At 46.7% G+C, this 1,153,433-nt stretch overlaps 4 protein-coding genes, 1 non-coding gene and 2 pseudogenes across 21 annotated transcripts; 4 read left to right on the top strand and 3 right to left on the bottom strand.

Annotated features, from left to right (window-relative positions):
- Positions 1-103,699: 103,699 nt before the first annotated feature.
- On the bottom strand, positions 103,700-116,280 carry LOC121461396 (annotated as a pseudogene).
- Positions 116,281-128,203: 11,923 nt separating this feature from the next.
- LOC121461487 lies at positions 128,204-128,796 on the bottom strand (annotated as a pseudogene).
- Positions 128,797-252,604: 123,808 nt separating this feature from the next.
- On the top strand, positions 252,605-874,322 carry Nav2 (neuron navigator 2). 15 transcript variants are annotated; one of them, XM_041656326.1, is made up of 41 exons: positions 529,215-530,224; positions 639,222-639,339; positions 650,115-650,167; positions 673,428-673,500; positions 681,644-681,911; positions 686,071-686,139; positions 692,988-693,148; positions 725,455-726,550; positions 730,761-730,873; positions 735,474-735,582; positions 737,189-737,578; positions 759,889-760,011; positions 803,284-803,422; positions 811,759-812,050; positions 813,228-813,930; positions 816,703-816,806; positions 816,903-817,161; positions 817,975-818,040; positions 819,323-819,367; positions 822,203-822,363; positions 824,050-824,238; positions 829,389-829,441; positions 830,214-830,237; positions 830,333-830,407; positions 835,527-835,610; positions 835,905-836,016; positions 837,274-837,419; positions 840,021-840,029; positions 840,419-840,591; positions 846,326-846,479; positions 847,488-847,650; positions 848,543-848,643; positions 851,749-851,844; positions 853,414-853,582; positions 858,351-858,586; positions 861,435-861,589; positions 861,766-861,837; positions 862,723-862,919; positions 864,231-864,349; positions 869,317-869,520; positions 871,063-874,322. In XM_041656326.1, exons 1-41 carry the CDS (start codon positions 529,967-529,969, stop codon positions 871,186-871,188), a joined length of 7,257 nt encoding a protein of 2,418 aa, XP_041512260.1. In that variant the 5' UTR covers positions 529,215-529,966; the 3' UTR covers positions 871,189-874,322. The 15 variants fall into 15 exon arrangements, 14 of the variants coding, with proteins under 14 accessions (XP_041512304.1, XP_041512260.1, XP_041512289.1 ...); XM_041656346.1 differs by having other exon boundaries at positions 529,217-530,224; positions 813,228-813,462; positions 813,577-813,930; positions 816,703-817,161; XM_041656370.1 differs by lacking the exon at positions 529,215-530,224 and adding an exon at positions 252,605-252,681 and having other exon boundaries at positions 816,703-817,161.
- On the top strand, positions 588,945-589,051 carry LOC121454831. Its single transcript, XR_005975352.1, has one exon. It is a non-coding gene; the product is annotated as a U6 spliceosomal RNA (small nuclear RNA).
- A 20,048-nt stretch (positions 874,323-894,370) lies between the features above and the next one.
- Dbx1 (developing brain homeobox 1) lies at positions 894,371-898,530 on the bottom strand. The gene is made up of 4 exons (XM_041652150.1): positions 898,164-898,530; positions 897,452-897,553; positions 895,344-895,546; positions 894,371-894,706 (listed from the first exon to the last, which is right to left on the bottom strand). The coding sequence occupies exons 1-4, from the start codon at positions 898,528-898,530 to the stop codon at positions 894,371-894,373; spliced, it is 1,008 nt and encodes a 335-aa protein (XP_041508084.1).
- A 137,215-nt stretch (positions 898,531-1,035,745) lies between these two features.
- Htatip2 (HIV-1 Tat interactive protein 2) lies at positions 1,035,746-1,051,144 on the top strand. 2 transcript variants are annotated; one of them, XM_041650785.1, is made up of 6 exons: positions 1,035,746-1,035,896; positions 1,036,350-1,036,545; positions 1,038,912-1,039,019; positions 1,048,017-1,048,154; positions 1,049,763-1,049,824; positions 1,050,411-1,051,144. In XM_041650785.1, the coding sequence occupies exons 2-6, from the start codon at positions 1,036,351-1,036,353 to the stop codon at positions 1,050,634-1,050,636; spliced, it is 729 nt and encodes a 242-aa protein (XP_041506719.1). In that variant the 5' UTR covers positions 1,035,746-1,035,896; position 1,036,350; the 3' UTR covers positions 1,050,637-1,051,144. The 2 variants fall into 2 exon arrangements, with proteins under 2 accessions (XP_041506719.1, XP_041506712.1); XM_041650778.1 differs by lacking the exon at positions 1,035,746-1,035,896 and adding an exon at positions 1,035,903-1,036,066.
- Positions 1,051,145-1,053,433: 2,289 nt separating this feature from the next.
- On the top strand, positions 1,053,434-1,126,611 carry Prmt3 (protein arginine methyltransferase 3). 2 transcript variants are annotated; one of them, XM_041649881.1, is made up of 16 exons: positions 1,053,434-1,053,573; positions 1,053,653-1,053,779; positions 1,055,188-1,055,270; positions 1,055,932-1,055,981; positions 1,056,918-1,057,020; positions 1,060,437-1,060,596; positions 1,061,645-1,061,786; positions 1,065,138-1,065,203; positions 1,072,402-1,072,523; positions 1,080,354-1,080,453; positions 1,091,951-1,092,029; positions 1,099,815-1,100,002; positions 1,101,733-1,101,819; positions 1,118,531-1,118,581; positions 1,118,773-1,118,860; positions 1,125,755-1,126,611. In XM_041649881.1, the coding sequence occupies exons 1-16, from the start codon at positions 1,053,549-1,053,551 to the stop codon at positions 1,125,862-1,125,864; spliced, it is 1,581 nt and encodes a 526-aa protein (XP_041505815.1). In that variant the 5' UTR covers positions 1,053,434-1,053,548; the 3' UTR covers positions 1,125,865-1,126,611. The 2 variants fall into 2 exon arrangements, with proteins under 2 accessions (XP_041505815.1, XP_041505825.1); XM_041649891.1 differs by lacking the exon at positions 1,053,434-1,053,573 and having other exon boundaries at positions 1,053,713-1,053,779; positions 1,055,188-1,055,222.
- The last annotated feature ends 26,822 nt before the right edge of the window (positions 1,126,612-1,153,433 follow it).

The raw sequence follows: 1,153,433 nt of genomic DNA on the forward strand, positions 1-1,153,433 counted from the left end.
AACTCAGGCTGCCCATTGGAAAGAAATAAAGTTTACTCACCCCTGGTGACTCTAAGGCAGCTGTTAGAACCTTTGGACACCACCTCCACTTGCATGGGGACTCTCTTGCAGTCCATTTTCACAATTCATTCCTTGTTCCCAGCCCCAAAGGAGAGATGAGTGCTCTCTAGGATGAGTCCTCAGCTAGGACTTGATGTGGTAAGCAGAAGATGTCTACCCTAATTCAAATGCCACCAGGCCTTTCATGTTTCCTTCCAACCATTGTGATAACCTGACAGCTTGGACTAGGGCTGGTGGTAATGTCTCCTGAGCAGGACATACAGGTAAACATTAGGGTCTATATTCCAGGGAGTGAAGAAGCATCTCATGTCTACAGAGTCTGGAGCTCTCATTTGATGTGAGTCCAGGGAGACTGCCTGGCTCAGCCTCTGCGGAGGGCCTGCTGGGTGCATTATCCCAGGAAACTGGGCCGTGGTGTCATTTCCAGCAGGTCTGGCTTCTCTGTGTGCTCTGGGCCTCAACTAAGTTTACTTGTTCCCAGTTTCTGAATGAGGAATACAGAATTAGAGTAAGTGAATATCTGGAACACATAACCCTTTGGTCATTGCCTTCTGTGTCTTTCTGCACCCGACTGGAGCCTAATGTCTATGATCTTCTATAGACAAAACCTTTCTTACATGTCTGGATTGAAAATGATGCTTAGAACCCTTTTAGCTTGAGGTTATTCTCTGGGGCCTCTGGTAGGGAGGGGAAGTGTGTGGTAATCGAACTGGCTTATTTTAGGCTAACCATGAGTACTTTGTTCTCTCTAGGAAATTCACAGCCTTCATGTCACCAAAGGGCTCTATGAGCCTTGGAAGGATAAAGATATTGGTGTTCTCTACACCCTTTCTTCTACAGGGGATAAAACTGAACAGCACAGAACCAGTGACTTAAATCTGTCTAAGATCCCACTGAGGTACAGCTGAGGCCTCTGGCCACCCATCTGGTCTCTCATGGCCCTGCTTGGTCAATCTCATTTCTCCAGTTCTGAGCTCTGTGTTTTCCGGTTGGATGATGCTGGGGCTGGGACAGCTCTGCAACCTTTGCAGGCCTCTAGCTGCTGGCTTCAGAAGCCAAAATTTGGAGGCACACGTTCTTCTGGTGTATGCTCTTCCCTGGGGCTCTTGTTAGCCTCTGTGTTTGTGTTTATGCCCTGGTTTATTAAGACTGGAAGTTTCTCCCCCACTTTTGGTGCATTCTGGCCCTCCTTGGACATGGCTGTCACAGGCACATTCTCGTCAGACTCTGTGAGCTATTTATTCCTTGGTATGTGATTCACATTAATTTGACATAAGGCTCACCATCCCGTGATCATCTGGGTACTTGACAACACCAGGCTTTCTTCTGTTCAAAACTCTAGTGACAGGTGGGCTACTTAGCATTGTGGCAATAACATTTTAAGACCCAATCATGAGACATCACTTCCCATTGTCTGTCTCTGCTGTCTTATTTTAAAGTCAGATGATACAATGTGGACTCTTGGTGACAGATGGGCACTCGTAGAAGTGACATTTTGTGTGTATGCATGTTTGTTCATGAGCACACAAGTGCTAGGGTATATGTATGTGTATGCATGTGGAGTCGAAAGAGCAACATGAGGCATTGTTCCTCAGGACCTGCCTGCTCTGCTTGTTGAAATATGGTGTCTCACACATGAGGTTGTCTGACCAGTGAGCCCTGGAGAGCCACCACTGTCTGTCCTTGGTGTTGGACTTAAAGGCCTGTGCCACCATGCCTTTCCTTTCCATAGGTCTGGGGATTAAAGTGGGTTTCCCAACCTCATCTAGAGGTTCTGAATTCTAGATTCTTTGGCTCCAGACTGCAGGAGGCAAGAATGAGAGACTCACCTGTTTGGATATTTGTTGATGGCCATGCATAGGCCTGAAGGGGACCTTGTGTTCCCTGTCCTGATGAGGCATGTATTTCCAAAGAGAGGGCCGCTCTAGCCCACCCCTTTTAGTCATACAACCAGCTTTGTAGGGGAGTGCAGAGTGATCTCTGGAAGCCTCTGGTATGAGAATCACATCAGCACAAGCCTGAGGGGAGCCATCAGCTCACAGCAGGGCCAGCGAGAGCATCCAACTGCAGTAGGACTAGCACAGTAGGGCTGGTAGGAACAGAAAAAGAGGATTGAATGCCTAAGGAATAGTCTGAGCTTCTCTAAAGATTCCAAACCAAGTATAAGACAAGAGAAATTGGGACAACCAGGCAACCGGAAGCAGTTTGAGGAAGAAAATCAAACAAGACAAAAAAAAAATCAAGATAAAATCAAGATAAAAATCGAAAGGCACCTATGAATTAGAAAAATTCATCAGAATATAGAACTAATCCCACAAAACAAAGCAAAAAAGTAGAAATCATGAAGATGATGATGATGATGATGATGATGATCATGATCATGATCATGATGTTGATAATAATAATAATCCTATAAAACAGCACTATCCTGGCCAAGATAATTGGAGGGAAGACAAGCAAAAAAAATGAATCAAGAAAGTGTAATTAAGAAGCCAAACTGTTTTCAATTAATTAATTAAAATAAAGAAAACAATCTTTTTTTCATTTTGCATTGCAATCTTAGTTCACTCTCCCTCTTTTCCTCCTCTTCTTCTTAACTAACCACCATACCAGTGCCCCATCTAATCTTCAGAGATCGTAAGACACATTGCTTTGGGAAAGGTCTAAGGTCCTTCCTTCTATATATAGGCTGAGCAAGGTATCCATCCAAAGAGAATAGGTTCCAAAAGATCCAGTACAAGCAGTAGGGATAGATCCTGGTGTCATTGCCAGTTGCCCTGCAGTGTGACCCAGCAATACAAACTGTCACATTCAGAGGGACTAGTTTGGACCTATGCTGGTTGCTTCCCTGTCTGGCTGGAATTGGTGAGCTCCCATTAGCTCAGGTAGACTGTTTTAGTGGGTGTCCCAATTATGGTTTGACCTCTTGCACATATTCTCACTCCTCCCACTCTTCAGTTGGACTTTGCAAGCTCAATCCATTGCTCCGGTGCAGGTCTCTTCCTCTGTTTCCATCAGCTGCTTGATGAGGATTCTATGGTGATATTTAAGATATTCATCAGTCTGACTACAGGGCAAGGCAAGTTTGGGCACCTCTCCTCTCTTGCTTATGGTCTTACCTGGGGTCATTCGTGAGGATTTTTTGGAATTTCTCTAGTGCCAGGTTTCTTGCTAGCCCCATAATGGCTCCCTCAACCAAAATATCTCCTTCCTTGCTCTCCATCTCTGTCCTTCCTCCATCTCAACTATCTTGTTCAGTCAAGTTCTCCTTCAACTCCCTTTGTCCTCATCTCCCCCTTCTGTTCTCCCTACACTTCCTACCTCCATGCTCACAATTTTGTAAGGTGACCTTGTCTGTTTAATAAGGTGAAAATCTTAAACAGACTTTAACAAAAGAGTTATGTGACTGTGAATGTGAAAGTCTCAATTTTATAGCTGTTAATATATATTTTACATGAATATTTACATAAATTTTATCAAGCAACATATACATATGTTTATATTATAATAGTGTAAATACAAAATGAGACTTTCACATTCACATATTTTTTATTAAAGGCTGTTTACTACTTCCCCTATATATATTATATATATATTTATACACACACATTCACATATTCTACATATATATTATATATGAGTATACATGTGAATATATGTATATATATAGTCTTAGACGTTAAACCAGTAGAAAAACCAGCAGCATCTTTAGCAGGAAAAATGAACCAGTCCCAAAGAAAGAGAAGATTTCCTTAGCATTAAATTCACCTGCAATCCCAACCCTAGAATGTGACAAAGGAAGACTTGTACACTTAGCGGAGCAAATTAAAGGACTACCATTAAATAATAATAATACCATAAGGAACATCTTCAACCAGCTAAGAAGAAATTAGAGCAAGACGTCCCACCAAGAGGAAGCTAAACACCCTGAAGCAGGCAAAGGACAAATTAAGAAGCTCACACTGAATTTACAACAAGAATTAATGTCATGCAAGACAGGTTCTTGGACATTAGCTCATGACCAGTGAGTGCCTTAGTCTGTACAGACCATGCCTAGTATGCACGACGTTCTGGGTTTGATCCCCAGCACCATGTAAGTTGGGTGTGATAGTACACACTGGAAATGCCAGCACTAAGGAGGTGGAAGCAGGAAGAGCAATAGCTCAAGATTATCCTTAGCTGCAAATTGGAGGTCAGCCTGGGCTACCCGAGGACTTGTCCTTAATCACCAAAAATTTCCAGGTGACAAATCACAAACACAGTTAAGGAGAAGGCCCTAGGGGAAGGCATAACAAACTCGGATGGGGAAAATGAGCCATGGAAGGAAGAAAGGAGGACGAATGTGTCTCTCCTTTAGACTTTAGTGTACTTTTCCAACATCATTGTCCCGTTCCTGGTGTGACCTTACACAGTGACAACTCCCTCCTAGCGTGAGCAGTTGCACCATGGATATCCATGAGCCCTGGGACATTGACATCTGTTTCTTTTTAGAATTTTGTGGGCTGTCCTTTGCCACAAACTTGTTCTTCAATAATAGATGGACAGCTTAAAAAATTCTCAATAGAAGAAAGAGATGTGTGGTGGACAAGGGTATAAAAGATAATAAGAGCCTCATGGGGCACAGAAAGAAATGGGGTGTGCCTGAGCTGCCACACAGGAACAGCTCTGAGCTATACCATGTGGCAGGTGGGGCAGGACTCAACCAGGAACCACCCAGGGACTCTAGCTCCAGGCCAGAATTGCAACTGCTCTGCACCATGTCATGTGCTGAACCATCCAGAAGGCGTGGTTCTATTGAGGCCTCAATCAATTTTCTATCTGGGTAGATTGAGAAGCCTGCTCTTACTTCTTTGACTTAAACTGCATTAAAGGAAGCAGCAAAGCTACAAGGAGCCAAAGCAATGGGAACTCGGCAGCCTGGGCTTGAGTTTCAGTTTTCACTACATCACCACTGTGCTTTCCTGACTATTTTATACTCCAATGGTCTGACCTCCTGTAGGCTGTACAATAGGGTCTCTTATGCACAGATTCCCAGTCGGTTTTATCTTGTAAGGATTGCAGGCTGCTTGTTTGTCCCAAATGCTGGGCTATCTTAGCCATGAAATAACCACACAGAAATTGTATTAATTAAAACACTGCTTGGCCATTAGCTCTAACTTCTTATTGGCTAACTCTTACATATTCGTTTAAACCATCTCCATTAATCTCTGTATTGCCACGTGACAGTGGCTTACCAGAGATTCAAACCAGCATCTGTCTCAGACGGAGGATCCATGGCTTCTCTTTGACTTTGCTTTCTTACTCCCAGCATGGAGTTCTGTCTACTTTGACTACCTAAGTTCTGCCCTTTCAGAAGGTTAAGGAAGTTTCTTTATTCCTTAACCAATGAAAGCAACACACAAAGAGAAGGAACTCCTACACCAGGTTAAGCCAATGGAAATGGTGGTGAGTTTGAGGGAGGACACAGATCAGCATTCTTAACCTCTTCAACTACCTCCTATGTTGTTCCAGGTGGGTGGTAGCTCCCAAAAGGCTGCAGCTTCTTTCTGGAAGTTTCTTCCACAGTCATGACCACAGCTCCAGCTCTACTCTTGAAATTTCTGCCAACCACAAGGGCCTTGTTCAGCATCCAGATCAGTCTTGGTAGTGCCTGAGCACTGCAGTGTTTCTGTTGTTTTCATTAGCTGGGGAAGTCTGGGCTCCCAAGGTTACAAAGGTGTGCCTCCTAGACTATCCCCCTGCCTGAAGACACTGGCCTGCCTCCAGAAATGGCTGTGAAGTGGTGAGGGCCATTGCTCAAGTGTTAGGGCACTTTTCTCTTATACACAAAATGCTGGGTTAGATCCCCCACACTGCATGGACCAGGTAACGTCCCAGCACTCAGGAGGTAGAGGCAGGAGCCTCCACCATGCAGTTCAGTAGTTTTCAGCCTTCCCAGTGATGTGACCTATGATATACTCCCTCACACTGTGCCATCCCGGTCCTGAAAAAATTTCCTTGTTACTTCACAAATGAAAATTTACTACTGAAATGAATTATAGTATAAATATCTGTGTTTTTAATCAGCTTGGGTATGAACCTAGTTAGAAAATCCCTGAAATAGTAAATTCAAGGACAATGTGAAATAACATGAGAACCTGTGTGAAACCCAAAACCAAACCAAACATGTTCCCTCCTCTACCCAAAGACAGAGACATCCCCGTCAGGTAACCTCAGGCCCTCTGACACAGGATAAATGGGGTGATTTTCTCTAGTGCCCTTAGGCTTCACTGCTCTGAGACTCAGACACCTCCCACACCATTGGTTGTGTCCAAGACCCAGATTCTTCTGCTCCTCAGTGACCACAGAATGGCAGGAAAGTTGTAATCTGTATGGTTGCCTTAAGAGAATGACATGGGGGAAAGATTGGTCAATGTTTTCCAAAAGGCCTAAATGTTGTTTCTGTCACTGATACCCTGAAGTGAACTCAAGGTTGCATCACTCCTGACCTCTGCTTGGTGTCCCCAGGGAGTCACTGGGGAACCATGGGGACATATTCCAGCCTGCCATTTTCCACTGCATGGTGAACATTACCAACGATCTAGAGGGAAGAGAGCAGAGATGCCCAAACATTAAGCTCTCCAGGAATTTGGGGGGCAGATGCCAGACAAGTCTCCATTTGGGATCTTATTATCTGTTACTGTTTCCTTTGCCTTTCCCTGCATACAACACTAAAGGGTGAAGCTACCTGTGGCCTCCAGCAGAACAGGCACCATGCCTACAGGATGCCACCTGATCTCCTTCACCATCAGTACTGCCATCAGGAGCTGTACTAAGGCAGCTGTTGCCCAACTGCCAATGGGCAAGTGGTTGACATCCACTGGGCATTGACCCATGGTTTCCACTTGTACCTGGAAATTTGGGGCTTAAAGGAGTGTGACACCACACTAGATTAAAGAAGCTGGGATTAAGTGTGAAAAGTTGGAAATTGCTTTTTTATTAATAAACAATATATTTTAAACAATAGTGAACATAAACAATGGATAAACGTGGAAAATTATGGTACTAATAACAAAAATAAAAAACATCAAGATAGCAAAACCAAAACCAAATGAACCATAAACAAAAATCTAAAACAAAAATCAAACAAAAATAAAGCTATTTAACATTTATCACTGCATATTGATAGTACCTACTACACAATAGTGAACATAAACAATGGATAAACTTGGAAAATTATGGTACTAATAACAAGAATAAATAACATCAAAATAGCAAAACCAAAACCAAATGAACCGTAAACAAAAATCTAAAACAAAAATAAAGCCAATTAGCATTTATCACTGCATATTGATAGCACCTACTACACCTACTACAGGCAAGTGCTTGCCTTGTGAAATGCTAGTGAGGTAGTCACAATTTTAGTGGCCTTTTCAAGATTCCTGGGTCCGTTCCACCTAGGAGCTTCTATGTCATGCTACCCCAAGGCAGAGTCCACTTGCTGGTAAATATAGGGTTCTCAATAATTTTTGTCTCAGGATTTCTGTATCTCAAGTATATTTTTGATGCGTTCTTCTCTTCTTGAGAACGGAGTCAGCAGACACATGGATCATATTAGGTGTGATCTCCTGGAGGTCAGCTGGAATTTCCCTCACTGGTGAGATCCCAGCTACAAGGTGTGACTTTTAGTCTGTAGGCCTTGATCCTAATGTGAAGAACATGTGTAGAAGGCGTTTGTTGCTTACTTTGTTTTCCTCAGGTCTCTCAAGTGGTATGATCAAAAAAAGAAAAAAGTAATAATCTAGGCCCAGATCAGCCATGCTGGGTCACTGACAAAATCAGAGCCTATTCTACAAGGGTAACCAAAATTGAAGAAAAATATGCATCGTTAGAATTCAGTATTGCTGGGGATAGGGCTCAGCACATGGTTCTTGCTGGAGTTCCTTCTGCAGGTGGCTCTCGTCCTGGAGAGCCTGTTCCAGATGAGTCTGCAGAGTTTCGGACCTGGAAGGGGAAATTAGTTAAAACACAGGCTGATGGGGACCTGCCACGTTAGCTGTGAAGATGCTCGCTCAATCCACCTCAGCTCTGCTGGACAGTGAATTTAATCTTTTGACTGATGTCATTGTTGATACTCACGAGAAATAAGATCCCAGAGTAGATGGGCCTAAAACTTTGCTCAATCTTAAACACAAATCATAGTTTCAAATACACACTGTTAGTTTCCATTCTACTAGAAAAAAATAGGGTGTTCTCCTATAATTCAGGGATATCATTTTGTAAGCAGCAGCATCATATTGACACTATAGTCAACAGCATATGAGAAATGCATGAGTTGTACATGAGTTATTCATCATTTTATAGATAGCCTTATATTGTCTGCAGCTTAGATCCCTGCACAAGGGCGTGTGGCTAGCTCAGTCCTCATGCAGAGAAGAAACCTTAAACATGAACAACATGCAGATAGAGCCTGTCGTGCTAGAGCAGCATTTCCTGAGATGTGTGCCTGAGAACATTGTCCCTGTCAGGGCTCTGGGACGAAATAGAAACTGGTGCTTTCCTTGGGACTAGAGCTGGGAATCTGCATCCTGGCTTTGGGAGTCGGTTACAGAACACACAAGAGAAAGTTCTGATCTTCCCTACAGCCAAGTCACCGGCCTGGGTTCATCTTGGGAAGGACTTAACCAATTCTATCCAGAGAGCACATTTCACAGGTAGTTGGCAAATATTACACAGAGTAGTGTTAAAGATGGAAATCTCTGATCTACATTGGATTTTTCTAAATAAAAAACGCGAATTTTACCACACCCCTTGATGCACACCTATAAACCCAATATCTTGGAATGCCATAAGAGGCATCTCTCTGTGAGATCACGGAAAGCCTTGGGAGAACTCAGTTTTCAGAAGGGAGGTATAGAGACTATATTCTACAGACACACTGAGTATCAAACACAATATATACTGGCCAGAATTTCTTGTTGACTGAACCAGCTCATTTCTCTGAGGTCTTCTTTTCCTTGCTCTAACTTGTAGCCTCAGAGATGGACAGAATTGATATTGTCCCCAAGTCCATGGGCCCCCCTTGGCTCTACCTCCTCTCCCCAGTCTGGGCTCCTACCTCATCTGAGAGACTTAAAAGTGATGCTGCAGCTTTTGGACCAAGTGCTTTTCCTGCATGACCATATCCCTCTGCTTCTGCAGGAACTGAAAGCTTTCTTCCAATCTCTTGAGCTCCTGTTTAAGAGAAAATTGTGTTCTTTGTTGAGGGTTATAGACAGTCATACATATCTAAGCACAGAGAGAGGATCCCAATAACTTGCTGGTCAGCTAGACAGGTTAACAAAAGCATCTAGAGAAGTAAAAAACCCCAGTTTGTGTTTCAGACTGACTGAAACACAGTGGTCTGCGCTAGAAAATGCACGTTTAATGCACCCTAACACCCATATCCTATACTACACATACACATACACACACACACACACACACACACACACACACACATGCAAACACACTTTTGTGCAATCACACTCAAAAACCACAAGGAGTGGATGTTAAAGAAAGAGAAATACGGTGAAAGAGACGTCACAGAAAGAAACGTCATGGTCAATGAACAGTTGAGTTTAAAATAACCACACCAGTTCTTTCAGAAAAGTCTCACAACTCAGGCATAATTCCTCACAGACTAAAATTATTGTGGGAAAAGTGATTTGCTTAAACAGACTACATTGAGCTGCTTAGTGAAATTCTTTCGCTATAGGACCAAATCTCCCACCTTCCACCACCAGCTTGTCAAAAGCCCTGAAACAGTCATCCAGTCATCCATACATTAGATCTGCTGGATGGGAGAAATGTCAAGCACCATGACTAGAAATCAGGGCTGACAAGATGCTACTCAGGATTCTATCACTGTGAACCAAGAATTCAGAGAAAGCAAAGAGAACATTGGGATGCAGGCAGAAAAGAGAAGCCCACAGGCCACACAAACCCATGAGTATGAGAAACACTCTTTTGGCAATGGCACAGGGATCTCCACCTTGTAAACTGCTTCCCACCTGTGACCTAGCATGAACCCTGCCAATCAAAGAGCCTTAGGACCCAGAACCCACTTACACTAAACTCTGTTTCTAGAAAGCTACCGATCATAAATACATGTACGTGTGTGATATATTATTGAACCATCTTCTTTTCTAAATTGCAACTTCAAGGAGAGCAGAAAGGAAGGCTGGCCCATTTTTCAATTCTCCATAAGACAAACACTTCCCAGAAGTCCTTGTGCATGGACTCTGAAGGGAATGCCTGGATAATATGAGGTCCGTGGCAGGAAGGGAGGATGGGTGAGTAAGCTGATGGGTTAAAACCTGGTGGTTGGATGGGTAGAGAGGTAGTCAAATGGGCAAATGGTGCCAGAGCTTAGCCTGACTTGTTGCCGGCCCCTACCTGTTGTTGCTGGATTTTGAGGTAACTGATCCCTTCGTCTTGGTCATTATTGATCTGTTTCAAATCCTCCAGGTGGTACTTCAGCACGGTCCAATCATTCTGCAGTTTCCTTTCCTCCTTCCTCAGCTCGTCAAACTTCTTCTTTAGCTGAGTCCTTTCAATCAGTAGTCTGCTGTGCAGATCCCTGCAGACAAACTCTGCATAGTAAGGCCCTGCAGGCCTCCTCCTTCTACCCCTGATTTCCTGGAACCGGCACCCCAAAAGAACTCATGTTTCCTGAAATACATAGCTAAGAGTCTGATAGATTCTTGACACCTACACTCCGGAACCCAAATGAGAGAACACATAATGCTAGAAATTATCAAACTGTAATGAAAACCGCTACACCTAAAAGGATCGATGTCCCTTCAGTAGAAGGAGTAGTTCCCCAGCTGGCCTAACTGTCTATGGTAATGGGGAAACATCAGCATGTAGTGGGCAAACACCCTCAAAGGGAAGACAAGTTACCCAAGATGAGCATATTCTATCTATACTTCCTCAACCCCCAGACCTGTAAAGAATGGGCCTGAGCTCCAGAAGTTCAAGGCTGCCTGACAATCCCCTGAGACTGTAAATACCTTTTCTATCTACAGGCTCCTGAGGCCTTAGGACAATGGTGGCAGGGGCTAACAGTCTCTTTCACACTTAGCAAAACTGAGTCGAAAAGACACAAGTTCAAGAGCTGTTTGCTAAGAAGCAAAAAGTCTAGAACCAGAGATGTGGACACTCATTCCACAGAAAAAGTAAATCAGAGATGGCCATTTTAACAGTTTTGTGAAACATATCGAGAAGGATACTTACCGATAGAAGACTGTTTCCTTCCTCAGCTCCTTGAAATTCTCTAAGATCTCAGTGTTCTCTTTCTCGAAATTGTTTAGCTCCATCATAATCTGTTTGTGATCCAACTTTACCTTCTCATACAAAGCATTTGAATTTTGGTTCTTGTAGGGACTAGAAAACGGAAGAAAAGAACCCAAGAACATGGGTTCAATGATCACAGGAACTCAAGTCATATCCTGATCTACCCTATGCCAGTGGATGCAAGATTTTCTTTCCTATGTACTGGGACATCCTGGTAGTTTTATACTTGTTATTCTGTGCCCCAGGAAAGCAGAAGTTCCATGTGAGATGGGGAGTGCCCTGACTGCATGACCTCACTGAATAGGACTAGAAAGTCAGTCTAGTTCTCTATGCTACCAGGAGTCTCGGTCACATGTCTCAATATACCAGACATTGCAGTGACATCTCTCCTGTTTCAGAACACTGATTCTGGGTCCTGGTTAACAATCACTGAATAGTTAGAGCACATCATTCTGGTTTGGAGTCTTAGGAGAAGGGGATGATATAAACAAGCAGTCTTGCTTTAAGTGGGGCCCCCAGGGCTCAGCAATGGCATCTTCTGGACAGTGGGAGAAGGACATCATGAGTAACCACCACAGATCACTGACTCCCAGAGTTTAGGAACTCACAAACCTCCAAATGTGTGTGTGCACACATGTTTACATGAGAGAGTGAGAGAGAGAGAGAAATGGAGAGCTATAGAAATGCATAGAGTGAGAGCATCACCCATTGAATGCTAAAGATATGCACAGAGCTCTATTGTCTAAGAGTACAATAGACAAAACTAGAGAGAAGCTGTGATGAGCCCCAGCACTTCCAGTTAGACACTGAGATGTCCCAAGTCAAACCAGGCCCCTCCAGCTGCTACCAGAGGCTTTCAGCACACAGCCACATGCCGGGAATGTAGAGACTCACCACAAACTAAGAGAAGGAGGTAGTATCTCATGCGAGAAACCTTTGCAAGTCATCTCATATCCAAATACATGCCAGGAACTACACAGTACTGGCCTAAATCCCTGAAATGTGTGACTAGGACCACAAGCACAGCTTTTCATTTGGAGAGAGCAGAAAAGGGAGGCCACATTTCATTCCCCCTCACATTTCATGTCTGTCTCTCCCCTGAAAAGAATTTAGGAATGAGGTTTGGAAAAGCCTCCTAGAAACTAAGACCTTCAAAGACAGAAGGTGAGGTTGACATTGCCTACAGCCACATGAAGCCTGAAACAATGGATACCTATTGTCCTTGGTGCCTTCAGTGAGGATCATCAGCTGGTCTTTCAGGTCATTTCTTTCCCAGGTCATCAGTTGCAGCTCTGTGGTCAGCCTCTCCTCTTCATTCTTTATCTGCTTATTGTTTAGGAGCACTGGGTGGGGTGCTGGCTCTTTAGAGGATTCTGTGAGTAGGTAGAAAACAGGTAAAATTGCATAGCAAAAAGGCACAGGAGATTGACAGAATCCCAAACAGAAAATTATATCTGGAAGCCAGTAACAACCAAAATATATTAGGCCAGGTTGACAGGCCCCCTTTGTGCATCTGAAATCTCCCATCACTCTAGAGATGTGGCTATGTAAGCAGCCAGGGTTTTCCTCTGCCTCCCTATAATTCTTCAGGAAACTACAGAGACCAACCCTTTAGGAATATTCACAGAAGAATAGAATGCAGCATGGTCCAGAGCACTGAAGCCTGCTGTGATTTAGAATCAGGACAAAAATGGCAGAGGGCACAGGTATTCAGGTGTTAGGAAGAGGTGAGGTCTCATTGCTGGTTACTCATGGCCCATGACTGTGGATTGGAAAGTCAGGCATGGCTCCATCATGGTCAAGAGACTCACCCAGTCACCCATTGACAGCCCAGATCATTGAAGCTGACACTCAGTACCCATTCTCTGCCCTGGTCTCATAACTCTGACAGAAGTTTGGTCACCCTGTGATCTAACTGCCATCCTCAACTGCTGATTCAGAAACCTAAGGGGGTCACTGTCAGGGAAAGGAGATCTGAGGAATTCTCCTGAGTGACTACTGAACACTCTGAGGTTTAAAGGTCTTGGCCTGGAGCATATTTGTCTCCATGGGAACAGTGTTAGAGAGCCAGTGAACCTAAAGGCAACTACTACAGGTGTAGTGTAGTGATGTCTGACCAAAGATGGGGGCACATTAGTCCCTCCCTGCCTCCTGCGGTTCTCTTTCTGTCCCAACATTACACCCCAAACCACAGTAAAGGTAAGAACTAAGTGGTGGTGCCAGGACAACAGCCTTGGCCTTCTCAGTCTCTGGCCTAGGAGATGGACGAATAAATATCTGGGAATCCTTGACTTTCAGGAAGTATGATAATATAGGATGTCCATTTTCTCCTCTGAAGCTCCAGCTACTCCTCCCCAGTACTGGAAATTCCACCTCAAGTGCACCTCCTTCGGCAATCTGACCTTCTCCTGCCAATGACTCACTTGGCCTTTTCCAGAAGTGAATGGCAGCTTCCTTCTGCCTCTCTCTGGTCTCTGGACCTTCTCCATTCTGTCTACCAAATACGTGACGCCTCAGTCTTGAGAACATGACTGGTGCTCTACCCTCTAGGGTTGAGGAATGTCCTAATGGCAGTTGGTGTTGCTACAACAAGGTGACATCACGGGATTCCAAGAGATCTCCAGGATACAATGGAATGTCCAGAGATGGGACCGCTGATGTCATGGCTAACAGCCTTTGCCACCCCGCTAACTAGCTTTCCTGAACTGACACGAAGCTTAGCTTACCTTTCCAGGAACCTTTCTGGGAACACAGAGGAAGCCATTCAGCTCCTCCCCTTCCAAACCCGGTGTTCCCTTCACTTGGCTGGGAGACCCATAACCTTTCCCGTGTTGAGAACTAAGCTAATATTTCAAAAGTTTACTGAGGTATGTCTCATTCCTCCTTAAAACATTCTTTTCATCAATATGAGGAATTAAATAATCCCAAGAAATAACTTTAAGATGAACATAAATGATGAAAGGTCACCTTCTTCAATTCAGAGTTAGAAAGCACTTTAAGGAAGGATCTAGGTTTTTTGTTTTTCCATATAAAGTTGATTATTGTCCTCTCCAGATCTGTGAAGAATTTTGATGGGACCCTGATGGGGATTGCATTGAATCTATAAATTGCCTTTGGTTGAATTGCCATTTTTACTATGTTGATCCTCCCAATCCAAGAGCAAGGAAGGTCCTTCCATTTTCTGGTATACTCCTCAATTAAACCCAGGATAGACAAAACAATCCTATACAATAAAGGATTGTCTGGAGGCATTACCATCCCTGACTTCAAACTCTATTACAGAGCTACAGTGATGAAAACAGTGTGGTACTGGCATAAAAACAGAGAAGTTGACCAATGGAATCGTATAGAAGACCCGGATTTTAACCCACAAACCTATGAACATCTCATTTTTGATAAAGGAGCCAAAAGTATACAATGGAAGAAAGAAAGCATTTTTAACAAATGGTGCTGGCATAACTGGATGTCAACCTGTAGAAGAATGAAAATAGACCCATATCTATCACCATGCACAAAACTCAAGTCCAAATGGATTAAAGACCTCACTATCAGTCAGAACACAGTGAACCTGATAGAAGAGAAAGTGGGAAGTACCCTACAGGAGATGGGCACAGGAGATCGCTTCCTATGTGTAACCCCAACAGCACAGACTTTAAGGGCAACATTGAATAAATGGGACCTACTAAAACTGAGAAGCTTCTGTAAAGCAAAGGACACTGTCACCAAGACAAATAGGCAACCTACTGACTGGTAGAAGATCTTCACCAACCCCGCAACAGACAAAGGTCTGATCTCCAAAATATATAGAGAACTCAGGAAACTAGACTTTAAAATGCTAATTAACCCAATTAAAAAATGGGGCACTGAACTGAACAGAGAATTCTCAGCAGAGGAAGTTCAAATGGCCAAAAGACACTTAAGGTCATGCTCACCCTCCTTAGCAATCAGGGAAATGCAAATCAAAACAACTTTGAGATATCATCTTACACCTGTCAGAATGGCTAAAATAAAAAACTCCAATGATAGCCTTTGCTGGAGAGGCTGTGGAGGAAGGGGTACCCTCATCCATTGCTGGTGGGAATGCGATCTTGTGCAACCACTTTGGAAATCGGTGTTTCGGTTTCTCAGGAAATTCGGGATCAACTTACCCCTGGACCCAGCAATACCACTCTTGGGAATATACCCAAGAGATGCCCTATCACATGACAAGAGCATTTGTTCAACTATGTTCATAGCAGTATTATTTGTAATAGCCAGAACCTGGAAACAACCTAGATGCCCTTCAATGGAAGAATGGATGAAGAAAGTGTGGAATATCTACACATTAGAGTACTATGCTGCGTTAAAAAACAATGACTTCTCAAATTTTGCATGCAAATGGATGGAAATAGAAAACACTATCCTGAGTGAGGTATCCCAGACCCCAAAAGATGAACATGGGATGTACTCACTCATAATTGGTTTCTAGCCATAAACAAGGGTCACGGAGTCTACACTTGGTGATCCCAAAGAAGCTAAGTAAGAAGGTGAACCAAAGGAAAAGCATATAGTTGTCCTCTTGGCTATGGGAAGTAGACAAAATTGCCCGGGAGAAAATTGAGATCTTGGGGGTGGGGTGGCATGGGGGTACGGGGAGATGGGCAGAGAGGGGGGAGAGGGGGAGAATGGGGGAGCTTGGGGAAGGGGGAGGATTGGGATGAAGGAAGGTTGGATGGGGGAGCACGGAAGCACGGTTCTTAGTTAAGGTAGCCACTTTAGGGTGGACAAGAGACTTGACCCTAGAGGGGCTCCCTAGTGCCCAAGATGAGGTTCCCAGTTAGTTCCTTGGGCAGCTGAGGATTGGGAACCTGAAATGACCCTATCCTAGAGCAATACTGACGAATATCTTGCATATCATCATAGAATCTTCATCTGGTGATGGATGGAGATAGAGACAGAGACCCACACAGGAGCACTGGACTGAGCTCCCAAGGTCCCAAGGAGGAGCAGAAGGAGGGAGAACATGAGCAAAGAATTCAGGACCACGAGGCGTGCATCCACCCACTGAGACAGTGGAGCTGATCTACGGGGAGCTCACCAAGGCCAGCTGGACTGTGACCGAAAAACATGGGATAAAACCGGACTCTCTGAACATGGCGAACAATGAGGGCTAATGAGACACCAAGGACAATGGCAGGGGGTTTTGATCCTACTTAATGTGCTGGCTTTGTGGGAGCCTAGCCAGTTTGAATGTTCACCTTCCTAGATATGGACGGAGCGGGGAGGACCTAGGACTTAACACAGGGCAGGGAACCCAGACTGCTCTGTGGACTGGAGAGGGAGGGGGAGTGGAGTGGGGGGAGGGGGAGAAGGGTGGGAGGAGGGGGAGAAGGGTGGGAGGAGGGGGAGAAGGGTGGGAGGAGGGGAAGGGAAATGGGAGGCTGGGAGGAGGTGGAAACTTGTTTTTTGTTTATGTTTTTTTTCTTCTTTTCGCAATAAAAAAAATTTAAAAAAAAAAAGGTAGGATCTACGCTGGTTACAGTGTGAGCCTTGAGAGAAGGGTGCAGTCATGGAAGCCACATGCTTAACTTTAGGAAATTGCCCTGGATTACTAAGGACATAGAGAAAGAACCCACCAGGGTGTTGGCAACAGTGTGATGATCAATTGGCAGAAGAAACTAACATAGTGGGTCCAGTAGGAGAAAAAGCCCACAGGCTGAGTGTTGTGCTCTCCACTCTGCTCCAAACAGAAAAATGCAGGACAGTTGCAGGCCTTGGTGAGTTACAGAGAATTCTGGATAGCAGGAAAATACACTCAACAGATCTAGACATACCTCAGTTGGCAGAGTGGCTGACTAGCATGTAGCAAGTCCTGGGTTCAATGACCGCTGCTGTCCTCACTGGCCTCGGTGGCCTCACTTGTAAATTTAGTACCTGTGAAGTAGAAGCAAGATGACCTAAGCTCAAGTTGAACCTGCAAAGTCAGTGTGAGGACAGCATGGGAGACATGAGACCCTGTCTCAACAAATAAAACACTAATCTACCCTACCTCCAAGGCCTCACCTAACAATCCTTTTTTTCTGTAATGGTATTTCAGATGGACTTTATGTAAACCATAGTCTCTATTTCACCATCCAACCATAGCATCCTGAGTGATGGACTCGCAGGAGAGTACTGATCCCATGGAAGTCAGCTCCTTTGCAGTCTTCCTGAGTTTTAGTCAGAGAGGTAAGACCAAGCTTCTCACTGTACCCAGATAGAAAATTGAGACCTCAATAGATTCATGCTTTCTAAAGTGTTAAACACATGTCATGGCCCGGAGATGTTATTATATCCTGGCATGTGCTGGAGTCCCCCGGGTGGTTCCTCGTTGAGTCTTGCCCTACCTGCCCCATGGTAGAGCTCATAGCTGTGGCTGTGTGGTGGCACAGGTACACCCCAAGTCTTCCTGTGTCCCATAATGTACTTATTACCTCTCATACCCTTCCCACAACACATTCATTTTTTCTATTGTGAATTTTCTAAGCTGTCCATCTATTATTGAAGAACAATTTTGTGGAAAAAAGGACAGCCCAAAAATTCAATAAAGAAACACATATGAATGTCCCAGGGCTCATGGACATCACTGATGCATCTGCTCAACTTAGGCAGGCGTTGTCATTGAGGAATACACACAAGGAGCAGGCCAATGATGTTGGAAAAATACACTAAAGTCTAAAGGAGAGGCACATTCATCTTCCCATCTTTCTCCCTTGATTCATTTTCCCCATCTCCTTGTTATACTCCTTCTCCTTAATTGTTTTTGTGATTTGTCCCCTGGCTATTTTTGTTTTTGAAAGACAGGTTATCAGGTAGTCCAGGCTGACTTCCAATTTGCAACTAAGGATAACCTTGAGCTACTGTTCCTCCTGCCTCCACATCCTTAGTGCTGGCATTCTGGATGTGTACCACTATACCCAACTTACATGGTGCTGGGAACCAAACCCAGAACCTCATCACACTGGGCAAGGACTGTACCAACTAAGGCACATCTTTAGACACTCACTGGTCATGCACTAGTGTCCAGGAACACGTCTTCCATGACATTCATTTCTGTTGTGATTTCAGAGTGAACTTGTTGATTTGCAATATTGCAAATGCATGTAAAATACTATATATCATTTTAGAACGAGCCATTATGGTTTTTATCTGTTAAGTGACTATGAGCTAAAGGCTTTGTCTGCTGGAGGTCCCTCTGTGTGCTGTGATTACCATTAACGAATAGAGAAATTGACTTGGCAGAAGGATAGGGCAGAACTTGGGTAGGCAGGGAGGACAGAACTGAATGCTGGGAGGAAGAAGGCAGAGTCAGCGAGACACCAAGGAGTTGTCAGAGTGAGACTTGCAAATATTTGCCAGTAAGCCACTGCCGTGTGGTGATATACATATTAACAGAAATGGGTTAAATTAAGATGTACGAGTTTGCCAATAAGAAGCTAGAGCTAATGGGCCAAGCAGTCTTTTAATTAATAGAGTTTCTTGTGGTTATTTTTGTGCTAAGATAGCCAGGTGGCCAACATGAACAAGTAGGCACTTCTCCTACAGAGAAGTTCTGGAAACTTCAGAAGGTGTGGCCTAACTAGAGGCAGTATATATTTGAGGGAATGTGTTTGGTGGCTGGGTCCAACTTCTTCTTCTTCTTCTTCTTCTTCTTCTTCTTCTTCTTCTTCTTCTTCTTCTTCTTCTTCTTCTCCTTCCTCTTCCTCTTCCTCTTCCTCTTCTTCTTCCTCTTCTTCTTCTTCCTCTTCTTCTTCTACTTTTTCTTCTTCTTCTTCTTCTTCTTCTTCTTCATCTTCTTCTTCTTCTTCCTTCTTCTTCTTCTTCTTCTTCTTCTTCTTCCTCTTCCTCTTCTTCTTCTTCTTCTTCTTCTTCTACTTTTTCTTCGTCTTCTTCTTCTTCATCTTCTTCTTCTTCCTTCTTCTTCTTCTTCTTCTTCTTCTTCTTCTTCTTCTTCTTCCTCTCTCTCTCTCTCTCTCTCTCTCTCCCTCCTCCCTCCCCTCATTTGCTTCCTGTCTTTGGTGAGCAGATCACTTCTATTTCACTGTGATAAAATTCCTTCTTACAAGATGAGGGACATGGGCCCATCTTGTCAAGGACAGCAATCCCCAGAGCTATAAGTTGAAATTAATCCTGCCTCTTTAAGTGGTTTTCTCGGGGAAACCTGCCACAGTAATAAGATGTCAAACCAACTAACATGACTGTAGTGAAAATTCATCAAAGGCTTCATTTTGAATGCCCAATAATAAACTCCATAGGACAAGAAAGTATGTGGGGATGCTCCTGCAGTTCAGGACACTGGAGGATTATAGAGACTAAACTGATTTTCCATTTATCAAGCTATGACAGGGCACAGGTCTGCTTTGTTTTGTTTCTTAGATTTTTGCTCCTAGTCAAATGAATACATTTGAAAGCCTAGTGACACATAGAGAGTATATCATTGTTCTCTTTAGTCTGTACAGAGTGCTGCGATTCCTCAATCCACAATGCTGAGTGAACCATCTGACCAGCTCTGTCTCCAAAGGAATATACCTATATATGATAAAGGAAATATACAGCAAGCCTATTGCCAACATCAAAGTAAATGGAGAGAAAATCCCAGCGATCCCACTAAAATCAGAAATAAGACAAAGTTGTCCACTTCCTCCATATCTATTCAGTATAGTTATTGAGATCTAGCTACAGCAATAAGACACCAAAAGGAGATAAAGGGAAAACAATTCAGAAAAGAAAAGTAAAGCTCTCACTGTCTGCTGATAATATAATAGTTTACATAAGCTACCCCAAAAATTCTACAAAGAAACTTCTCCAACTCACAAACATTTTCAGTAATGTATCAGAATACAAGATTAACTGAAATCAGTAGCCCTCCTGTACACAGATGATAAATGGGCTGAGAAAGAGATCAGAGAAACATCACTCTTTACAATAGCTACAAATAGCATAAAATATCTTGGAGTAACTCTAACCAAACAAGTGGAAGACTTGTATGACAAGAACTTTAAAGCTTTGAAGAAAGAAATTGAGGAAGATACCAGAAAGCGGAAAGATCTCCCATGATCTTGGGTAGCTAGAATTAACATAGTAAAATGACAATCTTACCCAAAGCAATCTACAGATTCCATGCATTGCCCATCAAAATCCCACCAAAATGCTTCACAGACCTTGAATAATGGTATACAACTTCATAAGGAAAGGCAAAAAACTCAGGATAATCAAAACAATTCAGTACATTAAAAAAACTTCTGGAGGCATCACAATCCCATATAGTAGAGACTTAAAACTCTACTATTGAGCTTCAGTATTGAAAACAGCCTGGTATTCACATAAAAACAGACAGGAGGTACAATGAAACTGAATCAAAGCCCTGGATGTTAAACCATTCACCTTCAAAAACCTGATTTTTTTTTACAAAGAAGCATAAAAATAATCAAATGGAATAAAGAAAGTATATTTAAGAAATGATGCTGACATAACTGGATATCAACATGTAGAAGAATAAAATTGATCCATATCTACCACTATGGACAAAACCCAAATAATTGGATCAAATACCTCAATTTAAAACCAGTCACTAAGGCCAACTGGCCTAGGTCTGAAAAAGCATGGGATAAATCCGGACTAGCTGAACATAGCGGACAATGAGGAATACTGAGAATTCAAGAACAATTGCAGTGGGTTTTTGATCCTACTGCACGTACTGGCTTTGTGGGAGCCTAGGCAGTTTGAATGCTCACCTTACGAGACCTGGATAGAGGTGGGCAGTCCTTGGGCTTCCCACAGGTCAGGGAACCCTGATTGCTCTTCGAGCAGATGAGGGGGGAGGGACTTAATCGGGGGAGGGGGAGGGAAATGGGAGGCGGTTGTGGGGACGAGGCAGAAATCCTTAATAAATAAATAAATTTAAAAAAAAAATAAAAATAAAACCAGTCACTAAAGCCGGGCGGTGGTGTCGCACGCCTTTAATCCCAGCACTCGGGAGGCAGAGGCAGGCGGATCTCTGTGAGTTCGAGACCAGCCTGGTCTACAAGAGCTAGTTCCAGGACAGGCTCCAAAACCACAGAGAAACCCTGTCTCGAAAAACTAAAAATAAATAAATAAATAAATAAATAAATAAATAAATAAATAAATAAAACCAGTCACACTGAACATCATAGAAGAGAAATTGGGAAGTATACTTGAACGCCTGCCACAGAAGACCACTTCCTATAAATGACATTACTAGCATAGACATTGAGAGAAACAATTAATAAATGAGAACTCCTGAAAATAAAAAGTTTAGTAAAGCAAAGGACACATTCAACAAGACAAAAGGACAGCCTACAGACTGGGAAAAGATCTTCACCAACTCCACATCAGACAGAGGTCTGATCTCCAAAATATACAAAGAATTCAAGAATTTGGTCATCAAAAGAACGAATAATCCAATTTAAAAAATGGGGTACAGACCTAAACAGAGAACTCTCATCAGAGGAATCTAAAATGTTGAAAGACAGGAAATATTCAACATCCTTAGTCATCAGATAAATGCAAATCAAAACAACTCTGAAATTCTATCTAAAACCTGTGAGAATGGCCAAGATCAAAAATACTGATGACAGCTTATGCTGGAGAGATTGTGGGGTAAAGGGAACACTCCTTAATTGCTGGTGGGAGTGCAAGCTAGTACAGCTCCTTTGGATGTCGGTGTGTGTTTTCTTAGAAAATTAGAAAAGAACGTTCTTGAAGATGCAGTAATACCACTTTTGGGTATATATCCAGAGGATGCTCAATCGCACCCAAAGGACATGTGCTTATGTATGTTCATAGCAGCATTGTTTGTCATAGCCAGAACCTGGAAACAACTTAAATGCCCCTTGACCGAGGAATGGATAAGGAAAATGTAATACATTTACAAAATGGAGTACTGCATAGCAGAGAAAAGTAACAACATCTTGAAATTTGGAGGCTAATGGATTGATCAGAAAACATCATTTTTAATGAGGTAACCCAGACCCAGCAACACAAACATAATATGTACTCACTCATAAATCATTTTTAAACAAAGCAAAGAAAACCAGCCTAAGAATCATAATCCCAGATAATCTAGACCCTAAGAGAGACTGAGGTAGGAAGAGCATAGGCACCTTGTTCCATTCTACTGCCCGGCTAGCTTATAGCCGAAATAACCACACTGAAATTAATTAAATTGAGGCTGGAGAGGTGGCTCAGTGGTTAAGGGCATTGCCTCCTCTTCCAAAGGTCCTGAGCTCAACTCTCAGCAACCACATGGTGGCTCACAAACATCCCGAATGAGGTCTGGTGCCCTCTTCTGGCCTGCAGGCATGCACACAGACAGAATACTGTATACTAAATAAATAAATATTAAAAAAGGAAATTAATTAAATTACTGTCAGGCCCATTATATCTAGCCTCTTTTTGGCCTACTCTCACATCTTGATCTAACCCATTTCATTTAATGTCTGTTTACCATGAGGTTGTGCCTTATTAGGAAAGATTTAGCATGTCTGACTCTGGTGACACCGTGAAGGCTACAGAGCTAGCAGAAATAGTACGTCCACCATTTGGAAATTGGAGAGAGGTGGAGCCAGAATCTAGAGCAGCTGCAACCAAGCTGCTTAACATTTTAAATGTTCTTCAAGACGGTAGAGCATCTTCAATTACTCCCAGTGGTATACTCAAAAAAGAGGTATGGATCTGAACAGAGAATTTTTGAGAAAGAAACAACTAAAAATATATCTCAAAAAGTGTTATATATCACTTATACTCATGAAATTTCAATTTAAAACTGCTTGAGAATTCTTTTCCCACCAGCCAGTATGATAAAGAGCAAAAGAAAAAATTGACAACACATGCTGATAAGGATGGGGAAATTTCATTCACTGTCAGTGGGATAGTAAGTGATGAAACCACTAAAGAAATCATGTGAAAATATTCAAACATAGAGAAATATATATACCATAAGACACAGCAAATGTCATTTACAAAATAGTCATCACAGCAGGGTATGGTGGCACGTGCCTTTAATAAAACATATAGGAGGCATAGGAAGATAAATCTCTGAATTTGAGGCCAGTCTGGTCTACACAGATAGTAGAGTTAGTTCCAGGAACGGCCAGATCTTACCAAGGAAAGGTTGTCTCATATATATACCAAATACCTATTTTTCTAATGGAAAATATCAGTAACCTTTGCAAGACGATCTTTGAAATCCATATGCATACTTCCTTCCACATGGTAAAAAGGACTGAAATTAGTAGTTAAAGAATGTTCTTTATTTCACTTTTTTAAATTTCATTTTATATTCCAACCAATCCTCTGCCCCCTTGTTGCCTTCCCTCAGCCCACTCCCTGGCTCCTCCCAAAGTATAAGGTTTCCCATGGGGAATCAATACAACCTGGCATATTAAGTTGAAGCAGGGCCAAGCCCATTCCTCCTCCCATCTTAAGGCTGAGCATGGCATTCCCCCATAGGAAATGGACTCCAATAAGCTAGTTCATGCATCAGGGATAGATTCTGGTCCCTCTGCCAAGAGCTCCTGAGATAGGCCAAGCAACACAACTTTCTCCCACACGCAGAAGGCCTAGTTCAGTTACATGGAGACTCCACAGCTGCAGGTCTAGAGTTCACAAGCTCTCACAACCTTGGTTAAGCTCTCTGTAGACTTCCTTCTCCTCTCTCTTGCTTATACTAAAAACCCTTCTGTCTCTCTTTGACTGGATTCCCGGAGCTCGGTCTGGTGCTTGGTTGTGGATCTCTGCATCTGGTTCTATCAATTACTGTATGCAGGCTCTATGATGGTAGTTAGGATAGTCACCAATCTGACTACAGTGGAATCTACTTCACTCACCCTCTCCACTATTGCTAGGAGTCTTAACTTTGGTCATCCTTGTGGATTCCTGGGAATTTCCCTAGGACAAGTTTTCTCTCTTCAATTCAAAGAAAAATGGGCTATTTATTTCTTCCTCTAAAAAGAAATTTTAATTTGGGCAGAGAAGAAAAGGATAAGTCTCTTCTGGGGGATCAAGTTCAATTAGAAAACTGTCAGTTTTGAAGTGTTGGATTTTATTTTCCTGTTTTTATGCATGTAATATATATTGGAGGATAATGTGTGTGTATGCGCCTGTATTTTTGTGTATGCACAGAGTGTATGCTCATGCACATACTATGTACCAATATTTATTTGGATATGTTTGATGGCAAAATATTGATAAATCAGATTAACTATAAAAATTTAACCAACAGAGATAACTTCATTAAAAACCTGTTTTATAGGACAACACAATCATATTTAGAGTGGATTAAATGTAACATAAATTTCTGTCTTCTCAATAGTTGGAAGGTTAGAAATGAAGAACATGTTCAGTTTGAGATATAAAGATAATAACAGAAATTATCAAGAGTAAGTAAAAACAATGTCCACAAATGAAGGAAATTTAACTTTTGTAAACAAGCTTGTGATATTTTTATTCTATATTATGATGATGATTAACTTTAGTAAATTATGAAAAGTTATATTTACACCCAGTAAGAATTATGGGGTTACTCAGTTCAGCTTCCAAATTTATTACTGTAAGCAGATAATAATTGAATAGTTACATCATACTTATGTAATAAAAATGTTATATCTATAAAAAAAACAGGAGAAAAATAAAGACAAGGCAAATGGAGAGATTCAGACATAAAAGACCTCTAAATTGGTCATAGTGTTAGATAAAGTCATAGGCTTGGGAGAGAGAAGAAAAAGACTATAGAAAGTCATAAAGTTAATGCTTTAATAAAAGGGTAAAGTCTTTAAAGAGACAGAGTACAGATAGTCAAAGATTAAAAAAATAAGCCACATAAAATGGAAAATTCACAGAGAGTCTGGATTCTATATATTATTGTGTTTTCTTGGAATTTTTTTACTGTAAAGGTGCTAAGGACTGATGACATCTCATTGTGTGGGCTTCTAAGATGGACCAGGATGTATATTATAAAGGCATCTTAACTTCAGAATTTGGGACAAAGGATATGATGCTTTGGAAAAGATGTTCTTCTTTTATTTTCACAGAAGAAATGATCCGTGATTGCTTCTAGACCAATACAGTATGATAGACCACGACCTTTTGAAAGCTTGCTATGAACATCCTCAAAAACTTACTTTGCTCAACTGCCTACTGAGATAAACCTAGCATACAGGATATACTATTAAAAACTTGATTAACAGCACCCCCATACAGCACAAAGCAGTTTGGAGAAAAAAACTATGCGCATATTCCCAAATATTGTTTATAAATGTTCTTTTACATTTAAAGGGGGATATTATATAGATATGAATAATCTGCTTTGGTGTAAATCTTGATTTATTGATACAAGTCTGAGGTCAATTTTATCAAATGTATATGTATATTTCTGCTCTTGATTAAGGTATTGTGATTATGTAGTTCATTTAAAAATATGTATAATTAGGAAATATAGCTTGTTAATGGATAATCATCAATAATAATCAAGCTTACAGATCTGTTCATTAGATTTTCTAGATATATAGAGATATTTCAGATAGATAGGCATTCTTCATATCTTTCAATAATTACAAAATATGGCATTTAATATGTTTTAGTAGCTTAGGGCTTTTCATGACAAAATGAGACACGTCTACTACTCCTGGCAGCACCAATCTAATTCAAGAGGAAGATGGGCAGTGAAGAGGCTCCTTATGGAGTTGGTTAGCCATTTGGGTAAGAAACTGCTCTTGCCTGGACTGGTGCATAAACTGGATACAAAGAACCCACATAGAGAGGACTGCTGAAATTGCCTAAAGGTGAGATGATCCTTCAGCGTTCCTGATTCATGAAAGAGTCTGAGAGACATTCTGCAGAACATGGAAGAAAGTGAATGAACTGTCTTTGAAATTTCCTGCTTCATGGAAATCTCTGCTGGATACTATGGGCCTGAAGGCCAAAGGTGGGTGCTCCAACAGTACAGAAAAACTTTGGGTGACTGTCCAGGCAGCGAATTGTCTCTGTCATTTCTAGAGTTTTGGAAGTTGCTTATTTCTCGTTTACTTAGGCAATATTATATCCTTCTGGAGTCTTTGATGGAGTGGAAGAATAGATATAGTTATCATTTTCCTTTGTTATGGTAAAAGATAAAATAGATATAAATATTGTAACTGTAATTCTTGCTTGATAACTGTTTTGTTATATGTAATTTTAATATGTTAAGGTGAAAGCCTTGCATTTTTGTTTAAACAGAAAGGGGAAATGGTGTAGGACATCCTACTATATTTGTGTTGCTTACATAGGTTGAATAAAGAAACTGCCTTTGTCTTTTGATAGGGCAGCATTTTAGTAAGAGGGAAGACAGAACTGAATGATGGGAAGAAGAGCAGAGTCAGGCAGACGCTGTTGTTCTCCTTCCCAATATGGACGCTGGGTAGACTCATGCTGGTAAGTCACAGTAAATTGGCAATACACAATAATGGAGATGGGTTAAACTAATATGTGAGAGTTATCCAGTAACAGGCTAGAAAATGGTCATGCAGTAATTAAATTAATACAATTTCTTCATGGTTATTTTGGGGTTTAAGCTAGCCAGGTGGCTGGACACAGCCCAATCCTTCATACTACACACAAACAGTAGAAAAAGACAAGATCTCCTGAGTATATTGAGAACATAAGGACCTGGGGAGAGGGATGAATGGGAGGGGAGAGGCAGGGACAGGAGAAGCAAAAAATGTAGAGGTCAATAAAAATCAATAAAATTTTTAAAAAGGTCTGTACTCAAAGTGTGGTACCTAGAGGGTGGTTCTCTGCTTATCAGGGCCACCTGGGAAACTCAGGATGCCCAGGAGAAAAAAATATAGTTTAATCATCCCTGGTGACTCTAAGACAGCTGTTAGAACCATGGGACACCACGTCCACTTGCATGGGGACTCTCTTGCAGTCCATTTTCACAATTCATTCCTTGTCCCCAGCCCAAAAGGAGAGATGAGTGCTCTCTAGGATGAGTTCTTACTCAGCCTTGAAGTGATAAGCAGAAGATGGCCACTCTAATCCAAATATCAATAGGACTTCCATGTTCCTTTCAACCCTTGTGATCACCGGACAGCTTGGACTGGAGCTGCTGGCAGATGTCTCCTGGGAGGGACACACATGAAAGCATTTGGGTCTATATTCAAGGGAGTGAAGAATCATCTCGTGTCTAAAGAGAGTGGAGATCTCATTTGCTGTGAGTCCAGGGAGATTGCCTGGCTCAGCCTCTGTTGAGAGCCTGCTGGGGTTATTATCCCCGGAAACTGGGTCATTGTGTCATTTCCAGCAGGTCTGGCTTCTCTGTGTGCTCTGGGCCTCAACTAGGTTTATTTGTTCCCAGGTTCTGAATGAGGAAGACAGAATTGGAGTCAGTGAGTATCTAGAATACATAAGCCTCTGATCATTTCTTTCTGTGGCTTTCTTTCCTGACTGGAGCCTAATGTCTATGATCTTCTATAGACAGAGCCTCTCCTACCTGACTCGATTGAAAATGATGCTTAGAAATCTCTTGGTCTGAGGCTGTTCTCTGGTGCCTCTGGTAGGGAGGGGAAGTGGGTGGTAATGGAAATGGCTTATTTTAGGCTAAACATGGGTACTTTTTCCTCTCAAGGAAATTCACAGCCTTCATGTCACCAAAGGTCTCTATGACCCTTGAAAGGGTAAAGACATTGGTGTTCTCTACACCGTTTCTTCTACAGGGGATAAAACTGAACAGCACAGAACCAGTGACTTAAATCTGTCTAAGATCCCACTGAGGTAGAGCTGAGGCCTCTGGCCAACCATCTGGTCTCTCATTGCCTTGCTGGGTCATTTTCATTTCTCCACTCCTCTGAGCTCTGTAAGTGCCAGTTAGATGATGCTGAGGCTGGGAGAGTTCTGCAACCTTTGCAGGCCTTCAGCTTCTGTCTTCAGTAGCCAAAGCTTCCAGACAGACATTCTTCTAGTGTTTGCTCTTACCTGGGGCTCTTGGGAGCCTCTGTGTTTGTGTTTATGCTCTGGTTTATTCATACTGCGAGTTTCTCCCCCTGGACATGGCTGTCACAGTCACATACTCTTCAGACTCTGTGAGCTATTTATTCCTTGGTATGATATTCACTTTAATTTGGGATATGGCTTGCCATCTAGTGATCATTAGGTTACTTAACATCATGAGGCTTTGATCTGATTGAAGCTCTAATGACAGGTTTCCTACTTAGCATTATAGCAGTGACATTTCAGGACAAAATCCTGAGCCATCACTTCCCACTGCATGTCTCTGCTGTCTTCGTTTAAAGACAGATGATTCACTGTGTAATCTTGGTGGCAGATGGGCACTAATAGAAGTGACATTTTGTGTGTATGCATGTTTGTTCATGAGCATCCAGGTGCTAGGGTATATGTATGTGTATGCATTCAAGACCAGAGGGAAACATACCGTGCTGTTCCTTAGGACCTGTCTGCTCTCCCTTTTGAAATATGGTGTCCCACTCATCAGGCTGATTGGCCCAGTGAGCCCTGGAGTGCCACCCCTCTCTGTCTCTGTGGTGTTGTGCTTATAGCCATGTGCCCCCGAGACTGTCCTTTCCATGGGTCTGGCCATTAATCTTGGGTCCCATTGGATCAGGTAGACTGTTTCAGTGGGTGTCCCCATTATGGCTTGACCTCTTTGCTCATATTCTCACTCCTTCCACCCTTCAGTTGGACTTTGGAAGCTCAGTTCATTGCTGTCTCTGCTTCCATCAGTTTCTGGATGAAGTTACTATGGTGATATTTAAGGTAATCATCAGTCTGACTACAGGACAAGCCAGTTCAGTCACCCTCTCCTCTATTGCTTAGGGTCTTATCTGGGGTCATTCTTGTGCTGTCCTGGGAAGTTCTCTAGTTCCAGGTTTATTGCTAGCCCCATAATTGCTCCCTAAACCAAAATATCTCCTTCCTTGCTGTCCATCTCTGTCCTTTTTTCATCTCAACTGTCCTGTTCCCTCAAGTTCTCCTCCCCTTTATCTTTTCCCTCATCTTCCCATTCCCGCCACACCCATGTTCCCAATTTTGTCAGTTGATCTTGTCTGTTTCCGAAGTTGAAAATCTTAAACAGCCTTTAACAAAAGACTACTGAATGTAAAAGTCTTGACTTTTATAGTTATTAATATATAAATTGTATCAATTTTACATAAATTTTATCAAGCAACATATACATATGTACATTATAATTCTATGGGTAAAAAATGAGACTTTCACATTTACATATTTCTTTTATTAAAGGTTGTTTAACATTTCTATTGGAAGCAAGGCTTTTTCTCATGAAAGTAAGTGTGGTTTACTATCTGGAAATCTGTTAATAATTCCACTCTGTTAATAGGTAAGGGTGGAAAACGGCATGACCATCTCTGTGGAAGTTGAATACACACTTTTACAGAACTACACATCATTTCCTAGTAAAAAACTGACATGGAATTATGAAAGCTGTCCAACGCAAGGAACACACACAAAAAAAAAAAAACAAAAAAAAAAAAACACCGAAGGTAAGCACTGAATTTAATGGCAGAATTAAAGAGGCCTCTCCAGCAACGACAACTCAAAGTGGCCTCTGAACCTGATATTGGCCAGGAAGAGACTGCATTCCTAGCCTAAGCAATAAGATAAGGCAAAGAAACACAAGATTCAAATATTTGAGGGAGAGAAACAAACATTATGGTTATTTGAGGAGGACAAAATTGTTTGGATGAACTACATAGCAAGATAAGCTATTAATAGGTTTCTGCCTTTTTTGGTTTTTTCTTTTTAACTATTTTTATTATGAAGTTCTGGGCACAAGGAAATATGCAGACCCCTCTGATATGTTAATCACCACTGCTTGGGTAAGGGTGTAAGTGTTTGTTACTCTAACAAGTTCCAGAGATAGTCAAGGATATGGAGAAGGGATTTACTTTAGTTTCCATTTTAAAGGCTTTAGTTCTGATTGATTGTGTTCTTTGTTTTGGGCCTGTGGTGAGGTATCCCCTTGTGGTGGTAGCACATGACAAGCCCTTCACCTCACAGTCCAGATATGAAAGAAAAGAGGACAGATTGGGCTCTCAGTGTCTCACTCCAGGGCAGCATGCCTATGGAAATCTTCCCTCCAGTCTCCATTTCTTATAGGTCCTCCCTACTACCCAAAGCACCATGGGCTGGAGACCCACCCTTTAACACAGGGGCCTTCTGAGGATATTCTAGATGCACACTACCATAGCAGCCAATAAGGTCAATTCAGTCTAAAGCAAGCTCTTTAACACACCTGGAAATAATGACAGCTGGGAGATGTCAAGGCCAGTGCTGTGGTTTCACCCAACCAAAACTCAGCATGGTGGTGTTGTCAACAGTGCCTTAGGGAAGAATACAGGGACTACACTGCTCATCTGGAGAGCAGGTTGATATAAAGGTAGTCCAGTCTCTCAACTGACTCTACTGCTTCCTCATCGCCATGTGATCTCCCTCCCAAGAACTCCTGCTACTGATGGGGCTGCTGCTTTATTGGAGCCAGAGGGTTATCCGTCATAGGCTTTGACCCTCCAAAACCTGCAACTGAACCAAATTTCTTCTTATAAATTATTCAACCTTGGGTATTTTATCCAACAACATGAAGAAAACTAAGATAGCAAATGTAAATAAAATTCATGACTTTAGTATGTAAGCAAAAGAAGAGCAAGTGAGATAAATACACTATGTTTCTCTAAGGAAGACTCAGTGTTGTAATGCAATATTTCACATATTAGTTCATAAGTAATTTAGTAAGCAAAACTCTGAGATATGTTTGGTGAAAACATAATTTGTTCTAGAATTAATCTGAAAGAAAAAATAGAAAGAAGCATTAAAAATCTGAGGAATAAAGCCATAATGTAAGGACAGTTATATTATTAGCACAAACTACAGGACTCCAGAGACAGCCCCCAAATGTGACCCTGGGTAAAGTAAGGCTATCTCAAAGAACAGAATAGAGAGTGCATAGTAAACAAAACAGAAAGAAACCTTTTACATCACCAGCAACAACAGGCAGTTGAAATATTGTGACAATTAATTATCCACTTAGAAGAAAAAGGGAAGAATGAGAGAGAAATATTAGAGTATGTTGTTTTGTAATCTTGGAATGAAGAGTTCTTTCTTAGTGTATAACAAAGCCTCAGACTGACAGATTTGACTAGGTACAAATTCTGAATGTCTGTGGAACAAAAGACAGCTGTGAAGAGTTAAAAGATGAGTGGCAGATGCAGAGGAAGTATCACTGTTGTCTGTAGCAGACAGTGATTCCTATCCAGTCTGTAAGGGCTTGGTAGAAACTGGAACACAGGTATTGGGTTTGTTAGGGAGATGCTTGCTGACATCACAAGAAGACCTCCATCCTCACTGGGAATCTCAGCTGGATGATCACCCACCTGCTCTTCAGCAGTGATCCAGGAACCTGGATGGATTTTGTGTCATCTATGAGGTTCCCAAGACAGAAGTAGGATACACATCAGCACCATAGTGCCATGACAAGAGTCTTCATTCTTGACCCAGCTGGAAGGGCTCTCATTTCTTAATAAATGTCAAGCCAAGGACCCCACAATGCTCAACAGTCAGTGTGTGTATAAGGTGGTCACAACAGAAAGACTCTCACCCTTTGGCTTTTCAGTTATTGGAAGATATTGACTGAGTGCGTGTCGAGGGTGTCAGAGACAGGGTCTGCACCCTCATGGAGTGTGTCCAGAACATGCTGGGTCAAACCCTAGATAACCCATACCTGTATCATTCATTCTGCTCTATGATGGACTATAGGTTGGGGGCAGGGGATATATGAACCTCTTGCTAGGTGAAGCATATGGAAGATGAGATTTTTCTACATTCTGACCACACTTTACGCCTCTGTGGCTCTTCATCATTGAGACATTTCTTTGGGGAATGGAGGCCTTCCCTCAGGCCCAGAATAAAGCCTATCACCAAGGAAATCCTACTGTGGACTCACTGCCTCCCCACCTATCTCTCACCACACTATCCCCTAACCCTAGACCCACACCCCAGTGTCAGAACCACTGATAACTTTGCCTAGATATCTTTTCCATGCTTATGAAAACATGGTTTTTTGTTGGTTTTTTTATGTTCCATGAGGGCCAGTCTGCCTGGCTCTACTTACACACAAGCCATGTCCAAGGTCAAATGTCTTTGAAGAACATTGCCTGACTTTTCCTCCTCTCTCACTGACCACATTAGAATTCCCTGCCTTCCAGTCTTGCTGCCTATTTCAAGGTTTCATAAATTCACAGTTAATTCTGTAATGGTTGTCACACAGTGTTTTGTTGTGAGTACAGAGGAAAGCATTGCTGAAAGAAGGAAGACATCAAACTTGTTAATTGCAGGTGACATGATAGTGTACATAAGTGACCCAAAAACACTACCAGAGAAATCCTACAGCTGATAAATACCTTCAGTGATGCGGCAGGACACAAGATCAACTCAAAAAAAATCATCTCCTTCCTATACACAAAGGATAAAGAAGCTGAGAGGAAAATCAGAGAAACATCACATTTCACGATAGCCACAAATGGCATAAAGGTAGTAAAAGATCTATTTGGCAAGAACTTTAAGACATTGAACAAATAAATTGAAAAGGGTACCAGAAAATGGAAGGATATTCCATGCTCTTGGATTGGTAGGGTCAACATAGTAAAAATGGCAGTTTTACCAAAGGCAATCTATAGATTCATTGCAATCCCAATCTAAATCCCAACAAAATTCTTGAGAAAACAATAATCAACTTTATATGGAAAAACAAAAAACCCAGGATAGTCAAAACAATCCTATACAATAAAGGAACTTCTGGAGGCATTACAATTCCTGACATCAAACTTTATTACAGAGCTACAGTAATATAAACAGCTTGGTATTGTCATAAAAACAGGGACATTGACCAAAAAAATCAAATCGGAGTCCTGGGTGTTAATAAACAAACCTATGAACACCTGATTTTTGACAAAGAAGCTAAAATTATACAATGGAAGAAAGAAAGCACCTTCAACAAATGGTGCTGGTATAACTTGTTGTCAACCTGTAGAAGAATGAAAATAGATCCATATCTATCACCATGCACAATAATCAAGTTCAAATGGATTAAAGAACTCAATATAAACCTGACAGTACTGAACCTGATATAAGAAAAAGTTGGAAGTAGCCTGTAACACAAACTGTATTCATATAAACACTGCTCGGCCCATTTCTATTAATGTGTGTAGCACCACGTGCGCTTACCAGGAAGATTCTAGCCTATGTCCATCTTGGTTCGGAGCTTCATTGCATCTGCCCTGGAGAGCAGTGGCATGGCATCTGAGATCACTTCCTCTTCCTCTCAGCAGTCTGTTCTGTTTACTCCACCCACCTATGTTCTAATGTATCAGACCAAGCAGATTCTTTATTAATTAACCAATGAAAGCAATGGATATATGACACTCCCACATTAATCCTCGTGGAAATTGGAAGCAGTCAAGATCACCAGGAAAAAGATTGGAGCATAGGGGTGCATTTGAGGTCAAGGAAAGAGGAGAAGAGGAAAGAGAAGGGAGAAGTGGAGAGATTGGAGAGAGCTGGGTCGAGTGGGATGGTTGAGATGAAGGATGTATATGGGTGCAAGGAAGAAGATACTTTAATTAAGGGAGCCTTTTGGGGGTTGGCAAGAGGCTTGGCTCTAGAGGGGTTCCCAGGTGTCCATGGGGATGTCCCCAGCTAGGACTCTAAGCCGTGAAGGAGAGGTTTCCTGGACTGGCCTTGTCCCGGAGACAGACTGATGACTATCTTGAATATCACCATAGAACCTTCGTCTGGCAACAGATGGAGATAGAGACAGAGACCCACATGGGAGCACTGGACTGAGCTTCCAAGGTACAGCTCAAGAGCAGGAGGGAGAATATGAGCAAGGAAGTCAGGACCACGAGGGTTTCATCCACCCACTGAGACAGTGTGACTGATCTAATGGGAGCTCACTAAAGATAACTGGACTGGGACTGAATGAGCACGAGATAAATCTGGACCCTCTGAATGTGGCTGATAATTGGGGCAGACTGAGAAGCCAATGATAATGGCATTGGGATTTGTCTCTACTGCAAGTATTGGCTTTTTGGGATCATAGTCTATTTGGATGCATACCTTCCTAAGCCTTGGACTTCCCGCAGGTCACTGAACCCTGCCATCTCTTAGGACTGGAGGTGGAGGATGAGTGGGTGCATGAGAGGGAAATGGGAGGAGGGAAGAAAGTGGAAATTTTGAATGATATTACTTATAAAGCAATAAAAAGTAGATAAAAAATTAAAAAGTCATGTTCTGTGGTGCACACATTAAAGATTAAGGCAAAGCTGTGGGACCTGTTGGCTACCAAGTTTGGTCAATTTGGTGAGATTCAAATTAGTAACAGATGGGGTGTGTGTGTGTGTGTGTGTGTGTGTGTGTGTGTGTGTGTGTATTTGTATGGTATCAGGGTAGACCAGTTGAGACCCTGCATCCATGTGTATGTGAACATATACACAAACATTTACACTGCACTAAAGGAAGCAGAAAGGTTGCAAGGAGCCATGCAGTAAGAACTAGGCAGTTTGGGATAAAGTTTCAGTTTTCCCTACACCACCTCTGTGCTTAACTGCCTGTCCTATACTCCCATGGGCTGACCTCCTGTAGGCTGTACAATAGGTTCTCTTATGCACAGATTCACAGTTGGTTTATGTTGTAAGGAGTGTAGTCTGTTTGTTTGTCCCGGCTGCAGGGCTAGCTTAGAACTGAAATAAACACACAGAAATTGTATTAATTAAAACATTGCTTGGCCATTTGCTCTAACTTCTCATTGGCCATTTTACACTGCATGGTGAATATTCCCCACGATCTAGAGGGAAGAGAGCAGAGATGCCCAAACCCTATGCTCTCCAGGGACACATGGCCCAGTATTTGGAGGGCAGATGCCAGACATGTCTCCATTTGGGATCTTATTATCTGTTACTCTCTCCTTTGCTTTTCTCTGCATACAACACTGAAGGGTGAAGCTACTGGTGCCTCCAGGAGAACAGGCACCAAGCCAACAGGATGCCACCTGATCTCCTTCACCATCAGTACTGCTATCAGGAGCTTCATTAAGGCAGCTGTGGCCCAACTGCCAATGGGGAAGGAGTTGACATCCGCTGGGCATTGACCCATGGCTTCCACCTGTACCTGGAAATTTGGGGCTTAAAGCAGTGTGACACCACACTTGATTAAAGAATATGAAATTAACTGTGAAAAGTTGGAAATTGCTTTTTTATTAATAAACAATATATTTTAAACAATAGTGAATATAAACAATGGATAAACTTTGAAAATTTGGTACTAATAACAAGAATAAATAACATCAAGATAGCAAAACCAAAACCAAATGAACCATAAACAAAAACCTAAAACAAAAATCAAACAAAAATAAAGCTATTTAACATTTATCACTGCATATTGATAGTACCTACTACACAATAGTGAACATAAACAGTGGATAAACTTTGATAATTATGGTACTAATAACAAGAATAAATACCATCAAAATAGCAAAACCAAAACCAAATGAACCATAAACAAAATTCTAAAACAAAAAACAAACAAAAATAAAGCCAATTAGCATTTATCACTGCATATTGATAGCACCTACTACACCCACTACAGGCAAGTGCTTGCCTAAGAGACATGCTAGTGAGGTAGTCACAATTTTAATGGGCTCTTCAAGATTCCTGGGTCCGTTCCACAGAGGAGTTTCTATGTCATGTTACCCCAAGGCAGAGTCCACTTGCTGGTAAATGTAGTCTTCTGAGAAATTTTTGTCTCAGGATTTCTGTATCTCAAGTATATTTTTGATGCGTTCTTCTCTTTTCGAAAACTGAGTCACAGTCACATGAATCACATTAGGTGTGATCAGCTGGAGGTGAGCTGGAATTTCCCTCACTGGTGTGTTCTCACCTAAAGGCGGTGTCTTTTTATCATGATCCCAATGTGAGGAACATGTGTAGAAGGTGTTTGTGGCTTACGTTGGCTTCCTCAGGTCTCTCAAGTGGTATGATCAAAATAATAATAATAATAATCTAGGCCCAGAAGCAACCATGCTAGGTCACTTGCTATGACACAAGGGTAACTAAAATTGAAGAAGAATATGTGTCCTTAGAATTCAGTATTGCTGGGGATGGGACTCAGCACCTAGTACTTCCTGGAGATCCTTCTGCTGGTGGCTCTCGTCCTGGGCAGTGGCCTGTTCCAGATGAGTCTGCGGAGATTTAGACCTGGAAGAGAAAAGCAGTTAAGAAAAACAGGCCAGTGGGGACCTGCCACGTTAGCTGAAGATGCTTCCTCAATCCACCTCAGCTCTGCTGGATAGTGAATTTAATCTTGTGACTTATGTCATTGTTGATACTCACACGGAATAAGATCCCAGAGTGATGGGCCTAAAACTTATCTCACTCTTAAACACAAATTATAATTTCAAATAAACACTGTTGGTGTCCATTCTACTAGAAAGAATAGGGTATTCTTCTATAGTTCAGGGATATCATTTTGTAAACAGCAACAGCACATTGACACTATAGTCAACAGCACATGAGAAATGCATGAGTTGTACATGAGCTATTCATAATTTTATAGATAGCCTTAAACTTCCTACATCTTAGGTCCCTGTAAAGGGCATGAGGCTAGCTCAGTCCTCATGCCCAGAAGGAGCCTTGAAAATGAACAACATGCAGATAGAGCCTGTCGTGCTAGAGCAGCGTTTCCTGTGATGTGTGCCTGAGAATGTTGTCCCTGTCGGGGCTCTGGGACCAAATAGAAACTAGTCCTTTCCTAGGGACTAGAGCTGGAAATCTGCATCCTGGCTTTGGGAGTCGGATACAGAACACACCCGAGAAGGTTCTGATCTTCCCTACAGCTGAGTATCTGTCTGGGTTCATCCTGGGAAGTCCTTAATCAATTCTATCCAGAGAGCACTTTTCACAGCAAATGGGAAAATGTTATAGAGAGCAGTGTCAAAGGTGGTAATCTCTTATACACATGGGACTTTTCTAAATAAAATCGAGAATTCTACCATGACCTGTGGTGTACAACTTTAAACCCAATATCTTGGAAGCCTGAAACAGGCAGCTCTCTGTGAGTTCAAGGAAAGCCTTGGGAGAACTAAGTGTTCAGAAGGGAGGTATAGAGACTAAATTCTAAAGACCCACTGAGTATCAAATATAATATATACTGGAGAGAATTTCTTGTTGACTGGACAAGCTCAAATCTCTGAGGTCTTCTGTTTCCTGCTCTAGCTTGTAGCCTAAAGATGTACATAATTGATATTAATCCCAAATCCATGGGCCCCACTTGGCTCTACCTCCTCTCCCCAGTCTAGCTCCTACCTCATCTGAGAGACCTGAAAGTGATGCTGCAGCTTTTGGACCAAGTGCTTTTCCTGTATGACCATTTCCCTCTGCTTCTGCAGGAACTGAAGGCTTTCTTCCAATCTCTTAAGCTCCTGTTGATGAGAAAATTGTGTTCTTTCATGGGGGTTATAGACAGTCATACATATCTAAGCACAAGGAAAGGATCCCAATAACTTGTTGGTCATCTAGGCTTGCTAAACAAAAGCATCTGGGGAAGCAAGAACCCCAGGTTTCTGGTACAGACTGATAGAAACACAGTGGTCTCCACGTGAAAATTCACATGTTTGATGCACCCCAACACCTATATCCTTACACTACTACACACACATGCGCGCGCACATACACACACATGAAAAAACACATGTGTGCACTCACACTCAAACCCACAAAGAGCAAGTGTTAAAGAGAAATATGAAAAAAGGGAGGTAGCAGAAAAAAACATCATGGTCAATGAACAGTTGAGTTTAGAATAACTATACCAGTTCTTTCAGAAAAGTCTCACAACTCAGCCATAATTCCTTGGGGACTAAAATTATTGTGAGAAAAGTGAATTTCTTAGACTATATTGATGTGATTACAGAAATTCTTCTGCTATAGGACCAAATCTCCCACCTTCCACCACCAGCTTGTCCAAAGCCCCGAGATGATCATCCACTCAACCACACATTTTAGTCTGGAAGGGAGAACAGTCCAGCACAACTCTCAGAAAACAGAGCTGACAAGCTGCTATTCAGGCTTCTGTCACTGTGAACCAAGAATTCAGGGAAGCAAAGAGAACACATTGGGATGCAGGCAGAAAAGAGAAGCCAACAGGCCACGCAAATCCATGAGTATGAGAAGCCCTCTGTTGGCCCTGGCGCAGGGATCTCCACCTTGTTAACTGCTTCCCACCTGCGATGGGACATGATCCCTGCCAAACAAAAAAGCTGCAGGACCAAGAACTCACTCACTCTAAGCTCTGTGCCTAGAAGGTTACCCAACATAAATACAAATACGTGTGTGATATGTTATTGACCCATCTCCTTCACTAAATCACAGCTTCGAGCAGAGCAGAAAGGAAGGCTTGTCTGTATTTCAGATCTCCATAAGACAAAAGCTTCCCAGAAGTCCTTGTGCATGGACACTGAAGGGAATGTTTGGAATATATGAGGTCCGTGGCTGGAAGGGAGGATGGGTGAGTAAGCTGATGTGTTAAACCCTGGTGGTTGGATGGGTAGAGAGGCAGTCAAATGGGCAAATAGTACCGGAGCTTAGCCTGACTTGTTGCTGGCCCCTACCTGTTGTTGCTGGATTTTGAGGTAACTGATCTCTTCATCTTGGTCATTAAGGATCAATTTCAAATCCTCCACATGGTACTTCAGAACGGTCCAATCATTCTGCACTTTCCTTTCCTCCTGCCTCAGCTCTTCCAACTTCTTCTTTAGCTGAGTCCTTTCCATCAGTAGTCGGCTGTGCAGATCCCTGCAGACAAACTCTGCATAGTAAGGCCCTGCAGGCCTCCTCCTGCTACCCCTGATTTCTGGGAAATGGCACCCCAAAAGACCTCATGATTCCTCGAATAGGTAGCTCAGAGTTTGATATAGTCATGACACCTACACTCCGGAACCCAAATGGGAGAACAGGTAATGCCAGAAATTATCAAACTACTATTGAAAACTCCAACACCTAAAAGGATCGATGTCCCTTCAGTAGAAGGAGTAGTTCCCCAGCTGGCCTAACAGTCTATGGTAATGGGGAAACATCAGCATGTAGTGGACAAACACAATCAAAGGGAGGACAAGTTACCCAAGGTGAGTATAATCTATCTACAGATTCAACAGCCCCAGACCTGTAAAGAATGGGTATGAGCTCCAGAAGTTCAAGGCTGCCTGACATTCCCCTGAGATTGTAAATACCTTTGCTATCTACAGGCTCTTGAGGCCCTAGGACAAGGTGGCAGGGGCTAACAGTCTCTTTCACACTTAGCAAAACTGAGTCCAAGAGATACAAGTTTAAGAGTTGCTTACAAAGAAGCAAAAAGGCTCAAACCAGAGTTGAAGTCACTCCATCCAGAGAAAAAGGAAGTCAGAGATGGCCATTCCACAAGTTTTGTTATCCATGTCCAGATGGACACTTACCGATAGAAGACTGTCTCCTTGCTCAGCAACTTGAAATTATCTATGGTCTCGGTGTTTTCATTCTCAAAATTGTTTAGCTCCATCATGATCTGTTTGGGATCCATCTTTACCTTCTCATACAAAGCATTTGGCTTCTGGTTCTTGTAGGGACTAGAAAATGGGAGAAAAGACCCCATGAACATAGGCTTCAATGATCAAGGGAACTGAAGTTGTATCCTGATCTACCATAGCACAGCAGATGCAAGATTCTGGTGCCTATGTAGTGGGACCTCCTGGTGCTTTTAAACTTGTTGTTCTGTTCCCAGCACAGCTGAGGCTAAACTTGAGAAGGAAGCTGCACTGATTGCATGAGCTCACTCAGTACGACTAGATGGTAAGTCTAGTTCTCTATGCTACCAGGAGTCTCTGTCACATGTCTCCGTTCACCAGACATTGCAATGAAATCTCTCCTGTTTCAGAACACTGATTCTGGGTCCTGGTTGACAATCACTGAACAGTTAGAGCACATCATTATAGTTTGGAATCTTAAGAGAAGGAAGTGATATAAACTCCCCTTGAGATTCCTAGGTGCCACCAAGGTGAGCATGTAGGACACAAGCAGTCCTGCTTTAAGTGGGGCTTCCAGAGCTCAGCACTGGAAACTTCTGCAAAGAGCGACAAGTATATCATGAGAAACCACCGCAGATCCCTGGCTACCAGAGGTCAAAAACACACAAATCTCCAAATGTGTGTGTTCACACATATCCATATGAGAGAGTAAGAGAAAGAGAGAATAAAGAGAGATAGAGAGAGAGAGAGAAAGCATCATATATATCCATACATATATACATATATATATGTGTGTATATATATTATATTATATTATATTATATTATATTATATTATATACATAGCTCTACGGTCTAATGGAGGTCTGCACAAAACTAGAGAGTACCTGTGATGAGACCCAGCTCTTCCAGGTATACACTGAGATGTCCCAAGTCAAACCAGGCCCCTCCAGCTGCTACCATGGGCGTCTAGCACACAATCACATGCTAGGAAAATAGAAATTCCCCACACAATAACAGCAGGTAGTAGTAGCTCATGCAAGCCACCGCCTGTCAGGTCCTTTCCAGATGCATCCTAGGAACTACACATTACCTGCCTCAATCCCTGATTTTTTGGCTGAGACCAGAAGCCCTGGTTTTCATTAGGAGAGAACAGAAAAGGTAGAGGCCACACCTCATGGCCACTGTAATTCAAAGTCTGCCTGTCCCCTGAGAAGAATTTAGGACATGAAGTTTGGCCCAGTCGACTACAATCCAAGAGTTCAAAGGCAGAAGGTGAGGTTGACATTGCCTACAACTCCACGAAGTTTGAAACAATGCATACCTATTGTCCACAGCTCCTTCAGTGAGGATCATCAGCCGGTCTTTCAGGTCATTTCTTTCCCAGGTCATCAGTTGCAGCTCTGTGGTCAGCCTCTCCTCTTCCTTCTTTATCTGCTTCTTACTCAGGAGCATTGGATGGGATGCTGGCTCTGTAGAGGTTTCTGTGTATAGGTATAACAAGTGAAACTGCGTAGTCAAAAGGCATAGGAGATTGACAGACCATCCTGAATCCCAAACAGATTTGTGTCTGGAACCCAATGACAAATTATACTAGGCCAGGTTGAAAGGCCCATGTGTGGTTCTCAAATCTCCCATCACTCTAGAGATGTGGCTCTGTAAGCATCTACAGTTTTTCTCGACCTTCCTATAATTCTTCAAGTGACTACAGAGACCACCTCTTCAGGAATATTCACAGAAGAACAGGATGCAGCATGGTCCAGAGCCATGCTGTGATTTAGAAGCCATGAGAAAAATGGGAGAGTGGACAAGCAGTCAGGTGTTATGAGGAGGCTAGGTCTCATTGCTGGTTACTCATGGCCCATGCTGTGGATTGGAAAGTCAGGCAGGGCTCCATTATGGTCAAGAGACTCACCCAGTCACCCATTGACAGCCCAGATCATTGAAGCTGACACTCAGTAGCCATTCTCTGCCCTGGTCCCATAACTCTGACAGAAGTTTGGTCACCCTGTGATCTAACTGCCATCCTCAACTTCTGAATCAGAACCCTAAGGGGGTCACTGTCAGGGAAAGGAGGTCAGAGGAATTCTGCAAAGCAGACTGCTGAACACTCTGAGGATGAAAGGTCTTGGCCAGGAGCACATTTGTCTCCAAGGGAACAGTGTTAGACAGACAGTGAACCTAAAGGCAACTACTACAGGTGTAGTGTAGTGATGTCTGACCAAAGATGGGGACACATTAGTCCCTCCCTGCCCCTTGCTGGTCTCTCTTTGTCCCAACATTACACCCCAAACCACAGTAAAGGTAAGAGCTAAGTGGTGGTTCCAGCACAACAGCCTTTGCTTTCTCAGTATCTGGTTCACAAAATGGACAAGCTAATATTCTGGAATCTTTGACTTTTGGGAAGTATGATAATCAGGGATGTCCATTTTATTTTCCGAGGCTCCAGTTTTTCCGCTCCATTACTGGGGAGCCCACCTCACATGCACCTGCTTTGGCAATCTCCCCATTTCCTGCCCATGACTCACTGGGTCTTTGCCAGAAGTGAATGGCAGCTTTCTTCTGCCTCTCTCTGGTCTCTGGACCTTCTCCATTCTGTCTCCCAAATACGCGACGCCTCAGTCTTGAGAACATGACTGGTGCTCTTCCTCTAGGGTTGAGGAATGTCCTAATGGCAGTTGGTGTTGCTACAACAAGGTGACATCACGGGATTCCTAGAGATCTCCAGGATACAATGGAATGTCCAGAGATGAGACCGCTGATGTCATGGCTAACTGCTTTTGCCAACCTGCTAAGTAGCTTTCCAGTACTGACCAGAAGACCAGCTTACCTTTCTAGGAGCCTCTCTGGGAACACAGAGGAAACCAATCAGCACCTCCCCTTCTAAACCTGGTGTTTCCTTGGCTTGACTGAAAGACTCATAACCTTTCCCATGTTGAGAACTAACCTAATATTTCAAAAGTTTGCTGAGGTATGACTCATTCCTTCTCAAAGTCCATCAATATGAGGAATTAAATATTCATGAGAAACGACTTTAAGATGAACATAAATGAGGAAAGGTCACCTTCCTCAAGACAGTGTTAGAAAGCACATTAAGGAAGAACCTACAGGCTGGTTAAAGTTTGAGCCTTGAGAGAAGGGTACAGTCATGGAAGCCACATGCTTAACTTTAGGAAATTGCCCCTGGATTACTAAGCACATAAAGAAAGAACCCATCAGGGTGTTGGCAAAAGTGTGATGATCGATTGGCACATGAATCTAACATAGTGGGTCCACCAGGAGAAAAAGCCCACAGGCTGAGTGTTGTGCTCTCCACTCTTCTCCAAAGAGAAAAAGGCAGGATAGTTGTAGGCCTTGGTGAGTGACAGTGAAATTCTGGATAGCAGGAAAATGAAGTCAACAGATGTAGATATACCTCAGCTGCAGAGTGGCTGAATAGCATGTAGCAAGTCCTGTTCAATGACCACTGCTGTCCTCACCGGCCTTGGTGGCCTCAGATGTAATTTTAGCACCTGTGAAGTAGAAGCAGGATGACGTAAGCTCAAGGTGAACCTGCAAAGCCAGTGTGAGGACAGCTTGGGCGATATGAAACCCTGTCTCAACAAATAAAATACTAATCTACCCTACCTCCAAGGCCTCACCTAACAATCCTTTCTTTCTGTATTGGTATTTCAGATGGACTTTATGTAACCCATAGTCTCTATTTTACCACCCAACCATAGCATCCTGAGTGTTGGATACGCAGGAGAATACTGATCCTCTGGAACTCAGCTCCTTTGCAGTCTTCCTGAGTTTTAGTCAGAGAGATAAGAGCAAGCTTCTTACTGTACCCAGATAGGAAATTGAGGCCTCAATAGATTCATGCTTTCTAAAGTGTAACACATGCCTTCTAACACATGGATGGCCCAGAGATGTTGTTATATCCTGGCCTGGGGCTAAGTCCCGGGTGGTTCCTGGTTGAGTCCAGCCCTACCTGCCCCATGGTATAGCTGATAGCTGTGGCTGTGTGGTGGCCCAGGTACACCCCAAGTCTTCCTGTGTCCATGATGCACTTATTACCTCTCATACAATTCCCCAAAACACATCCATTTCTTCTATTGTGAATTTTCTAAGCCATCCATCTATTATTGAAGAACAAGTTTGTGGGAAAAGGACAGCCCAGAAAATTCAATAAAGAAACAGAAATGAATGTTTCAGGGCTCGTTTACATCACTGATGCATCTGCTCACCTTAGACAGGCAATGTCATTGAGGAAGTGCACACCAGGAGCATGCCAATGATATTGGAAAAATACACTGAAGTCTAATGGTGAGGCACATTCATCTTCCCATCTTTCTCCCTTGACTCATTTTCCCCATCTGCACTTGTTATACTCCTTCTCCTTAATTGTGTTTGTGATTTATCACCTGGCTATTTTTTTTTTGTTTTAAAGACAGGTTATCAGGTAGTCCAGGCTGACTTCCAATTTGCAACTAAGGACAACCTTGAGCTACTGTTCCTCCTGCCTCCACCTCCTTAGTGCTGGCATTGTGGGTGTGTACCATCACACCCAACTTACATGGTGCTGGGATTCAAAACAAAAACCTTATCACACTTGGCAAGGACTGTACCACCTAAGGCTCATCTGTAGATACTCACTGGTCACGCACTAGTGTCCAGAATCGTGTCTTGCATGACATTCATTTATGTAGTGATTTCAGAGTGAACTTGTTGATTTGCAATATTGTAAATGCATATACAATACTATGTAATATTTTAGAACAAGCTATTATGGTTTATATTTGTTAAGCCACTTATGAGCTAAAGGCTTTATCTGCTGGCGGTTCCTCTGTGTGCTGTGATTACCATTAACGAACAGAGAAATTGCCTGGCAGAGTGTAGGGCAGAACTTGGGTAGGCTGGGAAGACAGAACTGAATGCTGGGAAGACGAAGGCAGAGTCACCGAGACGCCATGAAATTGTCAGAGTCAGCCATGCCAAATATTTGCTGGTAGCCACTGGCAGGTGGTGATATACAGATTAATAGAAATGGGTTAAATTAAGATGTACAAGTTTGCCAATAAGAAACTAGAGCTAATGGACCAAGCAGTCTTTTAATCAATAGATTTTCTTGTAGTTATTTTTGTGCTAAGCAACGCAGGCGGCCAACATGAACAATCAGGCACTTCTCCTACAAAGCGATTCTGGCAACATCAGAAGGTGTGGCCTAACTAGGGGAAGTGTATCTTTGAGGGAATATGTTTGGTGCCTGGGTCTTGTCCTTGGCAACTTCTCTCTCTCTTTCTCTCTCTTTCCCTCACTCCTTCCCTCCCTCCCTTCTTTTGCTTCCTGTCTTTGGTGAGCAGATCACTTCTATTTCACTGTGATAAAATTCCTTCTTACAAGATGAGGGACATGGGCCCATCTTGTCAAGGCCAGCAATCTCCAAAGCTATAAGTTGAAATTATTCCTGCTTCTTTAAGTGGTTTTCTTGGGGAATCCTACTACAGTAATAAAATGTCAAACCAACTAACATAACTGTAGTGAAGATTCATCAAAATCTTCATTTTGAATGCCCAATAATAAACTCCATAGGACAAGAAAGTATGTGGGGAGTCCTCCTGCAGTTCAGGACACTTGAGGGTTATAGAGACTAAATTGATTTTCCATTTATGAAGCCATGACAGGGTCTACTTTGTTTTGTTTCTTAGTTTCCTGTTTCTGGTCAAATGAATATATTTGAATGCCTAGTGACCCATGGAGAATATGTCATTGTCCTTTTTAGTCTGGGCAGAGTGCTAGGATTCCTCAATCCACAATGCTGAGTGAACCATCTGGCCAACTCTGTCTCCAAAGGAATATACCTATATATGATAAAGAAAATATACAGCAAGCCAATCCATAACATCCAAGTAAATGGAGAGAAAATCCCAGTGATCACAATGAAGTCAGAAGTAAGACAAAGTTGTCCACTCCCTCCATATCTATTCAATATAGTTATTGAGGTCCTACCTACAGCAATAAGACACCAAAAGGAGATAAAGGGAAAACAATTCAGAAAAGAAAAGTTAAAATCTCACTGTGTGCTGATGATATAATCGTTTACATAAGTGACCCCAAAAATTCTAACAAAGAACTTCTCCAACTCACAAACATTTTCAGTAACATAAAAGAAAAGAAAATTAACATAAATCAGTAGCCGTTCTGTACACAGATGTTAAATGGGCTAAGAAAGATATCAGAGAAACATCACCCTTTATAATAGCTACAAATAGCATAAAATATCTTGGAGTAACTCTACCCAAACAAGAGGAAGGTTATTATGACGAGGACTTTAAATCGTTGAAAAAAGAAATTGAGGAAGATACCAGAAAGTGGAAAGATCTCCCATGGTAGTGGTAGCTAAAATTAACAGAGTAAAATGGCAGTCTTACCCAATGCAATATTCAATGCAATGCCCATCAAAATCCCACCAAAATTCTTCACAGACCTTGAATAATGGTACTGAACATCATAAAGAAAAGCAAAAAAAAAAATTCAGGATAGCCAAAAGAATTCTGTACAATAGAAAAAACTTCCAGAGGCATCAAATCCCATATAGTAGAGACTTGAAACTCTACTGTAGAGCATCAGTATTGAAAACAGCCTGGTATGGGGTTAAAAACAGACAGGAGGTACAATGGAACCAAATCAAAGCCCTGATATTAAACCTTCGAAAACTTGATTTTTGACAAGGAAATAAAAAAAATCAAATGGAATAAAGAAAGAATATTTAAGAAATGATGCTCACATAACTGAATATCAACATATAGAAGAATAAAGATTGATCCATATCTACCACCATGCAAAAAACTCAAGTCAAATTAAATCAAATACCTCAGCATAAAGCCAGTCACACAGAACGTCATAGAAGAGAAATTGAGAAGTATACTTGAATGCACTAGCACAGAAGACCACTTCCTATTAATGAACTTACTAGCACAGACATTGAGAGAAACAATTATTAATTGGGAACTCCTGAAAATAAAAAGTTTATGTAAAGCAAAGGACACATTCAACAAGACAAAATGACAGCCTACAGTCTGGGAAAAGATCTTCACCAACCCCACATCAGACAGAGGTCTGATCTCCAAAATATACAAAGAACTCAAGAAATTGGTCATCAAAAGAACAAATAATCCAATAAAAAACGGGGTACAGACCTAAACAGTGAACTCTCATCAGAGGAATTTAAAATGATGAAAGACAACGAAATGTTCCACATCTTTATTCATCAGATAAATGAAAATCAAAACAACACTGAAATTCTATCTGACTCCGTGAGAATGGCCATCAAAAATATTGATGACAACCTACGCTGGAGATATTGTGGGGGTAAAGAGAGCACTCCTGCATTGCTGGTGGAAGTGCAAGCTAGTACAGCCTCTTTGGATGTCAGAATGTTGTTTTCTTAGAAAATTAGAAAAGAACATTCTTGAAGACACAGTAATACCACTTCGGGGTATAAAAGGATGCTCAATTGCACCAAAAGGATATATATTTAAGAATGTTCATAGCAGAATTGTTTGTCATAGCCAGAACCTGGAAACTGATATAGGTGGGTCTTCTATCTATCTGTTGCTTTTATTGGTTAATTGATAAAGAAACTGCTTGGCTTGATAGGTCAGAACATAGGTGGGTGGAGTAGACAGAAGAGAATGCTGGGAAGAAGGGAAGTGAGGCAGACGCTATAGCCCTCCTCTCCAAGATGGACACAGGTTAAGATTCTTCCTGCTAAGCCACCACCTCGTGGTGCTACATAGATTATTAGAAATGGGTTCATCAAGATGTGAGAATTAGCCAGTAAGTGGCTAGAGCTAATGGGCCAAGCAGTGTTTAAAAGAATCTAGTTTCTGTGTAATTATTTTGGGTAAAGGTAGTCATGTGGGAGCTGGGTGGTGGGAAATGGTCAGAAGCTCCTTCTACAGGAAACAACCTCAATGTCCCTCGACCGAAGAATGGATAAGGAAAATGTGATTCATTTATAAAATGGAGGAAAGCATAGCACAAAAAAAGTAACAACAACTTGAAATTTGTAGGCTAATGGATTGATCAGGAAACATTATTTTTAGTTAGGTAACCCAGACCTAGAAAGACAAACATAATTATAAATACTCACTCATAAGTAATTTTAAAACATAAAGCAAAAAAACCAGCCTAAAAATCACAATCCCAGGGAACCTAGACAATAATGAGGAACCTAAAAGAGACATACATATAGATCTAATCTATATGACTGGAGGAGGAGGAGCGCAGGACCCTTGTTCCATTCTACCACCTGGCTAGCTTACACCCGAAATGACAAGACAGAAATTACATTAATTTAATTACTGCCTGGCCCATTATATCAAGCCTCTTCTTGGCCAACTCTCACATCTTGATCCAACCCATTTCTTTTACCATGAGGTCATGGCTTACCAGGAAAGATTCTGCATGTCTGACTCTAGCAACTTTGTGGCTGCTTCAAAGCTAGTAGAAATGGTATGTCCAACATTTTGATATTGGAGAATGTGGAGCCAACATCCAGAGCAGCTGCAACCAAGTTGCTTAATATTTTAAATGCTGTTCAAGACAGCAAAGCATTAAAGACAAGGCAATAGGACAGATTCAGACATAAAAGACTTCTAAAATGGGTCATAGTGTTAGATAAAGTCGTAGGCTTGTGAGAGAGAAGAAAAAGACTATAGAAAGTCATAAAGTTAATGCTTTAATAAAAGGGTAAAGTCTTTAAAGAGACAGAGTACAGATAGTCATAGATAACAAAAAGAAAAATAAGCCTGGTAAAAATGGAAAAGTCACATAGTCTGGTTTTTATATATTATTCTGTTTCCTTTAATTTTTTTTAACTGTAAAGGAGCTAAGTAGAGAGGCAGATCTCATTGTGTGAGCTGCGAAGGTAAACCAGGATGTATATTATAAAGGCATCTTGACTTCAGAAATTGGGTCTAAGGATATGATGATTTGGAAAAGAGGTTCTTCTTTTGTTTTCACAGAAGATGCGACCTTGTGGATTGCTTCTAGACCAATATGATATGAAAGACCACGCCCTCCTGAAATCTTGCTATGAACATCCTCAAAAACTTACTTTGCTCAACTGCCGACTGATTAAACCTAGCATACAGGATATACTTTGAAAGACTTGATTAACAGCACCCCCTATCCACAAATCAGTTTGGAGGAAAAAAATTACAGCCGTATTCCCAAATAATGTTTAAAAATGTTCTTTTACATTTAATGGGGGATATGATATAGATATGAATAATTTGTATTGGTGTAAATCTTGATTTATTGATACAAGTTTAAGGTCAATTTTATTATATGTATTTCTGCTCTTGATTAAGTTATTGTGATTATGTAGTTCATTTAAAAATATGTGTAATTAGGAAATACAGTTTGTTAATGGATAATCATCAATAATAGTCAAGCTTATAGTCATGTTAGTTAGATTTTCTGGATATAGAGAGATATTTCAGGTAGATAGGCATTCTTCATATCTTTCAAAGACTACAGAATATGCCATTTAAAATGTTTTAATAACTTAGGGCTTTTCATGACAATGAGACACGTCTGCTCCTGGCAGCACCAATCTACTTCAAGAGGAAGATAGGCATTGAAGAGGTTCCTTATAGAGTTGGTTATCCATTTGGGCAATAAACTGCTCTTGCCTGGACTGGTACATAAACTGGACACAAAGAACCCACAGAGAGAGGACTGCTGAACTATCCTAAAGGTAAGTTGATCCTTCAGAGTTCCTGCTAAATCAGAGTCTGCAAGACATTCTGTAGGACACAGAAGAAAGTGAAGGAACTGTCTTTGAAATTTCCTGCTTAATAGAAAAGTCTGCTGGATACTATGTGCCTGAACGCCGAAGATGGATGCCCCAACAGTACGGAAAAACTTTGGGTGACTGTCCAGGCAGCGAGATGTCTCTGTTATTTCTAGAGTTTTCGAAGTTGCTTATTTCTCATTTACTTAGGCAATATTATATCCTTCTGGAGTCTTTGATGGAGTTGAAGACTCAATAGCTATAGTTATCATTTTCCTTTGTTATGATAAAAGACAAAATAGATATAAATATTGTAACTGTAATTCTTGCTTGATAACTGTTTTGTTATATGTAACTTTACTATGTTAAAGTGAAGGCCTTTCACTTTGTTTAAACAGAAAAAAGGAAATGGTGTAGGTGGTCCTTCTATATTTGTGTTGCTTTCATTGGGTGAATGATAAATTGCCGTGGCCTTTTGATAGGGCAGCATTTTAGGTAAGAGGGGAGACAGAACTGAATGATGGGAAGAAGAGCAGAGTAAGGCAGACGTCATGGTTCTCCTTCCCAAGACGAATGCTGGTTAGACTCACGCTGGTAATCCACAGTAAAGTGGCAATGCACAATAATGGAGATGGGTTAAACTAATATGAGAGAGTCGGCCAATAACATTCTAGATAATGGGTCAGTCAGTAATTAAATTAATACAATTTCTTCGAGGTTATTTCTGGGGTTAGGCTAGCCGAGTGGCTGGACACAGCCTGATCCTTCATACTACACATGAAAAGTAGAAAAAGACAAGATCTCCTGAGTAAATTCGGAACGTGGGGAACTTGGGAGAAGGGAAAATTAGAGGGGAGAAGCAGGGGCAGGAGAAGAAAAATATGTAGAGGTCAATAAAGATCAAAAAAATTTAAAAAGAGGCTTGTACTCAGGGTGTGGTACCTGGAAGGTGGTCTCTGCTTATCAGGAGCACCTGGGGAACTCAGGCTGCCCAGTGGAAAGAAATACAGTTTACTCACCCCTGGTGACTCTAAGGCAGCTGTTAGAACCATTGGACACCAAGTCCACTTGCATGGGGACTGTCTTGCAGTCCATTTTCACAATTCATTCCTTGTCCCCAGCCCCAAAGGAGAGATGAGTGCTCTCTAGGATGAGTCCTCAGCTAGGACTTGATGTGGCAAGGAGAAGATGGCTACCCTAATTCAAATGCCACCAGGCCTTTCATGTTTCCTTCCAACCATTGTGATAACCTGACAGCTTGGACTAGGGCTGGTGGTAATGTCTCCTGAGCAGGACATACAGGTAAACATTAGGGTCTATATTCCAGGAAGTGAAGAAGCATCTCATGGCTACAGAGTCTGGAGCTCTCATTTGCTGTGAGTCCAGGGAGATTGCCTGGCTCAGCCTCTGCGGAGGGCCTGCTGGGTGCATTATCCCAGGAAACTGGGCCATGGTGTCATTTCCAGCAGGTCTGGCTTCTCTGTGTGCTCTCGGCCTCAACTAAGTTTATTTGTTCCCTGGTTCTGAATGAGGAATACAGAATTAGAGTAAATGAGTATCTGGAACACATAACCCTTTGGTCATTGCCTTCTGTGTCTTTCTGCACCCGACTGGAGCCTAATGTCTATGATCTTCTATAGACAAAACCTTTCTTACATGTCTGGATTGAAAATGATGCTTAGAACCCTTTTAGCTTGAGGTTATTCTCTGGGGCCTCTGGTAGGGAGGGGAAGTGTGTGGTAATCGAACTGGCTTATTTTAGGCTAACCATGTGTACTTTTTTCTCTCAAGGAAATTCACAGCCTTCATGTGACCAAAGGGCTCTATGAGCTTTGGAAGGATAAAGATATTGGTTTTCTCTACACCCTTTCTTCTACAGGGGATAAAACTGAACAGCACAGAACCAATGACTTAAATATGTCTAAGATCCCACTGAGGTACAGCTGAGGCCTCTGGCCACCCATCTGGTCTCTCATGGCCCTGCTGGGTCTATCTCATTTCTCCAGTTCTGAGCTCTGTGTTTTCCGGTTGGATGATGCTGGGGCTGGGACAGCTCTGCAACCTTTGCAGGCCTCTAGCTGCTGGCTTCAGAAGCCAAAATTTGGAGGCACACGTTCTTCTGGTGTATGCTCTTCCCTGGGGCTCTTGTTAGCCTCTGTGTTTGTGTTTATGCCCTGGTTTATTAAGACTGGAAGTTTCTCCCCCACTTTTGGTGCATACTGGCCCTCCTTGGACATGGCTGTCACAGGCACATTCTCGTCAGACTCTGTGAGCTATTTATTCCTTGGTATGTGATTCACATTAATTTGACATAAGGCTCACCATCCCGTGATCATCTGGGTACTTGACAACACCAGGCTTTCTTCTGTTCAAAACTCTAGTGACAGGTGGGCTACTTAGCATTGTGGCAATAACATTTCAAGACACAATCATGAGACATCACTTCCCATTGTCTGTCTCTGCTGTCTTATTTTAAAGTCAGATGAAACAATGTGGACTCTTGGTGACAGATGGGCACTAGTAGTAGTGACATTTTGTGTGTATGCATGTTTGTTCATGAGCACACAAGTGCTAGGGTATATGTATGTGTATGCATGTGGAGTCCAAAGAGCAACATGGGGCATTGTTCCTCAGGACCTGCCTGCTCTGCTTGTTGAAATATGGTGTCTCACACATGAGGTTGTCTGACCAGTGAGCCCTGGAGAGCCACCACTGTCTGTCCTTGGTGTTGGACTTAAAGGCCTGTGCCACCATGCCTTTCCTTTCCATAGGTCTGGGGATTAAAGTGGGTTTCCCAACCTCATCTAGAGGTTCTGAATTCTAGATTCTTTGGCTCCAGACTGCAGGAGGCAAGAATGAGAGACTCGCCTGTTTGGATATTTGTTGATGGCCATGCATAGGCCTGAAGGGGACCTTGTGTTCCCTGTCCTGATGAGGCATGTATTTCCAAAGATAGGGCCCCTCTAACCCACCCCTTTTAGTCATACAACCAGCTTTGTAGGGGAGTGCAGAGTGATCTCTGGAAGCCTCTGGTATGAGAATCACATCAGCACAAGCCTGAGGGGAGCCATCAGCTCACAGCAGGGCCAGGGAGAGCATCCAACTGCAGTAGGACTAGCACAGTAGGGATGGTAGGAACAGAAAAAGAGGACGAAATGCCTAAGGAATAGTCTGAGCTTCTCTAAAGATTCCAAACCAAGTATAAGTCAAGAGAAATTGGGACAACCAGGCAACCAGAAGCAGTGTGAGGAAGAAAATCAAACAAGACAAAAAAAATCAACATAAAATAACTGATCGAAAGGCATCTATGAATTAGAAAAATTCCTCAGAATATAGAACCAATCACACAAAACAAAGCAAAAAAGTAGAAATCATGAAGATGATGATGATGATGATGATGATGATGTTGATAATAATAATAATCCTATAAAACAGCACTATCCTGGCCAAGATCATTGGAGGGAAGACAAGCAAAAAAAATGAATCAAGAAAGTGTAATTAAGAAGCCAAACTGTTTTCAATTAATTAATTAATATAAAGAAAACAATCTTTTTTTCATTTTGCATTGCAATCCTAGTTCACTCTCCCTCTTTTCCTCCTCTTCTTTTTAACTAACCACCACACCTGTGCCCCATCTAATCTTCAGAGATCGTAAGACACGTTGCTTTGGGAAAGGTCTAAGGTCCTTCCTTCTATATATAGACTGAGCAAGGTATCCATCCAAAGAGAATAGGTTCCAAAAGAGCCAGTACAAGCAGTAGGGATAGATCCTGGTGTCATTGCCAGTTGCCCTGCAGTGTGACCCAGCCATACAACTGTCACATTCAGAGGGACTAGTTTGGACCTATGCTAGTTGTGTCCCTGTATGGCTGGAGTTGGTGAGCTCCCATTAGCTCAGGTAGACTGTTTTAGTGGGTGTCCCAATTATGGTTTGACCTTTTCCACATATTCTCACTCCTCCCCCTCTTCAGTTGGACTTTGGAAGCTCAATCCAGTGCTCCGGTGCAGGTCTCTTCCTCTGTTTCCATCAGCTGCTTGATGAGGATTCTATGGTGATATTTAAGATATTCATCAGTATGACTACAGGGCAAGGCAAGTTTGAGCACCCTCTCCTCTCTTGCTTATGGTCTTACCTGGGGTCATTCTTGAGGATTTTTTGGAATTTCTCTAGTGCCACGTTTCTTGCTAGCCCCATAATGGCTCCCTCAACCAAAATATCTCCTTCCTTGCTCTCCATCTCTGTCCCTCCTCCATCTCAACTATCTCGTTCAGTCAAGTCCTCCTTGCCCTTCACTTGTCCTCATCTTCCCCTTCTGTTCTCCCTACACTTCCTAACCCCATGCTCCCAATTTTGTAAGGTGACCTTGTCTGTTAAATAAGGTGAAAATCTTAAACAGACTTTAACAAAAGTGTTATGTGACTGTGAATGTGAAAGTCTCAATTTTATAGCTGTTAATATATATTTTACATGAATATTTACATAAATTTTATCAAGCAACATATACATATGTTTATATTATAATAGTGTAAATATAAAATGAGACTTTCACATTCACATATTTTTTTATTAAAGGCTGTTTACTATTTCCCCTATATATTATATATATACACATATACACATATTCTACATATATACTATATATAAGAGTATACATGAGATTATATGTATATATATATAGTCTTAGACTTTAAACAAGTAGAAAAATCCAGCAGCATCTTTAGCAGGTAAAATGAACCAGTCACAAAGAAAGAGAGGATTTCCTTCGCATTAAATTCACCTGCAATCCCAACCCTAGAATGTGACAAAGGAAGACTTGTACACTTAGCGGAGCAAATTAAAGGACTACCATTAAATAATAATAACACCATAAGGAACATCTTCAACCAGCTAAGAAGAAATTAGAGCAAGACATCCCACCAAGAGGAAGCTAAACACCCTGAAATAGGCAGAGGACAAATTAACAAGCTCACACTGAATTTACAACAAGAATTAATGTCATGCAAGACATGTTCTTAGACATTAGCTTGATGTGGGAGTGATTTCTTATTAATAAAGAAACTGCCTAGACCCATTTGATAGGCCAACCCTTAGGTAGGCGGAGTAAGCAGAAAGGAATGCTGGGAGAAAGAAGCTGAGTCAGGGAGTCGCCATGATTCTCCCACTCCAGACAGATGCAGGTTAAGATCATTCCTGGTAAGCCAGCTCTTGGGCTACACAGATTAATAGAAATGGGTTAGATCAATATGTAAAAGCTAGCCAATAAGAAACTGAAACTAATGGGTCAGGCAGTATTTAAAAGAATACAGTTTCCGTGTAATTATTTCAGGTAAAGCTAGCTGGGTGGCTGGACACAGGGACACAGCCCGCTGCTCCGTATTACAACAGAGTGGTACCCAACGTGCTAATGAACTCCACGTAAAACCTGAGAGGGCTTAAAAAGGAGAGAGAGAGAATTTAAGACAGCTTTTTGCTGTTTGTGGGTTGCGTGCCGCAAAGAAATTGTCCTGACTCAACAGCAGGAAAAAACTGGCTGTTTTAAAATGCCAGCTTTCTGGGCTGTGCCGCCATTGCGATCTCTGTCTGGCTCCTGTGGGAGACAGAGCTTTTGAATGGAGCATTTGGAGTAAAGCTCTATGGCTTGCTTGATGGCAATGTGGACTGCTGTGTGCCTGGAACTGTGTGTGGCTCAGGGGCACCAAATGGCTCTGAGGCAGGAGCAGCTTGGCTCAGCTCTGCCCTGCTGAACTGTGCTGGTCTCAGGCAGGAACTACCGTAATTACCATAAAAACAGCGCAGTTAATGTTTCAACTGGGCAGGACACAGGCGGTACCATATTACCTGTATATGGCGCAACTTAAGTTTTTAAGAACTGCTTAACATTTTTAGAAATGTTCCTGGATAGTAAAAAAAATGTTACAGATTCACAATAAAACAGATTCAGACATAAAAGACCACACTGTTGGATGAATGCACATAGACTTGAGAGAGAGAAGAAAAAGAATATAGAGATAAAGTTAATGGTTTAAAAAAAAGGTAAAGTCTTTAAAGAGACAGAGTACAGATAGTTAAGAGATTAAAAGAAATAAAGAAAAATAAGCCACATAAAAATGGAAAATTCACAGAGAGTCTGGATTATGTACATTGTGTTTTCTTTAAAATTTTTGACTGTGAAGGAGCTAAGTACAGAGAGACATTTCATTCTATGGGCTGCCAAGTGGAACCAAAACAGATATCATGAGGGTATGACTTCAGAATTTGGGTCTAAGGATATGATGCTTTGGAAAGGGTCTTCTTTTGTTTTCACAGAAGACCAGACCCTGTGGATTACATCTATCCCGATATGGTATGATAGACCACGACCTCCGGAAAAGTTCCTGTGAACACCCTCAAAAAATTACTTCACTCAACTGGCAACTGAGATAAACCTGGCACACAGGTTACACCCTAAATGATCTGATTAACAGTGCCCCCATTCAGCAGGAAGCAGTTTGGAGAGAAAAAACTGCGCCCATGTTCCCAAAATATTGTTTGTAAATGTTCTTTTACATTTAAAGGGGGAAATGATATAGGTATGAGTAATTTGCATTGGTGTGGATTTTACAGTCAATTTTGTTATATGTATATGTATTTCTGATCTTGATTAAGGTATTGTGATTGTGTAGTTCGTTTAAAAATGTAATGTATAATTAAGAAATATAGGTTAATGGTTAATCATCAATAATAGTCAAGCTTGTAGTCATGTTAGTTAGATTTTCTAGATATATAGAGATACATTTCAGTTAGATAGACATTCTTCATATCTTTCAAAGACTGCAGAATATGGCATTTAATGTTTTAATAACTTAGGACTTTTCATGACAATGAGACATATCTGCTCCTGGTGGCACCAATCTACTTCGAGAGGAAGATGGGCATCAAAGAGGATCCTTATGGAGTTTGATAGCCATTTGGGCAAGAAACTGCTCTTGCCTGGACTGTTGCATAAAATGGACACAGAGAACCCACAGAGAGAGGACTGCTGAACTTGCCTAAGGTCTTTTGGGGTTCATGACTCATGAAAGAGTCTGCGAGATATTCTGCAGGACACAGCAGATAGTGACTGAACTGTCTTTGAAATTTCCTGCTTCATGGAAATGTCTGCTGGATACTATGGGCCTGAAGGCTGAAGATGGATGCCCCAACCATACAAAAGAACTTTGGGTGACTGTCCAGGCAGCAAGATGTCTCTGTCATTTCTAGAGTTTTCTTATTTCTTGTTTACTTAGGTAGTATTATATCCTTCTGGAGTCTTTGATGGAGTTGAAGAATGAATAGATAGTTATAGTTTTCCTTAGTTATGATAAAAGATAAAATAGATATAAATATTGTAACTGTAATTCTTGCTTGATAACTGTTTTGCTATATGTAATTTTACTATGTTAAAGTTAAAGCCTTTCTTTTTTGTTTAAACAGAAAAAGGGGAAATGATGGGGGAGTGATTTCTTATTAATAAAGAAACTGCCTAGACCCATTTGATAGGCCAACCCTTAGGTAGGCGGAGTAAACAGAACGGAATGCTGGGAGAGAGAAGCTGAGTCAGGGAGTCGCCATGATTCTCCCACTCCAGACAGACGCAGGTTAAGATTATTCCTGGTAAGCCAGCTCTTGGGCTACACAGATTAATAGAAATGGGTTAGATCAATATGTAAAAGCTAGCCAATAAGAAACTGAAACTAATGGGTCAGGCAGTATTTAAAAGAATACAGTTTCCATGTAATTATTTCGGGTAAAGCTAGCTGGGTGTTGGGACACAGGGACACAGCCCGCCGCTCCATATTTCAATATTAGCTCATGACCAGTGAGTGCCTTAGTCTGTACAGTCCTTGCCTAGTATTCAGGACGTTCTGGGTTTGATCCCCAGCACCATGTAAGTTGGGTGTGATAGTAAAACTGGGAATGCCAGCACTAAGGAGGTTGAAGCAGGAAGAGCAATAGCTCAAGATTATCCTTAGCTGCAAATTGGAGGTCAGCCTGGGCTACCCGAGGACCTGTCTTTAAAAACCAAAAATTTCCAGGTGACAAATCACAAACACAGTTAAGGAGAACGCCCTAGGGGAAGGCATAGCAAGCACAGATGGGGAAAATGAGCCAAGGAACGAAGAAGGGAGGATGAATGTGTCTCTCCTTTAGACTTTAGTGTACTTTTCCAACATCATTGTCCTGTTCCTGGTGTGACTTTACACAGTGACAACTCCCTCCTAGCGTGAGCAGTTGCACCATGGATATCCATGAGCCCTGGGACATTGACATCTGTTTCTTTTTAGAATTTTGTGGGCTGTCCTTTGCCACAAACTTGTTCTTCAATAATAGATGGACAGCTTAAAAAATTCTCAATAGAAGAAAGAGATGTGTGGTGGACAAGGGTATAAAAGATAATAAGAACCTCATGGGGCACAGGAAGAAATGGGGTGTGCCTGAGCTGCCACACAGGAACAGCTCTGAGCTATACCATGTGGCAGGTGGGGCAGGACTCAACCAGGAACCACCCAGGGACTCTAGCTCCAGGCCAGAATTGCAACTGCTCTGCACCATGTCATGTGCTGAACCCTCCAGAAGGTTGGTTCTATTGAGGCCTCAATCAATTTTCTATCTGGGTAGATTGAGAAGCCTGCTCTTACTTCTTTGACTTAAACTGCATTAAAGGAAGCAGCAAAGCTACAAGGAGCCAATGCAGCCTGGGCTTGAGTTTCAATTTTCACTACATCACCTCTGTGCTTTTCTGCCTATTCTATACTCCCATGGGCTGACCTCCTGTAGGCTGTACAATAGGTTCTCTTATGCACAGATTCCCAGTCGGTTTTATCTTGTAAGGATTGCAGGCTGCTTGTTTGTCCCAACTGCTGGGCTATCTTAGCCATGAAATAACCACACAGAAATTGTATTAATTAAAACACTGCTTGGCCATTAGCTCTAACTTCTTATTGGCTAACTCTTACATATTCGTTTAAACCATCTCCATTAATCTCTGTATTGCCACGTGACAGTGGCTTACCAGAGATTCTAACCAGCATCTGTCTCAGACGGAGGATCCATGGCTTCTCTTTGACTTTGCTTTCTTACTTCCAGCATTCAGTTCTGTCTACTTTGCCTACCTAAGTTCTGCCCTTTCAAAAGGTTAAGGAAGGTTCTTTATTCCTTAACCAATGAAAGCAACACACAAACTCCTACACCAGGTCTTAGGCCAATGGAAATGGTAATGAGTTTGGGGAAGGACACAGATCAGCAATCTTAACCTCTTCAACTACCTCCTATGTGGCTCCAGGTGGGTGGTGGATTCCAAAAGGCTGCAGCTTCTTTCTGGAAGTTTCTTCCACAGTCATGACCACAGCTCCAGGTCTACTCTTTGAAATTTCCGCCAACCACAAGGGCCTTCTTCAGCATCCAGATCAGTCTTGGTAGTGCCTGAGCACTACAGTGTTTCTGTTGTTTTCCTTAGCTGTGGAAGTCTGGGCTCCCAAGGTTTCAAAGGTATGCCTCCTAGATTATCCCCCCGCCTGAAGACACTGGCCTGCCTCCAGAAATGGCTCTGAAGTGGTGAGGACCATTGCTCAGGTGTTAGGGCACTTTTCTCTTATACACAAAGGCTGGGTTAGATCCCCCACACTGCATGTACCAGGTAATGTCCCAGCACTCAGGAGGTAGAGGCAGGAACCTCCACCACAAAGTTCAGTTGTTTTGAGCCTTTCCTGTGATGTGACCTTTGTTATAATTACTCAAGCTGTGCTGCCCCAGTCTAAATTATTCCATTGCTCCTTTATAACTGAAATTTCACTAATATAATGAATTATAGTATAAATACCTGTGTTTTTAATCATCTTGGGTATGAACCTAGTTAGAGAATCCCAGAAATAGTAAATTCAAGGACAATGTGAAATAACATGAGAACCTGTCTGAAACCAAAAACCAAACCAAAGATGTTCCCTCCTCTACCCAAAGACAGAGACATCCCCGTCAGGTAACCTCAGGCCCTCTGACACAAGATAAATGGGGTGATTTTCTCTAGTGCCCTTAGGCATCACTGCTCTGAGACTCAGACACCTCCTACACCATTGGTTGTGTCCAAGATCCAGATTCTTCTGCTCCTCAGTGACCACAGAATGACAGAACAGTTGAACTCTGTAGGGTTGCCGTAAGAGAATGACATGTGGGAAAGACTGGTCAAGGTTTTCCATAAGGCCTAAATGTTCTTTCTGTCACTGGTTGCATCACTCCTGACCTCTGCTTGGTGTCCCCAGGGAGTCACTGGGGAACCATGGGGACATAATCCAGCCTGCCATATTCCACTGCATGTTGAATGTTCCTGACGATCTAGAGGTAAGAGAGCAGAGATGCCCAACCCTATGTTCTCCAGGGACACCTGGCCCAGGATTAGGGGGGCAGATGCCAGACAAGTCTCCATTCGGGATCTTATTATCTGTTACTGTTTCCTTTGCCTTTCCCTGCATACAACACTGAAGGGTGAAGCTACCAGTGGCCTCCAGGAGAACAGGCACCATGCCCACAGGATGCCACCTGATCTCCTTCACCATCAGTGCTGCCATCAGGAGCTGTACTAAGGCAGCTGTTGCCCAACTGCCAATGGGCAAGTGGTTGACATCCACTGGGCATTGACCCATGGCTTCCACTTGTACCTGGAAATTTGGGGCTTAAAGCAGTGTGACACCACACTTGATTAAAGAAGCTGGGATTAAGTGTGAAAAGTTGGAAATTGCTTTTTTATTAATAAACAATATATTTTAAACAATAGTGAACATAAACAATGGATAAACTTGGAAAATTATGGTACTAATAACAAGAATAAATAACATCAAGATAGCAAAACCAAAACCAAATGAACCATAAACAAAAATCTAAAACAAAAATCAAACAAAAATAAAGCTATTTAACACTTATCACTGCATATTGATAGTACCTACTACACAATAGTGAACATAAACAATGGATAAACTTGAAAAATTATGGTACTAATAACAAGAATAAATAACATCAAAATACCAAAACCAAAATCAAATGAACCATAAACAAAATTCTAAAACAAAAAACAAACAAAAATAAAGCCAATTAGCATTTATCACTGCATATTGATAGCACCTACTACACCTACTACAGGCAAGTGCTTGCCTTGTGAAATGCTAGTGAGGTAGTCACAATTTTAATGGCCTTTTCAAGATTCCTGGGTCCGTTCCACCTAGGAGCTTCTAAGTCATGTTACCCCAAGGCAGAGTCCACTTGCTGGTAAATGTAGTCTTCTGAGTAATTTTTGTCTCAGGATTTCTGTATCTCAAGTATATTTTTGATGCGTTCTTCTCTTCTCGAGAACGGAGTCAGCAGACACATGGATCATATTAAGTGTGATCACCTGGAGGTCAGCTGGAATTTCCCTCACTGGTGAGTTCCCAGCTACAGGGGGTGTCTTTTAGTCTGTAGGCCTTGATCCTAATGTGAAGAACATGTGTAGAAGGTGTTTGTTGCTTACTTTGTTTTCCTCAGGTCTCTCAAGTGGTATGATCAAAAAAAGATAAAAACAATAATCTAGGCCCAGAAGCAGCCATGCTGGGTCACTGACAAAATCAGAGCCTATTCCACAAGGGTAACCAAAATTGAGGAAGAATATGCATCCTTAGAATTCAGTATTGCTGGGGATAGGGCTCAGCACATGGTTCTTGCTGGAGTTCCTTCTGCAGGTGGCTCTCGTCCTGGAGAGCCTGTTCCAGATGAGTCTGCAGAGTTTCGGACCTGGAAGGGGAAATCAGTTAAAACACAGGCTGATGGGGACCTGCCTCGTTACCTGTGAAGATGCTCCCTCAATCCACCTCAGCTCTGCTGGACAGTGAATTTAATTTTTTGACTGATGTCAATGTTGGTACTCACAAGAAATAAGATCCCAGAGTAGATGGGCCTAAAACTTTGCCCAATCTTAAACACAAATCATTGTTTCAAATAAACACTATTGGTTTCCATTCTACTAGAAAAAAATAGGGTGTTCTCCTATAATTCAGAGATAACATTTTGTAAGCAGCAGCATCATATTGACACTATAGTCAACAGCATATGAGAAATGCGTGAGTTGTACATGAGTTATTCATCATTTTATAGATAGCCTTATATTGTCTGCAGCTTAGATCCCTGCACAAGGGCATGTGGCTAGCTCAGTCCTCATGCAGAGAAGGATTCTGGAATATGAACAACATGCAGATAGAGCCTGTCGTGCTAGAGCAGCATTTCCTGAGAGGTGTGCCTGAGAACGTTGTCCCTGTCAGGGCTCTGGGACGAAATAGAAACTGGTGCTTTCCTTGGGACTAGAGCTGGGAATCTGCATCCTGGCTTTGGGATTCAGTTACAGAACACACAAGAGAATGTTCTGATCTTCCCTACAGCCAAGTCATCTGCCTGGGTTCATCTTGGGAAGTACTTAACCAATTCTATCCAGAGAGCACATTTCACAGGAAGTTGGCAAATGTTACACAGAGCAGTGTTAAAGATGGAAATCTCTGATCTACATTGGATTTTTCTAAATAAAAAACGCGAATTTTACCACACCCATTGATGCACACCTATAAACCCAATATCTTGGAACGCCATAAGAGGCATCTCTCTGTGAGTTCAGGGAAAGCCTTGGGAGAACTCAGTTTTCAAAAGGGAGGTATAGAGACTATATTCTACAGACACACTGAGTATCAAACACAATATATACTGGCCAGAATTTCTTGTTGACTGGACCAGCTCATTTCTCTGAGGTCTTCTTTTCCCTGCTCTAACTTGTAGCCTCAGAGATGGACAGAATTGATATTGTCCACAAGTCCATGGGCCCCCCTTGGCTCTACCTCCTCTCCCCAGTCTGGGCTCCTACCTCATCTGAGATACTTAAAAGTGATGCTGCAGCTTTTGGACCAAGTGCTTTTCCTGCATGACCATTTCCCTCTGCTTCTGCAGGAACTGAAAGCTTTCTTCCAATCTCTTGAGCTCCTGTTTAAGAGAAAATTGTGTTCTTTGTTGAAGGTTATAGACAGACATACATATCGAAGCACAGAGAGAGGATCCCAATAACTTGCCTGTCAGATAGACAGGTTAACAAAACCATCTAGGGAAGTAAGAAACCCCAGTTTGTGGTACAGACTGACTGGAATACAGTGGCCTGCGCTAGAAATTGCACATGTTTAATGCACCCCAACACCCATATCCTTATACTACACACACACACACAAACACACACACACACATACACACACACACACACGCAAACACACTTGTGTGCATTCACACTCAAAACCCACAAGGAGTGCATGTTAAAGAAAGAGAAATATGGCAAAAGAGACGTCACAGAAAGAAACATCATGGTCAATGGACAGTTGAGTTTAAAATAACCACACCAGTTTTTTTCAGAAAAGACTCACAACTAAGGCATAATTCCTCAGAGATTAAATTATTGTGGGAAATGTGATTTGCTTAGACAGACTACATTGAGCTGCTTGGAGAAATTCTTCTGCTATAGGACCAAATCTCCCACCTTCCACCACCAGCTTGTCAAAAGCCCCAAGACAGGCATCCAGTCATCCATACTTTATAACTGCTGGATGGGAGAACTGTCCAACACCACGACTAGAAATCAGGGCTGACAAGATGCTACTCAGGATTCTGTCACTGTGAACCAAGAATTCAGAGAAAGCAAAGAGAACATTGGGATGCAGGCAAAAGAGAAGCCCACAGGCCACACAAATCCATGATTATGAGAAGCACTCTTTTGGCACTGGCACAGGGACCTCCACTTTGTAAACTGCTTCCCACCTGTGACCTAGCATGAACCCTGCCAATCACAAAGCCTTAGGACCCAGAACCCACTTACACTAAACTCTGTTTCAAGAAAGCTACCTATCATAAAAACATGTACGTGTGTGATATATTATTGAACCATCTTCTTTACTAAATTGCAGCTTCAAGGAGAGCAGAAAGGAAGGCTTGCCCATATTTCAATCCTCCATAAGCAAAAGCTTCCCAGAAGTCCTTGTGCATAGACACTGAAGGGAATGCCTGGATAATATGAGGTTGGTGGCTGGAAGGGAGGATGGATAAGTAAGCTGATGGGTTAAACCCTGGTGGTTGGATGGGTAGAGAGGTAGTCAAATGGGCAAATGGTGCCAGAACTTAGCCTGACTTGTTGCCGGCCCCTACCTGTTGTTGCTGGATTTTGAGGTAACTGATCTCTTCGTCTTGGTCATTAAGGATCAATTTCAAATCCTCCAGGTGGTACTTCAGCACGGTCCAATCATTCTGCAGTTTTCTTTCCTCCTGCCTCAGCTCGTCCACCTTCTTCTTTAGCTGAGTCCTTTCCATCAGTAGTCGGCTGTGCAGATCCCTGTAGACAAACTCTGCATAGTAAGGCCCTGCAGGCCTCCTCTGCTACCCCTAATTTCCTGGAACCAGCACCCCTAAAGAACTCATGTTTCCTGAAATACATAGCTAAGAGTCTGATAGATTCATGACACCTACATTTTGGAACCCAAATGAGAGAACATGTAATGCTCGAAATTATCAAACTGTAATGAAAACCCCAACACCTAAAAGGATCCATGACCCTTCAGTAGAAGGAGTAGTTCCCCAGCTGGCCTAACTGTCTATGGCAATGGGGAAACATCAGCATGTAGTGGGCAAATACCCTCAAAGGGAAGACAAGTTACCCAAGTTGTGCATATTCTATCTACATTTCCCCAACCCCCAGACGTGTAAGGAATGGGCCTGAGCTCCAGAAGTTCAAGGCTGCCTGACAATCCCCTGAGACTGTAAAGACCTTTTCTAACTACTGGCTCCTGAGGCTTTAGGACAATAGTGGCAGGGGCTAACAGTCTCTTTCACACTTAGCAAAACTGAGTACAAAAGACACAAGTTCAAGAGCTGTTTGCTAAGAAGCAAAATGTCTAGAACCAGAGTTGTGGACACTCCTTCCACAGAAAAAGGAAATCAGAGATGGCCATTTTAACAGTTTTGTGAACCATGTCGAGAAGGATACTTACCGATAGAAGACTGTTTCCTTCCTCAACTCCTTGAAATTCTCTAAGGTCTCGGTGTGTTCTTTCTCGAAATTGTTTAGCTTCATCATAAACTGTTTGTGATCCAACTTGACCTTCTCATACAAAGCATTTGAATTTTGGTTCTTGTAGAGACTAGAAAATGGGAGAAAAGAACCCATGAACATAGCCTTCAAGGATCACAGGAACTCAAGTCATATCCTGATCAACACTATGCCAGTGGATGCAAGATTTTCTTTCCTATGTACTGGGAAATCCTGGTAGTTTTATACTTGCTATTCTGTGCCCGAGGAAAGCAGAAGTTCCATGTGAGATGGGGAGTGCCCTGACTGCATGATCTCACTGAATAGGACTAGAAAGTCAGTCTAGTTCTCTATGCTACCAGGAGTCTTGGTCACATGTCTCCGTATACCAGACATTGCAATGACATCTCTCCTGTTTCAGAACACTGATTCTGGGTCCTGGTTGACAATCACTGAATAGTTAGAGCACATCATTCTGGTTTGGAGTCTTAAGAGAAGGGGAGTGATATAAACTCCCATAGGGATTTCTAGGTGTCACCAAGGTGAGCATGTAGGACACAAGCAGTCTTGCTTTAAGTGGGGCTCCCAGGGGTCAGCACTGGCATCTTCTGGACAGTGGGAGAAGGACATCATGAGTAACCACCACAGATCACTGACTCCCAGAGTTTAGGAACTCACAAACCTCCAAATGTGTGTGTGCACACATGTTTAGATGAGAGAGTGAGAGAGAGAGAGAAAAGGAGAGCTATAGAAATGCATAGAGTGAGAGCATCACCCATTGGATGCTAAAGATATGCACAGAGCTCTATTGTCTTAGAGTACAATAGACAAAACTAGAGCGAAGCTGTGATGAGCCCCAGCACTTCCACTTAGACACTGTGAAGTCCCAAGTGAAAACAGGCCCCTCCAGCTGCTACCAGAAGCTTTCGGCACACAACCACATGCTGGGAAAGTAGAGACTCACCACAAACTAAGAGAAAGTAGTAGTATCTCTTGCAAGCCCCTTTGCAAGTCATCCCATATCCAAATACATGCTAGGAACTACACAGTACTGGCCTAAATCCCTGAGTTGTGTGACTAGGACCAGAAGTCCTGCTTTTCATTTGGAGAGAGCAGAAAAGTTAGAGGCCACATATCATTCCGCCTCACATTTCATGTCTGTCTCTCCCCTGAGAAGAATTTAGGAATGAGGTGGAAAAGCCTCCTGGAAACCAAGCCCTTCAAAGACAGAAGGTGAGGTTGACATTGCCTACAGCCCCATGAAGTCTGAAACAATGGATACCTATTGTCCTTGGTGCCTTCAGTGAGGATCATCAGCTGGTCTTTCAGGTCATTTCTTTCCTTGGTCATCAGTTGCAGCTCTGTGGTCAGCCTCTCCTCTTCCTTCTTTATCTGCTTCTTGTTTAGGAGCACTGGGTGGGGTGCTGGCTATTTAGAGGATTCTGTGTGTAGGTAGAAAACAGGTAAAATTGCATAGCAAAAAGGCACAGGAGATTGACAGAATCCCAAACAGAATATTATATCTGGAAGCCAGTAACAACCAAAATATATTAGGCCAGGTTGACAGGCCCCCTTTGTGCATCTGAAATCTCCCATCACTCTAGAGATGTGGCTATGTAAGCAGCCAGGGTTTTCCTCTGCCTCCCTATAATTCTTCAGGAAACTACAGAGACCAACCCTTTAGGAATATTCACAGAAGAATAGAATGCAGCATGGTCCAGAGCACTGAAGCCTGCTGTGATTTAGAATCAGGACAAAAATGGCAGAGGGCACAGGTACTCAGGTGTTAGAAAGAGGTGAGGTCTCATTGCTGGTTACTCATGGCCCATGACTGTGTCTTGGAAAATCAGGCAGGGCTCCATCATGGTCAAGAGACTCACCCAGTCACCCATTGACAGCCCAGATCATTGAAGCTGACACTCAGTACCCATTCTCTGCTCTGGTCAATAACTCTGACAGAAGTTTAGGTACCCTGTGATCTAACTGCCATCCTCAACTGCTGATTCAGAACCCTAAGGGGGTCACTGTCAGGGAAAGGAGATCAGAGGAATTCTGCTGAGCAGACTGCTGAACACTCTGAGGATGAAAGGTCTTGGCCAGGAGCACATTTGTCTCCGTGGAAACAGTGTTAGACAGCAACTGAACCTAAAGGCAACTTCTACAAGTGTAGTGTAGTGATGTCTGACCAAAGATGGGGAAACTTTAGTCCCTCCCTGCCTCCTGCTGGTCTCATTCTGTTCCAACATTACACCCCAAACCACAGTAAAGGTAAGAACTAAGTGGTGGTCCCAGGACAACAGCCTTGGCCTTCTCAGTCTCTGGCTTAGGATATGGACCATCTAATATCTGGGAATGCTTGACTTTCAGGAAGTATGATAATCAGGGATGTCCATTTTCTCCTCTGAAGCTCTAGCTACTCCTCCCCATTACTGGAAATTACACCTCAAGTGCACCTCCTTCTGCAATCTGACTTTCTCCTGCCCATGACTCACTTGGCCTTTTCCAGAAGTGAACGACAGCTTCCTTCTGCCTCTCTCTGGTCTCTGGACCTTCTCCATTCTGTCTCCTAAATACGCGACGACTCAGTCTTGAGAACATGACTGGTTCTCTACCCTCTAGGGACTGAGGAATGTCCAAATGGCAGTTGGTGTTGCTACAACAAGGTGACATCACGGGATTCCTAGATATCTCCAGGATACAATGGAATGTCCAGAGATGGGACCGCTGATGTCATGGCTAACAGCCTTTGCCACTCTGCTACCTAGCTTTCCTGAACTGACAAGAAGGTTTGCTTACCTTTCCTGGAACCTTTCTGGGAAGACAGAGGAAGACATTCAGCTCCTCCCCTTCTAAACCCAGTGTCCCATTCACTTGGCTGGAAGACACGTAACTTTTCCCATATTGAGAACTAAGCTAATATTTCAAAAGATTGCTGAGGTATGTCTCATTCCTCCTTAAAACCCTCTTTTCATCAATTTAAGGAATTAAATATTCCCAAAAAACTACTTTAAGATGAACATAAATGATGAAAGGTCACCTTCCTCAATTCAGTGTTAGAAAGCACAGTAAGGAAGAATCTGTAGGCTGGTTACAGTTTGAGCATTGAGAGAAGGGTGCAGTCATGGAAGCCACATGCTGAACTTTAGGAAATTGCCCCTGGCTTACTAAGGACATAGAGAAAGAACCCACCAGGGTGTTGGCAACAGTGTGATGATCAATTGGCAGAAGAATCTAACATAGTGGGTCCAGTAGGAGAAAAAGCCCACAGGCTGAGTGTTGTGCTCTCCACTCTGCTCCAAAGAGAAAAATGCAGGACAGTTGCAGGCCTTTGTGAGTTACAGAGAATTCTGGATAGCAGGAAAATACACTCAACAGATCTAGACATACCTCAGTTGACAGTGTGGCTGACTAGCATGTGGCAAGTCCTGGGTTCAATGACCGCTGCTGTCCTCACTGGCCTCGGTGGCCTCACTTGTAAATTTAGTACCTGTGAAGTAGAAGCAAGGTGACCTAAGCTCAAGTTGAACCTGTAAAGCCATAGTGAGGACAGCATGGGAGACATGAGACCCTGTCTCAACAAATAAAACACTAATTTACCCTACCTCCAAGGCCATACCTAACAATCCTTTCTTTCTATAATGATATTTCAGATGGACTTTAGGTAACCCAAAGTCTCTATTTTACCACCCAACCATAGATAGCATCCTGAGTGATGGACTCGCAGAAGAGTACTGATGCCCTGGAAGTCAGCTCCTTTGCAGTCTTCCTGAGTTTTAATCAGAGAGGTAAGAGCAAGCGTCTCACTGTACCCAGATATGAAAATTGAGGCCTCAATAGATTCATGTCTTCTAAATGTGTTAAACATATGGCATAGCCCAGAGATGTTGTTATATCCTGTCCTCGGGCTAAGTCCCGGGTGGTTCCTGGTTGAGTCCAGCCCTACCTGCCCCATGGTATCGCTCATAGCTGTGGCTGTGTGGTGGCGCAGGTACACCCCAAGTCTTCCTGTGTCCATGATGCAGTTATTACCTCTCATACCCTTCCCCACAACACATCCATTTCTTCTATTGTGAATTTTCTAAGCCATCCATCTATTATTGAAGAACAAGTTTGTGGGAAAAGGACAGCCCAGAAAATTCATTAAAGAAACAAATATGAATGTTTCAGGGCTCGTTTACATCACTGATGCATCTGCTCACCTTAGACAGGCGTTGTCATTGAGGAAGAGCACACCAGGAGCAGGACAATGATGTTGGAAAAATACACTAAAGTCTAAAGGTGAGGCACATTCATCTTCCCATCTTTCTCCCTTGACTCATTTCCCCATCTGCACTTGTTATACTCCTTCTCCTTAATTGTGTTTGTGATTTATCTCCTGGCTATTTTTTTTTATTTTAAAGACAGGTTATCAGGTAGTCCAGGCTGACTTCCAATTTGCAACTAAGGATAACCTTGAGCTACTGTTCCTCCTGCCTCCACCTCCTTAGTGCTGGCATTGTGGGTGTGTACCATCACACCCAACTTACATGGTGCTGGGAACCAAAACAAAAACCTTATCACACTTGGCAAGGACTGTACCACCTAAGGCTCATCTGTAGATACTCACTGGTCACGCACTAGTGTCCAGAATCGTGTCTTGCATGACATTCATTAATGTAGTGATTTAAGAGTGAACTTGTTGATTTGCAATATTGTAAATGATTGTAAAATACTATGTAAAATTTTAGAACGAGCTATTATGGTTCATATCTGTTAGTCCACTTATGAGCTAAAGGCTTTGTCTGCTGGCGGTTCCTCTGTGTGCTGTGATTACCATTAACGAACAGAGAAATTGCCTTGGCAGAGTGTAGGGCAGAACTTCGGTAGGCTGGGAAGACAGAAGTAAATGCTGGGAAGAAGAAGGCAGAGTCAGCGAGACACCATGGAATTGTCAGAGTCAGACATGCCAAATATTTGCTGGTAAGCCACTGGCATGTGGTGATATACAGATTAATAGAAATGGGTTAAATTAAGATGTACAAGTTTGCCAATAAGAAACTAGAGATAATGTGCCAAGAAGTCTCTTAATCAATAGAGTTTCTTGTGGTTATTTTTGTGCTAAGCAAGGCATGTGGCCAACATGAACAAGCAGGCAATTCTCCTACAAAGAGATTCTGGCAACTTCAGAAGGTGTGGCCTAACTAGGGGAAGTGTATCTTTGAGGCAATGTGTTTGGTGCCTGGGTCTTGTCCTTGGCAACTTCTCTCTCTCTTTCTCTCTCTCTTTCCCTCACTCCTTCACTCCCTCCCTTCTTTTGCTTCCTGTCTTTGGTGAGCAGATCACTTCTATTTCACTGTGATAAAATTCCTTCTTACAAGATGAGGGACATGGGCCCATCTTGTCAAGGACAGCAATCTCCAAAGCTATAAGTTGAAATTATTCCTGCTTCTTTAAGTGGTTTTCTTGGGGAATCCTACTACAGTAATAAAATGTCAACCCAACTAACATGACTGTAGCGAAAATTCATCAAAGGCTTCATTTTGAATGCCAGATAATAAACTCCATAGGACAAGAAAGTATGTGGGGAATCCTCCTGCAGTTCAGGACACTGGAGGGTTATAGAGACTAAATTGATTTTCCATTTATGAAGCCATGACAGGGTCTGCTTTGTTTTGTTTCTTAGTTTCTTGTTTCTGGTCAAATGAATATATTTGAAAGCCTAGTGAACCATGGAGAATATGTCATTGTCCTTTTTAAAAGTCTGGGCAGAGTGCTGGGATTCTTCAATCCACAATGCTGAGTGAACCATCTGGCCAGCTTTGTCTCCAAAGGAATATAACTGTATATGATAAAGGAAATATACAACAAGCCAATCGCCAACATCTAAGGAAATGGAGAGAAAAATCACAGCGATCACAATGAAGTCAGAAATAAGACAAAGTTGTCCACTCCCTCCATATCTATTCAATATAGTATTGAGGTCCTACCTACAGCAATAAGACACCAAAAGGAGATAAAGGGAAAACAATTCAGAAAAGAAAAGTTAAACTCTCACTGTGTGCTGATGATATAATAGTTTACATAAGCGACCCCAAAAATAGTACCAAGTAACTTCTCCAACTCACAAACATTTTCAGTAACATAAAAGAAAACAAAATTAACTTAAATCAGTAGCCCTTCTGTACACAGATGATAAATGGGCTAAGAAAGATATCAGAGAAACATCACCCTTTATAATAGCTACAAATAGCATAAAATATCTTGGAGTAACTCTACCCAAACAAGAGTAAGGTTTGTATGACTAGGACTTTAAATCTTTGAAGAAAGAAATTGAGGAAGATACCAGAAAGTGGAAAGATCTCCCATGCTCATGGTAGCTAAAATAAACATAGGAAAAATGGCAGTCTTATCCAATGCAAGATTCAATGCAATGCCCACCAAAATCCCACCAAAATTCTTCACAGACCTTGAATAATGGTACTGAATATCATAAAGAAAAGCAAAAAAAAAAAACACTCAGGATAGCCAAAGCGTTCTGTACAATAGAAAAAAACTTCCATAGGCATCACAAACCCATATAATAGAGACTTAAAACTCTACTATAGAGCTTCAGTATTGGAAACAGCCTGGTATTGGGATAAAACCAGACAAGAGGTACAATGGTACTGAATCAATGCCCTGATATTAAACCTTCGAAAACTTGATTTTTGACAAAGAAACAAAAAAAATATCAAATGGAATAAAGAAAGAATATTTAAGAAATGATGCTCATATAACTGAATATCAACATGTAGAAAAATAAAGATTGATCCATATCTACCACCATGCACAAAACTCAAGTCAAATTAAGTCAAATACCTCAGCATAAAGCCAGTCACACTGAACGTCATAGAAGAGAAATTGAGAAGTATACTTGAATGCACTAGCACAAAAGACCACTTCCTATTAATGAACTTACTAGCACAGACATTGAGAGAAACAATTATTAATAGGGAACTCCTGAAAATAAAAAGTTTATGTAAAGCAAAGGACACATTCAACAAGACAAAATGACAGCCTACAGTCTGGGAAAAGATCTTCAAAAACCCCACATCAGAAGAGGTCTGATCTCTAAAATACACAAAGAACTCAAGAAACTGGTCATCAAAAGAACAAATAATCCAATAAAAATGGGGTACAGACCTATACAGAGAACTCTCATCAGAGGAATCTAAAATGATGAAAGACAAGGAAATGTTCCAAATCTTTATTCATCAGATAAATGAAAATCAAAACAACACTGAAATTCTATCTGACTCCATGAGAATGGCCATCAAAAATATTGATGACAACCTATGCTGGAGATATTGTGGGGGTAAAGAGAGCACTCCTGCATTGCTGGTGGGAGTGCAAGCTAGTACAGCCTCTTTAGATGTCAGTATGCCATTTTCTTAGAAAATTAGAAAAGAACATTCTTGGAGACACAGTAATACCACTTTGGGGTATAAAAGGATGCTCAATTGCACCAAAAGGACATATTTTCAAGAATGTTCATAGCAGAATTGTTTGTCATAGCCAGAACCTGGAAACTGATGTAGGTGGTCTTCTATCTATCTGTTGCTTTAATTGGTTAATTGATAAAGAAACTGCTTGGCTTGATAGGTCAGAACAGAGGTGGGTGGAGTAGACAGAAGAGAATGCTGGGAAGAAGGGAAGTGAGGCAGACTCTATAGCTATTTTTTCCAAGATGGACGCAGGTTAAGATCCTTCCTGGTAAGCCACCACCTCGTGTTGCTACACAGATTATTAGAAATGGGTTCATCAAGATGTGAGAATTAGCCAGTTAGTGGCTAGAGCTAATGGCCCAAGCAGTGTTTAAAAGAATCTAGTTTCTGTGTAATTATTTTGGGTAAAGGTAGCCGTGTGGGAGCTGGGTGGTGGGAAATGGTCAGAAGCTCCTTCTACAGGAAACAACCTCAATGTCCCTCGACCTAAGAATGGATAAGGAAAATGTGATTCATTTATAAAATGGAGGACTGCATAGCACAAAAAAAGTAACAACAACTTGAAATTTGCAGGCTAATGGATTGATCAGGAAACATTATTTTTAGTGAGGTAACCCAGACCTAGAAAGACAAAAATAATTATAAATACTCACTCATAATTCATTTTTAAACATAAAGCAAAGAAAACCAGCCTAAAAATCACAATCCCAGGGAACCTAGACAATAATGTGGACCCTAAGAGAGACATACATATAGATCTAATCTATATGACTGGAGGAGGAGGAGCGCAGGACCCTTGTTCCATTCTACCACCTGGCTAGCTTACACCCGAAATAACAAGACAGAAATTACATTAATTTAATTACTGCCTGGCCCATTATATCAAGCCTCTTCTTGGCCAACGCTTACATCTTGATCCAACCCATTTCTTTTACCATGAGGTCATGGCTTACCAGGAAAGATTCAGCATGTCTGACTCTAGCAACTTTGTGGCTGCTCCAAAGCTAGGAGAAATGGTATGTCCAAAATTTGATATTGGAGAAGGTGGAGCCAACATCCAGAGCAGCTGCAACCAAGTTGCTTAACATTTTAAATGCTGTTCAAGACAGCAAAGCATTAAAGACAGACAATAGGACAGATTCAGACATAAAAGACTTCTAAAATGGGTCATAGTGTTAGATAAAGTCGTAGGCTTGGGAGAGAGAAGAAAAAGACTATAGAAAGTCATAAAGTTAATGCTTTAATAATAGGGTAAAGTCTTTAAAGAGACAGAGTACAGATAGTCATAGATAAAAAAAAGAAAAATAAGCCTGGTAAAAATGGAAAATTCACAGAGTCTGGTTTTTATATATTATAGTGTTTTCTTTAATGTTTTTAACTGTAAAGGAGCTAAGTACAGAGGCACATCTCATTGTGTGGGCTGCTAAGGTAAACCAGGATGTATATTATAAAGGCATCTTGACTTCAGAATTTGGGTCTAAGGATATGATGATTTGGAAAAGAGGTTCTTCTTTTGCTTTCACAGAAGATGCGACTTGTGGATTGCTTCTAGACCAATATGATATGAAAGACCACGCCCTCCTGAAATGCTATAAACATCCTCAAAAACTTACTTTGCTCAACTGCCGACTGATTAAACCTAGCATACAGGATATACTTTGAAAGACTTGATTAACAGCACCCCCTATCCACAAAGCAGTTTGGAGGAAAAAAATTACAGCCGTATTCCCAAATAATGTTTAAAAATGTTCTTTTACATTTAATGGGGGATATGATATAGATATGAATAATTTGTATTGGTGTAAATCTTGATTTATTGATACAAGTCTAAGGTCAATTTTATTATATGTATTTCTGCTCTTGATTTAGGTATTGTGATTATGTAGTTCATTTAAAAATATGTGTAATTAGGAAATACAGTTTGTTAATGGATAATCATCAATAATAGTCAAGCTTATAGTCATGTTAGTTAGATTTTCTAGATATAGAGAGATATTTCAGGTAGATAGGCATTCTTCATACCTTTCAAAGACTACAGAATATGCCATTTAAAATGTTTTAATAACTTAGGGCTTTTCATGACAATGAGACATGTCTGCTCCTGGCAGCACCAATCTACTTCAAGAGGAAGATAGGCATTGAAGAGGTTCCTTATAGAGTTGGTTATCCATTTGGGCAATAAACTGCTCTTGCCTGGACTGGTACATAAACTGGACACAAAGAACCCACAGAGAGAGGACTGCTGAACTTTCCTAAGTTAAGATGATCCTTCAGAGTTCCTGCTAAATCAGAGTCTGCAAGACATTCTGTAGGACACAGAAGAAAGTGAAGGAACTGTCTTTGAAATTTCCTGCTTAATAGAAAAGTCTGCTGGATACTATGTGCCTGAACGCCGAAGATGGATGCCCCAACAGTACAGAAAAACTTTGGGTGACTGTCCAGGCAGCGAGATGTCTCTGTTATTCCTAGAGTTTTCGAAGTTGCTTATTTCTCATTTACTTAGGCAATATTATATCCTTCTGCTGTCTTTGATGGAGTTGAAGACTCAATAGCTATAGTTATCATTTTCCTTTGTTATGATAAAAGACAAAATAGATATAAATATTGTAACTGTAATTCTTGCTTGATAATTGTTTTGTTATATGTAATTTTACTATGTTAAAGTGAAGGCCTTTCACTTTGTTTAAACAGAAAAAGGGAAATGGTGTAGGTGGTCCTTCTATATTTGTGTTGCTTTCATTGGTTGAATGATAAATTGCCGTGGCCTTTTGATAGGGCAGCATTTTAGGTAAGAGGGGAGACAGAACTGAATGATGGGAAGAAGAGCAGAGTAAGGCAGACGCCATGGTTCTCCTTCCCAAGACGAATGCTGGTTAGACTCATGCTGGTAATCCACAGTAAAGTGGGAATGCACAATAATGGAGATGGGTTGAACTAATATGAGAGAGTCAGCCAATAACATTCTAGATAATGGGTCAGTCAGTAATTAAATTAATACAATTTATTCGTTGTTATTTCTGGGGTTAGGCTAGCCGAGTGGCTGGACACAGCCTGATCCTTCATACTACACATGAAAAGTAGAAAAAGACAAGATCTCCTGAGTAAATTGAGAACGTAGGGAACTGGGGAGAGGGGAAAATTAGAGGGGAGAAAGAGGGGCAGGAGAAGAAAAATATGTAGAGGTCAATAAAGATCAAAAAAATTTAAAAAGAGGCTAGTACTCAGGGTGTGGTACCTGGAAGGTGGTCTCTGCTTATCAGGAGCACCTGGGGAACTCAGGCTGCCCAGTGGAAAGAAATACAGTTTACTCACCCCTGGTGACTCTAAGGCAGCTGTTAGAATCATTGGAAACCACCTCCACTTGCATGGGGACTGTCTTGCAGTCCATTTTCACAATTCATTCAGTGTCCCCAGCCCCAAAGGAGAGATGAGTGCTCTCTAGGATGAGTTCTTATCTCAGACTTGATGTGGTAAGCAGAAGATGGCCACCCTAATTCAAATGGCATCAGGCCTTCCATGTTTCCTTCCAACCATTGTGATAACCTGACAGCTTGGATTAGAGCTGGTGGTAATGTCTCCTGAGCAGGACATACAGGTAAGCATTAGGGTCTATACTCCAGGGAGTGAAGAAGAATCTCGTGTCTACAGAGTCTGGAGCACTCATTTGCTTTGAGTCCAGGGAGATTTCCTGGCTCAGCCTCTGCGGAGGGCCTGCTGGGTGCATTATCCCAGGAAACTGGGCCATGGTGTCATTTCCAGCAGGTCTGGCTTCTCTGTGTGCTCTGAGCCTCAACTAAGCTTATTTGTTCCCAGGTTCTGAATGAGGAATACAGAATTGGAGTAAGTGAGTATCTAGAACACATAACCCTTTGGTCATTGCCTTCTGTGTCTTTCTGCACCCGACTGGAGCCTAATGTCTATGATCTTCTATAGACAAAACATTTCTTACATGTCTGGATTGAAAATGATTCTTCGAACACTTTTAGCTTGAGGTTATTCTCTGGGGCCTCTGGTGGGGAGCGGAAGTGTGTGGTAATCGAACTGGCTTATTTTAGGCTAACCATGAGTACTTTTTTCTCTCAAGGAAATTCACAGCCTTCATGTCACCAAAGGACTCTATGAGCCTTGGAAGGATAAAGATATTGGTGTTCTCTACACCCTTTCTTCTACAGGGGATAAAACTGAACAGCACAGAACCAGTGACTTAAATCTGTCTAAGATCACACTGAGGTATAGCTGAGGCCTCTGGCCACCCATCTGGTCTCTCATGGCCCTGCTGGGTCAATCTCATTCTCCAGTTCTGAGCTCTGTGTTTTCCGGTTGGATGATGCTGGGGCTGGGACAGCTCTGCAACCTTTGCAGGCCTCTAGCTGCTGGCTTCAGAAGCCTAAGTTTGGAGGCATACGTTCTTCTGGTGTATGCTCTTCCCTGGGGCTCTTGTTAGCCTCTGTGTTTGTGTTTATGCCCTGGTTTATTAAGACTGGAAGTTTCTCCCCCACTTTTGGTGCATTCTGGCCCTCCTTGGACATGGCTGTCACAGGCACATTCTCGTCAGACTCTGTGAGCTATTTATTCCTTGGTATGTGATTCACATTAATTTGACATAAGGCTCACCATCCCGTGATCATCTGGGTACTTGACAACACCAGGCTTTCTTCTGTTCAAAACTCTAGTGACAGGTGGGCTACTTAGCATTGTGGCAATAACATTTCAAGACACAATCATGAGACATCACTTCCCATTGTCTGTCTCTGCTGTCTTATTTTAAAGTCAGATGAAACAATGTGGACTCTTGGTGACAGATGGGCACTAGTAGTAGTGACATTTTGTGTGTATGCATGTTTGTTCATGAGCACACAAGTGCTAGGGTATATGTGTGTTTATGCATGTGGAGTCCAAAGAGCAACATGGGGCATTGTTCCTCAGGACCTGCCTGCTCTGCTTGTTGAAATATGGTGTCTCACTCATGAGGTTGTCTGACCAGTGAGCCCTGGAGAGCCACCACTGTCTGTCCGTGGTGTTGGACTTAAAGGCCTGTGCCACCATGCCTTTCCTTTCCATAGGTCTGGGGATTAAAGTGGGTTTCCCAACCTCATCTAGGGGTCTGAATTCTAGATTCTTTGGCACCAGACTGCAGGAGGGAAGAATGGGAGACTCGCCTGTTTGGATATTTGTTAATGACCATGCATAGGCCAGAAGGGGACCTTGTGTTCCGTGTCCTGATAAGGCATGTATATCCAAAGATAGGGCCCCTCTAACCCACCCCTTTTAGCACTACAACCAGCTTTGTAGGGGAGTGCAGAGTGATCTCTGGAAGCCTCTGGTATGAGAATCACATCAGCACAAGCCTGAGAGGAGCCATCAGCTCACAGCAGGGCCAGCGAGAGCATCCAACTGCAGTAGGACTAGCACCGTAGGGATGGTAGGAACAGAAAAAGAGGATGAAATGCCTAAGGAATACTCTGAGCTTCTCTAAAGATTCCAAACCAAGTATAAGTCAAGAGAAATTGGGACAACCAGGCAACCGGAAGCAGTTTGAGGAAGAAAATCAAACAAGACAAAAAAAATCAAGATAAAATAACTGATCGAAAGGCATCTATGAATTAGAAAAATTCCTCAGAATATAGAACTAATCCCACAAAACAAAGCAAAAAAGTAGAAATCATGAAGATGATGATGATGATGATGATGATTATAATGATGATAATCCTATAAAACAGCACTATCCTGGCCAAGATCATTGGAGGGAAGACAAGCAAAAAAAATGAATCAAGAAAGTGTAATTAAGAAGCCAAACTGTTTTCAATTAATTAATTAAAATAAAGAAAACAACCTTTTTTTCATTTTACATTCCAATCCTAGTTCACTCTCCCTCTTCTCCTCCTCTTCTTTTTACCTAACCACCACACCTGCCCCCCATCTAATCTTCAGAGATCTTAAAACACGTTGCTTTGGGAAAGGTCTAAGGTCCTTCCTTCTATATATAGGCTGAGCAAGGTATCCATCCAAAGAGAATAGGTTCCAAAAGAGCCAGTACAAGCAGTAGGGATAAATCCTGGTGTCATTGCCAGTTGCCCTGCAGTGTGACCCAGCCATACAACTGTCACATTCAGAGGGACTAGTTTGGACCTATGCTGGTTGCTTCCCTGTCTGGCTGGAGTTGGTGAGCTCCCATTAGCTCAGGTAGACTGTTTTAGTGGGTGTCCCAATTATGGTTTGACCTCTTGCACATATTCTCACTCCTCCCACTCTTCAGTTGGACTTTGGAAGCTCAATCCAGTGCTGCGGTGCAGGTCTCTTCCTCTGTTTCCATCAGCTGCTTAATGAGGATTCTATGGTGATATTTAAGATATTCATCAGTCTGACTACAGGGCTAGGCAAGTTTGGACACTCGCTTGCTTATGGTCTTACCTGGGGTCATTCTTGAGGATTTTTTGGAATTTCTCTAGTGCCAGGTTTCTTGCTAGCCCCATAATGGCTCCCTCAACCAAAATATCTCCTTCCTTGCTCTCCATCTCTGTCCTTCCTCCATCTCAACTATCTCATTCAGTCAAGTTCTCCTTCCCCACCCTTTGTCCTCATCTCCCCCTTCTGTTCTCCCTACACTTACTACATCCATGCTCCCCATTTTGTAAGGTGACCTTGTCTGTTTAATAAGGTGAAAATCTTAAACAGACTTTAACAAAAGAGTTATGTGACTGTGAATGTCTCAATTTTATAGCTGTTAATATATATTTTACATGAATATTTACATAAATTTTATCAAGCAACATATACATATGTTTATATTATAATAGTGTAAATACAAAATGAGACTTTCACATTCACATATTTTTTTATTAAAGGCTGTTTACTACTTCCCCTATATATATATTATATTTATTTATACACACACATTCACATATTCTACATATATACTATATATGAGTATACATGTGAATATATGTATATATATATATATATATATATATATATATATATATATATAGTTTTAGACTTTAAACCAGTAGAAAAACCCAGCTGCATCGTTAGCAGGAAAAATGAACCAGTCACAAAGAAAGAGAAGATTTCCTTAGCATTAAATTCACCTGCAATCCCAACCCTAGAATGTGACAAAGGAAGACTTGTACACTTAGCGGAGCAAATTAAAGGACTACCATTAAATAATAATAACACCATAAGGAACATCTTCAACCAGCTAAGAAGAAATTAGAGCAAGACATCCCACCAAGAGGAAGCTAAACACCCTGAAGCAGGCAGAGGACAAATTAAGAAGCTCACACTGAATTTACAACAAGAATTAATGTCATGCAAGACAGGTTCTTGGACATAAGCTCATGACCAGTGAGTGCCTTAGTCTGTACAGACCTTGCCTAGTATGCACGACGTTCTGGGTTTGATCCCCAACACCATGTAAGTTGGGTGTGATAGTACACACTGGAAATGCCAGCACTAAGGAGGTGGAAGCAGGATGAGCAATAGCTCAAGATTATCCTTAGCTGCAAATTGGAGGTCAGCCTGGGCTACCCGAGGACCTGTCTTTAAAAACCAAAAATTTCCAGGTGACAAATCACAAACACAGTTAAGGAGAAGGCCCTAGGGGAAGGCATAACAAACTCGGATGGGGAAAATGAGCAAGGAAGGAAGAAAGGAGGACGAATGTGTCTCTCCTTTAGACTTTAGTGTACTTTTCCAACATCATTGTCCTGTTCCTGGTGTGACTTTACACAGTGACAACTCCCTCCTAGCGTGAGCAGTTGCACCATGGATATCCATGAGCCCTGGGACATTGACATCTGTTTCTTTTTAGAATTTTGTGGGCTGTCCTTTGCCACAAACTTGTTCTTCAATAATAGATGGACAGCTTAAAAATTTCTCAATAGAAGAAAGAGATGTGTGGTGGACAAGGGTATAAAAGATAATAAGAACCTCATGGGGCACAGGAAGAAATGGGGTGTGCCTGAGCTGCCACAAGGAACAGCTCTGAGCTATACCATGTGGCAGGTGGGGCAGGACTCAACCAGGAACCACCCAGGGACTCTAGCTCCAGGCCAGAATTGCAACTGCTCTGCACCATGAAATGTGCTGAACCATCCAGAAGGCGTGGTTCTATTGAGGCCTCAATCAATTTTCTATCTGGGTAGATTGAGAAGCCTGCTCTTTCTTCTTTGACTAAAACTGCATTAAAGGAAGCAGCAAAGCTACAAGGAGCCAAAGCAATGGGAACTCTGCAGCCTGGGCTTGAGTTTCAGTTTTCACTACATCACCTCTGTGCTTTCCTGCCTATTTTATACTCCAATGGTCTGACCTCCTGTAGGCTGTACAATAGGGTCTCTTATGCACAGATTCCCAGTCGGTTTTATCTTGTAAGGATTGCAGGCTGCTTGTTTGTCCCAACTGCTGGGCTATCTTAGCCATGAAATAACCACACAGAAATTGTATTAATTAAAACACTGCTTGGCCATTAGCTCTAACTTCTTATTGGCTAACTCTTACATATTCGTTTAAACCATCTCCATTAATCTCTGTATTGCCACGTGACAGTGGCTTACCAGAGATTCTAACCAGCATCTGTCTCAGACGGAGGATCCATGGCTTCTCTTTGACTTTGCTTTCTTACTTCCAGCATTCAGTTCTGTCTACTTTGCCTACCTAAGTTCTGCCCTTTCAAAAGGTTAAGGAAGTTTCTTTATTCCTTAACCAATGAAAGCAACACACAAACTCCTACACCAGGTTTAGGCCAATGGAAATGGTGGTGAGTTTGAGGAAGGACACAGATCAGCAATCTTAACCTCTTCAACTACCTCCTATGTGGCTCCAGGTGGGTGGTGGATCCCAAAAGGCTGCAGCTTCTTTCTGGAAGTTTCTTCCACAGTCATGACCACACCATCATTACTGCCATCAGGAGCTGTACTAAGGCAGCTGTTGCCCAACTGCCAATGGGCAAGTGGTTGACATCCACGGGGCATTGACCCATGGTTTCCACTTGTACCTGGAAATTTGGGGCTAAAGCAGTGTGACACCACACTTGATTAAAGAAGCTTGGATTAAGTGTGAAAAGTTGGAAATTGCTTTTTTATTAATAAACAATATATTTTAAACAATAGTGAACATAAACAATGGATAAATGTGGAAAATTATGGTACTAATAACAAGAATAAATAACATCAAGATAGCAAAACCAAAACCAAATGAACCATAAACAAAAATCTAAAACAAAAATCAAACAAAAATAAAGCTATTTAACATTTATCACTGCATATTGATAGTACCTACTACACAATAGTGAACATAAACAATGGCTAAACTTGGCAAATTATGGTACTAATAACAAGAATACATAACATCAAAATAGCAAAACCAAAACCAAATGAACTGTAAACAAAAATCTAAAACAAAAATAAAGCCAATTAGCATTTATCACTGCATATTGATAGCACCTACTACACCTACTACAGGCAAGTGCTTGCCTTGTGAAATGCTAGTGAGGTAGTCACAATTTTAATGGCCTTTTCAAGATTCCTGGGTCCGTTCCACCTAGGAGCTTCTAAGTCATGTTACCCCAAGGCAGAGTCCACTTGCTGGTAAATGTAGTCTTCTGAGTAATTTTTGTCTCAGGATTTCTGTATCTCAAGTATATTTTTGATGCGTTCTTCTCTTCTCGAGAACGGAGTCAGCAGACACATGGATCACATTACGTGTGATCATCTGGAGGTCAGCTGGAATTTCCCTCACTGGTGAGATCCCAGCTACAAGGTGTGACTTTTAGTCTGTAGGCCTTGATCCTAATGTGAAGAACATGTGTAGAAGGTTTTGTTGCTTACTTTGTTTTCCTCAGGTCTCACAAGTGGTATGATCAAAAAAAGAAAAAATAATAATCTAGGCCCAGATCAGCCATGCTGGGTCACTGACAAAATCAGAGCCTATTCTACAAGGGTAACCAAAATTGAAGAAAAATATGCATCCTTAGAATTCAGTATTGCTGGGGATAGGGCTCAGCACATGGTTCTTGCTGGAGTTCCTTCTGCAGGTGGCTCTCGTCCTGGAGAGCCTGTTCCAGATGAGTCTGGAGAGTTTCGGACCTGGAAGGGGAAATTAGTTAAAACACAGGCTGATGGGGACCTGCCACGTTAGCTGTGAAGATGCTCCCTCAATCCACCTCAGCTCTGCTGGACAGTGAATTTAATCTTTTGACTGATGTCATTGTTGGTACTCACGAGAAATAAGATCCCAGAGTAGATGGGCCTAAAACTTTGCTCAGTCTTAAACACAAATCATAGTTTCAAATAAACACTGTTGCTTTCCATTCTACTAGAAAAAAATAGGGTGTTCTCCTATAATTCAGGGATATTATTTTGTAAGCAGCAGCATCATATTGATACTATAGTCAACAGCACATGAGAAATTCATGAGTTGTACATGAGTTTTTCATCATTTTATAGATAGCCTTATACTGTCTGCAGTTTAGATCCCTGCACAAGGGCGTGTGGCTAGCTCAGTCCTCATGCCCAGAAGGAACCTTGAACATGAACAACATGCAGATAGAGCCTGTCGTGCAAGAGCAGCATTTCCTGAGATGTGTGCCTGAGAACATTAACGTTGTCCCTGTCAGGGCTCTGGGACGAAATAGAAACTGGTGCTTTCCTTGGGACTAGAGCTGGGAATCTGCATCCTTGCTTTGGGAGTCGGTTACAGAACACACCAGAGAAAGTTCTGATTTTCCCTACAGCCAAGTCACCTGCCTGGGTTCATCTTGGGAAGGACTTAACCAATTCTATCCAGAGAGCACATTTCACAGGTAGTTGGCAAATGTTACACAGAGCAGTGTTAAAGATGGAAATCTCTGATCTACATTGGATTTTTCTAAATAAAAAACGCGAATTTTACCACACCCCTTGATGCACACCTATAAACCCAATATCTTGGAATGCCATAAGAGGCATCTCTCTGTGAGTTCATGGAAAGCCTTGGGAGAACTCAGTTTTCAGAAGGGAGGTATAGAGACTATATTCTACAGACACACTGAGTATCAAACACAATATATACTGGCCAGAATTTCTTGTTGACTGGACCAGCTCATTTCTCTGAGGTCTTCTTTACCCTGCTCTAACTGGTAGCCTCAGAGATGGACAGAATTGATATTGTCCCCAAGTCCATGGGCCCCCCTTGGCTCTACCTCCTCTCCCCAGTCTGGGCTCCTACCTCATCTGAGAGACTTGAAAGTGATGCTGCAGCTTTTGGACCAAGTGCTTTTCCTGCATGACCATTTCCCTCTGCTTCTGCAGGAACTGTAAGCTTTCTTCCAATCTCTTGAGCTCCTGTTTAAGAGAAAATTGTGTTCTTTGTTGAGGGTTATAGACAGTCATACATATCTAAGCACAGAGAGAGGATCCCAATAACTTGCTGGTCAGCTAGACAGGTTAACAAAAGCATCTAGAGAAGTAAAAAATCCCAGTTTTTGTTACAGACTGACTGAAACACAGTGGTCTGCGCTAGAAAATGCACGTTTAATGCACCCTAACACCCATATCCTTATACTACACATACACAAACACACACACACACACATACATGCAAACACCCTTTTGTGCAATCATACTCAAAACCCACAAGGACTGCATGTTAAAGAAAGAGAAATACGGTGAAAGAGACGTCACAGAAAGAAACGTCATGGTCAATGAACAGTTGAGTTTAAAATAACCACACCAGTTCTTTCAGAAAAGTCTCACAACTCAGGCATAATTCCTCAGAGACTAGAATTATTGTGGGAAAAGTGATTTGCTTAAACAGACTACATTGAGCTGCTTAGTGAAATTCTTCCGCTATAGGACCAAATCTCCCACCTTCCACCACCAGCTTGTCAAAAGCCCCAAGATGGGCATCCAGTCATCCATACTTTATAAATGCTGGATGGGAGAAATGTCCAGCACCACGACTAGAAATCAGGGCTGACAAGATGCTACTCAGGATTCTATCACTGTGAGCCAAGAATTCAGAGAAAGCAAAGAGAACATTGGGATGCAGGCAGAAAAGAGAAGCCCACAGGCCACACAAATCCATGAGTATGAGAAACACTCTTTTAGCAATGGCACAGGGATCTCCACATTGTAAACTGCTTCCCACCTGTGACCTAGCATGAACCCTGCCAATCAAAGAGCCTTAGGACCCAGAACCCACTTACACTAAACTCTGTTTCTAGAAAGCTACCGATAATAAATACATGTAAGTGTGTGATATATTATTGAACCATCTTCTTTTCTAAATTGCAACTTCAAGGAGAGCAGAAAGGAAGGTTGGCCCATTTTTCAATTCTCCATAAGACAAACACTTCCCAGAAGTCCTTGTGCATGGACACTGAAGGGAATGCCTGGATAATATGAGGTTGGTGGCTGGAAGAAAGGATGGATGAGTAAGCTGATGGGTTAAAACCTGGTGGTTGGATGGGTAGAGAGGTAGTCAAATGGGCAAATCGTGCCAGGGCTTAGCCTGACTTGTTGCCGGCCCCTACCTGTGGTTGCTGGATGTTGAGGTAACTGATCTCTTCATCTTGGTCATTATTGATCTGTTTCAAATCCTCCAGGTGGTACTTCAGCACGGTCCAATCATTCTGCAGTTTCCTTTCCTCCTGCCTCAGCTCGTCCACCTTCTTCTTTAGCTGAGTCCTTTCCATCAGTAGTCTGCTGTGCAGATCCCTGCAGAAAAACTCTGCATAGTAAGGCCCTGCAGGCCTCCTCCTGCTACCCCTGACTTCCTGGAACCGGCAACCCAAAAGAACTCATGTTTCCTGAAATACATAGCTAAGAGTCTGATAGATTCTTGACACCTACACTCCGGAACCCAAATGAGAGAACACATAATGCTAGAAATTATCAAACTGTAATGAAAACCGCTACACCTAAAAGGATCGATGTCCCTTCAGTAGAAGGAGTAGCTCCCCAGCTGGCCTAACTGTCTATGGTAATGGTGAAACATCAGCATGTAGTGGGCAAACACCCTCAAAGGGAAGACAAGTTTCCCAAGTTGAGCATTTTTATCTATACTTCCTCAACCCCCAGACCTGTTAAGAATGGGCCTGAGCTCCAGAAGTTCAAGGCTGCCTGACAATCCCCTGAGACTGTAAATACCTTTTCTATCTAAAGGCTCCTGAGGCCTTAGGACAATGGTGGCAGGGGCTAACAGTCTCTTTCACACTTAGCAAAACTGAGTCCAAAAGACAAAAGTTCAAGAGCTGTTTGCTAAGAAGCAAAAAGTCTAGAACCAGAGATGTGGACACTCATTCCACAGAAAAAGGAAATCAGAGATGGCCATTTTAACAGCTTTGTGAAACATATCGAGAAGGATACTTACCGATAGAAGACTGTTTCCTTCCTCAGCTCCTTGAAATTCTCTAAGATCACGGTGTTCTCTTTCTCGAAATTGTTTAGCTCCATCATAATCTGTTTGTGATCCAACTTTACCTTCTCATACAAAGCATTTGAATTTTGGTTCTTGTAGGGACTAGAAAACAGAAGAAAAGAACCCAAGAACATAGGCTTCAATGATCACAGGAACTCAAGTCATATCCTGATCTACCCTATGCCAGTGGATGCAAGATTTTCTTTCCTATGTACTGGGACATCCTGGTAGTTTTATACTTGTTATTCTGTGCCCCAGGAAAGCAGAAGTTCCATGTGAGATGGGGAGGGCCCTGACTGCATGACCTCACTGAATAGGACTAGAAAGTCAGTATAGTTCTCTATGCTACCAGGAGTCTCGGTCACATGTCTCAATATACCAGACATTGCAATGACATCTCTCCTGTTTCAGAACAATGATTCTGGGTCCTGGTTGACAATCACTGAATAGTTAGAGCACATCATTCTGGTTTGGAGTCTTAGGAGAAGGGGATGATATAAACTCCCATAGGGATTCCTAGGTGTCACCAAGGTGAGCATGTAGGACACAAGCAGTCTTGCTTTAAGTGGAGCTCCCAGGGCTCAGCACTGGCATCTTCTGGACAGTGGGAGAAGGACAACATGAGTAACCACCACAGATCACTGACTCCCAGAGTTTAGGAACTCAAAAACCTCCAAATGTGTGTGTGTGCACATGTTTACATGAGAGAGTGAGAGAGAGAGAGAAATGGATAGCAATAGAAATGCATAGAGTGAGAGCATCACCCATTGAATGCTAAAGATATGCACAGAGCTCTATTGTCTAAGAGTACAATAGACAAAACTAGAGAGAAGCTGTGATGAGCCCCAGCACTTCCAGTTAGACACTGAGATGTCCCAAGTCAAACCAGGCCCCTCCAGCTGCTACCAGAGGCTTTCAGCACACTGCCACATGCCGGGAAAGTAGAGACTCACCACAAACTAAGAGAAGGAGGTAGTATCTCATGCGAGCAACCTTTGCAAGTCATCTCATATCCAAATTCATGCTAGGAACTACACAGTACTGGCCTAAATCCCTGACTTGTGAGACTAGGACCACAAGCCCAGCTTTTCATTTGGAGAGAGCAGAAAAGAGAGGCCACATCTCATTCCCCCTCACATTTCATGTCTGTCTTTCCCCTGAAAAGAATTTAGGAATGAGGTTTGGAAAAGCCTCCTAGAAACCAAGACCTTCAAAGACAGAAGGTGAGGTTGACATTGCCTGCAGCCCCATGAAGTCTGAAACAATGGATACCTGTTGTCCTTGGTGCCTTCAGTGAGGATCATCAGCTGGTCTTTCAGGTCATTTCTTTCCCTGGTCATCAGTTGCAGCTGTGTGGTCAGCCTCTTCTCTTCCTTCTTTATCTGCTTCTTGTTTAGGAGCTCTGGGTGGGGTGCTGGCTCTTTAGAGGATTCTGTGAGTAGGTAGAAAACAGGTAAAATTGCATAGCAAAAAGGCACAGGACATTGACAGAATCCCAAACAGAAAATTATATCTGGAACCCAGGGACAACCAGAATATATTAGGCCAGGTTGACAGGCCCCCTTTGTGCATCTGAAATCTCCCATCACTCTAGAGATGTGGCTATGTAAGCAGCCAGGGTTTTCCTCTGCCTCCCTAGAATTCTTCAGGAAACTACAGAGACCAACCCTTTAGGAATATTCACAGAAGAATAGAATGCAGCATGGTACAGAGCACTGAGGCCTGCTTTGATTTAGAATCAGGACAAAAATGGCAGAGGGCACAGGTATTCAGGTGTTAGGAAGAGGTCAGGTCCCATTGCTGGTTACTAATGGCCCATGACTGTGGATTGGAAAGTCAGGCATGGCTCCATCATGGTCAAGAGACTCACCCAGTCACCCATTGACAGCCCAGATCATTGAAGCTGACAGTCAGTATCCATTCTCTGCCCTGGTCTCATTACTCTGACAGAAGTTTAGTCACCCTGTGATCTAACTGCCATCCTCAACTGTTGATTCAGAAACCTAAGGGGGTCACTGTCAGGGAAAGGAGGTCAGAGGAATTCTCCTGAGCGACTACTGAACACTCTGAGGTTTAAAGGTCTTGGCCTGGAGCATATTTGTCTCCATGGGAACAGTGTTAGACAGCCAGTGAACCTAAAGGAAAATACTACAGGTGTAGTGTAGTGATGTCTGACCAAAGATGGGGGCACATTAGTCCCTCCCAGCCTCCTGCGGTTCTCTTTCTGTCCCAACATTACACCCCAAACCACAGTAAAGGTAAGAACTAAGTGGTGGTGCCAGGACAACAGCCTTGGTTTCTCAGTCTCTGGCCTAGGAGATGGATGAATAAATATCTGTGTATCCTTGACTTTCAGGAAGTATGATAATATAGGATGTCCATTTTCTCCTCTGAAGCTCCAGCTACTCCTCCCCAGTACTGGAAATTCCACCTCAAGTGCACCTCCTTCGGCAATCTGACCTTCTCCTGCCAATGACTCACTTGGCCTTTTCCAGAAGTGAATGGCAGCTTCCTTCTGCCTCTCTCTGGTCTCTGGACCTTCTCCATTCTGTCTCCCAAATACGTGACGCCTCAGTCTTGAGAACATGACTGGTGCTCTACGCTCTATGGTTGAGGAATGTCCTAATGGCAGTTGGGGTTGCTACAACAAGGTGACATCATGGGATTCCAAGAGATCTCCAGGATACAATGGAATGTCCAGAAATGGGACCGCTGATGTCATGGCTAACAGCCTTTGCCACCCCGCTAACTAGCTTTCCTGAACTGACCTTCAGCTTAGCTTACCTTTCCAGGAACCTTTCTGGGAACACAGAGGAAGCCATTCAGCTCCTCCCCCTCCAAACCCGGTGTTCCCTTCACTTGGCTGGGAGACCCATAACCTTTCCCATATTGAGAACTAAGCTAATATTTGAAAAGTTTACTAAGGTATGTCTCATTCCTCCTTAAAACACTCTTTTCATCAATATGAGGAATTAAATAATCCCAAGAAACAACTTTAAGATGAACATAAATGATGAAAGGTCACCTTCTTCAATTCAGGGTTAGAAAGCACTTTAAGGAAGAATCTACGCTGGTTACAGTGTGAGCCTTGAGAGAAGGGTGCAGTCATGGAAGCCACAAGCTTAACTTTAGGAAATTGCCCTGGATTACTAAGGACATAGAGAATGAACCCACCAGGGTGTTGGCAACAGTGTGATGATCAATTGGCAGAAGAATCTAACATAGTGGGTCCAGTAGGAGAAAAAGCCCACAGGCTGAGTGTTGTGCTCTCCACTCTGCTCCAAACAGAAAAATGCAGGATAGTTGCAGGCCTTGGTGAGTTACAGAGAATTCTGGAGAGCAGGAAAATACACTCAACAGATCTAGACATACCTCAGTTGGCAGAGTGGCTGACTAGCATGTAGCAAGTCCTGGGTTCAATGACCGCTGCTGTCCTCACTGGCCTCGGTGGCCTCACTTGTAAATTCAGTACCTGTGAAGTAGAAGCAAGATGACCTAAGCTCAAGTTGAACCTGCAAAGCCAGTGTGAGGACAGCATGGGAGACATGAGACCCTGTCTCAACAAATAAAACACTAATTTACCCTACCTCCAAGGCCTCACCTAACAATCCTTTCTTTCTGTAATGATATTTCAGATGGACTTTAGGTAACCCAAAGTCTCTATTTCACCACCCAACCATAGCAGCCTGAGTGATGGACTTGCAGGAGAGTACTGATCCCATGGAAGTCAGCTCCTTTGCAGTCTTCCTGAGTTTTAGTCAGAGAGGTAAGATCAAGCTTCTCACTATACCCAGATAGAAAATTGAGACCTCCATAGATTCATGCTTTCTAAAGTGTTAAACACATGTCATGGCCCGGAGATGTTATTATATCCTGGCATGTGCTGGAGTCCCCCGGGTGGTTCCTCGTTGAGTCTTGCCCTACCTGCCCCATGGTAGAGCTCATAGCTGTGGCTGTGTGGTGGCACAGGTACACCCCAAGTGTTCCTGTGTCCCATAATGTACTTATTACCTCTCATACCCTTCCCACAACACATTCATTTTTTCTATTGTGAATTTTCTAAGCTGTCCATCTATTATTGAAGAACAAGTTTGTGGAAAAAAGGACAGCCCAAAAATTCAATAAAGAAACAGATATGAATGTCCCAGGGCTCATGGATATTACTGATGGATGTGCTCACCTTAGGCAAGTGTTGTCATTGAGGAAGACACACAAGGAGCAGGCCAATGATGTTGGAAAAATACACTAAAGTCTAAAGGTGAGGCACATTCATCTTCCCATCTTTCTCCCTTGATTCATTTTCCCCATCTCCTTGTTATACTCCTTCTCCTTAATTGTGTTTGTGATTTGTCCCCTGGCTATTTTTGTTTTTGAAAGACAGGTTATCAGGTAGTCCAGGCTGACTTCCAATTTGCAACTAAGGATAACCTTGAGCTACTGTTCCTCCTGCCTCCACATCCTTACTGCTCGCATTCTGGGTGTGTACCACTATACCCAACTTACATGGTGCTCTGAACCAAACCCAGAACCTCATCACACAAGGCAAGGACTGTACCAACTAAGGCACATCTTTAGACACTCACTGGTCATGCACTAGTGTCCAGGAACACGTCTTCCATGACATTAGTTTCTGTTGTGATTTCAGAGTGAACTTGTTGATTTGCAATATTGCAAATGCATGTAAAATACTATATAACATTTTAGAACGAGCTATTATGGTTTTTATCTGTTAAGTCACTATGAGCTAAAGGCTTTGTCTGCTGGAGGTCCCTCTGTGTGCTGTGATTACCATTAACGAATAGAGAAATTGACTTGGCAGAGGGATAGGGCAGAACTTGGGTAGGCAAGAAGGACAGAACTGAATGCTGGGAGGAAGAAGGCAGAGTCAGCGAGACACCAAGGATTTGTCAGAGTGAGACTTGCAAATATTTGCCAGTAAGCCACTGCCGTGTGGTGATATACAGATTAACAGAAATGGGTTAAATTAAGATGTACGAGTTTGCCAATAAGAAGCTAGAGCTAATGGGCCAAGCAGTCTTTTAATTAATAGAGTTTCTTGTGGTTATTTTTGTGCTAAGCTAGCCGGGTGGCCAACATGAACAAGTAGGCACTTCTCCTACAGAGAAGTTCTGGAAACTTCAGAAGGTGTGGCCTACCTAGAGGCAGGATATATTTGAGGGAATGTGTTTGGTGGCTGGGTCCAACTTCTTCTTCTTCTTCTTCTTCTTCTTCTTCTTCTTCTTCTTCTTCTTCTTCTTCTTCCTCTTCCTCTTCTTCTTCTTCTTCTTCTTCTTCTACTTTTTCTTCTTCTTCTTCTTCTTCTTCTTCTTCTTCTTCTTCTCTCTCTCTCTCTCTCTCTCTCTCTCTCTCTCTCTCTCCCTCCTCCCTCCCCTCATTTGCTCCCTGTCTTTGGTGAGCAGATCACTTCTATTTCACTGTGATAAAATTCCTTCTTACAAGATGAGGGACATGGGCCCATCTTGTCAAGGACAGCAATCCCCAGAGCTATAAGTTGAAATTAATCCTGCCTCTTTAAGTGGTTTTCTCGGGGAAACCTGCCACAGTAATAAGATGTCAAACCAACTAACATGACTGTAGTGAAAATTCATCAAAGGCTTCATTTTGAATGCCCAATAATAAACTCCATAGGACAAGAAAGTATGTGGGGATGCTCCTGCAGTTCAGGACACTGGAGGATTATAGAGACTAAACTGATTTTCCATTTATCAAGCTATGACAGGGCACAGGTCTGCTTTGTTTTGTTTCTTAGATTTTTGCTCCTATTCAAATGAATACATTTGAAAGCCTAGTGACCCATGGAGAGTATGTCATTGTTCTCTTTAGTCTGGACAGAGTGCTGCGATTCCTCAATCCATAATGATGAGTGAACCATCTGACCAGCTCTGTCTCCAAAGGAATATACCTATATATGATAAAGGAAATATACAGAAAGCCAATTGCCAAAATCAAAGTAAATGGAGAGAAAATCCCAGCGATCCCACTGAAATCAGAAATAAGACAAAGTTGTCCACTTCCTCCATATCTATTCAGTATAGTTATTGAGATCTAGCTACAGCAATAAGACCCCATAAGGAGTTAAAGGGAAAACAATTCAGAAAAGAAAAGTAAAGCTCTCACTGTCTGCTGATAATATAATAGTTTACATAAGCTACCCCAAAAATTCTACAAAGGAACTTCTCCAACTTACAAACATTTTCAGTAATGTATCAGAATACAAGATTAACTGAAATCAGTAGCCCTCCTGTACACAGATGATAAATGGGCTGAGAAAGAGATCAGAGAAACATCACTCTTTACAATAGCTACAAATAGCATAAAATATCTTGAAGTAACTCTAACCAAACAAGTGGAAGACTTGTATGACAAGAACTTTAAAGCTTTGAAGAAAGAAATTGAGGAAGATACCAGAAAGTGGAAAGATCTCCCAAGATCTTGGGTAGCTAGAATTAACATAGTAAAATGACAATCTTACCCAAAGCAATCTACAGATTCCATGCATTGCCCATCAAAATCCCACCAAAATGCTTCACAGACCTTGAATAATGGTATACAAATTCATAAGGAAAGGCAAAAAACTCAGGATAACCAAAACAATTCAGTACAATAAAAAACTTCTGGAGGCATCACAATCCCATATAGTAGAGACTTAAAACTCTACTATTGAGCTTCAGTATTGAAAACAGTCTTGTATTCACAGAAAAACAGACAGGAGGTACAATGAAACTGAATCAAAGCCCTGGATGTTAAACCATTCACCTTCAAAAACCTGAATTTTTTTTTAAAAAGAAGCATAAAAATAATCAAATGGAATAAAGAAAGTATATTTAAGAAATGATGCTGACATAACTGGATATCAACATGTAGAAGAATAAAATTGATCCATATCTACCACTATGGACAAAACCCAAATAATTGGATCAAATACCTCAATTTAAAACCAGTCACACTGAACATCATAGAAGAGAAATTTGGAAGTATACTTGAACGCCTGCCACAGGAGACCACTTCCTATAAATGACCTTCCTAGCATAGACATTGAGAGAAACAATTAATAAATGAGAACTCCTGAAAATAAAAAGTTTAGTAAAGCAAAGGACACATTCAACAAGACAAAAGGACAGCCTACAGACTGGGAAAAGATCTTCACCAACTCCACATCAGACAGAGGTCTGATCTCCAAAATATACAAAGAATTCAAGAATTTGGTCATCAAAAGAACGAATAATCCAATTTAAAAAATGGGGTACAGACCTAAACAGAGAACTCTCATCAGAGGAATCTAAAATGTTGAAAGACAGGAAATGCTCAACATCCTTACTCATCAGATAAATGCAAATCAAAACAACTCTGAAATTCTATCTAAAACCTGTTAGAATGGCCAAGATCAAAAATACTGATGACAGCTTATGCTGGAGAGATTGTCGGGTAAAGGGAACACTCCTTAATTGCTGGTGGGAGTGCAAGCTAGTACAGCTCCTTTGGATGTCGGTGTGTTTTTTCTTAGAAAATTAGAAAAGAATGTTCTTGAAGATGCAGTAATACCACTTTTGGGTATATATCCAGAGGATGCTCAATCGCACCCAAAGGACATGTGCTTATGTATGTTCATAGCAGCATTGTTTGTCATAGCCAGAACCTGGAAACAATTTAAATGCCCCTTGTCCGAGGAATGGATGAGGAAAATGTGATACATTTACAAAATGGAATACTGCATAGCAGAGAAAAGTAACAACATCTTGAAATTTGGAGGCTAATGGATTGATCAGGAAACATCATTTTTAATGAGGTAACCCAGACCCAGCAACACAAACATAATATGTACTCACTCATAAATCATTTTTAAACAAAGCAAAGAAAACCACCCAAAGAATCATAATCCCAGATAATCTAGACCCTAAGAGAGACTGAGGTAGGGAGAGCATAGGCACCTTGTTCCATTCTACTGCCCGGCTAGCTTATAGCCGAAATAACCACACTGAAATTAATTAAATTGAGGCTGGAGAGGTGGCTCAGTTTTTTAAGGGCATTGCCTACTCTTCCAAAGTTCCTGAGCTCAACTCCCAGCAACCACATGGTGGCTCACAAACATCCCTAATGAGGTCTGATGCCCTCTTCTGGCCTGCAGGCATGCACACAGACAGAATACTGTATACTAAATAAATAAATATTAAAAAAAGAAATTAATTAAATTACTGTCAGGCCCATTATATCTAGAATCTTTTTGGCCTACTCTCACATCTTGATCTAACCCATTTCTTTTAATGTGTGTTTACCATGAGGTTGTGCCTTATTAGGAAAGATTCAGCATGTCTGACTCTGGTGACTCCGTGGCGGCTACAGAGCTAGCAGAAATAGTACGTCCACCATTTTGAAATTGGAGAGAGGTGGAGCCAGAATCAAGAGCAGCTGCAACCAAGCTGCTTAACATTTTAAATGCTCTTCAAGACGGTAGAGCATCTTCAATTACTCCCAGTGGTATACTCAAAAATGAGGTATGGATCTGAACAGAGAATTTTTGAGAAGGAAACAACTAAAAGTATATCTCAAAAAAGTGTTATATATCACTTATACTCATGAAATTTCAATTTAAAACTGCTTGAGAATTCTTTTCCCACCAGCCAGTATGATAAAGAGCAAAAGAAACATTTGACAACACATGCTGATAAGGATGGGGAACTTTCATTCACTGTCAGAGGGATAGTAAGTGATGAAGCCACTATAGAAATCATGTGAAAATATTCAAACATAGAGAAATATATTTACCATGTGACACAGCAAATGTCATTTACAAAATATTCATCACAGCAGGGTATGGTGGCACGTGCCTTTAATAAAACTTATAGGAGGCATAAGAAGATAAATCTCTGAATTTGAGGCCAGTCTGGTCTACACAGATAGTAGAGTTAGTTCCAGGAATGGCCAGATCTTACCAAGGAAAGGTTGTCTCATATATATATATATATATATATATATATATATATATATATATATATATCAAATACCTATTTTTCTAATGGAAAATATCAGTAACCTTTGCAAGACGATCTTTCAAATACATATGCAAACTTCCTTCCACATGGTAAAAAGTACTGAAATTAGTAGTTAAAGAATGTTCTTTATTTCACTTTTTTAAATTTCATTTTATATTCCAACCAATCCTCTGCCCCCTTGTTGCCTTCCCTCAGCCCACTCCCTGGCTCCTCCCAAAGTATAAGGTTTCCCATGGGGAATCAATAAAACCTGGCATATTAAGTTGAAGCAGGGCCAAGCTCATTCCTCCTCCCATCTTACGGCTGAGCACGGCATTCCACCATAGGGAATGGACTCCAATAAGCTAGTTCATGCATCAGGAAGAGATTCTGGTCCCTCAGCCAAGAGCTCCTGAGATAGGCCAAGCGACACAACTTTCTCCCACATGCAGAAGGCCTAGTTCATTTAAATGGAGACTCCACAGCTGCAGGTCTAGAGTTCACAAGCTCTCACAACCTTGGTTCAACTCTCTCTGTAGACTTCCTTCTCACCCCTCTTGCTTATACTATAAACCCTTCTGTCTCTCTTTGACTGGATTCCCGGAGCTCGGCCTGGTGCTTGGTTGTGGATCTCTGCATCTGGTTCTATCAATTACTGTATGAAGGCTCTATGATGTTAGTTAGGATAGTCACCAATCTGACTACAGTGGAATCTACTTCACTCACCCTCTCCACTATTGCTAGGAGTCTTAACTTTGGTCATCCTTGTGGATTCCTGGGAATTTCCCTAGGACAAATTTTCTCTCTTCAATTCAAAGAAAAATGGGCTATTTATTTCTTCCTCTAAGAAGAAATTTTATTTTGGGCAGAGAAGAAAAGGATAAGTCTCTTCTAGGGGATCAAGTTCAATTAGAAAACTGTCAGTTTTGAAGTGTTGGATTTTATTTTCCTGTTTTTATGCAAGTAATATATATTGGAGGATAATGTGTGTATGTGCCTGTATTTTTGTGTATGCACAGAGTGTATGCTCATGCACATACTATGTACCAATATTTATTTGGATATGTTTGATGGCAAAAATTGATAAATCAGATTAACTATAAAAATTTAACCAACAGATTACTTCATCAAAAAAACTGTTTTGTAGGCCCACACAATCATATTTACAGTGGATTAAACATAACATAAATTGCTTTCTTCTGAATAGCTGGAAGAAGGTTTCTCTTGAAAAATCAAAAGGAGGAACATGTTCAGTTTGAGATATAACGATAAAAACAGAAACAATCAAGAGTAAGTAAAAACAATGTCCACAAATGAAGGAAATTTAACTTTTGTAATCAAGCTTACGATATTTTTAATTCTATATTATGATGATGATTAACTTGGAAAATTATTCAAAGTTATATTTACACCTACTAAGAACTATGGGGTTACTCAGTTCAGCTTCCAAATTTATTACTGTAAGCAGATTATAATTGAATAGTTACATCATACTTATGTAATAAAAATGTTATATCTAAAATAAAGGCAGGAGAAAATTAAAGACAAGGCAATAGGACAGATTCAGACATAAAAGACCTCTAAATTGGTCATTGTGTTAGATAAAGTTGTAGGCTTGGGAGAGAGAAGAAAAAGACTATAGAAAGTCATAAAGTTAATGCTTTAATAAAAGGGTAAATTCTTTAAAGAGATAGAGTACAGATAGTCATAGATTAAAAAAATAAGCCACATAAAAATGGAAAATTCACAGAGAGTCTGGATTCTATATATTATTGTGTTTTCTTTGAAATTTTTTTTACTGTAAAGGTGATAAGTACTGATGCACATCTCATTGTGTGGGCTTCTAAGATAGACCAGGATGTATATTATAAAGGCATCTTGACTTCAGAATTTGGGACTAAGGATATGATGCTTTGAAAAAGAGGTTCTTCTTTTGTTTTCACAGAAGATGTGATCCTGTGGATTGCTTCTAGACCAATACAGTATGATAGACCATGTCCTTTTGAAAGCTTGCTATGAACACCCTCAAAAACTGACTTTGCTCAACTGCCTACTGAGATAAACCTAGCATACAGGATATACTATGAAAGACTTGATTAACAGCACTCCCATACAGCACAAAGCAGTTTGGAGAGAAAAAACAATGCCCATATTCACAAATATTGTTTATAAATGTTCTTTTACATTTAAATGGGATATGATATAGATATGAATAATCTGCATTGGTGTAAATCTTGATTTATTGATACAAGTCTAAGGTCAATTTTATCAAATGTGTATGTATATTTCTGCTCTTGATTAAGGTACTGTGATTATGTAGTTCATTTAAATAAATGTATAATTAGTAAATATATGTTGTTAATGGATAATCATCAATAATAATCAAGCTTATAGATCTGTTCATTAGATTTTCTAGATATAGAGAGATATATCAGATAGATAGGCATTCTTCATTTCTTTCAAAAACTACAGAATATGGCATTTAATATGTTTTAATAGCTTAGGGCTTCTCATGACTAAATGAGACACGTCTACTCCTGACAGCACCAATCTACTTCAAGAGGAAGATGGGCATTGAAGAGGCTCCTTATAGAGTTGGTTAGACATTTGGACAAGAAACTGCTCTTGCCTGGACAGGTACATAAACTGGATACAAAGAACCCACATAGAGAGGACTGCTGAACATGCCTAAAGGTGAGATAATCCTTCAGCGTTCCTGATTCATGAAAGAGTCTGGGAGACATTCTGCAGAACACAGAAGAAAGTGAATGAACTGTCTTTGAAATTTCCTGCTTCATGGAAAACTCTGCTGGATACTATGGAAATGAAGGCCAAAGGTGGATGCTCCAACAGTACAGAAAAACTTTGGGTGACTGTCCAGGCAGCAAGATGTCTCTGTCATTTCTTGAGTTTTGGAGGTTGCTTATATCTCGTTTACTTAGGCAATATTATATCCTTCTGGAGTCTTTGATGGACTTGAAGAATGGATATAGTTATAATTTTCCTTTGTTATGATAAAAGACAAAATAGATATAAATATTGTAACTGTAATTCTTGCTTGATAACTGTTTTGTTATATGTAATTTTAATATGTTAAAGTGAAAGCCTTTTTTTTTGTTTAAACAGAAAAGGGGAAATGGTGTAGGACGTCCTACTATATTTGTGTTGCTTTCATTGGGTGAATAAAGAAACTGCCTTGGCCTTTTGATAGGGCAGCATTTTAGGTAAGAAGGAAGACAGAGCTGAATGATGGGAAGAAGAGCAGAGTCAGGCAGACGCCATGGTTCTCCTTCCCAATATGGATAGTGGTTAGACTAATGCTGGTAAGTCACAGTCAAGTGGCGATGCACAATAATGGAGATGGGTTAAACTAATATGTGAGAGTTATCCAATAACAGGCTAGATAGTGGTCATGCAGTAATTAAATGAATACAATTTCTTCATGGTTATTTTGGGGTTTAAGCTAGCCGGGTGGCTGGACAGAGCCCGATCCTTCAAACTACACACAAAAAATAGAAAAAGACAAGATCTTCTGAGTAAATTGAGAACCTGAGGACCTTGGGAGAGGGATGAATGAGAGGGGAGAGGCAGGGACAGGAGAAGAGAAATATGTAGAGGTCAATAAAAATCAATAAAAATTTTAAAATGGTCTGTTCTCAAGGTGTGGTACCGAGAAGGTAGTTCTCTGCTTATCAGGACCACCTGGGAAACTCAGGATGCCCAGTAGAAAGAAATATAGTTTAATCATCCCTGGTGACTCTAAGACAGTTGTTAGAACCATGGGACACCGCGTCCACTTGCATGGGGACTCTCTTGCAGTTTATTTTCACAATTCATTCCTTGTCCCCAGCCCAAAAAAAGAGATGAGTGCTCTCTAGGATGAGTTCTTATCTAAGACTTGAAGTGATAAGCAGAAGATGGCATCCCTAATTCAAATATCAATAGGATTTCCATGTTCCTTTCAACCTTTGTGATCACCTGACAGCTTGGACTGGAGCTGCTGGCAGATGTCTCCTGGGCGGGACACACATGTAAGCATTTGGGTCTATATTCAAGGGTGTGAAGAATCATCTCATGTCTAAAATGAGAGTGGAGCTCTCATTTGCTGTGAGTTCAGTGAGATTGCCTGGCTCAGCCTCTGCTGAGGGCCTGCTGGGGTTATTATCCCAGGAAACTGGGCCATGGTGTCATTTCCAGCAGGTGTGGCTTCTCTGTGTGCTCTGGGCCTCAACTAGGTTTATTTGTTCCCAGCTTCTGAATGTGGAAGGCAGAATTGGAGTCAGGGAGTTTCTAGAATACATAAGCCTTTGATCATTTCTTTCTGTGGCTTTCTTTCCTGACTGGAGCCTAATGTCTATGATCTTCTATAGACAGAACCTCTCCTACCTGACTCGATTGAAAATGATGCTTAGAAATCTTTTGGCCTGAGGCTGTTCTCTGGTGCCTCTGGTAGGGAGGGGAAGTGGGTGGTAATGGAAATATTTGGCTTATTTTAGGCTAAATATGGGTACATTTTTCTCTCAAGGCAATTCACAGACTTCATGTCAGCAAAGGTCTCTATGACCCTTGAGAGGGTAAAGACACTGGTGTTCTCTACACCCTTTCTTCTACAGGGGATAAAACTGAACAGCACAGAACCAGTGACTTAAATCTGTCATAGATCCCACTGAGGTAAAGCTGAGGCCTCTGGCCACCCATCTGGTCTCTCATGGCCCTGCTGGGTCAATCTCATTTCTCCACTCCTCTGAGCTCTCTGTGTGCCAGTTAGATTATGCTGGGGCTGGGACAGCTCTGCTAACTTTGCAGGCCTCCAGCTTCTGGCTTCAGTCGCCAAAGCTTCAAGACAGACATTCTTCTGGTGTGTGCTCTTCCCTGGGGCTCTTGGGAGCCTCTGTGTTTGTGTTTATGCCCTGGTTTATTCAGACTGGAAGTTTCTCCCCCACTTTTGGTGCATTCTGACCCTCCCTGGACATGGCTGTCACAGGCACATTCTCTTCAGACTCTGTGAGGTATTTATTTTTTGGTATGAGATTCACTCTAATTTGGGACATGGCTTGCCATCTAGTGATCATCAGTGTACTTGACATCATGAGGCTTTGTTTTGTTCAAAGCTCTAGTGACAGGTGGGCTACTTAGCATTATAACAGTGACATTTCAGGACAAAATCCTGAGACATCACTTCCCACTGCATGTCTCTGCTGTTTTAGTATAAAGACAGATGATTCACTATGTACACTTGGTGGCAGATGGACACTAATAGAAGTGACATTTTGTGTGTATGCATGTTTGTTCATGAGCATACAGGTGCTACGGTATATGTATGTGTATGCATATCAAGGCCTGAGGGAAATATACCGTGCTGTTTCTTCTGACCTGTCTGCTCTCCCTTTTGAAATATGGTGTCTCACTCATCAGGCTGATTGTCCCAGTCAGTCCTGGAGTGCCACCCCTCTCTGTCTCTGTGGTGTTGTGCTTACAGCCATGTGCCCCCGTGACTGTCCTTTCCATGGGTCTGGCCATTAAACTTGGGTCCCATTGGCACAAGTAGACTGTTTCAGTGGGTGTCCCCATTATGGCTTGACCTCTTTGCTCATATTCTCACTCCTTCCACTCTTCAGTTGGACTTTGGAAGCTCAGTTCATTGCTGCCTCTGCTTCCATCAGTTTCTGGATGAAGTTACTATGGTGATATTTAAGGTAATCATCAGTCTGACTACAGGCCAGTTCAGTCACCCTCTCCTCTATTGCTTAGGGTCTTAGCTGGGGTCATTCTTGTGCTGTCCTGGGAATTTTTCAAGTTCCAGGTTTCTTGCTAGCCCCATAATAGCTCCCTAAACCAAAATATCTCCTTCCTTGCTCTCCATCTCTGTCCTTTTTCCATCTCAACTGTCCTGTTCCCTCAAGTTCTCCTCCCCTTTATCTTTTCCCTCATCCTTTCTTTCCCGCCACCCCCATGCTCCCAATTTTGTCAGTTGATCTTCTCTGTTTCCTAAGTTGAAAATCTTAAACAGCCTTTAACAAAAGAGTACTGAATGTAAAAGTCTCGATTATTATTGTTATTAATATATAAATTGAATCAATTTCACGTAAATTTTATCAAAAAACATATACATTTGTATATTATAATTCTATAGGAAAAAATGATACTTTCACATTTACATATTTCTATTATTAAAGGTTGTTTAATATTTCTATTGCTTATATATTTATATACACATACATATATATTTTACATATATACTGCATATAAGACTATACCTGAGATTATATATATATACATATATATATACATACATATGTAGGAATAGACTTTAAACCAGTAGATAAATCCAGCACCATCTTCAGAAGGAAAACTAAACCAGTCACAAAGATAGAGAGGATTTCTCTGGCATTAAATTTCCGTGCAATTCCAACCTTAGAATGAGACAAAGCAAGACTTGTGCACTTAGAGGAGAAAAATTAAAGAATGCAAGTGAGACATTAATAACTCCATAAGGAATTTCTTCAGCCAGCTAAGAGGAAATTAGAGCAAGACGTCCCACCAAGAGGAAGCTAAACACCCTGAAGCAGGCAGAGGACAAACCCACAGGAGATTCCCGGGGTCTGATGTGGGCTGTGTGTAGGTCCGCCTGTGCACCAGGCTTGTTCTGTTCTGTTGTGCTTAGAGATGTCGGGTTCCTTAGCTAGAGCGAGAACAATTCTCATGCTATTGGGGACACATGTGCCGTGCAGGAGCAGAAGCATGAGAGTCGCACACACCCTTATTAACACTTGTGCAAGGGCTCTGGGTGAGAGGAGGCCTCTCAGCAGCTGCAGATAACATCTGGCTTGGGTACTGAAGTGGGCCTTGTCTACTTCTTCAAAAGATGTAACCGACCAGAGATTGAGGTGTAAACTCTCTCAAGGTCTCTCAGTATTAGCGCTGCAGACTAGATCATGAAATCATGTCCTGCCCGCTTCCCTCCTGCCCCTTGTAAAGAACAGAGTTGGTGGATCAAAAGTAAGTCAGGGAGTTTTGGTGAAGGAGTTTGCAGTTGGACATATGGAGCTGAGAAGCCACCAGGCAGCATTGTGGAAATGGCGACTGACCTTTGAAGACAGCATTAGGGAGAAGCCAGGCTAGTGAGTACAAGGGTTAAGTGTTCCCTGGCTCTGCATTGCCTTCCCATGGTCTGTGCTGTCTACCTTCTCTGGATTCAGCAGCAGGCCCAGGCCATCAGAAAGACTCTGCCCACACTGTTGTGGGGTTACTCATCTGAAACTCCCTGCTGTCCTGTGGAACTGGTGCCTGTCTGAGGCAGCTCTCAGCTAGAGGTCACTCTATCCCAGTGGATCTCAACCTTCCTAATGGAGCAACCCTTAATACAGTTCCTTATGCTGTTGTCACCCCAACCATAACATTATATTCTTTTCTACTTCATATCTGTAATTTTGCTAATGCTATGAATCTTAATGTAAATATCTATGTATTTACGGCCTGAGGTGACCCCTGTGAAAAGGTCGTTTTAACCCAGGTTCTGAAGCACTGCTCTATCCTAATAACAAGCTGAGAAATCGCATAGCTTTCAACCTTGTCTTTTACATTTTCCATCTCGGGTGATGCTCTGCAAAATGCAAAACACACAAAGAGCTTATATTCACTACTTTTCATGAAGAGCCGCTTAAGAAAGGGAGACTTAACTGTGGCTGAGGGTTCCTGGGGGAGGCATGATGGTGGACATACAGTCATCTGGTCACAGGGCAGCTGCACTCCCAAGTAGAGCACACACTGGAAGTGGAGCAGGGCTGGCCCAGTGATCCACTTCTTTCAATAAGTCCCCAGAGGTTCTGCAGCCTTTCCAAACAGCAACCCCTGCTGGGGAGTAGTTGTTCAAACATGTGACCAGACACTTAAATCACAGCAGGCCCGGAATGAACCAGAAGCATTCCTAAATACAATATAAACTCCTTTCCTTTGGGAAGATATTGCTGAGAATTCAAACATTCGGATTTTCTGCTGGAAAAACCCCTAGTAAAAATACCCATAATATCTTCCTTTTTGATTTACTTTTTTTTTTTTTTATTTTTTAATTTATTTATTTATTAAGGATTTCTGCCTCGTCCCCACAACCGCTTCCCATTTCCCTCCCCCTCCCCCGATCAATTCCCCCTCCCTCATCTGCTCGAAGAGCAATCAGGGTTCCCTGACCTGTGGGAAGCCCAAGGACTGCCCACCTCTATCCAGGTCTCGTAAGGTGAGCATCCAAACTGCCTAGGCTCCCACAAAGCCAGTACGTGCAGTAGGATCAAAAACCCACTGCAATTGTTCTTGAATTCTCAGTATTCCTCATTGTCCGCTATGTTTCTGCCTATTTGGAGACGGAAAGTCTCACCAATACTTAGGCAGTCTGAATTTCTGCCTCTGTGACTTCAGCTTATTACCTTTAATTAAAATGATTGAAACCGCTTTAGCTTTAACACCTTCAAATTTCAATTCAACAAAGCTCAAACCGTTCCTATATAACAGTTAACTTTTCTCCAGTTTATTTAATATTAAGGGACAGGCTTTCAGCATTTGCTCTGACTGTTCTGGAACTCACTATGTAGAGCATGCTGGCCTCAAACTCACAGACATCCACCCCTGTTTGCCTTCTTAGTACTGGGATTAAAGGCATATTCCATCTCAACAGGCCCTATTTTTAATTTCTTGGATTATTTTCAACACAACTTTGTTATGTTTCTAAAAAACATAAATTGGGACGAGAGTAACAAACAAGATCTCTCCAGTGACTATTTCGTTGTGATGGCATCAGCCCTATCTTTGATATTCAACTGTTCTCCAAACAGTTAAATTCAATCTAAACAAAGATAAGGTTTGTTCTAACTTCCACATTCACTCAGGAGCCCATTCATCTCCTTCAGCATCGAAGAAAAGCATACATTCTGTGTAGCTAGATGAGGAGGCACACAGGGACATCACAGGACAGTTGGCTGCAAAGCTGGACTTCTGAGGATGCAGGCGACCATCCCCACTTTCTCACAGGTCATCATCCTCATCCAGGAGGGCAGACATTTGAGCAACCTCTAAATCATAGATGCACTGTGCTGCCAAAGCTGGTCCATAACCAGCTCACATGGGGTGGGGCAAGAGCAGGCATGGCAACAAACTCCAAGTTAGGATCTCCAGTGAGCTTTCTGGCATACCTTAAGAATGACTTTTCAAAGTTGTCCTTACTTTTGGCAGAAATTTCTCAGTGATGAAGGTTCTTCTTTAAGTGGAATATGAATAATTTTGCATTCATTTTCCTCTCTAATAGATACATTGTTGCCACACAACACAATGGGGATGTTTTCACACACACATACCCAATAACTATGCCAATTAGATTTGTTCTCATAAGTAACTCTTGTTACCACAACAAACATTATAATAGAAATCTAAGCTTGAAAACAGTGGCCATCATGCAGGCCTCAAACTTCTCCTGGCCAGCTGTGTCTCACACATCAAACTTGATAGCTCCTCTGTTGATATGGAACACAAGGGTGAACCTCCACACCCAGGGTGACTACATACTTCTTCTCAAAGTTGCCCGTCAAGTGGCAATTATGAATGTTGTCGTTCTGATGCAGCCATCATCCACCAAGATGAGTGAATGGGACCTGTGGTTCTCCCTCTGCCCTGGACTTAGTTTTGACTCCTGGAGATTGAAAGGAAGAAGTGAGGCCTATAAAGGCATCAAGCAGATTGGTTCCAGAGAGCTCATCCACTAGCTTCAGATCTACCTCACAATTCTGCTTTTTTATTTTATTACTTTTCAATTAGCAAATTCATTCATGAAGATCTAGAACATTCCACATCACGTATCCAGGGTGTTCCAAGGGTTTTCAGAATATTCCTGGCTTCAAACATCAACCATATGGTTATGAATGTTTTTAAGAAGAGATCTATAAAAAACAGCAAAAATGATTCAGAAAAGAACTGAAAGTCCAACATACCCTGAGGAAGAAATGCTTTTTCTCAGGAAAGTAAATGTGATTTAATATTTGGAAATCTGTTAATAATTCCATTCTGCTAATAGGTTAAAGGAGGAAAACCACATGACCGTCTCCGTGGATGTTAAATACACATTTTTATAGAACTACACATCATTTCCTAGTTAAAACTGACATGGAATTATGCAAGCTGTACAATGCAACGACACACACACAAAAAAAAAAAAACCAAAAAACTAAGGGTAACACTGAGTTTCATGGCAGAATTACAGAGGCCTAGCCAGCAACAACAACTCAAGGTGGCCTCTGAACCTGAGGCTGGCCAGGATGAGACTGCATTCCTAGCCTAAGCAATAAGATAAGACAAAGAAACACAAGATTCAAATATTTGAGGGAGGGAGATGAACATCATGGTTCTTAGAGGAGGACAAAATTGTTTGGATAAACTATATAGCAAGATTAGATATTAAGAGGTTTCTGCCTTTATGATTTTTTTCTTTTTAACTATTTTATTATGAATCTCTGGGCACAAGGAAATATGCAGACTCCTCGGATATGTTAATCACCACTGCTTGGGTAAGGGTGTAAGTGTTTTTTATTCTAACAAGTTCCAGGGAGAGTCAAGGACAAAGAGAATGGATTTACTTTAGTTTCCATTTTAAAGGCTTTAGTTCTGATTGGTTGTAGTCACTGTTTTGGGCCTGTGGTGAGGTAGCCCCTTGTGGTGGCAGCACATGACAAGCCTTTCACCTGTCCAGATATGAGAGAGGACAGACTGGGCTCTCAGTGTCTCACTCAAAGGTGGCAAGCCTATGAGAAGTCCTCCCTCCAGTCTCCATTTCTTATAGGTCCCCTCTGTTCCCCAAAGCACCATGGGCTGGAGTCCAACCCTTTACCACAGGGGCCTTCTGAGTATATTCTAGATGCACACTACCATAGCAGCCAAGAGGGGGAATTCAGACAAAAGCAAGATCTTTAACACACCTGGAAATAATAACTGATGGGAGATGTCAAGGCCAGTACTGTTGTTCCTCCCAACCAAAACTCAGCATAATGGTGTTCTAAGTGATGCCTCAGGGAAAGTTACAGGGACTGCATTGCTCAACTGGAGAGCAGGCTGATCTAACGTTGGTCCATCTCTCCACTGACTCTCCTGCTTCCTCATCATCATGTGATCTCCATCCCAAGGACTCCTGCTACTGATGGGGCTGATTCTTAAGGGAGCCAAGCAGATGGAGGTCACCCAGTCTTAGGCTTTTACCCTCCAAAACCTGCTGCCAAACCAAACCGCTTCTTATAAATTATTCAGCCTTGGGTATTTTATTCAACAACCTGAAGCAAACTAAGATAGCAAATGTAAGGAAAAGTCATGTCTTTATTATGTAAGCAAAAGAAGAATAAATGAGAGAAATACACTATGTTTCTCTAAGGAAGGCTCAGTGTTGTAAAGGCAATATTTCTCAAATTAGCTCATAAGTGTAAGTTAGTAAACAAAACTTCTATTTTTGGTGAAAACAGTTTATTCTATAACTAATATGAAAAAATAAATAGAAAAAAACTGTCAAAATCTCAGGATTAAAAACATAATATAAGGATAGTTATATTATTAGCACAAACTACAAAACTCTAGAGACAGCCCCCTAAATGTGACCCAGAGGAAAGTAATGCTGTCTCAGAAAACAGAGTAGAGAATGCATAGTAAACACAACAGAAACGAGCCTTTTACACCACCAGCAAGAATAGGAAGTTGACAATTAATGATCTACTTAGAAACAAAAGGGAAGAATGAGAGAGAAATATTAGAGTATTGGGTTGGAGGAGTTCTTTCTTATTGTATAACAAAGCCTCAGACTGACAGACTTGACTAGGTACAAATTCTGAATGTCTGTGGAACAAAAGACAGCTGTGGAGAGTTAGAAGATGAGTGACAGACCCAGAGAAAGTATCACTGACGCCTGTAGCAGACAGTGATTCCTATCTACACAGTAAGGGCTGGGTAGAAACTGAACCAAAGGTACTGGGTTTGTTAAGGAGATGCTTGCTGACATCACAGGAAGACCTCCAACCTCACTGGGAATCTCAGCTGGATGATCACCCAGCAGCTCTTCTCCAGTGATCCAGGAACCTGGATGGATTTTGTGTCATCGTACGTGGTTCCCAAGACTGACATGGGATGCGCAGCAGCCCCATATTGCCATGACAACAGTCTTCATCCTTGACCCAGCTGGAAGGGCTCTCATTTCCAAATATTTGTCAAGCCAAGGGCCCCACAATGATGCATAAAATGTGGTCAAAACAGAAACTCTCACCCTTTGGCCTTTCAGTTATTGCAAAATATTGACCGAGTGTGTGTTGAGGGTGTCAGATACAGGGTCTCCCCTGACATGGAGTGTGTCCAGAGCATGCTGGAAACAAACCCTAAATAATCCATACCTGTATCATTCAATCTGCTCTATGATGGAATATAGGTTGGTGGGCAGGGGATATAGGAAACTTTTTCTAGGTTAAGCATGTGGAAGATGAGATTTTTCTGCATTTTGACCACATTTTATACCTTCTGTGGCTCTTCATCATTCACAAATTTCTTTGGGGATTGGATGCCTTCTCTCTGGCCCAAGAATAAAGCCTATCTCCATGGAAATCGACTTGCTATTGCTTTTCTGCGTCCCCACCTACTGTCCCCTGGCCCTACAGCCCCACTGTGGGAACCACTGGTGACTCCATCAGGACATCTTCTCCAGGCTTTTGAAACCATGGTGTTTTTATTTTGTTGTATTCATTTTTTATGCGCAAAAAGGGCTTCTGTGCCCAGCTCAACTTACATACTAGTCAAGTTTATTGCTTCTCCAGAAAGTTCGAGGTCAAATGTCATTGAAGAGCATTGCCTGACTATCCCTCCTTCTCTCCCTGACCACATTAAATTTCCCTGCCATCCAGTCTTCCTTTCTCTTTCAGGTTGTTTCGTAAGTTCACAGTTTTATTCTCAAAAAAAAAGTAAGAGAGAGAGAGAGAGAGAGAGAGAAAGGAAAGAAGGGAGAGAGAGGGGGGAGGGAGAGGGAGAGAGAGGGGGAGAGAGAGAGGGAGAGGGAGGAAGAGAGAGAGAGAGAGAGAGAGAGAGAGAGAGAGAGAGAGAGAGAAGAGCTAGCAGAGGAGGGTGCTAGGACTGGCTTCAAGAAGTGTAATGAAAATGAAGACAATCAATGCCAAGTCATAGCCTCAGCTCATCCTGTCTAATGAGCCTGTGTCCTCCATCACATGGTTCCCTTCATGAGACTCTTTCTTTCTGCCCCCTTATTTGATGGTCCCTGTTCTCTGGCTGATTCTTAGTGTGTGTGTGTGTGTGTGTGTGTGTGTGTGTGTGTGTGTGTGCGCGCGCTCACGCGCGTGTGTGCATGTGTCCACACGAATCCTAGAAATGGAGCATTGGTTGTTAAAGGTAGATATACAGGCCGTTCAAAGTCATCACACTTGGGTGCTGGGAATTGAACTCATATCTTCTGCAAAAGGAGTCCATGCTCTTAACTGCTGAGGCAGTCCTGGCCATGGCCTTCCATTTCATGGGTTCTGCAGATCAAACTCAGGTCTTCATGCTTGCACAGCAAACGCACTGCAGACTGAGCTGTCTCTCTCAGTCCTTGTGCCCTCGCCCTGGCTTCTTATTCTGCTATTGGATCAGATCCAGAGGGGATGGTTGCTGGAATTTTCTTTGGGCTGACAAGCAGCTCCCAAATAAAGACATAGAGATTTGTTATTTATTTTGAAATCTCAGCCTCCTGTGCTCTCCCATCAACCTCTCTTCCCCTCCAGTGCTCTCCCACCAACCTCCTCTTCCCCAGCTGCTCTCCCAACATTGCCATTTATTTTAGTACTCCTAACTGCCTAATCACCATCACCTCCTCTTCCTCAGACTTGGACTCATGCTTACTACTACCAGGTCTGACCTTGAGTGACTCTTAACTCCATCAGTGTCAAGACTAAATCCGTGATAGCTAAGCAAGCTCCAGCTTAAGCCCTGAAACTTGTAATACCACTGACTCAAAAGTCATAGCCTAAGAGATAGCTCAGTCAGGAAAGTACGAGGGTGAGGTTGATCATCCAAATCCATGTTTAAAAAGTCATGTGTGGTGGTACACATGTTAAAGAAAAAGGCAGACATGTGGTACCTGTAGGCTACCAAGCCAGCCTATTTGGTGAGATTCAAACCAGTAACCTATGGTGTGTGTGTGTGTGTGTGTGTGTGTGTGTGTGTGTGTGTGTGTGTATGAGTGTATTTGTGTGGTATTAGGGGAAGACCAGTTGACCCCAACATCCATGTGTATATGAAAATGTACACATTTACACTGCACTAAAGGGAGCAGAAAGGCTGATGGAGCCACGAGAGTGGGAATTAGGCAGCTTGGGCTAGAGATTCAGTTTTCCCTACATCACCTCTGCACTTTTCTGCCTCTCCTATACTCCCATGGGCTGACCTCCTGTAGGCTACAAAATAGGTTCTCTAATGCAGATTCCCAGTTGGTTTAGGCCAGTGGAAATGGTGGTGAGTTTGAGGGAGGACACAGATCAGGATTCTTAACGTCTTTCAACTACCTCCTATGTTGCACCAGGTAAATGGTGGCTCCCAAAAACATACAGCTTCTTCCTGTAAGTTTCTTCCACAGCCATGACCACAGCTCCAGCTCTACTCTTGAAATTTCTGCCACCAACAAGGGCCTTCTTCAGCATCCAGATCAGTCTTGGTAGTGCCTGAGCGCTGCAGTATTTCTGTTGTTGTAATTAGCTGTGAAAGTCTGGGGCCCCAGATGTCAAAGGGTGCCTCCTAGACTATCCCCCTGCCTGAAGACACTGGCCTGCCTCCAGAAATGGCTATGAAGTGGCGAGGATCATTGCTCAGGTGGTAGGACACTTTTCTATTATACACAAACGCTGGGTTAGATCCCCCCATTGCATGTACCAGGTAATGTCCCAGCACTCAGGAGGTAGAGGTGGGAGCCTTAACCATGCAGTTCAGTGGTTTTCAGACTTCCCAGTGATGTGACAATTGATTTACTTCCTCAGCTGTGCTGCCCCATCCTGAAATATTTTATTGTTACATCATAACTGAAATTTTGCTACTGTAATAAATTGTAGTGTAAATAGATGTAATTTTAAGGGGCTTATGTGTGAACCCAGGTAGAGAACCCCAGAAATAGTAACTTCAAGGTCAATGTGGAATAACATGAGAACCTGTCTGAAACCCAAACCAAATGAAAGATGTTCCCTCCTCTACCCAAAGACAAAGGCATCCCCCTCAGGTACCCTCAGGCCTCTAACACATGATAAATGGGGTGATTTTCTCTAGTGATTTCAGGCTTCATTGCTCTGAGACACAGACACCTCCCGCGCCAGAGGGTGTGTTTAAGACACAGACGCTTCTGCTCCACATAGAACACAGAATACTAGGACAAGTGTCCTCTGTAGGGCTGGCTTAAGAGCATGAAATGGAGGCCAGACTGGTCAAGGCTTTCCATAGGACCTCAATGTTGTTTCTTTCACAGAAACCCTGAAGTGAGCTCAGAGGTTTCATCACATCTAACCTCTGCTTGGGGTCACCAGGGAGTCACTGGGGAACCAGGGGGACATATTCCAGCCTGCCATTTTCCACTGCATGGTGAATGTTCCCCAAGCAATCTAAAGGGAAGAGAACAAAGAACCACAAACCTTAGCTCTCCAGGGACACCAGTCCCAAGACATGGGGGGGGGGCAGATGCCAGACAAGTCTCCATTCAGAATCTTATTATCTGTTACTGTTTCCTTTGCTTTTCCCTGCATACAACACTGAAGGATGAAGCAACTGGGGGTCTCCAAAAGAACAGGTACCATGCCCACAGGATGCCACCTGATCTCTGTCACCATCATTCCTGCCATCAGGAGCTTCACTAAGGCAGCTGTGGCCCAACTGCCAATGGGGAAGGAGTTGACATCCACTGGGCATTGACCCAAGGCTTCCACCTGTACCCGGAAATTTGGGGCTTAAAGCAGTGTGACACCACACTTGATTAAAGAAGCTGGGATTAAGTGTGAAAAGTTAGAAATTGCTTTTTTATTAATAAACAATATATTTTAAACAATAGTGAACATAAACAATGGATAAACTTGGAAAATTATGGTACTAATAACAAGAATAAATAACAACAAAATAGCAAAACCAAAACCAAATGAAACATAAACAAAAACCTAAAACGAAACTCAAACAAAATAAAGGTAATAATATTAGCATTTATCACTAAATATTGATAGAACCTACTACACCTACTACAGGCAAGTCTTGCCTTGGAGTAACGCTAGGAAGATAGTCACAATTTTAATGGCTTTTTCAAGATTCCTGGATCCATTCCACATAGGAGCTTATATATCATGTTATCCCAAGGCGGAGTCCACTTGCTGGTAAATGTAGGCTTCTGAGTAATCTTTGTCTCAGGATTTCTGTATCTCAAGTATATTTTTGATGCATTCTTCTCTTCTCGAGAACTGAGTCAGAAGACACATGGATCAGAATAGGTGTGATCACCTGGAGGTCAGCTGGAAATTCCCTCACCGGTGAGTTCCCAGATACTGGGGGTGTCTTTTGTCTGTATGCCTTGATCCTAATGTGAAGAAGGTGTTTATGGCTTATTTTGGTTTCCTCAGGTCTCTCAAGTGGTATGATCAAAAAAAGAAAAAAAAATAATAATCTAGGCCCAGAAGCAGCCATGCTGGGTCACTGGCTAGGCAAAATCAGAACCAATGACACAAGGGTCACCAAAATTGAAGAAGAATATGTGTCCTTAGAATTTAGAATTCAGTATTGCTGGGGATGGGAGTCAGCACCTAGTTCTTCCTGGAGATCCTTCTGCTGGTGGCTCTCGTCCTGGGCCGTGGCCTGTTCCAGATGAGTCTGCGGAGTTTTAGACCTGGAAAAGAGAAGCAGTTTAAAAAAACAGACCTGCCACGTTAGCTGAAGATGCTTCCTCTATTCACCTCAGCTCTGCTGGACAGTGAATTTAATCTTGTGACTGATGTCATTATTGATACTCACAAGGAATAAGATCCCAGAGTAGATGGGACTAAAACTTTGCTCGGTATTAAACACAAGTCATAATTTCATATAAACACTGTTAGTGTCCATTCTACTAGACAGAAAAGGGTATTCTCCTATAATTCAGGGATATCATTTTGTAAGCAGCAACAGCACATTGATATGATAGTCCAACAGCACGTGAGAAATGCATGAGTTGTACATGAGCTATTCATAATTTTATAGATAGCCTTAAACTGCCTGCAGCGTAGGTCCGTGCACAAGGGCATGAGGCTAGCTCAGTCCTCATGCCCAGAAGGAACCTTGAACATGAACAACATGCAGACAGCATGTCGTGCTAGAGCAGCATTTCCTGAGATGTGTGCTTGAGAACATTGTCCCTGTCAGGCTCTGGGACCAAAAAGGAACGGGTGCTTTCCTTGGGTTAGACCTGGGAATCTGCATCCTGGCTCTGGGAGTAGGTAACAGAACACACCAGAGAAAGTTTTGATCTTCCCTACAGCTGAGTATCTGCCTGGGTTCATCCTGGGAAGTCCTTAACCAATTCTATCCAGAGAGTACTTTACACAGGAAATTGGCAAATGTTACACAGAGCAGTGTTAAAGATGGAAATCTCTGATCTACCTTGTATTTTTTAATAAAAACGCGAATTTTACCATACCCATTGATGCACACCTATAAACCTATTATCTTGGAAGTCTGAGACAGGCATCTCTCTGTGAGTTCAGAGAAAGCCTTGGGAGAACTCAGTTTTCAGAAGGGAGGTATAGAGACTATATTCTACAGACACACTGAGTATCAAACACAATATATACTGGTCAGAATTTCTTGTTGACTGGACCAGCTCAATTCTCTTAGGTCTTATTTTCCCTGCTCTAGCTTGTAGCCTCAGAGATGGAAAGAATTGATATTAATCCCAAGTCCATGGGCCCCACTTGGATCTACCTACTATCCCAGTCTGGGCTCCTACCTCAACTGAGAGACCTGAAAGTGATGCTGTAGCTTTTTGACCAAGTGCTTTTCCTGCATGACCATTTCCCTCTGCTTCTACAGGAACTGAAAGCTTTCTTCCAATCTCTTGAGCTCCTGTTGATGAGAAATTGTGTTCTTTGCTGAGGGTTATAGACAGTCATACATATCTAAGCACAGAGAAAGGATCCCAATAACTTGCTGGTCAGCTAGACAGGTTAACAAAAAAGCATCTGGAGAAGTAAGAAACCCCAGTTTGTGGTACAGAGTGACTGGAACACAATGGTCTGCGCTAGAAAATGAACATGTTTAATGCACCCCAACACCCATATCCTTATACTACACATACACAAACACACACACACACACACACACACACATGCAAACACACTTGTGTGCACTCACACTCATAACCCACAAGGAGTGCATGTTAAAGAAAGAGAAATATAGCGAAAGAGACGTCACAGAAAGACACATCATGGTCAAAGAACAGTTCAGTTTAAAATAACCACACCAGTTCTTTCAGAAAAGTCTCACACTCAGCCATAATTCCTCGGAGACTAAAATTATTGTGGGAAAAATGATTTGCTTAGACAGACTACATTTAGCTGCTTAGTGAAATTCCCCTGGTATAGGCCCAAATCTCCCACCATCCACCACCAGCTTGTCAAAAGCCCCAAGAAGGTCATCCAGTCATCCATACGTTATATCTGCTGGATGGGAGAACTGTCCAGCACCACGCCTAGAAATCAGGGCTGACAAGATGCTACTCAGGATTCTGTCACTGTGAACCAAGAATTCAGAGGAAGCAAAGAGAACATTGGGATGCAGGCAGAAAAGAGAAGCCCACAGGCCACACAAATCCATGAGTATGAGAAGCACCCTTTTGGCACTGGCACAGGGATCTCCACCTTGTAAACTGCTTCCCACCTGTGACATAGCATGAACCCTGCCAATCAAAGAGCCTTAGGACCCAGAACCCACTTACACTAAATTCTGTTTCTAGAAAGCTACAGATCATAAATACATGTACGTGTGTGATATATTATTGAACCATCTTCTTTACTAAATTACAGCTTCAAGGACAGCAGAAAAGAAGACTTGCCCATATTTCAATCCTCCATGAGACAAAAGCTTCCCAGAAGTCCTTGTGCATGGACACTGAAGGGAATGCCTGGATAATATGAGGTTGGTGGCTGGAAGGGAGGATGGATGAGTAAGCTGATGGGTTAAAACCTGGTGGTTGGATGGGTAGAGAGGTAGTCAAAGGGGCAAATGGTGCCAGAGCTTAGCCTGACTTGTTGCCTTCCCTCTACCTGTTTTTGCTGGATTTTGAGGTAACTGATCTCTTCGTCTTGGTCATTATGGATCAATTTCAAATCCTCCAGGTGGGACTTCAGCACGGTCCAATCATTCTGCAGTTTCCTTTCCTCCTGCCTCAGCTCGTCCACCTTCTTCTTTAGCTGAGTCCTTTCCATCAGTAGTCGGCTGTGCAGATCCCTGCAGACAAACTCTGCATAGTAAGGCCATACAGGCCTCCTCCTGCTACCCCTAATTTCCTGGAGCCGGCACCCCAAAAGAACTCATGTTTCCTGAAATACATAGCTAAGAGTCTGATAGATTCATTTCACCTACACTCCGGAACTCAAATGAGAGAACACGTAATGCTAGAAATTATCAAACTCTAATGAAAACCCCAACACCTAAAAGGATCGATGTCCCTTCAGAAGAAGGAGTAGTTCCCCAGCTTGCCTAATTGTCTGTTGTAATGGGGAAACATCAGCATGTAGCAGGCAAATATCCTCAAAGGTAAGACAAGTTACCCAAGGTGAGCATATTCTATCTAAATATTCAACAGCCCCAGACCTGTAAAGAATGGGCCTGAGCTCCAGAAGTTAAAGGCTGCCTGACATTCACCTGAGACTGTAAATACCTCTTCTATCTACAGGCTCCTGAGGCCCTAGGACAATGGTGGCAGGGGACAACAGTATCTTTCACACTTAGCAAAACTGAGTCCAAAAGACAAAAGTTCAAGAGCTGTTTGCTAAGAAGCAAAAAGTCTAGAACCAGAGTTGTGGACACTCCTTCAACAGAAAAAGGAATTCAGAGATGGACATTTTAACAGTTTTGTGAACCATGTCGAGAAGGACACTTACCGATAGAAGCCTGTTTCCTTCCTCAGCTCCTTGAAACTATCGTAGATCTCAGTGTTCTCTTTCTTAAAATTGTTTAGCTCCATCATAATCTGTTTGTGATCCAACATGACCTTCTCATACAAAGCATTTGACTGTTGGTTCTTGTAGGGACTAGAAAACGGGAGAAAAGTACCCATGAACATAGGCTTCAATGATCTTAGGACCTCAAGTCATATCCTGATCTACCCTATGCCAGTGGATGCAAGATTTTCTTTCCTATGTACTGGGAAATCCTGGTAGTTTTATACTTGTTATTCGGTCCCCCAGGAAAGCAGAAGTTCCATGTGAGATGAGGAGTGCCCTGTCTGCATGACCTCACTGAATAGGACTAGAAAGTCAGTCTAGTTCTCTATGCAGCCAGGAGTCTCAGTCACATGTCTCCGTATACCAGACATTGCAATGACATCTTTCCTGTTTCAGAACACTGATTCTGGGTTCTGGTTGACAATCACTGAATAGTTAGAGCACATCATTCTGGTTTGAAGTCTTAAGAGAAGGGGAGTGATATAAACTCCCATAGGGATCCCTAGGTGCCACGAAGGTGAGCATGTAGGACACAAGCAGTCTTGCTTTAAGTGGGGCTCCCAGGGCTCAGCACTGGCTTCTTCTGGACAGTGGGAGAAGGACATCATGAGTAACCACCACAGATCACTGGCTCCCAGAGTTTACGAACTCACAAATGTGTGTGTGAACACATGTTTAATGAGAGAGTGAGAGAGAGAGAAAGAAATGGAGAGCTATAGAAATGCATAGAGTAAGAGCACACACCCATTTGATGCTAAAGATATGCACAGAGCTCTATTGTCTAAGAGTACATTAGACAAAACTAGAGAGAAGCTGTGATGAGCCCCAGCACTTCCATTTAGACTCTGAGATGTCCCAAGTCAAACCAGGCCCCTCCAGCTGCTACCAGAGGCTTTCAGCACACAACCACATGCCGGGAATGTAGAGATGCACCACAAACTAAGAGAAGGTAGTAGTATCTCATGCAAGCGACCTTTGAAAGTGATCACATATATAAATACATGCTAGGAACTACACAGTACTGGCCTAAATCCCTGAGTTGTGTGACTAGGACCACACGCCCTGCTTTTTACTCGGAGAGAGCAGAAAAGAGAGGCCACATATCATTCCCCCTCACATTTCATGTCTGTCTCTCCCCTGAGAAGAATTTAGGAATGAGTTTTGAAAAAGCCTCCTAGAATCCAAGACCGTCAAAGACAGAAGGTGAGGTTGACATTGCCTGCAGCCCCATGAAGTCTGAAACAGTGGATACCTATTGTCCTTGGTGCCTTCAGTGAGGATCATCAGCTGGTCTTTCCGGTCATTTCTTTCCCTGGTCATCAGTTGCAGCTGTGTGGTCAGCCTCTCCTCTTCCTTCTTTATCTGCTTCTTGTTTAGGAGCATTGGATGGGATGCTGGCTCCTTAAGTGATTCTGTGTGTAGGTAGAAAACAGGTAAAATTGCATAGCAAAAAGGCACAGGAGATTGACAGAATCCCAAACAGAAAATTATATCTGGAACCCAGGGACAACCAAAATATATTAGGCCAGGTTGACAGGCCCCCTTTGTGCATTTGAAATCTCCCATCACTCTAGAGATGTGGCTATGTAAGCATCCAGGGTTTTCCTCTGCCCCCTATAATTCTTCAGGAGAGTACAGAGATCACCTCTTCAGGAATATTCACAGAAGAATAGAATGCAGCATGGTCCAGAGCCCTGAAGCCTGCTTTGATTTAGAAGCCAGGAGAAAAATGGCAGAGGGCACAGGTACTCAGGTGTTAGGAAGAGGTCAGGTCCCATTGCTGGTTACTAATGGCCCATGACTGTGGATTGGAAAGTCAAGCAGGGCTCCATCATGGTAAAGAGACTCACCCAGTCACCCATTGACAACCCAGATCATTGAAGCTGACACTCAGTAGACATTCTCTGCCCTGGTCCCATAACTCTGACAGAAGTTTGGTCACCCTGTGATCTAACTGCCATCCTCAACTGCTGATTCAGAAACCTAAGGGGGTCACTGTCAGGGAAAGGAGGTCAGAGGAATTCTGCTGAGCAGACTGCTGAACACTCTGAGGATGAAATGTCTTGGCCAGGAGCACATTTGTCTCCATGGGAACAGTGTTAGACAGCAACTGAACCTAAAGCCAACTACTACGAGTGTAGTGTAGTGATGTCTGACCAAAGAGGGGAAAACATTAGTCCATCACTGCCTCCTGCTGGTCTCTTTCTGTCCCAACATTACACCTCAAACCACAGTAAAGATAAGAACTAAGTGGTGGTTCCAGGACAACAGCCTTTCCCTTCTCAGTTTCTGGCTTAGGAGATGGACAAACTAATATCTGGGAATCCTTGACTTTCAGGATATATGATATTCGGGAATGTCCATTTTCTCCTCTGAAGCTCAGCTACACCTCCCCATTACTGGAAATTACACCTCAAGTGCACCTCCTTAGGTAATCTGACCTTCTTCTGTCCATGACTCACTTGGCCTTTTCCAGAAGTGAATGGCAGCTTCCTTCTGCCTCTCTCTGGTCTCTGGACCTTCTCCATTCTGTCTCCCAAATATGCGATGCCTCAGTCTTGAGAACATGGCTAGTGCTCTACCCTATAGGGACTGAGGAATGTCCTAATGGCAGTTGGTGTTGCTACAACAAGGTGACATCACGGGATTCCTAGAGATCTCCAGGATACAATGGAATGTCCAGAGATGGGACCACTGATGTGATGGCTAACAGTCTTTGACACCCTGCTAACTAGCTTTCCTGAACTGACAAGAAGCTTAGCTTACCTGTCCAGGAACCTTTCTGGGAACACAGAGGAAGCCATTCAGCTCCTCCCTTTCTAAACCCGGTGTCCCCTTCACTTGGCTGGAAGACCCATAACCTTTCCCATGTTGAGAATTAAGCTAATATTTCAAATGATTGCTGAGGGATGTCTCATTTCTCCTTAAAACCCTCTTTTCATCAATATTAGGAATTATATATTACCAAAAAACTACTTTAAGATGAACATAAATGATGAAAGGTCACCATCCTCAATTCAGTGTTAGAAAACACATTAAGGAAGAATCTGTATGCTGATTACAGTGTGAGCCTTGAGAGAAGGGTGCAGTCATGGAAGCCACATGCTTAACTTTAGGAAATTGCCCCTGGATTACTAAGGACATAGAGAAAGAACCCACCAGGGTATTGGCAACGGTGTGATGATCAATTGGCAGAAGAATCTAACATAGTGTTTCCAGTAGGAGAAAAAGGCCACAGGCTGAGTGTTGTGCTCTCCACTCTGCTCCAAAGAGAAAAATTCTGGATAGCAGGAAAATACACTCAAAGTATCTAGACATACCTCAGTTGACAGAGTGTCTGACTAGCATGTAGCAAGTCCTGGGTTCAATGACCGCTGCTGTCCTCACTGGCTTCGGTGGCCTCACTTGTAAATTTAGTACCTGTGAAGTAGAAGCAAGATGACCTAAGCTCAAGTTGAACCTGCAAAGTCAGTGTGAGGACAGCATGGGAGACATGAGACCCTGTCTCAACAAATAAAACACTAATCTACCCTACCTCCAAGGCCTCACCTAACAATCCGTTCTTTCTGTAATGATATTTCAGATGGACTTTAAGTAACCCAAAGTCTCTATTTCACCACCCAACCATAGCATCCTGAGTGATGGACTCGCAGGAGAGTACTGATGCCCTGGAAGTCAGCTCCTTTGCAGTCTTCCTGAGTTTTAGTCAGAGAGGTAAGAGCAAGCTTCTCACTGTACCCAGATAGGAAATTGAGGCCTCAATAGATTCATGCCTTCTAAAGTATTAAACACATGGCATGGCGCAGAGATGTTGTTATATCCTGGCCTTGGGCTGGAGTCCCCCGGGTGGTTCCTGGTTGAGTCCTGCCCTACCTGCCCCATGGTATAGCTCATAGCTGTGGCTGTGTGGTAACGCAGGTACACCCCAAGTCTTCCTGTGTCCATGATGCACTTATTACCTCTCATACCATTCCCCGCAACACATCCATTGCTTCTATTGTCTATTTTCTAAGCTGTCCATCTATTATTGAAGAACAAGTTTGTGGCAAAAAAGGACAGCCCAAAAATTCAATAAAGAAACAGATATGAATGTCCCAGGTCTCATGGACATCACTGATGCATCTGCTCACCTTAGACAGGCATTGTCATTGAGGAAGAGCACACCAGGATCAGGCTAATGATGTTGGAAAAATACACTAAAGTCTAAAGGTGAGGCACATTCATCTTCCCATCTTTCTCCCTTGACTCATTTTCCCAACTCCTTGTTATACTCCTTCTCCATAAATGTGTTTGTGATCTTTAACCTTGCTATTTTTTGTTTTTTAAAGACAGGTTATCAGGTAGTCCATGCTGACTTCCAATTTGCAACTAAGGATATCCTTGAGCTACTGTTCCTCCTGCCTCCACATCCTTAGTGCTGGCATTCTGGGTGTGTACCACTATACGCAACTTACATGGTGTTGGGAACCAAACCCAGAACCTCATCTCACCAGGTAAGGACTGTACCAACTAAGGCACATCTTTAGACACTCACTGGTCATGCACTAGTGTCCAGGAACATGTCTTCCATGACTTTCGTTTCTGTTGTGATTTCGGAGTGAACCTTTTGATTTGCAATATTGTAAATGCATGTAAAATACTATGTAACATTTTAGAATGATCTATTATGGTTTATATATGTTAAGCCACTTATGAGCTAAAGGCTTTGCCTGCTGCAGGTCCCTCTGTGTGCTGTGATTACCATTATTGAATAGAGAAATTTCCTTGGCAGAGTGATAGGGCAGAACTTGAGTAGGCAGGGAAGACAGAACTGAATGCTGGGAGGAAGAAGGCAGAGTCAGCTAGACACCATGGAGTCGTCAGAGTCAGACATGCCAAACATTTGCCAGTAAGCCACTGCTGTGTGGTTATATACAGATTAACAGAAATGGGTTAAATTAAGATGTACGAGTTTGCCAAAAATAAGCTAGAGCTAAAGGGCCAATCAGTTTTTTAATTAATAGAGTATCTTGTGGTTATTTTTGTGCAAAGCTAGCCAGGTGGCCAACATGAACAAGTAGGCACTTCTCCTACAGAGAAGTTCTGGAAACTTCCGAAGGTGTGGCCTAACTAAAGGAAGTATATCTTTGAGGGAATGTGTTTGGTGGATGGTTCTTGGATCCTTGGAAAATTCTTCTTCTTCTTCTTCTTTTTCTTCTTTTTCTTCTTCTTCTTCTTCTTCTTCTTCTTCTTCTCTCTCTCTCTCTCTCTCTCTCTCTCTCCCTCTCTCTCTCTTTCCCTCCCTCCCTCCCTTCTTTTGTTTCCTGTCGTTTGTGAGCAGGTCACTTCTATTTCACTTTGATAAACTTCAATCTTACAAGATGAGGGACATGGGCCCATCTTGTCAAGGACAGCAATCCCCAAAGTTATAAGTTGAAATTAATCCTGTCTCTTTAAGTGGTTTTCTTGGGGAATCCTGCCACAGTAATAAGATGTCAAACCAACTAACATGACTGTAGTGAAAATTCATCAAAGGCTTCATTTTGAGTGCCCAATAATAAACTCCAGAAGACAAGAAAGTATGTAGGGAGTCCTCCTGCAGTTCAGGACACTGGAAGATTATAAAGACTAAACTGATTTTCCATGTATCAAGCTGTGACAGGGCACTGGTCTGCTTTGTTTTGTTCTTAGTTTCTTGCTCCTAGTCAAATGAATACATTTGAGAGCCTAGTGACCAATGAAGAATATGTCATTGTTCTCTTTAGTCATGGCAGAGAGCTGGGGTTCCTCAATCAACAATGCTGAGTGAACCATCTGACCAGCTGTGTCTCCAAAGGAACATACCTTTATATGATAAAGGAAATATACAGCAAGCCAATTGCCAACATCAAAGTAAATGGAGAGAAAATCCCAGCGATCCCACTAAAATCAGAAATAAGACAAAGTTGTCCACTTCCTCCATATCTATTTAGTATAGTTATTGAGATCTAGCTACAGCAATAAGACACCAAGAGGAGATAAAGGGAAAACAAATCACAAAAGAAAAGCAAAGCTCTCACTGTCTGCTGATGATATAATAGTTTACATAAGCGACCCCAAAAATTCTACCAAGGAACTTCTCCAACTCACAAACCTTTTCAGTAATGTGTCAGAATACAAGATTAACTGAAATCAGTAGCCCTCCTGTACACAGATGATAAATGGGCTGAGAAAGAGAACAGAGAAACATCACTCTTTACAATAGTTTCAAATAGCATAAAATATCTTGGATTAACTCTAACCAAACAAGTGGAAGACTTGTATGACAAGAACTTTAAATCTTTGAAGAAAGAAATTGAAGGAGATACCAGAAAGTGGAAAGACCTCCCATGATCTTGGGTAGCTAGAATTAACATAGTAAAATGACAATCTTACCCAAAGCTATCTACCGATTCCATGCATTGCCCATCAAAATCACACCAAAATACTTCACACACCTTGAATAATGCTACTCAACTTCATAAGGAAAAGCAAAAAACTCAGGATAGCCAAAACAATTCATTACAATAAAAAACTTCTAGAGGCTTAACAATCCCATATAGTAGAGACTTAAAACTCTACTATTGAGCTTCAGTATTGAAAACAGCCTGGTATTAGCCTAAAAACAGACTGGAGGTACAATGAAACTGAATCAAAGCCCTGGATGTTAAACCATCCACTTTCAAAAACGTGATTTTTTACAAAGAATCAAAAAATTAATCAAATGGAATAAAGAAAGTATATTTAAGAAATGATACTGTCATAACTGAATATCAACATGTAGAAGAATAAAATTGATCCATATCTAGAACAATGCACAAAACTCAAATCAAATTGGATCAAATACCTCAATATAAAATCGGTCACACTGAACATCATAGAAGAGAAATTGGGAAGTATCCTTGAATGCCTGGCACAGGAGACCACTTCCTATAAATGACCTTACTAGCATAGACATTGAGAGTAACAATTAATAAATGAGAACTCCTGAAAATAAAAAGTTTAGTAAAGCAAAGGACACATTCAACAAGACAAAAGGACATCCTACAGACTGGGAAAAGATCTTCACCAACTCCACATCAAACAGAGGTCTGATCTCCAAAATATACAAAGAACTCAAGAAATTGGTCATCAAAAGAACAAATAATCCAATTTAAAAAATGGGGTACAGACCTAAACAGAGAACTCTCATCAGAGGAATCTAAAATGTTGAAAGACAAGGAAATGCTCAACATCCTTAGTCATCAGATAAATTCAAATCAAAACAGCTCTGAAATTCTATCTAAAACCTGTGAGAATGGCCAAGATCAAAAATACTGATGACAACTTATGCTGGAGAGATTGTGGGGTAAAGGGAACACTCCTTAATTGCTGGTGGGAGTGCAAGCTAGGACAGTCCCTTTGGATGTCGGTGTGTGTTTTCTTAGAAAATTAGAAAAGAACGTTCTTGAAGATGCAGTAATACCACTTTTGGGTATATATCCAGAGGATGCTCAATCGCACCCAAAGGACATGTGCTTATGTATGTTCATAGCAGCATTGTTTGTCATAGCCAGAACCTGGAAACAACTTAAATGCCCCTTGACCGAAGAATGGATAAGGAAAATGTGATACATTTACAAAATGGAGTACTGCATAGCAGAGAAAAGTAACAACATCTTGAAATTTGCAGGCTAATGGATTGATCAGGAAACATCATTTTTAATGAGGTAACCCAGACCCAGCAACACAAACATAATATGTACTCACTCATAAATCATTTTTAAACATAAAGCAAAGAAAACCAGCCTAAGAATCACAATCCCACATAATCTAGACCTTAAGAGAGAAACATATAGATCTAATCTACATGACTGAGGTAGGAGGAGCACGGGCCTCTTGTTCCATTCTACTGCCCGGCTAGATTATAGCTGAAATAACCACACAGAAATTAATTAAATTACTACCTGGCACATTATATCTAGCCTCATTTTGGCCTACTCACACATCTTGATTTAATCCATTTCTTTTAATGTGTGTTTACCACGAAGTCGTGGCTTATTAGGAAAGATTTAGCATGTCTGACTTTGGTGACTCCGTGAAGACTCCAAAGCTAGCAGAAATAGTACGTCCACCATTTTGAAATTGGAGAGAGGTGGAGCCAGAATCTAGAGCAGCTGCAACCAACCTGCTTAACATTTTAAATGCTCTTCATGATCGTAGAGAATCTTCAATTACTCCCAGTGGTATATTCAAAAAAGAGGTATGGATCTGAACAGAGAATTTTTGAGAAAGAAACAACTAGAAATATATCTCAAAAAAGTGTTATATATCACTTATACTCATGAAATTTCAATTTAAAACTGCTTGAGAATTCTTTTCCCACCAGCCGGTATGATAAAGAGCAAAGGAAACAATTGACAACACATGCTGATAAGGATGGGGAAATTTCATTCACTGTCAGTGGGCTAGTAAGTGATGAAGCGACTATAGAAATCATGTGAAAATATTCAAACATAGAGAAATAGATTTACCATATGACACAGCAAATGTCATTTACAAAATAGTCATCACAGCAGAGTATGGTGCCATGTGCCTTTAATAAAACATATAGGAGGCATAGGAAGGTAAATCTCTGAATTTGAGGCCAGTCTGGTCTACACAGATAGTAGAGTTAGTTCCAGAAATGGCCAGATCTTACCAAGGAAAGGTTTTCTCATATATATACCAAATACCTATTTTTCTAATGGTAAATATCAGTAACTTTGCAAGACGATCTTTGAAATCCATATGCATATTTCCTTCCACATGGTAAAAAGGACTGAAATTGGTAGTTAAAGGATGTTCTTTATTACACTTTTTTATATTTCATTTTATATTCCAACCAATCCTCTGCCCCCTTGTTGCCTCCCCTCAGCCCACTCACTGGCTCCTCCCAAAGTATAAGGTTTCCCATGGGGAATCAATAAAACTTGGCATATTCAGTTGAAGCAGGGCCAAGCCCATTCCTCCTCCCATCTTAAGGCTGAGCAAGGCATTCCACCATAGGGAATGGGCTCCAATAAGCTAGTTCATGCATCAGGGACAGATTCTGGTCCCTCTGCCAAGAGCTCCTGAGATAGGCCAAGCAACACAACTTTCTCCCGCATGCAGAAGGCCTAGTTCAGTTACATGGAGACTCCACAGCTGCAGGTCTAGAGTTCACAATTCTCACAACCTTGGTTCAGCTCTCTCTGTAGACTTCCTTCTCCCCTCTCTTGCTTATACTATAAACCCTTCTGTCTCTCTTTGACTGGATTCCCGGAGCTTGGTCTGGTGCTTGGCTGTGGATCTCTGCATCTGGTTCTATCAATTACTCTATGAAGGCTCTATGATGGTAGTTAGGAAAGTCACCAATCTGACTACAGTGGAATCTACTTCACTCACCCTCTCCACTATTGCTAGGAGTCTTAACTTTGGTCATCCTTGTGGATTCCTGGGAATTTCCCTAGGACAAATTTTCTCTCTTCAATTCAAAGAAAAATGGGCTATTTATTTCTTCCTCTAAGAAGAAATTTTATTTTGGGCAGAGAAGAAAAGGATAAGTCTCTTCTGGGGCATCAAGTTCAATTAGAAAACTGTCAGTTTTGAAGTGTTGGATTTTATTTTCCTGTTTTTATGCATGTAATATATATTGAAGGATAATGTGTGTATGCGCCTATATTTTTGTGTATGCGCAGAGTGTATGCTCATGCACATACTATGTACCAATATTTATTTGGATAGTTACTTCATACTTATGTAATAAAAATGTTATATCTAAAAAAAAGACAGGAGAAAATTAAAGACAAGGCAATAGAAGAGATTCAGACATAAAAGACCTCTAAATTGGTCATAGTGTTAGATAAAGTCGTAGGCTTGGGAGAGAGAAGTAAAAGAATATAGAAAGTCATAAAGTTAATGCTTTAATAAAAGGGTAAAGTCTTTTTTTGTGGGGGATTATCAGACCTTTAATTTCTTTTTAAAGAGAATTCACTACATGGCATTGTAAGGAAAAAGGACAAAATTGGGGGTGGAGATACAGTTGTGTTTATTTCCATCTCATTTTAAAACACCTTCACAAGGAAGCAGAGAAGAAAACTTACCGAGAAAACATTCTATTTCTTTGGACTTGAGGATTCTAGTTGATACTTTCATCTTATTTTCACTATTTTTTCCCTCCTTTTCTCAATAAAAAAAAATCATTCTTAAAAAAAATCAAATTGAAGATTTGGAGGGAACATTTGTTAAGAAAAATGAGTTAGGGTGAAATGATAAGAAGTGGCCCATTGATCATTTTGGTTAGTGACTTAAAAAAAAAGGGTAAGGTCTTTAAAGAGATAGAGTACAAATAGTCATAGATTAAAAAAATAAGCCACATAAAAATGGAAAATTCACAAAGAGTCGGTATTCTATATATTATTGGGTTTTCCTTGAATTTTTTTTTAATGTAAAGGTGATAATTACTGATGCACATCTCATTGTGTGGGCATCTAAGATGAATCATAATGTATATTATAAAGACATCTTGACTTCAGAATTTGGGACTAAGGATATGATGCTTTGAAAAAGAGGTCCTCCTTTTGTTTTCACAGAATATGTGATCCTGTGGATTGCTTCTAGACCAATACAGTATGATAGACCACGTCCTTTTGAAAGCTTGCTATGAACACCCTCAAAAACTTACTTTGCTCATCTGCCTACTGAGATAAACTTAGCATACAGGATATACAATGAAAGACTTGATTAAGAGCACCCTATACAGCACAAAGCAGTTTGGAGGAAAAAAAAACTATGCCCATATTCCCAAATATTGTTTATAAATGTTCTTTTACATTTAAAGGGGAATATGATATAGATATGAATAATCTGCATTGGTGTAAATCTTGATTTATTGATACAAGTCTAAGGTCAATTTTATCAAATGTATATGCATATTTCTGCTCTTGATTAAGTTCATTTAAAAATATGTATAATTAGGAAATATAGCTTGTTAATGGATAATCATCAATAATAATTAAGCTTATAGATCTGTTCATTAGATTTTCTAGATATATAGCACTATTACAGGTAGATAGGCATTCTTCATATCTTTCAAAGACTACAAAATATGGCATTTAATATGTGTTAATAGCTTAGGGCTTTTCATGAAAAAATGAAACACGTCTACTCCTGGCAGCACCAATCTACTTCAAGAGGAAGATGGGCATTGAAGGGGCTCCTTATAGAGTTGGTTATCCATTTGGGCAAGAAACTGCTCTTGCCTGAACTGGTGCATAAACTGGATACAAAGAACCCACAGAGAGAGGACTGGTGAACTTGCCTAAAGGTGAGATGATCCTTCAGCGTTCCTGATTCATGAAAGAGTCTGCGAGACATTCTGCAGAACACAGAAAAAAGTGAATGAACTGTCTTTGAAATTTCCTGCTTCATGGAAAACTCTGCTGGATACTATGGGCCTGAAGGCCAAAGGTGGATGCTCCAACAGTACAGAAAAACTTTGCGTGACTGTCCAGGCAGCGAGTTGTCTCTGTCATTTCTAGTGTTTTGGAAGGTGCTTATTTCTCGTTTACTTAGGCAATACTATATCCTTCTGGAGTCTTTGATGGACTTGAAGAATAGATATAGTTATCATTTTCCTTTGTTATAATAAAAGATAAAATAGATATAAATATTGTAACTGTAATTCTTGCTTGATAACTATTTTGTTATATGTAATTTTAATATGTTAAAGTGAAAGCCTTTCATTTTTGTTTAAACAGAAAAGGGAAAATGGTGTAGGAGGTCCTACTATATTTGTGTTGCTTACATAGGTTGAATAAAGAAACTGCCTTGGAATTTTGATAGGGCTGCATTTTAGGAAAGAGGTAAAACAGAACTGAATGATGGGAAGAAGAGCAGAGTCAGGCAGACACTGTGGTTCTCCTTCCCAATATGGACGCTGGTTAGACTCATGCTGGTAAGTCACAGTAAAGTGGCATAACACAATAATCGAGATGGGTTAAACTAATATGTGAGAGTTATCCAATAACAGGCTAGATAATGGTCATGCAGTAATTAAATTAATAAAATTTCTTCATGGTTATTTTGAGGTTTAAGCTAGCCGGGTGGCTGTACACAGCCCGATCCTTCATAGTACACATGAAAAGTAGAAAAAGACAAGATCTTCTGAGTAAATTGAGAACATGAGGACCTTGAGAGAGGGATGAATGAGAGGGGAGAGGCCGCGAAAGGAGAAGAGAAAAATGTAGAGGTCAATAAAAATCAATAAAATTTTTAAAAAGTTCTGTACTCAAGGGAAGGTACCTGGAAGGTGGTTCTCTGCTTATCAGGGCCACCTGGGAAACTGAGGCTGCCCAGTAGAAAGAAATATAGTTTAATCATCCCTGGTGACTCTAAGACAGCTGTTAGAACCATGGGAAACCACATCCACTTGCATGGGGAACAAACATATGACCAGACACTTAAAACACAACAGGCCTGGAACGAACCAGAAGCATTCTAAACACATTTTGAACTCCTTTCCTTTAGGAAGATGTTGCTGAGAAATCAAATGTTGGGGTTCTCTTCTGGTAAAATTCTGAGTAAAAATACCCACAGTATCTTCTTTTTTGATTTCCTTTCATCCTATTTGGAGACAGAAAGTATCACCCAGAAACTTAGGTATTGTGATTTCTGCTTCTGAGATTTGAGTTCCTATAACCTTTTATCAAAATGATAGAAACCGTTTTAGCATTAACACCTTCAAATTTCGATTCAACACAGCTCAAACCGCCCCTATATCGTAGCTTATTTTCTCCTATTTCTTTCTTTATTTATTTAGGGGACAGGCTCTCACCATTTACCTTGGCTGACCTGGCACTCACACTGTAGACCAGACTAGCCTCGACCTCACAGAGATCTACCCCCTTTTTTTTTTGAGTACTGGGATTAAAGACATATTTCACCAATAGAGACCTGACTTTTTCAATTTTTTTAGGATTATTTTAGACATTTTTATGTTTCTGAAAAAATGGGAATAGGGATGAGAATAACAAACAAGATCTCACCGCTGAATATTTCATTGTGACCACACAGCCTTATCATTGAAGTTCAGGAAGTAAACATCTGTATTCCACATAGTTTAATTCAATCTAAACAAAGATAAGGTTTGTTCTAACTTCCAAATTTACTCTGGAGCCCATTCATCTCCTTCAGCATCCAAAAAAATCGCGCATTCTGCATAGCTATGTGAGCTGGCACACAGGGACATCACAGGACAGTTGGCTGCAAAGCTGGACCTCTGAGGATGCAGGCGTCCATCCCCACTTTCTCACAGGTCATCATCCTCATGCTGGAGGGAAAACATTTGAGCAACCTCTAAATCATAGGTGCACTGTGCTGCCAAAGCCGATCCATAACCAGCTCACATGGGGTGGGGCAAGAGCAGGCATGGCAACAAACTCCAAGTTAGGATCTCCAGTGAGCTTTTTGGCTTGCCAGAAAAAAGGGCTTTTCAAAGTTGTCCTTACTTAAGCAGAAATATCTCTGAACTTAAGATTTTTCTTTAAATGGAAGACAAGAAATTATGCGTTCATTTTCCTCTTGAATAGACATATTGTAGGCACACAACACAATGGGGATATTTTCACTCACATATACCCATTATCTATGCCAATTAGGTTTGTTTTCACAAGTAAATCTTGTTCTCACAGCAAACATTATAATGGAATACTAGGCTTGGTGGCAGTGGCCATCATGCAGGCCCCAAACTTCTCCTGACCAGCTGTGTCTCACACATCTAACTTGATAGCTCCTCTGTTGATATGGAACACAAGGGTGAACCTCCACACCCAGGGTTACTACATACTTCTTCTCAAAGTTGCCCATCAAGTGACAATAATGAATGTTATCTTTCTGATGCATCTGTCATCCACCAGGATGAGTGAATGGGACCTGCAGTTCTCCCTGTCCGTGAACTTTGTTTAGACTCCTGGAGATTGAAAGAAAGAAGTAATGCCTATAAAGGCAGCAAGCAGATTAATTCCGGAGAGATCATCCACTAGCTTCAGATCTATGTCACAATTCTGCTTTTTCATTTTATTACTTTTCTTTTTCTTCTTTTGTTTAATTTTTTATTGAGAAAAAGAAGAAAAAAAACAAGTTTCCACCTCCTCCAAGCCTCCCATTTCCTTCCCCCTCCTCCCACCCTTCTCGCCCTCCTCCCATTCTTCTCCCCCTCCTCCCACTCCTCTCCCCCTCCCTCTCAAGTCCAAAGAGCAGTCACGGTTCCCTGCCCTGTGGTAAGTCCTAGGTCCTCCCCGCTCTGTCCATATCTAGGAAGGTGAACATCCAAACTGACTAGGCTCCCACAAAGCCAACACATTGCATAGGATCAAAACCGCGTGCCAAAGTCCTTGGCGTCTCATCAGCCCTCATTTTTCGCCATGTTCAGAGAGTACAGTTTTAACCCATGCTTTTTCAGTCACAGTCCAGCTGGCCTTGGTGAGCTCCCAGTAGATCAGCTCCACTGTCTCAATGGGTGGGTGCACCCCTCGTGGTCCCGACTTCTTTGCTCATGTCCTCCCTCCTTCGGCTCCTCCCTGGGACCTTGGGAGCTCAGTCCAGTGCTCCAGTGTGGGTCTCTGCCTCTATCTCCATCCATCACAAGATGAAGGTTCTATGATGATATGCAAGATATTCGTCAGTATTTCCATAGGCTAGGGTCATTTCTGGTTTCCTATCCTAGGCTGCCCAAGGAACTAACTGGGGACATCGCCTTGGGCTCCTGGGAGCCACTCTAGTTTCAAGTCTCTTGCCAACCCTAAGGTGGCTCCCTTAACTAAGAATTGTTCTTCCGTGCTCCCCTATCCTACCTTCCTTTATCCCAATGTTCCTTTTTCCCCAAGTTTCCCCCCATTCTCCCCTTCTCCCTTTTCTCTCCCCATCTCCCCTTACCCCCTTCCCACCCCACCCCCAAGATCCCAATTTTCTCCCCGGCAATTTTGTCTACTTCCCATAGCCAAGAGGATAACTATATGTTTTTCCTTTGGTTCAACTTCTTACTTAGCTTCTTTAGGATCACCAATTGTAGACTCCGTGACCCTTATTTATGGCTAGAAACCAATTATGAGTGAGTACATCCCATATTCATCTATTTGGGTCTGGGTTACCTCACTCAGAATAGTGTTTTCTATTTCCATCCATTTGCATGCAAAATTCGAGAAGTCATTGTTTTTCACCGCAGCGTAGTACTCTAATGTGTAGATATTCCACACTTTCTTCATCCATTTTCCATTGAGGGTCATCTAGGTTGTTTCCAGGTTCTGGCTATTACAAATAATACTGCTATGAACATGGTTGAACAAATGCTCTTGTCATATGATAGGGCATCTCTTGGGTATATTCCCAGGAGTGGTATTGCTGGGTCCAGGGGTAGGTTGATCCAGAATTTCCTGAGAAACCAGCAAACTGATTTCCACAGTGGTTGCACAAGATTGCATTCCCACCAGCAATGGATGAGGGAACCCCTTCCTCCACAGCCTCTCCAGCAAAGGCTATCATTGGAGTTTTTTGTTTTAGCCATTCTGACAGGTGTAAGATGATATCTCAAAGAAGTTTTGATTTGCATTTCCCTGATTGCTAAGGAGGTTGAGCATGACCTTAAGTGTCTTTTGGCCATTTGAACTTCCTCTGCTGAGAATTCTCTGTTCAGTTCAGTGCCCCATTTTTTAATTCGGTTAATTAGCATTTTAAAGTCTAGTTTCCTGAGTGCTCTATATATTTTGGAGATCAGACCTTTTTCTGTTGCGGGGTTTGTGAAGATCTTCTCCCAGTCAGTAGGTTGCCTTTTTGTCTTGGTGTTTTATTACTTTTCAATAAGCCATTTCATTTATGAAGATCTGGAACTTTCCACATCATGTAACCAGGATGTTCCAAGAGTTTTCAGAATATTCCTGACTTCATACATCAACCATATGATTAGGAATGTGGTTGAGAAGAGATTCTGTACAAAACAGCAAAAATGATTCAGAAAAGAACTGAAAGTCCAACATACCGTGAGGAACTAAGGCTTTTTCTCATGAAAGAAAGTGTGGTTTACTATCTGGAAATCTGTTAATAATTCCACTCTGTTAATAGGTTAGGGAGGAAAACTGCATGACTGTCTCTGTGAATGTTGAATACACACTTTTACAGAACTATACATCATTTCCTAGTAAAAACTAACATAGAATTATGAAAGCTGTCCAACGCAAGGAACACAAAGAAACATCGAAGGGAAGCACTGAATTTAATGGCAGAATTAAAGAGGCGTCCCCAGCGATGACAACTCAAAGTGGCCTCTGAACCTAAGATTGGCCAGGATGAGACTGCATTCCTAGCCTAAGCAATAAGATAAGACAAAGAAACACAAGATTCAAATATTTGAGGTAGAGAAACAAACATTATGGTTATTTGAGGAGGACAAAACTGATTGGATGAACTACATAGCAAGATAACCTATTAATAGGTTTCTGCCTTTTTGGTTTTTTCTTTTTAAATATTTTTATTATGAAGCTCTGGGCACAAGGAAATATGCAGACGTAAGGGTGTAAGTGTTTGTTACTCTAACAATTTCCAGGGATAGTCAAGGGTAAAGAGAAGGGATATACTTTAGTTTCCATTTTAAAGGCTTTTAGTTCTGATTGATTGTGTTCACTGTTTTGGGCCTGTGGTGAGGTAGCCCCTTGTGGTGACAACACATGACAAGCCCTTCACCTCACAGTCCAGATATGAGAGAGAAGAGGACAGATTGGGCTCTCAGTTTCTCACTCCAGGGCAGCATGCCTATGGAAATCTTCCCTCCAGTCTCCATTTCTTATAGGTCCCCCCTACTACCCAAAGCACCATGGGCTGGAGACCCACCCTTTTAACACAGGGGCCTGCTGAGGATATTACAGATGCACATTACCATAGCAGCCAATAAGGTCAATTCAGTCTACAGCAAGCTTTTTAACAAACCTGGAAGTAATGACAGATGGGAGATGTCAAGGCCAGTGCTGTGGTTTCACCCACCCAAAACTCAGCATGGTAGTGTTGTCAGCCGTGCCTTAGGGAAGGATACAAGGACTACACTGCTCATCTGGAGAGCAGGTTGATATAAAGGTAGTCCAGTCTCTCAACTGACTCTACTGCTTCCTCATCGCCATGTGATCTCCCTCCCAAGAACTCCTGCTACTGATGGGGCTGCTGCTGTAGTGGAGCCAGAAGATTACGGGACAGTCCACGCATATTGGGGTCACCTGTCATAGGCTTTGACCCTCCAAAAACTGCAACTGAACAAAATTTATTCTTATAAATTATTCCGCCTTGGGTATTTTATCCAACAACGTGAAGAAAACTAAGATGGCAAATGTAAAGAAAAGTCATGTCTTTAGTATGTAAGCCAAAGAAGAATAAGTGAGATAAATACACTATGTTTCTCTAAGGAAGGCTCAGTGTTGTAAAGGCAATATTTCTCAAATTAGTTCATAAGTGTAACTTAGTAAACAGGGCATATAAACAGGGACATTGACCAATAAAATCGAATCGAATTCAGGGATGTTAATCCACCAACCTATGAACACCTGATTTTTGACGAAGAAGCTAAAGTTATACAATGGAAGAAAGAAAGCATCTTCAACAAATGGTGCTGTTATAACCTGTTGTCAACCTGTAGAAGAATGAAAATAGATCCATATCTATCACCAAGCACAAAAATCAAGTCCAAATGGATTAAAGAACTCAATATAAACCTGACAATACTGAACCTGATAGAAGAGAAAGTTGGAAGTAGCCTGCAATACATGGGCACAGGATACTACTTCCTATGTATAACCTCAGTAGCAAGACAATAAGAGCAACAATGAAAACCTGACCTACTGAAATTGCGAAGCTTCTGTAAAGCAAAGGACACAGTCATTAAGACAAAAAAAGGCAACCTACTGAATGGGAGAAGATCTTCATCAACCCCACAGCAGACAAAGGTCTGATCTCCAAAATATATAAAGAACTTAAGAAACTAGACATTGAAATTTTAAATACCCCAATTAAAAATGGGGTACTGAACTGAACAGAGAATCCTCAACAGAAGAAATTCAAAAGGCCAAAAGATACTTAAGGTCATGTTCAACTTCCTTAGCTATCAGGGAAATGCAAATCAAAACAACTTTGAAATGCCATCTCATACCTGTCAGAATGACTAACATCAAAAACACCAATGATAACCTAGGCTGGAGAGGATTTGAGTAAGGGGAACACGCATCCATTGCTGGTGGGAATGCAAACTTGTGCAACCACTTTGAAAATCAATGTGGTGGTTTTTCAGAAAACGGGGAGTCAACCTACCACAGGATCCAGCAATTCCACTCTTGGAAATATACCCAAGAGATACCCAATCAATGGAAGAATGGATAAAGAAAGTATGGCGCGCGCATGCGCGCGCACACACACACACAAACACACACACAGAGTATTACTCGGTGGTACAAGAAAATGACATCTTGAATTTTGCATGCAAATGGATAGAAATAGAAAACACTATCCTGAGTGAGATAATCCAGACCCAAAAAGATGAATATGGTTTGTACTCACTCATTAGTGGATTCTAGCCAATATCAAAGGACATTGAGCATATAGTTTGCGAGCCTATAAAAGCTAAGTAATAAGGTGAACCCAAAGAAAAACATGTATAGATCCTCTGTTGTAAGGAGCTGAGGGGCTGCATTCCTGCCACCCAGCTCTGGACCGCCTGGCTAGCTTATGATCCAAAATAATGATACACAAACTGTATTCATATAACACTGCTTGGCCTATTTCTACTAATGTGTGTAGAACCACGTGTGCTTACCAGGAAGATTCTAGCCTACGTCCATCTTGGGTTGGAGCTTCATTGCATCTGCCCTGAAGAGCAGTGGCATGGCATCTGTGCTCACTTCCTCTTCCTCTCAGCATTCTGTTCTGTTTACTCCACCCACCTATGTTCTAATGTATCAGACCAAGCAGATTCTTTATTAATTAACCAATGAAAGCAATGGATATATGACACTCCCACATTAATCCTCGTGGAAATTGGAAGCAGTCAAGATCACCAGGAAAAAGATTGGAGCATAGGGGTGCATTTGAGGTCAAGGAAAGAGGAGAAGAGGAAAGAGAAGGGAGAAGTGGAGAGATTGGAGAGAGATGGGTCGAGTGGGATGGTTGAGATGAAGGATGTATATGGGTGCAAGGAAGAAGATACTTTAATTAAGGGAGCCTTTTGGGGGTTGGCAAGAGGCTTGGCTCTAGAGGGGTTCCCAGGTGTCCATGGGGATGTCCCCAGCTAGGACTCTAAGCCGTGAAGGAGAGGTTTCCTGGACTGGCCTTGTCCCGGAGACAGACTGATGACTATCTTGAATATCACCATAGAACCTTCGTCTGGCAACAGATGGAGATAGAGACAGAGACCCACATGGGAGCACTGGACTGACCTTCCAAGGTACAGCTCAAGAGCAGGAGGGAGAATATGAGCAAGGAAGTCAGGACCACGAGGGTTTCATCCACCCACTGAGACAGTGTGACTGATCTAATGGGAGCTCACCAAAGTTAACTGGACTGGGACTGAATGAGCATGAGATCAACCTAGACCCTCTGAATGTGGCTGATAATTGGGGCAAACTAAGAAGCCAATGATTATGGCACTGGGATTTGTCTCTACTGCATGTACTGGCTTTTTGGGATCATAGTCTATTTGGATGCATACCTTCCTAAGCCTTGTACATCCCACACGTCACTGAAACCTGCCATCTCTTAGGACTGGAGGTGGAGGGTGAATGGGGGCATGAGAGGAAAATGGGAGGAGGGAAGAAAGTGGGAATTTTGAATGGTATTATTTATAAAGCAATAAAAACTAGATAAAAAATTAAAAGTCATGTTCTGTGGTGCAAACATTAAAGATAAAGGCAGAGCTGTGGGACCTGTTGGCTACCAAGCGTGGCCTATTTGGTGAGATTCAAATTAGTAACAGATGGTGTGTGTGTGTGTGTGTGTGTGTGTGTGTGTGTGTGTGTGTATTTGTATGGTTTCAGGGTAGACCAGTTGATACCCAGCATCCTTGTGTATATGAACACGTACACAATATTTACACTGCACTAAAGGAAGCAGAAAGGCTGCAAGGAGCCATCGCAGTGGGAACTAAGGAGCTTAGAATAAATTTTCTGTTTTCCCAACATCATGTCTGTGCTTTTCTGCCTATCCTATACTCCCATGGACTGACTTCCTGTGGCTGTACAAATGGGTCTCTTATGCACAGATTCACAGTGGGTTTATGTTGTAAGGAGAGAAGTCTGCTTGTTTGTCCCGGCTGCAGGGCTAGCTTAGAACTGAAATAAACACACAGAAATTGTATTAATTAAAACACTGCTTGGCCATTTGCTCTAACTTCTCATTGGCTAACTCTTACATATTATTTTAACCCATCTTCATTAATCTGTGTATCGCAGGTGGAAGTGTCTTACCAGAGATTCTACCTGGTGTCTTTCTCAGGAGGAGGATCCATGGCTTTTCTGACTCTGCTTTCTTCCTCAACAGGATTTAGTTCTGTTTTCCCTGCCGACCTAAGTTCTGCCCTTTCAAAAGGCCAAGGCAATTTCTTTATTCATTAACCAATGAAAGCAACACTAAAACAGAAGGAACTTCCACACCACGTTGAGGCCACTGGATATGATGTTGAATTTGAGGAAGGACACAGATCAGCATTCTTCAAGTACCTCCCATGTGGCTCCAGGTTGGTGGTGGCTCTCAAATGCTGCAGGTTCTTTCTGGAAGTTTCTTCCACATCCATGACCACAGCTCCAGGTCTACTCTTGAAATTTCCGCCAACCACAAGGGCCTTCTTCAGCATCCAGATCAGTCTTGGTAGTGCCTGAGCGCTGCAGTGTTTCTGTTGTTTTCATTAGCTGGGGAAGTCTGGGGACCCCAGGTTTCAAAGGGGTGCCTCCTAGACTATCCCCCTGCCTGAAGACACTGGCCTGCCTCCAGAAATGGCTCTGAAGTGGTGAGGACCATTGCTCAGGTGTTTGGGCACTTGTCTCTTATACACAAAATGCTGGGTTAGATCCCCCACACTGCATGTACCAGGTAACGCCCCAGCACTCAGGAGGTAGAGGCAGGAGCCTCCACCATACAGTTCAGTTGTTATCAGCCTTTCCTGTGATGTGATCTTTGTTATACTTCCTCAAGCTGTGCTGCCCTGGTCTGAAATTATGCCATTGCTACTTTATAACTGAAATTTCACTAATATAACGAATGATAGTATAAATATCTGTGTTCTTAATCAGCTTGGGTATGAATCTAGGTAGAGAATCCCAGAAATAGTAAATTCAAGGACAATGTGAAATAACATGAGAACCTGTCTGAAACCCAAAACCAAACCAAAGATGTTCCCTCCTCTTCCCAAAGACAAAGACCTCCCTGTCAGGTAACCTCAGGCCCTCTGACACAGGATAAATGGGGTGATTTTCTCTAGTGCCCTTAGGCTTCACTGCTCTGTGACTCAGACACCTCCCACACCATTGGTTGTGTCAAAGACCCAGATTCTTCTGATCCTCAATGACCACAGAATGGCAGGACAGTTGGCCTCTGTTGGGTTGCTTAAGAGAATGACATGGGGGAAAGATTGGTCAAGGTTTTCCATAAGGCCTAAATGTTGTTTCTGTCACTGGTTGCATCACTCCTGACCTCTGCTTGGTGTTCCAGGAGTCACTGGGTAAACATGGGGACATATTCCAGTCTGCCATTTTCCACTGCATGGTGAACATTCCCGACGATCTAGAGGGAAGAGAGCAGAGTTGCCCAACCCTAAGTTCTCCAGGGACACCTGCCCCAGGATTTGGGGGGCAGATGCCAGACAAGTCTCCATTCGGGATCTTATTATCTGTTACTGTTTCCTTTGCCTTACCCTGCATACAACACTGAAGGGTGAAGCTACCTGTGGCCTCCAGGAGAACAAGCATCATGCCCACAGGATGCCACCTGATCTCCTTCACCATCAGTACTGCCATCAGGAGCTGCACTAATGCAGCTGTAGCCCAACTGCCAATGGGCAACTGGTTGACATCCACTGGGCATTGACCCATGGCTTCCACCTGTACCTGGAAATTTGGGGCTTAAAGCAATGTGACACCACACTTGATTAAAGAAGCTGGGATTAAGTGTGAAAAGTTGGAAATTGCTTTTTTATTAATAAACAATATATTTTAAACAATAGTGAACATAAACAATGGATAAACTTGGAAAATTATGGTACTAATAACAAGAATAAATAACATCAAGATAGCAAAACCAAAACCAAATGAACCATAAACAAAAATCTAAAACAAAAATCAAACAAAAATAAAGCTATTTAACATTTATCACTGCATATTGATAGTACCTACTACACAATAGTGAACATAAACAAAGGATAAACTTGGAAAATTATGGTACTAATAACAAGAATAAATAACGTCAAAATAGCAAAATCAAATGAACCATAAACAAAATTCTAAAACAAAAAACAAACAAAAATAAAGCCAATTAGCATTTATCACTGCATATTGATAGCACCTACTACACCCGCTACAGGCAAGTGCTTGCCTTGTGAAATGCTAGTGAGGTAGTCACAATTTTAATGGCCTATTCAAGATTCCTGGGTCCATGCCAAATAGGAGCTTCTATGTCATGTTACCCCAAGGCAGAGTCCACTTGCTGGTAAATGTAGTCTTCTGAGTAATTTTGTCTCAGGATTTTTGTATCTCAAGTATATTTTTGATGCGTTCTTCTCTTCTCAAGAACTGAGTCACAGTCACGTGAATCACTTTAGATGTGATCACCTGGAGTTGAGCTAGAATTTCCCTCACTGGTGTGTTCACACCTGAAGGTGGTGTCTTTTTATCTTGATACTAATGTGAAGAACATGTGTAGAAGGTGTTTGTGGATTACTTTGGCTTCCTCAGGTCTCTCAAGGAATATGATCAAAAATAATAATAATAATAATCTAGGCCCAGAAGCAACCATACTAGGTCACTGGCTAGGCAAAATCAGAACCTATGACACAAGGGTAACCAAAATTGAAGAAGAATATGTGTCCTTAGTATTCAATAATGCTGTGGATGGGACTCAGCACCTAGTTCTTCCTGGAGATCCTTCTGCTGGTGGCTCTCGTCCTGCGTAGTGGCCTGTTCCAGATGAGTCTGCGGAGATTTAGACCTGGAAGAGAAAAGCAGTTAAGAAAAACAGGCCAGTGGGGACCTGCCACGTTAGCTGAAGATGCTTCCTCAATCCACCTCAGCTCTGCTGGAGAGTGAATTTAATCTTGTGACTAATGTCATTGTTGGTACTCACACGGATTAAGATCCCAGAGTGATAAGCCTAAAACTTATCTCAGTCTTAAACACAAATTATAATTTCAAATAAACACTGTTGGTGTCCATTCTACTAGAAAGAATAGGGTATTCTTCTATAATTCAGGGATATCATTTTGTAAACAGCAACAGCATATTGACACTATAGTCAACAGCACATGAGAAATGCATGAGTTGTACATGAGCTATTCATAATTTTATAGATAGCCTTAAACTGCCTTCATCTTAGGTCCCTGCAAAGGAAGTGTGGCTAGCTCAGTCCTCATGCCCAGAAGGAACCTTGAACATGAACAACATGCAGATAGAGCCTGTTGTGCTAGAGCAGCGTTTCCGGTGATGTGTGCCTCAGAACGTTGTCCCTGTCGGGGTGTGGGACCAAATAGAAACTGGTGCTTTCCTAGGGACTAGAGCTGGGAATCTGCATCCTGGATTTGGGAGTCGGTTACAGAACACACCAGAGAAGGTTCTTATCTTCCCTACAGCCGAGTCATCTGCCTAGGTTCATCCTGGGAAGTACTTAACCAATTCTATCCAGAGAGCACATTTCACAGGAAGTTGGCAAATGTTACACAGAGCAGTGTTAAAGATGGAAATCTCTGATCTACATTGGATTTTTCTAAATAAAAAACGGGAATTTTACCACAGCCCTTGATGCACACCAATAAACCCAATATCTTGGAAGGCCATAAGAGGCATCTCTCTGTGAGTTCAGGGAAAGCCTTGGGAGAACTCAGTTTTCAAAAGGGAGGTATAGAGACTATATTCTACAGACACACTGAGTATCAAACACAATATATACTGGCCAGAATTTCTTGTTGACTGGACCAGCTCAGTTCTCTGAGGTCTTCTTTTCCCTGCTCTAGTTTGTAGCCTCAGAGATGGACAGAATTGATATTGTCCCCATGTACATGAGCCCCCCATTGACTCTACCTCCTCTCCCCAGTCTGGGCTCCTACCTCATCTGAGAGACCTGAAAGTGATGCTGCAGCTTTTGGACCAAGTGCTTTTCCTGCATGACCATATCCCTCTGCTTCTGCAGGAACTGAAAGCTTTCTTCCAATCTCTTGAGCTCCTGTTTAAGAGAAAATTGTGTTCTTTGTTGAGGGTTATAGACAGTAATACATATCTAAGCACAGAGTGAGGATACCAATAACTTGCTGGTCAGCTAGACAGGTTAACAAAAGCATCTGGAGAAGTAAGAAACCCCAGTTTGCGGTACAGACTGACTGGAACACAGTGGTCTGCGATAGAAAATGCACATGTTTAATGCACCCCAACACCCATATCCTTATACTACACATACACACACACACACACACACACATGCAACCACACTTGTGTGCAATCACACTCAAAACCCACAAGGAGTGCATGTTAAAGAAAGAGAAATATGGCAAAAGAGACATCACTGAAGGAAACATCATGGTCAATGAACAGATGAGTTTAAAATAACTACACCAGTTTTTTCAGAAAAGTCTCACAACTCAGGCATATTTCCTCGGAGACTAAAATTATTGTGGGAAAAGTGATTTGCTTAGACAGACTACATTGAGCTGCTTGGAGAAATTCTTCTGCTATAGGACCAAATCTCCCATCTTCCACCACCAACTTGTCAAAAGCCCCGAGATGGTCATTCAGTCATCCATACATTATATATGCTGGATGGGAGAACTGCCCAGCACCACGCCTAGAATTCAGGGCTGACAAGATGCTACTCAGGATTCTGTCTCTGTGAACTAAGAATTCAGAGAAAGCAAAGAGAACATTGGGATGCAGGCAGAAAAGAGAAGCCCACAGGCCACACAAATCCATGAGTATGAGAAGCACTCTTTTGGCAATGGCACAAGGATCTCCACCTAGTAAACTGCTTCCCACCTGTGACCAAGCATTAACCCTGCCAATCAAAGAGCCTTAGGACACAGAACCCATTTACACTAAACTCGGTTTCTAGAAAGCTACCAATCATAAATACATGTACGTATGTGATATATTATTGAACCATCTTCTTTACTAAATTGCAGCTTCAAGGAGAGCAGAAAGAAAGACTTGCCCATATTTCAATCCTCCATGAGACAAAAGCTTCACAGGAGTCCTTGTGCATGGACACTGAAGGGAATTCCTGGATAATATGAGGTTGGTGGCTGGATGGGAGGATGGATAAGTAAGCAGATGGGTTAAACCCTGGTGGTTGGATGGGTAGAGAGGTAGTCAAATGGGAAAATGGTGCCAGAGCTTAGCCTGACGTGTTGCTGGCCCCTACCTGTTGTTGCTGGATTTTGAGGTAACTGATCTCTTCGTCTTGGTCATTAAGGATCAATTTCAAATCCTCCAGGTGGTACTTCAGCACGGTCCAATCATTCTGCAGTTTCCTTTCCTCCTGCCTCAGCTCGTCCACCTTCTTCTTTAGCTGAGTCCTTTCCATCAGTAGTCGGCTGTGCAGATCCCTGCAGACAAACTCTGCATAGTAAGGCCCTGCAGGCCTCCTCTGCTACCCCTAATTTCCTGGAATCGGCACCCCAAAAGAACTCATGTTTCCTGAAATACATAGCTAAGAGTCTGAGAGATTCATGACACCTACACTCCGGAACTCAAATGAGAGAACACGTAATGCTCGAAATTATCAAACTGTAATGAAAACCACAATACCTAAAAGGATCCATGACCCTTCAGTAGAAGGAGTAGTTCCCCAGCTTGCCTAATTGTCTGTTGTAATGGGGAAACATCAGCATGTAGTGGGCAAACACCCTCAAAGGGAAGACAAGTTACCCAAGGTGAGCATATTCTATCTAAATATTCAACAGCCCCAGACCTGTAAAGAATGGGCCTGAGCTCCAGAAGTTCAAGGCTGCCTAACAATCCCCTGAGACTGTAAATACCTATTCTATCTACAGGCAACTGAGGCCTTAGGACACTGGTGGCAGGGGCTAACAGGCTCTTTCACACTTAGCAAAACTGAGTACAAAAGACACAAGTACAAGAGCTGTTTGCTAAGAAGCAAAAAGTCTAGAACCAGAGTTGTGGACACTCCTTCCACAGAAAAAGGAATTCAGAGATGGCCATTTTAACAGTTTTGTGAACCATGTCGAGAAGGATACTTACCCATAGAAGACTGTTTCCTTCCTCAGCTCTTTGAAATTCTCTAAGATCTCGGTGTTCTCTTTCGCGAAATTGTTTAGCTCCATCATAATCTGTTTGTGATCCAACTTTACCTTCTCATACAAAGCATTTGAATTTTGGTTCTTGTAGGGACTAGAAAACGGGAGAAAGGAACCCAAGAACATAGACTTCAATGATTACAGCAACTCAAGTCATATCCTGATCTACCCTATGCCAGTGGATGCAAGATTTTCTTTCCTATGTACTGGGACATCCTGGTAGTTTGATACTTGTTATTCTGTGCCCCAGGAAAGCAGAAGTTCCATGTGAGATGGGGAGTGCCCTGACTGCATGACCTCACTGAATAGGACTAGAAAGTCAGTTTAGTTCTCTATGCGACCAGGAGTCTCGGTCACATGTCTCCGTATACCAGACATTGCAATGACATCTCTCCTGTTTCAGAACACTGATTCTGGGTCCTGGTTGACAATCACTGAATAGTTAGAGCACATCATTCTGGTTTGGAGTCTTAAGAGAAGGGGAGTAATATAAACTCCCATAGGGATTCCTAGGTGCCACCAAGGTGAGCATGTAGGACACAAGCAGTCTTGCTTTAAGTGGGGCTCTCAGGGCTCAGAACCGGCATCTTCTGGACAGTGGGAGAAGGACATCATGAGTAACCATCACAGATCACTGGCTCCCAGAGTTTAGGAACACACAATCCTCCAAATGTGTATGTGCACACATGTTTACATGAGAGAGTGAGAGAAAGAGAGAAATGGAGAGGTATAGAAATGCATAGAGTGACAGTGTCACCCATTGGATGCTAAAGATATGCACAGAGCTCTAAGGTCCAAGAGTACAATAGACAAAACTAGAGAGAAGCTGTGATGAGCCCCAGCACTTCCAGTTAGACACTGAGATGTCCCAAGTCAAACCAGGCCCCTCCAGCTGCTACCGGAGGCTTTCGGAACACAACGACATGACGGGAATGTAGAGACTCACCACAAACTAAGAGAAGGTAGTTGTATCTCATGCAAGCCACCTTTGCAAGTCATCCCATATGCAAATACATGCTAGGAACTACACAGTACTGGCTTAAATCCCTGAGTTGTGTGACTAGGACCCCAAGCCCTGCTTTTCATTTGGAGAGAACAGAAAAGTTAGAGGCCACATCTCATTCCCCCTCACATTTCATGTCTGTCTCTCCCCTAGAAGAATTTAGGAATGAGTTTTGAAACAGCCTCCTAGAAATCAAGACCTTCAAAGACAGAAGGTGAGGTTGACATTGCCTACAGCCCCATGAAGTCTGAAACAATGGATACCTATTGTCCTTGGTGCCTTCAGTGAGGATCATCAGCTGGTCTTTCAGGTCATTTCTTTCCCTGGTCATCAGTTGCAGCTCTGTGGTCAGCCTCTCCTCTTCCTTCTTTATCTGCTTCTTGTTTAGGAGCACTGGGTGTGATGCTGGCTCCTTAGAGGATTCTGTGTGTAGGTAGAAAACAGGTAAAATTGCATAGCAAAAAGCACAGGTGATTGACAGAATCCCAAACAGAAAATTATATCTGGAACCCAGTAACAACCAAAATATTTTAGGCCAGGTTGACAGGCCCCCTTTGTGCATCTGAATTCTCCCATCACTCTAGAGATGTGGCTATGTAAGCAGCCAGGGTTTTCCTCTGACTCCCTATAATACTTCAGGAGACTACAGAGACCACATCTACAGGAATATTCACAGAAGAATAGAATGCAGCATGGTCCAGAGTCCTGAAGCCCGCTTAGATTTAGAAGCAAGGACAAAAATGGCAGAGGGCACAAGTACTCAGGTGTTAGGAAGAGGTGAGGTCTCATTGCTGGTTACTAATGGCCCATGACTGTGTCTTGGAAAGTCAGGCAGGGCTCCATCATGGTAAAGAGACTCACCCAGTTTCCCATTGACAGCCCAGATCATTGAAGCTGACACTCAGTAGCCATTCTCTGCCCTGGTCCCATAATCCTGACAGAAGTTTAGTCACCCTGTGATCTAACAGCCATCCTCAACTGCTGATTTAGATCCCTAAGTGATGCAGGAAGGTCATTGGCTAATAAAGGAACTGCCTTGGCCCATTGTTTGTTAGAGGAAAGATGGGAGGCGTAAACAGAACAAAATGCTGGGAGGAAAAGGAAGTGAACTCAGAGTCTCCACAGCTCTCCTCTCGGGAGCAGACAGCTGAGAGAGATGCCATGCCCCGCTCCCGGGATGAAGCTCCGACCCAGGATGGACATAGGCTAGAATCTTCCTGGTAAGCGTACCTTGGGGTGCCATACACAGATGATTAGAAATGGGCTAAATTAATATGTGAGAATTAGCCTAGAAGAGAATGGGCCAAGCAGTGTTTAAATTAATACAGTTTGTATGTTGTTATTTCGGGCATCAGCTACCCGAGCAGGGGGCTGGGGTGTTGGGGACGCAGCCCCGCCGCCCTTATTACTACACCTAAGGGGGTCACTGTCAGAGAAAGGAGGTCAGAGGAATTCTCCTGAGCGACTGCTGAACACTCTGAGGATGAAAGGTCTTGGCCAGGAGCACATTTGTCTCCATGGGAACAGTGTTAGACAGCAACTGAACCTAAAGTCATCTACTACAAGTGTAGTGTAGTGATGTCTGACCAAAGATGGGGAAACTTTAGTCCCTCACTGCCTCCTGCTGGTCTCTTTTTGTCCCAACATTACACCCCAAACCACAGTAAAGGTAAGAACTCAGTGGTGGGCCCAGCACAACAGCCTTGGCCTTCTCAGTCTCTGGCTTAGGAGATGGACCATCTAATATCTGGGAATCCTTGACTTTCAGGAAGTATGATAATCAGGGTTGTACATTTTCTCCTCTGAAGCTCCAGCTACTCCTCCCCATAACTAGAAATTACACCTCAAGTGCACCTCCTTCCGCAATCTGACTTTCTCCTGCCCATGACTCACTTGGCCTTTTCCAGAAGTGAATGGCAGTTTCCTTCTGCCTCTCTCTGTTCTCTGGACCTTCTCCATTCTGTCTCCCAAATACACAACGCCTCAGTCTTGAGAACATGACTGGTTCTCTACCCTCTAGGGACTGAGGAATGTCCTAATGGCAGTTGGTGTTGCTACAACAAGGTGACATCACGGGATTCCTAGAGATCTCCAGGATACAATGGAATGTCCAGAGATGGGACCTCTGATGTCATGGCTAACAGCCTTTGCCACTCTTCTACCTAGCTTTCCAGAACTGACAGGAAGCTTACCTTTCCAGGAACCTTTCTGGGAACACAGAGGAAGCCATGCAGCTCCTCCCCTTCTAAACCCGGTGTCCCCTTCTCTTGGCTGGAAGACCCATAACTTTTCCCATGTAGAGAACTAAGCTAATATTTCAAAAGATTGCTGAGGTATGTCTCATTCCTCCTTAAAACCCACTTTTCATCAATATGAGGAATTAAATATTCCCAAAAAACTACTTTAAGATGAACATAAATGACGAAAGGTCACCTTCCTCAATTAAGTGTTAGAAAGCATATTAAGGAAAAAATCTGTAGGCTTTTTACAGTTTGAGCCTTGAGAGAAGGGTGCAGTCATGGAAGCCACATGCTTAACTTTAGGAAATTGCCCCTGGATTACTGAGCACATAGAGAAAGAACCCACCAGGGTGTTGGCAACAGTGTGATGATCAATTGGCTGAAGAATCTAACATAGTGTGTCCAGTAGGAGAAAAAGGCCACAAGCTGAGTGTTGTGCTCTCCACTCTGCTCCAAAGAGAAAAATCCAGGACAGTTGCAGGCCTTGGTGAGTTACAGAGAATTCTGGATAGCAGGAAAATACACTCAACAGATCTAGACATACCTCAGTTGACAGAGTGGCTGACTAGCATGTAGTTCAATGACCGCTGGGTTCAATGACCGCTGCTGTCCTCACTGGCTTCGGTGGCCTCACTTGTAAATTTAGCACCTGTGAAGTAGAAGCAAGATGACCTAAGCTCAAGTTGAACCTGCAAAGCCAGTGTGAGGACAGCATGGGAGACATGAGACCCTGTCTCAACAAATAAAACACTAATCTACCCTACCTCCAAGGCCTCACCTAACAATCCTTTCTTTCTGTAATGATATTTCAGATGGACTTTAGGTAACCCAAAGTCTCTATTTCACCACCCAACCATAGCATCCTGAGTGATGGACTCGCAGGAGAGTACTGATCCCATGGAAGTCAGCTCCATTGCAGTCTTCCTGAGTTTTAATCAGAGAGGTAAGAGCAAGCGTCTCACTGTACCCAGATAGGAAATTGAGGCCTCAATAGATTCATGCCTTCTAAAGTGTTAAACACATGGCATGGCCCAGAGAGGTTGTTATACCCTGGCCTGGGGCTGGAGTCCCCTGGGTGGTTCCTGGTTGAGTCCTGCCCTACCTGCCCCATGGTATAGCTCATAGCTGTGGCTGTGTAGTGGCTCAGGTACACCCCAAGTCTTCCTGTGTCCATGATGCACTCATTATCTCTCATACCCTTCCCCACAATACATCCATTTCTTCTACTGTGAATTTTCTAAGCTGTCCATCTATTATTGAAGAACAAGTTTGTGGCAAAAAGGACAGCCCAAAAATTCAATAAAGAAACAAATATGAATGTCCCAGGGCTCATGGACATCACTGATGCATCTGCTCACCTTAGACAGGCGTTGTCATTGAGGAAGAGCACACCAGGAACAGGCCAATGATGTTGGAAAAATACACTAAAGACTAAAGGAGAGGCACATTCATCTCCCCATCTTTCTCCCTTGACTCATTTTTCCCATCTCCTTGTTATACTCCTTCTCCTTAATTGTGTTTGTGATTTGTCCCGTGGCTATTTTTGTTTTTGAAAGACAGGTTATCAGGTAGTCCAGGCTGACTTCCAATTTGCAACTAAGGATAAACTTGAGCTACTGTTCCTCCTGCCTCCACATCCTTAGTGCTAGCATTCTGGGTGTGTACAACTATACCCAACTTACATGGTGCTGGGAACCAAACCCGGAACCTCATCTCACTAGGCAAGGACTGTACCAACTAAGGCATATCTTTAGACACTCACTGGTCATACACTAGTGTCCAGGAACATGTCTTCTATGACATTCGTTTCTGTTGTGATTTCAGAGTGAACTTATTGATTTGCAATATTGTAAATGCATGTAAAATACTATGTAACATTTTAGAACTAGCTATTATGGTTTATATCTGTTAATCCACTTATGAGCTAAAGGCTTTGCTGGAGGTCCCTCTGTGTGCTCTGATTACCATTAACGAATAGAGAAATTGGCTTGGCAGAGTGATAGGGCAGAACTTGAGTAGGCAGGGAAGACAGAACTGAATGCTGGGAGGAAGAAGGCGGAGTCAGCGAGACGCCATGGAGTCATCAGAGTCAGACTTGCCAAACATTTGCCAGTAAGCCACTGCCATGTGGTGATATACACATTAACAGAAATGGTTAAATTAAGATGTACGAGTTTGACAATAAGAAGATAGAGCTAATGGGCCAAGCAGTCTTTTAATTAATAGAGTTTCTTGTGGTTATTTTTGTGCTAAGCTAGCCGGGAGGCCAACATAAAAAAGTAGGCATTTCTCCTACAAAAAGTTCTGGAAACTTCAGAAGGTGTGGCCAAACTAGAGGAAGTATATCTTTGAGGGAATGTGTTTGGTGGCAGAGTCTTGGACCCTTGGAAACTTCATCTTCTTCTTCTTTTTCTTCTCCTACTCCTCCTTCTCCTTCCTCTCTCTCTCTCTCTCTCTCTCTCTCTCTCTCTCTCTCTCTCTCACTCTCTGTCTCCCTCCCTACCTCCCCTCTTTTGCTTCCTGTCTTTGGTGAGCAGATCACTTCTATTTCACTGTGATAAAATTCCTTCTTACAAGATGAGGGACATGGGCCCATCTTGTCAAGGACAGCAATCCCCAAAGCAATAAGTTGAAATTAATCCTGTCACTTTAAGTGGTATTCTTGGGGGAAATTGCCACAATAATAAGATGTCAAACCAACTAACGTGACTGTAGTGAAAATTCATCAAAGGCTTCATTTTGAATGCCCAATAATAAACTCCATAGGACAAGAAAGTATTGGGGAGTCCTCCTGCATTTCAGGATACTGGAGCGTTATAGAGACTAAACTGATTTTCCATTTATCAAGCAATGACAGAGCACAGGTCTGCATTGTTTTGTCTCTTAGTTTTTTGCTCCTAGTCAAATGAATACATTTGAAAGCCTAGTGACCCACGGAGAATATGTCATTGTTCTCTTTAGTCTGGGCAGAGTGCTGGGATTCCTCAACCCACAATGCTGAGTGAATCATCTGACCAGCTCTGTCTCCAAAGGAACATAACTATATATGATCAAGGAAATATACAGCAAGCCAATTGCCAACATCAAAGTAAATGGAGAGAAAATTCCAACTATCCCACGGAAATCAGAAATAAGACAAAGTTGTCCACTTCCTCCAATCTATTTAGTATAGTTATTGAGATCTAGCTACAGCAATAAGACACCAACAGGAGATAAAGGGTAAACAAATCAGAAAAGAAAAGTAAAGCTCTCACTGTCTGCTGATGATATAATAGTTTACATAAGCGACCCCAAAAATTCTACAAAGGAACTTCTCCAACTCACAAACATTTTCAGTAATGTATCAGAATACAAGATTAACTGAAATCAGTAGCCAGCCTGTACACAGATGATAAATGGGCTGAGAAAGAGATCAGAGAAACATCACTCTTTACAATAGCTACAAATAGCATAAAATATCTTGGAGTAACTCTAACCAAACAAGTGGAAGACTTATAAGACAAGAATTAAATCTTTGAAGAAAGAAATTGAGGAAGATACCAGAAAGTGGAAAGACCTCCCATGATCTTGGGTAGCTAGAATTAACATAGTAAAATGGCAATCTTACCCAAAGCAATCTACAGATTCCATGGATTGCCCATCAAAATCTCACCAAAATTCTTCACAGACCTTGAATACTGGTATACAACTTCATAAGGAAAGGCAAAAAACTCAGGATTTCCAAAACAATTCAGTACAATAAAAAACTTCTGGAGGCATCACAATCCCATATAGGAGAGACTTAAAAAACTGTACTATTGAGCTTCAGTATTGAAAACAGGCCGGTATTGGCATAAAAACAGACAGGAGGTACAATGAAACTGAATCAGAGCCCTGGATGTTAAACCATTCACCTTCAAAAATCTGATTTTTTTTACAAAGAAGCAAAAAAATAATCAAATGGAATAAAGAAGGTATATTTAAGAAATGATGCTGATAACTGGATATCAACATGGAGAAAAATAAATTTGATCCATATCTACCACTATGCACAAAACTCAAATCAAATTGGATCAAATATCTCAATATAAAACCAGTCACACTGAACATCATAGAAGAGAAATTGGGAAGTATACGTGAACGCCTGGCACAGGAGACCACTTCCTATAAATGACCTTCCTAGCATAGACATTGAGAGTAACAATTAATAAATGAGAACTCCTGAAAATAAAAAGTTTAGTAAAGCAAAGGACACATTCAACAAGACAAAAGGACAGCCTACAGACTGGGAAAAGATCTTCACCATCTCCACATCAAACAGAGGTCTGATCTCCAAAATATACAAAGAACTCAAGAAATTGGTCATCAAAAGAACAAATAATCCAATTTAAAAAATGGGGTACAGACCTAAACAGAGAACTCTCATCAGAGGAATCTAAAATGTTGAAAGACAAGGAAATGCTCAACATCCTTAGTCATCAGATAAATTCAAATCAAAACAACTCTGAAATTCTATCTAAAACCTGTGAGAATGGCAAGATCAAAAATATTGATGACAGCTTATGCTGGAGAGATTGTGGGGTAAAGGGAACACTCCTTAATTGCTGGTGGGAGTGCAAGCTAGTACAGCCCCTTTGGATGTCGGTGTGTGTTTTCTTAGAAAATTAGAAAAGAACGTTCTTGAAGATGCAGTAATACCACTTTTGGGTATATATCCAGAGGATGCTCAATCGCACCCAAAGGACATGTGCTTACGTATGTTCATAGCAGCATTGTTTGTCATAGCCAGAAACTGGAAACAACTTAAATGCCCCTCGACCGAGGAATGGATAAGGAAAATGTGATACATTTACAAAATGGAATACTGCATAGCAGAGAAAAGTAACAACTTCTTGAAATTTGCAGGCTAATGGATTGATCAGGAAACATCATTTTTAATGAGGTAACCCAGACTCAGCAACACAAACATAATATGTACTCACTCATAAACCATTTTTAAACATAAAGCAAAGAAAACCAGCCTAAGAATCACAATCCCAGATAATCTAGACCCTAAGAGAGACACATATAGATCTAATCTACATGACTGAGGTAGGAGGAGCGCAGGCCCCTTGTTCCATTCTACTGCCCGGCTAGCTTATAGCCGAAATAACCACACAGAAATTAATTATATTACTGTCTGGCCCATTATATCTAGCCTCTTTTTGGCCTACTCTCACATCTGATCTAACCCATTTCTTTTAATATGTGTTTACCATGAGGTCGTGCCTTATTAGGAAAGATTCAGCGTGTCTGACTCTGGTGACTCCTTGGCAGCTCCAGAGCGAGCAGAAATAGTATGTCCACCATTTGGAAATTGGAGCGAGGTGGAGCCAGAATCTAGAGCAGCTGCAACCAAGCTGCTTAACATTTTAAATGCTCTTCAAGACGGTAGAGAATCTTCAATTACTCCCAGTGGTATACTCAAAAAAGAGGTATGGATCTGAACAGAGAATTTTTGAGAAAGAAACAACTAAAAATATATCTCAAAAAGTGTTATATATCACTTATACGCATGAAATTTCAATTTAAAACTGCTTGAGAATTCTTTTCCCACCAGCCAGTATGATAAAGAGCAAAAGAAACAATTGACAACACATGCTGATAAGGATGGGGAACTTTCATTCACTGTCAGTGGGATAGTAAGTGATGAAGCCAAAATAGAAATCATGTGAAAATATTCAAACACAGAGAGATATATTTACCATGTGACACAGTAAATATCATTTGCAAAATATTCATCACAGCAGGGTATGGTGGCACGTGCCTTTAATAAAACATATAGGAGGCATAGGAAGGTAAATCTCTGAATTTAAGGCCAGTCGGGTCTACACAGATAGTAGAGTTAGTTCCAGAAATGGCCAGATCTTACCAAGGAAAGGTTGTCTCATATATTATATACCAAATACCTATTTATCTAATGGTAAATATCAGTAACCTTTGCAAGACGATCTTTCAAATCCATATGCATATTTCCTTCCACATGGTAAAAAGGACTAAAATTAGTAGTTAAAGAATGTTCTTTATTTCAAAGAACCCACATAGAGAGTACTGCTGAACATGCCTAAAGGTGAGATGATCCTTCAGCGTTCCTGATTCATGAAAGAGTCTGGGAGACATTCTGCAGAACATGGAAGAAAGTGAATGAACTGTCTTTGAAATTTCCTGCTTCATGGAAATCTCTGCTGGATACTATGGGCCTGAAGGCCAAAGGTGGGTGCTCCAACAGTACAGAAAAACATTGGGTGACTGTCCAGGCAGCGAGTTGTCTCTGTCATTTCTAGAGTTTTGGAAGTTGCTTATTTCTCGTTTACTTAGGCAATATTATATCCTTCTGGAGTCTTTGATGGAGTTGAAGAATAGATATAGTTATCATTTTCCTTTGTTATGATAAAAGACAAAATAGATATAAATATTGTAACTGTAATTCTTGCTTGATAACTGTTTTGTTATATGTAATTTTAATATGTTAAAGTGAAAGCCTTTCTTTTTTGTTTAAACAGAAAAGGGGAAATGGTGTAGGAGGTCCTACTATATTTGTGTTGCTTTCATCGGTTGAATAAAGAAACTGCCTTGTCCTTTTGATAGGGCAGCATTTTAGGTAAGAGCGAAGACAGAACTGAATGATGGGAAGAAGAGCAGAGTCAGGCAGATGCCATGGTTCTCCTTCCCAATATGGATGCTGGTTAGACTAAAGCTGGTAAGTCACAGTAAAGTGGTGATGCACAATAATGGAGATGGGTTAAACTAATATGTGAGAGTTATCCAATAACAGGCTAGATAATGGTCATGCAGTAATTAAATTAATACAATTACTTCATGGTTATTTTGGGGTTTAAGCTAGCCGGGTGGCTGGACACAGCCCGATCCTTCATACTACACACAAAAAGTAGAAAAGGACAAGATCTTCTGAGTAAATTGAGAACATGAGGACCTTGGGAGAGGGATGAATGAGAGGGGAGAGGCAGGGATAGAAGAAGAGAAAAATGTAGAGGTCAATAATAAACAATATAATTTTTAAAAAGGACTGTAATCAAGGTGTGGTACCTGGAAGGTGGTTCTCTGCTTATCAGGGCCACCTGGAAAACTCAGGCTGCCCAGTAGAAAGAAATATAGTTTAATCATCCCTGGTGACTCTAAGACAGCTGTTAGAACCATGGGACACCACATCCACTTGCATGGGGACTCTCTTGCAGTCCATTTTCACAATTCATTCCATGTGCCCAGCCGCAAAGGAGAGATGAGTGCTCTCTAGGATGAATTCTTATCTCAGACTTGAAGTAATAAGCAGAAGACGGCCACCCTAATTCAAATATCAATAGGACTTCCATGTTCCTTTCAACCCTTGTGATCACCTGACAGCTTGGACTGGAGCTGCTGGCAGATGTCTCCTGCCCGGGATACACATGTAAGCATTTAGGTCTATATTCAAGGGAGTGAAGAATCATCTCGTGTCTAAAGAGAGTGGAGCTCTCATTTGCTGTGAGTCCAAGGAGATTGCCTGGCTCAGCCTCTGCTTAGGGCCTGCTGTGGTCATTATCCCAGGAAACTGGGCCATGGTGTCATTTCCAGCAGGTCTGGCTTCTCTGTGTGCTCTGGGCCTCAACTAGGTTTATTTGTTCCCAGGTTCTGAATGAGGAAGACAGATTTGGAGTCAGTGAGTATCTAGAATAAAAAGCCTTTGATCATTTCTTTCTTTGGCTTTCTTTCCTGACTGGAGCCTAATGTCTATGATCTTCTATAGACAGAACCTCTCCTACCTGACTCGATTGAAAATGATGCTTAGAAATCTTTTGGCCTGAGGCTGTTCTCTGGTGCCTCTGGTAGAGAGGGGAAGTGGGTGGTAATGGAAATGGCTTATTTTAGGCTAAACATGGGTACTTTTTCTCCCAACGAAATCCACAGCCTTCATGTCACCAAAGGTCTCTATGACCCATGAAAGGGTAAAGACATTGGTGTTCTCTACACCCTTTCTTCTACAGGGACAAAAACTGAACAGCACAGAACCAGTGACTTAAATCTGTCTAAGATCCCACTGAGGTACAGCTGAGGCCTCTGGCCACCCATCTGGTCTCTCATGGCCCTGCTGGGTCTTTCTCATTTCTCCACTCCTCTGATCTCTGTGTGTGCCTGTAGGATGATGCTGGGGCAGGAACAGCTCTGCAACCTTTACAAGGCCTCCAGCTTCTGGCTTCAGTAGCCAAAGCTTCCAGACAGACATTCTTCTGGTGTGTAATCTTCCCTGGGGATCTTGGGAGCCTCTGTGTTTGTGTTTATGCCTTGGTTTATTCAGACTGGAAGTTTCTCCCCCACTTTTGGTGCATTCTGGCCCTCCTTGGACATGGCTGTCACAGGCACATTCTCGTCAGACTCTGTGAGCTATTTATTCCTTTATATGAGATTCACTTTAATTTATCATTGGCTTGCCATCTAGTGATCATCAGGGTACTTGACAACATGAGGCTTTGTTCTGTTTGAAGCTCTAATGACAGGTGGGCTACTTAGCATTATAGCAGTGACATTTCAGGACAAAATCCTGAGCCATCACTTCCCACATCCTGTCACTGCTGTCTTAGTTTAAAGACAGATGATTCACTGTGGACTCTTGGTGGCAGATGGACACTAATAGAAGTGACATTTTGTGTGTATGCATGTTTGTTCATGAGCATACAGGTGCTAGGATATATGTATGTGTATGCATATCAAGGCCAGAGGGAAACATACCGTGCTGTTCCTTAGGACCTGTCTGCTCTCCCTTTTGAAATATGGTGTCTCACTCTTCAGGCTGATTGGCCCAGTGAGCCCTGGAGCGCCACCCCTCTCTGTCTCTGTGGTGTTGTGCTTACAGCCATGTGCCCCCGTGACTGTCCTTTCCATGGGTCTGGCCATTAAACTTGGGTCCCATTGGCACAAGTAGACTGTTTCAGTGGGTGTCCCCATTATGGCTTGACCTCTTTGCTCATATTCTCACTCCTTCCACTCTTCATTTGGACTTTGGAAGCTCAGTTCATTGCTGCCTCTGCTTCCATCATTTTCTGGATGAAGTTACTATGGTGATAATTAAGGTAATCATCAGTCTGACTACAGGACATGGCCAGTTCAGTCACCCTCTCCTCTATTGCTTAGGGTCTTAGCTGGGGTCATTCTTGAGCTGTCCTGGGAACTTCTCTAGATCCAGGTTTCTTGCTAGCCCCATAATTTCTCCCTAAACCAAAATATCTCCTTCCTTGCTCTCCATCTCTGTCCTTTTTCCATCTCAACTGTCCTGTTCCCTCAAGTTCTCCTCCCAATTACCTTTTCACTCATCTTCCCTCTCCCGCCACCCCCATGCTCCCAATTTTGTCAGTTGATCTTGTCTGTTTCCTAAGTTGAAAATCTTAAACAGCTTTTAACAAAAGAGTACTGAATGTAAAAGTCTCGACTTTTATAGTTATTAATATATAAATTGTATCAATTTTACATAAATTTTATCAAGCAACATATGCATATGTACATTATAATTCTATGGGTAAAAATGAGAATTTCACATTTACATATTTCTTTTATTAAAGATTGTTTAATATTTCTATTGTTTATATATTTATATACACAAACATATATAGTTCACATATATACTGCATATAAGACTATACCTGAGATTGTATATATACATATATATGCATACATATGTAGGTTTAGACTTTAAACCAGTAGATAAATCCAGCACCATCTTCAAAAGGAAAACTAAACCAGTCGCAAAGATAGAGAGGATTTCTCTGGCATTAAATTTCCGTGCAATTCCAACCTTAGAATGAGACAAAGCATGACTTGTGCACTTAGAGAAGAAAAATTGAAGAATACAAGTGAGACATTAATAACTCCATAAGGAATTTCTTCAGCCAGCTAAGAAGAAATTAGAGTAAGACGTCCCACCAAGAGGAAGCTAAACATCCTGAAGCAGGCAGAGGACAAACCCACAGGAGATTCCCGGGGTCTAATGTGGTCTGTGGGTCAGGCCCGCCTGTGCAACAGGCTTGTTCTGTTCTGTTTGTTCAAAGATATTGGGTTCCTTAGCTAGAGCGAGAACAATTCTTAAGCAATTAGGGACACATGTGCCATGCAGGAGCAGAAGCAAGGGAGTCGCACACACCCTTATAACACTTGTGCAAGGGCTCTGGATGAGAGGAGGCCTCTCAGCAGCTGCAGATAACATCTGGCTTGGGTCCTGAAGTGGGCCTTGTCTACTTCCTTTCCTTGTAAACCTATATCTTCCAAAGATGAGACCGACCAGAGATTGAGGTGTAAACTCTCTCAAGGTCTCTCAGTATTAGCGCTGCAGACTAGATCATGAAATCATGTCCTGCCCGCTTCCCTCCGGCCCCTTGTAAAGGCCAGAGTTGGTGGATCAAAAGTGAGTCAGGGAGTTTTGGTGAAGGAATTTGCAGTTGGACATATGGAGCTGAGAAGCCACCAGGCAGCATTGTGGAAATGGCGACTGACCTTTGAAGACAGCATTAGGGAGAAGCCAGGCTAGTGAGTACAAGGGTTAAGTGTTCCATGGCTCTGCATTGCCTTCCCGTGGTCTGTGCTGTCTACCTTCCCTGGGTTCAGCAGCAGGCCCAGGCCATCAGAAAGACTCTGTCCACACTCATGTGGGACTGCTCAACTGAAACTCCCTGCTGTCCCCTGGAACTGGTGCCTGTCTGAGGCAGCTCTCAGTTAGAGGTCACTCTGTCCCAGTGGTCCTCAACCTTCCTAATGCAGTAACCCTTAATACAGTTGCTAATGCTATGGTCACTGCCCAACCATAACATTATATTCTTTGCTTCTTCATACCTGTAATTTTGCTAATGCTATGAATCTTAATGTAAATATCTATGTTTTTATGGCCTTAGGTGACCCATGTGAAAAGTTCATTTGAACCCCAGGTTCTGAAGCACTGCTCTATCCTAATAAGATGCTGAGAAATCGCATAGCTTTCAACCTTGTCTTTTACATTTTCCATCTCAGGTGATGCTCTGCAAACATGCAAAACACACAAAGAGCTTATATTCGCTACTTTTCATGAAGAGCAGCTTACGAAAGGGACACTTAACTGTGGCTGAGGGTTCCTGGGGGAGGCATGATGGTGGACATACAGTCATCTGGTCACAGGGCAGCCGCACTCCAAACAACACAGACAGGAAGTGGAGCAGGGCTATAAAGCCTTAAGGCTGGCCCAGTGACCCACTTCCTTTAGTATGTCCCCAGAGGTTCTGCAGGCTTTCCAAACAGTACCCCCACCTGGGGACTATGTGTTCAAACATGTGACCTGACACTTAAATCACAACAGGCCTGGAACGAACCAGAAGCATTCTAAATACATTATGAACTCCTTTCCTTTAGGAAGATGTTGCTGAGAAATTAAATGTTGGCGTTCTCTTCTGGTAATATTCTGAGTAAAAATATCCACAGTATCTTCCTTTTTGATTTACTTTTCAGCCTATTTGAAGACAGAAAGTATCACCCAGAAACTTAGGTATTCTGATTTCTGCTTCTGAGATTTGAGTTCCTATAAACTTTTACCAAAATGATAGAAACCGTTTTAGCATTAACATCTTCAAATTTCAATTCAACACAGCTCAAACCGCCCCTATATCATAGCTTACTTTTCTCCTATTTCTTTCTTTATTTATTTAAGGGACAGGCTCTCACCATTTACCTTGGCATTATTGGCACTCACACTGTAGACCAGACTGGCCTCGACCTCACAGAGATCTACCCCCTTTTTTTTCTGAGTACTGGGATTAAAGACGTATTTCACCATTAGAGACCCAACTTTTTCAATTATTTTAGAATTATTTTAAACATTTTTATGTTTCTAAAAAACGGGAATAGGGATGAGAGTAACAAACAAGATCTCACCACTGAATATTTCATTGTGACCACACAGCCTTATTATTGAAGATTGAAGTTCAGGAAGTAAACATCTGTATTCCACATAGTTTAATTCAATCGAAACAAAGCTAAAATTTGTTCTAACTTCCAAATTTACTCTGGAGCCCATTCATCTCCTTCAGCATCCAAGAAAATTACTCATTCCGCATAGCTATGTAAACTGGCACACAGGGACATCACAGGACAGTTGGCTGCAAAGCTGGACCTCTGAGGATGCAGGCGTCCATCCCCACTTTCTCACAGGTCATCATCCTCATCCTGGAGAGCAGACATTTGAGCAACCTCTAAATCATAGGTGCACTGTGCTGCCAATGCTGGTCCATACCCAGCTCACATGGGGTTTGACAAGAGCAGGCATGGCAACAAACTCCAAGTTAGGATCTCCAGTGAGCTTTTTGGCTTGCCAGAAAAAGGGCTTTTCAAAGTTGTCCTTACTTAAGCAGAAATGTCTCTGAACTTAAGATTTTTCTTTAAGTGGAAGACAAGAAATTATGTGTTCATTTTCCTCTTGAATAGACATATTGTAGCCACACAACACAATGGGGATATTTTCACTCACATGTACCCATTATCTATGCCAATTAGGTTTGTTTTCACAAGTAAATCTTGTTCTCACAGCAAACATTGTAATGGAATACCAGGCTTGGAGGCCGTGGCCATCATGCAGGCCCCAAACTTCTCCTGGCCAGCTGTGTCTCACACATCTAACTTGATAGCTCCTCTGTTGATATGGAGCACAAGGGTGAACCTCCACACCCAGGGTGACTACATACTTCTTCTCAAAGTTGCCCATCAAGTGACAGTTATGAATGTTGTCTTTCTGATGCAGCCATCACCCACCAGGATGAGTGAATGGGACCTGCTGTTCTCCCTGTCCCTGGACTTAGTTTTGACTCCTGGGGATTGAAAGGAAGAAGTAATGCCTATAAAGGCAGCAAGCAGATTAATTCCGGAGAGATCATCCACTAGCTTCAGATTTACCTCACAATTTTGGTTTTTTATTTTATTACTTTTCAATTAGCAAATTCATTCATGAAGATCTAGAACATTCCACATCATGTATCCAGGATGTTCCAAGAGTTTTCAGAATATTCCTGGCTTCAAACATCAGCCATATGATTAGTAATGTGGTTGAGAAGAGATTCTGTACAAAACAGCAAAAATGATTCAGAAAAGAACTGAAAGTCCAACATACCCTGAGGAAGCAAGGCTTTTTCTCATGAAAGAAAGTGTGGTTTACTATCTGGAAATCTGTTAATAATTCCACTCTGTTAATAGTTTGGGGAGGAAAACTGCATGACTGTCTCTGTGAATGTTGAATACACACTTTTACAGAACTACACATCATTTACTAGTAAAAACTGACATGGAATTATGAAAGCTGTCCAACGCAAGGAACACAAAAAAACACCAAAGGGAAGCACTGAATTTAATGGCAGAATTAAAGAGGCCTCCCCAGCTACGACAACTCAAAGTGGCCTCTGAACCTGAGATTGGCCAGGATGAGACTGCATTCCTAGCCTAAGCAAAAAGAAAAGACAAAGAAACACAAGATTCAAATATTTGAGGTAGAGAAACAAACATTATGGTTATTTAAGGAGGACAAAATTGATTGAATGAACGACATAGCAAGATAACCTATTAACAGGTTTCTGCCTTTTGGTTTTTTCTTTTTAACTATTTGTATTATGAAGCTCTGGGCACAAGGAAATATGCAGACCCCTCTGATATGTTAATCACCACTGCTTGGGTAAGGGTGTAAATGTTTGTTACTCTAACAAGTTCCAGAGATAGTCAAGGGTAAAGAGAAGGGTTTTACTTTAGTTTCCATTTTGTAGGCTTTTGTTCTGATTGATTGTGTTCACTGTTTTGGGCCTGTGGTGAGGTATCCTCTTGTGGTGGCAGCACATGACAAGCCCTTCACCTCACAGTCCAGATATGAGAGAGAAGAGGACAGATTGGGCTCTCAGTGTCTCACTCCAGGGCAGCATGCCTATGGAAATCTTCCCTCCAGTCTCCATTTCTTATAGGTCCCCCCTACTACCCAAAGCACCATGGGCTGGAGACCCACCCTTTAACACAGGGGCCTGCTGAGGATATTCTAGATGCACATTACCATAGCAGCCAATAAGGTCTATTCAGTCTACAGCAAGCTTTTTAACACACCTGGAAATAATGACAGATGGGAGATGTCAAGGCCAGTGCTGTGGTTTCACCCAACCAAAACTCAGCATGGTGGTGTTGTCAACAGTGCCTTAGGGAAGGATACAGGGACTACACTGCTCATCTGGAGAGCAGGTTGATATAAAGGTAGTCCAGGCTCTCAACTGACTCTACTGCTTCCTCATCACCATGTGATCTCCCGCCCAAGAACTCCTGCTACTGATGGGGCTGCTGCTATAGTGGAGCCAAAAGATCACTTGACAGGCCAAGCAGATGTGGGTCACCCGTCATAGGCTTTGACCCTGCAAAACCTGCAACTGAACCAAATTAATGCTTATATATTATTCAGCCTTGGGTATTTTATTCAACAACCTGAAGCAAACGTAAAGAAAAGTCATATCTTTGGTATGTAAGCCAAAGAAGAAAAAGTGAGATAAATACACTATGTTTCTCTAAGGAAGGTCAGTGTTGAAAAGGCAATATTTCTCAAATTAGTTCATAAGTGTAACTTTGTAAACAAAACTCTGAGATATGTTTGGTGAAAACATAATTTGTTCTAGAATTAATCTGAAAGAGAAAATAGAATCACTAAAATCTGAGGAATAAAGCCATAATGTAAGGACAGTTATATTATTAGCACAAACTACAGAACTCTAGAGACAGCCCCCAAATGTGACCCTGGGTAAGGTAAGGCTATCTCAGAGAACAGAGTAGAGAGTGCATAGTAAACAGAACAGAAAAGAACCTTTTACATCACCAGCAACAATAGGCAGTTGAAATATTGTGACAATTAATAATCCACTTAGAAGAAAAGGGAAGAATGAGAGAGAAATATTAGAGCATGTTGTTTGTAATCTTGGGATAAAGAATTCTTTCTTAGTGTATAACAAAGCCTCAGACTGACAGATTTGACTACGTACAAATACTGAATGTCTGTGGAAAAAAAGACAGCTATGGAAGGTTAAAAGATGAGTGACAGATGCAGAGGAAGTATCACCGACACCTGTAGCAGACAGTGATTCCTATCTAGACTGTAAAGGCTTGGTAGACACTGGACCACAGCTATTGGGTTTGTTAAGGAGATGCTTGCTGACATCACAGGCAGACCTCCAACCTCACTGGGAATCTCAGCTGGATGATCACCCAGAAGCTCTTCTCCAGTGATCCAGGCACCTGGATGGATTTTGTGTCATCTATGAGATTCCCAAGACTGAAGTAGGATACACAGCAGCACCATATTGCCATGACAACAGTCTTCATCCTTGACACAGCTGGAAGGGCTCTCATTTCTTAATAAATATCAAGCCAAGGACCCCACAATGCTCGACAGTCAGTGCGTGTATAATGTGGTCACAACAGAAAAACTCTCACCCTTTGACCTTTCAGTTTTTGCAAGATATTGACTGAGGGGGTGTTGAGGGTGTCAGAGACAGGGTCTGCACCCTCATGGAGTGTGTCCAGAACATGCTGGGTCAAACCCTAGATAACCCATACCTGTATCATACATTCTGCTCTATGATGGACTATAGGCTGGGGACAGGGGATATATGAACCTGTTGCTAGGTGAAGCATATGGAAGATGAGATTTTTCTGCATGCTGACCACACTTTACACCTCTGTGGCTCTTCATCATTGAGACATTTCTTTGGGGACTGGAGGCCTTCCCTCAGGCCCAAGAATAAAGCCTATCACCATGGCAAACCTACTGTGGCCTCACTGCCTCCCCACCAATCGCTCAACACACTGTCCCCCAAGCCCTAGACCCACACCCAAATGTCAGAACCACTGGTAACTTTGCCTAGATATCTATTCCATGCTTATGAAAACATGGCTTTTTTTGTTGGTTCTTTTATGTTCCGAAAGGGCCAGTGTGCCTGGCTCTACTTACATACTAGTCAAGTCCAAGGTCAAATGTCCTTGAAGAACATTGCCTGACTGTTCCTCCTCTCTCACTGACCACATTAAAATTCCCTGCCTCCCAGTCTTGCTGCCTATTTCATGGTTTCAGAAATTCACAGTTTATTCTGTAATGTTAGTTTCACAGTGTTTTGTTGTGAGTACAGAGAAAAGCATTGCTGAAAGAAGGAAGACGTCAAACTTGTTATTTGCAGGTGACATGATAATGTACATAAGTGACCCAAAAACTCTACCAGAGAAATCCTACAGCTAATAAATACCTTCAGTGATGTGGCAGGACAAAAGATCAACTCAAAAAAAAATCATCTCCCTCCTATACACAAAGGATAAAGAAGCTGAGAGGAAAATCAGAGAAGCATCATATTTCACGATAGCCACAAATAGCATAAAGGTAGTAAAAGATCTATTTGGCAAGAACTTTAAGACTTTGAAGAAAGAAATTGAAAAGGGTACCAGAAAATGGAAGGATATCCCACGCTCTTGGATTGGTAGGATCAACATACTAAAAATGGCAGTTCTACCAAAGGCAATCTATAGATTCATTGCAATCCCCATCAAAATCCCAACAAAATTCTTGAGAAAACAATAATCAACTTTATGTGGAAAAACAAAAAACCCAGTATAGACCAAACAATCCTATACAAGAAAGGAACTTCCGAAGGCATTATCATCCCTGACATGAAACTCTATTACAGAGCTACAGTAATATAAACAGCTTGATATTGGCATAAAAACAGGGACATTGACCAATAAAATCAAATCGAAGTCTTGGGTGTTAATAAACAAACCTATGAACACCTGATTTTTGACAAAGAGGCTAAAATTATACAATGGAAGAAAGAAAGCATCTTCAACAAATGGTGCTGGTATAACTTGTTGTCAACCTGTAGAAGAATGAAAATAGATCCATATCTATCAACATGCACAAAAATCAAGTCCAAATGTATTGAAGAACTCAATATAAACCTGACAATTCTGAACCTGATAGAAGAGAAAGTTGGAAGTAGCCTGCAACACAAACTGTATTCCTATAAACACAGCTCGGCCCATTTCTATTAATGTGTGCAGCACCACGTGCACTTACCAGGAAGATTCTAGCCTATGTCCATCTTGGTTCGGAGCTTCATTGCATCTGCCCTGGAGAGCAGTGGCATGGCATCTGAGCTCACTTCCTCTTCCTCTCAGGAGTCTGTTCTGTTTACTCCACCCACCTATGTTCTAATGTATCAGACCAAGCAGTTTCTTTATTAATTAACCAATGAAAGCAAGAGATATATGACACTCCCACATTAATTCTCCTAGGAATTGGAAGCAGACAAGATCACCAGGCAAAAGTTTGGAGCATAGGGGTGCATTTGGGGTCGGGGTCAAAGGAGAAGAGGAAAGAGAAAGGAGAGGGGGAGGATTGGAGAGAGCTGGGTCGAGTGGGATGGTTGAGATGAAGGATGTATATGGGAGCAGGGAAGAAGATACTTTAATTAAGGGAGCCTTTTGGGGTTGGCAAGAGGCTTGGCTCTAGAGGGGTTTCCCAGGTGTCCATGGGGATGTCCCCAACTAGGACTCTAAGCAGTGGAGGAGAGGGTTCCTGAGCTGGCCTTGTCCCGGAGACAGACTGATAACTATCTTGAATATCACCATAGAACCTTCGTCTGGCAACAGATGGAGATAGAGACAGAGACCCACATGGGAGCACTGGACTGACCTTCCAAGGTCCAGCTCAAGAGCAGGAGGGAGAATATGAGCAAGGAAGTCAGGACCACGAGGGTTTCATCCACCCTCTGAGACAGTGTGACTGATATAATGGGAGCTCACTAAAGTTAACAGGACTGGGACAGAATGAGCACGAGATAAACCTGGACCCTCTGAATGTGGCTGATAATTGGGGCAGACTGAGAAGCCAATGATAATGACACTGGGATTTGTCTCTACTGCATGTATTGGCATTTTGGGATCATAGTCTATTTGGATGCATACCTTCCTAAGCCTTGGACTTCCCACAGGTCACTGAACCCTGCTATCTCTGAGTACTGGAGGTGGAGGGTGAGTGGGTGCATGAGAGGGAAATGGGAGAAGGGAAGGAAGTGGAAACTTTGAATGATATTATTTATAAAGCAATAAAAAGTAGATAAAAATTAAAAAAGTCATGTTCTGTGGTGCACACATTAAAAAGAATGGCAGAGCTGTGGGACCTGTTGGCTACCGAGCTTGGTCTATTTGTTGAGATTCAAATTAGTAACAGATGGGGTGTGTGTGAGTGTGTGTGTGTGTGTGTGTGTGTGTGTGTGTGTATTTGTATGGTGTCAGGGTAGACCAGTTGACACCCAGCATCTATGTGTATGTGAACATATACACAAACATTTACACTGCACTAAAGGAAGCAGAAAGGTTGCAAGGATCCATGCAGTAAGAACTAGGCAGCTTGGGATAAAGTTTCAGTTTTCCCTACACCACCTATGTGCTTTTCTGCCTGTCCTATACTCCCATGGGCTGACCTCCTGTAGGCTGCACAATAGGTTCTCTTATGCACAGATTCACAGTGGGTTTATGTTGTAAGGAGTGTAGTCTGCTTGTTTGTCCCGGCTGCAGGGCTAGCTTAGAACTGAAATAAACACACAGAAATTGTATTAATTAAAACATTGCTTGGCCATTTGCTCTAACTTCTCATTGGCTAACTCTTACATATTATTTTAACCCATCTCCATTAATCTGTGTATCACAGGTGGAAGTGGCTTACCAGAGATTCTACCTGGTGTCTTTCTCAGGAGGAGGATCCATGGCTTTTCTGACTCTGCTTTCTTCCTCCCAGCATTCAGTTCTGTTTTCCCTGCCGACCTAAGTTCTGCCCTTTCAAAAGGCCAAGGCAATTTCTTTATTCATTAAGCAATGAAACCAACACACAAACAGAAGGAACTCCCACACCATCTTGGGCCACTGGAAATGGTGGTGAATTTGAGGTAGGACACAGATCAGGATTCTTAACTTCTTCAACTCTTTCCTATGTGGCTCCAGGCGGGTGTTGGCTCCCAAAATGATGCAGCTTCCTTCTGGAAGTTTCATCACAGTCATGACAACAGCTCCAGCTCTACTTTCGATATTTCCACCAACCACAGGGGCTTCTTCAGCATCCAGTACAATCTTGGTACTGCCTGAGCACTGCAGTGTTTCTGTTGTTGTCATTAGCTGGGAATGTGTGGATGCCCAAGTGTCAAAGGGGTGCCTCCTAGACTATCCCCCACCTGAAGACACAGGCCTGCCTCCAGAAATGGCTCTGAAGTGGTGAGGACCATTGCTCAGGTGATAGGGCACTTTTCTCTTATACACAAAAGGCTGGGTGAGATCCCCCACACTGCATGGACCAGGTAAAGTCCCAGCAGTTAGGAGGTAGAGGCAGGAGCCTCCACCATACAGTTCAGTTGTTTTCAGCCTTCCCAGGGATTTGACCTATGATATACTTCCTCAAGCTGTGCCGTATCGGTCCAGAAAAAATTTCCGTGTTACTTCACAAATGAAAATTTACTACTGAAATGAATTATAGTATAAATATCTGTGATTTTAATGGGCTTAGGTATGAACCCAGGTAGAGAAACCCAGAAATAGTAAATTCAAGGCCAATGTGGAATAACATGAGAATCTGTCTAAAACCCAAAACCAAACCAAAGATGTTCCCTCCTCTACCCAAAGACAGAGACCTCCCCGTCAGGTAACCTCAGGCCCTCTGACACAAGATAAATGGGGTGATTTTCTCTAGTGCCCTCAGGCTTCAATGCTCTGAGATTCAGACTCCTCCCACACCATTGGTTGTGTCCAAGACCCAGATTCTTCTGCTCCTCAGTGTCCACAGAATGTCAAGACGGTTATCCTCTGTAGGGTTGCCTTACGAGAATGACATGGGGGAAAGATTGGTCAAGGTTTTCCATAAGGCCTAAATGTTGTTTCTGTCACTGATACCCTGAAGTGAACTCAGAGGTTGCATCACTGCTGACCTCTACTTGGTGTCCCCAGGGATTCACTGGGGAACCATGGGGACATATTCCAGCCTGCCATTTTACACTGCATGGTGAATGTTCCCCACGATCTAGAGGGAAGAGTGCAGAGATGCCCAAACCCTACACTCTCCAGGGACACCTGGCCCAGAATTTGGAGGGCAGATGCCAGACATGTCTCCATTCGGGATCTTATGATCTGTTACTGTTTCCTTTGCTTTTGCCTGCATACAACACTGAAGGGTGAAGCTACCTGTGTCCTCCAGGAGAACAGGCACCATGCCCACAGGATGCCACCAGATCTCCTTCACCATCAGTGCTGCCATGAGGAGCATCACTAAGACAGCTGTAACCCAATTGCCAATGGGGAAGGAGTTGACATGCCCTGGGCATTGACCCATGGCTTCCACCTGTACCTGGAAATTTGGGGCTTAAAGCAGTGTGACACCACACTTGATTAAAGAAGCTGGGATTAAGTGTGAAAAGTTGGAAATTGCTTTTTTATTAATAAACAATATATTTTAAACAATAGTGAACATAAACAATGGATAATTTTGGAAAATTATGGTACTAATAACAAGAATAAATAACATCAAGATAGCAAAACCAAAACCAAATGAACCATAAACTAAAATCTAAAACAAAAATCAAACAAAAATAAAGCTATTTAACATTTATCACTGCATATTGATAGTACCTACTACACAATAGTGAACAAAAACAATGGATAAACTTGGAAAAATTATGGTACTAATAACAAGAATAAATACCATCAAAATAGCAAAACCAAAACCAAATGAAACATAAACAAAATTCTAAAACAAAAACAAACAAAAATAAAGCCAATTAGCATTTATCACTGCATATTGGAAGCACCTACTACACCCACTACAGGCATGTGCTTGCCTAAGAGACATGCTAGTGAGGTAGTCACAATTTTAATGGTCTCTTCAAGATTCCTGGGTCCGTTCCACATAGGAGCTTCTATGTCATGTTACCCCAAGGCAGAGTCCACTTGCTGGTAAATATAGGGTTCTGAGTAATTTTTGTCTCAGGATTTCTGTATCTCAAGTATATTTTTGATGTGTTCTTCTCTTCTCGAGAAGTGAGTCGCAGTCACATGAATCACATTAGGTGTGATCACCGAGAGGTCAGCTGGAATTTCCCTCACTGGTGTGTTCACACCTAAAGGTGGTGTCTTTTTATCTTGATCCTAATGTGAAGAACATGTGTAGAAGGTGTTTGTGGATTACTTAGGCTTCCTAAGGTCTCTCAAGTGGTATGATCAAATAATAATAATAATAATAATAATAATAATAATAATAATAATAATCTAGGCCCAGAAGCAACCATACTAGGTCACTGGCTAGACAAAATCAGAACCTATGACACAAGGGTAACCAAAATTGAAGAAGAATATGTGTCCTTAGAATTCAGTATTGCTGTGGATGGGACTCAGCACCTAGTTCTTCCTGGAGATCCTTCTGCTGGTGGCTCCCATCCTGGGCAGTGGCCTGATCCAGATGAATTTGCGGAGTTTTAGACCTGGAAGAGAAAAGCAGTTAAGAAAAACAGGCCAGTGGGGACCTGCCACGTTAGCTGAAGATGCTTCCTCAATCCACCTCAGCTCTGCTGGACAGTGAATTTAATCTTGTGACTAATGTCATTGTTGGAACTCACACGGAATAAGATCCCAGAGTGATAAGCCTAAAACTTATCTCAGTCTTAAACACAAATTATAATTTCAAATAAACACTGTTGGTGTCCATTCTACTAGAAAGAATAGGGTATTCTTCTATAATTCAGGGATATCATTTTGTAAACAGCAACAGCATATTGACACTATAGTCAACAGCACATGAGAAATGCATGAGTTGTACATGAGCTATTCATAATTTTATAGATAGCCTTAAACTGCCTGCATCTTAGGTCCCTGCAAAGGGCGTGAGGCTAGCTCAGTCCTCATGCCCAGAAGGAACCTTGAACATGAACAACGTGCAGATAGAGTCTGTGTGTGCCTGAGAACATTGTCCCTGTCAGGGCTCTGGGACCAAATAGAAACTGGTCCTTTCCTAGGGACTAGAGGTGGGAATCTGCATCCTGGCTTTGGGAGTCAGTTACAGAACACACCCGAGAAGGTTCTGTTCTTCCCTACAGCTGAGTATCTGCATGGGTTCATCCTGGGAAGTCCTTAACCAATTCTATCCAGAGAGCACTTTTCACAGGAAATGGGCAAATGTTATAGAGAGCAATGTCAAAGGTGGAAATCTCTTATACACATGGGACATTTCTAAATAAAAAGGAGAATTCTACCATGCCCTGTGGTGTACAACTATAAACCCAATATCTTGGAAGCCTGAGACAGGCAGCTCTCTGTGAGTTCAGGGAAAGCCTTGGAAGAATTCAGTGTTCAGAAAGGAGTAATAGTGACTAAATTCTCTAGACACACTGAGTATCAAATATAATATATACTGGACAGAATTTCTTGTTGACTGGACAAGCTCAATTCTCTGAGGTCTTCTTTTCCCTGCTCTAGCTTGTAGCCTAAAGATGGACAGAATTGATATTAATCCCAAGTCCATGGGCCCCTGTTGGCTCTACCTCCTCTCCCCAGTCTGGCTCCTACCTCATCTGAAAGACGTGAAAGTGATGCTGCAGCTTTTGGACCAAGAGCTTTTCCTGCATGACCATTTCCCTCTGCTTCTGCAGGAACTGAAAGCCTTCTTCCAATCTCTTAAGCTCCTGTTGATGAGAAAATTGTGTTCTTTGATTGGGGTTATAGACAGTCATACATATCTAAGCACAAGGAAAGGATCCCAATAACTTGTTGGTCAGCTAGGCTTGCTAAACAAAAGCATCTGGGGAAGCAAGAACCCCAGGTTTCTGGTACAGACTGATAGAAACACAGTGGTCTCCACTTGAAAATTCACATGTTTGATGCACCCCAACACCCATATACTTATACTACTACACAAACATGTGTGCACACAAATACACACATGAAAAAACACATGCGTGCACTCACACTCAAACCCACAGGGAGCGAGTGTTAAAGAGAAAAATGAAAAAATGGAGGTCGCAGAAAAAACATCATGGTCAATGAACAGTTGAGGTTAGAATAACCATACCAGTTCTTTCAGAAAAGTCTCACAACTCAGCCATAATTCCTTGGCGACTAAAATTATTGTGAGAAAAGTAAATTTCTTAGACTATATTGATGTGATTACAGAAATTCTTCTGCTATAGGAACAAATCTCCCACCTTCCACCACCAGCTTGTCCAAAGCCCCGAGATGATCATCCACTCAACCACACATTTTAGTGTGGAAGGGAAAACAGTCCAGCACAACTCTCAGAAAACAGGGCTGACAAGCTGCTATTCTGGCTTCTGTCACTGTGAACCAAGAATTCAGGGAAGCAAAGAGAACACATTGGGATGCTGGCAGAAAAGAGAAGCCAACAGGACACGCAAATCCATGAGTATGAGAAGCACTTTGTTGGCCCTGGCACAGGGATCTCCACCTTGATAACTGCTTCCCACCTGCGATGGGACATGATCCCTGCCAAACAAAAAAGCTGCAGGACCAAGAACTCACACACTCTAAGCTCTGTGCCTAGAAGGTTATCCATCATAAATACAAGTACGTGTGTGATATGTTATTGACCCATCTGCTTTATTGAATTGCAGCTTCGAGCAGAGCAGAAAGGAAGGCTTGCCCGTATTTCAGATCTCCATAAGACAAAAGCTTCCCAGAAGTCCTTGTGCATGGACACTGAAGGGAATGCCTGGATAATATGAGGTCCGTGGCTGGAAGGGAGGATGGGTGAGTAAGCTGATGTGTTAAACACTGGTAATTGGATGGGTAGAGAGGCAGTCAAATGGGCAGATAGTACCAGAGCTTAGCCTGACTTGTTGCTGGCCCGTACCTGTTGTTGCTGGATTTTGAGGTAACTGATCTCTTCATCTTGGTCATTAAGGATCAATTTCAAATCCTCCAGGTGGTACTTCAGCACGGACCAATCATTCTGCAGTTTCCTTTCCTCCTGCCTCAGCTCATCCACCTTCTTCATTAGCTGAGTCCTTTCCATCAGTAGTCTGCTGTGCAGATCCCTGCAGACAAACTCTGCATAGTAAGGCCCTGCAGGCCTCCTCTGCTACCTCTAATTTCCTGGATCCGGCACCCCAAAAGAACTCATGTTTCCTGAAATACATAGCTAAGAGTCTGATAGATTCTTGACACCTACACTCTGGAACCCAAATGAGAGTACACGTAATGCTAGAAATTACCAAACTTTAATGAAAACCCCAACACCTAAAAGGATCCATGTCCCTTCAGTAGAAGGAGTAGTTCCCCAGCTGGCCTAACTGTCTATGGCAATGGGGAAATATCAGCATGTAGTGGGCAAACACACTCAAAGGGAGGACAAGTTACCCAAGGTGAGTATAATCTATCTACAGATTCAACAGCCCCAGACCTGTAAAGAATGGGAATGAGCCCCAGAAGTTCAAGGCTGCCTGACATTCCCCTGAGATTGTAAATACGTTTGCTATCTACAGGCTCTTGCGACCCTAGGACAAGGTGGCAGGGGCTAACAGTCTCTTTCACACTTAGCAAAACTGAGTCCAAGAGATACAAGTTTAAGAGTTGCTTACATAGAAGCAAAAAGTTTCAAACCAGAGTTGAAGTCACTCCATCCAGAGAAAAAGAAAGTCAGAGATGTCCATTCCACAAGTTTTGTTATCCATGTCCAGATGGACACTTACCGATAGAAGACTGTCTCCTTGCTCAGCAACTTGAAATTATCTATGGTCTCGGTGTTTTCACTCTCAAAATTGTTTAGCTCCATCATAATCTGTTTGTGATCCATCTTTACCTTCTCATACAAAGCATTTGGCTTGTGGTTCTTGTAGGGACTAGAAAATGGGAGAAAAGACCCCATGAACATAGGCTTCAATGATCACGGGAACTGAAGTGGTATCCTGATCTACCATAGCACAGCAGATGCAAGATTCTGGTGTCTATGTAGTGGGAGCTCCTGGTGCTTTTAAAATTGTTATTCTGTTCCCAGCACAGCTGAGGCTAAACTTGAGATGGAATCTGCACTCAATGCATGAGCTCACTCAGTACGACTAGATGGTAAGTCTAGTTCTCTATGGTACCAGGAGTCTCTGTCACATGTCTCCGTTCAACAGACATTGCAATGACATCTCTCCTGTTTCAGAACACTGATCTGGGTCCTGGTTGACAATCACTGAACAGTTAGAGCACATCATAATGGTTTGGAGTCTTAAGAGAAGGAAGTGATATAAACGCCCATAGGGATTCCTAGGTGCCACCAAGGTGAGCATGTAGGACACAAGCAGTCCTGCTTTAAGTGGGGCTTCCAGAGCTCATCACTGGAAACTTCTGGAAAGTGGGAGAAGGATATCATGAGAAACCACCGCAGATCACTGGCTCCCAGAGGTCAGGAACACACGAATCTCCAAATGTGTGTGTTCACACATATCCACATGAGAGAGTAAGAGATAGAGAGAATAAAGGGAGCTAGAGGGGGGCGGGAAGCATCATATATATATATATATATATATATATATATATATATATATATATTATACAGAGCTCTACGGTCTAATGGAAGTCTGCACAAAACTAGAGAGTACCTGTGATGAGACCCAGCTCTTCCAGGTATACACTGAGATGTCCCAAGTCAAACCAGGACCCTCCAGCTGCTACCATGGGCTTCTAGCACACAATCACATGCTAGGAAAGTAGTACCACCCCACATAATAACAGCAGGTAGTAGTACCTCATGCAAGCCACTGCCTATCAGGTCCTTTCCAAATGCATACTAGGAACTACACATTACATGCCTCAATCCCTGATTTTTGTTGCTGAGACCAGAAGCCCTGGTTTTCATTAGGAAGGAACAGAAAAGGTAGAGGCCACACCTCATGGCCACTGTAATTCAAAGTCTGCCTGTCCCCTGAGAAAAATTTAGGACATGAAGTTTGGCCCAGTCTCCTACAAACCGAGAGTTCAAAGGCAGAAGTTGAGGTTGACATTGCCTACAGCCCCACGAAGTTTGAAACAATGGATACCTATATCCACGGCTCCTACAGTGAGGATCATCAGCCAGTCTTTCAGGTCATTTCTTTCCCTGGTCATCAGTTGCAGCTCTGTGGTCAGCCTCTCCTCTTCCTTCTTTATCTGCTTCTTACTCAGGAGCATTGGATGAGATGCTGGCTCTGTAGAGGTTTCTGTGTATAGGTATAAAACAGGTGAAACTGCATAGTCAAAAGGCATAGGAGATTGACAGACCATCCTGAGTCCCAAACAGAAAATTGTGTCTCGAACCCAGTGACAAACAAAATACACTAGGCCAAGTTGACAGGCCCATGTGTGGTTTTCAAATCTCCCATCACTCTAGAGATGTGTCTCTGTAAGCATCCACAGCATTTCTCGGCTTCCCTATAATTCTTCAGGTGACTACAGAGACCACCTCTTCAGGAATATTCACAGAAGAACAGGAGGCAGCATGTACCTGAGCCCTGAAGCCTGCTGTGATTTAGAAGCCATGAGAAAAATGGCAGAGTGGACAAGCAGTCAGGTGTTATGAGGAGGCCAGGTCTCATTGCTGGTTACTCATGGCCCATGCTGTGGATTGGAAAGTCAGGCAGGGCTCCATCATGGTCAAGAGACTCATGCAGTCACCCATTGACAGCCCAGATCATTGAAGCTGACAGTCAGTAGCCATTCTCTGCCCTGGTCCCATAACTCTGATAGAAGTTTGGTCACCCTGTGATCTAACTGCCATCCTCAATTGCTGATTCAGAACCCTAAGGGGGTCACTCTCAGGGAAAGGAGGTCAGAGGAATTCTGCAGAGCAGACTGCTGAACACTCTGAGGTTTAAAGATCTTGAGCAGGAGCACATTTGTCTCCGTGGGAACAGTGTTAGACAGACAGTGATCCTAAAGGCAACTACTACATGTGTATTGTAGTGATGTCTGACCAAAGACGGGGAAACATTAGTCCCTCCCTGCCTCCTGCTGGTCTCTCTTTGTCCCAACATTACACCCCAAACCACAGTAAAGGTAAGAGCTAAGTGGTGGTCCCAGCACAACAGCCTTTACTTTCTCAGTCTCTGGTTCACAAGATGGACAAGCTAATATTCTGGAATCTTTGACTTTTGGGAAGTATGATAATCAGGGATGTCCATTTTATTTTCTGAGGCTCCAGTTCCTCAGCCCCATTACTGAGTAGCCCACCTCCAGTGCACCTTCTTTTACAATCTCCCCATTTCCTGCCCATGACTCACTGGGTCTTTGCCAGAAGTGAATGGCAGCTTTCTTCTGCCTCTCTCTGGTCTTTAGACCCTCTCCATTCTGTCTCCCAAATACGTGATGCCTCAGTCTTGAGAACATGACTAGTTCTCTCCCTCTAGGGTTGAGGAATGTCCTAATGGCAGTTGGTGATGCTACAACAAGGTGACATCACGGGATTCCTAGAGATCTCCAGGATACAATGGAATGTCCAGAGATGGGACCGCTGATGTCATGGCTAACTGCTTTTGCCAACCTGCTAAGTAGCTTTCCAGTACTGACCAGAAGACAAGCTTACCTTTCTAGGAGCCTCTCTGGGAACACAGAGGGAACCAATCAGCACCTCCCATTCTAAACCTGGTATTTCCTTGGCTTGACTGAAAGACTCATAACCTTTCCCATGTTGAGAACTAACCAAATATTTCAAAAGTTTGCTGAGGTATGACTCATTCCTTCTCAAAGTCCATCAATATGAGGAATTAAATATTCATGAGAAACGACTTTAAGATGAACATAAATGAGGAAAGGTCACCTTCCTCAAGACAGTGTAAGAAAGCACATTAAGGAAGAACCTACAGACTGGTTACAGTGTAACCGTGAGAGAAGGGTCCAGTCATGGAAGCCACATGCTTAACTTTAGGAAATTGCGCCTGGATTACTAAGCACATAAAGAAAGAGCCCATCAGGGTGTTGGCAAAAGTGTGATGATCGATTGGCACAGGAACCTAACATAGTGGGTCCCTCAGGAGAAAAAGCCCACAGGCTGAGTGTTGTGCTCTCTACTCTTCTCCAAAGAGAAAAATGCAGGATAGTTGCAGGCCTTGGTGAGTTAAAGTGAAATTCTGGATAGCGGGAAAATAAAGTCAACAAATGTAGACATACCTCAGTTGGCAGAGTGGCTGAATAGCATGTAGCAAGTTCTGGGTTCAATGACCACTGCTGTCCTCACCGGCCTTGGTGGCCTCAGATGTAATTTTAGCACCTGTGAAGTAGAAGCAGGATGACGTAAGCTCAAGGTGAACATGCAAAGCCAGTGTGAGGACAGCTTGGGCGGTATAAAACCCTGTCTCAACAAATAAAACACTAATTTACCCTACCTACAAGGCCTCACCTAACAATCCTTTCTTTCTGTATTGGTATTTCAGATGGACTTTATGTGACCCATAGTCTCTATTTTACCACCCAACCGTAGCAGCCTGAGTGTTGGATTTGCAGGGGAGTACTGATCCCCTGGAAGTCAGCTCCTTTGCAGTCTTCCTGAGTTTTAGTCAGAGAGGTAAGAGCAAGCTTCTCACTGTACCCAGATAGGAAATTGAGGCCTCAATAGATTCATGCTTTCTAAAGTGTAACACTTGCCTTCTAACACATGGATGGCCCAGAGATGTTGTTATATCCTGGCCTGGGGCTAAGTCCCTGGTTGTTCCTGGTTGAGTCCAGCCCTACCTGCCCCATGGTATACCTGATAGCTGTGGCTGTGTGGTGGCCCAGGTACACCCCAAGTCTTCCTGTGTCCATGATGCACTTATTACCTCTCATATCCTTTCCCACAACACATCCATTTCTTCTATTGTGAATTTTCTAAGCCATCCGTCGATTATTGAAGAACAAGTTTGTGGCAAAAGGACAGCCCAGAAAATTCAATAAAGAAACAAATATGAATGTCTCAGGGCTCATTTACATCACTGATGCATCTGCTCACCTTAGACAGGCGTTGTCATTGAGGAAGAGCACACCAGGAACAGGCCAATGATGTTGGAAAAATACACTAAAGTCTAAAGGAGAGGCACATTCATCTTCCCATCTTTCTCCCTTGACTCAATTTCCCCATCTGCACTTGTTATACTCCTTCTCCTTAATTGTGTTTGTGATTTATCACCTGGCTATTTTTTTTTGTTGTTGTTTTAAAGACAGGTTATCAGGTAGTCCAGGCTGACTTCCAATTTGCAACTAAGGATAACCTTGAGCTACTGTTCCTCCTACATCCACCTCCTTAGTGCTGGCATTCTGGGTGTGTACCATCACACCCAACTTACATGGTGCTGGGAACCAAAACCAGAACCGTATCACACTTGGCAAGGACTGTACCACCTAAGGCTCATCTGTAGACACTCACTGGTCACTCACTAGTGTCCAGAATCATGTCTTGCATGACATTCATTTATGTAGTGATTTCAGAGTGAACTTGTAGATTTGCAGTATTGTAAATGCATGTACAATACTATGTAATATTTTAGAACGAGCTATTATGGTTTATATCTGTTAAGCCACTTTTGAGCTAAAGGCTTTGTCTGCTGGCAGTTCCTCTGTGTGCTGTGATTACCATTAACGAACAGAGAAATTGCCTTGGCAGAGTGTAGGGCAGAACTTGGGTAGGCTGGGAAGACAGAAGTAGAGGCTGGGAAGAAGAAGGCAGTGTCAGCAAGACGCCATGGAATTGTCAGAGTCAGACATGCCAAATATTTGCTGGTAAGCCACTGGCATGTGGTGATATACAGATTAATAGAAATGGATTAAATTAAGGTGTACAAGTTTGCCAATAAGAAACTAGAGCTAATGGGCCAAGCAGTCTTTTAATCAATAGATTTTCTTGTAGTTATTTTTGTGTTAAGCTAGCGAGGCGGCCAACATGAACAAGCAGGCATTTCTCCTACAGAGAGATTCTGGCAACTTCAGAAGGTGTGGCCGACCTAGGGGAAGTGTAACTTTGAGGGAATATGTTTGGTGCCTGGGTCTTGTCCTTGGCAACTTCTCTCTCTCTTTCTTTTTCTCTCTCCCTCCCTCCTTCCCTCCCTTCCTTCTTTTCCTTCCTGTCTTTGGTGAGCAGATCACTTCTATTTCACTGTGATAAAATTCCTTCTTACAAGATGAGGGACATGGGCCCATCTTTTCAAGGACAGCAATCTCCAAAGCTAAAAGTTGAAATTATTCAAGCTTCTTTAAGTGGTTTTCTTGGGGAATCCTACCACAGTAATAAGATGTCAAACCAACTAACATGACTGTAGTGAAAATTCATCAAAGGCTTCATTTTGAATGCCCAATAATAAACTCCATAGGACAAGAAAGTATGTGGGGAGTCCTCCTGCAGTTCAGGATACTGGAGGGTTATAGAGACTAAATTGATTTTCCATTTATGAATCCATGACAGGGTGTGCTTTGTTTTGTTCCTTAGTTTCTTGGTTCTGGTCAAATGAATATATTTGAATGCCTACTGACCCATGGAGAATATGTCATTGCCCTTTTTAGTCTGGGCAGAGTGCTAGGATTCCTCAATCCACAATGCTGAGTGAACCATCTGGCCAGCTCTGTCTCCAAAGGAATATACCTATATATGATAAAGGAAATACACAGCAAGCAATCGCCAACATCAAAGGAAATGGAGATAAAAATCCCAGCGATCCCACTGAAATCAGAAATAAGACAAAGTTGTCCACTCCCTCCATATCTATTCAATATAGATATTGAGGTCCTAGCTAAAGCAATAAGACACCAAAAGGAGATAAAGGGAAAACAATTCAGAAAAGAAAACTTAAACTCTCACTGTGTGCTGATGATATAATAGTTTACGTAAGTGACCCCAAAAATTCTACCAAGGAAATTCTCCAACTCACAAACATTTTCAGTAACATAAAAGAAAACAAAATTAACTTAAATCAGTAACCCTTCCACACACAGATGATAAATGGGCTAAAAAGATATCAGAGAAACATCACCCTTTATAATAGCTACAAATAGCATAAAATATCTTGGAGTAACTCTACCCAAATAAGAGGAAGGTTTGTATGACAAGGACTTTAAATCTTTGAAGAAAGAAATTGAGGAAGATACCAGAAAGTGGAAAGATCTCCCATGTTCTTGGGTAGCTAGAATTAACATAGTAAAAATGGCAGTCTTACCCAATGCAAGATTCAATGCAATGCCCATCAAAATCCCACCAAACTTCTTCACAGACCTTGAATAATGGTACTCAACTTCATAAAGAAAAGCAAAAAAAAAAAAAAAAAAAAAAAAAAAAAAAAAAAAAAAAAAACCTCACGATAGCCAAAAGAATTCTGTACAATAGAAAAAACTTCCAGAGGCATCAAATCCCATATAGTAAAACTTAAAACTCTACTATAGAGCGTCAGTATTGAAAACAGCCTGGTATGGGGATAAAAACAGACAGGAGGTACAATGGAATCAAATAAAACCCCATATTAAACCTTCGAAAACTTGATTTTTGACAAAGAAACAAAAAAAATCAAATAGAATAAAGAAAGAATATTTAAGAAATGATGCTCACATAACTGAATATCAACATGTACAAGAATAAAGATTGATCCATATCTACCACCATGCACAAAAGTCAAGTCAAATTAAATCAAATACCTCAGCATAAAGCCAGTCACACTGAACATCATAGAAGAGAAATTGAGAAGTATACTTGAATGCACTAGCACAGAAGACCACTTCCTATTAATGAACTTACTAGCACAGACATTGAGAGAAACAATTATTAATTGGGAACTCCTGAAAATAAAAAGTTTATGTAAAGCAAAGAACACATTCAACAAGACAAAAGGACAGCCTACAGTCTGAGAAAAGATCTTCACCAACCCCACATTAGACAGAGGTCTGATCTCCAATATATACAGAGAACTCAAGAAATTGGTCATCAAAAGAACAAATAATCCAATAAAAAATGGGGTACAGACCTAAACAGAGAACTCTCATCAGAGGAATCTAAAATGATGAAAGACAAGGAAATGTTCCACATCTTTATTCATCAGATAAATGAAAAACAAAACAACACAGAAATTCTATCTGACTGTGAGAATGACCATCAAAAATACTGATGACAACTTATGCTGGAGATATTGTGCAGGTAAAGGGAGCACTCCTGCATTGCTGCTGAGAGTGCAAGCTGGTACAGCCTCTTTGGATGTCAGTATGGCGTTTTCTTAGAAAATTAGAAAAGAACATTCTTGAAGACACAGTAATACCACTTTGTGGTATAAAAGGATGCTCAATTGCACCAAAAGGACATATGTTCAAGAATGTTCATAGCAGCATTGTTTGTCATAGCCAGAACCTGGAAACTGATGTAGGTGGTCGTCTATCGATCAGTTGCTTTTACTGGTTAATTGATAAAGAAACTGCTTGGCTTGATAGGTCATAACATAGGTGGGTGGAGTATACAGAAGAAAATGCTGGGAAGAAGGGAAGTGAGGCAGAAGCTATAGCTCTCCTCTCCAAGATGGACACAGGTTAAGATCCTTCCTGGTAAGCCACCACCTCGTGGTGCTACACAGATTATTAGAAATGGGTTCATCAAGATGTGAGAATTAGACAGTAAGTGGCTAGAGCTAATGTGCCAAGCAGTGTTTAAAGGAGTACAGTTTCTGTGTAATTATTTTGGGTAAAGGTAGCCATGTGGGAGCTGGGTGGTGGGAAATGGCCAGAAGCTCCTTCTAGAGGAAACAACCTAAATGCCCCTCGACCGAAAAATGGATACGGAAAATGTGATTCATTTATAAAATGGAGGACTGCATAGCAGAAAAAAAGTAACAACAACTTGAAATTTGCAGGCTAATGGATTGATCAGGAAACATTATTTTTAGTGAGGTAACCACTAGAAACCTAGAAAGTCAAACATAATATGTACTCACTCATACATAACTTTTAAACATAAAGCAAAGAAAACCAGCCTAAAAATCACAATCCCAGTGAACCTAGACAATAATGAGGACCCTAAGAGAGACATACATATAGATCTAATCTATATGACTGGAGGAGGAGGAGCACAGGACCCTTGTTCCATTCTACCACCTGGCTAGCTTACACCCAAAATAACAAGACAGAAATTATATTAATTTAATTACTGCCTGGGCCCATTATATCAAGCCTCTTCTTGGCCAACTCTCATATCTTGATCCAACCCATTTCTTTTACCATGAGGTCATGGCTTACCAGGAAAGATTCAGCATGTCTGACTCTACCAACTCCGTGGCAGCTCCAAAGCTAGCAGAAATGGTATGTCCAATATTTTGATATTGGAGAAGGTGGAGCCAACATCCAGAGGAGCTGCAACCAAGTTGCTTAACATTTTAAATGCTGTTCAAGACAGCAAAGCATTAAAGACAAGGCAATAGGACAGATTCAGACATAAAAAACTTCTAAAATGGGTCACAGTGTTAGATATAGTAGTAGGCTTGGGAGAGAGAAGAAAAAGACTATAGAAAGTCATAAAGATAATGCTTTAATAAATGGGTAAAGTCTTTAAATAGACAGAGTACAGATAGTCATAGATAACAAAAAGAAAAATAAGCCTCGTAAAAATGGAAAATTCACAGAGTCTAGTTTTTATATATTATAGTGTTTTCTTTAATTTTTTTTTTATCTGTAAAGGAGCTAAGTACAGAGGCACATCTCATTGTGTGAGCTGCTAAGGTAAACCAGGATGTATATTATAAAGGCATCTTGACTTCAGAATTTGGGTCTAAGGATATGATGATTTGGAAAAGAGGTTCTTCTTTTGTTTTCACAGAAGATGTGACCTTGTGGATTGCTTCTAGACCAATATGGTATGAAAGACCACACCCTCCTGAAAGCTTGCTATGAACATCCTCAAAAACTTACTTTGCTCAACTGCCTACTGATTAAACCTGGCATACAGGATATAATTTGAAAGACTTGATTAACAGCACCACCTATCCATAAATCAGTTTGGAGGAAAAAAACTACCGCCGTATTCGCAAATATTGTTTATAAATGTTCTTTTACATTTAATGGGGGATATGATATAGATATGAATAATTTGCATTGGTGTAAATCTTGATTTATTGATACAAGTCTAAGGTCAATTTTATTATGTGTATTTCTGCTCTTGATTAAGGTATTGTGATTATGTAGTTCATTTAAAAATATGTATAATTAGGAAATACAGTTTGTTAATGGATAATCATCAATAATAGTCAAGCTTATAGTCATGTTAGTTAGATTTTCTAGATATAGAGAGATGTTTCAGGTAGGCATTCATCATATCTTTCAAAGACTACAGAATATGGCATTTAAAATGTTTTAATAACTTAGGGCTTTTCATGACAATGAGACACATCTGCTCCTGGCTGCACCAATCTACTTCAAGAGGAAGATAGGCATTGAAGAGGTTCCTTATAGAGTTGGTTATCCATTTGGGCAAGAAACTGCTCTTGCCTGGACTGGTAAATAAACTGGATACAAATAACCCACAGGGAGAGGACTGGTGAACTTTCCTAAAGGTAAGATGATCCTTCAGAGTTCCTGATAAATCAAAGAGTCTGCAAGACATTCTGCAGGACACAGAAGAAAGTAAATGAACTGTCTTTGAAATTTCCTGCTTAATAGAAAAGTCTGCTGGATACTATGGGCCTGAACGCCGAAGATGGATGCCCCAACAGTACAGAAAAACTTTGGGAGACTGTCCAGGCAGCGAGATGTCTCTGTCATTTCTAGAGTTTTGGAAGTTGCTTATTTTTCATTTACTTAGGCAATATTATATCCTTCTGGAGTCTTTGATGGAGTTGAAGAATCAATAGCTATAGTTATAATTTTCCTTTGTTATGATAAAAGACAAAATAGATATAAATATTGGAACTGTAATTCTAGCTTGATAACTGTTTTGTTATATGTAATTTTACTATGTTAAAGTGAAGGCCTTTCACTTTGTTTAAACAGAAAAAGGGAAATGGTGTAGGTGGTCCTTCTATATTTGTGTTGCTTTCATTGGTTGAATGAAGAAATTGCCTTGGCCTTTTGATAGGGCAGCATTTTAGGTAGGAGGGGAGACAGAACTGAATGATTGGAAGAAGAGCAGAGTAAGGCAGACGCCATAGTTCTCCTTCCCAAGACGAACGCTGGTTAGTCTCATGCTGGAAAGACACAGTCAAGTGGCGATGCACAATAATGGATATGGGATAAACTAATATATGAGAGTCGGCCAATAACATTCTAGATAATGGGTCAGTCAGTAATTAAATTAATACAATTTCTTCGTGGTTATTTCGGGGGTTAAGCTATCCGGGTGGCTGTACACATGCTGATCCTTCATACTACACATGAAAAGTAGAAAAAGACAAGACCTCCTGAGTAAATTGGGAACATGGGGAATTTGGGAGAGGGGAAAATGAGAGGGGAGAAGCAGGGGCAGGAGAAGGAAAAAAATGTACAGGTCAATAAAGATCAAAAAAATTTAAAAAGAGGCTTGTACTCAGGGTGTGGTACCTGGAAGGTGGTTCTCTGCTTATCAGGAGCAACTGGGGAACTCAGGCTGTCCAGTGGAAAGACATACAGTTTACTCACCCCTGGTGACTCTAAGGCAGCTGTTAGAACCATTGGACACCACCTCCACTTGCAAGAGGACTCTCTTGCAGTCCATTTTCAAAATTCATTCCTTGTCCCCAGCCCCAAAGGAGAGATGAGTGCTCTCTAGGATGAGTCCTTAGCTAGGACTTGATGTGGTAAGCAGAAGATGGCTACCCTAATTCAAATGGCACCAGGCCTTCCATGGTTCCTTCCAACCATTGTGATAACCTGACAGCTTGGACTAGAGCTGGTGGTAGATGTCTCCTGGGCAGGACATACAGGTAAGCATTAGGGTCTATATTCCAGGGAGTGAAGAAGCATCTCATGTCTACAGAGTCTGGAGCTCTCATTCGCTGTGAGTCCAGTGAGATTTCCTGGCTTAGCCTCTGCTGAGGGACTGCTCGGGTCATTATCCCAGGAAACTGGGCCATGATATCATTTCCAGCAGGTCTGGCTTCTCTGTGTGCTCTGGGCCTCAACTAAGTTTATTTGTTCCCAGGTTCTGAATGAGGAAGACAGAATTGGTGTAAGGGAGTATCTAGAACACATAACCCTTTGGTCATTGCCTTCTGTGTCTTTCTGCACCCGACTGGAGCCTAATGTCTATGATCTTCTATAGACAAAACCTTTCTTACATGTCTGGATTGAAAATGACCCTTTTAGCTTGAGGTTGTTCTCTGGGGCCTCTGGTAGGGAGGGAAAGTGTAGTAATCGAACTGGCTTATTTTAGGCTAACCATGAGTACTTTTTTCTCTCAAGGAAATTCACAGCATTCATGTCACCAAAGAGCTCTATGACCCTTGCAAGGATAAAGGTATTCGTGTTCTCTACACCCTTTCTTCTACAGGGGATAAAGCTGAACAGCACAGAACCAGTGACTTACATCTGTCTTAGATCCCCACTGAGGTACAGCTGAGGCCTCTGGCCACCCATCTGGTCTCTCATGGCCCCGCTGGGTCATTCACATTTCTCCACTCCTCTGAGCACTGTGTGTTCCGGTTGGATGATGCTGGGGCTGGGACAGCTCTGCAAACTTTGCAGGCCTCAAGCTGCTGGCTTCAGAAACCAAAGCTTGCAGGCACACGTTCTTCTGGTGTATGCTCTTCCCTGGGGCTCTTGTTAGGCTCTGTGTTTGTGTTTATGCCCTGGTTTATTCAGACTGGAAGTTTCTCCCCACTTTTGGTGCATTCTGGCCCTCCTTGGACATGGCCGTCACAGCCACATTCCCCTCAGACTCTGTGAGCTATTTCTTCCTTTGTATGTGATTCACCTTAATTTGACATAAGGCTCACCATCCCGTGATCATCTGGGTACTTGACAACACCAGGCTTTGATCTGTTCAAGCTCTAGTGACAGGTGAGCTACTTAGCATTGTGGCAATAACATTTCAAGACCCAATCATGAGACATCACTTCCCATTGTCTGTCTCTGCTGTCTTATTTTAAAGTCAGATGAAACAATGTGGACTCTTGGTGACAGATGGGCACTAGTAGAAGTGACATTTTGTGTGTATGCATGTTTGTTCATGAGCATACAAGTGCTAGGGTATATGTATGTGTATGCATGTCGAGTCCAAAGAGCAACATGGGGCATTGTTCCTCAGGACCTGCCTGCTCTGCTTGTTGAAATATGGTGTCTCACTCATGAGGTTGTCTGCCCAGTGAGCCCTGGAGAGCCACCACTGTCTGTCCGTGGCGTTGGACTTAAAGGACTGTGCCACCATGCCTTTCCTTTCCATAGGTCTGGGGATTAAAGTGGGTTTCCCAACCTCATCTAGAGGTTCTGAATTGTAGATTCTTTGGCTCCAGACTGCAGGAGGCAACAATGAGAGACTCGCCTGTTTGGATATTTGTTGATGGCCATGCATAGGCCAGAAGGGGACCTTGTGTTCCGTGTCCTGATGAGGCATGTATATCCAAACATAGGGCCCCTCTAACCCACCCCTTTTAGTAATACAACCAGCTTTGTAGGGGAGTGCAGCATGATCTCTGGAAGCCTCTGGTATGAGAATCACATCAGCACAAGCCTGAGGGGAGCCATCAGCTCACAGCAGGGCCAGCGAGAGCATCCAACTGCAGTAGGACTAGCACAGTAGGGCTGGTAGGAACAGAAAAAGAGGATGAAATGCCTAAGGAATAGTCTGAGCTTCTCTAAAGATTCCAAACCAAGTATAAGTCAAGAGAAATTGGGACAACCAGGCAACCGGAAGCAGTTTGAGGAAGAAAATAAAACAAGACAAAAAAAAAAATCAATATAAAATAACTGATCGAAAGGCATCTATGAATTAGAAAAATTCCTCAGAATATAGAACTAATCCACAAAACAAAGCAAAAAAGTAGAAATCATGAAGATGATGATGATGATGATGATGATGATGATGATAATCCTATAAAACAGCACTATCCTGGCCAAGATCATTGGAGGGAAGACAAGCAAAAAAAAACTGAATCAAGAAAATGTAATTAAGAAGCCAAACTGTTTTCAATTAATTAATTAAAATAAAGAAAACAATCATTTTTTCATTTTACATTCCAATCCTAGTTCACTCTCCCTCTTCTCCTCCTCTTCTTTTTACCTAACCACCACACCTGCCCTCCATCTAATCTTCAGAGATCGTAAGACACGTTGATTTGGGAAAGGTCTAAGGTCCTTCCTTCTATATATAGGCTGAGCAAGGTATCCATCCAAAGAGAATAGGTTCCAAAAGAGCCAGTACAAGCAGTAGGGATAAATCCTGGTGTCATTGCCAGTTGCCCTGCAGTGTGACCCAGCCATACAACTGTCACATTCAGAGGGACTAGTTTGGACCTATGCTGGTTGTGTCCCTGTCTGGCTGGAGTTGGTGAGCTCCCATTAGCTCAGGTAGACTGTTTTAGTGGGTGTCCCCGTTATGGTTTGACCTCTTGCACATATTCTCACTCCTCGCACTCTTCAGTTGGACTTTGGAAGCTCAATCCAGTGCTCCGGTGCAGGTCTCTTCCTCTGTTTCCATCAGCTGCTTGATGAGGATTCTATGGTGATATTTAAGATATTCATCAGTCTGACTACAGGGCAAGGCAAGTTTGAGCACCCTCTCCTCTCTTGCTTATGGTCTTACCTGGGGTCATTCTTGAGGATTTTTTGGAATTTCTCTAGTGCCAGGTTTCTTGCTAGCCCCATAATGGCTCCCTCAACCAAAATATCTCCTTCCTTGCTCTCCATCTCTGTCCCTGCTCCATCTCAACTATCTCATTCAGTCAAGTTCTCCTTCCCCTCCCCTTGTCCTCATCTTTCCCTTCTGTTCTCCCTACACTTCCTAACCCCATGCTCCCAATTTTGTAAGGTGACCTTGTCTGTTAAATAAGGTGAAAATCTTAAACAGACTTTAACAAAAGAGTTATGTGACTGTGAATGTGAAAGTCTCAATTTTATAGCTGTTAATATATATTTTACATGAATATTTACATAAATTTTATCAAGCAACATATACATATGTTTATATTATAATAGGATAAATATAAAATGAGACTTTCACATTCACATATTTTTTATTAAAGGCTGTTTACTACTTCCCCTATATATTATATATATATATATATATACACACACATACACATATTCTACATATATACAATATATAAGAGTATACATGAGATTATATGTATATATATATAGTCTTAGACTTTAAACCAGTAGAAAAACCCAGCTGCATCTTTAGCAGGAAAAATGAACCAGTCTCAAAGAAAGAGAGGATTTCCTTAGCATTAAATTCACCTGCAATCCCAACCCTAGAATGTGACAAAGGAAGACTTGTACACTTAGCGGAGCAAATTAAGGGACTACCATTAAATAATAATAACACCATAAGGAACATCTTCAGCCAGCTAAGAAGAAATTAGAGCAAGACGTCCCACCAAGAGGAAGCTAAACACCCTGAAGCAGGCAGAGGACAAATTAACAAGCTCACACTGAATTTACAACAAAAATTAAAGTCGTGCAAGACATGTTCTTGGACATTAGCTCATGACCAGTGAGTGCCTTAGTCTGTACAGTCCTTGCCTAGTATTCACGATGTTCTGGGTTTGATCCCCAGCACCATGTAAGTTGGGTGTGATAGTACACACTGGGAATGCCAGCACTAAGGAGGAGGAATCAGGAAGAGCAATAGCTCAAGATTATCCTTAGCTGCAATTTGGAGGTCATCCTGGGCTACCCGAGGAGCTGTCCTTAAAAAGCAAAAATTTCCAGGTGACAAATCACAAACACAGTTAAGGAGAAGGCCCTATGGGAAGGCATAACAAGCGCAGATGGGGAAAATGAGCCAAGGAACGAAGAAAGGAGGATGAATGTGTCTCTCCTTTAGACTTTAGTGTACTTTTCCAACATCATTGTCCTGTTCCTGGTGTGACCTTACACAGTGACAACTCTCTCTTAGGGTGAGCAGTTGCACCAGTGATATCCATGAGCTATAAGACATTCACATGTGTTTTGTTTTAGAATTTTGTGGGCTGTTCTTTGCCACAAACTTGTTCTTCAATAATAGATGGACGGCTTAGAAAATAGACAATAGAAGAAATAGATGTGTTTTGGGGAATGGTAAAAAAGATAATAAGAGCCTCATGGGGCACAGGAAGAAATGGGGTGTGCCTGAGCTGCCACACAGGAACAGCTCTGAGCTATACCATGTGGCAGGTGGGGCAGGACTCAACCAGGAACCACCCAGGGACTCTAGCTCCAGGCCAGAATTGCAACTGCTCTGCACCATGTCATGTGCTGAACCCTCCAGAAGGCATGGTTCTATTGAGGCCTCAGTCAATTTTCTATCTGGGTAGATTGAGAAGCCTGCTCTTACTTCTTTGACTTAAACTGCATTAAAGGAAGCAGCAAAGCTACAAGGAGCCAATGCAGCCTGGGCTTGAGTTTCAATTTTCACTACATCACCTCTGTGCTTTTCTGCCTATTCTATACTCCCATGGGCTGACCTCCTGTAGGCTGTACAATAGGTTCTCTTATGCACAGATTCCCAGTCGGTTTTATCTTGTAAGGATTGCAGGCTGCTTGTTTGTCCCAACTGCTGGGCTATCTTAGCCATGAAATAACCACACAGAAATTGTATTAATTAACACTGCTTGGCCATTAGCTCTAACTTCTTATTGGCTAACTCTTACATGTTAGTTTAAACCATCTCCATTAATCTCTGTATTGCCACGTGACAGTGGCTTACCAGAGATTCTAATCAGCATCCGTCTCAGACGGAGGATCCATGGCTTCTCTTTGACTTTGCTTTCTTACTCCCAGCATTCAGTTCTGTCTACTTTGCCTACCTAAGTTCTGCCCTTTCAAAAGGTTAAGGAAGTTTCTTTATTCCTTAACCAATGAAAGCAACACACAAACTCCTACACCAGGTTTAGGCCAATGGAAATGGTGATGAGTTTGGGGAAGGACACAGATCAGCAATCTTAACCTCTTCAACTACCTCCTATGTGGCTCCAGGTGGGTGGTGGATCCCAAAAGGCTGCAGCTTCTTTCTGGAAGTCTCTTCCACAGTCATGACCACAGCTCCAGTTCTACTCTTTGAAATTTCTGCCAACCACAAGGCCCTTCTTCAGCATCCAGATCAGCCTTGGTAGTGCCTGAGCGCTAGAGTGTTTCTGTTGTTTTCATTAGCTGGGGAAGTCTGGGCTCCCAAGGTTTCAAAGGTGCGCCTCCTAGACTATCCCCCTGCCTGAAGACACTGGCCTGCCTCCAGAAATGGCTCTGAAGTGGTGAGGACCATTGCTCAGGTGTTGGGGCACTTGTCTCTTACACACAAAAGGCTGGGTTAGATCCCCCACACTGCATGTACCAGGTAATGTCCCAGCAGTCAGGAGGTAGAGGCAGGAGCCTCCACCACACAGTTCAGTTGTTTTCAGCCTTTTCTGTGATGTGACCTTTGTTATAATTACTCAAGCTGTGCTGCCCCAGTCTAAATTTTTCCATTGCTCCTTTATAACTGAAATTCCACTAATATAATGAATTATAGTATAAATATCTGTGTTTTTAATCAGCTTGGGTATGAACCTAGTTAGAGAATCCCAGAAATAGTAAATTCAAGGACAATGTGAAATAACATGAGAACCTGTCTGAAATCAAAAACCAAACCAAAGATGTTCCCTCCTCTACCCAAAGACAGAGACCTCCCTGTCAGGTAACCTCAGGCCCTCTGACACAAGATAAATGGGGTGATTTTCTCTAGTGCCCTTAGGCTTCACTGCTCTGAGACTCAGACACCTCCCACACCATTGGTTGTGTCCAAGACCCAGATTCTTCTGATCCTCAGTGACCACAGAATGACAGAACAGTTGTCCTCTGTAGGGTTGCCTTAAGAGAATGACATGTGGGAAAGATTGGACAAGGTTTTCCATAAGGCCTAAATGTTGTTTCTGTCACTGGTTGCATCACTCCTGACCTCTGCTTGGTGTCCCCAGGGAGTCACTGGGGAACCATGGGGACATATTCCAGCCTGCCATTTTCCACTGCATGGTGAATGTTCCCGACGATCTAGAGGTAAGAGAGCAGAGATGCCCAACCCTAAGTTCTCCAGGGACACCTGGCCCAGGATTTGGGGGGCAGATGCCAGACAAGTCTCCATTCGGGATCTTGTTATCTGTTACTGTTTCCTTTGCCTTTCCCTGCATACAACACTGAAGGGTGAAGCTACCTGTGGCCTCCAGGAGAACAGGCACCATGCCCACAGGATGCCACCTGATCTCCTTCACCATCAGTGCTGCCATCAGGAGCTGCACAAATGCAGCTGTGGCCCAACTGCCAATGAGCAAGTGGTTGACATCCACTGGGCATTGACCCATGGCTTCCACTTGTACCTGGAAATTTGGGGCTTAAAGCAGTGTGACACCACACTTGATTAAAGAAGCTGGGATTAACTGTGAAAAGTTGGAAATTGCTTTTTTATTAATAAACAATATATTTTAAACAATAGTGAACATAAACAATGGATAAACTTGGAAAATTATTGTACTAATAACAAGAATAAATAACATCAAGATAGCAAAACCAAAAGCGAATGAACCATAAACTAAAATCTAAAAAAAAAATCAAACAAAAATAAAGCTATTTAACATTTCTCACTGCATATTGATAGTACCTACTACACAATAGTGAACATAAACAATAGATAAACTTGGAAAATTATGGCACTAATAACAAGAATAACATCAAAATATCAAAACCAAAACCAAATGAACCATAAACAAAAATCTAAAACAAAAATAAAGCCAATTAGCATTTCTCACTGCATATTGATAGCACCTACTACACCTACTACAGGCAAGTGCTTGCCTTGTGAAATGCTAGTGAGGTAGTCACAATTTTAATGGCCTTTTCAAGATTCCTGGGTCCGTTCCACCTAGGAGCTTCTATGTCATGTTACCCCAAGGCAGAGTCCACTTCCTGGTAAATATAGGGTTCTGAGTAATTTTTGTCTCAGGATTTGTGTATCTCAAGTATATTCTTGATGCGTTCTTCTCTTCTCGAGAACGGAGTCAGCAGACACATGGATCATATTAGGTGTGATCACCTGGAGGTCAGCTGGAATTTCCCTCACTGGTGAGTTCCCAGCTACAGGGTGTGACTTTTAGTCTGTAGGCCTTGATCCTAATGTGAAGAACATGTGTAGAAGGTGTTTGTTGCTTACTTTGTTTTCCTCAGGTCTCTCAAGTGGTATGATCAAAAAAAGAAAAAAGTAATAATCTAGGCCCAGAAGCAGCCATGCTGGGTCACTGACAAAATCAGAGCCTATTCTACAAGGGTAACCAAAATTGAAGAAGAATATGCATCCTTAGAATTCAGTATTGCTGGGGATAGGGCTCAGCACATGGTTCTTGCTGGAGTTCCTTCTGCAGGTGGCTCTCGTCCTGGAGAGCCTGTTCCAGATGAGTCTGCAGAGTTTCGGACCTGGAAGGGGAAATCAGTTAAAACACAGGCTGATGGGGACCTGCCACGTTAGCTGTGAAGATGCTCCCTCAATCTACCTCAGCTCTGCTGGACAGTGAATTTAATTTTTTGACTGATATCATTGTTGGTACTCACAAGAAATAAGATCCCAGAGTAGATGGGCCTAAAACTTTGCTCAGTCTTAAACACAAATCATAGTTTCAAATATATACTGTTGGTTTCCATTCTACTAGAAAAAAATAGGGTGTTCTCCTATAATTCAGAGCTATTATTTTGTAAGCAGCAGCATCATATTGACACTATAGTCAACAGCACATGAGAAATGCATGAGTTGTACATGAGTTTTTCATCATTTTATAGATAGCCTTATATTGTCTGAAGCTTAGATCCCTGCACAAGGGCGTGTGGCTAGCTCAGTCCTCATGCAGAGAAGGATTCTGGAACATGAACAACATGCAGATAGAGCCTGTCGTGCTAGAGCAGCATTTCCTGAGATGTGTGCCTGAGAACTTTGTCCCTGTCAGGGCTCTGGGAACAAATAGAAACTGGTACTTTCCTTGGGACTAGAGCTGGGAATCTGCATCCTGGATTTGGGATTCAGTTACAGAACACACCAGAGAAAGTTCTGATCTTCCCTACAGCCAAGTCATCTGCCTGGGTTCATCTTGGGAAGTACTTAACCAATTCTATCCAGAGAGCACATTTCACAGGTAGTTGGCAAATGTTACACAGAGCAGTGTTAAAGATGGAAATCTCTGATCTACATTGGATTTTTCTAAATAAAAAACGCGAATTTTACCACACCCCTTGATGCACACCTATAAACCCAATATCTTGGAAGGCCATAAGAGGCATCTCTCTGTGAGTTCAGGGAAAGCCTTGGGAGAACTCAGTTTTCAGAAGGGAGGTATAGAGACTATATTCTACAGACACACTGAGTATCAAACACAATATATACTGGCCAGAATTTCTTGTTGACTGGACCAGCTCATTTCTCTGAGGTCTTCTTTTCCCTGCTCTAGTTTGTAGCCTCAGAGATGGACAGAATTGATATTGTCCCCAAGTCCATGGGCCCCCCTTGGCTCTACCTCCTCTCCCCAGTCTGGGCTCCTACCTCATCTGAGAGACTTGAAAGTGATGCTGCAGCTTTTGGACCAAGTGCTTTTCCTGCATGACCATTTCCCTCTGCTTCTGCAGGAACTGAAAGCTTTCTTCCAATCTCTTGAGCACCTGTTTAAGAGAAAATTGTGTTCTTTGTTGAGGGTTATAGACAGTCATACATATCTAAGAACAGAGAGAGGATCCCAATAACTTGCTGGTCAGCTAGACAGGTTAACAAAAGCATCTAGAGAAGTAAGAAACCCCAGTTTGTGGTACAGACTGACTGGAACACAGTGGTCTGCGATAGAAAATGCACGTTTAATGCACCCCAACAAGCATATCCTTATACTACACATACACACACACACACACACACACACACACATGCAAACACACTTTTGTGCAATCACACTCAAATCCCACAAGGAGTGCATGTTAAAGAAAGAGAAATATGGTGAAAGAGACGTCACAGAAAGAAACGTCATGGTCAATGAACAGTTGAGTTTAAAATAACAACACCAGTTCTTTCAGAAAAGTCTCACAACTCAGGCATAATTCCCCAGAGACTAGAATTATTGTTTGAAAAGTGATTTGCTTATACAGACTACATTGAGCTGCTTAGTGAAATTCTTGCGCTATAGGACCAAATCTCCCACCTTCCACCACCAGCTTGTCAAAAGCCCCGAAACAGTCATCTAGTCATCCATACATTATATCTGCTGGATGAGAGAACTGTCCAGCACCACGACTAGAAATCAGGGCTGACAAGGTGCTACTCAGGATTCTGTCACTGTGAACCAAGAATTCAGAGAAAGCAAAGAGAACATTGGGATGCAGGCAGAAAAGAGAAGCCCACAGGCCACACAAATCCATGAGTGTGAGAAGCACACTTTTGGCACTGGCACAGGGATCTCCACCTTGTAAACTGCTTCCCACCTGTGACCTAGCATGAACCCTGCCAATCAAAGAGCCTTAGGACCCAGAACCCACTTACACTAAACTCTGTTTCTAGAAAGCTACCAATCATAAATACATGTACGTGTGTGATATATTATTGAACCATCTTCTTTACTAAATTGCAGATTCAAGGAGAGCAGAAAGGAAGACTTGCCCATTTTTCAATTCTCCATAAGACAAACGTGTCCAAGAAGTCCTTGTGCATGGACACTGAAGGGAATGCCTGGATAATATGAGGTTGGTGGCTGGAAGGGAGGATGGATGAGTAAGCTGATGAGTAAAACCCTGGTGGTTGGATGGGTAGGGAGCCAGTCAAATGGGCAAATGGTGCAAGAACTTAGCCTTACTTGTTGCCGGGCCCTACCTGTTGTTGCTGGATTTTGAGGTAACTGATCTCTTCGTCTTGGTCATTATGGATCAGTTTCAAATCCTCCAGGTGGTACTTCAGCACGGTCCAATCATTCTGCAGTTTCCTTTCCTCCTGCCTCAGCTCGTCCACCTTCTTCTTTAGCTGAGTCCTTTCCATCAGTAGTCTGCTGTGCAGATCCCTGCAGACAAACTCTGCATAGTAAGGCCCTGCGGGCCTCCTCCTGCTACCCCTAATTTCCTGGAGCCGGCACCCCAAAAGAACTCATGTTTCCTGAAATACATAGCTAAGAGTCTGATAGATTCTTGACACCTAAACTCTGGAACCCAAATGAGAGAACACATAATGCTAGAAATTATCAAACTGTAATGAAAACCCCAACACCTAAAAGGATCCATGTCCCTTCAGTAGAAGGAGTAGTTACCCAGCTGGCCTAACTGTCTATGGTAATGGGGAAACATCAGCATGTAGTGGGCAAACACCCTCAAAGGGAAGACAAGTTACCCAAAGTGAGCATATTCTATCTACACTTCCTCAACCCCCAGACCTGTAAGGAATGGGCCTGAGCTCCAGAAGATCAAGGCTGCCTAACAATGCCCTGAGCCTGTAAAGACCTTTTCTAACTACAGGCTCCTGAGGCTTTAGGACAATAGTGGCAGGGGCTAACAGTCTCTTTCACACTTAGCAAAACTGAGTACAAAAGACACAAGTTCAAGAGCTGTTTGCTAAGAAGCAAAATGTCTAGAACCAGAGTTGTGGACACTCCTTCCACAGAAAAAAGAAATCAGAGATGGCCATTTTAACAGTTTTGTGAACCATGTCGTGAAGGATACTTACCTATAGAAGACTGTTTCCTTCCTCAGCTCCTTGAAATTCTCTAAGGTCTCGGTGTGTTCTTTCTCGAAATTGTTTAGCTCCATCATAAACTGTTTGTGATCCAACATGACCTTCTCATACAAAGCATTTGAATTTTGGTTCTTGTAGAGACTAGAAATTGGGAGAAAAGAACCCATGAACATAGGCTTCAATGATCACACGAACTCAAGTCATATCCTGATCTACACTAAGCCAGTGGATGTAAGATTTTCTTTCCTATGTACTGGGACATCCTGGTAGTTTTATACTTGTTATTCTGTGCCCCAGGAAAGCAGAAGTTCCATGTGAGATGGGGAGCGCCCTGACTGCATGACCTCACTGAATAGGACTAGAAAGTCAGTTTAGTTCTCTATGCGACCAGGAGTCTCGGTCACATGTCTCCGTATACCAGACATTGCAATGACATCTCTCCTGTTTCAGAACACTGATTCTGGGTCCTGGTTGGCAATCACTGAATAGTTAGAGCATATCATTCTGGTTTGGAGTCTTAAGAGAAGGGGAGTGATATAAACTCCCATAGGGATTCCTAGGTGCCACCATGGTGACCATGTAGGACACAAGCAGTCTTGCTTTAAGTGGGGCTCCCAGGCCTCAGCACTGGCATCTTCTGGACAGTTGGAGGACATCATGAGTAACCACCACAGATCACTGACTCCCAGAGTTTAGGAACTCACAAAACTCCAAATGTGTGTGTGCACACATGTTTAGATGAGAGAGTGAGAGAGAGAGAGAAATGGAGAGCTATAGAAATGCATAGAGTGAGAGTATCACCCATTGGATGCTAAAGATATGCACAGAGCTCTATTGTCTTAGAGTACAATAGACAAAACTAGAGGGAAGCTGTGATGAGCCCCAGCACTTCCACTTAGACACTGTGAAGTCCCAAGTGAAACCAGGCCCCTCCAGCTGCTACCAGAAGCTTCGGCACACAACCACATGCTGGGAAAGTAAAGAATCACCACAAACTAAGAGAAGGTAGTAGTATCTCATGCAAGTCACCTTTGCACGTCATCCCATATCCAAATACATGCTAGGAACTACACAGTACTGGCCTAAATCCCTGAGTTGTGTGACTAGGACCACAAGCCCTGCTTTTCATTTGGAGAGAGCAGAAAAGTTAGAGGCCACATCTCATTCCCCCTCACATTTCATGTCTGTCTCTCCCCTAGAAGAATTTAGGAATGAGGTTTGGAAAAGCCTCCTGGAAACCAAGACCTTCAAAGACAGAAGGTGAGGTTGACATTGCCTACAGCCCCATGAAGTCTGAAACAATGGATACCTATTGTCCTTGGTGCCTTCAGTGAGAATCATCAGCTGGTCTTTCAGGTCATTTCTTTCCCTGGTCATCAGTTGCAGCTCTGTGGTCAGCCTCTCCTCTTCCTTCTTTATCCGCTTCTTGTTTAGGAGCACTGGGTGGGATGCTGGCTCCTTAGAGGATTCTGTGTGTAGGTAGAAAACAGGTAAAATTGCATAGCAAAAAGGCACAGGAGATTGACAGAATCCAAAACAGAAAATTACATCTGGAAGCCAGTAACAACCAAAATATATTAGGCCAGGTTGATAGGCCCCCTTTGTGCATCTGAAATCTCCCATCACTCTAGAGATGTGGCTATGTAAGCAGCCAGGGTTTTCCTCTGCCTCCCTATAATTCTTCAGGAAACTACAGAGACCAACCCTTTAGGAATATTCACAGAAGAATAGAATGCAGCATGGTCCAGAGCACTGAAGCCTGCTGTGATTTAGAATCAGGACAAAAACGGCAGAGGGCACAGGTACTCAGGTGTTAGGAAGAGGTGAGGTCTCATTGCTGGTTACTAATGGCCCATGACTGTGTCTTGGAAAGTCAGGCAGGGCTCCATCATGGTCAAGAGACTCACCGAACCCAACTGACAGCCCAGATCATTGAAGCTGACACTCAGTACCCATTCTCTGCCCTGGTCGATAACTCTGAGAGAAGTTTAGGTACACTGTGATCTAACTGCCATCCTCAACTGCTGATTCAGAACCCTAAGGGCGTCACTGTCAGGGAAAGGAGGTCAGAGTAATTCTGCTGAGCAGACTGCTGAACACTCTGAGGATGAAAGGTCTTGGCCAGAAGCACATTTGTCTCCATGGGAACAGTGTTAGACAGCAACTGAACCTAAAGTCATCTACTACAAGTGTAGTGTAGTGATGTCTGACCAAAGATGGGGAAACTTTGGTCCCTCCCTGCCTCCTGCTTGTCTCATTCTGTCCCAACATTACACCCCAAACCACAGTAAAGGTAAGAACTAAGTGGTGGTCCCAGGACAACAGCCTTGGCCTTCTCAGTGTCTGGCTTAGGAGATGGACCAACTAATATCTGGGAATCCTTGACTTTCAGGAAGTATGATAATCAGGGATGTACATTTTCTCCTCTGAAGCTCTAGCTACTCCTCCCCATTACTGGAAATTACACCTCAAGTGCACCTCCTTTGGCAATCTGACCTTCTCCTGCCCATGACTCACTTGGCCTTTTCCAGAAGTGAACGGCAGCTTCCTTCTGCCTCTCTCTGGTCTCTGGACCTTCTCCATTCTGTCTCCCAAATACAGAACGCCTCAGTCTTGAGAACATGACTGGTTCTCTACCCTCTAGGGACTGAGGAATGTCCTAATGGCTGTTGGTGTTGCTACAACAAGGTGACATCACGGGATTCCTAGAGATCTCCAGGATACAATGGAATGTCCAGAGATGGGACCGCTGATGTCATGGCTAACAGCCTTTGCCACTCTGCTAACTAGCTTTCCAGAACGGACAGGAAGCTTAGCTTACCTTTCCAAGAACCTTTCTGGGAACACAGAGGAAGTCATTCAGCTCCTCCCCTTCTAAACCCGGTGTCCCCTTCACTTGGCTGGAAGACCCATAACTTTTCCCATGTTGAGAACTAAGCTAATATTTCAAAAGATTGCTGAGGTATGTCTCATTCCTCCTTAAAACCCACTTTTCATCAATATGAGGAATTAAATATTCCCAAAAAACTACTTTAAGATGAACATAAATGACGAAAGGTCACCTTCCTCCATTAAGTGTTAGAAAGCATATTAAGGAAAAATCTGTAGGCTTTTTACAGTTTGAGCCTTGAGAGAAGGGTGCAGTCAGGGAAGCCACATGCTTAACTTTAGGAAATTGCCCCTGGATTACTGAGCACATAGAGAAAGAACCCACCAGGGTGTTGGCAACAGTGTGATGATCAATTGGCAGAAGAATCAAACATAGAGTGTCCAGTAGGAGAAAAAGGCCACAGGCTGAGAGTTGTGCTCTCGACTCTGCTCCAAAGAGAAAAATGCAGGACAGTTGCAGGCCTTGGTGAGTTACAGAGAATTCTGGATAGCAGGAAAATACACTCAACAGATCTAGACATACCTCAGTTGACAGAGTGGCTGACTAGCATGTAGCAAGTCCTGGGTTCAATGACCTCTGCTATCCTCACTGGACTCGGTGGCCTCACTTGTAAATTTAGTACCTGTGAAGTAGAAGCAAGGTGACCTAAGCTCAAGTTGAACCTGTAAAGCCAATGTGAGGACAGCATGGGAGACATGAGACCCTGTCTCAACAAATAAAACACTAATTTACCCTACCTCCAAGGCCATACCTAACGATCCTTTCTTTCTGTAATGATATTTCAGATGGACTTTAGGTAACCCAAAGTCTCTATTTTACCACCCAACCATAGCATCCTGAGTGATGGACTCGCAGAAGAGTACTGATCCCCTGGAAGTCAGCTCCTTTGCAGTCTTCCTGAGTTTTAGTCAGAGAGGTAAGAGCAAGCTTCTCACTGTACCCAGATAGAAAATTGAGGCCTCAATAGATTTGTGCCTTCTAAATGTGTTAAACATATGGCATAGCCCAGAGATGTTGTTATATCCTGTCCTGGGGCTAAGTCCCGGGTGGTTCCTGGTTGAGTCCTGCCCTACCTGCCCCATGGTATAGCTCATAGCTGTGGCTGTGTGGTGGCCCAGGTACACCCCAAGTCTTCCTGTGTCCGTGATGCACTTATTACCTCTCATACCCTTCCCCACAACACATCCATTTCTTCCATTGTGAATTTTCTAAGCCATCCATCTGCTATTGAAGAACAAGTTTGTGGCAAAAGGACAGCCCAGAAAATTCAATAAAGAAACAGATATGAATGTTTCAGGGCTCGTTTACATCACTGATGCATCTGCTCACCTTAGACAGGTGTTGTCATTGAGGAAGAGCACACCAGGAGCAGGACAATGATGTTGGAAAAATACACTAAAGTCTAAAGGTGAGGCACATTCATCTTCCCATCTTTCTCCCTTTACTCATTTCCACATCTGCACTTGTTATACTCCTTCTCCTTAATTGTGTTTGTGATTTATCACCTGGCTATTTTTTTTGTTTTAAAGACAGGTTATCAGGTAGTCCATGCTGACTTTCAATTTGCCAATAAGGATAACCTTGAGCTACTGTTCCTCCTGCCTCCACTTCCTTATTGCTGGCATTCTGGGTATGTACCATCACACCCAACTTACATGGTGCTGGGAACCAAAACCAGAACCTCATCACACTTGGCAAGGACTCTACCACCTAAAGCTCATCTGTAGACACTCACTGGTCATGCACTAGTGTCCAGGAACATGTCTTCCATGACATTCATTTATGTAGTGATTTAAGAGTGAACTTGCTAATTTGCAATATTGTAAATGCATGTACAATACTATGTAATATTTTAGAACGAGCTATTATGGTTCATATCTGTTAAGCAACTTATGAGCTAAAGGCTTTGTCTGCTGGTGGTTCCTCTGTGTGCTGTGATTACCATTAACGAACAGAGAAATTGCCTTGGCAGAGTGTAGGGCAGAACTTGCGTAGGCTGGGAAGACAGAAGTAAATGCTGGGAAAAAGAAGGCAGAGTCAGCGAGACGCCATGGAATTGTCAGAGTCAGCCATGCCAAAAATTTGCTGGTAAGCCACTGGCATGTGGTGATATACAGATTAATAGAAATGGGTTAAATTAAGATGTACAAGTTTGCCAATAAGAAACTAGAGCTAATGTGCCAAGAAGTCTCTTAATCAATAGAGTTTCTTGTGGTTATTTTTGTGCTAAGCTAGCCAGGCAGCCAACATGAACAAGCAGGCACTTCTCCTACAGAGAGATTCTGGCAACATCAGAAGGTGTGGCCTAACTAGGGGAAATGTATCTTTGAGGGAATGTGTTTGGTGCCTGGGTCTTGTCCTTGGCAACTTCTCTCTCTCTTTTTCTCTCTCTCTCTCCCTCCCTCCTTCCCTCCCTCCCTTCTTTTGCTTCCTGTCTTTGGTGAGCAGATCACTTCTATTTCACTGTGATAAAATTCCTTCTTACAAGATGAGGGACATGGGCCCATCTTTTCAAGGACAGCAATCCCCAGAGCTATAAGTTGAAATTAATCCTGTCTCTTTAAGTGGTTTTCTTGGGGAATCCTGCCACAATAATAAGCTGTCAAACCAACTAACATGACTGTAGTGAAAATTCATCAAAGGCTTCATTTTGAATGCCCAATAATAAACTCCATAGGACAAGAAAGTATGTGGGGAGTCCTCCTGTAGTTCAGGACACTGGAGGATTATAGAGACTAAACTGATTTTCCATTTATCAAGCTATGACAGGGCACAGGTCTGCTTTGTTTTGTTTCTTAGATTTTTGCTCCTAGTCAAATGGATACATTTGAAAGCCTAGTGACCCTTGGAGAATATAACATTGTTCTCTTTAGTCTGGGCAGAGATCTGGGATTCCTAAATCCACAATGCTGAGTGAACGATCGACCAGCTCTGTCTCCAAAGGAACATACCTATATATGATAAAGGAAATATACAGCAAGCCAATTGCCAACATCAAAGTAAATGGAGAGAAAATCCCAGCAATCCCACTGAAATTAGAAATAAGACAAAGTTGTCCACTTCCTCCATATCTATTTAGTATAGTTTTTGAGATCTAGCTACAGCAATAAGACACCAAAAGGAGATAAAGGGAAAACAAATCAGAAAAAAAAGTAAAGCTCTCACTGTCTGCTGATGATATAATAGTTTACATAAGCGACCCCAAAAATTCTGCCAAGGAACTTCTCCAACTCACAAACATTTTCAGTAATGTATCAGAATACAAGATTAACTGAAATCAGTAGCCCTCCGGTACACAGATGATAAATGGGCTGAGAAAGAGATCAGAGAAACATCACTCTTTACAATAGCTACAAATAGCATAAAATATCTTGGCATAACTCTAACCAAACAAGTGGAAGACTTGTATGACAAGCTTTAAATCTTTGAAGAAAGAAATTGAGGAAGATACCAGAAAGTGGAAAGACCTCCCATTATCTTGGGTAGCTAGAATTAACATAGTAAAATGGCAATCTTACCCAAAGCAATCTACAGATTCCATGCATTGCCCATCAAAATCCCACCAAAATTCTTCACAGACCTTGAATAATGGTATACAACTTCACAAGGACAGGCAAAAAACTCAGGATAGCCAAAACAATTCTGTACAATAAAAAACTTCTGGAGACATGACAATCCCTTATAGTAGAGACTTAAAACTCTACTATTGAGCTTCAGTATTGAAAACAGCCTGGTATTGGCATAAAAACAGACAGGAGGAACAATGAAACTGAATCAAAGCCCTGGATATTAAACCAATTACCTTCAAAAACCTGATTTTTTTTACAAAGAAGCAAAAAAGTAATCAAATGGAATAAAGAATGTATATTTAAGAAATTATGCTCAAATAACTGGATTCTCAACATGTAGAAGAATAAAATTGATCCATATCTACCACTATGCACAAAACTCAAATCAAATTGGATCAAATAACTCAATATAAAACCAGTCACACTGAACATCATAGAGGAGAAATTGAGAAGTATACTTGAACGCCTGGCACAGGAGACCACTTCCTATAAATGACCTTACTAGCATAGACATTGAGAGAAACAATTAATAAATGAGAACTCCTGAAAATAAAAAGTTTAGTAAAGCAAAGGACACATTCAACAAGACAAAAGGACAGCCTACAGACTGGGAAAAGATCTTCACCAACTCCACATCAAACAGAAGTCTGATCTCCAAAATATACAAAGAACTCAAGAAATTGGTCATCAAAAGAACAAATAATCCAATTAAAAAAATGGGATACAGACCTAAACGGAGAACTCTCATCAGAGTAATCTAAAATGTTGAAAGACAACGAAATGCTCAACATCCTTAGTCATCAGATAAATGCAAATCAAAACAACTCTGAAATTCTATCTAAAACCTGTGAGAATGGCCAAGATCAAAAATACTGATGACAGCTTATGCTGGAGAGAATGTGGGGTAAAGGGAACACTCCTTAATTGCTGGTGGGAGTGCAAGCTAGTACAGCCCCTTTGGATGTCGGTGTGTGTTTTCTTAGAAAATTAGAAAAGAACGTTCTTGAAGATGCAGTAATACCACTTTTGGGTATATATCTAGAGGATGCTCAATCGCACCCAAAGGACATGTGCTTATGTATGTTCATAGCAGCATTGTTTGTCATAGCCAGAACCTGGAAACAACTTAAATGCCCCTCGACAGAAGAATGGATAACGAAAATGTGATACATTTACAAAATGGAATACTGCATAGCAGAGAAAAGTAACAACTTCTTGAAATTTGCAGGCTAATGGATTGATCAGGAAACATCATTTTTAATGAGGTAACCCAGACTCAGCAACATAAATCATTTTTAAATGTAAAGCAAAGAAAACCAGCCTAAGAATCACAATCCCAGATAATCTAGACCCTAAGAGAGACACATATAGATCTAATCTACATGACTGAGGTAGGAGGAGCGCGGGCCCCTTGTTCCTTTCTACTGCGCGGCTAGCTTATAGCCAAAATAACCACACAGAAATTAATTAAATTACTGTCTGGCCCATTATATCTAGCCTCTTTTTGGCCTACTCTCACATCTGACTTAACCCATTTCTTTTAATGTGTGTTTACCACGAGGTTGTGCCTTATTAGGAAAGATTCAGCATGTCTGACTCTGGTGACACCGTGAAGGCTACAGAGCTAGCAGAAATAGTACGTCCACCATTTGGAAATTGGAGAGAGGTGGAGCCAGAATCTAGAGCAGCTGCAACCAAGCTGCTTAACATTTTAAATGTTCTTCAAGACGGTAGAGCATCTTCAATTACTCCCAGTGGTATACTCAAAAAAGAGGTATGGATCTGAACAGAGAATTTTTGAGAAAGAAACAACTAAAAATATATCTCAAAAAGTGTTATATATCACTTATACTCATGAAATTTCAATTTAAAACTGCTTGAGAATTCTTTTCCCACCAGCCAGTATGATAAAGAGCAAAAGAAAAAATTGACAACACATGCTGATAAGGATGGGGAAATTTCATTCACTGTCAGTGGGATAGTAAGTGATGAAACCACTAAAGAAATCATGTGAAAATATTCAAACATAGAGAAATATATATACCATAAGACACAGCAAATGTCATTTACAAAATAGTCATCACAGCAGGGTATGGTGGCACGTGCCTTTAATAAAACATATAGGAGGCATAGGAAGATAAATCTCTGAATTTGAGGCCAGTCTGGTCTACACAGATAGTAGAGTTAGTTCCAGGAACGGCCAGATCTTACCAAGGAAAGGTTGTCTCATATATATACCAAATACCTATTTTTCTAATGGAAAATATCAGTAACCTTTGCAAGACGATCTTTGAAATCCATATGCATACTTCCTTCCACATGGTAAAAAGGACTGAAATTAGTAGTTAAAGAATGTTCTTTATTTCACTTTTTTAAATTTCATTTTATATTCCAACCAATCCTCTGCCCCCTTGTTGCCTTCCCTCAGCCCACTCCCTGGCTCCTCCCAAAGTATAAGGTTTCCCATGGGGAATCAATACAACCTGGAATATTAAGTTGAAGCAGGGCCAAGCCCATTCCTCCTCCCATCTTAAGGCTGAGCATGGCATTCCCCCATAGGAAATGGACTCCAATAAGCTAGTTCATGCATCAGGGATAGATTCTGGTCCCTCTGCCAAGAGCTCCTGAGATAGGCCAAGCAACACAACTTTCTCCCACACGCAGAAGGCCTAGTTCAGTTACATGGAGACTCCACAGCTGCAGGTCTAGAGTTCACAAGCTCTCACAACCTTGGTTAAGCTCTCTGTAGACTTCCTTCTCCTCTCTCTTGCTTATACTAAAAACCCTTCTGTCTCTCTTTGACTGGATTCCCGGAGCTCGGTCTGGTGCTTGGTTGTGGATCTCTGCATCTGGTTCTATCAATTACTGTATGAAGGCTCTATGATGGTAGTTAGGATAGTCACCAATCTGACTACAGTGGAATCTACTTCACTCACCCTCTCCACTATTGCTAGGAGTCTTAACTTTGGTCATCCTTGTGGATTCCTGGGAATTTCCCTAGGACAAATTTTCTTTCTTCAATTCAAAGAAAAATGGGCTATTTATTTCTTCCTCTAAAAAGAAATTTTATTTTGGGCACAGAAGAAAAGGACAAGTCTCTTCTGGGGGATCAAGTTCAATTAGAAAACTGTCAGTTTTGAAGTGTTGGATTTTATTTTCCTGTTTTTATGCATGTAATATATATTGGAGGATAATGTGTGTGTATGCGCCTGTATTTTTGTGTATGCACAGAGTGTATGCTCATGCACATACTATGTACCAATATTTATTTGGATATGTTTGATGGCAAAATATTGATAAATCAGATTAACTATAAAAATTTAACCAACAGAGATAACTTCATTAAAAACCTGTTTTATAGGACAACACAATCATATTTAGAGTGGATTAAATGTAACATAAATTTCTGTCTTCTCAATAGTTGGAAGGTTAGAAATGAAGAACATGTTCAGTTTGAGATATAAAGATAATAACAGAAATTATCAAGAGTAAGTAAAAACAATGTCCACAAATGAAGGAAATTTAACTTTTGTAAACAAGCTTGTGATATTTTTATTCTATATTATGATGATGATTAACTTTAGAAAATTATGAAAAGTTATATTTACACCCAGTAAGAATTATGGGGTTACTCAGTTCAGCTTCCAAATTTATTACTGTAAGCAGATAATAATTGAATAGTTACATCATACTTATGTAATAAAAATGTTATATCTATAAAAAAAACAGGAGAAAAATAAAGACAAGGCAAATGGAGAGATTCAGACATAAAAGACCTCTAAATTGGTCATAGTGTTAGATAAAGTCATAGGCTTGGGAGAGAGAAGAAAAAGACTATAGAAAGTCATAAAGTTAATGCTTTAATAAAAGGGTAAAGTCTTTAAAGAGACAGAGTACAGATAGTCAAAGATTAAAAAAATAAGCCACATAAAATGGAAAATTCACAGAGAGTCTGGATTCTATATATTATTGTGTTTTCTTGGAATTTTTTTACTGTAAAGGTGCTAAGGACTGATGCACATCTCATTGTGTGGGCTTCTAAGATGGACCAGGATGTATATTATAAAGGCATCTTAACTTCAGAATTTGGGACAAAGGATATGATGCTTTGGAAAAGATGTTCTTCTTTTATTTTCACAGAAGAAATGATCCGTGATTGCTTCTAGACCAATACAGTATGATAGACCACGACCTTTTGAAAGCTTGCTATGAACATCCTCAAAAACTTACTTTGCTCAACTGCCTACTGAGATAAACCTAGCATACAGGATATACTATTAAAAACTTGATTAACAGCACCCCCATACAGCACAAAGCAGTTTGGAGAAAAAAACTATGCGCATATTCCCAAATATTGTTTATAAATGTTCTTTTACATTTAAAGGGGGATATTATATAGATATGAATAATCTGCTTTGGTGTAAATCTTGATTTATTGATACAAGTCTGAGGTCAATTTTATCAAATGTATATGTATATTTCTGCTCTTGATTAAGGTATTGTGATTATGTAGTTCATTTAAAAATATGTATAATTAGGAAATATAGCTTGTTAATGGATAATCATCAATAATAATCAAGCTTACAGATCTGTTCATTAGATTTTCTAGATATATAGAGATATTTCAGATAGATAGGCATTCTTCATATCTTTCAATAATTACAAAATATGGCATTTAATATGTTTTAGTAGCTTAGGGCTTTTCATGACAAAATGAGACACGTCTACTACTCCTGGCAGCACCAATCTAATTCAAGAGGAAGATGGGCAGTGAAGAGGCTCCTTATGGAGTTGGTTAGCCATTTGGGCAAGAAACTGCTCTTGCCTGGACTGGTGCATAAACTGGATACAAAGAACCCACATAGAGAGGACTGCTGAAATTGCCTAAAGGTGAGATGATCCTTCAGCGTTCCTGATTCATGAAAGAGTCTGAGAGACATTCTGCAGAACATGGAAGAAAGTGAATGAACTGTCTTTGAAATTTCCTGCTTCATGGAAATCTCTGCTGGATACTATGGGCCTGAAGGCCAAAGGTGGGTGCTCCAACAGTACAGAAAAACTTTGGGTGACTGTCCAGGCAGCGAATTGTCTCTGTCATTTCTAGAGTTTTGGAAGTTGCTTATTTCTCGTTTACTTAGGCAATATTATATCCTTCTGGAGTCTTTGATGGAGTGGAAGAATAGATATAGTTATCATTTTCCTTTGTTATGGTAAAAGATAAAATAGATATAAATATTGTAACTGTAATTCTTGCTTGATAACTGTTTTGTTATATGTAATTTTAATATGTTAAGGTGAAAGCCTTGCATTTTTGTTTAAACAGAAAGGGGAAATGGTGTAGGACATCCTACTATATTTGTGTTGCTTACATAGGTTGAATAAAGAAACTGCCTTTGTCTTTTGATAGGGCAGCATTTTAGTAAGAGGGAAGACAGAACTGAATGATGGGAAGAAGAGCAGAGTCAGGCAGATGCTGTTGTTCTCCTTCCCAATATGGACGCTGGGTAGACTCATGCTGGTAAGTCACAGTAAATTGGCAATACACAATAATGGAGATGGGTTAAACTAATATGTGAGAGTTATCCAGTAACAGGCTAGAAAATGGTCATGCAGTAATTAAATTAATACAATTTCTTCATGGTTATTTTGGGGTTTAAGCTAGCCAGGTGGCTGGACACAGCCCAATCCTTCATACTACACACAAACAGTAGAAAAAGACAAGATCTCCTGAGTATATTGAGAACATAAGGACCTTGGGAGAGGGTTGAATGGGAGGGGAGAGGCAGGGACAGGAGAAGCAAAAAATGTAGAGGTCAATAAAAATCAATAAAATTTTTAAAAAGGTCTGTACTCAAAGTGTGGTACCTAGAGGGTGGTTCTCTGCTTATCAGGGCCACCTGGGAAACTCAGGATGCCCAGGAGAAAAAAATATAGTTTAATCATCCCTGGTGACTCTAAGACAGCTGTTAGAACCATGGGACACCACATCCACTTGCATGGGGACTCTCTTGCAGTCCATTTTCACAATTCATTCCTTGTCCCCAGCCCCAAAGGAGAGATGAGTGCTCTCTAGGATGAGTTCTTATCTCAGCCTTGAAGTGATAAGCAGAAGATGGCCACTCTAATCCAAATATCAATAGGACTTCCATGTTCCTTTCAACCCTTGTGATCACCTGACAGCTTGGACTGGAGCTGCTGGCAGATGTCTCCTGGGAGGGACACACGTGAAAGCATTTGGGTCTATATTCAAGGGAGTGAAGAATCATCTCGCGTCTAAAGAGAGTGGAGATCTCATTTGCTGTGAGTCCAGGGAGATTGCCTGGCTCAGCCTCTGCTGAGAGCCTGCTGGGGTTATTATCCCGGGAAACTGGGTCATTGTGTCATTTCCAGCAGGTCTGGCTTCTCTGTGTGCTCTGGGCCTCAACTAGGTTTATTTGTTCCCAGGTTCTGAATGAGGAAGACAGAATTGGAGTCAGTGAGTATCTAGAATACATAAGCCTCTGATCATTTCTTTCTGTGGCTTTCTTTCCTGACTGGAGCCTAATGTCTATGATCTTCTATAGACAGAGCCTCTCCTACCTGACTCGATTGAAAATGATGCTTAGAAATCTCTTGGTCTGAGGCTGTTCTCTGGTGCCTCTGGTAGGGAGGGGAAGTGGGTGGTAATGGAAATGGCTTATTTTAGGCTAAACATGGGTACTTTTTCCTCTCAAGGAAATTCACAGCCTTCATGTCACCAAAGGTCTCTATGACCCTTGAAAGGGTAAAGACATTGGTGTTCTCTACACCGTTTCTTCTACAGGGGATAAAACTGAACAGCACAGAACCAGTGACTTAAATCTGTCTAAGATCCCACTGAGGTAGAGCTGAGGCCTCTGGCCAACCATCTGGTCTCTCATTGCTTTGCTGGGTCATTTTCATTTCTCCACTCCTCTGAGCTCTGTAAGTGCCAGTTAGATGATGCTGAGGCTGGGAGAGTTCTGCAACCTTTGCAGGCCTTCAGCTTCTGTCTTCAGTAGCCAAAGCTTCCAGACAGACATTCTTCTAGTGTTTGCTCTTACCTGGGGCTCTTGGGAGCCTCTGTGTTTGTGTTTATGCTCTGGTTTATTCATACTGCGAGTTTCTCCCCCTGGACATGGCTGTCACAGTCACATACTCTTCAGACTCTGTGAGCTATTTATTCCTTGGTATGAGATTCACTTTAATTTGGGATATGGCTTGCCATCTAGTGATCATTAGGTTACTTAACATCATGAGGCTTTGATCTGATTGAAGCTCTAATGACAGGTTTGCTACTTAGCATTATAGCAGTGACATTTCAGGACAAAATCCTGAGCCATCACTTCCCACTGCATGTCTCTGCTGTCTTATTTTAAAGACAGATGATTCACTGTGTAATCTTGGTGGCAGATGGGCACTAATAGAAGTGACATTTTGTGTGTATGCATGTTTGTTCATGAGCATACAGGTGCTAGGGTATATATATGTGTATGCATTCAAGACCAGAGGGAAACATACTGTGCTGTTCCTTAGGACCTGTCTGCTCTCCCTTTTGAAATATGGTGTCTCACTCATCAGGCTGACTGGCCCAGTGAGCCCTGGAGTGCCACCCCTCTCTGTCTCTGTGGTGTTGTGCTTACAGCCATGTGCCCCCGAGACTGTCCTTTCCATGGGTCTGGCCATTAATCTTGGGTCCCATTGGATCAGGTAGACTGTTTCAGTGGGTGTCCCCATTATGGCTTGACCTCTTTGCTCATATTCTCACTCCTTCCACTCTTCAGTTGGACTTTGGAAGCTCAGTTCATTGCTGCCTCTGCTTCCATCAGTTTCTGGATGAAGTTACTATGGTGATATTTAAGGTAATCATCAGTCTGACTACAGGACAAGGCCAGTTCAGTCACCCTCTCCTCTATTGCTTAGGGTCTTAGCTGGGGTCATTCTTGTGCTGTCCTGGGAACTTCTCTAGATCCAGGTTTCTTGCTAGCCCCATAATTGCTCCCTAAACCAAAATATCTCCTTCCTTGCTCTCCATCTCTGTCCTTTTTTCATCTCAACTGTCCTGTTCCCTCAAGTTCTCCTCCCCTTTATCTTTTCCCTCATCTTCCCATTCCCGCCACACCCATGCTCCCAATTTTGTCAGTTGATCTTGTCTGTTTCCGAAGTTGAAAATCTTAAACAGCCTTTAACAAAAGACTACTGAATGTAAAAGTCTTGACTTTTATAGTTATTAATATATAAATTGTATCAATTTTACATAAATTTTATCAAGCAACATATACATATGTACATTATAATTCTATGGGTAAAAAATGAGACTTTCACATTTACATATTTCTTTTATTAAAGGTTGTTTAACATTTCTATTGGAAGCAAGGCTTTTTCTCATGAAAGTAAGTGTGGTTTACTATCTGGAAATCTGTTAATAATTCCACTCTGTTAATAGGTAAGGGTGGAAAATGGCATGACCATCTCTGTGGAAGTTGAATACACACTTTTACAGAACTACACATCATTTCCTAGTAAAAAAACTGACATGGAATTATGAAAGCTGTCCAACGCAAGGAACACACACACAAAAAAAAAAAAAAAAAAACACCGAAGGTAAGCACTGAATTTAATGGCAGAATTAAAGAGGCCTCTCTAGCAACGACAACTCAAAGTGGCCTCTGAACCTGATATTGGCCAGGAAGAGACTGCATTCCTAGCCTAAGCAATAAGATAAGGCAAAGAAACACAAGATTCAAATAGTTGAGGGAGAGAAACAAACATTATAGTTATTTGAGGAGGACAAAATTGTTTGGATGAACTACATATCAAGATAAGCTATTAATAGGTTTCTGCCTTTTTTGGTTTTTTCTTTTTAACTATTTTTATAATGAAGCTCTGGGCACAAGGCAATAAACAGACCCCTCTGATATGTTAATCACCACTGCTTGGGTAAGGGTGTAAGTGTTTGTTACTTTAACAAGTTCCAGAGATAGTCAAGGATAAAGAGAAGGAATTTACTTTAGTTTCCATTTTAAAGGCTTTAGTTCTGATTGATTGTGTTCACTGTTTTGGGCCTGTGGTGAGGTATCCTCTTGTGGTGGCAGCACATGACAAGCCCTTCACCTCACAGTCCAGATATGAGAGAGAAGAGGACATATTGGGCTCTCAGTGTCTCACTCCAGGGCAGCATGCCTATGGAATCTTCCCTCCAGTCTCTATTTCTTATAGGTCCCCCCTACTACCCAAAGCACCATGGGCTGGAGACCCACCCTTTAACACAGGGGCCTTCTGAGGATATTCTAGATGCACATTACCATAGCAGCCAATAAGGTCAATAGTCTACAGCAAGCTCTTTAACACACCTGGAAATAATGACAGCTGGGAGATGTCAAGGCCAGTGTAGTAATGAGAGCGGTGGGGCTGCGTCCCCGGCACCCGGCCGCCCCCACGGCTAGCTTTACCCAGAATAATTACACGGACACTGTATTCTTTTAAACATTGTTTGGCCCTTTAGCTCTAGCACTTACAGGATAATTCTCACATCCTGATCAACCCATCTCTAATAATCTGTGAGAACCAGTCTTACCGGGAAGATTCTAGCCTAGTCCATCCTGGGTCGGGGCTTCATGGCATGTGTCTGTCCAGGAGCGAGGCATGGTGTGTCTCTCAGGCGTCTGCTCCCGAGAGAAGAGCTGTGGAGTCTGACCTCACTTCTTCTTCCTCCCAGCATTTTGTTCTGTTTACTCCACCCACAGGGCCAAGCAGTTTCTTTATTGGTTAACCATTGAAATCAACAGATTGATATATGACACTCCCACATCAGGCCAGTGCTGTGGTTTCAACCAAACAAAACTCAGCATGGTGGTGTTGTCAACAGTGTCTTAGGGAAGTATATAGGGGCTACACTGCTCATCTGGAGAGCTGGTTGATATAAAGGTAGTCCAGACTCTCAACTGACTCTACTGCTTCCTGATCGCCATGTGATCTCCCGCCCAAGAACTCCTGCTACTGATAGGGCCAGAGGATCACGTGATAGGCCAAGCAGATGGGGTTCACCCGTCATAGGCTTTGACCCTCCAAAACCTGCAACTGAACCAAATTTCTTCTTATAAATTATTAAACCTTGGGTATTTTATTCAACAACATGAAGCAAACTAAGATAGCAAATGTAAAGAAAAGTCATGTCTTTAGTATGTAAGCAAAAGAAGAATAAGTGAGATAAATACACTATGTTTCTCTAAGGAAGGCTCAGTGTTGTAAAGACAATATTTCTCAAATTAGTTCATAAGTGTAACTTAGTATACAAAACTCTGAGATATGTTTGGTGAAAACATAATTTGTTCTAGAATTAATCTGAAAGAAAAAATAGAAAGAATCACTAAAATCTGAGGAATAAAGCCATAATGTAAGGACAGTTATATTATTAGCACAAACTACAGGACTCCAGAGACAGCCCCCAAATGTGTCCCTGGGTAAAGTAAGGCTATCTCAGAGAACAGACTAGAGAGTGCATAGTAAACAGAACAGAAAGAAACCTTTTACATCACCAGCAACAATAGGCAGTTGAAATATTGTGACAATTAATAATCCACTTAGAAGAAAAGGGAAGAATGAGAGAGAAATATTAGAGCATGTTGTTTTGTAATCTTGGGATAAAGAGTTCTTTCTTAGTGTATAACAAAGCCTCAGACTGACAGATTTGACTAGGTACAAATTCTGAATGTCTGTGGAACAAAAGACAGCTATGGAGAGTTAAAAGATGAGTGACAGATGCAGAGGAAGTATCACTGATGCCTGTAGCAGACAGTGATTCCTATCTAGACTGTAAAGGCTTGGTAGAAACTGGACCACAGTTACTGGGATTGTTAAGGAGATGCTTGCTGACATCACAGGCAGACCTCCAACCTCACTGGGAATCTCAGCTGGATGATCACCCAGAAGCTCTTCTCCAGCGATCCAGGAACCTGGATGGACTTTGTGTCATCTATGAGATTCCCAAGACTGAAGTAGGATACACAGCAGCACCATATTGCCACGACAACAGTCTTCATCCTTGATCCCGCTGGAAGGGCTCTCATTTCTTAATAAATATCAAGCCAAGGACCCCACAATGCTCGACAGTCAGTGCGTGTATAATGTGGTCACAACAGAAAAACTCTCACCCTTTGGCCTTTCAGTTATTGCAAGATATTGACTGAGTGGATGTCGAGGGTGTCAGAGACAGGGTCTGCACCCTCATGGAGTGTGTCCAGAACATGCTGGGTCAAACCCTAGATAACCCATACCTGTATCATTCATTCTGCTCTATGATGGACTATAGGCTGGGGGGCAGGGCATATATGAATATGTTGCTAGGTGAAGCATATGGAAGATGAGATTTTTCTGCATTCTGACCACACTTTAACCTCTGTGGCTCTTCATCATTGAGACATTTCTTTGGGGAGTGGAGGCCTTCCCTCAGGCCCAAGAATAAAGCCTATCACCATGGAAATCCTACTGTGGCCTCACTGCCTCCCCACCTATCTCATACCACACTATCCCCTAACCCTAGACCCACAAGCCAGTGTCAGAACCGCTGGTACCTTTGCCTAGATATCTTTTCCATGCTTATGAAAACATGGCTGTTTTGTTGGTTCTTTTATGTACCGAAAGGGCCAGTGTGCGTGGCTCTACTTACATACAAGCCAATTCCAAGGTCAAATGTCCTTGAAGAACATTGCCTGACTGTTCCTCCTCTCTCACTGACCACATTAAAATTCCCTGCCTTCCAGTCTTGCTGCCTATTTCATGGTTTCAGAAATTCACAGTTTATTCTGTAATGTTTGTTTCACAGTGTTTTGTTGTGAGTACAGAGAAAAGCATTGCTGAAAGAAGGAAGACGTCAAACTTGTTATTTGCAGGTGACATGATAGTGTACATAAGTGACCCAAAAACTCTACCAGAGAAATCCTACAGCTGATAAATACCTTCAGTGATGTGGCAGGACAAAAGATCAACTCAAAAAAAAAATCATCTCCCTCCTATACACAAAGGATAAAGAAGCTGAGAGGAAAATCAGAGAAACATCACATTTCACGATAGCCACAAATAGCATAAAGGTAGTAAAAGATCTATTTGGCAAGAACTTTAAGACTTTGAAGAAAGAAATTGAAAAGGGTACCAGAAAATGGAAGGATCTATCACGCTCTTGGATTGGTAGGATCAACATACTAAAAATGGCAGTTCTACCAAAGGCAATCTATAGATTCATTGCAATCCCCATCTAAATCCCAACAAAATTCTTGAGAAAACAATAATCAACTTTATATGGAAAAACAAAAAACCCAGGATAGTCAAAACAATCCTATACAATAAAGGAACTTCTGAAGGCATTACCATTCCTGACATCAAACACAATTACAGAGCTACAGTAATATAAACAGCTTGGTATTGGCATAAAAACAGGGACATTGACCAATAAAATCAAATCGAAGTCTTGGGTGTTAATTCACAAACCTACAAACACCTGATTTTTGACAAAGAAGCTAAAATTATACAATGGAAGAAAGAAAGCATCTTCAACAAATGGTGCTGGTATAACTTGTTGTCAACCTGTAGAAGAATGAAAATAGATCCATATCTATCAACATGCACAAAAATCAAGTCCAAATGGATTAAAGAACTCAATATAAACCTGACAATACTGAACCTGATAGAAGAGAAAGTTGGAAGTAGCCTGCAACACAAACTGTATTCATATAAACACTGTTCGGCCCATTTCTATTAAAGTGTGTAGCACCACGTGCGCTTACCAGGAAGATTCTAGCCTATGTCCATCTTGGTTCGGAGCTTCATTGCATCTGCCCTGGAGAGCAGTGGCATGGCATCTGAGCTCACTTCCTCTTCCTCTCAGCAGTCTGTTCTGTTTACTCCACCCACCTATGTTCTAACCTATCAGACCAAGCAGTTTCTTAATTAATTAACCAATGAAAGCAAGAGATATATGACACTCCCACATTAATTCTCCTGGGAATTGGAAGCAGACAAGATCACCAGGCAAAAGTTTGGAGCATAGGGGTGCATTTGGGGTCGGGGTCAAAGGAGAAGAGGAAAGAGAAGGGAGAGGGGGAGGATTGGAGAGAGCTGGGTCGAGTGGGATGGTTGAGATGAAGGATGTATATGGGAGCAGGGAAGAAGATACTTTAATTAAGGGAGCCTTTTTGTGGTTGGCAAGAGGCTTGGCTCTAGAGGGGTATCCCAGGTGTCCATGGGGATGTCCCCAGCTAGGACTCTAAACAGTGGAGGAGAGGGTTCCTGAACTGGCCTTGTCCCGGAGACAACTGATGACTATCTTGAATATCACCATAGAACCTTCATCTGGCAACAGATGGAGATAGAGATAGAGACCCACATGGGAGTACTGGACTGACCTTGCAAGGTCCAGCTCAAGAGCAGGAGGGAGAATATGAGCAAGGAAGTCAGGACCACGAGGGTTTCATCCACCCACTGAGACAGTGTGACTGATATAATGGGAGCTCACCAAAGTTAACTGGACTGGGACAGAATGAGCACGAGATAAACCTGGACCCTCTGAATGTGGCTGATAATTGGGGCAGACTGAGAAGCCAATGATAATGGCACTGGGATTTGTCTCTACTGCAAGTATTGGCTTTTTGGGATCATAGTCTATTTGGATGCATACCTTCCTCAGCCATGGACTTCCCACAGGTCACTGAATCCTGCCATCTCTTAGGACTGAAGGTGGAGGGTGAGTGGGTGCATGAGAGGGAAATGGGAGGAGGGAAGAAAGTGGAAATTTTGAATGATATTATTTATAAAGCAATAAAAATTAGATAAAAAAATTAAAAAGTCATGTTCTGTGGTGCACACATTAAAGATTAAGGCAAAGCTGTGGGACCTGTTGGCTACCAAGCTTGGTCTACTTGGTGAGATTCAAATTAGTAACAGATGGTGTGTGTGTGTGTGTGTGTGTGTGTGTGTGTGTGTGTTTGTGTGTGTGTATGTGTGGGTGTGTATTTGTATGGTGTCAGGGTAGACCAGTTGACACCCAGCATCCATGTGTATGTGAACAAATACACAAACATTTACACTGCACTAAAGGAAGCAGAAAGGTTGCAGGGAGCCATGCAGTAAGAACTAGGCAACTTGGGATAAAGTTTCAGTTTTCCCTACACCACCTCTGTGCTTCTCTGCCTGTCCTATACTCCCATGGGCTGACCTCCTGTAGGCTGTACAATAGGTTCTCTTATGCACAGATTCACAGTGGGTTTATGTTGTAAGGAGTGTAGTCTGCTTGTTTGTCCCGGCTGCAGGGCTAGCTCAGAACTGAAATAAACACACAGAAATTGTATTAATTGAAACATTGCTTGGCCATTTGCTCTAACTTCTCATTGGCCATTTTACACTGCATGGTGAATGTTCCCCACGATCTAGAGGGAAGAGAGCAGAGATGCCCAAACCCTACGCTCTCCAGGGACACCTGGCCCAGGATTTGGAGGGCAGATGCCAGACATGTCTTCATTTGGGATCGTATTATCTGTTACTCTCTCCTTTGCTTTTCCCTGCATACAACACTGAAGGGTGAAGCTACTGGTGTCCTCCAGGAGAACAGGCACCATGCCCACAGGATGCCACCTGATCTCCTTCACCATCAGTACTGCCATCAGGAGCTTCATTAAGGCAGCTGTGGCCCAACTGCCACTGGGGAAGGAGTTGACATCCTCTGGGCATTGACCCATGGCTTCCACCTGTACCTGGAAATTTGGGGCTTAAAGCAGTGTGACACCACACTTGATTAAAGAATATGAGATTAACTGTGAAAAGTTGGAAATTGCTTTTTTATTAATAAACAATATATTTTAAACAATAGTGAACATAAACAATGGATAAACTTGGAAAATTATGGTACTAATAACAAGAATAAATAACATCAAGATAGCAAAACGAAAACCAAATGAACCATAAACTAAAATCTAAAACAAAATCAAACAAAAATAAAGCTATTTAACATTTATCACTGTATATTGATAGTACCTACTACACAATAGTGAACATAAATAGTGGATAAACTTGGAAAATTATGATACTAATAATAAGAATAAATAACATCAAAATAGCAAAACCAAAACTAAATGAACCATAAACAAAATTCTAAAACAAAAATAAAGCCAATTAGCATTTATCACTGCATATTGATAGCACCTACTCCACCCACTACAGGCAAGTGCTTGCCTAAGAGACATGCTAGTGAGGTAGTCACAATTTTAATGGTCTCTTCATGATTCCTGGGTCCGTTCCACCTAGGAGCTTCTATGTCATGTTACCCCAAGGCGGAGTCCACTTGCTGGTAAATGTAGTCTTCTGAGTAATTTTTGTCTCAGGATTTCTGTATCTCAAGTATATTTTTGATTTGTTCTTCTCTTCTCAAGAACTGAGTCACAGTCACATGAATCACATTAGGTGTGATCAGCTGGAGGTGAGCTGGAATTTCCCTCACTGGTGTGTTCACACCTAAAGGCGGTGTCTTTTTATCTTGATCCTATGTGAAGAACATGTTTAGAAGATGTTTGTGGCTTACTTTGGCTTCCTCAGGTCTCTCAAGTGGTATGATCAAAAAAAGAAAAAAAATAATAATCTAGGCCCAGAATCAGCCATGCTAGGTCACTGGCTAGGCAAAATCAGAACCTATGACACAAGGGTAACTAAAATTGAAGAAGAATATGTGTCCTTAGAATTCAGTATTGCTGTGGATGGGACTCAGCACTTAGTTCTTCCTGAAGATCCTTCTGCTGGTGGCTCTCGTCCTGGGCAGTGGCCTGTTCCAGATGAATTTGCTGAGTTTTAGACCTGGAAGAGAAAAGAAATTAAGAAAAACAGGCCAGTGGGGACCTGCCACGTTAGCTGAAGATGCTTCCTCAATCCACCTCAGCTTTGCTGGATAGTGAATTTAATCTTGTGACTAATGTCATTGTTGGTACTCACACGGAATAAGATCCCAGAGTGATGGGCCTAAAACTTATCTCAGTCTTAAACACAAATTATAATTTCAAATAAACACTGTTGGTGTCCATTCTACTAGAAAGAATAGGGTATTCTTCTATAATTCAGGGATATCATTTTGTAAACAGCAACAGCATATTGACACTATAGTCAACAGCACATGAGAAATGCATGAGTTGTACATGAGCTATTCATAATTTTGTAGATAGCCTTAAACTGCCTGCATCTTAGGTCCCTGCAAAGGGCGTGAGGCTAGCTCAGTCCTCATGCCCAGAAGGAACCTTGAACAACATGCAGATAGAGCCTGTCGTGCTAGAGCAGCGTTTCTTGTGATGTGTGCCTGAGAACATTGTCCCTGTCAGGGCTCTGGGACCAAATAGAAACTGGTCCTTTCCTAGGGACTAGAGCTGGGAATCTGCATCCTGGATTTGGGATTCGGTTACAGAACACACCCGAGAAGGTTCTGACCTTCCCTACAGCTGAGTATCTGCCTGGGTTCATCCTGGGAAATCCTTAACCAATTCTATCCAGAGAGCACTTTTCACAGGAAATGGGCAAATGTTATAGAGAGCAGTGTCAAAGGTGGAAATCTCTTATACACATGGGACTTTTCTAAATAAAAACGCGAATTGTACCATGACCTGTGGTGTACACCTTTAAACCCAATATCTTGGAAGCTAGAAACAGGCAGCTCTCTGTGAGTTCAAGGAAAGCCTTGGGAGAACTCAGTGTTCAGAAGGGAGAAATAGAGACTAAATTCTATAGACACACTGAGTATCAAATATAATATATACTGGAGAGAATTTCTTGTTGACTGGACAAGCTCAATTCTCTAAGGTCTTCTGTTCCCTGCTCTAGCTTGTAGCCTAGAGATGGACAGAATTGATATTAACCCCAAGCCCATGGGCCCCACTTGGCTCTACCTCCTCTCCCCAGTCTGGCTCCTACCTCATCTGAGAGACCTGAAAGTGATGCTGCAGCTTTTGGACCAAGAGCTTTTCCTGCATGACCATTTCCCTCTGCTTCTGCAGGAACTGAAAGCCTTCTTCCAATCTCTTAAGCTCCTGTTGATGAGAAAATGGTGTTCTTTGTTGAGGGTTATAGACAGTCATACATATCTAAGCACAAGGAAAGGATCCCAATAACTTGTTGGTCAGCTAGGCTTGCTAAACAAAAGCATCCGGGGAAGCAAGAACCCCAGGTTTCTGGTACAGACTGATAGAAACACAGTGGTCTCCACTTGAAAATTCACATGTCTGATGCACCCCAACACCCATATCCTTACACTACTACACACACATGCGCGCGCACATACACACACATGAAAAAACACATGCGTGCACTCACACTCAAACCCACAAAGAGCAAGTGTTAAAGAGAAATATGAAAAAAGGGAGGTAGCAGAAAAAAACATCATGGTCAATGAACAGTTGAGTTTAGAATAACTATAGCAGTTCTTTCAGAAAAGTCTCACAACTCAGCCATAATTCCTTGGGGACTAAAATTATTGTGAGAAAAGTGAATTTCTTAGACTATATTGATGTGATTACAGAAATTCTTCTGCTATAGGACCAAATCTCCCACCTTCCACCACCAGCTTGTCCAAAGCCCCGAGATGATCATCCACTCAACCACACATTTTAGTCTGGAAGGGAGAACAGTCCAGCACAACTCTCAGAAAACAGAGCTGACAAGCTGCTATTCAGGCTTCTGTCACTGTGAACCAAGAATTCAGGGAAGCAAAGAGAACACATTGGGATGCAGGCAGAAAAGAGAAGCCAACAGGACACGCAAATCCATGAGTATGAGAAGCACTCTCTTGGCCCTGGCACAGGGATCTCCACCTTGTTAACTGCTTCCCACCTGCAATGGGACATGATCCCTGCCAAACAAAAAAGCTGCAGGACCAAGAACTCACTCACTCTAAGCTCTGTGCCTAGAAGGTTACCCATCATAAATACAAGTACGTGTGTGATATGTTATTGACACATCTCCTTCACTGAATTGCAGCTTCGAGGAGAGCAGAAAGGAAGGCTTGCCCGTATTTCAGATCTCCATAAGACAAAAGCTTCCCAGAAGTCTTTGTGCATAGACACTGAAGGGAATGTTTGGAATATATGAGGTCTGTGGCTGGAAGGGAGTATGGGTGAGTAAGATAATGTGTTAAACACTGGTAATTGGATGGGTAGAGAGGCAGTCAAATGGGCAGATAGTACCAGAGCTTAGCCTGACTTGTTGCTGGCCCCTACCTGTTGTTGCTGGATTTTGAGGTAACTGATCTCCTCATCTTGGTCATTAAGGATCAATTTCAAATCCTCCAGGTGGTACTTCAGCACGGTCCAATCATTCTGCAGTTTCCTTTCCTCCTGCCTCAGCTCGTCCACCTTCTTCTTTAGCTGAGTCCTTTCCATCACTAGTCTGCTGTGCAGATCCCTGCAGACAAACTCTGCATAGTAAGGCCCTGCAGGTCTCCTCCTGCTACCCCTGATTTCCCGGAACCAGCACCCCAAAAGGCCTCATGTTTCCTGGAATAGGTAGCTAAGCGTCTGATATAGTCACGACACCTAAACTCCGGAACCCAAATGAGAGAACAGGTAATGCCAGAAATTATCAAACTACTATTGAAAACTCCAACACCTAAAAGGATCCATGTCCCTTCAATAGAAGGAATAGTTCCCCAGCTGGCCTAACTGTCTATGGTAATGGGGAAACATTAGCATGTAGTGGGCAAACACAATCAAAGGGAGGACAAGTTACCCAAGGTGAGTATAATCTATCTACAGATTCAACAGCCCCAGACCTGTAAAGAATGGGCCTGAGCTCCAGAAGTTCAAGGCTGCCTGACATTCCCCTGAGAGTGTAAATACCTTTGCTATCTACAGGCTCTTGAAGCCCTAGGACAAGGTGGCAGGGGCTAACAGTCTCTTTCACACTTACCAAAACTGAGTCCAAGAGATACAGGTTTAAGAGTTGCTTACATAGAAGCAAAAAGGCTCAAACCAGAGTTGAAGTCACTCCATCCAGAGAAAAAGGAAGTCAGAGATGTCCATTCCACAAGTTTTGTTATCCATGTCCAGATGGACACTTACCGATAGAAGACTGCCTCCTTGCTCAGCAACTTGAAATGATCTATGGTCTCGGTGTTTTCACTCTCAAAATTGTTTAGCTCCATCATGATCTGTTTGTGATCCATCTTTACCTTCTCATACAAAGCATTTGGCTTGTGGTTCTTGTAGGGACTAGAAAATGGGAGAAAAGACCCCATGAACATAGGCTTCAATGATCACGGGAACTGAAGTTGTATCCCGATCTACCATAGCACAGCAGACGCAAGATTCTGGTGCCTATGTAGTGGGACCTCCTGGTGCTTTGAAACTTGTTATTCTGTTCCCAGCACAGTTGAGGCTAAACTTGAGTTGGAATCTGCACTGATTGCATGAGCTCACTCAGTACGACTAGATGGTAAGTCTAGTTCTCTATGCTACCAGGAGTCTCTGTCACATGTCTCCGTTCACCAGACATTGCAATGACATCTCTCCTGTGTCAGAACACTGATTCTGGGTCCTGGTTGACAATCACTGAACAGTTAGAGCACATCATTATGGTGTGGTGTCTTAAGAGAAGGAAGTGATATAAACTCCCCTAGGGATTCCTAGGTGCCACCAAGGTGAGCATGTAGGACACAAGCAGTCCTGCTTTAAGTGGGGCTTCCAGAGCTCAACACTGGAAACTTCTGGAAAGTGGGAGAAGGATATCATGAGAAACCACCGCATATCACTGGCTCCCAGAGGTCAGGAACACACGAATCTCCAAATGTGTGTGTTCACACATATCCATATGAGAGAGTAAGAGATAGAGAGAATAAAGAGAGAGAGAGAGAGAGACAGAGAGAGAGACAGAGAGAGAGAGAAGTCATCACCTATTGGATGATTATATATATACACACAGAGCTCTGTGGTCTAAGGGAAGACTGCACAAAACTAGAGAGTACCTGTGATGAGACCCAGCTCTTCCATGTATACACTGAGATGTCCCAAGTCAAACCAGGCCCCTCCAGCTGCTACCATGGGCTTCTGGCACACAATCACATGCTAGGAAAGTAGAGCCTTCCCACACACTAACAGCAGGTAGTAGTAGCTCATTCAAGCCACCGCCTGTCAGGTCCTTTCCAAATTCATGCTAGGAACTACACATTACTTGTCTCAATCCCTGATTTTTGTGACTGAGATCAGAGGCCCTGGTTTTCATTAGGAGAGAACAGAAAAGGTGGAGGCCACATCTCACGGCCACTGTCATTCAAGTTCTGCCTGTCCCCTGAGAAGAATTTAGGACATGAAGTTTGGCCCAGCCTCCTACAAACCGAGAGTTCAAAGGCAGAAGGTGAGGTTGACATTGCCTACAGCCCCACAAAGTTTGAAACAATGGATACCTATTGTCCACGGCTCCTTCAGTGAGGATCATCAGCCGGTCTTTCAGGTCATTTCTTTCCCTGGTCATCAGTTGCAGCTCTGTGGTCAGCCTCTCCTCCTCCTTCTTTATCTGCTTCTTGTTCAGGAGCATTGAATGGGATGCTGGCTCTGTAGAGGATTCTGTGTGTGTGTATAAAACAGATGAAATTCCATAGCCAAAAGGCATAGGAGATTGACAGACCATCCTGAGTCCCAAACAGATTTGTGTCTGGAACCCAGTTACAAACAAAATATACTAGGCCAGGTTGACAGGCCCATTTGTGGTTCTCAAATCTCCCATCACTCTAGAGATGTGGCTCTGTAAGCATCTACAGTTTTTCTCGACCTTCCTATAATTCTTCAAGTGACTACAGAGACCACCTCTTCAGGAATATTCACAGAAGAACAGGATGCAGCATGGTCCAGAGCCAGGCTGTGATTTAGAAGCCATGAGAAAAATGGCAGAGTGGACAAGCAGTCAGGTGTTATGAGGAGGCTAGGTCTCATTGCTGGTTACTCATGGCCCATGCTGTGGATTGGAAAGTCAGGCAGGGCTCCATCATGGTCAAGAGACTCACCCAGTCACCCACTGACAGCGCAGATCATAGAAGCTGACACTTTCATTGTTTCACCAAAACAATGAAACCCCAAAGGTTGGAAAATGGTTGAACTCACAACACCAACTAAGAATACAGATAAGTAACAGAATCTTCAATATAAAGGAAGAATTCATAAATGCGGTGAATTGAAAATGTAAACCCAAACCTAAGAATTGGATCACAATTGACCATGTTTAAAAGAAGCAAATGCCCTGACAAACATTCTGCATTTTCTGACCCCATAAAAAACATGAGTTAAAGCAAACAAAAAACCAATGAAATCTAGGCTTTGTGGCACATACTGGTAGTACCAGTACTTAAGAGATAAAGGCAGAAGTTCAAGGCTACCCTGTTTTATATAGTGAGTTCCAGGCCAGAATGAGATCCTGCCTCAAGGAAATGGACCAAGACCATATGAAAAGGAAAGAAAGAAAGAGGGGAGAGGGCGGGATACGGAGAGAAGATAGGAGGGAGAAAGGAAGGAAAGAAAGAAAGAAGGAAAGAAAGGATCAGAAAGAAGAAAGAAAGAAAGAAAGAAAGGGAAAAAAGAAAAAGAAATTACCTGTAGTCATACTAGAATTACATAATTTTGTCAGAAAATGAATGAATCAATGTATGAAAATTAGTAAATCAATTAATAAAAGTTGAATCATGTTAGGCTCTAAGAAATTTCAACAGATTTTGTTCAACTCCATGAGTTGTGTGAAGGCAGACCACATAATTGGGTGGGTGGAGGACCTGGCGGAGGATCTGTAAGGCGTTGAAAAGAAAGATAATATGATCCCTATATGAAATTCTCAAAAAAATTTATCAAGATATTACTTTCAAAAAAGTCCTTCTATACTGAAATACAGCCTCAAAACTGTAAGAGTTTTTACCTGACTTAGTTTTAATTTTCCTGATTAATTTGATTTATAATTAATCAATTTGTCAACACCACTAGCATGTGTCCTTCCACTGGTGATTTCTGCACACACCTCTGGACCATGGGGTCCACACAGACAGCTATACAAAGCAAATGCTCTTAAAGTAAGGGGGCACTATCATCAGACTCTCCTTCTGGTGTCAACAACCACCAAACGAGGTCTTGCTGGAGGCTGAAACAGGAAGTGGAGCTGTGTGGTTTGACATTAAATTTGGCACATGGAAGTTGAAAGCCTGCAATCCAGTCTTACGTTAAACAAAGGGGACATTTAATTGTATCTTTTAGGTACAGCGTCAACAATATACTTTTATCTCCTATGCTGGATACTCAAAAGAAACATGTCAGTGAATTTGCTAAGTTCGCATGTTACATTTCTTTTTGGATTTTGGACAAATCTAGTAAAAATTTAAAAAAAAAATCTTGTTTGTTTGTTGTTGTTAGAAAAACCCAGACAATAAAATGTGCTAGTGTGTGTGTGTGTGTGTGTGTGTGTGTGTGTGTGTGTGTGTTTAAATCACACAGGTAAAATTAGTGTGGGATTCTAATGTGTAAAAACTGGCTCTTACATTTTTTTTATTTTTCTAGACAGGGTTTCTCCGTAGCTTTTTGTTCCTGTCCTGGAACTAGCTCTTGTAGACCAGGCTGGCCTCGAACTCACAGAGATCGCCTGCCTCTGCCTCCCGAGTCCTGGGATTAAAGGCGTGCGCCACCACCACCAGGCATGGCTCTTACTTTTTGAAGGGAAGACTCAATATCTAGCTGGGAAGCATAGCTTCAGAGGATCCAATTTCACCAGAAACAATTTTATGTAGAAATTAACAGATTAGGTAATGGATAAATGTTCAGTAAAGTTCAGATTAACTTGGTCTTTATGAATACCACCTACAAACTCCCTGTGATCATATGTTCTTTCTCTCCATCCTAGAATAATTATTAGAACTGAGCTCCTGGTCAGGATGTTCATACATGGTCTCAGTCTTAACCACAAGTAAGAAATGGAAACGGATCGAGTAACCAAGACAGACTTATTCCCCTGAAAGTGAGGCCCTTCTCTGCCCTGGTCCCATAACTCTGACAGAAGTTTGGTCACCCTGTGATCTAACTGCCATCCTCAACTGCTGATTCAGAACCCTAAGGGGGTCACTGTCCGGGAAAGGAGGTCATAGGAATTCTCCTGAGCAGACTGCTGAACACTCTGAGGATGAAAGGTCTTGGCCAGGAGGACATTTGTCTCCATGGGAACAGTGTTAGACAACAACTGAACCTAAAGGCAACTACTACAGGTGTAGTAGAGTGATGTCTGACCAAAGATGGGGACAGATTTGTCCCTCCCTGCCTCCTGCTGGTCTCTCTCTGTCCCAACATTACACCCCAAACCACAGCAAAGGTAAGAGCTAAGTGGTGGTCCCAGCACAATAGCCTTGGCCTTCTCAGTCTCGGGCTCACAAGATGGACAAGCTAATATTCTGGAATCCTTAACTTTCAGTAAGTATGATAAGCAGGGATGTCCATTTTATTCTCTGAGGCTCCAGTTCCTCAGCCCCGTTACTGGATAGCCCAGCTCAAGTGCACCTCCTTTGGCCTTTCCCCATTTCCTGCCCATGACTCACTGGGTCTTTGCCAGAAGTGAATGGCAGCTTTCTTCTGCCTCTCTCTGGTCTCTGGACCTTCTCCATTCTGTCTCCCAAATACGCGACGCCTCAGTCTTGAGAACATGACTAGTGCTCTACCTCTAGGGTTGAGGAATGTCCTAAAGGCAGTTGGTGTTGCTACAACAAGGTGACATCACGGGATTCCAAGAGATCTCCAGGATACAATGGAATGTCCAGAGATGGGACCGCTGATGTCATGGCTAACAGCATTTGCCACCCTGCTAACTAGCTTTCCTGAACTGATCAGAAGCCCAGCTTACCTTTCTGGAAGCTTCTTTGAGGAAGCCAATCAGTTCCCCCTCTCCAAACCAAGTGTCCCCCTTTGCTTGATTTGAACACCCATGCCATTTCTCATGTTGAGAACTGAGATAATCTTTCAAGAGATTGCTGAGTAAAGTCTCATTCCTTCTTCAAAACCCTCACCTCATCAATATGAGGAATTAAATATTCTTTAGAAACTACTTTAAGATGAACATAAATGAGGAAAGGTCACCTTCCTCAAGTCAGTGTTAGAAAGGACATTAAGAAAGAACCAGCAGGCTGGTGACAGTGTAAACCGTGGGATAAGTGTGCAGTCATGGAAGCCACATGCTTAAAGAAAATTGCCCGTGGATTACTAAGCACATAGAGAACGCAACCATCAGGGTGTGATGGAGTAAGGTCATTGGTTAATTATAATAAAGAAACTGCTTGGCTCTCATAGGTTAAAACATAGGTGGGAGGAGTAAACAGAACAGAATGCTGGGAGGAAGAGGAAGTGAGCTCAGACTTGACAGCTCTACTCTCTGGAGGAGACACCATGCTCTTCTCTCTCGGGCAGACACACGCGATGAAGCAAGCCGCCAGGTCAGACATGCTGAATCTTTCCCGGTAAGATCGGGGCTACACAGATGATTAGAAATGGGCTAAATATGCGACTCAGTTCTTGTCAAGAGAAGAACGCATCAAAATATACTTGAAGTACACAAATCCTGAGGCAAAAATTACTCAGAACCCTTCATTTACCACAAGTGGACTCAGCCTTGGGGAGTACATGACATATAAATCCCTAGGTGGAATGGACCCAGGTGTCGTGAAAAACTACTCCTAATCATGACCACCTGACTCAAATGTCTCCAAGGCTACCCACTGTCTGTAATAGGTGTCATAGGTGCTATAAATATGCAGTGGTAAATGCTGACTAGCTCTATTTTTGTTTTAGAATTTTGTTTCTGGTTCGTTTGGTTTTGGTTTTCCTAATTTGATGTTATTTATACTTGTTATTAGTTCCATAATTTTCAAAGTATATTCAGTGTTTTTTTTACCTTTGTTTAAAGCTTCTTTTGAAAAAAATGTATTCTTTTTTAACAAAAAGCAATTTCCAGCTTTTCACCCTTAATCCCAGCTTTAATCAAGTGTGGTGTCACACTGCTATAAGCCCCAAATTTCCAGGTACAGGTGGAAGCCTTGGCTCAATGCCCCGTAGATGTCAACCCCTTGCCCATTTGCATTTGGACCACAGCTGCCTTAGTGCAGCTCCTGATGGCAGCACTGATGGTGACAGAGATCGGGTGGCATCCTGTGAGCATGGTGCCTGTTCTCCTGGAGACCCCCAGTAGCTTCACCCTTCAGTACTGTATACCAGGAAAAATAAAGGAAACAGTAACAAGTAATAAGATCCTGAATGGAGACTTGTCTGGCATCTGCCCCCCAAGTCCTGGGGCAAGTGTCCCTGGAGAGCTGAGGGTTTTGGCATCTCTGTTCTCTTCCCTCTAGATCAGTTGAACAACATTCACAATGAAGTGGAAAATGGTAGGCTGGAATATGTCCCCATTGTTCCCCAGTGATTCCCTGGGGACACCAAGCAGAGGTCAGGAGTGATACAACCTCTGAGTTCACTTCAGGGTATCAGTGACAGAAACAACATTGAATCCCTATTGAAAGCCTTGACCAGTCTGGTCCCCATGTCATGCTCTTAAGCCAACCCTACAGAGGACACCTCTCCTGCTATTCTGTGGTAACTGAGGAGCAGAAGAATCTGTGTCTTGGACACACCCATTGTTGCTGCAGGTGTCTTGAGTCTCAGAGCACTGAAGCCTGAAATCACTGGAAGAAAGAACCCCATTTATCTTGTGTCAGAGGGCCTGAGGTTACCTGGTGGAAAGATCTCTGTCTTTGGGTAGAGGAGGAAACATCTTTGGTTTGGTTTTGGGTTTCAGACAGGTTCTCATGTTATTCCACATTGGCCTTGAATTTACTATTTCTGGGGTTCTCTACCTGGGTTCATGCCTAAGCTGATTAAAAACACAGATATTTACACTATAATTCATTATATTAGTGAAATTTCAGCTATAAAGTAGCAATAGAATAATATCAGGACCAGGGAAGCACAGCTTAAGGAAGTATATCAAAGATCACATCACTGGGAAGGCTGAAAACCACTGAACTGCATGGTGGAGGTTGCTGCCTCTACCTCATGACTGCTGGGACTTTACCTGGTCCATGCAGTGTGGGGGGATCTAACCCAGCGTTTGTGTATAAGAGAAAAGTGCCCTAACACCTGAACAATGGTCCTTACCACTTCACAGCCATTTCTGGAGGCAGGCCAGTGTCTTCAGGCAGCGGGATAGTCTAGGAGGCACCCCTTTGACACCTGGGCCTCCAGACTTCCCCAGCTAATGAAAACAACAGAAACACTGCAGCACTCTGGCAGTAACAAGACTGATCTGGATGCTGAAGAAGCCCCCTATGGTTGGTGGAAATTTCAAGAATAGAGCTGGAGCTGTGGTCATGACTGTGGAAAAATCTTCCAGAAAGAAGCTGCAGCCTTTTAGGAGCCACCACCCACCTGGAGGCACATAGGAGGGAGTTGAAGATGTTAAGAATCCTAATCTGTGTCCTACCTCAAACTCTCCACAATTTCAATTGGCCTAAACTGGTGTAGGAGTTCCTTCTATTTGTGTGTTGCTTTCATTGGTTAATGAATAAAGAAACTGCTTTGGATATTTGATAGGGCATCAGAGTAGACAGAACTGAATGCTGGGAGTAAGAAAGCAGAGTCAGAGAGAAGCCATGGATCCTACGCCTGAGACGGACGCTGATTAGAATCTCTGGTAAGCCACTGCCACGTGGCAATACACAGATTAATGGAGATGGGTTAAACTAATATGTAAGAATTAGCCAATGAGAAGTTAGAGTTAATGGCCAAGCAGTGTTTTAATTAATACAATTTCTGTGTGGTTATTTTGTGGCTAAGCTAGCCCAGCAGCTGGGACAAATTAGCAGCCTGCAATCCTTACAAGATAAAACCAACTGTGAACCTGTGCATAAGAGAACCTATTGTACAGCCTACAGGAGGTCATCCTATGGGAGTACAGGATAGGCAGAGAAGCACAGAGGTGGTGTAAGGAAAACTGAAACTCAAGCCCAGGCTGCAGAGTTCCCATTGCCTTGGCTCCTTGTAGCTTTGCTGCTTCCTTTAATGCAGTTTTAGTCAGAGAAGAAAGAGCAGGCTTCTCAATCTACCCAGATAGAAAATTGATTGAGTCCTCAATAGAACCACGCCTTCTGGATGGTTCAGCACATGACATGGTGCAGAGCAGTTGCAATCCTGGCCTGGAGCTAGAGTCCCTGGGTGGTTCTTGGTTGAGTCCTGCCCCACCTGCCACATGGTATAGCTCAGAGCTGTTCCTGTGTGGCAGCTCAGGCACACCCCATTTCTTCCTGTGCCCCATGAGGCTCTTATTATCTTTTTTTACCATTCCCCAAAACACATCTATTTCTTCTATTGTCTATTTTCTAAGCCGTCCATCTATTATTGAAGAACAAGTTTGTGGCAAAGAACAGCCCACAAAATTCTAAAACAAAACACATGTGAATGTCTTATAGCTCATGGATATCAATGGTGCAACTGCTCACCCTAAGAGGGAGTTGTCACTGTGTAAGGTCACACCAGGAACAGGACAATGATGTTGGAAAAGTACACTAAAGTCTAAAGGAGAGACACATTCATCCTCCCTTTTTCCTTCCTTGGCTCATTTTCCCCTTCTGTGCTTGTTATGCCTTCCCATAGGGCCTTCTCCTTAACTGTGTTTGTGATTTGTCACCTGGAAATTTTTATTTTTTAAATATAGGTCCTCAGATAGCCCAGGCTGACCTCCAATTTGTAGCTAAGGATAATCTTGAGCTACTTCTCCTCCTGCTTCCAGCTCCTTAGTGCTAGCATTTCCAGTGTGTACCATCACACCCAACTTACATAGTGCTGGGAATCAAACCCAGAACATCGTGCATACTACGCAAGGACTGTATAAACTAAGGCATGTCCGTAGACACTCACTGGTTATGTGCTCATGTCCAGGAACATGTCTTGCATGACCTTAATTCTTGTTGTAAATTCCGTGTGAGCTTGTTAATTTTCAATATTGCAAATGCATGTACAATGTTTTGTAACATTTTAGAAGGAGCTGTTATGGTTTATATCTGTTAAGAAGCTTATGAGCTAAAGGCTTTGTCTCTGCAGTGATTACCATTAATGAATAAAGGTGCTTCCTTGGACCGTTCATAGGGCAGAACTTAGGTAGGTTGGGAAGATGGAACTGAATGCTGAGAGGAAGAAGGCAGAGTCAGAATGATGCCATTGAGCCGCCAGAGTCAGACATGCCGAATATTTGCCGGTAAGCCACGCCATGTGGCGATATACAGATTTATAGAAATGGGTTCAATTAAGATGTAAGAGTTAGCCAATAATAAGTTAGAGCTAATGGGTCAAGCAGTGTTTTGATTAATATAGTTTCTGTGTGGTTATTTTGGTGCTAAGATAGCTGGGTGGCCGGGATGATCAAGCGAGCACTCCTACTCTTAAAACTTCATAAGGTGTGGCCTACCTAGAGGAAGTATATCTTTGAGGGAAAATTGACAATAGAAGTAATAGAGTGCATAATAGCACAACAGAAAAGAGCCTTTTACACCACCAGCAACAATAGGCAGTTGAAATATTGTGACAATTAATAATCCACTTAGAAGCAAAAGGGAAGAATGAGAGAGAAATATTAGAGCATGTTATTTTGTAATCTTGGGATAAAGAGTTCTTTCTTAGTGTATAACAAAGCCTCAGACTGACAGATTTGACTAGGTACAAATTTGAATGTCTGTGGAACAAAAGACAGCTATGGAGAGTTAAAAGATGAGTGACAGATGCAGAGGAAGTATCACTGTTGCCTGTAGCAGACAGTGATTCCTATCCAGACTGTAAGGGCTTGGTAGGAACTGGACCAAAGGTATTGGGTTTGTTAAGGAAATGCTTGCTGACATCACAAGCAGACCTCCATCCTCACTGGAAATCTCAGCTGGATGATCACCCACCTGCTCTTCAGCAGTGATCCAGGAACCTGGATGGATTTTGTGTCATCTTATGTGGTTCCCAAGACTGAAGTAGGATGCGCAGCGGCACCATATTGCCATGACAACAGTCTTCATCCTTGATCCAGCTGGAAGGGCTTTCATTTCCAAATAAATGTCAAGCCAAGGGCCCCACAATGATGAACAGTCAGTGTGTGTAATATGTGGTCACAACAGAGAAACTCTCACCCTTCAATCTTTCTTTCAGTTATTGCAAGATATTGACTGAGTGGATGTTGAGGGTGTCAGGGACAGGGTCTCCACCCTCATGGAGTGAGTCCAGAGCATGCTGGGAACAAACCCGAGATTACCCATACCTGTATCATTCAGTTTGATGGCCTATAGGCTGGGGGAGGAATATGAACTTTTGCTAGGTGACGCTTCTATTATAGTAAGGGAAGACAGAAGAGTAGACCAAGCAGATCTCAGAGCAATATTGTCCTACAGTGGCAAGAGCTACAGGTTGAGAACCTTAAGCAACCAGCCCAAACCCCCTGTCCTGGGAGGTGACATCTGAGTTGTGGCATTAGTGGGGAGTCCCAGCCAGTCACATCAGAAGGAACAGCACGGGGTACAGAGGAGCAGTAGAACAGCCTCTCAGGTGGGAGTGAGCTTGGCATGATGGAGTTGCCCGAAGAAGGTAGGCTTGGCGAAGTGTGTCACAGGAAGTTTGGATAGTATCTACAAGTGTTCTACATAACAGGAGGCAAAGGAGACTCTTTTGAAAATGCTTCTGACGTCTGTTTGGAAGCAATCTGTCTTCCGGTTTTCCTTTACGCCACATTTTGCTGACTGTAGTCATTTGGCCAGTTTCAGTGGAGGAGACCATGTCAATATGCAGACGGAATCACAGGTCTGTAGACATTCATTTCCTCACCCCTGATTCAATTAGCAGAGTTCACGCTATAGAGCTGCCCCCAGGATTTATCCTGGCTTCATGAGAAATGTTTCAGATCCAATAAAGTCTGAAGTGGCTGTTGATTATGTTTAGTGCTGTCGGCTTGGGTCATTGGGTCTCGTCTCCATGTGGGGATGTGTCTTCAGTTCCTCATTAAAACACAAAGAGACCATTCAACACAGCACCTGACACAGGGTCTGGCTGACCTCAAGCCCCGTGCAGTGTAGACCAAAATATGCACAGGCGGACTGGCTGAGGCTTCTCCCCAGCAGGCTCTGAATGCAGCTTGCAAGGATGGTGACTATGTCCTTGACACCCATGACACCCATCAGGCAATATCGTGCACTAATTGAAGGAAGACAGCACATGGAAGCTGATATTATTCTGCATTTTGACCACATTTTACACCTTCTGTGGTTCTTCATCACTGAGACATTTCTTTGGGGACTGGAGGCCTTCCCTCTGGCCCAACAATAAAAGCTATCTCCATGGAAATCCAACTCTTGCTTTCCTGCCTCCCCACCTACCTCTCACTGTCCCCTAGCCCTAGACTCATTCCAGTGTGAGAACCATTGGTGACTCCACCAGGACATCTCCTCCAGGCTTTTGAAAATGTGGTGTGTGTGTGTGTGTGTGTGTGTGTGTGTGTGTGTGTGTGTGTGCCTGGCTCAACATACATACTAGCCAAGTAAACTGCTTCTCTAGAAAGTCTGAGGTCAAATGTCATTGAAGGGCATTGCCTGACTATCGCTCTTTCTCTCCCTGACCACATTAAAATTCCCTGCCACCCAGTCTTGCTGCCTTTTTCATGGTTTCAGAAATTCACAGTCTATTCTGTAATGGTTGTTACACAGTGTTTTGTTGTGAGTTCAGAGACAAGGCCTCACTGAGTTTTAATTTCAGCTCGGCCACTCACAAAATTGGGTGAATGAAATGTTTCTTCTTTCTGTGTCTACTTTTTCACTGTGAAAAGTTCGGGGGGGGGGGGGTGAGCCAGGAGGTTGTGGTGCATGCCTTTAATCCCAACACTCAGGTGGTAGAGGCAGGCAGATCTCTGTGAGTTCAAGGCCAACCTGGTCTACAAAAGCTAGTTCCAGAACAGGCTCTAAAGCTACAGAGAAACCCTTTCTTGAAAAACAAACAAAAAAAGCAAGAAAACAAGCAAGGAAGGAAGGGAGGGAGGGAGGGAGGAAGGAAGGAAGGAAGGAAGGAATAAAAAAACCAGGGGGTGGGTGCTAGAACTTGCTTCAAGCAGAGTTATGAAGATTAAGACAATCGATGCCGAGTCATAGTGTCAGCTCATCCTGTCTGATGAGCCTGTGTCCTCCATCACATGGTTCTCTTCATGAGACTCATTTTTCTACCCCCTTATTTGTTGATCCCTGTTCTCTGGCAGATTCTTAGTGTGTGTGTGTGTGTGTGTGTGTGTGTGTGTGTGTGTGTGTGTGTGTGTAGAGGCCAGAGATCCACATTGGATATTTCTCTCAGTGACTCAGGATGTTTCAATGAATCTAGACCACACCAGTTTTGCTAGATTGCCTGCCAAGAACCCCAGAGATTCTCCTGTCTCTATTAACAGGAGTAGGGATTATAGGCATGCACCACTGGTCTGGAGTTAAAATATGCATTTATTAATGTTTTTTTAACAATGTGTTTCTCTCTCTCTCTCTCTCTCTCTCTCTCTCTCTCTCTCTCTCTCTCTGTGTGTGTGTGTGTGTGTGTGTGTGTGTGTGTGTACACATGAGTCCTGGAAACAGAGCATTGTGTGGTAGAGGTAGACTTACAGGTGGTTCAAAGTCACCAAACCAGTGTGCAAATCAAGTCCATGCTCTTAACTGCTGAGGCAGTCCTGACCCTGGACTTCCATTTCATGGGTGCTGCAGATCAAACTCAGGTCTTCATGCTTGTACAACAAGCACACTGCAGACTAAACCATCTCTCTCAGCCCTTATGGCTCCCTGCCCCCGCTTCTTTTTTTTCTTCTTTTTGGTGTATTATTTCTCCTTTTGTTTCTTTTTTTCTCCCCCCCCCCTTATTTTTATTGATTTTTTTATTGAGCTCTACATTTTTCTCTGCTCCCCTCCCTGACCCTCCCCTCTCCCCTTCAACCCTCACCAAGGTCCCCATGCTCCCAATTTACTCGGGAGATCTTGTCTTTTTCTACTTTATTCTTACCATGTCGATGAGATCTATATAAGTCTCTCTTAGTGTCCCCATTATTGTCTAAATTCTCTGGGATTGTGGTTTGTAGGCTGGTTTTCTTTGCTTTATATTTAAAAACTGCCATGTATGAGTGAGTTCATGTGATAATTGTCTTTCTGTGTCTGGGTTACCTCACTCAAAATAATGTTTTCTAGCTCTATCCATTTTCCTGCAAATTTCAAAGATGTCATTTTTTTCTGCTGTGTAGTACTCCATTGTGTATATGTACAACATTTTTATATTATACATTCTTTGGTCAAGGAACATTTAGGTTGTTTCCAGGTTCTGACTATGACAAACAAAGCTGCTATGAACATAGTTGAGCACATGTCCTTGTGGCACGATTGAGCATCTTTTGGATATATACCCAAAAGTGATATTTCTGGGCCTTGAGGAAGGTTGTTTCCTAATTTTCTGAGAAATCACCACACTGACATCCAAAGGGGTTGTGCCCGCTTGCATTCACACTGGCAATGCAGATGTGTTCCCTTTTCCCCACAACCTCTCCATCAGAAGTTGTCATCAGTATTTTTTGATCTTGGCCTTTCTTACAGGTGTAAGATGGAATCTCAGAGTTGTTTTGATTTGCATTTCTATGATGACTAAGGATGTTGAACATTTCTTTAAGTATCTTTCAGTCATTTTAGATTTCTTTGTTGAGAGTTCTCTCTTTAGGTATGTATTCCATTTTTTTATGGAATATGTGTTCTTTTCACCAATTTCTTGAGTTCTTTGTATATTTTGAATCAGACCTCTGTCTGATGTGGGGTTAGTGAAGATCTTTTCCCATTCTGTAGGCTATTGTTTTGTCTTATTGACCATGTCCTTTGCTTTATAGAAGCTTTTCAGTTTCAGGAGGTCCCATTTATTGATTGTTTCTCTCAGTGTCTATGCTGCTGGGGTTATATTTAGGAAGTGGTCTCCAGTGCCAATGCATTCAAGTGTACTTCCCACTTTCTCTTCTATGAGGTTCAGTGTGGCTGGCTTTATGTTGAGGTCTTTGATCCATTTGGACTTCAATTTTGTGCATGGTGATAGATATGGGTCTATTTTCATTCTTCTACATGTTGATATCCACTTACGCCAGCACCACTTGTAAAATATGCTTTCTTTTTTCCATTTGATATTTTTTGCTTCTTTGTCAAAAATCAGGTGTTTGAAGATGTGTGGATTGATATCAGGGTCTTCTACTCTGTTCCATTGTTTCTCCTGTCTGTTTTTAATGCCAAAACCAGGCTGTTTTCAGTACTGTAGCTCTGTAGTAGAGTTTGAAGTCAGAGATTGTGATGCCTCCAGAAGTTCTTTTATTGAACAGGATTGTTTTATATCCTGTTTTTTTTTTTGTTTTTTGTTTGTTTGTTTTTGCTTTTCCATATAAAGTTGAGTGTCATTTTTTTCAAGGTCTTTGAAAAATTTCACTGTGATTTTCTTTTTCTTGTTTTCTTTTTTATTACTTAATTTATTTATTAAAGATTTCTGCCTCCTCCCCGCCACAGCCTCCCATTTCCCTTCCCCTCCCCCAATCAACTCCCCCTCCCACATCAGCCCAAAGAGCAGTGAGGGTTCCCTGCCCTGTGGGAAGTCCAAGGACCTCCCACCTCCTTCCAGGTCTAGGAAGGTGAGCATCCAAACTGCCTAGGCTCCCACAAAGCCAGTACGTGCAGTAGGATCAAAACTCAGTGCCATTGTTCTTAACTTCTCATCAGTCTTCATTGTCCGCTATGTTCAGCAAGTCCGGTTTTATCCCATGCTTATTCAGACCCAGTCCATCTGTCCTTGGTGAGTTCCTGATTGATCATCCCCATTGTCTCAGTATGTGGGTACACCCCTCGTGGTCCTGAGTTCCTTGCTCGTGCTCTCTCTCCTTCTGCTCCTGATGTAAGGGGTACACTCATCCATTGCTGGTGGGAATGCAAACTTGTGCAACCACTTTGGAAATCAGTGTGGTGGTTTCTCAGGAAATCCGGGATCAACCTACTCCTGGACCCAGCAATACCACTCTTGGGAATATACCCAAGAGGTGCCCTATCATACAACAAAAGTATATGCTCAACCATGTTCATAACAGCATTGTTTGTAATAGCCAGAACCTGGAAACAACCTAGATGCCCTTCAATGGAAGAATGGAAGAAGAAAGTATGGAATATATACATATTAGAGTACTACTCAGCAGTAAAAAACAGTGACATCTTGAATTTTGCATGCAAATGGATGGAAATAGAAAACACTATCCTGAGTAAGGTAAGCCAGACCCAAAAAGAGGAACATGGGATGTACTCACTCATAATTGGCTTCTAGCCATTAATAAAGGACATTGAGCCTATAATTCGTGATCCTAGAGAAGCTAAAAAAGAGGGTGAACCGAAAGAAAAACATATCATCATCCTCCTGGATATTAACCTTCATCAGGCAATGAAAGGAGACAGAGACAGAGACCCGCATTGGAGCACCGGACCGAAATTCCAAGTTCCAATTCACTGGGATTTTGATAAGCATTGTGTTAAATCTGTAGATTGCCTTTGGTAAGATTGCCGTTTTTATTATGTTAATTCTGACTATTCAAGATCATGGAAGATCTTTCCACTTTCTGGTGTCTTCTTCAATTTCTTCCTTCAAAGATTTAAAGTTCTTGTCATATAAGTCTTCCACTTGTTTGGTTAGAGTTACTCCAAGATATTTTATGCTGTTTGTGGCTATTGTGAAGGGTGTTGATTCTCTGATTTCTTCCCCAGCCCTTTTATCATCTGTGTACAGGAGGGCTACTGATTGTTTTGAGTTAATCTTGTATCCTGCTACATTAATGAAAGTGTTTATGAGTTGTAGAAGTTCCTTGGTAGAATTTTGGGGATCGCTTATATAAACTATCATATCATTAGAAGACAGTGAGAGTTTGACTTCTTCTTTTCCAGTTTGTAGCCCCTTGGTCTCCTTTTGGTGTTTTATTGCTCTAGATAGAACCTCAAAAACTATATTGAATAGATATGGAGAAAGTGGACAACCTTGTTTTGTTCCTAATTTCCGTAGAATTGCTGGGAGTTTCTCTCTATTTAGTTTCATGTTGGCTGTTGGCTTGCTGTATATTGCCTTGATTATGTTTAGGTATGTTCCTTTTTTCCCTGCTCTCTCCAAGACCTTTATCATGAAGGGATGTTGTATTTTGTCAAAAGCGTTTTTGACATCTAATGAGAAACGATCATGTGGTTTTCATTTTTCAGTTTGTTTATATGGTGGATTATGTTGACAGATTTTCCTATATTGAACCATTCCTGCATCTCTGGGATGAAGCCAACTAGATCATGGTGGATGATGGTTTTGATTTGTTCTTGGATTCAATTTGCCAGTATTTTATTTAGTATTTTTGCATCAATGTTCATAAGTGAGATTGGTCTGTTATTCTCTTTCTTAGTAATGTATTTCTGTGGTTTGGGTATCAGGGTAATTGTAGCCTCATAGAAATAGTTTGGCAATGTTCCTTCTGTTTCTATTGTGTGAAATAATTTTAGGAGTATTGGTATTCGTTCTTCTTTGAAAGTCTTGTAGAATTCTGAGCTGAAACCATCCTGTCCTGAACTCTTTTTTTTTTTTTTTTTTTTTTTTTTTTTGGTTGGGAGACTTTTGATGACTGCTTCTTTTTTTTTTAACTATAAACTGATTGGCCTGTTATCTCAGGCTTCTTATTTACTCTTATAGCTTATATTAGCTCATTATTCTAGTATATGTTAGCCACATGGCTGAGTACCTTTTTTGAAGAGGCGGTCCCATCTTGCTTCTTTTGTGGTAGGATCACAACTGCAAAAAGAGCTTCCTTCTTCCCAGAATGCTCCTGTTCTCACTGATCTGCCTCTATTTCCTGTCTGATTGTCCTGCCTATACTTCCTGTTTGGCTACTGGCCAATCAGTGTTTTTTAAAAATATAATTGACAGAATACAAACCATCCTTTCACATTACTTCCCCCTCTTCTTTTTAAACAAATGAAAATTTCCATAGTCCACTTTTAGAATGTGGGCATAGTTTTCCAGGTGACTTTCCACTGGTTGGGGGTGCTGATAATTTTAAGGGGACCTAAAGAAAATTTAGAATTATGATCATGTCTTGACTGGAGTATCTTGTGAGGCTTGATCATCAAAGGCAACATCTTGAATCTGTTCTTGATGGAGAACTCTGACATCTGGACCATCTGTTCCTACCAGAGATTTCTCAGGTGGTCTTCCTTGATCAAACCTTATTTTTCTTAACTCAGAATGAATCCACAGTCTCTCATTTTCTGTGGAAATAAAAGAAAATTCTCTCCTCCAAAGTAACATATCCTTTGACTTCTATTTTGAAGTCAAGGTATTTTCAAAATACCTATATTGTATTAATTCAGCAGCATTTAAAAGCAAATATCTTTTTAGCAGCTGTTGCTCCTTCCTCAGCATTCAAACAATTCAAAGAGAACATAATAACATAAAGTATCCAGGCTCTCTGTGTATTTTTCATCTTTACATGGCTTTATTTTAACCTCTATTTCTTTTATTTTTTACTTTTAATTTTTTGCTTTTTGAGACAGGTTCTCTGTGTATTTTTGGCTGTTCTAGAACTTCCTCTGTAGACCAGGCTGTCCTTGAACTCACAGAGATCTGCCTCTCCCTGCCTCCCAAGTGCTGGGATTAGAGGTGTGTGCCACTACACCTTGAACTCACAGAGGTCTGCCTGCCTCTGTCTCCCAAGTGTTATTATTAAAGGTGTGTACAACCATACCCAAATACTCTCTTTTTTATTTTAAGGACTTTAACCTTTTTGTTTACTCTCCCAAGCTTGCATATATTTTTAACACACTTTAAAACATTTGAAGTTTTCTTTGTCTTTGAATCTCTCTTTGCTTTATATCTCTCTCTTTTTATGACCACATTAGTCTTTAATTTGCTAAACAATATGGGTAGGATTAAAGCCATGGCTTTAATGGCTGGATCCAGCACATTCTTTAGCTTTGTAAGATTCCAGCCTCATGGCAGAGGTACCAGCCAGAGCATGTTTATTGCCACAACTCTATGGTGTTTCAAGGTCCCTGCCAGCAAGCAAGCTGCACCAGTCTGCTCACAAATCACACTCAAATGCTCTGTAGCAGGACCTCCTACCTGAAAGTGTGAGATTTTGCATTGGCAGAATGGCCCAGAAAAATGGTGCTGCTTTTTTCCTGCTATGGCTGAAAACCAAAAGCATGTGGTCAGCCTTTCATCAACACCATTTAAATGTTTCTTGGCAAGACCTCTTAAAAGAGCTGCAAAGTTTTGCAGCTAAAGCTAAGTCAAGAAGTCTCTCTTAAATGAGAGCGACTAGCAAGCAGAGCCCACCTGAGGAAATGCTGGTATCAATAAGCTGTGCTTAAGTCTATTCTTTTTTGGCTAGAATTACTTCCCAAGATCTAGAAGGCTTTATGTGGATGCAGTCGTCGCCATGTTGGGCACCATTTGTTGACTGAGTTTTCTGTCCTGCCTGGTTCCCACAATCATTAAGTCCCGAAGAAATCACACAGACATATACATTAACTATAAACTGATTGGCCCATTAGCTCAGGCTTCTTATTAACTCTTATAACTTATATTTGCCCTTTATTCTAGTATATGCTAGCCACATGGTTTGGTACCTTTTTCGTTGGGGCAGTCACATCTTGCTTCTTCTGTGTCAGGGTCACAACTGACTGTTTCTATTTCTTTAGCAGTCATATCTGTTTAATTTTGCTTGTCTGGTCTTGATTTAATTTTTGTAAGTGATATTTATCCAGAAAGTTGTCCATTTCCTTTAAGTTTTCCAGTTTTGTGAAGTACAGGTTTTTGAAATATGACCTGATGATTCTCTGTGTTTCCTCTGTGTCTGTTGTTATGTCCCACTTTTCATTTCTGATTTGTTAATTAGAATATTATCTCTCTGCCTTTTGGCTAGTTTGGATAAAGCTGTGTCTATTTTGTTGATTTTTCTCAAAGAACCAGCTCTTTGTCTCATTGATTCTTGATATTGTTTTCTTTGTTTCTATTTTGCTGGTTTCAGCTCTCACTTTGAATATTTCCTACCATCTAGTTCTCTTATGTGAGTTTGCTTCTTTTTGTTCTAAAGTTTTCAAGTGTTCTGTTAATTCACTAGTGTGAGATTTTTCTAGCTTCTTTATGTAGGTGTTTAGTGCTATGAACTTTCCTCTTAACACTGCTTTCATTGTGTCCCATAAATTTGGGTATGTTGTGTGGTCATATTCATTGAATTTTAGGAAGTCTTTAATTTCTCCCTTTAGTTCTTCCTTGACCTATTGATGATTCAGGTGAGCATTATTTAATTCCCATGTGTTTGTGGGCTTTCTGGAATTAGTATTGCTGTTGACTTCTAGTTTTATACCATGGTGATCTGATAAGGTACATTGGGTTATTCCAATTTTTTTTATATTTGTTGAGGTTTGTTTTGTTACTGAATATGTGGTCAATTTTTTTTAAAGATTTATTTATTTATTATGCATACAGCATTCTGCCTCGATGTATGCCCGCAAGCCAGAGGCGGGCGCCAGATCTCAGTTCAGATGATTGTGAGCCACCATGTGGTTGCTGGGAATTGAACTCAGGACCTCTGGAAGAGCAGCCAGCGCTCTTAACCTCTGAGCCATCTCTCCAGCCCATATGTGGTCAATTTTTGAGAAGGTTCCATTAGGTGCTGAGAAGAAGGTATATTCTTTTATGTTTGGATGAAATATTTTATAGATGTCTGTTAAGTCCATTTGAGTCATAACAACAAGTTCTCTTATTTCTCTGTTCATTTTTTGTCTGATTGACCTGTCCAGTGGTGAGAGGGGGTGTTAAAGTCTCCCACTATTAATGTGTGGGGTTTAATGTATGATTTAGAAGTGTTACTTTCACATATGAGGGTGTCCTCATATTTGGGGCATAGATGTTCAGTACTGAAATTTCCTCTTGATGGATTTTTCCTGTGACTAATATGAAATGACATTCTTTGTCTCTTTTGACTGATTTTAGCTTGAAGTCTATTTTGTTAGATATTAGGATAGCTACACCCACTTGTTTCTTAAGTCCATTTGATTGGTATATTTTTTCTCAACCCTTTATTCTGAGACAATGTCTGTCTTTGAGGTTGAGATGTATTTCTTGTATGAAGAAGAAGGATGGATTCTGTTTTTGTATCCAATCTGTTAGCCTGTGCCTTTTTATAGGTGAGTTGAGTCCATTTACATTAAGGGATATTAATGACCAGTGATTGCTATCTCCTGTTAATGTAGTTTTCATTGTTGGTGATGTTAATTTGTGTGTTTTCCCCTCTCTTTGGGATTTGCTGCTATGAGACCATCATTTATCTGTGTTTTTGTTGGTGTAGCGAACTTCCCTGCCACCCCCACTTCTTATTCTGCTATTGGATGAGATCTGGAGGGGTTTGTAGTTGAAAATTTCTTTGGGCTGACAACCAGCTCCCAAATAAAGACACAGAGATTTATTATTAATTATGAATGTTCAGCCTTAGCTTAGGTTTGTCCCACTAGCTCTCTTTTTTAACTTAATATTATGTTTCTAATCATCTATGTCTTGCATTGGTTTTTTTGTTGTTGGTTTTTTTTTTTTTTTACTTTTCTTTCATTATGTATATCCTACTTTCCTGCTTTCTCCTCACCTGGCTGCCCCCTAGTGTCTCTCTGGTTTCCTTTTTCTTTCTTTCTTTCCCCTAAGCCTAAATTCCTTCTTGTACTTATTCACCCTGCCTGGAGGTTCTGCCTCTACCTCCTCCCTCATTATTGACCATTCAGCTTTTTATTAGACCAATCAGATGCCTTAGGCAGGCAAGGTAAAACAGCAACACATCTTTACATAACTAAACAAATGCAGCACATCTTTGCATAGTTAATATTCTGAAACAGGGATAGGACGGTACAATTTCATGGCTGTGACGCCTCAAGCTTCCCAGCAGAGGAATCAACATTATGAGAGTTGTTATTTAAAACTCTAGAATTGAGGATGACCACTCAGCTGAACTGATATTTGTGCAGAGAAAGGAGAAAGCCATGCAAGGAAAATAAAACAAACTCATAGAAACAAAAACACATAGCTAGGAAAGGGGATGGCATATGTGAAGATCTTAAATGAAATTGTGTGTATGTGAGAGAGAGAGGGGGGAGAGAGAGGGAGAGAAAGATAGGGAGGAAGAGAGAGAGGGAGGAGAGAGCGAGAGAAGCCACATGATCACAAATAGTGAAATGAGAGGAAACCCTTCTTCAGGAGTGCCAGGCAGGGATTTTTCTGGATTAGGTAGAACCAGCCATTGTTGCTCCTAGTCCAGCTAGAATAGGAATTAACTGCTTCTGTTAGAAGCCCTCAGGCTGTTGTTCTGAGTTACTTGAAAATTTCCCCAACCTTTGCTGAGTGCCAGGATTCCCCATGAGTGCTGGGACCCAGAAACATGTGCCACCGCCACAGCTGGAGGATGTGTGACGTCTCAAGAGAGATTGGCTGGGAGGCAAGATGTACAAGGCAGCAAACAGAGGTGACCCTCAGTCGAGAGACCCCAGCCTGGTTGGGTGATTGATTGCCAAGAGACCACCTTGATTTTGTTCTCTAATTATGGTGTTTATTTGGTGTATTATAGAGAGCCTGAAACCCCTCATAGCAGCTGGTACTGATTCTTGTTACAATGTCCTAATTAAGCTTTGATTTATATGCTAATTTTATTCCAAGTATGTTCAAAAGGGGGAAAGTTATTAGACTTTATTTTGAGATTACATTCTAATCCCGAGGTCTGCCTGAAAGCCGCGTGTTGGCTCTGTCACCTTTTGTGTCTAGGATGTTGGTGGCAATTGTGATGATTTCCTCTGAGGGGAGAGGTGATGAAGCAGCGAGGGGCTGTTTGGAGTCGGTGGGGCTTCTGCTAATTGGAATTATGTAACCTCTCGCCTTTGTCTTGACAGCTTTGCAATGAGGCTTGCGCTGACTGCCCAGCTGGTTATGAGGGACTGCTGGGGTATGCCTTAGGGATGTCACAGACTGGTCAATGCTTGGTAGGAAGGCCGTTCCCTGAGGGAGGGACTGGATTTGGGATAGTGCATGGAAGTGGGGCTTTAGCACAGGAGCCCCTGGAATTTGGGAGAGTCACATCATAGCAGCAAGGGAGGCGGCAGCTGCCGAAAGTAAGTGGTTCTTCTTTGTTTGTTGTTCTAACCATCATTGATCCTATGTGGGCTAACGTGAACTTTTCTATCCAAGGGCTCAGACATCTTGACATGAAACAGTTTACCTCTAGCCCTTAGATTAGATGATTCGTGCAGGCTCACAAAAGCCCTGCAAACTGGAAGGTGTATCTACGTGGGGACATTTTATTCCCCTGGGGGAAACACTCATGTTTACCACAGCTTTTCACTGCTGGCCTTTGGCAGCATTTAAAAAAAAATCATAGAATGAAGCCTGAGGTGGAGGCATCAGGTTTGAGTCTGTCCTTCCATTTGCTGCTTCTGGCTGCTGTGTACTCCCTTTCTTTCTGCCGATTCAAATCTCTGGGCGGAGTCTGAAGGCAGAGGGCCTGGTGAGCAAGTGGAATCAGGTAGCACACTTCCGTGAGCTGGTCCTCCTGAGCTAGCATGGGCAAGAGCACAGGCTCGCTGCTCTAAGCTGGCCGAGAGCCCATAAAGGAAAGTGGCTTCTAACCTATGTCAAGCTCAACCAGGAAATCCTGGAGACCAGTGACTTCCCAAATCCTCTCGCACACAGCACAGCTGTACCCCTGCTACCATCCTGGGCCCTGCTGTGCCCCAGCTCTACAGTTCCCCGTCTAAACAACAGAGAGAATGGATATAGGTGGCTTCACAAGGGCATATTCGTTTCCCACTCTCCTTTTGTGATTAGCATAGGCTCTGCAGCCCAGTGTGTTACCTAGATGTCTTTAGTTTATTCTGAGAAAAAAAAAAATTAGGGATTGAATTCTGTCAAACAGCAGCAAACAATACTGATAGGCTACCAGCACCATCTTGTCCACTGTCCTCACTGATTCACTAGGGAACCTTGTACCCACCTTATATATATCTGGGGACCCACACCGTCGAGGTCTCAGAGTGTCTGTCTGATTTGTGGTGATAAAACCCATTTGGCTCCAGGTCTGGGCTAGGCACTGTGCCGAGCTATCTCCCGTTGATTCCTCTCCTTGCTCTTGTTCTTTCTGTGTATGTATAAGAGGGTCCCCTATGTATCCCAAGCTAGCCTCAAACTGGTGGTTCTCCCACCTCAGCTGTCTAAAACATCAGATTACAGATATAAACCCTGCTCAATGCCATCGTTTCCTAAATGTCTCTTCACAACCTTCCCTGTAAAAGCCATGCACCTCTACCCTGGGTATGAAGACATGAGGTATATGCTGGTCCTTCCAGTCCAAGATTATATCGCTCAGGAGGATCCTAAGAACTGTTCCCTGAGAAATCAGGGCCATGCCAGTTAACCCCAGCAGGCGACCCCCAGTCAAACAAGCCCCACTCGTTTCTCGTTGCGCCTTGGGTCTGCACTGCTGCAGACTCCCGTGCAGTCAGAGTTTGGCATCCGACCTAGTTGGGCTGTGCTGTGACTTCAGGAAAGTTCAGCACTTGCTTCAGATGCAGTGTGTTAACACCTCTGCTAGTCTTTCCTGCTTCCCTGTATTTTTAGCTTTACACCTTGGGTTCTGTGACCTCTTCCGGATTGTTAAAACGTTAGGTGGTGGCTGCACAGAAAAGGGGTGTTTCGTCTTTCCTTCATCTTCTGACACTGAAGCAGAGCAGGCGGCTGCTCCACTAAGACCCGGATGACCCACATTGATTAGTCTATCATGAAAATGTATTTTTAAAGGGGATTGGGTAGGTACAGGTTTATCTGTGGGTAGAGTGGCTGCCTAGCATCCTCAAAGCTCTGGGTTTGATCCCTAGCACCACATAATCCGGACATGAAGGTAGACATATGTAATCTCAGCACTCACTCTGAGAGTTTGAGGCCAGCCTGGACTACAAGAGCTAGCTCCAGGACAGGCTCCAAAGCTACAGAGAAACCCTGTCTCAAAACACACACACACACACACACACACACACACACAAAAGTTGTTTTTCAAGTCTTCTCTTCATCCATATTCAGACTGCTTAATCAAGAAGATGGCATCCCAGCACTTACTGCTTAGACTCAGTGTCGTGGGTAGGAACTGCACGACAGTGTATCCGAGCACAGAGTAGCGGTCTTAGCTTATTTTAATGCTGACTCTAGTTTGAATGTCCTTTGTTCAGTCCCTGAGGCTGGCTGTCTTAGCAGGTCGTCAGTATCTGCAGAACAGTTTCCAGTTTTCCAGCATCCACAGTCAAGGTCCCTTTGCAGAGACATCTGAGCTGATGTTCAAAAGGGCACCCAGCTGCCAAAAGCGCTACTGCTGAGCTACGTCCCCATGCTACTTGAATCTGAAGCGCAACTTGGTGTCTAACTCTCTGATGTTTTAAAAAAAATCCTTTAACCTTTTGATGCCTGATTCTTTTGCTGTGAAACAGGGATAATATCTGTGTCGTGGGATAATTGTGAGGACTGAGCTCGTTATTATACATAATGTGTATTGAAAAGCATTGATGGAGAGGTGTGAGCTAGGGTTGCCTGTGGGCCTACCCACTAGTGTTTTCAGTGACACCCCTCCTGAGAAATGCTGGCCTGCTGCAATACCCACTACCTCAGCTGTCCTTCCTCTAAAAATGTACCCGACTCTCCTAGAGGTGAGCAAAGGCGAGAGATAAGATGGTCCCTTTCAGTGCCCGGATGAGGTGGACCCAGATAACCGTGTGTCCTGTGGCCAAAGGTGCCGTGGATGGGAGACAAGCCCTGTGGCAGCCCAGTGTGTGAATTCAGGAGCCCATATGGGGGAGGACAGGGTGCTAGGTGGTTAGGCAAAGGCCAAGGTTCAGACGGGGCGGACAGCTCCTGCTACCCCAGGTCCCTCTAGCATTCCCTCCCACCGTTGCTCATGCCTCTTTATAAACGGACTGAATTTGCCTTCCCATCTTCATCTTCTCTCCAAGTCTGTTCATGTCCATGACTCTCTAACTGGTGTCCCTGCTTCCTTTCAACAGTGGAGCCAAGGGAACCTTCTAGAAACCTCCTTTCAGAGCAAACCTCTCTGGCTGACATCCTCAGGCTCCTGCATTTCACCACACTCTGGCTTGACTTGTTTCCTGACTACTTCTAACTCACCGTGGCCCCAGGGGCTTTGCACATGCGATTTACACCCTTGTCTTCTCCCCCCAAAGATTTTGCACATAGTCAGTTCCTTCAGATCTAACTGGATTGTTAGCAGACTCTCCTTGTCATCCTATCGGGTGTCACTCTCTCCACCTACAGTCCCTGATTCTCACATCACCGTACTTCACAGCCTTCTGCCACCATACTGGATGATCTGGAGTGTGCATGTGTCACTCTGTCCTGATTGGCTCTGCTGCTGGGGTACGGAGCACCCCACCACAGTCACAGTAGCGTTTCCAGAAGCAGAGACAGCCCTTGTACCCATCCAAGCTGCTGGCAATTTGTCCCCCACTTCCATTACTTTTACACCCACCCTTTCTTAAGATATCCTGAAAACCACAGCACCGCCTCCAATGCGTGTAGAGATGATGTAGGTACCCACCCCAGCCTCCACAGAATGCTCCCCTTGGAGGAGCATCTTCCCTGTGATTTGCCTCTTCTGTAGCCAGTGGGATGTGGGTGTTTCTCAGCAGGCTGTGTTTACAGCGTCCTCCCCTGCTTGTAGAGTTGCAGAGTTAAGGCCATGTAGCTGTCCACCCTCTGCTCCCACCCTTAGCAGCTGACAGAAAACTCCCACCGCACTGTCTGTTTCAAACAGTGCCATGTTATCTCAGCCCAGTGTGAGCTGGGTAAATGACTCCTCTTGCCTGCCTTAGCTACTCAGGTCAGTGGTACAGAGTGAAAACCATGAGATGTGTGTTTGAGCAGAGCCCATCTGGAGGAGAGCAGGAAGACCCAGAGTGACACAGCCACTTCCCCTCCCGTCACTGCCTGTGCACTCTGCTGATGAAGGTGCTGGAACCCAGAGAGAAACTCCAGGTGACAGCCACGTAGTCACCCTCAGCAAAGCTGTAGAAAAGTGGCATCTAAACACAGGTACTGTCGGCTTCCTGGTGGCAACAGAGGTAGGGTATTGACTTCCCCTCACACCCAGTCTCTGACTTCACTGTCATCCAGCAATTATTCTTTCAAGAGCGAAGCTCCAGCTGGTTCCAAAAGATCCATAATTGCAATCTCCGTCATCACAGTGATGTTTTTTGAAAGCTTGGAGCAGATCCACCAGTGTTGCTCCCGGGAGGACAGGTTCATCTGAAACCCTCTCAGATGCATCTCCGGTGCCTGCGGAGTAGCCCTGAGCCCTCCTTTAAAACCATCCCTGATACCCAGATCTCTGCTCTACACCCTGAGGAATAAAGCATAGGCAGATAGCCTATGCCTCATTCCGTGTTCAGCTGGGTGGCAAATGATCTGCCATCAACTAGTGTTGTGACCAAAGACAGGTGAGTCAACCCTTCTGAGCCTCCTCTTTGCTCCTTTCAAGCACGATGATAAACAGAGCCTACTTATAGTTATTGAGAGTTAGGCAGGGTCAAGGATTTAGATTGACTGGCATGCCTTAGAGTTGTCTGCTGAATTCAGACAAGGCATTCTGTTAGCATAAAATTATTACTGTCTAGAATTTTAGACATTTTAGGCAATGGAACTTCTTGGTATCCTTAGCCTGTCCATTCAAATCCATTTAGCTAATTCACAGGACAGGCTAGCATACGAAACTCTCCCCTGTTCTGTAAGAGTTCCGAGTCAGCACTCTGACGAGCAGCAGCGGTGTATTTAATGAGTGGATTAGCTGTGCAAAATGGATTGGCAGCTCATTAAGGAGCTCTTCCTCCACTCACGCACCGCCCTCTTTCCTGTGGTTATTTCCCAGTAAGCCAGCGAGAAACACCACACACTGTTCTGCCTGAGCTCAGACCCTCCGTGCTGCTTCTCATGGGTTTGCTGTCTCTAATGCGGGTGCCAGACCGTGCTCTCTCGCAGTGATGGCTGTCAGTTTAAATAGGTCATGGTAAGCGTGCTCGTTGATTTGTTATGGGTTTGCAAGCCCAAGAACCAGCTCCACAAAATGTGTGCAGGGTGGGCATGCAGCCGAGAATGAAGACCAGAGAGAGTCAATCTCTCGGCTATCTCTTGACTTCTCGGGACTCCTAATTCTTCTGAAATTCCTATCCTTGAAATCATTGTGAACAGACCTCCACACATGAAGTCATTCCTAAAATGAATCAGAAAAAATGGCTGATGAAAACACACAGGAAAGCAAAATCAGATGGGTCTAAAATCTCGAAGAGGGATGGGCAAGGAAGGAGTAGCAAATGGGGCTACACTGGCAACTGGAGGGTAAAAGGGGAGCAAGGAAGAAGAGGGGAGGTGAAGAGAGAGGAAAGTAAAGTGGCCTGGGATGGTAAAGCTGGTGTCCTGTAGGAGTGTGAAAAGAGGAGTCTTGTAATCACATAGATTTGTTCCCTGGGTTTTCCCCAGGCTGATGTGAACAAGGTGGTTCTATTGTTGCGTGTCATTTAAAAAAAAAAAGATGTATTTTATTTTTAAGTGTGTGTGTGTGTGTGTGTGTGTGTGTGCGCGCGCGCGCATGTGAGCACTGGTACCCAGGAAGGCAGAGGTGTGGGACCCTCTGGAGCTGGAATTTCAGGCAGTTGTCATCCACCTAATGTGGTTGCTCAGAACAGAACTCTGGTCTTTACAAAAGCAGTATATTCTCTTAATGACTGAGCAAGGGATTTCTAAAAGACCCATCCATACACCCACACTCCTCACCCACCTGCCCACCCATCCATCCATCAACTCACCCACCCACTACCCACCAATCCCATCAATCCACCCACCCACCTACCCATCCACCTATTCAAACGCCCACCGACCATTCGTGTACTCCATTCATTTCTAAGTATGGAACCTAGGAAAGAAGAATATAAGAAACTTCTTGGACTGCCCCTGGAACTCAAGTAAAACAATTTGGACAAACATTTTTTTTTTTTGGCTGCACAAACTTTCAGAAAGTCTTGTTGATTCCAACTCCAAAGTCTTCCCTAAATCCACTCATTTATCTTGATCACAGTTGGCCCTGGTTGCAAGGTTGTTACCCACTTCCTTTCCTGTCAGTTCCCAAGCATTTCAAGTGCTCCATGGATCCCAGCTGAGCTTGCAGTAAATCCTGGTCTGCCTCTGTGGACCCCAAAACCCCACATGGTGGGGTTCTTCCAATCCACCCAGTGCCACTCTCAGGGTCTGTCCTATGCAGTGGTTGTGTCTTGCTGATGAGCACATGATCCTGTTCCACTCCCTACCTCATGGACTTCACACTCCCAGTTGCCTCTGCCTGAGTGTTTCCCTTTGACCCTAGCGCACCCTGCTTTGAGCTTGGTCTTAAATAAAGCTCCTCTTCATTCACCATCCTATCTGTAATTTTCACACAGCTTTTGTTTCCCTCCCAGATTATCTTCCAGGAGATATTAGTCTGCTTTCCATTGGTTTAGTTTCTCCCCCACCCCCATGAGAGCAGGGACTTCCCTGCTCTGTTGCCCAATGTTTGCTGAGCCACAACGTTTTTAGCTAAATTGAGTGAGAATCAGTAAACATATGAGCTGAAGACACAAGCAGAAAGAGAGATGGTTATGACATGATGGAAGATGCTAGAAAAAAAAAGATGATGCTATGTGATGGCTATCCTTAGTTGTCAACTTGACTGCACCTGGAATTCATTACAATGCAATAGCCGGACTAACCTGTAAAGGATTTGTCCTTAATCAAGTCATTAGAAGTAGGGAGATCCACTTCTAATCTTGATCTTTAAGGGGAGGGGAAGTGATACACCTGTAATCCAGGTGTTTTGAAGCTGGCAGATTCACCTTTAATCTGGCCTACACCTTCTGCTGGCTGCCTATGTAAATGACACGGAGGAAGGAAGCTTGCTCTCTTTGCCTGCTCTTGCCCCCACTGGCAAGTCCATTCTTTTTCTGGCCTTACAGCCCACTTCTTTAGTATTTCTGCATTTACTGATGACCATCTGAGAAAGGCAGCCTCGTGGACTGAACAACTACTAGGTTCTTGGGATCTGAAGATTGGGTCCCCAGCGGTAATACAAGGCTCCCCATCTTACTTCTGCCTTGGGTTATTTATGCAGAATGCTGGGCTCCACTGGTATTTCCGTGTATGCATAAAATGTACTCTGGTCCATTATACCCATCCCTCTACTGGTTTTAAAGACAACACGGAGGGGTGAGAGCCTTGGTGTTAACTTGGTATTAACTGAACCAGGTGACTCTGCTTGTCCTCTTTCCACTGCCCCTGCAAAGGTCCCTCTCTTAATTATTACCCCTGATTGGCCCCTGACGGGACTCCAACATCAATAACCAATTGTATCCTTTCTTAAGAAATTGAGCCACTCCAGAGGCCCCTGGCAGTCTGTATGGGACATTTGTTCTGAGACCAGTGTGGACAAACTGGTGGTGAAGGCGCATTTGGGGGGGGGGGGGCTGCCACAGTATTTCTGCCGACAATCTTAGAACCTGGGAGACCTAGCCATGCCCTGGTCCAGATTGTCCATGTCTGGGAAATTTCAGCATTCCATCTAGGCTGACATGGGCAAACTGAGGGTTGGGATTCAAATAGATAGTTGGGTGTAAATTTTTAGCAAATAATAGGGAATTTTTGCTGATAGAAACCAATGGTTTTTTTGAGAGACATCTTCAGCTCTCACTTGAGATCAAGTGTGTGCTTGAGTGGGGGATGTGAAGAGGGAGGAGAGAGGGAGAGAGAGATGAGGAAAAAGAGATGAATGAATGAATGAATGAATGAGCATTCTCACTTCAATCCTGTATCTGGACACATCTGGTCTCCCTTAACTCCACATCTTGGGATCTGACTTAGGTAAGGAGATGAGAAAATTTTTGCTCTGGTCAGTTTGAGTTTCATCCTCCCTTGGGCAGTAAGGTACCACACCACTCTGTGAAAGGGAGACAGCTGGGTAAAGCCACTCCAGTTTCCAGATGATACTGGAGAAAACACCACAATAGAATCATTCCTATATGGGTGACCCGGGAAGGACATGTTCTCTTTTAGCTTCCGAAGACACGGCTGTTAAATGGCCCGTGCACCCCTTTTCTGCGGGTCCAAGAAAGCAGACGCCGCCGGTCTTGGAGTGGATATTTGAGTTTGATGTCGGGAAGCACTCTCCAGACCTCAGATTTGCTAGGGAAGGTGCTAAACATTCTCTTGTGGCGACTGGGGAGCTCCGCCTTGGGGCGACCTCACACAGTCTGGACAGCTCAGTGGCAGCGGGATCCTGTCGGGGGAATTTTCGAATTTGGAGGGAGCTGACTAGGTGCTCTGAGAAATCGTTCCCGCCTCCTGTTCTCCAGTTGCTCTCTCTAGAATTGTCAAGTGCTTCTGCCTACATACAGGTGCCAGCTAAAGACCCCACCCAACCCCCGGAGGAAGAGCCCCTCCGGAGGGGCCTTGTCTATCTTTCCAGTCCCGGGGCGGGGTAGAGACTCCGGACCCTGAAAGGGAGGGGTGGGGGGGAGTAACTAGAATGGCGAGGCTGCCCATTGGTTGGGAGGCACCATGTGAACTGCACTGGTTGGCTAGGGTAAGGGAGGAGGCGGTTTCCTGGGCAACGGGAGGGCAAGGAGAGGCTGTAGTGGCAGAGCCCGGGCTGAGAAGCGCCGCCGGTCAGAGTACAGAGCAAGACTGGCTGGAGGCTGTGGCTCCAGAAGCCGGCGTGGGCGCAGGTAGGACCCTGCGCTGCCTTCTTGGGGTCAAGCCTGGCCGGGTTGTCCACTAGGACCAGCCTGGGGAAAGTTTGCGACCCAATTGGATTGACAAAATAAGAGGACTTAAAGATGCTCTGGGTGGGCTTGGAGGTCCAGGCAGGGTGGGGTTGCAGAGGGGACAGGGCTAGGCTGGAAGACCGCACCCTTACTCCAGGACCTTTAAGTAGGGCGAGGAGCCTGTGAAGCCACCAGGTTGCATCACAGAAACCTCACAGGCGAACGCTCAGCCGCACGCATAAGCAGGCCGGCCAGTCCACCCACCCTTGTTCAGAGATGATTTGAGAAACTTCCCCAGCAGACGCTGGGCTAGCTGCACTGCGTCCTGAGACCCGTGGCTGTGAGCCCTCGCTGTGCACTTTCTCAGGCCTCAGCACGAAATTGCAATTGCGCACGCCCCCATTCGGAGTGGGCGTGTGCCCCGCTCAGTGTGCGCGACCCAGGCGGCCCATCTCCTTGTGCGTGTTCTTCTGTTTTTGAGCGCTCTGTTTTGCGTTTCTCTGGCCCCACTCTGTGATTGTGCCTCTGGGTTGTTCAGGCATCTGGGTCCCTGTTAATCTGTTGTTGTGGGCGTCTGCAAACACTCTCTGGGATGCTGGGGGCTGAGTACCACTGTTCCTAGCTTTTTCTGTCTGGGTCTGTGCTCTCTCTCTCTCTCTCTCTCTCTCTCTCTCTCTCTCTCTCTCTCTCTCTCTCCTTTCTGTGCTGGTTTCTCGGTATGTTTATGTGTGGTTTTATATTGGTGCCTCTGTTTCTGGCCACGTTTGTCTCCAAATATAGGTCTGGTACTCATCTGCGTGTGTCGGTCTATGTGTGTGTGTGTGTGTGTGTGTCCCCGTGTGTGATCGGAGCAGCTGTAGGTGTGCGTGTGCGTGTGTGTACGCGTGCTATGCCTGTATATGTCTTGTCTCTCTAGTCTGCCTTCTCAGTGGGTCTTCCCATGTCAGCAAGAGGATGGGGGTAGGTTGATCAGAGCCTGAGCTGGGGGACCAGGCCAAGCCCGGTTCCCGTTCCGTGGCTGTCTCTCTCTCACACACACACACACTCCACTCCCAGCAGCTGCAGGACCCCAGGCGGAGCTTGAGATGAGGCACCCGAGCACTGGAGCCCAGGCTCTCCCTGGTGAGGGGTGCGCTTGGCCAGTCAGCTCTTTTCTTTCCTGCAAAGGGACTTCGGTGGTGGCAGCTTGCACCACCCAGCTGGGGCCCTAGTGACTTATTTTTGTGTGTGAGCCTTTCTTTTCTTGAGGAAGAGGCGGGAGCATGCTCTGCTCGCTGGTGTGCTCAGATAAAGGCGCTGGGATTGTGGGCTGTGTCAATCCTCCTGGCAGAAGTGTCTGGTTCACAGACTCCTTTGGGAGCACCCCACCTAAGTCCTAAGCCCACTATTCCTCCTTGCCGCTCTTCCATACATTTTGTGTGACTTGCCTATCCTCTGTTGATAAAAGGTTAGGTCTGCAAGACGCCCTCTGGCTCTCCCATTGGCACAAGAAAGCAAATGCTGAATTAGGGATGCACTCCTCTTACAAAATAACACCGACCAGGCTTCCCTTTCACAACCCTCCATCTTCAATCTGGGCTGGAAACCAGAAATGAGAGCTGCTGCGGAGAGGAGGGAGAAGATCAAACAGACAGCGACCAATTTTGCAAACTTAGGAGAAATCAGCAAAAGGTGGAAAGTAGGCTCAGGCTCCCAACATCTCAGCAGGAATGGGTCCAGCTTGTGAGCCCTAGCCTGCCGCTAGCACTGGCATTGGAATCTCACTGGCAATTCAGGGACACTGGGTCTTCCTACAGTAAAGGACCTCAGTAGCACTCTGAGGGAATCTCTGACTTGAAGACTAGACTCTGTCCTGGTACCCTGTGGATTGAATCTGCAGACTGATCCCCTGTACCCCTGTTGTGATTGTCCAGAGGAAGGAGTAGGATTAGGTGTGGAATGGGAAGTTGAAGCCCTGTAGAATCTGTGTTTGGTCCAAGACCCCTGGCAGTGTGTTTAAATATCTGTACCATGGCCAGGCTTGTCTTCGGAATATCTAGATCATGGAGCTTGCCCATAAGGCAAGCTCACCTGATGGTACCACCTGCTCTATCCCGCTCCACCCCTGTCCCAGGCTGATTGACTGACATCTGGGTAACACAGAGGACAAGCTGGTGCCAAACAGCTGCATTTGGGGATCCCTCCAACATGTTCACTTTCTAATGAACTAATTAATGTTCTTTTAGTCTTGCCTCCTCCCCATCTCTACCTCCAAGCATGCTTAAACTTCTGGAGACTTCTCTGGCAGTAAGGAAGCGGGGCGTTTGCTCTGACAAAGTTTCCTCCCCTTTTACCAGTCAGAACGCACATCAGAGATGGCGCTGACAGCAACGTCCTTGCTTCCTGGTGACTCCTGCCACAGGGCCCAGGGCAACAGGGGCCCCAGAGCTGGGGCAGACTGCCTTCTAGAGAAAACAAAAGGCTTGCAGGAGGTGTGGCACATCTTCTCGCTCCCTGCTGCCGGGGAAGACACTGCTGTGGCGGCAGCGTCTGTCCTTGTGTGCTTTCAGGGTGTGTGCGCCTGTTGGTGTGATAGGATGTGACAGGGTCACACCGGGAGAGGGGGCTGGTTCAAGCCTGATGCAGGGGCCAGAACTGTCCTGGCAGACAGACGCAGGCGGAGTCCAGAACTGGAGAAGTCCTCCCGGGAGGAGACCCTTCTGAGCACTGGGGTTTTTTTTCTTTCATTATTATTTGTGAGCCTAGGCAAGAACTATAGGAAGTATAGTCTCTGAACTAGACAAATGGCAGTGATCTTCCCAGAGAAGTGTGGACATAGGTGAGAATTTTGAAGCCAGACCTGGCTTCCAGTTCTAGACACATGGCATCTTAACTATCTTTTGTTTTAGGGGAGTTGTTTGACTGCTCTCGTTAAGTGTCCAACGAAAAGCAAGGTGACTGGCACATGACTAAGGGATTTATTGAATAAATGCATATGTGTATCAGTAGCACCAGAGAGACACAGCAAGCATTCAGTGGCCTTAGCAGGTCACATGTTAAACAAATGCCATCCTTTCGTTATTAGTGTTACCTGCACTTTCTAGATGAGAGAAGTTAAGATACTCCACCAAGGTCACACCATGAGGCAGTTGCAGAGTTGAGGCTCAACCCCAGTTACATTGATCTGAATCTTCCACTAGGTCGGAGACCACATCTAGAAAGGGCTCTTCTTGAAGGAGTTTTGCTAGTTTTCTTGCATCGTTCTCTGGAACTGTCTTTCCTAGAGATCTCTCGGAGGGGTGATGTCTAGGGTACTTGTGGGCAGCCCAAGCGTGCTTAACTATTTCCTGGGCCCTTAGAAAACTTCTGAAATCTTGCCCTCGAGTATCCCTTTTCTAGACTTTCAGGTCCTCATTGATTCTTAATCCAAATCAGAAGGTGCCACCCCCTCAGCCTTTGTTTTCCAAGGTGCTAGTGTTGAGAGGAGAGACATTTGGTGTTGCTAACCGATGTATTATCCTGATGGCATCCTCAGGCCTGTCCCCACCTCTCAAACCACCCAGGGAAGTGGCGCTCAGTGATCATGTTACTCTGGGGTGCTCTCTTCTCTCCCCTCCTCCCTGGCTTCCAGAGCTTCTGTGACGACGTCAGGTGGGAGGTGACCAGTGTCTGCTTTGCCTGCAGATTCCAGCAGGGAATGCAGCTCCGTGCCATAGCTGCTTTCCATCTCTGTCCCATCCATGCTGCTCTTTCCCCTCCCTGTGGCCAGGCTGTGTCACCTGCCACACACCACACCCTCCAGCTGGAACTGGGGGAGGGGGGGTGCTGGTGTTTCCGCTTCCCTGAGCATCTCCCCCTTTCTCATCATCCCATGGTGCCTTATTGCTGCCCTGACAGCAAGCCCCCATGTGGGCTTTTCCAGCACCACCCTGCTATTTCAAGAGAAGGCGACATGGGGAGTCCATGAGTCACCCCCCAGGTTGCTTGCCCATGGATGTGATCCACGGTGGGTTCAGAAAGAGACTGCTGGCTGCTGCTGGGCCCAGGCTTTGCTGTTTGACTCCAGATGGCAGGCAAGACAGCTCGAGCACCACACTCCACCAAAGACAAATCTGACTGTTGAACATTTTCTCTTCAGGTCTGGGTCTCTCTGCAGGAAGGAAGATGACAGCCGGGAGGGGAGCCACTGTGGAGACAAGCACTCACAGGAGCTCCGAGGAGCGGCTGGCAGAGAGGTGTTTGTGCTGATTTATAGGAGCCAAGGGCTGTGAGAGGGATGTGGATGCTAGCAGCTTGGTGGATTAAATGCCCATTTACATTGTTATTGACATATAAATTATCTGTGCCAAGCAGACAGTGAGGCAGAGAATTCCTGGGGCAGGGATGTGGCACACGCCCCAGGACATGTACTCTTCTTTGCCCAGATCTGTCCTTTGGGCTCTTGTAAAGTGAATTGCAGACCCGAAGTGAAACTCTGCTCCTCACCCTCGAGATGTCAGTGGCAGCCTCCTTCAGCCCCAAGGCATCGCTGGCCAGCCAGGTTCCCAAGTGGCTTTCAAGAAGATGGCAAGAGCTTTGAAGAGATAGCACAATCTCCCTTCTGGTGGGACCTGGTCTGGTGTGCACAGGTCGCTGTTGTGCGGGTCACTTGGATCTACTGTGGATTTAGAATACCGTTGAAGGAGCTTTTATGCCCAGGAAATGGAATTGATTTCGGAGTCAAGCCAACAGCAGAAGAGAAAGCCTGTCACTCACGGACTGGAAGACCAAAAGAGGGTAAGTGGTAGAACTTTGCTTACTGTTGGCTGCTTGGAGGTGGAGTTGCTAGGTGTGGCTTAGAGGTGATCAGTTAGTAGAACTGTGTTCATTGATCAGACCTGTGTATCTCTTTCTGCTTAGGAGGTGATGCGGTTGCTCCCGACCTTGGTGTCCTAGTGCTGTTTTTTGCTTTGGGTCATTGGTGGTTAATGCGTGAGAGGAATGAAAAGAAGGAATATTTTAATGCCCGGAACTAAGGAAAGCAAAGACTTTACAAACTTTACAGAAGTTAGCAAAAAGTCCTGGTGTTCTCAAAGTCAGTCTGGGTTCCTTTGTGCTGCAGTTGTTCTGGGTGTGTGAGCACACTTCGCCTTTCTGGTCATGGTGCTCCTTCCTGAGATGGTTTTGTTTAAGGAATTTTTTTGTGTTTTCTACCTGCTCTTGCATATAAGGATCAAAAATGCACCTTGTGAACTCTCTGGTCCCATTTGTGAGAATGTCACAGTCATTTAAAGTGGCCCATTGAGTGCAGGTCACTGGCTATGATTGGTCTGAAAGCCACAGTCACCCAGGATTTGTGTCTGCTGGTTAACTTTCAACTCTTTTTCAGAAGCCAGGCACACTAGGGAGGCTCACTGGCATGCTGTAGCTGACAGTTTAGAAGCGAACCTGTGGCTGGGTATGGCCAGGGGCTAACAAGGGTTAAACTTGTTGATGTAGAACCAGAGACTGTATTTGTCTGCAAATGGATCCAGTGTTTTCATTGAAGTGTGGGGATGTTACCCAAGCTTGTAGCATTCTATCCAGGTGATGAGGTACCGTGTTCTCTCCCCTTGTGAGTTTCAAAGATCAACTCTCCCCGTGTGTAATACCAATGGCTTTTTAACCCTTCCTATTAGATTTCAGCTGTGGTGTGTGCGCGGTGCACATGTGCCTGCGTATGCACAGCTTTCGTATTGGGACTTACACTGTCTTTAAAGGATACAAATAAATTGAAATACATCCTAAAAACACAAACGCCGACTCCATTCCTTAAAGAAAGAATCGCTCCAAAGCCTGGGCCCCCTTGATTCAGGAAGAATGCCTCCATCTCAGGCACCTAGATAAGTGAGATTTGTTTTGTGGAGTTTGATTGCCAAGTATAGAGCCTGTTAGACCTTCTGCTCCAGTTTCAGTGGGCGCGTTCCCAGAGCTAGAAGGAACATTGATTGCAGTGAGCGGCCTGAGGAATGCCTGCATTTGACAGAGTGTCAGCCAAGTTTGGGATCCAGACACTTAGCCGAGGAACATTTGAGACCTCTGATACCATAGAAAGTTTTAATTGGGCTGGTACACTAAGATAATATGCAATTACGATGGCTCCTCCTTGGCTAGGTGTAGCTGCTTGCATTTCCCATCTGTTCTTGGCTTGGGCTTGGGCTGGGCCCACATGTACCACCGAGCCTCTGGAAGGAGAATACAACCCCAAGTGAGGCTCGGCGGCAGCTGGGGTAACATCAATTGGTCATGCTCAGCTGACATTCATTTTAACTTGAACTCTAGCCGTCATGGTGATTATTAAATTTATAATGATATATGTAAGATCCATTTTAATGGCTCTCCATGCTCGGGTGAGCCCTTGCTTGTGCTGGGAAAATAAAGCTTAATAGAGTATTACATTTCATTTTCTACTGAATTTTCTGGGCAGAGGTTGAAACTTGGCTTAGGAGGAATTAGATTGTTTTCTCTGATAGTCGATGTGATCGAGTTCAACATTGCTGAACAATAAGTCTGGGCTTCCAGAACCCTGCCACTGCAGCCGCTTCTGTTGGCAGTGGCAGCTTCTGTTGTGTGCCTGTGTGTGTTTGTGGGTAAACACACATCCCATTTGCGTCAAGTGTGAAGCTAAACAAGCCTCACAGCATGCAACCTGGAATGTCCTGTCCACAGGGCTGACAGGCGGCTCTGCAGTGTTTGGCTCCTGCCTCAAAGGAGCAAAGAGCTCCTCTTTTGGGGGGGACTGGCTGAAAAATCCCACAAAGACAAGGAATCTGCAGGGGGGATGCTGGGAAGCTGGGGAGCTGGAGAGCTTCCACCAGCATGAGTTACCCCTGGGTCTTTGTGGGATCAATGACACACAGACACAGCAGAGGGCTAACAAGTTGAACTTTTGCTGTATTTCCTACTATCATGAGCAGCAGGAGATGCTTCCTTGTGTTTGGTGGTAGCTTCATTTTGCTTGCCCTGTGGATGGAGTGACTGGTTCAGGGCCCACCTGGTATGTGGTCTTTGGAGACCCTCATTGTGTTGGTGAAGGATGCCTTGGTCCGCAGGAGGAGAAAGCTGAGCTCACATCCTAATGCTGGCTGTAGGTATGATAGAGCCAGTATCCAGTAAAGTAAAAGCTTCTAAGGTTTCAGATTGGTGGATTTTTTATGCATTTTATATATTTATGTAGATACCCCACAAATCAAGATATGTAATATCTCTTTCTAAAAAAAATCAATGATTTTTTAAATGTGTATGTTGCCTGCATGTATTTATGTACCATGTGCATGCCTGGTACCCATGGAGTTCAGAAGAGGATGTTAGATCTCTTGGAACTGGGGTAGGTGATGCCTGTGAGCTACTATGTGGGGCTGTAACTGAACCCAGGTACTCTGTAATAGCAACAAGTGCTCTTAACCACGGAGCCATCTCTTCAATCCAAGATATATAACATCCCTTGCTCTGAGCATGGTGAACCGAGTTGAGATTAAGGGGCTTCCACCCCAAGGCAGGTTCTCTGGGGTGGAGACCTAATGGTAAGCAGCTGCCCTAAGAAGATCTGGAAGTAGCTCTGTAGTAACCAGGTTTCAGGTCTGGACCCTGTAATGGGGGTAGGTGTCTTTCAGAACTCACAAAGCTCCTCCCTCCAGCATTGGTGACGTTTCTGGGTGCCACCTATGAATAGCGGATTCCTCTGCCTCTCTGTCAATTTCAAATCTTGTGCTGAGTCAGGAATCAGGCAAAGAGGCCCTGGGGCTACAAATCAGCATGGACAGAAATCCAGTTGCTTGAGTGTGGCTGTGTGCTGAGAGCATTTACCCAGCACGAAGGGGAGAAGCCAGGCTTCCTGACAGACAGCTATTGATCTGTCATGGGAAGGACTTTTGAATTGATCCCCCCACTTCTCCTTCTGCACAGGACTGTGTGTGTCCTCCGCTGCAAGCTCTCCCAAGGAAGGCAAGTACTGGAAAAATAAGCCTCGTCTCGGGCCCTTCAAAGAGGCTTGGTGACTGAGAGGTGACAAGGGTAGCTTAGTTTGAATATTCTTCAGGATGTCACCTACTCCGCAGGAAAGCTTCCTAGAGCCAGTTTTTAAAATGGCTTTGGAGAGGGTAGACTCGGGCTTCATGTAATTAAAATTTATAGCATTGGCTGAGCTGCTCCGGATGGTAACCAGCAGCATCCTACTAAGAGGCACACATCACTCTGCTCGCAGTACCAGCCATTCCTTGTCCTTTGTGTATATCCCTGACTGCCCTGTATCCATGGCCTTGGCTTACAACCGTTTGCCCCAACCAGGACACCCCACTTAATTTAATCACCCCTTCTGAGTTGGCCTGGCATCTGTCTCCTCTAACCTCTGGCCCTCTCCATTTCTAATTTCATATCAAAGACAGCTGGTATGGAGGGTGCCAAAACGTTCTGGCCAGTTCTCCACTGCACCGTCCACTCCTGGCCAGGTGACTCTACACAGCCTAGCTGCTGCCATCCTGATCAGTGATTTCCCGCTCATTCCTCCACAGAAGCCACCCTCCTCAGCCCCAGCTCTCCCATTCCCTGTACCCCACATCTCTCCTGGCTAAACTCTGATGACTTTCCTCGACAGTTGACCCCATGTCTGAGGCTTTACTTAAATGTTTTCGTCCCCCTCAAAGGACTTCACTCCTGGGCCACTCCCCCACACCTCACAAAAAAATGGATCGTCCATGTCATTCTACACCTCATTCAGGAGCAGCGAAGTAGCTGCTCACTGCACCTCCTCACGTCCTGGATGCTTCATCATGTCATAACCTCTGAACCAGACAGCTGACTCTTTTTTTTTTTGCAACTTCATTTGCATTTATTCCAGAAAATACACTTCAGTTGTATGGAAATAACAAGAAATGAGGAAAGATAGATTGATGTATTCAATACAGAAAGCATTGTATCTTCTGAAGGCTGAACAGTTTTGAGGCTAGTAAAGCTGAAAGAGCAAACATGAACAGGTAGACTTAAAAAAAAAACACAAAAATCCAGTTTTCTAATTTGATTAACACAAAACTAAAATAAAGATTGACAATAATTAGTGTAATCAGATTTCTTATACTTCTTGAAAGTGAAGGTAAATGATAGCACACATTCTTATTTCTTGTATAGGAACTAATTATTAGAACAACCAGTAACCCCATTTATATGACGAAGTGCTCTCTAGTTACTCCTCTATAGGTTTCCTTGCTGCGGGAAAATGGTTTTATCCTGTAAAGATTTGTTTCTTGTATTGTTTAATAAATTGCTGGTTGGCCAATAGTCAGTCTGGAAGTATTGGTGGGGTGACCAGGCAGGAAGTAGAGGTGGGGAGACCAGAACAAGAAAATTCTAGGAAGAGGAAAGTCTCAGTCTGTAGTCATCACTCAGACACAGAGGAAGCAAGATGAGAATGCCTCCCTGATGTGAGGTACCAAACCACAGGGATAACACAGACAATAATTATGAGCTAGTATAAGTTATAAGACAGCTGACTCTTTAACAGAGGAATCTGATCTTGTCCATCACTTCACCTTCTGGAACACAGGAGGCTCCTAAGGCAACTTACTTAAAATGGAAGGGTATATGGTGTTGTGGGTCCTCTTTCTCTTTGATGATGAAGTTGAGTTTGGTCCTTTTAGGTTTAATATGTTTCCACTAACAGACAGAGGAGGGGAAAATATGACTCAAGCATTCAAGAGTTCTGTGAAGGACTTGAGACATTTGATATAGAAGGACCAGAGACTAGAGAGAGAGTGGCCTCCAAGCAGGTATACTGAAGTGACAATTGGAGTTAGTGTGGACCTGGTGACAAGGTGGGTAGGTGAATCTTAGGCACTGACCAGCATCATTGCTTCTAGGGCTGGAGGGAGCAGTGGCATAGGATGGAGCAGCTGAGCTGTCGATGGGGCAACTGGAAACAGTGGTGCCTTCTCGCACTTCTCATGGTGCAAGTGCCCTTATGTTTGTTTTGATCCATGAAAGCAGGGTAGTGTTTACTTGTTCCAGTCACAGGGAAAACAAGACCCACAAATGTTCTGATCTTCCTGAGAATAGATGGCCACTTTATTGGACTTCATTGAAAGTATTAAAAAATTATCTCAATGGGGGCTGGAGAGATGGCTCAGTGGTTAAGAGCATTGCCTGCTCTTCCAAAGGTCCTGAGTTCAATTCCCAGCAACCACATGGTGGCTCACAACCATCTGTAAAGAGGTCTGGCGCCCTCTCTGGCCTTCAGGCATACAGACAGAATATTGTATACATAATAAATAAATAAATATTTAAAAAAATTATCTCAATGGACTAAGAACAAGGAAAGTAACTAACGTGTGTTAGATGCCTGCATCTCTTACTTTAGTTCTTCCTCAGATCATTGTGGCGTTCTTTTTAAATCTGTTTGTTCATTTCATTGTTTTCCCAGTGTTAGGGATCAAATACCAAGCCTGGGAATGATAGCCACCCTAGCACTGAGCTGTTTGCTCAGTCTCTTTCATACAAGTTTTCATAAGCCTTTTCACAGAGGCAAAAACTAGGTTAAGGGTTAAACAGCTTGCCATGTCTCTGAGCTCCAGAACTTCACCGAAATCTTTACCTCTCTGTTAAGTTTCTAGGTCTAAATTTTTAAAATGATCTTTTCAACTTTTTTGCTGTTGTGTATAAATGCACACACATATGAGTGGGAGGGGACTCGCATGTATAAATGCACACACACACACACACACACACACACACACACACTATAGTGGAACTGGTCCACATGACATCACACGGATATCCCTCACCCAGGACCATGACCATGGTAGTCTATATATCGCTTGACACAGCCTTCCAAAGGTGAGTTGCAGGGTGGGGGTAACACAGATCTTCTGTAGAGGAATCTTCCTGCATTCAGTGGACTGAGTTCTGAGGTGCTACTGGTAAAACTTGGGTCTGGGGAGATAGATCCTAATGCAACTGGAGGGGATGAGGCCAGAGCCCACCTTCCAGCTGTCTGCACTAACTTTTCTAGATTCTTGGTGCAGCCGCTGTGCTCATGCCTCCTGGAGCTGGGGATGTCGCTGTTGCAGCTTGATCTGCCTTCTGGCTGGCCCACCTGTCTTGCTGGTATGAATGGAAGCTGTCTCAACCAGGTGATCAGAATTGGATGCTGAGGCTGTACAACAGAGCATCTCGCACATCAATAAAGAGAGAGATGGAAAGAGTTCAGAGCAGTATGTGATTCAATCAGTGGACTGTGAGCTATCATTCAGGTGCAGGGTAGGGGGAGAGGACTGAAGAGGGGCAGGCTTGGTACCTGTCCTCATCCCTAGTAATCACAATCCATCCATTCAACACTTGTTTATGAGAGGATGCTGGGTTTAGGTTCTCATGTCATGGAAGTAATGTCAGTTCAAGCAGATAGTAGGTGTTCTTTTCATTTGGAGAAGTCAAGGAAGTCTCCTTGGAGGATAAGTAACCCAAAGTCTATTTGGAAAAGACTAAGTGAAAAGCATGAGGAACGGGAGAGGGAGGAAGACTGAGCAAACAGATCCTCGAAAGTGGTTGCTCTCTGGTGGGGCTGCAGCTGGGTTTACCCCCATTAAAGATTGAATCTGTCCTTCCAGAATTCATGTTTTAAAACTCTAACCACCACCCCCAAGCCCCACCCAAAAAGACAGTAATTGGAGAAAAGACCTTTAAGAAGGCAATTAAGGTTCAACAAAGTCCTAAGGCTGTAGACCTACTCCAATAGGATCTGAGTCTTATAAGGAGGAAGACTTCTTAGGGATGAAGCACAGAGCAAGGCCATGTGAGGGCAGACGAGAAGGATACTGTCTGCATACCAAGGAGGGATGCTGGAGGTTGTGAGCTCTTTGCTATCCAGCCTGTAGACACTTTAGGCAGCGCTCCCTGAAACGTGTCCTAGGGGGTAGAGCATTGCCGTGGTAGCTAATGCAAGCTAAAGAGAAAGAGGACACATTAGAGGCCATATGCCCACAGCTGCCTCTTCTGGAAGTACCCTGAGGACACTCACCAGCTCTGATGTCCCCTCAACAACATAGAATCCCAGAGATGAGGGGGTGGTTTTGTGTGTGTGTGTGTGTGTGTGTGTGTGTGTGTGTGTGTGTGTATACCGTAGGATATAATCTCCAAAACAGCTCCCACTGTCTTTAAGACAGGATCTCTCATTGGCCTAGAACTCACCTATTAGGCCAGTGAACTCCAAAGAACCTCCTTTGTCTGCCTCCCCAGGGCTAAGATTGCAAGTGTGTGCTGACTATGTCTAGTTTGTGTGTGTGTGTGTGTGTGTGTGTGATGGGGGACATTCTGGGGGGTCAAACCCAAGTCCTTGAGTTTGCAAAGCAAGCACTTTACTGCTTATTTCTCCAGGCCCTGGTTGTGACTCTCTAAGACCTTTGGGTACACCCTCCCACCACCCCCTACCCCCGTGACCTGCACCTGTCGCAGGAAAGCAACTGATGCTATCTCCATTTGGTGTGAGGCACAAGAGCTACAGAAAGACACAGGGCTGGTTAAAGAGCACATGGCCCATTAACAATCAAAAGTAGGTGGCGCTACCCCTGCCTTCCCTTTCCCACGGACAGTTACTTTCCAGGGAGTGAAACAGCCTTCCTCAGTCAGTAGAAATGAGTTTCTATTTTACCACCTCAGCTAGCTCTCCACTGGGGAAGAAGACTTGGTAGATTTCTGGAGATCTCATCTGGACACCAGAAAATGTGGATAACATTTGCAGGCCCTTCATACATGGCCACACCTCCTTTCTTTACAACCCCCAAAAGTTCCATAAGGACCCCTCGGCATACCAGCGTTGGGTTCCCTCTTGCCTTCCTGATCTGCCCACATGGGCTTCCAGAAACCAAGCGGAAGAGCACTCAGACTGAAAGAGGGCAGGGGACCAGTGGTAAGCAGTGAGCAGGGCTGCATCGCCTGCATCTTCAGCTGGCATTTGGGGCAGGCATGTTTGTCAAAGTCTTCCATCAGGCACTGACGTCCGAGACCTTGTTTCCCCCCTTGGTCAGTGCTGGTTCCTTTTGTTCCTGCTTTAAACTAGCCTTGGCGGAGCTTTAAATGAGAAGGGGACATGTGGCAAAGCCACCTCAGTTGTCCAGTATTGTTACCCACGTAGCTATGGGACTTTTTAATGTTAGAGAATTTATCTAACCTTTCTAACATTCGTCTTCGAGGTGAGATTTAGGAAGCTACGAATGGTACCTGGAGAGAACCCCGAGACACGTCACTGGTCATACTTAGCACAGCACTAAGCTGTTGAGTGAAAGCTGCCAGAATTCTCCACCTTGAACTTCCCTGAACCTGGCAGAAACCCTCTCAGTGTTGTGGTTGGGGAGTAGCTGGGTGACGTCTGGCACTGGGGTTAATTCCTTCTGGCTTAAACCTCTGCTGCTGTGCACTCTTCTGGAGGCAAGTTCATGGCCAAACCCTCTTCGTGTGACACTCTTGTTGGGACACCATTGACCCCATCATTCCGCATGCCTCTCGCATGGGGGGTTGAGGCTTCTATGTGGGTCTGAGACGCCCATTGCAGTTTGAGTTTTTGCTGCAGGATGACTTTGTGAGGATCATCTGCTGTGCTTTGTGGCACCCCGTAAAAGTCAAGCACCAGAGGGAGAGTCTGCTTACCCGCAGGTGCATTTCAATTCTTCAAGGTTCTCCAGAGCCACCCAGGTTCCGTTCTCCCGCAGCTTAGATCAGATTCCTGCACGCCCGGGGTTTGAATCAAAATAATGACATCTCCGACTCCCATCTTCAGGGCATTACATCTTAATCTTCCTTCTCTTTGGGATAATTAGAAAGAGAGAGCTAGTCGTGGGGGCTGGGAAGCAAACTGGGAATAGGCGTGGGGGCAGGAGCCAAGCAGGGGGTTTTGTAAGGCAGCTTCTTCTGAAGCTAGGCAACAACTCTGGGGACTTGTGGCTGCATGCTGAATCCATTTGCAGGGACGAAGGACTGGGCCTGAGGCGGGTGGCAAGGAGGTCAGGCCAGGGTGGTTCCGGACAGGGACCTGGGGCCAGGGCTGTGCATTTTGCACTAGGAGGGAGATTGAGAAGTCCCCTAGGGTGATCATGGGGCTGTTGCTTTTGCTAAGCTGAGTGGGCAAAGATTAGGATCCTCAAAGCCATGCTTGGTGCCAACACCCATACTCCTGGGAGGGCTGGGTGTAGGGCCTTGTGAGTTAATAGTCTGCATCTTGGTCATAGCTAGTTCAGTCCTCTGACCCCCATCTCTTGTAATGCCATCACAGAGACAACAACCAGGCTATTCGGGAACACCAGAGTCCAGGTTCCTGTTGACATCAGAGGTGGGGGTGGAAGACTCCTTCTAAGTTCCTCAAAGGGTAGGTTAGGATGAGATGAGAAACTTCTTGGGAGAGTCTAGGTGCACATCAAAATATTTCTTTTTTTCCATCTGTGGTTATAATTTAAAATTTCAATAAGCCAAAGTCCTCAATGACATACACCATCCTCATGGGAAGCTACAAAATAGAACAAAGCATCGTAGCTTCCAGACCCCATGCAACTTAACATGTGTATCCTGCCTGCTGTGGATTGCTTAGGCTGGCTCTTGCAGGGGTCATTCAGTTTCATCAGGACGTGCAGTGCAGTGTTGTCTAATAGCAGAGGACCTGTAAATGCTCCTTGAATGAATGGGAGACAGTAGGCACTCTGAATGAGAGTGGGCACAAGAGGAGTTAGGACTCCACTTGGGTTATGATCTAGAGTCGGTGACAAAACAATAGCAGGCGAGAATGGAATAGATCTTAGCTGTCTGAGTGTCCAAATGGAGGGAGGCGTCTGGCCTGGGGGCACTGCTTAGGTGTAGCTGAATCACACTCGTGAGTCTCTGAACATGGGAGATTCTGAACTGTCTCGTGATTATGAACCTGCCATTCCTCTGCTTCTGTCACAGATGTCCCTCTCTTTCAGAGCTTCCGTGTGGCTATGGTGATGGTGACCTAGGAGGTCCTTCTACAGATGTCAGCATGGGCTGACTATTTAGAAGTTCAATAAGAACGTGATTCATACACATCTCAAAGGGGAAGCACTGAGGAATAGGTCTAGAATATCTCCTTCCATGTTCTAGCACAGAGGAGCAAACTGAGAGACTTGGCAGGGGGGAATCTCTGTTTCTTTAGGGAGTGGCATCCCACCAAAGTCCACAGAATGCAAGCAATGCACACAGATGACATAGTCGTTGGGAGAGAAATGCCTAGGCTCTCCTAGAAGGAAAAGTCTGTGGAGCTGGGCTTGTGGTGCCCTTCATCCCAGAAATTCCGAGAAAATGAAAATGGTGACTAAGAGAAACATTCTTTTTTTGTATTTTTTTAAAAATACCAATCCAAATTCCCAGTCCCTCCCCTCCTCCCATTCCCTCAACACACCCTCTCACCCCACCCCCCTCTAATACTAAGAGAGGGTAAGGCATTTTGCTTTGTGGAAAATCCAAGGCCCTCCCTACTACATCTAGGCTGATCAAGGTATACATCCAAAGAGAATAGGATCCCAAAAAGACGAGTACCTTCAACAGAGATAAATCCCAGTGCCATTGCCACTGGCCCTTCAGTCTTCCCCAGCCATGCAACTGTCAACCACATTCAGAGGGACTAGTTTGGTCCTATGCCTGTTTCTTCCCAGTCCAGCTGGAGTTGGTGAGCTCCCATTAGCTCAGGTAAACTGTTTCAGTGGATGAACCCTTCATGGTCTTGACCCAAGAGAAACATTCTGAGCCTACAGACCCATTCAGGTGGGCACTGAGTCAGACATGCCCCACAAAGAGCCCACTATCAAGTAGCTTTAGGTGTTGACTGCTCACGCCTCTGTGGTGTGGGGTCCACTTCTCTGCATTTCCCACTGCTCCAGCCACCATCCCTCCCTGTCCCTTTTCCCCAGCCCCCTTCCTCTGCCGATCTTCAGGGCTAACTCTCAGCAGCCCACTAGCCCTCATCAGCTCCACCCTCACTGTCTGCTCCTTGGCAAAGTCCATAGACCATCTCATCAACCCTTCCCTCTGAGTAGGTTTGGTGGCTGACTTCCTCCTTTACCCTAGTCAGGCTCCGTCTGTTGGTTCAGTCTTGACAGCTATCCTGACTGAAGCCTGCCCAAACCAGCCTTAGCAAGAACACCACTTTCAAAGTCAGGCATGGTAGTGCACACCTGTAATCCTAGCTCTTGAAAGGCTGAAGAAGAAGAATTGAGGCTAGCCTCGGCTATCTAGTGAGACCTTGTCTCAGAAAACAAGGCAATGAGAAATAGCAAAGTGAAAGGCTGTTGTCAATTTAGTAAGATGTTCCCCTCCCCCAATATCTGATCAAGTTTTTTGCCATTCCTTGATGAAGAAATTGTGGACCTGCCTTAAACAAGAGTCCTGTTAGGTCAGTTTAGCAAGAAGACCCCCTCTGATTTTTACCTAACTTTCCTCAGGCCCCTCACTCTGCTCTGGCCACACAGGGCCCGAGCTATATTTAATGTCTTTAGAATTGAACCCTGCCTCTGTTTCTCTTTCGATTTCTCTCTTGTTATGGTCTTGAATAAACTCTTCTTTTGTTTGTTTTGTTTTGTTTTAACAAGCACCAGAACGTTTACACTTTAAAACAAGATTTATTTATATTTGAGTGTTTGTCTGTGTGTATGTCTGTGTGCCACATACACATGCCTGGTATCCTTGGAGGCCGGAAGAAGGTGTTGAATGTCCTGCAATTGGAGTTGCAGATAGTTATCAGTTGTCGGGTAGCTGGGAACTGAACCCTTTGCAAGAGCAGCCAGTGAGCTGTTGAGCCATCTTGCTAGCTCAGAATATTTCCGTTTGTAAACAAAGCTGAGCTGGAGAGATGTTGGCCTTTGGATGTGCTACTTAATGAGTTCTGTGTCTGTGCCCTGGCTAGTCAGTTATGGCTAATGTCAGGCAGACACATGGTATAGAACCTCACCTTTGAAAGTGAATCCCTCCCAGGAGGCATGGCTGGATGGGCAGTGATGGGCATCTCTATTTAATTGGGTAAGATTTGACATAAGAGGGGCAGAAGATGGTGAGGAGCAGGAGGCATACTCAGTAGTAAGTGGTCCAGAAATTGTCTTGTGAAATCTTCCTCTCTGGACCATCTCACAGTGTGACATCACATGAATGAATGCCATCGCGTGAATTACCATCAACCCCATATCTCCTTAGGTTTCATAAGCTGACAAGAGGAACATAGCAGACAGGGCAAAGCTTTCCATGGCAGAGAACAGGAAGCTGGACAGAGTGGGATGAACTTCGGCAGTCAGGAGTCTGGGTTTGGATCTTGTCTTAGCTGTTGTCTTTATTTTAAGGAAGCCTCAGGACCTCTCTGCCTCACCTACCAAATGGAAATCCTGACAGTTTCATTTATGAAGCACTTGATATATGTAAAGTACTTGATGCAGCAGCGCCAGTGAGCTTGCGCCTATGTGCGTCTCAGCTCACACGGAGGTCCAACACTGCGCTATGCTATTGAGGGTCTTGTGGGTTCCTTGTCTTCAGAAGTCTGAAAGAGCACCCTTGGTTCTGCTCTCAGCTTGTGAGCTCCCAGAGATACAGCTCTGAATTAGCAGTCACTTCTTGCCCTTGTTCCTTCTTATTCTGCTCTCACATTACTATAACTTTTTTTCTGGAATTTGGGATATAGGTCACTTTTAAGGGGAACCTTATGCTTGGAAGACAGGGTTGGTTACAGCCTCAATGTCTTTTGTCCTGGACACCGTCCATGATATTGAGTTATTGTAGCAAGCTGAGGGAGCCAACTCACTCTGTAGATAGATATCGAGGGGGCTTGACAAGGTGAGTGTCGGATGCGTGCTTTCTCCCCTCCAGTGGCCATCAATCATTGGCAGGAACCAGATAGGGCTGCGAGAAGGAAACAGCAAATAAGCGGTTTGCATTACTCAAGCCACATGAAGCCCATTGCCTGTGGTAATTGAAAAATATCTAATTTCTGCTACATCCCTGGAGCATCTTCCCCATCGGATTCCTGTGGTGCCTCCAAATCTTATCAACACATCTGAGGAGGTGGCAGGAGGTGCCTGCTGGAGCTGCTCTATGAGGAAAATGGGCTGCTTCAAGATTGATGCTCAGGAGCCCAGTTGCCATGGTTCGGGGGAGGAGGCAGCAACAGTGTGGACAGGGGTAGAGACAGGCTGGGGGTGGATGGACCAGTGCTGAGGGGAGCCATTGTGCCCACTTTAGAGGTAGGGGATCAAGCTGAGGACTGCAATTCCTGAATCCCCTTTCCGTACATCCTATCCCTAGCCGTCAGTCCACCAGTGGCCTCACTCCTGGTCCATCTTTACTCTTTGTCTTTAAATTGATTCACTTTTCAGAAAATTGGGCTTGTCACAAGGGTTATCAAATGTCACAAGTGGCATTGTGGGTTTGATGTGCAACTTTCCTTTCTAAATACATATTTAAATAAAATTATGATCATAAACATTTTAAAAGGTCTCCAATGTACCTCTTAAAATGATGCTGAATATCACGAGGTATACACGGATTCCAGTGTGGGAAACAGTGCCTCATTTTATGAAGACTAAGCTTGCAGACAGCATCTACAGTAGCTTCTATTATTGAGCCCTACTATATGTTATGCCACATACTACAGAAACCTCAGAGGGCATAGACCATCGGCTCCCAAGCCTGGGATTCAAATCTGCTGCTTTTCTGGTGTGTGATCTCTTGGCTAGCCCTCTGTGCCTCAGTTTCCTCACTGGTAAAATGGAGAAATAGTGGTATCTCCCTCTGGACTTGTTTTGAGCCTGAAGTAAGCCAACAACACTTGGGACCATGTCTGATACGTATAAGCATAACGTGGGTATAAGAACACAGAGCCTATGGTTGTTACACTTTCCCAGATGTCACTAGCCACCAGCCCACAGCTCTCTGCGGGACAGACTACCTTGGGCTCTCTCCATCCCTTTCAGAACTGCAGCTCCGATCCCCTCCCTACTCCCCAGATCCCAAACAACTTTAATATAGCTCATCTTTGTCAGTGTTCTTCTGACTTTCAGCTCATAGGCTGTGCTAGGGAGCTTGCCCTCCCCCACCCCTGCCCCAAGAAAACCTAAAGAGTCTGACATTCCCTTTATTCTTAGGATCTGAAGGAAATGGCTAAACTGCAGGGTTTGTGACTGTTTAGGGCCCTGTCATGGCTACCTGTGGCCATGATGCTGTCTCTCCCGATGCTCTCCTCCCTCCAGGCTCCATCACAGATACGGCCATGAGCTTATAACGCTCTCAATAAAGTCATTCTGGAGGTAAATGTCATCTCATTTTCTATAGACCTACCTACCTTTGCCTTCTACCCAATAGTCAGCATTGTCATTTGTTCACCTGTCCATCCATCTGTCCACTTAGCCATCCGGTTCTCCTACCATCTGGCAGCTAATCAACAATGAACACATGGCGTAACAGCCCCCATTTTATCTTTACAGAGTTTGTGTGATACGGTCATCTTCATTTAGAGTCACTGGATAGAGTTTCCCTTGGAGCTGGCAAGAGGATGCAGACCCAACTGATATTTAAACCCGGGGCTCTGCAGCCAGTCACCTCGATATTTCCTACCTACAGAGCCCGTTGGACCATCCTGTCCAGACTGCCTCCCCTCCCCATCCTGGCCAATCCCCTAGAGGCAACTGTCTTGAGAATCATTTAATTCTTGCGTTTTCTACAAGGAACTTTCATTAGATCCCACACAATGACTGATAAATGCCACGGATAATGACTCAGTTCTTCAAGACTGCCTGTACTTTAGGTGTCGAACCCAGGTGCTGGCTACCCCATCTTTCTAACTAGCTGGCTTTCCATCAGGGGCTTCCATGACCACCAATTCTTTGGGCTTTATCACATCCTAGACCAGCTTACAGAACTCTGGAAGAAGTACAGAGAGTGAGGGAGACAGGAGGGCCCTCAGCCCTCTGCAGGCGCATAACCCCCTCAGTACCTCCCCTTCAAATGGTCACCACGCTGGGCTCTCCTCCCAGCTGTTTGTGGTTTTGTTGGGAGCCACGTGGCAGAAACCTGGCTGATTAAATCCTGAACCATTTGTCAGTCACTCTATCTCTAGCCCCTTCCCTTCTTAGAAGTTAGGAAGTGATCACATGATTGGTATCTCTGGCAGCTGGCCTCTGTTCCAGAGACAACTAGGGCCTCACTGACAGTGGTCTTCTTATTAAATAACAAAAAATGTAAATAAATAGCAAAAAAGTACAAACAACAGTTACCAAAAAATAATAAATGCCAGTCGATGCTCTCTTTACCCCATCACCTAGGAAGTTGTTAGCAATTTGGATTATCTGTGCTAGGTACCAGAAACAGGGCATACCACAGAAGCCATAGCTGGTGCCCTTACTGCCTTCTCATGGAAGTAAGGCTACGTCATGACAGACACACACTGCCATTTATCCCTCAGGCATGTGGCTTAATCATCTTCTGGGGCCAACTGAGCCCGGATGACAGAGAGCAGCTGGTGTCACTCGACCTGTCCCCCTCATCCCAATTTGATTCTAGTTCTGTGTGAGCAGATGTTCAACTCTTACACTTTGTCATAATATTTGTGTCCCCCACACTGTCTTCCCAAAGCCCTGGAGCTCCTGCATGCAGAGGAAGGTCAATATTTACTGGAGCAGAGAGCCACAAGGAGTCCATGGTGACCTCAAGGAGACAGACGTCACTGTGACAAAATCAGATCCAGGTTCATTCATGGATCAGTTCGAGTCTAAGGAGCTGAAGACTTGTCTTCGATCATATAAAATAGTGGTCTACATTATAGGTGATAACACTGTGGAATTCTTGCAAATAACTTCACAAACTACTGTCATTACTTGGTTACTTTTCACGAAGTCGTTCTCTGTGGGAAGCTAGGTTTCCCGACATAACATTGTGGGTTTTGTTTGCCATCCTTCTAGGATGGTATTTGAGTAGCATGTGACCCTGGAGCTTTTTTCTTAGGGCAAGAAACACATCTATTTCTCTGTGGGGGAGAACTCAGGACCAAAGAACCCAACTGGGCTGGTGTTCCAGGTGTGTTCAGGGCATCAAGGGCATGGCCATAGCTGTGCTTGGGTATCAACGAAGCAAGCAGTCACAGCTCATCCTTTATCCAGCCCCCACTCCTCCAGCCAGCTCCCCCTGGCCACTCTTTAAGATGCAGCTCACACTTTTGCTTGAAGCCCCTCTGTCTTCTCTCGTCCTTTCTTCTCTGATTCTCTCCAGTCCCTCCTTTGTACCGCAATTTTTTTTTTTTTTTTTTTTTTTTTTTTGCTACCTGCAGCAGCGTTTTACTGAATCCCTTTCAGGCTAAGCATGTCAACTCCGGGTGCAAACGACAGAAATCCCAGCTCGGCGATCCGGCTCAGCAATCTGCAGAAGGTCACCCTTCCTCTGCGTGACTCGGCTTCTCTCTTTGTTAAGTGGCAATAACTGTACCTGTTCTGTTCAGGGCTTAATTGGAGGGTCAAGGTGAACACTGAGTGAGAGCTGGAAGATGGTAACCGTGTAGTGAGGAGGATGGCCAGGAATGGTGGCAATGGCAGCCAGAGTCGGTGCGCCTGCAAAGTTTATAAGGTGCTGTCAGGAAGAAACCTGCTCAGGGCTAGTTTCTTCCCCCAGAGCTGAGCTTATGCTGAAGGACAGCAATGCCCGTAGTTATTCCATGGGGTTAAGCGGGATTCAGAAGTAGGCTTCCGTCCCCTGTTGGCTCTATCCAAATGACATTCAAATGCACTTAGCTTTTGACTGCTACTTCATCCCATTCTGTAGAGAAATGGCTCAGTGACTGAGGAAGGGTTGATCATGCTTGTTTTCCTGGAGAGCTCAGCTTCTTTCCAAGGCCGTGTGTACTTCCTGCCTCTACACTTGTTCAACTAATAACCTCCCGGAATGAACTTAAGCCTAAAAGGGGTGTCGTCATCACTGATCAGAAGGAAGCAAGATTGACCTGCGTCTAGCAGCAGCCAGGAAAGGAGAACTAGGGGCAGCGGAGGCTGGGAGATGTCAGCCGTGGAAATTATCTCTCCTTTCAGAGCCACTCCAAAGAGTTCCAGCTGCCCAGTCCCCTGGGGGTGACCTTTGCCCTGAGCCAGCATGATGGGCCCAGCTGGGGGAAGGGGGAGCTGTCATCAAGGGTCAGGTTACCAGTCTGGTCAGCATGACGTCAGTGCATCAGCTTGGCTCACAAGAGCCCCTTGCTGCTGAAGGAGGCAGAGAAGCACAGCTGTGTCCTCCTGCAGAGCCCTCCTGGTCCTGAATCCAGGTAGATAGATGAGAGATGGCGTCCCTGACTGCCTCTTTTCTGCCCAGCTTTGCAGCTTGCCGGGGAGATCAATTTGTAGTTCAGGTGTGTCAGAAGCCCCTGGCAGGAGGAAAACATGGACGAGGAGGCTAACAGACTTTAAGTATTTCAGAGAAAGACAGAGGGATGTCCTGCAAAAGCTAATGGAATCAAACCCCAGTGAAAACCCAGACATCTTAGAGTGCAACCAGGCCCACGTGCTTCCAGGCTTGTCTGAAAAACAAGGGACAATCACACTTCCCGAGGACTTTGGCAGTCTTTCTCTAGGAGAAAGTCCAGGGTCCATTTGAGAGCCACCGAGAGAGCTGGATGGCAGAGGGGAGAGCTGGGAGTAAGAGAAACCCTCTTCCTTTTCTCCTCAGTGTATCTAGACAAGTAGCTGAGGTTGCTAGCTGCCGTCCAGTGTCAGCTACTGTGTTGCTCCTGTGTTCTTCCCTTTGCCTGGGGACTGTCTGGTGCGTCTTCCCTTTGATCCCGAGAACTTTAAATCCACGGCCATCACCCTACAGACAAAGCACCGTTGTTTCTGGAGGCATTGAACGAGGACTTCGCCCTCCATTCAAGGACACAGGACCTTTGTCATTCTCTTGGCCCCTCTGGCTCTCGTCTGAACTTCTGTTTCTTCTGCCAGGAATCCCATCTGCCATCCTGACCTATTCACCTGCCCGAGTTGACTTCTGTGGTGGCACTTGTCACATGGGAGTGTGACAATGGACGTGTCAAGATTTCAGGCTAAGTCTTAATCATTTTTGTGTTTCTATGGTCACATCTGACACATTGTGAGTTCTCCAAGAAGTATTCGCCAGAGAATAAAAGAATGCCCAGGCAGACATAAAGGGCATATGTTTATGGTGGTGGCCTTTCCAGAGAGGCTGCCACTAGCTTGGCTTGCAGGACAGCAGAGCCCAGCCATGGCTCTCAGAAACGTTTGCCTTCCATTGCTATGGTCTTACTTTCTGGGGAGTCTACACAGAACCAGCAGCATCCCAGCTATGCGCCCATCCTTGAAAATATAAAGACTAGGAAGTCTTCTTCAGTGACACCATGGCCTAAGGTTGGGGGGGTCTGTATGAAGACAACTTTGGTAGTTTTCTTGACTCACGTCCTTACAGTCTACGTCCTCAGAGTTGCTTCAATGAAGACATCACTGTGTCGCCCCCAGAGCCCTGAATAAATAACCCCTCTGTGCGTTCATTCCTTCTCTCACGCATTCATTCAGCAGTCTCCCTTCCATTAGGACCCCTAATCACCAAGTGACTGTCTACAACTTTATCACTCTCTCGACTCCAGTGTCACTCAGAGCAGGCAATTAGATTTTCCCAAAGGCCATATTCGGGGGTCAGGAGGGCAGTCGGATGGAGCATTGACAAGTACTCTGGTGCTGACTTTAAAACAGGCAGCAGAGTCCTAAAGTAATAGACCACCACGACATCCACACATGGGTCCTCAATATTGGGTGGCAAGCTTAGCAGTATGGCTGCTCTCTTTTTCCCCCTCAGGCAGAGAACAGCTGGCTGGACCAAAAGGCTCTGCAAGAGTCACAGCCCTAAGCATGGCAGTGATACTAATTTGATTCTGTGTAGAGAAAAATCAAGCTTTCTCCAGTCTCCTTGTTCAGTGCTGGATAAAATAAATCAAGATGGTTGGACGGCGAGGGGATCCAAGCTCCTTATACCCTAGCAGGACTGTGAGGATCTGGGGCTACAAGTCCCAAGGAGTCCCTTGACATGGAGAGCCTGTTTTTTCACCTACTTGATAAGGCTGTGATCTTTTACCCCCTGGTAAGAAAACGGGATAAGGTCATGTCTGTAAAGATGATGGGAGCTTCATCAGGACCCATTGCCCCTCGCTTCCTCCAGCCTGGATGTTCTCGAGAATGGAAGGGTAGGACCATTTGCAGACTGACGCTTGGAAGGTGTATGGGAGAGGCCAACAGATTGAGACACAAACATCAACAACAGAGCTTCACCTCCTGGGTGGGAAAGGGATGCTGCAGCCAAAGGCAGCTAGCAGGCTCCTGGGTGGGTTCAGCGGGGTGAAATTAGTGTTCTTCAAAGAAAAAAAGGCTCACATATGTTTTTGAGTAAACCTAACAGATTCCCGGATGTCGTGTCTGTATTCTTCAGGAGGTGTGGGGTAACTGACTTGTCTGCAGCCACTTTGTACAACACATTACAGCGACTCATTGCAAACCAATTCCTAGGGTGCGGCTTAGTGAAAATTTCATCGATGATTCAGCTTAATAATCAAAAAATCGCTATAAAATGATTACAACTTCATCTCTGCCTAATCTATACTGTTGGATAAACAAGATGGATAATTGTCTCTGTAGTTAGGGCTTAAGACAATTCTCTTTAAAAAGAAACTCTTGGCCAGGCCCCATCCCAGGAATTGAGGGTTTGGTGCCGTGTGGCACAGTATTCTTTGCAGACTTCTTGGAGATTTTCTTTGATCTTGTGATGTAGAGATGGTCCTGGAAGGTTCGCTGCCATCCAGTACACATTGATCTAGAGACTCAGTGACCCATTAAGGCAGTTTGGGGCTTTTGTCTTACTCAGCTCCCTTGGTTCCGGAACAGCATCTGGGAACGCAGGACCTCTTCAGACCTTTAAGCTGACTGAGTAGCTATGCCTGGAAGTCAAAAGATCACAAGTCTAATCTTCTTTGGTGCACACCTGGACATCTCTCCTCGTCGGAGCCTCAACCGGTCTGGAAAAATCCAATTGAATCTATAGGCTCGAGGACTCTAGTTCCTAAGACCATTATCAGGCTTCTGGGTTTGTCTCCACACTGAGTGCCTCAGAGCCAAGAAGTTTCCCTCATAGTAGGAACCATTGAGGAGAGCTAAAGATAGAAGCCTTGAACATGCTGGATTTGGGAGGATCAGCCTCCCGGTTCCCTCCAGTGGTTCACAACCCTCCATGATTTCATAGCCATCTCCCTAGCTCGCTGTCTGATTGGCCTGCTTCCCACAACCCATAATTGCGCCAGTCACCCTTGACCTTCCCCTTGCTGAGCCTGATTAATAGCACAGTAGATACATTTTCTTGTTGCATCAAAAACCAATTTGGCCCGAATGGGTGAAAGACCAGCTAATGAGGACATGGTACAATCTCCATGTTGGATAAGCCCTTTCACTTGGCTGGCCTTGGGAGATGGAGGTGGGAGAAAGGGGATGATACAACCTTTGTTCAGCAAGTTTTCTCCAACTAACTCCACAACAGAATCTGGTTCTAAAGACCTCTATTCAGTTACTGTGCAGGGGAGAACATTCCCTGATGCCTCGAGAGGTAGCAGTAAGGATCCCATTGTGGCAGGTGTTTACCCACACGAAGGCCTAGGCTAAATATTCTGGATCATAACTGTGGTGTTAAGGTGGAATATTTAGGAAGGAATGGGGGAAGGAAAAATGGAAGGAAGAGAAAGAGGGAAAGGATTAGTTGTCTGTCTTCTCTTTATGTCTTAAAAGGCTGTGGGCATATGCAAAATCAGAAGTCTGCAGGTGAGTCCGGGGCTGCCCAGCCACAGAAAGCATGGCACCCATGCTTGCTGCCTCCTGGCGATGCATAGGTCCATTATTAACAGCTGTCCTGAAGGCCAGCATTGGTGATAGTCCCTGTGAAAGACACTCACACCAGGAGATAGAGCTTCCAAGCTTGCGTAACAGTCACCAGCCAGGCTTCCTTGGCATCCTGGGGAGGTTTCACGATGCTCCTGGAAGGGGGTGTTTCCTTGCCTGACTTCTTTGAGCTTCCCTTCACCTCATACTTACCTCACAAGGGACTGAGGATCCTTTAAGACCTTCTAGTCCAGGCTCCCAGTTTACAGACAGGGAAAGTAGGGGTTGCAGATAGCAAGGGGGCTTGTCCCATGTCACAGAGTGAGTTGGCTTCTGTCATCTTTACCATTGTCAGAAAATAATTTCGGGGAAGGAGAATTACAGTGACAAACTTCATCAGGTCTTCACCATGTACCAGGACCCATGTGACGTACGTTATTCAGTGTAATCTCCTGAAGAACCCAACAGCACTGGTTTTTAATCCTCATCACTTCCACAGAAACAGACCTCTCAGCTGGGTGGTGGTGGTGCATGCCTTTAATCCCAGCACTTGGAAGGCAGAGGCAGGAGGACCTCTGTGAATTAGAGGCCAGCCTGGTCTACAAGAGCTAGTTCCTGGACAGGCTCAATAGCTACAGCAAAACCCTGTCTAGAAAAAAAAAAGGAAAGAAAAAAGAGAAAGAGAGAGAAAGAAATGAAGGAAGGAAGGAGGGAAGGAAGGAAGGAAGGAAGGAAGGAAGGAAGGAAGGAAGGAAGGGGAAGAGAGAGAGAGATCTCCACATGCTCACACGTGCTTGCTCTCCCTGTACCAATGATTCTGCTCCCCTATGGCACAGACTGAGAAATGGGCAAATCATAGCAAGAGAACTGGTAACATGTTGGTGCAATATGATGCCTGCGTCCTTAGCTCCTCTGTTCCCCCAACAGCCTTCCTTCCAGAAATGTCCATTTGTCTTGAGTTTAAAATCTGTCTTGTCAAGGAGCATAGCTCGTGTCTTTATCAACCTGGATTGCCGCTCTCCTTCCTAGCCATCGGCTGGCATGGTTCAGGGCTTGAGATCTTTGCATCAACTCCTGGATGTTGTGTCTTTAGATGGACCTGACTTCATAATAGAAGTATGTGAGAGCCTCTGGCCTTCACCCACAAAGGTGTCCCGGTCTTGTAACATTGCCAGTCAGACACTAACCCACCTCAGAAGGTCTGAGCCTGAGAGGCCCACACTGTTATCAGTTGGTGCTCTGATAGCTCTTTTCATTTCGTATTTTCTAGTGCAGATGGTGTGTGTGTGTGTGTGTGTGTGTGTGTGTGTGTGATCATTTTACTAGCTCCCCTCACAGGATCCTCTTTTATTAAAAACACAAATATCACTATAAATATCTTGGTAGGGAAATCGAAGAGGGTTTTGAAAGCAACTCAGCAAAATGATGGAATATCTATAGATATAGGCTGCTGCTCAGACAAATGGCTACAATATCAGAGGAGCCTTTTTTCTCCAAGGAAGACTTCATCTATTCGCTTTCAGATGGGAGGCAGAAGTCCAGCACATGCTGGTTTAAACTAAGACATGCCACAGGGGGAAAGGCAAGTGTGTGGAGACTATTAACAGGGTGCCGTGGACCCCGAGCTACCCTTAAATTTGTGATTCTCCTGCCTCAGCTTCCTGAGTGCTGGGGTTATAGGCTCTTGCCATTACTCCTGATTAATAAGAAAATTTTAAGAAAAACGTTATATTTAGTACAAATTTGATTTCTATTTAACTGTTTCCTGCTCAGAAATTTTCTTTTATGCCACTCTTTGAGACTGTGAAGGCCTTTTTGTTTGAGAATATGCATGTCTACACAGCACGTTCTGTTCAAATCTCCCCCATCCCTTCCCTTACTGTCCCTCCTTATTGGCCCACCACTTTTCCCTCCCAACTTCTCTGCGTCCACTGAGTGCCGCCTGTGTGCCTGAGTGTTAGACTGTCCACTGACTCTCAGGGGCCTCTCAGGCCTCCCAGGGGCCACATCCCTCAGGTGATTACTTTTTTTTTTTTTATTGTTGTGTTTCTGACCCAGGCCCCTCCCTTGCTGCTGCAGTGGTTTTGTCATGGGGTTTTTGTACCTATGAAGTACCCTGATTGGTGAATACAAATGGTCTCTTCATCATTGTCAATGTCCAAAACATGGCCACGTTGACCGTCACGGGCAACCTCATGAGAACTCCGAGAGAGGTACAGCTGGATGCCTCTGCAGCAGACAACAGACAAGAACAGAACTCAGAGGGAGCATGCAACCCGGCTCTCCCACCCAAGCTCTTCCGTAACAAATTATCCCTACAATACTGTGCTGTGTCTTAAGGAAACGGGTCTGTTTGTTCATCTTACTATACACATTTATCCACCCAGATGCCCAGCCACCAGCTACCCACCCACGCATCCATACAGTTCAACTCTTTATTGAGAACATGCCATGTACCAAACACTGCCTAGAGTTTCTAGTTTGGCAGGGAAAACAGAAGTAAATGGATACTTAGAATGACTTGTGACTCGTGTTGACACATCGGCACCCAGGCTTGGGACACTGGCCAGGGAAAGCTTCCTGGAGGAAGTGACGCTGGAGCCAGATCTTCACATATGTGTGTGTGCAGCAAGCATTTATTCTTCTAAGTTTTATCAGTCTTTTTTTTTAATGCATCTCTTTCTGAATGTCCCCTTCTGCCATCGTCAGCTGTGCTCCATTGTGAAGAGAGCTTGCTGATGGGGCTTGCTGGAAGAGGAAGCGCACTTCCAGGAATGGTGGCTGGAATAGTCAGGGGCCCTGAGAAACCTGGAAACACCTAACATGTAGACTGTGCCCTGCTTTCTTATTGGCCACTGCCCATAGGAGAGGCAATAGTCTTTACAGTGTGCATGGCCCTGCATTTGGTACTGTTCTGTTGCTGCTACAAAACCCCATGACCAAGGCAAGCCTATAGAAAGGATTGATTTGGGCTTATGGTTCCAGGGTTCCAGAGGGTAAGCCTCTATGCTGGCAGCAAGTGCCAGGCATGGTGGGCAGGAACAGCAGCGGAGAGTTCACATCTAAGCAGAGGAAACAGATTAGAAAATGGTACGTGTCTTTAAACTCTCAAAGCTCAATTCCAGTGACACACTTCCTCCAGCAAAGCCACACCTCCCAAACTGTGCCAACAACTGGGGACCAAGTATTCAGACGTCTGAGACTATGGGGAGGGGGGTGATCTCATTCAAACCACCACGTGCACATACCCTGTCCTAAGGGAACAGGCAGCCAGACAACAGGACTGTCACCAACACCCAGCTTGTGCACCAGAGTCTCTTCCTCTCGGCGTTGGTTTATGGTACCCACCGCTCACCTCCAGCCGGCTTTTCTGTTCTTTGTGTCTCAAGCTGACCCAGAGCCCTGATCAGCTCCCACAGATATTAACACGCTGCCCCTACTACCGGGCTGGGGTATTTGCAGACCTGATTCATCTCTGAGCCACGGGCTCAGTGGGAGAAGCATTTGGAGCACATGTCACCATACCTGGAATAATGCAGGTGAATGGATGAAGGGTTCTGGACTTGACTTGATATAGAATATGCAGGACCAATGGTTTTCTTGCCTGTTAAACAGATTTCAAAGCCCTGAAAGGTAAGCATACTAAGAGGCCAGGCCCCATGTTTCCCAGGACAGCAGTTCTGCCATCCCGCCAACAGTTTTTATACCGCTCTCTTTCCGTCTCTTTGTTGACAAGCAGAAGGGGGCCTACGTGCTGATGGCAGGTAGAGAAATGGGAGCTGCGGTGCCCTGGTCCCTCTCCACTTGGGAGTGATGCGGAGTGTGTGATGGTTCATTTGGGCCTCGGCCTTTTGAATGGATTAAGGGGGCCAGGCCAGGAGGTCCTGGCAGGTGGAAGATCAGAGCAGGCAGCATTTGACAAGCTGGAGCTGTCTGGGCCTGAGCAAACAGTTCCTCTCTGGAGAGAGGATCCAGGCTTCACTGAGCTTGTATGAGACAAGCTCCATGTGCAGGGAAGTGATGCGGACCACAAACACATTTCTCCCCATTGGCTCAGCAACGGAGCCCCTCCTCCACGGGCCATTTGTCTTTCGATTTCCAAGTTGCAGCCAACTCCTTCTGGCCAGCAGGAAACAGAGGCTGGGTTTGGAGAGTGGGGTGTCTACCTCGTTCTCATTTGTCGTCTTCACTGGTGCCCCCAAAACCGTGTGGAGCTCTTTGTTTCCTCCCCTATGAGTATCTTCCCTGGCACTGTGCCCCAGGCTTAGCAGAACCGCCAATGCATTCTCCTATGCTGCTGCTTGTCAAAGCCCCCTATGAGGCCCCTTATCAGTTCCCTAGCAGACGCAAGGTGGCTACGCCCTGTACACACCCTGAATTCCTGATAGGAGCGCTGGTGAAACCACAGCACTTTAATAAAGCCCAGAGCCTGCACCGTTCACGCTCATAGGACTGGCAATCAAGTTCTTATTAGGAGAGCTGAGCTCGGGGGTGGGATATCGCTCAGCAGATATGTCACCTTCTAGAGAAGCCATACCCTCTCAATAAGTGCCTGTGTCCAGCGTAGGACAGGTATAAGCTTTTCTTAAGGTGATGAATGTATCCCTCTAAGTGCTGCCGAAGGAGTCTGCTTCTCCAGATACCCACATCCAGAAGGCAGGTCACCTGTCCCAGACCCTGACCTATAAGGCAGAGACTCGGTTGTGTTCATTCCATTTTCCCAACCCCAAGCTCAGTGCTAGGGCTATGGAGAGAGCCAAGCTGTGTATTGTTTCCACAGCCCTGACTTCTAGTTGGCTTGTGTGGTCTTGCCCAGCCTTTCCTTGTTCCTTCCCCAGTGGCAACAGTAGGACAGGGTAGAGGACCTAAAGAAGGCCCTGTGCAGGTAGCAGCCAGAAGGAACGGGAGAATTAGGAGAGGCTGAGTCCGGTCGGCGCTGTAGATTCGCAGCTGCAGTGAGAGGGCCATGGCTTCCAGAGAGCTCCGGTGGCCGGGAAGCAAGGACACAGACCCTGGCAGTCAGGTATGGAGCCACCCAGGAAAAGACACTACGGGAAAGTCAAGGACACCAGGAGAGATTATTTTTGTTTGTTTGGTTGTTGAGTTTTGGTCTTGTACAGTCCGGGCTAACCTTGAATTTGCTAGTTGAGATTTATCATGAATTTATGATCCTCCGGCCTCCGGAGTGTGCCACCACACCTGGCTGGGATCTTTAGAGAATAAGCATGGGGAAGATTCTGGGGAGTGTGCTATGGGATAATGTCAACGGTGCTAAGAAAAACTCTCAAGTGAAATTTAGAAATACGTCAGGCCAGCGTTCATGCTCCCCTACTGGAAGGGTCCGTCTTCTGCATCCTGTTCTCCACTTCCTGGCTGGGTCTGAAGCAGTTTCCTGAATGACCACTTTGGAGGCAGGGGCAGACAAGGGAGGGTAAGAGATGCCATCCCAGGTCCCTGGTATTATCTTGGCTGATCACTTCAGTTACCCTCTTTCCTCCAAGGTACCACCTCGATCTGATGAATTTCTAGGGAGCTGGAGAATCCTCTGAAAACTTCTTAAAAGGTTTGTTCCAGGCTTCCTGCCTTTCTCAATGCTCCTCCCAAAACCCACTGGTAACTTAGACTACATCCTGCCGGCTGCATGCAGATGCCAGCCACGACACACCCGCACACCTGCTGACCACACTTCCGCACCGTTTCCTTGTCCACCAGCACTGAGCAGATAATAACCCCTCCTCCTACCCACTGCCAAGTCAACTAACAAGCCACCCCCAAGGCAGGCTGAGCAAGGGTTATGGGTAGCTTCCATGTCTATATTTATGGACACACATAATGAAGTTATATAATTAGCATCATGTATTACTTTCCAGGATTCTTAAAAAACATATTCATTCATCTCAACTCCCCCAGTCCCTACTGTTGCTATGCTGCTTGCAGTTAACCATGTGAGTGGAGTCTTTTATGTAAACAAATAAAACCAATAAATAATAGCATGCATCTTTACTTGATTCTGGCAACAGATGCGATCTGAACGCAGCATGGCAAGGTTGGTCTCCGTCAAGCTCCTGCCGCAAGTTTCTCTCTGTATTGGATTTCCATCGGCTGCAGCTCTTCCTTGTGAATGTGTCATCTTTGGGGTCCTGAAAATCTGGAAGACACTGGCTAGGGATTATGCTGATCTTGGAAAGTCATGGCATGCCAGAGCTGGCTCTGGAATCTCATGACTGCCGTGGACTGGGGTACTCTTGAGTAGCTTACCACGAGGAGGGGTGTGCAGGAAGAAAGAGCTCCCACTTCTGGGGAGCCTTTAGCAGGATAGCAAAATGCAACAAGACATCCATTGTCTGGCAGGGCATTGGTACCCAGGACATTCTGAGGCATTATAAGCCCTTTTGCAGTGTGCTTGTGGAAGAACGTGTACCCAGGGTTTTGGAAGCAGCGACTGGGCATTGTGCATACATTGTACATGCAAACTCAGTCATCACTGACTCTCGTTGCCTTTGTGCGATGTCAGGGTCCCTTAGCACAATGAAGACTAGTTACTATAGGGTGCTCTTCACCCCACCTTACCCAGGACCAGGAGGGTTCCTGGGACATGGGGCTCTCAATGCTGTGATTGGGAAGGTCTGGATATACTGGTCTCAACTCTCCAGCCCAGCTCCCATGACACACCCCAGCCCTCTGTAGCTCACCTCCTGTTCCCCACATTGAACAATGGCTCCAGTGGCCCATGGTGGTAGCAGAAGGTCCCTGCTATCACTGGCCCCTGTGCTCTCTGTGGTCTAGAAGCCCACCCTGACACCTGTATGTCACAACCGAGTCCCTGCATTCCTTAAGGCCCAGCCAGGCATCACCCCTCTGGCAAGCCTTTTCTCACTCCCTAGATAGGGTAGCATCTCTCCTCTGTGCTTACCCCTTATGGGTCAGCGATTACTGTACCCTCTGTTCCTGTTTCTGGCTCTGTCTTATTTCTCTCTCCCACTGCCCTGGGAGCTTTGTGAAGACAGGGATGTGTTTTATGACACTTTGCTTTCCTGGCACAGTGTATCTCCAACATATATAATCCAGATAGAAGCATGGAGTAAACCTTTAAAGAGTCAATCACATAAATATTTCAGTTAATGAGCAGATGGAAGTGTAAATAGCAAACTCCAGGATAGGTGCTGAGGACTCTAAAACTTCTGTGTGTGCCTGTGGTTGAAAGGAAAGAATGGAGTGTAGTTCTTGAGAGATTGCGAGGCCACAGGATTTCATGAAACAAGGCAGAAAGTGTCACATCTTGATGCTTTGAAATGTCCTGTCCAGGGAAAGGGCACCAGAAGTAAAAAGGAAACAAAGAGAGCGGCATTGGCAGGTCAAGGCTTGGTAGACACTGGAGTCTGGGGATGTGGAATCGGGAGAGGAATGGACCCCACAAACCACACTGAAAGTGAGCAATTCAAATACAATAGGAAGCTAATGTAGCCTCTTGGCTTGGGTGCCAGGAGACACTTGGAATGACAGGCCCTCAAGTGGACCTGGGCCTGGGAAATAAAGGCAGGGAATAGAATGTGACCAGGACCCAGAGCATGGGGCACCTTTCAGAAAGGCCATTCCTGGGCTGCTCAGAGGGGCTAGGATGGGACAGCAGTAAGTACGACCTAGAGATGTAAGGCTGCCGTGGGCAATGCATGTGATGCCAGCCTGACTGGGGTAGCCAGAACTGCCTGGGCCCTAGGTGGGCCGCAGCTGGAAAAAGAAATACCCAGGCCATCTACCCAGGGCCCACCTTCTGTCTGTCCTGGGCGCTCTATGGATGGACTCTCCAGAAGGCAGCTGGGGAAGCCAGTGCCTTTTTAATCGGCTCTGAATGGAGTCTGGGGGCGGGGAGGGCACGGTGACCTCAGAGTGAGCAATGTGCATGCGGCTCCATGTCCTGCGCACAATGGGTGGGGGTGGGTGAGCATGGGGGACCACGCTGCCCATAGAATTCCTTCTCTCTTGGTCCACACCACATGAGAGGCTGGGATTGTCACAGTGACCTTCGGTGCGGGGAGCCCAGGGTGAGGCCGACCTTGATGAATTGAACACTGGGGAAAGCCAGCGGCTCAGCTGCTCCAAGCAGCCCCCCTCCAGCCAGATGCTTGGCTTTCTTTAACAACAGCCCTTTGGCTAGAATGATCTCCCCCTTTTCATGAGGGCAGAAAACTGGCCTCAGGGAGCCAAATGACTTCAAAGCAGTTAGCACAATGCCTGGCCCAGGATCCCAAGCACAGCTGAAGCAGACCAGGTAGAAGGCCATCTGTAATATGGCTTCCACGCTCAGCTTCACTTTCGGAAGAAGACATGGGAAGCAGAGATGTTAAATCGCTTGCTCAAAGTCGCATCGCAGGCAAATGGCACCGCCAGCATCGCCTTTAGGAAGTTTGATACTCACATTTGAGTGCTCCACTGTTCACCATAGCTCCTCGTGAACGGTGAAAACAGCAGCTGTTAGTGACTTTTGCTCTTCCCGTTGCCGAAGACACATAGCTTGTGACACAAATCCTGTCACTAAGTGTAAGATGCTGGCCCTCAGGTATCTGTGTCAAGCCTTTACATTAAACTCAGAGATGTTTTGTGGATTTTTCCAGTTATCCAGCAGATAGAGAGTCCATTTCTCTCCCCCCTCCTATAGACACTGCTAACTGACTGCCTGTGCTGACTCTCGGGTCCCAGCATCTTTTGTACCTGTCTCCCCGTGCATCAGGCTCCGTGGCAGCAACATATTCCAGCAGGTGGACTTGGAGCTGAAGGAATACCTGGCTTTCCCTACCACTCCCAAAATAGACCTCCCATCCTTGATCCTACGGACTTCAAGGAGAGCCACAAAATGGAGAGCCTGGGTCCTTGGGTGACTTCATGGAAATAAGCCTCCTGTTCCACTCCAGCATGGGACCATGATGTGAGCAAAAGATGTCACAGCAGCCAGCACCCCACACTGCTCCCAGGAACATCACAGCAGCCAGCCCCACACCACTCCCAGGAACATCACAGCAGCTAGCACCCCACACTGCTCCCAGGAATGCAGTCTCTTATTTGCCTGGACCTTGCTGAACCCAGAGCCTCGTCTATGAGATCCATGTCGCACCAACAAGGCTGGGTTGTTGGGGAGTAAGCCTGTGCAGTTGGCATCCCTCATACAGCACCAGGGATGACTGATACTGATCATCAACTTGACAGAACCTAGAATCACCTAGAAAACAGATCTCTAGGCATGTCCAGGGGAGTTCCTCTACTAGGTTAACTGAGACGGCAGGACCACCCTAAAAGTGGGTAGTGCCATCTCCTAGTTCCCAAACCAAGTGAAAAGGAGAAGGTGAGCTGAACTCCAGCGTCAATGTCTCCTCTGCCCCCGACTGTGGATGATTCCTGACCAGCGGCCTCAAGCTCCTGCTGGTGCTTCGCAGCCACGATGGACTGTGTGCTGCAAATGGACTTCACACTGCAAAGCCAACTAAACCCTTACGTTGCTTTTGTTAACTGAAAAGTAATAACGCGGCGCCACCGAGTGCTTGCTCTAAAAGGGGAGAGATTTCTGACTGGTTTTTAATTCAGTGTTGCTGAGAGTGGAACCCTGGCCCACCTTCCCGCCGGCATGGGAGGCATGGGCTCCGCCATGGAGCCACACCCCAGGTCGGAGTTAGCTTTAATGAACACAGCCCTAAGGAGTGTGTTCCTTGTGACACAGCAAATCTACTTCCAGTCTATTGGAAGAACTTTTTCCTGGATACTCAGAGGCCCAGATGTTGGTATGTTTACCCTAGGGATACATTTCAGGGGAAAATGGGAAACAAGCTAAATGTTCGGCATCGGCAAATTGGTTAAATAAACCTTGGTGCAGCTATCTGATTGAGAAGCAGCCAGCCGTCTAGCGTTAGATAACAGGGCTCTGCGCAATGGTATAAAAAAGTCTGTCACAGCAAAAGGTGAGAGGGGACAGAGTTACAAAAGTATGGATGTCTGTGAATCCATTTTTCAAATAAAAACACAGTACTAAAGTGTTTATTTCTAAGAAGTGGGCTTTATGTATTTTTTCTCTTTCTCCCATGTCTTTATTTCTCAGACTTGCAGTATGCAAGCATTACTTTAGAAAAAGAGAATAACCCAGGTCATAGAAATTTGTGTTTTGACCTTGCCTGCCTCAGTTAGGTGTGGCACTGAACGCTGTTCCGTCACCTTTGCTGTGTGGCTGTTGACTCTGGCAGCATGAGCCACAGAGACAAATATGCACCAGCACATGGCATCTGTGGAGCTCCCTAGCTGTGGTCACCTGTGCTTCCACAGAGTGCTGCTGCTTGCTGGGGGTTTAGGGTGCTTGCGTTAGCCTGGTGCTTGTACAGTTCTGTGGGCGTAACTTGCATGGACTTGTGTGCAGGGACCATTCCTCTCCTCCCCATCAGCTTCCACTTCTAATGCATACTCCTTAATGGGGCCATGTGTACCGGGTCACTGTCCCGATGCCTGGTGAATGTGGTCCTCTCCAGACAGGATGGGGGCCACGAGAAGAAAACTGCAAACTCTCAGCCTTGATCTAAAGAAGCATCGCAGGCTGAAGTATTGGGTGGAGCCATCCTCTCTGACTCATGGACCATGGGCTCTCCTACCCTGGGTTGGGGTTTTTGGTGGGTGTGCCTGAGTTTGTCTTCAAGCTTGCCAAAAGCATACTTTGGCAAGAATCAGTGAGGCACAGTCTAGGAGAGAATATTTACAGGGCACGCATATGACAAAGCGCTCAAATCCAGATGGTGTCAAGACTTCCTACAAAGTCACCTAAAAAGACAAGTCATAAAAAAGGTGAACAGTGGGCCTGAGCAAGCGCTTCCCAGAGGAGGGTGGAAAGTGACTGCTAAGTACACGAAGAACACTTTCAAATCACAGTGGCCAGGAAAACGCAGCTCTCAGCCACAGGGGAAATCTATTTTTCCCAACATGAGCCAACGATTCCCAACGTCGGGCAAGGGCTTGAGGTCAGGGCTGTTTTGAAATCTGGTTGGGTTTCTGCTCACGAGAACATTCCTTAATGATTTGACTGGTATGAGAAACGGTTTCTGTGTTGTTATGTATTTACCCGACAATTCTGTACTTAGAGTTCATGCTGCCCAAAGCTGTTTATGCCTCCAAGGGGCCAGTAGACAGCTTGTGAAGGCCACTGTAAGCACTTACAGTGTTCTCTTAAATATGAGCTACATGTGGGCTTGCGATCCTTCTCAGAACAAATCTGAAAAGTGGAAAAAAATATATGTGTGGCCAAAATAGAGGTGCCTGTAACTGGTGTGTGTGTGTGTGTGTGTGTGTGTGTGTGTGTGTGTGTGTGTACTCCGTGTTTTATGCTAGGCTTGGCTTCCCAGGAAAGATAATTTAAACCAGTGCTTTTGTTTCTACATTTAGGTATTAGAAAAGATACTCATACAAGTGTGAATATATTAATAATGATCTTGATCTGTATGTTGAAACCCTTTTTCTCAGTATTCCTTAACTATACATATACTTTGACCCCTCAATTAAAAAATATATTTAGGTATTATAGTGTTTAAGCTGTAGGTTGGTTTGATTTTGATCACAAGATAATGATAAATCCATATATCAAATATTCATGTGCCCAGCCTTGAGCTGGCAGTCCTAGCTTGGACTCTGACAGAGAAGAATGGAATCATTTTAGACGTGCATGGGGTTTGAAGCTGGCCAGATTGGTTCAACTGTGACCCTGCAATGCTAGGTGTGATCTTGGGCAAGACTCTTTAGTTTCCCCAGCACCTGTCTTCCCCTGCACAGAAGGGAAACAATGGCGTACCCGCTTAACTAGACGATAAAGGCAGACTATGCTGGTACACACCCATAATCCCAGCACTTGTAAAATAGAAGCAGGGTGATAAAGAGTTCAAAGCCAGCCTGGATGACATAGAGGGTTGGGGTCAGTCCAGGCTACATGAGACCGGCTACATGTCTCAAAAACAAACATACAACCTTAAACCAACCCAACCGAGTCAACAAATAGGGTGTGACCATGGTTCAGTTGGAAAAGAGACAACTGTGCAAGTGTGAGGACCTGAGCTTGGTCCCCTAGAACCAAAGGAAAAATGGGGGGTGGTGCCGTGAGCTTGTTATCCCAGCATTGGGAAGGTGCACCCTGAGGCTCTCTGTCTGGCTACTCACTTAGGTGGATCACAGGCCAGGGAGAGGACCTGTTTCAGACAAAACAAGATGGAGCACAGCTATGGGATGATGCCCACGGTTGTCTTCCGGCCTCCACGTGTACCCGTGTGCACACATCACCATGTGCACCTGCACACACAATGCATACACATGTACATACACACAAAACAAACCATCAAATACATTAGTGAGTAGTAAAACGAAGTTCCAAATGCTCAGGATCTAGGTGCTCAGAAGTGGAACCTGAGCCTGAGTGGAGACAAAGATTTGACACACCGCTTAAGAAGATTTTCAGAGACAGACAGTGGGGCCACCATCATCAGGCACAAATATGAGCTGACACAGTATTTTGAGTTTCTACTAGTCTATGGTTTCCAACAGTCTTCACTGAGCCACAGTACACCAGGAAGTGCATTGATAACTTGACGTTGGTTTGATAGACAGAAACTGTGACTTAGTACAACCACAGTGAGCTTTGGAAACAAGTCTGATGCTATTATTTCCACAACAGTAGGCACAGAGTTTAGAAAAAAAAAAAAAACAAGGGCAGACACATGTTTCTCAGAAATCCCTTCTAAAGAAACGATCAGAGAGAGGCTGGGGCAAACCTAGAGAGAAGGTAAGCGGGACCCATGGCCTGAGGATGGACAGAGGGTGGGGCTTTCTTTGGGGTGGGATGTAGGCAAAGGCTTACTGGTGTGGTGAGAGAGCCCACCCAGGACACTGCAGATAAACCCTGCTCAGTCCATGACTTCTCAGAGTCCCCCCACAAATCCATTCAGGTTCCATGTCAAGATGGGCTTGTGAGAGCAGCATGCTGCAGAGAGGTGGCCAGGGCAGAGGGGCAGCAGCTGGGAACTGGCAGGGCATGGAGTCCCAAGACCTGTGATGGGAGAGAAACAGACCGTGGCTTGGGCTGCAGGAGACTGAGCTGGAGGTAAATCGCGGAGAAGCTCTGGTGCCAGTGGGTCTTTTCCTCCATGAAATGTTGTCTTCCCCTCCTCGGCTTTCCTTTCCCTCCTCCAAGTTGCTCAGCAGAGCTTGGGTGAGGACATTGCGTGAGCTCTGAGGGAGGGAGCTGTCTAGGCTCAGAAGCTGTCTGGCCAGCCTGGAAGGAGTGGCAGGGTCAGGCCTTGGGCATATCAGCCACAGCACCCCTGAGACTATAAGAAGGCAGAGACCCTTATCATGTCAGCACGCCCAGCTCAGTACAATAACTGCAAGGTGATGGATTTTTCTCTAAATCTTCCTCTTTGCTGTAATTTGATTTAAATGGCATTCCTTAATTTTCGAGACTAATTTAAGAGTTCTATTTATAGAAAAATAGCTCAGTGGAGAGGAAATCTTTGCACTCGGTTCCTTTCCATGAACTCTGGGTGTCTGGGTTTCTAGCTGCTGACTTCCTCACGCTTCTCCAGCTCGGGTGTGCATGGCCCTGGAGCTTTGTAGCAATGCAGAGGCCCAGGCCCTTGGCCCCGCCCTCCCGAGTCAGCCCCATCTGCCTGCAAGGCTCCTGGGGAGGTGGCTACATGTGCTCTGATAACCACAGAACAGAAAACCACTGTGGAGGAAGGAAAGCCCTGTCCCAAGGCTTTGGGGTGAGAAGGAAAGGTTCGGGATTTTGAAACAGTGTGGGAATCCCCCAGGGTTTAGGATATAATACAGTACGTTTTAAGTAATTTGAAGATTCTCAGGGTGGTGGGCATCTGCAGCTCTCTTTGAAAACCTGTCACTCAATTCAGAAAGTCAGAAGGAGCTGTCTCTGCCCAGCTGTTCCCAAGCCAGAGAAGCCAGCCTTCTGTGTGTGTTTTGAATATGGCTTCCTCATAGGCAAAGCTTCTCTGGGACGCTGCTATTCCGTCTCCTTTGAGGGATTGGATTGCTAGGTCTCACAAACATGGAAACAATGCCTACCCATCCGAGAAACCATTTTTTCTAAACTACAGTACGATAATGTGACAGAAAGACTATACTAGAAGATGAGTGATGATTGGGGGCTGAGCAGAAGTCCAGGAGGGCAGAGGATGTTGCTGATGGAGCTGAGGGAGGCGACTTGGACAATATGTTCACTACAGAATGGAGCTTAACTGCTGCTTATGAGGGAACAACTAGTGGGAAAAATATGAAATTGTGTTCCGTCCTAGATATCATTCTGAAAATTCACAATAGGCACTGTTTATGAAATGCCTACTGTGTACCACAGACACTCCATACATCTTTTACAGTTCCTACAAGAACCCGATAAGGTTGGCAGTGCCATTCGCATTTGAGGACACTGAGGCTCTCCAACCCAAGCCCAAGGCCACAAAGTTGTCATTGGAATCCAGGCTGTTTACTCCAGGAGCTTGTGTGAGCAAACAGAGGATGAGCAGAGACCTGGCCTGCTCTCCATCCAGTCAGGAAGCAGTCCGTCTGCCAGATAGCCAATTAGAGAGACATCTGATAAAGGGCTGCCCAAGGCAGGGCTCTGAGCCCCAGGAGGAGTGGTCATGGAAAGACCCTGCAGATCCAGGGCAGCAAGCACAGTGCACTCTGCAGATGTGCAAGACTGAGCACATCCTATGAGTCTCAGCATCATCTGGATCTGGAATGTCCAGAGTGTGTCTCAGAGTGGGCATATGAAATGCACACCTTGGGATGTGATACACAGTTACCGTTTCAACACTTTTCGGGCTATCCTGTGTCATTTGTTTCCATATGAAATTTATGATTGTTTTTCCAATTTCAATGATGAATTGTGTTGGATTGATGAGGATTGCAATCAACCTGTAGATGGCTTTTGGTAGGTTGGCCATTTTCACAATATCATTCCTAACTCATGAACATAAAAGATTGTCTCCATCTTCTAGTGTCTTCAGTTTTCTTTGTAAAGAGCTTAAAGTTTTCATTGTTTAAGTCTTTCATTTCCTTTATTAGATTTGTCCTAAGATATTGAAATGTTTTTTGAGGCCATTGTCATAGTCCCTACATTTCACAGAATTTGCTGTGACCAAGGCCTTTGTTCTTCAGACCTCGTTTGGGTTCGGCAGCTTTCAGGCCCTTCCGCCATTCAGAACAAATTTTGCCCCATCTCTGGTCGACTGACTGCCCTCTCAGAAGACACATATCTTCTGTCTCACCTACCAGAGCTCCCACAGGCTGCCTCTAGCTAGTCCTGCAGCTCTGCTCAGTCTTCTTTATAGAAGCCCTCATCCCCAACCTTGAAGGTATCCTTCTTTCTATGAATTCTGATACTCTTGTGTCTCAAAAGGGTCAGCTATTAGGAACCTTATTTAGGACTAGTGAGATGTCTCAGTGGATAATGATGCTTGCTTGCCTCCAACCCAGATAACTGGAATTCCGTCCCAGAATTCAGTTCCCAATGGTGTAAGAAGAAAACTTGACTCCCCCTGCCCAAGTTGTCCTTTGACTTCTACACCTGTATGCCTACACATATAATACAATAAATGACTTTTTAAAAAGAATTAATTCTTCAATGCTTTTCTGGCTGAGGCAGGAGGATCATGAGTTAGAGGTCAGTCTGAACTACGTAGATCCTGTTTCAAGAAGTCAAAGGGAAGATTTTTGTGGTTCCCTTTATATCCCAAACATGAACCTCATGTCTCAAGTGTAGTTAGCAAAGATTTTTCTCCCATTCATTCTGTAGGCTTTGTAAAAAGAATGAACCTTGCATCTGACCCCTGGGGACAGGCTAGATGTTCACTCTTGATGTAAACTCACAGAAGCAGAAAGAGTAAGGTGTGATTAGGATTTGGGTGTTGTAAGAGGCATCTTAGTAAGAAAGTAATGGGCATTTTAACACCTATCTGTGGGTGGTGGGGAGAGGAAGGGGCAGGAGCAGGAGGGTATTCTAGTTTGTGTTTTTCAGCAAACTTTAGAGTAAAATTGCAACTGGCAACTAATTCAACTAATCAAGTTTTCTTTTTCAATTTTTTTCCCTCAAAACTCCTAGAATAACAAATGACAAACCCAGAGCCCAGGACTATGTAGGTAGATGATGCTATCTGTTCCTTCTGGTGTTCCCACCTTCATCCTCAGAAGTTCTCCTTCTAAGAGTTTATGTTAATGTTGTTCTCCTTGAGCAACTGATATCTAAATGAAACTCAGAATAAGTAATGAGCACAAACTATCGCAAAGTCGGGAATGTATTAAACTCCTGCACGGAATGCCAGGGGAGGGAGTTTGCTTTAGTGTTTTGGAACAGAGAGGTGACCAGTTGGTCTGTGCTATCTGCTTCTGGGGTGTGGAGTGAGACTGGGAAGGTCATATGGAGCAGTGGTCATGGACGTATGCTGTGCCTTCCGGGTTTCAGGGTTGGTGGTGCCTCCTGCAAGCCCTGCAAGCCGTGGAAAGTGGCTTGCTCTTTCTCAGGTTGATGTTTTCAGATGACATCTGGCAAGCCGTAGACTATACAAGGAACGAACACAGAGACTTGTAGCAGTGACACTGTCTTGCTTGTGGCCCGTGCTCTGGGTAGTGCAGCAGGTGTTTCTTTGTCTATCTCGTACTAACCAGATAATCGAAGCCTGGCTCTTCTCAACACTCACTCTCACTCAATCCCAGTCCAGGAATTGATGCTCTTAAAACATCCACAACCTTCCTACCACCATGTCGATGGCAGCATCCCAGCTCAGACTTGGGTTCCCCAGTCTTGCTACTCACAGGTGCACATTGTAAATACTCTGTCCTCCCTCTTGTCCCCCACAAGTGCCAGGGTTCATTTTTCATGTCAGTCTCCTTGAGATGCAGAATATCCTAGCTCACAGGGTTGGGTAGGGGTTCAGTTCAGCCTGGGTGATGTCACCAGTGATTGGATCCAGGGCCTTGCACATGCAGGACAAGTGCTATCCTGAGATCCACCCAAGCCTAGCTTCTACCTTCACAGAGGAGAGGCGATACATGAACTGCCGCCATGATTAAGTCAGCCCGCAGTCCAGTGTGATCTCGTGATTAAAGCCAGGATGTAAAGCAGCAGCCTTTCACGGTATTTCAAGTCAGATTCCTGTTCTGCAGTTGAGGAGACGGAAGCCCTGGGAGGTCACTTGGCCTGCACAGACCCCTGTGTGCTGCACGGATTTGAACTGTTGCTTAGGGGCCTCTCCACGAGGCTCCCAGACCCCAGCAAGTGACACAGCCTGCATCCCCTGCACACTGCTGCGTGTGAGATGCACCAGACACTGTAACAAGAAGTGAGGTGGAGGATGAACGATGTTTGTGCAGCCCAGAGGTCCCTCTTTCCCTTGGAAAGTTGGCTCCAGGCTCTCTGATGCGGTCTGGGATAGTTTACTTACGTCTCATTTAAATTAAACTCACTTTGAACTGATACTGGATAGCATGCAGGGCTCTTTTGATACATGTATATGCTGTGTAATATTTAAGAAAGGTTAAAGGTATCTATGCCCTCCATGGCTTCTCATTCTCCATGGCAAAAGCTTCCTAAACCCTTCTTTCTGGCTTTTGGAGTGCTCAGGCCACACATCAGCCGCACACCCTGCTGTGCTGGAGCGCACCTGACCTTCTGACTGTATCAAGTTCTAACTTGGTGCCCAGTGATTGCCCTCTGCCCATTCTTCTCACAGAATATGCCCTTTGGGCTGTGTCAGGGACCACACAGTAGAAATAGGAGTTCATTCTTCTCAGGTCCTTGTCCAGAGGTGTTGAATAAAGGTGCATTCCAGCCTGAGGGTTGCAGCCTGCTGTGTCCTGCCCTGCTTGCTCCCCGGGAGGCCTCTCTACAGTCCCTGGCTCACTCTGGACCCTTCTGTCCTGTGCTTTAGCCAGTGTCTACATTGGGTTTATCTGTAGCTTGAAAACCCTCCCCACTCCCCCATTGATTTAGAGGGAAAGTGTGGATCTCTTTGTTTACAGGGCTTGTAAAATGTGAGCAGTGTCTGCGGTATGAAATTATATATGTGTCAATAAAGTATAAAAAATCTGACAAAACGTGTTTTAATTCTGCAGTGGAGATCATAGCAGCTGCCACATTAAAATTTATTCCTCCTCCTCGAAGGGAAGAAAGCACCTTCTGCAGACAAAACGCTGGGGAAGAAGACAGGGTAATTGGGCCGCACCCTCAGGCTGTTTAATCTGGATTCTCCTTCTCTCTTGCTGCCTTCTCTGCCTGGTTATTTCTTTTCCCAGTAGCAATTTACTTGTTTTAAATATGAGACATACTGGATGCCAGGCCCTTTGACTCCAATTTACTACCTGTTTTTAAAAGAGAATTTATAATTAAAACTCACTTTTTTTTTTTGAGTTGGAATAAGTTGGAATGTGAACCTGGAACACTTTCTGGCAGAATATGTCCCGAGTCCCTTCTGGATGCTGAACTCCAAATGGGTCCTCACCCCACAGACCACACGGCTGCTAGGAAAAGGGGTCAGGCCCCTTCACACTGCAGATGTTCTGTGCTGTGGGGCCTTATGATCTGAATGTTGAGGAGAACTTTAGGTGTTGAGAAAGAAAATGTTCTTCACCTCTATTTTGCTATAAGGCTTTTGTGTCACTTTTATAATGGTAAAGAAGTTCTTTGATTTAAAAGGAAAGTCGTGTCTCTCAAATTACTGTCTGGAATGACTGTTCTTTCCCAGGATTTGTGGGTGTTCATTAATTCCTTAAATTAGTTTCCTCTAGGGCACCCCCTTTGTCCCAGGTATTGTGATAAACTCTGGACACACACAGCAACCCCATGGATCCCATCATCTCAGAGCTTACAGTGTGTGGTACCAGCTACTACAGTACTCATGGAGGCTCACAGACATGACAAATCAAACAGGGACAGAGAGACATTGGAGAGGAAATGGATGACCCAAGAGGGAGTCCAGAGATAGGACCACTGTGTTCCTTTGTCCCTCGTGGGAAGGGAAGGGAGGATATCCCAAGAGGAGGGAACAGAACTGAAGAAAGCCTGGCCCTGGAACACCAAGGTGCAGAAGGAGGGGAGGGGTGCTCGTCCCCTGCTGTACTGGGAAGGAGCTCCTCGCTCAGAGATGGGGCAGGCAGGGGGACCATGGAGAAGAGGACTTCAATGGCTGCAGAAAAGCCATCTAAACAAACTGAAGCCAGGCTGGGTGCATGCAGCAGCGATGTGGGCTGAGCAGTCCTTAGCCCCTTAAAGACCCAAACAGGAAGCACCCATCTGCCAAGGCCCCTCCGCCAGGGGCGGGCTTTCTCAGTCTGAGAAATGGGGCACCGAGGGAATGCCAATGAGGTCCTGGGGGTGAACACTTGTGTTCGGGGTTACACAGTGACTTCAGATTGGGCCCTGAGCTTTGAATCGCTGAGGAAGAGGGAAGCTGTGTTTCCAGGGCATGACCTTGTGCTCATGTGAGAGTCCATGTCTGTCCTTGATCCACCACATGCATGTGGCTGCATGCCTACCCTTGCTCATGAGAATTTTGAGGGAAGGGAGGCATGCCACGGGTCCATATTTCTGCCCCTCCATCGGCCCCGTGAGAAGGGGAAGGATACCCCACCCCGCAGCAAAAGTGCTGTGTCTCCGAGGACAGCTGAGGAAACTGTTTACGATATTGGTTCCTACGGTTCACTCCACAACATCAAAGTGTTCGCTGCGGAGAGAAAAGCAACGAGTTCAGCCGTGGAAAGAGAACCACAGCCCACCGCCTCAACGTCACCCGCTGATTTCTGCGGACAGTCGTGAACAGCTGCTCGGATGGTGTTTGCCTGTCTGCCTAGTGCTTGCTATGTATTCTGTAAGGTTAGCTTGCTTATATCCTTAACAACCGCAAATATTCACAGTTGAAAGGATGACTATCGCCATCATTCTCCAGACCATACGGAACAGAGAACTGGGTTCATGTGAGGCCGGGCGCGTTGTGAGAGCACATTGTGCAACAAAATGATGTTTTATACTCCAGGCCCTCCGTTACAGCAGAGCCGACACTCTGTAAAGGAATTCAAAACACGCAGCAGGCCATCCTTCACCAAGTTGGATGGTTCTAGGTGAACTCGGAGGTTTAGGGTTTTCTTAAAGTGGGGTTTACATGCAATCACTGTGAATGGTTTCTGAATCTTCTTACAGAAGGAATTGAGGGGTGTGGGGTAAAAGTTGTTTCTCCCCTGAGGTTCTCTGTGACTTAGTACCCTAGACTGTGGCCTCTGAGTACTAGGAGAACCCAACAGCATTCTTCATGACAGGCCTGGTGGTCTCATGAGGAGAAGATTCAGTGTGTGTCTATGTGTGTGTGTGTGTGTGTGTGCACAATTGTTGTATGTTTGTAGGTATGTGTATGTTTGTGCTTGTGTGTGTGTGTGTTTGCATGCATGTAGTGTGTGTGTGTATGTGTGTGTGTGTGCACATTTGTTGTATTATGTAGGTATGTGTATGTTTGTGCTTGTGTGTGTGTTTGCATGCATGTAGGGTGTGTGTGTATGTGTGTAAGGTGTGTGTATGTCTAGCTACTATGCATAGATACTCAAAGGTCGCTATAAACAAGAGGAGACAGATGAGCTTGGCTAACAAAATGGTTAAACTTGGGTTATGAATAGACAAGTGTCACTCAAGTAAGTGAAGGACTCTGACATTCTGGCCACGGTAGAATTCTGAATGTGGGCAACAGACTCCAGGGTAAGAGGCTTACTCGACCCTGTGGGAGCACTGTGTAGTGTCTGTGTGTGTGTGTGTCTGTGTGTGTATGTCTGTGTGTGTATATGCATGTATGTGTATGTGTGCGTGCATGTGTATTATGAATACTGTTTTCTTTGATGCTTTTTGAGACAGGGTCTCATAGCCCAGGCTAGCCTCAAACTCATGATAATCTTCCTGCCTCAGCCTCTCCAATGCAGGGACTAAAGGCCATGAGCCACAGTGTTTGGTATGGGAGTCCTCCAAATTGGTCTCCTGAAGTGGGTCTGTAAAACACCTTAACCCTACAAAAATGTTACAGTGGCCATTTCTGCTGTATATGTCAGTGGGAATATGGGGGATGTTATCTCAACATTTTTGTTTTGGCTTTGTACATGTACTTAGTTTGTATTTTTATAACAAGCAAATATTGATTGTACAATTAAAAAAAACAGCTTAACATTGTATCTTGAACTAACTTGGCCTCTGAACTGTGTGTGACAGAAGGGAGATCAAGTCAAGAAATCGGGAGTCTTGCCTCACATAGCTGCTCTTCTTGTGTGATACAGTTCCATTCTGGGTCTTGGGATTCCCCGTGTAAAATGGGCAGTCTAGACGGCACATGCTAAGCATGGTTGCAGGCAGCTCTGGTTCTGTCTGGGATGCAAGGGTCTTGCAGAGGGAGACAGGGAGAAAAGGCAGCATCCATGCCTGTGTGCTGGGGAAGGAGTTGAGAACAGCCAAAGGAGGGGTGTCAAGCCTCACTCGGCCTGACTTCTGAAGTTGAGTGAGGTGTGCTCCGGGAACTGCATGATGGTGGAGGGTTGCCTCTGAGGAAACCAGCCTGGGAGATGGCATGGACGACCTCCCCTACGAGTATCTAGCTCTATTCCTTTAATTATAACTGGCTTTCACAGCACCGAGCTCTCCCACCAGGACCTGGTGGAGCTTGTCAGTGGTGCCTACAGTGTCTTGGCATTGCCTATGGTCACTCTGGGCTTCACCCGTCCATTCTCGCTTCTGATCATCTGATCCCCATGACCGTTTTCCACCCCACTGCCCCTCCTAGCTTACCTACACTCACTTTTCCTGTTACTCTTGGCTCTGGAGAGATACACGAGATTAACATGGCCTCTGCCTGACTCTTGAGAGGCAGCCACTCCTCCCAAGGATCCCAGCTGTCTGTCCCTCCATGACAGGCTCTTAGTGGGTGGGTGCCTTTGCATGCAACCAAAGTCCCTGGCAAACACCCATTCTGAACTCCAGGTCACCACAGCTGCGTGTCAGCTTCGGAGCACACTAATTTCTCCCAGGGCTTTAATAACCCCGAGTTTCATCTTGCCTATTGGTTTTCTGTCCTATATCAGCCTCATAAAATGGCCACTTTGGGTTAAAAGATCTTATTACTGCAAAAAGAGATGTTGAATCACACTTTCAAGGTTGCTGGTGAAATGTGACCTCTGAAACTCAATGACTCTGTTCCAGGGCACGGGGACGTGGATATTAGAAAGATAAATTAGAAGTCAAAACACAGCCCTGTTTTCCCTGTGTCTTAGGCTGAGCATCTGTGATGAATGTTGTAAAGAAAAAAAAACATCAGAAGTCCCTCCTCCCCTGTGATATATCGCTGCCACCTTCAAGAAGCGAGGTTCTGATCGCCAACTCTGACGCCCCCAGAATTCCAATCTCTCTGGCAGCAACAGGGGTGCCTTCCCTCTCAATAGGAGGTTTGCAGTCAGGGTTGACCCCTTTCATAACCCTATGTGATTACACAGGGCTCAGAAGATCCTCCAGCATAGGCTCTTTCTATGCAGGTCAAGTGGAAATGGCCAAGGAACAAAGAGGAACAAAACGAGGCTCTCCTCCCTCAGAGCATTTTGATTAAGGTATTGTGATTGTGTAGTTCATTTAAATATGTACTGTATAATTAAGAAATATAGGTTGTTAATGGATAATCATCGATAATAGTAAAGCTTGTAGTCATGTTAGTTAGATTTTCTAGATATATAGAGATATATTTTAGATAGACAATCTTCATGTCTTTCAAAGATTACAGAATAGGGCATTTAATGTTTTAATAACTGAGGACTTTTCATGACAATGAGACACTCTGCTCCTGGCAGCACCAATCTACTTCAAGAGGAAGATGGGCATCGAAGAGGATCCTTATGGAGTTTGATAGCCATTTGGGCAAGAAACTGCTCTTGCCTGGACTATTGCATAAACTGGACACAGAGAACCCACAGAGAGAGGACTACTGAACTTGCCTAAGGTGAGATGATCTTTCGGGGTTCCTGATTCATGAAAGAGTCTGCGAGACATTCTGCAGGACACAACAGATAGTGACTGAACTGACTTTGAATTTTCCTGCTTTATGGAAATGTCTGCTGGATACCATGGGCCTGAAGGCTGAAGATGGATGCCCCAACGGTACAAAAGAACTTTGGGTGACTGTCCAGGCAGCGAGATGTCTTTGTCAATGTCTTTGTCATTTCTAGAGTTTGAAGTTTCTTAGTTCTTGTTTACTTAGGTAATATTATATCTTTCTGGAGTCTTTGATGGAGTTAAGAATAGTTAGTTATAGTTATAGTTTTCCTTAGTTATGATAAAGATTATTGTAACTTTTACTTGATAACTGTTTTGTTATATGTAATTTTGCTATGTTAAAGTTAAAGCCTTTTTTTTGTTTAAACCGAAAAAGGGGAAATGATGGAGGAAGGTCATTGGCTAATAAAGGAACTGCCTTGGCCCATTTTATTGGTTAGAAGATAGGTGGGAGGTGGAAACAGAACAGAACGCTGGGAGGAAGAGGAAGTGAGGTTAGAGAGGAGAGGGAAGTGGCCGCTTTTTTAAAGGGAGAGAAACCACGCCCCAGTGGGCTGGTACCTCAGCGATGATAGGCTGGAGGAGTGGGAGGACCTCCCGCAACACCCAGGCTCCTGTGTGAAGGAAGCAGGCACGTGGAGCTCACTTGTTCTCATGCTGGTGAGATGGCAGGACCTACACAAGCACTCAAGCATTCTAGGTTGATATTTCACTGATTCTAAGCATCAGGCTTTATGATCAGTTCCATGTATGATGAGGAAATTGAGGCTCAAATCCCAGAGCCTGTGTGTGTGTGTGTGTGTGTGTGTGTGTGTGTGTGTTGCCAATGAGCCTAGAAATGGTCTGCCTGACCCCACAGCTAGCTAGCACATTGCTGTGCACCCAGAGAATGTTGAGGCCTTGGAGTCAGGAGATGATCCCGTGAATGATTCTTCATAAACTGGCAGATCTAAATCGATAATAAAACTGGCTATACCTCGGGAACATACCATGCCCATGGACCAGCTCCAGGGATGGTGTCCAGCCCTTCCCACTCGTCACTGGCAGAAGGCACAGCCAGTAGGGTATCTCCTAAGCACTTGCATCTAGATTCGAGAGCCCTATTTGCATGAACACAGCATGCTGAAGCTGCGGCAAGCTGGTTGCATGCCTGGTTCTTCACAGCTTTATTTGAAGAAAGGCGTTTGGAGCTGTATGGGTGAGTCCAATAGCAGCAACGAATGCAGCCAATGTCAGAACTCTGGAAACTGCTGTGTCCCTGTCTCTCCACAGAAACCTCCCCCCCTTCTCTGCATTTCTCCCCACTCACTTCTCCATTAAACACGGAGCCCACTGCCCACCTGAAGAGGGGCTACAGGCTCCTGATCCTTTAGTGTAGTTGGGCTTCCTTGGAGAGAAATGGCAGAACCCTGTGAAAAAGGGTTCTAAGGTTCTCCCTCAGGACTGTGAGTGTCCCAGTGGTGACACCCCCCCCCCCCCCCGCACTGCAGCTTTCATTGTTTCACAGACAGAACCCCTCAGCTAGAGAGAACTACCTCAGGGCACATACTCTATATATCTACAGATCACCTCCAGGAAAGGTATGAGGCCCCAGGTCCCTCTCACCATCTCTGATAGGCAGACTAGGATCGATGGTGTGTGTGTGGCCTGTGGAGCATTTTTAAGGCTGGCAGGCATCCTTGAGTCTGGGAGGTGTGGTTGGTGGCCCGGGTCTCTCAGTATTTCCCCGGTTGTCACCTAGTCACGTATTGACCCCCTCCGTGGAAAACAAGCTTCCCTTTGTCTCTTGTGCACGGGACACTGTTCTGGGTGCTGGAGATGCACTCTACACAAAACAGAAAGCCAGCCCTGTCTTGGTGGAGCCAGGGCTCGAGGATTTAAAAAAGGCAGTCATCAAGGATCAGACGAGAATAAGAAAAACATAGCATGACAGATGGTTACCATCACTGGGGATACAAATAAAATCTGACGCAGAGAACAGACATGGCAGTGGGTTGGCGATGGCACATTCCACAGGCCAGATGGGAAGGGACTGTCCCACAGGTCGGGTCAGATCTCACTAGAGTCCTGGTGTAGGAGAAAGACATGAGGTTCTGGGGCAAAGGGAACAGCAAACGCAATGGCTGTGTAGGGAGAATGTGTTCAGTGTACTTTAACAATAACCAGAAGCCCGTGTATCTGGAGCAGAGCTGAGACAAGAGAGAGGACAATTGCAAGGGACATGAGGACAGCCTCAGCAGACAACCCAGATGACAAGAGGTGTTCGTAGAGGAAAACAGAGCCTGGCATGCGCTGTGAAGGATGCCCTTGGGGGCTATGGTGCCGGGAGGAGGAGGCAGAAGTAGGAAGAAGAACAGGTCCCTGCCGTGGATGAGGGTGACTGGAATTGATGGTGCAGAGAGAGGGTTCCACTCCGGAACTGTATTGAGCACACACAATAACATATGTAGGATTTGCTGATGCACTGGTCCTGGGTTATGTGAGCGTACACATTCTGAGGAGTCCTGAGGTTCCGACCTGAGCAAGCTTGAAGAGTGGGGCTGGCTACATCTTGGCAGTGAAATGGCAACTGCGGGGACAACATGTGGAAGTGAGGTCGGGATGCTGATGGGGAGAGAGAAAGACACACCCTCCACGTGGAGACAATAGCAGGTCCGAGGCTGAGGGTCAAGATGGCAGGAGGATGTAGGACACCAGTGAAGAATACAGATGGAGTGGACAGGAAGGCAAGCAGAGAGGCAAGGCAGTAGGCACACTCGACCTGCTTGCTCCCTCTGTGCCCTCCATCCATTTCGGGCCTCCCACCTCAGACACCCCTTACAGAAATGAGGCTAACCTAAGAGCACATCCTAGCACATTCAGAGATGCCGAATGCTGGCCCCAGGCAAAGTCCTGAGTGAGTCTCATGGGGACCTCCAGAAGGCTAGGGGAGTCAGGACGCAAGTGGCCCCCTTATGCAGTCTTAATAGTTAAGATAACAGAGTTTACTCATGAATGGGAGGCAAGGCTGAGTGTGTCTACATCTGAACAGGAAAGCAAGAACATATGGGCATCTTTCAGCTCTGAGTCTGAGCTAAGATCTGCTCTCCACAGAACATATGTGAAGTCTGCCAATGTTTGGGGAGCAGTTAAGGAAGCAGTTCCTTGGTGCCTGGTGGCTGCTGGTATCAGAACTGCCTTGGCTTCAATAGAAAATACTCGCATAAAGTAAGGAGTCCTCGCTTGATGTTAGCCTAGGATGCAACCTGGGGTCCAGGAAAGAGTAAGAGACTCGGTTTGGGTTTGGAACATAGCTATTTGACCATATTCTAGTCACTCAATAGCCCTGTCCTCAGTTACTCATCCCTCAGATGGGTCCAGGTTCCCTGTGTTTGTAGAGATGGAGTCAGGATTTCAAATGCACCCTTATTCTTAGTGAGGCTTGTCTGATGTCCTAGGCTCTTCTCTGTGAGGTAAAACAGAAACTCTCCAAAAGCACAACAGAGACCAAGACTGGGAGAGTATTCTTCTCCCACAAGGAGATCCAGGCTGCACACAGAAGAGGAACAGGGAGACACTATGTTTTTGGCAAGCCAAGAATGTGATGCTATTCTTGGTTTCAAATTTACTACATCTGGAATTAAAACCCAAGCAACTGGGTACAGGTGGGAGGGATTTTCCTTAATTAAATCATTTGAAGCAGGAAGAACTACCTTTAATCCAGATCCACCTTTAATTTGGGTCACACCTTCTGCTGTGTGCAGCCAGGGTAAGGACGTGGAAAAAGAAAACTCTCTGCTCTTTGCCTGCTTGCTCTCACTCCTGTTGGCACATCCATCCCTTTGCTGGCGCTAGAGCTTCCTTTTCCAGGATTTCAGAGCATACTGACGGCCAGTGAGACACCCAGTCTCTGGACTGAGCAACTACTGGATTCTCGGACTTTCCATTGGTAGACAGCCATTGTTGGACTTGCAGGACCACGGCCTGTAAGCCATGCTAATAAATCTCATCTACATATTAGGTATTTTCATTTTATCAGTGCTGTTCCTTGAGAGAACCCTGACTGATACAGGCAGCATGTGAGAAGGTCTTGCCCACAGGATGAGAGAGATGAATGGAAGGCCAGCTAACCTAGAGCTTCATCATTCAAGAGGCACTCCTTGAGAGTTCTGCTGGAGAATGCAGCCTAGGTGGTCTTCACAAACACCCTATCTGCCATTCCAATATCGGCTTCTATGAATCTGGTTTAAATGCCTCATGGAGTGGAGCCAGGCAACAATGTGACCAGTTTAATGTGTGCACTCAATGTCCACGGCTCACCCATGCCATCCCCCATTGCAGCATTGTCCTTCTCTTGTGGAGATCTGATGAGCACTGTGTTTACAGGTTAATGCCGTATTGTGCATCTGAATGTTTGCTAAAAGACTAATTTAGAGCCAATTTTCTGTTATGTGTTCTTACCACTACTAGATAAACCTAAAGAAAAGAAAGTTAAAGGCTTCCAGCAGGTTCACCCTCAGTGGAAAACAGCTCGTACATGTGATGATTTGATTCAGTAAGAGGTTTGGAGAACGTGGCACCCATGACGCAGAGGGAGTTACGAGGAAGAGGTGGTCAGTTGTCATCATCCATGGAATGCATGCCCGCTTCTCTGTCCTGTTCCAGATGGAGCCTTGGAGGTGGGATTTGCTAACAAGCAAGGTTTTGTCTGTCTGGAGAGTAAACATTGGTCTCCTGGAGTCCTGGCAGTCCCCCTGACTGGCCAGTTGGGTGCTATCAGCCTAGATCAGGGGATACCATGGATCTGAAGCCATGGTGAGTCTCACCATCACCCTGACTTTTACAGTGTGGCTGTAGATCAGTCACTCCTGCATGCATGCATTTCTTCAAACACAGAGAGGAGATTCTAATTCCTACCCAACCTTACCAGGGAGGATGAGGCAGTCACCAAATCCCATAGCGCCTCTCTGGGCATTGGGGCCAGGAAAAGATGCCCCTCCATCAGGATGCTTTACAGCCATCTTCCAGCCTGTGATGTGAGTAGGCCCTCCGGGATGATGTAGGATGCACATTCTCCATTTTGCAGATGAGAGCAGCTGCTAATGTAATCATGATGATCACCTGGATGATGCAAATGGCTCTGTCCTGACCCTTAGGTGGGCTAGTTGGACCAGTGTGAGCCTGATTAACTCAGTTCATCACAGAAGGGTGGTCCCACCAGCCAGCAGGTAATGACGATGACAGGCAGGTCTGATTCAAAGTCAGGTCTCCTTATTAGAGCCTCTTTAGCCCTTCACGTCAGAAGGTGAAGGTCATGGAAGGTTGGCCCTGAATTATTCTTCTGTCAAAATATCTCCTACCATAGTGCAGCCCGCCTGCAGCCACTAGAGATCAAAATAGAACCTAATGGGTCAGGGAAATAATCAATGTTATCAGTACTGCTGATGGCATTTGTGAGCTGCAGCCCATGAAATATTAATTCTTCCTGTTTGTCTTTAGGGATACACTTTATATGTTAATGTACCATTGAAAGATACTTATAATGTTAAGTGGCTTAAGACTCGTGCCTTGAGCAGGCAGATCTACTTTTCCTTGGAATAGCAATGTAAAACGTAAAGACAAAACCCCAATCCCACCGACCACAAGTCAACAGCCACAGAATCCTACTATCTGCTTGTAAAAGGAAGTTTCCCATTCATGTTTCACTGAGCAAATAAATAACTTATGTATGGCATTCCCCGCCTAATAAAATGTTTTACTGCCAGGTTTACTGAGCACGTTTATGAAATCACACTGTGAGGCTCAGCTTTATTTGGCCTTAATGACTCAGGGGCCAGGGAGAGCTGCCTGAATCGTCGATGTTCTGAAGGAAGCAGTGGAGGGAGGAGAGCTCACAAATCAAAAAGCAAATCCGCAAGATGCAGGGGAAAGCCATTTAAGATCAACTCAGAACATGGCCTCTATTCAGGGAGCACCGTGCATGCATTTGTATTCTGAGGGCAAGCACGGTGTGCCCCACAGAAAAGCACACACAATTTGTTTCTTGGTGTCTTTCATGGAACACTAACTTCTAGAAGGAATAATTTACTGCACTTTTGGTGAGGCCACAGGCCTCTTGGAAAAATGTAATTTAAACTGTGGTGTCATACTGAGAAAATGTGAGCAGAGTCATTCACGGACAGAATTCTTCCTGGGACGTCAGAGGAACCTCTGTTCCCAGTGTCAGACTTTTGGGCTCCGGTCTGTCCAGTCATCTTGCCAAGATTTAGAAATCCAAAGGAGCATTGGTCCTCTCGGGGTCACTGAGCTACTGAGACATCATCCCGAGGCCTCCTCTCTAGATGGAAGAAAGATGTTGCCAGACGACATAGCAATGCGTTGTGAAGGTGTTCAGCACTGTGTCTTTAGGGCAGGGTCTCAGATCTACATTCGCTGTGCACTGTGGTCAGCCTTGACTCATCTACCATTCTGGGCTGAAGCTTCCTCATCTGTAAAATGAGGGTGACGGTAGCCCCTCCTGCATAGGGCTGGCCCGTGTGCTGATGAGTGGGCTGACCTAAGAAGAGCTGGGTGCTTTGAAACATTTGTGAGCCCCTCCCTTGGATGTGGAGATCAAGACCTCTGCTATGCCTGTATATTTCACCCACTGCCTCCACCTTTCCCTCATTACTTTTACAATGTGATTTATAGTACTTGGAACCATCTTGACTGTTTACTGTCTTATTTTTGGTCCATTTAAGAATAGACAGTATCTGTAGCTGCCTTATCCCCTCCACCCGGGGTGGATCCAGCACACACAGGCACTTGCTACATTGCCATTGCGGTTAGATAAACGAGCGAGCAGCCTGTGTTGTGGTTTACCTGTGTGTACCCGGGAGCTGGGGTAACGACGCCCTGCCTCTGACGTCAGCACTTGTTGCCAGCTCCATCCCTGACACAGCGCCCAGCACAGCAGAGGTCCTCAAGTCCTTATTCAACGAATATATGAAAGTTTATATGAAACACGTATGAGGGAGAGCAATAAAGAGGACACATTGGAAGAAGAGGGAGACCAAGGAAGTAGACTATTAAGGTCCAGCACAAATCCTCCATTCATTCCTTACTAAGGTGACGGGGTGGCAGGCCCCACTCAGCCGCGCACCTTGTGTAGACTCGTGACAGCTTCTCTCACTTCTCTCTGCATAGCTCACATCTGCACTATGGGGTCATCGCACCTTCTAGGGCAATAAAATGATGGCAGGTTGTCTCTGCAGTAGTGGGAGGCAGATACGGAGCGGAGGTTCAGGTGGGAAGGGCTTGCTACATATACTCAGTTCAATCCCTAACAGTAGCCAGCAGGCCAGGCATGGCCGTTCACCTGTAATCCCACCCCTGGGATGGTGGAGACAGGAAAGTCCCTGGGGCCCCACAGTCGGCCAGTCTAGCCAAATCAGTGAATCCCAGGTTTCGTAAGAGACCTTGTCTCAAAAGAATAAGATAGAAATACCTTAGGGGATACACTAAATCAACCTCTGGCCTCCACATGAGCACACACACGTGTGTACATGCACATAACACAGTTACAGTAGCCATTTATTTACCATTCAACAAACACTTACTATACATCCCCTGAGCCAGGCCTCTACAAGCTGCTTACAATCTATAGGAAAGTCAGTCTCCCACCGGCCCTGGTGGAGAACGTCGGTACCTTGAGAGGGGGAAGCTGCGGCTCCTGACTTGTGGGCTGTCTAAACCCAGGAGAACACAAACTGGAAGACAGCCTCCACAGAACACACCTGCCACAGCCCAAGCCCAGGTTCAGGCGGAGACATTTCCCTAGTGCCGACTGCATTGCCAGTCAGATTATTTTTAAAAAATTGAATGGCATCTGTCACTTGGGCAAATTATAAAGGTGTCTGTCTCTGAGAAAACACGAACTCTTAATTTTTATGCTAAATCAAGTGATCATAACCCAAGAACGTAGCAGCTTTGCACTTCAAACATTACTCCGTGATTTATTTCCCTCTGGTGGATTTGTGATTAAGCTTTAAATGCACCACTCCTAGTCAGCAGGCAATCACAGAATGGAGGGTAAAATGCTCTTTTTCTTCCCTTTCTTTAAGTTGAGTTTGGCTGTCTTCTGATTCTCAGAACTCTAGTCATGGTATCTGGGCTGTCACTCCTCGCCCTGCTCCCCACTCATTGCAGGGAGCATTAGCAGGCTCATGAAGCAGGGAGTGCGTAGTATACACCCGGACAGAGGTGATACTGGGTCACTGTCCGTCATAAATAAGTCACCCTTTGTTCCCAGCATGTAAGTGTGGTGTTCATTGTCCTGACAATCCAGCATCCTGCAGCCTCTGAACACTTAACGAGCAAGCAGATGTCTTCTCTGAAAGCTGCTTGTTTTGACAACCAGCACCCCTCCCACCAGGCACCCCACTCCATTCCACCACCACCACCCCTGCCACCCCAGAAACAGATGCATGGGAGGAGCCTGCCGGCATATTGATGGCTTTCCCCACAAATCCTGACATTGGACTGGCTCGCTCCCCTGCTCCATTCCCACCCGATTCTCCTGCTGCCCCCTCCCTTCTAATGCTGCTCTCTTCTACCGAGTTCATTCTGTCATGGCACGAAGGGTGAGACGGAGGCCGTCATAAAGTCCATCCGCCCCGGAAATCCCTTGCTCTGCATGCCACCAGAGGCCCTGACTCCTGGCTCCTGCACCTCACCGCGTGGAAAGATCCCAAAGCCCTAGTATCTGTGGGGCAGATAGCTCCGGTTGAGAGTTTCGTCTTGCCACTTTCTGACAGTGGCCCTGGAGGAGTTATAGACACTTTCCGGGCCTCAGTTCCATTTGCCTCTGACTATAGGATTCTATTTTTATATATTACAGTCTGTGCAAACGCCTACTACAGACTAGGGGTCTGGAAACCAGTGCTTGTTCTCATGCCCCTGATTTTATTAGGCATCAAAGGGAGGTATTGGGCTGCTAAGGAGAACCCCTAAATGTTCCAATGTCACGTGGCTGTTATCACAGCACCAGCAATCCAGAGATGGGCTGATGGGCTCAGTCAAGGACATGGGGTCAGAGAGGGAGGAGCCTGACCTGAGGGGAAGGCCTGCAGCTGGATGTCGGGTACAGAGAAGCAGATTCAAGGGAAGAGCTACTAGATACCTGCTATGACAGAAGTGGAGATGACTTCACTAACTTCTGAGGTCAGCTCAGCTGGTCCAACTAATGTCCAGGCCCTGCCTGATGTTTGGGGCTGGAAGGAGCAGTACAAACTTTCTCTTGTCATGGGTTTGAAGGGGCATGGTCACCATGAGTTAAGATGGCTTAGATTAGACCCTCTCGCTGCTCGTCCACAGTCTGTGAAATGCGCCTCCTCTCTAAAAGAATGTGGAAAGGCTAGGGGATATGAACAGGGAAGCCCCTGACGTATAGCAAGATGGTACAGGGAGGGAGAATGAGAAGACAATGGGAACCACCCTGTGGTCCACGCTGGCCTGCCCACAAGCTTCCTGAGACTTCGGAGGGTTCCAACTTCCTTGAGGTGGGCTCATGTTACCTCATGAGATCTCCTTCTTCCTCCACCTATTGGTCCTTTTCCCCCATTAACCCAGCTTTCATTCTCATTCATACTCATATTCATACTGTTCCGTGAAGGAGCAGCCTCTGCCCTCCCGAGTTCCCTCTAACCAGGCAGGCCTCCCTTGGGAAGTGTCAGCACACATCCCTGACGGACAAGGACATTCCTTGGAATCGCTTTCTCCAATCACCCCCCTCTATTCATTCTCTCTCCCATGCTTTTCCTGCCCCCAATTTCTTTTTTTTTTTTTTTTTTTTTGGTTTTTCGAGACAGGGTTTCTCTGTGGCTTTGGAGCCTGTCCTGGAACTAGCTCTTGTAGACCAGGCTGGTCTCGAACTCACAGAGATCCGCCTGCCTCTGCCTCCCGAGTGCTGGGATTAAAGGCGTGCGCCACCATCGCCCGGCCCCTGCCCGCAATTTCTAAAGCACACAACAAACTCCCACCTGCATCTTCTCCCCTATTAGGGATTCACGCACAAACTCCCTTGCAGGGATTTTTGTTTTTGAAGTTGTATGTTTTAACGTCACTAACTCAGTCTCTGTTTCCTGCCTGCCAGATGGAGGCTCATTTGGATGAAGGCAGGGGAGGAGACGAAGACCCTGACCCTGCTTGGCAGGGTGTTTGCATGTGCACACAGGATGCACACACATGTGTGTGTTTCCTGTTAGGACCGCTGTTCCCTATGGATGGAAAATAGTCCGCATATTTATCAGGTCATTTCATGAGCAGCTTCGCGCTTCCACTCTGTGCCGGGCACAATGTGAGATGCTGGAAGTACCACCGGGTGTTCCCTGCCTCTGTGTATTGCTGAAGGAAAGGAGAGTCTGGACAGGAAACAAAGCATTGACGATCTAGACAAACAGGGATGCCCCAGGAAAAACTGGGAGGGATACCAGAAACCCACTGGATGGCGGTTCAGGAAGACTTCCTGGAGAAAGCCCATCTCATCTGGGCTGTCTGGGGTTTAGATGGAGGCTGGAGAAAAGTGGGGAGGGTGGCAGGGCTGTTGTCCCTTAGAGACTGCTGGGAGGGGGGGAGCCAGTGGTGTCAGATGGTTCCCAAACACAAAAGCATGGTGGGAGTTTGACTTTCTCCTAGGGATACACTGCTGTGTGGTTGCAGAGCCAGCTGCATGGGTGTTGCAACTCACGGGCCGCTGTCCCATCCACCTGCAGCCCCCATTGCATCTTCCGACTCACAACTTGAGCTTGCTGTCTCTCCTCCTTCCGCTCCTGCGCTTGGCATTTTTGTATGCCCCAGCTTTATCCAATCAGGAGAGTCTGTCTCAGTGAAGCTCCTGGTCTCCGGCTGGAGCATGATAATGCATGCCGCTCTTTGTTTCATTGTTCAAATATGTGTCTGTGATGTGGTGGGGACTGATAAGTAAAGAAAATTGTGTAGGCTCATAGCAGACATCTCATGACCTCAGGAGTCCCCCAAGATATGCTCTCCCAGCAAATTGTCGGCAAGCCCATTTATCACTGCACTGACCTGGGACTCTGCACATTTCCCTATGAAAACAGCCTGGTGCCGTCAGCTCCCATCTGCCCCAGTGCCACCATAATGAAGCAAGCTTTAACTAACCCTGGTACCCACTGAGCAGCCCCATACAAATGGCTTTCGAGAGCCAGACATCTGCACCAGGGACATGGTCTCTTCCTGATGGTGAATTCAGGGAAAGCCAACACACCCTTGAAGCTTTGTTTATTTTTGGCTTGGGTAATTGGGTGGTATTAATTATTAATGTTTCATGTTGCAAGCAGGCAGAAAAAGGGCAGGAGGAAGGGAGGCGGGAAGGGCTAGTAGACCAATCCAGACTGTGGCAAGCAACTAAAATATTCTCAGCCTTGATTAGGTATGGAAAAGTGGGTGTCCTTCTCTAAGACAATTTGATAGAATGTTTTATGTGGTTTCCATAAACCATTCTGTGTTCCCACAAGGTAAAAATAACTCTGCCCTGCTTGGGAATCCTTTTGCATACTTCAATTCCTACCCCTTAAAACTCATTGGCTCTCCATCCTTTAAACTTTGGCAGATTGTATACCTTTCTTGGGTACCTAAGAGCAAATGGTACCTGTATGTGGATTCCAGAACCCTGGGAAATACCCTCTTATCCCCCTTTCACAGGAGGAGAAACTGAGACTCAAAGACATTGAGGCTCATTTCAAAGGAAAGGGAAGAGCAGAGATGGGATCTGAGGCCAAGCCTTGTTGATGCTGACCCCACAGCTTCTTCTCTGAGAATGTTAGTGCCCCAAACTGAGGATGAGCATCGGCAAACCTCTAGTGCCCCTGGGGCTTTCTGCTGTCTGGTGGGATCTGGTCAGGGATGCATCTGGGACAGCAGTTTCCTGATTGTCTCTATTTATGCGTTGCGAAGCTAAAGGTTCCTTCGTTAATTACAAGGAGAAAATAAGGGGTTCTTGGAGGATCAGTGGCAAAGTGACTCCAATTAAACCCTTAATGAGTATATTAAGCCATGTAAATCACATGTCTTCCTTTTCCCCTCTGGGACGTGGCTTCCCTTGGTGAGCAAATCCTTGGCCCAGCCTGCATCAGCTGGGCCTCTGGGAAGCCTAGAAGATAGGTTTATTCTGCAAACACGCCAGGCACAATGGGGCTTGAGAGGTTAAAGAAAAGGAAAGCAAGGAAACCTGCTGGCAATCGCTGGTGCTTTCCTACACAAAGCTTCCAAATTTAGCAAAGCAGGGAGGCCCATGCAGGCCTGGTCCCTCTGGTGGCTCATGAACGGGAATGGGCTTTTCCGTGGCCCCCTCGTCCACAGGCAGCTTTCAGCCCGGCTCTCTGTGGTGGCTGAAGTCTGGAAGCCTCCATTTGTGTTGCTTGGGTTGGAATGGCCCTCGCTGGCCTGGAGGACCTGGGAAGGGTTCAGTGGAGAAGAGGCGAAATGTTGATCTCCCCTGTGTCTAAGTGGAATAGTGGGAGCTGTGGACAGCACAGCCCAGAGATCATCTCATTCCCCTTGGGTCCAGGCCCTCCCCCTCACCCTATGCATATATCCAGAGTCCCTATGGTACCCTGCGCTCCTGTCCCAGCTTGACCTTTACCACTGAGTCTACTCCAAATCCTGGGAGGAGGAAGAAGGCAAGAGGGGACACTCACTAAAGAGCACATACACCAGCTGCCACAAGGTCAGATTGGTATTTTTACTGGACTGGAGAGGAGGGAGTCATGGAGTGTTCTGGACAGGAGCTCAGAACCCAACTGGGAGTGACGAGAGCCCCAGGGAGATGGGAGGAGGCACTCACCTCCTCCAGGAAGCTCTCCTATATGGCTGCACAGAAGACAAAACCCTTTAGAGAAAGGACCCAGGATACCTATGGGATTCCCTGGCCCTGAACCCTCTGCAGAGGGCTTCCTCCCCATCACTATCTTGCTTTGGTTCAGGAGTTAACCCAAGGGGACTCTTCCTTGGTCTTAGGGAACTTTCCAGAGCCACAATACAGGTATGTCTGCCTATAAAAGTGGCCATTCCTGCACCCCTCATTTGGGCCCCTTTCCCCTTTCATTTTTATTGAGGACCTCAGAACCTGATCCATGAATGATTCCCATTTCAGCCCTCCTTGTACATGTGACACTTTTAACCAGTGTCCAATGTGCTGGGCACCCCGTCAAGCACTTGGAGTGCACATTTTCCTTATACGAATTCTTCAGGGGGATACTGTTATTCTTTTCTTAGCAGTAAGAAAACAGAGTCCCAGAGAGGTTGAGCAACCTACCCAAGGTCACACAGCTCAACCATAGCTAAGCTAGGATGTAAATCCAAGGATCAAGATCTAGAATCTTTCACCCTGCCCACAGCCCCATGCCAATGCTTGCAGTCACCTCAAGGTGGGTGAGTTTTCAGTGTTTGTTTTTGTTAGAAGGAGGAAGAGGAGGAAGAGGAAGAGGAAGAGGAGGAGGAGGAGGAGGAGGAGGAGGAGGAGGAAGAGGAAGAGGAAGAGGAAGAAGAAGAAGAAGAAGAAGAAGAAGAAGAAGAAGAAGAAGAAGAAGAAGAAGAAGAAGAAGGGCACATTAAGAGATGCATATAAAGAAGGCAGCAGGTATAGCAATAGGGAATGTGGCTGCTGATGAGAGGAGAGGACCATTCTTCCCTTCATCTGCAGACTGCAGGATGGGACCTGCCTCAGAGATTTCCTGTAGTCAGTGTTTTATTGTCTGGAAGCCTACCACCCAGTTCCCAAATAAAGACACAAAGACTTATTTTTATTTGTGAATGCTCAGCCTTAGCTTGGCTTATTTATAAAACAACTTTTCTAACTTGAGCTATCCCATTTCTCTTCTGTGTTTTGCCTCTGGGCTTCTTGACTTTCTTTACCCTGTATCTCTTTCTTTCCTTCTTACTCTGTGGTTGGCTGTGTGTCTGGGTGACTGGCCCTGGCATTCTCCTCTCCTCCTCCTCCTTTTCTTGCTCCTTGCTCTCCCTAGATTTTTTCTGTTTATTCTCTCTATCCACTAGGCCTGCCTATTTCTCTCTCCTGCCTAGCTATTGGCCATTCAACTCTTTATTAGACCAATCAGGTGTTTTAGACAGGCAAAGTAACACAGCTTTACAGAGTTAAACAAATGCAATATACCTTTGCATCATTAAACAAATATTCTACAGCATAAACAAGTGTAACCCATCTTAAACTAATAAATATTCCACAACAATTCCCAACACAAGAGGGGCCCCGCCCGTCAGTCAATTATTGGCCATCTTGTCCTGGGCACTCCGTAAAACCGCACACTTCTCCTGGACTGGGCACTTCAGTGGAGACGCCTCTGAGGAATGTCAGTAGAGAGCAGAGTAGCAGTAGAACCTAGTGAGTAAGAGAGCAGGCTTCCCTCCCCACTTTCCTGGCCTCCATGGCAGCCTCAGATTCCTCATCTGTAAACTGGGGTCGTCTCATATCAAGACTGAGTTCTCCGTCCCCTTTAACCCGGTCCAGCACTAAAACACTGTTGCTGCCTCCATTAGACAGGGTCAGGCATTGAATCATTCTGATTTGCCAAAGATACTGATGGGTGGGCCAGTTCCTAAAGCTGGTGTGAAAGAATGAGAGTGGGGGGGAGGGGCTCACTCTGGCAACCTCCATTCCCATTCAGCTGATCAGGAACTCTGTCCACTAATGCCCTCTGTCTAAAGAGGACCTGGTTGGGCTCCTTGTGGCCCACAACGTTCTGATCCACTCGTATTCATGTCCTCTTGGACTAGGTTACAGTTTGTCAACTAAGACCATTTGTCATTGGCCTCGCCACCGCACCGTAGTCCTCATCTCCGCGTTTAGTTCCACACAGAGTCTTTCGTCGGAGAAGCCTTCCCTGCTTGCCTTGAGCAGTGTGCCCAGCACATTGTCCCCACAGCCCTGTGCAAACACTGGTTAATCAGACTATATTCCTGATTCTAATAAGGTTGGCAAAAGCACCCGGGCAACATTTCACCCAAGTAGCATCACCATTAAAACCCAAAAGCAGTCAGCTTAAATTAAGAAGCAACCGTATTCCCCTCATGTCTACTTCCTGGAGACAGTCAAGAAGCTGGTGCCCCCACCATCCTTGGAGAAAGACTCTGTCTTAGTTTCTCTTCCCATCACTGCAAAAATACGCCGAGAACGGGAGCTTGTATGGGGAAAGGGTGTATTTGGTTTACAATTCCAGGTTACAGTCTTTTGCTGCATGACATCAAGGCAGAAGGGAATTAAGTAGCTCATCGCGTGAATCCAGAGTCAAGAATAAAGAGCGATGAATTAATGCATACCTGCTAGTGCCCAGCTCAGTCTCTCCACTCTTAGACAGTCAAGGATCTCAAGCCTAGGGAATGGTACTGCCTGTGGTGGATGGATTCACATCTATTAGCATAATTAGGACAATCTGTCATAGTCATCTCAAAGGCTTAAATACGAATGAAATATCACTACATCTGTGAGTATATCCTGTGAGCCTCTTACTAGCAGGAACTGAAGATGAGCAGCAGAAGAGGCGTTTTCGTGGAGTTTACAGTCCAGGAAGAGGACTTGCCACCCACAGGTGTCATCGATGGGGTGGGCATGCCACATGCAGGTGCTGAGAGGCTTATGCTACATGAACTGCATCTTGCTCCCAGCTCTCAGGAAGCTTTGCCGAAAACGTGATGGCTGGCATGAAAAGCCATGGGGAAAATGACCAGAGGTGAGGCAGGAAAGAGAGGCAGCAGCTGATTCCCCGCTGGCCTGGCAGACCTTTGAGAGTTGCTGGGCATTTCTGAAGGGTCACTTAAACCATCAGAGGATTTGTGTCTACTGGGCTGGAGAGTGGCCAGTGTGGGAGCTGGAAGACGTGAGGAAGATGGGGACCTGGCTTCCGGCAGTGGCAATAAGTAGTGACAGCTGTGTGTAGATGCTTTGAAGACGTGGTGAAATGACCTTTGAGCAGAAATGGAGATGACCCAACCACTGGGGTATACTCGTAGCAGAAATGCAGAAAGGGTTCATGTGTTGGAGCTGTGCCCTGATGGTTTGGGGTCAGTGGTTCTTGGTGACCCTGTGCTGGCATTTGGGTACCTTCCTCTTCTTTATGGCCCTGTATGTAAGCTGCCCTGCCTCCTCTGAAATATTTTGCCATTTCCTTGATCTCTTATGTTTGGCCATCATTTGCAACTTTATGGTCTGTGGAAGCCAGGCACAACAGGCAAGCCTCGTGAATAGCTCTCCACAGAGAACCACTGTGTACAATTAGTATACGGAGCAGTGTGACAGATGCAGAGGAGACTGCAATATGGCTCTCCTTGGAGTGCGGGCAGGGCTTATTTCCCAGCTGGCAGCATACACATCAGGACCCCTGAGTAGGGAGGTCAGCCCAGCAATTGCCCGCTCTACCCTGTGCACTCTAGTTGGCAGGAGGAAGAGACCACAGCAGGTGAAACTCAATCCAGTGGGAGAGGAAAAACACAAAACAGAAAAAAGCTAGAAAGACAGAGTGTGACTCCTTTGGAGTTTTAGAGATTTAGAGTCTGAATGGGCACCAAATAAAGCTGAACAATACTTTACATTTATGCCTGTGTATGTATAGATGCATGGGTATGTGTTCATGTGGGTGTGCGTGTGTGATGGGTACACATACGTGTGTGTGTGTGTGTGTGTGTGTGTGTGTGTGTGTGTACCCAAGGTCAACCTCTGTTGTCATCTCTCAGGGGCCACCCACCTTGATTTGTCTCTCACTGATGAGTAGACTAGGCTGTCTAGCCAGGGACCCTCTTGTTTGTACCTCTGAGCACTAGGATTCCCAGCACCAATGATGTCTCATGTTCGATGAGGCTTCTAGGAGCTGATTTCAAGCCCTCATGCTTCCATGGAAAGCACTTTTCTAACTGAGCCGCCTCTCCAGCTCCTCTCAGTAATGTTCTGTAGCAAACTTAGAGCGAACGTGCACATGAGATACAGTTGTCTGCTAACTGACAATACGACGTGGTGTATAATAGCGATACTTGCATTGGTTGAGATCTTCTTGGGTGTAGGGATTGATTCTGATTAACTTCTGTGTTCTCCAAAGCGCGTACAGGACTTGCGGAGAAGGGGCTCAATAAACACTTGCCAAACAAACAGACAGATCAATGACTCACGAGCTTCATGTGCGGACAAGTGAATGACTGGTGTGCCTTAGGTTCAGGAGATCCTGAAGAGTAAACCACGTCTCTAAGACACATTTGTCACACTCAACCAGATGTCCTCAGTTTACCCCGAGTCCCACAGAGACTACGACTTGCAACAGTGGAGTCTTCACAAAGATCCTGCCTCACTTTGGCTTTGAGATATGAGTGGTCTTGGCTCCGTTCCCTCTTGGATCAGATTGAGCAAGACTTTCCATTTGTTGACAGACTTAGTTTTGAAGTTTGTTAGTCCAGTGCACTGAAAATGGAAGGGACACCAGAGTTCACGTACTCCAACAGTTTGTGCTCAGAAATGAGTGCATCCCTCAGTCAGCTGGACAGTCAGATGGATGAGCAAGACCGGGGGAAGGGCTTTGCAGAGGGTGGAAGACAAAAATAACCTTCTAATGCACATCAGAATGACTGAAAGTTAAAAAAAAAAAAAGCCAAGTGCCGGCAGGAGATGGAAACGTTTCCTTGAGATTACTTTCGCTGTATAACTCAGGCTTGCCTGGAATTCTCTCTGTAGCCCGTGGTGGCCTCAAACCTGTGATGCACCTGTCTCAGCATCCCAATACTTTCCAAACATTTCCATTCATTTGTTCTGCAGACATTCATGGCCTGTGTTTAGCCAGCAGGCCAAGGAAATCCAGAAATAGACGAAGCACAGCCCTTACTTTGAGGAATTTACCCCCCAGCAGACTGTTGGGCAAGAGTCTTGTGTTGTAAAGGGAAATGAGCTGAGCGGCTACAGTTTTGTTCTGGAACTTTTGACTCTGTTCCAGAGGAAAAAAAAAGACTTATCTAGAGTCTGCTCTGTGCCCGGCACAATCTGTGCTGTCTCACTTAGCTCTTAGACACATCCCTGGAAACCAAGGCACGGGTGAGGAGCCCAAAGGTGGAGAGTTGCCGGCAGCATCTGCTTAGCTCCAGACTTTATCTTCCTGCTGTCTCCAGCTGCTCTGGGGAGCAGAAGTGACCAAGAACAGACAGTTCAAAGAGGTAAGCCTAGATGCCTGGACAAGCGCCACACCCCTCTGTCATCCCCGAGTCTGCAGAGACATTTAGGGCCAGAACAGACTTTTGACACTGTTAGCCTGTGATGGACCATTTGTGGTTTGTAAACAGCTGGATGTTTCTCTTGGGACTGAAGTCTGAGAGGACAATGACTGGACAGCACTGTTCCTCCTGTGACCTGCTGCTCCCTCCCAGGATGTGTTGATGGGGAGGCTTCTGAAGTCTATTTGTTTGAAGAGGGGTGACCTGAAATGGCTTGCATCCTGCAATATGATAGACCAATGCCCTTCAGATCTCAGCTATTCATTATGAGAGATGCTTTGGTGGGAAATTAGACATGCAGAATCTTAAGCTCTGTTCTTATTCAATTTTTAATTAATTTTTGTGTAATAAGCTATAAGCACATTAATATCAATGAGATACTTCCTGCAGCGTGGCTAGCATATGGCCTTCAGGAACCAGGGGTATTGTTTCCCCTTTATTTGTGTCAAATAAAGATTACTGGCTTCTAAGTATTATTTTCTGGTTTCTTTGGCGATGGGACTAGAAGAGAGGAATTACATTTCCTTAGCAGGCTGGAGTTGAAATGTCACAGGCACACATTCGGGCACTGAGAAGACTCATCTTTGCATTCAGGACTCACCCAGGATTAACCTGCCAGGAAGTCACATTTTCTTCCTGTTCTACGCGGACAAACGTGGAATCTGTTACCAAATGATCAACCGAATCTGCTGAAGGAGAATTCCCAAACTGAAGGTGTTTAAAGTGTTTATACGGCGTAAGTTTGCTCTGCCTGACACCGTCCTTTCTTCAGTCAGGTGCGCTTCCACCGTCGGGGCACCTCTGATGCACAGATACGGTGGAACCCTCGTGTCTGGGAGGCTGCACACAAGCACACTGGCAAGTCTCACATCGAGCCACAAATCCTCACGAGACTCATCAGTGAGGGCACCATTCCCAGCAGAGTTACAAAGGGGACACTATTGAATCAGATGCCTGTGGGTGAATGGAATATAGATATAAAAGAAATGGCAGTCATTCCTGGAGACAGGCAAAACCAAACTATACTCCAGAAGAGTACTGACAGAGTTTCCAAGTCCAAGGAAAGTCACCAGTATGCTTTGGTTTCTTCCAATCAGATGGCTGTCTTGTTGCCTGTCACCTCCCTGCCTCCCAACCACAGGTGTCCTGCGCCGCCTCAGTCAGTTTGCCTGGCAGGAACAAGACTGGGACCCAGAAAGGTCTTCACTGTAGCCAGGCCTCCTTGGGCCTTGTCTTGTGTGTCCTATGTATCATGGCCCCCTTTTGTCTGGGGTCACTGCTAAGAATCATAGGACAGTAATGGAGAGGTGAGGTGCGGCTGGCATGAGGTGCTGAAATTGGCTAACAGAAGTTTATCCAGGAAGTCTCTTTGATTGGACCTTTCTCGAGTCTACATTATTCTGGATGCTATGGGTGCTGACATCTCTCAAATCCCTTGTGATGACTGAGGATATTCAGGGGCCCCGGGCCTGTACACCAAACCTCAGTCCCCATGGCATTGTAGTTGATATCAAGCTCAGAAAGTCCTGGGTGAGACTGCTCTCTTGTCTGAAGCACGATTAATAAAAATGCAGAGATAGATACTGGGATTCAACCCGAGGGTCAGAAAATCAAAACAACCAGCCACTGGCTCTTACCTCTACCTCAGTTCGAAATGGTGGTCCTACCTTCAGGAATCTCAGAATGAGACAGAATGAGAGTTGTCTCCTCCCATTTTATAATCCTCTCTAGGTTGCACCACTGCTGCCTGGTTTCTATGGCAAGCTACTGTGGCTATTGGTATTAAAGGTGTGTGTCATTGCTGATGTGGGAGTGATTTCTTATTAATAAAGAAACTGCCTAGACCCATTTGATAGGCCAACCCTTAGGTAGGAGGAGTAAACAGAACAGAATGCTGGGAGAAAGAAGCTGAGTCAGGGAGTCGCCATGGTTCTCCCACTCCAGACAGACGCAGGTTAAGATCGTTCCTGGTAAGCCAGCTCGTGGGCTACACAGATTAATAAAAATGGGTTAGATCAATATGTAAAAGCTAGCCAATAAGAAACTGAAACTAATGGGTCAGGCAGTGTTTAAAAGAATACAGTTTCCATGTAATTATTTCGGGTAAAGCTAGCCGGGTGGCGGGACACAGCCCGCTGCTCCGTATTTCAACACATTGCTGCCTGGTCTCTAAGGCTGGCAGGTGGGTCTGTTTTACTCTATGATCCTCAGGCAAGCTTTATTTATTACAATACAACTGGAATAGCACTACACTTGTCTCTGGCCTTTTTACTTCTGGAAAAGAGAGAACAAGGACCCAGATAGCTTCTCTGTGAAGCCCCTGAGGCCTTGGACTGAGCTCGGTCTGATGAGTTCAAGTGACTTTAGAGGAGCAAGCTCTGTCTAGCTCAGGGATTCTGAGCAAACTGAGAGGAAGCGCAAGCTTGGGTTTGCATCGCCCCAGCGACTTGGTTTTCAGCAGAGTCCGTGGCTTCCTGTTTGACATCTCCCTCCCTCATTGCATCCACCCCATGAGAGCAGGCTGACTATACCCTGACCTAGATGTAAAGGTTGTTCTTCCCCCAAAGAGTGCAGGATTCTCAAAGGAGGAGCTGGGATGCTGAGCCCTGGCTTGCTGTGTCTGAAGGACTCTGAAGAAATCAATCAGGATGTACCTTGAGTTAAAAAAAAAAAATGGAAATTGACCTCTTTGCTCTAATCCCTGCCTTTCAACAGCACTCTTTGCCAAGGACAACAGAATCTATCCACAAGTGGTTCTACTGACAAGTGGGGACTAGTCAGCAGGCTGTAGCTTTTCTCCCAGTAAACTGGCCAGGAAAGGATCGTGATTCAGGGAGGAGAGAGGGGAGGCAGAGACAGGGAGCAGCCAGAAGCTCCTTCAGCCTCAGCATGGAGAGTCTAACTACGTTTTGTTTTCTCATTAATTTGTTCATTCTTCCTGCACCTTGTCTATCAGCAGGACATTTGTGTCCCTCCTGAGGGCCATGTCCCTCCCCGCCTACTCGGAAGTCTGGTGAGTGGCTCAGGGCAGAGTCAGGCACACTCTGTCCTCTAATCAGAGGCAGCGGTGACACTTGGTGAGCTCATTGCTCCTCCACACAGAGCAGCTGGTAAGACTGGTTTCCAGCCCAGCATGGAAGCTCATGCCTGTAACTCACCATTTGGGAGGTGGAGGCAAGAGGAACTGGGCTACATGAAATTCTGTCTAAAATCGACTAAAAATCAAAATGAGGCAAGGCTGACTTGAGTATCAATCTCACAAGATCTGAGGATTAGAGGAAAATGCAAATTAAATCCCTGGCAAAAGCCTGCTACACTGTTACTGAGACAGCCGGGATGCCTATCAGAACACCCCAGACTCTAGGCTTCCTTTGATACATTCAGCACACATGATCTGAACCAGAACAGTCTAAGGGGACCCAAGCTGGGAGCCTCCGTTCAGGTCTTCCCTTCCAGTCTGTGGAAGAAGTCTTGTTAGGTGGCCACTCTGATTCCTCACTCACAGAAAGGGGGTGTCAGCCAGTCATGATGGGGCAAGCCTATATTCTCAGTGCTGAGATGGAAGCCGTGAGTTCCCTACTCCAAGACTAGCCTGGGCCTTATATCTAGAGCCTGGTAAAGAAAAGGGGAAGAGAATGTTATAAAAACTGGGCGGTGGTGTTTAGCCTTACTGTTGGGCTCCAGTAGGATCCCAGCACAGCACCGAAAGCATTATGCAGCCCCTGGCGTAAAATGGCCCACAATGGAGCCAGGTTTCTCCCTCTCTCCTGCAGCTTCTCCAATCCCCTTTCTCCTTTAGTTAAAAAAAAGAGGGGGGGGGCATATGCAGCTAGGATCACTGAGGACGCTGCTAACTCGACCTTTCTTTTAACTACAGAAGAACAATTTGTTCAGGTTGGATACCAACTTAGATCTTGACAAAACCTCTGATTCTTCTGTAGAATCCAGGTGTGGCTGCAGAGATGGCTCAGTGGTTAAGAGCTCTAGCAGCTCTTGCAAAGGACCTGGGTTCAGTTCCCTGCATCCACATAGTAGCTACAACCATCCGTAACTCCGGTTACAGGGGATCCAGCGCCCTTTTCTGGCTTCTGTAAGCAACAGACACACATATGGTCCATGAGTATACATATAGGTAGAGCAAATACATCTTCAAAGAAAAACTTAGGTGTTCACCTCAGAGGAATCCTATCTTTGGGACACATGATTAAAAGTCAGAAGGTTTCTGGTCTATGGCATGGGGAACTATGTAGTGATGAGGTGAGAAGGCCTGCTTTTTGTCCTGCCCGGCTCCCGCATGGTTAGCTTTACACCTGAAATAAGAACACACAAATTGGATTCTTTTAAACACTGCCTGGCCCATTAGTTCTAGCCTCTTACTGGCTAACTCTTACATCTTGATTAACCCATTTATAATAATCTGTGTAGCACCACGAGGTGGTGGCTTACTGGGAAAGATTCAGCATGTCTGACTTGGTGGCTGGCTCCATGGTGGCTGACCAACTATGCTTTCTTTTTCCCAGCATTCTGTTCTGTCTACTCCACCCACCTATGTTCTGACCTATCAGGCTAAGCAGTTTCTTTATTAATTAACCAATGAAAACAACAGATAGACAGATGACCCTCCTCCATCATCTTAATCCTGCATTTTAATTTCCAGGGGAAGGGATCAGATTCCCCACAAACTTGCCGGCAGTGCTGGTCCAGGCTTGGGACACTTACCATGTCCATGCATGATGAATGGCACCTTAGTGCAGAGCTATTTTTAGACTGTGAGTGAAGCTGAGCATTGCTCCGTTCTTACAGCTCCCCCCACCCCATCCCACTTCACTCTCTGGGACCCAGCGGCTCTCGTCAGTTGCTGTTTTCTCATTGGCTTCTTAACCATCTTCTTACTGACTCTCTGAACTCGTTATATATTAAGGGGATTATCCCTTCCTAGCGCAGGTTGTGGAGTTCCCCAGAGTCATCCCTAGCCTTTTCGTACTACATCTGGGGTGATTTTGGTTCTTTTTGTATATTCAAATTTATTAATCATTTCCTTTAGATCCTGAGCCTATAGTAAATGGCCTTCTTTGGGCATATAAGTTGTTCTTTCATGATTTTTCTTTTAGTATAGCTTTTCTTCTTTAATGCACACTTGTGCTTTTCAGGTTTAAAAGAAAACCCACAAGTTTGCTTCTTGTTTCTTTTGAGACAGAGTCTCGTGCAGTCTAGGCTGCCCTCAAAGTCTCTATGTAGCTGAGGATAACCCTGGGATTCTGACCTAGCTGCTTCTGCCTCCGATGCAGTAGAAATACAGGCTTGTGCTGCCTCTCCTGCCTTATGTGATACCTGAGGATGAAAGCCAGGGCTTCATGCATGAGGCAAGCACTCTGCCAACTGAGCTACATCCCTGGCCCTGGAAGTTAGCTTTGTGTAGTTAAAATGTTTATATCAAGAACTAATTCAAATAACACATAAAACACACAGAGAGACACACACTAGATACACACATGAGAGACATTTGCACATGCATGCATAGACACACACTCAGACACATACACATAGACATAGACACACACTCTCAGAAACACACACACTCTCAGAAACACACACAGATGAGAGACATTTGCACACACAGATGCATCCTCAGACACACGGAGACATACACACACACACACACACACACACACACACACACACACACGCTTTTCCCACCTTGTTCCAGGTGCTCCATATCCTTGTCTCTCGGTGGCTTTGCCTTGGAAGGGGCAGCCTGGCTACCAGCCTCAGAGCTGAGTCTTGAGATTTTTGAGACCTGGTCCTGAGAGTTTTGCCAGCTTGTAAGGTGGAGCTGGTCTAACCACCAGGATTGCCTGTCAGACTCATTCTTGGTTGCATTTATTTGGCAAGTGCTTCTCGCAGGGTGTCCTTCCAGAGACACTTCATGAAGATTTCAATGACCTAAGTTAAGTAACACAGTTTGCTGGCTGGAGAGGTGGCTCAGTGGTTATCGGCATTGCCACTCCTACAGAGGTCCTGGGTTTGGTTCTTAGAACCCAGGTGCCAGCTCACAACTCCCCTGTAACTCTGGGGGAACTGCACATCTGCTGAGAAGATGGCTCAGTGGTTGAGAGCACATCCAGCTGTGGCAGAGGACTCGCGTTTAATTCTCAGCATCTGGAACTGCTGGTAACTCCAGCTGCCGGCGATCTGACGCCCTCTTCTGGCCCCCACAGGCACTTGCATTAACATTCACATACCCAGTGCACATAATTTAAAACAAAGTAAATTAAAAAATAATCTAAGCAGAATGAGAGGGGAAGGGCTAACAGGCAGGATTAGGAAAGGGCACAAAGATCAAAGAAGTGCAAACTAACCATGGAAGACCCCTGCCCCTTGAGATCCTATCCTCATCTCATCTCACCTTGGATCCCTGACTGGAACAGAGAGCTGGAAGGCACAAGGAGGCAGCAGCCAGATACAAATGCTTCTTGCTATTGAACTGTGGAGCTCAGATTCAAAGCTGGTGTTCTTACAGGGGAGAAGACACCTTGGATGAGAGCAGAAGGAGGAAGATGTTTCTGTAAAGCCTCCATTCTTGTCTGTCTCTTGCCAGCCATCTGTGAGGTCTTTCTAGGCTCTTCCAGGGCCAGGGCTACCCATTGTTTTGACTCCCACACTATTAGCAGTGGGATGAGGACAGAGGAGGGGCTCTAGGTCAGATTCTGGCTCTATTCTGAGGTCCTGGCACAAGGCTTTTACTGGGTGGGTGAAAATGGGTAAGGCACTAATGCATTTTTTGTCTGGCAGCTCTTGGCACCACCATGGGTGCCTGGTCCTTGTGTAACAGCCCCGGTCACTCTTTAGTCAACCTCTCAACAATGACAGTCGTTCCTACAGGGTGGAGGCCAGAAGATTTGAGTTGTGAACCTGTTGTTTGTTTAAGCAATTGGACTCCAGTCTTTCTGAACCTTGGTTCTGGTTTCAGAGTATCTCATGAGGATGCTGTGTCAGGACCCTCCAATCTCTTCATCTCTGCTGTTGTAGAAGTCTCTTAACTCAAAGGTTAAAAGCCAGCCTTGCACAGCAATGGCTCATGGAGGAAGAAGGAATGCAATTGGCTGAACAGGGTCACATGCCAGACACTTTACACACTGATGTCTTGTCTTCCAAAACTCCTCCAGGAGGTGGGAGCGACACTATCCAATTAACACAAAAGACATCTAAGGTTTCTAAGCTGGTGTGACCAGGCTATCAAGTAGCCTGCAGTCAGCAGAGTCTGTCAGGAAGACACACATTGCTTTGTTCAACTCTCTTGCTTATCATGGGTACCATTCCCAGGCCCTTCAGGAGAAGCAGCAACAGCAACAGCCTCATCCTGAGTCGTTGGAAGGACCAGCCCAACCAAATTAAAATTTGAGTCACACTTTCACCTCACAGGTTCATCTCTCCAAGCATAACACACTCAGTGAGGGCTCAGGCTAGGCCACCTATCCTTTCACCCCTCCCTTCCTTCCTACCCACCTGTTCCCTGGGTCCCCAAGTTCTGGCTCATGAGTACTAATCAGGAGTAAGGGAAGGGGGAATCCTCTGCACATGGCTCATTCTGTTGTGGAATATTTAACTATGTAAAGAAGTGATACATTTGTTTATCCTGTGGAATGTTATAATTTTAACTATGTGAGGGTGTGTTATATTTGTTTATCCTGTGGAATATTATTATTTTAGCTCTTTAAAGACGTGTTACATTTGTTTATCTTGTGAACTATTTTAACTATGTAAAGGCGTGTTACATTTGTTTGTATTGCATTTGTTTCATTATGTAAGCATGTATTGCATTTGTTTCACCTTGCCTGCCCAATGCACTTGATTGGTTTAATAAAAAGTTAAACGGCCAATAGGTAGGCAGGAAAGGGATAGGTGGGGCTAGCAGGCAGAGAGAATAAGTAGGAGGAGAAATATAAGCTGGATAGAGAAAAATGAGAAGAGAGAACCAGGGAGAATGAGAGGGAGATATCTGGAAGCCAGCCAGTCAGGCAGCCACCAATCAGCTAAATGGAGTAGGACATACAGAAGGAAAGAAAGGTAGAAAACCCCCAGGCAAAACATAGATGAAGGGAAACAGATTAAGTTATAAGAGCTATCAAGAAGCAAGCATAAGATAAAATTGAGCATTCATAACTAATATTAAGTCTTCGTGTCATGATTTGGGAGCTGGTTGGTGGTACAAAAGGAAGTCTGTTACATCATTCTTTTGGATTATGTATTGTATATGCAGTGTCCCAAGGTCATCCCATCAAATGATATATCTGAGACAATCTTTGAGGTCTTCTACTCTGCTTCTTCTCTAGTCTGGGTTCCCACCGCTCCCTATCGGCTGTTCCCTCTCTCACAGTCTCCAAAGGCTGAGTTCTTTGACAGTAACTCAAGCCCAGTAATCTTGCCTGAATTCCTGGTCAAGAATATAGCTGTTACTTGCCCTGCAGCTAGCCCAGCCCTGGAGGTACCACATGTTCTCATGCTTCTTGCTTGGTCTGCTCCAGCGACAGCAGTGATTGCTTCTATAAATCTGGAACTCACGGCATGTCCTTGCACACCGTCATATGTCTTTACATAACTCTCCTCTCCTGGCTCTCCACCTTCTGTGACTCCCAGCGTGACCTAAGACTGGTAAGGGATGGGGTATGACATTGCCTGCTTCTCTTCCTCTCATCTCTCTACCGATGGCCTCAGAAGGTACTACTCCTCTCTGAGGATGAGCTTGGCTATCCTCCAGAATGTGCTGTTGGGCTTGCAGAGCTACATAAAGCTTCTCTCTAGGACTTGGGACCCCTGTTACCCATTATCTTTATCTTGAGGCTCTAGTCAGTATTCAGATAGAAAGGAAAACCCTCTTCATAGCCTGTTAAAGTTTTATGAGGTGTTTCTGCTTGGTTGAGTTTTATTAAAATCTGCATGAATGAATCTGGGCATCTCACCTTCTGCCTGGAAGCTGCCGGCAGTCAGTGTCCCCTCCCATCTCTCAGCCAGGTCTGATTGCGTGGGAGATGACTGCTTCCACCCTGGAACATCACTGGATGTGGCTAGCTGAAGCCTGGGGTAGGAATCAGTGAGGCCAGCTGTTGCTCCCTGGAGCAGGCAGGTCAGTAACCAGTTTCTCCAGCTCCATGCCACATGGCCTGCCTGTGGAGCTGTGATAGGAGATGGGAGAGGGATCACCTCAGCCTGCCTGGGAGGAAGCCCAAGGAACTGTGCGAGATGAGAAACGAGACACCTGCTGAGCACAGGGGTGGGAAAGAGGCCAGGCTGTCTCCTCGGTTTCCTAATTTTATTTTTGTTTTAGGAGCTCTTGCCTGGAATTACATTGCATTATTCCTAGCAAGTCTAGGGCTAGATGCGGACTTCAGATTTCTTGTTTGGTTTCCTGTCTTCCTCGTTCCGACAGAGCTGCAAAACCTTTGAGATTTATAAAACAGAACTGGAGGAAGCACACACTAGAGCTGTGAGTAAGGACAGACCTGAAGGATCTTCCACGGCCCTCCAGGAGGAGTTGCAGCAGGCAAAGGATTGCACAGTTGCAGTGTGGAAGCAGGTTGCCAGTAGTGAGGAGAAGCACAACTTGGGGATATCTCCATAACTAGGGGCTTACAGTAGGATGTGGGGATATCTCCATAACTAGGGGCTTACAGTATGATGTGGGATATCTCCATAACTAGGGGCTTACAGTAGGATGTGGGGATATCTCCATAACTAGGGGCTTACAGTAGGATGTGGGATATCTCCATAACTAGGGGCTTACAGTAGGATGTGGGGATATCTCCATAACTAGGGGCTTACAGTAGGATGTGGGATATCTCCATAACTAGGGGCTTACAGTAGGATGTGGGGATATCTCCATAACTAGGGGCTTACAGTAGGATGTGGGATATCTCCATAACTAGGGGCTTACAGTAGGATGTGGGATATCTCCATAACTAGGGACTTACAGTATGATGTGGGATATCTCCATAACTAAGGACTTACAGTATGATGTGGGATATCTCCATAACTAGGGACTTACAGTATGATGTGGGATATCTCCATAACTAGGGACTTACAGTATGATGTGGGATATCTCCATAACTAGGGACTTACAGTATGATGTGGGATATCTCCATAACTAGGGACTTACAGTATGATGTGCCTGTCACAGCATGGAAAGCCTGGATCTGTGAATGACTATAGTCAGGCCTCTCTGACAGGCAAGATGAGATCTCCCTTGCTAAAACTCAGATTGATCCTGTAGGATCTGCCAGTGCGCTGTCCCCTCACCATTGTGGACTAGGCGAGGGAGGAGCTGAGACTGAATCTGTCCACTAGCCAGCATCAGCTAGGGCAAACTGTTGTCAAGCGTTGCTTGACTGGGTTGATGAGGATTAACTGAAGATAGCAGGTTCTTTCCTGTAGACATTTTCATTCAAATAATGAAGAACAGTTTGTAAAAGTGAGGCCTCACAAATAGGCAGGAATGTCGAGAGGCATCTGGGTGAGTGGGGAGGGTAAGCCTGGAAGAAACTGCTTCTAAGAGGAGAAGGGTGGCGAATGGGGCGGTGGCATCAGAAGCAGAAATGGGATGGGTCCGGGGTTCCTGAGGGATAGTTAAAGATCTCCTTAGACATTCTTGGGTCCTGCACCATCCTGCGATTCTCCAGGCACATGGTCATTCTAGTCTGTTACAGAGCTCTGGGGAGACCCACGTTTCTCCTCAAACCTTGCTGGAGCTGAGGAAAGCCATTGCTGTCCTCTGAGGGCATTATTTGTTCAAGTGCCCACAGTGCCCTGAAGATAGTGGGTATTGGCCTTTCCTCTCCATATTGTCCCTGTGTGGCTGGTCTCTGCCTCTTCAGCTTCTACGAGGCAGTGACAGGCTGGAGGATGTCTAAGAACGGGACTATATATGGTGAAAAAGAGAGGACTTTGGGCAGAGATATGAAAAGAAAAACTTGGGGTCCACTTTGCCTTTGCCTTCTTCATGCTGGGAGGCTCTGTGTGCTGGCCTCTGCCTCTACAGACAGATATGAGACTGAAGAACAGCTGAGACAGTCTGAGCTTGCTTCCTTCCTTCCCTTTCTTTCAAACGTTTTACTGTTTTAAAATGCCTTTCTTGACCTTTTTATATACTTTATTCTATGTGCATTGACGTGGAGATGTCAAATCCCCTGGAACTAGAGTTATAGTCAGTTGTGAGCCACCATGCAGATGTTGGGAATTGAACCCAGGTCCTCTGGAGGAGCAGCCAGTGCTTTCAACCGCTGAGCCATCTCTCCAGCCCTCCCATCTGAGCTCTCTAATTGGTGGTACTCCGAACTAGAAAGTGTCTCTTCGCAAAGCTCCAAGCCCCTCCTCAACAGAAAAAGCGAGCGCAAGCCAGATGCCCCACATGAAGTGCCACAGGAGAGGTCTCTGCCGTTGCGGGGGCTCTGAGCTTCTTCCATACCCTGGCCCAGTGCTCTGTTCCCTTGCTTTCTAATAGGAAATGGAGGTCTTGTCCCGGTGGCTGACCTACCTTAAGGGGGAAATGGAGTTTGTTGACTGCTGCTTCTTAAAACTGAATTTAGAAGCAGGCAAGAAACAAATCTATTTTCAGAGCAGCACATGCCAGCACAATTTATATCAAAACTCCCATCTGCTCATCTGAAAGGCAATGGACCAAGCATTCGGTGAGGCAGCGACAGGCTTACCTGTGGGAGAACATGTACTCCAGATGGATGCTCAATTAGAGCCCTCAATCTTATCACAGTCTTCAGATAAAGTCCTAGCCATTGTGGTCACTATGACCAAATCACAGCGGCCCTCCAAAACCCCAACTTACGGGCAGAGTGCCACACTTTAAGACGTCTCTGCACAACTGAGATGTGTAAAACATCACAGGTAGAAATAGAGCAAAAAAATATCAAAAGACATATTCATTATAGTCAGGAATCCTGAGGTAATCTGCAGTGAGAGATGAATCTTCAAACTTACGCGGGTTGATACAATAAACAGAGAGGCCCTGCTCTGTCTGAATATTCAGGGACCCAGGCTTCTTCCTCCCTACAACTGTCCTGCCAAATGTATCTCACTAAGCCTCAGTCCTTTCTCTGGGTCTTTAGCACAGCAAAGGGAGAGAGGGGGCCCAAATTATGATGCAGGAGTCAGGTGCCAGGCTTGGAGGCAATACTGGTCATGTTGCCCACACTCCATCACTGCAAAGTATTCTGAAGGCTTCCTTGATACGACAGAGACCTGGAGGATGAGCTACCTGTGAAAGGAGACCTCAGATACTGGCCAATACAGAGAACCTCTGTCTCAGGATACAATTTTGCACGTGTCTCAAGAGACTATTCTACAAGTCTCTTGTGACCTTTGTGTCAGATGTCAGGCTGGCACCTGGTCCTTGTTCAGAGGCTGTGGGTAATGTGGGCTTTGAAGATGTTGCGGCACCCTGGTCTCTGAGGGGAGAGTGCAGCTTTGGGGTGCCACTTTTGGGATATTTGGTAATGGGTGAGCGAAGTGGTTCTCAGGGAAATGTTCATGTCAGGATAGTTAACAGTGCATTATTTATAGTTAGGGAAAGAGCAACTAAAGACTTGGAAAGAAGAAAAGCTGGGAGCTTCCTGACAACCTTGGGAAGGAGGAAGTTTCTGGGCTCCCACTGGAAGCATAGGGCTATGAACCAAGTAAGCAGTTGCCTTCCTGTGTTCCCAGTCAAGTCACCAAGAATGGGTACATCTGGTGGCTTAACCCTGGACGTGGGCCCATTTTTGTTACTGTGATAAGACAGCAAGAGCCAAGGCAGTTTATATAAGAAAGGGTTTATTTGGGCTTATTGCTCCAGAAGGATAAGAGTCCACCATGACTGGGAGGCGTAGCACCAGGTGGTAGCTCACATCTTCAAAGGCAAGCAGGAAACAGAATGAACTGGAAGTCGGCAAGCCTTTTCAGCCCGGGAGCCCATGCCTACTGGAGTGCTTCCTCCAGCAAGGCTGTGTTACCTAACCCTCCCAGACAGTGCTACCACAGGAGACCATGTGATGGAAAACCTGACACTATAGAGGACATTTTTCTTTCAAACCCCCATCAGGTCCATGTCTTTACCTCCTTTAGGAGATAAGAACTGTTTTATTAGGTCCCAAAGCATTTGGCAGCCAAATCAAATTAGATTGTGAGGCAGGATCCGAAACTTTGTCTTGCCTGTTATTGAGCCTTCAATAGCAGACAAATGTCCAGTAACCTTCTCCATGGAAATATTGGTTGGCGTTTGTATCTTTCCTACTTGCAGCATCAAGCAGCATAGGAAACAAGCTGGAAGACGTGGGGCATTTGGGTCATGGTCTTTCCGCAAAGTTGCAAAGAGTCTTCACGCTCCTAAACTCTGCTCAATTTCTCATGTGGGTCCCCAGTTCTGTGTCTTGATGGTATCACTATGTGGGTGGTGGAAAGAAGCAGGAGACTGTGGTTCGTGTGAGGTGAACTGCCACACAGACGTGACAACCGCTGAGTTTCCTCCATCCTCGTTACATTCTTAGACAATCAAGCATCCAGGTGTTTCTGGGTCTCTGGGCTCCAAACAAATCTTCTGTTTCTGTCCTTGAAACATTGCCAGTAAAACTCAAGAGTCCACATGTGTAATCTGTGTTCCCAGGTGTGCAGAGTGAACACAGTAGAATCTTGGCTGGGGGCTGAAGGCTTTGCGGTGTCTTTAACTACCCGCTCCCATCAGGTTCACTGCATGATTTGTTTCTTGTCACACACACACACACACACACACACACACACCCCACCCCCTACCCCCCCACCCCCCACCCCTACCCCACCCCTAGGCCTCTGTTGTTTTGTTTTTCTTTTCCTCTCACTTCCTTCTCCCCTCTTGGGGAATGTTGTGGGGAACTGTGGTCTAAACCTCAGTGACTCCCTCTTATAGGCTTAACAAATGGCCATTCACGAAAGCATGTTTATGAGAAAATTGCTGCTCTTCAGCCAATCTCAAATGCCGTGTGGCCTCGGAATCACTGCGAACTTTAAAAAAAAAAATCTAGAATACAGTAAGTATTTTAGGAAATATCGTGTGTATCAGATGTGTATTATGATAAAACATTGGCACTTAGCAGCAACCAAAGAAAATTACTGAATACATGTACAGTAAGCGAGAAGAGCATAAAACTGACAATTAAAACAACAGGCTAAAACAACGTGTTTACAAGGAATGAAAAATGTAATACTCTCCTGCGTTAGCACCAAAGCAAACAATAACATTCCTCTCCTATGGGGAAGAAAAGAGACATACGGTCCAGAATGGCTTTATATCCTACTATGTGTCATAAGGGGACAAATGGCCGGGAGGGGAATCAGAATGACAGAATACGCACACACACACACACACACACACACACGCACACGCACACGCACACGCACACACACACAGATATATCCTGAGAAAAGTTTTGATGAAGTGATTGGCTACTTTTCTAAAACTTACTGTTATTAGCAGACAATAGGACTCATAATGAATATGTTCCTCACCAGTTTATATTTAAATATAGAATGGGAACATTCATGGAGTCATGAACTTCTAGGGAAATTGCTCATGGTCTTGAATGTCCGTACACTGGCAACATAGCTCGTCTGTGCAGGGGAAGTGTTGATGCTTCTGTGTCTGCAAGCTTTCCTGAGGGTCCCGATGCACGGCTCTGGAAGATGCTGGATGGAAACGGTTAACTGCGCTGTTGCATCTTAGGATCGCCTAACGTTAAAATATTTATACGTCCCATTTAGAGTGTTACGTTTTCTGATTGTGCTCTGATTATTTTTACTATAGGTAATAACGCGTAGGATCCCTGACGTAGACAAATGCACACAGCAAAGAATCGCTGTGATCTTATGCACCACTCAGGGGAAAGATGCTGGCGATTAAGCTATGACATAATGCCTGGTCACTCCTTGGTATTTGGGCTTATTCCTCTTACATTAAATTAGGTATGCCTTTCTATGATGCAGATAGAGGGCACAGGCCCCGTGAATAGCACAAGGATTGTGAAATGCCCACTTAGAGGCTGGCACCCTAGAGTCTGTCTCTGAGCCATCGATACATGTGTTTCCCCACATGATATCATAGCATCCTCAGTGCCGAGACAACCATTGGTCATCTAGTATTTCTAAACGGGGGCCATAAAAAACAAAGAAACCCAACAAGAAGTTCTCAGCAGTGCTCAGCTCCAAGGGGCCTCCTCTGCAACAGATTAAGGAAAGAAAGCTTTTTATTATTGTTGTTGCTTGTTTCCCCGAGTACTGGGGATGGAGGAGCCCAGAGGGATCCCAGGAAGGCTAGGCGCTTTGTGGAGTGGCATCACCAGCCTCGGGACTTGTTTTCATTCCTGGGCCACTTGCTTTGTATCATTTGTGTTCTCTTCCTTTTTAATTTAACTTGATTTCTCTCTCTCTCTCTCTCTCTCTCTCTCTCTCTCTCTCTCTCTCTCTTTGTGTGTGTGTGTGTGTGTGCGCGCGCGCGTGCGTGCACGCATCTCTGTGTGTTTGCCAATCTGAGTGTATTCACATATGTGTGTACGGATGCCTACAGAAGCCAGGAGAGGGTGTCCAAACCCTTGCAACCAGAGTTGCAGGTGCTTGTGAGCCACCTGACATAGGTTCTAGGACCTGACTCTGGTCCTGGTGATTGAGCCGCAGAGGCTCTTCACCGCCGTGTCATCTCTCCAGCCCAGCATTTGGCTTCTGACTCGCCATCCTCCGTTCCTTCACCACTACACAGACGTCATCTGTTCTCAGGCCTAAGTGACACATCACTTCGGTCTCATTAGATGCCCAAATGGATTACCTCAGACGCTGACAACAACCCCATGAGATAAGCACCATTGTTGCCCCAGTTTACAAAGGAGGAAAATGGGCTTTCGGCGTGAAGTAGAGTCTAAGACACAGTGTTGAGCTCAGGGTCTGAACTCGGCTTCTTGTCTGCTCCGGCCTTTGATGTGTTTCAACATGGACATCGCTGAACACTCTTCCCAGAAAACCCAGCCACCCTGTGGAGGAAGCATAGGTTCCTATTTATGCAGGCCTGAACTCAAACCTGCCTTCTGCTCCCATCAGCAGTAGCAGCCTGCAGAAATCAGCCTGTGTCTGTTTTCCCAGCCACTGCGATTCGATTTTACCGAAACCCTTCCGACACCAAATGTGTGGGGTTTTTCCACACCAAAAGTCAATCCTCCAGCTCTCCAGATACCAACTAGGTGTCCAGTGATTCAATTGGATTCTGACACTAACTGCCTGGAGTTAGTGCCACTGATCGACTGCCTATAAATTAGTGACTCCCACAACCACTTCCCCAGGTTCAATAATCTGCCATGGTAATGGCTCTAAGACTGGGGAAGACATTTTCCTTGCATTTAGTGGCTTACAGCTAAGAATTTGATGACTAGCTAGGTACAGTGATACCCAGGGCAAGGTCTGGAAAGACCCTTGGTGCATGTGCTTCTGCTCCAGAATTAGAAAGTGCCACTCTCCTGTCACCAACCTGTAGCCTCCTCGAACCCCATAGTTTAGGGTGTCTTGTATGGGCTTCATTAAGCAGGCATGACTGATTAAATAATTATCCATTAGCCCATTGACTCACTCTCCAAGCTGTCTTCCCTCCCTGGAGGTCACAAGGTCAGGATATAAGTGTCAACCCTGTAATCATGTGACTGGATCCTCTGTCAAATAGTCCCTGTGTAGGGGCCCTCAGATGTGCCCCCCAGGGTGGAAGTTTGGGTACAGATAAACTGGCTTGTTATGAACCCCTTATTATTCAGAAAACCCAAGGGTTCCTGGAGTCGTATGCCAGGGCCCAGGACAAAGAGAGCTGTAAGATTGTAGTGATGCTGTTGAGCTCACAAATGGGCTGTGAGCTTCGGGCACCATGACCTGTATAATGGGAATAGCCTGGTACACACCCCACATATTTATCCCTCATTCCCCAGAGTGGCCATTCACAAACTTCATGATCAAGGCATATCTTTGTGTGAATGGATGCTGTGGTAGATGCAATTTCCTAGGTAACTGGGGGTTAATTACAAATCCTCTTTTGTTCCAACCCTTGTTTAAAATATCCTTAGGAAACGTCAGAATTCATTTTCCTTGCATGCCCTGAGCATGATTTAATCTTCTGCTTGTTCTGAATACCATTTCTCATAACCCGGGGCTGCAAGAAGAATCAGGAAGGGTGTGGAGCATTTAGGATAGCATGCAAATCCATTTCAAAAATGAATTTAAAATACAAAATTTCTTAAAGCAGTATACCTTTCTGCTTGTTTTTCCTGCAAGATGCCCATGTGTTTGAAGGTACAAAATTGAAATATAAGTAAAGGCATTCTTTATTTATCTGCAATTGCCGCTCTGATATCTAGTCGATCATTTACTTTAAAAAAAAATATTCATTTGAAACCTGCTACATGCCAGGCAAGAACCTGTCATGCAGAATAAGCATGATTGCTTTCCACATGAAGCTACTGTCTAGGGAAGAAAGAACTGCCAGGAATTCTTGGAATTGTGGGAAGCCATGGCAGAAATCTAGGCCTGGCCTGAGTCTCGGAACTTGGGGCAATGACATCCAAGTAGGGAAGTCATTTTAGAAAAAAGGACACAAAACATGATTTCAGGATAGGTCAGAATCAGATAAAGAAGAAAGACTTGTGTAAGGATGGTTCTAGCAAACATACCCGGTGTCCTGCAAGGTGCCTAGATCAGTGAGGTTGGGTGGGACAGAGGGGAGAGGAGGAGACTGTATAGCTCCAGCCATTCATTCTTTCAATGGTCATTTATTTGGCACCAGGAATGCTGGAAGCACCAACTGCTAGGCACCTCGTATGTACAATAAGCCGGTCATGGCCCTAGGCCTTGAGGGCCACACAGTCGGGTGAGCTGACAGTCCTCGAAGCATAGCAGGTGAGAGGGGAGGAGAACACAAGCCTGTCTTGTTAACGGCTTCAGCCTGCGTGCCCATTTCTCATGCTCCTGGCAGGAAGCAGATAGCCTAAGATTACCTGGCTACTGATGGAATTGAGGGAAGAGAATGTGCCTGCCTCGCTTTCCCCTTTCCCCATCTCTTTAAGCCCTTTTCCTTAGTCTGTATGAGGAGTCAATTTCAAAACATCCCCGTCTCATCACAAAGCAAGTGAACCTTCTGACAGCGGGTTCTAGAAACCAGAATGGGACAGATGGGATTTGACCTTGCTGTCACGGAGCTCGCAGCATAATGTGGACGACAGGCATTAAATAACTAGCCACACAAATAATTATGTGTTGTAATTTAAGATGATGGCATGGAATACAAGATGTGTGAGGTGATGTCAGGGAACAGGAGGGGACCCAAGAAGAAAGACTTTCTTGAGAAACTGGCGTTTGAATGAGGTGCCGAGGGGCCAAGCTGGGGGTGGGGCAGAGAAGAATGTCTCTGGCATTCAGAAGGAAAGGTAGCTACATGGGCTACACAGGCTCTGGGGTTGGCAGAGTATGTTCAAGAGAAAGACAGCATGGCTGGGCCACAGACATTAGCTAAGAAGGCTGGAGGGAGCTCGGACTCCTGAGAGATGGCTCTGCCCCTTTAGAGATGTTTGTCTCGACAAAGAGAAATTGGGAGTCATCAAAGGTTTTGAGATGGGGGAGAAATGTAATCAGATTACACTGGCTTCTGTGAGGAGAATCTTGGGAAAAAAACAAGACAACAGGAAGAGACACAGATGTGCATACACACACATACACAGATACATGCACACACATATGTACGTACATATGCACACATCCATATTCAAGTACCTACATGCATATGTATGTACATGCACACACATACACACACTTACACACACTTATATACACTAACATGCATTGTGTACATACAAGGCACACATATTATATATATATGCCACACGTTTACACATGCATAATATATGTACACATATGTACACACACGTGCATACACACTCAAGTGGCTGTGAATGCCCTGTGCATAAGCAGCCACGTCAACAGTAAACAGACATAGTTACAAAATGACAGATGCCTACCATGTTATTTCTTCCAGTCTGTCTAAAATGATTGCTCCTTCCTCCCCCGTTAAGATGGGAACTAGAAACGTGCCCTGTGATTTGTTTAACCAATTCTGCGAAATAACAGGCACAGTCTTTCTCTTGAGGCTGCTCAGAAAGGAGGTGGGTCGGCAGATAATTTAGTAGTGCCTATTCCTTAAGAGGGTTGAGGGGCGCTGGGGTGCACAGTGGGGCAAGAATGGAATCCACCCTCTGTCAGCTTTTGGCTTGAAAGCAAGCATTACCACATACTCAGTCCAGCCGGGGAGCTCTCCTTTGGACAGCCAAACCCAGTTCTTATCTCATTTTCCCCATTAATGATGAGCTGTTAAATTACATTGTTCATGCTATCTGCAGAGAAAGTGGCGTGCCCGTCCAAGGCCTCATTGTGGCTTCCCCGATGTCTGCCATCTCACCCTCTCCTAATGGCTTAGAGAGGAAGCCGTACCACTTGGGAAAATAGCCACACAGCTGCCACTTCCTCTTCTCAGGGGGTCTCCAATTTCAGAAACAGAGCTGCCATAGCTGGAACAGTGGCCTTTGAGGGTTAGAGAACACCTAGATGGGGAACTGCAGCCCTGGCATCTGTGCTTTTCCCCTCCTCTTCTCCCAAGAGGCCCCTCAGGAATGCTAATGGGTTGAAGAGAGGCTGCCTGTTGGGGAGGCCCGGCTCCATTCCTCTTTTTGCTCATGTACATTGTTTGAGCTTTTCAAGCTGGCCCATAGCTCTGATCTGGTTTCTGTGGGCAGTCTGGACAAGCTGCTGCTTCCTGGGGGTGAGGCCTGCAGAAAAGAAGAATAATTACATCTGTGGGTTAGTAGTCACTCCAAACCAAAGGTGAACTAGTACACGGTAGGGAGGCTTTCCTCTAAGAAAGTGAACAGGATAGTTGGAAAGGATGTGTGATTCTCAGGTATCTCAAGGTCATTTAAAGCTGCTGCTGTCCAGCAAACATAAGCATTGGAGCACTGGCCAGAATGAAGGGTCAAGGGAGGAGTCCTCTGCAGAAGCCTAGAGGGATATAGGATAATGGCCCGATAGAAAGGACCAAGGACTCTGGGGCCACCCTTCCACCAAGTGGCTGTAGGGTCTCCGATAAGTGTCCCTTTCACAGTTAGACATGAGAGTCCTATCTCTCCGATGGTTGTGACAGCGATATGGAACATGTCATCTTTCCTCTTGGTGGCCAGCTTCATTTGGGTAGCACCGTTCTCCAGGCTAAATATGCAGCAGAAACGGAGAGTCTGGGGAGCAAGGCATGAAGCACAGACATTGTATTACACATGCCACCTTCTACCTTCTGCTCTGTGTGTCCCAGCATGCTTCTCCCTACAGCACAGCCCTTGCTAGATGTTCTGTTGTAGAACTGGGCCATGTTGGCCTTCTTGTCCCAGAAGCTGGGTCTTACCCTGTTAACTTGACTCTTTCCTGTGAAGCGTGACTGAAAAGCCACACTGAGACGTGAATGCCAGCCTCCTCAGTTGGAGCGGGGGGGGGGGGGGAGGGACAGATAGCACTAACTTACAGAATAATGGTACAGCTGGACCAGAGGAGGACAGGGACGGGCAAGTCCATCCTCACTCTTTTCCTACTGTGGACAGCTCTGAGATGAAAGTTGGCTTTTCTGAGACAAAAGTTTTTCCGGAAGAGCCCTACATGCTGGGCGAACACATCTGCCCAAGAGCCAGCTGCAGACCCCAGCACGTGCTCAGCGGTAGCCAGCACAGCCAAGCACCCTGTGGTGACTCCTCGTGCCTTCCCTCGCCTCGATGTCCTTCACTCTTCATGTGCACTCCTCACACTGTCTGGAAGGAGAATGCAAATTCCACACATCCCCTCTAAAGAAGTCAATTTTCTTCTCTGTAATATAGGCACGGCATTCTCTTTTAGACGTGGAAAACTGAGAAATAATTTGTGAAAATCCTTAGTGCTGCACTGATGGATTGCATCACAGCTGCTGGGCAGCAGAGCTTCTCCATCATGGCCTTCCTCGTGCAGCTAGCATCCACGAGTGCTGTCTGGAACAGCAGAGGTCGTCTGCCCCTTCAAAGTCTGTGCTTCCACAGTGAAGGCACTGCTCAGAAGACCTGTCCAGTCAGACACTTCAGTCTTCAACCTTCCTTACAGCTAAGGAAAGCCATGTTCTGGCCAATGGGAGAAGGAATAGAAGTAAGGTAATTCCCCTCACCCAGGCTGGTTATAAAGTGTCCCACTCTTCTCTCATGGATGTGAATGAATGTGTGAGATGCGAGCTCTGAGTCTAAGCTTAGTCTAAGCTTTGTAGTCTAATAGATGCAAGAGTGGGCTTCCATCTCAGCTCCGCGACTTCCTGAGACACACCACAACAAAGCACTTAACCTCAGCTGCCCAATCTGTCAGGTGGGGATAGCCATTCTAGTTACCCAGGGGTGTGGAGGAAGCGAGGGCAAACACTGAAATCCCATTCTTAGGCATGCGTGTTTCTCCTGGGAAATAGCAAGGGTAGATATTAGACAGCCCCGACTTAGGATGGGAGCTTGCCTGTTGGATAGACATCCAATCATCTCTCTCTCCCTTACTGTCAGAGGAAGGCAGGAAGCGCTCTTTCTGGACCAAGTAGGAATAGGGCTGACTGTAAAAGTGTCTTCTGCCTTCGTTGTCCTTGATGTACCATGGGCTTTTGTCGGGTTCTTGCAGTGTGACGTGAGAGATGAGGCTCAGGGTCACCACCCTAGCTCAGATGTGTCATTCAGAAGAGATATCCAGGCTACCCTACCTCCTCTCTTTAAGCAGGTCAAACACCCTGGCACCCAGATGCACCAATGGGTGAGTGGTTTAAGGCACTTAGTATAACGGGGTGTGACTCAAGCACCCCATGGCATGCGTCAGAACTTAGCAACGTTTTCAGAGGTCACCCCCATGGCGTGCGTCAGAACATAGTAGCATCCTCAGAGGTCTCTCCCATGGCGTGCGTCAGAACATAGCAGCATTTTCAGAGGTCACCCCATGGCATGCGTCAGAACACATGCAGCATCCTCAGAGGTCACCCCCATGGCGTGCGTCAGAACACATACAGCATCCTCAGAGGTGGTACACAAAGACAAAAGGTTACCATAGGAGTCTCGGCACCAGGATACATTTCAGCCTCTATCCTCCAGCCCAGATTCACTTTGTGCATCTCTTTGTGGAGGGTGCTTTTTATTTAACTGGCATTTTGTTTTATGGAGTCTGAGATACGGGTATCAGCTCCCTGACCTTGACTAAGCCCAGAGTCCCGCGGATTCTCAGAGTCTCCATCTGTAAAACGGTGTAATGCCCTTCACCTCATGCTTTCAGTGCCAGATGCATAATCTCTATAGAACATGTTGCCCGTGGCCTGCAGTATAACCGGTACTCAATAAATGACATCACTTTTCCTTTGTTCACATAAAAATTAGTTTTATAAGTCAAGCCTCATTGGCAGTAAACTCATGGTATGAAAAGGAGGGCGAGGGGGGCAGCCAGAGTCACGCTGCTCTCCGGAAGTGAGCGCTGAGGAAACAGGGCTGTTTAGACTCTGCCTGTTTATTTGTAAAATAAGCCCCCCAGCACTGTGCACAGTGTGGGGTGAGTTTGTAAAACTGTGAAATGCGATTTGTATAACATGATCTATGGATTATTAAATTCACTTAGCCCGGAACAGGCCTGAAATTGAGTGATTACTTTTGGTTTTCCAGCCTCTGTCCTCCAGCCCTAGACCTAATAAATCACTGGAGAGTTTGTCCCCAGTTTGGGGAGCTGGTCCCAGCTGGGCTCTGGGTTGAGGAAAGACATACGGCCTTGTCCAGGGGTGGAATTAGAGTGGAAGGCTCTAGAGACATCTCCGGAGGGACGTTTGTGGGGTCTATGAAGAACTGGTTTGAAGGGTGGAAACCAGGAAATAACAGTTATCTGCAGGATGCCTCTCAGGGACGGCTGGTGAGCTCAGGAAGCATCTTACGCTGAGCTGCCTCCCATCCCCAGCACGGATAGCCGCTTCCCAGTGCTGACTGACAGATAAGGAAGGACCAGAAAAGGAAGGTATGTGTGTAAGAGAAGACATACAATATGGTGAATCTCTACTATCACAGTGTCTTTCCACGGATGCCTGCTGGGGGGAATCTGCACACTTCTGAAGCAAGGTCTGGACGTGTGCCTTCTGTGTCCCCAGTGCCTGACCCAGTGCAAGACTATGGCTGAGATAGGACTGAAGACTGAAAATCATCCCCTCCTTCCTTGTACAGACCTCTGGCCTGCAGCTTGAAGAGCTGTGTCTCTCGCGGTGATGGTGAGAAGTACCCAGACAGCATAGCAAAGGACATCAGAGAGCCTCTATTCACGTCTCCAGGGAAAGGCATGGAAGGAGGAGATGTGGAAAATGGTATCATTTCCAGCTACCCACTAGGGCCTCATGAAAACAAACACAGCTGCCAATCTGTTAGAAAGAAAAGAGGCATGTCAGGACAACAGAAGTGGTTGGGACAGGGAGTCGGGAAGACTGCAGGACATGAGATTTTGTTCAAGCTTTGGGGCCAGCAGTCATGAGACATGAGGTTTTTGTGAGGTCTCTTCTGAGTTCTTACAACATCACCCAGGACCTGGTTTTCCATGCAGAAGGTCAGCTGGAGTCCTCCGTGACACAGTGATGTGCAGTCAGCAGCACCCCACACAGCTGGCAACCACCCCCCTCCCACTGCCTTGTCTCAGCCTCTAAGACCATATCTCTAAAATCGTGGGCTGAAGGAAACCATTTAGTAGCAAGAAACTGGCTCAATCCATCCTTCTCCAGCCAGAGTGGCTCAGGCAAATCATGGGTGTCAAGCCTGAGAAGTCATTCGTTATGTCCTGTAGCATAAATGAGGGGTGGGGAAGTCTCCTAATCCATTCATGGCTTCCTCAAACAGTGCATAATTCAGAACCTTTACTGTTTCCCAGCTGACAAACCCCCTGTTAATAAAAACATCTGAAAGGAGCCCATTCCTGGTCTTGTTTTGACTTTGGAATTAATGTCTCGTCTCCTGAGTTTTGAGTTAACAAGGTTTGCCCCGCATGCGTTGTGCAGCTCCATCCCTCACAACTAAAGCAAGCGCTGGTTTGGCTTCATCAGTGTAGTTGCAGGCAGGGGTGTGGCCATAGGCCGTTCCCCTTCTATTCTGTGTGACAGGCGGCCACGCCTCATCCCAGGCAGTGGCGGATTTAATGGGCATGTTCAGTGGGGTGGAGGTTTAGAGTCCACGTCAAATAACTTATAAGATTCTGATGCAAGCAGTTGCTGTCACTTAGAGAAGTCTTCTCTAGTCGCCATCCTGGGAACAGAGAGCTTCAGCTTGCCCCAGGTTAGCTCAGTCCTACAGCACAAAGCGTGGAAGAAGCTCACAGGACAGAGACCCAGCTCCATCTGCCCTTTACTCCTGCCTGATCCTTCTCTTTCTCTCTGTTCTGGAAGTAACAAGAACCTACTCTGTAGTCCAGGTTGGCCTCAACCTCCCAAGGACTAAGGTAACTAGGGAGCATGCCTGCTCATAGCCAGGTTTTGAACCCTAAGTTTAGAGACACATTGTAACCGCTGCACTGTGTTGTCCAGGCTCAACTGCTTATTGGATTAATGCCAGTCTGAATTAGGAGAGCAGCCACGAGGTGCATCCCCACCCTCCCCGATCCCTCATGCTTCTGTGAGTGGCAATCACGGGTATTCAAAATAGAAATATGGAGGCTGCCTGGTGATAAAGAAAGGCAAAGTGAGATGTTGTGCAACAGATACTGGGCTCGGGCAGAAGGAGAAAGCTGGGAAAACTCAGAGGGCTATGGGTGGGTCCCTAGCATAGTTCTGGTACGCACTATGATTTTAAATGAACTCAAGGAAACTGATCTTTCAATTGAATGCTGTACAAATATTGCCAGGACCCCCATCCATGCTAATGCTTTTTGGGATGTGGAAGTCAAACCTGAGATCTTGGATACCCCCCAGGAACAGCCTACATCAGCCTGAAGTGAGTGTTATCTATGGAAAACATTACGCCTTGTCTGAACTAAAAATCAGCCATGCTGACCCCACCAAAGCTTGCTAGGACCTGTCACTCAATCCAGAAAGCCCTCCACTCCAGCTGAGCCCAGGCAGGAGTCCTGCCCTCCTCCCATAGTGCTTCCGTGGATACTTCCTCCCAGTCCCTCCAGGAGAAGCCAGCCTGAATACCTGCCTTTAATTCCCTGTCTGCAGTGGTCAAATCGCTCCCTCATTGGTGTGGGACACTTGCAAAGTGACATGAGACCCCACTGGGTGTCTTATGAGCCACCAGGGACTCAAGATGCCATCTGACTAGCCTTAAGTAGAAGCTGGGGCTTTGTACATCCTCAGATCTCTGCAGATCTCTCTCTTCCAGCAATCTTCTGAGCCACTAATCCGAACTTTTCATTTAGAAATACTTGACCCTTTTAAACAACTACCTTACATTGTGTTCCCTGCTCAAGACCAGGCCCAGCCATTCAAAAGACAAGAGAGAACCCATCTGCAGCCATTGGTTGTCTTCCTATCACCATTGTGCCTTAATTGAGCCCCTTTAGGTGGGGTGATGCCACTGCCATTGGTTTTTGTTATTAATTGCTCATCCACTTAGGTCTCTGAACAGTCTTCTTGGGCAATTTTTGGGTGTGATTATCTGCTACTACGTGGGACACAGAGACTTTTCATGGAATATGTAGAGCAAAAAAAAAAATAGGGGTGCTGGACTCTGGTTGAGCATCTGGAAATGAATCTTGCTTGCTCCCTAAGCATTGCTGTTCGGAGCACAAAGAGACGAAGCGCTGGATCACACGGCTGCAGGACCCAAAATGAGGCCAGACAAAGGGTTTTCCCTTCCAGTCATGCTTCAGCAGCTTGGGGTGGTGCAATGACCTAGAGAAGCAGGTATCTGCAGAGGGAAAGCAATCATCTGTCCTCAAAGGATGAGATGAAAAGCCAGCTGCAAACAGCTGCTGGAATGTTGGCTGAGGAAGCAGGTCCTAGGTGAGCCCTGAGCTCATAAGCTGGTAGCCGCTGTTGAAGGAGGCTGACTGTGTGCAGCCTGTCGCCTAAGGAGTGGATGACAGCAAGTTGTCTTGTTCCGGGTCCTGAGATTGGCATCCTGGATTGGGGGGCCCTTATGTCAGGTACCCCGCTCCTTTGTAGCTCTCCCCACTCTGAGCCTGCTCCTTGCTCACCACGTAGCAGTACCATGTGGGGTTGGTGTCAAAGGCAGACTTACGCGTTCAATCACAAGCCAGGCCGGTGATGGGCACTGACCACAGACAGTGATCCTGAATTCATGGGCCACATAATCAACAGCAAGAGAAACAGATGGCTGAGAGTAGCAACAAAAGGAAACTAATTTCCAGAGAAGCCATGCAGAGGAGAGATAGAAGGCAGGAGGATATCCCAACAGAAAGGAGCCTGTGCAAGGGTCCTGAGGTAGGACAAAACTTAGCACCTTCAAAGAACTAAAAGAAAGACCTTGACTAAACAGTGTTCTCCAAAGTGAGGCCAGAAGCTCCACTGGAACCATGGTTAGGTCCACCCTCAGCTTGCTGAGTCAGACTATCTGTGTGGGATCAGGTCCTAAGGACCACTGCACTTCCTCTGCTTTGTCTGAGAGGCATAACTAGTTTGTATTGGTGTGTGTGTGTGTGCAAGGTGCATGCATGCGTGCATGCATTGAATGTGTGTGTGTGCATGTGTGTGTCGGGTGCCTGCCTCAGTACCTTTCCCCCTGATTTTTTTGAGACTGTATATCTCACTGAAGCTGCACCACACCACTCAGTCTGGACTGGCTGATCAGAAAGCCCCAGGGATACTCCTGTCTCTGTATTCCTAGTGCTGAGAGTACAGTTGTGTGCAACCACGTCAAGCTTTTTACATACTTGCTGGAACCCAAGCTCAGGTCCCCAGGCTTGTATGTCAGCCCTCTATGGACTACATGACCTCCTTAGACCTGCCCACTTGGCATTTCAGTGCAATAGGAAAGCACTTATAAAGTATGATGTAGTTTCTACCTTAAAAATACTTATTTCTGCTACCTGAAGTGAAGATAGAGTGGACCACAGAAGGGAAAAGGCCAGTCGGAACTGTATTGGCCACCTCCCTAGCTCCCTTGATCCTCAGTGGTATACGTAGGTGTGCAGTAAATTTAAAATATTTTTCAATGGGTGTATCTTGTATTATGAACATGCCCCCACTGCTCTATACTGTTCCTTTTCTCCTTTCTGTCTCATTCATTCCCCTAAACACTTTCATTTTATATACACATAAATGGCTTTTTGTAACTATATAAAATAGAAGCACAAACAAGAGAAAACGTAGTATCTGTCTTCCCAAGACTGACTTAATTTGCTTAATAAAATTATCTTCTATTGTTTCCATTTTCCTACAAAAGGTGTAACTTCTTTTTTCTTTAGAGATGAATATATTCCATTGGACTATGTACCCCTTTGTATATATGTACCCCCACTTTCCTTATCCAGTCCCCTGTTGGTGGCCATCTAGGTTTGTTCCATAAAGTGAGCATTGTGCACAGTGCTGCAGGAAATTGATGGGCAGGGGACTCCGTGACTCTCTGGCCTGGATCCTTTGGGTAAATACCCAGGCGTGGTATTACTGGGTCTTACGGTAGGTCCATGAGGGTTTAGAACCCCCATACTGGTTTCCACAGTAGCTGGAATAGTTTACATTTCTGCCAGTGATATGTAAGGCTTTTTTAATACACACAGCCGGGGCTTGTTCTTTATGACTGCCATTCTGACTGGGCTGAGATGGGATCCACCAGTCTCTGTGGTTTGAAGTGAGGTGGAACATCTTTTCTCGTTTGTTTATTGACTGTTTGTATTTCATCTTTAGCAACGATTTACTTTGGTTTCAGCTTTTTCCCTGCAATGCTTGGAATCCAGCTAAGACTCATGCACATGTGAGGCGAGCATGTGGCCACTGAAGAGCATCTCCAGCCAGGGTCAGCACTGCTAGGCAGAAGGACCACATTTCAGTGCATTGCGGCTCTCCCAGCACCCCGTGGATTGCATTCATAGCGGCGTCAGAATTCTCTACTCTCCCAGGAACTATCTGTGATCTCATCTACACTTTCAGTGGGCAAATTCATTAAATATAAAGCAAGCACTAGTAAAACCATGAACAGTGAGTAACCCATAGAGAGAGTCGGTAGATAGATGCTGAGATGACCAATCTTGGTCTTCGACTTTGACACACCTAGGAGGAGGGAACTTTAATTGAGGGAACCTCCATCACATTGGCCTATGGTCATGTCTGTGGGGTGTTTTCTTGGGTGACATTTGACATAGGCGGTTCCAGCCCACTGTGGAAGGTAATCATCCCTGCAGGAGGGTCAGCTATGTTTGTAGTGGTCTCTATCTACCCCAAGTTTGAGTTTCTATCTTGGTGTCCTTTGATGATGGACTGTAACCTGTTAGAACAGTGGTTCTCAACCTGTGTGTCTCAACCCCTTTGGGGGGGTTCTGTCAAATGACCCTTTCACAGGGTTCACCTAAGACCATTAGAAACACAGATATTTACATTATGATTCATAACAGTAGAAAAATTACGGTTATGAATTATCAACAAAATAATTGTATGGTTGAGGTCACCACAACAAGAGGAACTGCATTAAAGGGTCGCAGCATCAGGAAGGTTGAGGACCACTGTGTTAGACGAAATGAACCTTTTCCTCCCCAAGCTGCTTTTGGTCTTGGTGTTTATCACAGCCACAGAAAGCAAACCAGGACAGAAAACAAAACATTATCAAATCAGGGACCCAAATCATCCTAAAGAGGTGATGGGGTAGCTCAGTTGAGAGAGCCAGCTAAGGCAAAACTTGACTAGGGAAGCCCATTTGGGGGCAGCCAGCTGGAGCTGTTGCTCGCGAGTCCTGGACAGAGCAGAGTGTTGCACTGGGTGAGGCTTTCAAGTGTAAGATCAGAAAACAGCAAAGAGAGCTATCATCTACCTCATGCTTACAGCATCCAGCAGAACCTCAGGGGGCTGAGGCATCCGCTGGAGTCCCTGATTGACAGAGTTCCAGGCAGAGGCACCCTCCGCGGATGACCTTCTGGCTTCCTGTCCCCACTAGAGGCGTTTTTTGTGTTATAGAATAAACAGTAGTAACCCCAGTCAGAAATCATTTCCCTTCTTGCTGTTCTGGAAAAGCACTGAAACCATGATGTTTCAATACTCTGAGCTCTCTCTGTGTGTGTGTGTGTGTGTGTGTGTGTGTGTATGGGGGGGGGGTGTTTTATTTTTCCTTTTTAGTGAGGGAACCAGCTTGTCCCAGGAGGCAAGGGAAGCTTTCTTCACTCCCAGAATCTACTTTATCAAATGTAAATAGCACGTGATCATTTAGCAAAATGGCATACACTGCACTCAAATATTAAATGAATTGTGCGTAATGATTGGCACTTGCCTTTTCGGACTTCTCCCGAGCAAGAACAGACACCAGGTGCAATGCCCAGCACATGGGCCTCAGTGAACGCGCTGAGTTAATGGACACTGGTATTCAGCCAGAATGTCTGTGTGAGCAGCCACTGTTTCCACTGCATCTTACAGAAGATGGACCAGTACAATAGTAAGAAAGTTGTCTTGGGGCGCTGAAGCTGGAGTCCTATCCGATTCTCTCCAAGACTCAGACTGCTCCTTTTTCTGTGTGCCGTTGTCTTTGTGCTTTTTAAGTCAGTAGGACTGCAGGGTGATGTCTGCATTGGGAGACGGACCCTTTGTGTGTCACACCAGAGCCCATTATATCAGAAGGCCAGGGGAGTCTAGCCAGCATAGTTGCCATGGCATTTGACCTACAGAAGGCAGAGCCATCCTTCCAGTCTGGCTGAAGCCTGAGTGTGCATATTCATGGTGGGCCCAGCCCTGCGGAGGGGGAGAGAAGGATACTGGCTGTGTCTGCTCATCGCACCCTGGAGTCTGTGACCCACACAGCATGGTACCCTGTGTGCAGACACATTGCTTTCATCTCCTCCTCCCAATCAGGTGAGAATCCAGCTCTGAGAAAAACCATCACAGGGCTTGGATGTTGCAGCTGCCAAGAGAAAAGTTAAAGATCACGCACTGAAGGGTTCCTAAGCTGTACCGGATACTCCTTCGTGCCATCTGAAGGTGTGGCAGGCATCCAGGGCACTACTGTGAGCCAGGCCACATGCTATATCTGCACACCATTTTCTTACTCCCTGAGCACTCTGCGAGACCAGGATAATGTCTGTTTGTCCAGAATAGCCGCTGTATGGGACAGCGGCAAAGCAGACCTGACTGACGGAATCACCAAAGCTTGGGAGAAAACAAATACCACGCCCCACTTCCCAGGTGGAAGCATCATGGACCAGACTGGAGCTTGGGTCTCTGCCCCATTCCCAGCTCTTCCCCTGGCTCCATCTCCTAGACTGGCTTAGCTGTCTCTTCTCAGGCTATACTCTACCTTAGCCAGGATCAGGGAGACAGAAAAAAAGTCCTAGAGCCCCTTAGTCAAGCCATCCCGTAGACCCAACAAGTAGTGGCCCTTTCCCTTCCCCTCCCCTAAAGGACCCTTTTCCAGTGTGTCCGTAAAGCAGGGGAGATGTCAGCTAACTTATTAGCACCATTCATTTACCTAAAAATATCCGTTTATTGGGTTTCCAATATGTACCACACCTTGTCCAAGGCTCTGGGGTTAGACAGGAAATGAGATATACAGTTTCCTACCTCAGCACCAAGGGCAGCAAATTTCATGAGCAAAGCTGAGGTAAGAAGAGAAGGAAGAGAATGGCGATGCTGTGTGCGGTGGTGGTAACCGCTGCTAAGAGACACACAGAACATACAAGTGTGGCAGGCAGCTTCCAGCGAAGCACTCAGAAGACTCACCCTAAGGGCAGGGAGACTTGGAGGCCAGAAGAAACCCTCTATGATGGCCCGGGGACTGTGTGTCAAGCAGAGGGAACAGCAAGTACGGATGCTGGGAAGCAGAAACCGACCTGGGGAGGGTAAAAGGAGACCAGAACGGTGGGCCAAAGTAGCCAAGGAGAGGCCACACAGCATCCTGCTTTGGCCCTGGCTGGCTGTGGTGAGGGGGGTCCCAGCTTAACGCTGATTCAGGTACAAAATTGCGAACACCTTTTAAGCTGGAGGCAGCACCAATGGCTTTGTATTTTTTTAAAGGTCACCTGAAGGATGAACTGCGGGGCTGGGGATGGTGGACAGGAAATCTACCCCTCTTCACTCTTGTTCTTCCAGCTCCCAGCCCTGCTGCAGGAGATGCTGGCCTGGGCACAACAGGTCCATGAAGAGAAGCAGAGTCTGTCACCAGCCCTGAGACAGGCCTGTCCTGGCTAGGGAAGGTCAGAGGGAACTTCACTGATTAGCTGTAGTCTGACATTTACCTTGGATGATTCAGTTTCATGATCTGTGGCCAAATGTTTTTGCAGAAACAGCTTCAAGGGGGATTTATTTGGGCTCATGGTGTCAGATGTCTCGTGGTATCCAGAGGTCTCAGTCCTTGGTGGCAGGAAAGTGTTGTGGAAGGGGGAACTTCACACCTTGGTGGCCAGGAAGCAGAGAGAAAGCAACAAAAACGGGCCAAGGGTACCGTGTCCCTAAGAGCCTGCCTCCGGGAACCTGCCTTCCATGAGATCCCACCCCTAAAGTTTCTTAGACCTCTCAGATTGGGCCACCATCTAAGGAACAAACTTTTAATACCACAGTCTCTGAGGGATACTTCCTATCTAAACTATAACAATCCCTAGAAAGAACCACAAAGGCTTGAAGAGAGTGAGACTCCAGGGAAGGCTGTGGACATGATTTACAGATGGGCTTGTAGTTCCGGGAGATAAGGCATCCTCCCTTCCAGGCTCGCAGTCACTGCCTACCTCTTCTCTGGCCTCTCAGCCCCCACCGGACTCTCTTCCCTCTGCCAGACCAGCAGCAGGCTGTTGTGTGCCGGCACCTGTGTGCTAGGCATTCTGCTCACACGGGTCCCCAGGCCCAGCCAGACAAGAGCATCTGGGAGGCGGCAGCTCCCTTGGCAGAGGGACCTGCAGTGGCCTTTTGGACAAGTGCCCAGCGCTGAAAACCAGAGTGGCCCATGGCCTGTTTTGAAGGGAGATTGCCACCCACTGACACACTGTAGGCAGCACACGAGCTGGGGACCAGCCAGCTGACACTGTCCCCAGGACCCATGCCCCTCATGTCTGAAAGCATTAGATGGGGATCATCAAAAGCCTTGGCGCTCACTCAGGCACGTGCATGGCTCCCTGGTTCCTTTGGAAAACAATTTTAAAGAGGGTAGATTCAGATCGCACTGACTGCCACGAGGACCCGAGTCTTATCTTTAAATTACTTAATAAAACCTTCTGAGGACTTTACGATGACTCCCATTATATAGGTCAGGAGACTGAGGCACTGGGAGGCCTGTCCAGCCCCACAGCAGTGGAAGGTGGGGTCAGAATTTGAGCCTAGAGTCCCTAGGCTCAAGACAACCATCTCTGCACCCAGGCACTAGTATGAAGCCTGTCTGCTCTCTGGCCAGAGGTGTCCCTGTGCTTTCTAGACCAGCCTCTTCCTATAAGAGGCTGTTGTGGGGGTCGGGGAGCAGCAGTGAGCTCAGCTCTAATCCTGAGGTGGGCATGGCAGGAGGACCACATTTGATCTACTGACCACCAGCTGTGTGACTTTGTAATATCAGTGGGGAAAGAAAGGAGAGTCCTTATTGCTCAGACCTTCAGGAACCTTCAAGAGACCCGATTTCATGTTGAAGGCAAATAAAAGCGACCTCGACTCTAGCTTCCAGTGCTAAAGAGACTTCTAGTTGAAGCCTTGGGAAGCCCAAATAAACCGACTGAAGCATCAAGTATTGGCTTTTGACATGTAAAGTTTAGGGATACATCTGCCTTCCTCTCAACTGTGCTGGCCTAGGATGCTGGGCCAAGTCCTTAAGAACTTGCCTGTGGTATAATACTCAGACGCCATCCACCCCATGATGATGCCACAGTAGCTGCCAACAGCCCAACATGCATGTTACCCATTCCCATGGAGCAGAGAACTCTCTTACCTGAGCCAGAGCCCCAGGATTGGCTTGGTGCAGTTCACTCGCTCATTCCTGAGCCAGTTGCCACAGTCAGAGCTGTGATGGTCTACTTAGCAAACTTGAAGTAGTCTTCCCCCAACATTGATTAACTGGAGACAGGCAACTCTGTTATCAGAAGGCAGGACTATGGGTGCAGCTGGTATGATGCACTGCCTTATCTTCACAGAGCTGTCTAGAATGTTCAAGGCCAGAGGTGACTTAATAGACCACTGTCTTGTAAAGGATGCTCTGGTGGGATGTGGAAGTTGAGCCAGGGCTGTGTGAGGGACCACACTGGGCATCATGTGTGATCACTGGAAAGGCTGCTTAGAAGTCAGGCCAAGAGTTTACTCTTCAGTCTCTCAAGGTCTCTCGATATTACTTTTGGATGTTTTTTGAGCATGGGAGTGCCATAGACTGAATTTGATTAGGAAAATTAATAATGCATTAACAATATGGTGAGATTGGAAATGGAGAACATGGAAAATCCATTCCAAGGTTTCAGTTGGCCTGGTGTAGGCAAGATACCAAGGCAGCTGTGGCTGGAAACAGGCAGCACTCGAGTTCAGAAAGATCTTGGCTAAAAGCCTAGCTTTAAAATTGTATGACTCTGGGCAAAATGATGCTTTAGATGGGGTCTCATGTAGCCTAGGGCACTCCGGAACTGTATAACTAAGGATGACCTTGAACTTCTGATGGTCCTGTCCCTGCTTCCCAAGTGCTGGCGTTACAGGAGTGTGCTGTTTTGAGACCAAAGATTTAATTAAGCCTTAAATTTACAGGGATTCTGTTTTACCTAAAGGCCACCTGTTAAATAACTGAGCCTTGAGACTTTGGGGACCAGAAACTTGGGCATAACACCTTCACACCAGGTTTGGTGTGGTGCTGTGGAATCAACCTGGGGCTCTGTACTTGCTGGGCAAACGCTCTACTAACTTAGATACAACTCCAGAGCCAAACTTTCTTGTCCTGAGGTTCTTATCACCTGGAAAATAGGATGAAAATCTGAATCTGCATGCGGGTATGGATAGGAGCCCTGCTACAAGGCATTTTGCATAGCTGATACTTAAGTCATGCTAGACTCTCTCCTCTTTCCTTCCTCTTCCTGGAACCAGGGTCCGAGGGAGCACATGCTGACTTTGCTAGATATGGGGCCAACTTTTAATCAGCTCTGTGACTTAGGGCAAGTCAGTCAAACTCTCTGAGTCGCTTTTCTCGTCTGAAGAATTTCATTGACAATTCCACTTTACCTACTCAGCATGTGGCCTAGAGTTCAGTCCCTGCCCTGAAAAGTAGTCACTAGAAATCACCAGCTAAAAATGCTCTTGGGGCGGGGGGGGGGGGGGGGGGGCAGGAAGATAGCTCATCAGGTACACTCAACTTGCTGCAAGCCCGCAGACCCGAGTTTGATTCCTGGGACCCACACAGAGTAATAATGAGAGGGCATACTCCTGCAGGCTGTCCTCCTGCTTCCATGTGCACAGAGTGGCATGTGCATAGCCCTCTCACACACAGTTTTTTCAAAGGGTGACTTTGGAAAATGCCCTTGATGTGGAAAGAATCCAACAGAACTTACCACATAAATGACTACCTTGTCTGGCCCTCAGAGAGGCTCCCCTTGCTTGGCAAGTGAGCTCCTGACTTCTTATTCTCTCCCTAAGGGGCAGAGAGTGTGGATAATTACAGCACACCTATGACAGGATCCAGAATCCGGGGTCCTCCTTAGCATTCCATTCAGGTCTGACTTCTCAGGAGGGGATGATCAGCCCAGTAGCCGAGTTCAGGTGCTAAGGCTTCAATCTGTAACCAGCACCTTCCCATGTGTGTCCTTGGTGGCCATCTGGTCCCCTCAGTGAAAAGCTGTGTGTGGGTAACTGATGCTGAGTAAATTCCATGGGAACCTTGAAATTTACCCACCAGAGCTCTCCATTCCTCCTCAGCCCCTCCTCAGCACCCCCAAACAGCCCTGACAGGCTCTCCCCCTCAGCAGCTGTTGTTAGCACACCTCCAGAAGGGCTTTCTAGTGTCCTGGCTGTTTCGTTGCGTTAGTTAACTAACTTTCCCCAAGTCATAAAAGTAACAAATAGTGAAGCTGGAAAACAAAGTCATAGGCTTTCTTGGATTCATGAGTTTTCACATCAATGATGATGACAGTTGAATGGGTCGTTAAGTCATCTGGATGGTGTATTGGCTATTTTTTGTTGCTGTGAGAAAATACTATGGCCAAGGTGGCCATGTAGCCAAGGTAGCCCAGTGGCCCAGGTGACCCTATGGCCAAGGGAGCCCTATGGCCAAGGTGGCCCTATAGCCAAAGTAGCCCAATGGCCAAAGTAGTCCTATGGCCAAGGGAGCCCTATGAACCAAGGTAACTTATAGAAGAGTTTATTTGGGCTTATGGTTCTAGAGGGCTAGAATCCATGTTGTCGAAGCAGAGGCAGCAGACAGCAGGCGTGGTGCCCAGAGCAGTACCTGGGGGCTCTCATCTTTAAGGCAGAGAGAGATGTGCAGAGAGTGAGCTAGAAATGACATGAGTCTTTAAGCTCTCACAGCCCACACTCAGTGACGTACTTCCTTCAGCAAGGCCACACCCCTAAACCTATGAAAATAACAGCAACATCTGGGAGCAGGACGGGGACACACTTAATTCAAACCACCACAGATAGATTGAATCCAACATCTAAAAAACACAAGACAAAGTGGTGTGGGATGCAATCCAAGGTAAATATCAGAAGCACTCCAAGAAGCAAGAGGAAGCGATGGGTCTGACTTGTTGGAGTATGAGTCTGAAAAAAAAAAAACAATTTCAAAAATTATGTGTGGGTGGGAGGAGAATGCGTGCACATGATCCCTATGTAGGCCAGAGGAGGGTGTTGGATCCTCTGGAGCTGGAGATGGCTGTGAGCCACCCACTGTGGGTGCCGGGACCCAAGTTCAGCCCTCTCTAAGAGCCGTGAGCTCTATTAACTGCTGAGCTTTTAATTTTTCTTTTGTAAAACTCTTCCTCTGGGAGGTATTGACAATGGTTTAAAAGCCACTGTGCTAATTCATGGTTCTCAGATTTGAGTGCACATCAGAAATACCCACAAAGCCTGTAGGAGCACAGGGACTGACTCTCCCCAGAGCTCCTGTAGGCTGTTAGTTACTTCCTCGTTGTGGTGGACAAAACCCTGCCGGAAACACAGAAGGGAGGGTAGTTTGTCTTTCCTCGTGGCTTCGGGAAGATCATCCCGCTCCCTCAGCCTCACTTGCTCCGGCATCATTGTGGTAGGGAAAGGGTTGTAAGGGGCGACAGAGTCTCCATCCTGGCAGATGGGAAGTGGGGAGAGGGAAGAATTTGGAGAGGGAGAGGGAGAAATAGGAAAGGGGGAGAGAGATGGAGGAAAGAAGGGGAGGAGAAGGAAGAAGAAGGATGAAGATGGAGGAGGAAAAGAAGGAAGGAGTAGGAAATGAAGGAGAGATACAGAGTCAGAGGCAGCAAGCATAACCCAGGGACCTACTTCTCCCAGGCAAACCCCATCTCGTGAGGTTTTCACAGCCTCCCAATACAGTGCTCCAGCTAGAGACTAAGCATGCCACTCATGAGCATGTAGGGGACACTTTGTACTCAAACCATAACAATCAGTCTACATAGAGCTCATAAGCATGTAGGTGACGCTAATGCTGCCAGTCCCAGATCACATGGCAAACCTCCCCGCTGGGTCCCATGCCCCATAGCAGACAAGCCTGAGGTTCACACTGGAACCACAGCTGCTATGGCTGAGAGCTGGGAGGCAGGCACAGTCTGTCTGACTCCCGCACTCCAAACCTCGCTGCGCTTTCTTTGGTGTCTGGGATAATCTGTCTCTAATGAGTGCATCTGGCAACCATTCCTCGATGTGTCGTTTGTGGGTTCTTTTTTTTTTTCTTTTTGTCTTAAATTCACATACAGGCTGAGATAAGAAAAATTGCTACTTACAAGCCAAAGCCCCTTATTTTGATAATACACTAACACTCAGGATGCTGAGTGGGGTAAAGATCAGACCACATCTGAGCGGCACAGGCTAGAGGCAAGACTAGGCAGAGACCTCCTCCATCCCACTGCTTCTTCATCCTCCTCCCTGAAGACACCTCCGAGCTTGGATCTCAGCTGTGTTCTTGTTGCAGCACATGTGACTTAGTTTCTAGAGGACACTGGAACTGCAAGAGAGACCAGTATCCAGGAATGCATTTGTTCTGGCTTCCTAAGCTGGGACAGTGGGCACAGCAAGGCAGTGCTTCAGGACACACAGACCAGAACCACATCCTGAGTCCCAATCCACTGTTCTGTGATCTAAAAACCATGTCCAACTTCTCAGGTCATGTATGTTGCCTCTGGGGATTTTTTTATATCTATCTGTCTGTCTTTTTCTATCTATCTACCTTCTGTCTTACCTAACCTATCTAAATCTATCTATGTACCTAGCTGTCTGTCTCTCTGTCTATGTGTGATACACACATCTGCTATAGATATGTGTGGAGGTCAAATGACAACTTGGCAAGACCTAGTTTTCTCCTCCTTTTACCTTATGATTTCCAGGTATTGAACTCGGGTCTTTAGGCTTGGCACCAAGTGCCCTTATTCACTGAGCCATCTCACTGGCCAGAATGCTTGTTGTAGAGAACTCAAAATACCTGGAATCTTACAATTTTCTGGGGATGGATAATACATGGTACTTGGTACTCAGTGAACCCTCAACAGTCATAGCATTGTACTGTGTGTCCATTCGCTCCCAGTCTTTCCTAGGTACCGCCGTGTTTCGGTTACCACGCCGTGTGCACCAGCTTGTGGCTGACTGCTCTGCTGGCTACCTCTCGCAGCTCCAATCCTATGCCTATGACAGACGTGAAAGTTGATCCTTGTGTCATTTTGGCACCAAGCTCATTGCCCTGGGTTAGCATTCTTCCCCGTACAGCAGTTCAGGCAGCACTGCCCTGCAGGAGGAGAAAGCTTAGTCCACTTCTATCCCTTGTGCTCAGGGACCGAGGCCCAGAAATGGGCAAGTTTTTCAGTGTGTGGTAAATGCCACAACAGGGAACAACAGAGGCTCCCGGGAGCCAGAGGATAGTTGCTGGATTCCCAGCAGAGACCCCAATAAAGAAAGCTTCCAGAAAGAGCTGAACAAATGGGAGTTCACACGGTTTAAAGGAGTGGGGACCAGGTGAAAATAGCCTATGGTAAGAAACAGCACACATGTAGAAGATTCCAGAGGCAGGAGGGGGAGGGAACTCCCGAGGACTGTAAGGAAGACTGTGGGGGGAAAGGATACTGCAAGAGCTGAGGCTGCAGGAGGAAGGGGAAACCAAACTGGTTTGTCCTCCCATGGATGGGTCCCTGAGCACACAGGGCTATCCAGCTACACAGCCCCACAGAGAAGCTCCACAGATGAGGATTAGCCTGGAGAAAAGAGGTCAACAGGCAAGCAGGGTTCCTCCTCTGTGTGAAAAGCCTGAATTGGGAGAAAGATTTGCAGGTTAATATAAGCCTTTCTCCATTTCAGGTGTACTGTCTGAGTCCCCCAGGACCAAGGCCAGAATATGATTGATGCTGAGCCAAAGCAGCCCATTTCCATCACAGGCTGGCTGCAGGCTGTGGCGGGGGCAAGGAGGGGAGAGTGGTGGGGGACGGATATTATCCCTGCTTTCAAAGAGCATCCCTTTCTCTGAGCTTGGGCTCTGACGCTACCATGAAAGGTTGGGGCCTCAGACAATATTTAAGCCTATGCTCTTGGGAGCGATTGGCCTTGATTTTCTGTTGTGGGAAATAAACTTCAGAGTGAAGGGCAGTTGATGGCAGAGAATGCAACACACAGGCTAAACCTTCAGAGAGCTGGCCAGAGTGAGTAGCAGCACACCCCGGAATGTGGGAAAGGCCTTTCCACTCCTGGGGCATTGGCTTTCTCATCTATGGATGGGAGGTAGAAGCTGTCTGTAATAGTCCTTGTTCTGGAATAGTCCTGACCCACTGAGCTGGTCTAGAGATTCCTGCTTTGGGAGGGGCTAATCCATAGTGACCATAGTGCAAAGGAACCATCTGTGCGTTTTCTCCTCCTTGAGTCTACTTGGGTGGTGAGGTTAATGTGCTTCTGATTGCCCAAAGAAAAGGGAGTCTCCTGATGGGAAGGCCTGCTGTGAGTGTATCAATGTTTCTATTTTAAGATATACCCAAGTACGGGGAATCAAAGATTTAAAAATTTTTTTTATAGGAGACTATCTTTGGATTAAGTAATCATTATCTCCCCACCAGGTTTTAATCATCCCAATCATTATTAAATAAATCTATTTTAATTAACCAGCTCAAAAAAACCCTCTCTGTACTCTCAGAATTATTATAAAGTTTAAAAAATGAAATTGGACTTCTGTGTTCTGGAAAGCACGAGGGAGCAGGGACTTGAATGATAGGTTTTGATTAAAAGACAAGGTGACCAAACCAGACTTCTAGTTGGAGCCCAAGAACTGATATTGACTTTGCATAGGTCATATTCACCAGAGGGGTTGCTCTGGGCCAATGGTTGAAACCTAGTGTTCCCAATTGTCGTCAAAGCCACCTTGCAGTGTAGGTCCTTTTCATCTCCATCATACAGCAAGAGACACTGAGGCCTAACTAATCAGTGGTAGAGCCTGAATTCATTTAATCTTTCTGATACCTTCAAATTAGAAATGATCTTTTTTGAACAGATGGACTCAGAGGGCAAGAGTCGAGAGGAGGGGAACAGGGTCTGGGGACGGGGGTGGTGTCTTGCTGGTCCCTGCAGCATGTGCCATGTTGTGAAGAGAAACCTGCAAACACACGTGGACGTGTTTCACGACAGCTATTGACTTGATTTTCTTCTTCCGTGAGAGGGGGAGAATGATGACCATGTTGGCTGTGTCTTTGGGGCAACGTTGGTATTGTCCTTGGTATTTTATACATCTTGTAGCCACACACCAGCTGGCAAGGCAGACATCACTGGATGATGGGACAACATGCCAGGTTCAGATATTTCATTTGGTCTGCCCTTGTGAGGCTTCCTCTCCTGGAACCCCACTGCGGAAATGTCATGCATCTGTCCACAGTCCCCTACTTTTACCAAAACTGCAGTTGTGCTCGCCTCTGAGCTGTGACTGGAAGGGTCACCTCCAGCATAGGCTCAAGAGTGGACCGTGGTCTTCCCTGGTTCTTCTCTCTGAAAGGTTGGGCATGGTTACAAGGCTTGTAGGTACTGGTGCCAGCGGCTGCCCTGAGCAGACGGGCCTCCCTTGGAACTAGTCCCAGACTATGAACTGCTTACGGAGTGCAGAGATGTTCCAGAAAACTGTCTGCTCCCCCTGACCACCATTCGACTTCTGAATGCAGCACACTGACGCTTGCTTAGCCTACAGCTACACAGTGCACTGGAGGGACCCCTGCAAGAGGTTCAAAATGAGCCAGGGATGGAGACCAGGAAAGTCTGAGGACAAGTGTTGGTGACAGACATGGGTCAGGAGGGGCGGGGTGTCTGCGGATGTCTGACAGGGCAGAGATGCCTCCTCAGCCATGCTTTGGTCCAGTTATGAACGTGTTCCTTTAAGGTAACTTTAAAGAGAACCTTAGTGGCTGCGGCCAGCATGACTCAGGGTACTTACCTGTGTTTCCATGGCATTTGGGAGCTGAGCGCAAGCTGAGGCACCAGCTGCTTATTTGAGAGCTAGAGTGTCTGGTGGGTTATTCAGGAACAGGATGCTAGGTATGGATGGCACTACTTGGACATGGTTATTTGCTCTCATGCAGTGGGATTTTGTAGCTCTATTTTGCCCTTAATATAGTTAACATTTACATTCCCCCATTGCATTTGCTTCCTTTTTTATATTTACTCATATATAAAACACAATAATAACTTTTAAAAAGGAAACCATGTATTTGAGAAGGAGAAGGGGATGATGATACCAAAGGGGTTAGAGAGCGGAGGGGAGGACTGAGGCAAATACAGCATACATTTGTGATATGGATTTAAATAATCAGTTGTTAAATAGCTTGCTTGATTGCTGTTGGAGCATATTCCTTTGAATGAACACTTTTACTATGCCAAGTATCATATTAAAATCAATAAAACCACTATGTATCCAGTCAGTAAGGCATGTTTCGTCTTTGGGAGTACTGCAACTTAATTGATAAGCCAGGCTGTTTTCATTTTTTTTCATAATAATATTTTAATGGGTTTATATGAATATCTCAGATGAAATTTCTGGTTTCCTTAGGGAAGACTTCTAGAAGTGGGTTAAAATCCATGAACTCAAAAAAAAAAAAATGCCACTTGTGGTGTTTGTGACTGGCTTGCTTTCCAGCAATTTCTACTGGTGTACCTTTCCCTGGACTGGGAAAGAGCTTGTCTTCTGGTCAGATACAGATTTTCCACAAGCACAGAACATAGACTAAGTGAAGGTAACTGCTGTGCAGTGTGTTCAGAAACATCCCAGAGGAACCATGTTTGCCTGTCCACTGCCCAATGTATTCAGAGACATGCCAGAGGAACCATGTTCCCCTGTCCACTGCCCAGTGTGTTCAGAGATGTCCCGGAAGCACTATGCTCCCCTGTCCACTGCCCAATGTGGTCAGAGATGTCCCAGAAGCACGATGCTCCCCTGTCCACTGCCCAGTGTGTTCAGAGACATCCCGGAAGCACCATGCTCCCCTGTCCACTGCCCAGTGTGTTCAGAGAAATCCCAGAAGCATCATGCTCCCCTGTCCACTGCCCAATGTGGTCAGAGATGTCCCAGAAGCACCATGCTCCCTTATCTATTGCCCAGTGTGTTCAGAGACATCCCAGGTGCACCATGCTCCCCTGTCCACTGCCCAGTGTGTTCAGAGACGTTGTGGGTGCACCATGCTCCCCTGTCCGCTGCCCAGTGTGTTCAGAGACATCCAGGAATCTCCATGCTCCCCTATCCTCTCTGCCCAGTGTGTTCAGAGACATCCTGGAAGCACCATGCTCCCCTAAAGCACCCTGTAGCACATCTACAGGAACAGAAAAGGCTCTGGCTGCCTTGCTGGGATCAGCATCTTATGTTGATAAAGCTATCTAGAACATATGGACAAGTCTTGAGAGAACCCTAAGCACCCTCAGATTTTCAAAGCTGTGGCTGTTGGTACTGCATGGCCCAGCTTTTGCTGATCTTATTTTATTTTAGGGCTATGTTTTGTCTTCTGCATTTTAGAAGGGGAAATTGCAGTACAAATGGGGCTGCATAAAAGACAGATCACACATGATATAAATTTTGGAGATAAAGAGCTGAGGTTTGAGTTCCCACATGTTAGGCATTAAACCTGTTATACAATGGGACTGTCAAAGCTGAGGGTATGGACAGTCTCATGCTTAGAATTGTCATAAGTCCCTATGAGAATTAGATAAATCAGATGTGTAATTTCTCTGCTGTGTGACATGGCAGGCGAAGCCTACTTATAAACTCGGAGTAGTCTTCCCCAAGTGTCTAGGAGCAATCTTCAGGAAACTGCCATCCCAAGTCCTTTCCAAAATCCCACTGCCTCCCTCTGAATTGGTGGCTGGTTTCTTAGTTCCAATTTTGGCCTCAAGGATGTCCATGTGGAGATGTGAGACAAAAGGCAGCCCAGGAAAGGCTCAGGGTGACAAGGAGTGATGGAGCAGCCATCTCTTTGAATGTAGTTTCAATTCTCCCATCCATCCTGAAGGTGGACAGGGTGGGGTGAAGGATATGGACAGCGCGGGTTTTAGAAGCTCAGCCTTTAGCCTCCAGAGACCCATGCTTTCTCTTTTTCTCCCCAGTGGATTGGAAAACTCTCCTTTCCTGGTCACATATACCTGTCTGCGCCTAGGGTAGGCTTGTTCTCTCTACCCCAGTGTTTACACACCCATCCCTACAGCACACTCCAGTGAGATGCCCGTAGTCTGTGTCAGCGCATTGCAGGGAGCCCTCGCCAAGAAAGGGAGGCTGTAGGGATATCAGAGGTAAAGGACACTCGCAGTCCCGCTCACTTGCCTGCTTCTCAGATCTGCTCTGAGGAAAGGGCTTGCTGATGTGCTGAGCAAGAGCTCCATCCCGCACTGACGCCTGGCTGGGCTCACGTGTGGCGTGAAAAACTGAACTCCAGCTGAGCTAAGGCGACACCAGCCTAGACTGGATAAGTTCTGTGTCCCACCAGAGGTTATCAAGGGTAAAAATGTGAATTGTGACAGACTGTAGTAGACATTTTACAAAAACAAAAAAACAAAACAAAATAGACCGTGTGTGTGTGTGTGTGTGTGTGTGTGTGTGTGTGTGTGTAGCCATGCGAAATGCACAGCTGGTAAACACTTAAACACTTGGCAAAATGATGGGAGCTGGGATGTGAGCCAGGGCATCTCAGCCTTATTGTGTTGAGTTGTTGTGCTGGGTATGGAACCAAGGCATGGTGCTAGGCGCGCATTCCACTGCTGAGCTATATCCCTATTCTAGTCTTTTCAAAACAATATATTCCTAGACAATTTACACAGTACAGCTAGAAATCCGTTGTCACTCTTGAGACTGAACATCGAAGTCATCTCCTAAGCTTCGATCTCCAGAGAGAACCTTCATTGCCATTTCCAGAGAGCTTGAGGCCTCAGGTAAATCCTCTACCTCTGAGCTCCAGTTTCTCCATCACTGAAAAAAACAGATGCAAATCCCATCCCACATGTCACAAGGGAGGCAGGAGGTGAAGCCAACAAAGTTGCTAGCCCAGCGCTGCTCTTGAACTGGGGAAGGTGGTGTCATAGAGTCCCTGCTTCCAGAAGACACAGCCGTCTAGTCTTCTCAGACACTTGCCAGCAAATGAGCACCTGCCTCTGCAGGCCAGGCCAGGAGCTCTGGGAGCAGTGCACTGAGCCCAGGGTTAACACAGAGAAGAGAGGTCTGGGTTTTCTGGTTTACACTCACATCTCCCAGGATGAGGGAGGGGTCTGTCCTGGACCACTCTGGGTGTTCTGGGATTAGGTTTGTGCTTCTGGGACGTGAGCAGTGAGCTTGTGAAGCTGCTGGGGAGGTTTTGTGACAAGTCAAAGGGTCTGGGGTGGTTTTCTCTGCTCTCCTTTCTTAGGACTGAGAGGACAAAGCTTCCCTTCTCAGTGAAAAGCAGCAGACCAGCAAGGCGGAGGGGATCATGCAATGCAAATAAAGGCAGCTTTTGAGGCAGCGAAGGCGGGTCTGCTGAATTAAATTAACATGGCCCATAAATACAGAGGTTAAGAAAATGGAAAGCCAAGTCTTCACAGGCTTTTGTCCAGAGCAGAAATAATCACAGGACAATGGTCTATTTTGTTTGGATTACTGGCCCATGATATCACATTAGCCTGAGCCAGGCAATATTTATGTCAAGAACTGTTGTTTGTGAAGCCCTGTTGTCCCAATTTATCCCTGTGGGGAATCCCTCAAAGCAGAGCAGGCTGCCCTGGGCAAACCTCTGCCCCCTGCCGACCTGCCACGGAGAGGAAAGGCCCAAAGGATTGGGAGGAGAGAAAGTTGTTGTATCCAGAGATGGTAGGAGGCACACATGGGTAAAATCCAGTCCTAAAACAGAATGGCTCTCCTAGAGGCTGGCAGTCACATCTGCGTGGTCTGCTTCTCTTGAGAAATAAACACGCTAGCCGCATTCAATGAGTGCGCTCACACAGAGTGAGCCAAGAGGAGGCTGCCCCTTCCAAAGGCACGCCTGTTAGCCCGGGTCTGGTCTGGATACTCCAGATTGCTGCCTGAAGCTGAGTGCCAGTTGCTCTCTCCGTTAAGAGTATAACACTCTTATGTTGTTGTTTACTTTATGGCCAAAAAGTACCACTGCACACACACAGCACTTGTAATGGAAGATGTAAGCCCTGCCCTTCCCTCTAACTTCCTTCCCCTTTTCCTGTTTTTCCTTCCCTTCTTTCCTTTCTCTCCTCTCCTTAGCCCTCCATTCTCATCTCTTCTTCCCTCCCCTCCACTTCCCTTCCCTCTCTCCCCTATTCCCCTTCCCTTCACCTTTCCCTTTGCCCCTCCTTTCCCTTTCTGTCAGTCTCTAGGTTCCCATGGGTATTTATTCCTATAGGTATCCATGTTCCCAGGGACCAGGCTTCTGCGGGTCTCACCGCTTCATCTGCCAATCTCAGTTAACACGCCTCCCAGCTTTGGGCCCAGAGTCCTTATTTGCGAACAGGAAACACAGCTAGGATCTCAAGTGATTCTATTTCTACAGGGCATGTTAGCTACCGTGAACTTAATAAGAAAGCCTCTTTTCTGGGGCACGAACGTTTTACAACTGAGATATAAGGAATCTGGGGTCACAGTCATGTTCCTGTCGAGCATGAAGCACCGGTGCCCAGGGTGACTCTTCCAGTCCTTACCCCTGGGTCAGGACATCTTGTCAGACCCAGCAATGCCAGTGGCGGCTACCTTTCCATCTCATTTCTTTCTTCCATCCCCCTTTTGGCTTTACCACTTCGAACCCCTCTGTGAAATCAGGGGATGCTTGAAGGAGAAAGACTACCCCCCCACACCCATCACGTTGCATTTTTGGTCATCTTTTGGCTTCGAATTAGGTCATAAGGATCAATATAGCCAGTCTTGGGTTACAGTGAAATGGTCACCTTGGGGAAAAAGATCAAAGGACATTCTAAGGCGAGCCAGGTGCTCAGACAGAGCCCATCCCTACTGGCCAGGGAACAGCAATGAGGGCGTTACTATGAGGTCTCTCTTGTTTGTGGTCCTTTTGTGTCTGTCTCCTCCAGTGCTGCTTGCTTGCATTGCACCACAGCCTTCTAGAGGGCCTGGGGCTGCATCCATTCCCCTTATATTATTTATTATATCTTGCACATTCAAACAGCTGATCAAAAAGAAATTGTTGGGTGGGGATGGTGCCTTCCTACCAGTCCTATAAATAATAAAATGCCCATCTCATGGCAGAACAGAAGATTGAACTTCACGGTCAGGACAGAAAACTGGGTTTATGTGGTGTTGGCCACATCAATTCACTCCAAGTCTGTTTTCTCATCTTTAACGCCAACCATGTACTTTGAAATTCCCTTCCTTTGGAATCACCCTATAGGTTCTGACACCCGGTGGCTCTAAGACGTCATTTTTCATGTGGTGCCTGAGGGTCAGTCTGGGCTTCTCTTTTGGCCTGGCACCTCAGGACACTCTCATGGCCAATTCCCAGGCAAGGTAAAGCCAGGATAATACACCTGCATCTCCCTTATGGGAACTCAGAGGCTCAGAGAGCCCGAGAGTCTTGTCTGACATTATCTAACAAGAAGAGAACTAAGACTGAGCTTTTGATGCTGAGCTTTTATGCCATGTGCAGCCTTCAGCACATCGGTGCCTTTCCTGTTCCAGGGTTTTGCTAAGCTTCCGCCACAAATCAGTACAAACACCAGGCAGCACAGGAATAAGTCAGCACTGATCTCTCTAAGCAAGGAGAAGGTGTCCTAGACCATGCCCAGACCTTAGAGAACCCTGAAGGGCAATCTTCTATGTGTCATAAAGAAAAGGCAGAATCAGGCAGAAGATGTCTTGGGTCAATCAAGATGAGTAGAAAGGGGTAGAGGAAACTTAGCAAGCATCCTCCATGTCAACAGGGCCAAGGGGAGTCTGGATTCTCAGGGTAAGGAGGCAGGCAGACCCATGGCTGATGGAGTATGTGCATTTGTCTGTATATCTGTGTGTCAGTATGCATGTGTGCCTATATGCCTGTATCTGTGTGCCTCTGTGTGTGTGTGTCTATGTGTGTGTTTGTGTCTCTGTGTGTGTCTGTGTCTCTTCGTGTGTATCTGTATGTGTCTGTCTGTGACTGTGACTGTCTGTGTGTCTGTGTGTGTGTGCTGGTGTGCATTTATAAGTGTGAGGAAACCCTCCTGTGTCCTCACCTTCTACCTTGTTTGAGGTAGGGTGTGTTTTATTTGCTGCTGTGTGAGATGCATGTGGTTAGTTGGCCCTTGAACTCCTGAGGTCTCTCCTGCCCCTGCCTTCTGTAGGAGTACTGAGATTGCAATGCTTGCTACCATCCCTAGCTTTACCTGGCTCTGAGAACCCTAACTCCGTTCTTACACTTGTGCAGGGAGTGCTTCATCCATGGAGCCATCTCCTCAGCCCCAGTGGAGAGTTTTTAGTGTGAAGGACAGTAAGGGGAAGGGCCAGTTGGAGATAGTGTCAAAGCAATGTACAGAGAATCCCAGCCCAGAGTCTGAACAGGAAAACAATGAGAGATTAGCAAAACAAAGCAGAGACAGAGGAAGAGAAGGTACGTAATCTCATTTATCAGTTTATCAAAGGTTACAGTCAGTCTATGGACACTCACTGAGCGACTGCACTTTAAGTGGCCTAGAAAAATAAGTACACGGGAGCACTGCCCAGTCAAGCCTTTGGCCAGTCAAGATGAAAGGCCTTGATGTTGCCCTTGACCCTGACTCCTATGGTTGAGTCTGTGTGTGCATGAACATGTCTGTGTGTACATGTTTCTCCCATGCTCTTAACTCCTGCAGCCTCTGGAGATGTTACCAACTCTGTTCCCCTGTCTCAACACTAGCCCTCTTTTCCTGTCAGGTCATAAATTCCAAGACAAATACAATGTCTACCTTAGAAACAAGGCTCTCCTGTATGAGGTAACTAGAAGGGAGGCTTGCCAGGCATCAGAGACAGTTTTTATTCACAGAGCAGGTGCACAGTCTCGGCACACTTCTAGGTGCCAAGATCTCAGCTCTTCTAGCCCCGTGGATGTTTACACCAGGTCCCTCTGGCTGGCTGGCTGGGGTTGAGTCGGCGGGGGGGGGGGGGGGGGTGACTGAGAGTTGGGCGGCCCAATCAATGTGTTGGGCATCATTATCCACACTGAAGGAAGGTTAAACAAACTTCGGTGACAGAGAGGTTAGGAGAATAAACTCTGACGGGAACTTAATGATGAGTGTCTAGAAACACCGAGAGAGGCTCTGCCAAAGAGCTCTCCTGTCATATCAGTAGCTAGGCCTTCCCACTCTTCAGACTCAAGCCATGACCGACCTTTGGGAGATTTTGCTCTGCTGATTAGCCTGTGTGCTGGGCCCCCATAAAGCGAAGACCGTGGCCAGGGTGGGTGTGGTCTAGGGCAAAGACTGGCAAACTGTGGTTGACTCACTGATCCTTTAAATAAAGCTTTATTGGAAGGTGGGCAATGAACATAACATGTGTACTGCAACAATAGAGTATGCAAAAGACAGCCCACCAAGTTGAAGTTTTTCCTATCTGGCCCTAGACAGGACGAGGTGGCCTGTCCCATGTGGAGGTGCATGCCTACAATCTCAGCCTTTGGGAGGCTGAGACAGGGGAATTAAGAGTTTGGGTCCAGCCTGAGCAAGACGGTGTATCAAAAAGAACAAGGAAAGGTTGCTGATTCTGACCTAAGGAAACCCCAGGTTAAGCTAGTCAACTGTTTTCTTCCTGTGTGACTTCTCAGAGGCTTTAAGTCACCAAAATGGACTGTCAAGCTCTAGAGAAGGAGACACGATGTCGGTCACCTACTAAACAAGGGCTTCCCTTTCTCTTGAGGCATCTTCAAGACAAGCAGGACATTCCTCAAGGAGACAAATTTAGAGAGGAAAGTTGACCGGTCAAAGGATGTAAAGCTTTGGTGTGGCTGACAAGGACCAGATAGGGATTCCCTAGAGCTTTACGAGGTAGTACTGAGCAGTGTGCCTCTGCTATCTCCAGCCAGAGTGGCTGGCAGGTGCATCCTGGGCAGCTCCCACAGCCCCGGCTTTATTGAGCTGCCTGTTTACAGTGGTGTTCAACAACCCTGTCCTTATGGGCTGTGTGTTTCTCAGGTCCAAGAAGGGAAGGGAAAACCATGATACTAATAACGAACGTCAGTCTTCATCAGCGTCAACCGACATTACAAGAATTGAATTTCCACCTTTCATGGCATGCATTAAACAAGGGGCTTTATCTCTTCCCACAGAACTGATTCGCCATAATTCCTTCCTTTTGGCCCTTGTCATGTAAATCATGGCATTTCTCCCCTACTGGCTGCAGGAGCTCAGATTAGAGGAGGGAATCCAGACGCCTGGACCTGCAGCTGCTCGGTGCTTTGTCTGTCTGTCTTTCCTGTCTGGATCTCCTCCTTCTGCTGCCCACTATGCGATTGTGCCTTCTGCAGGTGGATTAGGGATGAGCGAGGGCAGAGCAGATGGCCTTCGTGGGACCTCGGCCATGGGACCTGCAGCAGCTGCAGCATGCACAGCTGACTATTGAGAGACTTGCAGGGGACAAATCAGATCACCACTGCCCTGGTACACCCCCACAGTACCCTGGTAATTTCTAGCTCCTGGCATCTGTACTAGACGACAGGAACAGAGGTGGCCACAGGCTGTTACAAGAGCCAAGGACCAGGGAACTACCTGGGCCTGTGGAGGAGAGGGCTTCTGAACTGTGGGCTGAGGACGGGCCCAAAGGCTCTGCAGGAAGGAGCAAATTCTTGGGAGAGCCATCCCTGACACATAACTATTGCTCAGTGAGCCCAGGAATGGCCATGATATCACTGCTCTGTAACAGACCTCAAGTGGCATGGTCTCCTATCAACTACGTAAGCAGGGCTAAGACATTCCGGAAACAGAAAGTGAGGATTTGGCCCCATCCAGAACTGAGTAGATTATCTCATCTATCAGAAACTCTTTCTTCCCACCTGTGAGACGGGGTTAGAGCCTCATGCAGGAGGGAGGTTAACATGAAGTCTGAATGCTGTAATCCAGGTGAGAGCGCTCGAGCAGACGCAGAACGTGGTAAATCGTCAGGTACATGCAGCCTTTACTCATCACCCTTAGCATGGCCTCTGGTGGTACTATCACAAGGCACCTGGAAAATGCACAGGAGGCCTGGCTTGAGTGGGAATCCTTGGTTTCCCTGGGACTGGATACAACTGTGTATATTTGTGATTTTAAATGTATTATCCATCTATGGAAGTCTGCTCCATATAAGTACTAAGCCCAGAATGATACCTTTGTTATAATCAAATTACATGTTTCCAATAATCCGGGAAGACAAGTTTCACTGTTCTTCCCATTTCGCGGAGAGAAAACTGAGGCCCAACTCCATGGAGCTTGTGAAGCAGAGATCTCGGCTCCCGGGTCAACTCCAAGATCAAGAACCTCCAAAGCCCAAGGCCCCACCTGTGTTCAGCTGCCAGTCCTGTTCTAAACTGAGAACACCTGCTGAATCACCCCCCAGGGCTGAGGCCGCCCCAGACAGCTCAACCCTCCTAAACCATAATATGCATCTTTTCTGCAGAGGAGTCAGGGCCAAGTCAATACTGGGAGCACATGGAAGTGGAGGCAGCATGTTTGATGGTGACAGATGGGAAAGCTGAGCCTCTGGGAAGTTAGTGTGAGCCACACTGTGCAAACACAGCCTTGCCGTCCCCTGAAGCCTTTGCAAGTTAGGGATGAACGGACTGAGCAAGGGCTTCAGAGAGCAAGAGGTTAGCCTGATTTGGCAAAGTGTGCAGTGCTGGGGAGGTCCACCAGAATAATGCTGGCACGCTTTGGTACTGTCACGGGGGTGAGCAGGTAGTCTCTCTTCCAGGCAGGTACGCTCATTACAGTACGCTGGGAGGTCAGGGTTGGCAGGCAAATGTGCATTGTCCATGTGCGTGGGAGTGGATGCTGGGCCACCGAGGAGGAAGGCTAAGGAAGCCAGCATCTCTTTGCTCGCTGCCTGGCCTCCCACTCTGTCCCTAAATCAAGCAACAGCTATTGCTTTTGTGCCAAGCTTGCCAGACATTATGCAAAGTCCATAAGTCAGTTCTTGATCACTGGGGGAGTCTCAATGCCAGGGCACAGGGAAGAAGCTGCCAAGAGTGAGCTTGGTCACTAGAAGCAAAGGCAAGGCACATGAAGGTGTGGTTCAGCCAGAGAACACGCCAAGGCCTCTCAACCTCAAAGGCTCAGTCTTCATTTGATGGACCCTGTCTGAGTCAGCCCCTCTGGAATGTCGCAGGCCTTTGTGGGCTGAGCATCACACCCCTTCCTGCAGTTCAACCGTCTCTCCTGGATCCCTGTCTATGGCGGTCTCTGTCGACTTAACCAGGAGCCCCTCCACCAGGGAAAGCTGCTTTCCTCTGTGTTTGTGCTTTCCTTGTCTCATTGAGATGATTAATCTAAATTGGGGTTCACTCAAGACTTCCCCACATGTGCTGTAGTATACCACTTCATCTTTCTATGTCTCAGATCACCCACCTGTACAGCAGAAAGAGATAACAACCACCTTGCCAGCTGCTGGGAATTACATTTTTGGCTCATTCTAGTGAGTATCCAGCGTGTAGTGTAGACAGGAGCCCGAGCTTACTGCATGCTGGCTGTTGGTCATTGAGCAAGTTTCTGCACCTCTCTGTGCTCCCTCCCGCCTCTGTACAAGGACAGCACTATGAGGACTAAGAGAATTGACTTCTATGAGATACGAAGTAGCCCGGGTCTGCATCCAGTGAGTGCTACATAAATACTACATGTGGTATCAGTATACAGAAGGCATTCAGTATGGTAACTCTCTCTCCCTACATCAAAGCCTCTGTCTCCACACAGAGACTGAAGGCATCAAAATGTGATGGAGAAAGTGGCCTCCTCCCATGGTGCATGGAAACCTCCCTGGCATGTTCTGATGAGTTTCTTTTTCTCCTTTGTTTTTCTTTCAGTTTTTTTGGTTTTGGTTTTTTTGGTTTTTTTTTTTTTTTGTATGTGTGTGTGGTATTTTTTGTTGTTATTGTTTATTTTGTCAAGACAGAGTTTCTCTGTATAGTAACATCTCTGGCTGTCCTGTAACTCCCTCTGTAGACCAGGCTGGCCTTGAACTCACAGAGATCTGCCTGTCTCTGCCTCTCAAGTGCTGGGATTAAAGGCGTGTGCCACCACTGCGTGGCTCCCATGGCTTTTCACAAGCCTCTGACTCCCCAAGGAAGTTTCCTGCTTTGATAGTTTGTCTTTCCTTTTCCGTGGTTAGAAAAGCTGCCTTGGCTCAAGGTTCACACAGACCTGAGCTTTCAGTCATCACTAATTGGGGGAGGGGGATTACAGGGGGAGGGGGGAGAGAGATGCACACATTTTTCAAACCAAAAAGTGAGCCTGTCACCTGAACTTGTGACCTGGTTCCCTTTCGGAATGTCTCGGCTCGCCCCACCATATTCTAGCACGACAAGTATCATTAGGGGAAAATCCTCAAGGGTACCTTCTAGAAGACTCAGTGAGAATACTGAGCCTGGAGGTCTGCGAGTCTGAAGCTCTGAGCTGCACCCAGGCAGGAGTCAGCAGACCCTGCCAGGAAAGGAGACCAGAGTTGCATGTTCTGAGCTAGATGTGATCAGCTCCCGCCAGAGGCCATGGAATCCCCAGGTCGTACTTCAGAGCTGAGCTTAGACACTACCTGGTGGCTCCAGGATCCCTGGGCCACTCACGCCCCCATTCACCTGGTGGCTCCCTCAGAGAACAGACAGCTGTACCCAGCTCACTGTCCTGTTCACACACAGTCCCAGTCAGATGGTTAAATCACCCATCTCCCCACCGCCGTGTCTGCACTGTCAGACATGGGCATTTTTTTTCCCAAAAGCAGGAGCTCACTGGTCTTAGGGAATTGGAAGCCTTTGGTTTGAACCCTGCCTTTTGACTTGATGCCCTAAACAATTTCTCCATGTTGTAGTGTCGTTTTCTATAAAGAGAGGATGATCAGGGCCAAGTCAAGAAGAGTGCAATTAGATCCAAATTAGAAAACACAGGCATGGCCAACGAACTTGATAACCACGTCCTTCATGTCCCCACCTGGTAAACAAACAAAGCAGCCGAGATTCCTTCATTTATTCAACTAGTTCATCCCCTTGTTTATGCCACTAATTTCCTCATCTCTCCATCTTGCTACCTGTACACTGCCTCACGCGAAGGCTGCTGGAGCGAGCCAGGGGTCTTTGCTCCCCGGCAGCTCAGAATCTGGGCCCGGCAAATGCACCAAGTTGCTGGGGGTTTCGTGCCTTAGGTGACAACCTTGTTATTAAAGCAGCTTCTCTAAGGTTTGCCCTCCCTCACAGCGAGGTGCCACCGTTAAACCTTTAGTTTAACCTCTCGCCATGTTCGAGTATGATCTGTTGAAATAAATCCACAGTCAACATCTGTCTGGGGTTCATTCCTTTCACGTGAGGCACACAGCCAGCCGCCCGGCTCGCGTCTCCTCTGGCCTCTCTTCGCTTCTTAGGGGGCAGAGCCAGCACCTTTGGCAGCCTCAGCTGTCTCAGCATCTGGGGAGGGTGCGGCATGCAGGAGTCCTAACCTCAAGTAATTGGCCAGAAGAGTGAGCAACTAATGGCATGGAACCTCTGGGAAGGTAAGTAAAAGGCCGGGGACCCAAGGCTGAAGTGAAACAGAGGCTGCGGTAATGAAGATGAAGAGGCCCAGGAGGTGGGAGGCTATTGTTGCCTGCATTGTTTAAAGGAGCTCGTTAGTGTCATCAGCCGTAATGACCTTATGCCAGGGCAAAGGTCAGAGAGCATGAGGAACTGGTGAGCATGATGGATGCTGACACAAGAGGTTTCATGAATCATTCCTAAGAGGTGAGCCCGGCCTGGAACATAGGAGACCTGGAAACACCAGATGAATCAGAGAATCAATGCGATCTGGTGCTGTGGAATGCACGAGTTCTGGTGGGAGATAGATGGCCCTGGACCAGACACGCACACAGCTGAGTCCTGCTGGGACATAGCTTCGCTGTGCATTAGAAGGGGCTGTGCATTATGCTCGCTCTGGGGCAGAGTTTCTGTGTGCAGGGGATGTCTCGTGTGACTTGCTGGTGTCTCCTTAAGCCACCAAAATCTGGCCCATTGGAGGAGAATAGCCCCGAAGCACTCACTGCAGACATCCTGTTAGAGGCAGTTCCTGTGCAGGATGGGGAATGGTTGACTCCATGAAACCTGGATGGAATCCAGGCATTCAGTAGGTGCTTAACCAAATGTCCAGATGAGATGCTCTGGTTTCTTATGCTTTACTTTTCTGTACTAGATTGGCTGTCGTGATAACCCTCTTCTACACACACACACACACGCAGCACCTATATTCACAAATACACTCTCACGCAATTTGTGTGCACACTCACATGCTCCCACGTTCTCACACATTCATTCTCACTATCCTCCCCTGTAGCCACTGCTTCACATTTACTTCCACCAAAGATTCGCTTGGTCCTGAGTCTGGCCGAGTGCCGTGTTTTAGCCAGTGGTGTTTTAAGGTGACTTGATTTGCACTAGAGGCTTCAAAAGGTCTCACACACTCCTACCTGTCTCGCTGCCGCTGCCCACCGCCACAGGAGAATGCTGAGCTGGTGTTGTGGACAGAGGTCAGGCACCTGTCTGTCATCTTCAAACTGGTCATGCATGATCAGAGCCCTGCAAGCTCCACCCAGCCAAACCTATCCCAGTTGCATACTTACAGGTGCATGAGCAAAAGAAATGCGTGTTGCTTTCAGCTGCGGGCTTCAGGACAGTTTGTCCCTGGAATTATTATGACAAGGAACTGCTGATATCATCAGCTGCAATTACTGTCTGGGAGGAAGCTTGAAACGAAGCCCGAAAAGTTACGAGGCACTTTCCATCATTTCCTCTTTCCTTCTTCCGTTGGACCACAGAAAGTGTGTGTGCAAAGTGTGTATGTGTGTGTTGAGATCAAACAGGCATTAATTGCTTAAATGATAATTAGGAATCGTGACCCGGGACTGGAAAGAGAGCTCCGTCAATAAAGTGGTGGCTACCTAGGCACGATTCCCAGCACCCATGGCAAAAGGGAGGAGCGAGTGCCATGCTCTTAATGTCTTCCTAATGCTGAGGATGCAGACAGGCAGCATTCCGGGGCTCTCTGACAAGCTAGTTTTACTGAATCAGTGATCTCTATGTTCAGTAAGAAACTATCTCAGAAAATGAGATGGAGTGGGATAGAGCATACTTACTGTCAATCTCTGGCCGCCACCTGCACACACGTGCACCCCCACCCACCGTCACACACACAGAATTGTGATTGTGACCTTAAGAGTCCAGTTGCCCCTGCTGGGCTGTGTCTCTTGTGCAGAGTTTGGTGGCTGTGACAGTTCTACCCATGCTGCGTGTTAGGATTTGCTGAAAGCCACTGACAGTTTGTCTGGCCCTACCCTGGTCCTCCCAGTGAGGTGGTGCACAGGAAGGGCAGACGAGACACGCTCATTTCCTTCCTGCTGCAAAAAAAAAAAATTGCCACAGACTTGGAACTTAAAATGACATAGGGATCACCGTGGGGATATGTAGGTCAGAGGTCTGAAGGGCGTCTTGGGCTGAAATCGGGGTGTAAGGAGAGAGGGTCCTTTCTGGAGGCTATGGGACCAATTTATTTCTTGGACATTTTCAGCTTCCGAGGGCTGCCCATCTGCCTCAAGTCATGACCCTGCCATGGTCTTCATATTTGTGTTCCCCTCCCCAGTTCATATATGGAAACCTTGTGCCCAAAGTGATGGAATTAACAAGCTCTGATTGTGCCATGGATACTGCCAATCATGAACAAGATCAGCGACCTTATAAAGAGCTTCCAGAGAACTCCTCTGTCCCTTGCAGATAAATGTGACATGAAAGCACCATCTCTCAAGGGGCTACAAGTCCTTTGGACTCCCCAGACTCCAGAATAGTAAGCAATGGATTTCTGCTGTCTACCAATTCCCCATCTAAAGTAGCTTGTTACACAGATGAAAAGCATTCTTCTTTCGTCTTCAAAGCCAGCAAAGTGGCATCTCGCTGGTCACAGCGTTCTGCCACCTGCAGTCTGGAAGCTTTGTGTATGTGTGTGTGCATGTGTGTTAATACATATATGTATGCATGTGTATTGTATATATGTGTGTATGTGTATGTAGATATGTATGTGTGTGAGTGTGTGGTATATATGTGGAGGGCACATAGATGTGTGTGTGCTTGTGTGTTGCACATGTATATGTTTCATCCTGTGCTGGAGGTCAGGGTTCAACCTTGTATGTGGTTCCTCGCAAGCCATCATTTTGTTCTTTTGGGGAATGGCCCGGAACTTACCAAGTAGGCTAGACTGGCTAGTCAGCGAGCCCCAGAGATCTGCTTCTGTTGCTCTCCCCACTGCGAGGATTCAAGTGCACATCAAGTGCACATCAAGTGCCCAGCATGTTTACATATGGGTGCTAGGGATCATATTCAGGTCCTCAGACTTACATGACAAAGCACTTATTGACCGAGTCTTCTCCCTAGCTCTGGAATCAGCAAGGTTTCTTTATTTCCAAGGCATCAAACAATCAGATTTGACTCACAGGGATAACCCAGTATCGCAAGGTCGTTAATCTTAATTACATTTGGAAAGTCTCTTCTACATGTTCAAATACTGTTGAGTGGGGTGGGACATCTTCATGAGAACATGATTTTGCCCCAAAGGGTCATGTGCATTTCCAATAACCCCTCCAGTGGAATACAGGAGACTACTCCTTCTCTTCTTAGAATATCCCCCGCCTCCACCCACCCCGGGGAAGTGCACTTGACTGTGTATAAAATCTTAGCGTTCGGTTCAGCAGAAAAGAGTTCTCACACTCCCCAAATGGATCTTGTAGCAGAGCTGCATTTGAATACGCTGAAACGGAGATGTTTTAGACTCCCATGAAATCAAGTTCTTGTTAGCTGAAGACAAGTTCCTGATTAAAATGGTCCAGAGGGCGTGTCCCCCAGCGCACACTGCTTACTCATCTCTCCGGATGGAGAGCGCAGATCCTGGCGGAGAAATGCATTTATTTTATGGTGGGTTCGCAGCCACAGAAATTGCTTCATGCAAATGAAGCTAGGCAGTGTGACTTCATGAATAAGAAATGAACCGACGCCTCTTCTCCCCACAGGCAAGGTTGTACACTGGGAAATTAATCGTGGCATGCTTTGGGTGGCCCTGGCTGCTCTGTGTAGGGATTCAGCAGACAAAAAAAAAAAATGATGCTTCCCTTCCCCAAATTGGATAGGAGGCATCTATGTCTTTTTAAGCTTTATTGTGTGTTGTAAGCAACCCATGGGTGACTCTCCATCCTCCCGGGAGCTTCTGGGACCTTTCAGATTTAAGAGTTCACAGCAGAAGCCACAAACTGAGCCTCACATTGAAGCCATGGCCTCAGGATCCAAAGTGCCTAGGTTCAAATCCCAGTGGTTCTGGTCTCTAGCTGTATGGCTTGGGAATATTCTTACTCACTTTCCCTACTTATAAATTAGATACCATTACAGCACCTACTTCGTCAGGTTATTATGAGGATTGATTATAGCCGTGAAACACTTAGAATAGAGCTCTCCTGACCCCAGGCTACTACTGGAAGGGCCAGATCATGTCACTGGAGCTAAAATTAAAAGTAATAGGGCTGGAAAGCTAGCTCAGCTGATAGAGTATTTGTCTAGCATGTGTAAAGACCTGGGTTCCACCCTCAACACTGTTTCATCTTAGTTTAGTGGTATGTATCTATAATCCCAGTGCTCCTGAGACAGAGGAAGGGGGATCAAGAATTTAAGATCCTCCCCAGCTACATAGTGAATTCAAGGCAGCGTGGGCTGCATGAAACTCCACCCCACTCTGTGAAAATAATTAAAGACGAATATCTCTCTTTGCTGATGGTTCCAAGGTTTCATAGTGTTGAAAAAAGCAAAAGAGCCTAAAAACTAAGTCTTGGGTCCCAGACACACTGCTCAGATGTCTGGACAAGTTACTTCCCTTGTTTTAGTGATTTCCTTGTCCAATGCAAATTTTGACAATTGCCAAATAGCAATTTTATTATGTAAAAAGGTTGTGCTCCCCCCCAAGATATTATAGCTTAAAATAACCATCATTTGAGACTAGAGAGATGGCTGAGCAATGTCTACTGCTCTTGCAGGGGACCTGGGTTCCATTCTTAGTACCCACACTGAACAGTTTGCAACCAAAACACCAGCTCTAGGGGACCTGACGCCTTCTTCAGGCTTTCGTGGGCATCGGCATTCCCGCGCACACACCCATACCCATACACATGATTGAAAATATATGTGTCCACCATTTATTACATTTTATTATAACTCTCGGCCTTGCGTGTCAGGATCTCAAGCTCAGCAGGTCTCAGCAGAATGAATCGTGGGTATTGCCCGGCATTCAATTCATATTCACATGTGAGTTTCCTCAGCTCCTGTTGGTGACTTGTAAGGCCCGGCAAGGGTTAAATTCTGTTACATGATAGAAACATGGAACCTACCTGCCAAGGGTTCCAAGCTGCAGCAATAAACCAAATGCTCCTTCAAAATAACTACAGAAAGACGGAGTCCCTGCCCTGGCGGAGAAGCTAGCTTGCCGCGGCCACCCTCATCCCGCAAGGATGACGCGACCAGCGGAGCTCTTCTCACTGCAGTTTATTCCAGGACTTTATTCACTTTCTCTCTCTCCTCTCTCTCTCTCTCTCTCAGCCCTTAAGTAGGCATGGGCAACCAATCCCAAACTGCCAGGTGGGCACTGCCCATAGGTTCACGCATATGCAGGCAGTTGATAATCATTGCGTGATCATAGCATAGGTCAGACCTTAGCCATCTCAGGAGTTGATTATACATCTCCATCAGGTGTGACACCACGCAGCTCGCTACACTAGCTTCCTGTCTAAGCATATTCACTTCCCAGAGGATTCACCCGTCTCTGGAAGGGTCCAAAGAGAAGGCTGATCTATGCCATCTGTGGGTCACCCTTGAGGGACAAGAGTCCTTGAAGTTATGATTTCGAGGGCAGACATTTTAGGTTTTCTTTTCTTCACCCTAGGGCTGGGAAGGAAGCGTGAGTAAAGGGGTGTTGTGCCCTACCATGCAAGGGGTGGCACTGAGGGCAAGCCTGTCTTTACAGCAGTGCCCCCCTCTAAATGAAAGAAGGGGAAGCAAACCAACCTTTCAGGGACTACCCAGTGTGCGCGGGAGAAGCCTCGTGAGCACGTGCGCTCATCAGACTCCCGCCCCTCCCCCCCCCCCCCCCCCCCCCCGCTCCTGCCCGAGAGAAGCAACACTTCTCCAGTCTCTGAAACAGGAACCTGAGCTTTGAAAGGGTTAAGCTGCTTGCCCTGGTCTGTAGATCAAACATGGCAAAGTTCATGATTCACATCCCAGTCTGTCTAGTCTCAAAGCTCAGCCTCTGGCTGGTCCCCATTCTATCCCCCCTGATGGGCATACACTAGTCTAGCTGGGCCTCCTTTGGTTGTTGTTGATGAAAGCATGTTAGATCAGGCTAGACAACCAGCAACATTCTGTGGAGGGATCCTGGGTTGGCACAGAGAAACTAAACCTCAGCTGGGCAGACCAGTCCCTGAGCTTGAGGACAGAAAGCAGACATCACATTGCCGTCACAGTGTGAAAGTTCTTCAGTCTTGAGTGTGCAGGCTCTTCCTATCTACTCCTCTGTGCGGTGATGTATCTTTTCCATGCTGAAGATAGTTTTATCCACTCAACAGAATCACGGCATTGCCTACTCCCAGGATTTCTTACTTAGCCACACATAGACTGGAGCAAGAGGCAGAGAAGCTGGATGTCATAGAGTGTGTTGGGTGTGAGCCAAGCGCTGCAACAGCCTGGGCTGATGAGCAGGGGGATGGGAGTCAGTCCAGATCCTTTGAAGAGGTTCTTCAGATTTGAATCTGATGTGCTGTGTGACCTTAGACAAGTTACTGGATCTCTCTGAGCCTCACTGTGTCCAGGTGTGAAACGAGGCTGACTGTACTTACCACATCATCTCCCGTATTTGATACAACATCAGCTCCTAGCAGCCATTTAATACAGAGCAGCCACTACAGTCTACAGGGAGAGTCACATCCTACAGAGAGAGCCACTGCCTACAGGGGGAGCCACTCTCTACAGGGGGAGCCACTGTCTACAGGGGGAGCCACTGCCTATAGGGGGAGCCACTGTCTACAGGGAGAGCCCACACTTGATTCTGGTGACATTGGCATAACCACATTCCTTAGGAGATATCTTAGCAACTTTTCTCTTGGTCTGACCAAAAAAATTAAAGGCAGAAATAGTTTACTTTGGCTCAGGGTGTAAGAAGAGATACAGTCCGCCATGGCAGGGGAGGCACAGTGTAAGACACAAGATGGCTGATGAGTCTCATCACTAATCAGCAGGTAGGAAGTTGGGTTGAGCTGTATATCCTCAGTCCCTTCCCCAGTGACACACTTCTTCCAGCAAGGCTCCACTTCCCAGAGGTTCCACAATCCTCCAAATCAGTGCCACCAACTGGGAACCAAGTATTGAAACATGTGAGCCTGTGGGAGACCATAACCAGAAAAGAGCCTTGAATTTGGACGATGTGGAAATGAAATAGCGGGGGACTCAGCAGAGCTCAAAGGGAGAGGAAAGTAATGGGGAGGTGGCCTAGGAAGCAGAGACACACCAATCCCTCCACTACCCTCTTCTCACCCAGGACTGGCCGTGATTTATGGAGCTCAATTCAAGGGGGACATGCAAAGCCCCTGCCTTGTTCAAACATCAGTAACGATTTCAAGATGGCACCAGGGAGAACTAAACCCAGCCTTCTGTAGCACGAGGCCTAGGTGGTCATTGGCACAGGTCATGTGACAGCAAGGCCTGCCTGGCTCCTCACTGGCAGAGAGAAGCAAACGGGGCCAGTGTGGGCCAGCATGTCCTCTCCCTCCCGGGACCCAGCTTACTGAGGTCTTTGACAGGTCCAACAAGGAACAGGGAGTTTTGACGCAGCACCTCATCATCAGGAAGTCTACGGGTGGATAATATGGCAGTTAAGTGTACCTATCGAGCTTGTGGGTATATATAAATGTTTCCTGTTGACTGGAGTCTGTAGTTACTGGAGTGTTGCCATGGAGATTGGCAGGGCCAGCTGTTGTCTCATTTTCCCCCAAAGAATTGTATGCTAATGAAGGTCCCTGGAGAGTTCTCCAGGGGCAAGATGAGCTACTGAAAAATCTGCAAACCAACCACAGGTAGTGGATGCCAAGCTCATGTGTGTTGTTAATAACATGGTTTTAGGGGGTTTTGCTGAGACGTGGCTAATTGGGGAGAGGAATCTGGAGGTAGGCTGCTCAGAAAGAGGAAGAAGAAATCCTCCCTCAGACACCGAATAGCTGTGTTATTAAATTCCTCAAAGCCTGTTTCCTCATTTAGAAAATGGGGATCGGTACGTCAGATTCCTGGGAGCTTAGGCATGGAGTAGGTGGAATGGTTGGCTCGGTTTCTGGACAGGCATGTGGGCATGATAAGGTCATGATATACTGCTGATATTAAAGAGATGAGTGCTATTAAACTCCTAGGATTCACCCAGAGCACTTGTGTTTTGACTCACCTAGACCTTAGACCAACCCACCAGTGAGGAAACCGTTGTCCTCGTTTTATAAACAGGACGCAGAGAGCTCAAGAGAGTTGTCTGAGATCACCCAACTAAGAGAAGACAATGTCTGGATTCCAAATCAGGCAATCTGACATAGAGCCCAAGAGACACAGTCTACTGAGCTCTGGAAGTCCACAATGAAATGACTAAAAGATTCCCCCCTGACAGAGCCCTGAGGGCAAGCTGGAGGAGCAGGTGTTTATTTAATGGGCAGTATTGGTGATGCTGTTCAAGGACCAGAGGTCTCATTAAAGCCATCCCATTGACTCCTCTGGAGTTGCCTTCATCTGATCTGTAGACCGGAATCAGGATCTGTATACAGAGCTTGGGATCAAGGTCTGTATGTGTAGCCTGACTCATTTGCTACCCACTCCAGTGATCCTTTCTTCCGCGGCAGGCCCTGGGTCCGCTTACCTTGTCTTCTCATGAACTGAACAATAACAGGACGTAAGTGCAAAAGCACAAAACCAGACCCTTGAACTTCTCGTTAATCCTATCGAGTTCCTCAAATATGGCAAGCAGCTTCTCCTCAGGGCCTTTGCAAATGGCACCCCTCTTCCTGGGTTGCACTTCCCATTCCTCACTCTGAGCATTGGTCCAGGCATCCCTGGACAAATTTTCCAGCCTCTGTCTGAGTGTAAATGATCCTAATTCAAGGAAGTCATCCTGACCACCCCATCCTGGGGCTTACGTCTGCCTCCTATCAAGTCCTGCAGACACCTGTCTGCTGGCCTTCACATGAACCAGTCGGTCTCTTTTCATGGCTGTTTTTGTTCACTCCCGAGTCACCAAATGACTCAATGGCTGGCTGAATTTGGTGAATAAATGATTTAGTGGGTCCGGACCTACACAGCCCCAGCCTGTGCCCTGGGGAATCCAGGTTCTCTGCGGCCATTCCAGCTTCTTGGACATTTGGTAGGGGACTGTGGTCCCACTAAGTGTTCAGGAGCACATCAACAAAAGGATTGCCTATTGTGGGAAGGAAGCAGGGAAAGAATAACTAAACAGCTGCTATGTTTCAGGCCCAGGATCTCCCATGAAATTCTCAAAAAAAAAAAAAAATGGCCACTGTGTGCATTTGGCGATGGAGAAAAACAAGAGTCAGGTGGGATACAGGGGCATGCCTGTCCCTCCCCTTGGGTGTCCATGCCTCTTCTGCCACATGGGAGTGGGGCAAGTCTTCCCAACTCTTCCAACTCGGTCCTCCTCTTCCTGAGGTTTGGACTCCTCCTGTTCAAGTGTGCATGTGCTCGCCTGCCTGCAAGTGCTCGGAGTCCCCTCAGACGGGGGCTGTGTCATCAGCTGAGGCTGCGGTGCCAAGCCCTTAGATGACGTACCTGTCTTTGGGGGCTGTAAATGTCGAGTTCGGGCTCAAACGTCCGGCTCTATGCACCTGGGGGAGGCTGCCCTGTCTTGTTCAGCCATTCCACCAAAAAGTTAGGAAGGGACTGGATGCAAATGCTCCTTCCTTCGTGGTGGCTGAGCCAGGCTGCCTTCCCAGGACTGCTCAGGGATATTTATTCAACTCCCTAACACCGGATGCTTTTCCAGGGCAGAGGCAGGGCCGTGACAAATGATAACAGTCAGCAGCCATGGAAGAGATGGGAGATAATGGGCAGCCCCACCTCCCTTTGCTGGCTCTTTGTATTTCATCTGTGATTCCCCCTGAAGCCTCGGAATCACTGCTCCTAAAACTCAAAGGCAGAAGTGGAATTTCATTCCAGGCACCAGGCAATGGGGTCGCCGACATTCGCTGGGATTGCTTTCATCTTGCCTGAAACATCCAACAAGAAAGAAATGTGGTAAGCTAGGTCTTGCAGGCAGAGTCACCCAGGGAACGGGTCCTTGGTCTTTCCTCAGGCTGGACTCACCTTCCTCCGAGCATTTGCATTCTACAGGAGGAGCTACAGAATGAGTTCACTTTTTCAAAAAAACTTCATTTTTTTGGTGGGTATGCTGTTCTGGGAATGGAGCCCAGGGCTTTGTGTGCATTAGGCAAGCGTCCTACCTCTGAGTTGTGCCCAGCTCTCAAGTTTTTAGCTTCTGCAGTTGCAATCTGTTGAGGGTGGGGGAGTGGAAAGCAGGACTAGTTTGTAAGTCAGAGAAATAACAGAATGGGAAACAGGCAAGGGAGAGGGAGTGAAAGGAAGATAGCCAGCAGTAGTTGGTGATTGGGAAGGTTCCTGGAAAGCTGCTCAGGGTTGGCAGGGGTGGCGCTATGGTTCTGTTTCCCTCATTGCTCAGGGATGGCAGGGGTGGCGCTATGGTTCTGTTTCCCTCATTGCTCAGGGATGGCAGGGGTAGCACTATGGTTCTGTTTCCCCCACTGCTCAGAACAGGAACTCGTTACTCGTCGGCTGCACCCTGAACATGACATTGTTTTGTCTGTTTTAAACATGAGGAAACTGAGGCACAGAGAGGCGATGGTGCCTGGCAGACACCAGTGCTCACCACAGAGGTTTTGCACCCCTCTCTGACAGTAGCTAATAGCCTTCTTAAGGGCCCAGCAGCACACACTGCCATAATTCTTACATTTGGGAGATGGTAGCCGAAGAATCAGAAGTTCAAGGTCATAATCACACAGTGAATTTGAAGCCAGCCTAGAATCCATGTGACCCTGTCTTGAAGTAATAATAATGATTTCACTACGATCACTCACGCTAGCTGAAGCATTGCTGGTCACCCCAGGTCTTGTCTCGGGTAAATTCCAGTGTGACTCCCAGTGCCGTCACCATTTCCATTAGAAATTGTTCAGGGGAAGGAGCTGGTGAAGGGGAGGGCTGACTAGAGCCGTACAGGAGGCATAGCAGAGACGGCCTTCCCCGAGGACCAGCTCCACCTGTTAGTTATCACCCAAGATTCCATCACATAGCTGCGCCTCACAATGGAGGACTTCGGGCCCAGCCCAGGGTCAATTGGTTTGCCTTTTTTATAAGGAATTGTGGGGAGGGACAACTCACCTCTGGAGATTTGTGGTGGTGTCCCTTCAGCTCTTGAGCAGACACCCACAATGAATGTTGAGGCTAGAGCTGAGCAGGGGGGAGCTTGTTTGATACGCTCAAAAGAGCTGGGTTCCAAGGAGCTGGCTGCACACCCCTGTCTGTTGGCAGTGGGGTCACACACCTATCTCAACTGAACCCCATGCAAGGCAAGGAGGGGGACTTCCTGGTGGGATCTGAGTTTATGCCTGAGGAACAGGCCCACAAGGCTTTAGAGACTTTGGGCGCTCCCACAGCAAGGAATTGGCAAAGCCTCCCTGGCCTCCATGGCTGTGGGTTCTATTGGTTTAGGGTTTTCATCAGTGGGTAACCAGGAGACTTCGGGGAGAAAAGAGATGGGTGCAGATGAGTCAATGCTGTGGACCTGTGTCCCCATCCCACTGCCCAACCATCCCAGCCTCACTATGGCCCCCATGGACAGGTGTTTGGACGCAGAAACCAGACCCCAGGAGTGCTGTGGAGGTCAAGCAGGCCAGTCTGTTAAAACAGAAAGGAGATAAGCCAGGGCGCCTAGAGTTGGGGAGCAGAGAGGAGAAAAGGTCTGAGAGCGCCCGGGTTTAGGTTTGGGGAAGACAGGGTAATAAATACATTCTATAATTGATCATGACCTCTGAAAGTAAAAATAACATTGAATCACATACTTACATAGAATTGCCTGAAAATTATGCAACCAAAAGCTGATAATATTGTTTTTAAAGAAAAGTTGTCCTGGGACCGCTGGCTGAGGCGCGAGAGCCTGGCATGGGACACTGGCGGGAAACTCTGTCACTAGGGAAACACTGCCTTCTGTCACTGAGCTCTGGGCTTCTTGATGGTGATGCCACTGGTCCTCTCCACCTCTGTGGCTCCTCGAGAGCTGCCCGCTTCCTTCCTAACCGTGAGCCCTGCCATCTGGCCAGACACCAGCCTTTTGATTCTGACCCAGGGTGCTTTGCACATTAAGCCCAGACTGAAAAACAAAATCTGGTCCAAAGACCCCTTGCCAAGTAGGAGTGGACGTAGCCAGTAACAACATATTCTGGAGTCTATGGCCAGAACTGTGCACATTGCCCTCTGGAGTCTCTGCCTAATGCCTTTTGTACCCCAGCCCAGCCAATGACATTGTATCACCTGGGCAGATTCCAAAGGAAATAGACCAACCGTCTCTCCATCAGCAAACCACTCTGTTCCCTGGAGAGCGCTGTCCCCACAAGGTTCTGTTGGGAGCCTGGGGTGCCCTCCCCTAGGGATGGGTTGGTTAGAGTGTCTGGTTTGCCAAGATGGGGCTGCGGGCTCCAGGGGAAATAGCCTATTCTAATGTTCAGTGTTAGTGGAACCATGGCTGGCGGCTTCCTCCCGAAGCTGGGAGACAACACGAGTCTGAGGCTGGAATGTGCTGTCTGGTGGAAGGCACTGGGCAAGAGGTGCCTCCCGGGAGTGCCCAGTGCCTGGATATAGAGAGCAGAGAGGGGAGAAAACGGAGACTTGGTTCTGGGGTGCCAAGGGGAAGGAAGGCAGCCAGGCCTGCAGGAGGTGGAAATCACTGCCTATACTCAAATGGGAAACGCAGCTCATCCGAACTGATAGACCGTTCCAGGATAGGTGGAAGCCATGCCTCTGTTTCGCCCTTGCCAGGAAATGGAACACAAAGCCTGCTAGACATGCTGGGTTTCCTGTTTGTCCATGCTGAAGACAATCACCCTGTTGTGTGCCTTGGGACCAGTGTCCCGCACAGTCCTTCATTAGCTGTCTCCTAGCGTCGGTCACACTGAGACGCTCAGTAACTAGATACGGGTGCCAGGACCGCAGAAAAGTGCCACCGACAGTAAGTGGGGACAGCCTAGGGTCCATGAGAAGTGAAAGAGTGCCTTCATCTGCCTTGTAGCACATGACAGATTCGCTTAGAAAGGACCGTAAACAGCTCCACTCACACCGCCACCAGGGTGCAGGCCTGGAGGACCAGGCCGTGTGATTTCTGAGGGTGCTTTTATAGACAGTGAGCCACAAGTGTGGGAACCACGTGCTTTTACAGGAAAGGGGGGAGACTGGGCTCTGCCGCAGCAACAACACGGCTGTCATTATCGCTGACTCTTCTGTGACTTTCACACCTTCCCGTTCTGTCATGTCATCTGCGGTGCCGTATCAGCAGTGTTATTCTCACAGAAGAGGCTGAGACCAGAGAGGGTCTTAGAGCCAGGAAAGTGACTGGCAGCTGGAGGCACCATGGCAGGGTGGCTATTTATGTAGAGAGCTCGTGCCCCTAGGGAAGGTCTGCTGGTTGCAGTCAAATCCCAGGGTGGTGGCACCCTGGGTGGTAGTCACACTGCTATCACTGTCTCCTCCACCACTGAACCTCCACAGACAAGACGAGCTGGTATTCTAGCTCTGGGGAGCAGCATGGGAGCCCTATGAATAAAAGCAGTCACCCAAGGGCCAGTACACAGTGACACTGGATACAACCGGATACATCGCTTAGATTCCCCCTTATCTGATTTGCAGATGATTTGGGAAGTCTGGGGTTATTTTTGCTTAGCAGTTAATGTGGATTAATTGTGTATCCCAAGAGATAAATTGAGGTCCTAATTCCTATTGCTTCAGACCAGACCTCACGTGGAAGCAGGGGAATAGCAACTGTACTTACGTAAAAGCCATCCACACTGCAGTTAAGCCAGCCCCTACCAACCATGAGAGGTGCCCTAGTGACAAGGAGATGGAGACTGCCGTGATGCTACTGTAAGCCTCAGCAAGGACAGCTGAAGTTAGGACATGGATCAGCTGCCATCCCAGATGGACCACGTGCATCTGCAAGAAGCCGTAAGCTGTGTCGTTCTACCAAGAAGCTGGCAGTTTGGCCAGCATGTCCCTCCCCTGTGGCTGAGGAACACCACTTACTCCCTTTGGTCTTTGTGAGCTTGTATTTCCCACATTGCCCCAGGACATGCTCAGTTCTGCATGTACCAGTTGACAAGGAGTCAAAGAGCGAAAAGGGTACACTACCAGGCAGAATCCCATCTCCCAGACTGGTCCTCTGCATAAACCCGATCCTGCCATCCCTCCTGTGAGGGAGCAGCTTTGCCAACAGAGGATGAGGGCCTCTAGCAAGCGCTTCATTCATTCCGCCACTCCAGCTCCATTCCTTTCGTGCACAGTTAGTGTTCTGTGACGTCGCAACCCGTGCTGGGTGTTGAGGATACACAGGGAATGAAAAGCAAACACTCGGGTGCTCCCAGAGCCTAGAGAACTCACTCGGGCTGCCAGGGAAGCCAGGCAAAAGAGGAACACAGAGGGCAGTAAGTGATGTGAGAGGGGACAGGCAGTTGCTAGGGGCCCTGGGCAAGCTTGCAAACCACAAGCTCACGCAGATGCCAGGAGGCTCTGTGCATAGCCTCATCCTAAACCTTGGGAGGGAGACTTGCTCTTACCCCCACATGGCAGAGCCCAGGAGGAAGAACAGACTCTTCCAAGGCCTGCAAGGCTCACCGGGAGCTGCTGTGGGGCTCTGCCCAGATCCTCTATACCACTGCTGCCCCTTCTGGCTGCTCCTGCCGCTCAGCTGCTAGGGGCACACAGTAGCCAATGACCTATCTCAGCTCTAGCGCCTAACAGGCCCTACCCAGCTGCCCTACATACTCACACTGCTCTCCAGCCTGTCACCCCAGCCTGTCCCTTCTGTGGTTCAGGGCTAATCTTGAGATGCTCCCCTGACCAATCCCTTTCTGACTAAACCCTGTGGCTCTGGTCTGTATTGGAGCACACCAGTATGCCCCTCAACACCTGGTCCATCTCCCAGTGGTGTGTGTCTGTCAATGTGGTTGTGACAGAGCCCTCTCTACTTTGTTGGGCATTTCCTCTGAAGCTGTAACTAATCTTGTAAGTCACTCATTTGTTCGTTCTTTCAACAAACATTTAGTGAACATTTAGCATCTCTGTCCTGATCAATGGTGCATCTAAGTGCTTCTCGTGGAGGACGCTTCTCAGTACCTGTTCCTAAGGGCTCCCTTACCTGTCTTGCTCTTGTCCATCCTTGTCTTTTATGTGCTGGTGGGCACAGCTCTGCGGTAATGATAATGAGCGGTGTTTAGAGCACTGAGTGCTTGATGGCTGGGCTCCATAGTCTCTCTCTCTCTCTCTCTCTCTCTCTCTCTCTCTCTCTCTCTCTCCCTGCATGAAGGCCCTAAAGAGTGAGAAAATGAGCAGGGGCAGGGACCGGGGATGGGATCCTATCTCACGGTGCTCTAGCAAAGATACAAACCTGAAGCTGTTCTGCTCAGCTTTGTGCCTCGGGGGTCATCTCGAGCCTTCCTTTCTCTTCCTCCACCACCATCTGGCCACTTTTGCAAAGAGCCCTGGCCAGTTGTCACCTCTCTCACCCCTGCTATGTGAGGCAGACTGGGGCAAGGACAAATCTAGGAATCCAGGTTCATGCAGTAGCCTCCTCCCTGAGTTACTTGGATATCCATGGGCCCTCTCGGGCCCCCAGTTCCCTGGTCTGGTGAGTGAGGTCTCCTTCACAGAGAAGTTATGAGAGAAGGGAGGAGCTTGAGAGTGTGCTGGGACTTGGGAACACGCAGGAGGACAGTGCGGTTCAGGCACAGCTACACAGCAGCCTGCAGAGGCCAAGAAGGTACTGAGGCTACTGATAAAGCCCTAGCAGATCCTCAAAAAGGCTCGTCCTCCCCCCGCAGTCTCCACACCCACACCTCATCCTGGCAATAAAGAGAGGACTGGCTCAGAGTGCTCCTGTTTCTATGGTTAAAGAAGCATAGCTTCCAGAGGGTTCTAATTGAATGATGGAGCGGATGCAGCTTCCACTCTCACGCAGTTGACAGGGATCATCAGGAAGGGGCCAACCACAGTGGCGGCTCCAGTATCCTGCCTTCCTCACAGCTGGCGCATCCCTAGCTTCCCTGGCCCTGGCAGGAGCCCTTGAGGCCCTCAGCTTCCTGTGGTGTATACCGAGCCTCTGATAGCCACTGTCACCCCACTAGCATCTGTGGCCATCATCTGCAGGCACTGAAAAATATCTTCAAGGTAATGTCCCTGAATAGGAGAAAAATCATAAAACATCTGAAGGAGTTGTTTGTTTGTTTGTTTTTGAAGAAGCGAGAATGTTTATCTCAGTGTTACTTCAGGACGCTGCAGAAAAACGTCCACAGTGATTCTCTGGTAACAAGATCAGTGTCATAGCTGACCATGACCGTGCATGCTTCTAATGCCAGCACCCGGGAGGCTGAGGCAAGAGGACTTCTGTGAGTATAAGGCTAGTCTGGGACACATGAGGACCAGGCCAGCCAAAGCAAAAGTAAAGATCGCATCTTAAGTAGATTCCAGCTACTTAGCCATCTCCATGTAAGTCAGTTCAACCCACCTACCTGTGGAATCTCACTGTTTACCCTCTGGGTGTGAGGACCACAAAGGTACAGCCACGCCCCCAAGCATTGACTCATATTATCTTTATGAATGTAACACCATTTACAGAAAGACGATAGGATGCGGTCTTCATGAAAAACTAAAGCCTGAGAGGGTCAGCCACTTGTCCACAGGCTGCTGTTGTCACCTTGTACCTGAGGTTTCAGTCCTCTGGGAGTTCACACATACTCCTGTCCAGTGGGAACCACCCCACACCTGCCCTCCCATTCTTTCCGACATCTCCTTCCTCATCCATGCTCAGTCTGTTCCCTCTACCGGAGAGGCTGTGGGAGGCAGCCTCCTGTGACCACTGCGCCACAGGCTGAGTCAGGGAGCTGCAGCTGAGCTCTGCCTGTCTCATCTCTTCCCCAGAAAATGGAGAGATGCCAGGGCCCTGCTGCTAGATGATTCCGAGCTCTAGCCGTGCTCTGCCTGGAGTTGGAGGCCCTGCTCTGGCTCCATCCGAGGAAAGTCTTCTCTAACCTAGTGGTCAACACTTCGGTCACTCTCTGAGCCTATGTCTCTTAAGGGCAAGGGCCCTGCACTGACCTAATGCTATAGCTTACGCTTAGCAAGGATTTAGCCCCAATTTATGGAGTGGTTTCTGTCCAGGGCACCCAGCCTCGCCTGCCTCCTGTGGCTTCTCTACTCTCCGCGCTGTGTCTCCCCACTTCCTTCTCAGCCTACCACCCTCGCCCCTCTGGGCCTCCCAGCAGTCAGTGTTCTCTCTCTTTGGATCCCTGTGCCCACACCACCCTGTTCTGCCCTTCCTATACCATTTACCATTTAACTCAAGCCTCTGTGTTACCCGGGGAAGGTGTTTAGGTGCCCCAGACTGACCAGATCCCCACCTCCATGTCTTCGCAGGCTCAGGATTGCCTTCTTACCCAGAGCCCATTTCACTGCCCATGCCCACCCATCTACCCCTCCCCTCCCCCCGTTCGGCTGTGCCTCCAAGGACTGGGCCACCTCTGGATGGAGACCTCCTTGGCATTGGCTCTTTGGGGCATCTGCCCACTGGGGCGAGCACCTTCTGTGGTCTGGGGGTGACTTGGCCACTGTTACCTTTGTCTCCTAGATGCTGTGCTGGCTGTAAGGGGATGGGACACAGTGGTGCAGGGCTGTGTCTATGTTTGTATGTGCATTTTCTGCTTCAAGCTCAAACCTTGCTCATCAGCACAGCAATTAACAGCAGCACCAGATGACAGATGGCCCGGCACTGAGCCTGAACCCTGGCTCCGCAGCAGGCTCGGAGTAGGGCAGACATGTCTGGCATGGTGGTTGCTTCCCTTGGTGTAGGGTCCAGCTTTAAGGCTGCTGCTGTGGAGCCAGGCAGATGACATCAGTGCCAACGGTGGGGGCTGGGCCTAAAAGGGCCAGGCCATATCACAGTCTCCTGGGGGTGATTGGGCAAAGTAGCCCATCTCTGTTCTAATATGGGGACTTTTGAATTATGTTGTGCTTTATAGTTTAATTTTATTTTGACCTGAAATTTAGGGTAGGAGGTTCCAGAATCCTACCTTCAAAGTTTTTTCAACATTAAGGATGTCCTCCAATGGAGTCCCGACAGTTCCACAAACGTTTCTGGGTTTTTCAGTTATTACACTTAGGGTTTCCTGTCTTGGAGTTATGTAAGATCAGTGTTGCTTGACAAGATTCTATGAGAGAGACTATAGTGCTCCCTTCCCCCACTTCCTGATAGCCTTTGGTGTGAGCTGGCTGGCTGGTTATCACTCTGTGGATGACAGTGGCTTCTCTAATAAAAAGAAATACCAAATTAGTATCCACTGTGCTGCCTGGGCCATAAATTTAAGGCAAAGTACAGTGCCCAGAACCAGCAAGGATGCCACAGCATTGAGCCCATCAGTGCTAGATCCTACCCTGGCCATACAGGGAAGCTCCAGAGGGCCGTTGGCATGCCCCGGGACATACAGCAGGCAAGCAGCCAGGCGAAAGCCACATGCTGGTCTCTAGTGGCCTCTTTTCCCTCTAAATGTTTCAGACCATTGGAAATGTGTAGGCTCTGCCCTGTTCCCACCCCAGCCACTCCGGCACACGTTTTCTGAGCAGTGTTGGGCTGGTTCCTTCTCAGCTATAGGCCTTCTCCTTCCTAGTGAAGAGAAGAGAGAGGGGCAGACCCACAGGTGAATCCTGCTGTCTGATGCTAGTGATGTGGAAGCCATACATCTTGTTTAAGGAGGTGCTGGCAAGTCTGTGTACACAGAGAACCACGCTGAAGCCAAGGCTGGGAAGTCTCTCAGGCGGACAAGACAAGCTCAGCGCAGACCACATCAGTGGTACTCCTGCAGGCAGACAGACTAGGAAAAGGGTCTTGCTCCATTGGAATTAATGGCTTTGGAGATTCCCATACCATCAGGGAACAGCCTATTCTCACCTGCTCTTCTCATCCAGCAGTGGGTGGGGAGGCTTCCTTGGGAGCATCCTTGCCCTGCCCTGTACTTGCTGGAGATGCCCTTTCTTCTTCTCTCTCACTGACACATAGCCCTAGCCTGCATCCAATGACTTTCTGAGGCTGCTGCCGGGACACTAGAGGTTATAAGGACAGCCAGGTGAGCATTTGAGAGCTAAGTCAGGTTATCTGATGTTGACATCTCCTCCTGCCATCAGGTATGTAGAAAGAATAGTTGGCATCACAAAACATTATTCTCTCTCAGCATCCTGATGACAGTGTCCACGTATGACCCTATTCCCACACAAATGGACCCCATGGAATGTCTGTCCTTTCTGTGTTTAGTTACCGCATGGCCGTGATAACTGAAGGAGAGTTCAGGCATCCACTCTCCTCTTGGGAGACAATAACATGATCAGATTTCATGAAGAAAGGCATGCCTGCCCATTTCCTCTTTCAAGACAGCTATCACTGAGACACACGCATGGCCGGGACTTCAGGGGCGCTGTCCCCCCGGGAGCCCATCTCCTGACTGTGACTCACCTCTGAGCACGTGCAAGCACACATCTCTTACCCCTGCTGTAAATATAATGTCCTGGTTTCTATTTGTAAAACTTAAGAATGTTCTACGAATACGGTCTGTTTAGGCCTAGAGTAATTTTTTTTTTTAAAGAAGAAAGCGTGTTTTCTCTCCAACAGTTCAGAGATGTTTCCATTTCTAGAACTCGGTGGCCTCATCAAGATGGTTGAGCAGGGTTAGATTTTTTTCACATATTTTTTTTACAAAATTTTGGAATATTGACATGTGCACAGTGAAATAGCTGATGAATAGGCCCTGAGATTAGTTTGTATTTTCAAAAGACCGAGGGCATCCCCAGTTCACAATGAGGCAACCTGGGCCAGACAAGGGCAGGCTACTCACACTGGACCGCAAACTCGGATGTTTACGGACATAGGCTCTGGACGCTGGCAGCCCAGAACTCCCTACAAGGATACATGAAGTACATTTAGTAACATTGTGGCCAGGGCCCAAGGACATCTTGTGACACAAGGTAGCTAACTGCTAACTTTGAGGGTCAGCCCACATAGGCAAGCAGGGGAGTTTTCCTTGAGGGATGACATACTTTTATAGGAATGGGTGCCCCCTAGAAAGATCATGAGAAAGGAAAACAATGCCATCGGGGTGTCAGAGAGCTCACACCCAATCTGAGGGATCATTGGTTAGTGCAGCTGTGTTCAGTGCTACCCTCAGCACCAGTGGAATGCTGCGATTGACCAGAACATCAGGAGATGCTGCGAAGCCTCCCCAGCACCCATCCACAGAGTGTCCGTCACACCTGTGCCTCAAGGCAACCTAAAATGCCTTCGCCCCTCTCCCCATGCTCCAGGCCCAGGGTGGGCACTCATTGTGTAAACAGTTCTTCCGGCTGTCCTGTGCGTCAGGCCGGGTGTTCCTGAGAATTCTCCTCTGGGCAGCAGCTGCTCTGGGTGCTAGGGGAGAGCTGGGACCCTCTGAAGACAGGACCTTCCTATAACCGCCTCTTGCTAAACTTTCTGAGAGACACACGTTTACTCTGCCACCACTCTGCCCCCTCTGGGCAGCTACTTTTTCTCCTTAAACATTTATGTCCCCATCTCAGTACTTTTTACCTGCCAGGCTCTCATCTATTTAGCTGTTCTCATTCCATCTGGGGCTCTTATTCACATGATGCCAGTTAAGGGTTCCTTGGCTTGCATGTCCTGCAACTTCACATTGTCCTCCGGTTTGGGGTCCAGAAGACCTGGCCACCTTCTGGCATCATCTTCATTTATTTGCCTGTTTGAGTCCAATTGACTCCCCCAGTCAAATGCACATTCCCTTAGAGCAGGAACTCAGTCCAGCCCTGCCTCGCTGTGCCCAAGAGTGCACGGTCAGGTGATTTGGGTGAACATGTTTTAAGCTCCTGCTTCAGGTCAGTGGCTAAATGAGGGACATCAGTGTCAAGGTTTGAAGGCACAGTCCGTGCACCCTGGGGGCCTCATGTCTCAGGGGTGGAGGCAGAGAAGGAAAGGAGTTCAGAGATGGGAGCCAAGAAGGAAGGCTGTGGAGAAAGCTCGGATGGAGTGGGAGGTGAAGGGCAGATGTGCAGCAGAGAAGGGAAGCATGGAAACTATGGGGTGATGGGCCGCATGGAAGGCAAGGATACAAAGCTCAGAGCTGCACAGGCTCTGGAACAATGTCTAGAGCCTGGGACATGAGGGGCAAGTAGAAGAGGCCATCTCTGAGAACACTGCCCCACAGCAAGAACCTAGACACGCTCCTCCCTATAAAGAAGAAGCCATGGAGACAGTCCAGGTAGTGGTCGAGGAAGTAGGCTCCAAAGTGACCCTCAGGCCTGCATCAGATGCTCACTCTGCTGCTTGTTTAAAATAATTTTTATTCATTTGTTTATTATATGTGGATGAGTGTTTGCCCACATGTATGATTATGCACCATGTGCTTTATTTGTTTGTTTATTATATGTGGATGAGTGTTTGCCTACATGTATTATTGTGCCTCATGTGCTTGGAGGGCTTAGATCCCCTGGAACTGGAGTTAAAGATGGCTATGAGCTGTGATATGGATCCTGGGAGCTGAGCCCGGGTCCTCTGGAAGAGTAGCCAGTGATCTTCACCACTGAGCCATCTTCCCAGCCCCCTCATTCTGCTTGCTTATGCATCACACAACTGGCCCAGGAATTCTGTGTCCCTGAGCCTTAGTTTCCTCATTGTGGAAACAGTTCAACATTTGCTAATGAACGCTGAATAATTGAGACTTCTGTTGTTAGTGTGGTTTATAAGGGGGCTGCAGAGGACACGGGGGAAGAGATAGGGTTGACTTAAAGTAGGTCCCTCAGTCAAGCTGTGGACCATGGGGGAAGCAGGTGAGACAAGGACAATGGGAACAGTTAGGAAACTGCTGGAATAGCCAGGAAAGCTCAGACTCAGAGAAACTCGATCAGGAGAGGCACAGTCATACTTTACCCTAAAGAGCAAGGGGACAGAGGTCAGTGGAGTCTCAAGACTATCAGACAAGAGCAGCCAGAGCGAGGACTAGGGGGAGACACAGTCCACCTTAGCATGGGGTCCTTTGCCAGCTCATTGCCTCTTGCACACTTGGAAGATGGAGCCTGCTCTGCATCTCAGACAGCTCTCACGCTGGGAAGGAGTGTCCCATCATTTGTACTGAGTGATGCATTTTTAATTAAAACCGTAATCATTGGAGCATTCCCTAAAGTTTTACTTGGGGAATTTGCCTTCTTGCAGGCTCTGCCTCAATTAGCATTCTATTTATCCCTTATTAATAAATGATATCCAGGCAGTTCCTTCTGCCTCCTTTGATCTCAGGGTCTCATCATTCACCAGCCAAACTCTGTTCCTCATTGACAGTCAGGGATCAGTGGGCCCAAGCAGATCTGATTTGGGGTCTGAGAATTAGGATTTTTAGTAAACTCCCAGCAACATGGACACAGTTTTCTTGCCATCCAGGTCCAGCAACCATCATGTGTACCTCCTAGATTGAGGATGGCACCTTTATAAAAACATCTTTTTCATGAAACTGCTAAACTGACAGACCCAAAACAGTGATCACAGATCGATCCATCAGGACCTGGCCTCAGAAGCTGGATGCCAAGGAGCCTGAGTGCCAGCTGGTGGTGGGCTTTTACCCACAGTCAAGGAAGCTCCGCTACTCCTTCAGGGTCCCAGAACTAACCAGTGAGAGCCAGAGAACCACAGAAGACTGGCATCTGTCATGTACCTTTCCCTGGGGGCTTACATGCCAGGTCCCCATCAACGTTCTAGGCCAGCTAATAAAGTAGAGATGGTTTTCCTTCTGCCCACAGAAGAGAAAACCAGCCTAAGTGAGATCTGTCAGCCTTCTTACTGCTCCCCAGCTGTTAGAAAACCCAGCTGGCATTTAGGTCACGGGCTGTGGACTTCAAAGCCCTCCGTTCCATTTGTTGATTGTATTTGAACTGCTCTCTCCCTACTAAAACACATTTGGAGGGAACATTAGATCCGTTCTGCTCAGAGAGTGCGCACCAAGGACCAGTAGCACCCGCCCATGAGTCCGTGCTAAAATGCAGAACCTAGACCCCACTACAGACTCACAAATCAGACCCTACACTTGAACAAGATCCCAGGATGTGCCAACACCTACTAAAGCTTGCAAAGCAAACTGGAGATCTGACTTTGGTCCACAACTGCTGGCATATGTCTTAGTGGAGGGCAGGATGCAGACGTGATCTGAATCCTTGGCCATGAACCAGATTCCAAAAGCTGAAGCCTAAGAGTCTCCTTTATTCTCCATGTTGATGTTCTTTGGACTTTGGGAAGATGATAAGGGAGCCAACAACTATTCTTAGAATCCCTTAATGTCGGGTCTGGAGAGATGGCTCAGTGATTAAGAGGATTGGCTGCTCTTCCAGAGGTCCTGAGTTCAATCCCCAGTAACCACAAGGTGGCTCACAACCACCTATAGTGAGATCTGATGCCCTCTTCTGGAATAAAGTCGATAGAACATACATATACATAAGGGCACACATATACATAAAATAGATAAATCATTAGCACACAGTAGGACATGGCCTTGGGCACACAGATCTTGCCTTTATCAAGACTTATAACAGGCCCAGAGTGTAGCTGGTTTTTTAGGACGGTGGAGGGTTGGATTAGCAATCACATGAGCCTTTGATGAACTAAAACAAAGGACAGCAACAGAAACAGAGCTATGCAACAAGTCCCCTTCAGATATTGAACTTGTTTACGACAATGACTTTCAAATGATGAGGTCCATAGGACGAAGGGGATTGTAAAACAGGCCTCTGGGGCTAAGAGATCTCAGTAGTTCAGAGTGTTGAGTTCCTAGCACCCATGTCAGGCGGTGCACAAATGCCCCAGGATTCTGAGACCGTCTACAGTGTGCCTGAATGCACATATGTACACACACGGGCACATAAATAAAAACAAAATGAAACTGAACATTTTTAAAGGGTCCCCCGTCTGGAATGGCTCCTTATCTCTGTTAGAGAGAGAGTCCAGAAACCATGAGAGGCGGTTGAAGCCCTATGTGGTGCTTCCTGCCGTCCTCGGCAGCCCTGTGGTTCCAACAGCATCAGCTGACAAGGATGTGATGCTGGTGACAGTAGCCAGCAGGATAAACTGCCCACTCTGTGTGGTCTAAGCTGACCTCATGCCACCTCCGGAGGGAGGGTGGCCTGTTGCTGTCACCCCCTCTTGACACTGAGGAGAAGTGAAAAGCTTTGCCCTAATCTTTCTGCTTAAAGAACGGCAGGGGCTGGGTTCCCAGCCAAGCCTCCGTAGCCCCTTCCTTTCCACAGCCCCATCCCTCTTGCTACCCAGATCCTGTCTGTTGTCTGTTGTCCATTTGGCTGAGCCATCTCAGTGACAGGTTTTGGAACTGGCTAAGTCTCAGCAGCTGCCAAGTGGACTTTGTCTCGTCTTTCTGTTTGGTGAGTTTGAGACAGAGCTGTCTTTATTGTTTGTCTCCAGGCTGGCCCTCCTTAGTGCTGAGTGCAGATCACAGGTACAGCCTGTCTAGCCAAAGTGTGTGTGTGTGTGTGTGTCTGCTGTGCATGCTATTTGTGCGCACGCTATATGGCCAGAAGTTAGCTTCATTCCTTTGGTGATATACATTTGTTTTATTTGTATGTATGTATGTATGGTTTTTGGAACTCATTCTTTAGACCAAGCTGGCCTTGAACTCACAAAGATCTGCCTGCCTCTGCCACCCAAGAACTGAGATTAAATGTGTGTGCCACCACTTCCCGGCTTGCATTTTGTTTTTGGAGAAAGGGTCTCTCACTGGCCTGGGCTCATTTGGTTAGAATAGACTGGCAGGGCATAGGACTGTCCAATAAGCCCTGGATATACTGATCTCTGGCCCCTCCCACTCTGGAATACATGTGTGTGCCCCCACACCAGTTTTAGACATATGGGCAGAGCATCATGCATTTTTAAAAATTTTTTAATTAAATTCTATTAGCATTTAAAGACTCTAGAATCAATGCCTTTATCTTGCTTAATATAATATTCCAAAAATTTAGAATTAAGCTTGACATACTGTGGGTGTTTAATAATAAATGCTTGGTGGATATATAGTGAGGCCGTGCCTGGAAAAAAAAATGATAAAAATTAATAAATAAGCTAACAGATGAATATATAAATATGAATTAAAACAAATCAGGAGTCCTGATATTTTCATCGTCTCCCCTATGTCTTGTGTCTGTGGTGTCCAGTAGCCTGATACTCTACAAAGACACAGTGCTAGTCTTGTGAGCCCAGTCTCCCTAAGGTCAGGCAGAGCAGTGCTCCACAGTCTCGGGATGCACAGCTATGTGCAGGAGATGTGTGTATATAAAAAGAAGCTTCATTTTATATTCTTTTCCAAAATTATCTGACCCAAAATGGGCTTCCAGGGGACCTTCTGCAGGAAAGAGAGCAGACCCTCCTCCATCCTGAATCTTGCTGGACTATTTGCTCAGGAGTTCCAGACTGCCACAGTGCCAAAGGGTCTGAAGGAAACACTGGTTCCGAGGGAGTGTTCTCCCTAAGCTGGGAAACTTCAGACACAGGGCGCTTTGGGGTTTTACCTCGTGTCAGTTCCAGTCACAGGCAAAACGTTCAAGTCCACAGGCTTGTGTTGTAAGGGGTGTCAGAATATGGTCCAGAGGAAACAGTACATGGGAGGGGGGGCGGGAACCTGATTCCCCTCAAGGCTTTTGAAACATTTTTCAGTATTTTTTTCAAGCCACACTGAACAAAATTTATGGATCAATTTTTCTTTTGTTCTTTTTCCAGTTTGATATACTTTAGTCAATTCAGCTCAAACATTCTTCTCCCCTGTCCCACAAAACCTTTATTCTAATTATATTTAATCTTAATTTTATTTCATTTTATAAACTGTGTATTCTTTTCTACATCCATTGGCATAACTTCTGCACCCATCTGGTGACAACCTTTAGCTACCGAGTTCAAAAGACGCTTAGAGTTCAAACCGTTTCCTCCATTCTTCTCTGGGGAAAGGCAGCAAAGGGATTGAAGCCCACAGAGGCATGCAGCCATGTGGAAAGCCATTATCTGCTGCCATTTTGATTCAAGATCAAATGTCATGGACATTTGAAGCCTTTTCACTACATCTGAACGTGATGCAATCAGTGTCTCCCCTGAAAAGTTATCAAGAAGCAGACAGGCTACAAACGCTCAGGCCTGAATGGATCTCTTGAAAGAGGTCTCCCTGTGTTCAGCTGATAATCAACCCACTGGCCACAGTGAGGCAGCCACCACCACCGTGGGGAACCCAGTGTTGCCCTTCTGATAGGAGCGCATAATCCCATCAGCGCCAATGGGAGGTATGTGCCTGCTTCACTAGAGACAATAGGCCCACAGAAAGGGACACTGTTCCCAGCAACTGAGGGAGTAAACACGATTGGCTATTCCCAGCCACCATCCATGAAGGCCTTGCTGAACCCTCAGCCCTTTCTTTGTCAGCTTGCAGCATGGGGGACTCAGCCTGCCTTGCCTTACTGCATGGCTGCCACCCACCTTCCCTGAGCACAATTCTCCCAAAGTCCTACCAAGACTGGCCTCTCACCCCTTGCTTCTTCTAGAGATAAGGCAGGGTCCTGTGTGCCGAAACTGACCTGCGTTTCCATGGCAGGGGAGAAGCCAGGTTGTTCAATCTTCACAAAGAACTCCCAGCAGTCCCAGCAATACGAATTACAACCACCTACTGGGCACTCGTTGCTTCTGGGCAGTGAGCATCTTTGAATATATTTGCGCATTCTGCCACAAAGTCTGCAAGCAGTTCTGCAAGGCCACTGCCCACCCCCATGAGATAAGGCAAAACTGGTCAAGCGGCGGGTGATAAATACATCTGGTGAGCTACAACATCTGGACACAGGGACTGTGTCCCAGGAGGCAGACACATGGACTGTGGCTTTGGGCTCAGGATGACTGATAGGGTATCAGAGCTAAGTCGCCTTCAGGGCCTGATAGATGCCACCTTCTGTCATCTACTATATCACATTCTGTACCCCAAAAAATGTGACTTGAGTTTCCATAGCATGGCCAGAGTCGAACTCTTCCAGAAGATGGGGAAAGGGAGATGGAATGGCGGTGGGGCTGAGATGCAGGGACGGGGGTATGAACATAGATTTGGGTGCCAGTCATGTGGTCCAGCTTTGGGGAACATGGGGAGCTGATATCAGGTTCTTCTTGGCAAGCTAGATGTCCTTGGGGCTATCGATAGCAGCAGGCTGAGGCCAGGACTCCTCAGCTGTGCCCTTGGGCTCCTCCCCGGCTGAGTGATGGTCTCACAGCTGAGGCCCCAGATCTCCTTGTCCCATTGGAGAAAGGACTGAGGCATCAGGCTGACTGCAAGGTCCAGACTAACATGGGACATGCTAAAATGACATGTCATAGGGATTTGTGGGCCTCGCTGGAGCTATTTCCCCCAGGGGGTCTTTTTATTTAGTTCCAATTGGACCCTGTGATTGGTCTCATCCCTGGGCCAGCTGGTGTCCAGGCTCCATATGGCAATGGCTAGGAAAATGCCATGTTCCAATTGAAATATACTCTGCGGTCCTAAGGGTCGGTCTGTAATTGCCTCTGGCTGGAAAAGGGCTTTGATTTTTAAAATGAAGCTAGGAAGTCATTTCTCCACTCAGGACTTGCTATAGGATGGGTCCCCATTAATTTAGAGAGACACGGCATGGAAAAGACAGGCAGGGACTCAGAAGCCAGGAAGGAAATCCTTACAACCTAGCCTTGATGTGTGGTCTCAGCGTCTGTCACACTGTAGCTAATGTCCAGCTCTTAGCAAGTCCATTCCCACACAGAAGTACTAATAGCTGCACTTTAAGGGGCACGGTCCATCTGCCACATACTGTTCTTAGCATTTTACCACATGGGTGCCCTCCAAGGGAGGAACTGTGATTGTACCCATTTTATAGATTGGTGTGGGAGTGTCATATATCAATCTGTTGATTTCATTGGTTAAGTAATAAACAAACTGCTTGGGCTCATAGCTTAGAACATAGGTGGGTGGAGTAAACAGAACAGAATGCTGGGAGGAAGAGGAAGTGAGGTAAGATGCCTCAGACAGAGACACCATGCTCCCCTCTCCCTGGCAGATGTGAGAACTCTGCTCTCTAAGGCACACGCGATGAAGCTCCGACCCAGGATGGATGTAGGCTAGAATCTTCCTGGTAAGACCGATGCTCACTAAGACCAGTGCTCACAGATTATTAGAGATGGGTTGATCGGGATGTGAGAATTAGCCTGTAAGGGCTAGAGCTAAAGGGCCAAGCAGTGTTTAAAAGAATACAGTGTCCATGTAATTATTTCGGGGTATAAGCTAGCCAGGCAGCCGGGGTGCTGGGGACGCAGCCCCACCGCTCCTATTACTACAATAGATGGAGCAAAACAAGCCACAGAGAATAAAAGAATACATCCACAGCCCCATAGGCAATACGCTATTGCAACAAAGATTACTCTGGGGCCCAGGCTCTTATGCACTTTTCCCTGGGCCTTGTTTAAGAGGGGCAATCACCTCTGGGCCATGACCTGGAAGGCAAACTTTGCTTAGTGTTCTACAGATTCTGTCTGCTTTCTGAAATACTCATTAGAGCCACTTTAGAGGTAAGGACCAGACAACAGGAATTCAGGTCATGGTCCTCTATGCACTGGAAGTGATTCTGCCAGGAAGTGCCCAGCTCAGACCCTGAGCTCCTCTTTGCTCCTCTGGTCCCTCTGTGCTTCCCCAACACCTGCAACGGCCTCTCTGACATGGCAAGAAGTCATCCCTCTTTAGTAAGTGCTCCCTTTCATTGACCAAGATTGTTCAAAGATGGTCCCCTCCCAGAAGTTTGTGTTACCTTCTAGATCAGTGATCCTCAGTTCGTGGGTTGTCACCTCTTTGGGGGTGACATATCAGACATCCTGCATAGCAGATATTTACATTATGATTCATAATGGTAGTCAAATTACTGTTACGAAGTAGCAATGAAATAATTTTATGGTAGAGGGTAACCACAACATGAGGACTGTATTAAAAAGTATTAGAAAGATTGAGAACCACATGTTCCCACCCTTAGTCCCTGGACCTCAGGAACAAGGAACCATGTCTGGAGCTGCTAGTGCAAACTACCATTAAATGGTTACTACTGTCTATGATAACACACTGTGCTGTTGCGGATGGTTGTGTGTGTACATGTGGCTATGAACGTGTGTGCAGAGGCCAAAGGCAGACATCTGGTGTCTTCCTTAAATACCCTTCACCTTTAGAAATGTCATTACAATTTTATTCATTATTCACCATGTATGTGTGTATGTGTATGTGCATGTATGTGTGCATGTGTGTATGTGTGTGCATGTATGTGTGCATGCGTGTATGTGTGTGCATGTGTGTATGCATGCATGCATGTGTGTGCATGTGTGTATGTGTGCATGCATGCATGTGTGTGCATGTGTGTATGTGTGCATGCATGTGTGTATGTGTGCATGCATGTGTGTGTGCATGTGTATATGTGTGCATGCATGTATGTGTGTGTGCGTGTGTGTATGTGTGTATGTGCATGTGCATGTGTGTGCATGTGTGTATATGTGCATGCATGTATGTATGTGCATGTGTGTATATGTGTGTGCGTATGTGGTGTATGTGTGTATGTGTATGTGCATGTGTATGTGTGTGCAGCACGCACGCCTCTGCACAGGGCATAAGACAGGGTTCAGGGCTAGCAGTGTAGAAAGCGATGCCCATACAGGTCACGTTCAAATCTCAAGTATCAGATATTGACAATTCCTGCTCTAGTGTTGCAAGCAGGCACCGAGACCTGAGCCGCGTTCTGTCTCCCTAGACAGAGAAAATCAAGGCCAGACCAGGCTTGGTCAGGCGCTATTGAACTCTGGTGCACTTGGGGAACCTGCTCCCTGGAAGACCTGGATCTCCTGTGAATCCTCATCCCATTCCTCACCCCTGACTGCTCTCTGCCACCTGGCCCACCTGGAGATGTTGACAGAAAAGCAGAGGCAGTTAGATGAGGGAACCCCCGCTTTGGAGGTGGGCAGAACTGGAAGAAAGCTGCCATAAAGACTTCTGTGGGGGTCCTCCCAACTCAGTCAGATTCAGGGTCACTGAGACCCTACAGAGGGTAAAGCTCGCTGCTGGGGTCCAGCTCCTTCCGTAGTGGGGTCCCCAGAAATGCAATCCTGGCACCCTCAGTGGGGAGCACAGTGGTAGGGGTAGAGCCGCAAGACAGGAGCAGTGCTGGCTTCTGGGCAACACAGCAACTCTGCAGTAGCCCACCCCCCCACCCCCCAGCCACCTGGAGGGTAGTAACTTTGTGGAATCGGAGGGAGGGGTTGGTTGCCCTGGAAACCAACTCTGGTGTCTAAACTCCAGCGCTAATCACCCCAAGCCTTTGGAAGGGGACTCTATTGTTGAAGTTGCCTTGAGAAGGTGAATGCTCTCTTTCTGTCTCTCTCTTCTCCCTTTCCTTCTCTGCTGAGAGTTACTTTAACCATCTCCACTGTTTTGCTCTCTCCTTTCTCTTGTCCTCCCTCTCTCTCTGTCTAGCATAAGAAGCTACAACTTAAATACAGTTTACTTTCTGAAATTCCAGGCACAATCCTTTACTCACATATAAATGAAGACTCTCTAGATGTTTCTATCAGGAGAACTTCTTTCTCACCCTTAGCTCAGGATCTGGGGGACTAACTGAGACAGGCCATAACTGACACTTAGATTCTAAAAGCTGGGTGTTTGGAGTGGGAGGTGTAGAGTCAGAGGCAAGTACATGTGGAAGACATCCTATTGCCTTTCAGTTAACATTAGCCTTAGCGTAGCTGATTCCTACAGCAGCTTCTCCTGCCCTGCATGCAGCGAGGACAGTTTAGGATTCCACCCGTCACTCTGGTCACCTCTCCAGGTTATCTGAGACCCATGGCCACCCAGGATGACAAGGGTACAAAGCAATTGCAGAAACCCATGGAAGCCAGAAGCAGATCCATGGAAACAGAACCTGGAAGATGCTGGGATGCTTGCCATCCTCATGTGTCCACCCCCAAATGGATGTTAGTGTCCGTCACACCAAAGCCAGGCCTGACCACGACATGCAGAACTGCTGACAGGAGACGGCTTCTTCCTGGGTTGTCTAGGTGCAGACTCTAGATTCATCCTTTGAAGCCAGCCTCTCTTTTTCCCGCCCTCATGCTGTTATTCTAGGCCTTTCCTTGGTTGCAGGTTCTAAAACAGTTCTCACATTGCACACTGGGCACTCAGGTGCAGGGGTGGGGGGCATGGGGTTTCCAGCTGCTTTCTGTCTTTGCTACTTCCTGGCTTCCCAAGCTTCCATTCATGTTGCCTGTCCCTGGCATCCTTTATTAAGGAAGCAATGGGGAAGATGGAGAGCCAGGGAAGAAGTAAGATTCCATCCATTCTTTTTTATCTGCATTCGATTTGTTCATTTCAAACTCGGGGCCTTGTGGATATCAGGCAAGTGTTCTACCACTGAGCCACACCCCCTAGATCCTGTACATTTTTATTAGCTCCAAAATTTTCACTTTTGGAGAAAAATAAAATATCCTTAAATGATCATGGTGGTGGTTGCGGTGGTGGTGGTGGTGGTGGTGGTGGTGGGTTTGGTAAAGCACGGCTAGCTTTACCCGAAATAACTACACAGAAACTGTATTCTTTTGAACACTGCCTGGCCTATTAGTTCCAGCCTCTTATTGGCTAATTCTCACATCTTGCCTTAACCCATATTTAATAATCTGTGTAGCACCACGAGGTATGGCTTACCAGAAAAGATCTTAACCCACGTCTTTGTCGGGTGGGAGAATCATGGCAACTGCCTGACTCGGCTTTCTTTCTCCCGGCATTCTGTCCTATCTACTCTGCCTACCTAATTTTCTGTCCTATCAGGGCCAAGGCAGTTTCTTTATTAACAATTGAAAGTAACACATAGACATCATTTCCCTCCTCCATCAGTGGTGGTGATGGTGGGTTTGGTGGTGGTGTTAGGCTGCAAATGGACTTTTATACAAGGAAGGAACTGGCTTTTGAGGTATTTCTGAGCACCAGGTCCATGCACTTTAAGCAAAGCAATGGTGTTCTGAATGATACAAGCAGCAGTGCCTGGAGCTTGGTAGGTGTACAAGGAAATTGTGGGGATGGGGAAGGGTAGTCAGCATGGCTGTCAGTCATCTCTGATTGAGTAAGAGAAGGAAACATTCAGCCTTCAAGTGCCTGCCACCTGCTGCAAGTGGCCCATTTGTGGTAGCAGAGTCAACGGGACCTTGGCTTTGGACTCAGTCTCAGGACCTGGATCTCCAACACCTGTTTGTCCTCTAGGTATCTTAGTTCACAGAGCGCACTTAGCAACAATGTATGCTGCCTGACAGGTTCATCCCTTATCCAAGGGAAAGGAGACAGCTGGAGGACGTGGTCGCTGCCCTTCGTCTCCAACAGCAAGCACCCCGTGAACCCTGTTCTGTGCCCAGCCTCATTCCAAGAGGCCAAACTAGATGCTGGGAGAGAGAAAAGTCCATTTCCATCCTACAGGTACCATCTCTATTGCCAAGAGACTATCACTTGCTCTGGTCTAGGCCACCAAAGCAGCAATGGGGCTTTATGAACCATGTGAGGCCACGCAGAGTTGCTCATGCCTGTAATATTAGTGCTTAAGTGGCAAAGGCAGGAGAATCAGTGCAAGTTCAAGGCCAGCCTAAGTTACAAAGCAAGTTTGAGGCCAGTCAGGGCTGTATGTCAAGATCCCTTTGCAAACAAACAAAACCAGTGAATCCCATCATTCCGAGCCCCCGTTTCTCTTCATGGCCAGAGCGTGTATGCCCTTACTTATCCCACGATAATATATATCACAGGTAATAAAGTCAAAACCATTCCAGACAATCTCCTTTTCACTTGCGGGTTTGTTGTTGCTGGCTTGTGCCGTGCAGTTGGTTGTTTTAAGATAGGTTCCAGAATTTTGCATTTTTAGCCCAAGGTGACCTCAAATTTATGACCTCAGTCTCTTGAGTGCTGGATCATGAGCATGTGTGTGACTACTCCAAGCTAAACATTCCAGTTTGCCTACACTCCTCCAAGATACTGTTTTGGATTAAGGTAGCTTTCTCCTCCTTTCCTGTATCTGAGCTGGGGCCACAGATAAGAAAGATAGTCTACCTCTCTTTAAATCGTTGCTTCCCCCGAGCAAGAAAGGTCTCGCCCTTCACCACTAAGAGTCACCGTCTTGTTTCTAAATGGCACCAGGAGGGGCATTTCTTATCTTCTGAAAAAATGTGGGCTGAGTTCCCAAAGCTGAGGATGAATATTTACTTTCTAGAGACATGGGCTGGGCTAACCCTCATCAGACTGGCTGAGAGGTGGCCAAAGCCAGCCAGGCTCCTGCCTGCAGGGGTGGCTTGTGAGAAGGGAGGTATGCAGATGTTCTTGAACAGCCGAAGGGAGGTACGCAGATGTTCTTGAACAGCCGAGAGAGATGGGTGTGATGTGTTAGAGAAGTACACTTGGTTAAACTAGGTGTCTAACCAAGAGCGGTGCGGTGCATCTGAAATCCCAGCTGTTGAGAGACTTCCGCAGGAGGATCTTGGGCTTGAGGCCATAGGGGTTACAGAGTAAGACTCTGGGCACTGTCCCCTCTTACTCCTGGTTCGGTATGTGCTGAACCCTTGGAAATATTTAACATTCCTCCCTCAGCTTGAACTGCCTCTTGGCATTGATAGAGTTTGGGGGTCACCTAATGAAGATCCCTGACAGATGTGTCTACTTCTAACTGTAGAGCAAAGTAAGCAGGCACCGTGGGAGTGATCTGCCAGAGTGTGGACTGGTGACCAAGCTGAGCCAACGGGGGGGGGTGACTCACCTTGGAGGCTCCCAGACGTGCCAAGGGCTCTCTAGACACAGAAATGCATGCAAGCCATTCAGGCAGCTACCCAGCCGAGCGACAGGCTATGCTGCAAACCTTCCTGTGCCCCGAAAAATACACGGTATGTACACAAGCACCCAACCTGCTCCCCAAGCTACCTCACAGGGGGCACCAGAAACGCAGCCAGTAACAATACTGTGATGCCTGTGAAATCTACCCTTCTCTGTACCCACTGCCTGTGTTCCCCTCCCCCTTCTGCTCGGGACAACAAAAGGAGGCACACAGCAAGACATCAGGCCAGCCTTCTGGTTCTCCGCAGATGGCAGCTTGCAGGGTCCTGATGATGGGCAGGAGCTCTGAGTTTAAGGGTAGACTGAACTGGACTTTTATCCCATCCCCAAATCCGATCGTTCTCAGACCTGAATCCAACCAAGAAAACCCAGGCCCTACAAGAGATCCTTTCTAGAAACAAGTAAGGAGAATTTACACAATGGTGCCTTTAGAACGCTGCTGTTTCCAGTATGAGTTTCATAAAACTGGCCTTGGGAAGGAAACCAGTGGCTGAGAAATCCTCCGTTCTCCCCGGGTTCTCTGTTGTCTAAGTGGAATGGACAGGGAAAGGGGTACACACCTAACTGTGTGCAGGCTGCGCTAGAGCCTAGTATTCAAGCCTCACTCGTTCCTCCTCGTAATCTCATGCAGTCCTAGCCACTTCCTCCCTGATGATGGAGCAGAAAGACCCCTGGAGATCAATGGGCTGGGCCAAGGTAGTGGGTGCATAGTAAGTTCTAGGACAGAGACTTTGGTACGCAGCCCCGACCACTCGGGGACTGAGACCTCATATCCATTCACCGTCGTCAGCAGCCACCCCATCTTCAAGCACCTCCAAAGAAAGCTCCTTTCTTCCCACATGGCCCATGGCTTCTCAGGGATTAGCATCGCCCACTCCTGCTGCTCTTCTTAACAGGAGTCCCTTCAGAACACGACACGGGGAGGGGCTAGCAGGCTTATTTGGAATCGCAGTCTTGTTCTCTACCCATGTAAACCAGACTGTAAGTGCCATAGGGGAGGAAACAGGCTCTAGAGTGCAGTGTCTGAAGGCCAAGCTAGCCCTACTATAAAGGGACATGCCTGAGTCACGCAAGTCCCCTTTTCTGTGTTGCGGCCCCAGGTGGCTGTCCCTGGCCAGCCAAGGACATCCACACTCCCCCATCTCTTCATCCACTCCCCTCCTGGTCTCAGTATCCATCAAGTTCACAGACCCCTATCTCCTCATCCACCCCACTTCACCGCACCCTGCCTCCAGCACCTCAGCACCCACCAGGTGTGCACTTTCGCAGCTTCCCGAGGTGTCTGCTACTGGAGCTCAAGAGGTTGCACACAGGGTTTAAGAATAGCAGCTTTAGCAGATGTCTTGTCAAAACAGAATGAGAAGCTGTGAAGTAGTCTGTGAAGCCAGCCAGGTCCTGCTTCCTGTTTCTGCAGGAAGGCAGCGGGTGGGAAAACACCCAGCCTTCCTCCCTTGAAGCACGCTGAGCTTCCAGAACTATTCTGGGTTCGAGTTATTGTCCTCCTTACCCTGTCCCTCTCCTTTCTGATTTCTCCTCTCCCATTTCCTCTCCTCTCCCCTAATTTCCTCCCCTCACCACCCCTCTCCTTTTCCCTCCTCTCCTCTCCTCTTCTCCCCTCTCCACTTCTCCCCTCTCCCCTCTTCTCCCCTCATTTCCTCCCCTCCCCCCTCTCCTTCCTGCTCCTCTCCTCTCCTCCCCTTCCCTCTTTTCTTTTCTCCTCCACTGAGGATGGTGATCCAGGATTCTACTGCCCCACATTCTGGGAGCTCCTTAATCCCTCAGGTCCTTTACCCTATGTCTGTGGACTAAGAAAAGTGAATTACTGATGAGGGGCCACGCTCCTGTGGCTGAGCTAGAGCAGCCCAGAGCAGAACCCTGAGGAGAACAGGTGGTAAGAAAGGGATGGAGAAAGGCTGGGTGGCCATTTGCCACTCCCTGGGGCTGGGAAGGGCAAGAGCCAGAGTGACAGAAATCCCGGAGCAGATGGAGCCACCGGAGGGTGCAACATGTCCCCTGGGAGTTCACAGTTCATAGTCACTGAGGGCTCAGGCCCTCTCTTGGCCTCTCTTTGACCCAACCTTTAGAAAATTGGAGCAGTGCCAACCTGCCTGGGGGCGCTAAGGACCCAGCACCTGCCTCGGTGGGCCTGGGGCTGAGACTTTCATCCAGTCTCCCTTCTCTGCCTAGGCTTGCCTCTTCCCTCTCAGCCTCCCTCCTCACCTCAACTTTCCTCCTCCTCCTCTTTCTCAGCTTCCCTCCTCCTCAGCCTCCCTCCTCCTCAGCCTTCCTCCTTTTCTTCAGCCTCCCTCCTCCCCCTCAGCCTGCTTCCTCCTCAGCTTCCCTCCTCCCTCTTCAGCCTCTCTCCTCCTCATCATCCTCTTCTAGGGCAACCCTGGCATAGCAGAGCCTGAATCCCATTTGGACCAGAAATCTGTTCATCACAAGGCTAAGAAGGAACCGCTTCATGCCATAAAGGATAAGCAGAACACAGTGTTTTTCAGGCTCAGATGGATAGATAGATAGATAGATAGATAGATAGATAGATAGATAGATAGATAGATGTGTGTGCATATATATGTGTATATATACATATATATTATTGGTGTTTGAAAGAGAAAATGGGAAGATAAAAAATAGCCGATTTCAGCACTGTTTGAAAAAGCTGGAGTGCATTCATTGGTTAGTAGCGTACCGCGAGGCACTTCCCCTGAAAAGGACTGTCTCTGAAGGGCTGTTTCCTGGGCCACAGCTCTGCCCACAGAGGAATTTCCCAGCTCTGTGGTGTGAACGCTGCAGAGTGGGGGGGGGGGGGGGCAGGGAAGGGGTATCGGTGTTGAGACAACATGCCTATGGCAGTGAAATGAACGTGGAGGGAGAACTCTCTTCTATTGTTTATCATGTCCAAGGCAAGAACAGAAGGGAGGAGAGAGGATAAGAAAGGGAGGGGAGAGAAAAGATAGAAGGGGGAGAGAAAAGATAGAAGGGGGAGAAAAAAGGATGGGAGGGGGAGAAAAAAGATAGGAGGGAGAGAAAAGATAAGAGGGGGAGAAAAAGATAGGGGGAGAGAAAGGGATGGGAGGGGAGAGAAAAGGATGGGAGGGGGAAGAGAAAAGGATGGGAGGGGAGAGAAAGGGATGGGAGGAGGAGAGAAAAGGATGGGAGGGGGAGAGAAAAGGATGTGAGGGGGAAGAGAAAAGGATGGGAGGAGAGAAAAGGATGGGAGGGGAGAAAAGGATGGGAGGGGGAGAGAAAAGGATGGGAGGGGGAGAGAAAAGGATGGGAGGGGAGAGAAAAGGACGGGAGGGGAAGAGAAAAAGATGGGAGGGGGGAGAGAAAAGGATGGGAGGGGGGAGAAAGGGATGGGAGGGGAAGAGAAAAGGATGGGAGGGGAGAAAAGGATGGGAGGGGGAGAGAAAAAGAAGCAAGGAGCCCTAGGTTTTGAGGTCCGTGTATTCATTGTGACTGTCATATGCTCTTCATGGACACATTTATGCAAGGACATGTCCCTTGGTAAAAAAGGCTGTCCGTGCCCATTGAATAAATGACTGGAAGGGACCCAGGAGAGCCACCTGTCTCGTGCATGGCCAGCTCCTGTTCAGTACATGGTTCTCCTCTTAGAGTCTCCCCCAGAAAGCTCAACCCAGGCACCAACAACCCTTTCCCACACATGCCCCCGAACTTGTGGATTTCACTGCTTAGGAAGAACTTAGTTGTCAGGGGAGACATGAGCAGTAAGCTCCTGGAATTTGGACCAATCCTTGCGCAAGGGAAAATGGTGGACAGTGCACCCTGATCCACCGAATCCCCCCTTCCCAGGCGTGGACAGTCAGACTGATGGCCTACATCAGACATACACTGGCTCCCCACAGCGCTGTGAAAGAGGAAGGATGATGTCTTCTAGCACACCACAGTGTCCAGCAAACGCTGAAGTGGAGATGCAGTGGCTTCAGTCTCCAGCCTGAGAGCATTTCCGGTGAGCTTGGGCACTGCAAATTGAGTCTAGCCTGCTGGTCAGCCATGCCCCTTCTGAGGGCAAACACAACTCCAGTGCTCCCAGGCGGGAGCTTGAAAGCAGTGCCAGCCTGACTGTGGTGCCAGCCAGTGGGAAATTATCCCATGCCCCCAGAACAGCAAAGCCCTGAGGGGATTCCGCAGAGTAGTGCTGCCCCCTGCTGGCAGGTGCAGGCTGAGCCAGTGGGAGTGCTGGGCTATCTCCAAAGCCCAGCTGAATAAAAAACGAGAGGCCTATTAAGGTGAGCATCCAAACTGCCTAGGCTCCCACAAAGCCAGTGCATGCAGTAGGATCAAAAACCCAATGCCATTGATCTTGAGTTCTCAGTAGTCCTCATTGTCCGATATGTTCAGCGAGTCCGGTTTTATCCCAGGCTTTTTCAGACCCAGGCCTTTTCAGACCCAGGCCAGCTGGCCTTGGTGAGTTCCCGATAGAACATCCCCATTGTCTCAGTGTGTGGGTGCACCCCTCGCGGTCCTGAGTTCCTTGCTCGTGCTCTCTCTCCTTCTGCTCCTGATTTGGACCTGGAGATTTCTGTCCGGTGCTCCAATGTGGGTCTCTGTCTCTGTCTCCAGAGTTTCATCGCCTAGACCTGGATGGAGGTGGGTGGTCCTTGGACTTCCCACAGGGCAGGGAACCCTGATTGCTCTTAGGGCTGATGAGGGAGGGGGACTTGATTGGGGGAGGAGGAGGGAAATGGGAGGCAGTGGCGGGGAAGAGACAGAAATCTTTAATAAATAAATAAATTAAAAAAAAACACTTAACCAATGTTGGGAATGTAGCTAGTTGATGGAATGCTCCTAGCAACCTTGGTTCTATCCTCAGAGAAGCAAAATACTAAAATTAAAGCAATAACTGAGCTTTAAAAAAAAACAGGAAATAGAGGAAAAAAAACAAACAAAAAAACACAAGAGGCCTGAGTCCAAAGGTTTCTGATTTTTGGCAATGAGGAAAGAGGGTGGAGAGTTTCATACTGAAAACCTCCGAGAGTTCCTTCTCATTTTAAAATCTGTCCTTCGCTACAGAGAAACCCTGTCTCGAAAATATAAATAAATAAATAAATAAATAAACAAACAAACAAACAAACTTGTCCTTCAAGGTCAGGAGATAACTGTTGGGACACCAGAGAGAGACTGGAGGCTGCTGTAAAGCCCACTTGTAGCGGAATTACTATGCCTGTAATAAACAAAGCCCACTTGTAGCGGACTTACTATGCCTGTAATAAACATGAACTGGTTTGTCTTAAATTCTAATTTGACTAGTTGGTGTTTTTTTTTATACAGAGAATTGCTAAATTTTGTTTTCATGCTGAGCTGATTTTATTGTTACTTAAATGTTTTCGTTATGTCTATTCCTCGCACCCTGGGCTTGTCCCATAGGGACATTTTTCATACACAAATATAATACGCATAGAGCATATTCATCCCACACCCCGCCCTCACCCTTTCGCTCCCCTCGTTCCCTATACAGTCGCACTTTTTCTTTGTTTATCTACATGCATGACTTTACTTATCTATATTAAATCTCGGAATCTTGTAAGAAAGAAAACACTGTCTTCCTGAGACCGGCTCAATTCATCTATTACAATAACTCCAGTTGTATACAGCTGTCCTGTAAAGGACAAGACTGTTCTTCTCTATGGCTGGAATAACTTCCTCTGTGTATACAAACCACACTTCCTTAGCCATCCCCTTGCTGCTGGACACCTAAGCTGGCTGCATAGTTTCATGCCTGTGCTTGGGGTGACAGGAAGCATTGCTGTGGGACGAGTCAGATAAATACCCAGGAGTTCTGTGGCTGCGTCACGTGGCAGATCTACTTTTAGTTTCCTTAAAGATGTTTACTTACGAAAGTGTTGTATCTATGTGGAGTGTGTGTGCATGGATGCAGGCCCCTGCAGAGTCCTGAAGGAGGCATCAGGTCCCTGGAACTGGAGCTGCAGGCAGCTGTGAGCGGCCCAATGTGGATGCCTGGGACAGAACTTAGGTCCTATACACAACAACTACTCACCTTTAATCATGGAGCCATCTCCCTAGCCCCTAGTTTTGGTTTTAAAGGAATTTCCACACCGATTACTGTAGAAGATGGCCTGGTTTACACTCCCACCGGCAGTGTCTACGGGTCCCCTTATTCCACATCCTTGTCAGCGTTTGTTGTCGCTAGCATTTGCTTTCTCGGCATCTGCCACCTGATGGGGTCTCCATGTCGTTTTCATCTGTGTTTCTCTGGTGGCGAGTGAGGCTGAGCACTCTTCCAAATGTCTAGTGCAAATGTGTGCTTCATCTTTGGAGAGCTCTGGTCTCTCCCCTAGCCCCTCCGCTGTTGGCTTATCTGATTCTTGTTTAGCTTCTGGAGGATTTTGCGTATTCTAGCTAATTCTCCTCTGTCGGATGTGCAACTTGCAAAGGTATTCTGAAAGCTGTCTCTTTAGCCCCTTATGCTGTATGGAAGTCCTCTCACTTCGGGAGGTCCGTTTGTCAATTGTTGGCATTATGTCCCAAGCAACTGGAGTCCTGTCGGAAAGCTCCAGCCCGTGTATGTCTTAAGGTATTTCCCTATTATGTCCTTTCCAACGATACAAGGTTGTTTGGAACCGAATTTCCCAAGAAATAGTTTCTGTGATAGAGATTTGCACACAGGACACTGGCACCACCTATGAAGGGATAGGCAGGGACACAGAGAAGCGGGAGAGGGTGGGCTGTGGTTCATTTGTAACTGGTCCCTGGCAGTGTAGAACATGATGGAGATGCCTGATGTCCTCGGCTTAACAGAGGGACTGCATTGGCATATTCCACATCGCCCGAGGTGAGAAGGCCCCTTCAGTCAGGCCAACTGTGTGTGAGGAGAGACTAGAACACCAGAGAGTGGGGAGGAGGCTTGGGTCTTTCGGGGGTCTGGGTGGCACACCACAGCACGCACTCCGGTGACTTTGTGTGCTTAGGAAGGGACACATAACCATGCTCTCCAACCTGTGAGTATTACACCTAAGTCCTCTTGAAGGCAAATGGGAATCCTGCAGCCCAGATGAGCCAATTCGAGAGAGTGGGGACACTCACTGTCCATGTGGGGGCAGCACTGGGTCAGTGTGACTGAGGAGCTGTGGTCTGCCTGACACTGAGGGGTTGGTCCTAAGGGACATTGTGGGGGACACTAAGGGTGGCTGATCCTTGACAAAGGGCCTTATAACAAGTTTGTGAGTATGCACCCCGGGGTTAGCCTACTATTTAAAACCCACGCGACATTCGTTGGGTAAATCAAACTTTCTGGGCCTCAGTTTCCCCCTAGTAATGATACAAAGAGCGGTTTAATTAACATGTCATTTTCTGCTGTACAAGCACCCTCAAAAGATGTCCTTTCAGCTCGTGATTCTGCCATTTGGACAGGGACCGGGGTGTGCCAACTTAGTCTTTAGTGGAGCCTAGCTGGGAGGTCAGATGGGGTGGGTGACCAGGAGGTCAACCTCAGATTCAAGTTCTCAGCTGGGGGCCCTGGTGGTTGTCTCCCTCGCAGGGCAGCGGGATGCCTTGCCTGTGGTTTGAGCTCCGAGAAAGCAGAAGGACGATCCGGCCTTTAGCCCCTGTGTTGGGAGTGGGTACAGCTTTCACCATTCTCCAAGTCAGAGCGATCACCACAGTCAGACCAAGCTCGAGGCCGAGAGAGATGGGACCCACTTTACCAGCAATAGCAGGCATTGCAGGGAGCGGTGCTGCAACCAGGCTCCTGCAGCGGATCAGAGCTGAGCCTGGCACCCAGGGGCCCATCGTGTACCCAGCACCATAGCTGAAGAGACCAAGAGACCTCTGACACAGGATCACATGACTAGAAAGGGATGGGGCTGTTATCTAAGTCCAAAATCTCAAAAGTCAAAAGCCATTCACTTATCACACCGTATCACCAGCCATGAGCTCTTGGCCAAGGCACTGAACCCTTCTGAGCCCCCCATTACTCCTGTGATAGCAGCAGGTGTCGTGGAGACGATATGGGAATACTACAGTTGCCAGTGGGGAAGCACCATGGTGGACATGAGGGAGAGCTGTCTGCACAGTCTTCCCGTGACCACCAGGACTGAGCCAGCTGATCTGGCTAGGCGGGGGTCCCCTTCCGCCCTTGTTGTTGCGTGTGCGTGTACCCTGAAGCTATGACCTCGAAGAAGACAGCTTTTCTGTCTAGGACAGGATGACTCTTCACTTAATGCTATAGAAGTAGCTGCACTCTCTGCTAGAGCCTCCGAACAGCCCCGGAGGAGTCCAAGAAGGGCATCTTGACCCGCGTGCCTTGGAGAAGTACAGGTTAGTTGGAGGCTATCAGTTGAGCCTCGTTCATTATGGAACTAGCTCTTACTGCAAGGATGTGCATTTGTGGTTTACCTCTCTTGGCTCCAGCCAGTCAGCGAGGGTAACTGAGAGAGCAGCAGGAGGGACCGTGGGGCCCCACCCACCAGCAAGCTTTCCAGTAGCAGTCATCAATAGATGTGCACAAGAGGCCATTAGCTCCCAGGGGCCTGGTTACACAGAGGAGACTCCAGCCCTCCCTTTCCCTTTCCCAGACTATCTCCCTGGTGAGTCCCCAGGGCTTCTTCCCACTAATCCAGATGATGCCAAAATCCTGTCCCTGGAGGGCAGGAGGCCAGGCCACTGGAGGCTGCCAGCCACCCCTGGAATCTCTATTCCCCAACTGGCTCTTCCTCAGCAATCCGCACTCTTGTTCTGTCCTGGTACTAACAGAATCTGTGTCTTTATTGAATTTGTTCCTCATCAGAATCACATTTGATGACTTCCTGATTAGCTCTCTGTTGAAGCTGGCTTTGTGGCTTTGCTCACATTTGGCGGTGGTAAAGAATATCCTATAGTAAAATCACCTTTGTGTTCTTGCTGTGTTGACTTCCTTTGCTCCCAAATCCTCAAGTCAGGTGGAGAAAAAAAAAGGCCTGGATGTGTTTCTGAAAAGTCCGAGAACTGCACAGGCTTTGGAAGGTCCCACGGTACCAGTTCTATAGCCACGGACACCTGTTCCCAGCTTCAGGAAAATGTGACTTTTGGGCTAGAGAGGCTGAGACTGGGCTCTGAGGGCATGCCTGGGTTCAAATCAAAGATTTTCTGAGCCTCAATGTCTTCATCTCTGTGACGAGCAAGCCAAGTGTATACCTGAAAGGTGACCTGCATAGCTCGGCTGGGAAAAAATACCTGTGGACACCCAGGCACAAACACCTTCCATGGTGCCTCCTCCACAGTGTAATGGCTGTGCCAGGCAAATGACGCTCTGGGAAAGCAAATGTGTGCAGAGCGAGCCTGCTACCACATAAATGCCAGTTTCGTTCTGCTAAGAATAGCTGGCACATGACCATGGGCCAGTCACCCTGTCTGGGCTTGCACATTCAGGTACCACCAGGAAGCAGGAGCAGGCTGGAAATGAGAGAAGTGGGCCTGACGGAAGGTGTGTCACACTGATCCTTATGATGGATGGACCTCCCCTAGGAAAGGGGTTCCCACGGTAAATGAGTTTAGGATACTTTGGGTGCCACAGTCTGAATCTGTGATGTAGAAATGTCCTATTGGACTGATGTTTTAGGAAATTGCTTGTGGTACTACTCTGCATTGTTATTTGCATGTGCGTATGTGTTTGCATGTGTGTACATGTGTGTGTACGTGTGTGCGTGTGTGTGCATGTGTGTGCATGTGTTTGCATGTGTGTACATGTGTGTACGTGTGTGCGTGTGTGTGCGTGTGTGTGCATGTGTGTGCATGTGTTTGCATGTGTGCATGCACCACAGGTATTCCTGTGCTACCAGAAGCCAGAAAAGGGCACCAGATACCCTGGAGTAAGAGTTGCAGTTGTGAACCATCAATATGGGTGCCAGGAACTGACCTTGGGTCCTTCGTCTTCTTTTGTTGGTTTCGTTGTTGAGACAGGGTTTCTCTGTGTAGCCTTGCTGTCCTGGAACTTGCTTTGTAGACCAGGTTGGCCCAGAACTCAGAGATCTACCTGCCTCTGCCTACCCAGTGCTGGGATTAAAGGTGTGCACCACCACCATCCGGCTGACCTTGGGTCCTCTGGAAGAGCATCGAGTGCTCTTAACTGCTGAGCCATTGCCAGCCCAGAGGCTGTGGAACCATCACAGGGGACCTGTAAAGGTTATACTAGGGCCAAACTGCCTGTCATACTCTGCTTCCCTTTCCACTCTGATGTGAGCAGCCTCTGCCTTGGGTGGCTGCTGCTACTGCAGGGACTGAATTGCCCTCCTGGACCGAAACCCTGACTCGGAATAGCTTCTTCCTCCATCAGGGTGATTTTGTTGGGTATTTTGGTCACAGGAATGAGAAAGTAACTGGAACAATAGGTTAAACAGAATAGAAGCCTTCAGTACAGATTTCTTAAGGCCTTTAAAAGGTGCTGCTGCAGAGATATATCAGCAGGCAGGAGAGGCTGTCTGCGTGGGCTTCTGCAAACGTCCCAGACCACCGACTCTTTCCACTGGATGTAACTGGCTGATTCTGGGGCAGCATCTCACCAACCTACCCGGCCTGACCTTCAGTCTTTGAGGTCAGTCAGGGGTGTGTGTCGGATAGATGACACAGGACATGGAGTTCTGTTCCTTCATTGTTGATTTTCACAATTATACCTGATTCTATATGATTCGTGGCATGGCCTAGTCTGGATGTGGATATCCCTGCGTCGCCGGAGTGTCCCTAGGTAGGATATCAGGGAAAGGAGACAATGACTGGCCTCTCAGTTATTTAGGGAAGACCAGGAAACTGCCCTGCCTCCTGTTCACTGAACCCAGCCTTGGTGTAACACATGAGGTCCAGCAAAAGCCAGTTCTTTCATTTGCTCTTCCAACCCTTTCCTTGACAGCAGCAACTTTGTACCCATTTTGCAGATTTCTGTGTGGAAGTTAGCTAGTAAAAAGTAGCAAACCCTCTCTCAAGTGATGGGTAGGAGCCTGTGCCAAGACCATCTCTACTGACTATCTGTCCTCACGGCATCCGTCCATAGGAAACCCCACAGCACCCTCTTATGGGGCAAATCATAACAACCCTCCCCCCTCCCCAGAATGGTGGGAAATCTCGCTGGCAATCAGAGTCACTCCTGAGGACTTCCTACAAGCTTTAGGACATCACTAGGGGCCCCTGTCTTTAGGACAGAGCAGTCTTAGCACAGTCTCTGATTCTGAGAGGGCTTCTGGACTTCGTTTGACCTCTGCCATCGTCAATTAATACTTTTCTTCTTTATCAGCCTCAAGCTTCTGTGGCCATAGAGCTTGGCTAACAAACCAGCAACAGGATAGTATGCTAACCCGTGACAAAAGGAGGGGCCAACCAGAGCAGGCTGACCTGAGGAGGCTCGGGATTCAGGAACATCGGGGCCATGCAAAGGTCAGCCCCGTATCACATCTGTAAGGAGAGCAGCAAGGGGCCCAAGCTGGCAAGGATTCATCAGCCTGAGTCCCCGGTTGCTGTCCTGTTGAAGACTAGGGGGAAGTGCTGCTAAGGTGCTTTACATACACAGAGGTGAAACTCACCTGGCATCCGGGCACAGCAGGAAGACAGCTGGGATGCTGGAAGAGCTCTAAGGCAGGGGAGGAGAGGAGAGGAGAGGGGAGGGGAGGGGAGGAGAGGAGAGGAGAGGAGAGGAGAGGAGAGGAGAGGAGAGGAGAGGGGTGACAGAGGCAGGGTAGGGAGAGGAAAAGAAAGTGGGGAAAGAGTACACAGATCACAGTGCGGGCACAAAGTAGGATCCGAGAAAGCTGACCAGTCCCATCCCGTGGTCTGCTCAAGGCCCCTCTTGCTTGCTATCACTTCCGCAGTGCCCTCCTCCCACCTGATAAATCTCTGAGCTACTTCCAGAGGGCCATTGCAGTCCAGCAGAATTTAGACACAGATCCTTATGTCCCTCTGTGCACACCTCATCCCAGGAGATCTCCTAGGCCTGAGTCGATTACAGCCTGCCTGTCCCTCTGTGCATACCTCATCCCAGGGGGGCCTCCTAAACCATAGACAATTACTGCCTGTCTCTCTGTGCACACCTCATCCCAGGGGGACCCTTGTAGGCCAGCATACCTCATCCCAGGGGACCCTCCTAGGCCAGAGTCAATTACACAGCCTGTCTGTCTCTCTGTGCACACTTCCTCCCAGGGGACCCTTATAGGCCAGAGTTGATTACCGCCTGTCCCTCTGTGCACACCACATCCTTCGGTGGATCCAGTCAGATGCTCCGTGAAGCACCATCTATGGTCTGAACCGCTACTCCCAGGGTGACGTCACCTCTGTGCATGTTATAACGCAGATTCCCAGGCTCACTGAGGACCCAGACCATCTAGACCCTGGACCCTACATTTTAACAAGTATCATAAGCCCTCTGAAGTCACAGAGCACCCAGTGAAGTGGCAAAGAGGCCCTAGAGTCTGGCTCGCCTGGTCCCACACCCCAGCCCTGGCCATTGTCAGGCTTCAGCGCTATGTTCCACACTGCTGCGGGGAAAGTAAAACCAGCTCGCAGACTTACGAGAGAGTTGAGGAAGACAAGTCAAGAAAACTCTTTGGCATGGGAAAAATAAACTTTGCCCATGAATATTCAGTAAATAAAGAGACACAGATAAACAAATAAATTAAGCATATATGGTTGCCAATCCTGAAATACTAAGCAAATAAATACTAAGCTGGTACTATGTTATTATTTGAAGGAATTCTCAGTTCTTAACTGTCTGCATGGAGGCCAACAAGTCACTGCAATGCAGAGCCCAGGAGTCAACCTTCCACCCCAACATCCACCCCTGCCAGGGAGTTGAGCAAGCGTTGGGTACAAGTCTGGCATTGGGTAGGTGCAGTAACAATTGTCACCAGCAGAGGGCAGCATAAACATAAGTTTCAGAGCAGAATTCCTTGGGAACCCTGAAGGTGAGAGGCTCTGTGGGGTAGGTAGTATTAGGCTGGGATCAGCATTTGTTCTAGAAAAACCCCCTCCACACATCTATACACGCACAAGCACGCACGCGTGCGCACACACACACACACACACACACACACACACACACCTTGTAGAAAGTAAGATCCGGGGAGGTTCACCAGGCTGAAAGTGTTTTCCTCAGGTTGCCCAGAAGCCGCCCTGAGCCGGCTGCACGGCCGCCCGTGTCTTCCCTGAGGGCTCAGAAAGCACCTCGTTAGCTGTTGATTTTATTTTCGCCACCCAGTCTGGCCCTGGCAGGCCGTGGGCAGAGCGCTGGCTACATCGCCTTTCTAGGGAGGCTCTTGGCAGAGCTCCAGACTGGGGCCGCCTGTTCTGTTTGAGGGAGAGCTGGAGTAGGCGCGTCACCCAACGCTCAGCAAACTTTCTTCCCTGAAGAGCTGGGAGGGTGAGAATGGGTGGGGTGTTAGGGTGGACTCACCAGATGCTGTTCTGAATGGGGGATAAGGGAGTATGTGCTGTGTGCCACTCACCCCCACACCCACACTTCTTTAACCTTCCACAGAGGTAAACCCTGAAGGCTCAGGGAGGTCAGGTGACTCACCCAGAGCCACACAGCTAGTGACCAATCAAGATGATGATGGTGGCATTTACCACCCACTGGGAACCTAGCATGTTTGTGGGCTCAAAGGTGATCAATCCTTGTTTAATTCAAAGTCTTCTCCTTCTTCACCCAGTTGTACCCTGGGGAGAGCCGCTGCCAAGGCTTGCGCACTGATAATTGCCAGTCCTGAAGATCTGGACGCCTTGCTAGGCTCTGCCCCGAGCGGTCCAGCAGAGGGACAGTGAGAAGGAGACACACCACTCAGCCCCCTCACCTGGTTATCTGGGACTCCCAAAAGTGTAGTGTTCAAAAGGGATGAGGTGATGTCTTTCTCTTTTTCTCCCACAGAAAGCGGGGCCAGCACAGCGATTGGGTTCACCCACCGCTTGCCCCAGATGCCACTGTAAGAACCCTTGGCTGTGCATGCAAATGCTTGCCCTGCCCTGTTATGCAATACACACGGCACCATGCAGACATGACACTTGTTTTGGATGGGAAAGGGAACTCCGGCCCAAAAAGATAAAATCTAGCTGGTACTGGATTCCATCTTCACCTTTGGGTCTGTCCACAAGCTGCGAGTTCTGCGAGGACTCCATTGCTGAGATTCTTTCGGTCGCCTTGGCAACCCCCGCCTGGGTGTGGTAGACAGAGTGAAATGGTTGGGAACTCCCAGCCCTGCGGGAGTTCAGCTGGTAGAAGGGAGTAATGGCAAAGGAAAAAAAAATCCACTCCGATGAACCAAAAAGACATTATCCTGGGCGTGTCTAGGGTCCCTCATGGAGCCACGGAAAGGCCTAAAAAAAGGAAGCTGGCCGTCGTCACCTCGGGGATAATCCTGGCTGCCCCGTTGTGTGACCAAACACATGACAGAAGCAGCTGGAGGGAGGAGGCTTTACTGTGGCTCCCAGTATCAGGGGACACAGTCTGTCACAGCATGGTGTCCATGCCTGGCCACAGCCATGCCTGGCCACAGAAGCCTAAAGTAGCTGGTCACATTGCATCCACAGTCAGGAAACAGAGTGGACAGGAAGTGAGGCCAGGCTCCAAAACCTTTAGTCCCGCCCCCTAGTGTCTCACTTCCTCCAGCAAAGGCTCCACCCCCTAGAGGTTCCACAACCTTCCAAAAGAGGTCCAGAGCTGGGGGACTAAGTGTTCAAACACACTGTGAGGGACCTTTCACCTTCAGGCTCTAGCAGGTTATGCTGATTATTTAGTTCGTGAGAAGACAGCTACAAGCTCTCCTGCTGCCCTTTCTTCAGCACCAGGGATGACTTCCTGGTAAGGAAAATCTACCTCAGACCAGAGCCTGGAGAACGGAAAGTTTTTTTTCTGTAATATTTATCCCTGAAAAATAAATATTTCCACCTCCGTCCGGACCCAGACTGTCCCCACTGACAGCTTCCCGGGCCCTTCTGAATATCCAGTCACTCCAGGGGCAGGGAACAGGGTGACAGGGCAACCGGTTCTTTTTCATTTTCACTGGGTTCCTGGCAGCTGGAGAAGAGGCTGCCAAATGGCCTGCCTAGGAGGATGGAGCCAGGGCTGGGAAGGGACAGGAAGCTCTGAGTGTGTCCCATGTTTTTCTTACGGTTCCTTTCTCCCCATCAGCAGCTGCTCAGAGGGGCAAATAACCTGCCTGGGTTGAACTAGTAAGCACTGAGAGGGGCGTGGGTTCCACACTCTCTGCATCCTGGTCCATGGGATGCGCTACTGCTCTGTGGCTGGACCGCCCTCTAGGAACCAGACCAGACTTTGTCCTTAGCTGCAGCCCTAAGGCGTCTTTCTATGGCCTGTCACTCATTACCCATGGCGTTTATTTTAGGCCTTTCAATGTAGAGGCTCTTCCTCATCTTTAGACTTTGCACGGGCTGTTTCTACCATCTGTGGTCTCCCCCTGTCCCCCTCCCTTCCTTCCTCCCTCTCTCCCTTCTTCCCTCCTTTCCTTCCTCCCTCTCTACCTTCTTCCTTCCCTCCCTGCTCGCAGAGGATCCCCTCTGCTGTAGGCTGCCCCATCACTGACCTCACCACCCATCCCAGCACACACTCTGCCTCGTCATCCCAGACACCTCCTACTCCCACTGAGCACACTGGCCTACATCTTGGTGTTCGTTTTCCGTGCCCACCCCTCAGCTGCATCTTTTGAGAGCAGGTGCTTCAGAGCAGCGTCTTGGTCAGGGCCTGGTCGTATGGTGTGCTCACTGAATGGTTAGTACTTGACATTAGGACTGGGCAGGATGAATCCTCCCCCCCCCCCACCCCGTGTGTCACTTGGTCTATCACACACTCCGCCAAACCTCGGCACAGATCACAGCCATGAAAATTCTTTGACCAACCCCTCTCTGAAAGCCAGGAGGCCAAGGGACTTGAGGGGCTTTAAGTTTACACCATGGAGTGTTAGTATAAGCCGCAGTTCGAGGTCCCAGGAGAACAGCTGTGAGCCTGAGTCGGACTGGGGAGGCCCCGAGGGAAGGGTCTAGAGTGGAGCTGGGTAGGGATCAGGAAGGTCGTGTTGAGACATGTTTGGGTCCTGGCTGCCAGATCACAGGCAAGGGCCAGACAGTGGTGAGCTTAGGCAGAGGTGCAGCACACAGTAGGACCTACCATCAAATGCTGCCTGTGTGTCCGTGAGCTGAGCCAGCCACAGGCTTGGCCGCACTGACTTCTCACGGGATCACCTCTTAGTAGAGCCCAGTCACTGCTCCTAAGTCACCCAGTGACGGTACAAGAGGTCAAGCAGGGAGGGCCGTTTCCCCAAAGTCCCAAAGTCCCAGATTTTGTCAAGCCAGCCTAGGGCTCGGAACCCAAATCTATGGGGAGACATGGTTTCCCTGACCCCAATCATGCTCAAAGTGAAGTCCTTCTGTTGCTGTCTACACGGTTCTGACTGGGAGCGGGGAGCTGAGCCAGAGTCATTGATTTTCACTTTGGACAGCCGAGGATCCTCTGAGCACCCTCTCAGGGGCCTTGGTGGAGGAGAACGAACCTCTGCCATCTCTGCTGAGTGAGGCTTGGTGGAGCCGCGGCTCAGGAAAGTCAAATGACTCAGCTTCCACCTACTTGTGAAATTAGGGGTGATTTCTCTTGTTTTTGCACCTTAAAAATCTTCAAGAATGAAGAATATGTTTGTTTTGTTTGTTTTAATGGGAGTAAGTAAGGAAGTAGGCTGTAAGGCACTTAGAGATTATTGGTCCCTTTCCTGGCTCTTGTTCTGGAATGTTCTTCTCTTTCTTCTCTGCGCACAGACATCTTTCCTACTTTGCAGTCCTAGCTCTGGTGCCAACTCTGATTCTAAGCACATTCCTGGTCCATCGTGTCCCTGAATGAGAACCCAAGGAGGGCTAGGGGCTTGCTACCTGCTCACTACCTTCACTTTAAGACCCGCGGAAGTGGCGCTCTCGACTGGGGATGGGAACTGTGGCTTGGGGTGGGGCGTGCCTGGGAGTGGGGGCTGTGACTTGCATAGGGATCGTGGCTGGGGGTGGGGGCGTGGTTGGGGTAGGAGGGTCCTGTCTGGGGGTGGAGGAAGCGCCTAGGGGTGGGGGGCACGACTTGGAGTGGGGACCAGAGATATCTTCCTCCGCTACTCTCTACCTGATTTTCTTTTAAAGATTTATTTATTTATTATGTATACAACGTTCTGCCTCGATGTATGCACATCACCAGAGGAGGGCGCCAGATCTCATTACAGATGGTTGTGAGCCACCATGGTGGTTGCCGGGAATTGAACTCAGGACCTCTGGAAGAGCAGCCAGTGCTCTTAACCTCTGAGCCTCTGAGCCATCTCTCCAGCCCCGCTCTACCTGATTTTTTGAGCTAGGGTTTCTTGAGGAACCCGGAGCTGCTGTACAGCTGAACTGGCTCCTGAGCCCCATGAATCCTCCTGTCTCCATTTACTGAGCCCTGGATTACAGGTACATGGGCCAAACCTGGCTTTTTGACATGGGTTCTAGGGACTAGAAAGAGTCTCAGACTTGCAAGGCAAGTACTGTTCTGATTGAGTGCATTGGCCACTTGTCCTCTTGCTGTGACAAAATGTCATGACCAAAAGGCAACTTAATGAAGGAGTTTTTGGCTGTGGTTCCAGAGGGATAGAGTCTTCCTGCTGGGAAAGGTATGACACCCTCTCAGGAGCAACAAGCAAGCTTATCACATTTCCATCTATGTGCAGGAAGCAGAGAGCGAGAAGAGGAAGTAGGAAGAGGCTGTAAAGCCCACCTCTAGTGATGTACTTCCTCTGGAAGACTCCAAGTCCTAAAGGTTTATAATCTCCCCACAGGGCACCACCAACTAGGGACCAAGTAGTCAAATACATAAGCATACAGGGGACATGTTCTCTCCAAATCACCGTCCGGGCCGTACAGCCAGCTACTCTAGATACTTTGTTAGTGATTCCATGTGCATTCCTCTTTGGCATCTTCGTGTCCCTTTTGGTCCCTTTCTGCAGCTCTCTCTCCCTTTGGTCTCTAATGGCTTGGGAGCCGTTCACAAAGCTTATTTCTACAGCCCACAGTCCACAGCAGGCTTCAGGCTGTGAGCATCTGTTTACAAGCCTGAGGGCAAAGGCTCAGATTTCCTTTAGCTCAGAGTGCAGCTCACTGCTTCTCTGAGGTGAGAGCTGGGAGGACAGGGACTGCTGATTTTAAAGCCAGGCCTCCTGGGGGCGGGGGCGGGGACGGGGGTGGGGGCGGGGGCGGGGGCGGGGACGTCTCCCAAGTTCCATTGGATGGAAAGCTGGGAAATAATGAAGAGGCTTCCAGAGCTTGTCACGATGCCGGTGCTTTTCTATGGTAGAAAGTTGCAAGAACGCAAGTTGACTGCAGGTTGAGCAGAAGGCAAAGGCAGCTTTCCCTTAGGATGAGCCTGCAGGCTAGGCTAGCCATTGTCACCTAACAGTCTGCCCCCCCCCCCCCGCCCCACTCCACCCTCACACACCAGGATTACCCTTGCAAATGTCACCTGGAATCTATGTGTTGCAATAGGCTGGCCCTTCGAGAAATAGCCATACTGTGGACAATGAGGAAACTGGGGAAGGAGACCGGGCCTTGGCAGTAAAAGGACAAACATCTCTGGCCCCAAGGTTAGAGGCCTAGGAGCAAGCCCTGCCGGTGTTTGACACTAACTGTGTTCTCTTCAAGTCCGGACCTCAATAGAGATAGCAAGGAGGCCTGCTTCTGAAGGGAAGCTGTCTTAGGGTTTCTGTTGCTATGAGGAGACACCATGGCTATGGCAACTCTGATAAAGGAAGACATTTAGTTGGGGTGGCTTGTTTACAGTTCATAGGTTCAGGCCATTATCATCATGGTGGGGAGCGTGGCCATGTGCAGGCAGACATGGTGCTGGAGAAGTAGCTGAGAGTCCTGCATCTTGCAGGCAACAGGAAATGCTCTGAAAATCACACTGAGGGAAGCTTGAGCAAAAAGAGACTTCAAAACCTGCCCCCAACAGCAACACAGTTCCTCCAACAAAGGCTGCACCTCCTGATAGTGCCTTTTTTATGAGCTTATGGGGACCAATTATCTTCAGACTATCAAAGAAGCCATCTCAATAAGTAGTTCCAGGAAAATGGATATAACCCATGTGCAGAAAAGGAATCAGATCCCAGTCTCTAGCCATATGCAAATCAACTCAAAAGGTTTAAATATGAGATCCCAAGCTCTTAACTACCGGGCAGAGACAGAGGAAAGATGCTTCAGGGCACTGGTCTAGGCAGTAATTTGGGAATAGGATGCCCTTAGTGCTGGTAACAAAAGCCAAAGCAGATGGATGGATTCTGTCAAATCAGAAGGCTTCTTCATAACAAAAGAACCAATCATCAGGCCAGAGAGGAAATAGGAGGAGGCACTTGTGAACTATGTGTCTGGTAAGGGGTTAATACCCAGGGTTTATGAGGCTCTTAAAGAACTCAACAGCCTAAAATTAATCTGATTAAAAATGAGAGAATGACCTAAATAGATATTTCTCAAAAGAGGATATACAGCAGAAACAAAAAAATTATGCTCAAAATCACTCATCAAATTCAAATGAAAACCAGAGGAGAAATGGTCTAGCCCCAGCAAAGATGGGTATTGTCAAAAAGGAAGAAAACAGCAATGCCGGCATGGTGGCACAGGTCCAGAAAGAGTGGGAGACATGTATGCCCAAGCCATCCTGCCGCTGGGTGTAGCCAAGAAATGGAATTTGTGTTAAGGAGACATTTAGACTTGAGAGCTGACTATGGCATGTCCTACTTAGCCTCGTGTAGACGCAACCTCAGTTTTTATTGGATAGATAAGGAAAGTGGTTTCTATAAACATGAAATAGCATTCAGGCATAAAGTGAATTACTACCTGAAATGCTATCATTTCCAGTAACACAGATGAATCTGGAGGACGATGTATAAAGTAAAATAAGACAGGTCCAGGAAGCCAAATCATGGACCTCAGAGAAGCGGAGGATGGGATAGTGAGTTACTGGGTCCTAGAAAGACTACTGGGGTGGGATAGGGAAAAGATTGGGTGTACAGGGTACAAGGACTAGGAGGTGAGTTTTAATATTCCATTGCAGAGAAATAACATATATCTGAAGTGGCAGGCTCCCTTCAGGATCACTGCACACTGTGTGTGTGCGTATGTGTGCGCGTGCATGTGTGTGTGTGTGTGTGTGCATGCATGTGCATGCGTGTGTGTGTGTTGTGTAGTACACTGCATCTCATCGCACGCAAATCACCATGTGCTGGCTTTATTTATTTATTTATTTTGTTAGTGCTGGGGATGGAACCCAGGCCTCTATGGATGCCAGGCAAGCGGTCTGCCACCATGCTACTTCTCAGTCCTTTGCCTTTTTGAAAACTATTTGTTGGAGTCAGAGAGATGGCTTTGGAGGTAAAGAGGCTGTTGCCAAGCCTGATGACCTGGGTTCAATATCCGGATCCCAGGTGGTGGGAGGACAAAGCTCTATAAGCCGTCCTCTGACCTCCACAGGCATGCTGTAGCGTGCACACACTTACAAACACTCAAACAATAAAAATATAATTGTTTTAAAGATTAATCAAAAATATGTTAATTAAAAATCAAAATGAATGTTTCAGAAGTTCTGACCCTCAGTTTCCAGCTGGAGAGGGTGATCATGTGATCCCTTCTTCGGAAGGCCTCTGACAGATTCAGTGTAAAATATAGCGCACAAACCTCTTAGGATCAAACATGGAGGCAAACATTCATGACCCAGAATTCAGTAGGGGATTATGAAATGTGACATCAAAAGCAAGAGCGGCAAAATTTACAGAAAGAATACACACATTGGATTTCATCAGCAATGAGAACTTTCATGGGGAAAGAATTTATTTCACCCTGCAACTTCTGAGTGACAATTCATCGTTGAGGGGACTCGGGGCAGGAGCCAGAAGCAGGAACCTGAAGGCAGGAACCGAAGTAAGAGTCCACGGAGAAAGCTTCACATTATTTACTTCCCATGGTTGGCTCTGTGCGTTTTCTGTACCTCAGGCCCACCTTGCCCAGACGTAGTACCACCCACAGTGGGCTGGGCCCTCCCACATCAATCATTAATCACAAAAATGCCTTCCTGATAGCTCCATGGCCCAGCTGGCAGATTCCTTCTCAAGTGTCTCCAGTTCATGTCACATACATAATAAGAAAAATGAGACATTTCCTACTGTTTGAAATATTTGACAGAACGTACTATGATAAACAAAGCTTGCCCAATGTGGAAAAAAGGCAAAGGAAGTTAAAAAAATCTTAGGTTATGAAATTGAGAGTTGGCGGACAGGGTTCTGCAGCTTGCACTTTTCCGGCTGATGGTAACGCCTTGGTTTTTGTTGTTGTCGTTGTTGTTTTTATAAAATAAATTTATTTATTCATTTATTTTACATCCTGGCTGCAGTTTCCCCTCCCTCGTCTCCTCCCAGTCCCTCCCTCTCAGCTCTCCCCTCCTTTCCCACCCCCCAAGTCCAGTCCCCCTCCATCTCTGTTCAGGAAAAGGCAGGGCTCCCATGAGTATCAACAAACATGGCATATCAAGTTGCAGCAAGATTATGAAAAATTAACACTTTTGAATCCCAAAAGGCTACTCACCAAACAAAGAAGGTATTTGAAAATCATATATGTGGTAAGGGTCTAGTATCTACAATATAAAAAGAGCTTCAGTACGTGAAAATCTCAATGACAAAAAGGCCAAACTAAAATAATAAATAACCAATCCGAAAGCGAGCAAAGAATTTGTACTAGACACCTTTCTAATGTTCAAAATCACTCATCAAATGCAAATCAGAACCACAGGAGAAATGGTCTAGACCCAGTGAGGATGGGCATCATCAAGAAGGAAGAGGGCAGCAATGCCAGCATGCTGGCACAAGTACAGAGAGAGTGGGAAGCCTGCTCACAGAAGAAATTGTATTTCTGAAGGAGAAACGCCAATCGCCAAGGAGTCTGTACAATGTTGGATGATGCCATCAGTCAGTTGAGAAAAGCAAACCCGACCATAAAGAGAAGCCACTGTACATGCAATGGGATGGTTGTGGCTTCTAAACTGAAAATTACAAATGTTGGTGAACATTTGGAGAAACACGAGCCTTTATACAGTGCTGGTGGTGGGAATTTACAGGGGTTCAGCTGCTGTGGAAGAGCTGAGGGTACCTCAGAAACTTTGACTTATACATACAATATTGTCCAGCAACTTAATCTTAACAATGCACCAAAAATATCTGAATATTTTAAAAATTGAACGTGAATGTTGATGGAAGTACTACTCATAGGAATTAAGAGCAGGAGACTACCCCAATGCCCCTCAATAAATGGGGGGATAGGCAAAATGTGGTATATCTATTCAATGCAATGGTATCCCGGCATACCAGAAACAAAGCGCTGATAAATGCTGCAACATGCATGAATCTCAGAAACATTGTACTGGGCGCGAGGAGAGAAGCCAGACACGGGGGATAGCATACCATGTGCGCTGTTTCCATGAAATGTCCAGGATGGGCAAATAAGTTAAGATGCTAGGATGGGAACTGATTCCTAAATAGGTAGCCAGGTTCCTTTGGGGATGTAAAAAATGTTTAAGAGACTGGCAATACGGCTCTGCAGAGCACTTCCCTAACATGTGCAAGTCCCTGAACTGGATAAAGTGGTTCGTGGACAACACTGTGGATGTTCTCAACATCCTACCATGGCTAGTTTTATGCAGCATGATCATTATCTCAATGTATAAAAGTAGCATAATACAGAGGTGATAGCTGGGAAGGTGTATTCCTTAGGTTTTTGGTTTTTTTTTTTTTTCTATAGCCAAAGACCCTGACAGATGCTACTTAAGATAAAGGAGTTTGGGGGCGGGGACTTACAGACACAGAGAGATAGTCTATCCTGGCAAGGAAGATGTGGTGGCTGGTGCAAGAGGCTGGCTTGGTCACATTGCACCCATTCTCAGGGGGCAGAGAATGGACGTGAAGTGGGGCCTAGTTACAGAACCTTCAGGGTCTCTCCTTCAAGCCCCCTTCCTCCACTGGGGTTCTCCCAAGCCCTCCCCCCCCAAACAGCTTCACAAACAGCTGCAAACCAAGTGCTCAAACACAGGCGTCATTTCACCTCCAAACCACAACAGTGTGGCTTTCCCATCATCCGTTCTGCTGCGTAACCTCCCTGCTGGAAATGGGCCTTCTGTAAAAGTTGTGGGGAGAGGGGACACAGCTTTAGTTTGGTCTCCCTGACTGCATCAGGAGCAGCCTGTGAGTGAGTAGCCACACAGGTGCAAGGGTTTTCCTTGCATGCTCCAGAGTGCGAGTGATGACAGACACTAGGGTATGGAGATGGGAGAGAGGCTATGTTGAGCCATCCTCTGGTACCAAGGCTTGCTCCTCTCATGGTGTGAGAGGCTCCCAGTATGACTTAGAAACCTTAGAAGGCGGGGCCTAGCTGAAGGATCCCGGGGCCACCTCCTGATGAGAAAAGCAGCTTCTACCGTACTCTTGTGTTACCCAAACGAGGCCAAGTGAGCATGGGCTGAGACCTCTGAGACTGTGAGCCCAAAGGAGTCTTCCTGCTTTAAGTTGTTTCCATGGGAAACCTGGCCCCAATAATGCCACAACAACTAATGTGGGTACATAGGGATGGGCGCACAGAGGTGATGCCCGAGAGAGAAGTGAGGGAGGCTGCCACCCAGATGCCAGCGAATGGTGAGGGCTACCTCCCAGGCAAAGGAAAGAACAGTTCATACATAGAACCCTAGAGCAGGACAGCATCCTCAAGAAAGCTCAGAGACAAGGCATATACAGACAAGGCCACAAGGATACGACGCCCTGGCCCGATGCATCTGTGGGCAGTTGCTGCCTGTCGGCTCCATGGTTTGCTGGTTCTGGGAGCTAACCTCGATGAGGGTCAGTCCTGTGAGTAGGCTGCCTTTGGCCATCTGTGCTACCCCACTGTGCTTCAGGAGCAATGGTGTCTTCTCAGAATGTATATCTCAGAGGCACCTTTTGAGGAAGTCCCAACATCCACTGAAGGGAGGCCAAGCATTTAGAAATCTAGCTTGCAGGGGCCGTTTTGGATTCAGGGCATAGCAGCACTCCTTGAAGACCCCAGTCTCCCCCCCCCCCCAATTTGGATCTTCTTAGCTCCTCAGGGGACACTCGTATTTTCATTTATTTATTTGGTTGCCTACCCCTCCCTTTCTAGAAGGTTTCTCGGGGATTGTGGACACTTCTGTCCTCTTCCCCAGGCACAGAACACCCCCAGGCACACAGCAGGTCTCAATTATTGTATAGCATATGAGAGAGAGGATTCGCTGATGGCCCTGCATTTTAGAAGTTACCTGCTGCCGGTGACCTCAGTAGGCACACTGATCTATACAAAGCTGTCCCTCCAGACCGCGCTGGTTGGTGCTTGCTGTTTCATTTCTATCCTCCTGTGCTTTAGCTCAAAGAGGTGAGGAGGCTCACTGTCGCCAGCCTACAGGTGACAGAGCCTAAGGACAGAAAGCGACTCCTTTGTCCTCCCCTCCCCCAGCCTGTCAAGGAGCCTCCCTGGGTGGTTTCTGAGCTGGTCTCACACGGGGCTGGAAGGCCCATCGCTCTTCACTTGCCCTCGTGTGGGGGTGGTTCTTGGCAAGGGCCCAAGTCAGGCGCTTGCCCCGCTTTCAGCACCCGGGGGTGGCAGGCTAATTAACGGCCAAGCAGCTGGTGGATGTGCTCAGACCGTCTGAACAATTTGGACAGGCAGCAGGGCTCAGTCCACGAACTCCCTTGGGCGGGGTGGGAGGCGAGACCAGGTTATCCTTGGGACAGCCTGAGAGGTGGCTTCCATCAGAGGGGAATGCTTGCGGGACAGGATTGGAAGGGCTTTCATCCTAGTCTGGGCCTGGCCACTGAGTGAGACCGAGAATGTTCCTGAACCCTGGGATGTCAGCAGTAACCACTTACCTCCCGCAGAGAAGTAGGAGAATCAAGCAAACCACTTAGCCTGGGTACAAAATCAACACCGGTGTGTGCTGAAACTGTTCACTGTTCTCTGCTTGAAGAGGCTCTACTCAGAGGCGACAGGCCAAGTGCCCAGTAAAGGCTGCACCCCTGCCCCTCCCCCCTCTCCATCCTGCATTGGTTGCAAATCCATGTTCACCTTGGGGTGGAGGGGTCTAACAGCTCTGGTCCAGCCTTGGAGGTTTTCTGTGGATTCCATAACGAGACCTCGTCCCAAGCAGCAAGGCTGGGACTGGAGTGTGGTGCTGCTTACACAGTTAAGCATGTGCCTCCCTTCTCCGTTTCTCCCTAAGAAGTGGCAGTATCTTGGAACAGACTATGTTCTTCATCCCAGAGGGGCCCCGCACCCAGGAAGTCCCCTTCAGATTTGTAAGAGACCAGATGACTTGGCTGACATCGTGCTGGCAAACAGCGCAGCACGTATTATTATCTCCACAGCCCCATGATGCCGCTGTGATGCTGCCGTTATATTGCCTGCAAGAGCAGAGACTCAGAGAAGCCCTAGCAGCTAGTCCAAGGTCATGAGGTTAGGTACACTGGCAGCCTTGAATTCCCGAAACCCAGCTTCTACCTGGTGTCCTCCGACATGCCGCGTGCTGCCTTCCGCAGCCGTGGATCCGAGGGGAAAGGGGCCCGCAGGTGCCCTCCTTCGCATTTCTAAGGCCAGAGAGAAAGCAGAAGCTGGAGGCAGCCGAGGTTAGGGCTCAGCATCCGCGAGAGCCATTCTTGCTACCTGCCTGTCCCAGCTACTCCTGCACTGCCCTGCAGTGGCCTGGCTACTTCTCTCTGTGTGTCTGTCACCCCCTATCTTGTTCACAGCTCCATTTCCCCTCGTGTCAACGGATCGCTCAACAAAATGTTTTCCATCCTTGCCAGCTATTTTTATCCCTTTTATCAGAGTTATTTCCTTTGTAAATAGCTTCCTGGCACAGAGTAGGCAGCTTTACTCAGTCCTACCAAGTACCACGGGGACAGGGAGGGTGCGGGCACCTAGGAAGGGAGGGAAGAGCAAAGCAGTCTTGGACCTCACTGGCCTTGGGGACTCTGATGATGGCAGCAGGGGATGTTCCTTCGTTCCACTTCCATTGTTGGCACCATTCTTTGAGCAGGCGGCGTGTGCACAGGCCTCGGAAACACACAATTAGCGACAGGCGCCCAAAATAGACTCGAAATCAGCAGCATTTTGTTTAGCTCAAGGCTTTTCATGCCCGCAGGGGAGGGCATTTCTGCTCCCAAATACACATCTATTTTACAATGCTTCATCCCCCTGCTGTTTAATCCAGCCGCACGCCCTTCCCTGCCAGCCAGCCCTGCTCTGGAGTCCTCGCCAGCATTTCCTTTTGTGGCTGCGAGAGCTGCTAGCAGCAGCGGTCTCATCTCGGCGCGGTGTAGGCTCCCAATCTGCAGTGCAATTAGCGCTCACGAGCTGGGTTTTCGTCAGCGAACGCTGCGAGCGAGGGCTGCTGCAGCTGTCCTAACGCCCGACGCTACTGATGCAAACCTTACTGGAGAGAAGGACCCAGCACCGTACTGCTGGAGGTTTCCCAGCTCTGGAGGTTGCCCCAGGCCACTGCAGAGAGCCAGGGCTGCTCTCAGAGTGTGGCCCGTCGTCGCTGAGCTTCCAGGAAGCTCATGAACTTCCCAAGGAGTGGAGCTGGGGACTGAGTCCAGACAGATCGGGAAGCCTGAACTTAGAATCCCACCCCTGGGTTTACAGCCTCAGTCCCATGACCCTGCCTGCTCTCTTTGCAACGTTTTCACATGGAGTGTAGTATTTTGGTCCCTGTAGATCTGGAGCCAGGGCCCTGAGACTATAGGGTCACATCTGGCCCAATGGGTTGCTTTTCATACTGTCTGTGGCTGCTTTGGTTCCTTGGCAGGTGCAGTTACCAAGCAGAGTCTACATGGCTGCCAAATCTGAAATCTCTACTGACTGGCCCGCTATGGAACAAGACTGCTAACCCCATCCTGGCTAGCAAGTCCTGCGAGAACAAAAACCAAGTCCCCTCCGCGAGACTCAGGGGCATGCGCAAGATCACTCAGCCAGTGGCTTAAACCTCGGAAACAATAAGATGTGTACCCAGAAAGTAAGATTTTGGCAAATTAGAAATTTATCCTGAGAAGCAAAGCAGATGTTCGTGTAGATGTGCAAGCTGTCCAGTGAGTTTCTGTCCAAGGACTACGGAGGCAGAGTCACCACCTCCTACCTGTGAGCCATAGTCATCTCATCTGTCCAATGGGTATAGTAGCTTAGTGTGGCAGGTTTTCCCTGCCCTTACTCCTCCCCATCTCCCCTCCCATCCAGATCCACACCCTTTCTGTCTCTCCTTAGAAAATGGCAGGCATGTAAGGAAAAATAATAATAAAATATGATAAAATTAAACCAAGCAATTCAGAGCAAGACATATACAATCAAATGAAAAAAAAGAGCCAGAGGAAAAAGTACAACAAACAATAACAACAACAAAAGACAGAGACACAAGGACACACACAGGAATCCCATAAAAACACGAAACTGGAAGTCATAATATGTACACAAAAAGCCTGTGTAAAAAAATGCCCTGACTAACATCATGAGGCAAAGAATCTCCCAAAGAAGCCTTTGAATTCATTTTGTGTTGTCCGGCTACTGCTGGTGTGTTTCCCCAGTGAGATTCCCTTGGAGAAAACGAAATTTTTATTTGCAAGCGACAATCAGTTGGAGACAGCTTCAAGTTCGAGATGAGGCCTGTGTCCACTTCCCCTTCCAGCTCCAGGACCCCATCTGGTGCAGACCTGTGCCGAGTCTGCACCCGCTGCCTCAGTCTCCCCGAGTTCCTATGTACACCAGCCCGGTTGTGTATAACAGGCCTTGGTTCCTTAAAAACACCTGGTTCTTTCCCAGACCTGGCTCCCCTCTTTAGTCCCTATGACAGTGACCCATCCTGTGGGACCACTAGCTCATTGTCCTTCCCAGAACAGCTCGCATGGCTGCAGAGTGAGGATGAGCATCCTTGAACTCATTGCACACAGGTTGGGGTGTTAGAATAGCAGACTTGAGTTTAATTGACCCTTGACCTTGCTATTCATGGAACCATGTACCCTTGAGCATATGGGTTCCCCTCTCCCCACCTCACTTCCGTCTCTGGAAGATGGGAGGGAGACAGAGCTTCCTTGTAGGTAGCAACAAAGATTAAATGCAGCAGTGTATATACAGTGTATTTAGGACCAGATCTTGGTGAGCACCTACGGCAGCCAGTGTAAACTGTTCTCTCCACCTGGCCTCTCTTGGGTACAGTTTCCTGAGTTTGTATGTATGGGAATAGTCCATTTTGGCTGACTGCAGGCTGGCAGTGGACTCTGCCTTGAGATCAGGAAGCCCTGCCTGAACGGCCTCTGTTCTGCTGCACTAAGAAAGCCCAGAAAGCCCTGGCTTGAGGAGGTGCCCGTGTCTTTGGACACCTGTGCTTTCCTGGCTCTGGCTCTAACTGGGTAACTGTGGTCTACTGTTCTCACGCTGATGGTCTGACTTTGGAAGCTCCTGAGTTGGAGAATTTATGACCGGATCTTGTTCATTTTTTTGTCACACTGACGTGTGCTGTCGGCCCAACGGGGAGCTGGGTTTCTGCTACTTGCTAACTTCTCCTTGTTTAAGTGGATGTTACTCCACCTGTGCGCAAACATCTATGGCTGCTCCATACCGACCCCTCGGTGAAGGGCTTCTGGCCGCTTAGAGGATTGTCCTGTGCCTAGACTGTTCTGGGAAGGAGACAACGCTTGGGGTTATCTGGAAGATGTATTGGCTTTCTATCAGACTTGGAAAATTGATTTTATTGCATCACTTTGGTTCTTCTTAGCAAAGCCTTCCATGAAGCTGGGCACAGTGGTACACCCCTGTGAGCCCATGCATGTGGGAAGTAGGAGCAGAAGGGGCAGGGTTCAAGGCCATTCTTAGTTATACAGTGAGTACAAGATGAGCCGGAGGCATGCGAGATCCTATCTCAAAAATTGAGAAAGGAAATTGGAAACATCTAACTTAGAGGTTGGACTGACCCCAGCTGGTGAAGGGTTCCTTTGGGGACTCAAGTTCCAGAACAGAGAGCGGGAATGCGAGTACGTGGGTGCGTGGGTGCAAGGACACACGAGCATGCATGCATACAGTCCAGAGCAGATGACAAGGTTCTTGCTCAATTGCCCTCACTCTCTACCTATATTTTTGAGACAGTCTCACTGACCGTGAACCTCATCGGTTTGGTGAGACCATCCAGCCAGTGAGCTCCACGAATCCCCCTGTCTCTGTCTCCCCAGCACTGGGACTCCAGGAGCACGCCTGCACACCCAGCTTTCTACATGAATGCGGGCAGAGGGGGCAGAACACACAGCAAGTATTTCACTCACAGAGCCACGCCCCTGGCTGCAGGAGCTCTCTCTAAAGGCAGGCGATGGAGCCACGGAGATGTGCTAGACAGGTGGGCCAAGAAGCCTGGTGTCACATAGCATGTGCTAGTTAGGTTATTGGCCAGTTCTGTAGCCCAGAAAGCCCAGAATCCATCCAGATTCTAGTGCAAAGGAACGTAGTTCTCATGCCCACCGCAGTCCAAGGCTGACTTTTCTTGGTGGATTGTCTCCTCCATCCACTGATACAGAAATCCAGGCTACTTTGGTCCCGAACTCCAATACAGTAAGAAAAGAGAACGTGGGTCTTGGACTGTCATCTGTGGGACAACAGATGGACCCAAACTGATGCCATAGAGGTTAAACAGAGTGACAGACAGACAATGGGGGTAGCACCTGCTTGTCTATAAAGGCTGTCAATACCTCTGTCTGTGCCCCTCCAGCCTTTAGTGTTAAGCACACAGTAGGCGCTCAGTAGATATGTGTATGAAGACTGAGTGGCTGGCTCTCGAGCATCTCAGTTCTATTCCCTTGCCTCAGATTCCAGGCCAGTTCTAAGGCGTGTCTGTTGAGCTGAGTCCAAGTCTCCTCACTCTGCCTAAGCCCTTTTAGTTACATGTCCATCGAATAAGTTGCTTTTACTGAAGAACCGTTTAAATGTTCTAAGTGGGATATGGTGGCACTTGGGAGGTAGAAGCAGAAAGCTGAGGAGTTGAAGAGCAGAGTCAGCTACTTGGCAAGTCTGAGGACAGCCTAAGGCTACTGAGATCCTAAAACACTGAATGGATGGATGAATGAGTGAATGAATGAAACGTGAGACTCTAAGTCATTCTGACATAGGGGTTTGGGATCCAAGCCTCCATACGATTCCTTATGAGAAGCTCTTCAGAGAACATCTAGATCTACAGTAGCAAAAATCAACCAAAACAAAAAAAACTAGTTCATGAGCCAAGATACCTGATCATGGCAGCCCAGAGCTGGCTTCCAAAGGGAAGCAGGCTGTGCTTGGTTAGTAGTGTTTGCATGGACGAGACAGGAAATGCTGAGTAAAGTCACACAGAACATGCTAGATCATCTTGTGTCTTCATAGACCACAGGTGTGGATGAGGCCCAAGGAAGGAGCCTAGCAAGTGACAGCCAGTGTAGACAGAGGGTCCTTGGCACTGACCAGAGCCAGAATAGGAAAGGCCAAGGGAAGGCAAACTCTGTTGGAAAAAGGGTTAAAGGATTTCTGAGAATAAAGACCTAGCTAGACTGTGGCAGCAGTGGGAACTTCTGAGAGGAAAATCCAGCAGTGGGGGCAGAGCACAGGGAGATGTGAGCTGGAATCCCCCCAGGGTGGTCTTCTTTCTGTTCAGCTGTGCCAGATAAGACAGGCTGAGAGGCCTGCAGTCGTGAGGATAGGCAGGAACTCAGCAAATGGCAGGTGGTGGTAGTTGTTCTCCTTCCCTTTACGGTGCCTCCTATGGAGTCCTGGACACAAAGAGTAGCACCTCCAGGTACCAGGCCTCTCTCACCTCTCAACAGGTCCACCTCTGGGCCTCCTCTGTGCTGCTTGCTTGGGATCATGGCTTCCAATCCACACAGACTCACAGTTGCGAGGGACAGAAAGGGCATGAGAGGAAACGGACTTAAAACACCCAATGAGTTCAACAGCAGCATTTTCAGAAATGAGAAATGCTTACAAACTCGTCAGAAGCCTGACTTAGGGAGTGTACATGATTTTTGTAAAGTAAAAGTGATTGGCACCTGAATGCCAATCAGAGAAGCGGAGTCAGTCTGTAGTTAGCTATCTGTGCTGTGCTGTGCTGTGCTGTGGCTGGAGGGTGGCACTGATTCTGCCTTAGAAGGGATGCTAGGGATGTTGGGGCCCTGAGGAGTGTGCCAGGCCCATAAAGCAGGAATTCCCGGTCCAGGGAACAGCACAAACAAAGGCGCATGGTCTTCCTCATCTGTTTCAGCAAGTGTACATTCAGGTGGGGCTGGATAGACAGGAGGGACAGACTGAAGGGCCTCAGCTTCCATAGCTGGGACTTGGAAATGCGGCTCCAGGCCAAGAGTGTCCCCGCTCCATAGAGATCAAGAGTCCTGAGCAGGGCAGCCATTACAGCAGTCTCCTGCCGCGCTCAGTGTGGGAGCACAGATGCTGGGTACCACGGATTGTCTATTTAAAGACACTGTGACTAGGTTCCAGAAGGCACGTTGAAGGATGGAGGAGTGAGGGGAGGGGTAGATCATGAGGAAGAGGCAGCTGGGGGTAGGAGAATAGGGAGGCTGGGTGCCAGCCTGAACCCTGCTCAGACCCCACTGTGGGAGCTGGGCAAGTATGTGTTTCTCTAAGTTTCCTTATACTGTATAGGAAATCCCACAGGCTAGGGGCTGGCTGGGTTCAAGGCTGGGATCTGTCCCTACCCATCCAATTGTGTATAGGATCTTCTCCCTTCACTTCTGTCCCGCTTCCTCCTCTGTAGAATGGAGATGATCGAAGTGCCTCCCTTTCGGAGCTGCTCGAGGATTAGACAAGATAAACTGTGGGAAACACTTTTAACCCACCTGACCCATAACAAAGGCTCAAAGCTTCTGGTGAAATGTGTTCTGTTGTTGTAAGTAGCGCTGGATGAGGTACCAGTTGCTTTTCTTCTTTCTGGCAACGCTGAGGAAGGATGGGTTTATCTTGGCCCACCCTGTGAAGGCATACAGCCTGTCACAGGACTCTCTGACAGTGGGAACTTCTGGCTAGAACCCCCCTCCCTGCTTCTCACATCTCAGCAGAACAGAGAAAGGATCCCAAGTCAGCTATACACCTCAAGGCTTCTCCCCAGCCAGCTTCTTCCTCCAGCTGGGCTCTGCCACACAAAGCCTCTACAGTCTCCCTAAACTGTGCCGCCAGCTCTGTGAACCAAGTGTTCACACACGTGACCTGTGAGGGACATTTCACACCCAAACAGGAGTAGTGCTGAAGAAGCTGAGGGGGCCATTCCTTCTTCGGGGGCATGCGGGAACCTTCAGAGTCCATTCAGAAAGCTCGGCTTTCAAGCAGTTATCTCCGAGTGTCTTCAATATCCCTGACAGTTGCTCTTTCTAATCCGATTCTTCCTCTCTAAAGCTTGAGTGTATATCTGGAAAAGCTCCTTTTCAAGGCAAAAATCCATTTTCCTAGCATCAGCTGAGCCAGGCCCGAGGGGACAGTCAGACAGAAGCAATCCACAGTGGCTGCAGTCCGAGGGGTTAGACAGAAGCAATCCACAGTGGCTGCAGTGAGGGACTGCCCAAGGAGCAGTCCAGACAGAAGAGCCAGGACCCATCAGGTGCTACCTCTGCCTTCTTTCGGGTCCATCAGTCTTGACGGAGTTTTCTGAGGTGTGATTCACTCCACTGTTAATTGGAATTACATGTTTTCTCCAAAGTCTGAACCGAGATGGGCCTGAGTAGCTGCCCTTCCCCAACGAAGCCATTCCGTGTCCATAGCCACCTGCAGGATTTCCCCTCTGGCTTAGCTGTCCACCTCTGCCTGGAGACACTGGTGCTGCACTCCAGAAGTACACACCCAGTAATTCACTTTAAGACCCTAGAAGTTGAACCATAGAAAAATTTTGTTGACGTATTCCAAGACATGAAGTTGTACCATTGTTGAATTTTCACTCATAGACCAGACAGACCTATGAGGGGTCTCAAAGTCACCACTGTAATGCATTGGCTATGGCGAAGCATTCCCTGGGTTCCCATGGACATGGCCACTGGAGACTAGTCTCCTGCAGAATGAGGCTTCACTTCTGTTTTCAAGAGAGGCCATGCAGATGTATCGACTGTCTACAGCCCAGGCTGGTTTCTTCTTCCCTTGTCTCTAGATGGGCAGGCTCTGCCATTGTGCTGTGTGCTGTCCACCAAGCTCGCCTCTTCCCCTGCGGGAAGGGCCGTACTTATTGTTTTGCCCCCAGCTTCTGGGACAGAGTTGAATCTGGCCCCTCTATGTAGCCAACTTCAAGTTATATTCAACAGTGACCCAGACAGATCCTTGACCTGACCACACAATCAATGAATAAGGTCTGACAGATTGGGACCTAGGGTTGGAAGATGGATGTTCAATGTTCTCAGACCCACACAACTCTGTGTTCGCCTTCACAATCTGCTGGGGGAACCTTAGATAGCTTAAAGGTTCTTAACGGTCCTGGGAGGGGAGATCTTCTTGCTTCTGGGACCCAGGACCCACTACAGAGCTCTGCTTAGCTCTTCAACCCCAACAGGCATCTAGCCTCTTGCTGTATCCCAGCAACGTCACTGCATCTACATTTCAGATACTAGCCGTTCAGCTCCCGAGGCAGGCACCGGAGAATACAGTGGGCAAGCCTGTTCTTGCCTGTGTTCCACTACTTTAACACAGTGCCGGAGGCTGAGTGATTTATTTTTAAAAAACACAGACAGATTTATCTAGCTCATTATCCTGGAGCCTGGGGAGTCCAAGAGCCTGGCTGTGAGAGCTAGTCGGGCCCAGCTGTGTGTGGCAGGAGGTTGAAGGCCAAGGGAAGACAAGAGTGGGGAGGTAAACAGGCTGACTTCTCACAGTAGCTAACCCACTCCTGAGACACTCTCAGTCCAGGCTCCGTCCTCCTGACCTAGTCACCTCCCACGCCACCTCCCAACACTGTCACACGAAGGCTAAGTTTCTAGAACATGAACTTTGGAGACACATTAAAGCATTTGCTTAGCCAACCCCCCCATCACCAACCACCTCTGCCTTTCTTCCTCTCGTCACACACTGATGCCTACCCAGACACCTTGACCTTGGCACTGTCTCCATCTCACTCCTTCCTGGTCATGGTCCTGGTGCCTGCAGCAATGCCACCGTCCAGGGCTGCCAAACTTCAACAAGGACTCCTGATCAGTTCCTAACACCGTCTCTCTTCTGGGAAGTTTCCTGATCTCTTGGGTTAGAAGTTTTGACCTGTCTTCTCTTGGAACTCACACAGAACAAGTGAGTCTCCTTGAATCTGAGCTGGATCTCATATTATCCCAAAGCTCAGAAAGCTATGTCAGAAAGCTTTCGTGTCAGGAAGCTCGGGGAGGGCAAAGGTTTTCAGGTTTCTTGTCTCTGCAGGACAGTGCATGGTGTTTTGACTCCTAAGCCTTCTTGGGTATGTGAACCTTGGTAGTTTGTCTAATAGGACTGTGTCCCACCCCAGAAAGGAAAATCAAGCCCCCTTTCTTATAGCCATATTGTGACCCTGTATGACGTAGCAATGGAACTGAAATAGGAACGAGCGAGGATATTGACTCAGGGCTCACAGGAGCGCTGCTCTGAGCTCTTTCCAGGCAGTTCATTCAGAACGCTTTTGAAAGTGCTGGGATTAATTGTGCAAGAGGCTGAAAAAAAAATAGTTCAGAGAAATCTCATGTGCCTTTCTCCCAGCGTTCTCCATTGGTTACAGTTCACAGAAGTAGAGTCCATAGTAAGACCAGGACACTGATGGTGGTCTAGCATGTGGGTATACGTCTCTGTCATATTGTCATCTACTAGAACTGTGCCAACAGCAACATGACAAAACACCTCCATCCCCACAGGGCTGCCCTGTGCCGTCCGTCTAGTACCACACCCCACTTCCCTTCCTCTCTTCCGCTGCTGGCAACCACTAGTATACCTTCCATCTGAAAACCCTGGTCTTTTCCACATGACTAAGTAGAATGTCAATGTGTGACCTTTCAATACTGACCTTTTCCACTCAACAGAATGCCCAAGATTCATTCAAGTTGAAGATCAATAATCCGTTCTCCTTCTGTTACTGCTCAATACTGGTCCATAGGCAGACTATCATCCCCCGATATCAAAGCCCAAGGGATTGGTGCAGGATCACTCTCAGACATCAATCTCTGCAGAAGTTCAAACTCTGTGCTGATCAGTGTTTACTGTCAGCTTAACACAATTTAGAATCACAAGAAAGAGTCTTAATAAGGATTGTGTGGATCCGACTGGCCTGTGGGCATGTGTGTGTGAGAGAGAATGTCTTGTGTGTGACACCATTCCCTAAGCACAGGAGTCCTGGATTGTGCCATCAAGCAATGCAGTAGGCCCACATGCATTTATTTCTCTTTGCTTTTGACCAAGGGTGTGTAACAGTTTGAGCCCCTCCCTTCACACCCATACACGGGGGTCCGCAACTTGAGATCATAAAAGGAATAAACACTTTCCCCCTTAAGGTGCTTTCTGTCAGAATATCATATCACAGCAACCGAAATGAGATTAGAACAAATCCCTTATAGAAAATGGTATAGTAACTGCCTCTAGCCTGATGCCGTTTCCTTTATCCTTCAAATAATCCCTGCGTGATTTATGATGCCTTATTAATATAACATGATTGCTAAGCAAGGACGTGTTATACTGTACTATTTAAGGCATAACGACAAGGAAAAACTCATACAATATAAACATCTCCCCCCCACCCTTGAACATTTCCAGCATACAGTTGGCTGAACCTGGGGGTGGGGACCTTCAGACATGGAAGGACTCTAGACCACCCACACGCTTTCGCCGCTGGTCATCTGGCCTGTCTCTGCATTTAGCTATAATATGTAAAGCTTCTATCAACGTTTGTACATATTCTTTATGCGAATATAAGCCTTGGTTCCACGAGGAGGAATGCCGGGGCAGGGGAGCATTGTTGGGTTACACGCTGGCTGTGGGTTTAGGTTAACCTGTCTCCCAGCGGGAGGGTCGTGCTTCTTGTCAGGCGTGTGGGAACATTCAGCTAATCTTTGCCTGCACGGGGTGTGGTCACTAGCTACGGTGAAAACCTTAGCTGTTCTGACAGGTGTGTAGTGCCACCACACTGTGCTCTTATTCCCCTAGTAGCTGTGCTTCTGAACCAATATTTCTGCTTACTGGACATCTACGTATCGTCTGTGGGGAAATATCTCTGTGTCTCTGCCTAACCTCTAAGTGGATTGCCTGTCATACTTTGTATGTGCTGTTTGGAAGTCCTCTATGTGTGCCAAACAGGAGTCCTTTCCCAGTCCGAGCATTTATGCATATACTTTTTTTAACCGTCATGTAACCCACACAGAGGATTTGAATTAGGATCACCTCAGTCTGGCAGATGAGGAAGTTGAGGAAGGAAGTGCGACATGGCATTTGACTGTCCCCTGGACCTCACCCTGTACATAAACTGAGGGTGTTTGCATACTTAGGAAAGATGGTACAGAAAACCTGAGCTGGCCACAGGGCTTAACTGGCTCAGGAGACATCGGTGCCAGCAACTCCATGTCACAATGTTGTTTACTCTACACACAAACAGGTACAATCATTATCCCCAACGTACAGACGAGTAAACTGAGGCTCAGAGAACCTGACCACTGGTAAAGGTTCCACAGTCAGTCTCATTTGAGTCTAGGCTTCTTCTTCAGGGCTTTCCAGAGTTTTTTTTTTTTTTTTTTTTTTTTTAAACCATAATCCTCCGTAAAAATACTTTGGTTACTGAAATCCATCTCCTAAACACGGTTGCACACACATTAAGGGATTAACACTTCCACAAAACAATACTCACACCCTCCCCACGCGCCATGCCCTCTGACATTTCCTCATTTTGAAGTCATGCTATTTTTAAAGTGGCATTAGTTACCCCCCTCAGCTCTTTCCCTGATCCAATCATGGACGCAGGCCATGGTGAGGGCAGAGACAAAGCTCTTGCACTTGAAGGACAATGTTGGTGGTGGGGATGCTGTCCTGGGCTGGCATTGGGACCGGGACCTGGCAGGAGCCCAGAGAAACCGATCTCCTTTACTTGGACTTCTTGGCAAACTGGCCGTCCCAGGCACTGCCTCCTAGGCTCCCACAGAGCCCTGGGCTGGCTCTTATGTCTCCCATTATGACCCAGATTTGCCCCAGTGAGATCTACTCTGCCTCCTCCCTGGGGACAAGCACCATCTTGAACCATGTCTTTCACGTCAGAAGCCAGTGTCTCTCTGGAAGGTTATGCCCTGTCCCCACGATGCTGTCACTTCCTTCCCCAGAGTCTTTCTGTGTGGGGATTGTTCCCCTAATCAGGATGGAGACTTGGCTCATGACAAGCTGGTGAGGCAATGGCTCTGTGCTCCAAGCCGAGACAGGCTGTCTGGGAGCTTGGCCAGCCTCCCACTGCCCCGGACACCAGGGCAGCGGCCTCTGCATGGAGCCAGCCTGCTGGGTTTGTCTGCCCCTTCCCCGGGGACACAAGCTGACAGACACTGTTTGCTTAGACCTCTGCAGTGTTTACTATTGTAAAATCTCGGCCATGATCATACAGCGAAGTCCAAGCCTCAGCTACCTCTGAGCTGAACTGAATGGCACCTAGAACCAGAAGTGACCTTTAGGAAAAACTTACTGCGTACCACACGTCATGAGGAGAGCTGCCTGGGGATGGAGTCTTTGACAGCACCCTCACTAGGTGCTGCTGGCCACTCCATTCCAGGATACAGACATGGGGGCATGGAATGTTTCTGGAACTTGACAAGATCTCCAGGCAGCTAGGAAATGCCACCCCAGTGTGACCCCTGGATCCAATGCTCACCTCACATGCAAGCCGTTACTGCTTGCAGGAACACGACCCCAAGCCTTCCTCGGCTAGGTTCAGCAGTCAGGTGAGTCTCCATGGGTGATGTCACACCCTTCTCATCTGGGCAGCTAGGAAGAGAAGATTAAATGCGTATGCAGTGAAGCCATTCCTAAGAGTCAGCTGGGCTCTTAGTCCTGACGGTGTCCCTCAGGTGTCATATAGGGATCCTGAGAGGAATGGCCACCAGTTCAGAGGCTGGTGTACCCCTGGGGTTCTCATCCAGAGGCACCATGTAATCTGGGATTCTCATCCAAAGGCCCCATGTACCCCTGGGGTTCTCATCCAGAGGCACCGTTTACCCTGGGATTCTCATGCAGAGACCCCCATGTAACCTGGGATTCTCATGCAGAAGCCCATGTACCTTGGGATTCTCATGCAGAGACCCCGTGTATCCTGAGAGAGACCCCGTATGCCCTGGGATTCTCATCCAGGGGCCCCGTGTATCCTGGGATTCCCATGCAGAGGCCCTGTGTGCCCTGGGATTCCCATGCAGAGACCCTGTGTACCCTGGGATTCTCATGCAGAGACCCTGTGTGCCCTGGGATTCCCATGCAGAGACCCTGTGTGCCCTGGGATTCCCATGCAGAGACCCTGTGTACCCTGGGAGAGACCCTGTGTACCCTGGGATTCTCATGCAGAGGCTCCGTGTACCCTGGGATTCCCATGCAGAGACCCCGTGTACCCTGGGATTCCCATGCAGAGACCCTGTGTACCCTGGGATTCTCATGCAGAGACCCCGTGTACCCTGGGATTCTCATGCAGAGACCCCGTGTACCCTGGGATTCCCATGCAGAGACCCTGTGTACCCTGGGAGAGACCCTGTGTACCCTGGGATTCTCATGCAGAGGCCCTGTGTACCCTGGGATTCCCATGCAGAGGCTCCCCACTAGCACTAGTCACACTGACTTCCACATGGAAATCTCCAACATGACAGATACCTTTTGAGGCCACAAAGATGCCTTCTGCCTCCTTCCTCCAGCCTCAGATCCCCCTGAAGGAGATGAGGGGACCGTCCTGTGTCGACTGCGGAGCCCGTGTGGAACTTCTCATTAACTGCGGTTTAATTACTGCCTGCAGTAGAGGTTTTTAATAACAGTAATCCCAATTAGTCGCTTGTTACTTCAGAAATAATTACTGATAGTGGCCCTTTGTCTTTGTGTGTGTTATTTCCGGTTTTATTCCCAAGCCCCAGAAGTCTACCCAAGCAGGCATCTTTAATGGAAAGAACTGGAGTTGCAGGGCACAGGAGGAATGTTTGCAGGGACTGTGGGTTCAGCAGGGGTATGTGTGTCAGCCTGAGATGAGAGGGGCTTGACAATGGCCATTCTCATGCATGAAGACATTTCTGCAGGGAAGAGCCCTGGTCTCTGTCTGATCTGGGGAAGTGGGGGGGGGGGGGCATGCTACTGACCAGCAGGTCACAGGGATGCCAGCCTCTAGCTACAAACTGGGCCAGGCCCCAGCCACTGACCCATGAAAAGGCAGAGTCACCACCCACTGACAATGCCAGGCACAGCCGGATGCAAAGACCACTTTTGAGGGAAGGAAGAGCTTGTGTAGTCTCCCTTCCAGGGCAGAGTCCCCGCCTCAGCTGCACTTCTGACTAAAAGTTCCATGAGGACTTTCTCTAAGGAAAAGGTAGCTTTGGAATTCCACTCGGGCCTTGGAGTTCACGCTGAGCCTGTAGACCATCCATGTTACTCAGAGGCTACCCACAGGTAAGCCGGATGCCTGCTTTTGTTGGAAGTAGCAATGACGTCCTAGCTCCAGGGAGTACCTCTTTAGCTTGACCCACTTTCGTGAAACTTTGCTTGGTTTTTTTGATCTCTGTTCTATTCTTGGTGGGGACTGCTGTGGGTTTGACCAGTTGTACACTGACTTGGTTAGCCATTAGAGCTGACAAGTGTTGGTTATCAACTATAGGTGAGGTTCCCTTTAGGGTAGTTTATACTTATTGTTACTACTGCTGCTGCTGCTGCTGTTGTTGCTGCTGCTGCTGCTGTTGCTGCTGCTGCTGCTGCTGCTGCTGCTGCTGCTGCTGCTGCTGCTGCTGTTTTGAGACAGGTTTCTCCAGGGCTAGTCCTAGCTGCCCTGGAACTCGCTTTGTAAACCAGGTTGGCCTCGAACTCACAGAGATCCACCTACCTCTTCCTCTCAAGTTCTGGGATTAAAGGTGTGTGCCACCACCACTGAGCTTATTTATTACTCTTTTTTTCTTATTTATTACAACTATTTAAATGCTTATTTGCGTATACGCAAATTCAAATATGCAAAAGAGCCAAGTAATTTACCAAGGCCAATTAGCCTGTGGGTGTCAAGAGCTCAACACGTCCCTCCCAGCATCCCTCCACAGTCAGGCATGTCCTCTGTGAGGTACCCTGTCACTCATGGAAAGTACCTGACCACAGCCTCCTCACTTCATCTGTGGATCTGTGGTTCTGAATGTCTGAATGACATTTTTTCGGTCAGTTTTATTTTGCTCAACTGTCTTCTTGGAAAGTTTCTCTTGTTTGGACCAGCTGGTTGGCGCTAGCTGGCGGCTTCTGTGATTAGCCATTCTGCATTGAATGTTGTGGCAGGAAAACACTTGAGTCTAGTTCAGAGGTTCTAATTCTGGGTATCCTAATTTGGAGGGGACAAAGTCCTCTTTGCCATCATCCCAGCCAGCTCCTGGTCCTCCCACAGTTCCCTGTTCCTCTCCATCATCCCAGCCAGCTCTTGTTCCTTCCACAGTGTCCTCTTCCCCTCCATCATCCCAGCCAGCTCCTAGTCCTCCACAGTGCCCTGTTCCTCTTCATCATCCCAGCCAGCTCCTGGTCCTCCACAGTGTCCTCTTCCCCTCCATCATCCCAGCCATCTCCTAGTCCTCCACAGTGCCCTGTTCCTCTCCATCATCCCAGCCAGTTCCTAGTCCTCCACAGTGTCCTGTTCCCCTCCATAATCCTAGCCAGCTGCTAGTCCTCCACAGTGCCCTGTTCCTCTCCATCATCCCAGCCAGCTCCTGATCCTCCACAGTATCCTGTTCCCCTTCCCTCATGACAGCTTGTTAAAGGAAGAACTGCTTACTGCTAAGACAGGACTTTTATTTTTCCCTCACTATAGTCTTTGGTCTCTTTCCCCTGAGAATCCTTTCCAGTGACATACAAGCCATTTGGCTGGAGGAGCCTTCTGACAAAAATCCACCCTTTCTCATGTTTCCCTTTTTACCTCCTGTTCATTTCCCCCAATGGGCCAAACCACAGTGTCATCTTCTTACTGTTGTTCTGAAGCCGAGTTCCTCTGTGTTTGGAAGTTCATTTGGAAAATCACATCCACAATGCAAAAACGCCCAACTTCATCCCCCGCGCAAAGGGTCCTTTGAAGGAGCAAAGGGCTTGAGATTAAACAAACAAACAAACAAACTAGCAAATGAGTGTGGTTTTGTGGAGAGGAGCTAACATGGCAGAAACAGAAACCTGTCTGGTAGAACTGTCCCTGAGTTACTTTAGACAGGGGATCGTCTTTGTGTTTTTTCTGCGCTCCTGGCCAGAGTTACAGGCACTTGTGTGATGCGCTGCAGAGGGCGGGCACTGGCCAGCCTTCCTTGCTGACCAGTCTTTTTGAAGTGTCAGGTGAAATGTGGGCTGTCTGAGAGCAGTGTGTGGAGATCTGACCTGACCCTCCAGTTGCTCAGACTGAGGACAGTGCACTCAGCCCCCCCCCCCCCCCCCCCCCCCGCTTCAGATCCTCGCTGGCAATCTATCCAGCATCACCTCAAGCCCCTAGGCTCTGTCCTACCTTCCACATTCTCCAGAATGACTGTCTTTTACCTCTGTTTTGAGCTCTCCCACTCGGACCCTGAGTGGAATTACCTTCCCTATTGCTGTAATAAAACGTCCCCGACAAAAACCAGTTGAGGAAGGTTTATCTTGACTCAAGGCTTAAGGAGTCACTCTTGGTGGGAAGACATACCGATGGCCTGTTTACATTGTGTCTGCAGTCATGAAGCAGAGAAGTTAATACTGGGGCTCTGCTGACCCCCCTTTTCCTCCAGTCTAGATGTAGGTTTCCTAGGTGATCCTAAATTGCCAGATCCACAATGAAAATTAATGATGATTAATTAATACTGTAGCATAGGGATGTGGGTGTGCATGGCTTGTTGGGAAACACTGAGAAGGAATGGAGAGTGAAGTTGGGCAGGAGAAGGCCCAGTTGTAGTGTGCCTTGTTTGTACGAGCATCCCCTCTCTAAGAGGATGTTGGTGACTACATCCCTAGGCAAAAGGACACTGTCATTGCTAGTGTGTCATCTCTGGGTAAGGCCAGTAGGAGACATCAGATGTCACATCATCTGTTAAGGCAACCAACTTCTCTAACAATGTCAGAGAAGGACCAAATAATCATCAGCAGTATTAACTCAGCCCTCTCCCCAGCTCCATGGAGACCAACCTCCTTGTCCTCCAAAGTCTTCAAGGGTGGTTGCAGGCATCATCTACCCTGTAGCTGTGTGTGACCTCTGTAGCCAGAAGCACTGGACTCCCAGGTAACTTTGTGACCTGGCCACACTCCATAGCCTCCTGTCTTCAGCTTGCATTCCTGCTAAGTGGTGCACAATATTATGGAGGTGGTTTCTGACGTTCAACAGGTCAGCACCTGGCAGTAGCTGGCACCTGCTGGGAGTTCAGCAAGCACCATGCTGTTACCTTGCACTAATGGAGAAGCATTAGCACAGGACAGATGTTACCCCAGCATATAGCTGCAGGAGGTGAGGGTCAGAGAACACACACTGAGGAACAGAAGCCCTGAATAGGCAGTGTCAAAAGGGAAGTAGGGCAGATCACATCAAGCAGGGCTCTTGAAAGCCTGAGCAAGACCTTGGTTTCACTCTGAGAGCGATGGAGGTTGAGGGGAGAGTGTCTGGATTTTAAGGAGAGAGGACACGTAACCTGACAGACCTTGACTGTCTTCATCTGACTCCACTTGCCTGTGCACTGAAGATATGTGGGTCCCCAAGGGGAGAGCAGCAGGGGCCCACTGTCATGGTCAGGACAAAGGATGGCAGTGACTTTGGCTGGGGTAGGGTTGGGGTTAGACGTGGCTGGATTCAGATTGTGTTGTATGTCGAGTTGAGATGATTTGCGAATGGCTTGCGTGTTGACTATGAGACTATCAGAAGGGACTCCTAGAGAAGACAGTGTGGGTTGTGATTTCCAGGGACGAGCTGTGGATCTGGGGTGGGAGTGAGGGCCTAAGAGCTTTGAGGGGAAACTACTTTGCAATTCCTATAAGCCCTTTGAGGCAGGCACCTGTAGCCCCCGTTTTACAGGCTAAGAAATCAAGGCTAGCAAAGGAAGCCTCTCTCTTGAGGCCAGGCAAGGACGATTCCTGCAGCGAGCCTGAGATTCAGTCATTACTTCTAACTCCTTTGAGCATGTATATGACAAGAAAAGAAATTTGTATTTCTGGACCCCAAATCTGTTCAAAATATTATCTTAGAAAAAAGAACAATTTGCTGAATGCAGCAGCTCATGCCTATAATCCCAGTGCTTGGGAGGCTAAGGCAGGAGGATTGCTACAAGTTCAAAACTAGCCTGGGTTATAGAGTGTGATCCTGTCTCAACCACATGGAGGGGGTGTGTTAGCATTCAGGCATTATGCTGGCCCACTCCCTGTCACCTGGCAAGATGCACTTGTTTGTGATCCAGGCAAAATCTTAGCCCAGGGCCCTACGGCCCTGTGTAACTCCGTCATGCTCTGCGTAGCTGCATAAGACTCCGAGCAGTTAGCTGAGGCTCTGCTTAGCTGAGGGAGGGAGAATGTGAGGGCAGAAAGGGGGGAAGGAAGGTGTGCTGGTGTTAACCCAGACATCCTGCTTCTGCCGCTGCTTCTAAAGACGAGCTGCCTTTTCTAAGGCTTCTGTGAAGGCTCCCTCAGACAGGTGTCTTTCTTGGTGTCATCAGATTTGGGGTATTAGAGGCACGGGCAAGACTTACGTGTGGTCCTGTTGACTCAGGGGGGATCCTGAATGCTATCTGACTGTGCAGTCCAGGGCAGCCCTCTTGGGGTCCAACAGTAGACAGAGCGGGCCAAGTGTTCCGGAAGTGCAGAGGCCTGTGGCGGCAGACCAGTGTGGATGGAGGGAAAAGATTCATGTGAACTAGCAAGAGGTCCGTATCCGGAACTGATTTTGAACACTATAATTTCATCTGAGTTCCATTGAGGAGCTCAGAGTTGCCTGGAGGCAGTAAAGCCGAGATCCCTGGGAGGGGCTTGCTTGATTGCAGACTTAGAAACAATCTGTGCCTGGGCTTCCTGGCAGCCCAAGCCAGACTCCTTTGTTTGGCTGTCAAGCCCCTGTGTAGAGGGAGCTTATTTGTTATTTTTTTCTCCATTTGAAAACATATTGGATAGTACATATCACTGTGTGCCAGGAGCTTGTCACAATATCACTTGTGCTGCTGCCTTTAACCCTCCCCTGACCCCCGAGGCCTGGGAGTCAGGCAAGTTGAGTAGCCATTATCATAAAACACTGGAATCCCAAAGTGTTTTCAGTTCCAAAGTCTGGAACCTGAGCATGGCTGCAACACCAAGGCCTGACTTCCCAGACTCTTTCTTTGCCTAACTCAGGAGCCCTCCGGGATCAGAAGAAACACAGCAGGGCCGGCCCTAGCCTCCCTAAGCCCACTCAACCCGGCCTAGGGACAATTCTGCTCTCCCACCATCCAGAGCTCTGGGAAGGCAGTACCACACTGAGCTCCTGGTAGGGAGATGCCCTGGTTCCCAGTGTCATCTGAGGCAGCAGTGGGAAGATGAGCAGGGCATCGGGGCTCGCTGCCCATCTGCTGGCTGTGTTCTTGCCCCAGAAGGAGCATGCCACAGGTGCCTCTTGATGGCTGCCTAAGCTCTACTTAGCTCGTCCTTGTCAGCCTCAGGGGCTGTGAAATGGCTAGAGCTGGGCTCACAGCTGCTGTTGTGCGGAGAAGAAAAACAGCACCATGGAGCAGGATTTGAGAAGCAAACTCTATTCCAGGTGTCTAATCAGTGCTTGGAGAAGATTCAGTGACAGCCACGGAGATGTTCCACGCCTTTGGAAACCCTTCAGGAGACTCTAACAAGACGACTGACCAAGCACACTAGTCCAGCTCTGTTAGTATCATTTTCCCCCAACTCAGAAGCCAGAACATGATACTGGCTTCCTTTGATTCCAGAAGCACACGCGCGCGCGCACACACACACACACACACACACACCTCCTACAGCCAGACTTGTGCATTCTCCCATTGGACAGATGGAGAGGAAAGCAGTCCCAAGTACAGTTGCTCAGTCAATAGGAGTCAGAGTTCAAGCTAAGCCTAAGTCCATAGACACTGCCTTCCTTCATCTTCCTTCCACTTGGACACCAGCCCATTTGCTGAATGTTGTCATCCCATTCAGGGTAGGTCTTTCTTCTCTGACATGCAAGTTCCATCCTGTACGTCCACCCTGGACATGCATTCCCAGTCCCATGCCCAAACAGCCTGTTTGGGGATACTTCAGAGCTCTCTGTTTCATCAAAACGTGGGTCCTTTGAACAGAATTCATGCTTGAACTGTTCCCCGTATGAGGATGCCTTGGGACCACTGCTTCTGCCTCTCCTTTCCCCAGCATGCCCTCTCCCGCACAGGGTGCCAGATGCCCGACCAAGTACAGTAGCTGGCACTTTGATAAGCAGAGCCCACGGCAGTGCAGTGCTCAGAAGCACATGGCCACCGTGCTGCCCCAATGCTCCAAAAGGAGGGCCTTGCAGACCAAGCCCACCCTGCAGGAGGTCAAGAGAAATGCAAGTGTCCACATGCCTTGAGCAAATGTATCCCAAGTTAGCGTTACTCTGGAGGACAAAAGATGTATGTTGATTCTGGCGAGGTGACTTGGCAGTTAAGAAAGAGTGCTTGTTGCTCTTGCAGAGGACCCAGGTTCAGTTCCCAGCAGATATCTGTGTAGTGCCTCACAACCATCTTTAACTCCAGTTCCAGGGATCCAATGGCCTCCTCTGACCTTCACTGGCAGCAGGCATGCACGTGATACACAGACATACATGCAGGTCAAACAGTCACACACATAAAATAACATAAATCTTTAAAAATGCTTAAGATGTCGTATATAAGCGAGTCTTCCCCCCACATACACACACACACACACACACACACACATTTATAAACACACAAGCACTCACATGCATATCCACTCCCAGGCAGCCCAGACTTATTCACATTAGAAAAATGTCTCCTGTAAGAAACAAAGTTTTCTCCTTGTTTCCCCCGCCCCCACCAAAGCCGGCTGTATCCATTTTCCTATTGCTATGGTAACAGATTGCCACCAACTCTGGCTGAAAACCATGCAAATGTATTATGTTTTGGAGGTCAGAGTCCAAAATCAAGGTGCTACCAGGGCTATGTTCCTCCTAAAGGCTTGAGTTGGGTAGAGGGACAGAACCAAAAGAAAACTGTGTATCTCAGTCTCTGTCTCTGTCTCTCTCTCTCTGTCTCTCTCTCTCTGTCTGTCTCTCTCTCTCTCTCTCTCTCTCTCTCTCTCTCTCTCTCTCTCTCTCGCAGAAGGACGTTTTCTAGCCTGCCTTACACAACACTGGCCATCTGTACTCTAGAAAAGCTGAGCAATGCTGGAGAATAGTTTTCCTGGAGACTCAGTGGTATTGGGTTCACGTTGAAAGGTGGAAGGAGCTGGAGTCTAATGTCAGGGGACAATAATGGCTGTAATGCCACAACCACTAGGGAAGAACACCCACCGCGAATGAGGATGTTCTGCCCTCCTACGCCTTCCTCCATCTTCCATCCTTCCTTCAGGCCAGCAGTCTATTTTCTGGATGTTGCCTCCGGGCATATAGAGGGTAGATCATTCCTCCCTGGTGACTGTCCCATATTTCAGTCCTGCCTGGACAAATGTCCCCTAGACACACAAGTGCAGTTCCCCAGCTCTGGGCATCTAACATTTAGTTGAAAGCTTAGCAGTCAGCCAAGCTCTGGGAGGATCTTTTTCCTCATCTCTCACTACATGTCAGGCCTCTACCATTCCTTGGCTCACGGACCTTCCTGCCACCCCTGGGATCTGATCTCAACCCCATCACAGAGACTTCAGCCCCTCTTTTTCTCTTACTCTTGTGCCCCCCTTTTCCATCTTTAAGGCTATTGTGATGACATCAGGCCCACCAGTTGATTCAGAACCTGTCCTCCTCTGAAGGTTCTTAATTTTATTGGTAAGATTCCCTTTGTCATGCAAATTGGCCTATTCGATGGGGTTAGGCCATTAGGTCACATACACTTTTAGGGATGGCATTATTTTTCCTACCCACATCATCCCAAGCCCTTTATAAAGTAGAGGACACCATGGCACATTGAGTGAAGGTAGACACAGGCATATTTTAGCTTAATTTGCCTTAATTCTAAAAGGTAACCAAAAATTAAATGAAAAAACTCAAACAAGGTTGAAGCTGAGACTTGAGAGTGAATTCAGAAAGGATCAAAAGAGGAAGGCATCTGTAGAAACACAGATTAGGGAGAAAGATGGACAACAAATGAAAGGAGAGAGAGAAGAAAGAGCAGTGTCAGATAAACCTGCAACATGGGTGAGGTGATACCCAACGGTCATCATAAGCCCACAACATGAATAAGGTGATACCCTACAGTCATCATAAGCCCACAAAAAGAATGAGATGGTACCCTACGGTCATCATAAGCCCACAACATGGATGAGGTGGTACTTTACACTCATCATAAGCCCACAACATAAATGAGGTGGTACCCTACGGTCATCATAAGCCCATAACATGAATGAGATGGTACCCTACAGTCATCTGTCTGGTGCCCTCAGTAGGTGGTTGCTGGTGGCATCCTTCTTGACATCCTTGGTTTGTGAGGGCAGAGGCATGTCTTGATATCATGCACTCCAGCGCTTTCCAGAATCTAAGCACTGTCCTCAGCATGATGGCATTGGCTTTCATTGTCTAGAGCCAGTTGGATAATCAACTTTTTAGAAAACCAATTCTTCACTGCCACGTGAACCTCTGCTCTCAAAGTATCTGCTGGTACTTGCCCTCCATGATCCAAGGGAAGGGAGTCTGTCTACAAAACACTAGCACTGAGATGTAAACATTGAGCCAGGACTGCATGAAGTCAACAGAGGTACCAGCTTGCCCCTAGTGAGCTCTTACTGCAGTCAGAAGTCCCACCACTTTCCCCACAGTGCTGCAAGTCAGGGATAAATCAAGTCTGTTTCACAGTGAGAGAGAGAGAGAGTGGGGAGGGTACCAAGACTAAGGTGGGTCCACGTCAGCGCAGCCAACCTGAACCCTAGAGCTGCTGCTTGAAGTTTTGTCACCTGGAGAGCAGAGGAATGGCAGACCATGGTGGCCCTTCATCTGATAGCTGTCCTGCCCAGAGGGATGTGGGTGGGAACTCCAGGGTGAGTTAGATTTGAGTTTGGAGGCTAGTCTGGGTTCCTGAAATAAATCTTAATTTATATACATTAGATCAACTCACATCTTCTCTTTTATTCTCTGTAATATGATTCTATTCCAAAAACAATTTAAGGAAGTGTACAATGTTGAAATTACTATGAGATGCTGATGAGTATTGAGAAGAAAGTCGAATGAGGAAGGATCGAAATGAGGGTGAGGCAACTTGAAGGGATTTAGAGTCATCTAGGAGACACACCTCTGGGCTTGGCTATGAATTTTCAAAGAGGTTTAATTGTATGCGGAAGACACACCCGAATCTGGGCACCACTGTCCCACAGACCAAGGTCATGGACTGAGCTAAAAAGTAGAAAATAAGCTTCACACCAACACTGCCTGCTTCCTGACAACAGATGCAACACGACCAGCCACCCACGCCCTGCTGCCATGCCCTCTGGCTGGGATGGACCACACCACACCATCAGACCTTGTGCTAAAATCAGCCCTTCCTCCCCTGGCTCGCTTTTTGTCGGAGCAATGAGAAAACACTATCTAACACAGAAGCCTTCTACACACTCCCAGGGAGCAGCCTCATTCAAGCCCATCCGACTTCACTCAACAGCAAGCATATGATAGTTGTAAACATGTCAGCTGGGGTGGTGGCTCAGCGGGTGGGAGCTTTCTGTGCAAACATGAGGATCTGAGTTAGACCCAGCACCCACAGAATGGGTCAGGCACGGCTGTAGTGCCTGGAGTGTAGGGACAGAGACAGGAGGATCCCTGGGGCTTGCTGGCTACCAGCCTTTTCTAGGTTTGGTGAGAGACCCTGTCTCAAAAGAATAAATGGGAGAATATCTAGGCAGGACATATCCTCTTCTAGTGTCTGCATGTGAACATGGATGCATGCAATCACACACAAACACACACACACACCACACAAACACATGCAAAAGGAAAAGTGATAAATATGTTATATGTTGGTTGCATTTGCTATAACTTATTTAATAATTATATAATTATTTTATAATAAGTGGCTTTGCATTCATATTCAAACTCCAACACTGACTAATTAAGTACTAACTGATTCAGGGAAACTTAGCTCCACTGGGCTTCTGTGTCCTCACCTGTATGATGGGTATGCTCTCCCTGGACACGTGATTATTTTGGAAATCAGATGCGTCAGAGCCTCACGCTGCGTAGCAGGCTGTGCTGGTGAGCACTGGCTCGTGGCTGCTATTGTTATCCTCATTTCACGTGACTGTACTTGGCAAACCACTTCTGAGCTCTAGGGAATCAGCCTCAAAGGGGGCAGCTAGGGTTGCAGGACAATGGTGCGAGCCCTCTTGGTAAGAGTGGAGGTAGAAGCTTGATTTTTGCCCTGGCTTATGGAGGAGGGCCTGTGGTGTGCTGGCCAGGCCCTGCACTTAGTTCAGAGGCAGCCAGTTGGATGGGCTCTTTAGGTGTTCAGCACAAGAAAGCTATACCGTCCTCAGACACGCAAGCCAGCTACCTGTCTCTGCTCTCTGCTGTTGAGGACCTCGTCCTCTGCCCCAGTCCTCACCCTGGAAACCAGGTGCTGTTTCTCTCATTGCTTCAGCCTGAAGCACTTTTACAAGCAGCCCAGCGTGGGGGAAATTGGCAGATTGACTCTGTTCTTTTTACATTTTTTTCCCCCCACAAAAGACAGCCCTGTGGATTGAATATCCACACTTAGGCAAATGTCCCAGCAGAGTCCAGAAGCCCGGGGTACCTAGTGTCGAATTCATGTTTTCATTTGAATGTGGGCCCGCCTCTTATCACTGTTCAAAGATAACCACTTTATCGCTGTGTGAGCGTGTGTATGTGCATATGAGGTGGTGTGTGTGTCTGTGTGAGTGTGCATGTGTCTGTGAGTATGTGAGAGTATGTATGTGCATGTCTGTGTAAGTATATGTGTGTATGTGTATAAGTGTATTGTGAGAGAGAGAGAATGTGTGTATGTATGGGTGTCTGTGAGCATACGTGTGTATATCTGTAAGTATATATGTGTGAGAGAGAAAGTGTGTGTGTGTGTGTGTTTGTGAGTATGTGTATAAGTGTATGTGTGAGAGAGTATATATTGTGTATGTATGTGTGTCTGTGAGTATTCGTGCGTGTATCTGTAAGTGTATATGTGTGTGTGTGAAAGAGAGTGCGTGTGTGTGAGTGTTTATATGTCTATGAGCTACTTGCCTACTAGTAGCCAGGGGCTCGCTCTTTCCTGTGGACGCTGAATATGTTTGCATGCCTGGACACCAGCATACCCCTCTCCCAAGGTTGCAGAGATACCTGTAAACTCTTCCTTGCTCTGTCTGGAGGACATTTGGTCCTGGGAGAAGAATGTGAGCTGGGCAGGGGATATCTGGGAGGCAAACAGATGGAGGCTCCCTGGGGAGCACCCAGAGAGCTGGACCCAGGCTGACCTCAAGTGTCCTCCGTGGTAGGAAGGACAGACCTGTCCTCACATGGCCCTATGTGCGGACTGCTCGTGCTTGAGCGGTGCTGGCCCTGGACAGCTCCTCTGGCCTAAGTACGGCAAGGTCTCTAGGCCAATACCACCCTGTGGGGACTGGCTCCTGATCGTCCTTGTTTTCTGTTCTTGGTTCCTCTCAGCCCTTGGAACAGGTTTCTATGCTGAGTTAAGGACCAAGGGTTAGAGCAGAAATGGAAAAAGAGCGTGGGTCTCTGCGCCAGGCCTATCTGAGGCTGAGCTCTGGTTTGCCACATGCTAATCATGAAATCCTGAGCCAGGGTCGCAAGCTGGGCCCTCACCTGTAAGTCAGGTCCAGCAGTCTTCCGCAGACGTCTCCTGGGAGGCACAGTGCTGACACTGTGTGAGCATCCACAGATCCCGTGTCATTCTCCCTCCTGTCTCCCTGCGGCCTGAGTAGTGGGGCTTTCTGCAGTGACCATAGTGCACTGCAACACACTTCTAGGGACTAGCAGCTGTGTTTATGGCCTGCCTGGAAGATGGGGGTGGGGAGAGGGGGGGACTCAACTTTCCACACGTTCTCCTGCTTACTGTGACTTGAGTTTATGTTCAGATTCCATTTTCCTGAGTGCTGGGCGGGAAGGGGGCACTGCAGGATGGTGGAGATGGCTGCCGTGGGGGAACCCGAGAGAGAATCCATCCATCTGCCTCCCTGAGAGGCCCCAGGCTCCCTGGAGTTCAACACAGTGGGGTGTGCTGGCAATCAAGGGACTGGCTGGGAGTGTGGGGGTGCTGCTTCAGAACTGGGAGTGGGGTGCTGCTCGAAGCTCTGCCTCACGGTGCTCTGCCTCACACCAAACACTGCTCTGGGCTGTGCAGTTTCCATCCTAAACAAGGTAGACATGGGCTGCTGTCCGGGAACTTCTGCCCAGTGCTTGAGACAGGGGAGTCACCGGAACCCAGAAGCCCCTCTCTATCTGGCTTCCAGACAGTGGGTGGGGTGCAGAAGAGAAGACATGGCTGCTACTACTCGAAGCCCATGCAGAGCAGCTAGGGTGCCACCTAGGAGAAGAGCCCCTTTCAGAGCCAGCTGTGGTGGAGACCTGAACTCAAGGCTGCAGAACAATAATCGTCTGGGAGGGAGACCATGTTAAATCCCTTCCCAGTTGTTCTGATAAAAATACCCTGATGAGACACCTTAAGGAAGAAGAGTTCCTTTTGGCTGGTAGTGAGGGTACGGTCCATGGTGGTGGGGAGGCCAGCGGCAGCTGTAGCAGGATGTAGAGATCCACAAACTCTAGTGCTCAGTGTGCTTTCTTCTTTTTGTTCCGCGCAGCTCTTCCCACCCCAACCTAATCTAGATAATTCCTCATAAGCATGCCCAGAGGCTTGTCTCTTCGGGAGTCTAACTCCTTTCAAGTTGACAGAACAGGACCTTCCACCCCCACCCTGCACCTAAGTCCACAGGCAGGCTTTGGACTCCTGTAGGACCTGACTTCTTCCCCGTTGTCAATGCCCCAACCCAGCCAGGCCCAGCCCACCACACTCTCACTGACTTGCCTCAGGGCTTTTGCACCTGCTGTTCTCAGGACACTTCCATTCCTCTGGCTAATTCAATAGTCACCTATGTGATGGCCTGAGGGCTCTCTCTCTCTCTCTCTCTGCCTCTCTCTGTCTCTCTCTCTCTGTCTCTCTCTCTCTCTCTCTCATCATCATCATCATCATCATCATCATCATTCCACTCACCTTGCTATTTAATTATATTTACTGTTATCATTTTCTCCTATAAAGGCAGGTATTTTTGTATGCAAACAAGCACCTGGAATGGCAATTCGAACACAGTGCATGCATGATAAATACGCACGTGCTTGCTGGCTGCATGGATGATCTCTTCTTTGTCTCCAAGAGCAGCAGTGGGTAGAGCCTCTGTCTGGCCATGTGCTGGGCTAGAGTGGGGAAGCCCGCGACTGGCATAGACATGGGACCAGGGTTAGGTTGGGACATCAGCTCTCTTAAAGGAAGCATTAAGTGGCCTCTGGAGACTGTAGGATACTGAGACGGGGACATCTCTTTGTGGAAGGGAGCAATGAGGAGGATGATCCTCTGGGCCAGGAGAGATGGCTGCTTTATCTAGAGATGAGGGGTCAGCGTAGCAGGAAAGGAAGAAGAAAGAACAGCACGCGCGCGCACACACACACACACACACACACACACACACACACACACATACAGCTCCACCATACAGTCTTGGGTGTCCACACACATACCCACAGTGACACTCCTGTGCAGCTGACTCCTTCCTATCTGCCCTTCAGTATCTGTTCTCAAATGCTCGTCCTCTGTGCCCTGTCTTCTCCCAGGAAGATTACAGAGGCTCAGATGGGATCCTGTAATGATTAAGAACCTAGCCCCAACGCCAAGTATGGTCTCTGTGTCCCTGGGAAAGTAACTTAAGCCATTTGGCTCTGCTCCCCGGATTGTAAAATGGGAACAATGCCAAGCTCATAAATGGTTATGGGGGTTAAATAAAGTGATAGGCAGGGAGTGTAACATACACCACACACGGTGTCAAGTGACTTCATGGCCAGACGTGTAGCAGGCTCTGGGTGCTAATGGAACATTTAAAGAACATGTGACTAGTCAGGCATGTAGCAGTCACTGGCTGTCAAGAATTCTCTCTGGGGCTGGAGAGACAGCTCAGTGATTCAGAGCACTGGCTGCTCTTCCAGAGGACCCGGTTTCAATTCTCAGCACCCACCTGGTGACTCACAAGTGTCTGTACTGCTGGTTTCAGAGAATCTAACACCCTCTGCTGGCCTCCGCTGGCACCTACTTGGAGCCCAAACATACATGCAGTTAAAACATCTATATAAACAAAGTAATAATAATAATAATAGTAATAAAATAAAGAACTGAGTGTCTATTGGCTTTGGAACTGTGTAAACTGTGAAGGAGGAGGGGTTTTCCTCTGAAGGTCACTCACCAGCCACTGGTCACAGAAGCTGCAGTTCTGTGCAGAGGGAAACAATTTCCACAAAGGCCACCAATGCCCCGGCCATTTAAGTGGGTCCATTCCCCAAGTAGGAAGAGGAGTTGCAGGTATCTCCTGGCCCCTCCCCACTCTTGTTGTCTGTTTGCTAAAATTAATGTATGGATGCACAATCTAGACTATCGCCCTACTGCTGAATTGCATCCCCAACCCCGCTGGCTTCTCCAGCCCCCTTGCCGCAGCCTCGTACACCCAGCTTCATGACTTCCTAACGGACAACCCAAGTGGGCTAGAAAGCGTAGGCCATCCTGAGCCTTGGTCTGTGCCGACTGAGAGTGATGGAGAGAGTAGGAAGTGCCCTCAGATGCAGCTCACCCCTAAACCACTGGGGCGGGACCAGTTCTTAGCCTGAGCTTCCATCCCCTTGTTTGCCAAGGAGAGTTGATGGTGTCTCCTACAGGGAGGGTCATGAGAAGTCTAAATAGAAGGTGTGCATGTGAGATCAGAGCAGGTCCATGGCATGAAGTAACAGTACTTGCCCCAGGTCCAGGGAGATCCTCTTGGGATGCCCCCACCCCCCTTCCTGCCTTGTCCCAGCTCCAGGTCTTTGGTACTCCCTGTCACAGTCAGGAAGGACTTCACAGCTACTCAGCAGGAAAGCTGGCCTCCCAAGGCAGGGGCAGAGTCAGTGGGCATTATGATCTTCCCCATGAATGGGAAATGGGGAGGCTGCATCCATCTTTGCTCCAGAGTAGGCCCTAACACAAAGATCTTGAAGCTACCAACCTTTGCTGAAATATAAGATGGTAGGACAACCATGTGCTCCTAATCTGTAGGGGCCATCTTGGCCTGGGTGCTCCCTGCTCTACCTCAGAACTTCCACCCTCAACCCTCATCAAACCCCCTTGTTCTGTCACCCACCCCCAGCCATCGCTCAGCAAGCCTCAGGGAGCTGCCAGGGAATCAAGCCCAAGTCTCCTTTGAGGCAAAGCAACTGAGCTGTCTTATTTTCCCTCTGCTTCCAGACCAGCACCCCAGGAGGCGCTTGGAGCCCTTTTCCTAGACAAAGAATAACAATTATCAAGAAACTGTGTAAGAAATACTCCTTGGAACTGAGCTGCGTCTCCCAGAAGGCAGAAGTGGCTTCAAGACCGTGTTTGATGCCAGTAATTGTTCTGACATGCTTACACTTAAACATACATGCATAAACACACAAGCACACTCAGCCTCAGAGGATTCATTCCGTGCCCTCTCTTCCTCCCATTCCCGTCTTCAGAACCATTCTAGAGAGTGGGGGTCTGAGCTTTCAACTGGGGCAGGGACAGAGTCGCTAGACAGGCCTGCTAGGAAGAGGCAGAGAAGGGCCTGGGTGAGTTCCTGTTTAGAAGGCACCTGTGCGACCTGAAACCTGTACCTGCTGTTCCATGGTTCAGCCTGCCCCTCAGCACCTCCCCTGGTATGGCCCCATAGCCTTCTTCTTTCCCTCCTCTTCAGTCACGCTTGCCACCCCTCCTACAGCCGTAGATCCTGTTGTCCCTGGCAAGTTTCTCCCTTTCTTAGTCTTTGTAGACTGTCAGGGGCATCTCCACTAAACTCCTCGCCTTCTTGCAGGGCAGCCTTGGGGAGAGTCCATCTCCCGACTCTCTCAGGGCATTTGGTGTTGTTAAAGCAAGGTTTTACTATGTAGCCTTGGCTGAACTGGAACTCACTGTGTTCCATGGTTGGCATACCAACTGAGGGGTACAAATGTGGTCCCTGGGAGGTGCCCTATGAGCAGCGACCTGGTGCCCACCAGTGTTCTTAGAGATGGCTGTGCTGCTGGACATCAAGCCTGGTATGTGGCTGCGGTTCAAAATACAAGGGGGAAGCCGGGCGGTGGTGGCACACGCCTTTAATCCCAGCACTCTGGAGGCAGAGGCAGGCGGATCTCTGTGAGTTCGAGACCAGCCTGGTCTACAAGAGCTAGTTCCAGGACAGGCTCCAAAACCACAGAGAAACCCTGTCTCGAAAAACCAAAATAAATAAATAATTAATTAATTAAAAAAAATACAAGGGGGAAGACGACTGCTTACGATTAGAAGGCTGTCTTGCCTGCTGACTGCCTACGGTTAGAAGACCATCTTGCCTACTGACTTTCTACGGTTAGAAGACCGTCTTGCCTACTGACTGCCTACGGTTAGAAGACCATCTTGCCTGCCGTGAGGTCTCTAATTAACCATCATCTTCCCAGGAGACAGCTCAGTTGTGTAATCTTACTTCCATACTTTCCACCCCCTCCATCAGCACGCCGATCTGAGCCCATCTTCTGCCAGGCTCATTGCTGGTTCACATTCCAGCCATGCCAGGTGCCCCCTTCTCATCTTTCCTCAGCTCCCACCCACCAGGTAACGTGCCTGCTGGCAGGTGGGGGAGGGTACAGGGAAAAGCTTCCATACTGCCTTAGACCTAGCTCCAAGGCCAGCGCACTGTGAACACGTGGTTGCATTTCCAGGGTGGCACTGGGCTCAGCCGTGACTCCCCTCCCCCACACTCCCATCATCATCTGTTTACAGGGAAGGTGATGGGAAGGAAAGGACAGTAGAGTTGGAGACAGGGTCTCTCTAGGTAGACCAGGCTAGCCTGGAACTTATAGAGATTCACCTGCTTCTGCCTCCGGAGTGCTGGGATTAAAGGCGCATGCCATAGCAATTTCATTTGCCTCTAAGCCCCGCCCTCGCTAACAGTGGGGTTGGGATCCTTCACAAGGCATATTCTTCAATTTCTTTAACTGGCATCCCCCAGATGAGAGGGCAGCTCCCGCAGAGAGTGTTGACTCAAAGTGCCATCTAAATAGGCTTTATCCTCACAAATGCAACTGCCCTTCCCCCTCCAAGGGGCTTTTATGAAGCCTGGATTATCCTGCTTCGTCACTGGGAATTACTAGACAAACTCTTTCCCTCTGTTACACGACTTGACTTCTGTCAGTTCAAAGAAGTCGGCCTGGAGAGATGTTTAGCCTGGAGCCCCTGTGATGGGCCCCGTTCTTTCTCCTCTAGGTCCATGCTATGTTTGTCTCTTTAGAAAAGAGCCAAGTCCTGGGCTCTAGGTAAGACACCATTCACGTTCTCCAGAAGCCAATGTCCCTGACTTCTACCTGCTCCATTGAATGGAGGCCAGACTGTTAGCTCCATGGGGAATTTGACATCAGCTTTTATGAGCAAGGCGATGTCATTCATATGACAGACGAGGAAACTGAGGTTTGAAAAGGTACCACTTGATTAAGATCACACAGGCAGTAACAGTGGAACTGAAGGAAGCTGGGAACCTCAGGGCCGCTGACATTGTCCTAAGCATGTGTCCCCTGCCTTGTTTCCCCTGTTCCAGCTGTGAACTCCTAGTGTGTGTGTGGCAGTGGTGGTGGGCAGGAGAGGAGGCACACAGAAGTCATGTCCATCCATTCCTGGCAGGGCCCCATTAAGGCTCTTGTGATAAAGAACATGGTTCACTGTAGGGTCTGGCCTCCTCCCATCTCTCCCCTTTGGCCTCTCTTTCCACATCTTCTTGCCAGGAGCACATCAGGGGCCTCTGCTTAGATGCCAGACTGCTGAAGCAAGCAAAGGCTTGACCTGGGCCTGGGGCTACTGGCCCAGCTCCTTGCCCTGCCTTGCAGACAGAGTGGGGCCTGGCACCCAAGACCCCCAGCCTTTAACTGCCAGCAGGGGCAGGCAGCTGCTAAGCCAGCCAAGAGGCTGCCCTGTTCATAGCCTCTCGTGGAATGAGCCCAGGAGGCCTGATCAGCAGTTGCCTACAGACTGGGAAATGTTCTGCCCCAGACTGGCTGCACCTCGGGAATCAGGAGAACCTGCTGAACAGTCTAGGCTTTGTCTGCAAAGTGTCTGGGCTTCACAAACCAGGCCTGCCTGTCTGAGCTCAGGCTGCTCGGTACAGCTGCTTCTCCATGCCCCACCATCCACAGCACTGACCACTGCTGGGTAAGGCACCCATGGGTGGGCCGCTGGGGTCTGCTGGGTCTCTCTACCAGATGTCCCAACCAGATGTCCCAAAGAAAAAAAATCCTTTGTCTATGGAAGTGTACTTGGAAGAGCTATCCCATCCCCCCCCCCCCCCCCCCCCGCCTGCACCCAAGGGACAGATGGATCTGGATTCCAAAGCCTGCTGCTTTCCAGCTGTGTGGTTTTTAGATTGTCACTTGACGTCTCTGAGCCACATCTTTAACTGCCAGAAGGAGATATTCACAGAAAACTCAACACGGCTGTTGTAAAAATAGAGTTCTTTTTTAGCGGTTTGTATCATTTTTCATTAACATGTATTAATTATACATACTAATGAGGTTCAGTGTGGTATCTGAACACATGCATTCATTATGTGCCGATCAAATCCAGCCTTCCTTTTACCCTCTTCCCCCAGGACTCACGATGCCAGATTCAGGTATTACCTTCTACTACCCACGTAAGAAACGATGCACATGCAGTCCGTGTCTCATTCTGCATCTGGCTCATTCTGTTCAGTTCACTCTCCTCTGGTCCCATCCATTGTGTTGCATAAGAGCTGACTAGTGCCTACCACGTGTATGTGCCCTGTTCTTGCTGGCCACCCATCTGCTGACTCCGCACCTCAGTGGCCGATAATCATCCCACAGTAAACACAGGCATGCAGGTGTCGTTTGTGCTGATTGCATTTCCTCCAGGTGCCTGTGCAGGAGGCCAAGTCACGCGGAAGTTCTATTTTAGTTCTGAGAGGAACCTTCTCGCTGATTTCCACAGAGGCAGAACTGTTTTACATTCCTGCCACAGTAATGAAAACTTGTTTTTTCTCGACTCTTTACCAAGATTTACTTGTTCAGTTTGGCTTTGGTGACTTTTAAATCATGGCCTTTGCACCCAGAATCAGATGGTATTGCAATTTTGATTTGCGTTTCTCTGATCGCTAATGATGATGGACATTTTCTTGTATATTTGCTGTTTATGTGTTTTTGAGAAATATAGTCAATCATGTGCCCATTTTTAGTCACAAGACCTGGTTGTGCATCCAGACGTTAAACCCTCATCACACACAACAGTGGTAGATGTTGCCACCATTCTGTGGGAGTTTCCAGCTCCTGCACTAAGGCTGTGGTTGTTTGAAGGAAAGATGTCCTTCACAGGATCATGCATTTAAACACTTGGTTCCATTTGGTGGTGCTGTTTAAGGAGGCTTTGAAACCCTCAGGAAGTGCCGTCTTTCTGGAGGAGATGTGTGTCTCTGAGGGTAGGCTTCGAGAGTTCATAGGCTCAGCCTGTAGACAGAAGTTTCTGTCCTGTCAGATCCCACTGCCATTCAGTCCCAAAGAAACACACAGAAGCTTATATTAATTATAAACTGTTTTGCCCAGTTCAGGGTTTTTGCTAACTAGCACTTACCACTTAAATTAACTCATAATGCTTGTTTATGTTTAACCACATGGCTTGGTACCTTTTCTCAGTAAGGCATTCCCATCTTACTCCCTCTATGTCTGGCTTGTGGCAGCAGCGTTGTCTTTCCTCTTTCCAGAATTCTCCTAGTCTGATCAACCCTGGCTGGCTACTGACCAATCAGCATTTTATTAAACTAATATGAGTGACAAATCTTTCCAAGACCTTTATCCCACAGCAGTTCCCTTTCTTTTCTTTTCAAAACAAGAACCCTGAATTTCATCTCCTTTGTTAACCTTTTTCCTGACCATTATCTATAACAACTTGTAACCAACACTCTAAACAAAGACAAACATTCGTTATCCATTTTTTGGGAATGGGGGTATAATTTTCTAGGCTACTTCCTGCTGTTTGTGGGGTGCTAATAATCTTATGGGAACCCAAAGTATGGTCAGTCCTGACTAGAGTATTCTGTGAGGCTAGGTCATCTCAGCCAGCACCCTTGAAGCTGTTCTGGCTGAAGAACTCAGAAGAAACTACAACAGAGATGCTCTGAAACATTGTATCATCTGGGCTGTCCTTTCCCACTGGAGATTTCTTAGGGGGTCATCCTTGATCAGCCTTATCTTTCTTAACCCAGAATGAATCCACAGTCTCTCATTTCCTATGGAAACAAAAGCAAAGTCTCTTCTCCAAAGTAACATATCTTTTGACTTCAATTTTGAAGTCAAGGTATTTTCAAAATGTATAAATTGGATTAATCCAGCAGCATTTATAATCAAATGTCTTTTAGCAACTGTTTGTTGTTCCTTCCTCAGCAGTCAAACAATTCAAAGACAACACAATATCATACAGTATCCAGATCCTCTGTGCATTTTCCATCTTTACATGGCTTTTTTCTTACTCTATTTCTTTTATATTTATTTTTTGATTTTTTTTTGAGACAGGGTTTCTCTGTGTATAGGCTGTCCTATAATTCACTCTGTAGACCAGGTTAGCCTTGAACTTACAGAGATCCACCTGCCTCTGCCTTCAAAGTGCTAGGGTTAAAGGTGTGTGCCACCACACCTGACTACTCTATTTCTTTGTTTTAAGGACTTTCTTTATCCTTTTTCTTTTCTCTCCCAAGTCTATATATATTTTTAAACACACTGTAACCATTTAGAGTTCTTTTTCTGTCTGAATCTGTCTTTACTGTATAACTCTATCTTTTTCTGACCACATGAGTCTTTAATCTGCTAAGCAGCATGACTAAGATTAAGGCTGCGGCTTTGACTGTTGGCTTCACCCCATTCCTTAGCTTTCTGAGAGTCTGGCTTCATGATGGTGGTATTTTTATTGCCACAACTCTGTGGAGTTTCAAGGTTCATGCCACCACCAAGAAGCCTGTCTCTGGATGCTCATAAACACCATTTAAGTGTTTGATGACATAGCCTCTTAAAAGAACTGTGAGGTTTTGCCACTAACGCTGAGTCAGGAAGCCTCTCTTAAAGGAGCCACACCTCTGCCTGCCTCTAGTAAACAGGGCCTAGTGGAGTAAAGATGGTTACCAAGAAGTTGCACTTGACTCTTGTCTGTCTAGAATCCTTTATTTAAAAAAATAAATAAAAAAGTTTTCTCAGGCTTTATATGAAAATTCTTGGCCCAGATTGGGTGCCATTTGTAGACAGAAATTTCTGTCCCACCCAATCCTACAGCTATTCAGTCCCAAAGAAACATACAGAGGCTCTCTTCTTTCTGTGATTGAGAGGTGACTTTTCTGCTTCCTATTCCTGTAACCATGCCTGTTTGCCCTGTTGAGTTTTTAGTCCTCTGGAAGTATAAGCCAAGACAAACTCTTTATTCCAGAAGTCACTCCTGGCCATGAGAACTCGTTCATTCATTTGTTAGAACCAACTAAGGTTTAAACAAACACTCACTATCTTTTAGTTATTTTATACTATAAAAGTTGTTTCTTAGTTAGGCTTTGTGGGGCTCATTTGTAACTCAAGCACTTAGGAGGCCAAGACAGGAAGACATACCCTTCAACCCCACCCTCTCAAGAGCTACAAAGTGAAATCTGATCTCAAAACAACAGCAACAAAAATGCATAAGGGAAGGTTCCTGCTCCTTTGTGGTCCAGTACTGGCAGTCTGGGTGGTTCTTTTCCTGACAATGATTTAGCCAAGCAGGTGCTGTAGAGCCTCAGAATCCATCACTCACAGCCATATCCCCAGTAGGAAAAGTAAATGGCTTTGGATGTGTGCAGGGCAGTCTCTCTGTTATCTATGAGATAATTTTCTAGGAATTGGGGAAGTTGAACCAAGAGTTATGTGATAGGAAGTGACAAGAGATAAGATTGTGCCTGAAGGCAGAGCAGAGCACTGGCCGCGTGAACCAGGCTAGGCAGTTCCTGTCTCACCCTAAAAATAGTGTGAAATCATCAGATGTGCTTAGACAGTGTAGGGATATGAACAGATTTTCCTTAGAGTCTGATTGTTCCTCCAGTGTAGAGAGAGAGGGGCTGGAGGCCATAGAACAAGACAGAAAAGCATCCTAGTACTCAAAGATAGCTTGCTTTCGGACAATGGCTCTTAACCTGTGGTTCTCAACCCCTTTGGGGGTCAAACAACCCCTTCTTTTCACGGGGGTTGCATATCAAATATCCCGCATATCAGATATTTATATTTTGCTTCCTAACAGTCACAAAATTGCAGTTATGAAGTAGCAATGAGATTAATTTTATGGTTGGGGGGTCACTGCAACATGAGGAACTGTATTAACAGGTTGTAGCATTAGGACAGTTGAGAACAAGTGAGGAAGGAGTACTAGGAAGGAGAAGAGAGGTTGACAACTGTCCTCACAGGCACCGAGGGTCATGGATGGGGTCCACAGTCCAGTGAAGCCTCAGACAGGACTTGATCCAGGCCCATTCACTCTCTAATTAAAATTCATGCTTGTGAAAGTGCAAGAGGCACGTGACTTGGGAGCTCTGTACAAGTTTGAGTCTCAGTAGTTAGGGTCCACAGGAATCAAATTACAAGCTTTGTACTTGGGAAACAGAGCTTTCTGGAAGCAGGTTGGAATCTTATCTGTTATGGGCCTGGCTGACACACCTAGTTGTTTTGGGGACATTTTGGGTGAAATCACGAACATTTTTATTGTTCTGTGTACTTTGCTGTTCTCTGTCCCCATATCTCATACCCCTACTGCTTCCTAGACGCGCAAAGGTTTGCCCCTGGCCACTAGAGGAAGCTTACCTTATCCTTACAAGGGACTTGGGGAAGGAGGGGGCTGTGCACAAGATGGCTCAGCAGATAAATATGCTCAAAAGCCCAACAGTCCTGAGTTCCATCCCTGAATTCCTTTAAAAGTGGTAAGAGAGAATCAACTCTGCACATTGTCCTCTGACTGCTGCACATGTTCTGTGGCATGCACACAAACATACACACACTAATAATAAACACATTGTCTTAGTCAGGATTTCTGTTGCTGTGAAGAGACACCATGACCACAGCAACTCTTATAAAAGAAAACATTTAATTGGGACTGGCTTAAAGTTTCTGCAGTTTAGTCCATTATCATCATGGTGGAACGCATGGAGCACGCAGGCAGACATGGTGCTAGAGAAGGAGCTGAGAATTCTACATCTGGATCCATGGGCAGGAGGAAGAGAATGCCACACTGGTTGTGGCTTGAGTATCTGCGACCTCAAAGCCTACTTCCAGTGACACACCTCCTCCAATAAGACCATACCTCCTAAAAGTGCCACTCTCTATGGGCCTATAGGGGCCATTTTTATTCAAACCACCACATCAATAAGTTTAAAAGAAATCTAAATGTTTTTAAAAGGGGTCTGTGTCTGTGAATCACTTTGTTCAAGATATTCCCACTTGTAGTTCATCTGACAGGGGGTATGCTAATCAGGAACAACTGGACTCAGTCTGAAGGCTCACCTCATCCTGAAAGAGATGGTTCAGTTCCCATTGGTTTGAGTAAGGAGTTATGCAAGCATTGTTTCCTTCCATGTCTCTGAAGGGTGCTGGGATCAGGGCTGCCTCCCAATGTCTCTGAAGGGTGCTGGGATCAAGGCTGCCTCCCAACGTCTCTGAAGGGTGCTGGGATCAAGGCTGCCTCCCAATGTCTCTGAAGGGTGCTGGGATCGGGGCTGCCTCCCAGATTTCAGGTCAATGCATAAGTAGACTTGGAACCCACCTGAGGTAGACCTATGCCCTGCAAAATGTGATGATATATGTCCTCTAAAAAGTGGGAGCTTCTGTATTAGGAGCTAAAAATATTCTTATGGGCCAAATGAGGTGTTTGGTGGTTAATTTCAACTGCCATCTTGATGATATTTGGAATCACCTAGGATGCACATCTCTGGATTCGTCTGTGAAGGGGTTTCCAAAGAGAAGGTTAACTGAGATGGGAAAACCCATCCTGAACACAGGCATCCTATTCCACAGATTAAGTACTCACACAGCATATAAAGCAGAAGGTAAGCACAGATTGCTTACAGAATACAATTCAGTTATTACACACCCTTTCAGTTATTACACACCTACTATGTGCTAAACACTCTCTGTGTGTTATCCTATTACACACTCAGTTAACTCTGGGAGATGTGTGCCATTGCCCCACTTGTGATCAACACTTCACAGGGTTGTCTGCCTTGAACCCTCTTTTCTTAGAGTCCCCTCACAAGCCTATCTCAACAATGCCGACTAGATTCCTGTGCAGTCCCACTCTGAGACCGCACGACCAATCTGCGGGTGAGCACACTGATAAGGAGTACGCCTGTCTTTCCCTTCATTAGAAGCGCATCCCTGAGTCTGAAAGCAGAGCAGCTTCATGCAGTGTCACAAAAGGAGTGAGGGAAACCCAAGGGCCTACATAACCATGCTTTCTGCCACGCAGAATGCAAGCTTTGAACTTGAGAGAGCAGAACTCTCTGGAAGCCATAATGCAGTGAAGTAAAGCAGACCTATAACTAGCAATATGATTTGGACGGACAATACTAACTAATAGTAGTATTTATCCAAGTCCGTACAATGTTGTAGATACTCTTCCAAATGATTCAAACACGGGAGATTATATGTGCTGACTCATTCTCTCATCACAATGATAGTAGAAGGTGATTTCTATTCTGGAGCCTAAAGAAAACCAAGGCCCCTGTGAGGTAAGCATGCTCCCACATGTATGCCGTTGCTTGGGCACATCTGTTGAGGTCAACTTACCGATCTGGTCATGAAGGGAATACTCACTCTTTAATAGAAAAACAAACAAACAAACATGGCAGGCTTAAGACTGTTATCCTTGGGCAGTCTTACTCTCAGGGATGGCTCTCAGCCTGCCTCTAATGACAGGGACTTCTGGAAAGTTCTGCCGTTCCATGATAGGGATGGCCTCATGATGGTAAAATCTGTGCTCAAACAGTATGAGTTGTCCCTGAAGACCCCGGTGCAACTGCTCTCAGCTTTATTGCTTGACTTTGTGAGGTTCACTCATAACTTGGGAGAAGCGTGTTGGCCACAGCATGCCTGTAAAGTAGTAAGACCCTATCCTTGGAGAGTGTAACCTGAATGTCCATTTCAAACTTCTCTAAAGTCCTATCTTCCAATACCATCGCTCTTTTTAGCCTTCTAACCATTGAGCTACAGGACTGACACCCCATGGAAGGCAGTGCAACACTCCTAGGTATTTTAGCAACAAAGGGCATATTTATTCCTAGAAGTTTTCTCTCTTCTGAATAAGAGGTTGCGTGGGAGAGATGCTTTCTGCTGATGTATTTTTAGGTGGATTCTCTGGGGAGCCAAATGTACTAACCCGCTGATCAACAGGAGCAAAAATAAACCTTTGCCAATAGGGTCTCCCAGGGTTATCTGCTTCTATGCTGGGTACCAGGCAGGGGGAGAGACTCAGCAGCATGCTTTCTGGATGTCTTGGCAGCATCATACTTAGTGATGGCCAGCGCTAGGGTTGGCCTGAGGTGTCCTCCCATACCTGCCCGGTGAAGCTGTGTGTGGCAAGGAAGTGAGAGGAGGTGCAGGAAACACGGATGAAGATCCTAGAGGCTGGGACCCATCAAGGAGTTTCCCATGCAGTGTCCTGTGGACCCACCACTTCAGGACCTGCACTGGGACATAGCTCTGCATTTGTTTGCCCGCCTCCAACACTAACAGGGACATTTAGAATGCAAAGGTGGTTCTGGGGGAAGAAAAGTGAGCCTCCAGGGACAGAATCTAGCAGCCTGCTTTCTGGGTTGCCTTGCTTGACTGAGAGCTAAGGGATTTAAACGCTAACCTCAGGAGAGGTGACATCTCCCTTCTGACTCTCCAGGGACCCTCTGAACCTGGATGTGTGCACATCCAAGACTCACAACAGACACCACACTGTGCAGGGATATCACAATGCTGGTGTCAAGCACATGCTGGCCCCCAGCCACTGTAGATGCTGGGGATGTTTAGCCCAGAGAGCTGATGGCCTGGGTGACATAGATACTGTCTGCCCTTCTCTAAGTCTTCAACTAGGGAAGGGATTGCCTTTGCCTCTTAGACTCTGGGAAGGAGCATCCTGGTACCATGGGCGAGCATTTTGAAGAAGCAGAGACCTGTCCACCAGAGGAAGTCCCGCAGGGACTGTTGTAGTACACGCAGCAGGCAGGCCCTGGTGCTGACTACTGGAAGCAAGGCCTGAAGCCCAACCGAAGAGAGAGGGATCACAAGAGCCTTCTCAGCCCTGGAACTTTCGATTTTAGGTACCCTGATGTTGTAAGGATGCAGACACCATTCTCTAGTCCCCTCACCTTCTAAATCAATAGAGTTATCACTTTCCCTTACAGAGTGAGACTTCTTCCATCCCTACCCTCTTCCAGCACCTGATTCATGGGCCCATGATCTTCAGAATGAAGAGCCAGGAGACTTCGCTGCTCTCTTTCCTCCTGCCCTCCTGTAACAGAGTTGACCATAGCCTGTGGAATAAGAGCAGGCACAGGAATCAGCCAGAGCCTTCATGGCCAGTGTTGGCTCCTCCCACCCTCACATGGCCAACACGTGCGTCCTCTTTGATACCCACACCCTGGTTCCTGTTACCTTCAGACCTTCCTGGGGCTCAAATCATCCCCTGAAGGGCACAGTACCTGTGCCCACAGCCTCCACTCACTCTGCCTTCATTTTTCTAGGACTCTATTTCTTCCTAGAACTTCCAGCAATCAGAATATTCATTTAGAGTGTAACCTGTCTTCTCCCATCACTGCTACCCGGAAGCATGTTCCATTTTGTCACGACTTAGAACAGCATATAGTAACTCCTTAATAAAGACGGGTGAGTGAGTGCACTGCTTACTGCTCTGTGTTGGTTGAGGGACAGAAGGACCCCCTCGCTTACAAACTTTAGCTGAAAAACGTGTGTGCAGACTCTCCCGCGGGAGAGGCTTGCGATGTAGCTCAGGGTGTAACGTACTTGAATCCCTGGATTCAACATGGAGCATCACATAAAACAAGGTGTGGTGGCGCACACCTGCCTTCCCAGCCCTCAGAAGGTGGTAGCATATCGGAGCCCAACCCAGGCATCATGGGACCCAGCTTCTAAAACAAACAAACGCACAGAAAGTCTACAGTTTTCCACATCTTCTCCTGGGTGGTCCTTATACCCTGTCTCCACTTTCCGTAGTAGGCAGGCCCCACAACTTCTCCACCACCTACAGCTGCAAGTCCCTACCAGCCCCAGCCAGTCTCTCTCCAAGATCGTTCTAGAGTTTAGACTTCTACCTGAAGGAAAAGCCATTTCCGAAGTGTAAGAATTGTTCCATTAAATATGAGGAAATTTTCCTCCCTGGAGGGCATTTTAGCAGAGACTCTCTTTCTGAGGCTTTCCAAGTTGACTTGGGTCTGGGGATCTAGAATGAGAAGAGCCAAGGATGGCCTCCTTTTAGCTCGTCTGATCCTGGCCGCTGGTTGCTACAAGACCTCGGACGCAAAGCCTGGATCCCCATCTATGGAATTAATTCTGGACTCTTTCCCCCACCTGGATAAGCTAAGGTGCTGTGTCCCCAGTCGGCGGCTTTGATTGGGCAGCTTTGATCTCTGTTGAGCATCTAGGAATAACATCTTTGCTCACAGCATCCTTGCCAGTTCCCGAAATAGCTGAATCAGAGGGGGGCCTGGATTGTGAGCATGTTCTATGAGAGGTTTAAAAGAAAAGGCAGCTGCAAACGGTCAGGGGTGTGCGTGATGGAGTATGCGCATGCGTGTGTGTACGTATCAAGGAGGCAACCATGACCCCTGGGAAATGATCGCTGTGCTATCAGTGTGTGGCAACCCCATATTCACCATGGCTGCCTGCTGTGGAGAGTGGGCAGCTCCTGGCAGTCAAGTCCCTGAGTCATGTGGCAGAGCTGCTGGAGCCATAAAAACTTAGAAGGCCTTGGCTTCTGTCTGAGACTTCTGCCTGTTTTCCGTGAGCTGCCTAAAGATCGTGCATCCGCATACCTTCTGCATAGCTCTCTTTGTGCCGTGTGGAGGGGACTCCCCGTGCTTTTGAGATGCTGATTTTCCACACAATTCTATATGTTCCGCAGATGGAAGTTTCTAATTCTAAGTAACTGTTGGATCTGGGCACATGCATCCTATGACACTGGTGTTTAATGGTCTCTATGGAGGCAGGTGTGCTACACCCCGGGGGAAGAATCAGAAAGTTCTGTGGGTACGTGTGGTACCTTCCTCTCTGAGCACTGTCTCCTTGAAACTGTGTTTGCAAGTATCTCGCGATGCTTTGGCTTGCTAAGATGCCCCATACATATGCACACTGCACATGCACACCCTTGGCAGCCTTTCTGCGGCTGGAGGAAGGGTCTATATGCACACAGCAGGAAAATGCATGTGTTTACATTTGCATGGGGTGAACTCAAAAGCAGATGCTGGAGGTAAGGTGTTTGATGTTAGAACATTCTGAACTGGAAGTCATTATTTGCTCCTCTTTGGTGTACACCCCGGGAGCCCTGTCCTCGATGGGGCGTCTCTGTGTGCAAAAGAAGAAGAAAAATGTCTCTCTGAGACCCTTTGTTCCTCGTTGCCGAAGTTGCCTTTGTTCCTACCAGTGGCCCCAAACTGGTGGTTATAAATTCATGCTTCTATTCTTACCCCCTGTGGGGATGGCCTTTTTACAGAAGCCCAAGGAGTGGGAGATGGGAAGATTTTTTTTTGGTCCAGGGCAGCATCTGATCCAGCCATTAATGTGGGTTCCTTTGCTCAGAACACACCTCAGCTTGGGGTCACAGAGTCTCTGCCAAAGCCAGGTCCTTGTTGAGATGGGGAAGGGGAAGCTCTGGGAAGGAGCCACTGTGAATTGGGCCAGGGAAGGATCTGGGTCTGTCGGAGGCAGCGCAGAGGCTTCAGTCCGGACATCATCTTGTTAGGCAGGTAGCAGAGATAGGACCCGACTAGGTCCTGGTCCAGAACAGGCAGCCTGCCTCCAGAGCGCTATGCTCTAAACAGGCAGCTGAGCCATCCCTGACCATGGTGAGGCTCTGGCTGAGTGGGCTTGGCTGCCTGCAGCGCCATATTGGCAAGAATCTCAGGCCCACTTCATTCTCAAGGCAAAGGGGGTAGATGGGCTGTTTTCTGTCACTGTATTGGTTTAAGATGACAGAAATCTACCTTCTTAAATTCTAAAAGCAGAAGTCAGTACAGGTCTCCTAGGCTAAAACCCAACCCATCCCTTGCTTACTATAGAGTCTAAAGGCTGCTGCTTAGCGACCATAAGAAAAGTACAAGAAAAGCCCCTCTCTCAAGTTCTAAACCAATCATGTCCACAAAGTCCCCTTCACCATACCAGGCCACACTGCCATAGGCTTCAGAGGTTAAAATGTGGCTATCTTTGGGGTCCATAATTCTGCCTGCCACAGAAGGGATGGATGGCTTAGTGATATCTGCCACAGTGCCCCGTGTTAGACTAGCCATCACAGAGACATGACAGAAACAACTTAAGAGAGGATGGATATATTTGGTCAACTGTTGGGGGCGTTCTGTGTACAATTGCTGGAGAGCTGTTTCCGGGCACGTTAAGGCATAATGTCCTGCTGGAAAGATGTGGACTGCTCACCTATTGGTGGCCAAGAAACAGAGTCAGGGGTGGAGGGGGAGTGCCTGCACCCATGGACTTCTGCCTTCCTCCCTTTCAGTTCCATCCAGGCCCCCAGTCCATTGGGCAGTGCTTCCCACACTTGGGGCAGGTCCTTTCCCCTCAGTTGCTATCCCACAGGTCAGTCTTCCCTGAAAACGCCCTCACAGACATACCCAGAGGTTGCGTTGGTAATCTCCTAGGTGTCTCTCAATCCAGTCAAGTTGACAGTAACCATCAGATCCTGGTAGGGGTAAGCAGTGACAAGAACAGGATGTGCTTACAGTCTCTCAGTCTGGGAACTAATCACCAATATAGTCTGCAAAAGAATACCAATGGCTGCAGGTGTAAAAAGAGGAACTAGCATTTACTGAGCCTTTGCCATATGTCAGACACTCGCTCCTGGACTCAAAGGCATGTCTAATGTGACCCTGACCACAACTCCTATTAGGTGAGGAGTGAGCTGGTATTTTACAGTCAAGGACATGGAAACACAGGGAGGATGCGTGGTCCATTGGGCCACACAGCTTATGAACAGCAGAACAGAGATATAAAGCCAAATCTGACTACAGAGAACCACTGTGGCTGAGGCAAAGAGCATGGGAACCTTCTTATATGTCCTGTGATGAGACTGATGCTCTTTCTGGCTGCCGGGACAGTGATTCAGCATTATACTGAGGACAGCGCCTGACCCCACGCTTGTCTTTGGGCCTGAACCCACCCAGATGATTATCCCATGGGTTTGTAAACTGGGCTGAGCGAGAGGCCCAGGCTGGGGACTTCAGCCCTGTCAGCAGAAATAAATGCTAATAACCTACCTAGCAGAGGCCAGAAAATGCACACCCAGCGTCTGAGGGTCACTAGAATCGGACGTGACTTGCATTCCAATGGTCTATGACTGACCTTGAGGGGCTATGAGAACACCTGGAGGTGTAAGGTGGGAAATCTGTTGTAAATACAAATATTCTCATCATTATAATAGGCCCTTTAGCCTGGGCTGGGGAGATCTGCCTGCCTGGCTCCTCTGCTTTGGGAAGTTTGTGCCGATGTGCATGGGACAACCTCACATGGCAAATAATGAAGGGAAGGGACAACTCTGTCTGAGCCTGGTCTCCACAGTGCTCGGTGCCATATCCTCCAAACTGCGAGAGGTCAGAAGGCAAGAGGAACCTAAGTGTCCACAGAGTTAGAGTCCAGGGCCTGGGGTGGGTGGGGCTTCCCAGGACGGGTTATGCCTGAGAATGTTTTTAAGGTGAGGACAGTAGCTAAATAAAAGGCCTGAGAGAGAATCAGCACAATTCCCGAATAGCGACTGTCCTGCAAGCACAGACCTCTCATTAAACCCAGTGATGCAGAACAACTCAAAATCACACAGCTTCAGTGTGGTAGAAACCAGGCTTGAACTCAGTGCTGTGTCTCTGTGTCTGTCCTCAAATACCACCGACCGCCTGAATGCATGATCTGCTATAGACAGGTGGCAGGGATCCCCAGACATGCCAGCCCCTTCTTTGCCAAGTCGAGGTTTGTGGAAGGGCTTTGGGGCTCTGTCTTTAGCTGTAGTGACTGCTGTGGTCAGGGATAGTCCCCTTGTCCTGCTGCTAGGAGCACACAGAAGACACAGTCCTGCTGGGGGCAGGGCTGAGCACACACAAGACAGGCTCCCAGTGGACATGGAGAAGATGACCATAAACCCCACTGTTGTCACCATGGCAGGCTGTGGAGCGGCAGTCAGATCACACACCTACCGGTAAATCTCCCCTTTGCTTCCTTGTGGTTCCACCTCCTCCATCCTCCCAGGCCTGCAAATCTAAAACCCTAATTGCAGTACAAAGTGAACCCTGCTGGACAGCTGGCATCTGGGCCCCTCTCTTCCAGCATCATCAGTTCTCATCCTTATAACTCTGAGACAGTGCGAGTCTCATCTGTCTGTGGGAGGCTCAGTGGCTTAGACAGTTGCTACAGGAAGGGATGGGAGCAAGGAACAGGCTTGTACCTGGAACTTTCAACCTGGACTTGGCTCCCACCTCTTACTGTCTGCAGTCAGTCATTATTGGTGGGGAGCCTGGCCATTGATTCAGCCCAGCCTCCAATCCATCCTTTTCTACTATTGAAAGGGAGAGAGGACAAGGGACGTCTCTCATGGGACTTGCATCTAGATCTTTCTATGCCTGCTCCAGAAGTTCAGAAATGCTCACTGAGCAATAGATAAAGGCCAGATTTGGTGCTTTGACTTTGACTGGCTGCCCCTGAGTGGGTTAGTAGTTGTTTCTTCTTACATAGAACGACAGCCCTGAGGCTCAGGTGGTTTGTTAGCTTCTCTGAGTGTGCATGGGGTGACCTCTCTGTGAGGCACTGTGACTGACGTGGAGTGGAGTGTAGAGACCAAGGCTTGTACTCTGATGTGTTCGCTTCCCGAGAATTCTGTGGGCTACTTTTTAAAGACAGTCATTATTAAAAAATTACATTTTATTGCCTGACGATTAAATGCTTTTTCATCAGAAAATGAAGGCAGTAAATCCCCCAGACATCCCTTTTGGTGGTTTTGCTATCTGTGTCACTGGAGTCTTCAGCTCTGCTGCAGCCCATGCTAGGCATGCAGATGAAATAGTCCGTATTGGTTTGCTGTGTGCATCTGTGCAGCCCATGCTAGGCATGCAGATGAAATCGTATTGGTTCGCTATGTGCATGTCTTTCCAATGTTCTCCTCCTCGCGGTCATACAGAAGCATGAAATCATTCACAGCGGGAGGATTTTTCACAGCAGAAGCTACAGATCACAGCTGTTCTGTGTGTCCTGGGGAGCATACAGGCTGTGTACTTTGCAGACTGCCCTGCAAGGGAGGCCCCAGGCCTGTCTCAGATCAGCACTGGGCCCAGGATCGTGTGACTGGGTAGTTCACTAAGTCCTCCAGGAATGGGAGGGACGGGGATCTCCCAGGGCCTCTTTCCTACAACAGATGAAGTTATGCTGCCCAGGACTGAGACGGGGCTGTGAGAAGCTGGAGCAAGACAGGAGAATCCCCCCATAGGGCTCTGGAAGGAGCTTGGTGCTGCAGACTCCTCGACTCTAGACTCCTAGGCTCCAAAGCTGTTAGACAGCAGGTTTCTGTTACCTTACGCTGTGGCGCTTTATCATGGCTGCCTTTAGCCAGGGGACAGACTCCAGAGGACTGAACCCTTACAAAAAGAATAGAGGTAAACAAAAAGAATACAGGCAGTTACACAAAGACTTGTACATATGATTATGGCAAGTTCAGTTGCCGTAAGTCCAGACTGGATATAGGCCAAGTACCCAACAATTAATAAGTGGGTATACTAGCTGTGTATTCTTCTATGGAATACTAGCCAGCAATGAAGAGGACCAACCTTCAGGCACATGAGTAACACAAACGGGTCTCAAAGACATTATACGGGAGATAAGAGCCAAGGAGAAAATCTGCATGTAGAATAGTTCCATCTGTGCGAAATTCTATAAAAGGGAAGTGAAAGCTCCAGGAATGAAAGCTCAGGGAGCTTTTGGGGTAACGGGAACACCTATATCCGGATTGCGACAGCGACAGCAGCAGAAGCCGCACATTTATAGAAACCCTTCCAACGGCTGCATCTCATTCCATGTAAATCAGTGCTCGGCATGGCTGTCCTAAAGAGGAAGAGCTGCCTGCTCAGGTGACAAGGGGCTGAAGCATCATCTTCCAAGTCTGAGTCATGGGCTCTTGGGAGAAATACCTATGCCATTCCAATCTGCTGAAGGGGCACCCTGTGTGGGCCCACTGGATACCTCGAAGAACTTTTTCAGGAAGGAGTTCTTCATGGCTGGTCTCCAGGGAGGATGGGTTTTCTCAGGGGGTTCTGGGGAGAGGGAGACTAAGTGAGATCTAAACTCAGGCATCTTTAGTTTACCAGGCCTCTGGGAAAAGGCCTGCGAGCACACCCTGGGGGACAGGTGGAGAGGATGCCGGCACAACTAGCAGGGCTTACCGTGTGCCGTGTCAACAGTGAGCATCTTCTGGAGGGAGTGATCTCGGAACATTGGGGGTGGGGCATCTTGCCTAGAATTTAAGAGCCCCATTTACTATATGCTTGTCAGGCCTCAGTTTCCACACCTATCAAGGAAGTGCCTGGCATTGATTTTCAACTGCCATTGTAAAGAATTAGTTGGCTAAAGTGGGTCAAACACTTAGTGCCTGTGGTAGAGATGAAAACCTGGTACCAGGAGCTTGTTGGTAACTTGAGTGATTGAAAAGCCCACGGAAGGTCCTTTTGGAAGCAGAACCTGGGAAGATGAACCTGTCATCCATCTCATCCTTCCAGGAAAGGCGGGACAGATGGGCATTCTGGCAGATACCATCTGTTTCTAAACGCCATTTCTGGCAGGGTGTGCCACAGAACAGAACCGCACATGCTTTTTCTCCTAACCTTAGAAGGATGGCGTTCTAACTGGGTGGGTCTTGGGGGTCCTAGGTGCCGGAGGGAAGAGGCTGAACTGCATTCTGAACGGCGAATCACCAAGCTTCCTGTGGCAGGGCAAGATCTTACCTCATCCTAACTCTGTGCGTGAGCTGAATCTGACATGTCAATCTATTCAGAGAAGCCAATTGTAAGATATACTGCCTGTGTGCCCTTCTGCCCCCAGCTAATGGAAGCCTTCCTCCAGCATCCTCAACAGGCTCTGGCACTTTGCCAGAGTGCTGGGAGGGGTCTTGGCAAGGCCAAGGCTGTGAAGTCCGTACGTGCAGAGAGGAAGTGGGGTTTCCACAGACACCAATATCCTTGCCTACGTGGGCATACGTGCATGGACAGAAAACTATTCATTCTCCCTTCCTCATTTTTGTTTCTTTTCTCTCAAATCCCAAAGTAATGCATGTGAAAAACAATCACTAGCAGAGACCTGTGTGTAGCAAGAAAGGGAAAGTGGTATTTCAACCCCTACTCCCACCACGTGACAGCTCTGAGTCTGCTCCCCCTGTTCCCTGGGTGCCCGTCGCTGTTTGTGATACTGCATGTGTGTGTTTGTGTGTGTGTGTGTGTGTGTGTGTGTGTCCATGTAAAACCACAGAACTTTCCAACACAAAGAGAACCAGACTGTACCCAGCATCCTCCGTCCCCTTTCACCAGGTGGCTTCTATGGCAGCTCATGTAGATTTTCTCCTTCCTCCCTCATGGATGCGACATGCTGGGTAATCTACACAGACTGCAATTTGCTCAGCCCAGTGAGTGTTTGGGGTGTTGCTGTTTCTCTTCGGTCTACAAAGCATTGTTTTTCACTTGTGAAAGCTCCAGGGAAGGCTGAGGGCTATCCAGCAGCAAGCCCCAGCCCTTCACCACCTCTCAGTCACCATCCTCCCTCTACCCCACCCGGCCCCTTGTGGCTCTTCCCTCAGCTCAGCCTCTCCTGCCCTCGTCCTTAATAGCATGTGACACTTGGCACAAGAGCCACCAAGCTGCAGAGGAGCTTAGTCCTACCCTTGATTCGTTTCTGTACGTGCTCTTGTTAATGTTTCATGATGGATGGCGGCGAAACCTGGGAAACGCACCAGCCTGGATTCTGAAAGTGTCTGCTCGGGCTAACTTAGCGTATTCATTTATTCAGTGTGACAGCAGAGAAGAGCTGTGAGTGCAGAGACGAGCTTCAGAGGGGAGCGGGGGAGAGGAGAGACAGGACTAGCATCTATGAAGCCTCTCCCAAGGGCCAAGGATCTCACCGTGCTCCCAGCACCCACCTGCCAGGCTGCTGTGAACAACCCATCTTGAGTATGAGAAAAGAGGTGGGAAACTACGTACCTAAAAATACACAGACAGGGCTGGAGAGATGGCTCAGCATTTAAGAGCATTGCCTGCTCTTCCAAAAGTCCTGAGTTCAATTCCCAGCAACCACATGGTGGCTCACAAACCATCTCTAATGAGTGCCCTCTTCTGGCCTGCAGACGTACACACAGACAGAATATTGTATACATAATAAATAAATATTTTTTTAAAAAAAAGAAACACAGACAGACAGACAGAGCTGAGATTTGTACCTGGCAGCAAAACCTCACAATATTTCCATCGGACTATACTACTCCCATGACTGTGCACTTGGATGACCTCGATACCTAATGGTTATGACTGTTTCCTGTGTGCCGGGCACCGTACTGAGCATCTTGTGTGTGTGAATATACTTGTACTTGTTTGAGGGAGATGACCACACCTCTACCCATTTTACAGGCCAGGAGCAGAGGATCAGCGCTTAAGTCACCCCTATGGTGAAGCAACCCTCACGGCAGAGCTGGGAGCTGAGCCAGGACTCTCCTGAGCAGAGCCACTCCACCACTCCACCTAGGGACAACTCAAGGGTTACTAAGACATGGGTCGGCACTCTTGAGCTTCTTTAGGCCCCTGGTGGAGAAGGTAGAGAGCAACTGCTCCTTGATGCAACCAATGGAACTAATATTTTGAGAGCCTTAGCTCAGGGTGGTTTTTCCTGCAGAGCCGGGGCAGTGTTGGTTAGACTTTCCACAGTGAGCTTTATCTCACTCCATGGCTCCAGGTCAGGTGTTGCTCTAAATAGCAAACAGAAATGACAAAAGGCAGAGCCCTGACAGGGGTTGTAGGGACATCCCAGCTGGGGAAGAAGGAGATTGCAGGAGGTTTGGGGCCAAAGCCGGCAATGGAGATGAGCTCCCCAGAGGCTGGCGGCTGGAGTGGCTGGGTCTGCTGCAGGAGCAAAAAGGGGGTCACTGTGGCAGTGTGCAGAGGGGAAGAGAAACCACAGCCATGGTCGTAGGGGAGCCTGGCAAGGACAAATCAGGACTGCAAGTGCAGAGCCTCTGTGTGTGTGAGCTCGTGTTCTAGTGTGATCTCTCTGCTGCACAGAGCTTCTGTGAGTGTGAGCTCCTGTTCTAGTGTGATCTCTCTGCTGCTCAGAGCTTCTGTGAGTGTGAGCTCATGTTCTAGTGTGATCTCTCAGCTGCACAGAGCTTCTGTGAGGGTGAGCTCCTGTTCTAGTGTGATCTCTCAGCTGCGCAGAGCTTCTGTGAGTGTGAGCTCCTGTTCTAGTGTGATCTCTCTGCTGCTGGTGGGCGACTAAATGGTGAGGGTGGAGAAGGGGAGCTTAGGGACAGGTCAGCCTGGCGTTCCAGCCCAACCTATGACCTCAAGTCTGTCTCTTCTGTAGGACTGCCCAAAGGGAGAGATGTCCTCTGGACATAGGTGATTGTCCATGTGACAGCCGTGGAAGGACTGAGACACCAGCAGGGTGTACTATCAGGCAGGTGAACAGCGTTGTGATTTGAATATGAGGCCCAAAAGAAGGAAGATGCGGGTGTATTGTCCAGTTCCACACAAGCTCCTTGGGTGGATGGCAACTGGCAGAGGTGAAGGTCGTGGGGAAGAAAGGGGAGCTGAGCATTCTCTTGGCTGTGCCGCAGCTGCCAAAACTTCTACAAGTGCCGTGGCACAATGGAAGGGGAAGTTGGCTTCCCAGTTCCAGTGCGGTTCAGGCTGAGGTCCAAGATGAAGGAGAATCCATGGGAGCGGTTGGAGCAGAGCAGAACCAGGGCTTGCTCTGACCTCCTGATAAAACTGAAAAGGCAGGTGAGCAGAATTAGGCCGTCAGGCTTGCTTCTCTGCGTGTGTGCTCCTTGTGGTGGGTGTGTGCTCTGCTTCTGTGTATACACAGCCGAGCAACTAGAAGTCATTTCCTGCATCTAATTCACAAAAATAAAACAAAAAACAACCAACCATCACCAGTGCTCCAGAGAGGGTGTATGGATGCGTGTTACAGATCTGAGCTCAACTCAGTTATCAACGCGCGCGCGCGCGCGCGCGCGCGCGCGCGTGTGTGTGTGTGTGTGTGTGTGTATTCCTCTGACTATGCCACACTGACTGGTCGTCACTAAGGTTGCGTGTAGCTGGAAATAATGCCTGTGCATTGTGTCTCATAGCTAGTGTGTGTGTGTGTGTGTGTGTGTGTGTGTGTTCCTCTGACTAAGCCACACTGACTGGTCGTCACTAAGGTTGCATGTAGCTGGAAATAATGCCTATGCATTGTGTCTCATAGCTACTGTCCTTCAACTGCCACCCCCTACATCCTAATAGAGCTAGGACCATGTCCATCAAGGAGGTAAGTGACATCAGCCAGTGCAGGCCAGATGAGCAGGGCCTCAAGAAGGACCCTAGTAACATCCTCGCTCCCCCCCCACAAGGAAATACCTACATTTAAGTACATTCAGTCACTCAAAAAAAAAAACAATAAAATGAGCATTATTTTCTCAATTAGGAAAAAAAAATTAGTTTTCAGAGAGTTACTTGTTCAAGAGCACAGAGCTGGGAAACAGAAGAGCCAGGATGTTGAAGGGTCTCTCCTGGAAACAAATGTCCAAACTTCTAACCATTGGCCATATACCCATACCATGCAAACCCATACCACGTGTCCCAAGCTAGTGAGACCTCTGACCACAGGAGCCGAACTCCTGAAACCTCACACACCTATCCCCACCCTACAGATAAGGTTGCTTTGTATTGAGACAGTGGCTGCCGTGTGCTGGAACAGCTCTGAAGAGCTGAGAGCAGCCATGTGTGTGTTTCCCAGTTCTGCAGTCAGGATCTTCCCTGGGCTCACTACATCATGGAAGTCTATAGAGTGACAACGATCACCAAGATCAGACTTGAACTGACATTAGACTCAGGGGTGTCCATTGGAATGGAAGGAAGGTGGTAGATCTGGGAACAAGGAATGCTCTTGTGCCGAGGGGACTGGAAGCTCTCAAGCTGTGTTTCCAGCTCACCTATACACTGCCCTCATAACTTTAGACTTGAGTGAATTAAATGGACACACCTAGTCCAGTGGGAGAAGATGGATAATGAGGACTGAAACTAAAGAAATATGTGCCAGCCATGGTGGCACACGCCTTTAATCCTACACTTGGGAGGCAGAGACGGGCAGGTCTCCCTGAGTTTGAGGCAAGGCCAACCTAGTCTACATAGTGAGTTTCAAGCCACCCATGACTACATAGTGAGATTTTGACTCTGTGTGTGTGTGTGTATGAGTTTGTGTGTGTACGAGTGTGTATATGTGTGAGTGTGTATATGTGTGTGAGTGTGTGTATGAGTGTGTTTGTATGTGTGTATGAGTTTTGTGTGAGTGTGTATATGTGTGTATGAGTGTGTGTATTGTGTGAGTGAGTGTGTATATGTGAATGTGTGTGTGAGTGTGTGTGTGTATGTGAATGTGTGTGTGTGTGTGTGTGTGTGTGTGTGTGTGTGTGTGATATGCAATGGAAGACACAGGAGTATCACAGGAGTATCAGATGACATGATGGGTCCGCAAAGGAGCCTGTGAAGAGTAGGCTTACATGCTTTTGCTTTTGAGACAGGGTCATATTGTGTAGCCTAAAATAATGTACAACCTAGGCCGGCCTCAAACTCCAGATCCCCCTGCCTCGGTCTCCTGAGTGCTGGGATTTCAGATACACGCCACTACACCCCGCTTCAGAGTTGCAGTTGCAAACCAAGAGCTCCCAAGGAGTGAGGAGTTCCTCCATGATGGGATAATGTGTGCAAAGATGAAGTGCTGGCAAGAAAGTGAGCCGCTGCTAGAGGCCAGAGCAGGCGAAGTGCGCAGCAGTCAAGGCTGAGAGCGAGACGGGGCTGTGGTGGATGATGTGGCACCTTGCTGGCCATAGATGGGAACGGCTGCTCTGGGGAAGCCCTGGGAGCTCAAAGGATGGGGGGGGGGGGCGGGCATGTGCTGTGTGGAGGGAAAGTAGTAGGCTGGGAGGAAAGGAAAGCGATCAGGGGAAACCATAGGTGTGTCAGGAGCTCCCAGAAGAGTGAGAGATGGCAGTATCCTGGGCTGCGACGTAGGAAGTACAAATGCCAGAGGGAGCTGATGAGTCAATGGGGACTTCAAGCAAGAGGGGGTGGTGGCACCGAGGATGCGCCAGCTGTTAGCCGGGATCTGAGATGTTGAGAATGAGAGAGAGGCCCAAACTGTGTTTCCTTAGTTCAAACCATGACCCTCTACTTCCATTTTAGCCCTAGGCAAATGGCTCAGCCCTTGAGGGCCTCAGTTTCCCCTTCAGTAAAATGGAGATGACAACACATTCATCGCGTTGTCTGTAGGCTTTACAAGGGACTCCGTGTAAAGTGTTTAGACTCACGCCCGAGCAGAGCGGATGCCACACAGAAGGTGTGCTCTTAATAGGAGTCTATTGGTAGGTTTCTGCCCCGCCATTAAGAACTAGACTTTCCAGGCCAATGGCCCTTGTTTGGAAAGCTGCAGAGCAGGACCCTGGGGAGGATCCTTCTTTCCAAGTGTTTGCATTCCCTTCCCCCAGCATGAACTTGGCAGGCAAAGCTGTTCAAAGTAAACACAGGTTCCGAGCTACAGCAAATACCAGGTTAGGCAACATGGTGGCGTCCACACAAGCTTCCAGGGCCAGCAGGGGTAATAGGCTGGCTTTGTGCTGACCTCATCATCCCAGGGCTACCTGGTAGAGCTGGCCTTCCCGGGAGGCAGGGCCTGGACACCTGGGCCGTCCAGTCCTTTTACTGGACCGGCTAGGGATGAGTCACCCCTGTCGCTCACAACATCCTAGCCTGGGCTTTGTGGATCACAGACTCCCAAACTTAACACCAGGTGGCAACAAGAGGTGGCATCCAGGAAGCAGCAAGCTGGCATGGAGGGACAGTAGTACTCAGTGTCATAATGTCATGGGAGAATAGAGGTCTGTGGGGCCCTAGGAGTGCGGAGGGAAGGAGGAAGGGCTGCAAATCTTAACAGAAGTCAACTCGAACTCCATGTTTCTTGTCCCCTGACTCCATGACCCACTAACCTAGAAACTGACACAATGAATTACAAAGGAAACAGGCTAGCCCAATTTCTACTATAAACATAAATGTTTGTTTTTGTTATTTTTCTCATGCCTATCACAAAACTCCCAACAAGAACCAATTTAAAGAAGGCCTGGTTTGTCCCAGTTTATGGTTCAACCTTCCACCACAGTGGGGAAGGCATGGAGGCAGGAGGGGGATGCTGCCTGGTCACATGACGGAGGGCTCCCCTAGTGTTCAGTCCTGGACCACCCCAGCCCATGGAATAGCCCCACCCATATTTAGCATGGATCTTCCCATCTCTCCAACCTTAGATAATTACTCATAGACATGCCCAGAAACTTGTCTCCTAGGTGACTCTAGACCCCGTCAGGTTGACAGTCACGGTTAAATATCACAATCTTGAATACAATTGCTGAGCCACACACATATGCTACTTTGTAAGAGTCTCCTGTGAGCACGAGCAGCCAATAGCACATGGGGAGTTGTCCTTGTACCTAGAGAGGTAATGGGAGGCGGGGCTGTCTGTGGTGCCATGGTGCACATGTGGAGGTCAGAGAGCAACCCCAGGAGCAGATTCTCTCCTTCCACCATGTGGGTTTCAGACACTGAGCTCAGCTCCCAGGACTGGGGGCAAGCCCCTTTGCCCTTTGAGCCAGCTTGCTGGCTCATACACATGCCCTTAACATTGGAGAAAGATGTGGCTTTTGTACAGTGCCAACCTCTTAATTGTAAAATATATACAACATGACGATTATCATCTTGCCACTTGGGCCTTACTCTTCAGTGGTGCTAGTTACATTCACTTTGTTGAGTATTTTCACCAACTGCCCGTCTCCAGAAGGCCGTCAGAACTGAAGCTAGGTGACCACTAAACCCCAGCTTCTGACAATGCTCTCCTATGCTGTATCTGTACAACTTGGACTTCCTTCCAATGTCCATGGGGAATCACGCACGCATGGTTTCTCCCTTCATGTCTGGCTTATTCTTTTTTGCATGTTGTTTGAGGTCCATCCATATTGTGGCATAAGTCCGATGTCCTTCTTTGTTAAGACTAAAAGCATCCCTTCTGAGGGCACACAATGTTTTACTCATTACTCAGTCAGCAATGGGCTGACAGAAGGTTTGCCTCTGTTTGTATTATTATCATCATCATCATCATTGTCATCATCATCATCGTCATCATCATCATTATTGTGATCCCTCTTTTAGACTAGGTAAAATGGTTTGATAAAATAATTCAAAGTAAGAACATTTCATAACAATAAAGACAGGGCTGTCTTCCCTTCACCCTGTGTTTTCACATGTCATGGGCTTTTGCAAACAAGATTCAAAAGTAAAATAGAAGTTGGAAGACCAAGAAGACCCAGACTGCAGTCCTAGCCCTACCTTCCAGCTAACTGCTTCTTTGGGAGAAGATCCTCAAGCGTTCCATGTCTCGGAGTCCTTAACATGTTAAGAAGCGAGAGTCAAGTGTGGACAAGGGTTTGTAAGAGAACGTCACAGAGGAAATGTCTATGGAATGCTCACGACCCCTTCCCCGCTTCTTTGGCTGTCCTGGAATTCACTAGGAGGCCTAGGTTGGCCCCGCTGTGAACCGTCTGTCTCAGCTTCCCAGCTGCTGGCATCACGGTGTAGACCACTATAATCCACTTCTGCGTGTACTCCCTATCCTTCTTCATCACGCAAGCATGGAAGCTCCTATTTTCTCCCTTCCTTTGTCAATACAATTCAAGTTTTCCAGCCCTTTGCGCTCTACTTCCTCTTTTGTCTTGGGTACCATCAAACTGCTCGGCAAAACAGAAAGTCTGCCATGCAGGAACTTGGGTGTATTTACACATACTTTTGGTGTAAGGTCTGCAGACTCATCTCCCAATGCACATTCTCTGACATAGGGCGGGGATGACAGCTGTGTGGCATGTGGCTGCCACTTCCCACTCCCAAGCCCCAAGGCAGACATCCCTAATTAATGGCCACACTTCTTCCTCTTGAAGCAAACTGGCCCAGAGTCACAGTGCAGAGCACCAGGAAGCCATTCCCTATCCACCCAGTCTCTTGTAGGAAATGCCATCTCCACTCTTCCTTTCCAGAGGGTTCTCTTGACTTTAGACTTTAGGATTTTCTTGACACATAGGAGGCCCACCAGCCACTGAAGGTAGGAGGTAAAACCCAATCTCAATCACTGGAGGAAACCAGAACTTGGTAAGGAACCTGAGACTAGAATCTATCCCTTTCTTTGGCCCTTTACTGGTTTTAGACTGGTCTTTTGGGGCAGGGCGTTCTTTCTTCTGTGTGAGAAGAAAGTGAGCCTCATGACATGGATACAGTTTCATAGGTGGACATGGAGAAACTGTCAGGGACCCCAAACTGAAAACCCACCGGTTTCATGGGCCTACCTGTCCGCTGTGCTGTCTGTGAGCTGTCAATCATCATGCTTCCTATCTTGACTTGGTTATGACTGGCCCATTGCACATTCATGGAGAGGTCATAGCTTAACTCAGAGCCATTTATGGAAAGGCATTCTCCAAGCCAAAATGATGACAACAGGCTTGGCCAGAGGAGTGTATCTCCCAGAACAACAGGTCTTCCTAGCTCTTTGCTGAGTCGTCCTGCCATTCTTAAAGCCTCCTCCAGCAAGACTCAGAGGGAGCAGGTGACAGGGTTCCAAATTGCCGCAGAAAACGGACATCAGGTGCCTCCCATTTCTTGGGCTTTATCCGACCTGAGTCTGGACCATTTGCCACATCCTAAGGGCTTGAGGTTTTCAGGTGGCCTACTGTGGAGCATCATGTCTGTTTTCCGACAGGAAAGGGGCATGTGAATAAGCCCATATTATGTGCTTAATATGTGCCCGTAATTTGCGGTCACGCTCGCATTCCTTCTTGAGAACAGCTGTCTTAGAGAACCACCCCACCTAGGAAAAAACCTAGAACTCAGAGACATCAAGGAGCTTACTTAAATCACCCAGCTGGTACATTAGTGTCAGCACTAGGCTTCAGACCTAGGAACTGTGGTACTAAGGATTCCAGGAGCCCATCACTTGGCTGCATTTCCTGTGGGAGTTGCTCCGGGATGGTTAGCCCTGGGCCTGCAAGACTGAGCAAAATGTCTGCGGAGAGCAGGCCAGGTTAAAAGAGCAAGCCCAGCCAGTTCACCCCGAGCCCACGGTGGCAGGTCACATCCATTCAGGGGACGAAAGCTCTGGTCCTATTCCTCTCTGGGACCACCCTCCTTCCCCAGCCCCCTGTTCCCAGCATTCCTCCTGGGTCTCAGAGCTGATGCTGTTTCCCAGGCAGCCATGCTGAGAAGCAGATGGCACTGAGGGGGTGGGCGCCTGACAGCCCTATTCAAGCTTCCCTACAGCTCTGCTGCTCTTCCCCCTCCTACCCTTTAAGAAGCTCAACCCAGGAAAAACTCATGGCTTTCCTGCAAAGCACGGGTTTTGAGTCTTCAGCTAAAGGGGTGCAGCTGGCATTCAGTAGCATGCTTGGGAAAGCCCTAAGAGGTTTGAGCTGCTCATCACTGTAATTGCCCCCCTTGATTTCTGATTCATAACGTGAAGATTCAAGGACCAACCACCTGAACGTCCCCCATCCTTAAAGAGATTTGTCATCATCTCTTTGAAGAGCAGAAATGTCTGATTGGATCAGTTTAATAAGGAAATATTTGACTAAGTGTTCTTATCCTCTTTTTTTTTTTTAACAAGTAACTCTTTAAATCAAACCCTCGAAATGAGTAAGGCGCTTACGATCTGTTACAAGCATAATTGAAGACAATCTTGATCTCATCCCATGGTTAGGAATCAAAGAGTGAAGGATATCTGGTATCCTCCTCACCCCCACTCCCATCCTCAGCTTGAGAACCTTCATCCCAGGCCATGGCCTCGCCACACTGTAAGGCTCAAGTCCCCTGCATATTTGAATGATGCGTGATACCCCCTGCTCCTGCAAAGAAGTCAAACTGAGTTTCCAGGGGCTTAAATAGCTGTGCAGGTTCAGCTGGCACAGCAGCAATTCCCTCTGGCCTTAAAATCACTCCATGCCCAAGTTCCGATGCTTCACACAGCACACCGCACAGAGGACCAACACACATTCATCAATACCGAGCACAGTGGAACCAGGTCGCATTAAGCATTTGCTAAAGACAGCTATGTTTTCTGGGGCCATCATGGTTTCTTGCCTGCCCCAGCAACCCGTGTGTGTAGTGGGGATCAGCCGTTGCTTTCCTGCCATCATCCAGGGAGACCGGAGGTGATGGCCTCCAGCCTAGGTGGAGTTGAGTAGGCTCCTCTCAGATTATACAGTACAAGGTATCATAACAGACTCCATGGGTGTTGCCGTCTGAGGTTGAGATAATGCATTTCCTCCCTGCCTGCTTGTGTTTGTTTTTTAATCTAGATGATACTGAGAAACCTTACACATGCTGGTTAGGCTATTCTTGCTCACCTATCTCCCTTACCTCCCCCCCATCTATACCTTCATCTAGCTCATTGAACCCCACCTGACCTTTCATGGTGGCCAGCAGAACAGCTTTTAAGATGCTGGTACTCAGGCTTCACTCTGGCACAATCAGAATTGGGGGGCGAGGCCAACATTGATATTTTTATAACATGCTCCAGGTTATTTTTACATATAACCACTGGGAAAAGCTGCTGATGCTAGTGAATTCAGAAGCCATTCCCAGCCTCCCTTCCTCCCACCGCAGTTCCCCACCCCCATATGAAGACACCTAGCCCCTCTCAGCTTAGACATTGTCACTAATTCTCAGGAAGATGCCATGGGCAGAGGGGCAAGGACCATCTTGCCAGAGCCAGGTACTCAGCTATAGTCCTTTCCAGAGATGCCCTGTCCTTGCCCACTAACCAACATGGCAAGACCAAGCTGGTGGGAAAGACAGAAGCTATTCACTGCCACCAGCTCTGGGGCCAGAGCTCAAGCTGGCTCTCTGCACTTCCCATGGAAAGCTAAGCAGATGTGCTCCTTGGTGTTAAGATACTTAAGTCAGGCTGGAAAGACAGTGAGCAGAGTTGCATTATAACATCCAACTGTACTCACTTGTGGCAGGTGGCACACTCTCTTCAGGCCTGAGGATACTAGCAAGAATGGTCTCCTGTGGGTACCGGGAAGTAGAGAACAAACAGATAAGGAGGATTACAAAACTCAGGGACCCAAAGGGCTAGCTAGCATCCTGGATCCCCTCTGCCCCGCACAGGTGCTTATTGGGGACTTGTTAGGAAATGGATGGATGATAAACTAGCAAGTCAATGTTTAACTTCTGGGGAACAGGAGAGCCAACGAGGCAAGCATCCATGTATGTACGTCTTTGCAATTTCTTTGCCATGCTATTACTTCAAAGCCCGAACTGGTGAAGCACTGGTCCATAATTAGAATCAGCTCAGAAGCCAACAGAAATTTCAGTGTAACTTAATCCCTTTATTTGAATTTTCTGTCACCAAGAAGAGGACTCATATCTTCCACCTCCTACCCTAGTAGCTTTTCGACTTCCCTGAAGTGAGGATTAGCCTGCTCAGGAGCTCCCAAACTCCCCCTCTTCTTGATCTCTACCAGGTCAAGGGGACAGAAACTCCTCCTGGGAGGGGAAAGACAAACACAGAGGGGTGGCAGCAAAATCAAAGTTTTTAGGATATAAAGAGGAGTATTTTTTGTATTGTAGCATATAATCAGTGGGTTTTGTTGGTGGTGTTTTTGTTTTTGTTGGTTTTGGGGGAGCAGAGTTGGGGCAGGGTTTCTCTGTGTGACAGTCCTGGCTGTCCTGCAACTCACTTTGGAGACCAAGCTGGCCTCAAACTCACTGAGATCCACCTGCTTCTACCTCCCAAATGCTTGGGTTAAAGGTGTATGCCACCACTGCCCTGCAAGTGTATTTCTTATGAAACATTTTCATCAGTGGCCTTGGAAAGCAACCTTGGGATCTCCAGGAGGTGACTTGTGCTGTGTTTATAGCTCTGTTGTTATCTTGCATTGTCTCCATCCAGGGCGGGGTCCCCTCTGTCTATCCATCCTCAATCAGGCCCTTGACTCATCCCTGTTTTGAAGCTGAAGAGGGACATGGAACCGCTTTGTCCCAGTGACCAAGCTTGACTACTGGGCGGCGTCTTGGCTCTTTCTCATCAGCTCACGAAGCCAAGGGTGAGTTTGTTAGGTCCCCACTCTCTCTTGCGGTCTTAAAGGCCTCTGTGGTGGCAGAGAGCACACCACTGAGAGCTCTTCCTTCTTTAATCCTGCTGGAGTCGTTCCCTCTCTGTGACATGCTTGCAGGGGACAGCTGTTCCTAGTGAGGGAGTCATCCTGGACTTCAGTTTTTGGTCCATCCTCTCGGGATGCAAGGAAAGTGAGGGACTACTGGACAGAAGATGGACAGGTGGGTAGATGGACCTGTGACTGCCACATCTGTCGATCAAAGATGTGGTAAACCCTAGTGGTACATCAGCTACAAAAAGAAAAGGTGCTGCCAGCTCCCTAAGATATCCTGAGCTTTTCCTTCTTAGCAAAGACCATTTCAGTGTGCAGGATGGCCTCGGCTGCCCACCTCCACAGCTGTAGGCGGCTGCATATCTGCACTTATGACCCTCAGTCTCCACTCCATTTCATTAATTCTTCCCTATATCTGAGGCCACTGATTCCTTGCTCTTTCTACCTTTCACTCATTCATTCCTATAAGCCAGCTCTGCAGCTCTGCAGCCTCAGGCAAGTCACCGCTCCAGGCCTCAGTCCTAATGTCATCAGTGTGCAGGGGACAATAACTGCTTCTCACAGAGTCGGGGTTGAATCTGTGAGCTGACATACGCGGCAGACAACAGACTCTCTGTAGTAACGACTCCATATCACCTGAGTCCAGGCGTGGCTGTCTGTACCTTCCTTTGATATACCTGCGCAAGAAGCAGCACAGAGGGGACAGTGCCCACTCTCCTGTCACATGGCAGGAGGAAATGGCAGCAGCGCTACAGCTCCCGGCCTGTGGCAGCCCACATCCTGTCCCCAAGAATGTCGGAAGCTCCTTGGAGGCCAGGCCAGAAGACACTGCTGAGCCAGCATCTCTGACTCACTGGGCAGGTGAGGGACGGATGGGGCGGGTGCTAATTACCTGATTCTCAGCAACCACGGGAAGGCTCAACCTTTGAAGCTGTAGCTCAGCCACAGGGGAAGCAGGAGTGGCCAACGAGGTGAGGCCATGGCTGTGGGCACCACTGAGCCCACAGGAAGCTATTAATAAAGATATAACCAGAGCGCACTTTGTGTGGATAAATAATGACACCCTGCCTCCCAGCACCCTAAGCATTTTCCAGACATGCTGTGGTTCCACGGCCTCTTTGGAATGCAGCGTAGCTCACGGGGAAGTCTCGGGATGCTCTCCAGCCCCTTTCTCCCAGAACAGTGCGCCCTGAGAGACAAGATCCTCTCAGGACCCCCTCTCCTGACAGTCTGTCGTCTGTCAAGATGCTGGGGCCTCTGGGCACTCTAAGGATGGTCATTTAGATACTTCTCCTGCTATGTGGGTGCTACAAAAGCATGGGATGGGATTTGGGCTGAGATTCTTTTAAAGCCTTGTTGGAGCCGGTCCTTCAAGAAGGTGCTGGTCATTTGTGCTGTTGACTGGGTCTCTCTGATCTGTGTCCTGGACCTTTTCTTCTGCTGTGTCACACCAGTAATCAGTAGATGCTTTCCTAATCCTCACATCTGGTGGTCCTGGCATGTGCATCCTTCCATCTTAGAGGGTGTGACTTCTCAGATAGTGGCATCTTCTTACAATGCCCCCCCATCTCCTTCAGCCTTCAGGTCATGCCCTCTGCTGGGGTCACCTCTCCGTAGGATGACTTGGGAAATGTTGCTTGCCCTTGGGACAGTCTCCAATCACAGACTCCCTAAATCCTCTGTTTGCTAGCAGGTTGTTGTGACCTTTTCCCTTCTCCCTATTTCTCAGCTGTCTGCTGAACCAGTTAGCCTTACCCTGCATCAGTCTGAGGCCCTGAACCACATGTTTCCCTTGGTCTCCCCGCAAAGGGTCAAGTTGTACACATTCCAGGCTCCACGAGGCCGTGGACTACCTTCTTTGTGTATTCACAGGCCTGCAGTGTTTGTTTACAATCCTTTCACAAGGTCAATTTTTTTAGCTCAGGAGCCATGAAAATGCAGACTGGACCTGACCAGGGAGCACAACCAAACTCATTACTAGCTCAGGAACACTTGCTCTCTGCTTAACTCTGTCTATGCGTGGGAAACCGAGGCTGAGGAAGGCTCCACGTCTGTAAAGAATGCCCCATCAGCAAAAGGCACTTCCCGTCAGGTCCCTGGGACTTGGGTGGCGAGTTCAGAGGGAGAGTAGGCTTGCTGGGACTGATCTTTGAGCTGCATCTAAGCAGTTAGGACATAAAGCACAGAAGAGAAACTGGAGCCAGTGGTGGAGACAGCAAGTGAGATCCTGGAGGGATCTCTGGGTGGAGGATGCTGGGCGTGGGACCAGGCACATAGTGCTTAATAAACTACAATACATAGAATAGCCACACTTCCTGGCCCAGCCTAGTGTCACCTCTCAAGTCAGTGCTTAGGAAATATTTGGAATTTGTGCCATTTCATCTCCATGTTTTTATTCTCATAAAGCCACAGGGGGAGGCCTCCATCTGTGCACAGTCCTGCAGTAGTCTGGGCCTCCAAAGGCCGGAGTGTTAGAGGATGGGGCTGTTGGGAGGTGGAGATGCCTTAAAGAGCTGAGGCCGCAGAGAGGTCCCTGGGCCACAGGAGCACATGCCCTTGAAGGAAGCTCTGGGACCCCAGCCCTCTCTGCAGGGTCCAGCTGGCCATGAGCTGAGACTCTGAGACTCTGGGCCCACATCAGGGTTTCCTCTTGCTGGTTAGGTACCTTGGCAGCCTGTTTGGATGGAAACCAGGCCAGCACAGCCTCCGGCAGCCAGCCAGGTCTACGTGGGGATCTGTGATTGTCCAAGTGCTGTTGGCACATTTGTCTTAACTTTTGTTTTAATTGTTGTTCTACCGTCTCCTGTGCTTGGTGGGGCTTATTATTCTACTTCTCCATGTGCTAATTAACCTCCCAAAGAAGCTGTAATGATAGGACCTGCCTCGCTGGGGTGTTTTCAGGAGTCCATGGACACTTGGCAAGTGACCCCCAAGTGGTGATCAGTGAGTTCTTGTCCATCTGCTTGGGGCAGAGCATGGAGAGCTGTGCTGAGGGAGTGGGCATACACTCATGGGCAGAGGAGATTGTAGGGAGGGACCTAGGGAGAAGCTAAGAGCTATTTCCCATGTCAGCTAGGACTCAGAAGGGACTGGGGACACATAGTGCCCAATGTCCAGGAACAGTGGGAGACTAGGACCAGGGGACCATGACACTCCTAGCTGGAAGGACGTGGTACCTCTAAACCCAAAGAATGCAAATCTCAGGCAGAGGAACAGATGGCTTCCCATGGTGCAGAACACTGGTTTGGGTTTCTGTATTTGCTCCTGGACTTTCTTCAAAAAGAATATGACATGGGTTACAATGAATTTTATGCATACAACATGCTTAATACATGGGAAAGAAAGGCAGAATTGTAACCAAGAGCTCGATGAAACATTGAGTGTGGTCAGGTGCTGTGGTCAGGTGCTGGTGACACACCTTTAATCCCAGCACTTGGGTGTCAGAGCCAGGCGGATCTGAGTTCAAGGCCAGCCTGATCTAGAATGCAGAGAGACACCAAGTCTCAAAAAACAAAAAATGGAAGAAAGAAAGAGAGAGGAGAGGGGGGGAGGAAGAAAGGGTGAGTATGGCTCTGCTCTCTTGAGTAGCAGAGGCTATGTTGGGGGAGACCATCACCACCACAGAAAGAGTTTCCCAGCAGGCACTCTGTGGTACTGGCATCAGAGTCTCCATTCCACACTGTGTGTTATAGCTAGAGCTGCACATGCCTGCTTACTGAGCACCTACTCCCGGCAGGCACGGTGCTGGGTGCCTTACACACACAGAGTTCAAATGTTCCTGTCCATTCTGGGAAGTGGGCCTCATCATTATACTCACGTGACAGAGATAGAAGCCACAAAGAGCAGGGAGAGCTGACTTTCTTGGTGGCACCAGGTAGTAAGTGATTCAGTCAAACTAGCAGCCCAGAGGAGCTCGTTTATAGCGTTGCCCTTTCACTGCCCAGGGTCTCTGGGAACAAACTTTCTTTGCACCACCTTTTAGAGTCGTTTTCTCACACTGGGTGGGAAGGCGGGCTGCTGATCAACGGCGTGCTAGCTGCACTGAAATCAGATTCAGAGGGTGAATGTTGTGTACTGTTTTCTGTTTGGTTTTGATTTTATGTGTGCACTATATGTCTGTGTTTGTGTGTGTGGTATATGTGCATATTTGTGTGTGGGGTGTATGTATATGTTTGTGTGTGTATGTGGGTGTGTGCATGTGCATCTATGGGGTGGTCAGAGCTTGGCATTATGTATCTTCCTTTATCTCAACTCCCAAAACACCCCTTTGTTTTTTTGAGACAGGGTTTCCTTATATAGTCTTGGCTGTTCTGAAACTCCCTCTGTAGATGAGACTGACCTCAAACTCACATAGATCCACCTGCCTCGGCCTCCAGAGTGCTGAGATTAAAGGCGTGTGCCACCATCTCCCAGCCACTCCTTATTTTTTTGAGGCAGGCTTGCCTCAGTCAACGTGGAGCTTATTGACTCAGCGAGGGTGGTTGGCCGATGAGCTCCGGGAATTCTTCTGTCTCCACTACTCCCTCACACACCAAGAACTGGGGTGACAGATGCATGCCACTGGGCCTGGCTTCTAGGTAGGTGCTGGGGCTCTGAATTTAGGTCCTCATGTTTCCACGGCAGGCACTTCACTGGCTAAAGCTATCTCCCATCAAACAACAATGTACTCCAACGTCTTCACTGACTGAAGTCTTCTCCCCGTCAAACAGCGTGTGCTCCAAAGTCCTTGGCTTACCTACACCTTTCTCCTCCTGGGGCTAAAATCTTCTCTTTCTGAGGAATTAAAGCTAAGCATGGCAGTGGTTGTGAGCCACCAGGACTGAAGGGCAGGGTCCCAAGATCCTAGAAGATTGGGGTGACCAAAAGCTGTTAGGAACAGCACTCCCAGGGTATCTCAGGATATGAATTTACCCTCCCACCCTGTCCCTTCTCCCTGGGCTGATTTTTTTTTTTGACACTTTCGTTTGCTGCTTTTGGTTCCAGGCACCTCCTCCAAGCTGAGCCAGCCTTTTATGGTGCCGCTCTAGTAAAGCAACAGCAAGGCAGGCGTGCTTAGAAGGCAGTTCTGGGCGGCAAGCCTGGTGGTGCTGCTGGCCGCCTTCCCCAGGATGGGGAAGGATCATGGAGCCCAGCATCAGCCTCTTCCTCTACATCTGTCCTGCTAGCTCCACACACCCCCGAAAGCTCTGCATCAGCCACTCGAAGTCCCTTTCCCTTGAGCTACCTTAAGAACGACCAGAACCAGCCTGAGGATGGTTGTGCCCAAATGCTGGGTTCCTTTTTTACTCTGGGTGCTTTCTGCCTGAGAGCAATGTGGAAGGTTGCAGCCTCAGGGTCAAGGCTACCTCAGCAGCCAGGAATGGCAACAATTTTTGTCAGTGGAAGGTTACAATCCCCTGGAGTAGAGAAAGTGAATTCTTCAGGCTCTCTCCCTCAACCTTGCATGGGTCAGGCTTACCTCCTCCAAACAAGGTAGAGACCTGGAAAGATCTCTCTGTAGACTTGCAGAGCCAGATGGAGGTTTTAGTGAGTGGCGTTATCCAGAGAGCAGGTTTCCCTAAGCCCTGGGCTGCTTTCCTGAGTTCCCCTGTCCCAACTCTTTTGCCCACACGGGAAAGAGCCAGCTGCCCGGATGAGAGCTGGCTTTGCGAGCTTCAGTTTCCACATCTGCAGAGCAGGGAACAGTGGGACCACCTTGTGGAGTTCTCACGGGGGTTAAAGTAGAGATGCAGCCAGAGCTGGGCTAGTGCTGCAAGAACAGGGAGAGCCTAGGGAGGCCAGCCGCTCTTCCATAAACCTGCAGAACCTCTGCGAGCCTTCATGTCAAACCTGCGTTCATCCATCTCGGAACCCTAGCATAGTGCAACAGGAACCAGCTCTCCCTCCCACCTCATCTCCCATCTTCCTCTGCCATTCAGCTTTCCCTGATGCCATGCCCTGGATATGCAGTACCAATTACAGTTGTCAGAAGTGGTGTCTTTGTAGGTATTTTTACCCCCCTGGTCCCACTCCCCCCTACTTCTCACTTGGTAAAGTCCTAGCTGTCTGTTGGGCCTTGTTGTAGGTACCCCCTCAAAGACTCTTCTCGGATGCACACTGCACACTCGTACGTGCATGTGTGCACACACTCCAAGCAGAGTGTCACTTGACATCTACCGTACACACTTGTGGTGTGAGCATGTGAATTATCACCCTGTGAGGGAACAGTGCGTGCGAACGATTTTTCTCAGTCTAGTCTCTAAAGCCCAGGGAAACAGGGAGCCTCCAACCTGCCTCGTTAGGGATTCGGTAAACTCCTGTGGGGTAGAGGAGTGCACCACTGATCCAACTGAGCAATGCGTGGCAGGAATAAGTCAGGACCACCATGCACAATGAGGGAACTGGACGGTGTGCCGTCTATATGGCCTTTCCCAGAGCCCCGAGTGTCCATTCAGCCTCCATACACTGGATTAGGCTACCGGTGTCCAAGGCTTCCTTCGTGTGGTTGATATTTGCACAATTCATAATATGCAAGTCAATTTTCACAATAGCATAATGAGATTGCTCCTATTTGGGGGTCTTTCTCTAGGCCCACCTTATCTCTTCCAAGAAAGGTGGAGGCAGGTTCAGAAGGAACCTTGGGGGGGGGGCATCAGGTGGAAGCTGTAAACCTCCATGAGTGAGGTGTGCAGGGTGTCCCAGAGTTTCCTGGGTGTTGTGTCATGTTGTTGACCTGGTTACTTCAATGTCTTTGTCACAAGCTTACCAGGCAGCCATTGCTTGCGGCCCCCTCTTCAACTGTGTGGAAACAGATTTTTCACTGGATGTGGGCCCTGATGTTTAGGGCCTCTTGCTCCAGCACCCCTCTTCCAGAAGTTACCAGAAGCCTCACTCATTGGTGGTCTGAGTGCTCCCCCACCCTTGTTCTCCAGCCCAGCCCCTGAAGCTCCGTAACAGTAACACTGTGACAGAGGGATTCCTAGCTGGGAAAGAGAAAAGGCAGGGCATTCGAACGATGGTGGATCAACCCTGGTTCTTCTGCCTTAGCTGCATTTTTACGAGCAGCTATCTTGGACCTTCTGTGCTTCCATACTCTCCTTTACAAATGGGAGAGAGTACTACCAAAGCCTGCAGGTTTGCTGTGAGGATTGAAGTTTAGCTGGGTGCCCAGTTTATAGAACACATTAAAATAAAGTGTGTGTGTGTGTCTCTCCCTTCCTCTTCTGGCAGGGTAGGGGAAACAAAACAGAATCATTTTTCTTTTACAAAAATTTAGAAAGCAACTTCTATGGCACTACACTGAAGGAAACCATAGCAACCAGCTTCCTGTAGTCCAATTTCCGCCCTTCCCCTGTTGTACAATGGCCCTAGGACACAGCCTTTGTTGTCCCAATACCCCAGGGAACACAGGGACGTCACAAACTCCATGGGGTGGAAGCATTGCAGGGCAGATTTGCCTGGGTTGTCCAGGCATGTCCTTCTGTGGTCAGGCCACAGAGTTGCTGTGGCCTCCCACTGGCGACCCAACTCATCTTCTAAGGAAGTCTCATTGTGGTCAAGCCCAAGAAGCTGGCCTCTCTTTTTATGGGGATAAAAGCAAGCAGCGTTCGGTTGGGTCCAAAGAGCTTCCTGACTCTCTTTAGATCTCGAAGATGGTTTCTAGGAGGCAAAGGCCACAGCGTGTCCTGTGATTATGCATTCTTAAACATGTGTGTGCATGTCAGCAACATCGAAGCAGGGCAATGCCTCTGGCTGAAAGATGGCAGCCACAAAGGATGACCAGCTGGCCCTGAAGAGTGACAGCTTCCCCATCCTCAATGGCCTAAGAAGCATGCTGTGCTCTGATCCAGACCAGGACCTGGCCTAAGCCAAGCTGGGTTTTGTGATCTGGCTGTGTGTGATTTCCAAGGACATCCAAAGGTATGGCCAAATAGTAGCCCAGCCCAGATTCACTGCTTATAAAGATCTGAGGCTACCGGAAGCAGGGCCATGGTTTGGGAAGGCCAAGATGTACCTAGGATTGTTATACCTGAGCTCCTGAAATGATCCGTACTGCAAACGGAGGAGCCTTCCCACCCAGTGCATGACCAGTGGCTGGTAGTGATGCAGTGCTTTATTTTACAAAGAAGGAAGATGAGGCCCAGAGAGGCACTGGCCTTCCGTCACACAGTTTGCCAGGTACACAATGCATTTAGAGAAAGAATTGCTCTTGAAAAATATTATCCCATCTCCTCCATTCAGAGACAGCGAAACTGGTGTGCAGGGAGGAAAAGAGGTCATGGCATGGGGAAGGAGGAAGCATGCTAGGCTCTGACCATATGAGTTGGAGACTATCCTCCCCATGGGACAGCAGTCTACTGAGGCACATGGGCCAAACCTGGCTGGCTATGCTCTGTAAAAGCCATGGCCACTCATTTGCATTTTATCTATGGCTGCCTCCATGCTGGGACAGCAGAGCTGAGTGGCTACATCTAAGAGCATGTGGCCTACAGAGCTTAAAATACTCACTATGGGGCTCTTTATAGAAAAGGTTTCTGACCCCGGGTCTAGCCCTCTGAAGTTTTTCCAAAGGCCTGAAAACGCTGGCCATACTCCCAGCATCCTTCCTCTCTGAGGAGGCGCTCGGTCTGCGCAGTCAGGCTGGGGCCTGGCCAGAGAGCCCTTCCACAGGGAGAGGCTGCATCAGTAAAAGGAAGGAAGCAAGAGGGCAAAGGATGCCTTCTTCTGAGGAGAGTCAGGAGCCCCCAGCTTATATCAGGAGAAAGCACACAACAAGAAGATGCCTGGAAGAGAAACAATGGCTTGGATGTGTGACTATGCACTTGTTCTGTTACAAAGTCATTGGATGCAGGGTTGAGACTTTGTGGTAACCTGCGTAGCTGGATGTAGGAGGAGATTGCTTTTTCGTTTCCTGGCTGCTCAGACCCAAATAATCACACAAAAACTAAATTAATTACAACTGTTCGCCCAATGATTCAGGCATATTTCTAGCTTGCTCTTCCATCTTGAATTAACCCATTTTTATTAATCTGTGTATCACCACGAGGCCATGGCTTACTGGGTAAGGTTCTACCTGGTATCTTTCTCCTTCTGCAGCTACATGGCGTCTCCCTGACTCTACCTATTCTCTCTGTGTAGCTCTTCCAGCCTGCCTATATTCTGCCCTGCCATAGGCCAAAGCAGCTTTTTTATTAACCAATGGCAATAAAACATGTTCACAGCATACAGAGGGGAATCCCACATCAGCTTGACACTGTGATCCCATTTAAGGTGTAAGAAGTTGAGGCTTAAAAAGACGAAGTTCCTGCCCGAGCCTACTGTGTTCACCAACCTTTCATTGCAAACACCCAAGACAACTGATAAAAAGAAACTACTTGACTCTGGGTTGTTCAGGTGTTATAGCTGATTGGTCCTTTGCTTTGGAGCCTGGGAAGAGGCCTTCCTCTTCCCTAGGACACAGCCTTTGTCTGGGAAGAGGCATGTAATAGAGCAGTTTGCTTCCCTGGCAGCCTGTGTGTGCTTTAAATGTGAAAAGTCCCCTTCGGCTTTTGTGTTTGGCACTTGTTCCTCAGCTTGTGGCACTATATTGGAAGGTTGTAGAATATTTAGGAGGTGGACACTTGGTGAAGGTAACGGGTCCCTCGGCATGGGACTTGTAGCTTTGTTTGCTCAACTAAGATTTTTCCTAAGCTCAGGTTTTTCCTGAGTACTTGTCTGGCCACGGTGTCTTCCCCACCATGGTTAATTGTGTCCCTTTGAATTGTAAACCACAAAAAATAAAGGCTTCCTTCCTTAAGTTGCTTCTTGTCCAGTGTTTGATCACAGTCATGAAAAAAGCCACTTACAAGGCTGAGAAGCAAAAGAAGAGAAGGAGTGATGAAAATCCCACAAAATCATCAGGGGCAGGACTCCAGCTGGGCTTGGCTCCACTGACCAAAGCCTGGCCCAGACCTCACCTCTTCGGGTTAAGATCCAAACTACAGCATCTAGAATGTGTTGAAAGTGGGTCTGACCTTAGGCATAGAACCTGGAAGAAGGAAGGCAAACTGTGAGTCCCCGGCTTTCCTTTGTCCTCCATCAGTGTGTACTGAATTGGCTTGTACCCCAGTTGCCATGGAGCTCGCTGTGTTGGGCTGGGAATTTTAAAAATCTGTGTGTGTGTCTGTCTGTCTGTAAGTATGTGTATGTATGTATATATGTGTATGATGTATGTGTGTGAGAACAGGTACCCATGAAGTCTAGAAGAAGGCATTGGATCCAAGGGTTACCGATGGTTGTAAACCACCTGATGTAGGTGCTGGGAACTGAACTCAGGTTCTCTGCAAGAGTAGTACATGCCTTTAACCACTGAGTTATCTCCCCAGCCCTCTCAAAAGCAAATTTTAAATTTTTTTAAAGTTCAACTCAAACATCACGAGCCCCAGAGCATCCTTCTGGTTACCTCAGTGCCTTGTGCTACCGGCGGTAACACCCTCCTTTTGTAACTGTTCTCTACATCTGTGACTTCCCCGATGACACAGACCCACCCTTGCTGTGAGCTTCCTGAGGACAAGAGCCTTCTCACGTGGAGCTATACACACACTTAGAAAATGGGACAGAGGGTGAAAGGACAGCGAGCCTTCCCCACCAGGGGCCTAAGGCAAATGCCAAGCTGAAAGTGTCACCTGGAATGAGGCATTGGTGGCAGGAAGGGGCAGGGCGGTCTTCCCACTTGGCCGGGTCTGAATGCAGAGAGGTCAGGCTGGAATGCAGGAGTAAAGTGAAGAGGGTCTGGGGTCAGACTAGAGAGCTTAGAAGTCACGCAGGCCTGAACCTCCTCCAGAATGGCTCCTGCTCAGCTTGCCTTCCATCCCCCTTCCCTCTCCCCCTCCCCGTCAAGTGCCCCAGGCTGGAGCCTCTTCCTGCCTTCTTGGCACCAAAATCCCTGCTGGCTTCTGTCCCGAGCAGTGTGACCTGCTGCCCATGAGTAACAACTGGGCCATTCCAAAGTGACTAAGCTGTCACTTCCCCCTGTTTCCCGTAACCGTCAAGGGAGGACTCACTCTGAATCACTGTTTATTGTTTTGATTTTTTTTTTTTGTTCTTGGCTTCCAGTCTTTTGAATTTTTGAATATCAACTACCCTAAGTGGGCTAACAGAGCTGAATAAATGCTAGGAAGCTGCCAGACACCCTCCCTACAACCTATACCCAGAAGAGAGCCACAGAGCCCCTTGCCCTTTCAGGGACAAGGCTGGCCTGAGTTAGAATCCTGCATGTTTTCCTAGCTGCTCTGTTCCCTTGGGCTGCTCACTTCACCTCTCTAAATTCAACTTTCCTTCTATAAAATGGGGATAATAACATTTATTTCAAGTAATTGTATCTATAAAGCAACTGGCTAGGGCAGGCTTTCCAGTTATAGGGAATTAATAAAAATAAAGTGTGCTTCCTTAGATCCAAAATGAGCACACCTGCCAGAAAGGTGTGTGCCCCAGACCCCGTCCCCCTGTCACCTCACAAAGACAATGGTAGCCTTCTCAAAGCCAGATGTTGGGAATGCTGTTAAATACTTAGTCCTGTCAGCAGCAGCCACCCCTGATGGAGCACTTGCTATGCACCAGGTGCCATGCAAAGCACATTACATTAAATTATTAAATGGATTAAAGTTAGTGGTGACTGGTGTTGGTTAGCTAACTTTCTAATGAGAGATAGAAACAGGACTTGAACACAAATGTGCTTATGTCACACATGGAGTCTGTGTTCTCTTGAGATGGCTCATGGCGAGGGACCACTGTCGAGTGTCGATACCACACTAGGAACTCAAGTGTCACGTTGGTTCCACTGTGCCATGGAGAGAAGCTGGGGTTTTGCACCGTGAGGAGACACCCAATCTGAGTGGTGGGGCTGACACGTGAACCCGAGGATCTTCGAATGGAACACGGTGCCAGCACCATGTGAACAGTGTGGGAATTGGGATGGACTGGCTTGGTCTTCTGCTCTGTATGCAATGCTTCAATCTCTGACTACAGCTAGCAATGGGATCCCATTTGATGAGCCCCTGGTCCTTCATATCAGTGGTCTCTGCTCTCAAGCCCTGGCCAATCTCCAAAACGGGGTCCAGGGTTTGGGGTCCAGGAAGTGGCTCTGCAAAGATCAGCAGGTTCACCAAGTGGGGTTTCCTGTGAGGACAGACCGTTTCAGGAGTCTGACAGATACTTCCACATAAAGGAATGTCCCTGTAAGGAAACAGCTGCAGGTCTGGACTGTTGGGGTAGCTTATGTGTATGAGAGAGACCCTGGTAGCTCATCTCACAGGTGGTAAGCTGGGAAGCAGACCTGGCCTCATGGGCCACTGTGAGAATGTCAGGCAGAATAATGTCATACCCCATCATGTGGCATCACCACACACACACACACACACACACACACACACACACACAAACACACAGGGCTCAGGACAGGCCTACTGATCTAAACTGAGCGTTGGGAATCCTGGGAGGGAGATAGGGTACTAGGAGGTGGTGATAAAATGCTAACAACAGTTCCTTCCCTGCATTTCCCATGGCTGAGGACTCAGTTAAACTGCTTCTACGCACGCACTGCACTGTCTTGTATAATCTGTTTTTTATCCCTACTCAGAAGATGGGAGCCCGGCTCTGGAGGGTGAGCACACGGCCGAACAGGAAAACCAGAGCTCTGACAAGTGTCGTGCACCCTACGGCTTATAAACATGGTCTGATTAGTCCCCTGAGAACCTAGGAGCTTGTATTAGAGCCATCTTTCAGAGAGCTGCAGGTTTTCCCATAGTCACCCAATGGGGTGAAGAAGTTGGGCAATCTGCGAATGTGGATTTCCTTTCCATTCCAGCTGCCATGGCCCAGGTCTCCTGGACATCACCTTTATTATAATATCCTCCATCATCTCTGGGGATTCCCAGGGTCTTGACTCACACTCTGGGCAAAAGTATCCCAGCTGCTGAATGTCTCTCACCAGTGAGGGAGGAAGTGAAAGTTCTTTCCTGAAGCCCAAGATCCTCCTGGTAGCAGACTCCTCTCAGAAGTGGGGCAGCTTTCCAGACACAGGCCCTGTATCTGGGGTACCCCTGGGCACTGTCTAAATCTCGATTATCATTGTCTCTGCTGCCTTGTAGCGACTACTCTAGCCACTAAGAACAGTGGAGCTGAGGGTCCCGGGTGACTTCCACCAGTCTTAGGGTAGCTCAGCACCCCAGGCCCACTGAAGGTTCAGGACAACTCCTCACATCATATGATGAGGGGGACATTTCTCTCCCACCCCATCCTGATGGTTGTCACATTTCAGACCCTTCCCAAGATGGTCAGCAATGGAGACATCTGTTCCCATCAAGGGAACAGGCCTATCTCATGCTCCAAACTGGATGACTTTACAGCCCAAGGACCCCAGCTGATACAGCATCAAAAGCTGTACCACTGCAGCCTAGGATCACCCTGCATGGCATCTGTCCACTCCCATCCTGAGATGTCACTCCCTCAGAGCACAGGCTTAGACCAGGCTCTGGGACTCTGAAATGCTGACCCTGCTCAGAACCCTCACTGAAGGTCTAGGGCCAAATAACCACCTTGGGTCCGTCCCCAGAACTTCTTACAGCATCCTCATCCTAGAGGCAGGGAGATTTACTCATCCTTGGCAGGGGCTCTTCCTTGCCTTAAAGTCACCTTCACTGGTCCGTCTGTCATTTGGGACCAGTTGAGCAAGCCTGGCCAACTCCACACCCCAGAAGGAGAGTGGGGATAGAGTTCAGGCAGCCCCCGCTAGAATCAGAGTTTGCGGACACAGCCTTCCTTGATCTTCTTGAGCAGGGCTTCAGGGTTGTCCAGGAGGGGAGGCAAGCTCAGCATGGCCCAGGTTAATGCCAAGAAAGAGATGGAAGAACAAGCAGATGGGAGGACAAGCATCCCCCACGAGGTGCCTGAGTCCTTAAATCTTACAAGGACATACAGAGAGCCTGGCTTTCAACCAGAGCTGAAAAGCTCTTGCACAAACTTGTGAGACAGTGATGAAGGACAGGGTGCAAGGACATGTGGCCTGGAGACTTGGAAAGCAGACCTAATTCTGCCTCTGGTTTGTTGAGTGACATTGGCTAAGCCACTCTTGCTCTTACATCCCCAGTGTCCCCATCTGTAAAATGAAGATGCCTCTGTCTGCACTGGTCCTGCTGCTCCAGCCCAGAAAATGTGCAAGGCTTAAGAACCTTCTGCTCTGCACTAAGCACCTTTGTGGGGTGGGGTGGGGGTGGGGGGGCCTCAGGGCCAAGACTTTATAGAAGGAACTTTTGCAGAAGTCCAACCTTCGACTCTCTGCAGGCTCCTCGTCCCTGCAGAAGGGCATGCGTTTTCCCAGCCTGGCTCCACTATCTTGTTGGCTTCCTTTGTTGGGGGCAGTAAAGGCTGGAGAGGGCTCAGGAACAGAGACACCAGACTGAGACCTCTACTTAGTGTTTCTAGGTTCTTCTTAGCGTCATCAGAAGGACTCGGTTCTCAGCGAGGAACTGGGATGCAGTGTGGTTACAGAGCAGGGATACACACTCAAGGGCTACCCTTTCAGCAGGTCTGGGGTTGCCTGATGGGTCAGCTCTAAAGGAAGGAAATTTTATTCACAAGTTAAGGCCTGAAAACCCTGGGGAGACGAGGAATGGCTTGAGATTTTCTTGGAACAGGGTTTGCTCCTCATCTGTGTCTCGTGATGCTTGGGGGATTCATGGAGTCAGATGTGTTAGGAAAGTGTCAGTCAGTTCTGAAGACCAATGCCATGGAAACAGCATTCTCATGAAAGAAATGACAGCCAGTGAGTTGGCTCAGAGGCTTGAAGTGGTCCAAGTGGGTCTGTCTTATTTCTGTTTGAGTGGTCACAGGATGACGTCCAGCTCTGTGGTGGCATCGGCCTCCAGTTGTCAGGCAATCTCTTTTCTCCCATGCCCATCTAACCCACATCACCTGACTTCCTAAACACCAGAAATGTTGCCTCTTCCTGTTTCCTGGTCCCTTGAACTGTCTCCAGTATCTTTTCAGAAGACCTTTCTGGCTCTTCCTTTCACTAAAGTGCCTCTTGTTCCGTTCCTCGCTGCCTTGACCTCCCAGGTTCTTCTGTGAGATGCAATCTTCGTTTCACCTTTGTCTAGCCTATCTCTCATAGTCGTCCTTCAACATGTCCCCTCTGACCCCATTCAGGTTGTGAGCTCCAGGGGCGGGGGGATCCCTGTTCCCATGTCACCCAGCCTCCACACACAATGGAGGCAGTCTGCCTTGGTTGTATGTGTCTCTGCCTCCTTGGTGCACTAGTGGGGAGCATCCTGGGGCCTGGTGGCCACCCCTCCAGCTGCTTCCAGCTTGTGCACAAGGCTCATCAGCAACACTGCATTCAGTTTCTGCTGGACAATAGAAACCACTCTTCCTGGATGATGAAAGCCTATGGTACCCAGTGAGGGGGGAAAGCAAGCTCTATGGAAGGGCTATAATTCTAAGATGCCGAGTGACCTAGATGCCGGCTCCATAACTTCCACAAGATGCTCCCTTCTCTGGTCTAAGTTAACTCACATAAAGTGAGGGGGTGGTACTCGATTATAACATTCCATTCTAATGGGTACTTGTAATTTTTCGGCAGGCCCTGGGCCAAGACCTGTATATTCACCACAGGTAATTCCCACAGCATTCATACGAAATAGGCACTGTTATTAGCTCCCTTTTGCAGATGGGGAAAGTGAATATTAGAAAGTTTATGTAACTTTCCCAAGGTCACAGGGCTAGACAGAGCCCGGATCTGAAGACAGGTTTGTCGTCTGCCTCCAGCTGCAGAGATCTCCACCTTGCCTCCTCTCACAGGATGTCCTGACTCTGTTACCCAGGAATACACTCCTGTCCAGAGCCTGAGAAGAGCTCGCGATGCGTCCAACCTGTTCCAGGGAAGCAAGGAGCCTGTGGGACTTTCACTCCAGTTCTCTGCCACAGTGGGAGCCCCGGCAGGCAGCTATACAGCAGCTCTGAGTGGCATTAACCCTTAGAAGGCGGAAGAGCTGGAGAAGCTGTTGTTAGGGTTCGAGCTTGCTTATAAAGTTCAATTCTCACTGCTGCATTATAGTCAGAAAAGGGTACATGCATGATTCAGGAACCATCTAAAGAGAGCAGGCCCGTGTGGCCACCACCCTGATCCAAACATGAGGAGTACTACCAGAACCCAGAGTACCCATACTGCCTCCCTTTCATTACCTCCCAAGGAACTGTGTGGTTTCAGCTGAGAAGAGTCCCTGGGGATGTGGAGAAAGGTTGAAAGAAATTAATTTTCAAATTATCTTTTTATCTCCAGGGAAATTGGAAGTCTGAAGGACTGTGGGGGGTGGGGCGGTGAGGGGATAGATTCGGCACAAGATGAGCTAAGCCCTCAGACACAGCAAATTAGTGCAGGTGCAGAATGCAGAGAAAGGAGAGAGCAGATTGGTGTTCTTGGGGCAGACTGTCATTGTGTGTGCATGTGTACAAGTGTGTGTGTGTGTGTGTGTGTGTGTGTGTGAGAGAGAGAGAGAGAGAGAGAGAGAGAGAGAGAGAGAGAGAGAATGAATATCTGTGTGTCATGACAGGCAGACCTTGCCATACAAGCCCAAGGTCACCACAGGAACACAGGGAATGAGTGCTTTCACTACCTCTGGCTCAGTCAGGTCTTATTGAGAAAACAAGCCTTCACCCCAGGTCTGCCCCTACATCCCAGGTCTGCCCCCTACATCCCAGGTCTGCCCCCTACATCCCAGATCTGCCCCCTACATCCCAGGTCTGCCCTCTACACCCCAGGTCTGCCCCTTACATCCCAGGTCTTCCCCTACATCCCAGGTCTGCCCCTACATCCCAGGTCTGACCCTGCATCCCAGGTCTGCCCCCTACATCTTAGGTCTGCCTCCAATACCCCAGGTCTGCCCCCCTATACTCCAGGTCTCCCCTCTACACTCCAAATCTTCCCCCTAAACCCCAGGTCTACTCCCTAAACCCCCGATCTACCCACTACACTCCAGATCTCCCTACTACATCCTAGGTCTACCTCCTACACCCCAGTTTTGCCCCCAAACCCCAGGTCTTGCTTTCTGGTTTCTACAGAGGTCACTGAGTGGGCTTCAAAGGGGCATAACAACTGTACAAATGCTTCCCATTGTACCCCAGTTAAGTTTCCTAAGAGTCAAGGTAAAACAGAAAGAAGGAAAACTCAAGAGCAGCTCCAGACCCAGAGCCGGGCTGTGAGTATTGTAGCGAGCACCTTGGACATGTTGAGTGTCTACTCTCCATCCCCACTGGTTGTTGTCATACCCTACCCCCCCAGATGTGATGATCATGAGGACAAACATATGACAAGCATTTTCCTGGGCACCAGTTTCAGATTAAAAATTGAGAAAAAGATGTATTAATTATAGAAGCAAACTTTTATAATTGATGGCAAAATTGATACACCCTTTCACATTTCAAAGCCAAATCTGCTCTGGGAAATGTGTGCACCATTCACTAAGGGGTCCCCCAGCTCTCCTCTGCTCTTTTGAGCCTCTGGGGACACATAGGAGTGACTCAGAAGGAATGGGGTCATCTGCCACATAGTAGAATATAGCTGTGGCCAAGGCTACTGCAAAGTTAGCCTGTGTGCCCCCCCCCATCCAGTCATAATCATTAATCTCACCACTGTCCAAAGAGTTCAGTTTGGATGAAAAGCTATGCATACCACGTGGCTCTCGAGGGTAAGAGGAGGCAGCCTCTAGGCTCACTCCCTAGCAGGAAAATCTCAAGGCTCTGGACCTTAGAGGAGGAGGGTTTAGTGAGGCCCTTCTCAGTGTTCCATACTAGGTCCTGCTCAAGGCAAACTTGCTGTGGATAAAGGCTATGTGTCGAGTCCAGGACAGAGACATAGAAATCAAGCTAAGCCAGCCCCTGACAGAGTGCACAGTCCGTGGGGAAAATGCAGATTATAGACAGGGGAGTTGGCACCCCAGAGTCGGCTCTAGGGGCGAAGTGCAAGGACATCATTTGAGGCACAGACTAGGAATAAGGCAAGTTTAGGAAGAGGAAGTAGGGGTGCAGGATGAGCCCAGTGGATCAGTGGAGTGGGGGGGGGGGGGGGCCACAGGGCTGATGTCACTGTAGCATACAGACACGCAGAAAGGTGTCTCTCTTCCAGACTTTTATTTTGAGGATACTGAATTAGAATGGTTTGGTTGCCTGGCAGCCAGATACATGCTAGTGATTGTCATGGCAGAGTAAAACAAATAACCTTGTATGTTGACTTGATTTGTGTGTGTGTGTGTGTGTGTGTGTGTGTGTGTGTGTGTGTCTTGTTTAAGACTACGTATTTGCTATCTTATTCTTGGGCTGTCCTTCGTCCAGTTATGCCCGACTACATGATTGAAGTCCAAGGGCCCTGGGCACGGACCACTTACTAGCAATGTGATCTTGGGAGACTTTACAAAATCTCTCTGGGTTTTAATTTATTCATATATAAAAACAGTTATTGTGGAGCTGGAGAGGGTGCAGGAGTTAAAAACATCTGCTGTTCTTCCAGATGGCCTGAGTTCCATTCCCAGCACTTATACCAGGTAGTCCATAACTCCAGCTTCAGGGGACCTGTCACCTCTGGCCTTTGAAGGTACACACACACATAACCACATTTGTCACGTGCATCACTTCTCAGAGTCGTGCAAGCATTAACATGAGATTACATGTGTAAAACACTCAGAAGTCTTTCTAAGACATACTTCTCAGTGTGTTCAAGTGAAGTTCACAGGTCTCAGAGGAGGCAGTGATACTGGGGAGAGAGACACTAGTTCCCTGCTGTGGGTAGCAACTCTGAATTGGAACAAAGCAAAAATCAAGCTGGAAGCAAGATAACACTCTCCCTAGGATCTTGGATCTCTTTGTATACCTTGATAAAGATGCTAGTTCAATTGTACCAGTTGATACAAGAAGTTCTTTTGGGAACTTTGGAGGCCTGCTGGTCCAGTTTTTCACTTGCAGGGAGGAGAGAAATGACCCCAATGACTTAACCACAGCAATTACAAAATGTAGTTACTCAGAACCAAATTCCTACTTTTAGATACAGTAGTCTGCTGCTGCCGTAGCGTGGTTCAGATCAGCTTTTGCTCTGGGGCCTGAGAACTGTGACACCATGCAAGCCAGGGAATTCGCTGACTAGGCAATGTCAAGCATTCTTTTTCTTCTTTATGTAAGTTTGGTATCTAACTGTATTAACACATATTAAATGTACAGATGAATGGTTTCACTAGCTATCTCCAAACATGTCTATAGTGTGTATTGGTCACATATCTACAGCCAAAGGAAATGAAGTCAGCATGAAAGGGATGCCTTCATACCCACGCTCATGTGACATCTTTCACAATAGTTAAAATCCAAATCAGCCTAGAATCAGTATTTAACTTGTGAAAAATGCAGACGCTGGTTGGCATTAGGACAGGTCTGGGTGGGGCCTGGGGCTCTGCGTGTCTGGAGGGGGCATCTTCCTGTGTTGCTGCTGCTGCTGTTGCTGCTGCTGTTGCTGCTGCTGTCTCAGAGGACAGCAAAGCTAAAGGTCAGAGCCATCACAGGCTGAAAAAATATGTGTGTAATTTAAAATTTTTTTCTCTTTAAGAAGCAGATGGTCCAACAGTGGCACAACTGTTACGGGAATAACCAGCCATCTTTAATCGAATTTAAGGCCCACTCCATGAGCTGGAACCAATACCTGACACTGCCAATGCGGTTGGGAACCTGAGACTAGATAGGTCATGAGCCAGGGGGGAAATTAGTATTAATGAAATGAAGAAGAAGAAAAGAAGAAGAAGGAGAAGGAGAAGGAGAAGGAGGAGGAGAAGAAGAAGAAGAAGAAGAAGAAGAAGAAGAAGAAGAAGAAGAAGAAGAAGAAGAAAGCACAGATGGACTTCATGTCAATAATGCATTCCATTTAACCCAAACTATCAAAATCACGCCCATTCCAATACATAGTCAGCATAAAAATTATCAATGCAACTGATGTTTCCCCCCACTGAGATCTTTGGAGTTTGGTGTCTTTTACACTCAGAGCGAGTCTCTGCCCAGAATGTCAGATCTCTCATCTGCAGCCCCTATGTACGGCCAGTGCCTGTAGTCAAGTTCTAGATCATCTCAGAGTAGCTTTGTTGCCCTCTATACAAGTCAAATATGACCTTCTATCTTCTTGTGACTTTCCTCAGGGTATCCCCAAATAGCCTACCCCAATGTCCTTGCAATGCGTGGTCAGGCTGATATAGCCACAGATCAGGAGTAGCACAGCCCTATGCCCACCAAAAGGCCTGCTTACCCATACTCAGTGTCTGAGGGTATACCTGCCCCACATTCAACACAAGGACAGGGCTGAAAATGCCTTCCACATGGCTTGTGCCCTGCCTTGTTTGGTCACATGTTTGGAGGGGTTTTGTGGATAACCAGTCATGACCATGAAACATACAGGCTGTGATTCCATGGCCAGGTGCCAGTATGACATGTGCAGGCCCTCTGTGACTTTGGGGATGGCTCTTCTGTTGGAGAGACATCAATAGAATCTACCCCGCAACTCTGGCAACACAGGCAGACTCACAGCAGCCAGGATCCCGGGAACAGAGCCCACATTCATCTTCCCTGACCTGTGAATTGTGTGTGACTTAGCAGGCTCTTCTGTTTGCAGGAATCTCCTGAAAGTCTGTCCAGAAAGCCAGGGTCACGTGACGTTTCAGAGCCGTCTTTGGTATTGCAAGCTCATTGAGTGTTACCGCTTTATGCCAAATACACAAAGATCTGGGAAATTCAAATGTGCCGTGCCCTGTAGAAAAAGCAGCCACATGCGTGGGGATACTCCATGAATGGTATTTGCTGGTCAGGGGAAAACTGTTCCTTTCTTGAACTTGGGTCACACTTTTCCATTCCAGAAAGTTCTTTGTGATGCACTGATCTCTGCCAGTGCTCCGGGGGCACCAGTTGCCTCCAGAGCGTTTCTGTTTATTGACTGAGAACACATCTTCCATTCAATCGACAAGTGGGCATGGAGCGCCTGAGCCTGAGACGGAAGCAGAGGGAAGTCCTTGTTTATGTGGAGGCTTTGAATGTGTGCACGTGTATTAGGGTCAGAGGGAGGGGGGCAGGGATGAATGACAAAGAGCAGCACATACATGGCTCCAGGTGGCCGGTGTTGTAAGGTCTGGACTGCTGTGTACCTGCCGGCTGTAAGCTGACACCACATAGCAGCCAGGCTCCAGGTGCAGTAGTTCCCAGCCTCCCACGTTTTTAACCACATACCTCCATATTTTCCAATTCTTTTTTTTTTCTTTTGCTTATCCGCTACCAGCCTGCCTCTGCTTGGGTCCTAGGCTTCCTCAGACCTCTGTGCGTGGCTCTCCCCCACTACGGGATCCCCTCGTGATGGGAAAGGGATGGATGGTGTGTTCGGGAGATACGGGGATGGATCGCCATGTCATCGGAGCAGCGATACGCAGAGGAAATATAAACAACAAAGTTCCAGGCCCCTTTTATGCCACTGGACACACCAACACACACGTTTCATCTGCCCGGTGATTATAACTCAAATGAGCCATAAATACACCACAGCCATCAAAGGGAAGGTTCCCAGCAGCTGGCATCAAGAGGCCGCAGAATCATCTCTGGAGGAAAGGGAAACACAAATATATTTACAAAATATTAGCCCCCAGGGGCACGTGGGGCAGCTGACAGTGTGTTTTTCCGATTTCTGATCTGACCTTTTCCACTCGACAAACACGGATTGCTCTTCCCACCCTCACCTCTGCCCTCTCTCCTGTTTTAGGTGGGGCCCAAATTTGCACAGTTTTCTGCTTAAATAACAAATGCTACTGTCCCACCCAGGGCCAGGCAGTAAAACACCAGCTACTAGGACATTAGAGGCCCAAGAGAGCAGGGTAGAAGAATTCTCGGTTGGGAGCCTGCCACAGCAAGCCAAGCTCTTCCCTAGTGCTTTTGTCTTCCCCACAGTAGCTGGTGATGTTAAGAGAACATCCCATCCCATAACATTGCAGGAAGTGTGTCCCTTTACCTTCACTACACAGTAGCATCTGAGGTGGACTTCTCAGCTGTAGAGGCCAAGAGAAGGACTGTGGTTTGGTAAAGATATTAGGAGAAACAAACAAGGGAGGATGGAGCAGGACGGGGCAAGATGGGGCAGGATGGGGCAGGACGGGGCAGGACGAGGCAGGATGGGGCAGGAAGGGGCAGGACGGGGCAGGACGGGGCAGGACAAGGCAGGAAGGGTCAGGACAAGGCAGGACAGGTAAAAACAGGACAGGAATTAAGCCAAGAAAGCATGTGGTTTTTTGGTCCCTAACCTCTCTGTGGAGAGTTCCAGAGTTTAAGTTACTCCTCCGAGTTTGTCCCAGATCAAGGCAAGGGCACTGGGCTTTCATTTACTGATATTCCATCGTGGGCCTCAGGCTGCCCCAGTCCAGAACTAAAACTGGGTCATAGAACAGGTTAGCATGGGGTGTGCTGGGAGGCAGGGAATCACTTGAAGATGGTTCCATGGGTCTCTGGGCAGAGCATCTTCAAGGCTCACTGGGGTGTCCTTTTAATCACCATCTTATATATCAAATGATCCAGAGCCACGGGGCCACTTTTAGTCTTCAATAAAAACAGAATAAAATTAACTGAGCTTTGATTGCAAAGAGGTTAGTACAATAGCCCTGTTCTGCATGTGGGTCTCCCAAGGTCCTTTCCAGTGTCCTTAGTCAAGCTGGTGATGCCAGGATCTTCCTTTCCTTAGCGTCTCCTTGACTCATGAAGTCGACAGGGCTAATGCTGCCCTTGTGACTGACAGCCATAGGCTGTTGAGGTCTGTTCAGTGAGCTGAGACTCTTGCTCCTCTCTGGGTCAGGAAGGGGACTTTTTCATGGGATCAACTCCTGTGTTCCCATATCGTCCCTGAAGCCTCTCCTCTGACTCCAGGCTCCCAGCCTCAAGGCACGATACAGTTCTGCAACCTAAAAGAAATGTCCAGCTACTGCTCACCTTACCTGCTCTTACTTGGCACCCAGAAATGGGCTTCCCTGAGGGTGTGAATCAGAGCTCTCTGTCCCAGGAAAAGACAAAGCAAGAAGGCTGGTCTTGAAGTCCGCCGTCAGAATTTACGGCTGAGTTCAGCCACTTCCTAATGAAAGTGCCTGCTTCTTGTTCTCTCAGTCTTCCCATCTGTAAACAGGGATAGTGACCCTCTAACTGCAAAAACTAAAATCCAGGTAGGGGTGCCTTATGCAGGGGGCATTTGAGAAGTGCCTCTTCTGGCCCTTTCCCCACCTATTGGCCTTCCTGGCATTTCTTCCTGTCATACCAACTCCCTGACACCTGGCCAGCTTGGGCATTTTGATACATTTCATTGTGCTAGTCTTGACTGGGTGCAGAGAATAAGCTGGAGAAATTTACCCTTTGATAGTATGAGTATTGTCCTTTATGGGTTACCAACTTGAGTTATTTTGGAGAACACTGGATGCCCTACTTTAGTTCCCATTGATCTTAACGAATGCAAAGCAAGCACTCAGCCCTCTCCACTGAACCCCTTATGACCTTTATGGAAACGACTCCTTCTGTGGGGCCTTCTAGAAAGCCCAGCTGAGAGAAAAGGAAAAACGCTGTGGAGTCTGAGAGGCCAGGGCATGGCCTGCTCCACCTTTGCCCCCCACATATACACACAGTGTCCTAGTTTTCTGCAGCCTGATTGAACATCAGTCACAGACGAAGAGGAGGAGGAAGAAGAAGAAGAAGAACAAGAAGAAATGAGAATCCCTTCTTCCACCATGCCCTTGTGCTCTGAGCCATATCTGTCCCGGCAGTATGAGTAGATGCAGTGACAGGCTTCAGGAAGTGCCCACCAGCTGAACTTGGCATGGTCTCTGTACTTGGGCAGACTCAAAACCGAGAAACCCAGACATCCAAACGCTGAATTAACCCCCGATTCTATCCCTGGATGGAGCCTGCTTCTCTTTGGGCGTGACGTGTCTCATGCAGTTTGTTCAGGAGTCACTATAGGGTGTCTGCTATTAGAAGGATCTTGTGGGACAGTCATCGCCAGTATGGCTTGTGGATTTCAGAAGAATTTGGCTCTTGACAGTAACTGGTGACTGGCTTTGGGGAAGGAAATTTGTTCCAGGTATTGCGCTACCTAAGCACTAAGAACCCAAAGCACAAGTCACGTTCGCATGCATCTCTTAGAGGTTCTGTGTTGACTCTGTGGCTCCCAATCCTAGCTTCACTGCAGGCCAGCCTGGAAGGTTTTAGAAAAGTACTCCGGTTGGGATCCAACACTTCTGGCATTGTGACATGGTGCTGTGACCTACAGTGTGTTGAGCTGCATTTGTTATCTATCCTGTGACCCACGGACCCACAGGCCACAGAGCAGATAGATCTTTGCCCTCATACTACATTTTCTTCTGTAAAACTCGGACTAATCCTATAAGCAGCCGCTATACAGGTATCTATAGGTGTCCATGAAGAGCTGTACTGTAGCTGTTTCAGTGGTGATGAAACTGGGGCATGGATTGGTTGCATCATTTGCCCAAGATTATACTACGTTGCAGAAATAGAGGAGGACCAAGGGAACTTCTGGCCTCTTCTCCGTCTGCAAGAAAAAGGGGTGATGCAGAGAGAGATGGCTGGAGGAGGCAGCAAATGAAAGACCTGGGAGAGGAAGCTGAAGAGGGGCAAGGCAGGGAAGAAGCGCCTTGGAGTCCCAGAAGTGAAGAATATCCAACGGCTAGGTGGGGGCTATATCCTGTGACAATCAGAGGGAGAAACGTTACTTAGGGATACATTTCTACACAGCAAAAAGCAGGTCAGCATCTTCAGGAGACCGAAGGCACAGACACTAAGTGATGACAATGTTCTTTGACAGCAGCTCCTCCTTGCCTTGCAGGGAGGAATGTGAAGGTCGCCTGCTCCTTGTCATATAAACTCAACGTGTTTGGGGCAACTTCAGGGTCAGTCATGAGCAGCTGGCTCTATGCTGCCTTGTCCCCTGTTCACCTGTACCCATTCTTGCTTATCAGACCAACAAAATCTTTGACAGCTCAGCACAGCCCATGGTGAGCCTCAGCAAGGTGGTCATAGAAAAGCTGCCAACTGTCTAAGAGGCCGTTGGCATGTATAATAGTCGCCCTCGTGAGCCAGAGTTCAAATCTCGGCTCTTTTCTGTGTGATTATGGGGAGCTCCCTGGCCTCCAGTGAGTTGTCTCCTCACCTAAAACATGAGCAAGTCTTTCCTACCTTGCAGGCTTGTTCTAAGAGGGAATGGGGCTAACTAGATGCCTCAGTGACTAAAGGTACCTGCCATCAAACTTCATGACCTGAGTTTGATGCCTGGAACCCAGGTGATAAAAAGAGAGATTCAACTGCCATTGTCTTTCGACCTCCATACTTGCACTGTGGCATGTGTACACACACACACACACTCACACACACACACACACACACACACACTCACAAATGTAAAAAATGTAAAAAGATTAGCAGGCATAGTGAAGGCCTTTAATCCTAGTACTCAGAAGGCAGAGGCAGGTAAATCTCTCTGCATTTGGGGACAGCCTGGTCTACACAGTGAGTTCCAGGAGAGTCAAGGCTAGATAGTGAAATGCTGTCTCAGATTCTGGGGGCAGAAAAATGTACTCACACGCGTCTAAAAATGTATTTAAAGCCCTTAGTACCAACAGCTGCTACTATTCCTGATTCCTGCCATTAGAACATTGGGTGACAGCTCAGACTGAGAGCCATTGACTGCCTTATGTGTGTGCAGGGGTGGGGGAGGTCATAGAAACGCCCCTATGCTTCTCAGGTTCCTGCCATATTTTTTTTTAAATTTATTTGAGACTGGGTCTTTCACTGGCCTGGCTAGACTGGCTAGCTCGTGAGCCCCAAGAATCAAGCAGTTCTACATTCCCACTCCTGGGATTACAGAGCAAACACCACCAAGCTTAGGTGGGTTCTGGGAATCCAGTTTATGTCGCCATGATTGCATGGTAAGCACTTTATCAGCAGAACTCTCCTCAGCCCAACCCTGCCCCTTTACTTTTGCTTTTTGTTTTTTGAGACAGGGTCTCTCTACATAGCCACGGATGCCCTGGAACTCGCTATGTAGACCAGTCTAGCTTCAAACTCACATGCCCGACTCAATCAAACCCCCACCCCTTTTTTAACAGGTGGGCAAACTGAGGCCTGTAAAGGGTTAGTCATTGGCTTTGCCAGGGTTACCTGAAATTTGAATAGTGGCATCAAACAGGAGCTACCATTGCCAGGTCTTGGGGTTCCTGACACCTACAAGGGTGACAGTTCAGCTCTAGACCAGCCTTATCACCCTTGTCCTCTGCCCTAATTTCCTCTCCTGGCAAGCAGTGGCCCAGGCGTGACCTTTCTGGGAAGGTTGTGTGCATGAGTAAGCTGTCATTCCCAAAGTGCTGAAAAGCGCTCCCCAGGTGCCAAGCTCTGGCTCTCTGCGGATTTCAACACCTCAGTTGGCATGCTTTCCCAACAGCTGCAAGCTGCATGAGGGCAGTGTGCATGCGCATGCATGCATGGGGGAAGGAAGGGAACAAAGAGCAGAAGAACACAGGTTTCAGGCGTCCTATAGAGTCTCTGTCCACAAGGCAGCCTGCGCCTTACCCCCAGGTCATATGGGCCCTTCTTGCCATTGGCTACAGGACAGCCTGAACAAGGGTAGCTGGCCAGGCCCTGCTCTGAGGCCCCCTTGTGAGCATCAGCGCCCCTGTGGACAAGGGCAGAGATTTGCTCAGTCTGCAGCAAACAGGCAGCAGCAGCTTCATGTTGTGGATGTCCTAGTGCAGCCTCAGGACGAAACATAGACTTGGGACTCAGACGACCGAGGCTTTGAACCCCAGGCCTTCTGTTCCCTAACTGTGTGGCTGTCAGTTAAGGGACCTCTTTAACCAGAGTGCTTCTGTTTCTTCATTGTAAAAAAAAAAGGGTGTGGAGAGGTTACTATTTCCAAGCATTGCTTGAAGAAATCAATGAGGTGGAGATCTTGCCATATAACTATTTCACTCTCTCCCAAACCCTACCGCTTCCAGTGGTTTGCAGTGTGTGGGTCCTGGCGATTTGGTTTTCACTGTTGGAAGCATCAGAAAAACAGATAAAGAGACAATGCTGGAAACAATTCCTGTTTTCCAAAAAAAAAAAAAAAAAACGGCAGCTGCTCTGCCTCCCCAAAGTGAGTCTCGGTCACCCCAGGCATTAGGGCCTAAGGCAGCAGTTGGTGGAGGGTGGGAATATTAGCATTTGACACTCTGGTGTAAGGATAGTGGCAGCACCTTGAACTGATTCCCTGGATAAAACAGCCCCTAGCCTGACCGCACACCCTTTTTATGAATGGAGGCAGGCAAGAGGCCAGGAAGGAGTGGGCAGATGCATCTGGGGCTCCAAGGGGGGAGGTGGAATGTTTTCAGTGCTCTGTCTGACCTGTGGGTGAATCCACCAGCAGAATGTTTATAAAGAGGGTCCTTCATATATACGCAGACACACGCACGTGCACATACACACACATGCATGACGCACGCACTCATGCACACACACAGAGCCTCTTTTCTCTGTCTGGATATATCCCAAGTCTGAGGATACAGATGGCTTCCCCAGAATGTTAAATGATGCCCCCAGCCCCTCTCAGAAAGCCAGGGATCTCCAGGTCCAGGGCCTAAAGCCCAGTGTAGTAGCTTATACTTGTAATCTCAGCACTTGAGAAGCTGAGGCAAGGGGATCACCACAAGGTTAAGTCCAGCCTGGGCTACCAAAGTGAGTTCCAGCTTGTCTCAAAAAAATGTTAATTGGTATTCAACTTGTGGTCTCCACAGGGAAATTTCCACGCACTCAGAACACACTCTGGTTGATTAAGGCAAGAGAACAGCTGGGCTTGAAGGTGATGTGCTCGGGAATGTGTTGGCTGTGGTGGTAACAGGGCTGAAAACACAGCGCATTTAATCCTTCTAGAGACTCCAAGAGGGAGGTGCTGTTATCAACCTCACTCACAGACAGAGAAACCTCAGGCACAGAGGAATTTAGTAACTTGTCCAAGGTCAAGCTGTGACTTAGAGGCAGGGCCCAACCCTGTCTAACAAAACTCACGGTGTAAAACCCTCCTCTGTGGATGGTCCTTGTTGAATCTCCCCTCCACACCCTAGGGAGTACACCTCACGGATGGTATAGTGAGAACCAAGGCTCAGAGTCAGCACATCCAAACCTAGAGTTATTCTTTCTGGTGCTGTGATAAAACACTCTAACCAAAAGCCACTAAGGGAGGAAAAGGCCTATTTCCTCTTACACTTCAAGGTTAATAGTCCGGTACTCAGAGAAATTGGGGCAGTCCCTCAAAGCAGGCACCTGAAGCAAAAACCACGGAGGAAAACCACTTTCCTGCTTTGCTTCCTGGCTCCTTCTGCTTGCTTTTGTATTCTAGGACCACATGCATATATACTGCCTGTAGAGGCCTGGCCTTCTTATAGCAAGAGCTAATGTTGTGCCCAAGTTGAGAGCCCCAGAGAGACACAAACGAAATCCAATCAAGTCCTATCAATACAATGCCCCACAGGCTATTCGGAGCTGGGGAACCCTTCAGTCGCTTCTTCTCAGGTGACTGTAAGTTGGGTCAAGTTGACAACAAGAACTAACTGTTCATAGGCCGAGATCACTCCACCGGCTGAACGCCTATGCGCACTTGTGTGACTTTCACGCCCCTATATGACTTCCAGAGAGGTACTCCAGACTCTGACATAGCCCTTAACCCCATAGGTAAGGGGCTAGGTTCCAAGCTGTCTTCCCTTTCCTGTGCAAATCTCCACCCAGTCCCATCATACTGCCTTCCTGTCTCTGCCTTTCACATCTTACCCTGTTTGTCATTTCTATAGGGAGGTCTCAGCTGCTTCCATGGTCAGAGGGGTCTGGGACCTTTATCTACCGAAAAATATTTCCCTTACTTAGCGATTACACAGTCACTAATATGTTCATGCAATTTCTGTCTCATTTCCCTGCGTGTAAACTCCTGTGGAAAGAGCTTTGTGGGACTGGAAAAGAAGGCTTACTTGCTATTCTTGTAGAGGACATGGGTTCCGTTCCCAATACCCACAAAGCAGCTCATAACCATCCACAAATCCAGTTCCAGGGCATCTGATGCCCCCTTCTGACTTCCCCGGGCACAAGGGTTGCACATGGCACACTTAGACACAAGCAAAACATATACACACATAAAATAAATAAAAGAACTTTTGTTTTGCTGCATTATTATGTGAACTAGCAAGGTGCCTAGATTTGCTAGCACTAAACTGTCATTTGAACTAATGGATCTGTAAGTTTCTAGATTCATTCCTGGCTGTCATTCTCGTCATCCCAAACTCTTGTGAAAACTTCACTAAACAATGGCATTTGTCCCCATTTTATTGATGAAGAAACTGAGGACCACAGAAGTGAGGTGACCTCAATCAAGCAGTGAGAGGTGAAGTCAGGGTTCCCCCGAAGCCCTGCCTGACACCAACATTTTGTGTTTCCTTTCTTCACTCAGAAGGTAGGAGAGGTTGTAAGGGGCTCTGCTAGGTCTCTGCAGGAGGAGCCCAGACAAGACCAAAAGTCAGGGCAAAGGATCCCAGTAAGGCGGATGCAGAAAGGGCTATGGAAAGCTTCTCTGACCTCTTCAGTAACTCCTCAGAAGTGCCTCACTAGTCGGACGTGCCTCTCCACTCCCTTCTTTCCTCAGTACTTGAGGATGGAACCTGGCAGGCAGGAGACTGTGGGAAGTCGTTTCCCATTCCTGGTTTGCAAAGAAGGTCTTTGGAGGCCGGCTGGTGGTGCTTGCTAGTCTGCGGCACAGCCTCAGGGAAGCCAACTGCCAGACTGCCTTGGGGGAGAAAACTCGGACCAACTCGTCTGTGAACGTCTAACATTCTTGTGCCACGTGGAGCTGTAAGAACACTGCCAGACAAGTATTTTGGAAAATAATGTAACAGTATCTCGCCCACCCTGGTTTGGGAAACAATGTTTTTCTTAGCCAAAATATAAAAGGCAATCCTTGTATGTTTGTCCTTTCTCACCATCAAGCTCCAGGGTTTTATTTGCCTTGCATTTGGGAAGGGAGCGGAAATCAACGCAGCTGGTTGTGATCTTGCCTCTTCACACAGCTTGAGATGATCTCGGAGCGCAAAGATCCTCATGGGTGTCTCTGTTTTGTTGACAACTGTTAGCCCAGCCTGGAGCTTGGCCAAGGGCGATGGTAATGGATTTCTTTCCACACATGCCCTGGTTATCTTTGGCATTCTGGGCTCACCATCCTTGCTGTCTCTCTCTTTCTTCTGTGGCCAGCATCCTTGATGTCACAGACGATTATTTCTAGAGTGACTAGAATTATTTCTAGTTCCTCTCTGTTCGAGGGTAACCCTGGAACTTCTGAAGTGAACGAGGCCGTTGGGGCCCAGGCTTGATGGTGCGTATATGTACCAGCACTGGGGATGGCTGGGTGAGGAAGGAGCTGGCTGGGAGTCAGCTTGGACTTCATTGTGAGACTTTGTTTCAAGAATAAAGATTAGGAGGAAGAAGAGGAAGAGGATAAAGGGAAGAGGGGAGAAAGAAAAGGAAAAATGGTTCCGAGAACCACCTTCAGGCAAGGCTTCCAGAATAAGTCTTTCTGTGTCTTACAGAGAGAGACCTTATCAGTGACCTTGGTACATGGACAACTGCCACAGTGCTTTTGTTGGTTTGGCAAGTTTGAGTTGGGAAAGCAGCTCCCTGAAAAGGCAGAAGGCAGACACAAAGCGAGCTGTGTACTCACCACCAAGGCCAACACTGGCACAGCAGCTGGTTTAGATAGGGCTTACTGAGAGTTCCTTAGATAAATGAAAGTTTCAAACAAACGCATTTGAAAAACACAGACAATCCCTCTGAAGAGTGCTTGAAAGTCACCCCATAATTCAGACTTTGGAAGAACGATATGGATAATAAATACATACGCTAACTCACATCGCAGAAGTAAGCTCTTTACAGAGGATGGGTGTAAGCGCCCCCTTCTCTCCCCTCTCTTTATACAATCATGTCCACATGTACAATCAGACAGTTTAGGCAAATCTGAACACTTTAGGAAACTATTTGGCGCATTAAGTAAGCTAATAGAATATAAATAACAAAAGGAGAACCAGGATTTCCAATAAAGGAGGGAATCAAAAGGTGCTCTGAGTTTTTATCAGTTACATCCAGCAGGGACCTTTTCGCACCAGCAGACCCTTCTATCAGTGTGGACCCCCCAGAGTTAACTTACTGAGTTGTCTTTGAGTCCTGTTACCTCAGCTCCCTCCCCTCCCTGGAGATCACACACTGGCTATCAGAGGGTAGGCACACAGGCTTCGAGGAGGGCAGCAGTAACCAGAAAGGAAGTGTTGTCAAGGGGGTGGAGGAGGAGTGAAGCCTGGGGGCCTCCCGAGCTTTGAGCACTCAGCCACTGCAGGCTGTGGGGTGCCCCCGCCGCTGCTGTCCTTACATGGGCTACTTGTGGCTGAGTATCTTCTCTCCAGTAGCAAATCTAATCAGGAAGTAACAGAAACCCTGGAGTTTTTCAGATTGGCTTTTAACACTAATTAAAATTATCTTGCTTCAGTACCCCCCCCATCGCAAATGTCACGAGAATAAAGCCTTTGCAGCGTCTTCCTCTCTTTTAATAGCTTATATTAATTGCATGAAATGATGGATTTCACGGTGACATTTTCATTCATGTGTAGCACTAGTGGCTGTCCTCATTGCTGTGGCCTGCAGAAAACCAACTTAAAGGGGAAGAGTTTACGTAGACCCACAGTTGAAGGGCATAGTCCATCGTGGCAGCAAAGGCACGGGAGCCAAAGAGCGGGCAGCTGGGCACATTGTGTGTGAGGTCGGGCAGTTGAGAGAGCGATGGATGCTGGTACTCAGCTCACTTTCTCCTTCTTACATAGTCCAGGGCTCCAGCTCACACAATGGTTTAGCCCACATTTAGGATGGGTCATTCCACTTCAACTAATTTAGTCTGGAAAACCCTTCACAGACATGCCAAGACATTCATCTCCAAGATTAACTCTTGGAGATAATTATATAAATAAAAATTCTCAGTTACATCAAGTTGGCGATCTACATAAACCTCCACAAGAATACAATGTGCTTTGCTCACACACATGCCCCACCCCCATTTCCAACTCCATTTTGCTCTTTTGCCTTTGGTGGGACTGGAAACTGAACCCAGGACCTTGTGCATGCTAGCAAGGACTCAACCCTTGAGCTACATGTATGCCTGGTTCATCAGCCACCTTTACAGCAGCACTTCCCAGTGTGTCTCACATCATGCCACCGCCTGGGCCACACTACCGAGTGGCTGCCTTCCTTGGTGCACAGTTCTATCCGGCAGCTTTGGTTTTTCTTAACTCTCCGGAGAATGATAATGTTTGAGCAAGGCTTCATATTGAGAGTAAGGACCAGTTTGTTCCAAGCCACTTGAGGGCTTGTTTCAAATGTAGATGCCCAGAGTCCGAATTCTAGGCATGCTTGAAGGACATAAGGTCTTTAACACTCTCCCAATAACTGTCAAGCTTCATGGTTAAAGAGTCTGGGTCCATTGAATAGCCGCAAGAAGCTCTGTCTCAGAGACTGAGCAACTCTCAAATGCCCCCTTGATTGCTGTTAACTTTAGACCTCTGCCCTTGGGCTGGAGAGGCAGCTTAACAGTTAAGAGCACTATCCACTCTTCTAGAGGAGTCCAGTTCAATTCACAACATCCACATAGTGGCAGATTCCTTAAGTTCATGGGATCTGACAACCTCTTCTGACTCCCATGAGCATCGGGCACACCTGCAAGCAAATCACCCAGATACAAAAAATAAAATTATGGTGTAGGAGGTCCTTCTGTATTTGCGTTGCTTTCATTGGTTGAATAAAGAAACTGCCTTGACCTTTTGATAGGGCAGCCCTTAGGTGGGCGGAGTAGATGGAACAGAATTCTGGGAAGAAGGAAAGTGTGGCAGACGCCATGAAACTCCAGTCTGAGATGGACGTAGGTTAGAATCTTGCCAGTAAGCCACAGTCACGTGGTGATACACAGATTTAATAGAAATGGGTTAATCAAGATGTGAGAGTTAGCCAATAAGAGGCTAGAACTAAATGGCCAGGCAGTGTTTAAATGAATACAATTTCTGTGTGGTTTATTTGGGGGTTAAGCTAGTGGGTGGCGGGATGCTGCCTGCTCTTCATACTACAAAATTAAGGAAAATTAAAAATAATAAGGCCTGTACAACCTGTGTGGTTCCTTGGCCTCCTAGTCTGCTGTCTCAACTGCAGGGTGCTATGGGAATTGTTCACTGTAAGAGAGTGTCATGGGGACTCACTAGAAGCAGGGAGCTGTGGCATGACTTTACTGTCATTATCCCATGGTTGTCCCTCCTTGGATAGTATTCAGGGGCCAAGCATTTGGGCTGATTTCAGTCCACTTAGCTATCTATGGTATCTTAGGGGAGATGCTAGATGCTCTCTGGGCCCTTTTCTGCTTCATCCAATGAGGATATTGGGAAAAATCAGAGGTAATGTGTGTATGGTGCTGACCTTGGGTCCCCTGCGTAGAGTAAGAAAGGTTCACAGATGGTACTTCGTATCAATGTCGGCATCGCTGAGTAAGCCACACAGATTGTACTTCTTACCAGTGTCGGCATCCCTGACTGGGCCTCTCTGGTAGTAGAGACTGATGTGTGGGAAGAATGGGTACTATCGAAGGGACAATTTGTTAGAAGACCAGTTTGAAGGTCAGCAGTGTGACTCAATTGGTTGAGTGCTTACCTAGGATTCATGAAGCCCTGGATTTGATTCCCAGTGTTCCATGAAAATTGGTCGTGATGGCACACCCCTGTTTTCTAATACTTTGGAGGTGGAGGCAGGAAGATCAGAAGTTCAAGGTCACTCTCAGCTGTGTGGGGAGTTCAAAGCCAATCTGGGCTGCGTGAGACCCTATCTCAACAAAAATAACAACAGCAGACAAAAGCAAACAAACAAAAACCAAATAAATAAACAACAAAAAAGAAGTTTGAAACTGAATGAAATAGGCTCTCCTTTGATGATGATATATATATATATATACACACACACACACACACATATATTTTTCCCCCTTATCTCTAAGAGGGATTGTGAAAAAACAGTTGGAGAATTAAAACTTAAAAAGCAACAAAAACGCTTGCATGTGGGATCAGCCTAGGTCTGGACAAATTAGACGATTTGTTTTCCACCTTTGCTTCCTGAGGGTAGAGACCCTGGATGTGCGGCCTTGAGTGCAGCCTCAGCAGCAGCCTGCCGCGTGGGTAGTCTCTTCTTTACCTCCTTGTCCTTTCACACAGTTACTGCTCACCCCTCATCCCAGCCCCTGTCAAAAGGCAGATCCCCATGATAATCCTGCCCTAAGCCCAACAGGAAACTTGACCCCAGGATTCTGCAGCTCAGGAATGAGGAGCAAGTGGGTGGGGAGCAAGCCCAGGTTCTTATCCGCGGCTTATCCCTGATTCTGAATTCCTGTCCCCATTAGAACCAGGCTGTTCTTGGGTCTGTTTCTTTTTTTCATTCTCATCCTTCTGCTGCTAAACAAACCCAGACTCAACATATGGATCTTTGTTTATAGTTCTCTTTAATTCCCTTTAAACTAACTTACAAAATAATAGCTTTACTGATGGCATTCACATATACATGGGGTATAGTTCCCCTCGACTGAAGGAAAGATGTGGTCACTCAGAGTCACAGCTCTGTACAAAGCTTCACTTTGTGGTGTGGTGCGGACAAGTGTCCCCCAAAGGATGTGAGTCGTAGGCTTCATCCCCAGCCTGTGTCACCACTGAGAGGGCACAGACTTTCAGAGGTGCGGCCTGTTGGAAGGGAGTCAGATCACTGAGAAGGCTGGGACCTTATCCTCTTTTCTGTCATTGCTTCCTGGCCACTCTGACCAACCTTGGCCCTCAACACTCTGTGTGATGATGTTCTGTGCTACCTGGAACACAAATTAACAGGACCAAAACACCACTGATGGAATCATTCAAAACCATGAGCTTGAACAAACCTTCCTTTCAAGTTGCCCTTTCTCAGCTCACAAAGAGTCTGCACTTGGCTCTGACTTACAGGGTCCCTTCATGTCAAGGAACAGAATAGTTCTTACTCGGGAGTCACAAGACAATGGCTTGACCCCTGCATTTGGGGCCCGCTCTTCAGATGACAAGACACTCAAAAGTCACTGAGGCCATGCATCCAGAGGCTCACTCTTGGGCAGCCTGGATCCAGCAAGTGTGAGCTCTCAGACTCTTGTGGTTTACCAGTGCCATTGTCAGGGAGGAAGTGATATGTGGCTCATGTTCCCATAGATGGCACTTCTCCACTTACAGGGGCAACATAGCCAGTCTAAGTTCTGAGTAAGACATGTTTTCCATGGCGATTACACTACTTCTTATTTATTTTTAGCCACTGTTTCATTGCATGTGAACTTTGTTGCACCAAAGTTCAACCTGGGGAACCAGTGATTTTATTTGATTTACTGAGGGATCATGTGTATGGTTATGGGTGGGAGCATCAAGACCTTCGAGCAGTGGAGCTGGAGAGATGGCACAGAGGTTAAGAGCACTGGGTATCTTCCAAAGGACCCAGGTTCAATTCCCAGCCCACATGGCAGCACACAACTGTCTATAGTTCCAGTTCCTGGGAATCTGACATCCTCACACAGACATAGATGCAGGCAGAACACTAATGTACATATAATAAAATTAAATCATTTTTTTTTAAAGACCTTCAAGCAGCTGCCACTGGACCCAGTGCATGGTTGTGCAGATGGAGCCTCTTTCCTTTCCCAGCTCGTATTCTCTACCTCCCTCTCCAAGATCCCTGAGACCATGTGCAAAACTGCAAAACTGCAGATGACAGGCTGGGAGGCGTGGCTGAATACTCAGGAAGGTCCAGTGACTCTCCCTACCCCAGCCCCTTCCGTGCGGGAATGTCAACAGTTAACAAGCCCAGCTGTGATGATCTAGAGCAAACAGATACAGCTGGTCTTACAAAGCCAGCCACAGTACTAGGGCAGCACTGTCTACCTGTAGATAGGCAGGGTTCTGAAGGTCTGAGTCTCCATGATCTAGGATGGGTGAGGTCTTCACTCAGTTACTACTGAGAGTGAGCATTTGTGCCATCCCTGGGATATGTGTCCTGAACTGACAATTTATGCCTTAGGAAAGTAGGGACAAATATGTTGTTGTTGTTGTTTTAAAGTCCCAAATAGACTTACAAATGTTTTGCTTTTTGTATTTCTTTAGAGCATTGCAATTGTCTTTCTCCTTTACAGCCGAGAGTCTGCAGGGGACAGCTGACTCTCTTTGCATCCCCTCCCCGCCATAGGCTGAAGTTTAAGATGTTTTTGGCTCCTTACAGTGCAGTCTTCTTGGGAGGTCAGACAGATGGGGTCTGTAACTATATGAATGATGGGTTGATGGGGCTGGTCACTTATAGGTCAGCACTGTAGCCCTGTACCCACTTAGCTAACCACCAGTGACTGATGTTGAGGATCAAGAGGGAGGGGTAAGTTGGTGGCTTCCTGATTGGAGGACAGCTCTTGCCCCTAGAGGACATCCAGTGGTCCTGAATGCTTTGGTGGTAGGTTTCAAACTGGCCTATGGCTGACATTTGGGCAATTTTGAAAGTTTATAGTAGGAGAACAAAAAGAAAGTGTTGTCAATGTTGGGATTAAAACAGGGCCTGTTTCAGTTTTGCATCTTTGTCTATACTGCGTGTCAAGTGGACAAATGTTCTTTAAAATTATGGGATGTTCTTTCCAGAACAGCTTGCTGTTCTCTGAACTACCGACGCTTCAGGCTACCAGTGCTTGCTAACTGCATTGATTTAAAGTTACTTTTTTTTTTTTTTTTTTTAGTTTTTCGAGACAGGGTTTCTCTGTGGCTTTGGAGCCTGTCCTGGAACTAGCTCTGTAGACCACAGAGATCCGCCTGCCTCTGCCTTCCGAGTGCTGGGATTAAAGGCGGCGCCATGCTAACATAAGTGTGCCGCGTAGAAGCAGAATACTTACAGAGTAATCTGGTTTCAATAGGAAAGATGTGTTGTAATTTCCTCATTTGGGCCTCCCATTCACAATTTTTCTCCCTTCCCTAATTGGTAAGATATTTTACTTTAGGTAGGAAAAATAAAAGAGAGGGAAAAAACGGGGAAGAAACTGCAAGAAAAAACAACTGAAATTATTAAAGGGGTGAGGAAGCCCAGGAAGACATTGGGAAGCTTACAGGAAGACGTGTGTGGCTTCAGTTATCTGAGACCTCATCAGACTTCAGTCTTAGAGATTACATGCAGGTAAGGCGAATAGGGAGCCTCTGCTTACCGAACAATAACATTATGGGTGGTTTGGAGTGTGGAAGTGCACAAGTGTGTGCAGAAGTGTGTGTCTGCATGTGTGTATGTGCAGAGGTTAAAACACACACACACACACACACACACTTTTTTTTTTTAAACACAAGCAGGAACTTAGGTCTTGTGCTTGCAGAGCATTTTGCCTATTGAGTGAACCCCTTAGTCTGCAAGTGCTTTTAATTCAAAGCAAAGAATGTACTGGGTTTTATATTGTACATATTTGACTGTCTCTGAGCCGCCCCCCCCCCCCCCCCCATGGCTTTGGTGGCAATTTTGATTTAACTGGGAATTCACTTTTTGCTTTATTGGCAAATACACATTGTAGACGTCACTACTTTCATTTCCGTGTCCTTGGCACACTTTGCCAATGGACCGGGCTGCTGTCTCCTGCTAGAGGATGCACCCTGAGGCTTTTCAGAGCACTGTTACAAAAACCACTTAACTTTAGCTGGGTCTTGAGCTGCTACACCCCTGTTGACAGTGGCCTAACCTTACAGCCTGCAGTGTGGATCTCCAGACTCTTAGCAGGGATAGCCATCACCTGGGAATCATTTGGAAGCCAGACTCCCAGCCTCTTGGAAACCTGTTGAATTGGAATCTGTGATTCTTATGTATATGAAGGCTTGGGGTGGAGGGTGGGGGGCAGAAGTGCACTGAATGCACACTTCCTTTGCCTAGGATTCTCAGCTTTAGTGCACATCAAAACCCCCTTGTTAAGAATGTGTTAAAACACAGATTGCCGGTCCCCCATTCCCTACTCTGGGAGTGTTCACTCTGTAGGATGGGGTGGGGTGGAGTATTTCAGAGTTAGAGGATTTTTTCTGCCGTTGCTCTGGAAACTTTGGACACTCACTGCATTTGAGCTCTGGGGATTTTTTTTCGGGGGGGGGGGGGGTAGTCCCACAATCCTTAACAGCTGATAATGGCAATGTCTTTCTACAACTCTTCATACATCTGTGAGAACTGGAGTTCAAGGCGGAATGTAGCATAAGCCCTTTTCCTTTTGGTATATTCGTGCTAAAAGGCAATCTCACCATGCACTCATTCAGTAACAATTTGGGTAGGCATTCTGTTCAGTTCTGACAGAATCTCATCAAAGTCAAAAATATGCTTCTTCAAAACATTTATTCCTGAAACAATACATAAGTTGAATAAAGCAAGACACGAGCATAGGAGGTCATTCAGATGGGCCAGGTCAGAGTGCACCATGCCAGGGACCACTTGTGATTTAATTTCAGAGAGCAGGACTAAGCGCTAAAACAGGTCATGTGCATCTCTCTCCAGCGAGGGTAAAAAGTCCCAGCAAACAGAACGGATGGGGGTGGACAATACCATCTCACCTCTCTTTGAGGCTGTTTTGATACTGAACTTTGACTTTGGTCTGGGGTCTTGGTTTAAGCTACTATAGCAAAAATGCTGTAGACAGGACAGCTTAAACGACAAACATCTATTTCTCCTAGGCCTAGAGGCTGGTGGTCTAAGGCCAGGCTGTAGCCATGGTCAAATTCCTGTCAAGGGCTGCCATCTCACTATCAGAAGCTATCATCTATCTTCATCCCATCTCCTAGAGCCTGGGCATTGATCCCTTTGTGAGGATTCCTTGGTCAAGTACTCACTACCTCCCAAAGGCTCCACTACTTGATACAAATCCAGAACTAGGGTGCTTATTTACAGTGTCACTGAAATCAGATTCTTGCAGATGATAAACAAGCAAGCTGTCTACCACTGAGTGACATCTCCAACCCTTTCTTACTTTTATTTGGACACAAGAGTCTCATAAAATTGCCCTGAACTTGGGATCCTCCTGCCTCAGTAGTAGCAGAAATTGTAGGCTTGCACCACCATTCCTGGTCACGTTAGAATTTTGCCAGGGATAGATGTAGTCAATAGCATCAGAATAATTGAAAATTAACTCTGTGGATGTTGTAGATCAAGCTATAGGGTAGGAACAAAGTGACAACTTGTATCCTAGACTCAGAAAAAAAGTGGCTTATAGAGATGATGGTGGGGCATGCTGGCAGGCACAGAAATAACAGCGACAGTCTTTTCTGGTCCACTATACTAGCAGGCACTATCTCATTTAGCCGGGACAGAGTTTTTTGAGAAATGTACTCAAACCTCCACCTGATTGCATGAGACACCGGCAGTTTTAGAGGGTCTGTAAAGGTGGAGAAACTTCCCAATTCAAATCCAAACCAGTCTCCAGATGGGCCTCGCCCGCAATCAGCCCCAAAGCAGCCTGCCTGGACCATCTATCTATTTTCCCTTCAGCTCTCACACTCTGTCGGATGGGAAGGAATCCTCCAGCGATTCCAAGTGGAGGAATCTGTGATCTTGGCAAGTCCCAGGAGCAACCAGGCAGGCAGGCCTGCATGAAACCACGAAACCGGGGCAGGATTGGCCTCAGCCTGCCAGGGTCACCAAGCCACTCTAATTACAGTCTGTGGTAGGTGGCGGGAGGAGCTGTCTTGGGGCGCGAAGCTTCCCCGGCCATTGTATCAGCCTATAAATACTTCAAATACTTAAGTGCAATGTGCAACCTTTGAATATCCCAGAGGAAGCTGTTGGGAGGCCCCTGAGCCTGCCCGGAAAGGAGAAATGACTGGAGTGTCCTTCAGGCAGGGGACAAGACGACCTGCCCTGTCAATCCCGCTGAAGGTGCAGGGAGGCTGGGGCGTGCCTCCGGAACCCGCGAACCGTTGAGATGACCCAAGCCATTTTGAAAAAGAAAAACCGATTTCTCCTACACACGTCGGGGCGGAGGGGGGCGGGGAAAGGCGGGAATCTGTGTTCCAACGGCGTTTTCGGGCGGCTCCGGGGACGCGGGGGTGGCGGCCCGCAGGGAGGCGCGCGCCGGGGCCGTGCCGCAGAGCGGCCACCAGCTCGCTTTGTACTTATGGCCAAGCGCGGCCCCAGAGTTTCGGTGGCGGCCTCGGGAGTTGAAGCCACGCCCCCTTGCAGTGCGAGTCGCGACCGCAGATTGGTCCGCCACGAACCAATGGGCGCACGGGAACGGCCCGGGCTGTCAGCGCGCGCCGCAGCCGATCCTCCCCTGCGTCCAGCCCTGCAGCCCGCGCTGCCTTCCCGGGAGCTCAGCGCCTCACAGCGCGGTGCAAACAGCCGGGCCAACTGCGCGTCCCGGTGCCCGCGCCCCGCCGCCACAGCCACCGCCACCGCCGTGCTGCTCTCGAGCGCACGGAGCATGGGCAGATCCGCAGGCGCTCAGGTGCCGCATGTTCCAGGGGCTTGTGAACAGCGGTGATCTGCTGTCACGCCCAGACAAGACCTTTCCGTGGAGACCGCAGAGGGACAGCTTCGGCGCGGGTGACAGACACTGCGGCGTGCTTGCAGGGTGACAGCCGCCTCGCGGTTGAGACCTCCTGCGCTCCGTGCGCCCTCAGTCTCTCCATCCTCCGCTCATTTGCTCCGCAGTTCACACCCGCAGCCTCCGGAGCGCTACGTGTGCGTCCCTAGTCTGTGTCTTTTCCTAAGGAGCCTCCTCACTTCGGAGATGCAATGACAAGTTAATATGGGCGTCCACGCTTCGGTTTCCCAGGAAAAGAATTGCCAGAGGCGGCCGTCCCTGAGCTTCTGAGCAGGCCGCCCGCTGCGACATCCGCGCAGGTGGGACCCGCTGAGGGCAGTGACCAATCCGCCACCCCGCCAGCGCGCTCGCAGGATTTCACCAGCTCCCCAACCTGGGGATTTTGTTCTTATTTTTTTCCCTCTACTGTTGGTGGGCGCCTCGTGGGCCGAGGCCCGGCGCCTACTCGGCTGCCCGCGCTGCCTTTAGCGGTCGCCTCCGCAGCCGCTGCCAGGGACGTGCTGGGAAAGCCTAAGCCCCGGGAGAAGATGCCGGCCATCCTGGTAGCCTCCAAAATGAAGTCGGGACTGCCCAAACCCGTGCACAGCGCCGCGCCCATCCTGCACGTGCCCCCGGCCCGGACTGGTCCTCAGCCCTGCTACCTTAAGTTGGGAAGCAAGGTGGAGGTGAGCAAGACAGCCTACACCAGCCAGATCCCCCTGAAATCACAGGGACTGCAGGAGCCGACAGGGGAGGGGCTCCCATTGCGGAAAAGCAGCTCTTTGGAGAACGGGTTCGATACCCAGGTGAGAGGTGCTGTGTATTCCTGGGCACTGTTGGGGGTGGTGGTGATGATGGGTGATCTTTCACCGGGGAGGGCCACGGCTGCTTGGAGGAGAGGCTACCATAACGTAGTCGGAAAGAAAAAACATCCCCCTTTAGCTGGCAGATTGGAAGGATACACACTGGTCAGTGGGTGTGGCCAGGGTGCCAGAGGTTCGCCCAAGGAGCTCTGCAAAGCTAAGGGGTGCTGGTAGCCTGCGGCTTCTTTGGGCTTGGAGCAGGTGTAGAGGTGGTCTCAAAAAGCACATGCTGACATTGGAAATGTTAGGGCCTGAATGCTGAGTGCTTGACTCCAATGAGAGGGTATCTGCTGCTGTGATGTGTGTCCGTGTCAGTTCCTGGTGTTGTAACCCAGAAAGGGGTGGTCTCGTGTCCCTTTAGGCTGGATACCACCTGGCCCAGCTATGAGATCCAGGATAAGGGTGGTTGCTCAGAACCTGCCCACCTCCTGGCTTGAAGAAGGCTTGTTCCCGTCCATCTGTAGGGAGAAAGGAGCTGGCCAGGTGCTACTGACTGCTAGCTTGCTGGAGCAGCCAGGGAGTGGGCTTGCCTTTGCCATAGGGGTGGCTTGGCTGTCTCAGAATGGCTGCCGAAGCTAAGCCCCTCCTTCCTGGGTAATCTATGCTGCCAGTATTGGTGGCTCTGGTGATTAGGGAGACGTTGGTGAGGGTGAGAGAATGCCTGGAAGAGGACCGGCCACTTCTACCTTTCCGGGCAGGGGAGGCATCCCCCTACTGGGCTGGGTGACAGGCCCTGGCCAGGCAATCTCTTTTAAGGAAATCCTTAAGGGCCAATCAGTTTCTCTTGGCCTTGTGCCTTCCTCCTCTTCTGGCAAGAGGGAGCAGGGGCATGCTGTATTTTCTTGGCTGCCAGTCAGCAGGGACTTTTAGGGACAGGCCGACCTGACGGATATGACTGTCCCCATGAGGGGAGGAGAGGCCTCGGGAAGCCAGAGAGGGAGGCAGTTTGGGGTTGGTCAGCCAACCAGCTGACCTTTTGGGCACCTACTTCTCTGCTCACCGTCTCTTCCTTCTGTAGCTTTCTCTGATCGCACTTAACGCTCGACACATTCCGAGCTTTCTGCTGGAGGATCTGGAGCTAGGAGCTGGTTGGAGACAGACTGTTGGAACGCAGAGTCAGAGAAAGCCCTCCCCACACAGACTCCCACACCAGGCCCATCAGCATGTCCCTCTTGATGCCGCACTTGCTAAACATTTTTGGGAGCTGTCAGCTCTGACTGATGGTGTGTGGGAGGAAGGCAAGATCTCCTCCAGTGCTCCTGGGCCCTGGCTCTGCTAGGCTGTGTGCTCTGCTCTTTCTTAGAGCTTCAGAACCTAGACAGAAGGCTGTGAAGTGAGGGTGAGTCCCGGGTGCCTCCTTCATCAGTGGGGGTGGAGTGAGTGGACAGTGACTGAGAAGGTGACCCATGCCCTCGAGCCTGATGATGAGGACCCTAGGAATGAGTGGGAAGGCAGATGCTGGGCTCATTCATAGCCAGACTGCTGCCTGTTATTGCCTATTTGACAAACATTGTCAGTGGATTGCAGTGGGCAGGCTCTGGGAAGGCAATTCACCATTTAAAAAAATTACTCCTGGACTTCTCCGTGAAGGGCTAACTTGGCTCTGTTCCCCAGAGGTGCTGCTTCCCTTCTGTCCCCACTGTCCCCACCACCCCACATTCCACCTCTCTTGCTCTCCATGAGTCCTCTGCATCACGAGGGTGATCTGGATAGATGGCTCAGGAGCTGGCCACCTTCCAAAGGACAGTTCTGGTTTCCCAGACGGCCCCTCCTTGGCAGCCCCTGGGTCTCTTAGGGGCTCTTCTAGGTAACAGGCACTCATGGCCCCACCCTGACATCAAAGAAGCTTTGGTAAAAGGATTTCACCGTCTTTGAACTGCGTATCCCCATGGTGACAGACAGTGCACATTCACCTTCTAGAAAAGTCCCTCGATTATGGCTTGAGGACCTTGGCTGACTTGGCACCTGGTAATTTCCTGGTCCCAAACTTAATGTTTATCATTAGAAGAGACTCAGGAAATGATGAACTCAGTGGCAAATGATATCTTGGAGCCCTCGGTTGGGGATTTTTGGCAGGAGGCTGGCTGGGTTGTGTATGACTACCAGCATAGGTTTCAAAGCATCGGCTGTGAGCAGTGCCCTGTGTCTGACGCATGCTAGCTGAGTGGCCTAGTCCATTAGCTACTCCTCTGGGCCTCAGTGCTTCTGTCTGTAAAAATGGGCACAAGCAACCACAGGAATTGTATTAAGAAAAGCTTTGTATCCTTTAAGTGAAAAAAGACAGGGCTCTGGGAAGGTGTCAAACTGTTCACAAGTGTTTACAAACCTCTGGCTCTGCCTGGCACAGGTCCAAGCTGTAGAGGATGGGGGGCAGGGTGGCCTGTGGAATGCCTGATGTGCCGGGCTCTTTCCACGGGATCTCATTGGTCTTCACAGGAACACTAAGAGTGGGTGTGGTGCATTGGGCCATGTCCTAAGATAACAAGAAAGTAAAGATGGCACCCTTGCTTGCACTTCCTAGGTGCCAGGGATTGTTCTGGGTGTTTTGCATAAAAACAAACTCTTTTTATTCTCTTAACAATCTGGTGCAATATTAATAGTTATCCCCATTTTACACACGAGGAAGTCAAGATTAAATGGCCTTGGGAGCAGCAGAGATAGCAGCATTAGAATTCAAACCCCTTAACTCTGATGATGGTCATGGAAAGCCATGGCAGCTGCTGGTCAATTATAGACCTTGCATTATCTGACCATAGATGTCACTATCTATGACTAACTGATCCACGTTGTCCAGTGTGGCAGAAAGGAAATCCCAGCTCAGGTGCTGGGCCAGTGACACGCCCACTCTCCATCACCCCCTTTTATGCTGTGGCAGAGCGGAGGACAAATAAGACCTGGTGGTCTGGGTCTTGGGGATGAGACATTCCAGTTAAGAGACATGACTTCTGTATCCAGGAGAGGGCGACACTGGGACAGCTAAGGATGAGTCAAGATGCTGGAAGTAAGGCTAGTGTCTCAAGGGCTGGAGAAGACCAGGGTGGCTCACAGGGGAGGCAGGAGATGGGCTGCGCCCCAGGAGTGGACAAGAGTGGCTAGTGAGGAGGATGGAGGCGAATAAGAACAAAGAAGCAGAGGTTAAGCTGCCCTGCAGGGGTGCAGAGCCCAAGTGCATGCTGTAGATGGGGTGTTTTCCATTTCATCAGGGTGTGAGGAAGAGCAGAGGCTCAGCGGTTGAAGTACTGGATGCTCAGTGCTGGCCTCTATTGGACAGTGGCTGCATACAGGCCAGTGGCGAGAAACTGGGGAGAGGGTGTCTCCTCCAGAACTTGGCTCATAACCGACTCTTGGGAAGCAACAACAATAACTGTTGTTAGCTTGTGTTTTAGAGTGTTTGATGTGGTAGTTAGAGGGCAAAACGTTCCTGCTTTCCTTTTCCATTATGGGGTCTCTCACTCACTGTGTAGCCCAGGCTGGCCTTGAACTTGTAGAGATTCACCTGCCTCTGCCTCCCAAGTGCTGGGATTCAAGGACACCACACTCCATTCCTATTTTCTCACACAGTAATTCCATTTACTCAGTGAGTCTTCCCTGGTCTTCCCGACCCCATGCCTGGTCTCCCTCACCATGGAAGACTTGCAAGCCAATAGCTGTTAGAGGAAGCCCCACTGTCAATCTCCAGCTCCTTTCCTGGACCGCCCTACAGGCCCGCAGTTCCATCCCAAGCTCCAGCCGTACCTTCTGACCCCCTTTCTGCTGCTGTGCTACCTGGGCCTCCCTGAGAGGGACCATTTATAATATCTGTTCTGATCTCTCGTGTGTTGTGAACTGTGGCCATGTGTAAGTCATCATTTTAGACACATGCTCTGTGTTATTGTGCAAGCCTGCGGCCAACCAACCGTCAGATAAAGGAGCACTCTTGGGCTATCTGAGGATGAGGTTAGCCTCTTTCTTAAGATGCAGTAGTTGCAGGAGGAAGAGGTGATTCACATAATACTCTGATATTTCCTGTTTTTAGAAGCTAGCGTTCAGCCTGCGACTTATTTCTTTAGAAAAATAATTAGAAGTGATTGAAATCCTGTGCGAGCGTTTCAGATGTTTAAAAAGAAAGCGTGGGCGAGGCCCCTGGGAAGAGCACAGCTCCAAGCCTGCAACCTGTTGCTGCTTTGCTCCACTGTGTTTTGATTAGAATCTCTTCTCCGTCATCAGAGTTGATTATGGATTTGATTAGTGTGTTCTTTTTTTTTTCCTGCTGTTGTGTTATTCCCTTTCTTCTCTTTCTCAGTTCTTGGAGGGGAACTCATATTGTGGTTATCTGCCAACATGCAAGAATGTTTACAGTTCGCATATTACTGCCTACCCCCTGGGTTAATTCTCTAGAGACTCTTGAAAGGTAGACTCGGAGGCTTATTTGGGCCATCATTCAGTGTGTATACGTCTTAGTATAAATACGCCTACATCTCTCCACACATACAGCGCTCTGTACACATGGAAAAGCTTCAAGTGCCGAGCACATGAAATCACACACATACATCAAAGAGGAAGCTAGGGGAGTTGGAGCCCAAATTTCAGCTTTGATAGTGGCTTGGTTTACGTTTCGCTTTTCACACATTCTCCCTGACCAAGATTTGAAGCACCGGCTCCCCTGCTCATTTTTATTTACCTTCACGACATGAGGGCTGCAGCCTCATGAGGGCCGTCTTGCTCAGACCTTTGTGAATCTCCTGAAGCCGGTCTGCACAGCCAAACCACCCAGCAAGATTTTTTGGCTGAAGGTCAGAAGCTCTCATTTCTTAATTCAGCCTTGCCTCTGGGAAAGGGTCATTTACAGAGCGTTCGCTAGCTGTCAAGTCATCTGGGCCATTCCTTATACCTTTATCGCTTAATTTGAGACACAAGAAACTGGGAAAATGTGAAATGGTTGGCTTGTTTTATGTGAGGAAGCGAAGGTCAAGACAGAAGACTGTCAGTTGGAAGCAGTTCTGTGCAGTAACTCGGGCTTCACTGGCGGGCGGATCTGGATTCAAATCCAGACTTTGGGCAAATTACTTGGTATTGATAAACCACATGGTTTTCTTTTTTTAACCTGTGAGACAGAAATGGTCATGCTTATAGTAGTAATCTGTGAGGTCTCAATGAGATATCACAGGTAGGATGCAGAGGACTGGACTGGACTGGACAAGGAAATTGTGGTACTGCCTATTTTGACAACCCAACACCAAAGCCTGACTTGTGCCTGCCTCACCCTAAGCTCATCTACCTGCTTCCCAAGGGCATAGCTGACTGCGGGGACGGGCAGGTGGCTTGCCCCACCAAGGACCAGTGCACGGCAGTGCCTTGGTTCACTGACTAAGAAATACGAGCAAACTCAGAACAATGCCATCTGAAAAAGTGGCTTCCAAAGCTGTTCACGGAAACGTCTACATTTTAGTCACAGGCACACCGTCCCTAAAATGCTAACCCGAATGAGGGCTCTGCTCCAAACTACACCGGCGGAAGGCCTCCTCCGTGTGCCCCTTTTAGCTGCCACTGTTGAGGTGGTGGGATGCACTGCCCAGCCTGATGGCCTAGCTCAGATCAGAACTCAGCAGGTCGAGGCCCATTCATTACCTAGGCTTCCTGATGGCTACTTACGGTTCTGGGGGGCAGAAGGGAGGCCCCTTCCCCTCATAACTGCCACAAATGTAGTGGGAATTGAGCCTCGTGACCAGTTTGGTCAGTAAGGTGCCCCAAGGCCTAATGGCCAGCTGCCCAGTGGTGTTTTACCAACAGCCACAGGACTGATTTTCAATGGCTACTCTGTCTTGTGGTCACGTTATTCGAGGGGATGGACAGTGTATTCATAGAACATTTGGGCATAATGGGCCATGTGATTTAGAAAAAAAAAAACTTGGTCAGGCTTTTGTGCTTCCATCTTTGCTTAGACAATAGCAAGGGACTCGCAGTTTTCACAGGAGCCCTGAGTCACCCCTATGAAACCTTACAGTGACTCATGACTTCGTGCCCCTTTCCCAAGGCAAACAAACCTTCTCTTGTGTTTGCAGACAAAGCCCCCACAGCTTCAGAATTGTTTGTCCCTCCTTCCACGGGAGCTCTCAATACTCTCAGGCATACACCATATACAGTATTGACAAATTCGGGGTTATTTTACCCCTTTCGGTTCCTATATTACTGTAGGAAGAGAAGGTGAGAAATGATTCCATATGGGCTTGTGAAGTCAGCTCCTCACGACGGCGTCACACTATGGATAATTATAATAGGGCCAAGGAGATGGCTCAGTGGGCAGAATGTTGGCTGTGGGATCCTGAGGACAGAGTTTAATTCCCAGAACCATGTTAGAAAGAAAAGAAAAGAAAAGAAAAGAAAAGAAAAGAAAAGGAAAAAGAAAGCCAGGCACAGGGCCTCCTGGAGGAGGGGCTAGGGGCTGGGAGCAGGCACAGGAAGAGGCATAGAGCCTCCTGGAGTAGGGGCTAGGGGCTGGGAGCGGGCACAGGAAGAGGCATAGAGCCTCCTGGAGTAGGGGTTAGGGGCTGGGAATGGGCACAGGAAGAACCATAGAGCTTGCTGGTCAATCAGTTTTAGGCCAATTAGCAAGATCAAGAGACCCTATCTCCGAAAGATGGGGAGCAATTGGGGACTACAGTACTTCACACCGGTGTTCACACATACACACGTATGCATGAGCATATACCCCCAGATACCACCCACCCCGTAAATAAGACAGTTACAGAAATCATTGACCCTGGTGAGCACAGTCTAGACTCCCATGAACGTATTTAACCCCACAGCATCCCATGAGGGAGGGGCCGAGTCCACAAGCCATCCAGATGTAGAACTCTCAGCTACATTATAGCACCGTGTCTGCCAGTCTGGCGCCATGCTTCCCACCCTGACGGGAGTGGACCAAACTTCTGAAGCTACGGGCCAGTTTTCCTTTTAAGAGTTGTCATGGTGGCGTTTCTTCACAGTGATAAAATGCTTGCCAAGAAAGTGCATAATTTTACTCCTCCCTCCTTAACCCAGAACCTGAAAATATTCCTTCAATGTTAGACACATGCTAGTTGATTAACAATATCAGTTCAGTTTTTCGGGATGTATTAGAGTCCCATGTCCTCTGAGGCCACGGGACCCTTCAGGTTGGCCGGTGGTAAGAACTGTCAAGGCAGGTGTAAGACAGAAAGGAAGATGGATTTGATGGGAACTGTTTGCCTGTGTGAGGAAACAATCAAGTAAGTCCTCACTGAGGAGTGGTTTTGGTTGTTTGTTTGTTTTGAGACAGAGTCTTATTAAATAACTTGGACCTCAAACCCAAGATCCTCCTGCCTCTGCTTTCTGGGTACTGAGCCTGAAAGTATGTGCCATCATATCCTGTGCAGATCAGTCCTTAATCATAATCACAGTCATAATGATAAATAGTGATTTATTCATTTTTATTTTATGTGTATGGGTGTTTGGCTTCCATGTAAGTCTGTGTACCATGTGCATGCAGTATCTGCATATGCCAGAAGAGGGCGCCAGATCCCCTGGAACTGGAGCTATGGATGGTTATATGCTATCAGTGGATGCTGGGAACCAAACCTGAGTCCTCCTCAAGATCAGCCAGCTCTCTTAACCACTGAGCCATCTCGCCAGCCTAGCCCTGGCATCTCTGGAATAGTCAATGTCATAAAAGACCCCCCAAAAAAATAAATATGGTAGATACATAAGACTAAAAGGAGAAAGTTGACCAAGGAACCATGACAAACAAGTCTACTGATAGCTCCTTGATTGGTCTCTGGGTGGGCAGAAGTCACACAGGACATTCTGGAGGCATCAGGGATACTTGAATGTGGCATGTATGGTGTATCATGACATCCCATCAGTGTCATGGTTGTGGAGTTATAGAAAAACATGTCCTTTTCCCTGGGAGATACGAGTTAAATACTTAGAAGCAAAGTATCTCGATGTCAGCAACATTCTCAGACAGTTTGGGATGTGTGAGAGAGAGACGAGAGAGAGAGAGAGAGAGAGAGAGAGAGAGAGAGAGACTGCCTCCTAAGAGGAAAAGACTAAAGTGGATGTATAATTCTTTAGATTTTCCTGTAGGTCTAATAATTTTCTAAGTAAGACAAGCAAAACAAAGCAGAACCCTGGCTGAACGCTTCTTATCGTCAGTGCTCTGTGGGGCGGTCTTCAGGTCACCAAAGGTGTGCCCTCAAAAGAGACAGTGAGGAGTGAGGCCCCAACCCCTTCTTATTCTCTTTTGCTCTCTGATTGTGAAGTGGGCAGTTCTACCCCACTCCATGTTGTCACCATGATGAATTGCCACAGGCCAAAAAGCACCGGGGCCATTGGGTCACGGAACCACACTGTGACCCAAAATAAACCTTCCTTGTGATAAGACGTTGTGGGTGTTTGTTACAGTACCAGGATGACTAACACCAGCTGTGTTCACAGAGCTGTGGCAAAAGCACTTGGATCTTGCAGTGAGCTGAGGTCACATGATGGGGGTGACCAAGTCTAGGGTACACAGAGTTGATAACCTGCATTCTGGCGAGGCCACGGCTCGATGCCTGTCTGTGTGGAGGTGGAGGCCTGTCCCTCACACAGGCTACTCATTGACACACAACCATTCGACCTTTCTAGTGGATAAGCTTGCAGAAATGATGGTGTGGGCGACTTCCTCTGCCCCATCTAGGAAGAGAGACCTGAGAAGGGTTTGGATGTGTATTGGCCATTCAGGAAAAGGAGAAGGTGGAGTAAAATCCATGGATAGAAAGGACGAAACTTCCAGAAATGAGAGTCACACCAATGATTCATGGGCTGTTTCCAGACTGTGTTTGAAGCAGCCTGCCTGTGGAGAAAGGAGATTTATGTAGTCTATGACTTTGGAAGTTAAAAATCCAGACATCAAGTTGCAGGCTCTTTCAAGTCCCCCCTCCACACACACACACACACACTGGCTGTGTCATAGAACAACGGCTGAGTGTTTGAGAAGCAAATACTGGATGGCATCTCCAAACAGGAAGCCAGAGAGGGGCCAAGGGTCTGGCGCGGTCTTTCATATCATCTCTCTCCCACAAGACCTGACTCCAAGAGATCAGTGTTCCCTTCTGAAGATACACCCTAAGGGCCCTACCCCTTAGAAGTTCCACCACCCTTCGGTGCTACCTCCTGGAGACCCAGGGTTTGACCCATGAGCCTCAGACGGGTACACCCAGCATGGAAGCCTTGGCATGTAAGAATCCTCTAATCCTCACACTGTCAGAGGCCATGATCCTGATCCTAACTTACCAAAAAGGAGCAACCGGTCAGGAACGATGGTCGCCTTAAAGGGTTTGGGGACCTTCACAGGTCTCTCAGGTGGAACATACAGGGATAGATTACAACCCAACTTCTAGATCTGTGCTGCTGACTGTAGAATTACTTTGTTGGTAACTAGAGGAGGCCTGGGGTTGGCTCACCCTGAGGTGCCCTCTCCTCAGAGCCCATTCCCTAGTCTTGGCCATCCTCCATGGTCCGTCTTATCTCTCTTATGGGGCTTCTCGGCTGCTGCCAGGTCCAGCCTGTCTCCAGAAAGAGCTTACGTGGTCCTGCCCACCTCTCCTCCCATCTGGGCACCATCTCCTTTCCCCGATGCCGTGGTTGTTGCTCAATGGGTCAGCCCTGCCTGTGCTTCGGGCCAGTGAGGTCCATGTGCCTCCCAGCTGGCAGGTCCCCCTTCCTGTCCTCCCTCCTGTGCTGCTGGCTGCTGCTCGGGGCACAGTCCTCATTTTATGCAGATTTGCCCTGATTCTTTTCAGACCAGGAAGTCTGCTTTGTTTGCGTCAAAACACATAGGCTGCCAAAGTCCCAGAGTACTCAGGCCTTCCGGCATGTGGACTTCAGTGGCTAGCTAACCAGAGACCTAGGAAGGCAAACCCCAGAGGCAAAGACAGCATTTAGGTAACAAATTAGACTGGAAAGAAGCAGGCTATCTTTGGATGGCTACATTGTTCATGGTCTGTGGCTCTAAAACCTAGGAACTTGGGATGCCTGAACCAGGGGAGATCTTAGAGGCCGTGTGTTCCCAGTTTCATGGTATAGATGGAGAAGGCATGTGTCTGAGGAGGCATGTGACTGGCTTGCCTTGAGCTCCAGGCTCCAAGGACCTGAGTGCAAACTGGTGCCCAGGCCTCCCTCCTCCAGGCCCGGATTCGCAGATGCGCATATGCGATGCGAAGCTTGGAAGAGCCTGACGGTGTGCCGCACCAGAACCAGCCTGGGCTGCAACAGCTCCCCTCCGGCCAAGGTCTTCACAGCAATAATCGTTTCTTATTACTAGGAAGCCTTTGCATTTGGCTCACAGAATCAGAGAAGCAGCATGGCACTTGGCCGACACCACCGCGATCCCTGGACCAGCCCCACAGGTGGATAAGACCCTCCCGGAGTGCCTTTCTGTTAATGTTAACGTAGTTCACGTTAACGATCAGGCAGCAATCTGGCCAAGCCCATGTAGAGCTAGTACTAGAATACTCTGACCCCATTCCATGGTCTTTATTACCAACCTCTTAGATTGCCCCCATCCCCAAGCTACACACACATCTGAGAGAGCTGGGGACCCTCCTGCGTCTCCTACTATTTACCATGCGTCTAATGGGTCTTGTGCTGATGGAACCTGGGGCGTCTGGACATTGAATAAGTAGTCAGCTGCAGATCATTCCCCCCCAGGAAAACCTGGAACTGCAGTGGGACGTGTGAGGTGGGCAAGCTGTTCATGTCTGTAATAGTGCCTAGCAGGGCCTGGCAGGACCTGGCAGGACCTGGCAGGGGGTAGATAAAAACCACTGCTCTTTCCAGCATGGTCCCTTGGTGTGGCATGCTCTTCCAGGCCCTTGCTGCAGCTTTTTCTCGTTTCCCTACACGAGAGTAGTGTTTCTGAGCTGGGTGCTTCCAGAGCGGTCTCCTGCTGACAGTAGAAAATGCTGCAAGCTGAGCCCGGTTACAAGCAATGCAGTGAGCAACTGAAGAGCCTGCTCCCCCCACTCCCCCCCAACTCCCATTCCCCCCCACATCCTTTGCAAGGACTGAGCCTGAGACTGGTTGAGGGTGGGAAGAAAGATACGACAGAAAGAGAGAGAGACAGAGAGAGACAGAGAGACAAAGACAGAGAGAGACAGAGAGACAGAGAGAGAGAGACAGAGCTTGTTTAAGGCCCTCCAGGAAGCCACAACTAAGACCTGACTTCTAAGGTAACACAGGGCCTCTCCAAGGTACCTAGCTCTAGCAAGAACTCACCTAGAGATGTCCTGGCAACCTCACAGGCTTGGTGGATGGACTCAATGGTTGTCCCCTTTCAAGCCTTTTAATGCTGTTTTGAACTCCTTTTTCCTTCTAGCTAGCAGAACATAAGTCAATATAAATTTGCCCTAGTCCCTAAAAGTATTTACCTGCCTAAAAACATGTCTGCTTCTTTGTGTGTTTACACAGAAGCAGATGAAAAATCTATGATTCTCCCACACCCATGCACCAGGCATGAACCGTGGGTACACTCTGTAACAGGAAGCTGCTGGTTTTCCATTCCAGAGACCTGGAACTCACTCAGCAATGTGTCGTTGGCTAGCTCCAGCCCTCGCCACATTCCACTGCTGAGCTCCCAGTCACCTGGGCTGTGAGGAAGCAGCCATGGGTGAGGCCGGGCTGGCAGGACTACAGGGGTCCCTTCCCCAGGTCTAATGGCTTCTAAGTGACCCCAGGCTACCTCTGCCGGCCCGGTCTACTCTGCAGCGTGTTGCCTTTGGATCCACACAGTGCAGACGAGTGCTTATTTTAGAACTGGAAGGAGAGCAGACGTATCAATAAAAGGCCAGGGAAGGAACAATCCATTCAGTGGTTTTAAAATATCTCTCCCTTAACAGAAAAAAAAAAAGATTATTTTTATTTCTTAAAAACAACTGGTGAATTTCTCCTCCAAACAGTCGGAAAGGGAAGCATAAGAGACTTAAAAATTAAGATTAAAAAAAGGAGGGGGCTGGAGAGATGGCTCAGTGGTTAAAAGCATTGCCTGCTCTTCCAAAGGTCCTGAGTTCAATTCCGGGCAACCACATGGTGGCTCACAACCATCTCTAAAAGAGGCCTGGTGCCCTCTTCTGGCCTGCAGACATGCACACAGACAGAATAGTGTATACACAATAAATAAATAAATATTTTTAAAAAAGATTTTAAAAAGGAGGCTGGAGAGATGGCTCAGTGGTTAAGAGCACTAACTGCTCTTCCAGGCCCCAGAGTCTGATTCCCAGCACCCACTTTGGAGAGCTCCTGACCTCCTGTAACTCAAGCTGCAGGGGCTCTGACTCCCTCTTCTGGACTTCTTGGGCATAACACTCACACATTTATTTGCATAACTAAAGCTTTAAACTCTTTAAAACCAGGCTGGAGTTGTGATGATGAGCTGAAGGGTTGTCTCCTCTTCTCTCCCTTGTCCCTGCCTGTCAGACTCTGAAAGCGATGAGCTGGATCCTGTTACCGTGCTTTCTTGCCCCTCTTTTAAGGGGTCTCCACACTGGTTCCTTTCCTTAGAACCTCAGTCCATATCAAGCACTCATTCCTTCCTCTCCACTATCTGCTCAGAAGTCACCTGGTCAGAGGACTCTTTTCGACCCACACCGTCTAAAACAGTGGCTTCCATCCATCACCCTTCCTGAGCCCTCCCCTTGCCTTGCTTTGTGTTTCTCAAGAGCTAAAAGAGGTTCCCTATGTTAAACATTTACTCGGTGTGTGTCTTTCTCTGTAATGCAGTCAGCCCACTGGAAACACTGCCTGTCACGGTCATATTAGTGTCTCCTGTACCTCAGACAAAGACTGGCATACAGTGTTTCTAATGTCTCCTGAAGGAGGAACGGGGTTGGTGCAAGGTCCAGCTTCAGCCAGCGTACCACTCTGACTCCCAGTTAGGCTGGTCCTGTACACTTCCTCCAGACACTTCCCTGAGGATGCTGGGAGGTGGACACGCTGTCCCTTAGAGGGTCATCAGGAGCAGATGAGGCCAGGCACATGAAGGTCCTAGCCACCCAGTTCATGGGCTTTTACCTGTGGTTCAGGCTGGCCTAGAATGCAATGTGCAGGACGGCAGCCCTTTGCCTACAGACACTTTGACTTCCGGTTGCCTCTCTTGTGCTCGCTTCTTTGGGCTTTGAATACTTCCCACTGAAAGTGTGGTCTTGGATCGGCAGCAATGACTTCACCTGGGAAACTTCTGGAAATGAAGACACTTAGGTCTCACCCCAGCTCCTGTGCCCTGAATTTGCAATGTGATACCATCTCAGAGGACACAGGCCCGACTGTGGTTTACTGTGCAGAGCAGCTCTTGTGTCTCCACTCTGAGGAAGGTCTCTAAACACCGCCTTCTGGAGTCTAACTGTCACGCTCTCTGGACGTGCAGACGCACCTGCCCTAAATCCCTTGCCTTTGTGATGGGGTCGGAGATGGGAGGAAAGAACAGGGCAATGCCAGGAGGAAATTTCAGGAGGGATTTCCAGAATCAGAGCTTCTCTGCCTCGTGTACACCTCTGATGCTGCTTATTCCTGTGCATTGATAGGCAGCTAATGTTTACCTGCCCTGCCATGACCAGAGGAGCTGGGAATCACACCATGACTGCAGAGGGAACCATCATAGAGGACCTCTCTCTTTCTCTCTGTTTCTCTGTCTCTCTCTCTCTCCCATGTGAACCTGGATCAGTACAGGCAGCACCTTCTCGGATTGGGATGGAGGTAAGATGTATCTCTGTCCTTAGCTCTGATGGTTGTGACTTCTCTCAGCTTTCACCAAAGGTGGAGCAGTCAGGTTTCCCAGTATGTCCCCCAACTTCTGCAGTGGGTGTCTGTGAAGAAGGCAGAAAAGAGCATAAGGAGGAGACCTCTGACTCCAGTGCCTACAGAGGCCTTCCCACAGGCAAGTGTTGTATGAATGGCAATATACCCTGATTTCTTTCAGCTAGGCTGAGATTGTGTATTGATTTGAACAAAGTTTGTTGATAAGACACAGAGCATATTAGCCAAATTCCAGAATCAGGCTGTTTGGCGAATGTGTGTGTTTGTGTGTGTGTGTGTGTGTGTGTGTGTATGTGTGTTTGTGTGTATGTGTGTGTGTGTGTGTGTGTGTGTGTGTGTATGTGTGTTTAGCATGTGTGAGTGTCCAGATGGTCCTTGAAAGCAAAGGTTAAAAAAAAAATCCATCTGCCCTCAGACAGCTCCACAGTGTGAGAGGTTGAAAATTTTGTTCTTTGAATTAAGAGTCTCACATTCTCTTTCTAAACCCCATGTTCATAGCTTTATGGCCTGGGCACAAGCCCAGTGCCCTTCCTTCACTAGCAGCTTGTGGGGTTGTTCAGACATCTCCTTGCCAGAGAAAATCGATCCTCTGCCTCTGTGCTTCTTAGGGCTTTGCAGGGGATTCTGGAGCTCTTGGGGGTGTGTAATTGAATTTGAGACGGGCTCTAAAGAGGAGCAGGGCAAGAGCAAGTATTTGCAATCATCAGATTTGCCTGCTTGCAGTCAGGCGGCTCGAGGTGAGGTCTGACCCTGCCCCTGTCTTCAGGGTAGACAGGCTAACAGTGAACCATAGCTACCGAACTGCTACCACATCTTCCTGGCTCTGTAGACAGATAGCAGTGACCACTCTCGTGTCTGCTGGACTCATGGAGGGTGTCTGGTGATGAGCTAGACCTGGAAATATGGATATAATTGGTGCGAGAGGTCCGTGACAGATGCAATCAAGAAATGCAATGTCAGGGCTAATTGCATTAGTGTGATTTAGCAATAAGTAAACCAATTAATTAGTTCTCAGATAGTTATTAACAGGAAATGAAGAGTGAGCATGAAGAAAGGTCCTGTGGGGGCAAGAGCGACCTGGGAAGGATGCGTCTTCTCCTTCAAATCAGTGATCTTCGAAATTACTTGGGAAGCTGCTAAGTTTGCAGAGGTCTTGGCCCCAGCCCCGGAGACTGCATTTTCAAATCTAGGATGAGGTCACAAAATTTGTGGAGTTCCTCTTGTGGAATTAAAAATGAGCCCAGGTCCTCATACCAACTAGTTATGCTATGTCCCCAGCCCCCAAGTTTGAGGTTTGAACAACTATAACCTGAGGCCCTTATGCTGACAGTGGAAGGCTGCATCCAAAGACCGAGGGAAGGAGGGGCTGTGAGGCTCAGGGTGCAGAGTGAGGGTATGGGGGTGGGGACTCTGACATTGGGTGCCCAGAAGAACCTGAGCAGACAGTGCTGTAGACTTTGAGATGATGCAGGGCTCTAGTGAGCAGGAAGCCCAACTCCTCTTCCTGCATCCAGGGTTTCCAGGCAGGGTGATGTCTCACCGTGGTGTCATCCACTGGACCCGATCCCCTTGGGATGAGTCATCTAGGAGAAAGCAAGCTTTGGATGAGACATGAGATTCTGTGTGAGTGCCCATGGTCCTTACTGGGGGTCTCCAGTGATGTCTCAGGTCTGCTGAACTCCCTGTGTCTCCCTATTAAAGCCAAATCAAGATCTGCTGCCTACTTGGGAGTGGATTTTCTGGTGTCTTCTGTAGGTCAGTAAGAGTTAGAGGAAGGGTGGTTATGAAGGGAGGAAAGAGTTAGACCTACTGTGTGCTGGGTTCTAGACTCCACACTCTTTTTGTTTTTTTAAGACAGGGTTTCTCTGTGTAGCTTTGGGGCTGTCCTGGAACTCTCTCTCTCTGTAGACCAGGTTGGCCTTGAACTCACAGAGATTCGCCTGCCTCTGCCTCCTTCCCGAGAGAGAGCTCAGGTTAAAGGCGTGTGCCACCACTGCCCGGCTTAGATTCCACACTCTAACTTGACAGGCGGGTACCATCTGTCTGCACTACGACTGAAGGAGAAGCCCAGAGAGGTGAGGTGACCTGCTTACCCTACACAGCCAAGATCTGGCAAAGGCTGACCTCACACTTTTCTCTACCCAGCTCCCGCAACTCACAGTCCACTTGGTGACTGTAACAGGAACCTTGTGTCCCATGCACAGCTGCCCTGAGTGGGGTGGGGGACATGGTATTGGCAGAGTGCCTGGAATCCCAGAACTCATGGGTATATCTGTGCCCTCTGTCAACAATCCACCCTTCAGTAATGTGTGCACTGGCTGCCAGCTGCTGTCGCCACAGCCAGACCCCACACCCACACAGGAGAGCGCTTTGGCCGAGGGCATGGTGGAGCAGGAGGAGGAAGTGCCCTCCAGAGGGGCTTGTTGTAAGGCCTCTGAATGGCTCTATTGAGGTGCCCAGGCAGGACGACAATGGGTCTGTTGGGGGCCCTGGCCCACAGAGGTGAGAGAGGGCCTGGGCTGGGCAAGCAGTGCTGGCTCAGAGGCCAGACGCTGACTTCCAGGGCCGCAAGCCAGCACCTCTGACGTGTTCCAAAATGCCAGCTCTGCTTAATGGAGAGCAGCTGGGGCAGTCTGAGTTGTTCCCTGTGCCAGGAAGGCATTGTGAACCCAGTACACCGGCTGTGGTGCCGCCGCTCCTCCCTGCTGCACTCTGAGCCCCTTCCTGGGCTGTGTCCTGCACCATAGCCACCAGGGACTGTAGATAGCCCTTTCCTGTGTCTCTTTGGTCCCCGGGGGCAAACTTTCCAGCCCCATGGAGAATATAGCATCCACTCTTCCCCCGCAAAAAAAAAAAAAAAACTTGAAACACATGGGTGGAGTGGTCAGGTGAAGTACAAGGCACATCGGTAAATTTAAATTGAAATAAAATAATTTAAAATTATGTTTACATAGGTTGGCTTCTCAGGAGTCCTTGAGGCACCTAGCTTGTAGGAAAGATTGCTTCTGTCTTTTACCTGGAAACCTCCCTAAGGGCTGCCTGGACTCAGTTGTGTTTGGGGACAGAGTCTTGAGCATGATAGATGTCCTGGTATGTCTGCCTATTGCCAGGCCCATCCCCAGGGTCAGAGAAAAGGGAATCCGTCCATTGCTAGTCTGATATCCCCCACACCAGCCATCCCGCCATTGTTGGTTGGAAATCTGAGGGTTTTATGACCCTTTTATACCTTTTGTTTACTGAGGTCTGCACAATTATGCCGGCTTTATTGTCCTGAACATAAAAGCCGCTTTGAAACAATCAAGGACTTTTGGGGAGAGACTGGGGTGTGCCTCGCTCTAAAGAAGACCAGCTTCAGCCACCTGCAGTCCCTCTAAAGGAGGTGGATGCTTGCCCTACATCAGGGTCAATTCTGGTTTCCAACAGTGACCTTATCTTGCCCCTGCCCAAGGGATTACTTTGTGGTGCCATGTTTCAGAGGAGTGGAGAGAGGCAGAGACCGGTGGCTTGAGCTGGGTCTTGGGGCCTGAAACTGTAGCACCAGTTTGGAGTCTAAGTTTGTTGGTCCAGAACCCCTGCCACCCTGCCACTCATCTGCCAAAGGCTGCATGCTTTAGAAGGGACAACAACCAGAAACAGGCATGGGCCTGTCTTTGGGGTTGCAACTAGGGACACGAAGTGTTCCAACTTCTGCATGGGTGGATAGGGCAAGATCTGCCCCGTCTCACTTCTTTTCTTAAAGAACACAAGAAAGAAAGAAAGAAAGAAAGAAAGAAAGAAAGAAAGAAAGAGAGAAAGAAGGAAAGAAGGGAGGGAGGGAGGGAGGGAGGGGTACTGTTCCTAGGTATGGCGGAGAAGAAGGTTTATCGTAAATAAGAGGGAGAGCTCAGTCAGGGTTATTTGGAAGGGTCCAGAGTGAACATGACCCTCAGCAGGGCCTTGTAAGGAGGGATAGGGAGATCAAAAGAGGAGCCGCTGACCAAGAAGGGTGGCCTGGGCCAAGAGATTGGCTATAAAACTGGCATAGCCAAAATGGTTGAGTAATATATAGGAGCCAGAGAAACTGGGGGAAGGAGCAGCCCAGCCCATAGGCTAGAGAGTTAAGGGTAGGGGCTGGGGTACGGCAGCCAGGAGGAGCCTGTAACAGGTAGGAGCTGAAGGATGCTGGGAGAACATGACTCCAGAGTCCACTTTGATATGTTAGTAGGCATCTCAGCCATTTGTCCCCGATTTGAGACCTAACCTACAGCAAAAAGAAAGAAGAGCTCTAGAGACAAGAAGAGCCTGTCCAGGCCCGGAGTGGCCCTGGTCATCACGCAGTGAGGATGTGAGGCTGGATAGAGAGTGAGGACCTTGCAAGCCAGGCAGGGATGCTTAGTCTCAGACCCACAGAGGAGACCTGTGCTGGGCTTCTGAGCAGAGGACGGGCAGCCCAGTTTGGAAGGGTGGAGACTAAAGCCTGGCCAGGATGCTGTTGGTGTCTGGAGATGCTGGTGATTCGGGAGACTGGAGCATGGTATGGAGCCATGGAGACAGGAGGGTGACCCTGGAGATGGGGTAAGAAGGCTCTAGGGTGGTACAGGGGCAGTGAAGATGGGATGGCACCTGCCCCTTACTCAGGTGTAAATCCAAAGATCTTCCCCATTTAATGATCGCACCAATCTTACAGCAAGAGTGCTTATATAAGCTCCATTTCATGATAGGAAACCAGAAGCATGTGGGGGTGAAAACGGCCTGAAATAGGGATGGGCCCTGAAGCAAGTGGACTGGATGGGGCTGGAATGCTTGAGAAGGACCCTTGGTGGGCGGTGGCAGCTGTGAGCGTTGTCCCCAGGGCCTCACTGAAGAGTTCTCAGAGCATGAGGGTGGGTGGGGACTGGGCTTGGCAGCTGAAGCGAGAAGGGAGTGGAGGAACGGGAGAAGCTGCGCTGACTCTGGATGGGTGAGCTCCTTGCTCACTGATGGGAGCAACGTCCTGCAGTGGCTGTGGGAAGCCAGCAAAGGCCAGCTAGGGATTTCCTACATCCTCTGGTAAGGTAGAAGTGTGCTGCTGAGCTGAATAGAGAACAACCTAACCTCAGGCACATGAACGGGGTCATTGGCTTCAGTCTAGGGATATGGCTGAGATACAGGGGACATTGAATGGACTGGCTTTTTAAAAAGGCCCTTACTTGTCATCCCTTTACATTAGGGTCTCCTGCACCCAAACACTCCTGGTTCCCACTCCGCAACCCTCTTCCCTCTCATACTCACGCTCAGTCTGATGTGCAACTGCCTGGCATCTATGCCAGCCATGGATAAGATTCCCTTCCTTAGCCGGGCGGTGGTGGCGCACACCTTTAATCCCAGCACTTGGGAGGCAGAGGCAGGTGGATCTCTGTGAGTTCGAGGCCAGCCTGGTCTACAAGAGCTAGTTACAGGACAGGAACCAAAAGCTATGGAGAAACCCTGTCTCGAAAAATCAAAAAAAAAAGATTCCCTTCCTTTGAGGATTCTTATGGCTTTTTAGAAGCTTGGCTAGTGAAGGGGCAGTGTGCACAACCCATGGGGCAGAGGCAGGGGCAGGAGAGACTCAGTCCCCTTGTACTGGTCATGCCCAGAATCCACTCTTCTCCCAGACGTCCCACAGAAGGCTATGCTAGGTGGAGGGAGAGCAAGCCTCAGCCCTGGTGACCTGCCTCAGGAGTCTTTTGTCACTTAGCTCATCACGCCAGAGTTGGGTCCTGGCCTCAGGTTCACGTGACCTCAGACAAGTCCTTTTACTTCCTCATCTGTAGCCTTCTTACTTGTGAAGTGGGACCACAGCAGCACCTCCCCTGTGGTGTTGGGAGGGAGAAATCTGAGACCAGGCACATAGTAGGTGCTCACGAAGTGTCCCCTGCATTTGTCCGCTCTGATCTACTCCTAGACACAAAGGCTTCGCTGTGGGTTTGGTGCTGCTCTTGGGGGCTGGGAGCACAGCATTGCAGGTTGTCCGTGAGCTTCGCCTGGGCTCCTGCTCAAGTTTCTTAGCTCTCCTGGGGAGGGACTTGGGTGGCAGTGGGGTTAGCTGGGTTATAAGAACAGCCACTCTTCCTTCATGTTCCAATGCACTGCACAGAACCCCGCCCCCACCCCAGCCCCAGACATCTGCATCAGGCCGTATAGACAATCTTCACCATGCCAGGCCTTAGAGTACCTAGTCTAATCCTTGCAGCCGTCCCACAGAATGTACCTATCCTTGGTTGCATCTTCCATGGGAGGAAATGGAACACAGTGAACATGGGTCATCTTCCTAGAGTCACATAGGTCAACAGGAGTCAGGACTTGAACTCCTAACCTCCACACCATTCTGAAGAACGGGGTTTAAGCCATTCCTCCTGCTTACATTTGAAAACCTTGCTGGCAGCTTGTGAGTATTACTGCTTCTCTGAGCATCAAGGACCAGAGCCATCTGTCAAGAGGTTTTACACGGGAGCTGGTGTGGTGGTTTCAAGAGGGAAACGTGAAGAAACAGCATCACTTCTTTCTCACCCCGTGGTAAAAATAACCTGCAGGGATGGAGGAACAAATGGTGGTTGGAGGCTGACATCGTAGGGAGGAAGGAAATGGAGTGCCCACCTGGGTGCCACATGCTGCCATCTGCTCAGGGAACAGCAGTGCCAGCCTGACCCTTGGCACCCGTGAGGCTACCAGCTCCTACCTTCTGAAATAGGGGTGCTTCCTTGTAAAGCTGAAGGTCCGTAGAAGGACAGGGAGCAGAGAGGGCCACAGAGAGTAGTGCCGGTCCCAAGCCTGTTGTCCACAGATAGGAGCATCCCCGACCGGGTCTGTCATCCTTTGTACCCACCAGCCCTGGACACGCACTGGGCATGGCTTCTTGTCATGAAACACAGTGTTAAAAATAAAAACGATTTCCAGTAATCAGAGAAACTGTGATCATGTTAATGCATGCCGCATCCTCTGGTGCCAGGACTAAAATAGCTTCCTGTCAAGCAAACCAGAGTTTCTTAGTGTTGGGCTGCTCCTAGTCCACCTCCTATTAGGTTTTGTTACTCATCTGAGCACAGGATAGGGCTCGGGAAACATCTGTGGCAGCGCCAGGGCCTTGGCTCTGCTTTTGTGTAAGCACTCTCCTCCTTAGCATGTGCCGTGGCGTGCAGCCTGCTGACCTGGTGACCCCAGAGGTGCAGTCTGGCTGTCCTCAGGCCTGGGACTCCAGAGGCACCGGTACCTGTGACATATGAGAAGCACATACATTAACTGTCTTGGAAGTAAATCTCAAGCTTAGTACTCTGTGGAGTGCCTAGTGTAGACTATGACTTTGGCATTCTGTAATAAGCCGACGGAGGAATGATAGCCATGATTGGATTCACTTTGTGGAAGGAATAACTGAGACTCTGAGACTTCCTGGGTGTGATGGACATGAGGCACCCAGAACTAATTTGTGCAAAGCTGGAATTCGGGCCAGGAGTCTATACTCCCAATCATTTTGTCAGCCCGACTTTCCCAGCCAACTGGGGTTGAAATACAAGTAATTAGGGAAAACTTTTAGGTCTTTAAAATTGTCCCAAGCTCCTAGGCAGAAGTACTGGGTCTGCACTACAGGGGGGCTGGGCTGGTCCAGTGTCCTCCACCTCAGAAAAGGCAGAACTGAATTCGGACTCAGGTCTAAGGCCTGACATAGCTTAGCCTGTAGGGATGCTGACGACCACAACCTCGGGTGTCCATGTGGAGCAGATTTATTTGTATAGAGTCTTCTTTAGGGAGCATCCCCCCCCCCCAGGACATGGAGGACACCTGGTAAATGCTTTTGAAGGGGTTCCTGGCTATATAAAAATTCTTGCCAAACATCAGTATGCTTAAACCATTTTGGCGGCTGAGTTCACCGTCCCATCCCGTGAAGGAACTCCGGTACCAGCCAGGCGGGGTCATCCTCTTGGGCTTTTGGGATTGACTTGGCCAGAGAGTCAGAACCATAGCACTGAGATATGTCCTGGAGCTTCCTGGGTGTTGGCTGTCACCCGGAGTGAGCGGACTTCCAGAGAGTGTCCAGAAAGAAAAGGTTGCAACTCTGGGTCAGAGGACAGGCTCCCGGAGAATTTCAGACTCAGGAAAGAGAATTTCAGACTCAGGAAAGAGACAGACAGCTCTAAGGGATGTACAAGGGAGAGAGCAAGAAGGGAGAAAAGGAGGGAGGGAGAGGAGAGGAGAGGAGAGGAGAGGAGAGAAAGGAGAGAGAGAGAGAGAGAGAGAGAGAGAGAGAGAGAGAGAGAGAGAAGGAATGTGTATTAAATATAAACTCTGGGCACCAGATCCAATGCAGAGTGGGTAACACAGGAAGGAGAAGCCCACACTGTTATAGGTGCAGAGGTGAGTCTTCGGTCACTGACGGAGTCTCCTGGCTCTTGTGTCCTACGGCAGGGAATAGAACCAAGGACACATGACTAGCACATGAAGATGGTTTATTCTTGGGTGAATAAACCTCCTGAGCCGAGGGGAAAACATGTGTTTAAAGTGCTGGACCACATGCCTCAGGACAGGTCATTTGGACAGCACCCTCACCTTTGTCGATGCTGCCTCTTCTTGAGAGTGAGAAGTTGTTGTACGAAGTGGAGGTGGAAAAGGGCTTGTTTCTGGTGTTTCTCTGTCAACTGACCCCGTTCAAATGTTGGTCTTGATGCTGCTTGTCCCCAACCTGTACTTTACCATTATAGTATAGTCGTGACTTTTCTGATGCGGTGTTAGCTTCCTCCTTACAAGGACGAGGGTGGGGCAAGAAGAGAGAGCGAAGACCTTACAGAAAACTCCCAAGTCGTGAGCCATGGTTAAAAAGTGGTAAGACCTGCTGATGGGAGCTCTAGGCTTTGGGCGAGAAGAACTGGGTTCCAAAGCCATCTTGCTCCTTAGATGTCCACTTCTCTGTGCAAGACCCTAGCACAGCAAGTCCTTCCCTTGTCTAAAGACTGATCCAACACACACTGCAGTGGGTTCGTAAAACCGTGCACGGGAAGCGCTTCGCAAAAAGCCTGTCATATCGGCACTATGAATGAGGCCTATTAGCTAATTCTCGTCTGATTTCTGAAACCAAAACAGGTCCAAAACTAGCTGATCAGAAGGACTGAGATAAGTCGGCACTCTGACAGCTCAAACCATGGCTGATGGTGGAGCCAGCAGCAATCTGACATCCAAGGAAGGGATGTTTATGGCATGCACTGCCCCGGCAGCCACGGAGCATTTTAGATGATTGCACGGGCATTCATGTTTGATGAACTCATGGTTTTGGGTGGGTATGAATATATCACATAGAACTGCATAGGTCAGAAGGCTATAAAGGCTTCAAGCACAAAACTTTGTGTATCTAGAGACTTCTCTAGAGGAGATCTCTTCCTGCAGGCCTGAGAGGAACCACTGCCACAGGCGCTTAGATCAGTTCATCTGAGCCCTTCAGCTGCTCTGGGGAGATGGCCCTAGCCTGGGTCTCTCTCCGCTCTCTGTGTGTGGTAGTCTTCTGCACTGTGTGGCACGGCCTGGCCCAGGCAGAGGCCCCAGTCTGAGGATCTACCCAGAGCACATCAGCCTTGTCTGGGCTGGATTTTCAGTCTTTTTAGATGTGGATCTTAAATGTGGGCAGCAGATGTGGGAGATGAAAGATAGCCCCATCTGCTCCGTTTCCCAGGAAATATGGAGACCAGAAGTGGATGACAGCCTTGCCTAACTGGGAACTTGGAGAACTTCGAAGGGAGGAAGTGGCAGCCACAGCTTACATAGTCTCCCCAAACCTGGGTCCTAACCCCAGGCTCTGAAGGTGAAGTTAGCAGAGACACTGGCTTGTTAGGGCAGCCTCAAGGGAGAGGAGAGCACCCGGTCCCACAGACACCCCAGCCTGTGGCCACTCTCTGAGGGACTTTTAGTGGCAGTAGGGACGACGGGACAGCTCTTCTGCTGCTTGGGGGACTAACAACTCTGCTAGGCGTTCCTCAGTCATGTTGGCTGTCTGCCGAAGCCCGGGACCACCCTGGGAGCTCGCTAGCTTAGGTTTTGTCCTCTGGGTCCCCTCCTAGGAGGTTGCTGGAGGAAGGGTGGTCGCTTGCTTAGAGCCCTAACTATTCACACCTCAGTGATGTGAGAGGCAGAAAGAGAGCCGGGTGATCAAGGTCACGTTGCTAGGAAACAACTTTGGGGGAACTCGTGCACAACCCCCATTGCTGCTTTAGAAGCCACGATGAGGCCCCTGCACCCCTCTGTTTTGGGAACCAATGACAGGCTTTAAGGTACAGATTGAGAGCTGGGGCTTCCATGCTAGTTCATTCCGCTCACAGTCTCGCCTCCCCATATGCCCTTTGCCTTTGGTCACTCTCCCAACTGAAAGCTTTCTGAAAACTGGAGTTTGGAAGTCAAATACAGGCTCTTATCCACTTTCAACACTCTGTAAGATAGGATGTTGATAGCATAGTCGCTTATTGCCATAATTAAAGGAGTTGAAAGCGGGCACCTCGCTTGGGGATGACCAGGGTGTGGCTATGGCTGTCCACAACGGCTTCAAGGAGACCCGTTGTCCCTTGTGACATGGCAGCTCAAAGCTCACAGCTCCTCACTTTGCCTGGTGCATCCCAGGGACGTTACTGATGCCATGGTCCCCTCCTCGACAGCCTGCCCTGCCATCAGCCCTGCCTGTCTCTAGGTAACAGAAATAGTTATTTCTGGTATTGCTGCCCCAGGTAGGTAAGCAGTCCAGGATCTAGCTGATCCTGACTGTGCCCTGAGCAGTCCACACCTGGGCTAGAAGCTGCAGTTCTGGAGCTGGCTGGGGGTAATACATCTGCAATGCTAGCACTCAGGAAGCTGAGATGGGACAATTGGGCACTGGGGGTTATCCTGGGTTACACAACAAGTTCCAGGACAGCCTGGCCTATAATGAGACCCTGTCTCTTAAAGAGAGAAGAGCTACAGCACAGGAGCAAGCATCTCTGAAATGCAGAACCAGCAATAGAAGGCAGACAGGCAGAGAGGTTCATCCTCCAGTTTTCCTTTGGCAGCTGTGCTACAATGCTGTGGCTGCTATCGCCACCTGGTGGGCGTTTCCAGAAACACATGCATGGAGCCTTCTGGCATCTTAAACACAGAGCTTGGATTTCAGAATGTAGGGAATTGAAAAGCCTCTAAGACCACCTCACAATGAAAGGACAAAAGTAAGATAAGAAGTCTGGGGGTGTAGCTCAGAGGTAGGGCGCTTTCATAGCATGTGTGAGGCCATCGGGTCCATCTTCAGTACTGGGTTGGGGAATGAGGGAATGGGGGACAGGAACAGAGGGGAAAACAAGGTTCAGCGGGAAACGTGCCTTGATCAGAGTCATGTGATCTTGCTTCAACACCCCCACCCAATTTCCAATACTAGACAAGTAACTGGCCCTCTCTGTGAGCCAGCTGCGAAGGGCTTTGCCAGCTGCAGAGGACTCCGTGGTACGGCAGACAATGCCCATCATGGCTGCTGGGATGAAGTGGGCTAATGCTTTTAAGATTGAAAGTTGGGGGTCTAGTCTGGAGGTGTCCCCAAGACCAGCATGGGGCAAGTGCAGGCATGGGAATGGCTCCCCCTTCTGCTGCAGGAAGGCCAGGCACAAGGGGCTTCCCTCTGACTCTGCCCTCAATCCCTGCTCACTAATCACCACTGTAGGTAGAGACTGTGTTGTGCCTACAAATACCATCTCTGGACACTGTGTCACAGTTTCTTTGAAGGACCAAATTCTGCATCTGAACAAGAGATGAGACATGTCCCCATCACCGCTGACACCGCTAGCCACCTCTGCAGGCCCAGTAATGCCATGGTACTGGGACCTGAACTCACACTGTCAGCTTTGCTGGTAGACCAAGGGCCAGCCTGTGGCAGTACACACTTATCTCAGCGGCTTCCTTTTTTGCTCATTTGTTTTTACTTTTTGTTTTTCAAGACAGAGTTTCTCTGTGTAATAGCCCTAGCTATCCTGGAACTCACTTTGTAGACCAGGCTGGCCTCGAACTCACTGAGATCCGCTTGCCTCTGCCTCCCATTTGTTGGCATTAAAGGCACCACCACTGCCCAGCTCTCAGTGGCTTCTTGATACTCTGCTGCAGCAACTGTTCGGATTGGTCTAACTCTCTAGATAGAGAGTCAGCCTGCCCCACCAACCCCAGCAGGCTTCAAACAAGCCAGGTCACCTCATCCTCAGGGCCTGATGCTGAGCTCAGGTGCTGGGAGGCCTTGCAAGGAATGTCCTCTGCCCAGCCACTGCTGGTGATGTTGGCTTTGCCGTGACTCTACTGGACTGCTTGTTGGAAGTTGTGATGGAGGTATTCATAGAGATTGGCTCAACGCTTCATAGAGCAGCCCTGGAAGGGTAGCCCGGGCAATCACACCACGCACAGAGTAAGTAAATCAGAGAGGGTCAGACACTCAGTGTGTGGATTTGGTTTTAACCCAAAGTTCTGCCTCCAGGGCCTGTCTTTGAGCTGCCTTAATGGCAAAAGAGTTTGCAGTAAGAGACATGGAAGGAAGACCCAACGGTGGTGAATCCCAGGCCTTCACTGAGTGGAGGAGGTGAAAGAAAGGCTGTCATCTGGAGCTGGCTGTTAGCTCTCACTCCTTCCAGCTCCAGAGCTCAGATCTCCCAGGAAAGCCACAACTTAGTTTTCTGATAGTATCTGTAGTTTTCAATTCAAAAGCTAACAGTTTCAAATGGTTTGTTTTGTTTTTATTCATCACTCAAACTGTATTTGTGTGTGAGTGTGTGCGGTCCCCGCTGACATCAATATAGGCCATGAGATCCTCCGGAACTGGAATTACAGGCAGTCGCGTGCTGCCTGATGTGGGTGCTGGGAACCAAGTCCAGGCCCACTGTAGGAGAACAAGGCTTTTCTTAACCACTGAGTCATCTCTCCAGCCCTCAGACAGTTTAACAGATTTATAACACGGGCATAAAACCAACAGAAAACATAAACATTTCCCCTTTCTCTCTGTCCCAACAATTGCGTCTCTCAACAGGCAATTTATTCCAGAAATGAATGTAACACAAGTATTGTCAATGCCCCAGCTAGAATAGAGGGATTCCCATTCCACCTGTGAGATGAGGGGTGTCTTAGCACCCTCTCCTTCCTTCCCTCCTTTCCCCTTCCCTGGCTCCCCTCCATCTCTGAAGTCTCATATATCCCAACTGACACTCACACACATACATACACACTCACACACAAACACGCACATACACACATACACACACTCATATGCACATATACACACTCACACACATACACACACACACTCACACCTACATACACACTCACACATACATACACACACATGCACACACTCACATGCACATGCACATACATACATACACACACACACACCATTGGCTTACAAAGATAATCCAGACTTGGTCTGGGAGAAGGATTTGCCATGCAGGCTGAGGACTTGTTTGGAGAGGGCAGCAGCTCAAGCCTGCACCCCAGCACTGCGGAGGGAGCAGTGAGAGCTGAGACAGGCAGATCCCAGAAGCTCCAAGGTTCAGTGGGAGACCACAGTGGAGGAGTGCAACTCCACACACACAGCCAGTCAGATGCACACAGCGTGGGATGGAGGGTGAGAGAAGAAGGGAGGGAGAGAGACTATGAATTCCCAGGGTCGATTGCATTCACCTTTTCTTCTGATTTCAAAAGTGAAATTATAGTGTTTTCTCAGGCCTTCTGTGGGCTCTAAGATCATGTCTACTGTGCTTCATGGGGAGGCTGACCCCTCAGGCCCAGGGTAGTCTGCCCGCCTCCTCCCTCCACTTCTCTACCTGTTGAACTGTGCCCTCTTCCTGGCTTTTACACTGGGAACACAGGGAACTTAGGCAAAAGTGGGGGCAGCCCTTATTACAGGCCCTGAGCTCACAATCATCCTCATAGGTGCCGTACCCCTCAGTCTAAACAAACATGACTTTCTTACAGTATTGCGCCCACTTTAGGTTAGGAAACAAGACACGGACTGGGGAAATACAGTAGGTAGATACAGTGTCAAACAGGCCAGAGCCCTTTCCTGGCTTTCAGTGTGGTTCTCACTGCCGACCAAACTCAACAAGATATGATAATACATCTTTGCTCCTGCTCATCCAGTCCGGTGAGTGACTTCTTAGAAGACAGTGCACACACACAGTGCCTGTTGTCAACAGATCTGACAGGGCACAGTTGTCAGCAGATTTGGGTGACATATGGAAGCCAGTAGCAGCCATGGCTGCTGCATCTCTCCCCAAGTAATTGACTTCAATTGGTATTTTTTTTATTAATTAGAGTAAAATTGATGGCCACATAACGCTTGGGACCTTATTTTGATGGAAGTGGTACATGATTAAAAATTCAGAGAATTCTGTAGTGGGGCATTAATTACTTCTTCACTACACTTTTTATTTATGGAGCTGGTTCACTGGCGTTAACCTCTCGGGTGCTGGGAGGTGAGGCAAGGAGGTGTGTCTAGCTGAATTTATTTCTGGCTTATGTTTTCTCTCTGAGTTCTGCCTTTTGGTTCTCAAAACTCCGCTGCTTCCTTTGTAGGAATGTGGCCCCTTTTTACATCTTGTTGCCTGATCCCCATGTTCAGCCATGCCCACTTTTGAGGATGCTTCCAAAACTGTGTCCTGGTTCCTGGGGCCACAGGGTTAAGCTTTCCTGCTGTCCCTTCTGTTTTGTGCGCTGCTTGGTTGTCTTGGAGGGCAAGTGTGCAGACATGTGCTAGGTCACACTTGTGGAGGCCAGAGGTTAGTGTTGGACGGCCTCCTCTAACATGTTTGATTATTCTCTGATAAAATCCTCAGGATTCCTTTCACAGTCCCCACCCTAGGGCTGGGGTTACAGATGCGGAAGCTGCCACCACTCCTGGCTGGGATCCAAACTCACATCCTCATACTTACACACCCAGGACTGTGGACCGTGTCATCTTAGAAAACAAATCTGATGACTATGCTCGCCCTGTTTTATTGAATGCTTAATGCATCCCCAGTGCCTTTCATCTCTTGTTATCCTCCCTCCCAGTAGTCATTTGGGGCATGGGGCATAATTATACCTCACAGACAGATGAGAAGCCCAAGGCTCAGTGAGGCTGGGTCAGCTAAGTGAGGTCACCTTTGAGGACCAGTGATGGCCCTCACACGGAAGGAAAGAGGAGAGGCAGAGAGGGCTGCCTGAGGCCTATGCACCAGACAGCAGGAGTGGAGGGACCCAGTACAAGAGCTAAGCCTGGCTGCTTAGCAGCTGATGTCCCCACAGCCCTGTGGAGGCAGGTGGACTTTGCCTGACCCTCAGCCTCATCTCTTCTCCCTGGGTATCTCCAGGCAGTGACACGAATTGGGTTTTTAAAACTGCAAATCTGGTGGAGTTGGGCTAGATGGCTCGCTTAGGCCACCCCAACAGTTAGTTCTCCAGGAAAGCCAGGGTCTCCCCCCTTTCCTGTCCTGGCCCACCTGGAGTCGAAGCCGCCAGGTGAAGACCTGCTAAGGCCTGGTGGAAGACTTGTCTGGACTGTCAGGGTCTCCAGTCAGGGTCTGCTCACAGGGTGGCAGGAAGGTGGTGGGCAGCCCAGGACACCTGAGCATGAGGGCATTGAGTGCAGCCCTTGCAGGCTGTGCTGGCATGTGGCTTCCCCTCCCCCAGGTTCCGTGCACAGGCTTTATGATGGGCAGCAACTCTGTTCTGCAGGCAGGACTGACCAGCACCACAGCAAAGCTTAGGATGGCATTCCCTTCCCAGAAGATTGGCCAGAGTCCTGTTTGCTTCCTCCAACTTGTATAGACTCTGGATGTCCTCAGGCCCTGGGGTCTTCATGTCCAGGAGACAGTGGGGTGCACCAACTTACCTGAACTTCACAGGGAAGTGATCGACACACATATACACTACCACCATCCCACACCCCACACACACAACTTACACACACCACACCATGCACACATACGCACAGCACACATACCACACACACACTACACTCCCCATACCACACCATGCACACGCATATACACCACACACCATACACACCACACAATGCACACATACATTACACACACCATACCACACACACATACACACCACATACACACCACACTCCCCCACACCACACCATGCACACATGCACATCACACTCACACACACCACGGCAACACACACACACACACACACAGCCTCTAATTCTTGCAATCTAAAGAGGAGGAAGAAAACAAGCAAACAGGTTGGGGCTGGGACACTGGATTGTCATAGCCTGGGCTAGAGTTGTATCCTCCTGTGACTTATACTTTGTAACTTTTCGAGATATCCTTACTTGTGGGTCCAATGATAGGTATTGTGACTTCTTCAGGGGAATGTAGGGCCATGCTGTTCTCTACCTCACCGGTGTCTACCTGAGGTGGTGTAGAATATAGCCTTATAGCAGTTGATACATACCTGGGCATTCAAGTAGATACAATGTTTAGCTGGCGGTATGTGGGACACACCCTGTGAACTGGAGCATTCAAATTCACCATTTTGAATTTGAATGGCTGAGCACCATTTTCAAGAGAAGTGTTCTGGGCCTTAACACACCATCAAGGAGATGTAGTCTATGGTAAAGGGTGAGAATAGCTCGTCATGGTGAGACAACAGTGAGGCCATCACGGAAGTGACCTTGATGAAGGACAGGGATAGGTGGAGACGGTCAAGAGCTGGACCCATCTACATGTGTGAAATTCAAGTGCAAACCTGAGTGTCTCAGTGAGTGAGCATCCTTTTGGCCAGGCAGAAGGCTCCTCACAAGATGAAGCTTCCACCCACAGATTATTTAAGCAGTGCAGTGAGATGCTCTTGAATTTCAAACAGGCTCCTTTTTTTAGAAGCAGCATCACACTGTGCATTTGGCAGGCATGGATTCATTTCTCGGGTTTGTTTTTAATATGCTCAGAGGCTATTGTTGGTATTCTTTTAGACACACAGTTAACATAGCCTTGACAATCCTTGACTTCCCAAGCCTGGAACATACAAGGCATGGAGTTGGGAAGGACCAGGGTGTGAGAAGCAGGAGGGGGTGTCCCCTTCTGTTCTGTCCTCACTGCTCGAAGGCACCAGGTCAGCTCCAAGAGCTGGCTGCCCATGACTTGGCTTCCAGTTTGAACCAAAAGCTATGATTCCACACAGAGGCTCGAACTTGATTCTTTCCATCCTAAGATGGATGACTGGGAGTTTGGAGGCGGGGTTAATTACACAGCCCACTTGTCAGTCAGCACTGCTCCAAGTGTAATGCAATCCGCTCATTCACTCCCCCTCTCCCAGCACAGCAAGGCGTGAGAATTAAGCTCCTTATGAGGACAATAACTGATCTAAAAATGTTAGAGCAAAGATTACCTCGGTGGGAATTAGGCTAAGTTACATGCCTGCTGGGATTTAGCAGATCTGTGAGCTCTCGGGCTGCCTGGAAAAGCCACTCCTTGGAAAGGAACCCCCAGTTCTAACCCGTGAAGGCTGCTAGGAATAATTTCTAGGCTTACACAGACTCTGTTCCCCAGAGAACTTGAGGCCAATGCAAAGTCCATCTAATCTTCCGGCCTCATTTGTCATATGGGGCTGGCCTCCCTCCGTCTGAGTGAGACTTGAGGGAGCTGGGTCCATAGGCTTGGCTTCTGCTGAAGGCCTCATGACCCCAAGGCTAGGTGATGACTTGGTCTTGACTCTTAAAAATGAGAATCTCAGCTGGTGGTGCACGCCTTTAATCCCAGCAGTCACAAGGCAGAGAGATAGGTGAATCTCTGTGAATTCGAGACTAGCCTGGTCTACAGAGTGAGTTCTATAGAGAATAGCCAGGGCTACACATAGAAACCTTTTCTTGAAAAAACAAAATAGAGAGAGTCTCCCATGCCTCAGGGTGGGGTGGGGGAGTGGGAGGGTTGTTGGAGTGGAAGAGTGGAGGGTTGGGGGAGGTGGAGAACGACATGTCTAATAGGTGGGAAGCACAGAGATTTTCAGCTTTGTTAAGTCACTTTTCAATCCCATTGAGTCAGGCCTGACTTGATTTCTCCTTTGTCCTTTCCTAAATTAGATGACCATTGTCCTAGACCTAAAGGATCTTTGTAAAAACGTACTTTATTTGGGGTGGGGGTGGGGCTTAGTCTTTTATTATTCTGATCCACCCGCCTCATGGAAGGCTTAGGTAGTGACTCCTTTGGTTATCCTTGCTCCCCCCTTTTTTCTCTCTCAGGAGTTCCTGGTTCCCCTTATCCTTTAAAATAAGAAAGATTTTTTAAATGTGTGTGTGTGTGTGTGCATGTGTGTGTGTGTGTGTGTGTGTGTGTGTGTGCACGCATGCACATGTGTGCTGGTACCTGCTTAGTTAAGAGCATGTTGGATCTGCTGAAGTTATAGGTTGTGAGCAACTCGGCTGGCAGGGGTGCTGGAAACAGCAGCGCCATCTCTCCAGCCCCCTTGCTCCCCTCTTGATCCTTCTTCCCTCTGCCCCCCTTCCCTTGCTTATGGAATGTTCGTCTCGTCCAAGGTTTCATCAGTATCTCATTTCTCAGGTCTGTTCTCTCTTCCTGTGCAAGGCTTAGCAGGGTGGCCTTCCTTTCTAAAAGCGTTTTAAAGCATTCTCTGAGAAATTTAACCCCGAGCCTCTGAGTCCCTCCCCTCCCCAGGTGGGGGTCCTACAGGCCTCCGCCAGGAAAATTGCTGTCTCATACACTCACACTCACACACTGGCCACCTCTGTCTGCTTGACTTTTAATATAGGTGATTTCTAGAAAACTCTACCATTTGCATACTGCCTTGGCAACCTCAACCACGCTTGATGCTGCTTCTAGAACATTCCCCATAGTAGGAAGTTGCAGGATGTCTCATCAAGGACCATAGAAAAAGGAGGATCCTTCTCTTCAAATAAAGTAGCTGAGGCCCAGAGAAGGAAAGCAACTTGCCTGAAGTCACACAGGGAGGCAGAGATGTCAGGATGGGGCTCTAGCCTCCTCCTAGACACTTTGTTTCCTCTTACTGGAGAATGAGTCTACATAGAAGAACCAACCAGATACACCCCATGCCCTCTCAAGAGAGATCTGTAGCTTTCGATTCCGGAACACTAACTTAGCACACGTGCTAAGCACTTGCGTGTATAACTCAAGCCTCACCAAGAGCCCTGGGAGTTAACATTCAACTTGCAGATGAAGAAATTGAGGTGACAGTGTGCTGGTGCTGGCTAGTACCAGCTCCCGAGAATCCCTTGTGGCATGCGCCAATCATGTCCTGGGATGTCATGTTGCTGGCCAGAATCAGATCCAGTGCCAGGATTTACAACTTGGAAACCGGCAGGTGTTACCATGCAGGGCTTTTCTCCATCCCTCTTCTGCAGAAGAATCTGGTGTGCAAGCATGCCGCTGGACTTTTGTGCAAGCTAGCTAGCTGACCCGCTATCAGAGACTCACAAGGGGTCTGGCTTCAAAGACTGAGTTCTTAACCTATTGGACTATGCTGGTCAGCAGGCCAAGGTTTCAGTGGCTCGGCCCTCCTGGGCTGGAGAGGGTGACAGGAACCAGGCAGGGTACAGGTACCATACCTGATATGGAAGAGGAATGAATGTCCCTAGTGGTTTCCAGATCTCATCTCCCCCCACCCTTCTTGGTGGCTACAACGCCTGCTGTTCCAAGTTTTCTAAGCACATTCCTAACTCAAGGTCAGTGTTGTTTCTGGCTTATACGTGCATCTCACAGACAGAGCAGAGTTCACCTGCTTACCACCTGGTGCCTCTCTTCTTCCTTGTTTAGTCCATCAAATATTAGTAGCCAGTAGTCTCTGTTCGTGTCCTCTAGTTTACTGTCATAACCTTATCCCCGCCTGGCTTCGTAACATGTGCACATCTTCCCTTTATCCTTTTCTGTCGTGCAATGAAGCCGTGTGAGGTCTGGACCTGTGTGCAGCATTCAGAAGAGGCAGGACTTAAACAGGGACCAAATGGCAAGCTCCTCCCTGCACTCTCTTTAGCTCTGACTTAGGAACAGACTGCTGGCTCAGACATTCACCTGGGGAGCAAAGGGTGCTTCTGACCCCTCGGACTCCCTCAAGTCCAAAACCATGGATCTAGTGGCCACAGCCACATCTGCCAATCACAAATAATTGATCAAACGTTTTAAGAAGAAACCTCTGACCCCAAGAACTAAGGACACCGCCCATCTTGGAAGGAAAATGTGTCGGTGTTGTTTAAGCTGATTATTAAGAGGGTGACTGGTACTGATTAATGTGACTTGGAGAAATAACTATGGGAATACCCAAGTCTCAGCAAGCAATGGGAATGGCCGCATGAGCACTGCTGGGAATCTTTTCTAGGTCATGCCTGCCAATAAATACGTATCCTATAACCCCATAGTCCCCCGACCCTCTTCTTTTATTGCAAAAATCTGACATATTTGTCTCAGAAAAGCTCAGTTGTATAGAGAAGGGGGAAGGATAATCACATTCCCCACCATCCTATCTGTGAGGTAACAATTGTGAAGAATTTGGTCACTTTCCCTCCACTCTGTGTGTATGTGTGTGTGTTTCCCTTCCTAATTGACAGCTATGCATTTTGTGAGCCATATTTCAGAAGCCCTCACCTCTCAAGGACATCATTCCCTGCTATGAAATACTTTTTAGTACAGTTGCTGCGAGGAGCGGGAGCGATTTAAGTGCTGGGCCGGGCTGTCCTTTACTGAGCTCACCCCTGACAGCAGGAGAGAAATGACGTTTCCAGCCGGGGTTGCCCAGACCCACCGTGACTGGCGCTGCTCTCGCTGAGTGGCACACTGCTGCCCTTGCTCTCTTGCTCATTAGTTCAGTGCAGCCTCACTGCTGTGGGGTCAGTGCCTGCGTCCTCCTCACTGCGTCCTCATTGCGCATGCACGCTGAAGCCCAGGCAGGCTCAGGGGAAGCTTCGAGGTGCTTACCCCATGAGAGCGGTACTGCCGCTCTGGGGAGATGAAGGGACCAGAGCGCCACCTGCCTAGCGGTGCAAAGACACAAGGAGAGAATGGCTGGCTGTATCCAGGAGGAGGTCTCTCACCAAAACTCATGGGTGATCTCTGCCCTTCTCGCTGCAAGGCTTCCTCGTGCCGGCCTCCGCAGCCCTCTTTCTTGGAGCGCCCTGATGGGTTAGTACATCTCACCTGCGCCAGCCCTGAGTGTTGGGTGAAAGGGCAGAAAGAAACTTGGTATGGAAGGTGTTAGTTAGTCCCTCCTGCCCGACTATGGAGAGCTTGTGTACCGTGCTTCAAGGCCCTCATGCGTAAGACCTACACAGGGACCTGCATCCTTCTTGATTTACCATCTACCCAAATCCAGGAAGAATTTGTCTTAACGAGTTACATCTACAAAGGCCTTATTTTCAATCAGTTCATATCTGAGGTCCAGGAGGATATGGGTGAGGGAAAAACATTAACCCCCACATAGGATCAGTGTGTGAAGCGTGTAGAAGGGTCATGCTAAGAATCTATTTGGGCCGGGTAGTGCTGGCACACGCCCTTAATCCTCGGGAGGCAGAGGCAGGTGGATCTCTGTGCGTTTGAGGCCAGTCTGGTCAAAAGCTATCATGAGGGTTGAAAGGAAGGGACAAGTGGGTCAAACCCAAGTCCTCTGTGGGGCTGTTTCCATGTTTTCTCTTTCCTGACAAGCTCTCCTGGCCTTGTCACTTTCCTGCATAAGGAGCCTGGCAGGTATCCTGGCAGAGTGTTTCCTGAGACTGGCAGCTTCTCCCCTCTGCCTGCCCTGGGCTGATAAGAATGCAGTGTGAAACTGTTCAGGGTGGATGCGCTAGTCACAATAAAGCTGCTGAGGGAGAGAGCTAAAAACACCAGCAGGCTGGGACCGGAGCACCCCGTCTCTGGGGTGAGAGCACAGGCCGATTCAGTTTCCCGGTGTCATATGCACCTGCTTTTGTCTCATTCTGGGTCCCTTTGCTGAGTTGGCCTGTACAGGTCTAGCTGGTTCACCTATGCAAAGCTTTCTGTGCAGCTGAGGGACAGGACCCTGTCTTCAGGAGGTGCGGGCGCCAGCTGTTCTTCAGGGGAAAGAGCCAGATACAACAGCCCAGTGCGGGTACAAAAGTCTTTGATGATCTTCAGTGCCCATTACCCCCACTTCCAGCCACGGACCCACTGCTGGGCCACTTAGGCACTTTCTGAGGCTGAGAGTTCACAGGAGCCTTAGGTTGCTCTAAGTGGTGGAGGCCCAGGCTCCACCTGCCAGTGTGACTTGCCAAGGGCACTGCAGGCCTGTAAGAGAACAGGTTTAGTTGAGGCACTGTGGGTCTCAGTGGGTGTGAAGAGGACCAGGGACTTCTGTCAATTTTTAGAAGGAGATCTCAAGCAGCGTGGAAGTTCTCCTCATCGGCCCTGACAGGGCTGATGCATTCGGACTTGGGCTAGAGGGAGCAGGAGACAAACCGTGGGGATGAGGAGGGAGTTTGGACCCTGGAATTAAAGATGTCGGCTCTGCTGCTTCCCACTAGCTGTGTGATGTAGAGTAACTCCTGTCCCCCCATAGGTTTAAAAAACACAAACCAAAGGGATTTACATAAAAATAAGCAAGATAAAGTCTCTAGGAGGTATGGTGCTCTATGGCAGCAGGAGTATTGATCTGAATACCGTTCATGGATGGTCCTATAGGCACCATAGCAATTAATACTGCAAGGGTCTGGAGAGAGGGTTCAGTGGTTAAGAGCAAGTACTGCTCTTGCAGGGGGACAGAGTTTGGTTTCTATCACCTACAAAGGGCAACTCACAATCTCCTAGGCCTCTAGCTGCAGGGGATCTCATGCCCTCTTCTGGCCTCTGTGGGCACTGCATTCATGTGCACCTCTCTCTCTCTCTCTCTCTCTCTCTCTCACACACACACACACACACACACACACACAACTCTGTCTATCACAAACATACATACACTCTCACACAAACCCTCTCTTTTACACACATACACACACTCTCTCTCTCTCACACACACACACACAGAGAGAGAGAGAGAGAGAGAGAGAGAGAGAGAGAGAGAGAGAGAATTTAAAAGAGAAACGAGTTATATAATTATCTCTGTCCTGCAGGCAGGGAAGTCAGATGTTTGCTGAAGCCCAGATGACGGCATAAATGCAAAGGTCAGATTCAGACTTGAGGTCCATGAGCTCAGCCCATCCACCCCGCCCCTCTCAGTGTATGCTGGAGTGATTCAGTGCCAGAGAAACCTGATGGGGCTCACAGACAAAATGACTTCTAGTAATGGTACAGAAAACTCCCCAAGTGCTGAGAGGGAGGGATGCCTCTGAGAAGAGACTCCATGTTTGGCAGAGAGGAAACATTAGAGTATAGTAAGAGATGTTTACTCAAGGAGTGGACAGGCTATGGTTTTGAGGGGCAGAATGGGGATGGGCACAGGAGCTGGGCAGGTTGCGTCACAGGGGAAGGAGGCAACAGCTGTGCTGAATCTATCCTAAGAGGCCACGGGGACTTGAACTCAAGCCCACTCACTGTTTGCCATCCTGTGGGATGAGAAAGGCTGACTGAGGAGAGGTTGACGCCTGTGCACAGAATGGTGGCTGGGCAGTGGGAACACAGCATGCTGTGGATATGACATGTATGTGCAGGGATACCTGCTGATGCCACAGGAAGGTGGCAGATTCCCTGGAGCTGAAGTTACAGGAGGTTGTGAGCCACTTGACCTGAATGCTGACAACTGCATTCATGTCTTCTGCCCGAGCACCCCACGTACAGAACCATCTCTCCAGCACCCAGACAAATCTTTCTTGACATAGGAAAACGGACTTTGTTTCGAAGAGGGGCTTGTGTTATAGGATGTGACCTGCTCCATGCCAGGGGCTACTTACTCTGCCCCTTGGACAAGCCCCTGGGGATTTCTGGATCTCCAGTGTCCTGGCTTTAAAACAGACAAGAATGACATCCTCGTGGTGAACTGCATACAATAGCAAGCGTAGAAAGTGCTCACCACACCGTGGATGATGCTATTACTCTTGGGTCCAACTGCAGAAGGGACAGGTGAGCGGTGATGTGGGAATGCCGGGGCAGGGAACACGGCCTCCCTAGCACCTCTCCAAGCTGATCTTGTTTAATTCTCAAGCATTTGTTATCATTTGCCTCTCTCCTATTTCCTTGTTTCTCTTGGTTCCTGGGAGAAACTCAGGCCTGTGGAGTGTGAATTCCCACAGAGTTTTGTCTTCCCTTTCCTCATGTCAGGAGCCCCGGCTCTGCCAGCACATGGGTCTGCCAACATGTGGCCTTTCCAGAGTGTGGCTTGGCTCTACCATTGTTCCTCCAGGAGCAGCTGGAGAAAGGTGTTCTGTGCAAGTCAGTGGGTTCCTAGGATTGTCTTTTGTCCCTGGCCCGTCTCCACTTCCAGTGGAGCTCTGAGCTCTGGGGTGCGATGCTGTGTTATGTGTCCAGTCAGCGAGCTGCAGGTGATAAAGTAGAATGATGGTGAATCACTTTCGCTTTGGGGGAGACCACAGGCATAGCAAGGAAAAGGACAGGCTATACACAGCAGCGAGTGCTTGCGCTGTGGAAACTGACCATCCACAGGGGACGTGTGTCCCTTTGGTGGGCTCTTTCAGGCCTGGCTGGTGCTCTCTGCTCGTTTATTTCCTCTCAAGAATGCAACCCCTAACAGTGTGTTTTGAAAGCCACGCCGTTTTGAAGTAAAGCCAGAGTAAGGGGAGAACCTGGTGAATTTTCCAAAAAGGAACTGAGCCGGGAGGACCCAACCCCATCTTATAGCCCAGGTTAAAAAGAACCAGCAGTGAACCACAAGCGCCGTTGACTTTGGCTCTGAGTTCTGTAGGGGAAACCAGGGAGCAAAAATAACAAGGAATCTGCGGGGCAAGCAGTATTTGCTTGAGAGCGCTCCGCATCATGGGCGTGGGTGCACACTACCGTAGGGGTCCTGTCCCGTTTGCTCTGCATGCCAAGGCGTGTAGTTGGAAATACGCTCTGAAGCTGGCTCTGTTTGGCGAGGGGGGCATGGAAATACTGTTCCTTGGAACCCATCACTCACCTGAGCTGGGGGCAGAAGGTGACTGCTTGAAACCCAACCAAGCAGCCCACTCAATTCCTAGGTCCAGGGACCAGGCTGGTGGGTACTGGCATAGCCCTAGGAGGGGTTGGCAGGAGGCCTTTGGTCTTTAGGGGTTTTTATTTACTGAGTACCTACTGTGTGTCTTGCAGAAGACCTGGGTTGTTCCTAGTACCCACATGGTGATTCACAACCATCTATAGCTCTAGTTCCAGGGGATCTGACACCCTCTTCTGACCCGAGGGCACTAGGCACACATGTGGTACACATACATACACAAGGGCAAACACACATATACATAAAAATAGAAAAAAATCTTAAAATATATAAAATTTGGACATATACACACGTAAAAGTAAATAAGTACTCTCTGATCTATCATCTCATACAGACACCCACACACATCCCTCACACTCCTCCATGATTCCCCAGTACTCTTAGGATAAGACTCAGATCTATGTGATGACGTGGACAGCCTTCCCCAAGCAGGTCCTAGCTTCCTGCCTGCTTTCTGAGATCTTTAGCATTGCTTCTTATACTCTCAGACTTTCTTGCATCCCTCTGATGTGCTTTACTGACTTAGGGCCTTTGCACAGCCTTAATGGCGCTTCTTCATACTCCCTGCTCTCACTAATAAAACTGTCATCTCCCTCTTCACTGAGATAACTGTGGTGACATGTTCCCATTAGCATGACACACTTGTGTGCTTGGGATGATTCCTTCCTGCAGTATCCATAAGCTGCAGGTGGCAGGAACCTGTCATGTCCCCATTTTGTCCTCGGTGCAGGTGCATAGAAAGTATATGCAGGTTAATGGCCTCTTGATGTCTATGTTGTAGCAAGGAAGGAAGGAAGGAAGGAAGGAAGGAAGGAAGGAAGGAAGGAAGGAAGGAAGGCTCACAAAGACCTTGGTTCCTAAATGTCTCACTTGAACACAACACAGTAATAGGAGACCATCTGTATTTTCTCTTCCAATCTCCACCTATCAAGATGGTGATTGCTATCAGAACTCAGGAACATGCATAGCAAGCAGGAATCCTGGCAGATGAACATTGCCAAGAAAGCATGTACTGCCTCCCACTATCAGAACACTGCTGTTTATTTTGGCTGGGAGGATTTGAAGACCTTATGCACACACACACAGGGAGATAGGATAGACCCATGACGTGGAGGCAGGGCCAGGGGTGAGGCTCATATAAAAGTCGAATGAAGGGGTGTGGTACAAAGCCTGGGGAGGGACCCCCGCCTTTCTCAGCAGCTGAGGACCTGGACCATTCCCCCTGTGTCAAAGTGGCAGGGAATAAATAAAGGTCTGTCTCGTGATGTGCCTGGAAAAACCCCAGCGCTGTCCTTCCTAGTTTCTGAAGACAAGGCTTGGATTTACTGAGCTCTGTGACAGCTGCTGAGGGAAAAGGGCACCCGGTCTAGCCAAATGTCACAGAGGTGGCCTGGGTGGCTATGGATGGGGCGGAGTGCATGCATGGCATGGCACGCTTGTAGAGGTCAGAGGACAGCTTGAGAAAGCTGATGGTCTCTGCCATGTGGGTCCTGGGGATGAATCTCATGCTGTTGGTCTAAGTGGCATGTGTCTTTACCTCCTGAGCCAACCTGGCAATGTAACTTTTCCTTCCTTAAGATAACATATTCATTTGGAGATCCAACAAAACAAACAGATCCTTCTTCCCCTCTCTCTTCCTTCTCATTGTGTGTATAGCATTTTCATCACCAACATGGCTGGAGGCCAGATCCTCCAGGTAAGAATCTACTCAGTGCCGGGCAGTGGTTGTAGCGGCGAGGCAGAGGCAGAGGCAAAAGGATCTCTGTGAGTTCTAGGCCAGCCTGGTCTACAGAGCGAGTTCCAGGACTGCCAGGTTTACACAGAGAAACCCTGTCTTGGAAAAGAAAGAAGGAAGGAAGGAAGGAAGGAAGGAAGGAAGGAAGGAAGGAAATCTACCAGTGGGTGTAATAAGAATTTGAGCTGAAAGAGGCTGGTAAAAGACAAGGATGGCAGGATGGCAGGATGACAGCTTGCTGGGATCAGATACCGTACAATTTCTCCACCTTCAGAGCAAGAGTGTTGGTGCAGGATGAACAAACAGGTCAAGTGAAATGAGGCGGTCTACAGGATGGAATCAGGGCACTCTGAGCATCTCTCACGCTCAGTATCCACTCCAGGGCCCTCAGCCCAGGCTCTGTCTCTCAGCCTCCAAGCTTACTTACAGTCCTGTGAGGGTCTACTCATGAATATTCACCATCTACAGGAACAGATGATTGCTCCTGGCTGGTTTGCTTTAGTCTGCCTTTTTCTCCTTAGCTCATCTCAGTTTATCTGGTCCGTTAGTTTTGTTTCATTTTTATCTATTACCTATTTATCTACCTGCCATCTAGCTAGCTAGCTAGCTTGCGTGTGTGTGTGTGTGTGTGATGTATCCATATATATGTGAGCATAAACAGGGTCATTCACTGAATCTGGAACTGGGTTGGTGGCAGCAAACCCCAGAGATCCTCCTATCTCTGCTCCCCACAGCACTGGAATTCAAGTTCTGTGCCCAGCTTTTTAGGTGGGTTCTAGGGACTCAAACTCAGGTCCTCAAGCTTCTGAGTAAGCACTCCTAACCACTGAACCATCTCCCTAGCCATATATTTGATTAATTAAAGGAATGTTGGTCTAGAGGTAGCTCAGTGGGTAAAGATGCTTGCTGTGCAAACCTGATAACCTGAGTCCAGCTCTGGAACCCATGTGTCTTCGTCACTTTTCTGTTGCTAGAATAAAGCATGTGACCAAAGGCAGCTCAAGAAGAGAGAGTTGATTTGGGCTTTTGGCACTAGAAGGAAAAGAAGACATCACGGTGGGGTGAGGTCATGGCGGGGTGGCAACTTGTGGCAGGTGCAGGAAGCTGAGTGCTCTCATCTTTAATGGCAAGCGCAAACTAGAAGGGGTGAGCTGGAAGTAGAGCAAGGGTATATACAAACACACACAGACACATACACAGGCACATACATACACACACAAACACATACACAGGCACATACATACACACACAGACACATACACAGACACATACATACACACACAGACACATACACAGGCACATACATACACACACAAACACATACACAGACACAAAAACAGACACAGACACACACACAGGCACATAAACACACAGACACAGACATACACATACACACAGGAACATATACACATACACACACAAACACAGACCAGACATACACACAGGCACAGACACACACAAGCATATACACACACAAACAACACAGACACAGACATACACGTACACACACAGACCCACACAAAGGCACATACATACACACACAGAGGCACATACACACACACACACACAAACACAGACACAGACATACACGTACACACAGAGACACACACTCACAGGAACATACATACATACACACACACAAACACAAACATAGACATACACACACATACACACACAGACACATACACAGGCACATACACACACAAAAAACACAGACACAGACATACACGTACACAGAGAGACACGCACTCACAGGCACATACACACACACAAAAACACAGACACAGACATACACACACAGATACACACACACACACACACACTTTACTGAGCATTCTTTTCACCTTCTGGTGGGCTTTAATTATCCTCTAAGCATAAAATACACTAAGCTGGAGATCTCTTCTGGAGTTTACCTCGCCTGGGTTACAGTCTCAGTTCCGTGACTCTGGAGTGAGTCAGCTCAGCTTGCTCAGCATAGAAAGCGTGAAAGAGTCAGACATGGTCATGTGTTTAAGAGGTGGATTACGGGCCTAAGCACATGTTTCTTGTGTGCTGGTATAACAAATGCCACCTCTTTCATTTTTTTTTATTTATTTATTATGTATACAATATTCTGTCAGTGTGTATGCCTGCAGGCCAGGAGACCTCATTACAGATGGTTGTGAACCACCATGTGGTTGCTGGGAATTGAACTCAGGACCTTTGGAAGAGCAGGCAATGCTCTTAACCTCTGAGCCATCTCTCCAGCCCCTACCTCTTTCATTATTAACTCATCCCCTGCCACAGAGACCATTGGATTGGTGGTGTATCTTCAGTTCCTAACCAATCACTGCTGTCTGTACAGCAGGTAAGCGTCCATTATATCAGTATTTAAGGTCAGGGAACAGTCTCTTTCTCTTCCTTCCTACTTGTCATTTGAATGAGTTTATTCTTGCATTTATTTTGTGGTAGGGAAAATTATTGTAATAGAAACTTGTTTACTTGACTTTATTAAATTCAGAGGTAAGAAACAAGTCCCTTTTACTGCCTATGAGCGTAGAAATTCTTCCGGGTATTTGGGAGAACCCAGTTTGGCCAGAGGGCACATTTTAAGTAGACTGACTCCTACAATGCAGGTCAGATGTGGAGTAGAGAAACTTGAACACCTGGTTTGCCTCCAAGATCCAGCATTATCCAACTTGGAGAAAACTGCTCAACATTTAAGGTCCGTTTTCTTTATCAGCGAAATGGGAGAAACAAGTGGAAAGCTTTGTCCTCCAGGCTCGTTAGAGAATAGAGACTAAATGCTTCCCATGTAAGCGTCTTCAACACATCCTCTGCCTCTTTTCTCAGGGATTGTTGGAGATGTCTTTGTTCCATATGTTTTGTGTGCTGTGTGCACATTGTGTGTGTCTGTGTCCCTGCTTTGATGTATAATCCTTGTCTCAAACTGACTAACTCCCACCAAAGCAGATCTCCCAATCCCCTAGACTGGATCACAGACTGCTTCTGTCTGGGCCGACAGCACCAATGTGCACCTGGTGTGTGCTGGACCCTCCGGGTCAAAGTGCCCCACTCCCCTCCTCAATGCTGTTCAACTGCTAATGTCTGAACATCAGCTCTGCCCCCCACCCCTTGCCATCCTCCAGCCTGCACTAGCTGCCCCTACTCCCCTCAGGGGTGGCCCTCACTGCTGTCACACCTACTCAAGACCCTCACAGCACTTCCTCCAGGGAGGACCCAGAGTATTGACGGGGGCATGTTGGGAACCCTCCAGTAACTTCCTATAGGCACTATACTGCCCTCTAGATGTCTGTCTTAGATTGATAAGCATGCTTTCTTAGTCAAAGGCCAGATAGTAAACATGCTAGGTTCTGTAGGCTCAGCCGGAGTCTGGCATATGGTGGCCTCCATTTCTCCACCTCCACCTCTTCCTGCTCCCAAGCTTTCAAAACTGTGAAGATGATTCTTAATTGATGGATTAATAAAACCACATTTTGAGGACTAGATCTTACCCAGGCCACTTGACTGAACCTTGTTCCTAAAAGATAGCTCCCTCCTCTCTGCTTAGCCCTCTTCCTGGCTCACCCTGCCTTCTGTCATTGGGCACCTTGACCCCTTCTTTTTAGAGCTCATGAACAATGGTGTTCCCTGCCCAGAACCCCTGGTCCCCCAGGTCTCCTTGTGGCTTTCTTTCTTTCTTTTTTTTAAATATTTTTATTGTTTATTTACTTTATGTGCACTGGTGTGAAGGTGTCAGATCTTCTGGAACTGAATCTTCAGACAGTTGTGAGCTGCCATGTGGGTATTGGGAACTGAACCCGGGTCCTCTGGAAGAGCAGTCAGTGCTCTTAACTGCTGAACCATCTCTCCAGCCCCTCCTTGTGGCTTTCTTGCTGCTGCATTTAAGTCTCTACTTGCAGGTCCCCTCCTCAAACAGCCCCCCTCCCGCTTGAACAAGCTCCCCCCCCACACTCTGGCATGCTAGCCCTAGCTGGCTAGCTTGTCCTCTTCGGACAAGCTTGTCCCTCCTGTTGCTCACCATTAGCAGTGCTGGCACTTCAGCTTATATAGGATGCATGCCTCTTTTGCCTCTGTTGTCACTGTCCCCCCCCCCCAGCATTCAGAACAGTTCCTCACACTCAGTGGACATTGAAGAGATGCCTATTGCCTACGCCAATCCAGTTAGCAGGATCCTGCCAGGCAACAGGTTGATTTCAGCCCCCACGGTGCCTCTTTACTAAAGGTCCTCCCTGGGCACCTTCAGCACTGTGGGCTCTGCCTAAGTGGGGAAGACTCTGCATAGGCAGTGCCTGCAGGTGGTAAGCGCTCTGCTTGTTTGCTGTCCAGCCTAAAAATTTGTCCATGTGTGCACAGAGCACCGGAGGAGAGGGCCCCAGGGAACAAGTCAGGCTTTGAAGTGGGATGATCTGTCCAGCTCTGAGAAAGCTGATGTCATTGGAACATCTTAGCTGATAAGAGCTTCAGGGAGCCAGTTCCAGTGTCTCTGGAAGAGGTGGGTGTGTGGTTTCTGGAGCCGGAGGAGTGTTGAGATAAATAGCAGTGTTTCCTGGATTGCATAGCCAGCCGGCTGCAAAGCTGAGCTGAAAGACTGGAAGGCTGATGCTTCTCAGGCCTAGGTGGGTCACGGTGGAAAAAGCTGATCATGCTAGGAGCTGCTTCAGGAAGTATGGTGCCTCCTAACGCCAGGCATGAATTCCGGGGAGTCTTCTTTTAGGGGCCTCTCGGGGGATGTGCCTAGAGCTGGCAGGTACATCCTCTTCCCACGGTTCAGAAGCCCTGGGAGGAATGGGCTTAGTTCAGGCCCTCCTACAGAAATCGCAAGGGTGCCTGCAGAAGATGGTTGTATACTCTGGGGATACTTGGTACCCCACTTGCTGCAGTTCCAGCACTAGGTCAGAGGTCAGAACAGGAACCTCGACTGAACCATCAGCACACAGAGGATCAGACTGTCAGCCAGAGGCTACACTGGCTCATTCCCCAGGCAGGGACTAGAACAACCTTGGCACCGGAACTAGGTCAGGCCATGCAAAGGTGAAGACGTCCCTTCCTTGGCAGATACTTGGACTAAGAGCATGTCTGACTCTGGGTTCGGGAAAGCTTTCTGCTGTGTAGTTTTAGGGTCTGAGAGCACGCATCTAGATCTGCTAATGATTTGAGAGGAAGGAGGACAAGGGCCCGAGAGCTCACGACAGGGAGTTCATGGGCGTGCATCTAACCTCAGCTCTTCCCTGCGGCCTGGAGCCAGTTAGTTGGTCTTCCTGGGCTTTGAAACTCTCACTTTCACAGTTTCCTGGGAAATCTTGACACCCTCATCTTCCGGACTTACTACAATCAAATGAGAGGCTAATGTCCTCACAAGGACCGAAACTCTTCAGCCACATGTGACTCCATCCCTCATCCTGTTGTATAGAGCAGAGCTGCCAATAGCAAGAACAGACACCCGCACACGTGCTGGACCCTGCCTCCCTTTTCACGTGTGTGTGCTTGTGCGTTCCTCTGCAGCCTCAAGAGAGAAACTGTAGAATCCTCATGTGCAACGGAAGCTGCAGGCCACACAGCCTTGCTGAAGAACTTCCCCATGCCCCACAACACTTGAGGGCCTCCGTCCCAGATCTGCAGGCTCCCAGCCCAGCCCCAGGGCTTCCTCTAGAAGATAATAGCCCATCTGTCTAGGGAAAACAGACTGATTTCTATCCTTCCCTGCAGATAGACTCAGTCCCAGACAACTGCAGCGGTTCTGACCCAGGTTTATAAACTCTAAGGGATCCAGCTGGGACAGTGAGTGACACTTGACCCCCCCCCCCCCAAATTCTGGAACCGAGAAGATGCTAGGAAATAGGTCCCCCCCCCCCACATTGCAGCAGGCACGCATGTGTGGCTTAAGTTTCCCCCATCTATCTCAGGCCTCTCCCGAGAGAGTCTTCAGGGCCCTGTAGCCAGATGCAGTAGGACACCAAGGTGCTCTCTTTGCAGCCGTGTGACTCAGAGAAAGCTACTCAACTTATTGTATTAAAGATTTATTTATTTTTATTTTACGGGTGTGATTGTTGGCCTGCATGTGTCTATGATGCCTACACAGGACAGAAGACAGCATTGTATCCTCCGAAACTAGAGTTACAGATGGCTGTGAGCCTCAGTGGAGGTGCCTGGTTCTGAACTCGGATCCTCTAGAAGAGCAGCTCTGAACTACTGGGCCATCTCTCCAGCCTTCAACTTATTTTTTCAAAATTAATAAATGTATTTATTTACTCGGTAGCATGGCAGCAAAGTATATTTGCCCCCTGAGCCATCTTATTGGCCTTTGTTGAACTTTTGGTAACTCTTTTCCATCCCTGTAAATTTTTTTGCCTTGAGATGGGGTCTGACTGTGTAGCCCTAGCTAGCATGGAATTTGCTATGTAGACAAGGCTGGCCTCTGCTTCCTTAGTGCTAGGATTCAAGGCATGCACCACCACACTCGCCCCGTAAAATGTAATTTTTGATTCTCAGTATTGTGTGTCTGTACTCAGCATCCCTGTGGCAAGATGGCAGGTGGGGACAGGAGAATTTCCAGAGGCTCGTAGGCCAGCTAGCCTGGCAAACCCAGCAACAAGCAAGAGACCCTATCTACAACAAGGCTAAAGACCTCTAACCAACATCCAAGGTCACCCTCTGACATTTATATGCTGCTGTGGCCCATGCATCCATGCCTGCACATACACACACATACACATCATGCACACACAGAAATGTCAGGAGGAGGAGAAAGCATGGTTGCCTGGGTAACTGACCTGACAGGGCTTTGGCAAATAAAACTGAGTTGTGGTGAGTTCTTGGTGGTCATGACCAGGAGGAAGCTGCGGGGGGCCTGATCAGCAGAGCAGGCTGGGTTCACTCTCAGGGAGTCTTCTCTTGCTCTGATGTGGGAACTGAGGACTGCCCAGAAAGGCCCAGGCCAGCCCAGTGGTGGTGACAATGGCCAGCCCCTGTTTCACAGGCCGATGTGGTAGTCAAAGGCAGACAGCAGCTGCACCAAGAGGGCTCCTTTGCTAAACAATAGCCTCTGTTCTGGGATTTTCAAGGTGGTCATTTGCGGACTTTCAAATAGAAAGTGATTTTGCACACACACTGTCTGGGACTGTGTCCCTTTCTTCCTGTTTACATCGGCTTGCATCCTGAGGCTCAGACACAAGTGCCCGCTCCACCTGTCCCCCTGTGGAAGTGTCCCGCTCCTGGCCAGAGGGAGGAAGAAACCCAGAGAGCAGGTTAACCGTGTGTGCGCTCGCATGTGTACCTATGCACACATGTATGTGTGCATGTGTGTATGTCTACATGCATTATATGCATGTAGAGAACCTGGAAGGAAAGGGTGCTGGAAACAAGTGTAATTGGTTTATCTGAGGGGAGGTCTCTCACACCTCCACCAGGTATCAGTTTCTAATTCCTTTCCATTGTGTTCACTTAGTTGGTCAGTCCCAAACCTTTTGGGTGAGAACTCATTGCATTACCTACAGCCAAGGCTTGTAGGACTGGGCTTATCTCCTAACAGTTCCCAGGAAGTGTTGACCACAAACATCCCTCTCGGAGACATGCTGCTTCTTAAACTTCCATCCCTAAATCCTTAGGGACCAGAACTGGCCAAGAATAAAAGGACAGATCCTGCAGCAAGTACCAAATCAACAATCACTCCTGCACCTTGTCCTCTCCTCCATTAAACCCACAGCCACAGACAACAGAGCCCAGCAACCCAACAGACCCCAGGGGACTCCTGGTTGACAACTGCCTTCCAAGCTGCTCTTCGGAATCTTTCAATACAAACCAAGCTTGGACTAATGACAGTTGTAAACTGGCAAGCTGGGATGTTCCAGCGAGAGCGGCCCCCCTTCTGAGCCCACTGCCATGTCAGGGCTCTGTGCTTTCTTTTAAGCAGTTCCCTCTGACCTTGCATGAACCTCTGGCCCACTAAAGAGGACAGAGAAAGATAAACGGAGTCCTTGAGCCACTTCCCAGAGGTCCTCTCCTGACACTATGCTAGGTCAGAAGTAGGAGATTCACTCCTGGCCAGTAGGGGATGGAGGCCTGGCTACACAGAGGCCCTTCAAAGGGGTGTCAGAGGTCACCCAGAGACTGCACAAATTCAAGCCTTATCTGCCTCCTTGAGGTAATTGGGGAGGAGGATAGTGGAGAAGCCTTGAGGCCTGCGGTGTTGAATTGAGCAAATAAATACCAGGGGTACCTGGCAACTCTCTCAGATTGGCTGGGACGTATGCTGTCTACTCTGGGAAAATTAGTTGGCCCCAAATAAACCAAAACAAACCACCTAAAAGAGCTTTTGAGTGTGTCTTCGGTCACTTGATACTCCATCCCCAGATTCTCCTGTGAGCAGCACTGTTTGAGATCTATAGAGACGTAAGACACAGCGCTTATTCTCCAGCCTTGCCTTCTAGCCACAGTGAAAGGAGATAAATGCCTGTGTTCTGGGTGCCCAGCACACGGTGAGGCTGCAGACCTCGTGAGGATGTGGAGGATTTGAAGGATCCTCCTGGACCACCCTGGATACCATCTGGTCCAGCTCTTGCAGCCTCCTGGTTCACTTGAGTTTATTTTCAGTACCTTTCTTATAATACCATAGAAGATTTCTGGTACAGGGGTCCAGGTTCCTCCAGAGTAACAGGAAACGAAATGGCGTGATCTTTAACCTTCCTTCAGGCTCACCATTCTGGACTCATTAGTTCTGTTTAACCATGCCAAGAGCAAGCCAGATACTTGAGGGTGCACTTGGATAAGATAGAGAACTTGTTCCTAGGCAACATATCACCTGGAAGTGATGGTGTCAGCATTGCTGTTCATCCCAACAATGAAGGGTACCTGCCCTGGCCATAAGAGGTCTACTGCACAGAACATGGAAGGACAGAAAATGTATTGAGGATGACTGGGGAACGATGGATAATTCTGATGGGGGAAGGACCTGAGAGAATTTCACCAACGAAGTTAACTTTGCTCTGGGTCTGAAAGGTCCCCATAGTACCATCTGGCAGGACAATGCCTGACAGGAACAGCCATGCCCAGGCTGAGGGAAAACCCTAACAGTTACACGGATATATAAGAAAACTCAGCCTGGTTCAGAAGAGAAAGCCGTCCAGGGACATCGAGAGAGGGTGGGAAACACTGTCCACTTAGAATTGCTCTGTCACTGCCTAAACCTTCCTCTGCTGGCAGGAAAAGAGGGGTCTGGATTGTATGGTGAGCAGGAAATGACACTATCAGCTCTGCTGAGGAGTATGCTAGGTGGTGGCATTTAACATGTGTGCTAAAGAGAAGGCTTTACATTAACTTCATCTCAAGAAACAGGCAGAGAGCTGAGGCAGGGGAGTTCCTTGCTGGCACAGTTTATTTATAGGGAGGTCTCATTTGTTTGTGGGCCCTCAGTGTGACATTCTGTCTGCCCTCCTGAAAGCCTTAAAATTTGCTCTCCAACCCTCCCTGTCCTACAGCCTCAGAGGTCCCCATGCCCTCAGGCTGACCTTTTGAAATGAGACTGATACCCCTCCAAGGCTGGTGGAGGGAGAGAAAGCAACTCCTGTGCTCTTGGCCCTCCTTGTCCTCAGGCTGCAGATAAGAGTCCTCCTTCAGGGAGAATTAGCGCCCGCTTCTTCAGTGCGACTCCAGTTCTGAAGTGACCTGGCAGGCTGCATACATCCATCAGACTTTTACTTTCCTTCTTAGCTACTTTCTTCCTTGGATTCTCTCTCCTCACCCAGTTTAAAAAACAAAATTTCTTTAGATACAGTATCACTCTGTAGCTTAGGCTGGGGCAGAAGTTACGGTGTAGCCCACGCTAGTTTCTAGCTCTTCAGCAATTGTCCTACATTTCAAGGGTTGGGTTTACACGTGTGAGCCACCACACTCAGCCCCATCTCTTGCATTCTAAGATTTTGACCCTTCTCCATGTGGGAAGGCTGGGGTGAATCTTTAATCCACGTGTGGATTAAAATGCCTGCATGCAAGTTACCTTCGTTATCTCTGGGAAGTCATATTCCTTCCTGACAGTAACATGGTAGTCACACAGAGGCAGGATGCTGGACGGGCAGGCCTGCCCGCGTTACACTTTTTGTTTTGTTCTAATGTTTTTTTGAGACAGGGTTTCTCTGCCTAGCACTAGCTGTCCTGGTACTTGCTCTGTAGACCAGGCTGGCCTCAAACTCACAGAGATCCACCTGCCTTTAACTCCTGAAAGCTGGGATTAAAGGCATTGAGCCACCACAGCCCGGTTTATACTCAGTTTTAAGGAGTTTACAAACGGGGAGAAGAAAGTCAGTGACTCCCTCTCTGAACCTCAATCTACAAAATCCTTCTTAGCATTGCTGTGTTGAGTCTCCCAAGGTGCCCTGTGTCCCACTCAGCACTAAAGATGTCCAGATGTCCACTGGCAGAGGACACATAGCATTTCTGGGACTTTCCTGTTCAAGTCAGCCCCCTGGGCTGGGAGCCAATCTCCTCATGTCGTGCCACCAAGCTGATTTCCTCCTCCTTCTTGGATGAGCACACCGATCCTCCTTCTTCTGTGGTTATTCTCGATCATTTAGGAGATGGCATCCCCCCAGCCGTCTTCAGGGGGCCTTCACATGCATTTGTAACAGTCTGAAGAGGCTCCCCAAATCACCCCCACCCTGTCTGCACTTTTCCCCATCAGTCACTGGTCTGGCTGAAGTAGTGAAAGACCCCCTGTTAAACTGAAGCATCACCTCTGGGAAACACATTACACTTTTAACAGCTGGACACAGATTAGTTTATCAGGCACAGAGTTTAGGCACTTAGAATGAAGGCGTATCACTTTAGGGTGGGAGAGAGGCTAGCAACTCCATGGATGGGCCTCTCTCTCCTAAGGACCGAGCAGTGGTATCTTTTGGGGTGCCAGGCCACTAACTGTTTTACCCCTGGCCTTCCTTGTCCCTTTTCTCCTTGCCTTGAGAAAGAAGAGCTCCAATCCCTGACTCAGTTCAGAGTTAGTCATTAGAAGAGCTGGGCAGATGGGCAAATTCAGAGTGAATGGGAAGGAATCCATGAGCATTGGATGCTATCGGGATGGAGAGGTCTAGAACACAGCATAGGAAAAGCAGGCCCAGGCTTTGAGTCTGCAGGAGTGCACAGTATCAAGACCGTCATTGTCATCGTGAGAGTTCAGGAGAGGCCCAACCTGAGGTAGGCCAAGCTGTGGGTGGGTGGAGGGTGTCACAGCCTGTGAGAGTCAGCGCTGAGTTGACAGCCCCAGGGGATGGGTCTGAAGACCAGGACTGGGAGAGACCACCAGCTGGGAGGAAGGAGAGCCCTGTCCCAAGTCATCTAATCTCCTCTAGTTGATGTCAAAGGCCAGGGCTGGAGACTACAGAAAGGAGAGGAAGGAGCAGGCGCTGTGGAGGCAGCTTGGTGGGTGCTGAGTCTCTCCCCAAGGCAAGGTGTGTCTCTGCAGGGACGTGACCCCTGCCGGGGTAAACCCCACAGCTGTCACCAAACAGCTGGTCTTGGCTGCACATGTCTTCTCTTTAGGTACTCGTGCCTTGTCCCCTCATTCCTACTGTCTTCTCCCTGCTGCAGCCACTATCATTCTAAACAAGTCCCGCTATTAACAGAGGTTGTCCCCAAACAGGAATGTGGACACATACCGCTCCTTAGTTTATAAAGGTGATACCCCTCTTTTGCAGGGACCTCGTAGGCCTCAGCCAAGTGATAAACCCAACTTCTGCCATTCAGTGGTCTTCATTCTGACCACTCCACCCCTGCCATGGCACTTCATCCCTACACCCCCTGGTACGGGTGCCCCCAGGTGCTTCCCATTTTTCTAGGTAAAGTCTGTCACCTTCGAGCGCTTCTCAGGCTTTGCATACCTTTCTTCCTTGTGGCCCAGCTATGCAGTGTGTCTGCTTGCTTCCCTGCCAGTCACACACCGGAAAGGGAAATCTTCCTACTTCTTAGCACCCCACAAAGCTGGAGTAGGACTGCGCCCTAGAGGCTCAAGGCCGAAAGCACCAGCATATCTGTCTACTGCACAGGGGCATGAAAGGGCAAGTGGCCACCTCAGTCCCTGCATGGAAATCAGGCAGGTGCATTAGTGTCTCCGCTGTTCCTCTCCTTCCTCCTTGCACCATGGCAAAGACTGAGACTGGGACTCTGCAGTGACTTCCGGGGGGAGTGTCACTGTGAGTGTTGCAGCTCTCCCAGGAAGTACCAGGAGCCCATAGCAGCTTCCTTGATGTGAGCCCCTGGGCTGATGGCGTCTACACAGAGGCTCTCACTTCCTCTCTTCCTCCCCAGCACCGTGGACCCCTAGATTAAAATATAAAACAACAGTAGACAGCTGCTGCTTTGCTGTCTTGCCCAATAAGATTTTTGTCAAGGTTTAGTTCTAGAAAATGAAGATATTTTAAGATTTGGCTTCTGACTATATGTCTATTCTAATACAAAGCACACATTTTCAAATGTGTGTGTGGTATGCCATCCCCTCTAGGGTGTACCCCTACCCTTGAGCTGCAGAGACCTGGTAACTTCCACTCTAGAGCACATATACCGTGGCAACTGCTAGGGTTAGGGCAGACACTAGAGGGGGACATAATAGTTATGGTTGGAACCTGCCAAGTGGGAAAAGGTAGAAAAAGACAAGTTAGCAGAGTTAGCAGTGAGCGGAACAAATGTAGCAACGACATTGGCAGAATAGACGAGAGTTACGGGGTGGGGTGTGTGTGTGATTGCTGCATTTGCAGAGTCAGAAGTCCTTCAGAGCAGGTGACCTTAGAGACGAGACCACAGGTGAATTTAGGGGAACAGTGCTGCAAAAAAAAAAAAAAGAACTGTCAGATGCAAGGCTGCAAGGCGGGAAGGACCTTGATATGTTGACACCAGAACAAAGGGGACTGTTGCTGGAGCATGGAATTCACAGATGGAGGGCAGGTAGATTAGCCAAATAAATTAAAATTAAATTAATTAATTGACTAAATTAATTTAATTAAGTTTAATTTAAATTTTAATTATTTATTTCTAGCAACGAGAAAAATCAAATCCTGAAGGATAGAGGTTATAGGGAAACATTTTCATCTACTTGGTCTGTTTTAAAAATCATTCTTCAAAAGATTGGGACCCGTCTTCTCACTTCCTCTCATTTTGACATTTTGGCTGCTGAAAAGAACATATAATAACATGAAATAACATATAATAGGTTAGTTCCAAGAATCTTAGCCCAGCTCTGTCAGTTCTGGGGAGGCAGTATTACTTTCCTCCACTAATACTGCTGCCCGAGCCAGATACTACTAGGCTTGCGGTCCGGATGCCCAGGGTCACCTGGGAGGAGGGGTACCAATCCCCAAAATTTCAGAGAAAGAAAAGCACAACCCAGCCTGCAGGTAGAGGACACTGAGGAGGAAAATAAACATCAAAAGCTGTGTCCTCGCCTGTCCCCTACTCCCCTGGCAGGCTACGAATGTCCTTTCTCCTGCGGCTGCCCGGTGTATTTGAAAACACCCAAGCTCCATCCTTCACATAGTAGGAAATAAATATCTCCAGAGGTGTGGGCTGGTGTGTGTGTGTGTGTGTGTGTGTGTGTATGTGTGTGTGTGTCTGTGTGTGTGTGTGTGTGTGTGTGTGTGTGTGTGTGTGTACACGCGCCCGCGCGCGCTCCCTGAGTGCCTGCATCTATCATACAACCACAATCCAGATTCCAGCTGTCTCGGGGTGCCAGTGGTTACCATGGACAATTTAGGTGAGTTTGATGCAGAAAGTGAGATGGAACTGAGCACGTGTTGGGGGAGATTCACGCTGGTGTCCTGGCTCAGAACCAGAATGGTCCTGGAAGCCACAGCCCCTTCTCGGGATCGCAGCCCGCCCTCCTGCCCAAGGCTGTCCCGCCTACCCTCGCCCTCTCCGCAGGAGTTAAGGACCTCCCCGCTAGGCTGGCTGCTCTACGGTTTTCCCTGCACCTTCCCCCTGCACCGGGCCCTGCAACAGTGGCCGGTGCCCCCACCACCATCACCACGCGCGGGGCCCCAACCTCCGGCGGGCGTCTGTTCGCTGGTGCACAGGGGAATTACTGGATCGCGCTGAGGGAGCACGGCACTCAAGAAGTGTTGGCTCGGGGCTTCTGTTCCCGCCTTGGGTTCCCCCAGGGCTGAGGGAAGTGACCTCCGTGGCCTGCCAGGGATGCCCCAAGGGGCTGCAGAAGCGTGGACGACCTGGCGCCGGGGCCAGACCAGGGATTTTGCCGGCAGGTGCTTCGGCTCCCTTTTTCGTCTTCCCTTCCTCTTTCCCCTCCCTCCTCACCCTGAAGTAAGATGAGCATGATGCTGTGGCGCTGGGAACAGAATAATTCCACCATGAAGCTGGTAAGGGCACACCGCAGACTCTCAAGCTCCACTCTGGACTCTTCCCTGACAGCCTGAATTGTTACTGAAGTGGAAAATCCCCCAATCCTCAATTGGTGTTTCTCTGTTTTGAAGGTGCGCGCGCGGGTGTGTGTGTGTTGTGCATGTGTGTTTTTGAAGGGAGCACAGTTGAGATAATTAACTCCCCATCCCTTCCACTTACGAATTCCTGAGGTACTGTGCGGTTGCACCTCGAGGTCATCTCCTTGGTGCAGAGCTGGATTCCCTGGGCCAGCATGGTCTGCCTCCTGGACCCCTGCCCAGCATTGTGTTGTAGTCTAAAGAATGCACGTGGGTACTGCTCGCTTGTGGACTGGCTCGTTTGGGGTTGGGGGTGAGAATATGTGGCCCCTCTTCTTATTCCCCCTCACAGTGTTGTGGTAGTTGCCTTTAAAGCTTGCAAGAAGCCTCCCGGGTACTTTTGCACTTTTCAAATTTAACCGCTGCTCGCTCCTGGGAGAAGAGAGGCCAGCAGTGCTCTCCTTGCTACTCAGGGAAGGTTGAATTGTTTTCCCATCCCAAGCAGGAAACGTGATCCAAAGGCTCTTCTCCTGGCTTTGGCTTTGTGAGTTTTTTTTTTTTTTTCTGGTTTTCTTTTTTTTTTTTTTTTCTCTCTCTCTCAGATGGTTTCAGCTGGCAGGGATAGAGATTCCCCCATTAAAGTCAGAGCACTATGATCTGGTCAGTGTCCTCAGCGTGCATTGGACCAAGGTTCCCACTTTGCAGATCTAGGGCTGAGCTTGATATATAATAAGAGCCCAATGAAGAATAGGGTGGATAAGCTGGAATTCATACTTATTGCGGTGATATCGTTAAAGATGTCATTTAAAAACAACACCAGCAAAAGAACGGACATCGAGCCTGAGTCTTCACGTAATGAAGTATTTGTTGGAAAAGTGCACCTTAGTGTTCACACTGCGTGTGTTATGATTGGCCTGTGTAACCTTAAGCTACTATTTAACAGCTTGGTTTAAGGCGCTGTAACGTTAGCAGACATTACGTGCCTTTGCTGCTCCCAGGTTATGATTACAGCTCCTTAATCCTTTCCTGGAACCTTCTCCCAGCTTGCTGTGGGAGAGCCAGCATTCCCCTTGCTTCCTCCCGAAGCCATGCCTGAGATGCCACTCTGTTATGCCGCATAGGAGAGTCAGGGCCCAGTCTGAATTGCAAAGATTGCTAGTCTTAAGGCTTTTATGGGAAAAAAAATGGATTCTGTGCCATGCAGAGAAACCATAAAACACCCCAGTAGATGGCATCTGGGGCCTGGTGACAGGTGCCTGAGGTTAGAACTGTGACATCTTCGCTGTCTCTTTAGCCTATAGAGAATGCTTTCTTTCACATGGGTCAGGGGTCAGTCTTTATTGGGTCTGTCTGGGTCTTTAGACTTGTCTCATTTTCAAATAAACTGCGAGGACCACCTAAGATGACTGTACCCCTTTTCCCAATCAGGCAGAGCAGGGGTGGAGAAGCTCAGACAACCTGCTAGCGTGTACAAGGCAACAGTTACTATCCTGGGTACCCCACAATCCAGAGCCCAGTCAGGAAAATGCTTGGTGGGGCCTTGACATTCAGAGAGCCTCATGTGTCCCCCCCAAGTGGGCCTCAGCTCCTCTTCAGAGTCTGAGGAACAGCACATACATTACAAATCAAGGTTCTGCTGTGCACTTGCCCTACAAGGGACATGACCTTAGTGGACACACCGGCTGCATCACTGAGAGCTTTTGCTCACAGTCGACTCCTGGTTTTAATCCTAACTTTGCCATTTATTAAATCTGAACCCATTTCCTTTTCTGTAAAACAGGACTTTGCAGTTCTCCGTCTTCGTATAAAGACGCTACAGGGTAGTCTAAGAGCAGGTGCCGGACTAGAGTCTGGAGCACTGGTGTAGATGAAATGGGAACAGCCCATCTTCTTGTCCACGTCATTTTCTTTAACAATCTGTGTCCCACTTTGCCTATGCTGCTGGGCCACTGGCTTGGAGAAAACAAACCTTTCTTATCTTTGAATCATTACCGGCCCTCAGCAGGAGGGAGTTCCCTGAGAACATCTTAGAAGTCAATTGTGTGTGAATAACCACCCACAATGGGGACTGGGGCCAGAGGTGGGCGCCTGAACTTTTATCATTGATGCAGTTCAATAAACACCAAGTCGGTTAACCCACAGCTTGAGAATTCACTGTTCTGGTTGAATAGTGGAGCAGAAAGTTTTACTTTATGTTTTATTTTAAAGCTAATTGGATAAAAAAAAAATGGGGGGCCAAGAATCATTAGAGGCAAAGTTTGAACCTCTCTGTGTTATCTCTGCAAGGGAATGTCAGAAACGCAGCTGCCCACCTTGGAGAGAAGGCAGTGGCTGATAGATCTTCAATGAAAGAAAGTGAGAGGAGGTAACCACTCAGGCCTGACGCTCTTGCTAGGAGTGGAAAAGCTGAGACACAGCCAGGAACATGATGTGGGCGGCTGCGACATCCTTGTCACCCCTTAGCTCCCTTCCTTTAGATTCTTTGGTGTTAGGCAGGCCTTGGAGAGACGAGGAGGTAATGCTGGAGCAGCTGGTATCACAGGAGAAGCGGCAGCATCCAACCAACAGAGTGGTGGCAGACAAGATACCCAGAAAAGCACTGATCTCTCACTTGGAGTCTGTTCTAGCGCAGAGCCCAGGCTCTGGTTGTGTGACTTCTAGACTTCGACCTCCTGATTTGTAACTGGGGACCAGAGCATCTCCTGGGACTGCTGTGAAAATTAGGGAGAAGATGCAGCAGGTTTTAAGATCTGGGCCCAGTTACTAGTTGATGAAGGGCTATCTTCTGACTAAGAAGTGGTCCAGAAATGTGTGTGCATGACTCTACACACAGAGGAGGGAGCAGTGCCCCTCAGGGCCAGCAGGGCCAAACGTGGGGAGCTATCACTCAAGACTCTTTCTGTCCAACTTTTCCCTGTATCTCAAATCTTAGACAGTGACCATACATTTGTGGTCAAGAAGAGATAAAAAAAAAAAAGAGTTTCTAAAACAATCTTAGTAGCCTGTGGGTAGGGAGACTTCAGTTTGCAGATTACATGGATTCTGTTTCATCTTCCCACAACTCTGCCAACCAGAAACTATTTGATAACAGCCCTACTTGTCCAGGTGAGGAAAAGGAGGCTCCGAGCTCAATGACTCGCCTCTGGTTTTCTGGTGACAATGACCAGGCATCACTCTGCTAACTTCAGTGACTTGTGTGCCTCCTAGAGACCAGCAGGGTTGAGGCACAGATAGGGTTGCAAGAGTGTATGACCTGACTGTGCCCTCTGCAGTGTTTCTCTTTGTGAGCTACTCCGCCCCATTGTCCTCCTTTACACTGGGGGATGTGGGAACAAGATGCAGAAGAAAGTCAGGGTGAGCGAGTAATCCGGAAAAAAGAAAACACTTATAGGGCCCTTTCTCAAAAATGATGGAAAAGTAGCTCTGAATGGGGAATAATGAAAAATAATGATGTTGAATATGCCACTAACCTTTGACCTTTCCCCAGAGGCACTGGTCAGTGAGGCTAATAGAGACATTAGAAGGGGTCAGGGGCTGTGGGACCCTGTTTGCCCTCCTATATTTGTTCTGCTCAGATTCAAAGGCCAGGAAGCAGCAGTATTGCAGAGCCTGCTCTGGTCCTCCGGGTGCTATCTCCACAACACTTCTGTGTGTGCTCACTTCCGCAGCACACAGACTAAAGTTGGAATGATACAGAGAAGATTAGCATGGCCCCTACGCAAGAAGGACCCTCAAACCTGTGGAGCGTTACATATTTTTAATATCAACCCCCAAAGATGAGGGTGCGTCTTGGGGGTGGCGGGGTCAATGGATAAGGTGATGCTGAGCAAGGATGAAGACCTGAGATCACAACCCCAGCATTCACGAAAACCCTAAGGGTGGTGGCCTGTGCCTGTAACCATACCACTGGGCAGGTGGAAATAGGCCAATTCCAGAGGCTTGCTGAGCAGCTAGCTAGTTGTCTTGCTGGAATCGTAAACTACAGGCTCCGTGAGAGACTGTATCTAAAGAAAGAAGGTGGAGACTGGTAGAGGAAAGCCTTCACTTTGACCTCTGGCCTCCACACACTCAAGTACGGGCAGGCACATCTACCCCCACACATTCAGCATGCGCTAGCAACACGAGTGCCTCTTTGGTGTTTTCCTTTTCCAGCTTGAAATATAATTTGCAGATAAGGAAAGAAAGGAATATTGAAGGTGTTTGATGTTATGGTTTTGACACAGCAACATGATTACTACCGCGACATGAACACACACACACACACACATCCCTGCTACAGTGAGCTCGTCCCCACTGCTACCTGAGTAGGCTGTTTCTCATCCCATCAGCCATGTCTTTCACAGGAAAGCTCACTGGCTCTCATTTGAAGTTGAGCGCCCTTCTTTCGCCGGGAACTATCAGTTACTTCTGCTCTTGGGCAGTGTCAGGTTTTTCTCTGCTTTCCACTCATTGTAACCGGCGTAGACTTTTCCATCTGCTGGCTACTGAACTCTCTCTGTTTTCTGTTAGTCCTTTAATGCTTACGGGCAAGACATTCCACCCTTTCTTCAAGAAGCCGGGTTGGAGTAGACAGGGATGCTTCCATAGGAATCTCTTGCTGTGCGTAATAAGCCTTGGTATTTAGTTCAGCCTAGAAACTGACGCAGAAGGTTTAGCTTTGGTTAATTACTGGGGTGGTAAGGACTGGAATATAGAAGAAGAAAACAAAATCCCTGAAATCAGCAAGTAGCTTCTTTGGATGGCGTTTGGGGTGGTTACACATTTCCCTTCATTTTTGTGGAAATAGAGGCATAGAGATTTATAATTAGTCCCTCTGGTGACCCAGCTGTGCCTGCATTATTGACATAATTGTTTTGGTATGGAGTTAGTGCAAAACATTTTTTTTTTGGTTTCTATTTCTGACCTCTACTATATAATGCCACCTACCCAGAAGACATGTGGCTAACTAAGCTTCTCTTTAGGGTCTCTAATCTATCTAGGACATGTAGGCTGCTGTCATCCCAGCTGGTTACCAGCCCAGGGCTCTTCCCAAAGGTTGCTCTTGGGATTTACCTGTCATTGCAGATGAGCTGGCTGTGATGTGAAAAGGATTACAGGCTGAGAAGCGGTGAGACAGTCAGAGCGCCCAACCAGCTTACCCAATATGCTGTGGGGTGATATGGGTCTGCTACCCAGGATGCTGTAGGGTGGGGGTCAGGATGAGGTGATGTGGATCTGCTACCCAGGATGCTGTGGAGTGATATGGGTCTGCTACCCAGAATGCTGTGGGATGGAGGTAAGGATGGGATGATATGGGTCTGCTACCCAGGATGCTGTGGGATGGGAGTAAGGATGGGTGATATGGATCTGCTACCCAGAATGATGTGGGATGGGGGTAAGGATGGGGTGATATGGATCTGCTACCCAGGATGCTGTGGAGTGATATGGGTCTGCTACCCAGAATGCTGTGGGATGGAGGTAAGGATGGGATGATATGGGTCTGCTACCCAGAATGCTGTGGGATGGAGGTAAGGATGGGATGATATGGATCAGCTACCCAGGATGCTGTGGGATGGGGGTAAGGATGGGGTGATATGGATCTGCTACCCAGAATGCTGTGGGATGGAGGTAAGGATGGGATGATATGGGTCTGCTACCCAGAATGCTGTGGGATGGAGGTAAGGATGGGATGATATGGGTCTGCTACCCAGGATGCTGTGGGATGGGGGTAAGGATGGGTGATATGGATCTGCTACCCAGGATGATGTGGGATGGGGGTAAGGATGGGGTGATATGGATCTGCTACCCAGGATGCTGTGGAGTGATATGGGTCTGCTACCCAGAATGCTGTGGGATGGAGGTAAGGATGGGATGATATGGGTCTGCTACCCAGAATGCTGTGGGATGGAGGTAAGGATGGGATGATATGGATCAGCTACCCAGGATGCTGTGGGATGGGGGTAAGGATGGGGTGATATGGATCTGCTACCCAGGATGATGTGGGATGGGGGTAAGGATGGGGTGATATGGATCTGCTACCCAGGATGCTGTGGAGTGATATGGGTCTGCTACCCCAAAATGCTGTGGGATGGGGGTAAGGATGGGGTGATATGGGTCTGCTACCCAGGATGCTGTGGGATGGGGGTAAGGCTGGGGTGATATGGATCAGCTACCCAGGATGCTGTGGGATGGGGGTAAGGCTGGGGTGATATGGATCAGCTACCCAGGATGCTGTGGGATGGGGGTAAGGATGGGGTGATATGGGTCTGCTACCCAGGATGCTGTGGGATGGGGGTAAGGATGGAGTGATATGGATCAGCTACCCAGGATGATGTGGGATAGGGGCAAGGATGAGGTGATATGGATCAGCTACCCAGGATGCTGTGGAGCGGGGGTCATGATGAGGTGATACTGGTCTGCTTAAGCAGGGTAACTAGACAGGTGTACTGGAGATACTTGGAAAGCCTGGGAGGTAGGAGAGACTTGTCCTTGCTCATGAAACTGCTAACTCCATCCTGTCCTAACACTGGGGGGTGAGACACAGATGGTGTGTTACCTAGGTGAAGTTTCAGGGTTCTGAACTTAACAGACAACAGTGCTATCCCCAGGCAAAAATCGTCAGTGCAGCTGAGCTTGTTGGGGATGACGCCTTGCTTGTCTGTGGCATTCAAGGCCTTTGTTTTAACTGTCTCTATTCGTCTGCGCTGCTTCCAGACTGGAGCTATTCATTCCAGCTGGCATAGCCAGCAGAGGTCCTTCTGTACTCGTGCTATTCTTTAAGACCTGTCTGTATACTTGTCTGTTTTCTCTTTCAACAGATTCATTGGTGTTGTGTATAAATGATGTGTGTGTGTGTGTGTGTGTGTGTGTGTGTGTGTGTGTGTGTATGATATGTATGCAAGTGTGTGCAGATCAGAGGACAACTTTGGGGTGTTATTTCTCTCCTACCTATTGAGGCAGGGGCTGTCTTGTTTCTGCTGATCACCCTAGACCAGGCAATTCTTCTGTTTCCACAGCCAGAATGGAGAGTAGAGTCCAGGACTGAGAATCCTGGAATGTCATTACTGTCAGGAAGAGGCTCTGCAACAAGGAGCCCCAGCCATGCACTTCAGAGAGGGGCCAGCCCAGGGCCTCTTGTTTATGACCACCCTCCACGCACCTGCCATTACTCACCCTCCGAGAGGTGCAAAAAGAAGAGCCAGTGCTTAGAATCGCGCCTGGAAAAGCCATGCTTCTTTGGAAATGGGCCGCAGATGACGTAACCCTGTGGTATCCATTACCTGGTTCTTGGCTAATCTTTGTATAAAACTTGTTTAGGTGAAATTTGAGTCTGGAGAAGCCAGTTAAAGTACATTACTTTCTTGCTGTTGAATGCCTCCTGGACTTGGGCTAACATTTAATCTAAAGAGTAAAGTGATATTTCCTGAGATAGCAATGAGTTCATGTTTGGAAATTAAACCAACTGAGTTTATTGCATCATTTTTTTTTAAAGTACAAACTGTGGTAGTAGATGCGTTCTCTCTACCAAGTAGTGCCTAACCTGGCTGCTGCACTGGGAGAGTGGGGAGCTATAGACAAGGCAGTTTTCAAGTCTTAGAAGCTGACTATTGAGTATAATTCCAGCTTGAGCCATATTTTGGTCTAAGGGGGCTATCATTTGAATGCATAGTTTTCAGGCTCAGGGAAACTCGACAGACAGGCCTGTTTTAGATCATGCTTCCTGAGTTTGTGCTACTTGCCCCTTGCCCTTTTATCCTTTTATGCAAGATGCTCCCTTCTTTGTAATGGATGGATGAGCAGCCACCCTATGCGTGGGAAGGAGAGCGCTGCTTGTGGGCCTGTGTGGACGGCAAACTGGCCAAAGAGGGGGAAAGAATGAAGGTGAGAAATTAGAGTATGAAACCTTACACTGTCCCCTATTTCCAGAAGTTGTATATATAACAGCCATGTGAGAATCTGTATCTGATTTACTTAAATTCCTAAAAGGCACTTGACAAAGACTGTCTGTGGTTCCATTCCATGACATTTCAACTGCAAAGTCCTGGGACTAGAGAGATAGCTCAGTGGTTAAGAGCACTGGCTACTCTTCCACATGGCACAGGCTTGAGTCCCAGCACCCACAGGGTGGCACACAACCACTTGTAACTTCAGTCCCAAGGGATCTGACACACCAGGCATGCATATAGCACAGCCACACATATAAGCGAAACACCTAAACATGTGAAATAAAAATTAAACTGCCGCCGGGCGGTGGTGGCGCACGCCTTTAATCCCAGCACTCAGGAGGCAGAGGCAGGCGGATCTCTGTGAGTTCGAGACCAGCCTGGTCTACAAGAGCTAGTTCCAGGACAGGCTCCAAAACCACAGAGAAACCCTGTCTCGAAAAACCAAAAAAATAAAAAAATAAATAAAAAAAAAATTAAACTGCCAAGTCCTGCTGACTGGATCTACACGGGAATGGTTGTGGATAAAGAATGTCATCTCACATGCCCTGCTTTTGACTGTGTCGTCTGCACCTTAAGCACATGCATAGACATAGATGAGCTAATACTTACCTTCCTTGGAGAGTATGCTCATGGGCTGAGATCCAGAGCCAATCACCAAGCCGGTTTCATCAGAATCAATGGCAGCCACAGAGATGCCATCCTTTCCCTCCCTAGAAGCCACCCAGCACCTGCTACATGCCCAAAACTTAGTCGTCATTTGTGTTTTTCAGCAGTGTACAGAGTGATCGCATGCAATCCAGGGTTTCTTATTGTAAGCATAATAAAAAGAATAACTCCATGGGGTAGCTAGTGGAGTCTCTTGTGACTCTGAACTTACTCTTGGTCCTGGCTGCAGCTGGCTCCCAGCCCAGCAGAGGTTCACTCCACAATCAACACTGATTAAGTGTCTCCAGGGTTCTGCAATGACATGGTATGTCCTAGATGTTTGGGGGCAGCCCCAGGAATCTTCTGGCATGGTGAACCTCGGCACACTGGGTCTGGGGAAAATGGAGAATGTAGACATTCTACCTGGCACCTGCCATTATTTGGCTGCCACCTCGTATGTCCCCTGCATGCTTCTTACCACACCTACCCTCCTTGGAGAATGTGGTCCTGGACTGAGACGGGGGCAAGTCATCATCAGATGCTTTATATCAGAATCAAGTTATCACAAGGCCCTATTACTTCTAGGCTTTACTGTGTGTTCCCAGGAGGGAGCCAGTGGGTTCTGGGTCTCAACTTAATGGACATGGAGTTAATTCACCTATTGTATGGGATGGCAGGATGGGTCTGATGAAGACTTTTAATTCTGATACTTGGGGTCACATTTAGAAGATGGGTTGAGCCTCCTTAAATTTCTGTGGCATCATACTGTCCATTGGAGTGGTGGATTTCTAGTTGTCCTGGATCTTAACATGATTTGCACGCACCAGATTCTGTGTCCGGTCCAAGAAATAGGAAGTTGATGAAGATGCCTGCTGCATTTGTGCTGTGAAGGGCTTCTCTAGTAAGTGTGAGCAGGATGCTAGTGTTGAAGGAGAGGTATCCTCTGATGAGTGTGACTCTCTGTAGACACCCAGGCAGGGTTGCCAGCTGGTTGTCAGCGGTAAGCAGAGACAAGGAAAGTTTGAAGAGTCCTGAGGCTTTTAGCCTGGGAAATGTGTCCTGCAGTCCTAGGAGATCCGTAAGCCAAGAGGGAGTTGCGCAGAGAGTAGCCAGCTAGACATGATGGATTGGTTTTGGCAGTACCACGTTGGAAGTTATTCATAGCATTTTTCAAGTTCTGTTGAATATTTATCTACACTGTGGTTCAAATGGTACAAGGGGAATGCGAATCAACGTAAGCAATGCCTGTGCCTTCATCCCTCCTCTTGTCCTGGAGACAAAAACCCATGGCCTTCACTAAGCTGCCCTTTTAGCTCCCCAGCCCCGGGAAGTTTGATAAATTGCAAAGAATCTGACTGACTCCAAAAGCAAGCTGCCTTCTTATCGACCCTGCTTGAGTCCACAGGGTCAGCCTAACTTGTCTCTCTCACCCCAGGCTCTGAGGTAGAGACTTAGAATGAGGAGGAAGAGGGTCAGAGAGTGAAAGGAGCTTCATAGAGCCTCATGCTTGGCTTTAAACACAGCAAAACTACCTACTGGTGACCTGGGGTCCCAAGGTACCCTTTGGTATCCAGGTAGAACTGGTACCCAGACTCCTGACAGTAACACAATCTGTGATGCTCAGGCACCTATGTCAAATGGTGTGTGTTCATATGACCTACACACACCTTCCTGTGTTCTCTAATTCATCTCTACTGCATCGTTTACAGAACTTAATACAATGGAAATTGCATGTAATTAGTTATTACACACATTGTTTAGGACCGGACACATTCAGCAGACGTGCAGTTTTTAAAAAAGATTCTTGATCTGTTGTTGGTTGAATTGCAGATTAGGAACCTGTGGACACTCAGAGGGTGTGCTACACTGACCTCTGCCAAGCCAGATTAGTGACAACTCTGCTTGTGGGAAGAGGGACCTGGTGATGGAAAAAAAAAGTCAGATAAATGAGTAGAGAGTGATTTTCGTGGGAACCTAAGTGGGAACTTGGGACAGAGGGCAAAGGGGGAAAGTTCCATTTCTTTCCAACATGGTTCCTCACCGCCAAGCTTTCTGCAGAGAAACTGGGGCATGCAGACTCAAGGGTAGAGAACGTTCTTCGACAAACTACCCAGCACGAACTGGGAGCTGCCGTGTGTGTGTGTGTGTGTGTGTGTGTGTGTGTGTGTGTCTGTGTGTGTGTCTGTGTGTGCAAACAGCATGCCGGATGGATGACTGGCTTCTTAGCCGAATGCAGAACCCCCCTGAGGCTGCCCATGAAACTGAGGCTGGAGAAGTGGGGGAGTCCCCTCTGTGATGCGCTGACATCAGCAGCAGAGTAACTTGGTCCAGATCATCACGATCTTGGACAAATGACAATTTGTCTGGACTTCAGAGTCTCTGGTGGGAACACTGGAAGATTAGCTGAGTCCTTTCTCACGGGGAGTCAGCAGTGGGTACTCAGTAGATGGTATAGCTAAGAGGGCCCTGGGAATGGACTCAGGCTCAGTTCTTAGCACCCAAGTCAGGTGGCCCACAAGCACCTGTAATTTCAGGTCAGTGGAGGCTCAGTGTCAACCTCTGACCTCTGTGAGGTCTGTGTGCCTGTGCACGCACATACCCACACACCTATAATTAAAGACAGTATTTTTTTTATTATTTATAAAAAGTTCTATGAAATCCAGCTTGTCTGCAGGCTAAGGGACCTTTAGGAAAACTTCCCAAAACTAGGACTTGAAGGCGGGCTGGAGGCAGGTGGACTTTAGAGAGGGAAGACACGGGTGGGGTGAATGGCCAGCGTAAAGGCACGAATTTTCATAATTTTATGAAATCTTGTAGAGCGAGCAGGAGAGCAACCCATGTGCCCCAGGTATTCCTGGCTCTGAGAAAAAGGGCCGACTCTCTCCTGAGAGAGCCTACATGCCAGCCAGCCCTGACATTTACTTGCTCCATTCCAATGTGGTGCCAAGGACTATTTCAAGGGTAATGTGCTCCAGATGGAGTGAGTGCTAAATGATGCCGCCACGAGTCCCCCACCTCTGCTCTTTCTACTCCTGCAAGCCAGGGTTTCTCAGCCCCTGCCCTGGTTGACATCTGTTTGACAGACAAGCCATGGATGTCCAGTGGTGCCCCTCGCATCTGCCTTTTGTGATGTATTTGGTGGCAATTCTGTCATCTCAGCTTTTGGGAGGTGAAGGCATAAAGATCAGGAGTTCGAGGGTAACCTGGGCTACATGAGATACTGTCTCAAAAAAAAAAAGAAAAAAGATTTTCAGTCCTTGAAATCCCAAGGTCAGCTGGATGTCGCGGTGCACACCTTCAGTCCCAGCACTCAGAAGATAGAGGCAGTTTGATCTCTGAGTTTGAGGCCAGCCTGGTCTACAGAGTGAGTTCCAAGACAGCCAAGGCTACACAGAGAATCCCTGTCTCAGAAAACAAAAAGACAAAAAGCAAGCAAGCAAGGAAGGGAAATCCCAAGATCCATTCCTTGACCTTCTCAAACCTTTGGTATAGGGAGGTTTTGACCTGCCCTTCCCCAGCCCCAAGTGGAAGACATGGATGTGTTTGCCGGCTTCACCGTCACTGGATCTGGTATGAGGTTGTTAGCTTAGCAATGCACAAAGCCCTGGGTTCCACGCCCAGCATGCATAAAACTGAGTGCGATAGTGCATGCCTGTAATCCTGCACCAAAAAGGGGAGGCAGGAGAATCTGAAGTTCATCACATAGTGAGTTTGAGGCCAGCTTGGGATACACAAGACTCTCTCAAAAACAAGCCAACATCAGCAATAATGGGGAAGTAGCTGGATGGCCTAAGATGGCTTCCTGTCTGGTCCTTTGTGAATATCAGATAAGCATGGACTAGAATCCAATCAAAGAGAATCATGCAAATTGGTATAAGAGAAGTGAACCCGGGTTTCATCTTAGCAACGAATCCGTCAGGTCTTGATTCAAGACAGAATAATTTCATGCTGAGTGTGGACTGTCCAATGGTGAGATGAGGAATTGGTTGGACAGGACAGCCTGTAACTGGGCTGAGCACCATGGCACTGTTCTGAACATTGCAGTAGCTCCCGGGCCTCCCCGCCCCTCCCTGGAGCAGAGCCTCGGCTGTATGAAGCATGGAGAAGTCATGAAGATTCTTTACATTCTCAGACTACTTTCTGGGAATCTCGCAAAGCCCCGACTTCTTCTCTGATTACTCTTCTCATGGCTGAGTTCAACAGCATTTTGCAAACCTGGACTTTGAATCTGGGAAAATGCTTTATGACCATTTTTATGACCTCAAAGCAACCCACAGAGGCAACTAACTTCCTTCTCTCTGCCAAAGGGGAAAAACCAAGGGCCTGGTACACTGCCCAGGATCTCCCCGGCTGCTCCTCTTGTGCCCAGCCACAGAAGGGCCAGGGCTGGCTAAGAAGAGGCTGTCAGCAGCCTTGGCCCACATTCTTCGGACCTCCGTGGTCTTCCCCAGGAAGGAGGATGGCCTAGTTAAGAGAACCATATATGGTCAGGGTTGTATGTTTCAATGCAGAGTTCCAGTCCAAACTGATTCTTCTATACTTGAGCCAGCTGACATCCAAAGAGAGAAAGGGATCCACTTAAGGTCGCAGACCAACATCCCTGACTTTAGGCCAGTGCAGATTTTGCTCCTACATGATTGTCTCAGGTGCCTCAGGAGCCAGTTTTCCTTCAGAGAAGCAGAATAGTCTGGTGAGCAAGCGCATCCAGGGCTTTCCAAGGTCCAAGTAGTGTAAGAAACAGAACAAGGCTGCCAGAGCCTACTTCCCTCAGTCCCTGAGCAGCGTAGCTACTCACCTGTGTGGCCATCCAGACCTTAAATTTTCTCATCTCTGTGGGAAATAATCACGGTCCCTCTTCTCCTGGGATATGTGGAAGATTGTGGAGGGCTCATGGTGGTACCTGTGACAACATAATTTACTGTTGCTCTAGCTATTGTATGAGCACCAGCAGCTGCTCACTGGCTCTGTGACCCTGAGAAAGTGATCTGATGCCTCTGAGCCTTGGGTGTTTACTATGGTAGCTGATCTTGAATACAGAACATGTCTATTTAAAAGATCCAGGCATACTCCTATGTTTCACCCCAACACACGAGGATGCTGTGGAGGAGTCAGTTACACAGCTTTGACCTGGCCCAGTACCACAAGGTTGCTTGAGTCTCTCCTTTTCCAAAAGTAGGACTCAGGGCATCATCTGCTGACTCCCGCTTCAGCGACTTGTTCACTTATAAAGAATTATGGCTGTGTTTTAAGGCAGTGGGGAAATGACTCGATCGGTAAAATGTTTGCTGTGCAAGTGTGGGGACCAGAGCTGAGTCCTGGCATCCATGAAAAGCCAGGCACTGGGGCTGGAGAGATGGCTCAGCTGTTAAGAGCATTGCCTGCTCTTCCAAAGGTCCTGAGTTCAATTCCCAGCAACCACATGGTGGCTCACAACCATTCTGTAATGAGGTCTGGTGCCCTCTTCTGGCCTGCAGGCATACACACAGACAGAACATTGTATACGAAAGAAAGAAAGAAAAGAAAGAAAGAAAGAAAGAAAGGAAGGAAGGAAGGAAGAAAGAAAGAAAAGCCAGGCACTAAGGCCTATGTGTGTAATCTCAGCACAGGCGGTTCCTCCTGGCTCATGGGCCAGTCTTGCTGAAACAGTGAACTCCAGGTTAAATAGAAGACTCTATCGAACAATAAGGTGGAGAGTGACAGAGGAAGACACAAGCTATCAACCACACACAGAGAGAGACAGAGAAAGAGAGAACGAATATTACCTGCATTTTCAAATTCTTGTCACAATAAGGCACTTGCTACATAGTCAGAGCTATTCTATCCCCTTTACACAATTATCTCATTATCTGCACAACAGCCCTGTGTCTTAAGTATTATTAGTGTCCCCCTTTGGGTAGGGAACCCAAATCTCAAAAGAAAGCTTACCCAAAGTTACATACTTAGTGAGAAGGAGAACCATAATTCTGAGCTCAGATCACTCCAGCTTAAAAAAATCTCTACCCAAAAGCCCTTGTTAGAAAATATGCCTAGCCCCAAATGCAGTCAAGTTTCATATAGCGTGGACATCGTTCACATCAAGAATGCCAAGATACCGTGGCACTTGGTCCCAGATTAACCATTATCCCTCACCAGCTGCTAGATGACAGGAGGATGAACCCTTTCCCTGCCCCACCCACCCTGCACATCCCATCCGCTAGGGCCTGTGAGCAGCCAATCTGCAGAGCCCCCTTTTTTGAGGGGTGCATATGCTAACAGGGCTGTAGGAAGTGGTGCCTCCTGTTCAGAGGAGCTCCTGGTTCCCTAGGGAAGCTCCAGCCCATTGCTATTGGTGAATTCATATGGCAAAAGAGTTGGGGTGCTGTAGATTCTCTCTCCCTCATGAAACAGCTCCCAAGTGAGGACATCAACAGCTGTCACTTTTCTTAAGAGCTTGGGGTGGGCAAGTTGTTAGCTAGCGGGGGGCATTGTGATCATCCAGACGGCAGGCACCGAGTCTTTCCGGAGAGAGCCTGGCAAGCAGAGAGGGTAGAAGCAGGTGGAGGTATGGGGAAAGTGTAGTGCTTGGGACTGACTCCTCCAAACCTCAGCATTGTCGTCCCTGGCTCCATGTCCTGGGCTTCCCTTGTGCCTCCTCTATATGGAGATGGTCACCTGTCCACATCCAATAAGACAGTAGCAAGGAGGGATGGCAAATATTGAACAGAAGTGCTAATGGGCCGCCCAGCCCTGGGATGCTTCTCCTGCCATCTCTGCTCAGCACAGCACTGGACCTCTAGACGGAAGGACCAGAGGTGCTTGCTCAGCATGCGTGGCAAGGGGGAAGAACATTCAGACACTTAATGGGGACCGCTGTCCCTGCCTGTTTTTCCAAATGCACATGCCTAGGCCAGGTCACAGGCTTCAAAAGTGTCTGTGCCAGGGGCACTTTCTAAAGTTTCTTGGCCGTTTCCCATCCCCACAAAACCCCAGAAGTCAGAACTCTTGCTGTCAGAATGCGTGAGTCTCAGCAGTTGGTACATGGCCCCTACTGCTATCCACAACAGGGCTTGCCTAGTGTCTTGGCTCCTCAGGCCTGGCTGCCCCCTAGGTTGCAGCAAAGGAGACTTTCAAACTCACTGTAGAACTGTGTTCTAGCTGTCTGGATGTCGTTGGCACATCAGACTTGTGGGGGAGCAGAGCTATGGGCCTATGGGCCTTTGCTGTTCTTTGAGGCAGCTGGAGGCAAAGGCATTCTCTGGAAGTTTCCCAACAGTTAGGGAGCCCACTAGGCAGGCTTCGCTGCATCTCTGGTTTGTGTCTCCCTTCGGAACAGCCCTTCTGCCTTATTTGAGACTTCCGGCTGCATTGATTGACAGGTACTCTTGATACTCCCTATCTGGACACGCCTTCTGGCCTCACTGGAGCGTTATGCCTTACCACATTCTTCCTTGGAAGTTACATTTGGTTTGTTCTGAGGAGGTTTTGGATGCTTAACTTTGAAACTGCCGAGTAAGAATTTTGAGAATCGAGGTTGTGAGGCATGGAGGAAGCCGGTGGAAGCCGGGGAGCTCCCCACGACTCCGTCTGAGTGAGTCTTTTTCTGGAGTACCGCTGGAGTGGGGTCCCTGCATTTTCCTGGGTGCAAGCATTAAATCTGAAGATGTGTGTTGTTGACCATTTTAGGATTAGGGCTTTTGGGAGTGTATGTAATCTGTTCCTCCTTTTACGGTGATTAAATTTAGAAAAGCCAATCAGATCGGCTGAAATTCCGGCAAAGTTGCACTGTGATGTACTCGCTCAGGAAGCTTTGCTTCAGATCGCCCCCAGAGCATTTGCTCCCCTCCAAAGGCTCCTTTCTCTTCCTTCCCTCACTGTCAACATCTCCAGCCTCTCGGACCTGCACCGCTCCTGCTCCTGTGGCCTGGACTCCCGCTTCTTCTCTTGACCTGATCACCTCTCAGGCTGACTTACTGAGAACAGAAATCACATCGTTGTGTGGCTCACTATTTAAGCCTCTCTGTGGCTGCCCACTGCCTGTAGAAGGAAACCCATCCGATCCCACTCTCGGCTTGTCTCCTGTTCTCTTGGCACAACCACTTGGGACTACTTTTCTCTTTGTGTGTGATCTTGGTTCCTTCCCCTCCCACCAGTGGGCCTGATGGGCCTGTTCCCTTTTCTAGAACACTCAGTGCAGGGAACAAGTAAATCCTGAGTGAATGTTCATTGTCTGACATGGGCCCAGCCTTGACTGAAGGACCGATGGGAGTGTCAAAACTTTCCTGTCTTCTGAGTGTGAATGTTGACAGTGTTTGTGGAAAATGGCCACCGTATCTTCCCCCTACTCCAGGGTGTTTGTCACCTGAAGATTGCTCCCCTGCAGAACCTGCCTCCTTGGTCAGCTGTATGTAGTAACCCCACCTCCTTGTTGATCTGTATCTAATAACCTGCCTCTCGGTGCACCCATAACTACAATATCTCCACCTCTCTGTTCAACTGTATGTAATAAACACGCTGAGCTTCCGGAGTGCTGCGACTTCTCCATCGGAGAACCCAGCCGACCTTTTCTGTGTCCCTATGTTTGCAAGTCTTTATTCCCTTGGGACCCCAGTTAGGTTAATCCCTGCAGCCATGCATGGATTCAGCACCTGCCACACTGTCTTTTCCTGCAGTGCTTCCCCCTCATGGTATCCTGAGAAGTCTCACTGCCATCACAGCGCCCTCTTCAGGTGTGGTCTCCTCACAGCACACCACACACTGGAGTGGCTTCCCGTGCAAGTGTGTTTGCTTAGTTGCCGTTGAGCCCATCCCGTTTTGGGGACGTGCCTATTGGATTCTTTCAAGAATCTGTAGTACCCAGAACAACATCTGGTCAAAGGATGGGTTCAATAAACATCTATCTACCAAATGAATGAATGAATAGCCCCGGGAAGGGTCCTGTGCTTAGAGTCGTCAGGAGCCTTCCTTCCCACCTGGCATGCTGGGGAAAATGTTATTGCCATAGTGGTGCCTTTTAAACATTTGTGTGATCTAGTTTGTGGCTACCGTGCTGATTTTTTTTTAACCTTCTGAGAATTGCTGGAGAAGAACTCAGCTCATTCGCCTGACGAAACAGGCAGGACCCCACCCTGCAGAAATCTGTGGCCTTCTATGCCACTGTTACTGGCAATGGATATAGCAACCATTTCCCCAGAAGATGGTTTCTTTATCAAGTATGTTCTAGAATATCCTTTGTAATCGCTTGCTAAAGCTGACGGTGGCACGTCTACCAGGGATTTGGCCAAATTGTGCCCCATGGGCAGAGAATTGCTTTCTTGCCATTGCTGCTGACCTTTGCTTGCTTTAGGACGAGTGTGCACACTCATGGGATGGCTGGAGAGAGAATGCCAGCTACCTTTTCCCCCTGTAGGTGTTAATCTGTACCCCGTGAGTTCTTGATTCTTCAGCTTTAACTCTGTGTGTCCTTTCCCACGTAACACTCGCTTAAAGAAGTAATTGCAACTCTTCCCCTCCTGTAATTCCATCCTAATTTCCTTCTGTTGCTGTCATAGCAACAGCTTACGGGAGGAAAGGGTTTGCTTGCTTACACTTCCAGGCCGCCATCGGGAGGGACGTCAAGGCAGCATGCCGAAGCAGAAACCACAAAGGGATGCTGCTTGCAAGTTTGCACTCTCCCTCCCTCACAAGAGCACGGGTTGCCGACTTTCTCTAGAGCCCAGGACCAGCCCCCTTGGGATGGTGCCACTGCACAGTTGTCTGGGTCTTCCCGAGTCAGTAATCCTGACAATTCCCCAAAGACAGACGAACCTGATAAAAATTACCCAACTGAGATCCTTTCAGGTACTTTGAGGCCGTGTCAAGTTGGCAGTTGATGGAGATTAGGGCACACTCTGAGATTCTGTACATTGTAAACTGAATTCAGAGAAGATTTTAAATGGGGCGATCGTTAAAGTCAGTGACTTAAACTAAAAGCCATGAGTGTCCTACTTAGTGTCCTGTGAAGTGGGCACCAGGCTAGCTTTGTCCTCAGCTCCGGACAGAGACCAAACATCTTGCCGTGCCCGGGCTTCTGGCATGTCTGACTCTGACTGGCCATTTCCCTGTAACCAAATTATTCCCAAGAGGTCACCAAGTGGGACAGTAAATTATTTCAAACGAATTGTGAACATTCTCAGAGATATCTCATGCTCTTTTGATAAGTTGAATAGATTAGATATTTTAAATTCCCCCAGTAAATCTGTTTGTAATGTTTGAATTAGCGCCTTGTCACCAAGTATAGTCATTCTTACCTGAGACTGGCCATTTTTTGCCTGACCTGTCTACCACGTGTATCACTTATTTATTTCTTGGTTTCCTTCACATTGACTATTTAATCTGAATAACTTTATGTAAAGAGGAAACTATCTAACTCATACAAAAGGAGCCTCTGTGGGCATAGTAGCAAATAATCATAAAAATAATTATATAGCTATTAAAATATGATGCGTGGTTGCAGAAGAGATGACCCATACCGTTCTTAAATAGGACTCAAGTTCAAATCCCAGTACCCCTGTCAGGCAGTTTATCCCTGCCTTAACGAGCGCCAGGAGAATCTGGTGCCCCCTTTTGGCCATCTACGGCACTGCATTCATGTGCACATAATCACACACAAACTTGCCCCCACATATTTAAAATAAAAAATAATGAAATAAATCTTTAGATGCCCACTTGCATATACTCCTATTTAAAGCCCAGTCTCTGGTGGCAAAGCTAATCTAATGTTTTATACTGCTGGGGAACAAACTCATGGCCTTCCGAATGCCCAGCGCACACTGTACTGACAGCTATATACCCTGCCCACTTCCCGAGCTATCTGTGACTAGGGAGAAAGAAAGAAAGCTAAGGGGAGGCTCCCATAATGCTCAGGATGTTTTAGTAGGGGATCTTAGATGTCAGTAAAAAGGCTAATTTATAGACGGTGACAGTCACCTCCGTGACAGGATTGCTTTGTTCTTTGCCATAGGACAGATGCGTACAGTGACTTCTTTTTCTAGCATAAGACTCTGGAGGTGCTGCAACCCTCCTTGGCTCCTGGCAGAGCTGGGTAATTCTTTCCTCTCTCTGTTCCTTAGACCACAGTGCTGGAGAAAGGCCCCATGAGAAGGTGCCCACTCCCCAATGTCCTCATGTAGTGAGGAGCTCCTAGGAGCAGGGCTGGGCACTGAACTGGAGTGCAACTGGAGAATTCATCAGTTGTGGTTAGTCTGGAAACCAGAAAGGCGGTAACTCCGGCAGAAAGGGACATGATATGGAGAACTGGGCAATCACAAAATCCCTGTGTGAACAGAATTCAGGCCTTCCTACCATTACACTTTCCCTTTCAGCACCTCTTGTGTTTTAACCTTGAGACCCAGAATCCAAGCACACCCTGCCTAACTTCTGTTTTTCCCACAAGAAATCTCAATTGGGCACTGGTGGTGCACGCCTTTAATCCCAACACTCGGGAGGCAGAGGCAGGTGGATCTCTGTGAGTTTGAGGTCATCCTGGTTTACAAGAGCTAGTTCCAGGACAGGCTCCAAAGGAAAAAAGGAAGAGAGAGAGAGAGAGAGAGAGAGAGAGAGAGAGAGAGAGAGAGAGAAATGGTCTGTCTCCATCTCATTCCTGCCTTCCAAAATGCAAGGTGATCTGGGACTTGGTTTTCTGGTTTCTACATAGATAGGAGGGATTGAAAGAAAGCCTGGAGGAGGCCAAAGTGGAGGAGTGTCAACAGACAATAAAACTACTAGGAGATGAGGCGGAGTAGCAGGGTGAGTGCAGATCCTATGTGTATGGTATTAGCCAAGTCAAGGAAGGAGAGGGAGGATGGGCTTCACCTGGGCCTGAAAGGGTTTGGTAGGGAAGTTCACGGTGGGGGAAGTCAGAGATGAACTTGCAGTGCTGGCCTGGCTGGCCCGAGGGCTGGAAAAGCCCTAGCTTCCTTAGCTCTCGGCCCCTTTCTAGGCATCATGGCTGCTCTCTTGCTTTATATGCAATTGTGTAGCCTCAGAAAACCTGAGCAGCACATGTAAGGTCACCCTAGTATTAGGCATCTGAACCATGATGCTAAACACCAGAAGGGCTGAGCCTGCAGCCTGCATGCCCACCCCCAAAGCAACGCTGCCACTGCATGGGTGGAAGGGAGGTGGGAGGTAAACTGAAGTTACATAGCAGTGACGTCTGCATGCACGGCTAAGAAGTCTGGACTCTGCCTTCCATGATAGAAAGGGTCCCCCGAGGCTGGCGAGCAGGAGAGCATATGAAGAAATCCTGCAGGCGAGTGTAGCCAGAGGATGTGGGCTTGGGTATCACATGGAGGAGGCCAGAGGCAGAGAGCAAGAGGGGGCAAGACCAGTGGGCCCTTGTGCATCCAGTTTCTGCCCTCCCCTTTCCTCAGTGGCTTTTCACAGAGCACACACTCCTTCCTAACAAAGCCTGAATCTTCGAGAGAGTCAGGTTTTCAGTTTGGCCGGTGACGCAGCATCTTCTGAAAAGTGTGTTTCCTTCCCTGCGCAGTTGTTTGAGTCTTTATGATGGTCAAGGGTCAGCTTTCACACCCCACTCATTCTCCCTTCTTCTTTTCTATAGGGCTTTATAATGCCTTGATAGTGACATAAGCAATCTGATCTCCACTTCCTCCTTCCCTCCCTTTTACCTGAGTTCCTCCTCCCCCTTCCTTACCTTCTGTCCTCCTAAACCTCCTCCTCTGCCACCCTCCTGCTCCCTTCCCCTCCCCCTCCTTCATGTGCCCCTCTTTCCCAAAGCTGATTGCAAGCTCACTGTGTACCTCGAGGCTGGCCTTGAACTTCCTGCCTCAGCCTCAGAGTGCAGAGGTTTACCATTCTAGCTCTGGTCATGGTGGTGAGTGGGAACAGGTCAGACAGGGTGTAAACAGACACTGGGAACTCATGCGTCTGGGGGAAGAGAGCCAGTGCTTAGCCACAGTCTTTGACTTCAGAAATACCTGTTTCAGAACTCTAACCTGCCACTTTGGGGGCAGGGTCCTGTAGAACTTGGGAGCTTAGTGTCTGAGCACCTGTGATCCTTATCAGTGTTTCATAAGCTCGTGAAGTCAGCAGAGCAAAACATCGTGGTGCATATGCATGTTCCAGAAGTTCTAGAGCTATCTGTCACCTCTTTCAGCTGGGGACGGACGCAGCTAAAATCAGCTAGCGTAACCTTCCTCCTACTGAGTTAGCCTCCAGGACCTGCATGTCCTGATGCTCTTGGTCCCGTCCTCTTCTTGGCATTGGCAACCTTGACAAGTGCATTTCTTCCCACACTTGGGATGAGCAAAGCAGGGTCAGCGGTTCCCTGAAGTGAACATAACTCTACAGCGTCACCAGCTGGTGGCTCTTTTAGCAGATACCCTGAACCTGCTAGCTTGGCTTTGCTAAAGCCAAAGCATCTCCTCTGTAATAGAGAGCTCCCAGCACGCAGGGGGCTTGCCTCGAGCCCCTTTGGCCACCCTGATGCCACCTCCTGTGCAGGGCCAGAGGCTTTTGCGAGACTACAGGCATCTGGCTCATCTGATCCAGATAGCTCTTGGAATTTTTATCTTCCCACTGTGGCTTTCCATAAATCTGGGTGGAAACTGTCACCCCCAATCTCCTCTGCTGTGGGAAAATGGCTTTGAAAAGATGTGCAGAGGCAATGGGGCAGGCCTCGGAGTGGCCAACCGGGAAGGACACTCTTCTTGGAAAGGAGCCACCAGCAGGGAGTCCCAAGGCTTTTCACTGGCCAACAGACTCTTTGATTTCACTACAATGGGAGCCCAAGTTGGGACTTGGGGGTTCAGAGGTAACATTTGTCAAACACTGTGCTTGGTTTAGTTATCTCTTACCTCCCCTGACATACCCATTTTACAGACCCCCCCCCCTCCCAAAAAGCCCTGAGGTTCCCAGAGAGGAACTCGCCTAAAGCTGCAAGGCAGATGATGGAGGAGCCTTATAAATCTGTTTAACTGACATCAAAGCCTGTGGATTTCCGGGCATGTCTGACTCTGTGTTGTTTAATCTATGGCTTCTTGAAGGCAAAAGTCCTCAAAACCCTAGCTCTGAGTTGCTGGGACTCCCCTAACCGTGCTGTTTTAACCCCTCTAGCACCGTTCCGTCCACTGCACTTGGCAGGGAATGAAAGGATGCTGTGGTCTGCAGGACCTCACTGTGAGGGTTTAAGGAGGGTTGCCATGAAACCACATTAGCAATTCCTGGAGCCTGGCGCTGCGACAGGTGTGCGCCCATCATCCTCCTTCTCTGGTTGGTTATCAGCATTCTTATGTCAGTGAGAATTCCCAGAAACCCTGTTGGTTTACCTTAGTGACCCCAGGGGACTCCAGGTCACAGGCAGAAGACCGGCAGCAAAGGTCATTTGCAAGATTTGGGAAAGTCTTGGAGAGTGTCCATCAGAGGGTATAGGCCTTTGCTGAGTTAGTTCTACAAACACTCTATGTCCCCACTGCCCACACTGGTAAGAAGCCACCTTTCCAGTGAGCAGACAGAAACACCCAGTGACTCTTTCTGTGGCCTTTGACTTGCCAGTAGTTGCTTTGTGTGATGAATCTGGCCTGCCCCTGTCCAGGACACCTACCTGGCCAACTGAGGAGAGAGTGCTACCTCAGAGAGATGCTTTTGGAACTCAGAAAGCCTGTCACCTGCCTCTGACAGCTTTTCCACAGAGCATCTGCAAACTTAACACAGTAAGAGGGCACTGAGTCTTGGGTGAAGTGACCATGGCTGGAACAACTGGCTTCCTGAAGGCCTTGCCTTTCTTCCCTGGCCTCCTACCAGATTGTATTTGAGTGGACTCTAGTGGCTTTCAGTGGCAGGAAACTTCTACAAGACTGACTTGGTGGAGACAGTGGTTTCAGCCTTCCTGGTTTCAGCCCAGGGCATCAAAGTCAGATAGGGTGGCCTATTGCACAGCTTCTTGGAGCAGGGGGAAACCCCTGACATCCTCCAAGGGTGACATCCTCCACTTTGACGGAGGCAGCTTCAGCGTTTCTCCAAACCACCCCATGTACCCTCCTCACCAAGCTTCCATTCTTGCTCCAACTAGATGGCAGACAGTTCTGTCAGGGTGCAGCCTCTCCTCACTGGCAGTTCCGTGTAGGGAATCTGACCGGGTGTGGGCCTGTCCTGTGGATATTTCACCACTGGGGAGTGAGCCACAATCTCACTGAAGAAGAGGAAGGACCCCTAGCTGGCCTCCGGGAGCTCAGGCAAGGTTGCCCCCTTCAGTGCACATCTACAGGCTCCATTGAGTTCTCAGGTGTCCAGGGGTTGAGAGGCAGGAATGACTCCCATTGTCTCTGACACACCATGTGAATCAATTCTTCCCATTGCTAGGTAGCTGCCCAGAGACCTGCCCCGAAAGTCTGCTCTCAACCAAATTGTTTCACTCTGAGAATGCAGATCTGAAAGCAACTTGTCCTGAAATGTGAGCTTAGTGAAACTGGCTGATAGCTTCACCATGCTGTATCTTTGAAAGAAAGAGGGGAGAGAGAGGGAATGTGTGTGTGTGTGTGTGTGTGTGTGTGTGCTTTTGTTTCTATGTGATGCATTTGTCTCTGTGTGTATGCATTTGTCTCTGTGTGTGTGCATTTGTCTGTGTGTGTATGTATGTGTCTGTGCATGTGAATGTGCATCTGTGTCATAATGTGTGTATACGTCTGCATTATAATGTGTGTGTGTATGTATCTGTCTGTTTCTGTGTCTATATGTATGTTTTTCTCTGTGTGGGTCTGTATATATGTGTGCATGTGTATGTCTGTCTCCTGGAACCTCTTTGTAATCTCCTTGTGCCATGATTACATCACGGGCAAGTATAAAACAAAGTGGAACTCTCTGAACACCTGGGACCCCAGTCAGTTCTTAAGCTCCCAGCTTCAGAAAATTTCCCCATAGGACACAACATGAGCCAAATGAGCATTAGGGCCTAACCCCAGGACCCAAGCGTGTACTTTAATTAATGTCTGATAATTTTCTTCATGGCTTAATAGGATGGAACATTTCAGAGCACAAAAGAAGACTTTGTTTATAGGGAGGTTTTGTTTTGAACCCCTGAAGTAACCCGATAGTTTATTTTCTGTCTGATCACAATCTCCCCAACTGCTGACAGTTTGCCTTTGAAATCAGTCGGCTTTGATCAGGAATATGGCAGCCAGACAGGTCCATTTTACTGTCTGTGACTTAGCCCAACCAGTTTGGCAACAGTGAGCTGTGTCTCAGGGTAGGGAATGGAGTATGATGGGCGCTGAGGCAGCCTGTGACAATGTAGCCTCTCTTGGCTGAAGCCAAAAGGCTGGCGCTTCTCCCCTCTGCTCGGTGGCTCAGCCACGAAGCACCTTTCTTTGCTATGTGGCGATGAGAGCATGGTGCTGTCTCACTTGGCCCCTCCTCTTTGGCTGGACACACACACACACACACACACACACACACACACTGCTATGCATCAAAAACTTCGTCTTAATGGTCTCCCTCCCTCTTAACTTTTCTCAGGTCCCTCTCCTCCATGGAGACAGGCCATTGCTCCCACCATGCTCCCATGCGCTGGGCTCTTTTTCCTCCAGCAATGCAGATACTTCTCTTTGCTCACCAGATTTCATTAAAGCTCCTCTGGGAGGTTACTGCGGCAGGCAGGAGATTGCCAAGGTCAATACTTCCACCATGCTTTCCCTTCTGCTCATTCTTGGCACAGAAGCATTCCCAGGTGGGCATATTCCGCTGGTGTCATACATCAAAACTATACAGCAGGTTCACCAGGCATCTGCTGGGCTCAGGCACAGTCTCTGAATGCGGTATGTGTAGTACTGACCTTGGGAGTGTGGCCAGGGACTGAGTCCGCTGGTGAGTGCCAGCGCCCTGTTAGCCGAGAACACCCATCACATAGCAGAGGCTGCTGTGACCCCTGTCTAGGACCAGGGTAGAGGCCAAGAGGAAATTGAGCCATGTGAAGCTCTTCATCCTTCCAGGCTCCCATGCTAGTGGGAGCAAAGCTTCCTGATGACTTCATGTCTGCAAGGGTTTGGGTCCTCCTGTGTGTTTTAGAAGTCAGTTGTGTATCCCGAGTACCAGTGTCCTCACTGTGAAATGGGACAGTGGTCCTTTCCTCACGGGATATCATGACGTTTCCCCGAGGTGGCGCATGTGGTAAACCTAAATCCATCAGAGTTCCAGTGCGTGCTGGGAGTTGCCAGACACATAAGAGGCCACTCCCCCACGAGTGGAGGATAACACGTGGGCGAAGAAGGCTCCCAGTCTCCTGCTCAGCAGTGGAAAAACTCTCAGTCCAAAAGAGCCAGTTTTACCTGCAGAGCATGAAGGAGCCAAGTGAAAGATAACAGCAGCCTGACTGGGTTGGCATGCGTTTCCTCTGCCTCACCCAATCCGTGGCTTAAAGGATTGGGAAATGGCCAAACCAACGTCGGCCTTGTCTAGAAATGTCTGGCCAGGGTAAAGGGAAGCATGGGGGTGCACTAGGATTAAGACGGAGGTGGCGGATGTGATGTGGTCCAGTTGGCTTAGTCACTTTTACTAGTCACATCCTAAGTTCAAGTGTGCTTATTGGGTCAGTGTGGAAGGAGCCAGGCTTCTTGCGATTGGGGGATGGTGTGCTCCTTCTATGTCTCTACTGATCTGTAGCCTAATCCGGCTGAAAGTTTATGATATGTATTCACCTAGTTTTACACAACTTCACCCAGGTAGACACTACGGAAACTGTACTCATTTTCATTTGTGGTCTCCCAAACATCTGTCTCTTAGACTCTTGGAGTCTTTCACGGGTGCTCAGGAAGCCATCCCTCCTGCCCACTGTGGTGCAATGGTAACCATGGTTTCCGTGCCTCTCTTACAAGACCACATAAAGCTTGGTGAACCGTCAACAGAAGATGGATGGTCTTGTTTCATCCTCTTGCAGTGCAAGGTTGATTTGACCCTGAGAAGGTCAGTTATCGGGGATCAGATCTGCAGGTGGTGTTCAGGAGGGTACTATATAAATCAGAGTGCTATGGTGACCAGGGCAGTCACTTATCAGCTGTACTGAATGACAGATGGCAGAGTGGATAATTATGCCCCTGACTGGTTTCTTTTTGAGTCATCAAACCCACCCATTCTTCCTTTTGTCCTTCAGTCTGCCCATCCATCCACCCATCCATACATCTATCCGTCTATTCATACATCCAATACTTACTGTTACTTGAGTAGACGTTTCCACGAAACTAACAGCAACAGTGACTGTGGTTCTTGCCCTCAGAAACTTTATCAGGTACAATAAAAGTCGAGAAATATAAATGAGTTAATGAAAAGTACAAGATTTTTTTTTGATGGGGGAAGGGAGTAGTGTTTGAATCCAGGACTCTTTGGGAAATCCAGATGACCCCCAATTTATGAGACCTGAGCATTCCAGCAATAGACATTACTGCCAAGGGGCTGGAAGAGGCCATTCTCTCTGAGGAATTGCAGACACCGCTGAGCTAATGAGGAAGGAAGGAGCAGGAGGAGGTCGGGGTGCCTGCTAATAGTGCAGGTCTTGAGCAAGTTAAGGGTTGGGACTCGCTTGTGCAGGGGCTCGGAAATGCTTCCATGGCAGATGTGGTCCCCAGGAATCTTTCTGGGCTTCACTGGAATCCAGATACATATTCAACTGGGTCTTCCAATTTTTGAGGTTCCATTTCAGCCCAGAGTTGGGGAAGCCTTGGTGACGGCCAGCAGCTGACTTCAGGAAGTCAGGCATATGTAGCTCTTCCCACATCACCTCAGTTTATGGTGCTTTTCACGACCCCCCCCCCACCCCACTTTCCAGTATTCCCTATTTTCATGCTCCATGCCTCCACGGTCTCAGTCATTCCCTTAAGGCTGACTTTCCAGCCTCACTCTGCATGTGCTAGGAATCTGGGAGTTTGGAGATGGGGGTTCAGCCTCCATGGCCTCTTCTATCTTTGGAATCTGTCCCTTGGCTATAAATAAGGCTGTTGCCTAGTGCCAGTATTGATGGTATTTGCAGCTGTCCTGTGGGAGACAGACTCAGACGAATAACCCATTTTCAAGAGGACATGGCTATTAGGCAACAGCTATTTATGGTCCCTATTGACCAGAGCCAAACCTGAATTGTCACTGTCATTAAAGTTTCATGTGCTGGGAGCCACCTCGTCTTATCTGGCTGTCTCTTTCCATTTATTTGAATTATCTGCCATGCTTATCTCAGTTCCTCCCTAGGTCTTGGGTAGCTGTGTAGTCCAGTGGCTTGAATTTCACTTAAGGTACCTCCAGTCCTCCTACCGCTCTCTGAACTAGGGTGTGCATAGCTCCACCCACACAGGGAAACACTGAGGGTCAAAAGGTTAAACCCTTTGCCCAGAGTCACCCAGTTAAGTGACAGAGGCAGGAGACAGCCTGAGTTCTGCCGGGAATCAAAGCCTGGGTAATTTCCGTGAAACCGTGCATGTCTGATGTCTGGCCCTGGAATGCCACCTTAGAGGCTTTTATTTTTATTTTATTTTGTCTGATGACAGTTTAGTCACTTGGCATTAATTCATTGATGGAACATGCAATTTTTAACAGTTTGTCCATGCCAAACCCATGTTAGGAGCCACATTGTTCCTTCAGAATTTCTTTTCCATATCCATCTATGACAATAAATAAAATGCTCGGCCACATTCTTTGTGGCCCTATAGCCCAGCGCATTTTATAGATGACTCTGGGGAACTTTTCAACTACAAAATATTCTTCTTTTGTAAGATGCATTACATCATAAGTGATAATGGTTTTTAGTGGCCTTGACATTGGCAGTCTAAGCAGGAAATAGTCCGGTACCAGTCCCCTCTGTCAACACATCCCTTTCATCTCTGGTACCTGTACTTCCTCAACCTAAAGTGTGCAACATGATTGGCAGTGGGGCCAAAGAGAGAGAACCCCTTCATCCCTCCCTTCATTTTGCCTCTAAGAAGGAAGAAGGTGTGTGGTTGAGAACCCAGTGTAAGACCTTCCTTGCTTCTTCTTTTCTCTTGGTCCCATCTCTGAATTTCAGTTCTCTTATTTTAAAAGGGAAGTTTCTTTCTGGGGAGGGAGTAGAGATGTTAGTTCAGTATTCTTAGGTGGATTCTGTGTGCTGATGCTTCACAAGTTAAGAAAAACAATACTTAAACCATATGTGGTAGCAAATCTCAGCTCTTGGGAGGTTAAGGCTAGAAAATGGAGGGATGGAGGTTAGCCTGGGCTACATGGCACATGCATCTTAGACAACATAATCAGACCTTGTCTAAAAGATAGAAAGAGAAGGTAAAGAGGGTAGGAGAGGGGAAGGAGGGGGAGTGGAAGGGAGCTTAGATCCACTTTGGTGGGGCACTCTTGAACCAGACTGATTCATTCACCCTGTAACAATGTTTTTGTTTGTTTGTTTAATATTAAGAAATACCAGTGGGGTTGGGACTATAGTTTAGTTAGTAGAGTGCTTACCTAGCATTTGTGAAGACCCGAGTTGGATTCCCAGTACCACCTAACCATCTGTCCTGGTGCACATCTTTAATCCCAGCACTCTGGAAATAAAAACAGGAGAAGCAGTGTCATCCTTGGCTATATAGTGAATTTGAGACCATCCAGGGTTACATGAGATCCTGTCTGGAAATAAGAATAAGAAAATAGAAAGAAATAAAACACCAGGGCTGGGCAATAGCTCAGCTGGTAACAGCACCCACATAAAAAGTTGGGTCAGCAGTGACATGTTCAGTTCTAATTCTAGGTCTGGGGAGATGGATATAGTAGGATCCCCGGAGCAAGTGACTTGGGTGCCACTGAAATGAGCCTCTTTTCTTCTTTCAGAGATAATTAGCCAATATCTACATGCAGAAGGGGGTTGGTAACTAACACCACCTCCCACCCACATCCTCTAGGGAACAGTTGGGTCATCTAAACCTTACCCATTATGCCACTCTTCCACTTGGGCCAAGGCATCTGATGCACAAGGAGAAGGAGAATGAAGACCAGGAAGTCCCATGGGTAGTGTGGGGATGGCACACAAGTCCACAGGCTGTGCCTGCTGTAGGATGAAGGCTCCATCAGCAACCTGATGACTCTTCATTCCTGGATTTGTGGTCAGAACCTACAGAGGGAAGGTGGGACCACTAAACTCTCTCCCTTTGTCTCCATGGGGACCACAGAGAGGGAAAGGTGTGTCCTTGGATTATGCTCACTAGAGCTGCTCTCTCAGAAGCCAGCTCTTTCTCCTGATGTATCCCAGTTCACACTCTCTCTCCAAGGAGATACTTTCCTCCTGTCCCACTCTGAGAGCATTGGCCAATTACATCCTGTCAGAGTATCCTGGCCGTATCCCTGAAGCCATCAGCCATGCTACTCTCTCTCCTTCCAGATGTTCGCCACAGGAATCAACCCCTAGACATGGCATCTCTGAGTACAGGGACATTCCTCTCAGCTCAGTGAGCCCCTAGTTTGAGTGTGTGGGTAGAGGGTATGAGAGCAACCCAGTATTCTGCTGTGATAAGGGCCCTCTCCACACTCGTACTTCCTTCTATGCCTGTCTTCCACTTGTGGGGACAGGAGAAAGCTGTGGAATTCTCCTTCCTGTGTTTCTGGAATGCTGAAGTCTGCCCCTTTGTCCCACACTTCGATCAGTTGTCTAGGTGCTTCAAGTTTAAGCCAACACTTAGACATACCCACTCTGGGACGCTGAGCTTTTTTCATAATGGCTGATGGTTGCCAAGCTAGCCAGTATGGTGCTGGCATAGAATAGAGACCTTTGACTTTGACCTCAGAGTCCCTGTGAGCCAGACAAGACCAGTCACAGAAACCAACTCTAAGATCAGGAGGGCTAAACATGGCAAATGCATACACCTGGCCTAGTGGGTGGCATCTAGGAAGTGCTCCACAGTTCCCGTCATGCAGTTTAGTTCTGCTAAAAGTCTAGCAGTCTTAGCTACCCTCCTGAAGACTCCATTCACCGGTGAAGGGCCAGCTGGAGAGGGGTGGCACCACCATCCCCTGTGTCTCCCTCCCCTGGCTGAGTAGCTCCCGTGTCTGGAAGTCGCCAGGGAGATGGTCCCATTGAGAACTAGAACAAAAGCAGAGTAGTAATGACTAACTGAATTAAGCAAGTTACCAGGCAGTGGAAAATGCCATTCAGTTTGCATCCATGAAGCAGATGGCCCACACAGGGTGATTTCATTAGTTTTATCACGTCGGAGGAAATTAATTTGTCACTTTATTATCTTTTCTTTTGTTTATAGAAAAGAAAAGAGATGTGATTTTTGTTATCTTTGGCAAAAGCAATTTGTAGAAAGAGCCGCCACCTTAATGGGAAACAAAGCTACGGCAGGAATTTAAAAAATAATTGTCTTCTAATTGCCTGTTAAGAATCAGCAGAGCCCAGAGAATGAAGTGTTGCCTCCTATTGCTGGCAAAATTTGCTTCTGTTTCCTCCTTCCATATAAAAGATGTGTGTATGTATCCTTTATCTATATGTGTATGTCGATATAGCCTTTATATGGCTTGAGAAGGGGACCTTTGTATGGGGGAGTCTTTTAAGTCTTTAGATAACGGGCTGTTGGAACGTTCACTCATTTCTGTGACTGCAGCCCAGGCGTCCTTAGGTCCTAATGTCTGGCAGTACGCATTTTTCATTGCGATGTTTTACCCTGAGTTTTGGCCTGGTCAGTGTGAGGGAATTCCGGGCATCTTGATTTCTGTCTTTTAAAGGTGAGAAAGAACTGAATGTGGATTCTTGCCTTAAGAACAAATGAGATCTTGAGATCTTTTGAATCTCAGGTTCGGGGTTGTTAACTGGGGAGATTCTCCATACTTATTCTCTGGGCACAAATAGTTCTTTCATGGCCCCTTTGAATGGATCAAAGTAAAACCTGCAGTTCTGAATGGCTTGTGTGTGTGTGTGTGTGTGTGTGTGTGTGTGTGTGTGTGTGTGTGAGTTCCTTTTATCTTACTGAACAAGTACTAATGAGCATTCTGGGAAATTCACCCCCCTGTGGGCGGGGTCTCTAGTACATAATGACCAGGGTGTGTAAACCTATATACATAGACTCACGCACATTGTGTGTTCGTGTGTTTACTAACGTGACGATTTTCTGAAACCCTGTGATCTCAAATCAAACACCCAGCCAGCACTGTGCCTTGAAATACCTAAAGCCCTTTGCTGATCTTGCTAGAGAAGAACTGGATTTCAAACCTGACTGTACATTATAGCCAATATGGAACTTTGAAGTTTTTTTTTTTTTTAAAATAACCTTTTTGTTGTTGGTTTGCTTTGCTTGTTTGTTTGCAACAGAGGGAGTCTTGCTGTGTAGCTCAGATCTCAACGTTTAGTAGTAGCCCTGCAGAGTTCTGGGAACACAGGCGTGCACCACTGCAGCTGGCTACGCTTCAGCTTAGAATAGATTTAGCCTCTTCGTTGCTATTCTACTGTTGTTGTCGTTGTTACGATTTTGAGATGTAGGATCACTGTGCAGCCCCGACTACCTTGAACGTTGCAAGCCAGACTGGACTTCCAATTTGTGTCAACCCTCTTCCTTCAGCTGCCCTTGAGTGCTGAAATGTAAGGCCTGGATCACCAGGTAGAGCTACGTTAACTTTAAATTTACGATTAGATTTTGAGAGCTGTTACGAATGTATACAGCTCTTACAGAGGACGCGCATTTGGCTCCCAGTATTCTTACCAGGTAGCCCACAGTTACCACTAACTCCAGCTTCACAGGGTCTGACGCCTCTTCTGGCCTCCACAGGCAATGTACACCCCCCCCACCCGCACCCCCATAGTTAAAAATTATTTAAAAATAATAGATTCAGCTTTATAGAAAGGTTGTGAATATGGAACAGAAAACAACATGTTGTAGACCTTACAAGTTAATAGCATATATATATTTTTAAAAGATTTATTTATTTATTTGTTTAATGTATGTAAGTGATCTATCTGCATGTATAACTTTATGCCAGAAGCAGGCATTGGATCCCACTACAGATGGTCACCAGCCACCATGTGGTTGATGGAAATTGAACTCAGGACCTCTGGAAGAACAGTCAGTGCTCTTAACCTCTGAGCCATTTCTCCAGACCAAGTTAATAGTATATAACACTTTTCTTTTTCTTTCAGATTTTCTTGTTTCTAATCCATTACCCTTTGTCTACTCAGGGCTCTTTCCTGGGATACCATGTTAAATTTAATTTAATAGCTAGGCGTTCTTAGACACTTTTGGGCCTTGACAGTTTCTTAGACTTGTTTTTTTTTTCTTTTTCTTTTTTTCTTTTTGGATAACCTCGATAGTTTCCAAGAATATTATGGTATCTCTTTTTTAGCTTAATTTGTTTGAGTTTTAGATAGGGTCTCATAGCCCAGACTGGCTTTGACTCCTGATTCTCTTGCTTTCACCTCTGGATGACTGCTGGAACTGGAGGGCTTCGCCACCTCACCTCACCTCACCGCACCACATCACACCACACCGCATCGCACTGAACCACGCTATACTACACTGCACCATACCAGATATTCTGTAGAGCAGTGGCTCCCAATCTCCCTAATGCTGCAACCTTTTAATACAGTTCCTCATGTTGTGGTGACCCCAACCAGAAAACTATTTTTGTTGCTACTTAATGTAAATATCTGTGTTTTCCGATGATCTCAGGTGACCCCTGTGACCTGGTCATTCAGCCTCCAAAGAGGTCAGCCCCACATATTGAGAACCACTGCTGTAGCGAGTCTTCAGTTAGATGAGGGTCATGGGTTTGGGAAAGGAAAACCTCAATTAACAGTGAGGGACGTTCTGTCATCTTGACTTGATGCCTGTGGTTAGATAGTATCTTGATACTTCTTTTTTTTTAAAAAAAAAAAAAAAGAATTATTTATTTATTAAGTACACAGTGATCAGCCTCCGTGTATGCCTGCAGACCAGAAGAGGACACCAGATCTCATTACAAATGGTTGTGAGCCACCATGTGGTTGCTGAGAATTGAACTCAGGACCTCCGAAAGAACAGTCAGTGCTCTTAACCTCTGAGCCATCTCTCCAGCCCTTGATACTTCTCAGAGAAGGTTCTCTTTGTCTTTTCTCCCATGGCATCCTCTGTGTGGCCCACATTCATCCTTGACAAAGAATGCTGATTTCCACGAATTTGGAAGTCTTCTTACATGAGGTGTTTTCGTGTTCCCATTTGTTATCAGTCTGAACCCTTGCCTCTTCATTTCTCACTGCCCTTTATAAGCAAATGCTACTTTCTTCTTCTAGAAGGTGTGCTGATCCGGGCTGAGTCTAACCATTAGGAACTTGTTCATCTGGCTTCTGACCCTTTTGGCATGACATGACCCTTTGCTGTGTTTTGGGGTGGAGATACAGTGTTACCTTTGGGGTTAGAACAAAGCCCAGCCTTTTATGGAAACACCTTGTCCCAGTGCATGAAATCACCCATCTGCTACTGGATGGCATTGTGCTTAGATCCCTTGAAGTGACAGACAAGGATATTTGGGTGTATTTGTGTGTGTGTGTGTGTGTGTGTGTGTATGTGTGTCTACTTCCCTGTGTAAAGACACATCTATAAATATCTGTATTAAATAAACATTACTTAGAGTTGTATACTATGCAGCCCTTACTAGCGAACTCTACTAGGGTTTAGTTTAGAAATTTTTACAGTCTCCAGCTCTAACCCACTGCCTCACAGGCTCTCCCAGCTTCTATCGCTGTGTGTGGGTAGCTTTCCACTCTGTGATGCTAACATCCTGTTAGGATTATCAGTACCTCTGAATTTAATGGAAACAACCCCCCTGGGGCCTGGGAGTCTGAATTTTAGAAAGTTCTAGTCAGGCCCACATCTCCCAACACAGGCTCTGGTGGCTCTAAATACTTCACATTTATCATCTTCACAATTGCCCTTGAACATCTTCCATGTTTGACCTCTTTGTTTAATATCTGTCACTCCCTCAAAACAACAAGTCGCACGTCCCTTTTGTATATCTTTCTGTCCCCAGTGAAGGTGCAAAGTAAGCATCTAATAAATAAATAAGTATTTGTTGAATGAGTAGGTAGACACACGGCAATAAGGAGGAAGAACAGAAGAAAATACATGATATTTCTAATTCTTCCTACACACCATTTTTTTTTTAATTGCTTGCAAAATGTCATTCATCCTGACACTTTGTGTCTTAGGGGTTCCTCTCTTGCTGTTCTTTACCATGGGGTGGAGCCATGCCAGTGACTGTGGTGGAGGCCAGGGGCCAGAGGTGGCAACACCCATTTAAAGTGTCACTCAGGTCCCATTAGGAAATGGACTCCAATTTGGTCTGCTGAGGGCCAGTGTTTGCTCTGTCTTTCTGATCACAATGAAGGCGATGCTGATTTACAAGTCACTGGGTTGCGGGCAGGGAAGATTGCTTCCTGAGTGGGAAAGATTAATTAAATGATTATCCCAGCTGCCACACACTAATGCCCGTCTCATTGGGTTTCAGAACTAGGAAGCAGAAGGCCAGCACATTTAGCCTTTTACAGGGAATCTAATTGACAACTTTGAGATGCCAAGTTTTATTAGATTGGGAATAGTCAGTGTTAGCGGCTGGCAGCTTCTGATACTAAAGAGAGCTTTTCTCCAGCCACCTGGAATTCTAAATGATGTCATTCTCTGCCTTTTTGGGTGTGTGTGCTTATGCTGACGTTTTAAGGATACTTAAATCATTTTCATGATTATTATCATTTGGTGATTTTTATCTGGGCTCTTGAGGACTGGGGCTCCCAGCCCGGCAGACAGGCAAGAAAATGCATTGAATTCCCAGTATGTGCTAGGTCCTGGGCTAATGGCCAGGGATTGCAGAGTTGTGTTGTCTGTGGAATTCTCCATCTAGAATGCTCTTCTCCCAGCTTAGCTCTTCCCATACACGAGTGCATAAGAACCACCTGTCTGTACCCAGGCCCCCTCCTCCAACACTGCTGGAGAGTTCTTGATTCAGCAGGCTGCCATGGCACACTGCTCTACTGGCTCCAGAAAACCACTGCCCAGTCTTGGCATGGTTGTCCCCTTCCTGTTAATCAAATGTCATCTCCATAGAAATGTCACCTACATGGAGAGGCTATCCTCCCTACTCCCCTGTTTTCAAATTTTAATTTTTTTAAAGATTTTTATTTATTTATTATGTATAGAAAGTCTGCCTCCATGTATGCCTGCAGGCCAGAGGGTGCCAGATCTCATTACAGATGGTTGTGAGCCACCATGTGGTTGCTGGGAATTGAACTCAGGTCCTCTGGAAGAACAGTCAGTGCTCTTAACCGCTGAGCCATCTCTCCAGCCCCTCAAATTTTAATTTTATATGTATGGATATTTTACCTGCATGTATGTCTGTCTACCACTTGTTTGTCTGGTACCTAGAAAAGAACATCAGGTCCCCTAGGATCAAAGTCACAAGTGGTTGTGAGCTGCAGTGTGGTTCTGGGAATCAAGTCTGGAGCCACTGGAAGAGAAGCAAGTGCTCTTAACCACTGAGCCATCTCTCAGCCTTCTGTTTCTCTGTTGTTGTTGTTGGTGGTGGTTTTTTTTTTTACATTTATTTATTTTGTTTTGTGTGTATGTGTTTGTAAACCTCCATGGGTTTACATGTACCATATTCATGAAGTTATCTGCAGAGGCCAGAAGGCAGTTGGGAGTCACCTGGTGTAGGTGCTAAGACGCAAACCCAGGTCTTCCACAAGAGCAATATTTGTTCTTAACCTCTGAGCTGTCTCTTCGGCCCCTGGATGTGTCCTAACACATCAGCCCACCTCTCTCTATTGAATTTCCTTCACAGCACAGATTCTCCGATCCCAGTTTGAGTATTTATTCATTACCATTTCATTACTCTTGGACCAATAACACCTCGGGAAAGTGCTTTTTTCTTCTCCATCCTCTAATAGAAGAGTACCTGAGTCCATGTAGGAGGGGCCTAAAGATGCCCTGGAGCGTATGGGTCACGGGGAGGTACCCTACTTAGTATAGGTTCTGGACATGGCCTTCATGCCCGTCTTAAACATCACAAGTTAGAGGTTTTGTCTCCAAGATACTTGTTTGTAGGTCGCAAGAGGCCACTCTAGATTGGTGTGATTTTTCCACGTTCTCGCTTACTTTGAGACAAGGCCGTTTCAAGGAGACCAGCATCCTATCAGCACAGACTAGGTTGGTACACTGCCATGCCCCTGTCTCAGAGTTTGACAGGTTGTGAGAGCTGAGAATACATGCTTCTGTTGACTCCCCTCCTGGAGTCTGCTTTTGTCCATTGCTTAGACCCGTGGGCTAGCAACCACGCTAAGACGCCCATAGCTTTGTCAAAATCTCTGCAAAAGTTGAACCAGTTCTTTGCAGGATTGAAGTGTGCAGCTGCTTCTCCCTGAGGGCAGTGGAAAACAAGGAAATGAAGGGCAAGAAACAGGGTGTTAGGCAAAAGACGAGAGACGTGGGTGTACCCTGTGATCTGGGAGAGCTTGGAAACCTCCAATGCAGAAGCTGGAAGTCTGTAGACTTTGGTGAAGTTTGCTCGGCCTGAGCTTCCACGGTCATCTTTGCCAAGGACGACCCAAGGGGGTGGGACTCCTCAGGTTTGTTTGCTTGGTGCAGCCAAAGAAACTGTGATGTATTTCCCTTGAATGTGTCAAGAAAATGTAAGCACAGAGCGCTGGATTATTTTAAAGGGTGAAGAGAATCTGGTGGGGGTGATGGAGGTGCAGGAATCTCTGCAGCAAGGAGCCAGGGCAAGGGGCCAGGAGGCCACCCCATGGGTTGGGGTAACATAAGCTGCGGCTGTTCAGGAGGTGGCCCGTGTAAGGAAATCTGACCACAGCTAAAATTAACCTCTGAGGCTTCACACGCCTCCACACTGCTTTGAACTGAACTCCCCTAGAGAGGGCACCGACTGCTGACTACTGAGGATCCTACTACTGCCTGCCATAGGGGGCCAGTTATGCCTATAAGCATCAACGTTTGGGTCCCTGCCCGGGACCAAAGTCGGGACTCCTGTGACCATTATAAAGTGGTGAGCAAGGGAGGGACGCTGGCAGAGTCCCTGGGGAAAGCTGGTAAAGCTTGTTTGAGTTGGGCTTTTCTTTAGAGATGGTTCCTATTTATCGTCCCTCCTGTGTGAGGCTGTGAGTTCTCTGAGGTCTCTCTCTTCTACCCTCTCCCTGTTACTTTCCATACCATGTGTCCTGGTGGCAGGAAGGCTAGGTGTGTATTTTTAGAGCAGATGGAGAAGGGTCTGTCTGAAAATTATTGGTGGTCAGGGGCCACCGGAGACCAGATGAACAGGGTCACCATGGCAGCAGGAGTGGCCATTTCCATCTGGCTTCTTAATGGGACCTCGGCAGGTGCGAAGGGGAGAAAGATGGGCTTTGTGTCAAGGTTTGGAAGTGTCATGGGGTAGTCCAGAGGGCTTCCGTTGTGGGTTTGAAGGGGAGCTGGAAGGAGTTCTTACATCTTCAGACACTGGCATTCTCCACTCCCTCTCCCCGACCCCCCGTTTCTCTGTGTAACCCTGGCTGTCCTGGACCTCACTCTGTAGACCAGGCTGGCCTTGAACTCATATCCTCCTGGCTCTGTCTCTTGAGTGCTGGGATTGAAGGCCTGCACCACACCTGCTCAGCTGTGACCCTGGCATATTTCATATTTCACAGCCTCTTCTGCCCCTGGTCAGGACAACCTAGCTTTCCACTTGTCTCTGTGTATTCACAGAGCAAAGAGGCAAGATGCACTTCTCCAGTATCTCCTTAGCATTTAGATGACTTGTGCCACTCAGGGCTGACAGCAGTCTTGGACGTGGGCAGCATGGCAGTATGATCTAGCAACCAGAGGGGTCACTTTGATAGGGTCTGAGAGAGTGGTCAGAGGCTGTCGCCTCATGTCTGGGAGCTCCTCCTTAGCTTATTCTTTAGAAATGACGTAGTGTGCCCTTCCCCAAGCTTCCCTACCCTCTCTGCAGCAAGCCTCAAGCCCAACTTCTTAGAACAGCATTAGCATCTGAAGGTGGCAAGCCTTGTTTGGGGGAGGAGTGGCGTTCCAGTGTGCTCAGTGATTGCTGTGTATAACTGGCCTTACCACGGCACGCTGTCAAATGTTTAACCCCTACAGCATCTGCCTAGTGAGCAGACACTGTGTTGCAGGAATATGAGTGATGTAAGGGAAGATCCCTGTGTAAACATACCTCTGACACAGGTTTGGGACCACCCTGCTGTGCTGAGGCCCTGACTCTGCTCAATGAAAATCTCCACGGAGTCAGCATCTCCTGCTTTTGTGTGTTCCAGGGACTGAACTCCTGCCACCAGACAAGCACAGCAAGTGCCTTTACTGATTAAGGCATCTTGCCAACCTTTTCCATCTTCTTGTTCCATCCTCCTGATGTGCTGACCCATCAAAGCAACAAGGTTGCCAGGGAGCTGGGACCGCGTTCCCTTGACTTTAGGTATCTAACACTATGTAGGCACAGCAGTCAACGTTGTCTTGGAGTTATATTACTTAACTCCTGAGCTCCAGACTCATGCCCTGTGGAATGAATTTCTTTTGAGGTAGGGTGATAAAAATAGACTTCACAAAGAGGAGGCTATTAATGTGTTTTGAGCCTTGACAAACACAACCAGGGTGCATGGGTGGGGATTTCCATCCCCTGCTGAGCCTGGATAGGCAGGGGAGTCAGTTTCCCCATTTCCTAGATACCGCATGCTTCCAGAAATTTCCTCTAGAAAGTTCTCTCCATCTTGGCTGTCAGGATGAGCCAAGCTGACTCCTGTTAATTCCCTTGTGACGTGATGGTATATGGACCAATCTGGAAGACTTGGCCTGTGGTGCTGATGCTGATTGTGCTGACTCCAGTGGCCTTATCTATTCCATGGGACACACACAGACTCCCTCTCTGTCTTCCAACATGGCTAGGGGTAGACTGTGTGAGTCCTGTAGATGGGAGGTAGACACAGCTCTGTTGCGAGGACTCTATTATTCCTGAGATGACGCCATCGGGGCTGCCTTCCAGGACTCTAGAATAAATAGTAAGCTGTGTAAACCTCCCTTTTGTATCCAGGGCCGCACTGTCCACTGGGTAGGGGACAGCTCTTCTTCCTGGTAAAAGCCCATTGTGAAAATACAAAACATAGCAACCTGGTGTCCCCTCCCCCCCCCCCAGACCTAGGAGCTCTGACATCCAGACTGGAGAATGGCCCAGGGCACAAGTCTCTTAGCTGTGGGGTTGCTGGGAAAGGAATGAGGCTCCCATGTGGAAAAGGAGAGTGGGATGTGTTCCTAGGGTAGTGCACTGCCAGCCACTGCTGGGAACTGTCTGCAGTCCAAAGGTTTTTGCTTGTTTCCTTGTTTTAATTTATATAGTTTCACTTTATGAACATTGGTGTTTTGCCATGTTTGTTGAATGCCCTGGAACTGGAATTCCAGTCAGTTGTGAGCTGCCATGTGGATGCTGGGAATTGAACCCAGGTCCTCTGGAAGAGCAGTCAGTGCTCTTAACCACCAAGCCCAGAGTTTTTAAAATTACTTCCACACAACTTTCCCACCCACAACATGGAAGTGTGACTCTCAGGTGGTTCTCTCATGGAAGTGGTTCTCTCTGACGAGCAACATGTGGTACTCAGACCCCTTAGGACAGCGTCAGACCTTTTGGAGTCTGGGAGTACCTTCCTGAGAGGTGTCCTGGTCCTTTACCACCCTTCTGCCAGCGGCCATGCTTGGCTGTTGACTTCAGTGCTGTTGGCCTGAGCCCCAGAGGAGGAGGAGTTGGAAGGATGTGTGTGTGACTGGCCTGCCCTGGGTGTATGAAGAATCTGAAGCCAGGACTTGACTCTGGGTTTCAGGTCACACTCCACATGTAGAGTTCCCTGCATGTCACTCACACATGCTTGAGAGTTCGTGAATTTCAGAATAACTTCATCATGCCACGCCGGCTCTCCTAACCAAGTGCTTTGGGCTTGAAACATCTGTACCTGAGCATCTCAAAGTCAATGGTTCATGAATTGCTGTTAACGGGCGATACAGCCCTCGGGTAAAATGATCTGAATTTGTGTGAGTATGCACATATATAAATACAATGCACATGCACGCATATCGTATTTCTGGGCTATAAGCAATCTAGCTTCCACTTTTTTTCTGGGTGAAACCTGTGCCCCAGCGCCTCTCTGGACTTGCTTTACCTGCAGCAGTCTGGGTGCATCAATCCTTCCTTAAGCCACCAACCGCCACTCAGGATTTTTGGGTGGAAACATGCTTTAGGCTGGCTGTCGGAAATCTTAATCAGCCCTATACACCTGCCTGGTGTCTGTGTGGCCCTTAAAAAACGTTATGGGTTTGGAGAAATGGCTGCTCTTCCGGAGGACCTGGGTTTGATTCCCTAGGACCCACATGGCGGCTCACAACCCCCTGTAACTCCAGTTCTAGGGGATCCGACTCACTTTCCTGGCTTCCACACCAAGCACATATGTAGTCATGGACACACATTCAAACAGAACACCCCTACACATGAGATACTAAAAAAAAAATCAGCTTAAGAAAATTGAACAACAACAACAAAACTCCGTTTACAAAACAAAAACCACTCCAAGCAGGCTCTCCAGATGCATCCTGCCTCACACCCACCCTCCGAATACTAAATTCCAGGTGGAGCTGGAAATGCAAATGCTAGCTGGGGAGAGAACTCCCGTGCCTCTTCAGACTTCTCAGCCCTTATGGGAAGGAACAAGGGTTAAGTGAGGTTTGGTTACCGAAGGCAGGAAGGGACAGAGCAAAGGCCAATGGAGGGGATAAGGTGCACCTGAGCAGGCCCCTTGGCGTGCCTCAGGGGCGGTAGTCAGTGCAGGAGTCGGGGAGAGCAAAGGAGGCCAGTGCCGAGGCTGAGACTTGAGAAGCATCGGCCAGAAGGGATTTCTCCCTTCTCCAGGCACAGTGGAGCTACAGAGGGCAGTTACAACCTCACGGTGCACCCAGTGGATCCCAGGACCGGAACCAGGAATAACCTGACCACGGCTTTGACTTGTTCTTTCTGTGCTTTATGCACTGAGAAACAGAACTTGGCATCTCTCTTGTTATTCCTGAATCCTCTGCTTGCCCTAGAAAACCAGGGAAGATAAACAGGTTCTATGAAAGACTGTCCAGGAAAGAGTAGGTTGGGAAGAACCTGACTGGTGGGGTACCCTCCATTTTGCCCCAATTACACAGCATCCCCTTTCGGCTAGCAGTCCCAAGCCCCGCCTCCCTCCCAGAATTCTCATGCGAAGCCTTTCCTTGTAGTTTCCTCTCCCTTGTATTTGCATATTCATACTCTTCATCTACAAAACAAATCTCCCTCTTGGGGTGGGAGGAGGGAAAACAATAACTCACCCCTTTTCCGCCCCTCCTGTGTTCGGTCACTCCACCGCCGCCCAGACTTGGCTTTCAAGGAAGATGCCTTGTGGGCAGCCCTTGCCGGGCCCCCTCAGGGTGAACCTTCCCACTCAGCCAGGAGAGCAGCACCTGCTGCTGACCCCAGGAGCTTCCAAAACAGTAAGTCTTGCGAAATACTGGGCTCTGAGTTTTCATTACCACCTTAAAATGTAATTTAATTGTAAACGTTCATGATTTTAGCATAATGTCTAAGTGAGCCGGTTTCCGAAGGTCTCAGAAAAATTTTACCTTCCTCCGTCACTGCTCTTTTTTTTTTTTTAACTGTGCTCTTGACATGCGTGATCAGGTGGGTCCTGCAAGCATGGAAAGTGCCTCTCAGCAAAGTGCCTTCCGGGCATCTCTTCCGTGACTGCCTGGCTTAACGCGCATGAAATAACTTGTTTTGAGGGACTTTGAGATTTAGCAAGTGAGGGGCAACAAAGTCTTCTACCTCACCCGTGCATCCCAACCCCCCCTCCACCGAAGTCTTTTCCCACACTCTGATAGAGATGAACATTCCCCAGTCTTCCTCCCCCACCGTCTCTGCACGTCTATCTCTAGCTCATGGCCCCCTCCCCAGTAAGTCACTCTGGGGCTAGTGTTGCCTGTGGAGTCTGTGGTGCCCTGATATTTGAGATGCAGATTTGCTTTTTACTCTGGCTAGACTCCTAACTGCTGGCCACGTGGATGAAGTAAAACGTTCTGTCAGGTGTTAAGAGGGCTGCTGCTGGCTTTCCAGCCAGGATGTGAGCAGGATTAGAGTATGCATTTGCAGGAATGGGGGCTAGAGAAGGCTCCCCCAGTAGAAGAACACCCCTACCCCCTCCCCTGCAGGCCTTTGTCCACCGGGAACACCTGCTGAGGGACACGCATAAGGGAACCCTCGACATTTATGGGCTGGAGGATGGCAACCAAGAAGAGGAACTAGAAGTTAAAGGTCCAAGTTCTGTGTTAGGCACCTTACACATGTTGAAGCATCCCTTGCCATGTGTAATTTAAGACTATTATCCCACTATACAGATGGGGAAACTGAGATTCATGGAGTCGTGATTCACCTAAGGTCACAAAGCATCAGTATCAAGCGTTTCAGTTTAAAAAGTATGTTACAACTTAAACTGAAGGGATAGAGGGATGGCTCAGCGGTTAAGAGTGCTTGCAAGGGACCCAGGTTTAGTGTCCAGAATCCACATGGTGGCTCATAACCATGTTCCAGGCATCTAATGCATTTTTCTGGTGTGCATACAGATGTGCAGATAAAACGTTTTTGCACATAAAATAAATTGATCTGGGGGCTGGAGAGATGGCTCAGTGGTTAAGAGCATTGCCTGCTCTTCCAAAGGTCCTGAGTTCAATTCCCGGCAACCACATGGTGGCTCACAACCATCTGGAATGAGGTCTGGTGCCCTCTTCTGGCCTGCAGACATACACACAGACAGAATATTGTATACATAATAAATAAATAAATATTTAAAAAATAAATAAATTGATCTAATTTTTTTTTCAAAATAAATAAAATGCTGCTTCCTGGGAAGGAGCTGACCTGAGATAACCCTTCAGAATTACTTCAAAATGGGGCCCTAAAACAGGATAGCAGGCCTTTAGATCCAAGGAGCAACTTCACTGGGAAAGATGTATAACATGACAGGGGGCCCTGAAGGAAGGAATTAACTAACTCTTCAGTCCTTGGGGTATCAGGAGAGACAACAGCATCATGACCATAGGCAGCCGTAATGTGACCTTATAGGGGCAAGAGAGCCTCTCCTTCAAATTCATAGAGCAAAGGGGGAGTCTGCTGTTAACAGATTGGGGGGGGAAGGGCTTTATACCACGTGATCTACCTTGGCCTGGGCTAGGTGCCAATGAGGCAGACATTAGGTAGAACCGTAAATTACTTTGCAACTAAAAGGAGGAGGGCCTGCAAGGCCATGATATAGCAGGCATGCTTTCTTTTTAAAATTTTTCAAAAACTTTATGTGTATAGATGTTTTATCTGCATGCATGTATGTGCACTGAGAGCCCACGCAGTCCGGAAGAAGGTGCTGGGTCCCCTGGAACTGGAGTTAAGGGTGGTTGTGAGCTGACATGTGGGTGCTGGGAACCAAACCTGGGTCCTCTGCAAGAACAACAAACGGTCTTAACCAATGAGTCTCTTTAGAAAAATGGGTTGAGCCTAGCAGTGGTGGCCTGGTGGGCTTGGGGTTTATATCTCCTGTCCCTGTTGGCCTCTCTTCCAGGTACTTTCAAGGAAAGGGGCATATTCTTCTAGGAAGACCATGGTACCTAGAATTCAGTCCAAGTTGGTGCATAAGGATTAAGGCCATATGTAGGAATTTAAGTATGCCTGTGGCTGAAAAGTTCTCTGGGGGAAAGCACTCTGCGCCTGCTCTCTTGATAAGGAATTCCCTGAAGCCAGTTTGAACTGACCCAACTGGAGTGCACCAATGTCTCCTATTGTTCTTTATCTCTCCTTTTTTGGGGGGGGGTCTCATTTGTCAGCTCCTCCCAGAGCTAAACCTCCTGCCTGACAGTCTGGTAGCATACAGAAAGGTTTGCACTGTGTCTGGGTTCTCACCACCCCTAGGTGTGGCAGCCCTGCCAGAATGGTCCGTTGGTGTTTGTTCAAGGGAGGAGTCTGCTGCTCCTCGGCAGCTGCCCTAGCCACCTGCTGGGAGGGCTTGATCCCAACCTTTACATCACAATGGCTGGTGAGGAAGAATCACCCAAATAACTTGGCACCCTGTGGATGGAGGAAGAGGGAGCTGTTACTTGGAAAGCTCTGTTTGGTGACACTGGCTCTCTGAGCCACTGGACTTGATTGTTCTTATCTGCAGCCTAAGGTCGGTGAGGGACCTGATTTTATTCAGAAGTATCCACTAAGAATTCCAGCATCCATCCTTATGTAGCCTTCTTTGCCCGTCCCAGGAGGTCCTGGGAGATGTGGAGACTCAGTTTACCTTTGAACTTCCTGCGTCAACCAGAGTTTTACTTGCTATTTGCTGCCTGAGCCCGGAGTGAGCATGACTTTCAGAGCCTGTTTTTGATTGTTTTTTTTTTTCTTTCTGTTTTATATTGGTTACTTTTCTCATGGCTGTGACTAAGTAGCTGACAGCTTCAGAGAGAAAGCATGTATTTGGGCTCACAATGGAGGGTTCAGCTCTCTAGGGCAGGGGCAGGAGGCAGTTGGACACATTGTATCCAGATAAGGAAGCAGAGAGTAATTGACCCGGTTCAGCTCACAGTCTCGGTATTATTCAGTCCAGGACCCCAGCTCATGGAATAATGCTGTCCATATTCAAGAGTCTCTTCGTCTAAGCCATTCTGAAAACTCCTTCATAGACACACACAAGGCGTGTTCTCCTGGTGATCGCAACCCCAGTCAAGCTGCTGGAGACACAGGGCAGTTACTTATTCAACATCAGTTTAACGATCTCCTGCTGTGTGCCAGGAAGTGTTTCAGGTGTTCAGAAAGTTCAGGCTAGCCAATGAGACTTCCTGCCCACCGCTCCTCCTGCAGTGGGGAGTGTTGCAGATGAGACGACAATCACGGCTGGCACACAGCAGGCCTGGGTAGAGGCATGTGCCCCTGATACCTCGGTGGCTGTGCTCGGGTGAGTGAGTGGGCCAGCGCTTTGAATCCTGGGGAGTGTGGTGCCAAGCAGCAGGTGCTGTGGGAGAGCAGAGTGTAGGGAGGATGATCCTGGGCATTGTGTGTGGATTAACTGGGGCATGGAGGAAGCAGACACCCACCTGTTCATCCTTGAGATGTGGCCAGTCCCTCCCACATCCCTCCCTTCAGCAGCCTGGCTTTGTTTGTTTATTTATTTTCTTATTTATTTCCAAAGGCAGGGTTTCCAAACTTGTGGAGTCGCTGTGTACACTCACCTGTAGCTTGTTCATGTTCCCAGCATACAATGCTGCCATTGTGTGACTCTGGGGCTTTCCCAGGCCCAACCTCAGCAGTCTCTGTACAGTGTCCCAAGTCAGCCTGGCCCCACAGACGGGAAGAACAAGGGGGACTTCACCCCTGAGCACAGCTCTGCCAAGGTGCCGTGTGTTATAGTGGCCTTTTATTCTTGTTCTCCTGATGCCGTTGTGAAATTATGTTTGCTTGATTCCTTGCTGACATGGGAAGTGTCAGCATCCCTGTGCAGATAGGTCTGTCAGTATGCAGTGGCAAGTGTCCAGCCCTGTTCCCAGGGACGGGCGGCGCTGTGATGACTATTATGCCACCATCCCCTCTCACAGCTTTTCCCACACTGCCATGACACGTGACCCCCCCCCCCCCCCCGTGGCCTGTGGCTTCAATGTGAGCCCCTCACAAATGGTGCCCGGCCCTTAGGCACCCCAGCCACCCCTGCCCACTCTCTTCTGCACTGGGGAAATCCTTGGCTTTTATACTAGTAGTTTTTCTCAGAGTGCAACCAAATACCCACCAAAAAGCAACTTGAAAGAAGGGTCTTTGACTATGAGAATGGTGATGGTGGAAGTCCGAGCGGCTGATCACCTGGGGTCCACAGCCAGGAAGCAGAGGGATGCTATGGGAACTCCTTCAGCTAATGGCCTTTGGGATGCTGGCCCACTTTGGGTGTGGCCTCCAATACTAGATATGGGCTATTGTGGGACTATTTTATTATAAATTCCAACAGAGGGAGACAGAGGCAGGCATTCTGTTTGCTTTCCCCTTTTGCCCTTCTCATTCAACCTGAAACGCCAGGCCATAGGATGGTATTGTCCACGTTCAGGGTGAATCTTTCTTCCTTAGCTAATTCCCTGTGGGAAGATCTTTACAGGTGTCTTCTAGGTGATTCTAGATCAGTTGACAGTAAAAGTTCACTGTCACAAGGTCTTAGTATCTTAGTTTGGGAGAAATGATACCTTCCTCAAAGGCAAGATGAGAACAAAGGAATCCCTCGCTTGCCAAGTGTCCATATGGTGTGTTTGCTCAGTGCACCAAGGCACACATGCCGCCCTCAGGTAAAGCCCAGCTCTTGGTGACAGACTAAAGTCAACATTAACACAGAGCCATGCCACTCCAGTGCCTTGCTCTGTGCTGGCATGCACGGTGGTGGGTGGTGGGAGGAAATGTATTTGGTGGTGATGTAGGCAAGATTGCTGCAGGTAAGAGGGGGGAACACAGAGGGTGCCACCCTATACCTGCTGCCTTTTTCTGAGTCCAGACAGGGATGCATGCCTGTGCTACTTGCTGGCTCTATTCCCCAGGAGCAGAGGCTGGCAGTAGGGTGCACCTGTGCTCAAGTCAGGGGGTACAGAGAACCCAAAGTCACATCTCAGTGCTTCTCCAGTCCAGCTTTATGGTGGGGTCCCCACACTAGAGGAGTCAAGCCTTTAAATCAGCCCTAAGGCCCATAGGGTCTCCCCACCTGTGTGTTTTCCTTGAGGCTAAGTCATGTCAAGACACCGAGCAACTCCTGCTCTGTTTTTTCTGAGATAGGCCACTATATAGCTCAGGCTAGCCTCAAATTTTCTTCCTGTTTCTGCCTCCCCACTGCTGGGGTGGTAGGCCTCTACCTACCAGGCTGCTCGCAATACATGATGTTCAAAGACTGCCAGTCTTTAAAGGAGAGTCTGTCCAACTTAAAGGGCCCTAAGGGCATCCCAGGGTACATCACAACAACCTTGTGTTCGGAGTGATGCCCCTGGGTGTGTTGTGGCAATTAAAAGCAGGCTCTGTTATAGTTCTCAATGTAATCTCTTTGGAAAGATTGCCAACTGAATAGCTAAAAAAAACATGAGGTTCTGGAAGAGGAGCCTCTTGCTGCCACCAGAAATGGCATTTCCTCTAAAGCCCAGCGTCTGACTTGTGTATTAACAACAGCTTTGTGTTTAGTACAGGGTGCCAGACACTGGCACTGTGTTAGCTGGTTACATATGCGATTTCATCAAGTGTCTGAGACACCTGTGTGGCAGCTGCATCATTAGGGACACTGAGGCCCACAGGATACAAGATCCACCGAAGGACCCACAACTGGGAAGGTTAAATGTAGCTGGACCTGGTCCACATGTCCATCTGAGGCTGCAGATATTCTCTTTGAGAGAATAGAGTGATGTATCACATGTCCAGGATGGGAGTGGAGCTTGGGCATCAGGCTGCTCTAAAAACAATGGGCAGAAGAGAACTCTAATGAGCAACCGGGGAGCAGAGCTGGTGTTCTGGCCCAGCTCCACTGTGCTGCACAGCCCCAAACAGAAGATTATGCTTCTCTGTTCTCAGCCCCTTTCTCTCTGTTCAGCTGGCAGTGCAGAAATGCGTGTGTCACCCTTACCCTGGGTAAGAAATTCGCATTTTTATTCCCTTTAAGCATTGGCCTTGCTATAGCCAAAACCTGTGAGAACATGCCATCAACTGGTACACGATCATTTTCATCGTGCAGAGTAATCAGAGCCAAGACGTTTGACTGCACAGCACTAAGGCAAGGGAAGCATGTATTCTTGATAGTGTGACCAAAGTCTTGACCCAAAGCCAGACAGCAGCGTCTCCTTCACAGTGAACGCGCAGGAAGCAGCTGCAAATGTCAGATGACTGCTCTATCCGATCACCAGGCTCAGTGTTGGTATTTCCTTCCAAGACACCTCTTACCCCAGTTCCCAGGAATAGCTCTCTTGGTACCCTGCCTTCTGTTGGAAGCCCCAGCTTGTATTTCCAGCCCGCTCCCTGTGCCTCCATTCTAGCTCTACTGGTTCAGTTTTTTTTTAAATTTTTTTATTTTTCGAGACAGAGTTTCTCCGTAGCTTTTTGGTTCCTGTCCTGGAACTAGCTCTTGTAGACCAGGCTGGCCTCGAACTCACAGAGATCCGCCTGTCTCTGCCTCCCGAGTGCTGGGATTAAAGGCGTGCGCCACCACCACCCGGCTGGTTCAGTTTTTTTTTTCTTTTTGTTTTGTTTTGTATGTTTGTTTGTTTTGTGGGATTCCTCATTACAGAACAGCCTCCCCTCACTTGAGAGCTAATTGCAGTTCAAACTTAGAGACACAGTGCCAGTGTCCTCTGGTAATCAGATCCTTGACTTCACTGATTGTCAAAAGCCTCCCCTTTGGGTTTCAACTCCAATGACGGAGACTGATACGGTGCGAGGGGCAAATGAACTTGACCCTGGAATCCTGCCAGGGTCTGTAGAAAGCCCCCTTTTGCTGCCTAGGCCTTTCTCCTCCCCTTCCCTCTCCTGTTTACTTTGACAGAGACTTCTCTAGGAACATGACCTGTGCATGCAGAAGCTTTGGATAGAGGGTTGGGACATGGAGGTCAGTGACCTGGAGGAGTGATGTCTGCTCGGGCACCAGTTGAGACTGTCCTGGGGCCATTTTACCTTGGACTAATTTGGTGATTTGAAACCCAACTGGGGATGATGGTTTTGTTCTTTCTTTCCCACTAAAACTTTGCTGTGTTGAAAACTCAAAGGTCCCCTCTTGGGGCCAAGCAAGGATTATTGAACGTCTGCAAAAAGCAGCGGTCGCTTCCAAGACCGATAGTTTGGGAGAAGGAGAACCTTGGAGACACGGTTTTGGCTACCCAAGCCTCAGGTTCTCTACCCGGCTTGAAAACTTCCAAACACACTTTAAGCCAGTGTTGCAGAATTGCTGAAACTAAGGAGTGGGTCCGGGATGGATAGTTAGGGGCTCTGTTGCTGTGATGAAATGCCATGACCAAAGGCAAGGTGGGGAGGAAAGGGTTTATTTGGCTTACACCTTCACATCATAGTCCAGCAAGGAAGAAAGTCAGGGCGGGAACTCAAACAAAGGCGGGAACCTGGAGGCAGGAGCTGATGCAGCAGCCATGGAGGGGTGCTGCTTACTGGCTTGCTCCCCATGACTTGCTCAGCCTGAGACCAACAGCCTGGGTATCCCCCATCCACAATAGTGGTCCTCCCAATCATTAATTAAGAAAATGCTTTACAAGCTTGCCTGCCTACAGCCAGATTCTCCTCCCCATCCCTGCCACGAGACAGAATTTCTCTGTATAACAGCTCTGGGTGTCCTGGAACTCACTCTTTAGACTAGACTGGCCTCGAACTCACAGAGATCCACCTGCCTCTGCCTCCTTGAGTGCTAGAATCAAAGGCATGTGCCACTACCACCTGGCTACAAGGGAGAAGGGCAAGGCCTGCCAGAGTCACATGCTCAGTGGGCTAGTTTCCCTTTAATATATTTATCCTATCTATCTATCTATCTATCTATCTATCTATCTATCATGTATCATCTATCTATATACATGCATACATACATACATACGTGGGATTTATTAGAGTGTCTTACAGGCTCAACAATGGCTATCTCCTGATAGAAAGTCCAGGATCCCAGTAGTTGTTCAGTCCAGGAGGAAGGATGTCTCAGCTGTTCTTCAGTAGATGCTGGGATCTCGAAGAATGAGAAATAGGCCCTAATGCCAGAGAAGGGATGAATTTGCCAGTAGGAGTAAGGGCAAGCAGGCATCGGCTTTCTTCTTCCATGTCCTTATATAGGCTGATAGCAGGAGGTGTGGCCCAGATCAAAGGTGGACCTCACAAGATTCAGATTTGGGGTGGGACTTCCCACTTCAAGGAAAATCCCTCTCAGGTGTACCCGGCTACTTGGGTTTTAGCTAATTCCAGATATAGTAAAGTTGACAACCAAGAATAACCATTATACCTGTTCTCTCCTCTTTACAAAACATTTCTAATGTACCTGTGTGCTTTGCCTACCTGTATATATGTGCAGTATTTGCATGCAGTGCCTGCCGAGGCCAGAGGAGGGGCTTGGACTCCCTGGAGCTGAGGTTGTATAGCAGATGGTTGTTAAGTCACTATATGGGGTAATCTAACGCCGCCGGCCCTGCCCCCCAGCCTCTGGAAGAGCAGCCAGTGCCCTTAATCTGAGCCATCTTTCCAGCTTCCTTACCTCTTTTTAACTTATAAAGAAATTCTGGCTTGAAGACTCACCAAGAGCCCATATCCTCAGTTAGCGTGGGTAATCACCTTCCCAAGACCTGCTCTTTTTCATTCCATTCAGGTTGAGCCAGCAGGCACAGAATGGCCTCCTGCCATGTGCCAACTTCTCTGAGAGGCTCTGCCAGACATGCGAAGATGGGCCAGATGTGATGGTTGCCCACGTCTGGTGCTGGGGACTTGGCGGTTGGATCAGGAAGCTGAGAGTGATTTCATGGAAGGGCAGGCCCTGGACTGGAGCCAGGGAAGCCCCGAGTGGGTCAGGCAGCAGCAGTGTGGAGACAGGAGAGCTGATGAGTTTTCCTGGGCCGGATTGTAGTGATTGCTGCTGAGTGTTCTGCTCCGTGCAGGCATGTCAGCTCACTTGCTCTTGGGAGCACAGACTGGCACGCTCTATTAGGAGGAGCGAGTTGAACATATTTGAGGTTTTGTGGGCCGAAGATCTCTGTCACAACTGCTCAGCATTGCTTTAGTGGCACGAAAGCAGCCGGAGACCACAAAAGGATGTGGCTGTGTCCCGTGAACTTTACTAACAGAAACAGGTGCCCCGCTGGCATTAGTCTGGGCCACGACTTATATTTGGTGTAGTCTCCATTTTATGAGTGATGAAGCTAAGTGTGTTGGTTTGAATGAGAATGGTCCTCACAGGCTCATATATTTGAATGCTTGCCCCCTAGTTGATGAAACTGTAAGGGAGATGTAGCCTTGTTAGAGGAGGTATGTCGCTGGGGGTGGGCTTTGAGTTTTCAGAAGTTCGCAGCAACTCTAATCTCTCTGCCGCTTACCTGTGGGCCAGATGTAAGCCTTCAGCTACTGCTCCTGTACCGTACCTGTCTGACTGCTGCCCCGCCCCTCATCCCTTAGCTTTCTCTGAATTGAGTGAATTAAATTATATGGATTACATGCATTGAAGATGAGCCTGGGAATGTATGTAGCTCAATTGGTAGAGTGGTTTCTATCATGTATGAAACTGTGGGTTTGCTTCCCAGAACTGTGTAGCAGCATGTATGGCCATGCTCACTTGCCTTCTCACCACTGAGCAGGATGATCCGAAGTTCATAGTGTTAGTCCAGTCTTAACTACATGAGACCTAACCCAAAACAAAGTGAAACCATGAAAATGCAAGTGTAAGGTCTCTTTCTTTACCAGCTCTCTCTCTCTGGTCTTAGGTAACTGGCAGTCTGGGGAGGAGTCAAATGTGGCTGTAAAAGCTGGTCCCCAAGCTGTTCAGTAACAGATTCCTGTGAGCCTCCAGTCCGCATGTGGGGCTCCGTAATGAAAGCTGCAGTGTCTAGTGAGTGGTAGAGGAAAAGTGGCTTCCTTCGCTTCTGAACCAGAATGTACAGTCTTGTTGCTTCTCGGGGTGTCCCAGGGTTGAGCAGTTAGGGGTGCTGCCTATCCACAAAGGCTGTACCCCAGTTTTCCCCAGAAGCCTTAGAAGCAGCACTCCGAACAAAGTGAGGCTTCCTCCATTCAAGGGTGGAGAGCAGAGGCCAGGGTCAGTTGACGTTCTACTCTGTAAACTTTTTGAATTCTTAGTCAGGCCCATTGGTGGAGGGCGTAGGCATGAGAAGGTTTGGATGTGAGCCTCTTGCTTCTGACCAGTTGGGAGGGTGGTGTTCTTTTGTTTGAGCTGTCATTCATGTCACTGAGAAAGGTGGGGGGAGCTGCAAGAACCTACGTGTCCATCCCCACCCCACATTCCCTTACAAGCTCAGAAATAAACAGAGCTCTCTAAATCATTAGGGAAATATCTGGAAGTCTTTTCTGGCGTTGGATGAGTTTTCTTTGCTTCCCTTCTTAGAAGAAAATACCCTTTTGCTCGGAGGAGTCTGTGACGTAGAAGAGCAGGTGTTCTGAACCCCACCCCGCCAAGGGATCTGCTCTCCCATGGGTCACCCTGCTTCTGCCTTCTGGGCCACTCTGCACATTAATGTATTTAGGGACGTGGTAGCGTGCCCTCCTGAGCATACCAGCCATCGTCCTCTTGAGAGCACTCTGTGACTTCTCACAGGAGCCCCACAAGATCGGCTCTCTGCTTGCTGATGTAGGAGTGGGGAGAGAGGATCTCTGGACCCTCCGCTGAGATTCCAGCTGCTCCCTATCTACCTCCTGGTCAGTTGCATATAATTCTTCCGCGATTGCCTGTATCTCTGTGGCCAAGGGAGGTGCTAAAGTGTATACTCTGCAGAAAGATAACATCTTTGCAGGCATGGGGAAGTGGTCATCATGCAGAGACGAGCCTTATCAGAGTCATGGCTGCTTTGAGATCACCAGTGTTCTGTAAGCAAGCCCAGCAAATCCGCTGGTTCTCCAAGTTAGACACTGGTACACTCATACTTTTGTAGCTGGTTCTTTATAAGGTTTGACATCTATCTCTCCAGGGAAAGAAGGTCCCACAGCAGGCATTGGAATTGTCCGGGTCTTATCTGTAGAATCACGACAGTAAAGAATGGTTGCTGGCTTTGAATTAGCCTGGTTAAATCTTCAGTGATAGCGAGGCCACGGATAGCTCTGCTTACACGTGTGTGATGGCAGTACTCTGTCTTTCCTTCTCGGCTGCTTCACAAGGGAGCCAGGCTCCTGAGAACTCTGCTCGCTCAATAGCCCTCCTTGCCCTGAAATGGCCTGTTCAAAGAGGCCCATTGGGTGGTAACCTCCCCATACGTTTTCTCCATAAAGTGTAAAAGATGAGAAGGGGTGAGAGAGGCCCCACTTGTGTTCAGAGCTGCAGTGTCTCAAAGCTGTCTGGGACAAACCGTTAGTTCCTTGTCCCCTGGCCTATTCAGGTCTCTGCATGTTTTGATGCTCTCTTTAGCTTTTCCCTAGGCCCTGACACAGCCTTCTCAATAGACCAGGACTGTTGCAGCTAGCTGAATGCCTAGCCAGCACAATGCCCTGAATGTTAATGGCTCTGGCGGCTCCAGAGTTCGCCAGCTGCCAGTATCAGCAGGGCAGTGACTGTGGCACCCAGGCATGGGTCCCAGCAGTTGCCTCTGACTCTGTCGTGGGCTCTCCCCAGATTCCTGAAGTTGCCTGTGTGCTTTTTTTTGTAGATCTACACCGATTGGGCCAATCATTACCTCGCCAAATCTGGCCACAAACGCCTCATCAAGGACCTCCAGCAAGATGTGACTGATGGCGTGCTCCTGGCCCAGATCATCCAGGTTGTAGGTAAGTTCATATTTCCCTTTGACATCTAGCCAAGACAGTCCAGAGCGGTACAGTGGGCTGAGGAAATGGGAACCCCCGACGTCTCTGCCCTCACATGCTGACCATTCTCTCTGTTTTCTTTCAATTCTGATTGTGTGGAGCCCAGCTTGTTCTTTCTGATAAAATTCAGCAGGGCGAGAGGTATGGCTTGCTTGGTAGAATGCTCAACTAGCATGCACACCCCTGGTTCCATCCCTAGCACTGCATCAGCCCAGTACGGTGGTGCATGTCAGTATACCATTTTGACGAACTAGCACATAGAGGCAGGATCAGACTTTTAAGGCCATTCTTGGCTACATAGTAAATTTGAGGCCAGCCTATGCTCCCCAAAGAAGAACAGTCACACAGAATCACCTTAATTATCTCAGAGCCAAGAATGCCCAGGGTCGGAGGGGGAAAGCTGGGGCTTTGAAAGGGACACTGTACTTGGTGTTTGCCTCCTGTCTGACTCTCTTTCCTTAGCTCACACATTCCTTTTTGAAAAACTTTGGGCATACTTCAAAAAGGAAAAGAAAATACAGGACTGTTTAATCCTGTCAATCCTAATTGGGGCTGAGAAATCAAAAACTAAAGCTCAAGACATGGCTAGTGGTCTCTGATTTTAATACCAGGGCAAAAGAGCTTGAAGAATGGAATGTTCGCGCCTAGGACCGGAGCCAGGAGGGGCAGGCGTATCAGTGGGTAGATGCCAGTCACGGCACTGCCTTGAGTCTGCAGTCCTGCCTGAGAGTCGTAGCCTTGGCGGTCTATTAGTGAGCATTATCGGTTGATGTCACCATCAGTTGTGGCAGCCCACTCGTGCCAGGGAAGAAGGTACAGGGAACGTACGGAGCCCCAGCTCCTCTGGCTATTGTGAAAAAGCTGCTTTTCCTTCAGCCATGAGAAGTAAGTGGGTTTCAGGGTTGAAGCTGTGCTAATGTTTTGCAGGGAGATCCGTAGTACCACAGGCAGTGGGCCTAGGCTAAAAGTGGGTACTGCCACTGGCAGAAAGAGAGAGAGGATCCCCTCTACCTTAGCCTTCATTTCTGAGATTGGAGCTCCCACCACCACCACCGCCGCCGCCAGATCCCTGGACTGTAGGACTGTAGTGGCGTTTCTTTCGTATTTTAATAAATAAAGCTTGCCTGAAGATCAGAGGAGTAAAAGAGCCAGCCTTACAAACCAGGCAAGGATGGTGACACACACCTTTAATCCCAGTAACCATACTAGTTTGCCACAGAAACCAGGTGGTAGTGGTGCACGCCCTTAATCCCAGAACTAGAGAGGATTATAAAATGGGAGGAGACAGCTCTAAGTCTCAGTCTCCTTCTGAGATTCCTGGAGGTGGGACTGCCATTTTCAGACTGAGGTCGAGGTAAGAGCCAGTGGGTGGCTGTTTTGCTTTTCTGACCTTCAGGCAAGTTTTATTTATTAAAATACCAATGAAATGCCACTGCACTGGACCAATTGTCACAGAGGTAGCCATTTCAAACAACTTGCCTTAGGTGGTGGTGGTGGTACATGCCTTTAATCCCAGTGCTCTGGAGGCAGAGGCAGGTGGATCTCTGAGTTTGAGGCCAGCTTGGTCTACAGAATGAGTTCCAGGACAACCAGAACTACACAGAGAAAGCCTGTCTTGAAAAATCAAACAGATAACTGCCCCCCCACACACACACAACACACATACACATAAAAACCCTTTTATCTTTATTGCCTCACGGCTTCCATGCACCACCTAGGTCAGGCTATGGTCACAGCATGTTCAGGGCCACATCCTCATGTAGGAACTCGCTGGAAAAGGGTCTGCTTTCATGCTTACTTGAATTACTGATAGAACTCATTTCCTTGCGACTGTGGGATTCTGGGTCCTGGCTTCTTGCTGACTTGAAGCGGGAGAGCACCCTAACCTCCCAGCATCTGCTCTTCCAGCTTCTAGCCACACAGGAGTCTCAGTCCTTCCGTGGCAAGCAAGGGAAGCCGGTCTCTGGAGCAGTTGTCCCAGTGGGATGGACTCTTCCGTAAGGTTGAGTTACAGGTCCTGCCCACACTCAGGGAGAGGATGGTATGGGCATGAATCCCCTGCACACATGGTGGGAGGACACCTACACTGTTGCATTGCTCTTGGTTACTGCACACTTCACATTCTTTAAGACTCCTTTCTTGTGTAGATTCCTCTGCTCCTGGAAAGTAGGTAGTAGATTTCCCACTTTACTGACGGGGAGGTGGAGGCTCGGTGAGGCTGAGGAGCTTGTGTGAGACTTCTTATCTGGTGCAGACACAGCTTTCACTTCCATTCCATGACCATTTATTGATCACCTCAGTACACCGCATGCCATCCTCGGGGATGGAGATGGGTCTTCAGGGCTCACATCACTGGAGGCTTCTGCACCACCCGTCTGCATCCTTGTTGAAACTTGGACCTGTATCTGATCTGGGGTTCGAGGTCAGCAGGCTTGTGGCTGGCACCTGGCCTCCTTTAGCTATATCTCGGGGTGGTGCCATGTGATCCTGTTGGGAGCCCTCCCAGGTTTCAGCCAGCAGCAAGGGAGAAAATGAAGAAAGGATACTATGGGGGGGGGGTGTTCTTTCTCTTAGTCGATGCCTCACAGTTGCAGGACCTCACTCTGCTTCTGGTGCCTCTGTTTCTCTCTCTCTCTCTCTCTCTCTCTCTCTCTTTGTTGTTTTGGTGTATATATTAGTTAACACTGGGTGTGTAAGTATGTGCATAGGGTGAGCGTACATGTATACGCACATGCGCGTGGATCGAGGCCAAAGGTCGATGTAGGGTACCTTACCTAATCACACTCCACCTTTATTTACTCTCCTTGAGGATTCATGTTTTGCTTCTGTATGTGTGTGTACATGCATTTGCATATTAACATAAGCACGTGCATTCTCACTGAGGCCAGAAGAGGGCACTGCAGTTAAAAGCCGTTGTAAGCCAGCTAGATGATGCTGGGAACCAAACTCTGGTCTTCTATTCCTCTATATTCATAACTACAGAGACTTTTGTCCTGCCCCCTCACTTATTAATTCAGCTAGACTGACTGGCCAATGAGCGTTGGGGGACCCACCTGTCTCTGCTTCTCCAGTGCTGGGGTTATAGACACGCACCACTATGTCTGGCTTTTTAACGTTGCTTCCGGGGATCTGAACTCAGGGTTTCATGTTTGCACGTCCGGTACTTACTGACTGAGCCATCTCCCCAGCTGATTCTCTGGCTTGAAAGTGGGTCAGCCACACTTATTTTCTGTTCTCCGTGGACGTTTCATGAAATGCAACTTACAGATCAAATAAGAAACATGTGAAATGGATGTGCTCCAGGATAGCAATCCGTAGCGGCTGTCGAGAACAGTAGGCAAGGGAAAGATGATGTCGGGTGTCAGAGGTGATTAGTCATGCTTACCACCACCTCAAAAGAGACTCATGGTAAGATGTGTACTGTCAGTTTCCCAAGCACTGCGATGGGTTTGATCAGTGCCCAGGAGCACCGGATGCTTTCCTGAGTCTGTTCAAATGAATGGCTCATTTGTAACTAGACTGCTGATCTGTGGTTCCAGAGGCTCAGGTTAGTACTGACAGAGTTTTCTCCTATCCCAAGGCTTGGGTTTACATGTGTTTGGATTTCAGATTTTTGGACTTCGATACATTTCCATGTACATGTGATATGTTGGGAATATTTTAAGTCTAAGCAAGACATCTTATGTTTCATAGGTGCTTTGTATACATACTTTGAAGATAGCTTTGTTTAGTGTTATAGATAATTTTGTGTGTGCAACAAAAGGTTAATGGTGTGGAGCTTTCTCTGTGCTGCATCAGCTTGATGCTCCAAAAGTTCTGGATTTTGGTGCGCAGTTTGGATTTCAGAGTCTCAGGTGAAGGATCCTCACCATGTAGCAGCAGTCCTTGGGGCTCCTCAGGCTCCAGAAGAGGGCAGTTCTGGCTGGGGGGCTTCCCCAGAAAGGCCGTGTACTTTCTCACTGCGGCTTTCCAGACTGCGCATGCCTGGGTTCGTGGCCGCGCTTTGCGCATGCCCAGAGGTCTACAAGGTGGGAAGTGGGAAGGCAGCGCATCTCCCGCAGTGTCAGCAACTCTAGGAACGCGTGTGATCTTTGTGGCTTTCTTGTTGCTGTGATGGAACACTGGGCAGAGGCTACCGGAAGGCGAAGCAAGTGGTTGTGGCTTACCGTTACCAAAGGATACAGTCCACCATGTCAAGATGTGGTGGCAGCAAAAGGAGGATGGAAGCTCACACTGCATCCATACTTGGGAAGGAAAGGAGAATGGAAAGCAGTCTTGGACTACAAAGTTCAAGTCTCTCCCCCAGTGGCTCACTTTCTCACAGAAGGCTCCACCTCCTAAGAGTTCTACAGCCTTCCCCAACAGTGTACCAACTGGGGCCAAGTATTCAAACACAGGAGCCTGTGGAGGAAATTTTTTGTTTCGTTTTGTTTTGTTTGTTGAGACAGGGTCTTACAATGCAGCACTGGCTGTCCTGGAACTCAACTATGTAGACCAGGCTGGCCTGAAACTCACGGAGATCCCCCTGCCTATGCCTCCACAGTGCTGGGATTAAAAGTGTGCTATCACAGGCTAGCAAATTTCATATGTAAGCCACACCACTATCCAATGGATCTCCTGATAGGGGAGGAACACCACTTTCTAATCTTGGTGTGTACTATATCCAGCATTCCTCCTCTTGAATGCTGAAGTCAGTGTTCCCCACTTTATATGCTCATTATGACAAAATATAGAGGTATTTGCATGGGACACTCATGTGTGCAAGTGTATATCCACACAGCAATTTTCCACAATTAGAGTCCTTCCGGCCACACTTGTGCTGGACTTCAGCGGCTACCCTTGAGCTGCTGTGTTCCTATTCATGTTCCAGAGTCGTTTTTGTTTTGTTTGTCGAGACAGGGTGTCTCTTTGTAATAGTCCTGGCTGTCCTGGAACTCACTCTTTAGATCAGGCTGGCCTCAGATTCACTGAGATCCCCCTGCCTTTCTGCCTCCTGAGTGGTGGGATTAAAGGCGGGTGCCTCACTGCCTGGCAGAGTAGTTTTTTCTGATACTTCTTCCCCTGGCTGCCCAGCCACAACTAGAAGGACCGCCATCATTCCACCTACTATGGTCTTGGGTTTTGTCTGCTCTGGATCTGGGGCCAGCATCTAGTGAGGTTCAGGAAAAACTGAGAGGACTTAGGACTGGCATGGCAGAGGGGGTGGTGGTGGTAAGGCTCTTCAGAGCCTGTCTTGTAAGGGTCTCTCTCATCCCATTCCTGAAGAGTTTGTTCTCACAACTAAATCACCCCACATCAGCCCCACTTCCGCATGCAATCACACTGGTAATGAAATTTTTGCCTCTGGACTTGGTGATGGCAGTGATGCCTGCATTCACAAAGTGGTCTTTTCACTGAGCAGAATCTCTCCTTAGTGTTTCTTAAGGACCACGTCTAGACTCCAGGACTGCAGAGAACAGTCAGATCTGGGTGCTGGAATGAATTGGTGATACTAGTGGATTATAACAATGGAGTGAAATATGGACTGTGTGCTGATAATAAGTAGGAAACTTAATATAAACCCAGCAGTGGAGAAGAGAGATCTGGACTATACAGGAGAAGGCTGCCACTGATAGACCGCCCTTCCTCCCATGAAGCCCTCAGTGTGGACTGAAACTGGAGAAGGCTTGGTGAGGGCAGGACTAGCCTCTCTCTCTTCCACAGCACCTAGGTTTTATCTTATATGCTGCATGCAAAGAAAGGATGCATGCAAGATGAACCCTAGCTGCTATGGAGGGGGTTGTCATCCCATATCACGGCCACATGATCAGAATCGCAGCCCCGGTGAGAGGGCGATGGAGGTTATTGGCTGCTGATATGTTACCCTGGGAAGAACAGGGTAGACCTTACTTCAGTTATGTTCCGGTTTGGGATAGATAGAGCACGTGAAACTAATCACAAGAAGTCACGGACAAACCCAAGCTGTGGAACATTCTGTTAAAAAAAAATAAATATTAAAGCAAAACTGGCCTGTGTTTCCCAAAAGCATCAAGGCCTTGCAAGACAAAGTGAGAAAACGATGCCAGGATGGAGGAGACTAAGGAGGTGCAGCCTTGGAGGGGGCTAAAATGCCTTCTCGGGCAGTCTTTATTCAGTTGACAAAATTGGAGTCCTGGCGTTCTATAAATGCTAAACTTTCTGAGTTTTGTGATTATACCATGGAAGATGATATCAATGTTCTTCGGAAATCCACACCGAAGTACAAGGGGCTCCAGATATGATCTGTGTTGCTTACTCTAAAATGATTCAAGCCAGGTGTGTCAGGACGCCTGCAGAATACCAGTTGCATGCTAGGCTAAGGTGTAGACACTGGCTGAGCCCAGGAGTTCAAGACCACCTAGAGAGCATAACAGGAGTGTCAAAAGTAAGGATAATAAAGTAAGACTCATTTTTTAAAATGTGTTCCTATGTAGATAAAACAAGGCTAGGAGGAGGGAGAGAGAAAATGGACCTCAGCTTAGCTGTGGTGGGGGGATGGTGGTAGCAAGAAGCAGGCGAGAGTGCTAGGCAGTGGTGGTACATGCCTTTAATCCCAACATTCTTAGGGCAGAGACAGGTTCAAGGCTACCCTGGTCTACTGAGCAAGTTCCAAGACAACCAGAGCTATATAGAGAGACCCTGCCTCGAAAAACAGTAGATGGATGGATGGATGGATGGATGGATAGATGGATAGGTAAGGTAGAGAAGGCGATCCTGGCAGAGGAGCCCATGAGGAGAAGCTGAGGGTGGGGGCAGTGTCAACAGGGCAGCATTACACAAGATCCCCGGGTAGAGCCCAAGGCATGCCGAGCTTCAGCCTCAGAACCACCTCATTTCTGAAGTGCCATGAGATGTATGACTTCAAGAGGGACCTTCACACTTTCTCCCTGTGTTGCTCTGTCCCAGGCACCCCCCCCACACACACACCCGACTCTGAATGCTAGGTTGTTTGTGACCCTCGCTTCCCCAGGTTGCCGTACCATGGTAGGAAGCGCTACCGTTGAAGACCTGGCTTTTGGTTGCAGAGGGGTGGGTCTCGGTGCTCAGAGTCTTGCTGGCATGAGCATCTTGGGTCATGTGCTGCACGTTCGTTACCTGCCGTGCCCAGACACTGGCTGTGGCCAGGAAAGCTGGGTGAGTCAATAGAAAAGGTGGGCGCCCTTCATCTGTTTACTTTGCTGTCATTCTGGGGAGACACCAGAAAGACCTGGAGGGAGAGAAGGGGAGAGAAAACAGATGAGTGAGGAAAGGATGGGGGTGACGAGGTAGAAGGGGAGTCAAGTGGGGACCTGCGCCTTGGAAACAGGAAGATCTCACAGGCTCTCACAGACATTCACACGGGGACCACTGAGGAAAACTTTGCCATCCCTCTCGCGCCTCACGTGGGTAAGGCTTTGCCACTCCTGTGGAACTGAGGCATTGGAGCCCTTGGCATGGCTGTCTACTCCGGACTTTACTCATGTGGGGCTTCCTCCGGCCCCTCTACCCCAGAAGTCCAGACAATGTACGGCCCCCTTCTGTCAGTGACCTGCTGTGTGGCTCTACATAAGCCAGTAGCATCCTTCCCTGTTGCCTGGGCTGTCGGTTGGTAGCCAGGGATGTTCAGAACGTCAGATCACGAGCTGGTAAAAACGTGCTGTGTGCTTTGAGGGGTATCGACAGGCTCAGGGTTTGGTGCCGCTGTCTTTACCGCATTCGTGGAGTTAAGGGCGTCTTGAACGTGCTGGAGTAGCTCATTACCATCGCTCTCAGAAGATGCCAGTTTACTCGTGGCTGAGCACTCTGCACACAAGTGTGTGCTCCTCTGATTATCTGATTTGGGGCTCCAACCAAAGACCCCCTGCCCTAAGTTAGTGTGCTTGTCTCTGAAGGGCCAACAGAATCACGGTTGCTCCTAACACTGTAAGTGTTTATGACAACCATGGAAATATTTGGGGATTTAAGTAAAGAAGTATTTAAATTATATAAAAATAGAAACTAGGTGGCCCAAGACTTAATCTTGCTCTTTGAAGTATTTGAGTTTGGCTCAGCCTTCTGACTCGCGTCTTTGTGCGGACTCTCTGAGTGCCGCTAAGTAGGCTGCGCCCCGTGGGTTTGTTTGCGCTGTTGTGAATGGCAGTATTGGGTCACAGGAGCTGTGATGTTTGAATTCACAGACGGAGTGAGTGAATTTATGTGACAGACTGCCAGTGAGAATTAGAGGAGTCGTTAGACCAAACTCTCTCATTTCCATTGAACAGGATCCTTCCTTACCACTCATTCCCCAAGCAACTCTTTAGCCTCCCGGGTACCCATCCTGCTCTCTGGTGAGGCAGTGACGTGGGTTCTGATCAGAACCCAGTGAAATGGACGTGCATCAGGCGCATCTATCGGGGAGTGGTTTACAACTCGGGTGTCGCAAGCATACAGTGGAGATGCCGTGGCCGTCGATCCACCAGGACCACTCATGAGCTCTAACGTCGGAAAGCTGACTGTGGTCAGCCTCTGTGCTTGCCCTAATTTCCCACGTGTGAAGGAATGCCATCTGTTGAGAGTATTCGGTTATTTTCCTATCTTCAGTATGCCCATCTGTATTTCCCAACAAAGGGGCAGCTGCCAAACCCGCAGCAAAGCCTCGCTTCCTTGAGATGTTCCGAATACTCACATCTTCATTCCGTCTGACAAATATTTACTGAATGACTACTATGCTAGGCACTGCCCCGAGCCCCGAGATTGTTGTAGGAAACAAGGCAGGTGGGAATCTCTCTTCTTATGGGGTTCATATGGCAGCAACCTGTTCTGAATACTTGTATTTTTTTCATGAACTAAAGAAATGCCATTCCCCTCACTGACCAGCTCCTTCCCTTTCTCCCTTCCCTCCACTAGTGACTGACACAGTGTCTTATGCTTGCTAGCAGTCCTCTGCTACTGAGTCCCGTGCCCAGCTGGCTGGGCACGGTTGATCTTTCCTTGATATTCCTTTAGTCTTAAGGCTCTCGAAAACTCCTTTGCGTCCTGACTTTAAGCAGAGTTGAAAATCCTCGACTCCATCTCTGAAGATTGAGATTCCCCTGGTGGGTCGCCACCCTGCACATCTAATCATTTTGGCATGCATGAATCAAGCAAATCTGTATTAAGCAGGCTGGCTCGTGCCCCTAGCTTGCTTTCTGTCTTTGGGATTCTCTCTTGAGCTAGAAGACAAGAAGAAACCTAAGCATAATCTGAGCTGCTGGGGGGCTAATTCTGAAGCCTTCAAGGCTCAGATGCCATTATCCTTTTTAGATGGCTTTTAGTCTTTCCTCGCTATGGAAGTTATAGCTATTATATCCGTAATAGTCTGATGAGAAATTTGAGGGAATTGGGGGAGGAATTCGATTTGCAGGCATATTTGAGCTCTGAGATAGTGTGAGATGTAGCCTTGGCAAGTCTGCCCGGCTCTCAAAGTCTGGGTTGGGGAGACAAGAAGATGGGGTGTTCCATGTGAGATCCGTAAGATTAGGTCAGGCCAACACTAAGTGCTGGAGAGCAGAGACCCCAGTGTACGTTGTCCTCCAGTGATATGGGAGCTTAGGGCACAAGAATGGGGGCTGATTCCAATGTGAAACTCTAGCCAGCTGAGTGTCTGAGCCTACCCCACATGGCGTCATCAAGATAAGACTAGAATGAAATTAATGCTACACAAAGCACCTACTATGTGCCAGGCACTGTGCTGTTTCACCAGTGCCCTGCCATCATATACTAAGCGCCTACTATGTGCCAAGCACTGTGCTGTATCACCAGTGCCCTGCTATCATATACAAAGTGCCTACTATGTACCAAACAGTTTGCTGTATCACCAGTGCTCCGCTATCATATGCAAAGCACCTACTATGTGCCAAGCACTTTGCTGTTTCCAGTGCCCTGCCATCACGTTTTCATTGCTCCTCTTGAAGTAGGTGATATTATCTTCTATACGTAGAGAAGGAATATATGGCCTCGAGAGGTTGAGCAACATGGCTGAGGAACTCGGGTTGATGCAAACAAGCAGCATCAGCAGCTTTCTCCTGCTGCTCCCGCTGACCTCTGTCTGCAGATACCCCGGTTGTATTTCCTGGGAATTCCTACTGCTGTGTGGTAAATCGTATTCACTGCAGGAAGTTGGCCCTTCCTTCCTCATTCGTACTTTGTCTCTATTTACTCCGTGCACCCCCTTTCTTTTTTCCCTTCAGCCCTGATTTGCTGTGTGGTCTTGGTCAAGGTGCTCTGGGGTCTCACTCTCTCCATTTCCTCTGCCGCCTGGTGTCAGGACAGCCAAAGCAACACTGGTACTTCTGGTTACAGCTGCTCTGAGCAGCTTTCATTTGGCTTCTGTCCCCCACCTGCTGAATCAGAAGTGGTCCAGTCCTCACAGAACCATCCTGTCCTTGGGGAGAGGCTACAGTTAAATTGGTGTCTTTGTAGCCTGCTAAGCAATCGCAGCTAACTGTTTCCCAGGTCAGGCCTTGCCACAGTGTCCCCTCATGTCAGTGCAGTTGTCTCTACTTGAAGCGGTGATGACCTTGCTCCAGCTGTCCCCGGAGGATGGCAGCTTGATGAGTAAGTCTCCAGGCTTGCTCGATGCGGCTCTGCATTTCACACACAGCCTTGATCGGGCAGACCCTAGTGTGGGCCTTAGGACTTGCTTAGACTCAGGCGCTCTGACAGTCATTCCCGAATGTGTCTCTGCTGTTTGTTTTGCTAACTTGTGTTTCCCTTTACAGCGAACGACAAGATTGAAGACATCAATGGCTGTCCAAAGAACAGATCGCAAATGGTAAGTGGAGTGGGTCCATCGGTAGTGTTTGTGTAAGGCTAGCAAGCTGTGACTCTGAGAGACCCGACCAGCTTGAAAAACATTCACACCAGAAGCTCCGCTCCATGGGGTTGTGCTAATTCACCATCAGCCACCCCCAAGTAGCTGTGCTTTCTGCTTCTGACACATTCGTTGTTAGCATTTATAAAAAATGGCCGTGACGCCTGTATAGAGATTGTCAGGCTGCAAAAATGAAACATCTTTTATATTGGAAATAAATCATACACATGCATGCTCAGACGATGGACACTCTATGGCTCAAAGATCTGTGGCCATTTCTGCCTCGGTGGGGTGCAGAGATTCAGATGGGGTGGTGGGATCTTATGGATCAGCGTGAAACATACGGTTTGGTTGCCTGTAAGTGAGAAGGACTGAAGTCTGCGCTGTGGTGGTCAGCGATAACTGAACTGTGGCTCAGCAACCTTGACTAGCAACGTCCTCGCTAGTGAGATGCATTTAAGCTTTAACAATGCAAAAACTAGTTAGTCTGGCGTGTTCTTTCCTCCTGTTGCCAAGTCTTTGAATTCCTCTCTGTCACTTGTTGGGAGAATGGGGTCCTGTGATGTGGGAACACGGATTGCTTCACTCAGAGAATGCGTCTTGCCAGAGCCTGGTAGAATGTCTGAAAACCTGGGCACGGATTCGCTTCCAGAAATGTAAAGAAGGGCGTAAAATCAGTTTCCCTCCCCACCCGACTCCTCACTGCTTGACAGGTGTCACAGAGATTCCAGAGAGCCTGGCATTTCTCGAGCTCTCTTTACTTTTCTGACATGTTCGTGTTCTGAAGAGTTCGACAGAAGGTAGCCTTTCTAGACAACTTTTTAAAAGGCACCAAGCCTCTTTTTATTATAAAGGTGTGTGTGTGTGTCTTGGAGTGTGATTTTCCAGTTTACATTCTGAAGCAAGTTTCTCTTGGGCGAGCCCCAGGAGGCCTTGTCTCTTTTTGTTTGATCCACAGACCAGCCATTCCTTATGTAGGAAAATCCCCAGACAGAACTCTGAGAACTGTTCCGACTCTTGGGAAGCCTTGGCTGCTATTTTTACTAGTGCTCCTGCAGCTGTCTAGTATATTAATAATTGAAAAATTTTGGACACTAGAAGACTTCATTTCAGTGCAAGCATTTTCCATACACAGGGCTATCACCATGAAAGAGAGGCATTCCTTCCTTCTGTGACAGATAGCAGCGCATTGGTCCTAGCTCGTTGTCATGTGTGTAGAGCTGACATTCGAAGGTAGGCAGCCTTTTATTTTATTTGGCACAAATGTATTTTCTGCACTATGTATTGGAGATGCTGCTTGTCATTAAAGTCTACTTTCAAGCTTCGAAAATATCACCATCTCAGACTCTTCTGTGAAAATTTATTTTTATCTGCAAATGTGTTTGTTATAAACACTATCACAGCAGCAAGGCAATCCTGTGGCTTCCCCTCAGCTATGTTCGTACTTGGAGGGGGGCAGTGTGGCTTTTTTTTTTCTTTTTTAGAACAGCAGTATAAAATTCTATAATTGCCTGTGATAATTGGTTACAGTCTGGAGTGGGGACACAGACAAAGTCTGACAGCAAACGTAGCAGAGAAGGGTCTAGCAAAGATGATGCGAGTCTTGGAAAATGAAGCATGGATGTGGTAGCCATTCTGCTCTGTTGAAGATGAGGAGGATGCTGATGTGTACAACAAGGATGTTGTCCTTTACAGTGACATAAAACAGTGACAAATGCATGAGACAGGGCTACCGGGTCACTTAGGAAGAGAGGTGTTGCTTTGACTGACTGTGTGTGTGTGCATGCATGCATGAGTGGGTGCGTGACATCTGTGTAAATGTTCAGACAGTTGAAATATTTGTAACTCCTGTCAAATATAATTTGAGAGTATGCCAGCCACCATCTCTAGGTTCCTAAAAAGCTAATCTCCCTGTCAGGCATCATCATCATTGTCATCATCATTATTATCATTTTGTGGTTATGTTTTTTTTTTGGTTTTGTTTTGGTTTTTGGAGATAGGATTTCTCTGTGTTGCCCTGGCTGTCCTGGAACTTGCCCTGTAGACCAAGCTGGCTTCGAACTCACAGAGATCTGCTTGCCTCTGCCTCCCAAGTGCTGGGATTAAAGGTGGATACCACCACTGCCCGGCACACATTATTTAGGGTGATCAGTGATGACCTTTTGCTGTTGTTTTGGTAGAGGGAAAATGACACACAGTGAGATGAGACCTTGTAAGGCTATTCTACAGGGAGGGTGAGTGACTTTCTCCAAAATATAGAAAAGGAATATCCACCAGGAGTCTTTAGCAAAGGAACTAAAGAAAAGCAACTGTTCCAAGAGGGGGCTAACACGTCAGCTGGTCAGTGAGCTTTAGGAAGAACAAACCTGGAAGAGAGGCCACTTTCCCTCCCTTCCAATGCTCTCCCACAGGCTGGCCAGGAGCTCTAGTTTCCTCTCTAACCACACTCGGAACCTGCTTTGAGTCCCACTCTCCTTTTAAAGCACAGAGAAGTGAGAACACTAGAAAATGGGCTGGAATTCCAGGGGTAGAGGCATGTAGACAAAAGGGACATAGCATTGTCTCCTATTGGCCTGTCTGTCAGTCAACAGTCACAGAATGTCTCCTGGTGCCAAGTCCTGAACTAAGCCAGGAGAATAGCAAGCAGCCAGATGTGGTCTTAACCCACAGGACAGTCAGATGAATGGGCAAGGGAACAGTTAGAACACCAAGACTCTAGCCCATCCCACCCCAGGGCACTCGTTTCTAAGGCAGGTACCTGGGAAGGCTGCAGTAGTTGCGGCCCTTCTGGCTGCTCTGCAGCGTCTACCCTTGCCCTGTTGTGCCCATGGTGACAGGCGGGGCCTGGAAAAGACTAAGGTATGGCAGATCTCACAGACATGGAGGACTGCTTAGACCTGGGAGAAGCCTGCTTCCCTTTCCACCTCCAGATTGCTGCATCTGGGGCAGCCCCAGAGTAAAGCTTTCTGAAAGAAAAGATCCAAGATCTTCAGCTGAATGGCAGTTCAGCCCAGCAGGAAGGAGTCATTGACTTCTCCCGTCAGCATCAGCATGTGTCTGGGTGGTGTTTGGTTATAAGCCCTTCCATTCCTGGTTGGCTGTGGCTGCCATGGCGCTGCCTTGGCAGGTAGAAGCATAGGCACCAGATCAGTCAGTACTGTCCCCAGGATGCAGCCTGATGCTCACCCTTCAGCATCCATGACCCTCAGTGCCCAGCTCTTGACATCATTGATAAAGCGAGGGCTTCACTTTTCCAAAGCAAACCTGACCTCATCTTGTTTTTATGGAGTCTGTTAGCTTGTTTCAGTCTGGCTTTGAAGCTTTTGGGGCCAAATCCTAGGACATAGATCTCCAGAAACAGCATTCCCTGCTCCAACCCCCATCCCCTTCCCCCCACCAAACATATCCCATTGACCCTTAAGTAAGCTTGTGTGTGCGTCAAAGCTGGCCGAAATGTTTTGGCTGTATGATGTTGCCATGGCAACAAAGGGGGCATCTCTTTGGTTTTCAGATGATTTGTTCAGCAGAATTAAGTGTTAGTTTGGAAGGAAAAACATTGCTTGGAGCTCAGCCAGGGGGTGCTGAGCAGCCACTGGGTTCTCCTTCTCGCCTGTAACCCGGTCCCCATGAGATCTCCGGGCTCTGTTCCCTGTGGAGCCTTAGACTAGTCAGTGGTAGGCTGTGGTTTTCTCTTTTAATCATTATTTTAAGCAATGTGGCCTTCTGTTCTCCTTTGGGGGAGGCATGGAGATGGACCTTTTAGAAAGGGGACTCAGGCCTGCTTTTCCCTCCAGTCAGGCCACCTTCCCAACTGCCCACTGGCCCCTCTGTGGCTCTCTGGCTTTCTCCTGGAATACCTAGACCAAGGACTGCCTGGGGTGCGAGCCAGGGCAGATTCAGCTCCTTCCTGCTGTTCTGTGCCCTGGAACTAATCGTTTAATCTTTGAAGATTCCAGTTTCCTGTCCTCTGAAGTGGGAATGATAATAGCACACAGCTCATAAAGGTTTTTTGTGTGTGAACTAAAGGGGCTGTGAATATCCTGATAGTTGATAATAATTAAAATGGTGAAATACACTAAAACAGAAAGTGTTTGCTCCATGGGCTGTTAGAGTACTGGGTAAACATCCTTCCTTAGTTCACTTCCTTGCAGCTGGCAGGTAATCTCCCTGTCTCCTTGGCAGTTTCCATGGTGATGATGCTGATGCCATCATTTTAGTGGTTCGTCTTTAAGGATGTAGAACTCTTGAGACATTCTCAAGTGGTAGAGACCCAGAATTTTGCATATAGCTTAGTAGAACGTAGATTCCCAGAGGTTGGACCATTGTCCTCTTGTGGCTCTAGAGACCTTAGGCTAACCCAAATCCCCCCCCCCCCCCGCCCCCTTCTTAGACGCTGCTCCTGACTCTGCCCTCTGGAAAATGCTAATACCCAGGGTGCAAAGACAGAGTCTGCACTTAGGTACAGACGAGGAGATGGCAGGACTTTGCAAGCTTCTCCAAGCTCCATGGGAAGAACCCCTGCCCAGTGTTCTGTGTAGAACCCCCATTCACAAGTGATAAAAGCAGAATTGATGCTACAAGAGGGGTGGATAGCTTAGGGTAGGCCTACCCTGGCCAACCTTTTCCAAGGCCAGTACCTGGAGATACACAGTGATGGAGCCAAGGAAGGAGGAAGGTGGCACCAGGCCTCAGGGCCAAGGTAACAGGTGCCAGTTCTGGTCCTCCCCCATCTCTTTCCTCTGTGATTGGATTAGGGCTTCTTGTTTCTTCTGACCCCTAAAGTTGCAATGCACATATACATCTTGAGGTCACTCACTGTCCCAAGTATGTCATTTAAGCTCTGAGGACTGGTTTCTGTTGATCACCAGGACAGTACCTGCTTGGTAGCATTGCTTTACAGTTTCCACAAGATGATCTGTGTGCCGAGCATGGGGTATCACTCATCCTGTTAGTTCTTTGGATGATGAGTCAAGGTAGGCAAGTTCTTACAGAAACACACATTCAGCATAGTGTCCAGCCTTCTTAACAGTGTGACCCCGTTAATCCACTTAGTTTTAGCTTCTCACTTTCTTCTCTGGACCATGTGATAAAGAAAAAAACAACCCCCCCCCCCAAACAAAAAAAAAAAACTCAGTGAGCAAGCATCGATTTACGCCTCTGGTACCACATGCTAGGAGCCCACCTAGTTGTATACCTATCTCAACACTGTTGTGGAGTTACTTTTCTCATTGCTATGACAAATGCCTGTCAGAGGCAGCTAGGCAGGGGACCTTACCTGACTCGAAGTTTGAGGACACAGTTCATCATTTTGGGGAAGGCATAGAGGTGGGAGCTTAGGACATCTGGGTCATACTGTTCCTGAATTCAGGAAGCAGGGAAAGATGAATGTTGATACTCAACTCGCTGTCTCCTTTTTCTTTAGTCTGGGACCCCAGCTGATGCAATGGTGCCTCCCATATTGGGTTGAATCTTCCAACCTCACCTAAACCAGTGTAGAAGCCCCCACCCCCCGACACAGAGATGCCCTTGTTTCTCCGGTGATTCTAAATTCCATCAGTCTGGTAACATTGGCGATTAGCATGACTTTAAGGTGGAGGGATGATTTTTAATCTTTATTTGCACATGGAAACCAAATATTTGGGGAAACAGGTTATTCACCCAGGAGGAGGAAGAGTTGGGATCTTCACTGATGTGGAGAAGGGGCATAATAAAAAATGGTGCTGTCCTACACCAGTCCTTGTTCTTCATGTGTACAGACCCTGGAGACAGGCCCACAGGCTTAGCTAGGAGTTACCAGGAAGGGAGGGAGGGTTCTGGGTGTTTCTGGGAAAGGCCTGAGGTGACCTGTCACTGAGAACTCATATGCTGCCAGGGGCAGGTGGCCCCTAGTTGAGATGCCTCTGGGCGCCAGGTCTCTCAACCTCATTCTCTACAGGGCCTCCTGGGCCAGGAGAAGAACATCTGCCACCAGATCAGATTTCTAGGCACAGTGACCAGGAGGCCTCCAGGCAGCTGCCAGCAAGCCAGCAGCATGTCTTGGGAGTGTCTGAGATCCTTGGGCAGCTGAGTTGCTTCTGCACCAGGCTCCTGGGTCTATTTTTACATGGCCTTAAGGGCACACACATGTTACAGAACCGTGAAGAACCAAGGGAAAGCTCAGAGGCCACTCAGAGTTTATAGCAAAATAAAAAGAAGCTAGGACCAACAGCGGCAGGCAGCCAGCATCCATGGTTTCCCACCCAGTGGCCATTTCTCTGTGCTGGTGGTTGGATTGTGCTATGACATTTTAAAGGTGGTAGCAGTCTCTATGTCTGTCTCTTTGCCTTAGGCCTCTGTTTTTTTTTTTCCCACTAAGGTTTGTTTTTATTTATGTGTGTATGTGTCTGTGTGTAGATTTGTGGATGAGTGAGCAAAGGTGCCCAAGGAGCCCAGAAGTGTCAAATCTCCTAGAACTGGAGTTACAGAAGGGTGTGAGCCTCCTGACTTTGGTACTGGGAACTGAGCTCAGGCTTCCTGAAAAAGACTATTAGCTCTCCATTCTTCTTCTGCACACGCGAGAGTAGCTAGAAAGCCCCCAGGATCCAGTTACTGTCCCCATTAGTTCCACCGATGGACACCTCAAGGTGTATGAGGAAGGCTGGGAGTGGTCAGGTTTTGTACCTTGATATGCATTGTCTGGTCTCCTAGGATGACCTACTGTGTGTCCCCTCTGGGGCAGCAAGGGCTTTAATGCTTAGGTCAACTGTTTCCAGAAGAGTTGATGTAACTAGGTGCCTGATATTTGTGTGTGTGTATTCCCCAGAGCCATCCTTCTAGGAGATTTGTATCTCTCACCTGAGCTACCCAAGCCTCTGGAGGTGAGATGATTGACACACAGCGGACGTTCAGTATATGTCTGGTAGACAGACAGACAGACAGACAAAGGAAGGAGTTGGCACAGGTGTGTTTGTGATAGGAGGTCTGCATGTATTATTCCTGTTCCATCACCTTCAACTAGGCAGCAGTGGGCATGCTGGGTATCAGGGTGGAAGCTCTTTGTAGGAGTTTAGGAAAATTTAGCAGTGTTCTAGAAACTTCTTTTCCTTCTCTTAATTCTTCCGGGATTGATCTAGAAGACTTGGCTAGGAAATGCCACTCGTCAGGACAGGTAACTCATAGCATGCTGTAGCATCCCAGTGGGATGCTGCCAGAGACTAACACCGAGATGGCAAGGATGACAAGCCAGCATTCTAAGATGAGCTCTGTCCGAACGCTGCGGTTCATTATAGTCTCCTGACAGCTTGCGAGATGAGGAGTGTATTTTGTTCATTCTATTAAGTTTAATGAGGAATTTGGATGCAGGGCTCTGCAGGGCTGACTGAGGGTCACAATAAAGAGCATCCCCTCCCTTCTCTCCCACCTCAGAGCCATTGTTCCTAGTGTTCTACTGTTTTCATATAGTATTGAACAGGAAATACACGTTGTACACACTGTGTGCTGAACACTGTGCTGTAAACACCTTGTGTTGTCTGTTTTCGTATATCCTGTGGAAGCAGGCCTGGCACTTCCACTTTATAATGAAGGAAACTGAGGCAAACAGCAGCTGAATGACTTGTCTGAGGTCACCTAGCTCTAATGACCGGTACCCTGAGACTCACATGCCGGAAGCCTGACTCCAGCACATCCCTTCATTATCGCATGTCCTTGTATATGGACCGTGATCAAAGAAGAAGGGAACTGACCGCAACACAGTGATGGAAACACACGCTTCACGGAGGCAGAAGCAGAGGCTCAGAATGGGGAATTATTCAGTGGGAAGGAAAGTCAGGGCAAAGAAAGACAAGCATGGATTGTAATGGGCAGGACTGCTTGGTGTGTGAGCTGGGCTTCACTCTTATAAAAGAGAGAGAATGGAAGCCCTAGGCAGGCTATCGGAGGAGAAGGGGCTGGTGTAAGGGGCTCATATCAAGTGTGTATCACATGGGTGTCCCCATGACATGCCACCTCCCCACGCCCTATTGATCTGTGTAACGAGGCGTTTCTCCATGCTCAAAAAATAGGTACCCAGTGAAGTAAAGCTGAGCAAGGACCCCGCATTGACGTGGCATCCTGATCCCTATGACCTGAGCACATGCTGTTATGCAGGCTAAGGACTGTAACGTGAGATAGTTATTTGGGCAGACCCTGGGGTGGGCACCAGGATCCTCTACGGGGCAGGAAATAATAGGCTTTGGAGACAGAGGAAGGGGCCATGAGCCATGGAATTCGGGGGCACTAGGAAAACATCCTACTGTGGAGGCTGCTCAAGTGGACACAGCCCTACAACACAAGTGACCAGAGCTTGTGAACTTAGCTCTCCGAGGCCAGTTTGGGACGTCTGACCCACATAAAGTAATGGGTTGTCGAAAGCTGTTAAGCTTGTGATAGGTGTTAGGTTGGGAACGTAGGTCCCAGTCCCTGGCATCTATCCCAGCCCCCAGGCCTGGTCTGGACTTCAAATCCCAGCAGACCAGGTCCTGACCCCTCCCTGGGGGTGGGTCAGGACCACTGCCCAGGGTACTTAAGTGATCCCCCAAAAGAAGAACATGTGGTCTCCCTTTCTTCCTCCCGGGGGTGGCATTCCTGTGGCTTCCCAGTTTCCCCCTGGGGCCACCCGAGAACGCAGATCTCCCATTAAACCTGGATATTTCTTAATTTTGGCTTGTTTTGATTTGGCTTGATTGGGAATTTTTGCGTCATCAGGGAGCTAAGATTAAAAAATATTCCTAACATTAGGAGCATCAGAAAGCTAACACAGTGACTTACCAGATCAGAAGGGAAGTTCTGGGGGTTATTGGCCACCACTAGCCAGGCTCTTTCGTGTAAGGCTGACTTTTCTGGGAGGTGCCTCCCCTGTTTGCATACATGAGGAAGGAGAGGAAGGAGGTGCAGGCAGGAGGCCTGTAGAACAGTCATAGTCCATTTCTGGCACATTCTCTCCCCCCCTCTTGCCCCTGCATCACAGGTACCTCAGACTCTGAGCAACCATGGAAGGCTGCGCCATTTCATCTGAGCTCCCAGAGCTGTTGCTGACGGGTACAGTTCTTCTGCAATTGTAAACTCGGGTGGGTCATGCTCCGCAACTCACGTATGTTTGTCTTGTAATTGACATGATGTTTAAGCCATTTTTATGAGAGACCGATCATATTTTATGTGTTATTAAATAACTCCAAGGCTCTGTCTCGCAAGTAGCCTGTTTTCCATCTCGTTGCCTTGCTCCTGGCATTGGGCTGTCCAGGTTACACGTGTTCAGCTCGTGTTTCTCAGATGGAAGAGCTAAACTGTGAGTGATCTGACCACTTGGGGACTTCTCAGAGGCAGACGCAGATTTTTACGGATTGTAATACTTTAAAATGCTTGAAGTTTTTTCCACGTTGTTGTAGGTCAAGAAATCCTCCCATCCACATCTTCTCTTACAGTTTCACTTAGCTCCAGGTTTGTTTTTTTTTTTTTTAATTTTTTGAGACAGGTTTTCACCATGAAACCAACTGGTCTGGAACCACGTTGCGTTGGTGGTATAGTGGTGAGCATAGCTGCCTTCCAACTGGTCTGGAACCCACAAGCCACTCTGGCATCATGGCTCACATCACAGTTAAAAAGGTGTTTGAAAAGACACCAAAGTAACAAGTTGTTTTGGCTTGGCTAAGCCTCTTAAGCAAGGCTTCTCAAACTTCAGTGAGTATGAGGAACGTGGCAAGTGGAAGGTTCTGGACCCAAACCTGCAGCTTTTTTACCTCAGGGGTCTGGGAAGAGTGGAAGAGATGACCACCTTTACAAGCTCCCATAAGATGCCCAGGCCACCAAGCTGGCAACCCCCTTGCCCAACATTGTCTTAGAGTCAAGAGAAAAGCCTCAGCTGGGCACACACATGTAATTCCAGTACCTCAGGAAGTTGAGGCAGGAGGATTGCCTTGAGTTCAAGGACAGATTGAGCTATGTAGCAAGACTGTGTGAAAAAAAAAAAAAAGAGATTTTTTTTTTCAGAAAAAGAAAGCCCCTCCGGGGATGTACCTATTCAAATATACTCTTGAGCATAGTATCTAGCCATCAGGGTGTTCCAAATGATTTAAGATGACAGAATTTCCAAACGTCTGCTGAGGTTAGCATAGGATCTAATCGAGTGCTTTTCTGGGAGGCAGTCTTTAAGAACATGGCACATTCTAAGCTGATGGGGTCTGCCTCGGACCTATCTGTGGCTTCCCTACAGCCCTAGTGTGACTTGCCTACAGCCCCAATTGCTTGGTCTCTAGGACCCTTCAGTTATATCCTGGATATATTTCAGGGTCCTAATGTATGTCTGTCTGTCTTGTAATTCCCATGACATTTAAGCAAATTTTGCAAGAGACTTATCACATTTTACATGCAAACAAGCCCCAAGATTGTTTGTGTGTGTGTGTGTGTGTGTGTGCGCGCACGTGCATGTGTGCAGGGTGTGCGTGCACAAACTCGCATGCACTTGTACCATGATGCATATATGGAGTCAGAGGACAAACTTGCAGAGTATAGTTCTCTCCTTCCACTGCATAGATTCTAGAGATCAAACTCGGGTCAGGGTTTTCAGGCTTTGCAGTAGTCAATATACCTGCCGAGCCATCTCACTGGCCCCCGGGTTGTATGACAATAACAAAGCTTTGTAATATAAACAGAATGTTTTCATCTCTTTAGCTCACTGTGTTCCCTACTAGACATGAGCGGTTTTGCAGGCCAAACCTGGTCAATGTTCAAGGGAAATCTGAGGGGGATATTCCTCCCACATCTCTGCCAGTCCTGGGGTGTTGAGAGGGGTAGCTGCTAACCTGGTGCTTGGAGAGACACTTGGTGTATGCCAGGACACTGGCGCGGGGGTGGGGTGGTCTGTGCAGCGTGCCTCAGGCCTTTCTGAGCAGAATAAGAAACCCAATGATGATTTATAAGCGTTTGGATCATGGTTTGTATAAAAGCCATCTGGGCCCCGTGCTTGGGCCCACCTCCCTGCACATGCCCTCATGGGGTTCTTATGTTCCGCCTAGCATCAAAGGACTGGTTTTTGTATGTGTGGTTTTTAATTTTTTTTTTAATTTTCTTTTTATATCTCCATGTAGCAGAGCTTAGCGTGGAATGCCTGCTTGCTCTTGAAGGCATCCGGGGCCTGTGTGTACGCATAGGAACTATGAGCCCCTGTGCTCACTGGAGCAGAGGTGCAGGATGGTGGCCTGCAAGTCTCAAGTGCAGGGTCAGCAAGACTTAAAAAAGAAAAAAAGAAGCCTAACTGATGTTTTCAGTTAAATGAGAGTGATAAAAATTGATTTACTGCTTTGGTGGGAAGATGATCCATCAGGCAACAGTGAGTTAGCGCTTTATGGGAAAAATTGGCTATACTCCCTCTGGGCAGGTTTGACTGGATTTGAGACTATCACCATCTCCACTTCTATTCCCCCTGCACTGTTAAGGATCAAACCCAGGGTCTTATACATGTCAGGCCAGTGTTCTACTACTGAGCTACACTCCTGGCTCCTCATATCCTCCGGTACCAACCTCTTCTATACATTTCGACTCCCCTCAACTATTACATCCTTGCAAGTGTAATGAACTTAAGGAATCCTGCTCCTGGTCCCGTTGTAGTCAGAAAGATTCTTGTTCCAGAGCATTTTGATTTGGGAAGGATACTGTGAGTTTATTTTCTATTGCTGTAATAAGATACACTGACCAAGAGCAGCTTAGAGAAGGAGGGGTTTGTTGGTGCCTGGTAGTTCCAGAGCGATGGGGAAGCCATAGCAGCAGGAGCAGGAGGATCACCTGGCAGCCAGAAAGCAGAGAGATCACATTTCATCCCACACAGGAAGCAGAGAGAGAGAGAGAGAGAGAGAGAGAGAGAGAGAGAGAGAGAGAGAGTTACAGTAAGGCTCCATCTCCTAAAGGCTCCATAACGTCGCCAACTGCACCACCAACTGGTCCCCAACTGGGGACCAAGTATTCAAATGAGTGAGCCTTTGGGGGACATTTGTCATCCAAACCACCACAAGTGCTTATAAATTTTTTTTCAGGGATTTAAATTGCCTCTGCCTCTGAAGGGTTAAAATTCTGGCAATGAACGTAAGAACCTCTTAGAAGGAAGCTACCTTTCTCCAGGAGGTGTCCTTTTAGGGAACAAGATGGGTCTGGCCTGGATGGATGGAGCTTTCCCAAGTTGCCTTGACACATTGCTGAAGACATAGAGTGGGAAACTGAGCCAAAGAAGTGCTCAGTCCGCCTTGTTTTCTTAGACAGTGTCTCTCTTAAATGTCTAGAACGTACCAAGTAGAGTCTGGACTGGTGTATAAACTCATGACATGACCACTCCATGGTTAACCAGAAAGCTTTTATTGTTGATATGTGAGAAGAGCCAGAGGCATATGGAAAAGTCCAGAGCAAAGAGAGAAAGAAGTAGACTGGACATGGCCAGGTCTATCTGTGAGAAAGGAGAACAGCAGGGAATAGAGACTAGAGAACACACAGTGAGAGAAACAGAAGCAGAGGGGAGGCATAGCAAGAAGAATGGGGTTCTAAGGAGAGTGAATAGCTGCGGAGAGGGATGCCTTCTGAGGTGTAGAAGATGGGGAGGAGGTAAGAAGGGTACTTGCAATACTGAAGTGTTCTGGAGACCAGCGTGAGCTTTGATATTCTAATAAGCACCACAAATAGGCATTGTCCCTTCTGTCAGAAGTAAGGGGAATGACTCCTTTTGGTAGAAGGGAACCCATTTCACAAGTTCCTGAGGAATGATGGCTTTTATCTAACCACCAGAAATTGTCCAGGTTGAGCTCATTTCTGGTATATTTGGACTGCCTTTTGGGCTTGGAGAATTTGAGTTTCCTTTGGACCTTACAGCCCAGGGGTCTACTTTCCTCTGCCTCTTTAATGATGAGATTTCAAGGGCCTGGCACAGTGTCTAGCTTCTTCTGGTTTCTGGAATTGAACTCAAGTCTTCATGCTTACAAATCAGACCTTTTACCAACTGAGCCATATCCCTTATCCCTTGATCTGTCTTTATGTATTACGTTTAACTCTTCTTAGGAGAAGACAAGGACTTTGGGGGATTTGGTTCTCATTTTCAGATTCTACTAATTGCTCTGTTTATTAGATGGTGTAGAATAGACTATTTCACCATCACCCAGCAGTTTATCTTGTCTTTGGAGTGGACATAGGGAGTAGACGGGATGCTGTCTTCTCAGTACTTTGAAAAAGAGGGGACAACACATGAAATGGTTAATATTCATGTTTTGTTTTCGTAATAAGCATGAATTTTTAACAGCAAGTGGAAGTTTTATTTGGTTCAACTGGATGCTTGCACAAAGCTATAAATAGTAACAGATTAGCATTCTATGACAAGCCAAACACTGTCACTGTTTCCGCACAGGTGCACCAGGGATCATGTAGCCTTGGGAAACTCAAGGCTGTCCTGCAGTGGAGACCTTCCATGTCCAGTGTATTTTCCTTATTCAGTGACCGCAACATGTCTCTGACATGCTGGGTCTTCCAGTAAGCAGGGTTAAGAACTGTTTCAATTATTAACACTATTTAAATTATGTTTGTTCTCATAGTTTCTGACTGAGTGGCATGTGTCCTTAATCATACGGTAGAGTTTAGAAGTGCTGGCCAGACCTAATTTCTTGGTATGGGGCATCTTGCCTGTGACTTGCAAAATTCCCAACTCTAAGCTAGTGATTAGCAGTGGTATAAAAATCAAATCCAACCCCTCAGCTATACCTGCAAACAGCTTTTGGTATAAAATGTAGGTGTGCCCTCTCATTGCTTTGTTATTCTGGCTTGTTGTAGCCTGCGGTACAGGATCATAAGCGTGCAAAACTACAAGAAGACTCAGGGACTGATGAGCTTGTGACTAGCTCTAAGTGTGTTAAGTTGACTCATACACTGTTGTGACTGAGTTTACGGAGTGTCTGTTTACTTGGAAGCCTGGTGCATGCCCAGTAGGTTGGCTGTTCCCTGAGGAAAGACAGCATTGTTGCTTGTCACTGTGCCGTCTGCATCTAGGCTAGGGCCTAGAAGAGAGCAGATGGTTAGCTGCTGCTTCTTAAGGACCCCGTGAGACCTCTGGGTTCTAGTTACTTCCCCAACAAGATTCTTCTGCTAGTGTCCGCTGTCCTGTGCTTCCTCATGTTTGAAGAACTGGAAGTCATGATTTTCCGGTTAAAATTACTGTCTGGGTTTGTTCCTTCTCCCTGAGTAAAGCCAAACATCTCTGCAAAATACTAATTTTTAAATGTCAATTTGCTCTACTGAATTAGCTTTTCCATTGCCGTAACAAATTCCTGAGATGATCAGCTTCCAAAGAGAAAAGTTTCACTTGGGCGCGCTGGTTTGGAGCTTTTACTCCGCATCTGATTTACCCTGTTGCTTCTGGGTCTCCAGCAAGGCAGCAGGGCATCATGGTGGGGAAGTGTGGAACAGAGCTAAGCCCTCCTCCCTTCAAGGTTACCATAAAGTAAAAAAGACTTGGAAAGGCAGCATCCACCTGGCCCCTTTAGCATAGCCCCCTCCTCAGTTTCTAGACCACCCACAAGGCCCTATATTGAATGGCACCACATACCAATAGCTCTGGCTGGGGTGTGAAGCCTTCAGCTCATTTCAATGACATTTCAGATCCAAACTCTAACAGTCATTCACATTGTATACGATTCCCATCTTTGACTTAATTGGCCCATCTGTCGATCACTGCTCCTGCTGTGTCTTTGATTCTCAGGGATTTGCTTGTCTTAACAGCTGAAAGTTTGTGCCTTTGACAGACAACTCCCTGTTTCTGCATCCTCCAGCCCCTGGTAACCCACAGCCTGTGTGAGATTCGCCAGGATGGCCCCTCTGTTTGTATTCTGCTCCTCACTTGGAGTTCTTGACTTTTCAGAGTGCCAGCAGTATTATAGTTAGCTTCAGCTGTCAATTTGACACAAACCTAAAGTCACTTGGAATCTCAGCTAAAAGACTGAACAGACCTTGCTGGCCTGTGGCCCTGTGCCCTGTCTGTGAGGCATTTTGACCCCTAATTGATGGCAGGAGGGCCCCGCCCACTGTGGGTGGTGCTGTCTCCTGGCAGGTGGATCTGGGATGCAGTCTAAATGAAGCAGGCAGTCTACTTCAAGTCCTGCCTTGCCTCCCTTCGTGATGGACTGTAACCAAATAAATCCTTTCCTCCCCAAGTTGCTGTTGGTCAGTGTTCAGTCACAGCAACAGAAAGCCAACAAGAACGGGGACGGAACGGGAGCAGGGGAAGGAAGGACTGTGCTCTGACTGAATGCCCCTCAGAGCATGGTTGTGCTGTGTGAGGGTCCCCATCACTACTGATGGCTTGTGTCTGCTTACAGTGCCACCGTCTGTAAAAGCAGGCAGAGCTCAGCTCTGGGGATCCACTCTGGGAGTCTCCAGAGTGAAGATTGGTTTTAGCACCTTTGTCAGGCTCAATTTGTTTCAAGGGAAGATTTGGAAAGTTGGAAAACCCTAGGAAAATGAACTAGTCTAGCAATTGGAGACACAATGGAAAAAGATAGTCACTGGAGGAATTTGAGAGGCTTGGTTTCAGTGTCTCCCCGTCTAGGATTTTCATATCCATATGGACTTACCCATTTGCTAAAACATCAGAGAGACTCCTATAAAGTTTCCTCTCTTTTTCTTTCCCCCCAAGGAATTCTTGACAGCATCTTGGAAAGTTAAAGTTATAAATATTATAAACGGTATGGTAGATAATGTTGCCAAGTCGCAAGAAAGAGCTGGGCAAGGCAACAGAACAGGAAGGAACACAGGCGGACATGGAGCCGTGCGCCACACCCGGCCCATTCCCACTTTCTCAGGCTTTCCAGTTTCGAGCCCACTGTAATAGATAAGCTCTCTCTGGCTCTGAAGCAGCTTCCATACCTGATGACAGTGGCTGGGGCCTGAGAGTAGAGCTTAAGTTGACTTTTTTTTAGGTTAATAAATTAGCTGGGCATGGTGATTTATGCCTATAATCCAACATGCACACACACACACTATTAATCAGTTAGAAATAAAAAAGACTCTAAAAAGAAAGAAAACAAAACAACAATAACAACTAAAAAAGGGACAAGTAGGGACTGGAGAGATGGCTCAGTAGTTAAGAGCACTGGCTATTCTTTCAGAGGACCCAGGTTCAGTTCCCAACACCCACATGATAGCTCACAACTGTCTATAATTTTGGTTCCAGGGCACCTGACACCCTCGTGCAGGTAAAACACCAATGCACGTAAATCTAAAAAAAAGGGGGGGGGTCACTTGTTTGTGACAGATGATTGTGCATCTTTAATAAACCTGGGCTTTCAGTTTTCATATACGGTGCATTGATTGTCCTGATTACAAGCTATCCATCTCAGATATGAATGTTTCCTCGAGTCCGGCTACTCTGCCTAGTGTTGATTCTTGTCAGCTTCTCTGGGATAGAAGACCAGAACTGTCCCTCCCATCTGTCCATGGCTTTGTGTACATTAACATCCTGAGATGCAGAATGACAAACCCTCCAGGCAGGCAGCAGCCGGCTGATCTGCAAGTCAGGCCCAGATGCTCCCTGTGTTTTTCTGTCTAGGAAATGATGGACAACCAAGGTGTGGTGTGAGCCCTCACTTCTGAAGCCTCCTTCTAAAATAAAAGACTCTGTGTGAGCTCTTCTGGGGTTACACTGACATACGTGGGGGAAACGAAGCGCGGCTGGCAGAACAGGCGCTTGGCGCGTCCCCTTACATGTACAAGAAAGACAGCGCCTAGGGGCCCAGTGTTTAGGAGGACATGTCCTGGAGTATATATAGTTTGTCTTTTTTTTTTTTGAGTAGTCTTCTTCTTTTATTTAGGTATCTTTATAAACAGGCATAGAAATGTCCCTTGCCTTGCGTGTCTTGGGTCCTTGGGAACCCTGAGAAAGAATAAGAAGACAGATATACAAATGCACACACACACACAGGAAGGCAGAAGTTTGGAGGGCTGTGCGCCTGCTCATAAAGTGTCACTGAATTGTGTATCATGTACAGTGTATGGAGGAGGGGTGAGCAGTCTCAGGCTGCAAACATCCCTGAGAAGAAAGCTGCAGTTGCTATTCATACACACTGATCAGTCAAGTGTAAGCGCTTGGACTTGGGCAGGGAGGCTTGGCCTTTCTGAGCCTGATCCATATGAGGACTGGCTTCCTCAGCATCCCATGAGTCTGCAGCCTGAGTCCTTAGCATGGTCATTCCCATGTCAACAGATGCACATCCACTCAAGATTTGGCTCCCTCGGAGCTTTCTCTGCTCCCTACAGAAATGAGGACAGGTTATCAGAGGAGCATGGTAACCTTTAGGTAGGAAACATTCCTTTAACCTGAAATCAGACAGATGTTGAAGGCTACTTCTGTGCCTCCGCGTCTGTCTTCTAGTCTATAATCCCTAGAACTTCATGTGGAGGCTACGGCTGGAGCCATACTCAACACTGAATAGCCCATCCCCAGGCTCTGCTAGGAAGGGTGTGGCTGCAGTTGCCTTGGTGATGGAAAGGTCCTGCCTTCCTTCCTTCCCCACCTCTGCCTCTTCCTTGGCCTTAACACACTTTCCCCTTCATCCCTTCAGTCAGCGAGTGTGAAGTTCCAACCGTGTAGTGATCCCTCTCAGGGCTGCGTCAGTAAATTACTCCGTGTGTGTGTGTGTGTGTGTGTGTGTGTATGTGTGTGTGTGTGTGTGAATGCAGGCGTCATGTGCCACAATGCATGTATGGAGAGCACAGCTGTGAGGAACTGGTCTCCTTCCACTGTGGGATCCAGAGCTGAAACTCAAGTCATCAAACTGTATTGTAGAGGCACCCTTATCTGCTGAGCCATCTTGGCAGTCAAGTGATGGCTAATTTTGATGGCAAGTAGCACCATCAGGAATGAAGAGCACTCTCTCTCCTCTGTCTCTCTCCCTCTCTGTCTCTGTCTCTCTCATGCACACAAGAAACCATTTGAGCTGATGCATAAATTTTAGACGTCACACGGCTTTCTGAGTAACAGAATTTGCATGTTCAAACCTAGCCTCGCCCAGGGCCTGAGTATCTTGTGATTTTTTTTTTTTTAATAATAACATGATGTGGCCTGGCTTGACCCTGATGCAGTAGCCCCTTGCCCTCTTCTGAAGTGGAGAGCACCAAGGGGCACAGTGAGAAGCTTGTGTGGACTTGGTATGGCCAAGGCCCCATTCTGCCAAGCTCCAGAAGAGGCAGACATCTTTGCTTGCGTTTGGCATTTTCGTGCGCTTTGCGCTCAGCTCTGCTGGTATTCGGAGAACGACGTTGCCATGGCAATTGCTACAACAGATGGTATTTGATCACTGTCTAAGCTACGGAGGAGACAGACAGCAGTACTTCCTCTGAGGCTTGCATGTTTGTTAGCCGGAGACCCAGGCAGGCCTTGGTCAGAACTGAAATAGGAGCTTTTTCACTTGTTTTTCACTGCATACCCCAGGCTGTCCTGGAACTTGCTTCATAGACCAGGCTAGCCTTGAACTCACAGATACGTTCTTGCTTCTGCCTCTTTGAGTACTGGTCTACAGGATAGACTTCTGAGTATGGAGACAGACTAACACACGCAGCCGTGGAAGCTGTCCTGTCAGGTTGGAGGTGATGACAGACGGTGAGAAAGGCCTGCTCAGGGTGGAGGCTGCAGCACATTTGGCTCCAAACAGTGGGATTCTGGGGAAGGCATCCTGGCCTTCACCTGTTCCTTTATCCTGCCCCATTCTTTAGATATTCACCTTCCATGTCTAGGCCGCATGATGGCTTCTCTGTTGGGCTTCCAAACCCAGCTGATGCTGCCCACCAGAGCAAGCTCTTGACCCATCTCTATGGCAACAATTACAAAAGCCTTCTCACCCAGCCCCAGCCCCCACAGGCAATCCTGGAATGTCAGACTTCACACAGATTTGTTTTCTTTCAGCTAATTTTGGAAAGCAGTTTATATTGGCCGCACCGTGCTAATGAATAGTTCTGGTCCTATTTACATACTTTACTTGTTAAGAGTCTCCTCTCCCTCCTTCCTCTGCTCACCCTGGGTATCTGGATCACACATGAGCCTCTCTAGAGACGGCATGAGGGCATCTTCGCCCTGTAATGAGCGCTGAGATGCTGCCGGGGTGGGGCAGTGGCTTGCAGGCAGCCGCGGAGCTGGGTGCGTCACCCGTGCTGTATCTGGAGGAAAACCTTAAGGTAACTTGTAATCACGAGAGGACCGGGATCAAAGCGGTAGGCTCTGCTTCTGATCTCATTCCAAATGAAGCCGGCGGTTACAATCCAGGCCTGATCCCTGCCTGCTCCCCAGCCTCACTGTGTTCCTGGGGTGCAGATGAAAAGAGTGAGGGTCCCAGCCCCCTTGTCAGGAGTGATTTCTAGCCCCAGAAGAACGTGATTAGAGAGTGGATTTGTGACTCGAGGAATTTTTTTTCTTAACTGCTCTTGTGCAGAGTTCAGGGCATCGAGGACAGTTTCAGTGTACTTGTGGGCTTGTGGGTGACCTTTACACCGTGGCCCAGTTTTTAATTTTTTTTTATCAGACGTTTTCTGGGAGTGCAGTTCACCCTTCTGAATGTTGTCCCTTGGGTTTTCTTTGTGCCCTAATGCTTCCTGCTCACCTAAGGGAAGAAGTTTCATATGCTTCCCCAATTCATGTGCTTTGGGGGAAGCCAGGGTGGGCGTGGAATGGTTCTGGACCCCCAAGAGGGAAGGTTGTGTGAGTGCAGGTCCCTGAGCCAGACAAGAGGGTTTCCTGGGTGCAGACCCCATCCCTTTCATTGAGCTGGGTGATCCTGGTCCAAAGCCTGGCCTTGGTTTCCTTGTCTCACTTTCCCCGTCATGTGGCCCTGACTAAAACCGGTGGCATCCAGAGACTGGAGCCCAGCGATCAACAGGCGCAAGCGAGGCTGACTGGCTGAGGACTCTCGGCCTCAGCACTGTTGGCGTTCTGACTGGGACTGGGTAACCCTGCCCCAGAGAGGGCAGTCCTGTCATTGGCCTCAGCCTAGTAACTAGATGGCTGTTGACACCCCACCTGCATTATGGCAGCCCCAAAATGTCGCCCATACAGCAATGTCTTCTGCTCTACCCTTTCTCCCCACCCAATGAAGGAATGGGGATGAAACCATGAAATTCTATGAAAGAATGATAGACCTTCAAAACACTAAGGAGAGAATGCCTATTTATAATGGTGGCCTACGTAGACTTAGTCGTTCTTCTCATAGACTTAATGCTATAAGGAATTCCGGCAGATAGCCGATTGACATGTGGTAAGGCTAGCTTCCCCAGAAGAGCCAGCCGTGTGCTGCACATGATGTGTGTGCATGTGCATGTGTGTGCGCTGAGTGTTCTGTAGATGTGAGGAGTACCTGTGTTGCCTGATCCTCGGAGAGAGAGCTCCGAGGAAGTGCAGTGTTGTAGAGTGAGTGCTTTCCTAAAGTACCCCCCGCCTTCCCGTAGTTCCACATTGTTATCCTAGTACCGAAGTGTTTAGCCTTATTACATGACTTTTTCTAGCATAAGCATTAACTGTACCACTTTTAATTTTTTGCATTAGCAAAAATTCAGTGGAAAACAGCTTTTCCCTTTCTGTTTCCCCACTCGGATATAATTACCTAAGCGTCTCTCATCAGCCTCATGCAAGATAAAGATCTTGTACTAAAGGAGTAGTAGTATAGAAAAAGGCGTGGAAGTGTGCTGGTGCACAGTACTTCTATTTGGTTTTTAAGATTTATTTTTATTTTATATGTATGACTATCGACCTGCATGTACACATGTACACCACATGTGTTCCTGCTGTCGACACAAGCAAGAAGAGGCCGCCAGATCTCTTGGAGCCAGAGTTTCTGACAGTTGTGAGCTGCCATGTAGGTGCTGAGAACCGAACTCGGGTTCTCTGGAAGAGCAGCCAGTGCTCCTAACCACTGCTCCATCTCTCCGGTTCTTGGGAGTCTTTTAAGGCAGGAGCTCATCTAGTCCAGGTAGGCCTTCAGCCTCCAGTTCTCCTGCCTCTTCCTCCCAGGCACTTGGATTATAGGAGTGTGTCATAATACTCAACAAATTCCATACTTCCGTTGTGGTTCCAAAGAAATTGTGGCTTGAGCAGGAGGAGGCTGTATGTACGTGCAGGAACCAGCCACCCCAAAGACTGGGGCAGAAGGCTTGTTTAAGGGGTTTGAGTTTATCCTGGGCCACATAGTGAGAGCCTCTCTTTAAATAAATACGTGTGTATGTGAAAAAAAAAATATATATATATATATATATATATATATATATCTGAGTATGTAGCAGTGCTTCTTTGTGGGTCCGCAGCCTCCCATTAAGTGTTTTGCTGTACAGATATCAGAAACAAGTCTTCACAGGTGGTATTTTCTCTGATGAGTATGATTTTCTCTTACAAGCAGGATTTTGTAATAGGGTAAAGCAGTTTTGGGAAATGTAATTCTTATTGTACCCTTTCTAGCATAAGCATTAACTGTACCACTTTTAATTTTTTGCATTAGCAAAAATTCAGTGGAAAACAGCTTTTCCCATACTTACAAATGGGAGCAGATTGCTCCCCCACACCATGTGCCAGGATAAGGCAGTGGTTTCTTCCTTTCCCCTCCCCTCCAAGATGGTAGGACATGGTGACCTCAGTAGAGTGCCTGGGAGAGCCTTCAGGGCTGGCTGGATGTCCGGAAGGAGAGGGAACCTGAGTTTTTTGTTTTGTTTAGTTTTAAAGTTCCTGGAGAGAGTGTCTTCAAGCTGGGGTCTGTGTGGGCTCTTCTAAGATGTCACAGTGTCAGTCAGGTGTCCCAGGGCCTATTACGTAGCTAAATAGCGAGAGCCACCATCACTTTGAGACCATGATAAAAGAAAGCCTGGGATGTGTTGGACATTCTGATATACACCAGGAATCCAAGGCCTCAGGAGGTGGATGAAGCTCTGCCAATGGGTGGAGGAGGAAAGGACTGGAAGAGTGGCCACAAACACAGAGCCGAGCTGTCTTCAGATTAGAGATATTGAGAGAAAACACTCCAGCTGGCTGTGGCTGTGGGCCCGCCTATCAAGACCTTGCCTGGGAATGGGGAGAAGGGCAATGTGTTGGTTGTGAAAGGCAGTCCTTCGTTCGTTTAGAATAAACTCCGCAGCGGAGTAGATATTTGTTTGAGTGTACACAAACCTTGAAGGTGTCTGGGAAATCTTGTTTCAGGAGTTAGTGCAAATTCTTTTTTTTTTTTTTTGGTTTGGTTTGGTTTTTTGAGGGAGGGTTTCTTTGTGTTACCTTGACTGTTCTGGAACTCACTGTGTAGACCAGGCTGGCCTTGAACTCACAAAGAATCACCTGCCTCTGTCTCCCGAGTGCTGGGATTAAAGTCTGGCCTCACAACTGCCAGACTTTTTTTTTTTTTTCTGTAGTGCAAATTTTATGAAGTTTAGAGATAGCTAGATCTGGTCAGAAGGGGTTTCTTTTACTTTTGGTCACCAGAGACAGTCATTGAGCCAGACTATTCTTCTTTAAAACAAAAAGCAATTAGCCCTGACAGCTGAAGTCAAATCAGACCTTTGGGAATGGCCTGATTGCTTTTTGTTCAAGGCCTGTCATCCATGTGCCTTTGGCCTTGGTATCAACACTAGCACACAGGGGCAGTCTCCCAGATCCTGACCGGTGGCTCTGTCCTTGTCACCGAGAGGACAAAGGACGGCAGTACCCCCAGAGGTCATGGGTCTCTGTGGTCACCTGCAGCGCCTGTTAGGCTGAGAATTTTGTGGGCAAACACTGATTCCTGCTGAAACTGCCACCCACCACTTGGACACTTGGCCGCCTACATCTTTTCTGACTGGGACTTTTCCCAGCAGCTGGAGGGCGGGTAGGTCTAGGGTGGCTCCATCAATTCCATCCCCACCTCTGTGTTACTGGCAACTGCTCCAGTTCTGAAGCTCACACTGTGGGGACATTGATCAAGATGAGAGATCTCATTCCACCCTGGTTATTTCTGGCATCTGAAAGCAATCCAAGGCCTCGACTTCTGGCACACCGTGCGGTGGGGATATTAAGTAACCGCTTCCTGTGAGTACAGACACCGCTTTGAGGGTCCTAACCTTCTCCATTTATCTCATTGGCCGTTGTGAGTGCATTCTGCTTGCTGTTAGTTCCTAATGAGCGTGTCTGGAGATAGCTGAATGTGTATTCAATGTGTCCTGTGTTTTTTTTGTTTTTCCTCCCTTCTAGATTGAAAACATAGATGCCTGCTTGAATTTCCTGGCAGCTAAGGGAATCAACACCCAGGGGCTGTCTGCAGAAGGTGAGTCAGAGCCCACGCCTTTCCATCATTATTAATGCCCACCTGTTACCTAACAAGTACTTTCTGCAGTCAAGACCAGGGGTGCTGGTGGGCTGTCCTGGTTGGGTGCCCTTTCAGGCAGAGTTGAGGATGTTCACTTTCTGACAGCTCACAGATCAGTCCAAGAATTCGGCCCGGTGTGCACGCCACGGCTGCATGCCACAGAGGGTGTGGGAGGAAAGGAGCTTGCTGCTCCAGTTGGAGAAATGCCTGCTTGGGCAACACCATTTCCCACTCCTGTAGCACAGCAGCAGGTTCTCCACCAGGCGTTATGTGTGGGAAAGAGAACGTGCAAGCACAGGACAAAGTTCAACCAGGGGAGCCGATTAGCCTTTAGTGGTAGCGCCTTGACCTTGCTCTTGAGAACGGAGAGAGCGAGGTTTGTGAACACGCGGCCACATTTTAACCTCCTGATTAGCTTTTAATTAACCTGGATTTGGTGGCTAATTAGTACCAATAGTGTCTGCTAGAGGTTTGTTGTCGGGTGGGGTCATGGTTTGGAGTGGGCTGGCCGGGATTATCTGCCTCCTCGGGCAGCACCTCCACCTGGAATCGCCCTCGGTCTCTGTCTCCCTCCCTCCTCCCCTTCCCCCTGTTTGTAAACACAGGCAGCTGCCAGCTCTGAAGCTGCCATAGGCCAGGCATCTTCCCAACCTCATTAGGCTGCATCTGCCTCCGGTTTTCCCCGGAACAGGTAGAGCAGTTGGGGCGTTCCAATTGCTCCTCCTAGCATAGCAGGAGTGTGCGCTGAAAAGATGTAGGGGAGCATTGGCCCTGGGAGTTGGGGTGGGGCTGAGGGGAGCAGTGAGGCCGGAGTCCACAAATGGAGCAGGTAAGTTTGCAGACCCTGTCGGTTCTCCATGGGACTATGTCTTGTCTCTGCCAAGAGGTGAAAGATTGGATCTTCTGGCTGTGTTTTTGAGCCGTTGTCTTCTCCATGTTGGAGGTGGGGGGCCTCCATGGCTTCTGGGCATAGTGTGCCTCTGCATGGACTGTGTCAGAAAGGGGTTGGCATTCCCATTTTGCTAAGCCTGGCCTTGGGCAGGCATGGCCACCCTGTTCCATGAGTCTCGGGAGTAACTTGGCCAAGCTTAGTCTCCGGACTTACAGAAGGATTCCTAGAGGATTGCCCTGCCTGGGTGTTTGTTGGCCTCATCTCTGTGGACTTTGTGTTCATTGCTGAGACCTACAGGGTTCAGCAGCAGACTGAAATTCAGAGAACAGGATCGTCCCCTGTGCTATTCTTGTGCTGACCAGTAGGTGGCAGAACATGTTCCTCTTAGTGTCTGGGAATGGTGTGGGCTTCTGTCCTCCCAGGAGAGCATCTGCAGGGACTTCTACAGAGTTGTGCTCTACAGTGACATGCTGACCATGCAGTCTCGCCTCCTCCCTTAGACCTGGAGGTGATCCCTGGCCACTTACCGGCTGTCTATTGTCTGTCTTGTCTGTCTGCTTCGGTTTTTTGGGACTCGTGGTTTACTGATGGAGAAACTGGCTGAGAGCTGTTCTGAGTGGGGCTGGAGACATGGCTCAGGGGGTGAAGTTCTGCTTTGTGTGAGCTTGAAGACATGAGCTGGAGCTCACAGAACCCATATATAAAACTGGCCATGGCATCCCATCCATGCCTGGAAATGTAGTACTTAGTGTTGAGAAAGATAGAGGATGGTGACAGCAGGATCCCTGGGGTTCTCTGACCAGATAGCCAATCAGTAAGCTTCAGGCCCAGTGATGATGAGAGGCCCAGGTAGCCAATCAGTAAGCTTCAGATCCAGTGATGATGGGAGGCTCTGTCTCAAAAAACAAGATGAAGAGAGATGGAAGAAGTCACCAGAGGTTGATCTGTGGCCTCTACACTGGCTTCTACATCTGTGGCTTTCCCACCATGCATCTGGACACACACGTGTGCACACAGAAATACACACCACATGCACACAGGTGCATATACCCAGAGAGATTGTAAATGACATCTCTGGTAGGTGCCTCTTCACCCTGGAAAAGCCAGAGACACAACCCTGTCTCTGAGAAGGCCCCCAGGCTGCCCAAGCAGGGCATCAGCCTCTGTTAGCTGCATTGGACACCACTTCCTCAGGCGCAGCTCCTTATTGTCATAAGCAACTTGCAGACCCAGGCACCCGGTGAATACCCAGGGTGCCCAGCCATCAATGAAATATACCTCATTCTTGACCTCTGCTTCTCCACCACATGAAAGGATGGATGGACTCGGGGCCAGGAAGAACAAAGCCCAGGTATCCTCAGAAAGGCCACCCCCATCCCTGGGACAGGTTGTCAGATATGACAGGTGGAGTCTGGAAGGAGGACGGGGCAGGGCAGATCTTGAACATCACCCCGGGGCAGGGCAAGCTTAAACTGGCAGACTCTGGCACATCTCCAAGAGCAAAGAGATGGGCCCGAGCCTCAAGGGTACCGAGAGTGCAGGAGGCGTGGGCCGGATACCCACTCAGACCAGCAACATCTCTGTGGACTATCGCTGCAGCCACTGCCCCAGGCACCTGCCGTCTGGGCCTGCAACAAAGGCTCAGTATGGCTCTCTAAGGGCGGGTTGGGGCAGGCCTGCACTACCGCAGCACGGCAGGACAGGTGCACAGGGCCCGCCCATTCCTGTGCCAGCTGTAATCACTGGGAAAGGGTGGGGATGCACCTGGGGCTTTCCAGCTGCCAGCGTGCCGCCTCTGAGGAGGTGCCTCAGGCTCTCGATTAGCTTCAAAAGGAAAACAAAAAACATTAAAGCTGCCTTATTTTTTAAACATTATGATGCCTTTCTGACATTACAGGTGACCATAAACAGGGACAGAAGCAAGTGGGAGGCCCGGGACTCAGCAATCACAGGCGTTCGGCTAGGTGACTCCTGAAGGAGCGTGTACTTTTGAAGTGACATCATTGCCAACCTGCCCCTCCTCTTATCTTGGGTGGGGCTGCAGGAAGTCTCTCTGGACCCTAGGGGTGCAGGGAACAGGTGGAGTGTGTCTGTTCACCAGCATCCGCACATCATCGAGTGTGGCACCGAGTGGCAGCTTCTGTCCCCACGGGTCTCCATGGGTTCTGCTTCTGTGCTTTAGTCTCGCCTTCCCCACCAAGAGTACCATTGCTGGGACACAGGGTCACCAGAATGCATGGTTGAGGGGTCCAAGGCGGTCATGCAGCCAGCTCGTCTGCCAGAGCAATGCCACAGACCCACAGGGCAGACAGGACTTAGATGAGAGTCTCACGGTTGCCCTCTGCAGTAGCCTCCCCCTTATGCTTTGACTCAGAGGTTCAAGGTCATCTTTGGTTATACTGAGATCAAGGCCAGACTGGGCTACAGGAAACCTTGTCTCAAAAAACAAAACGAAACACAACCAACCTTTGGCTTAGCCATCATACCTGTCATCCGCTTGTAATATCTCTGTGTCTGAGCATATTAGTACAAGCCAGTGGGAACAAAGGGGTCAGGCAGAAACCAGCGAAGGTATGTGTCTTGACAGTAGTGACCGTCACTAGAACTGGAGGGTCTGTGCCATTTGCCCTTCCATTTGAAGGAGGGTGGCCCAAGAAAAGAAAGCAAGTACTTACTTGCCCATGGTCTCCATGGGCCAGGGGCATCACTCTGGGTGTTCCTGTTTTTAACCTGGGTGAGAAATCTAGGTGGACTTGCCTGATCACATGCAGAATGAGGCTCCCTTCTTGGGAAATGTCAGCATTCCTGTGGGCTTAGGGGTATTGTTTCTAGGCTTCCTCTGTGGAGCTGGCTCGCCAGACAAATACCATTTGGAAATGTGGGCAGAGCACAAGTCTAGCTATTTGGGTTGCTGTCTGTTGCAGACCACCCATGGGTTGGCCTGTGTGGCTTTTAGAGCTTTCAACTCTGTTGCATTCTTTGTGATACGAAAACAAAATCCGACATTTCATCGACTGTGGAGCAGATAAGCAAAATATGGTATGCCCAAATAGTGATGTACTATGCAGCACCGTAAAGCCCGTGTCTGTTCTACTGTGGTTGGATAAAGCCTTATGCTAAGGGCTGGTGGTGTAGCCCAGTGGTAGAAGGCTGGGCTAGCTTGTGTGGGGCCCTAGATTCAACCCCCAGCACTATAAAAAGAAAGCTAGAAAAACAACAACGGCAAAACATATGCTAAGTAAAAGAAGCCAAATGCAAATGACTACAAATTGTATGATTTACATGAAATGTCTCGAAAAGGTCAATCTACAGCAGCAACAGATTCATGGGTGTATAGGAGGTTCAGAACTTACTGCCACTGAGCGCAAGCAGTTGCATCAATGGAAATGTTCTAATATTAGAGCTGATTAAATTCACTAGCAATCATTGAATCGCATACTTAACTCTATGTGTACAAGGTGTGTAATACCTCGGTTTATTTGAAGAACCAGAAAGAAAGCCACCGTTGAACCCTGTCCACTGTGAGATGACCTGTGATGATCTTTTTTGTGTGGCCCTCAGAGAAAGCTGGGCGAGCACACTCCTCTCAGGCTTCCTTTGGGTAGAAAGAGCCACGAGAGGCGGCTGAAGTGACTGCAGGAGGACGGCCTGTGTTTTCTGAGCTCAGAGGTGTGCTACAGCAGGTGTTGGTGTGCTCAGTTTCTCTTCCACTCTCTTCACACCTCACACCTTCCCCAGGGGAACGTGCATGGAGAGGTCCCCACTGTGTGAGAGAAGGGATGGGGTCTCCGAGGCTTACGACACAAAGCCTTTGAGTCATGAACTGCAGAGATTCAACCCCGCAGGGTTGGCTTCTGAGTCCATCATCTTTATAATAAAAATGCCAAGAGTGTGGTGTTTGCTGGAGCAGTACCATGATTTCCGGCAGCTGGAAACGCTTTAGGGGAAAGGGAAGCACTTATGAGCAGCAAATGACTTGATGGCCACCGTACGTAGGGAATGGACATGCTCCCTACTGCAGCAGGCAGATTCTGAGCCCTTGGACATGCTGAGGCTTTTGAAATTTTATTTTATTTTTAGTTTTTCTCGTTTCCCCTTCTTTGCTTTTCTTGTGTGATTTATTTTTTTTTTAAAGTGTTAAGGAATGTTGGACATACCAAGAGAATGAAGAATACTCATGCCCACCAGCTACCTTAATAAATAAAATATTATCTGGTCTGTTTTTAAATTCACCCCATGTGATGGGCATGCAAGGAAGCCAAGTCACACAGCGTTAGGAAGCCCAGCCCTTGAGCTAGAAAAAGCCTGGATTCAAGTTCCACCTCCAGGCTTATTGGAGATGTCCCAATGCCTTTCTGAGCTTTAGTTTCCCCTTAAGTAACAGCGGGGGTGACAGTACCCCCGTGCCAGGGTCAGAATGATGGACACCGTGCACTTCTGACTAGCTGGGGATACACACTAGGCAATCATAACACTTGCTGATCACAAACTACACCATCCTGATAACTGGGCATGGCACAAAAATAGATTTTATGTAGTCATCTCCAAGAACAGCTGCTATCTCTCTAATGACTTCATGTTTCAAGAGGAATTTGTCCGCTTGCCGCGAGCTCCTTCATAGGTACTCATCTGAATGTCGACATGGGGTTGACTCCTGAGTTTTGTCCCTCACTCAGGTCTTTGTTCACCAGATGACCAAAGGTGTTTTTGTTTCAGTTGTTGGCTTCAGTTTCCCCGTGACTGAGGTCACTGAGTCACCCTCCCCTCCCCCAGACTCAAGTCTGTGATGCTCATGTACTTTATAAGAACATCTGGGGACCTTTGGTTTTTCCTGGACCGGGGAAGAAAGCAGCTGAAGGACTGAAGCTGAGCTACACAGTTAGGGATTGTATCTTCATCTCTGGCACCTTCTCTGCTGTCTGCATTGTAAGGGATAGTTCCTAAGCAATGGCCGGGCATCCCAATTGGACTAGGCGAGCCCTAACTTTCAGCTGTCGTTGTGGCATAATTAAGAGCCCCATGTATCAATATCATAGTTTGGCTTAGCAGGTAAAAGGGTTGGCCATCAAAGTACCTGGGGCCTACATGATGGGAGGTGAGCACTGACTTTCCCAAGTTGCGCTCTGACTTCCATGGGTCTGCCATGGCCTCCCCTTCCTCCTTGTGCACTCAAAGCAACATGCAGATTAAAAATAAATTATAGTAAAGAGGCATCTCAGTGGCTGAAAGCACTGACTCCTCTTGCAAGGGACCTGGATTCAGTTAACAGTAACTCCAGTTCCAGGGGATCCAACACCCACTTCTGCAGGCAAAAGGCCCAGAGGCTTTGAGTCTTACAACATGAAAACACACATATAAAAATACAGTGCACAGACATTGATGCAAGCAAGATACTCATAGAATAAGCCTTTAATAACTAAAGCTTCGGGAAAGTCATCACCAAGAGAGGCATCACCAGTACAGCATGAAGCTGGAGCTGTTTGGCCATTTGAGGGGGATTCTGGGACTGTGGTCTTCCTGCAACACAAAGAGTGGTGGAGAGCATCGTTGTTCACGGTGAATCTTGGTGCAGATGCCCTCGTTGGCTCTGTGAGGACAGCTCTGTGTGACGGGGCTGGCTTTGGAAGTATTATTGCCTTTCCTCGAAGGCCGGAGAGATGATGCGACTTGCACAGTTTGAGCGTGGTAGGCTGGAGTCTGCAGGTGCAGGCTTTGTAAAATGTGTGTTTCCCCTGGCAGCCTTCACAGAACCTGCCAGCCTCCAAAGTGTGGCAGGAAGACCAGATTCCAGAAGTGTGTGGTGTCGGTTCCTTCACAGCCTGGAGAAAGGGATGCTTCAGCAAAACAAAGGCTTTGTCCCAGTCTAACTTGGGGAGGGGTTACCCAACAGGCACAAAGCCCTGGATGACTGCCCTGCCTTCTTTGCAGGGAACAGGGCTTCTCCTGAAGGCATACATTACTTTCCTTCGCACATTCTTCTCTGCACTGGACCTCAGAGGAAGCCCTGTGCCTTCCTGGGCAGGTTTTCTCAGCCAGGACTCAGCCAGAGGCCTGCACTCCCCATGAAGGCATGGCTGCTGCCTCCCACCTCTCTCACACAAAGTCCCCAAAACCTCCCTGGCCTTGCTTTGGGCTAGCTCTCTCACTCACCAGCTAGCAGGAGGTCATGGGGAATATCACCTCTCTGCGTTTCCTTCTCTTGATATCTCTCTTCCACACTCCCTTGGGGTCAATGTAGCCTCTGGCCATTGGCAGCTGGTGTTAAAAATGCGACATAAAAGTATGGATGCTTCTGTATGGAATAAATATTTTATTCCTTGCCACAGCTCTTTATGCATGCCTTTAGGCAAATGAATTTTAATATCTGAAAAGTACTGTCTGGAGTTTAAAGTACTCACTCTGTTCAAATTTATATTAATATAGGAAGTAGTTCACATGAATCCACCTAGGAACTGTTTCTTATGCTCTTGACCCATACTCAACCTGAATTAGAGTTACAGATTCAAAGGACAAGAGTTGAGCCGTGAATTTAAAAGGAAGATGACTGGGTAAAGGAGAGAGGATTTGGCGTCAGTGATGGCCACTTGGCATGCTCTGTATGGCTGGAGGCTCAGAATGTGAACTTGGCACATCAAGCTAGATCATAGTGTCTCTGCTAGCGCCAGAGAGCCGTCCGGATCCAGAGCCTTGCCCAGATCACAGGCTCAGTCTTGAGGAGGACGCTCATTCCTTCACTGATACTCTTACTGAGAAGTTCCTTCTGGCCCTTGCCAGCCAGCCAGTTCTGACTTGCCTGGTCCATCTACTGCAACCCCATGGGAGACTTAAACTAATTTCTTTGTGGTTTAGGAGTGTTCTTAGTGGACCTCCAGGAGTTGAACTCAGGTGGGGCTGAAGAAGCCCATTGAATGCAGGAAGAAGCTTTATTTTCCTTCAACTGTCTGTGCAAAGGCATTCTCCCCGAGCTGTTCTAAAACTACAATACATATTAATCAGGGAACTTAAGTTTTATTTATAAAAACAACAAGCAGATTGATTGTGCTAAGTCATTTCCAGTTCAGACAGGGAGGGCATCTTGCCTACAAAATTAGGTTTCCCTAAAAACGTTTAAAATTTCATGGTAGTGTCAACCATGCAGTCAATTTGACAAGGTTTGCTCTTTCCCGCTTTTGTGCCTCTGGTGACAAAACTCTCTCTATTGTCTTGCAGAGATCAGGAATGGGAACCTCAAGGCCATTCTAGGCCTCTTCTTCAGCCTCTCCCGATACAAGCAGCAGCAGCAACAACAACAGCCCCAGAAACAGCCCCTGTCATCATCCCCTCTGCCACCTGCCGGGACTCAGGTGGCCGGAGCGCCATCCCAGTGCCAGGCTGGCATTCCTCAGCAACAGGGGCTGGCCATTCCCCAAGCCTCGTGCCAGCCTCTCCAGCCAGCTTCACATCCGCAGGCAAAAACACAAGCGGAAATGCAGTCCAGGTGGGCTCCGTGTGGGGATGGATGGTGCTGCTTATCTTCAGGTGTCCTTCACCCTGGCTGGGTAGGGTAGCCTGTGTGGTCAGTGGTTTTCATTTGTGAGGAACTAGCATGGCCTTCAGATAGATACAATAAGGCTTCCCTATGCTAGGCGGAGATGTGTGCTCTTACAGGTCAGAATGGCCAGCAGCCAGTGCTATTACCTACCCTTATCAAAACTGGCCTGCAATACATTCACACACGTGCACACACACACACACACACACACACACACACACACACACACGCTTATGGATACAAGCCAAGTGTTCAGAGTCAGGTGAAAGGTCATTAAAGGTCATTTCACTTAGTGGATGCAAAAGTTCTATGCTAACACATGACCCTCCTTTGCCACAGAAGTAGAGGCGATGCCTAAGAAAAAGTGGCAGGTGGCAATAGCAGAAGAGACAGCTGCCTTACCAAGGGGAGCAAGCCGTATTCTGTTGAGACCAGTGACCACAAATGTGCCTGGATCCTGTTGAACTTAGACAGTGGGAGCAGGTCCATCCCGTTCCCTGCAGGGTAGGGGCCACTGCAGAGAGGGACCCTTGCCTGCTATTCACACTGGCCACACAAGGGAGCAAAGTGGAGTTTAGAGTAGTTATCTTCTGTGCTTCAGTGAGAATAGGCGTGCAAATTCCTAAGCCATTCTGTAAAAGATCACCCACAAGCTTTAGTGGCAGAGGAAAACAAAACAAAAAACCAAGAAACTGGTGGGTTAGGTTAGTAACTGAAAAGCCTTTGACTTAGGAGAAAGTCCTGCAGTTACAACTGTTTTCTTTTACTCTGCCAGTCTTTAGTTGTAAAGCCAGTAGCCCTGATTTGACTGGTTGCTTGATATCATTGAATGTGTGCTGAAAAACTGTATGCCCCAAAGCACCAGTCCAGGAGGCTTCTTGATCTCCTCGGACCTTTTAACACCTGCTAACCACAAACCAAGCCCAGAGCTGCCTGTCCCCTAGCTCCCTTGGAGTCACAGCTGTGTTTCCCCGTGAAAAGTGCAGTTTCCCAACTGGCAGGTTATTACAGCCAGGAGTTATGGGTCTAATGTAAATGAGACCCCCTAATTAATTATCTAATTATCCAACTGGTGTTATGGAAATTTGTGAAATAGGAGAGTCGTGTAGACTAGCAATGAGAGAGGAGTGGGGAGACAGTTAAGTAACCAGGCACTGTGCTCTTTTCTGGAGGGATGCCTGACTGGGAACTGTCCCCTGGCTGGAGGCTTTCTGGTGGCCCTCGGCAATTTGTTTGATGAGTACATCACTCCCACACTGCCTTCTTTCTGCACAGGCTCATTCCCCGAGATGCTCACTAGAACTACAGAGCAGGGAAAGGTTCTGTGGGGAAAGTGGAGAGAGTATCACAGTTGACCTGTTAGCACTGTCTTTGCATGTCTGCTCAGGACCCTGGATCTGCCAGTATGCGCTCCTTTATCTGCTTAGTGCAAAACCTTCTATGTGCCAGGCACTGTTAGTCATTCGGGAGTCAGAGATGAGTGACAGCCACAGTGCCTTCTCTCCGTATGTTGTTGGAGGAGGCTGCACAGCAAGCATATGACCAGGGAGGAAGATGGGAGAAGCAGTGTGCCTGCAGGAAGATGATAGGACTCAGGGTTGATAGTTCATGTTGGCTTGATGGGGAGGCCCCTCCAAGGACATGGCACTTAGTGGAGAGATGAATGAAAAGAAGCCAGCCGTGCAAACCTCAACCGCGGAGATCTGGCAGAGGGAGCAGCTCGTGTGGAGGCTCTGTGGTGGGAGCAAGCTTGGCAGGGCAGAATGAGGAGAGATGGAGCTGGAAGGTTGCTTGCAAGCAGAGAAGGCAGCAGCACCCTTCCTCATGGGGGACAGTTGCGTAGTGACGTGGCACCAAAGTCAGGCTGAAAGGGAGGAGTTTGGACTCGGTTCTAAGGTACCAGGAGTCTCAGGGTTTAATTGGATTTACATTTTTTAAAAAAAAATCTCTTTGGTAAATGAGCTTGTGAGGGAGCAAGAGTAAGATGAAGGACTTTGCAGTCTAGGCGACGTGAGTGACTTGGAACATGATGGTCTGAAGCAGGTGGAGAGGGACCCTGAAGTGTATGTTGGAGGCTGAGCCAAGAGGCCTACAAACAGATTCACTGTCCAGAGCAGGGGAAAAGAGGAGAAAGTCCAAACAGTAAAGACAGATTTGTAGGTTGTAAGGAAAGCAAAACGCCATAATGCCACTGCTTTCCGTTTCTACACAGTGGTGGCATGGATTCGGATTTGAGTGCTTAGGTCCTCATCCACCACTCCCCATACCACCAGACTTGATTACTTCTGCATGTAGGTAATCTCATCTGCCGTGCATTGCTGCTTTCCATTTGTGCTTTCAAAGGAATCTTGCCAAACTCTAGACATAGGATATCCCACACTAACGCTCTGGCTATGGACTTCAGGATGAAAAAAATTACATCACCGATTGGCTTCCACTGTGTTACTAGCCCCACATTCTATCTTTGGTAGCCACAGCCCCAAAGAGTAACCGTTTGGACCCCTGGTTATTAGTGTCAGGTGCTGGTGGGAGCCCTCTAGATGCCAGTCTGCTCTGGTGTTTTGTTAGAACTCTTCAAGATGCAAACATGCCCGTTAAGAAAACATCTAGGTTCAACATGTCCCGTGATAACAAACACCAAATTCCGCAGCTCTCTAGGAAGCTCACCAATACTCCTCAAGTACATCTGAGACATTGGCGTGAGGATGTCAGAGCAGCCACGGAGTGCCTCATCACTCCCCAGTCGCATCATGACTGGGTGCTTGATCCATAGCTCATAACAAGAAGTTTCCTACAGTATAGAATCTCGGGAAAGAGCACATTTCCTAAGCCTTACTCTTTCTATGTGTGTCTGCCTTGAATACAATCCATAGTCCATTATTTAGGAAACATCCAAAAGTTGCTGGGTTTCCTTTTTCTCACCACAGGCTCACTTTCCAAGAACAGTTGCTCACCACAGGTTCTCCTGGGAATATAGCCCAGGAAAAATGGATGTCGGAATGATAATGGTAACTGCTTCAGGCTAGGAGACAGCTCTGTGGTAGAGCACTTGCCATCCCTGGTACCCTAACCTTCATCTAAGGAGACATAAGAAAGATGAACAACACAAAATAACTCTAAATTGTTCTTGATTAAATATGACCTAGAGAGACCCTGTCTTGGCGGGGGAGGGGAAGGAGAGAGAGCCTTGGTGTGCACACATTTATGGGGCCTTTGCCTTTACATCCAGCGAACAAACTTTTCAAATAAAAATACATCAGTGCTTTAGAAAGTTGCTTTATGCATTATAAATGCTTCCTACTCCAAGCGTTGCACTGCTGTAAGGAGCTGTGAAGACAGAAAAGAAGAGCTGCGACAGGAGGATTGCCACAAGTTCTAGGCCAACCCAAAATTTCTAGTGAGAGTGATTCTAAGACCAGCCTTGGCTTCAATGTGAGACCCTGTGGCAGAAAAATCAAATCAAAGAAACACAAAGTATAAAGAAAACGTGTAGTTGAGTGAAGGCAGAGAAGATATTTACTATGGTATGGAAGGAGGGGCACATCACCAATGTCCTGAGACAAATCTTTTCTTTTACAGTCATAGAGATTAAACCTAGGGCCTTACACGTATTGGGCAAGTACTCTGTTACTGGGCCATATCCCCAGCTTTATTTTTTTTCTTTTTATTTTAAAATAAGGTCTTACTGAATTGCCAAGGCTTGCCTTTGAACTCACTCTGTAGCCCAGGCAGATCTTGAACATGCCATCTGTGGTGGTTTGTACCATTTTAGATGGTTATAGACTTACTCTCGGAAACCGGGAGCCCCAGTAAGCCTCTATCAGTTGTCTTGGTCATGGTGTCTCTTTAGAGTAATAAAAAAGTAACAAAGACACTCTCCATCCTCCTGCCTCAGCCTCCTGAGTAGCTGAGATGGCAAGTCTAGGTTTTAGATAATCTTGACTGTAATTTCTTCACATTGTAAATGTATCAAGTCTCTGAAGTGAGGCCTAGGGGACACAGTGTGTTTAGTGAACCATAAACAGAGGACCAGCCCAGGTACCTTCCTCTCGGTGTGTCGAAAGGGTCTTCTCTCCTCACTCATCTTTTCCTTCCTGCCCTGCAGTGCATCATCCAAGGACTCATCTCAAAGCAAAATCATCCGCTTCACTCTGGGTCAGAAAAAGATCTCTAGGTTAGCAGTCCTCTGTGTCCTACAAAGCATGGTTTCCTCCCAGCCCACTCTTCCTGTTTCCTCCTCGCTGGCTGAGTTCCCTTTGGATTCCCTTTCCTGCTCTTTGTCTCCGGTTACCTAAACCCAAACATGCTTTGGCTAATGATTCTGCTTGGGGAGTTCCAAAAGTGCCCTTGGTTGGGAATGTGTTTATGTGTGTAAGAGGAGCGTGGAGCGTGTGTGTGTGTGTGTGTGTGTGTGTGTGTGTGTGTGACTGGTTCCATCTGGATGCTTCTCACTGTATTGATTTCACCTCATTACCAGGATCCCATTCATAGGAGGAGGTGAGTTTCTAGGTAGTTATATAGCGATTTTACAATGAATGGCATTTGCTCCCTGCTTCATCCCGGCCCTAATCTGCATCTCCTTTCTGTGTGTTGTGCTTTGGCTATGGTCATTGTTGCTCTATTACTAACTGGAGGGGTAGGTTTCGTTGTGAGCTACCATCTGAAATGTGAATTCAGAACTGAAGGCTGTCATGTTCTGTCTTTGTTTCTGGATTCCCCTGCCCACCCTGGGGAAGTTGCCTTAGTTTCTTGGAAAAACAAAACAAAACAAAACAAACTAATCTGCAGGCATCCTCTCCTGAACCCTGTGATGCATGCTTGGGTGTGTGAAAACCAGGTACATTGTGACATCTACAGACTTATTTCATCCTTACAGCCTCCAGGAGGTAACGAGGTAGGTCATGTTAATAGCCCAATTTGCAGTCATAGAAACTGAAAGTTGACAAGTAGGATCCCAAGCCCCCAGGCTACACGGAAGATGGAAGAGAACCCAGGTTGTTTTGCCCCAGAACCCTTAGGCCAAGCTGCCCTTTTTTCCTCTTACATTCTGTGTGGTTGTTGACCCTTCTCTGTCAAACCTTCAGCCTTGTCCTTCACACCGCGCCTGTGGCCCCTGCGAGAAGCCCTGGGATGACCCGTGCCATATTTATTTCCCAAGGAACTGTGTCCTGAAGGTGAAGGAAAGCCACCCCTTCGTTTCATCCCTGTGTACTTAGATCTGTGACCAGCTGCCAGTTGTCCCCTCTGCTAGGCTGTAGGAAACTTCTATAATCAGTTTCTTTTTCTGGAGATCTGGTGTGGAGCAAGACCCAACCCGAGAGCAACCAACCCAGTGAGGGAGAAACTGCATGACACCATGCTTCCGTACACCGTGTATGCATGTTATCCGGGCGACAGCTTCCCCCTATGAAGAAGAGGAGACTGCAGCAGGAGCGGATGGATGCCTCTCTTCCAGCAGGCTCATTCCACTGAATCAACCGCCATGTCATGGGAACACATGTACATGTGAAAGGAAAGGAGAGCCTGGAGGAACCTGTGTCTTCCCACAAAGCCCAGGGCTCTGCCCCAAGAGATAACAGGAGCTGACCGGGAAGCTGTGTAACTGGAAACACATGCCTGCCCCTCAGCGGCACAGACACTGGAAGGAGTCAGCAGGGAGAGCAGAAGAGCTGAAGACGAGGGTGCAGCTACAAAGGCTGAGTCTGCCAGGAACAGAGCTCCCAGCTTTTCCCTCAGTCAAGGCTTGGCTTCCTTTCGAGTGGTTACATCCCTCATCAAGAGAGTTTGGAGTGTATTTTTTTTCTCTGCTGAGGCTGTACTTCTGGACTCTCCTCTTCCCAGCTACCCCGAGTATCATTATCAGGACTGTGGCTTATTAAGCCCCAGTAAGGACAGCAGAAATCTCTGGTTGGCAGGAGAGGCACCCCCCACTCTTCTAACCTGCCCAGAACTCTGGAGACAGGTCCCTTGTTGATGTGTAAATGCTGCTGGGATTCCTGCCAGGACCAAGGATCTTGATGGAGACCAGAGATGTTCGGCAGAACAAGAAGCTCGCCCTTGAATGTGAACCTCAAGCATCTCTGCTGACTACTGTGTCCTCCCTCCCTGACATCACCGGTAGAATCACAGGCATTTACTGTGCATTGCCTGCTGGAAGCGACACAAAGGTTTAGCCACCTCTTAGCATTACCTGGGTAAATGATTTCATCTCTAGGCACAGGTCCTATGTCCACCTTGCTTCACTCACCGTGTCCTGAGGATTTTGTAAAAGGCTCTCACGGTTTTGGAGTATCATCGGTACACAGTCAGTTGCAGATGCATGGGTGACGTTGGTCTTTGGGCTGAGCTAGGTAAGGCAGCCAGGATGAGCGGATTCCTGCATGGCCGTCTTGGGGAGTGGAATCAAATTAGTGGGATAGTCAGTCCTTCGCCTAGCTGCTGAAAAGCAGATGCTGTGGAAATGAGAGATTTAGCATTTAATCATCTTGTCTGGCAGGAAAGCATCTCCGATCCTGGGCTCCCCACCCCCAGCATGTGCTCACAAGCTGCCATGCTTCCTGGGAGGGGCACCCCTCTGCTCCCGGCCTTTGAAGTGGGGTTGGGAGGGAAGAACTGCCCTCTTCCATCAGCACGTATAGCACATGGAGTGGAGGCACGGGGGCTCGGTTGTAGGGTCTGTGCCAGGAATAAGTTCAGTCCCCTGCTTGGCTCTGCACACTTTGGAGAAATTGACCACCGCTCTCACAACAGACCCGTCTCCCACCTTCTCACCACACTTCCCTTATTATTATTTTTTAAAACACCATGTGTGTCTGGGAAAACCCATCTGTACCTTCTGTCTGTTTGGAGCTGGATAGGAAATGACCATCCCAAGTGAAGTTCTTCTTGTCGGGCTGCAGGCAACTCTTGGTGCCATGAGCAGCATAGGGCCCATCTGCCCGCCTGCCTCCCACTGCCTTGCATGGGGCAGAGTGGTGGGCAGCATCGGCCATACCACCTGCAGCTGTCCCTACAGGTCAGACCCAGCTCTTCAGCAAGGCAGGATTCTGATGTGACTGACAGCACATGCTTCCGGGCTGGGGTTGACCCAAGTTCCCTTGATACCCATGGATGTTAGCAGTAATGAACTGCTTAGCCAGAGGCCACAAGCCTGCATGAGGCCAGGGATGGGTCTGTCACTGGGAAACTCAACATACTCTTTTTTTTAGCTCCAACTCTGCCCTTGGTCTCCTTAATTAGTGCATCAGCCCTAATATGTCATGGTAGTATGACATGGTAGCTCTTCCTAGTATGACCCACAAGATCCTCCCTCTGGGCCTGGTCACTTCTCCTGGCTGCTTTCCTCCTCTCTGTCCCTCAAGAACCAGCCCATTCCAGCTCTGTCCGCCACCCCCCCCCTTTTTTTTTAAGTGTGCTTTGAGATGGGGTCTCACTTTGTAGCTCAGGCTGGTGTTGAATCTTCCTGCCTCAGCTCACCAGTGCAGGGCTATAGGTAGGAGCCACCATGTTTAGCTCTACTTTGGTGGCCGTCCGTTGTACTGCAAACAAGGCAGATGTTCTTCCCGTGAGCCATCCCTTAGGCCTCCTCAGACCTCACTGCCTTGCCGTGGCTGACCTTGAACATACTCTAATCCATACAGCCCTGAGTTTAGACTCTTCCTGCCTCAGCTTCCTGAGTACCTAGAATTACAGGCATGAGCCACCGTGCCAAGCTTGCCCTCTCTGCTTTCTGCAAGCGCTGACCACCTGTGGCATGCTTTCCCTTCTGGGCCTCTGCTCACATTCCCCTTCCACACCCCATATCTGGCCCTTGCTTTGGGGTCTCCCGTTTAGACCCCCTCTGACTTTGAAAGTCATCCCTTCCTTTCTCTGAATGGCCTCTGCACTTTTCATCCACACACTTGTCAGCTGGGGGCAGCCGGCTCCTTCGGATCCGGAGAGGACTCTTCAGACTAGTCCTGCCTCCTGCAGCTGGTGGTTGGCCTCTGTGATCACCCGGCTGTCTTGGGACATCATGGTTGCTTTGACTTGGAGATCCCGCACTTGAAATCTCATACTGAAATTTATCCTGAGCGAATTCAGCTGTAAATCAGCACCCTCTCCCAAGGGATGCGCTGGTTTCCTTGCAGCTGAGTTCTTACTTCTCACACCACATTCATTCAAGGTTTTTGTACATGTTGTGCTGTTTTAGTTAGTGTTGCTACCGTTGTAGATGAAACATCATGACCGAAAGCACGTTAGGGAGGAAGGGGTCTATCTGACTTGGCCTCCACTTCACTCTTCATCACTGAGCGCAGTCAGGACAGGAACCTGGAGCCAGGAGCTGACCGTGGAGGGTTCTGCTTTATGACTTAACTTGTCATGGCGTGCTCAGCCTGCTTTCTTATAGAACTCAGCACCACCAGCCCAGAGATGGCCTCAACTAAAATGGACTGGCCCTCTCACATCCTTCATTAGTAATATCGTTTAAGAAAATGCCCTATAGACTGTTGCCTGTGTCCAGTCTCATGGAGTCACCTTCTCGGTTGAGGTTCCTATCTCTCGGATGACTTTAGCCTGGGTCAGGTTGACATAAAACCCGCCAGCCAGAGTGGATATTGCTAAAATCTTCAGGCAGGTGAAAGAGGCTTCAGATGGTGAACTTCAGAGCGAGGCGCCGTGGCCACCATAAGGAACCCAGGACTGTTCTTAGTCCCAAATGAGGGCTGTTTCACTACAGAGGGAGGCACAAATAGCCCAGAAGTCTCCCAAGGGCAAGTTCTCCGTCACAGACAAAATAGTTTCTGTTCTGGAATGTTCTTTAATGAGAAAGAGGCCTGCTTGACAGAGCCTGTCTTGCCTCTTTGCAGGTGTTGGTCTCGTACTGATTTTTGTCCCCCTTTTCTAAGCCTTTAAGTCCATCTGCTTCCTTCCTTGTGTGATTCTTGTTTTGTACCACGGTGTGCTCCCTTTATGGTGATGTCCTTATGAGTCTGTGCGAAGCGGGGAGGATGAGAAGGGAACTCAGTGGTACCATGGATTAGGTATCAAATCCCATTTCAGATGGACAGCCATGCATTGGGGAGTTATTATCCCAAAGTTATAGATGAGGAATAGGAATGTCAGGTGCGAGGCTGGCTCCGAGTCCTGCGGGTGGGAATGCCTGCTCTCTGGACATTACACCGCACTCCCTCCCAGGAAATCGGAACGACTCAGGATTATGACCGACCTGCACTGTGCTGGATGGCTTCCTTCTGTGCTGTCTAAAGATCTCCTGTGGTCTTGGGTGAGCGCAGTGGAGGCTCTGCAGCAGCCCTGAAAGGATTTGTCTTTTCCACCTTGCTGCCTTGTGCTTCCCTGCTCTTCACAACCCTCTGTTGAAGCCTCCATCACGGAATACCTCAGCTGTGACATTATCTCGGAACAAGTTCATCATCCTCATCCAGCCAGCCCTGTATGTGGGGATAAAGACTTGTGCGGTCCATGGCTGCTTAAATCAGTCCAACCCAAGAGCCCCAGTGTGTACCTGCTCTACCGATGGATGTGAGGCCGTGTCACCTAACATGGAGGATTTGCAGGACACCGCATCGGAAGCAGGTCTAAGCCACACTAAGGTCCCGTTCCTGGATCCTCTTGGCCAGCTGTGCTGACACATCCGGCCCCACCCTAGATGTTGGAACTGCTGGGAAGTTGTACCAGTTCTGTCATTGTGGGGATGGATTTCTCTAAGCCAGAGGTGGCAAATTCACTGAGGTGAACTCTCCCAAGACAATAGGAAGTAAGGCCTTCAAGATCCACTGGCTGGCCAGGGGAGCAGCAGCCCCCTCCGCCTCTCCCGGCTTCGAATGGGGACGCGGCCAGCTTTTTAACTGGATCAGTTTTACAGTCCTCTCACACCGGCTCATGTTTGCCGTGTGCTCTGCAGCCATCTTTCTTGCTGAGCCAACAAGAGAAAGTTTTAAGCGTTTTCTCCTTCCATCTAAAATGCTTCCAGACTCCAGGCTTCTTTGGTGCTTACCGAATCACACGGGGGGGGGGGGGGGGGGGGAAGGGGGGGAGGCTGAAAGCTTTATGAGTTGAAACTTCAGGCTTCTCATTGAGTCCAACCCTGGTCAACCGAAGTTCCAGTTGCTCTTAAACACGGCTCAGTGGGTTTTAACTGAAGGATACAACTAAATATGTCATCATGTATTCATCTTTCAACTTTAATTATTGGAAACAGCCTGCTTAGCAAGTCCCTGGACCAGCATTCGGGTTTGCAGAGGCTTTCCCCTCACCTCTCCAGGGAGTGCTCTTTGACATCTTTAAGACATACTACAAAGAAATCTGGCAACTTTACTTTCAGAACCACCCAAAAAGGGGTTTTATTTAAAGGGAAAGTGTATGTTTGTCTTTAGACTAACTGGATCCTGCTGTTTTTTGCAGATAGAATTATGACTTCTCATGTTGACAGTAGAGAGGAGCTCAGCTTCAGCCTCAAAGCGATGCCACAGGGTCAGGTTGTCAGGTGTGGAAGGGAAGTGTAGCCAGATGAGCACTGGCAGCCAGGCCTCAGGTTTGCACCACAGATTCGTCGGGGTGGAGTGGTAGCATTTGCTCTCTTACTGTTAGGAACCGAATCCTTGCCTTAATACCCACACCTCTGGATGTTATTTCCAGCACAGTGCCCACGGGTTAAAAAGCTATTGATGCTCTATTCTGGATAGGGAGTCAGGAATGTCGTGGTTCCCTCGTGTCGAAAAGTAAGAATGCCTGTCTTGATAGATAAAGAAGATGAGTTTTATATTTTTCCATCAGCAAACTTAAAAGATTTTCCTTCGAATTTCCTCTTGACTCTAGGGAATTGTGTTCCCATTTTGCCATTGGGCGTCCCCGGAGTCAGATATAGCCTGTTTGCTATGTTCTACCTTTGACTAGCAGTCTCCACAGGCCCAGCGTCTGAGTTTGTTGTTCTTGTTTATCTCCTGCATGGTTGCAATTCTTTCCGGGGCACTATTGCATTCCTCAGACTTACTGCATTACTCTTTGGCCTTTGCATTTTAGACTTCCAGGTCCTACCGCAAGGGTGGCCGCTGCAGGCAGCGAGGCCAAAACACGTGGAGGGTCAGCCGCTGCCAACAACCGGCGCAGTCAGAGCTTTAACAGCTGCGACAAATCCAAGCCTGCCACCTCGCCACCCCCACCACCAAGCAGCCGTGAAAAAGGTGAGTCTTTTCCTCAAGTCTTTCCTCGGTTTTTTGATTCCTCTGGGCAAGTTTGGGTGGGGTCAAAATCAAACTTGCAACCCAGATGAAGAACTGTGGTTTAATCACACACATACTTAGCAAGAAGATCGTTATCAGTGGCATCCGTACGATAGGAAAAGTATTGTTATATTCACAGCCAGCGAGCCAGCCAGAGTAAGTTCTTTGTTTAGCTATGGCCCATGAGACACTTGACTACTGATAAGAAACAAGATGCCATTTGAAATTTGAGATTAAATTTTCATAGAATTATGTGCTGTGCAGCAGAAGGGTTTGGGAGAAATGCAAGTTTCGTGTGGCGTGCTTAGGGAGCTATCAGAAATGATGTGAAGAGCCTTAGGAATACGGGCATTTTTCACCTTTGGAAATGTGTCAGCATTTGGCTGGCACAGAAGAAGCAGACTTGCTCCTGGGGTTGTGATATAAGGGCGTGTGGCCATCTATGCTACCGAGCTTTCAGGATGGAGAAAAAGCAAGGTGAGTGGCCCCATGGAAGACCTCCGCAGAAGGTAGGAAAGCTACCTTTGCTTATAGAAGCCTGCAAAACTCTTAAGAAACGGAAGCAAATTAGTTGAGTCTTCAGTGGAAGATGAGCCCTGCCTACCTGCCCAACGTGCAGGGCAGAACACAAAGCCAGGTCTCTCAGAAGCATTCCCTATGATAGTGTGGAAATACCCTAGAGCTTACCCTGGATCATGGTACCCATCCTCTTGAGACATAGGCCTGTGTCCCTGAAGTGGCGCAGGAGCCCAAGCAGCCCTTGTTTTGTGCATGAACTCGGTCCCATCCTGTCTACTCCCCAAGCCAGGAGCACTTGAGTTAAGGAGCCCGATTCCCTTTGAGAGTTTATTAATGACTATGGCTAACAGATTTCTCAACCATTGCTATACGGTCTTATGCCAGGTGTATAGACCAGTCACATCTATGCAATCCTGCCCCAGTGGGGGTTCTGTCTCATACAAAGTCAAGAGCTTTTGTTTAGCCTATGTATTTTTCTGGTCTGTTTGTCTCACTTTTGTGGTGTTGGGGCTCCAACCCACAGCCTTATCATGCCAGGCAGATGCTATATCCCTGAGCTCCACGCCCCACTTCTCCTTTGCCCTGTTTCATCATGCCGTTCTCTATAACACGGTGCTCCGAGGGGCTGGGGACATGGATCAGCAGTTGAGAATGCATGCTGCTTTTGCAGAGGACCCAAGTTCAGTTCCCAGCACCCATGTTGGGCAGTACACAACCACCTGTAACTCCAGCTCCAGGGCATCTGGTGCTCCCTTCTGGCCTCTGGGCCCTTGTACTCAGATGCACCTACCCACGTACAGACAGACATACAAATATACACATAAATAAAACAACATAAAAAGTGAAAAACCCACACATTTGTGCTTGGAATACAAACATCACATCTGTTTGCAGAATGGCACAAGAGCGCATGTTTTTGAAGTTCTCTTTTATATTTCTTTATAGGCTCCAGTCTAAACCAAACTGTACACAGCCTTCCAGAACTTCCACAGTGCAGCCATAGAAACTCAACACACGCATGTAGAAATGTTTTGGGTTTTACCTCAATAAGGAAAAGCCATTTTCTTTTTAGTTCCTCGTGTGTCATTCCCCCTTTTTAAAGGATGTAACTAACACGTACAAAAAGCGGTTGGCTACTTGCCACAGTCCCAGAGGCAGGGCGGGTGAACTTGCTGGGGGCTGTGAATTTTGAAATGAGACAAATTGTTTTAAGGTGCTGAACTAATAAAGTCATTGGGTGAATCTGGCCTTCTTCGTTGGCATTGTTGTGACTATCAATGCAGTGGCCTGCCATGGCAGAAATTCCTTCGGGTCTCTCCTCTACCTGTGAGGTCCTCCATCACTGAAGCAGTGTGAAGAACGAGATGCTCCACTGCCCTGCCACTGGGCCTCAATGACATAACCAAGTTCGCTCTGGGGGAGTCTAGAGTGGTACCCGGTTGCTTTCCCTTAGTGCTAGGATGGGACTTCAGAAGGAGTGAGTTGCTCTAAAATACTAGCTAGTATTTGTCTGGGTGTTGATCTGAGAACAGATCTGCTGAGTTCACTTTCATGGTAAACTTGGGTTTGGTTGTGGACCCGTCTGAAGTTGCCACAGTGATGGGTAGGCCTCATTGGTCATTCTGGAACCGTGACCCTTGCCAGAGAGAGCCGAGGATAATTAATTCTGCATCATTTCCAGAAGCAGCTGCAGAATTGCTGTGATCTTTGGGCTACCATCCATCAGGGGTGGGGGCGGTGTCTCACAACCAGCGTCAGGTATGGATCAGGGGACCACGGTTGCATTTAAAGAATGCTCCAGGAGGTAGTCTGGGGATGGAACCCTGTGTGCCCAGGCTAAGCTGTCAGGCTGGGTTTAGCTACCACACTCAAAGTCCTCCCACGACCCTGGAAGAAGAAAGGCTAGGCCAGCTAAGAAGCCACACTCATCCCTGAGGCCAGACTACAAAGGTCTGAAGAAAAGGTATTGGCCTCAAGTTAAAGCCAAGGCAAGTACTTTGAAGAGAGATGACCAAACTTGAATTCATGCCCTTGCCGCTTCCCATAAGTGTGACTCTGAGTTGCCGTCACCAGGGTATCTATTCCAGTTCACCTTTAAAGGCCATCCCAGGGTGCCACTGTCCTTGGAAGGCTGCAGACAGTCATTGCAGGTGCTAGCAGGTGCCACTCCACTCTGCAGTGCAGGTGCAAGCCCTGCCCAGGACGCCAACAGTCACTGTGTCAAAGCCACTGGCACCACATCTCTTGAAATAGCTCAGTATGTGTTACTGCTGGGGCCCCCGCAATATGAACCCCAATTAGTGGTCCTAGTTCTCAGAGAAGCCCAAAGTGATGACGTCCTCAAGAGCGCCCATACTTTCTCTATAGTTCTTTCTAGTCCAAAGGTAGTTGGCTATTCAGAGGTCATTTCCACTATGAGCACTGTTGCTTAGTAACACAGTAGCTTTTCATCTTTATCAGGTTTCCAGGGGGACATTCAGAAGATCACCCAAAGTTCCTATTCACATGCAAAAGCACAATGGGTTTCTTATCTTTCCCCACCAGCAAGTCTCCCCACTTCTCAGATACCCGGCTTGTTGATTTGAAGTGGCACCCAATGGACCTTTGTCCCCAGGAAGTCACACACATGGTATTCTTGCTTGTTGGGTTTTTTTTTTTCTTGCACAATCCAAATTTGTGTCCCAGTCATCTCTCTTGTTTGTTGTAGACATTTCAGTAAAGGCTCCACCTGCCATTTCCTCATGGCTGGAGTTAGCTGACATCGTGAATGTCACTTTCCTGGCACCAGAAACACCAAAATGCTCCCTTTCACCAGTGCGACAGTGATGGCTATGGTTCTAACAGGAGGTTTCTTTGTATGGCTTGCATTCACACCATAGCTTCCTTTGATTCCAAATTATGGACAGGGTCCAATTGAATAGATGAAAAGTCACTGTGGAGGCTCACCACTCCCAAACAGTGTCCATGCTGATGTAGTTCATGCAAAGTGTCCACACGATCCCAGTGAGTACAGGCTGGTGGCTGACACAGTGATCGTATCCATGATCTCAGGTAGCCTTGGTAAATTCAAAACTCTAGACGAGACCATTGGTTTTCTTTTATGCTGTGTGTGTGTGTGTGTGTGTGTGTGTGTGTGTGTGCGCGCGCGCGTGTGTGTGTGTGTGTGCATGTCTGCACGCACAGGTGCATAGCACGCATCTGGTCAGAGGACAATCTCAAGTGTAGGTCCTTCCCCTCCCTTCTTGTCTGAGATGGGGTCCCATGATTCTCACTAGCTGGCCTACAAGCTTTCAAGAATTCTCCTGTCTCTACCTGTCACCTCCCTGTGGGAATGCTGGCATTACTGACACATGCTACTGTCTCTGCCTTTACCTGGGTTTGGGTGGACGGAGCTCAGGTCCTCATGCTGGCACAGCGAGCTTGTTTACCCACCCAGCCATCTCCTCAACCCAGTGTGTGAGTACCAGAGTGAGGGAGGAAGAGGAAGGAAGGAGTTGAACATAGAGACTGGACTTCCCACGGTGTCAGTGGTTGGCAGCTGTGGCCTGTGGGACCCATATATGCACGGCCGCCAAAACACAGCCTTTGCCCCTGCTTTTCAAATTCATCATTTTTCACTGACTCTTGTTAAATACAGTAGATAGCCTGAGTTGTGATCATATGGAATATTTCCCCATAGGACCAAGTTATTCAGTTTGCATTTTCAGAGTTGTTTACTCCCTTCTGTGAGGCTTGGAAATAGAGGATACTCCCATTGACTCACACTTTTGTGTGTGATAGTTAATCTGAGTTTTTGTTTCCTATACCTTTAAAACCAGGTGGGGACGGGAGAGAGGGTTCAGCGGTTAAGAGAACTGCTGCTCTTATAGAGGACTCACATTCAGTGCCCAGCACCCTCACCAGGCAGTCGCCTCCAGCTCCAAGGGATCCGACACCTTCTGGACCTCACAGGCTGCCACACTCACATATACACATACCACACAGACACCCATGTACTCCTAATTAAAATTCAAAAAAGAAATGCTTTTCACTGTGACATACACACATCAGTCCACTAAAAATTTGACTTTTATTTTGTGTGTATGCGTTCTTCCTGCATATATACTTATATACCACGTGCATGCAGTACCCAAGAAGGCCAGGAGAAGGGAGGTGGATCCCCTAGGACTGGGATTACAGATGATTGTAAGCCACAGTGTAGATACTGGGAATAGAACTGGGGTCCTCTGGAAGAGCAGTCAATTCTCTTAACTGCTGAGTTATCGCTTCAACCGCATGAACTAATTTTTCTCAACCATCCCACTGCTTTTCTCTTTACCATGTCTACCTCTTTTTGCCCCCCCCCTTACCTGTCTTATTGTACTCCATTACCCTCATTACCCTTGCTTTTTCCCCTCCCTCCCCTTCATCGTCTCCTTTCTAACTTCCTGTGTTACACAGACACGCACGCACACCTAGATTCTGTGTGTGAGAGAGCTTGTTTCTCAAGGTGTGATCACAGATGATCAGTTTGTCAGCTTTCAAAGTGACTATGCAAATATGGACCCTGGACTTTATAATCCTTGCCCTTCCAATTCAAGTCTCTTTGTTTATAGTTGACACTCCAGTAATCCCCAAGGCCATGGAGGTGGAAAACCCTTGTTCTTAGTTATACATTGTAAGAACTGCCATCTTCTAATGGTCTTGTAACTCTTAGCAAGTGTTTGATGATTTGTTGTTATACATTCGGAGATAGGTAGTGAGACCTCTGCTCCCATACCAGCTCAAGCCTGGCATGCAGCAGGAGCTCAAAAATGGCAACCCATAAAGATTTCATGTACATTTTGTCATAACTATATTTAAATGTATCCTCAGGGCCAGCACTTTAGATAACTAGACTTTCTGATTGCCAAGTACTTCAAAGCTTGCTTGGCTTTTGTGGTTTTGCCTTGCACTTCTTCAAGTTGTTATATTTTATTTTAAAATGTTTTCATTGCTTTCTTGTTCATAGAACACAAGCGGATAGGCTCTGATCCTTTACTTGGGCTGGGATATACAAAGGATTGTGGGTATGTTATCAGAAGGCCGGCAGGGCCAGGGGGTGTCAGCTTGCCCACGCCAGCTCTCTGTGCTCTTGGCTAATGAAGAGCTTGAAGCCCCTTGGGTGTGTGAAGCTACGAATGTCCATGCTTGGCCCAACCCTTCCCCACAGAGACAAGAAGGCTGAATAGCCTGGTTTGCCTTTCCAGCAATACAAATGTGCTTCAGCTCCAGCATGCAAGCTTATGATCTTGCTAGATGCCCTCACTCTAAAAAACAATGAACCTGGCTTTGGGAAGCAGGACGAATGAGTGGGGGAAAGGAAGAGAGATGGGTCGTATAAGAAGACAGAATACCTCTTTGGTTACTCCGTGTTGGGGATGCGAGATGAGTATCTGCTGTGTGTCTGGTCTGCAGGTGATGACTCCCTCCACTGCTTCCCTTGCTCCCACTTGTCAGGCAGACAGCTTCACATGTACGTGGATCCAATGTAATTTAAAGCTTCATCAGAAGAGGAATTCATTTGGGCATCTGGGTGCTCCCTTAGCCAGGCTTACCCAAGTTTGGTCTGCAACACTTGGTTTTCTCCATTTACTTAAAAGTTTTTTAAAAAAAATTATTTTTCTCCTAAGTTATGTATTTGGCAATATTCATCTACACTTAAAGATACATTAGTCAACCTTTCCATGGGCTTTCAAGGCCCATCTTCACAATCAAGGTGCCAGAGTGAGGAGGGGCAGCTGAGCTGTGTTGCCCCGGTACCGCCATAATTGGCGCTTCGTGATGAGTTTCTCATGCAGGCACTTGACCCCTTCTCTGCTGAAGATGGACTTCCTGGGGATGAAACCAACTCATCAGACAAGATGCCATCTCCAGCTGCAGCTCGCCCCTCACTGTGTACCTGCCTCTTTAGAACATCAACGTACAGCTGGGGTGGGAGGGATCCAGCCTCTCTAGGTGCTGTAGATGAGGGACCACAGTGAGAGGACTGTCTCTGAAGCATTGGTCTCAATGGTCTCCTTGGTGGTGAGCCTGTCTGCGAATGTCGTACACAGAGGACACGGTTCACTCCGTGGTGTCTGGGGAGCTCCTGGTAGGTTCTTCAGCAGTGGCTCTGCCTGTTTCTGTGGTCTGGAGGCCCTTTGAGCTTTGTGGATGATAACACAGGTGAAGTGGGGCCCTCCGTGTCCTGCCGAGTCAGTCCATTGCCTTTGCTGTGATGGGAGAATCATAGCATTTAGCTGTAATGAAAACTGGATTGCAAGGTCCTCAGCCTGTAGTAACTCGGCTTGAGAAAAGCAAGGCTTCAAGGGAAAACAAAGCCAAAAACAAACCCTACAACCATCTTGACTACCGGGTAGCCCAAGACACCGAGCCTCTGCTGCCCTCTGCTGCCCGAGTCTTGTGATGACAGCTCATCTCTGGCGTTCTTTTTTTTTTTTTTTCTATTTTAATTTAAAAAAAATCATTTTACTGTCTTATATTTGGGTATTTTTCTGCGTGTATATCTGTGTACTAGTCATATTACTTGGTGCTTGCAGAAGCCAAAGGAGGGTATCAGATCCCTTGGAGCTGAATTCCAAATGGTTGTGTACTTCCTTCCGGGTGCTGAGATTCGAACCTGGGTCCTCTGGAAGAGCAGCCAGTGCTCTTAACCACTGAGCTAAGTCATCATACCAGAAAGATAAAGATTTGCATGTTGTTCACATGCTGCTATCCAGACATGGTTTCCATCCTTTATTTCCTCCACTTGTGGTCCTAAGATTGTCTAAGTGTGATCAATAAAGTCCCAGTGACCTGAAGGAGAAACTCTATCTTTAGTGACAAGAAACTGACATAGGGCCTGAGCTAAGCCCCTCCTCCTCCAGGCTGTCACTCACTGCCCTTAAGTAGGCAGCCAGCTGCTGGATTCGAGGATGGGGTTTAACCCTAAGGAAAGGTGTCTTTGCGGGCACCAGTGGATTTTTGCTCTAAGAAAGTTATGCTAGATTTATTTGTTTTTAATGGGTGACCAGTTCTGACGGAGCAAAGCTTGGTGACCACACAGGTCCTGATTCCACCCTTCATATCCTGGGACATGTCATTGTCCAATTGCGCATCAGCCTAGTCCCTGATATTCAAAGGTGAAGAGGGGGGCACCAGCCCTGCCCTCATGAAACTCATTGTCCGGTGGGAGAGACAGATGAAAGATAAGAGTGTGATAATTACTCCTCTGTAAAAACCTAGGTACCACAGCATATGTGTGTTTCTGCACTGGGTGCCCTCATCAGGGTGAGACCCACAGAATTCTTGTTATTGTGTTTACTCATTTTTTTTTCATACAGTGGTTAGGAGCTAAGGATGTTTTAGGACACGGACTAATTGAAAAAACAGATAAACCAAAACCAGTTTCCCTGCTGAAATGAGAGTCTGTGCCCTAGGCTAGCATTTTCTTCCCTCTAACCATAGAAAATAAAACTAAAAAGTTGCAGGGATAGCTGGGAATGTATCTCAGTGGTAGAATGCTTCCCTGGCATCCGTAAGACCCTGTGTTTGGTCTTTGGTGCACGCGCACGCACACACAGTAAGTAAAAGAACAAATTTGCAGGGAAACCAATTTTGGCTCCACATTAAGAAATAAATAAATAAAGGACTTTCATACATGTCTTCTCTCAGTAGGATGAGTCTTTCGGGAGGGGAGTTCTTTGCCCCCCTCCCTCCCCTAGGTTCAGGAAGGCTCAATCAGCCCTGTTCTGGCTGCCGCATGTTGGGTTTGAGCAGACAGCCTTGATGATGTTTGCAAACTTTAGTTGACTATCTCAGGTAAAGGGTGGAGTCTGTGATTGATGCGCGTTCTGTAAATGCCTGTCATTTGAACAATGTCACAGGTACAGCCCACAGTTTATGACCTTTCTTAAGCCCCGCCTCCTGTAAAGATGTCCATCCACCTCCAAAATGCACTTGATCCTCAACAATGCCACTTACACTCTAGAAGTTGTTTCTAGTCCTCTCCCCCCCCCCCCAAAAAAAAGGCAGAAGGAAATGTGCACATACTGCCCTCGGTGACATTCGCACTGGGTTTCCCGCTCGGTTGTGTACTTGGGGTGATTTCTCTCCTAAGCTGAGATAAGTTGTGAACTGGATACGTTCTTGCTCTGCGGCCATCCTTGTGGCCTCAGAGAGGATCCTTGCCGCAGAATTGCGATGGTGGCTGCTTGGTGAGATGGTGCATGTGGTGGCTTGAGCCTTTACCGATTGGATCTATTTTTCTGCCCTTTTCTCCTGCCAGGTAGCCTGGGCTCTGTACTCAAACATCTGCTTCGCATCCTTAGTGCAGGGGGGCATTATTCATCAAGAAAGCCCAGCCTGCAGAACGCAGGTCATGCTAGGCCATATAGGGAAGACCCTGCACTGCTTTGAGGATTCCCGTGCACTGGAGATGTCCCTATTCTATCCTGCCACTCATGTGTTAGACAGACTGGGCTCAGACGCAGTCTTTGTTAGGAACCGAAATGACTTTGTATCGTATTAGTTCATCTGGTTCAGAACCCAAACCAGCAGGTCTGGGCAGCGGGGGTGGGGGTGATTTGCCCACACCAAACACAAGGATTCTCACCCATGTCGCTCCATGCCAGACCTTTGATCCCTTCATCAAATTTAAGACATTTCATCTCAATCCCTCCAAAAGAAGTGTGTTTCCTTCTCCCAGAGCTTCTTCACAGCCGAGGTAATAGGAAGTTACAGAGGACCCGTGGGAGCCACTTTCCTCTGGATGGCTCAGCCTTGAGTTTGATGGGACACATTGTGGCTTCCCCTGTCATCCCAGCCCTGGAAAGTAATACTTTAGATAACAGCTATGTGTGTTTCCCACAAGCTTGCAGGTTGACCAGATATTTCTGCTGAGGTGTCCCAGACACATGACTATGTCTAGAGTCATGGGGAATGGCTAGTTATCTCTGTTTGATCCTTCTTCTTTCAAGAACTTCTTCCTGGCTGTTTTTGGGTTATTTAGATGAGTTCTTGGATAGGGGGACTGAGGTGTGTAAGGCCCATTGAGACCTCATCCTTAAAGGGGTCACCATGTCTTGTCTTCTCATGCAGGCCTGCCCACGTTTATGAGGGTGGGAAAGAACTTCAGAGTCATACTAAGGAGGGCAGAGGCAAGCAACTAGTGAGAAGAGACAGTGTCCTGCAAAGTGGTTCTCTGCCTACACCTGTCCTTCAGTGGTGGGCCTGGCTTTCAGTGTCCGCTTCCCTCCCACCCCCGCCCCTGCTTCCTCTTGCGTACTATCTGGCTGGGCAGGTGTTAGGTGAATGTCCAACTTGGTTTCAGGCCCCCGGGGATTGGTCCCTGCAGCTCTCCATGAAGGTCACCTGACTTTGGATCATTGAACACTCTGAACTTCAATGTCATTGCAATGAACTGCCTTGCAATGGAAATGAGAGGAGAACCAGCCCTGTGCAATCGAGTATTTGCTCAGTCAATGAAATCAAGTGTTCACAAGTCCGAAAGGGTGAAAAGCAACAAAGCAGCCAAAGCTAAGCTGACAATCCCAGGCCTTTACTACGATCTTCTTGCCTCTGACCCAAAACCTGAAGCCCTCATGGATGTCCTTGCTCTGCCTCAGCAATCTTGGTCAACCAGAGTAAAGGATGTTTTTAAAACCATCTAGACTAGATGACTAGAGAGACGGCTTAGCAGTTAAGAGATCATGCTGCTCTTCCAGGAAACCAAAGGTCAAATCCCAGCACCCATGTCAGGGGACTCCTAACTGCCTAAAGCCCCATCTCCCAGGGGGCAGATGCCTCTAGCCGCCACGGGAACCTGTATCCACATACACCAACATGTAAGTTTGAAAAAAAAATCTTTAAAGTCTAGAACCAGAATGACCTGTCTGTCCTAGAGGACAGTTCCCAACAAATGAACTCTTGTACCTTCACTTGGGAAGTATCAGAGTAGCTAGCTTTTGCTTGTGGAATCTTAGACATGCAACCTAATTGATTGGTTAAGTCTACCGGTGGCTGCTTGCATGGAGAGGGAATTTGAAATGAAAGTATTGATTGAGAAGAGCAAGCGTGGGAGGCACATGGGTTTGCTTCTCTGTCTGTCTGTCTTTCTCTCTCTTCCTGTCAGATAGCTATAATATAGAAGACAAACTTTTCCATGGAGTCTTAAGGAAGAGGGACCTCACCAGGAAAGGAGATGGCTCTTTGTCCTGCAGCGCTTTAGAATCAACGGGTCTTTGATTAGCAGATCTTTCTTTCTCTGAGTGTAAATTTTATTTTATCCTCTGGCATTTCTCATCACCCGCAAATGTGGATACTCTGGTTATCTTAACATGTCCAGATCCACATTTCAGAAGTCCTCTGTGTTGTTCCTAGGAGCCGGTAACCAAAGTGTCTTTGGAGAGATTAAAGACATCAGAGATGAAGTGAGTAAGCTGTACATGGAGAGAGATGGGAGCAACCTGAGCCTTGCTTGTTGGTCAGCAGGAGTTGCTCTGGCTTGGCTATAGAAATGGCCACTGCTCACCGCACCCTGATCAGAACTGCTCGGTCTCATTAGGGAGCCCCTCAGATCACCTTCTGGCAGGAAACGCTCCACAAACCATCAACCAGCCAAGGTGGAGGCCGATTTCCTTGAAGTCTCTCCAGACGCTTTGGCACACTCGCCTGTTGGAAGGGCTTAGCTAAGCAGAGAGAGCTTTTGAGGCCTGCAGCAGCAGGGCTGGAGAGCGCTCCAGACTCCCAGGGCAGCACTGGGACTCACGGCTCACCCCGTGCTCCTTGTCTTAAACTCTTCCTTGTGCACATTCCCCACCTGTTTGGGCAGGTACCAGGAGGTGCGGTGTTTCAGACAGCGGGTGTCTGTAACCTGTAAAGGCCTCTGTGCCCTCTACTCAGCCCTGCCAAGCAGACTATAGTCTGACATGGTTGGCACCATATGTTCCTGAAGTAGGGTAAGTGTGTTCAAGAAGTTGAATTTGTGTTGGGTGTGCACATGTTCTTTCTCCCTCTGCCGTATGGTCTTGAGACAGTTTTTCGCAGAACCTAGAGCTAGGCTGGCAGTCAGCAAATCCTATGGTCCCTTATGTATCTGTCTCGCTTATCCCAATGTTGGGATTGTAGGTGTAGGCATAGCCATGCTCAACTTGTTACATGAGTTCTGGGGATTTGAACTCGGGCCCTCATGCTATTTCTCCAACCCTGAGAAGCTGATTTTTTTTTCACCATTCAGATCTCAGGGATCAAACTCAAGTCAGCAGACTTGGTGGTAACTACCTTTCCCATCTTCCTGACCCAAAATAGAAATTCTTAATGTGCTCATTTTAATTTTCTTCAGTGACCACATGTGACTGGTGGTTCCAGTTTTATAATTTGGTAAGCAGTTAGAAAGTATGTCTGAATTCTGTCATTAAAAATTACTTTTTTGGAGCCAGATGTAATGAATGGTATATGCCTTTAATCTTAGCACTCGGAAGGCAGAGACAAGCAGACCTCTGTGAGTTTGAGGACAATATGGTCTACAGAGTGAGTTCCAGGCCAGCCATAGCTGTTACACAGCGAAACTCTGTCTTGAAAAAAAAATTCTTTTACCAGGAGGTAGTGGTGCATCCCTTTAATCCCAGCAGACAGGAGGAAAATCAGGCAAATCTCTATGGGTTCTAGGACAGCCAGAGCTATTACACAGAGAAACCTTGTCCCAAAAAACAAACAAACAAACAAACGAAATAAACTAATGAATTCATTAATTGAATAAAACAAAAAACTTTGGTGGCAGGGCTAGAGCTTTGGCTCAGTGGTTAAGGGTACTTGTTGCTCTCAGAAAGAACCCAAGTTTTGTTCCTAGCGTCCACATAGTAGTTCACAGCCATCCATAACTCCATTTTCAGGGCATCCTGTGCCCTCTTTTGCCCTCCGCAGACACCAGACACATACATGGTGCACATCTATACATGCAGGCCAAACATTCATACACATAAATAAGGCTCTATATCCCATCAAGTTCCTCACTTGTAACATGGCATTCTAGCTGAGCATTCCACCTGGGCCCAGGATAGTTAATGAATGAGGTCAACCAACCTCATAATGTATGTGAAGCACTGTGAGATTGGGGAGGGGGTTTAAAAGTTATCTGTGCAGCTCTCAAGCGTGTGCTTCGTCATTGACAACTTCATGCTCAGTGTCAAAAGCCCCAGCGTCCCACATCATCTAACGCTGACTAGACGTTCAGTAGCTGTGCATTGAACGTAGGCGTGAGTGAATACATGTGAAAAGGACAATTTAAAGATTGCTTTTTAGTCACGTGGTTTATGAAATGTCCAAAAGCAGCAAAGCTCTGGAGACAGAAAGTGACCTCGCGGAGGCTGGGTCAGGGAATGGGGAGTCGTTTCAAGTGGTTGTGGAGTTTCTTTGTGCTTTGATGAAGATGTTTGGGAATGAGATTGCGGTGCTGTGCTCAGCTCTGTGTTCAATGAAGACTCTTGGACATGCCCTGATGTGTGTTTTCTGTTAGGGTGGTAAGTTCCACCTCACGGTGCGGTTTAAAAACCACTTCTTGCTCTCTCTGTAGCAAAGCAGGCCTTCTGACCCCAGTTCTCCTTCCCTGTGGAGGTTTGTACTCAAGCGCCTCCCTGCACCAGGCCTCGCTTTCTCCATGATGCAGGGGGTTGCTTGTCTTCAAGATGGCAAAGACTTTTAATCTTCCTTCCCTGTATTCTGAAGGAATGGTGTCCTGAGTGTACTACATCAGAAACAAAGGTGGACATGTTTGTGTCTTCCCACAGTGGTAGAATTTATCAAATAACAATTCATATCGTTTAGTGGTTTCAATGACAGCCATTTGCCATAGTCCGAACTACCTTGCTAACCTAACCAATTCTTTTATTCTAGTTTTAGTGACTAATAACTCACAGAACACAGTAAATGACTATATAACTATATGCATATATGTGAATTACAGACCAAATACAGCCGAGTCCAAGCGGTTTCAGAGGTGGGTTGGGAAAGAGTCTGTATCAATGAGATAGTAAACAGATCAGGGCCAGGAGGAGGCTGCTGGTGACCTGCTGGAGCCAGGTTTAAGAGCGAAGCTGCAGATTTCAGTAGTGTGTACAAAAACAGAACTGGGTACAGGAAGCACAGGCCAGGTTTGGGTCCAGACTGGCAGACATGTAGACCAGTGCTCTGGCTGGCCCATCAACAACTGTCCAGCCAGAGCTGTAGGGACAGTTGTGAGTCCTCTGCTGACTGTCCTTGATGTACACAATGTACACAATGCTGTCGCAATGTTAGGTGTCCATTGTTTTGGGGTTCAGATGAGGGAGTATACCCTTTCCTTGGTCTCACTTGCCTAATAAGTTTTAGGCCTGGTTTTACTTATATGATTTTAATATAGCCATGGTCCCTTATAGTTTCAGTTCACCCCAATAATCTTACAGGATGGCCCCCTTTCTACTTCGAGGAGTCTGTCAGTCTGTGCTGGGTGGGTGGTGCCTAACAAATGGTCCAAGAACTGTAGTCATCCTTATCCCTCAAAAGGGAGCCAAGAGATACCTGTAAAATGGAGTCCCCTAGGACAGTGCACAGCCTGAGCAACCATTGTTTTATACAAAAATGGAGTCGCTTAGGATCACATTCTAGTCACAGTTCTACTCCCAGGAGCACCTCCAGCAGGAAGTGGACCTCTGAGCAGGTAGCTGACATTCCTTCGGAATCCAGGGCTAGCCCGGGCATGAGTGATAGCCAAGGTGCTCATTTCTGGCCTTCCATACAGACAGGCGCAGAGCCTGGCTTTCTGCAGCTCAGGGAGCTGATGCATAGAGCCCACTTTCTCTGTCCTCAGCAGGCAGCAGAGCTTCTGGGGTCACCGGGAGGTGCCTGGCTGGGGAACAGCACATGGCTTTCTGTGGTTTGCGGTCGAGGGTCCTGTGGGGTTTCTCTTGGAAAGCACATTTCTTTAGGAATAGCTTTGAGCTGGTCTTTTTCTTCTCTGGCTTCCTTTTTTTTTTAAGACAAAAAGAATGTAAAGTGGTGACTTCAAGGAAGCCATCCTCCCACACCTCTTCCTCCTGCCCCCTCCTCTTAGTTTTCTTTGTCCCTTTATTGTCCTTTTCCTCTTCCTCGTCTTCCTTCTCCTCTTCTTTTCTCCCTCCCCTTCCCTCTTCCTCCTCTTTTCCATCTCTTCTCTTCCTCTCTTCCTTCTCATCTTCCCCTTCCCCACCCCTTTCTCTGTTCTCTTCCACACCGTCCTCTCCCCCCACCCCGCCTTCCACTGTTACAAAGCCTGTAATTTGGGGTCCGGTAGTGAGGTGGACACAGAGAGCAGCTGCTGTGGCAGTAATGGTGTCTGCCTTCCTTACTGCGTCACTCCTAGGTGTCTGGGTGAGATGGTCTTGGCCCTTTGCATGTGTAGTCTCGCTGAGTCCCTCCTGTCAATACCAGCAAGCATCAGTTATATCCTCTGCTTGAAAGCTAGAAAGAAGCTCACTCCAGAGTGGTTGGACAACCTGCCTAATCACATGCCTGGCGAGCCTAGAGATCAGACGTGAGCAAGGTTTTCCATGCTTGGATGACAGCCTTTTTGTTGTTGTTTTTTGTTTGTTTGTTTTATTTGTTTTGTTTTGTTTCTTGAGACAGGATTTCTTTGTGTAGCCTTGGTTGTCCTAGAACTAGCTCTGTAGACCAGGCTGGCCTCTACTCACAAAGATCCACCTGTCTGCCTTCCAAGTGCTGGGATTAAAGGCATGTTCAACCACTGCCCAAAAGAAGCCAGATTTTTAAGTATATTTTATTTTATGGACATGGGTGTTTTGTTTACATGCCTGTCTGTGCAGTACATCCATGCCTGATGCCTGGAGAGGGCAGAAGAGCGCTTGGATACCCTGGGACTGGAGTTACAGATGGTTGTGAGCTGCCATTTGAGTGCTAGGACTCCGATGAGACATCTTTCCGTGCCCCTGTCAAGCCAGCTTTGACAAGATTTGCTAGTTGAAGAAATCCATTCCTTGTGTCAGGGACTATGCAAGTTGCTGGAGAGACAATTGGAAAGAAAACCACAAATGCTAGGTGATGGCCCCAGCAGAGCAACTGGACATTCAAAGGAAGGAAAGTGTGGGTGGAGTCTATGCAGCCCTGGAGCTTGGAACTTTAGATGCTTCCAAGGTTGGGGTTGCAGGTGTGCCATCCCCAGGCCTGTTTGTTTTCTAATCAACTGCTATTTTAGAACTCTGAAAGGGACAGAATTATTTTGTCTAGGAGTTTGAAGAAGGAAGCACCATGTTTTGTTATGTGTGTGTGGTGCTAGAGGTCAAATCCAGGTCGTCTTGTACACGCTACACCCCAGCCCAAGCACACGATCGTCGGAGTTCTTTGTGTTATTGTCTTCTGTTTCCCCGTCATATATTCTATGGCAAAGTGACATGTAGTCCCCATCTCTGGTTTTCGTGACTTCATGTTGCCATGTAATTATTTTTTTTAAATCTTGCTTTTCTTAACGGCCAGGTAAGAGCTCAGGAAAGATCTGTAAACTGAAGGCAATTGTAGCCAACTCTATTGGTTGTAAGGTCCCCGACTTGCCAGCGTGTGCCCAATGCCGTACTTCGTGCATGGGGACAGCATACCGCTCTACTCCAGTGACACAGTTACACAGTCTGGTTAGGGACCAGGGAGCCCTGTGACCTTGAGCTCTAACCTCAGCATCCTGAGAGAAGGAAGGTCTGATCTAAAAGGTGAATTACCTAGGACGAAGTCAAGAGAATACTGAAAAGTGCTCAGAGGGAGCGTGGGATGGGAGGAAATGGAAGCCAGCTGAAGATGTGCCAGCAAGAGACTATCTGAGGCAGGTACGGTGGCTGCCTGGACCGCACCTAGCACAGTGGCACCAACACAGTGGCTCTGAACTCTTGGATTCTGTGAGGGTGGGAGCATGCTCGTCCCGCTGGAAAAACTGAGAGGGCAGGTCACTGAAATGGGGATTGTGTGGATCTTTAGTGGTTCACCTTGGCACCTTGCTGAGACATTTTTGATCGCTTCCAACTTTGTCCTTGACAGTAGATGAGCCAGTGGCTCCCACAGACCTGCCAGTGAGATGCTCATAGTCCAGGAGGGGTGGAAAGACTAGCCAAGATCTGCCTGAGGAGCATGGAGAACTTTGTAGACTCATACCAGAAGGGACAGTGCTTGCTGCTCCGGTGTAAGAAGCTGCTGGCTCAGTGGTGAAGTCCAGGCCTAGCCAGATCCCCAGAAGTACCCATGACTCTGGTTGTAGTTGTCCTATGCAGAGTTCCCACCACCCCTGAAATGATTCTGAAGAGGGGGTAGGGGAGGCTGTGGTACTTGGCCACTCCTGGGGCAAATGAAAGGCTGAAGTTGCCTTCCTTTCTGCACAGCTTATAATGTGGGATTTCGACAGGTTCTCAGTTTTCTTCTATTGAATAAAGATCAGCAGACTGTCAGAAGTGAGGAGAACTTTGGGTTGGTGTTTCTGAAATAGGAGAAAGTGAACTTGGCATTTACACCTGAACTCTTAGGGATATTTCTGCCTCTTCCATTGCGGAATGAGTGGGGTGGGGGAGTGATCGTTGTGTGCATCTGAATAGCTTGAAAAACACTTTCTGCTTTCAAACACCTCCAACTTTGAGCCAATATTTACGTTCCACTTAAATACACTTGAACTTTAAGATCTGTGCTGCTCGTTACGAAAACGTTTAATGGCTAAAACAGAGAGACCTTTGAAATGTTTAGTATGTTAGCATGCCTGAATCTCCCTCTTCAGTTCCAGTAGGCCTGGTCACTTCTGATCTGTATGTCCCTTACCCTGGCACACACATGATTTAAATGAATGAGTGCCATCATGGAAATACCCCTTTAGTTTTAACTGAAGATACACACACATACACACAAATGCACAAGACACACACAACTTTGGGAGCCTGTTTTTGTGGGAACTCAGCAGTGGTGGCACACGCCTTTAATCCCAGCACTTGGAAGGCAGACGCAGGTGGATCTTTCTAAGTTCAAGACCAGCTAGCTCTACAGAGTGAGTTCCAGGACATCTAGGGCTATACAGAGAAACCAGGTCTCGATAAACCAAACAAAGCCACGGGAGTGGCAGGGAAAGTAGTTGGGAGAAAGATCAGTAGCAGGGTAGCAGAGGCCTGGAGGTAACTGTTATCAAAATGTGTTATGTACAGCCTGCGGGGGCTCAGTGGTAAGAGCCCTGGTTGTACAAGCACGAGGACGTGAGTTTGAATCCCCAACACCTATGTTAAAAAAAAGAAGAGCCGACATGGCCACATATACTCTAGTAACTCCAGTGTTGTGGAAGGTGGACATTGCTGGGACTTGCTGGTGCCAGCCCAGCTCCTGATGCAATGAGATAATCTGTTTTAAAAGAATAAGACAGAGAAGATAACAGTATGGCACCTGATGTCATCCACTGGCCTCCATATATATATATAGTGTGTGTGTGTATGTATGTATATATATATAGAGAGAGAAAATGTCACAATGAAACTAAGCATGATGTATAATTAATATTTACTAAAATTTAATAAAAACATAAAAAATAATTTTTAAATATTCTAGGGACCCACACTGCTCCTAGTCCATTCTGTGCCCAGCCAGACTACGGGCAAAGGGCCCACACTTCCACGATTTGCTCACCCGGCACATTCCACCACAGATTTAACTTCCATGAGCGGGAAACTTACTGGCAACCGAGAGAAAAACTAGATTCAACTGACCTTTAGTACAGTTTTACTAAAGGCAAGGGCAGGCCGTGTAATCTGAGTTGTCCACGGGAGCCCGTGCAGGCCTGACTGCTGTTTGAAGACTCTCCTAAGCCATCCCGCCAGGTTTATTTGGTTTAGCTCCCACTCTGGGAAGCAGGCTTCTTTCGTGCATTGGGGCTGTCAAGAGAGCAGCCCCTCCAGGACTCTGGCTGGACAGCTGCAGAATAGCTGGCATTTTTCTTTCCCCACCTCTGTATTGACAGCAGGTTTGAATCACTGAGTTCTGTTTTATGTAACGTATCCAGGCCAGGAATCACTTGAAAAACATTTAAGATGCCTAATTGGATCTTGTTTTCAATGAAAGGGAGGCATTGCCTGGTACATTGTGTATCTTTGTGTTTGGGGATTTATTAAGAACATAGAAAGGCCTCAATTTTCTGCCTTTCCTGTTTCCTGTTGATTAAAGTGTGTGGGGAGGTGGTGCCCTTCCTAGTCAGGAATATCCCAGCAGCCCACCACTTCCAACCACATCCTGGCACTTTTTCTCATAGAATCAATCCTGTTGCTGAATAAGCATGGCTGTATTTTATTTCCAAAAGCAGACAATGGGCCTGATATGACTTGCAGACTTCTCTCCTAGAGGAGCAGGCTGCATTACTATGAGACTAGTATTCATTACAAATGGCACCAACCTCTGAAGAGCAGAGGATGGGAGAGAGCACAGATTAGAGCAGTGTGGGCACTGTGGGCACTGTGACAAGGAGAAGACAGCTAAGCCTGGAGGGGGAATCCCCCTGTGGAAGCAGCAGCCGTCTCCGTCTGGCACAAAGACACCTAGATGCTTGGCCGGACCTGCCTGCCCTTTGCAGAACTGACAGAACAATCTAGAAGGATCTTGAAGTCTCCTTCTTCATCTTGCCACTGTGGGGGTTGCCTGTATTCTAACCCACCATCCTGAACCCAGAAGCTGACCTCCTACAAATGCCTCACAGAGAACACCTTGTCTTTACTGCAGTTGGTGGTTTATATTAGACACCTTGTATCTCTTAGCAATTTTTCTTCTCTCCTTCTACCTGGTAGTAGCAGTTCCCCGGGGTCTCAGCAGCTGACCCACCTGGTTTTTCAAGGAATTCTCTGGGAAAGGTGACTTCCCCAATCTAATCTCTTTGCTGTCTCTCCAGAAATGGCTACTGCCCTCTTCTCATCCAGTGCCCCACCCTCCCCACCCCCCCCCACCCCCCTCCACAGCTTTGTCCTGTAGATCTGTTAGTTTTTACAAATGGTAATGAGGCGGAGGTGTGTCAGCTCCACACTGGGCAAAGCTGGGCTTGCAGCCCCTACTCCCACATTCTCCAGCTGTGTGATAACAAGTGCTCTCTGAATTTTCAGTTGTGTAAAAATAGGCTCCACAGTGCCCTCTGCAGGAGGAGTACGGCGTGGCCGGGCTGGACTGCCACAGTCTGGGGTTGATGCCAGGCATCTTTTCCACCTTCATTTCCTCTTTTAATTCCCAGGTTTGGAGGATAAAAGGACTGGTGGGTCTGTCACTCATTTACATCTTCAACTAAAGACAAAAGCTGTAGGCAAGGAGAGAGTTCAGCCATTTCCCTGAAACTGGCTTGAGTTAGTGGTCCGTTTAAATATTGGAGGCATCTACTTCCTGGCTACTGAGGCACATTTAGGAAAGCATGAAAGAGCCAAGTCTACATGACTTTTCTCTTTTTCCAGTGGGCACTGGGAGTTCACATTGTCGAGTTTCTACATTGTGGAAATAAATTCAGTCCGTGCAACTGAATGAGAGGCGTGTGCTTTGCTGGGTGCTTGGGGAAGAACATTCCGCTCGAGTAATATGTCCCATTTTTCATTATATTTGGATGGAACAGAAAGACCCCTGGAATCCCTGTTTGTGATTAGTGTCGTGAATACATTTGGCTGACCAGATTTTTACCCTGACTAAATACAGAATCTGTGTCTTTTGTTCTCTTGTGTTTGATTTTAATCACTAGACGTGGGGGCCTGGACGCTATTTTGCTTTCCTACTTTACAAAAAAATAGAGCCCCAGAACTTCCATGAGGGAGACAGAGAGTTATTATTCGTAACTTAAATGGTTCTTTTCCTCACTCATTCCCAGACTGAGGTCCCTCCGTCTGCGGTGACACCTGGGTTAGTCAGCATTCTGCCACTGAGTCAGAATGCCTGAGGTGAGCCAGGAGGAGGAAGAACAATTTGAGATGCTGGCTGCAGAGGTTTCAGTCCCCTTGCTATTGTCTTTGGCCCCAAGAGAGGCAGAGCAACAAGGTGGAGAGGACAGGGTGTCTCCAGGATCCAGCAGACAGAGGTAGGGCAAGTGTGCAGACAAGACACGGCCCCCAGGGACCCACTCCCTCTGACGAGGATCCAGCTCCTAAGTCTCCATGTCTGCCACTTTGCTGAGAGCTGGAGCCCGCTGAAGGTTTGAACCACAGACTCGCTCTTCAGTCTCAGCACCTGGAACAAAAGACTGAATAAGAAAAAGTACAGTCCTAGGGTGGGCTAGGGTGGGGGCAAGGAGCAAACGCTGTGCCTGTGGTTGTCTTAGGATTTCAAGGGGAAAGAGCCAAGTGATTGGCGTTGCAATCATGTCCCTGGTTGCTGTACACCTCGAAGTTATCATTTGGGTTGGTGGAGACCCTCTAGAATAGTGTGTGGGAAGCTTAGACACGCGTTAAGTCTGTAAAGCTATCACCTGGTCCGAGAATGGAATGGCAGGTTTCCACGCTGTAGCTAGAAGCTCGACGCATCTTCTTTCGCCCTCATTCGTGGGGAGAGGCTTTGTGATTTGCACCAGAACAGACCAGATGTTGCCAGGAGTGACTGAGTCATCACGCTAGACGGTGTGCTAACTGAGCCGCTTCCAGCAAGCCTGGCGAGGTGGCCAAAGCACATGGGCCCTGGCTGGGAGAAGGAACAAAGAGAAGCTTGCCAGGCATCTAAGTCATCCCTGGATACACAATGGTGTGGAAGATCGGAGACACCTTCGGGGATGCCTCCTGCTCTTGTCAAGCTTATGACAGGCAGCCATGGCACTGAAACCTGGTGGGGCTCATCTCTGCTAATGTTCAGAAAGCTTGACATTAGTGGAAGATGAAGGCATGGGAGAGTGCAAGCATATGTGTTTCTGTGTGTGTGTGTGTGTGTGTGTGTGTGTGTGTGTGTGTGTTGGCATTCCTCTGCAACTGTTTTGTTCCCTGTGGGAAAGGAAGAAAGCCATGCTCACTGTTCCTGCTCAGAAGAGCCGACTTCAGCATTCAAAGTCTTACTCAGCCTCGCACGGGCCAGGAGCTAACATCTGAGCCACCGTCAACTCAGTTTATAAGGTGCTTGTATGAAATGATGAGTTATTTTTATGTATTTCTCATTTTATTGGTGTGGGGATTGCATGTGTGTGGAGGCCGGCGGTTGGAGGTCAGAGGTCAATTTCCGGTTTTGTTCCTCAAGTAGTTCCCCTTGTTTGTTTTTCAGACAGGGTCTGTCACTGGTCTGGGACTCATCAGTTCACTTAGGGTGACTGGCCAATGAGCCCTAGAGAGCTCCCGTGGCCAGCTCCCCAGCGCTGGGATTACAGGTGCACAAATCATCATGGCTGGCTCTTTGTAATGCGGGTGCTGGGTATGAAATTCAGGTTCACCCTGCCTGTAGACCAAGGGCTGTACTGGCTAAGCTCTCTTCCCAGCCCAGAACTCAGGATTTGCGATGCATTTGTGAAATGATTTAAGCACTTAGCACGGTATTGGGCGCTCAGTGAATGGCAGTCATCTGGCTTTATTTCCCTGCTTATGAATGATCAGGAGCCTCTCTAGGATGAAGTTACTCAAGTTGCTAGTTACTCAGCTGGTAAGCTGGACTTAGACCCAACGAGTTGCGTGGCCCGGGGAGTGTGGAGTAGAATGAGATCCCTCGGCTTTCTTTGCACCTTGTCATGATTATCTGATTTGTAAAAGATACACCAGCCTTACAGAGAGTCACTAAGTGAGTGCTTCATTGCAAACACCCATCCGCTTGTCAGCCAAGCCCGCTGCAGACACCTGGAGGGATCGCTTCCTGGTGCGGCAGCGAGTCAAGCCACTGAGCAGTCTCTGCGGGTGTTTTCTACCTCTGCAGATATTCTTTTCTTCCCAAAAACGAATTCCATTATTCCATTAAGGAGACAACTGTCAGGCGAAAGGCCCAGAAGTCTGGTAGTTCTGTGTGGATCAGTGACATCCATGAAGCCCTGAAATTATTTGATCTATCCGACACCGAGTGTCTCCGTACTTGGCAGAATGAGGATAAATGACTCCCTTTTTTTTTCTCTGGCTCCTGCACATTTGGCCTAAACGTGATCACAGATAGTGAATAATGGCCCAATTCAGCCCTTGCTTTCTGCATGATACCCCCTGAGGAATACAATAAGCTAGTTCTTTGGTTGCCTTCTGAGTTTGATTGGCAGAAAAAAAAATAACAAGCAGAAAGATTACATCTTGCCAGAGTCCTAAATTCTGCAGAACAAAAACCATACTTAAATTATTACTAAACCATTTGACGTTCCCGTTTTTAAAATGAGCCTCCTGGAGGGGGAAAAATTGATTTCCTGAAAGAGAAGACCTTAAAGCCTAGCAGATGATGCTGAAATCTCTGAAACCCGTGTCTTGGACCAGAAGGGCCCAAGCTTTGATTTTTGTGTTTTAAACTAATAATTACTATGTTTATATGTATGTGTGGGCAAGTACAGGTCAGAGGACTGCTCGCAAAAAATGGCGCTCTTCTTCCTCCTTGTGGGTTCCAGGAGTCAAGCATAGGCTATCAGGCTTGGCCGCAAGCTGCCTTTACCTACAGAGCCGTCTCAGCAGCCCAAACCCAGGCTTGTGCCTTACCTCAAGTTGAGGTGGGCAGAAAGTGCAGGTGAAGTGTGTGGTCTTGGCAGTGAAGTTACCAATCTCTGCTCTGCTTGACCTGAGGTCCCCTGCTCCGTCCCTGAGCCTCGGTGTCCCCCTGGTAGAATGAGACCATGGTTATCTACCACAATAACTTCATAATAATGCAAATGAAAAGACCGCAGAAAGAAAGCATCTGCACAGAGCATATGCTCTGTAAATGTTGGCTGTTACACTTTCAATATCCAATGTTATTAATATTGATTGTGTGTGTGTGTGGTGTGTAGTGTGTATGTATGCATGTACCATGGAAACCTTTTGTCAAACACATGTGGCAGAAGAACTATGTGGAAACATGGAGCGGAGATGCAAAATCAGCTTGGCTGTTCTCTTCTGTGGCAGCTGCCGGCAGACCCAGCCTTGCTACCCTTTGCTGTTCCTAGGTATGCTCCGTGTACCTAGTACTATAATGTGTCCTCCATTCATTTTGTGGGCCTGCTCTGAAGGCTGTTTCTTTACCTTTTGCTGTTGTTTGGTCCAGTGTCATCAGGCAGAATGGGGGTGGGGCGGGCAGCCTTGGTCCTAGTTTCCCACTCTTTACCCCCCCCCCCCCCCCCCCCCCGTCTCCCCCAAGCTGACTATCTCAGTCAGTTCAGCCACTCCTCCTTGACAGAGGTTTAGGAGCATCCTCATTCTGCTTCCGGTCCTTGGAGAGCTGCGAGTGCTCTCAGCTTGGACTGGGACTGCTGGAGCCACTTGGGAGCTACTTACAGATGCAGCTTCGTTGGACCCTCACCAGGTGCTCCTGCCGGACAGGGTTGGACGCTGTCACAAAGTAGGGGCCGGGATCTTGCTGGGGACATCATTAATTCCTCAAGGCTCAGATTCTCTTTGGGGAGAGAGAGCGACTTGGCCTTCCCTAGGAGGACTTTCTAAGAATCCTAAGGTTTTACATTCGTTTTTCTAGCGTGTTCTGCATCATGTAGTGGGCACATCCTCCCTGTTCTGAACGCTACTCCTGAGTTGGCACTGCCTTGGCTGCTGTGGGGTTTTGGGGCAGCCGTGTTCTGATGGTGAATTGCACCACATCCCGGGTGGAAGCAGGACCTTCTCCTTTCTGTTTTGCCTCGCTCCACCGTGAGTGTCTGTTACCTGGTAGGCAGATTCCTTTTCTGATTTGGGTTGTACATCTTACCTGGTGGTCCCCTCATTAGTAAATTTTTAACATGATAGATCTTTTTCTTAACTATCCCATAAAATCAAGTATTTTGCTTGTGACAAAAATGCATTCAGGAAAAACACCATTTTATAGCTTTTGGATAGTCCCAGTGCTAGCAAGGCCTGGAGGAGTCCTGGAGACAGTTTGACACCATTTAGCCACCTGCTTTCTAAACCTTCCTGAGTAGAAACTCCTGCTTCCAGGGCCTGCTGTTGCCTGGCTTCCCAGGAAGTACATATCTCAGTTTAACACTGGCTGGGATGCTCCTTCTGTGGGAAGCCTTCCTTTACACCAGGATAGAACACATGAGGCTGGTGTGTTAGAGAAAGGGTCTCCCTGAAGATTCTTGCCCAACTGTGGCAGAGGGCTGTGTTTACAACAGCACACAGCAGTTCCACTCTTCCAGAAAGCTGCTGGCCGTGGACAGTGACCTCCTGAGGAATGAGGTTGTCCCCCGTAAAGTGTTTCTCGTCTCTCTGTGAAATCTCATCCACCCTTGGAAGCAAAAGAAGCAGTTTTTCCACGGCCAATTTTGTCCTTTCTTGTGGCCATATATGGTACAAGAAAGAGACATGGCTTGAGCAATTAAAGCACAAGGTTTCTTCTTGGGGTTTTGAACAAATAAGTTAAAGAGAGAAAGGAGGTGTGGCTTCAAATGATAAGAAGACAGATGCCTTCCGTTTTTAATGGTACCTTTCTGGCTTGGGTATAATAGTTGATAGAACACTTACCTACCATAAATGAAGCCGTGGGTCCAGTCTCCAGCGCCACATAAACCCAGCATACGTACATGCCTGAAATATCAGCACCAGAAGTTGAAGGTTATCCTTGACTATATAGTATTTTTTTGGGCTATCCTGTGCTAACTGAGACCCTGTCTCAAAACAGGAAAAGGAGATGTATTTTAGGGATGGGAGCTCTTTCTTCAAATGCCATAATTAAACACCAGGTTTCTTCTCTTCATCCATATAACTAGAAGGATTTAAAATTTCATGTTTTAATGTACAGGATGTAGGGGGAGGTGAAAACAGATATGGGGAGACAGACAGATGCAGGTTTTAAGAGTTGATTCTGGTTTTAAAGTCAGAGGTGAAACATAAACTCGACTTTATCGGTTGGCTTCTCAGTTCTTCACAGCATCAGTGGGATTTGAAAGATGCTTCCTTGTCAACCCACTGAGAAGCTGTGAGCTGTGAGCACAGCTTTGGAAATGGAACAAAGCTTCCTTAGTTTCTTCTATTGTTATTTTAACGACCAAGCAGAAAAACAAATGACCTCATTACCCATAGTTTCGCTGGGTTTTATCCAAAACAAGCCTTCGAAAAGAAAGAATGACCTTGTCATATATTAAAGAGGATACAACGTAGTTGTCCCAGCCATTGAGGACTGCTTATTCCTCTAGGATGAAAAGATCACAAGGGAAACCGAAGAATTTGTGGCTCATAAGGCAGAAAAGCTTACTTTTTGCATTTCTGCAAACAAACAAAAAACGGTATGGGGATTTTGGAAGGCCATGCATTTTAAAGCAACTTAAAGAACTGGCATCTGTAGACCACAATCTCCATCACAGCTCAGACCTTTTAGCAGCCATTGGAATTGTGGGCACGTGTGTCCTAAGCCCAGTTCCTTCCCACCCCAGCCCATGCTGCTGCCCAACCTCCATGGCCATTTTCATGTCCCTTGTTCCTTTTGTCTTCAAGGATGCTCCCCAAGAAGCAGCCAACAAAAAGACTATGTTCAAGTGTCTGCCTCGATATTAGACAATAAAGCTAGATGTGGGGGTGCACACCTGTCATCCCAACACTGAGAGGGAGAGACAGGAAGAACAGGAGTTCAGGGTCACCTTCAGCAACACAGTGAGTTGAGGCCAGTCTGGATGGCAAGAGACTCGGTTTCAAAAAAGTCAAGTTTAGTGATGATGATGATGATGATGATGAGGAGGAGGAGGAGGAGGATGATATAATAAATAGTTGCTTTAAGTGTGTAGCAATGGCCCCTTCAGCCAGCCCCAGAATCCTGTGTAACCGCTAAGCCACAGAGCCACATCCACATGCCCTCCATGGTGTAGTGGTTCTGAGGGTTATCAAGACGCCAACCCAAGCTGTTCTGAAAACATACACTTAGGATAACTCAACTGGTTTCAGTTATCCTGAGAAATCTGAGTGTTCAAGATTGACACTTTGACAAATTATAGGAAATGGCAAACATTTTCCCAGGCTCAATTATCAGATCCATTCCCCAAAAGGCTTTGGAGAAAATTTAGGCGGGAAATCTCCCTCGGGCAGGATTCAAGTCACAGTAGCAATGATAGGAGGTGAGGCGATCCAGCCTGGGACACACTCTGTCTTTGTGCCCACTGGCTTCGGGATCAGACCACCAACGGCTCCCTGATGGAAACCCGGGGATGGTAGAGTGTTGGACTGTAGCTCACCTTTGCTGAAGAAGAGAGGAAAAAGTGCCCAGGACTTGCAGAACACAGTGTTTCCATTTAGAGCACTTGATTCCCGTCAGAAAAGGCTAAGGCTGCTTGCCAAAAAAAACCAAAGGTTTCCCTTTTCTTCAAAGGCGTCGTGATGTTTTAGGGGAGACTTGGCCTTTATGTGGTGGTTTGTCAGTTGGTGGTGAGTCTTGTAGAACCAAGTTCCAGACTGGCACTGGGTCAGGAAGCCCCATCAGGGGCTGTCCCATCGTACCATGTATGCATGCTTGTACATATGTATGGGAGTTCGTGTGGAGAAGAGAAGACAGCCACAGGGGTGGTTTCTCAGGAACCACTGTCCACTTGGTGCTTTTCTGAGAAATTCTCTCTCGTTGCCCTGGTAAACCAGGACAGCAAGGGAGCCAATGGTCTCTATCTCCCTAGCCCTGAGATTATAAGCGAATGCCTGCATGCTGAGGACATTTAAAGTGGGTTCCCCAGGGTTGGAAGGCAAGCCCTATATACACTGAGCTATCCACAGTCCTTGCATTACACTAGAGCGGATTGTGTCAGGGTTTACTGTGCACATTAAGCGTATGTCTTGGAGGGTGGTGAGATGGCTCTGAAGGTAAATGAGGCCGCTGCACAGGCGTTACTTGAGTCCCCAGGGCCCATGTGGTGTAAGGAAGAAACTTCAGAAAGTTGTCCTCAAGCAGATTGGGCCATACACATGCCAGGATTCAGACACACACACAGAGAAAGAGAGAGAGACAGAGACAGACAGAGAGAGAAAATTGTCAACAAGCATGTTGTGCCATACACATGCAGGACACAGACAGACAGACAGACACACACACACACACACACACACATACAGAGAGAAAGAGAGAGAGAGAGACAGAGAGAGAAAGTTGTTCACAAGCATGTTGTGCCATACACATGCAGGACACACACAGACAGACAGACACACACACACACACACACACAGAGAAAGTTGTTCACAGGCATGTTGTGCCATACACATGCCAGGACACACACACACAGAGACAGACAGACAGACACACACACACACAGAGAGAAAGTTGTCAACAAGCATGTTGTGCCATACACATGCCAGGACACAGACAGACAGACAGACAGACACACACACACACAGACAGATACACAAACTCACAGTAGTAAGAGCATCTTGATACTGTTCATCTAGATAGATAGATACGTGTTCACAAACTGCTTAGTGAGTCATGATGTTCTTATTTTAAACTTATTTTTGCTCATCAAGGCTTAGTCTTGTTGCTGACCTGGCCATTCTCAGCAATATACTCCATGCCCTTCAAACACATAAATGGATCAAGTGCCTAAAGTAGCCTTTTCAGATGAGTTTTGAAGTCAGTCTGACTCGGGGCAAAGGAATAGATTTGATATAAAAATAAGTAGTTTTTGATTTAATAGTGTCTCTTCAACCTGTATTGCTCACAAGCCTGTGTGATTTTTCACGAAATCTGTGAACTGTCTGTGGGTCTCTGTCATACTTTGAGTCAACTTGAAATTTAAATGTCCGTTTAATAAGCGTGAAATGGTTCTTTTATACATGGGCTAGTTGCAATATGCTTTCCAAAGGACCAAAATGATCACTTGTGGGCTGTATAAAGCAGCTCACTTCCTACAGTGGCCATGTGGCCCGGTGGGGGATCGGACACCCAGAACATTCTTGTATGTTTTTCTCCTGTTCCCCGCTTACATTCCTTTGCTGTAAGGAAGGAGGAGGCTCATATACATGAGAAGAAAAGCGAGAGCTGTTAGTTATTAGAGTGGCTCTCTTCTCTTAGAGAACCCACCCATTCCTCCCTCCACTAGGCTTGCTTTCCTGGGACACCAGCGGTTTTGAATTAACAAGGTTGACAGTAACCTTGTCCCAGACAGCTTTCTCCATTAGAAAATACCAGAAGAGACACTGATGAGGGAGAATATTTGAAAATAGAGAAATACCCTATGCATTACCATGCAGAATAGTAAAAGGGCTTAGTGTATGAATTACGCAAAGTGTGTGATTCCCTGTGAAACAAAAATGGCCATGGCTTGACCTCATGACTCTTCCTCGAGACTCCTTGGTATTGTAGCGTGAGCACAACCGAACAGACTCCAGAGAAATAGCAGAAATAGTCTGTCCTCTTTCCTTGTATCAGAAAACACGGTCTCACTATGTAAGCCCAGAACTGACTTAGACAAGGCTGGCCTCAAACTGCGAGGCCTCCAGACCCTGCATGCAGCTCAATCTCTTTCTTACAGATCTGCCTTACTTTTCTTTTGCACTTATTTTCCTGCAAATGATCTATGAATGAGTTCTTTCCTGTTTGTCTAAATGGTAAGATTCATTAAGACAGGGAGATCTTTGGTTCTACACGTGCCCCAAGTCCCTGGAACAGCATCTGGTGCATGTGAAATATTTGATGGACAGGGTATGTTGGTATGAACTTGATGAGTGTCAGGATGGAGGGTGGGTGCAAAGGTGAGTGAGCGGGCGGGTGAGTGTGTGGAGGATGGAGGGTTGTGGGTGAATTAGTGAGTAGATGGATGGATGACTGTATGTTTCACTTGGCTTCTGGTAAGATCCCGGGGTAAAGGGAAAGGCAGTTTTCCTAGGAAAAGTGGTCCTGGCTTGGAAACTTTGTTTCTTTAGCCGGAGAGATTCTTCCCTGGTCCAGCTGCTTCCTGATGAGTGGCGTGACTGGCCTTGCTGTGGATATCACCACTGTATATGATAAGGCAGGAGGAAAGGAAGTGTCTGGAAAACAGTCTGGGCACTGGACACTACTGTCTGCGTGGGCTTGTTACAAGGATGTGGTAGGGCTGGGGAATGACAGAGAGTTTTCCTGAAAGCCCAAAGCCCCAGGTTCATTCCCAGCCCCACACAAAGGTAGTAGACACTGCGAACACAGAAGCAGAAGGCCATCCTCGGCTACATAACAAGTTTAAGGCTATCCTGGGCTGCAGAAGACTGTGCCTTTAACAACAACCACAAATAATAAAAGTCACTACCATGGTGTCCCCAAGAATGCTGTGTCAGGGTTCAATTTGACCTGGGTTCAAATCCCAGTTATTCTGTTTTTGATGAGTAAACATGGTCACAAACAGCCCTGCCTGTCCTTGAACTCACAATGATTCTCCTGCCTCTGCCTCCCAAGTGCCCGGCGCAGGAACACCATTTAGCAATACACTGAATGGTGTGCCTCCAGATCTCCATGAGATACCCGCTCCAGGGAGGGGGCGGTGTCAAACCAAGGACACCCTATGGACAGGCTGGTGGTGTGGGAAGGTTTCCTCAGCCCGTTTGCAAGCCAGCCTGTGGTTCTGCCCAGGAAAAGATCCAGCAACACCCGTGAGTTTTGATAAAGGAGTTCTGCAGCACCCTCCCCTCCAAATCCAAATTCCCCAGTAAGTCAGGAAGATGGATGTGTTTTAAAACATTGGGAGGTCTGCTTTGGATCACCCAGAGCTGCGGCTTCCCCATGCAGCTGTGGGCAGACTCAGCCAGTTCGCTGGCTGCCCGGCTCCCAGCGCTCGCGCCCCACACAGGGCTGCCTTGACCCAGCCTCGGCAGCCGTTGACTTTTAAATCATCAAAAGCTGCTGTATGTACAGTTTACTCTGTTGCTGGAAGGCAGCAGAACGTAGGTATTAGGAAGGGGGGGGGGGGGGCGGTGGCTGAGGAAGCAGCCGTTAATCCTGCCAGGCTTCTGGGCACAGGAGTAGTTGTGGATGACAAAAGTTAATTAGAAACATGAGCAGTTTAACCGAAAACACTTGTGACAATTGGAAGGGCAGCCTCTCAGCTTGCAGAATTTCTCCCAGAGAATCCTTGTGGGAGAAAGTGGCCGCCGCTAGGTAAGTCCTGTCACGGTGACTTTGCGAGCTGTGTTCTCTTAAGGAGCTGATGGGGCTAGGCTTTGGGGTGCCCCCCCCCACCCGGGGCTCAGGGGAAGCTGTTTCCTCTGTCCTCCAGCCACTTTCTCTAGCAGCTACTGGCAATCGGAATCACTGATGTATCATGGCAGTCCCGTCTGAAGAAGGGGGCTACAGTTTGGGGGGCTTCTGAGTCAGGGCCATTGTGGTGAGTAACAGAACGGTAGTAGGGGAGCCCACATTTCCCGGAATGGTCCTGGCGCTTATACGGAAATATCTTCATAGATTTCTGAGAAAAGTCTGTGGGCAAGGAAGCATGCATTGAGCGCCAAAGGGGAAGCCTTGACTTTCAGATAACCTGTGTTTTCTTGCCTTGTGTGTGTTGGTGAATGGGGAGGGGGGTGCACATGCTCAGACTGTATTCTTTAAAAGCAGTTTGCACTGTTTGTAAGCCTTTGAAACTGCCAGTATAATGTCTCCATCGTGCCATTGGTCAGTACACTCAGCTGTTAACTGAAAGGTTGGCGGTTCAAACCCACCCTGGAATGGGGGGGGGGGGTAAGTGCTTGGAGGAGACAACTCCTTTTCCTTTCTCTCCAAGCAAATGCAGAGAAAGAAGATACTTGTCTTCTCACCTGTTTTCCTGAACAAGATAAAACAAAATGAATTCTTTTCTTTTCTTTCTTTCTTTTTTTCTGAGACAAGGTTTCTCTGTTGCTTTGGAGCCTGTCCTGGAACTAGCTCTTGTGGACCAGGCTGGCCTCGAACTCACAGAGATCTGCCTGCCTCTGCCTCCCAAGTGCTGGGATTAAAAGCGTGCGCCACCACCGCCTGGCCTCAAAGTGAAATTTTTTACACTGAGCATAGTGGCGCATGCCATTAGTTCCAACACTTGGGAGGCAAAGGCAAGCAGATCTCTGAGTTCGAGACCAGCCTGTTCTACAGGGTGAGCTCCTGGACAGCCAGAGCTGCTCATAGAAGCCCTAGCACAAAGAAAGAAAAAGGAAAAGAGAGAGAGAGAGAAGAAAGAGCAGAGTCAGCATAGAGAAAACTTACAAGATTTGATAGGAGTTAGAAACTTTTATTGGTAAACTTTTCATTTAAAATTATTGATTTCTGCTTCATTTTCATGTCTGAATTGTCTCCTAAAAGTTGGACATCTCTTGACTATTATGCATAAATGGAATTCTGGGTTAAATGATTTAAAGTATATTATTTCCTACACCCTCACACAGCACAGAAGTGCTGGTGGTGGTGGTGGTAAAGGATTTTCCCCTTTTCGGTGGATTATTTACATTCTCAGTTGCGCTCTGCGAGTTACTGTTAAGATTGGCATGTGTTTACAGAACAGACACAGCCAAGATGTGCTGGGGCTGGGGGAGGTGCCATGTGAACAGCGCATGAGGGACGACAGGAGGATGAACGGCATTTAAAGTTTAACCACAGATAATCCACACCTCCAGCCAGGGCTGTAGGGCTTATGGGCGAGGAATGACTGGCCAGGTACCATGCCTGACCTTCCAGCGTCTTCAGTGCAGCTCAGCGGTGTGATTCAGGTCCCTTTCCCTTTCCTGTCTCCGCAGAGCCACTGGCAAGCTCAGCCTCCTCCCATCCCGGAATGAGCGAAAATGTACCTGCTCCCTTGGAGAACAGCCCTGCCATCCCTGTGAACTGCTCCTCAGCCATCCCCCAGCCCAGCATGACCTCCAAGCCCTGGCGCAGCAAGTCCCTCAGTGTGAAGCATAGTGCTACATCGTCTATGCTCTCGGTCAAGCCCACTGGGCCTGAGGCCCCCAGACCTTCTCCTGAAGCCGTGAAGCCTGCCCCCAACAACCAGAAATCCATGTTGGAAAAGCTCAAACTTTTCAACAGTAAAGGGGGCTCTAAGGCAGGTGAAGGCTCGGCGTCCCGGGACACAAGCTGTGAACGATTGGAGATCCTGCCCAGCTTTGAAGAGAGCGAAGAGTTGGAGGCTACTAGCAGGGCACTCTCTACTGCAGGCCCTGCGTCCAGCAGCCCCAAGATTGCACTCAAGGGCATCGCGCAGCGAACTTTCAGCAGGGCGCTTACCAACAAGAAGAGCTCCCCAAAGGGCAGCGAGAAAGAGAAGGAGAAACAGCAACGGGAGAAGGAGAAGGAAAAGGAGAAGGGCAAGGACTTTACCAAGAGAGTTTCCGTGACTGACCGGCCTGACCTCAAGGAGGAACCCAAGGAAGAGCTCAGTGGGGTGGTTGTGACTGAGATGCCGAAAAAGTCCTCCAAGATTGCCAGCTTTATCCCCAAAGGTGGGAAGCTCAACAGCACCAAGAAGGAGGCCACGGCTCCATCCCACAGTGGAATACCAAAACCAGGAATGAAGAACGTGCCTGGGAAGTCCCCAAGTGCCCCCATACCTCCCAAGGAAGGAGAGCGGAGCCGAGGGAAGCTAAGCTCAGGGCTTCCCCCACAGAAGCCCCAGCTGGACAGCAGACACTCCAGCTCCTCCTCCAGCTTGGCATCCTCAGAGGGAAAAGGCCCCGGAGGGACCACTCTGAACCACAGCATCAGCAGTCAAACTGTCAGCGGCTCCATTGGGACCACCCAGACCACTGGAAGCAATACCGTCAGTGTTCAGCTACCTCAGCCTCAGCAGCAATACAACCATCCCAACACAGCCACGGTTGCACCTTTCCTATACAGGTAAGGCAGCACCTGCTCCCCCTGGGTAAAGACCCTGGCTTCTGGCTCCACCAGTGCAGGGTCCAGGAACATGTAAGCCAATAGCCAAAGAAACACTAGTTCCATCCTGGTGCACTCAAGTGGACAACCACTATAGCAAGACAGTGCTGAGGTGGGGGACTTTGTGAGCTGAGCCCAGGATGAGGAGGCGTCACCAGGCCTGTGGGGACCAGGGCATTTCAGTAACACTTTAAGTTTGTAGACCTGACTATGCAGGGTAGTCAGATTGGTGTTACCCAAAGTGAGCTAAGCTAAGTGAACTTAAGACCCCTCTGCTATGTAAGTAAGATTTCTTATGGCAGCATTGACCTTGAACTTCCTGAGTCCCACAGTCCCTGCTACCTGCTGAGACTTTCTGAGAAGAGACGAAGGAAAAATTGATTGATAAGGGCCATTGTAGAAAAAGGACTATTGTATTAGGATGAAGCCTGCTGACCTTTTCCTGTCTCCGTAGCCCTGTATCTCTGTTGGGACCTCTATAGAACCCCAGCAGTCCGCGTGCAACCAGGAGCTACACGCTCCTTGCTGTTCTGTCCGAGATCCACTCTGCTTTGCCATACCACACACCCGTGCTGAAATGGGCACTCGGCTCATGGAAGCCCCTGTACCACTGAGAAGGGGGCTGAGAGCTTGGTTCACAGAGCTGGCCCTGGTTCTATGCTGGACAGGAATGGTGTGCTTGACCACGCTTCACAGCTAGGCCCCTGATACCTGTGCATATACCAAAGTCGTCGTGTCCCATTCTGTCCCCTTCGTCTGCAGCTCTCTCCCAAAATACAGGCTCAGAGCCGTGTGCACACACTCAGCATGTCCAAGTCGACAGTTGTACATAAGACATAATTACACGTCCATGCACCAAATGCAAATGCATGTTCACATAGGTGCGTTTGCGTAAGCCCAGGTGTGTGCAATCTCACCCATACTTTCAACTTCTTATATTTGTGTGGCTTCCCAAAGTGCTTCCCTCTCTCCCTACCTGAAGTGTGGTCCTGTGAACTTCCAGCCACTAGAGATGTCAGGAGAAAGCTAGCCAGCATCCGTGTAGTCAGGGGATGATGCCAGGCTCCCACACTCACTCACCTCCGCCCTCTTCCCCCTTGAGTGAGCATCCTCGCCATCTCTTTTGATTGGCAGCCAGTTCTATATTATTCATTCGAGTTGTCGGCTCAGCTAATGGTGCTGGGAAGAGCACCAGGCCTTTTTTCAGCAGAGTCGTGGTGCAGCTGCCTGTGCGGCTGCCTGCGCGGCTTCTCAGGAATTGCTCTCTGGCGCGTGGGACAGCTGATGGAACAGCTCCCGGTGAGATTGTTAGAATCCTAGCATCATTCAGCATCGAGGTGAAGCCCGCTCAGGCTACTGGACAACTTTTGGACTAGTCAGATTAAAATGTGTGAGTGTTTGATCCCCATCAGCGTGACTCTGTCTGTTTTGACTGAGTTCTTTGGCAGACTATAAAGCAAATGCCTGTCTTCTTAATTATTATTATTATTTCAAGCTTTCCTATGGGAGGAACGGTTTCTCATGACTGATGTGAGAGGAGCAGGAAGAAGGGAAACTCCCAGATGCTGGAGTCCTCTTTGAAGGACTGGGAAGAGTCCTGGACAGGAACTGGACCTGCACCCTGCCCTGTGTTACCCATTGTGGTCTTAGGCTACAGTGGCAGCTAGCGATTGCTTGTGAACCATGTGTGTGCAAAGACCCAGCTAACGGTCTTCTGGAACCGAGTCTCCTGAGTCATCCCAGCTTTGTGAATTAGCTTGCTTTTAAAATCCCAATTCTACACACAGGTAATTGAGGGTTAGACTAGGAAATTTGTTCCAAATCACAGAGCTGGTAATTAAAGGAACCTGTGTTTAAAACCAAGTCTGGCCTGGTGGTGGTGATGCATGCCTGTAATCCCAGCACTCCGGAGGCAGAGGCAGGAGGATCTCAGCGAGTTCAAGGTCAGCCTAGTGTACAGAGTGAGTTCTAGGACAGCCAGGGAGCATTTCTGTCTCAAAAAAAAAAAAAACCCAACCAACCAATAAACAAAAGACAAATCCGTCTGACTACAGAGACCTACATTGTCCTGCTCTCTAAGTCAAGGATTCTTGGTGCTGCAGCAATGTTTCAGCTGTTAAGAGCACTGGCCACTCATGCAGAGAACCTGGGTTTGGTCCCCAGCACCCACATGGTGGTTTACAGCTATCTATAACTTCAGTTCTAGGGCATGTGATGCTTTTTCTGGCCTCTGTGAGCACTGCACATATATAGTGATCATACATACATGCAGGCAAAGCACTCATACATGTCATGCATGTAAAATAAATCTATAAAACATTTTTTAAAACTGAAATCTTTACATGTACAGTAAGAGAACTGCAGTTCACAATCAACAATGTCTCAAGCCTAAGCCCAGCTGTTCCAGGCAGGGTTTGTTGGCATTGTGTTGGATGACAGCAGGCGCAATGCAGAATGCGCCTGAGTTCAGAAGAACAGGGCAGTAGCAACAAACACAAGTATCCTGCTCCTCTAGAGGGCACAACCACTGCTGGGTGCCAGTAGGTGGCGCCCTACAAGACTGGGCTCAGTAGCTCCAGATCTTTCTTTCCACAGGATGAAGGGAGAAATCCAGCTGGTTTCTTGTGTGAAATCACCCAAATTTTAAAGTCATTCTTATTATTTTTTTTAAATATACATATGTGTGGGGGAGGATGGGCATGCGATTCCAGGTGCCTGTGAAGGCCAGAGGCCTTAGATGCCCCTGGATCAGGAGTTAGAGGCAATTGTGAGCTACGCATTGTGGGTGTAGGAAATTGAACTGGGGTCCTCTGCAAGAGCAGTATGTATTCTTAACTGCTGAGCTATCTCTCCAGCTCCAAAATCTCACAAACTTTAAGTGATGAGTTGATTTACCAGGTGTGGTAGCACACGCCTTTAATCTCTGCACTCTAGTGGTAGAGATGAGCGGATCTCTGTGAGTTCTAGGTCAGCTTGGTCTATATAGTGAGTAGACAACCAGGGCTATATAGAAAGTCCCCCTTAGAGAGAGAGAGAAAGAGAGCTAATTTATTTTTTTTTAATTACTATGTAACCCTTTAGCGGGCTAGCTGTATACCTATCTACCTTTCCCGTACAGTCTCTTGGCTAGAGGTAGTGTGTCTGTTTTAGAGCCTTCATAAATCCCAAGTGGATGATGAGAGCTCAAACTCTGGCTGTGGACTAAATAAGGGCACTGGGATAATGAGAGGCCTCTAAAGGGGGTGGCTACCGGAACTGCAATAGATGGCTTCAGTGGGAGGGAGAGGAGAAGAGAGCGATGGGGGTCTGAAGTTAGCAGTTTATCTCACACAATACATCTACACTTTTGGTGTGTTCTTGGGGGTGGGGATATTGCCCCTTCCTAAAACATGCTAGAACACATACCATGCATGCATAAGGCCCTTGGGCTTACTCCCCAACAACAACAACAACAAAAATGGGGGAGAGGGGTTCATTCTTTTCCCTGGTAGTGAAAAGCAGCTGGATCAATCCAGCCCTAGATGCCAATAAACTAATGTCACAGGTCTGCAACAAGACAGTTGTGGCCAGAAACCTCCCTTGCAAACCAAACATTGGTTCAGTTTGCTCGACAAATAAGGGCATGGGAGAAGGGTTGGGAAAGTACATATTTCAGTCAAGTGTTGAAATAATGATCAATGAGACCTTTCATGTCAGAGCATCTAAGCTGTGAATCAGAAACCTGGAGGGCAGACACAGCCGCTTGGCACCCACTCCTGATCCGCTTCACATCCCCCCATTACAGAGAGAGCCATGTCAGGCGGATCGTGGGGCAAGGGGACTGTCAGTGGCGTCATCTTTAGGCTTTGCTTGCTGGTGCTGTGGCCCCTTACCTGTGGCCTTTTGACCTGAGTTTAATGTCCAAACCACCCAGCCGTGTGTCTGGTTGGATCTCGAGGCTGACTTGGGAAATCAGTTCCCGTCCAGAAATCGCAGACCCTCCTTTTGGGCTTTGCGTGTTTCATCTTTCTGAGTTCGGTCGCTCTCTCCACGTGTGGCTGTTGAATTATTTAGCGTCAGTCTGCTGGCCCATTCTGTCCCACAGCTGCTAGCCTGGCAGGCCGTGGCAAGCAGTGCAGATGTGATGGTTTCCACTCCTGATGACGGTGTCTGCTCTGATTTGTATGGAAAGGTCCCAGACGGACACCGAGGGGAATGTCACGGCCGAGTCCAGCTCAGCGGGGGTGAGCATGGAGCCCAGCCACTACACCAAGAGTGGACAGCCTGCTCTGGAGGAACTCACTGGTGAGTATGAGCCCTGGGTTGTGTGGCTGTTGGTGGGGAAGCCTCTCATACAGGCACCTGCTAGGCAGGCTAATGTCATGGCGCTGGCGCTGAGCAGTATTGCTCCCTTGTGTCACCAATTTACGTCTTCCCTTTCCTTCCTTTTCTCTTGCACAGCCTCTTCCGTCTTCCCCAGAACTGTTACTAAATCTCTAACTTGTAAGGACATCTCGTGTTTGGACTCTGGACTGCTTTAATGCTCAACTTTGAGTCACCCTGTTTGTCCTTCATCTGCAGTTGCTTCTCAACAAAATTTAGAACTCTAAAATATTAGATTTGTTTTTAGTTTTATGGAAGCCCAAATTCAAAATATCGTTTCATCCTTTGCCGTTAACCGAAAAGATTGCAATATGTGGAGCTGGAGGGATGGATTGGCAGTTAAGAGCACTTACTGCTGCTACAGAGGCTCTGCATTCAATTCCCAGCACCTATCTGGTGACTCACGACCATCTGTAATTCTAGTTTCAGAGGGTCCAAGGCCCTCCTCAGCCTCTGGAGCCCCAGCAGACATGTAATACACAGAAGTACATGCAAGCAAAATACTCATACATTAAATTAATAAATAGATAGCAACTTATGTCTTTTCCAAGGACAAAACAAAAAATTTCCTAAACTATACCTTGTCAAGACAATGATTGTAAGGTATTATGCTGTCTATAAAACATATCATCCAGCCAGGCAGTGGTGGTGCATGCCTTTAACCCCAGCACTCAGGAGGCAGAGACAGGCAGATCTTCATGAGTTTGAGGCCACACTGGTCTATAGAGAGAACTCTAGGCAGGCTCAGAAGCAACAGAGAAACCCTGTCTCGAAAACAAAAATAAGTAAGTAAGTAAGTAAATAAATAAATAAATAAATAAAGGCTATGTCATTTCAGGGGCTGGGGAGATGACTCAATGAATAAAAGCACTTGCTGCATGAGCATGAGGACCTGAGTTCAAATCCCCAGCACCCATTTTAAAAGCTGGGTATGGCAGCATACACTTGTAGTCTTAGTGCTGGAAAGATGAAGACTTGCAGACCCCTGGGATTCACTGGTCAGAGAGTCTAGCTGAACCAGTGAGCTGAAGGTTCAGTGAGAGACCCTGCTTCAAAAAAATAAGGAGGAGAGCAATTGAGGAAGACACATAGCACAACATCTGACATGAACACACATGCGCACACATGTGCATATGTACCTACACATAGACACACAAATGTGTACACACATGCGTCATAAGTACACACAGAACAAAGCATCTAGTTGTCATAAGAATAATTTCATGGTAATTTGTTGATGTTGTATTTGTGTACATGCATGTGTGATGTGCATGTACGTGTGTGGGCACAGGTGTGTGCAGGGGCATGTTTGTGGGGGCCTGACGTGGATATCAGGCACCTCCCTTGATCTCTCTCCATTACTTGTGGAGACAGGGTCTCCCATTGCTCTAGCTAGCCAGCTTGCCTGGTGTCCTCTGCCCCTGGCTCTCAAGTGCTGGGATTATAGGCTTGACTATTATGTGAGTTTGTGGGGTCTAAACTCTGGTCTTTACACTTGTACAACAAGCACTTTATCACTGATCTATCCACCCCAGCCATGATGTTACAGTATGAAGATAAAAAAGAAAATCAGATATAGATTTAGAATTCATTTTGGGTGTGTCCTATCCATCAGCTCCTCCTCCAGCCTACATATAAACCATCATTATCTTTTTTTTTTAATATTCATTTTAGTTATTATGTATACAATATTCTGCCTGTAGGCCAGAAGAGGGCACCAGACCTCATTACAGATGGTTGTGATCCACCATGTGGTTCCTGGGATTTGAACTCAGTACCTTTGGAAGAGCAGGCAGTGCTCTTAACCACTGAGCCATCTCTTTAGCCCCCCATGATTATCTTTTTAAATATATTTGAAGATCTATGTTTTGCCTGTGTGTGTGTCTGTGCACCATGTGTGTGCCTGGTGCCTGTCCAGAAGAGGGCGCTGGATCTTCCGGAACTGGAGTTACAGGCTGTAAGCTGTGATGTAGGTGCTGGAAACAGCTCATGTCCTCTGCAAGAGTAGCTGGTACACTGTACTGCTGAGACATCCAGAATTCAAAGTTTCTTACCTATACACTAGCGTGTGCAAACACACATACTTTAAAGATTTGGCTGGTAAATTCAAGTTTGAGCACAGTTCAAATAAGAGAAAAATGTCTCCCGAATTTCTCTGGATTAAAGGGGGTAGAAAATTAAAAAGAGCTGTACTTCTAGTCTAGACATTTTTGCTCTAGTAAATATCTTCTATAGCCAAGCAGTGGTGGTGCATGCCTTTAATCCCAGCACTCCGGAGGCAGAAGCAGGCAGATCTCTGTGAGTTCGAGGCCAACCTGGGCTATAGAGTGAGTTCCAGAACAGCCAGGGCTACACAGAGAAACCCTGTCTTGAAAATAAATAAATAAATAAATAAATAAATAATCATTTATAATAATCATGTGGCTGACCTTTTTCTACCCCTACACTCCAGGAACTCCCACTGCAAGGCCAAGGAACTTGGTACCTATCTCAGAGGTGAAGCTTAATTCTGTGACCTTTCTTAGGTGACAGCTGTTCCATTAGAAATCTTGGTCGGAAGTTCTACTCAATGTCTAATGTAAATTCTACTTGCTACTGTCACATGTTTTCTTTCTTTTCTTTTTTTTTTAAAGAAACTGTGCAGGGGGGCTGGAGAGATGGCTCAGTGGTTAAGAACACTGACTGTCCTTCCAGAGGTCCTGAGTTCAATTCCCAGCAACCACATGGTGGCTCACAACCATCTGTAATGAGGTCTGGTGCCCTCTTCTGGTATGCAAGCATACATGGAGGCAGAATGTTGTATACATAATAAATAAATAAAATCAAGAAAGAAAGAAAGAAAGAAAGGAAGGAAGAAAGAAAGAAAGGAAGGAAGGAAGGAAGAAAGAAACTGTGCAGGGACTCCTGAAGTCACAGCTTTTCTTTTCTTTAAAGATTTATTTTTTTTTATTATGCATACAGTGATCTGTCAGAAGAGGGCACCAGATCTCATTATAGACAGTTATGAGCTTCCATGTGGTTGCTGGGAATTGAACTCAGGACCTCTGGAAGCCAGTGTTCTTAACCTCTGAGCCATCTCTCCAGCCCACATGTTTGATTTTCTCTAGGGAGATTTCTTACTTTTTCCTGTTTTAAATTTCTTTATGTGTATGAGTCCTTTTGCCTGGTGCCTGCAGAGACCAGAGGGAATCAGTTCTCCTGGGACTAGATTTATGGACAGTTGTAAGACACCTTGCAGATGCTAATCATCAAACTCAAGTCTCTGAAAAAGCAACAGATGCTCTTAACCACTGAGCCGTCTCTCTAGACCATCCTTCATTTCTTTAATCATTGAATCTCCTTTGCTCCCTGGCGAGGCCAAATGAAAGAGAGTAGCGAAAGAACGCAAAGCAAGACTGCGTCGAGAGGCACGCAGCTTCTCATCCTGTGTGTGCTGTTTCTTGTGTGGAACCCACGGGAATCAGTGTGGGTTCTACTCAGACATGGGAATGCAGGCTGTATTGAGGCTTGTGATGGGCATCGTACAAAGGGTGCTGAAGGCTCTAGCCTGTGTTTCTACTGGCTTTGGAGACTGGTGCTCTGGCCATGCTCATTTCAGAGGTATGGAATCAGAAGATGGGGAAGAGCAACTTCTCCACAACTGACCATGCAGCTGCTGGTCAACAGCACACATGCCAGAAGTAATGGGGAGGGAGGCCTTCCCTGGAGATTGGCAGTGATGAGCAAATGCAGGTGGTTTGGGAAGAACATGTATTACCCAGAGAAATAAAAGGCATTAAATTTTCTCATGTGTAGAAAGTGGTCCTGGAGGCATGGTCAGTCTTAGAGGCATGCCTTCAGAAGGAACCCTTTCATTGGAGTATCCATTCATCTGTGTGTGTGCATATGCGTGTGTGTATATATCTCCTCACGTCCATCTATCCATGCATGCATGCATCTATATAACTATACACACATACTGATGTATTCATCCATCTGTCCATCCATACATACATACATACATCCTCAGTCCTTACTAATCACCCACAACAAATGCTGGACATAGATTAGCATTATCATCCCTGACTTGGTTGCTGTTCTTTCTTAAAAATCTCATGATCGGGCTGGAGAGATGGCTCAGAGGTTAAGAGCACTGACTGCTCTTCCAGAGGTCCTGAGTTCAATTCCCAGCAACCACATGGTGGCTCACAGTCATCTGTAATGAGATCTGGTGCCCTCTTCTGGCCAGCAAGCATACAGACAGACAGAACGCGGTATACATAATAAATAAATAAATCTTAAAAAAAAAAAAAAATCTCATCTTGTAGCCAGGCATGCTGGTGCACGCCTTTAATCCCAGCACTCAGGAGGCAAAGGCAGACAGATCTCTGTGTTTAAGGCCAGCCTAGTCTACAAAGCAAGTTTCAGGCCAGCCATGGCTACACAGAGAAACCCTGAAACCCTGTCTTGGGAAAACAACATACGAATAAATGAGCCTCATGATCTAGTGACGTCAGACTGATCTTAACCCTTGCTCCTCCAGCAGAAGATCCCGAGGCTCGGCGGCTGCGGACAGTAAAGAACATCGCGGACCTACGACAGAATTTAGAAGAGACGATGTCCAGTTTACGGGGAACTCAGGTTACACACAGGTATGGGCAGCGTGAATTGCTTTGCTCTCTCTCTCTGCTTCTCTCCTGCATACCGGGCTCCCCACAAGTGGTTTGGTTGAGAGCGGAAGAGAAATGAAGGGGGTAGAAGTTAATATACAGATACTGACCCCGCCGAAGGTTTCTAAGGGCACTGCCCAGAGGAAATTGCCCCCGGCTCCATCCACACTTTCTTTGACTTGCATCATTCAAGCCGTTGGAAGGAACAGGTGAACTGTGTCTGACCTGTGTGACTTGAATTCCTCCCAGGTCTCCTGACACACATGATGGTGTTAGTCATGCACGTGTATGAAAGACAAGAGGGAGTGTTTATACAACACCGCTCTGTTTAAACTATGGCTTTGTTGGAAGGAATCTCGGGTTGTTTCCCTTGTTCTGCAAGACCGTTGAGGAGGATGCAGAGCCGGTGCTGCCAGAATCTTGGCTGAATGAAGTCTTACAGTTTGTGTTTGGCTTTGAAAATCAAAGAGTCCCAGCTACCCCACTGAGCCCTCATGGGTTCTCATGGCTTCTCCAATTTCAGAGGAGTATCAATTACTCTTCTCATAGCTGAAGTGACTCGAGGAAGAAAGTGGTTTGTTTGGGTTTTGGTTTAAGAGGAAGCGATTCCTTGTGGAAGGTGAGGCAGCTGGTCCACTGTCAGGAAGCGGAGAGAGATGGATATTCTGGTGCTCAGCTCCGCTTTCCTCTTCTGATTCAGCCTTGGACACCAACTGATAGAAAGAGGTCACCCACATTCAGGGTCAGTCTTCCCTCCTCACCTGACCCTCACAGGCATGCCCAGAGGCTTGTCTTCTAGGTGAGGCTAGATTCTGTCAAGTTGACAGTCGGTACTAAACTGTCAAACTCACCACTAAGAATCTGTAGGTTCTGACTTCAGTCAAACTCAGAGGTCCAAAATGTCAAAAATGAGGTCAGTTCCAGGATTGGGGACAGGGGATGGGACAAAAGCAGCCACTGGCACCCAACCGGCTGTTCAAAATGTGAACTTGAGAGATACCTAACCCTGTAGGTATCTGAAGAACTTGGATCCTGAACTTAGGTCCAGTGACTCGATTGAGCATGAATCTGTCATTCCACTTCCCACCTAGTCACCAACACTGACTCTAGGATGCTATCTAGGGAGGGGCAAGGATGTGAAATGTGGCCTTAGTAATTCAGGGCAGGCTGTTCTAGCCAACCCTTGAAGCATGGTGCAGCATGCTACAACCAATGGACCAGAGGGTACTCCATCCCTTCTTCATAAGTTCAGCATGTTCTGTTTCCTTTCCTGAACTGGAGAGAAGATTCTGGTCTTCCAGCAGAATGAGGCTTTGCAGTCTGTGTTTAATTACAGGGTCAGTGGGGAGGCCCTTAGAGCTCATTTCCCACTAGGTTCTTCAAAATGTATAGGTAGATGCACAGCTTCTCTTTCTCCTTCTTAATAAAGGAATCATACCAGGTGGTACCTGGTACCTGCTGTTTCATCCTGCTTTGTAAATGAGAAGTTCTTTTTTTGTTTGTTTGTTTTTACAATTCTGAATATTTAAAAACCACCTAGCCTGCAGGGCACATTGGAGTCTGACCCCGGTTGGTTTTATGTTTTCAGTACATTAGAAACTACATTTGACACCAATGTCACCACGGAGATAAGTGGCCGCAGCATCCTCAGCTTGACAGGAAGGCCCACTCCTCTGTCCTGGAGACTCGGCCAGTCCAGCCCTCGGCTCCAGGCAGGCGATGCCCCCTCAATGGGCAACGGGTACCCACCTCGAGCCAATGCCAGCCGCTTCATCAGCGCAGAGGCCGGCCGCTATGTCTACTCTGCCCCTCTGAGAAGGCAGCTGGCCTCCAGGGGCAGCAGCATCTGCCACGTGGACGTCTCGGACAAGGGAGGCGATGAGGTGGACCTGGAAGGCATCAGCATGGATGCCCCTGGCTACATGAGTGATGGGGACGTCCTGAGCAAGAACATCCGGAGTGACGACATCACGAGCGGGTAAGTGAATAGGTGGGAAGGCCTGGCCCTCGCATCTCTTGGCCTTCCTTTACTAAGAGGTCTCTAGAACTGGTGCTGGCTGCCTCATCTGCTGCTGCCAGAGGCTCCATGGTGTGATGGGGACACTACTGGGCTGTGATTTAAAGGAAAGGTAGACAGACTCAGCTGGGGATCACAAAATTTCACTATGTAAATGACTGCTCCCTGTACCCTTTACACCAGCCTTGTCATGGACACTGCCCGGCTGGTGACTTAGCCTCCCTGGGCTGGTGAGCCTGATTGCTCCCTCCCTCACAGAGCTCATGCATCTCCCTCCCCTCCTCCTCCCTCATGGCTCTCCTCTGCTGTGCCTCCCCCTCCATCCTCCATTTCCACTACCTCCCTCCAGCCCCACCGCCTTTGCACTGTTTCCAGACTGCCATTCCGTCTCCTTGCTCTCTGCCAGGCTTACTCCCGCTGGCCTTTCCATTTGGAAAGGTTCCTTGTCCTGCAGCCTCACCGCATCTGTGTGCCCTGGTAGGCTCCTTTCAATGCTTACCACTATTCAAAGTCGTCCTGAGCGTGAGTTGATAAATTCATGTCTCCCTCCCCTTCCTGCTGTGCTCTCTGAGTCCCTAGAACAGTGTGCATCTGAGCTCACGGGTCCTTCTAATTGGGTGAACGTATGGGTGGGTAACTAAAGGGAGAAACAGGAGCTCCGTCTTTCTCTGCTACTCCTCTACGAGTTTAAGACTCACCACCACGACGTGTCTGATAGTCTTTCTCTCTCTTTTTTTTTTTTTTTTTTTTTGGTTTTTCGGGACAGGGTTTCTCTGTAGCTTTGGTGTCCGTCCCGGAACTAGCTCTTGTAGACCAGGCTGGCCTCGAACTCCCAGAGATCCGCCTGCCTCTGCCTCCCGAGTGCTGGGATTAAAGGCATGCGCCACCACCGCCCGGCCTGATAGTCTTTCATAAGCAGTGGAGTGTACCTGGTCTGGCGTATGAGAGGGAGTTGGGGGCTGTGGGGTGGGGCAGGGGAGGCTCATCTGTGGCCACATTTTCAGGTATGTTGTAACTGTCACTTACATCTCTTTATCTTGCCTGCCTGAGATGTGCTTTGAAGTTTTGTGAGACCATTCCCACCCTTAGTGTCCTAGCAATGAAAATTATAGATAAGAAAAGTCAGGGCTAGCAGCCATATTCATGCTCCATAGAATGGGGATGGAGAACCGGTGGTGTCTCTGTATCGTTAGTAATGGCTGGAGCCCCCACCAGGTGGTGTACTGAGTTGGTACTTGTATGTGTTACCTTGCTCCATCCTTACAGAATCCTTAAGGGTAAACAGTGTCACCGCCCTGGGCTGATAGACAAGGAAACTGGAATGGGAAGGTGAGATAACTTACAAGTGATCAGGTACCTATTAACAGAGCCCCGGGCTAGAGAGATGGCTCACTAGTTAAGAGCATGCTCTGTTCTTCCAGAGGAGCCAAGTTCAATTCCCAGCAACCACATGGTGGCCCACCTGCATGTTCAGCTCCAAGGAATCCTACCTGTCATCCTCGGTGGGTACCTCCACTTGCTTATACATACCCACGCTCAGATGCATAATTAAGAATATATTATTGGGGCTGGAGAGATGGCTCAGAGGTTAAGAGCACTGACTGCTCTTCCAGAGTTCAATTCCCAGCAACCACATGGTGACCCACAATCACCTGTAATGAGATCTCGTGCCCTCTTCTGACCTGCAGGCATACATGGAGGCTGAACACTATGTACATAATAAATAAATAAATGTTTAAATAAAAAGAATATATTATTGGAAAAAAAGGGAGAAAGTAGTTCCAGAGATTATTGACTGTATCTACTGTGCTATACCATCTTGCCAGCCCCTCTTGGCTGTGCTGAAATAGTGCAGCTCATCTTCTTCCTATTATTACCGTGTGCCATTTTGTCTGTGTATCCATCTGTGTGCTTGGTGCCTGCAAAGGTCAGAGGAGGATATTGGTCACCCCTGCAACTCAAAGTTCCACTGGACCCCCAGTTACAGATGGTTGTGAGCTAACCACAAAGGGTGCTGAGAATCAAACTCAAGTCTTCTTTAAGAGCAGCCAGTGCCTTTAGCCACTGAGCTATCTCTCCAGCCTCAACTACACATTGGCACGGGTGTCGAGCTGGGTAGGTAGTTGAGTGGGTTAGGGTAGTTGCTGGAGGACCTGAGTTCAAATCCCAGTGTCCACATAAAAAGCTAGGCATGACTTTATGGAATTTAACTTGGCACTGTGGGGGGGGAGGGGTAAAAGGAAAGAGAGTCACGGAGGTTTACTATCTACTGCCCTATCTTCACCTCAGTAAGAGACCATGTGTCAGAAAGAGAGAGAGGGAAAGAAAGCACAGGACACTGGACATTGTTGTGTGTACCGGTGTGTGCACAAACATACACACGCAATAAAAGCTATTTAAGAAGAAAAAATCTTCAATAAAAACATTTTAAAGCATAAGCATAGAGGTGTTTGGATTTGTGCTGAAGTTAGGACCATTTTAGGTGGTAAAACCTCCAAAAACAAGAGCTAGTCTTAACCGTTTTCTCCCATCCAGAATAGCTGATAAACAGTCTGCATCAGTTGGGCCCAGTCAGCAGCATTGTGTGTTTCTAGCATCCCACAAACACTGGAAACAGTAACGTGTGCAGTAATAAAGCAGAAGTGTACACAGTTGAATCTTTTCCTATGGTTTAGGAGATTTGGGCTTCTGGCACAGCTGACCTGGTCATCGTTCATTTCATCTTGATATCTGAGCCCATGTGCTGGTTCCTCTGAGATTTCTGTATCCGGTGATGAAAGACTCCTTCATTGCTCTTGCTGGGGAGTGGATTGAGTCTAATACAGTGTTATGAGTGTCCACATGGTGGAGACATGCTCACACTCCAGGGAAGCTTCGCCTGTCCCTGGGAGAAATCCTATTTCCTAGCTCCCTGAAAAGCGCAGATGTTTGTACCGCCCTTCTGCTCTGCAGAGCTTGTTCCTCCCACATGCGCTAGGGTTTTGAGTGAGCGTGGACAACGTGTAAGTGTTAGCACACCCCTGTGGCTGGAACCTAAGAACTCTGCTCATTCAGAATGCTTTCTACTGTAGGAAGCGTAGGCATTACTTAATGCTCTTTCTGCCTGGAATATTCTAGAACCCTTGCTAAGCCCGCCTCCATCCGTGAAAACACAGATGGAGGGTTCCGCTCTGACTGATTTTATATGCCTACTGCAAGGCAAGCCATTTGATGTCTTTCCAACCCACTTCTTTTTCTTTACATAGACTGCCAGCTGTGAGTATAAGGACTGGTCACTTTTCCCAGAATCTGTCCAACAACTCATTCTTTGAGACAGCTGATGGAGTAGACAGTGAATGAATGAGACACTCCACCTAGAGTTTCAGCCCCACCCAGTCTCTTGTGAGCCCTGTGATGTTGAGCATGCTATCCAAATACCCCAAACTCCTCAGTTTCCAGATGCACACGTTAACCTTCCAGTTAGCCCTCCTGCTGAGGTTGTATCCTGTTACAGATGCTTAACTAACAAAGGCACAACATTTCTACCAGAATCTAGGTGCCCTATTGGCCTGGAACATCGGGGTACTTGGAAACAGCACATCGACCAGCTCGTATCCAGCTGTTTATTTGGCATAGGGCAAACATAGTCTCAGTGGCTAAGCAGTCTTTATTAGGCCAGAAGCTCATTGGGGAAAATGTTTACAGAAGTTGGCAGCAGATGCATTCAGAAACCTGCTGTGGAGGTAAGATCTAGTTTCTGAAACCCTGTGGCTGTGTTTTCTACGATGCAGGGCCCTGGCTTGGTATAGTTGGTATAGTTGTGTAGCTCGTGTTCTTTCTAATAGAGAAGAAGCTAAAGTGACAGACGAAGGTGTCTCTGAGCAAGTCTGGGTGTCCTGAGTCAGTCCTGTGCTCAGATCCTAAAACTTCCTGGTGCCATGTGGCACAGAATAAAATTATAAGGGCAGACTTAGCATCCATATGTTTGAAAGGAATTTTTTTTTTCCTTTCAAAGGCAGAACTGGGTTGTATAATCTTCTGAGGTGTAAATATACATCCCTTTCTGGAAAAAAAAAAGATGGCCATAGAAGACCCTCGGAGGTTGACCCATCCATCTCCCGTGCCTTACGCAGCTTTGGCCCCCTCTGCCCTTTCCTGCCTCTGGCTGTGCCATGTGTGCCTTCAACAAAAGCTGAGTCTTATGTCTGAAGTGCTCTGTGCATGGGACATGGCTCTTCTCCTTGCAGCTCTGTGCATGGGACATGGCTCTTCTCCTTGCAGCTCTGTGCATGCGACATGGCTCTTCTCCTTGCAGCTCTGTGCATGGGGCATGCCACTTCTCCTTGCAGCTCTGTGCATGGGGCATGGCTCTTCTCCTTGCAGCTCCTTCCCCAAGTACGCCTGTCTGATTGTGCTGAAGAACACCACCCCAGAGACATGCTCCCCTAGCTAGGGTCTGCTTCTGTGGGCCTTGGCTCATCCCTAAACAACCAGGTTAGCCTTTCTCATATGAGCTGTCTGAGGACAGGCTGGTGTCACATAATAGGGGTTAAGAACAGGAGACTCCTGAGGGTTAACCGTTGCTCTACCAAATGGACGGGAACAAAGTCTTAATATTGAAAATTAGAGATGGTGCTTGGCACCAGGCCAAGAGTCAGCAATACTCAAGTACACATGTGTATATAGATGCATACATGCACGTATGCATGCATAGACAAGCCTGTGTGTTTTCTCTGTAGGAGCGTGTCAAAGGAGGACATTGCCTATTACTTCCCTAAGTCCAAAGACTTGGGCATAGTAGGCATTTAGTCTGTTTGTGGTACCCACCCTGGCAGGACCTTGGGCTTGTGGAAATTCATCCTCACCAGCTGAAAACCCAGTGGTCCTGGTCACTCTGACCACTCAGAGAAAGGCAGCATGTCCTGTGGTGTCATCTAGTGGCCAATAGGGATATTGCTGCGGCCCCACTGCTTTTGAGTGCTGCAGCCAAGGCCACGAGGTTGCTTCTCAGCTGCTGGTGGCCAGCGTGGGAGAGAAAACAAGGATTCCAGCCGTGTGGTCTGCAGCACTGACATCTGCATGGCCTGAGTTCCCGTACTCAGTGGCAGGCAATACTCCATCAAAAGAGGGGTGCAGGTCTCTCCTGGGAGATACAGTTCTCGGAAATGAAGGACCCTGGCTTGCTCTCTCAGTCCTTCAGGATGTGCCTCAGTCAGCCCAGAATGATGTCATAAAAAGTGACTTGAGTTTTAAATAGTGGCGCTATATTGTTTACAGTTCCAGAGGCTCGAAGGTGTGAAGACTGGATTCCAGTGAGGCTTCTCTTTCTGGTGTAAAGATGGTGGCCATGTCTTAGCAGGCAAAGGAGGAAAACCCTGTGTTTCCCCTTCTTAGAAAGATGCCAGTCCCAACTTGAAGCTCTGTTTGTAAGATTTCGGGGAGACTAAATTACCTCCCTTCCCTAGGGTCCTGCCTCCTGATACCAGCACAGGTGTTCGGTCTATTCAGGATGTGTGTCTGCTTGGCTTTCCCTCCCCCCATGGCTGCCAGGTCCTCAAACCTCTGAGGTCATTTGAGATTGGAAGTGCCTGTGACAGGAGTGGCAGAGCTGTATGTTACTCTGCATGTGCCCGTACATGAGTGCTTGTGATGTGTATGCACATACCTGTGTGTGGAAGGGATCCTCACACATTGTTGGACACAGTGGCAGTCCCATAGTAAGCAGTTCATGAAATGAATGAATGCTTCATTTGGCCTTAAGAATAGACCAGCTAGGCTGGGACGGTTGATGGTGCATGCCTTTAATCCCAGCACTCAGAAAGCAGAGGCCAGCCTGATCTGCAAGAGATAGTTCCAGGATAGATAGGGCTGTTACACAGAGAAACCCCCATCTCAAAAAAAACCAAAAGGAGGAGGAGGAATAGGAGGAAGATGATGATGACTACGACAATGATCAGGCAGGCAGTGATGGCACACACCTCTAATTCCAGCACACACCTTTAATTCCAGGCAGAGGCTTCTGAATCTCTCTCTGAGTTCAAGGCCATCCTAGTTTACAAAGAGAGTTTCAGACTTACCAGAACTACACAAAGAAACTCTTTGAGGTGGGGGATAGAAGACCAGCCCCTTACCCTGGATGAGTGTGTGTCTGAAGTCAAAGTCCCTTTGAGCATGAGGCCCCAGCCACCTGTTCTTGTGGTTTCTTAGCTTCCCCTGTGCTGTCACTTGTGCAGGAAAGAGCAACAGCACAGAATGCAGCAGGCCATTTGCCCAGTGGGCAAGGGCACTTGTCCATCCTCCATTGAATGTCGAGGGCTGTTGTGTGAGGTGTCTCACCAGGCAGCCGGCAGGTGGCAAGTCTGGTTCATAGCTTGAAAGGCTCTTTCTTACCTGGCCTCTCCTCCCACTGCCTTTTTAGGACTGGTCTCAAGCGACTTGCAGGCTTTTGTTATAGGCAGACGGATAGGAGAGGAAGAAGTCTGTGTGTGTGTGATTCCTGGAGCCGAGATAAATGACCTGTGGGAAAGCTATCCTGCAAGGCCCTGCTTCAGGCCATCTCCAAGAGGGTGTGGCAGGAATCTGATCTAGAAAGGACCCCAACTTGTAAGATCCTGCCAGCCAGCCACTAGACTGGAGAAATTAGGAAGATTGATCATCATGGGAAGAGAGGGGGGTCTCTTTCCTGGCACCTCTTTGTGTTCACCAACCTTCAGGTTCTCTGAACCCCATAGTTGCGGAGTTTGACGGGCGTTCTCCTGTGTAGCTGGCGAGTGTTTAGCAGGCATCTCCATCCCAGCCCCTGGTGTGCCCTGGGGTATGAATTTTACAGGGTGGATCACTCGATATTCTTTTTTATACTGAAACTGGATCTTTGAAGCTACTCTCTAGTGTAAACCTGTAGCCCACGAACTCACACTCGGAAGGGGGAAGGGGCGTTTCTACATGCAGGGAATCTGACTCTGTACCTTTGGATGCATTGTCAAAATGGGGTACTAACCCCAGCTCCAAAATTCAGATTTTTATATGGTATTGTTCTCTTTTAAAATAATTTACTTAGCCTTTTATTTTATGTGCATTGGTGTGAAGGTATCAGATGCCCCAGAACTAGAGTTACAGACAGTTGTGAGCTGCCATGTGGATGCTGGGAATTGAACCTGGCTTCTCTGGAAGAGCAGCTGATGCTCTTAAGCACTGAGCCGTCTCTCCAGCCACATGGTACTGTTCCTAAAGGCCCTAAAACATTTGAAAGCCCTGGAAGACATGGAAAAATGGTCGCCCCTCTGCTGCTTCTTTCCCTTTGGGGAAGTGTTGCAGTGTGTCCTTACTGCCTTCCTGTATGCTGTATCCTCCTGCCACCCCTCTGCTCCTCTGATGGAAAGCAATGCTTGGCAGAGCCCTCCTCTCTCTGCCCCATGCTTTGCAGATGAGCCTATGTTGAAGAGAGAACTGCAGCTCCACATTGTTTCTCGCTAAACCTTTGTGCCGCCCTCTTCTAGAAAACCCAGCTCATGTTAGCTTTTATCTTAAAAGTGAGCCAGTGGCGTTGCAAATCCCTTCCCGATTGCATCTGCCCAGCCAGCAGTTAGAATGGCTCTGACAGATTTATGGTGGCAAGGTTGGAGAATACCAGATTGGAGTGGAGATGAATATGAGGAAAAGCATCTGGATGGATTGGGAGTGTCTTGGCCCTGAGACAGTAAGCCCATGCTGGAAGACTCAACAGGAGGCTGAGACTGAGTGTGCCTAGGCCTTGATCAAGATAAGAAGCCAAAGTTTCCTTGTGAGCAACCTCCCATCTTGCTGTGCTGCAGATATTTCCCAGTGGGAGTCACAGGACCTGCCAGTCTTTGCTTAGGAAACTGCTTCACTTTCTCAGCCCATTTTCCATGTGTTAAGGGCCAGGTAGCTGTATCTCTTGGCTTCTGGGTCCACATTTTCAAAGATGTGGCCATGCTGCTTCTGAGCCCAGGACCAAACAGGACCCCCAGGGATTGGAGGATGTTAGTTGACTTTAGGGAATTAACCATGCTGTCATGGAGACATACAAGTCCAAAGCCTCCAAGGCAGTCCAGGGCTCAAGTCCTGGGACCATCCACAGACATGATTCCCTCCTCAGGATCTTCCTGTTTTAAAATCTACAGCTTCTTAGATGAGCTCTCTCCTCTCTCTCTCTCTCTCTCTCTCTCTCTCTCTCTCTCTCTCTCTCATTATCTGTGTTAAATGTGAATTCTCATCATAGCATCTAGACTAGTGTCTGGCTGGATTTCTGGGTATCACAGCCTAGCCAAGTTGACATATATAATTAGCCACCCCAGTCTGTCACAGGCCTTATGTGGAATCATGAAAATGAGTTGTCTGAGATGGGAGATAACTCACCTGTATCCCACAAACAGAGAACAACATGGCAAGATGTCAAAGCGAGAACATCCTGTAGGGAGTGGGATCATGGATGAGAGAGTCTTTGGGTACCTCAGAGGAAGCATTGTACCCCTCTCCAGGACCCAGTGTCCCAAAAAGTCTCACAAGAAGCAGTGGGTTTGTTTCTTCATCTTATTCCTGAGCTAGTGGCAGACAGACACACTGGCCAGAATACCTCTGGTGACTGACGCCTTCTGAGACTCAAATGTGAAATGATACGCTTGTCTAAGGAGGGACCTTCATGTCCTTATAGCTGTAAATCATAGCTTATAGCTGTAAATCATAGCCATATCTCCTTCTTGATTTGGGTGAATGGGACCAGGGGAGTCTGGGTCTCTCTTCCCAGAGCTGTGTCTGTAACCAGCTGGTCATCTCTTCTGCAACTGGGCATTTCATATATTTGAGCAGGGAAGTTTAAAGAGTGAGGGCAACTGAAGTCGTCAGAACCTAGAGAAGAGCAGATGCGGTGTTGCCTCTGTGGAGGAGAGGAGAGCTGTAGAGTCGACTCACCATGAACACACACGTGTCTACTTGCCTCTGGTCACAGGTTGGGGGGGTGTTTGTGGTATTCCAGGTATATGTAAGGACTGTCTCACCTATTCTTCCACTGGCCAGCCAGTTCTTTGAGATGGAGACCAGTTTCATTCCCTAGTTACCATTTTTATTGCTGTTGTTTTGGTTGGTTGGTAGGTTGGTTGGTTGGTTGGTTGGTTGGTTGGTTGGTTGGTTTGGTTATTTTAAGACAGCGTTTCTCTGTGTAGCCTTGCTATCCTGAAACTTGCCCTATAGACCGGCCTGGCCTTGAACTCACAGAGATCTGTCTACCTCTGCCTTCCGTTGCTGGGATTAAAGACATGAGCCACTACTACTTGGCTCCCTCTTTGTCTTTAAGGAGTCTGAATCTTAGAAAGGTTAAGATACTTGGCTGGTTCACATGGGTAGCAATAGCTAGAACCACGCATTCCCTGAAGCTAGGTTCAAACCCTGTGCGCCCAGGTCTTCTCTAGTGTGACTTCTCACTTGAGGAAGAAGATTATGATACCCCAGGGAAGGTAGAGTTATTAGCTAACTAGGGTGTTCTGAAGGGTGGGGCTCAGAGCACTGGCCTGCTAAGAACTTTAAGAACAGGAAGTATTCAACTGATCAACATGCATAGAATAAATACCTGTGGGATGCTCAGACATACACAGGACATCTCTATCACACCCCTTCCCCAAGGTACAGGAGTCATTGCAGAAGAGAAGGTGGAAAGATTGTAGGAGACAGAGGACTGGGAGGACCCAGGCAAACCAGTGTTTTCTAGACATCAAAGGACAGCTGTGCTCATGAACACACATCAGCTGTGGTTCCCTGCATAAGACCTGCCCAAGCCTAAGCCAGTGGACATTCCAGCCTGGGGGATGGAGAAGGCCCATGAGCCCCTACCCCTGACTGATGAGCTAGTGACAGTTGAAGGCCACTGGGGGAGGTATAGTGAATAGTCAGTTTTCTTTAAGGGTAATAGTCAGTTTTCTTTAAGGGTGTGACCATGCACCAGGTAAGTGTGGGTGGTCCTTGAGGGTTAGCCTGCATTGGAGGCCCTGGGAAGACAAGGCAAGGCCCTGTCTAGCATCTGACAGTGTGTCATTATCCCCATCCCAGAGACGTGAGAACTGAGTGGAGAAGTGTCTTGTCCCATATCAAAGAGCTGCTAAGCATTACAGCCAATTAACCAAGCTTGAGGCCTCAGCAGCTGAGATGCCAGCCTTGCCTCTTCCAGTGCAGCCCCCTGCTAGATGCTTCTAGTGCTCCCCTCTCCAAAGCCTGCCCTTCCTTGGATTGGTAGAGAAACAACGAGTAAGACGGGGTATTTGAGTGCTTGCTTGTTGGGTAGTGTCTAAGATTTGCTTTGTCCTGGTGCCACATAGCCGAGAATCACCATGGGCTTCTCTTCCTCCTGTTCCCACCTTGCTAGTGCCAAGATTGCAGGCCTATGTCAATACGCCCAGTTTTCATGGCACTTGAGGTAGAACTCAGGACCTTGTCTGTGCCAAGCAAGCACTCTCCCATCTGAGTTGTATCACAGGATAAAGGGTTCAGTGGCACATTGAACTGTGGCTGCTGAGACCCACTATAGGCTTACTGCTCACACACCAGCCATTATGCCTTCTTGTGTACAAAGAAAGCAGAAGTTGAGAAGGCATTAAAGGTGGCTTACAGAACTCAGCTTTGCCCCCAGCCGTGTTTGAATGGTGCCTTCAGCTTATCTAGTCATAGCTCTTGTTTGTGGGAGTAGAGGCATTGGAGCAAGTTAAAGAGTTGGGGGGGGGGGCGGGAAAAACAACCGAACACCATCAGGGACTCCATCCCTTAGTCTGTGGATCACAGCTGTTATTACTGCAGCTCCTGGTGTGTTGACTGAGGACAGATTGTGTGTTCTGTAGGTGACAGTTATTAGCCCCATTTCTCCTCTGGAGCCTTTCTCTCATATCTCCACCCGCCTAACCGAGCACCCCAGGTGCGTTTGGTCCTCATCACTATTGGCTACTGTCCATCAGCAGAGATGACTGGTTTGCCTGTGTGCTTGGTCAGTCACCTGGCTTCCGAGTAACTCCTGGCTTCATCCCTCCGCTGCCATAGCTCCAGCAGCTGCCTCGCTGTATAGGAAGAGACCTGTCCACGTACACATCTGTGTCCCATCTGCTCCCTCTGGGGACATACCTGTGTCAATTATCCTGACAAAGAGGAGTTCTCCCAAGTGTTATGAATGCAACTAGCATGCCCAGCCTATGTGGCCCTGGCAACCCAACCCAGCTCCATTGCAAAAAGCAGCAAATGCTCTTAACTGCTGAGCCATCTCTGCAGATTCTGTTTCTTGGCTTGTAATACATGCTTATGAAATTTTACTATTGTATGTGTCAATAAATGTATGAGCTAGATTTTTCACCCCAACCCAGCCTTCCCTGCTGATCCTTTCAGATTCCTCCTGAAGGTCCCTCTCCTATGAAGCCCTCTCTGGTGCTTAGCCCTGCTTTTTACCTTTGTTGAGCCCCAAGCAAGCAGCTGTAAAGTCAAGGACCTGGATTCTTGTACCCCCAGCATGCAGGCTGTTGTCTCCCTCAGAACAGCAGCTCCCTGAAGTCCTTGTTGAAAAACAGAATGCCACAGCGTTAAACATGAGCCGCCTCCAGAACAAATACCTACCTGTAGCCCTCCTGTAGCCAGCCCGCTCTGCAGCCCTCCCCTCTCCCAGGGACCTCCTGACGTCTGTTTCCTACCTCATGATGCAGTCTGCAGTAGAGGCACATCTCAGTTGCCAGCCAGTGGCCCCTCGCTGCATGTTCTCAGGGCACCTTGGCATCTCCCTCAGCTACAGTTTTGATAAGGGCAAGGTGAAACTTGTATGGACTTCAAACACAGTGACACACAGTCGTTCCCCAGTGTCGTAGAGGCGGAGGCAGTTCCCCTGACCTGTCTGCAGAAGTCTGAAGAGCAAGAGACACTGGGTGTCTTCTGGTTCTGTCTCCGAGGGCTCTAGTCATCTTCTGGAGAGGACAGAGAAAACTCAAGGCCAGCATCCATGCTCCTGACTGTAAAGGAAAGTGAACTTGTGTCATGTGATACTTTGGTAGATCAGAAACTTTGGGACAGCAAGTTACAGCCATCCCAGAAGCATAGCCAGTAGCTCTTAGCATGTTGGGTGTGCTTTGTGGGAGGACTTCGTGTGGTCAGGAATATGTATGCATGTAGTGGTCAGAGGACAGAGACTGGCTGTTCTCACTTGCCTGCCTTGTCTAAGGGTCCCTTGCTTGCTGTGTTACCCAGCTGGCTAACTCACAGGCTTCCAGAGAGTCTCCTGTTTCTACTTTCCACTTTCGATAGTGGGGTGCTGGGATTACGGATCCTCACACTTCCAAGTCCAGCTTTTGTGTGGATTCTTAGAGTCCAGATTCAGGTTCCCACCTGTATGGCTAGCGCTATCCCGAGCCCAGGAAGGATTCTTCTGACAGTGCAGAGGCTGTCTGATTTATGACATGCCTGTGAGGCCACCGCATGTTGTCCCCTGTGCTGAGTTCATCGTGACTGATGCTCCTCACCCATGACCTCCCCAGCCTTCTGGACCTCCACCAGGTGGACTGCTCCATGGCCTGGACATCTCTCAGTCTGGACTGCTAGTCGGCTGATATTTCAGAAGGGACCTGAGGTGGAGGCCACAACTAGATCAGCTTCAGCCTAGGTCGTGTTAGCATGGGTGGACATTGCCTCTCACCACAGAGGAAGCCAGGGCCGGTTACCGAAGATTTCTGTCTCAAATCATCATGACAACTAATTCTTAGGGAAACAGAGGCCTATCTTGCTGATTTCAGGCAGGACTTACAGTGCCATTTCCGACAGGCTCTTCCCAGGTTAGAGTTCCCAATGTGCCTGTTTTAAATAAAGATTTTGCAGAAACAGTGGCCAGGGCATTTTTAGGGTATTGAATTATAGTCTGTAATACTAGTCTGGAAGGCGTGGTTGTTTTCTTATCTCTTTTCTTTCTTCCTTTTTTTGGGGGACAGGGAGGGGAGTGTTTCAAAATGGGTTTCCCTGTGTAGCCTGGTTGTCCTAGAACCAGCCCTGTAGACCAGGCTGACCTCGAACTTAGAGAAATCACCTGCTCTGCCTCCCAAGTGCTAGGATTAAAGGCATAAGCCACCACACCTGACATTTCCTTATTTCTTAAATTTAACTAATGTGTTTGTATGTTTTGCCTGTCCATGTGTCTGTACCTAGTACCCGCAGAGGTTAGAAGAAGACATTAAGTCCTCTGGAACTGGAGTTCGGGACAGTTGTGAGCCACCATATGGGTGCTGAATATTGAACCTGGGTCCTCTGGAAGAGCAGCCAGTGCTCTTAACCACTGAGCCATCTCTCCAGCCCCTGGACACATGACTTTTGCAGAGCTAGAAACACAGACGAATTCATGTGAAGATGGGCATCACCTATCAGTGGAATGGGTTTGTCAGTGGCCACCATGTACCACATGAGTATAAAATATTAATATAGACCAGACCTTGAGGAAGGGAAGGAGCCAAGAAACTCAATACTTATTGCACAACTTTCTTATAAACCTTAAAATGCTCTGAAAATCAAAATATTTCTTAAAAAAAAATTAGTCTCAACCCTGCTAAAGACAGCCAATGACCAAGAAGCCATGGTTCTGGAATGTGTATTTTTTTTCTCTGAGTCCCTGCTGACTCAGGTGCATCTGAGTGGTGAGACTTCCTGGGTATCAATGCATCTCTGACCAGCACATTTCATGCCAAGAAGGAACTTAAAAGAAGGCTTTGTCTAGAGAGCGGTCTCCTGTGTGTGTTAGGATGCCTCTCATCTTTCACAGTGTGGACAGAAAGCTTCCTGCTGGTGCTAGAAGTATTTGCTGCAGTCCACACTAACAGTTGAACCACAATAAAGAGAACTCAAGACAAATCCCCAGGTACAGGGCCAGCCCGTTTCCCAAAGCGGGCAGCGTTTCTTCAGAATGCTGTATGATAGTTCCCACTTTAAACAAGCGTTCTCATGGATCATGATGAGTATTTTATGCTTGCCCATTTACTTAAATAGGAGGTGCTAAGGACACTCTGGTTATAGCTTTGAGCTTTCTGGTCCATTTAAGGATGCATTTCATTCACATAGTTTCAGCTTTTCAAAAATTAAAATTCTTGAGCCAGAGAAGTGGTTTCTTGGGTAAAGGTGCTGGCCACATAAGCCTGAGTTCTCTCCCCAAACCCATGGATGTAAGGAGGAGAGGGGCTAGGGCCATGGCTTGGGGATTAAGAGCACCTGTTGCTCTGGCAGAGGACCCAGGTTCAATTTCCATCACCCATGTAGCAGCTCACGGCCACCACTAACTCCATTTCCAGGGGATCCAGTGCCCTCTTCTGGCCCTGAGAGGTGCCAGGCATACATTTGATGCCCATACAGACACAAATGCAAGGCAGCCACACACATCAGACTTTTTTAAAGGTAAGATGAGAGAACCAACTTCACAAAGTTATCTCCTGGCCTATAGACACATGCACATACACACAAATAATAAACAAGATTTTTGTATGACTTATGTACTTGTTTGTGTGTATAGGTATATCCACTTTTTTTTTTTTTTTTTTTTTTTGGAGACAGGGTATCCCTATGTAGCCCTGATTGGCCTGGAACTTTCTATGTAGATTCAACCTAACCTGCAACTCAATCCATCTGCCTATGTGTCTCCTGCGTTGGGATTAAAGACATCCACCACCACCCATGGCCACTGTATTTTTTTTAAGAATTTATTTGTATTGGTATTTTGCCTGCATGTATCTCTGCGTGAGGGTGTCATATCTTGGAGTTACAGACAGTTGTTAGCTGCCATGTGGGTGCTAGGAATTGAACCCATGTCCTCTGGAAGAGCAGTCAGTGCTCTTAACAACTGAGCCATCTCTCCAGCCCCTGGCCATAAGAATCCAAAGGGCATGATGTCTCTCATGTGGTGATACACGGCCATGACCTAGAGGTCAGGTGTAGGCAGGAGGATCTCAAGTTTGGGACCAGCCTGGGCTGCAGAGTGAGACCCTGTCAAAAAACAACAACAAAAAAAAAAAAGCAAATAGATCTAATAGAGGAACCTGTGTTTTTATGCTAGTGGTCACCCTGTGCTGGGCAGAAGTCACCATTTCTGTTGGTCAGTATTTGGATCCTCTAGTTGGAGTGTATGGTCTGACTGAAACAGCCAGGTCCAGGTCCAAACGCTGCCAGAGGATGCTGATGCTAGCTGGTTATAAGGAGTTTATTTTGTTGTAACCCCCACATCCCAAATGTGCCTTCTGTTTGCCTTCAGGGTGCTCTTCTATACCTGGTTTTACCGATAGAAATGACTTAAGTCTGCTATACCTGTTTCCCTCAGTGAGGGTTTCTGGGGCAGGGGCTGAGGCCATGCAATTACTCCTCAATGCCAGCCTGTCTTTTCCCGCTGCTGCCTCTGCTCCTGAGGCCTGCTGAGGCTTCATCTGATTAGCTCAGCAGCCTCTTTCAAGGGCTCCCTGGAGGGGTGGGATCTGTTGACGAGGGCCAGCCAGAGTAGTCTGCAGGCCTCCTGGGCTCACTCCTAACTGTGGCTGCCCCGCCTGCTTGCTTCTCTAGTCTGTACAACCAAGCCGGGCCTCCATACCTTTCATCTTAACCCGGACTTGCTGATGGATGTGGCATGCCACAAAGCCAAGGAAGGTGCCGGTGTCCTTTGAGCCGAGAACCTCCCCAGTGAGGATCTCAGCTCAGGGATCTGGAAGCCTGTTTGCCAAGGCTATGTGCCCCACGCTTAGTGCCGAGGTGGCGTAGTGTGGCTGCAGGTGGCTGCTCCAGTCCTCGGAGACGTCAAGGAGGATGAAGCTAGAGATGTAAGTCGAATTCCCACTTCCTCCTGGAAAGAGGAGTGGTGGAAATCTGGTGAGGTCCTGAAGAGCCCCCAGGGACAGCAAAAAGCAGTGCAGAAAGGTAGGAAAGGTGTCACAGATTCCCTGGGCCCCAGGTGTTGGGAGGGTTTCCCCGAATGGCCGAGAAGAGTGTGCGTGTGCGTTCAAAGAATTGCCTCCAGCAGGCCAAGAGTGAACCCCGAGTGCTGTCCTACCTGCCCCGCCCTTGCCTGGGCAGTGATTGTGCCTGTGTCACCTCACTGGGGTCATTCCGTCCTTTCAGCACAGGGAAACCTGAGCAAGCCATGCTGCCCTTGTGTTTCCTCCAGAAACTGCTGTTGGTTTGGTTTTGTTTTGTTATGTCCGTCTGGGCGACCCCTCGACAGGAAGCAGTGCAGTAGTATCGTCGATTCCCTTTGACTTCATTTAGAAATACGTAAGAGCATGCAGTGAGGAGGATAGGAGAATCACTGAGGGAACGGCAGGGTTCGCTGAGTGACGTGCGCCTTGCTACGTCAGCGTGCTTCACTGAAAACTGAGGACTTAAGTGCCACCATTTTATAATCAGTACGAAAAAATTGGCCCCATTTTTTTTTTGCGACCTTATTTTTGCATTTCAGATGCATCATCTTAAGCCAGACCCAGCAGCTGCCCACCTTTGGTAAAGGTTGGTGTCTTCAAAGGGATTAGGCAGCTCTGCCAGGCTAGGGTTCAGCTTGTCCTTCTGTGACCCAGAGGGAGGTTTATCCATCTAACTTCTAAGAGGCCCTAAGCTAAAAGGATCCTTTTACAGGTTTGTCCTGAAACTCAATTTACATCCTAATAAACTGGCAGAATCAATGTCACACTGGGCTGCGGCCCTGGAGAGCGCCTTGAAAGCACGTGTTGTTTGGCTGTTAAAGCGTGGGGCTCAGGGGCTCACCTCCCACTCTCGGCTCTGTGCGACACTGTATCTGCTGATATCCTGGCTCGTGTCTTTATGTTGATGTTGGCAAGGCATCTCACCTAGGCATAACTGTTTCAGTCCATTTGCCTATGTTCGTTTCTATACTGAAAGTGTGTCCAGAAGCTTGCAGACAAGCTGACAGGTCTTTGAAGAAAAGCAATTGTCAAGCCTGCTGCGTTTTCCCTCCTCCCGTTTGGGCTTTCATTTCTTGCAACTGGGGAGGTCTCTCCTTGTTCCAGCATGCGCAGCTGTAAATGCACGCTACTGGAACGAGGCCGTACCTGTTGGGTTCCTTCCAGTCCCCTGCCACCTCGGCTCTCCACAAAGGTGACTTTTTTCCTGGTGAGGGATCCTGAGCTTGTGTGTGGTACCGAGGCAGACTGGGTTGATCTTGAGCCTTGAATGTGGCTCACAAAGCCAGTTTCATTGTGTTCTGTGGTATTATTACATCACTGCACTTAAAAGAAAAAGCCATCTCTTCACCAAGCCTTGGGCTCCGTGTCTAGTGGTTTTTTTTTTTTTTTCTTTTCCGATGGATCCTGTGGGATTTCCAAAGCTTTTTCCATACCCAGTGTCAGTTTAAGAGGGGTTTTTTTTGCAGCTGGGCAGTGGTGGCACACACCTTTATTCTCAGTACTTGGGAGGCAGAGGCAGACAGATCTATAACTTCAAAACTAGCCTGGTCTACAGAGTGAGTTTCAAGACAGTCAGGGCTACACAGAGAAACCCTGTCTTGAAAAAACAAACAAAACAAAACAACAAAAACCACACAAAGTTCTTTCTTACAGCCAGAACGTGGCCTTTGCAGTGTTCTTGGACTTGGTAAGGTCTACCCTGATCATTCCATGAAAGTCAGGGCGGCTCAGCCAGCATGAGAACTGGTTTCTGAAGAGCCTGTGAGAGAATAATATTTCAAAATATATGCTCACCAGAAAAGCATTAGGTGTGTGAGGGTCAAGAGAGGAAGCACAGAGTATGCACCTGCCCTTCTAAGGAGCCAGAGATCAGTTCCTACCACCTACATGAGAGGGCTCACAGCTCAGACAGCTGCCAGGGTCTCTGACCTCCTTAGGTACCTGCACATGTTTGCACATAACCGCACACAGACACACACACATACACGTCATTAAAATTAAATGAATAGGGGGCTGGAGAGATGGGTCAGCAGTTTAGAGCACTGGTTGCTCTTCCAGGATATCCGCGTTTGATTCCCAGCGCCCACACGGTGGTCCACATCCATCTCTAGCTCTGTAACATCTGTAACTCCTGTCCCAGGGGAACCCAGCACCACCTTCTGACCTTCCTAAACATGGCATGTACATGGTACACAGACATTCATACAGACAAAACATCCAAACACATAAGTTAAATTTAAAACTGTAAATAAATAAGTCTTGTTAAAAATAGGGTATGAGGGCTGGAGAGATGGCTCAGCAGTTAAGAGCACTGATTGTTTTTCTAGAGATCCTGAGTTCAATTCCCAGCAACCAGATGGTGGCTCACAACCATCATAATGAGATCTGGTGCCCTCTTCTGGCCTGCAGGGACATATTCAGGCAGAACATTATATACATAATAAATAAATAAATCTTTAAAACAGGGGGGGGGGAGAGAGAGAGTAGTTAAAAATGTTTTTTAAAAATTTATTTAAAAAATAGGGTATGAAATGATGGTGACATGGAAAAGCCAGTGTGCTCCTTGACACTGAAGCCTGTCACTCACCTGCTTGGTACCTTCCTGTCTCTGCATCTTACTGCACTAGGGAGGTCTCAACCCCTTCTGCGTCCCCATGCATTTCCTCAGTCCCCATGCAGTTCACTATTCTCCTGTATCTCTGGTGTTCCAGCCATGCACGGTAAACTCATTTCTTTTCCTGCCTTGCCTCTTCCATTTTCCCTTCTTTGTGCTGTGTGGTTCCGTGTGCCTGGAGGGACCTTTTCATTCGCCAACCCCAGTGTCCCCTGTAGGACCAGCTTTTGCGGCCGTCTGATACCTGTGGCTGCCTCACCCCAGCCCAAGTTCCAGCCTCTCCCACCTTCATGATAGGCCTGTTTGCAGTGAAATATTATTTTCCTCATTCCCAATAACTTTGAGTCCCACCAGGCAGAGGCCAGGTTTCTCACTTCTCTGGTCCCACCCAGGCTGCCACAGGACCAAGTGCTTGTATTTGTGTGTAAGAGACGATGTAACGGCTGTGATGTAGACACTTGGAAGAGATGATGGAAACATTATCTATATGAATTATGAGATGGTCCTGTTCAGGGGTCTTGGGAGCTTTGAAAGATGGGAACAAAGGCCTTCATCACTGTCACTGCAGAAGCCAGATGGGCTACGTGGGAATCATTCCGCAACCTGCAAAGTAGGCAGGAACCCATGTGGCAGATACAGAAGTGACTCGGCTCCTCGTTGGGTCGTATGCTAATTGTTTGTGTCCCCAAGGAGGAGAAAGCTGTGGTGCTGGGGCTCTGGGACTGAGCCCTGGATCAGCTGTCTCCTTAGCTTGTAACCTTGGACAAGTCATTTCATGTCCCCATCCCATGTGAGCCTCAGATAGAACTAGCAAAAATGAGGTAACTTCCCCGCCTCTTCCCAAGCCCTCAGAGCATGAGGCTGTTGAACGTCTCTGAGCCCTGGCCAGGGTTATAGATGGACACAACAATGACGCTTCTTCAGAAAGCCAGGCATTCGTATAGGAATGGCTTTGCTGAGGCAGAAAATAGAAATATATGCAGACGGCCACCACATGGCCCCATGGATAAAGGTGCTTGATGCATGAAGGCGAGAACTGGCTCCGTACAGTAGTTTTAGACCTCTGCACCCCCATACACATCACACACATGCACACACACATCATATACATACATACACACTAATAATAATAAACTTAAAATTCTTCTCTTCGTAGTATGTGTGTATGCGCGCGCACACGCGTGTGTGCAGTGTTTTGTTCATGTGCATGGGTGTAAGTGTGGCTCAGAGGCTCTAGTCTGTCCTAACATCCCACCTCTGAAATGCTCAGCAGACCCACTTCTCCTCAGCAGCAAGCTGGGGGGTGGGGGGACATCCACTTGCCCGGGTGCTTGTAATTGCCGAACTGCATGTATTGTTTCACCAGCAATAAAAATCCAGCAGGGAAATGAATGCTGCTAAAATTAGTTTGTTTGTTCTTTGACAAGATCTCCCCAGTTGGAAAAAAAAATGTGTTTATCTAACTGGCAGGGTGACTTGGCTAGGACCAAGATCAAGGGCTGGGTTCATGGTACAGGAGAGTGTGCTAGGAAGAGCTCCCCAGCTTTCTTCGCGAGGGCATCTTCTGAATGTTCAGCCTCAGCCTCCAACAGAGGCTGTGCCTTTCGGGGGAGGTGTTCTCCCCTTCTGCTAGTTGGACTTGCAGGCTGCCCACTCTGTTATACACTGGTGGGCAGACAGACGGCTGGACAGATGGGTGGGTTCTGGGTACAGTGGCAGATAGACGTTCCATTTGCCTTGCTTTGTATCTTAGCTGTCAAGTTTGCTAACATGTGTGATCACAGTATATTTAATTTACACATAGAATTGGGATGAGCTAGGGGTATGGATTTGAACAAAATAATAGACCCAGCATTCGAGGAGCACGCTGTCTCCTGAGAGAAAAGCATTAAAAGGCAGTTAAGCAAATGAGTGTTTAACCGTAGATGTGATCGTATCGTTTTTACTTTAGTTTCCGTTAATATGTAATTCATGTGCCATAAAACACACCATTTCAACGTGTATAATTCAGTGGATTTTCAGATTGCTTTTTTTTTTTTAATCATACGGCTGGGTGAAAAGTTCAGTCTGTTCTGCCTTGTTGGCACAAGCACAAACACTTGGTTTGATTGACTTGATGAGCAGGTGTGTGTGTGCATGCGCGCATGCGTGCATGCACATGCATGTGCTACCACACAAACAATGAGGCTCCTGGGAGGACTTTGCTTCTCTGCCCCTTACTTGGCTACCCTGACTCTGCCAAGCAAACTCTGCACCTCTCAAGTCTGTCCTCCCCAGAAAGATAGAAAGCAGGTGCAGTCAGGGTTGGCCAGGACTTCAGGAGCCACTCTATACATAATAAGCTGAGGAGCCACGTGCAGGAAACCTCCCATGATTCAGTGCAGCCAGCGAAGTCAAGCACACAGTGACTCCTGAGACTCTGCGCTCCATGTCATTAGACTTGAAATAGCAAAGTCTTACTTTTGCAGAAACCTAGTCGATGATCTAATGGGGCCTGTGCACAATCAAATGGATAACTTCACTGTTCTGCCTAAGTTTAGCTCTGCTACCCAGCCTCCTTTGGAAATGAAGAGGACCGCCACCTAACCAATCCCTACAGGGGGTTAAAGGGGGGGGGGGGGACTACCTAACCAGTTCCTGTGGAGGGTTAGAGAGGATCACCTAACCAGTCCCTACAGGGAGTTAAGGGGGGGACCACCTAACCAGTTCCTGTGGAGGGTTAGGGAGGACCACCTAACCAATCCCTACAGGGGGTTAAAGGGAGGACCACCTAACTAGTCCCTGTGGACAGTTAAAGGGTGGACCACCTAACCAGTCCCTGTCGGGGGTTAGGGAGAATCACCTAACTAGTCCCTTGGTGGGTTAGGGAGAACCACCTAACCAATCCCTGTAGGGAGTTAAGAGGAGGATCACCTATCCAGTCCCTATGGGGGGTTAAGGGGAGGACCACCTAACCAATCCCTGTGGAGGTTTAAAGGGTGGACCTCCTAACCAGTCCCCGTGGGGGGTTAGGGAGACCCAGGTAGAATGAGGCACAGATGCTCTGTGCTTGAACCTCTGGCTAATAACTCTGCTCACCGGAACTCTGGTTTGTGGACTTTAAGGCACCTCTTCAGAAAACTCTGGAGGTTCTCCCCTACACACACACACACTCCTGACAACACTGAGTTCAACAGAACACAGCTTGAACATTTCCATGAAAGTAAATGAGCATGCGTGTCGCTCCCAGAGTCTGGTGGGAAACCCCTGAGGACAGCAGTGTTGAAGGTGAAACTGGACTCTGTTCGTTCTGTAAGACCTCTGCCGCTGCGGTGCCTGACTCTCTGGGAGCCTGTCTCCATCTTCCATCTTCTCCTGCCTTCTTCAAAAGCTCGCCTGCTTTCTCCATTCCATCGTCCGTTCGCCCACAGCGTGCTGGGGACTCAGTTCTGTTTACATGAAGTCGGTAAAAAGCACCTGCTTGTACCATTGCTGACATTCAGAAGCATGTCATGAGTGCGTCTGACAGCTGATTTTATTCACCAGCCCCTTCTGCTTCACAGAGCCCCAGGAGTTTGGATTCGTTACGCTTGGCCTGCTTCCCCCACCCCCCCCCCCCCAGATCCTACACTGAATCAGCAGCTGAGTTTTCCTTGGGCTGTAGTGACAGAGCCTGAGGAATCTTTCCTCTCTGCTTTGAGTGCGAGGGATCCACGCAGGGCTTCTGGACACAATGGCAAGACTATGTACAGCTGCTTTTGACCTTATACATGTGCCATCCTCTTCTTTCAAAGGTATATGACCGATGGCGGGCTTGGCCTCTACACTCGTCGCCTGAACCGGCTTCCTGATGGGATGGCTGTGGTGCGCGAGACCCTACAACGAAATACCTCCCTGGGCCTTGGAGATGCTGACAGGTAGGCAAACTGCTCCCGGATTTAGCTGTAAGCAGAAGTCACTTGAGGGTGGCCTGCAGCATGCTGGTCATGATCTTGAGAGAGTGGGTGGGTGTGCTCTTCAGCCCAAAGGAAAGCCGGGTGGCCCTGAGGTTGCACCTGAACTAAGAGCTGGTACAAAGATTAGCAGAGAGCTGCCGTGGTCCCTGGGTCTTGCTTGTATATGGTGTAAGGTGTGTGTATTTGGTGGTGGTGCTGGGAGTGGAACCGGGGGCCTTATGGAGTCTGTGAGGCGTTCTACCACTGAGTTATGTCCTCGACGCTAGCTGCTGCTTCTGAAAGCAAGAGCAGAGTTTGGGCTTGGGTGGTTTTCTTGCTGTTGTAGCTGTTCCTCCGCACCTCTCAGCCAGCAGGCCCCAGGGATCTGCTCACTTCTGCTCCCATTAGTCAGCTTTCTAGGCATGGTACCTTGAGACTTCCAGAAGGTCTCTGTGTAGAACAGAGATCAGGCCATGCCTGAGGAGGTTTGGGCAGAACTGCCACCTGGAGTTAGGTGGTGAAGCTTAGGTATGGATGCAATGGACACAGTGGAGAACTGGCATTAATAGGGGTCGGTCAGAGACAAAATGAACCTATGTCCACCCTACCATAAAGACTGAGTGTTTGGCATCAGGGTTTCTAGCCCTGACTCTGGCTTAAACCAATTCCCTGGCCTTGAGCAAGCCAGGAAATGAGCGGTCTGGACTGTATGATTTGCCAGCTCTGATGTGCTTTCTGGCTCTCAGTGTACAGCTTGGGTACTCGTTAGCTGAGTGTTCAAGGGTGTTCCCACTCACTTGACTTCCTTCCACGTCTGGGCTGGAGATGGAGTGGGGAACTTAGACACCAGCGTGCGATTTGAAGTTCCTGTGTGATTTTAGCGTACCTCTCTTGGGTTCTGGGAAGCCGTCCTGTGAGGCAGGGCCACTATCCTGCTGTTCTCCGAGCAGGCGAGGGACTAGAAAGATGACCCAGGGGTTAGCATATTTGCTGTTCTTCCGGAGGAGTTTGATGCTGAGAACCCTTGTTGGGCAGCTCTCAAACCCCCTTAACTCCTGAGGGTCTGATGCCCTCTTCTGGTCTCTGTGGGTACCTGCATGCCACACACATTCCACACACTGATAGACACACACACACACATACACACACATATTTTTCTTTTAAAAAATTCTAGGTGAGCTATGCAGCTCTATGGCTTACAACAGAGGAACAGGGCTACGTTGTAAAGAGACTAATACTGAAATATTGCCCAACAATGCAAGAGGAATCCTCGCAGTCTCTGGATCAGTACTTCTCACTCTTCCTCATGCTGCAACCCTTTAATACAATTCCTCATGCTGTGGTGACCCCAACCAGAAAATTATTTCATTGCTACTTCATAACTCTAACTTTGCTACTGTTATGAATCATAACGTAGATATCTATGTTATCCGATGATCTTAGGCAGCCCCTGTGAAAGGGTCTTTTGACCCCCAAAAGGGGTCAGAACCCCTGAGTTGAGAGCCGCTGCTCTGGGGCAAGGCTAGAAAACCTGAGTAGGGGGTAGTGCTGAGTTAATTGTCAAGACCTCAGGATCTGGCCCAGTGTCTATAACTCAGCATATCTTCCTTTGAGTCCCCTGGTGTCCAGTGTGGTCATTTACACCAAGGATAACCAAAGTTTTTTTTTTTTTTTTTTTTTTTTTTTTTTTTTTTTTTTTTTTTTTTTTTTTTTTTTTACCAGAGCTCTTTCTGGAGTTAGCTTTTGTTTCTGCTATTCTAAAAAATTACTGGTTTGAAAAAAATTCATACAAAGGCTGAGGATACTTAGTTGGTTGAGTACTTACTCAGCATGCACGAGCCCTGGGTTTGCTCCTCATTAGTGCATCCAAACAAACAAACAAACAGAAAACTAGCTAGATGGTGGCACACACCTTTAATCCCAGTACTTGACAGGTAGAGGCAAGCAGATCTCTGTGAGTTCCAGGCCAGCACAAAAATAGGGGGAAGGAAAGGAGGTGAAGGGAAGGCAGGACAGGGATTAGCTGTAGAAACTTCTGAGAGCTTCTCTTTTTATTTTTAATTTTTATGAGTATGGGTGTTTGCCTGCATGCATGTATGTGTATACACCATATGTATGCAGTACCTTCAGAGGCCACAAGATGGCGTCAGAGCCCCCTGGAACTGGAATATAGGGGTTGTGAGCTGCCATGAGGGTGATGGCAATCAAACTGTGATACTCTACAAGGGCAGTCTCTCAAGCCCTGAGAACTTCGCTTTCTAAAGTATAAACCCTGTGACTGAAATCTTTATAGTAAACTGCACCAGGAGAAAATCACCATCTGCAGAACTCCCCCTGGTGGGGTGCTTCTCCTCATGCTGTTGTGGTTGGATAGTATGCATGTTTGCAGGTCTCACGAGGTCAGCCTCCCCGCAGTAGAAGCCTTCAGGATGGCCATTTATCTAATGCTTCACTGGTGGACTAAGAAATCATCGTGCATGACAGCTGAGCCTCTCTTGCTTCTTTTTGGAGATTCCAGGGTAGGATTGGAAAGACGGAAGCCATTTGTTCCGTCACCTCATTTCAGCACCAAATGAACAGTCTCCCCATGCCCGGTATGATAATTTAAGGACTAAGCGGATTGCAAGCCAAGTTAACTTGAGGGGCGTGCATTCTAGGTTACCAACAGGGGTATATTTGTATCCTTGTGGAATGGACTAACTTTCTGTAAACCCCACAGCTGTTGTGAATAGACCGTGGGGATGCTGCTCTGCTGGCTAAGGGGACATAGCTGGGGTTTTATTTCTTTCTGTGTGTGTATGCATGTTTGTGTGGGCGCACATATGTGTGTAGGTACATATATGTGTGTGTGTGGATGGAGAGGCTCAAGAACATCAGGTATTGGTCCTCGGGCCAGAAAAGGGTGTCAGGTATCTGTCCTCTCTACCTGTGCCTTTGAGGCAGAGTCTCTTCCTAAACCTGGGCCTCTGGTTTTCTGAGCTAGGCGGGAAACTGGCAAGTCCCGGAGCTCCTCCTACCTTTGCTTCCCTGGGTGTTTACAAAGACAGCGTTTGATACACGAGTGTTTGCATCCAAACTCCAATCCTCATGACCTCACAGCCATGAGGTGTCTACCCTGTCCCTTTATGTTTCTGAGACTGGATGTCTCACAGACAAGTGGGCTAGGCTGGTGAGCTAGCAAGCCCCAGAATCCTCCTGGCTCTACCTCCCTGCATATGCTACATGACTATCAACGATCAAACTCAGGTCCCGATACTTGCAAGGCAAGCTCTTTCCTGACTGAGCTAGCTTTCCAGTCCTTCATTGACTTACAATACTCTCCAGATATCTCTTCCACTGGCTCCATGCTAAGGGAATGTTTCACAAAGTAGGGGTCTAACTGTAGTATGGGAAATAGTTGTAAATGATAGCGAGCTGTTTCTTTTTAATATTTATATTTTAATTATACTGCTTGCTGGAACTTACGGCCAGCATATCAAACCCATGATTTTACAAACATTGTGGATGGTAAGAACTGTGTAGGCATGAGACACTGACTGAAATACCAAGGGAGCCCACCACAGATAGTGAATATGCAAACTGGGGGACTCTTCTTTTTCACTTACAACACGAAAAGCAACGGTCTAAGAAGTAAGATCATTTCCAGGAAGCTTTAGGTAAAAAGAGAAATCCAAGTCCTTGCTTATGGTTGCATACATAAAGAGTAGACCACAAGAGACCAACTGAGGAAATGGGAAACGATGGGGAATTAGCCCCAGTTCGTTCTCAGCCAAGGAAAAGTGGGCCCGCAGAGGACAGCACACCCTGGGCTTAGGAAAGTCTCCAGCTCAGGACCACAGCTGGCCCTGGGACTGGAACAGGATGCTGAGACCCCAGACTGACTATTTGCAGCATGGCCTGATGTATCATTGGGATCATTAAAGTCGCTAGCAGGAATGTGTGTCTTCAGAGGCCTGGCAGACAGAAGCTTGTCAGTGTGAGTCTTTATGTCATCCGTCAGTTCTGAGAAATAATGAAGACGATAAACTCAAAGTGCTAAGTTCCCTTGATCTCCTGTCACTCTTCAGGGCTGTCACCCTGGATCCCAGTCCCTTCCCGATAGTGATCGGTGACTACATCCAGCCAGCCGTGGAGGGAGGATCAGCTGGAACTGATGGAGGTGGCTCGTTACACATGATAGGCCCCAGATAACAGAATGCAGGGCACTTGGCGAGGAGGGAGAAGTGTAAGATGCAGGGCCGAGAGGCTGGCTGTCCCTCAGATGGTCTCTGCAGGGAGCACTGTGTCCCCCGAACATGGCGGCAATGCTCGGATTCTAGCAAGTCAGGTGCTTTCTGAACAGAAAGCTCAGCAGAAAGTTGCCGCTTATGCGTCTCTTTCTTGGACGCTGCAAAGGTCCTATGTCCAGGGATCTTGACAATCCTTGTGGATTAGTAGGCAAGGGACTTGGAGGAACACTTAGATAGACGCTCCTCCCTGCTGGCCCTTCCGGGTCACACTGTGTCAAGAGAACAGGACTCAGTGTGTACTTTAGCCCCTGACCCTGGCCTTCAAAGCCAGCCCGGCTCCCACTTGAATTGAGAGGCTGTTGTAACAGCAAGACTCAGGGTGAGAGGCAAAGCCAAGCCCAGCTCTCTTCCTGAGAGCACCAGAAACCCACACCCTGCCAGGATGTGTGACTTACAGAGAACAAAGCAACCATTCTGCACCCAGCAGCCCCCAGATCGGGCCTTGGCCTCCTTGCAGGTTCAGAGTAGGGACACTGAGAACTCTGGCTGTCATTTTGTGGCCTGGGTTAGAGGAAGAATTGATGACATCAAAGTCTGACGGCCCATCTTTTTAGTAATGTTGGAAGTCCAGGGCTACCAGAGTTTACCAAGACTCTGAAGTCCTCCAAAACCTTACCTTTCTCGGTCTTTGCTAACAGTGGTATGGTCCCCGCACTAGTCGTTATAGTTTTTATTTTAGTTGTCTGAGACAGGATTGTTATGTCGCTCTGACTGGCCGACCTAAGGGCACAGTTGAAGGTGCTGCTCACCACATGACTGGCGGGGAAGCAGAGAAGCAGGAAGAAGGCGGAGACAGGCTATGCCTTCAAGTGCAGGCCTCCAGTGGCTGGCCCACTTCTTCTAGTCAGACCCTATCCCCTAACAGCCCGTTCAGTGTGACCACATCAGATGAGTCCATCCATGAAGAAGCTAGTGTGCATGTGTTGCGGTTAGCTCTTCACAGCAGGGCCAGCAACGAGCTGCCACACAGGAGTCCTCTGGACACCATAACAGGAGGCTCTCTACCTGCAGGTGGAAAGCCTCTTCCTCTCTCCCTCTCTCCCTCTCTCCCTCTCTCCCTCTCTCCCTCTCTTCCCCTCTCTCCTCCCACTCCATCCTGTACCCACCCCCATCCTCTCATTCTTCCTTCTCATTCCGAAGGCCAAGGGCCCCTGTCACCCCCATTGATGCCCGTTTTTCTTTGTGTCCTGCACACAGGCCTACCCCCCACCCAGAAGCTGGTCTGTCCTCTTCCTTGGGCTTCCTCCCCATCCATTCCATGCCCCAGCCCTTTCCGTTCCCTCCTGGGAGAGAGTGAAAGTCACAGTTTCAAAGCCCATAAAAGGGGCTTTGGAGGCAAATCTCTATTTCCGTTGTAACAGGGTGATAATTACCACACTGGCCTTCCTGGAGGGCCCCAGTCTGCCCCTGCCACTGGCTTCCTTTTCCGAGGCCACCTGGGTTGAACAGGGGGGCGGTGATGACAGGAAGCAAACCGCCTGCACCTTAAACGGCAGTGGGCAGTGGAGGAATTCTCCAGAGGGCTGTAAAGGGCTGGGAACCTACAGCCTGCCAAGCCTGCAGCCTTGCCTCTGCCAGCAGTGTTCTCGCTTAGAGAGGGCAAGAGGTGTGGTGGCCCAGTGAGACACTCCCCTCCCTGACACAGCTGAGTAGGGGCTGGAGAACAGAGCCAGGATCCCAAAAGACCTTTTTTTTTTTTTTTTTGTAAATGGTGCCCTTCCAGCCGCTGTTGAAAGAGAAGCTGTGTGGGAGGTAGAGAGATGATGCAGAACTTAGCAGCACCGGCTGCTCTAGCCAAGACCTTCAGTTCCCAGCACCCACATGGTGGCTAACGACTGGACTGTCTGGAGTCCAGTTCCAGGGGACCGGATGATGCTTTTCTCTGGCCTCCAAGGACACTGGACGTGAACATTCTGCACAGATATACGTGCAGGCAAATGTTCATACGCATAAAAGTAATTTTTAAAAGATAACTTGAGCACGGATAGAAGGGTGAAAACTGGAATGAGGGGCCCAAGAGAAAAGGCGAGAATTGGGAAATTTCCTCTCTCCTCAGTCCCCCAGCAACCCAAAGCTTAGGTTCTGAAACCCAACCAGAGTATGCCCCACAGGAGAAAATAACTTCCTGTGACTGAACTGAGGGGTCTTGGAAAGTCCTGGTATCAGTTAGGATAAGTCAGGTTATGCTGTATAACAAGCAACTCCAAAACTTCTCACCCTTACCATCTGGTCACTGTAGAAGGTTGGGTTGTTCGTGGCTCTGACTGGGAACCAGGGTGCCAGAGGGACTGTTGTTTCAACTGAGAATTGATACTCCCCATGATGAGGAGATGGCAGGTGTGATGAGCCACACATCTCTAAAAGCCTTGGGGTGACTGTGTTGACCGAAGGGAGTCATTTGGCTCCACTTACTTTCCCTGTGAAGGGAAGTATAGAACCACCGAATGTGAGCCAGGAGAGCAGAAAACACACAGTGACTTACACTGTCTCACTACCTGGAGTGACGTGGACCTTATATCCCCACACTTCCCATCCTGGATCCAATCCTGCACGACCCAATGCATTGCCTAGTTACTGTGTATTAGCTCCAGGGTGACCATGTGTCCTCTTTGTTCCTCTGTGTGGCGGAAAGTCCTCAGATGAGGAAGACGGTAGCTGCCCCATGCTATGCTGTACGTCAGCATGACAGCAGAGAAGAGCTGGAGACTGAGCATTTACTGAGCGCTTTCTGTGTACTGGGTCCTTGGAGTCTAAAGATGAGCAGGACACAGTCCTTATGTGCAAGAAGTTTATAGTCAGGACATGACACCAAGTGCTAGCAAGATGGGCAGCCATGTGCGCCCCGTGGTTCTCCTGTGGGGGTTCATTATTTTGACACGTGGCAGGAATTGTTTTTCTGCTGGTTACAGAGATTCTTCAGGGTCAGCAAGATGGCTCAGTGGCTAAGAGTGCTTGCTGTCTAATGCCGCCTCCCTGAGTTTGGTCCCCTTCTAAGAGTGGGAGAAAGGGAAAAAAACCTCCACAAAGTTGTTCTCTGTCCTCCAGACACACACGGAGGCGCACCTGTCTTAGTTACTATTGCTGTGATGAAATACCATATTGGGAAGGAGTGTTACAAGGAGGGGCTGCTTGTTCGTCCCGGCAGCCCGGCTAGCTTAACCCTGAAATAACCACAAAGAAATTGGTTCTAACCGTGGCACTGCCTCAGCCTCCTCTCTCTGCACCCCATTTTTTTTACCTGCTGATAGATTTAAGACGTGCACCCCATTTTTTTTACCTGCTGATAGATTTAAGACGTTTAACATCTCCTGGCTTCTTCACACCAGTGTTCTTTTTGCTGTTATTATTGCTATTTTTTGAGACAGGGTTTGTCTGTGTAGTTCTGGGTGTCCTGGAACTCACTCTGTAGCCCATGCTGACCACGAACCCAGAGATCCGCCTGCTTCTTTGAGTGCTAGGAGTCAAGGCATGTGCCACTGTCGCCTGGCCAAGCCATTGTTCTTGAAGACTGAGTTGACAAAGTGATTTCTGGAAAGAGCTCAGCCCACGTGGAGGGACATCTCAAACTCATCCCGCTGACACGTTATGATCGCATGTGTTACCTTGTGTCGGCGCTTCAGATGGGAGCTGGGTTCTCCACTGAGTTCCTAGACAAGTCTAGACGTGAGCTTGCTGCCGCTGCCTTGCTGAGCCCACCCCACACCCACCCCCGTACCCCACTCATCTGGGAGGACATGTGGAATGTGCGTCTTCACGGGTAAAGGCGGGGACACAAGAAGGCCTGTCTGTGGCTGGTGAATCAGAGTGAGATCCCGTAGGGGGGTGAGGAAGGACAGAGCTGTGCCTACAGTAGTGGCCTTTGGACCTATCTGAGACGTTGGAATAATAAAAAAAACAACCTGTCAAGCATTGAAGCAGCTTCTATTTCAAGAAGAGCTAAGAGATGAAGTTTGCAAGGTTGAAGTCTTATTTTCATCAAGATAACAAAATCTTAAGTCGCTGGTAAGATAACACTCTACTAGAGGTGTTAGGATGGTCTTTTGGCCATTGCTCTGTGTGGACTGCCTGCCCCCAGCCTTGGGGTGGTCAGCGCTGACCAGGAAGTATGCCGCTTTCCTTACACTGTAAAGGCCTACATGACAGACACACTACCTAGTACACCAGGCTCCCTGTGGCAGCAAGCAGGAAGGAGCAAAGTCTGGTGGCATCTGCTTATAATCCAAGTACTCAGAGGCTGAAACGGGAGGACCACAAGTTCAAGGCTAGCCTGGCCTACATAGTCTACCTAAAAGGGGGGAGATGGAGCCATAGGGCTCCAACCCTTCCTCAAGGGGGAGCCCACGATGTACTTGGTGGCTCCTTAGCTGGCAGGTGTCACCATCCCTGGACTGTTCCAACCTACTGCTGTGTACCACTTTCTCCTTGGAAGTTTCAAGAAGGGCAGTCCTAGTGCAGCTCGGGGCCAGGCTCTTGAGTGGCTCAGAGAATGTTGTGTCCCACGCAAGGGTGCCTCAGAGCTGCTTCCAGACAAGGGTGCAGCATCTCCTTCAGCTTGGCTGCTAGGTGGCCAGCCAGCACTTCCACCCTGGTCACTCGAGCTGACCCCTCCCATCGCTGGGCCCTTGTTGTTGCTTTAAAGACAGTCCCAGGAAGACACTGGCTCACTCTGACGTATCCCCATGAATCCCCGCTGCTCAGTGACACAGAGTGGCCTGTGGTGAGCTCTGAGGTTGTGTGGAGGTCGTTAAGTGGCCGCTGGAGGAAATGAAAGATGGCGTGGATCAGTGGATTCCACCCTCGGCTCGCAGGTATCTGTCCTCACGTCTCCCTGTGGCTTGCCTTGAGGTTAGGGCAGAAGGAGTCACAGCTCTTCAGTTTCTTCAGGAAAGAAGAAATCCTTCAGTTTCTTCCTAGGCAAAATCACTCTTAGAAACATTCAAGGTTTATTTATTGTGTATACAGTGTTCTGCCTGTATGTATCCCTGCAGGCCAGAAGAGGGCACCAGATCTCACTAAGGGTGCTTGTGAGCCACCATGTAGTTGCTGGGAATTGAACTTAGGACCTTTGGAAGAGTTGTCAGGGCTTTTAACCGCTGAGCCATCTCTTCAGCCCCGTGTCATATCAACTTTTATCGGGTACAGATGTGTCCAATGGGTCTCATGATCCCTTCTAAAATTTGGGTGCAGGAAGCCAGTTGAGTGCTCCCAGATCTAGCTCGCACTAGCTGGATCATTCTCTTCGTCCTCCCTCTCTCCTCCCCTGTCCTTTCTCCCCCTTTTCCTTCTCTTTCCCTCTTCCCCCTAGAAGTGATGAGTAACTTCCTGGCTTCTTCCATCCAAGGAACCCTGATAAACTCAGCTCCTGTCTGCCCTGGGATGCCTTCTTACCCAGACCCCACGACTGGTTCATGGTTCTATATCACTTACCTGCCATAGGGGATCAGCAATGGCTGCAGAAAGGCATGCTGGGTATAGTGAGGGCTCAGGCTGGGCTTTTCAATGGGAGGAAGCTGGATGCTAACCTTGTTGACTGTCTTGACTTTGCTTTTGCACGGAGCCTTGCTAGCCTCATGGCAAGCAGGTGCTGCCCGGGTGTTGAATGAATGGATATTAATAAGACCATCAGTGAGATTACTGAATTTTCTCCTTCCTTCCCCATTTTCCATCCAGGTCAAGGCTTATAACAGTCTCCCAAATATACTGCAAACCCTTCTACTCCGCCCTCACACACCCTGCAGCAGCATGGGGCATTAGTGTCTCTCCCAAGCGTTCTCACTGTGGCCTTCAGATGACAGATTCTCTGACCAGCTACTATGTAACCTTCCTAGCACACTCCAGCACTCCCGTGCCCTGCCTGAAGCTTCACTGCAGTGGCTCCCACCGCACACTGAACGCAAGCTGGACTCCACAGTGTGTGGCCCCCAGGTGATGCACTCTGGATCCTCAGTAAATGGATGTTTAGGAGGCTCCTCTTGGGAGACTGAGTGATCACAGACACAGCTTACTACCAGTTTTAGAAAAATGGTTTCGTTGCTGGAGAGATGGCTCAGAGGTTAAGAGTACTGACTGATCTTTCAGGGGTCCTGAGTTTAGTTCCCAGCAACCACAAGGTGGCTCACAACCATCTGTAGTGGGATCTGGTGCCCTCTTCTGGCATAAAGCTGTGTGTACATGCAGATAGAGTACTCATCTACATCCAAGAAGACGAGATGGGTGGGTAGGAAAAATTGTTTCAACCATGCCCTGTCCTACTCCAGACTTCAAGCTGTGTGTTCTCCATCCAGGAGCCTTGTAGTGGCTGCTACCTCGGGCTTCCAGCTACATCTGGAGGCCAGGTGGGTGAGCTAACCTGAGTCTCAACTCTGTTTCCCTCATGGGAAGCTACAAAGGTAATGGGAGACCATGCCAGTATAAGGTTAGTGAGTGCCTCCATCCTCAGCAGCCGGTGCCATTTGCTGATGGGTTAGAATGCTTGCTACCCAGTGCTATTTGGTAATGGATTAGAGAGCCTGGAATCCATTGGTGATGGATGAGAAGGCCTGTGCCATTCAGTGATCAATCAGAATGCATGGCAGCCAGAGCCATGTGGCACTAAGATTGCTGAATTCCCAGATGAGAACAGAAGGGCACCGGAAGCTGAAGCCACCGCTTCGGAAAGCCAGCTTCTAAAATGGACCCTGCAAACCCCAGGCCCAGCCGTGTGCACGGCCACAATGTCACTCATTCCCCTCAGCTCTGGCCCACCTGCTGCTGGAGTAGAAACAGAAACTAGAAGGCCCGAGACCCCCCAGGGGTAACCAGCAAAGGCTAAAGAACACCGCCAGGCTGGAGGTCCGCTCTAACTCCCCCTACTCCTGCCCCCCACCCTGCCCAGGGCCACATGTGAGGTGCAAACCTGCTAAAATCCCCAGCAGAGGTCTTGAAACAGAACATGAAAGGGTTTATGACCCTGTAGACTTGAACTTCTCTCCATGCCAAGCTATAATTCCAGCTCTCTTCGGAGCAAAAGATCAGAACCATAATTTGAGGAGGGCCTCCGAACAGACCCTGATTATGTTTCTCAACAAGCTGAGGACGAAGCTGCCTTGGGGAGGGATTGGAGGAGGGAGGCATGGTGTCTGGCTGGAGCAATTAAATGTAGCTGGCTTCTCATTTTAAACAAAGGCCCCCAGGAAGCCTCCAGAGGGCTGAGGTCTTAATGATCTGGAATAAAAGGGTGGGAAACAGGGTCTGCAAGCTGAGGAGCTCTGTGGGGAGACCCAGCTTGAATATCCTCTGCAGGAATCTTGAGGGGAGACCTCCCCGAACAAGGAGTACTTGTCATGCTGATGGGCTTGGCCTCTCTGGAGTCTCTTCAGAGAGCTGGCACATGGCTCGAACCTGGCACCTCTGCTCTTGTTCCTTGGCTGCCCTTAGTGTCAGCCACCGTCCTGTATGCCAGCCCTGTCATCAAACGTTGCCCCAGCATAGTCTGTGGCCCTCAGACAAAGACCTTTTTTTTTTTTAAGATTTATTTATTTATTATGTATACAACATTCTGTCAATGTATGCCCGCACGCCAGAGGAGGTTGCTGGGAATTGAACTCAGGACCTCTGGAAGAGCAGCCAGTGCTCTTAACCTCTGAGCCATTTCTCCAGCCCCCAGATCTGACCTTTTAAGAAGCCTTTGGTGCTCCGTGTCACAGACGGCATAAAAGGCCTCCTAGCCTGGCCCTGCCACCTCTCCTGTCTCAACCTGGGGTACCAAGCGCTTCTGATGGCTTTGCATGCTGCAACCCTGACAAGTCATGCATTTCCCCTTGCTTGGGCCCTTGCCCTGGGAGCGAGGTTAGCTTTGGTTAGCACGGGAATCCTGTCATCACTTCCCTCCCCTGATGCCTACAAAGGAGCCTGCATGGTCCTTTATTTTAACTTCTAACCTAACCTTGAATCCTTTCCTATTTTTGTAATGCTAGACTTGGAGACCAAGACTATTTTACTTGCCGTTGGGTTCCCTAATACAGGCTCTGACAAGTAGCAGACTAGCTGAGGTGACTGAGGCTGTGGCTGTGCCACCTGTCCTAAGCTATGCATGCTACTGTCATCTTAGAAACAGCAGACATTTACTCTCTCAGAAGGCTCAGGCGGGAGCCAGCTTGGGCGGTTCTGGCAAGGGCCCTCCTTCTTCCAGCCTCTATAGTCGGAGCAGTACAAGGGAATTTTAGAGTCCTTTGAAAGGCTGCTAATCCCTCCCATCCCAAAGACAGCTGCTACCTGCAGACACTCCCATGCCAGGGTTAGGCTATTTAGTCCACAGTCCTTCCTCATCAGGACTAGCAAACACTGTGGATCAATCAGCCTGGTGTGAGGGACTGTGCTGGGGATCTGGGGACATGGAGGGCGGACTGGAGCTGTCTTCTGAGATACCAGTACCCTCTGCCTGGCTTACCAACCTCTCCCAGGTTGGGAGCTGCCAAGGGAAGGGTCTGAACACTCAGATCAAGTGTCAGGACAGGGGGATGGAATGTTTCTATGAAAGCTGCCTCAGACCTTGTTAAACAAGTCGGGGGAGGTGAAGCAGTTCAGGTTGAGTGGGGAGGGCTTGAGAAAAGACAAGATCCCATCCTGGGAGTTCTGCTCTGGGAAGAGGCCATCCCATCTTGGATGACACTTTATCTCACAGGATTGATGTTTTCCCACACACACCACCTCTGTGTGTGTTGGGGGTAGGGGGGAGAATAAGCCCCTCCCCGCATCTGGGAGCCCACTATGTCCGAGGTGTCTCTGGAGAGAAGCCTTCCAAAAACAGACCTTGATAGACAGAGGCAAATAGCTGACTTATTCGCAGGTGTCCTGGAGCCCCCTGCATTAGAACCTCCACCTCCTAATGATTAAACACTATACAAACACTGAGTGACCAGCTCTCAAAGTCAGTGGGCTGCGAAGCCAAGAAGGCATGGCTCTCCCAGCAGCTGGGAGGAAGCCAGGTTGGAGAGATGCTTTCTATGCTAAGCAACACAGCCTCCAACTGGAGCCCAGGAGGTCACTGAAGAGAAATGGGATTAGGAGTTGGGGGGTGGGTCCTGAGGTTGGACAAGGTAGGGATAATAGATAGCCCTTCTTTCCTGCCTGTGCTGGGTGACTAGGAATGACAGCTGGTGATTGGTGGCCTGGATTGAGGTGAGCTCTGCACACATCCATATACTCACTTCTGCAGGAAAGATAGTGCCCACTAATCCCCAGTTAGATGGTCCAGCTGACTTGGGGAGGCTAGGTTATGAATCTGGAGTCACACAGAAAGCAGGTCTGAGAAGCAGCAGCGCTGGAGCTGGAGAGATGGCTCAACCACACTGCTGCTCTGATTCCGTGTCGACAGCCCAGGGTGAATGCAGAGGCCTCTGCTGTTCCTAGCTGCCCCAAGTGACTTGAGCCTAGGGTTCGCCTCCTTGAGCCATTCGCTCACTGAATTTAGATGTTCTTGTTACAGTTTTGGCATAGTGTTAATCGTGTCTACTTACTACTGGATCATACATTGGACTCATGGGAAGTTGGGGTTATAGAAAAGAATCTCCAGCCTTGCTTGTTGGTGAATCCTGGGGCTTCCTAAACCCTAGAGGCTAGCCAGAATCCCCCAATTCCAATGGCAGTTGCTACTCTTCTGCCTAAGTCCTCTCCATATTCAGGCATAAGGCTTGCTCTTTCTTTTGTGTGTTCCCAGACAGATATGAAAAACCAGAAGGAGAGCCTACCCAAGTTAAGATGGCCTAGGAAGAATCCTGAGTTTTAGAGCTGGGGGTCCTAGTGTAAGCCGAACCTTTTCTGGCTTCCATTTTCCCTGCTGCTTCAAGCACCATAGGGTCATGGAGCTAGCCAGACCCCCCAGGAGCCGACAGTGTGCAGACACAGACCCTGGACGAGTGGAGTCATGCTTGCATGTAGGGAAGGGCCACCCAGTGTCAGTGAAGCACAAAACTGGAGGCTCTACGGCCAACAATCCAATATCCCTTCTGGCCTGGTCACTGCTCCTTCTTACAGCGCTTCCTTCCAAGAAAGGTTCAGCCTGGCTGTCCTCTTAAGTTGCCATAAGTGAGGGTTTCCTCTTGCCTTGATGTAAGACTTTGAACCAAAATGCACTTAAAACAAAGGCTTGGGGTGTGGGAGGTGGCTGGTTGGTTAAGTATCTCGCTGTACAAGTGTAAGGACCCCCGTTCAGCTCTGCAGCTCCCATATAATAAGAGACGGGCCTAGCACACATACCTCTAATCCCAGCACTAGGCAATCAGAGACAAGAGGAGGGTTCTGGGGTGTCCTGGTCAGCAAGTCTAGCTGAAGCTGTGAGCTCCAGGGTCAGTGGAACACCCTGTCTCAAAAATGGAGGTGAAGAAAAGCAGAGGCAGACACTTGCTACCAACCTGTTGCATCCACGCATCTGTGTGTGTGTACCTCCATGCATGTGACCACACACAACACGTGCATCGGTGCACATACACACAACGTAAGGAAAAGCTCTAGCGACCAGGTGACTCAGTGCAGCAGTGCATTGTGGTCCCAGGGGGGGGCCAGTTTTCCTGCGACAATCCCAACACAGGGCAGTTAGCCCTAGGAAGGAAGTCTCAGCTCCCAGGCAGGGCAGGTGGAGGTGTCTCTTGATTTATTCTCACTGGACTACAGGCCGGCTGGGAGCAGAGAATCCCTGTCTTTCTTAACCCTTTATACACCAAAGCCTGAGAGATAACTGCTCTGTGATTTCTGGTCAGGCCACTCGGTGGTCCAGGGCAGTTGTGCTGCATCAACTCTTGCATAGTCAGTGTTCATGTGAAGAGTTGAATGGGGCCTGAGACACTGTCACAGTGCTGTATCACCAATAGCAGTCAGTAAGGCAATGCTGGCTACAGCAGCTAATGCTTGTGTCTTAGTTAGGGCTTCTCTTGCTGTGATGAAACATCAGAAGCGCAAGCAAGTCGGGGGTGGGGGAGGAAAGGGTTCATTCAGCTTATACGCGCACATCACAGGTCATCAGCAAAGGACGTCAGGACAGGAACGCTAGCAGGGCAGGAACCTGGAGGCAGGAGCGGATGCAAAGGCCGTGGAGGGATGCTGCTTTACTGGCTTGTTCCCATGGCTTGCTCAGCCTGCTTTCTTAGAGTAGCCAGGACCACCAGCCCAGGGGCGGCACCACCTGCAATGGGCCCGGCCGTCCCCCATCAGTCACTAAGAAAATGCCTTATAGCTAGATCTCATGGGGGGCATTTTCTCAATTGAAGTTCCCGCCTTTCAGATAACTCTAGTTTGTATCAAGCTGACCTAAAACTAGCCAGCACGGCCTGTGTGGTGCACACACTGTGAGTACTGAACTGCAACTTTAGGCCCGTCACAGCTCATTTTAAAGAGGAGGGGACCGCTGTTCAAAGAGGCTAAGTTACGTGTATGCAGTTGGCGGTGGAGCTGGGGTCAGAACCCCTGGTCTCCAGTGGTGATTTCATCTCCTGTCTCAGAAAGCTGAGATGAAGAGGCTACAGAGAGTCAGCTTACAGACTCTCTTCCACACGCTGCTGTTACAGAAACAGAAGAATCAGGTCATCGAGGAACATGGCGGCGCATCTGCGGGCGCGGGGTGCGGGCTGGGGACTTTGCCGAGGCGCAGGAGAAACTGTGAACCACTTCCGACACCCCCAACGCGGCTCCATCTGTCTGCACTGACTGGGTGGGCTGTGTTATTTCCACCGAAGAAGCTGACCTGTTCCCCCCTTGGAAAGTGAGAGAAGTGCCAAGTTAGAAACGACCCTCAAGAGTTTAAATTTAGCCAGCAGCATGTGCCATGTACCCAAGGCACCAGAAGATGGGTGTGGCAGGTTGTCTGGGTGACAGAAGCCAGTCCTTGAAAGGCAGGGCAGGCTCGCCGTAGTCCTGCATCGCCTCAAGTGTGAGCTGAAGCAGCTAGAGTGGAGGGTGCAGGAGGCACAGCCACCACCATCAAGGCCGCCACGGTGACGACACCGATGACATTGGGACAAGCTGCTGTGACGTCAACATCTCCGTCCTCTGGCCCCTCACCATTGTCCTGTTGGGCTGTGGTGCTGTTTGGGACTTGGAATAATATTTTCAGGTCGGAGGAAAAAGCAATGAGACTTTAGCACATTGCTGTGCCAAAGGTATCTCAACGACGTCCTCATTTGACTCGTAGTTCAAGGCTATCGTCCACCAAGGTGGCAGAATCTTAGTTACATGTATCTACAGTCAAGAAACAGAGAGAGAGAGAGGAGGGGGAGGAGAGGACACACAGACAGACAGTGAGGTGAAAGTTGGTGCTTAACTAACTTTCTCTCTCTCTCTTTTTAAATTCAATGTAGGACTGCGGTCCCTGGCACAGTGTTACCAGTATTCAGGCTTCATCTTCCTTCCTTGGTTAAACCTTTTTGGGTATACCCCTATGGACACACCCAGAGGTATATTTCACAGTGATCCTAAATTCAGTCCAGTTGACAGTGAAGGTTATCCATCTCAGTTCATGCACTGCTGGGCGATAGTAGATGTGAGGTGGTGGGGAGCAGAAGACTTAGCCTATGCATTTGAGGCTTCAACCAGCCAGAGGGTGTGTGCTAATCTGTGTTTATCTGCCTCTAGGTCTTTTCTCTCATTCTGGATTCAAGGAGAATCTTCTCGATCCTCCTCTACAGCTTCTTGGGGTCTGGAAACGTCCGACAGCTTTTCCACTCTGTGGCAGCTGGCAGAGCTTTAGGGACACAAGCAACACCACCCTCATGATCCCTGTCAGTCTAACCCTGAGAGAGGAGAGCCAGAGAGTTTCTGAGAGATGGGGACTCTATGGAGATTGCTTACCCGGGCAGTGTCCAGGTAGCAATCCGCAGACCTCGGCAGTGGGAGAAGCGGTATGGGAGGAGATTAAATTTAGCTGCATGTACTTCTTTCTCTGCATCCTGTATCTCTGATCTACTTGGCAGTTGAAAACCCAAGTTCTCAGATCTCTCTTCTGTCCCCTGCTTATTTTGCTAGATAAACCATTTGTGCAGAATGATTTGTATGCCTGTACTTGCTAGGCTGTTTTGGCATGCCACAAATATTTTTCAATAGGATAACACTGGAAGCATTTTTATTCCCTTAAAGTGATTTAGTTGAATTGAAACGATATGTTTCTTTACTGTTTTGTTTGTTTGTTTTATTTTGTTTTGTTTTTAAGATAGCATGTTTCTATAAAACCCTAGCTGTCATGGTGTTCACTATATAGACCAGGCTGGCCATGAACTGGCAGAGACCTGCCTGCCTTTGCCTCTGCCTCTACCTCCTAAATGCTGGATCTTTTTTTTATTGTGTGTGTGTATGCATGCACACTCGTGGAGGTCAAAGGGCAATATGCAAAAGTTAGTTCTTCTCTTCCACCATGTCGGTCCCACAGAGCTCATTCAGGTCATCAGGCTTGGTGGCAAACCCACGGAGCCATTGCTTCCCACATTGTTCACTAGTACAGGAGTTTTACATCCCCACACAGAAGCACAGGCATCCCTGAATGCCCCCCTGCCTTTGTGGGGGGGGATTTGGAATTAATGGTCTGTGATGGAAAGAACCAGAGGTGAAGCCATAACCATATTTGAGGGTTGACAATCTGAGGTCTAGCCTTGAATGTATCACCAAACAGTGTGACTTGAGGCAAGGCACTTCCTCTCTTCCTGGGCACACACTTGGAATTTAGCTGAAGCACCTCCAAATCAACCCTGTGCCCAGTTTGGGATTTGACCCTTGAGCACTAATGCAGAAGGCAGCTTCTTGGCAAACTCCGTGTTGTCTGAGGTGGGAAGCAGAGTTGGGTTAGCCTTCCTGGTAGCCAGGGATCCTGATGGTGCTTGGGCTTCCCATGAGATCTGGCGCCTTCTCACCCCACCCCCACCACACTACCTTACAGTTCACTCCTGGAAACCCTGTGTCTCACCTCTTAGCCTTTGCAGGGTCCTCTCCTCCCTTATCTCATCTCTCGGGGACTCACATTAAATGTCATCTTCTCTACATAGCTTTCCCTGACTGCTTTTCGCCAAACACCAGGTCACGTGTCCTCCTAGGGCCCTTGTCTTCATCAAAGCACCAACAGTGTCACCCTCTAAGGGTTTGCCCCTTGTCTCTCACTGGTCATCTTGAGGGCACGGACCGTCTTATACACCATCCTGGGCACCTCAGCTGTCTATCTGTGCCCCTCCCCTTTGCTACTGGGAAGGACCGTCCCTGTGCTGTCCTAATTGAGAAGATATCTGTTAACACTCCATGGTTTCAGAAGCAGCAGAAAGACATGGGGGGGGGGTCCTTCTACAGAGATTTAAATCAGAGTCTTCATTGGTTACTTTCTTGACCTGATACCTGACGGGAGGCAACATGAGGAAGGACTTACTGTGGCTTGCTGTTTGAGGGGATGCTGTCAATCAAGATAGAGAAGGAAGGCCAGGAGATGGCTGTTCCTAAGTAAAACTTAAAGCTGCCTGTTCATACCTTAGAGGACCTAGAAGTCGAGAAGGAAGAGACAGGAAATAGGGCTGGGTTATAAACCTCCTGGCTCACTCCCAGTGACTACTTCTTCCATTGAGGTTGACTTCCTAGAGATTCCACAGCCGTCCCTGTGTAAACGGCACTACCAGCTAGGAACTAACCATTCAAACACGTGAGCTTGTGGTGAGCCTTTCTCCCTGAAAGCACCACAGAGTCTCTTGTAAGCCTGTCTAGTCTGTATATGAGACCCTAACACCAGAATGCTTAGGTCCACAGGTTGAAGCGGCACGGACCCTGCAGTGGAAGCCTGGTTTCAGTCTGAGTCAGTGTCTTCCCCTCCTGGGTTAGACACGGTTCTTCCTTCCCAGGTGTGCTTGCAAGGGGTAGCAGGCTCTTTTTATTTTCACAGGTGAATTTTAAAAGCCAAACCTACCTTATGCTTCCTGGACCCTAGCAGCTGTGGCTGCTATCAGGAAGCAGACACACCTCTCATTACCGCTAATTGCAGTCCTCCCACTCCAGCAAGGGGCTCCAGGTCCAAGCTGCCTGGTTCTGTGACTGGTGACCTGCTTTATAGTCCTGGCTCAATGGATCCATTACAGTGTCTTCCAGGCAGCTGCTCGAGGTAAATTAATACCTGGAGGTCTTTTTCCTTCTCTGGGAAATGTTAAGTATTGTAACAGGCTTTCATTTAAGGCTGTACGAGGCTTAGTTCACCAACTTGCTATTTGGAAGTTCTAACAAAACACCTTTATGAATAGCGACTGTAATACCCTTAATCCGCTAAACTTCCTGACATTTCAAACGGAGTGGATTGCTGAGAAAGAAATCAGGCTCGCCCATCTCTGTGCATTCACCCTGCCTGGGGATCTTCACTAAAGTACTTGGTACAACTCAGGAAAGACCAGGAAATCCCACACACTTGCTCCAGTTTTTAAATATCTACTATGATTAGCATCTTTTCTGAGAGGACAGGGGAGTACCAGGTATGGTTTACTTTCTTTAGTGTGGGGGTAGGGGCAGAGGAGTACACACATGCCACAATGCCCCATGAGTGAAGATCAGAGGGCAGCCTGTAGGAGTTGATTCTCTCCTTCCGCCATTCAGGTTCCAGGGATCAAATTCAGGCCATCAAACTGGCAGCAAGCAACTTTACCTGCTGAGCCATCTTTCTGACTTCCCTGTAGTCTTTTTTTTTTTTTAAAACAAATTTTGGAGCCACGTGGTTTCCTTCTTTGCTAGAAACAAAAGCATATGCTTTATTTGAAAACAGGAGAAATGCAGAAAAGCAAGCAGTAGGACTTGAAGAAAAAGGTCGATACTGTCTGACTAAGAGACCTGTTCGCTTGCCAGTGCTTCCCCCATGCCCTATGTCCCTGCGTTTTATTTTCAAAAGCTTAGCCATTTCTACTCATTGGCTCTGAGACAGGGCCACTAGCCTAGTCTCTGGGTTGCACTCAGCTCTCTACAGAGCTGAGGGTGACCTTGAACTTCTGATTCTCCTGTTTCTACCTCCCAGGGGCTGCTGTCATTTCTCCAGCAGGCACCTTGAGCCTTGCACCAAGCTCTTCACGTGCATGGTGGCTTTATTTATTTATTTACCTCTAAAAGTAGGGTTCCTGCTCCCCACCCACCCTCATGGTTCAGTTGATGTTGCCGAGAGGCACCTGCCCAAGCAGCTCGGCAGAGCTGGGACTTGAAACCTGGGGAGTGTGGCTCTGAAGTCCTTAAATTCAACTGCCACTTTATTAACCTGGAGGAAATGAGAGCTGTTTTATAACTTGCTTGTCGGCAGGTACCTCGAGGCTACTACGGGAGTATATCTTGTCAGAATTCCTTAGTTTCATTTTTAAGAACCATACAGGTCTCCATTCAGTGAGGAGCCACCCTTTTGATTAACTTTTTCCTACTGGGGGTGTTCTGGATGTTTCTTTTAGCCCTGTTGTTTTTAAACAATGCAAAGGCCATTGTTTGAGATGGCTGTTTGCCCGCTAGTGTATGCGAGCTGTGTATAAAGCCTACAGTCTCCATATATTTTCCTTATAGTTCTGACACTGGTGCCACGGTGTCCTGGAACCTGGAGGACATAGTCTCCAGTATGTTCTCACTGTTGGTGACAGGGCTACCCTGAGCCATTCACACTTGCCATTGTTCCTGGTTCCATGTTTGGAAGAAGATTGGCTAAAGAACGGAGTCTCTGTCTCCGTCCAGTTGGCTGTCACAGCTGAATCCTCAGTGTTAACTGTCTGCATTTTTTCTCTAAATTGAATGACAGTTTTTATTTATCTCTCTCTAAGCCTAAAGCAGAGTACAGAATGAGAATCTACTGTGACGTCACCTAGTCTTCTAGGCAGAGAGAGGAGGAGGAGGGGAGCCATGGATTCAGCCTACTGTCTCACTCCACCAGTGAAGGGCACAATAAGGCTGGCATTCTGCCTCACGTGCCAAGCGCAAAGTCAAGGCAAAAGCTCAGGAGTGATTGAAGCTGGTCAACCTAGATTTCACCATCAGTGTGGCCTTAGACAAGTTAGCCATCCCCCTTCCCCCTACTGACTTCGTATAAACCGGGGGTAATGTCTGCTGTGCAGGTACAGTCAGAGGGATTAAGTAGGGCAGTGAAAATTAGCAAAGGTGCACTGTGGCAAATGCTCAGCCTTGGAGAACTCTAGTCCCAGTTTCCTTTGTCAGCGAAGGTTCTTAAATTTTCTATTATGTTTTGCCAGTATGTATGACTGTGCACTACATACATACCTTCTGCCCACAGAAATCAGGAGATGGTGCTTGGTCTCCTAGACCTGCTACATGGGTGCTAGGAACTGCAAGTACTTTAACCCGTGAGCCGTCTCTCCAGCCCACTGTGTTGGGTTGGGGCGTTAGCATGTAATGTCTCTATATCTTCAGCAGCTTTTGTACCTTTTTGATTATGGGTGATAAGATTTGTCTTTTAGGTAAGAATGAATTCACACTTACCTGGTACCCAAAGTTAATGTCACTGGTGCATACAGCATGGATATTCTTTTTCCTCCCTCCCTCCCTTCCTCCCTCCTTCCCTCCCTCCTTCCCTCTCTCCCCCTGCCTGTCACTTTTGAGACAGGGTCTCTCTACACAGTCCTGGCTGTCCTGAAACTCACTCTCTAGACTAGGCTGGCCTTAAACTCACAGAGATCCACCTACCTCTGCCTCCTGAGTACTAGGATTAAAGGGGTGCACCAAGCCCCACAGTTTGGGTTTTCAATATAGGAATAAAGATGATAAGCTCTTATTGTGTGCTAGAATCCTGTTTTCTTCTCAGCCCCCATTTCAAAACAGGCTTTCTCTGTGAGACTAATGGCCGAGTGAAGTTTAATTCTTAACCAGCCTGTAACTTTTTAGATGGCCTTCCTGCTAGACAAATACCTAGAATGATTTGGGCTCTCAGCCAGATCCCCCCCCCCCCCCAACTTCTTCTTTTGAACTAGACAAGATTGTGGTTTAGAGATTGCAGAAGGTTTTGTGAACCAATTTTATAGTTTCCTATAAACTTGGATGGGAAATAACAACATGCCAAGGCTAAGGCAGGAGCAGGTTTTCTCCATAAAGAGCCTCTTACCTCATGGTGGCAGAAGGTTCCCTGCAGTGGGACACTGAGAGCGTCGGATGCTTGTCTGGTCCTTGGAAAGTTGGCCATGAGTTTGGGGGCTGTCCTATCCCCAGCAGGATGTAGATGGCTTGGGAGTCAGTTTCTCCGAGAAATGAATATCTTCTGAGGTTTTCAGTAGAAGATCCAGGGGTAAGCATCATGCCTGAAGGGACCTCAAAGGACTGTATGGGAAAGTGTTTTCAGAGCCATTTTCAGAAGGTGGCCTGCCTAGTCAGCGAGAAGCCTTCCATTTGATCAATGCAATTAAACCAGATTTAATTGCACAGAGACCTTCCTGACTCTGCCTTCAGAATGCTATAATTAAACCCATATACCACCATGCTTGCCTCTCTTAATGGAGATAATATTGCAGCTGCAAAGCATGTATTCAGACACTCAAAATTCTCTCCCTTATATATACAGATTCTGTAGGCAACGGTGTTCTTTTGAATCTCCTGAATTTTTATAGTGTGTGTGCAAAGACCAAGTAGTTACGTAGGTTTGCTTCTGAGTCTTCCTGTCTCTCCACTACTTAAGGTTTATTTTCATGACTGAAGGTGCAGGAAGGACTAGCTCCTTATTATTCATAAAATACCTCCTGAACTAACTTTCTCGATTGCCACCCTGGAGACCTTGGCATGGGAATTTGTGTGGCTGCTGCTGTTAGCCAAAGGAGCTCGGAGTGAGATCTCTTCTGGAACACACCCTCATCGCCTAGATGCCAGTTTGCAATGAAATATATCCAGTTTTCTATTTTACTACCGGCCGCCTTCACTCGTATCAGACGCTAAGTTCTGTGAAGGAAGACCTTGGATATGAACGTTTGCATGCCACTGGCTTCAGCACAGAGATTGTACCCTAAAGGACTCAACACTCAGCCAGTATGTTAAACTGAAGAGTCGCTGGAAATTGATCAGTTAGAAATTTTTTTTTCGCTGGGCAGTGGTGGCACATGCCTTTGACTCCAGCTCTCCAGAGGCAGAGGCAGGTGGATCTCTGTGAGTCCGATGCCAGCCTGGTCTACAAAATGAGTTCCAGGACAGCCAGGACTATTATACAGAGAAACCATATCTTAGAAGGGGGAAAAAAAAAAAAGGAAATATGTTTTTTCCTATACCTTACATTATATGAAGCTTTTAATTTTTTTCAAATTACATATATGTAATCTGTGTGTGTGTGTGTGTGTGTGTGTGTGTGTGTGTATGAGAGAGACAGCTCAATTATGGAGGTCAGAGGGCAACTTGCAGGAGTCAGTCTCTGCTTCAACTGTGTGAGTCCAAAACTGGACTCAGGTTGGCAGACTTGGCAGCAATTGCCCTACATACTGAGCCATCTCACTAGCCCACAAGGGGCTTTATTTTGTTTTGTTTGGAGGTTTGCTTTTGTTTTTGTTGATGCTGTTGTTTTGAGGCAGAGTCTCCTTGTAGCCCAGGCTTATCTTACACTTACTATGTTGCCCAAGTGAGCCTTGAACTTTCAGTCCTCCTGCCTTGATCTCCCAAGTGCTAGTATTACAGATGTGAACCAACATGCCTGGTCTGTTTTGTTATTTACAGAGCCTCACAGTGCAGCTCAGCCTAGCTTAGAATTGACTCTGTAGTCTAGGCTGGCCTTGAATTTGGGGTCATCCTTTCGCTTCAGCCTTGCAAGCATTTGGGATTACAGATCTAAGCCACCACATCTGTCTTCCTTTGGACGCTCTGCTGAAGAGTCCTAGAGTATCTTGTGCTTCCCACTAGCTACCTCAGGCTTCATCTGGTATATTCTCACACCAGGCAATCTCAGGGAGCCCACACAGGCCCTTTATCTCTTCTCTGCCTTCTCGCTCATCCTTCCTGGCGTTTCTGCCCTTCTTCATCCCACCCTCCCTCTCCTTTTTCTGTTATTAACAAGCTGTAAAATGTGGCTCGATTGTCTGGTGCTCCAGATAAAGACTCCAAAGCCAGAGCATGAAATGAGGCCACAGCTGGAAGACCCAGAAGTAGTTGAACTGACATGGGCTTCCGGCCAGGCTTCAGGGGCTAGTAAGTCGTAAAACTTACATTGGGTATGGTAGCACACACCTGTAACACTAGCACCACTGAGAAGGCAAAGGCAAGAGGATTGTCACAAGTTTGAAACCAGCCTGGTCTTCATGGCAAGTTCCCTCCAGCCAGGGCTACATAAATCGACCACATCTCAAAAGGCTCCCTCAACCTTCTTAAAAAAAAAAAAAAAGTCTTGTTAGCTTCTTGTTTTCTACAGGATCTAGCCGGAGTGTCTGCCCCATTCTCAGCGGGGCGTGTGCCCAAGTAAAGACTCTTGGAGCTAAAGACTTTAGGAACACTTCACAAAGTGAAGCTGTAGAGAGGTTTACATCCTCTGGTAAAAAAAAAAAAAAAAAAAAAAAAAAAAAAAAAAAAATCCATTCTAATATCATACCCTCCCTCTGCATTAAAATTCTGATAAATTATTGTACCATTCACACCTATGTTTACAAGACCTTCAATGACAAAGTCATTTACTTGTATTTTTAATTTTTGTTCTTTGTTCATTTATAGAAGTTGGCCAAAATATTTGCTTTACGGTTTCTCCTGAATTTTTTGTTCTTTCTTCTGTAGTTTTTTCTCTCATCTAGAACAGTATAGTTTCTTACAATAGTCATTAGGTTCTTTAATTGCTCTGAAAAGGAGTTTCCTCCACAATAATTGGAAATGACTGAACCCAAATTTGGCACGAGGGTCCGGGAGAGGCCTCTCGAGGCATTTCCCAACAGCTCAGAGTTACTGTGACTGTCCCTTGTTGATACACATTCCTTAGCTCAGTGCCTGTCCTTGCCACGCCTTCTGCATAATCCAGAAGGGAGGAATGTTATATTTGGATTATGCTTAGAAGAAAACATTGTTTCCAGGAATACCCTGCTTACAATTTCTTTTTAGGTAGCTTTATTGACCACAATTGAAACACTTGACATTTCAATTTTTCCTCAAACCTCTGGAAATCACCTCTCCTAGCCAATCATCATCATGGTCATTAGATTCAATATTGGCTATATCTTGGCTCCACTCCTCCCAGGGTGCTGATCTTATCTTTAATGGCCTAATTACCCCGTTGCATTGAGCATTAGCCTTTTAAAAGCCAGAGATTCAATTATTATTTGTCTAGCTTCTGAATTTGGTATTATTCTATGTACTGCTGAAGTCAATCTTTGTAAGAAATCCATGAATGTTTCCTTTGGGTTCTATATAACTTTAGTAAATGGTTCAATTTTTTTCTACTTCTTCAATTTTGTCCCAAGCATTCAAAGCTGGGGTATAGCATAAAGCCAAGGTGTGGTCATCATATAGAGAGTGCCTTTGCATATTATCACAATCTTCCTCTCCAAGAAGCTGATCTTGGGAGATCTCCATACCTCTAGCCCTACTTTGTTGTTCAGTGGTCTTAGCCTCATCTTCCCTCCAGGTTCTCCATTGTAATTGAGGACCAGGCTCTAAGACTACTGCATCCAAGTCTCTCCAGCCTTGAGGGGTAATTCTATTACAAGTTGACCATGAGTTTAACATCTGTTTCACAAATAGTGAATGCATACCATATGAGATGTATCACTTCCTTGAATCTCCTTAAATCTAACATTTCCACAGGAGTCCATTCAGCTCTTACACAACCTTAGAGATATCTATCATTTGGCAGTTGTCCCTATAAGGTTACTGGATAAGTTAAAGTTGGCTGTTTTTAAACCTTAGTATTCCTCTCTAACCTTAAAGTGCCATGCTGAGATTGCTTCCCCTTTAAATTCCTCTTTTTGGATCTGAATATTTCTATGGTCTGTTTTTAATAAATGTTTGTAAAACTTGTATCTTAGCACTCATATTAAGTAACTTTTTTAGTGATGAAACGAAAATACTAATGGTGATGTTTACAATTGATATTACATAAGTTCCATCTAAATTAGTTCTCCTCTCATTTAATTGTCTTATTTTCAAATCATCCATCATATTACCATGCAGAGATCTAACTCCCTCCATTGTAATAGTGTTTCCCTTTTTTTTTTTCATGTAAGGAAAAGCTCTCTCTTTTAACTAATTCTTGCCTTTAAGAATTACCAATCAGGGGCTGGAGATATGGCTCAGCGGTTAAGAGCACTGCTTGCTCTTCCAGAGGACCTGGGTTCAATTCCCAGCACCCACATGGCAGCTCACAACTGTCTGAAAATGCAGTTCCACAAAGATTTGACACTTTCACACCAATGCACATAAAATAAAGTTAAATAAATCATTAAAAAAATTTAAAAAAAAAAGGAATTCCCAATCATCTCACCAAATCTGCCAACAATGATGGTGAAATGTGAAGTTAGCACGTCTGAGTGGAGAACACAGGCAATGAGCAGCCTGGCTGAGGACAGCTGCAGCTGCTAGCGTGTAGCTGTGAGCTGAGAGTGGCAGCCCCAGGAGAGGGGGTCGAGGGGAAGCCTACAACCCGTGGGGAGAGGGAGCCTGCTGTCTGAAAAACGCATAGGGGATTGTGTGGAGGGAGCTTCCTGAAGGCAGAGCCAGCTGGCCTAGTGTGTGCAAGTCCTGTGGCGTTTGAAGCCCAGGTGTTTCTGGAGTTTGGGTGGCAGCTGGAGACTGTGGTAGAAAGGCTGCAACAGGAAAGTCCCAAACTTGCTCAGGGGCTTAGGGAAAAAAAGAAAACCTAGCCGGCGGGGTGGTGGTGGTGGGGGGGGGTGGGGGGGGGTGGCTCCAGTAGGAGCCCCGGTGTTCAGGTGTGCAGCCTCATCACGTGTCAGTGGACAGGCAAGCGACTGTTTTGTGAATTTGTGTCTTAAAATTGGGCACCAATTGTTGCATTAGTTTTAATTGGTGTTAATAATAAAAGCCCAAGCCAGATATGGGGTAAATGCTGAAAGATCACAGACAAAGGAGCAGGCAACAGCCAACTCCTACCTCGCTATCTCCTCAGCCAAAAAAGGGCCAAGCTCCTGTCTCTTTCCGCCTTATCCCTCTCTGCCCAGCCATAACACTCCTTGCCTGAATAGACCCCCAGACTTCTGTCGTTAGCTAGCAACTAGCTCTGCCCTCTGATCTTCAGGCAAGCTTTATTTGTTAGAGCACAAACAAAATACCACCATACATAGGGCCCTAGATTTTAGTGTCGTGTCTTTGCCTTTTGCTTTTGAAGTAAGGTATTATGTAGGCTGGGCTAGCCTCACACTCACTACATAGCTGAGGGTGCCTCCACCCTCTGTGAGCTGGGATTATAGACACATTTGGCACTGAGCATCAAAGCCAGAGCTTGTGTGCTAAGTGAGCACTCTATTAACTAAACTGTTGCACCACAGCTTGAGGATCCTCTTACATTTGGAGAAACAGGTAGCATGTTATCAGCGGAAGGTGGGAAACTAAAGAAGGGGCACCTCCCTACCATGGCTTGAAGACAGTAGTCCTTAGAAACTGTGTGCCCAGAGGACCTGGGTTCAGTTTGCTGCTCCCACCTCAGGCTGCTCACAGTTATCTCTAGCTCCAGATTCAGGGATTCTGGTGCCCCCTTTTGGCCTCTGTGGGAACCTGCATGTATGTAATCACACACAAGCAGAGCAGGGTGGGTGGGGGAAGTAAATAGGGCTGTTCTTAGATCCATTTCCTTAATGTTCTGTCTTGTGTTTTTGTGTTTTTTTCCAGAATAAAGTCTTGTTCTATTCTGAAATCTGGGTAGAGTTTAATCAGTTTCTTTTGCTTTTGAAAAATGACAGTAACCTTGGAACCTTGACATCTTTGATAACCGTGGTTATGATGAATAGAAATTCACATGCGTTCTAGGTCATTAGAATTTGGCCAGGGTTTTTTGTTTGTTTATTTGTTTTTTTTTTTTTTCCCCCTGGTGTTTCTCTGTGTAGATTGACTGTTCCGGGACTCACTCTGTAGACGAGGCTGGCCTGGATCTCACAGAGATCCACCTGTCTCTGTCTTCCAAGTGCTGGAATTAAAGGAGTGTGCCACCACTGCCTGACTAGAATTCCACCAGTTTTTAAGTCAGGGTCAGAAATGAAACCTCCTAACTGAAAACCAGGGAAGTACCTACTGGCTTGGAGTTGAGTGGCTCACCTGTGTAGTTTTGTTGTGGTTCCCCCTCTTGTGTTGTCTAGGTCTTTTTCTTCAATTTTTTAAAAGAATTTATTAGCCGGGAGATGGTGGCGCACGCCTTTAATCCCAGCACTCGGGAGGCAGAGGCAGGCGGATCTCTGGGAGTTCGAGACCAGCCTGGTCTACAAGAGCTAGTTCCAGGACAGGCTCCAAAGCCACAGAGAAACCCTGTCTCGAAAAAAAACAAAAAAAAACAAAAACAAAAAAAAAGGAATTTATTGATGTTTTGTACCACTTGTGTGCCTTGTTCTGACGGAGGCCAGAAGAGGTCCTCGGATCCCTTGAAACTGGGATAAACAACTGTGAGCCACCATGTGGGTATGAGGAATCATACTGGGGTCCCCTGCAAGAGCAGCCGGTGCTCTTAACCTCTGAGCCATCTCTCCAGCCCATCTGGATCTTTTTTAGTCACACCTGATTGTCACCTGCTTTGAGGAATTCAGTCTTTCCTATTAGAGATGATTTTTACATCTGACCAGAGAAAGAAAACCCAAGTCCCCTCCAAGCACTTGTTCTTTTACAATACATTTGCCTTGTGCCTGACATAGGTTATCCCTGTCATAAATTATAAGACACTTTGTCCACAGGGGAACCACCCCCTTATTTTAACCCTCCCAGTATCTGTTCTTCCTCAGTGAAGTCAACACCAAGCGGCCCCCTGCGACTTGCAGGCTCCACCTCCTCGGACCTTGGCCCTCTGGCCTGACCATCTCCTAGGCTCCCTTTGGTTCCCTGGTCTCTCTGCTGAGCCCTGAACTCTTGGACTCCATGTGTAGATCACACCCTGTCTGGAGGACTGGACTCTTGTCCAGGAAGGCTCCTGCACTCAGAGATTCACACAGCCAGCTCCCACACTGCTTTCAGGGCCATAGGAGATGGGGAAAGCATCAGACCGCTCCGGGCTGCTGTATCATACCCTCCCCTTTACATTATGTTGTTGTTTTTTTTTTTTTTTTTTTTTTTTGCATAGCCAATATCACTAACCAGCTGCCTAGTTTTCCTTGGTTACCTCTTACTTTGCTGCTCTCCCCTGAGAGCTAAGCTCCGTCCAAGGGAGCGGTTCTTCTTTTCTCTTAACTGCTGTGTGTGCACTTAGAGCAGGGCCTGCCAGGCAGGTTGCACCGCCCCCCGCCCCCCCCCCCCCCCCCCGTGGATATGCATTAGCTGGGTGTGCAGAGATGAGTAAATGAACACATAGGCAACCCCTACTTTATCTCTGTGGCTAGCTAGTGGTGTGGTTTGTTTGTTTGTTTGTTTAAAACATGTTCTATTGCTAAAAGCAACTGCAGAATGTATGTGTGTCTACATTTCTTTGTATACACCAGTTCAGACTCTCAGACACATTGTAAAGAAAAACTAGTAATTTCTAGAGCAGAGAAGAAGACCATCAGAGTTGTGAAGGACACTGGTCAGCCAGAGCTTGCATCTCCCCTGACTTCAGCTTCGGTAAATCTGCCTGAGCCACACTTACCCTCTACCCAACCCCCACCTCTACCTAACCCGCTGCTGCTGCCTCAGGTGGAGGAGGGCCCTGGGGGCTGAGACAGGAATGAGTAACCTCCCCAGCTGCTGCGGACGCTCCTTCAAGATTACAATCTCAGCTCCTAGACTCTTTGCCTTTTTATTCACCTGGAAAACACTCCCAGCCTCGCCCCCTCCTTCCTTCTTTGAATCAAATTTTATTCCTTCTCAGGCAGGTGAGGGCCAGAAGGGTCTCCGTCCCCTTCTGAAAGCCTCTGTTTGCTAAGCAAACGCTGCCCCTGCAGAGACCCTGCAGGCTCAGGTTATAACTTCCTTTCCCCTCCACCCCAGCCCATTCCCTCTACCCTGCCCCCTATACACACATACTTCCTAACCAGCTTTGCGGGCAGCCTGGCCCCTAGGGGTAAACCTAGCTCAGGGAAAGTCTTCCGAGGCTGCTGTGAGCCAAACTGTAGGATTTGGGGAAAATAAGTAGGGGCTTGAATCATCTTCGCTCTTTCCGTGGAGATAAAAGTCATGACCATAACATAACTTAGTTCTTAGTTTCCAGCGGTGAGACAGTTGGTTCCTTCTTTCGGCGTCTGTTTCTGTGATGCCTTCTGAGTGCTGGATTACAAATTCAATATGAGATTAGCTGGGTTCAACTCCTTCCCATCCCAGATTTAGGCCCTCTCTGGTCCCATCTTCCTTTCTCACCGGTCTACCTTAAAGCTCTATGTAGCACCGTACAGGCTGAGATTTGTTTTCTTTTAAAACCTTTAGAGGAATTAATGCATATTTCCCTTGGCACCCCAATAACACCGGTCTCCATAGATAGAATTGTGTGTCCTTGTTAAACATACAGATAAGTAAAATCTCTCTCTCTCTCTCTCTCTCTCTCTCTCTCTCTCTCGGCTTGTCATTTTATTCAAATGCTTTGAACTCACATCTCCACAGACTGAGCCAAGAGAAGTTATGTTCGCAGAGTTTCACTAAGTTAAAAGAAGCACACGTGGCTGAAAAGACTTTGGGTGTTTTCCGTGCAGTAGGTGTGAGATCTGTGATAGCTGAATCTGGGCCATGTACAGGACCCTATATTCTGTGCTTTACGGTAGGGTTTCTGCGTTTGCTGTTAGGTTTGCTTTGCTGAAACTTCTCACAGCTGACTTGATTACCAGCGCTGAGCCCTGACCTCCACTCCCTCAGCACTTTAAAGGTTAATTTTGTTGGCGGATCGGATTTCCCTCCAGGGCTGGGGGAATGGTGACACTCTCCTCTCTAGTCCCTCAGTAGCAGATTCACAGGGTGCTGTGACTGCCTGGCCCGGCGTGGGCGGGACGGCCGGCTGCAGAGACTGCAGTCCCCGAAGAGTCACTCGGCTTCTGGCTTCTTTGTCCAGCGTTCTCCAGGGACCATAATGTAGTGTCATGCTCTGGCCTAAGAACCTTACCAGGTAGGACAGTTTCTCAAAGTTCTGGGACTAGGGGTTGGTGGGGGGGAGGGAGGATGCCTTGTGGCTCCTCGGCTAGCATTGAGAAGCCGGCAGAGCAGGCAGTGGGGCAGCTGCCAAAAATCACTGTGTGTGTGTGTGTGTGTGTGTGTGTGTGTGTGTGTACAAATCCCGCCTCCCCACCTCCTCCCCTTTTAACCTTGATGGCTTAGAGGTGGCTGGGACACACCTAGACATTTCTGCCAGCCAGGGTGCTCCAGTCGGCTTATCAAACTAGGCTCCCGAGCCTGAAAGACTGAGTGTTGATCACCCAGCTGTTGTCTCAAGTCTTCATTCCAGGTCTTTTTTGGTTGGTTGGGGGAAGGGGAGTGGAGTAAGCTGGAGTGGCCCACACAAGGGCTGTTGGTGGCTTGATTAAAGTGGATTGCGAGATTTTGTTTAGAATCTAAGGGAGCCTGATGAGGCTGTGGTTGTGTTTACTAATACTGAAAATTACCAAGTGGGTCTTTTTTTTTAAAAAAAAAAAAAGCTTCTGGAAATTAGGTCCCAGAAGTGTAATGCTGAAACTGGCATGATCAGTTTTAACATTACACTCCAGATACATACATATATATCTATTCAGAGGAGGGTAAGCCTAACCAGGGAGAAGAAAATGATTATGGCCACTTACTGTGCACCAAGCATCTGGCAGACACCCTCTCCTTTACTTTTCCTTGTGAAGCCTGAAAGAGCATGCTCGATTTTGAAATGAGTCAGTGGGAACTCAGAGACGTCTAGTCAGTCAGCCAAGATCACACAGCTCACAGGAACGTGACTGTACAGAAGGTGTTTCCTCTGGTTGGGGATTCCGGAGGGCATGCTGCGGCAACCTGATTAAGAACCTGCTTGTTTCTAGGAAGGTGAGGGCCCTGGGTTAGGAACAGCCCTGTTCGGCAGCAGAACCGAGCTGCCGGGAGTTCTGACCTCCTGAGGCTCCTGTTCCATGTAATGGCCAGTGTTGTGGAGAGCTCAGACTGGTCACATCTGGGAAGGCCGGTGACCTTGGAGCTGGCCAGGGACTGCCGGCCTCCTTCCAGGCAGCTGAATGAGTCTTAGAGGGGGAAGATATCCAGCCTGCATGTTAATGGTCCCCAGGCTTTGGCAGCAGCCCTGTACATGTATGGCTGGGTCGTCCTATTAGCTACGGCCTCACCTCTCTTCACTTGTAAGGCTGATTTTGAGGGGTAGGTGGAAGTTTTCTTTGCATTTACTGATTTGTATGCATGTGAGTGTTTTGCCTGTTTGTAAGTGTGCTATATACTTGCCTGGAGAGCGCTGGATCCCCCAGAACTGGAGTTGCAGGTGGCTGTGAGTCACCATGTGGGTTCTGAGAACTGAGCTAGGGTCCTCTGCTAGAGCAGCAAGTGCCCGTAATCACTGAGCTTGCTCAACAGCCCTGAGGGCCCGTTGCTCTTCCTTCCTTCCTTCCTTCCTTCCCTCCTTCCTTCCTCCCTCCCTCCCTCCCTCCCTCCCTCCCTCCCTCCCTTCCCAGGTCTCTTTATGTAGCCCTGGCTGTCCTGGAACTCACTACATAGGTCCACCTGCCTCTGCCTTCTGAGTTCTGAGGTTAAAGGCATGCCCCACCATGCCTGGTGAGGCGTAGTTTCTTGACCTAGTTCCTTATCTTGCCATTGACTCCAGAAGGCGGAACTTTAAAGGAAAGCCCTTGCCAGCAAACAGGGAGCCTGCCACCTCTGCCTCTCTGCCTGCTGCCCTGGAGCAACCGTGTCTCTTGTGTATTCAGCTTTCTGGAGCCCTAATATGTATTGGGAACTAAGTGGAGGTTGGGGTAAGGAGAATTAAATGAATGTTGGTACCCCACACACCCACCCACCCACCTCCTGAGACTGGGATTTGTCTCCTCGCCCCATTGAGATGTTTTCAAATGAACGGTGACTCTTCAGTGTCCTTGGTTTGCAGAGCAGGTGAAAGTTCTGATTTCTTACATAACCCTCCCCTCTGCCAAAGTAAATGGATTAACTTTCTCCCTGTACGTGGTTCGCAAGAGCTCTGGAATCAGTTGCGAGTCCGCCAAGCTGGGCATCTTCAGCAGCTCGCTTGGCTTCTGTAGCTCCCCTTCCACATCCATGACAAAAGGAGGCCTCGATAGTTTGCACTTGCTAGGGCAATGCCATGGGCTGCCATCGTAGGACTCGGGGCTGTGTCCGGATCTGATATTGAGACTCCTCTCCCTAGTCAGTGTTCACAGTTGTTTTCATTGGTTGCAATGGCTGAATTCTGTGGATGTTTAGGAGAAACGTACCTTCTGGGAAGCTGAAAATGAGGATGAGTCTGTTGAGAACCTTGGCCCAAGATGACTAGGGACTGGCAGTGGCTCAAGCTGAGCATGGTGGAGCCTGCGAGGAGAGAAGGCTTTGTGTGGCTGAGGTCAGCAGACACTCTGGTGCCTGTTACAACAATGAGAGTCTGAGGCATCCAGACCAAAGCCTGGGGTGTTCAACCATGCCGAGCCCCTGAAAGCAGAGGGAGAATTTCACGCTTCCTCCCAGGGACCACCTACTTGTCCAGGAATGGGTTAGCAAAATGGGACAAAGGTGCTGTGGGATGAAACCTAAGCCTGGAGCCTTCTCATCACTGCTAAATCCCCTCTAAGCCTTCTTGGTGGGGTTTCTGTTTCCCTCTCTCCCAAGTGATTGGGCTTGCACCTGGCACCATCCATAGACGCGCTTTTCCCCTGGGACCTTGTCCACTAATCGTAACAAAAACCATATGCCTCTCCCCATACACACGCGCGTGCACACACACACACACGCACGCACACACTTTACTGCCTGTTTCACAATGTCAGTGGTACCTCCCTCCCATACCTTGCAGGTTCCCCACAACCTGGGCCTCAGCTGCCCTGTGCTGGTGCTCTCTGATTTGCCTGGAGAGCTCTGCACACCTATCAAACCCTCTGCGTCCCCCCAAAGAACAGGACCCGGTGTCATTAGCACAATACCACTTGGGAGACCCAAGTCTCCCAGCAATGAGGGTGTTCTAACAAGGTAATTGCCAACTGGATTCCAGCAGAGAGACCTAGTTGGTTGTTTCTCTGCAGAGCTGGCTCAGCTTCCTGCCTCGTGAGTTTAGTGGCACCCTTGCCCCCTTCTAGGTCAGGCGAAACTTGTTGACTTCGGGATTTAAACTCTGCCCCTACAAATTTCAAATTAAACTTGTGGGTCTTTTTTTCTTCTTATTCTTCTTCTTCTTTTTTTTTTTTTTTTTGTACTACAACTGCAAACAGCATATGTTAGCTCCAGAGAGAGGCGGCTTGCTTGTGTTTTTGTTTTTTGTTTTTTGTTTTTTTTTGTTGTTGTTGTTGTTAGTGGTGGTGCTGGGATTTTTTGTTTGTTTATTTTGTTTCTTTGGTAATTTTTTTTTTCTCCCAGTGCTAGGAGTCCCAAGTCCTCATGCTGTTTCTGAGCTACATCCACACCCCACTTAACTTTTTAAATAAAAGTAGCTGTGTCTTCTGAGCTGTGGGCTTCTAAGACCTTCTACTATATACTGGATGTGTCTTACAGTCTGTGAAGCGAGGGCTGGGGCAATAGCTGAGGGGGGAGACTTGTGTTTGAATTCCCAGACCCATATCAAACTGGACACACTGAGGATTTAAGTCTGGAATCTTATGGCTCCTAGGACTGTGGGCTAGACTGGTGTATGGGCTAGCCTGGTGTAGACGCTGGCACCGAGGCCCAAACAAGGTGAACACCATGTTGAGTGTGTCCTTTGATCTCCATTGACTCTGTGGTCTGCATGCAGCCCTCAGGCAAGAACACGTGCACGCGTACACAAACATACACAAACACATGTGGTGTGCACATCACAGTCAAAACACCTGTATAGGACACTCACTAATCCACTTCATAGGTTCCCACTGCTCTGACCTTTGGCCTGTTTTCTCCAAGTCTGTTTCCTCATCGCAGGGACACTGGGATAAAACATGTTTAATAATAGCACAATACCTAAGAGGCTGTGAGTGCTGCCTCGTGTCTTGATTTGAGAACTATGAGAACTGAGAACGAGAGGAAACCATCAACATCACTTGGGTCCTTTATGAAAGGCTTTTGAAGGCTTCCCTAATGGAACCCTGGAGCATCTAGGGGTTAGTGATGCTCTGAGTCAGCCCTATGGTGGGGAAATAGTTAACATACCTGTTTGGTCGGAAATGCAGGAAGGCAACCTTTCCCTTTCTTTTCCTGGGGTTTTCTGGTAAGCTTAGAGCTGCCCTTGCTCACTCATCCCTGCAGAAGGACCTCATTCCAATCAGGCCCGGGGGTTTCAGGGAACAATTGCCTTGAACAATAGCCAGAAAACAAGTTCCACCAGTCTGGGCTTTTTGCAACTGAATGCAGCTGTCTGGCTGAGGCAGGGGGTGGGGGCGGGGTGGCAGAGTGGGCTCCACTGGGACTCCTCAGCTGAGCTGCTCGGAGGGCTAGCAGGTAAGGGCTGGAACACGTGGAGTTTAGTTAAGTGCAGAGAGGCCCAGGGTGGTTCTGAGGACACTGAAGTCTAGGGAGGATCCCGCCTCTTATGGGCTGTGCTGTGCAATTAATTTTTACAGTGTCATTTAGCACATCTTTTCCTTGAACACAGTGCATTATCTCTCAAGGATCCTATTTGAAAATCTTAAATGAGCCCTCCCTCTCTCCCTCCTTCAATAATTCCAGAGTCAGGGCGTGTAAATCTGGGTGGGAAGATCTGACCGCTGGTCCCTCTTACCTTGCCAGTCTGTTTTGAGTGAGAGGCAAAGTTGTAACTATGTTACCACATTGATTCAAGATCATGGCTGGTTCTGTTGCTTTTAAATTGCCCCAACAACCAACTCCTAGCTCAAACTTGCCTTCTCCTGCCCTTGGGGTGATCATTCCCCCACCACTCTGGGGCAAAGCTGGAAGTGTGCAGAGATGAAATAATTTACGACCCTGTTACCTGCAACTTTCATGCAGACAGTCTGCTTTTGTGCTGCTGAAGGCGTGCTACCAGCATCTGAGTGGCACCTGAATTCCCGACTCCGGGATGGCCTCAGCTGCTGAAACTGAATCTGGGTTCATGGATATATCTACTAAAGTTTGGGGACCCTTCTTTCACACATGAATTTTCTCCAGGGGTGGCAGAAGCCAACGTAGGCACTGTAAGAATCTTGGTTCTAAGGAAATTGCTGGGTGCTGGCTGCCCCTGTCTCCTCCCCATGTCCCTGATTGCCAGGGAGAGGTTTGGTGCTAAGGATGCAGCTTAGCAAGTGAAGGATTTGAAGGTCTGTTTGCCGACTTTCTTCCTGGTGAGCTGGGGGAATGGAGTTTCAATCCCATCTTCTGAGGAGGTTCTAGGTCCTAAACATTTGCAGAAACGGAAAGTGACAAAAATATCATTGGCCCAAGTCTGGTGGGTCCGACAGACATTGTCTTGGTGAACATGAACACCAGGCTGGAGCCTGTCCTGTGTCTGTGAGGAGAGAGTGTGGTCTGACGTAGATGCTAACGCGGGGAAGTGACTGTGAAGATTATATAGTGGGTTTGCAGCCCCTGAGTGCCTGACCATATGGGGCAGTGGGCCTGAGGCTTCCTAGGGGGTGTTGGATGAGAGAGCATGTGCTCTTCCAGATGACCTGAGTTCTATGCCCACCCTAACACAGAGGCTCACAAGTGGTGCACAGACATACTCACAGACAAAACACCCATAAATGCACAGATTTTTTTTTTTTAAATTTACAAAAGATACCACTTAGGGCTTCCTGACAATGGCATACATGCAAAACATTGTATCTATTTCCCTGTACCCTGTATTTCTATGGAAGCATCCTCATCATTCTTAAGCCAAAGAACTGGTTATCTAGGATCTGTACTAAAATATAAAAGAGACAGGGCTACCCAGATGGCTCAGCAGGTGGTAATGCTGCCAAGCCTGCCACCTAAATTCACTTCTCAGGACCCAATGGTAGAACAAGAGAACTGACTCCTCTGACCTCCACGTGCGCACCACGGCACCCACACACACACAGAGTGTAAAATAATAATAATGAGTGTAATTTTTAAAAATCAAAGGGAGGAGCTAGAGAGATGGCTTAGTGCTTAAAAGCACTTGCTGCCCTTACAGAGGACCTGAGTGGTTGAGTTTCCTTGTCTGACAACTCACAAATGCACGTACCACCAAGTCCAGGGGACCAGAGAAGGCAAGAGGAAGGGAGGAAAGACAGGGAAATCCCACCTCCACGAGGCAGTTGAGAATCTGTCTTTGAAAGCCTTAAAATGCAGAGCAAAGGACCACAGAAGCCTCTAAGGAGCCAGGGGAAGCTCTTGTTTACATAAATAACAATTTGTGTAAAAAAAAAAAGATTGTTCATTTGGGAAACAAAACTTTCTTAAACAAGCAAACAAAAAGCCCCAGCGACAACAACAAAACTTACAGGGTCTCACATATTCAAGGATTGCCTTGAGTTTAGTTTGTCTGGGGTAGTCTTTTTTTAAGATTTATTTATTTATTATGTATACAACATTCTGCCTCCATGTATGCCAACACGCCAGAGGAGGGCACCAGATCTCATTATAGATGGTTGTGAGCCACCATGTGGTTGCTGGGAATTGAACTCAGGACCTCTGGAAGAGCAGACTGTAGTAATAAGGGCGGTGGGGCTGCGTCCCCAGCACCCCGGCTGCCTGGCTAGCTTATGCCCGAAATAACAACACACAAACTGTATTCATTTAATCACTGCTTTGCCCATTTCTATCTAGCCTCTTCTAGGCTATTTCTCACATATTAATTTAGCCCATTTCTAATCATCTGTGTAGCGCCCCTAGGTGCGCTTACTGGGAAGATTCTAGCCTATGTCCATCCTGGGTCAGAGCTTCATCGCGTGCGTCTGCCTGGGAGCTGGGAGCATTGCGTCCCTCTGAGGCATCTGCTCCCGAGAGGAGAGCTGTGGAGTCTGATCTCACTTCCTCTTCCTCCCAGCATTCTGTTCTGTTTACTCCTCCCACCTATCTTCTAACCAATGAGGGCCAAGCAGTTTCTTTTTATTTAACCAATGACCTTCCTTCATCAGCAGACAGTGCTCTTAACCACTGAGCCATTTCTCCAGCCCTCTGGAGTAGTCTTGAACTTCTTTTTTTTGTTTGCTCGTTTTTGGGGGTAGGGTTTCCCGGTGTGATGTCTCTGGCTGTCCCAGAACTCACTTTGTAGACCAAGCCTTGAACTCCTCCTACCTCCATCTCCTGAGTGCTAGGATTATAGGTTTGTGCCACCAGGTCCTGTTTAAACAACACTAGGGATCAAAGCAGGGCTTTGTGCAAGCACTCAGCCAACTGTGTGGCCTCTGTGGCCTCCAAATCTACCTTGATAGAAACATGTTAGCCTCAGAAGAGCATCTGTGTGCAACAAACAGCCGTCTAGGGCGAATGTAGTGTAATACTCAATAAACTGAAGTTTCGATGTTTAAACCTGGATTTCTTAACAAGACGTACCGAAGTCAAATATTTCTGTGTAAATTCACAGTATTTCAGGGTCAGAGCATGGCTGCTGTTGCAGGTGGTCTGGGTTTGTGGTCTCAGCACTGGCATAGTGGCTCACAGTTACCCTGTAACTCCAGTTCCAAAGGGTTTGGCACCCTCTTCTGGCCTCTCTGGGTACCAAGCGCACAGATGGTGTGCACGCGCGCGTGTGTACGTGCGTGCGTGTGTGTGTGTGTGTGTGTGTGTGTGTGTGTGTGTATGCATGCAGGCTAAAGACTCATGCACATAAAATAAAAGCAAATTTAAAAAACCTTTTTACAAAAATATAATATCTACTTGCCGATTGGTACCTTGTTAATTTAGACTTAGCTATTCAAACTTACACAATTCTGTTTGCAAACTTGAATTATTAAATCTCCTTGGACATTTTAAAATATGTTTATGGTTTGAATCCACCTGGCTCCCATAAGCACTTCAAATTTCTAGCAAGGCAGTTGACACCGGAATAAAGCTAAGTCTCTCTAAGCTTTTAACTCTTGGTAGCAAATAGATTATGTAAAGTAAGATATTATTGTCAACATTTTGATTCTTTTCTTATGTTTACTTTATGTGTATGGGTATATTGCCTGAGTGTATGTAAGTACACCATGTGTGTTCAGTGCCCAGGGAGGCCAGTTGCCCCAGATCTGTCCTTACAGACAGTTGTGAGCTACCATATTTGTGCTGGGAGCTGAATCCTGATTCTCTGCAAGAGCAGCCAGTGTTCTTAACTGTTGAGCCATCTCTCCAGCCCCTCAATTTTTTTTTGTAACCTTATTCTAGTTTTTAAATCTTTCATTTAATCTCACATCCTTTCAACCTATGAAGATGGGGCTGAAGAAATTTTTCCAGAGAATCTTGGGTTTGATTTTCAGTGCCCACATGGTGGCTCACAACTGTCTGTAACCACAGTTCCAAGAGGGTCCAACCCTCTCTTCTGCCCTTTGTGCACACCAAAGGTGAACAGACATACAGGCAAAACACTGATACACATCAGATAAATAAGATATATATATAGCTTTTTCAAGAAAGGATTTTTCTGTGTATCTCTGGCTGTCCTGGAACTCACTTTGTAGACTAGGCTGACCTCGAACTCACAGAGACTCACCTATCTCTGCCTCCTGAATGCTGGGATTGAAGGTGTGCGCCACCAATACCTGGCTATAAATAATATTTTTAAAAGATTTATTTATTTATATGTATACAGTGTTCTGCCTGAATGTATCCCTGCAGACAAAAGAGGACACCAGATCTTATTATAGATGGTTGTGAGCCACCATGTGATTGCTGGGAATTGAACTCAAGACATTTGGAAGAGCAGCCAGTGCTCTTAACCTGAGCCCTCGCTCCAACCCCCATATTAATCATTTCTTAAAGCTGTGAATCACAAGGCTGTTTTGGAATGCACTCACGGGCATCCATGAGTAGAGGCTAGACCAGTGCTCACTGGCCTTTCTAAGCTTCATGTAGTGACGTGGTGGCTTACTGGTTTTTTTTTTTTTTTTGATTTATTTATTTATTATGTATACAACATTCTGCCTCGATGTATGCCCACACGCCAGAGGAGGGCGCCAGATCTCAGTACAGATGGTTGTGAGCCACCATGTAGTTGCTGGGAATTGAACTCAGGACCTCTGGAAGAGCAGCCAGTGCTCTTAACCTCTGAGCCATCTCTCCAGCCCCGGCTTACTGGTTTTTTTAAGCTTTAAAAATCACATCCTCCCAACTCCTGTCATCTCCAATGGGCTCTTATTGGATGGTTTTTCCTTTGTTCGATTTGAAGCTAGAACCCAGGTGTGGTTAAATCCCACTTCTGTTCCCAAGTGGATCCCTCTGTGTCTTTGGCCCCCAGGGTTGCTCGCTCAAATCCCATCTCCCCATTTTGCGGTAAATACACAACCTTTTATTTTTTGTTTCGTTTTGTTTTTCAAGACAGGATTTCTGTGTAACCCTGGCTATTCTGGAACTCAGTGTGTAGAACAGGCTGGCCTCACACTCCAGAGATCCACCTACCTGTCTCTGGATTAAAGGCATGCTCCTCCACCACCCAGCTGCAACTTCTGGATTTCTTTCAAGTCCTAACCTTAATCCCTTCTCATAACTTGTTTCCGTATTGGTTGCCTGATTCGAGTTCATCGCCTCCGCCTCCCAGTCCAGGTTCCAATGTCCTGATTTCCTAACCGCTTGACTGCTTCCACTGACTTCCGTCCTGCTCCGTTGACATCTCGCTTCCCACATTCCTCACGTCTGACTCTCAGCTACGCGTCTGGAGCCACTCACAAATTACAGTTCCCTGATAGCTGGTTAGCGCGCAAGTTCACCAAATAACAAGCCTAAGCTAACTGGCACTGCACAGGAGCAGATCACTTGGTCCGCACATCCCCCCCCCTGTCCCTGTGTTTCTGACTTCAGATCTGACTGGTGCACCAGCCACACCGAAGAATCATCCACCCCCCACCCACAGCGCCCATGGGGCCCCTGCTCTACTACTGCTGTATCCCATCTACTTTGCACAACAGCTTTGTGGTTCTCCTGCATTCTTTGCAGCCTTCCAGGGTGACTTTTGAAAGCCACATGGGCGAGCTGAGTGGCTGGACCGAAAGCAGGCTTTCCCCAGCCCCTGCAGCCCCTGGTCAGCAGAGCTCGGCATTTAGAGGCAGATGCCTTCCAAGCTAGGCGAGTGGAGTGAACTACAGCTTATTTATTTATTTTAGAGACAGGGTTTCTCTGGAGCTTTTGGTGCCTGTCTTGGAACTAGCTCTTGTAGACCAGGCTGGCTTCGAACTCAAGGAAATCCGCCTGCCTCTGCCTCCTGAGTGCTGGGATTAAAGACGTGCGCCACCACCGCCCAGCTGAACTGCAGCTTCTTTTGAGGTGTGTGTGTGTGTGTGTGTGTGTGAAAGGCTCTCTTGGCTTTTTAAATTTTCAGCTCCCCATACTTGGAAGGCTTCCTGACAACCTTCTTCAAGGATTTTTAGCAATCCTTATAGGCCACACGGGCAGTAATCTGATTAAGTCACTGCCTGGGTATCAGTCCTGTCCTCCCTGCCTTGTGTGACCTTGAGTTTGTGACCTCCTGGGAAAATGGACCATGTCCTGTGTGGTGTGCACCAAGGATGTCTTGGGAGGCTGTTGTCACAGTAGAGAGTGACACTGGAGATCCACAATGACTGGATCCTGACCCGTTCTTGTCTCTCTAGCTGACCATGCGCATGGCACCCCACCTGTCCAAGCCTCAGTTTCTCTAGCTGTGCAAGAGAGGAGAAGTAATTCCGCTGTCACCAGCTCAGCTAGAACGGTGCCACGCTGACATCGGCAGTTTACTTGATGGAACCCACACATGGTTTCAGTTCAGCAAGTACTTATTGAACACTGGCTATGTGCCCATCATCCCACAAACAAAGAAGAAAAATATATCATATTGGGGTTAATAGAATGGGATGGCCTTTCTGAAGTCATGACACGTCCACCGAGACCTAAAAGATGAGGAGGCAGGGACAGCCAACGAAAGCCTTGTGAAGGAAAACAGTCCTGGCTTAGAAATGACAGAAGTCCATGTGCATAAGGCTGTAAGCTAGGATTGGAGAGGGACACCAGGTGCACCTCAGGGTGGGGGACGCAGGGAGGAGTGGCAGCTAGAGACCTTAAGGAAAGGAGACACCTAGGACACCACAGGTTGTGGGGTGACATGCTGGACAGAGCTGCCCGTGGATGGATGTGTTTTGAAAAGGGCAGTGGTAAGGTCTGGTGCTTGGTTAAGTGTGATGGTGTTGGGAGGTGAGAGGCAGTGATGGGGAACCAAGCATGGAGGATCATTGCCAGGAAGGGGTTGGCCTCTCCCTCTTAGAAGCTTGGAAAGGGTAGAGTCGTGCTCTCTCTGTATGTACCTGGGATATTATGAAGACAGAGCTACTAATAGGATGGGCTGGTCTCTGGGGATACTTTGCACTCCCCATCCTCAGGCATTTGTTCTGGAGAGGTGAGGTGTCGGGGGGGGGGGGGGGGGACCATACAGCAGCTCTCCCGCCCTGCTCCCTCTCTTCCTCCCCTGTCAATCTTGCCCTGCCCGCTCTCCCCACCCTGCCCTGGGGAGGAGGTTCAGCAGGCTTCCCAGAGTGAAGGGGCATCACCAAGGTCTGTAGCTTCTGCTCACGAATCCACCCACTCTGGTAAAGTGGGACCAGACCGTTCGCTCAGGTTTCCTTGTAACCGAGTCTCATCTGAGCAGGAGCCCCCTGGGAGACACTAGGTCACAGGCTGGGCCTTTTCTAGACCAAGCTTCTCTAGAAGGTGGCTGAGGATATTTTTGTCTTGCCAGCTGGGATGACAGCAGCTCCGTCAGCAGCGGCATCAGTGACACCATAGACAATCTCAGCACGGATGACATCAATACCAGCTCATCCATCAGCTCCTATGCCAACACGCCTGCCTCCTCCCGGAGAAACCTGGATGTACAGGTAAGAACAGTTCTTCCCAGCATCCTTCAGTGTCCCTGCTAGCCCAGCTTGTGGTGATCAGAATTCCCCGGCTATTGAGAGGGGAGGTCCAGCCGCGATGTCTGGTCTCTGGGTCCTCTTGGTAGGAAAAGGGTACCAGGTAGTGGGTGATACAGAGGGGCAGAGCAGCTTCACACACACTAATAAACAAGCAGGGAACAAACAGAGAACCACTCAGTTTATAAAACGTAAGCCTGAGGACCTGAGTTCAATACCCAGAAACCACATTTAAAAAAGCAACAAACCTGGATATGGTGGTGGGCATCCGAACTCCCAGTGCCACAGAAGCAGGTGGATCCCTGGGGCTCGCTGACCAGCCAACCCTGCAGAGCAAGCTCCCCAGTTATGAGAGACCTGTCTCAAAAAAAAAATGGCAGACAACACTTGAGGAGTGGGCGCTAAGGGTGTCCTCTGGTTTCCACATGTGTGTTCATACGTGTTCACACACACACACCCATGCACCTTGCTTGAATACACACACCTCATTGAAGATCATAAGCAAAGGGCTGTTGGTTCCCCTGGTGTGGATCCTAGTCCAAAGTGTCTCTCCTCTTTCTCACAAGAGCCGTTGCTGTCTGTGAGCTCAGGTCTGATCAGGGAGTAGAACAGAGGTTAAGAACGGTACACTGGGAAGTCAGTATGTCCCAGCCTGAGGCTGGGAACTGTCTATCTATGGCGTCTGTGGGTCACAGCCCTTGCTTGCGTGTTACTTGTTGCTCCGCCCACACTAATTACTCATATTATTATAAATCATTATTATATTATTATAAATGACATTCCATCTTTTGTTTTGGGACGGGTTCTCCTGATTGTTGATCCCTACTTTACATCCTTAGTGCTGGAATAACCACACTTTGCTTTATGTAGCACTGGGGATCTGAACCTAGGGATGTGAGAATGCTAGAGGCCATTCTACCCAAATCCCTTAATCTTCCTTCCTTCCTTTCTTTCTTTCTTTCTTTCTTTCTTTCCTTGTTCTTCCTCCTCCTTTTTCTTTTTGGAATTTTGAGACAGGATTTCTCTGCCTAACAATCCAGGCTGGCCTCAAACTCTGCCTCTGCCTCTCTCGAGTGCTGGAATTAAATGTGTGAGCCACCACTGCCCAGCTTTCTTTTTGTTGTTGTTGTTGTTGTTTGGGTTTTTGTTTGTTTGTTTTGGGAGAGTTTTAAGATGATCCAGATTGGCCCAGAGCTCTTCTGCCTCTGCCTCAAAATACTGAGATCCCATGTTTGCACCACCATACCTGGTTTTAATTTTTTTTTTTCAATTATACTGTTGCACCCAAAAACATGTACCTAGCTCCTGAAGGTGAGAAGCTGTTTCTCTGCAGGAGCAAGCTCCTTGACACAGGTCCCCTGTGAGCAGTGTGTAATAGCTGCCACCAGTTACACTAATCTAGGATTTGACATTTCAAACACAGCTCAGTTCTGTGGACTCATTTTGGCCCTTGCTGTGTTCCTTAGTGGCTGGCCTTCACTCTGTAAGACTGTTTCATTGCAGGCCAAGTATGGTGTCGTCCTCATGGTTTGTTACCAGCACAAGGCCAGCTATGGCAATTCTGGTGTGGGTTAATCCTTTGGGGGCTGATGTCTTGGGTGAACTACTGAGAAAGGCTGAGACTTCTACCCCCTAGCCACCAGCATGGCCCTTCCCTCTCTCCCCTCCTACCCTCCCACAGCCTCTTCCTCCTCAGCTGCATCTTACTTTGTACAGGTAGGGGCCTTGTTGGAAGCCTCTGTTTCAAAGGTGTCTCTCTTTTGTGGGTGGGGCTAAAGAAAAGCTGTATTGGCAGTGTGGGGATGAAAGGCAGCTGCAGACTATGTGGGGCAATATTTTAGGCATTGTTTTTGGGATCACCTATTACCGCTATCATTCTTATTTTAGCCAGAAATTGCAGTAGGCGCGTGTGTGTATGTTGTTGTTACCCAGACAACAAGAAGGCTACTAAGATTTTGGGGTAAATACTTTGTATCCTGAACTGAGCGGTCATCGTGTGACTGCTGATTTTCTGGAATTTTTCAAGTTGTGCCCTTAAGATTCTCAGTTGCTAAAAGGATGTGTGGTTCTTGCAGAGGACCTGAGTTCAGTTCCCGGCACCATGGTGGGTGGCTCGTACTGCCTGTAAGACTAACCGCAGGGGATCTCATCCCTTCTTCTAGACTCTGTAGGCACAAGGACTTGTATGCTCACACACACACATACACACACACACTAAAACTTTAAGAAATAGTATTGCAGGATACACGGACTGCTTTCCTGACCCACACGAAACCCTGCCTGGGATCCCCAGCACCACAAAAATAGAATGTAGTGACATGGGTTTGTAAGCTCAGCACTTAGGAGGTGGAGGCGGGATCAGCAGCATCAACCTTGGCTCTATAGTGCAGTAGTGAGTGTAGGGTCAGCCTGGGCTATGTGACGTATGAAACATTGTCTCAAAATACACACACACACACACACACACACAAACACACACTCCCAGCCATGTGCAGTACACCTAAATAAATAATTGTATTTTACAAACAAACTAAGCCGTACTCTCTGAGAATGACCACCAACTGGTGATCAGACCCAGATTAGTGACACTTAGCCAGCCTAGGTCCCCGCTGGATGCTAAGTATCAGTATCATTTTTTTCTTTTTTTCCTGATACGCGCTCTGTATTTAAGATATCAGCAGCCACTGAACTTGCAGACTGCCCTTAGACACAGAGGGGAGGAGTGAGGAGGTCGGTCATCTGGGGTAGGCAGGTTACAGGAAGCACTGAGACAACAGGAAATCCTTGTGGTACCCCTGCAGGGGATGGGGGAGCTCCTGGTGATCAGGGGGATCTGGGAACACCGAATTGGAAAGCCCTCCTATTATCTGCCTCCTCCTCACAGGCAGAAATTTGTCTGCAGATCCACTGACACCAAATAAGATGCCTTTCTCACACATGCATTTGAACTTGGTACAGGCAAAAGCCTTGCCTCATTAACAGCACTTTGCTTTCTTGCAGATGTCACAGGGTGTTCTTTCAAGGTTACTACACAGATGTCTTAGTCAAGATCAAAAGTAATTTTAAGGGATAATGGGGGTTCGCTCTTCAATGGGTCGGTTATTTGCCCTCTTACAAATCTACCCAAATTAAAAATATTAAAATGAGAGTTGAAGAGGGTCTGGGTTGCAGAAATCCTGGCTATGGCATTGGCTACCCATATGCCTATTGTCGTGGTGCTTTTAAATGGACTTTTTGTGACATTCCCTTTGTTCCTGTCCAGGGAGCATCTCAAAATATTTGACTTCACATTCTGGCAGCCTTGCGCCTCCTCCCCCGCAGGCTGTCAGGAATGCTAAGGGCCATTACCCCTCTTTGAGGGAATCTAAGAGGAAGATGCGCCTGCACCCTCCCACTCCTTGGTACGCTCATCGGGGGTCTTGTCACATAATGCTTTACCCTGGGATAGTGGGCTGCACAGTCCGCCAGGCAGGACACACGAGGCAAGAGAGGGCCTGGTGTTCCCACAGTACACACAGCCTGCCTGGTAATTTCTTTTCGCGAAAGCGCAAGGAGCTACCAGTGCGCTGATGGAAAGAGGAGGAGACAGAAGGAAAGGTGAAACTTCCCTGAGGGGACTGTTTACCCCGGACACTGAGGAGCAATGAAGGTACCCCACAGGCCTTCATGGCCTGCTTATGGGCACCCCGAGCCCTTGTGCTCAGGGCTCAGTGTGAGACACAAAGTCCTCTGAGTGAGACCTGAGCCCCTTCTGCATGACCACCTCTAGGAGAGCCGGTGAGTCCAAGTGCCAACTGTGGCATCAGAGAGGAGGGGGACATTGAAGTCAAGTGCTCCAGGGGTTGAGTTTTTAATCCTGTGACATCCTGGGATGGCCCAGTCAGACTGACTCCTGAGCCTCTCTGCCTTCTCATTCACAAAATAATGGCCCTGGTCTGTCAGCAGCTTGCCAGATCTAAGCGTGCTTCTTCCAGAGTCTGAGCTGGTGAGCTTCTCTGAAGCCCCTCCTTTCCCTTTGTACTTGTCTGATTTTCTCTGTCTCCCTTTTGCCTCTGAGATGCTAATTCAAAGGGCAGCCTGCTGTGATGGATTTGGCTTGTAGTTTCAGAGCAATCTGCCTTCCAGTTTGCAGCATCTTGCTCTCCAGGCCCTGAGCTGGTGCAGGGGGTTTTAGCAAACATCCCTATGCCTGCCGTACATTCATCCACACATTCAGTCCTTGGCTGCTTAGAGTCTTCCGTGATTTGTGGAAGGCACTAATACAGGTGCTGGGGTGGGGAGCTGCCTTTGCCAAAAATTTTCTTTCATTTTCAATGCCCAAAATTTTGTTGTTGTTTTGTTGTTTTTGTTTTTAAACAAAATTCGCAGAGGGTAAAAAAATATAATTCTCTGTTAGCTTGTTTTTGTTTGTTTGTTTACCTCTAAAGGCAACAGAATTAGGACTAATGTGGCCAGGGTTGCTGTCTTGTATGTCCTAGTATCCTCTGGACACCAGGCTATCAGGATGGCAGGTTCGGCATAGCTGGAGATAGGTACCTGCCCACCTCCCTGGGAGCTACTGATTCTGACTTTGGGCTAGTTACTTCTCTTCAAGCCTGCTTCTTTCAGGTTTGAAGGTATTTACAACATGAACTACAGCTCAGTCTCAGGATGAACTGAAAGTGTGTTGGGGACACAAGTGATGGGTGATGTCACTGTGATTCTTTATATTATGGGGGCTCCAGCTTAAAGCGCCCTTGTCATCTAGGCCTGCAGGGGATTCGGTATCTAGATGCTCAGGCAGCTAAAACCCTGTTTTAGGTCTGTAAGATGTGGAGGAGGTAAACACTAAAGACACAGCAGGGCGCTGGGATTCTCAGAGCTGGAGAGTTTGGTGAGGAGAAACTCTGCTTATGAAATTCTTCCATGCTTTCTCTCTCTCTCTCTTTCTCTCTCTCTTTAGGGTTCTCTGTTCAATCCCATCTGTTTGATACCCATTGTAATAGCCTTCGAGGTGGGAAGGAACCCAAACCCTCACACAGGGTGGATGATCACAGCAGCCAGTGCTGGAACTCAAGCCCCCTGGGCTCTAAAGCCAGTGCCCTTCCCCTTTTGGGCCAGGCTTCTCTCTCTGGGAACACTGTCCTCCTCTCTGAGGTCCCACAGCTGGCTTATCTGCCCTTTTTCCATTTACCTGTTGATGATCAAGGAGACGTCCAAAAGCTTCAAAAGGCGGTAGGACCACCAGAGTGCTGACCTCCTGGCCCTCCTATTATAAGCTCTGGGAACAGAGAAACCGCTTTCTTCCATTTTAACTTCCAAGAGATACCACCGCTGGTTACACATGGCTCCAGAGGATTTGCTAAGGATGTGTGATTGCAAACCTGTCAAGATGTCCCAGACAAGCCCTCAGCTGCAGAAAGGAGGTTGGAAGAGTTCACACCCTGCACCAAGTTAGGGGGGTGTGATAGTTGGAGGGCTATTCCACCAGAGATGAGAAGGCCAAACCATGGAGGAGACATGTGCCCTCTCTTGATGAGACTGGAGTCTATCCTAGGGTTTGGCACAGGGGCCAGGCTAAGTCTGCTCTCGGCCTGAGCTTGAGACAACCAGACTGCCTATAAAAGGAGAATCTGCTAGGTGTGGGTATTTTTCGTAGGTGCCCCAGGCTTGCAAAAGGTTGCATCTCTGTGGGCTTTAGTCAAGGACTGCACTATACTACAGGGGTTAAATTATGAGCTTGGCAATTGGAGAAGTAGAATTCCCACAATGGCTTCTTCATTGTGCAAACTTGGGTGAGTCTTTTTCCCACTCAAAGCCTCGGTATTCTGTTATTTTCTTGTGGGTTTTCGCTGAGAAATATATCAAATGATATTCTCTTTCTTTCTCTGCCTGTCTGTCTCTCTCTCACCAAAGTCTCATGGAGCCCAGGGTGGCCTCAAACTCCTTAGTAAAGCATGACTTAGAATTTCTGATCTTGCCGTCTCCGTGTCCAGAATGCTGAGATTACAGCGTACTACCTCACTGGGTTTCTGTGGTGTTAGGGATTTGGAAAACCAGGCATCATGCATATTAGGCAAACACTCGGTCGACTGAGTGATGCCCACAGCCCAAATGCTTGTATTTTCTAAATAATTAGAAAATGTGTTTTTATTGTTGCCAGACATGGTGGTACACATTTCTAATTCTCACACTTGGGAGGCAGAGGCAGGTGGATTTCTTTGAGTTTGAGGTCAGCCTGTTCTTGATAGAGATGCATAGTGAGACTCTGCCTCAAAAAAAAAAGTCATTATTCTCTCTGTATGTACATATCCCATGACGAGTGCGTGGATTTCAGAGGCCAACTTTGTGGAGTCGTTGTCTCCCACCTTTGCCTGGGTTCCAGGAGTTGAACTCGGGCCACTGGTACCTTTACTTTCCAGCCTTCTCACAGGCCCCTGGAGCACTGTAGTACACAGTAAGCTTAGGGTTTAGTGTGGCTGTTATTAGCTGCACTACAGTGTAACTGTGGGAAAGAGGCCTACAGACGTTGAGAAACACACAATATAGCCATCAAGTCCGTGAAAGGTGCTACAGCCTCAGGTTGGCTTAGACCTTATCAATCCCTAGGGATCAGGATGTGCTCAAATGTGAGTTCCGGGAGGAAGAGGCTTTGAATTTTTTTTTTAATATTTATTTATTATGTATACAATATTTTGTCTACATGTATTCCTGCAGGCCAGAAGAGGGCACCAGATCCCATTACAGATGGTTGTGAGCCACTATGTGGTTGCTGGGAATTGAACTCAGGACCTTTGGAAGAGCAGGCAATGCTCTTAACCGCTGAGCCATCTCTCCAGGCCCTTTGAATATTTTTTGAAGTAGTCCCAGGACAGAGAGCTTCCCTGGATCCTGGTAGCCATCACACCTCACCGTCGCAGGTTTATTTATGTCTGTGTATTTATTCCATCGCTACTTCAAGATGACCATAAACTCCACGAAGGATGGGGACTGGTCTTACAGGTTCAGAGACACTAAACATGTGGCCAACAGTGAGCATTACGTTCATTTTAGTCCAGTGAGTGCCGGAAGGACGTGGAAGAAGGAAACTGGGCTGAGGTCACTGAGCTGGTGATCACCTTTGAAGTTAAGATGATGGTAATCTTGCTGCCTCCTGATTAGCTTTGACCAACCCGTGCCAGGATTGTTTTCTCAGGCGTGTCGTGGCCTGAAGTGTGCAGTTACTGTGCACTCATCTGTTCCCAAACCTTGGTTCTGCACAAAGATGCGGGACCTCTCCTCTGCCTCACGTGGCTGAATATGAAGCTGTCCCTTCCCCTGATCCATCTCTGGTACCTGTTTTGTGGCCGAGGCTCCGTGTGTGTTTTAGGAAGGAGCAAGCACGCGAAAGCACCTGTGGGAGGCTGTCGTGGGTGGGTGGCAGTCACAGGGGAGTAGGGAGAGAAGAGGCTGAACAGGGGCTTCCAATCTACAGAGCTTTCATCCAGTCAGGCCTCAGGCCAGGTCTTGCCTAGGTCACATTCATTTCCCACCTTGCCTGCATGGTCCCCTCTAGGCAGCTCATATAGGGGGACTTCTTTTTCAAAACGGTCAGCTGAAAGCATTGGTGACTTCTCCCTTCCCATACCCTCCCCCCAGCCGCAAGCCCCAGGGCCCCCAAAACATTCCAGCTCCCTTTGTGTCCTTCAGCCCCGCGGTTCATTAACAGCAGCACAGTCCTATCTCTTCCTGGGCTTCATGGCCAGCAGGTCAGGCTCTTCCAAAGAAAGTTGCCTAATTATCTCACTTGTCCGAGGACTGCCGCATCATGGGGAGCGAAAGCTCAGAAACAAAGCTGGGCTGGAGAAAGCACGATTGCTATTGCCGGTCGAGTGCTTCCCAGATCAGATTGGTGGAGTTCACAGGCTTGCTCTCTCCCTCTCGGGTGTTAGATTGTCTGGAGAACTAGATGCAAAAATCTCCCTGCTGGAGGAATGGCAGGAAGATGCAGAGCAAAAGGAAAGGGGGCATGCTGGTGCTGGTGGAGATTCAGAGTCGGGGTTGGAGGGGACTATCCACATGTGGCAGGGTTGGGGGACCCCTTTCCTATCACCTCCCCTCTGCTCTGCCTGTCTCCTCTTGGGGCCCTTGGCCTGCTCTGCCCCCAGCCCCTTTAGTCTCTTCCTGCCCTACTCGTTGTTCCTTGGAAAAAAAAAAAAAAAAAAAAGGAAAGAAAGTAGAAGATGCTGCCACTGTCCCACGAAGTAAGCAGATAGTCCTTCTATAGTCCCTGGACTGGCGCTGCCTGTATGGGTGAGCTCTAATTCAGTGTCTGTCCACAGACTGACGCTGAGAAGCACTCCCAGGTGGAGAGGAATTCCCTGTGGTCTGGTGACGACATCAAGAAGTCAGATGGAGGCTCAGACAGCGGAGTAAAGATGGAGCCGGGCTCCAAGTGGAGGCGGAACCCTTCAGACATGTCAGATGAGTCAGACAAAAGTGTGTCTGGCAAGAAGAACCCTGTCATCTCTCAGACAGGCTCATGGCGGCGAGGCATGACAGCAGAAGTGGGCATCACCATGCCAAGGACAAAGCCATCAGCTCCGGCTGGCTCCCTGAAGACCCCAGGGACTGGTGAGTGAGCTGCCGAGATCATGGTGGCTTTGCTGGGGGTATTACATTACAAGTGACTTCTTCAGGTTGCTGCTTGTTCACAGCCATCCTTACTGGTGTGTGTGAATGGTTGTGAGCATGTGTGTGTGGTGTGCATGTACACAGAGAATGTGTGAGTGCCAGTATATGTGAATATGCATAAGCACATCAGGATAACCCCAGGGATGTTTCTCAACGCCATCATCTGGGTTTTTTTTAATCTTTTCTCTTATTCTATCTATATCTATCTATCTATCTATCTATCTATCTATCATTTTTGTTTGCTTTTGATCCATTGTCTAGCTATGGCTGTCCTGTTACTCACTCCATATATGAGGCTAGCCTCAAACTCACAAAGATCCTCCTGCTTCTCCCTCCCAAGTGCTGGGATTAAAGGTGTGTACTACTATGCCCAGCTCCACCTTTTATTATTGTTATTGTTGTTATTAGTATTATTATTATTACTGTGAGCCACAATCTCTCACTGGCCCGCAGATCACCAAATAGGCTAGGCTAGCTGGTGAGCAAGCCCTAGGCATCCTCCAGTCTCCACCTTCCCAGCACTAGAATTATAAGTATATTCTGTCACAACTGCCCTTTTTAAGGTTGGTTCTGGGGCTCTACCTCAGACCCTCATGCCTATAAGGCAAGCACTGTACAGACTGAGCCAGCTCTCCTAGTCCCACAACAGCTTCCTTGAAGGTTTACGTCCCTCGTTCTCTCGAAGGAGGAGTGTGCCTGTGAGTCCAACCAAGGTCCCATGTGGGTTGTTTCCCCGCTGTGTATCATCTGGCTCCGTATTTGGCTCCAGGGATCATCAGCCGGTTAACACACTAGAACCGATTCCTCAAGGCTGTCCTCTGGAAATGTCATGGACATGAGGCAAGAGGGCAATGTATGATGAAGTCTCTTGTGCCTGTGGATGTACTGACAGCTTCCAGGTTTGGCTCTGTTCTGAGTGAAATCAGTGACACTTCCTAAAAAGCCCTCGGTGACAGCAGCAGATGAGGTCATCATTGTGCCACGCTCTCTCTCCTGACTTGCCCAGGGTGCTGCTCTCCTTTCGGGAGCAGAGAGATCTTTAGAAGGGCCTGCACCCTAAGCACACTAGCCCACAGAGTCGCCATTCTTGGTCTGACCTCCCTGGTTTCTCTCTTAGGAAAAACAGACGACGCCAAGGTGTCTGAGAAGGGAAGGCTTTCGCCCAAAGCCTCCCAGGTCAAGCGCTCCCCATCGGATGCCGGCCGTAGCAGTGGGGATGAATCCAAAAAAACCCTCTCCAGCACCTCTAGGACACCCACTGCCAATGCCAACAGCTTTGGGTTCAAGAAACAGAGTGGTTCCGCCGCCGGGCTGGCCATGATCACAGCCAGCGGGGCCACCATCACTAGCAGGTCTGCCACACTAGGTAAAATCCCCAAGTCATCCGCCCTTGTTGGTCGGTCCACGGGTAGGAAGACGAGCATGGATGGAGGCCCAAATCAGGACGATGGCTATCTGTCTCTCAGCTCTCGAACGAACTTACAGTACCGGAGCCTGCCCAGGCCCAGCAAGTCCAACAGCCGGAATGGGGCAGGGAATAGATGTAGCACCAGCAGCATCGACTCTAACATGAGCAGCAAGTCGGCAGGCCTGCCAGTGCCCAAGCTGAGGGAGCCCTCCAAAACATCCCTGGGCAGTTCACTGCCAGGACTCGTCAACCAGACAGACAAGGAGAAAGGCATCTCTTCAGACAACGAGAGCGTGGCTTCCTGTAACTCCGTGAAAGTGAACCCGGCCTCCCAGCCGGTGTGCAGCTCAACGCAGGCCACTCTCCAGCCAGGGACCAAGTATTCAGATGTGGCCTCTCCCACACTCCGCAGGTAAGCAAGTAGAAAAGAGTGGAGCCCAGGAGGGCCACAATACACAGCCTGGCTCCCTGGGCTAACAAACTCCGACTTTGATGTAAAGCCATCTGCGGCGCTTCCATTCTTGGTAAGGCTGCGTTCAAGGCCAGCTCCCACCTGCAGGTCTGCCGTCTGTGTGTTAGTTTTCCCATGCCCCCGGATGGGAGACAGAAAGTTGTAGAATCGTGCTTCCTGAGTTCAGTCCTTCCGGGTGCATTTCCCAGCCCTGCCTCAGTGTCCACGTCTGTTTGTTGGAGCCGATTGTATCCTCCTCAGCGTTCCTTCTAAAGTTCATCTTTGTGGGCTGTGCTTGGCTGTGGAGGGAGCCCAGGGAAAGTTAGTGGCAGTAAGAGGCGAGTTCTGGCGCACTTTCAGATCCACAGTTTAGCTCATGGGATGGAGCCATGTTGTTCTCTTATCTCAATACCATCCTGTTCTTTTATAAAGCATGGACAATATTTGAAACGTTAGCCTTTTAAAATATCGTTACATATGTAAGTGTATAGCATAAGTGTGTGTTTATATACACGTGGGCATGAGCACGTGTGTGCACACACGCGGAGGCCTGAAGTTGAAGTTGGTCTTTGATTGCTGTTGACTTTAATTGCCGAGGCAGAGTTTCTTGCTGAACCATAGCTGGGCTAGTCTGGGGGGTTGATTGCAGGGAATACCATGCACCTGTCCCTCCATCATGTGAATTTTGGGCATCAGAACTCTGGTCCTCCTGCCTGGGTGTAAGGGGTTTATCCAGTGAACCCTGTCTTTAGCCCCATTCTGCCTTCTCTAGAAACCTCTAGAAGCAGAATCATTTCTAACAGAGAAATTGACATCCTAGCACCTTTGAAAGACATCTTCCCCATGTCTCTGCACTTGGAGGATATTCTTACTGTGGCAAGCGTATCCTTTAACAACTCCTCTTAAAGACTCACTGGGCCCTTTCCTTTTTTGTTTTGCATTTTGAGACAGGGCCTATCTACCTAGTCCTGAGTGTCCTTGAATTCACTCTGTAGACTAGGCTGGCTTCAAACTCAGAGATCCACCTGCCTCTGCCTCCTAAGTTCTGAGGTTCAAGGCATGCGCCACCACGCTCAGTCCCTGGCCCACTCTGAATGGGGGTGGTGTAGTTCTCACGTTGCCTTCGGGGCCGTGACAAGCCCCAGGATGGAAAGTTGAGGGGAATGAATAGAGAAGTCAGGCCCAGCATCCATATTTGAGGACGAGCAGGATGTCTGAAGAGTCCAGCAGAAGCGTTCTGCACGAAGGCGGAAGGAATCCGTGTGCTGTGCCCTGTCTAGACTTGATTATTAGGATTCCAGTGACCATTAATTTTTTTCTGGGGGTAACGTCCTGAGGGCTGTTCTTTGCAGTTTTAACAACACCAGCACATAAATGAAAAAATCTCTCTGCCATTTGCGTTGGGTAGAAGAACAAAACATGGTCATAGAGATTTCCTCTCTGTGGCTACAATGGCATTTTACTAGACTCTCAAGCTAGCTAGCATACAGGAGTCTTTTAAAAGCACATGGGCTCTTCATGCACACCCATGCTTGGGCAATCGTGCTTTCCCTACATTGCCCCGGTGGTCTACCTGTGCATTTATTTGTGTGACAAGCAGAAGGTCACAGTGGAGTGAGGTGGATAACTCCCTCAAGCATCCGCACAGCTGACCAAATGAATTCGTATATGGGTCGAGAAGTCAGGCAAAGATGGTTCTCATCTTTGCTTTCTAACAATGAAACACGGCCATCAACTCGGTCGCCCATTAGTAGGGAGGTCCCATGCCTAAGGGTCTGTAAGCATCCTGATGCTCAGATTCCAGAGTAGGATAACACGTTCCCCGATTCTGGGTTATACATCTGCTCCTGCCGTAGAGACCTGGGATTGGAGGGACTGTTTCCAGGTGATCACTCCAGGCTGCAGGGCCAAAGGCAGTCTGCCTGTCACAACACTGGTGTTCTTGGCAGTCTTCAGGGCTACTTACCCCTTCACGACTTTGTGAGGGTAGGATAAGGCCCTAGCATTCTAGAATGTGGTCTACCCTATGACTTGGAGCTGGTTTCACCAGAGAGCTCTCTGCCCAGGGAGGAGAAGGCCTCTGTGGCATCTCTGTACTGATGACGGATTTGAGGAAATGAGCAGAAGGTGGCATGGCATGGCATGGCATTTCTGTGTATCTGTTGGAGACATGATTTGTACCTGGTATGTCTGGTCCGATTTCTTGTGGACCTAGCATGTTTTTGTGTATGGTGTTGGCTCACACAAGTTCTTTGGTGTTCTGTTGCTGATACTTCCCCTGCGCTCCTTCCAAGTATAGAACTCCTGGTCTGGAATCTTTGTGTTATGCTGAGGGGGAAAAAAAAAAACACAAGCCCTAAGGCTTCATACCTTGTGTCACAGAAAGAAGAAACTCTTTTCTTTCTAGGAGATTCCTGGGTTGGAGCAACTGTCTAGCTATTCTATTTAGAGAAAGCAAAGGGAAGCAAAGTGAGGGAGGAGGGGTGTGGCTAGGCCAGTGGAAAGCCTTCCCATTGCCTGGGCTTAGAGATGCATCGTGGCTGCAGCCTAGAGCTAGAGAGAGGACCCTGGAAAGCCTCAGCATCCAGCCCCACTTAACTGCCAGCTTTTCTCTGTGACTGCAGGAGAAACCACTGCCCTTTCTAATGGTCTCATGACCTCTGCTGCCCCAGACTTCCCCAGTACACCTTGGTCCCAGGTATTTGTCCCACACAACCCTCTGTCTCTTCGCAGACTCTTTGGTGGGAAGCCTACCAAGCAAGTGCCCATCGCCACAGCCGAAACCATGAAAAGTGCAATGGTCATCTCCAACCCTCACGCCACTATGACCCAGCAAGGTAACCTAGAGTCCCCCTCAGGCAGTGGCGTCCTGAGCAGTGGGAGCAGCAGCCCTCTCTACAGTAAGAACGTGGACCTCAACCAGTCTCCTCTAGCCTCCAGCCCCAGCTCGGCCCACTCGGGCCCTTCCAACAGCCTTACCTGGGGTACCAGCTCGTCGGCAGTGAGCAAGGATGGCCTGGGCTTCCAGTCTGTCAGCAGCCTGCACACCAGCTGCGAGTCCATTGACATATCCCTCGGCAGCGGTGGGGGATTGAGTCACAACTCTTCCCCTGGTCCAGTCACCTCCGCTAAGGAAGATTCCCTGCTGCCTTTTGTCCGCACCAGCAGTGTGAAGACCACACTGTCGGAAAGGTTGGTGCTATACCCTTAGGAGGATGTCTTTCCCCCAGATACACACCAAAGGTTAGGGGTCCAAAGGCCTTTGGTTGGGAGGTTTTGTTCTTTTCTCTTTTCTTTCTTTCTTTTATTTTTAAATCTTTTTTCTTTCTTTCTTTTTTATTTTTTTGCTTCTGGTTTTTCTGTCTTGAAATTCTCTCTTTAGACCAGGCTGGTCTTGAACTCAGAGACCTGCCTGCCTCTGCCTCCAGAGTGCTGGCACTAAAAGTGTGTGCTGCCACGCCCAGCTTGATTTTGTCCTTTCTAATTCCTGTTCCTTGCTGGTAGAAGCCAGTTTAAGAGTGGAGTTGATCTTGACTGCTTCCTGCTATCTCGGTTTTGCTTTCAGATATTCTTGGTGCTCAGAACCTACTAGATGGGGACAGGTCTATACTACTGTCTGAAATGACATTCAGCTTTGGAATGGGTTTGTCAACTTACAGTGATTGCTGAGGGGTTGCCAGCTTGAACTTATTTCTTGTCGTGTGACTGAGCAAGCAGAGTAGGTGACCTGGGAGCATCTGGGGAGGTTGGCTGGCATGCCAACCTTCTCCTGAGTTTCTGCTGGCCACAGTGAGAAGAGACAGAGCCTCTGCAAGAATCCTTAGAGCTTTGGTTCTGCTACAGTCTTGGGGTGTGTCTGTCTGGTTTCTGGATCAGACCTGAGGAGCCAAGTCGGGGTCGGTCCTGGGAGTGAGAAAAGTGTTCTGACCATTGTGTATAACAGTGCCTCTCCTCTCCTCCCACCTAACGTTCCTTCTCTTGTTTTCTGATTGCCTGGAATTCTAGCCCTCTCTCTTCCCCTGCTGCTAGCCCTAAGTTCTGCAGAAGTACTCTGCCCAGGAAACAGGACAGGTAATGACCTCACAGGCCTGCGGCGCCTCTGGGTTCTTCTGCCTGTGTTTGTTGTTGAGCCAGTTATTGTGTGCAAGGCTGCTGGCCTGAGGCTCCTGCTTGTGTCTGTGGCTCTGGTGTACTCTGTGATGGCCAAGCATGCCACTGAGGGTCTGCTCCACTGTCTGCCAAAGCCCAGGGAAAGGTGGCAAGTGGGTGGCCACCCCAAACCCTGACACTTATCCGGGACTGGAGGAGCTCTCGCTGGCATTCCCTGTGGTGTCCGTGGCATGTTCCTGCCCTCCAGCTTCTTGCTTTTTTTCCTCCCTATCCCTCTGGGTACTGTCTGCCACCCACTGTGCAGCCTGGCCCTCACCTCTGTCTCTCCCTTACACCCCACCCCTCCCGGCCCAGCTGGCTCTTCTCCCTTGAAGGCTTTTGCTGCTGTCTGGCTCATCGTGTTGTTCCGAGTATCGTGTTGTGTGTGTCTGTGTTCAGCAAAGATAATGGTAAAGAGTGCCTGGAGGGCTGGGGCTTTACAGCAGAGAAGCCTGTGTCCGCCCCCAGCCGTGGGTGGGCCTCCAAGATGGGTGTTGACCCCGAGTTTCTGGAGGAGCGGTGGCTTGGCCAAACATAACAAGCAGATGTTGTTTCATGCTTGGGGGGGGGGAGAAATTAATGGAAACCCCCTTCACCCCATCCACAGCACAAACTTTGTTTCTGTCAGGCTTACAAACCAAGCCTTTAAACCCCTGCACTTTAGAAATTCAAATGCCTTGGCTCTATGAGCCAGCAAGTTCCAGCATGCCCGGGCTCCTGCCCAGGGCTCAGCTCCTGGCTACGCCCTGGCTGCGCAGGAACAAGGAGACATTGAGAGGGACCTGGAATTGACTTCATCACACATGAATTTCAAATATGCAGACTGCTGCCTCTTGAAACTCACCAATGAGTCTCTGTCCTCTGGAACCTTTGCCAGGGTTGCAGGAGAGGAGCTGAGGAGGTACACAGGTGGGACCCAGGGCAGCGCGGCCCCTGCCTTGGCTTTGAACCTGTGGAAAAGGAGGAAAAATTGGGGTTCATGACTCAGGCCACCTTGTGATGTGGGGTAAAGTACACAGCGGTGTGGGTGCAGGCAGGACCAGGTTTCTTTTATATACTGTGTTGGGGCACTGCACGCATGGCTGGTGGTAGGAGTCTGCCGCTTGGGGGTCCTCAGGCCCCTCCCCAGCTTACCTTTCTTCTTCCCCTTCCTCCTGTGCTTCTCTGAAGTTCTTGATTTTTTTTTTTTTTAACTCTCCTACAGTGACCCGCACCTTGATAGGAACACTTTGCCTAAGAAAGGACTCAGGTATCGGTCCCCTCCTTGCATCCATGACATATGTTGTGGCCGTGGAGCTTGGCTGTGTCGTTCTCTCATGGCTGGTGGGGCTGGGCTGGGCTGGGCTGGGGTCCCTGCTTTGGCCATTGCCGCTGGAGTTTGGATGGCAGGCCCCTCGCATTCTCATCTCCCCATCTGTGGCTTACGTGCTTGAGCAGGGTCTCTCTGTCTGTGTTTGTGAAGCTTCGTGTGACAGAGCCATCTCACATCTCACAGCCAGCCGCCACCTTGAGCTGGGAGCAGTGACTGCTCCGGGGCCGCAGGAGAGACGCTGAGCACTTGGTGACGTCTGTACACACAGCCGCCGCCAGAGGAGGACATGACTTAGAGCATGCTGCTTTGTTAGCTGCCCCATCTTAAAAACTCTTAACTCTTTCTGCACTAGAGATGCAGCTCCATGGTAGAGCATTTGCCTGCCATGAGTAAGGTTGTGGGTTCAATCCCCAGCACCACCAAATAATAATCTAAAAAGATAATGCCTTTGTGGCTGTAAAACACTGAACAGTTGTCTTAATGTCCTAAGCAGTGATTGGGTCAGTTATCAATACCAAGACATGGATATGATCGTTTTTTTTTTTTGGTGGAAAATTAAAAACAAACAAACAAAAAGACCACCAGAAAAGAATGTCTTTCTATTGGTAGTAAGTTGGACCTGGACTGCTCGTTGGTTCTTTTCTTGGTAAAACAGGATGTTCTAAGTCGCCATTGCTCGAATCATGTCCATCCCGTCACCAGCCCGAGGTACTTTCCTTTGTTCATGTTCCCCGTGGATTTTCCATCAGCTCTGCTTTCTAAAAGCCTCGGTGTTTGTAGCTTCACCTTGCACTCAGCCTTCAGTCCTCTCACGTGAAAAGTAATGAAATGTTTCGTTGGTGTCTTGTGTGTCTGCACTTAATAACCCACGGTTTTTAAGACCCAGCACTCTTCAAACATTTTTAACATGAGGGTGGGTGTCACCACAAGAAGGCCTGCGTTGATGCCTCCTGGCAGAGTTCTGCAGCCTGGCCTTTCTTCCTGGGTGTCAGCTGGATGGGCAGATGATCGATGCCCCCCATCACCCCTTGTTCTGAGACTGGGTCTCGTGTAGCCCAGACTGACCCTGAAGTTGTATGTAGCTGACCTTTGAATCTATGATCCTCCTGCTTCCACTTCTTCAAGTGCTGGAATTGTAGGCGTGTACCAGCGTGTTTGGGTTTCTGCTGTGCTGCAGACTGAACCCAGAGCTTCCTGCGCCCGAAGCAAGCAGGCCACTAACTAAGATGTGTCACAACCCACTGTTGCCCAAAGAAGGAGCTAACTTCTAAGTAGTTACCTTTTGAAATGCTGTGATCATGCCTGTAGTAGGTCTATTAATGTTATGTAGCCCTGAATTGTTGTTGTTGTTGTTGTTTTGAGACAGGGTTTCTCTGTGTGACAGTCCTGGCTGTCCTGGAACTTGCTTTGTAGATCAGGCCTCAAACTCACTCCTATCCATGTGCCTCTGCTTCCCAAGTGCTAAGATTAAAGACATTGCACCACCACGGCTCAGCTACCCCTGGATTTTGAAAACTGATTATCTAAACATTTAGAATGGGGTGATGTGACAGCTATCGATTATGTGACATAATCTATGTGCCTTACAAGGGTGTGCATCCATCAACAGCACTGAGAACTGAGTTCCTGTTCACACTGGTTTTCTGGCTGGCTGGCACACACACACATATTGGGTAGCAGATTCCTGAAAGTCCCTCTAGTAAGCTGGTCGGCACCCGCTCTGCAATTCCTAATCTGAGGGTACCCTGACAGTGTGGACACTGCAGACGCTTCAGATGCTCACATGAGATTTTGGAATCCCAAAAGCGGGGGTTAGAATTTCAGCTCTGGTCCCCAGCTTCGCAGAGCACATAACAGGACTCAGTGTTCTATCCCTGTGTGAGTCCGGAGGCTCAGGGCGACGATGCCTACAAAGGGAGCTCATGGTCAGTGATGCTCAGTAAATATTGCAGTCCCATTTGGAATACACAAGGGGGTGGTCCGCAAGACTTCTTAAAGCTCCCCAGCATTTAACACACCAGTATGGGGTTGTCTTCAGGAAATCTGTTAGTGGTACATGGTAGCAGGTAAGGGACCAGGAATGTGCTTCAGGTGTTAGAGGGCTCGTGTAGTGTGCAGGAAGCCTGAGTTCAGCCCCCCAGTATTTTACAAAGTGTGCCTGATTAGACATGCCTGAAATACCAGTCCTTGGGGGACAGAGGCAGGGGGAGCAGAAGTTGAAGGTCATCTTTAGCTACCTAGCAAGTTCAAGGACAGCCTGGGTGCTCCAAGACCCTGCCTTGGAAAAACTGCCCCAGCTACTGTAAACACTAGCACCCCAAGTCTCCAAATGCCACCCACTAACCGCTGTGATTCATGGCCGTTCACCGGCTCTGCAGCGAGCAGATGCCAGCAGTTAGCTCATTAAAATATCCTCAAAGCTCAGACAACTCCTCTTGCAGCTCTTCCTGTCAAGGAGGGGGCTTCAAGGCGACCCTGTCATGAACCAGCATGTTCCAGTCACACCCAGGGATGGCTCTTTTGAGCATTCCCAGTCTTCCTCCCTTTAGGTGTTCCCCTCAAGCTGAAAGGAATTATAATTTTCCTTAGATGAAGCCAAGTAGCTTTAAAAAAAAAAGTTTTGAGAAACTTCATAAGTTTCAGGGTGTGTAGTGTGTAGTGATTTTTTTCCCCCCATCTTAAATATAGTTTTTCTTCTTACATAGTCCTCATCAGCTGTGGGGAATGCATTTTCGTAAGCGCTCTTCATTCCAGCCTGGTTTCCGTCTCCAGGTATACACCCACCTCCCAGCTTCGCACACAGGAAGACGCCAAAGAATGGTTACGGTCCCACTCTGCTGGGGGCCTGCAGGACACCGCTGCCAACTCCCCCTTTTCCTCTGGTTCCAGTGTCACTTCTCCCTCTGGAACAAGATTCAACTTCTCCCAGCTTGGTGAGTAGCCACTTGCCTTGGGTTGTATGGGTCTCCTCTGCAAGGGAGCGGGGGCAAGAGGTTATCTTGTGTTTTGAAACAGGCATGTGGCCACATCCTTCTCCATAGCGGATCAGCCCTCGGTGGCAATGCAGTCAAAGAAACAGAAAATTGCAATGTTCTGAGTATTTTCAGTCCCATCCGTCCCCTGAGCCGCGTGTGACTTAGGGTGGCCACAAATGAGGCCAACAGTTACTTAAAGCATATGAGATTTGAATGTGTGAGAGGTTTTTTTTGATTGTTGTTGGGTTCTGGGCATGGCTTATATAGGATGGGAGGGAGATTTTGTTTGTTCTTTTTTGTTTGTTTGTTTGTTTTGCAAGGCAGGGTTTCTCTGTGTAGCCCTGGCTGCCCTGGAACTCGCTCTGTAAACCAAGCTGGCCTTGAACTCACAGAAACCCACCTCCCTCTGCCTCCCAAGTGCTGGGATTAAAGTGTGCACCACTAACTGGCATAAGAGGTTTTTGTGACTCAGTTGCACTGTGCGGAGCCTGGGCTCTGTAGATAATAGCCTCCTGTCATAAAATCTACAGGTTAGACACACCCACTACTCAGGGTGCGATCTGCTTCTCAGACCTGTGGAAGAGTCTTTTCCAGCCTAGTCCTCGTTGCTTTATCGAGCTGAAAATAAGTTGTGATGAACTAGTGTTCTTGGAAGTGGCTCCTGCCGACATTGTGCTGGCTGACACACTGGGGGTGGGGGTGGGGGTGATAGTCCCTGCTGGAATGCTGAGGGATCCTCTATTAGAGGCAGACACACGGGTGCAGGTCTGACAGACAAACTATGGGAGAACAATCCAACGTTTCGTAGTAAATCTGCAAACGATGGAAGAGCGCTGGAGCGTTGATCTCGGCACTGGATAGTTCCAGGAAGGAGAGCCGGGTGCTGGTGTCGGCAGAGGTAACTTGACGGTGATAGAATATGGGCAGTACTTGAGGACTGGCCAATGGAGGAAAAACCTGTTTTGGTTTCAGCATTTAGAAGAGCAGGCTTTTCTGAATATTCCAGACTTTCTATGTAGTGTAATGATGTGTGTGTCTTGTCATCACGGACGAGTAACTCTGCTCTATTAAGTGCGTCCCTTTGAATACAGGGAGCATGACTGACATGGGAAGGACTTTGGGTGAGAAAGCTCAGCTTAGCTGGGGGAAGTGTGCCCCTCTGCGTTGATGCTCTTTGCATGCCGCGAGATGATCCCATCGGGGGCCGCGAGCCCTGTGCGTGTAGTGCTCTTTCCCAGCCGTAACTCTTCGCAGCAAGCGCTTCTTGTCATGTGCGAAGGCTTCCTATCTGATCAAAAGCCTATTTGGACTATTTTGGGCTTTTGGCTTTGCAGAGGATTGTTTCAGATGAACCCGGGGAGTAATTAGCTCATGCCTGGAAGGTGACACTGGCCTGCCTGAACGTGCCAAGTTGGAACGTGAGGCCCTGAGCCTTGCTTTGGAACTGACCCACCTTCCCTCCCGTATTTTTAGCTCTAAGCCTGTAACTCAAATGCTGATGCGACTACCTTTTAGAAATAGACAAGGGAGTGAAGTTGGCAGGCACACACGCTGCTGGCGATAAGCAGCCGCTGCCTGGTACCCGGCTGGGATTCAGACAGAGGTATGGATATCCAGCATCTCATTCTGCTCCTCTGGTTCCAGCGAGTCCCACCACTGTCACCCAGATGAGCTTGTCCAACCCAGCGATGCTGAGGACCCACAGCCTGTCCAATGCAGACGGCCAGTATGACCCCTACACTGACAGCCGCTTCCGGAACAGCTCCATGTCTCTGGATGAGAAGAGCAGGACCATGAGCCGATCGGGCTCCTTCCGGGATGGGTTTGAGGAAGGTAAGGGGTGAAGGAACTCCACCAGTTAGGTCACTTGGCCTGGCACACTTGATGGTGCTCCCTCCGGTGCTCCCTCCTCTGGTCACTACTACCTCTGGGGTGGGGATGAGGGACTCTCACGAGGAAGATCTGACTGACCCTTAGGTAACCTTTCAGGAGGCTGAGGGGGGAGGCCTCTAATACTGCCCACCCTCAACATTGACTGAGTTCTGCCTGAGGCTCCTCTCTCTCCTGGCCTTGAGCCATGTCTTCTTGGCACACATCTCCATCTTGAAGCCCTGCCACTGGCTCATTCTGTTGGCAGAGAGCTTCACTGAGTTCATCTCCCCCTGCCCTGCAGCTTTGGGGGCGGGCAGCCCTGTTCACATCCAGCATTTCCTAGCTCGTCTCAAGATCCAGATTCTCAGTTTTTACCCATTTCCTTCTTGGGCCGGTCCAACCATGGGCATTTATAGCTTGTTTGTTTTCATCAGAATTATGGAAGGAACATTCTGGGGGTGATTTTTTGTCTGCATCTTCGTAGCTCACTTCATCTCTCTCACCCTCTGCCCCTTCACCCAAGATATTGTGTTCGAGGAGCCCCCTTCCCCAAACCGGGTTTTGGGGAGACTGGAGGCCGGCTCAACAAGCAGTGATAAAGAGAGGGGAGTTGGACCGGCCAAGGATAAACCCCAACCCTACTCCTGCCTGGATTTGAGCGTTTAGGGAAGATACTGTACCTCTTTGTTCCTTTTTCCTCTATAAAAATGAAAGTAATAATAGCATTCGGCTCACAGCGCTGTAAGAATGCAAAGCTACCGACTGTAAATGTTAGCACAGGTCTGTATTGTGTGTTGTAGCCTGTGGGCCTGCCTTCCACATTGCTTTCAGAGGGATCCAAGCCAAGGATGAGGGTTCAGGGACAAATGGATGCCAGTGGGGCTCCACCTCTGTTGGAACCTTTCTGCTAACCACAGCCGGGGCGAATGTAGGAGTGAGCCAGAGATGGTCCCCTCAGCTCCCCGTCCCTGTAAAAGGCAGGGTATAGACTCAGTGTACCCCAACAGGAAACTTCAGATCATAAGGAAGGGAATACAAGATGCAGCCTTCTGCTTCTCGGCTTTCTTTCTAAGAAAGGCTTAAAGGACTGTAGTGATAGAATTGTTGCTTGTTGGCTGATCTTGGTGACTTAGGGCTCTCCCCAGATTTATGTCCCCAGTAGCCCTGAGCAGGGCAAGCTTATAATCCTTATATGGAAACTGCCGGGCTGGAGGATTAGGGAGGCGGGGAGCCTGGCTTACTAGGGGCTTTTGTTAGATTTAGAGGCTGGGGGAAATTGGTGCTGTGGTGGCTATCAGAACACAGTTAGGGCCCATACTGGCCCTAAGGCAATGGAGGAGGAAGTCTGTCCGTCTTAGGCTGTTTTCCACGATTTGTCAAGAATAGCCATGGTATGTCTCTTTCTGTCCCAGAGGACAGCTCCCTTGTGGAGTGTGTCCCGTGCTGCCCTCATGATCTGCCATGTGTATGCCTGATAGAATCACAAAATAGTACCAAAACTTGTCCTGACAAGTATACATGGTCCCACAAAGACCACGGGCCCTTGCAGACTCTTCCTCAGCTAGCTCTTTAGGTTAGGCAGCCCATCTGCAATCAGAAAGCCCAATACAGACCATCTGGGATATCAGATGACAGCTAGGCCTGGCCTACCCACAAGCATCACCACACCTTTTTTTTTTCTTTTTCGAGACAGGGTTTCTCTGTAGTTTTGGAGCCTGTCCTGGAACTAGCTCTTGTAGACCAGGCTGGTCTCTAACTCACAGAGATCCTCACCACAACTTTTGTAGTCATGTGATTTGTGGTCATACGGAACTGAGCTGCAAAGTTAGGACTTTGGTGGGGAGGGTTGTGTTATACCGCGAAGGTGACCCCTTCATCTCTGGGAATTTCACCGTCCAGGTGGGTTTATTCCTTGCATATGACAAAAATAGAATAGGACTTTTGTTTGTTTTCATTTTAAATTGATAAGTTACCAGCGTTGTAGGGGAGGTCAGATCTCATGTCTGGCCAGGTAAGACCCTCCTTGAACTGTTTATTCTGTGCTGTGAAGTGGGATTAAAGCGTAAGGAAAATTAGACATGTGTCTGTGAGCATGTTCCATGTTTAAGGCGATGGAAGTCATAGCCACGTGGATCCAGTGCAGTGTGGCCCAGGTGCAATCTTTTGAAGTACTTTGGGTAAATTCTTACTATAGCTAGGATGTAATCTCAAAGTCACCTTTGAGGCAGTCTTAAGAGATGCTCAAGGTATCTTTGAAATGGATATTGGAGCTGGAGAGATGGTCAACGGTTAGGAGCAGATACTGCAGTTGCAAAGGGATAGGAGCCCGATTCTCAGCACCCACATAGGATGGCTCACAAGTCCTGGCTTTGGGGCCTATGGGGACATTACACAAAGGGATTAGAAATACATTACAAAACATACCAGAAGCTGTTTTTCAATTTTTAACTTTTAAGCCAGGTGGTGGTGGTGCACACCTTTACTCCCAACGCTTGGGAGGCAAAGGCAGGAGGATCTCTGTGAGTCTGAGGTCAGCCTGGTCTCTAGAGTGAGGTCCACGACAGCCAGGGCTACTCAGAGAAACCCTGTATTGGAATTTTTTTTTAACTTAAAATTACTCAAAATTTTACATGATTCTGCTGTGCGTGCCCTGCTATGCATGTAGAGGTTCTGGAACAACTTTCAGGAGATGGTTCCCTCCTTCCTCTACGGGTCCTGGGTAGGGAACTCAGTTTGTCAGGTTTGGTATTAAACACCCGTACCAACTTAAACCATCTGGCCAGCCCACCAAAGGAATTTTTAAAAGTAAAAAACCGGGGGCTGGAGAGGTGGCTCAGAGGTTAAGAGCGTTGCCTGCTCTTCCAAAGGTCCTGAGTTCAATCCCCAGCAACCACATGGTGGCTCACAACTGTCTGTAATGAGGTCTGGTGCCCTCTTCTGGCCTGCAGGCATACACACAGACAGAATATTGTATACATAATAAATAAATAAATATTTTTTTTAAAAAAAGTAAAAACAGGTCACAGGCGAACAGAGTCTTGTCCAGACTTCCAGTCAACAGATCCTGTCCTTGAGTTACTGTGTAGCTGTAAGCAGGTCATGTCATTTGGGTTCCAGGAGACTTTTGCCAGTCCAGCTGTGGAATTCTGGAGGTGCAGCAGGAAAGCTCCATCAAGCTTAGTGATTTGGGGGCTGAAACTCACCCCCCCCCCCAGGCTCTGCAGCTCACCCTAAATATCAGCTGACCACAGCAGTTCAGACCAGCCGCATTCAGGTTGGTGGGGCGCAGAAAGCCAAGGAAGCTGTTTCTTTGGATCACAGCCTCGCCGTCACTGATTTCCAAGTGAGATACATTGTTACAGAGAAAAGTAATGTCTCCACTCTAAGCGTGCCCCATGTGCCACCTCTGCTTGGGTCCCTGAGCTGGTCCTGACTGCCAAGAAACTGATATGTTTGAGATGGAGGAATTGGAGAGAAAACAGCAGCCAGAGTATGTGTGCTGCCCCTGCTCAGGCCTCTGAGTCAGCCCTGGCAGGGTGCGTGGAGGTGACTACCTGGATCCCCTTGTCTCTTCCACCAACAGGCCTCCCAGGCACTCTGTCCACTTTGGTATGTTGTTCGGAAGTGCCTTGGTACTTCTGAACCTCTGGGCATGTTAGTACAGAAAGCCATTTTTGGCCATTAACACCTTAACCTGCTTTTTATGGGGTGTGAGTCAGATTAGTCATGCTTGGTAGAAAAACAGGGAGCAGATCTGGAGCCTGGCATTACCTGGGAGGGTAGCTGTGAGTCCTGGTGGAGTCCCAGCCTCAGAGATGTTGGTAGGTGCCTGCTAGTGAGAGGAGAAGGAGCTCTGGACTGTGCTGGACTGGGCCAGGTAGGGTTAGAAACACCTTAAACAAAGAGCTGCACTGGCAGAGCCTCAGAAGCAGGCTCTACAGTGCCATCTAGAGCTTGCCCGGGAATGAAGTCCAGGATAGCCGGATAACCCCTTGTGAGAGGAACAGGCAAAGAAGTGTCGGGGGACAGGGGAGGTTTATGAGTAACACCACAGGCAGGTTCCCAAGCATCAGACAGAACTGTTTGTTCAATATCTTGCTGGTAGGCAGCTCCTACTACCTGCTAAGTGGGGCCGAGTGTACTGTTGGGGTGACTAGTGAACTCAGTCGTGTGTGCAGAGTGTCCCTGGCCTTCCCTGGTCACAGGTGGGCTCCTGCTCTCGTGGGATGTGGGGACATAAGGCTTTCCACCTGTGGTCAGGAGAACTGTGCCCACTTAAAATACCTGCCGTGTCTGTACCCTGGGCTGGTTCTGTCTTCCAGACAAGTTACCAGGAGGTTGTTGAGAAAGTAAGAATCAGGTTCCCTGAAAGAAAAGAGAAGAAGGCAGCTTGAATCCCTAGTCCCGGAAAAGAGCCCGCTTCAAAGTGAGAGCAGATAATAAAGTCCCTCCAGCTGGAGATGGGACGGAACGCTAGGAGTGCGTGAGTGTGGTTCTGAGTCAGAACCTATGGTTACCAAGCAAGGAAGAGAACACCCTCGTTCGTCACGTATAGACGTTGTGCAAGTCCCGTACTTCAGCAGAAATGCTGTGGTTTCCGCTGATCTCTGCTCCAAGGCTGTGTGGATTGATTAGGACAAAGGTTCGTCTCTAAGCATCTAGTGGGAGTGAGACAAGTCAGCTTTGCCGCACGGTCACAACGCTGAACCTTGCATCCGACCTGAGTAGGCACAATCCGAAACAGCCGCAAGCTGCCTCTGAAGAGTGTGGTTACACTCTCCACAGCCACACTGCCCTGTGCTTGAACCCTCGGCGGTATGAACGTTTGGTTACGTGAATATATGATCCCGGAATCATGTGTTGTTTTGCTAGTTAAGAAAAATGTGGTACGAAGAAAATGATTTCCTTAATGGATTATTTGGCTCTGACCTGTGCTCAACCCAGGAAGTGTTGGGCCACGATGACAGTCACAGCCAGGACGAGCCCGTGGTGTCCTGAAGGGCTGGCCTCCTCTCTCTCTCTCTCTCTCTCTCTCTCTCTCTCTCTCTCTCTCTCACACACACACACAGCAGCCAGCGGCACCTTTGACCCTGTTTGCTTCCTTCCAACAGTTCACGGATCCTCGCTGTCCTTGGTCTCCAGCACGTCTTCCATCTACTCCACGGTGAGTCTCAGCCATCGCCAAGTGGCCGTGCTTGCACACACACGTTCTGTTATCAAGTCTGTCAGGAGTGATGATAAGCATCCCAGCTGTAGAAAGTAGTCCCATTATAAAAGGATCAACTCGTAGGAGAAAAAGATTTGAGATCCACAAGACAGCTGTTATCACATCCCCCTTGGAGCTGGGGAGAGGGCTCAGTGGGTGAAGGGCTTATCGCCCAAGCACGAGGACCCGAGTTCTGATACCCATGTAAAAGCTGAGTGCACGCATACGTAACCCTCCCTTCTACCCATGTCTTCACGTGGAAGCAGGTGGTTCCTTGTCACCGCAATGGTTAGAATATCCCTCACATTCTTCCTGATTTATTAGAATACTGGGCTTTTGTATTTGCCCGTTCTGGTGGGTAGATGTAATCGTTCCAGTTTATAGACTTATACCAGAAAAGAAGCCAGTCAAAATCTGGACTTTCAGGAGCTGGAGAGATGGCTCAGCAGTTATGCGCACTTGCTGCTCTTCCAGAGGACCTGGGTTCAATTCCCACATGGTGACTCTCAATCACCTGTAGCTCTAGTTCCAGGAAACCCAATGTCCTCTTCTAGCCTCCTTGGATACTAGTCATATATACATGCATACATACATACATACAGGCAAGTACACATAAAAAAGAAAAAAATTCTAAACTTTCCCAAGTTAGCAGACTCAGCAGTTCCCACTGGCTGGGCTACATTACTCCTTTTCCTTCACTGTTCTGACTTTCTTTGTGATTTATTTACAGCCAGAAGAGAAATGCCAATCAGAGGTAAGGAACGGTTCACCTTCCGGAGCTCTTTCTCACTCTCAGTATTAAGAGACGGACTCCCCCCAAGCAGGTAACCCCTGTGCCTGTCTCTGTAGATCCGAAAGCTGCGGCGGGAGCTGGATGCCTCCCAGGAAAAGGTGTCTGCGCTGACCACCCAGCTGACCGCCAATGTGAGTACCTGTTCAGGAACGCACGCGCACATGCACATACGCACACACAGTGGGGGCCAGGGACAGGCCAGGGTGGGCGCAGGAGCTGGGCTGAGTGGGAGCCAGAGATGAAACCACGTGGGCGGGAGCTGAGGGGCACCAATAGAAGCCAACAACAGTAGTGGTCAGGGAGGAAGCCAAGGATGTAACAGGGTAGAGACAGAGATAAAACCAAGTGGGGACCAAGGACAGGACAGAGGAGAAACTGGAGGTTGGATAGGAAATAGCCATCTGCTTTCTGAGCCATTCCTTGAGGCTCTGGGTCTTTGGACACTCAAGGAGTAACTCTGTGGGTTCAAAAGGCTTTAGATCTGTGGACAATGATGCCAAATCAGGTGCTAGCAGTCTGGCTTGGGCCACTCTCTGTCACATCTGGGTCTGGCTTTGCTCGTCTATGTAATGGGACAATCGCTGTCTCGCTGTGTTGGGAGGTGACCCAGGCTTGCGATCTTTGAACTGTTAACTCATTTCCCGTCCTCTTTCTGAAGATTGGGGTCTTCAGGGAGGTGGGAACGCAAAGGAACTCGGGGGAAGAAAGACGCCTGTGGCTTCGTGATAAACAGCTGGTGCTCTATAATTGCACCATGCACGGTGCTCAGCACTGCCAGCCTTCGTTCTGGCTGGCTGGCCACTCCTCCTCGTGCAAGCAACACTAGGCTGGGGGTCCAACAGGAAGGCAGGCAGAGTCACTGCCACTTCCCATGCTAGCTCGGGACCAGAATGGAGGCAAGCTGAACAAGCTCCCTGGGACACAGTCATTCATGCCACAACGATGAAAACACACGAGTGCCACGCTACCTCTCGGCGGGAGGTGGGAGGGAGTCAGGGTTTCCCAGAGGGAGTAACACCAGATTGCTGTCCTGTAGAAGGGTGCAGCATCCTAACCAAAGTGAACAGTTTTGCAAGGTCCAAGGAGAACTGTGAGTGGCTTACCCGGTCAGTATCTGAGGTGAGGAGTGAGGAGAGAGGCAGGGCAGGAGTCAGTATATACGAAAGGCGAGGGACAGATGAGTGTCTGAGCTGTTCGGTGGGGTTTGGGGACCTTCGGAGAATCCTGTCAGTGTGGAGGCTCAGCTTGCTATTTGGACCAAATAGAGTAAAGGAGAGGCAAGGATCTCCCAGCCTATCTGGGAGACCCACAGAGGAGCCCCCACTGAGGGCGGGGCTGTCACCCCGAAGCCTGAGATTTAGGGAGATGCTGGGTGACTCCAAGGCCAGGCTTCCTGCCCAGGAGTTCGTAGCCTAGCCTCAGAGCAGCCCAGATAAGGGTACCAGCGCCTGTCAGGGGGAGCACACTTGTGTGACCCCTCTGCGTTCCAACAGCGGGAGCCACTTCAAAGGCTGTTCTCCTTTGACCAGGAGCGTGAGTCAGAGCCCCACGGTAGTCATTTACCTGGTAATTCCTGCTCTAGCCTGACTGACTCCAGGAAGCGTGGCTCTCTTAGATCTGCATGGGAAGCGTGACACGCCCTTAATTACATGCCCGGGGAGTGTAACTGCCTTCATCATCGCCCTTCTCCCAAACTCTTGTGCATTGTCGGAAACCTCTGATGATTTCCCTAAACCTTGACACACCCTGTCACTATGCGCTTCTCAGTCCTTTATTCTCTTCCCCTCTCCATCATCAGGAGGGCTGGCTCAGTGGTTGGCAGGTTGGCAGCACTCACCGTTCTTACAGAGGACCCCAGTTAGGTTCCTAGCATCCCTTTCAAATGACTCACAACCGCCTGTAACTCAGCTCCAGGTCTGGTGCCCTCTGCTGGTTTCTTTAGGTATCCACATTTAAATGTACCAGGCGCGCGCGCGCACACACACACACACACACACACACACACACACACACTTAAGATAATAAATCTAAGAAATCATTAGAAACCATCTCAGAGCTGAATTCTCAGGCTTAGATTTTTCTATTCAAAAAGTGTCCATGGTATCCTGACTAGGTCCTCTAATTGGAAAGTCCGATGTATGCACCTGTGTTCAGAACTGAATGCAGACCCAGGGAGGTGGACAGTGACCTCCTGCCCCCAAGAAATAAACGCCTCATGATTTGTGACAGTCATCAAGTGCTGTCCTTGAGTCTCCGTCAGGTGACCTTGGGTTACTCTTTCCATCTACCTGATCTGCCACCAGGAGCCCTGTGCTGGCCTGTGGTCCTTTACCCTCTGTGCTAGATGGGTTGGAGTAAGGCCTCTTATATTATTCCAGAATGTGTTGCACCTCCCAGAAGCTGCTGAGTGCAGTCTTGTTTTAAAGTAAATATTTAGTTGTACCACACTCCACACTCCACCTCAGCCACTACCGTTTTATTATCTGCCATCTTTCTCGGAGACCAAGCTATGTTTGTTTTCCTAGGACAGGCTATTCCGGGCTGCCCTGGCTGGTGTTTTCCTAGCTCTCTATTTGTTTTCCCTGGGAATGTGAGAATGTCTCTTGGCGGGGAGGTTGTTGTATTATGTTGTGCAGGGCGCTAGGCCCTGCCTCCCCCGTGTTTTCATAGCTGTGCTCAGGACACAAAAGCAGCCCTTTCACTTGCTAGCGGAGCTGGATCTCCGACCCGTCAGAGCTAAGCGGCTGCTTTCTGAGCTTGTAAACATAACGTTCACAGTTTGAGTGAGCAGCAGCGTTCCAGGGATCACGGGTACAGGTTAGAGGCAGAATGAAAATGAATGCAAATCACTTGGCCTCACTCCCCACTCTGCTTGGGTGAGGACAGCACGCTGTGCCCTGACCCAATTCCTCTACCCACCATGTCATCTTGAGTTGATTCGCTTTAGTGGGTATGGTGACCCAATGCTAGGAAAACTGAAGCAGAAGGGTACCAGCTCGTGGCCAGCCTAGGCTACATAGTGCCTACCAGGCTAGCCTGAGAAAGGATGTGAGACTGATGGAAAACTAAAGGGGGGGGGGGGTGGACTGCAGAAATGGCTCCATAGTTAAGAGCACTGACGGCTCTTCCAAATGACCTGGGTTCAATTCCCAGCTCCCACATGGAGGCTCACAACTGTCTGTAACTCCTAGGAGACCTGATACTTTCACACAGACATACATGCAGGCAAAACACCAATGCATATAAAATAAAAATAAATTACTTAAAAGATATTTCCCCCTGTATTGAAGGTAAGCTAAAGAAGTAGAGAGGCGTTTTCTTCATTTCAAATATATAGAGTGTAACAAACAAGAAACCGTCCATGTAGTCTTGCTGTGATGGTGTATCTGCACCACGGTCCTGGCCTCGTCTGCTGTCTTAGACCCAGTCAGCCTGTCGCAATGAAGTCTAGTGAACCACGGCTGGGCCACCCTGCAGTTCCCTCCTTAGGTTGAAATCCAGGCCCACTCCACAGCCCTGGCCACGTATCCCACTCTCTTATTCTTTTCTTGGGGCGTTGATCACCTTCTTCTCTGGGTTTTTATAGTGCGGTCACGTCTTGTTTTTCCAGACTCATCCCCAGCCTCTGGTCCTTTGCATCCATCACAGCAGGAGTATAAGAGTAGCAAGTGCTCTTAACTGCAGAGCTATCTTTCCAGCCCCTTAGACTTGGTTTTAATGGCTTTTTCAGATTCCCAATTCAACAAGCAGTTGAATCAATCAGTAACGACACATCAAGTGTTCATTACTCTCCAGTACAAACAGGCTTAGTTTTGGCATGCTAACCTCTTGATCTAGACCTCAAGAAACACATTCCTCAGTTCCAAGATATGCATTTGTTTGTTTACTTGTTTTGTTTTTCAAAACAGTGTTTCTCTGGGTAGCTCTGGCTGTCCTGGAACTCCCTTGAACTCTGCCTACCTCTGCTTCCTGAGTGCTGGGATTAAAGGTGTGAGCTACCACTGCTGGACTACTGTTTTGTTTTGAAAATAGATTTATTGTATGTTTTATTTATATATGTGTGTGTTTGTTCCAGTGCATTCAGGCCAGAAAAGGGCCTTGGATACATTAGAGCTGGAGTTACAGGTGGATGTGAACAGCCTGATTCAGGTTCTGGGAGCCGAATTGTTGTCTTCTGCTGCAGAGGACCTAAGTTCAGTCCCCAGACCTGTATGGTGGCTTACAGTCACCTGTAACTTGATCTCAGGGGAGCTCTGACATCCCTCGTGGCTTCCTCAGACACCTGCGTGCATATAGTACACTTATATTCATTTAGACAAAACACTATACACATAAAATAAAAATAAATTAGTCTATAGAAAGAAAATGTGAACCAGGTACAAAAAACAAGTGTCAGACAGAAAGGTGGCTTTGAGGGTCAATGCAGGCAGGCCTGCTTTGTCTGATGCCCTGAATTTAATCTCACGACCCACATGGTGGAAGGAGAGAGCTCTTGACAGCTGGGCTCTCTGTCCAATCCAACAGAAATAGTTTTATATTGTTACACTGAAGCATCTGAAGATTGGATGCATATTCTAATTATAACTGGCTTCTTTTGAAACCTTTTTCCGAGCCTTGTGTAAGATGTTGCATCTGGTGTCTTCTAACAAGAGAATATCACAGTGTGGGAGCTTGGAGGAAGGTGTCTCCCTGGGGGAGCTACGAGAGGTCTCTTCATCCAGGGAGCAGATGGGCCTTTCAGTAGCTTTTTATTAATGAGGATTATAACAAGGAAAATAATCTAGCCACTTTGTCCATTCACCCTACAACCCTGCTCCCCATGAGCCCGTGCTTCCCGTGAACGTGGTGATCGGTGAACAGCAGATCCTACCACTGTGTGCTGTGGAATCAGCCATAAACCGGCAGTCACAGGCCCTGAGTATTTCCAGCGACAACCTCAAAGTGTATTGAATACAGTGGACCTTTGAGTGCGAGGGAATAGACCCGGGCTGGTGGTGTCCCCGGCCAGACATGTGCAGATTAGCTAGGCCAGGAGTGGGTAGGACAAAGGTACCCGGAGGAAGGATGTTTGAGGAAGAAGAACTTGAACAAGGGCAAGGCTAGAATCAGCAGTCCCAGAGAGCTGATAGGAGACCAAACCTGTGCAGGCCACATGAAAGAGGCTCTAAGTTTCTGCCTTGAGAACCCATTCCCCCTCTGGCACTGTGGCCTTGCAAGATGACGTCACTGAGGCCTCATCTTCCGCTGCAGGCTCACCTCGTGGCAGCCTTTGAGCAGAGTCTGGGAAACATGACCATCAGACTGCAGAGTCTAACAATGACCGCAGAGCAGAAGGTAAGCCCGGGGGGTGCCATCGCTCACTCTCATTTCAGATGAAGGTGCCGATTTTAACATACGGCTTAGACTCGTAGAGCCTGAATGTCAAGAATAGATCAAGTGTTGCTCCTGTGTCTCCTACGGATCTAGTGGCCTCCTGTGCTCCCTGATATCCTTACACTGAAGTTAGATCCACCATGTATGAGACAGCTCTGTGGCACCCCTTTGTCGCTGCTCGCCTCTGTCCAGGCCGGCGTTGTGCTTTATGGAGCTGGTTTGGGAACGTTCCTATTGTATCTTTCTCATCTTCAGGATTCGGAACTGAATGAGTTAAGAAAAACCATCGAGCTGCTAAAGAAACAGAATGCAGCTGCCCAGGCTGCCATTAACGGAGTGATCAACACACCAGAGCTCAGTTGCAAAGGTAACCACGAGACCTGCTGTAGACACCCTCTCTCACGGTATAGTGCAGGGTGCAGCCCCTGCTATGGGGCAAGAGACTGGGACTCAAGCTGCAGATCCAAGGGCCAGGTCCCAGAACGCAGACCCTTTCATCTGCTTGCTTCTGGCCACCGCAGAGATGGCAAGTGTAGTACAGTCTTCTCCGATAAATCTTGAAGACTGAAGAACTGGGTTTCTTATGGAGAAGCAGCCTGGTGTTTTATGGCTTCTCTCTCATGCCTCCATGATTGCTTGTTTGCATATTGGAGAGAGAGTTGAATGGGTTTATATGTTTGTTGGTTTGGTTTGGTTTTCTTAGGCAAGGTTTCTCTGTCTAGCTCTTGGAACCTGTCCTGGCACTCACTCTATAGACCAGGCTGACCTCCAACTCACCGAGATCCTCCTATCTCTGGTTAAAGGCGTGTGCCACCGTTGCCCACCTGGGTTCATCTCTCGGATACCCTAGGAAACTGCCCTAATAAATTGTTGGGCTTTGTGTGTTTTTAGTTATCTTTCTTTTCACAACTATATTATGAGGACCCTTTACTCCCTGTTGATGAAGGGCTTCAGAGGTGATGGTAGCTTTCTAAGGTCAAAGGCTAGTTAGGAACAAAGTGGGCCTGGACCCTCAGGCCTTCCGGCTGTACAACAAGCTCTAGTCAGGATTAGAGACAGCCCTATCCATAGGACAAAAGCTAGCCACAACCATGATGTCGGCCGTCTCTTGTTATTGCTGTTCTTCCAAAACAGCAGTGATGAAGTTGAGGTAGGAAGGATTAGAAAGCGTGAGCTAAGCAGGGTGGAGGGAGGAGCACTGGAGGCTGAGGGAAGAGAATCGTGGAGGGCCTGGAATGACATGGGCTCAGTGCTCCCAAAGGGCCACAGGGAGGTAAGCAGGGCAGGAATGTAGCGATCAACAAGGAGAGATCACTGGAGCCCTGGGTGCCATCTCTAGTGGAGCTGAAGAGAAGAGATCGAAGGAGCTCCAGCAGGGAATACTGCTGTGTTTACAGGTATATCTCCCTCTCTGTCCAAACAGAGATCGGTGTTGGGGAATGTTCCTTAGGCTTTCTACCTTCCATGAGGAAGAGGGCATAGCCATTATTACTTCAAGGCTCTTCCAGCTAGCAACGGGGCATAGAGGTACTACCTCAGTCCAAATTCCCTGGATCAGAGGAGGCCATTCCTGGGAACAGAAGACTCTACTCTAGAGCCCACACGCCTTGCTTGCTCTCTCCAGGAAACGGCAGCACCCAGGCTGCAGACCTGCGCATCCGCAGGCAGCACTCCTCTGACAGCGTCTCCAGTATCAATAGTGCCACCAGCCACTCGAGCGTGGGCAGCAACATAGAGAGCGACTCGAAGAAAAAGAAGAGGAAAAACTGGGTGAGTGCACCTCCCTGGACTCCCCCAGGGGGCTGTCTCGTGCTGTCCCCACAATAAATGTCCACAGATAAATCCCAGGCTGCCTCCTAACCTCAGAACCACAGGCCTTGGAGAGCAGATCCAAGGAAGCGCCCTGGGGGAGGCCTTTTCACCAAAACCGATGCTGTGCTCAGCAAAGCGGCGGCGTTGATCAGGCCCCACACTGTGGTTTTTTTTCTCTTCGTGAGACTGTGTGATGTGCCCGTCTCCCATTTCACGTATCTCTCATTTCTTTCTCCTCCTACATTGGCACAGAGTTCAGAGCTCAGTGAATCTCATTCCTCTTTACTGGGGATGAAACTCAGGGACTCAGGCCTGCTCCACACCTGAGTAACACCTCTCTGGAGCTTTTAGCAAGACTCCTCACACGTAGTTCCTTCTTAGTTCCAAGGAAGGTTTTTATAGCACGGATCAACAGTTATCTCATCCTTAACCATACTCTTTACTTGTTTATTTATATACTTATTAATGCGAGGTCTCATTCACTGTATAGGCCTTGTAGGTGTCATACTCGCTATGTGGACCAGGCTAGCCCCAGCAATCAACAGTCCCACCTTTGCCTCTCAATTGCTTGGGTTACCGGTTGTGCCGCCACAGGACTGTTATTTATTTGTTTATTTGCACAGCATCAAACCAAGGCTCTCACTGAAGTTTTGTAACCATGTTCTCCCGAGTATGTTTCATGGTGTTAGCGTTAGCGGTCAGGGGCCCAAGCTCAGGCTAGGGCCCCGTGAATGTTGAGGCTAATACAGTCCCGAGCCTGTCTCCTAAAACACTCCTTGAGTTTCTGCCGGGAGCGCCAAAGGCGGCTTTCTTTGCTCCAAGAAAATCCCAAGCACTTTTGCCCAGTTTCATGACTACTGTCCCAGCGAGGGAGGTATGTTACTTACTAGGGACACCTAGTATCAGGGTACGTCTCGAGTGGCCAGGCTCACCAAACCCCATTGTCACTGTCGTGTTTCATGGTGGCATCTTGTCCCTCATGCCATATCTGTCTCACTCATCTTGAATCATCTTGGATGGGTGGCGAGGTCTCGTTAGCAGTAGGGGAGTCCGAGGTGAGCTACCAGGCCGTCTCCGTGTGATCCTCTTACCATGGTGGTTAGTTTTGTTTTTCTTTACGTGACGAGCCGTTTTCTTTAGCAACTTATTTATTGTGTCTAGAGATGACTAGAGAAGAGTAGCTCATGTTTGCCATCTCTAGCATACAGTTGATAAAATGTAGTCTGCTCAGATTCTCAAAATGATGGGAGAATTATCGTGAAAAATACAGGGCCAGTGAGATGGCTCAACAGGTAAAGGCATTCGCCAAGCAAGCCAGATAAGCCTGAGTTTGATCCCTGGAACCACATAAAGATAGAAAGAACCAACTGCGTAAAATTGTCCTCTGCCGTCTACACATGGGTGGTGGCACACTCGTTACCCCCCCATGCACAATAGCAACAGTAGTAATAATAACAACAACAATAATAATAAGTTTTAAAAAGAAAAATCCCAGCTGTTTTCTTCTAGCCAGGAAATGAAACCTGTTTGTGTTGCTTCTAGACAATTAATTCTCAGTTCTCCATGAAACCAGGAAAGACAGATAACAGACATTCTCGGTGTACCCCAAAGCTTAACACCGTCTAAATTTTGTGACCTCCCTTTTACCTGGTGCTCTCGCTCTGTGGCTTGTGTGGCAAAGCCTGGTGGCAGACTACTGTCTGCGAACTGGAACATCAGGAGAGAGCAAAGGAACAGTGGGCTGGAGTTTGCTCACAAGCTGGGCAAGCAGCTTGTCAGATACAGGACACATCCACTGGGAAAGGCCTCATGACTCCCCGTGAGGAAAACCCTAGAATATATTTTCAAAAAGAAAAAAGGTCCCAGGAAAAGGAAATGATTCCTAAGATACCTGTTTTGGAGACAAAATATGATTATTTTTGTTTGTAGATTTAGAAAGATACATGCTGGTCATGGCCCTTGGAAAATTTGGTTTAATTTTCACGTTCTCACCAGAATTTCCATGTCTGCCTCGGAGGCTGGGGAACAACCTTACCTGGTTTCTGGTTTTTCCAATATAGTTAATGAGTTTCACAGACAGCTGTGGGACCCCTGAGTGAGATAGGCAAATTCTGTGCTTGTTAGATTATGTCCCTCGTGAAAGGAGAGCGGGAACTCCCTACATGGGCACAGCAAGGAGCTGTGCAGACTCAAGGGGTTGCTGCAGATGTCAGTCCCCCATTGCTGAGGAGATAAGATGTTCCTCCCGCTGTTGTTCAGACTTAAGAGATGGTTGAAAAGAGGCAGGGAGATGATCAGACAGACATAAAAGCAGGGGAAGCCCTGGCTGCAGGGTACCCCTCAGCTTGCTCTTCCCTTCCTCTCACAATGGAAGAAGATGCTCCCCGTGACCCATGCTGTTTCAAGCACCCCACTCCCACCAGAAGCCTCTGTGTGGCATTTACAATGAGCCATGTTGCCTCTGAAAAGTCCTAAGCTTTCCGTGTCACTGGCTTTCTCTGTTAAAAATTGTCTTTTTTCCTTCCCCTTCCCTGTTTTCGCTTGCATTTTCTCTGGCAGGTCAATGAGGTAAGCGAGCCCAAGTTTAATTTCAGATACCAAGCTAACCCATCCATTGACATGACTAACCTCATCCGCATCTGTCCCCACATCCGAGCATCATGCTTCTGTTGCTGTGTCACCTCATCTCTCTACACGCACCCGCTGAGCCAGGCTCTGTCTTGCTGTTGGCATCTGTTCTGGAACGAAGTGTAGGCATGGAATGCCCCCGCAGGCCCATCCTGAGCTGTCAATGCCAGATAACTCCCCTTCCCCCGAATGCACTGACTCCACAGAGCTGCTGGGTGCCTTTGCCATTGACGGGGGACATGTGGCTCACTGAACTGCTCTTTTGTAAGCATGCCTCCCCCGCCCCCCCGGGCCGCACCTCGACGAGGCTGACCATATTGTGTGTTCAGTTGCGCAGTTCCTTCAAGCAAGCCTTTGGGAAGAAGAAGTCCCCTAAGTCTGCATCCTCACACTCCGACATCGAGGAGATGACCGATTCTTCATTGCCTTCCTCACCAAAGTTGCCACACAATGGATCCATGGGCTCTACCCCGCTGCTGAGGAATGCCCACTCCAACTCTCTGTGAGTCTATCTAGCGGACAGTGCCCTTGACTCCTGCCTTAGTTAGGGTTTCTGCTGCTGTGACGAGATACCATACCATGGTAACTCTTATAAAGGGAAATTGAGATGTCAGCTTAAAGTCATGGCAGGGAGTGTGGTGGCATGCAGGCAGACATGGTGCCGGAGAAGGAGCTGCTACCTCTTGAGATGCAAGCGGCAGGGGAAGGGAATGTGGGATATAGCTGCTTTAGATGGGGAAGTCAGGGGAGGTCCCTCTGAGTGGGGCTCTTCAGCAGAGAGCTTTACAGCAGAAGGAGCCACTGGTTCACTCTGCTCAGAAACACTAGCAGCTGTGACAAACCTAATTCTGAAGCCTAGTAGCTTCACATGGTTCTTTCTCCCTGGTTCACCCCAAACCTGGTCAACCAGTGGAGAACCTCTGTTTGGTAGTGTTATGTCCAGCCTGATCAGGAGACGGACATGTGGACAAGGTCCCACGGGAGGGTTTTGTGAGCCGCCTGTGGGAGGCACCTTTCTGTCCCCTGTCTGAAACCCGAGGCTGTACTACCTTGCTAGGGAACAAGCAAAGAAGGCAGTAGGCTGTTGTAATAGGAGCGGCAGGGCTGCGTCCCCAGCACCCCAGCCGCCTGCTAGCTTATGCCCGAAATAACAACACACAAACTGTATTCATTTAAACACTGCTTGGCCCATTTCTATCTAGCCTTTTCTAAGCTAATTCTCACATATTAATTTAGCCCATTTCTAATCATTTGTGTAGCACCAAGAGGTGCGCTTACCAGGAAGATTCTAGCCTATGTCCATCCTGGGTCGTAGCTTCATCGCGTGTGCCTCAGAGAACAGAGCTATCGCATCTGCCCAGGAGAGGGGAGCATGGCGTCTCTGAGCTCACTTCCTCTTCCTCCCAGCATTCTGTTCTGTTTACTCCTCCCACCTATGTTTTAACCTATCAGGGCCAAGCAGTTTCTTTATTGCTTAACCAATGAAATCAACAGATTGATATATGACACTCCCACATCACTGTGTCAGCCTCACACTGAGCAAGGCTGCCTTGCCAAGAAACCAACAGTAAAGATTCCAGCGGGGAAATGGGCTGATAGTCTGAGGGGATGGAACCTGCTCCCTTGTAGGACAGTCCAGGAACAGCACGGCGGCTGTTGCCGCAGCGAGTGGAACTCTGAGATCAGTTTCACCGTATGTGATTTCAAGTGTGACAGCAAAGGGGCTAAACTGGATTAGAATTCTGTGGAAAGCAAGGTGGGCCATTGGGAGTAGAGGGAGATGGCAGAGGTAGCAGCATCCTCCAGGCTCCTCCTGCTCTGTCTTCTGAACCCTCCAGTCCCACTCCTCTCCTCCAGGCCTTTGCCACTACTGTGGCCTCTGCCCACCGTGCTCTTGTTCTGAGTATTCCTTCCTCGGCTTTCTGCTCAAGCTGACCTTATCCATAAGGCCTGGGCTGTCTACTGTGCATAACGGAACAGCCACCACCACCCAACACCCTTCCTCTGCTTTGTTCTTTGCCACTGTGTATATCCATCTGGCATAGTGATTTCTCTCGGGTTTGGGTCTAGTCCCTCATCCTACCCCAGCTGCGTGTGCTGGTGGGTCCCCTGTTGGCTTAGAGACCCTCAGGCGTTTGCAATGGCTGAATGGCTGATGGGAGACCCATGTGAGGTGGGGTAGTATACTTGGCACTTTTTTTTTTTAATCGCTGTGACCAGATACATGACAAGAAGCAACTGAAGAGAGGAAGGGCTGTTTTGGTCTATAGTTCGTCATGGTGGGACATGCGTGGCAGCAGGAACGTGAGGTGGCGGGTCACATTGCACCCACAGTCAGGAAGCAAAGAGTGGACAGGAAGTAGGGGCTGAGCCATAAGGCCTCAAGGCCCAGCCCTAGTGACACACAGCCTTCAGCTCTAACTCCTATAGGTTCCACAGCCTTCCCAAACAGCAGCTCTAGGTGGGAATGAAGTGTTCAAGCGCAGGGACCCGTGGGGGACATCTCACATCCAGACCACAACTGCTGGAGATCCAGAGCTCCGCTGGAGTCACCTGATGTGTGAGAGACCTAGGCATCCATAGGGAGGTGTCTGCCAGCTTGGAGCTCCTGCGAGTGCACACCTGGGAGCTCTCAGTGGGGTGGAGTGGAGATGCGGAGCAGAGGGCAAGGACCAGTTCTGATGCTGTGCTGGCCTTCAAAGTTTAGGAAGCAAAAGCAGAGTAGCCGGTGGCGTGGGAGGAGACCCAGGAGCAGAGGGAATAACTGCATGGGGGAGGGAATCGAAACCTGGCTGCGTGCCGCTGGGTGGCCTGTCAGAGGGGTAGTGAGCTGCAGCATCAAACGGGAGGAGCAAGACGGCACCTCCCAAACCGCGGTCCCCACAGGGATGGGCAGGGCTGGCTCTTGGCTCCCCAGCCCTTTTCTTACATTCCACGGCCTCGGTGGACATTGGAGATGTTGGTTTTGGGTCTGGTTTTCCAAAGGTTGGGTTGAGGGCAAATACTTACTTTCTTCAACCTTAAAAGGTTTTATGAAAATGTGCAAATGCAGAGTTGAGAGGGGGTTCAAAGATGAAGCGGAAGGCAGAGGGTGAGGCCTGGAGAAATCCCTCCTCTGTGGGTGAAGGGATGGCAGCCGTGAGGAGGCCACATTTCCCACACTCCACACATTTAAAATTGGCTATGCCAGCATCCCACATCAGGAAAGACAGGGAGATGATAGAATAATGTGCTGAAAAAAAAAATAACATACATCAGGTCACTTTAGTTCATGGTCTCTGAGGTAAGAAAGCCTGCTTTGATTGCCTGCTGGGTATAGTCCAGCAACCTCCAGTTAAGCGACTCCCTCTTCCTCCAGATTTCACCCTGAATTGTCATGCTTAAATAGTGTGACCACAGGCATGATGGTGGCGCTGTGCCTCATTCTCCCCATGTTAAAATCGAAATCACGGCAGCGTGTAAGGTAATTGAATAGCATGCTTCCGATACCTCCAGAAAACACCGCTGCGTACCTGCTGTGTTTTGGCAGGTGTGACTAGACGCTCAGAATGATTTGAGAACAGTCTAGTCCTAAAGGATCTAGCGCCAAGCAGAACAAGGCACAGAAGGACCAGAGGAAAGAAGGGTGCAGTGTTTTTCCCTTTTCATCTATGTAGGGTAGATTAGGTGAGGTATACACTAGACATTCATTTAGTGCTCAGGTCCGGTGCATATGGTAGCCCCTGCTTGGCACCTTTGCATGATGTTCTCTCTGGGTCATTGCTGCGTGGTCGGGGAACGGAAGAACTTCACACCTCAGGCTAGAGCAGACCTGTTCAGTTAGATCCGTCTCCAGTCACTGGACTGCACTCTCACGACCTCATCTAATGCTGGTTGCCCTCCCCAAGGTCCCACCTCCAGACATCATTAAACCAGAGTTTTGGGATTAAGTCTCAGGGTGAGTTTGGGAGTAGAGCAGGCATCCCACTCCTTTAGTGGAGGTCCTGATTGGCCAGCACTGCAAAACAGCCAGCCGAGTTTAGTCACAAAGCAGGCACCGAGAGAGCTTCCTAGAGAAGTGCAGGCCAAGTGACAACACCTCAGCAGAGTCCCAAGTAGAACAAGGGAACAGACCCAAAGCCTGCAGGCCTGGAGCGGACACCACGGTCTCAGCCATCCCTGAGCTTGAGCGCATCTCATAAACTAAAGGCACAAGTCTGTGGTTCTGCCCTGCAAACTGCAGGCCACTCCTGCATAGGGAGCCGGGTATAGGGTCTTTTGATTTTGAGTACCACAGTCCTTTGACCTCTCACAGGTTCAGAAGAGGGAAAACAACATTTGGGGGATTTTTCTTGTGCTTGGTTGTTTTTTTGTTTTGTTTTGAATTCAAGAAAAGACTGAAGCTGACACGCTTCCTCAGTGGTTAGTGATAGGGCCTTACTCTGTATCCAAACAAGCCACAGTCCTCCTGCCTCAGCTTCCTAGGATTCTAGGCATGAGCCTCCTGCCCAGCTAACTCATACAGGTGGATTATACAGCTCTGAAAAGACCGTCAGTTGGAGTGTCTTAGACGTTCCTCCAGCCTTTGCATCTCTTTGAACAGTTCTCTGACCATCTTCTGCTGGCAGCCTGTTTCGCGGGTTGGTTTTGTTTGACTTATAAGCCAGCGCCTGAGTCTTAGGAAGCGGCTGGCATGGCCACCACCTCCCTGCCCAAGCACTCTGTCTCCTAGGCAATCATCTGAAACCTGGGAGCTTAGTGGTTTTGGAGTTTTGGTTTTCTGAGTTTTTTTCTTTCTCTCCCATCTTCAATCCAAATTGTTCCCAATCACTCAACAACCTTTAGAAGTAACAGACTATATTTTAGTAGAACTGGCCCTCCCAGTAGCTACAATTTACTATGCCTTTAAGGTCTTCTACCTCAAAAAACCCAAGCAACTGAACAAGGAGCCTGCCTTGCTCTTTCTTGAGCATAGTAGCCACACACACTTTGGTCGGATGTGAGAAAGTGGTCCACACTGTGGCGTGGCACCAGACAGCTTGGCTTCGTGTCACCTCATTCTCCTGGATCTTGCTCTTCAAGTCGGCTTCTTTTCTTATGTAAGAATGAATGTGGGAAGCAGGCAGGGCATGAGGGACTAATAGCAGATCTCTGTAGACACCTCAAAGAGCGCATTTCAGAATAAAATGAAAACTCCAAAACTCCAATTAACTCTATCTACTCTTAAGTTCAGCGTTCTCTCTCTCTCTCTCTCTCTCTCTCTCTCTCTCTCTCTCTCTCTCTCTCTCATATTGCCGGGGTGGGGGAAGCCTTGCTCTTAAGTTTCTGTTCTTGCCTATTACCTCCCTTCTGAGAGGGAAGGCTGGCTGTGTCTGCCTGGTAAGTGCTCATACCCAAAAGACTACCTGTTCCCGTCCACAGTTCCTGGTTACCCTGTTAGTGCAGCATGGTTACTGCTTCTGTCTACAATTTTGGTTACCCTGTTAATGCAGTGTGGTTACTGCTTCCGTCTACAGTTCCTGGTTACCCTGTTAGTGTAGCGTGGTTACTGCTCAGTCTCCAGTTCCTGGTTACCCTGTTAGTGTAGCGTGGTTACTGCTCAGTCTCCAGTTCCTGGTTACCCTGTTAGTGCAGTGTGGTTACTGCTTCCATCTCCAGTTCCTGGTTACCCTGTTAGTGCAGTGTGGTTACTGCTTCCGTCTACAGTTCCTGGTTACCCTGTTAGTGCAGTGTAGTTACTGCTCAGTCTCCAGTTCCTGGTTACCCTGTTAGTGTAGCGTGGTTACTGCTTCCGTCTACAGTTCCTGGTTACCCTGTTAGTGCAGCGTGGTTACTGCTTCCGTCTACAGTTCCTGGTTACCCTGTTAGTGCAGTGTGGTTACTGCTTCCATCTCCAGTTCCTGGTTACCCTGTTAGTGCAGTGTAGTTACTGCTCAGTCTCCAGTTCCTGGTTACCCTGTTAGTGTAGCGTGGTTACTGCTCCTGTCTACAGTTCCTGGTTACCCTCTGTTAGTGCCATGTCGGGGAAAGCTACAGTATAGCCCTTCTTGTAACCATTGCTCTGTATTGCTTTGTTGAATAACAAAGACTGGATATTTTGATGCTTTGGGTGTGATCCTCTCTAGAAAACAGTAGAGGCTGGAGGAGGGGCTGATATGTGCTGAGCCCTGAGTAGTGGTTAACCTGGACCAGTCTCAGAAGGGCAAGTGAATTACATCGGAGCTCATGTCGTCGGTACCACCCTCTTCTTTCCCTAGGATTTCTGAGTGTATGGACAGTGAGGCGGAGACGGTCATGCAGCTACGAAATGAGCTGAGAGACAAGGAGATGAAGCTGACGGACATCCGCCTAGAGGCGCTCAGCTCTGCCCACCAGTTGGACCAGCTCCGGGAGGCCATGAACAGGATGCAGGTGAGTGGATGGCAAACAGAGTCCCAGGAAGCTGCAGAGAGGAAGCCCAGGGGTGCGGGTATGCTGGCAGTTGCTGCTTCCCTGTTTCTCTCTTTAGTTTTCAGAGAGTGGGTAGTCCACACATCAGACCTTGTGTGGCTTCACACTGCCTCCTCCTTCCACAGTGGCCCCTCCCCTTGGCCTGCTCCCTGTCTTCCCTAGCTCCACTTGTCACACACTACTGGAGTGGAACTGTGATGAGTGACTGTGTCCCCACCATCTGCTTCATGCCATTCCTTCCCCTCTGAGTACCCTCCGTCTATCCAAACTGGACCCGCCTCCAAGGCTCTACCTGAGCCTCCTCCCAGACCTCGCCATGTCCTGCAGCTGGAAGAGCCAGCAGCTTCCTTTGAAGGTGGCTGCACACCAGTTCTTCCGGGTCCCACCGCTGCATCCCAGTCTTGTGAGCTGCATTTTGCACCAAGACTCGCTTGCATTCGGCTCTTTATGGACAATCGTGGAATGACAGAGTCCTGTAGGCTGTGCTAAAGGTGACCTCACTGGAGAGCTGTGTCCCAAAGAACATTCCCTGGACCCGGGAGAGGCTCCTGGAAAGGACAGCCGCTCCACAATGAGTGTGCGCAGGAAATCCACTGTGCCCCCTTCTCAGAGTCACAGAGCAAACAGCTCCTTTCATGTTCCAAGAAGTCGTGGAGTTGAGAAATCTGTCATCCTAAATTCTCAAACCTCTTTGACTGACAAACTCTGTCACACTGGCCACACTGGCAGGAGACCCCCCGGAAAGGCAGTTTCTGAATACTCCCTAAAGACCAGTTCTCCATGAGTTGGGTACCAGTCCTGCCAGAGTCTTGAATGGCTGGGAAGGTGGGGCGTGCCGTGCAGTCTCCCCAAGGGGTGCCTGTTTTGGCTGGCCTAGCTACCGGGTTCCTCCAGATTCTTCCCCCAGAAAAGGCATGTTCCCTTCATTGCATCCATTTATTAAGTCAGTCTCTCCCTTACTTTTCGCAGAGTGAAATTGAGAAGCTGAAAGCTGAGAACGACAGACTGAAGTCTGAGTCTCAAGGCGGTGGCTGCAGCCGGGCCCCCTCCCAGGTGTCCATCTCCACTTCCTCAAGGCAGTCTTTAGGCCTCTCACAGCACAGCCTGAACCTCCCAGAGTCCACCAGTTTAGGTGAGTGGCTGGCAGCCTGGGGGCAGGTCAAGTCTACTAGCCTGGGTAAGTGGCTGACAGGCTGGGGGAAGGTCCAGTCCACCAGCCTGGGTAAGTGGCTCGTAGGACCAGCAGCAGGCCATGGACACCAGCCTGACTGAGTGGCTCACAGGCTGAATACACCAGTCTGGGTGAGTGGATTGTGGGACCAGCGCAGTCTGAGGCCTGCGGCTGGCACTCCCGTGACCAGGGTGAGCAGGTCCACAGATCTGATGGTGAGGTAGCAGGTGTGTGTGCACTTGGGGTGTGTGTGTCTGGGTGTGCATCTGCTACCAACATGAGCCCAGCCATTAGATTCTTCCATGCTTTGCTCCAGCACCCTGAGTTCTTCAGACCATGAGCTTGGGTTTCTCCCTGCCCACCATGCTGAGTTTTTCTCAATCCATCTAAGGAGTTGTTATCTGCATCCCCAGTGCTCAACTGTACCGGTATACCCCTTGGAAGGACATACCACAGAGGCCATGCCTTGGCTTCCAGCCTTCTGGCTGCCGGGGTAGACTTCAGGCTGGCACATCATCCCACAATGCACCTTAAGTTTTTCTTTGTGAGCATTTCAAGGCTGACGCTTTTATTATTTTTTTTTAACCCATGATGCTACTGTTGCTGTTGTTTGAGTCACCCTTGCGCCTCCATCCGGCAAGATGCATTGTCAGCCTGCTGACCCCGCCCCTGGCCTTCCCACCATTGGTTTCTGTGACTGCATTCTCCATCCTTCCCTCCCCCCCAGCCTGCAGCCCGACATCGGAATTGCCCTGCTGCTGTGCCCACAGGCAGCAGAGGTGTCGGGAAGCAGCTCTGCCGTCCCCACGTGCCCGCCCACGTGCCTAAGGCTGTTGATGTTTTCCATTCGCAGACGTGTTGCTGGATGACACTGGTGAATGCTCGGCTCGGAAGGAAGGAGGCAGGCATGTTAAGATAGTTGTCAGCTTTGAGGAGGCAATGAAGTGGAAGGAGGTCAGTCGGCTCCCTCTCCCTGCTCACCTGCCCTTTCCCCAGGCAGAAATGGCCTAGCTTAGCGACGGGAGACCTAAGGCACTGGGAAGTACCAACACCTGTCTCAAAGTCAGTGTCTCCCTCACTCACAAGGGACAGACGCATTCCGAGGCCCAGGGGCTGCTGACATGGTAGTGTATCCTGGGCCCGGGATGTGCTGTGTTCTACTATACATGAGTATGCATGAAGGAGTTTCCTATACAGATTCTTTAAGGCATTAGCAAGAGAGAATGGTGATGTCACTCGGTAGCCAAGCGTTTGCTCGCATGTACAGGGCCCTGAGTTCCGTTCCTAACATCACAGTAAAACGCAAACCAAAACACAAACGAACAAACAAACAAAAAATAACCAGAAAGTAAAGAAATTTTCAAGATAAAATAGAATACTTAACAACAACGTTCTGAAAACAGAAATCGAGACCTCTGCTGGGTGGTAGCTCCTGTCCCCATAATCCTTAGTGGTCCCTCCCGTGCTCACAATCCTTGGCAGCCCTTATATCCACAATCTTCAGCCGTCCATCCCGTACCCACAATCCTCAATAGTCCTTCTACCTGCAATCCTTGGTGGTCTCTGCTGTACCCATCCTCACTGACTGTCCTTTGACAGAAAGCGAAGAGCGCTTCCTTTCTGTGTTTCAAAGACTGCTAAAGCTCACTCCAGGAGCAACTTCACAGGAAATTGCACTTCCCTATACTCTCAGCACTAGGAAACACTAATGCTTTCAGAAATGCCTTTTCTGTCCGGTTGTGGTGGTGGTGCACAGCTTTAAGCCCAGTACTCGGGAAGCAGAGGCAGGTCGATCTCCATGAGTTCAATGTTGTAAGAGCAGCGGGCTGCGTCCTGTCACCCGGCTCCCGCACGGCTAGCTTATGCCTGAAATAACTACATGGAAGCTGTATCCTTTTAAACGCTGCTTGGCCCATTAGTTTTAACCTCTTATTGGCTAGCTCTTACATATTGAAACCCATTTCTAATATTCTGTGTAGCACCACGAGCTGGCTTACCAGGAAAGATCTTAACCTGCGTCTTTCTGGAGTGGGAGAATCATGGCGACTGCCTGACTCGGCTTTCTTTCTCCCAGAATTCTGTTCAGTCTACTCCGCCTACCTAATTTTCTGTCCTCTCAAAGGCCAAGCAGTTTCTTTATTAATTAACCAATGAAAGCAACACCTACATCAGTTCAAGGCCGACCTGATCTATAGTTCTAAGACAGCCAGGGCTACACAAAGAAACCCTGTCTCAAAAAAACAAATGAACAAAAAAAAGAAAGAAAGGGCGTTTCTGGACCTGCTGCTTTCCTGAGTCATGTCCCAGGCAGCTGTGAACATTTTACTGGTAAGGCAGAAGCGGAAGCTGACTGCACTCAGCTGGTCTAGGGCTCATTTCTGTCTCGTCAGAGACTCGAGACATCGCATTCACCAAGCTGGGAGACAGAAGGCCCTCGGCTGAGTCTAGGGAGCACAGAGGGCTCAGAGTAGGATGGGTCCGGGCACCCTGAGCCACTGATGCTAGAAGCCGGCGGTTCTCTGGTGTGGTTTCTGTTCCGTGTGTACCTGCCAGCGACTATTCTGAGGTGGAGGTGAAGGGTGGCAAAGTCGGTTGGTTCTATTTTAGTGGGGAAATCCTATTGGATGCCCTGGATGACCTTGGGTGTCCATGAAAGTGGGAAAAGGCCGCATGAGTCTCCACGTAGAGTCCCCTTGAGGTTTTGAAATTGTATTTCATGGTGTTTCTAGCCAGCATGTTAATGGTTTCAGATAGTTGGGAAACCAAAGTGCCCATCAAAACGAAGTCTCTGCCAGCTCTGCCCCCATGTGGCTGACCTCCCAGGGGTCTCATAGGTGTCTGGCTGGAAAGGAAGCTCAGGAACTCAGCTAACAGAGGCCTGGCCTGGCAGACGGAAGTTCGTTCTCCCAGCATTCTCCCAGTGCAGGCGGGTCACATCTCTACATATTGTTGATCCTCCTTGCCATCATTCCCAGTATCACAGCTGACATTCTTGCAGGATGGCAAATCGTTGTTCTGGGCCACACTGCAGCATACACAAGAGGGCACTGACCGTGGCATTGTCCCCATTGTGCAGCTAAGAAACCCAAGACCACAAGGCTCGGGGGAGTCAGACTCTTTCTTCACCGCCGGTGCTCTGCCCTCTCTTGACGGCTGCGTGCCTGCGCCCACCACCCAGCCCCACCCCTGTCCTAGCTGCATCCTCACAAAGCATGGGAGATATTAAAAACCCAGCAGAAGGGAATGCTTTCTCGGCATCCTTTTCATGGATGTGATCAGTTTAGCTCCTGTGGGTGTAGAAGAATAAGAAGTGGGGGAAAAAAGATAGTTGTTGACAGTCTTCCCAGGATTTTACTAATTTCTGAATCGAGCTTTTCAGTTTTCATGGAAGAAAAGTAATAAATACTGTTTTAATTGTAAGAAGCCAGGCTCACACTTTTAATTCCCGCTCTTGAGAGGCAGAAGCAGGAGGTTTTCCACAAAGAAAGGAAAAAAGGGAGAAAGAGAAAGAAAGAAAGAAAGAAAGAGAAGGAAAGAAAGAAAAAAAGGAAGGAAGGAAAAATAGGAACATTCTCTGAAGTTCTAACAATAACGACAAACTTTATTAAATAAAATAAGAAATGGCTAACCCTAGATACGTGTAAGTTGAGAAGGTATCGTAAGTCTGTCCAGCGTAGCTCTGAGTGTCAGGCAGGTGAATCGTGGAAGCTTCCTGGAAAAGGTGAGTAGTTCTTTAGCAAGGTTTGTAATCTGGCCGCTGGCAGACAGGAGCTGGGGGAGGGTGCAGTCCAGGATGTGGAATCCAAGCCCTGTGCAAAACATGCACTTAGCTGATGGTTCCAGGGACCCGAGAGGCGATTGCAGTCTCCCTGACCCTTTGCACTTTTACCAGAGCAGAGACGGGGTTCCAGGCTGTTGCGTGCCAGCTGAGCTATGCCTGGCGTGGAAAGGAATGGGGCTTTGCTGTCTTTTGGAAGCACTGGGATGCCTAGGCCTCTGCTCAGCCGGGCCAGAAAGCAGCCAGCTGCTCCTCACCTGCTTGTGTCTCCTCACCCTTAGGATTCCAGACCGCACCTTTTCCTTATTGGCTGCATCGGAGTTAGTGGCAAGACGAAATGGGACGTGCTCGATGGGGTGGTTAGACGGCTGTTCAAAGTAAGTGTTTCAAGAAGAAAGTCACAGCAAGGGGCTTGGAGGGGGGGGGAGCTTTGTTTCCATAACCCCACCATTTCCCTAGCTTACTCTCCTTATCCTTATCCTTAGGTTGCTAGGTCTTGTCCCCTGGTCCTCCAGGGCATGGAAAGATGATGGTATGTGACTGGTCATTCTCCATCATCTTTCCTTGGCTGGCTAGCCAGCTAGTAAACATCATTTCACAGTGCGTCCCTAGAGCGGTGTCCTATTCAATATGACCCGGGGGTGAAGCTCAGCCAGTACACTTTGGCCCTTTGGGCTTCACATACACGACCAGCACCCCCATTCAGCACCCCCTACCAACCTTGCAGTCCCTGGGAGCCACATCCCACCAGTAGCCAGTGTCAAGGATGCCGGCATGCAGCATGGTCACAACACGGGGTTGGGTGTTTGCATTATCAGAAATGGCTAGGGAACACCAAAGGGAATCTTGTGTCTCATGATGATGTGAAAGAAACTTTTGATTTTTTTTTCTTCTGTCCCAAAATAAATCAGCAGTATCAAGTATTAATCATATTTCCTGAGTGGTAACTATAGCCTCTACGTCACATGTCAGAGCCCACACTAAGCCCTTTGTTGTTCCATTTAATGACTTTGAAAGCAGCCTGATGCAACCAACTTAGAAGTAGACCAGAGGTCTCTGCCATCTGACCGAACCTGACTTAGCTAACACATTGCAGTCTCTTTCAGCATATGCATCAAATGGTTTTGCACAAGAGAAATTCAGTTCTTTCCTTTTTTAAAGAGTGTGTGTTTGAGTGCTTTGCCTACATTTATGTCTGATGTCTGGTGCCCTTAAGAGGCCCAAAAATGGCATTGGATTTCCTGGAATTGGAGTCACAGATGGTTTCCTGTCAGTTACTTTTTATGAATTGCTTAGCACCATCCACAGACCCTGATTGTAAACAGAGACTGCTCGTTCGTTTTCCGGCCGTCCAGACCCGAATAATCACACAGAAACTATATTAATTACAACACTGTTTGGCCAATGGCTCAAGTGTATTACTGGCTTATTATATCTTAAATTAAGCCATTTCTATTAATTTGTATGTTACCACAAGGCTATGGCCTATGAGTAAAGTTCCGGCGGGTGTCTTTCTCCTTCGGCAGCTACATGCCATCTCCTTGACTCCGCCTAGTCTCTCTCTATATCTCTTCCAGCCTGGCCATATTCTGCCCTGCCATCGGTCAAAGCAGCTTTATTCATTAAGCAATAAAAGCATCACATACAATAGGACATTCCATATCACCTGATGCCAAATTGAGGAAAAGCTGCTTGCCTTTCTGTGCTTGGTTGTTTACCCAGGATAAGTTTTCATGGTCTTGTTAGGGGCTTGTTTTTCCCTGTCCCTAAGCAGATAAATCTTTATGTTGAGAGCCTGGGTTTTGAGGGTGTTATCCCCAGAACACTCTTAATTTCAGTTCAGGTGTCCTCTGAGAAAAAGAGGGTACCCATCAGTCACCCAGTGAGAATGGGTGTCCCAGCAGGTTTTAGCCAGCTCTCTGATGGTCCGTGTTTTATTTCCCCAGGAATACATCATTCATGTGGACCCAGTGAGTCAGCTGGGGCTGAATTCAGACAGCGTCCTCGGCTACAGCATCGGTGAGATCAAGCGCAGCAACACCTCCGAGACCCCCGAGCTGCTCCCGTGTGGCTATCTGGTGGGAGAGAACACCACCATCTTGGTGACTGTCAAGGGTAAGTGGCTGCTATCTGAGCAGTGGTGGTGCACGCCTTTAATCCCAGCACTCAGGTGGTAGAAGGAGGCAGATCTCTGAGTTCAAAGCCAGCCTGAAGCACAGAGTGAGTTCCAGGACATTCGGGGCTGCACAGAACCAAAAGGCTAAGTGATTGCTTATGAAGCTGGGGCTTGTTTTCAGTGGTCAAAGTATGTCTGTTTTCACTGTGTATGTGGGTGGGTTTCATCTTCCCCCCCTTTTACCTCAACCACTCCTACTCAAGCAAGTTGCACCACCAGGAAACAACAAATTACTTCAGTTTATTGCTGAAATTAAACATCAAAAGGTCCCATTAGCCTTATGACTGAGATGATGAGAAACTAATAACTCCTTAATAACCCTGTCGAAGTGGCACTTTACCAAGCCGTGGAGGGTGCTTGCCAGCCGGCCTTGGACACAAGCCCATTCTACAGATAGGGAAACAGGAAAGTTGCTACAAACATCCTGATGAGATCACTCTTGCCCACACACCCAGCTCCTGGAAGTGTTAAGCCCCCGAATGTCATGTGTCATGGTCTTCCTCTCCTTGTCCCTGTACACTCAGGGCTCTCTTATAATGCAAAATGCTTTCAGTGTGGTTTCAAAAACACGGTCGTTTTTAATACTTCTAGGACTCTTTAAACATCCCAAGGCTGAGTCAAATCCGAGATCCAAGGCAGACTGTGAGCTACCATAAAAAGTGAAAGTTACATATTTCAGATACGCAGTAGCACAGAATCAGCATCCCCATTCTGGAATGGAGCATGCGCTATAGCAAGGGATGTTTGGACCAAAGAAAGACCAAAATTGAGCAGGTTAAAGAGCTAATCCTGCAACTACATACCAAGTATTTTGGGCTTGTGATGGACTCATCTGGGCTCTAAGGGCTTGGGTAACCCTGCCCCTCCAGTTTTCCTGCTTTAGCACCCACAGTCTCTCTCTTAAATCAGCTCCTCTCCGTGCCTGAAACTTTGATATCGTAGGTGTATCATGATCCTGGTCTCTTCACCCTCCTGGAGTCCCCATTGCAGCTTGAGCTTACCCTCCAAAATGTCATGCAGTAGCTTCTCAGGGATTCTCCTTGCAGAGATTCTGACCTGCCAACCATTGCCTAGCCTCAGCAGCTCTCTCAAGCCTTAAGGCAAAATTCCATGACCTCATCGTCTTACATCTTGCATGCCTGCAAAACTGGTACAGAGTGGACAGTGTTGCCAAGTTCTGCTGCCAGCCTGGGCTGGACCCTTGCCCTTTGAATAGCAGTTGTAATGGCTTCTTGGTGTGTGCATTTGCAGAAATCGCTTTCCCAGGCAGTTTTGTGAGCAAGGAAGCCGCTCTATGGTTCCTTTCCTCTTGCGTTGTTTCAAAGCAGGGCTTCTCTTTCACACTCACAGAATCCTTTCCATATGCACCTTGACCTCACCTTTCAACTTACCCAAGCGCTCCCCGCCACCCCCCGAACAAACTGCATTTTTGTATCCTCCTGTTCTTTTTCACTACAGACCTGGATAAGAGTGGTGAGCAGTAACCATGCTCTAACCTGAGCACTCTCTTGCCTTGAGATGACCTCTACCAAATGCATTAGTCCATATCTTAGGGTTTCTATTGCAGTGAAGAGACACCATGACCACAGCAAGCCTTATAAAGGAGACATTTAATTAACACTGGCTTACAGTTTCAGGAGTCTAGTCTGTCACTGTCACTGTGGGACGCATGGAGACGTGCAGACAGACATAGTACTGGAGTGGTAGCCAGGGTTCTGCATCTGGATCCCCAGGCAGCAGGAAGAGACAGTAACACTGGGCCTGGCTTGAACATCTCCAACCTTAAAACCCACCCCCAGTGACACATTTCCTCCAACAAGGCCACACATTCTCCAACAAGGCCACACTCCTAATAGCGTCAGTCCTTAAGAGCCTATGGGGGCCATTTTCATTCAAACAGCCACAGTGGGCCTAGCTTGAGGTCCCACCCCCAGTGACATACTTCCTCTAGTAAGACCACACCTACTCCAACAAGGACACACCTCCTGATAGTGCCACTCCCTTTGGGCCTATGGGGACCATTTTCATTCTGTCTTTTTTCCCCCTCTATATAGCACTAATCTCTCCACAGCCCTGGCTATCCTGGAACTCACTATGCAGACCAGGCTAGCCTAGAACTCATAGAGGTGCTCCTGCCTCTACCTCCCAAGTACCAGGATAAAAGATGGGCACCACCATGCCCCGTAGTCCATCGCTTTTAAATTCAAGTTTTCAGGAGATGGGCAGAAGGCAGCCAGGGTCTTTGCCAGAATGTAGCAAGAATGACCTCTTGACTTCCTGATGGAGTCATGCCCCATATCCCCTACTCCCCAAAAATCATGGGCCACGCTTTCACTATCCACAGCCCTCTACGCATTGTGATTTCCCAAATTTCCACCAGAATGGTTCGTTAATATCTGCTTACCGCTTTCCTGTCCGTTTCTATCCTGAGGTTCCTGCACACTCCTCTGCAGACCAGGGCAGGAAGCCCGAGCACTGGGTAGTAAGGTCACCATACCAATGACCCTACTTTTCAGTATCAGTTTTCTGTGTTAGCTCCTTGTCTAGTGGCCGGGATAAAATACCTGCCAGAGGCAACAAAAGGAAGGACGTGTTTACACCGTCCTCAATAGTGGGGAAGTCACAGCCCCGCAGCCCACTGGCAGATGAACGGGTGAATAAACTCGGACAGAAAGAACCCTACCTAGGAGAAGCAGAATGAATCATCAGGCATGCAGAAAGAAGAACTGTGTAACAAGAGCCCCCAACGAATGGGACCATTTACAACCATTTTACAAAGTACATGGCGTCATGGGGCCACGCATAGGGTCATGGGGTCACCTCCTCGTTTCACACTGCAAACACCAAGGGGTAAAACTGACATGTGAGGGATGAGTGACAAGATGCCCACCCCTACAGGAGCACGGCACTCCATACAGCCTGGTCTATGGCTACCCTCAGTGTTAGCATGTATACCAGGATCGACTTGGGTTCTGGATTCCCCTGATGAGCACTAAAACCTCCCTGGATTTTGCAGTAGGGTCCCATTTGGTAAATCAATTCATACCAGTGATTCCCGAAGAAGCGGTGACCCTGTGTGTTCCTTTTATTTTATCTTAATGGTGTGGATGCATGATGTCTGCATTGGGGGTGTGCACATGACACAGAGAGCCTGTGCAAGTCGGAGGACAACTCTTGGGAGTGGGTTCTCTATTTTTTCCCCATTGTGTAAGAAGTCCCAGGGATGGACTGAGCATCTCAGGCTTGGTAGCAGGTACTGAGTTGTTTTGCTGGACCAGAATTTGTATATTCTGAAGTCAGTCCTCTGAAAACTCTATGGCAAAACAGCTACATACCTGCTAAGTATCCTGCTCATCGTCGCCCTGTGGCTCTCATTGTTGATGGCGTTATTACATTCAGGCAAGAGTTCCTCCACCCTATGCTTGCTCTGTAGGTTGAGCCTATATATAGGGCTGCAGGAAGCTCCCAGGCCTGCTCCTAGAGGCGAGGCACCTGAGGATCATTGTCATGGTCCTTTGGGAGCAGTCATTGCCTTTAGGGGTTACCTTGGTTAGGAGAGGGCTAGAAACAAGCCCATAAATGCTAAGGGTGTCCAATTGCTCTGAGTGGGGGAAGGTGCTGTTGGGTAACAGGAATACCTCCTGGTTTATTTCTTCACTTACACAGACTGGCTTGCTTTCTTTTAAGATTTATTTATTTACTTATTTACTCATTTATTTATTTATTTAATGTGTATTTGAGTGCTCCACCTGCATGTACACCCTTACACCAGAAGAGGGCACCAGATCCCACTACAGATGGTTGTGAGCCACCATGTGGTTGCTGGGAATTGAACTCAGGACCTTTGGAAGAGCAAGCAATGCTCTTAACTGCTGAGCCATCTCTCCAGCCCCCCTAACTAGCTCTTGTAACTTAAATTAACCCATATCTTTACCTATGAATCCACATTCTGTTGTGTGGCTCGGTTACCTTTACTCTATAATGCCCTGCTGCCTGCTCTGGGTCACTGGCATCTCCTGCTTTCTTTTTCCCAGCATCCTCTGTGTCTGGAGATCCTGTCCAGGTATTGGATGTTCAGTTTGTTATTAAGCCAGCCAGAGTGACACATCTTCACAGTGTACAAAAACATTATTCCACAGTACCGTTGTTGTCTGAGCTCTCTCCCTGACCCCGAGACCATTCTTTTAAAGTGAACAACGCTGGCTAATGAGGTTATCTCAGATAGACAAGGGGAGAGAGAAGCTTCCATGTGCCACTATTGCTGGTCAGAGTCTCAGCATGTAGCGTGTTAGTCTGGACCTGCCAATCTGTATTCTCATTCTAACATCAGGGTTTCACCTTGCTTCCTGCCTTGCCTTCTGGCACACCTAAGTACGAGCAGCTTAGTGCCTGGCAGGAAGGAGAGAGAAGAAAGGGGAAGAGGCAACTCGGGGTTATGGCAGACACAGTTGGACAAGACTCTGGTATCGGCTGGGATAGACTCTATAGGGCTAGTAAATGCTAATAGGCAGACAAAGTTCAGAATTAGGGGAACAAAAGACTTGAGGTGCTGGTGACCAAGACGGTGGATTTCTAGAGCAGCAACATTGGGCTCTCAGCCACCAGTGTGCCTCGGTGGGCAGGAGTCTTAGGACTGACAAGAAGAGGGATGATGGCAGAGCTACCCTCCTTGCCCACCTCTAAGCCCTCCCCATCTCTCTCCACCAGGGCTCCCGGAAAACAGCCTAGACGCTCTGGTGTTTGAATCCCTGATCCCCAAGCCCATCCTGCAGCGCTACGTCTCCCTGCTGACAGAGCACCGGCGTATCATCCTCTCGGGCCCCAGCGGCACTGGGAAAACCTACCTGGCCAACCGGCTCTCGGAATATGTGGTTCTCCGGGAAGGACGGGAGTTGACAGATGGTGTCATTGCCACCTTTAACGTGGATCACAAGTCCAGCAAGGTGAGGAGGTCCTCCTGTGTCTGCTGTACCCTGGGCTCTTTAAATGCTGCTGATACCACCACCCCGAGCCTTTTCAAACTCTCCATTCTAGAACGCCAGGAGAGGAGTTCAGAATGGGGCTTATAGATAGGAATGCTTTGAGTCAGACCCTTCCTTCCAGGAGCTCCATCTAGGCCAAGTCAATCCTGTCTGCTTATGATGCACAGTGAAGGCTCTTTCCGATGTGTCCAGTTCACCAAAAACTTACCATGCCTCTAGTGGGAGTTATTATTTTCTCCCCAAATAAAACCTTTTGTAAATGGCCGGGCGGTGGTGGCGCACGCCTTTAATCCCAGCCCTCGGGAGGCAGAGGCAGGCGGATCTCTGGGAGTTCGAGGCCAGCCTGGTCTACAAGAACTAGTTCCAGGATAGGCACCAAAGCTACAGAGAAACCCTGTCTCGAAAAACAAACAAAACAAAACAAAACTTTTGTAAGCCAACAAAACCGCCCATAACAACAACCATGGTGGCTGTCACTGATGGCTTGGTTATCTGTCCCTCACAAAGCCCTTCAAGGACTAGTTGTCTTTGTCTCCCTCTTACGAATGAAGGACATTCGTTACATTCTAAGTGTGGGTCCTGGGGCTGAGGTTGCTGTCTCAGAGCCCTGTGCGTGGCCAGCTCTATCGCCCCATACAGTGAATACTGGGAACTTAGAGATGGAGTCTGACCTGGTCTGAGCTGGGGGCGCTGTGAAAGGTTTTCACGGTGTCTTTCATTTGTTCATTGATTGATTCATTCATTCAGTCAGTCACTCATTCATCCTCCGGCGTACAGTGAAAGCTCACGCTTTCTAGCTCTGTTCAATGTTGGGCAGCATACCTGGAGATTCAGCGGTGAATCGGAAAGGGCTCCTCTGCCTTATGAATCACCTCCCACACCTGAGAGGGTTAGGTCTCATGCCTCAGTTACCTGTTTCCATGCTGGTTTACCCTGTTTACCAGTTCCCCTCGTCATTTTGATGTAGGGAAGAGATGAGAAAAGCTCTTATCTCTCTGTCTACAGCTTATGAGTGGGTGGATGAAGGAAGGCCACATGGGTGGCCGGCAGATTGTGCCCAACTCGATCTCATTTTGCTGGGCTGCTTGCCCATGTAGACCATGGCCTAAGTAAGGAAGGTGGTGGTGGGGGGGGGGGGGGTCCAAATGAGAAGGAATCAGATCTGCCCATGGTGAGCAGTGCTGAGAGAATGGGGAAACCTTGAGCATTTTCATAAGCCAGCTACATTTTGACTCTAAAGGGAGGTTAAAGAGGTGTGGAGGTGGAGGAGCCATTGCCCACTGAGCAGCTGGGCCAGTCTCTAAGATGGGTGTTTCTCACAGGTACCCAAGTCTGACCTACCCAGTTGCTTACCCTGGTGCAATCTCAGGCTGGTCGTGTAGCTCTTCCTGTATAAAAGAGCTAATCATTGTCCATCTATCATAGAGTTACTATGCTGCCTAAGTCCCCATGTGTGTCCCGAGTGTGTCCCCTGCTGCAGCACCCTCTATGTCTTTTCCTAATGTGTAGCCCTAACCCGGGAACTTTGGGCTGTGCTCCTTTCTCTAGGCAGGACAACACTCAAGGTTCATTTGCAACGGGTCATTAGCAGGTCCCTGGGCACATAGACTCACCTGCTCCTGCACACTCTCCTGTCTTCCAGAGCACTGCCTAGCAGCACTTGTATGTGTCTGGAGCCTCTTCTGCTCCCATGGCTTCTGCAGAGCTAGCTCTCTGGAGGGTTCTGTGGAGATAGCTAGCGATAAGCCACCTGCCTGCAGAAGCCTACTCGGAGATTAGCATCACAGCAAGAAATGATGAGTTCCTAAAGAAATGGTTGAGTTGGAATTAAAAAATGGTCCTATAGGCTGGGATTATAGCCCAGTCAGTAAAGTGCTTACAAAGAGGACCTGACTTTCATCCCCAGAATTCATGTTACTTATTTATTTATTTTTAAAACTGGTATGATGACATGCTTATAATACCAGCACTGGAGGGGTAGAGACAGGCAGATGCCTGAGGTTCAGGGGACAGCCAGCCTAGCCTGCTTAGTGTGGGAGAGAGAGAGAGACCCTGTCTCAAAACACAAGGGGGGATGATTGTAGTGATAGTTTGTTTGTGTTTTAACAAATAAAACTTGTCTGAAGATCAGAGTGCAGAGCTAAGCCACTAGAAGCCAGGCGGTGGTGGCTCACACCTTCAATCCCAGTACTTGGGAGTCCCACGCCTTTAATCCCAGCACTAGAAGACAGGAAGGGATATGGCTGGGTGGAGAGAGGAGACAGGAGCTCAGATGCAGTCTGGAGATACAGACTGAGGGTGCAGTCTGAAGAGGCAGTCTGAGGACAGGATCACCCTTTGGGTCTGAGCATCGGTGGAGGAGAAAAGTCTTTTTAGTGGCTGGCCGTTCTGCTTCTCTGATCTCTCAACTTTCACTCCCTAATATCTGACTCTGGGTTTTTATTAAGGCCAATTAGAATTTGTGCTACAGATGCACAATACACAGTTTTGTCCTCTTTCTTATGCACACAAGTACATACATGCAGCTGCATACATACACGTGTGCACATTTACAGAGGGAAAAAAGGGCCTTGGACATGCGTTTTGTAAGTGCCAGGAGGCCTCACCTGTCTGTGCCCACAGTATACCTGGAACACCATGCTGCGAGCAGTGCACTGATGCCCTGTGACAGGCAGGTGCTCATGTCGCATCCACAGTGTGACATCTTAAGGGGACCTTCCTTTTGCCTTGGCCTTGGTCGGCAAAGGCACAGCGCATGTGGGTCCTCCCGGGGAGGGTGATTGCAACCTCATTCTCCTGGCCTCCACAGGAGCTGCGCCAGTATCTGTCCCACCTGGCCGACCAGTGTAACAGCGAGAACAACGCCGTGGAGATGCCACTGGTCATCATCCTGGACAACCTGCACCACGTGAGCTCTCTGGGAGAGATCTTCAACGGACTGCTTAACTGCAAATACCATAAATGGTAAGGATGGGTCCTAGACCTCGGGGGCGGGGGCATGCAGGTGAGCCAGGCCAGCGTGACGGTGAAGTGGTACACACACAGCCAGAGCAGGGGAGGTAGCCAGCTGTCCTCGGGTCTGTAAGCCCCTGCTCTCCATCTTACTCCTAATTCAGCTTCTCTCATTGTGCTCCCTGCAGCCCTTATATCATCGGCACGATGAACCAGGCTACCTCTTCCACTCCTAACCTGCAGCTTCATCATAACTTCAGGTAAGGTCTCTTGGCCCTCCCCAATCCAGGCAGATGGAGAGGGGAGGGAAGGAGAGGGGGGATGCTTGCCCTCTCAGAGTACCTGGTGTATGCTGGACTTCATGTTGCCCTCCCCCTCTCTCTCTCTCTTTCTTGAGATAGGGTTTCTCTGTGTAGCTCTGGAGCCTGTCCTGGAATTCACTTTGTACACCAGGCTGGCCTCAAACTCACAGAGATCCACCTGCCTCTGCCTCCTGAGTGCTGGGATTAAAGACATGCGCCACCACCGCTCAGCAGGCTTTTTCTCTTAGCTCATTCACTTCCCACAGCAGCTTCATGTAATCCCATTTACCTCTGTGTTTCCAATAAAGAACAGAGGCTTGAGGAACTTGGTGACTTATGAGCCATGCACAGTTAGAACCGACCCCTGACCCCTGATCGCTGTGACTCTCATCACTGGGCCAGTATCAGGGAGGCAGCTATGGCCATACATGTCTGTCTCTGTTGAGCATGAGCAATGACAGCCCTCCCCATGTAGCAGGGTCTATAGACTCGACAGTTCTAACTGCTGTGAATCCCTAGTGTCTGCTCCCCCCCCCCCCGCCCCCAGGAGAGTCCGGCTCCATGCGAGAAGGTGGTCCCACTTGCCCTGGCATTCCTCAGCACCCCAGCCCCTGCCCTCGACTCTGCCTGTGCCTCTAGGTCAGGGGTAGACTTCATAACCTTAGCCTGGACCTTGAACACATTTTCACTGGCCGCCATGCAAGCCTCCCTGTGAGACGCCTTAAATGCGGCTGCCACCTCGATGAGTGTGCTCGCCTTCCATTCCCACACACTTCGGTTTCTGAGGCTCGCCATGCCTTGTGGGTGTCCTTGTGGTTCAAAGGAATTTCTTGACTCCACCAGGTGGGTGCTTTGTGCCAACCACACGGAGCCCGTGAAGGGTTTCCTCGGCCGCTTCCTGAGGAGGAAGCTCATGGAGACAGAGATCAGTGGGCGGGCGCGCAACACGGAGCTGGTGAAAATCATCAACTGGATCCCCAAGGTCTGGCATCACCTCAACCGCTTCCTGGAGGCCCACAGCTCCTCGGATGTCACCATTGGTAGGTGGGAGGAAAGGCAGGCCGGGGCAGGCTGCTGGGCGGATGGAGTAGGCAGTGGTCTCCCAAGAACCTTGGTTCCTTCATGTACTATCCTCTGGGTCCTGGCCAGAACAGCATTGAGACAGTATGTCATGTTATCCCCAGAGATGATAATAATAATAATAATAATAATAATAATAATAATAACAATAATAATCATAATCATAATAAAAAAGTGGGTAGAGTAACTCCTGGAGACAAAGATGAACCCAGTCCACAACATCTATGGAGATATGTCCTAGTCAGGCTGGGGCAGAAACAGCCAGCATAGGAAAGAGTCTCTTCCCGGGAGCTACAGGCTGAACTGGGATGGCTTTGTTTTTAAATGTAAATTGTTCCCAGCTTTGGAGAAGGTTGGAGATTAAAGTACAGCAAACGACCAGAACTTCCTGGTCATGACATCCTTTCATTATGAGTTTATTTTTCCCAGCCGTGCCTGCACATCCATGTCTTCTGAGACTGTAGTCACGGTGCACACATGTATATATGCAGTGCCTGCGGCGCACACATGTATATATGCAATGACTGCGGTGCACGCATGTATATATGCAATGACTGTGGTGTACGCATGTATGTATGCAGTGCCTGTGGTGCACACATGTATATATGCAATGCCTGCAGTGTACGCATGTATATATGCAATGCCTGTGGTGCACACATGTATATATGCAATGCCTGTTTTCCATCTCATGATGTCTCCGGAAAAGCCTATGTCAGTACTCAGTTTAAAAGTTACTTTAAAAAAAAAAAGACTTTTTTTTAAGATTTATTATTTATTATGTATGCAGTGATCTGTCTATATTCTGCCTGCAGGCCAGAAGAAGGCACCAGGTCTCATTACAGATGGTTATGAGCCACCATGTGGTTGCTGGGAATTGAACTCAGAACCTCTGGAAGAGCAGTCAATGCTCTTAACCACTGAGCCATCTCTCCAGCCCTAAAGGTTACTTTTTAAACCTGCAAAATAATCAAATAATCAAAATAATTTGCTTAATCATGTCTTCTCTTATACATTTAATGGGTCTACCTTTAACGACCAAGATCAGTACCCCTACTAAGACCACCTTCTCTGCAAGCCTGTTCCTCTCTTTCACTGAGGGTTGGGGTGAAGGGTTGGAGTATCTGCTGTGGAGCCCACCGTCCAGCTGTTAGGAGGCTACTACCACCAGCCCCTCAAGCCATCAGCCCCTCCAATGAGAAGGCTGAAGCCAAGAGTCTCCTGACACCACCCTACCCCCGTTTTGGTTGTGATGTGTTTCACTGTGTCCCTAGGTCCCCGGCTCTTCCTGTCATGTCCCATCGACGTGGATGGTTCCAGAGTGTGGTTCACTGACCTGTGGAACTACTCCATCATTCCCTACCTCCTGGAAGCTGTCAGAGAAGGCCTCCAGGTGAGAAGCACACTCCTTTTGACTTCCTCAGACCTGCATGCCCTGTGTTAGTGGCCCCGTGTGGTCTTTAGTGTGGCCCATGGTGGAAACAGCTGTATTGAGTCTTCCTCTGTCTCACCAGCCCCCAAAAAGACAGGGAGACTTTTTATTAATTATGAACGCTTAGCCTTTAGCTAGCTCTTATATAACCCACTTATATTAATCTCCATTCTGTCATGAGTGTTAATTCTCTTTTGCACCTCTTGTTTCTTCTCTGGCTGGCTCTCAACCCCCCCCCCCCTTCCTCTTTCCAGAGTCCTCTCTGTCCCCTGAAGTCCTGCCTCACCTGTTTCCAGCTATTGGCCATCAATAATAATAACTTTGTTACACCAGTCACAGCAACACGTATCCCACAACAAACAGCCGTTGGCCGCAAGTCTTGGCTGGGCTGCTTATTTGTGGTGTGACCCCTGGGTAGTGTTTTACCTGTCTCTGCCTCATTGAGTGAGGAGATAACAGCATTGCTCTGCCACAAAGGCTTGGATGGATTAAATAAAACCGTGACCATCAAGCCTCCAGCACAGGAATGTAAGAGACAGGAAACCAGATATCTGGGTGGTACCCCCACAATTTGCTCTTTTCTCTTTTGTGGTTCAAGCCCTGAGTCGAACCGAAGACCGAGGCAGAGTTTTGTTGTTATCATTTTTCAGATGGGGAAATCTGAGGCCCAAAGACAGTGAGTTACTTAAGATCATAGAAACAAAGCTTCAGCTGGGTGTAGTCGTGCACTCCTAAAATCCTACACTTGGGAGGGAAGAGAGGCAGGTTGTGAGTTCGAGGGACCTGTTCAGCTTGAGCATCACCTCTCTTTCCCATCAAGGGTGAGGCCATGGGGGGGGGGGCTTCTGAGCAGCTGCTGAGCAGCCTGTCTGTGCCATTGTGGCTTCTTAGAGGTCACTGAAGGACACATCTTCAGTGTGGAATCAATGAAGGGAGCTGAGTTAGGTACCTGTTGCCACCCTGTCTTGAGTCTCCAAGCCCTGCCGTGTGGATACGCACAGGAGGCGGCTCTGAAGTCTGCTGATTCATGAGGGATTTGCTGTGCTCTTCCTGGCAGGGTTTAGATGGAAGTTTGAGGATATGGAGGGCTTGCCACCTGCCAGGGGTCACCCCAGAAACCTGACAGTCCTGCAGCCCTGTGAATACAGGGAGGCAGAGGCTGGAGGGTCTCTGTGAATTTGTAGAGCAGCCTGGTCTATAGAGCGAGTTCTAGGATAGCTAGAGCTACAAAGAGAAACCCTATCTTGAAACAACCAAAACCAAACAAAGAAACAAAAAACTCATTTCAATTCCCCTCTCTCCTTGGGCTTTCTCTAAAGACAAGCTCAGTGTGTGCCAGGTACTGTCTGGGTCTCTCGCTCCTCACTTCACCCTGCACAGTGGACAGTTTAGAGCATGGCCAAAGCATGGCCTTTCTTTGGCCTTCCTTGGAGGAGAAGAGGTGCAGAACCAGGAAGAGGACTGCCCATAGGAATTCTTGCTGGTGCCAGGCTTACTATCAGACTCAGGCGATCCATGCCTGGGGGAAGCATGGCATCGCCCCCTAGTGGATACCATGCAGTTTTGCATGTTCAGGCTATAGTGTCTTTTCCGAGAGCATGTGCGTGCATGCATGCCTGTGTGTGTGTGTGTGTGTGTGTGTGTGTGTGTGTGTGTGTGTGTAACTGCCTAGAAATATTTTGTAAACGTGAATGTTGGTGCTGCCATACACACCCAGGAGCCCTGGGTAGGATTAGAAATCTCACAGCAGCCCAAATCTTAGCTTCCTATGTCTTGGCGTCTTTTTTCCCGTCACCTAGAATTCTTACTGATCCAGTAGGACAGCATCTTCCTCCCCTGTCCTGGGGAAAGTGAATGTCTGCCTGCCCGCCCAGCAGTCCCTGCGCTGCCCTTCCGAGTCTGCAGTAGCTATACAACACTTCCTTTGCGTGTGTGGGACTGACTCCTGGCCACCTGGCTTTGACCGTGTCCTGTAGAATGTAGGAAGACTTGTAGAATGTTTTCTGTTCTTTTAACTAGTGTTTGCTGTGCCTACACACACTTAGCTTCTGACTTGGTCTGCAGCCGTTCCCCTCTGCCATCAGAAACACTTGCCAGAGTGTCTGGGGTCTGCAGAGTGGAATGATTTGGAAGACCTGGCGCTGGGGTGGACTGGTGCTAGGAGGGACAGGAGCAGTGGAAGGACCCTCGGGGACCTTTATCAAGGTCCTATGACACTCTGGACAGTCTCCCATGCCCTCTGTGGCAAATGGAAAGTTCTAACCTATGAGACCCTTTTACTGGTCCAGTTTCTGGAAGCCCAGATGCTCTCTGAACCTGTTCGTCCTGTTGGGACTAAGGGAAGAGCAAGTGGGGACAAACCCCTGTGAGTGAGTGCTAAGCACTTGCTAAGCTGCAGCCTCTGTGTTTCCTGGAGGGTCTCCTCAGAGAGGCAGTCATGCTCCTTCAGAGGGAGAGGCTTCCGATCTGAGTTACCTTCTTCAGCTGTAACGGCCCAGCTGTTTCTGTGTCCTCTTCAATCCTGACCCGTAAATGAGTTTACACCTGCCTCTTTGATTCCTTCCTGCTCTGTCTGAATTGCTTTAATCTGCTGGACTGAATAAGACTCACATTGCCCCGGAGGAAGGGAGCTGTAGCCACAAGCTAGGCTAGAGGCCAGACTGGGGTGCGGGAAGACAGGGAGCTGGCATCTGACAAGATGATGTCATAGGAAGTGCTGGGGTCCAGTGAAGAAGGAAGCCACTGATACAGAGAGATGGGCCTAGCTGAGGTGTTGGGGGTGGGGGTGTGGCATCCTGGATAGAATTCCGATGCTCAGACCTGGAGTGATACAGAGAGATGGGCCTAGCTGAGGTGTTGGGGGTGTGTGGGGGGGTGTGGCATCCTGGATAGAATTCCGATGCTCAGACCTGGAGTGATACAGAGAGATGGGCCTAGCTGAAGTGTTGGGGGTGTGTGTATGGGGGGGTGTGGCATCCTGGATAGAATTCCGATGCTCAGACCTGGAGTAACTCAGGTGACACGGGGAGAGGGCACCTGCCAGGAAGAATGGTGAACCTTGGTCAGGCTGACCTGCCGAGGTCTGGTGAACAATCTGTTCTCAGGCTCCAGGGCTAAGTCACATGGTTTCGGCTGCTTCAAAGGGGTCCCAGGGGGTGAGCTGAGAGGGATAGTCCCAGAGAAGGAAGCATGAGTCTCAGGTTTGGATCCAGCTCTGCCCTTCTGACCTTTCATATCGACACAGCCGTCAGGTTCTGGTTTCCTATCTGGTAAGAAGGGGGCACCACTTAAGCGGTCTGGCTCCTTCCAGAATTTAAAAGGTGTGATTGTATTGGGCCGGCGCTGGGCCCAGTTGTGTTCTGGGCTCAGTACCTTTTTGCCTCTCCCTTTCTAGATGGAGCACACACCCAGGTGGGTGGGGTCTGGAATTTTCCACCTGTGTACCCCGAAGTCATTGTAGAAATACCTTTTCACAGCCTAGACAGCCCTGCCCTGTCCTGTCTATGAGCATGCCCCATCATGTCTGCTTTGATGCCCCTGGCCAGTGAGTGGCAGACTTGCTTTGCAATGCCCCTTCTCCTTCCCGGGGCTGCCCCGTCTGTAACCCATGGGAGGAGTGCTTCTGTGAGAGACATCACACTGCTCACTCCTTGGCACTCGGCACCCAAGATGCTAAGGCATGGCATGAAAAGGAGACAGCCATACTGGACCTAGCAGCATAGTGGTCATAGCCTCACTGTGCGTGAGAAGTGACTCAGCCTGGGTTTCTGTTCTTAAAGAACATGTGTCTTTCACAGTGCCCTCAGTAACGGTCATTAAAATTGTTGCAGGATCGGGGCCTCAAGGCTTGAGAAAAGAAACTCCTAAGCAGGACATGTTGGCCTTATGATGCCTCCGACTTTTGATCACTTATGACTGAGTCACGATACAGTTTGCTCCTGGGAGAATACATAGGTTACTGTTGTCTACAGGTCTGAGAACTCCTGAGCGCGCAAAGGCCTCATCACTGTGGCCCACACATGGTGTTATGCTGAAAAGGACCTGCCAGCGTGTCTGCAGAAGCACTCTGAGAGTCAGACACACTTGAAAAGATGGGGGTTCAGGAGCTGGGGAGATGGAACAGCTGTTACACAGAAGCAAGGAAGGGGACCACAGTGCAGATCCCCAGAGTCTGTGTAAATTCCCAATGCGGTGTCCCATTTGTAATTCCATGTGAGAATACGCACATGGAATCCTCGGAGCATGCTGGCTGCTAGGCTAGCTGAACTAGACAGCTCTGGGCTTGGCTGAGCAACTGCCTCTGACCGGTGTATGAAAAGTAGAGTAAGACTCCTGACATGGACTTCGGGCCTCCGCAAACACAGTCGTGCACATGTGGGCATGCATACATACACACACACACACACACACACACCATACACGTGTATACATATGCATTAAAAAATGAAAAGTTAAGGTTCGTCTCATCAGGCCCAGTAGTGACTCCTGCCTTGCCATGTTGCTGCCCAGGACCCGATCTGGGCAGAATGTCCTCTCCGAGTGGACTTACCCACTGGGATCCCAGAGGTAGCTTGCAAGGTTGGTAGTGACTGGCTCTTCCCAACACTCAGCAGCAGCCTCATGGAGGGAATATTTACACCATGGAAATGGGCCAAGTTGTCTATCAGGCTGTTTCCCTTGCTGGAGATGGTTGATCAAGTTGAAAAAGCAAGGCCGAGAGGCATAGGCTGTGCCCATTGACTGACAGCAGAGCTGAGAGGGAGCCCAGGTTAGACTGCAGAGCCTAGTACCACAGGCTGTCTTTATCTTGGATGACTTCCATAGTTCCAAACGCTGCATGAGGCATACATGGTTTGGGAGGGTTTCCATCAAGCGGCAGAACTGGAACAGCGAGGTCATCTCAGCCTGTACCCTCTGCCTGTTTACAGCTCTATGGCAGGCGTGCCCCCTGGGAAGACCCTGCCAAGTGGGTAATGGACACCTACCCATGGGCTGCCAGCCCACAGCAGCATGAATGGCCTCCGCTCCTGCAGCTCCGGCCTGAGGATGTGGGCTTCGATGGCTACTCCCTGCCTCGGGAGGGGTCAACAAGCAAGCAGGTGCCCCCCAGCGATGCTGAAGGAGACCCGCTGGTGAGTTGGCAGCACTCCATGAGTGAAAGCCATGGCTGGGTGTGAGGCAAAGCTCTCTGGATAGAGGGAATCGACAAGACCTCGCCATGAAAAGGCTAACCTAATATGGATGGTTTCCCCTAGTATTTTCTTCCACGGTCTTAGTTTTCCACTAAAGCCTTTAACCTCCCTTAAGGTTTTTCTTGTATAAGGTTAAAGTTAGGTGATTTCTTTTCTCCCCCTCTGAATGTCCTTACACATGTTCTCTGCCGTCTGTTCACCCTCTGACTGAGATGCCACCGTTACTATAGAACACTGGGAAGAGGCAGGTGTGCTAAGGACAAGGACCTGTCACCAAAGCCAGAGAACGGGATGTTTGAGAGCGGGAGACATGGGCAGAGAACATGAGGGTCCAAACCCAGGTCCCCTGACTAGAGAGCTAAGACTGAGCCAAGTTTTGCTAAGAAACAGGAGAACTTACAATAAATGAATAAAGGAAGGGAAGTAGGGAGGGAGGGAGGGAGGAGAGAAATAAATGAGAGCAATGATAAAGCCCCAATCAGTGCTATAATTCTCTCCCAATACAAGAGCCATGCATTGTCATGCTGCCAACTTATACCTCATGCGTAAAAAATCAGAGAACAGGGGCTGGAGAGATGGCTCAGTGGTTAAGAGCACTGACTGCTCTTCCAGAGGACCTGGGTTCAATTCCCAGCACCCACATGGCAGCTCACAGCTGTCTGAAAATGCAGTTCCATGAGATCTGACACCTTCACACCAATGCACATAAAATAAAGTTAAATAAATCATTAAATCATTAAAAAAAATTTAAAAAAATCAGAGAACAAGGAAGCAAAAGTGCCCAAGTCTCCACAGGTACACGATCAACCTGCCGGAAACCCAGCCCCAGCTTCCACGGCAGCTATATCCAAAGTATGGCAGAGTATGCTTTCATTACCTAACGGAAGAGAACGCTCTCAAGAAGGGCGGCAGAAAGGCAGGAAGGGCTGGAGGGCAACCAGATCGCTTGGTTCTAGCTCCGGTGGTGAGCCGGTGTACTAAGTGCATGCCAGCAGGTGATCTGGCTTGACAAGAGTCCTGCCAGTAGGTGCCACGGCACGGCCTCATGGTTGAGGTTGTGAATAGGACCTAGTCCTATTCTGAAATGAAGGCTGTGGCAGCTGCTGATGTCAGATGTCAGAGCTGCCCGTGTCCCACAGGCGACAACTGGGGGTGGCCATCTGTAGGGCTTTCCATTGTGCTGGCAATGCAGCGCATGCATTAACTCAGTCTGCATGTCAGCACTGTGGGCCAGGAACTCTTCATCCTTACATTAGACCAGTAAGGAAATGACGTGGGAAATCGTACCAACACCTCTCGAGGTGTGCGACTAGAAATCAGGGAAGCTGGGATTCGAACCCTGGACTCTGCACTCTGGTCCTCAGCCTCTCTCATCCTCTCTGGCCCTGGGGCGAATCTGGAGCAGGTGTCGGGAGTCCTGGAGAGGCAGGGGTGGGCTTCCCCGCACACTGACAGACATTGCGCCTTCTGCTGTCTCCACAGATGAACATGCTGATGCGGCTGCAGGAGGCAGCCAACTACTCCAGCCCCCAGAGCTATGACAGCGACTCCAACAGCAACAGTCACCATGACGACATCCTGGACTCGTCCCTGGAGTCCACTCTGTGACCGAGGCCCCCTTTTCCCCTCACCCCATCCCGCCTGCATCCTCCACTTCATTCTGAAGATGACTTCCTGAGCCAACCCTGGCTGCCACAGCCTCGAAGCCAGAGCAGAGCGGCAGGAACAGGCGAGCCTCATCCCTTGCGCTCTGCCCTCGCACGCACGAGCAGCCCAGGACCTCCTTCTCCCGTGGTGACGACTGTAGGAGCCTCTGTTCTACTCTCCTTCTCGTTCTGCCTTGTTGACGTGACCTCCGTGAGACGCTGACGACACTTCACGGGAAAGGATCCTTACCGTCGAAATATAAAGAGATTCGATGAAAATTTTACACGTAAGATTCCACTTGGTGCCCTGAAACCCAGCAGCCTCCCCCTACAAGCACCCCCAGACAGAAAAGACTAAACCCGCCTTGGAAACACAGACAGCAGGGTTTCCCTCAGCACAGACCCAATGCTCGGGTCTGGCCACCAGCAGCCCAGAGCCATGCCACCCATCCCCCACAGAAGAACTGGTGCTAACGAGGGCGCTTGCTCGCAAGCGCCACCCAGGGACACCACTACATCCTAGTCTCTGTTTGCCACATGGTGCTCTCCTTCCCGAGAGGTATCTTGTCTGTTCCAATACACCCCTCTCCCCTTCTCAGCCCCCTCCTCCCCCCGGGGCCCCAGTTATCCGTGAGAGCAAGAGAAGAGGTGAGCATGCCAGTGAGAGCGGATGGGGCTAGCCACACAGAGGAGCGCGCCTGTTTCCTTGGTCTGTCTAAATGGTCAGGTTTCCGTCCGCAAACACTGTGTACTGTGAAAGTAGTTCTTTGGAGAACTCTCGACCCCTGCCTGTGTCTGCCTTTCTGCCTGGTTGATTGTGACGGTTCCCCACCCTCTCCCCTCCCCCACTAGAATCAGTCCTTTGGTGGAAGCAAGAGCTGAAAAGTAGTTGAGTTTAGCTCCTCCTCAGCTTGGGTTTTCAGTGTCCATCGTCACAGCTCTGTGCCCTCGCCGTCTCCCGTGGGGCTACGGGCATCTGCATCTCTGCAGATGGATGAGGGCCAGTTTTCCTCCTGTGGCTGAGCTACAGACCTTGCCTGTCCTTCTCATCTCTGAGAACTGAGAACCCCACCTCAGTCACCCCCAAACCCCAGCTGCAGGAGGAGTTGATAACGTATGTCCCCTCTTCAAACGCTGGCACTTTCCTCAGAACCAACGTGACACAGCTGAGCCAGGGAGGGGCAGTCACTCTTCCCAGAAGCCTGGCCCTGCCTCCGTCCTGATGAGCCTCGTCTGACCTCTTTGGTGCTGACCCCCCGCCCCATGCAATGCCTTACTGGTTTCGTACTGACCGTGTCTGTTCACGTGAGTGTTGTGCCTGCCTGGGGATGTGTGCGAGTGTGTTCCCCACCCAAGTAAACAGGGCTATAAGTCATCTGTTCATAAAGAGAACACGAGTTGCCGACTTCTCATCCAAAAGACTCATCTGTGTGGATGTATGGTTGTGGGAAAAAGAAAAAAAGAGAGAGAGGAGAGAGAGAGAGACCCATTTTCTTTTTAAGTTCCTGTCAGTCTCCAGCCGACAACCTCACTGGACAGTGACCCCCTCCACACACAAGTCCATGTGACATTGCAAATCCATTTCTGGGAGGCTTAAGCGTCCCCCTTTGTTTTAGAGTCTTTCCTGGCTCCAGTGAGGGGGTCTCTGTTAAAAATCAGGGTTTTAAATTCCATCTTTTCCTATTTTGTTCTTGAACATTTGTCTCTTGGGAATTTTTTTTTTTATTTTAATTTTCAGTTTCTTACCCTAAGAGCTTAACCCAAAACTTCTCCCTTTGCTTGGGATGGCACTGTTTTGCTTCCTCCTCCTCAAGAGGAAAATGAGTGTGTGCTATTAACTGGCAAACACAACCATTTCCCGCTCCCTGTTGTAATCCCAGCCTCAGCATCCACCACTCACATGGGTGTGAGTGTGTACCCTGTTGTTTTGTTTGTAATAAACCATTTAAAGCGTGCGTCTAGCCTGTGACCAGGGCCAAACCCTGAGCCTTCTTCCAGCGTCCCTGAAGGGTAGCCCTTCCCAGTCTATCTCCCAGCAACGACCGTACACTCTCATACTGTGAATTTGGGAGGTTGTAAAATCGAATCCCTCCTCCTACATAGTTTTCTCAGTCACCTTAGGAGTATACCCTGCCTGTGTTGTTTGGACCCGTTCTCCCCATCCCCAGTACCCAGCCTTTCCTGCCCCGACATCCAGGTTCACAACAGAAACCTGCGTACCTACTGCTGCCTGGCAGGCGAGCGGTGGCAGAGTTACACTTGAGTGCCTCCCAGCTCGGCCACCTTCCTGAAGCTCTGGGAAGCGGGGCTGTCGAAAGGCCCATTTCCTCCTGCATCGTGATTCTACCTTCCTGTCGCTCAACCCTGGACAAAGTGACTTTGTACTCATTTAGGGCTCTGTCTGAAATGCTTCCGTTTTGCCTTTTTATATAGATAGGCTAATTTTGAAACGTAAGAAATCCTATGCAACACTGGCGCTGAGGTCCCAGTGGGAGCCAAAAGTTTTCTTCCCAAGAGGCCAAGAATCCTGCGGAGGGCCGTCGGGGAGATGGGAAGTCCTTTTAATTTAAGGTTAGGGTGGGGTGGGAGTGTGACAAGGGCAAGGCTTGCCCAGATCTTCTTCTGACCTTGGGGACATTTTAAATTTTATTGTTTAATGCTCGACTTTAAAATTCCACGTGCCCAGATTTGACTGTGGCAAATCTACTTCAAAAGCAAAATGGTCCAGCCTTGCGGCTGTTGGACGGGAGGTTTGCTGTTTTGACCTGCTTGCTTCAGGCCTAGCAGTTTAGGAAACATGTTCTATAAGATGTACATTTTTTTTCATTGTAACATAGAAATTGTAAATAATCAAGGAAACTGCTGCATTTTGATGACTTTTTTCTAGCCATTTTTAAAGAGAAAACTAGGAACTGAGTATTTTGTGTACGGTATGTGTCCACCTCCATCCCCCTCCCACCCTCCCTATTTAATCTTCATTTGTCATGAGGTTTTTGGGTTTGAGAACAATCCGCTGGAGATCTGCCCCATGTCATAGAAAAATAAAGCTAATGATTGTACCACTCTTAAATTATTCATGATTCAATAAAGTTAATGCTTATTTATTCAGACCCGTGGTTTGGCTTCCGTGTGTTGATAAGAGATCTGTCTCATGTGGAATGCTTGCAAGGAGGTATGTCATTCTTCCCCCGAGGACATGAACCTGGGGAACCCCAAACCTGTGTCCTCTCCACCTTTGCTGGGAAGTCATCGGGAGCCACCTCTCCCTGTTCCTCATGGAAGTCACTGCTGCTCACTGGAGTTTGTTACAGACACAGCCCGCTCTGCCAACCTTTATGAGCCAGAGAACCTTCTGGAAATGCTGCTTTTGCAAGTTCTCTGTGACCCTCCAGACTCTTAATCTTTGTTGTTGTTCAAGATTATATGAGTTTTGTTTGGATTTTGCCTTTGGGTTTTTTTTTGTTTGTTTGTTTGTTTTTTTAGAGATAGGGTCTCATGCATCCCAGGCTAGTCTCAAATTCACTATTCAGCTAGGGACAACCTTGAACTTCTAACACCCATGCCTTCCTCCTCCCGAGTGCCACAGTTACATGTGCACGATCATGCCTGATCCTGGGTGCAACCCAGAGCTCCCTCCGTGCTCTGCAAATTCTCTTCTCTACGGAGCCTCAGCTGCATCTCTGTGGCGTCTATGGCTCATTCTTGACTGACGGGCATGGTGTGATTGTTGCCAGCATGGATGCAGAGATCAAGCCAGGGTCTCTCCGAGCCTCCCCTCAGGCCTTGCAGATCTGAGTTTGTTTATGGATCATTCCTCGGAAGCTGGTGCTTAGTAACTGTCATCCACCTGCTGTAGCTCCCTTCTCTAGCACCTCCTAGTCTCTGGTAGTCACCCCTCCCTTCCCTGTTAGAGACCAGCTTTTGGAGCTTTTGTATGTGAGATCATACATTATATACCCGAATCATCTCAGAAATCTTCCAGGTCCATCACTGTGGCCACTCTTCCGTTTGCTTTTGGCAGGGTCTCGCTGTCCACAGACTGGCCTGTAACCTACTATGTAGCCCAGGTGTCACTGAACTCACAGAGATCTGCCCACGCCTTGTGTTAAAAGTGTGTGTACCAACCCACCCAACCATTTTACTCTTTTTTTTTTTTTTTTTTTTTTTGTGGCTGAATAGCATCTGACTGTCCATACACAAATCTTCATAGCTTCGTTGTCAAGAATGTCAGGTGATGGGAACCGCACCTGTCTCTCAGAGATCAATCTCATTTCCTTTGGGCTTAAACCCAGGAGTGGGGTTGCTGGATCCTATAGTCAGAATGTTTTTCATAGGTTTTGTTTATTTTATATATGTGTGTGTTTGCCTGCCTGCGCACCATATGCATGCAGCATCTTCAGAGTCCAGAAGAGGGCGTCAGATCCCCTAGAATGACACCCAGGTCTTCTGCAAGAGCACCAAGTACTGACTGGGTATAGTGGTATGCACCTTTAATCCCAGCTCGTGGGGGACAGAGGCTGGCCTTGATTTCTGAGTTCAAGTCCAGCCTGGTCTACATAGAAAGTCCCAGGATATCCAGGTCTCTTTAGAGAGATGTGTCTCATAAAAACAGGAGAAAAAAAAAAAGACAGCAAGTGTTCTTAGCTACTGAGGCATGTCTCCCGTCCCTGCTTTAATGTTGTGAGAAACTTCTGTAGGCATTCCAGTTGACATTGTATTAATTCCCTTCTCCACATCTCCACCAGCATTGGACTGGTTTTGTCCTTTTGATAGTGTCTATTATACCTGGGGTGTTTGTAACCAGCATCCTGGATGATGTTGGAGCTTGGCTTTTTGGACCACGCTCTTAAGTATCAGATATCCAGTGCCCATCTCTCGCAACGTTTTTTAAAGATCAACTTGAGGCAAAAATGTGAAAACTCTTGAGACATAAATGCCATGCAAGATGGACAAGGACTTTGCAAATGGTCTAGAAAAACCGCCCACTCTAAGAGGGGCAGTTGTGGCTCACACCTTTAATCCCAGCACTGGAGAGACAGAGGCAGGTGGATCTCTGAGTTCAAGGCCAGCCTGGTGTATAGAATGAGTTCCAGGGCAGCCAGGGCTACTCAGAGAAACCCTGTCTCACAAAATAAAAACTAAACCAAAACAAATGAGCAAATAGTTTAAAAGACTAGAAGACTGGAATAGATTAACCCAACTAACCCAACATATACTCCCTTTACTATGTGGAGCGGTGAATGACGTCAGTGACTACAGGACTGGAGCAGGAAAAGATACAGCAAAGCACAAAGCCCACACAGTCACCAGTTCTCACTGTGAAGCCTGAAGTTGACTTGTTTCCTTTAAAGGCTCAGTGTGCCCACCAGCTTGGGAAAGGCCGTATTCAGCCATCAACATTGGTTTTTGGTCATTGGTCATTGGTTTGAGCCAACGGTCAGAGTATAAGTGCCTGGGGACAGATGCGTAGGAGAAGAGACTCACATACCCTCCACCTGGGGCACTGGTTCATCAAGCCTCTGCAAAACTCACAGCAACAGTGCTTGGAATTCGAATGGCACTGTAGAGGAGACAAGATAGGCACTGCCAGGCTTCTGAGTTTGAAGTCTCACTTGCCTCCCCCACGGGAACTGCTGGTTTTAGCAGACCAGCATGCCAGAAAAGAACCAGGAGGCTCCAGAGTTAATGACCCTGGTTATGACAAAGGGGCAGGGAGCAAGATGTCTGGAACATGGACTCTGGTCCACTTTCCATGTCCTGTTTATAAGACTACAGTCCAACAGGGGCAGGGGAGGTCACGTAGGCCCTTCCAGAAGGTGTGGGCCAAGGATCCTAATCAACCCAGGCAGACACAAGAAGTTACAGGAAGGCAAGATTTAATGCAGGGTAGCACAGAAGAACGGGGAGGGGAGGGAACTGATCAATCAGCTGCTGCAGAACAGACTCAGGAGCTGAACTGCGCCCCCAAATGTCTATGGTTTAAGAAGGAGGTGGGTCAGCTGTTGGAAGGTTCCCAGCTTCCCTAGGGCTTGGGAGCCTGAACTTTGTTTTACTCTGCAGGTAAAATGGAGTCTGAAGTCAAAATGGCTGCCTTTAGGACAAGGTGTTTTTTCACTCTCTCCAACATTCCCCGCTTGTCTTTGTAACTAATAAGACGAATCTTCATCTAGGGTCTTGACTAAGGGCTTGTGCTGTGAGCTTAGAATCATGAGCTGGACAGCACCTATGCGATCTTAAGGACAAAAGTCAAAATTTAGGAGCTTAAAAGAAAACTTTGTATTTGGAACTTTTACTTCTCTGAGTCCATTTGACCTGTGGCAGGTAGATTCAAGCCTTTTTGACGCCTGACACTTAGCATGAATTTTTAGTTTACCAGAGGAGATAGACGTTCTAGATAATATTAGCATTTTCATTATGCTGATATTCATATTTGTAGGAAAAGAAGCAGCCAGCAGGTGTCTGTAAAACTGCTGGAACAGATTTACACATTGGAGCTCCAGACTGAGCTCCTTAGGTCCAAATGAGGAGCAGAAGGAGGGAGAACATGAGCAAGGAAGTCAGGACCGCGAGGGATGCACCCACCCACTGTGACAGTGGAACTGATCTATTGGGAGCTCACCAAGGCCAGCTGGACTGGGACTGAATAAGCATGGGATGAAACCGGACTCTCTGTACATGGCGGACAATGAAGGCTGATGAGAAGCCAAGGACAATGGCACTAGGTTTTGATCCTACTGCATGAACTGGCTTTGTGGGAGCCTAGCCTGTTTGGATGCTCACCTTCCTGGTCCTGGATAGAAGTGGGGGGGACCTTGGACTTCCCGCAGGGCAGGGAGTCTGGACTGCTCTTCAGTCTCAAGAGGAAGGGGGAATGGAGTGGGGGAGGGGGAGAGGAGTGGGGAGAGGTGTGGGAGGAGGGGGGGAGGGAAATGGGAAATGGGGAGGAGGCAGAAATTTTTTTCAACAACTAAAAAATAAATTTAAAAAAAAGTCTATAGTCAGAAGACAACCAAGGGAATTTTAATAGCTTGTGTTTATGACTGAAGGGTGAGAAGTCAGGTCTCTAGCAGGTTAGCTGAGCGCCTTTTATTAATGACAAAAACCTCTGGAAATTCCGTGTAACAAGACTTTTAATGGAGTCTGCAAGTCACACAGGGTGCATAAGATTAAAGTCTAAGACCAATTGTCCTGTCATCTTTCGTGTCTCTTTGGCTGCTATGGGAACATACAGAGAAACATAACCGGAACAAGTTATGGGGCCACCTCTCAAGGTAGCCAGGGCAAGCCAGCTCCATGCGTCTCTGCAGTTCCTTTTCTCTTTCCTACTTTTCTGCATTATCCATACTAGCACTTGACATTTTATTTTTTATTTAAGTACTATTTTTAAAGATTTTTATTTTACTTATTGTACATACAGCATTCTGTATGTGTGCATGCTTACACAACAGAAGAGGGCATCAGATCTTACTCTAGATGGTTGTGAGCCACCATGTGGTTGCTGGGAATTTCTGGAAGAGCAGCCAGTGCTCTTGTAACTTCAAAGCCATCCCTGCAGCCCGTATTTGACATTTTATATATGAACCAATTTAATTATTATTATCTTCTCCCTCAGCATCATTAGAACTACTACCTCACAGTGACCAGCAGAGGGCAGCAAAGTCCAAACAACGCTAATCCCGTCACGCACTGCTCTGCTGTTTTCCTCCCTCCGCCAACAATTTTTCTCGCTGTCCTCCCTCTCTAGATGTCGCTCCTCCCCGCGAGTCTCTTTATGCCCCCCCCCCCCCCCCCCCCCGTTCTTCTTTTTTCTTTCTCCCCGCTCTATCCACGTGTCTCTCCTTCCCCTGTGCCCTCTATCCCTACCTCAGGGAATGAAGCCGTGGATAAAGAGCAGGAGAGGCACTAATGCGCCCTGGGTTTCTTAAGCCAGAACACTACGCGCACGCTCTGGGGCTGCTTTAAAGGGGGCTGAGTGTGACCGTCCTGGCCTCTAGGGCGAGCAGAGAAAGGACTTTGGCAAGACGTCCCTAGTCAGGGATAGAGAAAGGATTTGTTCCTGGGGTGGTTTGGTTCCAAAGCCCGAGTCTGACTCCAAGGCCAAACCATATTGTCCATCAGTGACTGCCAGGGCCTTAGTGACCGTAATCGGTCCTGCAGTTGAGCCTGGAGACGTTATTACACTTAAGTGTTCAAAAAGGGAAGAAAATTTATGTGGGCCAATCCTGAGGTAGAACAAGATCCCCGGTGTCCTGAGGACTGACTGGTAGGTGCCATGTACAGGTTATGGAGTTGCTGGCACCCAACTCCGCTGCTTGCTGGCTGAGTTCCTGAGCAGACAAGGGAGCTCTGTGAGCGCGGCTAGCTCTTCGGTACCGGCCCGAGAAGCCATCTCCTACAGCAGATGCTGCAAGCGCCCCCTCACACAGGCAACTCTCTTCCTAGCAGCTATGTTTTGTGCAGCTGTCTACCCCTCCTAGTGATGACCCTAGGCGACCTTTTGTCTTCTCCGCATCGTCCTGAAGGTGGAAAGGAGAGACTGGGGTGCGTGGTATCTCACTTACTCACACTGGGTAGCTCACTTTAGCCTCTGGACTTCTAGTAAGCATGTCTTACATGAAGTCCACCTGAGCAGGTCGTCTACTTGAATGAGATGTCACCGTGGAGACACCTTGAAAGTTGCTGACGTCAATACCCAGTGGGAAGCAAGCACAGGGCCAATGGGAGCCATTTCAGGCCTCTTTCTTTTCGGTTGTTTACAGGGGCCATAGCCAAGGCTGGTGACTGCAGCCAGGCAAGGCAGTGGGTGCTGGATGAGATTTGTAAAACCTAGGACCTACAGCCAGCCGCTGGCGCCTAAGTCCTAGGTCGGCCTGGGGCTAAATATGTGTGGGTATGGGTAAGTCACTTAGCATTTCAGGGCATCCCATGACCTGTTAAGATGAAGGCGCCGGTAATAGGGCTGTTTCGTAGAGGTCTGTCCAGGGTTACATGGGTTAAAAGACACAGCATGAGTTGTATAGCATGCCACACTTGCAAATGTTAGCTGTAATTATGATCTTTTTGGTGTTTAAAGGGGGCTGAGGATGTGGGCTTACATTGCTGATATGAAGCTTGGATTTGATACCCAGCACCCATAAAGCAGGGCATGTAATACACACTCTAATCCCAGGATTTAGGAAGCTGGGTGGGGGATCAGAAGTTCAAGATTACTTGAGACCAGCATGGGCTACATGAGACCCTGTTCAAAAATAAAATTAAAATGTCCCCGAGATCTTCCGGGCTGATATACACATCTGGCCAAAGGCTTTCTGACAGAGTCACTTCTGGAGCTGTGGGGTCTAGAGAAGCCGGTGGTGGCCTTCAGAAACTCCTTCTGCGCCTTGGGGTCAGGAAGGTTAGAGCAAAGATTGAGATCATGACTCGCCTTTCGCTGCATCCTTGACTGCTCCTTGCTCTGTATCCCTGTGGGAGTCCTGGGCCTGCCTGTTTGCCTGTAGAACCGCTCGGCAGGTGCCCAAAAGCAGCCTTGACACTGGTCCCATAGCTCACATGCTTGCTCCTTCTCTCTGGCAAATGTTGCGGGGAGTGGGGGATGGGGCAACCTATTTTAACATGGCCGCCTGCACTGGGCCCTGCCAACCGTATTAATGTACGTATCCTGGTTGTATGTTCCTTTCTTCTGAGCTGGGCTGGGGCGAACATACACAGCACTGAGCAGATGTCTATACACGCAATGGAGACAAAGCTCTATCTTAATGGGTGGCCACAGACTGCTGTGCACTCTGATCTCTTTCTTAACAGACCCATGGTGCGTGGCTCCCCAGGGCCATCGTCACAGTGACATTATCGCAGCCCACGGGATGTTTATGAACCACGCCATTTGGATACAACATGATGGGGGCTGGAGAGATGGCTTAGCGATTAAGAGTTCTCTGACTGCTCTTCCAGAGGTCCTGAGTTCAATTCCCAGTAACCACATGGTTCCTCACAACTGTCTATATTGGGTCCCGATGCCTTCGTCTGGCATAAAGGCATATATATATAGATAGGGTGCTCATGTATATGAAAGTAAATAATTACATATTTACAAATACACAATGAGAGTAATTTTTTCAATTTTATTATAAGTGTATGGTACTTTGCCTGCCTGTACATCTATGTCACATGTACAGTGGCTGTGGCGGTCAGAAGAAGGTGTTGGATTGACGTAGGAGGATCTTCTATCTATCTGTCGCTTTCATTGGTTAATTAATAAAGAAAATTGCTTGGCCTGATAGGTCAGAACATAGGTAAGTGGGGGAAGACAGAACAGAATGCTGGGAGAAAGAAAGCAGAGTCAGGCAGACGCCATGAAGCTCTGGCTTGAGATGGATGTAGGTTGGAATCGTCCCGATATGCCACGACATCGTGGTAAACACAGATTATTAAAAATGGGTTGATCAAGATGTGAAAGTTAGCCAAAAAGAGGCTAGAACTAATGGACCAGGCAGTGTTTAAACAAATATTATTTGTGTGTTGTTATTTCAGGGGCTAAGCTAGCCGTGCAGGAGCCGGGCGGGACAAAAAAGCAGGCCTGCTCGCCTCATCACAACATTGGATTCCCTTGGAACTGGAGTTATGGTTGTTTATAACCCACTGTGTGGGTGCTGGGAATTGAACTCAGGTCCTCTGGAAGAGCAGCCAGTGCTCTTAACCTCTGAGCCATCTCGCCAGTTCCAGCTAAACAAAACAACAAATCTCATTTATCCTGGGCTGGCCTCAAAGGTACTATGTATCCTAGGATAGCTTGAGCTTCAGATCCTCCTGCCTCAACCTCCTCTGGGATTACAAGCGTGCTCCACCATCCCCAGTGTATGCTGGGGATCAAGTCCAAAGGTTTTGTACATGCTAGACCAGCCTTCTACCAACTAAGCTGCAAACCCAGACCACAGTGAAAGTTTCTGTTCAGTTCTAGGTAATGCTTTGTCTATAAAAAAAATAAAAATAAAAAAGAATTAGCTTATTTATTTATTATTTTGTGTGCATTGGTGTTTTGCCTGCATGTATGTTTGTGTGAGGGTGTTGGAGCCCTGTAACAGGGGTTACAAACAGGTGTAAGCTCCCATGTAGGTGCTGGGAATTGAACCCCGGTCCTCTAGAAGAGCAGTCAGTGCTCTTAATCACTGAGCCATCACTCCAGCTCCCAGGATTAGTTAATTTTTTACTCTTTGTCTTCTATTATTTTTTAGCACTAAACATGATTAAATATAGCTCAAAGGATAGTAGAGTATAATAAACTTTGTGGTTTCTAATTAAGATTTAATTAATATTCTTATTTCCTTCCAATGTAAAATAATATACTAAATCTGCACGCATGTACTGTTTAAAAATGTTTCACATTTTGTTTGTTTTGAGTGGGTTTTCACATGTGCTGTGGACTTGGGGTGGGAGCTGCAAGTGTTGGAGCCATCCCAGGGCCCTTTGGGGTGGGATCTGCAAGTGTTGGGGTCATCCTAGGGCCCTTTGTGGTGGGAGCTACAGGTGTTGGGACCATCCCAGGGCCCTTTGGGGTGGGACCTGCAGATATTGGGGCCATCCTAGGGCCCTTTGGGGTGGGAGCCACAGGTGTTGGGGCCATCCCAGGGCCCTTCCTTTTCTGGTAGGAACATTTTTTCATCCCTCTGATATCTCTTTACCAAGTATTCAGCTCAGTTTTCCTGTGTTAGCTTAAGGGGTATTTACTTGCTAACTCATGGCATATCCTATAAGCAAAATGAGTCTGGTCAGGGTCCCCAGCAAATCTGTGGTCACTCAACACAACTTAGCTCTGAAAGAAGGCCTCATGGCAGGGCACCCTGACCCTGTCCTGCCCCCTCACAGCACCAGATCTCCTCTATAAAACTGACTGATAAGATACAATCCTTAGGAAGACCTACTGATGAAACTAAGAAAAACATTCACACACAGACAGAAGAATTTAGAGCAGAACCTACCACACCATTGCATTATAAAACTGAAGAAGAACGACCCAAGGTTACTAGAAAACCATTCTTAATTTATCCAGTGACCATACAAGAATGACTGCTTCTTTAAATCTCTCCACATCTAACATTTTGACAGGATCCCAGTTAGCTTCTGTACAACCTTGAAATTAAAGCAACATATGGCTAACATATCAATGAACTAATGGGGACATGATTTGTTACAGCAATGGAAAATCATCTTAACATTTCTCTAATCTCAGAAATAAACCATAAAATAAAGATGCTTCTGAGAGAAATATTAAAAGTTATTATCACGAACAGTCCCTGACTGACTTCAGGTTGAACATGAGCAGGGCATAATGACTGCTGACCAATAGCCCTACTTTTAAAACAATTAATTGATAAGCCTGTCTGGGTGGGACAATGGCCTTTGACATGAGAAAATTTACAGGTATTAGAATAGCTGGTACAGGAGCAGCTAAATGTTCAACATATTGAAGAATTGACAAGACTTCGAATTCTCCTATGTTTGTTATTAAAAAGAAATCTGGAAAATGGAGAATGTTAACAGATTTAAGAGCCATAAATAAGGTGATTCAGCCAATGGGTTCTTTACAGCATGAAATTCCCTTGCCTTCTCTATTACCTCAAGGATGTCTATTATAGTGATTGATTTAAAAGACTGCTTTTTTTTTAACTATACCTTTACAAGAACAGAATAGAGAAGAATTTCCCTTCACAGTGCCTATTTATAATAATTGCTAGCCTGTTAAATGGTACCATTGGAAAATTCCCCCACAAGGAAAGTTAAACAACCCACCTTATGTCAATATTTTGTACAACATCCATTAATTATAACTGATTCATAAACAGTTTCCTCAATCTATAATTTACTATCTTATGTATGATATATTATTGGCTGATTCAGACACAGATATTTTAGGAGAAATGTTTGATGATATAAAAAATTTGCCTTGTTGGAGATTATATATTTCTCCTAAAAAAACAAAACAAAAATAGGAGATTCTATTAATTGTTTAGGATATAAGATAGGTTTACAAAAAATTACAAATCAGGAGGGATAAGTTATGAATGCTTAATGATTTTCAAAAATTGGTGGGTACAGTCAGCAATTAGATTAACAACTCAAGAACTGAGCAATCTATTTCAAACCTTACAAGAGGCTACGGACTTAAGTAGTTCAAGAAAGCTTTCAGTTGAGGCTGAGAGAGAATTGGCTCTAGAAGAAAAGAAATTACAGGGTGCACATGTGGATTGCTTAGATCCAGAGCTTGATTGTATTCTGGTTATTTCACCTTCTCCTCATTATCCTATAGGAATTCTCATGCAGAGAGAATATCTTAGAATAGATATGTTTACCACACAAACAGAGTAAAAATATTAAAGATACATATAGAAAATCTTCTGAATTGATTCCTAGAGGAAAATTGAGACTTCATTAGTTAGTGGAAATAAACCCGGTAGAGAGTTTTCTAATGCTGAAACTGCCTCATTATAGGCAGAAAACGAACATTGGCAAAGAACTTGCAGTAATTTTGTGGGAGAGATTAGCAACAAGTATCCAAAAAACAAGAGACATCAGTTTATAAAAAGAACTGATTGGATCTTTCCTCACATGGTATGAGGAGCACCAATTTCTGGAGCCCCCACATTCTATACTAATGCAACTAACCCAGGAAAGGCAGGTTATAAGTCAAGAAAGCCAAGTAGAGTGGCTCAAAGACCTTATGATTATGTTCAAAAGTCATAATTATAAGATAGTCTCATAGTATTATTGGACTTTCCAGAACCTCTTACTACAGTTACTGGCTCTCAATTTGCAGAAAGAATTGTTTTACATATTGAAACTGCTGAACTTATTCCAGATGATTCAAAATTAACTTTGTTATTTATTCAATTACAAGAAACAATCAGAACTATAAATCATCCTTTGTGTATAACACATACCAGATCCCGTACAGGTCTACTAGGTCCTCTGACACAAGCTAATGATGAAATTAACAAGCCATTAATAGGAAATGTGCTAGAAGCCTCAGAATTTCATAAAAAATGCATTGCTAATAGCGAAGGTTTGAAGAAAGATTTTTCTATAACTTGGCAACAAGTCAATAAAATAATAAGGAAATGTCCTATTGGTTATTTGTGTAACCAAATTCCATAACCTATTAGGAAGTAACCCAAAAGGTACTCAAAGAGATAAAATTAGGCAAATGAATGTGTTTCATTTTGTGGAGTTTAGAAAATTAATATATGTATACCATACCATAGATACATATTCAGGGTCTCAATGGGCAACTGCTTTGATTTCTGAAATTACAGGCTGATTCTGTAATTATACATTTATTAGAAGTTATGGACATTATGGGATTAACAGTACAAATTAAGATTAACAATGTCCCAGCATATGTCTCTAATAAAATGACACAATTCTTTAGTGTATCACAACACACAGCATATTACAGGTATACCACACAATCCTACAGAACACGCAATTATAGAAAGATCTAATCACACTTTAATAAACAGAAAAAAGAGCCCCAGAGGTAGATTACACAATGTTTTATTAACTTAAAAATTTTTAAATACTAGTGAGAAAGGAACAAAAGCTGTGTAGAGACATTAGATAGTAGGGAAAATCTGCTGAATTAAATCAGCCTGTATACTTTAAGAATGTGTTGATCTTAGAAGGGAAACCAGGATATATGTTACACAGGAGAAGAAAAGTTATGGCTACTATCAAAATTGATCAAGATTAGATTTGAACAGGAGAGACATATTGATTAGGAGAGGCCATATTTCATCAAACGGCATGGCCGTTCAATCTAAAGTAACTTGGAAGACCTACAAACGCCTTTCGTTTGATCAGCTAGAACCTGCCAAACAGGGAAATTCCCCGAGGTGAAGGTTGGGTCACAGTTTTGCTTTTGTCTTCCCAGGAGAATAAAATCAAGGCCTCTGAAGACCACTGGACAAACGAGACATCAGAAGAAGAAGGAAGAATTATTCAGAGGAAACATCCACGGAAAAAGGATAAATTGTCCAAATGCCATAGCACCTTTCCAACAGGATAAAATCTCATGCATCCTCACAAATGGTTGTTTCTACTGTTCTCTACAGACATAAAAGACAAATGATTTTTTTGTAGTCCAAATTCAATTAAAAATTAAAACTGGCTTTGGAATTGGAGCGTAGGACTTGCCTTCTGTAAACTTGGGTATGCTTGTTAAAAGAAAATCCAAACTCTCTGTCTCATGTCAGAATATCCACCTGGTAAGGGACAGAAGAAAACCACATTAAGAGACTATTCTCTCTTCACTAATCTCATAATCCTTTGGTTTTATTTTGACTCTTTAAAACTTTTCTTAGGGTATAAATATTACCTCAAAATTCATAAATATTTAAACTTCCCATAATACTATTAATGGTCAAATAGAGCACTAACTAATTCTAGAAATAGGCTTTATCTAGCTTCCTGTATGTGATTTTGGGCTTGGGTCTGAATTAGGTAACTAGGGCTTAAGTTTGTGTATCCTGAATGTACTTAAGAAATTTTGATCCTTTAAGCTTTCTGAGATCTCCTTCATGTGATATTTAAAATGTTTAAGTTTTCTGTAGTGAACCATGACCATGCCTAACAGTGACCTTTGAAGTCTCCAAAAGGATGATGGGGCCTGGCAATGATTCCACCTGGGTTGTGGTGATGCCACTAAGCTGACAAACACCACCCAAAGATCAGCTTTGGGCTATAAATTACTCAGGACAATTTCAAGGTGGTTAGTTAAGATGGTTCAGCCTTATGGACTACTCCACCCAGGACTTCAGGTAAGTCTTGTACTTTCCCATCTCCCATCACAATGAGCCTGGACAACAGTTAGCTCTCATAGGACTTGACCTTTATCTCAATTTTCCCAGGTCCCACAAAGATGCCATTATCCCCAGACAACAGGAAGTAACTTTAGAGAGCATGGTGTCCAAAATTCCCAAAGGTAAGGTGGATAGGTTTTTAGTTGCTCAATAGGTATTTTTCATTGTTTATGGGAGTTGTTTTCAAGTTGTTATTGGTCATGGTTAGGGGGAAAACCAAGCAAAAGAGATTAGATTTAGGAATCTCCTTCTGAAATGAAAATGGGGGAATACAGGAATAATAGAGGAAAAGGGTAGATTGTTGAATCTATTTTTAAACTAAAAATGTCACTGTTAGTCTCAACTATTTTAAATTGATATGGATATTTCTATATTGATAGAAAATCAAGGTTATTTGTCTCTGCTCTTGTTTAAGGTATCAACCAATGCAGCTCATTTAATAATGTAATGCAAATTTATAGTCCTTGCAAGTTATTATTACAAACTATTTAAAATAACTAAGAAATACAGGTTAATAGTCATCTAACAATCAAAGTTATGTCCATGTTAGGTATGTTTTCAAGGTCAAAAAGATTTACTATAGATAGATAGAAGATAGATAGATAGATAGATAGATGGTTTTCAAACACTTCAAAGACCTACAGAATATAGCAATTAAGATTTTTAATAACATAAAATTTTTCATGACCACAATACACATCTGCTCCTGGCAGCACCAATTTACTTCAAAGAAGGATGTTGTGCATTGAAGAACCTCTATATGGAGCTTGATTTCATTGTGGTAAAGTTAGCCACTGGGCAAGAAACTGCTTTCGCCTTGATTGCCAATAGTATATTGTCCAAATTGGGCAAGCAAGACACAAAAGAAGGCAACTGCCAAACTTCGCTAAAACAAGGTATGACAGTCCTTCAAATGCCTGCTTCACAGAAAAGTCTGTCATATTCCAGGCCTGTAGGTCAAAGATAATGTTCCAAATGTTGCAAAAGAACCTTGGGTGACTGCCCAGGCAGTCAGATGTCTCCTGTTTTTCTTTAGTTTTGGAAGTTGCTTGCTGTTATAGGAATCTTATCTATGTTGCAGTCCAATGTCCAATTGGACTCAGGCATTGGTTCAAGAGGCAAGGTTCACATTCAACTAGTTGGAATGGATAATTGAGTTCCCCTGGACTTGAGAAAGAGAGATCCCTGGGAAGAGGAGGTGGGGCCAGAAGTTGTGCATTCCCTTTCGAGCAGGGAAGCTGATGGTGACAGTATGAGTTTTTGTTGTTGTGACTGTCTTGGATTTTTATCTGTATGTTTGTCCTTGAGTTTTATTACATAATAAATGGTACAAGAAATGGCAATAGTTTGCTCTGTAATTCCTGTTTACTCAGGTAATGTTATACTCTTCTTGGGTCTCTTATGGGGCCGAAGACTAGATAGTTATAGTTACAGTTTTCCTTGTTACCAAATTCAAAAAGGAACTCAGAGAAGTGGTATAAAGCATATACGTTTGAGAGACATTAAAACTTAAGTTATTTAAGGAAATGTTTTAAGGTCTAAAAAGATAGTTTTAGGTTGGTAATACCAAACAATCCTACAGGTCAGGCAATTATAGAAAGATCAAATCGAACTATAAATAATTTTTTTTTTTTGGTTTTTCAAGCCAGGATTTCTCTGTAGCTTTGGTGCCTGTCCTGGAACTAGCTCTTGTAGACCAGGCTGGCCTCGAACTCCCAGAGATCCGCCTGCCTATGCCTCCCGAGTACTGGGATTAAAGGCGTGTGCCACCACCGCCTGGCAATATGTTAAACAAACAGAAAGGGGTGGAAAATACCCCCAGAAATAGATTACATAATGCTTTATTAACCTTGAATTTTCTTAATGCTAATGAGAAAGGGACAACAGCAGCTGAGAGACATTGACTAATAGAAAAGTTTTCTGAATTAAATCAGCTGGTGTAGTTCAAAGATGTGTTGACATCACAATGGAAGCCAGGAAATGTACTATGTTTGGGAAGGGATTGTTTCAATAGGAGAAGAAAAGTTATGGATACCATCAAAATCAATACAGATTCTGTTTGAAAACGAGAAATCGCTGGAGAAAGAGAAATGACAGCTCACCCACAGAAGTGACAACCATACAGGTGGTAAGGAAACCTCATAAGGGCTAGGACAGGAGTCTGTTGTTGTCTTTGCAGGAAAATACTCATCTTCTAAAAGTCAAGAGACCCTGGACATCTAGATGCCTAAAGAGATAGTTGTAGTTACTTTCCTCTCATGACTTGGCCAAGTTATTTATAATATAAGACTTAAACTCATTTAGGATAGGATAATTATCGAAACATTTATTATGTTTTTTGCTTGATACTGTTTATGCTGCTTGTAATTCTAATTTTTATACCTGATATTTGTTCTTATTGTATATAATTTTGTATTAGGCTTAGAACCCTCTTATTAAAACAAAAGGGGGAGGTGCTGTAGGAATTCCTACAGCCACTTGGGCGTGTCCTCTTATACTATAAATGCCATTGTAAAGTGCTCAGTCACCCTCTTTTCTGGCTGCAGGATTCAGTTGCTGTTCCCTGTTCGAGCAGAGGACTGTGATTTGTGAGTCTACCCCTAAATAAATAGCTCTTTATTATACTCAGTTCTGAGCTAGTGTGGGATTTCTTTTTAGCGTCCATCTTCAGGTGGAGGCAGGATTTCTCTTGAAGGGAAAAGACAGAGCGGAGATTCTGGTTGAGGCCCCGGGAGAGGCATATGTGTGGCAGACAGCTGCATCAGATTTTTGGGAAATTGGCAGGCATTTTGCCTGATGGTTTCCTTCCACCCTTCACCTGGGTTCAGTAGCTCTCATAATGGGATTGGGAGCCTGTGAATCTAGTTCCCCATTTACACAGTAGAGTTTTCCAGAGGTTCTATGTGTGACGTCTTTTATAAGCAGCTAATCAAAAAAACAAACACATAACTGACTTAAACATGGGTATAGTGGCACTCTCGTGTAACCCAAGTACCGGGGAGACTGGGGAAAAAGGAGAAAAACCAGCCTGGGCTATAGAGTGAGACTCAAAACAAAAACAATCACAGCACTCAAGAGGCAAAGGCAGGAGGATCTCATGAATTTAAGGTGAGCCTGCTCTATATAATGAGTGTCGAGCAAGCTAGGGTTACATAGTGAGACCCTATCTCAAAATAAAATTAAAAAATAGCCTCTTCATTCTTTAATTTTTAAAGATTTATTTTATGTGTGCTTTATTACGTAAAGGTTTGCCTGTGTCTGTGCCAAGTACATGCCTGGTGTCTTCAGAGTCGCAAGAGGGCATAGGATCCCCTGAGAGTGAAGTACATATCCCTGTGAGCTGCCATACGGGAGGCAGAAATCGGATCTGGGCCCTCTGGAAGAGCAGCAGCTGCTCTGGCCAGTGAGCCATCTCTGTAGCCCATTTTTTTTTTTTTTGACTAACTTAACTAATCCTTCCATTTGCCTCAAAACCTTGTGACTCCAAGGCCAGTATGTTTATTCCTTATTTTCCCTTTACACACTGGGCATGAGGAGGCATCGCGACACTAGGTGGAGACATGGGAAGCTGACGTGGTGCCCCAGTGATGCTCAGTCATAAGACACTGGAACAACACAAAACAAGCCACCTATATTTCTCAGTGAGTCGGGCTCTGGGCATGCCCGAGGAGCACACACCTTCAGAAGATCTCTGGGGTATCTCTTTTCTGGACATTCTTAACACCTTTTATTAATACTTAGATCTCAATACTTCTGTCTCCTGTAATGCTACTTGCTTCAAGAGGGACCCTGACTAATCCCTGCTGCAGAATTAAAAAGAAAATTGCATTTATTGTGTGTGTGTGTGTGTGTGTGTGTGTGTGCATGTGCGAGCGTGTGTGCATGTGTCTGAGGGTGTGTGTGTAGAGGTAGACAGCTTGCAGGAGCTGGTTCTCCCCTCTGCTGAGAGGGTTCCAAGGATGGAATTAAAGCCATTGGGTGAGCAGCAAGCACCCTTTACCCACGGAGTCGTCTCACTAGCTGGCAGAATCTTAATTTCTTCAATATGGGAGCATTTTTTCCAAGTTACTTCATTATTTTTTTTAAAATTTGAGACAGAATTTCATACAGCCAAGGTTAGCTTTGAACTAGCTATGTAGCCAGCATTCTCCGTGAACCCCAAGCTTCCAGGCTTCGCCTCCAGAATACTAGTATCACAGACATATGCCACCATGCCTGGCTTCTAAACTTATCTTCTGAAATTTAAAATTTGTTATGGCAAGACTGTATAATAATTGCCATTTTAGCGATCTTTATTTTATTTTTTAAGACAGGGTCTCGATTATAGCCCTGGCTGGCCTTGAGCTCACTACACAGTTCAGGTCTATCTCAAGCTTTGGCCGTCCTCCTACCTCAGCCTCCACGCTGGGATTACAGTGTATACCACCATTCCAGGCATCGTGTTAGCCGTGTCCTTCACTTTCTCTCTCTTTCGTATGTGTTCTGCATGTGTGTGCACACAGGTATGGAGGCCTGATGTCTGTTGTTTTTCTTTTTTTCTTTTTTTAAAGATTTATTTATTATGTATACAACATTCCTTCCATGTATGCCTGCATGCCAGAAGAGGGCACCAGACCTCATTACAGATGGCTGTGAGCCACCTTGTGGTTGCTGGGAATTGAACTCAGGACCTCTGAAAGAGCAGTCAGTGCTCTTAACCTCTGAGCCATCTCTCCAGCCTAGTCTGTTGTCTTTCTTCGATCTCTCTTCTCCTTTATTTTTTGAGACAGGCTCTCTCACTAAATCTCAAGCTCATGGATTTGTTAGGCTGACTGATCAATGAGTTTCTGAGTTCTGCCTGTCTCTAACCCGAGGCTGGGGTGACAGGCCTGAACCCCTATGTCTGACCTTTTGTGTGGGTTCTGGAGATGCAAACCTAGTGCCTTATGTGGCAGGCACTTTACAGACTGTGCCCTCTCTGGAGTCCTGTGTTCACCGTTTCTAGCTACACAACCTAGCAGGGTCAGTTCCTACCATGCAACAGGTCTTTAAAACATTTCAGTTTTGTGAAACTGGAACTCGAAGAACTCCTTGGTTTTTCCTCCAGGGTCTCGGAAGAGCACATGGCTACTCTCAGAAGACTCTGCAAGCTGACTGCTTTGGACCCCTCCTCCAATGCACCTGCCCTGTGTCACTTTGTGCATGGCTGTGCTGTGGCATAACGCCCTCAAGGTCCATCCACTGTGAAGCAGGTGACAGGACTCTCTTCATCTTAAAGGGTTAGTAATATTCCATTGCTCTATGATCATACTGTTTACCAATGCCTGCACTGCACTGATGGGCACTTGGACGACCACCACCCCTGGCTGTGGTGCATTGCCGCAGTGAGTACAGGTTTTCCTGAGCTCTTGGACCCCAGTACCCAACACTAAACCATTCTCATAGCTGGCCTGTTAGAGCTGACATGGAAGAAGAAGTCAGCCATTTCTGGTTCTCTGAATGTGTGGGCCACAGGAGAGAAAGCCCTTTCTCAAAGGAACTTGTGTAGAACACTGACCACATGTTGAGGAGACTTGGGAGATTTCTTGAATTGGAATCATTATTAAAATAAGCACATTTCTTTTCTCCAAGTTCTCAGGGCTATATGTAAACCAACCTGGTCACGACATCAGGAGCAAGCGCTGAAGAAGTCAGCATGGAGGTTTGCCTTGTTGAAGAAGAGGGAGAATTGGGCTCACATTTCAATTATCATATAAACCGCCTCACTGAAGCTTGGCGACTCTGAGTTGCGATTTGAGTTAGAAGTTCACAAAGAACTGTAGTCTGCAGTGCGTGTTATAGAAACTAGTCTCTCACAGGACACAAAAGCCCTCTCCAAGTTTCTGGTGCACAGCTCCCTTCTCTTAGGCGACAGCTAAGAAAGTCCTGCTACTGCTGAAAGGGTCCCCCCCCCCCCCCCCGGCTGTCCCCATCACTTGTAGACCCCGGGGCTGGAACCTGTATCTGGGCTCACAGGCTGTGACTGTGACTGACATTCCTGGTAGAACCAGGCCTTGTGAGAAGGATCAGGACTAGTTCTCAAGCTTTCTGGAGGACTAGAAAAGAATCCCCTTGCAGAGGGAACCTCGAAAGGACTGCAGACCCAGGCCACCAGACTGCACTGTCTGCTTGCAGCCCATCACTCAGCCTGCAAGAATGGGAAGATAGATGCAAGCCCAGCTTCCTGGTACCCTCTTCCTGGAGCTGTTACTTGTCGGTTAGCATATACAGCTGTTATAATAGCTTGCCTCTGGAGCGTCCACCAGACTGAATCTGTTTCTTTCAGCTCTCAAGTTCTGGGAATTAATGATGCCCTTCAGCCATTAAATCCATTCTACCATTTATTTTGGCATTTGTTCATTTGATACATATATACATATATAAAAAGTCTGTACATGGTAAAAAATACAAGATAAGCATTTCCTTATAAGTTATGAAGTTACACAGCTACCTCTTAAACTTTAAAGACCATTGCGGAGAAAAATAACGAGCGAGATGTAGCCAGCCCTTCATTCTGGTCATTCACAATAACCTCAGTATAAAATATCCATACAAAACATATATACACAGTAGAGCACAGCTCATAAAAGCTGCCCAGACAGAAAAGCTGTATGGAAAAAAAAAATGCCAAAGAGGATTACAAGTCCACACCCCAGTGCCAGGAACTCGGCTGCGAGCTCTGCAAAAGGAAGCAAGGCAGAGTACTGGGTGCACATGTTCTACATGGAGAGAAAGCTGAATGTTTCCAATCAGAACAGAAGTAGAGGCACACTCTTCTCTACAGAGAGAAATCACTCCTTCCCCCAGAGAGCATCAGGATGGGATGCTGGTGCCAGTGCTTTTCTTTCTCTTAGGCGGGAAGACACAACTGTGCCCTCACTCTCTTTTGGAATTTTTTGTGCTCTCTACTCTCAAAGGTAAGAAGACAAGACTGCTACTAGCTACAGGAAGGTGGCCATCCTGAAAGTTAGGGGTCACTTGCTTGGCGTTTGACAGGTCCTGACTCCCGGTAAACCGGGCGGTGGGACTGGAGACAGACAGCCTTCTACACACATACACCCTGCACACCATGTCTGAAACAGTTCGCAAAAAATAGACGCAATGCGGCTGTTGGGAAAAAGTTAAGAGTATTTGGAAATGGAAGCGATGAGCAAGGAATGTGTCTCTGGGACAACAGAAAGGGGCACCCCTGAGAAGGCTGTGGGTCTGTGGTAAGAAGAGGTTCAGGCTCCTGTACAGAGGTGATAACAGTCTGAGAGCCAGGAGCCAGAGGGGCTCCTAGGACACAGTGATTTCTTCGTCCTCCTCACCCTCCTCATCCTCATCGGAATCAGAGAAGTCCGAGGGTTTCCCAGGGCTGCTGGAGTGCTCAGGGGAGGCGGGCAGGGGCCCTTCCAGCAGGTGTCGAGGGTCAGGGGGTGCATGGTAGGCCAGGCAGGGACCCCGGATGTCTTCTTCTTCATCCCCAGGGCCCTTCTGGCCTACATCACTAAGGTCTGGGTGAGGGTTGAGTTTCGTGGGCAAGGTCTGCTCTCGGCAGCCCCCGCTAGATAGGAGCTCGCGTTCTTTGGAGTTCCGCCACTTCATGCGTCGATTCTGGAACCAGATTTTCACCTGAGGGAAGAACCGGGAAGCCAGTCAGTGTGCTCATGTGGAGTGGGGGAAGCCCTCAGGACCCAGACTTGGGGAACACGGAGGAGGGAGCTATCTTTCTTGCCTTCAAGGTGGTTTTTGCGGAGTTACTCCTTACCAACCTCCCTCCGGTTCCATCTATCTACCCACCTACCCATCCAGGCATGTTCCCATTTATCCATTCATCCACTCGCCCCCATCCATTCATCCACCTATCTACGCACGTATCTAATTCATGTAAGCACGTACCCATTCATGCGTTCATCCACCTGTCCCCACCATGCGTACATTTATCCATGCACACACCTATCCATCCACATACATCTATCCACCCTATCCATGCATCCTTGCACATCCCCCCCCCCCATCCATCTTCTCCACTGGCACCTGATTCAGCTGAGTGGGTGGGGGTGCTGGCTTTAGGGAGTAGGGAAGCAGGCTGCTCTGGAGAGCTTCAAATAACTTGGTTCCTCTGCTTACTCCTTCGCTAGGCCTGGATTTCCTCGGCTGCACCGCCAGCCTAAGCCGCGGAGAACTCTAGCAATTGATTGACACGGATGGGGGTGGGGTGGGGATGAGGGTAGAGTGTGAGGGTGGGGCAGTGGAGGGCCGCGCGCACCTGCGAGTCCTTCAAGCCCAGTTTGGCGGCCAGCTTCTTCCGGTCAGGCTTGCTGATGTATTTCTGCTTCTGGAACGTCTTCTCCAGGGCTTTGCGCTGCACATCAGAGAACACGGCTCTGCGCAGCATGCCCCGGCGAGGCTTGCCGCGAGCGGCCAGGGGCCAGGAGAACGTCCCGGGGATCGGCACGACGCTGGAGGATGCTGCGGGGTGGGGGAGGTGACGAGTGAGCTCCGCGTCCTGCTGAGAGGGAGCCTCCGCCTCCTACCGGCTGTTTTCCCCGGCTTTCTCCCTCCCTTTCTCTCGGGTCCCTTCATCTCTTTAAAGCACTCCTTTTTCTCCCCGTAGAGAATAGATCGAGAACCTACAACCTGCCTGAGTGAAAGGCGCTTTCCGCACAAATAACTTTCCCTTTCAACCGTGCAAACCCGGATTAGGAAAAACCACGAAAACAGCGGCCACAATCGCCTGTTGCTCGCCGCAAACCCTACCATTCAATGGTCTTAGCCTCACCAACCAGCTTAAATAACAACAGAATAAAGTAAATTACGAAAATAAAAATAAATCATCCTGCAGCGACCACTCGGCACACACCCGCGTCCCCTCTAAGACCCACGGATTCTCAATCACCTTGGTGACGTTTGTACGCTTTAAAGCAAGGTATTTTGCTGGTTGGGCGGACAGGGGAAAATCTGCTTTGACTTAAAAAAAAATCCAGTCATTCATCTTTTTTTTTAATATGATTTTTTTTCCCAGCCTCCCCACAACGTAAAGAAATCGGTCTGAATACAAGGAAAGTGGTGTCTAATTAGCACGTTGACCGCTTCCCACTGGGAATTGGTGCTATAAAAAGGGGGAGAGTTTCGCTTTAAGGGAAAGAAAAAGAAAAACAAAAAGAAACAGAGACGCTAACGAAGCGTAAATGGTAATTGTGTAGTAATGAACTAACCGCAAAAGGCTATGGACAAGCAGCGAGAGCCATATATTACCGGGACAAAAGAGATTTACACTCCTGCTAAACACAACTGCAGTCCCAGAGCATCGGGAGAGCAGTGGTGGCAGAGGCTCCTCTACTCCCAATCTTTCACGTTAAATGGACACGAAAAGCTATTTATAAAGCTCGGGTTGTTTTTGTTAGACCATTGAGACGCGGGAGAAAGGAGCAAATTCCATTGTGGGCAAAAGCCTGAATGGTGGCGACGGGGAGTTTCTTCGCCCCCCCCCCCTTTTTTTTTTAAAAAAAAGAAAAATCCGTCGCTAGTTTCTTTTGCTGTTATTGGGAGTTCTGTCCTGGTCATGCCCAGCCCCCACCCAACACCATCTAGGGGCTTCCCGGCTGTCTGCGTTTTAACAGCTGTACAGTGTTCTAGTCGACGTTTGAAAACTCGAAACTTCCCAGGATGAAAAGCTTTTGAGGGTGCTTCGCCTGTAGACTAGGACCCAGTGCGGGATTCTGCCAACTGTTTCTTCTTTCTCAAAAGGAGCCCGCGAGCAAAATAGGGGGTCGGGAAAGCAGGTTGGCAAGAGAAGGTTGGGGTGGCAGGAGGATCTAGGCTTCCTACCCCTGGGCGACCCCAGACATCCCACACAAGAGGGCACCCCATGCGGTCTTGTGTGAGAGAGGGGGAAAAAAAGCCCTGAATGAGTGTTGAAGAGAATTAGCCGCGGCTGGTAGGTGTTTCTCGGCGGCGTGGAGGGGCGAAGGCCGGTCTGCGTGTGGCTGCCCGGAGGAGCTGGCCAATTGGTCACGGTGCTGAGACCTTTGTGGCGAATGGTGGCCAAGTGCACCGACTCTGTGGGAAACGGCGGTGTGAAGGGATGCCAACAGCTCCTCGCCGGGAAGGGAACCGCCTCAAATGCGGACCATGACAATTCTTGCTAATTTGTAGAGCAGGGAATTGGTGCGTAGTGTCAAGCAGTCACTGCTTGTGCTAAATGGGGTATCAAATTGGCGCGACGGATTCGTGAATGTTGTACGCCTCGCAACCTCTGAACCAGAGCGTAACCCCGAGGGGTGGACGGAGAAATACGACTTCGGGGCTAGGAGTGATGGGCCCGGACTGGGGAGGGACGCCCATCTTGGAGCAAGGACCGCGAAAGAGACCTACCTGGGAAATAGGAGGATCTAATGAAGGGTTGGAAGGAGCCTTCGAAGTAAGGAAAGGCGAACGTCTTGGGAGGGGGGTTCTGCAGCAAAGCCGGCGACGTTTCTAGTAGGGGGCGGGGGAAGGGAGAGAGAATTTGGTCATGTGTTTGATCAATACCTGGCGCGTCACACACACGATCTAATTAACACTGCAGCACGTTTCAGGGACATCTTTTAAAACATATTCACCTAGTAAAGTAAAGTTGTGTGGCATTGTCTCATTTGGGCGAATCCCTTTAGCACTCCACCCCCGTTAGACTTAGGCCCTTCTCTTTTAGGTGGGGTGGGGTGAGATGCTGCAGAGTCACCCATAATATAAAACAACGCAACAAACGTGTTTAAAGCGTGCTGTGTTTAAAGAAAAAAAAAAAAAAAGGCCCCTAGCCGTTGAGGGCGGGAACGCAGGCGCCAAAGCGCTTGCTCTCTGAAACACCGGACTAGGGAAATGTGCTCAGTGGTCCCGGGGCTCAAGTTCATTCGGGTAAGACAAGCCTGAGGCTTTTCTTCCTCCTAGGTCCTCAGTACCTAAATTTCATAATCCAGGACCTGGCCCTTGGGGGTCTGAGTTCTTGCGTGGACCTGTGCCCTAACAAGCGCAGAGGAACTCGTTTGGGAAGGACTGAGTGGAGGGATACCCAGCCGCTGGACGGCTACTTGGCTTGGTTGTCACTTACCTCTTCTGGGCACTGATGAGAGGATGGCATTCACCCCAAACTTCAGAAACGTGGGCTCGCTGGCAGGGGAGAGGGCTGTCTGTGGAGAGCTGCCACGCCGGTTCCCGGGCCCCGGAGAACCCAGGTCCGAGGTCCCCGAGTCGGCGAGGACTGTGGGAGCCTCCTGCCTGGGGGGTGACAGGCTGGCAGTGGGTATACTACGGGGCAGGTAGGTGGGGGGCCGACTGATGCGGATCAAATCTTCCACTAGAAAACTAGAGTGGCCGGAAAACGCAGATTGAAGGGACTGGGGCAGTGTTAAGGTGGGCGTGGGTCGCAGGAGGCTGGGATACCCCGTGGGGGGCGCGAGGAGGCCGGGGAACATCATGGTCAGAGCGGGCGGGTGCAGTAGCCCCTTTTCCAGTGGCCGGAGGGCAAACACCTGGCTTCCCGCCCCTCCCGCGGTGCCCTCTTCGGCTCAGTGTCCTGGTAACCGTCCTACTTGGGCGTCTGTGAGTCCTCTGTGGCTCTTCCGTCCAGGAGATGGTTTTATAGTGGCCCGCCCGCTCCAGCGCTTTGAAAACTGACAGCTCTGACAATGAAGTTCAACAAAGTTCTCGGGCTTCATTCGCGGGAGGCTCTGGGCTTTCTGATTGGCGCAGAGATGCAATTTATGATTGGATTAGTCTTCATAAGCATGGTCCGCACAATGGGGCGGCAACAAAGACCGGCGCGCATCAACCCTGCGCATCGACGGCCTCTCTGCTATACAGTGGGTCTCCAAAGCTCTCGCTGGGGGTTTTTGTTCTGAAGCAACAACCGGGCTAATTAAATGCCTATTTAGAAGTTTCAGATGACATCTTGCCTCATAGAAAAGGAATTATTTAAAGAACGCACTAAATTTATTTGCGCCCCCCTGCTGAGCCTAGAAAATAAATCAATAAATATTCATAGAAGTACATCTCCAGGCTATCGGTAAAATAACTCTCCCTTGTGTGTGAAGGGCATTTCAAGCCCTTGAGCATGAAAACATACTACGTCTCTCCAGCTATTTCTCAGTCAATGGCGATTGTAGAGCAGATGCCGGGGATGAGTTAGAAATCCCTCACTCACACTCGGGGAGATGTGGAAAGAGAAGCCCAGGTGCTATCCGGTTTGGGGAGATTTGAGGGGAGTTGGTACTGGTGTTGTATTTAATTCTGTTTTCGGAGAATAGTTGAATTTTAGAGTCGGTGGGCGCACAAGTAGTAAAACTATCCACCTTGAACTCCAAATAACCTGGAGGAGGGGGAGAGAAATTGAAGACACATACAGAGAGAGAGAGAGAGAGAGAGAGAGAGAGAGAGATTCAGAGAACTTCGTTGGGACTCTTGCTCAGAGTTCAGGGACGTTCCTTGGAGGAGGAGCCTCGGAGAACCCCGGACCCCAACTGGATCGGGGATTCCACCCGGGAAGGGCTCACACCCTTGAAAGAGCTCCTCCTTCGGGTAGGTCAATCCTAGCAGAGTCGCCTTTTTCCAACCTTTAGGAACACTGAGGCTCACCATCCGGACCCTTTGTTTAAGCTGGGGGCCTTGAAAGTCTGGACAGAACTCCAGGTATCGCGAGGCGCTAAACTCCGGAACATTTGAGCAGCTTCTGGATTCCCTACAGGGGAGAACTGAGAAAATTACGTGGTGGAAGCAGCTTCACACCGGTAAAAAAAAAAAAAAAAACTCCTAAGTATAGCCTCTCCAACCAAAAACCCTGGAGAGCCTCCTATGGCTTTCCTGGGCCAGGGCTGAGGTGGCTATGAGCCTCTACTGCCTGGTTTCTGGCTCGGCTAGATGACAGATGTGTTAAATGTCCCATTCATTTCTTTAGTGTGATTGAATCCTCCCCAAAGAGAAGTGTGCAGCCCTGCCAGGCCGCCCTGATCCTATTAGCCATGAACTAACTGTCACTTTCAGCTGGTTTTCCTTTTCGCTTTTTAACACAAAGCTTTCTCAAAAATCTTATTAACCAGCCTTATTTCTCTCGCTGGTTTTGTTCAGGGCGTTTTGTGTTGATGATGGCCATGTCGCTGCTTTAACCATTCAGGAAAGGGCATCTGCAATTACATCACGTTAAACCAGAAACAGAGTGCACCAAAACTCTCCCTTGATTCAAATTAAAAAGTTGTTTAGGGCCGGGCTCTGGGTGAATTCACGCTTGAAGACAGTCCAACTACAGCATTTCTAAACCCAGGGCTGTTCCCCGAATCTGGAGGAATAGCTGTCTAGAAAAATCAGCTCACACAGTGCCTGCTTCGGACAGACTCTGAGCTGCGGGGTCCTGGGCGAGCAAGCAGCGCATCTGTGGAGGGATTGTGGAAGTCCCTCTCTTTAAGTTTTTCAGGGAGATAGGCTAAAATACCTCCTTCCTCCCTTTCTTTCGGCTTCCCTCTCCCCCTTCCCTCCTTTCCTCTTCCCTTCCACCACCCTTCTCCCTTCTTAAGTCCTGTCCCTTTCCTGTACCCCCCCCCCCCCATCCCTCTCATAGGTGGCCAGAAGCAGTTCGGAAATTCTGAAGATCCTGTGCCTACAAGTGCTGGCGTTCCTATGCACACGGCCTTTCCTCCCCTTCGGATGATGGGAGTTCAGCCGCTACCTGCAGAAATCCTTAGGTTTCTGACAGTGAGAGAAAGGACCGAGAGTAGGTCCTTTCTAGGTGTGGCTTTCCACGGGTACTTCCGCTGAGGTGTGGCTTTCATAGCCCTGGCAGGTTCCTAACGCCCCTCCCCAAGCCGTTTTGCTTATCCACAACCCAAACGCAGCTAAACCTCTGCCTTTACAAGACCGCTCTGACTCACTATAAGGTAGGTCCACCCTTTGCTGATCCACACAGACCCCTTATGGATTCCTCTGGTGACAAAGAGAAAAACCAAGGTGGGGAGAGGCTGGCCGCTATTGAAAGAGCAAAATTAAATGCTACGGAAGCAAGAAATTGCAGGAACGGATGGATTCTACTTTAAAGAGATTTCTGAACGCGCCTTTTCAAACTCATGACCACCGAGGGCCACGCGCACGGCGGGCCGCGCCTAAGTCCTGTGACTAATGCCATTTGACCTGAGCGCGAGGGGTTTTGTGAGTCTTGACACTCACTGTAACGTCGTTATCTTCAAGTTTATTTCGGAGAAATCACTGCCTTTCTTTATTCTGAGTTGAGATTTCCACCTGTTTCTCTTTCCAGGGAAAGAAGGTGCACATCTCTAATCCGGCAAAGTAAAGTCAGGAGGATCTCTGTGAGTTCGAGACCAGCCTAGTCTACTTACTAAGTTCTCGGCTAGCCTGGGCTTCATAGTGAGATACTGTCTCAAAAAGCAAACCCAAAGAAAGAAGTTAGAAAGGAAAGAAAGAGTGGGATTTCAGATTTGGGGTCAGGTCCTTGTATGCTTCCGGCGACAGGCTACTGCGCATACAGATCAGCTCCTGGCCAGAGAGGTCGAAACTGCCAGAGAAGGGCTTTAGAATCTGTCCCTAGGGTAGATAGATGCCTTTGCAACCTCCTGTCTCTCTACGGACAACTCCGATCTAGGGGAGCCCAGACTAAGGAAGCTTGGGTCATCTAGCGAGAACTTTCCCAGCTCTTATTAAAGAAAGTGCCAGCGTTCGGATCGCAATGCCCTAAGACTGCCTTTTGCAAGCTGCGGATTCCATAGGCTTTGCGCGTCCCACCCTCGCCCAGCTCAGGAGCTTAGGGAAAGTGAGCTAGGTGAGAGGGGCAGTTCCCTAGGTGGGAGGCGACAGGGACTTGCACCTGCCACTGGACTTCTCCAGTTTGGGGCGGAAGTGGGGAGGCATTGAAAAGAGAGTACTGACTGTACTAGTGGAGGGCGAGTGCTCCAGGCGCGGGCCAGAAAGCTTTCCTAAGGCTGCAGCCTCTATTAAGACAACTCTAAGGGGTTCACCTTTAGAATAGGCCGAAAGGAGCTACCGACGGGGCCCAGCCGTTTCTAGCCCCCCCCTCCCTTTCACACTCTCTCCCCTCTTTTTCCTCGAAAATCCTTCTATTGTGCCAATCAAGCAGATGGTTTCTAGAAAATATAGCTTGGCCTTGCTGACCGAAACTAATTTTAACTAGCTTTCCAGGCCTGCAACGTTTGCTTTGCTCTTACAAAATAGCGCCCAAAACAGCTGGCAAGGGTGAATTAAACCCATTAAAGACACGTTTATAAGAAATTATATTCACATAGATTGCCTGAACCCCTTGTGCAGCCAAAAGAGAGGAGTGTTATTTAAATGAAAATGTCGCCAAGGGCTCCCCTCCTTCTCGTAGCCTGAAAGTCTCCAAACATTTTACTAAATAGATTAACTTGCCCATTGTCCCCTAGCACACTGATGAGCTTCATTAAGTGAATAGCTGAACAAATATATTACGCATGCATGAAAAGCTCTTTTTCCAAGGCCCTTATTGTATCCTCAGCCCTGACAGGTGGTTAACTGTGTGTTGTGTTTTTTTGTGAGTTTTTTGTGTTTTCTTTTCTTTTTCTTTTTAATTTTTTTTTTTAATTCAAAGAAAAAGGCTCTCTGTAGGCCAGCCCAGTGAGGTGGTACTGGCTTGGTAGTCCCCCTGGGTCCCATCCCTCCAGGGATATATAAAGCCCAAGTCTTGGGCAGGGCATCAGGGCCCTTTCAAAGTGATCAAAATTAAATCTCGGTGAGTCAAGACTTCAGCCTTCGAAACCACCTCATCTGAGAACGAAGTTCAGAGTGCTTCTAATACACATTCTCTGGAGTCTTGAAGATAAACTCCTTTCTCTTTTCTCTGCCTATGCAATTCCAGTCTTTACATAAAAAAGTGTGTGTGTGTGTGTGTGTGTGTGTGTGTGTGTGAAGTCAGAGGACAACTGGCAGGAAGGATGTGGTTCTCTCCTTCTACCAGGTGGGTACTCAGGTTATTTAGCTTAGCCGCAAGCACCTTTACCCCCTGAGCCATCTCACCAGCTCAATTCTAGTCTTTTAACTCATGTTTGCATCCAGTTCACTTCCTGTCTGTCTTTAAGGAATGGCCTCCTCTCCCGGCCCTCAGGGGGCCTGGTGGTGAAATGAAAGGTTGCTTCATGGGCTCTTTAAAAGCCTTTCAGATGTGAGCTTCCTGGAATGGAAAACACTCCTGCTTTTTGTCCTGCTATCTCTGAGCCCCAGCAGCTCTGAGCCTTTGGGCCCAGTGTGAACACCAAAGGGAAGTGTTTTCAGGAGGAGGGAAGCTAGAATTGCCGGGAGGGGTAGATTGGCCCTCAAGGAAGGGTTGCACAGGCCCAAAGATATCTACAAACCCTCAGGCTCTCCCCCCACCCCCATGCTGCAGCTCCTCTCTTCCACCAGGAGGTACTGGCTGGACACCATGGCAGCGCAGCTCCCTCCCTAGCCTTGGGCCACAGTGGTTTTAACCACAGTGCAGCAGCTTTATTCTTTCCTCTTCTTCCCCACCCTCCCCTTCTCACCCTAAGGGGGACCTATTGATTTTCTGTCTCTGACCCTTTCTGGTTGGTTGGAGGTTTGGGTGAAGGCAAAGCTGGCTGGGTGAGAAGGGTGCCTTTCCCTCCCAGAAGGCAGCTTTAGTCCAGAGACAGCAAAGAGACAGCTCTCTGTGAAGGCTTCTCTGGAGTACAGACCAGTTGACTCTTAAACAGGTTGGTTTTGTATTCCAGCAGAGGGTGTCCTGGGGAACTGGTGTGTTGGGTGCAGATCCTGGAGCCCACCCTGTCCCTTCCGGGAAGACAGACTCCTTCATGCTCTGTGGAGTGAGGCCTGAGCCTGTCAAACAATCTCTTGGGCAGTTGCCATCTTAATATTAAGTTCTTAATGTTCTTAGTTCTTAGTCCTGGGGACTGGAGAGGTGGCTCAGGAGTTAAAAAGAGCTTGCTTTTTCCTCAGAGGACCAGAGAGCTCTATTCCCAGATCCCCACATAAGCTGGCTCACAACTGCCTGTAATTCTAACTCCAGGGCAATCTTCTCTGGCCTTCTTGGGCACCTGCACATGCCTGGCATACACTGGCATAAACATGGACTCATTAAAAAAAATTTTTTAAAAAAAGTTACTCTTGCTCAACATTTAAGAGCTCTCAAGGGAAAAGGTGTTTGTCTCTGAGCTGAGACTCTCTCAGAAACCAGTTCTTGTTTCCTTACCTTCTTATCCCTTTTCTTTTATGTTCAACAAGGAAAATGTAGAAGGAGCCCTTAGCGTGGTTGCCTACACCCATAATAGCAGTGCTAGAGAAACAATGGGGCTTGGAGGATTGAGAGTTGAGAGCCAGCCTGTACTGCAAAATGAATCTCTATTTAAAACAGAAACAAACTAGATAGGACATGGGCCTAGGGGGAGACTCAATGCTATTAGCCTGAAGAGGAAGAAAACAGTAAAATGACTCCTACAGACACATCGCTCCACCCACATACCAGTGGCTCATTTCAGCCTCACCAGAGAAGCGTCTTCTTACAGTAGGGGGGAATGAACATAAAGACCCACAACTGGACAACGTGCAGAGAATGGGAGACGTTGGAGCTCTCAGTCCTAAATGGGATGTCTTCATCCAGGCCCTTCCCTCAAGGCTCAGGGATCTGTGTGGGAGAGGAGCAGAAGGAAGGGGAGAGCCACAGATGATGCCTGACTCCAGGGAAGCAGATCCAGCTGGATTGATGCGCACAGGAACAGACAGGCTGTGGTACCACACACAAGGCCTGCCCCGGTTCAGGCCAGACTGGGCCCGGGGTTGGGTAGGGGGGGACATGGACATGGAGTCCCACTCCTAATTAAGAAGCTATTTGTAGGGACTGAAGAGATGGTTCAGAGGGTAAGAGCTTTGACTGCTCTTCCAGAGCTCCTGAGTTCAATTCCCACATGGTGGCTCACAACCATCTATAATGAGATCTGGTACCCTCTTCTGGCCTGCAGGCAAACAGACAGAACACTGCATACATAATAAATAAATAAATAAATCTTAAAGAAAATTTACAAAAAAAAGAAGCTATTTGTAATTGATACCTGCTGGCAAAGGGGAAATCAGTTTTCTCCAGTGGACAGACAGAACACTGCATACATAATAAATAAATAAATAAATAAATAAATAAATAAATAAATAAATAAATAAATCTTAAAGAAAATTTACAAAAAAAAAAGAAGCTATTTGTTTTTTTTTTTTTTTTTTTTTTTTTTTTTTTTTTTTTTTTTTTTGGTTTTTCGAGACAGGGTTTCTCTGTAGCTTTGGAGCCTGTCCTGGAACTCCCTTTGTAGACCAGGCTGGTCTCGAACTCACAGAGATCCGCCTGTCTCTGCCTCCCGAGTGCTGGGATTAAAGGCGTGCGCCACCACCACCCGGCTAAAAGAAGCTATTTGTAATTGATACCTGCTGGCAAAGGGGAAATCAGTTTTCTCCAGTGGAGCCTCACTGGGTATATGGACCACACTTCAGGCAGACCCCATGCCCAGGAGTAGCTGACCCACACAAAAATAAACTCACAGGTTTGATTATTTTTTTTTGTAGATTTTTTTTTGTTTCATTCTACTTTGTTTTCAGATTTTTCTTTTGTCCTCTTGGTCTTTTGTTTGTTTGGACTTTCATTTTCGTGAGCTGGTTTGTGTGTGTGTGTGTGCGTGTGCATGTGTGTGCGTGAGCGTGTGTGCATGTGTGTGTGTGTTGTAGTTGTTTTGTTTCTGTTTGCTTTTGAAAGAGAAAAAAGAATGAAATTGGATGGGTAGGAAGATAGAGGGGATCTGGAAGGAGTCAGAGGAGGGTAAAAACATGATCAAAATATATTGTATAAAAAACTTTTCAAAAACAAAACAGCAACAACATAAAAAAGTGATCAACAACCTCCCCCCCAAAATAAAAGGATCAGAAGGAGGTGAGATTATTGTAGAATCAGGATCAATTAGTTGGAGAAGTTGAGGGGGGCACCCAACTCATTTCTCATGTTAAATGCAGATGCCATTTTTCTGAGACACTGGAGTATTGTTTGGTCCAGACTCCCAGGGGAGGACTAAAGGCAAGGTCACTGGTCCTTCATATTGTAAGAAAAATTAGGCATTTAATTATTGTTTTATTTAGTAGGGACCCTTGGGAGGAGGTCACAGGACAGAAGTACAGTCAGTAAACAGTTCTATCTTATCCTAGGATCCATGCTGGCAATCTGAGTCTTTTAGCTGGAGAGGTAAAACCATTAATATTTGCAGTTATTACTTAGATATGTGCTAGCTCCAATCTCCATCTTAGCGGTTTGTTAAGTTAGTCACGATGGCTCTTCTCACTTCCTGACTCTTCTTGCTCCCGGGGATGCATCCATTCTCCCGTGCTCATGCTTGTGCGTGTACTTCTGTGTGCAGAGGCCTTCAAGTGTCTTCTGCTGTCCGTAGACTTCATGGGCCATCTCGCTCTTTGTTTCTCCTTTGCTTTTCAAGGGCAAGCTTTCCTGGATATACTAGTCTTGGTTGCAGTTATTTCATTTCAAGACATGGAATGGTCAGTTCTCCTGGTTTTAAGCTTCTGCTGACAGGTCTGCTGTTATTCCTACAGGTGTGTCTTCATAGGTAACTCTGAGTATCTCCTGCGGCCCTGAGCCTGCTTCTGTCTCTTCTCTCCAATGCTGAGATGCAGAGTGGTGGGCTGGAGAGACGGCTCAGCAGTTAAGAGCAGGCGACTGCTCTTCCAGAAGACCTGGGTTTGATTTCCAGCTCCCACGTCATGTTGATGGAGGTTTCCGTCCTGCCCGGTCTCACAATAAACACGCAGAAACTATATTATTCGTACTACTGTTTGGCCAATAGCTTAAGCATATAAGTAGCTAGCTCTTATATCCTAAACTAACTCATCTCCATTAGTCTGTATATCACCGTTAGTCATGGCCTACCGGTAAAGTTTCAGCAGGTTCCAGCAGAGGTGTCTGTCCCTGACTGCGGCTTCATGTCTTTTCCCTGACTCTGCCTACTCTCTCTATCTCTTTCAGCCTGGCTTTACTGTGTTAAGCCATTGGCTAAAAACAGCTTCTTTATTAACCAATGGCAATAAAACATATTCACAGCATACATCACCTCCCGCATCAGTCAGGCAGCTCACAGCCACCTGTAGCTCCAGTTTCAGGTGAATGTGACTCCTCTGGCCTCCAGATACACACACACACACATACACACACGCGCGCGTGCGCGCGCGCGCGAGCACACACACACACACACACACACACACACACAGATGTCGAAAAGTTTCTAAACATCTTAGTACTTGGATGTACCGCGAGTTATGGTGGTCAGATGCTTAAAAGAAATCCCATACTCGCTCAGAAATAAGAAATAGGCATTTATTAAGGGGTAAACTCACAAATCAGAATCCTCCGCTTGACTGGTTGAATCAGGCGACCCAGAGGAGCAGCCTACCAGGCACAGAGCAAGGGGAATGAGAGAGAAGGGGCCCATACGTGTTTCTTTCCCCTGAGAGGCCACGCCCCAGTAGGCGGGCTAATACAAGCTGTAATACTTCCTACAGCACTTGGATGCCGTTCTACGTTCTAGTTTACTTTGCTATTGGGATAAACACTATGGCCAAAAACAACTTGGGGGAAAAGATTTATTTTTCAGCTTACAGGTCACGTGCCCATCATGGCGGGAAGTCAAGGCAGAAACTCATGCATAACTGAAGTGGAGACCACGGGTGAATGCCGCTTACTGGCTAGCGCCCTGCTACCTTTCCTATACAGCCCAGGCTCACCTGCCTGTGGACGGTGACACCCACAGTGGGCTGAGCCCTCGCACATCGATCATTAAACGAGACAGTTCCGATTGAGACAGTTTTGTAAGAGAGGGTTCCCCTTTCCAGGTGGCTCTAGGTTAGGTCAAGTTGACAATAAAAAACTAACTAGTTCCGATGTCCTGAGACCCAGACTTGAGGACTCCCCCATTGTTCTCCCGTTGAGTGTTGAGTACGTTTTCTATGCTTTTCTCTGTAACGAATTCCTTCTTCTACAACACAGATTTGTGGGTTTGGTTCCTTAGCCTCCCTCAGAGGTCTCGTCTGTAGTCATACTGTCTTGGAACTTTTCTTTTTTGTGATCTATATGAACCGATTCTTCAATTCTGTTTTCAGCCTCTGGGGGCTTCCTTCAAACTGGTCTAGACACCAACAGTGCTCTCCCTTGGATTTTTAATCCAGTTGGCTGTTGCTTTTTGCCACGGACCGGCTCAGGGGAGCCACTCAGACCATGGGAGAAGCAGGGTCTTGGTAATCAGGAAGGTACAAGTTCGGTGAATGACAGACAGACACAACACACAAGAGAGTGGTTGGAATCTGTTGCGATTTTACTGAATTCATGTTTTCATTATATAGAATTCAAACAAAGAACAAATCAGAAGGTCATGTATCATTGGTTGGCACAGTATGAAAGCTTCTTTTAGTCACATCAACGATATTTAAGAAAAGTATATTATTATCAGGAACAGTGTTAGACATAAAACATCCTTAGAAGAGGAAATCTTGTCCTTGGGAACGTAAACCTCAGACAAGTGGTTTCATCTTATGAACAGAAAGTTTCTGTCTCATTATCGCTATCACTGCCCTTCCTCTTTCTAACCCTTTCTTTATCTCATCTAGTGACCAAATATGCCTAATCAGTTCTCTGCATCTGCTGAAATATACTTTTTAGTACCTTCTTATGCAGCAGCCACCATGGGTGTTGGGATCTAGCAAGCCTATCCATAAAGTTCAGAGTATAATATAACAGTCTTTGTCCATCAACATCAACCCATCTATTCCCTTGCTCACCATACACCCCGTGTATGACAAAGGTTCTGCTGTAGTCTTATACATTCCCATACTGTGCTTCCCTATCCCAGAGCTGTTCCTGAAGAGATAATCCTTGTCTTGTAGATACATAGAATATCATTATTAAAAGAGATTGTGCAAAGCTCATATCCCGCATAGCCAGCTAATCGAGAAACCCGTCTATGCCTCAGCTGTGGCTAATACCGGGCCATCTGCCATTGACCTCCAGGAAGCCTAGTCCCATAGGACATGTAGCTCCCATCCGGTATAATGACATATGTCCTGTCACACAGACAACACTGGAGTTGGTGTGACAGCTTTTAGTTTCCCAGATCTCATGTTTTTTTTGAGAATCCATCTTTTTGGTTGAATTTCTCTTAAAGGTGTAGCACTTCTCCTCCAGACCTTTTAAGACAGGGTCCCACTGGTAGCTAAGGCTGGCCTCAAGCTCACCTCCTCCCTTCCTCAGCTCCCCCAAGTGCTGGGGCTACAGGTGGGCCCGGCAATGCTCAGATTGTCCATATCTTACATTGACTCCTTCATTCATCCTTTGGTATTTGAATCCTCTCTCAGATCACTAATCATTTTAAAAGCTAGACTTTTGACTTCTTTGTCTGCTGTCTTAATACCTCAGCATCATTGGCTTCAGTTATGGAAGAGCTGTTTAGGAAGTCATATCATATTTTATCACTCTCAGCTGGGATCTGAGCATCTGTTGAGATGGTTATCTATTCTGATTTATTTGGGGGTCTTTTTTTTGAAATGATATTTTTATTTATTCCTTGAAGTTTCCATACACATACAAAACATATATTGACCCTATATGCCACTAGAGCATTCTAATACTTCGGAGCTCCCCCAACACATTTCTTTTACAGGTTCATCCTTAAAGTGTGTGTGTGTGTGTGTGTGTGTGTGTGTGTGCACTCACGCACGTGCACGCATCCGCTGGGGCACTGAGCCACCTACCAATAGCCACACTGCCCAAAAGCATTGACTCTCGATCTCCACCCCAGTCATCAAGGGCCCATAGCTCCTCCACTAGCTGTGGGGGCTTTGTGTGTCCCTGCCCCATCCACACTGGCTTGATCCAGTAAAGGTGTTGTGAAGGCAACCATCACCAGTGCTGTTCATGTGTGCAGTAGCCACACTGTGTCCAGAAGACACATGTACTCCTTCTTTTTCTCTAACCCTTATATTCTCTTCCTTTTTATTTTTTTTATTAAGAATCTTTTAATACAATCTTTTCTCATTTTACATAGCTATCCTCATTCCCACTCCCCTCCTCCTGCTCCACTTTTCCCTCCACCCCACCCCTATCCACTCCTCAGAAAGGGGAAGGCTTCCCATGGAGAGTCAACACAGTTTGATCCTTCACCAAGGCCCTACTCCCTATATCTAGGCTGAGTAAGGAATCCTTCCGAAGAGTATGTGCTCCTAGACACCAGTTCAAGCACTAGGGATAAATCCTGGTCCCACTGCCACTGGCCCTACAGACTTCCCAAGCCTCACAACTGTCCCCACATTCAGTGGTCCTAATATGCAGGTTTGCCTACTATCAGTCCAGAGTCAGTGAGCTCTCACTAGCTCAAGTCAGCTGTTTCTGTGGGCATCACCATCATGGTCTTAACCCTTTTGCTCCTGTTATCGCTCCTCCCTCTCTTGTGCTGGTCTCTGGTAGCTTAGCCCAGTGCTTTGCTGTAGATGTCTGTATCTGCTTCCATCAGTTGCTGGTTGAAGGCTCTATGATGACAAGGTAGTCCTCATTCTGATTATGGGGGAAGGCCAGTTCAGTTGTCCTCTCCACTGTTGCTTAGGGTCTTAGCTGGAGTCATCCTTTTGGATTCCTGGGAATTTCCCTACTGCCATGTTCCTTGCTAGTCCTTTAGTGGCTCCCTCAATTAAGATATCTCTTTCCTTTTTCTCCCTCACTGTCCTCCCCTTGTTGCAGGGAGCAGCTTGTTGATTCCCAGCTTCTCAGCCCTGAAATAACCACATAGAAACTGTATTAATTAAATCTCTGCTTGGCCCATTAGCACTAGCTTCTTATTAGCTAACTCTTATATTAATTTAACCCATTTCTGTTAATCTGTATATCACCACGTGACTGTGGCTTACTGGGTAAAATTTCTAGCGTCTGTCTCCAGTGGTTCCATGGCTTCTCTCTGACTCCACCCTTCTTTCTCCCAGCATTCAGTGTAGTTTCCCCCACCTACCTAAGTTCTGCCCTGCTATAGGTCCAAAGCAGTGTCTTTATTCATTAATGGTAATCACAGCATACAGAGGGAAATTCATCCCCCTTTTCTGAACCTCCAATTCCCTCATGTTCTCCTCCTACCTCCCTTTCTTTCTTCTTTTTCCATTCTCCCTTTTTCCCCTTCCCCAATTTTCTCAGGAGATCTTGTCTATTTTCCCTTCCCAAGGGAATCTATGTATGTTTCTCTTAGGGTTCTCTTTGTTACTTAGCTTCTCTGGGATCATGGACTATAAGCTCCCTTTCCTTTGCTTTATTGCTAGTATTCACCTATGAGTGGGTACATACCATGCTCATCTTTCTGGGTCTGAGTAACCTCACTCAGGATGGCTTTTTCTAGTTTCATCCATTTGAATGCAAATTTCAAGATGTCATTGTTTTTTAAACACTGAGTAGTATTTCATTGTGTAAATGTACCGCATTTTCTATATCCATTCTTCAGTTGAGGAGCATCTAGGTTGTTTCCAGGTTCTGGCTATTACAAATAATGCTGCTATGAACACAGTTGAGCAAATGCCCTTGTGGTATGAGTGCACATCTTTTGGGTATATGCCTAAGAGTGGTTGGTATTGGTGGGCCCTGAGGAAAGACTAATTCCCAATTTTCTGAGAAACTGCCATACTGATTTCCAAAGTGGTTGTACAAGTTTGCATTCCCACCAGCAACAGATGAGTGTTCCCCTTACTCCACATCCTCTCCAGCATAGGTTGTCATTGGTGTTTTTGATTTTAGCCGTTCCTACTGGTATAAGATGGTATTATCTCAGAGTTGTTTTGATTTGCATTTCTCTGATGGCTAAGGATGTAGAACAATTCCATAAGTGTCTTTCAGCCATTTGCAATTCTTCTGTTGAGAATTCTCTGTTTAGGTTTAAACCCCAGTTTTTGGATTATTTGGTAATTTGATGTCTAGTTTCTTGAGTTCTTTTTATACTATGGAGGTGGGTCCTCATATTTGGGGGTCTTCTTAGTCGAGCAGCCTTTTCTCTAGAACTCACTCTCCAGGACCATTCGACGAGGAGCAAATCACTACAACAACACTCTTTGTGGACGTGACTTTGGCTTGCCCTCCCAATGGGGGAGGTTGGAGCCACACCCTGCTTCTCCCTGAACAGCCTCTCTTTTCCCCCCCCCCCATGCCTTTCAGCTGCCTTGGTAATACTTTTGTGGCTTGAGCCTTTTCTCTCTTCTTGTCTTTGGATTGTGGTCTAGTCTGTCCTCTGGTGCTCATTCATGGAGTCACACAATAGAAGCCTCTAATGTGCCATCTTGCCCTTGCAGCCTCCTGGAGGAGCGGCATAGGAATGCTGGCCATGAACTATCCTTTGTCTTCCCGCTCCTGCAGACAAGGTCAGGTGCATCTCTCACACGCTAGGTGCTCTCACCCCAGGCTGTCTTCACGTCCGCTCTTTCCCCTGCTTGCTTTCTTCTGTTAAAGACTTCTCTTCCTTCAAACCAGAACTGATGCACCTCTTGCTCGCTGCTCGCTTTCTGCCAACCTTGGTTTTCCACACTGGTGTTATCCATGTGCGAGCGGTTCATCTATCTATAGATATGTTATCTACGTAGTGCGGTGCTGTGCTGTGTCCGAAGCTCGGCCACGCTGCTCAGTCTTTGTATTCCTTAGTTCCATTAACTGCCTCATCTAAAATGTGTGTAATAAAACTTACTAAAAAGGAGTGTGACGGGCCAGTACCTGCTACCAAGTCTGACAGCTTGAATTTGATTTCAGAACCCACGTGGTCGAATGAGAGAGCTGACGCCTGCATGTTGTCCTCTGACCACCATACTTGTGTCATATCAAGCACATGCATACACACACAACACAACACAACACACACACAACTATAATATTTTTTAAAGAGCCTGAAAGATACATTACTTAGAAAGTGACTAGCCTCTGTCTAGACACATAAAATGCATCCGTCCCCTCAAGGAGCTAAGTATCTTTAAAAGTCTTTCATTAGTTTATTTACTTGTTTTTTTAAACTTTTTTTTAAAGATTTACTTATTTATTATGTATACAACATCCCTTCCATGTATGCTTGTATGCCAGAAGAGGGCCCCAGATCTCATTAAGATGGTTGTGAGCCACCATGTGGTTGCTGGGAATTGAACTCAGGACCCCTGGAAGAGCAGTCAGTGCTCTTAACCTCTGAGCCATCTCTCCAGCCCCAGTTTATTTACTTGTTATAGCATGGAGGACAAGTTTCAGGATTCTCCAAACACAGTGAGCTACAGGGATCAAAGTCAGGCTGTCGGCCTCGGGCAGCAGCTGCGTGCTGCCGTGGATCCATCTTATATCAGTAGATTCCCTTGCCTGACATGAGGTAGCAGCGAGCATGCTGGCTCTCCATCCTCCCCAGCCTCTTTGGCGCCTGGGCTAGGGGTACATGATTAACTCCATGAAGAACGACTTGGGCTTTTGCAAGTGATCTACTACAATGAAGCTGGAGGCACCAGGGGTTGATATGAGCTTCAGCCTATTCCTACGGGACTTTTGATCTCCCCCTATTTTATGCCCACTATTTTTTTCCTGCTGCTTTTGGCTCCCTGGCCGTAGCAACAAATCCCCATCTGCCGTTGTATGTTGTATGAAAGACATGTGTGTAGTGGATTATCTATATTGCTTTGCCATGATCTCTGTGTAGCTCCCCCTGCTCAGCGCGTTTGTTCCGGAGCACATTGTCATGTGGCCACAGCAGCTTCAGCTGTTACTTCTTCCCAGGATGGCATCCAAAGGAGAAGGCAAGAAGGACAGCGGCAAAGGGGGTTTCGTTCCCACGTGAACCTGGAAGGGAACTGACTTCTGAAGTCAAAAGTTCAAGTAACGGAAAGCTGGGTCTCCTGGCAGTGATGCGACCACGCACCGAGCATGCGCAGAGTTCACGGTACAAAGGAGTCTCAGAGTGTTTCACCACCTTAGCTCCGCTGGGATCTCCGCGGGGGCGACTTCCGCAGCACCTGCTTCTTTCCCAGGAGAAGTACAGGGCATTCGACGCTATGTTGTAGGGTGATTACCAACACCATGCGCTTCTCTGCTCTTCACTCAAGCACCCCTTTCTCCCCCATGCTGTCACCAAAATCTACAAATCTCCTCCCCCGGGTCCTAATGGCTCACCTAAGAACCACTACATTAGAGGAAAGCAAACTCCACCTTTGGCACGCTTCTGGTTCACTCGCAGGCAGGTGACCCAAGAAGGTTCCAAGAACAAGATGGTGAAGACAAGAGGTCAGTCTAGAAATTTAGGAGACCATGGTAACTTGGTGGTCTGGGAAGTTTTGCTACCAGCGGAAGACCACAGTGTTAGGGGCGGAGTGAAGGCAGCGTCCTCTAGGCTGGTGAACGCAGACCTTTAGACGTTGCCTTTGGGGGCCAGACTGAGGAGAGCTGAGGTTGGAGTGGGGGATTCCTGTGACCCCTACAGGTGAAGAAAGGGATTGCAGGAAAGGATTTATCGCACCTGCACACAATGCATCTTGGTCATATCCACCCCGTCACATGTCCATCCCAACCTCACGGCCTCCTTTAAAATGTGTTTATTGGGGTTGGAGAGATGGCTCAGTGGTTAAGAGCACTGTCTGCTCTTCCAGAGGTCCTGAGTTCAATTCCCAGCAACCACATGGTGGCTCCAAACCATCTGTAAAGAGATCTGGCGCCCTCCTCTGGCGTGTGGGTATAAATGGAGGCAGAAAGTTGTATACATAATAAATAAATCTTTAAAAAAATAATAAAATGTGTTTATTATTTTTTTAAACCACTGTATCCGCTTAGTGCTGCCCATGCGCCCATGGGTGTGGCGTCATCCACCGAGGCATAGATAATCTACTAACAGCCACCCCCTCAAATAGAAAAAAAACCTTACTCTCCCTTCCTCAGCAGTCAGGGGCTGCCATCCTCTGGTAGGGGTGGGGCCTCGGGAATCTCTTCCACCCCATGCTGGATTTTTTTTTTTAAGTGGTGATGGAGGAAGGTCATCGGTTAAGTAATAAAGAAACTGCTTGGCCTCATAGGTTAAAACATAGGTGGGAGGAGTAAACAGAACAGAATGCTGGGAGGAAGAGGAAGTGAGCTCAGACTCGACAGCTCTGCTCTCTGGAGCAGAGATGCCATGTTCCCCTCTCCCGGGTGGACACGAGAGCTCTGCTCTCTGAGGCACACCCGATGAAGCTCCGACCCAGGATGGACGTAGGCTAGAATCATTCCCGGTAAGACTGATGCTACACAGATTATTAGAAATGGGCTAGTCCAGGTGCAAGAGTTAGCCGAGAAGAGGATAGATATAATGGGCCAAGCAGTGTTTAAATAAATACAGTTTGTGTGTTGTTATTTCGGGACATAAGCTAGCAGGCGGCTGGGGTGCTGGGGACGCAGCCCCGCTGCTCCTATTACAACAAACTGGCTTGGTCTTGCACAGGTAACCACGGTTGCTGTGAGTCTGTAGGCATGCCAGCCTTGCCATGTTCAAACGCCAGCAGCATCTCTTCAGCTCTTTCCTTCTTTCCTTCTGCCCCCTTTCCCTCCTGAGCCTAGGACCGGAGGCTGATAACGGATGGTAAGCGGGCATGTAGTCAAACTGTTTCCTAAATATTTGTGCTGATTTCCATAGAGTGAAGCTCCTTGACTGCGATGTGCCGATGTGCGGTGGTTAGTAGTGCAGACACACAGTGGCGGTTCAGGGAACTGAGAATAACCGCTATGACTTCCGGCCACGGGGTGAGGGATTGGGATGCGCTCTTCATCCCAGTGCCACAGAGAGCCTGTCGCTGCAGCAGGAGCTGCAGGGAGCCAATGCAGGAGGGTGTAAGGAAGGAAAAGAGCAGCCGTGCTTGGCTTTGAGTAAAAATTCAGTACAGCAGCGTGCTCAGGAGCCTGTCTATCCCTGTATCGCAGACCTCACAGAATTTGAGGTAGTTGTTCAAAGGCACCAAGGTCAGAGCCCCAAACAGGGAATTCCCCTCTGAAGGGGCTCAGCTGTCTCCTGGAAGTCCCTGCCGTTTCTGCATGGCCAGTTTAGTTTATTCCTTACATTTATTAGACAGGGTCTCCTGTATCCCAGGCTGGTCCCAAACTTGCTGTGTAGCCAGAGATAACCTTGACACTTTGATCCTCCTGCATCCACCTTCTGAGTGTGATGATTTCAGGTCTGTAGCACCACACCTGGCTCTACACAGTGCCCTAGGGATAGACGCTAGGGTTTCTTGTTTGTTACTCAAGTACTCTGCCAACTGAGCCACATCCCAGCCCCTAAACAGTTAAATGCACGTGAACAAGAGATGTCCTCTGGGACAACAGAAAGGAGTTTTTGTTTGTTTGTTTGTTTGTTTTGAGACAGGGTTTCTCTGTGTACCTCTGGCTATCCTGGAACTCACAGGCTGTAGACCAGGCTGGCCTTGAACTCACAGAGTTCTGCCTGTTTCTGCCTCCTGAGTGCTGGGATTAAAGCCATGCACCAGGGCTGGAGAGATGGCGCAGAGGTTAAGAGCACTGACTGCTCTTCCAGAGGTCCTGTGTTCAATTCCCAGCAACCACATGGTGGCTCATAGCCATCTGTAATGAGATCTGGTGCCCTCTTCTGGTATGTAGGCATACATGGAAGGAATATTGTATACATAATAAATAAATAAATCTTAAAAAAAAAAAAGCTATGCACCATCACTGCCCCGCTAGGACTTTTTTTTTTTTAAAGTGGTGCTGTTCTCGAAGCCTGGGTTTGCAGTGCAGTGATGGGAAAGCAGGCGCTCTCCTAATCACTCAAGCATGCTGACAACTAAACCCAGCACTCGGGAAGCAGAGGCAGGGGAATCTTTGAGAGTTCGAGACCAGCCTGGTCTAAGGATCGAGTTCCAGGACAGCCAGGGCTACGTAGTGAGGCCCTGTCTCAAACAGAGCGCTGACAGCGACTGTGGTTACTTGCAGGAGACCCGCACACACAGAGAGACACTCGTAGAGTAGAAGGGGAGCCAGTGAGAAGAAGGGGCCAGAAGCAGCGAGAGGAGTTCCAAGAGGGTAATGGGACTGGGCTGCTATGATAATCCATTGTATACCTGTATGAAATTGTCAGATTTTAAAAATTAACAAAAAATGTGACAAACTGAAAGGGTATCAGTCAAACCCAATCCATAACTTCCTTCCTTTGTAGGTAGTAGGGGGGTTCACGTGTTTCATTTCTAAGTACTTACTTTGTTTTATTTAATTTCTTAAAAGTGGCTAACACCAGACTGGATATGGTGGTGGTCGTCACCTTTAATCCCAGCACTTGGGAGGCAGTGGCAGGTGGATCTCTGTGAGTTCAAGGACAGCCTTATCTATATAGAGAGTGCCAGATCAGCCAGGGCTACGTACAGAGACCCTGTCTCAAAAAAAAAGTGGCTACCATCTAATACTATTTAGCTAAAACAATATTTCTCAAATTCAAACCCTTTCAGGGGATGTGGCTGGAGAAGGTACTCAGGCCCATATGGAGTCATGGCCAAGTCTCACCTGCCCACTGTGCTCGGTGTCAGACAGAGGTGGGAGGAGACTCAGGAGCTTCTCCAGTTTTCTCCAAGGCTGACTCCACCACCACCACCACCGCAGCAGCCCCAGAGGAAGCTCACATGTAACTCCTGACCCTCACCCCAACAAAGCGGTCTGCACTGTCTTGGTATTGTTTTTGGAAAATAAACCCAGTGCTGTTTTCTCCCTCATTCCCATTCTGTCCCTCATGCAGCTCATGGGTCCATATTTTATTTTTCTGGCCCCATTTAAGATGCTTCCCAGTAGTTACATGCCGTGAATGGCCATGAAGAAGCACAGAGGACTGTGGGCCCATAAGCTGCCAGTTAATCTAATTACTGGGGGGTGGGCTTCGGGAAATGTCTGCTCACAGAGACGACACCTGGAGGATTGTTGCCCCAGGCTTCTAGGACACACAGTTTTGAGAGGTTTTGTTTTTTGTTTTTTTGGTTTTTTTTTTTTTTTTTGGTTTTTGTTTTCCCATATGTAGAGCAAAGGAAAGAATTCGGTGGTTGTCAACATGAGTTTAGCACAAAGGTAAGGCTTAAAACATAGGTTCATTCTGATGGAGCTTCAGGTCACGTGAGCGTTGGGGGAGACCTGTGCTATTTTTTTTTTTTTTTTGTATATTTGAAAAGAGTTCCTGAGACATGAGGGAGGGAGTTGGAGTGGCAGGCAAGCTGTCTGTGAAAGGGTGGCTACCTCAGGGGCTTTGCTGCCAGAGCCCCTTGGTCACCCTATGAAAGGGCAGCTTTGAATGTTGCGGCCCCAGCCAGGCTTGGTTTTGCTCTGTTTTTTGAGTCCCTGGTTTCTACAAACAAAATAGAATACCTTGTCGAATAGGGCCCATTGAGCAGGGATGATGGGTTAAGAGTGGGGGTCCGAGGTGGCAGCGTGGGTGCTTGTTATCAAGCAGAGGTTGTCCCTTGTTCCTGCAGCCTGTGAAAGGAAGGACGCCAGGGTCTGATGGCTGGGGTAGCATTGATGTGGAGCAACGGGGTAATCGGATTGAAAGGGAGCCATGGCATGTATGTCAGTTCACATCTCGTCAAAGGAATAATGCGAGGTGCTACCTAGCCGGGGCTTTGGCCCGAGGTTCAGTAAGCGAGCACCCAGGCCTCGCTGGATTCAAATATAAATTAATTCTCACAGCAGCGTGGCTTGATTAGTCTATTTGCATAATAGTGGCAACTCCGCAGAGTGGTTACTCTCTATTTTCCTCTTCTGGGATTTGGACAAACAAAGGTTTAAAAATCATTTGAAAGCAGAGTGTGTGACGTCAGAGGGTAAAGCCCCTCGGTGGCTCCCAGAGCTGTTCTCTGGATCCAGAAGGGCTGGAGTTGGAGAAAGGCTTGTCCATTCCAGTGTAACCCTCGGTGGCAGGGGCGACAAGACCTTTTCCCTCCCAGGGTGTTCATGGCCCGAGTTCTTGGCTCCCATGGTTCAGGAAGGGGCAGAGCATCCCTTAGGGAGGCATCGCTTTGGGTGCCGTCAATACTGGAGTTTCAGGAGTGCATGGCTCCCATTCTGAGGTACTTGGCTCTCTGGATGTTTGTGAAGAGAATGTCAGGTCTGTTGCCAGTCCGCCAGGAAATGGAATGGTTTAACTTTATACACTGTTGGAGACCTCAGTGGACTCAGTACCCTGACTTAGCGAGAACTTGTTGAAGCCAGGCTGGTTCTGCTGGGCTGGGATGTGGGCACTGCCTCTGAGCCACACCACACCACTGCCATTTCCCTGGCATCAGCTGTGCCTGCTTTGAGCACCCCGTCACTTCACTATCAGGCCCATGGATTGTTGCCATTCTCTCCTAGGAGGAGGGGCTGGGAAGAGTCATGGATCTCACCTGGTACTTCAGCCATACCTCCCAGCCAGCCCCGCCCCCCCACCCCACCCCAAACACAAGCAATCTGTCTTAATTGTGTACAGCTTGGGGCTAAAGGAGGTGCTAGAGAGAGGACTAGGGGAAGGGGCTATACAGCTTTGGAGAGTTATGGTGTTATTGTACGGGTAAGGTGAGGTCCTGTGACTGAGGGTGCCCTTGGCAGTGCCTGCATTTCCTAGCCGTTAGTATGTCCTCAGGAAGGTTCTTAATGAGAAGAGAGCTCAATGACAGCACTTAGCAGAGGCCTCCTGCCAACAGCTCTCTACTTGCAAAGCCGTTTTCTGTACAAAAACTAGCAGGCTGTCTTTTCCCAGAGATGGCCCCACTGGTGTGTGTACATCCCACCCCACGTTCTCCCCCTTACCTCACCTGATGCTCCCCTGTGGAGGGGTGCAGCTCTCTGACCCCTCCCCTTGAGTCTGTGATGTATATGACTGCTTTAGTCAAGGGGAAAATGGTGTTCTATGATTTCCTCCTCCTCTTCCCCTTTCTCCTCTTCTTTCGTCGCCTCCCTCTCCTTTAACTCTCTCCCTCTATCTCTTCTCCCTCCGCCTCCCCCTTCTTCTCTTCCTCCTTCCCTTCCTTCCTTCCTTCCTTTCTTTTTTTTTCTTTCTTTTTTGGTTATTTTCGAAACGTGGTCTTCATAGGCGCGCCAGGCTGGCCTTGTACTTCTCCTGCCTTTGTTTCTATCACGCTGGACTAACCTAGTGTGGTGCCAGCCTTATGCTATACTCTTCTTGTTTGTTTTTAAATTAGCATACAAAGCGATGAGCGTCATTACAATGTTTTTATACATTTTTTTCTTCTTTGGAGGTGGGGTTGGTCTTCCTTCCCATACTATATTATTCTTACATCCTAGCCTCTGAAGTCACAAGACATGGGCCCAGGCATGGTGACAATTCTGGCCATCTAACTCTTGGGAAGGGCACCTAGGAGGATTGTGAGTTCAAGGCAACCGGCTACATAGGGAGACTCTGCCTCTCCAGTAACCTTTCTAAGAGAAAATAAGCTTCTGTTTGGCGCTCTGCTTAGCGCAGGCAATCCTTCGTCTTCATCCCATCACCATGTTGTAAGAAAGCACAGAGACGCTCATTCTAAAGTCAGCACCTGATGCCAGACCATGGGAAGGGATAAGCTATCCAAGATTCTTCCACTGTCTGCCTTTCTTATTTGTTTGTTTGTTTACTTATTTATTTTTGAGACAGTTCCACTGTGTAGCCCTGGATGGCCTGGAACTCGCTCTGAAGACAGGCTGGCCTTGGACTTGGAGAGATCCACCTGCTTCTGCCTCCTGAGTGCTGAAATTAGAGGCATGCACCACCACCACCCGCCCAGACTTCCACTGCTTTTCAGCAGCTTTCTCTGCTACCAAATGCAGCTGAGGTCACTGTCACTGGGAGCCCAGTCCAGGCTGCAGAGACACAGGGTTCCGGAGCAACTGTCACACATTCTCATGGACTAGGGCAGGTGTCATTGGCCACTCCCACTTTTCAAATGACAGTCCTGAAGCTCAGAGAGGACAAGCTATTTCCCCAAGGCCACACAGTAGGGGAGTAGTAAGCACCAAGCAGCTGGATATCTGTGATTTGTCCTCCTTACACCGTTATGCCCCGGATCTTCTCCGCAGGGCTCAGAAGTAAGGGGTGCTCCTATTAGCTTGAGTCTAGGGACTTGGGAGCCCCCCCTTAGTGAGCAGGCTCTCTCAATTTGTCACGTGTTCTAGTGATGCACTCCATGAGGCAGGAAGGATAGCACTTGAAACCATCCCTCGGGTCCCATGGGTCCCACACATAGGTGTTGAAGGGGCTGCGGGCTGCTTCCTGCCGCCCAGCTCCCAGCCACCAGCTAGCTTATGCCCTGAAATAATTACACAGAATTTGTATTCTTTTAAACACTGCTTGGCCCATTAGCTCTAGCCTCTTACTGGCTAATTCTCATAGCTGGATTAACCCATATCTAATAATCTGTGTAGCACCACGAGGTGGTGGCTTACCGGTAAGATCTTAACCTGTATCCATCTTGGAGAGGAGAGCTATGGCGGCTGCCTGGAGAGGAGAAGCATGGCGTCCGCCTGACTCAGCTTTCTTTCTCCCAGAATTCTGTTCTGTCTACTCCCCGCCCCCAAGGGCTGGCCTATCAAAGGCCAAGCAGTTTCTTTATTAATTAACCAGTGAAAGCAACAGATAGATAGATGACACTCCCACATCACATAGGCTCTGGCAGACGTCATTCACAGGCATTGAGAGACAGAGAGTTCGAAGGACAAAGAAGCCAGAGGAAGGTCCTTGTCTCTGGATCACAGCCCTGTGATGGTTCCAAAGGATTGCTCTACCACCTGTTTCCTTATGCCCACACAGAAACTGTGGTGTTCACTGTGTCTCGTCACAAAGGACTATGTGGAAAATCAACCTCCTTTTGACATCAGCCTCAATTCTCATGAACTAGAGGGAGACCTTGGTTTTTCTGCCTTAACCCTTGCCTGAGCGAGATGAGTCAATGAAGGCACTGACCAGGGCACACACTGCAGAAGATGCTCAATGAGGCAGGAATGCTCCACGGGCTCCTGAGGCTGCCATCACACAGTTCCAGGCAACTGAGTCCTGCTGTCGCTCAGCATCTTCTCTCTGTTCTTCTTCCATGTGGCACTCCAGCAGCAACTAGCACACTGCTGTTATCTCCCTCTCTGGTCCTCCCCTGCACTGTTTCCAGCCTGTGATGACCCCTATCTGCTGAAGGGTTTGCCTAGCTTTGTTTCCTCAGCTACCCAGAGCTGTTTTCTCAGAGAGGCCATCCTGTCTTTACCAGGCTCACCTGCAGAGCTGAGTTTTGCATGGGAGGAACTCCTACTAACTGGACACACCCAGAGCAAATACACATAGACCTCCCAAACCTCTCATTTCCCAGTCCCATTATGAGAACTATGCAAGAAGGCGCTCAGGACAGATGGCGTGTGTTGTATCATTTCATCCTAAGGCCACCCCATCATGTGGTATCTTTATAACCTCATTTTACACACAGAGGAACTGAACTGAAATATTGAAGGACTTAGGTAAAGCGATAATGCCAGGTACCAGATCCAGCGGTGCCCACTGCCAACATCTTTGCTCCTCTGCCATGCCACACCAACTGTGGCTGACTGTCCACGCAAGGCTAGCTACACCAGTACCTGGAGGGGCCCCAGGAACATCCTCGGTAGGGCAATGTCCTCCAGAAGTTTTGGCACTAGAAGGCAGATCCCCACCTGCTGTTGAGTTCCTGCAGTGCCCCGCGCACCTTTCAGACTGTCCGATGCGATTAAGGAGAGCCAGTGACTTCTGTCCTTGTGTGATTATTATGCTTTAGAGTAGACAGTCTTTTATTTCCAGACCCTAAAGTCTCTGAGTTGGGCTGCACCTGGCTGCCCTTGGGGTCTTTGTCTCTTCTAAGCGGACGAACCTGTTTGAAGTTTCGATTCAGCTCATTCCGCACTCGCGGGGGTTCTGAACTCTGTGCTTCTTTGAAACAGGTCCCGCTGGGTCTGTCAGCTGTATGAGTCCGGTGGAAATGATCTTCTGGCACTTGGCTATAGAAAGTCAAGTGGCAGAAGTAAGTGAACCTACCACTTCTACAAAGGGCTATGCGCAGAGTCGCCAGCGGTGTTTACGTAGGCATTGTGCGCCCAGATACACTTGGGTGGCAGTGAATCGAAGCCACTATAACAAAATGACTGGAGAAATCAATCTGCCAAGTATGAATAGCTCTCAATGGGTTTCAGGGGTCTCAGGCTAAGGGACCCACAAAGCTGACAGAGACGGGGCCTCATATCGATATGACCTCCGTTGGAGAGCATATAAATTAGCTGAGAAGTAGGCAAAAGGGGTCTGTCACCCTCCCCATGCAGGACAATTTCAATATTCACATGGAAATGAAAGGCCATTTTAGAAGTCCTGGAAGGCCAGCTATGTTAATGACATTCAAATTGGGCCTTTCGCCAGAGAAATCCGGAAGCTCGTTCTAAAATGCGTACTTGCTCATCTTGCCCCTGATGTAACCTCTTCCCAGCTAAGCCATATTTGCACAAAAGCAATACATTGTAGACAAATTATGAGCCTTTTTTTCTTTGTAGATAGAAGTTAGAGATGGCAAGTAGATGGTAATGACAGATAGATAAAAGGCATAACAGATAGAAGATTGAGAGATAGCTAGATAATAGAGAGATAGATGGTAGATGACAGGTAGACACATAGATGGATAGATGGATGGATAGATAGATAGATAGATAGATAGATAGATAGATAGAAGCCGGGCGGATCTCTGTGAGTTCGAGACCAGCCTGATCTACAAGAGCTAGTTCCAGGACAGGCTCCAAAACCACAGAGAAACCCTGTCTCGAAAAACCAAAAAAAAAAAAAAAAAAAAAAAAAAAGATAGATAGATAGATAGATAGAGACAGACAGATGTTTTTAGCTCCCAGGAAGTGATTTCAGATATCGCTGCATTGGGTTCTAGACAATCACTGTTTTCCCCTTAATTCATGGTGATTTTATTTATTTATCTATTTATTAATTAACATGATTCTTTGGGGATTTCATATCATACATTTCAATCTCGCTCACTTCCCAGTCCCTCCACACTCACTCCCCCCCAATTAAAAACAAAACAAAACAAACAATAAAGCCACCTCACTCCTTCATCCTTTCCTGCCTCTCCAACACTTCTTCATTCATCCTGGTAGCATCGGGAGCTGTGGTGTGCCACATAGTTTAGACTTTTGTCCAATCAGCCCCACCCACAAACGCTCATTGTACTGAGTCATTGGTCTGGTCCAAGGCCTCTGGAACACCATCATCACTGAACCTTCACCAGAACTCCTCGCGGGTACCCTGCTGCTGTCCCAAGCCTTGGAAATCCTGCAGCTATCCTTCAGCAGGACCAGTCCCTTCATGCTCTCCAGCAGGTCATCGGTGGGGAAGATGGTAGGGCGGGCCAACTCAAGACCAAGGATGTGGGCCTGGGTGGTAGCTGAGCTAGTCAGTCCGGGACTGGGACCACCCCTCCTCTGGAATGAGATGGGGCCATCTCTCCCTAGTGGGTGCAGGGGGAGCAGCTCTCCCATGAGGGACAGGGGCAGCTCCCCTGATGCATTGTCCAGTAAGGGGTCAGGGACCCATGAGGGGTCAATGAAGAGCAGGCTGGCTCAGCACGGACCTCGGAGATTAGCACCCATGGTTCCTATGGCCCCTGTGGTAACACAGGACATGGACATCGACACAGACCCCAGCTGCAGCAGGACCACAGACCCAGACATCACCGTGGCCCTGGTGGCAGGGCAGGTCACCCAGATCAGTTGGACCTGACGGCAGCATGACCCTTGGACACCAACATGGTCTCAGGTGGTTGACCAGACCCCATGCATTTGCAAAGAAAGCCCTTGGTGTTAACAGGGGCCACAGACCTCAAACCAGACCCTGGCTACTGCTGGGTTACAGACCCAGACATGGCCCAGACATCACCATGGACCAGGGCAGCAGCGCAGGTCACCCATAGAGAGGTTTTAGATTTAAAAAAAGAACTTTTGATGGGAGACTGGGTAGATTGCTCAGTGGTTACAGCTGCTCTTACAGAGGACCCAGGATAGGTAGGATTCCAGCACCTGAGTCAGACAGTTCACAGCCATCTGTAGGTCATTTCAGAGGATCTGATGCCCTCTTTTGGTCCCTGTGGGCACCTGAACTTATGTACACATCCCACATATACATACCCATATATATAATATTAAAAATTATTTTTAAGGGTGGGAACCAGCTAAATTCTCATCCTAGTAAAGATTAAGCTGTTCATTCAAGGCACCTAAATTACTTGTAAAGACGCCAAACATATGAGTAAGGTTGGGAAGAAAGGTGGTGTTGAGAGCTATAGCATTCACGCTGCTTTGTTGATCTGTGCTGTGATTTGAGGGCAATTTACACAACCTACAAAATTAAGTTTTGAGGACACTTGGTATTCTTCTGGGCTAGGTGTGTAGTTTAGTGAGAGAGTAATTGCCTGGTAAGCATGACAGCCTGGGTTCAATCTTCAGTACCACCAAATAAATAAACATAAGGTGTTATTGTTTGTTTTTACTCTTTGGCTCTTTTGGGGGACCTGCCACCCAACTCCCAAATAAATACACACAGAGACTTATCTACAGAGTGAATTTCAGGACAGCCAGGACTCTTACACAGAGAAACCCTGTCTCGAAAAACAAAACAAAACCCCAAAACACTATATATACATGGACATGCATGCGGGCACACATGCTCATACACGTACATAAACTAGAGGAATACATACATATTAATCTCTATGTATGGTTTAATAAATTATGATGCCAGGTGTGGTGGCACACACCTTTATTTTGAGCACTTGGGAAGCAGAGGCAGATGGACCTTTGTGAGTTTGAGGCTAGCCTTGTCTACATTGTGAGTTCCAAGACAGCCAGAGCTACATAATAGAGCGATTTTGTCTCAAACAACAATAACAAAAAAGCCCAAAATAATAATAATAAATTATGCTATATACCATTAGAAAAAAATGTTTACAGAGTTCTTTAGGCAATAGGGAAATGCTTAAGTAATGAGCAAGAATTTAGCTTAAAAGTTAAAAGGGAGGTTTGCTTCTAAGATGCCCCTACATTGGTGTGCTCTAAATGTGGATGGCATGTGTGATGATTTTTATGTTTGACCTTGTCTGTACTTTCTGCATTTCTTGGATGTTCCACCTTGTTATCACCCTGGTTGGAGACTTTACTTGCTGCTCTGAAATCTTGCCCATAAGCCCCCACTTCCCAGTGAGCTGGGACCCCCTTGCCGGCTCAGTGGTTTGCTGATGTCCTATTTTCCCTCTTGGACAGACAGTCTGCTCTGCAGTTCGCAGGTCTTCTGAGTCAGACAATAGGAACACAGCAGCTAGAGTGTGGTGTGTAATTCAGCACAGATCCCTAGGTTCTCTGCAACTTTGGGCTGGAGACACGACTTGTACCAGATACCCCTGGAGAGGATGGGTAGTCAGAGATGCTAAATCCATATGTATTAGGCTGTGAAATAAATGACACAATAACAGACAACAAGAAGACAGGTTTTACTGTCACTTCCTTATATCTACCACTTCCTATGGATATTTCAAATGTACCTACTATTTTTTATTTGTTTGTTTTGGGCTTTGTTTTGTTTTTACAGTTAGGGTTTCTCTGTGTAACAACCCTGGCTGTCTTGGAACTTGCTTTGTAAATCAGGCTGGTCTCAAACTCACCTGCCTCTTTCTCCCAAGTGCTGGGATTAAAGGTGTGTGCCACCACTGTCTGCTGTTCCCCTTCAAACAACGGAAGTGTCTTTTCCTGGTGCTTCGTCTAAACCTGACTTTAAGGACAGAACTCTCTTCCATTTGTAGATGGAGACTGCACTTTCATTTCCCAGCAACCCCAACTTAAATAATCATACAGAAACTTTATGAATTACAACACTGTTGAGCCTATTAGCTCAGGCTTATTATTAACTAGCTCTTACAACTTAAGTTAACCCATAATACTTGTCTATGTTTAGCCATGTGGTTTGGTGCCTTTTCTCAGTAAGGCATTCTCATCTGCTTCCTCTGTGTCTAGCTGGTGACTGCATCTCTGCCTTTCTTCTTCCCAGAAGTCTCTTAGTCTGGTCTCCCCACCTATACTTCCTGCCTGGCTACTGGCCAATCAGTGTCTTATTAAACTAATACAAGATACAAATCTTTACAGTATACAAGAACATTGTCCCATAGCATTTCCCCATTTTTTACTTTTCAAAACAAGTGCTGTGGGACAATGCTCTTGCACACTGCAAAGATTTGAACTAGTAGGCCAAGCAGTTTATAATTAATATAAGCCTATGTGTTTCTTTGGGACTGGATGGCTGAGGAACTGGGTAGGACAGAAACTCCTGTCCACATCTGTGGGACTTCCGTGACCCACATCATCAAAGCTTCAGGGGCTGAAATTATGAAGAGAGATCTTGACTATGCATTCATTTCCAGACTCTCTTTTCTACTGTTTTGCTCAGAGACTTAGTCTGTGGAATCAAGTGTCTGCTGAACACTATTTTCTCATGTGTCATAGTAGCTCCATTTTGAGGTCATTTGAAAGAAAATGACCCTCAAAGGGAGTAGCACTAGCAGTAGGTGTGGTCTTGTTGGAGGAAGTCTTTGAGGTCTCTTATGCTCAAGCTACTCCCAGTGTCACAGTTCACTTCCTGTTGCCTGTGGATCAAGATGTAGAATTCTTCAGCACCATGTCTGCCTGCAGGTTGCCATACTCCCAGCCACCATGTTCCCTGCGTTGATGATAATGCACTAAACCTCTGAAAATGTAAGCCACTCCAATTAAATGATTTTTCTTCTATAAGAGTTGTTGTGGTCATGGTTTCTCTTCATAGCAATAGAAAACCTAAGATTTTTTTCTTTGTAGTTCCTACTCTTGTTTTCTGGAAAGTGGTCACTTAGTGAGTGACTGTAACTGTACCCTAAATTTGATTATATTTGGTCTTTTTCTTTTTTGTGCCTTCCTAAAACAAAACGAACAACAAAAAACAAAAAAAAACCCAAAACAAACAAAACAAAAATCAAAACAAACAAAAAACCAAAACACACAAAACAAAAAACCAAAAAAAAAAAAAAAAAAAACAAGCAAACAAACAAAAAACCCTAAAAGGTGAAGTGGGAACTGGAAGATTCTCTTCCATTGCAATTGAGAAGGTGACAATGAATAGATGGGCAAACAAGCCAACTCCTGTGGGAAATGCTTTGCATAGCTCTGCATAGCTGTGGCAGGAAAGCTAGGTCCTTAGGCCAATGAGTTGGCCCTGGCCACCAAGCCTAAGGACCTAAGTTCAATCCCCGGAAGCCACGGAGTGGAAGGTGAGAACCAACTCCTGCAAGTTATCCTCTGACTTCCACATACCCATGAACACACACACACACACACACCACAAATATAAACAGAAAAGTGTAATGTTGGGTGCCATTCTGTAACATGGAGGGCTGGCTTGCTTGTTGGGGTTTCTGTCCTGCCCGGTACCCCACAACTGTCTAGCCCCAAAGAAAATCACACATAGGTCTCCATAAATTATAAGCTGATTGGCCCATTAGCTCTAGCCTCTCATTGGCTAACTCTCACATATTGATTAACCCATTTTTCTGATCTATGTTAGCCATGTGGCTCAGTACCTTTTTTCAGTGAGGCAGATCACATCCTGCTGCTTCGGTGGTCTGGGCAGGAGTGGGAGGAATCAACTTCCTCCTTCCCAGAATTCTCCTGTGTAATAATAAGGGTGCGGCGGGGCTGCGTCCCCAGCACCCCGGCTGCCTGCTCGGCTAGCTTATGCCCCGAAATAATTACACGGACACTGTATTCTATTAAACACTGCTTGGCCCGTTCTCTTCTAGGCTAATTCTCACATATTAATTTAGCCCATTTCTAATCATCTGTGTATGGCACCCCAAGGTGCGCTTACCAGGAAGATTCTAGCCTATGTCCATCCTGGGTCGGAGCTTCATCCCGGGAGCGGGGCATGGCATCTCTCTCAGGCATCTGCTCCCAAGAGGAGAGCTGTCGGGACTCTGACCTCACTTCCCCTTCCTCCCAGCATCCTGTTCTGCCTACTCCTCCCACCTATCCTCTAACCAATAAAATGGGCCAAGGTAGTTCCTTTATTAGCCAATGACCTTCCTCCATCATTTCCCCTTTTTCAGTTTAAACAAAAAAAAAGGCTTTAACTTTAACATAGCAAAATTACATATAACAAAACAGTTATCAAGTAAAAGTTACAATAATCTTTATCATAACTAAGGAAAACTATAACTAACTATTCTTAACTCCATCAAAGACTCCAGAAAGATATAATATTACCTAAGTAAACAAGAACTAAGAAATTTCAAACTCTAGAAATGACAAAGACATCTCGCTGCCTGGACAGTCACCCAAAGTTCTTTTGTACCGTTGGGGCATCCATCTTCAGCCTTCAGGCCCATGGTATCCAGCAGACATTTCCATAAAGCAGGAAAATTCAAAGTCAGTTCAGTCACTATCTGTTGTGTCCTGCAGAATGTCTCGCAGACTCTTTCATAAATCAGGAACCCCAAAAGATCATCTCACCTTAGGCAAGTTCAGTAGTCCTCTCTCTGTGGGTTCTCTGTGTCCAGTTTATGCAACAGTCCAGGCAAGAGCAGTTTCTTGCCCAAATGGCTATCAAACTCCATAACGAGCCTCTTCGATGCCCATCTTTCTCTTGAAGTAGATTGGTGCTGCCAGGAGCAGAGTATCTCATTGTCATGAAAAGTCCTCAGTTATTAAAACATTAAATGTCCTATTCTGTAATCTTTGAAAGACATGAAGAATGTCTATCTAAAATATATCTCTATATATCTAGAAAATCTAACTAACATGACTACAAGCTTTACTATTATCGAAGGTTATCCATTAACAACCTATATTTCTTAATTATACAGTACATATTTAAATGAACTACACAATCACAATACCTTAATCAAAATCAGAAACACTTATACATATAACAAAATTGACCTTAAATCTCTGTCAATAAAGCAAAATCTATACTAATGCAAATTATTCATACCTATATCATATCCCCCTTTAAATGTAAAAGGACGTTTATAAACCATATTTGGGAACATGGGCGCAGTTTTTTCTCTCCAAACTGCTTCCTGCTGAATGGGGGCTTCGTTAATTAGGTCTTTCATGGTATAACCTGTGTGCTAGTTTCATCTCAGTTGGCAGTTGAGTGAAGCAATTTTCTGAAGATGTTTACACCAACCCTTCAGGAGGGCGTGGTCCATCATACCAAATCGGAATAGAAGAAATGAACAGCGTCTCATCCTCTGTGAAAACAAAATAAGAAACTCCTTTCCAAAGTATCATATCCTTAGATCCAAATTCAAAATATCTATGTTGGATTAGTTCAGCAGCATTTATAAACAAATATCTTTTAGCAGCTGTTGCTCCTTCCTCAGCATTCAAACAATTCAAAGAGAGCATAGTAGCATACAGTATCAAGATTCTCTGTGTATTTTCCATCTTTGTTCGTTTTATTTTAACCTCTATTTTGTATATTTTTACTTTTAACTTTTTGCTTTTTGAGATAGGTTCTCTGTATCTTTGACCTGAAGTAACTCTGTAGACCAGGCTGTCTTTGAACTCTCAGAGATCCGCCTGTCTCTGCCTCCCAGGCATTGGGATTAAAGGTGTAAGCTACTACACCTTGAACTCACAGAGATCTGTTTGCCTCTGCCTTCTAGGCACTGGGATTAAAGGCATGTGCTACCACACACAACAACTCTCTTCCTTTTTTTTTGTTACTTTAAGAACTTTAAATTTTAGTCTGCATATATTTTTAACACACTTCAAACCATTTAGAAATTTTCTCTGTCTTTGAATCTCTCTTTACTGTATATCTCTCTTTTTCTGACCACATGAATCTTTAATTTACCAAGCAATCTCAGTAGGACTAAAGGCGTGGTTTTGCCAGCTAGATTCAGTCCATTCCTTAGCTTTCCAGCCTCATGGCGGATATACAGGCTGTAGCCATGTTTACTGCAACAACTGTATGGCATTTCAAGGTCCCTGCCAGCAAGCGAGCTTCAGCAGCCTGTGCTTGCAAACCGCACTAACCGCCTGCGTAAAAGAGTCAGAGTTTGCCCTGACAGGACAGCCCAGAAAGCCGGCATTTTTAAACGGCGCAGCTTTTTTCCTGCTACGGCTGAAAACAGAAAAGCATGTGTTCAGCTTTTCGTCAACACCATTTGAGTGTTTCGTGGCAGGACCTCTTAATGAGCTGCAGGCTTTGCAGCTAAAGCTGAGTCAGGAAGCCTCTCTTAGATGAGAGCGCTGGCTTGCCTCTAGCAAGCAGAGTAGAACCGAGAAATTGCTGCTACCAAGAAACCAGGCACAATGCTTTCATTTTGTTCTAGAATTACTTCCCAAGCTGTCTCAGGCTTAATGTGGAAGCAGTTGTCTACGTGGGCGCCATATGTAATAATAAGGGTGCGGCGGGGCTGCATCCCCAGCACCCTGGCTGCCTGCTCGGCTAGCTTATGCCCCGAAATAATTACACGGACACTGTATTCTATTAAACACTGCTTGGCCCGTTCTCTTCTAGGCTAATTCTCACATATTAATTTAGCCCATTTCTAATCATCTGTGTATGGCACCCCAAGGTGCGCTTACCAGGAAGATTCTAGCCTATGTCCATCCTGGGTCGGAGCTTCATCCCGGGAGCGGGGCATGGCATCTCTCTCAGGCGTCTGCTCTGGAGAGGAGAGCTGTCGGGACTCTGACCTCACTTCCCCTTCCTCCCAACGTCCTGTTCTGCCTACTCCTCCCACCTATCCTCTAACCAATAAAATGGGCCAAGGCAGTTCCTTTATTAGCCAATGACCTCCTCCATCACTCCTGTTCTCATTGTATCATTTCTACTTCCTGTCTGGTTTTCCCACCTATACTTCCTGCCTGGCCAAATAGCGTTTATTTAAAACATGATTGACAGAATACAGACAATTCTCCCACACCAGAAAAGAAAACCAGATTCAATAAAACACACGGATGGACCTTTTCGTGAGGCTGCTGAATAAGGAGCTGGGCCAGGAGACAGAGTTCAGGAAGAGCCACCTCCCTCTGAACCACTATTCATTCTCTAATCCTCTGTAGTGATAATTTGTTTATATTTTAACAAATACAGCTTGCCTGAAGATCCGAGTGCAGAACTAAGCCACTAGAGGTCAGGGAGAGGTGGTACACACCTTTAATCCCATGACTCCGGAAACAGAGACAGAGACAGAACGATCTCTGTTAGTTCAAGGCCACACTGGGTTATACAAGATTGGATTGTTTAAAAGAGAAACAGAGCTCAGTGATCTCAGCACTTGGGATCCCAGCACTAGGGAGTTGGAGACAGGAGTGATATGGCTGGGGGAGGGGGGGAGAGGAATATATAAAGCAAGAAAAAACTTAGTGCAGTCTGAGGTTTGGTGCAGATGTGCATTCTGGAATAGTCGGAAGACAGGATCGCCCCTTCGGTCTGAGAGCATTGATATAGTTAAAAGAAGTCTCTGGTGACTGGAACTCTGCTTCTCTGATCCTTCAGCTTTCACCCCCAATATATGACTCTGGGTTTTTATTTATTAAGACCAACTAGAACTCGTGCTACATTCCTTAACCTGGGTCTGCCTCTTTGTTCAAACTTGCTGAAGACGTGAACCAGCTGGGCCAAACCTGGAATAACTGTTTCTGTTAATGCATTTGAATTGAGAGCTAAATCTTTCATTCCCCATCAGCCCTTTGTGTTTATTTGCTTCAAAAGGCTTTAGGGGCAGCAGTGTGAATTTTTCTGCCCACAATCCATGGGTTTCAGGCAGTTGACGCCCGATTGGAAAGATGCTCTGGCTTGGGGTTCGGTTTGGTTTGCCTGGAAGCAGCAGCTCCTGTGGTTAAGTGTTCCTGCAGGGGAGAAGGACGGCTCTCCCTCACGGTCACCATTTCCACCAGGCAAAGGACTGGATGGCAGCACACATCAGGTCTGACAGGCTTTAAACAAAACAAAGAAAATGTTGTGGCTAGATGTGCCATGCTGGTTGTGAAGAGGGCTCCCCAGTGCAGCAGGTTGCAGAGGGAGGTTTCAAAGTTAGAAGATGATCACTTGGATCAGAACCTGCCATGACCTCATTCCTTTCCCACTGTGGCCTCATGGGAATTTATAGTAAGTATTAATTTTCTTAAAAATTCCCTGTCTCTGAAACTTCTGGAGAAAGCACCACACTTGAACAAAAGGGACTCCTCAGAAGGCTATATTGAGTTATTTACAGAAAGGGTGGCTGCTCAAGCTGATATGCAGGGTATTTAAGTGCACTATTCTAATTTCCTGTTTTGAAGGTGCAATCTTGGTTCCCTGTCCAGGGGAGGGGATGTTTCTGTGATCTCTCAATGAGGCTCTTCCTCACCACTTCAAAGACTAGGAATGGTGTTTTATGACCTCTGTCATAAAGAGAAAAACTAGTCTTTAAAATCTATTATTTTTGTCTTTTGGGGTCTGGATCTAAATTAGTACATGGAAATAGAATGACTCTCCCAAAATGGGGTACAGTGAAGGTGATGGGGTGGATAGGCCCAAAGTACCTTAGAGACACAGTGAAAATTCAACAACCAATACCATTGTTTTCCACAAAGAGCTGAGTTCTGCCTCCTGCACCCACACCAGGTGGCTCACAACTGCCTATAACTCCAGCTCCAGGGGATCCGGTGCCCTTTTCTGACCTCTGTGGGCATCAGGCATACTCGTGGTATCCATATATCTATGTAGGCACACACTCTCTTAAAAAAAAAGTCTAAAAAACCCCTTTAAAAGCCACCCTCCCACTCTACCTACAACAAAAGTGAGCAAGAATTAGGTGGGGTAGAACTCAGACTCACTTGAACAGAGCTGTGTGGAGAATTCTGTCACTCATTTATTTTGAGGGTAATATGGGGATTGGGGCACCATTCCCATCACGTGTGTCCCAGGGGTTGAACTCAGGTCATCAGGCTTGGCAGCAAGGGCCTTAGCTCACTGAGTTATTTTTTCCCAGCTACAGTTGGATTTTCAATGTGAGTTTACAGTTAGAAGGTCAATGCAAGCTGGGTGGCAGTGGCACACGCCTTCATCCCGGCACTTGGGAGGCAGAGGCAGGTGGATCTCTCTGAGTTCAAGACCCTCCTGGTCTATAGGGTGAGTTCCAGGACAGCCAAGGCTACGCAGAGAAACACTATCTTGAACACCCCCCCCCACACACACACAGACAGACACACACACACAAAAGAAAGAAAGAAAAAAAGAAAGAAAAACAGAAAAAAAAGTCAATGCAGAAAACCTGGTCAGGATTATTTTTATGATAATTTGTTCTTATTAGTGTATGTGTTTATTTGGTGAAAGAAGTTAGTTAAAATTTTCTATCCTAAAAATGATAAAAAGAAATTTCAAGGTCTTCTTATGGAGAACAGACAAAGATCAAGAGCTTTGATCCTTCTGCCTCAGCGCCTTGAGGGTTAGATTACAAGTCTGTGCCACCCAGCTAATTACTACACCCAGCTAATCACTACACCTAGCTAATCACCACACCCAGCTAATCACCACACCCAGCTGATAGAAGCATTTTTGTTTATAAAGAAGCGCAAAACCACCTGTTATTCTGCATGTGGCAAGTGAAAGGAAGAATCTTGATGGCTTTATATATTAGTTTTAAAACTTCATACTCTTTGCCTGTCTTGGTGGGGCATCAATTCCCAGCACTAACAGGCTCAGCAGAGAGAAAAGCCAACTAGAGGCTAGCTTGGGATACAGACCCTGTTTTAAGAATAAGAACAAACAGACAAAAACCTTAACATGCATACAGACTGGAGGCAGATCTAGGGATAACTTTAAATGCTATTCACTTATTACGTTTCTTTAAGACAAGCAAAATGAGGGTCATCCCCAGACTATCCTCAGCCTGCCAGCTTCCTCTCACCACTTCCTCCAACAACCTCAGGATAAGGCCTATTGCAGAATCCCCTAGGCCTGCTCCTACAAGGAAGACCATATACACAGAGTCCTAGCACTCTGTGTTCATGGTTTAAGGAGCTTAGGAAACACACACATGCTCGCACGCACGCACGCACACACACACACCTTTAAAGAACAATATAATCAAAGACAGCTTTGACATGAACAAGGCAAACTTTCTGTCACACTAACTCTGACCCTTCACAAAAATGATAAAGGACCTCCACCTCTCCTCGGTCCCAGATTTGGGGATTTGGGGACAAGATCTGGTATTAGAGTCAGGCAGGAGTCAAAGGAGGTGATTCTCCTGCCTCAGTCTCTTGAATACTGAGTTTACAGGTGCAGAGTGATAGGTCTAGCTGGAACAGACAGAACTTGGAGCCTGGACTCATCATCAGGTTGGGCCACAAGTCAAAGGGAGCTGACGTTGCCCGGAAAACAGCATGGACCCTTGAGTAGCTCCCTGTAGTGGAATATTCTCACTAGAGGGTGGTCTTGGAGAGGGATGTGTCTGGTCATAATTGTTCCTTTTCCCCCCAGTTTTTATGAGTGTAAAAAAAGTCTAATTGGCCCCCAAGCCTGCAGGATCAATTCATCTCAGATCAACACCCAGGTTGGGAAACCATCCTCCTCCACCGTCCATCCTTGTCCCTGGCCACCAGAGGTTTTGACAAGCAGCCAAGGCCCCAGGCATGACATGCATCTGCTTTTAGACTCTTGGGTCAAGAGGCCAGAGCTCAGCGACTGCAGAGCTCGGCGACTGCAGAGCCGCGGGCCTCAGGTCCCCGCAGCCCACCACCCTCGCTGCCCTGGCGCCTGCCCTCACACCCGCCTGCCCTTCTTAGTCTGCACAAAGCGTTTGAGGTGCATTGCTTTCATGGGCATAAAGCCCTGGACAGGCCGGAGTGAAGTCTCCGCTTTTTTCAGGAGCATTGTGGCACAAAGGGTTTAAGGGGGGAAACTGTTAAAAGGAAACCCTTTTCTCTTCTGCCTGAAGGCAGTGGGGAGATTAAAACTTTCATTTGGGATCTTGCGGTATTCATGGCAGTGGGCGGTGAATAGGGCCGCGTCAAAGCCCCCAGCGCGGGTGTGCAGGCTTTCATCTCGCTCATCTCCAGACACAGGTCGCTTTGCACTTGAAAGAAGAGAGAGAGCGGAATGTGGGATTTTGACAGTTGATATTGGCCTCTGAACTCTTGGTGGCGATTTTCTAATTAACCCCAAGGAAGCATCAGGTGCCCAACTCAGAAACACACTCTGTCAGGGGGCAGAACATGTCCCTGTTTTTAGCCAATGGACAGGGAGGGGTTTTAACACCTTAAGGGAATTTAGACAGGATTCCCGAATACAGAATTGGAAAAGCAAAGCCACGGAGGAAGTTGGGTAGGGAGGAGAGAGAGACCCACTTCTGGGGTCCAGGACCAGCTCATTCAGAACAGGTGTGTGTGGTTCTCTGGCTCAAACATGGCAGGTGCTTTGGTAAGGTAAGATGGGCAAAGCAGCGGAGTGACGCTAAGAGGCTCACTGCCAGTCTCGATTGGAGGGACCTCTTGTTATCTCAGTGCGCACCTCAGGCGCCCTCCCAGGCTTATAACCTGATGCAGGCAAACGTGGTGAAAGAAACCCTTGCCATGTTAGTGAAAGCAACCCCAGTTCAAAGACGGTAATAACCATTTTTGGAAAAGAAACAAAAGCTCTTTTTTGTTGTTGTTGTTTTTGTTTGTTTTCGTTTGGTTGTTTTAGGTTTTTCGAGACAAGGTTTCGCTGCAGCTTTGGAGCCTGTCCTGGAACTAGTTCTGGTCAGGCTGGTCTCGAACTCAGAGAGATCGGCCTGACTCTGCCTTCCGAGTGCTGAGATTAAATAAAGGTGTGCACCATCACTGTCCAGCTCAAAAGCTAAGTATATTGGCTCAAAACAACAACAACAACATAACAGAATGGGCTGTGCAATGGCCTGTTCTGTTGCTTTAAAAGACAAGCCCCGCCTACTCTCTCCCCTGTCTACCACCAAGGCAGGAAGCCTGGGTCCCTTCCTTTTCTGTCTCTCTCTCAAAGAGGCAGCTTCTGCCTCTCTCCCTTCTCTCCACTTCTCCCCTTCCCCCTCTGTTTTTCTCTCTCTCTCTCTCTCTCTCTCTCTCTCTCTCTCTCTCTCCTCTGCCTCTCTCTCTGCTCTTCCCCCATCTCCCCTTCTCCCCTTTTCCCTAACCCTCCATAACCCACTAAATATATACCCACTTCCTCTGCATGACATGCCTATCCGCCTGTCACTCACCCGATGGGGCTGAGGCTCCTGGCCTGGGATCCGCTGCTCCTTGTGGCCAATAGGCCACTTGGGAACAGTGCCATCTTGGTCTCTCACCTGCCATGTGGCTCCTCTTGGGTCAGGTCTCTGTCTCTCACCCTCTGCGTGGCTCCCTGCCTGGGATCCACTGTGCCTCAGGGACCTGCAGCATTTTATTTTTACCGAAACAGGCTGCTTTGGAACGAGTTCCAAGATAAAGTAAGTTTGGATGATAAGCTGCCACATTCACAATCCTCCCCATTCCACAAAACTAAGATTGCAGATATCTGGGAGTATATCCCTAGAAAGTAAGTTTCCTTCCTTCCTTCCTTCCTTCCTTCCTTCCTTCCTTCCTTCTTCCCTCTCTTCATACCTTCCTTTATTTTTAATATGGCTATGAAATTTTTTAAAATTTTTTTAAAATAATTTTTAAGAATTATTGTTTATTGATATAAATTTATAAACAATAACTCAGACCTGCTTCTAATGCATGTTCTGGCTTTTTGGGATCCTAGTCTATTTGGATGTACACCTTCCTAGGCCTGGATGGAGTGGGGAGGGCCTTGGACTTCCCATAGGGCAGGGTACTCTGCCCTCTCTTAAGGAGGGAGGGTGAGGGAGGAGGGTGAGTGGGGGAGCAGGAGGGGAATGGGAGGAGGGGAGGAATTATAAATTTTTGAATGGAAAAACAAAAAATAAAAAAATATCGTTCATTCTAATCTGCATGGGAAGTAGAAAAAGACAAGATCCCCTGAGTAAATTGGGAGCATGGGGATCATGGGGGAGGGCAGAAGGGGGGAGGTAGGGAGGGAAAAATTATTATTCATTTTGTGTATATGGATGTTTTAGCTGCATGTATGTCTGTGCACCACATGTGTGCTTGGTATCCTTGGAGACCAGAAGAGGGCATCAGACTCCCTGGAACTGGAGTTAAGGATGGTGTGAGCCACCACGAGGATGCTGGGAATCAAACCTGGGCCCTTTGAAGAGCAACCAGAGCCCTTAGCCCCTGGGCCATCTCTCTATCCCCATCCTTGAAGGTAAGTTTAGAAAGGGCTCTCACAGATGATCCTTGTGATGGGGTCATTTGATAGCAAAATTAGGAGTGCTTAAAAATGAAAAGTATTTTGGTGCTTGTGTTCATACTGAATTAGAACTCCAGCAGACAAGCTGTAAGAATATACTGTATTTTCAGCTAGCTTCTCCGAGGAGTCTGTGTCTCGCAGACTGCCCGGGTTTCCTACTGTGCCGCTGGCCGCCCTCCTGGGGTTCGTTCACAACTGACGTGTGCGTGGTGGATCCAGTCAAGCTGACTGACTTCTCTTCACCTGAGTGTTACCTTAGCGCCATCCCTGCCTTTACCAGTTTTCTCTTTCCAAGCTCACTTCATTGGTGAGCTCATCTAGCCTGAAGACCTTCTGACAGATCCCCAAACTTCTATGGCCACCTTAGGTGTCCCTCTGAATGCTAAACTCGCCATATCTTCATCCAGTGGCTCGCTTGATTTGTCCACATGGCTAGAAGACTGTCTCTCTGTCTCTCCAGGTACCAGAGAGAAGGCCAACATGCCGGGAGAGTGGTAAGCTGTAGAAAATGTGGAAATTTTGGTTAGAGAGGAAGGTCAAAGTCCAGGCCGCAGAGAGCACCTAAGCCATAGGAAGATGTCTGAGCTCTAGGGAAGTGTCTTGGGAGGCTTCAGGAAGAGCTGGGAATTGGAGAAACATGGTCTATCTTAAGATGTCTTGTATGTGTTTGGGGCTCTCTGGTAGTCCAGTGACGCAGCAGACGGTGACCTGGGATTCCCGAGCCTGCTGCCTCCACCTCCTTGGTGCTAGGATTATGGTGCACACCACATTCAGCTCCAGCATTTTAGTCAGAGGCTGGAGAGAAGCTGGGCTCTGTTGCCAAATGGAGCGTCTGCCTGCTTAACCCTCATCACCCAACCTCAGTCACCTGACCTCACACATTGTGGGAATTCTTCAGTACCCCGTGTTGTATTAGAAGGTAGCTTATTCATTCCCGGCTGCCCAGACCATGAAATAATAGCACAGAAACTGTGTTATTTGCAATAGTGTTTGGCCAATAGCTTAAGCATATTTCTGGCTTAGTCTTCTATCTTCAACTAACCCATCTCCATTCATCTGTGCACCACTACGAGGTTGTGGCCTACCGGCAAAGTTTGGGCAGGCTCTGGGGGAGGTGTCTGTCTCCGGCAGTGGCTACAGCATATTTCCAGCTTACTCTTATATCTTAAATTAACCCATTTCTATTAATCTGTGTATTGCCATGAAGCTGTGGCTTACCAGGTAAAGTTCCATTCAGTATCTGTCTCTGGCAGTGGCTACATGGCCTCTCCCTGACTCCACCATCTCTCCCAGAATTCGGTTTAGTGTTTCCCACCTAGTTCTATTCTGCTAAGCCACTGGCTGAAAAAGAGTTATTCATTAGCCAATAAAAGCAACACATGGGACAGGGAGAGGAGTGGGGGGAGGGGGGAAGAGTGGGAGGCTGGGAGGAGGCGGAAATTTTTTTCTCAATAAAAAAAAAAAGAAGAACTTCCCACACCAACCCCAGAATAACCTTATCTTGTAGCTTTGTCTCCAGGCTGCCCTTGTGGATTTTCCCTGCAGCTTTCCAAGTTCTCACTATCCAGAGAGGCTGGGGTGATGCATTCTGGGGTTCTTTCCAGATCTCATGTTTCTCTATTTCTTTCTTTTTTCTTTTCTTTCCTTCCTTCTTCCTTTTGTTCTTTTGTTCCTTCTTTCCTTCTTCCTTCCTTCTTTTTTTTTTTTTCAAGGTAGGGTTTTTCTGTGTAACAGCTCTAGCTGTCCTGGAACTCTGTAGATCAGGCTGGCCTTGAACTCACAGAGATCTGCCTGTCTCTGCCTCTCCAGTACTGGGATTAAAGGTGTGCGCCACCACAGCCCGGTGCCTCCTCTGTTCTTGCTTTTGGTCGTCACAGCTTCAACCAGCTCAACAAAGAGGCAGCATTAAGGATGGAGAAGTCTTGGGGCAAGGATGAATGGCTCTGGGGGCAGTGCCAGAGGCCTGTCTGCTGTTAACCCTGGGATTTCCTTCTCTGTGCCTATTCCTATACCAAAGACTGTAGGGCTCAGTTTCTTTTGACATAGCATGCTGCCCCCAACCCTTCTACTTGGGGCTTCTCCCTCCTAAGAAAACAGACCAGCAAGGTACATACATACATTATACATATGCACACATAAATACATATATGTTTATGTGTGTCAGATTCTCTAAAGAAACAGAACCAATAGAATAAACATATATTACAAAATAGATCTATTACGTTGGCTTACACCACTGGGTTGGGTCATTTAACAGTGGCCATTGATGCACTTGGGCAGGTAAGAACCCAATAACTGCTCAGACCACAAAGGTGGACACCTCGGCAGCCTCAGTTGGGGCTGAAAGGCTTCAGGGATTCTTGAAGAGTTGCTGATCTTCAATCCAGGTGGGACTTGAAAAGGCAGGTTCTGGTGGCAGTGAAGGATGGCAGTGGTGGTGGCAGCAACAGTAGCAACATGAGAGATACACCCATCAGCAAGCAGCTCATGCAGGCAAACAGCATTTCTCTTTCTCAGTCCTCCATACCTGGGTTGTGCCAGACGGTGCTCCATACTTTGTGGGGAGGGCTTCCCCTGAGTAAACCCTTCCTGGGCATGCCCTCACAGACTCACAGAGGCATGTCTCTTAATTGATCCCAGATTCAATCAAACAGACAGTCCAGAGCAACCATCACCAGCTTGCACACACACGCACACACACACTATAGACTCGATGTCACACACCCATCTCAGTAGTTCGAAGACTAAGGCCGGAAAACAGGGAGTTCCCAACCAACTTGAGCTTCAGAGTGAGACCACCATCTCAAATAAGATACTGATTTCGGAGAACTGACTTCTGGGCTTGGGAGCTGGTAGCAGAATAGAATCCCAGGAAGGCAACAGTACAATCTGCAGCAGGATGCATTTAGGAGATCTTGGAGACATTAACCTGATCAGATGAGGCCAGAGCACACGGCTCAGGTTGATGCTCTTTGCTTTTACATGAATATAGGTTTTTAATTACAGTTCCAAAGTACATTCGCAGCAAGATCTAAGGTGGTGATTGATTCAGTAGCCCGGTGCTGTAACCTTGTCTGTCACCTGAGGACACAAAATGAACCAATCAGGTACTAAAGGAAGAACAACTTTTGGCTCCAGCTTTTGAGTCAGTCCCTGCAATTTCTTGGGACCTAGGGTCAGTTGTGACTACAGTTTTTCTTTCTCAAATGATATGGCCTGGCTGTGGACATGGCCTCATCGAAAAACTAATTTTGTCTTCAATACATAAGAGCATCTGTCATCGGTGATACTGCACTAAGGGATGTTGGATGCAGCAACCTCGCTTCTCCCAGGAGGGGAATTACAACAGAAAATATTTTACGTCTACTAGACAAGAACAGCTAATGTTAAAAATAGTAAAAAGGGGGTATACATAGTATATGAGAATTTTTTTCAGTTCCTTTAAAAGGTATTGATTATTGAAAGAAGAGCAGTCTATTATAGTGTTTTACAATATCATGAAGACTTAAGCCGTGTAACAAGAATGTCACCCAATATTTAAATAAAGAAATTCAACTGTTGGTTCTTTCACTGTGTCTAAAGTGTCATTGATATTAATTCAAAATAAATTGTGAAAAATAAAAGGGAGGGGAGAAGACAAATTAGTCTGGGGGGGTCAAGGCCAAAGACTTGTAGAAGCAGGATGATACAGGTGGAAGGGACCGAGCATCTCCTATTTGCTGTCTGTGAGGAGTCTCTGTTACTGTCTTATTTGGTTGTTTCATTGCACAAAGGACAATCACACAGGGAAACGCAGTCAGTGGAACAGAAGTAAAACCCCTTTTCCTTCTCACCCCAACTCTCAACTTTCACAGCTGATCCACAGTCACTAAACACCTGAGCACAGGGACAAGCCTGACCGGCCTTAAGTCTCAAACTTTTGAACTTATTTGCCCATTTATTTACATTTGTTATATTTATTTATATTATTGTGGGGGTGCCATGTGCCACACACATCTGGGGGCGTCAGAATATTGCTCTGTGGGTTTGGTTCTCTCCACCCATGACGGAGGTAGTGTGAGTGTAACTGGTCCCCATAAGCTCATAGGGAGCGGCACTATTAGGAGGTGTGGCTTTGGTGGAGTGGGTGTGGTCTAGTTGGAGGAAGTTTGTCACTGAGGGAGCAGATGTTGAGGTTTCCTATGCTCAGAATACTGCCCGGTGAGGGAGTCAACTTCCTGTCACCTGTAGGATGTAGGCACTCTCAGCTTCAGCACCACGTCTTCCTGCATCCACCATGCTCCCCATCACGATAACGTTCTGAAACTGTAAGCAAGTCACGCAATTAAATGCTTTCCTTATAAGAGTTGTCGTGGGGGGCTGGAGAGATGGCTCAGTGGTTAAGAGCGTTGCCTGCTCTTCCAAAGGTCCTGAGTTCAATTCCCAGCAACCACATGGTGGCTCACAACCATCTGTAAAGAGGTCTGGCGCCTTCTTCTGGCCTTCAGGCATACAGACAGAATATTGTATACATAATAAATAAATTAAAAAAAAAAGAGTTGTCGTGGTCACAGTGTCGTCACAGTGTCTCTTCACAGCAATTAAAAACCCTAACTAAGACACATGAGTTCTGGGGATTGAACTCAGGTCACCAGGCTTGCACACACGCCCTTCTCATTCAACTCAGGTCTAGGCTTGCACACACCCATCTCACCTACCCAGGCTTTACTTCCTAAGCTTTTACTTCAAGTGTGCAGCTTTGGACCTCTGGGGATGGCTCTTAGGATGGAAGCTGGCCATTCTGTGGCCAGCTGCACAAACACTTTCCAAGTCGCTTGTATCTAGAGTGTCATAGAAATGCTTTGGATACCAGCTTCTGGCTGTTATTAGTTCCTGAAGAAGTTACTTTAAAAAGACCTTTATGATATTTATTTGTATATACCACTCGACTTTGTTTCTACCCCTCCCATTACTTCCCACCCCATCCCCCTCCAATACCCTCCTCTGCTATCATGTCATAGGCGTGAACATGTATATGTGTGTGCGTGTGTGTATTTAAATCTGGGTTTCTTGTATGAGAGAATAAGCAATATTTTGTATTTCTTCCCTCAATACCCCCTTTTATTTCCCTGCCCTGTCCCCTCAAGGCCTTGTCTTCCCTTTCATGGTCTCCCCTTCTATTGTCGGGTCATGCAGAAGTGAGTTGTTGACTCCTTCTGCTCAGATATTCATGAGAAAGGCCTGGGTTCGTGTTCCTTAGATTTAGAAGCTCTGATTTTCTTGAAGCTTGTCATGTGACTATCTCCAATCTTCCCACCACCACACCATGACATTCTTCTGTTCGTTAAGCAGAAGGATAGGATTTCAGCTTGGCCACTCTGGGAGAGCAGAAAATGTCTCAAGTGATACTAACGAAGCGCTCAGTGACTTACACATTCTTAAAAACATCTCAATTATTCGTGTCCTCCTTGCCTTCCTTCGACCTCGTCCTGTAGACATCCACTTGGCACGGCATACAAAGGGATGTGTTTTCAGCAGGGAGGGAAGAAAACGTTCACCTGTTAGAAAAAGCTGCCACCAGGGTCCCGGACACAGGCAGAGGTCCCTTCTCTCATCGCCATGTTATTTCCCTGAACAGACTGTAATCCCATCAATTCTCCATGCTTACGGTCATGAATGCTTGGCATTACCATATCTGAACATTAACAAAAAGGGAATTTCATGGCTCCACTTTTCACTTGAAGGCAAGGAAGGCGTGAAGACCTCATCAGAAATATGGCGTGTCTCACGTCAGCACACACATGCCCCTTCATGTAGGCTTTCCTTTGCCGGTGCCGGGTACCTACCTACCCTCGCAGCTCCGTGCCCAGTTTCTGCAGGTCGCAAAGAGGTCACAACCCCCTCCGCAGACAGCTGTTGCAGCATCCATAGCAGAGGGCCAGCCCTTGAAGAGCAGACTTTCGTCGCTGTCTAGGATCGACAGGGACGTAGGCAGTGTTCACTATAGTTTGCTTTGCGCTTTGTGGATCGCTCACGCGACTTTAAAATGAAGAAATGCATTTCCCCTTTAAAGTTTGCGACTGTGAGTTTCAGATCCTAAGTGCTGAAAGAACTTTGTCACGCGGGAAAGCTCTTGAATTATGTTGGTCTTGCTGTAGGATTTGGAGCAAACCAACCGCTCCGGCATTTGGTTACAACTTGCTTTTCTGTGGCTCAGTTTCCCACATAAAATAATTCTGTTAACCATCCTTGGAAAAGAGTGAGGGGGGCAGCTGGATGGCGCAGTGTGTAAAGATCACTGCTGCTGAGCTGGGGGAACCTGCATTTGATCCTCCGGACCTCCATAGTGGGGGGAGAGAACCATCTCTGGCACATTGTCCTCTGACCTATGCGCACGCGCAAGTGTAAAGATGGCGGCTAGAAAGAGAACGAGTTAGATTCTAACACAGGCTACAATCTCAACTGAAGACATACTCTAAGTGAAACGAGACACTTAAAAAAACCTATTTTATGAAGCCTATCATTATATTCTAGCTATATGAAGTAGCTATGATATTAAAATTCATAGAGAAAATTGTGTGCATTAGGAGAAACGAAAGGCAGGCAGCAGAAAGTGAGGTTGTTACCATTTTAGTGGCTACAAAGCAATCTGGGCTGATGAAAACGTTCAGGGCTTGGAGAGGGCGATGATTATACAACAATGGAAACTTACTTAATATTGCTCAACTTTACGCTGAGAAGTATTAAAACGATAAGCTTCACCATATGTATATTTTATCGTCATTTAAGATAGAGGCATCTGGGGCTGGAGAGCTGACTCAGCGGCTATGAACTCATGTACAAGCATGGGTTTACAGCTATAGGGGCATTGTCTAAGCAAATCTCACTCTCCGTTCACCCTAAGACGTCTGAGATGTATCTATGTTTCTTTACCGTTGAGCATGTGTCCGTGATAGGAATATTCCACTCTTCCCTTGTTCGTTCACACATCTGGTTAGTTTTAAAAGTCAGTCTGCCACGACCTAGAATTAGCTAGTTTGGATGAAAAATGTCCCCCATACACTCAGGTATTTGAATAGGTGGTACCCAGTTGGTGGTGCTGTTCCGGAGGTGGAGCCTGCTGGTGGAAGTACATCCTTGGGGGCAGGTTCTGAGAGTTCATAGCCTCTACCCACTTCCAGTTTGCTCTTTTTTGCTTCCTGGTCATGTTTGTGGAGGAAGTTACCGTCTTTCCACGGTCTGCTCCAGCCAACTATTGCCACACCTACCCTGCCGTTATGGACTCCGTTCTGGAATTTACTATCAAAATTATCTCCTACTTACTTAAGTTCCCTTTGGTTATGGTGCTTAATCACGGTTCATCCTGGACAGCAGCATCTCCTGGGCAGGGTTGGAGAAAGCTTGATGCGCAGCAAACAGGCAGTGGTTGCCTTTGTCTGTATATCTATCTGCCTGTCTGTCTGCCTTTGTCTGTATATCTGTCTGCCTGTCTGTCTGTCTCTCTGCTTTTAATTGTGGCTGTGGTGTGACCAACCACTTGAGTTCCTGCCCTGACTTCTCAGTGAAGGACTGTGACCTGCAATTTTAAGCTAGGTAAACCATTTCCCTTTTCATCCCTAAGGCTGTTTTTTTCTGTTGTTGTTGTTGTTATTATTATTATTATTATTATTATTACTACTACTACTACTACTACTTTGGTCAGGGTTCCAACAGACATGGGACTAGAACAAGCTGTGACACCATTCGAGTTGTTTCTGGCTGGAGGTTGTTAAACAAAAGGCTGCCATTGCATTCACACACATGTGAGTTCTTGGACATGTGATTTCATTTCTCTTGAGTGAACGAACATCTAAGAGTAGGATTGTTGAGCTACATGTAAGGCATATATCCAAGTTGATAAGATGTTCTCAGCTTGTTCTCCAACTTGTTTGTTCCTCCCAGTACACCAGTTTCCACTCACGGTCTCCCAGGACATCCCAGCTGGGGCTGGTTTTCATCACCCTTCCCTGGCTACAACTTTCCCTAGCTAACAACGCTGACTTCCATATGCTTTTTGACCAATAATTGCTTGTGGGAGTCAAAATTCTGTTAGATTAAATATTTTGGCCAATTTAAGGTTGTTATTGATCAATTTATTGTTGAGTTGTATGATTTGTAGTTTTTTTTGCCACATATGTGGTATGACTATCTTCTAGTAGTGGGTATGTTTTTTCTGAGTTTTCTTTTGTATAGCTGTCTTTTTGTTGTTATTGTTGTGGAGATAGGGTCTCACTACATAGCCCTGGCTGGCCTGGAGCTCCTTATGCAGACCAGGCTGGCCTCAAACACCAGATTTGCTTGTTTCTGCCTCCCAAGTGCTGGGATTAAAGGTGTGTGTCACTATACCTGGCGTAAATTGGTTTGTCTTTCTTAGATTACTTTCTGGTTTTTTTGTTTCTTTGTTCATTTGTGTTTTGGTTTGTGCTTTACTGTGATGCTAGGAAGGGAACCCAGGGCCCTATACACGCGAGCAAACACTTGGTTACCGAGTGACATCACCAAGTTCCCTTGTTAATGCCTTAAAGGATCTGTTTTATTATTTATTTATTTATTTATTTATTTATTTATTTATTTATTTTGATTTTCGAGACAGGGTTTCTCTGAAGTTTTTGGGTGCCTGTCCTGGAACTAGCCCTTGTAGACCAGACTCACAGAGATCTGCCTGCCTCTGCCTCCCAAGTGCTGGGATTAAAGGCACGCCCCACCACTGCCCAGCTTGATTTTACACTTTTATATAATTTTGATTTTCATCTGCATTGCTGTGAATGTGTGGGTTTGTGGGCAGTAAGTACATCTTAGTACTGCAGAGGCCTCTCGCACATGGACGTTGGGTTCTATAATTTCCGTGGGGTTGTTGTTTGGTTTTTCCAAAATCACTGTACTGGTCCTGAGCCTACTTTGTTGACTTTATATTCATGTATTTAATATTTACTTTTATTGTTTTGTTTTTTGTTTTTTGACATAAGGCCTCTCTATATAGCCCTGACTGTCCTGAAACTCACTGTGAAGACTCATGAACTCAGCGATCCACCTGCTTCTGTCTCCAATGCGCTGGGATTAAAGGTGTGCACTACCATACCCAACCCATGCTTTAATTTTTAAAATTTGTGTTTATTCTGATTGTTGGTGTGTATGATGTGTGAGGGGGCATTTGTCATGGTGTCTATGTGGGAGTCAGAGGGCAGATTTGTAGTCAGGGCTTTTCTTCAATCTTTCCATACGTTCTGGGACAGAAGTCACGGCGTCAGGCTTGGCAGCAAGCTGCTGATCCATCTCTAGTTCTGGTCCTGAATATATATTTGTTTTTTTGAGACAGGGTTTCTCTATATCTTTGGAGCCTATCCTGGAGCTAGCTCTGTAGATCAGGCTGGCCTCAAGCTCACAGAGATCCGCCTGCCTCTGTCTCCCCAGTGTTGCTAGTAAAGGTGTGCGCCACCACTGTCCGGCTACTCTATGACTTTGAATTGGAGAGTAGGGGCCACTAACATTTGGTTATTATTAAGAATTTTCCCCCTGATTGCTCCTTTCTTTTTATGGTTTTTAATTTCAAAAGAATGGGAAAGCTTTTTGTTTCCCTATGACATATTGTCATGATATACATCTACTTTATTATCCAAACCTGGATTTTTTTGAGAGTAAGAGACATATATATATAGGTGCAAAAAGCAAAAATTAGACATCTTGGAGTGAACTGGAGCACATGGTCACACCTTCTGTGAAGGTCATTCTCTGTTGTCTGTTTTGTGGGTCCCTGAGATTCTCAATGAAGATGTGACATCACAGGGAGTTGAGGCATAGCAAGACCCTATCCTTCCCCCTCCCTTCCCCAAAAGGGCTGGGGTTACAATACAGTTTCAGTGTCTGGTGTCTAGCATATGCAAGGCCCTGGACTCAATCTTCACCACCAAAACAAAACAAAATCAGCAACAAACAAACAAACACAGATATACACTGCTCTCAGGAAGACCCAGCTTTTCCTCGGGCTTGAAACATGCTTCCTACAGTGCTGATTCTCAGGAAATATTTATAAGTTCTGGAAAGAAGGAACCAGCTACTGTATTGGAAGAAGGATGAGTAACCAGGGTTCTGGGTGCTTGACCCTCCACCAAGCGGCTGTGAGACTTGAGATAAGCTTTACAAACTACCAGGGCTGGGCGATGGTGGTGCACGCTTTTAATCCCAGCACTTGGGAGGCAGAGGCAGGCGGATCTCTATGAGTTCGAGACCAGCCTGGTCTACAGAGCTAGTTCCAGGACAGGCTCCAAAAGCCACAGAGAAACCCTGTCTCGAAAAACAAAACAAAACAAAACAAAACAAAACAAAAAAAAAAAAACAAGAAAACAAACTACCAGGAACTTTGTTCAGTATTTCTGTGAAACCAGGATAACAAGTCAATGGGGGAAATTAAGTAATTGCATATTTTTAAACATACTAGAAAACATAAAATGCTAAAGAAATACAGCAGATTGTTTATTATTCATTTTAGCATTGTTTCCCCCAAACTCTTAACACCCTGCAATGATGACCATGGTCCCCTTAAGGTATTTGGTGACATGGTGAGGCCTACTTTCTTCTCCGTCATTAATGTGGAAGTGGTTTTTGCTCTGGGCATCACTTGTGGGCACAGAGAAGAGGGCTTGTGAATCCGTTGCATTGCGTCCCATGCTTGGATCTCATATCTCCACATTCATGCTGAGAAGAGTTCATGCATTTGAGGGACTGGTTATTACCTGCTCATTCTGCAGAATGCAGCCCTCCCTTGCATATTTGGACGAGCCAGAGATCTGAGATACGGCACCTAGTCTAGGGTTTTCACTGTCCCCTAATGGATACCACTTTTTATTTTTCTGACCAGCAAGAAGTGGCTATTATGAAACTGAGCTGTGTACATGTGACAGCTATATTCTCTGGCCTAAGGACATGAACTGTTTTCATCACACTCTCTCCGTGGAGGTGAGCCTTCTTTTCTTCCTCTTCTAGGCAGACCCACACTGTTTGCCAGGCTCACTTTCTCTGATGCTTCAGATTTCTCAGGCAAAGTTTCCCACTTGCTGTAGAAGAATTTGGCCAAACTCCCATCTCGAAGCTGTTGAGCCTCCTCTTGCTGCCGCTGTGCAGGCAGATGACGCTCAGGCAGCTTGCAGTCTCCCTGTTTTTGCATGGGGATCTTCAATCCCTTTCCACCTACACTTGGCCTCTTCCTGACCCTCTTCCAGGCATAGTTTAAATGCCATCCCTTTACTGCAAGGCTCTCTTCCTTTCTGAACCCTTGTTTTCTGCTTTGTGCCCAGGGATTTGGGATTCTTCACGTAGAGTCTGCGCACTCCCACAATTTCATGACATCTAAGCTTCCAATAAATAACTGTGGCCCCATGAACGAATGGAATGTAGTCTAAAGGACCTTTGGGGGAGTATTCTGTTGGAATCCATATTTAGAAGTGTAAAGTTCCCCTTTCTTTGCAAATGGCTGTTCCTGGTTGCCTGCCTGACCCTCCCTCCATTCAGAAGCCTGTGCTGACTCTCCCTTTTGTTTTTTCCACATTAAAATTACAGCTCATATGAAGCTTGCTGGAAGTTTGTTCCTGTTCTCATCTTCCTTTACAATGTCCCTGATCACGTGAGCAGCCTTTGAGAGCGAGATCACATTCTAAATCTCATGATTAACCTTTCACACTGTGAGAGGGCTGGCTCAGAGCTCCTTGCCCCCTGTGCTGGTGACGCATTTCTCTTTCATCTCTGCTGTTTCCATACTTTGCAAGCCGCTGCTAGCCGCGGAGGTCCTGATGGGAAACATTCTCATCTCAAATGAACACATCCAAGGCACAAAACCAATCAAATGTGTAAACACCATGAACACCCTGTGCAAATCTGCCACTTAGGCTCCCGGAGGCGGCTGACACAGTTGCAAAGTTTTCGTTATTTTGATATTCTGAATACAGGATCTTAGAAGACAAGGTTTACCCTGAAGTGCACTGAGAGCACAAATTAGATTTATTTATACTGGGGAAAAGATTCACAGATAGTAAACCTTTAAATAGAAAGACTTTAAATCAGAATAGGCAACTGGAATTCTTTTGTGAGTTTGGCGGGCTAAATTTGTGGAAGTTGTAATTTGTGTGTCAGAAAGGTAGATGTATACTCTTAAAGCTTTTCAGAAATACATTCACAAGAAATAACCGGTGTTGAGATTAGAAGTGATCCACATGTTTCATATTTTAAAGTCACTATTTTACATATAATTACAATAACTCCCAATTACATGCGACTGAAGGAAAACAAGCATGAATAACCAATCAGTATTTAAACCAAGAAAAGGCATTTGTTTATACTAATTGGTTATAGTCAGCACCATAGGCATGAAATGAATGCAAGTCGGATTTGAAAACCCCAAATAGTATTAAAATGGATGTTGAATGTGTTATTGGTTAAATGATATTTCGCCAAAAAACGCTGCGGAGTTGCGCCCGGCAAAGCCCTCTCGCCACTATTTTTCACTCTCCTAAAGTGACCCGTTAATGCCGCGTTAGGATCCGTTTCATTAATGCCCAGAACTTTTGTTCTGCGCTTTACATTGGAAACAGATTTAAGTATTAAGCGCCTCTAAGGTCTGCAGCCTGGGAGCCTTTCCGAATTTGTAACAGGGACCAGAACAGACCGCATTACACTCTCCAAATGGTGCGGCTTTGCATTTGAATGTCCGAATTATCCTGGTTTCTTAGAGACGAGCACTACACCAACATCTTAAATCCTCAAAATACTGTCCGCTTCACTGAATGCTGGCGATCTAAGCATATGTGTAATTATTCTGTAATTCTCCCCAAAATGTGATTCCTTGGAAATGCAGACTAGGACTCCCCTATTGTAAACGATTTCTTTGTGGCCATGCCTTTAAATATGGTAACAAGCAAGTGAGTGTGTGTGTCTGGGCTCGACGCCTTGATAAGGATGGTTTCTTCCCAAGCTCTCCTTGGAACTCCCGTGAGGGAAATTGGCCCTGCATTTGTTGAATCACAAAAAAATAAAAAATAAAAATAGTGCGCATTACAAGAAGGGACCTGTCTTCTGTCACTCACAGTAGCCTTAGAAACAGTTCTAGGTAAGAAGCTAGATCCCAGAAACGTCCCCAGTCCCAGTTATGGTCACCGTGGGTGTAGAGAGATTCTGGAGCAGCCTAGGATTCTGTTGTCTCTGCAAACGGCTTCAGATGTGCTCAGCTGGGGACAATTAAAACATACACTTTAAAAACTGACAGCTGGAAAGAAGGCAGTGGGGAGGGGGAGGGGAGGGGAGTGGCGTGGAAAGGGGACTCAGGGCAGTCTATAAGCTCAGTTGCGAAGTTAACATTTTGCAGGGTCTTAGGAGAGTCCTTGATGAGGACTTTCCCAGGGAACAGTCTTGGCAAGCAGAGATGTCGGATTGTGACATCCTGAGCGTGCACGTCTTTGGCAAATTGGTAATGCACCGTCCAAATCTCACTGGCTGTGGTGGCTGCAATCCTCACTAACTGCAGTATGAGGCCTTGCATTTGCCCCCCCCCCCCAAAGGAATGGGTCTGTGGGTGATGAATGCTCCGTAGGTGGGGGAGGGAGGGAAGTTAGCTTGTAGGGTCATAGTTGGGCTGTGAATAATTGAGAAGCATCCTGAAACAGGTGCTTGCATTGGGAAGTCCCTCTTTGGGGTGTAAGTTTGCAAATCATTTGGCTTTCCCAGCCCATACAGCTCCCCACAACACCGTTTCGTACCATAAAGCAAAGAATGATTTTAACATCCCATGAGCTCGGAGAGTACTGATCTATCTCTTTCCTTATTTTTCTTGGTTAAGTGTGTTTTAAGGAATTTATAATTTGGGGTGGAATATTGGGATGGAGATGGAAAAAAATTCTGTGGTATAGCATAGGTTGGCCGTGAGCTTGCTATGTAGCCCAGGATGACTTTGAACTTGTGATCCTCCTGCCTCTGCCTCCCGAGTGTTGGGATTACAGATGCCAGCCACCATGTGGTCCTGGAGCCCTGAGTTTCGTGCATGTTAGGTAAACACCCTACCAGCTGGGCCACAAACCCCAGCTTGTATCTCAGTTGCTTCGGAAGCACACAGGCAATGAGTGAAGAAATCGGGGTGCTGGCAGAGGGGACAGTAGCAAGCAGGTCCTGGAGAGAGAAGCCACCAGGATATCTGAAACCCTTCCTCGGGCGGCCCACTCCTCGTGGCTGAACTGACTTTAGAAGGCATCTGTTTTGAGTTGGAGGGTGGTGTAGAAATGAGAATGAGTGAAAGGAATAGTTCCCAGGACCCAGAACCCACTCCCTGGAGATCAAAGCCCCTTTCCACAGAGAGACCGCTATGTAGAGCCTGAATTCTCTGGGTCCACTGTGTCATTTTTTAAAGTCCCGCACTGTATCATTTATCTCTATCTAAAGCAGGTCAGGGGAGATGTAATAGGGCTTCGGAGGAAACTGAAACACATGTCTGTAGGTCTGCTCACTGATTTCATTATTGAGAGCCCCTTGGTGCTCAGGTAGGGGTTGTTTATTCTTCCGTTGCAAATACTTGTACCAAACATAGGTGTCTGCGTGCCCTCCTGGACCAGCTTAGAAGTAGCAGCAGATGGGCAGCAAATGAAGAGAAGGTCTTAAGACACTGGGAGCAGCAAGACGTGATGGCTGACAGCTTGATTGTGAGGGAAAGACAGAAAATCCATACGGAGCAGGCAGGAAACGATAAAGGCTTAAATCTGGACCAGCTCACAGGACAATCTCCCAACCATAGAAGGTCTCAGAATGTCACGGCACAGAAGAAAAGCCGATGGCATAGTTAGGACCCAGCCATTAAGAAATGATTAAGTGTTGTTACATGTGCTGGAACTCTTAAAAGATACATTCAGAATGATTTCCATTGAAATAGATCAAAATTAAAAGTGCAATCTTTGTGTAAGCAAAGCAAAGCAAACAAACAAACCTGAGCTCTCTTGCTGGGAAATTTGGATATATATGAAGATCTTTTCCTTCCTCACAATCTTAAGTCAGTGTATACAGTTTCTTGTTTGGGGCATATAACCAATGCTTTGATTTAAACTGAATTTTACCACTAATTCTACGGTGAGACAGCTGGTCTAGTGCAAAGAGCAACACTAAAGGTACAGAGGGTTTACTGGTCCCCACTATGTATCTGAATTGCAGAGAGGTTTAGTGTTGCCTCCCTGTGTCTGAGCTGCAGAGGGATTTAGTGTTGCCTCCCTGTGTCTGAGCTGCAGAGGGGTAATGCAGAGGGGTTTAGTGTTGCCTCCCTGTGTCTGAGCTGCAGAGGGGTAATGCAGAGGGGTTTAGTGTCCCCTCCCTGTGTCTGAGCTGCAGAGGGGTAATGCAGAGGGGTTTAGTGTCCCCTCCCTGTGTCTGAGCTGCAGAGGGGTGATGCAGAGGGGTTTAGTGTTGCCTCCCTGTGTCTGAGCTGCAGAGGGGTAATGCAGAGGGGTTTAGTGTTGCCTCCCTGTGTCTGAGCTGCAGAGGGGTGATGCAGAGGGGTTTAGTGTCCCCTCCCTGTGTCTGAGCTGCAGAGGGGTTTAGTGTCCCCTCCCTGTGTCTGAGCTGCAGAGGGGTTTAGTGTCCCCTCCCTGTGTCTGAGCTGCAGAGGGGTTTAGTGTCCCCTCCCTGTGTCTGAGCTGCAGAGGGGTTTAGTGTCCCCTCCCTGTGTCTGAGATACAGAAGGATGCAGCAGCCTCTGGAGTTCAGTTTCCTCATCTGCCTGTTGGGTTCTCAGAGTCCATGCATTTCTACAGACAAAACTGTCTTTTTTTTGTCTTCTTTCCCTTCTTTCCCCCATCATCTCTCTTTCCTTTCTCTGCATGTGTGGTCTATATATGTAGGTATATGTAGGCGTGAACATGCTCAGTTATGTGTGTGTAGGTCAGGTGGCTTCCTCCCTCACTACTCATAACCTAACTTTTTGGAGACAAAGTCCCTCACTGAACTCTGGCCATTTCAGCTAGGCTGGCATGTCCATGAGGTCCCTCCCCAGCCCCAGGATCCTCTTGTCTCCAACATTAGGACTAAGGTTCTAAGTATGTGCTACCATACTTTACTGTTTGGTGGGTGCTGGGGGAGCCAAACTTGGGTCCTCACATTGGTGTAGTGCTTTTCCCACTGAGCCAGGGACTGGAGAGGCTGGCACCAAGTTTTCTGTCACCAGCATCTTTCTGAGGAAATTAAAAGTGACTTGAAAAGGACATAGAGCCCAGAATGCTGGGGACTTTCATCTCCTAGTGGTGAGACTATGAGAACTCTAAATTTATGTCTTTATGCTTTTCTTGTATATCTAGGAAGTCTAAAGATTAATTTTTTTAAGTTGATGTGTCTGCATATGTACGCATGAGTCTGTGTGCACTGCATGAGTGCAGGTACCTTTAAGGGCCCAAGTAGGGTGTCAGATCCCCATAAACTGGAATTACAGGCAGCTGTGAGCTGTGGGTCCTGGAACAGAACCTGCGGCCTCTGCAGGAGCAGCAGGAGCTGAACTGCTCTCTCCAGGCCCACATCTCTAGTCTATGGTATAAGAACAAAACTTGAACTTGGAATCCTTCAGACTCCCTGTGAGATCCCATTTGAAACAGAAGCTGCGCAATATCCTACTCTGACAGACATCTCTGTAGCTCCTCCCTCTGCCACACACAGACGCTCGCAAGATCAATGGCAGTTTCCTTCCAACTGAGGGGTGAGATAGTGTCTTATAAGCCAGAGATAGGCAGTGATAAAGGAAAAATCTCTAAGCAAGCAACTTCTTACAACCCCGAACTCTCTTGAGCGCTCATCTTCTTGGTTCTTATGGCAGAACACCATCCTTGCTAGGGCCCTTTTGCATTACTTGACAAATACCAACAGAGCAGGAAGGATCATGCCGTGGCTGGACATCTCTGGCCCCGTTCTGTAGTATCAGCTCTCTGAATAATTCTTAGCACAGTGGTAGTTCAGAGAAGACTTCCCAAAGAATCCTGGACATGTGAGACACGATCTGTAGGCTGCGGAAGCTACAAAGGCTGAAGGTACCAGATCACTGGCTCCTGGGCACAGGCCAAAGTGTGGGAACAAGTTGATTGTGGCCAAGGAAAGGGGGCCTGGTCAAGGCAGCCCCAATTTGGCAACAGCTTGTGGGGAGTAAATCCTCTCACTGAAGGTTTTGCCTAATCTGAATAAATTCAATTTAAAAATCTGCGCTTGATCTAAGCCCTTAAGCTTCCGTGAAGGACTAAGAACCTTCAGACTCAATGCTATTAACAAAAGATAGGAAAACCCTGCCTTTCCCTATAGTTCATTGCTGCGTTCTTTACACTAACTGGCTGTGAAAAATGCTTTCTTTTAATCAAGTTGTCTTTGCCAAATCCCCTACCCTTATTTTGAAGGTGACATTCAACATTTCCTTTTTGGATGTTCAACACATTTGTAGAGGCGATTCTGGAAAATGGACAGGAAACCCCAGGTACAGTCCCTAGTGTTGTGACCAACAAATGGATTGTGGGGAAGTAATCCTAACCATGGTGTTTGCAAGTGGGTTTTAGAAGTGCTTTTCCAGGCCTGGGGGAAGGACAGAAGGCTCTGTTGGTAAAGTGCTTTCTGTACAGGTGTCAGAAACTTAATTTGACCCTCACCTCCAGCACACGGGAAAACTAACACAAGGCACTTGTTTGTAATCCCAGTACTGTGGAGGCAGAGACAAGAGGATCCCTGGTGTGGGGGCTGTGGACCCCCAAACCCTGAATTTCCTGTAAACAACTTGCTTGCAGCTGCTCTGAGCCAAACAACTTGTTTTCCTGTGTTTGCAGCTGCTCTGAGCAGGAGACAGGGGAGTGGTTTCTGGTGGCAGCTGTTGAAAGATCCCGGGATATGGGGCGTGGCCAGAGCACTGTATAAGCTGCACCTGAACACAGTAAAGTTGGCATTCTTGACATTCTTATATCAAAGATGGCTCGTGTCCTCGTGTCTCTGTGTGCATATGTGTTTAAATCTCCAGGTCCTTGCCCGAGACTCGTGAACCATTACGTAGTACAGGCGTGTACCTTAGCACGTAGTACAGGCGCATACCGAAGCGCCTAGCGAAAAGCACAAAGAGCAGATGTGGCCTTGTGCTTTACACCCTGGGGCTTGCTGGCCAGCCAGCCTATCCTGATAGGCGAGCCACACGAGACAGCGAGAGACCTTGTCTTGACAAACAGGGTGAGGTGAGTGGCTTGATGACTCGGGGTAAAGATGCTGGTCAGTTACCCTCCGTGGAGGCCAAAACCTTACACATTGCTGATGGTTATAGCTGGGAACAGATAATGAACTTGCTAAGCCAGAATCCTCACTTAGGGCTGGAGGGATGGCTCAGTGATTAAAAGCACTGGCTGCTCTTGCAGAGGACTTGGGTTTGGGTCCTAGCACCCACTTGGTGGCTCAACAACGATCTGTAACTCCAGGGGATCTGATGCCATCTTCTGCCCTCCACTGGTACTGCACACATGTAGTGTACATTCACATAAAATAAAACATATATAAAATCTTAAGGAAAAAAATCTCTCGGTGGGCAGTGGTGGTGCACACCTTTATTTCCTCCCAGCATCAAGAGGCAGAGGCAAGTGAATCTCTCTGAGTTCTAAGTTCAAAGATCAGTCTGATCGCCAGAGCCAATTCCAGGACAGCTAGGGCTACCCAGAGAAACTCTGTCTTGAAAAACAAAAACAAAAACAAACAAAAAAAAAAACAAACAACATCAACAAAAATAACCAACCAAACAATAACAGAGAAAAGAATAAAAAGAAAAGAAAAAAAATCCCTCATTAATTTCCTTGGCTGCTGTGATTAACAGCCTGGAATCTGATGGCTGCTGATAACATTCTCTGCTGCTGTTGGGATCATGAGGTGGAAAGAGTTGCTGAGCCAAAAATCTAAGCATCCACGAGGTTGTGCATTCCCTGAAAGCCAGAGGAAAGTGATGGGCAAAGCCACAGGGGCGTGGTAAGTGTGGCAAATTGGGGAGAAGCAATCCAGTCCAGATCAGAGTAGGTGGCAGGTGACTGGGGGTGCAGCTGCGAGCACAGCCTGTGGGCTGAGGACTGCAGGATCTTGCATCCACACCATGAAAAAAATCACTGTCTTTATCCTGCAGGTGATAGGGAGCCACAGATGGTTTGAGAGCTGCAGGCAGCTTGCATTAGTATCGTCAGAGCCACAGCAAGGGCTGGTGGGGCAGCAAAGGCTGTTTGTCTGACTCCCCATCCCAGTAGATTCCAGTGGTACCACTTCCTTGGCCACCCGTGGCACCTAAAAATGTCTGCAGAATTCCTGAATGGCATGTCCCCATGAGGACCACTGGCCTGGAATGGTTATCCCTGTGATCTGGAGACATCAGAAGTCAACGTGTGCAATGTCCTGATGGCTTGAGTGTGTTCTTGTTGGGGTCCAGCCTCAATGGGGTTTGCATATTCCAGGGGAGGGGCATGTGGATTAAAAATATCAGATAGGAGGACCAGAGATAGGAAAGAAAAGGGACAGGGTTGCAGAGTAGAACCAGGAGGGCAATCCAATGAATACTGAATTTGCCTGTGTTTATTTTCCATATGCTTATATACCCCAATCCAGAAAGAAGGCAAAGACTGCTTTAACATAACACAAAGAACAAACAGAGCAATTACCTGCTTCAATACCTGAAACATCAAGCATTCTGTTGTTTAGGCAGGACTTTCAACAACTACACCTTAAACTAAGTATCCCAGGCATCCACTCCCTGGGTCAAACCTCCTGTCTCATCCTTGAAGGAGCAGGAATAGGCTTGAGTTCTCTGACCTTTGGTCAGGGTGGAAAGGATCCACCTCTATGGGCCATTGTAACATGAGGGCCTGCTTGTTGAGGTTTCTGTCCTGCCCTGTTTCCACAGTCGGTAAGGTCACAAAGAAAATCACACAGAGGTCTCCATAAGTTATAAACTGATTGGCCCATAGTTTAGGCTTTTTATTAGCTCTTATAACTTATATTAACCCATTATTTTTTATCTATGTTAGCCACATGGCTCAGTACCTTTTTCAAAAGGGTAGGTCACATCCTGCTTCTTCAGTGTCTCGACAGGACTGCGGTAAAAGCTTCCTTCTTCCCAGAATACTCCTGTTCTCATTGCCCCACCTCTACTTCCTGTCTGGTTGTCCCACCTATACTTCCTGTCTGGCTACTGGCCAATCAGAGTTTATTTAAAACGTAATTGACAGAATATAAAATTGTCCCACACCAGACCATCAATACCCAAAACACCAAGTAACCACACTCTAGGTCAAGATAGCTTATTTGTAGCCACATCTTAAGTCACACTTCTAGTCAATGATTTCAAAAGAGCAAGAGTAGGCTTAAACTCTCTGACCTTCAGTTAAAGGTCATTAAATGGCCCCCACATGTTCTCCTTTAATGTTTACCTTACCCTGTTTGAGACTGACACTCTGCTTGCCTCCATGGCCATCCCAAGCTATCTTTAGCCTTTTTGGATCCTATGTTCCTCCTGGAGGAAGTATCATTTCCAAGGAACCAAGTGCTTCAGCTGATAAGGAAATAGATACCCTTTCCTGGAACCATGAGTAATGGGCTCCTGACCATGCTTTTCCAGGATCCCTCTGGGCAGGACTCAGACTGGCTTCTACCCAGGGAGCCAAACCTGGCCCAGATGAGGACTGTTTGGTGTTGCACGGTGCTGTTATGGTTTAGAACCTCTGGGCAAGGGCTCAGTTGTGTTAGTGTTCAAGTTGACACAAGCTAGAGTCACCTGGGAAGAAAAATACCTCCATTGAGGAATTGCCTCCATCAGATTGGCCCATGGGCATGGCTTCTCCACCTTTTTTTTTTTTTTAATTTATGCTTGATGGGAGAGGGCTCACATCTCTGATAAATTCAATCCGCCTGTCTCTGCCTTCCGAATGCTGGGATTAAAGGTGTGCACCACCACCACCCAGCTATTAAGAGCTGTTATAAACAGTGTTTGGATGAACATCTGCATGTAGAAGATGGTCTATAGAGTTGATATCTTTTTAGGAGTAAAGTTATTATGCCCAAAGTTACAAATATTTTTAAAGCTTTTGGTATCGTGTGTGTTGTTCCCTTACTTTTTCTGTGCAAGTGTCCAAAATCTGTGTGCTGGTGTTGGCTCGGCATTTTGTTTACTGCAGTGAGATAAAGGCCATCGTGAGCATCTTCAGTTAGTGACATCTCCCTGACAAGGGAAGGTTTAGCCTGGGCTTTGTCAGTCACTTCTGTTCTCCACTGTGTGTTATTTCCATCTTACAGGTGAAAAGACAAAAACTCAAAAATGCGAAGCAACTGGCATATTCCAATCCACCGGAACTCTCTTACACTCTTGATCATGCTATGAGACTTAAAAATTGAAGAGGACGGCCGGGCGATGGTGGCGCACGCCTTTAATCCCAGCACTCGGGAGGCAGAGGCAGGCGGATCTCTGTGAGTTCGAGACCAGCCTGGTCTACAGAGCTAGTTCCAGGACGAGCTCCAAAGCCACAGAGAAACCCTGTCTCGAAAAACCAAAAAAAAAAAAAAAAAAAAAAAAATTGAAGAGGACGAAGGGAAAGAGAGGATGGGGGAAGGGGGGATATGACGAAAATAACCACCCAAGACCATGAATACAAGGGGGCATTTTCTTGGTAAAGCAATAAAAATACTATTGCAGGTTAGGGTTAAGTTCTTGGGAAGATTCACAAACAGCTTCCTAAGGTCTCCGAGACTTTAGGAATACTCATCTCAATATCTAGGCCAGTGCACTCTTGAAGGTTCCAACCCTGTGGTAGATGTCCAAACCAGAAGAAGACCTTTTCGGGTGCACAGAACTGGTTCTAGATGCCCAGAGATGATCAAAGTCAGAGGGGACTTTAGAATTCATTTTCTTTAAATGCCTCATCCTAAGTCCAGAGATGAGTCAAGGTCACACAGAGAGAGTCAAGGGCAGGCCAGAGGCCGGACTTGAATAATGGAGTGCAGATCAGGCCAGGGGACAGAGAAGGCATCAGATTAGAAGGAAGAAAGTGATGAGGTTCTAGAACAAACGTCTTACATTATTTAGTTTAACTGACAATGTATTTCTCCCAAATAGTCCCAGCTCTCAGATGACACAGAGAAACATCCAGGCACGCCCCTCCACTTGCCCTGCAGTATTTTAAATCACATTTCGCTTTTTTCTTGGTTACCTTATTTACGGGAACCAACTAAGTCACACAAGACAAGGCAGAACCCTGCAGCGGAAGGCAGAACTCAGCTGCTTCTCAAGATCAGAATTGCTTATTTACAATCTTTGCAACGCTTTTCACTTTTCCAAACAACAGATTCCTAAGAACCTCACCCCAAGATTCCTACTTAGGAGACCTGATTAACTTAATGACTCCCTTCCAAGCTCCCTTAAAAGACAAAGTATGCAAATATTTTAAATTTTGAGTCCCTGAAAATAGAATTATTATAAGAGTTCTCAAGAATTTTTACGACACCATGAATAGCATATTTTTTTAAACATCATAGCCCAGCTAACAATCTTTGAAAAATTAATCCGTAGGGTAAACATGAGAATGTCTCTTCAGCAGGACCGCAGACTTAGAAGTGTCTGCTGAAACATTAAGTAAGGAAAAAAAGTTAACAGTGAACAAGTGGATTTTCTGTTGTGTAAATGTTTATACAGATGTTGTAAGTGAGACTTTTAAAAACGGCCCCGGTGCTGACAGGGTACAGCTTTGCATGTGCATGTTAACAGGAGGGCGTGCTGTGTGTCGGCTGAATGGGGACCTGGGTCTCAATGACTTTCAGATTAGCAGGAACAGATGGAAGGGTCACACTCGAACAACTCAACACAGCAGCATAAAGGCTTCGCGGGAGTGGAGTTCATTGCCTTGGACAGATACTGTCAATCACCTCAGACTTGCTCTAGTTGACTAACAGCCTGGACCTTGAAAGCCTGGGGGTGGGGTGGGAGGAATACGAATTTAGAAGGGAGTATTTTGAGGCAAGAACTGGAGCTCATATTGCTCGTTTCAGTTCTGAACTTCAAGCCCAGACTGATCAGGAGCAAGGCACAGGGTTTAAAACACTTTGGAAACGGATATAAATTATCATCATCATTTTCATCATAATAGTATATGACTTTTACTAAAAACAATTTTGCAAAAATTGGGACTTGTTGCTTCTGGGGTTCCTATAGCCACACAAATTAGAAAACTGCAAAATTTCAGAGTGGAAAACATGAAGGTTGCTTTATTGACTGACTTGAAAATCTCACCCAAGTACACATTGCTGGGCCCTGCCTACCTGACTCTTTGCTAGTCTCTTTTGCGTGTGACTCCAAATGACAGCACTCAGGCTCCCTTCCATTGTGAGCTGCTTTTCACCACCCAGAGTTCCAGCCACAGTGACCATGGCCTTCCAAGTTAGGTGGGGCTCAGGACTCTTGTCTTCTTTATTCCTGGAGGCTGCTAGGGGACCTTTGGAAGTCTGAAGATCACACAAGACCATCATCATCTTCAGGTGGACTTCCTGTAGAAGGCAAACGTTTCTTCTCCCTGTAGGAGGCAAACGTTTCTTCTCTTTATAGGAGGCAAACATTTCTTTTCCCTGTAGGAGGCAAACATTTCTTCTCCCTGTAGGAGGCAAATGTTTCTTTTGACTTCCCAGTGCAGCTTGCTTCATTCCTGGGACCTGTTTCCTCTGCAAGTTGCTAGACCAGCCGAACTCTTGAAAACAAAGGTCAACTCAACTGGAGAGGAACTCTGATCTGGACCCCTGGGCTATCTGTGAATCCTAATTGTTTGGTCTGAGAGGAACCAGGGACAGTAGAGATGTGAATTCTTAAAGGCCCAGGAAGTCCTAGATAGCATGGGTCGTGACTGATAGACTAATATGCCCGTATCATGAACACCCCAGAGACCACCAGGAATCCAAGTTTGTAGGCCAAAGCAAAGAGCCTTTACTGAAAGCTCGAGCTAGGGCTTTCTATCTGTTCTGATACAACCGTTGAGAGAATCCTGAGCTCAGCTATGGCAGGGTTTCTAAGGAGTAAAGAATGAGGGGATAGAGGAATTCTGGGTTCATATGGGGGTTGAAGTCTTGATTGGGCAGGAGTGGGGCAACAGAAGTCTTGTCCAACAGGGATTGGTATTGGAATTGCTACAAGGAAATTGGCAACCTATATACAAGTTATGTAAGCTATTTTTAATGTTCTGGATCATCTAGTACTTGTTTGTTTCCATTCTGATTGGTTCCCCACAGGGTTTGTGGGTTTTGTTTTTTTTTTTTTTCTGGTTATTGTAAGGGTGAGGTCTAGCCCCTGTATTGTTAGCCTGTAGCCTGTCATGGCTGCCCTATTGTTAAGTTAGGCCTCTTCATAGACAGGTCCTCCTCCATGTTTCTCTTCATTTGAAATTGTGACTTGAAAAGAGATGTTAGGGGGAGCATCTTTCTATGGAGATGGCAGCAGTGAAGGTCAGTTCTCCCTGTCAGCTGGATTGGATTTAGAATCACCATAGGGACATATCTGATGATGTGTAGGAAGATGTTTCTAGGGAGGTTTAGCTGAAGAGGGAAAGCACACCCTGAAGGAGGGTGCCTACCGTTCTACAGACTGTAGACTGGGGATCTAGAACTGAATAGAGGAAATGACTAGAAAAGTAATGCGTTCAGTAGTGTCTAGTACGCCCAAGGTATTTTTGTAAGACCAAAGGCTACAGCCACAATTTCAGCTGGTCCAGTGGAATGGTCTATCCTGTCCCTTTAAGGCCTTGCTGAGCAAGTGGATCTTCCTTCTGTTTCTAGCCTGGGTTCCTTCCTTTTTGTCTCTCTCACAAAGAGGCAGCTTCTGCCTCCCTCCCTTCTCCCCACTTCTCCCCACTTCTCCCCTTTCCCTCCTCCTCTCTCTCTCTTTCTCTCTGTGTGTTTCTCTCTCTCTGCTCTTCTTTCTTGTCCCCTTCCCCCTTTTCCCTTTCCCACCATAACCCACTAAATAAATACCCACTATTAGAAGCCTAATAGGTTTCTGTCTCTCACCTGCTGTGTGGCTCCCTGCCTGGGACTGGCTGCCTTCATGGACCACCTTGATCTTGTGGCCCTCTGCCCACTGCTGCCATTCAGGGACCTGCAGCGTTTTACCACAACATACAGTAGACTTCACTGGATGCTGAGTCTACACCTGTCTGAGCATCATCAGTTCCTCCCCAGCACTATCCCATCACACATCAACTAAGAGAGGAAACCTGGAAAAACCACATGGCCCCAGCCTGGCCAGCACTGCTCACACCATGTGAGACAAGTCCTGGCTTAACTAGGTGGTGCCTCTCCCCAGGACTTAGAAATTCAGGCAGAGTGAGTAGTTGGCTCTCAAAAATAAAATAAAATCCTCATCAAAGTGGAACATAGGGGGAAAGAGGCAAAAGCTTATAAAGGAAGTGGTTTGTAAAGGAAAAAGGATTAGATCTTCAGAAAGGAGTCAGAACAAGAGTTTTCCAAGACAGGATGGGAGGGATTACTTGTTTTTCTTTTCTCACAAGATTCTTCCATACGTTTCACAGTGGGTCTGTGGAAAAGATCCCTTTATCCTCACACAAGACCTACTTTTACTGGCATTAATTTGACAGTTTGTGTTCTTTACAGAGTCTGACTAGGATGCCATGGAATTTCCATGCAGGTTCTAAAGTTATCACATGTATTGAGCATCTCCTATGTGCCTGGAATTGGGCCAGAGTCCCCAGAAATCGATAACAGCAGGACCCACAAGTGAGGTGGTCTCTTGGTGCTGGCGCCTCTTCCTCTGGGACAACTGTTGCTGAGGAACATTGGAAAGGTTACAAGGTTTTCCTTCCTCCCCGCCTTCTCTCTTCTACATATTTCTTTGGTAATCACCCTCCAGATACCAAAAGAACTCACTGGGAGTAACTGAGGTGTCTCTTCTCATCTGTTTGTTGCTGATGGAGGAAGGTCATTGGTTAATTAATAAAAAAAAAACTGCTTGGCCCTGATAGGTTAGAACATAGGTGGGTGGAGTAAACAGAACAGAATGTTGGGAGGAAGAGGAAGTGAGGTAAGATGCCTCAGACAGATGCCATTTCCTCTCCTCACTGGGGCAGACACGATGAAGCTCCAACCCATGATGGACGTAGGCTAGAGTCTTCCCGGTAAGCGCACCTTGGTGCTACATACATTATTAGAAATGGGCCAGTCCAGGTGCGAGAGTTAGCAGAGAAGAGGCTAGATATAATGGGCCAAGCAGTGTTTAAAAGAATACAGTTTGTGTGTTGTTATTTCCGGTGTAAAGCTAGCCGTGCGGGAGCCAGGCAGGACGAAAAGCAGGCCTGCAGCTCCCACAACACCCTGCTTTTTCCATCTAAACATACTGAATCCAGGACTCAGAGAGCTACCCACTAATGATTCGTTCTCGACAGGTGTCCGTATGAAGGGAGGAAGTCCTTGTATCAGTAATTAATGAATCACTCCAATCAGGTGTTGGTATGAAATAGGAAGTCATTGTATCAGTTATTAATGAATTACTGGAATCAGGTGTTGGGGTGAAGGAGGAAGTCCTTGTATCAGTAATTAATGAGGTTTGATCATCTCAGCCAGCTGTCTTGAAACTGTTCTGGATGCAGAACTCAGACACCTGTTCCATCGGCTTCCATCGGAGATTTCTCAGGGGGTCTTCCTTGGTCAAACCTGATTTTTCTTTACCCAGAATGAATTCATAGCCTCTCATTTCCTGTGGAGACAAAAGCAAAACCTCTCTCCAAAGAAACATATCTTTTGACTTAAATTTTGAAGTCAAGGCGTTTTCAAAATATTTATCTTCGATTAACTCAGCAGTATTTTTAATCAAATGTCTTTCAGCAGCTTTTGCTCCTTCCTCAGCCATCAATAATATACAGCATCCAGACTCTCTGTTTAGTTTCCACCCTTACATGGCTTTATTTTAAACTCTTATTTCTTTTATTTTTATTTTTAATATTTTTTTGAGACAGGATTTTTCTGTGTATCTTTGGCTTTCCTGAACTGACTCATTAGACCAAGCTGACCTTGAACTCACAGAGATTTCCCCCAGCCTCTGTCACCCAAGTGCTGGGATTAAAGGTGTGCGCCACCACACCCAACTACTCTTTCTTTCTCTCTTTCTTTCTTAGTTTCATTCTTTCTTTCTTTCAAGGACTTTATTCTTTTTCTTTTCTCCCCCAAGCCTACATATATTTTTTTTAAACACAGTGTAAACTGTTTAGAGCTTTTTTTCATCTGAATCTATCATTACTGTGTATCTCTCTTTTTCTGACCACATGAGGCTAGGATTAAAGCCAACTGTGGCTTCGACAGTTGGATCCACCCCATTCCTTAGCTTTCTGAGAGTCTCGCTTCAAGGTGATGATACTGGCCTGAGTCACATTTATTGCCACAAGTCTATGGAGTTTCAAAGTCCCTGCCACCACCCAGAAGCATGCTGTCTGCTGTTCATAAACATCATTTAACTGTTTTGTGGTGGGGCCTCTTAAAAAGAAGTGCAAGGTGTTTGCAGCTAAAGCTGAATCAGTCTCTTAAATGAGACACACTCACCTCTAGCAAACAGAGCCCGCCTGAGAAAATGCTGCTACCAAGAAGCCATGCTTAACACTTTTCTTTTGTGTCTAGAATTACTTCCAAAGCTCCCTCGGGTTTTACTTGGATATGTTTGTCCACATTGGCGCCATTTGTTGACAGAGTTTTCTATCCCTTCTGGTCCCACAGTCATTCAGTCCCAAAGAAACACACAGAGGGCTACATTAAATATAAACTGGTTGGCCTATTAGCTCAGACTTTCTTATTAATTAACTCCTACAAAGGAGAGACAGAGAGAGGGATGGGGTGGGGGGGCAGGGAAAACAGAGAAAAAGCTCAGAAAAAATTATGTTTTGAAATATTTAAAGTATAGAAAAAGATGAAAACATGCTCTGCTTATTTATGAACTAAATGTAATATTAAGATATTCACATCTAATGCACAAGAAAATGCTGCTATTATTGGAACTGTGCCCTGTTCATAGACATGGCTGGATGACTGTGCCCATGGTTAAATGAACATGAGAAATTCAGATGCTGCACCTTTCCCTTGGAGGCTAGATGTGTATGTTTGCTGGTTAGGGGCTCTGAGGAACCAGACAGTAAAGACACCTGCAGCGTGCTTACACAAGGTTTTGATGTGAAATTGACCCTGGCCATTGATCTGTGATTCTGCTTCATATAACTGCCTTTCTTTGTACAGATGAGAGAGCCCAAGATCAAATCCCAGTGCACAGAATTCAGCAGCCCAGTGTGACAAAAATGTGAAGAGGGCAGCTTACTAATGAAATAGCAACACCCCGGCATTCCTCAGCTAACTTGAGGTGAGGTCCTTGGTAAGTTAGACAGCTGTGTCTAAACTAGGTAGAAACTTGGGGCAGGTAAATACTCCGTCAGTCCAACCACAACATGTATGGAATCTACAGTCATGCTCACAGTTTGAGTCAGAGCATTTGGGAGGTGAGGCAGGAAGATCAGGAATTCAAGATCATCCTCAGTTATGCTGAAAACTTGACTTCAGCCTGGGCTCCATGAGACCCTGTCTCAGGAAACACAAAAGAGATCTGAAAAAGAGGTGGTTAAAAATATAGATTAAAGTGCTATCTTAGGACCAGGACAAATGTGATACTTGCTCTTGGAGCAGAAGGACAAGTGGATGGAAAGGAGGTCCGGGCATGCTCAGATGACCTCACTGGTCCTCATTCCTTAGAAGACTTCATCTACACATGAAACTCAAGCCAAAGGCTGGAAAGAAAAGGCCAGATCTGTGTGGAAGCCAAGAATCCAAAATAAAAGCTTAGAATCTTCAAAGCAGGTACTCGGAGGCACTCCAGCTTTCTCCATGCAAGGGTTCCTCTGGTTGTTGATTGGGCCTTTTCTAAGGATCAGTGGACCATTCCTGTCAGAGATGCTCCATCCTGTCTGCGGTCCCAGAGTCTCACACCTTCTTATATCTCACTTACCCTTCTCCTCTGAATGACTGAATGTTTACAGACCTGGGAGGCTCTCAGCTGTTTTGCTATTGTTGTTCTTTCTAGATGTGCCTAGGACTGAGGGATCTCACTCAGATGCACCCTGTAGACAGCTCCTTGTGCTCAGAAGGAGGGGAAAGCCCTGTCTTGTTTACGTCTATCACCGTTGCATTTCCACATTGCAGCCCATGGAGAAGGTGCTAGCTACGGCAGCAGGGGCTTGAGGGAACCCATTTCACTGCATCCACAGCCAAGAAACAGAGGCAGGAAAGCTTCCTAGGTCTTGGCTGAGTTTCTCCATGTGATATGGCCTTAGACTCCCAACAGGAATGGGCTTTCTCACGTCGATGGGTATGATCAATATAATATCTGACAGCCATGCCTAGAGGCCCATCTCCTAGGTGAGCCTATGTGCTGTCAAGTTGACAGCGCTAACAGTCCCAGTGCTCCCTGCTTCAGATTAACGTTGTTTTTATTTCTGAGTGCAGTAGGATTAGTTTTGCCTAACCTGGGATGTGAAATAAGGCTGTGAACCAATCAGCACAACGCAGAAGCATCCAGCCATCCAGAGCTGGCCAGACAGTTCTTCCTGAGCCCTGGGCTCCTGGTGTTGTTTTACCATCTTGAGGATGTGTTCTTCCTTCTTCTGAAGTTCCCAACATTGCTCGTGGAGGTAGGAGGGAAAGGAGAAATAACTCCACGGACTCCTTTTCATCTCGTGATCCCTCTACTTCTGTCCCATGGGACAGAACTTAGTCTCATGGCTGAATCCTTTCTGTGGGGATGTCTGGGGCTTGCGGTTTTTATGGTCAGTACCTGAGTGCTTCATAGACATCCCCATGTTCCTGACAGAAATCCTATTCCCCACGAAGAAGAGGGAGATGGCCAGGAGGTGGTTTCTGTCCTTTTATCGCTGATCAGATACTTTATCGAATCAGATGTCACGGGGAGAAGGTGGCGGCTGCTGTGGCAGGCAGAGCAGGGTGTTTGCTCTCTGGTGGGTGGGGGGGTTTCTGTCTGTTCTGTCTTGAACCATTTCTCCTCTCTAACTATAGTACTGCCACTTGAGGTGCTATTTCGGTGTCTCTGAACGTCGTAACAGACCATCTACCCAGGTCGGCCGTGACTGCTCTGATGAGATTCTTCTTCCGTTTGGATCACAGCATTCTCCTTTTTCGAGGTCCCAGGGCACTTGAATAAGTCCTGCTTCAAGCTATGGATTCACTAGTGTGACCTGAGGCTCCATATTGCCTCTACCACTTAGAGCTTGGATAGTCATATGGAGACCCCTCTTGTAGGACTGAATTTACAGAAACAATAATGAATGTCGCGTAAACTTTCTTACCCAAGTATTTTAAAATGGTCCTTTGAACCCCCAGACCTTTCTACTCCAAAATTTGGGTGAGACAGTATTATAAACTCTCTGCCTGGGGCATGGCAAGGAACCTGGCTGTACTGATATACCTGTCCCCTTCACTCACAAGCCAGTGTAGCAAGATCTAACGGCTGGAGGAAGAAGTGCAGAAGGAAGTTCTGGCCTTCAAGGCTCCTAGGACTGCAGTGAGTCAGAAAAGGCTCAGGAATTATGGAGTGATACAATCCATCCATGTTGCTTATGCATGCATTATAGGACAGTTGTGCGTGTATCATAAGTATTCTCCTTATACATATACTGTGAGTGTGTGATCTGTGTTAAGCATTGGAGAAGCCCTGTAAAGGAAGACATTATGAGCTCTGTTGATTTCATTTTTTTCATAATTTTAAAAGCTTCTTTACATGTATATGTTCTGTGTTGGGCATATTCCCTCTTGTACCAATCCCTCTTCTTTCTTGTTCCCGAGCTCTGTTTCATAGATGGAAAAAACTGGACTAGAAAGACAAGTGACTTGCTTACAAGTTGCTGGGTGGTGTGGCTGGATATGGGTCTATCTTAGAACGACTCAGCTCATGTACTTCTAGAACTTTTTGGAGATGTATATGCCAAGGCTCTTGATGACTGTAGGACCCTTCTTTTTCTAAAACCCAAAGGCATGGGGTTTGGACAACAAAGAGCGTTTTTTTTTTTTTTTCCTATAAGAAAAGGAATCTTCTGTGCCCAGCACCCATATGAGAAAAGCAGGCAGCAGAGCCAAGGGGAGCACGGACTTCTTCTGGGGGGGAGGCGGGGGGGGGGCGGTAAATGGCGTCTTCTCCCCTCTCGCTTGGGAAGGAGGCCTGGCCGCTGGGCTCTGATTCAGAACAGGAGCGCATTCAGAAGCATCCTCTGCCAATGCTGGGAAGCTGCTCACATCCCCGGAAAATTCAGTGGGAGACTAAGTTGATGGAAACGAGGATTTTATTCAGCAGTCTGAGGCCTTTCAGAGCAGGGTGAGGGTCTGTTAAGGGGCAGTCAAGCATAGGCTGGGAATTATCTCCATTGGGTGCCTACCTGTGACAGGCCTCAAGAGCTACTAAGAGGCTCATTCAGTGCCTGGGGGACAATGGCCAGTGGGGACAAACAATTCGGAGGAGTCTATCATTCTGGTGGTGTTATCTTTAGCATTGAATGAAACCGGAGTTCCCCCTTTCTGCCTCCTAGTCGGCACTGTTTTTCGGAGCCAGTGGTACTTTTCAACTCTCTTTCAGTGTTTTTCAACAGGTTCATAAGGGCACAAAGTGCAGTATATAAAAAGGATAATGACTTGGCTTGAGGGCAAGAAAAGGCCGATGAACAGGGCAGCCAAGCTTGCCAAGACTAGAATAGCTGAAGGTTTGGAGAAGCATCCAGAAGAAATGGCATTGTGCGTGCAAAGCTCAGAGCTTCTGAAGTGTGGAGTGCACTCCCTGGAGTTCAAATTATGGAGCAGGAAGAGTCAGCTGTGGATGGTTGTGAGGAGAAGTCAGAAGAGACGGAGGTGCTGTCGGTGGCTGTCATTCCACTTCGGGGCGATGGCGCACGGGCTCTCTTGGCAGGACTGGCTTCTCAGGGGAGTGACCTGTTCAGCCACGCAGGGCCCCCTCCTGAGGAAGGGGTGTTGTGTTCTGTGTACACATCCTGGAACTCTTAGTCAGTTTTAAACAAGCGATTCCATGTCTTGGACCCGGCCCAGCTAATTCTGCAGCTGGTTCTGTGCTGGAGAAACAACAGTTGCATCCCATAGTCCCAGACACCAGGCCTTGCTGTGCTCCAGCTATTTTGCTGTGAAGAATATGGTGTATATTGTATTGACTCTCCACTTTGTTTTTTGTTATGCTTCTGTGTGTTTTACACATGTGTACATGTGCATAGACGCATGTGTATGTGTGTGTGTGCGTGCGCACATGCTCGCGAAGACCTCAGGCCTGTCTTGGGTGTCCTGCCTCAGGTTCCATCTGCTTTGATTTTTAAGACAGAATCTCTCTTTTGCGGAGTTCACCTATTCTTCTAGGCTTGCTGGCCAGGGAGCCTAGGGTTCCACCACCTCTTTTTCCCCATCATTGAGATTGCATGCACACCACCATGCCCAGGGGTTTTGTTTTGTTTGTTTTGTTTTGTTTTATTTAACATTTTCCAGGGGACCAATCCCAGGTTTCCTTGCTCACACAACAAATACTTTACCAACTGAGCCATCTCTCCAGCCTTTTGTTTGTGTTATGGAGGACGGGACCCAGGAGTTTGTGCTAAATAAGATCTCTACCTTTGAGCTCCATCACAGCCCTCCATTGTATTTCTGTGTCTTTATCCGACTATAAGAAGACAATAGGTACTAGATACGGAGTTTGTTTTTAATGTCAAGATTCCTCAAGGAAGAGGTGTCTGCAGCAGTACTCCATAGTTCATCTCTATGTCACAGTCCACATGGGATGTTGTGGCATTCCCCTGTACGACTCAACTGCTCAGCAAGGCCCTTGTTCAAGTCTAGCAAGAGTTGGAGACAAAGCTGCCTTGGTTCCCCCACCTGGGTGAGAAGAGGGACAGGAGACAGAGTAACCTTCCTGCCTCTCTGAGAACAAAGATCATGCTGTCTTATGTGTAATCCCATGTATGGACCCAAGTGTAGGTGAAGGCTGGAAGTAACTATAACCCAAGTCCAAGTTAGTTCAGAAGCCAGAGCAGTGTCTCTCCAATGGAACAAGGAACACCCACTGGATGCTGCCATTAATAACTGTATTAGTGGAATCTTACCTGACTGCTTTGGAAAGAAACTGCCTCCCTGGGTCAGGCTGAGCAGAGAAGGCAGGCCAAGTAGTGTGATGGGCAAGCGCCCTGCCTTTTAAGCATTCCTACTGAGGGAGCGCGTTAAGATGAACAGTGATGATCACGAACACAGGCCGTGCTGGGTTAGCGATTCCCAAGGGTGGCTGGCAGTCAGAGTCTCACATTTCTGTCTGTGACCACAGGCAGACGCCAATTGCACTGATCCCTGATGGTTTTATCACAAACACGGATGTGATAAGACGTAAGATGTTTGTGAGAGTCATAACTGGCTTAAGCCACTAAGCAGTCATACATGAAACAACTTAAAATCTCCCCACTGAAAGACTTGGACCTAGCCCCTCTGCCTCTCTCACCTTCTCTTCCTCCTTCGGCTCCAAGTCGCCATGCTCTTAGGCACAGCTGGACCCGTATCTGGAGAGCATCCATGTTACCCGCAGGATCCACTGTCCCGACAGACCCCACTCCCAACACTCCCAACCCCAGCACCCAGTCTTCTTCATGGGGTCCCTGTGGCAGCCCTCCCCTCCCCACCAGTGCCACCTCACAGATGGAGGACCCAGTCTGTGGGAAAGAAGAGACCGTGACTTATCGGAACATATGGTTTCCTAATTCAAGCTAAAATGTCTGCACCCTGTTGCATCTGGTGCCATTTTAGTTAGTTAAAAATGCCACACAAGGCTGTGACTAAAGGGGAAGAAACGGAGAAAAATACAGTTATTACACACTCAAGGGCCAGGTTTTGCGGCTCATTAGCCAGTGGCCTCCGTGACTAATTAGGTTTTGTCACTGTTGCGGGGTCATTATGCCTTAATTTTTTTGCATACTTATTCAGCCGTCACTTGAGGAAAAATGAAGGAGAGAAATACCCTCCTCTGTCTCTCTGGCTCTGAATCACTCAGGCTAAACAACTCTTGGGGCCGAGAGTACCAGAAACTGATGAAATGATCATTTTGCCACAAAAGGACAAAGCGATGAGAGAGGATTAAGGAGGCGCTCCTTTAGCGGATGGCCGAGGCTTCATTGAGCTGCGGAGGGCACCATTCAGTGGGGGAGATCATTAACTTTGAAGTCAGTCATCCAGAGATAATGTTTGTCCCTTTACTTCGTTTGTTGCCCAACTGGCCTTAGCAACCTCCATTTTTGTTACTCGTCCTTGAAAAACTGGGGGGGGGGGGAATGTGTAGTGAAATAAAGCCCGTGGGTCTTCTCGGAGGCCTAGGTTAATTTTTGCCAGCAGCAAAGGAAATTGAGAACACCACGGTCTTCGCACAGTGGGGCTTGTGTTGGGTCCAGGACAGTAAAAGAACCCATGGTGTGAGGGGAGACATTGGTGTCAATCACAGGGTGGGACCACAATGGCTGGTAATTGGCGTGGGTCCACCTTCTACGTCTGTCCCGCTGAGCCTGAAGCCCCCAGGCTCACTCTTGAGCCCCACTGCTAACAAATAAACAATTTATCAGGGTTAGGTCTCCTGCGGGTTGCCCCATCATAGTCTCCATTCAGCCCCCTAAACCCCACCCCCCCAACCCCCTGTGCCAGCCCCGCCACACACACAAAAATTTACGTACACCGTGCAATTTGGGGCAGACGCACCATGTAGCAACAAATTTACAACAGGCCTACCATGAAAATGCCTGTGTCAATATCCTGCAAACTGGGGGAGTCGTGCAGCTGTGTTGGGCCACAACTGGTGGTCCTGAAGGGTGCCAGAGGGAAGGGATGCATGCGCTGGGTCACATCAGAGCTGATGACGAGCCTCGATTTTGACACAATAGCTCACACAGATGCTCATGAGTCCCCTTTCCGCTTCTGCACTCCGAAACCATGGTTTTAGGAACCAGAGGGCGGGCTTGCTGGAAACCCTGCAACTGACAGTAGAAATACTGTGGTGAAGATTTGGGGCTATTTTTTTGGGGGGGGGGGAAATTGCACACTCAGTGCCTCAGGCATGTGAAGCAAACATTCAGCCACCAGGTTCCATCTGTGATAAGAACTTAATTATTGTGTGGAGAGTAGGCTACTAAGTGTGGCTTCAGCTGTCATCTTTGGAACCCCTGCATGGTGTGGCTTCCCACATTAGCCTGTGCCTACCTGGTGGGCATGATTCATGGAGTGGATGGACTTGGCTGCAGCTGTCTGTCATCCCACGCAGAGTGGGATATCGCTGCATTTGAACATCTCCCATGTGCTGTGCTTCATGTCATTATATCCTGCAAGGGAAGCGATTTCATCCCCTGCCATTTACAAGTTGGAAACATATGGCTTCCAGCACGAGAGGGAATGGCAGGTACTGAGAGCGGAATTTAGAGCCGAGTCTGTTTGCCCCCACATGGTTCTGGAACCCAGATAGTCTCACTCCAGACTGATGGGAAAGAAATCTGTCTCCTGGAGAACAGGTATTTGGATGGTTGGGCAAGGAAGGAGTTTGTGTATCCAAACTTCTGCCACTGGCTCTCCTTGTGAAACTTAGCCAACCCAAGTTAACTTCTGTTACCAGCATGTGCTGTGAGTTCTAGAATCATCAGGATACGCTGTTGTTGCATGTGGCTTAAGTGTGTCTCTAGCTCTCATCTCTATTTGGTCCTTAAGGTATTCCAGAACTGTGCAGTGTTGAGTCAGACGTCTGTACCTGGGTCTCAGCATTGTGAGGCAGATACAGACTCTGTACCTGGGTCTCTGCATTGTGAGGCAGATACAGACTCTGTACCTGGGTCTCTGCATTGTGAGGCAGATACAGACTCTGTACCTGGGTCTCAGCATTGTGATGCAGATGCAGACATCTGTACCTGGGTCTCAGCATTGTGAGGCAGATACAGACTCTGTACCTGGGTCTCAGCATTGTGAGGCAGATACAGACTCTGTACCTGGGCCTCAGCATTGTGATGCAGATGCAGACATCTGTACCTAGGTCTCAGCATTGTGAGGCAGATACAGACTGTACCTGGTTCTCAGCATTGTGAGGCAGATACAGACTCTGTACCTGGGCCTCAGCATTGTGAGGCAGATACAGACTCTGTACCTGGGTCTCAGCATTGTGATGCAGATACAGACGTCTGTACCTGGGTCTCAGCATTGTGAGGCAGATACAGACTCTGTACCTGGGTCTCAGCATTGTGAGGCAGATACAGACTCTGTACCTGGGTCTCAGCATTGTGATGCAGATACAGACGTCTGTACCTGGGTCTCAGCATTGTGAGGCAGATACAGACTTTTCAAGTTCTTCCCTATCTCTCGTCTCTTTTTGAGACATGAAGAAGCATCTGGGGAAATCAGTTGTCAGCAAGTAGCACCCACTGCAGCCACTCAATAAACAAGAAAAGAGTAAAGGACTGAATGGCATGTCTGGGATCTTCACTTTCGGTTCCAAACAAGGAGTAGAGCCTTCTGTCCCCTCCAGCTCTCCATTTTACACTTGCAGCCCGGGAGAAGAGAGGTGCTGGCCAGAGGAGCCCTTTGGAGTCACAGCTGGACTGTGGTTGATCCCTTTTCCCGAGGTTCCGCTCAGCTCAGGGAAGGAAGGGTGAGGGAGCCATCCCCTCAACCAGCAGTCCCTACCCTATTGTCTTCCTCCCAGATGGGACAAAAGATCAATTTTATGCTAATCAGCATATGTGAGATGAGCCCCTGCCTTTTTCCCTCCAAATTTGACTTCTTTCAGTTGGAGGCGTCATAAATGAACTAAATGAGAGCGGCCTGCAAAGCCTGCTACCTCAGCTGGGGCACACAGCTCCTGGGGCCTTCCTCAGTAGTGGGAGGCAGCAGTGGGGAATAGGGCAAGGAGCTGGCCTGACAAATTGGCTCCCTTCTGGGAGCTCTAGGCACTGGCGGGCAGTGTTTCTGTGGGATTTCTTTGAGAGGATGGTCCAGGTGCAAGGAAGGGTAAGGGGAATTGTCTCCCGAATCTGGGCCGGAGAGAAAGAGCAACGAGATTGCATTAGCCAGACCTCCATGGTGCAACAAGTGAAATCTTCCAGAATAAGACCAAACCCCTGAGAGAGCAGACCATGCGTGGACTCTGGCAAGCACCAGTCCTCCAGAGGGTGTCTTCAGCCTCCCGTGTGTGCAGATGGAGAAGTTGATTCTCTCCTTCCACCATGTGGGGCATGATGATCCAACTCATTTTCCAGTTTTGGCAACAAGTGCCTTTACCCACTGAGCAATCTCACCATCCTGGGTAATCAATTCTTTCCAATATGTGAGCCGCCAGCCCCCGGAGCCATGATGTAAGCACATACACACCCATGTCGGACAAGGCTGAAGGGCACTGTGACCCAGCTCTGCTCACCACCACACAAGTCCCCAAGTCATAAAAGCTGACAGACAAGCATCTTTCCCTGGAAATAGCATGTCCCTTGATGTCCCTCCACTTGATATGCTCTGCCTTTCCCCTCTCAGAATCTCAGTTTGCTCATTGACCAGGGGACAAATGAGGTCAGCAGAAGCACTCCCAATACAAGAGCAAGGTGCATCTCGTGGCCAACACAAATTATTCCCGCATTCTCATTTGTCCATTGCCCTATTCTCAGGTTCTTGACAATATTTATTTAAATTAATTTGATGCTGTAAGTATATGTATAGACTGCTTAGATCATTATATATAAATAAATATTTATATATATTATATATATATAAACTATATGCGTTTATATATTTATTTAATTTTTTTTCTGCTTTAAGCTCTGGACACAGGGAACAGTTCAGTCTCTGGCCCCCTGCCAGACACCTCTCTGTCCTTTACTGTCATGACAAGGTGGCAAAAACTGAGCCCCTGTGTCCTAACTCCGTGGGTGCAGGACTGGGGAGAACCATCCATTTGAAGGCGGCCATGAGCCTCCTGATTTGTTTCAGATCTCAGTTGAATGTTGAAAAGGCCTGAGCTCTGCTTTGGAAATTAAGCCTCACTAATTAAGACTTGCCTAATCCCCCCTGTGGGTCCAGGGTTGTGTTCTCAAAAAAAGTGAAAATCAGCTAATTATTAGGGCTTTGATATGAAATTCCAGACATCAGAGGGTGGCTGCCCCCCGTCCCCCATTTTAGGACCTCCGGGGCCTAGACAAGGCTCTTGAGAGATTAACCAACTTTCCGTCTTTTGTCCCACAAAGGCAAGACTTCGATTCTTTTCCCAAGGATGCAAACCTCGTTGCTGGAGAAGTGCATACAACACCAGCGGTCTCCTGCCAGACTCACATTTCATGTCTGCTGTGGACAGTCCTGTTCTGAAACCAGACTTTCCTCTTAGCCAGCTTGCTACCTGCCCCGTGACTCCATCTCTCCAACCTGCAAAGCAAAACGGAACAAACAAAACAATCGAGCAGATTCTCCCACTTGATTGGCTCATGGCATTTGGAAAAAAAAAAAAAAAACACCAAAAAACCAAATTGAGTATTTGACGTGAGACAGCTTTGGGAAGATTGTCTGAGATGGTTAAACCATTGCTTGTCATGGAAATCTAAAATTTGCATTCAAGAATTGATGTTTCTGCTTGTGTATTAAATTTAGTCAATAAACATGCATCCCTCCTACCTGCAAGCTTGAAATGGCTCAAGTACGGCCCCTGCCACAAAGCATGTCCTGAGACGTGGCCATGCTGACCATAGGCTGTCCTTGTGCCCTCCCCTCTCACCAATGTCCGGTCCTCTCAGAAGGGCCCCACACTGTCTCATCTGGAGTCAAAGCTCAAGTTGCAATGTCTGGTTCAACTGCCAGCGCGATTATTCGCTGGGTTAGGGACAGCATGGCGCCACCATGGTCTCCATTTGTTCTTAGCTGGAAGGGAAAGCACCTAGATGAACTCAGCGTTTCACGTGGTGGCACAGTAAGGTCCTAAAAATGTTTCCCCCTCTGTCAGCCAGAATTCGTGGTGTCCCCAAACTCTTGAGGGATTTAACGACAGTTCTACATTGACTTCCTCAATGGACTTCCTGCGGTGGACTTTAATTAGCTGCTCGCTATCACTGACCACCCGTGGTCTGGTTTCAGATGCGGAAGTGCCCACCTCTCGGTGGTTTCTCTGCCCCTAGTAGGTTTCAAAGTCCCTTCCTGTCATTGTAGACATTCTCTAGTTTTATTGTTGCCCCCATCGTCAAGCCCAGATGAACTACTGTGCCATAGGATTGTGTGTGTGAAGGAAATGGCTCCGGTGGTTACAAGGGAGTCAGAAGCAGCGATTGGCTAACACCTCCTAGTGGCGATGACAGGTTGAGAGAGCACAGGTATGGCATCAGGCTTTCTTGCCCCCAGCACTCACAGAACGTGGGAACACAGTGGCTCCTCCAACGTCCTCAGACCTCATGTAATTATCAGTGGAATTTAGGAGGGTCTGCTAAGGAGAAAATATATATATATGGACTATTACAAAATCTGATGAATGAACCAAATCGTTCTTCTGGTTAGCACTTGCATACTGATAACCGAATCAGCGAGCTTTTAGATGTCGCGTGCAATGACGTCATTCAGCACACTGATTGCACACACCGAAGCCTGTGCGCCCATGTTTCTCGCCTCTTCCTGCCTCTCTGCAAATGCCTAGGCCCTCTGTATCCCAGAAACTTGCCTGAGGTCCTTTCCATGACTTAAGAATGGTGACCCCAATAGCAGTTGCTTCCAGGGGACATCTGCTCCCAAGAAGCCAGTCAATATTGTAGAAAAGTTCAAAGAATACCCATCATTAGCAGTGTCAGCTTTACAACCAGGAGGTAATGGCATTAAAGGGGCTGGTCATAATACCCAGCAATAGCGACCTCATTAACCAGTGATTTATCATGATGCAAAGACCTGTTTAACCTTTGGTCTCCACAAGCTTTCTCCCCTTAACAAAAAGGCCTATTATTTCAAGTTGTCAGGGGATAATTTGTGGGTTGTTAAAGGGCCACATTCAATTACTCTTAAGACAATTATATGGAACCCCTGCTCCCTGCAAGGTGCCTACTGCAATAAATTGTGTTTTCCCCAGCCATCGTTTTAGCAACACACAGAAACCAGGTGTTTGATGGCTTTTACCACAGGTCCTGCCTGCCTTCTCACGACCCTGCTGGGGCTGTCTGAGTACAAACTGGATTCTCAGACCGGCAGGGAAGGGTGCATTTAAGGTAGCAGGCCAAACTCTTTCGAAGGACAGACCATCAGAGAAGCAGAGCTGGGTGCTGTGGGAAAATGCAGCACCGGAGAAGGCTGAGCTCTGCCTTCTAGAGCCACATAAACTACTGCGCAGGCGTCATCTCTGCTGCTAGTTTAGAGTCCCCTCTAACAGTTCGTGGAACAACTGTCCTTGAAGGTCGCCTGTGGTTGGGTCTTACTGTGTCCAGGAGTCGTTTCTCTCACGCTAAGGAAGCTGGCCTAGAACCATGGCCGCCGTGGGGGGGGGGGCGGCGGGCAGAAAAGCAAGTTTCATGTAACACGTGGGTTGGATAGAGTACTTGGTGTTATCAACTGTCCGTAGGTGAATTCCATCCTCCGGTCAGAACCGAGGAGGGAAAAGCCGTACAAACTGTGTCACTGCAGTCTGGGCCTCTTTAGAGCAGACTGTCAGTTGTGACAAATTGAGCCCAATTGTACAGAGGCTTTTGTGAGGCAGACAAACGTCCGTCAGAGCCTCCGATGGGACCACCAAACTCAGTTCTCTTGTGCTTTCCCTCTAATTTACGCCCTGGGTCTCTGAGGTGAGGGACCCCGCTATTTGAATATCTGACCACAGTAAATAACATCAGCCGGAGAACTTTGAACCAAAGGTTTGGAAAAAGCCCCGCGCTGCAAATGAGTTGTCTCGCTCTGCACTGAGCTGCCGCTTCACGCCATCCCTGCTGAGCCCGGTGTGGGGATGCTGAACGCACAACTCCCCAGAGAGGCTGTATTCAGGAGGCAAGCCTGAACCTCTTATTTGGAATACAGCTTCACATCTTTTTGTTTGTTTGTTTAAATAAGTTGCTTATTAGGTGTGTCATTTAGATATTTTGTTTCTTATTTTCAGTTTCTGTTCTCAGGGACAAATCTCAATTCTTTATGTCCATACTTCCTCAGGGAAAGCTGTGAGGTACTGCTTGGCTTCTCTTGTTTACAAAATCCATCGTTTCTGTTTTTTAAATACCTTTTCCAGAAACCCAGTTCTTACTTCAGTATTTTTTATTTAAAATGGTTCCGTTAGAAGAACCACGTCTAATCTTGGTGTAGGAAGCTCCGTGAATTAGCACCGAAGGGTGAGGAGGATGAAATAAGACCCCTTCCTAACCTGCTGTTATCAGCCAGCTTGCTTGGAAGACCTATCCACCCCGCTAACCCACCCCCTAACCCTCCCCACCAACCCGGGCCCACAAGGTCACCCCCACCCCCCAAGAGTTCTGAGCACAAACCTAGAAGGCGGGGGCCATTCAGAGGAAGGGTTGAAGAGCTGTGTGCCAGACACAGGTGTATTTCACTGAAACCAAAAAGGGACCGTTGAGAAGCCACACACCTCCGACTTTAGGATAAACACAAGCACAAGAGTCCATCGGCAAAGCTGGGCCTCTTCTTACAGAAACCTGAGAAGGAGGTTCTTTACAATGGCGGCCTTTAAAGTATTGTTTCCGAAATAGTCATTGTCTCCCTAGGACTTTCCCATTTAGTAGGGAAACTTAGGGATAAGTTCACCATCCACACTGGAAAACATCAACAGCCCAGAGGACATCAGTGTGATGCCTTAATGAGATTAGCAATAAAATGCTCGTAAACAGGCAAATACACAAAGCCTAGTAAATAAGGTGGGATAAGGAAAAGGGCAGTTTCCAGCAAAGCCCAGCCTCATTTTCTGGCTTTGAAGGTATGCAGACATTGGCCCCTCCAGGAACGGAGGTGTGGTCTTGGCTAACAGTCCAGCTGTATAATGAATAATATTATCTATAATTTATAAAAACCTCAAATAAGAAGAGTTTGATGAAGTCATTGCTTAGTTGGGAAAAGCTGTTTATTCGGACACTTGGTAGTAAAGAAATTGTCACTCATGAACCCTGAAAGTTAAAGACCTCACTGCTCTTAGGCATTTCAGTGCGAAGAACGGCCATTCCTTTATTTCTAATTTTTATCTTATGTATCCGAGTGTTTTGGCTACATGTGTGTGTGCACCATATGTGTGCAGTATCCACAGAGGTTAGAAGATGGCATTGGGTCATGTGGGACTGGAGCTATGGCTGGTAGTGAGCTGCCCCATGTGTGTGCTGGGAGCCAATGCTCTCAACTGCCAAGCTCTCTCGCCAGCCCCTGACAAGCAGTGCTTGTGAGCTCTTCCCTCTAAGGACACAGACTGCCTGGCTCATCTTCCCCATATAGTGATGTGTGTGCTCCTGTACATGGCAGGTGTCAGCAGCTGTCTGCTTAGATAAAAGCACATGTCCAGGAAGCGGGAAAGGTCTCAGGTAGAGAGATCCCTCTGGGCGCTGGCCTTGCCAACAGCCCAAGTGTTGTTTGCTTGTTAATAAACTTTAGACAAAAATCTCAGGATTTTATAATGGAAAGAAGTTAGCATCTCAATCATGCTGTTCCCTTACAGTGTCAGAAGTTGGGAATTAGCCCGGGGTTGACCAGGGAGCTGTGCTGGACATGTTCTATATCTGAGACCCAGTGGAAGTTCCAGAATAAACCTATCCTATCACATTGCAAGAGGAACAAACATCTCTCTCTCTCTCTCTCTCTCTCTCTCTCTCTCTCACACACACACACACACACACACACACACACACACACACACACACACACCAGGCCTATAGCGCTTCTAGAACTAGCTCTGATGACATAGCAAGGATTTTCAAAAGTCATAACCTATAACAAAACTAGAAAATGTATATAATCCCCAAGTGTTTCTTGTCAGTATTCAGTATTATCACACCACATTTTTTAGCCATCTCAATAGATATGAACTGGCATATTATTATGGCTTTAATTTGTATTTCTTTAAAGATGGACTTCTAAAATTGAGCACCTTGACATACGTTATCCGTTATGAGAATATTTTTGGTGGCCCATCCCTCAGCACAGATGTTTTGTCCATTATTTCTAGCTCAAATATTTATTTATTTTTTTTATTTTTTATTTTTTAAATTTATTTATTTATTAAGGATTTCTGCCTCGTCCCCACAACCGCTTCCCATTTCCCTCCCCCTCCCCCGATCAAGTCCCCCTCCCTCATCTGCTCTAAGAGCAATCAGGGTTCCCTGACCTGTGGGAAGCCCAAGGACTGCCCACCTCTATCCAGGTCTCCTAAGGTGAGCATTCAAACTGCCTAGGCTCCCACAAAGCCAGTACGTGCAGTAGGATCAAAAACCCACTGCAATTGTTCTTGAATTCTCAGTATTCCTCATTGTCCGCTATGTTCAGCTAGTCCGGATTTATCCCATGCTTTTTCAGACCTAGGCCAGCAGGCCTTGGTGAGATCCCAATAGAACATCCCCATTGTCTTAGTGTGTGGGTGCACCCCTCGTGGTCCTTAGTTCCTTGCTCGTGCTCCGTCTCCTTCTGCTCCTGATTTGGACCTTGAGATTTCTGTCCGGTGCTCCCGTGTGGGTCTCTGTCTCTGTCTCCTTTCATCGCCTGATGAAGGTTAATATTCCTGAGGATGCCTATGTGTTTGTCTTTGGATTCACCTTATTTAGCTTCTCTAGGAACATGAATTATAGGCTCAATGTCCTTTATTTATGGCTAGAAACCAAATATGAGTGAGTACATCCCATGTTCCTCTTTTTGTGTCTGGCTTACCTCACTCAGGATAGTGTTTTCTATTTCCATCCATTTGTATGCAAAATTCAAGAAGTCCTTGTTTTTTACTGCTGAGTAATACTCTAATATGTATATATTCCATACTTTCTTCATCCATTCTTCCGTTGAAGGGCATCTAGGTTGTTTCCAGGTTCTGGCTATTACAAACAATGCTGCCATGAACATAGTTGAGCATATACTTTTGTTGTATGATAGGGCCTCTCTTGGGTATATTCCCAAGAGTGGTATTGCTGGATCCAGGGGTAGGTTGATCCCGAATTTCCTGAGAAACCGAAACACTGCTTTCCAGAGTGGTTGCACAAGTTTGCATTCCCACCAGCAATGGGTGAGTGTACCCCTTTCTCCACAACCTCTCCAGCAAAGGCTATCATTGGTGTTTTTTATTTTAGCCATTCTGACAGGTGTAAGGTGGTATCTTAAAGTTGTCTTGATTTGCATTTCCCTTATCGCTAAGGAAGTTGAGCATGACCCTAAGTGTCTTTTGGCCATTTGAAGTTCTTCTGTTGAGAATTCTCTGTTCAGATCAGTGCCCCATTTTATAATTGGGTTGGTTAGCCATTTACGGTCTAGTTTCTTGAGTTCTTTATATATTTTGGAGATCAGACCTTTGTCAGTTGCAGGGTTGGTGAAGATCTTCTCCCAGTCAGTGGGTTGTCTTTTTGTCTTAGTGACAGTGTCCTTTGCTTTACAGAAGCTTCTCAGCCTCAGGAAGTCCCATTTATTCAATGATGCCCTTAGTGTCTGTGCTGCTGGGGTTATACATAGGAAGTGGTCTCCTGTGCCCATGTGTTGTAGAGTACTTCCCACTTTCTCTTCTATCAGGTTCAGTGTGTTCGGACTGATATTGAGGTCTTTAATCCATTTGGATTTGAGTTTTGTGCATGGTGATAGATATGGATCTATTTTCATTCTTCTACAGATTGACATCCAGTTTTGCCAGCACCATTTGTTGAAGATGCTCTCTTTTTTCCATTGTATACTTTTAGCTCCTTTATCGAAGATCAGGTGTTCATAGGTTTGTGGGTTAATGTCAGGGTCTTCTATTCGATTCCATTGGTCGACTTCTCTGTTTTTATGCCAATACCAAGCTGTTTTCAATACTGTAGCTCTGTAATAGAGTTTGAAGTCAGGGATGGTAATGCCTCCAGACAATCCTTTATTGTATAAGATTGTTTTGGCTATCCTGGGTTTTTTGTTTTTCCATATAAAGTTGATTATTGTCTTCTCCAGATCTGTGAAGAATTTTGATGGGATTTTGATGGGGATTGCATTGAATCTATAGATTGCTTTTGGTAGAATTGTCATTTTTACTATGTTGATCCTCCCAATCCAAGAGCAAGGGAGGTCTTTCCATTTTCTGGTGTCTTCTTCAATTTCTTTCTTCAAAGACTTATAGTTCTTGTCAAGTAGATCGTTCACTTCCTTGGTCAGGGTTACCCCAAGGTATTTTATGCTATTTGTGGCTATCGTGAAAGGTGATGCTTCTCTGATTTCCCTCTCTGCTTCCTTGTCCTTGGTGTATAGGAAGGCAACTGATTTTTTGGAGTTGATCTTGTATCCTGCCACGTTACTAAAGCTGTTTATCAGCTGTAGGAGTTCTTTGGTAGAATTTTTGGGGTCGCTTATGTACACTATCATATCATCTGCAAATAACGAAAGCTTAACTTCTTCCTTTCCAATACGAATCCCCTTGATCTCCTTATGTTGTCTTATTGCTATTGCTAGAATTTCAAGCACTATATTGAAGAGGTATGGAGAGAGTGGACATCCTTGTCGTGTTCCTGATTTTAGTGGGATGGCTTTGAGTTTTTCTCCGTTTAATTTAATGTTAGCTGTTGGCTTGTTGTAAATAGCTTTTATTATATTTAGGTAGGACCCTTGTATCCCTATTCTCTCCAAGACCTTTATCATAAAGGGGTGTTGAATTTTGTCGAATGCTTTTTCAGCATCTAGTGAAATGATCATATGGTTTTTTTCTTTCAGTTTATTTATATGGTGGATTACATTGATAGATTTGCGTATGTTGAACCAGCCCTGCATCTCTGGGATGAAGCCTACTTGATCATAATGGATAATTTTTCTTATGTGTTCTTGGATTCGGTTTGCCAGTATTTTATTGAAAATTTTTGCGTCGATGTTCATGAGTGAGATCGGTCTGTAATTCTCTTTCTTGGTTGGGTCTTTTTGTGGTTTTGGTATCAGGGTAACTGTAGCTTCATAAAAGGAATTTGGCAATGACTCTTCTGATTCTATATTGTGAAATACATTAAGGAGTATAGGTATTAGTTCTTCTTGGAAGTTCTGGTAGAATTCTGCATTGAATCCATCTGGTCCTGGGCTTTTTTTCGAAGGGAGATTTTTGATAACCATTTCTAATTCTTCGCAAGAAACCAGTCTATTTAGATCATTCACCTGGTCTTGGTTTAGCTTTGGTATATGATACTTATTTAAAAAAATGTCCATTTCTTTTGTATTTTCCAGTTTTGTGGCATACAGGCTTTTGTAGTAAGATCTAATGATTCTCTGAATTTCCTCTGTGTCTGTGGTTATGTCCCCCTTTTCATTTCTGATCTTATTTATTTGCGTGTTCTCTCTCTGTCGTTTAATTAGTTTGGATAGGGGTTTGTCGATCTTGTTGATTTTCTCCAAGAACCAGCTTTTTGTTTCATTGATTCTTTGGACTGTTTTCTGGGTTTCTATTTTGTTGATTTCAGCCCTCAGTTTTATTATTTCCAGTCTTCTACTTCTCCTGGGCGCGTCTGCTTCTTTTTTTTCTAGAGCTTTCAGGTGTGTTTTTAAGTCCCCAATGTATGCATTCTCCGTTTTCTTTAAGTGGGCACTTAGTGCTATGAACTTTCCTCTTAGCACTGCTTTCATTGTGTCCCATAGGTTTGAGTATGTTGTCCCTTTATTTTCATTAAATTCAAGGAAGACTTTAATTTCTTTCTTGATTTCTTCCTTGACCCAGGTGTGGTTCAGTAGTTGACTGTTCAGTTTCCATGAGTTTGTCGGTTTTTTGGGGGCAGCGTGGTTGTTGCCTTCTAACTTTAATCCGTGATGATCTGATAAGACACAGGTGGACACTGATATTTTTTTGTATCTGTGGAGGTTTCCTTTGTTTCCGAGTATGTGGTCAATTTTTGAGAAGGTTCCATGAGCTGCAGAGAAGAAGGTATATTCTTTCCTATTTGGGTGGAATGTTCTATAGATGTCTGTTAAGTCCATTTGCTTCATTACCTCCAATAATTCTCTTAATTCTCTATTAGGTTTCTGTCTGATTGACCTGTCCCTTGGAGAGAGAGGTGTGTTGAAGTCTCCTACTACTAGTGTGTGTGGTTTGATGTCTGCCTTGAGTTCTAGTAATATTTCTTTTACATAAGTAGGTGCTTTTATATTGGGGGCGTATATATTCAGGATTGAGACGTCCTCCTGATGAATTGTTCCTGTTATGAGTATAAAGTGACCGTCTCGGTCTCTTCTGATTGATTTTAGTTTGAAGTCAGTTTTGTTAGAAATTAGTATGGCCACACCTGCTTTTTTCTTAGGACCATTTGATTGAAAGACCTTTTCCCAACCCTTTACTCTGAGTAGGTGCCTGTCTTTGTGGTTGAGATGTATTTCTTGCAAACAGCAGAATGTTGGATCCTGTTTTCGTATCCAATCTTTTAGCCTGTGCCTTTTTATAGGTGAATTGAGCCCATTAATATTAAGTGATATTAATGACCAGTGGTTGTTTACTCCAGTTATTCTTATTGCTTTTGGTAGTAGAGATTGTGTGTCTCCCTTCTTTGAGATGTGCTCGTGAAGGGTCATTAGATGCCTGGGTTAGTGTAGGCAGTGTTGGCAGTGTTGGATTCCTTGGGTTGCGATTTTCCTTCTATTACTTTCTGTAGGGCTGGATTTGTGGCTACGTATTGTTTAAATTTGTTCTTATCCTGGAATGTCTTGTTTTCTCCATTGATAATGAACGATAGCTTGGCTGGGTATAGTAGTTTGGGTTTGCATCCATGGTCTCTTAGCTTCTGCAGAACCTCTATCCAGGACCTTCTGGCTTTCATAGTTTCCATCGAGAAGTCAGGTGTAAGTCTGATCGGTTTACCTTTATAAGTTACTTGCCCTTTTTCTTTTGCAGCTCTTAATATTCTTTCTTTAACCTGTGTATTTTGTGTTTTGATTATTATATGGCGAGGAGATATTTTTCTTTGATCCAGTCTATTTGGTGTTCTGTATGCTTCTTGAATATTTAAATGAATATCTTTCTTTAAGTTGGGAAAGTTTTCTTCCATAATTTTGTTGAAAATATTTTCTGGGCCTTTGAGCTGTGACTCTTCTCCTTCTTCTATTCCTATTATTCTTAGGTTTGGTTTTTTTATTGTGTCCCACAGTTCCTGAATGTTTTGTGTTGAGAATTTGTTGGCTTTGCTGTTTTCTTTGATCTGTTCGTTTATTTTCTCTATGGTGTCCTCAGCATCTGAGAGTCTTTCTTCTAGCTCTTGTATTCTATTGATTATGCTTGTTTCTGTAGACTCTGCTCGTTGGCCTAGATTTTCCATATCCAGCTGGTCCTCAGTTTGTATTTTCTTCTTTGCCTTCATTTCAGTTTTCAATTCTTGAACTGTTTCCATTACCTGTTTGATGGTTTTTTCTTGGTTTCCCAGGGTATCATGTACGTATTTACTCATTTTTTCAAACTTTTTGTTATACTTCTCATCCATTTCTATAAGGGCATTTTTTACATGATGTTTAAGGGACTCTATTATCTTCATAAAGTCGATTTTTTCCACTTCTTCTGTGTTAGGTTGTTCAAATACTTCTGTTGTAAGATCATTGGGTTCTGATGTTTTCATGTTGTTTTTCGGATTATTGGGTGAATTCTTGCCTTGGCGCCTGCCCATCTCCTCCTATTGATCCTATCCAATGGGTCCTTTAAAAACCGGATCAGGTTTCCCTGCTGGCCAAGGGCTCCGCTTACAAAATGCCCTCACTCTCTTTCGTGGTTCCTGCTGCAGGCCAAGAACCCTCTCACCCCTCCGAAGGATCTTCAGGACAGGACCAGGCTCCCCTTGTGCCAGTGACCTGGCCAACCAAAGGCCTACCTCTTTGATTCAATTGTAGTAGGGCGATCTGCTCTCCTTATTGCACGCCTGTCCCTGCCGCTTGGGTCTGCCGCTGCGCCGGTCCCCGAAAGCCTCTTCCTGTATGCGGTTGCTCCGCCTTGTCTGGCCGAGGTGCCACTCCGCCTCTGTGCATCTGGCCGCGCTGCCGCTCCGCCTCTGTGTGTCTGAGCTCAAATATTTATTATCACATGTTACTCGTGGTCTTTCACGTTGAAGATGAATACAACAGAAGCCCACCATGGACTGCTAGAGACAGATAGCTGATCACGTGTGCAGCAGACACTGTATCCGTATTGAAATGCATACTCTCAGAGGCAGGAAGACAGCTGCCCTCAGTTACTCTGCACCCAAGAATGACACAAGCACCTACACAATGTAAAATAATCCTTCGAAAAGTTCACTTTAGAAATTTAGATATTGCACAAATAAAAGAAAGCTACTTTTACATCAATCTTGTTACATATCTGCTCTTTTGTCTTTATGAATATTTTTTTTAATTTTCTAAAATGGTTATTACCATTTTACACCTTAACATTTTCACGTGGTTGATATTAGTCTTCCATAATACCATTTGAATGGTTGAGGATAATGCAGCTATATAGTTGGCAGGAACACTTACACATTTATAAAACGAATTTCCTGTCATATTTGTTTCTAAGAACCTATAGTCATAAATAATTACTTATTAAGCATCCAGTTGTACACTTGAACACTGTTTTCTATAGGGTAAATTCATCATGGGGAAATTTGTTATTCAAATAATGTATTTTTCCCTACTTTTAAAATCTAATTGGAAGTGTTTAATTGATGCAGAAGAACTGAACACATTTATGGGGTACAGGCGATGCCTGGTACTTGCACTTACTGTGTAGTGACAAGATAGTACAGCTGACACTTGTCACCTCAGATATTCATGAGCTCTTCCTGTTGGAAGTATTAATATTCTGTCTACTGGTGATTTTGGAGCACAGCATTAGGTTTGTCAGTCACAGTCCTCACACTGGGCTGTAGGACGGACACGGCAGTTGTTCCTTCTGTCCTGTCCCTCTGTCCGTGTTCACTGCCAAAGGACGGGAGTCTTTACATAATCATAGATTATTTACTGATAAGTACATTTTAACTTCGAAAGACACTACCCAGCTGTTTTCCCAGGCAGCTGTAGCGTTGGCATGTTGTACAATAATGTAGATAAGCTTACTCCATTCTTCAGAATTGCTAGGATTTTTTTGTTAGGATATTGCTTTGTCTTTTACATTCATCTTTAAGTTTTTGAAACCAAATTCTTTGTCCTGCTTAAGTACATGTCTATAATCTTCACTCCAGCATAGGATAAGAGCAAACATCCTTTCTGTCTTGTTTTTACTCAAGTAAGATGCTAGGGTAGGTTTTGCATTGATGCCCTTCATCCCTCCTGTGTTTGGCTCCCTGAAATATGTATTATCATCAAATCAATTATTGCATCTATTGAGGTAATTATATTTTCCTTTTTGGTCTCTGACAAGATTGTTAATGTCGATTAATTTTTCAATATTTAATTAGTTTGACTCCCTGGTATGAACTCTGTTTGGTCATGCTATCTTATATTTCATATATTTATGAATTCAATCTGAGAATCCTTTGTGCTAAGGTGCTCAGATCCACAAGGAATGCTAGGCTGTTGTTCTCTTTGCCCACAATGTCTAGATTGCTGTCGGGTGATGTGAGTCTCGTAAAATGACTTAGGAGATGTTTTCCCAATTGTTGCCTGGTAGAGTTTAATGGGGAATAGTTATCATCTCTTTACTAAATGTCTGGTGAAATTCACCAGTAAATTTGTCTGGATATGAATTACGCTTTATGGGAAATTTTCTAAGAATGAATCCAATTACTTTTCAAAATTTTCAAATTGTATTTCGTCTTCGGTCATTTGTCTTTCAGTGAATTTGTCCTTCTGTCTGTCATCAAGTTCACTGGCATAAGCTACACAATAACTTTGTCCTTTTCCTTTCTGTAGGTCTATACTCGTGGCCCTCGGTTCTGTTGCTGGTACTGGTGATTTGTGCCTTTCTGCCATTCCCTCCCCTGCCCCTTTAATCAGCTTGATCTTTGTGGACCTTGTTAAAGATCCAGCTCCTAATCTCAGCCATTTTCCCTTTGATTTTTATCTTGAGTTGTATTATTCTTAGACTTCATTTTTCTTCCTTTGGCTTTGGTTTGATTTGAGTTTATTAAGATGGAATCTTAGGTGTGAATGATGGGGCTGGCTTGTTCCCTGACAGAAACACACGAGGCTATGCCTTTTCCTCTGCAGCAGAAGAGTTCTTTAATATGAGAAGCGAGCTTGCTTTGCTTTGCCAGTCTTCCATCCATGTTGATTGACAGGAGATGAGTGACAGCATCTACATTTCTGGTTTGGATCAACGATAAACATTTTGATCAGCAGACCCTATGTTTACTATCTCTGCTTCAGAGGATGGGAGACCTGGTTTCTGACTCAGGTTTGCTCACTGTGTGGGTGAAGATGCGAGGGTTGAGGGAGACCCCTCCACCAGCCATCCAGAAGTTGAACTTAGCACCCACCTTTCCTGGGAGAAAAATGTGGTTCCAAGAATCAGGCCTTTGCCCACCTTGGAGAGGACCTGGGGCTAGAAGAGACTGAGGAGGATGCCCTAAATGTCTAGAGAAAGTTTTCATTTCATGGGCCTGTGTGACTAAGAAGAAGAGGCAGTGGGCTGTCTCTCCTTGCCTCTCTGCAGATGTAGGCCTTAAAGTTACAGCAGTGGACTACAGTTTCCTAACTACACCCCTAATTAAGGTTCACCATGCTTAAACACCCCTGGCAGGTTAATATCCAACATGATGGTGCTCTGAATCGCCCTCGGTTATGCTAACCCCACAGTGTTAAGCTTGATCACCGCCCCCACCTTGCCTTGTATCTTAGGGCCCAGTGTAGCAGGGTGGGGTGCAGTGAGAGGGATAATAGGGAAGAGGCCAGAGAGAGAATTATTTAAAGATTTTGGCTTAGCTTCTAGTTAATAGAGATGGCTTCCATATTAAGGAAATATGAATTTGACAAATTGCTGTTGCCTTGCTTAGCAAGGGCTATATTCATTTCTATGTTTCCGTCTCATGCAGGATTACAAGCGTTACGTCATAAAGGCTCTTGACGTTTGAGTCCCAAAGGCATAATGTTCTTGCTATTTCCCACACTTATATGGCACCCACCCCCAGAGTGCTGACCCCAGCAAACGGGGCTTTAACTAAGTGCCCTTATTTTTGCTTTACAAAAGGAATGAAGGCTTTTATGAAGTAGAGAGTCTGTCTGAGGCAGAAACTAGTGTTGACAAAGCCATTGGTGCTCTTCGTAAATTGTCCCCAGAGCAAGGAGGCGGCCTCCTTCCTCTTCTTGCCAGTCAGCCCGGCACCCAAACTGGTCTTTCAGCCACCAAAGTTGTGTGTCCATCTATCTGCATATTCATTAAAACGCACCGAATCTTGCAAATGGCTTTCTTCCCCCCATTCTCCTGCTGACAAAGGGTTGGTGACAAAAGACCTCCCTCCTGGTTTGTAAAACAGTTGTGTAAAACTCGGACTGTAAAGTCACAGTTGACTGCTTTAATGTGGAACAGCTGGGGGGGTGTAGACACACTGGCAGGTCGAGACAGGGACTGGGACTGGGTCCCCATTCTGCGCTGGGTCGACTTAGTCACACCACCTGCTGCCCCTATTATCTCAAGAGTAAACCAGTCATGACAACCTCAACAGACGGACACACGGCACCAGACGGTGCCAGGGAAGTCAAGAAAAGATAAATTAAGCGATCAATAAAGATAAGGGCCTTGCTTTGCAGTAAGCGGTGCTGACAGGCCCGAGACATCATGGGGCAGAGGGGCGTGTGATAACTGGGGATTGCAGAGCTCAGCGGCCGTGACACTTTGAAGACTCTGGGACCGTGGCAGTGCATTTTCCAGGCTGGGCCAACTCAAGGTCAAGGTGATTTTGTCTTTATTCTTCTACATGGTAGAGGGTTCAAGGCCCAGTATAGGGGTGTAACAAGTCACCCACATGAAGGCCCTCACACCCTGCCGTGTTACTCCAGGTCAAATTAAACTGTAACAGGTGAATTCTGGGGCCCATCGTTCATAAAGCTGCGTGTGTGTATGTGTGTGTGTGCATGTGTTCTTGTGTTTATGCATGTGCATATGTGTACGTAAGTACATGTGTTTATTTGTGAATGTATGTGAATGTTCGGATGTGTTCTCACCTGTGTGCATGTGTGTATGTGTGTGTGCATACAGGAGTATTCATGTATTTGTGTACATGTCTGGCAGCTAGAGGATGTATTCAGATACTCTATTGTTCCTTGTAAGTCACCCACCTTGTTTTTGAAGACAGAATTTCTCAGTGGGCTGGGAACTCTCCAAGTAAGCTAAGCTGACAGGCCTGTGGCTCCCTGGAGTTCTCCTGTCTCTGCCTCTCCAGCCCTGGCATCATAAGCAACATTACCACCCTGGCTTCTGACTCGGGAAGTCCATCCAGGTCTTCATGCCTGCACAGCGATCTCTTTGTCATCTCCCCAGCCACTCCCTTTAAAGATTTAGTGTGTGTGTGTGTGTGTGTGTGTGATATGTACACGCAGTTACCTGTGGATGCCAAAAGAGTGTCAGATCCCCTGCAGCTTGAGCTACAGGAAGTTGGGACTCGGGACACTCAGGTCCTCTGTAAGAACAGCAAGCACTCCTAATCACTAAGCCACCATCCAGCCTCCATCTGTTTCTCTTTTGATAAGATGAATGACATTCCTCGTTGGATATATACCCATTCTCCGTTCTATCTGACCACTTAGGCATAGCGGCAGGCTTAACATGTGATTTTATAAGTGTAGATTTTTCTTGATTCTCTGAAAAACATTAAAAACTAGAAAGAGAGACAGCTGTTTCTCTGATGACCCCTGTTTCCACAGTGGGTTCAGTTCCATGTCTTCACTGCTGGAGTGGAGAGGTGGAGAGCTACATGACAAGCAAAGTACCAGTAAGGAAGTGAAAGAGGAAAGGGTCCATGAAAGACAAGGAAGATTTCTTCTTCTTCTTCTTCTTCTTCTTCTTCTTCTTCTTCTTCTTCTTCTTCTTCTTCTTCTTCTTCTTCTCCTTCTCTTCCTCCTCATCCTCCTCCTTCTCCTCCTCCTCTTTCTCCTTCTTCTTCTCCTCCTCCTTCTTTTCCTCCTCCTTCTCCTTCTCCTCCTCCTCATCCTCCTCCTCCTCCTCCTCCTCCTCCTCCTCATCGTCCTCCTCCTTTTCTTTCTCTTCTCCTCCTCCTCCTCCTTCTCCTCCTCCTCTTTCTCCTTCTTCTTCTCCTCCTCCTTCTCCTCCTCCTCCTCATCGTCCTCCTCCTTTTCTTTCTCTTCTCCTCCTCCTCTTTCTCCTCCTCCATGAAAGACTTCTAATATGAGAGGCACCATAGAAAAACAGAGAGAGAGGCCAGAAAAATGGTTCAGAGGTTAAGACTGTGACTGACCCTTGCAGAGGACCTGAGTTTGGTTCCCAGCATCCACATCTGGTGGCTTGTAAAGGCTTGTGACTCTAGCTCCAGGGAAGTGGTGCTTTCTTTTGGCCTCCTCAAGCATGAGCACACACACATACACACATTCTATATACACATTTGTCCACGTAGACATACATGTACAGACATGTCTGTTTGTACACAAACACACACAATTATACACACAAACACACACACATGCATGTGCACATGCACACACCTTCCTCCACACACATGCCTATATACACATATACACACCTATACATACATACACCCATACACACAGGGCTATAAATACACACCTATAAACATAAACACACACATGCCTACACATGTATGATTATACACACACACCTATATACACAAATGCACACATGTATAAATAAATAAACCTTAAAAAAAAGAAGCCATAGAGAGGACAACTGTGGCTTTTCCTATCCAGACTTGGATCCTAGGAATCATTGAAGCCTCACACTACCTAAGGGTGTACACTAAAGTCTGATTCATGTAAACAAGAGTACACAGAAGAGGACAATGAAAAACCATATTAATCTTTACAGATAAAATGTAATTCTTCCAAGAGATTTGGGATTTTTCCTAAGTTCATGTGAAGGTGTATCTTTATTTACTCCTGGGATTTGTCTGTATTTTTTTCTGCTGTCACTAAGAAGGTTAGAGATGTGGATGGCATGATTGGTTTGATTAGAGCTATAAAATAAAGCATGTGGAAGGGTTAGGATGAGCAGGAGCAAGCCTGGATAGAATGAGTGTGGTCACGTGGAGCAAGGCCTGGGCTCCTGTTAGACAGACCTCTTCAATGTACAAGACTGCTTCCACAGAATTATTGGACTTTTACCACAACTTTCTCTATGACTTTGAACTAGAGATAACATGAGCACATCTATGGAATTTATTGTTTGAAATTTAGATTTAAGGAAAATGCTCTAACCAGGTGTCGTGGCACATGCCCATGGCCCTTACGTTTGGAGGAAGGGGTGGAGCAGGAGGATTCGCACTTCAAGGTTGTGTTTGCTACAGAGGAAGATCAAAGCCAGCCTTGGCTCCAGGAAACCTTGTCAATAAGAGACACAGGGCAAGAGATTTGAAAAGAGAGTGTTCACTTCTACATTGGTTGTATTATTTATGGCTGGCTCTACAGGACAAAAATTTAAACTAAAATTAGTTTAAACACAGATAATTAGGGACAGGAAAGCTGGCTCAGTGGTTAAGAGCACTGGTTGCCCTTGCAGAGGATTCAGATTCAATTCCCAACCCCTATAGAGTGACTCACAGTCACCTGTAACTCCTGTTTCGGGGATCTGATTTCCTCCCTCTTCTGACCTCCACAGGGACCAGGTGCACACATGTGGTAAGCAGATATACATGTACACAAAACGTTCATACAATAAAAATAAATTAATATATAAAATAAAAACAGACACAATTAATTATCTTAAATCACTCAAAAATTATGCTCATGGGTAGTAATTATTGGGGGTTGATTTGGGGTCTCCGTCCTTCTAGCTTTAGGTTCTTTCTAGTTTTCTGTTCAATCATTCCTGAGACCATGAAGTTTGTTAAGATCTAGCCATCCTGCTTTTGTTCAAAGAAATATAGAAGATAAAGAAAGGCCAAGAAGCATAGTTGTGTCTCACTGATCAAAACTTAGTCATGTGACCCCAACCTAGCTGCAAGGGAAGCTGAAGAGCTAGACAATGAAGTCTGTCTGACTGAAATCCTTTTCTGATTGCCAAATAATGAGCCTCTCCACTGTGCAAAAGTACCACATATATGTTAAGGTCATCTTAACTGGGATCTATGACGATCCTAAATTAAATAGGGGTTCCCTAGCTTTTCTAAACATATGCCATGGGTCCCATCTTAGTGTTTAATTAATGCTTTGCATCTATGAACCAACTAATGATCCTGTCAAGTAAAGAACTAGTTCTGTTCTGGTATCATCTGTAACTCTAGTCTTGAGAAGGTTGTCATACATTAATGTTGCCTTAGCTTAGCAGGGCATCTAGAATAGCTTCATCAGACAAGCACAAGAGTGTGGACAAAGTGTGGCATATACCACAGGGCACCGTCTCGGGCTTCATTTGGCCAAGCCTTCCTTTGCACATTCTGGGACTCTTTCTCCTTAGATGTCAAATGCTTACTTACACAAGGGCAATCTGGGTACAGATGCCTAAAGAAGGGTGCTGAGAGACGTAAGTTTACCCAGGTCCTCTGACCTGGCTGAGTGACCTCTTCTTGCCCTAATATCTGCACATCACCATCTTCCACTGAGGGAGAACGGCAGCTCTGAGGCTGCTCAATGAATTCATCAAGCATAGAGCGTATTGTGAAGACACTAGACAACTGAGGGCATGTTGTATTGCTTTCCACACTAAGGTGTCAGCTTTTGAGAAAGGAGGCCATTTCACATCAACCTGTAACCGTCGGAAATAGCCCCATCCCTACAGGAACCTTTAAGAAGTACTTAATGAATCTCTAAGTACTCATTAGAAAAGTGCTTAGCACATAAGCCTGATTATCCAAGTTCAGATCCCCGAAATCCATATAAATAGCCAGAGACAGTAGTGGGCAATTGTAACCCCAGCGCTCCTACAGTAAGATGGGATGGACACAGAGCAACCATGCAGACAGACGCTCCTGGGCCAGATGACCTGGGGCACATGTTGGAAGAACAGAAATGGTGACAGAGTCCTGCCTCCAATCCAAAACATGGTGGAAGGGGAAAACTGACTCCTGAAGGTTGCCCTCTCACCTCCACACCTGTGCCACAGCATGTGTGCTTGTACTGACAAATACATCACACTCAACGCACATGTACGCACGCACAGGAGGACACTTATATAAATCAATAGTAAACCTTCCTTACCTGGCTCTTTTGTCTCGTTCCTCAGCTTTGAACATATGTCAACAACAAGGCAGGTGGGTCAGCATGTGAGTTAATAGCAGCAACACTCAGAACACTGCCCAAGCGTTGCCTCTGTGGAGGAAAGTGCCATCTTATCTCCGTTTTGCAGATGAGAAAATAGAGGCAGGACTTGGTGAAGTTCCCAAGGCATAGCAGCTAAACACTAGCAAAGCCTAGGTTTGAAAACAGATCCTTTAGACCTCAGTACAACGGAAGAAAAAGAGCCTTAAGAAAACAGAATGCCAGTCTGGCGGTGGCGGCACACACTTTTAATCCCAGCACTCAGGAGGCAGAAGCAGGTGGACTTCTGAGTTCAAGGTCAGCCTGGTGTACAAGAGTTAGTTCCAGGACAGCTAGGGCACACAGAGAAACCCTGTCTCAAAAAAAAGCACAAATGAACAAAAAAGAAAGACAGAAAAAAAGAAAAGAAGGAAGAAAGAAAAAGAAAAGAAAACAGAATGTACCTTTAAAAGCCAAGACTTACAAGCAAAACAAAACAAACCAAAAAAACCCCAAACACCTTCCAAAACATCATTCCAAATGGCCTTTGACCCATCTTGTTAAGTTTTTGTTTTATTTCTACTAGCTTAAATCTATCTATATTATATTGTGTTGATATGATATATATAAAATAAGTCTCCCCGGACCCAAAACCCTCTCCAAGGCTTCTCTGGTGCCTTATGAAGAAAAGAGAAATGCCCCAGTCTGCAGGCTCTTGCTGTCCGTCCAGAAGCCCTGGGCTCAGCCCGTTTTTCTCCACTCTGCAGTAGAAGTCCTTATCTCCCTCTGCAAATGGGCACGCTGATGGACATGCATCCCCCAGACTGTGCCACATCATGCATTTTGGGGACAATATCCTACTTCAAAGTCTTCGGAATTGGTCAGTCCTGATTTGCTAAAGACAGATATGCTGGGAACCACGGTTGAGTAAGGAGCCAGACAATGGCACACCCCCAACGTCACCGAGGCCTCAAGGGGCTCCATCTCCAGCTGTACAAACAGCACAGGAAGTGGATTTTGTCTTGGGGTTATTTTTCTCAGTCTATTAATATTATGCAAACCCAGCAGATACAAAAATTGCTTTGTGCAGTCTCCGAAATGTCTCAACCATTCGTTTCCCGGATAAGGGCTCTGCGGTGCGTTTGATGCCCCAGGATCGTTAATCCCAAACTTGGAGACCTAATAAAATAATCAAGAAAGTCCCCAGAAGTGTTTATAACTTCCATTATCTCCTGCTCTCCATTCCCGGATTGGTTGAGGCAGGATGGGGCCGCCTTCAAGTAGTACTTGAGTCTCCAGCATTTTTCTCCTCTGAGGGCCCCAGTGGCCAGCATCCCTTTGTGGCTTGATCGCCTTGGTGAGACTGGTGTTGCTTCGAAGTGCTCAGGGCCTGAGGAGACAAAGCAGTCCTGCCTCACAAAGGCGAGGGAGCCAAAGGAGGCAAAATTGAATCTCTAGTACCCTGCTCGTGAGCAAACAGGCCCGCCGTTTCTCCTCCCATCCAATTACTGGGCTGTGGAAGGGAGAGGGTGGCGACGTCGGTGCATACAAATTGTAAAACTCTTAATCCCTTCCATACATGTAAACCACACATCCACCCAGAGCTTCATCTCCAAAGCCACCCAGGCGGCAGTGTGAAGGAATGGGCCCACCAGCTGCAGACTCGCGGCCTGTCTTCAAATTCTCATCAGCTAACGAAGGATATGCAAATGAGCAGCTTATGGGATTACGGCTTGTCGGACAGCAGTTCACCCCTAGCCATGGAGGACTAATACAGGTGTTAGTAAACGGGGTTATTAGGCCCGTCCGATTCAGTCCTATTCACACTGCCCCGCACCCTTAGCCTAGCCGCTCGCCCTCCCACTGGGGCCCAGGCAGGAGCTATGGGAGGCCTGTGGTAGGCCTGGCGTGAATGCCCTGCTGAGCGATATGAAGCTAATAAATCCGGACATTGGGTGTTTAGGCATACCCAGCCACTCAAGAGCAGCCTCTCAGCAGCGGTTTCTATCACTCCTCACAGGAAAAGGGCCTGAGAAACTGCTGGGAGCAGCCAGAGGCATTTGGTCCAAGTTACTCCCCGTTCCTGCTGGCCTTCCAGCCTGCACCAGGCAAGGACTGAGACTTGCCCTGGTTTCTAATTCCTTTTCTTTTCCTCCTGTGCCCTCCGGCAAATGTTTTCCCACCACACTGGCTCCGTACTGTCTGTCAGGGGGAAATGTCAGCTGAGGAGGGTGGAACTCAGATCAGGGGTGAAGCACTTGCAAGAGCTTGCAGGAGGGGACACACACACATATAAACACATGCACACACGTATGCACACACATGTGTGGCGATCAGGAGGACTGTGTCTCAGGCACTTCCTACCTTCTTTCTTCTGGCTGGCTTTGGTTGTTTAGACAGTGTCTCTCATTTGTACTTAGAACTCCCTGATTAGCCAGCGCTGGCCAACTCGCCCATCCTAGGCAGCTGCCTGTCTTGGTCTCTGTAGACCTGGGATTGCATGCTGAGTGCTGGGCGGGAACTCAGGTCCACAGACGTGCATTGCAGACACTTTGACTGAAAGAGGTATCACCATAGCCCCTGTTTTCTTCATAACTCATCTAGCAGTGAAAACAAGTTTAACCTGACAATGGAGCCACTTAGAACTCCCAGGTCCATACTAGGTGCATATTTTGTTGCAGGGATATGAGTAAGGCTTGTGTCGAGCGGCTGTTACAGACACCATGCGTGCAGAACACTTGATAGAATCATTCGTGCAGATTTTTTTCAAAGATCTGAATCGTAAGCGTATCAGGCTCAGGGGTATCATAGAACAAGTTGGGAACTGAAAAACCAATTAAGCCAGAAGCAACCAGAGGAGCAGTGCCCCAGAAACTATGCCCTGGGCTTCTCTTAACAGAATTCGTTGGCCATAAAGACAGTGGGAATCGAGGTGACTAACCCCTACTCAGCTGGAAGGTAACTGAAAAGCAAAATGTACCAGTTAGAAGTTGGAAGCAGGGCTGGGATGTGGTTCAATGGATCCAATAAAAAGACCAGATCCCAGCAAACAGGAGGCAGAGTTGGAGGATGCTGGGAGCAAGCTGGCTGTGTAGGCTAGCCTAATTGGTAAGTTTTGATTTGAGCTGAGAGATCCCGCCTTAATATGTAAGGTGAAAAGAAGAAGAAGAAGAAGAAGAAGAAGAAGAAGAAGAAGAAGAAGAAGAAGAAGAGGAGGAGGAGGAGGAGGAGGAGGAGGAGGAAGAGGAAGAGAAAGAAGAAGAGGAAGAGGAGGAAGAGGAAGAGGAAGAAGAAGAGGAGGAGGAGGAGGAAAAGGAAGAGGAAGAAGAAGAGAAAGAAGAAGAGGAGGAGGAAGAGGAAGAGGAAGAGGAAGAAGAAGAAGAAGAAGAAGAAGAAGAAGAAGAAGAAGAAGAAGAAGAAGAGGATCATCTCTGGCCTTTACATGCATGCCCACTCACATGCATACATGTCTGTGCACACAAATACCTCCACACATGTGAACATGCCTATAGATACATGTGTATACCATACATTTGCATACCTGCCAGAAAAATAAATTTAAAAGGTGAAGATGTTGGAAGGTAAGATTAGGACAATTTGAGACAACAATAAACGTATTAGGCTTTCAGGTCTGTTTAGCACAGGCAAACACCTTGGAAATAGGAATTGTCACTGTCTCCGTTGGTACGAGGAGAAGCTGAAGCTTACAGGGGTGACCTATGGCTATCCTGCTCGCATTTTGAGGGGTCATTCTCTCACACCTAAGTAAATGCTTTGATATGGCTAGCTCTTTGCAGATGGCTTGTTCTGGTACCCAGAGCACAGTCTACTTTCCTCTGCACCCCGGGCAACAGGACAGACACATTGGCCCCCCCATGACTGATAACCTCATTCTGAAAGCGATTTCAGCTTGCTATCTCTTCATCTCATCTACAACCTCTGTTTTCTCATGTTTTCTTACATTCTTGAAAATACAGCTACCTCATTTTCGCTTTCCTTTTAGTGGGGGGGGGGGGCTGGAAAGATGGCTCAGTGGTTAAGAGCATTGCCTGCTCTTCCAAATGTTCTGAGTTCAATTCCTGGCAACCACATGGTGGCTCACAACCATCTGTAGTGAGGTCTGGTGCCCTCTTCTGGCCTGCAGACATACACACAGACAGAATATTGTATGCATAATAAATTGTTTTCCATTTCCTGTTGCAAGTGAGCCTACATATCTTGAGATTTTAATTTTAGGCTTGATTTAACTTCACATACTGGTTTTAGGCGTGAAATAAGGAATTTGTTTGCAAATATTTCATGAGCAGGACAGAAATTAGGTAAGCATTTCTTGACTATTAATTGTCACCACCAACAGACGTTTGTTAATCTGTTGAAGTCTCCAAAATTCTCCAGAGGAAAAGCTGGTATATCCTCCCACTCGAATTACAGAAGCTCACAGCAGGGAAGGCAGTGGTCCCAGCTCGTGCAGCCAGAACGTGGCCAGCCTGAGACTAGAACTCAGGAGATCTGACACCCAATTGTCTGTGCCATGCTGTTCTGTGCCATTGCTGCTTCCCAAGACATGACATCCAGACATGTCCTCGCACTTCGAGGAGACTTACTTCTGAGATTATTACTGTAACGGTAAAAATAAAATGGTGCTATTCCCTGAGGGGTGGCAGTGGGCAGCGGGCCACAAAGCGCAGCAGGTTCTAGGCAGGGAGCCACGTGGCAGGTGAAAGACCTTGGCAGGGCGGCTGGGTCTCAGGAGGAGCTGCAGAGGGTGAGAGACAGATGGATAGGCATGCCATGCGGAGAAAATGGGTATTTATTTAGTGGGTTTTGGAGGGAAAAGGGAAAGGGGGAATTGGAGAAGGGGGAAGAGCAGAGAGAGGCAGAGATAGAGAGAGAAAGGAGGGGGTGAGAGAAGAGGAGAAGAGAAGCTACCTCTTCAGGAGAGACTGAAAAGAGAGAGCTCACAGGCTGGAGTAGAAGGAAGATCCGCTTGCCAAAGCAGAAGGGGAGGGGAGTGGGTGGGGCTTGTCTCTTAAAGGGGCAGGACAGACCATTACAATTACAGCTCGATTTAATCAGACAGAATGTAATGCAGTAGGGACACCAAGGAGAAACTAGTTTTGCCTGGAGACTTTATGGAAACCTCCTGAGGAGGTTGCATTAATAACTGATTTGTTTGCTGAGCGTGTTGTATACCTTTAATCCCAGCACGTGGGAGGCAGAGGCAGAAGGATCTCTGTGAGTTTGAGGCCAGCCTGGTCTACAAGAGCTAGTTCTAGGGCAGGCAACAAAGTGATATAGAGAAACCCTGTCTCAAAAAACAATAAATAAATAAATAAAGCCTGTGTGGTAGGTAGCAGGGTAGCAGAGTTATTGCCTCACAATAAATGCACTCCCAAGAAGGAAAGATGCCACTGTAGCTGTATCTTTAACAGCTGTCCAGAAGACAGTCTGCCAGTTTCTGTGATGCTCACTTCTTCCACACCCAAAGTTAGACAGTCAATTGCTGTCAACCACTTCAAAAACCTATCTGGGAAGATAAGGCCAAGCGCAGTCCACTCTCATCGCTCCCTTGTGCTTTGTGGTGTTGACATTTGTGTACACAAAGCAGAGTCTGTTACACCGAGCCTGGCATGAACTGAAGTGTGTGACTCCTGATGTAAACTTCATATTCTTTGCCAGGGCACTTTGGTGAGGAAGATAAGAATTCCATGTTCTCTTGAGGATTCCCTTGAGGAACTGAGGGCACACACAGACACACACAGACATACACACAGAGAGAGACACACACAGACACACATATACATATTGTAATGGATTATAAAAAATTGATGCAGGATCCCCAGCAGGCAGGGGGCAGCAGGTTCCGAGAGCAGTCATCCCCAGGCAAGACATCACAGGAGACCATGTGGCAGGTTTCCAAAGGTGGCTGGTCCCTGGCGGCATCCCCAGCAGTGAGCCATGTGGCTGCAGTGGGTAAGAAACAGATGGATAGGCATACCATGCAGAGTGAGGTTGCATATTTATTTAGAGGTTATGGAAGGGAAGAGAGTAGGGGAGAAAAATAGAGAGGCAGAGAGAGAGATGGGGAGGGGGAGAGAAACCGAAGCTGTGGATTCATTTTTGAGTTAAGAAAAATCAGGTTTGATCAAGAAAGACCACCTGAGAAATCTCCAGTAGGAACTGATGGCCCAGATGTCAGAGTTCTACATCCAGAACAGGTTCAAGACTGCTGCCTGAGATGATCAAGCCTCACAGGATACTCCAGTCAGGACTTGATCATAATTCTAAATTTTCTTTAGGTCCCCACAAGATTATCAGCGTCCCCAACCAGTAGGAAGTAGCCTGGAATACTACGTCCACATTCCAAAAAAATGGACTATGGATATTTTCCTTTGTTAAAAAACAAAGCCAATCAGCTTTTTATTAACAATGAGAGCAACACATTTTCACAGCATATGGAAGGATTATTTCACAGTATAGATGAGTGTTAAGCATTACATACCAGTGAAGTGCTCACAGAGGCTTGGAGAGAGTAGCAGGTCCCATGGAGGTAGAATTCCTGGTGGTTGTGAACTGCCTCATGTGGGGGCTGATTGGCTGACAGCTAGGCGGGATTTTCAGGGCAGAGAGAATTCTGGGAAAAAGAAGCGTGGAGTCTGGGGAAACACCATGAGACACAGAAGGAGCAAGATGGGAAGTATGTAGATGAGGTAAACTGCTGTGGGACAATGGTTTGTACCTTGTCAATTGTATTTTAATAAAATGCTGATTGGCCAGTAGCCAGGCAGGAAGAATAGGTGGGACAACCTGGCAGGAAGTAGTGGCAGGGGCAACAAGAACAAGGAGAATTCTGGGGAGAGGAAAGCTCATTGTGCAGTTGTGACCCAGCCACAGAGCAAGCAAGATGTGACTGCCTCTCTGAAAAAGAACCAAGCCACATGGCTAACACAGACAAGAATAATGGGCTAATATAAGTTATAAGAGTTAATAAGAAGCCTGAGCTAATGGGCCAATCAGTTTATAACTAATGTAGACCTCTGTGTGATTCTTTGGGACTTACTGGCTGCAGAATCAGTTGGGACAGAAAACCTCAGACAACAGTAAATGAGCCTCTGGGCAGCACAAAGATGAACAGAAATGGGTTGATTTAAGTTGTAAGAGCTGGCTAGAGATAAGCCTAAGCTACTGGCTAAGCATTTATAATTAATATTAAGTCACTGTGCATTTATTGTGAGGCAATAACTCTGCCTGCACATTTATGCACACACACAAACATGGTTTGAAATAAGTCTTAAAATGCTTTTGTCTCCCTCCTGTCTGCTCTGTGATATAATTGCCACAGAGTTCCATCTTTGAATGAAGCCTTGCTAACACCTGGTGCCTGAGGTTTTGTTCCTTGAAGGAAGAACACCATTCTGACTTTGGGGTTTGGGAGGACAAGTGTCCTATGACGTTTCTTCTTCCTAGCCTCTAAATCTGTTCGCCTCTTCCTGCTTTTACCCCAGACTTAGGCTTCGCTGGAAAACTCATTTTCCTGTAAACTTAAAAGTCATATTAGAAGTATGAGGTGGCAGGGGACCAGCTGTCGTGGGGACATCTCAGCCTTTCTGGTTTGTTGGCAGAAGAGTAACTTCTAGTGAAAATTAGGAGGCAATCATAGGATACAAAATGAGTGTGGACACTCTGTGTCCGCAGTAACATAAAATGAGGAGAAGATTTTTACCTTCTTGGTTCCTTTGGAGAAGACAGGACCCAACTAGATTTCTTGAATTCCTCCACACAATAGGCCTTCTTGTCCACTAAATACTTCTGCTGTTGGAAGTAAAGAGCTCCGGAGACTAAGTCCTTCAGCAAATGTTCTAAATACCTACTTTGGCCTGACACCTTGTCCTGGGATTGGCCTGTTAACCTTTCACCCTTTACCCAGTCTTCCTGGGGGGTGATCCTCTTAGACTCCTCCCAGGAAGGCCTGCTGTGGAGGCTGCTTAAGTCTGTTTAACCTGGGGATTTGGGAAGACAGCTTTGCCCCTGCATTGTTCTCCAGGATCATTTGTTCTCTATAGTTCCTCTCAATTAGCTGGCTGGGGCTTTGAAAACACTTTTTAAACAGTGCTGGGGATAAAACCCAGTGCCTTGTACCAGTTAGGCAAGCGCCTTACCCTCTGCAGTACCCTCAGTCCAACACTGGGACTCTATGTTTAGTAGAACACTCCTGTCTTCTAGTGGGGAGTAGAAAGGCATTTTGTAGTCTGGTATCACATCTAAGTATTGCTAAAGAAATAGATGTCCTATATATGAAAACACATGAAGAATAGTAAATATCACCGTACTTTAGAATTTATAAATTTTAGAATGGCCTTAAGTATCTGTGGTAGAGGAGACAAAGGCTGGCACCTACTTTCACAGACAAGGTAACAATAAAAGCTAAAAACAAAACAAAACAAAAAAAAAACAACAACTAGGCAAAAACAACTTCATGAAGGTAAATAGTGACTGAGGGGTCGATTGGACTTGCTAACACAATCCTTTGTGTTCTATTGATGCCAACGTATAAAATTCAGAAAGCAACATCAGTGTTAGCAATAAAAGACAGTAAAGCATGTCTTTTTTTTTACATTCAAATTGGAAACTTAAACATAAAGAATTTGATTTTTTTAACTTAAAAAAAAATAGGCGGGGCTGGAGAGATGATGACCCAGTAGTTAAGAGCACAGGCTGCTCTTCCAGAGGACCCGGGGTTCAATTGCCAGAACCCACATGGCTGCTCACAACCGTCTGCATTTCCAGTTCCAGAGGATCCAACACTCTCACACAGACATGCATGTTGACAAAAAACCACTGCACATAAAATAAAAACAAACAAATCATTAAAAAAATTAGTCAGAAACAGCCAACCAAGACAAGAAAATAAATATATGAAAAGGCCAAGTAGCCATGTTTAGGACTCTGGATCTACATCAGGCAGCTTAGAAGCTGCAAGTCCCTCCAGCTTCCTGGGATCGGACCTCCGTCCTGGCCTCTGCTGGTAAGCGCGGCACATGTACACACACACGTACATACACATTTAAAACATTCAGATCTTACTACTCTAAATGAAAACATATCCATGCTTGATGGTACACACCTTAGCCCCAGAACCCAGGAGTCTGGGGAAGAAGGATTGCAGTGAGTTCAAAGCAGCCCCGGCTATACAGTGAGTTTCAGGATGGAAGGACTGATGTGTACACTGTGCGAAGGTGCTACCTCAAGAAAACAAAGCAAAACCCACAAAAATTAATAAATATCATTGTTATTTGCAATTTTAAATAAAAATGGAAATTCTGGGGCCAGGTGAGGTGGCGGAGCAAGGAAAAGTACTTGCTGCCAAGTCTGAGGAGCCAGTTTCCAGAAGTTGCTCTCTGACCTCATGTCCGCCCCCAAAAAGATTTGAAATAAATAAATTTAATTTTGAAAATTAAAAATAAATTTTATAGTCTTTACTTCCAGCCTGAGCTCTCTTTTTTTTCTGACTCTCCTCTCTTCTCCCCTCCCCATCTCTCTCTGCCTCTCTTTTCTCTTTTCCCTTCTCCCCTCCATAACCCACTGAATAAACTACACCAAACCCTCTCTGCATGGCGAGCCTATCCATCTGTCTCTCACCCCCTGCTGCTCTTCGTGGGATGGGTCTCTCACCCACCCACTCCCTAAAAAATAAATAAATAAATAAATAAATAAATAAATTTTATATGTGATCTTCCTAAGCAAACAGCAAGCCTAGAAGCTGTGATGGGAGAGCTATCTTTTGAACACAGCCAGATGCAAATGTTAATAACATTAGAAAAAGAAATACAGGGCTGGAGAGACAGCTCAGTGGCTAAGGGCACTGTCCGCTCTTCCAAAGGACCTGGGTTTGAATCCCAGCGTACATGTGGTGGCTTACAACCATCTGTCACTCAGTTTCAGAGGCTTTGACGCCTTCTTCTGGCCTCTGTAGATACCAGGCCTGCACATGGCGCATGGACATGAATATGGGCAGAACATCCAGACACATAAAATAAAAACAAAGCTTAAACGCAAGAAACATAATAAACCTGGACCTCCTGGTTTATAGTGGTGAACAGTGAACTGGATGAGGGTGTGTGCTGGAGAGAACACTATTTGGCCTCTGGAGAGACTGAGTTACTGCATCGTCTCTGAACCCAGATGGACCACCACATATCTATTAAGTAGAAAAACAGCAACTTTGGTGTGAATTTTGTTTTTTCAGAACTCTGAGAAATTAATGTCCCAAGAAAGTGGGCAAGCACCCCTGAGGACCAGACTTTAGTTTTCTGACCATCACAGGGCCTTTAAACATTTTTTTAAAAAAATCTCTTTCACTAGATGTGGTGGTGCACACCTTTAATCCCAGCACTTGGAGGCATAAGCAGGCAGATCTCTGTGAGTTCAAAGCCAGCCTTGTCTACATAATGAGTTCTAGGCCAGCCATGACCACATAGTGAAATGTCTTGGGAGAAAAAAAAATTCCCTTTCTAATACATTATATATTGTAATTATTTTTTTTTTGTAAAGATTTATTCATTTATTATGTACACAACATTCTGCCTCGATGTATGCCCGCACACCAGAGGAGGGCGCCAGATCTCAGTACAGATGGTTGTGAGCCACCATGTGGTTGCTGGGAATTGAACTCAGGACCTCTGGAAGAGCAGTCAGTGCTCTTAACCTCTGAGCCATCTCTCCAGCCCTATTGTAATTATTTTTATAAAATATTTATACTTTTAAATTTTATGTGCACTGGTGTTTGCCTGCAGGTATGTCTGTGTGAAGGTGTTGGATCCCCTAGAACTGGAGTTACAGACAGTTGTGAGCTGCCATGTGTGTAGTGACCCAGGTCCTCTGGAAGAGCAGTCAGTGCTCTTAACCACTGAGCCATCTCTCTAGCCCCATATAGTTGTAATCATTAATAAATATTATTTGCATATTAATAATGGTGACATTCCCATTCATGAATTCATGCTTTGTTCAATTGCCTGGCTATCCTGTCTCATGAAGCCCTCTTCCTCATCTCCCTCACCCGTCCCAAAGCTGCCCTATTCCTTTAAATCTTTGTTTTCTTTAAGAAGTCATAGATGTTTACAATTTTATTATAATTATCGCTCATGCTTCCATATATGAAAGGAAGCATATCACCTGTGTCTTTCTTTTTTTTAATTGAAAGAAAAAAAAAAAGAAATTCCTGCCTCCTCCCAGTCTCCCATCACCTGTGTCTTTCTGCATCTGACTGACTTCACGTAACATGACAACTTCTAATTCTATCCATTTTCCTGCAAATAACTTGGGCTTTTTCTTCATTTCTAATATCCCATGCTACATTCTCCTCATCTATATTTCTGTTGACAGAGAGTGAAGTAGCCTCGATAGCCTAGCTGCTTCAACTAGCCACCAAGTAACCCGGGAATAGACGTGTTCCTAGCGGCTTCTGGCTTCTTTTGCTTTGAGTAGAAGCTCAGGAGCTGATCAGGGGGTGCTGCTAGATTTTGATTTTGAGGAATTCCCTGATGTCTGCATTAACTTACATTTTACCAGCAGTATTGCCCACCCGCCCACCACTGCCACCAGCGGGGACTGCCCACCCGCCCACCACTGCCACCAGCGGGTACCGCCCACCCGCCCACCACTGCCACCAGCGGGGACTGCCCACCCGCCCACCACTGCCACCAGCGGGGACTGCCCACCCGACCACCACTGCCACCAGCGGGTACAGCCCACCCGCCCACCACCCCACCACTGCCACCAGCGGGTACCGCCCACCCGCCCACCACTGCCACCAGCGGGGACTGCCCACCCGCCCACCACTGCCACCAGCGGGTACCGCACACCCGCCCACCACTGCCACCGGTGGGGACTGCCCACCCGACCACCACTGCCACCAGTGGGTACCGCCCACCACTGCCACCAGCCGGTACAGCCCACCCGCCCACCACCCCACCACTGCCACCAGCGGGTACCGCCCACCCGCCCACCACTGCCACCAGCGGGGACTGCCCACCCGCCCACCACTGCCACCAGCGGGGACTGCCCACCCGACCACCACTGCCACCAGTGGGTACCGCCCACCACTGCCACCGGCGGGGACCGCCCACCCGCCCACCACTGCCACAGACCCGAAAATGTTTCTCTTCTACTTTTTCATAGGCCTTCTGAGTCATGTGGGGTGGAGTCTCAGTGCAGATTTTGGCGGAGGTTTTGATTTTGTCTCTGTTTTGAGACCAGGTCTCTTTATATGACCCCAGCTGGCTTGGAACTCTCGGCCTACCTGAGCTTCCTGAGTGCTGGAATTAAAGGTGTGGGGCACCACACCCAGCTTCAGTGTAGTTGTGAGATTAATTCCTCTGATGGCTAAAAAGGTTGAAAATTTTTCATAAAAAATGACTCTCTCTCCTTATTTTTTTAAGATAGGATTTCTCCGTATAACAGTTCAGGCTGTCCCAAAACTCGCTTTGTAGCCCAGGCCGGCCTCGAACTCACAGAGATCTGCCTGCCTCTGCCTCCCGATTGCTGGAATTAAAGGTATACATTACCAAGCCCAGTTTTTTTTTCCTTTTAGCTCAGGCTGGCCTCGAACACGTAATCCTCCTGCCTTCAACTCCTTCAGCAAATCCTACTGGCATGCACCGACATAACGGGCAGAGTGTATTTCTGTTTGGAGCGTTTGACCATTTTACTGGTTGAGTCACTTATTCCTTCTTCTCGGATTTTTTGAAGTCTTTCTTTGGGGAACGAGATGTCCATCTGCCAGATGGAGGGCTGGAAGAATTTTCCACACACACTGTGGGATGTACGTCACTTCCTGGTGATTCCTTTGCTGTGCAGACACGATGAATTTGACGGCAATCCTATCTGCCAGTTCTGTCCTCATTTTCATCTCCTGACCTATTGAAGTTCTACTTGGGAATCTATTACCTGTACCTTAAGAGTGTTCTCTCTTCTTTTCTTCTAGTTTTGTGGTGTTTTGTTATTTTTTGAGACAGGGTTTCTCTGTGTAGCCCAGGCTGTCCTGGAACTCACTTTGTAGACCAGGCTGGCCTCAAATTCACAGAGATCCTCCTGCCTCTGCCTCCCGAATGCTGGGTGTTCCACCGCTATCTGGCCAGTTTTCAAGTCTTATATTAAGGTCTTTGACTCACTTTAAGTTGTTATTGCTTTTACTTGTGTGTATTTTGCCTAGATGAATGTCTGTACCAAATGTGTATCGTGCTGACAGAGAACCAGATACCCTGAAACTGGAATTACAGACAGCTGGTAGCCACCATGTGGGTGCTGAAATTGAATCTGGCAACTTTGCAAGAGCAGCCAGTGCTCTTAAATTCTGAGCCCTCTCTCCAGTCCCTGGAATTGCTTTGTAAACAGAGTACATGATGCAGAGCTAGTCACAATTGTTTCTGTGTAGATATCTAATTTCCCAGAACATTTATTAAAGAAACGGTCTTTTCACCAATGTTTATTTTCTTCCTTATTGAGAAGCAATTCATTGTAGTTGCTTGATTTTTCCCCCTTCATCATCTGTTCTTTTCCACTGGTCTATGTATCAGTATTTATGCTGATATAGCTTTGTAGGACAGTTTGTAGTCAGATATGGTGATACAGCATCACTCTGTCTACTCAGATAGCTTCAGCTATTCAGGGTTTTGTCTTGGAAGTACTATTGTGTTGAAACTTCATGAACCAAAGCAACTTAGAGAGGAAAGTGTTTATCTCACCCACACTTCCATACAGTGGTTATGACCGAGACTCCAGCAGGCCAGGAACTTGGAGGCAGAGCTGATGCAGAGGTCATGGAGGAGCGCTGCTTACTGGCTTGCTCATCATGGCTTGCTCAGCCTGCTTTCTTATAGCAAGCAAGATCACCAGTCTAGGCATCACCCACAATGGGTTGGACTCTCTCCCATCAATTATTAATTATGAAAATGTCCTGCAGATTTTCCTGCAGCCTGGTTTTATGAAGCCAAGGTATTTAGTGTTCATCTGTGAATATATATAATATTATATGTATATATAAATTCTGTGAAGAATGTTATTGATATTTTGATGGAAATTGCATTGAGCTTGTCAATTGCTTTCAGTAGTATAGACATTATAATGCTCTTGATCTCCCTTATTCATGAATATTGGAGTCTTTTCCTCCTCTGGTATCTTTTTCTCTCTCCTGTGGCCTGTAATTTTTATTGTAGAGAAGTTTATTACCTCTGTAGTTCTATTCCCAGGTAGTTTTTTCCTGTTGTGACTGGGACCATTTTCCTGATTTCTTTCTCAGTAACTTCATTATTGATGCATAGGAAAGCTACTCATTTCGTGCTGCCTTTATACAATTTGCTGAATTTGGTGATAGATTCTAGAAGTCTAGTGGTAGGTCTCTTCAATTTCCTGGGCATGGACATGCATCCTCAGTAAACAAAGACAGTTTAGCACCATCCTTTCCTGATCTGCATCTCTACCATTTCTCCTGCCTGATTGCTCTGCCTAAAACTTCGTATGTTGTATTGAATATGAAGTACTATAGCCCTCTTCCGGAGCTTGAAAGCTGTGTTTTTGTGTTCCCCCATTAAGTATGATACCACTTTCTTATGTGTAGCTTTTATAATGTTGGTGTTTCATCTTTCTGCACCTAGTGTATTCAGAATTATTATAAAAGGATATCAAATCTTCTCCAGGACTTTTCTTTCTGCTTCTCTTGAGTTGATAGTGTGATTTTTATTCTTGATTTTCTGCCTGACAGAGTTCGTGTTTGTTGAACCATCCTTGCATCCAGAGTGAAACAGCTGGGTGGCGGTGGTATCTCTTTTCTCTGCTGTGGAATTCAACTGGCGAAGACTGGCACTCCTTCCTTCACCCACTAAGGATATCGCTCTAGCGTCTCTTTGGTCTCTTAACCTGGTTTGGGTATTAGGCTTCATACTATGAGTTTGGTGGTATCTGTACGTTTCTGTTTTATGGCAAAGGTTTGAGGATCATTGATGTTAACTCAGGTAGAACCTGGATGAAAGACCGCCTGGTCTGCCTTTCCTTTGTTATGGATGCTTTTTTACGTCTGTAATCCCATTGTTTGTTACTGGTTTATTTAGATTTTTAAGAATTTATTAATTTGTTCTTCATCATCTTTATTATGTATAAAATGCATTATAATTCCTCTTAGTTCAGTTTTATAGTTCAGTGGTTTGAATAGGAATGACCCCTATTGGTTGGGCGGTGGTGGTGCACACCTTTAATCTGACGCCTGGGAAGGGAGAGGCAGGCAGATCTCTGTGAGTTCAAGGCCAGCCTGGTCTACAGAGCAAGTTCCAGAACAGCTGAGAAACCCTGTCTTCAAATACTAGGGGCGGGGGCCGGGGAGGGGGGAGGGCTGGAGATGGTTCAGTAGTTAAGAGCACTTGCTGCTTTTGTAGAGGACCTAAGTTTGATTCTGAACACCCATGTCAGAAGGCTCACAACCACCTGTAACTCCAGACTGGTGGGATCTGATGTACCTTTCTGGCCTCTGCAGGACTCTGCATACATGCAGTAAACAAACGCACGCACACACACACACACACACACACACACGCACGCACGCACACACACAAATCAAAACTTAAAAACTAAGGATCTTTAGAAAGGGAAGGTTCCTTAACCATTCACTCTAAGTCCCAATTCTATCATTTATGAACTGTAATTGAACTTTCTGCTTCATGGGCTGTTGAGAAACAGCTCCATGTCATGGGGGGGGGGGGGGGACGGGCGGGTGGGAGTTCTTTCTGGCTGTGATGAGGGTGGGACGGAGCACACTTAGGGGACCCTCAGGCTCATTTCTGTGGTTGTCTCCTAGAGGCAGCACATTTACTCTTCCGAGTGTCTCAGGATAAAGAACCACAGATAAAACATGAGCATCTGAAGGGGCCATAGCATCCTGGTCCTGTTCCACCCTGCGTACCAGGCCATCAGGCACACTGAGGTCCTTGCCCTGCCTCGTAGCAGGTTGGTCCCACTGAGGTTAACACATTTAAGAAGACCCCTACAACATATTTATACCAGTCTACATTAAAAGAAAATTTAAGTCAGCATACAGAGTGATGGTCTGGTAGCCCTGGAAACACACTGTGCGTGCTCTCAAAGGAACTGTTTGAGAAGTACCCTTCACCCGAGGCACAGCACAGCACAGGGGCTTCTTTGAGGAATTTGTGGTGGATTAATTACCACAACGATGAACCCAAGCGTCCCTAGCAAAGTGTGTGCTCTGTTGGCTCTCGCCGTATAGTGTAGACAGACAAATACAGGCCTAAGGAGGTCCTGGTGGAAAACACACTAACAGTGCAACAACAAAAACCACCACAGAAATCGCTGAATTCCGACCACAAAAAAAGGCTGTGGAGCACCAGGCTTGCCTTTCCGTGGACGCCGCATTGGAGCGGAGCTGTTTGGAGAAGAGTTTATCTGCTGTGCTTTGAGTGTGGTACGATAACAATCATTTGTGGGGCATTCTGAGTGTTGTTCAAAGTACTGTCACATACGTTCTCCCTGTGATCCTCAAAACAGGCCTACAATGGAGGCTTGCAGCTTCCCAAGAAAATCCACTCATGCTCTTAGTGGCTGCTCTTTGGTTTCCTGCATATTGTGGCTCTGGGGGCTGTTAAGTCTCAAGTCCAAAGAGTCAGAGCAATTCAGAGAGAGAGAGCTGTTTCTATAAAGTGTGTGTGTGTGTGTGTGTGTGTGTGTGTGTGTGTGTGTGTGTGATCATGTGTATGCATGTGTATTCACGCACATGTGTAAGAAGGTGAGTTTGTATCTGAGAAAAAGTGGATGTATGAATGTGTATGTATGCGTGTGTCTGAGCGTATGTGTGTGTATGCATGTTTACGTGGGTACATGTGTATGCATGTGTGCAAGCATATATTTGTGAGAAAATGTGTGAATACACACATAAGCACGTATGGAAGTGAATGAGTGTGAAAATGTTTAAGTGAGTGTGTGTCTATGTGTACGTGTGTGTGTATTGTGTGGACAGGTATGTGTTTGTGTTTCTCAGTTATAAACTAGTTTCTTTTGGTAGTGAAAAATGAGCTAGAATCTTGGTGCGTAGAGATGGGTAGTTGGTGTCAGAGAGCCGTAGGCTGGTTTTCTGGCTCACTAAAAGTGGGGAGCAACTGGGTGGCCCTGAAAAGAAGTAGCTGGGGGGATGGGTGCACCTCTAGGCACAGGTATATGATAACGATCACCCACCAGCTGGTAACTGTTAGGTCTCAGTGAAACCCAGGACAGAAGACCAGCTGAAGGGCCGGTTTAACATGTCAGATTTGAGGGCCTCCAGGGTCTCTCAGCGTTACAAGTACCTGCTACAGAGTTCAGGTTCCTCCCAGCCCGTCTCTCCCCCCGCCCCACCCTAAACCTCTCTAGCCCCTGAGCTTCCCCCAGTTTCTTTTATATAACTCCAGCCATCCTCTCCTCTTCCCTCTCCCTCTCAAACTCCCCCTCCCCTCTCTCTTCTCACTGGCCTGGTCTATTCTGCTGGTCCAGTTCAGTCTAGACTCTTCCAGATGTCTCTGACTATTCTCTCCTCATCTCTACAATAAAAACCTCTCCTTAACCATGCCCAGGAGCAATCACATCCTCATTTTCGCTCACTAACAAGCTAATGCTTTCACTCCTGTACCGATGGCCGAGAGATTTGTCTCAGGTGCTATAAACCTCCACGGACATTGGACATGTACATGTCGTTAGGGGACTTGACAGAGAAGCAGGAAGTGGATTGCATAGTAGTCTTATGATATTTGTGTGTATGCGCAAGCGCAGGGTGGCGGGGAGTACCTGTGCACAAACAGGTGCATTCGTATGGAGGCCTGAGGTTGATGTCAGGTTTGAGAAAGGGTCTCTCACTGAGCCTGGAACTAGCAAAGTTATCCTCTTGCCAAGGCTACAAGAGAAGAAACAAATAAACAGCTGGGTGTGGCGATGCCCACTGCAGGGAGTCTGGGGGCAGCAGAACATATCTGGAAAAGAATTCCAGCATCTGAAAGTGAGCGTGGGATGCGCAGGGTGGGGCCCACTGGCAACTGCCATGGAGGAAGCTTCTGATCCATCCTTGGTCCTCACTGACACATTACTGCGATACAGGGTCCTCCATGGTTCACAGAAGGTCCGGCAGACAAAGACGTTTGCAATTCCTGTGGGCGTCTGATTATTGAGACTCACATTTCTGTGTGGTGAGAAAATTCTCATGGAATCTCAGAAAGTCTAGTTTACAAAATTATGATGTGGGAGTCTTCTGTTTTGTGTTGATTTCATTGGTTAAATAAAGAAACGGCCTTGGCCCTTTTGATAGGACAGCAGCTTAGATAGGCGGAGTAGACAAAACAAAATGCTGGGAGAAAGAAGCCAAGTCAGGCAATCGCCATGATTCTCCCACTCCAGACAGACACAGGTTAAGATTTTTCCTGGTAAGCCAGCTCGTGGCGCTACACAGAATATTAGAAATGGGTTGGATCAATATGTAAGGGCTAGCCAATAAGAGGTTAAAACTAATAGGCCAAACAGTGTTTAAAAGAATACAGTTTCTGTGTAATTATTTCGGGTAAAGCTAGCCGTGCGGAGCTGGGCAGGAACGCAGCCCACCGCAGCTCCTTCTACATTACTGCGATACAGGGTCTTTCATGATTCACAGAAGGTCCAGCAGACAAAGATGTTTGCAATTCCCTGTGGATATCTGATTTTTGAGACTCATATTTCTGTCTGGTGAGAAAAGTCATGAAATCTCAGAAAGTCTAGTTTATAAAATTATTAGACGTCTAAGAGAATATTTGTAGTGAGCTGCGTGGTGTCACACCTGATGGAGATGTATAATCAACTCAGATGGCTAAGGACTGACCTATGCTATGATCACGCAATGATTATCAGCTGCCTGCATATGCGTGAACCTATGGGCAGTGCCCACCTGGCAGTTCGGGGTTGGCAGCCAGTGCCTACTTAAGGGCTGGGAGAGGTTTGCCCGGGGAGAGAGGAGAGAAGAGGGAGAGAGAGGTCAAAGAAAGAGGGAGAGAAAGGAAGGAAGGAGAGAGAGAGAGAGAGAGTGAATAAAGGTCCTGGAATAAACTGCAGTGAGAAGAGCTCCGGTGGTTGCGTCATCCTTGCGGGTCGAGGGTGGCCGCGACAAATATTAAGCATCAGATTCCCTTTTCCAAGGCACAATATACAAAGTAAATTAAGGTACTATTGCCCTGGGTAGAGTGGGTTGTGGTCCTGAATCACCCTTTCAACCTCGCCAGCTTCACCCACAGCCTCTTGAACTGCCCAGGCCTTTGGGATCCCCCTGTGTCATCCCCTCCGACAGCAGGGCTCAGAGGAGTCTGCCAGTTGCTTCTGACTGGAGTGGAAGGAGTTGGAGAGTGGCCTGCAGGGATGGACATAAGTTCAGTTAGTGTTTCCTATCTCAAATTTATCTTCCAACACATGGCTTGATAATCTGAATGATGACAAGGTGGAAAGACAGAGGGAGAGGGAGGGAAGGAGGGAGGGAGAGAGGGAGGGAGGGGAAGAAAGAAAAGGAAGGGAGGGAGGAAAGGAAAGGAAAGAGAGAGAGGGGGAGGGAGGGAGGGGGAGGAGAAAAAAATGGGAAAAAGAAAGAGGAAAGAAAGAAGAAAGGAAGGAAGGGCTAGAGGGAGGAGGAGAGAAGGAAGAAGGAGAGAAGTGGATAATGAGGATGAAACAAGAAAAAAGAGGAGGGAGAGAGGATGGGAGGGAAGGCTGGTCATTGCCAGGGTTGATGGATTTGTGAGACCTCATTTCAAAAGGTGAGCCGTGTGGCCTGGTAACAAGTGGAATATGAAACAAGATGTTGAAAATTCAAAAGAATTCAAACCAAAATAAATACCCCACCTCAAAAATCTTTCAATAGAATGACTAGAAAAGAAGGTGGCAGAGCCATGCCCAGTGGGGATGGCCTGATTGTCGGACATGAGACAGAGAGGTGGAGTTGTTGCTCTGCTCAGGGATAATCAAGTTTTCCTTGCAAACCATGACCTAAGAATAAAAACGATTCAGAATATAGAAAGTAGTTAAAAGTCACTGGCGGGGGGGAGGGGAGGTGGGAAGAGGCAGATAGACAGAGACACGGAGAGAAGGAAATTCAAATACTGCAGTTTATGTGAAGTCTGAAGCCCACGGAAACTGGGCTTTGGGTTGTTAATGTTAAATCCTGTGCACTGTCCCTGTTCCTCTTCAGAGCCTCTGGCTCCGTTTCCCACTGTGGTGGTGCGTTCCTGGTTGCCACTTTGGGGCCTTTTCACCAGTGCAGAGCACTGACAGAATAGGCTCCTGGAAGGGCATTGCAGCGGCCGAGGCCAAAATTCCGTTCCTTTAAAATATCCGAAAGATAGGCAGCTGCGCACGACTGGTTTTTTAAATAAGAGTCTTGGGACGCCACGTCCCTGAAGATTTGTGCTTTAAGCTGCAGAAGGACAGGCGTCAAATGTAGCTATCCTTTGCCTCCCGGGAGTCCAGAGAGAATTTTTATGTCTCACAGCTGAACCAAACTTCACAATGCAGCAGAAAAGAATCAGCGAAGGGCTGAGAGCCTCTGCCGGGTTTTCAGAGCCGAATGCTAATGATCACCTTTAATGAAGCCTGACAGTACAATCTGCTTCTCATTGTCACACAAGTGCGGGCTCCCAGACACACCCTGGCTTTCGGGGGCCAGGACAGACTGGGATAAATGGCCCTGCTGGTGAGCAGGCCTGGGCACAGCTGATCTTTCAGCCAGGATTAAATTAATTAAAGCGATTCTTCTGGCAAGGAATTAGTCTTTTTATCTGTCATTATTGTATTGTTTATTAATCTCCAATGGAGGCTAATTGGTATCTGGGCTTTTGGACACCAGGGATCTTAGAGTGATAGGGATGAAATTGCCTTCATTTGCAATGGGAACGGGAGGAAGGGATGTCTTAGTTGTAGGTGTGAAATGAGCTTGTTAACTTAAGGCCTCCATCAAAAGGCTACAACAGCCCAAGGCAAGAGCAGTAAGGCAAGACAAACCTATGAGGAGGTAGCCCGCGGGGCGGTGAGCTAGCTGCACGGAAGCCCATTTCATTGAGAACACTGGTCCAGGGAACCACAAAGCCCATCAAATGGGGTGCACCGTGGTTATCAAGGTACCTAGTGTCCAGCCCAGAAGGAGCTAGAGACTGTAGATCAAACTGTCATTGCAACACATACTAAGGAGACTGCAGCCAGTGGTGTATCAGCCAGTTTCTCCCCTCGATGCCACGACAAAGAACCTGCAAAGGACAGCTTCAAGAGGAAGGTTTGTTTGGGCTCACACTTTGAGGATACAGTCAATTAAGGCAGGGAAAGCACGGTGGCTGGAAAATGAAGTGACTGGTCACATGACATCCACAATCAGGAAGTGGACGGATGAATAGTGGTGCTCAGCTTGCTGTCTCTGTTTTGTTCATTCTAGAACTCCAGCTCCTGTAGGATCTTTCTATCCCAGCTACCATAATCTAGAAACTTCCTCGCAGATGTGTCTGGAGGGACATATAATTAATACTAGTTCTAGGTCTTGTCTGATGAACAGTGTTAGCTAACACAAGCAGGAGGGAAGCTCACCCAAAGCAAGGCAATTTCTTAGGCTGGAGAAAGGCCTAGTGCAGATTGGAACACCAAGATAGCGCAGAATCCAAAGAGAATTTGGTCTCATTTTCTACTCTGCTTCCAGTTTTACTCTGGGATGAACAGGGTCATCCATGGAGAAGGTCCCAGGGGTTGGGCAGCTATGGGGTGCTCGTCATCCGTATCTTGACACAGCCTAATCAGAAAGAGAGACCGCCGTCCTGTTTGGTTTCCTAAAAGCATTTACTCATTGTCCTTGGCCTACACAAACATTCCGTATTTGGAGGGAATTCCTGCTTTGAAAGCCATTTTATTTTAGTGGTTTTCTTCGTCTTGGTCTGTGGTCTGTGGTCTCAAGGAAGCAAATAAGGACAATCAACTGCAAGCTGTCGCTTTGCAAGTTTGGGTCCTCTCTGCTGGCATCAAGTCTTAGGAATCTCACCTAGGCTACCCAGCCTGCTAGAATTGTGCCAGTGACCATGGGCTAAGGCCCAAAGCCAGAACTCTGGGTTCATCAGTCTTGAATAAAGCTTCTGTATCTGTGACCTGTTGCTTAGCAACAGTCCTACCACAGCATCTCTTCTTACTCTGATGACTGGGTACCACCTTGTGTGTCTTACCTCGGAGTTGCATCCCCGCAGACAGCGGCATGCAACATGTAGAAGTAGGGCATACAGAGCACTAAGTATCTGGGAGAAAGAGCGTGGGTCAGTCTTCCTCGCTGCCACAATTAGAACCAGGACCTAAAACCATCTTCTGTCCTATATACCACCTCCTTTATTGGCTCCATCTATAGCATGGAGTAAGGGTCTCGGCTTTCTCAACCCAGTCAAAGTATGGCCATCCCAAATCCCTGATCAGAACACAAAGGGGAACCTTAGCAATTTCCCTTTGAAGTTGTTGCTAGCCTGCTGACTGAGGGAGACCCCAGTACAATCCATACCTATGGAGGGGGAGATGGTGATTTTCACCGACTAAGCTTGCCTGGTGTAGAGTAGGTTGTAACATGAGGTACCTCTTCTTGGGGTTTCTGTCCTGCCCAGTTCCCACAGCTGGCAAGTCCCAAAGAAAATCACACAGAGGTCTCCATAAGATTATAAACTGATTGGCCCATTAGCTCAGGCTTCGTATTAGCTCCTGTAGCTTATATTAACTCATTATTCTTGTCAACGTTAGCCACATGGCTCAGTACCTTTTTCAGTGGAGCAGGTCACATCCTGCTTCTTCGGTGACCTTGGCAGGACTGGGGAAAGAGCTTCCTTCTTCCCAGAATACTCCCGTTCTCATTGCCCCACCTCTACTTCCTGTCTGGTTGTCCCACCTATACTTCCTGCCTGGCTACTGACCAATCGGTGTTTATTTAAAACGTAACTGGCAGAATACAGAATTGTCCCACACCAGTGGGTTGGATCTCAAGGGTCTTGTCCTTGAGTCACTATTCAAGCCACCTCTGGTACTGATGGGAAGGGAGAGCTGCTATGTCCACGCCAGCTCTCATTTCAAGTGAATCAGAGAAGGGGGAGATCTCCACCTGATGACCCCAGGTCATGTGGCTGGAAAGGGCAGACCTTCTGTGTTCTCACTTGTTTCTCTACCTTTCTGAGTGTCCTAAAGCCAGAGCTAGGATACGTGGGTGTGGGTGTGGGGAGGCTACCCAGGAACCCACTGCTTGTTTATCCGTCACTCAAAGGGCGCCTCTGCGGGGTCCTCTATAAACCTCCAGGGATTTTAAACATAATCCGTGGAACCAGTATTTTTCCAGTGAAATACTGACCCAAATCCTACCAGCCCCCAAATGCCTGTGCTATCTACGTGGTTTTGTATGATAAAGTCAAGCATAAAACCTAGGTCAAATTTCTCCACTACTATCCATTGTATGTATGTGTATGGCAGCACTCACGCCCATGCTTGTGTGTGCAGGCCAGGCAGCAATGCTGCGTGCATGCATGTCTCCCTTTATTGCTTTCCATTTCACTTGCAGAGAGAGACTTCTTGTTTTTCTGTTTGTTTGTTCTATTTTTGTTTTGTTTCTTGAGACAGGGTTTCTCTGTAGCTTTGGACCCTGTCCCGGAACTAGCTCTTGTACACCAGGCTGGCCTCGAACTCACAGAGATCCGCCTGCCTCTGCCTTCCGAGCGCTGGGATTAAAGGTGTGCGCCACCACCACCGGGCTGAGACAGACTCTTACTGAACCTGAGAGTTCAGTGTTTGGGCTACAGCAGCTTCCAGGGAGCCTCCCCAGGATCTACCTGGGGTTGCAGGCAGGCCCTGCCACACTCGGCTTTTTTACATGGTTGATGGGGACCCAAAGTCGGGTCCTTACGTGCAAGTGGCAGGTACTTTGCCCAGGGAGTCATTGCCACAGTCCTTAACCATCTGCTTTTTAAGTGCATGTAACAGGCCTTCAGACAACCCTGGATGTACTCTCCAAGAGAGGCAACCATGACTTCCAGGCTAGAAGCTCAACTCTGGGTTCTAATGGTTTCAACACCTAGTCCGTTCTTAGGAAAGTTTTTCTCCTGTAAAAAAAAATTTTTTTTCCTATTCCACTTGGGCGGGATGTAAAGCAGGCCTGCTCGCCTTTCCACTACAAATGGTGCCCAACGTGGGGCTCGAACCCACGACCCTGAGATTAAGAGTCTCATGCTCTACCGACTGTGTGAGAACACACAGACACAAAGACACACACGCGCACAATACTGACTCTTTAATGTAAACTAAGGCCCACAGCGGGTTAACATAGTGACTCCCCTCACCTTCAGAGACTATTGTTTGAAGCTGGTATCAGTTCAGAAATTCTCATTACACACTTAGCAGCAAGAGCATTTGCATGGACCCAACCATGACTTACTTAAAACCCCAACCTCTGAGACTCAGCGGTCATAAGCATTGGCTGATCTTGCAGAGGACCTATGTTTGATTCTCAGCACCCATGCTGGCCGCCTCACAATGTCCAGAACCCCATTTCTGGAGATCCAACACCCTCTTTCCTCCACACACCTCTCCTCTGCCCTTTTCTGTGGGTGTGTTAATCATTAGCTTCCTTCCTTCATAGTCCCTGCTTGGCTGCCAGCTCTGGTCATTCCCGGCGTGAAAGCCGTGTGAGAGAGTCAGTGTGCTGTATGCTATAACATAGGAAACCACACCGTTCAAACACCAGGGAACCGCCCTGCAGCTTGTTGGTGTGGTATGCTGACTTTGAGTGGGGGGGGGGGCTGACACTAAGGTCAGGAGACTCTGGAGAATCAAGGTCCTTGGAAGCTGGATTTATTTCTAGGAAATGTGGCTTGTCAGTGTCAAGAAGAATTTGATGGTGGAGACCTTTTAGGTCATGTAGCCACTGGTAGTTTTCCAGCTCTTCATAATGCAGCACCAGTTGCTTTCCTAACAGCTTCATTTATGTCTTGACGCAGTTTACAAGGTGCTTAAAACAGATTTAGGGCATTAGATGGATGCTGAAGTTTGATAGACTCCAGGGCTGAAGTTCTGACACCTCTTGGTTAGTATTTTCTGCTACAGCAGGGGTGGCGCACATCTTCAACCCAAGCACTCAGGAGGCAGCTGCAGGCAGATCTCTGAGTTTAAGTCCAGCCTGATCAGTGGAGCAAGTTCCAGGACAACCAGGGTTACACAGAGACACATCGTCTCCAAGGGAAAAGACCGTTACCTGCTACTGACTGAAAAGCAATCTCTACCGACCTTCCCATAGAATAACTGTTTACACAAACTCTAAGGTTTTCTTTCAGAGTTTGGGATCAAACCCGGGGCCCTGGACATGCTAGCTGAGCATTCTGCCACTGCGCCACCCCCAAACTCTTGGTCTACATCACTTTTCGTACTCCTTAATACCACAGACTTGAGATGAGACCTGCCACTTTAGAAACACTGTTTGCTGTAGAGTATCTGCTCACTGGGTCTTGTGATTCCCTCTGAGAATTCTAAGAATCATTAGCTTCAAGTTGCAGTGAAGGAACAGCACCTCAGCTAGGAAAGGGACTTACCCAAGGCCAGCAGAGAATCGGGAGCCCGGAGTTTGGTTCTAGGTATAATGGCTTTCAATAACAGCACCATTTGTGGGAACTATACAGGATGTCAGATTCACATTTGCTTCCAGGGAAGGACCCAGAAATCTGTGTTAGCCAGTTTGCGGGATTAACTAGCAAGCCAGGAACAGCAATTACATCCGCAGGAACATCCCCGGAGTCCGAAGAGTTTTGGCTCAGTCTCTGCAGATACTAGAGGCTATGCTACTGGTTAAAGCCTCATTTAACTCCTAAGTTCTGGGACTTGGGAACAGGTCATTCAAAGATAAATAATCATTCGAGGGCTTTGATTGCATTGTCAAAAGTGACTTGCCCATCTGGAAACATCTGTGCGACAGCATGCTTACGAGCACCTGATTCCCTTTGGAACCGTAACCACAGAAGGACTGCTGCTCCCTGGATATCCATCTTGCTTCAGGAAAGGGAGTGTGTGCTCTTATTGGTCCCTTAGACTGGGTGGGAACTCTTGGAAATGTGCCCTGAAGTTTAAGACTTGGGAATTTGGTCTGCACAGGAAGACATTAGGTGGCAGCTGACCAGTTGCAGAGATAATAATTTTTCTTTTCTTTGGATTAGACTAGTTTTGATTTTAATCAGTTAGAAAAAGAAAAACCTGGGCTGGGCAAGCACCTGGCTACATATGCAAGCCCATGATCTGAGGTCTGCTATCTGGAGCCTTGGTGAAAAGCCAGATATGAACCAGGTAGTGGTGGCATATGCCTTTAATCCCAGCACTGGGAAGACAGAGGTGGGTGGATCTCTGTGAGTTCCAGGCCAACCTGGTCTAGAGAGCTAGTTCCAAGATAGCCAGGGCTGCATAAAGAAACCGTCTTGAAAAACAAAACAAACAAACAAATATGCCAGATATGGTAGTGTACATCTCTGATCAAAACATTTTTATAGCAAGAAGGGCGGTGGAGACAGGAAGTCACCCAGCAGCCCATGGGTCAGCCAGCCTGGAGTACGAAGGGCAGCTGCAAAAATAAGGGAGAGTCATCCTCAAGCAAGGTAGAAAGAAAGAACAGACTTCTTACTGAAAGTGCTGCCTGTCCTCACACACGTAACATGCCACACACTCATCTGTGTTCTCTCTCTCTCTCTCTTTCTCCCCTCCCCCCCCCATATAGGGGCAGGGAGAGAGAAATAGATCCTGATCAAAATTTTCCACAAATAGTGCATTTTTCCCTTTCATTTACTTCCACCCCACATTTCACTTCTAAAAAGCACAATCTGTTCCGTCCTGTGATTTTGATAACCATCATTTTTAGCATCTTACAAAAGCAGTTGTTTTGCTGTGAGGAAAGCCAATTGAAGCAGATACTTTCCAACCACTCTGGGAAGTGGCACGTTCTCTCCAGGGTACCCGGGTACCGTGGCCGAGAGGGCGTCTTTTGTTGTATTAGCAGTGCAAAAGTCGCCAAATTACATCATTACCAAAAAGGGATTTGGGAGCTTTTCCTCAATTATACATAATTAATGCAGCATCGTAAGTCTGTGCTTGTTTTAAAGTTTAGCTATTTTTTTTTTATCAAAAGAATCTGAGACAGAAGTCTACAATCCAATTTGAAGTAAGTGCTTTAGCATATATAGGCGTGAGCCAACAGTGATGGCGTGTGTGTGTGTGTGTGTGTGTGTGTGTGTGTGTCCCCAGCAGCTAGAAGGTAGAGGGGGGAAGGAGGAGGGCCAGCAGCTCAAAGAGAGCCTGGGCTTCCTGGTGCCCTGTCTCATCAAGAAATAAATCTATAAATAGATCCTTTCCGGTCCACAAAGTCAACTTGCGCTCCCACCAGCTACGTTGCCCGCTTCTTTCCATGCCCATACTGCTTGAGAACTGGATTACGTTGTTCTACTTTCAATTCTCAAATCAATAACTGTTCTTTTCTACTGTATCTGTCTAGACCACAGGATGGGTAGGACTCTTGGAAGCTTCGAGACAGTTCTGCTCTGAAACAGGGGAGTCTCCCTGTCCCAGCAGGGAGCTTGCTGGCCTCCAGCCTCCGGGTCTGTCTCTATGCAAGTTCGACAGCCTTTTCTGAGTGGTCCTCATACCATCCTGGGATTTGCTGGGACTGACATTCAGTGGGACTGCTGGATGCACAGTGAATTCTGTTCATCAGCTATGGGCTAGCAGTCTTGAGGGGGGAAGGAATACTGTCGCTCGCTGTTACCATTCCTGTTGTTATTGGATGGGGCACTAGGACGAGGCAAGAAAACCGGGGCTGTGAATTCTTCCCTTGCTGGACTCGACGCAGAAACCTTTCTTTCACATCGTAAAGCACAGTAGGACAGCTTCGTCCTCTGCAAGAACCCTAATTTCTCTCTTTATTTTTGTTGCATTTATTTATTTACTTGTGTGTACACACACACACACACACACACACACACACACACAGGCACCACAATACCCACGCGGAAGTCAAAAGGTCAGCTCTTCCTGAGTCTGCTCTCTCCTTCCACCGTGTGGGTCTCAGGAATGGAACTCCGGTCACCAGCTGTGGCAGCAAGTGCCTTTACCCAGTGAGCTCTCTTGTTGGCCCAGGAACTCTTATTTCTGTATTCAAGTTGGCTACACTGTAGTGCACAGAGGTGGCGGTGTTTTACAGCACACGAGAAGAACGCAGCAAAGTTGGGCTAAAACCCCTTCCACCGCTGATGAGGATGAAGCCAGATGCCCGCGCTTCCCACAGACCATGTGTTGCCTTAGCTCAGAGATGCTAAGGATTACGAAAATCTATTTGGGTGATAATAGTCGTGTGTGGTTATGTTGCAGTTATTCTGACCCACAAGCTTGTCACTCACGATCTCACTTAATTCTCCTAATAATTCCATATCCCAAGAATTTACAAAGAATGAATTCTGGGTCCAAACTGACAGAAAGCCAGGCAGGGTGAGTGGGACTTGAGCACAGTTCTTTGTCCCTGCAAAGCTGTTCCCATCAGTCAGATCTAAAGGGCCCATCGGGAGCACGGTGTCATGCCGGCACTTGGGAAGTTGAAGCAGGATTGTCACAAGTCTACACAGCAAGTTCCAGGCTCATCAGGCCATAAAGTAAGCCTGAAAAAATAAAATAAATAAAATAAAAACTAAGGGGTGTACTCTTAGAAAGAGAAAAAGTTGTGGTCTAGAGAGAGATGGTTCTGTTATCAAGAGCACTGACTGGGGGCTGGAGAGATGGCTCAGTGGTTAAGAGCACTGACTGCTCTTCCAGAGGTCCTGAGTTCAATTCCCAGCACCCACATGGCAGCTCACAACTGTCTGAAGATCCAGGTGCAGGGGATCTGACACCTCACACAAATGCACATAAAATAAAAAATTAAAAAAAAAAAGAGCACTGTCTGCTCCTGCAGAGGACTCCGTGTGATTCCTTGCACCCACATGTTGGCTCACGGTCATCTGTAACTCCATTTCCACAGCAGATGAAGCTCTTTCCTCACTCCGTGGGCACTGCACACACATGGCGCACAGCCTGTGCATCACATATAAACTAAGTACATCTAAAATGGTTTCAAATCATTTTATTTTATGTGTGCTTCCTGAGCATCTACACACATGTCCTCTGCTCAGGGATGATATGATTAAATTAATACATGCTTATTTAGTATTTATAAATAATGCATTCTATATAATATGTACACAGGCATGAAAGTGGGGGGAAGCCAGTCTATCTAGATTAAAATTAGAGCCTTCAGGGATGGGGTGTCCAAATTCAGGCTCCTCCTTTGGTTACTGATTGAAACAAAGCCACAAAATGGGTGTTTTGAGACATGATTATTGATTATAAATTAGCTGCTAGGTGATAATGAGGAGTTTTATTATATAGCGTGCATTTATGAAAAGAAACAAAATAAGCATTACCTTTTATACCCTGCAGGGGTGACAAATAAACCACACAGGGACAGAGTAGCATGACATCTGGGGCAGGTTTAAAAAATAAGTTAGAGCCAGGCGGTGGTGGTGCACGCCTTTAACCCCAGCACTCAGGAGGCAGAGGCAGGCAGATCTCTGTGTGTTGAAGCCTTACTCGTCTACAGAGCTAGTGCCAGGACAGGCTCAAAGTTACACAAAGAAATCCTGTCTTGAAAAACCAAAAAAAAAAAAAAAAAAAAAAAAAAACTCACACAAACAGACAAAAAGACAAGTTAGAGAAATAGAGACGCTTAGCAGCCAGAGGCATGAATTCTTCTTAACTTTATTAACAGGGATGGAAGTGGGGGTGGGATGGGGCTAGTTTGGAATATTACGGAGGATTCTTGCTACTTCTGTACACATTTAATGTCTTCATAATAAAAGTACTCAAACCCTAGTGGCATTAATTTTGTTAAGGACGTGTAAACAGGATGATCTGAACAGTATGCTAAAGCTTTGCATGCTAACATTGTGTGTCGCGCCAGCCTGGCTGCAGAAATATTAGCACTGCACTGCCCTCTAGCGTTGGGAAGGATTTACTGCGGTACGCCTTCATTAAATTCCCTGTCTTCCTCCCACTCACTCTATCCCCTTCTGCTTGCATGGTCCAGTTAGCTGGCTAGTTTTAAATTCAAAAGGAGGTTTTAAAAGGCTATTGATAGAAAGCAGTGCTTCTGTCCTCGCTGGAATCCTGATTGCTTCCTCCTTTGCATGCCGAGAATTCTCCCCCTTCATTGCTCGTTCTTCAATGGTAAATTGCATAAAAGTGGTTTTTTAAAAAGACACCCAAGCAAGCAGGTTTCTAAGAGCTCAGATGTTTGAAAGGGGAAATAGCGGTGTTTATCAAGCTGAGACGCTGACTGCACTTTGGTGAAACACTTTTATAATTGTTCAATCGCGAGTTCCTAGTTAGAATCGCTGGTCAATGTTAGTCGGGTAGATCAAAGCAGAGCTGCCAGCATTTGGACTCAGGTGTTTGTCCCTAAACAGCAATTTCAAAGCCGCTGTCATTCTTTTTATTTGCTTATTTGTTTGTTTTTGCTGTTCTGGGCATGGAGCACAGGGCTGAGCTTGTGTTTTACCACGGAGTCTTCAGAGTGAAAAGGGCAAGAAGTTACAAAAGGATTCTACTTTCAAAGTCAAACAAACTGATTTTTTGTAACCAATGACAGAAACTTAAGCTCGCTTGCTTTTCTTTCTTTCTTTCTTTCTTTCTCTTCCTTTCTTCCTTTTCTTTCTTTCTTTCTTTATTTATTTTTCTTCCTTCCTTTTCTTTCTTTCTTTCTTTCTTTCTTTCTCTCTCTCTTCCTTCCCTCCTTCTCTTCCCTCCCTCTTCTCGTTCTTTCTTTCTTTCTTCCTTTCTTCTGCCTCCTCTCCCTTCTTTTCTGTTTTTTTTTTCCTCCAAGACAAGGCTTCTCTGTGTAGCCCCAGTTGTCCTGGAAAATCACTCTGTAGACCAGGCTGGCCTCGAACTCAGATCCGCCAGTCTCTGCCTCCCGGGTGCTGGTTACACCCAGCTGAACTTTCTTTGCTAGACTTCTATTTGACCAACTTGTTCTAGAGTCAATTTCAATCAGCCCGATTGCTTTGTTTATGCTTTTGTTTGTTTTGCCGAGAACAGCTCTCAAACTCGCTAAGTGGTCAAGGACCACCTTGAATGTCTGGTCCTCCTGCCTCCAAACCTGCTGTTTTGGCATCCCAGGCTGCAAGGATGTGCGCATTCCCTATGTTCCTATGAGGAGCAATTGAATGTATTTGCTCAATATTTACTGAGCATCTGCGAAGCGCCAAGCACTGGTGCAGATGGTGGTAACACAGCTGTGGCCCAAGCCCATCTGGTTTTCCTCTTTGTATCTTCATCTGTTTGTGGAGTTCTGGTGGGAGCCTCATCCAGGGCTCACAGTGAGCCCCCCCCCCCCGCCTCAACTTTCTCTTCTACAAGGAAGACAGTGACTTCTTAGTTATCCAGACCATCCAGGGCTTCTTAGCCCGAAGGGCCAGTCCACATCTCTTGCTCTTTCTGTCTACCTCACAACCTTCAGATTCTACCCCTCATTGAAAAGGATGAACCCAAACTCTGTGTGGGTTTGTAGACATCTCCATCTCCATTGAGGACAAACTCTGAGTCCCAGGTATTGGAGGCATCCCTTGTGCTGGTGACTTGGCAGTTTATTGTTGGTTTGATTTGGTGGGAAACATGATTACAAAGTATGGAACTCCCGAGCCAGCTTCTCCCCAGGTTATAGCTTGCTCCAATGAAAGTTAGCGCGAGTCTGAAATGTCCCCCTCAGGCTCCTGCTTTGGACCCTCATTCCCCAGTAGGTGGCACTGTCTTGAGAAGCTGTGACACTTTCAGAAGGTGGGACCCACCTGGCTGAACGAGGTCGCTGGGGACTAACCTTTGAAAGTTGTAGCCCAGACTGTGGCTCTGGCCTTACCCTCTGCTTTCTGGTCCACTGTGATGTGGGTAGCCCTAGCTACACACCCCAGTCACCATGATCTGAGCTGCACAGGTGTCCCTTCCTGTCATGATGGACTGAAACCCTCAGCCAGCTGGAGCAGGTTCCTTCTGTCAGGAACTGTGGAGACCACAATGCAAAGTCACTGAAGTCATAGCCCAGTTTGAAGAGGCAAGAGTTGAGGTGAGTTCTGCAGAGATCTTTGTGTACGTTCCTCCGTTAATTCTTCCCACAGCTAGGCAGTGGATTCATTGCCGGGGAACAGGCTTTGCAAGTTTAAAGACCATCACTGTGCTACTACAGCCAGCAGGTGGCAGGCTTTCATCTTCTCCTTCTGTAAAATGAATGGGTTGGGTTGGTGTGACTCGGGCTGCCTGCCTGCCCTGTAGAGTGTCTCTGCAGCTGGAATCCTGAGAATAATTGAGACATAATTTCGAGCACTCTGCGAGGGTTTTCCATTTAATCTGCATGGCACGAGTGTGGGAAGGACTATTTAAGATGAAGAACCCGGGACATAAGGAGAAGGACAGGAACCGGAACCCAGCTATCTTCCTCCAAAGGCTCTGTGTTGTGTGTTACCTGTAGTCAGGGCCTTGGCTTGGTGTTCGCAGGTTCTTGGCCTCTTATCTGAAGAATCTAGAAGAAGGACCGGGAGACGTGAAAAGGTAGCAAGAGAATTTTATTTGGAGTAAAGAGCAGAGAGGGGTAACACTGTCAAAATTGACAGAGGGCCCCGTGTGTGAGCATGCTCAGAGTCCCCAGCTATTGTTCTGGCTTCACTGGGAGGGGGGTGTCTTAGTTAGGGGTTCTATTGCTGTGAAGAGACCCCATGACCACGGTAACTCTTTTTTTTAATATTTATTTATTTATTATGTATACAATATTCTGTCTGTGTGTATGTCTGCAGGCCAGAAGAGGGCACCAGACCTCATTACAGATGGTTGTGAGCCACCATGTGGTTGCTGGGAATTGAACTCAGGACCTTTGGAAGAGCAGGCAATGCTCTTAACCTCTGAGCCATCTCTCCAGCCCAACCACGGTAACTCTTATAAAAGAAAATATTTAATTATAGTTGCAGAGGTTTAGTCTATTATCATTATGGCAGGACATGGAGGCATGCAGGCAGACATGGTGCTGGAGAAAGAGCTGAGAGTTGATACATCGTGTTCCACAGGCAACAGGAAGAGGTCTGAACTAGCCATAGCTTGAGCATAGGAGACCTCAAAGCCCACCCCTACAGTGACACACTTCCTCCCACAAGGACACAACCACTTCAAAAAAGTCACACTTCCTAATAGTGCCACTGCCTATGAGCTTATGGGGGGCTAATTACATTCAAACTACCAACAGGGAGTGAGGGCTCAAGAAAAGGAGGTGGTTGGTCGCCAAGATTCCTGGCGTGGGTGACTCTCTGTTTTGATTGCTAGATAGGTTATGTCATCATTTCTCTACTGTGCTTGTTCCTCCCCAGAATGCATCTGGTTTTATTCATATGCACCCCCGATTATTCCTAGGCATAAAATGGTAAATAGAGACTCCCCCTGGAAGGTGACCAGAATACATGCCGTGCCTTATTGTGATTTACCCAAAACCAGTTTAGGCCTGATTGACCCTTCACAGGACACACTGGGAACACATCTGATTAGAAACTTTAAATTTTGTTACTAGAGATGAATAAAAATATATATGTTTAAAAAAGCCCATGTGTAGGTAGGGCTTAAGGGGGTCCTGTGGTTGCTAGGTATCTTTTTTTGGAGAGGGGTGTGTGCATAGAGCCCATAGGTGAAGGAATAACCTACCATTGATTATTACAGGAAGGGGTGAGGATGTATAACCCAAACCAAACAGGGTCCCCACCTAAACCTCCAGCGCTAACCTGACTCCACCATTGCACACTTCCCTAAAGAGTCTAGTAGGTGAAGGGCGTAGGGATTTAAAATAAAAAGCACCAAAGTAGCATGGAGTTTTACATCTCTGTGGAATAGGTTCAACAGTAAAGTGACTCTGTCTATCTTTCTATTTAACCTAACAGCAGGCTCCTGGAAAGCAGATGCACGCGTGCATTACAGACCTTCCCTTTGCTTCCCGAACCCCCCAGCCCTGCTTATTTACTGAGGAACTACCCCGCTCGCACCGAAAGTATCAGACAGTAAACTCGCATGCATAATTGTCCTATTTGTTAACAAATCGGAAAACCAACTGTAAGGTTCCTTATAAAGATTACAAATCTGCCCACCCCCCACCCCCCCCACCCCCCCACCCCCGGACCAGGGTGACATTGCCGCCTTCTCTGGCGCCCTCTGGTGGTTGGATCTGCAATTACTCCAGAGCAGTTGAGGCTGGACTGTGAACCATCTCCTGCATACAGGTGCAGGGAAGCTTACACACGTGGCCGATCCTGGAGAACTGACTTTTCTCCTTGAACGCCAGTCTAAGCAGTCTCATGTCGTAACTGTGATGGACTTTGCAACAATTTCCCCGGTCTTTCCCCTCAAATCTGTATGAATTTCCTTCAGCTCCATCCTGCCTGTACAACCTGTAAAATGAGTTTTGTCTCCCTGCCTCCCTCTTTCCCTTCCTCCCTCTGTCCTCTGTCTTACCCCTCTTCAAAGGGTGCTTCAAGTGTTAAGTCAGTAATATATGAAGTGCTAAACAGCGCGGAGAGTGTATTGTTGCATGATATATTTAAAGGATTTATTGATTGATTATGTATACAGTGTTCTGCATGCTTGCAGACCAGAAGAGGGCACCAGATCTCATTGCAGATGGTTGTGAGCCATCATGTGGTTGCTGGGAATTAAACTTGGGACCTCTGGAAAAGCAGTCAGTGCTCTTAACCACTGAGCCAATATATATATATATATATATATTTGAAGCACTCCGGCTTCAAAAATTGTCCCATTTGTTAACAATTCAGAAAACCAACTGTAAGGTTCCTTATAAAGATTACAAGTGTTTTTCCTTCACCTGGGTGACATTTCCTCCCTCTCTGGCGCCCCCTGATGGTTGGATCTGCAATTACTCCAGAGCGGTTGAGGCCACTTGAAGCCCAGCTCCCTATCAGTGTCCATGTGTGCTCCCTAAGCAGAAGACTATTAAGGCTATTATGAGGAAACACACCCCAAGGACATCCCCTCCCACAGTGAAGCTCTTCTTTAACTGAGTAGCAAACTGCCTTCTGCAGCTTTAAAAGCAGCCAGTCCTAGGGATGGCTCAGCAGTTAAGAATGCAGGTGGTGGCACACACCTTTAATCCCAGCACCTGGGAGGCAGAGGCAGGTAGATCTCTGTGAGTTCTAGGTTAGCCTGGTCTACAGAGTGAGTTCCAGTCTAGCCAGGGCTACACAGAGAAACCCTGTCTCACTCCCTATCCCCCACCAAAAGAAAGCATGCCTGAGGGTCTGTAAGCAGACTGCTTCAGACAGTCCACAACTGCCTGTAACTCCAGCTCATGGAATCCGATGCCTTGTTTGGGCTTCTTTCAGGCATACCAGTGCACAGACAGAGAGACCCATGACCACATCTGGAAATGAAAAACAAGCAAGCAAACAAGACAACAACAACAACAAAATCTTTACTGATCCTGAGCTAGGCAGTCAAGCTCAGGCAGCTTTATTTTCTAAAGTTTCATCTGCCATTGTTTTTCTAAAGAGATGCCCTGGAGTAGCCAGAACAGAAATCCCCACTGTGTGCTTCAGCATCCAAGGGAGGTAAGAGCATTGCTAATGGTTATTCTCCGTTTCCGAGCAGGTGAATAGATGCTTTCCAGAGGAAGTTCTGAGGCCACTGTCATCATTCAACGCTACAAATGGGAAACCCAGCGTCAGAAAGGCTAAGGGGCTCGCCTAAGCCAGCAGAGGTCGATGAGAAGAAGGTCTGGGTTCCGGCCCTCTGACTGAGTGTCCAACTCTGGTATACCCAAAGCTGTTATGCACATTTTCCTAGTTTGCTCGAGACAGTTTAAACTGGGCTTTCAAACACTTGAAGTAGAAAGAGTTAAAGTGCAGTTGAAATACCACTTTCTAAAGTGAAGACCCTTAGGTCCTCAGGGTGAGGACCAGCTCCACGACCTAGCCTCTCCATCCATCCTGTTTTCAGAGCTCTCTGAATTTATGCATCTCTGCTCAAGAGCTATTCCAACAATATGCAGTCTTTGCTTAACCTGACACTAGCATTCTATACTAGTAGCCTGTTATTCTTTGGAGAAAAATCACACGTAATGAAACAACCTCCATTTTGCAGGAAGGAGAATGACGGACTGGGTAAACAAAGAGGCTTCACCCCGGTCAGACGCCAGGGCAAACCTGAACTTGGCAGGCAGGTCTTCCAGCATTCCCTTCTTAAGTCTTTCCATTTTCTTGTCTCTGAGTGTCTACAGCCCTGATGCTCTGACCGCCTGTGATGTGGCATAGGCTCAGCTCCTTGATGAAAAAGATACCATCTACCCTATGAACACCTGGGGACAGAGAGAAAGCAGGGAAGGGAGAGGGAAAGAGGGAGAGAGAGGGGGGGGGGGAGGGAGGGAAGGAGGAGGGAAAAGGGAGAGGAAGAAAGAAAGAGAGAGAGGAATCAGGCTCTTAAGTAGCCCAGGATAACCTTGAACTTCTGCTCCTCCTGTCTCCACCTCGTAAGTGCTGGGACTTCAGGTGTGTGACACTGTGCTTAGTTTGTGTGTGCGCACCCACACAAGTATTGAATAGAGATTCTGCTGCCTGAGCCCCAGCCCCAGCTCCTGGGGTGGGGGGTGTGATGCTTTATGCACCAAGCATTTACAAGCTTGCCTCCTGCGCAGAGTGACTGGGCCTGGTACCCCATTCTTTATCACTCGTCACAGCGTGTGTCTTTCATAAGAGAATCCCTTGGCAAGACTGTTTAGAGATCTTAAATTTGGGAAATTCTGTCTGAGCTGTTGGTGGCTCTGGTATGGCAGAGGTTGCTTCCCTACACCCGCACGGTGCAAAAGAGGGGGCGTCAGGGCAGGTAGGCATCTTTGCTCTGTGAAGAGCTCCAGGACTCTGTGCCCAACTCTGTTCTCCTCCAGGTTAGCACTGGCTCACCAGCACCTCACTGAAGGCGAGAAGGAAGGGGAGGAGGAGGCCTGCTCTGTAGCCCAATCAGATGAGCACACATTCCCTTTGCTCCAGTCTCCTGGGTGAGGTCTGAGTCCCAAGGTCATCTTGAAAGTGGTCCTGCGAAACACTCCAAATGCTCAGCTGTGTGTGATACAATATAGAACTCAGGGCTAAAGGATGGAGAGGAGTCCTCTGACCTTCGAAGACTTGTGAGTCTGGGACTGTGCACCAGCCCTGGGAGAGTACTGCAAAGTGTCCAGGCCCTTGTTTATAACAGTAGGGACTGGAAACAACCTGACCTGTTTACAAGCAGGATGTGGGTGAGTCCAGCCTCCTGGAATAGCAGAATGCAACTGTGATATTCATTTCGTCTTTCAATTCACCCCCAAAGGACGCCAAAGACCATCAGATAAGATTTTACTGAAGTCCCACTGGCTGAGACCAATACTTTTCCTGGTGTGTGTTGGGGGGTGTTTACAGAACATGAGTGAAGAGTGCCTGGCAAGAGTGTGGGTGACTCCCAAATGGCTGCATCGCCACAGAGATGCACCCCACCATGGGGGGTGACCTCCTGAAGTTACATCACGGGGACTTTCTTGAGACTAACCTTTTACTCTGAATGTAGTCTGGATTCTACTAAGAGCCCTTGCAGCTGGGGTCAGCAAGGGGAGGAGGGCTTTATGGCTTTTTAAAACATCTGTCAGGGAATCTTAATAGCCCCACTAATGTTATCTTTACCACAGACCTCCCTACCACTGCATTGCTGTGTTCTAGTTGCCATGGCTACGGGCAAAATCCAAGGAGGCACCATGTTATGCCCCGAGGGGGAGAAGGTACCACAGAACAGCTACTTAAAAAGAAACATTCCGGGGCTGACTGACCCTCATGTCACAGGGCACGGCTCTAGGGCCCCAGAAATGAATATGGGTCTAAGGTACACATTTGAGGGTATGTACTTTAAAACCATTTTTCTTACTTTATTTATTTATTGGGGTGGGTGAGTGTTTAGTGAAGAAGTCCTGGGTTCTCTCCTTCGACCACGTGGGGTCCGATGCTTGAACCCCAGTTGTCAAGTTTCGGGCAAGTACTTTTGCCTGAAGATCCCTCTGGACAGCCCCTAAGTGCTTTTCTTTTCGCTGCTGAGTTGCTGGATGTAGTCTGACTGTCCTGGAGCTCAATATGTAGACCAGGCTGGCCTCAAATATTCACAGAGATCTTTCTGCCTCTGCCTCCTGAGTGCTGGGACTAAAGGCCTCCTGGCTGTATGTCATTGTTTTTTTTTTAATTTTTTTTATTGAGAAAAGGAGAAAAAAAACATAAACAAAAAACAAGTTTCCACCTCCTCCCAGCCTCCCATTTCCCTCCCCCTCCTCCCACCCTTCTCCCACTCCTCCCACCCTTCTCCCCCTCCCGTCATTGTTGTTTTTAATTTTGTTTTGTTTATGTGTTTTTTGCATGAAGGAAGGGACCCATGAAGTGCATAAGAACCATGGAATTTTTTACACAGCCCTATAAAGAGCGTTGGACATGAAACTTGTAAACTAAATAAAACCAAGTCAAACCCCCAAACCCCAAGACACAAAAGTAGGGGCCCTGAGATTCTCCAACAAGCAAAACTGATCAGATTGGAAAGCTCTGGGCTTCCAGTGGAGAGGAGGGGGTCACCAAAGCAGAAGAATGAAGGCACGCCCTGGAGTTCTAGATCTTGTGTTGGGCTTTGTACCTCGCCATGGTATAAGAAGGTCTCGAATCATGACCTGAACCTTAGCTTATGGACTTTACATCACAGTTTTGAAAAAGAAAGGAGAGAATGGTCTTGGTACAGTTAATAATTATCTCCGCAAGGGACTGGAATACACGAATCCCCAAGACCATGTGACCTGAAAAGATCTGAGGGTGTCGTTTTGTATGACAGTCTCCAGGAAGGCAATGGCAGAGCCTCTGGCAGCCTGGCACGGAGACAGCTCAGTGAGGATGCGCTCCCTGTTGCTGCGGCTTTAAGCTGTCAACAGCGGAGTCCTTCTGACTGGAGTGGACGGAGAACGGAATTTACTACAGAATAACCGGAAGTCCTCAGAACAAGCTCCGCCCACAGTTAAGGCAGGGGCTCACAGGATGCTGTCGGTCGTCCTACACAGTCCTTACCCTTGCCTAGCTGGTTCCATCCCTGGCTTTTGTTGCATCTTTATAATTGTTCCCCCGAAGTGGAAAAACCTGTGTGGAAGCAGTTGATTGGCTAAACCTAGGCCAGGTCTCACATCTAATAAGCAGATTGGGACTGGGCACATTTCATTTGACCTCTAGATTGAGGAAGATGTGACCCTTAGTTTTACATGCTTGTGCCACCACATCCTATCGACCCAGTGCTGGGCATGGAACCCAGGGCTCCATGCGTGCTAGGCAAGCACTCTACTAACTGAGCTACACACTTCAATCCCCAGTGTGAGGACGGGAGCGTTTTTCAACATGGTCTGAGAGGATGCCTTCCAATACAAGATTGAAATTACACTTTGGGGAACCACGGGATGCCTTTTAGCTGAAACCTGTAGGCTGTGGCCTCAGGTGGTTAGGGAGAGCATGCAGGGAGGGTTATGGAGGAAAAGATCTGGCATGGGGTAAATGAAGCGCCCCGCTGCGTCCTGCTGCAGCTCAGCCCCAGGGAGCAGCTCGGGGCTGGGTGCAGCCCATATGCCAGGGTGCAGCTCCAGTGCTGGGGCGGGTCCCGCGCTTAGCTCCGGCGCTCAGTGGGGCGGGGCCGCGAGCGCTGTCACCCGGAAGACGTCGCGGCGGGTAGGCTCTGGCTGGCCCTCTTGGGGGGGATCCTCGCCGGGAGTGGGAGACTGCGGGGGCGCCTGTAGAGCGATGCCTGGCTCCTGGGCGCTGGGCGCGGTGGCAGCCGCGCTGGTGGCCTCGATGCTCCTGCTGCAGCGTGGGGACGAGGGGTCCGGGGCTGGCCCCAGGTAACCCCGGGTAGGGGATGGAGCCCGGCCCTGCAGCCCTGTCCAGTCGGGCCGGGTTACCGTGGTGTAAGAGGCCCGGTGGGGTAGAAAGACACCTGGGCGCATCCAGCTGGGCACATTTGAGGTGGCCTTCGTCCGGAGCCCAGCCGTGACTCAGCACTTCCCCTGGGCTGGGACTGTGTAGATAGAATCTCTTCTGCCCAACAGATCAACAACCCTTGTTCCCCAGTGTAGATTGTCGCTTAGCACTCTAACACAGTCCCTGTGGGTGTTGTTTCCCCAGCATGGCGGACAAGGAGGCCCTGCCCAAGCTTCGGGAAGACTTCAAGATGCAGAATAAATCCGTCTTTATTTTGGGCGCCAGTGGGGAAACCGGCAAAGTACTTTTAAAAGAAATCCTGGGACAGAACCTGTTTTCCAAAGTCACGCTCATTGGCCGGAGGAAGCTCACATTCGAGGAGGAAGCTTATAAAAATGTGGTGGGTATTTGAGCTGGGGCTAAAAAAATGTAGCCGCAGTCATTTTGCTGAGGGGAAGGTGTCAGTACCCAAAGGCTGATCCTTGCCAGGTGGTGGTGAAGACGGAAAAAATGATCAAAATTGGGTTCGATTGATCTAAAAGAGCCCTTCTAGCAAACTCTGGCTTGTAGGCTTGCCTTTTATCCTAGATCATCTTGCAGCTCTCAGGTGTCTGGAACCTAGGCCAGAATGCGGAACGGTGGTCAGAGAAAGCCTGTGTGTAGTTAGTTCCTAGAGCACAGTGCTTGCTCATGTTGCCTACCTGTGCACTCCACAGAGTGGGGACGTGTGACAAGGACAGGTGGAGCTTTCCCCACCTGTCCCCACTTCACTTCCCAGGCCTGTGTCTGTAAATGCAATACTGCCTTCCTTATAAGTGACACTGTCCGGGTTAAAGCACATGGTAGTGCCAGACTTCCATCTGGTCATCGTGCCTAAGCATCCGAAGTCAGAGCTTCCGCCTCTATTTTGTTCTCCAGTAAACAGAGATACCTATCAACTGCAGCAGATTAAACAGTGAAGCGTTCTGCCGGGACCACATCCTGCCAGGATCACATCCTGCTGGGACCACAGTCCTCCTGGGACCACAGTTCAGTCCTGTGGGTCCCAGCCTGTGGGCTGGTGGGCACATTTGCAAATTCGTGTTCTTGATTCCTGTGATTTCCTGGTTGTTCATCTTACAAATGTCTCATGCATCAGAACTTGCTGGTTTAAATAGACCTCTCTGGCCTCAGGTGGGTTCTGGGTGGGCTCCATAGTCTAGTTTCCTGAGCCCTGGGGAGATTCTGACAGTGGAGCCTAAGATTGCAGTTTTCTCTGAGAGTAGAGTCTTGGTGGCAAGTCTCTTTACCAGACTTTATTTTAGTTTTTGTTTTGCTTGTTTTGTTGTTGTTGTTGTTGTTGTTGTTTTTGTTTTTTCTCTCGTGTAGTATATACTGTGCCAGGAAAATCCATCTGAAGGAACTGAAGGTAGTGACAACCCCCAATATTTCATTTGAGCTCCTGGATTGCTGCTAGCTTGATGTCAGGATACAGTATGATTAGGTTTGAGATAGTGTTTCTCTAGCTAGTGTAGGCTGGCCTTGAACTCAGTTCCTCCGCCTCTGCTTCTGCCAGTGCTGGGGTTACAGGCCTAGCATATACCAGTTTCAGCGTAGATTGGAAAGACCACGGAGGAAAACAAGATGGGATTAGGGATGCAGCTCAGGTGGTAGACAGCTTGCTTTAGCACACACAAGACCCCTGGTTCAGTCTCTAGCCCTGCGTAGCTTGGTTATGATGGAGCAAACTTGTCCTTTTAGCATTTCGAAGGTGGAGGCAAGAGGATCAGAAGTTGAAGGGCAGCCTCAGCTACATAGGAAGTTTGAGGCCAGCCTGGCCTTGAGAGAGATGGAGGGAAAGACACAGAGAAAGACAGAGATACTGAGGAGGAGCTATACAAACTGCGGAGGCTGAATCGCAGGGATCGGAACAAGTCCCAGGAAGGTGCCTTTGTCTTGAATTCTTTCTGGCTGATTCTAATGAAGGTAGTTCTTGAATTGAACTGGAGGAATGGTTATCACCCCAGACATTACAGCTGGACAAACGGAGGCACCCATCTGGTCAACAGTCTGCCTCAGGTTTGGAGAGATGGCTCTGAAGTTAAGAACACTGGACACTCTTCCAGAGGACCTGGGTTAGATTTTCACCACATACATAGCGGTCTGCAACCATCTATGGGGTTGTGCACCCAAGGGGCCCCCTTCAGGACCTCTTGACTCTATACCCATGTGGTGCAGAGACATGGATGCAGGCAAGTACCGATACACATAAAATACATTTTAAGAGATTTAATTAAAAAAATAAAAAACTTGACCACAGTTGGATGTCTGTGAGTACTAGGCCCAAGATTTGAACCTAGATCCTTGAGATTCTACTTGCGACTCTGTCCACATCCTACCCGAATGGTTTCCTTCCTGGTGAAGTAGAGATTGGCTTTTTGTTTTCCCAAAGGTAAGATACACATGACCTTGCTGTTTGAAATCTGACTTACCCTGCTGCAGTTGCATGTTCTGTGAGCACACATGTGTACTACTGATTAGATTTTTTTTTTTCATTGCTGGGTATACAACCCAGGGCCCCACGTGTACCCTGCAAACACTTGGCCACTGAGTTCTACACCCAGCTCCAGGTCGGTTTTTTTTGGTGGGAAAGAGGAATTTGGCAAACTTTATGTTAAGAGTTTAGATACTTCTATAATTGTTTGTTACTTATTCTTTACATCTTGAAGAGTGTGTAGTCTCTTTACGTGTGTGAAATTACATGCCGCTGTGCCCTTCCTTGTCTAGAATCAAGAAGTGGTGGATTTTGAGAAGCTGGAAGACTATGCCGCTGCCTTTCAAGGTCATGATGTTGGCTTCTGTTGCCTGGGCACCACCAGGGGAAAAGCAGGAGTGGTGAGCAAGAATTAACCGTGTCTCTTCTCACTGGCCAGTATTGTCAAGAGCCTCTTCCTTTCTTTCAAAGCTTTATTTCTCTTAAGTGTTTTTGTGAGGGGGGTAAGGGGTAAGGGGAGTGATGACCACAAGAGGATACAGATGCCTGCAGAGTCCAGAAGAGGGCGTCAGAGTTACAGGTGCTTGTGAGCTACCTGACTTGGTACTGGGAACTGACTTCGGGTCCTCTGTAGACACACTTTGGAATCCTAACTGCTGAGCCATCTTTGCAGCCCCAAGGGCTCCTTTCTCGCGTACTCTTTTTTTTGGGGTCGTACTGCAGTGCTTAAATGTAGAATGTGCGTAAGATTCCATCTGCTGCCCCATCTGTATTATGCACGGGACATTGCAGATAAGGTCATCTTCAGAATAACCTTGAGTTAGGGCCTGAATGCTGGCTCCATCCCAGAAATTTACGTGACCGTGCCTATGGAGATGGTACAGTCATCACAACGTCCCCTGACTAAGGGAAGCAGCCCACAGTCTCTGGGCAGAAGTTGGCTCATGCCGTGGGCGGTAAACTTTATGTGTCTTTCCATAATCAATGTTTTCAGCCTTTTCTCTCACTCATTTGTTCCACCTGCTCTCAAGTCAGCCTTTAAACTTAGGAACTAGATCGTCAGAACCCAGAGGCACGATTCCGTCAGCCCCCGTGATGACTTAGCCCTCGGAGGTGATTCAGCCAGAGATGACTCAGCCCCCACTGACGCAAAACTGCTTCAGTGCACATTTTATGTTCTCTTTAATGGTGTGCTAAATTGAGTCAGCCCCCTCCAGGAGCTACGTGTACTGCAGAGGTAAAAGTCGTGCTTTATAATACAGATCCTGGACAAGCATTTATATGTCTTATTCAGTTTACATCTTAGTATGGTTTATTCCTCTGGCAGGATTCGCTGGCTGGAGTCCACATCTCTACTAAATAAGTTGGATATTGATTCTGCCATAAGGGTCATTTTAGCCACCTTTTCAGGAGTAGGACAGAGTGCCTGGCAGGAGCTGCTTGAGGCAGGACAGGTTCATTTTGGCTCACCGGGTGAGGGCTCAGTCCATCGCGGGAAGGGAAGGCAGGGTGGCAGGAACCAGAGGCAGCTGGTCTTCTTTTGTCCTCAGTCAGGAAGCAAACATGATGCCAGGGCCCACTTCACTTCCTTCGTTCTGTTCAGCTTAAGACCCCAGCCCATGGATGGTGCCACCCACATTTAGGGTCGTCTGCCCACCTCAGCTAACCAGATCTAGACACACTCTACAGACATTCACGGAGATCTGCTTCCAGGTCAGGTCGAGTTGACCATATTAACTTTTACAGTGGTTTACACTAGGTATAGTTCTCCCTGCAACTGGAGAGAGAGGCTGTTGTGAGCCCCCTGGTGTATGTGCTGGGAATTGCATTTAGGTGCTCTGACCAGGCAGTACCTGCTCTGAGCCACCTCACCACTTAAAGGCAGTTTTTATAAACCAGTGAATTGATGGGGCTCTGAACAGCGGTTTCTAGGAGCAGAGTCGTGGCTTGGTTGTGTCTCTCTAGGCTTTTTGGTGCTGCAGAAGGTAATTCTAGAAATGGTTTCAGTTGAGATGGACATTCCTGTCCTGTGTAGTTTTGCGCTTCCACCCTGGGAGCCAGGGCTGGGGAATGGATTACAGAGAAGCTCTGCTTTCCCAAGAATTGCGTTTCTTCCTCTAGAAGGGGTCCTGTACCTGCTCAGCTGGTGCAGTCCTAAGAAGCACGTCCTCCAAAAGCACTGCAGCTTTCGGCCGCAGGCTCAAGCCTGGCTTGAACCGTGACTCAGCAAAAGGAACTGCTGCATTCAGCATAGATAAGGCAAAAATAGTGTTGGGGGAAATGCTGTAGTTCTAACCCGAGGAGTAGGTTCACCTCTTAAGTCACTCAGTACCTTTTGTTTGTCTTTCCCAACGGCCTGAAAAGATAAAGGTAATTGATAACTCAAAAGGGCAAAGAACAGCCAGGTGAATAAGCTAGTAGTCAGTGGGCCAAGAAAATGGGCAGGAAGTAAGTTGATACTGCCTCTAGAAAGGTGTGTGTGTGTGTGTGTGTGTGTGTGTGTTGTAGGACCCAGGACACCTTGGTACACACCTGCCAAGACAGGCTTTATAGAGACCAACAGGAAACTGAGTCTCAGTTTACCCTAAGGCAATGCCTGGTTTCAAGAAAGACCACAAACTGAGACCACCCACGCACCACTTTGGAACAGATCATCCGAAGGAAATTCCAAACGTTCCAAATATTGTAGATAGAATCACTTGATGTTGCCCAGCACACACCCAATCCCCTTTTCACCAGGGCACCCCTAGACAAATGTCAGTCTGAACCTTAGAAGTCCCTCATCCCAACTTCTGCTGTTATAAACCCCCAACTGTGCTAGGGCTCTCCAGTCATGCCAATACTTGGACACAGGGAGAGTCCAAGTTTGAACTTGAGTAAGAATAAAGGCTCTTTGCGTTTACATATGGGACTCAGTCTCTTAGTTGGTTTTTGGGGGATCTGCGGATCTGAGCATAATGTGTGCGTGTAGGTGTGTGTGTGCATACACGCATGCTTACATGTTAGGGTACTTATATGGAGGTCAAAGGACAACTTTGGGGTGTCTCTCCCAGCTTGTTGAGAACAAGATCTCTCTCCTACCATGCTTCAGGTTAGCTGGCCTTCGAGCTTCCGGGATTGCCGTAGCGAGACACTGCATACCCCCTCAGGCTTTTGTCTGTAGGTTCTAGGTGTGGAGCTCAGCTCTTAAGTCTTTCAAAACCTGCTGTGGTATGCACCTGTAATCCCAGCACTTGCTGTGAAAGGCTATGCTGTATGTGTGGCATCAGCTTGGATTTTGTGAGACCCTGTCTCCAAAGCAAAGGACAGAGACCTTTAAAGAAAGACCACTTGGATTCAGCGTGATACACTGGTGGTTGCAGTACCTTAACTTGAGAGGTGACAACATACAGGTGGCTAGGAATCATGGTTCAGAGGGGCTTGTGACTTTCTGAGCTCATCCCCACCGGGATTCTGGGTTAGTAGGCCTCTTTGGAGGAGGACTAGCCATGTGGCTAACCCGATGGACACTGCAATGCTGGTGGCAGGCCTTGTGTCTTTTAGTAGCTGTTTGTTACAGGAATACACTGTGATTTTACCTCAGCAGTCTGAGCTTTCAATGGAAAAACTTGGAGAAACTCAGGCTCTTGTCTCAGTGCTCAGGTCTTCTGAGTTGCTGGCTAGTCACCCTGTGACTCTTTGTGGAATAAAGACGGCCCAGTGGCATTGGGTGAACCCCAACATGCGTGGCCTCCCAGCTGTGCGGATTAGAAGTCTGAGGTCAAGGTATTAGTGGGTCGCTTCTTTTATGGAAGGTTTCTCTCCCTGCCTTCTCTGGTTGCCTTTGCCCATGACATTTTCCCTAGTGCATGTGTCTGTGTCTCTATGGTCTTGTTTTATGAGGACATGAGTCATTGACATTGCGTGAGGGGCCAGTTTGCTCAAGGACAGTCACATCATGAATTCCATCTGTAATGATAACTTCTCCAAGAAAGATGACATGCTGAGGGTCAGGGGCTAGGACCTAATGTAATGATCTATCCTGTCCCTTTAAGAGACAAGCCATGCCCACTCCCTCCCCTGAAGCTGATCTTCAGTTTCCAGCATGAGTCTCTTCTCTTTTCTGTCTCCCCACCCCCTGCAAAGAGGCAGCTTCTGCCTCACTCCATTTTCCCTACTTCTCCCCATCACCCTGCCCCTGCTTGCTCTCTTTCTCTTTCTCTCTCTCTCTCTCTCTCTCTGTTTCTCTCTGTTCTTTCCCCTTTTCCCCTTCCCTCCTATCCCCTTCCTTTTCATAACCCACTAAATAAATGTCCAACCTCACTCTGCATGGCGTGCCTATCCATCTGTCTCTCGCCCACTGCACATGGCTCCCTGCCCAGGACCAGCCACCTCCAGAGACCTGTGGCATGGACTCGTGGCATATCCATCTGTCTGTCTGTCTATCCTCATGGGACTGGCTGCCCCATCGAGGTCTCTCACCTACCACGTGATTCTCTGCCTGGGACCTGTGGCCCACTGCAGCCACTCAGGGAACTGCACTGTTCCTGCCTGGGACTGGCTGCTCTCAGGACCCGCTGCCCACTGCTGCCACTCAGGGATCTGCAGTGTTTCTGCCACTGCAGCCATTCGGGTATCTGCAGCATTTTTACTTAATCTATTACACCTAAGCTATCTTTTAACGATTACAGCTCAACCCTTGGATTTCAGGCTGCACTAGGCAGAAGCCTTAGCTTTCTCCAGCTATTTGGAAACCAATGTCTTTCAGCAGTGACTGCTTAGATGCTAAACTTCTTTCCCGTGCCCAGGCCACAGCTGTGCAGCTGGTACAATAGCCTGCACACTTGACCCTAATCCAGACCTGCTGCATGAGCATCTCTGAGGTCAGAAGCTTGGAGTCTGTTTTGCAGATTCCTTGAGAGCCTGATATAGCTGATCCTGCTTTCCTGTTGCACTTGCTTTTGGGAGGCATGGGGTTGTATTCATCTTCACCTACTGGTTTTGCAAGCACTGTAGTTCTAATACTCTTGCTTTAGCTGGCCGCCCGGGCCAAGCAAAAGCTGAGATACCCTTGAAAACCAAATGTACCTTGAAGAGCAAAAGTCAAAGACAATGCTGGGCATAATACATTCCCCCTGTGTGAAGTAGGAGGAGGATTTGGGTAGCAAGTTTGTGTGGTTTCACCCCTTTACGTATCTCCCTGTTAGCAGTGGTCTCTAGCAGCCCGTTTGTGGGTACTGCCAAATGTTTAGTGCTGTTAAGGTGATTAACACAGCTGTTGCGATGTTTATTAAGCATCTGTAGACTCTTGGCTGCCGATTCCAATAATACGCTCTGATAATCCAGCCTGGGAGTTGACTGACACTTGCCTTCAATTTTTGTATGGCCCGTGGCCTACAGATATTTTTAAATGGCTGAAGATTTTACACCACATGAAAGCACAGTAAGTTCAAATTTTAGTATCCATAAAAAAATTGTGGTTAGAACACAGCCAAGTTCATTGCATTTTGTACCGCGTATGACCACTTTTGTCCAATAACGGTGGGTCTGTGTAGGGGTGGGCAGGCCTTCACAGCTGCTTTACAGCATCAGATGCCCAGCCCTGCTCTGAGCTCCACCGTTTTATTTAATGTTCAGGAGGAGGCTTGTGATATGGTGAAGTCAGTAACAGTCCAAGGACCCAGATCCCAGGTCCTGTGTGTGTAGCCTTGAGTCTGTCGGTGAGTGCCTGTTGAGCGCCCCTCCTTCTCTAGCACCCAGCTCTCTCCCACCTGCAGAATTCCTTGACTACATTCACAGCAGAGGAACACCTGAAGTGAGCGCAGCGACGGACTCAGGAATCCTCAGTCACCATTTGGCTTGAGTGTCTTTGTTTTTATTCTGGCTCTCATTTCTGTACCCTGGGTCGAGAGCTGCCATCCAGAATACGCATGGGGTTCCAGGTGATGTTATCCTCTTCCTGCCAGCACCTGTTGTCTACTCTGATTTAGGGTTGAACTGAAAAGAGGTGAAGGAGCAGAAACCCTCAACAGAATCACAGTTGAGACTATTGACACAGGGAGAGGCCTTCCTCCTCAGGAAGGGCCTGAAGACCATTGGTCGTCCCAGAGTGTCCTCTGGTCCTGCCACTGCCTAGCTATCCTGTTATGTTAGTTACCTTTCTGCTTCTGCGCCATGGCCGAGGCAACTATAGAAGGGTTTATCTGGGCTTATGGTTCTGGAGGATGGGCGTCCAGGATGGCAGGGCAGAAGCAGCAGGAGGCAGGCTTGGCGGCTGGAGGGGCAAGCTGAGGGCTCAGGTTTGAACCACAAGCAGGAGCAGAGAGCCCACTGGGAGTTGTGTGATGCTTTGATACCTCAAAGCCTGTTTTCCAGTGCCATGCTTCATCCAGCATGGTCTCTGAAATAGCCCCAACAGCGCCACCAACTGGAGATCAAGTCCTCGGGGACATTCCTCACTCAAACCTTCACTCTTATTGACATGAGTTGTCCTTGGCCTGTTATCCCCACACTTGGGAGGTAGAGCGGGGAAGATCAGGGCTTCAACATCATTTTTGGCCCCATAAGTGAGTTTGAGGCCAGCCTGAGATGCTATCTCAAAGCAACAAGAAAATGACAGCAAAGATGAGTTGTTCCAGAGCCATAGTGTTGTAGTGTTGTTAGCTAGTTTTCAGACATGTGTAAAAAGACAGAAGATGCATTTTAATAAGACTCAGAAGACTCAGGGGAATCATCTGAGCTTGCGGCAGAGCCCCTGAGCGCATCTCTGTCAAGGTATATGTGTTCTTTTGAGTAGATCTGGGAAGGAAAGTTACCGTGGGAACTTACTTATTCCCTGATTCTAGAAAGCTTCTCCATCTTAGCATAAGGCACACTGGCGATGGGATCTGAAGACTACCTTGAAGGATTTAGTACTCTTAGAGGCCTGGCTTTTCTCTGGCTGTATGGTTAGACAGTGAGGTACAGTTGTTCAGAAAAACTGTTTCTGGGGTACGGAGTGGCTTCGAAAGTTTGTTTTTCTACTGTTTTTAATTTGAGCAGTAGAGAGCAGGAACAGGAGTAAGATTAAAGCTAGGGCCTTCTAAAGAGAAACAGACTCGTTCTTATGCCAACTGCCCCACCCCCCTAAACCTAGCACACATTGGTGTCTCTAGCCAGTCCCAGGGCCCTTGTTTCTGCATGTTTTTTGAGTCCTTGGAAGCCGTTGACCCTTTTCCTTTAGAGTCTAATTCAGCAGCAAAAAGGCCACGCCATCAGAGTGAAGGAGGTGAGGTTTAAAATTTAGTGCGCTTGGAAAAAGTGCGTATTTATAATGCGTTTGAGGGCTCAGCGGATTTGTGAAGTCGGTTGGGATTAACAGCCATTGATTGCTAATAAAACAATATTTAGCTTTGTTAAGAGAACAGCCCTGGAGAAAGGTGTGGGCACCTTGTCACCAGGGCCCATTGAAAGGGGATGATGGGCTAAGGATGGGGGTCCACACGTTGGCGTGGGTGCTGGTCCTTCAAGAAGCTGTTGTCAATTGCTCGCCGGGCTGGTGAAAGGAAGGACGCCAGAGCCGGTGGCTGGGGTGGTATTGATGTGTCTCCGCTGGCTAATCAGATTGAGAGTCCCGTGACATTTATGTCACTTTAATTTCCATCGCACAATGGGGGGCGACAGCACTCTATTAAGGAGAGGTTGATCCAGAACTAAAGCCAAATAAATTAGGGTCTCAGTTTAATCAAATTACCCCTCTCCTGGCCCTGGATTAAGTGAGAGATAGCGTCGGTCTGGAGGCCTGTGATTGGCTGAGCCTCTCTTGTTTTTAAAGAAACTGCTGGGGTAAAAAAAAAAAAAAAAGCATTGGAACACAGACAGCTATAGTGGTCTAAGCATTGTGCTAACACAAGGCAAAATTTATGTTACTAGTCAACTATGCATCAGGAAGGATAAACCAGTTATTAAAATTGCTTTTATTTAGAGTAAGGGAAAGAAATAAATATGCAAGGTCCACCGAGGATTTTTCTCTGGAGTTTGGGTTTTCCCTGTCTCCTCTCAGCCTATCTAAAATCTCCATTTAGAGAAATCAACTTCCTCTCTCTCTCTCTCTCTCTCTCTCTCTCTCTCTCTCTCGTTCCCTCTCAAAAGTGTTGCAATTTGGTTTACTTTACATTTATTTTTTTTTCATTTATTTATTGTATTTTGGAGACATGGTCTTGCTACGTAGCCCTGGTTAGTAGAACCTATTACAACTACCAAGCCGGCCTCAAACTTGCCACGACTCTCACCGCTGCTTCCCAAGTGCTATGACTGCATGCACGCACGCCCACCCACCCGCCTCCCTCGGCTGTTTCCACACTAATGTTAAGAAGCAGAAACACGGATTTGAGTCGGCATATAGGTTGGGCTGGCAAGTGAGTTGTTTGGTCTGAGTGTCAAGGTATAAAACACCAGAGAAGATAGTGATAATTCCTGGGTAAAGAGCTGAGTTCTGGCGCTGGTGAGATGGCTTAGTGGTTTACTGCTTTTGCAGAGAATCCGGGTTCAGTTCACTTGGGGGTGAAACGATGTGTCCTTCAGTTAGGCCCCCTTATTATGTAGTCCTGTTTGTTTGTTTGTTTTATCTGAACCGAGTTTACCTATTTATTTAGATATTTTTGGTGCTCTGACCCTGTGATGTAGATTAAGAATGAAGATTCAGCACTGTCCTCGCTGGGCTAAACCTTGGGTGGTTTGAGGAGGGACCAGTCTTCTCCAAACATTTAAAAATTGTGAAATTGTGTGCGTGACTGTGTGTGTGTTTGTGTGTGTCCATGTGTGTGTGGTAGTGAGTAAGCCAAACACATTTATGGAGGCCAGAGGACAATTCTGTGGACTCGGTGCCTTTCTTCCACCATACATGGGTTTGGGAATTAAACACATATTCAGAGTGGCAAGTGCCTTTCCCCACTGAGCCATCTTGGTGAGCCCCTAACCAACATTTTTCGATTACACGCTTACCAGTTTTTCAAAGAATTGAAAGGCATGCATTGCCATATAATATCCAAATTATTTTGCAAGGGCTCCATGGAAACTGGACGTCACACTTTCCGTTCTCACAGTGCCTGGGAGTTCCTATGTGGTACCCTGAGAGCCCAGCCTGGTAGAGCTGACACAGAGAAAGACAAAAAGATTGGTAGATTTGTTTGCCGTCTGGGCTTCATTGCCATCCCTGTGGTGTGGTGGTGGGGTTCTCCTGCCGAAGCTGCTCTTTCCATCTGGACGCTCACCCTTGGAGCCTTTCCCCAGGGTCTGAGTCTGGCTTTCGAGCATGGCTTAGATGTGTTCTGTTTAGATCCCATCTCCCCCAGGCCTCCCAGCCTGCCACCCAACCCTGGGAATCATCTTTAACATGAGCATGCGACATGAGGAAATAACTCGGGTCCTTTCCCCTCCAGGAAGGATTCGTCCGTGTTGACCGAGATTACGTGCTGAAGTCTGCAGAGCTGGCAAGAGCAGGCGGGTGCAAACATTTCAATCTGCTGTCCTCCAAGGGGGCGGATAAGTCCAGCAGTTTCTTATACCTACGAGTAAAGGTTTGTGTGTGCTCTCCCTTCCATATACATAGAATAATCAACAATACTAAGTAGCCAGTATAATCTTTAAAAAAAAAAAACCTCATTGTATTGTGTATTTTCCAAAGCTTCAGGGACTGTTTTGGGAGAAACGTACTTAGAAAGCAGGTATGGTTCAAAAGCTATCTTCCCCATGAATTACTCAGTAAAGTCGGTTGAGAAAGGAGAGGCAGCCCTGGTCTTGGATGGCATGGCCTCTCAGCCTCAGAGATGGACACTCCCTCCATTTCTCTCTGGCCAAGATGCCAGAATTTTATGCCTCTTGCCAGTACAATACGTGGTTGCCGCTGGTTTTAACCAGAAGTTTCCATTTCCTCACAGTGAAGTAGAGGCGCTGCCGCAGGAGGATGGACCTGTTTCTGTGCCGTGTGTCTCTGGACACGGGTTCTCCTTGGCATGAAATCCTTTTTCAGACACACACTTGCCTTTTGCCTAATATGCCAGGAGAAAGGGCTTTCGTCTGGCTAGGCCCCACATGTCTGTAGTCGTCACCTGGACTTGGAGAAACGCCTGTCGTTTATAGAGTCAGTTCCTCACTGGAGTCTTAGACATCACCAGGGGATCCCCGTTGCCTTAACTCCTTTTGTCAAGCACAATGCCCTGAAGTCTTGGCTCCATCTTTTTTTAATTGGTTCCTAGGCCTACCCCCTTCATCACCTGGGTCTCTTACCTGAGTGGACCTTGAAAAACATGTCACATGATAGCTTCCCTGGCCTCTGATTACTCACCTGGTGCGAAAATTCATGACTTCATAATTTAAAGCATCTCTGTTTGTCATTTCATTGTTTTCTTGAGATCTGGGTGGGGGTTGCTAACGCTTAGAAGTGATTGGCACAGAGGGTCATCTAGGATCCACTGGGTGGAGGCTCGCCTCCTGATCGCCGTATTTTTCTCATCTATTACAACTGCTTGTATACTGAAAAGGTGACCGTGGGGCCAGTGAGGAGGGACTGAAGGGGTTTGGACTGATGTTTCACTTACCCTCTCCGGGTCTGTTTAGACATTAATGAAGGGAGTGCCCCCGGAGCATGGCCAACCTACCAGGGGTTACACCCTTAATGAAAACCCACCTCCTCTGCCCTAGAAGCCATCAGCTGTCCATTGCTCCTCAGTTAGGGGTGCAAGTATGTCAACCCCACCCACCTCCATGCTAGAATGCTGGCTAGCTTGATAGTGTGCAGGCAGCCACAGCTGCTGAGTTCGTGAGCATGGCAGGCCTGTGGGGTCCAGAAGACACAGTTTTGTTCAGGTCCACTCTAACCTCTGGCTCTTATGATCTTTCAGTTCCTCCTCCTCTGCAGTGGTCACTGAGCCTCAGGGTCTGGGGGGTGACGCTGCATTTTGACCATTAGGGGACGACTCTCAGTGTGACAGGGTTAAATGGCCTCTTCCTTCTGTCCAGACTTTAGACTCAGGCTGGCTGCTGGGATTAACGTGAGTCTTGGGAGCTGCAGAAGCAGTTTATCTTCAGGCCTGAGTGACCCCCTCTCAGGCTTTATCTGAGTGCTTTGGTCTTGGGCAAACACTGATTTTTTTTAATTTTTATTTTATGTTTTTAAATGTTAACAGGGAGAAGTGGAAGCCAAGGTCGAAGAATTAAAGTTTGATCGCTTCTCAGTGTTCCGGCCGGGGTGAGTAGAGAGGCTGACAGCTAAGCCATCTGTGAACGAGGCTGGCTCGGCATGAGCTGCTTCTCCAAAGGACCCACTTTCAGCTGGGGGGGTGGGGGGATGGAAGGGGGAAGAGTAGCTTGGAGCTGCCTCAGAATCATGGGAACTTTCTGGAAGAAGATGCTGCCTGCATTTTTTTTCCATAACATTTTAAGTTTTATTCACTTCATGCCCTTTTGTCTTTGTACCCCACTCCCCCTTTATTTAACAAATCAAACTTTGCAGCCACCACGTGAGCCAACTGATTTTCTTGAGGCCTGGAGGCTGGTGTCTGCCGAGGTGCCCCTCCTCCTCGTGGCGGTGCCAGCTTCTCAATGTGGCTTCACATAGCCTTTCTCATGCATGTCCTTCTCGCCAGAACGGCAGGCCTATCCTGCCCTCAACACCTCTGAGCTCTAATTGCCTCCATAAAGGCCATCTCCACATACAGTTGCCTTTGGGGTTAGGGCTTCTGCTGACAGGTTTGAGAAAACAGAACTCAATGTGAAGTATCCATAAAGTCTGAGCGCAGGTGCCATCTCTTCCCCTGCCTTTCTCTGTCTCCTAGAGTCCTGCTGTGTGACAGGCAAGAGTCTCGTCCAGGCGAATGGCTGGTTAGGAAATTCTTCGGCTCTCTGCCAGAGTCCTGGGCCAGTGGGCACTCTGTGCCTGTTGTGACCGTGGTTAGAGCGATGTTGAACAACCTGGTGAGTCCCAGCAGTGGACAAATGGAACTTCTGGAAAACAAGGCCATCCTCCACCTGGGGAAAGACAGCGATGGGCCCAAGCTGTGACCATACGCGAGGACGGATTTTTCTCAAACCTCAGTGCCTGTCACCGAATCAGTCATGTTGGGGTCTCTAAAACGTCTCTCTGTAGTCCTTTGTGGTGTCCCTGCAGCTCCGTTAGGAAACCTCACTGCTCTGCTCCAGCTGTTGATGTTGTACTGACTGTCCATGTGAGTCACCCAGGGAACTATGGAAGGATAGGCCTGTAACATAGCCCTTGTGGAGTTTGTGGGTTGAGGACAGGGATCTGTGGTTTTGACTTCTATGTCCTCTGGTTAGGAGACCAGTTTTAAAGCTCTCCGAGAGAGACGCCTGAGCACTGAGTAGCGGGGCCCTAGCCCTCCAGGCAGGCGAGTGCCGGTGAAGCTTACTGACAGTCTGTCTAATCTCTGAGCCGCACAGTGCCGCTTGGCTGCACGCAGCAGAGCGAACCCTGCGCCTTTACTGCGTTTCAGCGCAGGAGATGTAAAACAAGCTTCTGTGATTCACTGAGGAATAAAAATAAATGGCCAAACTCTGAGTGCTGGTTCAGTTGCTGAAAACTGTGGAGGTCCAAGTGGGAAGGTGCAGCGATGGCCCCCGGGGATGGCACCCCAGCCCCTAACATGGCAGGGTCTGCAGAATCTTAGGTAGTATGTTCCTGGCACTCTAACTCTGCCCTGCAGTATTATAAAGTCATATTGTTGCCCTCGTACCTTTTTTTTTTCCATTTAAGTTTCTATTCTCACCCTCACATTGCAAATGGAAAATCGAGGCGCACATGGTTAAACACCATGCTCAAGGTCTAAAGCTGAAAAGCTAAGCTAGGATATGGCGGGGTTGAGATTAACTACACTCAGCCTGATCCCCTATCTTGTATTTATTTTTTGTTTGTGTGTCTGCCATGTGTGTGTTTCCTCAGAGGCCAGAAGATGGCAACAGATCCCCTGGACCTGGAGTTACAGGGGACTGACCCTTCCCTCTCTATGCCGGTACTAGGAACTGAACTCAGGTCCTCTGGAAGAGCAGCAAGTGCTCTTAACCACTCAGCCATCTATCCCGCCCTCTGAAGCTGGTTTCTTTAACCATTCTGTAAAAGTACCCCATGTCCATCTATTTCAAGAGGGTTCCAGGTAATTTAGCACATTGTGGATGCATAAAACTTAAATGCTTGGGTTTCTCCATTGGTCCAGGATGCTGACAATCAACTGCAAACAGTGGTTAATCTAAAATTCTCCAGCACTAAGCTGAAAGACTCAGGGTGGTGGTGAGCTTTTCTATTGTTTAGTTTTGTGACAGAGTCTTGGGTAGCCCAGGCTGGCCTCAAAGTCAATGAATAGTCCAGGATGACCTTGAACTCCTGATACTTAAGCCTCCACCTCCCACGTGTTGGGGTTACAGGTGTGCCCTGTCATGCCTAGTTTCTATAGTTGAAACTATAGAAGCTGGATTGAATCCAAGGCTTCATGCATACTAGGTAAACAGTCTACCAACTGCCCTGTGTAAACATGTGTTTTTAGAGATGGCACCAGGGAGGACTGCAGAGAAGCGGTCTCTTCTGGCCATGATAGGACCTCTGTGCCAAACCCAGCAGCTATGGTTGTCTGTTCAAGACCAAGCCAGTCAGCATTCTCATGTGGAGGGGCGGGGATTCATGAGCCCCCCGACTCCCAACTGAGGAGCTATGGGAGAGGGAGATGCGAGTTCTCTTTAAGGATGTGGCCTCTGGTGGGTTGACCACACTCCAGCAGATGTCCCCACACCCAGAGTATATGGACCCTAGAAACCAGAACCCATGTTAATGATTTTTTTAAAAAAATGATACAAAGGTGAGGGGTAGGAAGAGGGGTGGGGGTGGATAGACCCGAAAGGCGTTAAGGGGTGGGGGAGGAATATGATCAAAATGCATTGTATGAAATTCTCAATAAAAACATTAAAAAAAAAATAAACGGTGGCCATGTGAGGAAAGTCCGGGTGGTGGAGCGGAAAAGGCGGAACCGCCCACTAAAGCGCTTCAGAGATCAGCAGGACACAGGTTTGAGGGTGTGCACGGCGGCGGGCAGTTGAGCCGAGCTGATGGCAAGCATTAGGCAAGCCTAGCTGGCTATGTCCTCAAACATGCCCCATGCGTAATCCAGCCTTAGACTGCAGCTTGTAGGCATGACCTACCCAGAATTACTGCTGCTCGCCTGTCTGAGGGAATTCCATGGTTAGATACTAGGAATATTAGAAAGGAAGCAGCCTGACAAGTGGGAATCGCCCCATTGCCAGGTAGACAGCATCGTTTGCTGGCACATACCAAACAGTCCTCTTGTTTCCATGGTGTGGGATCAAGTTAATGCCTAAATTTTTAACACACATGAACCCATGTAACCCTCACTATAGCCCTCAGGCTACTACAGTCATGATCGTGTTTGTTTTACCAGACAGGAAACTGAGGCCCAGAGAAGGCAGGGGTCTTACGATCTTAGAATTCTAGCTACTGAAATAGGGTTCAAAGAGTGTGTGTCCCCATGTTCTCACTTTCCCACTTTAACACCCCTAGTAGGAGGCGCGGGGCGGGGAGGATTTGGCTCCATTTGATATCAACAGTGCATACCCAGCTTTCAGGCAGAAAGGTTTTTTTTTTTTTCCCCCCCCCCGGAGCCTTTCTTCTGTACTGGGCTCTGGAGTTCCGAGCCTAGCCTGCACTGACCACCTCCGCCGCCAGATGGCGCTGCGGCAGGTCGCGCTCAACCTTGCCTTTGCGCACGCGTCCACTCTGCAGCGGACGGGAGTGGCGCCCGTCCTCTCGCCCCACCCCCGTAGCCCCACGTGACCCGGAAGCGCTCTCGGGCCGGCGCACGGCCGGCGTCTGTGTTGCTTGGTGGCTACCGCGCGTCCGCGCTCGCTCGTGGCTCCGGTGCCGCGCTGTGCGGCCGCGCGCCTAGTCGGCGGCCATGTGTTCGCTGGCGGCGGGGAACGGTGGGTCCCTCGCGCGGGCGGCGGGGCGAGGGAGGGCGGGCGCGGGTCCCGGCGCTGGCGCTGACTGTGTGCCCCGCAGGCCAAGGCGCCGAGCTGGGGCCGGAGCCCCCGGAGCTGTCGGACAGCGGAGACGACGCCGGCTGGGAAGACGAGGATGCTGAGCCCGCGCACGGCCGGCAGCACACGCCCTGCCTGTTCTGTGACAGGTTCGTGCCCGCGTGGCAAGCGCGCGACGGAACTAGCTAGCACGTGGCGGGCCGGAGGCCGTGGCCCACGTCTGGCTGCTGATTGACAGGGGCCGCTCACGTGTTCCGGGGGGGCGGAGCCGGGAGCCGCTCTGGGTTTGTCTCTGCAACCCAGTCAACGCCCCCAACACACATACACACAGATCATACTCCGGGACCCAGTCAACGCCCCCAACACACACACACACTCCGGGACCCAGTCAATGCCCCCAACACAGATACACACAGGTCATACTCCGGGACCCAGTCAACGCCCCCAACACACACACACACACTCCGGGACCCAGTCAACGCCCCCAACACAGATACACACAGATCATACTCCGGGACCCAGTCAACGCCCCCAACACACACACACACACACACACACACATCATACTTCGGGCTTGGCATACAATCCCTCTGGAGGCTGAGGCGGGAGAATGGCCATGAATCCCAGGCTAACCTGAACTACCTTGCTTGACCTCCCCCACACACCGAAAAAGCAGAACTCTACACTTCAGTCTTAAATCAGGGATGGAGTCCTCTGTTTCCATGAAGGAAGACACAGTATGGGTAGTTTTAATCCTGTTACTTGGGTAACGATTTTGGGAGTGCACACTCTGGAGGGCGTTTCTGTTTCTGCCATCCTGTAACATTACCAGTAGTCTTCTCCTGGAGCCAGGTAAACAGCCCTAGCCCACCTCCATGATTGAGGGAGGAATTGATGCCTTTTGTACTTAGGGGAAATGAGGCTGCAGAGCCACCAGCTTGTTCAAGGTCACGAAGCTGCGGGTTTACAGTCCCAGAACACATCTACTTTTTGCATCTTAGTTTCAAGACAGTAACTTTGGGTGTGTGGGCTCAAAAGGGGTGTTTGACATTGACCAGTGCTGCTGAGCCCCCAACATTTGGGGCATGTTGCAGACTGGTGACATATGAGTTCCCAGGTGGCACCTTACTGGAGAGGAGGAATGAACATTTATTGGTGCAGTGCCCTGTGATAGCTGTGAGGACGCTCCAGATGACCTATCCTGGCAAGCATTTACCTGTGCGCTAGGCAAACAGAGAAGGGATGCAGAGTCTCTGCTGTGCGTTCTTGTCCTCCGTGTCCTTCAGTGTTGGAGGGGACAAACAGAAGTGTTACTCTTCCCGTTGTAATGTAGGGGCTGTGGACAGCCAGTGTGCCAGCTGTATGCTTTGTCTAAACGCATGCGCCCTGCTGGTTCACCTCCGGGAGGAGATAGAGAATCAAGTAGGGAACTTTTATGACACAAAATTTATCAGGGAAAGCTGTGTTACTCAGAAGCCTTTGGGTAATTTTGGGGCGGGGGTCAGTACTTTGACTTCTTCTGCAGACTGTCCCATGAGGCTTTGCTTGTCTCTTTAGGTTGTTCACGTCTGCTGAGGAAACATTTTCACACTGTAAGTTGGAGCATCAATTTAATATTGATAGTATGGTCCATAAACATGGTGAGTATCTCTTAGAATAAAAACAGTTTTGTTTGTGAAGTTTAGCCTCAAATTTTATAATTTTCCAGACCCTTCCTTTTCTTTGTGCTTGCTTCCCCAAAGTGGATGTCAGGTGACTTCCCCAGTTGTACTCCACTTCCTGGGTTGAGGCAGGGTCTCTCACTTGAACCCTGAACTTGCTGATGTGGATGGTCTGGCTTGCCAGCCTACTCAAATGATCCCTGGTCTCTGCCTCCCAAGCAATGACATTGTAAGATACCACCCCTCTGCTTGGTGTTTTATATGGTGTTGGGGATTCGAACTCACGTCCTCATGCTTGTTGTGTAAGTGCGCTTATCCACTTAGCCACACAAGTATGACAGCCTGAGTTTGCTCCGCAAAGGTGGAAAAAGACAGCCAGGACACACACCTGTCACCCCTCCCCGACACACATACCATACCTCCCACATTATACATTATAATAATAAAAAATGCAAGAAAAGCACCTTGAAACTTGTTAAATATGGCTGTTTCTCAGTTAGGTATTTACAAGTATGAAAATTATAGTTTCTAATTCTTAACACAAAATTCCAAACAAAAGTGATAGTTTAGAGGTCAAGAACGCTTATGTGTCAGTTAAAACACATATATTAAAATCTGTGACTTCTCTTCTTCCATTTAGGACTTGAATTTTATGGATACATTAAACTAATAAATTTTATTAGACTTAAGGTAAGTTGGAAACTTAATGTTCATTTATTTATTTGTTTGTTTGTTTTCTGAGGCAGGGTTTCTCTGTGTAACACCCCTAACTGTCCTTGAACCACACTGGCCTTGAACTCACACCCGCCCACCTCTGCTTCCCAAGTGCTGGGATTAAAGGCTTGTGCCAGGGCTTCCTGACCTGGAAACTGAATTTATGAAGTTTGCATAGGTTGCCATGCTGATTACTTAATAGAATATTAGCAGTTGTTTCAGATCTGGCATTTTCATATTGTAGGAATTGTGGGTGTGAGGACAGAGTGCAGGGTGAAGCTCCAGGTGGGGGTGTCACCTGCTTACTCCTTCCCTGTTTAACAGTGTTAAATCGATACTGTGCGAAAAGCAATTGTCAGATAAAAGGAAAACTGTTTCTGTAAAATCCAATAATTTCTAGTCTGATTCTAAGTACTTTGGGTGTTTTTTTTTCACAGATTATTCTCTTTTTTTAAAATTTCTGTTTTAATTTTTGTGTATGAATGTTTTACCTGCGTTCCTGGTGCCTGCGGAAGCCAGAAGAGGAGGATGTTGGATTCTCTGGAACTTGGGTTATAGGTGGCTGTGAGCCATCATGTGGGTGCTGGGAATAGAACCTACCTCCTCTGGAAGAACAGCCACTGCTTTTAACCTTTGAGCCATCTCTCCTACATTGTTCAGTTTGTTTGTTTTTTTTTTCAAGCATTTTGTTGTTTGTCCTATTTAAATGAATGTTTGAGCTGGGGTCACTTTGCCTGCATCAGACAATAAGAGAATATACTTCAGCCGTTTAAAATGGCAGCTAAGCACAGATGTACCAGTCTTGTGCAAATTGAGTTCTTTTTTTTTTTTCTTGCTTAAGTTCCCCACTCTTTTTAAGGGAGCTTTGTTATTCCATGTAACGAATACAGTGTGCTTTAACTTCATATCCAGAATCCTACGGTTGAGTATATGAATTCCATATACAGCCCTGTGCCTTGGGAGAAGGATGAGTACCTGAAGCCAGTGCTGGAAGATGACCTTTTGCTTCAGTTTGGTAAGATAAACCTTCTTTATCTGCTTTAGCTGGCCTCACCGCTTGTTACACCAAACGAAAGTGAAGTGCTTTGTGAAAATGAATGTTAATCATACCCACCTCTGCCCCAAGTGATTTTTTTTTTTTTTTTTTTTTGCTTTCCATTGTTTTACCTGGTTGATTAAAGGGTAAATATTTCCCAAAATAACCAGTTTGTGAGTTTTAAGTTGGTTGCTGTTCTGAAGGCATGAAGTATTGTGCAGGGCAGTTCTTTCTCCCCATGGCCTGTGCCTCCTGGTTCTGTTCAGTGTATCCAAACTGTGTGCTCCCCACTCTTCGGTTGTAGTGATGGGATTGTGTACTGCAGTAACATAGCACTCATAGTCACGTGATCCTTTCGGGAGACTGTATCCATATGCTTTTTATTATAGCATCTTGTTATGTTTGTCATTAATTGTTGTTAATTTATTTTTGTGTTTTGTTTATCGATTAAACTTTATGATGGATCTGTAGTATGATACGGAAAACATGGTTCAGAGAAGGTTCACTTTCAGGCCTCCTGTAGAGCCACCCTCTGGACATGGCTTCATCTCTGAGGACCTCGCAGGCTGTCAGTGTTCACAGAAAGAATGAATCTCAGGCCAGGGGATGTAGCTGAGCCAATGGAGCCATGCTTGCCTCTCATATCCTAGGTTTGACCCTAAAGTACTCCCAGCCCCAACAAGACTGCATTCTTTCTCCTGAACATTGTGTTGCTCTCTCATTCCAAGTAGACACACAGAATTACTTATTGCAGCATTGTAGCTTATTTATTAGAAAGTAAATGCTCCCTTCAAAAGAGAGTGGCTGAATAAATTGTGGGCAACCACACTTGGAGCAATATATTCTTAAAGAGAACAGGCCTGTTCTCTATGAACTCTGTAGAGTTCTGCTTCCCACAGTACTCAGTGCTTCATGCAGTAGGGCCACCTCCTCCAGGGCTGCTATTGTTTATTGCTTCTCTTTCCCTTCAGTTTATAACATTAACATCCCTAAACGGTGCTGCATATTAATATTAAATTATGACTAATTTTTATTGGAGCCAAATTAAAGCCAAGCTTGCCAAACAGCTTGAATTTGGAAATAAAATACCAAGTAAGGATTTGTATTGGTTTTGTGGTTGATCTGATCAGGTACTCAAAAGATGCAGTTGGGCCGGGCGGTGGTGGCGCACTCCTTTAATCCCAGCACTCGGGAGGCAGAGGCAGGCGGATCTCTGTGAGTTCGAGGCCAGCCTGGTCTACAAGAGCTAGTTCCAGGACAGGCTCCAAAGCTACAGAGAAACCCTGTCTCGAAAAACCAAAAAAAAAAAAAAAAAAAAAAAAAAAGATGTAGTTGGAAGGAGCAACAGCTTATTCTTGTTGACCTTTTTTTTTTAAAAAAAAAAATTATTATGTATACAATAATCTGTCTGCATGTATGTGTGCAGGCCAGAAGAGGGCACCAGACCTCATTACAGATGGTTGTGAGCCACCATGTGGTTGCTGGGAATTGAACTCAGGACCTTTGGAAGGGCAGACAATGCTCTTAACCACTGAGCCATCTCTCCAGCCCCTTGTTGACCTTTTGAAAGGCTCATTCTACACTAGCAGGGAAAGTCTAGAGTGGATGAGGCTTAGAATGGGGTTGGAGAGATGGCACAGAGGTGAAGAACATACACTGCCTCTTTGGTTCCCAGTACACACATGGCAGGTCACAACTCCATTTCCAAGGGATATGCCACCCTCTTCTGGCCTCTGTTAGCGCCTGCCTATATATGATGCACACCCAGACTAGCAGATACACATACCATAAATACAAATAAATAAAACTCCCAGTGACCCACTTCCTGTAGTGGGCTCTACCTCCTAAAGGATCTATAACATCCTGAACAGTGCACCAGCTGGGGACTGAGTGTTCAAATGCACGAGATGGCTCTGTTCTGTCTCTGAATGGAGGTCAGTGGTGCGGCTCTGTGTGTCCTGGTTGGCTTTGCTGTTGGGTCCCAACCCTGAAGAAGTGTCACAGCATAAGTATCACAGCAGAATCCTGAATGGGGGCAGAGTACTGCATGGAAGAGAACAGCGCCAGCAGTGTTTGTGCATTAGGTAGACCTGATAGTTGATCTGCTGCTGATTCTGGGGCTGCTGAAGAATCACTGGCTCCATCTCTGTTTGCACAGTTGTTTGTATGCTAGAAGTTAATGACATAATTAAGATTAAGTCAAAATTTGGTTTGTTTGTTTTGTTTTTGTTTTTCAATACAGGGTTCTTCTGTGTAGCCCTGTCTGTCCTGGAGCTCATTCTGTAGACCAGGCTGGCCTTAAACTCATAGAAATCTACCTGCCTCTGCCTCTAAGTGCTGGGATTAAAGACAGCACCACGACTTCCCAATAAGATAATGTTTTTTTTTTTAACCTAAGATTTTTGCTGCATCATAATATAAGTAATAAAATATTAGTGTCTTGCCCAGGATGGGAAGGTTTTGGATATACGGAAGTTCTTAAAGAATGACCTGTCTTCCTCATTTGATGAAGGTGTGATTGAATATAACCTTTGGGGTGCAGGATTGGGATCCTGTGAACATAGGTATTATGAAATGATTGCCGCAGTCAAGCAAATCAGCATCCAGCATTTTACCTACCATTTTACGTGTGATGAGAACACTTAAGGTCTGCTGTATTGGCACATTTCACTGTACACCAGGGCATCAGCTGTAGTCACATGCGTGAGATGTCCTGACTGTGTTCACCTGAAGTAAAAGCTTACCGCCCTGGCTTATGGCAGCACAATTCTCTCTCTGCCTCTGTAAATGCACTGCTGAGTGAGATTTTGTGTTTGCCCTTTGGTATTGGTGTGTTTTCCTTCACACGTTACCCTCCAGGCTCATTCTTGCTACACCCAGCAGGATGGCCTGTGTGTCTGCACATGCTCTCTCCCATTCTGGGGCTAAGGACACAGACTGAGAGGTGGCTCTGTAAGGGTCAAGAACCTGGGCTGGTAAGACAGGTTTTGAGTTTTCTCTTCTCCAATAAATAACTGTATGACTTCTGAGTTGGTCACTTAGCTTTTTTGAAATTTATTTTCCCTGTGTCTGAAGTAGGGATAACTGTTTGCATATCAGGTTGTTTTGAGAGCGAGATGTAGTGTAATATGCACACTCTTGAGAACTTACTGGGAAACCCCGAAGGTTCCCCCTGTGTTTGGTTTCGTTTGTCTGTGCATGCACATGCTCAGTTTAGCTGGCTAATGAAAAGCAGGCTCTCATACTCCATGCGATCAAATCAGAGAGCTTGGATGTCAAGTATTGTGAAAAGTGCTTTGAATAGTTTTTCTCACTTGCCCATGGTTGGCACTTAAGCTGTTTGTCCCCACTGTGCTGTTGTGAGGTAATCTGATAATGATGTCTGTATCTTTTAGATGTAGAAGATCTTTATGAGCCGGTGTCGACTCCCTTCTCATACCCCAATGGACTCAGTGAAAATACGTCCATTGTTGAAAAATTGAAGCTCATGGAGGCGCGGGCGCTGTCTGCTGAGGCTGCCTTGGCTCGAGCACGCGAGGATCTGCAGAAGATGAAGTAACTGCCGGTCCAACCAAACGCTGCCTTAGATGTAGTGTAGTTCTGGGTAGAACACTTGGAATACTAGACACTCAGTGGATATGCTTACTTTAGGAGTTTCATAGCGTGTGGATATAGATTACTGTAGAACTGCATTTTTATCTACTTGTAAATACTCCATAGTTACTTTGCATGTGGCTCTTTTAATTTCCTCTTGAATATTTGTTTTTAATACTTCCTGCTTTTCAAGTTTCTTATTTCTAGTTGGTTTCACCTCTTTAATTGTCCTATCCTAATTTTTCAGTAACAAAAGAATTATTATTATTTTAGGTATTGGGGGAAAGTGTTGAATTGTTTTTAAAAAGCAAAATGTGACAGTAGTGTAGAACAGCCAAAGAACCAGAGAGACAGGGTAGTTTCCCCCCACCGAGTTCTCATTCTCCAGGAGTCCTGCATCTCCTAGGGGCGCTTGGTAGTCTAGAGGTGGCACAGGCCTTCACATGTGGACCCATACATGCCACCTTCTGGATCTGTAAGCTGGTTGCTAGTACCCGAGTTCCTATGTGACGGCTGGCCAGAATGTCTGGTGCCAGGGAGAGCAGAGTCTATCAAGTTCCTCGTCCTTGTTTCTGACTTTTATGCTGGGAACTTAGTCCCCCATCACCAGCTCAGCTTTGTTCTTCTGTCCTCCTCCCTCTCGTCTACCTTGTAGATCACTAGTGTGTCACCAGCTGAGTGTGGGAACTGGAGTCAGTAGGATCAGCTGACTTGGGTCTGCTTTCTGCTCATTTAACCCATTTTAAGAGCATTCAAAGTTGAAACAGGCTTTATTGATTTAAATGCTAAAAAGGGTTTTTAGAACAGTAGGAAAAATACATTTGAATAAAGCAGTGTACCCAGACATTGCTTCAGATCCAGCAGAGGGCGCTGTCGGGGCTTTAGCTAGAACAGGATTTAAGATTCTGGGCACACTGTCCCAGTCCCCCTCCCCTTCCTCACCCTCCAGCCTTTCCTTTCTCATGGTCCAGTAAACCTGTCTCAAGGGTGTATTTCAAATTGATTACAGACAATTTGCTCAGGACTTTGTGATGAACGTAGATGTCAGAACCTGCTCCTCCACCACTGCCATTGCAGACCTGCAGGAGGATGAGGATGGTGTCTACTTCAGCTCCTACGGGCATTATGGGATACATGAAGAAATGCTGAAGGTTGGACAGAGTTCATGTGCTTCAAATCCGCCAAGGGAGAACCCTGCAAGATAGGCCTTAATACTTAAGAGCGAGTGAGCGAGTATGTGTGTGTGTACCTCTTGTGCTTAGATAACTGTTCCTCAGATGAAAAGATTACAAAGGGGTCAAGTCCCTGTGAATCCTATTTAAGACAGCGTTCATCTTTTCTTTGTGACGACACGTTTTTACTTGAAATTGAAAAAAAAAAACAACTGTTTTGTGGTCTGGTCTTTCTAGGAACATCTACCATGTTAAGTAGGAATTAAATGACATGTTTGTTTTTTAACCTGGAAAAGAAACAGTTTGAGTTTTTAAAATAGCAATGTTGACTTGGTTTGGGCAAACAGTTATCTTAAGGTTAATTTCAATAATTCTCACAGTATCATGAATCACTGAAAATGTAGAGATGTTTCCCAGTGTGGTCAGCCCTGATATTTGAATCTGTTCAGGTTTAATAGTCACAGTAGTGATGCCCATATAAGAGAGAAGTAGTTTCTAACTTTACCTACTTACAGCACATTTACCAACGATCGCAGATTACAGGAATAAGAGTAAAACCTGATAGATCAGAGAAGTAGAGGAGGAGCGACCAGTCAACCTGCCTTTTTTAACCGCAGACTCAGCAAGCGCATCTCTCTCCACACGTCCCTGATCAAAAAAAGGCTGTGAATCTCTAAATCTTTCTCTATTCCTTCCTGTGTGTCTTCTGTGTGGCTAGTTCTTGTCACCTAGTCTGTGGCTCTGCCCCCATCCAAAGTTAATTTTATTAACACAGTCTCAGAGTTTCACAGTGTGATCAGATATCCCACAACACCATGCATCTTCATATTCGTGGTAGAATAGTTTCTGTGATAATAAAGTATCATCTAAGCCCGGTTGGTTGTTTTAGATCCCTGTCAACTTAGTGCTGCATGCCCCCTGTATCTGCTGTGGAACCTGGGCAGCCTTTGCAGACAGGTCCTGGTCACTGGAGTTGCCGTGGATGGAAGCCTTTCCACTGCAATGAGAAGAGATGGCTACTTTGCTTACAGCTGAGCAGAGCTAGCTCTGCCTAGGACTCCTGTGCCTGTGCCAGCAACTAGAGACTGACACGTGACCACTGCAAACGGAGACTCCAGATGAGAGGTTCTTTACTTTTAAAGGATCACTTAGGCACAGTTTCTGACTTAGTTTCCCTTCCTGTGCTACAGGATTGCTCTTGGAGATGTTGGTGGGTTTGATATTGGCTAAGTTAAGAAGTGGGCGTGCCTTGGAGCAGGCTGTATTTCCTGTTTCTCACCAGAACAGCTTTCAGCACAAATAAACTGTTCGGTGGATCTTGTGACAGAAAATCTACCTAATTCTGACAAGAATTTCACATTGGGAAGCACTTAGTGTAAAGCATTTATAGACTGATGGGCGGGTTTTCTTGTTTGGGTGCAGACATTTTATCGTAATTGTAATCTTACTTCTAGGGTTTGGATTAACGTAATTGTTTAAAGTTTAAAGACTCAGTAGACAGGGTATAGTTTAAATAAACTTTAGATAGCCCTTGCTCCTTGTTAGCTATAAGACAGATCCTGGGCTGCACCCCAGTCTGTCTGCGTTTGCTACGGCAGTTGCTGTCTGGGTGTGTGGGTGTGCTGGTCACCGTGCTGTTCATAGCATGAAGTATGGGTACCTGCAGCTGGCCTGGGCTTTGTGTCCCCTTCCTCTGCCAGTGCACCTTGAGGTGATGGGCGGATATAAAATTGTAGCATGAGGCTTGAGGCTCATCTGCAGTGGATTGTCTGGAGGAATGTTGCTGAGCGCCTCTCACCTGCACACGGGGCTCCTGCGGATCCGAGCTCTGGTTTGTTCCTTTCTTCTGGTTGGTGTGAAAGGTGCACTCCAGGTTTTACTCTGTACTCACGTTAGTCTTCATTAGAGTAAATCTTCCGAACTTTCATTTTGAAGATTTTCTTTGTTGTTGTTTTGTTTGTGTGAGGCAGGGTCTCATGTAGCCTAGACTGGCCTAGATTCTCTGTTTAGACAAGATGACTTGACTTTCAACACCCACTGCCACATGTTGCGGGGTCAGAGGCTTCACCGCCATCCTGGCTTGGAAACAGTGTTTAAGGCGAGTTCTTTAGTAGCTTTCCTATCCATGATTGTGGGTTTTTCTAGCAAAGGTCAGTTATTCAGCCGAGGCTCCGTGTGATGAGCTTACGAACAACACAGACAATGGCTGAGGCCACGGGGAGCAGAGCTCAGCCAGGAAGCAGTGCCTGCAGTTAGGACTGTAGTTGGAGCATGGAAAGACGGGGTGATGGGTCCGAACCTTCTGAGCTGCTGCATCTGTGACTGACGCACTCTGAAGTCTGTTGTTTCAGCAGAAAATGTACAAAATGGTGTCCTTTGAAAGGGGCATGTGATTTTTATTTGTTAGTCTTTTTTTTTTTTTTTATTCTTGAGAATTTCTTTTTGGTTTTTTGAGACAGGGTTTCTCTGTAGCTTTGAAACCTGTCCTGGAACTCCCTCTGTAGACCAGGCTGGCCTTGAACTCACAGAGATCCTGCTACGTCTGCCTCCTGAGTGCTGGGATTAAAGGTGTGTGCCCCCACCAGCAGACAGTCTTTATTTTTATGTGAAACCCAAAGCTAGAATCTCACTTGGTGACACCTGTTTTTACTGCACTCAGTTTTCCTCGCTGGCTGCTGAGCTCTCCCCCGTCACCTGCAGGCTGTGTGTCTGACTTAGGGGTGCAACAGTGTGAAAATGCTATAGGCCTGCATGGTCACAGCTTATGAGAAACTCCTGAGCGTGGAGTCTGGTAGTGTGCACTGCAGGGCTCACACGATTTCCTTCTAGGCCTACAGGCTTTGAAGCATCATTTCCTACTGCAGACATTTCTAGAAACAAATAGTGCTATAAATCAGATGCTGATGTGGCTTTCTTATAAGAACTTCAGCAGTGTGGATTCGCGATCCCTGTGTACCTCACCTTTTCATGTTCTGTTTTTCTGATCCTTGTCCCTAGCTTCAGTGCAGGGAGCCAGGCTCAGCTGAAAAGGTCCTTCTCCTAGTGTTTATCATCTCCTGAGCCTCACAGTGACTGTGTGAAAAGAGAAAGACATGCACATTTCAAACTAATGGCTAGATCTGACTTTCACTGTTACTTTTATATAAAAAATGTATATGTTGTTGAAAATTTGTTCTTTATTTTCTTTTAGAAAAAAAATTAAATAGCTCAGTTTCCCAGGCAGAACCTAACTGTTGAAGCTAGCAGTATAATTCAGTAGCCGTAAGTTCATAGAAGAATTAATTTGCTCAGATTGTCCCTGTAAACACAGTGCTATGCTTTCTATTCTAGGACAAAGTCCGCACAGAAAGCTACAGAGATTTCATATACCAAAATCCACATATCTTCAAAGATAAGGTGAGTTACGGTCGTTAAACTGGCCCTCCTGGATGTTTGACTCAGGCTTTGCTTCCCAGGAGCCTTGTGGTGCTGCAGTCTGCTGTCCAAGGTGCTGATGGGGCTGCTATTCGGGGCTCTTTTGTAAAGCTGGACGTCATTCATTACAGAAATAGAGCCTAGTAAACTTCGCCTATCAGGTTAGTCTAGACTATAATATTTGATTTATGGTGATTTGTTTGTGATTGGAATATATCAGTTATACCCCATGGCGAAGTACACTCTTAATTATTATTCCACTGTGCTGTATAGTTAAACATTCATAATGTTGACTAGAGTGAAATTTATGCAAGCTAGATTTTTTCTGTAGGATTTAGTCCTTTGTGAATCTATTGCTTTATGGGGCATCTTGTAATCAGTTTTAATATTGTCTAACTTGCTTAAAAACTTAATTGCATTTTGCTTAACCTTTTTCTCTCTTTTTTATATTATGTATTGTGTATGGTGGGGTGGGTATATGCGTACCGCAGAATGCATGTGGTGGTCAGAGGGTAGTTCTGTCTTTGAGCCATGTAGGTTCCAGGTTGTCAGGCTTGGCAGCAAGTGCCTTTATCTACTGAACTATCTATCTCACTAGTCGTGTGTGTGTGTGTGTGTGTGTGTGTGTGTGTGTGTGTGCGTGCGAGCGCACGCATTGAGCAGAAACAACTTGACAAGTCCATTCTCTTCTTCCACTTTGTGATTCTCAGGCATCAGATTCAAGCTTGGTCGCAGGCACCTTTACCTGCTGAGCCATCTTGACAGCCATGTTGTTTATTTAAAAGATGATCGCATGCTCTGGGTATGTCTTTGTGTATCTGTCTCTCTTTTTATGCATGTGTGCACACGAGTTTGTGCACATCTGAGTGTTTCTTTGTGTGTGTGTCTGTATGTACATGTGTGTATGTATGTCTGTATGTGTACATATGTACATGTGTCTCTGTGTGTGTATAGTAATCCTCACAAGTTCTTACATTTTCCTCTCTCCACTCTGTCCCAAAGCATCCTGTTTCTGTTAGTCTTTTTTAGACGTTACCGCTAATCTAGTCAGGAGTTACCATCCTGCCATCTGGTCCCTTTCCTGGAGTTTCCCTCCATTGTTCTTCCTTCAAGCCTCTACATTGAGAGCATGCAGGTGTTTCTAGTTCTCCATCTTCAAGCTCCTGTACGTTAGTTCCAGGGCTTTCTGTCATGGAGGAACAGAAAATGGAGACCTTCCTTATTAGGGCCACTTCTGTTTTCACACTGGGGCATATCTGGAATGGCTTTCTGTTTTAAGTTTAATTTTTTTATGCCTGCATGTATATACCTACTTGTCTGTCTGTATACTGTGTGTGTGCAAGTACCTGTCGATGTGATGGCCCCATGAAAATGTCACTTTAGAGTTCCAATTTGGTTAATTGCAGTTTGTTATTTATTTTTACTTTATTCTTAACCTAGTAAACTGTGTAGAAATGAAAAGGTCCTTGTCTAGCCAGACAGGAGCCAGCTGTAGGATCTGGTCACATGGGAGTTGGTGTGTGCCTCACCTACAGACTGAACTTTCGAATCCTTCCTCATTGACAATTGCTATTGTCAGAGCACCCTCGTGTCTTTGAGGCATCTTTTTATTTATTTATTTTCTTTTTTGGTTTTGGTTTTTCAAGACAGGATTTCTCTGTAGCATTGGATCCTGTCCTGGAACTAGCTCTTGTAGACCAGGCTGGCCTCGAACTCACAGAGATCTACCTGCTTCTGCCACCCAAGAGCTGGGGTTAAAGGCGTGCGCCACCACCGCCCAGCTCATCTTCTCATTTCTTTGTGATATGAATGCGTAGGAACTGAAATGGTATTTAGAAATTTTTCTCTCAGTGCACTCTGGAGTAAAAGGGTTCAAATACTAGTTACCAGAGGACTTAGTCTTTTGAAATATTACATGTGGCTAGGAAGAGTGCTTACTAAGTTCATGAACCTGTACGCAGCGACTTTTGCTTCTAGTTTCTTTGTGGCAATGCTGTGTATCTGTGTGCTGTGTATCTGTATGCTGTGTATCTCTGTGTGTCGGGGTGGGGGTAACTAGGGAGATGGATCAGTGATAAAGCACTTGCCACAAAAACAGGAGGACTGGAGTGCACATTCCCAGCATCCATGTCATTACCGAGGGCTGTGGCAGCCCATCTGTGGTCAGGTGCACTGGGGGCACTGGGGGCTCCCTGCACCAAGATGCCTAGCTAGCAGGCCGAGTCATCCGAGAATCTGGGCTCCAGTGGTGGTGAGTGGTAGAGTAAGGTACCCCAAGTCAATCTCTGGTCTCTATGTGCTAGCGAACATACATGTAAATGAACGTCTGGACATACATGTGCATGCACATATGCACACACACAGAAGACAGTCAAACAAGCAAACAAAACATGGTACTTTTGACTTAGCAGTGAACTGTGTCAAACTATGTGGAGTCAGTTTGTGGCATTCCACTGCTCTCATTGAGAGCCTGTCCAGGTAAGGAGATGGCAGGTTTGTGTGAGCACCTCCTTGCTGCTTTGCTTGAGGTATTAGCCATTAACTTTATCAGTGTGATGAATTTTGCTCAGCATTTGTGGTTTCTCAAAGGTCACTTCAATGTAAAATATTTTTGTTAAAGCACATTATAAGCATACTTTATTGTGGTTCAGAGTATTAAATAGTCTACAGCTTTTATCTCCTCTTGCACTGTGGCTGTAGGAGATGCAGTACCATGTATTTAAGTGCATTTGCTAATGCATAAGTCATTGTGTAACACTGAATCTAGGTGCCATTTGTCTGCTTTGCCTGTTACTTATCAACTTTACTTCAAACAGGGAGGTTTATTGATGTCTTCAAAACACGGAACTGGAAAAAACTCCAGACTTTGTGTTCTAATGTAGTGCTTGTGAGCCTTGCTCTTCAACTGAGAAGCAGTGTGTCAGTGCAGGAGAGGTGGTAGTTAGGGTGGGACTTGTTACAGTGTGGATATTCACACACATTTGTATGTGGCATGGTCATGTAGCTGTTTATGTCTTTGTTTTAAAAGTCTATGACATTGTATATTTTTTCCTGCCTTTTATTACTTTTATATATTAAGTAGACTTCATGTTATAACACCAGCTTCTATATCATACTGTACAGTGCATAGTAGAGGTTTGCTTTTCAAAGTACTGTTATGGGATGGGGATGACTTAGTGGTTACATGTGCAAGCATGAGGACCAATGAGTTTGCATCTCTATAACTCACACGAAGCTAGATGCAGGAGCCGGTCAGTAAATGGAGGCTGCTTGTTCATTTCCCGGCTGCCCAGACCCAAATAATAACAGAGAAACTATATTAATTACAATACTGTTTGGCCTGTTAACTCAGGCTTCTTATTAACTAACTCTTACATCTTAAATTAACCAATTTCTATTATTTGGTGTAGCCACGAGGCTGTGGCCTACTGGTAAGGTTCTGTCCTGTGTCTATCTCCTTTGGCAGCTACATGGCATCTCCCTGAGTCCACCTACTCTCCTTTTATTTCTTTCAGCCTGGCTTTATTCTGCTAAGCCATTGGCTGAAACAGCTTTATCCATCAACCAATAAAAGCAAAACATATACAGAAGCATATCCCACATCACTGGTCCATAACCCAAGAGCCCCTCAGGCAAAAGGGGCACAGCGCCAGGAGACTCCCAGAAGCTCTGGGCAGCTTGCCTGGGGCACACTGAGTAGATCACAAAGAGATGTTGTTCCAGACTAGCACCTGAGGTTGTCCTCTGCCCTCCACACCTGTGCCGTTTATCTTCACAAACACATAGTGCACCATTGCTGTTTTTTCAATGGGGCTGTAATTAAAAATGGTCTTCCTTCCTCTTCCCTCACTGTCCTCTTTCCTTCCTTAATATTGTTTCAATTCTCAAAATTCCTGTGGAGGCCATATGGTAGCTCAATTAATTTAACTTTGGGTGACATTTAATCATCCTCTCACGAGCTCATAATTAATTTGTTTGGAGTCCGTTGAGGAAATCCCCAGTCAGGTGCCTTCTTTATGCTGTGGGCTTCTATCTACAGTTAAAGTCTGCTCATTCACTTTATTATTTACTTATTTTACAGAAAAGGAAATCCATTTCCATTATCATTTTATAAAATAGCACCAATTATTTTGTCATTCTCACCACTTTGTCGGAGTTTGTCAGGTTTTGCCTGTCTGATGAGTCAGCTATCAGCTAGATGTAATTAGCTACTGAAGGTCAGTGGAGAGTATGATCAGGCTCTGGAAGCAGATGACCTGGGTCAGAAGCCAGGCACACGGTTCACCAGCTGTGGGCTCTGAACCTATTTCTTCCTCTCTTTGGAATTTACTTTGCTCATTTGATAAATGAGGATTGTGTGTGTGTGTGTGAGAGAGAGAGAGTGTGTGTGTGAGAGAGAGAGAGACAGAGAGAGAGAAAGAGACTATGTCTGTGTGGTATGTACCTCTTGGCACAGGCTCCAAGGCCAGAAGAGGGCATCAAGCGTCTTCCTGTGTTGTGTCCCCACCCAATTCCCCTGAGTCAGAGTCTTTCCTGAACCTGGGCTCAGGGAAAATTGGCTAGATGGGAGCTAGCAAGCCCCAGAAACCCTCCTGTCTCTGCCCCATTCAGAGGTGTGGTTGCAGGCATGCCTGCAACACTAGGCTTGTTGCATGGGTGCTGGGGTCTGAACTCTAGTCCTCATGATTGCCTAGCAAGCACTCTTGACCACTGAACTCTCTCTCCAGCCTGAAAACACGGTCTTAATTGAACTATGCTATGTATATCCTAAATCTTTCTGCACATTTATCCTTCTTTTATTTTATTGATAATTATTGAGCTCTACATTTCTCTCTGCTTTCCTCCCTGCCTCTGCCCTCCCCCTTCAATCCTCCCCCAAGGTCCCCATGCTCCCAATTTATTTAGGAGATCTTATCCTTTTCTACTTTCTACTTCCCATGTAGATTAGATCTATGTAAGTCTCTCTTAGTGTCCGCATTGTTGTCTAAGTTCTCTGGGATTGTGATTTGTAGGCTGGCTTTCTTTGCTTTATGTTTAAAAATCACCTGTGAGTGAGTACATGTGATAATTGTCTTTCTGTGACTGGGTTACCTCACTCGAAATAATGTTTTCTAGCTCCATCCATTTTCCTGCAAAATTCAAGTTGTTGTTATTTTTTTATGCTGTGTAGTACTCCATTATGTAAATGTACCACATTTTTCTTATCCATTCTTCGATCGGGGGGCATTTAGGTTGTTTTCAGTTTCTGGCTATGATAAACAAAGCTGCTATGAACATAGTTGAGCACATGTCCTTGTGGCACAATTGAGCATCCTTTGGATATATACTCAAAGTGGTATTACTGGGTCTTGAGGAAGGTTGTTTTCCTAATTTTCTGAGAAATCGCCACACTGACATCTAAAGGGGTTGTACCAGCTTGCATTCCCACCAGCAATGCAGAAGTGTTCCCTTTACCCCACAACCTCTCCAGCATAAGTTGTCATCAATGTTTTTGATCTTGGCCATTCTTACAGGTGTAAAATGGAATCTCAGAGTTGTTTTGATTTGCATTTCTCTGGTGACTAAGGATGTTGAACATTTCCTTAAGTGTCTTTAAGCCATTTTAAATTCCTCTGTTGAGAGTTCTCGGTTTAGGTCTGAACTCCATTTTTTTTTTATTGGATTATGTGATTTTTTTGGTGTCCAACTTTTTGAGTTTTTTATACATTTTGGAATCAGCTCATCCGGTCTGGGTTTGATCCCCGCTCTGGCAAAAAGAAGATGAGTTCTTGACTGTATTCCTCCTGGGTCTTCCCCAGGGTGGTATTGGTAGCAGCTGTCCTTCCATCAACAGACTGAGGATCGGTGGCCTCACCTTTGCCAGTGCAGCATGTGATCAAGCGTCTCAGGCCCATTCCAACCTTTTATTCCTCATTTTACAATTGTATTTTAACGAATGTTTAAGGCAACACTATGGGTTCTGTCCCCAATACAGAAATGAACTTGTTTGGGAGCTTTTGCTATATATAGTCATGCTATATATAGTCACAATGTATACTTGTACTGTGTATTTTTTTTTAAATATTTATTTATTTATTTATTATGTATACAATATTCTGTCTGTGTGTATGCCTGCAGGCCAGAAGAGGGCACCAGACCCCATTAAAGATGGTTGTGAGCCACCATGTGGTTGCTGGGAATTGAACTCAGGACCTTTGGAAGAGCAGGCAATGCTCTTAACTGCTGAGCCATCTCTCCAGCCCGCCTGTACTGTGTATTATTGCTTTTTCTCTGTTTTGCTTTATTTTATTTGGAACTTGACAAGTTATTTTGTTTGCAATGATATTAAAAGAAAAGTCATAGAGATCAGTACCTGGCACTTAAAGTAGATGGGCCCTGGAATGATACATATTCAGAACAAATTTATAGCATTAGTGGGGGATGTCACAATGAAAGATTTATTTTTTTTTAAAGATTTATTTATTTATTATGTATAAAGTATTCTGCCCTCATGAATGCCTGCAAGCCAGAAGAGGGCACCAGATTTCATTATAGATGGTTGTGAACTGCCATATGGTTGCTGGGAATTGAATTTAGGACCTCTGGAAGAACAGCCAGGGCTCTTAAGCTCTGAACCATTTTCACCAGACCACAATGAAAGATTTAAAGCCCAGCAGTTTACCTCCAGATACTTCTCAGGTTAGCATAGAAGGCATTAGATACCACTGTAATATTCTCTAGCAAAATGTGTTTATTAGATTCCCCTCCCAACTCAAGTCCCTACCCCTTCCCTCTGGTCACCTCCCCATGTGTTCTGTATGCCCCTTTGTCTTTGTAACTTTTTAAATTGTATGGGATCTACTTTAGTTCTTTGCTCAAACTTGAAAGGCTTGTTTCTACCCACATTGAGCCTCAGTTAGACTCTGGCAATAGCAGGGTAAAACACGTTTATATTGGCCATGGAATTGCTGTGTTTGTGCAAAGTATCTCTTAATTTAGCATTATTGGCCTAACTATAGAAGACCATAACCAACTGTACCATTATTAAATAACTCATAATAATTTGTTTCTGTGCAAAAATGCCATATTTACTCAATAAAGTTAAACTTTTTATCAAAAGGTGTTCCTATCCCAAAGAACTCTCACGTTTTGTACAGTTGGAAACATCAGCCTTTCCAATAGTTGCTGCTTTATTTCCCAGGTCGTTCTGGACGTTGGCTGTGGAACTGGGATTCTCTCGATGTTTGCTGCCAAAGCTGGGGCAAAGAAAGTGATTGCAGTTGACCAATCTGAAATCCTCTATCAGGCTATGGATATCATAAGGTAGGTATACATTTAACGCTCAATTTACAATTCATTCTGCATTTGAAAATGTATATATTGCTTAATTTTTAGTAAATATCTAGTAAAAGATAGTCAAAATATTTGTCATTTTGCAAAAGTCCACCAGCACAATAAAATCTTAAGTTGTCTTGAGCTAGGCGTGCTAGCTCCGAGTCATCCTGACAGTTGTTAGAGAACTGTTCTCGTCCTCTTTTGACCCAGAGTACTGATTATAATAGAAAATCAGAACTCTCATAGGATGATATTAACACAAGACGTTCCAGAACAAATCCGTCAGTGATACTTTCTTTAGGACACAGCAGTTATATTAAATGTGGAGCTTGTGTTTTTATTCTCTGACATCAACCATATTCCTCCTTTATACTAATTCTGGAATGAGTAGAAGTGAGCTGAAGTTGTGGCTGTGTGTATGCCTTTCTGTGGTTTTGTGAGGGTTTTTATTTCTCATTTGTATGATGCACAGTTAAGTATGTCATTGTCATTCTAGGGTTCTATAGCAGGTATCTCAATCATGTGTGCAAACAAATATGAGAGTCACCATCCCAACAAAAAACTATTTTAGAAAAGCTAACAAAAATTCATTGTTGGTAATAAGATTATAGGAAGGCACTTTTGTCTGGAGTTCCGGTGTGCAAAACCCTGCTCCTTTAAAATCAGCTTAGTCCTGCAGAACTGGACCACTTGTGCTTCCAATTGAATTTTATATTTTATTGAAATGATGGAAAGGACAGTTTGTTTCCATTCCCAGAGCTTTAGAAACATGTTTGACATGATCATGTTCACATTCATTGTATCCGAACTTCAGTACTCAAGGTATAGTGTTCAAACTTAGAGACATGTTTAAAACATTTTTTTTTTAGTTTTTTTTTTAAATTGGGTGTATGAGTGTTGTGCCTGTATGTATGTACGTGTGTGTGTGTGTATATATATATGTATATATATATGTGTGTGTGTGTGTGTGTGTGTGTGTGTATTGTGCATGCCTGGTGCCTGCAGAAGCCAGACAGGGCATTGAAGCCCTAGAACTGTAGTTATGGACAGTTGTGAGCCACTGTTTGCTGAGAACTAAACCCATATCCTCTAGAAGAGCAGCCAGTGCTCTTACCTACTGAGCCCTAATTTTTATGTACATGTTCAGGTTTCAGTTCCATGATGAGCTCACTGTTTCAGAGGTCATGGCTCAAAGTCAGCTGGATTTGTGTTACCCTGGAGTTGAGGCAGAATACTTTGTACTTTGGCAGAAGGGTGTGGAAGAAAACTCACTTGATGGTGTGGGTCAGGGGAGATCCGCGGGGCAAGTTCTGTTTTCAGGGTGTAACCTATTTCTCCCAGCTAGTCCCTGCTTTATTCCATGTCCCTGTGACATCATGCAGTGGACTTAGCCGTTTTTGAACGCTGTGCCTTCGTTACCCAAGCACTTCCCCAAAGCCCCAGCAGCTGGCAACACAGCCTTGACACCGCAACGGAAAGGAAGGTGTCAGTGATATATGGGGGAAGTTCTTTTTAGTCTCTTTTGCTTTGTGGTCATCTCAGCACTCTGTTGTGACCTGTCACTCATGGAGGGTGCCGGTGACAGTGAAGTCTCAAGGAGCAGGCAGTAGGTTTTAGAGTGTGGTGCCCCTGCACATACTTCTCTTGCATCTGTGTAGTGGGAGCTGAGGCCAAGGAGGTAACTTCCCACCAGTTCTTAGTGCTGCAGCAGGCCACTGCCTCTGCCTGCCTGCTGAACGAATACCTTGTCACACTGGGATTTCTGTGTGTTTTTTCTGGATGGGAATGTTCAGAGGCAATAGTTGTATCCTAATACCAATGTGTAGTCTTTATCTCACTGTGCTAGGTGGGCTGGCTTGACTTGCGTTGAGAGCATTGTTCTGCTAGTCCTTCATGCCACGGAGAGGAAAACAGGCATGTTTTGCTAAAACTTACATTTTAATTTTCTTGAAACTGTCAGCTACTAAAGCCACTGTTTGAGCAGTACGTGACACATGGGTCCGAGTACCCGCTGCAGGGTTCTGAGTATGTTCTGTGTATCGCAGCCCTGTTCTGTTACTTTCCTGTTCATTTGTTTTTGTAGGAGAATTCTAACATAATCCCATGCACCATATCAGTAAATGCATCATCAATCATGTATTTGATTCTTAGTTCAAATTTGTTACTAATAATTTATTAAATACAGTGCTCAAATTGTAGGTTCTCCCACTTATTAATAAACTGCTAACATTTCTTTTAGTGAAATAATTTTAGTTATTTAATATAAATCAGTGTATCAAAGTTTAAAAATAGTTCAGTCAGCTATTCTGAGGTTGCCTGTAGGGGAAAATGTACTTAGGATTGCAGAGGTGTTAATGCTGACAAATAAAACTGAAGCATGGAAGAGAACTGAATTGCTTTTCTGCTATTATGTTTTTAACTGTGCAGAGAGTAATCATTTCAGAAACATAAACTTACATGAGGATGGCAAAGCTATTCCACCGGCAGACAGTCGCATGCTGTGTTCACTTTCACGTCTCTGCTGGATATATTTTGCCATTTCGCTGGTTCTCCCCGACTCAGCCATGGACAGCTAACTTATCATTCAGACTTTGATGTAGCTGGAGAGGTTTCATGGGAAAGCTGATCTATCTCATGTTCACATTGCGGTACTTTCAGCCCCAGTGTGAAGTGGAAGGTGCAGTCTTTCATGTGGCCACTGTCTAATATATTAAGCATGATAAGAAAAGCCTGGTGAGGTGTATAGCTCAGCACCGAGCATCTGTCTAGCATATGTGAGGCCTGGGCTTGACCCCAACACCACACACAGAATAAAAACAATAACCAAAGCCGGTTTTGACCTGCTGTCTATCCTGTTTACATAAACATTTTCTAGAATCTCCCATCTTTTCATCCCTAACCACATACAAAACAAGATTATGGTGGACATTTAGCAACACTTTGACTAGAACTGACACAGGCTTCCTGAAATGCCAGCTCCTCTAGTCTGATGGGTACCTGTCTGGTGAGTGAGTTGATGAATGAACTTTCAACATCTAGGACATCAGCAGTCAAGTTGCCCTCCTAGGGCATGGAGCCTCCTCGCCTGCTTGAATTTGATGATTGTTTTCATTGCTGTTTTTACTGTGGGAGAGATTGAGTTACTGTATCATGATTTGTGCAATTCCACAGCCTTGTGCCAGTGGATGCATGGGGAGTGGAGAACCCAAGCAGTAGCCTTGTCCGGGGCCTACTTCTGAGATGTGTATCCTCCTCCCCTTTTGTTTATCGACCAGGTGTGTTCGTTCTTAATGGATTATGTACCTGTGCTTAAGGAGCTGGGGTAGGTCTGGTGTGTGAGGGGTAGAGAAGGTGTCCTGGTCAGGGCAATAGTTATAGCCATGTTTCAGCCCCTTTGGCACACCCACCTCGTGGACCTCTAATCCCCCTTTGGGGTGTGTGCTGTGAAGAATGAAGAATGACTTTATTCAGTTTGCTGTGCACTTGAGTGCTGGGTCCTGCATGGGTTTGCCGATCTGATTTTTTTTCTCCCCCACCAAATTGCCAGAATCTTTTGTTTTCTGATACCCTCTTATAAAACATGCTTTTATTATTACATTTTTAATTGTCATTTCAATATGTTTGGGCAACAAAAGATGAAGAAATCTGTGGTCTTGGCTCACTGAATTGAAAGCTCACGGTGCTGCACCTATTAGAGTATTCTTGTCTCCTGTCACTTACTTTCAACTTTTGTGACACACCTGTTTACTTTTCTCTTAATTTTAGGACCATCTGTCACCACTTTTAAATGTCACTCACTTGATGCTCTGTGCTTTCTACTTGTGTATTTTCTCGTTTCTTAAAATGCTAACCGTGTCTGTATATCTGAATCACTGGGCAAAAGTGGATTGCAAGCTTAATCATACACTCTTACTCTAAAGATACATGAGTGGTTCTTCATCGACTTTAAGAAAATCTGACTCCATCAGCCTCACCTTTCAACTCCTGGTGTGACCTCTGCCTCTTCCATATAGTTCACTGCCAGCTCTCTTCTCCTGGGGCCTCTCCCAGTATCAGCTCCAGAGATCCCGTGGCACACATGCTGCTCACTGTCCTCTCTCCATATTTTAACAAAGCAGGCGAGATTGCTGCTCTGAAGACAGGAAATAAACAGAGAGGGTTTTGCTCTAGTTTCAGTTTCCATACTGAATCAGATTCATAATTCAGTGTTTATTGGATTAATTGAGAACTGCTTAAAGGGTTCTTTTTAAAAACAACAACAGGCAAGTATTACCACAGATTGAAGCTTTACTAGTTTTACAGTAGATTTTGTTAAAGAGATTCATTTAGAATGCTTTTAGACTCAAAGTAAGTCATAGACCGCACTTGGGTTTCTAAGTTCAGTCTGTAGGCCTTTCCTGAGTGGGGAATGTCAGCTGGTGCTGAAAACTGTGTGGAGCAACCCATGTTCCTGGGGATGGGGGGACTTTGTCTCTTCTGTGTAGCCTGAATCATGTTCTCTCTCCTCTCCATGTCTGTATCTGAGCTGTGATTGCTGATGCTAGCAGCATTGCAAGATCGTAAATGGCCCGAAGAGACAACTCCACACAGCCATCCAGAGATGTGTCTGCCTGGGTGGATGGCATACTGCTCCTTTGAGAAGCATGCACTGTTTTAGGAAATAGCAAACAGCTCTAATATTTTCTAAGTATTCCTCTGAAAAATTCAAAACTAAGCAATTTTTTCTTTTGTTTTTGCATTAAATACAGCATAGGTATAGACATAGAGAAGCATGAGTGAGCAGGAAAATTCATAAGTTCACAGAACAGAGGAAACTAAACCCACAGTAAGCATCATCTCCTCTTCCGAATCCGCCTTATCCTCTGCCCTTCCCAGTCAGACAGGCTTCCCTGACCACTCTCCTGCATCCTCCCACACATGTGCCCTCACACGTGGCTGGGATATAAACCCACAGAGTGAGTCACCAGGATAGGTGCACCTGCCGACTGACGGGCTTCCGAAGTGGTTATGCCAGGCTGTTTTGGCATCAGTCATACGTAACCATTCTCATTTGAAGTATCTGCAGGGTTTGTTAATAAGTGTTGTATGGGCCCACGGAATTCCCCTTGACACCCCTCCCTCCCCCGTTTTTGTTTGTTTTTCGAGATAGGGTTTCTCTGTGTAGCCTTGGCTATCCTGGAATTTGCTCTATAGACCAGGCTGGCCATGAACTCAGAGATCTGCCTGCCTCTGCCTCCCAAGTGCTGGGATTAAAGGTGTGCGCCACACCACACAGCAATATCCTTGCTCCTGTTTTTTTTTTTAAAGCCATCTAAACTGTCCCTCTTGGTGAGTTATTTATTGCTTTGCCCATTCTTTCTTTTCTTTCATAATTTTTTTTTAAAAGATAGACTTGATACTGAATTTAAGTGTAGGTGAGCAGGGGCCTCCAGAGAACCTAACTTGTAAGTGGGAAGCCCTCTTATCCCCACACCTACCCACAGGCCCACTTACTGAAAGAAGCCAGGTAGGAAGCATGTGTTCCATATGATTCCCTTAGCAGCAGTCTGCAGACTAAAAATATCACAAGCGGCGAAAGAAACAAAACTACAGGAGTTCAAGGCCAGACTCAGCTATATAGTGAGTTCAAGATGGTCTCAGAGAGGGAGGCGCATGGCGGGAGAGGGTAAATAATTTTCTGAGACTGAGCAACCATAGCCTTTCATGTATTGCTGATCATGGTCACCCATGATAAGTGCTTCAGCAAACTGTATTTTCCAATGAATGCTTTAATGTTCAGTAATGCCCTTGATGCAGGAAAAACTCCCATGTAATTAAAATGTACGGTCTCTAACTGAGAACGTGGTTTAATTAGGTAGCAACTTAATTTTCAGCTTGCTTCCTCAGGTGGTCATTTTAATTCTGTCATTTTAAATTGCAGAAAAGAGGGGTTGAAAAATATATCTCTGTCATCAAGTATGTAGTAATGTGAGTATCTTTAGGCAAGGTTACAAGAAGTTTTCTTTTTTCCTCTGGTGGCCTTGATTTTGTTTGGTTAATTTTGTTTGTTTGGTGTTTTGTAGCCCAAGTCAATCTTGAACTTGGGCAATCCTCCTGTCTCAGCCTCTTAAGTATTGTGATAACAAAAGCGTACCACCATGCTTGCTCTAAAAGTAGTCCTCAGTTCCTCTGCACAGGAATGACTTTAATGTTCTGTGTCGTGTTTAAGGTGTGTCTATGGTGTTCACAAATACGTAGTCTGTGCCAGGTGCTAGCCTTGTCTCTCACCCTGAGTTACACTAGGCTGGGTAGGTTAGCAAGTTCCCTGAGAGTGGGCAGCTGTCAATAGCTGGAAGGTGTTGTAGGCCCTAGCTTCCAGCCCCCTCACTGCTGTCTTTCACTAGTTCCCGGAAACCTTGCCTTTGTTGTCCTTGCTGCTGTTTCCACACTTACTTGTTGCTTGCTCTTTGTTCTTACAGATACCGTGACTGCATAGGGGAGAGTATTCTTCATAAATGCAGGTTTCTTTTCAGGCTGAAGTATTGTTGCTAGTTCATGTTATTGCCTTGTTAATCAGAGAGGTTTTGGGCACCCATCAGTTGACTCTTCTACTGCACAGGCAAAGGGATTTAAGCATCACTTTGTTCAACAAATAGTGTGAACATTATGGAAAATAATCATTTAACCAGCTTTTAGAGTCTGTTTAGCAAACTAGTACATGGGTCGGCAAGAACTTTCTGAATAGAATTTGAGTGGCCTGAGCTAGTCTCTGATGTCAGCAGACTGGACTATGTGAAATTAAAAAACGTTTGCATAGCAAAGGAAACTGTCAGCTGAACACAGACAGCCCCAGCATGGGAGACAAGCCTTGCTAGCTATACTTCAGGCAGGGCTAATGCCCAGAATTTACAAAGAACTGCAGAAACTAACACCAAAGCATAAACCTTCCAGCCAACAAATGGGCTGCTGAAACAAACACTTCTCAGAAGAAGAAGCACAACTGGCTAGTGATTACTTTAAAAACTGTCCCTATCCCCAGGCATCAGAGGAATGCAAATTAAAACTACTTTTCGATACTACCTTACCCCAGTCAGACTGTCATCTATAAATCTGACAGCAAATATTGGAGAGGATGTGGGGGAAGAGAATCCCTTGTTCATTGCTGTACAGATTAGTGCAGCCATTAAGAAAATCAGTTTGGAGGGACCTCAAACCTAAAGTAGAACGACTGTGTGACCCAGCCATTCTTCCCCACGCATTTACCACAGAGGTATTTGCACATCTGTGCTTATTGCTGCTCTGTCATCTGGCTGCAGGGAAATGGAACAGCAGATGAATGGAGAATGAAATGTAGTACATGTACAAAATGAAATATTATTCAGCTATAAATAAAAATTAAATCATAAAATTTACAGGAAAATGGATAGAAAACATAATATTAAGCTTGGTTTTCCAAATTCAGAAAACACCTTATGTTCTTTTTCATCTGCAGATCTTAGCCTATAATGTATAGTGTATATATGTAGACAGGTTTAAGTGTGTATGATATAGTATACCATTACAAAGGAAACCAAGAGAAGCTAATATTAGGTGATAAGGAAAGAGAATTCGGGCAAGAGGACATGAGTCGTGGAAAAGTATATTATGCTTCCTGACTTTAGAATGGTCATGCTAACTGCAGAAGTTCACTGAGATCTGTAGTTTGAGACTGGACAAGTGTTAAAGTGGCTACAATAATCTAGCTGTGCAATGCCTTATTTGATTAAAATGTGGTGATTTTTTTATATGGTTTGTAAACAAAATATTTAATAGTCTGATTTAATTCATTATAACTTTCAGACTAAATAAACTTGAAGATACCATTATACTCATTAAAGGAAAGATTGAAGAAGTGAGTCTCCCTGTAGAAAAGGTGGATGTTATTATATCAGAGTGGATGGTAAGTAAAGTTTAAAAGTTGTTTTTTTTTTTTTCTCTGCAATGAACATGGTAGCAGTTTTTACTCCTTATATTTGATAAATGACAATGGTGGCAGGTGTTTTAGATAGTTCTGACTTTGTGGCTTCTGCCGACTAGCAGACGAATTCTTCTGTTTTTAGGTTTGTAGGGCCAACTAGGGTTGTGCCTTCCAAGTTTCTCCATCTTACTCTGTCCTCTCTGGCCCACTGCGCTGTGCCATCAGTGTCCTTTTGTGCACTGAGGGACTCATTGACTTGGTTCCATAGTCTTCTAGATTGTGTTGAAACCTTGCGTCAAGGTAGACTGACTATTTAAGTATGTAATGAGACCATGGTATTTAGCTTGATGAAGCCTATTCGGTCACAGATTTCCTATGTGGAAATTTGAAGGTTTTTAAAAAGTTCTGTAGATAAACTATATTGTCATGTAGTAAGTTTATTAAAACAGTTTAAGCTGCAGTTTTCTATCTTTTTTAATGGACATAGTTACAATCCATAAAATAGCAGTTACTTTTGGGAGCTTTCCAAGTGTTAGGGTTTAATCGTCACTGTCTAGTTCAGAGTGTCACCTGGGCATGGACAGCATAGCTTTAAGTTTTATTATATTATTTTATTTTCTTCTTTATTGCAAGTGGGTTTTCAGGACATATTTCGGCCTGGTGAATCATTCCAAGAGGCAGGTCCAGCAGCCCTCTGGTCTCTCTGTGCTGTTGGGTGTTGTGTTTCCTTTTAGCTGGCCTGCCAGCTGCCACCATGAGAATGGGTGCTCTTTCTTCATCTCCTCTGCTTTAATGTCTAGAAACTCAGATTTGTATTATTATTGTGAAATTTTTAAATAATGTAAAATTATGGGAGTTAAACAAATACCCCTTTGTTTGCCACAGTGTTTGAGCCAGTGGCTCAAGATAAGGAGAGATAAGAGGACTCTCACTTCTGGGAAAGGCTTTACCTGGCCTGTCTGCTAAGTGCCTCTGCTCTGCCGTCTGCTCCTTAAGACACATGCAGTCTGTTCCTGTGCAACCTCTTTTTTTGTTTTATTGTAACCCATTTTTATAAATTTTATTGAGATTATAATATACTTATATAATTTCCCCCTTCCCTTATCTCTCCAGCCCCTCGTGTGTGTGTGGGGGGGGTATATGGCTGCGGTTGTGTGTTCCTAGATACATACGTATGCTTGGTCCATTTAATGTTGTCTGTGTGTGTATGTTTTCAGGGCTGACCACATGGTGACCTTTTTGTACTTTAGTTGAAGCTTCTGTCAGAGCCATCCCAGGTTATGTTGTTATAGACGGTTGTTATTAAACCTCTTTTCTCCAGAGAGCTACAGTTCACTTGGTACTGGCAGATTCCACCACAAATCTCAGTGTAAATAGATGATGATAGGCTCTCTTCACAAGGGAACTTGTCCTGACAGCTGTATGTGAGTTTCTGTGTAAGTGCGAAGGCAGATGGTGTGTGGCAGGCTGAGGATGTTGCTGGGAGTCAGACTGCGTGAGCTCCAGCCTTGCTTCATTTCCTCTGGGCATGTGTGGAGCCTCTCTGCCTCGGCTTCCTGCTCCATAAACTGAAGAGACAGTAGCCCTCACTTCATGGCTTTTGTGAGGATCAGATGATGGCTCTGGTGCAGTCTAACCCTCAGGAACAGCTGCTCGGTGTCGGACAGTAGCGCAAGCGCGGGAGTGGGCTGCTCGCCTGGGCCCTGAAGCGTAAACTGACTGAGGAGCTGCCCAGATGGCTCCCCTGGACAGCAGAGACTGAGCCAGGATCATCCTGTGCTCCCTCCTTTCAGACATGACATTTAGAGTCAGCCTGGGTTTGTCTGTGCTTACCAACCCTTGACTCCCTGGATGAGGAGGACAGTGGCACACAGTGACTCCCCGGATGAGGAGGACAGTGGCACACAGTGACTCCCTGGATGAGGAGGACAGTGGCACACAGTGACTCCCCGGATGGGGAGGACAGTGATGCACAGTGAGTCCCCGGATGAGGAGGACAGTGATGCACAGTGACTCCCCGGATGAGGAGGACAGTGATGCACAGTGACTCGCTGGATGAGGAGGACAGTGGCACACAGTGACTCCCCGGATGAGGAGGACAGTGGCACACAGTGACTCCCCGGATGAGGAGGACAGTGATGCACAGTGACTCCCTGGATGAGGAGGACAGTGATGCACAGTGAGTCCCCGGATGAGGAGGACAGTGATGCACAGTGACTCCCTGGATGAGGAGGACAGTGGCACACAGTGACTCCCCGGATGAGGAGGACAGTGATGCACAGTGACTCCCCGGATGAGGAGGACAGTGATGCACAGTGACTCCCCGGATGAGGAGGACAGTGGTGCACAGTGACTCCCCGGATGAGGAGGACAGTGATGCACAGTGACTCCCCGGATGAGGAGGACAGTGATGCACAGTGACTCTCCGGATGGGGAGGACAGTGATGCACAGTGACTCTCTGGATGGGGAGGACAGTGATGCACAGTGACTCCCCGGATGAGGAGGACAGTGATGCACAGTGACTCCCCGGATGAGGAGGACAGTGATGCACAGTGACTCCCCGGATGAGGAGGACAGTGGTGCACAGTGACTCCCCGGATGAGGAGGACAGTGATGCACAGTGACTCCCCGGATGGGGAGGACAGTGATGCACAGTGACTCCCCGGATGGGGAGGACAGTGATGCACAGTGACTCTCCGGATGGGGAGGACAGTGATGCACAGTGACTCCCCGGATGGGGAGGACAGTGATGCACAGTGACTCCCCGGATGAGGAGGACAGTGATGCACAGTGACTCCCCGGATGAGGAGGACAGTGATGCACAGTGACTCCCCGGATGAGGAGGACAGTGATGCACAGTGACTCCCCGGATGGGGAGGACAGTGATGCACAGTGACTCCCCGGATGGGGAGGACAGTGATGCACAGTGACTCCCCGGATGAGGAGGACAGTGATGCACAGTGACTCCCCGGATGAGGAGGACAGTGGAGCGCACACAGCGTTTCCCTTCTTCATGGCTCCTGTGGATCTTGTGGATGTTACACTGCGGTTCTAGTGTTTGGTTCTTAACCACTCTTGACTGTTTTCTAGCAAAGCTGTGTTCAGAATGTTGGCATCAGACTGTGGCCTCGCTGTCCTTCACTTTTCGTCCATCTCGTCAACACGACTGCACTCCCAAGTTCTCTTTCATGTGCTCTTGAGTCCTGTATCCCTGATTCAATGGCTGTGACTGTCTGCTTCTTGCCTTAGTTGCTAGACAGTTTCTTGGACCATGCTGTTTCCCACAGAACCTTCCCAATGTCTTGGAGAGAATTGGTTTCAGTCCGATTTCTTTCCCCTGCAGGTATTTTGTTTTCATGTCAGAATGGCTGACGTTCTTAGATCTGTGTCTGAATGTGGCGAGCCTGTGTCTGGTGTCCCTGGAGGCCATGTTCATGGGGCTGCAGGTGTCTGAGTCTTCATCTTAGAACATGTCTTCGACACGTCTGCTCTGTTCCAGCCTCTGCTTCAGGACCTCACATATTGACGGTCTGCTCTCCCAATAGGATTTTTTTTTTTCAGTCTGCACTCCTTGCCCTGGGTTAGATTTTCCTCAAGTCCTTCCTGACTGTTGGTGCTTTTTTCCCATTGTAATGATTGCAAGTCTTTTCTTCAGTTCACTCCCTGCTTTTCAGCATCTCCTCTTGTTGCTTCACTTTCTCATCTTTGAATTCCATTCCTGTTTTATGCTGAGTAATGCCCATGTGTTCCGTAAGTTATGCTTCTTACCAGGCTGGAATGCACATCTTTTTGCACCTTACCCTCTCTCATTTATTGTGTACAATGATGGGGAGGAGCTGCGTGGAGTGTTGGGTAGCTGCTGTGCCTTGCTTTGTTTTTCCTCCTGCACACACGTGGACTCTGCGCAGATTTGCCAGGTATTAGCACTCACAGTGTGTTGTGTCGCTTAGAGGTGGTAATAATGGCCCTTCAGGGCCTGCTGCTGCCCTAAGATGATTTGGCCCTGCTCTGGCCCTGCAGCGTTTCAGCCTTCCCCCCTCGAGTTCAGCCAGTCAGTCTTTATAGATGCAGCTTCTTGGGAACGTTCACTCACGCAGTGGAACAAAGCCCCCTGTCAACTTGAAACACAGGAAGTACACTAGGAATTTACCTTTATTGACTTTGGCAGGATTTTAGATTACTGGCTTTGCCTCAGTTCTTCGAGCCACATCAAGCATTAATTAAATTAGGGCTTTGCATTTCCCTGAAGCAGATTTGTGCTCCAGAGTCCTTTGGAGTGGTGTGGAGTGAGGAGGTTTGGCCACCCAGTACCAAGCTGTTTGGGTGGGCTACTGAATTTACTGTGTTTGGCCATCCTTGTTATATGGGCCAGTTCCTTGCAGTCCTCACCTAGCTGCACCCCGTGCTTCTTCTGCATGTTTAGCAAATGCCGTTAGAACAGAATCTTACCAATTCGTCTAACAAAGGATGGTCTTTTCTTACTACATATTTGTTGTATTTGGAAGATTGAAGTCTTGTTCTTGTAACTCTCTAATCATACTGCTAGTTATTATTCCCTATAGCCTTGAAATTATGTGTGCGTGCAGTATGTGTGTATTATGTATCACGGTTAGTGTTTATGGTATTATAGCAAAGTACTTGAGGCTGGGTAATTTATAGATATAGATGATAGAAATTTCCAAAAACTGAAGAGTTTGCAAAGCTTTAAGTCCAAAGTCAGAACCTGTGTCTGGTCAGGGTCTGGTGTCAGCTGCCAAGATAGTACTGTGTACTCTAGTGGAGTGGATACTGTCCTGCCATACACAGGACAGAAGGGGACAAGCCCACCACCTCAAGTGTGAGCGGCTTCCTCCTCATGGCTCAATTTGTAAAAGTCCCCAGTTGTATTATTTTGAGACAGGATCTTCCAGACTGACCTCACATGGCAGCGTACAGCTCTGGCTGGCTCTGAATTGGCTGTACTCCTGCTTCAGTCTCCTGTGTGCTGGAAGGCAAGGCGTGCTCCATCATGTCTAGTTTCCCTTCCACCTCCCGTTCTATAGTCAATTTTTAGTTAGCATACAGAATAAAGGGCTTTATTATAATGTTTTCACACATGTGTCTCACTGTAAGTTGCTCATAATCCCCCACTGGCTCGCCTTCCCCTTCCCTGCTGGTCTCTTGCCTCTTACACGGCCCCCTCTGCTTTCATGTCATTCTTATATATAAATGTGTGTGAGAATCAAGTTTACTTCACATCAGAGAAAACGCAGTTCTTGCTTGTCCTTGTATGTGACACTCTTAGTCTCCCTCTTTTTAGGCTCTTTTATAGTCCCTCATCTGTTTTCTTGTCCTTTGTATGATTTTTTTTTTTTTTTTGGATTTTTCAAGACAGGGTTTCTCTGTAGCTTTTTGGTTCCTGTCCTGGAACTAGCTCTTGTAGACCAGGCTGACCTCGAACTCACAGAGATCCACCTGCCTCTGCCTCCCGAGTGCTGGCGTGTATGAATTTTTTAAATACAAAGTCTGCATATGAGAGGACAATATGTTTGCCTTTCTTATTTTACTTTATACCAGTACATTGTTGGTTCAGTTTTAATATATGAATTTAGGGAGACACACTGGGGCATAGCACACTCCGCTGTGTCTCTTTAATATGATTGTCTTTCCTAAAGGTGCCAGCTAATGCTTTGGTTGTTCTCGTAAGAGTGGACTACCCTCTTATAATTAATGATTCCTCTGATTTGATGTGGGGACTCTTGCTCTAGAAACACATTGCATCCTTCAGCCATGAGAGCTAACTGAGCCTGGAATAAGGGTGTGTGTGTTCTGAGATCTTGAGATGCTGCTGCTGTTCTTTTTTCAATTTTCCTAAAACTGCCACAGTGCAAGGGGTAGGGTCTTGTACTGATCAGGTCAGAGTGCCATCTAGTGGAAGAAAGGTTTTTAAACTTTAGCGTTTTCCAGACTGAGAGGAGCAAGTCCATGGCACTAGAGAGTAAGCACCTTGTGGTCATGGTCAGCGGGCCGAGCATGGTGTTGCAAGACAGTGGCCAGCACATACTGGATGCCTAGCAGGAGCAGCCTCTGTGATGCTCATGTTCACTCTTCCCCACACAGAAGGCAGTAATTAGGTGAAGTACTAGGAAGCAGGAGCTCCTTTGACGAATGTTTATTGTACACATATACAATTTTACTATCTTTTGACTGCACACTAATATAAAAATACTAAAAACTGTATCCTTCACCTTTCCCCTGTCACTCAGGACCCATCCACCTCTTCCACCAGAATCTGTGATTGCCCTTTTAAAGTGTGTGCATTTCTAGCCCACGGCATGCTCGTTCCTTAGCACCCTGTCTGTGGCAGAATAAAAAGTGCAGATTCTAGTCCCACACTTAGGTTCATGGACACTTAAGTTACTGAGCTTTTCTTAGTATTTATATTAGAATGTCATATATATTTCTACCATTTCACATTTTATTTTGCTTTTGTTCTTGTGTCAATTGAACCCGGCATTTTGTCCATACTAGGCAAGTCCTTTGCCTCTGAACCACACCCCCAAGTCCTTCCCTTTAACCTGTGTTTCTGTATTTAAGTGGATTTTTCACAATAGTCCCTAACATAAAATACCCGGGTTACACTTTGTCAGCTTTATGTTTAAAATCCATCTGGTGTTTGCCCAGTAGTGGCATAACTGGATCACCTTGTGGGTATGGTTTAGTTTTTTGAGGCCCTCTGTACTGATTTCCATAGTGACTACACTAGCTCACACTCACACTCTGAGTAAATGTGCCCTGTGTCTCTTTCTGTGTCTTTCGATGAAGTCTGACTTTTGATGTCAAAGTCCTTGGTCTTTTCCCCAAGAAGGTGAAAATATTTTTTTATAAACTTTATTCCTTTCCCTCTTACACTTAATCTTGAATCCACTCTTGGGCTTTCTGCCATGTGGTTGGATGATGCTGACTGCACTGTTGAATTCTGTGTAGACACCTTAGATCCTATAGGTTTGTTATGGGTTAGGTCTTGTAGTCTTGTATTGGGTACAAGCAATATTTTCCCCTCTAAGTTATTTCAGATGACTGTTTGTCAACAGTCTTTCCCAGAGTAACTTTATTTTTCACTACCTCTTAATTTGGCTTTTGCCTCAGGGTGTTTTAGTCATTTGATTAGGAAAGAGTCTGGTACTGAAAGTATCTGCCTTTATTTAATCACCAGTGAGCCTGTTGCAGGAAGATGTGAGCATGTTAGGAGTAGGCTCCTGTTTCCACAAGTGTGAATCTGCATCTCTGTGTTCCATGTGTTATTTTGAAGGACAAATGCAGCGTTAAATTTTATAAAGTAAATGTCAGTCTTGAAAGAAGAATGCCCCATGAGCATCATAGGAGGCAATATCAGGTATAATCCTTCCAGATGGTGCCCTACAGGTGAGGCAGCAGCCTGTGAAATTGTACTCTGAATTGCACCACAGATGATTGGGGCATTAGGAGCAAAGCTTTCTGTTATGGGTAATAAATGACTTGGTTCAGCACCAGGGACAGTTCCCAAGAAGTTCAAGCTGTTTGGTTACATTCACAGCCTTTAACAGAGTGACGTTGAGAGGAAGGACAGTAGCTGCTAACAGCTCACACACCACCATCAGCTACTCACTTCTTATTCCTCTCTCATACATCACATCCTGACTTCTGTTTCCCCTCCCTCCTTTCACCCCAGTCCCCTCCCCCCTGGAGCCCCTCTGATTGCCTTCAGAAAGGGGCAGGCCTCCCAGGAATATCAACCAAGAACACTAAGCTACACAACCATAATATATTTAAATAGAGGACCTAGCTAAGATCCATACAGGCTCCCTGTATTGTTGGTTCAGTCTTTGAGAGCCCCCATGAGCCCTGGTTAGTCATCCACTCACTTTTAATGAGGTCTATTAGTTAATTTTTATCAGTGTCATGCATTAATTCTACATATAATTGACATGTCATGTAATCTTTCACACCATTGTTTCAGTTGCTCACTAAGAAGCCACTCTGAAGTATTCTAATTCACATAGTTTAAAATTCTGATCCTATTTGACGTGTTCTGTGGGCAGTTTTTCGTTTCAGAATACCTGAGTCCTTCAGTACCCATGTCATCTTAATACAAGTATGTAATCTTCCAGTCAAGCAAATCAAGTGGAAATTGAGACCACGGCTTCTGTCATCAGACCAGGGTCATCAGTCTGAGTTCACTCACTGTTGTGTGACTGGATTTCCTTTCTAGGTCTGAAGCTGTTATCCTTTCTTTGCCTCAGTTTCTTCAGTAGGTGATGGCAGTGACAAATGCATTCTGAGATAACTAAATGACATGTTCTCCATAAAGCTCAGCCAGCACCACTCTTAGTACTCAGCAGTTCCAGTTTTAAAACAGAAGCTCGCTTTAGATAGGCCATGTTATTTTGTACCATTTTAAAGGCAAGTCTCCTTCGCTGTAGCCGTGTAGACACTCATGCAGTGGATGCTATTGCTCCTGCAGAGCTTGCTGCTCCACACAGTGTGGACCATGTGCTTGCACTTTTTTTTTTTCTCACACACTCCGGCACTTTATTTATTTATTTTTTTAAATTTATTTATTTAGTAAAGATTGCTGTCTCTTCCCCGCCACCGCCTCCCATTTCCCTCCCCCTCCCCCAATCAAGTCCTCCTCCCTCGTCAGCCCCAAAGAGCAATCAGGGTTCCCTGTGGGAAGTCCAAGGACCACCCACCTCCATCCAGGTCTAGTAAGGTGAGCATCCAAACTGCCTAGGTTCCCACAAAGCCAGTACGTGCAGTAGGATCAAAAACCCATTGCCATTGATCTTGAGTTCTCAGTAGTTCTCATTGTCCGCTATGTTCAGCGAGTCTGGTTTTATCCCAGGCTTTTTCAGACCCAGGCCAGCTGGCCTTGGTGAGTTCCCGATAGAACATCCCCATTGTCTCAGTGTGTGGGTGCACCCCTCGCGGTCCTGAGTTCCTTGCTCGTGCTCTCTCTCCTTCTGCTCCTGATTTGTACTTTGAGATTTTTGTCCGGTGCTCCAGTGTGGGTCTCTGTCTCTGTCTCCTTTCATTGCCTGATGAAGGTTAATATTCAGGAGGATGCCTATATGTTTTTCTTTGGGTTCTCCTTATTTAGCTTCTCTAGGATCACTAATTATAGGCTCAATGTCCTTTGTTTATGGGTGCTTGCACTTCTTGAAACCTACATTGTGGGCCCATTTATGATTGGCTGAGAAGAAACAGTCAAGGACATAGATATGGATGAGCGTCAAAGAAGAGAGCGTACATAGTGACTTTGGAAAAATTCACTTAAATGGATTAGCAATTGAGCTATTACCTGAATAGCAGGATAAGCAGTTACTTATGAATTTCAGCTCTGAGTCTTCAGTAGTGTAACAGAGTACCCACTGTGACATGTATGATTCGTTGTTTGAGGGAATGTTTTCCCACTGACTGGCTGCTTCCTCCAGTTTTTGTTTGTTTGTTGGTGGGTTTGTATGTGTCTATGTGTGTGTGGTGTCTCTTTTTGTATTCCTGGCTCCTCCCCTTTTGTTTGTTTGTTGGTGGTTTTGTGTGTGGTGGTGGTGGTGGGGGGTGTCTCTTTATGTATTCCTGGCTGTCCTGGAGTTTGCTATATAGACCAGAATGGCCTCAAACTTACAGAGATCCTCCTGGGTGCTGGAATTAAAGGTGCACTTCACCACACCTAGCCAACTTCTCTATTCTTTTTTTTTTTTTTTTTTTTTTTTTTTGGTTTTTCGAGACAGGGTTTCTCTGTGGTTTTAGAGCCTGTCCTGGAACTAGCTCTTGTAGACCAGGCTGGTCTCGAACTCACAGAGATCCGCCTGCCTCTGCCTCCCGAGTGCTGGGATTAAAGACGTGCGCCACCATCGCCCGGCCAACTTCTCTATTCTTTAACTTAGGGTTTACCAAGGACTTTGACATAATGAAAGCTTATATGGGAGCAGAATCTTGCATTAGAAAGGAAATCTTTGTCGGAGAGAGCCATGAACAGAGGGAGAGGAGGTAGAAATGGGAAGAACTGACTTCTGTAGCTCTTACTTTCTGTCCCTTTAGCCCTGATCAAAGCCCATCACCACTGAGTCTGTGTTAGACATGTTGGTCTTCACGGGTGCCAGGTGCTATGCCTAACTCTGCATATGAACAATGGAATTCTTCTTTGCTTTTGGAATTCTCTGGCCAGTAACAGCTGGGCGGAACTGGGGAGCAGAGACCTGGCAGCTGTGGAGGGTGTCTGTGCATGAGTGGCTACATCCCTTGGTCACTCTACTGGAGACCCTCAGAGTTGATACTGGAACTGATTTGGATAGTTTGAGCAAATAGTTAAAATTGTATTTCCTTGGTTATAAATTATAAAGACATTTTGAGAAATTTTATATTTTCTCATCTAGTTTGATTAAATGAATAATTCAAGAAAAATGTATTGAGGGTATTAGCTAGTTTTATGTCAACTTGTGGCCCTAGAGTAGATGAGGTGTGTGACTGTCTGCACAGTACATGCTGTATCGGGTGCTGTTAGAATGTGGCCTGCTTATGACCCCAAGAGTGTTGTCTTTCCCTGTGCACCATTATTACCTTTTCCCTGGGAAGGGTTCACCACCATTCCCTGAAATCTAGTTGTACTAGGGTCCTGTTCCTTGAGCTAGCTTTCATGCAACACTTTTTTAAAGATGCTGCATCGCAAGTAGTGGACAAACCCCAGTGGGAAAGTGTGACACTTGCTCAGAGTATGGGCAGTGGCCCTATTCTGTCGAGAGCATCTGGTGTGCCAATGTGTCCTGTGAACCTCTATGATGAATGACTGTTCCTCCTGCTCCTAATTCTTGAGAATGCATAAATACAGTGTATTTAGATTATATCTACTCCCTGACATCCCTCTTCCAGTCTCTGGCCTCCTCCCCTCCCTTTTTAATGGCCCACTGAGTCCAGTTAGTGCTGTCTGTATGCACACCAAAGAAAGATCTCTAGACAGTGCTTTGGGAGATGGCACTTTAGGTCAGGTGGCACATCGTGGTGTATGTCATCGTGGTGCCTGTCATGTGTATGGCAGGATGTGTGGTAACATCTTGTAGCTCTGCCCAGTGGACACCAATAGTGTTTCCACCCTCATTCCCAGTGTGAGCCTGAGAGTGTCCAGAGTGACAGGAGACAAAATCTATTAGGACCACTACTCCTAATTAGCCTTGTAACATTCCAGGAGCTGTAGGTCTCCCCAAAGTTCCCCTTACTCTGGGGGGAAACAGTAGACTGAAAAGTGGAATTGCAGGTGCAGGTTCTGAACTTGCTACTGTAAGAACTCGATGGGTCCACTTCCCATCCAGGCCTGGCCTTCCAGTGCCACTGGATAGAACTGACTGTCCATACAGTGACGGGCAGAGCTGTGTGACAGAGAAGAGAGGTGACAGCCATCGGCTGCTCTGCTGGGTCTCCTGTGCAGTGCCTGTTCCTGACGTTCGTCGTTTCCTTTCTGCACAGGGCTATTTTCTTCTTTTCGAGTCGATGTTGGATTCTGTCCTTTATGCAAAGAACAAATACTTGGCGAAAGAAGGATCGGGTAAGTACGACATTTCAGTTTTAGTCTGATTTCAGCGTGGAGCAACCAAGTGAACCTCTGAGCTTCAGGCACACTGTGCATGGCTGAGTGTCAGTAGAGATGAAAGATGTTCCCATTGGAAGGAGCCTTGCTTACTTAAGATATGGGGGCTCCAAGGCTGTGGTTTCTTAGGATATCTTTTACTAGAAGGTTTTTTGTTTGTTTGTTTAATAGAAACATAAGGGCTAGGTGTGGGAAGCTTTTAATATTCAAATTAAAGTATCTTTTCATTTTTTAATCCCTGTGTCATTTAGTTCCTGTTTCCCACTCTTAATCTTAGCAGTGACAGTACATTTGAAAGTCCTCAGACCAAACCAGGAGAGCTAAGACAGATCTTCCAGACAGCGGAGCACTCTGGTAGCATCTGTGTTGCCTCTTTCTAGGTCACTTGTCATATATTCTTGGCATTCACTTTAAAGTAGTTCTTGATCTCTGCTGTTAACCTGGCTAGGATTTTAGATGTTTTATCCTGAAACAGTGCACATTTGTGATTTTTGTGGTCTTTTTAGTGACTGAAGGAAATGGTATCACTTAATGATTCTCTGTGGTCGTCACCATCACTATTGCTTATGTTATACATAATCTTCACCACAGGCCTTTGAGATTTGGGGAACAGTTTCAAAAGGTGTCCTGGAAGATGATACCATTGGGCGGCCAAGCCTGCATCTCTTTTTCTTTTTTGATTTTTAAACTCATATCTGCCTGACCTAATCATTATTCATGTTCTTTTCACTAAACCTTGTTTCCCTATTAAAATGCATTTAAAGCATCTGACTCTTGCTGTGGGGTTCTAGGGAACCCCCCCCCCACCTCCTCCCTCTCCATACCTCCCCAGTGGTGTCCATTGATCTCACTGAAGAACTGACAGCAGCTAATGCATTTAAATTGAGTGCTCAGTGAGATTCATTAGGTCCCCACAGCCATGGGACCATGGCAGCTGGAGGGACAAAAAGGAGGTTAATGATTCTAGCTCAGTCCATATTTTTATATAACTGATTAACATTAGGATCATCTGGGGGTGTAGTCAGAAGAGTCGGCATTTAGCTGCCTGAGCAGTGCTGTGGAATGCTATTTGTTAATATAATTAGGAGAAAAACTAAACTCACTATGAGCGACATGAAATGAGCTTATATTGCCATCAGATGCTCGTGTGTGCTGTGAAGTTTTGCTTTATGTTTTTCTTGTAGGGATCCTTACTAAGCAATCATAATGTCAAAATTTTTAAAAGAATGATTTTGTTGTGGGCCCACGTGACCATAATGCATCCATGATGTGAATATAAGTTCACTGTCTCCTCCTCTCCCCCGTGAAGATTTAAATCAATGTAAAGAAGTGCTAAGTTCTTGGATAAGGAGAATTAATGCCAGAAGATGTCAATTCACCCTACCTCATTGCAAAATATGAGGAAATCTAAAACTACTACTACTTTTTAAAATTGTAGGTGAGAATTATGTATATCTCTTCCTTTTTGATGTTAAAAGTTATACAGTAGAATTTCTAAGTTTCTACTGTTGTCCTCACCAACAGGTTTGTCTTTAATTTAAACTGATTATGAAATTTATATGGAAAAGTGAACAGGAATGGCAAGAAATCCCCAAAGTTGCAAGCCCTTGTGGTGGCAGGGACAGGAGGAAGGTCCTGCTGTATGCAAAAGTGCATCCTGAAGTCTAGACAATAAAACCAGACGTTACTGGTTCTTGTATGGGAGACAAATTAAGAAAATTGAAAATCTCATTATAGTCACAGATGTAACTAGCACCTCATAAAATATAGGAAGTTATAATTTTATTTAAAAATAAAGCAAAACCAAGTATGGTGGCTTACACCTATAATCCCAGCACTTTGGGAGGTGGAAGCAGATTAGAGGCTTACCTGGTCTTATTGGTATATTCTTGTAGTTCAGTACGTAAGAGGCATGAAGAATACTTAGGCCCCGAAGCTTAAGACCAGCCTGGGCCACATAGTAAAACCTTCAGACAACCCTTCCTCAAACAGCTTAATCTAGATAATAAATTGACCGTTGTAATTTACCAGTGAGTCACATAGAGTGCAAACACATTAGACTTGAGGGAAGAGTTTTCTGGGAACTTAGATTTAGAATGATTTGTGATGTTGACTATATGTGTAAATCCCCACGTGACAGAGTCACAAGGACTAAAGTGGGGAATTCATCCAGTTCTTACCATGAGCCTAATTCCTGACATATTGGTGGATCCTCCCAGCAAGCAGCCAGCAAAGCCGAAGGAACACTGGGCGAAGAGTTGAATGACAGCTCACGGACAAGGATGGGGCAGCTGACAGGTGCTGCCTCTGTCCTGTTGTGCGCATGCTTCATTGGAGGACACTTTCCTTGAAGTCACACAGGGTCTTCCTACGTCCTTCTGGAAGTTTTGGTGTTTTTATTGAGTTTATGATTCACTTCAAGATCACACCACCTTTATTACACACCCAGAGGAAGAGAGGAAGAAAGCAGTGGAGCGGGACAAGGCCAGATCTCTATACAGGGCGCCTTCCTCAGTTTCTCTCACTCCTTTTACCTCCACATTGCTTTAGAAAGACTTGGAATTAAGATGGCATTGGTGAATAGGACAGTTAGGAAATAGCTGTGAGCCCCCTGGTCTGTGAGCCCTTACAATGCTGGCCTTGCAGGCATTGTTTCTCACTCGCCTGCCTGTGCTATGGAACTAAAAATGCTTGGTTTTATTAAGCTGATGTCCTATGATTTTGCTGAGCCTGGTAGTTATTTCTAAAAGGATTTCCTGTGTAAACAATTCAGTTGTCTGCAGAGTTTTAATATTATCTTTCTGTACCTGTGCTTCCTTTTCTTACCTATAACCCTTGATAAAAACAAGAGAATGTTCTTTCAAATACAAATGACTAAATAAGTAACTGGAACTTGAAGAATGAGATGTTTACTGCTTTCAGAGATCCTCTGTGAAATGTCTGCTAATTATAGCAGGGCAAAGCGAGTAAGTTCTGGTGTGGAAGCCCCACCACCCTGAGAAATCAAAGCTGACATGCTCAGGAGAGGAAGAGATTGAAATTGTATCTGCTAATAGCATGGAGAAGTAATTCACTTCTGTAATTTGCTCAAAATCAGCAAGAGTTTCTAACATCACTTTTAGCAGGAGGAAGTTGAGAATCTATTGATCTTCCTCCATCAGGAAGTAACTGTTTTTTTCATTTGTATTTCCCTGTCCTGGACTGTGGAAGCAGGTCCCAGTGCTAAGAGCCCTGATGCATTGGGCTCTTTCGGGCTTTTATTCACTTCCAAGCTCACCACTGTGATTTACTTTCCAGGGCTCCACATGCTCACGAGGGGCTTTGGTTAAAATACAGGTGCTTGGGCTTCATGGAAGAGGCCTTTGAACGCAATCCAGAGGCAGAGTTTACTTTCAGTGCCCCTTCTCTTTATAATACATGTGTAAGAGGACTTGTCAGGAGAAACAGAATTCACTCCAGGCAGTGGGAAAGAGGGCTTATTAAAGCGCAGGAATGCTGCAGAGCGTGGTAGCTGAGAGTGATGCGGCCAGAAACTGCTGCATGGCTGGACCTGTGACTGACACATTACTGTAGGTGTCCTGGACATGACACTGTCTCTGTACCCATTTACCAGAGCCTTTCTCCCTAACCAGCCTGGCCTCCTTTAGACTGAAGAAAGCCAGCTTCTGCCACTTGCCTCCTGACGAGCCGCAGAGCTGGAACACCACTTGCAGCAGCCTCAGCCCTGTGTCTGACCTGGGCACACCAAGCTGCCTCACAAGCATCTGTCCCTCGATGCCTCCTGTTCTCTCAGCCACTGGGCTGTTGCCTTTTCACCTCTATTTCCGTCCTGTCATTAGTCACTCCACAAAGTGAGCAAGCCCATCCATTTCTGCTTTGCCCAGTTTTATTAATAGTTAAAATGTACTTGCTCTTTCTCCTTTCCCGGCTAACAAATACTCTCCTGCTTTAGGAGGGTGGAAATCTTCCATTTGAAGAACAAGGCAATGGGCTGGCATGAAGGGGGAAGTCTGGGGTGTCTCTAGACAGACCTCAAGATTTGTGTATCAGTTGGTGGGTTTGTCTTCTTAGCAAATGAAGACTGCTTCTTTTGGCATTACCTCCCTACCTCCATCTCCTTTTTTGTAAAATGATGATTATAACCCAGCTATAGACAGTCATCTCAAAGTCTAGACAAAGCACCTGGTTCAAAGTGGTTTTCTGTTATATATTAAGTCTCTTGCATTCTTGCTGGAAACAAGAGCAGCATTGGCAGGTGCCTTAAACAGTGGTGAAATGGCTTGGAACATGACACCTTCGGCCAGCACATCGACTCTCACCATGGAGCCTGGTTGCTGGGGCTCAAAGTTTCCTATGCTATTTTTCCTTAACTGTCTACTTGAACCACATTTGTTACTTTGGGTTTTTTTTTCTTTTTAGAAATATGCTGATAATGTTTATTTTTTTCAGAGCAGAGTTTCCAGAGCATATTCTATCTTCGTATTAGGTTATGTAAACTTTAATGGAGCGGGTCACTATTTATAAGGTAGTGATGTGGAAGAACAGGTGTAGTTCCCAGTGACTATCTCATTTCTAAGTTACTCTCGCTCTGTATATCGGCGAGTGTTTCCAGTGCTTTGGCTCCTGTGTGCCAGTGTTTCATGGGAATTGTATTCTCGTTCCTCAGTCTCGGCCTTTAGGGCCCAGAAGTTTGTGAGGCCTTCCCTAGAGATGAAGGAGTTCCCATCTTGGTCTGCTCACCTCGTGAGCCATTCCAGTGACAGATGAATTCTGGGCAGTGAATCGAGAAGGACACAGATGTCAAAGCCATGGATTTATAAATGGTTTGGTAACTGGCTGCTTTTGCCCAATCAGCATTTGGCCGATTTCACTACAAGCAGGCATAATTATTCACTTATGGCTTCTATGACACAAAACAAAACCCACCCAAACTGAGTGACAGATGTGTGTGACCGAAGGTAAAGGTAGTGGAGTCCTGGCAGGGGCCCAGGACTTAGGCAGCGGTGCCAGAGTGGATCCGAACCCAATGACCTCTAGCACTCTAGGATTATTCATGCATTTCTGAGAACTGAAAAAGTCATTTCTGAGTTCAAAAATAAGCACCAGGATTTTTATATCTTTGAAATATAATTAGCCTGAAAACTGCGCCTCAGCGCTTAGAAAAGAACCATTCTGCTCTTGATTTTTTTTCCTCTAAGCCTGGCTTGCAGTCAGTTACAGTTTTCCTCATGAAAGGGCCATCTTTGTTCTCCATGGTGTTCCTAGCACAGCACACGACTTGAGGAGGTGGCAGATCAGTGACTTTTGGTGAAAGTCCAGGTTGTATTGTCACTGTGACAGGCCACATTCCTGCCCTCTCTTAGCTCTGGCACCGTAGCACAGTGCCGCTGTGGATGATGGGTAAGCTTGCTACTGCAGTGGTCTTATAGAGAGTGTACAAACCCATGCAGCACACTGGATTGATGTGTGAGCTGTGGTTTGCCAAACTCCGTGAGGATTTTTCATGCTCTGAACTGCTCGTGAGCTGCAGTAAGTCACATGACTGCCCATGTCATGTACAATGCTGCGTTACCTTTAGTTCCCATGAACTGTGGGAACTCCTAACAGAGGCAGTCCTGGTAAATCTCACCTTCACTGTCACCCACTTTTCTCTGGCAGGGCCTCTGGGTCTGACCCACCGCCTGCCTTATGAACAAGGCTTTATTGAACACAGCCATTCTGCTCTCACAGTAACCACAGAAAGTGGTCATTTCAACAAAAAACAAATGGCTTCCAAAGCCTGCAGTGATGACTTTACAAAAGATGTCTGCCAACCTGACTGTACCTTCCTGTGTTCCTCAGGCCCTACTGCAGAAAGCTGCAGCTGTGGCCCAAATTCCATACAGGGTGTGAGGAGCTGCTGAGATGCCCAGTGCTGCTGCTCTGCCTCAGGATCAGCCTTTGTCGTTGTGTCCCCTGTTGAGATGTGGCTCAGAGGCTAACCGTAGTGCCTGTGGCGGTCTGTTGTTAGTCAGCGTCCTGGTAACAAGCTCACATTCCTCAGAATGGAACCAGCCAGAGAGCTTGGCATGCTGGTGGAAGAGGCCCTGGTTAGCCAGCATACTCCTGTGCATGGCTCTTGGTGATGCCTGCAGAAGCTGAACTGTGAGGCAGCATTAGAGCCCGCGTCCCTGGGATGCAGATCTTATCCTGGCCATTATTCTAAAGATAACTTAGAGGTTTGAAGAATACAGATTCTAAGGGCGAGGTAGAGGGCAATCTCAAAGTCTGAAGATTGACTGCTTACCCGACTGTTTCTGTGGTTATTTAACAGTTGTCATCTGATATGGGAACATGGAGCTGAATTTTTTTTTTTTTTGATTTATGAATTCCCTCTTCATAGGAAAAGTTAATTTCCATGTTAGTCATAGAAAGAAGTTGTGTGTTGTGTCGCAACAGCCGTTCCCATCACTAGCATGTCTGTTTCCCAACGCCCCTCTAGTGCCCTTCCCTGTGCCCTCTCAGCCCCTCTCGCTGCTTCTCCTATGCCATAAATTCTGGTGCTGATGACATATCTGCTGCTGTGTCTCATCCGATTCAGCTGTGCATGATTTTACAGTGTGCATGCTCAGAGTCTTCAGTTTTGTATCTTAGAATTCCACACCTGAATATTTCATCTGCTCATTGGCATTTTCATCGGTGCCAGAAGCAACGTACTCATTCCTCCTGATCTGCCCAGATCAGTGCCCTTTTACAGTGGACAGTCTGCTCAGCTGCTAAAGCCAAGCATTGCTCACGATTCCTCCTCTTCCTGGCCCATGTTTGCTGAGTTCTACCTCCCAACTGTCCTTCAGATCTATTTCCTCTTCCTGCCCTAGCCACCGGCCTGGTTTTCACCTCCTGAATCATTAAACGTTTCTGAAATTGTCTATTTTCCTCCCAGTCATTCTTTACTTCGCACTTAAAATGGTTGTTCTGAATTTTCACTGAGTTATCATTCTTAAAATGAATTCCAGTTCACTGCAGTGGTTTGTCGAGACCCCTTTGAGCCTTGTCTCTCCACCTGTCTAGTTAGAAGGCAGTGCCACCCCTTAATGGTGACTGATGCTCTCTCCTCTGCTAGAGCACTCCACTCACCCCACTTCTGAGCTGGTTTCCATTCTTACATGGTAGCCTGCTTCCCCTACTGATTTCGCTGGGTGATCCACAATGTCTTGTGCTTTCTCTTTTGAGGCCAGCCTGGGCTACATGAGATCCTGTTTCAAAATAAATAGATACATACAAGTTTCTTGAAGGTAGAAATTTGTATCCACGGTCTTTTATTTAGACTGGCATACATTTAGCAATCATTTTATATTAAATAAAACTATAGTATGAACTGGTTCTCTCTCTGCCCATAAAACTCCATTGTGATCCCCTCACCCTGTGACATTACATACTTTTCCAGATCGTTTGTCTCTTTATGTGTAATTTAGAGGAATATATGAAATCATTTTTAAGTTGTCATATTTTAGGTTTTAACATGAATATGTTTATTTCAAAATTGTTTTAGTAATTTTATTAGGAGGCCATTTTGGGGATGCTAATTTTACCATTATGGTTAGAGACACTCTGGGAACTTGGTTGTCTCCCCGTCTCTGTCTTCATTGATCTCTTCTTGCTAGTATTCTGTACAGACAGGTTTGATATTTATAATTAGCCATTTAAAACTATCCTCTAAGTGAAGAGAAGATGCTACATATATGGGTATTTTCTTTCTTCCAGTCTACCCTGACATTTGCACCATCAGCCTAGTGGCCGTGAGTGACGTGAGCAAGCATGCTGATAGAATTGCCTTCTGGGATGACGTCTATGGCTTCAACATGTCCTGCATGAAGAAGGCAGTTATTCCAGAAGCTGTTGTGGAAGTTGTAGATCATAAGACTCTTATTTCAGATCCTTGTGATATAAAGGTAGGTGTGAGCATTCCCTCTGTGTCTGTGGGACTTGATGCTAGGATTGATACACATGCTACAATCTACACATGTGCAAAATGAGGGCGTGTATACATTGGCCTGCATGCGTACTGCCGTACACTTCAAATCATCACTTACTTCTCTTACTGCCGAGTGAGTGCTGTTTAGTTTAGAGCGTTTTAGAAGGTGGATGTCTGCACAGAGGTGATACATTCAGTCCACAGTTGCCCGAATCCAAGGGGATGGGGCCACAATACAGGATGCCTGCTTACTGGCTTTCCATATGGGCCTCCTGATTTTAATTTAGTCTAAAAACGGGATGAGGCTCGCTTCTGGGCCGTGGTTGCGTAGAGTCACTTCTCATTATTCCATTTATCAGCCTTCGGATCCAAGTGCTGGAGCTGCTTGACTCACTTATAGTAGTTTGGCCTCCTGAAGGCAGAGGCCCACCTCTGCAGTGCTGGCATCTGCCTCACCACCACCTGGACCACCTGGTATCACATCATTACCATCACACAGTTTAACTTGTTTGATTTTTTCCAGACTCGTTAGATTAATTACCGTGAACTTACCTGAAAAATTCTCATTAAGTCCTTTTGTGTTTTATTTTTGTCCATGTTAATTATAGGTCTACAAGAGCTAGTTCCAGGACAGGCTCCAAAACCACAGAGAAACCCTGTCTCGAAAAACCAAAAAAAAAAAATAATAATAATAGCATTACTGTGATGATTTTACATGGGTTCACCATAGCTTAACAGTGAAGAGGCACATTGAGTTTCTTAGCCTGCTCCATGCTGCTGCCCTGGTACCCTGGTAGGAAGAGATGTGGGGAGCTATTTGCACAGAGCAGAGGGGGACAGTTAGTGCTGCTTTGGCCCTGTTGCAGAGCAAGAAGAGAGTAGTGGGAGGGAGTGCTGAGTTCTCTCCTGGTGCTGTCTTCTTCATCCCCAAACAACTGTGAATGGCTGAAGTAGCTGGTTCAGGACTGAAACCCCAGGGTGTTCAGTAGATGCTCTGTGACATCAAGCGTGCCTCTTCAGCACTGTTTGTTTCCTCCCATTCTTCCCACTCTTAAAAGCCCCCACACTATGTAACTCTCTTTAAAATCTTTCTTCATCTATCTTAAAGACTGTGATGACCAGGCTGTGACTTAAATTCTATCACTTGACAGCCGTTCCCTGAGCTTTAGTCAGGGCAGAAGACAAAGAAAGGAATGGGCTGTTTCTCTCCAAGATGAATCTTAACTTTTGAATTATTGTGGCTTTTTCTACTATCTAACATGCATATTAAATTCATTGAGAGATGAATTTTTCTGACAGTCTTTCCCTTCAGCAGCATATGTTTTCAACTTGGTATTTCCTCGAAGATTAGTGTCATAACCTGAAACTTAGCAGAGAGGGCGGTGTGCAGTGCTGGTATGCAAGATGATCTCAGTGGAGGGAAGAACACCAGGTTTTACATTTGAAGTCTGGAGTGTGTTAGCAAAGCTAACAGACAGATCCGCGTGTGACTGCATAGATAATACTGCTTCCAGAAGTCAAAGTAGAAGATACGAACTTGACTTAAAGAAACATTAGCTAACTGTTAATGTTCCTTTAGTGTGGGAAGAATCTTCAGGCTGGCTTGTGATTAGGAATTAGGCAACACTGGTTTACAGCTGCGGTGTATTAGCTAGACTTTGTTATTCCTGTTTACTGATCTTTTTCTTTCTTCTTTCTGCTGGGAAGCATATAGATTGCCACACTACATGTATCTCAGACTTGGAGTTTTCTTCAGATTTTACACTGAGAACCACAAAGACAGCCATGTGCACGGTAAGCCACCCCTTCCTACTTCCACAGATCTGACTAGCAGTGCAGCTGATTGGCAGAGTAATGAATTAATTACCAGGCTTGTGATAAATGAAAACGGCTATTGCCATTGACAGTCTGTCTTTGCCTTTGCTGTCGCTGGACAGATCTGCTTAACAGATGAGTAGACTTCAGAAAAGTCCCCGCAGCTGGGTGTGGTGATGAGCGCCCGTAATCTCAGCCCTCGGGAGATGAAGGACAGCCACAGCTATAAAGACCCTGTCTCCTACAGCTAGTTTAGTTAGTAGACAGTAGTGGGCAATCTTGGTTTTTATTTTCCTTTCCTCCTTTGGTTATTATCTATCATACTTAGTGGAGAACATTCCACTTGGTCTTCAAAAACAAAAGTTCTTATGCTGTGCCTCCCTGTTGGTCTTAATTTAGATATGTTTACGGACTCAGCTCTGGCACAGAAGAAAAGATGAGGCCTTTGAAATGGTAGGCAGATCCAAATACACATTTGTAGGTCTGTCCGCTTGTGGAGACAAAGTTCCACTGTGTAGCCTAATTCTATCTGTGTCGACAGCATGCTTGTGTGGAGGAATCCAGCCATGTTAAGCCCAAACTGTCAGGGAATTATGGTAGGTTTTAGCTGAGAAGCAGATATTCCTATGTAGTACTGAATGTTAGCACTTCTGAGAGTTTTCTTCCACATACTTTAAATCAAATGCATCTTCCTGCAATGGCAGGCAGAGTGCCCGTGTGCATTGGGCAGCATTCGTTACTCTGTTCTCACAGTCGTCCAGGTTGGCTTGATGCTGCATTCTACTGAAGAGGAGTAGAAACTTCTGCCGTGCTTTATCCCCCTGACTCCACAAAAGCCTTGTTAGTGGGATTGTACGAGTCAGCCAGAGAACACATAGGACAGTACAGGTGTGCAATTAGCCAGAGTCAGATACAGGCGCATCTGAAACAAGCCTGAAATGTATTCCATTCTAGATATGGTGAGCCAGACGTCTAGCAGCCATTGTTCGAGAGGAGGATGGAAATTTTTGAATCCATGTGCAGTCCAAACAGACAGAGCTAGATTTAGCTGAGGAAGTAGGCCATGCGTCGCTTCTTTGTAGCAAATACAAAATCCTGGACTAGAGAGATGACTCAGCTAGTAAAGGGTTTAATCCTTAAGACTTACGTAAAAGTGAAAGGTGGGAATTGATTTCACAAGTTGTCCCCTGCCCTGCACACACATAATGATAAGGAAATCCTTTAAAGAAAAAAGAAAAGTAGATCTTTGAGTTGTTAAACCCTGTCTCTTGGAGAGAACTAAGATGTTTGGATAAGCATCTGCATTTCCAGCAAACCCCTTCCTTCCCATGCTCACTTGACCAGGAGATTGGTACCACTAGGACACTGCACCTAATGCTCCTAATCATCTCGTCATCTGAAGCCTGGCTCACTCCTTTGCTCTGGAGCTGTTTGTGTGAACATGGTCTCTGCAGCTGCTCCTAAAGATACAGCTTCTGTGTTCGTGAAGAATAATCCAGCACAGGCGTATTTCAGAGGACAGGTGTCAGATTAGTGAAGGGCAGTGTTACCAATAGGCAGAGCTGGTGATGGTGGAGGGGGACAGCTGGGAGGCAGCGTGGGGACTGAGTGCGGGAGTTTGTTGTTGGTTTTAAGTAGAGAGAACAAAGTCTGTGGATTTGTACTTGGAAGAATAAACTTCAGAACAACTCAATGCCTTTCTCATTCTGAAACTAGAATACCTAGTGACAAATACACAGTTTCTAAGGAGTTGAGCATGTTTAAATACATGCACAGTGTTTTTCTCCTGAGACATTCCAAATTTGGGCCTAATTAAGAAACTAGAGAAAATTGAATTTTTCAAAATAACAAGAACACCCTTTGGGTTTAATTTTCACAGCATGTGTGCTGCAGGTTAGAACCTTCTATGAGTAAACACCTTTCCTGCACAACTGCACAACCCCCTCGCTTGCCTACACATGTACACACAGCATTGACATTTCAAAGCAGTTTTAATTTGCTAGAACCTACTGACAAATAGCTTCACCCTATGAATTCTAGTTTTGTTAAAATTGTTTGTTTTTTATTCTCTATGTATGGTGTGTGTGCATCTGTGCACGTGCATGCATGCGTGAATGCCAGAAAAGAACACTGGTGTGTCCTCAGTCACCTGCCTCCGTGTTGCCTTAGACAAAGTCTCTCACTAAAGCAGAAACTCAACTTCTAAGCTAGGTTGAAGCCAGGAGATCCGCTTGCCTCTGCTCCAAGGTCTACTACCGCAAAGGCACACAGCCATGCTTGGGCTTCAGCTTAGGTCTCGTGCTTGCACAGCAAGGGCTCTCTCCTTCTGAGCGTCTCCCCGGCCCATCTGCATTTCTAGCTTGTCTTTCATTTTGTTCATGTAGCTGTGGGCTTGCTTGCTGTGCTGAGCACCTCTCCAGTGCAGCTTCTCACCAGTTTAGGAAACCTTCTCCTCTGGGCATAGTTACATGTGCCTCTAATCCCAGCACTGAGGAGAATGAGGCAGGAGAATTACAGCAACACTGAGACCAGCCTAGTCTGTGGTGTGAGATCTGTCTCAAAAACAAATAAACAACAACAAAAAATTACTTTTTTTTTTTTTTTGGCTTTCAAGACAGGGTTTCTCTGTGTACATCTGGCTGTCCTGAAACTCACTCAGTAGACCAGGCTGGCCTCGAACTCACAGAGATCCTCCTGCCTCTGCCTCCCGAGTGCTGGGATTAAAGGCATGGGCCACTACCACCTGGTCAAAACAAAAAACAAAATGTAAAGTACTGGTTTTAGAAGTGTTTTTCCCCTTTACCCATATTTGCAATCATTTCTAAGGTCTGTATTTGCTGCCTCTCTGAGCCAATCCTAAATATGTTTCTCTTGATTATCTTCTTCTAATTATGAGTTTTCCAATTTTTCATACTGCATATAATTATTAGCTGATTAGAAGAGTGGCTCAGCAATTGAGATCACCTATGCTCTCCCAGAGGACCCAGGTTCTCTTCCCAGCACTCACATGGCAGCTCACGACGACTGTGACTCCAGCTCCAGGACATCCAGCACCCTCTTCTGGCTTCTTTGAGCACACATCTGTACATACCCCCACACAGACATATACACATAAATAAAAGCAATTTTCTAAGTGGAAAAAATTATGGCAGTCATTATATACTAGAATAACTCGGACTAAAGTGGTAGTATTCCTGTAGAACGTCACTCTGGAGGCGGTTGTTGGGGAGAGGATGAGTGCCGCGGTGGTTGCTCTCCAGTGTCTTGAGAATGGGGTCAGGCTGTCCTCTGTTGAGCTTCCTGGGGAGCCCAGCAAAATAAAGCCAGGCTCACAACTTGCTGTAGGAAGAGGACCTTGCCCTGACAGGCTGGCCAGCAACCAGCCCTCGTAGGGAAGCAAAGTCAGGGTGTGCAGAGCCTCCCAGTAGAGTGAGGTCAGATCGAGAGCAAAGTCCCCATCCGGTGTTGGACTGTTGAAGATTGGCAGGCAGCTAAGTGGCCTTCACATTGTTTCCTGAACACTGCACACTACTCTGCTTACCTGTTTCTTACTCTCGCTCTTGCTCACTTAGTCACTTTCTCCTGAGGCAAGGTCTCACTAGGAGCCCAAGCTGGCCTTGAGCGTACCTTCTCCAGTATGGGGACTGCGGGAACGTGTGACTGTGCCTTCTGTACTGGAGAGGTTTTCACTGTGTTAGTTAATAAGGCTCTCCTGAGGCACCTACAGCAAACGTCTGTCTTGGAATGTCTGCCCCCGTCTTAGGGGCGCTGATAACTGAAAGGGGAAGGCTGATAACTGAAGGGGGTAGCGCATGGTTGAGGCCTGGGGTCTGAGCACTGCACACGACAGTGATAGTAAGAACTTGTTTACACAGAGCACAGGCTCTGCCTTTGGGGTTCCCTAGATTTCCCAAGAGACCCAGGCCCAGGCTGATGTCTCACTCTGTCCTCAGCACCTCAGCTCCAGAAGCCACTGTTGGTCTGATTCTGTGACACAGAAACACCCCTCTCTGCTAATTGTTTAACATTCAAGGCTCCTTCCTAGTTTTTCCGTTAATTTCAGACATATCTAATATGCCACGTATTCATTTTCTAAAGAGGGTGCTCATTTTAAAACGTGCTTTACATTCATAAGTGGCCAAACTAAGGCATTCTTGTTTCTGATGAAGTTGGTGTCTTGCTCCAAGATCCGGAGTTGAACTTCAAGGTTATCATCACTGGTATCAGCCATGCTTCCCACCATAAATGACTTGTTCTTTTGCTTCTCCTCATGGCAGCGCTGAGGGAAGGGTTTGCAGGGTTGTGACCCCAGAGGCTTGGGCCCAGCAGGTTGGGAAGGCTGCCGAGAGGAAACGCTGCCCTGGACTCTCCTGTTTGTCTAGGCAGTCTCTGGAGCCTAGTGAGAAACTGTCTGCCTAAGAAATCAGGGCCTCCCTAACTAGGGTTTTGAAAAGTTAAAGTAAATGAAAGAACATTGAAACAGGAGCTAAAAATCCTGTTGCCTCTCAGTGTCGTTCAGCCTCTCTTCATGTTGTGCCGGGTGAGTGACTGCAACAATTTGAAAGCTCAGGTTTTGACCTGTGCAGAGGCAGCTGGGCCTTCAGGCTGCTGGGTCTCTAAGGCACATAACACTGCTATGAGAATAGGCTTCACCATGTTTACAATCAAACCTCAGTGAGTCTTTGTCATAGAACTTTATTTTGTTTTATTTCCTAATCAAGCTTTACATTTTTCTAATGGCTTCAGGAAGGAGTCGGTTTCTTTGCAACTGTTCTTCAAATCTTCTAAAGGTTTTTTTTTTTGACATATTTAATGGTGGTAACCAGCTAATTCCAAACTCATTCCGCGTAGTAAATCAGTACTTGGAACTCCTTGGTGTAGGTTGACCTAATTTTGACCTTGCAAAGCTAATCAACTAAACAAACTAATTATTAAAGCACATCTGTGCTGCCTAGAAATGGTCAGATTTGTCTTGAGCGTGCGTCATGGATTTCAGAGAGACAGCTGGCAGATGTTGTAATAGGCTGCCTTAAGGAAGGTTTATGTTATAGAGGAGAGTGGTTCTCACTGACTTCTCTGCAGCTGGTGTTAGGTCTCCTTGTCGGGATGCCCATGCCATCTAGACCTGAGGCTGATCCTTGTCTCTGCTCCTCTGTGTCCCAAGCATCACCAAGTACTAACTGACCGGTGTTAAGAGCTGGAGGCCTTGGAGTATGTAGTAAGCTGAAGAGGTAGTTCTGTGTCCACAGCCAATACTGGAAGAGTCAGATACTCAGTTTACACCATGGATATTAGGTAGCGCCAAATAAAGACTGAGAGTTTGGTAGTTGTGCTAGGGCACTCTCGTCATCTAGTGAGGCGCTTGCTTCACAACAGTGCAGCACAGAGAAGGGCAGAAGTGACTTGCCAGGTCACGTTGTGCTGGCAGTGTGTCCTGAAAGTGTGTTTGAAAGTTGTAGCAGAGTGCGCTCTCAAGGGTCTGACTGAGTTGTGCCAGCAGCGTTCTGAGAAACTTGGGATGACAAAGAAAAGGCGGGGAGAAAGCTGTTCAGGCTTTCATTTGTTTTTATTAGATTTATCTCCAGTTTACAAGAGGTCCAAGAACAACTGTAAAAGTTGATTCTCCTTCCACCATGAGGTTTCTGGGGATTGGACTCTGGTAATCAGGCTTGACCAAAAGTAGCTTTGCCCACTGAACTATCTCACCATCCCAGAGTAGTCTGTTCCTATAAATTCAGCAGTTTCTCCAGCCACAGGAGTTGCATAGGTCACAGCAGAAGTGCATTCATATACATGTGTAAGAATATTTATTACCGCCTTCTTATTGCCCCAAATTGCAGAATCCAAGCACTTAACAGAGAAAATAGGGCATTTAGTATGTGATATTTAACATTTAACAGGATAATAAATAAATAAATGTGATGAGAACATAGCAGTGAGGAGCGCATGTGTGACCATGACATTCATGAGTCTTATGGGTATAAAGTTCACCTCAGAATAAAGGAACCACCCAGGAGAAAGTTTCATTGTGTAAGTTTCAGGCTAAATTAGCATGATTTTAGTGTTTGATCGGTGCATGCTGTATGCATGTATAGAAGTAGCTTCTGCTCAACCCCATTAAGATGTATAGGTGACGTGTTAATTTTTAGGAAAGGAGTCTAGCTTGGCTAGAACATGTAGACTAACTATAGTGTTTGCATAGGGAAGGTGTAGAGCCTTCCCTATCATCTGCTGCCCTGCACTTAATACAATGAGAAGCGGTTAAGAAGCACTTGGAAGCCGGGCGGTGGTGGCGCACACCTTTAATCCCAGCACTCGGGGGGCAGAGGCAGGTGGATCTCTATGATTTCAAGGCCAGCCTCGTCTGCAGAGCGAGTTCCAGGACAGGCTCCAAAACTACACAGAGAAACCCTGTGCGTCAACTCCCCGCCCCCCAAAAAAGGGGGAAGATGCACTTGGAAAGGAACGTTGCTGGAATATGGGGCTAAAGGGACTAGAGTAGATGCAGGCGGCTGGTTGTCAGGTTAGCCCCGTAGCATAGCCAATAACCATGGTTGACATGGGCAGTTTAGAAAGGAGATGGTGATCCAGGAACTAACTGGAGATGAAACCAAGAGAATGAAGTTAGTAAAGAGGATGAGAGAAGGATGGCATAAAGCCACAGAACCAGAAGACAAAGTCACAGAGACAGGTTTCTCGTGGGAAGCTTAAAGGACTGCAGCCGAGACAACAAGCTAACGGGCTCACAACTGTGGTTTTTTGTTTTGTTTTGTTTAAGACAGGGTTTCTCTGTGTAGCACTGACTGTCCTGGAACTCTCTTTGTAGACCAGGCTGGCCTTGAACTCACAGAGATCCCCTGCCTCTGCCTTCTGAGTGCTGGGAATAAAGGTGTGCACCATCATGCCTGGCTAACCATTTCTTTTAAACCTTTGCTGCTTCCTAAGGTTTGGGGATTCTGAAAACTTCTTATTGGCAAGTCTGTTATGGCAGCATCATTTTCAGATATAATGCAACAGGTTGGTCAACTGAGCATTCAAGTAAGCAGAATTCCCAGGAATAGGAACTACCCCAGTATAGATGATTCTGCTGTCTTAAGCAAGCCTGGCCGGTGGCCATTTTTCCATTCCTTATCCCCTCACGTGCTTCTCTATCAGAACATCTTTCCAAACTGCATCGCTGATGGTCTTCAGGACGCAGGACAGTGGCAGTCGCCTGTCAGCACTGCAGCAGCTACTCAGCACCCGATGCGGCTCCACTGTTCAAGGCACCCAGTTCATCTCTGCTTTTGCATTCCTCGGGAACACGAACATGAACATATCTTAATCTTGAAAGGCTTAGGTGTGTTCCCTACATTGTGTTAACTCTAAGATGTGTGTTCTTTGATAGAATGTTGAAAAGAGTGGCCCACAGTGACTAAGTTACTGTCCAGACATCATCAGTGAGAATGTGACCGTCTACGAAACAGGTAGCTCTGGAGCTGAGAGTGACTTGTCTATGGAATTGGGGTAGTTCTGAAAGTCAGGCCGTGGTGGAGCCTCAGACTGGCAGACTGAAGGACTGGTGGCACCTGGCTCCAGGGGTTCCAGACAGAACTGTAGGCATTGTAACATCATTGCTCTGAAACACCCTGTGTGGAAGCAGGGATTCATGAGCTGCACTGGACAGCTTTGACACTAGATGGGACAGAGGCCTTTAGGTGGGGCAGTGCCACACTGGGACTCAGCAGTGTCAGAGGAGTCACAGAGGCTCAAGCACAGTGGAAGGGTGGATGGGGTATTTACTAAATAAACAGTAGTAGGTTCTGTCTTAATGCTGTCAAAAGGCCTCTCCCTGCCCTGTCACACAGATCACCTATGGGCATTATTGTGAAGATAAGTGAATTGACTCTTTTTGATAGAGACACTTACCCTGGAGTGATGACCTATGAGAAAATAATCTTGCCCTTTTAGGTCTTTTTCAGAAGTCATTCTGAATATTGGCCCTCAAATCTGACATAACATACCCAGTATTTCCAGACATTGTGTGCGTGGGCATTTATAGGACCATCCATCTTCATGGAGAGATGAGTCAAGAATTGAAAATTAAATTTTTGTTGCATAAACTAGATAAGTCACAGTGTAGTTTATGATGTTTACAGAAGTGAGTCAGTCCGTCTTCCTCTTCTCACAGAGAAGAGTGACATCATGGTACTGGCCGACCTTCAGCTTGTGCACATGTTCTCCTGTGCTTGGCACATGAGAAAGATATGTGCACGCATGCGTGCGCGCGCGCGCGCGCACACACACACACACACACACACACACACACCCCTTCTCTCCAAGAGTCACAAGAAAATCCCAGAAGGGGGCTAGGGATGTGATTCAGTTAATAGAATGGCTGCCTAGCATATGAGGAGGCCAGAGTCCATCCCTAGGACTACATGAACAGGCTGTGATCCCAGCACTTGGGAGGTGCAGACACAAGAATCAGAAGTCATTCAACTACATAGTGAGTCTGAGGCCAGCCTAGGGGATGTGGGACCTGTCACAGAGAGGGAGGGAAAAAAACGAGGGTGATGGGGAGAGGGCGAGAAGGAAGACCCAAAGAAGTTAGACAGACTTGTGGCTGTTTCTGCTATTCCACTCAGGAAGCAGCTGAGCCGCTTCATGTTGCCCCTTTGGAAGCCTTCCACCCTAACAAATAGAAAGGGGTGCTGGTCTTCCTAAGGGTTTGCAGTGGGAATCCTGGAAGACTGACATCAAGAACAGGGCATAGCAGAGACCGGAGAACTGCAATGACTGCGGCTAGCCTCACCACCCCTGCTTAACCCAGGGAACCCAGGTCCCAGTGGAGCCTTACAGCGATAGAGCTGCATGACCCAGGGAACCCAGGTCCCAGTGATGTCTTACAGTGATAGAGTTGCATGACCCAGGGAACCCAGGTCCCAGGGGAGCCTTATAGTGATGTTGGGTTGCTAGTTTCCTGGGGCATTTCAGAAATAAATTCAAAAATCTTTCTAGAAGATTATTGTTCTAAGCCTAAAATTATTTCTACTAGCAATTTTACAAAGTTCATTGTAAGGTACATAATCAAAGGCAATCAGTGATTTTGAAAGAAGACGACATGGACCAAGAACCAGGTGAAATGGGGACTAAGATCAGCTCTGGAAGCCACGGGTCCAAATCATTCATTAAATCAACTAGACTTGGTGTGGTCAGGAGGAAAGGACTGAAAACATTTCTGAAAATAAGGTACCTAGTGTGGAAAGGAGCCAGACATCCTGAACCTCAATACAGTACAAGTTGGCAGCAGATCTTCATAGTGTTAAAAGGCCCTGTGAGCTGGGCTTCACACCAAAACAAAATAACTCAGGAGGTACAAGGACAAGGACGAGACCTGGCCTCACTACCATTCCTATTGCTATGATGAAATAACCCTGACAAACACCCAAGGAAAGAGGAGTCTGTTGTGGCTCACAGTTCATGGTACCATTAACAGCAGTTATTCTCAGTAACTGAATGCAAGAAGAATGAGTAACAAATTGAGATACATCCAGGAAAGTGATGGAGAAAGCCAGGGACAGTGCACACTTGTAACCTTAGAGGATCAAGCCTGTTCTTGGCTACATAGTGAGTTCAAGGCTACTCTGAGCTACTGGGGACTCTGTCTCTTGCTATGATGATTGAAACATGAAGAAATGATACAGTGCAGATAAAACTTGCAGACATTGTGCTCAGGGAAGGAGGCCAGGTACATCATGACATGTTGTATGAATCCTTCCGTGCGGATGTTCAGAACAGGAAAATGTAGGCTTGGACTGGTGTAGAATGCTCTAGGGTTGTGATGCTACATGACTCTGATTGCATTGAAGAATGTGAGTTTACACTTATTTAAATGGGTAGCTTTTGTGCTATGTGAATTCTGTCTCAATTAAAAGGGAAGAAGAAACCCTAGACCCATTCTGAAAAAAATCATAGTCCAAGGAGAGAATTTTAAAAACAGTTAGTGGTAATAGGTTTTCCATCCCTCTATAATAGGTTTCTCCATTGATGCAGTAAGCCATATAAAGCCGAAATGAAAAAGTATAACAATAGGTTTATTTTAGCAAAGCAAAGGCCAAAGAAGCCACCCCCACAAATAAAAGCAAGGAGACTTTATAGGTTGTAGGTGAGACATGATGACCTGTCCACCACAAGCTGGGTTTGTGCCCAAGTGTGCTCAAAAGCTGAGCGCTTTGGGTGGCAGCTTGGTGGGTGGCAGTTTCAGGGGAGGAAGCTGCAATAGCTTTTGCCTTTCCTATGTTTGGGAGACTCTCTAAGTGGGTGGGATCTGAAGGGGGGAATGGGGCCTTCCAGACCATGAACTGGAGGTTCCAACAGAATAAGTGGGGCCTCGTGGGGTCTATGCAAGCACTTAGGAAGCTGAGGCAGGAGGATTGTGACTTTCAGGTCAGACTGGGCTGCAAAGCCTAGCTTTAAAAAAGAGAGATAGGAAGGGAAAGAAAATAAAAGGCACTCCAACCCATATTCTATCTTTGTATAATACTAAAAGAGAATAAACCAGTCCTAAGCTCCGCTCCAAGGAAGTCTTTAAAAATTAAAGTGCCTAAAAAAAAAAAAAAAAATTAAAGTGCCATGTCAGTGTCACAGGCCTCTTTTTTTTCAAGATAGGGTTTCTCTGTGTAGCCCTGGCTGTCCTAGAACTCCTCGAACTCACAGAGATCCACCTGCCTCTGCCTCCTAATTGCTGGAATTAAAGGTGTGCACTACTACGCTTTCTGTTTCTTAATTTGAATTTCACAACTATAGTTGGTTTGAAAGCTCACTGTACTGTGCACTCAAGTGCATTTTTCTGCATTTTTAAGCGTGGCATGGTGACATAAGCCTGTTATCCCAGAATTTGTGAGGTGGAGGTGGTGGGAGAATCCCGAGTTTAGTAAGTTTGAGGCCAGCCTGGGTTGTATGAGATCCTGTTTCCAAAGAGCCAAATAATGATGATGATGATGATGATGATGATGATGATGATATATTTTTAAAGGTTAAAAATACAAGATACATAAAACAGGACAGAAGAAATATACAATTAGGTGTGGTAAGGTAACAGTGTACAAAAAATCAGATACTTGATTAGGCAAGGACAATTGTACATGCCTTTACACATAGCTACTCGGGAGGCTGAAGCAGAGTACCTGAGCCCACTTTAGGTAACATAGCATGATTCTTTTGTTTGTTTGTTTGTTTGTTTGTTTGTTTTAAACAAACTCTAGACTCTGAAGAGATGATTCCGTTTACTCCTAAAATGATGTTAATAAGCAATATGAAATAATAAGGATGTGATTTAAACCTGAAAAGGCCTTCCAGCCAATATCTGGGGATAGGTTAGTATTGTAGCGAGATTTTGCAGAAAGAGGTCTTTAAAGCCATCTTGCGTGTTTTGTTGTTTCCCATGTTGTTCAGTCCTTTTTCTGAATACCACTCGGGCTGGCGTTGCCCTTTGGGAGTTGCACAGCACTTAGCATGCATTGTCCCCTAGAGGGACCACAACAGCAAACAGAGACACAAATTCACTCTTGGGATAAAATAGAAATTAATTGAAGAAGAAAGAGTCTATAATTTAAGGCATAGTTAGCCTTGGGAGGAAACTGTCGCTTTCCCATTTGCTGATTCTGTGCCAGTCATCGCAGCACTGCTGTCTGCTCAGCAACCATGTCGCCCATGTTTGTATTTTCATGCGCGTATGTATTATGATATCAGCTCTGAACCTTCCCCGCATTATCTGCTGCTTGCTTCAGACCCTTCATCTGTCGGCGCTTACATTCAGTGCTGAGATTTTGAAAGAAATACTCCACAGCAGATGAATTGTGCTTTGGCTGCAGAGCTCCTGCCACAAGGATTACAAGCTCTGTTTCTCCATGCTTGAATACACTCCATCAAAAGCACATTATCCTCCACGGCTGTGGCCAGCTGCCTAATTGTATCTGCTGTACCCATGCGCTGCTGGAACATGATACCACAGAGGAACAGGAATGATGAATTACCCCCTGCAGGTGATAGTGATCGTGATGATTTTTAATTTCCTTCTTCCTCCTACAGTCTAGAGTCTAGACTGATTGCATTTCATTGGCTGCCATCTTCTTCCATACCCACATGGGTTCCCCTTTGTAAAAAGACCTACCGCCCTGACACACGTGAAAAAGTCGTTTGTTTAATTCTTACTCATTATTCCTCAAATGCATGGGTGTAAAATGAACTGCTTACTTTTATGCAAACAAAGTAAACAAGAAAAATGTGGCTTAAAGAAGACTTTTAAAATGATTCTGTTTATACCTGCTTAGTGTTATTTTCTTCCTGTGACACCCACAAGACACATGAGCAATTCCCTCTGGAACAGTGTTCTCCACAATAGACTTCTCCATGTGTCTGAAATGTCAGAATCAAAACATTCTCAAGTGTCCAGAAGTCACTGTCCCCAGTGTCTCTCTCATCCTGTCCTCTGCCATCACTGTCATCTCACTCTTTACTGTGGTGGCAATGGCTGCCCATTCCCCTCTCTTGGCCTCTGACTGATCGAGCTGAGTGTGTGTTTGAGGGAGGGTGTTGTTTAATATCACCCTGACTTTGTGGATTAGCCAGTTACTTTTGATACTTGGGCTTCATACCTTTTTCTTCCAAGCAGTCCCTGCTGCCACCAAGATACCAAGGAAACTAGCAGCAATGTGCCCTGTGCCTGCCCTTTGAGCCCCTGCTCTCCCTAGGCCTGGCTCCAGTTGCTCACTGCTCTTACCCAGGTGTCGTCATCTCCAGTTCTCTGTGATGGTGTTCGAGTCTGGTGTTTGACTTCCGAGGGGAGAATAGAGGTCATTGAGATTAGCACTTGGAGCCAGATGTGCTGGTGCATGTTTTTAATCCCAGCACTTAGGAGTCAGAGGCAGGCGTGTCTACGTAGTGAATGCCAGAACAGCCAGGGCACCACAGAGAAACCCTGTGTCATAAAACAAAGAAAAAAGTTCAAAGTTAGCACTTGGAGGACCTAAGACAGCCTTCCACAGTGATGCCAACAGGATGATGGAACTGTAAAAGCTTGTTATGTTCTCTGGAAGGTACGGTTTTGTTCTCAAACCAGCTGACGTTTGATTGAAAACAGCACTTTGCCCAAATGGCTCTACAGAAGTCCTAGCTCCAGCCATAGTTCAGCTGGCTTCCCCAGCTGCGCTTCAGGCCGAGTCTTCCTTCTGTCTCCGAAGATTCACTCGTCTAGTAGTCAGTCCTGCTGACGGTACCCAGACCGGTGTGGCTCATGTGCTCTCCAGTCAAGTGTGCTGGACGTCAAAGCACAGTGCGCGGTGAAAGGGCAGCAGCCACGTGGGCAAGCCAGCCTGGGCTACATGGTGAGAACCCTGTCTCAAATGACTCCAGAAACTCTGGCTTTCCAGAGCCAGTGTGTTCTGTGTTCACGGTCCCGGGAAAGCGCACTATAGAGCAGGTTGTCTATAGATCATACTCACCTTTTCCTATGCCCCCTCGTGTGTCTGCGGCCTCAGTCTCCAGATGCCACTGGGACACTGGTCTGATGAAGAAGCAGAGGCAGAGCAGTTCCCAAGTGTGGAGTCAGTCAGGAGGGTTCCAGTGCTAGTCACCAAAACAAAAGAAACGTTTTGTTTGTTTCTTGTTACCCCAAACTCATCAATATTTCTCTCACTTTTTAACTTTATCTTTGGTTTTTTTTAGCTAAAATTTATAGATGGTTGTTTGGGGTTAGAAGACAGTTCTAAGATATCTTTGTACTTTGAAATCCCTCTTGAGACTGACATTCCATCATCATTATAGCTATCCTGCCAGGTCGTTGATTGACAGACTGCTTTTTATTTAAAAAAAAAGAGAGAGAGAGAGAAGTAGTTTTCTTTGTGATTTTTTTTTTAATGCATCTCAGAATTAAGAAACATCTTTCTTATCAGGTATGCTTTCTCTTGCTTCTTTCTGCTCCCCAGTGTCTTAATGATAGACAAAAGAAGAGCAGGTGGAAAGGTCTGGAAGGTCCCAGCACCAGAGATGCCCTTACCACAAAGACAGTGTGAGCCACTATCCTAGCACACAGATACATCCACCAATCTGAATGCTCCCTGACTCTCCTTCTAAGAACCCTTAGATTTTTAAAGAAGATTCTATTGTGTGAGTGTGGTTGATTAATCTTTAGACATTAGTACTTGTCTCCGTCCATGGTCCTCTCCCTTCCCAGAGGAAGATTGTACCCAGTCATTTCCCTTCCTTTCTAAATAAGCCAGCCTTAAAAACATACAACAACAAGACAAAAACAAAGATAGTAATAAAATCGTTAGATTCTTATCAATTTTCTTTATCTGTATTCATTTTTTTGGTAAATCCTTAGTGTACAATATACAATTGATTTAGTCAGTTATCCTAACTATATAGAGCTAGCTGCATTTAAGAGACAAGGAACTAAAAATATACCTAAAACTGTTTGAGAGCTATATAAGATGGTGCTGGGTGAGAGATTTCAGCTATGCCCCAGCCCTGCTCTTAAACAGACTACAGCCTGAGGCAGGCAGAGTGTGATCAGTTTGGGGCGCGGTACACTCAAGTGGTATCTGCTCAGCGCTGTACCAGGAGTACCGTGGGGGACAGGGCAGACACCAGAAATATACTTACAAAAGCAGCTGGCTTCGTCTGTGAAGGTGCCGTAGGTATAGACGACCCAGGATTTGTTATAGAAGCTCACTGTAGCCTCATGCCTCTCTGGAATAGCCAGTGTCTAAGAACCTCTGCTCTGTGATTCTGTTGGGAGAAGTATCAACAGCATTTCCATTCCCTCTTTGGTGTCTAACGTGTATTGAACTTCAAGGTTAAGTATTGGATTTGCTTTGGACTCAATGTGAAATAGCCCTCCAAGATCAATAAAATTCTCCATTCTTTGCAAAAGTGGCAGAGCATACAAATTGACCTGATGGTGAATTTTCAATAATCAATGCCTTGTTTTTAGCGCTTTGTAAGCTTAATTTAATGCCAGTTTTGAAAACAGATTTAGTCCACCTAATCCATTATGAAAGAAAGGGAATGGTAGCATTTAAGTTTTAAACAAGCCAAGGTGGAATTGGGCTGCAGAGATGCCTTGGTGGTTAATAGCTCGTGCTGGTCTTGCCCAGGACCCAGGTTCAGTTCCCAACACCTACATTCAGCAGCTTACAACCCCTGCAACTCAGAGTCAGGGGATCTTTGCCCTCTTCTGGTTACCACAGACATTAGGCACACATTGAAATGACTAGGTAAGGCCATCCTGATCTGACTCCATTTTGTGTTTACTTAAATGGTTTTCAACCTTCTACCTCCCACCCACCCATGGTTCCTTCTGCCTTGACAACATATTTGAAATTTCTATGGCCTTGACTATGGTCCAGATGTAGTAGCCAAAAATAATTGGAAGGTTATGTCTAGAATAATTAACTGTCCTCTGCCCGGAATGAGTGTTCCAAGGTTCCTCTGACTCTCACTGGATCTTGATGTATCTCTTCGGGTTTCCTTTAAAATGTTGTATCCCTGAACTTGGGCACTGAGAGACTTTTCAGAGTCTCAAGCCCACCTTGGTCTGGTTGTCCATGAAAAAGACTTAAAACTTTGAATTATCGATTAATCATCATGTTTGTCAATAATTTATCTCATGTGGATCATTACCATGTGGTGCTCACAGCTACATACACATAAAATAAAAATAAATATTTTTTCAGATGTGAAATATATATTTATCTGAATGTGTTAAATCTTTTTCTGGAGACTGTCTTGTATTGTCCCAGTAATATTTAGAGTTAATTTTATTGGTTTTCCTTATATATATGTTTTCCCACATATGTTTTGTCAAAAACATGTGTTTATGATATTTTTATAAACAGTTTTGAGTGCTATGATTTATGCTCATTTTTAATAAATAACATTTAAAAATTGCATCTGCTAATCCCATTGCAAATTTTTTTTTATTGGTTTTTCAAGGCAGGATTTCTCTGTGTAGCTTTGGAGCCTGTCCTGGAACTAGCTCTTGTCGACCAGGCTGTCCTTGAACTCACAGAGATCTGCCTGTCTCTGCCCCCCAGTGCTAGGATTAAAAACATGAGCCACCACAGCCCGGCTCACAAAATTATTTTAATTTGCTTTAATGTTGGGCAAACTAGATTAAAAACAATAGTAGTTGCAAAAGAGTGCTTCTCCTGTGATCCAGCCCCAACTGTAGCCATGATCTCACAGATGGCGTCTTTTGTGAAACAGTCTGGACTGAGCTCTGGCACTTCCGGCCATGCCTGGCGGTGCCTAGCTACAGATGCCTAAAGTCTGAGGAGAGCTGGAGGGCGCAGGGTGACTCCCTTGCTGTCTGCCAGTTTCTCAACTAGTCTGTTCTGCCAGTCTAGCTGGGCCTCTGCCTAGCCTCCTGCCTGGGGCAGCCTTGCTTTACTATTTCTCTGATAAGCCATTTATTGATGGTTTGATTAGCCTTGTTACCCTTATTATCACACAGTTCTATGGGGAAAAGCCAATTGTGGTCTTCATTTTCCTTACAGCATCTTTTCCTGGAAAAATAGCGACGAGTCAGTTGTGAGGTGCCTAAGCTTTGAGATAGTTTCTAAGGTGTCAAGTCTTAAAAGACAGAATAGTTAATGATTGTATCGTGTAATTAGTTTAATAATCTATCATATTTTTTAAATCACAGGCAGTCGCTGGGTACTTTGATATATATTTTGAGAAGAATTGCCACAACAGAGTAAGTATCATGAGTTATTCATAAGGATTAATTATATGGAGTACTCTGTTTGATTTGTGCCCTAAGGTGTTTGATCAGAAGCGTTTTGCTGTTGTAAGCAGTTGCAGCTTGTATTTGATGTAGTAGATTAATGTACCATGATATTAAAAATCGTGTACTTCATCAGATACTTCTGAACTTTGCCAATGCAGGTCTTGTTCTCTACGGGCCCTCAGAGCGCCAAAACACACTGGAAACAGACAGTGTTTCTGCTGGAAAAGCCGTTTCCAGTGAAAGCAGGTGAGAAACATTGCCTTCATTCTGCGGGGATGATAGTCATCACATGTCCTTAGAGGAGCATAGCAGAATTCTAGTAAAGGAGAGGTGGTGGTTTCAGCTTCTCTACATAGATGTATGCAAATAGCTGGAAATCTTCATGGAAGTGGGGGATTGCAAGGGTCATTTCCAGCCTCGGTTTCTCTCGTTTTGTTTTTGAGTGGTATTTACACACACAACATTACTTACTTGACACAGTAAGTAATGGTTTTGGTTTTGAGACTAGGTCTCACTTTAAAGCCCAGGCTGGCTCCAAGCTCATAACAATCCTCCTGTCTCAGTTCCCTGCATGCCCACTGCTCTTCTTCTCTGTAGCTGCCATGTTTACTTACCATCTTTTCTCTGCCATCTCAGCTTGTTTTCACATCTGCAAACCACTGTAAAGATTTCTGTGGTCATGTGCTGAGAGGCCGCCAAAAACACCCAGGGAAGGCGTGGGGAGGGGGCATCGTTTCTGTGGCCATGTGCTGAGACTGCCGAAAACACCCAGGGAAGATGTGGGGAGGGGGAGCATCATGACTTGGAAGTGTCCTCCAGCAGGAGCATGAGTTCTGTTGCGCTAGATGGGAATGGCTCTGGACAGTTGTCAGACTTCTCAGGCTACACAGGGGTTCAGCGTCAGAGTGGGGCTGCATATCACTATTATGCTAAGCTCTGCATCCTGTTTCCTGACCTCTGAGATAGCTTTGGTCTCACTGTTACTGAGTAAATTGAATGTAGGTGCAGAGGAGGCTGTTAGAGGAAAGCAACATCTTGCTGGTGCCTCTCACTTCAAGTTCCAGTGCTGTCTGTGGGAATGAGACCTTGATAGTGCCATTTTCTCTGAAGAAAGCTGAAGCATAGCACAGCTGACCCGAGACTAACACAGCCGAGGCTTTGGATGCAACTCTACTTTCATTTTTGCAGCTCACATTGGCCTCGCATGAAAACTTGAAGGTCCTTCTTGTAGCCAGCTTGTCATCTTAATTCTAGGACTCTAAAGTCTCTCTCAGATAGATAAATAGATGAATAGTAGGTAAATAGATAATAGATTGATAGATAAATAGATGGATAGTAAGTAAATAGATAATAGATTGAGTGATAGAGATGATAGACTGATAGATATAGATGGTTGTTAGATGTCAAAATAAGGGAGATTTAACAAACAAGTTTGGAGTCCCTCACTGCATAGGGGCGTTCTAAGTGCCTGTCCTCAGGGTAGTAGCAGGAAGAAGAGGCCTAGGGCAGAAAATAGGACACAGTACATGTTCTCCACTTGATAATAACTAGAACCCGCAGTTTGAAGTCATTGAGAGTTAAGTAAGATAAAGCAAATGGCATAAATTGCTGATCAACAGATTGAACAATGCACCTTATAAGCCAGACCAAAAGAAAGTATTAGTAGAGAAAATGGAGAAAGCAGAGCCTCAGATCCACATCAGAGGGCTGGCAGGGTGGTTCAGTGGTCCAGGTGCTTACTGCCAAGCTTGACAATCTAAATTCAGTCCCTGAGACCCACATGTAGAAGGAGAGAATCAACTCATAGTTGTTGACCGCATGTGTGTGCACATATACACACACACAGAGTGATAAGCGTGTGTTCATGTACATGCATTAAATAAATAAATGTAGTTTTAAAAACAGAAAAAAATGCTTTAAGTTCTGTACATTTAGAACTACAGAACATTGAGAGAAATGAAATCCTATGAATGGAGAGGTGCGCTGTTGGTTGGTATATCCTCTGCACCATACACAGAGACTAGCACACTCAGTGGATTGTAGATACCATTTGTTTTTTATCAAAACTTGTATTACATTTTATTTATTTGTATATATAGGTGCACACGTGGCACAGTTCCCATATGGGAGTCAGAGGATAGCTTAGGGGAGTTGGTTCCTGCTATCCACAGTGTGGGTCCCAGGGATTGAATTCCTCACTTAGGCTTGGTGGCAATGAACCAACATCAGATCTAGATACGTAAAATTTAAAGACTTTAAACTGTGTAAAACGCATGGTCAATAGATCATCTTTTGACAGGCTTATAAAAGGGAATGTTGGCAAGACAACTGTATATGCCATCAAAATTTTAAACTCCCTCATTGGACAGTTTTGTCCAGATAAAATTCAGATTTTCCCAAAGCTGTTTTTTAAAAAACATTCTTGTCTTCCAGCTTCACCCTTTCAGGGCCCAAGACTAACTCATGCCCCAGCTGCATCTTCTTGTTGGGGCTTTTGCCGTGCTTTGGGACAAGCCCAGGACATCATAGATGCCTTGGCAAGCACTCCACCACGGAGCTGCAGAGAAGACATTTCTTAGTTCACTGTCCTACTTTCTTAAGAACTTCCTTGGGTAGTTCTTAGGTATTCAAAGTAGTCGTCTCCATCTGCAGCTGCTGTGGCTTCTTTGTGTATAGAGTTCCACTTCTGCTCTGTTCACTCTTGGGAGTCTGCTGGTTGTCCTCAGTCCGTGGCTCTCTCCTCTCCTGTCCTCTCCAGGTCAGCTTGTCCACACATCTGCTGCTGCGTCCCCTTAGCGTGTGTCAAGTTCTAACAGCACGTTTGTGTCTCCATATGCTGTGCTGACTTCTAATGGCATGAGTCCTTAGCCTTTCGATTTTATCTGGTACTGTGGCTGAGGGACTACAGTAAGACTACTTGCTTAGGTCCCATTCTTCTGTCACTTAGGGTGGCACCATGCCAAGGCACTTAACTCGCTGCTGTGTGACCATCTTGCCAGCTTCAGTGTGCTTGGGGACCTTACTGTATGGCTGGACTTAAGTAGGTTGTTTTATCTTGCATGGCTGAAAAGAATTTTCAATGTGTGGTTTTGTGCCTGGCAGAGATTTTAGGTAGAGTTCAAGCCAAGAGTCTATTTTGAAAATTTTACAATTTATGAATTTTGATATCCATGATGTAACATGCAAGATGTTTGTTTGTTTGAAGCAGGGTCTCAAGTGGCCCAATCTGGCCTTAAATTCACCATATATGTGAGGGTAGCTGAACTTCTGATCCTTTGGCCTCCTCTTGAGTGCTGACATTATCCGTGTTGCACTAACATACACTGATGCAGCATGTTTCAGTATAGCCGTTATACTCTGCCTATGTTGTTTACATGTGCATGTGTCTGTGTCTGCTTCTGTCTGCAACAATGGCCAGTGTTGTTTGGTAAACTAAATTCACTCCCTGCGAGGGTAGACTGAATACTTAGAAAGTAGGAAGACGACTGGACCTGATGGTTTACTCTAGGGAGACAGGGGCAGGTAGCTCTCTTGAGTTCAAAGCTAATCTGGTCTACATGGAGAGTTCCAGGCCAAGCAGAGCTTTACAGCAAGACCCTGTCTCCAATTTTAAAAGAAAAAAGAAATAATAATTAAAAAAGAAAAAACAAGGGGAAAAAAGCTGCGAATAAGGAATTTCTCCCACTGAGAATGTATCTGAAATAAGAATTCAGACAATTCATTTGGCTAGGAGCAGAACTCACTAGGTTTCTGTTTGCTTTATTTACAAGCTAGTTCTAAAAAAAAATTTGCAAAGAAACAGCCCACTTCAGAATTTAGGGTGCTCCAGCTTGGTGATGGGGAGCTGTCGCCAGGATGGAGTTTAGTTGCAGAAGACATCCTTTTAAAATGTGTGGTGTTTCTTTGTATCCAAAAATAATACACTTTTTTTTTACACAGCTTACACAACAATTTGTATTACAAATCTTGATCTGTTTCATGTTTAAATTTGAAAATATGGTTGTCATCAGGCTGTTTCTTTACACACATAGTGTGTTTGCTCAGGTTGTTGACACACACAGTGAACTTGCTCAATGGTTACATACATACACAGTGAACTTGCTCAGGCTGTGTACACACACAGAGTGAGCTTGCTTGATGTTTACACACACAGTGAGCTTACTCAGGCGGTTTACACACACTCGATGCTTACACAGTGAGCTTACTCGATGCTTACACACACAGTGAGCTTGCTTGGGCTGGTTACACACACAGTGAGCTTGCTCAGGGTGTTTACACACACTCGATGCTTACACACACAGTAAGCTTGCTCGGGCTGTTTACACACATAGTGAGCTTGCTCAGGCTGTTGACACAAGCTTGCTCCAGCTTTTTCTCTCCATCCAGAAAGAGCTTGCTGTACACTCTGAGCAGCATCAGTTATTTGTATCTGCCTGACACTGACTAATTACTCTTATCTAGCCCGCTGTGACAGCCACTGCACTTGAGTTAGGTGCGGACAGTTGAAGGGAGCTCAGCAGTATGAATTATGTGTTTACACTGTGACCCTTCACACCATTTAATTAATTTCAGTAAGTGTGTATTGCACCCTAATCTTTGAAATGGCTGCTGTGGAAGAGAGATAGATCTTTTGTTTTATCTTCAAACATGAGAACAGCAGCAATGTCAGCTTCATATTTAAGGCAGTTCATGCTTAATGTTTCTCCTAGTGTTGTGAGTTCTCAGCCCCTGTTTGTTTCAAATAAAGGCAGTCATTTTAATAATTCTATTGGGTGCATAATTTTTTCTGTGCTTTCCTCATTGTCTTTGTGTCCCTGAGACAGCCGCACTCTATGGTCCAGTATCTCCTGCCTCAGCCCCCTGAGTGCTAGGATTATGGCTGGGTCACCGCCCAGCTTTGTGTTTGTATATGTAGTTTGCATTTGTCTGATTCCTGATGACATCAGCATTTTTCATCTGCTATTGGGATTTGTGTGGTGCTTGTGAGGAATGGGATTTTTGAGACAGTCTCTCTCTGTGTCCTTGCCTGGCTTTACCAGACTGACTTTGAACTTGCTATCCTCCTGCTCCTGCCTCTGCCCCTAGGTTCTGGGCAGTAGTCGGGTGCTACCACATCCTGCCCTTTTGCTGGATTTTTAGGTGGGTTATTTTTTGTCAGTTAGCTGTAAGAATTGTTTGTGTTCTTTATAAGGTAGGTGCATTGATGATGTCTTCATCCCAGTTTCTACCATGTCTTTACAAAGAATAGCCATAGAATAGAGGTTTTATGAGTTTTACTGTCAGCCATTGATAGCATGTGCCTTTTGTGCTGATCCTAAAACTTCAGCTGATTCTGACAACGATGTGTGTTTCTTCTGAAATGTTCAGGCTTGCTCACAACATTTAGGTCTCTAATCTATTTCATGTTCATTTTAAGAGTTAGTGATTCATCTTTTCAGTTGTTCCATCCTCATTCTCGACAGAACTGTCCTCCATTTAATTACCTTGGCGCCTTTGTCGGAAGTTAATGGGCCATATGCATATGGGCCTCCTTCTGAGCGCACGCTTTGTTCTGTTGATCTATGTGTCTGTCCTTAAGTCAGGAGGACACCATCTTTATAAACGTTGATCCTCTAACTTGTTCAAACTGTTTCGGCTCTTTCAGATTCCATTCACATATACATTTTATCCACTGGGGTGCTGATGAGGGTGCGCTGAGTCCACAGACCAGGGGGGAGAATGTGGTCCACATGGTGCTGAGTCCAACCCCATGCATATCCAACATATTTCATGGTTGTATGTCGATACATGGCATAAGTTCCCTTTACTCTGTGTTATGTACCAAAACAAGTCTATTTAATTCATGAAGTGGCATCTTCTCAGTTTCTGAATCAGTAAATGTTAAATTCAGACCAAGTTTATTGGCATGAAATGAAAATTTAAAACTACAAAAGGAAATGGCTCAGCTGGTGAAGTGTCTTCCCTTCAAGTGTGGGGACCAGAGTTCAGATCCCTAACACCCACATAAAGAGCCAGGTGTAGTACCACGTGTGCCTGTGAGCCCAGATTAAAAATCCAGAACAGCTGATCCTTGAAGTCACTGGCTAGTCTAGCCCAGTTGTGAGTGCAGGTGTAGTGAGAGACTCCTGTCTCAAAGTAATAAAGTTGGGCCAGGAATGATGGCACACACTTTTAATCCTAATGTGTGGAAGTGGGGCAGAAGCAGGTGGATCTCTATGACTTCAAGGCCACCTGAGGCTATATAGTAAGACCCTGTCTTAGAAAACAAAAAATAAAGTAGACCCAGCTGAGGAGCTGTTGGCAACTGTTAAGCTTCTGCGAGAGAGCTGTCAGTTTTCTTTGGAGTCCCTGGTCAAGTCACTCATGTTCCATAGAAGGCACACCGACATCTAAGAATATATGAGATATGAGCAGCACAAATTGGACTTGATGGGGTTAAACAAAACAAACTGGGCGCTGTGGAGCACAGCTTTAATCACAGCAGCTTTAATCAGGAGGCAGAGGCAGGCGGATCTCTGTGAGTACAAAGCCAGCCTGATCTATATAGTGAGTTCCAGGAGCTTGTCTTAAAAATAACAACAAGCTGGGCGGTGGTGGTGCATGCCTTTAATCTCAGCACTCAGGAGGCAGAGGTAGGCGGATCTCTGTGAGTTTGAGGCCAGCCTGGTCTACAAGATCAGGAGAGGCTCTAACTCCACGGAGAAACTCTATCTCAGAAAAACAAAAAACAAACAAAGATAACAACAACAAAGAAAGAACACCAAGCTAGGTGGGAGGGAAGGAGAATGGATCTGGGAGGAATTGGAGTGGTCTTATTAAAGCAGGGAATGGTGAGGACACCACTGTCAGCCTTGCCTTGTCACTGTAACTGCAGAGAGATGGGGGAAGTGAAATGAGGTTTCGCACTAGAAAGGCTCAGACATCCCAGTGAGTCTTCAAGAAAGCCTGCTTGCCTGTAACAGCTGCGGTTTCATGGAACTGGTGTGTGCTCACTGTTGGGCCTCTGTGGTTCCTCCTGTTTACATGGCAGGACACTGAAGGCCGGCAGCCATGTCTTGTACCTCTGTGACGACAGAACAAGAGACCCACTGGATGGTACGTTCTTACTGTTCTTACTGTGTGCTCTGCCTTACTTTGTAGGTGAAGCCTTGAAAGGAAAGATCACAGTTCACAAGAATAAGAAGGATCCTCGCTCCCTCATTGTGACCCTGACCTTGAACAGCTCAACTCAGACTTACAGTCTCCAGTGACCATCTTGGTCTCCAGCTGCCCAAAACCTGAAGCACACATGACTCTCGGTCTTTAACATGGGATCGGGCGGTCAGTGGGAGGGGCGGGCTCCACAGGGCTGCAGCTCCTGGCTAGAAAGTGTAGAATAGAGTAGGGAGCTCAGCAGAGGACCGTGCCCTCCTCCTGCTTCTGCTGTGGGACCCTAGTCGCAGAAGCCTGCATGGCAGACTAGCTGAAGGGAGCCCTCTCCTGCCAGACTGAGAGTCATTTAAATTATTGGCTTACTTTTGAAACAGTAGTAATTCTGGATTTCTTTTATATATTTGTAAGTTTCTTACTATATATTTTTTTTAATAATGAGCAGGACAAAGCCCTGTTTTGTTGGAGGTTTCCTTTCCGGAAGAACAGTTTTTAGTTGCATCCTTTGCTGTAATATCAAGGTGTCTTAAGACCAGAGAACCAGTGGACAGGACAGAGCAGTGGCTTCTGCAGGTCCTGTTTGCAGAGGCTGAGCCTGTCCTCTCCAGCCAATTGCAGCTCAGCTATCTCTCCTCAGCGTTCTCGAGCCATAGATAGCACTGCCGGGGAGTCTGACCTCAGTACTTACCCTAGGTGTAATGGAGTCCTCTCAAGGCTGAGATGGATAGAGATGCCTCTCAAATGCTGCCTTTCAGACCAGGTCACACATGCATTTGCTAATGTTAGAAATCATGTTATTTCGGTTGGAAGAATGAAAATACTCAATAAATTGTCTAACTATTGGAGAATTGAAAGAGTCCTCTTTGTACTGATTGCTGTTGTGAGGTCATAAACATTTAACAAGTCAAGGAAGGTGTCAATTTCAAGAAGCAGTAACTCCAGCAGGTGAACCAGGCGTGTTGTCTGTCCACACTAGACACCAGTAGGAGCTCAGACTAGTCCTGAAGTGGGTGGGTTCCCACGCAGCTGTAGCTCTCATGTGCTCTTAGTCTCTTTCCTTAGCCCGACTCCCCTTCACAAGATGTTGGTTATGTTAGTACAGTTCAGGTGTTGAGGTCAGAGCCTCAGTAAGAGGAGGCAACAGTATTGTCGTTGTTCATTAAAGGAGCTCTTCCCAGGAACACAGAATGAATGAGCAGCCTCAAGCAGGCTGGCCTTTACAAAATTCAAGAAGGGCTACAGCAGAAAAGAACTGGACTGTCAGCGGAGGGAGATAACCCATCAGATTTTGTATTGTATTGTTTTGCAGTATTGAGATTTAACTCAGGGCCTCACCCATATAGAGAAACACTGAGCTATGACCCAGCCTTCCTTTTTTCTTCTTCTTCTTTCCTTTCTGTTGGAGGAGGCTGCTTGTTGGTTTCTGGCCACCCAGCTAGCTTAGACCTGAAATAATCACACAGAAACGGTTTTAATTAAATCTCTGCTTGGCCCATTAGCTCTAACTTCTTATTGGCTAACTCATATTAATTTAACCCATTTCTATTAATCTGTGTATCGCCACATGACAGTGGCTTATTGGCTGAAGTTCCCAGCATCTGTCTCCAGCGGCTCCATGGCTTCTCTCTGATTCCGCCCTGCTTTTTCCCTAGCTTTCCCTCCCTACCTAAGTTCTGCCTTGCTATAGGTCCAAAGTAGTTTCTTTATTCATTAATGGTAATCACAGCACACAAAGGGGACTCCCACATCACCTTTCAGTGAATAAATATTTTCTACTATTTAAAAAAGTATTTCTCAAAAATTACCCCTTTTGCCAGGCATAGTGGTGCACACCTTCAATCCCAGCACTCAGTAGGCAGAGGTAGGTTGAACTTTATGAGTTTGTGGCCAGCATAGGTTACATAGTGAGGCTGGTTTCAAGCTGGGGTTTTTGTGTCAAAGGATAGGGAAAAGGAGGGATTTTATTAGGGGCAGAATGGAGGAGTTTGCTGTTTTCCTTAGGTAAGCTTGTTATGAAATTGGGTTTGTTGTCTGAGGATGGGCAGCCACTTTTCTACAGTTTCCCAATAGCTGGTTTCTGAGAGCTTTGAGCTCAGTTTAGGTCCTTGGCATTTGGGATATGTGTGGAAGTGTTCCTTAGGGGAAAATTGTCTGGATGTTTTGTTTTGTTTGAGTCTCATGTAGTCCGAGCCAACTTTCAGCTTGCTTTGTAACCAAGGGCAATATTGGGCTTCTGATTCTATTACATTCACCTCCTAAGTAGTCTGTTTATTTTCTGTTGACAGAGGTTCCTGTTCCATCCAGTCCTGCAGCTGTTCAATCCCAAAGAAACACACAGAGGCACACATTAATTATAAACTGGTTGGCCTAGTAGCTCAGACTTCTTATTAATGAATTCTTATATCTATATTAACTGATAATTCTTGTCTGTGTCAGCCACATGATTTGGTACCTTTTATCAGTGAGGCAGTCACATCTTGCTTCCTCTGCATCTGGGTGACAACTGCAGACAGTCTTTCCTCTTCCCAGAATTCTCCTGTTCTGCACACCCTGCCTATACTTCCTGCCTGGCTACTGGCCAATCAGTGTTTTATTAAAATACAAGTTTTTATCACCTTCTTGGAATTTACCTATGTGTCCCACTTGTACCTGTCCCTTAGGGTGGAAGAAACAAGGTCTCATGTGAAGTTACATAAGATTAGTCTCAGGGCTCCGTAGCCCCTCCTCCTGCGGGAAGGAATATTACGCTACTGCTAAGAGCTTTTAACCAGAGAAATAGCCAGACTTGTCAGCCATCCACCACCATCATGGAGACCAGACCTGGGTCATTTGTAAAGACTGAAATTAGCTCATAGAGCTACAGATGTCGTCTGTACCTGCTCTCTTCTCGTAAGGAGACAGTTTGTGATGAGAGTCGAGGGTGAGGAGTGCCCAGTGGGCACTGAGTGCAGCAGTTTTGGTTCAGTGCCCTTAGGACGCCACCTTCTTTATTTGAGTCTCCTGCAGTTATCCTTGCACCCCCATGTCAGCTAGGTAATTGAGACGTGGCTCACACCGCTAACGGTGTTTCCTGCCCCCATCTGCAGTGGGCTCCCCAGCTGCTCTCATGCTCCATAGATAGTTGTGGGCTTTCCACCTCCGTGAGAATATCAGGTTAACCCATCGATAGTGTTCAGGGACCATGTTTCCTCAGTTGAGACTGAGGTAAAATGTGGGTGAAGTAAATTGAGGTAAGGTTTATAGTCTGTGTAGAAAAGCCACTTAGGAAAGGAATAAATGTATTTTTAGTGGCAGCCATGAGAGAACAATTGCCTCCTAGGACTCATGACTGGTCACGGCAGAGAAGACGGGCACAGCAGGACAGAGGTTACAAGGACGTTGCTTTTTAAAATCAAAAACATGGAGCGAATGAAGCAATTGCAGGTCCATCTGTGCTGATGGAGGGTTGACTAGAAGGTAATTTTTCAATTTGTCTACTTTAAGCACGTCCAAACAGTTACAGTTACTGCTCCGTTTCAAGAAATCTAGAAAACTGCAACTTTGTGGCTCTTTATCCCCTAAGTTCAGAAAGCTCCAAGAGGAGAGGCAAACTCCTGGATAAGCAAGAGCCAAATATCGTAGCACACTAGTCGTCCTAGTGCTCAGAAACCGAGGCAGGAGGATGGCAAGGTTAAGGCCAGCCTGGTACAGCTCGATATATCCCCCAAGGCTGGTGTTGGTCTTTGATCCCAGCCTATAGTGCTATTTTGCAAAGTTTTAGAAACTTGAGGAGGGACAGAATCTGGAAGTAGGTTCCTGAGGCCAGGGTCCTTGCAGAGATCTATCCAGGGCTCCTTCCTTAGGACCAAGGCCTTGCATAGACTCCCTACAAGCCCAGAGGGCCAAGTGAGTATATGCCGATCCTTTGTGAACCAAAAAGCAATTCTCAGGCCAAGCTTGGTGGTGTAGCACACACCTTTAATTGCAGCACTCAGTTGGGAGGCAGAGGCAGGCAGATCTCTGAATTCCAAACAGCTTGGTCTCCATAGTTCCAGGCCAGCCAGAGCTACCGAGAGAGACCCTCTCTCTAAAGAGAAAAACAAGAGCTAAACTTCATTCCGCCCTGATTTGGATCAGAACGGTGAGGGAAGTTACGACGCATAGCAAAGCCATCTCAACAACCCTGACAGAAATGTGTCAACAGAAGTATTAAAAGCTGGAGTGTCACAGCTCTACCGTAAACTACAAAGTGACTCAGTGAATGAGTGACTGCAGGGTCTGAAGGAGTTTTCAGGGGTCTGGCAGACCTCCAGATCTCTACGAGGGGCTGGCTGAGCTTATTTCATGTCAGCAGTGTTTGCCTCAGACACCGACGCAGGATATTTAGTGCGTCCTTGCCCACCTGGCAGCGGGGCATTGTTGCCTTGAAGGGCTCGTCTGGTTTTTAACCTCGTCTTGATTTTGAGTGTCTCCTTGCTTTAAAGTGAAGCTTTCCAAGCAGAATGATAAATAAGCAGTTTCAAAATATCTTTACAATTCGTTTGACCATCCTAATACATTTTTCATATATTGTCTGAGCATCTTGGCTGATAGCAAGTAATTCATATTCTTCCAGGTCCGGATTGTGGATGAATCATACATAAAAATGATCTGCCACTGAATTCATTTGATAGTGGAAGTTAACAGGAAAGGAAGGAAGAAGGCAACTAAGTTACAGTGTATTCTCTGCACAAAGTATGCATTCAGTAAAAATGAAATCTCCATTAACAGCGTGAATCTTGCTATGGGAATGTTAAACCAAAAGGTAACTTGGGATGAGCTCAATTTATTTATTTATTCATTTTAGGTTTCTGTTTATTTATTGTATGGGTATGGGTATATGCATACCTAGTATCTGAGGGGCCAGAAGGAGGGCATCAGATCCCCTGGAAATGGAGTTATAGGTGGTTGTGAGCCATCATGTTTATCTGGGAATGGAACCTGGGACCCCTGGAAGAGCTGTCAGTGCTTTTAACTGCTGACCCATCTCTCCAACCCCTAGCCCAGATTTAAGAGACAACAATTGCTTATTCACCTGTTTGCATCATGTCTGATTCTTCATAGCCTCATTTTCTGTGGAGTGATATAAATTTGGTCCACTTTTTAAATTTTCAAAATAAACGGAGTAGCACATGCACTTCTCCTGGGGCAAAAGAGAGACATTAATCACTCCAGCTCGGGCTTGAACAGCAGACGAGAAAGCAAGTCCACCAAGTTTAATTGGAGTTACCTACAGGAGCATGGGCAATTAGAAGTGACTCTAACACCTAACGAAATCTATTCCTCAGCAACCAATAACTACCTGTATATCATGGGGAAGGGGAGGCCCCATGATCATCTGAAGCTGAGAGAGTTTGTGAGGGCAAAATTGCAAAATGGTAGCATCTGAAATCGTGTTGCATCATGTTGGTAGTAGAAGTGAACCCATACACACCAGTCACCGCCAGTTGAAATGTGGAGGCCCAAGAACGAACCGGGAAGATCATTGATTATTTGTCTCCAAGGGAACTACCTGTGCCATGGCATTGTGAATCCATCTGTCTTTTTAATACATCATCATTTTGACTTGAGAGAAAAACTCTCACGCCATGACAAGTAAAACAGAAGGAAGGCTTCCTTGCTAACAAATAGTAAAACTCCAGACGCTAAAGTTAGAATTTTGGAAAATAAGGCTCCTCTCATGTGAGCTCCAGGCTTCCCAGTATTTGTCTCATGCAGATAACCACAGCTGTAGTGAGTACCACGGCTCCATGGCTCTGGTGTCCAGAAGACACAGCCGGGTGGCACAGGGGTTTCTCCTTGGCCAGTGGAGGGCTACAGTGCCACTGACTCCCAGGCCCAGCCCTTCTTCCCACGGTTGTAGTCCCTGTCTCATGTTGTCCTCCCAGTCTCTTTTACCTTTCTGCAGTAGAATGCAGGCCCTGGGAAGACATGGGCGGCGAGGGGGGGGGGGTTCATTTTGAGATTTAGTGGTAATACTGGCATGATTTAAACACTGGATAATAAAATATACCAGCACTGAAAGGTCTACATAACTCAGTGAACTACACACACACACACACACACACACACACACACACAGATGGAGAAGGTGAGGCCAACCTGTGCTCTGTAGCGGGATCCTGTCTTCAAATAACAATACTGATTTGTTCACTTTTGCATTAGAAGGTAAATAAAAGGGTGAAATCATGATTGACTCAGCGAAATCTCAGCACACTCTAGAGACAGTTCCAATCATTAGAAACGCTTTAATACCGCTCCAAGCAGGTGATGGGAATTGTTTGAAGTGGTTATCTTCTAATCTTCAGTTTTCAGAACAAACGGCTCAGTGTGGCCTGGGGAGCATGGTAAGCATAGGCACCCAGGTCTTCATTAGCATGCATCTCCATGTAGCCCTGCTGGGATCCCTAATAGGATTCTTCCCACGAACTTTTGCTTGTGGGCGCCTCTGCAGTTCTACAGGCTGTGGCTTAATGATCCCACATTTCCTTAAAGAGACAAGGTATGGCTGAGGCAGTTCAAAATTCTGTGTGTGTCTCCTGCCACTGTGTTAGACTTTCATGGCATCTGGAATATGCTGAGCCGGGGGGTCACAGTGGCCACCAAACCTGGGAAATGTGGGAAGGGCTGGTCAGGTCTCACCACCTGGAAGTCCATTTGTCTTAGTACAGTGGAAAGGGTGAGAACATTCTAGAAGAAAGTAGGAGACCCCAAACTCCTTCTTACCGAGTGAGATCTTCAGATGATCTAGTGCTTAGGAACTAAGAAATGTAAGTATGTGGCATTTAATTTTGTGTGTATTTGCTTTGCTTTTCCTTTTTTTGACTGAGGCAGAGGCTTGCTATGTAGCCACACATCAACTCAAATGAATCCTCTGATTATAGGTGGTTATAGGTGTACAGCACCATGCCTTGCTTTGTTTTGCTTTGCTTTTCATTTTGGCTGCTCAGTTGTGTATTTTGAGACAGGGTCTCACTCTGTTGCCCAGGCTAGACTTAGAATGATTCTCCTGCCTCAGCCTTCCATGTGCTAGGATTATAAGTCACCATCCTTAATTCATATGTAAAGTGTTTTATCCAACAGTTAACACCTAGCAAGTGCAAGGCCCCTGGCTTGACCCCCAGCCCCATAAACTAATGATCTGCTATGGAGTACGCATAGTAATAAATACTAGGAAGGACAGGGTAGAATAAAGAGAATTATCATAGCTCCTGTTTAAAGTGGTGTGTCAGAGAAAGAGGCCTATTTAGGAGGTGTAAGAAATGAACACAGAAAGGTTAAACAAGTTATTTTATTTGTCAGGTAAGGTTGGTTCTGGAGAGGAATGGGTTGGACAGGGTTGAGGCACAAGCATCTTTGAGAAGAGGCTACTTCAGTCTCTAACCCAGGTTGACCTGGAACTCACTGTGTAGCTCAGTCTAGTATCAGACTCACGGCACTGTTCTGCCTCGGCCTCCAGAGTGCAGGGTTACAGTTGTGAGCCCTCACACCCCGAGAATGGTAATCTGTATAATGATCAGTTTTCGCTTTGTGCTCCTGCTGGTCAGAACCAGCCTGTGTACTTCATAGGTCCCAAAAGCAAAGCATTTCCAACCAAGCCATAGGTGGCTCGACCTGACCTTCCTACGAGTAGGCTTGACGGGCAGAGCCAGACGTGACACTTGACTCTGGCATCGTAGAGTCCCAGCCTAGGCTGTTGGCCTTGTTGAGACAAGAATGATGGCAGGGAGGCGCAGCTTCCAGCTGCTCTGGTGTGTGACCTTTCTTTGGAGATTTGTATGCCAGACAAGAACTCCTGACAGAGCATTGTAAAGTGGGCCTTGTAGCTGAGATCTCACCCTCTAGATGGTCTAGGAAATGGCCCTGTTCTGGCTTAGTTACTCATGGAGAATTATAGTCACAAAACAGCTCTGGGGCTTGGGAACCTGTCTCTGCAACCCCGTGTTTCTGAGCGCTGGTTGGCCACTGCCTGGACAGTACATCCTAGGAGGTCACTTCTGTTTGTCTTTCCAGATGGGTCTAGAACTCATTTCATTGACCATGCTGACCTTGAACTTGTGGCAATCCCACCTCATCCTCCTGAGTGCTGGGAATACTAGTGTATGCCACCATGCCCAACTAATATTTTATTTGTGTAGATTTTTTGCTGTTATTCTGGGATTACGGGTATGCCATTACACCCAGCTTCTAAGTTGTTTCTTTAAAACCCACTGCTTCTACCCATCCTAAGATGTGCTGAGTGAAGAGATCCGTTCCTCTTATCCCTTGTTCCCATTATCATGTGATAGCGTTCAGCATCTTGCAGCTTCAGTATTGCTTAGGATTCAGCCAGGGAAGCACTGCACTTGGAGAAAGACCAGAGAAGCAATTAAAAACACCTGCTTCAGGGCGCGAGCAGCTGAATCTCATCCTGGCTCCAAGGTTTCCCACTTGTGTCTCCTTCCTCACACAAGCTTCCTTGTTTACTCTGAGCTAGAAATAGGTGGGATTGCCCATGCAGAATGAGCCCTGTGTGCAGGGTACTAGGAAAGTGCCATGAACACGGTGACCACTGTTATTTCCCCATCATCAGCCTCCTGTGTGGCCAAAATAGTCTCCCCCACTCTGTTTCCTATCAGACTGCACCAGGAAGGTGACAGGATGCAAAGAGCTCCTGACGTCCTCCCCGAGCTAACGCATTTCCAGCCACACTAGAAAGGCTGGGAAATTGGTCGTTTTCTTTCCAGAAGCTGCCAGCAGGGAAACTGGTTTCTGACGTGTGTGCATTTAAATTAAGGTTCCTTAAATAGAACACATTTAGCTGTCCTGTAGCTAGAGAGGACTTCCTTGTGACATCAGGAATGACAGAGCTTTTGAGGCCAGCCTCTTCCGTCCACATCAGCATCATCAGGAGGAGGATTCGTCACCCTTCACAGAAGACTGGCCTGCGTTCCGACCTGCCCCAGCCACCTCGTAGCCCTGGCACTCTGCAGTCCAGAGAAGGGCATGAACCTCTCGATGCTTTGCTTCTTGCGACATAGCCAGCTTTAGCAGAGGAGTTGAGGCTGTGGCAGGTAGACTCACAGAGGAGCTGCAGACAAGAATCCAGCTGCATCCTACCTTTGTGAAAGTTGGACTTTATTGGGGAAAACAAGGGTAGGTTTAGATGGTACAAACAAAGAAGGGAATCATTCATAAGAAGATGTACAAAAGGAAATAAATAAGATTTGATGTTGGACTGGACTACAAGGGACTCTCAAAAATATAATAATAAAAGGAGTTGTTTCAATTTTATTGTATATTGAAGACATTTAACAAACATCAAGACATGTTTGCCCATCAGGATGAGCAAAGATGGGTTTAACTCATAAAACCTAATGTTGGAGGGGAGGGGCGGGCTAGAGATGGCTCAGAGGTTAAGAGAACTGATTGCTGTTCCAGAAGTCCTGAGTTCAATTCCCAACAACCACATGATGGCTCACAGCCATCTACAATGAGATCTGGTGCCCAGAACAATATATACATAATAAATAAATTTAAAAAAAACCCTAATGTTGGCAGAAGCATAAGGAATTAACCCAACGTGGTCTTGTGTGGGTCTTACTGCTCTGCCATTTTTTTGGAGCAGGGTTAGGCAGGATGTATCACTGTTTGAAATGCATGTGCTCTTTGACGTGGATGGCTGACTTGAGAAATATCTCTGAAAAGGTGATCAGTCAAGTTATCCAAAGTGTGTGTCCACAAACCTTCAAATAGCTGGTAATAATGAAATATTGAATGGAAACCAGTAGTAGAGTCAAAACTAATTCCAATAATAAATTTTTAAAAGCAGAAATCTCAATTCATTATCCCTGTGGTAGAATGAGCTGTTGCTCTCAGGATCTGAGATGGAGTTTTACTATGTTGTTCAGACTAGCCTCAAGCTCCTCGCCTACAGTGTCCTCCATCTCACCCTCTGAAATAGCTGGGACTCTAGGGTACCCACCTTGTGGCTTAGTCTCAGTCCCTCTTCCCAGTGTGATCCTCATAGGCAGAGTCTGCTTCTGCATTCCCTGACTTTGGATTTGGCATGTGATGTCCCTTGGCTGGTTGTTAAGGAATTCAGGTCACAGTTACCAGCAGGTAAGTAACATCCCTTTGTAAAGGTGGACAAGACTTGTCAGACCCTTACCTGAGGCTCCACGCCCCCCGCCACACACACACACACACACACACACACACACACACAGCTGCAGGTAACCTGCCCCAGCTGCGTGAGCTCATGGCCATGCTAGGAAGTTCACTACAGACGGGGATCCCATTGGTGCAGCCTTCATGCACTACCATCAGAGCCAACATGGACCCGTGGCACAGCTGCCTGAATCATCCTTGCTCCTGTAAGGAAGCCCGGGGACCCTACTGGTTCCTGGAGCTGGGCTTGGTTATTTTGCCGTATTCTTTCCTGTGGTGAACGTGCGTCTGTTCACATTGTCTCAGGAAATGTCACATGATACAAATGGTGTTAGGCCAACATGACACAGACCATAAGAAACATTTCCTGTAAGAAGGGAATGCCGCTGTGCTTCCTAACCCAGGAAGGGTGAGCTAGCTAGGCAAGACTCAAGCTTGCCACAGTGTTGGCGAGCTGAGCACATGTCCAGATGGGGCTCTCCCCAGCTCATCCAAACTGCAGCCAACTTACAGGCATGGTATGGATAGTACATGCACAGCCTGACTTTGCTCAGATGTTTGTACAATTAAGTAGCTGCGTGTGGGGGCAATTGGTTATCCAGCAGTAGTCAATGATATAGTCCACCAGTTGAAAATATCAGGTTCCATAGTAAGCCACCGTTGAAATGGTCAGAAGGGCTCCAGAACACAAGCTTTCTGGGGAGAATTACAAATGACCACACGGGACTCGGACACGTGGAGAGATAAACCGCTGGGGTCCTTACACAGAATGAGAACCAGGGAAATCTGGATTCTTGAACTGTAGTCTTTGGTTTGGTTTGGTTTCAGTTTTCAAAGAATACGGGTCTGTTTCATTCCTAAGAACCAAGAAAGCAGAGTAGCCCATCTGGAGTAAAGAGGCTTTCTACCAGGAAGTAGAGGGGCCCAAAGGACAGGCAGTCAGAGGCTGGAGCGCAGGTCCACTGTGTAAGGAGGTAGACAGTGATGGGGAGGGATGAACGCTCGCCTAGGGCACTGTGGAAACGGCACTAGCTCTAGGTCCTCTCTATAAATATATGATATTACTACCTTAACTGGCCTCATTTTGAAGGGAAGAACATTCCCAAGATTCCATGGGGACAACTTTCTGTGGCATGACTCCAGAGGGCACCTTCTGTGCACATCCCTTCCCATTGCATGGTTCTGAGCAGAGGTAGTGACATGTGACATGTGACAGGAAGCACCGATTTGGGGTGGTAGCATCTGAAGTCTCTCTCCTAAAGGAGGGACTGTGGATGAAGGTCAAGCAGAGAGCATCAGAGCACAAGGGATGGACTGCAGAGTCAGCCAGAAACAGGGCACGTCCTCCATCAGCCCTGGTAGCTGAGTCATTGTGTTCCAGCTGCAGGACACTTCTAACCTGGCCTTGGCGTGCCACGAACGCCAAGAGGCACCTGCTTCACCTTTGTGAGAGTCCCTTCAGTACCTGGAGTCATCAATGACTCCTGGGATTTGATATTTTGAAAATTAAATGCTAATCAGATACTAAAAGCCGCCACCTGGTTTGGGGGGAGTTGAAGGGAGTCTGTAATCCTGAATCACACACCCCACTCAGCCTTTTTGAGAGCAGTAAAGGGGTCAGCAGGAGAGACTCCCAAGGAAAATGCTACAGGACAGTGACAGGCTGGTGCCTAGAGATATACATGTGACAAGTTCAGAAGATCACCAGGGTTTCAAACCAGGAAAAATGCTGATGAATGTGATGAAGACCACTTCATCAGGAATTCATCAGCAGTGTGTGACAAGTCAGAAGGGCAAAATGCAGCTCACAGAAACCCCCAGGGTTTGTGTGAAATGCTTTACACAAGGTTCAATGTTAAGGTCGAGTGTTCAACCTTCCTATCTGCATTCAGGAAATAAAAAGTGAGACACAGAAACTCTTGCTGTAGTTCCGGCATGGCCCTGCAGTTAGCTCTGTGCAAGCCAGCCTCAGAGCGGTGGCAGCCATATGAATGGTGTTCAGCCTCCTAGATTGCAGGGGCAGAGCCTGTCAGGATGCTGAACCCGGATGCTACTCTCATTTCTGGCATAGGAATTTTGCTCCTTGTGGGCTGGGCAAAGTGGAGCCTGCCAGACATCACTTGCTAGTATATTTTATGTTAAAAAGAAAAGAAACCTTTCAGATGCTAGAGAGCTTGCTCAGCAGTGAAGAGCACTTGTTACTCTTGCAGAGGAACTGGTTTGATTCCCAGCACCTACATGGTGGTTCACAACCAACCACAACTCCAATTTCAGGGGGTTTGATGCCCTCTTCTAACCTCTGAGGGCACCAAGCATGCATGAGGTACACACACACACATACAGGAAGGAAAACACAGAGAGTTAAAATGAATCCATTTTATTTTATTTCTTATCTACTTGGTTTACAATTTGAGTTTATTTTGTTGTGTGTATGTTTGTGTGTGCACGCACGAATACACTCATACTGTAGGGACATGCACTGTGGCACGTGTGTGGAGGTCAGAACACAATTTCTTGGAGTCCATTCTGTTCTCGCACCAATACGTGGTGCTCAGGATCGAACTCGGGTCTCTAGGCTGGCATGACAAGTACCTTTATCCACTCAGCAATCCTGCTGATCCTGCTTACTCAGAGTTTCAAGACATGCCCACAATGTAGTTCTGGCCAGTCTAGGACTTTCTACATAACCCAGAATGGACTGTAACTTGCCATGATCCTCCTACCTCTGCCTTTTCTGTCTTTTTTTTTTTTAAGGCTATCCAAGCAATATATGAGTAGCTTGCCCTTCTCACAGTGCTGTAGGACAATGGTCTGTACCCTGTCACTTATATTTTAAATAAATGCTGATTGGCCAGTAGCCAGGCAGGAAGTATAGGTGGGGTGACCAGGAAGAGGTGGGACAACGAGAATTCTGGGAAGAGGGAAGCACAATCCACAGTCATGACCCAGCCACAGAAGAAGCAAGATGTGACTGCCTCGCCAAATAAGGTACAGACAGAGCCATGTGGCTAACATAGACATGAATAATGGGCTAATGTAAGTTATAAGAGTTAATAAGAAGTCTGAGCTACTAGGCCAATCAGTTTCTAACTAATGTAGACCTCTGTGTGATTTCTTCGGGACTTAATGACTGCAGGAACCAGGCAGGACAGAAACCTCAGTTAACATCACAGATTAAAGCAGTACCCGTGGGACTGGAGAGATGGCTCAGAAGTTAAGAGCACTGGCTGTTCTTCCAGAGGTCCTGAGTTCAATCCCTAGCACCCACATGGTGGCTCACAACATCTATAATAGGATCTGGTGCCCTCTTCTGGGGTGCAGGGGTAGATGTAGAGCACTCGTACATAAAATATAAATAAAATTTTAAAAACACAGTACCTGTTTTCGTCCATTTGCATGCAAAATTCAAGAAGTCATTGTTTTTTACTGCTAAGTAGTACTCTAATATGTATATATTCCATACTCTCTTCATTCATTCTTCCACTGAAGGGCATCTAGGTTGTTTCCAGGTTCAGGCTATTACAAACAATGCTGCTATGAACATAGTTGAGCATATACTTTTGTTGTATGATAGGGCATCTCTTGGGTATATTCCCAAGAGTGGTATTGCTGGATCCTGGGGTAGGTTGATCCCGGATTTCCTGAGAAACTGCCACACTGCTTTCCAAAGTGGTTGCACAAGTTTGCATTCCCACCAGCAATGGATGAGTGTACCCCTTTCTCCACAACCTCTCCAGCAAAGGTTATCATTTTATTTTAGCCATTCTGACAGGTGTAAGATGATATCTTAAAGTTGTCTTGATTTGCATTTCCCTTATCGCTAAGGAAGTTGAGCATGACCTTAAGTGTCTTTTGGCCATTTGAACTTCTTCTGTTGCGAATTCTCTGTTCAGCTCAGTGCCCCATTTTATAATTGAGTTGATTAGTTTTTTACAGTCTAGTTTCTTGAGTTCTTTATATATTTTGGAGATCAGACCTTTGTCAGTTGCGGGGTTGGTGAAGATCTTCTCCCAGTCAGTAGGTTGCCTTTTTGTCTTAGTGACAGTGTCCTTTGCTTTACAGAAGCTTCTCAGTTTCAGGAGGTCCCATTTATTCAATGTTGCCCTTAATGTCTGTGCTTAAATAGAAAACACTATCCTGAGTGAGGTAAGCCAGACCCAAAAAGAGGAACATGGGATGTTCTCACCCAAAATTGGCTCCTAGCCATTAATAAAGGACATTGAGCCTATAATTCGTGATCCTAGAGAAGCTAAATAAGAGGGTGAACAAAGAAAAACATATCGTCATCCTCCTGGATATTAACTTTCATCAGGCAATGAAAGTAGACAGAGACAGCGACCCACATTGAAGCACCGGACTGAAATCCCAAGGTCCAAATCAGGAGCAGAAGGAGAGCGAACACGAGCAAGGAACTCAGGACCGCGAGGGGTGCACCCACATACTGAGACAATGGGGATGTTCTATCAGGAACTCACCAAGGCCAGATAAACTGGGTCTGAATAAGCATGGGATAAAACTGGACTCGCTGAACATAGCGGACATGAGGACTGCTGAGAAGTCAAGAACAATGGCACTGGGTTTTGATCCTACTGAACGTACTGGCTTTGTGGGAGCCTAGGCAGTTTGGATGCTCACCTTACTAGACCTGGAAGGAGGTGGGTGGTCCTTGGACTTCCCACAGGGCAGGGAACCCTCACTGCTCTTTTGGCTGATGAAGGAGGGGGACTTGATTGGGGGAGGGGAAGGGAAATGGGAGGCGGTGGCGGGGAGGAGGCAGAAATCTTTAATAAATAAATTAATTAATTAAAAAAAAACAGTACCTGTAAGGCAAAGCCTCTTTGACACCAGTTCCTGGCCCTACATTGTTAATTCAGTGTTGGTTGTTACAGACTGTCTTCTAGAGAGGTTTCCATGACAATTGATACTGTTCTGTGGGATGGCATCAGACTCACCCCACGGTTTGCTGTGTTCCTCTCCTGAGTATGCTCTTCCAAAATTTTCCGTCAATTCATGGTTCCACCATGTTCTTCTTAATCCTTTTGCATGCTATTGTGTAATGCACGAATAAGGTTTACTTATAGGCAGAGGCTCTCCTCGGAATTTCCCAGTTTACTTTTCAGTGATGATCAATACAGGCTTATAGGTACCTTCTTTGGGTGCCTCTTGTCTTCATGTCCCGTTCAAGTGCTCTGAGCATGCTGAGTGAGAACCAGTCTATCACAGGCAGCTAGCTTTTCAGCCCGGGACGCTCACACCTCCTTCCCGTCCCGGGCCATCTCTGACCACAAAGAACCTGCTGGAGAGCCGGGCGGTGGTGGCGCACGCCTTTAATCCCAGCACTTGGGAGGCAGAGGCAGGCGGATCTCTGTGAGTTCGAGACCAGCCTGGTCTACAAGAGCTAGTTCCAGGACAGGCTCCAAAACCACAGAGAAACCCTGTCTCGAAAAACCAAAAAAAAAAAAAAAAAAAAAAAAAAAAAAAAAAACACAGAGAAACCCTGTCTCGAAAAAAAACAAACAACAACAAAAAAAAAACAAAAGAAAGAACCTGCTGGAGATATGGGGCAGTTGACACCCTAGGGACCACAGCTGACAGATGGGAAACATGACTGTTTGCCTCCCCTGTGTTTCTTGAGATTCTCAGGCCAGCACACCAGCTACATTAGCCTCCATGCGTGCTAGCCTATGTTTACGATGCTCTGGAGCATTCCTGGTTGCCACTGTCTGGAAAGCTATTCCAGGTCCTGCCAAAGAGGTCACATCCTCCCCAAGGCACCTTCGTCCATGAAATTGGGCTATGCTGTCTTCCTAGAGCACCTAGAAGAACCACACAGCAATACTAGCTCATAGAGGGAATTGTCTGCGGCCCTGCCCACTTTTGTCTCTTTGAAGCAGGTTGGTCACGCACCCAAAAACTCACATAGCCCCTTATGAAACCACTCTACCAACCCCTGAGAGCTCAGACACAAGTCTGTGGAAACAAGGCTAGGGACAAAGAGTTGCGCAGACATCTTAGTGACAACCAAATGTCACTTTTCATTATTGTGATGACCAACTTATCTCAGGTGCCACATGCATCTGGATTCATTCTAGGCTCCATTAGCTGAGTCTCCCTGGCATGCATGGATGATAGAAGGGCCCATGGATGTTACAGAAACCAGTGTCTGCTTCAGAAAGAATCATTTCCACTGGCCTGAGCCAGCAAATCTCATTCATTCTTCAGAACTTTGCCCTACAGCCATTGAGCGTCCCCCCGCCCCAGGGCAGCTTAGGAGCCCCTTTGATATCTTCAAGGTGCCCATGTAGGACACTAGCCCCTCCTTCCCTTGTATGCCATAACCGTTCCCAGTGCCGACACTCCCATGAGACCAGTTGAATGTTGAGAACAAGCTGCCTGGCTTGTCTAGGCAGTCAGAAGATGTCTCTCGAGGGAGCAGATGAAGGAATGAGACACAGAGATCTTCTCTGAAGTGGAACCAACTCTGCTGGATGGACTGGCATCCAACTGGCTCAGGCTGAGAATGGCACCTTCAGACACAGACTGCTCTTGCTCAGGAGGATCTGAGCCAGGAATGGGAGTGAAGGGGGGGGGATACTAGGGGACTCTACTAATCCACCTTTCTGTTGCTACAATAAAACACTTGACTAAAAGCAATTTGGGGAGAAAAGGATTATTTGGCTCACAGGCATGTTTTGTTGAGGGAAGTCAGGGCAGGAACTCAAGCAGAGATCAAAAAAGACCATAGAAGAATGATACATTGTGGCTTGCTCCCCATGGCTTGCTCAGTCTGCTTTCTTGTACCAACCAAACCCACCACCTGCCCAGGGGCAGTACCACCCGCAATGGGCTGGACCCTCCGAACTCAGTCACTAATTATGAAAATGCCCCACAGGCTTGCCTACAGACCAGTCTGATAGAGACATTTTTCCAATGGTCCCTCTTCCATTGTGACTCTATTTTTTGCCTGGTTAACAAAAATGAACCAACCAGCACAGGGAGAAACTCAGCATGTATCCAAGTGACAAGAGTAACAAAGTCTGGACATTTTGCATGGAGTAGGAGTATAGTCTGTAATGAAGTCTGTACTCAAAATAGCTAGAAGATAAGATTTTGCGTCTACCACAAATGGTAAGTTTATAAGTCTGTAAGTAGGTGAGTTGCAGCGATATGCTAATTACATGTCGCAGAACATCACAGCACACCCCATAAGCACGTGTCATCATGAAAATGTAAGTCCCTGTTGGATGTTGCCCTTCACACTGAACAGACACTTCATGAGAACATTCTGGTTCACTGCTGTGGCTCTCTCTGGAGCAGGGGTTCTCAATCTCCCTAATGCCGTGGCCCTCTAATACAGTTCCTCATGTCGTGGTGACCCGCAACCATAAAATTATTTTCATTGTTACTTCATAGCTAATTTTGCTAACTGTCATGAATTGTATTGTAAACATCTGTGTTTTCTGATAGTTTTAGGCGACCCCTGTGAAACTCATAGGTTGAGAACTATCAGGTGGGCAGTACCTCTTCATCAATGTCCAGGGAGAATGTCAACAAGACACATGTGTATCCCATGCATTTCCTCTCTGGAGATGTTAGCTGGGTGGCTTGATTTTACCCAAGACATGGAGCTAATCTCCACCCCTCCTGCCAGCAGAGCAGGACAAGGGGCTGTATTGTTGCAGACAGAAGCTTACGCCTCCATGGCAGCACACTAGAGGCAGATGAGTGGCCTCCCAAAGTGACAGGCAGGTGACATGTGACCACTGAGTGGAAGCTGCCGGGCAGAATGTAGAGGGACTTTTCTTTATATCAATTGCATTTGTAAAAGGCAGTCCATGATCCCCATGAAGGATGAAAAGCAAAATCCACTACAAATACCACAGGCGTGAGCTGCTGCTGCTTTCAGGAGAGTCTAGGCACACAAACGTGTGCCTGTATCTGCCACACCAACTCCAGTGTTGTCTGTGTGACATGACATATGTCATTATACCAGACGGGAGCTACATGTCCTATGGAACTAGGCTTCCTGGAGGTCAGTGGCAGACAGCCTGGTATTGGCCGCCCTTGAGGCATAGACAGGTTTTTCAATTAGCTGGCTATGTGGGATATGGGCTTTGCACAATCTCTTTCATAATAATGATATTCTATATATCTACAAGACAAGGATTATCTCTTCAGGAACAGCTCTGGGATAGGAAAGCACAGTATGGGAATGTATAAGACTACAGCAGAACCTTTGTCATACACAGGGTGTGTGATGAGCAAGGGAATAGATGGGTTAATGTTGATGGACAAAGAGTGTTATATTTTGAACTTTATGGATGGGCTTGCTAGATCCCAACCCCCATGATGTCTGCTGCATAAGAAGGTACTAAAAAGTATATTTCAACAGGTGCAGAAAACTGTTTAGGTATATTTGGTCACTAGATGAAAAAAGGGTTAGGAAGAGGAAGGGCCATGATAGTGATACCTACAGATTTTTCTTTCAAGTGTGAGGCTGGAGAGAGTTCAAATTTTACTGTCATCAGTCACCATCTTACATTGTTCCCACCGCTTGCCATTGTCAAAATATAAGTTTGCACTTCAGGCTTGGCACCTAGAGGTGAGAGTGCTCAGCCAAACTCACACAAACTTCACGTGCAATAACACATTACCAAACTTGAGCAAACTTTAGCTTCCACCATGGGGAAGCATTCCATTTAACCGGCAGTTTTTGAGCAACTGTTGTTGGCTGACCTTATGCTGGATGCTGAGGAGGATGCAAAGAGAATGAAATATGCCATGTCCTGTGGCAAGGAAGGAAATGACTGCCAGGATCTGTGATGAGCTTTGGGATGCTGAGTGACAGTGACCAAGGCTTGGTCTAGGGTGGGGATCTGGGAAGATCACTGTAAGAAGGTGGCGATTCACCTGAATTAATGGTCCAAAGCAGGTGGCAGGAAGAGGACCAGAGAGGAGAAGTATGTCTAGGGAGAGGGAGTGTGAGGTAATGCAAGGGATGAATGAGATCAAAGCACACGTCTGGAGCAATGCACTTAGACCCAGACCTACGCCATGCCACTTTGGTGCCTGAGAATGACCTCTTTGGGCCTCGGGTTACTCACCTTAACAATGAGGATTATGCCAAGCTCATGGCAGGTAAATTCAGTGCAGCTATCACCAACTCTTCCATCTTCTGGAGAGTCACTGGTCAGCAACATAGCACCGTCATCCCTTCCCTGCCTCCCTCCCTCTTTACAGCCAATATTTCTGAAGACTCCAAGGAGACCATGCTGAGCGAGAACTGTGGCTCAGGCTTCAGAGAGTTGACTGCTGCTAGCTGGAAAGATTTTCAACGAAAATCCTACAGATAAAGACATTGAAATAGCTACAAGCCAATTGATGCACTATAAAGAAACAGGGTGACCTGCGAGGGCCTGTCAGGGGCACAAGCAGAGGAGGCTCAGGAAACAGCATTCACTGGACCCTAACTGTAGGCTGAGAAACATCCCAAGCCTTTAACCTTCAGTTCTCATTGCTGTGAGGAAGTACTTGAACTTAAGGAGGGGTTTATTTGACTCAGGGTTTGAGACTCCATCATGGTGGCAGGAATGCAAGGCTGCTGGTCGCTTGTTGACAGCCAGGAAGCAGAGAGAGGTGAAGGCTGCTGCTCAGCTTGCTTCCTCCCCTTAATCCATTCCAGGACCTCACCCCATGGAACGAGAGGTGAAAGGTCTTCCTACCTCAACCCAGCCTAGAAGTTCCCTCACAGACATACCCTTGTCCTCGGCAATCCTAGAGCCTGTCGGCTTGGCAATCAGTGTTAGCCATCATACCCACCTTATCTTCCCCCATCCAACACTCTGGGTGTTGAACATTCTAGATAATGAGGAGATTCCAAGAGCTCAGCTGCCAACTAGTCAGGCCTCTGAGCGCAAAGCCCTGATGGTTTACTCTGTGTAAGGCCTGGAGCTTGCTACCTGAGTCCTTGAGACTCTCAGGAAGGTGCTCCCCCATGCAGAGATGTGGTCTCAAGCAGCAGAGAGCCGTAGAAATGTCCTTTTCGTCAAGTGTGGAGATCATCAAGCTGCAGGAGCTCTTCATGTCTTCAGCATTTCATAGCAGCCCTGCGCTCGGCCAGTACAGAGAGCAGTGGTATCCATCCTTTAGAAGGAGAATGGAATCACTAGCTAACCTCAGCGCCTGAGCATCTTCCCATTTGCCTTCAATTACCTCGGTCCCCAGTTACATCATTGCTAGTGAGATGATTAGCAAAACCATGGTAATGTCAGCAGCAGTGAATTAAATGGGAATAAAGGGAGCTCCATTTCTGTTCAATTTCCCACTTGGGGACGACGCCTAACTGTGTTCTTTAGCTTCCTACTGGGATTCCCACAGGGAAGTGAATGGGCCCGGTGGAAACCTGGACAAGTATGCAGCGGGCCCTGGAATCCAAATAAGGGGTCACTTCCTCATTCCAGAGCGAGTTGCCAAGGCTGGTGCCTTGAAGATGGATGTCCTTCATCAGACGTTCTGATGAATCGTGTAAACAGAGGCAGACACCTTCCAAGACTGACTTCCGCCACAGATGATGACACCCGCCTCGTCTAGCCAAACCAAGTGGAAAATTGGATCTGAAGAAGGGGGCTTCCATCACAACCCAGACACTTTGTGGTGTCTGGGTACCAACTACCACAGATCAGCACAGCACCCTAAGGGATGTCACCAAACCATGTGACAAGGAGTGGATAGGACAGCTAGGGTCCAGGTCATGTCATGGACAGGTTCTTGTTATGCCAGGATTTCTTTGACTAACATTCATTTTTCTCTAAGGACACCCCCCGAGGAGAATGAGAGAGCCCTAAACCTAGCACTGCCTCCCATTACCTGGTTACTTACAAAGCTTACTGCGTGCTGATTTTCTCACCTTTCAAATCAAGGTGATGATGGCAGTGTTCCTAAGGTAGCGGTGGGGGTAGGGAGGGGATCCTTAGGAAGGCTGCCGGGGCCTTATCAGACAGACCACTCTGGGGAATGGGAGCTGTGCTCATCACTGGAGGTGAGTTAAAGGTGATTCTATTTCAGGGTAAATATAAATTAGAAGCTTAGACTCCAAGTGTGTGTGTGTGTGTGTGTGTGTGTGTGTGTGTGTGTGTACAGGTACCCACAAAGAGCCCTATATATACTAAAGGGATGAGCTTGAATCCGAGCACCAATGGAAAGAGAGGCTAGTGCTTCATGGTGTACTCCTGTGTTGTGCCCAGGAGGCCTCTGCATCCCACCAGGAAGCTGGACCTCATTGTTTTCTTTCTCTAGTGATTAAAGGTGTTGTTCGACAACCACACTACCATCCACTTTCACCCCCACCTCCCTTCTACCCTTGTCTACCTTCCCATCTCCTCAGTAATCTCTCTCATGTCTATTCTTTCTCCTTTGTGACCCACCAACATTAATAAGGCTATCGGTCAAGGTCAGAGTCGGGGGTGGCGGGCCCAGCAGAGGGGGCACAACTAAAGAGAACTGATACCCTCTCTCAGAATCTACCACCAGCCAGTATTTCAGAAGTAAAGGTAGGGCTTATGAGCCCTCCCCCTTCCTTGAGTTGGCTGTTGATTGGGCCAGCCTTCTGTGGACCCAGTCACTACCAACACTGGGAGTTAATGATTTCTGTAACTGCCTCTCCTCCATCTAATCTGCTTTTACTTACTCCCCGCCCTCTCCTTCCAGTGTTCCCTGAGCCTAGAGCAAGTAATAGCACCCCTGTTTTTGGTGACAGGGGCTCTCGCTGTACCCGAAGCTGGAGTTTTCGCGAGGCTAGTTAGCCAGCAAGTGATCCAGCTGTCTTGGATACTTCAGTGCTGGAGTTCCAGACATGCGCTAGCCTACCTGGCTTCTATGTGTCAGAACCCAAACGCATGTCCTCTTTTGTACGAGAAGAGTTCTTACCCACTGGGTTAGCTCCTCAGCCCCCGGGACTCTGTTTTTGTTTTGCTTTGTTTTAAAAAGTGACTTGAGGCCTTCTTTGGTCTTGAGATAATACTGGTTTTAGGTGATGAAAAGTCATTTGTTTTTTTTTTTTTTGTCATTTGTTTTAAGAAATTACTTATCTGCTACTTATTAGTGATTTAATAGTTCGTATATATAAATTACATATTATATAATAGTGATATAACTTTTGTTCAATTCCTTTCTTCATTAGGTTTCAATTTTTTTTTTTTGCTGTTTTATGAGAGAGTCTGAGCTAAATATGACCCTAGAACACTCTGAGGAAACATGGAAACAGATTTTTTTTTCCTTATCATTCATTAGGCAATGTGTTCTCTGACACAAAAACAAATGCACAAGTAATAAAAGAAAAACGGACACATTGGATTTCACCAGAATTTAAATTTGATCCTCTAAAGGACACCATCAAGACAGGAAGAGGGGAGCCGGAGAGATGGCTCAGGAGGCAAGTACACTTATTGTTGTGCAGAGAGAGGACCTGGGCTTGATTCCTGCTTTAATTCCATGGTGGTTCACAACTGTCAGAGCTCCAGTTCAGGGGATCCGATGTCCTCTTCTGACCTCTGCACGGTGCGTGTGCATACATGCAGATAAGCCACCCAACATATTTAATAAATATAGCTTTATTTATTAGCTATAAATAATGACTGCTGGGCGTGGAGTCACATGACTGTAATCCCAGCACTGAGGGGGCCGAGGCCAGAGGGTTTGGGCAAGTTCAAGTCCAACTCGGCCCGTATAATGAGGCTCCATGTGTCAGGAAAAAACAAACTGAAATAAATAAAAGGCATGATGATATATTCCTAGATTCCTGGTTCGTGGGGGGATAGAGATAGAAGGGTCAGGAGTTCAAGGTCATCCGACTACACAGTGAGTTCCAAGCCAATCTAGGATAAATGAGAATTTGCCTCAGAAAAAAACAAATGACCACATTCAGAATGGTAGAAAACACTTACAAATCCAGACAGATTTTAAGGGACTGGAATTTAGAATAAATAACACTTTAGGACGAAAAGATAACCCAAGTCTAAGCATAGACAAAAGAGTTGATAAATTATATCTCTGAAGAAGATGAATACATGGCCAAAAAGATTGTAGGGGTATCATTCGCCAGGACAGAGGCAGAGCCAGGCTGCCGAGGTAGCTCGTCACTGTCCCAGAACCGTACCAGACAGTACCGTAACAAGCGGGGAGACCATGGGGAAAACTTGAGACTCCCACATTGCTAGAGCATGTGCGAATCTGCCAGGATGACTTATTTCTTTGAATTCTGGACAAAAAAAAAATCAATAAATAATAAAAGATAAAGGGGCCTAAATTGGTGTGATCCGGCCTCCACATTTCCCCTCCCCACTAGCTGCCAGCACGCATCTGCTTCTTGCTCTGGAGCTATGTTAGAACTGCACATGGAAGCCCGGTAGGGCCTTTAAATGGAATTTGTTGCAATGTGTCCTTTTCAACAGTAACAAAGTCTCACCAGTCCTATGGTGAACACCATTTCCGGTAAACAACCTGAGAGTGAAGATTTGGCAGGGCCCTGTCTTACGCACTTTCCATGAATCTCATTGCAGACCTATGGGGTTTCAAGCGAGAAACTGAGTCTCAGAGGGTTAAAGAGACAGGACGTAAGGGAGCCTGTGCAATTGCAGGCAGCCTTTCCTAAGGGGCTTGTCCACACAGCTACCGGATGCAAGCGGAGTATGCTTAGTCAGCACTGAGAAATAACCTCCTTGTTTCTTAATCTGCTTCTTAAGAACAGGGTGTGATCGCTTCATTTTGTCAAAGCCCCGAAGTCAGCTTTCCCTGATGCTCAGGCACACAGTGCCATTTACTTGCCAGGCGCATGTTCTTGGCTTCCTGGGGCGAGATAAGGTCCTCTTATCTAAGCCAGGCGGGCTGGGCTTTTCCTCCGTTTGTAACTGTCTGAAATCCAGCCTTCTCCCAGCGGGCTGCTGGAGCTCTGCAGGGCTCTACACCTGAGCTATTTGCTGCAAGAAGCCCATTAGCCAAATGCCTATGGCCTGCCGCTTGTTTTCCTGCTCGCTTTGTTTGCCTTCGGGCATAATGCTTTGTTTGCAGCGCAGTAATTGTTCCACGGCCTGTGATTCCTCCATCATAAACTGGCATGAGAATGAGAATGTGCAGGCGGGGGAAGATGACAAATGTCACTGTAGGCTGCTTCTGATGTCAAGGCTACACCGCAACACTTCCTCTGCAGCCTTTGCCCAATGATTGCCCGCACTCCCTTTCCCAGCCCTGCTGCACCGCTTAAGCGGGCGGGGGAGGGGGCCCAGGTGCAAGCCTGAACCCAATGGAAGCTGATGAGCCCAAACATGTGCTTTTAATTTGGGGACCTCAGTTTAGTCAGCAGGTCAGCGCCCAGCCCTCAGCAAGGACTGTCCAGTTTCATGAGGGAATCGAGTCTCTGGGTGAATGCGCAACCTGCTACAGGAAACCCGTGAGCTGTTTGGACTGCTGGGCCCCATGCACGCAATCAGGCTTTGGTACAGTCACACAGTTGCCAGCATGGGTACAAAAGCCTCTCAGAGGATCACCAAGACTGAAGCCAGCCTGGATCTAGAGGCCTTTCCAGATGAGGCCTAGGAATACCGCAACCAGGAAAAAGACCCTGAGACTGCTTTTGCCTCCCAGAGGCCTTGGGGAAAGAAGGAGGAGGAGCCTTTCAGCCCCGTCATGGTCTTGAGAGAGCGCTGGCATTTGGAAGAGCCCACTTCCAGGTAGGGTATAGCTCAGTTGGTAGAGTGCTTGCCCAGCACAAAGGCCTTGGTTTGATCCCCAACGCCTGTGGGAGGGTAAAGGCAGAAAGGATGGAAGTTCAGGGTTATAATGAGTTCTAAGTCAGTCTGTGCTCCCTGAGACCCTGTCTGAAAATAAGAAAAATGAAGAAGAGAGGAAATTACCAAACAAACTGAACTTTTCTCAGAAAGAACCTAAGCCTGGCCTCTCCCCTCTTCAGTCATGGTCCTCCTGCTTTTTAGCCACGCCCCCTGTACTCTGCTCAATTCCTCCACCTTTCCTCACAGTACATCCCTTCCCTTCCCTTCCCCCCCCCCACTACCCTGCACCTCAGTCCTCCCAGCTGAAGCACCTCTTGGCTGCCTCACCCTGGTATCCAACCTTGGGGAGAGAAGGCCATCGTCTTGCCTATGCGCCCATGGCCCCTTTGAAGGACACTTGTTTTATGATAGCTTGAATTCCAGGCATGTTTTGTTCTGAGGGAGGAAAAAAAGAAACAAAACGGAAGCGGAAGGAAATCAAGTTCAGACAGCAGAGTGGTCCTGATAATCGTCGTCCCTGTCATGGCACAATCTTCGCCTCAGCACTGACCCTGCCCTTCTAGCACCCACTCCCCTGCCTGGTGGGTGTTCACAAGGGTGCCAAGTGTGGCCTCAGGCTTCCCTGCCCATGTATAAATTCACAGGCGGTGGATAGACGGTCTCGGGCTCATACCACCATTCTCCTGCATGGCTGGACCTCCCTCTCAGAATTCCATCCGCTGCCCTGATGAATCTGCTTCTTCCCTTCCTCAATGGACCAGGTAGCCAGATCAGAAGACACTAGGGTAGAGCTGGGCAAGGGGTAAACAGCTGTCCCCAGTCCCTTCAGGGAAGGTTAAAAAAGAAAGGGGGGAATGAATCATACTGGGGAGATCTCCTCATGCCAGGGCTCCATGGCGGTGGGGGAGAGGGAACAGCCTCTGGACGTGGGGTCAGGTAGTGAGGCCCCCCAATCCAGCACGCCTTCCCGCTCATGGCTGGTAAATGCTGCCTCTTACTGATCAGAGAGAGGCAAAGCTGGGCCACAGCTAATGGCTTGGGCGAGGCAGGTGAGAAGTGATCGCTGCCCCTTTCTGCTCTCCAAAGACTGCCAAATGTAAAGCGGCGTCTAAGAATCCTGTGGCTGCTTCGGTTCCCTGGCACATCCTCATCTGCATTTGGAGAATGTGGGGCTGGCCTCCATGAATCTCCCAAGACCCGGCCTACTGGTCCATTTGCGAGTGGTCATGATCTACACCCAGGTTGTATGATGGACTTGGAGGCTCTTCCTGTGTGTCTCGTGATAGCTCTCTGGGTTTTCTCACCTGCCCCAGCCCGCATCTCTCTAGTTCTGGCCTCAATCTGACAACCAAAGCAACCATCACGAGACCATCACTCTGGTGTGCTGTGGACTTCACATCTGGATTACCCAGTACTTTTGAGTAAGCTTCTCTGAGCACAGGCCTTAAAAATCCAGATGTCAGGGCCCTAAAGTCAAAGTCCTTCCCAGTGTACATCAAGACATCCCTTCCTTCTTTTTGTAAAGATTGATTTATTCCGTGTGTATATGTGTGCGTGCATGTATGTATAAGCATCACACGTGTGCAGGCTCTCGAGGAAGTCAGGAGAGAGTGTTAGATTTCTTGGATCTAGCTGCAAGCAGTTGTGAGCCACAGTCACCGGGGCTAGGTGATGTGAACCAAACCTTTGCAAGATCAGCAGGCTCTTCACTGCTGAGCTGTTTCTCCGGCTCCAAGACCGTCTATCTATCACGAAAGTTATCATATCCTTTCCACCATCCTGAGAGGGAATTCATAAATAGGATCCATCTTTGCACACAACTTTGAATAGCATCACGATGTCCTTGTTATAAGAGACATGAAGAGAATGTCATTCATTTTAAAGACATTTCGGTAGGGGAGTGTTTGTGGACTGCTTACCCATGTTCTCAGAATCACCTATGTTCTTAGAGAATTCCATATATGATGTCCCTATACATGGGGTGACACTCAAATCACACACAGGGTTCCATCTACGGCTGTGGCTCTAATAGCTCTGTGGGCACTAGGACACCAGGATGCCACACTGGTCTCTGGATACCCAGAGCTTGCAGTTTCCCCAAAGATGAATTCCAAATCTACAAAGTCTTCATTAGAAAGAGGAGGAGGAGACAAAGCACCCCAGCAATTTTACCCCTGAGAATATGCCCAAGAAAAATTAAAACTGATGAAGTTCACACCAATCCTCTATTGGAACACTTCCCACAGCACCAGAACCCCAGCCAGACACTGTCCAGCCACCATCAGCAGCTTAACAGGAAAACAAAGTGCAACTCCAGCTATGTCCCGGTGGAGACTGAGAGGTGACAGTGGTGTGTGGTGGGTTGGCCTTAAAATCAGGGTCTTAGATGAAAGAAGGGATCATGTCATTGTGTTTAAATAGATCTTTCATCACACACAAATCTAGGGGCCAGCCGGGAAGAGCACTGGATGCTCCTGCATGGGATCTGGATTCCATTCCCAGCACCTAACATGGAAACTCAACCGTCTGTAACTCCAGTTCCAACGCCCTCTTCTGGCCCCCGTGTGCATAGCACACACATAGTGCCCAGACACAGACGCTGGCAACACTTATACACATACAGCAAAGGTATTTTTTAAGAAGACAGATCTAGGGCGAGATTCATTTGGGGCTAGGTCAGCTCTTGAGACTCATGAGCAAGACTGTGACTCAGTTGTGGG

Source organism: Microtus oregoni, unplaced genomic scaffold (assembly GCF_018167655.1).
Source record: "Microtus oregoni isolate MIOR12 unplaced genomic scaffold, Mior012 000000F_ref0000247, whole genome shotgun sequence".
Lineage (NCBI taxonomy): Eukaryota > Metazoa > Chordata > Mammalia > Rodentia > Cricetidae > Microtus > Microtus oregoni.

Coding starts and splice junctions, on each gene's coding strand:
- Nav2 (XM_041656277.1), top strand. CDS start 529,967: ATGCCGGCCATCCTGGTAGCCTCCAAAATGAAGTCGGGACTGCCCAAA. Junction 812,051..813,227: donor CCTGAAGACCCCAGGGACTG/GTGAGTGAGCTG, acceptor TTTCTCTCTTAG/GAAAAACAGACGACGCCAAG. Junction 853,583..858,350: donor CATCTTGGTGACTGTCAAGG/GTAAGTGGCTGC, acceptor TCTCTCCACCAG/GGCTCCCGGAAAACAGCCTA.
- Dbx1 (XM_041652150.1), bottom strand. CDS start 898,530: ATGATGTTCCCCGGCCTCCTCGCGCCCCCCACGGGGTATCCCAGCCTC. Junction 897,554..898,163: donor CTCATCAGTGCCCAGAAGAG/GTAAGTGACAAC, acceptor GCCCCCTACTAG/AAACGTCGCCGGCTTTGCTG. Junction 894,707..895,343: donor TGGGCTTGAAGGACTCGCAG/GTGCGCGCGGCC, acceptor TTCTTCCCTCAG/GTGAAAATCTGGTTCCAGAA.
- Htatip2 (XM_041650778.1), top strand. CDS start 1,035,969: ATGCCTGGCTCCTGGGCGCTGGGCGCGGTGGCAGCCGCGCTGGTGGCC. Junction 1,036,067..1,036,349: donor GGGTCCGGGGCTGGCCCCAG/GTAACCCCGGGT, acceptor TTGTTTCCCCAG/CATGGCGGACAAGGAGGCCC. Junction 1,036,546..1,038,911: donor AGGAAGCTTATAAAAATGTG/GTGGGTATTTGA, acceptor TTCCTTGTCTAG/AATCAAGAAGTGGTGGATTT.
- Prmt3 (XM_041649881.1), top strand. CDS start 1,053,549: ATGTGTTCGCTGGCGGCGGGGAACG. Junction 1,060,597..1,061,644: donor GAGGATCTGCAGAAGATGAA/GTAACTGCCGGT, acceptor AATTGATTACAG/ACAATTTGCTCAGGACTTTG. Junction 1,080,454..1,091,950: donor TTATTATATCAGAGTGGATG/GTAAGTAAAGTT, acceptor CTTTCTGCACAG/GGCTATTTTCTTCTTTTCGA.